Source organism: Lissotriton helveticus, chromosome 3_1 (genome assembly GCF_964261635.1).
Source record: "Lissotriton helveticus chromosome 3_1, aLisHel1.1, whole genome shotgun sequence".
NCBI lineage: Eukaryota > Metazoa > Chordata > Amphibia > Caudata > Salamandridae > Lissotriton > Lissotriton helveticus.
The window spans coordinates 360968602-362122034 of record NC_136061.1 but is presented as its reverse complement, the minus strand read 5'-3'; the positions used below and the strand labels follow the sequence as shown (position 1 = coordinate 362122034).

Sequence of the window (1153433 nt, the reverse complement as noted above, 5' to 3'; positions counted from 1 at the left end):
TAGTGCGTAGTGCAGAGTGGTAGTGCAGAGTGGTAGTGCATAGTGCAGAGTGGTAGTGCAGAGTGCTAGTGCAGAGTGGTAGTGCAGAGTGGTAGTGCAGAGTGGTAGTGCAGAGTGGTAGTGCAGAGTGGTAGTGCAGAGTGCAGAGTGCAGAGTGGTAGTGCGTAGTGCGTAGTGCAGAGTGCAGAGTGGTAGTGCAGAGTGGTAGTGCAGAGTGGTAGTGCAGAGTGGTAGTGCAGAGTGGGAGTGCAGAGTGGTAGTGCAGAGTTGTAGTGCATAGTGCGTAGAGCAGAGTGCAGAGTGGTAGTGCAGAGTGGTAGTGCAGAGTGGTAGTGCAGAGTGGTAGTGCAGAGTGGTAGTGCGTAGTGCAGAGTGCAGAGTGGTAGTGCAGAGTGGTAGTGCAGAGTGCAGAGTGGTAGTGCAGAGTGGTAGTGCGTAGTGCAGAGTGGTAGTGCGTAGTGCAGAGTGGTAGTGCGTAGTGCAGAGTGGTAGTGCAGAGTGCAGAGTGGTAGTGCAGAGTGCAGAGTGGTAGTGCAGAGTGGTAGTGCGTAGTGCAGAGTGGTAGTGCGTAGTGCAGAGTGGTAGTGCGTAGTGCAGAGTGCAGAGTGGTAGTGCGTAGTGCAGAGTGGTAGTGCGTAGTGCAGAGTGGTAGTGTGTAGTGCAGAGTGGTAGTGCGTAGTGCAGAGTGGTAGTGCGTAGTGCAGAGTGGCAGTGCAGAGTGGTAGTGCGTAGTGCAGAGTGCAGAGTGGTAGTGCGTAGTGCAGAGTGGTAGTGCGTAGTTCAGAGTGGTAGTGCGTAGTGCAGAGTGGTAGTGCGTAGTGCAGAGTGGTAGTGCGTAGTGCAGAGTGGTAGTGCGTAGTGCAGAGTGCAGAGTGGTAGTGCGTAGTGCAGAGTGGTAGTGCGTAGTGCAGAGTGGTAGTGTGTAGTGCAGAGTGGTAGTGCGTAGTGCAGAGTGGTAGTGCGTAGTGCAGAGTGGCAGTGCAGAGTGGTAGTGCGTAGTGCAGAGTGCAGAGTGGTAGTGCGTAGTGCAGAGTGGTAGTGCGTAGTTCAGAGTGGTAGTGCGTAGTGCAGAGTGGTAGTGCGTAGTGCAGAGTGGTAGTGCGTAGTGCAGAGTGGTAGTGCGTAGTGCAGAGTGGTAGTGCAGAGTGGTAGTGCGTAGTGCAGAGTGGTAGTGCGTAGTGCAGAGTGGTAGTGCGTAGTGCAGAGTGGTAGTGCATAGTGCAGAGTGCAGACTGGTAGTGCGTAGTGCAGAGTGGTAGTGCGTAGTGCAGAGTGGTAGTGCGTAGTGCAGAGTGGTAGTGCAGAGTGCAGAGTGGTAGTGCGTAGTGCAGAGTGGTAGTGCAGAGTGGTAGTGCGTAGTGCAGAGTGGTAGTGCAGAGTGGTAGTGCGTAGTGCAGAGTGGTAGTGCAGAGTGGTAGTGCGTAGTGCAGAGTGGTAGTGCATAGTGCAGAGTGCAGAGTGGTAGTGCGTAGTGCAGAGTGGTAGTGCGTAGTGCAGAGTGGTAGTGCGTAGTGCAGAGTGGTAGTGCAGAGTGCAGAGTGGTAGTGCAGAGTGGTAGTGCAGAGTGCAGAGTGGTAGTGCGTAGTGCAGAGTGGTAGTGCGTAGTGCAGAGTGGTAGTGCAGAGTGGTAGTGCGTAGTGCAGAGTGCTAGTGCGTAGTGCAGAGTGGTAGTGCAGAGTGCAGAGTGGTAGTGCAGAGTGCAGAGTGGTAGTGCGTAGTGCAGAGTGGTAGTGCGTAGTGCAGAGTGGTAGTGCATAGTGCAGAGTGGTAGTGCGTAGTGCAGAGTGGTAGTGCGTAGTGCAGAGTGGTAGTGCAGAGTGGTAGTGCAGAGTGGTAGTGCGTAGTGCAGAGTGGTAGTGCAGAGTGGTAGTGTGTAGTGCAGAGTGGTAGTGCAGAGTGGTAGTGCAGAGTGGTAGTGCGTAGTGCAGAGTGCAGAGTGGTAGTGCGTAGTGCAGAGTGGTAGTGCGTAGTGCAGAGTGGTAGTGCGTAGTGCAGAGTGGTAGTGCGTAGTGCAGAGTGGTAGTGCGTAGTGCAGAGTGGTAGTGCAGAGTGGTAGTGCGTAGTGCAGAGTGGTAGTGCGTAGTGCAGAATGGTAGTGCGTAGTGCAGAGTGGTAGTGCGTAGTGCAGAGTGGTAGTGCATAGTGCAGAGTGCAGAGTGGTAGTGCGTAGTGCAGAGTGGTAGTGCAGAGTGGTAGTGCGTAGTGCAGAGTGGTAGTGCGTAGTGGTAGTGCAGAGTGGTAGTGCGTAGTGCAGAGTGGTAGTGCAGAGTGGTAGTGCGTAGTGCAGAGTGGTAGTGCGTAGTGCAGAGTGGTAGTGCGTAGTGCAGAGTGGTAGTGCGTAGTGCAGAGTGGTAGTGCGTAGTGCAGAGTGGTAGTGCGTAGTGCAGAGTGCAGAGTGGTAGTGCGTAGTGCAGAGTGGTAGTGCGTATTGCAGAGTGGTAGTGCGTAGTGCAGAGTGGTAGAGCGTAGTGCAGAGTGCAGAGTGGTAGTGCGTAGTGCAGAGTGGTAGTGCGTAGTGCAGAGTGGTAGTGCGTAGTGCAGAGTGGTAGTGCGTAGTGCAGAGTGGTAGTGCAGAGTGGTAGTGCGTAGTGCAGAGTGGTAGTGCATAGTGCAGAGTGGTAGTGCGTAGTGCAGAGTGGTAGTGCAGAGTGCAGAGTGGTAGTGCAGAGTGGTAGTGCGTAGTGCAGAGTGGTAGTGCGTAGTGCAGAGTGGTAGTGCATAGTGCAGGGTGGTAGTGCGTAGTGCAGGGTGGTAGTGCGTAGTGCAGAGTGGTAGTGCGTAGTGCAGAGTGGTAGTGCATAGTGCAGAGTGGTAGTGCAGAGTGGTAGTGCGTAGTGCAGAGTGGTAGTGCGTAGTGCAGAGTGGTAGTGTGTAGTGCAGAGTGGTAGTGCATAGTGCAGAGTGGTAGTGCGTAGTGCAGAGTGGTAGTGCGTAGTGCAGAGTGGTAGTGCGTAGTGCAGAGTGGTAGTGCGTAGTGCAGAGTGGTAGTGCAGAGTGGTAGTGCGTAGTGCAGAGTGGTAGTGCGTAGTGCAGAGTGGTAGTGCGTAGTGCAGAGTGGTAGTGCGTAGTGCAGAGTGGTAGTGCATAGTGCAGAGTGGTAGTGCGTAGTGCAGAGTGGTAGTGCGTAGTGCAGAGTGGTAGTGCGTAGTGCAGAGTGGTAGTGCGTAGTGGTAGTGCGTAGTGCAGAGTGGTAGTGCAGAGTGGTAGTGCGTAGTGCAGAGTGGTAGTGCAGAGTGGTAGTGCGTAGTGCAGAGTGGTAGTGCAGAGTGGTAGTGCGTAGTGCAGAGTGGTAGTGCGTAGTGCAGAGTGGTAGTGCAGAGTGGTAGTGCAGAGTGGTAGTGCAGAGTGGTAGTGCAGAGTGCAGAGTGGTAGTGCAGAGTGGTAGTGCAGAGTGGTAGTGCAGAGTGCAGAGTGGTAGTGCAGAGTGGTAGTGCATAGTGGTAGTGCAGAGTGGTAGTGCGTAGTGCAGAGTGGTAGTGCAGAGTGGTAGTGCGTAGTGCAGAGTGGTAGTGCAGAGTGGTAGTGCGTAGTGCAGAGTGGTAGTGCAGAGTGGCAGTGCGTAGTGCAGAGTGGTAGTGCAGAGTGGTAGTGCGTAGTGCAGAGTGGTAGTGCGTAGTGCAGAGTGGTAGTGCAGAGTGGTAGTGCGTAGTGCAGAGTGGTAGTGCAGAGTGGTATTGCAGAGTGCAGAGTGGTAGTGCAGAGTGGTAGTGCAGAGTGCAGAGTGGTAGTGCAGAGTGGTAGTGCAGAGTGGTTGTGCAGAGTGGTAGTGCAGAGTGGTAGTGCAGAGTGGTAGTGCGTAGTGCAGAGTGGTAGTACGTAGTGCAGAGTGGTAGTGCAGAGTGGTAGTGCGTAGTGCAGAGTGGTAGTGCAGAGTGGTAGTGCATAGTGCAGAGTGGTAGTGCAGAGTGGTAGTGCGTAGTGCAGAGTGGTAGTGCGTAGTGCAGAGTGGTATTGCAGAGTGGTAGTGCGTAGTGCAGAGTGGTAGTGCAGAGTGGTAGTGCGTAGTGCAGAGTGGTAGTGCAGAGTGGTAGTGCAGAGTGGTAGTGCAGAGTGGTAGTGCAGAGTGGTAGTGCAGAGTGCAGAGTGCAGAGTGGTAGTGCGTAGTGCAGAGTGCAGAGTGGTAGTGCAGAGTGGTAGTGCAGAGTGGTAGTGCAGAGTGGTATTGCAGAGTGGTAGTGCATAGTGCGTAGAGCAGAGTGCAGAGTGGTAGTGCAGAGTGGTAGTGCAGAGTGGTAGTGCAGAGTGGTAGTGCAGAGTGGTAGTGCAGAGTGCAGAGTGGTAGTGCAGAGTGGTAGTGCGTAGTGCAGAGTGCAGAGTGGTAGTGCAGAGTGGTAGTGCGTAGTGCAGAGTGCAGAGTGGTAGTGCAGAGTGGTAGTGTGTAGTGCAGAGTGCAGAGTGGTAGTGCAGAGTGGTAGTGCGTAGTGCAGAGTGCAGAGTGGTAGTGCAGAGTGCCTAAAACACATTGCCATTTACAATGCCATTATCTCTAACTTAAAACAAACCCGAGCCCTAATGCATTCCTAATGCTTGTTTACTTTTCCTTCCAGCCATGCTGTTGTGCAATATAATTAAAAACAATGAAAAAGCCAATGACTCTCATTAGGCTAGACCTGCTAACTTTGTCAATGCTTTTTTTGTTTTTGGATTGCAGGTTTCAAGATCTTTCAGGCATGGATAACGTTTGAGAATGGTAAATGGTGGTATTGACGTGTATTTAGATTTTTCCTTTAGTCACAAGGCAAAATTGTCCAAATACCTACATTGAGGCCCTGAAGGAGTCACTAAATAGGCAGAGCTAAAAAAAATCCTAAAAATGTTACTAGACCTGCAGGTCTAGTAACTTGAATACACTACTCGACCTAACTGTAATGTATTTGACCCATGAACTGGTCTCTGCTCCATTGTCACACAGTTCACTTTACAAAATCCTCTTACTTCAGTCACAGAAAGAAAAGTAAATGTAGGAAGACAAACAGACTTTTGACCTCTGTCTCTGAAAGTGGAATAATATGACAGTTTTTTTTTTTGTTTTTTTTTGTTTTTGTTTTTGAAAACCTTTATTGGTCATAAACACATGTAATACAGCTCAGCGCCTACAACCCACATTCCTGGGCCGGCTTCCCCAGTTTCACGTAAGAGGATGGACATGCAGTCTTAATAAGGTCATGGGATGCACACAGCAAGTCGCCTACAACCCAACCGGGCCGGCCGCGTTAGTATGAAACATGGGTCATAAAGAAAATTGCAGGAGATCAACTTGATTACACTGTGGGCTTTGAGCAGCAAAGCAATGAGGTTATTTTTTACATTTAAAACATCATAACAACATAACATTTCCTTTTCCTTCCCCCAGCGACGCCTCCGTATCGGAGCAGTGGAATGATGGAGCGCAGTTGCGCGGGGGGGCGCAGGGTCGAAGTCACTATCCTGCATCGGATGCCAGGCAATGCTGGCCGTGTCATTACTGCCGCCATAATGTTGACTCAACCACGGGGAAGGTATTGTGCTCGCTTGCCATGCAGAGAGTGCGATATTGTGTCGTGCTATGGATGTGTTGTAGTGGACGATTGCCTGAATGAGAATATCCGTTCCGAACCAAGTCCGAATAACACAAGAGGTGAGAGGGGGAGAGGAGGACTTTCGTCACCCCGTAATCCCGTCACATCTCGTTCCGTATGTTATGGATCAGGGGGGGGCGTAACAGTATGCGCTGCGCGTGTTCATTTACGCAGGTCCCAAAGTAAGCCATGTCCAGCAGGGGGTAGCATATGTTAGAGGCGCGTGTTGGGGTAATGCTTTCGAAAGTGTGTGAATGGGCATAGCCCCCGTGTGTGAACGGAGCAGTTATCTCTACAGTCTACCTCTCAATTATCCTCTTCCACAGAATGCTCATCATTGTGTAAGTGAAGTAGGTAAGAGGTAAGAGGGCCCCATAGATCTTTGGGTCGTGATTTAGGTGGTAAGAGGTCGGCATAGTTATGTAATTGTTCTTGCCAGGTAGCCATGCAACTCAACCAATCCTTAAATTTAGGCGCCCTCCCTCTGCCCCATCTGCATGCCACCTGACGTTTGGCCAGGAGGAGGCTCAGTGCAAAAAATTTGCGGTTCGTCTTAACAGCAGGGTGAGCTAGCCCGAGCAGCGCTAACCTAGGACAAGGGTCTATGGATAGTCCGAGCATTTCCGAGAGAGCGTCAAACACTTCCACCCAGTACGTGGCGACTGCTTGGCATCCCCATGCTAGGTGTATAAAATCTGCCCCCGGGATGCCACATCGGAGACATCTATCGTCGCCTTTGAGGCCTAGACGGTGCAATTTTGCCGGCGTGAAATAGAGCCGGTGCAAGAATTTATAATGAATCAGTCGGAGACGGGTGTTTCCGGTTACAGCATGCGTGTGAGAGCAGCTCGTCTCCCACTGCTCGTCCGATATGGGTTCGGGTAGGTCAGCGTCCCAGTCCTGCCGGGCTCTAAGGGAGGGGGGCGAAGGAGCCACCTGGACATGTTTGTACAACATGGAGACTACATGCTTCGGGACCGTGGCCTGGAGCAGGGAGTGCAGAGGCGCCATGATTTCTGGTTCGTCCGGAAAATCGGGTGTGACGGATTTTATGTTTTGTCGGAGGCGGACATAGAGGAAAGTATCCATCATCGTGGGGGTGTTGTCCCCAAATATCTGCACAGCTGTGCGGAAGGCACCCTGCAGGTAAAGATCTCCCCACGTGTTTATAGCGTATTTGGCAAGGAATTTACGCCCCAATTCTTCTCGGGCGATACTCACTCTGGGGTCATTAGCCACCGCCATTAGAGGCGAGTAGGCGAATAGTACTCCCATATGCCCCGCAATGCGCTTCCAGGCTCTGACAGTACAGTCCACAGTAGACGGGTCTCTGTCGGTCATGCTGACCGTAGTGTAGAGATACCCAGAGGGTTTGTCTGGTCTCATATAACCATCCTCAACCGCCAGGTGGGCCATAAATGGAGGGGGATGGAACCAGTACGCCGCAAAATGGCCCTGAGCGCAATCGTAATATTTTCGGAAGTCCGGGACTTCAAACCCTCCCTGGTGGTAAGGTAGCATCAGGGTTTTCAAACTAAGTCTAGCTTGTTTGCCTCCCCAGATCAGTCGCGAGAGCTGGGAGTCGAGGGCCCTAAAGAAGCAGGACCCCGGGCTATAGGGAATATTCGTAAAAAGATACAATAGTTTGGGGAGGACCACCATCTTGATAAGTGATATGCGGCCCGCCATGGATAGAGGAAGATGTAGCCACCGTGTAACGCTGTCTGTCAATTTGTCCAGGACCGTCCCATAGTTAGCTCGGATAAGGTTCTCTCTATTCCTAGTGATTTTGATTCCTAGATATTTTATTTCATCGGATTCCCACACCAGTGGGTAGTCAAGAGGAAATTCCGAGGTCTTGTCAGTCAAGGGGAACATAGCAGATTTCGCCCAGTTGATCTGTATCCCCGCTATAGCCCCAAATTTAGTAATCTCGCGCAATAAGGGATTTAGATTATCTCGTGGATTATCTACGTAGAGGGTCATGTAATCAGCGTACAGTGCAATCAGAAGTTGCCGTTCCGGGTAGACTAGTGCACGATGTTTATGGTGTTGTCTAAGCTTCGCGGCTAGGGGTTCGATGGCGATAGCGAAGAGTATCGGGGACAGAGGGCAACCCTGTCGGGTACCCCGATAGATCTCAAACGGAGCGGAGCGCGCACCGTTGAGTAGCACCGTAGCTTGGGGTTTATAGTATAACAGCCGAATCCAGTCCAGAAAATTGAAGGGGACTCCCATCCTCTCGAGCAGTGTAAGAAGGTAGTCCCACTCCAGGGAATCGAACGCTTTTGTAGCGTCCAGGAAAATGGCAGCAGCCTCGCACCTGGGGTTAATATCTTGCAGCACTGCTTGCAAGGTACGCAAATTATGGGACGTGGCACGGTTCGGAACGAACCCCGCCTGATCTGGGAGGACGAGTCTTTCCATAAGGAGGTTAAGACGTGTGGCGAGAACTTTAGCTAAAATCTTGCTGTCTGTATTCAATAGTGAGAGGGGCCTGAAGGAATCACAATGTTCGGGTGGTTTACCTGGTTTCAGCAGCGACGTTATTAATGCTTCCCGCATCGTGAGGGGGAGTGAGCCTTCTTCCAATGCCGCATAAAAGACCTGTTTCAGTATGGGTGCTAGTACATGTAAGAAGGATTTATAAAAATCTATCGGAAGGCCGTCCGACCCCGGTGCTTTCCCTGACTTCATGGACATGATGGCATCTTTGATCTCATCAAGTTCAAGCTCATGATGAAGGAATTTTTGCTGGGAAGGTCCCAGCCAGGCAATAGCAGTGTCCTCTAGATATTCCTGCAAATTGAGCGTGTCGTTCCTATGTGAGGTGTAAAGCGAGGTGTAGTGTTCAGTTAACACTTGGAGCTGTGTCACGGTATCGTGGTGCGGTGTGCCATGTTTGTCCAATAAAGTCGGGACATAATTTTGATATCGAGGGGTCCTGACTGCATTGGCCAGCGCCTTGCCAGGCCTGTCTCCCTCACCATATACCCGAGCAGTAAAGGGCTTACCCAGAAATTTGCCTTCCCTATCCGCTGCTTCTGAGTATTCGTTCAGTTTGTCCCTGATCTGAGCATGTACTGCGCCGTCCCAGTCTCCCTTCGCCATTTCTCGCTCCAGCTGACGGAGCTCTAATTCAAGCTTGTGTATGTCTGTTCGCAGCGCCTTGAGAACTCCCCCCCCTTTGGCGATACAGCTCCCCCTCATTGTCACCTTAAAGGCCTCCCAAACTGTAGTGAGACTAGAAACTGAATTAATATTCCGTTCAAAGAACTCCGTGATTTCCTGCTCTAATTCAGCCGTGAATGCAGTGTCAGTCAGGTGTGCGGGATTTAGGCGCCAGGTTAGGAAAGGGGGAGTAGTGAGGGGAATGGATAGGGAGAGGAGAACCGGGGAGTGGTCCGAGTATGTGCGCGCCAGGTGACTTGCTTTGGTTAACCATGGGGATAGACCTGCTGAGACAAATATATAGTCAAGGCGGGCCCATGTGGAGTGGAACGCAGAGCAATGAGTACCCTGTTTGGCGGTGGGATGCATATGTCGCCACGAATCGACCAGGCGGTGCTCCTTCAGTATTCCTATTAGTGATCTCTGAGTATTAGTATAATGAGAGGCATGTGGGTGCGATCTATCCTGCGCGGGTATGAGGGCCGTGTTGAAATCTCCCCCCAGCACCACGTGATCTATCCCCAAAGCCTGTATTTTCCCCCATAGGGTGAGAAGAGCATCAGGGTCATCCGTGTTAGGACCATAATAACATGCAAACAGTATTGTGTGTGAGTGTAATTTCCCCCATAGCATACAGTAGCGCCCCTCAGCATCTATCTCAGTTCCAGCTGGAATGAAATGTATTCCTCGCTTCACCAGTATTACCACCCCTCTAGCGTAATTAGAATAGGAGGAGAACACCCTGCTCACAGCCCATTTAGAAGCGAATGGAGGGGAGCCGCTAGGCATCAGATGAGTTTCTTGCAGCATAGCTACAGATATCCCGTGTCTGTCTAGATACCCCAGTATTTGTCTTTTTTTCTTTGGGTTGTTCAGCCCCCGTATATTCCAGGAGGCTACTCGGAACTGCGAAGCGGGCAGTGGTTCAGTTACGTCTCCCATATTTCAAACGGAAAAAATGAGCGCCAATCATCCACAACATCCATGCACAAATAACATATGGCAGCAAATATAGGAATCAAAACCCAACTACCTTCTCGGTACGCCCAACTGCTAACGTGGACAACAAACACTTCTGTTCTGCAGGTAATATGCTGGAACATTCCCCCACCCACTCCGGCAACCCCAACTAGCCGGGCATTCTGAACCCACCCAATCCCCATTATCCCTCCCATCCCCCAACTTAAAAACCCTAGAAATGTCACGTATCCCTCCATTCTATCACAAGAAGGGGGGGTTTGGGGCTCGCCCATTGGGGTACCGCACTAGGGGCACCAAACCTGCCATCCACCTCCCTACTCGCACCCACTTGGAACCAGGCAAAGACCCGGTTCCTCGGCGTGGGACGGAGGTGGGCGATCGAGCCTGCCAAATATGTATACCAAGTCAAGCAACATTATCGATATGTATCTCACCGTGGTGTAGGCTTCTAGTCCGTCACCACTTCTTGTCCTCGGAGCGGTCACTGTGAATATGGACTATTCCTGCTGGTTCATAGGCGAAGTGGATCTGGAGCGATGGGATTCAGCGCCTCCTCTGGTTTCGTCCGCCCTGTGGTGCTTAAGAAAGTCCTCCACCTGTTGAGGATTTTGAAAGAAGTGCTGTTTGCCCCCATAGGAAATCTTTAATTTAGCCGGGTACAACATGGCGTATGTCATCTCTCGATCCTGGAGCTTTTTCTTTACCCCTATGAATTTCCTTCTGGCTTCCTGCACTGCCTGGGTGAAGTCCGGGAAAAATGAGAGTGTAGTGTTACCATAACTCACCGTGCCAATCTCTCTCGCTCGTCGGAGCACTGTGTCCCGGTCCCTATAATTGAGGAATCTCGCTATGATGGGGCGAGGTTGGGCACCTGGCGGCGGGCGTGCGGCCAAGGATCTGTGGGCTCGCTCCACTATTAAGTGCGAGGAGAACGACTCCTTACCAAAGAGTTCGACGACCAGATTTTCAATGAACACCTCCATTTTCCCAGTGTTGGTGGATTCTGCAAGGCCCAGGACGCGGATGTTGTTGCGCCTGGACCTGGCTTCTAAATCCTCGTTTTTCTCTGCGATGATTTTTAAGAGCCTGTCCATTTGGGTCACCTGCCTGGCGTTCGTGGTGGACCCATCTTCCAGATCTGATATTCTATCTTCTGCTTCCTTGAGTCTGGTGTCGTGCTGTTCCAGTTTGGTAACCACACTGTCCATGCGAGTATTGATCGTGTCAACCTTGGCGTCAATGCTTGTCAGACTCTGTTGCATGGTCAGCAGCAAGGCTTTCCAGTCGTCCCCCGGTGGTCCACGGGCAGGAGGGCTACCTGCGGGTTCGTGCATGGTTCTGGAGGCCCGCTTAGATTCAAACGGTATTTTGGTCTGCTTGGCGTCATTGCGGCCCATGTCGTGACTCGGTGCACGCGCAGCCGGCGTGATAGGAGCAGCCAGTGTGTGGCGACGCGAAGTAGCGTCTATGTGACAAGGCGGAGTGGCAGGGCGAGAAAGAACACTTGTGGAGGTGGCACTATGGACGCAGTGTAGATCAGAGGTGCCGTCTTTTGGAATTCTTCGGCTCACGAGCCCAAAGTAGTGAGGCAGGGCTAGTGAACAATGTCTCCCCAGCCACCGGTGCCGCAGGAGAATCAATTAACATTAGCTAAATCCGCCCATCAACACATCAGCCAGGGTCTCCCTGTGCGGACCACAACAGTAGAGCAACCCGAAGAGCAGCCAGGAAAACAGTACCTGTAAGGGGGGCCAGATCTCGTCACGGGCTGCGTCTCATAGCAGAGCAAGTGGTTTTGGGCAGATATCGCCGGCCCTGTGCCGATGTTCAACGTAGCCGGTGGGCAAGGTCACGTAGGCATGCGAAGGATCCGTGAGGCGGCCTCCGCGCCCTGTCAGTGTGCGCTGGGAACGTTGTGCTCTCTGGGCCGGTGTGCTGACAACCTCCAGGCAGTGCACCTCGTGTGTTGAGAGGCAGGAAGGACGCTTCAGGGGAGCAGGCGGGTGCAGAGAGCGTCGTATGAAATGCATGCAGGGTCACTCCAGCAGCATGATCGAGTCCACAGCCCTAAGGGAGCCGGCAGTTAAACCACAGTGCTGTGAGGGCGGCGGGAGGGTCAGAAATAGCAGGTGGGACTAGCGTAGTTTCAGTGCGCTACAGCGCAGGATATATGGCTACTCCCTTCAAGAGTTCAGCTTTGTCCCAGCCTTATCGGCACCTCCACAGTCCCAAAGTAGTGTGGGAAGCGGCTCCAGATAGTGCGTCCTGGCACTGCTCGCCGAAATCTGCTCCGCCGCCAATGGCCGTGTTCGCGCCTTTTTCCGCCGTTAGCGGCCGCCCGCAGTCACTCCCAGGACGCGGCGGTAAGAGGAAGGGCTCACCTTCAATGCATGGAGGCCCCCATGCAGCAAAAGACAGGCGCAGAGGTAGCGGCGGATGATCGTGTGCACCGCAGTTGTTATGTCCGCAGCTCCGGTTAGGCCGCAAATCCCCGGAGTTTCCTGGCCAGTCAGTCCCGGAGCGGCGGGTCACTGGTAGACAGCCCGAGCCGCCTCCGAGCAAATCCGCCGATATCTCCGCTTCCAGGCGGGCGATGACGACGCTGCTGGCACCGCTGAGTGCAGGAAAGCGCTGCGGTCACCACGGTGGGGAAACAGAACTGGTATCCCCGGTCAGGATGGTCAGCAGGATCGGTCAAAGGCTCGATCTGGCGAGAGCCTCACTACAGTGCGGCCATCTTGGTCTGGCGCCACCTAGCGCCCCCAATAATATGACAGTTAACAAAATTTAGAGGCATCTATATTGCTCATTCACTTTGTGAGCAATCAGACCAACTGTTGTCAGCTCGTCAGAAGAGGGGAGTAGGCCCTAAAAATAGCTCATCCTGATTAAATCAGGCTCGCTATGGTGAGTGTATTTTTGGAGCCCTGTTAGGGCAACGCCTGGTGCTGTATAAAAAGCTTAAATAAATAACACATTAATCCTTTGCATTTAATGAACATATTATTAAAGTGATATTATTGCACAAAAGTACAGTGCTTAACATTGATACCAAACCAAGATGGTTGAAGTTGCACCACACATTTGGCATTGTGGACTCAGGCACTGGCTTCCTGTAGTACAGTTAACATTTCTGTCCACTGCGGCCTTATGTGGTCCGGTGACGTTTTCAAAACCAGAAATTTGATTGCTCTGCATTACTCAAATGTAGTATTCATACTGTTGGAGGCACTTTAGAGCAAGATATGAGTAAGCTTGTTTCCACTGTTGAAGACTAACACAGTTAATGAGTTTCAGACATGTTCAACCATAGAGTTGCAACTGAAAGTTAAAAAAAAAAAAAACAATACCGGTCCACCTTGAAACGTATTGACAGTTTTAAGCATTGGCAAAGCCAAAAGGTCTTGCCCACGTGAGAGCTACTGTCTTTGTCAATGTTTTTTTCCCATGTTGTGTGCATGAAAGTAGGAAAAATATGCTATGATGCAGTCAGCACTGTCTACATAATAGTGTTTTTTAGGTCTCACCTAGGCAGTGCATGCGCTGTCTCTTTGAGACATGCTGTATCTAGAATATGGGTTTTAAGACCCGTCCATCTTTCTAATTGGCTCTTTTTACGGTCCTCTGTAAAAATGACTGCTTTTCATTGATTAATATGCTCAGTAGTCCCTCCTTTTCTACTTTTGTAACCTCCATGAGGACTGCCCCTTTTACATATGCTTTTACCCAACATGTTATTTATTACTTTCAGAGCACTTTTTTTTCTTTTTGCTTGTTTAGGCTCAGGAACTCTCTTGTGCCCACGCTTGCTCCCTTTCCTCCGGCTGCAGCTGCCTCCTCCTCCTATGCGTTCATTCTCTCTCCTCAGCTGCAGCTGCCTCGCCCTCCCTCCTGCTTGTTTTACATTAACACCGAGCACTTCCAGCACAGCAATCCGTGATGCTCCATTTTGTCTTTAAGTAAATATTTTATTTACAATACGCACTTATGTGGGTGCGTGTGCAGCCACATACCTTTCATCAGCACTGCGCCCGCTTCAAAGTCACCACGCTCCATGCTTCGTGAAGCTCATGGGCAAGAAGCGGGTGCCATGCTCCTAACAGAATGCACGTTGCTGCTGCTCCAATGGACCTGTAAATCTATTTTTAACCTAAAGATGTCCACCACAATGTGCTTCTTCTCTTTGCTGGTACGTACTATGTTCTTATTTATTGAGGGGGGCTCTGGCAGGCATTAGCCCAGCCGACCCATGCAGACTGGCTGGAGTCACTGCATTCCGGACCATAGACACTTTCATTAAGCACCAGCCCCAAGTTCTGAAGGAAGCACCACAGGTGGTTTGCTGAACGCGGCGCAGCTCCCCCACCTCCATTTTAATTATTTTTTTAACATACTCTATCTCTCAGCTCTGCGCACATTTCACAAGTGCTGTGCTCTATCACATCAAGCTCTTTCAGCACGGGATAACACAGTACCCTATTGTCGAGCTGTAACCAGGAAGGAAACACTGCCAAAATCCTAAGGCTAAACATTCAGTCGGTTTCGTCACTTCTTTGTCTGTATTTTAAAGTTTTCTGTGCATTATGTATTGTTCTTTGTACTTTTCTGCATATTGTCTAATTTTCTTTGCATGCATAATCTATTTATTCGATCAATGTTGTCACTTGAACATTCGGAGGAATTTTTATTTTTTATTTTTATTTTTTATTTAAGAAGTTTTATATAGCGCTAGCCTGACTGGAAGGTATCGGAGCACTTCACAACAAGTACAGAGCAGTTCAAAAGAAAGCAAACATAATACAGTAAGCAAGATATTCAGGGTACGAATCATAAGAGAGGATGCTGACGAGTTCCAAATCCAAAGTCTTGACAAACCGCCTCGGAGAGAGGAGCAGTGACGCTTTAAACACTCCGAGCTGCTCCTATCTGTTCGATAGGGAGCGGTCAAGGAAAAGGATTTTGAGCTGGCTTTTTAAATTTAGGGAAGGAAGGAATAGTTCTGATGTGGGGGGGGATAGAGTTCCATATTTTGAGGGCAATTCCGGCAAAGGACCTGATTTGTTTTCGTGCTTTTAGCGGGATAAGAAGTAGAGTATTAGAGCTTCTGAGAGTCCTGTTCTGACCCGCTTTTCTGAGTTTGGACGCCAGATATTCTGGTTTGCCAGTGTGAAGGGCTTTGTGTGTGAGGCAAGCTGTTCTAAAGTTTGCCCACATTTCTATTGGTAGCCACTTGAGTTCTTTTAGTGCCGGAGAGATGTGATCAAATTTCTTTATTCCAGTGACCATTCTGGCGGCCGCTTTGAGGATTGTTTTCAGAGGAGCAAGATGAGTTTTGGCGATTCCCAAGAGGATTGCATTTCCATAGTCCAGGCGAGACAACACAATGCTTGGGTGTCTTGGTTGAGATCTTTGGTTGGAATGAAAGGTTTAATTTTGTTTAGTAGTTTCAAGTTAAGGAAGGCACTCTTTGCCGAGATCTTAATGTGTTTGGGCAAGTCTAGTTTGGTGTCTAGCGTGATGCCTAATGATTTAACGGAGTCAGCCAAGGTGAGATTCCAATTGAGCGCATCGATATCTTTTAACCATTCAACCATTTGTGGGTTCTCTTCTTTGAGATGAGGAGTAGTTCGGTGTTGTCCGGGTTCAGCTTTAAATGGTTGCTTGACAGCCAACGTTGCACTTCCTTTAGTGTTTCATTGAGTCTGTGAATGTCTTTAGAAGAGGAGATTTCCAAGTAGAGTTGGGTATCATCAGCCTAGAGGTGAAAGGGGATGTTAGGTTTTCTGAATAGGGTGGTGAGGGGTTCCATGTAGATGTTGAAGAGTTGAGGGGAGAGCACAGATCCATGGGGCACTCCCCTCTTGACTGGGTGAAGGTTGGATTCAAAGCTTCTGATTTTGATTCTTTGGGAGCAGTTGTGCAAGAATGAAGAGAACCAGTTGAGGATCACGTCATCGAGTCTGGCCCTTTCTTCAAGCGCTTTGAGGAGAAGATTGTGATCGACCGTGTCGAATGCCGCCGATAGGTCTAGGAGAATGAAGAGGCAACACTGGTCTGAGTCCAGTGATTTGTGTATGTCATCAATTACATTGAGGATTGCAGTTTCCGTTCTGCACCCTTTCCTGAATCCTGACTGATGTGAGTCGAGTAGGATGGTATTGTCCAAGTGCCGGGTTAGTTGGTGGAGAACACATCTTTCTAGGGTTTTGGAAAGAAGAAGAAGGTTAGAGACGGGTCTGAAGTTAATTAAGTCATTTCTGTCCAGGCCTGGTTTTTTTTAGCACTGGAGTGACTTGTCCAACTTTCAGACAGTCTTGTGTGTTTATTATCCATAATAAAATCTGTGCATGCCCTTTATAGTTTGGTTCGTTCATTGCTTCTATTGGAAGAGTTGTCAAACCACACAGGACATTGGGTGATTGAATGTTTTGGCAGACCCTACCATTGCAATGGTTTCATTTTACTTATTGAACCTAAAACACTTACATGTCTGCTGTTGCTACTGTAGCCTGACTCCTTATATATATATATATATATTTATATATATATATATATATTCCTCCACTTTTACCGTTATAGAGATCCTCGGCTGTCGTGGGCGGTCCGAGAAGGGTAACCGGTATCCCAATAAATTTGCTCCAAAACACGTCCTGATAAGGATGATGCTCGGACACCCAGATTGACTTGCAGGTATAGTTTATTCAGGCAAGTAGAAAATGACGCGTTTCGCCATTACAGCTTGCTCACGCGTGAGCAAGCCGTAATGGCGAAACGCGTCGTTTTCTACTTGCCTGAATAAACTATACTTGCAAGTCAATCTGGGTGTCCGAGCATCATCCTTATCAGGACGTGTTTTGGAGCGAATATATATATATATATAATTTATTTATTTATTTATTTATTTATTCATACACATATATATCTTGGTATCCGCAGAATCCTCAGCTTTTATTTTGCCACACACAGACACGGACCACGAAGTTAGTGCAAGTTTTTTAAATCTTTATTTTCATGATGTCGCCATTACGCTTTTCAACTCTTGACGGGTCTTGACCCCATGGTAACGTTGTGGTCATCTTTTGCATATTTAAAGTGACAAAGTACTCGGTGATAGGTTTGAATTTGCACATGATCATAGACATAAACAAAATACATACTTGCTACAATTCAGAATCATATACTCTGGTCAGTAACTCTGATTAGAGCTTCAATGCCTCGTCAGGGGTGGTAAGCACTATATACATGCAATTACAATTACAACTCGTAGTATTTACTGAGCCTGACGAGTCGTCTTTGGTCTGTAGATAACACATCTCCCAGCTTATTGCTCCAACGAAAAGTAGTAATGTGTGAAAGTTGTTTTGCATGGTGTACAGTATGGGGCTCAGAGGATAAAGACCTGCACATATTAACTATTTTTCATTCATTGCTCTTAAAATAAATGTTGTTGTATACCTGTTGCTCATATAAACTCCCAGGTAGGATTTTCATTTCTCCTAAAATAATATATACATTCTAAAGGATTTTCTAATGGAAATCTCCCTTTAAACCTGCAGTTATATAGTTCTGAATACACTTAGATCACACAGCACATAAACCAATTTTGAATGCCTATTTAGTGGATTAAAACTGTAATTATAGTAGACATTTGAGACTGAGGCATGACAGAAGGGTGGCTGTGGTCCGTTTTATATCAGTTTATTTTGTAGTGATCATAAATATCTTTTACAAGACAGTGCACCTAAAAGTCTGCATAGATTGGTTATAATCCAGACTTCAACATTTCACTAATTAAATTGCAGAATCCTGGGCGTACTGCCTGGTGTCTCACTGCTCAAAACTATAAATATGTGCGCTTGTACAGTTAGGTCCCAATTACTACATCCCTCCCCCATCCACATCAGATCTCAGATTCAGTCATACGATGTAAACCTCAACACAAATAACAAAGGGTGCTAAGTAGAGCACAGTATGCTTGTGATGTCCCTGCTTCGATAAAAATGCTCTTTGTAAGCACTATGATATACTTTAAAGTAGGATCAACACTATGCCACATTCCAAAATTAAAATGTATGTTACATAAAAATATACTGTTTTAGCGACACCGAGACTCGAACCCAGTTCCCCAGATCAGAAGTTGGCAGCTCTGGAAGTTACGTCACAGCCTCTCTCCTGCTGGGCATAGCCGTCAGTGTGTTTGAGTGCAACTTTCGTTTTTTTCCCCTGCTTGTTTTTAGGTCTCGCATGGCGTACTGCGCACATGCGCAGTAGAACTCACGAGATTTTATGTTTTAGGTGTACTTCACTAGCGAGGGTTAAGCCCCGCCCCTCTCCTCCATTGGCTGGCCTCCTAAACGGTGGCCAGCCATTGGAGAAGAGGTCCTAGTGACGTTCTTCTTTCTCTTTAAGCCCCGTCCTTTTCAGACTGGGTTCCTTGACTTACTGCTGAAGTAAAAGGTTTCTTATCTTCTTTATGGGTCCAGATGGCCCCATAAAGAAGATAAGGAACCTTTTACCACAGCAGGAAGTCGGGGCCACACAGTCTGCAAGGGACGGAGCTTAGAGAGAAAGACAGCCATGCAAAGATACGCTCCCTCCAACCTTCAGAAGGACTTCACTTCACCTTTGATGCACGTGAACAATTTTAAATTGATATGTTCTAACTTTCTTGTGAAGCGCTCTATTAAATCACAAAAATCAATAGAACATTCACCCGCGTGGCCTCATCGTACCGATTGCCTCGGACTGACAGCCATAGCAAAGGTGCGCTGCCGTGACGCACCCACGACGCTCGGCTGCATCACTGCTCGGCGCGTGCAGAACAAAATTGTGCTTCTTTAGAATTGCAGTCCTTTTAAAAAACGGCCCGCCTCCCGAGAGCGGGTGGGCTGAACCATGGCTGTGCGGGGGGTGCTCGGTATTGAATAACTAATCTATTCTACGTTGTTAACTGCGGGCCCGAAATCTAGCCTGTCCGTCCGTGTGACAGACTTCAAGCCAGCAGGAAGACAACTGTGACTGGCACGAGAGGCAATCTCAGTCTGTCTTCTTTCAAGCCCAGCTACGCAGCTGCCTCCCTGTCACTTTCCCCTGATCAGAGCCACGCGGCCTCTACCTACGTCATGGGACGTCATCTCCTGCTACCCTCGGTCTCATCTGCACTCGTTGCTGGTCGGGTCTCAGACATCCCCTCACACTTCATGGCCCGCCTCGCCGCGAGCCACCGCCACGAGTGTTCCTGTGCATTCAGGCCCAACACCGCCCAGCCATAGGCGCTTCACACACCCCCGTGAGTGCTTCTCTGTATGTTTGCCGACATGCGCCGCTTACCTATCCTGCGCCGCCCTGGAGCCTTCACGTCAGGCATGTGCTGGTGCAGCTGAGGGTGAAATTGACCAGCCGGGAAGAGCTGCATCGCAGAGCTAAATTCACCAAGTTATGTAGCTAGGGTTGAGCCACCACCAAATTGCTACACTGGGCTGCGCACCCCCCACGATTAGAGAATGTGGCTTGACTGTTTTCACAGTCCCTCCCAGATGCTGCCAGCCAGGGTCCTGGCGTATGCTCCCTGAGATGCTTCTTAAATGAAGGGTCCTTATGCACCTGTTATTTCAATGTTTGCCTTCTTAAAAACAATGTTACAAAATATCCAGGGTAGTATTTAAACGTGTTTTGCTCCTCCCAATGCCTTTTGTTCCAACACTAGAGTTCTCTTATGAGGCCGCAATTGTATGCACAAAGCGCACACTGTGCCGTTACGAATTGAAGGAGTGTTAAAGCTTTGATTAGCATGTGTTGCATAGCCTCCACTGTGATTCAGTGAGTGTGAGTTGCTACCGGCGGTGTGGGCTTGATGTTCTCTTGAAAAACAAGGTGATCTCAGTGACAGAAGCAGGGTGGTCTCCGACTCGTGTCGTGCGCCCAACTTTTGTTCCTAATTGGGGTGAGATTGAAAGGGGATGTTGATGCTTGTTACCTTCATAAACTCAAGGGTTCTGGACTATGGGGATTAAACATTTAAGGCACTTGTAGTGTTGCTAAATGTCCAAAGTAAACCCATTCGTATACTATTTTGGGTAAGAGTGTGTGTGTGGCTCTGTGTGTGGCTCTGTGTGTGGCTCTGTGTGTGTGTGTGGCTCTGTGTGTAGTTTCAGCGTTTGCTTTCACTTCCACTTCTAAAACAAAGAAGCCCACGAGTGGGGCGCGCGCGCCACTGCGAGCCATGTGCTTTCAATTATTGCGCCCGTGTCCGGGCACGATAATTGAAACCACATGGCCTATTGGTGTCTATTACGAGCTCCAAGCATGTAATAGACACTAATAGGCCATGGGCGGAGCAATGCGCCCGCCTTCGGCCAATTGCGTGCAGTCTTTTATAAAAAGACGCACGCAAAGGCCAATCGGGTAGCACCAATGGAAAAGCACACGCACAAGCGTGTGCCATTACTCGGTCAGCTACCCAAACCCCATTTTTCAGGTGCTAAATGTCTTGCGCTGCACGAGCAATGCTGCGCACTGCAACGCTAGGCGCGAGACCTAAAAAGGACTGTGGAAGTATCTGCACTCTTATATAGGACAGTGCAAAAGTGCACTCTTATGGTGTGTTTCCACAACAAGAAAAATGTAGCTTCTAAAGCATGAGTAGTGAAAAGATACTGAGTAAGTGTAGGAAAGTAGGATCTGCTTCTATGGTTACCCCCACTTTTTGCCTCGTGCTAAGCTGTTATTGACTAGTCTGACTGGGATCCTGCTAATCAGGACCCCCGTCTATCTGCCTTCTTCCTAAGTTGTTGTGTTCAGTACTTAGGTACATCCCTGATTGGATACTGGGGTACCCTTATACGTCCCTACTATATGGTACTAAGGGAACCAGGGCATAGGTGTCCCAGAGGTCTCCCAAGGGCTGAAGTATGTATTATGCCAACAATGAGAGACCATTCAAAATAGAACTACAGGCCTGACATTGCAGCTTGTATAAGTTGGTGCTAGCACCACTTACTAAAGATATAGGTTTCCTATATCTTGGGTTACTGCACTTAAATCTTTTAAGTCACCCCTATAGCAGGCCTTTGCAATCCTGAAGGCAGAGTGCTTGGTTCTAAGTGAGAAGGTGGCCCTGCATGAGCAGGACACCCCTACAGCCTACGGAGTCCATTCTTCCGGATTGTCAGTGAAGCAGCCATATGCCATATAGAGGGGCACTGCGTAATTACGCGATGACCATTTCTAAAGCGGCTGCAACGAATCCTATCATGTTTGATATCAAACATGTTGGAATCATACCCCCACACTGTAAACGGAGTAGGGGGTTGATTCCAGGCACTGAAAGAGCCCCCTGTTAGGCCCTTAGTGTTCCCGGTGCCAACCTTCTAGACATGGACAGCACAAAATAGTTGCTGCCGACCAGAAACGCATTTCTGCCCTCCTGCTTCTGGGCCAAGCTTGAGCAGGGGAAGGCAGAACAAGAGGCATCCTATCACAGGGAGGTGTGACCACCTCCCAGACTGGCTGGAGTGTATTCGGACCCGGTGGGTGCGCTTGCCAGCACCACTAAGTCTTCATGTGGGGCACATTTGGTGGCCCTGATAATAGTCCAGTTCAAACCAGTCCTGGGAGCCGTTGGCTCCCACTCTGGCGTGAAATGGGACAAATGACAAGGGAGTAACCTCCCCCTGTCCAGACCCTCCCCTGGGAGGGTCCACTGAATCCTCCCAACTCTTTCCTCAGGGTTCTTAAGGGCTTACCTCTGGGTGGGTCCCTAGATTTATCGTGGGACAAGATTCAGATCAGACACCACTTCTTCTTCTACCGTCTGGGCACTCTGGACTTTGTTTGGCATCGACTTTGTCTACCCTTCCAGTCTGCTCCATCATCCGTGCCTGTTCACCATAAATGAACCTCCAAGGCCTGTGCGTATAAAAGACACCCAAAGGAATCTCCCTTGAAGTGAAGGACTCACTTCCCTCATTCACAGGCATAGTTGACTGGCCTGCTGATCCTGAGCTCCTCCGGACTATGAAAGGTTTTGCAACACAGGTGGTGGTTTTCCAAAGCTCCTGAGGCCTGCCCTGCCCTCTTACCAAGCTTAAGGCCAATATCCCTCGTGGAGGCTGCAATCACCGAACCCCTGTACACCATGTCAACTTGAAGTTGCAAAGGATTGTTGGGTTCCTTCCAGCAATATCTTCGGGCTCCAAGTAGCCCCAATCTCGAGAACCTCAAGCAACCAGAATCTTTAGCCACACCACATTGTGTGCACCGTGGCTTGCATCTTTTGGTGAGTTGCTAGAGGTCCTCTTGCGAATCCAGTGCCTCCGGCCTGTGGATACTTTTGAGGGTCACCTTTCTTTCTTTTGGGCTTCACTGATTGCTTGGGACCTGCAGTAACTCCCCTGCTTGTTGTGAGTCCCCTGGGCCTTGCTTGTTCCGACGTTGCTCCTGCTTCAGCTCCTGCATTGGTTGCATTTGCCAAGGCTTGTTGGTGCTCCAACCAGACACCGACCCCTCAGCACTCAACATCGTTCGTGGGACAGCTTGTGCACAGTTCCTAGTCCTCCTCAGCATCACCTGGTTCTTACAGCTGTAGAGTGAAGGTCATCTTCATCTCTCCTGCAACACCTGACATCGGAGGGCATTGGTCTTCCAAGTCTCCAGGTCACTCATGAGTGACATAGACTCTGTCCCCTCTGCTTGCAGGTACCTCTCATCTAGAATCCATCTTCGGATTCCACCAGACACTTTCTCCTCCTCCAGCAGCGGCACTATCCTGAAGTCCTCTATTGGGTCCGACGGCGGTTTCCAACACCACTTCACGCGTATGCACCCGGCTTCCCTGGTGTAGGTAACATGGGTACTAGCATATACACGGGTGGGGTGGCTCTCCAACCTTCTATCTTCCATGGGGTTTCTTCAGGGTCCACTGGAAAGGCTCCTTAATCTTTTAAAATCCAACCGCGACTTACACATAGACTTGTACAGAGCACGCAGTTGTGTTCCCACACTGCACAAGCTCTCCGTGGGCTCCCTATCTACTTACCTTGAGTGGCTCTGTTGGTCCCCAGCACTTCTATGTCCTCTCGACGTCGTCCTGACTCGAGTCGTGGTTCTTATACAACTTTCTTAGTATATGGTTTGGTCCCCCCCTGGGGTCCACTGTGTATTCTGTGCTTTTTACTGTGTTTCTTTGCTAAGTATTGTGTGCATTGTGTTTATCTCTGGGTAGGAGATATTTGTATGTGTTAGAGAGTATTATAGAATAAAACATATTTTTATAAATACTTGGTGTGGTTCTTTTCCACTTAATCTTTACTATAGGATTGTGTCCTGGTAAAACAAGCTTCTTTACACTCCTTCTGGACTAAGTATGTAGGCTGCTCTCCACAGCAACCACTTATAGAGCTTTCTAAGGTTGTCTAAGACCTCTTAAATCACCATAAGGGTTGTCTGAACTGCTGCAGGGTGCCCACTTACATAAGTGGACATCATATACCAGACCAGCTTCTCACATTGGTGTTCAGGGGTTGGGATTCAAGTCTGCATTGTTTTGACAGATAAATCTTTGTGTTGATTAATTGAAAAACCATAACTAATACTAGGCACATATAATACAAGCTTAGAATAGTATGTTTTACTGAACTTAGGGTTGGGTAAGCCAAGGGTCTAGCAAACCCTTTCTCTTTCCTCAAAGATTTTAGTTCCCACTAGGGTAGGTAGGTGCCACACTACACCTCACTTAGAATGTCTTCTAAAGTATATGCCAGTGGCTCTCTGCCTACTAGATACTTTCGTTCCAAAAACCGAAAACACCGTGTGCCTCTAGGAAGCTGAAGGCATGGAAAAGTGCCAACACTAAAAGCCTTCTAGATGTGTTACTGTTAGCTGACCTAAGGAAAGCCAGTGGGTCAGATGAACAGGAAAGAGTGGGTGGGCAGGGGACTGAAGGCAGGCCAGGAGGGGGACCCCTCCATGACCTGGAATCTAACCCTGACCAGGTGGATCCTGATGACTATTGTGTTGCAATAGAGAACTCAGACCTCCCAGATGATGATACAGGTGGCCAAGAGGATACCCCCTTTGAGGACACAGTACTTGGGTCATGCTCCGGGGAGGGGGCAAACACAAAAAGCAGAAGTGAAGCCAGCACACGCTGACCAAAGAGAAGCAATCAAATAAGAGTGACATGAAGCAACCACATGGTAAGCAATGGGTGGGCCCTAAGCCTTCTGTAAATAAACACAATATCTGCAGTGACATGCTCTGTCTCAGGCTAGACCCAAAAAGGTCTGTCGAGCCCCTACAACCCAGTTCTTTATTACATCGAGGTTGTTCTGCATGTCCAAAGCAGGGTGAACATTCATAGCACGTGTGCTTTACTGCATCAGAATAGGACTCCTATATGTGATTTAATTACTAGATGGAGGACAGAAGTAAGGTATCTAAGGTTCTTTTGTGGATTGAAGGAAGCCTTCAAACATTCCACAGTCTTGACTTGAAGTGGGCCAGGCCCCAGTAGCTGGAGGGTAAGGAGAGATTTTTTTAAACTTTATTTACCATTTTCCATGTTAAGTTGACAATCATATGTAACAGTTTCTTAAAGCAGCATTACCATAACATCAATTCTAGTAGAAAGAAAGAAGAAAAAAAACTCAAATTACAGTTTGCCAGGAGTGACCTATACAGGGGACACCTTGATCATGACATCACATTTACATTGTGCAATACCCTCATTTACTCCATTAGTATGTAACACTCATTCCTACATTGTGTCAAATCTATGGGTCAACCTATCTCGGAGGGGTCAATCCCAGCAGGGGCCATGGTGGTGTAGCTGACTCCTCCTCCAGCAAATATCTCTTCAAAGGGTCCCAGATGTCCTTAGGCCTTGACGTCTGTGGTAAAGTGGTAGCAAACAGTTCACTACTTGTGTTGCAATAGATGAGGCTGCTAAGCCAGGTCTTGGTTGTTGGAATTAGTTTATTGCCCCAGTATAGTGCTATCTCTCGGTTGGCTAATAATAAGGCAATGGAAACGAATCTGCGTACCAGTTTGAGGAAATTGGGTACATATCCCAGCAGAGCTACCTCAGGCACATGGTTAGGTTCCAGGTGTGTCATTCACGACAGGATTGTGTAGACTGCTCTCCAGGACCCCCCAACATTCACACAGTTCCAGGTCATGTGTGCGAAGTCTGCCCAAAGTGCACCGCACTGCGGGCATGAGTGTGATCGCGAGGATCTATGAAGTTGAGTTTAGCCAGGGACATGTATGCTCTCCATAGGAATTTAAAATGAATTTGTTTATGTTTACTGTTCAGAGAGACTTCTTTGGTCTGGGTACAGCAGGTCTCCTGTATCCTGGTGTCTCTGCTGGGGATTAAATGTCATGGAGGCTCTGGGTGGGGAGAGATAAGACTTTGAAGTGCACAGGCTGCTTCTACACATTCCTGCTTCCAATCTCTGTGACAGTGTCACTGCAGACAGGTTTGTGTAGTAATTAGCAAGAAAGCCTCTCCCTCCTTTGTTTTCCACCTCCCTGTCAGAGTGTACTGAACACCAACCTCTCTCTTCCAGTTGATTATGCAAGACAAATACTGCGGCTGGAACAACATGTGTCAGACTTTCCAACACTCTGACAATTAGACATAACTAAAACAGAGAGGGAGCTCTGAAATTCACATCATTGTCTGAAAGGCAAGGATAAACGCGGATAAAAGCTGATTAGAAACCCCAGGTCAGTGTCCCGTGGACTTCTCGCTGACTGGTATGCAGGCTCCAACAGAGTAGTGTGAAGGAGATGATTTCTGAGGTCCTGGGCTGGTGTCTTTGACAGCCAGCTTCCCTGCCAGGTAGGGAACAGAACCGGGAGCACAGTCCTGCAAGGAGAGGTGAGGGTTACCTGGAAGACCCTGGAACTCTCTATCGGATCCAAGAGATTGCTGGACTCCATGCCTTGAGGAGCGTTTGCCTTACTCAGACAGGCCAGATGCCTGGAGACTAGTGGCTGACCATAGGACTTGTGAGTTGGACTCTGATAGAAGTGCTGCTTGACTCTGCCTTGGGAGAGCAAGGCAATTACTGTGAAAGGAGGTACTAGCAGTGTACCAAGGAAGGAGTAAGAGATGCCCAGAAGAGAACATCACAGCCCAGCAGTCTGTTGTCTGAAACAGCTATGCAGAGAAATTAAAGAACCATTACTACAGCGTCAATGCAAGGCCAGGAGGCATATTAGCCATACAATGAACTGGTGAGACGACCGCGTCCCTGAAAATCTCAGTTTGTGTTCCTGATTGCCCCCAACAGGACCCTGAGATTGCTCAGTTCTCCTCCTTGGCAAGGAAATGTTTGGTGACCAAGGTCTCCACTGTAGAGTTTATCTAGTCCCTAAAAGCAAGATAGGATGTGCAAACCTCTCCATCTAGTCTAGGATGGACTTGCGAGAGCTGCTTGTCAGCTCAAAGTATCCAGTTGCAACCATTGCCTTAGGGGTTTTGCTTGGACTCTTTCAGCTTTAGTTATCGCCTTTTTTGGATTGGAGAACTGTACTAACAAGTGATCCGACCATCATATTGGCCAATAGGTGGATAACTTCATGGACGTAATATTTGAAAGTATGGGGTCTAAAAGATGACCCCAGGAATGAGTGGGATGCACCACCAGCTGTGTAAGCTGTAATGAATAGAGCTGTTGTATGAGATTGTTAGCCAGTGTGCATTAACTATCCTTAAAATGAATATTTAGATTCCCTACTACCGTGAAGTTAGCTGATGCAAGACTGTGTGCTGCTGTCATTTCAGGAAAATCCTGTACAAATGTTGCTGCAGGCCCTGGAGATCGGCATAAAAGCACACCTGAGAAGGTAAATGTATGAGAGAGTTTTAATGAAAAAAATAGACTTGAACAGCCTATGATAGTGATGGTAGATGATTTGCACTGAAAGTGCTCTTTAAAAATAATGGCCACATCACCCCCTTTGGTCCTGATTCGGTTGTTTCTGGCAATTGCATAGACAGGTGGAAGAACTACTGCAATGTCTGGCCAACTATACTCCTGCAGCCAAGTTTCTGTTAGAAAGAGGTCATCTGAGCTTTGAAAGATTTGAAGCTATCGGGATCTCAGGGGCAACTTTAAAATGGCTAACGTCATTTCTGACAAACAGATTTTCAAGTGAGCGAAGGGCCTTTTTTGTCAGGTTCAGGTTCAAAAACAAGTTTATTTAGACAGTTGTCCATAAAACATTCTAAAAAGTACATATTATTTAAAACCTTTACATGCACCCCCCTCCTCACCACCCCATCCCCATTACATTTCATTCTTTAGAATTCTGTTTAACAGATCGTAGGAACCGAGCAATCCCAACTGCCACATCTAAACATCGCATCTCAGACAGTAACTCCACCGCCTTGTTCCTATGAAGAGTATCATATTTAAATAACAGAGGTCTTAAAAACCTGATCCGATTTGCAAGATAAAAAGCGCAGTACAAACGAATATGCATAATAGTGCATTTAGCTTTCAAAGGGCAGGGACAAAGACCACTATTATTTTGCACCCCTGTCTTATATGGGTGGGATGAATGAATTGGATTACATCCCACCCGAACCCTTAGGATTTCTTTTCTCAAACCTGGATCTGGTAACTGTGATAAGTAAGGGAAAACACCATCCTGGCCAAGTGAAGCTAACGAGAAGCTAATAGAGGATTTCTTCTTTAGATATAATAAATCACATTTTTGTAACACCATAGCGGCAGATTCTCTCAATTTTTGTTTGCCTGGAAAGGTGAGCCAAGATGTGACTACACCACTATTTAAATGGCAATTCTTCATTGCAGTCATTCTGGTTCTAATGCCCTTTGCCCACAACCTTTCACTGCTTTGGCTCTCTTCCCAGCACAATCTGGATACTTTTGCCACCTCATCATTCTCCAGCAGGGTGTTGAAGTGTCTTAGAGCCCGGGTGGCAGCCGCCATGTTCCAAGATACCAGACTGAACTCTCTCCTTATAGCCTGGACCATGGTACCTTGTGGGAGTGATAGAAGTCTTTTAAGTACTGCCCCTTCCAGTCTGTCCCATTCATAGGTTGGATCAAGAGAGAATATCTCTCCTCCATACAGGCCTATTGGTGGAGTCTTCCCTTCATAGGCCTTTAATTATGGGATGTGGGATAGGCCCCCAAATCTACCAGATCCAGATAAACAGCTTGCCTGCAGAAAGGCCTTCTGCCTAGTGGCATTCCAATGTGCACCCCTATTCAAATTTTTCCTAAAAGTTAAACCCAGGTATTTATACTGATCCACTTGTCCCACCACCTGAGAATCAAGATACCAGGAAAAACTCTGCACTTTTTTCCCAAAAATCAAATTTTTCGTCTTTTCCAGATTAATACGAAGCTTGTTCTGCTTCCTATGCGTTGAGTTTCCTCTGCAGACCAATTGAAGTGTAGTCCATTAATATCAAATCATCTTCATAGAGCTGACAAGCAATATGCTGATCCCCAATTTTAAGCGAAAAAGACTTTGATTGGGAAATAGCTGTTGGGAGGTCGGCCAAAAATAGACTAAAAAGTAGGGGTGCGAAAACACACCCCTGAGGCAGGCCATTGTCGATAGAGATTCTTTGGGACAACCGTCCTGTCTTGTCTAACTCCACCTGAGCCCAATTGCCAGAGTGCAGGGATTGAAGAGCCCCAAGGGGGTGTAGTGGTAATTCCCAAGCGGCGAGTTTTCCCCATAAAATATCCCTGTCAACAGAATCAAAGGCTGTCCGGAAATCTACAAAACAACTGCACAGTCTTTGATTTTCCTCCACTGCCTTTCGAGTAATAGCTCACAAAGCAAAGCAGTGGTCTATTGTTGAATGACCCTCCCGAAAGCCCCCCTGTTCTAAAGGAATTCTCTTAGTTTCAATGGCCCATTCTTCAAGTTTGGCTAAAACAATCTTTTCTTAAAAGAACCATCCAAAAGGCTTATAAGCCTGTAATGCATTGGATCTGTACCGTTCCCTTTTTTAAAAATCGGTTTCACAATAGACCCCTTCCAGGTAAAGGGGTAAAGGCTAGACCCTGCAACCCAACTGAACAGGGTAGAGTAAATTTTAGCCCACCAAACACTATTTGTTTTAATTATTACCGCCGGGACATTGTCAGGACCGGCGGCACGAGAGAGTTTTATTCTCTCGATAACTGCCTTAACTTCCTTCACTGAGAACCAGTTGGCTGGGAGGGTTTACCCATAGATGTGCTGAGGGCCATCTAAACCTAAAGGTCCCCTGTATAACTCCGTCAGATGAGTAGCCCACTGGGCTTCCGGTATCATACAGGTCAGAAACCCCCTACTTTGGCCATTAAACTCTTTGACCTTTGTCCAGAAGTTTTGCTGATCATTTAATAGTATATCTCCTGCATCTCCTCTCACTTCCTATGATAAAAGCTACCTTTTTCGACTGCACAAGGGATTTATATTGGTGTTTAAGTTTAACCAGTTCTTGGGTGGCTAAAGGAATGAAACGATACGTAGCACTCCTTGCTTTCTGTCTCACCAGTCGTTTCATTTTGGCAGTCCTGATCGAACCAGCCCAGGACACCCTATGTGCGGGATTTTGCCTGTCCACCCTTTCCACTTATTTTCACTAAAATGCAGCCCCAAACTCATTGTATTATTATACCACACAATAACATCATCAGCATGAGTAGGGAGGATAGGAACCATATTCTCTAACTGAAGAGTTGCTAATTGTTGAAAATGCATAGTGTCTAAACGTGTTGTGAGCCTACGCGGATAGGACATCTCCAAGGGAAACACTCTCTCAGGGGATACTGGCTCACACAAGTCAAGAACTGCTGTGGTTGCCCAGTGGTCACTGCCCTCATATTTTGCCACCTCAAAGCTCTTAAAGAGGCCAAAATTCCAAAGGGACGTGAATATATAATCAAAAGGGCCCAAAGAGTGGCCCTGCCAAGATGTTGCTATCGCTGGTGAATCCTTTTTTAAACGTCCATTTAAGTAAATCAGACCATGACTTGCCAGCCTTTCACTCAGTACTTTGGCCTCTTTTTTTGATGGTACCTGCTGGAAACTGCGCTAAGGGAATGTTGTAGGAGTCCAACACTTCCTCCCAGTGTTGGTCTAGCTGTACAGGAAATAAACGAGCATTTACATACCCCGCCATTATTATCACTGCTTCCGGGTATATTGCCACCAAATGCTGGAAAGGGGATTCAAATAATTCCAGCCAGTGATTCATTTGGCGATGATCTTCTTTATGAATATAAACATTTATAAGTAAAAAATAACTGTGTTGACGATTGTGGGCGGTGACTGGAATGACGTGATGAATGGGAGATTGGATCGCTGTAGGCCCGGAGGGGGCCTGTGGACAGATGCCACTACTAAATTGAGCAGAATGGTGCAGGGGATGGGTTGGATAGACGCTTGGCGATACCAGCATGCATATAGTCGCAAATTTACTTATGTCTCGGCGGTCCATAAATCCTTCTCTCGACTGGATTACCTCTTCGTCCCTCAGCCCTGGATTGGGAGGGTGGACTCTACTTCTATACTTCCGCGGGGTCTGTCAGACCATTCCCCGATAACGCTAAATCTGCTTTTGGATAAGCGGCGACAACCGTTTCGTTGGCGCCTCTCCACGTGGCACTTGCAGCGTGATGATTATCAGTCGCGCATGAGGGAGGCGATAGCGCACTACTGGACTGATAATGATGGCCCGGACGCCGATGCCGTGACCCTGTGGGAGGCCCTGAAACCTGTGCTTCGTGGCGTAGATATCGCGTGGTGTGCGGCGAACCGTAAAGCCCGCAAAGTGGCCATAGAGGAGGCGGCGAGCCGAGTCCACAGCCGGGAGGCGGAGTGTACCTCGGGGGGGAGCAGCGAGGCGGTGGGGCAGTTGCTCTGCCTTCAGCAATCGTACGCTTCTTTACTACTAAACGAGGCCCGTCAGCTCTGGCTGACTACGCAAAGTAGAATATATCAGTGGGGGGACAAATCCAGCGCGATGCTATACAGACTCTGCCAGGGTACCTTCCAGGCCCAGTCCCTGCCGGGACGAAGCGGGTGACCCTGTGACGGCCCCCGAGGTCCTGGCCGCTACCTTTGCACGCTACTATGCGACTCAGTATACCCCCCGGGAGGCTCTCCCGGCGGAGGAGGTTGACAGATTCCTAGCGGATCTCCCGCCCCGGACGCTCTCGGATGAGGGTCGTGCTTGGCTTGACCTCCCATTGTCGGCAGAGGAGCTGGGAGAGGCTCTGGGTGAACTGAATACTGGTAAGGCCCCTGGGCCTAACGGCTTCCCTTGCGAATTCATGGAAACGTTTCATCTCCAGCTGGGGATGCGCTACAGGAAGGCTCTGGAGGCGGCCAGGGACCGTGGGCGTCTGCCGGCGGACTGGCGACAGGCGGAGGTCGTGGTCTTCTGTAAGCCTGGAAGGCCTCCTGACCGCCCTGAATCATACCGACCGATCTCGCTGCGTAATGTTGAAGCGAAAATCCTAGCGAAGGCCTTGGCAAACCGCCTTCTCCCCTACATCACGGACTTGGTCCAGCCCTCGTCCTGCTGGATCTGTCGGCGGCTTTTGACACGGTCGATCATACTATACTGATCGACCGTGTCAACAATGCCGGCATCCAGGGCGTAGCCCTCGATTGGGTCAGATCTTTCCTTGACAAACGTTCCCAAGCCGTACATCTCTCCACTTTTTCTGCTTCTTATTCTTCTATGTCCTGCGGAGTCCCTCAGGGCTCCGCCCTATCCCCTTTGCTTTTCAATCTGTATATGCAGCCCCTTATAGTTTCTCTTCGCAAATCCTCTGCAACAATTTTCAACTATGCGGATGATCTGCAGTTGATCTTTCCCATAGACACCTCCCTTTCCTCCCGTATCAGTTTTCAAACTACCATGTTAGACATCTCAGATTGGATGTCTCACAGCCAGCTCAAACTAAATCCCACAAAGACTGAGCTGGTGCTGGTGGGTGGATTCGCCAATCCATGGAATGACAGCTTCTGGCCCCATTCACTTGGGATCCCTCCCCGTCCTGTGAATTCCGTGAAAAGCCTCGGTGTAGTCATCTCTGGTGACCTTTCTATGAAGCCTCAGATTAGCGCTGTAACATCATCCTGCTTCTTCCACCTGCGTAGGATACGCAAAATCTGTAGATTTCTCACCAGAGATGCACTTATCCTTGTCATCTTGGCTCTTGTAATGTCTAGAATTGACTTTGCTAACACCCTATATGCAGGGATCCCCGCCTACCAGCTCCATAGGCTGCAGCTGATACAAAACCAGGCTGCTCGCTTAGTATACCATCAGCCTAAGCATCAGCACGTTTCACCGCTATTACGGAGCCTGCACTGGCTCCCGGTGGCCAAACGCTGCACTTTCAAGCTTGGCTGTACAATATTCAAAGTCCTTAACAATTTCGCGCCTGCCTTCATCTCTTCTAGCCTGAAGCGGTACAAACCCACGAGAGATCTTTGCTCCTCCGCCGATAACCTTCTGCTTATCCCTCAAATTCGCCGCAAAAAATATGGCGGTATTCGCTTCTCTTTTCTAGCCCCCAAACTTTGGAACTCCCTCCCGTCCTCTTTTCGCCACTGCCCTACCTACGAATGCTTTTGTAGGACATTGAAGACGTTTCTCTTTCAGTTGGCATTTGAGTAAACCTCTGCCCTTGCCCTCCGCATTTGTTATGAGCGCCAAGAAACCGTTTCGGTGAACGTGCGCGGTATAAAATATTTTAACATAACATAACATAACACCCGGACCAGGCCGGATTTATGCCCCACAGGGCGACGAGGCACAATATTAGACGCGCGCAGCTAGTGGTGGAGGCGGCGCGGGCGGCGGGAATCCCGGCGGCTCTCCGGTTAATGGACATAGATAGAGCTTTCGATTCGCTAAGTTGGACATATCTTCGGGCGCTCCTACTCAGTCTCAATTTGGGTCCGCGCTTCCTGTCCTATGTTCATCTACTGTATACAGATCTGACAGCGGCGGTGAGGGTGGCGGGGGCGGTCTCCAGCCCATTCCCCATAGGCCGAGGCACCCGGCAGGGCTGCCCTCTGTCGCCTTATTTATTTGCTCTGGCGATGGAGCCGCTGGCGGCTTGGGTACGGATGGACGCACAGCTGCGTGGCGTTGAATGGGAGGGGGGTCCGACCGACAGAATCGCGCTCTATGCCGATGATGTTCTTTTCTTCCTTATGGACCTAAATAGATCAGGGCCAAGGGTCCTCGACATAATGCGCATCTTCGGCGAAGTTTCCGGCCTAAACTTGAATGTACAGAAATCGAAACTATGTGTCCTGGGGAGCGGTGGAGACCTGGGTTCTTGGGCGTCGGCCCTCCAAGAGGTGGCGGGAGGCATTACATATTTAGGCGTCTTTTTGACGGATGTGCCCGGAGTCTCGTGGTCCCGCAATGTACTACCCGTGTGGGACAAAATACGGTCTGACATGAAAATATGTTCCAGGATGCCCTTGAACATTTATGGTCGCTCGGCCATATTCAAGATGGTAGCTCTACCCCGTATTCTATACCAACTTCAAAATCATCCGTATCCTATTCCACCGCAGTGGTTTAGGCAGGTAAACTCGGCACTGGGTCAGTTCTTGTGGGCTGGGGGGGCAGCAAGGGTGGCACTCCGCACCTGCTTCCTCTCGACCTATTGTGGGGGACTGGCCACGTCCGACGTCCAGTCCTATTATCAAGCGTCACACCTCTTGGTCCTCAATGAGTGGTGGTATGGGGACCGGGGCGACCCGACCTATGCCCTGGAGCGATATCTGATGGACCCAGACACGCTGCACACTATTTTATACTCGGCAGGCATCAGAAAGAGGCTCCCGATGGTCACTCAGGTAGTCTTCCGGGTGTGGCGTGACGCCCTTCGTCGCATGGGATGGTGGAATAGGCTTACGGGGGAAACCCCGCTGTGGCACAATGGGAGGTTGCCGGCGCTGGCGTCCCTGCGGGGATTCGATAGCTGGGATGCAATAGGCATTTCGGCGCTGGGCCACGTCATGAAGGGCTCGGTACTTAAGTCCTTTCAAGCTCTACGGGACGAATTTGATATGCCCCAATCTCAATTCTTCCGATACTTGCAGCTCCGACATGCCCTGTCCCCCGCCTTAGTTGGCTTAACTTCCTTGTCGGAGTTCAGCCCCCTGGAGGCTAAGTTATTCATGGGGGACCTGGAAACCAAAAAAATATCTAACATATATCGAACGCTTGTTACACACTGCTCCCCTTCCCTTGATAAACTGCGGTCTGTCTGGGAGGGAGAGGTGGGGACCTTGGAAGAGGAGGACTGGAGAGAAGCGATGGAGGCCCCAAGGGGAGCAGCGGTTGCGGTGCACTTGCGCTTCATTCAATTCAAGTACCTGCATAGGGCGTACTTTACGAGGGAACGATTGTGGAGGGCGGGGCTGATTGCCTCCCCGGACTGCCTGAGATGTGGATGTTCAGTTGGCTCCTTTCTGCATACGGTGTGGGAGTGTGTGAGACTGCAGAGATTCTGGACCGGTGTGTGGGATTGTCTGGCAGAAGTATTGGGCTGGGATCTCCCCCGTTCACCGAAGTTGGGCCTCCTCCATGTCATGGAACAAGTGGGGGGAAATGTATATAAACGTCATCTGCTTCTCCTGGGCCTTACGGTGGATAAAAGGGACATAGCTCGGGCCTGGAAGGCTCCTAGGGCCCCCTTGGTGGAAGTGTGGAAACGGGGCATGGACTTTAACATGGGGTTAGAACGCCCAGTATTTGAGGCCAGGGGGTGCCCACAAAAACATTTTCGGATCTGGAAGAGATGGGCGGACTACAGAGGCCTGTTGCTGGACCCTCCGGCGCCGCGAGCCACTGACACAGATCATTTGCTTACTGAATCTGGATAAACTGGTACACATGAGGATACTGAGCTCATTAGGCTCCTCTTTATGGACAATGTAGACACCGTGCAGGGTGGGGGGTGGGTACTGGGTGGGGAATACTGAGGGTGGGAATTTGGGGGAATGTTGATTGAATAACTGGATTAAGATGATGTTTCTATGCACACTGCCTCTCTGACTCTTAGGGAGCGGTGCTTCTTTGTATTCTATCAACTACAAAACTCTAATAAATTTTGTTCTGAAAAAAAAAATAACTGGGGACATTTTTACCCACAACCATTTCCACAACAGATAACTGCAGACCACTTGAAACATTTATGACCTCCAATGGCCTCTTCATCACCTTGGTCGATATTAATGTTAGTAGACCTGCAGATGCTCTCCCCGTACCCTGGGATGACCTTTGCTATTCAGGGTCATAAACCCTTCAAATGACTGGTCCTCTCTTAGCCAAGACTCCTGAAGGAATACAAATGAAAGGGTTTCAAACTTTCTTCCAGTTCGCCACTGTTCCTCAAGCGTTCAAACCCATGGATATTCCAACTTAGGATTCTTAAATTTTGAGAGGACTCCTCATTCTAGAATAAGGTGGGTCTTATATTCCAATCTCCTTCCTCCAGCAGGTGTTGCAGTGGGGAAAACCTATTACTTTGAGGCCATGCTAATTGTCTAAATTGTGAGAACGGTCTATCGTTTACTATAACCACTCTCAAATTGGTGGCTGGATGGCTACTTTGTTGTGTTGCTTCGGGCCATTGGGACGGAATATATGATAGAGATCATTCCCATTGAGTTGCAGATAACCCACTGTGCATGTTTAAAATGGCGGGAGGGAATGAACCTGGCTGAGGTACTAATAATTGAGGTCTCTTTTTTACGGGACATAGGGCCCGTAGACCTATTTTTGCTAGGTCTTCGTCCGCCTTTAGTACCAGGTCAGCAATACAAGGAGATATAAAAGAAACTCAGGAAACTTTTCTACCTTGATCGCGCAATTGAAATCCCACAGACTCTAAGTCCAATGAGGTTATCCCTGAAAGAGAAGGGATTTGTTGGAACAACTGGAGGATTTTGGAGCGATTCAGGGGTCGAAGTTTCTTTGCTTTTTTCCCTCGACAAATAATATCGAGCAGAAGTTCTGTACTTCCTAATTGCGATCTGATAAAGGATTCCTGAACTGGGGGGTGTTCTAAGGGCAATTTAATTAAGGGCGGAGGCTCCACCTTCTTATTACGAGCTACCTTTAGATCCTTATTAGGGATGGTAGAGTGGACTGCCAAGGAGATAAGAAGACAAGTCAGGACAGATTTTAGGACAGGGTTTCACACTAAGTTTTATGCTTTTATGTAACTTTTTGTGTACATTGAATAACAAATAACTGTTCTTATTTTGTCAGAAATTCACAAGATGGAGTGTGTGGAGTACCACAGGGTTCTCCTTTGAACCCTACTCTCTTCAACATATATGTCCGCCCTCTCTCAGATAGCATCTGTTTCCATGGCTTCCAATGGCATCCTATGCAGACAACACGCAGATTGTCATCTCGTTGTCACCTGATACCATTTCTACCTCTAACAAGCTCCCTACATGCATGGGACAGGTGGCCAGATGTATGGCGGCAAGCCGATTAAAATTGACCAGTAACCAAACAGAGGTGTTGGTGGTGGGCATCAACCCTTAGCTTTGGGATCAACTCCTCTGGCCCAAAGGGTAAGCCTCCCCTTCCTAAACCTGAGGTTAAGAGTTGGTGTCAGGTTGTATAAGGACCTAAACATGGTCTCCCATGCTACTAAGTTATTAGGCACATGCGTTGGGCTGTTAAGATCCCTTAGAAAACAGCGTAAGTGGCCTCCTTTGGATTGTAGGAGGACAGTGGTCCAAGGCTTAATCCTCTGATGCCTGGACTATGGTAATTCCCTGTATTGGGGTAGCCCAGCATATGTGATAAAAAATCTGCAGATTATTCAAAATGTAGTAGCACGAGCATTACTAAGTGCTCTAAAAAGGAACTCCACATGTCTGCCGCTCAAAGAACTTCATTGGCTGCTGGTCAAATGCATTGCTCATAGGCTAAATTACTCCTTGGGCACAAATATTCTTCAGCATCTTATTACTCCACGCATTGCCCCCAGAGCATTGAGATCAAACAGTCTTGCCTTTCTTGACGTCCCCAGACTCAAAAGAGCAGGATGTCGCTTGTTTGCTTACCTCACCACAGGGGCGGCCTTTGGCATGTGTAAGCTGTGCACCCGCACAGGGCCTCCAAACCCCAGGGGCCACCACGCCAATATATATCCTTAATATAATAATCCGCTGAGGATGGATACATATTTGCGTGGCGGCCCCTGGCATGGATTTGGCGGCCCCCGGCTATGTTCCACTTCCAAACACACTCCGAGCCAGCGTTCCTCCTGGTTTCTGATTGGCTTCTTTTTTTCCCTATCCACTGCTGGCCCGCTGGTACCTTCCTGAGCTCCAGGGAGCTCCGCCCCACCCGGACCCACCCTCTTCTGGGGCCCCCTACCTACGCTCCCTGCCCAGGGCCGCTATGAGCCTAGAGCCGCCTCTGCTCACCACCAAATTGTGGAATACTCTCCCTGTTCAGCTCAGGTTAAACAATATTCTGTTACATTTTAGGAAGCAGCTCAAAACTCACATTTTTGCATACTTTTGGATAATATCCTCAGATATGTCTGTGTCTCAGTTAGCTCCTTCTATCATTGCCGGGAGGCCCTTTGCTAGGTAGCTGTTGCACTTTATAAAACTATTTAACATAACATAAAAGGATGGCAGTGAGGGTGTCAACTTTTCAGGACAACGCAAACTGCATCCACAACCATCCAGCAGTTGGTAACATTTTTGAAATTAAGGGTTACCTTAAGATAGCCTTTGTGTGCAAGCTTGTAAGAGGCATTTCACAAAAGAAAATACTAAGCATGTTATTTAAAGTTTGGCAGTTTTGCCAAAATTGATGGGTGTCCTCATACGACCTATTTAGAGTGCATATGTTACACGTGTTATTTGATTAATACATTCCTGTAGTTATGTCACCTGGCCACAGGGAAGCCTATAGAATGTCTATACATTCCTGTGGTTTTGTCACCTGGCCACGGGGAAGCCCATAGAATGTCTATACATTCCTGTGGTTTTGTCATCTGGCCACAGGGAAATCTATAGAATGTCTATACATTCCTGTGTTTTTGTCACCTGGCCACAGGGAAGCCCGTAAATTGTCTATACATTCCTGTGGTTTTGTCATCTGGCCACAGGGAAGTCTAAAGAATGTTTATACATTCCTGTGGTTTTATCACCTGGCCACAGGGAAGCCTATAATATGTCTATACATGCCTGTGGTATTGTCACCTGGCCACAGGGAAGCCCATAGATTGTTTATACATTCCTGTAGTTTTGTCACCTGGCCACAGGGAAGTCTATAGAATGTTTATACATTCCTGTGGTTTTGTCACCTGGCTACAGGAAAGTCTATAGAATGTCTATACATTTCTGAGGTTTTGTCACCTGGCCACAGGGAAGCCTATAGAATGTCTATACATTCCTGTGGTTTTGTCATCTGGCCACAGGGAAGTCTTTGGAATGTTCATATGCTCTTAGGGTAACTAACACCTGTGAGGTCAAATGCGCCTGGAGGCTTCTTGTCATTTACATATGATCTCCATGTTGGTCTGTTCTTCATAAAGAAGAACCCACTAGTAAGCAGGTGTGTGGATCTTCCTCACTTCAGTTTTGCGACAAGTTCTTTGCCTGCTCAAATCAGCAGAATGGCCATTGGGTAACAGTGACCATTGTGGATCATTATCCAGGGACAGCATACTTAGTGCTGGGTACCGCCAGTACTGAATACCTACTGTTAGTGAGATTAACTCTCTTGTAGTGCAAGCAGTTTGTCTTTTATTCTGGCTGGGGGGTATTTGGCATTAACTGCTTCGTGGGAATGCGCCAAGCCACTCACCTTCCTTCAGGCAAACTATTGGCATTATCAAAGTTCTATCTGTGGCTTAAGGCAGATGGACACCGTGCTGCGCGAGGCTCCACACTCAACCCACCCAGAGGGTTTTTCAGTGCAGGGCAAGAGCACACCATTCTGCTTGAGGCTGCATGTGAAATGCAAGAGTACACCATTCTGCTTGAGGGCCACACGCCGTCCTTGATTCAGCGAATGAAAGCTGTTCAGTAGTGCTTAATTTGAACCTGTGGCTTCCGGTGCTCGGCACCGGCACTTAATTGTCAACACCAGCGCTTGTGATAGTCTGCCACAAGTTGGCGCTGTCTGGCTAATTTAGTGATTACTAAAAGAACAGTTATTTGTTATTCAATGTAAATAACAATTACTTTTACCTGCTGTCCAAGCCAGTTTTACAGCTTTGGGGGTCTGAAATAGTCCGAACTGTCACACTTGTAGGAGCGTGATGGTTAGTAGTTCTGTTGTTACTATCATTGGCAGCATAGCAGGGGCAATGTGTGGCGCAAGGTGTAGTAGCCTCCTGATGAAAGCCCTGGCACTAATATTTTTTACAAGCCAGCACAGCCATCTCCGCCAGTAAGCACCCAGTCGACAAACCCATCCCTGCCGCACCAGTACAGTGGTGCACGCTCCTTATCCAGCTTGTTTCGCTTTCCTGTTTGGTCCACTGAAGAGGTGGGAGGGGATGAAAGATTCTAAAATGGACTGGAAACAACCAAGCAGGCCCTGTAGAAATCAACAGAGTACTTAAAAGCATAAGAAGACTGAAGGCTTTGACTCAGCTCAAGGCTGCAATACAAAGGAAAATAATAAAACTCACTAAGTACTGTATTTTACTCAAGGTTGCAGTTAAGTACTCACTTTCCTGCACCATTCTTATTTGCTTGTTTTTTCATGCCAGTGATCATTGTATTCCTTCTTGAAGAGTTTTATGCCATGGAGCCTCAAGGAATGCATTCAGTCTTGCCCCTCCAATCCTTTTACGACAGTCAGTTTCTTCTCCTGAAAAAATAAGAGGAGATTGACATTATCAGAATTATTTGGAGGCATGGGACAGTTTGAACTTTAGATCGAGGAAGAAAGATTTATTCGTCAATGCTTTGGGGAAGGTGGACCAGCATGTTTTTAGGTTTCTTTCTGTTGCTGTTGGTACCAACAACACTGCCTTTGCTACTTCTAATGAGGAGGCCAAGACGAGACTAGAAACGCATTTTGGAAACTCTGTTAATTTCGCTATGCAAAGACATACATTTTATAAATCAACCTCAAAGGAGCCATGAGAAAATAGACCAATTTGTGGCAAGAGTTAGTGAATTAGCTTTAAAGTGTGACTTTGAAAGAATGATTTATCAATTGATAAGTGACCAGTTGACAGGACAGTGTAATGAAATGAAACCACAGGAGCAACTATCGGAAGCAAGGCAAGGAATTTGATATTGCAGTAAGTAATCGAAATAGCAAAGATGGTTGAAGAATCTTATTATTGCATGAAATATATAGAGCAAATAGACTCGAGGAAGCAATGTGTCAGTGTTCTAGACAAAAAGGGAATGTTGGAATGTGGGAAAAATATCCAAAGTGGGGGAGAGGAAAGAGAAAAGTATTGCAGAAATGGTTAGTAGGAAGCTGTAAAACCCACAAAGCAAACTGTCCTCAAAGGGTTGCTATGGATGCCAGGGGTAAAATATAAGTGTCAAGCGTATAACAAGGCCCTGGTCTACAGAATTCTGATTAAGTGAGAAAAAAACAGAACCAAGGCAATATTTGTGGTGGATGACAGGGGAGTGGAATTGATGGTGGATTCAGGAACTATGAATATAAGACTTTATTGGACGAAATGTGGCCTGGAGTGTGTCTCCATCCCAGCGATATACGCCCAAAATGATATGGAGGAGAGGAAATAAGCATGATAGGGTACACTATGTTAAAATTCACAATCAGGGTACACTATGTTCAAATTCACAACCAGTGGACAAGAAGTATTGCAAGAGAAGATTGGTACACAGAAAATATATGTGCATGAGATTAGACTGAAGAAGGAGCTGCTCCGAATAGGCATAACATGAGGAAAGTCCCCACTGTTGTAAGGGATGAAATGAGGTCAATGCAGAAGGGAATGAAGGAAAGCAGAGACTCATGGAAGAGACCACTAGGGGTCTCTGGGTGGTCATGACAGATAGAGAGGTGGGGTGCTTGTGAGAGAGTAAAGACGGTGATTACAATGAAGCAGGGGGGCGAGTAGTATGCAATGTGTTTTGTGTATCACGGGAGAAAAGATGGAGAGAAAGTCATATGACAACCAGGTTGCAAGACTTTGTAATGTTACAAATAACATGGCCCTCTTGTTATTATCCTTTTATTCACTATAAAGAAGAGAGATGTTATATTTGGTGTTTGGTTAATTCGTTCCTATGGTTTTGTCCACAGGGACGTCTGTAGAATGTTGATATGTTGCCTGGGTAACCAACATCTGAGAAGTGGCCGTGCACTGAAAAGCTTCTTGTTAGTTAATCTTTGACAGCCATGGGCGCTCCATGTTGGTCTGCTGCCATCCTAATGAAGAAGTCACCAGTAAGAAGGCGTATGGATCTTCTTTACTTCAATATACATAGCTATAGACTCTACGACAGACGGACACCTGACAGTGTTTGGCAGATGGCCTGCTTCTGCTAATCTGTAAATAACTCTCTAGCTCTTTCCTTCCCTAGTGTGTCAATTAAGCCCTGCTGTCAAAGCCTATAGGCAGTAGAAAACTTTGATAAACCTAACAGGCAGTGGCTTATTTCTCGTGAAATCCTTGTGTTTAAGTCTGTAGGCAGGGGTACCCTATTGGGTATATTATGGCTGTTGAGTTCACAGGCTGTGGTTTAGTGAGTGTGACAGCCACTTGTCAAAGGCCATAGGCAGTGGGAGGCTAATTATTTTATGAAGACATTTACTTAAGTCAACAGGTAGAGGTCTGTTTATTGTGCAAAGCCTATATCGCATTGCTTGTCGTTTCTCCAAGTTCTTTAAATATTTCAATGGGTAGTATTTATCTATGAATAGAATAAAGTGCTTTTTTTCTTTTAAAGTAAAAGCACTAGCTGGAGTTGTAGTTATGGGGGGCCATTATTAGGGAGTGTGCAACATTTATGTATTTACAATAACTTTCAGAAACATTACACATAATTATGCTTAATTACATGAAATTCACATCTATCATTTTGCATAACAAACAAGCATTTGCAATGCAACAGGTCTCGCATTATTAAAGTTAGAGCTATTGGTGTTGCATTATTTAGCAATGCCAATAGCTCAAACTTTAATAATGCGAGACCTATTGCATTGCAAATGCTTGTTTTTAACTTACAAGGTGCCAAAGGCGAGACTTATTGGCTATGCCAATGCTTGTTCTCTGTTTACTACTCTCCCATAAAATCTCCTCCCCCCAAGCCACTTCCTGTATTTATCTCTCTGTCCTCGACAAACAAAGTAAGCCATGCTTATTGTGTATCCTTTTTTTTCCTGTTGTGGCTAGAGGTACTTGTATTAATGTTATATTCCATTGTGACTGACTGTGGGAAGAAGTTTCTGTTTGCTTACATTGTAGCCGCAGTTGCTGGGTGCGTAGGTCACTGATTGCCCACATGCTTCCCAGCCATGTGCTGGTCTGGGACGGGGAGTCATTCATTCAGAGTGATAAGGCTGCTTGAGACCCAGATGGCAGTATCCTGGACCATTGCTGGTGAATGAAAGCATGCATCTATGATATATGACAGCATTGTTTGTTTAGTAGCAAGATTTTGCAAAGTGCGTGATCCAGGTGCTAAGCTACTATGAAACGGGAAGGACACCGCTCTAGTACGTCTTTTCCCTGTTTACGAAAAAGGATGGCAGAAAGGCGATTTCAAAGCAGAACAAAGTGGAACTGCAACAGGGAGAAGAGAAGAAAAAAGTCCTCCATATCTCCACAGACACTGCAATGGCAGGTCAGAGACAAGCTTTCAGGGCTACTCATGTGGGTGGCACAATCAGTGCTGCAGGCCCACTATTAACATTTGATTTACAGGCACACACAGTGCACTTTACTTGGGACTTGCCAGTAAATAAAATATGCCAATCATGGATAACCAATCATACTCACTTTTTGCATAAGGAGCACTTGCACTTTAGCACTAAACAGCAGTGGTAAAGTGCCCAGAGTACACAAACCAGCACAAAGAAGTCCAGCATACAGTCCAAATCACAGGCAGTAGAGGCAAAAAGACTGAGGAAACCACACCAAGGATGCCAGGTCTAACACTCCTAAAAAGATTCAGATTGAAACATCCACCTGTTCACAACCCTGTTCCTACATGGGATCTTTTTATTGAATGAAGAGATTCTTATTGTGCGCAAACTTTGCCCAGTGGGCGTCAAGGCGCCTTATTGTTTTGAAAGATTTGCAACGTCAGCCTTTTGAACATTTAGAGAACACAAGTTTAGCAAAGCTTTCCTCTAAAACAGCATTTCTTGTTACTATTACCTTTGCAAAGAGATTAGGGAAGTTGGGAGCCATGGGAACCTATTTTCTTGTTTGTTTCCAGACAGTGTCATTCTGAATGTAACCCGAAGTTTGTGCCAAAAGTCATATTACGTTTTCAGTTGGCACAAGACATTATTTTGCCTGTTTTTTCACTCTCTAGTTCAGGGGCCCGTCCACTTGGGATATTAAAAGAGGTTTGCCCACCTATTTATAGCTCATTAAAGATTCACTCATCAGCAATTATGGGCCAGCCAATAACGGCAAGAGAGCAACAACACAGACTATAAGCAGATGGTCTGGCAGGCAATAACTCAAACTTATAAATCAGTGAGGGCGATGGTTCCGGCTCACCTCCAAGGCTGTTCAAACAGAGGAGTTTAGGAATTCTGGGCAGAGGCAGGGCATTCCTCTTTTCAGGAAATAAGTTGAGCGGCGACCTGGACATCACACCACAAATGTGATAAATATTACAAGCTTGATTTATCGGATTCAACTGATGATAAGTTTGGGTCTACTATCTGAAAGTCAGCAATGAAGTAACTGTTAATGTTATTAAATTCTTTTTGGAGGCATATATTATTGGGGCAATTTTCTCTTTTACCTGATAAATCATTAAACTGTAAGGTATGGGACAAGGAGGACGGAGAAGATGGAGTAGTAATTCAATTACTTACCAGTAATCTTCATTACCCCGATTTGTACTCCTTCTTGCCCCAGTCCAAGACCCTCCTTTTCCCCATTATTCGCACCTCCAATAAAACTACTTGAGAGGTAGAGCAAGTGGTGCATGGGGACGAGACTTTTAGAGAGATATGTAAACAATGAAGAAATGTAAGAAAAAAGGTAACTTTGCTCCTAATTGCCATGAATCTCTCTGGCAGAGGTGTGGCACCTCAAACTGTAAGCAGTGGGACAAAGAGGACTACAATTCTGGTGAATGAAGATAACCAGTAAGTGACTGAACCATTACTCTCTGACGGGATGTTACCATTACAACGAAACTTTTACAACGGACTACTTTTACAACGCAACTTTTACAACGCAGGAACCATTACAACGAACTACCATTGCAACGCATTTTTTTACAAAGCAATACTTTTACAACGCAATACCTTTACAACGTAAGTATTGGTAAGTATATTATTATAGTAAAAATGTTATAAGTTTGGGTTTTTGGGTAAAGGGGTATTTTTAGGGTTCAGGGCAAGGTTTGGGTTTTTGGGTAAAGGGGTATTTTTAGGGTTCAGGGTCAGTTTTGGGTTTTTGGGTAAAGGGGTATTTTTAGGGTTCAGGGTCAGTTTTGGGTTTTTGGGTAAAGGGGTATTTTTAGGGTTCAGGGTCAGTTTTGGGTTTTTGGGTAAAGGGGTATTTTTAGGGTTCAGGGTCAGTTTTGGGTTTTTGGGTAAAGGGGTATTTTTAGGGTTCAGGGTCAGTTTTGGGTTTTTGGGTAAAGGGGTATTTTTAGGGTTCAGGGTTAGTTTTGGGTTTTTGGGTAAAGGGGTATTTTTAGGGTTCAGGGTCAGTTTTGGGTTTTTGGGTAAAGGGGTATTTTTAGGGTTCAGGGTCAGTTTTGGGTTTTTGGGTAAAGGGGTATTTTTAGGGTTCAGGTCAGTTTTGGGTTTTTGGGTAAAGGGGTATTTTTAGTGTTCAGGGCTAAGTTTGGGTTTTTGGGTAAAGGGGTATTTTTAGGGTTCAGGGCCAGGTTTGGGTTTTGGGGTACATGGATACAGGGTAAAAATAAATTAAAAATAATATTAAATTAAAATAAATTATATTAATTTTAATTAATTACATTTAAAAAAAATGTTATATAATTACCAATACAAGGATACAGGGTACAAATAAAATAAAAATAATATTAAATTAAAATAAATTATATTAAATTTAAATAATTACATTTAAAAAAATATTATATACTTACCAATACTTACGTTGTAGAGGTATTGCGTTGTAAAAGTATTGCGTTGTAAAAAAATGCGTTGTAATGGTAATTCGTTGTAATGGTTCCTGCGTTGTAAAAATAGCGTTGTAAAGGTATGCGTTGTTAAAGTATGCGTTATAACATCATACATCCCTCTCTGACCTCATGGTTTGGGCTATGTGATGTTTCCTTCTATCTCCTATACAGTACTTGCATTGTAATGCATGTTGGACTATTTTACATCTCAAAAATACGCTAACTCATTCAATCGTGTTTTTTTTTTCCAAAGCAAAAGGCTTTTAAAATATTCTCCTCAGGACAAAGGCAAACCAGATATATTGGTTTTGCCAAAGCAGTAAGTTGTGTGATTTTTTTTTGGGTGTGAAATTTACCCAACGACATTGGAGCGCTTTTTGGAAGAGCTAGATTATTGTGCAGGTTTTGCTAAACACTGGGAGAATAAGAGATTTCCCCGGCTCGCGGGGTGTTGGGCTGTGCACTACGATTCTCTACTTCCACAATCAGCAGCTCGGGTCGTTAGGCATCGTGTCAGTAACGCAGCAGAACCAAGGGAGGAATACAATCAGCGCAGGCATGAGGACAGATAACAAGAAAATCACAGTAAACGTGGGACATTGGGGCTGGGAGGCAGGCTGGCACGCATCACAGGCTGTTCCGTGATCTGCAGCTCTCCTTCTGGCCTCCGCGGTCTAATTCATTCCTGTCTCGTCTTTTCGGAGTGCGCAGACTGATTGTCACGGCTGTTTAACTCTGCGCTTACCCGGTATCTGTAGCGCAGACGTAGCGCCTCTATCCTGCTATTGCCTCTAGAATTCTGAAAAGCTGCAGCGAGAGAAATGGATATCGGGCAATTCTGCACATCGGCTCTCATGGACAAGTAAAACTACTTCCCCAACATGCTGCATACTAGCGCTCAAACCCGCACTGCTGATTCAATGACATTCTTTTCTATTTTGTAACTGGATTTCCCCCACAAAATTTTAGAAATATTTACCACTTTTTAGGGTGCGTTTTTTATGGTGTCGGGAGGGGCCGGCAGCAGCTGCCGTGCAAGTCAGAGGTGGCTGTGCGTGTCTTCCCTGCCTTTTCTTCTTTATGGCTGACCTGACGCACTTTGCACGTCGGATCCGCGAACCTTCGTTGTCATCCTGCAGCCAAGGAACGCGGGGAGCTACAAGTCTGGAGCACACCTTACGGGATCAGAGCGGGAAAGATCTAGAAGGCAATGCACACTGCTTCACAGGGCACACTCCCATTGCGCTACCAGTACACCTGGCACTGACGGGAGTCTTCAGGGGACCCCCCAATATTGCGATTCTGCCGGTTCCTGTTTCCAGTGTATTTTTAACAAGAGGACTTGGCACACGGGGGATGTATGCCTCCTACAGCATTTCACAGCCTCCCCTAGGGCAGGACTTCCGCCTTCTGCGGAAAGCCCGCGCCCACAGAATGACTGGACGAGAAGGGCAGAAGGCGGAATTCACGCCCCAGGGGAGGCTGTGAAACGCTGTAGGCACGTAGGAGGAGCAGAGGCCGCCGATGCAAGTGAGAGAAGCCCCGCGTGACGGAGCCTGTAGCCCGGTGAGTGGGGCGGGTGCGGCTTAGTTGTAGGGTGTGTGTGTGTGTGCGCACACGTGTGTGTACCTGCGTGTGTGTGCATGCGTGTGTGTGTGCACGTGTGTGCCTGCGTGTGTGTGCCTACGTGTGTGTGTGTATGTGTGTGTGTGTGCATGTGTGTGTGCATGCACGCGTGTGTGTCTGTGTGTTATCCACTTGCTGCCAATGTAGGACAGGAGATGTGCACGGTGTGTGGCTGAACGTGCGCGCTCACATGGGGGATTCTCCTGCGCATGCCCATCCCCTGTCTCACATTCCCAGGAAGTGAGTAACAAAAGATGCTTCGCTGGACACAGTGCTTCGCACTGCTTACACCAGCTCGACCTAAAAAGGGTGAAAACCACAACTGAAGTGAACAGCAGACGCTCGCGTTATGGTTGTTTGCGTTGTTTGCGTCTGTGATATAATTTTGCCATGTGAGCTGGCGAAATTATGTGACTTGGCATAATGGTATAATTTCTGGAATTATTGTGTAACCGGCGTAACAAACATTTTTCAAAATTACACAAACTCCACAACCATAATTTACATTTCGTACGGGCCTAGTATTGTCTCTGCTGAGTTGTGAGTTTCTAGCCCACATCGCCTCCCTCAGTTAGTCTCAGAATGCGGATTCTTTATCTTCGGCCCAAGTGTTAAAAGAGCACTTAGGTCTAAGTTTAGCATGTTCTTTGAGGCCCCTGGACACCAGAGGTAAAAGACACCATCATTGGTACAACTGAAGTTGGCTCGGGACAATGTCCTTTTTAGGGTCTGTATAGGATTGATTGCGTGTTGCTGGTGGGGTGTTGCTGTGTAAATGACCATAACTTGGGGAGTAGTGAGTGTGTGTAATGATAAATATTTTCTCTTGTAATATTATGTATTGATGTTGTGATGTAATGCCTTATTTATTAGTGTCCCTGTAGCTTTAATAATGTGCATGTGTGTATGTGCATGTGTGCGTGTGTGTGCATGTGTATGAGAGAGCTGCTCTGAGCACAGAAATGTGCCCCATTCCGTTTTGGAACACTGTTTGCCCTGCCAACACCTGGGATGCAAAATTAGTCTGCTATTACCTCCCCACCATGCTAGTAGAGGCCATCCATCCCTGCAGGAGATAGGCCTGTTGTGGCCCAGTCGAAGCATTCGGATGCTCACTTTCATGAAAAGCTACAATATTGAGGGCAAAGCTTATAAAATACAGCCTCAGCTATACTGATGTATCAACTAGTTATGCCCTGAAGGCTTGCTAGTTCATAACGCGTCTAACAATTCATCCACCCCTGTTATAAATCAACCTATCCCCTGCTTGTCTCTAACACCGCCTGTCCGGCCCTATCCACAGTTCTCTGTGTCCTCCTGGCTTCAACCTACCTCTGTTATCAAGTTCACCCATCTCCCTTCCTTCATCTACTGTTTTGTGTAAATAATGTTATTGGCATTTAACGTGGAAAACAAAGCTTGTGAACAGTAAATGCCTTCATCAGGCAAGAAATGGGCTGCACATTTGAGCATAAGGCCCTGAAGCTGACAGTATGGATGATTGTCATTAAAAGTCACAAAATATAGAAACAGACAAAAAAAATTGTACTCAGTCACTATCACAATTATAGCATCTATTACACATATAGTATTAACATATAGCTTTTTGTCATTGAGCATTAACCTTATTTTAAAGTAATGTGTTTTTATCTAGATGTGTTTTCAAATCCTACTAAATTGTATGATTAAAATATTAACAGTAAGAGGCCACATTTAGAAGTAAGTCAAATGCACCAAGGTGCATTCTCCACAGCTTCCCTCCTTCCTTCTCTCTCCAAAGACATTGCAAAAGCTTGCTTAGGCTATCATCCAAGGTTATTGAAACCGTGGATGTCTGACACTGTCCTGGAGCAGGCATGTGCAAGGAGCATCTTTCAGTACAAAAGGAATACAATGATGAAGGAGAGACTGATACATTCAAGACATGCGGAAAAGTCAGGAAATCAGTCACCTATTATCTGATGTGCTTGGATCTAAGATGAGATTTTTGGATCTGAACGAATGAGAATACCCAAGGTTTGCCCAGCCATACATAGAAGGAGGGGATATGTTTCTTATTTAAACTCTTGCTTTCAGAAGCTTGGGGCAGGAAGGTCTGAGAGCTGAATGGGATGATGCAGCTGGACAGAAGCCAAAAGAACACAGCAGAAGTTTGCAGCATGCGCTTGCGTGGAAGTCCAAACTTGGGCCAGAAAACAGAGTAGCACATCTCAGGATAGTGATATTGACTCTTCTCTCTTATGGGATGTAAAAGGTCTGGCATGAGGGACCTCTGTGGGGAACACCTGATTTCACCACTGTAATTTACTATGTATGTTTGTGGCTTTGGGCATTTTTGCCTTGGTTCAATAATATTACTAACAAATAACTAGATCGGGGTCTAGTTAAATTAGGATTTAAAGTTCCGGATAAAACCAAGCACCGAAAGGGTTTTGAATCTAACTGAAGGCAACTGCAAAGTCTTAGTTTCTGTCTTTAATATTGCTTGCTCGAATCTCAGTCAAGTTTTATTTAATGTTTTCAATAATGCTAATTCATCATAAGATGATATACATTGTGCCTAAAATTCTACTAGATGTTGATAATAAACATGTGTTATGCCATTATTGTTGTGCACCTATTTCCAGCATCACTGTGTCTGATATTCCTCGCATAATACCTATGAGTCCATCATAGGCATTACATTGTCTTGTTCGAATGTACGTTTCCATATAGGTGGAAGTATAAAAAGATAGACCTGTGAATTTTACCTATATCGTAGCTAGAGTGGTTGGCATCTCATGGACTCAGGAATCTAGCTGTGGTGTGTCTTTCCCTCTAGACAATTGGGGTCAAATATCACGTCAAATCAGATTCTGTCGTGTGTTTGTACCATTCCTGGTGGCACCTGATGGACTCATGTAAAGCATACATTTATTGACTCTCATTACCTCTCTGATGGCTGGAGCCTTCCAGTTTTACGCACTATCGCCTGAGGCAGGGCAAGACCATGGTATAAGAAGGCCTTGGTGTTGCACCCAAATCATCATAAATACAATACGTAGTAAAGCTACCTTATAAGAGCGTAGGACGCACCAGTCCAACACTCAAGGCAATGCATTAAAAGACCTGTTCACTGAAAACCTTGAATTTGGGGCAGTTCATTTGGTGTGGAGGAACGTACCCATGACTGAGTGACATCTCAGGAATGGCAGGGGGGAGTCTCTGTCCATTCTTTGCTCAGGTACAATAAATTGTGGTATTTAAAGGGGAATAGACGGTATCTGGCAGAAACAGGCACCTCTCAGTGGGGATAAGGGCATCCCACCACATTTCATCAAAGAGACTTCCCACATCACCATGCCAAGCCTCTTGCGGGTAAGATAAAAAAAACTCAGGGCAATAATAACCAAGAATCTGTACAAAGGAGAAATCTTCTAGTTCGCAATGGCACCCATTACCAGCTTAGATTCCAATAGGTTGAAATATAGGGGTGGATTTTGAAAGGTAGATAAGAAGGTCATCCACATATAGAGAGATACTATGTCTGATCTCCGATGTCCAATGAAAACCTTGGAATTGTGTATTCGTTTTCAAAAGCTAGTGCAAACAGAAGGGGCGAGAGAGGTCACCATTGTCTGCTTCCTCGCTCAGTGGTGAAGGAAGCAGGTAAAATGCCAGTCACTCTTACTCTATCAGTCACACAAGTATGTAATAGTTGTGAATAAGCAAAGAAGCAGGTACTGAAGTCCATCTTCTCAAAACATCAAAGTATTCCCAGCAGACTAGTCAGAGGCTTTGTCAAAATCGATCATCCACAAAAACATTCAACCTTTTGGATGAGACGAGACATTATGGAATCTTCAGATTTTGTGACGTGTGGACCTATTCTGGATAAAACTACTCTGGTCCTCTTGAACCAGAGGCTGGATACATGGGGCTAGACAATTATTGGGACACAGGCTCGGTGTGGAATGGGACACAGGCTGAGTGTGGAATGGGACACAGTCTGGGTGTGGAATGGATCACAGGCTGGGTGTGAAATGGGACACAGGCTGGGTGTGGACTGGAACACAGGCTGGGGAAGAGGACTTGAGAACAGCCAAGTGAGGAGGGCTGCTGCGGTGACATCCGTTGAGGAGCATCAGATATTATGTTGAATACATTTAGTAAACGCGCGATCACCATCGCTTTCCTGGTGCTAAATAGGCTAAAGCAAGATTACTGGGTTACTGACGCTTGGAAATGCAGTCTACATTACATGCTTGTCTGAAAAGCCACGTTTTGAGTAGTTTTTAAATCTAAGGAAATCGCTTTCCGTTAGCAGGTACTATGGGAGAGAATTCCGCAACATGGGGGCCAGCACCGAAAAACTCCGGCTGTCCATTCTATCCCTCCAGTATTTAGATATGATCAGGTACTTTAACCCAACAGACCTCATTGCATTGCCTGGCACACATTTTTTGGTTTGTGTGTCCAAGAAGTATAGGGCCAAATTAGTGAGCGATTTGACAGTAACATAACAATACTTGAATTGTACCCCGTCTTATGGGCCGCCAGTGGAGTTGTTTCAGAACTGGTGTCAACATGGGACCTCCTTCGTAGTTTAAAAATGAGCTGTCTCGCCTCGTTTTGAATAATTTGTTACCTTTTGGGTGATACCAGCTGGAAACCCCAAATAAAATTAATTGGCAAAATCTAATCTTGAAATAATAGTGCGTCTGTAACGCAACTGGTGCATATATAAAGTGCTCTGATACCTTTGGGTCTGGTTTGGGCGATGTAAAACTTCCCTTTCCCCCCCAAAAAGTTGCCTAGACAACTGGTTCAAAAGAAATGCCTATGTCCTGATAGATTTTATAAGGAAGGCAGTAAATGGTCCAGTGTAAGCTGCCAATGTGAGGTGACTATCTACCACAACCCCCACATTTTTTGCCTGTGTTTTTTGTACGGGGTTTATCCAGCTCCATTGGCCAATAGCCGCTTGATTCGCGATCAGTATAGTTGTTGAAGATTATAATCTCTGGTTTATAGGCGTTGAACTTCAGTTGAATACTTCTTACTTCGTGTTATGGAAATCTTGCTGTGGTATGTCGAGCCAATAAGGCAGAGAAGAAGTTGAGAGTCATCTCCATAACTATATTGTCAATGGCCTTTTGTAGACAACTCATTTATAAGGGGCCTGATGTACACATTGAACAGATGCGGTAACAGAGAGGACTCATGAAGGACTCCACACGTAAGCTGCAATGTAGTCTAGGTGAAAGGCCCAAGTTGGAAAGCTAGGGTACAGTCTCTCAAAAAAAGGTTGTCAACCAGCTCGAAGCTGTTTCCCTCAATCCAGCCGCAGTCCACCAGAATCATATGGTCGACCGTATGAAAGGCAGTGGATAAGTCCAAGTGGACCAATGCAGTCACTTGGCCCCCAACACTGTCCGATCTTAGTCATCAGTAACCAGAAGCATTACTGCTTCCGAGCCATGACCCAGACAAAACCCTGCTTGTTGCAGATCAAGGATATTTGAAGATTGCCGATGGCTGGAAAGTATCTGGGATATATGTCCTTCCTGGATCTTCAAATGATATGGCAGCAGCAAGATTGGACAATTATTCATGATCATTGGGTAATCTCCTCAGTGGCAAAACCACTGCATGTTTAAAGGATTTTGGGACAACCCCTTGAGTTAACAATGTGTTAATATTAGTAGACATGGGCAGTGCCTCAGCAGCATTCCTTCAGCCCTCCCCTTCTGTTACATTACAATGGCATCATTTTTTGCCATTTCATTTTATTTGGGTGATGCACTGCTGCTGCCTGTGCCATACTTGCTCGGCGTGGGAGAGGATATTGCACCCCTGGCCGTACTGTACCTATTTTGTGTGTGAAGTGGGAAATTCTTAACTTGTTGTGTGCGATGCTTTCAACTACCACATTTGACCCACGTTCCCTAGAGACAACCTTTCTTTGCTGCTACCTTTACTAAGGCATAATTTTTCAAGTGCTAAAATGAATATGGTGGCCTCATTATGCTTATAAATAGTTTAGGGAAGACATTGGCCCTATATGGCTGGGGTTGGGGGGGCATATGCAGATGCTGAAACATTACTCAAGAGAGAAAAAGAAAAATTATGAAAGCAAGAGATATAAAGACTGAGTGTCGCTGACAAAGTGGATACAACAAGAAGTTTCAGAAGCGGGTGAAGGGGGAAGAATGAAAAAGAGGGGGTAATGAAAGACCGCATGAGAGGTGTGCATTTGGCTGGCAAATTCTGAGACATATAGAAGTGAGAAGGTTAAAAAGGTAGACGTGTAGGTGAGAGTGTAATTGCACAATGATGGTGACCAAAGGCTAAAGCAGGGATGGAAACGAAAGAGAGATAATTATTGGGCAAAGGTAGGGGCGAAGATGAAAGGGAGACTGAGAGAATTTAAGATGTGGAAGTGAGAAACTTATGCAAATGGAGGTGGGCATGAGATCAGTAAAATTCAGGGAGAAAATGGAAACATTAGAGGTGAGCTTGGGAAATGTAGAGATAAGTGTGAGAGAATGACAGCAGCAGTGTTGGAGACATAGCACAAATTAGAAGATTTACAGTGCACAAATTAAAGTAGTGAAGGCTCGCAGATACCAGGGGGCATTTACGAGCCCTTTTGCATCGCTTTTGCACCACGCAAAATGCTGCAAGAGTGACACAAATTAAAAATTAGATTTTTGAAGCCATTCGAGGCCACTTTGTGGGGCCCGAGTGGCTTCAAAAATCTCGAGAAATGCAACGCAAAACAAATTGCTGGGTGGCATCACAATGCGCCAGAGAGGTGTTTCTATGGCCATTATGTGAGTTTTCCCACCCAACATCCATGGATTAAGATGCCTTCCCAGATTTACCAGAAGTGTTAGACCTTGGAATGCACAAAAGCCCTGCACCTCTCCAGGTGAGGCGTAACAAGGAGAAATATGCTTATGCCTCCTCATTTTTATCTAGGTCTATGTGTGATGCACTCTGCAACACACATAGAAAGAGGTAAAAGCCACAGCGGATTGATTTTGTACAGGAAGGTGCCCCTTCCTGCACAAAAATAACCATTTCAGTGCAGGCACTCTTGCACCTGCGTTGGTGCTAGTCTCTTTCTACCTTCCCTCTCCCTGTCTCTCTCTCTTGAAGCCCCCTGTGCCTGCTCCAATTAACTTTAGCGAGCTGGGGAAAACGTCAGAGGCACGAGGAGGAGCCACGATCTTTCCAAACCGGGCTCTTAGTGCCCCAGCCCACCGGGGAATTGCCTGGTGGAATAAAAGTCATGTCCGGTCCTGGTGGAAGAAGGAAAGCTTGTGTCAAATTATGAGAGGAAGAGGTAGTAGTGACAGGGAGACTGAGAAGCAATCAGATAATAAGAGAGCAGAGGTTGGGGGGGCTGAGGCAGAGATAGCAACAAGAGAAATTAATGGTGAGAGGTAGAGATGAAAGGGACTCTCAACAAGATGGAAATAAAGACTGAGAGAGACAGAGAGAATCAATCACGAACTGTATGTGTGCAATTACAGAGATGGGGCAAGAATCTTATAAGAACCCTCCTTGAGGAGACATGACAGTCCCTTCTTCTCTCCAAAGGATCACGTGCTGTGTTTTATGGTTTACAATTACATGGCAGTGGGTTTAGCTGTTCTAGTTAATGCAATACCTTGAAGTTGTGTAATGCAGCTCAGTCTATGTACACAAATGAAATTTTACTACACCGATACCCAATATTATTTTTAAAAAAAACCAAGAAGCTATCAGTAGCAAGGATATTCATTTCAATTTCTGTAGGATCATGAGGTGTTAGGATCTTGAGGTTTTAGGATCATGAGGTTTTAGGATCATGAGGTTTTACTCTCGCAAAGGGGAATAATCATATGAATCTTTTTAAGAATAAGTTCTGACTTCTACACAGATTTCACAGGATTTTCTTCCCTCCTGTCTGTTTTTGCCAAGCACACCTGTACAAAGAAAGAAAAACAGTGGTGTGTCTTAAATAGAGAATTTGTAACAAGAACATTCATGTGCACATGGGTTCTTCATGATGAATGCCCATTCTAAGCAGCCCTCAAGTTTTATCTGCAGCCGCATGAGTGCCCAATGGGCAGACGTTAAGAACCATCTAGGCCAGTGGTTCCCAAACTTTTGACTCCTGAGGACCCCCATTGAGTCACCACTGGAAGCCGGGGACCCCCAAGCAATTTGTATGAGTTAAATTTTAAATATTAAAACAGTAATTCGAAAAAAATACACACGTGTGCACACAAAACAAATACTCAAAGTACTTAGGGGCAGATTTCCAATAAGTGATGCATCCATGCATATCAGCAGGGATGCGCCACTTATTGTGCGCGATGCGTCCGCCACCATTGATGCGCCGCATTTACAATGCTGCGGCTCATGGGGCAAAAAAGCAAAGATGCATGACGCATCTGTGCCGTAAAGGTGGCGCATTGCTGGAGTTGCGTCGCAAGTGCGACACAGCTCCAGCAATGCTCTGGGGGGCCGAATCTTGTTAATGCTGCGTCAATCCTTACGCCTGCTTCAAGCAGGCGCAGGGTTTTGACGCAGCATGGGCCCCAAAGTGACTGAGTGAAATCTTGTAGATTTCACTCAGCCACATTTAGGAGGCGTTACTGCGCCGGAACGCCTCCTTCTGGCGCAGGGCTTTACAACGTGGCGCATCTCCCAGATGCATCACGTTGTAAATACCCTGCACCATGGCACTTCTTTTACATCACCGCTGCATCACGAAAGGGACGCAACAGCGGCGTAAAAGAGGAGCAAGGGGCTTGTAAATCTGCCCCTAATGATTTTGGGGCCAGATGTACGACCATTTCATTTAGCGCCTCGTAATTGGTGACACATTGCGAGTGGCAAATTGCGAGTCGCTAAACGAAATGTACAACAGTGTGTTTAACACTGTTTCGGATTCCCAATGGGGTCACAAATTGCGAGGTTCATTAATATTAATGAGCCTCTCGCAATTTGCGAGCCTATTGGGAATGCTAGCCCTCCTAGGTATGGTGTCTGCTGGGCTCTGCAGGCCACCATGTCTGGCACTGCTTTTAAATAAAGCAGTTAAAAAAAATGTAGCCCATTTACCATGTATTTAAAAAAAAAAACAAGAAAATGAAACGGGCAGGCGGAGGTCCCTCGGACCACTGCCTGCCCTTAAAAAATTATTTTGCATGCATTTGCAAAGGGGAAGGGGTCCCCTGGGGACCCCTTCCCATTTGCGAATGCATTACCATCTACTTTAAGTAAGTGGTAATTGAGAGTGTTTTGCGACCGCAAAACTTTTGTACATGGTTTTAAGACTCGCTATTTGGAAGGGAATGCCCCTTCCAAATAGCAAGTTGCAAAACCTATTTAGCGAGTCGCAAACAAATTGCGACTCGCTAAATAGGCAATGTACATGGCCCAATACGTTTTTGCATGTGAAAGCGGGTTCATGAACCCGTTCGCACATATAAAAATGGATCGGACATCTGGCCCTTAGTATTTTATATTGAAGTAATAGCCCCTCTGTCACATGTATTTCATTTGTTTTATAGCATCTCTCATACCATTGTAGGATGTCAGAGGACTTTACATCACACACATATAGAGACATTGAATCATACATGTAAATCAGTGTGCATGTAAAATGTTTAAAGAGTGCTTGGTCTGGAAAAGCACAAACTCAGGATTCAGAACATAACAGTGGCTAGCACTGACTTTAACATTAAAAATGTATTTCCACCCAAATAAATATTTTTAGCAGCATCAGGATAATGAATAACTGGGAAAAAACAAAAGTTACTAACTGGTACCATGCAGTTTGCAAGCTGCTCTTTGATGACAGTTTATAGGTCCCTCTGCTACATTATGATTGTCACTTATGAAGTTCACAGTAACAAAAGAATCTCTGTGACAAAAGCAGTAACCATGAACCTATGCACATAAAATGCTGCTTTTTAAAATGCATGTTACACGTTCTTTGCAGTAGGCACATTAACCCTCTGTGCTACATTAGTTAAGTCAAAGCTGCCACTAAAGAAAACTCTCCTCGTGCTCCAGCAGGTACATTAATCACTGGCTTTATCTTGACACTTTTATTGTTGCTGGAAATTATACAAGAAACTTTTCTGTGCTTTTAAAACTGTTGCCTGCGGACCCCCTGGGAATGTGTCACGGACCCCTGGGGGTCCGCGGACCACAGTTTGGGAAACACTGATCTAGGCAAATAATCGGAATGGGACATGGATGGCAGTTGCGAAATGGGACGTAGGATTAGTCCAAGACAGAAAGAGATGGGTTCATTGGGGTATCGGCTGTGAACACAGTGAACAAGCTCAGTTCATCCCTGCAACATGGTGGGGGGAGTTGGAGCCTCATCTCTGTCCACTCTACTAGGAACAGAAGAAGGACTAGAAAGAGAACAGAAACTGAAGGACAAGTTTTAGCCAATGGAGCAAATACTTTTCCAGGATGGTGAATCTGCCACTTGCTGGAAGATTAATGTGTCATCATTACATTAAATGGATGCCTCGCCTTCCATGCAGAGCAATTGAAGCTCTCCTTTGGCAAAGGAAAGATATGTGATGGATCAAGCTGGTTCTTCTGAGAAGTCAATTTCTTCAAAGAGCACTTGATAGAGGCACTTCCAATGGTCAGGCGCTTCAGGTCAGAGGTTAGATTAAAAAAAGAAAAAAACATCATCACATGGGTCGACCTGGTGTTCCTCTTCACAGCCCTGTCTATAGGAGACCAGTTTCTGTTGTGATCAGCCCAGGTCAGCATCAAAGATGAGCTTGGTTTGACATTTTTTAGGTGGTCAAGCACTCAAGAAAGGGAACATTTACACTGGCTCTTTAACAGGCAAACTAAGAGATCTTGACTTGGTTGGTAGGAACGCGCATTCTGGTCCAAAGCCAGACATTTAAGAAGCAATTCTTTACAAGGCCACATAATTTCCAGTAGAAGGAAATAGGATACAGCCTGTGATGTGAGCTGGCCTTCTGACTAGTAAAGACAAACCAGTAGGCATGCTTCCCTCAAGCACAGGCAGGAGGCTGACACTCTTGATGTCCTCCCAGACAGCAAGGGCACACAGCACTGCTTGTGAGGGCTAGATGTTTCTGGTGTGGCCTCAGTAGTTCAGAGACAATGGTGCTAAAAAGGATGGACACGGATTGTATCAGATGAAAATTGAAAACAAATGCAAACGGGGACAACTGTCTCATGCAACACTAGACATTTGACTGTACTAACAGTAAGAGAATACAGAAGAGTGGATTAATATGATTGAATAAACTGAGAGAGGTAGACCTAAAAGGGCAACGAGAAAAGGGGGTAAGGAGGAGGAAGAAATAGCTAAAGAACACATTCTACAGAATAAAATGGACAGATGAGATTAAATATGGGAGTAGAAGAGGGACAAAAAGAGGGAGTAACAAATAGAATGGCGAAAAAAAAGAAGGACAATATTAGCACAGGAAGAGGTATCTCCACATCTGGGAAGAAATAAAGTGTAAGAGGTGAAAAGGACATCGAGAGAATGATCAAAAATGAGAAAAATGGGTCTGGATGGGCCACTAGCTAGAGTAAGAAGAAACAAATGGTGGGGTGATAGGGCAAAACACTGTGCAGCAAAGAAATCTGCACATAAACATACAATAAATACCAACACACACGTCAACAACTCTCTTTCAACCAAAGACACAATTCACTTCAAGGAGCGCGGGGCCCACACTGGCCATATGCAGTCTCTGTCAAAGGGACAACCTCAAACAGGATTAGGGTGTTTTAGGGCTTCAAAATTCTGGGCCTTCAGAGATCCACCACCTGGGACTGTAGAGCACATCTGTGAGTCCTCACTTCCTGTTCTCTGGGAATGCAACTGAAGCAGTAGGTTCCCGCCCGCAGCCTCGTTTGTATGCGGGAAGACGCTTATTGCCCAGCAGGGGCTTTGGGATGAGCAGAGAGTGGTGAGGAGAACAGGTCAGGCTGCCATCCAGGGGCATCAGCGGTGCTGCCTGCCATGCAGGAGGGAGGTCTGCTTGGCTGGAGTCACCTTGCAGATTGGCCAGAAGGCATTCAAAGAAGAGGGCATGTGTCAAGATACCAGGACACTAGCAGTTTGACATTGGATGAAGAGGTGTCGCTAGGAAAGAGCAACTATATCTCTACTTTGATCACATCTCCCCAATTTTCCTGATCCCTTTTATTTAAATGGACTTTTGGGTGCATAGCTGACCTGCCGTCATTGATTACTGCTTTATCCCACAACAAATATTGGCACGATGCAAGTCTTTCCAAAATCACAGGCATCTTGTTCACCCCTGAATCCCCACCCACCCTTCCTTGCTCTAGCCCTCCTGACCATGTCTTCCCTATAATCACCTGAAGCACTGCATCCTCACCTTTATTGCAGTGCTCCGTCGCTCTGTAGCTACCTTCTTGCTGTGCACACCATGTACATGCAAACAGCACTCTATAGCCACTGTAAGCCTTCGACAACTATGGAAGCCCAATGGCTCTTCTCAGAGTAGAACTGACTATCACTTGCTCTCTCTGGCAAATGACTGGTCCATATTTCCACATTAATGAACCAAAGTGTGCATAAAATCAGCATGAATTAGGGAACAGGCTCCAGACACCAAAACACAGCTGACGGGATGCACGAGGTGTTTCTATTTCGCGTCCAAAATGAAATGAAGCACACCCCACTAGGTTATAGATTAACTCAACTTCAAGAGGAACCTATTGATCCATCTACATCTTGCCATTAGTCAAGCATGTTCTTTGTAATCAATACTCAACAGCTGGTCTTGCCTACTTAGGGAGCAGCCTGCATACTAGAATCATTTGTATTTTTCTAACAATGAGAAGAGTCCTTGAATTGTATGTAAAGTTTTAAAAATGTGTTTGTTTACTTAAAATCAATACAACAACAATTTGAAGCATTTATTTTCTACACGAAAATAAAGTACCTAGAGAACATACTGTTTACTGAGTCCGCCATCGTGTGAAATTCTTTGTTCTATATGAACTCTGAAAAAAAGTTTCATCCTGATCCCAGTCCAGAATAGTTAAAGGGACGGGCACTCTTCTATTTTAGTGTTCATTCCTCGCGGTGTGCTTCTGGGACTTCGTTGTTTCTTTGACTATGCCCAATATGTGATTGGGAGGTCGGTGGTCCCTTATTGTATTAAGGATTTAATTTGTGCTCCCGCTGTAGATATGTCATTTTTTGTGAATAGCTGCCAGATCTCAATGACACATTTTGACTCCTCCATTCTGCTTTAATTCTCTGTGGCCTTCTTCAGGACCCTGGGGCTATTGGGTCACTTGTTGGCCTAAAAGGCCTATACTCCCATGGGCATTTTTATACAAATATAAGTAAAAATAGCATACCTTTGTAGATACAGGCTTTGTCCTTTTCTCTCAATCTTGTAAAATAACCTGTTTATCGATCACCCTTTACAAGCAGACTGATACATGAGTTATCTCTCTCTCTCTCTCTCTCTCTCTCTCTCTCTTTCTCACTATCTCTCTCTCTCTATCTCTCTCCCTCTCTGTCACCCCACCCCCCCACCCCCCATGCGGCCCCGGAAGCAGGAACAGCACAGAAGGAGGGACAGGTGGAAGTTGTTATGATTGTCCTACGCCAGTCCCTGCCTCTTCAGAGGAAGACAAGATCGACGATGGGATCAGGAGAGGTCTGTTCCTGAGCAAAGGCCAGTGTTTCCGCTGCCTCTCACTCAGCCAAAGTGGCAGGATGTATTATTTTTTCAAATTTTCTTTGTGTGAAGAAGGCGGCTAATGGGTCAGACACCCTCTTTCCAAACGCAGTGTACGCATAAAATGCATGACTTGTGAAAGGTTTTGTAAAATGTCCAGTTTCTAAGGAATGTGCAAAAAACACCATTTTGTATGAATTTCCAAAAATTACTTGACTCAGGATTTGCTGGCATAAAAAAAAGTCACCCGAGATGCTAGCAGGATATTGGTTGGAGGACATTTCAGGTTTAGTGTTGAATGACAATTTCAACACTAAACTTATGGCCCTAGTTCAGGAAATCAGCTTTCCTATGACGTCAATAGCTTAGTTTCCAAATGTTGTAAAAAATGCATACCTCTGACAGCAATTGTTGGACCATTATTTTAAATGCCCAGCTTTCGCAGGATGTGTAAAAGTGAATCTTTTCCTCGAAAGTTTACAAAAATGTTAGGACATTTGTAGGTTCTATCACTCTTATGGACAGATCTGAATCCAGCCAGAGTATGAATATCAGTACTGAGATTACTGGCATAGCTCTCTGGCTCACATGGTCGGTGGCCTCCTGAGAGGGCCATAGTGTACACGGAAGGCCAATCCAGTGCTTGGTGGTGACTATTGCTATAGTCACCTACCGCACTACATTGCTATGATAGGAAGTAAAGCAGGTGCATGCAATTTAACATACCATTTGGAAGGCATTCACCACTGGGGGCGTTGCAGTTTGTGGTGCAAGAACAATCCTCGCAAATCATGTTCACAACTCTACAACCAGCTGAACTGTGAGTAGATTTAAAAACAGAAAATGTCATCATAAGTTGGAGAACATTTGGACATTCATTAAATCCCTAAGCCTTAGGGCAAAATATCGCCAGAAAAAATATAGTATAGAAATGTCAGAGTCAAAATATAAGCAACAAAAAGATCAGCATAGTGCAAAAATATCGACCAAAAATATTGTTCAAAATATTGACATGAAATTGGTAAGTATATGTATTTAATTGTAATAAACAACATTGGGCCTGATGTACGAAGGAATTTTGCATGCGCAAATGGGTTTTAGACCCGTTTGCGCATGCAAAAAACCTGTGGGCCATGTACTAACCCTATTTTGCGAGTGGCAAATAATTTTCCACTCGCAAAATAGTGTTTAGCAGCTCGCTATTAGGAAGGGGCATTCCCTTCCTCATAGCGACCCCACAAGCTGTGTAAGAAATGTTTTGCGACCGCAAAAACGGTCGCAAAACACTTGCAGTTTCCTACCCTTCTCAGAAGGGTGGTAAAGCACTCGCAAATGAATGCATGCACAACATTTTTTAAGGGCAGGTCCAGGGACCACTGCCTGCCCTTAAAAAACGAAAAGTGACATTTTAATTTTTTTAATGCAGCCCATTTTGAAGAAAACGGGCTGCATTTAAAAAAAACTGCTTTATTTAAAAGCAGTCCCAGACATGGAGGTCTGCTAACCCCGGCAGGCCACCATCCGTGGGAGTGCCAGCCATTCCCAATGGGGTCGCAAATTGTGACAGCCTCATTAATATTCATGAGGCATGCAATTTGAGACCCCATTGGGAATCGCAAATAGTGTCTCAGACACCGTTGTACATTGGAAATCGTGACTGGCAATTTGGCGTAATTTGCAAGTCGCAATTTCCAATGGTCGTACATCTGGCCCTTAGTGATGTAAAATAACTGTTAAATTAATGTTTAAAAAATATAACATTAAAAAAAAATGATATAAAAATAATAGATTAACATTCATTTAATAATTAAAAAATATATTAAAGTACATCTAACTAAAATATTTTCTAAATTAATGAATCGATGAATTTACTTATTACAATAAATCTATTATACACACCAATTTTAAATAGTAAATATTAATGTCTGTTAAATCATAACATAAACAATATGCATGTAATTATTAATAATTACACAAAAAGAAAAGCATTTTAAATGTACTAAACCATTATAAAAGTAAAATGTTTAAAATGCTTAACACATTCAAGCGCCAAGCCCCACCCATTCTACTTCAAGGAGACACACTGCCCTGGTACCCGGAGCCCTATTTTGGCCCGAATTTGTTGTGACAGAGTCCTTCATGCGGGCTTCACTAGGGGCTTTCGGTGCACGGCTATTCTCTTCCATAAAAGCTTCCCATTGTCTGTTATCCACTCAACGTCAGACGCAGCAGGGTGCGTTGGTGGAAGGCCGCAGGGAGGACACTCACTATAACACCCTGAGTGTGTATGTAGCCCACGCCTAGCTAAGATATCCCTCGGACACCTTCGGGACATTATCCTGCACATTCCGCTGGTGCCCACCATTAATGGGGTCTATTGTAACGCGGTGATGAATCCCAGCCCTGCAGCGGCTCTCCGCGATGGCGGATTAGGCCGCCTCCTTGGGTCTCTGTGATGTCTGGAGGACGTGGCATCAACAAACTGTTGAATACACTTACCTTTCCATGCAGCATGGCAGAATAGACGACTACTTCATGCCACCAACAGACATTCTGGGTGTGAGGGCTGTGAACATTCTGCCTGGGGGCATCTCTGACCATTCCCAGGATGTACTGCATATGTGCCAGCACACTGGGTCAACAGACTGATGTGGCCCTTGGATGCCTGGGTGATGTGCAGTGCTCAGAACACCTACTCCAAGAGTTAAAAGTCTACTTTAAGTTCAACGACGGAAATAGAAATTGTATCCTTTTGCAAAATATGATCATTTAAACAACAGTAGATCAGCACAGTATAGTTTGTATAATTAGTGTCTGCAAAGTATCTCTCAAAGGTATAGAAACACCAGGCTTTAAAGGAAGACATGCTTCTTAGGACATATATCCACTTTTTCAGTGCAGACAAAGCAGATTGGTGATTCTGCACTTACAAAAGGCAGTGACCTGTAGTTGAGACACACATAGATGCCTCAGCCTGATAATTGACGTCTTGTGTGTCTTGAACCCATTGAGTGTCAACCTAATTCCCAAAGCTTGGCCGCTGCCCAACACCTCCGTCTCCCGTCTGGAGAACCAGACACTTCAACACCACATACCGCTTACTAGCTCATTGACAGCGAGCATCAAAAGGCAGCAGAGGCAACACATTCTCCAAACGGGCCACAGGTCTGCAAAATGGCTTCTGAATGAAGTGTAGATGCAGTTTGTAGACCTTGTTTTCTTTCTAGTTAGTACCAGTCGGGGTGTTTCTCTTTTTATTGTTAAAAGTGCATTTTCATTCACAGAACAGGCACCCACTTAGATACCAACTTGGATGAATTGCTAAAGTACCTGAAGAAATGTGACTAATCATGTTGGGGTTCTCCAATAAAGATCTATGCTCTAATTAGCCAAAATACTGAATGCAGTTCATAGAGCCTGTTCTATGTCACTGTTGCTTAGCATTCCCAGAAAGCCAACTTACTAGGGTGGTGGGTTGAGGATATTGGATACAAAAGACTTAAAAATAGAAATCATTAAATTAGATGTTCAGTGAAAGTAAAAGGTCATTGAGAAGAGAAGGTAGATACTTCACATAAGAAGTGGTGTGAGGGTTCTACACATTATATCCCATTTAATGAAGAAATATCAGAATGTCTGACTGTAACAAAGTCAGGTGTACAGTCCAGGTATACAGAAGGTCATGTCCCCATCTTAGTGCTGAGACACTGATGAAAGCTATTTATTTATTAATGATATTTATAGAGCGCGAACAAAGGCCCATGGGCGTCTCTGCGCTATTGGTATTGGCTACGAATGGTAAGACGTGCTCTTCTAAAAGTGACAGCCATTCCCACTTGGCTGATGGGCAGTGGCTTCAGAGGCCGCCTTCCATGGCACACTTTATGCCTGTGTCTGTGCGGCTGTGTGTCCCTCTTCTGCTGGCACCCGTCATGCAGGCGGACCATGGGATGTTTGTTAGTAAACCTGTCACCAGACCCTATTCGCAGATCAGGCACGAGTGGATAGTTCAATGCCCAGACCCAAGAGAGAACACTGGAGACCAGGGGGTTAGCACTGAGCCAACACAGAGCTGTCAAAGAACTGAAAAACACTCATCAGAAGACGGCAGTGGCAGTGAGAAGTAAAGATAGTGGATAGGTCAGGAGTACTGGTCATAGCCTGGCGACTTCTCTAGAGCCCCGGTTTTAGCAAAAGGGGCAAGATGGACCCTGGTCAGTAAGGGAGACAACTGGGAACAGGAAGTGGAGCTGGGATATGAAGAAGGGAAGGTATTGGGAAGTTGGTTCCTCAGTTGAAGAGTCCCATATTGATCTACCCCATTCAAATCCCGCCACCCCCACCTATTCTCCACAGATCACGGCCCACTCCACCAGCTATGTTATGAGACGGATCTCTTTGAACCACAGAGGCAAAATTATCAGTCCAATAGCACCCTCCGTTCTTGAAACAACTGCTCCCAAGAAATTGCAAGAACATAAATGCCTATAGGATGGGCATATTTTCTTTAGGTGACTAGGGTGAGTCAATATCTGTGTTTGTATCTTCCCCATTGAACCCCTAAATCCCTTAAATATTTACACACCTAGACAACCTGGTCCACCCACTCTGAAAACTATCTGCTGTGCAAAAAGCGAGAGAGTCTGAGCTAGTGGTTCGGATACAGCGAAAGACAAAGATTCAGATTTAGCAGTGATGCTCGAGGTGGCAGCTCCACGGGGACAGTGACCCGAACTCTGGATACCCCGCATAGCCGCTGTTTGTTTGGCATTGCCCATGTCATGTGGAGTGGGAGGAAGGGGGTGTTCTCTACCTTGAATGTATAAAAAAAAAAGAACAGAACCCAATACATTTAGTTACTTTCTGCCTGATGTGCCACTATTGACCCAATCAGTTTCCTTCATCCACTTTAGTGAAATCCTGCAGGATTTACTGCAGACACAATGATTCAAGCCTAGTTTTGCCTATGGCCAGTTCTCATTGGCCAGTTCTCGGCTTGCTTTGGCCCATTAGTGCTGTCCTCCTGTTCATACCCTGGTTTAAGCTGTCTTGATATTTTCTTGTTATACACTTAGAAAAGCCTAGCATGCTCTTATAACTACCCTGTGCCCGATTCCATAGGTAAACTGGCTCAAAGAGAGCCCCATGTGAATATTTCCATCTTCCCTGGAGCTGGCCAACCTGGAGAGCCCAAGCAAGGAAGATCTGAGCCATCTGCTGTAAGGAATGTGAAAGAACGCAAAAAGAGTTGTAGTTCCTCGTCGGATCTGTGCCATCCCCTGAGCCCGCTTTCTTGCTGAGTATCCGCCATTAATCCCAGTTCTGGTGTTGTTATGACAATCTTGTCCCTCTAAAACTGACCCACCATGCCCTCCTGTTAAGACATACGCTTACTCCATACAATAAGCTGTTTGTGAAAGCAAGTCGCTGAAAGCAACAACGCTGATTGACAATCGTCGACGTCTGCCATTTCAGACGCAGCAGGCAGCGCGAGACTGACAGCCAGGCGAGCATGGGAGGGAAGAAGGCTCGCCAGCCTCTGGGCTACAGGCGGGGGGAGGGGCAGGCGGGCCCATCAAAAGAACAGCTGTGTCCACGGTACCGAGGCGACCCCCTGTCAGTGCTGGAATCCAGTCCCAGCAGGCGCGCGCTTTCAGCGCTGCCAGCGCGTCCCCTGGGGGGCTGGGAGAGGACAACTGATGTCTGGAGCCAGGAACAGGCGAAGCTGGACTTGTTTCAGGGAGCTGACAATGGATTTATGAAAAATCCTCTGGCACTTAGGATGCATTATCACTATCTAGAGCACACAGACATGTATCACTGGGAAATACGATTAGTTAGGGTAAAGGATGGCGAACAGAGCCAACACCACTAAAACGCAGACAAGAAAACAGCAGTCACAATAATACATTATGCTAAACTCCACACCTTGCCCATCAGTAGTGGGACTGCCCCCCAAGGTTCATGGGTGGCTGGGGATAAATTAATATAGGTCTATAAATACCTTAAAATACGAGGCATGACAAAACATTATCAGTGCAAAAAGAACAATTGATGGACAGAATGCAGAACAATGTCATACATTCACCCCAGTACAGAGATCTGGGCCTAAATCCTTCGTTATTTTGCTCACCAAGCCATTCCAGTTTGGACCCAGCCATATGCAAATCAGTCTTGACCCTCCACCCAATGGGAACAGTCCAGCCCGAACTGCCAGGCCAGGTCCTCCCTGGACTGGAAACAAGCATCCTAGGACCTGTTTCGGGCTTTCAGCCGTTACCAGCCAGGATAGCTTGACTCAAGTGGCATGGAGAGCACGGGACCCACGTCTGGGCATACCTGTCCCACTCAGGGTGACGAATACAAAAAGAATAATTGATGACCTCTTGTGAACACATCTGCCTCGACGTCATTAGCGAGGGCAAACCAGTATGCTCTCTGCATATCATTTACCATCCACCAGGGGACAACCTCACCTTCACCCAACAACTCATGGACATGATCACAACTAACTCCGGTCGTCAAAACACTCAAATATTCCTTGGTGATTTCAATCTCCATTGGAATGATCACAATGACGCGGTGGTAAATAGCCTCAAAAACTTCCTCATCGCCCTAGACCTCACCCAAATTTGCAACAGCCCCACTCATGATAAAGGCGCTTTCCTTGATTTAATCATCTCCAAAGAGGAATCTACCCAACTTGGGTCAATTCAACCTTGTGACTGGTCTGACCACCACATTATCACATTCTTCATCAACGAAAATGTTAAACTCAACCCGGTTCAATCCACCAAACTTAAGGTCTGGAAAAGAGACCTGAGGAAACTCAACCCCAACTCACTTCCTTCCCGCAACTACAATCTTCTCCTACCCCCTACCGATACCTCAGACGTTCAGACTCTCACTGATCACTACCTCAACTCAATGACCTCAAAAATCAATGAGGTCGCCCCCCTGCAACTTAAGAGAGTCTCGGCTAAGAACTCAAAACCATGGTACGATGGTATGCGTAACGAAGATAGACGAGCCATGAGACTGGCAGAACGCAACTGGAGATCAGCCCCCTCGGCTATGCACCTTAAAACACTTACCGAAAAGAGAAACGCCTACTTTAGGAAAATCAAACGCACAAAAGCAGATTTCTTTAGCCACCAGCTTGACCAAGCAGAAAATCGGGCAAAAAAACTGTTTGAGTTAATCAAAACCCAATCCAAGGAACAACCTCAACAATCACATAACACGACTAGCACTCTACCATCATGTGAAGAATTCTCTGCGTTCTTTAACCTAAAGACAGATATCATCAGGAATGATCTCCTCAATGATCTAAGCCTTTACTCCAGCCCCCGCAGCATAACACCCATTGAATCAAAAAACAATACCACATGATCATCCTTTGACACCTACACAGAAGAAACGATAGGCAAAATGCTCAGCACCTTGAATCCCTCTAATCACCTCACGGACCCCCTACCTGCAAACGCTGTAAAGGACTTCATCCCACTGCTTCTCCCGCTTTGGACCAAAATTATTAACAGCTCACTTCAACAAGGACTCATCCCCGACTCCCTCAAAGTGGGACAAGTCTCGCCCATACTTAAGAAACCCACAGCAGACCCTACGGACCTAAACAACTACCGTCCTATTTCCAATATTCCTACCCTGGCCAAATTGCTAGAAAAATGTGTACACCTCCAATTGACTAAACACATTGATCAGTTTGACCTCCTCAACTCATACCAATCAGGCTTCCGAGCAGGACACAGCACGGAATCAGCCATGACACACATAATTGATGACGCACTTCAAATCTTAGACCAGAACGATACCTGCCTCCTCATCCTACTCGACCTCTCATCAGCTTTTGACACCGTCAAACACGAGAACTTACTCGAGCTGCTGAATATCAGAATGGGTCTACCAGGGACTGTACTCAAGTGGTTTACCTCCTTTCTGCATAACCGGACTCAGAAATTCAAGATCAACAACACGATGTCCTCACCCGTTCCTGTAACACTAGGTGTCCCTCAAGGATCCTCCTTATCCCCAACATTGTTCAATCTAGTCATGGAGCCACTCACCACACTGCTGCAAGCATCTAATGTACAGTTTCACATGTAGGCAGACGACACCCAACTCTACCTCAAAATACAATCCCCTGAAGATATCAAACTACTCAACACAACGCTTAGGAACACACAGTCACGGCTGGCCGAGAATTATCTCAAACTTAACGCTCTAAAAACCGAATTCCTTCTAATAGCACCTCCCGCTAAAATCCCCATCACTCAGTCTTGGCTTAAACACCTAACTGCACTCAACGTCCAACCCACCATCGTGGACTCAGCGAAATCTTAGGCGTAACCCTTGACGCCAATCTCAATATGCAACATCATATCAGCAAGGCAACTATGGGAGCTAATTTCCAAATCAATACTTTGAGGAAGCTTAAACCCTTCCTCCCAGCCAAGGACTTCCAAACCGCAGTACAAGCCCTAGTTATCCCTCGGATAGACTATGGAAGTGTCGCCCGCTGTGGTCTCCCCATTTCTACTACCGCACCACTAAGAGCCTCTATGAACGCCGCAGCGAGACTTATCACTGGATCAAAAAAAACGCTCGCACATTTCTCCTGACCTAAAATCCCTGAACTGGCTGCCTTATGAAGCTAGAATCCATCTGAAAATCGCTTGAATGACACAGAAGGCTATACACCACAAATCGCCCAGCTACCTCACTCAGAAACTGACAATCTCAGGTGGTTCAAGAGCCACAAGAAGCACACAAAATCTTCTTCTGAAACCACAAAGATTCCACAAGGAAAAAACCTATAAATGCTTCTCAGGGATGGCACCCAGGATCTGGAATGCCCTCCCTCCAGAAACCAGACTTATCTACTCCACGGCATCTTTCAAAAAAGAAGTAAAAGCAATCCTCATGGCTAAATTCACCTGAATAGAAGCTATGGAACTCTCGAGATTCGTCATCTATCCTTTTACTACATGTCTGGACTGATCTACTATGTACCCTGTTACCTTACCCTACTTTGTTCTCCACTGATAACCTTCTGCTCCTATGTGCACAAAAACCTTTGTTAATCACTCACTTGTTTTCTTATCCCATGTATTTGTAAAGCGCTCTGATATCTTCAAGGATCTTGTCGCGCTATATAAAACTTTCAAAATAAAATAAATAAAAGTAAATGGACAGAATGCAGAACAATGTCATGCATTCACCCCAGTACAGAGTTCTGAGCCTAAATCCACAGTTTTTTTGCTCACCATGCCATTTCAGTTTTGTCCCACCCCTTATTGTTCATTTCCGCCCTGATGAACTCTTGTCCCACCGACCCCTTATTGTTCATTTCCGCCCTGATGAAAGACTGTATATGCATTGATTAATCATTGTGTCCCCGGAGCCTATCAAGTATGCATTCTGTTATTAGGTATTAAATCAATCGTTTGATAAAACTCTAGTTATTATCCTGAAATGTGTATTCCCTTTCTCTTTTTATACCTGCAGGTGTCTTGTCCCACCCCTTATTGTTCATTTCCACCCTGATGAAGGTGTAGCCCCGGCTGGAGCAACACACCGAAACGTGCGTTGGCGTTGTTCGTGAGGGGGCAGCTGGATTGTATCTACCCCTACCCCCACCATCATGATGATTTGTTCCATTCTGTCACCTGACCATCTTGTGGCGTTTTTGTACAGTTTTTAATATTGAGTGTGCTGTGAATTGTGTGATTGAGGTATGGGTCTGTGTGATGAATTTTGGGAATATCTGAAGGTATGAATGTGATGTATGAAACAGGAGTGTGGGACTTGATGTATTGGAGTTTTGTGCTATTGAATTCTGATATGTTATTTAATACAATTTTGAGTATTTATTTATTGCTGACATGTTTGTTAAAAAATTAATAAAATCATTATATATTTTGTAAAACCCGATGTGATTGACTATCTCTGCACTTGATCTGCTCCGGTGACAGTGTTCCTATCTAAGGATCCCGTCCTGGGGCCTAGTTTGAAGATTTGGGACAGGTAGCCTTTTTGCCTTTGGTGTTTCTCTTTTTCCCCTGGATACCTGCCTCTATTCTGTCAGGGGTCCCCCTTCTTAGTAGTTCCTGCACCCAATGGGAACAGTCCGCCCGAACTGCCAGGGCAGGTCCTCCCTGGACTGGAAACAAGCATCCTAGGACCTGTTTCGGGCTTTCAGCCCTCATCAGCCAGGATAGCTTGACTCCAGTGGCATGGAAAGCACAGTACCCACGTCTGGGCATACCCATCCCACTCGTGGTGACAAATACAACAAGCATTGAAAATGCAATAGGTCTCGCAATAGAAGAGTTTGACATTTTTTGTTTTTCAAATGGATGAGTGGCGTTGCGTGGATGAGTGGCGTTGCGTGGATGAGTGGCGTTGCGTGGATGAGTGGCGTTGCGTGAATGAGTGGCGTTGCATGGATGAGTGGCGTTGCGTGGATGAGTGGCGTGTGTGAGTGGCGTTGCGTGTGTGAGTGGCGTTGCGTGTGTGAGTGGCGTTGCGTGTGTGAGTGGCGTTGCGTGTGTAAGTGGCGTTGCGTGTGTGAGTGGCGTTGCGTGTGTGAGTGGCGTTGCATGTGTGAGTGGCGTTGCGTGGATGAGTGGGGTTGGAATGCAATAGGTCTCGCATTAGAAAAGTTGTAGTTATTGGTCTTGTAAATGACATATTTTATTTATTTTTTCGTTGTTAAAATTGCTAAATTGATGGCTTTGTCATTTACAGGGCGATAGATAGATAGATTGATAGAGAGTGAGTGCGATAGAGAGATAGAGTGAGGGCAATAGATAGAGTGAGGGGAATAGATAGAGTGAGGGCGACAGATGTGTGTGTTTGTGTGTGCGGTTGTGTGTGTAGTTGTTTGAGTGGTTGTATGTGTGAGTGGTTGTTGTGTGGGTGGTTGTGTGGGTGGTTGTATGTGTGGGTGGTTGTATGTGTGGGTGGTTATATGTGTGAGTGGTTGTATGTGTGAATGGTTGTATGTGTGAGTGGTTGTATGTGTGAGTGGTTGTATGTGTGAGTGGTTGTATGTGTGAGTGGTTGTATGTGTGAGTGGTTGTATGTGTGAGTGGTTGTATGCGTGTATGGTGGTGGGGTAGGAAATTAAACAGCAATCGAGTTTTGCATGCGGTGACTGTTGCCATGTTTTCGCCGTGCCCTTGTTTATCCCCTTACCACATTTGCCCTGGAGTTTCGTTGGCTGTGCAATTTAAGGATATCCCTGCCTGTCTTGGCCCCCGGTAGCAGGGAGGAGAGCGCGCCGGACCGGTCGCGTGGCACTGCTATGGACCCCCGTGTTATTCTTCGAGAGCAGCGCTGCTGATTGCCTCAGCAGACGTCCGGGTAATTATCTGCAGGTGGCATTGCCTAAAGCGCTGCCATTATTATAAAAATATAGACCCATGACAACATATGAAAAAGCCAACACACAGCACGGTACTAATAAAACATAGTTGAAACGCACTCACATGTGTGCGAGAGGCAGGCGATCATGTGGAGAAGCGTCCTCGGTTACAAACACCTCGTGTAACTAACAGCGGCAGCATTTTAAAACATTGTTTGCACTTTAAAACAAAGAGATTACGACAAACATATGTTTAGTTTAGAAGAAAGTGCCTGTATTTTAGCCCACCTTAACAGTACTACAACAGTGCGTTATAGAAGCCAAAGGAGGGTAGGGCTGGGGGAGAGTCAATGGCTGCAGCGCTACCCAGCATGAACCCAAACATCCCATGTACATTATAAACGCACCAAAGAAGACGCAGCCTTGGTTACAAACACCTCGTTTGACTAAGGCGAGAGGGGGCGGTGGGGGTGCAACTCTGTGTGGCTTGTGCTCTCCTGGCGCCTCTGGTCTGTTTACTGTTAACACATGGAATTCCAAAGCAATCATTAAGCCGGATGGCTCCGTCTATGTTGTGCACCACTGGCGCCTTTTGTCTGTTTCCAGCAGAGAGGAAGGAGCTGGAGATGCAGGAAACTGAAAGTACGGCCGGCCACCGGCCAGCCATGAATGAACCCCTCGGTTGCCTGCACAAAAATACGGGCATCAGAAGCAAAAAAAAGACGCTGCGAGGCAAAGAGAGAAAGGGACGCGGGCTCATGTTTGTTTGAGGAAATCAGAGTTTAAAAACGAAAGGCACTAATCTCTTGCTCTTTAAGTTCTAGACATGGTCGTTTTTTATGTTTAAATCAAAAGAACTTTTGGCATGCTTGAGATACTGTAAAGAAACATACGGGCATCAGAAGCAAAAAAAAAGACGCTGCGAGGCAAAGAGAGAAAGGGACGCGGGACAGATAGAGAAAAGAAGAAACGGGTAAAACAAGACGGAGGGCATTGCTGTGGGGAGGGGGGAGGAGAAATGCGACACGGCGGGCAGGGGAGGGGGCGGAGCGGGGAGAGCGGCATGAGGGTGTGAAAGCAGCAGGGGCCTGGAGTGCGGCTAAGGGAACTGAAGAAACGTGACACGGCAGGCAGGGGAGGGGGCGGAGCGGGGGTGTGGGAGGAGTGCGGCTGAGGGAAAATACATGCAAGCAGGCGGCTGGGGGCATGTGCACGCGCTTTTAAGCTCAATGCACATGCGCATTAAGCTTGAATTTCACGGGCACTGCAAGGAATCGCCACGATTCCTTGCAAGTTGGTTAAAGACTGTTTAAGCCCCAATAGTCTCGCAAGCTCGATGCGCATGCGCATCGACTGGCGAGACCTAAAAATTGATGGACAGAATGCAGAACAATGTCATACATTCACCCCAGTACAGAGATCTGAGCCTCCATCATTTGTTTGCTGTAACACTTTTCGCCCTAAGTGGGATGGGTATGCCCGACGTGGGTCCATTGCTCACTGTATTCCAGCTAGCCTGGCTGAAGAAAGGTGTCATACCCTGAAACTGGTCCCAGGATGCTTGTTTCAGGTCCAGGGAGGACCTGCCCTGGCAGTCTGGTCTTCTATTGAGTGTCTTTTCAGAAACTCCAAAACGCAAGACGTTTGACACTGCATTTTAGGTGATGGCAAAAAGATCTAGCCGGGGTTTTCCCCACTGTTGGAAGATTCCCTACACCACTCCAATGTGTAGGTGCCACTAATGCCAGAGGCTCCCTGCTTAGGGTCCATAGGGACACTGTCATGTAGTTTGTGATCAGAAAAATATACTGGCACTCCAAACACCACCAGAGACACAGAGACTACTGACAGAACCCCACTCCACCATGCACGTTGCAATACCACATGGTAGTGGTGTTGTGCAAGAGAACCTGCACCAGCCTCCCTTTTATAGATCAAACACGAGGAGCTGATGGACAGAGCGCTGAAACTTTTCAGACACTAACCCCCGTCACAGATTTGGGTTGAATCCATCATCGTTCTTTAGATCACTTCGCCACCCTAGTTCAGACACAGCTAAATGCAAATCAGTCTTGACCCTGTGCCTCTTGTGAACAGTCCAGCCCGAACTGCCAAGTCATGTCTTCACTGGACCGGAAACAAGCATCCTGGGACCTGTTTCAGGCTAACAGCCCTCACCATCCAGGCTAGATTGAATCCAGTGACAAAGTGAGCAAGGGACCCACGTCTGCCCTGCCAACTTAGGGCGAACAAAGCAAACACAAAGAGATGACGGATGGAGCGCTGAAACTTTTCAGACACTCACCCCCAGTCACAGATCTGGGTTGAATCCATCATAGTTTTTTAGCTCACTTCGCCACCCCAGTTCAGACACAGCTATATGCAAATCAGTCTTGACCCTGTGCCTTGTTTCCAGTTCGGGAAGACCTGGCTTGGCAGTTCGTACTGGACTGTTCCCATGGGGCACAGGGTCAAGACTGATTTGCATATGGCTGGGTCCAAACTGGGGTGGCCTAGTGGGCAAATGAACGATGGATTTAACCCAGATCTTTTGACTGGGGGAGAATGTTTGCATTGTCAGCAATCCGTCCATCATTTGTTTGCTGTAACAAAAACATTATCAGTGGCAATGGAGTTGATCAGAAAGCAAATAAGCCACTGGAACTTATATAAAGAGTAAACGTTTTTCAAAGGCTCTGCAAGTCTCCTCATTGGTGGTATTTGGTGCCATCCCACAACCTTGATTGAGGGAGGAAAGGGGTTTTTGTGGAAGCTCCCTGTTCTACCCAAGGGCGTCGCGGGAGATGTTTGGTGCTCCCTGTACCCCCTGCTTTGCACTAGTGCAAGTTATAAGAGTCCTCCTACTTTCCCAATAGTGAATGTAGATGTGTTTCAAAAATTATAACTTTTAAATGGTGCTGGAGCATTTCTCAGAACTAAAGACACCAGTTAGTTTTGCCGCTCCGAGGCCGGCAGGAGCTCACTAGTATGAACTTCATCAGAAGGGTGTCCAAAAGCACAAGCTCAGCTTTGGGTGAAGTGGACACATTTCTTGTGTATCATGGAATATCTCGAGTAGCAGCTCTGTCCCCACTCCTAAAATAAGACCTTCTTCACAGCCCCTGTGGCTATCAAGCTAGCACTTTTTTCATCTAGACGTCTCTGTAAGTGGATAAGGTTTTTCTTGGACAGGGATGCTGTAGTGTACACACCACATTGTGAAAGTCAATAGTGTAAATCTGTTACCACAGATCACTTCAAACAGTGCATATTTACAAGGTGTTGGCACTTTGAAGCAAGGGATTATTTTCCCAAAAGATTTTCTGGCAGGTTCCAAGATCAAGGTCCTCGAAGGTGCCACCAAAGTAGAAGATGAGTCCACTAGTGCTGCACTCAATGACACCCTAGACCAAAGATTTGTTGGGTGTGCCTCACCACTCACCGCCGAAGGAGGTGACTTTGGAGAAGGCCCAACCTGTGCCAAGCCTGATGAAGCGACAACAGCCGCAGGACCAAGATCTGGGTCAGAAGCAGCAAGTGTGGTAATACGGCAAAAGAATGCTGGATAGACAATGACAGCTTCTGAAGACGGCCAGAGATCCCGACCTTGACATAAAGCTATCAAAACTATCAGGGGAGTAAGTAAACAAGCCAACTTGCTATTTCAGGTCTGATTCTTACAAGTGTGATACCTCTATAAGGGTCAGAGGGTGACACCACTCAGTTTGAAAACTGTATTTAGTTTATTATGCCTTTTCTGCTTACAATGGATAGAAGAGGAATCATCTTCATTTAGGCAATAGCTGCATGCCAGATGTGGTTGATTTTTATCTCGTCTCCTGTCAGTGGTGGCCAATAAAATATTTGGCTAATGCTTCCAAATTTCCTTAGAGTGATTTTCAGCACAAGAATACGTGATCCTGCATCACGATAAACGGTAGCATATGATTTCATAGAAAACCGATTCATGAATACCATTACTTTGAAACCAATTCACCTAAACTGTTTAATGGAAATTTCCAGTACAAATGGCATTTGCTATTTCACAGAACCAATTTCATAGAATGTCTTTTTTATAAATTGGCTGTTGCATGTTTATTTTGTAAGGTGTAAATGCAAAGGTTGTAAGTCTTATGTTCAGAAACATTTTTGTCATATCTATTTATTTCAGTCTTTTACTTCAGGGGATATTATTTTGGATTTACATCTTTTACACTGTCAACAAATTACTTCAAATGCTTTTAATTCACTGACCCCTCACCACCCCTAAACGCCATCCATCCCTGACCCCACACAACCCGTAAGCACCAGCCACCCCTGCCCCCAAAAACATCCCATCACACCCAAACTACACCCATCCCTGTGCCTTAAACTCCATCCATCCCTGATCTCTAACAGCCCTTTCTACCCCTGCTGAGCCCTAAAAATCCCGACTCCTAAACTCCACCATTCCTTAACCCTAAAAATCTTTCTGCCCATAAACTCCAGCCATCTCCGGTACTTAAAAACCTTCACCACCCCTAAACTCTATCCATCAGTGAATCTTAAAAACCCTCACCAGTCCTAAACTCATCAACACCCATACCCTCTGCCCATCCCTGAAAGCTATAAAACTCACCCCCTGTAAACTTCACCCTTCCATGAACTTTAAAGACCCCTTCTATGCCCGCACTCCACCCATCCCCGACCCCTAATCACTCCTAATCTTCTCTAAACATCAACGTAAATTCATCACTACCCATAAACTTCACCCAAGTATACTGTCATTTTGGTTTTTCCTTCAAAACATCTTCCCTTTAGTTTTTAATGTATTTGTATTTCCTTAAAATAGTCTTTTCTTACAAAAATGTTTCTATGATATGGTTTCCTCCAACATGATCTCAGTTTTTGTTTTTCCTTCAAATTCACATGCATCAGTCATAAACATCGTAATTTGGTGCAGGGTGCACCCAATTTGATCTCCTCAGCCACAAGAATGAATGCTTGCCAAATCCATTTCGGAGAAAAGCAGAACAGAAAGGTGTCTCCCACTCTTTTCTATAACGAGTTAGCCTCATCCAGGTTCAGAATGTGGTGAATCAGCAAAACTTTTATCTGCAGACGCTATATGCATATACATAAACCCTTACCAACCATCACCCCTAGAAATAATAGACACACACAGCTGTTGGTATTTATTAACAGAACGTTGTTTAATGTGTACAATCAACACTTAAATCTTATGTATCTGAATGATGAAATGTATTAAGTCATCCTCAGTAGTCATTGTAAAGAGCAAGATGAACATTAGAAAAACCCAAAGCATTTTACATCACACATTACTGCTGTTTGTAAAAGATAAACAGACAGACAGACTTTTTTTTTAACCCAGCGGCTATCACCACTAAGTTGTTACAGTTAGGACCATGTATCCATAGCAACATAGTAAGTAGATTTTTTAGTGTGCTAATAACTTTGTCTCAATTTTGACAAACTTCCATGAAACATTAAAAACAAAATGAATAACTCATCCACTTAAGCTCCTTCCTGGGATGTTTCGAGGTGATCCATCAAGGGGGAGGGGTGTGCATGTTTGCCACTGCACCCATATCCATAATATGGCGCAGGAGAAGAGGCAATGTGTTTCTTTGTTTGCATGGGGCCGTACTCCCATGCAAATGAAGGAACATCCTCTGCATAGTGTGCTGGCGCTACATGCATTACAGAAGGGACAGCACAAGCATCTGCGACTCCTTTTGTAATACCATAGTTCCCAAAGGGGGCAAAAAAAGGACGCACGCGCCATTACATTCCTGAGGCACTTTGAGAAATATAGCCCCAGGTGCGTACTCCTGAACCTCCTTCTGTTTCTCCTGCAACCCAGCCAGCACTCTCCCTCTCATCCCCGTCTCCATAACCACATGCAGCAACATAAATGCGCACCACGCCCACTCCTCACTTGCCCCCTCTGACCTCCAACACGACCTCTGTCCAGACATACTTTTCTTCACAGAAACCTGGCTCAAACCAAACTCGGTCCCCAACATCACGACAACCATCCCCCTAGGTAACAAGATCACTAGGCAGGACAGGACAAGCAAAATCTTCTATTGGAATACATTCATTGAGCTATCACTGAGGCCATCCTGGGGAGAGCCCTGCGCTTGCAACCTCCTGGGCCAAGAGCAGGTTTTAAAAAATCCATCACAGACTTCATCACCCCCTCGTAGTTAATTCCAGTTTCTTCTTCCTAATCGGAAACCTTAAATCTAACCTGGATTACTTTACCAACTCAAGCAGAATTAACCTCCTGGACAACCTGAAAACACTCATTGATTCCCAATGAGTGTGGGACCCACCCCCACAGCCGGCCATCTGCTAGACCCCATTTTTACTGGCTTTGCAGACATCACAGCAAGCAAGCCTATCGTGTTCACCTGGACCGACCATTCCATCATCAGCTCTGACCTACAACTCAACCACCAATGAAGAACTGCACCCTACAAGACCACCCACTGTAATTGGAACACAATCTCCAAAGAGACCTGGTCCACAGACTTGCAAAACCACAGCCTATTCATCTAAGATTACCTCATCCATTCCATCGATAATTTCAACTCCTTGATCACCTCCTGTGCAGATGCCCTCGCTCCTCTCAAAAACACGACCACCTCAAAGACCAGACCTCTAGCAAGTAGGTACACCAATGAACTATGAATCACCAAGCGCTACTGCAAACAGCTCATTCACCATTGAAAACTCATCCGCAACGACAGCAAGAAGAAAACCTAGAAATCAGCCCTTGGTCAATACCACCAACAACTAAAAACCACCAAGAGCTCAGTACTGACCAAGTGTATAGACAACAGCGCCAAGAATTCTAAGGAAATCTTCTCCATCATGAAGGAATTCACCTCATCCTAGGGCAGATCCACTCCCAGCTTGCTCTCTACTTCTACAACTAGATAAACACCATCCATGACAAATTTGCACTACAATCAAACCCCTCCATCCTGCAGCCCTCCAAATGGATTACAGCATTCCAGGACCACTATGACCTGCTGGTCCAGAATCACTTGTTATGTTTCATACAGGTACCCCGTTATAGGCTCAGGTAGTAACCAAACCTTTCACTTATATTTCCACTGCAATTACACTACACAACAGTTCTTGGTACTGACTGTTTACCTAGTTACGGTACTGCTTAAATGACGTGGGATTTTTTCCAAAAACTAGCCATATTCATTATGCACGAGGATTCTTGGAATCTCAGCAGGACTACCATCTCCTGCATAATAACTACATATAAGGGTCATTCCTTCTGTCATTCTAGTCCGACATGACACAGCAAGGTAGATCCCCTGAGGGTACCACTTTGGGTATATAAACACCATATCTTTGCTGAGGCGGGAGAGGAGAAAAAATACTTCCATGCTGACTCACTGACACGAGACACTGAGGTTGCTGCACGCAGACACTCCAGCTCACAGTGGTCTGACATCCCACGCTGGGTGTCCATCTCGAGACGAAGGCGGGGTCCCACAGTCTCTCACTTCAGGTAATGGGGTTGGCTTCAGCCTAGGGGGATTCTTGGCTCGACACCTACAGGCATGCTAGGTACACGTAGGTACATATAGTTAGGGTTGCATTGTAAGAATACGCATGATTACTGTCATGTATTTATATACCTGCCTGTATTAATTGTTTTAGCACTATGGTAATCTACAATCCTTTTACTCTGTTGGTACTTATAATCATTTATATCTGTATCTGTTTTTGGTTGTTTCAGCACACTTATTTTACACTAGAATGACACTGGTTCAATAAATGCTTATTGAAAACTTCCCCACCGTTTAATCTGTGTATCTCTCTGATGTGAGCACGAGTGACTGAGCAAAAAGTACTGTAGTGATTCCACGATCTCTGATGGGACAGAGTTGTCACGTTCGACAGTTGCTAAGAACTATTCTCTCCTTGGTAAGAGGAGTTTACAGTGGGACTGTGAGCTAGCTGGTATACAGGCGAACATACCCGGTGGGGTTGTCTGGAATCAGTCTGAACACCAATCCTACAGTCTATGTTGTCTAAATGCATAGATCCCATATAGGTTTATAGGAACTACACGACACACCCACACGTAATCTTCTGCTGCCATGTACTCTATCCACTCAGGAGCCCCATCAGACCCTTGCCTGCATGTCACCAGTGGTCTTGAGTCCATCTGCACCATCTTCACCCTATCATCAATGACTTCATAACCAAAGCTACCTTCCTTAACTTCTAGAAACACATCGCCATCCTACTATTACTGAAGAACCTTACAGCAGACCCCCCACACAAGTTAACTACAGATCCATCTCCTTGCGTCTCTACCCAGTGAAAATCGTGGAGAAACTCATCAACAAAAGTCTAGCAAACCACCTCAACGACAACAATCTGATGGCCCCATCCCAATCAGGCTTCAGACCTAACCACGGAACCAAAGCCACCCTCATCACTGCCACTGACATCATCTGGATCATCATGAAGCAAGGGGACATTGTGGCCTTCATCCTCCTCGACCTCTCCATGGCTTTCAGTATCATCTCCCACCCGATCTTCATCCAACACCTTCATTCTTCAGGAATGAATCAAACAGCACTTCAGTAGATCAGCTCCTTTGTCACAGGACTCCTGCAGAAAGTCATCTTAGCCCCCTACACCTCCAAATCTGCTAAACTGATGTGTGGAGTTGCTCACTGATCATTCCTTAGCCCTACACTATTTAATATCTGCATGGCCCGCTCACCAACATCATCCTAATCTATGTGCTCAACCAGTGGCGGCTTCCACCAAGTAGCATGGGTGCAGCAGGGCGGAGGGGGGAAATAGGTTTTTTTTTAAATGACTTACCTTGCAGCTGGACCGCCACCTCACCTTGTCCTCTTCTGTTCCTGCTTGAAGCAGGAAGCACAAACCGGCTCTCCTAGCCTATAAATAAATAAATAAATCACAAAGCTGCAATCCAGCGGTGTGATTGGTCTGAATGCCGTGGTTCGGCGCTCAGATGGAGACAGGGAACCTGGGCATGTTTCCAACCAGGCTGTGTATTACAGCCTGGTGGGAATCATGCAAAGTGTGCATGATGGTATGGCCGGCCCAAGACAGCCGGCCAAACAGCTATGAGCACTTAAGTTCCCACCACTCCAACCTCTGCTGGCTGTGACACAGCCAAGTCCCCCCACCCTACAAACCGGAAAAATAAAATGATAATAACAGTGTTATGATTTTATTTTTCCTTTATCCGCTGCTCAAAATGCAGTGGGGCGATGTTCCTCCGCCTTAGCGGAGGAGCCATCGCTGAGCTCAACATCATCTCATGAACCGACAATACACAACTCATCCTCTCTCTCCCAAGGGGCACCACCAGCACACAAATGAAGTTTATCGAGTGCATGTCAGAACTCACCCTCTGGATAAAATCCAACTTCCTAAAACTTTTCTAGGATTAGCCGGATGGGGTAGACTTTGGGAATAACATAACAAAGGTCCTTGGCCTGGGGGTCATCCAAACTGGCACCCACTCCCATCCCATCCAGCTAAGGCAGAAAACAGGGTATCCTGGTAAACAACCAACTTTCTATGTCCAGCATAGTCAACTTGACTAACTCTTCCTGATTTCACACCCTCAAGATCCTCAGGGAAATCTCAGGTGGCCTCCTATCAACACCCACTGAACAATCATATGTGCACTTACCACCAGAAAGATATGTATTATACATCGGGATCGCTGCCCTACTCACCAAGCAGTTCCAGGTTGTTCAGAAAGTAGCAACCAGACTCACACGCTGCCTCCCACCTCATGCCCCAGGTCATTCAGACCATAGCCACCAGACTCAAGCTCAACCTCTTACTCCCCACCCACATGTCTGCTCACCTCAAAGACCTCCACTGGCTCCCCACCCATAAACGTGCCTTGGCCACACTAACACACACAGACAAAGCACTGCACAACCTAACTCACACCTGCCTGAACAGCACCATCAGCTTCTACAGCCACAGGAGAACACTCCGGTCAGCCTACCTTCTGCTTGCAGCAGTCCACCACATCTGAAGAGGCAGAGCCCGAGGCTGACATTTTTTGTGCCTGGCTTCTAAATCCTAGAACTAGTACCCCTCCCAAACCCCCCCCCCCCCCCCACACACACACACACACTTTAAGAATGCTGGCTCAGTCTCAGAGTTCTGGACGAAACTGAAAACAGGACAGCAACATCCCTTTTCCCCCCATCCCCATCAACTCCTGGATATCCTCCCCGGTGAGATGCACTTCTTTCCAAGAGCACATCACATAACCAACTGAAGGTCAGGCGCTCTGTTTAATTTGTCAAGATGATTGGGAACACTTAAATTCATATTAAAGTTTGAAGCCTTCCTTGAAATAAAAGCTCGCCAATAGCCTTTATAAGGGATGAAAAGAATGAAGGATAGGACAATACCTATATCCAGAAATGGAGCATTAAATATTTCCTCCGGGAAGGCCCTCTGGGTTTCTAAAAGCTTGAGCACTGTTTTTGAAATGCGAGTAGCACAAGCCTTGGACTAAACTTCTATATATAGGGCAATAAGAAAAACATTCAACAGCAACTATGAATCAGCATGCTTATGCAAACTACAAAGTGAAAGAAAATGTCTGTTTTGTTTCCACTAGTGAAGGGAGTGAGATGGGTTGGGTACCCAGAATGTGGATCCCAGCAATAGATCCTGTCTAAAGCCTCTAGAAGCAAATAGCTTGGTTGAAGTACACACGCAGAGTGCCTGTCATAATGTGGGACATGGATTGTGGTGTCGCTGTGTTATACCCCATCCTGAATATTGGTTTGGATAGATCAATTACCAAAAATTGTGGGTTCGCATAGGAAAATTTGGACAAGTAGAGAAGAGATATTGAACTGTGACTACACTAACTATACCTTTTTCTGTCGAACATTTAAAGGAAACACATGGTGTTTGATTGATTAGGCCCTGAAGAAGTTAGTTTTCGAACGGAACTTGTTGGCTAAGGCTGTATTTTATTTTATTTATTTATAAAGTTTTATATAGCGCAAACAAGATCCCGAAGGATATCAGAGCGCTTTACAATAGGAGGGAAGGAAGGGCATAAATACACAATTGTCAACAAGCGGGGGTGAAAAGAGAAAAAAACAGGATTAATCGCAGATTCCAGGACAATTGCACCATGGATGATCTTTCCCATTAATTGTCCTAAATGACAAAGAATAACGTCTTGGAAGCAAAATAAAGAAAAAACGCAATAACTTCAGACAATCCATTGGACTTTTTCATGTTGGGTTCACAACTTTGTTTATAATTTCAAGTTTGCCTGCTATGCAATAGTTTCAATTAGCGGCTGATACTATTTAGTGTGTGCACCAAGCTTATGACTTGGGAACTGTGTGGGATGTGCGAATTCCTTAACCGAGCCACGGCTCTAAGGTATTTGTAGCTATAAAGAGGCACTAGAGGATCTACCCTATAATAACCTGTCAATGCTTATCCAAGAAGTGTCTATTGCTTTTGAGCACAACTGTTCTGCACTGCCGTGGAAGAGCATTAACACATGGAGGAACCTTTTTTAATTTCTGCACAATCAAAAGTGTAGGGAAATGAAAAGGCTACCTGTACCAATCTGATTGACACTTGTACTTTAGTAAACACATATGCTGGACCCTTTCCTTCCATTTACTTTCAGAATATTGGGCCAGATGTAGTAAGCTAAATTGCGATCGCAAATGCAGTAATTTGCAGAAGTTCAGCGTTTGCAATCACAAACTCGCATTGTGCAATGTAGAGAAGAAAACCCCCAATTTCAAATTAACGAATCGCAGAAATAGAGACCATCCATTCTGTAAATCCTTATTTTGCGAATATGAACTTACCAAGTCCCAAAATGCGACTCTGTATTAGCGATTTCGCAATTAAGGATTCGTGAACAAATGTATGAAAAATCGCACTTAGCAATTTCATTGCAAATCGCTATTTGCTACTCTCAAATTACCACCAACTCAAAGCAGGTGGTAACGAGGTACACAGCATATAAACAAGCCCAGAATGCATCACTATTTTTCACAATGGCAGCCCTGTATGTCATAGCAAGGAGGATGCGGATACAGAAAGCAGTACAAATAATTAGGAGGCGACAGGAGCGCATATACAGAGTGTGCATTAACCTGTCACAACTGACAGAAGAAGAAATACATGATAGGTACACGCTTGACTTTGCTACTATCCTAGCCCTGATGGGTGCCCTGCATCCAATCCTGGAGCATCAAACACGCAGAACCCACGCAATTCCAATACATATGCAGGTCCTGTGCACACTACACCTACTTGCATCAGGTAGTTACCAGGTGGTGATAGCTGCAGACGGAGGGGGTCTCACAAAGTTGCCTGTTACACTCGCTCAACACCTTCCTGGATGCCATGCTTCAAAGAATGCACCATTACATCCGCTTTCCCACCACGCAACATGAACTGCAGAAGATTAAAATAGATTTCTACCAGATGGCTCAATTCCCACATCATTGGGTGCATTGATGGAACACATGTCACAATCTGTCCCCCATCAGCTACGGAGTATGTGTATAGAAACTATCAGTTCATCGATGTCCAGGTCATTTGTAATGCTTCACATATCATCACTGGTATCATTGCCAAATTTCCAGGATGTACGCATGACTCTAACATCTTCAGGCATAGTGGAATCTATACGCGTCTGACTGGGAGAGAATTTCGAGAAGGATACCTGCTAGGTAAATGCATGTGACACACTCTGTTGTGCAACTTGGATATATTGGAAGTGGCCTGTATTTGATGTTTTACCCTTTCTCATTTAGGTGACAGCGCATATGCAGTGCGTTCATTCATACCCTACCCATTTCTCAACCCAACTACACCAAATGAAAGGAGACATAATGCTGCCCATAAGTCGACGCGGAATGTGGTGGAGCTGACATTTGGACTGCTGAAGAGCAGTTTCCACTGCCTCCACAAAAGTGGAGGTGCACGGCTGTACGACCCCGAGATATGCTGCAAAATCATTGCAACCTGTGCCGTGCTACACTACCTGGCCACAAGGAAGGAAACCCCAGTGAAAATCACTGATTCGGACTCAGAGGATGAGGAAGGCCCACGGGCACATCACAGAGCAGCTGGTGGTCTAGGTGCCGCATATGGGAGACACAGACGTGATGAGATCACACACAACTATTTCTAAGTAAGTAATGAGACAAAGCTGAAAATGACTTTTTAATAAGTGTGCTTCATCGTCCTTGACATAGGCAATATGTGTGCACACAGCCTCACAATCCTGCCCTCTGTGTGCCTTGAGTTGCACATCATGGCATATTCACACCCCATGCACATTCACAGCCTTTTAACTGTTCTCCCATGGCTTACCTCACCCATTTGAAAATGTCTGCCACAGCATGAACCTATTTTTTGCACCCACGCACAGCACTGCTACGGTCAGTGTTCACACTGCCCTCCCTTGACAAGGGTTCAGCTGCTGTCCCTTGCCTTACACTCTGCTGTCTGGGCTCAGTGACAGGTGAAGGGATGCTGCCACGGCTTGTGATCTCCTCACTGTCCCCAGCATCCCCAGCCCCTGTGGCAGTTATGTTGGCTGTATGGAGCAGTTCATCAGCACTGGTGACCTGCAGCAACCCCCTCGCAACAACCTGGCTGCAGTGGGCCATTTCCACCTGCATGGCAACTGTGCGTCTGCTCAGGACAGCTGTAGCGTTGCAGAGGCAGTTGATCAGTTGATCGCCTTCGTGTACTCATCCATGCAGCTGAGTCTGCGTTGCTTCTAACGGTGCCTTGAGCCATGTTCCCTCTGCATGGTGGTGCATAGCTCTCATTATAACTATATACATTTAATGCAAATTAAGCAAAATGCACTACTTTAAAAAACACTCATGTGGCCCCTCGGTCTCTAATATTATATTTCATTCTCCAGCATATGTCACATAATTTCATCCCATGTGTCTAAAATAGGATTTTGCTGCAAGTCCTACATAAAGAAAATGTATCTAGTGTAACATTGTACCTCACTTCAGTTTGCCGAAGTAATCACTTCCGATTGCCTCCTCTCAGGTTTTTTGATATGGTGTCTATTGAAAAGTAACTGAGGCATTGAATGTCATTGCTGTGATCTTCCAACATGTGACGGGCTACCAGATATGTTTGGTCTTTTCTATTCACACCTTTCATATGTTGTAGGATTTGCACAGTGCTGCCTATATACCTAACTCCACATGCACAATTCAGGACATAAATAGTATACTCTGTTTTTCAATAGAAAGAGCCCCGATTTTTATTGGGGCATCACTGAATGGGGACTGGTATTCTGTTGTATTGATCCCTGTGCTGCAAGCCTTACACTTGCTACATTTATGGAAACCCTTTCTCTCCTGTAGCCAGTGCATCTGTTCTATCACCTCAGAACTGCTCTTAACTAATGCATCTCTCATGGAGAATGCCCTCCTTTAGATGATGACTGGGGACATCTCCAATTTAGGTCCCAAATTCCGATCTTGGCTCACCAAATGCCAGTGCCTTTTTAGGATGGCCCTGACCTCTTTTTCATGCCTGTTGTATGTGGTGATCAATCTTATGGCGCTTTTAGCCTCTTCCTTTCTTCGGTTGTTAAAAATTATAGACTCCCTGCTTTTTGGCTATTTTGTCTAGGCTTTCTCTGTCATAGCCTCTCTGCATGAATCTGTATGTTGTTTCTTCTTGGCCTTACTGATGTGTGCTGTAAAATGTAAATTGATGTAATTTCACTTAATTACTTCAACAAATGCCTCCGCTGCTTCACGTGTACCCCTCCATACTATAAATATATCATCAATGAAGCATAGCCAGCAAATCACATGAATACCCCACACATCACCATGGTCATTGATCAGCACCTGTTCCTCCCACCAGCGCTTGTACAAGCACGCGTAGCTTGGGGCGAAGCAGATGCCCATCGTTGTACCACACGTTCACCAGAAGACCTCCATGTTGAGGAGGAAAAAATAATTTTCCAGGCACAACAGTCACACTGATTAGCATTTTGGAATGGTTATACCGTCAGAGCGGACTACTTCTGAGAAAATATTCAATGGCATGCAATCCATCACAGTGCTTGATACTCATGTATAGAGCAGTCAGATCTAATGTGATCAAGAGCAAATAATTTAGCCACAGGATGTCAAATTATTTTCAAGAAATCACCAGTGCCTTTTTTTTAAAACAGATTTTATTGGCATTTGGTTCATATAACATTCATTTGAGCAGTTCTCACAAGGGTCATCTGTTCATATGTTTACATTGCAATGATCTTCCTCGTTTCTGTTTTAATATCATAACAGAGTAAACTGTTCAACATGTTCAACCTGTTCCAACTCCCAAACCCGCCTCTCTCCCCCCCTGAGCGAGTCGCTTGATGTCCAGTTGTATGTGTCAGCGGTGTGTGTTCCTTCGTCATCTATCTGTGCTATCTATGTCTGGGGTCCACGTATGATAAGGGGGCGGGAGCGGCGGCCTTCTCAGCCCTCGTCTCATCTTAGGCCCTCTTTGTCCCGGTCTCATTGTCCCTTCCCTGTGGTGGCGAATTTGACGGGTCGTCCATTGTATCATCTAGGTCTGGTGTTCTTAAGTCATCCACTAGACTCCCCAAGCTCTCACTGTTTCCAAGTTCCCTATACCTCTGTTCGCTGCATGCAGTATGATTCAATGTTCTGATCAGCCCACTTCTCTAGTTCCTTTCTCCAGCTCTCTACTCGTGGACCTCTCATGGATTTTCAGTTCTTCGTGATTTCCCTTTTCGCTAGTACAAATGCTAAGTCTAGAAACCTCCCAGTGACCTTTGTGTTAGCCGTGTACGGAAACCAGTGTAGAATGCATCGATTTGGTGTGCGCAGGATTTCCCTTTCCATTATGTTCTTGACTGTCATTATCACCTCCCCCCAGAATCCCCTCAGGCCCGAACAGTCCTACAGCATGTTGAGGATGTGAGCCTCTGCGTCCCCGCAACTTGGGCAGGCCGCTCCCTCCGTTTGGAAGTAGCGCTTCATTCTGGCTGGTGTGAGGTACGCCCTATGAAGTATGTAATAGTTTATGAGCTTGAACCTTGCGTTTCTAGAGGCCTTCAAGGTGTTCTCTACAATGGCATGCCAGTCTTTTTCGATGATTGGTACTCCTGTGTCCTCTTCCCATTGTACTCTCAGTCGCTCCAAGGGTTTCTGTACCTCCCTTCTGATGGCTCCATATATGCAGGAGACCGTTTTTATCCTACCTGCGCAAAGGACCACATATTTGCAACAGTCCAATGGTCTAGGTTTGGTCTCTCCCGTAATCCAATCCAAAGCTGCCGTAACGTCTCTATGTAGTAGAAAATGACCCTGCGGGAGGTCAAACTCCTCCTGGAGGTCCTCGAATGAGAGCATTTGGGATTCTCGAAAGAGGTCCCCGGTGACATTTAGCCCTGCTTCCTTCCAGTCATCTAGTTCAGCCCAGTTACCCCATGAGGTAGCTGTCGGAGCATTTTAATGGGTATGTCTGGGGAGTATGGGATCTTGCAACCGGTCCTTTGCAGCCACCTCGCCCAGCACCACATGATTACAGTCTCCTCATCCGTCTTACTACGTGGTCCCTGCTTCAACCTTAATAGTATTTTTGTTGTTGGATTAGACGTTCAGGGGCAAATGGTGACTGTATCCTGCCTGGGTTTCTGCTGTCTGCCAGCCATCTCACAAACCACTGCAGCTGTGCTGCCAGGTAGTATGCGTCAAGGTCAGGGACTGCCAGCCCTCCTGTTGAGGTGGAGCATTGCATCATACCCAGGGCCACTCGTCTGCGTCTCGTCCCCCACAGGAATGCCATAATCTGTGAGTTTAGGTCACGGAATGTTGCACAAGGTAGCCACACCGGAAGTGTTCCGAATATATATAGCACGCGCGGTAGCACCACCATTTTCAGGAGGGCCACTCTACCTGCGACTGACAGCAGGAGGGATCCCAAAAGTCTATGGAGGAATGGAGAGCCTGTATCCCCCTGCCCACATTGCCCTCCACCAAGTCCTCCGTGTCATGGTATATTGTTACCCCAAGTACTCTAGGCAGGTGGGTTCCTATTGCAGGGCCCTCAACCCCTATAAAGGGTGTCTATTGTGCCTCACAGGGAATACCTTAGATTTCTGCCAGCTTACCCGCAGCCCCGAAAGAGAGCCAAATTCTTCCAACATACCTCTAGCCCCCAGCAAGTCTGTCTGTATTTTGTAGGAAGAGGAGTAGGTCGTCGGCATAGAGTGCTATGCGGTGATAAGTGTCCTTGATTGCCAACCCTGCGTAATCCCGTCCCGTTCTGGCCCGGCATGCCAGCGGCTCCATGGCCAGTGCAAACAACAGAGGGGAAAAGGGCATCCCTGCCTAGTCCCCCCTTTCTACCCTCATGCTCTAGGAAATAAATCCCCCCGTCTGCACCCTGGCTCTGGGGTCTGCGTATGGCAGTTTTACCCATTCCCTCGTCACCAGCCGACTGGACTACGGCAACGCCCTCTACGCCGGAACCACCGCCAAGCTCCAGAAGAGACTCCAGCGGATCCAGAACGCCTCAGCAAGACTCATCCTCGACATCCCCCGACACAGCCACATCTCCGGACACCTGAGAGACCTGCACTGGCTCCCGGTCAACAAGAGAATCACCTTCCGGCTCCTCACCCACGCACACAAAGCCCTACACAACCAAGGCCCAGGATACCTCAACAGCCGCCTCAACTTCTACACTCCTACCCGCCAGCTTCGATCGACCAGCCACGCCCTCGCCGCCGTCCCCCGCATCCGAAGAGCCACAACAGGAGGAAGGTCCTTCTCCTACCTGGCCGCCAAGACTTGGAACTCCCTCCCGATCCACCTCCGCCTGACCCAAGACCATCTCTCCTTCAGGAAGCAGCTCAAGACCTGGCTGTTCGAGCAGTAGCGGACCCCCCCTACCCAAGTACCTTGAGACCCTCCGGGTGAGTAGCGCGCTTTACAAATGTTTCTGATTGATTGAACGATTGATTCCACAAACCCCGCGCCTAGACCCATCGTCTCTATGACTCTATAGAGGTACTGTCATTCTAGGCTGTCAAAGGCCTCATCGATATCAACTGGAAATATTGCAGCCTCTTCTTTGGCATAACCCTCCACTCTCATTATGGCCATGAGGCACCCGATATCAAGGGCAGTGTTTGTCTGTGGTATGAACCCCGTTTGGTCCGCGTGTACTAGCTGGGGCATGTGGATAAGCAGTCTGTACGCTATGATTTTGCTCAATATTTTATAGTCCATGTTTAGCATGGACAACGGTCTGTATGCAGTTCTGTTGTGGGCCGGTTTCCTGGGTTTAAGTATAGGAATTATGAGGACTTCCTTCATGGTGTTGGGCAGCAGTCGCAGCTCTCTTGCTGCCTGGTACATCGCGACCAGCTTAGGAGCTAGTTCCTCAGCATACATCAAGTAGAACTCTGCTGGGAGTCCATCTGTTCCAGGTGTTTTGTTGCGCGCCATATGCTTAATGGCAACTTTCACCTCGCGCAGAGAGATGTCCACTCCTAGTTCCTCTGCCTCCTCAGAGTCCAGACAAGGCAGTTCTAGCTCATCTAGGAATTCTTCTAGCGTCTCACCACCGCCCCCAATTTGGTGTAGTATTTGGCGAAACTTTTGTTAATACCCCCTTGTGTATATTCCCTGCCCCCAGTTTCGTGTTCCAGTTCCACTATCAGTTACCCCCTACTGTTTGTGTTGGCGAGCTACGCCAGCAAGGAGTCCGACTTGTCTCGTTCCGCATGTATGCGGTCCAGATATTGCTTATAGTCGAAACTCCTCGGTCTCTCCGTCTGGCGTGCCACTGATTCTTGCACTTCTAGAAGTGCCTCCTGCAGGTCCGGGCACTCTGGTCTTTTCTGTTCTAATTGTCTAAGTTCCCTTTCAGCGGTTAGGACCTCTTTTGTCAGTGTACGTCGGACCCCCATCACCACTGCAATACAATGCCCTCGTATAGTTGTCTTAAAGGCATCCCATTTCGGGAGTTGGGAGGACGCCTTCCATTTGTTGTCTTGGAAGTACTGTGTGACCTTTTCTCTGATACCTTCCTTAAAGACCTGATCTTCCAACGTCTCTGGGCGTAGTCGCCAAGTAGGAATGGCAAGGGTAGGACTTGCCCAACAGAGGTCAGTAACACGGGGTTATGATCAGATATCGTCCTAGCTAGGTACCCAGCATTGCCTACCTGTCCATGTATGTCCGGGGTACATTGAAATGCGTCCAGCCACATATGTACGTCATGTGTCAGCGAGAAAATGAATAGTCCTGGTCGTGGGGGTGCAGCATCCTCCAGGAGTCCCCCAGCCCTCAGTGTCTCTGCCAGTCTCCGAACGTCTGCGCATGGCGGACCGTTGTGGAGTGCGGTAATGGCGGATGCGATCTATCCAAGTCTATATCAGCTATAGCATTGAAGTCTCCACCCATGAGCACTGCGCACGTCAGGTATATGGCTAGATGTCGGGACAGAGGCGCCAGAAATTGTGGTTGGTCCACATTTGAGGCGTAAACACTGAAAATGCTCACCTCATTACCGTCCAGTCTCCCTCTCAGCGCCACATACCTGACCTCTGGATCTATCAGCTTACTGGTGACCTGGAAAGGAAATCCCACCCACACCCAGATTATAGCACCCCTGGCATAGGCAGAGTATGTAGCGTAGAATGTTTGTCCCCACCATCTCTTCTGCTGGGCTTGGCCTTCGTTAGCCGTGAGATGCGTTTTTTGAAAGAGTGCTATTTGCAAGCCCCGTCTGTTGAGATAAGAGAAGACTTTATATTGTTTGGCCATCGTATGCATGCCCCGTATATTCCAAGTTAAGCACTTATACTTCATATTATTTGCCATATCTGTATCTCTTCATGTGACGCCCAACCCCGCCCAGATTACCCCCCACACACAGACCTGATGTGTCATCCCACAACCGCTGAAATGCGCATGCGACGCAACCCCTTTTCCCCACCCTAACAATTTCACAACATTATAACAGGTTCCCCAATGCCCCTTCCCCAGGACAAATAGGTGGTGCCCTCCCATCCAAACTAGTAGTCCGAGTCCCTGGACTATTGTCCACAAAGTTATCGGGGGGTGAGTCTTGTGACGCTTCAGGTGCGTCCGCCCACCAGCCCACTGCCCAGCACCCTTATTGCATTAGTTCAACCGTGTGCCCCATTGTCTCTCTCTCGGCTTTACCCCACATTGGAGCCCTCCTTCCTCCGTCTTCAGATGATCTCGTCTGCTGTACTAGGCGTCATGACGGGGAGCTTGCTACTCTGTGCCGTTGATGTGTTTGAGTCCTGTTCTCTTTGGCCAATGCTCTTTGGCCTCGAGCAGCAGACCGTGTTTGGTAGCCTTCACCCTCTTGTCTAGGTTGAGGAGGGGGGGCACCCTGCTCTATTTTGCCTTCCTTGTGTCACTGTCCTGGGAGTGGGGCGTTATCCGCGGCTCTCCTCTTTCCACAACCCAGTGTGAGGCAGATGGGAACAGACCTCGGGTTGTGCTCCCTCCGATTCCTGGCAGCCCATTTGTGGCCCCACTCTTCTGGTCAGCTGTCTTGTGGTCTTCAGTGCTGCTGGCAGTTTCCTTGTGGGCCCGTCTCCCTCTCTGTGCAGGTAGCGTTGTCAGTGCGGTAATCGTCGGTTCGCTGCGGTCACGCTTCTGAGCCCGGTCTCGAGTCTTCCTCGCTGCTCCTTGCTCAGGAGTAGGGAAAGGGGGCTTCGGCCTCCTCCCTTTGCAAACGGAGTTGCCGATGCTCTCCCTGGTTCACTGCTCCATCGCAGCGATCGGCCCTCTGCTGTACCAGCCCTCACGCTGCTTACCAGCTGGCCATGTTCTCTTCAGCGGCTACGTGTGGTGGGCGCGCCCTGCATATTGGAGGGGTATATGGTTGTAATACATAGCTTTCATGTTCTTCACGCGCTTCTCATATTCTCATTGTTAGAATTGTTTTCATGTGTTTGACTGCATGCGCACACTCGTAGTTAGGTGCGCATGCTGTTTAGTTATCTTTCAAAGTGTGCCTTAATTAAAAATGCATTCTCGTGCCTGTAACCTCTTCTCTGTGGTATGAACGGTTTCTCTAAACAGATTCCGCTTGGACCACAGAGAGGAAGGACGCACTCCCGTGATGTCTTTATTTATCTTCAAATAAACTACAAGAAACATCCCTGCTTGATCTCTTTGGAATTATTTATATAAAGAAAACTCAACTTTACATTTGGCGACGATTTTCTGCAGTTTTCTTCAACATCACAGTTTGTGCCTTTTTCGTCACTCGCAGCAGAAGTTCCCCACGTAAAGCAACAGCCTTTCACCTGTCTATCGGCTAGGAATTTCTTTTCTTTCGCCTCGCTAAGGAAAGACACCAATGACGCTGCATTTCCTGAATTAAAATGGATGTTTCCGGTTTAGCGCTGGACGCCTCAACGTGACGTGCCTCTCATAGGGTGAGTCTTGGTTTTTGTGACAACCTCCCTCATTGGTTCACATATTTAACCACTCCCCTCTACAATTTTAAAGGAATCTGATTGGATTCATTTGTACACTTCCTCACTGGCATTGTTTACTGGAGCACGATCTCCGTGGTTCAAAGAGGGATTACATTTGGAAAATAACTAGGTTTTTCAACAAGATATTTGAAATTTATTATTTAAAAGACTTATTAATAAGCTTTATACACGTGCAACAGCTTATTGATTTATTTGTACTCAAAGGTAATTTATCACCTTTCACCTCGCGACAGACAAGTTTATTACAATATTATCACAACATTTGCAAATACACCCTTTTAAATGGCTACTCAGCAAATTTTTCAATTGGATCATTTCCTACCTAGACAGGGCAAACCAAAGGAAACTTGGAAACTGTGGTTTAAATCCTTTAAAAATTATTTGGTGGCCATAGATGCGGAAGCTTATTCGGCTAAGCGCAAATTAGCCATTCTTTACAACTTTTTAGGAAGTGCTGGTTGTGCAACTTTCAATAATTTACCAGTTACTATTCCACCTACAGGTGAGGGAGATGGATGGAATGTATATTCAGATGCAGTCGACAGGTTAAACAAAAAATTCTTGGAACAACCAAGTGTAATGTTGGAAAGATTCAACTTCATGAAGAGGAAACAAAATTCAGATGAGTCTGTTGAAGATTATATCTCAGTACTGAGGAATCTAGCTTCAGAATGTAACCTTGGGGCACACTTAGACTATTACATAAGAGATCAATTTGTCTACAGCTGCTTTCACAAGAAGATTCAAGAGAGGATACTAAGCTGTAGAGACCCATCCTTATCTGAGGTCATTGTGTAAGGCATTGAAAGATCAATTATTACTTCAAAATGTTTAAGTAATGAGAATGTTTCTCCTGTTAACATGATTCAACATGATTCTCCTATTAACAATATTTCTTACAGATCGAAATATGTCAAACCTTTTCATCAGAAGCAGAACAAAATTAATTCATTCTGTTACAGGTGTGGTTCAAAATCACATTTAGGTGATAGTCCTGTTTGTCCATAATTAGGTAAAAAATGTACCAGATGTGGTAAAATGGGTCATTTTTACAATGTTTGCAGAAGTAAAAAAATTATAAGAGTCAGTACCTTAGATACTGAGGAAAGTTTAGAAAATATAAATGTTGAGAATAATCACACACTCTCTGACAATTTGGAGAGATTAATGCTTTCTATTGACACTCAAGATTTAACTCTTGTTGATCAGAAAGTCAAAGAACCTTTGTGTGAGGTTATCATAGGTAATGAAAAAATTGATATGATGGCTGATTCGGGAGCACCAGTCACCATTGTTTCAGATATTCTTTTTGAAGAGCGTTGGGGTCCAAGAAACCTTTACAAGCTTTAGATATCATTCCTAAACCGTATGGTGATCACACCATTGAAATGTCTGGTTATTTCACTGAATTATTTTCTTGTTTGGAACGAAAAATGTATACTAAGGTGTATGTAGCTCACAAAGGTAAGCATATTATTGGATGGCAGGACCTAGGTAAGATGGCTTTGAAATTGGTTCCTGGCTCCGATAATCCCATTCAAATTAATAATGATATTTCTATTTCTTCTGTTTCTGGTTCTCTGCCTAATGCTGCAAATATTGCTACTACCATGTTTAATGAATTTCCTGAAGTTTTCACTTCAGGTATTGGAAAAATTACAAAAGTGGAGCATCTCATTAAGTTAAAAGACAATGTGATCCCCATTGCACACATGGCTAGACCAATTCCCCTGAGTGTTAGAAATGACCTGAAAATCTTACTTTACAAGCTTGTCAGTGAAGGTATCATAGTCTGTACTGAATCTTCAGAATGGGTTAGTCCCATTGTGATAGTAAGGAAAAAAAGACAATTCTATTCGTTTATGTGCCAACCTTCGCACACTCAACAAAAATATAATAGTGGATTGTCATCCCTTATCAAAGATTCAGGACTTATTATCTAATATTGCTGGTGTCACTTGTTTTACCATTCCTTACTTGAGGTCAGCATATCATAAGATACCTTTAGCCACATCTTCCACTGATCTCACTACATTTATTACACCGTTTGGGGCATGTAAGTACCTTAGACTGCCTTTTGGCTTAGCCTCTGTTTCAGAGGTTTATGGACCATATGTTAGCAGATATTGGATCAGTACAAGCCTATCAGGATGATGTATTGATTTATTCAAAAGACAGAGATGATCACATATCCATTTTAACCCCTACCACGCTCATGACGAGCTCAGCTCGTCATGCAGTACACTGCTCGTGTGCTCATGACGAGCTGAGCTCGTCATGAACAATGGGAATCAATGAGGTCCAGCGCTGAGGGGGAAATGCTGTAGCATTGATGGAGTTAAGAAAGGTACTTCACAAGTTCAAAGAATTTGGAGTCACTTTGGGCACTGATAAATGCAAATATATGGTGGAATCGCTTGACTATCTAGGTCATACCATTTCGGCTTCTGGAATCAGTCCTACATTTTCACTAACAAAAGCCATAGATGAGGTTGTTGTGCCCAAAAATAAGGATCTTCTCAGATAATTTTTGGGTATGACAGAGTACTACTCTAGATTTACTCTAGATTATGCTCAGGTTGTTCAGCCCTTACGTGTTTTGATGAAAAAGAATGCACATTTCTCATGGGGCAATAAAGCACAACAAGCTTTTGAACTAATTACAAAGCTAATTCTTCAAGCTCCTGCACTTTCTCCATTTTCTCCAGGTCATAAATGTGTTTTATCTGTTAACGCAAGTCAAAAAGGTCTAGGAGCAGTTCTTTGCCAATGGATCAATGGGAAGGAAAATACAGTGGCTTTTTCTTCAAGATCACTCTCTATTGCAGAATCCAACTATAGTACAATAGAGAGGGAAGCTTTGGCTTGTACATGGGCTGTCGAGTAATTTAGAACTTTTATTTGGGGTACACAATTGGAGATTTTCTCTGACCATAAGCCGTTAATACACTTATTGAATGGGAATGGTACAGGAAAAGCTTCCTCAAGATTAGTCAGATTGCTCTCACGCTTACATGAGTATAATTTCATCATAAAATATATACCAGGAGGTCGCAATGCAAGGGCAGACTGTCTATCCAGGTTGTCATTGGAGGATAATTCTTCATCTTCCAGGTTTGATGATGTGGAATGTGTTGTGGCCACTGTTGAAGATTTTATCACCAATTTACCCCATGATACTAAAGAGGGTTGGCTTAAAGCTTCTCAAGAGGATTCCAATATGTTAGCTGTCAAAAATATGATTGTATCTGGTTGGCCTAAAGAACGCTCTCTACCATCCCCTTTAAAATCTTTTGCACAAGTTAATCAAGAACTCTCTATGGTTGACGGTTTAGTCATGCGTGGTGATTTGGCTGTACCTCCTACATCTTTACGCATGAGAATTTTTAAAATAGCACATGAGGGGCATTTGGGAATAGGTGCCACTGCTAGAAGGTTGAAAGAAAATTTTTGGTGGCCTGGTTTTGAGTCAGATGTTACAAATTGGATAAATTCTTGTGGAACATGCCTTTTATCTGATAAACACTGGAAAACCATGAAAGCACCATTACATAACGTTCCAATTCCAGAAGTGGCTTGGATGAAACTAGCCTTAGATTTTGCAGGACCATTTGATGTACTTTCAAATGATAAGAAATACATTTTAGTATTAGTAGATTATTTTTCAAAATGGGTGGAGTTTGAATTGTATTCCTCTCCCACTTCTGCTTCTGTGATCAACTTTCTTTCTAGAATTTTTCTATCTGAGGGATTCCCAAAAGAGTTGGTCAGTGGTGCCAGCGGGCACTGCCATTTTGTTGGTTTGCGCTCTTCTTCCACCGCTCACGCTTTCTCTGCATTTCTATCAGCCCCTTATTTATTGTGGTCGTGCCTCTGGCCCTTATTCAGCCGCTTCCTCACGGCTTACTGCTTCAGGTGTCCTGGATGCGGGATAGGGCCCCAAGTCCTCTCTCTGTGCGCGGGCGGCATTGCCGGTGCCCTCCCTGGTGCTCCGCTCCTCTGTGGCGATCAGCCCGCTGTTGCGGAAGCCCTCTCGCTGCTTACCAGCTGTTCTTGCATTGTTTATTCAGGGTCTGCTTGTCCTGCCGCGTCTCAGCAGCGCCATCTTAGCAGCAATGTGTGACGGGTGCGCCTGCCGCATCGAAGGGTTTTTTTGTGCCTGTGGGTGCCGCCATTTTGTCCGCTTGCCTCTCCTGTCTCGAGCTCAGCAGCACTAGCATCAGTGACCTTACCTTTCATGAGTACCGGTACTCTCCTTGCAGTGGAGAAGTGCCGGTACTCAGATCTGTAAAAATAAGAAGTGCCGGTACTCAGTACCTGTGAGTACCGGCTCATTTAAAGTCTGTTATTGATGGTTTACTTCTCCCACTAGCAGCGCCAGAGATTATTCATCCACTGCCTTGCTTCCAATTGCCAGCCTCTGTCTCTTTGGCACATCGAAACGTTTGGCAAAGGTAAAGATTTGCCCCTGTTCATAATTCACCTTGTTGCAGTGAAATTTCGATTCTTTTGTTTTTGATTACATTTTCTTGTTTTTTCAAGCATGCTGCTATTTCTACACAATGCTTTTAATGACATCTTGGTCATGATGTGCCTCTATCTCAGCACTCAGTTGATTTATTTGGGCTTGCAAAGCGCTCCTATTTGGTTCTGGATATTTTACCAGGATTTGCACAAGTCGGGCAGAAGCTTCCATTTTACTCTCAGCCCACTCTTGGCGCATCAGCGGGTTTGGGTTTTCGAAACTCGGCGCTATAAAAATTCTCAATCCATGTGGGATGCGACCCACCTCCAAATCGGAGCGCTAACGCTGCTGTGCGCGGTCTACACTGCCTTCTTGGTTCCGTGCATTGTCAAACAGTGTGTCTGCAGCGGACTCTTTCTCGTGCAGCACGTTGGATAAAATTTTTTGGTTAGAAATGCTCGATTCCCCTGTAATTATGGTTGTATTTCCTTTGGATTGGTTCTTAAGGATTAATGTATGTATTATGTATTCTATGATTAAATAAGGTAGGGCTAATAGCTGAGCCCTGAGGCACCCCGCAGTGGAGCGAGAAAGGTCTAGAACTTGCAACTCCCATCTCTACCCACTCTTGTCTTCCGCTAAGAAACAAACTAAAAAGACTCAACAATGCTAGTGCCGTGTTCCTGAAGCGTAGAAAATGCAATCATTTAACAAGAAGTGTATGATGAACCGTATCAAAGGTGGCAGAGAGATCCAGTAAAATTAATGCCGCTCTGCCACCTTTGTCAACTACTCCTGTTAGGTTCTCCGATGCAGCCACCAGGGCTGATTCAGTACAGCGGTTTGCTCTAAAACCGTATAGAGAAGAATCCAGAAGCTGGGTGGTATCTAAAAAGGGAAGTATTTCCTCGTTCATTGCCTTCTCCAGAATCTTGGCCAGAAATGGAAGATGGGAAATGGGTCTATAACTTTCCACTTGCCTAGGGTCTAAAGAGGGTTTTTTCACCAAAGGAAGCTCTCTTCCAGATGATTGGGTATTGTCCTGAACTAAGAATCACATTTAATGGATCCATGAGTGGTCCTGCCACCGTACTGGCCACTAAATTAATGGCCACAGGAGGACAATGGTCCGAAGGGGCCACGGATTTGATGGAGCTTATGATAGCAATGGTTTTTAGCCAGGTAAGGGGTGAAAAACTTTCATATCTGGGTGCTTCTAGAGGCCCAAGGGCTAGTCCGCAGATCAAAAACTCAACCTGATCTGAAGCAGCCGCTGCATTTGGTATATTAGAGGAAAAAGAAAATGCCTGAAATATAGAATTACCTTTAAGCTGAAAGAAATCGGCCAGCTGGTTACAAAAGTATATATCTGGGACAAAGTTGTTACTATTATTCCATTTGGACAGGGATTTAACTGTTTTATAAAGTTACCTGGTAGAGTTTGTCGCTAATCTAATTTTACCAGTGAATATTTAGTCTTTTCAGCTTTAATTAGCTCCTTATACTCCAAGAGTAATTTTTTGTACTTGATTTTTTCTTCAAGGCAGTATTCTTTCTTCCGTTTACGCTCCTGAAGTCTGCATTTCAGTTGTGCAGCTTTTAATTCTTGCGAAAAACCATGGGTGTGATGGATTTTTCCTGAAACTCTTAAATAATTTTTCCGGGACCACCCCTAGGCATGCTACCTCTAACCAGTGTATATAGGTGACTGCTGCATTATTAACATTGTTGTCTGGAGTGGGAACTGACTGAAAGAGTGTGTCCTGCAGTGCCTCCACATTAAAAATTTTCCATTGCCTATGTTTAACTTCTTTAACTGTATTGTTCAACACGGCTCCATTACAGAAGGTCGTTATTAAAAAGAAGATTGCCTTATTGTCTGACCAAGAAAGTGGCAGAAGTTTGTCTATTTTCAGTTCTTGATTACTTGAAAAAACTCCATCCAGCATATGATTAGCCAGATGGGTGGGTTCTTCAATTAACTGGGGTAGGATATAGCATTTTAAAGTATCCACTAAATGGTTCCTAATCCGTGTTGGAGTGCTCAAGATGGAAATTAAAATCCCCATCTATAGTAAAACTCGAGTCATCTGTACAGGATTCCATAAAGGCCTGAGTTTTATAGATAAAAGTGGCCCTTGGGCCAGGTGATCGATAAAGTAATAGTCCCTGAAACGTGTATGACTTATTCATTTTTATACTGAAGCTAAGTGCTTCACAGTCTAGATGGAGTATTGGCAGAAAGCTGACCTCAATTGAGCTCCGGTACACAATCCCTATCCCCCAACCTCTCTTGTCTATTCTATCCAGTCTTTCAATATGAAAGCCATCAGGGTTGACAATCTTAATTTCCGGCTCAGAAGCACTGTCAGCCCAGATCTCAGTGAGGAAGGTGATGTACGGATCATGTTGGGACATAAAGTCTGCAAATTCGTATTTGTTTTTAATAAGGGGCCTTGAATTCAGCAACAAACAGGTGTACATGCCCTCCGCCATATGCCTGCTTGTCATGTCTCAGATAGATGTTGCAGGGGCACCAGGCCTTTTCTGATCATTAGCATCTATCTAAAAAATGAACTTACACATTCAACATTCATACCTATCTGTGCTGAGGCCCCAGTCCTGAAGGTGGCAATAACTGCATACTCCATTGTGGCGCAGCTCTACAAGCTCTCTCCTAGAATACCTAGTTACAGGGGCTTGGGTTCTGGTGCGTGGCACGGTCCGGGTGTAGACGGGCTTGTCTTTGGCATGCCTTCGGCAAGCCAGCGGCGCACCTGCTGCGTGCCCGATCCCTCCATACCATTTATTGGTTGGGAGTCAGAGAACTAGAGCTCTAACCCAGCAAAATGGCGGCCGGCCCAGAAGTGAGTCAGCCCTGAAGTGTGGCTCTCTCCACATAAACAGAGGTGTTCCAGCATTGGACCGGAGAGTCAAGGGAACCCCAAGCAAGGTAGGAGGCACTTGCCAATATTGAAAACAAATGAGAGGCTAGTGGTTAAGAGAGTCTAATTTTTTTTTTAAACAAGCGCTGACACCAAAGATAAACAAGCATTGGCATAGCCAATAGGTCTCGCCTATGGGACCTTATAAGTGTTGGGTTATCCAGCACAATATCCTTGGTGCAACAACATCGAGTGTTGCATGGCTAAACACTTATAAGGTCCCAAAGGCGAGACCTATTGGCTATGCAATGCTTGTTTTGAGTGAGTGGCTCGTGCAGGTATGCCAGTGTGAGGTAGAGATGCTGTGAGTGCTTTTACAGGAGCCCCTGTGACATTGCGCCTCTTCAAAATGTATCTTGGGTCTGGTGTAATACTTCTAACCCCTATTCCCGTCTTCTCTCACCCAATGCATCCTTAAATTTCCCATGTACAGCCAGGGTTGACACTCCTATTACCCCTGCCCTCCAGTGACACGTTACCTGTCGGTGGTGTTGGACGTGGTGGTGGATGTGGTGGTGGTGATCATGGTGGTGGTGGACGTGGTGGTGGTGGATGTGGTGGTGGTGGGCATGGTGGTGGTGGACATGGTGGATGTGGTGGTGGTGGACATGGTAGTGGTTGTGGACGTGGTGGATGTGGTGGTGGTGGTTGGGGACGTGGTGGTTGTGGACGTGGTGGTGGATGTGGTGGTGGACATGGTGGTGAATGTGGTGGTGGAAGTGGTGGTAGTGGATGTGGTGGTGGATGTGATGGGGTTGGTGGTGGACAAGGGGGTGGATGTGGTGGTGGACGTGATGGTGGACGTGGTGAACATGGATGTGGTGGTGGACATAGTGGGGGATGAGGTGGTGAAAGAGGTGGTGGTGGACATGGTGGTGGTGGTGGACTTGGATGTGGTGGTGGACATGGTGTTGGTGGTGGATGTGGTGGTGGACATGGTGGTGGTGGACATGGTGGAGGTGGACATGGTGGTGGTGGATGTGGTGGTGGACGTGGTGGTGGTGGACATGGTGGTGGTGGACATGGTGGTGGTGGACATGGTGGTGGTGGACGAGGTGGTGGTGGACGAGGTGGTGGTGGTGTTGGTGGTGGTGGACGAGGTGGTGGTAGACGTGGTGGACATGGTGGTGGTGAACGTGGGGGTGGTGGACGTGGTGGTGGATGTTGTGGTGTTGGAGGTGGTGGAGGACATGGTGGTGGTGGACGTGGTGGTGGATGTGGTGGTGGTGGATGTGGTGGTGGTGGATGTGGTGGTGGTGGTGGACGTGGAGGACGTGGATGTGGTAGGGGTGGACGTGGATGTGGTAGGGGTGGACGTGGAGGTGGTGGATGTGGTGGTGGATGTGGTGGTGGTTGATGTGGTGGATATGGTGGTGGTGGATATGGTGGTGGTGGATATGGTGGTGGTGGATGTGGTGGTGGTGGCCGTGGAAGTGGTGGTGGTGGACGTGGTGGTGGACATGGTGGTGGTCGAAGTGGTGGTGGTGTATAGTGGGTGTGGTGGTGGTGGAAATGGTGGTGGACATGGTAGTGGTGGACGTGGTGGTGGTGATGGTGGTGGTAGTGGTGGTAGTGGTGGTGGTGGACGTGGTGGTGGTGGACGTGGTGGTGGTGGACGTGGTGATGGTGGACGTGGTGATGGTGGACGTGATGGTGGTGGACGTGATGGTGGTGGACGTGATGGTGGTGGACGTGATGGTGGTGGACCTGGTGGTGGTGGACCTGGTGGTGGTGGACGTGGTGGTGGTGGACGTGGTGGTGGTGGACGTGGTGGTGGTGGTGGACATGTTGGTAGTGGTGGATGTGGTGGTGGTGGACGACTATTGGGTAGGAGGGTGCTGGCAGAATGCGGAAGGAGAGGAGGATCTTGAAGGGGGCACATGGGAGAGTGTTTCTTTGTTATTATGAATAGAATTAATGCTATCACAGAGATGGAAAAAGTCGTGGCATGTGGTTTACAAACCACAACACTTTGCTCCTAGCAACTAATTGAATGTGCACAGTGGATGGTGCTATAGATCAGATTAACAGATTCACCTCCCAGACAGCAAACAAAGTGCTGGGGGACGTGTCTGTCCCGTTAGAAGTATGTAGGTAGGCAAACGTTTACCAGCTGGCACATTTATTATTCTGGAATGTACTAAAGGTGCCTAAACAGGGTATTATAGCTCCTGCATACACCCAAAAAATGCATACTGCTTTGACAAACAAAGCGCAGTAAGGAGATTGCATTATGAAAGCAAAGTAGGGAAACTTTGGCTAAACACTTGCAAGCAGTGGTTTCAGAGAGGAAGAGGAGTTTGTAAACAGCCCGGCCCCGAAATAGAACGAGATATAGCTTTAACAAAGTAAGCGCAGCTATATCAATTGATGTAGTTTACAGTGGGAGCTGTAAGCGGGAAACCACAGCATAGACACTACCCAAAAGCCACACAGCAGCGATTGGCGGTCTTCACTTTTGAAGCAATGCACTCATGCTTGTGGCGGCATCCACTTTGCGGGAGCGAGCACCGGCCATTTGTTTGTAATTAACGTGGCCGCGCTGATACTCCCTCCTGCAAGGTGGATGCCGCCACAAGCACGAGTGCAGTGCTTCAAAAGTGAAGACCGATGGCTAAAGGCCCTCCTAGAGTAGCGCATTCACATTATCGCTAAGAATGTCAGCCCACTCCTAAGGTTTCGATCCACTGCGCGCCCGGTCCCTCCCTGACATTTATTGTCTGGGAGTCAGAGAACTAGAGCGCTAACCTTGCAAAATGGCAGTTGGCCCGGAAGTGAGTCGGCCTTGAAGTGTAGAACCTCCCCTTAGCTCTCTCCCCTCAAACGGAGGTGTTCCGGCAGTGGACCGGAGAGTCAAGGGAGCCCCAAGCAAGTTAGGAGGCACTTGCCAATATTGAAAACAAACAGGAGACTAGAGGTTGAGTCTAAAAAAAATGTTATACAAGAGTTGACACCAAGGTTAAAAATACTTACTGAGCGCAAATTTCAATCCGCCAATTTGTTAAATTACGAATGGAGATGTGCGCCTGCATTTGAGTTTCCTTACCATCCCATTTGTTTAGCTGCATGCTTTTGGCATCTGTTACTGTAGATCACTGCAAAGGTGGATTCCATCCATCTCCTGAACGAGTTGGCTATTAAAGGGCATAAGGCTTCAAAGGAGAAACTACAGTTTTGCCTTCCCAGAGTGCGATATTTGGACCATGAAATCTCTGCTGGTTAACTCCACCCGTCTTCTGATCACGTTGAAGTCGTTCATACGTTCCCCCCCCCCCTTTTGAAACGATATTCCAGGTACATACTTTTCAAACCATGCATGGGAATTGCAGACAGTGGATCCTGTGCTACAGAAAAATGACAGCCATTTTATAAATTGATGCATGCTGTCTTTTTGTAAGTAGGCAGCAATTGCTACAAAATATACACCTACAGATGTATAAGGCAAGTATAACTTTTGTATTGGAAGAAGGAATTTAATTACATCTTGGGACGAGAAAATAAGACGTTATGAAACAAGTCTTTACCTCGCACGACTTTAACCTGCAGGTATTACAAGGCACTGACTTTTACAATATGTTAAACCAAACAGGGCTTTACAACGCATGCCTTGCTTTACGCCGCACGGCATATTGTAAAATCCGATATATATATATATATATATATCTCTATATATATATCTCCACACAAACAGGAACCCAATTGAGTCAGTACTGCACATCAACCCACTGGGGTTTTAATTGTTCACAAGTTGGGGAATGTCAGCGCACCCACTAGGGACTAAAAGATAGCACTACGCTTCCCAGAAGGCCATGAAAAAGAACACGCCCACTGAGGCAGGTATGTGAATAAAGGTGTGCGTCAAGAACGGTGCTTTCATTTCCCCAAAGAACTTATGCCGCTGATGAAGGGATTGATTTCCTGAAACGCGTCCAGGCGTTTGAACTTTGATGTGTTTTCCTGTGCTGAATGCCTGCCAGCAAGCTGCGAAAATAAAGAAACGAGCAGATTTAATACTTCCTGTGACTTTGACTCAATTGGGTTCCTGTTTGTGTGTGGATATATATATATATATACGACCAATACCCAGACAGTTTTACTAAAAACTTTAATTTTTTTCATATATGTATATATACATGTATGTTTGTGTGTGGATATATATATATATATCCACACACAAACATACATGTTTTACTAAAAACTTTAATTTTTTTCATATATGTATATATACATGTATGTTTGTGTGTGGATATATATATATATATATATCCACACACAAACATACATGTATATATACATATATGAAAAAATTTAAGTTTTTAGTAAAACTGTCTGGGCATTGGTCGTATCTTAATAGTTATAGTTTAATACTCAAATATAGGAATAGGCAACAGAAAGGTGACCAGTACAGCTTTTTGAAAAGGACCTTCCACTACGCAACAACACGTCACTGAATTTTAGTAACCTTCAAATCGTTTGAGCTAGAAACCAATTTTTTTTAAACATCTGGAGGTTGTGTGGCAGGTGATGATTTATGTGACCAATGCGGCAAATTTATAATTCTGCAAAAATTGCCACAGACTAACAATCGCATAATTCTAGTGGCCCTGTGTAAAGGTAACATACTGCATTAATATGATGCTGATGAATAGCAGCACAAACATTTTCAAATCTTTCCAATTTAAGGCATAACAATGATACATAACATAATAGTCTTCTAGTAAGTTGTCTGGCTCTGGTCATAAATTCCTTAGGAAGGTAAGGTATCTAAACTCTAAGATCTAAGGTGCCAAATCGCCAAACTGAGTGCTCAACGTTTACGGTGTTACAGTAAGTCCCTGATGGCCAACCATGTCAGTCTGAAGTATCCGGCACTAACCTTGGTCTGATGTAGAAAACAATAAGGTGTGTTTCCAGCAACACAGTGATTAGTGTGTATTTGTAATAGATGAATAGAGGAGCCCTCCCTGGAGGGATTCATAGATCTGTTAATCCACACATTGGTTAATGACTGTTTGTAATCCATGCACGGAGGTGCACGCTTGTAATCCAAGCACAAGGTTGTGCCAACAAGATATAGAAATAAAGAATCCAAAATAACAGACCTTGTCACGAGAAAATATCAGGAAAGAAAGTTCAAAAGTGTCAAGCCTATGCACGTAGTACCACTTGCCTTTTAATCAAGCGATAAAAGGCACAATTGCCAGGCACTTCTGAGTGGGATATTTGAAATTGCCAAACAGAAATGTCAGGACCCACCAGGCATGGTAACAGAAAGGAGTTAAAGAACTACTGGGTGAGAGGTCACAAAGCCCCTGGGTGGGTAGCCAAGAAGCCCCAAGGTGGGAGGAATCAAGATCGAAGATTAAGGTTTGAGGCAATGTAGGGAATAACTGATTGCAATTATTTTTTATTTTATTTTAGGAGTTTTATTTAGCGCTAGCCTGACCCGAGGGTATCGGAGTGCTTTACAACAGTGTTTCAATGGAGACACTTAATAAAGCAATATCAAACAAAAGTTCGGAAGTCCATGGGTGCTGCAAATTCTTGAGGTATTGGACAAGCTGCTGGCTGAAGGCTTACTTTAAAGGAGTCGTACCTGTGTGACGGGCCAGCCCTGGTGCAGGCATCACTGCACAAATCTAGGAACTCCGCCAGAGAGCCATCTCCCATTGCAAAGTACAAAGGCCCTGCATCTAGGACATTGCGAGTAAAAAGTGGCCATGCCATGAAGTGTCATCTTGCTGGGTGGATATTCTGATAACTCCAACAGGAGAGAGTACCATAGCGGACAAGCCATGAAAGGACAATAATGACAATTGTTATCAGTGCTTGCTCCATCTTGTGAATGACAATTGGAAGAAACAGAAGAGGAAGAGAAGTGTAAGCAAACATTCTTGACCATTCTCTCTATCATGCAGTTCTCAATGGCTGTGGGTACCAAGAAGTGTATTGTAGACATTTGTTGTTCGTGTTCATTGTAATACATTTATATGTTGGTTCATCACCTTTTAAAGTACTTGTGGATAACATGTGTTGTGATCTCTCATTCTCAGTTACGCCCAACAGGAATTCTGACAGAGGGTATATTTTGTGATGTTGTGCTGAAAAACAAAGTGTTTGGCACACAGAACACAATATACACAGTAGGCCGGCGTTCATCCACAATGCAAAAAAACAAGCTTACAAAACAGCGCTTGAGGGGCTCAAATGAACAAGTTACTTACCTTCAGTAACGCCCTTTCTGGAATATATTGTACCAAACTGCAGGTTCCTCATCTTAGAATACTTAACAGGTGTCAGTCTGGAGCTGGAAACTTTTTGTGGCATTGCTCCCACACTACGCTAGGTGGTATCTTTCATCTCCACATTTCACTCCACACTGCCAGGAAAGTGATGGAGCAGAGCCACAAGTAAGAGCCACAAACCACACTAATCTTAGAATAGAAACCAAAACAGTACGTCTCCAAAGTGGAGGGTCTGTGCAGAGGTCTCGGACCAAAATGTCATGTAAGACTGAGCCGGTGAAATGCCCTTCCTGCTGGTCCTGGCTGTCAAGACAGTAGTGCTTTGTGAATGATTGCACTGATGCCTATTTTGCAGCCTGGCAGATGTCCAAATCAAGCATTCTGTGAGAAATGATAAATGGTGTGCGGCATACCTTGCGATGTGAACTGAAGTGTCATCAATATACTCAATGGATGACTTTTCTGGCTGCCTTTGGGTAGAATCCCCTCTGACCCTCAGGGATTGAAAAACTTGAAAAATTCTAGGTGCAGTGTAGATCAAACGACACTATGCCCATCAGGCACTCCTTGTGAGACGCTGTCTCTCACTGTAATTTAATTGTAATCCATTCAAACTCAAGTAATGTAATCAACATCCATTCGATTGTACTCCAAATAATGATGAGTTTATTTCAAATGTTCATGTGAATGTCTTCATTGTAGCTTTCAAAACTTTTCTTCAAGTAATCAATTGTTTAATGGAAATAAATGTCGCTTCCTCATTTGATACAGGCTCAAATTGCGATGTGTATATCCCTATGCATTTTGGGACTTCTGCCCTTCATCAGGGGATAAACGTACAATCTGTAAGTGAAAGAGTATATGTTGTAGTGTGATTGTTCAGGTGTGGTGCCTCATCCACATCGTTATGACGAAAAAATAAATGAATGAATAAAAAAAACGTGGTAAATGACTCGAAAGTACTACTGGTGGTGTATGGTAACGGCATGCAAAACTAACTGGCCATGTGGATTACGGAGGTTTAAAGCAGAATGCGGTGTTTGGCAATAAGTCAAAGATGTAAAAAAGTACACCCGTGAAGAACGCGCTGAACGCGGTGAAACCAGAACTCAATGGAGTTGTTGGACTTGGCCCTTAGGGCAGGTTCACCCCTAGACTTTTTGCTTTAAATGGTGACCTGGCAATGTTGATTTTAGGGATTCTGCGCACTTTCACTGTGTCCCAGTGGAAAGTGCGTGCGCACTCTGAGTGCATGTGCTGAGCTAGGCCTGCCCGCCCATAGGAATGCATGGGGAATGTATGTGTCCCTGGTAGTTCCTGATGCGTGGGGTGTACAGGCTTGAGTCTGGTATGTGTGAACTCGTGTGAGTGAATGCTGCGCAACGGTGTATGCAGCATGTATGTGTCTAGTAGGGAAGCGCCATTTCTAGACATGGCTGTACGTGTGCTGTAAGGGTGCTGGCGTGTGATTGGCTGGAGCTGGCTGGCATGCCAGGCTCCAGGAAGTCTGGATGGGTCTGCCCGGTGGTGAGTGGGAGATTAGCATGAGTGATGTGTGGGAGGAGTGTACCTGTGTCCTGGATGGGCTGGGTTTTCCCCACACAATGCTGGCTCCGCCCCCTGTGGTGTGTCTAATGACGCAAGCCCTGCCAGTGAATAGAGAGGGTGGTTGAGGTAAACAGAGTACTCAAGAACCAGCTGCGACTGGTTCCGCCCCCACTCTGCACCTTCAGACAAAGGGAAATACTGTATAAAAATGGGGCTGTGTCCCCACTGAAGTTGTTCTCTTCCAGGATCCTGAGGGGGCTGTTGCTGCTGCTGGGCCAGAGGACCGCCACTTGGGGTGTCTCCCTGCCTGGAGACCCAGTGAGCTGGCTCTGGGCCCAGCCTTGCCCCCCTGCCTGCCCAGGGACTTGCTGGCACTCTGCCCTGCTTGCTGAGGGCACCTGGGAGCGCTTTATCCTGTTTGTAGCGCTAGGAGCGCGCTTTATGCCCTCTAGCGCTTGGAAGCGCTTTGTTTTTGATTATAGCGCTTGGAGCGCTGTGATTGTCCGCCTAGCGCAGGGAGCGCTGTAAATTGCCTGTTAAGCGCTGAGGAGCGCTTTGCCTGCTTAGCGAGTGCCTACCTCGCTTTATAATTGATTAGGAGGCCGGTGCCCACCCGGCATTGCCCAGGTCCGTGGTTTATTTGGATCACGAGGGAGCCCACTCCTCGGATCATGGGAGCCCGCCTGCCTGCCTAAGAAGCGAGCCGCCGCGCTGCCCGCGGCGACCCGGAAGTGTTTGGGGGTCCGACCAATCCCAGCGCGGCCCAGGAAAGGCCGACCGGAAGTCCCGCCTTGTAGCCTGCATCCCGCCCCCGGGGCTCCCGAGGACGAGGGAGAGCCCCGGAGCCCAGCGAGGAGGAGGGAAACCAAGGAGCAGCGCGAGAGGAGCCGCCCTGCAGCCCAGACAGCCGGTGAGTGCAGGGGCGGGTTCCGTGTTGTCCTGCGAGCGGCCCCCGTTGAGGGAGGGGCCGCTCCACAGAGAGGAGCCCCCGGACCTTCATCAGAGCCCGGTGGGGCTGAAGTGCTGAGCTCCAAGTGCCCCACGTGGTGAGGAGCCGAGAGAGGCTCAAGGCGACCCCTGCTTGGTTCCAGAGTTCCCCAGAGGAACTCCACCGCCCGCATCAGTGATTAGGAGCTCCAAGACTCCTAGGCTCCATTGTTGTTGCGAGCCCAGAGGAGGCTCAGGGGGCATTTGCAAAGTTGAGTCCCCCGTGAGGGGCTCCACCAAGGCAGCATTTCGTGTTTAGAGCCCAGTGAGGCTCTGGAGGGCCACATTTATTTCTTAGGGCCCGGAGAGAGGCTCCAGGCGCCAAAGTGGTTGTGAAGGGCCCAGAGAGGCTCTTGAGCCCCCACTGTTGTTCTTGAGCCCTGGCAGGCTCAAACATTGTTGCACCAGTTGCCCAGCACTTTGTGGGCAACTGCTACGTTTAGGCCCCCCTGACTTTGGACACAGGGCGTCCTAGCCCCAGAGAGGCCAGTTGGCCTAGGGACAGTCACAGGTGGTGACTTACGCGAGTTTGGCGCAACTGTACTTTTTCTGCACCTCTGAATGTATTGTGATGCATCATGTGTTTTCCTCCCTTACACCTCTGAATGAATGTTATGCATTGCATCATGTGTTATGTGCTTCCACCCCCACAGGTATTGTGATGTGTAGGTGGTTGTTTTCTCCCTAGTACAGGTGGTGCTAGTGAGGTCCTGGTTACCAGTGATTACTGGTTGTGTGCTATTTTGTGCTATATTCTATGTACTAAGTGCTATTTCTGAAAGTGCTACTTCTGATTCCTGACAGTGGTCCAGGTGGCCCTGTCTTGTAAATAATCCCTTGTAAATTCTGCCCGTGCCTCTGGCACATTGTAAAGTGTGTGTTTTATCTAATGTGTTTTGGTGTAATACAAAGGCTATTTTTATATAACCTTGTGTGGAGTTTCCTTTGTGGTGGGCCCTGGGAGTTGTTGCTGGGGTGCATGCGCAAATACTTAACTTACATCGCCTCCAAGTTTAGCCTTGCTGCTCGCGCCACGTTACCTAGAGGGTGAGTAGGGGTTATCTTGGCGTGTAACTCCCTTGCCCTGACTTGGGTGTGGTGGTCTCTGACTGACTTTGGCGAAAGCCCTGGCCAGCCGGGGATCCCATTTCCAACATTGGCGGCAAGCGGTGAGGATAAGGATTTGTGTTTGCCTTGTACCTTAGTAGCAGCTGGCTGCACCACAAAACTCTGCATTTTAGATGACCACATTTTAGGGGATTGTTTTTGAAATTCCATTGTTTCTTCTCCTGAAGAGTGTCATTTGATAATTGTGTTCGGTACATTTGTCCCCCGCCCTGCTTCCAGAGTTTGGTACCTGTGTCGCTTTTGGTCAGGTTGAGAAGTCAGGGGTGGTAGAAACTGCCTTACCGATCCGAGGGGAGGGTGTGTGTGGATGAATGGTGTGTTTTCCTGGACGCATGAGTATGAGTTCTCTTTGATAAGGAGATTGTTGAAGTTTTGGAATTGTGTACTCTTACTTCAGATTGTTAAGTCCCCTGTGTTGCACGTGTCTGTGATCATCCTGCCAAGATGGAGTCTGCTTTTAATGTCTGGGGTCTGTTTTTGCATGAACTGAGAGAGTTTTGCGAAGAGAGAGACATTGCAGTGAATGAGTCAGACACCCAGTCCCAACTTAGGGGTAACCTGATCCAATGGCAGAAGGAGGACTAGGAGCGTGAGCACAGTGAGGAGAGGGCCCGGGTCTCACACCATGAGGGTGGTGGGTCAGAGGGGAGCCCTGAAGAGTCTGAGGAGGAGGAAGAAAATGATAGCACAGGGACGCCAGCAGATAGTGAGGACCCCATAGATAGGGAGTCCCTTGCTGGGTCCAGCGTAGGAGGCAGCGCCTCATCCCTTTTCCTGTCCCCAGAGGAGCTGGAAGATAGGAGGAGAGAAAGGGAGCACCAGCTGGCTTTAGAAAAGCTCAGGTTGGAGCATGCCCAGGCTATGGCACAGCTGGGCGTTAGAAAGCAACAGCTAGAGACCGAGAGGGTCTTAGCGCAGGAAAGGATAGAGGAGGCTGAGAGGGCCACCACCAGAGGCAAAGTAGCTCTGGAGGGTAGACTATCCCCTGCGCGCAGTGATGAGTTTCTGGATCCCCCAGGGAGGGTTGAGTCCAGTGGTGGCAGCTATTTAGATTTCAGTGTAGGAAATCCCAGTCCCAGTTCCCCCAGCATGGTACCTGTTTCCCGAGAAGAGGAGTATCGGTTGAAGTTCAGGAACCTTAGGAGACTGTCTCACCAGTCTTGGGAAGAGTTTGAGGATGAATGTAATGCGACACTGATTGATTGGGTGCAAGTTCGCACGGAAGATGATTTTGATGTATTGCACGGAATGATTATCAAAGAGCAGTTGCTCAGTGTTTGTTGTCCAGAGTTGCGCCAACACCTGTTGGATTATGGGTCTCCTTGTTCAGAGCAGCTTGCCGCGGAAGCAGACCGCTGGGAGAGGGCCAGAGGTTCTCTAGAGTCCCTAGTGAGTGACTCCAAAAGTAGTGGTTCAGGTATCCTCCAGCCCAGCGTGGTGGAGGAGGCTCAGTGTAGCCCAGCTAGGTCCCAGGATAGCGAGGAGGGTGTAGGGGCTCACTGCCTGGCTCAGTGGAGCAGGAGTGAGGGGGAGACCGAGGTTCCCCAGACGCCCGAAGCCCTGCCTCAGGACTTGGATGGTTTCTTGAGGGAACACCAGGTTGGGGACCTAGGCTGTCCTGTTAACCCAGTTGAGGAGGATCTCCTAGTGAGTAGAGGACCTGGAGCGTCTGTAACCAGAGCTCCTGTGGTTCTAGAGTCTGGCAGTACCGCTCCGGTAGGGAGGGTACAGGAGTCCAGAGTGAGGAGTGATTGGGGGAGTTCCCCAGTGGAAGGACCAGTGGGTCAGGGACTACCCAGTGTGGCTAGGTTCCCGTGTAGTGACCCGGGTGGCGCCACTTCTGGTCTGGGGGATTGTCACGCACTGTCAGGTGGACAGAGGGCGGGAGATCTGCGCCAGACAGACAATCACACAACAGATGTGTCATTTGTTAGCCTCAGGGGGATTGTGTGTGAGTCCCCAGAAGTCCTGGAGTGCCAGGCAATTGTTCCACCAAAGGTTTTAGACCGGAGGTTGGGAGGCCAGGTTCAGGGTCAGCCTGACCTGAAGGGTAGGACGACTGTAACCAGTGTCCTGACCGGTTCTTCTTCCAGAGGAACTTCTCCAGGTGGGAGAGGGCAGACCTCTGGAAGGGGGTGCAGAGGGTGGGAGAGCCCACCTCTGACCCCGGTGCAACCTGAGTGGATAAGCCCTGGGTTGGAATGGCGTTCTAGGTGTACCCCTCGTCGGAGGTGGAGGAACCCTAGAAGAAGAGGTAGGGGGAGGAGAGCCTTCCCCGAGACTCCTGGTCCGCCTGAGGTTGTAGACCCTAGGCTGGAGTACCAGTGGCAGTCTAGTCCTGTCTTGCAGACAGGAAGAGTGGAGAATGGCTCCTATGGGCCAGGGGTTACTACCCCCCGCTCTGCGAATAGGCACGGACCAGTGGCACCTGGGTGGCCCAGGGCCTGGTCCTGGCCGCGGACAGCTTGGGAGTACCAGTGGGGTAGCCCAGTTGGTCCAGACAGTGGTTTGAGATGGAATCCCATGGGTTCACCGTGGCATAGAACAGGAGGGTGTCCCTTCAGTTGCGGGCCCGCGTCCGTGTTCTATCGCCCCAAGCAGGGAAGTCCATCACGGTGGTGATTGTTCTCCCCTGCGTTTTGGCTGGCAATGTTGATTTTAGGGATTCTGCGCACTTTCACTGTGTCCCAGTGGAAAGTGCGTGCGCACTCTGAGTGCATGTGCTGAGCTAGGCCTGCCCGCCCATAGGAATGCATGGGGAATGTATGTGTCCCTGGTAGTTCCTGATGCGTGGGGTGTACAGGCTTGAGTCTGGTATGTGTGAACTCGTGTGAGTGAATGCTGCGCAACGGTGTATGCAGCATGTATGTGTCTAGTAGGGAAGCGCCATTTCTAGACATGGCTGTACGTGTGCTGTAAGGGTGCTGGCGTGTGATTGGCTGGAGCTGGCTGGCATGCCAGGCTCCAGGAAGTCTGGATGGGTCTGCCCGGTGGTGAGTGGGAGATTAGCATGAGTGATGTGTGGGAGGAGTGTACCTGTGTCCTGGATGGGCTGGGTTTTCCCCACACAATGCTGGCTCCGCCCCCCTGTGGTGTGTCTAATGACCCAAGCCCTGCCAGTGAATAGAGAGGGTGGTTGAGGTAAACAGAGTACTCAAGAACCAGCTGCGACTGGTTCCGCCCCCACTCTGCACCTTCAGACAAAGGGAAATACTGTATAAAAATGGGGCTGTGTCCCCACTGAAGTTGTTCTCTTCCAGGATCCTGAGGGGGCTGTTGCTGCTGCTGGGCCAGAGGACCGCCACTTGGGGTGTCTCCCTGCCTGGAGACCCAGTGAGCTGGCTCTGGGCCCAGCCTTGCCCCCCTGCCTGCCCAGGGACTTGCTGGCACTCTGCCCTGCTTGCTGAGGGCACCTGGGAGCGCTTTATCCTGTTTGTAGCGCTAGGAGCGCGCTTTATGCCCTCTAGCGCTTGGAAGCACTTTGTTTTTGATTATAGCGCTTGGAGCGCTGTGATTGTCCGCCTAGCGCAGGGAGCGCTGTAAATTGCCTGTTAAGCGCTGAGGGGCGCTTTGCCTGCCTAGCGAGTGCCTACCTCGCTTTATAATTGATTAGGAGGCCGGTGCCCACCCGGCATTGCCCAGGTCCGTGGTTTATTTGGATCACGAGGGAGCCCACTCCTCGGATCATGGGAGCCCGCCTGCCTGCCTAAGAAGCGAGCTGCCGTGCTGCCCGCGGCGACCCGGAAGTGTTTGGGGGTCCGACCAATCCCAGCGCGGCCCAGGAAAGGCCGACCGGAAGTCCCGCCTTGTAGCCTGCGTCCCGCCCCCGGGGCTCCCGAGGACGAGGGAGAGCCCCGGAGCCCAGCGAGGAGGAGGGAAACCAAGGAGCAGCGCGAGAGGAGCCGCCCTGCAGCCCAGACAGCCGGTGAGTGCAGGGGCGGGTTCCGTGTTGTCCTGCGAGCGGCCCCCGTTGAGGGAGGGGCCGCTCCACAGAGAGGAGGCCCCGGACCTTCATCAGAGCCCGGTGGGGCTGAAGTGCTGAGCTCCAAGTGCCCCACGTGGTGAGGAGCCGAGAGAGGCTCAAGGCGACCCCTGCTTGGTTCCAGAGTTCCCCAGAGGAACTCCACCGCCCGCATCAGTGATTAGGAGCTCCAAGACTCCTAGGCTCCATTGTTGTTGCGAGCCCAGAGGAGGCTCAGGGGGCATTTGCAAAGTTGAGTCCCCCGTGAGGGGCTCCACCAAGGCAGCATTTCGTGTTTAGAGCCCAGTGAGGCTCTGGAGGGCCACATTTATTTCTTAGGGCCCGGAGAGAGGCTCCAGGCGCCAAAGTGGTTGTGAAGGGCCCAGAGAGGCTCTTGAGCCCCCACTGTTGTTCTTGAGCCCTGGCAGGCTCAAACATTGTTGCACCAGTTGCCCAGCACTTTGTGGGCAACTGCTACGTTTAGGCCCCCCTGACTTTGGACACAGGGCGTCCTAGCCCCAGAGAGGCCAGTTGGCCTAGGGACAGTCACAGGTGGTGACTTACGTGAGTTTGGCGCAACTGTACTTTTTCTGCACCTCTGAATGTATTGTGATGCATCATGTGTTTTCCTCCCTTACACCTCTGAATGAATGTTATGCATTGCATCATGTGTTATGTGCTTCCACCCCCACAGGTATTGTGATGTGTAGGTGGTTGTTTTCTCCCTAGTACAGGTGGTGCTAGTGAGGTCCTGGTTACCAGTGATTACTGGTTGTGTGCTATTTTGTGCTATATTCTATGTACTAAGTGCTATTTCTGAAAGTGCTACTTCTGATTCCTGACAGTGGTCCAGGTGGCCCTGTCTTGTAAATAATCCCTTGTAAATTCTGCCCGTGCCTCTGGCACATTGTAAAGTGTGTGTTTTATCTAATGTGTTTTGGTGTAATACAAAGGCTATTTTTATATAACCTTGTGTGGAGTTTCCTTTGTGGTGGGCCCTGGGAGTTGTTGCTGGGGTGCATGCGCAAATACTTAACTTACATCGCCTCCAAGTTTAGCCTTGCTGCTCGCGCCACGTTACCTAGAGGGTGAGTAGGGGTTATCTTGGCGTGTAACTCCCTTGCCCTGACTTGGGTGTGGTGGTCTCTGACTGACTTTGGCGAAAGCCCTGGCCAGCCGGGGATCCCATTTCCAACAGGAGTCAAAATAATAAAGCTGACAGAAGTAGCGGGAGAATACAGTGATGTTAAAGGTCGACCTGCGAGCTGGGTTTAAATTAAGATAACGTGTACCCGAAATGGTTGCGAACTGAAACTAATAAAGTTGAGTGAAGTGCTCGAAGGTACACATGGAAACCAAGCGAATTGGTTTGATTACAGCGTGTGGTTAGTTAACCAAATAAATTGGTGTGCTGGCGATAGTGTAAATCTTACAGCGTAATGGTTAGTATCAAAGTCGTGATTCCGACGGTCAACATCCATCTAAACGCTGAAGCTGGTGAATGATGGGCTAGCTTCTGACTCGTGTGTGTTTACAAGGTTCCCAGAGCGCGAAAACGGACTAATGAGTGTGGCGGCCATCTTGTAGTGGTGTCGTGGGGTACATTCAACACAAGATTAACACGAACATAAACAGTACAATGCCAGATAGAGTGGCTAGAGGTGTCATTCACTGTCATTTAATTGTAATCCATTCAAGCTCAAGTAATGTAATCAACATCCATTCGATTGTACTCCAAATAATGATGAGTTTATTTCAAATGTTCATGTGAATCACTTCATTGTACCTTTCAAAACTTTTCTTCAAGTAGTCAATTGTTTAATGGAAATAAATGTCGCTTCCTCATTTGATACAGGCTCAAATTGCGATGTGTATATCCCTATTCTTTTTGGGACTTCTGCCCTTCATCAGGGGATAAACGTACTTCAATGTGTAGGTGCCACTCAAGCCATAGGCTCCATGCTTAGGGTCCATAGGGACTCATGTAGTTTGTGATCAGAAAAATATACTGGCACTCCAAACACCACCAGAAACACAGAGATTACTGACAGAACCCCACTCCACCATGCAAGTTGCAATACCACATGGTAGTTGTGTTGTGCATGAGAACCTGCACCAGCCTCCCTTTTATAGATCAAACACAAGGAGATGATGGACATAGCGCTGAAACTTTTCAGACACTCACCCCGTCACAGATCTGGGATGAATCTATCATCGTTCTTTAGCTCACTTCGCCACCCTAGTTCAGACACAGCTATGTGCATATCAGTCTTGACCCTGTGCCTCTTGTGAACAGTCCAGCCCTAACTGCCAAGCCATGTCTTCACTGGACCGGAAACAAGTATCCTGGGACTGGTTTTGGGCTAACCGCTATATGCAAATCAGTCTTGACCCTGTGCCTTCTTTCCAGTTCGGGGAGACCTGGCTTGGCAGTTCGGGCTGGACTGTTCCCATGAGGCACAGGGTCAGGAATGATTGGCATATAGTTGGGTCTGAACTGAGGTGGCGAAGTAAGCTAAAGAAGGATGATGGATTTAACCCATATCTGTGACTGGGGGAGAGTGTCTGAAAAGTTTCAGCGCTCCGTCCATCATCTCCTTGTATTTGCTTTGTTCGCCCTAAGTTGGCAGGGTATGCGCAGACGTGGGTCCCTTGCTCACTTTGCCAATGGATTCAAGCTAGCCTGGCTGATGAAGGGTGTTACCCAGAAACCGGTCCCAGGATGCTTGTTTCCGGTTTGGGGAAGACCTAGATTAGCAGTATGGGCTGGACTGTACCCATGAGGCACAGGGTCAAGACTGCATATAGCTGGGTCTGAACTGAGGTGGCGAAGTGAGCTAAAGAACGATGATGGATTCAACCCAGATCTGTGACTGGGGGGTGAGTGTCTGAAAGGTTTCAGCGCTCCATCCATCATTACCTTGTGTTTGCTCCCTTTTATAAATAACAGAAAGACTTTATGAGTAAGGTGAATAACCTTCAACTCCTGCAGAATGGTCTCCAGCAGTGGGCTGGCTGTGCATCAGAGTCCCTTGATTTTCACCTTCCCAAGCACAACTTCCTCGCCAAACAACAATGCATCTGTTGCCACCCCACCATCAGCTCGGATTGGGGAAGAGATGGGGTCTTGTAACTGGAACAATTACATTCAAACAGCCACTAATGAATATCTCGAACCATCTCCTCTGAGAACTGGATGGCATCAGTCAGACTGCTTTAATGTTGGATCCATAGGAACTTCTAATTCAAGTGCAGAGCCTGCATGTGCCACTTGGAATAGCTGACGAGGAAGATGCAGGAGGCTAAGACACCAAGTAGATTTTAAGCCACTCTCACAAAGATCCAAAATTCATAGGTCATAGCCTGAATATCCTAGACTTGTTGCAGCATAGAGAGAACGCCCTGAACTCCACAGTATCCAGGATTGCTCCATTGAATGGAAGCTTTTGAGAAGGAGGCAGGATGGACTTTGGCTCGTAAGTAGTGAACCCCAATGATGTCAAGAGGTTCACCATCATCCGGAGGTGGCCCACCACTGACTATGGTGAGCCCGCCTTCAACAGCCAGTCATCTAGTTACAGGAATAATGGTATTCCTAACTTCCGAATATAGGCAGACACTACAGCCATCAATTTTGTGAGGATGGGTGTGGGTGAGGCTGAAAGGGAGCACAACAAACTGAAAATTCTTCTGGCCTACATTGAATTGCAGTTGACATCTGTGGGACTGTAGGGCAGGCATATGAAAATACGCTTCCCAAAGGTTTCTAGGACACCATCCAGTCACCAGGGTCCAAAGGAGATAGGATCTGACCCAGCATGATTATTTAAAATGTGCCCTTCAGCAGGAAAGCATTTAGAGACCAAAGGCTCAGAATAGGCCTGAGGCCCCCTGTCCTAACAAGGAAATATCGAAAGTAACAGCCCCACCTTTTTCCGACTATGGAATCAACTCAAAGGAAATCTCAGACAGCAAGTATTGCACCTTCTGTAACAGAATGGACGGTTGCTAGTCTGAAATCTATGCTGTTTTCGGAGGAATATTGGGCAGGGTAGAAAGAAGAAGAAGGGCTTAGCCATTTCGAATGATTTGAAAAACCCATTTGTAGTATGTGATGGATCACCACCTGGGAGGGAAGGTCTAATTGTTCCTGCTAGCAATTGAGCATGCACCACTAAGGGCAAACTAAATTTGTGTAGCGGTCGTTGCAGTAGGGAAAGACATACTGGGAGACTGATGCCCTTGCAGGACTGCACTCTGCCTTCCAGACCCATAGCCACGACCTCAAAAGGACATGAGGTACCTACTTCCCAAGATGGGAAGGCTGTCTCTGGCAATATGCAAGGCCTCTGAGATAGGCTCTAAACTTTCTGAACTGATGAGGAACGGTCTGATAGGAGTCAACAGCCCCAAAGAGTGCGCCATAACTATATTGTCTTTACAGTACTCCAACGCAGTCCGCCTTTTCACCTAACAGGAGTTACCCATCAAAGGGCACATCCATGAGAGAGGCCTGAAAAAAACCAGAGTAACCTCTGGGATACATCTATGCGTATTAACTAAGTACATGAGTACCAACTATCCTCCGCAGGAAATCTATAGTACCCTGACTTGTAATGATAACATGTTGCCACATCCTGAATCGTTTGATTTAAAGCGGCCCTAAGGTCTTACAGGACTGCTGACAAAATCTCGCTGGCCATATCTCAAACGGTATATTTGTAATTATATATCAAACAAACAACTGATCGTAATGCTAAACAGGCTGAAAAAAAAGTGTTTTCCAAAAGTCCCAATCCTCCTGGATTCTCTGTCCTGAGTAGTGGAGATAATGATGTTGCTCCAAAGTGTAATTTGTATAGGGATAATGATTAACAAAAAAAGAAGAGGTGTGTTGGGGGAAGCAGAACTTGAAGTTTCCTAGTTACAAAAAATATATTAATACCGTTAAGAAATTTCTGAAAACGGAGTGAAGGGAATTATAAACATGAAAACGAAATATATATATATATATATCTATATGGCTATCCGACGAGCCTCTAAGAAGGTCCTAACGGAAACTGGCCACGATCATAAGAGATCACGAATTAAGTTGCTCCGTTACACTTCATATAACAACAAAAGAGTGATGTACAGAAAAATATCAATAAATTCCTACCATTTCGCCTCCAAAGGAGATTAAACGAGGAACACAGAACAACAGCCACCTAACCGAGTGAGAAAGAAACAAAATCTTTTAACAGAACCCTCACTCACCAACCTGGTTGGTGACATGCTTCATCATTGGGTTCCCACTGGAGGGACCGAATGTCCCCCCGGTGTGCTACTACGTCTGTTTACAGCGGAGCTGGTTCTTTTTTGTGTGAAAACAGTGAAAAACCAATTAAGTGTTGAACGTGTGTGAAAATAAAAAAATGCCTAGCTGTGACTTCTAATCACTTTATTAAGAGTCCTACCGGCATTGGTTAAAAACAGGTGAAATGGTACTTAGCTGAGTTTTATGATTGAAAACCCCAGTCCTCTAAAAAGATGGTCAACATGTTTCTGCTATTGAGCTAGATTCGCTCAGCATTCGTCAGGACCTTGATGTTGATCCTCCGGTGGTATGCGCGCGCTAAGGCGCACCCAGCCGTGAGGATATTAGTGTGAAAATATAAAAAATAGTGATTTCATCACGGATTTACCCGTGGGGGCACAACCAGTAATTTTTTGGGGCCCGCTATCTGTAACAAGAAAAACAAAATAGTGATGCAAAGGACACATTACCATATCAATTGTACACAAAACAAAGGATATTACTGCATAGTAACTCAAATTACTGTCCTTCACCAACATTCTCCCATTATGTGGCATAACATTCTAGTATTAAGGTCATTAGTTTCAAAGACCAAATGTTGACCCAGCTACATAACAACCTCTTAGTGCCAAGTCACTCTAAATCTCTATTATTAATAAGGAGCGAGTTTATAGCGACTGTGAATGTCGCATTTGTACCTTCAGGCTGAGTGAATTAATATACTCAAAAAAACACCCATGCCTGAGCCAATATAGTTGTAGTATCAGTGCACGCTCTTTAAAGATAAAGATAAAACGTAACGAACCCAGGCGGGTTGCAATTACTCTTAAAACATGGAAGAATTAGACCTGTAACATAACTCCCTGAATTCGCAATAGCTTCTCATATCATGGGCTTATACGGCAGGAGTTATCTTCACGCCGTGCAACCTAAAAGTAATAGTAAAATGAATGAAAAACTGGTATCAAAGTTCACCTAGGCATCTGGATTTAGCAGAAGTTTCCTTCTTTCGGGTAGCTGGTTTAAACACCGCCCGCTCATCCTGCAAACTTACTTTCTAGCCGGCGACTCCCCGCAGACTACCTACTCAGCAGTACTTCCGTGGCCCGAATGTGATTCAGCCGGCAGTTCCGTGTTACAAAATACCATAACCGAAGAGGTCATGTGTGAATGACGTCATCACGCCATTGGTCGGCATTAAAGGGCCAGAAGCCTCGTCCTATATTAAACGTGAGAGACTAGCAACAAAACTTTATTATTCTCAAACAGTACTTCATTGCTCTACTTATCACAAGACAGGCACAAATATTTAATTGCAGCGGCTACATGAGATCAAAACAAAGAATGGTTAGATCATCTTTAGAGATAAAAGCCTGATTTCTTCCAGCTCATTATGATTATTAGCCGCCTAATAGTGCATCAAGGTGACTGTCAAATATTTAATTGCAGCGCCTACATGAGATCAAAACAAAGAATTGTTAGATCATCTTTAGAGATAAAAGCCTGATTTCTTCCAGCTCATTATAATTATTAGCCGCCCAATAGTGCATCAAGGTGACTGTCATTCACTCGTTACCACTGTATGGCTGACCAACATTCTAAAGGTAAAAAACCTTCTGAGTCTTATCTTAATCCAGACTGGGCTAAAAATTGTAGGGAATTACAACCAAAAGTGGAGGCAACTACGAATTTAACGCTCAACTCGCCTATGGTATGCAGTTAGCGTCTCATGACAGATCCCCAAGGGATATCATTATTCAAACTGAACGATGACTGGACAAACGATAGATCCATCTCTGTTCTTTCTCGAACAGACTTCTTTCAGTCCCCCCATTTATATGTTCGATAATGGTCCACCTCATATCATTTGGTGTGTGTTTTCTCTCAAGGAAGTGGGTTGTCAACTTGGTGGTATTCCTTTGGCAACGGACGTTGCTCCAATGCTCGCAAATCCTTCATTTAACACGTCTTGTTGTCATTCCCACGTATTTGAGGTTGCAGGGACATGTTACTAATTAAATGACATTACTCGTATTGCAGTTTGTGTGGCTGCGTTGTTCCCACTGTTTGCCAGGTTCAATGTTCAAAAACCTAGTGTGTGAAGTTAGGTGGCAAACACTACAATTCCCACATGGGAAGTGGCCCGTCACTGCTGGGAGCCCCCATGAATTTAGTACAGTTGCTTCTTGTCTTCTTTGATGTTTAACTGGGCGTGTATGTACTAATGAGTCTTTCAAACTCATAGCTCTCCTGTAGGAAAACAGGGGTTTTTTCCATTCATGTTTATTGCTTGTTATGATCTTCCAATGTTTTTGGATGCAACGACTCACTGCATTAGATAATGGATTATAGGTGATTACACATGTTAATGGTACCTCTGGTGTTAGTTCTTTGGGATAAGAATCAAGGAGAGCATCCCTATGCTGGTTGGAGACTCTCTTTCTGCTTTTGTTTAAGATTTTCTTTGGGTACCCTCGTAATTCCAGCTTCTTTGTCAAGTCATCTGCTTGTATCTTAAAATCAGTCTTTTCACTGCAGTTCCTCCTGATGCGGATATATTGTCCAAATGGGAGGTTTGCCCTCAAAGGACGTGGGTGAAAACTGGAAAAATGCAATAAATTATTCTTAGATGTCGGTTTATAAAAGGTTTTTGTTTGAATCAGGTTTTCCCGTTTACTGATGGTCACGTCCAGAAAGGTGATATTGTCTTTCGTATGATCATGGGTGAATTTAAGGTGGGGATCACAGGTATTGATCCAGTCAAAAAAAGGGAAAAGAGTATCCTCTTCACCCTTCCATACCATGAGTACATCGTCTATGTATCGTTGCCATAGAACGATGTGGGATGCAAAAGGGTTGTCAGGAGCCAGGATGAATTTACTCTCGAAACTGTAAACATACAGTCCAGCAACCGAGGGGGCAAATGTGCTGCCCATCGATGTACCTGTTGCCTGAAGGTAGATCTTGCCTTCATATTCCAAAAAATTACGCTTAAGTGCCAGAGTGGCACATTCCACCACAAATGATCGAGTGGTCGTGAAATTCCAGGTGGTATGCTCTAGGGCCTCTGCTAACACCTTTATGGTCTCGTCTTGTGGTATACAGGTGTAGAGGCTTTCAATATCGAGTGTAACCAAGAAACATGGTTCCTCCGGCATCTCGATGGTCCGTAGCATGGCTAAAAGACTCTTTGTATCCTTTATGTAGGTCGTTGTAGACTGTATTATTGGCTTGAGAATAAAATCACAATATTTCGATAAAGGTTCTAACAGGGAACCAATACCCGAGACTATCGGTCGTCCTGGGGGAGGGAGAACATTCTTGTGAGTTTTTGGTAACGTGTACACTTGTCATGATAGGTATAGTTTCCTCTATTTGCTAGGCTCTTTTACATATGGTTAAGTATACATATATATATATATCTTGTGCTCTTATGTCCACACTGTTGCTGTTATGATCATGAGTGATCGTCAAACTATAAGGGTTCTTTTTTCATTAGTTGTAGTGGTAATCATCTTATTTGTTTTGAAACTCGAGATGGGTATGAACTCTGTAAAAGTTGGGGGATCGTAAAGAGGTTATTGAGCAACTTGCAACCAAGGAATGTTATCATTCAATCTTGTTTGAAAGGTCTTCAAACGATAAATCCATAGTTCTTCTTTCTGAAGAAGGTTGAGATCTGCATGTGTGTCGATGGAAGCCAGGGTCTCCAGGACAACACATTGTAAATCGTTTACAGAATGTCCTGTGGTCAAAAAATTATTGTTCATGTGGGTTGTTCTCTTGCACCGAATATTGCTTCTATGTTTAACAATTCGGGTCTTTACCTTTCTACAGGTCATGCCTATATAGCATAAATCGCAGAGGCATGTAATCATATAAATTACATAGGATGTGTTGCAATCGGTGTAAATCAGGTGTTTGTTAAGAGCGACTACTCACTCGTAAGTGTCTCAAGGCGCTGGGGGGGGGTGAGGGGGGTCGCAGGTTCCAGTCCATCAAGGAGGGGGGTCTGTCGAAGAGCCAGGTTTTGAGGTTTACTGCGAAGATGGGGAGCAATGTTATCTCTCTGAGGTGGAGGGGAAGGTTGTTCCAGGCTATGGCCGCGCGGAAGGAGAAGGAAGGGCCTCCTGATCTGGTCTTTCTGGTGCGGTGGACGACGGCGTAGGAGAGCTGGGCTGATCGTAGGGTCGTTTGGGGTGTGTGGAATTTGAGTCGGCTATTCAGGTATGCTGGTCAGGTGTTGTGGAGGGCCTTGTGAGCGTGGGTTAGCATCTTGAAGGTGACTCTAGCTTCGATGGGGAGCCAGCGGAGTGTGCGAAGGTGCTGGGAGATGTGGCAGTGTCTTGACAGGTTGAGGACCTGTCTTGCGGCGGCGTTTTGGATGGTCTGTAGCTTGGGGTGAGGTTTTTGTTTATTCCAGTATAGAGTGTAGTTGCCATACTCGAGCCTGCTGGTGACCAGGGTGTGAGTGACGGTCTTTCTGTGATCGCGGGGGGATCCATTTGAAGGTCTTACATAGGAGGCGGAGGGTGCAGGAGGACGAGACGGAGTTGATCTGGCGGTCCATTTTGAGCTCTGAGTCCAGCATGATTCCCAGGTTGCGAACGTGGTCCGTGGGAGTGGGCGGGCTTTCAAGGGCGGGGGTCCACCAGGTGTCGTTCCAGGCGTCGGGGTTGGGGCTCATGATGAGTACTTCCATTTTGTTGGTGTTTAGTTGTAGGCAGCAGTTTTTCATCCATTTGGCGATGGCTTCCATGTCTTCTCGAAAGTTGTGTCTGGCGGTGTTGGGTTCGTTGGATAGGGAGAGGATGAGTTGGGAATTGTCTGCGTATGACACAATGTTGAGTCCATAGGTTCCGACGATGGGCGAGAGCGGAGCCATGGAGACGTTGAAGAGCGTAGGGCTGAGGGAGGACCCTTGGGGGGCTTCGCAGGTGGTTGGTATAGGGTACGAGAGGAAAGGGGGGAGTCTGACCCGCTGCGTTATGCCGGAGAGGAAGGAGCGGATCCAGTCGAGGGCCTTGTCTTGGATCCCTGTGTCATGGAGTCTGCGTATTAGGGTGCGGTGAGAGACTGTGTTGAACGCCGCTGAGAGGTCGAGGAGGATGAGGGCTGCTGTTTCTCCTTTGTCCAGTAAGGTACGGATGTCGTCTGTTGCGGCGAGGAGGGTGGTTTATGTACTGTGTTTTTTTCTGAAACCGGATTGGCAGGAGTCGAGGATGTGCTTTTCGATGAATGTGGCGAGTTGGCTGTTGATGGCTTTCTCTATGATTTTCGCTGGGAACGGGAGCAGGGAGATGGGTCTGTAGTTTTTGAGGTCGGTGGGGTCCGCCAAGGGTTTCTCAGGAGGTGGTTGATCTCAGTGTGTTTCCAGTCATCAGGGAACGAGGCGGTTGCCCGGGAGCAGTTGATGGTGTGGCAGAGCATGGCTGCGATGGTGTCGGCGGCTCTGTTGAAAATGTTGTGGGGGAAGGCGTCTGTGGGGGCCCCCAGAGTGGACTGACTTCATCGTCTTCAGTGTGTCTTCAGTGGTGAGGGCTGTCCAGTTGTCGATCGCTGGCTTCAGGGTGTCGGGTGGTTGGTGAGGGTTCAGTGTGTAGGTTGTCTTCGTCAAAGTTGTCGTAGATGCTCTTGGTTTTGTGGTGGAAAAAGGCGCTGAGTTGGTCACAGACGTCTTGTGAGGGAGGGATGTCGGTGGGTGATCTCCTTGATTATCTTGAATAGTTCTTTGCTGTTGTGTGCATGAGTGGAGATTCTGTCTTCAGTCGCTTTTTTCCTCGTTTTTCTGATGAGTTGGTGGTGGGTGTTGGTGGTGGCTCTGAAGTTGTTGTGGGCTTCAGTGGATTTGGTGTTCCTCCAGGCCTTTTCGAGGTGGCGACAAGTGCATCTGGACTCTCGAAGTTCGGTGGTGAACCATCTAGCTTTCTTGGCGTGGGTGTTGTTGTTTATCTTGAGGAGGGCTATGGTATTGGGGCTGTCGGAGATCCATCTGTGCAGCGTTCGGGCTGCGGTGTTGGGGTCGTCGTTTTCCGCAATGGTTAGGGAGGAGTTGCTGAGTGATGAGGTTAGCTCGTCGTCTGTGATTCTGGTCCAGTTTCTTTATGGGAGCAGGTGCTGGTGTCTGTGGATGGTGGGTGTTCTGTAGGTGAAATTGACATATCGATGGTCAGTCCATGGGAGTTCGGGGGTGTGGCTGAAGGTGATGGAGTTTCCTGTTGGGAAGAGGTGGTCGAGGGTGTGTCCTGCCGAGTGCGTGGGTTCAGTCACGATCTGGCGGAGTCCAATGTTGTGGAGGTTGTCCAGGAGGGATGAGGTGCTGGGATCCAGTTGGTTGTCGAGGTGGAAGTTGAGGTCTCCCTGTAGGGTGTAGTTGGTGGACCCGATGGCATGCGGGGAGATGATGTCTGTGATGGAGTTGGCGAAAAGTCCACCGGGTCCAGGGCGTCGGTAGATGAGGGTTCCTCCGAAGGTGAAGGTAGTGCTGGCCAGTATCATTGAAGTGAAGGTGTTCCATCAGGTCTGTGGCCTCGTCCAAGAGTGTGCTCAGGCGGAGGGTGGATTTGTGGACAATGGCGATTCCTCCTCCCGGGCGGGTGGGGCGGTCCTTCCTGGAGATCTTGTATCCTTGGGGAATGGCGATGGCGATGTCCGGTCCCGAGGTGGTGTTGGTCCAGGTTTCGGTAAAGAATGCTACATCCGGGGTGGAGCTGTCGAGGAGGTCCCAGATTTCGATGGCGTGTTTGTGGAGGGATCTGATGTTTAGGAGGATGCATTGCAGGGTCTTCGGTTCGGTTGTCTTCTTGTGGGTGAGTTGCGCGGGTCCGTGGGCTTGGCGGTGCTGCAGCTCTACTGGCAGCGGTGACAGCTGAAGGGTCCATGGGTGTCGGCTGGTGATGCCAGCTTGCAGTTGTTGTTGCGGCCTGGGTTGAGAGCGTGAAGTGCCGCTGGGTCGTAGCGTTGGTTGTGCAGAGATCCAGGGTTCCTGGCGCTGGTCGCAGTCGGGTCGCGGACGGGCTTGCCTTTGGCACGCCAGCAGCCGCCATTAAGTAGGGGTCAGGGAGGACTGGACAGCTGGGAGGCGGGGAGGGGAGCAATACTGGGCCGGTCGCACTGATCATGCTGGGGGGAGGGGCCACGGGGGCAGCAAAGGAGGGGAAAAACGGCCTGAAAAAGGCAAAAGGAAAATGGCAAAAAGAGAGAGAAAGGTGCAAATAAGGCAGCAAAAGTGCAAGAAAGAGTGGAGGAAAGACACAGAGGACACCGAAGGAGTGTGAAAGGGGGAGATTGAGATGAGGGTAAAAAACAAGTGAAAAACGGAGGTGAGACACAGAAAGGAGAGTGAAGGGGGAGATAGAAGTGAGGGGAAAAAACAAGTGAAAAAGGAAAGAAAAAGCAGAGCGAGAGAATGGAGACAGAGGTCCACTGGACCAACAGGGATGAGGCGCTGGTGAAACCTGCGGGTGGAGGAGGGCCTCGAACACCAACACTCGAGAGTGCAGGGGCTCGGGGTAGACCTCACTTAATGGTGGAGCTGCGAGGGAGGGAGAGCAATTTCACTGACAATGAGTCAGTGGTCTTGCTCGCCTGTCCCCGCAGCGGCCGCCATTAAGTAGGGGTCGGGGAGGGCTGGACAGCTGGGAGGCAGGACGGGAAGGGGAGCTGGATTGGGTCGGTCGCACTGGTCGTGCTGGAGGGGAACGTCCGCGGGGGCAGCTGCGGCGGGGAAAAACAGGCTGAAAAAGGCAAAAGGCAGAAAGAGAGGAAAGTGCAAATAAGGCAGCTAAAGTGCAAGAAAGAGTGGAGGAAAGACACAGCGGACAAGGGAGGAGAGTGAAAGGGGGAGAAAGAGATGAGGGGAAAAAAACGAGTGGAGCGAGAGAATGGAGACAGAGGTCCACTGGACCACCAGGGATGAGGCGCAGGTGAAATCTGCGGGTGGAGAGGGCCTTGAACACCAACACTCGGGAGTGCGGGGTTCGGGGCAAGGTCTCACTTAATGGTGGAGCTGCGAGGGAGGGACAGCAATTTCACTGACAATGAGTCAGTGGTCCTGCTCGCCTGTCCCCGCAGCGTGTGTCTTCTAAGCGTCCATACCAAGTTTGGGTCTGGATTGATGGCTCTGGTGAGATGACACGCTGAACATGGCCCACATGAGAAGTGTCCCAAACAATGGTGAGACCCCAGGCTTTAGAGATAGTTTTTGTCTTCTTTTCAGTTTTTCCAGGTCTAGTGTGGAAAGTTAGTCCCGCAAGTTTCTCTCCCTTTTGTGAGCACACTGTGGTTTTGTCCAGTCCAGGGATCCTGAATTGATTATTCTCCAGTTTTTGATCAATACTTTCTTTACATGTTTTGATGCAGTTATAGGTCATGACACATGTAAATATATCTTGTGTCGTAGTGGGTTCTTTATTTTGAAGGAGAATCTCCCTGTTTTGATATCTTGCTCGTTTTCAGCATTTTGTTACAACGTGTGATGAATAGTCTCTTATTTCGACCTTGGTTGTCATCTCCTTTGCTTCGAATCTGTAATCCTGTATACTTCTACAATTTCTACGAAAAATTGGCTGCATGACAGATTCTCCCTTAAAGATTAAGGATGAAAACTGTTGAACAATAACAAGGTGTTTTTCGACACCGGATTCTCTGCTGGCGCCAATGTAGCCAGAACTGGTGTGGATTTTAGGCCAGGAGTAACAGTCTTTACCGGAGTCAGTATGGGCCTGGTAATGGTTCCCAAGGAAATAGGTGGTGCCGGACCTGCCAGCAATAACCCAACTGGTAGCCCCTGTGGATCCAGGTGATCCAACTGTATGCTAGAGGAAGCTGGGAGCACACCAAAAACTTTCAGCATGGCTTCAATATGCCCCGGGTTGAAGAGGGAAACAACCTTTACAATGCAATCATTACTTTGCACTACCTTTATATAGCAGTCATTACATCGCAACACCCTTTACATCGCATGTCATTACAACGCAGTTATTACATTGCATGTCACTACAACGCTTGTCATTACAATGCATGTCACAACAACGCAGGCATTACATTGGAAGTCATTACAACGCAAACCATTACAACGCATAGTACCCTTACACTATCCGACACTTACCCTACTGTTGCACTCACTGGAGTTAGAATAGTAATTTTTACCCCTACACTATCCAACACTTACCATACTGTTGCACTCACTGGAGTTAAGAATAGTAATTTTTACCTCTACACTATCCAACACTTACCCACTGTTGCACTCACTGGAGTTAGAATAGTAATTATTACCCCATACTATCCAACACTCACCTTAAATGCAATGTAATGGTATGCATTGTAATGGTAGGCGTTGTAAAGGTATAATGCGATGTAATGGAATGCGTTGTAAAGGTCGTTACTGAAAATGCAATGTAATGGCATGCTATGTAAAAGAATGCATTGTAAAGGATGTTGCGATGTAATAACTGCCTTGTAAAGGCATGCATTGTAAATGTATGCATTGTAACGTCATATATTCGGTTGAAGACGGCCCGAGAAACTCAGGGCGCGTCCGGAGCAGGTGGGGAAAGGACTCCATGGCCAGAGACCTCAAAGGGGTACAACTAATATTGTGACAGGCTCGCATCTTCTCTTTGAAGCAGTGTCAGGATGGAGTAGAGCTTCACTTTGCTCTCTTATGCTTTCACTTTGGCGTGGACTTACCAGAGGACCTCGAACACCAAGTTGAGTGGTTGTGGAAACAGCCTCCGGACAGAGTCTGGGACTTGGAATGGGAGCGGGACTTACACGTGGGCTGTGACTTCTTTTAGTGTTTGGCGACAGGTGGCTTTGCCTCTCAGTCTCGGATCGCCTTTGAATTCATTAAGGCCCAATCACTGCATACCTTCGCGTCATGGCCTTAGGCCAGACATCAACGGGACACCTTGTGCAGGTCCATGATTGACATCTGATTCCTGCTGTCGCAGCGTGGTTCCAAATGTGTTGTTGTGGGTGGGAACATCATTCCCTAGCAGGCTGGAGAAATTATTTGAAAGGTTTTCAGAAAACTGACAAAGTTGGGAGCTGAGCTCTGGATCCGTGTCGAAGGGCGTGAAAAGAAAGGAACTGACATCAGTGTGCAGAGGTGGCACTTATATGCAGCTCCACCCAATCACTTCCAGGGCTGTGTGGAGTCAAGCGTGGAGCTGCATGATGCCACCTAGAGGTGCGCGGAAGCACTGCTATGAAAAAGTTGCCGGATCCACTCTGGTGTCTGGGCAGTAGTTTGGGGAGAAGAATCTGTGATCAGAATTATTCATCATAATTGCAAATAATATAAGGTAAAGGAAAAAGAAGGGGTACTAGTATAACCTCACAGTTGTCATATACTTCTTGAAGCAAGCAAACGGTGCTGCTGCTGCCAGGAAAGAAGGGGCACTAGAGTTGCACAACTTCTGCTAACTATAAATGACATACGTTTTGTGCCTAACCAGCCTCGTGTTTGAAGAGATGATCTGAAAATGGTGACTTGTTCCAAAACACCGGTAGTATACTTTACCCGCACCTGACAGCAATATAGTCAGTCAATCGGTCCTCTCTTCTACAGTTATCTTATGAACAAACTTTACATTCTGTGACCCAATTTAAATGCACCCCACCTTTTCTTTAAGCTATGCAATGATTTTGCTCCTCAGGTCCCTTTTTTTGCGTTTTGGGTACCTATGCAATCAAAATGTTTTTTCAGTCATTGGCCAGGGTCTAGTTCTTCTCATCCATAATCATTGGCGCTGAGGATTTTTTCTTATCACACAGCATTTTGAACTTGGGCTAATTTATTGCATGGTCCTGGGGATCATTGAAATTCTGTTCTCATCTTTGCAAATCTCTTTCTAACAGTGTCCTGTTGCCTGGTTAGAGGTTTTAGGCTGTACGGGGTGGGTGCAGCTTTTTGTTTTGACATACTGCATTCAACGTTCTGCAGAAGTAACAGTGGATGTTCAGGAGTTGGGACTGATGTAGAGAGTAATTTGAGCTTTCTAATGCTGCACTTTCCAGAAAGCTCCCAGTGAGCGTGCAGGGTGTGTGCTTCGTCTTTAGATGTTTTTGGTCTTTCTAATACTGTGGTTTCCAGTTAGTCATCTGGGAGTGAGTAGGACATCTGCTTTGTCTTTGGCTGCTGACGTTGATTGAGGCTTGTCTGCGCACTCACTATAGACTTTTGTGTCCCATCACTAGACACTTCTGAGGCTTTGTCATTTTGGTCATCTCCTTCAATCCTTAAGGTCCATCACAACATGAGCAATCACCAACCTTTGAGACTATACAGATGACAGTATAACAGTTTATTTTAAGTGAGGACTTTATGAACAAGTTACTTACTTATTGTAACTTCTTTTCTGGTGGAGACTATCTAACCCCAGATTTCTAACCTTGTAAATTTCCCCAGACACCTGACTGGATCTGGAAACTCTTGATGGCAATTTTATCACACGTCTGTAGGTCTTGAAGTGTTGCTCCATGTCAGATCCGTCATGCCCCAGATGTGACATTAGGGCCACTATATCTGCCCCACCTCCACGCGCGGAAGTAAATTTCTTTTGATCTCTGTTCACAACATTGGAGCCCATGGAAATCAGAATGTGCCAGTTTGCAGTTTTCTAAAATGGAATCTTATTACAGGACTTTAATGAGCTCATTCCAAAGATATGGGGTGGAGGGGAGTTCTGCGACGAATCTGCGGCTATATAGTCTCTACTAGAACAGGTGTTACCGTAGGTAAGTAGCTTGCCTTTCTAAGAAAGACTTCTAATTACAGATTCCTCACCTTGTGAATAGGTACCAAAGCAGTATCTACCCAAGTAGTGGGTCTGTGGAAAGGCTCAGATCAGGAAATCCAGCAGCACAGATCAGGCAAAGTGCCCATCCTGCCAGACCTGGTTCCCCAGGCAGTAGTGCTTTATGAACATGTGGCGGGACACCAACATAGCAGCCTGGCAGATGTCCAGGAATAGAACATTGTGAGCCAGTGTAGTGGTTGCAGCCTTGGGTCTGGTGGAATGAGCACCCAAGCATTCTGAGGGTTGCTTCTTGGCTAGCCCACAGCATATTTGGATGCACAAAACAATCTATCTGAGAAGCCCACAAAATGTAGATCCTCTAAGCGTCCAAATTGAGGGCTCTCTTAGGGTTGAGGCGTTAGAACCACTCCTCCTCCTCAGAGGGGTGGGGTGGAGCACAGAAGGACTGCAAGGTGATAGATTGCCCTAAATGAAAGGATGTGACTACCATTAGCAGTAATGCCGGCCCAGAGAAGAACGATGGGGAGGACTATTGCACAGACAACCCCTGAAGTTCGCTCATTCTCCGGGTAGATGTTATGGCGATAAGAAACACTGTTTTGATTGAAGGCGGAGAGAACAACTGTGCATTGGTTCAAATGGAATACACATCAGGTAAGTGAGAAACAAATTAAGGTTCCTCTGCGACATCAAAAAAATTGTTGGAGGAACAGCCTTAAGAAATGCATCACAATAGGTTATTTTAAAAGAGATGGCAGATCTGGTAATCGCAGAAAAGCCAAAAGGAAAGTTAAGCTGTGGCCACACCAAGACCTTGTTTGGCCAGAGAAAGACAACATAAGAGTATGTCTGACAACGTTGCATTCAAAGGTTGGATGTCACGAGAGGAACACCAGACAAAAAACTGATCCCAGCTTGTGCACATACAGTTTTGGTGGATGGGCACCTGCTTGCCAACATGACACCAACCACTCTGGGAGGAAATCTTAAGACATCAACTGGCACTGTTCAATGTCCACACATGGAGGTGTATGTTGTGCAGGCTTAGGTGCAGGACCTGTTCCTGCTACTGCAACAGGAGATCCTCCTGAAGGGGCAGCTGCATAAAAGGACGGACTCAAAGCCACCACACTCTCCTCACCCAGCCAGTGCCACTAAGATGATTAGGGCTCGATCTGTCCTGATCTTTTTCAATATTCTGGGCAGGAAAGGCATGGGCGGCAAGGAGTACAGGAGTCCCAACCCCTGTTTTTTTTTTATAATCAATTTTAATGATTTTGTAAAAGACAGCAAAGAATAACAATACCAGCTCTTAGTACATTTGTAAGTGCAAAACGTTGACAAGATATTAGTACCCCAGCATATAAAGTCCGACATACGAGCAGAAATGAACAGTGCCTTCACCCAAGTCCATAATTGATCTCTGGGATGTTCAATCTTCTACCACACCGACCCATTTGCCCCACATTCTACGAAACGTCTTCGGGCAGCCTCTGGCTGCATAAATCGGGCGCTCCTGCGCAGCGCGCCAATCCACCCCCCTGCGCCAACGCACCATGGTGGGAGCAGTCGAGTTCAGCCAGTTGGCCGCAATATCTCTTTTGACCACCATCAGAGCCATGTTTAAAAAAGTTTCTCAGCTCTGGAGCCATCCAGTCCCTCGGTAATACCCAGGAGTACGTTCATCGGGCTAAGGGGGATCTCCCAACCCAGGACCTCAGTGAGTTCCCGTTACTGACTTCCAATAGAGCGTAATTGTGGGACAAAGCCATACCATGTGATAAAAGTCGGCCAGGGGTATCCGCAGCGGGGACAGGATGCATCAGGTCAGAGCACGGCACGATGAAGATGCAATGGTGTGAGGTAGGCAGCGTGTAGATAGTATATTTGAACTTCAACCCCTGGTTTAGGCAAAAGGCGTCTCCCTTAGAGAATTGCCTCACGAACTTCAATGCACAAAAGTTATGATACTGTGCATTCTGTGTGGTGGCAAAAGATCGAACCAGGGTTCTCCCCACTGCTGGAAGACATTGTGTGCCACCTCGTAGTAACTGCCATTCGTTATCCATTGTCACCTGACATGGCCTATGAGCAGAATTCAGAAGGTCAAGAGATTCAGACGTCTCAGAGCTGCTCTCACTCAGGTCCAGATCAGGAGTTGAAACATCTGGATCATAGACCAAATGTCCTGGATTCACTGAGGAGCAGGGAAGGCTCAGAAGAGCATAGTATCCAGCATGGCTCCAGGAGCTGTTTTCGAAGGATCAGGTGTGACTTCGGCATGTGCGAACGGGAGTCGTTTTTAAAGAGCAATGTGTGACTTTACCGTATTGATGAAAACGTTTGCCGTTGTCTGGAGATGTTTGAGGCGAACTGGCCTTCAGTAGCCAGTTGTCAAGGTATGGGAAGACTGATATTCTCAAACTCCGCGAATAAGCTATGACCACCATCATCAACTTTGTTAACACTCGAGGGGCACTGGTAAGGCCAAAGTTGAGCACCAAAAACTGAGACTGGTTCTCCGGAAGGTGATGCGGTGTGGGTGACATATTTGGTGGAAGTAACAGGAAGGACAGGGAGTAACCATGTTCCACGATCTAGAGCACCCATTGGTCGGATGTAATGCTCTCCACCCAGTGAAGTGGAAGGTACCACATCCAATCACCAAGCGACCAGGAGCTGCCACGGGTAAATTAAAGTGGTTTTGTGGCAGCTATGGGAGAGTTGGCTGTGGTCTGGGTAGCAAGTTGCCCCTGCAGGATGCTGTTGGTCTGATCTCCTGCCTCTACCTTGAAGGGGCTGAGAGACCTGTTGTTGTGGAGGAATGTTTTGACATTGCCTCAGCTGATACCCCCTGCCAAAGTCTAGAAATGGGCAAAATTGCTGGGGAAAATACCAAACAGGCGAAGCAAGACCTAGACAGCATGCTGTGGCCTTCTTTTCTTTAAACCTCTTCCAGGCCGCGTCTGCCTTCGCTCCAAAGAGTTGATAACCAGCAAAGGACATATCCAATAAACATTGCCAGACACTATCAGAGAAGCCCATGAGCAAATCCAGTTGTGGCACCAAAGCACCACACTGGTCCCAACACCCTACCCAGACGCACAAGTTAATACTTGTGTAACGATATATCTGTAAGAGACTTTAGTTAGTATTAGATTCCTTACCTTAGAATATCCCCAGGCGTCAGACTGGATCCGGAAACTTTTGCGTAGCATTACCCTTGCGCATCGGTAAGCGTCGTCTGCGGCTCCGCGTCCGTCGTCGGCGTCGTGGGTGCCGTGATGACGTCGTCGGAGTACTTAGACGCCGCCTCCGCGTGCTGACGTCAGTTCTTAGACACAGCTTTTCCGCGCCAGAAACGCAGAGCCATGTTAAAAACCAACACTGGTGCCATTGAAACTAGGGCCCTGAAAGGGGGTAACCCTAACCCTAGATATCGGTTCGCAGAACGGGGAGGATGGGTGGGTCGGTAAGGAATCTAATACTAACTAATGTCTCTTCCAGATATATCGTTACACAAGTAGTAACTTGTGCATCTGAAAGAGACACGTTAGTATTAGATTCCTTACCTTAGAATAGATACCCCAGCAATACCAACCCAGGTGGTGGGTCTGCGAACCAATAATTACACCAGAAAGTCCTGGAGGACAGAACGGCCAAAGAAGCCATCCCTCCGGAATTGGCTGTCCAGGCAGTAGTGTCTTGCAAACGTGTGCAGTGACGCCCACGTAGCTGCCTGACAGATGTCTTGTAAGGGCACCCCCGGCCCAGGGCAGTTGTAGTCGCCGTGGCTCGGGTGGAATGAGCCCGTAATCCAACAGGGGGCTCCTTTCTAGCCAAGGAGTAGCATGCCTGGATACACAAGATGATCCACCGGGAGATGGTCCTCTTGTGCACCGCTTTCCCCTTCTTAGCGCCCACGTAACCAACAAAGAGTTGGTCATCCACCCGGAACTGGCGTGTGCGATCCAAGTAAAATGAGAGCGCACGTTTTGGGTCCAGACGGTGGAGCCGCTCTTCCTCTTTAGAGGGATGCGGTGGCGGAAAGAAGGTTGGCAAGGTGATAGACTGCCCGATGTGGAAGGCCGTGACAACCTTGGGCAGGAAAGATGGCTTAGTGCGCAACACCACTTTGCCCGAATGGACAGAAAGGAAAGGTGGAGTACAAGAAAGAGCCTGGAGCTCACTCACTCTCCTGGCAGAGGTGATGGCAACCAGGAAAGCAGTCTTCAGAGTTAGAAGGCGGAGAGGACAGTTGTGAAGTGGCTCAAAAGGAGCGCACATCAGAAACGTAAGAACCAGGTTCAAGTCCCACTGAGGCATCACAAATGGAACAGGAGGGAATGTGTGTGTGATGCCTTTTAGAAATCCATTTACAATAGGGGACTTGAACAAAGAAGGTTGATCAGACAGCCTCAGAAAGCCTGAAAGGGCAGAAAGGTAGCCCTTGATAGTGCCCAGAGCAGAGCCCTGCTGGGCAAGAGAAAGAAGGAAGAGAAGAACCTCAGAAAGAGGGGCAGCAAGAGGATCCACAGCCTTTCCTGTGCACCATGCCACAAATCTGTTCCACCTGCAGGCGTATACCGACTTTGTGGAGGGACGCCTGGCTGCCAGAATGACGTTACAGACTTCAGGAGGCAAGTCAAATGGCCTCAACTGTCGCCGCTCAATCTCCAAGCATGGAGGTGGAGACTGGACAGGTTCGGGTGGAGGACCGTCCCCTGCTGCTGCGACAGAAGGTCCTCCTGAAGAGGCAGACGAACCGGGGGATCGACTGACATACTGAGTAGCTCTGGATACCAGTACCTTCGAGCCCAGTCCGGAGCCACAAGGATGACTTGGGCCCGGTCGCGCTTGATCTTCTTCAGCACTCTGGGCAGAAGTGGTATAGGCGGAAAGGCGTACAGTAGACCGCAGCTCCACTCGCGACGAAAAGCGTCTCAGAGCGAGTGCCGCCTTGGAAATTCCAACGCGCAGAACTGATGCCATTGCGCGTTCTCTTCAGTGGCGAATAGATCTAACCAAGGCTCTCCCCATTGCTGAAAGAGGCCTTGCGCCACGTCCGAGTTCAGACGCCATTCGTGATCCATCATGCACCGACGGCTGAGCTCGTCCGCCTTGGCGTTCAGAGTTCCTGCCAGGTGTTGAGCCACCAGGGTCACGCCCTGGCGTTCCAGCCATTGCCAGAGGCGCAGAGCCTCCTGGCAAAGGGTCCACGACCCCACCCCGCCCTGTTTGTTGCAGTACAACATGGCGGTGTTGTTGTCCGTTAACACCTGCACTACACTCCCCCGGACAGAGGGGAGGAATGCTTTCAGTGCTAGACGAATCGCCCGTAACTCCAACAGGTTTATGTGGAGCCGGGCCTCCGCCGGAGACCAGAAGCCTCTGATCTCCGCCTCTCCCATGTGGCCTCCCCAGCCCTGGAGGGACGCATCCGTCACAACTACGTGCTCCGGTTGGGGAAGGGAGAGGGATCTGCCGCTGACCCAATCGCGGTCCGTGAGCCACCACTGCAGCTGTCTCGCAGTGCCCTCCGAGATCAGGACGTGGTCGGATAGGTTGCCCTGATGCTGGGCCCACTGAAACTTCAGGTCCCACTGCAGAGCCCGCATCCGCCACCTGGCGTGATGCACCAGCAGGATGCAGGAGGCCATCACCCCAGAAGCCGCAGCGTCAACCTGACCGAGACCCGGGATAACGGCTGAAAGATGGGAATCAGAGCCTGAATATCCCGGACCCGCTGTTCGGGTGGATCAACCTGAAACTGCGCCGAGTCGAGAACCGCTCCGATGAAAAGGAGCTTCTGAGAGGGGCACAGGTGTGACTTCGGCACATTGATGGAGAACCCCAGCCGGTGCAGGAGATCTGCCGTAGTCTGGAGGTGGCTGACGACTGTCCGGGGCGAGCCCGCCTTCAACAACCAGTCGTCGAGGTAGAGGAAGACTGAAAACCCTAACCTGCGCAGATGAGCTGCGACCACCGCCATCACCTTCGTGAACACCCGTGGGGCGCTGGTATGGCCGAAGGGGAGCACGGTATACTGAAAGTGCTCGTGGCCAACCGTGAACCGCAGGTAGCGCCGGTGGGCCGGCAGGACGGGGATGTGGAAATAAGCGTCCTGCAAGTCCAACGCTACCATCCAGTCTCCTGGGTCCAGGGCAGCTAGGACCTGAGCCAGTGTCAGCATCTTGAACTTCTCCTTCCGGAGGAGGAAGCCGTTGACGTTCCTTAGGTCCAAGATAGGGCGTAGGCCCCCTTTGCCCTTCTTGGGTACCAGAAAGTAATGGGAGTAGCAACCACACCCTACTTCTGGCCCAGGAACGCGCTCGAAGGCCCCCTTGGCCAAGAGGGCCGTAACTTCCTCCTGCAGAAGTCGCAAATGATCCCCCGATACACGGTGGTTCTGCGGTGGCATGGCTGGAGGAGTCGCCTCGAAGGGGAGGGAGTAGCCCCTTCGGACGATCTGCAGCACCCACCTGTCCGAAGTGACGGTGCGCCAGTGGAGGTTGTGATGGCGAACCCTGCCCCTCACTGGTGTCACATGGGCCTGAAAGCACGGACTAGGAGGGTTTTAAGGCAGAAGCTGCGGGGGAAGGTGTGGACTGACCTCGCCTTTGTCCCCGACCGCCGGGACGGCGGTTCCCACGGCCGCCACTGCGTTGGGTATTACCCTGCGGAGCGTGGCTGGCAGCACGTGTGGGTACACCCCTTCCGTGGCCACGAAAGGAATGAAAGGCAGCCGATTGCTGGCGCGGGGCCGAGAGGCCCAAGGACTTGGCCGTAGCCCTGGAGTCCTTAAAGCGCTCGAGCGCATGGTCTGCCTTGTCGCCAAAGAGGCGACGGCCATCAAACGGCATGTCCATCAAGGTGTTCTGGACATCGGCCGAAAAGTTGGCGGACCTCAAGCAGGCGTGACGTCTGACCGCCACCGTCGTTGCCATCGCTCTACCCAGTGAGTCGGTGGTATCCAGCCCACACCGTATAGAATATTTGGCTGCATCCCGGCCCTCCACAAGGGCTTGGCCGAGTTTAGCCCGTACCTCCAACGGACACTCTGGCAGCACTTCCGCAACCGTATCCCACAGAGAGTGGGTGTAGCGGCCCAAGAGGCATGCGATGTTGGAAGACCGCAGTCCCAGGCTAAGGGACGAGAAGATCTTTTTGCCGTACTGCTTGTACCTCTTGGATTCCCTGTCCGGCGGTGCAGACGGGAATGCGGTTTGGGAATTGGAGGCCTGGATGACCAGGCTCTCGGGGGTAGGGTGGGTGGACAGGAAACATGGGTCGCCCGGTGCCGGGCGGTGGCGTCTGGCCACGTTCCTATCTACGGGCGAACCCGTAGCGGGCTTGGACCAAGTGCCCAGAAGAACGTCGGTCAAGGCCTCATTAAAGGGCAGCAGAGGCTTGGCCGAGCTTGACTGCGGTTTAAGCACCTCAGTGAGGAGATTAGTCCTCACGGCCGCGACGGGGAGCTCAAGGCCCAAGGCCTTGGCAGCCCTCATCAACACCACACTGTAGGTTGCCCCCTCCTCCGAAGCCACGGTAGGAGGGGAGACAAAACCAGTGTCTGGAGAGGTGTCCAGGCCACTGGCCTCCCCAAGGTCTCCTGCCCAGTCCTCATGAGACTGACACTCTCGGGTCAGAGGGTCCTCAGACCCCTCCCAATCCCCTTCATCACCCATCTCCTGATACTCAGGGTTCTCAATCAATGGGGGCCTGTTCATAGAAGTGAAACTCCCCAAACGACGTCTGGAGCAGCGCCCAACGGGGCCGTCCCGACGTCGGACCAGGAATGAAGGGGGCATCGGGGACGGCGCCGCCCGATGACGGCACCGGCGGCGACACCTGATGGTCCGACGCCGGGGAGGTGGTAAGGTCCACTGGCGACGATCCAGATCCCGAAGAAGGTCTAGCGGCGTCCCTCGGCACCGGGCCCGAAGGCGCCGGCGGCGCCGGAACCGCTGTACCCTGCGGCGCCGGGCCCGAAGGCCCCGGCGGCGTCGGGATAGCGGGAACCTGCGGCGCCGGGCCCGAAGGCGCGGGCGGCATCGAGGCCGAAGCACCCGACGGCATCGGGGCCGAAACCCCCGACCCGCTAGAGGTCCCAGACGGGTCCGCTGGGCCCGAAGGCGCCACGGAGCCAGTCAGCGGAGAGAGTTTCCTCATGGCCATGAGGAAGCGCTCGATCTTCTCCGGTGTCGCGTTGAGCCCAGTGACCGGAGGGTGTGGGGCTGAATGCGGCGCCCGTGACTCCGACGGAGCCGCGTGGGCGGTGTCACCCGAACCCCCGGCCGCATCGCGCGAGCGTTGGGGGGAGTCCGCTGAGCGATGACGCCTCTTGGACTTCTTGTGCTTCTTACCTGACGACGACTTCGACCCGGAGGAGTGCGGCCTACCCTCGGAGCTGTGATGGCTCTGAGCCCGCGACCTGTCCCTCGACCTCCCGTGGGACCGAGACCTCTCGTGGCGCGGGACCGACTGCCGGAGTTCGAGTCGCCTGCGGGACCGCTCCCGTCTGGCTTTCGAAGAGAGGGCCCGGCAGTCGGAGCAGGCCTTGTCGTCGTGATAGACGCCTAGACAAGTTAAACACAGGTGGTGAGGATCCGTGACCGACATCATGCAGTCGCAATCCTCGCAGTGCTTAAAGCCGGGCATCCCTACGGCACCAATCGGAGTCGAAAGACTCAGAGAAATGATCAAAAAACGATCAAAAAGTTAGTCAAAAATTGACTAGGGTTACTGCTTTTTCCAGATCTGCGCTTGCTGGCGCGGAAAAAAGAAGAACTGACGCCAGCATGCGGAGGCGGCGTCTAAGTACTCCGACGACGTAATCACGGCGCCCACGACGCCGACGACGGACGCGGAGCCGCAGACGACGCCTACCGACGCGCAAGGGTACTGCTACGCAAAAGTTTCCGGATCCAGTCTGACGCCTGGGGATATTCTAAGGTAAGGAATCTAATACTAACGTGTCTCTTTCAGATAGTTAGTGTCCAAGCCCAAGTGAATGAAGTGCTTTGCCGCATCCTGGCCATCTTGAATCAGATGTTGCAGTGTTGGCCGGATAGGATAAAGCTAGCAATTTGTCCGTACTTTGTCCCACAGCGCCTGCGAGTACCTCCCCAGGGGGTAGCTGGTGTCGACAGACGTGAGTGCAAGGTTGGCAGAGGAAAACACACGATTGGTAGTACCTCCATGCATTTCGACTGTCTTGAGGGGTGGTAGAAAATGTGTTTGGGCTGAGGCGACTAGTAGAGGCTTACGCCACCAGGCTCTCTGGAGTGGGGTATTGTAGGAGGAAATCTGGATCCCTGGGGGCTGGTCTGTGCCACCTTGCCACTTGCATATTGACTTGGGGGCAATATTCTGGCGTAGCTCAGGCACCCAGCATCACATCTTTGAGGACCTTGTTAAAGGGTAGCAAAGGTTCTTTGGTAGTTTGTGCTCTATTCGTGACCTCCGTCAGCATGTTGGTTTTGAACTCTGTGATAGGTATAGTGAGGTCCTATACTACAGCTGCTTTCCTGATTAAGGTGGCGAAGGAGGCATATTCCTCTGTTTTCATAGCAGAATTGGGGGAGGGAAGGTCAATGTCTGAAGAGGTGTCCAGACCAGTGGCATCTTGTACTTTTCAAAAATATTTTCCTCATCACCATTATCATCATACAGATGGTAAATTTCTGGGTCCTTATAGGCATGAAGGTGTGTTCGACTGTGTTCTCAGGAGTGGTAGATGGGTCTCTTAGTCTACCAAAACTATTGGCTCCTCTTCCGGCGTCAGAGACGTCATTGCCGGCATCACAACCCAGAGTGATGGTGTCAGTCATGGTACTGAGGCGGTGTCGGACAATTATCGAAATTGGAGTCGGTGGAGCCGAGCTTGTAAAGGGTGCGGTCCTCAGAATGAGGATGAGTGGCGCAGTCGGCGTCGGGAATGGATCCCCCAACAGTAGCCCAACTGGTGGCCACCTCGGATTCTTACAGCCTCAAGAGGGATCCAGTGTCAACACAAGCTCATGGAGCTGTTATGGTTTTATAGATGGCCCAGGGTGCATCGGGAACAGGGTTAAAATCAGTTCCGTAACTGGATAACAACTCCGTGGCAAGGAGGTACATAGGGGATCGAATGACTCCAAGCGGTGTGAGCGGCGTGACGACAGAGACCAAGCTTGCGCATCTTGTGTTTCTTAGATTTTTTGGGACTTACCCAAACTCTGTGACTTCGATGATGATAACGGTTTGATGGGGGCGTGGCTTCGGAGCCAAAGGGAATGGCGGCGTGAGCTCGGAGCTCCGCGCCTACTCCCCGAATTTATCCTGACAAACGGCGCGGCGGCGCCTGCGAGGGCCCCCGATCGCGGGCCGGAGGCAGTGTGAACATATACTGCACCCTCGATACTGCTGGCGGAGAGGAGCGCTAGCCTGCCAGCGGAGTGAAAGGCAGTGGCGAGCCGGAGCGCAGAGGAGCACAAAATGGCGGGCATCTCGGATGTCGGGAGAGACTGAGGAGGGCGTCTGACTGTGGGGCGCCTCTTCGGGAGCTCTGCGGCAGAGGGGAAGCGGCCGATCGGCGGAACAAGCGGTCCGACGACGTTGCGGTGAGTCCCGGGGTCCCTGGCTGAGAAGCCTGCCAACTTCTGACTTGAACCAGGTTGGGACCCCCGTGTCAAGATGGCGGCGAGGATCGGAGCGGAGAGCTGAGGAGCAGCTGAAGCGGCCGCCCTGCGGATCCCTCGCCAGCTGAGAGGCAACCAGTGGGCCGCCAGTCCCGAGCGGCTGTGAATCGGGGGGCCACGTAGAAGAAACCCAAAGTGCGGTGGGGCGCCCGGCCTGTTCTAGGGCTGGGGAGACGACTGCGGACCGGACCTGCTCGCTGAGAGCGCCCAGCGGTTCCCACCGATGAACGAGGGAGAGTAGGATCTGGCCGGTGCAGGAGCGGGGGGCGGCCCCCCTATGGGGTGCTGCTGCTCGCCCCCGTCGGGGGTGGAGGTGCCCCATAAAGCATTAGCGCGGCTCTGCCCTGGGCCGACGGAACGTCCTGGGGGACGGCGGAAGACCCGCGGCTGCCCCGCGGGGGTGGATGGGCCTGGCGGCGGAGCTGGCGCTGCTGGACGAGCGGGAGAGCTGAGGGGGCCGGCCGGAGGGAGCCCGACGCCAGGGCCGCACAGGAGGAAGCGGCGAGCAGGGTCCGGCTGCTTTTGAGGGAGATCTGCGCTGCGGCTTGGAAGCTTTGTCCTCGGCGGCGGCGGCTGGCCGACCCTCGTTCAGATTCAGGGACATTGGGGTGAAGGCCGGGCCCAAGAGGGAATACTGGGGGCTGGTCCATCTCCCCGGAGGCGAAACGTGGACTCTGGGCGAGAGTGGAGGCCTGAGAAGCCAACCTGGGTTGAGGAGGATCTCGGCGCAGCCTCTGGCCTGCTGAGCGGCCCTGGGACAGCGCGGACGGTGGCCAGAGAGGGGCCCTCCCTGTGGAACGGACCCCACCAAGGAACGAGCTCCTACCACAGAGGGAGTCGGGTCTACACCTTAAGATCCTTTCCCTGGAGCTGAGGAGCGGGGTCGCAGACCCGTGATCGCACGGGGGTGGAACGGTCAAGCCTTGGGCAGTTACACAACGAGGGAAGGGGCGAAGGGGGACGCCCTGTGACCGCAACTGCCGCAGAAACAAGGAAGAAAAAGGTTTGCAAGCGGAGGGGGGTCCGCGAAGCCCCGTCTAGGGCCGAAACTGATTTCGACTACCTTCGTGACCGGCCGGCTGCGGAGCTAGAAAGCTGGGGTGGGCGAGACGCAAGATCTCGTGACCTGCAGGAGACCACTAAAGTTTACAGACATTGATGAGTGTAGCGAACTACCATCATGGTGAAAAACAAAGGAAAGACCGAGGGAGCCGCGACCTCGGAGCCACCGGAGGGAGGCCCTGCAGGGCCCTTGGACCTGCAGCAGCTTCAGGACCGCATTCTCGAGGCTATTGCGGCAACGAGAGATGCTTTGCAGCACGACATTGCGCAGGTGGTCTCGGGGCTGGAACTCCTGAGGGCTGACCACGATAAACTCAAGGATAGAGTCAAAGAGACCGAGAACACGTTGGATGGGTTAACCCCAGCCCATAAAACCATGGAGGTAAGACTCACGGACGCCCTGAGCAGGATACAAACGCTGGAGAGGAGGGCCGAGGATGCCGAAAATAGGAGCTGGCGCAGTAATGTTCGAATAGTGGGTCTGCCAGAAAAAACAGAAGGGGACGATATGGTAGAGTATCTAGACACTTGGTTCAAGACCACGGTGGCGCCAGAAGGCCTGTCGCAATTCTTTACCCTGGAGCGAGCTCATCGTGTCCCGGCTAGGCCCCCCAAGCCGGGCCTGCCCCCGAGGCCAGTTGTGGCCAAGCTGCTGCATTATAAGGACAGGGACCTGCTGCTCCAGAGGGCCCGTGATACGGGACCGTTTCAAGTAGCGAACAGTAAAGTGACCCTTTTCCCCGACTACACATTCGAGACGCAGAAACTGCGAGCCTCCTTTTTTACCATAAAACGTGAATTGCGGAATGAGGGCATCCGATACTCCCTGCTCTTCCCGGCTAAATTGAGAGTTGTACTAGATGACAAAACACACTTCTTTCCCACATCGGCGGATGCCTGGGATTGGTGGGAGACGTATAAGGTGGGCACGGACGGTGCCAGAGTTCAAGAGGAGAGGGAACGAGCGAAGCACAGACGCGGAAGTCACAGAGGCTGCGTTGGCGACGTCAGGGATCGAAGAAACCATCTGTGTCCCAGACGGAGGTGGAACGGCAGGCTGCACTACAGGCAGTGGAATCGCTGTCGAGGTCGGGTGCCACAGCATTGCAACGAGGCTCGAACTCGGAGAATAAAGACACGGGATCAGAGTCGGAATTATCTGAAACACGCAGTACCAAAGGCCCGCTGGTGACACCACAAACGTCAGAAGAGATCCTGAACATTTGATATGCAGCTAACGATCGGAGAACATTCCTGCAGAGGGAAGAATTTACGGACTGTAAGGCACTGCGGTTGGGGGTCGTCACTTGGGATGTCAGGCCGCTGCTACCGAGTGGGGGCGGGGAGGGCGGGTGTCCCTACCTTCAGGCCTAGACCACCGCCCGATTGCCCTTAAGGCACTCACGGTTACGACCGTGCATTAGTCAAGTAGTTGGGGGATTGACTGAGTTTGGATGGGTACTGATAGTTTAATATTGGGGTCTGTTCTGAGGGGGGCGGTAGTGGGTAATGTTGGGGTTGATATGTTTTTTAGGCACTGGATGGGTCCGAAACAAGTGGGAATTGTACTGCCAGAGGGTTTGAAGGTTAGTTGGGGAGCCACCACCACTCATGACACCACAGAACTGCGAAAGAGACTGTTTCACGAACTATGGGACAATGGCTAGTGCAAAAGTAGTGCGATGCATTACCAGGAATGTGCGGGGGCTACACTCAATGGCAAGACGACACAAAGTACACGCCTATTTGGTTCGCAGGGGGTGCATATTGCGCTGCTACAGGAGACACATCTTACGAAATCAGAGGGAATGGCGCTGCAACGGAGGTGGAGGGGCCAGATATTTAGCACCACTTATTCAGCGTTTGCTAGGGGGGCTTTGATATGGATAAGGGCGGGCACCCCGTTTCAGCTGACTAGACAATTAATAGACCCTGAAGGCAGATATGTGGCAGTGGAGGGCAGGCTGCAGGGCAGGGACATAGTGCTGGGTAGCATATACGCACCGAACATTGACCAGCTGACCTTTTTCAGTGGGCTGTCGGGGACACTAGCACACTTCCTGGCGGGCCCGGTCCTAGTCGGGGCTGATTTTAACTCAGTAGCGGACTCGGCACTAGATAGATCCCACCCACCATTGAGAGATTCCCCTGTACACCGCCTCACAAAAGGGAGACTGGACTGGCAGGAGAGATGGGGTTTGATGAACGCATGGCGCACACATCACCCAGCTGAGCGCGACTACTCGTTTTTTTCAAGCCTCCATGACCTCCATGTCCGAATTGATGCAATTTTGTGCTCTCGGGTGGTAATCCAGACGGTGACACGGTCCGAGTACCTAACTAGGACAATTTCGGACCACAACCCGCTGCTGATTGATCTGAACTGGGTCTCGGAGACATCACGAGTCCCGACATGGAGGTTGCGTCCTGAGACATTGGAGGATCCGTTGTTCCACGCGGCGCTGGAGGAGGGTATAACCCAGTACTTTGCGGAAAACGAGTGGTCCACGACTTCTAGAGCGATGGAGTGGAACGCTTTTAAGGCGGTAGTTAGAGGACAGTGTATGGGGAAACATGCAGGGGTACGGAGGGTATTGCTAACGGATCTGCGGAAGGCGGACTCTAGATTGAGAGACGCTGAGAAAGCGAGACCGGGGCACCCAGAGTTGCAAGAGGAGGTCAACTCCGCTAAAGAGGCTGTAGCGGTTGAAGTAGAACGCCTCCGCAGCTTCGATCACAAAGCATATATGCTTCGGGCCCATGTCGAGGGGGACAAAGCTGGTACTTTCCTAGCGTGGCTAGCCAATCCTGGTAGGTGTAGCTCCCCGATACTGGCAATCGAGGGAGAAGAGGGACAACTACACTATTCCCAGATGGAGATATTAGATAGCTTTCAGGGATACTACGCGGCCCTATATAGGAGCGCGCTGACGGGACAGGCACATGATATTCAAGCTTTTCTCGCGGACCTACAACTGCCACGCTTGGAGCAGGAGCAGGCGGACGAGTTAGGAAAGGATATAGAGCTGGGGGAGATTAGAGGTGCGATTAAACGGATGGTTCGCAACAAAATGCCGTGCCTAGACGGGCTACGCCTACCCATTGAATTCTACAGCCAATATGTAGACTTACTGGCGCCTAGACTACAAATGATTTATAATGAGGCCAGGGCGACCGGCTGCCTGCCCCAGTCTATGCGCGAGGCCTTAGTGATCCCACTACTAAAACCAGGGAGGGAGAGCGAACGCCCGGCTTCCTACAGGCCGCTATCCATGCTGACCACGGATTATAAAATATTAAGTGCCATACTGGCAGAGAGGCTCCTCCAGCACATGCCCGACCTAGTCCACGCGGACCAGTCGGGTTTTATACCCGCTCGAAACAGGACAATAAATATAAGGAGACTATCACGCTTGGTGGAAAGCCCACACATGGAGGCCCAGACACCTCTGGTCCTAGCGATAGACATAGAAAAGCGTTTGATAGCCTGGAGTGGGAATACTTATACAGGGCCATGGAGCACTTTGGACTGGGAAAAGGATACATCAAGTGGACGCGAGTGCTGTATACGGAGGCGGTGGCTAGAGTGAAGATAGGGCCCCTGGTTTCACACCAATACCCGGTGGAAAGGGGTACCCGGCAGTGATGTTCCCTGTCCCCCCTCCTGTTCGCCCTGGCAATTGAACCCCTCGCGGCTGAGGCCCGGACGGGTAAGCACTTACGGGGCATAGGTAGCAGAGGGGGTCAACAATTCATCTCCTTATACGCGGATGACCTTTTATTATTCCTGGAAAATGGGTCGGAGGCACTGACGGGAGCGGAACGACTACTGGAGCGATTTGGGGATTTATCAGGGCTAAAAGTTAACTGGTCTAAAACCTGCCTGTTCCCCCTGAGACGGGACACAGCACGGCCCGCCCACCGGCCTGAGCTTAGGTGGGAGCCCGCCTGTCTGAAGTATTTAGGTGTATATATATACAACACGGCAGCGGATATGCTGGAGGGTAATGTAGGCCGATGCATACGAGCGCTGAAGGGATGCATGGCCTTTTGGGCCACGCTCCCGCTAACAGTCACTGGGCGCATTTCATTATTGAAAATGATCGCCCTGCCGCGCCTCCTATATTATTTTCGCACCCTTCCTATCTGGATACCTAGAGCCCTGTTTTCCCAATTGAAATCCCAGGTGACCTCCTACATATGGGGGACGGGCAGGTGTAGAGTTGCACTGGCGACACTCACCCGCCCGAAGGATGAGGGCGGTTTGGCGGCCCCCGATTTTGAACTTTATTATTTGGCCGCTCAACTACAGATGTTCACGCAGGAGGTAGCGAGGGTATATCGAGGTCCGGAGAACGAGAGAGATGAGGGCACCCCGCGCCATGTTTTGGCTTATATAGCTTTACAGCACAGAATTGCTCCAAGGGATCGGACACCAGAGGAGCGAACGTTCAGACTTTGCTGGAACCGATCCCGGCGGCGTGCGGGGGTGCAACGCCCATATGCCCCGGAGATACCCCTAGGCATGCTGACAGCACTCCCCCATGGCGGAGACTGGTCGCAGTTGCAGAGTTGGGAAGAAGCGGGTATACAAATAGTGGGCGACCTCTACGAGGACGGGGCACTTGTTCCGTTCCAGGAGCTACAAGAGAAGTATGAGCTACCTAGAGGAGGGTACTTATTGCATGCTGCGGTGACTAGGGCCATCCAAACACACTGGAGGGGGGGACTTGCAGAACCGAAGACAACCATGGCCTGCCAGTACACCATGATGGCAGCCGGAACTTATAAAGCAGTAACATGCCTATACTCTAGAATGCTACGGGAAAATCTAACGCCGCTATTGGTGCTAAAGATCAAATGGGAAGCAGACCTTGATAGGGAGATCCCTGAGACGACTTGGGCCCAATTGGTGAGAAGAGCTAGAAACAGCAGGAGAAACGTGCGATTTCAGCAGCTTCATTTTTACGTGCTGCGTAGGGCTTATTTGACCCCGGGAAAGCTTAAGAAATATTTTGGAACGAGCGCTGCGGCATGCCCGAGATGCGCCTTGGAAGGAGCGGAGCTGGACCATATGTTATGGACCTGCTCTGACCTCCGGGAGTACTGGCGGGCGATAGGCGATACTTTAAGGGAAGTGACTGATAGGACACTCCAGTATGATATTGCAGTTTGCTTACTACACTGGTTCCCGCACACGCCTAAAAACAAAACCACAAGCAAATTCACGACATGGGCCTGATTATCGCTAAAAGAGAAATCACACGTCACTGGAAGGCGAGGGTAGCCCCCACACACAGGAGATGGACCAGTGAATTCTTGAAATGGGCCGCTTGTGATAGTGTGTATCGGTACCAGATGGCTCGCCGTAAGCCAACTGATAGAACGATGGATACGGCGGCGGCTTGGGAGGCATTGGTCCAGGCCCTGAGAGATAGTACAATACAGGAGGATGAGGCTGAAGTGGGCGAAGCTGTGAACGACCCCCGCGACACACCGGGGACATCGCATACCTAGATTGACACTGGACATTAACTCCTGATTGAACCCATAGAAGGGACTGTGGCGAGTATTTCTGAGTAGGTGGTGGACGTTTGGGTGGGGGGAAGGGGGGGACGTTGGGGACAGTTCGTAGATGTGGGGAGTCCATATAGAAGGGTACAGAAGAAAAGCAGACGAGCGCAATTTCAAGAGTGGGGGTTACACCGGCTACACCTTGCTAGACCTCCAGATTCTGTATGTTTACCGCCGCCCGACCTCCGGGTTGTGGGCCTTAAGGCTGTGTACAGAACTTAAGACAAACGGAAGAAGGGGAGGGCTAAGAGGTGTGAACCCTGTGATGAAACTGTGGTACTGAATATCTGCAATAAAAATTATGTTTAAAAAAAAATTATAACGGTTTGATCAGCCTCGGGAGCAATACTGTGTCCACTCCCTCGACTTCAACAGGGCAGCGTCTTCTTTGACTTTTTGTGGAGTTTGGTGATGTCAAGTCTGGCTTTGCTATTCAACTTCGTGCAGCAGTCACACACAACCAAATTGTTTTTGGAGCCGAGACAACAGAGACAGACCTCATGGGTATCTGTCACCAACATCTGACAAAGACAGTCCTGACACGGCTTAAATCCTGTTGTTTAAGTGATACATAGATCACTGTACATTGAGAAAAAAAATGTATGAAACTCCTGCAAGACTGATAGAATTTGAAGGAGCTCTGGATCCAAGACATAGGGTGTGGAAAAAAGGAACTGTGCATGCGGAGGAGGTGCAGATATAGTAGCCCCGATGTCACATCCGGGGCAGTATTGATCAGATTTGGAGCTGAACAATGCCACCTACAGGGACAACGGAATTGCTATCAAACGTTTCTAGATCCATTCTGGTGCCTGGAGAAATTCACAAGGTGATGAATCTGCGTTTAGCAGTCTATTTCAGAAAGGACTTCATCCAGCTTGCTTACTGCGCCAATATTTTTTTTTTACTACATTCTCAACTGGGGTTGATATATTCTGTTGTGTTCTTGAGTGTAAATTACTACCCTTATTAGATATTGATCCTCTCCAATTTCAGGGACAGCACTGCAGGGGAAGTGGAGATTTTAAGGTCTCTGCAGTTTCATTTGGACAAATTTGTTTCCCTGATGTTTAATGGTTTGTCGTTTCTATTGTGTGTGATACGGCCCATACAACAGCATCTCTTTAAAAAAGCTGGTTTTCAACAGTGTAGTCGTGCGGAAATTGACTTTGTTTTCCAAGCTTCTGTGCTTAGGCTCTTGTTTCCTGCTTGCATCTCCTTCATCCTCCAGCTTTCCTCTTCGTTCTCCTCAGAATCTTTGACTAATATTCTGGGTCGAAACGGTGGGGGGGTATAGAGTCATAATATCGAGTTTTTAATATCGACTAGACATAATATCGAGTTAAAAATATAGAATGGACATAATATCGACTAGACATAATATAGACTACCAAAATATCGACTAGAAAATGTTAATATCGAATCAAAAATATAGAATGGACATAATATCGACTAGACATAATATAGACAACAAAAATATCGAAATTTAGGTAAGTTAATATTAATTTTTCTTTTTGTGTAATATAAATCTGTAGCGGGTTGTGGGTTTATAGGGGAATAGGGTGGGAAGTAATTTAATTATAAATAATTAAATATGTTAATTTATTTTTTGTTATTTATTTAGAATTAATTGTTAATTATTTATTAATTGGTAATTAATTAAAATATAATTGGTAATTAATTTTAATTGATTAATAATTATTTTAATTTTAGTAATTTATTTTCTGTAGCGCGTTGTGTGTTTATAGGGGAATAGGGTGGGAAGTAATTTAATTATAATTAATTAAATATGTTAATTTATTTTTTGATATTTATTTAGAATTAATTGTTAATTAATTATTAATTGGTAATTAATTAAAATATAATTGGTAATTAATGTTAATTGATAATTATTTTAATTTTAGTAATTTATTTTCTGTAGCGGGTTGTGGGTTTATAGGGGAATAGGGTGGGAAGTAATTTAATTATAATTAATTAAATATGTTAATTAATTATTTGGTATTTATTTTGAAATAATTGTTAAGTAATTTTTAATTGATAAATAATTAATTCTTAATTGATAATTAATTTTAATTAATTTTTCAATTAATAATTATGTGAATAATATTATTTTATTTGTAGTAGCGGGTTGTGGGTTTATAGGGGAATAGGGTGGGAAGTAATTTAATATGATTAATTAAACATGATAATTAATTAATTGGTATTTATTTTAAATAAATTGTTAATTAATGTTTAATTGGTAATTAATTAATTCTAAATTGGTAATTAAAATGTATTAATTGATTAATTTATAATTATGTGACTTAGATTAATTTATTATCACTAGAGTGGGGATATTAAAATTTACCCCTATGCTATCCAACGCTTTCCTTACTGTTACACTCTCTGGAGTGGGAATAGTAATTTTTACCTCTACGCTATCCAACGTCTTCCCTACTGTTGCACTCTCTGGAGTGGGAATAGTAATTTTTACCCCTACTCTATCCAACGCTTTCCCTACTGTTGCACTCGCTGGAGTTGGAATAGTAATTTTTACCCCTACGCCATCCAACGCTTTCCCTACTGTTGCACTCTTTGGAGTGGGAATAGTAATTTTTACTCCTACGCTATCCAACGCTTTCCCTACTGTTGCACTCGCTGGAGTTGGAATAGTAATTTTTACCCCTACGCCATCCAACGCTTTCCCTACTGTTGCACTCTCTGGAGTGGGAATAGTGATTTTTACCCCTACGCTATCCAACGCTTCCCCTACTGATGCATTCTCTGGAGTGGGAATAGTAATATTTACCCCTACACTATCCAACGCTTTCCCTACTGTTGCACTCTCTGGAGTGGGAATAGTAATTTTTACCCCTACGCTATCCAACGCTTTCCCTACTGTTGCACTCACTGGAGTGGGAATAGTAATTTTTATCCCTATGCTATCCAACGCTTTCCCTACTGTTGCACTCTCTGGAGTGGGAATAGTAATTTTTACCCCTACGCTATCCAACGCTTTCCTTACTGTTGCACTCGCTGGAGTTGGAATAGTAATTTTTACCCCTACGCCATCCAACGCTTTCCCTACTGTTGCACTCTTTGGAGTGGGAATAGTAATTTTTACTCCTACGCTATCCAACGCTTTCCCTACTGTTGCACTCGCTGGAGTTGGAATAGTAATTTTTACCCCTACGCCATCCAACGCTTTCCCTACTGTTGCACTCTCTGGAGTGGGAATAGTGATTTTTACCCCTACGCTATCCAACGCTTTCCCTACTGATGCATTCTCTGGAGTGGGAATAGTAATATTTACCCCTACACTATCCAACGCTTTCCCTACTGTTGCACTCTCTGGAGTGGGAATAGTAATTTTTACCCCTACGCTATCCAACGCTTTCCCTACTGTTGCACTCACTGGAGTGGGAATAGTAATTTTTATCCCTATGCTATCCAACGCTTTCCCTACTGTTGCACTCTCTGGAGTGGGAATAGTAATTTTTACCCCTACGCTATCCAACGCTTTCCCTACTGTTGCACTCGCTGGAGTTGGAATAGTAATTTTTACCCCTACGCCATCCAACGCTTTCCCTACTGTTGCACTCTTTGGAGTGGGAATAGTAATTTTTACTCCTACGCTATCCAACGCTTTCCCTACTGTTGCACTCGCTGGAGTTGGAATAGTAATTTTTACCCCTACGCCATCCAACGCTTTCCCTACTGTTGCACTCTCTGGAGTGGGATAGTGATTTTTACCCCTACGCTATCCAACGCTTTCCCTACTGAGGCATTCTCTGGAGTGGGAATAGTAATATTTACCCCTACACTATCCAACGCTTTCCCTACTGTTGCACTCTCTGGAGTGGGAATAGTAATTTTTACCCCTACGCTATCCAACGCTTTCCCTACTGTTGCACTCACTGGAGTGGGAATAGTAATTTTTATCCCTATGCTATCCAACGCTTTCCCTACTGTTGCACTCTCTGGAGTGGGAATAGTAATTTTTACCCCTACGCTATCCAACGCTTTCCCTACTGTTGCACTCGCTGGAGTTGGAATAGCATTTTTTACCCCTACGCCATCCAACGCTTTCTCTACTGTTGTACTCTCTGGAGTGGGAATAGTAATTTTTACCCCTATGCTATCCAACGCTTTCCCTACTGTTGCACACGCTGGAGTGTGAATAGTAATTTTTACCCCTACGCTATCCAACGCTTTCCCTACTGTTGCACTCGTTGGAGTTGGAATAGTAATTTTTACTCCTACGCTATCCAACGTCTTCCCTACTGTTGCACTCTCTGGAATGGGAATAGTAATTTTTACCCCTACGCTATCCAACGCTTTCCCTACTATTGCACTCTCTGGAGTGGGAATAGTAATTTTTACCCCTACGCTATGCAACGCTTTCCCTACTGTTGCACTCGATGGAGTGGGAATAGTAATTTTTACCCCTACGCTATCCAACGCTTTCCCTACTGTTGCACTCTTTGGAGTGGGAATAGTAATTTTCACCCCTACGCTATCCAACACTTTCCCTACTGTTGCACTCTCTGGAGTGGGAATAGTAATTTTTACCCCTACGCTATCCAACGCTTTCCCTACTGTTGCACTCTCTGGAGTGGGAATAGTAATATTTACCCCTACACTATTCAACGCTTTCTCTACTGTTGCACTCTCTGGAGTGGGAATAGTAATTTTTACCCCTACGCTATCCAATGTCTTCCCTACTGTTGCACTCTGTGGAGTGGGAATAGTAATTTTTACCCCTACGCTATCCAACGTTTTCCCTACTGTTGTACTCGCTGGAGTTGGAATAGTAATTTTTACCCCTACGCTATCCAATGTCTTCCCTACTGTTGCACTCTCTGGAGTGGGAATAGTAATTTTTACCCCTACGCTATCCAACGCTTTCCCTACTGTTGCACTCTCTGGAGTGGGAATAGTAATGTTTACCCCTACGCTATCCTACGCTTTCCCTACTGTTGCACTTGCTGGAGTTGGAATAGTTATTTTTACCCCTACGCTATCCAATGCTTTCCCTACTGTTGCACTCTCTGGAGTGGGAATAGTAATTTTTCCCCCCTACGCTATCCAACGCTTTCCCTACTGTTGCACTCGCTGGAGTGGGAATAGTAATTTTTACCCCTACGCTATCCAATGCTTTCCCTACTGTTGCACTCTTTGGAGTGGGAATAGTAATTTTCACCCCTACACTATCCAACGCTTTCCCTACTGTTGCACTCTTTGGAGTGGGAATAGTAATTTTTACCCCTACGCTATCCAACGCTTTCCCTACTGTTGCACTCACTGGAGTTGGAATAGTAAATTTAAAACTCTCGCTATCTTACGGAAAAAATATTGTATATGTTTTGCTAATAATATGTATATATATATATATATATATCCAACAGTATTCTCTTCGTTTTTAAAGAGTGTAGGGAGACGCACACGGTATGTAGATTGCAGGCAGCAATTTTTTTGCAGTATGAGGCACCTGACGCGTTTTGTTTTGGCATCAAAACTTCTTCAGAGGTACTGCCTCGGTCCCTGCGAGTTTGAAAAGTGGGTTCAGGTGTGGTTGTTTACATTTATGCCCCGCCTCTGGTCAACGCTGCTAGCGGTTTGTGGGGCATTATGGTACCTGAAGTCTCACTTATTGGTAGTCTGGTAAGTACATTTGCTGCAAGCGGGGATTTTTGTTTGGCCATGGTTCTGCAGAGTGTCATTTCTTATTGCAGTGAAAGTTTGCTTAAACATTGCCAGTCCCCTCGTGCGAGGCTGACTCGGCATGTAGTCTGCTGCAATGCTTCATGTTGTTAAGGAGTCTGATCTCTGCACGGCGGTCGATGGATTCATAACTGGCTTCCCTGGAACTTGCTAGTTATCCGTGTCCAGGGCTGCATACCTCCCAGATTTGCTTCCCAGTCTTTTATGGGACTGCGTGGGATCCAAACCTGACTCCGGTGTCAGGTGGTAGCCGATTTCCCCTGGTCTTCGGTTTAGCCGAGAAAAAGTCAGTTGTGGTCCAAGTGCGGGGAAAGTAGATGGCGCTCTTCGTGGTGGTGCGTTTTCTCTGCGACAGGACCAGTCGCTATTTATCCAACAGTATTCTCTTCATTTTTAAAGAGTGTAGGGAGACGCACACGGTATGTAGATTGCAGGCAGTAATTTATTTGCAGTATGAGGCACCTGACGCGTTTCGTTTTGGCATCAAAACTTCTTCAGAGGTACTGCCTCGGTCCCTGCGAGTTTGAAAAGTGGGTTCAGGTGTGGTTGTTTACATTTATGCCCCGCCTCTGGTCAACGCTGCTAGCGGTTTGTGGGGCATTATGGTACCTGAAGTCTCACTTATTGGTAGTGTGGTATATAAATAAATAATACCGGATCTAGGTTTGACTGGACATAGCAATAACAGATAGCTCAATAAATAAGAGTCAAGATTCGAGGTAGTAGGAGTTTGCAGGTTTAATACAGCATAAAGGACAGGAACAGGACAACCTGCACGGGAACAGGATGGCAGGGCCCTGCAGGGGGGACAGGGAATGAGCGCGCTAACTTTAATAACAAAATACAACATATATATACTAAAACAATTGCATTACAGTGAATACAGTAGGCGGAGCAGTGGGTGTGGTCAATAGCAGTCGCGAAAGATAAGGGTGAAAGTAGGTGTAACAGGAGGCGTATACATAGACATGTGATGTAAACGTAACAGAATATGTCATAAATGGGGCGGAAACATGGAGGGGGCTACCTAAGGAGCTGGGACCTCTAACCTAATGGTGCGCACAAACTGACAATGACGTGTTACTAGGAGAAGCTGGGGGCTATGACTTCTGCGCTAGGAGCAGAGACTGAAGTCTGGAGAGTCAGGGCGACATGTACCTAAACCCTATCTAGTATCTAATGTTTAGAGAACATGTTGATAGAATCCAAAAGTTATCGGGGTAAAGGCTAACAGACTCTGAGACTGGTGCATGCATTATTCTACATGTAGTGCGTGATGAAGAATATTAAATGACCATAAATACAGTATTTCTCTTACATGGAGACGTAAAGGCTAGACAATGACGGAAACTATTGATGCGATTCAGTAGCTTAGGAATGCAGAGAAGGAGGGCTGGACTGATAACTAGAATCATAACATATTCTTGGCAGACTCGTAGGCAGAGCCAGGCCGAGCCGGGCACTGTGAGGCAGGAAGTAAGTGAAGGGTCAGGAACACAGGTGGGGGCTGTATCGCTCCTCAGCGAGGGCTCAGGAGACAGGAGCTGAATCTGGTGTCCGGGCCCTTTTGAGGCCTAGAAACGGGGACTTTTCAATGAAATAACGTGCACACTGAGAAACGTGGCAACGTAACTTTACATAGGCCTGATATTCGTAGTATTCACGAGAACTGGGAACTGGCATACTAGGGATGGACACAACTGTAATTGCGTCTTTAATCGAACATGGGGAATGCATATGCATATTAATCATGCACATATAACATAAGATGGGGGACACGTAGGGACACAGAACATGGCAAAATTTACTTTTCCACATTCCCTCCTTGTCACTACGTTTCCATCAGGAAACATCAATATTCATGATACCATCTATCATTTCATACAGTATCATTTGCTCGTCTCGAATTTTCTTGGAACGGGATTTAGAACGGGACTTGGGGCTAGGAATACAAGAGGTAGCACAAATGCCACAAATCGCAGGGCCACATTGTATACAGAGGCAGCAACTGAATATGATCGCTACTGTAATACCTAGAAAGGACAATACTTTCCATCCCCAGGCGGAAATCATATTCCAGAACCAACCGGACCATGTCCAGGTGCCTGGATCTTGGTGTAACATATGGGCAATTTTATGGAGTCTGGTTATAGCTGAATAAACAGACGGCGCGTTATTAGGAATGAAAATGCAGCAACTAGATCCGATGACTCTACAAGCCCCGCCCCTATCGGCCAGTATGATGTCAAGGACGAGACGATTCTGGAGCACGACAATTCTCATAAAGGATTGCTCTTCGGTTAAGTTACTTAGAGCAGAAGTAGTCTCAATCACTACTGCTTCAAGGGTTCTGGTTAATCTACGTATCAGTTTACTATTCACGACAGTACCTAAATAGGGGAAGACACCTTTATTGATATCTATATATTGTTCTAGAGCAGTTTCAGTATAATCGACAATCGGGAGGTCTCTCTTGTGTCTGATATGTACTAGGTGGGAATTCCTATGGTAGTCAGGTGGGGCTAGAAAAACTGGTGGCAGTAGGAAGGCAATGTAACAGGTTCCCTCCCAATCGAGGGGCAGACGAACATATGCGGTCTGACCACAAACAAAATAAGAATGACGTGAAGCTTTGAAAATAGATTTCCTACTGTCACTATACTTGACAATAGTCGTACAATCACTATGTCCTACATGTACGGAACCATTCTTTCGGACACATAATTCGCCTTTTACTGGTAATACTGACATAGAGGGTAAGTCTGGAGTAGTATCAGACTGAACATTCAGGACCATAAAATTCGAAGAATAATTACCTAAATTATAAACTTCATTTTCTAGATCTAACCCTGTTCTGTGGGGAAGACCTTGCTTGTCTGGAAAACATGTACTGTTAAGAAAAGACATATCTGTTGAGGATGACGTTAACGTGGACCATGCTCCACATGAACCATTATGTGAAAATGGATAAGGAAAGAGTGGCAGAACTCCCTTCGGTGTCTGGAAAGGGGGGAGTCGACCACACACCCAACAATTAGTGGTATTGCTGGTCTGGTGTGAATAATGTAACATGCGGATAAAGGAATTATTACGCATAGCAAGACGATAAGATAGTTCATGAGGAGGTAGATCACTAAACGTGTGCTCTACTGTAGCAATAGAAGACTTATTTACATGAGAAACTGGAAAACACAAATAAAATGCATAACCTGTGCAGGTAATCATGAGGCTAAAAAACAATATGAAACTTAGAAAAACGATACATCGGATTGAGTTTTGACTAACTCTCTCACTATGGGGGTCTATTTTATACATGTCAGAAACCGGTCTAACCGTTTCACCTAGGGGAGGACTTAGACAATCAAACTGGCTGACTTATTTTACTAGACCTTAATTTTTTCTTGTACTCCTGTTGCGGAGTTTTCTCTAACAGGGAGGGATCTGTATCATTGTCCTTTGCGGGACAGTCCTTGAGAATAGTACTTTGGCAATCTTTCAAATCCTCGGAAATGTTCTTTGAAACAGTCTTTAGTCCGTAAAATTTTTTCACATGAGACAGGTGGACCCAGCCCTTCCTGCCTTCCAGCTTGACGGCAGTACGGGTGGCCAGGAGGACCTGTTTTGGCTCCTTCCAGCGAGGCTCCAGCGGACTTGAACGATCAAAATTCCGGACAAGAACCATGCATCCGGGAACGATTTCATGCGGTGCCACCTCGGTATTGTCTGGAAATGCGGCGGCAACCTGTGAACGACAAGAGTGTAGGGCAGACATCAAGGAAGCTAGGTAATCTGTCAGCATATTACTTGAAACATCGGTAATACTTCGAGGTCTAGGTGTACCCCACATATTAGGGGGGCGGCCGAATACGACCTCATACGGGGATAGACCTGATCTGGAATGTGCGACCATGCGCATATAAAACAAAGCGACTGGCAGAGCTACTAGCCAGTCTACACCTTTCTCTTTACATATTTTAAAATGCGGATTTTCAGGATCTGGTTATGTCTCTCTACGAGACCGGCTGCTTCAGGATGGCGTACACAATGGAACTTCCACTGGTACCCTAACAAAAGGGAAACATGTTTCATGAGCTCAGATGAGAATGGCTGGCCGTTGTCAGAATATACGACTCTAGGGAGTCCATAACGGGGGAAGAACTCACGAACCAACTGCTTGGCAGTGGTCGTGGCTGTGTAATCTGGGACTGGATATGCCTCTGTCCATCTGGACAAAGCGCATACAACTACAAGGACATACTTGAAACCTCGACATCGCTCCATCTGAATATAATCCATCTGGAGGACTTCAAAAGGGTGGTCAGGGGGCTGGAATCCACCTTGTTCCACCGGGACACTTTTACCTGGATTGAACTGGCAACATATCATACAGGTACGGACTTTCTGCTTGGCTGCAGCTCGTAAATGCTTATTGAACCAAATGTACTGGATACTGTCTAACATAGCTTTTTCTCCTAAATGTGCTGGACTATGTGCGGTATTGATAATGACTTGAACCATAGAGTCGGGGAGAAACCATGTTGCTTTTCCCTTCGTTACCCATCCCTGATCTGTCTGGACCCCTCCTTGTTCGGACCATTTCTTGATTTCATCGGGAGTAGCATGTAACTGGATATCTATGACATCTTGAGTGGGGTCCTTAACTGTCATGCATGTAGTCGGATCTGGAGTATGTGTCTGTGTCGGATTAACTGGAATGTCTGGAGTCTGTGCTGTAAGCTTGGCTGTGCGATCTGCTAGATCATTACCTTGAGAAATAATGTCAGTAACTTTCGTATGTGCCTTGCACTTCATGATAGCGATAGCTGTCGGTAAATGTATTGCATCTAACAGAGCTTGAATGAGGAGACCATGCTGAATCTTGGTTCCATGAGAAGTCATGAAACCTCTCTCCTGCCAGAGCACTCCGAAGTCGTGTACAACTCCGAATGCGTAGCGTGAATCTGTATAAACATTAACTTTCAGGTTCTTGGCGTGTATGCAGGCTTGTGTCAGAGCAACTAGCTCTGCTGCTTGAGCAGACAGGGTGTCAATACGGTGTGTTTCTATAACTTCAGTGTCAGTAGTCACTGCATACGCGGCTACTAGTTCTCCTGTACTTGTTCTCATACATGAACCATCCACATAAAGTGTCAGGTCGGGATCTGGTAATGGAATATCTGTCAGATCTTGTCTTGGCTTAGTCATAATGTTAACTACTTCCACACAGTCGTGTGTGGCAGGATTCGAATTAACTGACGGTAACAGTGTAGCAGGATTTAGGACGTTGCAGCGTCTGATTTCTATGTGTGGCTGGAACAGTGTCAGTTCATAACCTGTTAAACGTGCAATTGTCAAGTGTTGAGTCTGGGTTCGGTTTAAAAGAACCTCCACGGAGTGTGGAACTTGTACTGTCAGGGAATGTCCTAACACTATGGAATCACTTTGTCTGATAGCTAGTGCTGTGGCTGCAACTGACTTGAGGCACGCAGGCAGAGCCTGGGCTACAGGATCTAGTGTGCTCGAAAAATAAGCACAGGGCTTGTATTGTCCTGCTTGATCTTGTGTAAGAACAGATAATGCTGTACCTTCGCGTTCTGTGACGAAAAGTGTAAAAGGCTTACTGTAGTTCGGTGTAGCTAGAACTGGAGCTTGGCATAAGGCTTTCTTTAACTCATTGAAACTAAGTGTATGTTCAGATGTCCAAGGGAGGACAGTCGATACGGCTGCCTCCTGTGTCGTTAACTGTATCAGTGGCTTAGCTAGAAATGCATACTGAGGAATCCATTGTCTGCAATAAGAAGTGAGGCCGATAAAAGCACGTACCTCCTTCTGGGTCTTGGGCTGAGGAAGACTCGCTATTAGCTGGATACGGTCTGGTGTCAACTGCCTACCCCTCTTGGACAGTAAGTGGCCTAAGTAGATCACTTGCTGTACACAGAATTGAAGCTTTGAAGGGGACACCTTGTGCCCCATCTCGGCAAGGAAATACAGGACTGTAAGTGATGCTCGCTCGCAAGCACGTTCAGAACGGGCTGTGATCAGTAGATCATCGACATACTGGAGCAGGGCAGTGTCTGTTGGCATGTGAATGTTGTCTAGTTGTCTCTTAAGTGCTTGACTGTAAATACTAGGACTTTCTGTGAAACCTTGAGGAGCTCGTGTGAATTTATAGCTTCTTCCATTTAAACAAAATCCGAAAAGAAACTGGCTGTCTGGATGAATGGGGACACTGAAAAACGCGTTCTTGAGGTCTATGACTGTAAAAAATGAGGCTTCGGAATCAATGGCTGTCAATAGGGAAGAGATATCTGGGACAACTGGGTACTGGGGAATAATACATTTATTGAGTTCTCGAAGATCAATCACTAATCGATATACTGGGGGTGCATTTGGATCAGTACGTTTCATGACTGGAATGATCGGAGAATTACATACATTGGAGTCAGTTTCTACAACTACTCCTTGAGCCATGAGCTCGTCAATAATTTTGGATAAGGCTGCTACAGCCTCAGGTGGCAATCTGTACTGTCTGATTCGTGGTAACACTACACCTGGTTTGAGAGTCACACGATGGGGTGTGATTTGCATATAACCTACATCAGTTGGACCTTGCGCCCATAAATGCTGTGGAACATTGGACAATCTCGGATCAAAATCTCGTAATACATAGTGACCCTTGAAGTCACGTAGAAACAGGCGTGTTCCCTCTGGGGAGCAGCAAATAACTGCACCTAATTCTTTCAGTGTTTTAATACCTAACAGATTTTCTGGACATGACTTCGTAAGTAACAGATCAGTAGTGCGGGACAATGGACCTACTTCTAGAGTAACTGGCTTAGATATCTCGTTTACAATAGGCTTTCCTGAAAATCCAAGGGAAACATTTCTAGAGCCTGAGAGCGGAGCCCCTGGAACTTCGGCGTGACTAATGGTGGTCCTACTTGCCCCTGTATCAATCAAAAACTTTCTGTCTTTCCCTAGTACCTGACTGTGAACATAGGGACCCTCTTGATCTACAGGTATCTCGATGAGAGGCAAGCCTACCTCCCTCTCTAGGCTGTTTCATGAATACGGTTGATACTCTGGATACTCGGACTGTGCATACTGGTACATCTGCTGTGTAACATGCTGTGTTGCAGCAATAGGCTGCGGTGCTGGAACTGTCTGTTGTGCATTCTGTGGCTGAGAAGTCTGTGAAACTTGTTCTTGTCTAGGCGGACGTGGTCTTTCTTTAGTTTTACCAGTGGCTATATTATGTTTCAGAACTGTACACTCGTTTATTAAATGACCTGGCTGTTTACAGTAATTGCATGTCCCTTTAACGGGAGCTGCAGGATGACTGGCTTGATTCGTACCCCTCTTCTGACTGTCTTGAGGAATAGATTGTGCAACTAGTACTTTCATTTTCGTGTCTTTCATACGTTTTCTTTCATGATCTTGCTCTTCTCTGATTCTATTCTGGTGGTACTGGAGCATCTGCAACATTTGGGACGGGGTACTAGCTTGCCATGTACTTTCGACTTTCAAAACTCGATTCTGAACTTGTGGACTTGAATTCTCGACTAATTTAGTAACAAAAAGATGAGGGTATGACTCGCTACTCGTCTTCAAACCACTGTTTATAATAAAACATTTTTCAAATCTAGAATAAAAATCACTAGTGTCTTCATCTTGTTTCTGTTTACAGGCTGAGATTGCATCCCAGTCTTCCTTTTTAGTTGCTAATAATCTGGGCAAAACTTGTATTAACAGTTCTGGTAATTCTTTACATTTCTCTCCAAGACCGGTACCTGGTACTCGTATCTTATCTTCAGCTTCTAGAACTGCCCAATCGATCTTTTTCTCTCCCACCTCCCATTCTTTTTCCTTGAGTTTTTCATATACCCCTGCGGGCAACAGGACCTTTAGCATTTTAATAATATCTGGATAAGTGTATTCTCCCATACGGAGCATGTCTTTTAATTCTCGGTGGAACCCTGCTGGATCTTTGTCATGACAAGGAATTAATTTCTTCATCTCTAAGAGTTCCATCTTTGTAATCGGAGTGTAAACAAATACTCTTTGCATTTCACCATCTGCTGTCCTGACTGGGTGTACTTCTCGTAACAGATTCTGTCTATCTATGTAAAACGGTTTACTTTCTGGAGGTGAGACATGAACAAAATGCGGGTTCAGGAACGTTCTATATTTGTGGCGCTGTTCTAGAATGACACTAATTAAATCGGTACCTAAACCTTTCCATCTATACTGGAGTAACTCGTTCAGGACATCATGTAACGGACCTGGATCAGAATGTTGACCCTCATACAATGTAATGAGGTGCTGGATCATATACATACCCACCAGTCGTTGCTCGGCTGGGGGCAGTTTCAGAAACATTTGTGCCACTATTTCATCTGGAAAAGTGGTAGAATCAGTAATCCATCGGACTGCTGATCGGGCTAGTTCTTGTTCATGCATAGTACTTAACTTACTATAACCGATTCGTGATTTCAGAATATGATCGGTAGCTTGAAATACTTGTTCTAGAGAACCTTGTTCTGGTGCTGGATGATGAAAAACTGACTTGTGTTCTAGGCGTAAATGGCGGTCTGGAAATCTAGATTTACCTACATACGCTATTCTGGCGGGATTCTCGTCCTCTACCTCTTCAGTAGAAGAGTCATTCTCTTTCTCGCTTACTTGTGCTGCTTTACGTTGTTCGTGTAACTTTATTATTTCCTTACGAATTCTCTTGTACATACTCTCTATACTACTGATAGTTCTGTGTTTACCCTCGGCTATATTATCACTCCACCTTGTCAGGATTCTCATTTCGGCCGGATCTTTGGTCGGATAATCTTGTTCCCTTATTAAACAATTAATCAGAAACTTTAATAACATGAGCTGGATCTCAGCTTTCCTTTGAGACATGGCTTCGCCAATACTTTCTGGATCATCCCCTGTACGGATGAAACGATATATTCTGTCTAGATCTTCTTTCATATTCGGTAGGGTGTCCAAATACCCGGTCACCCGTCTTACACGGATGGAATATATAACTGTACTATCATCACCTGCAACTGGATCATAGCGGCATTCAGTAAGGGCTCGTCGGATATCTGCAACGGACTTATATTTGGGCGTACGCTGTAACGCACATTCATGTAACTCGACTAAGGTTAAACGTTGGTGTGGTGGCGGGGTACCAGGAGGACCTCCTCCTGCGGCCCCTATACTGGAATCGTCGACTGATACTCTTCGTGCTGGCAGAGTGGGAAATTGTAATGTAGGCTGGACCGGGGGTACCGTAGCCGGTACTCCGGTGACTGGAGGAGCAGGATTTACATTATTTACAGGAGCTGGCGGAACAGGATTTGTATATTCTGGAACCGTGTCGTCCAAGTAGGACAAAATAAAAATATCAGCTGCGGTCGGTTTGTGACGTAGCTTGGTCGGAACTAATGGTGGCGGAAAATTACTGGATGCCTCCGGGGTTGCTTTTGGCAAGCCCTCGGCAAGAAGAGGATACATACCCTTAATGAGGGCATGCCTCTGTCTGTCGGACTGTTCGGTTTTAACTCGTTCACCTATCTCGATTAGTTCCCTTTCTTGGGCTCGTTCTAAGGATTCTCTACTTAATTCTGACTTTCTGATTTCTTTTTCGGTTCTTTTATGAGATTCTTTGCGCCATAACTCGATGGCATCTTTCTGTGACTGTCTGGCTTTCTTTTTCCATAATGCTTCTTCTACTCGCATGATGCACTCGGCATCCCATGTACCTGATACGGGCCATCTATACTTTTCTTCTAACTCTTTGGTGTACTCTACCCATAAATCTAGATATAATATGGCACTTATGCCATGCTTCTGATACATAAAATGACCTGGACTGTCCCTAGGCGGGACAGGAACTGCTTCTTCTAACAGACCTTTTCTAGTTTTTAACTGACGTAATTTGGAAAACCACGGCATGACTGGACTGTAATCTAGACACAATACAATACACAATGAACACGATAATTACACCACTCTCATACCACGACATTAAAATACATGAAGAACATTTAAAATAACAGTTCGAACAGAATACTACCTGGAATACGGAAAACAGAATACATGATTTTCTCGAGAACAGAACTGACTAGAACAGAAACTAGATGCACTGCTAAAACAGTACGAAACTTACCGGTCTCATAAAGAGACACGTCAGGACCCGCATCCACCGAAGTGGACACTTCGTTTTGGGATCTGTGTACCACCAAACCCCACGGACCAGAGACAATTAGATTGACCCTGTCTAGATACTACCCCAGCAACGGTACTCACCGGGCAGCAAGAACGGAAGGCCTCGGACTGGACTGGACTGCTTCGACGCCGGACGGACGAACTTCGGACTTCTGTTACGGGTGGGCCTCCGGATACCTCGGACCTTGGACTCTCGGCTTGGGCTCTGGTCGGGACTCGCCGCGTTCCTCCACCGCCTCGTCTGGATGCTGGACCGCCACCTCCGTCTCCTCCGTGGGCCTGAGGGATACTTGAAGCAGAAATATCTGCACGTGCACGGTATGGTTCCGTCACGGCTGCAGAGGGTCAGGGGGCCGGCGTGGCTTCACCGGCGCGTGGGGAAAGGGCAAGTCCCTGTTCGGGCGCCATTATGTGGTATATAAATAAATAATACCGGATCTAGGTTTGACTGGACATAGCAATAACAGATAGCTCAATAAATAAGAGTCAAGATTCGAGGTAGTAGGAGTTTGCAGGTTTAATACAGCATAAAGGACAGGAACAGGACAACCTGCACGGGAACAGGATGGCAGGGCCCTGCAGGGGGGACAGGGAATGAGCGCGCTAACTTTAATAACAAAATACAACATATATATACTAAAACAATTGCATTACAGTGAATACAGTAGGCGGAGCAGTGGGTGTGGTCAATAGCAGTCGCGAAAGATAAGGGTGAAAGTAGGTGTAACAGGAGGCGTATACATAGACATGTGATGTAAACGTAACAGAATATGTCATAAATGGGGCGGAAACATGGAGGGGGCTACCTAAGGAGCTGGGACCTCTAACCTAATGGTGCGCACAAACTGACAATGACGTGTTACTAGGAGAAGCTGGGGGCTATGACTTCTGCGCTAGGAGCAGAGACTGAAGTCTGGAGAGTCAGGGCGACATGTACCTAAACCCTATCTAGTATCTAATGTTTAGAGAACATGTTGATAGAATCCAAAAGTTATCGGGGTAAAGGCTAACAGACTCTGAGACTGGTGCATGCATTATTCTACATGTAGTGCGTGATGAAGAATATTAAATGACCATAAATACAGTATTTCTCTTACATGGAGACGTAAAGGCTAGACAATGACGGAAACTATTGATGCGATTCAGTAGCTTAGGAATGCAGAGAAGGAGGGCTGGACTGATAACTAGAATCATAACATATTCTTGGCAGACTTGTAGGCAGAGCCAGGCCGAGCCGGGCACTGTGAGGCAGGAAGTAAGTGAAGGGTCAGGAACACAGGTGGGGGCTGTATCGCTCCTCAGCGAGGGCTCAGGAGACAGGAGCTGAATCTGGTGTCCGGGCCCTTTTGAGGCCTAGAAACGGGGACTTTTCAATGAAATAACGTGCACACTGAGAAACGTGGCAACGTAACTTTACATAGGCCTGATATTCGTAGTATTCACGAGAACTGGGAACTGGCATACTAGGGATGGACACAACTGTAATTGCGTCTTTAATCGAACATGGGGAATGCATATGCATATTAATCATGCACATATAACATAAGATGGGGGACACGTAGGGACACAGAACATGGCAAAATTTACTTTTCCACAGTAGTCTGGTAAGTACATTTGCTGCAAGCGGGGATTTTTATTTGGCCATGGTTCTGCAGAGTGTCATTTCTTATTGCAGTGAAAGTTTGCTTAAACATTGCCAGTCCCCTCGTGCGAGGCTGACTCGGCATGTAGTCTGCTGCAATGCTTCATGTTGTTAAGGAGTCTGATCTCTGCACGGCGGTCGATGGATTCATAACTGGCTTCCCTGGAACTTGCTAGTTTTCCGTGTCCAGGGCTGCATACATCCCAGATTTGCTTCCCAGTCTTTTATGGGACTGCGTGGGATCCAAACCTGACTCCGGTGTCAGGTGGCAGCCGATTTCCCCTGGTCTTCGGTTTAGCCGAGAAAAAGTCAGTTGTGGTCCAAGTGCGGGGAAAGTAGACGGCGCTCTTCGTGGTGGTGCGTTTTCTCTGCGACAGGACCAGTCGCTATTTATCCAACAGTATTCTCTTCGTTTTTAAAGAGTGTAGGGAGACGCACGCGGTATGTAGATTGCAGGCAGCAATTTATTTGCAGTATGAGGCACCTGACGCGTTTCGTTTTGGCATCAAAACTTCTTCAGAGGTACTGCCTCGGTCCCTGCGAGTTTGAAAAGTGGGTTCAGGTGTGGTTGTTTACATTTATGCCCCGCCTCTGGTCAACGCTGCTAGCGGTTTGTGGGGCATTACGGTACCTGAAGTCTCACTTATTGGTAGTCTGGTAAGTACATTTGCTGCAAGCGGGGATTTTTGTTTGGCCATGGTTCTGCAAAGTGTCATTTCTTATTGCAGTGAAAGTTTGCTTAAAAATTGCCAGTTCCCTCGTGCGAGGCTGACTCGGCATGTAGTCTGCTGCAATGCTTCATGTTGTTAAGGAGTCTGATCTCTGCACGGCGGTCGATGGATTCATAACTGGCTTCCCTGGAACTTGCTAGTTTTCCGTGTCCAGGGCTGCATACCTCCCAGATTTGCTTCCCAGTCTTTTATGGGACTGCGTGGGATCCATATATATGTTTAAACATTTATTTTTTAAAGTTACAATAATTATTTATTAATTTTAAGTTTATTTAAGTATTTTAAGTATGTTTAAAATAGTTATATTTATTATTATAGTACTTTAAAATTACTTTTAAGATATTTTAAAAAATCGATATTTTGGCTGTCTATATTTTTTCCTATCGATATTTTGGAGTTGATATTTTTGTACTTACCTGTTTGTAGATAGGAGGTCGATATTCTGGCATTCTATATTTTTACCTCGATATGTTGACTGTCGATATTTTTACAGTCGATATTCTGTCAGTGATCCGGTGGGGGAGTGTGGGGTGTGGGGGTGGGGGAGACAGCCAAAGCTTGTGATATTCTCCTGCTCCAGCCTAATAGATAGCAATTGGCAAATGTGGATTGGGTTTAACTTTGAAGATAAAATAATGTTTGCTGTGAAGGGGCTGCAATATATCCCCAATCCACTCTATCTGCTGAATTAAGCCCTTCTTGAGTCCTTTCAAATGGATGTGTCGCTATGTATCAGTGAATGTACATGGTAGAGCATGACTCAATGCTCTACCTGAAGCAATTGCTTTTTTTAAGCTTGCTGCGGTAGTGTTAGTCTTTGGTTTATTTTTGGGCTTCAGTCTACACCTACTACCTTCCATGTGGCCATTTACACCCATTAAGTTCCTCTTCCAAGTGGCAGTGTTTATCAACACCACAGGCTAAGCATTGGGAGACAGGACCAATTAATAACAAATATCTCTCTTTACTGACTGAAATTGGAAGCTTAAATCTAGGACACAGGAGTAAACAAAGTCAACAAATGGCATGGAGCACACAATCAACTTGCATCCTGCCAAGTGGCCAGAGAAGGACTTGCACACATGAAAAACCTGCCATTCACTACTCACGTCAAAAGTGGTTTGCGAATAATCTCTTCCTCTTCTGTTTGTTTCCACACAGCACTCTCCCCTTCCAGGACCTGTCTTGCAGTAGAGGGCCTTTTGAGTGCTTCAACACTATTCCATGGGTGAGGATTGAAGGAGGGCTGCGCCAACAAGCTAAATACACTGTGCAGCCAACGTGCACGCTGCAAGGAACTGGCACCTCCAACACAGTGCCCGCCCACCTCTCCTGCCCAGCGTTTCTGCTTCAGTGGCAAGTATTTTTCCTTCGTGCTAAGATTATACAAAGAGCAAAATAAACAGCTCCAAACACGAAGGTGGGAAAAAAAATATCCAAGATGGAGTCTGTGCCCTGGGTCATTGGGAGTTTAAGAGAACGTGATCCTTCAAGTACACAGCAAAACCTAAATAAAAATTGGATGAGAAACGAGATTTATTGTTCCAAAGTCAACATTACGTACCTCATCCATCTTCCTCGCCACAGTCCTAGCAGCATAGGCAACTCTGAGGCTCACGCACAAAATTTCTCCTTCAGGAAAAACGAAAAATAAAACTACCAAAATTACTATAGGAAGAGATCATCTCTAACGTCATATAGGAAGAGCATATCCACACAATTTCCTGTTTCTTTGTTCTATGCAGAAGCAGACGTGACAGACACTTGTGTGCTTCAGCTTGTAAGGGAAGGTTACAGCGTCACTGTCTCCTCCCCTCCGGGGGTTGTGTTCATTCAGACCCCGATGTCCCGCAATTCACGGAAAAGAGAAGCACTGGAAAAGGAAATTCAGGACCTTCATCGACAAAACGAAACCCATTATGCCAGTCGCGGAGGATGAGTGGGGATATGTCTGCTTTTCCCTGATGTTTTTGTCCAAAAACCTCCATGGGATTTTCGCCCAGTACTGGATTTCAGGTATGTGAACTTTTTCATTCCCCACCAGAAATTCAAAATGGTGAATCTTCAACATATCATTCTTATCATTTCCCCTGGCATGTTTGTGGTGTCTACTGATCTCTGGATATACATTTGCACAATCCTATGCACCCTTCCTCTCAAACGTTTCTCTGTTTTCTTGCCATGGAGTTGCACTACCAGTTGTGTGTCCTTCCTATTGGCCTTTCTTCGGCACCTCTAGTCTTTACAAAAACTGCAATGTTGGTGGGCAACCTCCGATCCTTGGAATTACTATTTTTTTCATACTTGGATGATTGATTAATCTGTACCAATTTTCTATCCAAGGGCTTGGAGATGGCTCGTCTAGACTGAAAGTCTGTCTCAAAAAGGGTTCTTTGTCAACACCAAGTAGTCCAAGTTGGTGCCTGCGCAAAAGATAGTTTATTGGAGGCCTACTTGACTCGAGGATAGGAAGGGTATTTCTCCCTCCGGATCATCAATTGCGACTGATGACCCATCTACAGAGCCTCTGGAGCCTTCAAAAGGTCCCAGCAAGAGAATGGCTGCGGCTGCAGGGGGACACGTCAGCCTCGATACTTCTGGTTCTTTAGGCACGACTTCACTTATTTTTAGCTGATGAAACATCTCCTGTCCCTGTGGGATCCCATCTCTCACAACTCCGAATTTTATGGTTCAGGTCACACTGAAAATAGCTTGGAAGTTGCAGTGGTCGCTGACTCCTTCAAACCTGGCCAAGGCAATCACAACAGATGGCAGCAGTATTGGGTGGGGCGCAATGTAGGGACACCTATCTGCTCAGGGGTTGTGGACAATTTCAGAGTCCATGAAATCTTCAAATTGGAAGTCACTGCCAGCAGTACGCAAGGCCCTTCTAACCTTTGCTCCACACATTCAGCACTCTGCAGTACAGAACAGAACAATCGGGTGTCAAGGGCTTATATCAAACATCTGGGGGGAGGGGAGGGGGGAAAGGGGGTACTAATTCTCCTCTGATGGCTGCTCTGGTGGAGCAGATAGGCTCTTGGGCCAAGGAGCACTTACTGCCTGTCAGCTATTTATCTACTGGGGAGAGAGAAAGGGTATGTGGACCTTTTGAGCCGCACCTTCCCCTCCTTGGTCACCCTGAGTCTGTCTCCCCAAAGGTTTTGTGAGACTGCACGGAGGTTCGGCACTCCATGGCTTGACTTTTTGGCTTCTCACGAAAACATCTGCTCCCCTCTTCCATTTTCAGAAGACATGGACAGTAGATGCAATGAGTGTGCTGTTGCCACCAGGTCTCTTCTATGCCTTTCCCCCTTTACTCTGATTGGCAGGGTCCTTATAAAGATCTTTCGGCAGGGGGTCGACGTTTTCTTGGTGGTTTTCTATTGGAAGAAGCACCCATGGTTCGCTTGGTTTATCCATTTGACGGTCCAGCCCCATTGGATCTTACCCCTGGTCCCCTCTCCTATCCGACACCCCAATCTACCAGAGACATCTCTGAGTCTTCTATGCCTGGGGGTATGGAGATTGAAAGGCAGCGGCTTATCTCTTTAGGTTGCTCCCAGAGACTGATGGTTCTATTCAGAATTCTCGGAAAAGTAGTACCATCAGCATATAAAAGAGGCAGTGGGGACATTTCTCTACCTGGTGTTTAGCCGGCGGTTGTCTTTCAGCAACATGTGAATTGAGAAGTATTCTAGAATTCCTACGGGATGTGTTTTTTGCGGTGGCTCTTGGTGTCTACCCTCTGTAGCCAATAGGCAACTATCAGAGCCTTTTAGTGGTCCCTCTCTGTTGCAGTTGAATCCCTTGGCTACCTTTCTTTTAAGGAGTTTCCACATTATGAGGCAAGTGGTTCATTCTCCAGTACCTCCCTGAAACCTCCCTTTAGTTCTGACTGCCCTTCCAGGTCCACCATTTGAGCCTCTCCCTTCTGTTTCTCTGCCATTTCTAATTGTGAAAGCAGTAGCGCCTGCTACAGATCGGGAGTAGTGGGGCAGGGGAGGGGGTGTTGCGGGAACAAAATGAAAATAAAAACACTTACCTGGGTTGGCCAGCCGCCGCCTCTCCTACGTCCTCTTCTGCCTGTCTCCTTCAGCAGCAGCAAGTAGCCGTGATCCCAGGCTCCCCATAGCCAATCACAAGGCTAAAATGAAGCGTTCTGATTGGTCTGAAAGCCAAACCACAGCGCTCAGGCAGGGACTGGGAGGCTTTGCATGTTCATCACCAGGCTGTGTGCCCTTCCTGAGAATATACAGGGTGGGTCAACAAGAGGGGTTTCCTCTTCCTGGGCTGTTTTCAAAGGGGCTTCCCTCAAAGGCATATTTGCAGCTGCTACGTAGGCTAACCCTACTACTTTAATTACTCATTATCGATTCAGTACGGTTGATTTGTTTTCTTCCTCTTTCAGTATAGCAGTCCTGTCAAAGGTACTATAAAGGCTGTTATTCTGTTTTGGTTGGCAGCACATGGCATGTTCAATAAACCCACTGAGTTTTGTATCTAACCGCTTGGTGTCCGACGTGGGTATACGCTTATTCTGTTAGGACTGTGGCAAGGAAGACAGGCAAGGTAGTTAATACCTCGGTTAATTACCGGTAATCTTCATACTACTCGCCATAGTTATGTTATATAGAATTTATAATGCGCAGCTGTCACTCCAAAGAGCATCATGGCGCTATGCGGGACCCTAGATAATGTACAGAGAGTAACTCAAAGATCAGATAAGTGAGAGGCATAGGGAGTCAGGGGCACCGAAAATCCAGGATTTCAGGGCTTTGCTGAAGTTTAGTTCTGGCTGAATGAAATGAAAATGGCTGGGTAGAAGATTCCAGGCTTTGGTTGTCAGGACAGCAACGGATTTTCCACCCTTCGTGATGCACCTAAAGCTAGTGGCCTTAAGGAGATTCGCTGAGGAGTAGCTGAGGGGGTGGGCATCATATAGGGTGTAAACCTCGCCCTTAGATATTAAGGTCCGGATGATCTAAAAGCTCTGTAGATAATTACCAGGATCATAAAAAAGACACTTTTGTATGAGTAGCCAGTGTAGCGATTTTAGGGCTGTAGAGGCTGAGAAGCCTCGTGGCTATTTCAGGACTAAACGTGTGGCTGCATGTTGGACTGTCTGTAGTTTATTTAAAACAGACGTATTGGTTCCTGCATATAAGCTGTTACAATAATCCAATCTAGACGTGATTAGCGCTACTGCCACTGCCACTGCCTTTCTGGCCGTGCAAGGGAGTAGGACAAAGAAGTTTTAAAGGGATTTTATCAAGTCAAAGCACGTGCCTGCCGCAGCTAGAGCTTGTTGACGAAAAGATGGTGAGGTATTGATTTTTCTCCTAGATTCTTTACTACGTTTACTGCGTTAGGAGAAGGAGGAAAGTCTTTTGGCCACCACAGGCCGGCGAGAAGGTGTTTGATTTTCCTAGTGGCATGATCACAGCTTTTTGTGTATTACACCTCAGGTGATTCAATTCCATCCATTGAAATACATCTGTAAGGCAAAGTTTGAGATTCGCTTCAGCCTTAGTTGAATGTTTGTCTAGCACAAGAATTAGCTGAGTATCATCGGCATAGAGAAGGTTTCAATGTTGAACGATGATATAAGGTTAATGAGGGGGGCCATATAAACATTAAACAGCACTGGACTTAAATCAGAGCCCTGCAGAACCCCAGAATATTAGGGTTTTTCTGCTGGCTGATAGTGGGCAAGAGTGGCTACTTGTCTCTAGTTGGAAAGATTTCAGCCAGGCTAAGGCCAGGTGAGAGATGCCCTATGTTTTAAGACGGTCCAATAAAATGTTGTGGGAGACGGTATCAAATACTGCTGACAGGTCTAATAAAATCAGCACCGCATTTTTACCCCTGATCTAAGGCAGATTTGAGAGTTTCCACAGTGTGTAGCAATGTCATTTCTGTTGAATGCTCAGGCCTGAAGCCTGATTGGGTAAGATGCAAAATATTAGCCACTTCTAAGAAAGAGATCAGTTGAATATGGACTAGTTTCTCAGTAATTTTGCTGAGGCAAGGAAACAGGGAGATAGGTCGGAGATTAGAGATGGTCGTAGGGTTGGCTGTTTGTTTTTTCTAAAGGGGTTTAACTGCTACGATTTTTTAGTCCAAAGGTACTTCAGCTAGTGAGAGTGAGGAATTTATTATCTTATTGATTACTGGGTTGTTGATGTCAATAATACCATGCAAAACCTCTATGGGGATGGGGTCTAACGGAGACCCTGACTTACAGGAAACAATGGCTTCAAACTAATGGCGTGAAAAATTGGAGAGTCGGTCCGTCACCCACATAGATAGAAGATACCTCTGTGGAAGACGGGGGACGGGGTCGTCTTGAAATCTTTTTGTAAAATTTGAATTTCCTGTTAAAATAAAAGTCAGCAATTTGATTGCAGAGGAATTGTGATGGCAGAATATCGTGTCCGAGTATTTTAAAAATAGTTTTTTGGTGCGAGTTTGCAAACCTGAGGAGATTAGTAAAGTAGGATTTCTTTCCAGCTTTAATTTGTTGGTGATAAATTTTGACAAAGAGTTTGCTCTTGTTTGTAACTTCTCCGCCATCTGTGTTCTAACTGTCTGCAATGTATGTGTATTTCTCTCAACTTTTGAGTGTACCAGGGGGCAGAAACTTTCTTGGAGGAATTCTTTTTCAGAGGGACTGGCGGGGCAAAATTATTACTGAGTGTAGACATCCAGGAATTAAAGTGCTGGGTATCTAATGATGGATCCCCTTTCAAAATGGGCCTACAGGCAGACGCTTCAATACTGAGGTCCCATTTGGCTGACATTTTATTCCATTTGCGCATGGTGTTATATTTGTCCAAAGTGGGGCCCATGGGAGCATTTGTGCCATGACGTCTAATTTCAAAGGGTATGTATTTATGGTCAGACAAAGTTAAAATAACTGGAGAGTTGATTTTTAAGATAGTAAGGTTCGAACAAATCCCATCAAGATGTTATCCAGCACAATGCCTAGGGGTGGATATCTGCTGATCCAGGCATAGGGTTTCTAGGAAGTTTATGACTCCAGAGTCATTTTGCGAGTCTAAATGAAGATTAAAATCACCCAAGTAGAGTAAAATTTGAAAATCTAAGGATTAAAGTGCTTAATATGTCTTCTAGGGTATCTAAACAATTAAGGTAAGGGCCGGGGGGGGGTAGATAAGAGCTCCAGAGAAAGAGAGAGAGCTTTCCAATTTGAAACAGAAGCTAAGCCTTTCCACACCTTTAAGTCACGTAATTTCAAAAGTAGAACATTTGATTGTACTGCAATATATTATAGCAAGTCCTCCTCCCCGATGGTCAGGTCTATCATGTCTGTGAATTAGGGATTCTGGGGGGAGGGCGTGGACAATGTCTGGATTGCATCATGCTTTGAGCCAGGTTTCAGCAACAAAAAGACAGTCCAAATTAGAATCAAACATCATGTCAAAGATATTCTGCATGTGCTTACACAACGACCTGGTGTTAATTAGACCACTTAATGCCAGGTTTGAAAAATGGTCAATTCTACTATGTGTTTCAAGAGAAGGTATAAATTCACATTTGCATCCCTTACAGGTGATAGCGCCCTTCCATTTATTCATCTCTAGGTGAGTCTTAACAGTTCCATTGAGCATTATTGAGGGCGAGAAGAGACTCTCTTGGTATGAACATACCTCGATCAACCGGGCAGCATTTCTGGTGCTGGCCGCAATCTGGGTGCAGACGGGCTTGCCTCTGGCGAGCCAGCGGCGCACCTGCTGTGTGAGTCCGCTACACGTCTGCGGGCGCATTAAGTAGTGTGTGCACCACCAACAACTAGACCGCAGTGTGAAAGATAGCGGCACTTATGGGTGTCAACACGGGCACTTCCCCTTCTGGAAGAGGTAAGGAGAGGAGCAAGATGCCTGAAACGACGATCTGAGGCAGGTAGGTAGAGTGTGGGGGGAGAGGGCCACAGGACCAGATCAGATAGGGCTTGAAATTAGAGTTAAGGTATAATAAGAAATGCTGTGAGTAGGCTTCGCCTATATGTCGTGAGGGATGATCTCTTCCTGGAGCCATTTTGTTAGTTTTATTTTTCGTTTTACCTGAAAGATTAAATTCCATTCATGAGCCACAGAGTAGCTCATTCTGTTAGGACTGTGGTGAGGAAGACTATGACTCCGAGTTTGAAAATTACCAGTAAACAACAGAGTCATTAGATAAGAAGAGGGCACACAGTGCAATCTAACCAACATGCTACAAACCTTTCTACAAACTTCAAGTGGGCTGAGGTTTATGATTTTCTTGCCTCTCTGAAAAGAGCAATTACTTCAAGCCACAGATCTTAAATTTATTCCACAGTAACTTGTGTTAGTTGTTCAGACCTCTACTGCTAGCTGCCTCTAAGCCCTTTGAGCCAGTGTGAGGATCTTCACTTCTGAGGGTCCGTTTTTGATCATAAATTGGCTAAAATTTCTTTTAACTTTATTCTTAAACTTTACTAATGAATTTATTTCATATGTTGTTAATATTTCTTTATTTACTGTTGTCTAAACCTTAACCCGTTGGCTGCTGCCGTCGGCCAACGGTCGTCGCAAGCAACCTTGGTAGTGCAACGCATGTCCATTGGCCGACACTGCCCCACCCGTTTTTTTAACGTTCAGCACTGGACCTGAACGTTCGACGCAGCCAACGGGTTAAATTAATTATCTTCTACTTGTATTACATTATGTTTTTTAAACATCCCATAAGCCTGAGCTTACTGAGCTGCATAAAGAGAGGAACAGTGAGTGAGTATGTGGACTTAGTGTGTAATGGAAAATTATCTAGAGCACATTAATCACCTGGTCAATCTCCAACTGACCTCCACACACCTAAAATGAAGGCATGAATGTCGAGTGCTGAGTTAGAACCGTTCCCTGCATGGTACATGGGTGCGTACCCCTGCCATGATTGGCCCAACGGCATGTGATATACAAGCATCTGAATTTTTGAGGTCGGGCCCACACACTAATCCAGCGTGCAGAGTGATGACTCGGCCTGTGCTTTGATTGAGCCTGGTTCTGGGACATTGGAAGGGGGATGCCAAGAGTACACTAGTCTCAATTTCCAGGGTGTCACCATAAGGAGGTGGCGGTAATATACACCTTTATGACACTAGCACTGGTCAGATTTCTCTGATTCAGGAGGAGAGTGGCATCTACAGGCTCCACGCATGTAAGGTTACACTTACATGAGACACACTGACTCTTATGCTGACATCCCTTGTGCATGTTGTGTGTGTGCAATACATCACACTAAGATTCCTGTTTCCATTGTGGCTTTCCCCTGGTTTTAAATGACACAAGATGGAGGTTGGGATGCAGCCCCAGCTGACAGTGGAAGTCTATTGCCTGCGCACTTGAGCCGAAGAGTGAAACCCTTGACACAAGTGCTACTTCAGGAAGGCTGATGATAGCCAGGTGCAGAGGGTTACACATATCAGTGGGTTCAATGCTTTAGATGCTCCTGCCTGAAGCGAGCAGTGTCACTTGCCTGCTGTGAGAACCATCACCTTTTACAAAAACTGTCAGTATGCTACAGAAACAACATAAAATATGAAAAGAAACCAACTCTAACCAGTTCATGGGCACAAATAATGGGATCAACATCCCCTATCTGGGAAGTATGAATAAAAGTGGAATCCAAACAACCCCATTTAGCTTCAGTTCCAAGTTCTTCAAGAGCAAGGAAGGGAGTGCTTCACAGAGTACTTGAACTCCTAAGATCCAGGACTGGTCACTGTTAGACAGCCAGTCTCCAACAGGCGAAGGGATATCACCTGGCGCTTGCACATATTGCTGGTGGAAGTGTGGGTGTGCATGTGATCTGTGAATTTGCCTGGCCCCACAGGACCTGACTACCTGAGGGAGGAAAAGCCCAGCTGCCGAGCCAAGAAGATGGATACCCGGGAACAGCTAAATGTTTGCAGGAGAGTAAACTGTGCTGATCCGAGTCTCCCGAGGGTCTCTTGTGCTTAGGCCGAAAACGTTTCCCATACTTGGAAATAACCATTGACTGCGAACTTTACTACAGATTTCTGTGGGAACCTTCTCTCAACAATAACCACACTTAAAAAGAACTGTCTGGTGAAGGAAATGCAGATTAAACTATGCTTCATAAAAAGAGAGAAGCTGTTCATCTACTTCCATAGGGAGTACACACCAGTGTTTAGTCTACTGATTTCGGTGTAGATATCCCCAGTAGTAGGCATCGTTGTGGTGGTAAACATTTCTGGTTCGTATCTATCATCTATTGATGTGAACAAATGTGCTTGCTTTTTAACAAAATAAAGTGTCTGAACAATAAATCATTGATCTGTTTGTCTTTGAGCTCTGAGTTGCTACGCCCCACACTACCTACAAAAGAAGTTGTTGACTACTCGACATTGCTACCCTGAGAGTGAAATGTAGGAAGGCTGTAATTGACCCATTTTACAGAGCTACTGTAGGACTCAACCTAGCGCATCAGATGCAAACGACCTGCAACCACCATAGTTTGTGGACCGGTGGCCATTACATGCTCTATGGCCCCTCAAAATGTGGTCTGACAGTTTGTAAAACACTCATATATGCATATATATATGTATATATATATATATATATATATGTATATATATATATATATATATATATATATATATATGCATATATGCATATATATGTGTCCTGCTTACTTTCTTTGGAGGTGAGCGTGTGGTTTTGGATGTATAGTACCGGGTTGCCGATACCGGTACCAAGGACACACCCTCTCGATCTGGTGCTCCGCGTTTAAAAGGCAAAAACTGTGGTATAGCACGAGGAGTGCACAAAGCGGCGCCCCCCCAAGCAAAAGTCATTGCCACCAGGCAGTTATTTTACGCAAGGGGAGAGAGTAGGCAGTATCATACTGCCTGATAAGAGTGCCAACGGAGGTTCGAGCTGAGAAACAAACCTGGGAGCAGTATGGAGGCACACAGTCCTGCGCCATGAATTTGGGACACCACGGAGGTGTTTGGTTCACCCCATCACTGTATGCGGCACCACGATGGACTCCAGTTCCCACCATGCATCACTCTTTTGAATCACAAGCATCCACCCAAGTACCTGCATTTAGGAGGAGGACCCGAGAGACTGCTACTTAGGGGGCAGTCTCTATGTCCAGGACTCACCAGCCAAGCCTGTGAAGCCGTCACTGATGACGGCCATTTCCGGCTAGAAACGCGTCTGCCATAGCGTTTCACGGACTGCGAGGACAAAGCTGTGTTCTGCTTGAATAAATCCTTTGTTGGCACTCGGAGCTGTGTCCTTCTTACTTTCTTTGGAGGTGAGCGTGTGGTTTTGGATGTATAGTACCGGGTTGCCGATACCGGTACCAAGGACACACCCTCTCGATCTGGTGCTCCGCGTTTAAAAGGCAAAAACTGTGGTATAGCACGAGGAGTGCACAACGCGGCGCCCCCCCAAGCAAAAGTCATTGCCACCAGGCAGTTATTTTACGCAAGGGGAGAGAGTAGGCAGTATCATACTGCCTGATAAGAGTGCCAACGGAGGTTCGAGCTGAGAAACAAACCTGGGAGCAGTATGGAGGCACACAGTCCTGTGCCATGAATTTGGGACACCACGGAGGTGTTTGGTTCACCCCATCACTGTATGCGGCACCACGATGGACTCCAGTTCCCACCATGCATCACTCTTTTGAATCACAAGCATCCACTCAAGTACCTGCATTTAGGAGGAGGAGCCGAGAGACTGCTACTTAGGGGGCAGTCTCTATGTCCAGGACTCACCAGCCAAGCCTGTGAAGCCGGCACTGATGACGGCCATTTCCGGCTAGAAACGCGTCTGCCATAGCGTTTCACGGACTGCGAGGACAAAGCTGTGTTCTGCTTGAATAAATCCTTTGTTGGCACTCGGAGCTGTGTCCTGCTTACTTTCTTTGGAGGTGAGCGTGTGGTTTTGGATGTATAGTACCGGGTTGCCGATACCGGTACCAAGGACACACCCTCTCGATCTGGTGCTCCGCGTTTAAAAGGCAAAAACTGTGGTATAGCACGAGGAGTGCACAACGCGGCGCCCCCCCAAGCAAAAGTCATTGCCACCAGGCAGTTATTTTACGCAAGGGGAGAGAGTAGGCAGTATCATACTGCCTGATAAGAGTGCCAACGGAGGTTCGAGCTGAGAAACAAACCTGGGAGCAGTATGGAGGCACACAGTCCTGCGCCATGAATTTGGGACACCACGGAGGTGTTTGGTTCACCCCATCACTGTATGCGGCACCACGATGGACTCCAGTTCCCACCATGCATCACTCTTTTGAATCACAAGCATCCACCCAAGTACCTGCATTTAGGAGGAGGAGCCGAGAGACTGCTACTTAGGGGGCAGTCTCTATGTCCAGGACTCACCAGCCAAGCCTGTGAAGCCGGCACTGATGACGGCCATTTCCGGCTAGAAACGCCTCTGCCATAGCGTTTCACGGACTGCGAGGACAAAGCTGTGTTCTGCTTGAATAAATCCTTTGTTGGCACTCGGAGCTGTGTCCTGCTTACTTTCTTTGGAGGTGAGCGTGTGGTTTTGGATGTATAGTACCGGGTTGCCGATACCGGTACCAAGGACACACCCTCTCGATCTGGTGCTCCGCGTTTAAAAGGCAAAAACTGTGGTATAGCACGAGGAGTGCACAACGCGGCGCCCCCCCAAGCAAAAGTCATTGCCACCAGGCAGTTATTTTACGCAAGGGGAGAGAGTAGGCAGTATCACACTGCCTGATAAGAGTGCCAACGGAGGTTCGAGCTGAGAAACAAACCTGGGAGCAGTATGGAGGCACACAGTCCTGCGCCATGAATTTGGGACACCACGGAGGTGTTTGGTTCACCCCATCACTGTATGCGGCACCACGATGGACTCCAGTTCCCACCATGCATCACTCTTTTGAATCACAAGCATCCACCCAAGTACCTGCATTTAGGAGGAGGACCCGAGAGACTGCTACTTAGGGGGCAGTCTCTATGTCCAGGACTCACCAGCCAAGCCTGTGAAGCCGTCACTGATGACGGCCATTTCCGGCTAGAAACGCGTCTGCCATAGCGTTTCACGGACTGCGAGGACAAAGCTGTGTTCTGCTTGAATAAATCCTTTGTTGGCACTCGGAGCTGTGTCCTGCTTACTTTCTTTGGAGGTGAGCGTGTGGTTTTGGATATATATATATATACATATATATATATATATATATTACCTACTGGCGGTCGCCAGTAGGTATATATAGTTAGGATTTTTTCTCTATGGGTTTTTTGAAAATTCTATGTCTAATAACTTTGGCGTTTGTGGACGGAATTGGCTGAAATTTTCAGGAAAATGGCACATTTTGTTTCTGAGCAGCCCTTGAAAATTTGGGGGGGGTTCGTCCAGTGGGGGCCGAGAAAAAAGGGGGGTCCCAAAACGTGTTTTTAACATTGAGTTTTCCATAGGGCGGTTGGCCTCACTTTTAGCCCGAACGACTGAATGGATTTGCACGAAACTTGGCAAAATTGTAGGGACTGGTAGCCCGATGTGCCTTTTGTAGGTCTCAATATATGTGCTCCAGTGGATTTTGAGAAATTAACGTTTAAAAAAAGATATATATCTGTAACAGCGGACCGGGCAGCGCTCTGGTTCGCGGACTTTTCGCGCAACGGAGCTTTGTGAAGCGAAGCTGATTGGTTCTCCGGCGTCTGTCAACATTCCAAACAGTCCGTAGCGGCCGCCATCTTGTCTCTCGGTAGGATCGAGAGACAAGAGGAGGTCAAAACAAAGGGGGAAATAACTATAAGGGGGCATAGTAGATCCTCGCTGACCCCCTAGGTTTGATGTGGAGGTTTTAAAAGGGCCCCGCGGGGCAAAAAAAAATAATAATAATAATAATCGAACGGCTGAATGGATTTGCACGAAACTTGGCAAAATTGTAGGGACTGGTAGCCCGATGTGCCTTTGCTAGGTCTCAATATATGTGCTTCAGTGGATTTTGAGAAATTAACGTTCAAAAAAAGATATATATCTGTAACAGCGCACCGCTTCGCGTACTTTTCGCGTTACGGAGCTTTGCGAAGCGAAGCTGATTGGCTCTCCGGTGTCTGTAAACATTCCAAACAGTACGTAGCGGCCGCCATCTTGTCTCTCGGTAGGATCGAGAGACAAGAGGAGGCCAAAGCGAAGGGGCAAATGACCATAAGGGGGCATAGTAGATCCTCGCTGACCCCCTAGGTTTGATGTGGAGGTTTTAAAAGGGCCCCGCGGGGCAAAAAAAAAAAATAATAATAATAATCGAACGGCTGAATGGATTTGCACGAAACTTGGTAAAATATTAGGGACTGGTAGCCCGATGTGCCTTTGCTATGTCTCAATATATGTGCTTCAGTGCATTTTGAGAAATTAACGTTCAAAAACAAGATATATATCTGTAACAGCGCTCCGCTTCGCGGAGATAAAATTATATCTGTATTACCTAGCTGTTGCTAACACCAGTTAGCGACGGCTAGTAGGAGATAGCGACCATCTTGGGTCCCACTTTGCATGTGAGTGATATTTATCACTAATGACATGCAAAGTGGGCATGCCAAGATGTTAGCGACTGGAAACAGTCGCTCACATCGCTATCTCCTATTATCAACTTTTGGAAATATTCGAGATAAGCGCGAATATCTCCAAAAAGTAACAGCTGCCCTGAGCAGTTCTTAGCCATGTTATCCAATGGGAGGTGGATAACATGGCTAAGAGCATTAGCTCGGTAATGCATGAATATCGCGGAGTTTTCAGCGATATTAATGCATTGCGCTCGTTTTTTATCGTATTTGCGATAAACCTTGATAATAGCAAGGTTTATCTGCGATAATTTCTGACGGTAAAAAAATCTTTGCAATGCATCGTTAGGGATAAATATCGCTTAACTTTGGTAATATGCCCCAACGTCTGTTAACGTTCGATTCGAAGGAAATCAGGAATTGTTGAAAAACATTGTGTGCGCCATCTTGTCTTTTTTCAAATGCCACACTTTTGTCGTGCACGGCAGCCATTTTAGATGCCTTGACCAGACCCACTCTGTGCACGCTGTCGATCCTTAGCATGGCTCCCCACCCTCGCAAGCATCTCACCCAGGCAGTGGTCACCCCCGCTCTCTGTCTTATGCATGGGTAATAAACCTCCCCCCATCTGCGCTGCTCTTCCCTGAGAATCACACCCTGTGCCCGCCCGACACCTCCCTTTCGCCCTATTCACTACCGCACCCTCTGACACTCCTTTTCCTCTGTGTCCGATTGTCCAGGCCGGTCCTAGGCTATCAGCTAGCCCTGCAGATGTAGTTTATGGCCACAGCTGTAAAGAATCACCCCTCTTCAAAGGAGTTATAGTAGATCAAGGCCCACACTCGATGAGATCCGTCACAGCAGAAGCGTTGCTATTATCTGAAAACCATCCTGTATTGTGATTGGGGAGGGGACCGAGCGTGAAGCGGAAGATTCCAGGGATGACTCTTTGTACATCAAAGTTTTTACAATTATGTGTCACATTAAAAATATATAGCACTCCGACAAAGTAGTAAGATTATAAAACTTTAATAATTTATAAATATATACAAGAAAACAAAAATAGTAATAACATATAAACATTTTTAGGGAAAAACAACGAAGTAGCGGTCGGCTGTGCGAATAGTCCCAACGCAGCACAACGTCCAGATTTCCGGCGTGGGGCGTCGCGGGGGGTGGGTCATCAGTAGCAAACTGTTGTGCGAATAGTTCCAAGGCAGCAGAACGCGCCGAAATCTAGATGACACGAAAGTGATGTCTAGTAAGTTGCCACCCAGCAAATAACGGCGTGGGGCGTCGCGGGGGGTGGGTCATCAGTAGCAAACTGTTGTGCGAATAGTTCCAAGGCAGCAGAACGATGGCACCAAGGTGATGTCCAGTAAGTTGCCGCACTGGTTTTGGTATCCTACAATGCTGCTCCGAATAACGGCGTGGAGCGCCCCGGGGGAGGCGGCGTGAACGGGCCTCTCCAGGTGGAGTCTCATCTGTTTTAGTGGGGTGCCCCTTTACCGTTTCAGTTGCCATTCCGTCCGCTTTTGGTCCACTGTGTCAAAATCCGCCATTCAGCTGAGTTGCGCCCACTCTTGCGGTGCAGCGATAGGCGGCTGCCACAGGACTCTCAAAATGGCGGCAGGCTCTTTCCTTTTTGGGCGTGGTCCACTGAAATGGCCCTGGGACACCTTGGAAATCGGACGCTTGTCTGCTAGGTCTTGGACCCCATTCTCGAAAGCGTCCCCTCCGCCTTGAGAATTCATCAAAAGTTTTGGGGGCCCCGACTCCTGCAGGCTTCTGGTGGGGAGCGGCTGCCATGATTGCTCGCGGAATGACCACGACGGAGCTACGAGATGGTGGTGCTCTCATGCTGACGCCAGTTTAGTCTGAAACATCCAGAAACAAGGTGGGGCTTTCATCGTTTGGGGGGAAAAAAAAGTTTTCATCCAATGAAAAGTGTTGTTTTTAGGTCATATGATCAAGCCTTCCATCATTCGGAAACCAAAAGTAAAATGAACCAATGAAAAGTTTTATAAACAAGTCACATGACCTGTTATGCGGCATAGGGTATAAAATGCGGAGAAAATACGTTGGCACGTGAGGCGGCGTCAGTAGCGGACCGATGTGCGAATAGGCCGAAGGCAATACAACGCGCCAAGATCCGGATGGCACCGAGGTGGTGTCCAGCAAGTTGCGGCACTGGTGTGGCCATCCTACAATGCTGAAAGTCGGCGTGGGGCGCCCCGTTGGCCTGTGAGTTTGCGTCAGTAGCGGACCGATGTGCGAATAGGCCGAAGGCAGCACAACGCGCCAAGATCCGGATGGCACCGAGGTGGTGTCTAGTAAGTTGTCGCACTTCTGTGGCCATCCTACAATGTTGAAAGTCGGCGTGGGGCGCCCCGTTGGCCTGTGAGATGGCGTCAGTAGCGGACCGATGTGCGAATGGGGCCAAAGGCAGCGCAACAATATTTTCTGACTGACACCACAAGGCGCTGAGATGCCAAGATCCGGATGGCACCGAGGTGATGTCTAAGTTGCGGACTGATGTGCGAATGGGGCCAAAGGCAGCGTAACAATATTTTTTGTATGGAAGATACCACTAGGCGTTGAGATGCCAAGATTCGGATGGCACTGAGGTGATGTCTAGCAAGTTGGTGTGGTCATCCTACAATGCTGAAACTCGGCGTGGGTCGCCCCATTAGCCTGTGAGATGGCGTCAGTAGCGGACCGATGTGCGAATAGGCCGAAGGCAGCACAACGCGCCAAGATCCGGATGTCACCGTGGTGGTTTCATAGTTGAGAGGCACTTCATCTGCAGTGGGGCGCCGAGATCCGGATGGCACCGAGGTGATGTCTAGCAAGTTGCTGTACTGGTGTGGTCATCCTACAATGCTGAAACTCGGCGTGGGTCGCCCCATTAGCCTGTGAGATGGCGTCAGTAGCGGACCGATGTGCGAATAGGCCGAAGGCAGCACAACGCGCCAAGATCCGGATGTCACCGTGGTGGTTTCATAGTTGAGAGGCACTTCATCTGCAGTGGGGCGCCGAGATCCGGATGGCACCGAGGTGATGTCTAGCAAGTTGCTGTACTTGTGTGGTCATCCTACAATGCTGAAACTCGGCGTGGGTCGCCCCATTAGCCTGTGAGATGGCTGTTTTTTGGATTTGGGCCTGGTCCACCAAAATGGCCCTGGGACACCTTAGAACTCGGACGCTCGATTTTTTTTTCCTTTCCTGTACATGCAAAAAAAGGTAAATGCCCGGTACGTTACATGCTTCATCTGCCACGATGAACTCTCCAGAGGAACCGAAAAAAAATATAGTTGTGGTAACTATACCATGCATCGTCATATGGAGAGGTGGCACCAATTAATTATAGTGCTGCATAAAAGAGAGATTTGGAGGAGAACCCCTGACCTGCTAGTACATTCATCAAAGAAGTGGCACTGAGAGCTTCAGAGGCAAGGGAAACGGTCCCAAATATTTAGAAGAACTTTGGAAAGATTAAAATGACATGTTTAGATTGTGGCAAATTAATTTCATGTGGACAGATGAGTGTTACTCTAATAAATACAGCATATGAACATCATCATAGTCGATGGTTGGTAGAGACATTTTGACTATATCCTGGACCTGCCCGTCCTCGCCCAAAATGGCGCCGGAATAAATGGGACTCGTAACTCCTTGTTGTGTACTGGTTGCAGAACCTTGAAATCACGAGATACGTATGCAGTTTTGAAGCACATGGCGGGCGGGGACAAGAATTGATTGAATATTTCGACATCCCTATTGATATTAAGTTCTGATGTGTTATTGATTACTGTACTGTTGAAAGTTCGAATTAACGTCACCCATGGTACTTGCCCGCAAATGTATATCTAGATAATTTTATTGTAACTGGCCCTGTCGTATTTTAATTATAAAATGTACGTCCACCGATTCCGTAACTGTTAGACACCTTAGTTCTTGCAACCTAATGGCCCGCCCGTTACGTTCCTCTACAGTGTAAATGTCTATTCATCATATACGATTACAGTTTGCTCTGTGGCAGGCCCACGTGGTTATAGGCTCGTATTTGTATAATGAAATTTTCACAATAAAGGTTTTTAAAAGAAAACATGGTAGTAGTATATACATTGGTAAAGTTTTTAATAATAGTGACTGTTTTAGAATCATTAAAAGGCAAGTGAAATAAAGCAGACCAATTACATGAAGGGTAAAAGGTATAATACGAAGGAACGCAGTAAAGATAAATGGTCAAGGGCTGTTGTGTTTTCTATTCCTGCAACATAAAGTGATCGATAAGAATCTCATATTCAGGCGTATCGGCGACTAAGACAGCAGGTCGACCCTCTTTTGCTCAACGGCTCCGTCATGGGACGAAGAAACGCTCTTTTTCTCGAAAAAAGAATATATTTTACTTGCAGGACAGTTGTAAAATTTCCGGGAAAGTACATTAGCCTGGAACATTATAACATATATTTAAGAAAAAATAATGTTCGGAAGTAATGAAAAGCGTAATTTTTAGGTCATATGACCAAGCCTTTCATCATTACAATAAGAAAAGTAAAATGAACCAATGAAAAGTTTTATTAACAAGTCACATGACTTGTTATGCTTACGTTACGCGCTGCGCGCCCCGGATGACTTCCGGATGTTAAATGACAACAGAAGGGACAGGCAACAAGAACCATCAGTCAAAGAGGGGAGAGCTAGTTCTTCTCTACCGGGTTACATTGGGGCGCTACCGGAACTGATCGAATTGGTAGTCTACAGTGTTTCTGGATGTTTCAGACTGAAGCTGGGGTTAGCATGAGAGCAGCACCATTTCGTAGCTCCGTCGTGGTCATTCCGCAACCAATCATGGCAGCCGTTCTTTATCGTTATTTTGGGCGGGGTGGGTGGCGGAGCCGAGCTGTTTTGCAGCCATCATTGTGTGGAGTTCAGTTCATCTCACTAGTTTTGTATTTGTCATGAGGGGTTGTTCCTAATGTTTCTATTTTAGCGAGGTCAAAAAGAGATCCCATTAGTGGCCTACTGATTTTGCTCGATTCCTTTTCTTTTTTTTTTACACGATTTTTCGTTATCTGCAAAGACTAAACAGAGTATTGCGACTCTGTGTTTGTTTGTAAATAGAGAATGAACCAAAGAGAACTAATTCTAAAACAGTAAATACTTGGATAACAATCAATCAAATGGAGAGAGAAGCAGGCACGACGGATTACAATGGGGGCAAAGACCTGCGTTAACTACCTTTCACTATCTGCAAAGAGAGAGTACTCCTAATAGAAATGAGGGGGGGGGGGCACCATTCAAAGCAGATCAGTGTGCATAAACACGAAAATGTTTTCACTTACCACGTACTTGACATTCCACAGCTTATGATATTTGCTATTAAAAAACCATTGAAATTCACTGAAAAAACCATAGGTTATAGACCATATATAGTTAGGAATTAGCATTTAAAAAACCTTATTTTACTCACACAAAACCATTGAAATTCCATATATAGTTAGTTGCACTAACTATATATCGCGCACCTGCAATCCACTGCTGATCATGTCACATATTACATCATTCATGACATGGTCAGTGACATCACTGATGACATCACTGATGACATCTCAAATGACATCACTGATGACATCACTGATGACATCTCATTTGACATCATTCTTGTGCTAATACGATAAACCTCTTCAGACTCTAATATAACCTTAGATACACTCAGTGTATACAGACACTCACACACTGCCACTCATCCATGGAGTTACTCACACACCCAGTCAGTCATGCAAAGAAACAATCTCATCTCCATTTCTTCAACTATACAGTTAAACACACCTTACTTATTGAAACATATACTAACACATATTTACTCTCTTATACAATCCCTGATACAAGTTCACAATGATCGATACAACCACTCACTCATTCGGTGGCTCTCATGCACAGTTATTTATATATGCCAACTCTCACATGTACTGTGTTTTACATATGTACTTACTATGACATGTAGCATTGAGATATCCATTCACTCATCAATACACTCATGCACACAGTCAACTGCCCATGTAGCTGTTTCCACATGCACTCTTGAACTCATACACCTAGTGAATAAACTGTTCACACATCTATGCATAGAGTCACACACCTTCCAGCCACCCCCACACAAACTCAATCTCCCATAGAAATACTTGGGCAACCAATTAATAACACATATAGCCTCTCGTATAGCTAATGATCAACACATGCAGCAGTTTACAGAACAACAGACATAATGATGCACAAATTAAGACAATTTAGTCACTAACCCATGCATTCAGTGAGACACATTTAATCACTCACTCATACAGTCAGTCACGCACCTACTAAATCCTTCATCCAGACACTTATACATCCACTCATTCTTCAATATGTAAGACATATTTTAACTTTACAGAAACATACAGTCACTGGATGTTGTCATCAGTGATGTCATCAGTGATGTCATTTGAGATGTCATCAGTGATGTCATCAGTGATGTCACTGACCATGTCATGAATGATGTAATATGTGACATGATCAGCAGTGGATTGCAGGTGCACGATATATAGTTAGTGCAACTAACTATATATGGAATTTCAATGGTTTTGTGTGAGTAAAATAAGGTTTTTTAAATGCTAATTCCTAACTATATATGGTCTATAACCTATGGTTTTTTCAGTGAATTTTCAAGGTTTTGTAAATGCTAATTCCTAACTATATATGGTCTATAACCTATGGTTTTTTCAGTGAATATATATATATATATATATATATATATATATATATATATATATATATATATATATATATATATATTCATTGTTAGGATAGAAAATGTTTCCTGCACAGCACTGAAGAGAATGCAACTTGCCTAGAGTTCATCACAGCAAGCTCTGTAGTCTTTTGACCCCCGCCTCAGCACACACAAAGGTCCTCTGTGTACATTGCACATGGATTGCAACCCAGGGACTGTGGTATTCTGGGGGTACACCATGTACACTCTACTTATTAAGCATGAGTGCTGTCAGCTCACCAGGTTCTAGTGGTCTGAACAGTGGTGACATAGATCAGACTGCAGAGTCAGGCAGACTTTTTTTATCCGTCTCTACAAAGGACAGCCACTCACTGGCCCGTCATTACCCTGCCTCTGGAACTTAGATACACATAATATGGACATGAATGATGTGTGTGAATACATTTGTGTGTAGAGGCTATGTGTTGAGCATGATCATCACATGTGGCCACACTGGAATCTATTCTTTTTCCTATATCCAAAAACTACTTTAGATGGAGGGTGGAGAGAGTCTTAAGACAGCAATGTGAACTGCAGGGCTCCTACAGAACATTCTAGAGATGCATTATAATAGATCAGACTGTTGGATGTGATGAGTAGAGACAGATGGTCCATTTGAAGCTTAGGCAGATTGCCCTACCTTTATGTTCACTATAATGACTATCCTCCACAAGGTAACAGGTAAGTTGAATGGGCCAGCCTCATCCTGTTTAGTGTCCTTATTTTGGGGTACCTGAAGACAGAGAACATGTCTGGATCAGTCTGAGAGGAAGAAGTAAAGTGCAAGAGCTACCCAAGACCAGCCACAGAACTCACTGTTGGAATACATCACTGCAGTTTGAAATTTTTGTATAAGGATTGGACACACATTTTCAGGCAAGGTGTCAGGATTTCTCTACCAGAATCTGGAGTGTCACACAGCGGTGAGTCAGAAACTCACTGTGCTTAAAAGTTGGGGTATTTGCAACCAACTTTTATTGCCAGGTTCGGGACCAGAAACCTGGGGAGTTCTACAAGCCTACCAGGAGAGGCTGGATTGACTCTGCAAAGCAGAACTGAACTGATTGATTGCTCTAGAGGGGCATTAGAGTTGCCCTTGCACAAAGAAGACGCTACCCGAAAGGCAGAGGGGAAGGAAGAAAACAAGTTACTTACCTGTAACTTTGGTTCTCCAGTATTGGTAACTTTCATAGATTCCCATAGCTTGTATCATTCCCCGTCATCGGAATGGGAGTCTCTGTAACAAAATAACACAGCAGTAGGAACAAAAGAGAAAGAAAAAAACCTAGGCCTCATTCTCTTTTGTAGCATATCCACCTCTTTTTGCAAAAGAGACCAAAGCAAAGCAACAGCCAATCAGATCAGCCTCATCCCATAGAACCCTGCTGAGAGAACCGCAGAGCCTCAGATTTATGTAGTTGTTGTGTAACAGTGTAACCAAAACTTGCTGAGGGCTGAGCTTTCCCAGGGGAGGAGGGTGGGCGGATGGGAATCTATGAAAGTTACCAGGTAAGTAACTTGTTTTCTTACTCCAGTATTGGAACTTTCATAGATTCCCATAGCTTGTATCAGAGTAGCTAGCAGTCAGAGAGCACATTTTGCTCCTTCTTTGTCATCTCTTTCTGCATTACCTTTTTTTTCTTACAACCTGAATCAACAGTGTAATCACAAAGATCACAGCACAATGTGCAAGTAACAGTAAGAAAAGGAAGGAGGGAAGAAAGGAAAGCTTACCACTCAATGGAAGAGGTTCCTCAGGACTGCCTGGCCTACAGGCGTGTCTTCTTGTTCAGAGGTATCCAGTCAGCAATGTCTCGTGAAGGTGTGCGTGCTGCTCCAAGTTGCAGCCCTGCAAATGTCTTTAATCTGAACTCCTGCAAAGAGAGACGTAGAGGAAACCATGGATCTTTTCGAGTGTGCTCTAACCCTGCCTTCTAGAGGTTTGCCGGCTGCAGAGTGACAGTCCTGTATGGCACTGGAGATCCATCTAGCAATACCCTCCTTAGACAGGGGTATGCCCTTTCGGGGAGCTCTAAATGCGATGAATAATTGAGAAGACTTTCGAAATCCTTTAGTGCGGTTCAGATAAAATTTCAAGCACCGCTGCACATCCAGTGAATAAAGTGACCTTTCAGCCGGCGTGGAAGGTTGAGGAAAGAAAGCCTTGAGAATCACTGGTTCGTTTAGATGAAAGTCTGAAGGCACTTTTGGTATGAACTTTGGATTAGTCCTTAGAATTACTGTATTTCTTTTGAATTGGAGAAAAGGTTCCTGTATTGTGAGACCTTGCAATTCTCCAATGCGTCTTGCAGATGTGAGAGCAAGAAGAAGTGCCAGTTTCCATGAGAGGAATTTCATATCTGCTCGATGAATCGGTTCAAAGGGATGTTTCATCAACTGGGTGAGAACCAAGTTCAATTGCCATGTGGGAGGCGGAGGAAAAACTCGAAACAGACCCTTGAGAAACTGTTTGACAATTCTGGATGACCAGAGAGAAGGTCCAGATGCAGTGTGTCTGTAGCGAGAAACTGCTGCCAAGTGAACCTTCATGGATGAATGAGCCAATCCTGCCTTAGCCAAGGACAGGAGATAAGGAAGAACCTGATGCGGCTGAGATGAGAAAGTGTCAACACCTTTCTTCTGGCACCAGATGCAAAATCGTTTCCATTTTAAACAGTAAGTCTTGTTAGTGGAAGGAGCTCTAGCCTGAGAGAGAACATCTCTTATTTCGTCCGAGAGGTGAAGGTTTATGAACTCTCGCTGCTCAGGAGCCATGCTGACAGGTGTAAGGAACGAGGATACGGATTCCAGATCTGACACTGGGACATCGTGTGAAGATCCGGGATCACCAGCAAAGGATGTGGAGGGGCCAGAGAAAGGAGGTGAAGCTCCCTGAACCAAAACTGCCTTGCCAAGCTAGAGATATTAGGATCATCCTGCACGTTTCCGTCTTGATCTTCTTGAGTATCCGTGGAATCATAGGAATGGGGGGAAAGGCGTACACAAATGCTCTTAACCAAGCTATCTAAAGTGCATTCCCCAGCGATCCTCGATGGTGTAGCCTGCTTGCGTAAGACTGGCATTTCCTGTTCACCGGGGTGGCAAAGAGACCTATTGAGGGTTTGCCCCACTGATGGAAAATCTCCTCCAAGAACATCTGGTTTAGTTCCCATTCGTGGCTGACTGACGAAAGCCTGCTGAGCCTGTCCGCCTTTTCGTTTAGCACTCCTGGTAGGTGTGCTTGTAGCGATATTCCGTGTAGGATCGCCCATTCCCAAATTTCTAGGACCTCCTGTGACAACGGAAAAGATCTGGTACCCCCTTCCTTGTTTATGTAGTGCATGACCGTGGTGTTGTCCGTGCGGGCGAGAACCGCTGAACCCTGCAATCGTGGAAGAAAAGCACAAGTTACTATTTGTGTAACGATATATCTGTAAGAGACATTAGTTAGTATTAGATTCCTTACCTTAGAATATCCCCAGGCGTCAGACCGGATTCGGAATTTTTTTGCGTAGCAGTACCCTTGCGCGTCGGTAGGTGTCGTCTGCGGCTCCGCGTCCGTCGTCGGCGCCGTGATGATGTCGTCGGAGTACTTAGACGCCGCCTCCGCGTGCTGACGTCAGTTCTTAGACACAGCTTTTAGGCGCCAGAAGCGCTGAGCCATGTTAAAAACCAACACTGGTGCCATTGAAACTAGGGCCCTGAAGGGGATAACCCTAACCCTAGATATCGGTTCGCAGAACGGGGAGGATGGGTGGGTCGGTAAGGAATCTAATACTAACTAATGTCTCTTACAGATATATCGTTACACAAGTAGTAACTTGTGCATCTGAAAGAGACACGTTAGTATTAGATTCCTTACCTTAGAATAGATACCCCAGCAATACCAACCCCGGTGGTGGGTCTGCGAACCAATAATCACACCAGAAAGTCCTGGAGGACAGAGCGGCCAAAGAAGCCCTCCCTCCGGACTTGGCTGTCCAGGCAGTAGTGTCTTGCAAACGTGTGCAGCGATGCCCACGTAGCTGCCTGACAGATGTCTTGTAAGGGCACTCCCCGGCCCAGGGCAGTTGTTGTCGCCGTGGCTCGGGTGGAATGAGCCCGCAATCCAACAGGGGACTCCTTTCTAAGCAAGGAGTAACATGCCTGGATACACAAGATGATCCACCGGGAGATGGTCCTATTGTGTACCGCTTTCCCCTTCTTAGCGCCCACGTAACCAACAAAGAGTTGGTCATCCACCCGGAACTGGCGTGTGCGATCCAAGTAAAATGAGAGCGCACGTTTTGGGTCCAGACGGTGGAGCCGCTCTTCCTCTTTAGAGGGATGCGGTGGCGGAAAGAAGGTTGGCAAGGTGATGGACTGCCCGATGTGGAAGGCCGTGACAACCTTGGGCAGGAAAGATGGCTTAGTACGCAACACAACCTTGTCCGGATGGACAGAGAGGAAAGGAGGAGTACAAGAAAGAGCCTGGAGCTCACTCACTCTCCTGGCAGAGGTGATGGCAACCAGGAAAGCAGTCTTCAGAGTAAGAAGGCGGAGAGGACAGTTGTGAAGTGGCTCAAAGGCAGCGCACATCAGAAACGTAAGAACCAGGTTCAAGTCCCACTGGGGCATCACAAACGGAACTGGAGGAAACGTGTGTGTGATGCCCTTTAGAAATCTATTTACAATAGGGGACTTGAACAAAGAAGGTTGATCAGGCAGCCTCAGAAAGGCTGAAAGGGCAGAAAGGTAGCCCTTGATAGGGCCCAGAGCAGAGCCCTGCTGGGCAAGAGAAAGAAGGAAGAGAAGAACCTCAGAGAGAGGGGCAGCAAGAGGATCCACAGCCTTTGCTGTGCACCATGCCACAAATCTGTTCCACCTGTAGGCGTATACCGACTTTGTGGAGGGACGCCTGGCTGCCAGAATGACGTTACAGACTTCAGGAGGCAAGTCAAATGGCCTCAACTGTCGCCGCTCAATCTCCAAGCATGGAGGTGGAGACTGGACAGGTTCGGGTGGAGGACCGTCCCCTGTTGCTGCGACAGAAGGTCCTTCTGAAAAGGCAGACGAACCGGGGGATCGACTGACATACTGAGTAGCTCTGGATACCAGTACCTTCGTGCCCAGTCCGGAGCCACAAGGATGACTTGGGCCCGGTCGCGCTTGATCTTCTTCAGCACTCTGGGAAGAAGTGGTATAGGCGGAAAGGCGTACAATAGACCGCAACTCCACTCGTGACGAAAAGCGTCTCCGAGCGAGTGCCGCCTTGGAAATTCCAACGCGCAGAACTGATGACACTGCGCGTTCTCTTCGGTGGCGAATAGATCTAACCAAGGCTCTCCCCATCGCTGAAAGAGGCCTTGCGCCACGTCCGAGTTCAGACGCCATTCGTGATCCATCATGCACCGACGGCTGAGCTCGTCCGCCCTGGCGTTCAGAGATCCTGCCAGGTGTTGAGCCACCAAGGTCACGCCCTGGCGTTCCAGCCATTGCCAGAGGCGCAGAGCCTCCTGGCAAAGGGTCCACGACCCCACCCCGCCCTGTTTGTTGCAGTACCACATGGCGGTGGTGTTGTCCGTGAACACCTGCACTACACTCCCCCGGACAGAGGGGAGGAATGCCTTCAGTGCCAGACGAATCGCCCGTAACTCCAACAGGTTGATGTGGAGCCGGGCCTCCGCCGGAGACCAGAGGCCTCGGATCTCCGCCTCTCCCATGTGGCCTCCCCAGCCCTGGAGGGACGCGTCCGTCACAACTACGTGCTCCGGTTGGGGAAGGGAGAGGGATCTGCCGCTGACCCAATCGCGGTCCGTGAGCCACCACTGCAGCTGTCTCGCAGTGCCCTCCGAGATCAGGATGTGGTCGGACAGGTTGCCCTGATGCTGGGCCCACTGAAACTTCAGGTCCCACTGCAGAGCCCGCATCCGCCACCTGGCGTGATGCACCAGTAGGATGCAGGAGGCCATCAGCCCCAGAAGCCGCAGCGTCAACCTGACCGAGACCCGGGATAACGGCTGAAAGATGGGAATCAGAGCCTGAATATCCCGGACCTGCTGTTCGGGTGGATAAACCCGAAACCGCGCCGAGTCGAAACCGCTCCGATGAAGAGGAGCTTCTGAGAGGGGCACAGGTGTTACTTCGGCACATTGATGGAGAACCCCAGCTGGTGCAGGAGATCTGCCGTAGTCTGGAGGTGGCTGACGACTGTCTGGGGCGAGCCCGCCTTCAACAACCAGTCGTCGAAGACTGAAACCCCTAACCTGCGCAGATGAGCTGCGACCACCGCCATCCCCTTTGTGAACACCCGTGGGGCGCTGGTAAGGCCGAAGGGGAGCACGGTATACTGAAAGTGCTCGTGGCCAACCGTAAACCGCAGGTAGCGCCGGTGGGCCGGCAGGACGGGGATGTGGAAATAAGCGTCCTGCAAGTCCAACGCTACCATCCAGTCTCCTGGGTCCAGGGCAGCTAAGACCTGAGTCAGTGTCAGCATTTTGAACTTCTCCTTCCGGAGGAAGCCGTTGACGTTCCGTAGGTCCAAGATAGGGCGTAGGCCCCCTTTGCCCTTCTTGGGTACCAGAAAGTAGTGGGAGTAGCAACCACAGCCTACTTCTGGCCCAGGAACGCGCTCGATGGCCCCCTTGGCCAAGAGGGCCGTAACTTCCTCCTGCAGAAGACGCAAATGAACCCCAGATACACGGTGGTTCTGCAGTGGCATGGCTGGAGGAGTTGCCACGAAGGGGAGGGAGTAGCCTCTTCGGACGATCTGCAGCGCCCACCTGTCCGAAGTGACAGTGCACCAGTGGAGGTGATGGCGAACCCTGCCCCCCACTGGCCGGAAAGCACGGACTAGGAGGGTTTTCAGGCGGATGCTGTGGACTGACCTCGCCGTTGTCCCCGACCGCCACCACGGCGGTTACCACGGCCGCCACCGCGTTGGGTATTACCCTGCGGAGCGTGGCTGGCAGCACGCGTGGGTACACCCCTTCCGTGGCCACGAAAGGAATGAAAGGCAGCCGATTGCTGGCGCGGGCCGAGAGGCCCAAGGACTTGGCCGTAGCCCTGGAGTCCTTAAAGCGCTCAAGCGCATGGTCTGCCTTGTCGCCAAAAAGGCAACGGCCATCAAACGGCATGTCCATCAGTGTGTTTTGGACATCGGCCGAAAAGTTGGCGGACCTCAACCAGGCGTGACGTCTGACCGCCACTGTCGTTGCCATCGCTCTACCTAGTGAGTCGGTGGTATCCAGCCCCACCTGATAGAATATTTTGCTGCATCCCGGCCCACCACAAGGGCTTGGCCGAGTTTGGCCCGTACCTCCAACGGACACTCTGGCAGCACTTCCGCACCCGTATCCCACAGAGAGTGGGTGTAGCGGCCCAAGAGGCATGTGGTGTTGGAAGACCGCAGTCCCAGACTAAGGGATGAGAAGATCTTTTTACCATACTGCTCATACCTCTTGGATAGCCTGTCCGGCGGAGCCGATGGGAACGCGGTCTGGGAATTGGAGGCCTGGATAACCAGGCTCTCGGGGGTGGGGTGGGTGGACAGAAAACATGGGTCGCCCGGGGCCGGGCGGTGGCGTCTGGCCACGTTCCTATCTACAGGCGAACCCGTAGCGGGCTTGGACCAAGTGCCCAAAAGAACGTCGGTTAAGGCCTCATTAAACGGCAGCAGAGGCTCAGCTGAGCATGACTGCGGCTTAAGGACCTCGGTGAGGAGGTTAGTCCTCACGGCCGCGACGGGGAGCTCAAGGCCCAAGGCCTTGGCCGCCCTCATCAACACCACACTATAGGTTGCCCCCTCCTCCGTAGCCACGGTAGGAGGCGAGACAAAGCCAGTGTCAGGCGAAGTGTCTATACCACTGGCCTCCCCAAGTTCATCTGCCCAGTCCTCATGAGACTGGCATTCACGTGCCAGAGGGTCCTCAGACCCCTCCAAAGCCTCCTCATCACCCATCTCCTGGTACTCAGGGTTAGGAAAAGATGGGGCCGGTTCATGGAAAATGAATTCCCCGAACGGCATGGGAGGCGTCGGGGACGGCCGGAGGTGACACCTGAGGGGTCGGCGCCGGGGAGGTCGTCAAATCCACCGTTGACGACCCGGATCCGGAACCAGATCCAGCGGGGCCCTGCGGCGCCGGGCCCTGCGGCGCCGGCGCCGAAGCACCCGACGGCGTCGGGGCCAAAGCCCCCGACCCGCTAGGACCCCTAGACGGGACCGCTGGACCCGAAGGCGCCGCGGAGCCCGTCTGAGGAGAGAGGGACCTCTGGCCATGAGGAACCGCTCGATCTCCTCCGGCGTCGCGTTAGGCCCAGGGACCGGAGGGTATGAAGCCGGATACGGCGCCTGCGACTCCGACGGAGCCGCTGCCACCCGAACCCCCGGCCGCGTCGCGCGAGCATCGGGGGGAGTCGGAAGAGCGATGACGTCTCTTCGACTTCTTGTGCTTACCTGACGACTTCGACCCTAGGGAGTGATGTCGACTCCCGGAGCTATGATGGCTCCGCTCCCGCGACTGGTCCCTCGACCTCCGTCCGGACCGGGACCTCTCTTGGCGCGGGGCCGACTGCCAGAGTTCGAGTCGCTTACGGGACCGCTCCCGTCTAGCCTTCGAAGTCAGGGCCCGGCAGTCGGAACAGGTCTTGTCGTCGTGGTCGACGCCGAGACAGTGGAGACACCGACGGTGGGGGTCCGTGACCGACATCAGCCGGTCGCAATCCTCACAGGGCTTAAAACCAGGCATCCCTACCGGCACCGTTTCGGAGTCGAAGACTCGAAAAAGGAGATCAAAAAGATCAAAAAGATTTAGTAAAAAAGTGACTAAGGTACCACTTTTTCCGGATCTGCGCTGCTGGCGCGGAAAAAAGAAGAACTGACGTCAGCACGCGGAGGCGGCGTCTAAGTACTCCGACGACGTCATCACGGCACCCACAACGCCGATGACGGACGCGGACCCGCAGACGACGCCTACCGACGCGCAAGGGTACTGCTACGCAAAAAATGTCCGGATACAGTCTGACGCCTGGGGATATTCTAAGGTAAGGAATCTAATACTAACGTGTCTCTTTCAGATGCTTGCAACGCCAGAAGAAACCCTCTGAGCTCCAGGAGGTTGATGTGAAGAAAGGCAGTGCTGGGGCAACCAATGCCCGCTTACATGTAAGTCCTGAAGCACCGCACCCCAGCCCGCAAGGGAGGCATCTGTTGTTACCACTTGAGGAGCTGGATTGCTTATGAAGGATAGACCTTGGGATAAGTTCTCTATGTCCACCACAAGGCTGCCTTTCTCATTGCCGCAGTAATAACCACCTTGTCGTTGAATGAGCCGTGAACTTGTTGCCGTTGCATGTCTAGTTGCTCCTGAAGAGATTGCATCCGCAATCTGCAGTGTGGGTATTAGAGGAATGCATAAAGAAATCACTCCTAGAAGGGATTTGTAAAGGCGTACTGAAAGACACTTTCTTTTTCTCAACAACTGAACCATGGACCTCAGTTTTTCTTGCCTTTGAAGGATGGAGAAGCCTTGCAGAGAGTCATGTCCAGGATAGCCCCTAGGAACCGTGCTGTCCTGGAAGGGAAGAGAGATGGCTTCTCCCTGTTGAGAGTGAGGCCCAGATTTCTGAATAGGGTTGTACACGCCTTGACCGTTTCCTCCACTGCCCCCCTGGACGGGGCTTCAGCAACCAGTCATCCAGGTATGGAAAGACCTGAAAATGCTGTTTCCTTAGGAAAGCTGCCACCGGTGCCAGCACATTGGTAAAGATCCTCGGGGCAGAGCGAAGTCCGAAGGGTAAAACTTTGAATTGGAAGTGGCTCTTGGGTACTGTGAATCGAAGAAACCTCCTGTGGGCTGGATGAATGGGTATGTGAAAATACGCATCTTCGAGATCGAGAGTGGCCATGAAATCTCACGGATTGATGAGACGTAAGATATCCTGGAGCGAGACCATCCGAAAGGATTGAGAAATGAGATAGGTGTTTAGCTCCCTGAGATCTAAAATGGGGCGCCATTTCTCCAACGTCTTCTTGACCAGGAAAAACCTGGAATAGAAACCTTCCCCTTTTTCAGAAAAGGGAACCAGCTCTACAGCTCCCTTAAGGAGCATCTGATGAACTTCGAGCCGCAAGAGACCCAGATGTTTTGAAGGCATGGCAGCAGGGGGCTTGGAAGGTGGTATGTGAATAAACTCCAGTGACCCTCTTGAATGATGTTGAGCACCCAACGGTCTGATGTTATCCGTTTCCAGTTGTGGAGGTATTGAGACACCCAGCCTCCCACAGATGTTGGTGGGGAGGGGGGTACAGCAGGCAGAGCCAGAACGCCGCTTTTGCCTCTTGGAAGAATCACGTCCCTGGCGATTCTGTTTTCCTCTAGGGTTGGACCTAGAGAAAGATGAGGTTTGGCCTTGTTTCTGCTGGTAAGGTTGTCGATATGATTGAGGCGTTGATCCATTAGAAGAGTACTGTTGTTGTTGGTACGAACCTCTGTAAGAAGTAGTACTCTTTCCTCTGGCCCCCACGGAAAGGAACCTTCCGATAGTGAAGAGTACAAAGAGATCCAGCCGTCTCCGGATCCTTTTTGATGTCCTGGAGGGCATCGTCGATATGCTAGCCAAACAATGCCTCACCATCAAATGGGAGGTCCAGGATCTTGTTTTGGACCTCCGACAGGAACCATGTAGCCCTGGGCCATCTTTGGCATCGAAGAACCGCTGCACCTGCCAGCGAACGGAAAGCCGTAGTGGCAATATTCATGGCACAGTCTATCACCTCTGCCGATGTAGCTTCTCCCTCCTGCAGAGATCTTCTTGGCCTCTGCCTTGGACTCCTGGGGCAGTTGGTCCAAATATGGTGATAGATCGCACCACATTTGGCGATCATATCTGCCAAGGATCGCCAACACATTCGCTGCTCGTACCAGAAGACTTGCCATAGAGGAAAATCTCTTCCCCGCATTATCAAGTCGCCTGCCCTCTTTATCAGGAGGAGTTGTCAGGGGTGCAGAAGGATTACGTGACTTTCTCTGCGCCGCCTGCGATGTTACTGAATCCGGTTTCGGCTGACCAATCAAAGACGCTGGACTATCCTCAGGGGCCTTGTACTTCTTTTCCAGGCATGGCAAAACTGAAATCACCGTAGCCGGGTTCTTCATTGCCTTCAAACTCTCGTCCCAGACATGGCTGACAATGGGAATGGACCGGATTACTTTCCTGTAGGGCTCCTTAAGTTCATAGAGGAAGCACTCTGTTTGAACAGAAGGCATTGGAAGTTTGAATCTACTGGAGGCTCTCTCCATCAGCTTGTGAAAACCCCCAATGTCCTCCGGGGGAGAGTCCACCGGGTCCGGATTAGGTGATGCTGGGTCCAGGATCACATAATCATCCCACTCTAAACCTTGGTTAGACCTGTTGTCATCAGCCTGATCCTCATCCGAGGAATCATCTTGAACATCCTGGATCACTGGAGGTATACTTGGGCGAGGTGTCTGCGGCTGAGAAACTACCTGGGATGGTACTTTCGGAGAAAACATTGTAGAAGCAGATGGTGCAGGTACAGCCTGTACTGCAGAGAAGGAGGCAGCAGGAGGAGGAGCTTGAGAAAACCTGGCCCTATAATCCTGCAACATGCCATGAAGATCTGCCAAGAGGGAAGAAGGAACTGAAACCATCTCCTGGCCTGCGCTTTCCTGTCGACGATAGGACTGCTGGTAAGAGAACTCATGAAGGTACTTGCCCTCAGAATCAGTCTCTTGGCATTTCACTAACAATTGTGAAGGACTATGTGCATAGCCAAAAGAGTCCTGATCATCCCCATCCGAATCCTCTTCTTCTTTCTTCCTCAAGTAATAGTGCGGGAGGCAAGAGGGTAACCCTCCTTGGAGATGTCATATCCGGCGTAATCCTCTTTAAGGAAATGGTAATCCTCTCCGTCGACGAAGATGTTGTCGATAGTACCGTCGGAGATGGGGTTGCCAGAGAGACCATCATCGACGAGGCCGTCGACGGAAGATCCACCTTCGACGGTTGAATCGTCGACGACGAGATTGGTGTCGTCAACACTGCCGTCGTCGAGGCCGTCGATACTCCTGCCGTCGTCGTTGTCATCGTCGTTGTTGCTTTCATCGACGACACCGTCGTCACCGATGCCGTCGTTGACACCCTCGTCGTCGCCCCTGTCGTCGTCGATACCTTCGGCGACACTCTCGTCGTCGTCGCTGTAATCGTCGTCGAAGCTCCTGTCGACGCTGACAACACCGTCGACTAGCCCGTCAACGGTGTAACTTTCTTCACCTGGGATTTAGAAACCTTTGTCGACGGAGTCTTCTGTAGCGTGGTCGATGACTTGGAATCTTTCTCTGACTTCTCAGATGTTAGAGAAGAGTGCTTTTTAAAAGCTTTAGCAGACTCCACCACTGCTGTAGCTGTAGATAGTCCTTCCCTCTCCTTTGCACAGTGGTGAGGAGATTTGCTAGGACTCTGGCTCTCAGACTCACGGGGTGTCTTTTTGAAGCCTTAACTGGATGCTCTGAGGATGGTGAAGGGGAAGCCCTACCCCTCTTGACTGACCTTCTGGATGAGATGGCAGATGACGAATCCTCACTGTCACTTGACAGAGTTTCCTTCCTCGACTTCAGCTACTGGAGCCAAGTGAGGAGGCGACCCTTAATGGTCTCGGAGGGACTTCGTAAAGAAGGTGCAGCAGATCTTGCAGTCCGCAGACTTTTGATCAGGGTACAGGCAATAAATGTAGTCCTTATGCCTGTCCTCCACATACAGCCTTTTCTTGCCACAGGTGGAACAAGCCTTGAAAAGGGCTTTCTTCTACTTGTCAGACATTTCTAGATGAAACACCAAACAATTCTGAAAAAAAAATGCTGGAAAATATTCAATTAGAGTTGAAGTGAGCAGAGCTCAAAGGAGACTCCCTTAGCACAACGTGCGGTAGAAAATCTGAGGCTGTGAGGTTCTCTCGGGAGGGTTCTATTTGATGAGGCTGATCTGATTGGCTGTTGCTTTGCTTTGGTCTCTTTTGCAAAAAGAGGTGGATATGCTACAAAAGGAATGAGGTCTAGGCCTTTTTCTTTCTCTTTTGTACCTACTGCTATGTTATTTTATTACCGAGACTCCCATTTCGACGACGGGGAATGATACAAGCTATGGGAATTTATGAAAGTTCCAATACTGGAGTAACTGAAACTCTTCACTGCAACACAGGGCAGTACTTATTTATTTATTTTATTTAAAAGGGTTTATATAGCGCTGGCTGGACCCAAGAGCATCAGAGCGCTTTACAGGATAAGTTAAACAAAATTCAGGTCAAAATAAGGTAAGGTAGTTCAACATTGAGAGTGATTTACAGATAGGAAGTTCAAAATCAAGTAGCAAATTGAGGATATTAGATCGGGAGGACAGAGAAGAATTATATAGTAGGTCAATAGTTGGAGACAGGCGAGAGATTAAGGTATAAAATTGTGGAAAGGAGGGATGGGGTGAGTTATAAGTAGGGGGGGAGCCTGTATAAGTAATGAATAGAGTGGGAATTCAAGGCCAGAGACAGTAAGTATAATTAGGGACCCCAATATTTGTTGAGAAGGAGCAGCTTGAGGGTTTTTATGAAGCAAGGGTAAGAAGGGTTACAGCGTAGATCTTTGGGAAGAGAATGACAGATGGACGGGGAGTTACCAGAGAATGAGCGAGATTAAGTTGCTTTCTTTTTTAGCTGAGGCGGGATTTGAACAAGGGCATTAGTGCTCCTCAAAGTTCTAGCACAACCGGCTTTTTGGAGTTTATCGGATAGGTAAGAAGGGGTATTTTGGTGAAGGGCTTTGAGAGTGATGCAGGCTATCTTGTAGGTGGATCTGCCTTCGATTGGAAGAAATTTTAGGTTTTTGAGAACAGTGGAAATGTGATCGTATTGCTTACAGTCAGAGATGAGCCTGGCAGCAAGGTTGAGAACGGATTAGATAGGGGCTAGGTGGACTCTAGAGGGCCAGCGAGCGTGGCATTGCCATAGTATATTCGAGATAGGACCAGTGATTGTACAAATGATTTAAAGTCCTCAGCTGGAATGAACGGTTTCATTTTTTTTAAGGTGATGCAGTGTGAATAGAGCACCTTTTGCCGAATTTCTTATATGGGGAGTCAGATTGAGGTTCTGATCAACGCTAATGCCGAGCAGTTTAGAGCTTTAATGTCCGTGATCCAGTGTTGACTAGGGAGCAAATTGTTTGGGGAGAGAATAGGATGATTTCTGTTTTTTGGGGGTTTAGTTTGAGGTGGTTTTGAAGGAACCATAACTGAATCTTGGTCAAGGCATCATTAAGATGTAAGGTGTCATCGTGAGATTGATCTTGTAGTATAGTTGGGTGTCATCGGCGTAGAGGTGATAACTTATTTTTGCTTGTTTAAGAATAAGGGTGAGGGGTTCCATGAAAAGGTTGAAAACAGTTGGAGAAAGGATAGAGCCCTGTGGAATGCCCAAGGAGACAGGTTGAGGTTTGGAAAGGCAGCCACTGACTTTAATTTGTTGGGTTCTATTTTGGAAATAGGAGGCTAACCACTAGAGAACATCACCGTCAAAGCCGAAACAGTCTTTGAGAATGTTGAGATGGGTGACATGGTTAACAGTATCAAAGGCAGCAGAGAGGTCAAGAAGAATGAGGGAGGATTCGCCTTCGTCCAGGGACCGATGTAAGTCATCAATAATTTTGAGCATAGCTGTTTCTGTGCTGCATCCCTTTCTAAAACCTGATTGGAAAACGTCTAAGAGGTTGAATGTGTCGATGTGTTTGTCCAACTGTTTCAGGGTGCATTTTTCGAGGGCTTTGGATAGGAAGGGAAGGTTGGAGATAAGGCGCAGGTTGTTTAAGTCGTTGAGATCAACTGCTGGATTTTTGATGATGGGGGTAATTTGGCCTAGTTGGAGGGAAGCTGGAACAATGCCAGTGGTAAAGGAAGAGTTGATAATATTGGTCCATAGTGGGGCGATGATGTGTTTAAGTTCTTGTACCAAATGTGCAGGAAGAGGATCTCTGGTAGGCGAGGATGGTTTAAGCTTGGTGATGATGTTGAGAACATCCCTTTCTGATACTGGACAAAAATCACTCCAAGATGCGTTGTTTTTTAGCTGGGGGTCGGTAGGGTAAAGTTCATCGTTTTGGGAGACAGTAAGGTTCCACTCAGGCGACCAAGCATTCAGACGTATAAGATGGCTAAACAATCCTTTCCATATCCCATCCTGTGGTTTCCACTAAAGAAACAGAGTACCATGAAGTGGTGTGTCGAAAAGGAGCAAATGCCTCACTGTCCAACAGGAACTGGCTCTACGCCTGTTTGGGTGGTGGATTTGTAGCTGCGCCTGAAGAAGAACTCAAGAGGCGAGAACTGTGAGAAGAGTGATCCAGATGAAACCTACCCCCAGTTAGTACTGTTGCTGCCAATAGTCACTCGTGTGATCACCTGAATCAGTGTGCCCAGGCACATTCAACAGGACTGCGAACGCATGATCTTGGCCAGGGCAATGACACTACAAATCACACTTTGTGGGCCATGCTGACAACACCCCATCTGGAGGAGCACTGTCCGCTCTCACTACAAAACACCTGCAGGTGCTACCTGCTTCCCCAGAACAGAGTAAAGAAAAGGTACAGCAGAAAAAGGGAAAAAATACCACCAAAAATTAAGCGAGTAAACATTCACAATCACAAGCAAAGGTCAGTTCGACCTTCCAACGAACATTACTCATTCCGCCTTCCCAAGTAGGGTAAAGAGACTATTTTTATTCTGATACTTATCCAACAGGAACAGCACAGGCTGTCTCGCAGAAGCCAGGAAGTAGTATCTAAATGAAGTGTAATAAATTATATGTCTTCTGTTATCTATGTACAGCAGTGCCTTTTATGTTAATAGTAAAAGACTTTCTCCTTTATAAGAAAGTACTAGCTCCACATTGACTTATTAATTACTAAGAATGGTTTGTTGAGTTCTGAGTCTAAGTGCTCGACTTCGTTTCCCCAAAGGTCAACTTATGCTGCTAAGGGTGCGTATTTGCTTCTCAGTTTTGGGTTCAATAGTGGGGTTAAGTGCCGAGACACATATGGTAAAAGGCTCTGACTGCGATAATCTGAGCCCAGTAACCCCCGATTGTACTGGCACTTATGAAAAAATTCCCACACTAAGTCATCTGGACTGAGATAAATAAATTTACAGATCACATGACGTGGTGTCGTGAAGAGGGCAGAGTCTTTGAAGAAATTTACAGAGGCAAAACATTTCAACATTTTCTATATGTTTTATCATAGCACAGTGTGGTAAAATACCTGAGACATGGCTAACATTTAGCACCTATTTTCTGTTTTAAGCTGTATGGGATAAATAAAATTAACAATTTCAAAAAATAGATGAATATTACTTTTTCTTCAAAGATATTAGTGTGCATTTACGCAATGGAAAAAGTGTACCATGAATGTACGACGGCATAATAAGCAAATCTCTATGTGCTTTTTTTATAGTGCTTAGGTTCTGAAAAACTGTATTCAGAAAAACCCTGTCTGGATGTCTTGCATGTCATTATGGTTACCATTGAGCAACAATGTTCCTGTTCCATACTATCTGGTTTACCACTACAAATGATCGTTCTTAGCCTGCACCAAACAATTGTTAAACTCAGAAATGCAAGTTCAAGGCACGAATAGGAGAGCACCAATAGATAGGCATGGTTAGTTTCAAAGTTCACCCAGTAGAACCGCCACCAATACGTGATGGCACAGACCGGTTAAACCAGAGGCGCCATTTTGTGGAAACCAGACTTAACTGCCCATGAATAGTGCAACACTGATTGTCAGAAGATTTTAAGAACTTAAAACACCAAAAAGCTATGTTTACTTCTAAGCAAGTTCATAGCCCTCTGAACACTTCTCTGCAAGGCAGGCCAAGGAAACAGCTGTCCAAAGTGGAAAAGTTCCCAGAACTGTGAGCACCAAGTATGCTGAACTTCCTCTACACACTTTCATCTCGATATATTTACATTTAGATGATATACTGTGAATACCTTCAACTTTGTCCTTCACTCTTCTTTCCAGAGGTGGAAAGAGTGTAAATAAGAAAAAGAACTGGGGATTATAAAGCTGAGGATTAATATTATAATGAGATTTTTTTTTTTAAATCAGCTTGAAACATCAAGCATATACAAAGAACACTTGTAGTATCTCAAAATGGTCTATGAAAAGAAAACAGCTTGGTTTGACAGTCAAACGCACAACACTCAACTATAGCACTTTGGGAGGGGTGTGTCATTAAATTACATTCCCACCCACTTGTAGGGCTGCAGGGTTGTAATATAGAGAAAGGCAATAGTATTCCACATGCCCACTTGTTTTGAACAGACTTTGTCCTGGGTATGTGCTACCATCCACTTTAGGGAGGTTCGGCCCTCTTGCAGTGCAGCTCTGGATTCTGCTATAATCAGGTCGGTTATAAGCACATGATCCTTACAGACAGGCTTAACACAAGTCTAAAAGCAATGTTCATGCAAAAATACTAGTATGAATTATTTCCATCCAGATCGCTTAGTGCTGTACAGAGTAATTGGTCTTTACCATCCATCCACCCAATTGGACAACCACAGATCTGACAACTAGGCCAGCTCCCACACTAGCATCGCCTCATATAGCCATTCATTGTCAACATCCCGTACTGACATTGAAAGCAGTGAACTCTTTATCTTCATATCTATCGGCCAAATTGCCACTAATTTGTGAATGAAACATATGTTTAGGGTCATAAGTTACGTCGAAGCCGCAGAATGAGGCACATCAAATCATACATTTCTTATCCCCGGATGATTTATGTCACCCCTACGAAAGCAGCCAGAGTGCCAATGCTCGAGTAAGAATCCTGGTTTATTATGGATTATCAAGTCAGCCCATTCGGCTACAAAAACTCATTCCCTGTAATTCTTTCATGGTAGTCTTTTTGATGAGGAAGGGATTAGGAAGTTTTGGAGAAGATGGAATCAAGGAAGGGTGAGTTCAATCATTTTTTTCCGCCATGCAGACAGTATGTGTAGACAGCCAAGGCATTTCAAAATTTTCAGAGCAGCAGGGGACAATGTCCCCATGGAGAACGGGGGGAGCTGTGCTCAGAATCTGCCATGTCCTCTTACAGAGCGGTGGGGGATGCAGCAAGAGTCCAGCCGTGTCCCCGCCCCCTTATACCAATACCACTGTTTCTCCTTTCTGGACTGATTGATACAGTTTCTAGGATGGTTTCGCAGATGAAACGTGCCACTCACTGGCCATGAGGACCATGTGCCTTCATTCCACCGGGCACCTTTGGCGGGGAAAGAGGGAAAGAGAGATGCTGTGTGGCCGTGCTACGCAGTGGTATCAGAGGCTTTGGTCTCAGAGTCGCTGTCGCTTAAGTTATAACTTCTTGTTGAGTATTTGGACCTGTAGGTGCTATCAAACATGTCCCGCTCCTCATCTGATTTGTCGTAGGTATACAGTTTCCTGGAGGGTGGAGGGCTGCAGGGAAAATGAGAAACAAGAAGGTTAATCTACCTTATGAAATAAAAGAATCCAGGTACCTTGGTTGAGAATTGAAGACTGAATAACATATTGAAGGTGCTGCTCTCACCTGGGGCAGAAAGGCCTAGGTGAATTGAGGGCAACATGGTACGAGAGATTATTCAGTTTCCATTTCCTCATCGTTCAACAAACTATTTTATCACAGCATTAATTTATATCACTGTTATTAAGGTACTTTTCTTAACATAGTGCTGTTCGGGAAAGAAATTAGTTCAGTGCTAGACAATCCATGCAGCTATCACCAGTGGAACTGCAACCTTTAGAATACGCAAACTTGAAATGCAAAGTGGCTATTGTTACGGAAAGAAATGAGTTCAATGCTAGACAATCCATGCAGCTATCAGCAGTGGAACAGCATCCTTAAAAATACGCAAACTTGAAATGCTAAGCGGCTATTATTCAGGGGACTCTAGAACCACGTGGAGGGAAATTCTGTCGACCAAGGTGAAGGGAATCCAAGCTTGGATCAGAGGAAGCCCATATGCATCACCATCTCAACTTACTATGGCAGTATGGCTGTCACCACGCGTGTCTACTATGCTGGCAAAACCATGCCTATACGTGCCATCGACACCCCCACCTTAACCAATGCAGTGTAGGGGTGCCCACAGAGCTCTGGCTGTGAACCTCGATGCCGTCGAGAACCTCCACTCCTGGGGGCCGGGGCCCACACACTGCGGTAGTGATATAGTTCAATTGTTGCCTCAAGTGTACCCCCATATTTAGTATGGGGTATTCACAAAGGTCTCTGTCCTGAGCTCAAGCACTCCTTGCCATTTCAGTGTTTGATACTTTTAGTTTTAATGTGGGAAGAGCTCATTGTGGTCTCGTCATTTCTCTTCCCAAATACCTACAGTTAGCATCCCAATATGGATGTATATCCTAAACTGATGCCAAAGCCCATGATACAAACACATTATACTGTTTTTCAGTGACTCCTACCGCCCTTTTTCAGCTTCCTACTTTCATCGGTTCCTGCTAACATTCGTTCAGTGGTAGCGCATCCGCCTGTCTCCACTCCCAGGCTCCCGCCTGTCTCCACTCCCAGGCTCCCGCCTGTTCCCACTCCCAGGCACGTGCTCGCGATCCGAAATGCCCAGCATGACCAGAGATGCCCAAGTACAAATAAACTCTGCTGGAACCCATCAGCTGCCAGCGAGCAGGGCATCTGCCTTTCAGTGCTTCATCTCTGTGGTCTTTGTTGCTGCTTCTGAAGCTCACCACGGAATACGAAGGCTGCCAGGCGTCTGCGCGCTCCCTGCCGAGGCGCGCATCTGGACCATACCAGCGTGCCCAAGGCCTGTACGCTTCCTCAGAGGGGCAGATCTAGGCAGTAGCCGCACCACACTCCACTCACTTCCCACACTGGGTGGAGTCTGTCTCGAGGAGGAATAAAGTTTTAAAAAGGAGTAAATAAACTATTCATAGTGCACTGCGCGGTGTTTGAGCCTATATACCAGAAGTACATCTGTGCTGTGAAGTATCATGCAGAAATTCAGCTGAGGTGGGTTTTTAATGATGATGAAGAAATGCTATTTGTGAAGGACATTAAACACCCACAGGCTTCTTAGCAACTTGCACGGCTACTGCAGAGAAGCACTGCACAGATAGTATCACTGAAGAGGCTGAAGGCTGGAAATGAGAGGCCTTAAAAGAGACCACCTTAGTCGGTAAAGGGGATCTGCTCTCCTTGCTTGGCACAACTTTCTTTTCACACACACATCACTCAGCACATGCCAGCATCGGTTAAGCATCATGTACATATCATATTCTTGCCTGAAGCTAGAAGCTGCTGTTTAAGCCATATCTGGTCAATCACAGTTTGACAGCTCGCCATGCATGTGGGCGTTCAATATGCAGGCCTCATGGACTTCAGAAGGCGACACCAAGCACAATGCAGCTCACATATCTATTTCAGAGCAGAGCTCTCTCTTGACATCCCTCAGGAGTCTGAGCGCTAACTGATGGAAAGTAGCTCCCCTTTTAATACAAAGCCCCGATGGATGTCGCTTAACGCAAAATGATGGGGTTCCCTGAAAAATGTGATGAGGGGCCCCTGAGTCTCCTATATCACACAGATACTCACTGACCTTGGGCTGAATGGGTTCCCCATGAAGGGTTGCAGGGTACCCTGCACTGCAGGGACCTGTGTTGCGCCCCTGGGTACAACCTTCTGAGTAGGAGGGACATCTTATGACTGACAGCAGCCCTCGGGTCAATCAATCTACCTCTGCTATAGGACCAGCTCCTCTCGCTCATATTCCATCAACCCAAGCCCTGGCCCAATCAAGCAGCACCTTTTCAGCAACAATCAGGAAACTCGGCCACAACGTTTACCTTTTAGTTTCCTGAGTAAATATTGTGGATAGAAATAATAATAACGTGTCTATGTGCTAAAACAAGTCCTAAGAGCATCCAGCAACATCTCGGAAGACCTTCCCTTAGCTTAGACGCACTAAAAAAGAAAAAAGATCCGTGGAGTAGCAAAGGTGGTAGTGACCTTAATGAAAGCAAGAAAAATGCCAGCACCTTCTGGATGAATATTAAATGATAATCATAATTAGGGTACAGTGGGCCATCAGACACCCGGGTCCTGGTAACATTGCAAATGTTGCACTAAAGGTAGATAAACCCCTGAAAACGTTGTTTTCATTCAGAGATTTTTCAATCTCCACCAGTAATAAATATAAAGCCAACCAGTGTATTTAGATTTAAAAAAAAGATTTGATATCGAGAGACCAAGAAAAATTACTAGACCCATCGGCATGTATACCATGGCGATGAAATCCGACGTCTTAGAGCAATCGTAATCACAACTCAAAATACAACAGATGTTACTATAAAATATTTATTTTATTGACCCTAGTGGATGACGGGCAGAAACAGCCTCGATATATGTAGCAGTTGCATTAACCCAATGAGCTGTCCTACCATCTACCCTGCGTACGATGCAACTCTCACCACAATCGTTTACTGTTCTAACCAAGAAAGTTAGTATGACTATTTGTCCTTAAATGCAACTCCTTGCTTCACCCACCCATGGCTGTCCACATCACTCGCTGCAGAAGCAAGCCCCTCACAGTATCTGCCATTTAGTGCAGTATTATACCTCTATTTGTACTTTGTACGCTTTTGTAACAACAAATGTCACTTTTTAGGGCTCGCCTGCTGATGCGCTTCAGCGCATAGCTGGCGAAGCTCTATAGGGGCTTATCCAGTGTTTATCCACTGGCGATTCCACTGGCGATTCCTTCAAGTGCATGTGCTTTTTAGGTCATTGCGCTTGCGCAAGCCCTAAAAAGCGCGTGCACAATGCCACCAGCCGCCTGCCTGCCTGCCTCGCATTACCACATCAAAGGCAGCCCTCCGAGCGCATTTCTCACCCCCTAATTATTCACGGCCGGCCGGCAGGCACATCAAAGGCTGCTGCTGCCGTGACTCGCATTTCTCCTCCCTCCTCCCCTATCACTGCCCAGGCCGGCCGTACTTTCTCTTTACAAGGGCGCCCATTCCTGAATCACTTGAAATCTCTCCACATTATTTGCATTTTGTTAATTAAAAAAATTAACTTCAACACAGCGTTGCACATTTTTCTCGACTTCGGAAGGATGAGTCCCAATCTCATTTGTACAAAGTGTTGTAATGGGATTATTGGAGAGTTAGAGAAACGTGCTCACAAGTTACATTTTTATGCAAATCATCTGAGTAAATAAACAATAGCATGGTGCCGTTTGCGTCCTTGACTTGATCTGGTTTTTATTTTTATTTTGCTATTATTCTCACAAAGGCTAAGAAGGTCTGCCTACTTTAGTATTAAGTGCTATACGTCGCATAAGCAACAGCTAACCATTCACTCACCCACGCAACGCCACTCACCCATGCAACGCCACTCACCCACGCAACGCCACTCACCCACGCAACGCCACTCACCCACGCAACACCACTCACACACGCAACGCCACTCACACACGCAACGCCACTCACACACGCAACGCCACTCACACACGCAACGCCACACACGCAACGCCACACACACATGCAACGCCACACACACATGCAACGCCACACACACATGCAACGCCACTCACACATGCAACGCCACTCACACATGCAACGCCACTCACACATGCAACGCCACTCAACCACGCAACGCCACTCACACACGCAACGCCACTCAACCACGCAACGCCACTCACCCACGCAACGCCACTCAGCCACGCAACGCCACTCAGCCACGCAACGCCACTCAGCCACGCAACGCCACTCACACACGCAACGCCACTCACACACGCAACGCCACTCACACACGCAACGCCACTCACACACGCAACGCCACTCACACACGCAACGCCACACACACACGCAACGCCACACACACACGCAACGCCACACACACACGCAACGCCACACACACACGCAACGCCACTCACACACGCAACGCCACTCACCCACGCAACGCCACTCACCCACGCAACGCCACTCACCCACGCAACGCCACTCACCCACGCAACGCCACTCACCCACGCAACGCCACTCACCCACGCAACGCCACTCACCCACGCAACGCCACACACACACGCAACGCCACACACACACGCAACGCCACACACACACGCAACGCCACACACACACGCAACGCCACTCACACACGCAACGCCACTCACACACGCAACGCCACTCACACACGCAACGCCACTCACACACGCAACGCCACTCACACACGCAACGCCACTCACACACGCAACGCCACTCACCCACGCAACGCCACTCACCCACGCAACGCCACTCACCCACGCAACGCCACTCACCCACGCAACGCCACTCACCCACGCAACGCCACTCACCCACGCAACGCCACTCACCCACGCAACGCCACACACACACGCAACGCCACACACACACGCAACGCCACACACACACGCAACGCCACACACACACGCAACGCCACTCACCCACGCAACGCCACTCACCCACGCAACGCCACTCACCCACGCAACGCCACTCACCCACGCAACGCCACTCACCCACGCAACGCCACTCACCCACGCAACGCCACTCAGCCACGCAACGCCACTCAGCCACGCAACGCCACTCAGCCACGCAACGCCGCTCAGCCACGCAACGCCGCTCATCCACGCAACGCCGCTCACCCACGCAACGCCACACACCCACGCAACGCCACTCACCCACGCAACGCCACTCACCCACGCAACGCCACTCACCCACGCAACGCCACTCATCCACGCAACGCCACTCATCTATATGCAAAACGAAAAATGTCAAACTCTTCTATTGCGAGACCTATTGCATTTTCAATGCTTGTTTCCTCTTGTAACGTATCATTTGCTACCCTTGTATTTTGTTTGCTCGAAACATGCACAATTGTCACTATTGCCTAATGTAACGTAACGTTTGCTTTTGTAACATGCTCACTTGTACTTTTCCTCATGTTTCACTACTGTTCCTATTGTGAAGCGCTCTGACACCTTCGGGTAAAGTCCGCACACTATATAAAAACGCATAAATAAATAAATAAAGACAGGCGGGTGGAGGCGGGTGGAGGCAGGAGGGCTCAATCTTCGGTCACGGCATAAGTCGCGGGGCAAGGCCGTGCTGCCAAAAAGAGGAAAGGTGACACACAAAGACAACACTGCGAACTACCACAAATACCCAGTTTGTATATTTAATATTATATAGCTCTTAAATCTGGGAGCGGGTAGATTTCGGGAGGGGGGATGAAGGGGAGTGTGTGGCGTCAGGGGTGTACCAGTGGTGCTGGTACATTTTTTGTGGGGGTGCGCCTCCTCCCTAATGGAATAGGGGATATGCATCTTTGAAGATACAAAAACTGCTGCCTGAAGGCAACATTCGATTGCGCCTTCATTGTTCATACGCCATCTAAACTCTTTCAAGTTTTGTGGGGGTGCTGCAGCGCCACTATAGCAGGCTAAACAGGAGGTCCTAATGCACAGCCCCTACCTATACAAGAAGCTTGTCCAGGCACAACCGCCCCTGGCAAAGTGCCCGGCCGCCCCCCCTACTCGGGGGAGGGGGGGTTTGGAGGTGCCACCGAGCTCTGCCGAGCTCTCCCGGAAGACAGGATGATTTGTGTCACCACATATTGCAGCAAGAGCAACGAGATACGCAAAATAATCAACAAACATTGGAGCATCATATCAGATGTGATTGAAGCACCAAACCCTCCAATACATGCTTTTAAAAAAGCTAAAAGCATCAGAGACCTTGTGGTCCATTCTATGCTGGACACCCCACCGGCTCCAACCATACAAACAATGTGGAATCTACCTACTATAGTTGGTAATTACAAATGCAGCAGCTGTAAGGCCTGTACACTCTGCATAGAAACAAAGGCTATTACGCATAACAATATTACCATCAATTTGAAAACACTAACAAACTGCAATAGTAATGGAGTGATCTACGCTATTTTCTGCCCATGCGGTCTGATCTATATAGGCCAAACCAAGCAGAAAATTAAAAACAGGATACTGCAACACTGTAGTAGAATAAGATGCCAAACGATGGGGGCGCCCCTAGTAGACCATTTTCTGGCAAAGACCCATACACCTGAATCTATCAAATGGGTGGTCATTGAAAGAATCACACTGGGACCCAGGGGCGGCGATCTGAACTCCATAATGAACCTAAGAGAATGTAAATGGATGCAGCTATTTGACTCTGTACAAAATGGGCTGAATGAGATAGATGCCACCTTTTCTCAAATGGCTCTAATTAACTGTGACTAATCTATGGTCTATAAATGTATCAATACAGATCCCTTCGGTGTATGTATAGTACTAAATTGAACACATATAGGTATGCCATGTAATAATTAACACAGTTTTCTGTATGTATAACAAACTGAGTTCATCTAATCATCCAATGTATAGTACTCATTTTTCATCTTGCACTAATGATTATGCAATGAACATTTGATTGTTACAATCCATTTTAGATACACCAAGTACTTCCTCTAATATGCCGTTCTTGCTCCGAAAACGCCTGAATTTTGATTTTGACTGCAAACTGATTTCCCAACTCAGACCCTGGGAGTCTAGCAGGCTCCCGACGTAACTTTGCACACACTCCCTAACGGAGATGTGGCTGTCCGCATTTGATTGGTCGAATGGGGCGAGCCTCCAGGAAGTATTCAGCGTCTGCAGCTCGCGGCTCGATCACTCGCGGCCCGGCAGCGCTGATGAAAGTACTCGCTCCAATGCGGCCCTGATGGTAAGCGGCAATCACTTTTATCTAATGGGAATTCTACACGCCCAAAGCATTTTTAGACACAACCGGCCATGACTTGCTCGGCGTAATGTCCTATGGAGGCTTTATTTAATCACCCGATTAGATGCCAATTCCGGGACCCTTAGGTTTACTAGGACTTTTACGATTGTTTTACAATAAGCCCTTTCACAAGTCTTAAACTTTGGCTGCTTTGCAAGCATCATTCACATTCCCGCTGATTTAACCAGCTTAGAATCAGGTCCTTCTATTACACTAGGACTCGCTCTCACAAAACGAACCTTTGTCTTTTTAACCTCCAGCAAACAAGTGAACTAAAAGATTAACTTACGAATCTGGAGAAGTGATGAGACGGATATGAAAATAATATACCGATCAATTGGAAAGCCCCAGATGTCCCAGTAAGTGCCCCTTTTGTTATTCCCCCGAGCATAAATCAGATAGGGTTACATAATCAACCCGATACCTAAACCTACATTTTAAAAAAAAACCTCTTAGGTCACTCTCAGCCACAGAGGAACCGATGATAGTCCAACTGTAACGGCCACTGGATGGCCCAACAATAAGTAAGAAATTCCGCTTTTTAGTCGATGAGTTACAGTACAACTGTGCTCTACACTTCAGTTTTGATACATTCCAATTTTAACATTGTATCACTTATAGGCGCTCCTGCACCTTAAAGTCCTGAAGAAGACCCCAGCATGAGGCTTCAATCAACCCTTAATCCAGGGGTCGAAACGTAGACCGGATTGCATTTTCTCTCTTAATATAGGAAGCAACCTATGGATAAATACAGATCCTATGTTAAAGAGCTAGTTGGAACTAATGAACAAAATTAGTCAGTAAAGGTTGCATTGAATATCACCGTGATTGTAACATCGTCACAACATCCTTTACCCAGTCCTCACCTTTACCCAACCACACCCATCCCACCTAACTGTCTCTTTTCCTTGTCACTTTGAGCGCGTTGAAATGTTATTATATAGAGAATATATGTGCATCTACTACGAAAGTTCTTATATTCATTTCACTGAGATTGATGTCCTTCAGTGTGTGTTTGACCTAATGAAGTAATTTGGTCTTTCTTTATCTTAATTTTTATGACATGTGATAACATATCTGAATAAATGTTTTTGTACTGCACAGAAGAAACATAATTTATTATTCGCAAAGGTTTCTATGATATATTCTTTGTTATGATCAATAGACTCTGACCACTGCATATATACCTACCTTAACTGACCCAGGTCAGAGAGTTCTTAGGGTATACCCCATTGTAAACTCACGAGCTCTTTGCCAGGGCCGGTTTTGGCCGATTTTGCAGCTTGCTGCAAAAACGGCCCTGTAACAAAAACGGCCCCCCAGGGGCCCAAAACTGGCCCCCACCCGTGCGGCGCACCGGGGGATTGCCCGGTGCCCGTTATGGCCAGTCCGGTCCTGGGCCTGCATCATCCGAGCAGCCAAGGAAGGGGAAATGATCGATAGGTTTGTCTGGTTAGTTTCGTTCATTAACATGCAGGAGTCCGTCTGCAGCTCGCGCCTCAATGCGAGCCTCCCCCGCTGGCCCTATCGGCGTCTCGTTTTCACAAGCTGTCACTTCTGTTTATCTGCGGGCCCACCGCGTCTCTTGCTTCTGTGCTTGGAGCCGGGAGTGCAGGCTCACCTCGCAGACCATCTCTCACAGGTGTTGAGGCACCAAGGGCCGCTGTTACCACGTGTGAAGCGTGGACCCCCTCTTGATGCACGCGCTTTGTTTCTGCAGTGAAAGGCGCAGACCTTGGGCTTTTCACCAGATGATGTGATCCAGGCCCGGTTCTAACTGGGGGGCCAGGTGGCCCAAACGTGACCTTTGGCCCACCCAGTCACAGAAGAAGAGGCCATGAGGAAGCCACCTAATATTTGCTTCCTCCATCATATCTTCGGAAAGTTGTACAGCTTTTTCACGATCTTTAAAGCTGAAATTGGGTGGTGTGGTTTGGGGGTATAGGTGGGCGAGCTAACAAATTAACAGGGAGAGCCCCAGAGCTGAGTTAAGGCTCTGTCTTGGCTCTTAGAGCCCATTCAAGAGCCAAGTCCTGAAAATGTTTGCTATGTTGAACATGCCTCACCCACCAAAAGGTCCCTTGGTGGCATGCTTCATCATCATGTTTTCCCCACCCCTCTGCGGAACGGGCGTGCTACGATCGACAATGACGTGGGAGCACTTATTTGTGAAGTGATATTAGGTGTGATATGAGAGTGGAAGGGCCTGAGTGGATATAGTGGGATTAAACAATACCTGGCTGTGTGGAAACTAAATTTTAATACTCCTTTGGCTGGTATTATTAAAAGCGGGGAGTGGAGATTTGTATGCTGCAATGGACTCCTACCTCCCTAGTCTACATGTTTCAAAGCCATCCCCGACTTCCCTTCAGGACCAAAAAGTGATCCCTGTACCACTCTATGTTAGAAAACAACCTTGTGGTTTTGTCTGCCCAATTTTGCAGATTTTAGCGCATACAGAAAAGTATGATCATACACGTTTTAGTAACTAATGTTACCAAACTATAGCCCCATGAGCTTAATCGGAGACACGGGGAGGCATTGCTAGGGTGCTAGAGCATCTTTGATAACTGTGTGACTACAAGCGCTTCTCCCCTCCCATGCAAAAGCTCATGGGGCAGATAAGACTAAAGGTAAGACTGATGACAGTGCCCCAAAGAAATTCTCTTAAATGGGGGTGGCCATGCAACTAGAGACACACCTAGCACCCACAGATAAAGAAAACAATATGGAAAAGACAAGTTACTACTACATATTGAGTTGTAAATTAAGGAGGGATCAAAAGAAGAAGCGTGGGAACTATTGTGTAGACCTAGAGTACCCACCAACATTGACATACGCTTTTCTCATATATGCTAGCTTATATTGCGAAAAGTTTCCAGAACGATCAGTATCCTTTTTAAAATACATTGATACCATCAGAAAAGCACAGAGAGACTTTGAGAGTATGGCCAGCTTTCATTATGAAGAAGAGTTTCAGGCTAGATTAGGGGCAAAACCAGACAAACAATGGAGGGAAGTGAGCAACAAATGCTGGCTGCAATGGGTGTCTCCTATGCAAATCCAGACAGCGCTGCATATAGCCAGTGGGTTAGCAGTACCATACCACCCCTTTCTGGTACATCCCACCCTGGTGTGTGTGTGTGTGTGTGTATGTGTGTTGGGGGGAAGGGGTTCTTGGGGGAAGAGGCCAAGATTTTACCAGGAGCCTACTGGGAATTTAACAGGGGATATTGTGCAAAATATCCATGTAGATATAAACATTAGTGCACAAAATGTAGGGGGAAACGTGGTGTTGCAATTTTCAGGGAACAAGCGAATGAATGTTGGGCAACTTGGTCAAGCCAGAGAGCAAGGTGGACAGTGGCAACCTGGAAACAAGGGCTTCTATGCTAATTAATATCAAAACACTAGCTTTATGGCTGGAGTTTTATCCTAGCAGAAACTATGCACTAATTTGGAAAAGGGGTTTCACAGAAGGCTTAAGATTGAGGTACCAAGGGCCACATCAGAGACATTTTGCAGACAATTTTAAGTCAGCCAAAGAAATGCCACAAATAGAAAAACAAAAAATTCACAGAGAGGAGGATGGCGGGTCCTTTGATTATTGGTCGTTGCAGGTTCTTATGGTCTCCCCAGTAGGTGTGGTTCCCAAGAAGTCAGTGGGTGAGTTTTGCATGTTGCATCATTTCTCATGACCTGAAGGCTCCTCTGCGAATGATTTAATTGCCAAAGAAGATACTACAGTACAATTTGCATCAATACATGTAGCAATAGTTATGGTGAGACAATGTGGTCAAGGATTGGAGTTAGCAAAATGTGATATAAATCAGCCTTTCAGCTGCTCCCGGTACAGCCACAAGATTTCGCTCTATTGGGTATATAGTTTGATGGACAACTTTATGTGGATACTGTGTTACCAATGGTTTGTGCTGTATCGTGTACGTTCTTTGAAATGTTCAGTACTTTTTTGCAATGGTATTTCACAGAGAAGTCTGGCCATGAATTGATGACTCATTATCTTGATGACTTTTTATTTGTTGGTGCCAAAGAGACAGGAGTGTGCTGTAGGCCATTGAAGGTGTTTCAGGCAGTAGCAAAGGATCTAGGAGTACCCCTTGCCCCAGAGAAAACAGAGGGCTCTAGTAGCCCGAGCTGGACACAATTGTGATGGAAGCCAGATTACCACAAAGTAAGACTGAAAAAGTGTTTGGATTTAACAAGTCAAAAATTGCAGTTGAGACAAGTGCAATGTCTGTCCAATCATCTTAATTTTGCATGCTCGGTGGTGAGCGCAACAAGAGCCTTTTGTAGGCTAGGTTTTGCAGTGTCTGGTGAGAAAATAGTTCACCACAGAGTGAGATTATCAGTTGCTTTGTGGGATGATGCTGAAGTGTGGTTGATGTTTTTAAAATGTAATGGTGTTACTATGTGGTCTCTTGATTTGTACTTAACATGGATGGTTCAAATTTACTAGGACGCAGCAGGTTTGGATAGCTTTGGTTTGTTTTGGGAAGGAGGGTAGTGCTCTGAATGGTGGCCATGCACGAACGGCCAAACATGCAGACCCCTGCAAGAGATGGCGGTTAGTGGCAGGAACAAAAAAAAATTAGAGATGCCACAGTCAACTCGCCTGCTTATGGTGAAAGCAGTGCAAGTCAGAGATTACTTCTTGAGCTCACTCACCCCTTTAAAATGAGTTAAGCAATGGTCGCCCCTGGTATTGTCTGTACACGCAGAAGCATGACTACAATTAGGATCAATTATGAAGAATGCAAGGACAACAAATAAGGAATAGTGAACCATGCCAGACTGAACAGACTCTTAGTGGTTCAGTGACAGAGGTGTGTACCTGGCAAGTGCCTCCTGCTACAAACATTAGACATACTCAGCAAAAATGGAGTAACTGCCAGAAGAGCGCTGTGATGGATGGGGCCACGAGAGCGTGTGATACATCAATTGCCTATGCTGCTAATGACTGCAGTGCAGAAAAGGGAGTGTGTTTAAGGGAAAGAGGCTGTTGTAAGCTGATTTCAGTATTGATGCGTGGATTAAGCCCCCTAAAAACTAATATATCGGGCAACAAGGAGAGTGATGGTGGACTGTACACCAAGAGAAAGGATCAATCTATCAGCAAAGGGCACAATTACTCAGTAGTCATTTGCTATGAAGGGAAAAAAAACTTTATGGCAAAAAGACTGACCAGCAAGGCGGTCAAAAGCAGCACCAGAATCTTACTGAACCTAAATAACTGGCGGAGAACTCTCATGACCATGCCTTTCAGTTATGCACTGGTAAATCCAGACAGAAAAGTGAAGCAATATTGGTTAGGAAGTCCAGTTATGATATGCACAATGCTATAGATTATGCCTATGTGACAGCACATCAGACTACAGAGGACAACGGTACCCCGTAGGGAGGGTGGTGGAAGCACCAATACCATTTGGTGTGCAGGAAGATGATGATCATAATTTGCTCGAGAACATTACGCAACTGATTCAGACTTTTAGAAGTTAATTAAATGTTCATTACATTGACCTAAGAATAGCACATGCCTAAACTCAGCATTCAACTAAGAGCCTAATGAGTTCAATTAGGACTATATCTCATAGAATAACTGAACTGAAAAAGCGTACCATGGAGACTGCAGAAAAATCGAGTTCTTCATTGGGTTAACAAACATACAGATCTCATTATGGAAGTGAAAACTAAGACAGAAGATATTGAGAATCGCCAACGCTGAAACAATCTCTGCCTACTTGGAGTCAATGAAAGACTTGAAGAGGGTGATAAAGGACTTTTATTTTGGATTTGTTTCAGAAAGATTTCTGGATTTGATGAAGTGGGACATGGATTCAAAAATCCAGGTCTAGCACACAGCCACCCGTTTTGACGAAATGAGATTAATGCCCAAGATCAGTATTGGGCAACAAAAGGTAATTTTCTCCTATAACAGATAGGCCCGCCCATCTTTGCCAGTGTCAATTCGGAGTATTACTTTCTTTGTATGCTCTGATTTAAGCTATCTGACAGCGGAAAAGTTGAGACAAATGCGACTACTTATTCCAGCCTTTCAGGAGGTTAACAAGAACCAGCCTGTTTGAAGATAATGTCACACGATCTGACGATTGATACATGTAACACTGTCATGGTTTTAAAAAGATTAGTTTAAAAGAAGGTAGCAATCAGGTTTCTGGGCTTAGGGATGTGGAGTACTCTATGAATGGATGGGTTAACTCCATGTCGCTTACACCTCATTAAATTGTCAAATCTTGATGAGAAATGTTGACATCCTTTGAAGCATTTGTGACTGAATGGATCCGATTATTTGCTATGTTATACTAGATTAGCCTCACTGCAGTAACTTATTTTCTTTTCTTTAATTTTCTCTTCAGGAACAGGTGGGGGTGCTACTGACTACATAACTAGGTTGCTATGCTGCACAGGCAGGGAGCAAGCAGGGGAATGGGAGCAGAAAGTTTGTGGGGGGAATAAGGGTTGAATTGGCACAGGCAACGGGTGTTTGCAACACGGATAGGGAAAGGAGAGGGAAGAGTGCTATGCTGAATGTCAGGGTCAAGCTTATAATCAGACAAGAGTATTTTGAAAATGTACTACTAACAAGCTGCTTGTAGTGAAGTTGTGTAACACAAGATATTAGGTGTGTCCTGATGGCAAGATCTTGTTTCTATGAATTGGTGAGCTAAAGGTATCGACATTAAGTATTATTAGATGGAATCTGTGTGGCTTGAATAACCCTAAACAGAGATAAATGATCAAAGAAGAGCTAACCCTGGCTAAGATTAACATTATTTACTTAATTGAAACCCATATAGTCTATAAACAACTCACACTTCTGAAGCAGTTAGGGTTGGAGTTAATTGTATGCATTAACCTCTTCAGTGCTGCGCGAATTTCGCTGCAGTGCTGAAGGGTTTAAAATCGTATTGGCTCATGACGGAAATGTTCCGTCATCAGCACCGGAGCACCGACGCTGATGACGGAACCGTTCCGTCATGAGCATGGAAGGGGCTATATAACATATGCATATAAGCGATATTGCAATAATGATCCACAAACATTTTCAGCAGTTAAAATCGCTGCAGATACAAATAGATGATGAGCACTGGTTCAAGTTCTAATTGAGAAGGTGCTTGTGGGAATTTGTGCTATAAGTGACTTCATGGCCTTAGAGTTAACCAACCGGGAGGGATATAAAATAGTCACAGGAGATTATATGTGTTAGCTTATAAAATCAATTCCTAGAATAAAAATATCACACCTAGAATGTTGAAGGTCTCTGCTGCTTACCTTAAATCGATTCCGGTTTGTGGAATTATATATGTATGGGAAGCTTTAAAGGAACTGAAGATTGGGTACACTCACACCACCGTGCTTAGGTAATATTCACGGATAAACATGGTGTTTATATTGAATAACTAGTCAGCTGGATCTCAAATGGATATCAGTAAAATGATCACATCCGATCATAATCCGATTAGTATGTATTAAGGATATAGTAGCTAGCAAAAGTAGGACCTTCAATCAATGTTTAGTTATGTATGAAAGTTTTCAGAATCATGTGAAAATACATAGATTAATTTTTTGTGACTATGGGGATAGTTAACGTGGAAACCTACTTAATGTGTAGATAGTGAGCAGATATCACTTAATTATGAAATCACCCTGTGGCAAAGTATCATAAATTTGAGGCATCTGCATCGACTGCCTCTTAGTTTGGTAGTATGATGCAATCCGATTAAAATCAATTTTCTTTCAAAATTGTTATATTGGTTTTGATCAATTCCTCTTAGTCTTCCTAATGTTTTTCCCTTGAATCACCATTAATACTTTTATTTGGAAATACTGTAAGCCAAGACTGGCTTTCTGCGAGCCTTAGAATGACAAGGTCAGTGCACAGACCTCTGGGCCAGGGGTGGAAGAAGGAGTAGGTAGGTCTACGCTACTGTGGGATGTCTGCAAGGTAAAGTGGCGTCACAAGAACAAGACAAAAAAGTGAGCGCTCAAAAAAATGTCAGTCTGATAGGAATGGTGATGTGCTGGGGAGACTGAGGAAAAAGCAGCCCAGAGGAGCTCAAGGAGGGAATATCACAGACAGTATGTGGGTAACAAACACAGGGGATTGGGAACTGCCCCCCTCCTCCCCCAGCTAGTATTACATCAAAAAAGGTATCAACAGTAAGTGAAACTTTAGGTTTAGGTATTAGATGCAGGAAAGAAAAGAAAAAAGTATGTTACAATCCCAGTGCCAGAGGATACAGCTTAATAAACCAGGATTGGCCAAGCCAATAGGTCTGGCAATGGTTGTATTGGTGGAGGAGCCTCTGGACTCTCATCAATATATATATATATATATATATATATATATATATATATATATATATATATATATACACATATATATGTATATATATATATATCTATCTATCTATATATATATATATATAGATAGATATATATATATATATATATAGATATATATATATATATATATATAGATATATAGATATATATATAGATATATATACATAAAATTATTAAAAGCAAAAAAATGGTTTTCTCTCAAAAAATCTACATTACCATTGTAGTACCTACAGTGTAAGAGACTTAATTTGTGTGAGGAAATGCTCCTTGTGAAAATGTACAATGCTGCTCTCACAGTGTTGTTAGCCCATAGGTGGAGTGCGCTGGCCCATAGCCCCATTTTGTGTGCTGTAGCGGGTGGAAGAAAAAAGTGAATGACACAAGAACAAATTTACACGGTGAAATAGGAGCAAACAAATGCTACTGAAGGCTTCAGTCAGCAACCTTTTGAACTACAAGTGACTACAGAAAGTCTACACTCCCTTATATATTCCAACGGTCCATGACAAAGGCAGTATAGGGACTAAATGGGTAGGTGTTGATATTTTCTGACCCAACAAAACAGTCAGCATCCTATCCCAGGAGAGTGTGCCTGTTTCTTCCTGGAACAAGCGTAACCTGCCTGGGTGGCACGGGGCCCGACCATACTTTTAGTGTGAGGTTTCTTGAGTTATGACTGTCTTGTCATCCTCCATTACCCTCTTGCCACTCACTGTACCACAGAGGCCGGATTGGGCAGTTTGAGAATAATTTAACATGCATTCTTGACCGGATTTTATATTAAATAATGGTAGTACATTCAAAGTTGCCACTGGCCTCTTTGCAGCCCACCTGTCTGTCCCTTTCTTGCATTATCATCTACTTTGAAGGAACGGCCTGCACTAGGCAAGGTTTTGGTGGTGCCACGCAGCCTGTTGTTGCAAGGGGTATTTAAGACCTTTACATTTTAGTTATCTCTTGATCATTATATCCAGTAAATTCTATTACCCCGGGGTGGGGTATTTACTTTGTGTGGTAAATATCACCTTTTCGTGCGTTCAACCAGAAAAGAAGACATAACATGTAGAATGTCTTTTTAAAACACTGAATTGCATGTTTTAGCTTTTTTCTTAGCCTTTTACTCATATTAATTTTAGCTGAATGTATCATATAAAAACTGTGAGGAAGTGATATTAATCACCTTAATCAGAATTTAAATCCGCAAACTTTCCTTTTCCCAGGGATTAGAAATGAATCTTGAACTTATAAATAGGGTTTCTTAGAGCTAATACCTGGCTGGATTCTGGGGTCATAAATCATGAGGTTAAAAACAGGGAACCCTTTCAAAGAAATGCACAGTGGGGCTTGTGCAATAAATTGCTTCAAACGTGTGTACTGTCAATTAGACAATTATTATTCTTAGGACATAGACAGGCTACCTGGAACTGGCTCTCCTTGCTGAAACCTGCTGCATTCATTAAACCATGCAAGGGAGTTCCTTTTCAAACCTCTAGAATAGGCCACGTTAACCGATTAACCCGTGCTGTTAAACAGAACTACCTTCTCTCTCCCCCCTATTCAGAATCCCATCCTGCAAACGCCTCAGAACCAGCCCTCCTCTTTGTTGCAAAAGCTTGAATCTCTTCTTGAAACGCAGTCATTCACATTTCTTTTTCTCTTCGCACTCACTACAGTCTTTCACAAAGTGGACCATCCTTTACAAAAACAATTCTGCTCAATCTTCCATTGGTGTCTCTAGTCTAGTCCTGCACTATTGTGGCTCTCGTCATACCTTTGCCACTCCTGCTCTGTGTCGGGGGCTTTCCTCTTCTCTGTTAGTTCACCAGCGTTCTGTGCTAGGCCCGCTTCTCTGTTCCATAAACTCTCTTCCCTCATCTCGTACTACAATTATCCTGTTATTTCTATAGGGATGATGTTTTACATTTTCATTTAATAAATCAGCCTTGATCCTTCCTCAATGCTATCTCCTTTTTGGGTCTCGCTGGTAATGCATCCAAAGGATGCATGTGTCCAGCTGGAGACGTATAGTTATCTGTTACGGGGGAAGGACGGACAAGAGGGTGGTACGAGCTTTTACCTGGATTTGTGTGCGCGAACGCGCAAGTCGCGTCCCGCGCCGTACACATGCGCGCGCATACAGACAGACACTCGCTCACACACACACCCCCTCCCCCACAGTCATACACACGCACTCCAAGACACATACACACACGCACGCACACACACACACATACACAGCCCCAGCCCCCCCCGCGCGCGCGCACACACACATGCCCCCCCGCCCCGCCCTCGCAGCTCAGCAACCCACTCACCGGCTTCCTTGGTGCGGCGGCTCTCCTCAGCTGCAGGGCCCGGCAGCAGGACTCTTCTTCCCTCCTTCGGCACCGGGGCGCAGGGTAGGCTCCTGCCTGCTCCGGTGCTCCAAACAATCGCGGCTCTTCCGTGGGAGGCGGGGTAGGCTCCCGCCCTCCTACTTCCTGTTTCCGGTTGTCGCGCCGGCCTGCCTGACTTCCTGGTCGCAGGCCGGCTGAGTGCCAGTAAACACGAGACCGCTGGACGCGGACATGCCTGCTCGAGTTTGCACGTAGTGCATGAGGGAAAGGCGGCATTCTGCACCGGATGGAGTGAAGCAAAAGAGCTTAGGGGTGACTTCAGCAAATAATTCGGGGGTGGCGGCTGGTTCTAAACCTGCTAGTAAGCGAGGGTAAGGCTGCAGCACAGCTCGGTTGGTGGTCTCGGGTTGAAGGTCTCTGCTCAGTCTTCCCTTTCTGGCTCCAGGGTGGGCTGTAGGCCCGGTCCCTGCCCGGGTGATGGTTCTCTCCGCGCCTGTGTGGGTTTGTGAAATCCCGTCTGTCCCCTGTGTCGGGTTGTTGCTGGTGCGTGGAGAGGTACAGGCAGCACCGTGGAGAGGCAGTGACTACACCCCTGATGCGGGGTGGCAAGTGAGCCGTGCTGCCCGGAAGCCTCGTTGTCCTCCGCCCAGGGCCGTCCGCCCAGCACAGCCTCTGATAACCTGGCTCGGCCGGCTGCCTCGCTCGAAAGCCAAATACTAATTACTCCAGTTTTGGGGCGTGGAGCTCGGCGGCTCCCAGAGGGGTGTGCCTCTCACAACATCCCTGTGTCTGAGGCCCGGCCCGGCTCCTCACGGCGCTCCACTGCTCCCCGCGGCTTATCGGGGACTGAGGGTAAATACAAACGCGTCCGGAGCCTTCATATCTTATCGGGTATATTTGTATAGCACAGCGTTCGCCAGTTATTGGCCTTCTTGGCGCTTTGCGCAGGTTGTATTCTGGAGCTGTGACTCTTTCTAGCACAGATTCTCTGTGTGACGGGTTCTGTTCATTATCCAGGTTGTCGTGGGCGGGAGGATTGGGAGGGATGCGTGTGACACTGTCGTGGTGTTGGGTGGGGGCACTGGTCCGCCCTAACCCGTGCCAGTGTGCGCTGGGTTGGCTGTGCAGCGGCTCCCAGCATGTGTCAGCTGCTGAGGCCTCATGCTAGTTGGCTACTTGTCTGTTTGGTTCTTTCCCGATGCGACTCAAGTGAGGTCCAGCTAGATATTCGATCCCGGGAGGATGCGCCGCTGCTGTCCTTTATCCTGCTGTTATCGGGTCCTAGTGCTTGTGTGATCGCTCGTCACAGCGCTTTAGCGAGAGGACAAGGCCGCAGTATTGAGTCTCCATCGAGGCCTTAAAGAGAAGACTTGCAACGCCGGAGAGGCCGCTGTCCGTAGAGCAAGGCCACCTTCATGCCATCAGCATTGAAGCCCCCACAGCCATGGTTTCCCCACTAAGACGGCATGACGTCATCGTAGGCCCTCACACCCCGCACTCCTGTCCAAGAGGTCGGCTAGCACCGGAGGGTCCTCCTACCCCCTTGTTTGGCTGCCCCCACTTCAGACTGTTAATGCCTCGCCGTGGACTCGGCAGTGGTCGCTAGATGGACCAGTCTCATTGGCTCTTGGACAGCCGATATCAATTGAGGGGTGCAAAAACACTGCAAGACATCGGCACCAGTCTCACTCAACAACCATTTTTTTAGAGGGGGGCTTAGGGGCAGGGTGGGGTTCAAAAGTGCCTTTAGGTAATTCTCGACCCAATAACCCCCCCTCCCCCCCACACCCCCTCCCTCCCCATCTCTCACGTGAGTGTTGTTTGGGTTGGCAGGTTGCAAATGTCACAAAAAGATGTTAATATTTCACTTCTGTTCTTGGATTTTCGTCACAATAAAATACACTGAACATAATTTCACAAAAGTTCTTTAGAAAAGTTTAAGCTATTTCCATTATAAATTACAATAACTGTTATTTAAGTATTAGTTATTTAAAAAAATTAAACGCCATTGTTATTTGTAATATCAATACATCGAAGTCATGTAAATACAAAACATATTGCATTACAAATGCTATAGGTATCACATTTGCGAAAGTTATAACTATTGGCATTGTAAATGACAAAGCTATTAATTTAGCTATTTAAAAAAAAAAAAAAAACATAAATAAAAACTTTGCCATTTACAATACCAATAGCTCAAACTTTCCTAATGCGAGACCTATTGCATTGCAAATGCTTGTTTCCGTTGAGGCTAGTGTGACGACTCAGAGGCCGCGTCGCAATGGCATTTATGAGCATGTAAAGTAGTATCAGAAGAGTATTCGTCAATTCCTTTGTACATTTTCCCTCACCTATCTCTACTTTCCAGAACCTCTCAGATGGAACGCCTCTACATTACGTCCTTGTGACCCCACTTTCTTCTTTCCATTTCACATGTCACTTACTGAGTCTCATACTCGCTATATCTCATCCTGATGGTTGCCCTCTCTCTCTCTGCCATCACTCTCACTGCCTCTAAGGCCTTTTGCTCTTCACGAGATCCAAACCGGTCGGATTTTAAATGGAAAAAAAATACTTAGCTCAGCTCTTAGTCACTGTTGTCTGGAATATTATCATTCTCTATTAGCTGGGCCACCTAGCAATCTAACTCCTAGACTTGTCTCCATTATTGCCTCTCACACTTTACTCTAATGTCCCTAGCCTCCAAGAGCCCAATCACATTTCTATCCTTTCTCATTTCTAGCCCACAAAGACTGGCATACTTTGCCTCTCCCTTTTACTTTTCCCTACACCTAAAACAAATCCCACACCTTCCCTGATTGACTTCTCTTCTTTAGTTACTGATGTTCTTTGTTTTAAAATGCATGCAGCACTTACAAGGGTGATATTTAAAAAGAACAATCACATGAAATGAAAACCATTGAACAACTTCCTAACTGCACCTCAAATTAAAATAGGTAAGTCTCACACCTTTATAATTATCTTACCTTCATTTCAACCTTTTTATGTAGCTAGCAAAGGATTTTGTGTCGGGCTTCAACAAAACCAGAAGACCGTGCCCACTTGTATTTTTTTTCAGCTATCATTCTTAGGATGTCCTTCTCCAGAAATCCCCATAGATTATAAATCTTTGTACAATTTTCTCCTTTTAACCACTCCCTCATAGTTGGTCTACTTAAAAAACACTCGTGACCCAGCTTTCTGAAGCCGTGATATAACGGTGGTGCCGTCGGCTCTAGTGGAAGAAAGAAAAGCGGTTTCCTATCCTGTACTAAGTTATAAAGGTCAAAGACAGATGGGGGTGCAGTGGGCCCTGCAATCCCCTGGAACCCAGTACCACAGTTATCCACACTCCTGAACTGAAGAGGTGTGACTGGGACCCTGGTGCCCATCTCCACCACAGATCATCTCTCAATCTCCCAGAACTAATCACTTCAAATTCTAAACAAATTAATCAATTTTCTTTGTGATTAGTAAGAGACCTAGGGCCAGTTGTAGGTAATCCCAGATTACCGATTCTTAAATACCGAATCATACCGATTCGGTATTTAAGAAAAGGCAAATGGGATGTAGGTAATTTTTCATAAAAAATTACCGAATCGGTACGTTTCGGTAATTACCGAATCTGTATTCACCGATTCGACAATTGCCCTTCATTCCTATGGGCCTGGTGGCCCATAGGAATGAATGTCAATTACCGAATCGGTAAATACCGATTCGGTAAATGGGGGGAACATTGAAGGGTGGCAGGGTGGCACTTTGACACCCTGTTGCACCCCTCAAATGTGTATGGGTCCACATTTTGCAGACATACATGCCCGAAGGGCATGTATGTCTGCAACATGGCACTGTTTGAAAAGCAAAAAAAATGCTTTTTCTAAGGTTTTCATTATTTACCACCAACTTCTAGTTGGTGGTAAATAACAAATCCTAAGATGGGAAAAGCACTCATTTGAGTGCTCCCTACATTTCAGATTCGGTAATTTACCGAATCGGTATTTTTAAGAATCGGTAATTTACCAAATTCTTAAATACCGATTCGGTAAATTACTGAATCTGAAATGAAGCCACCTACATATGAAAAGCCTAATTCCGGTCGGTAAGGGCCGAAATTCGGTAATTTTGGCCGTTACCGACCGCAATTACGCTTCCTACATCTGCCCCCTAGAGGGTTACTATGGCTAAAGAGCCAAGGCTCTCCTCACTTGTAGTAATTGTTCCACAACTAGTGGAGCTGGAGTGCCGCTGGCATCGCTAAACACTGGAGCACGTGTACATTTTGTTTTTGAACATCTATGGCAGGTGACTTGGCTACTTCTAAAAATCAGTTTCCCTCTTGAAAATAATGTAATACATCATCAGAGTCCAGGTCCTCTGCTTCAAGCAAGGAGGGCATGTTGCCACATTTGATAATATCCTTGCGAGTTCCACATGTATTTCTATGAGGGCCATTAACTAATGTTTCATCAACATACAACAGTAAGGTTAGTATTCTGGGAAAGATGAACACTGGTCCTGCTCTATGGCTATATCTAAAATGAAAAAAGTTTAAGACATTTTCAGTTGCCACAAAATAAAATATTAATACATTTCAATGCAGGGGTGCTCTGCTTGAAAGCGCTCTAGAACCTTCCCTTGATACCGGGATCACTTACAAACTGATTATTTTTAGAAGTAGCATACAAGAAAGTCCAATTTATGAGCAAATCTGCAATCTCCCCTGAGGTTACAAATTCTTCTTTCACACGGATGTGCAGAGGCCTTCAGATCCACGAAATGTAGTAGTTAACTTTTTTCCTTCCTACCCCATTTCTTGTCCCAAACGTATGTATGACATGCCAACGCGGGCTTTTACCCCGCGCTGCCATTACGACGCTGCTTTTACAACGCAAGTCGTTACAACGACTTGCGCTGTAGGCGCTGAATAGTGGAATAGTTTAATTTTCTATTCCAACTCCAGCCCACGTTACAGTAGGGAAGGTGTTGGAATAGAAAATTAAACTATTCCTTTTCCAACAGTGCCCTCCAGCGCAAGTCGTTGTAACGACTTGCGTTGCAAAAGCAGCATCGTAATGGCAGCGCGGGGTAAAGCCCGCGTTGTCATGGCTGCTTACCGTCCCAAACACAGTGTGCCTGCCTCTGCATTCTTTCTGTTTGCTGGCTGTTTGATCTGATCTGGTCTGCCTGGTCATATGCGGTCTCACAAACATTACCAGTGATGCAATCTGCCAGGCCTTTCAAAACAATCCAACAAACAAACATTTCCTGGAGAAATCAAGCTGCCCGAAATCCGAAGAGGCTCTTGGCTGCACTGTAGGTGCTGAGCAAGTGCATGGGGGCGTTCGAGACCACGGAGGCCATCCAGGATTCGGGCCGGTGAAAGCCCAGTTGAATGATGTCCAGTGAAATTCTGCTAGAATGGCATGTATCAAAATATGGAGGTTGTTCCATGGCCCACCTTACAACTACAATATGTTCTCAAAGAGGAACACCCCAGGGCAAAGTTTACATGTTTTTTTAAACGTATACATGCCTTAGATAATGATCAGAAGTTACAAACAATGACTACTCCAAGAGCACGGCCTGTTCAGTAGCACAGACTGGACAGCATATTTCTCAAACATTAGATGGTTTTAGAGGGCATGCTGGATGAGTCAAACTGAATAAGCAAACCTCATTAGGGACTGCTCACCGCAGAAGAGTAGTAAATGTGTTAGTAAAAAGCACACTGTGTAGTCTCATGCTCCCAACCACAAACTAAAACACCTACTAACTTAATCACTCTCAGGCCTGTACAGGTACTTCATCATTAGGCTATCCATCTGCTTTTTCCTCTTCTTCTCTTCCTTCTTGCCACGCTTGCCCTCCTGCTCAGGGCTCTTCCTGTCCTCGGTGCCTTCCCCGTCAGATGAGGGATCCCTTTTCTTGGGGCCTTTCTTCACACTTCCACCACTGCGGTAGGAGACAGTTGAGCTCGAGGAGGATTCGGAGGACGATTCAGAGGACTCAGAGTCCGTCTCCTTCTTTTTGGATTTCTTTTTAGACTTTTTTGCATGCTTCTTAGAGCTTTTCTTTTTGCGGTCTTCCTGTGAGGACTCTGATGACTCTGAGCTCTTTCTTCTGCTTCGGCTTCGTCGACTCCGTGGTCTGGAGACTTCCATAGCTGAAGCAGACCGTCGAAGACCAGAGGAATGCTCTACTGTCTCCACCTTTGAGCTCTTTAAGCTCCTAACACTTTGCTTGTCATCTTCCTCGGAGTCATGCTCTAGGCTTGACCTCTTAAACTTGATTGGCTTATAGTTCAAGACTTCGTTGATTGCAGCTTCTAGATCGGGGTCTAAGTAGTTGCGATGACCGACAGGTCTGATATCAGAGCCCTCTGGCTGAGTTTCATCGGAAGCTGCGGTCCTGGGTCTCGGAGGGACTGAAAAGCTACGGCCAACTGAATGCTGACTATACATTGAACGACTGTCACTAGGGGCGATGCTGGAGGCATCATCGAAGTCATTAAGTTGGCTTCTTGACAAGGACAGTCTGGAATCTGAGCGATTGCTTGTGGTGGGACTAACCTGGCCATAGTCAGATCTACGACTGAGAGAGGGGCTGATGGCACTGGAAAGTCCCCCCAAAGGATCATCGTGCCTTGATGTGCTACGTCTTAGGCTAGGTGGACTGGACATGGCAAAGCTCATTGATGACCTTAAGTCATCGTCGGCATCCAGCCCCCGTCGCAGGGAGCTCCGGCTCGTGGAAGCAGACACAGTTGAAACCTTGTCAAAGTCGGGGCTTGTGACTGACCATCTCTTCTCTAAGCCCTTCCTGGCCCTGCTGGAGGCCTCTGAGAAGGCCTGGGAGATCATTGATCCCCGGTCATCCAAGTCTTCACTGCCTTGTGATTTCTTCCATGAGCTCACAGAGTAGGTCTCATCCAGAGCATTCGCCACAGAGTTCCTTTGGGACTTCCGGAAAGATCGATCTGGAGAGGTGGCCCTCTCCTTCAGGGTGGAGAACAGGGAATCCTCGTCCCCTTTGCCCCCAATGGAATCCTTCATGTTAGCCCGCTTCCTGTAGCTGAGAGAGCTCATCACAGAGATGGGCCTCTCCTCTGGCTCCTTGTAGTCTTTCCCCTCTTTGCCTTCTTTCCCCTCCTTCCCCTCCTTTACATCAGAGTTTGCAGCAAATCTGGAAATGGAGGATAAAGACATTGATACAAAGGACACGCAGACGCAGAGATGAAAACAGGAGAGAGAAAAAGAAAGACAGACATTAGTTTGTGGGGAAAGAAACTTCATAGAAACTATCAGGCATGTGAAATACAGGCTCTGCTATCGTTTAGAGTAGTTTAAATTATCACCGTGTTGGTCACCCAGTTGGCGTTCAAGACCACCAACAAAGCTGAAGGCTGCACAGTCAAGGGCATATGAGTGAAACATGAATTGTCTGAGGACCAGGGGAAATATAGAGAACAGGCCTTTGAATGCAGAGCTAACTTAGGTATTATAACATCTGACATAATATCAAGCCTACGGCGAGAGCCACATCAACTTTTGGGCAGTGATAAGGCTCTGTGACCACATTGTGTCAACAGTGTGGCCTACAGTAGTGCCTGGAAGGAGGAGTGCTGGGAATACACCTCCAAATGGCAGACTGTGTCATACCAGCACAATTCATAGTACTCAAGGTGGAAAGGAGAAAAGTTTGAATTCTCCCATTGTACGGCTGAGATGTGTGTGAACATTAACAGGAGAATACTTCTGTGCACACGTCGTCTCCTCGGTTTTAAGGGGGCATAAGCATGTTTCAATGTTAGCGGCAGAGAAAACAAGGAGCACAGGTTGAAAAACGTGCAGCTGGCCACGGGGCGTTGTGCACTACAAGGGCCAGCATCATGGAACCATGTGCGCAGGTGCAGAAACTGGTTTTTAAGCACATCGTCTCGGTGATCTATATGCCTAGTAGTCATCAGTGTGTGCACATCCCATCGGTTGTGAGTAACGCACACTTGTTAGTGAGCATAAGTGATAATATGACAAAAATAGTCTTTTGTACTATTATAAAAAAGGTAAGCTGTTCATGGTTCAGCACCTCCTGTGCGCACTGGTCACCGTAGGCAGGAATGCTGCTGGAATGGTTCACTCAAACTCGTGCCGATTGACAAGAAATAAGGAAAGATTTTATAAAAAATAAATAAAAAATAAAAAAAGTGGCGTGACAATCTTTTAGTCAGAGAACGGAGCAAGTACAACGCCAAGCCACGTCGAGGGGTGGAAAACTTTGAGGGCGGTTAACAATGAGTTCTGCGGACATTAATTCACATGTGATACTTCTGCACGGCAGTGGCCAGCGCGGCAGTCGCGCACGTGAAGTGCACGAATCAATCTAACCCTGTTCCAGCCGGTGCCACTCCCACGCTGCTGCTCGCTGAAGCCCTCCCCGCCCGGATCGCCCACTCTCTACCTGTTGCTATGGAGAGGGGGCGGGTTCTAATGGCCGTCCCTGGGCTCACCGCGGCGCAGATGGGCGCACACTGACCTCGAACTCTTCAAGCTGCCGTCGTCGGAGAAGGCCTTGGCGGAGCCTTTGTTCTTGGAGAGCCACGACTTGACGCCGTCCACGCGCTCCTCCAGCTCCGAGTCGCCGTCCGAGTCCCCGTCGCTGTGGGCGGAAAAAGAAAGAAAGAAAGAAAGACAGGCGGGGGGTTATTTACTGGCAGGGAGAGGGGCGCAAGGAGACCACGGGACAACAAACCCCCTCCCCCCCCCCCCGTAAGAGGGCTCCTGACACAGCTCTAGGGCTCGGAATGCATGCAGCCTGAAGAACATGGACACCTGTATGCGGGGCAGGTGTGGGGCTGGGCCTTTACACTGGAACAGTAGAGCAGAGAGCACCAGCCAAGCGATTATAGGCTGGTTAACGCTTGCTGCTGACATCTGAGGCTCGCAAGTTAGAATCCAAGCAAGGCCAATTCAGCCTCCCTTACTTCCAAACCGCAGAACTGAGAAATAACAACACCGGTTGTTTGCAGTCTGTATAAAAGGTCTATATACGTGTAAAGGTTAAGTTAGCTGGGAGCCAAGGTCACAGTCATACACATGCAGTTGCCTAAGCCAATGCTTCCACAAATGAGGGGAAAAAACAACACAAGGGGTCTGATTCCCATCAACTGGAAACAAGAACATGGCCTCTCAGCAGGAAGGCTTGGGGCACCCAGGAATCTGATGGGCAAAAAGCTTCTCAGATGCTACACTTTGCTGCTGCTCGCTGCCTCCCAATAACCCAACACTGGACATGCTATGTGTACACTGCACTATAAAATGTCAGCATGGGTAAGCCACCAAAGCCCCCTTTAACTGTTTGTTGAAGGGTACGGAGATTGGTCCGGGGTTACGTTTACAGCTCTGATCTGAACCCTTTACAAAGCTACAACTGTGTTGCTAAAGAGCAATTCCATATCAAAATTCCCAGATTCAAATCTGCTTTTGCCCACTGCTCTGCTTTATTGAGGAACCAGCAGCTCTTCTAACAAGAAGTCTTGCATCTAGTATTAAGGAACAAGTTACTTACCTTCGGTAACAATATATCTGTAAGAAACATTAGTTAGTTATAGATTCCTTACCTTAGAATTACCTCCAGGCGTCAGGAGGTGGCGTTGGTCGGCTCTGCGTCCTTCGTTGGCATTGTGTCGCTGGGATGATGTTGCGGCAGCTACTTAGACGCCGCCCTCGCACGCTGACGTCAGTTCTGTACACGAGTTTCCGTGCCAGAAATGCAGAGCCATGCAAGACACTGACGACTGGTGCACAAAACTAGGTCCCTGAAAGGATATCCTTAACCCTAGAAATTAGTTCGCAGAACGGAGAGGATGGGTGGGGCAGTAAGGAATCTAAAACTAACTAATGTTTGTTACAGATACATTGTTCCTGAAGGTAAGTAACTTGTTCCTTAATACTAATAATTCCTTACCTTAGAATAGATACCCCAGCAATACCAACCCCGGTGGTGGGTCTGCAAACCAATCTCACACCAGAAAGTCCTGGAGAACAGAACGGCCAAAGAAGCTGTCTCTCCGGACCGAACTGTCAACAGTAGTGTTTTGTAAATGTGTGCAGCAAGGCCCACGTAGCTGCCTGACAGATGTTATTGAAAGGAACGCCACGTCCCAGAGCAGTAGTTGCTGTCGTCGCACTGGTAGAATAGGCACTCAGCCCCACTGGAGGCTCTTTCTTCACCAGAGAATAGCAGGCCTTGATACACAAAATGACCCATCAGGAGACCTTTCTTTGCACCCACGTACCCAACAAAGAGCTGGTCATCCATCCAGAACTGTTTGGTGAGATCCAGATAAAAGGAAAGCGCACGGTTTGGGTCAAGACGGTGGAGCCTATCCTCCTCTTTCGAAGGATGCAGAGGTGGAAAGAAGGTGAGCAAAGTGATGGTCTGCCCAATGTGAAAAGCAATGACAACCTCGGGCAAGAAGGATAGACGAGTCCTGAGGACCACTTTGTCCAGGTGGACGGACAAGAAAGGAGGCTTAGATGAAAGAGCCTGGAACTCACTCACCCTCCTGGCAGAGGTGATGGCAACCAGGAAAGCAGTCTTAAGGGTCGAGGGCAGACAAGACCTGAGCAAACGTCAACATCTTGAACTTCTCCTTCCGGAGGAAACGGTTGATGTTCCTGAGATCCAAGATAGGACGCAGGCCCTTGTCCTTCTTGGGGACCAGAAAGTAGTGGGAATAAAAACCACAACCTACTTCTGGGACAGGAACGCACTCAATGGCTTACTTGGCCAAGAGAGCCGTAACTTCCTGCTGGAGAAGGGCCAGGTGATCTTTCGACATGCAATGGTATTGCGGTGGCATGGCTGGAGGGGTAGAGTCAAAGGGGAGGGAGTCGCCCCTTCGGACTATCTGCAAACCCCCCCTGTCCGACGTGATGGTGCACCAGTGGGGGAGGTGATGGCGAATCCTGCCGCCCAATGGCATTTGATGGGCCTGAAATGTCGGACTAGGAATGTTTGGAGGCTGCTGCAGAGGGGGAATTGGTGGACTGACCCACCCGCTGTCCCCCCGGAACCACGACGGTTGTTCCCACGTCCCCGGCCGCACGAAGGCTGGGTAACTTGCTGCGGCCTGTGGCTCTGGGCGGGACGTAGCAGGACACCCCTTCCGTAGATCGACGAAAGGGGCAAAAAGCAGACTGCGCAGGGCGGGTGGAGAGGCCCAAGGACTTGGCCGTAGCTCGTGAGTCCTTAAAACGCTCTAGAGTGTTGTCTGCTTTGTCGCCAAAAAGGCGAGGGCCATCAAAGGGCATGTCCATCAAGGTGTTCTGGACATCCCCCGAAAAGCCAGTCGACCTCATCCAGGCGTAGTGTCTAAGAGCTACCGACGTAGAAATCATTCTACCCAGAGAGTCGGCAGTATCCAGTCCACAACGGATGGCAAACTTTGCTGCATCCCTCCAGGCGGCGACAGTCTGGGAGAGCACTGTCCGGGCTCTCTTCTGGACACTGAGGCAGCACCTGCGCAACCAAGTTCCACACAGAGTGGGAATAACGGCCCAATAGACATGCAGTGTTTACCGACCGCAGTCCCAAGCTGGCGGAAGAGAAAATCTTCTTCCCAAGATGATCCAGCTTCTTGGATTCCCTTTCCGGTGGGGCAGTAGGGAGCGCACTTTTGGAAGTAGAGGCTTGGACCATCAAGCTCTCAGGGGTGGGGTGTAAGGAAAGGAAAGTGAGGTCACCCGGGGCTGGTCGGTGGCGTCGGGCAATCATCCTGTCCACAGAATCCCCCGTGTTGGGCCTGGACCAAGTGCCCAAAAGGACATCAGTTAGGGCCTTGTTGAACGGAAGCAAAGGCTCCGAAGAGCTCACCGTCAGCTGAAGCACCTCTGTCAGGAGGTTAGTCCTGACTTCCACGGTAGGGAGCTTGAGGTTGAGAGCCTTGGCTGCCCTATGCAACACCACTGCGTACGAAGGTCCCTCCTCCGTAGCCACGGTAGGAGACAACATGCCAAGGTCCGGGGAGGTGTCCAGACCACTGGCATCCCCCAGTTCCTCTCTCCAGACCTGCTCAGATTTTGCCTGATCAGTTAAAGGGTCTCTAGACCTCCAGTCCTCCTCTTCATCCTCTGGGTGACAATCTGGCCGAAAAGGGACCCCAGGAGTGAACAGGAGCACAAAAACCCCTCTCTGAGGCGGATCTGGCATCGGGCGATGCCGGTTTGGCTCTGGGTCCACGTCAGGATGGAGACCGGGGTCGACGCCGGCCGGGGGGCGACCGGCATCGAATGAGGTAATGGTGCCGGAAGAAGCGGTGCCGGCGGAGGTGTAATGAGGTCAACCAGCGCCAATCAGGATCCAGGGGGGGCTGGAGCCGTCAGCAGAGAAGGTCTAGGCCCTCCAAATGGTTCCAATGGGGCACGAAGGCGCGCCGACGGGTCCGGGCCGCCCAAAGATTGCATGCATCGCCTCGTAGAACGTACGAAGCTGGGTGGGAGTCGCTCCGGGTCCCAGAAAGGGATGGAGACGCGGAGTCGACTATTCGGGCTCCGCACGCGGAGCCGCGGGAGGGGCACCACCCGTATCCCTCGTCGGATCGGCTGACCGGCGAGGAGAAGAAGAGAAATGGTGCTTCTTCGACGTCTTCTTATGCTTCGCCTTACCCAACCCCGAGTGCGAAGACTTCGATGACTTGGAAGAATGGTGATGGTGGCTCTGCGACCAGTCCCTTGACCTCCCTCGCGACCGGGAACTCGAATGGTGCGGAGCCGACTGCCGGCGCTCAAGCAACTTTCGGGACCGCTCCCGCAAAGTCTTTTGTGCCATTGACCGGCAGTCGGAGCACGACTTGGGGTCGTGGTCGCGCTCCAGGCAAAAGATGCATACGCTGTGCGGATCGGTCACCGACATCAGTTGGTCACAAGAACCGCATGCCTTGAAGCCGGGCATCCCTCGTGCAAAATCGTCAAAAAAGTCAGTCAAAAAGTGGAGGTACCGCTCTTCCCAGATCTGAGCTGGCTGGCGCGGAAAAAGAAGAAACTGAAGTCAGCCCGCGAGGGCGGGGTCTACTTAGCTACCGTGACGACGGACGCGGAGCCGACCGATGCCACCTTCCGACGCGCAGAGGTTCTGCTGACGAAAAAGCTTTCCGGATCCAGTCTGATGCCCGGGGATAATTCAAAGGTAAGGAATCTATAACTAATGTGTTTCTTTCAGATTCCAGTTTACAAGATATTAACAGAATCGGGTCACTGCATATAGATGATACTTGCTTTGAACAGTGAGACGCAAACATGGAAAAAGACACTAGTATGGGGAAAAAGAAGGATCAGGTTTACCAAAATGGTCTTTTCAGGCTACGTTCCTGTGATTGAGGTTGTGTTTGTACTTGGTGAGTGAGGAGGTAGTAGTGTTGAAGAAGTGTGTCCCGGAGAAGAGGACCAAGTAGTTCAGACAATATGAACATTGAGGGGCCTACTGGTATCTGGCTGCACAAGGAGATGAAGAGTTATGGAACACAGGTGAGGTGAGGTTTATGACCAGTTATTAGAGTTTTGGAGGGGCAGTACCTTTTGTGGCTTCATACAATAGGGGGAGCATCTTGAACTTTGCCCCCTGTTTGGCAGACACTCAATATTCTTGGTATCATCAGCAAAGTAGGAAAGCTGATGTTCTGGTCAGGCTAAATCATGGGTGGATGGTGAAACTGCTAATCTTGTCATAGGTATGCTCACAAGCAAACTGATACAGTAGTGCTACTTGCTTCTTAATAATATATTATATTCACCATTTGCAAAGGCAGTTGCTGAAAATGAGCAGGTGGACCTTAGGACAGAGGGTGCATGTAACTTAAGAAGTCAGCTAAGTAAAGTTAATTTGTTTGCCTACAACCATGGAGTAGAGGAAGCTGTTAGCATGCCTGATGGGTAGAAGAAGAAACTGCTGCGGTTATGCATCTCGTCTGATGCTAGGTGATACAAAAAGCTGAAGGAGAAAATGTCACCAAGGCAGTTGGAGCAGTGGGTAAGAGTGTTCCAATGACTGAGCCTTGTGGTACAATATGTCTGAAGCTGGGCGGTGATGAAAGCAAGGCGCATCAGTAGAGCAAAGGGTGGTGGGATAGGTAAAGAACCAGTCAAGTGCCTTACCTGTTAACACTTAGGGAGGCAAAGGCCAGTAGCACGGTGAAGAGCTTAGCAAAATGATCATAGAAGAAATGTCATAGTGGAAGGCAGATCCAATAACGCAGAAAAATCTGTTCAGTGAACTAGAATCTGTGAAATTCAGTTTCTAGTGGTTTAGTAGTTTGAAGGAGGAGCAGTACTGAGGGAACACTAGTTGTCAAATATGCAAGAGGTGCTTCCCGAGGAGCAGAGACAAAAATGCCCGCTTTCCTTCTCTACTTCATTTAACACAGAACACACAGGTCCCCTCTGTCAAAAGTTATGAATGGGACACCTACTGACCACATAAAGAGGCCATAAAGACTTGCAAAAATTAGAAAATGAGCTCTTGGCGAAGAACAGGCTAGAGGGAGACTTATCATTAGACGATGAAGCCAAATGCTATCCTATCAGAATGGCCCTGGGGATGGAACAGCCAAGCACCAGCTACTCCAGTGTGCCTGCGATAAGAAGTCAGGTAGAGGTGCTATGAAAGCACACATCTGTAGTATTATAACAAAAATGGGAAACCACAAGTTTCAGTCTTCACATAGACATTTGAAAACGCTTCTATAGAAGATAAACCTTTATATCTCTCAAGGTGGTTAAAAACCAGACTCACCCGGAATTGTCACCTCCACTGAACCAGCTAGTACTTTGCCAAAGCTTTTAAAAACCAAAATAAGAACTTACACAAGCCAACTGTAGAGCTTGGGTGAAGTGTGCAGCATGCCCCGAGAAGGTCATGGGTAAACGGAGATTTACAAAATCACCTGGAATTAAATGTCGTCAAACACAATTTATGTCGCCACTGGTGTGCCATTAGTTAACAGGGCCCTGAGCCACCCGGGAACAAACAAACGGCGTCCGAGCGGCGGGGGGCATTAATTGTGTGTGACAGGCAGGCTCCAGCGGCCCTCCGTCACTGCTACACACGATTACATTTATCATTAGCGGTTATGGATTCTCCTGCAGCAACCCTTCAGTCACCAGCGGTGAATCCTCGGCGGGAAAAAAAACTGAGTCTGGCGGCCTCGGGTGCGGAGCGAGGGGAAGGTACATCTTGTGTTAATGCGGCAAGCGTGCATCTCTCTCTGCCACGAGACATCCCTTGGCCTTCTTCCCTAGATACATACGGTGTGATCAAGAGAGACATATCCCAACTAACAATATCTCGAACAGAAAAGTTCACCCTCGCCTCTTCCGCAGGGGAAGCACAGCTCGCTGTAAATTAGAAGGAGTCACGCTCTGCTTTGCATAGGATACAGGAATACGGGTTTCAAAGACAGCGAAACTGAAATCCCAAAGGGGAAAATATAAAACGGGAAAAGAAATCTCGCATAATTCAGGGATGAACAAACAGAAGAAAGGGCACTTACACGTGGCGTTATGTGCTTGAGCTTTACCTCCCCGCCGGCTCATAACAAGATACGTTTCAGAAGTAATTTTCTACAGAATATAAATGGAAGCCAAATTCTTTTACAATGGGTACAGAGACCCACAGGCACATGAAGTGTGGCAAAATCGTGACAATACTTTTATTCACATTTAAAATGGAGCACATCAGTCAATCTAAAAGCCAGAAAAAAGTGACCTGGCGTTTCTTGACTGTGGAAAGAAGTGGTCTTTCTTGGCACTTCCCATGTAGAAACCCAGAGAACTGAGAGTCCCGAACAAAGGTATTATTATTTGGGAATACCTGACAAAGTAATAGTGTGGGCACGGTGATTCCACGTTATAAAGTTAGGATAAGTCTAATGAACAGGCTATGCAGGCTGAGACAAGTCGTCCTGCATTTCACGAATGCACCAGGCTATAGTAATAACGATCCTAAATACCACCTTGAAAGTCAACAGATTCAGTGAGCATTGCCCAATCACCTCAAGGTGAGGCATCATTGGAGCAAGCATATTATTTGAAGGAAACAAATACTTCTGAAAAATCATAAAATGTAAACCTGTAGAAGCATAACCAAGAAACCGAAGCTAATCTATTTCTAGTAAGATGACATTACACCCAAATTTACATTTACAGTGTGTTGGGCATGTCCCTTAGGGGGATTTCCCTAAAGCTTTTTTCCCTCCACTCTCTCCCCTCCTGCACGTGCCAGGTGCTTACTTGATTGGGTAAGGTGTCGTACCCGTGAGTGCCCTGTAAGAAGGTACACCTCATTCCCAGGGCGGGTGTGACACTGGCTAATAGGGGGACGCCGCACTGATTGTGCCACCCACCTAAATAACCTGTCCAAAATTTTGCATACACAAGTTGGCTAGTCTCACTCTGTAGCCATCCCTGAAGGGGCCATTCACTACCACCAACCCGGGGTAGGTGTGTGACCGGGTAGGTACATTTTCTTGTGAACTGTCCGTATAGGTTTTCCCTACCTCGGAGGGTTGGGTTCTCCCTATGGGACACTTCCTGGGTGTGGCCGATTCTCTTGTTAGGGCATGGGGCACATTCCTACTGTAAGTACAGTGTGAAAGTGTGCATGCCCTTCCTACACACGTTAGGGAGTGGTGCTCACCTGAGGTTTCTAAAGCATAAGTCAGGTCTGCCATGGCCGGCCAGTGGGTGTGCAGTCGCACCTATGATGTTTCGAGACTTGGGTCCAGCCTGCCAGTGCAGGCTGCTGTGCGCAATTGCATTGATGGTGCCCTAAATACATGACCTGCCTGCCATTGCAGGCTGGTGTGCGCTTTGCATCGATGGAGCTCCTGAATACATGCTCGGCCTGCCATTGCAGGCTGGTGTGCACGTTGCACCAATGGTGCTCCTTAATACGTGTCAGGCCTGCCATTGCAGGCTGATATATGCAATTGTGCGTTTACTTAGACTGGCCTGTTTGAGTCAATAGCCATCCTGAGAGGATCTTTCACTTCCATCTGAGTACCCCGAGGCTGCGTCTTATGGGGTGAAGTGAGTGTTAGGTGAAAGGCAGGGCAGGTACACCTGTGTGTCCCCTGCCTAGGTAGTGAGGAATACCCATGGGTGTTTTCACAACCTTTTAGGTTTTCTTTTTCCATAGGCTAACCTGGGGAAATGGTTGAAACTGCAATAGTGGCTTGCAGTAGAGCAGCTTTATAATGTTTCCTATCACTGGATCCGCAGCACCAACCCCTTGCCAGTGATAAAGGTGGCTTTGTCGTAATTCGCATAGAAATGCACTACTAGAAGGTGCGAAAAGAACAACTAATAATGGACAGAATGCAGAACAATGTCATACATTCACCCCAGTACAGAGACCTGGACCTAAATCCATCGTTTTTTTGTTCCCCATGCCATTCCAGTTTGAACGCAGCCATATGCAAATCAGTCTTGAGCCTGCGCTAAATGAGAACAGTCCAGCCCGAACTGCCAGGCCAGGTCCTCCCTGGACTGGAAACAAGCATCCTAGGACCGGTTTTGGGGTTTCACCCCAACGGAACTGACTTCAAAACTTACAAGCTTGACAGATACTATAAAAATTCCTTCTGTGTACACTCTCACTAACGAGCTTTGGCAAAAAAGCCTTCACCTTTATATAATAGTAGGAGTTCCCAGCACTAAAACTAAAGTAGTAAGGGAACATTTATTTTTCTGTACAAGTGTCTGAAAAGGGTCTTTCTGCATAAACTTGGTATGCCTTCTCATGACCAGTTTCACCCTCCGTGTTTTATTTTCCTGTCATATTAACGAATAAAACATAAGAAAAATGCCACAAATAACTTCTTTTAACACCTATTACCGATCACCTTCCTTGTCAATACAATGAATGTAACCCAGCCTCTTGAATAAAAAAAAAATGGGAAGATATACCTCCACTAAAAAAGAGGATAGATAATTTTTTTCCTGGATAGAACATGGACACAGGTGAGAAGTCTACAACCACATAATTAAAGGAAGTCATGGTGCTGACAGATTACATTATGGAGGAGGGCTTCTTGCAAACCTTGCTGTGGATCAAGGCCTACGTTTGAAAGTGTGTACCCAATGAAGGTTGCAACATATTGTTGCTTCAGTGATCCAGAGACAGGTGACGTTACATAAGTGGACAAGAAGGCTTTGTTTGTACAGCTTCCATGAGAACCCAGAAGGAATCTGCAGTTGTCTGGAACATGCTAAGCCCAACACAGTGTAGATCATACATCATCTGTTGATCTCAGACCTCAGGCTAGACTCTCTTAGAAATGTCACCTTGCGCCGCTCAAAGCAGTTCTCTACATGGCTGCCAGACTTCTCTCAGTAATTAAAAGATTCAATCACATCTCTTCTGCCCTCAAGAGTCTCGACTGGCTTCCCATTGAAGGAAGATGCATCTTCAAGACACCCTCTATCACCCACAAAGCACTTCATACCAAAAACATCTAAACCAAAATTTCAAGAGCAGGAAGAGTCGGGCACTGAGAAGCTCCAAAGCTCTTCTCCTCATTCCGCGTAACCTTAAGAAGAAATCTTCCCTTCTCAAGAAATGCTTCTATGATCTGTAACGTACTGCCCAAGGATCTCCGCTGCAACCCCTCTTTTCCTTCCTTCAAACTGGACCTTAAATTTCAACTGCTCAACATTTATTTCAACCCGTGTACAAGCTGTTTTTTGTTTCAGTCATTGAAAAAACTGTTATTCTGTCCTAGCATACAAGAGTGGTCAATCAGCAAGCCTTACCCTACAAGCCTGCACTCCCTCAATATAAATCATTCCTTAGGTGATTTCATAAATGACAGCTCAATACTTGTCTTCTATATCACGAGTCCAAAGTAAAAGCATGTGCTAAAACAGCACATCTGATGCACCAACAGCTGATCGAGTTAAGATAAAATAAGATACTTTTATTGTGTGATTAATAAAAATCATTACAATCATAATTCTTGCAAACTCAGAAAGGTTAAACGAGCTAACACGACCAATTGGTATAAGATATTTAAAAGATAGAGGTTACAGCCTAGGCAAAAAAGACCAAATGAATGCACATAAATGAAGCTAAGAGATAGAATGTTAAAAAATTAACTTGGCACTTAAAAATCACATTATCTGTACACCACTAGATACTTACTGCCTTTCATGATTGCCATGTGTCAATCGGTCTAAACTGCTCCACCATTAAAGCAAGGTGATCTTTCTTCACTGCGTATAAAATGAGGTTTAGATACATCTCTATCTAATGTCTGGTTGGGGGCTTTAAAGTGCAATTAGTAATTCAAGGAATGATTGAGAATAGACTACCCTTCCATTATAACCCCTGCTGCTGTCTGGTATTAGCCTCAGTGGAGACGGGCAGCTGGAGCTCAATCAAGAACCTATCACGGCCGCTCTGCTCAACTCAACTCATCGGTTCTCTGCTTCATGAATTTTAAAGAACGAGATGTCAACTGGCTGCAATCGCCTCTCCTACACATTTCCACTGCAGCCTTGCAGGGACAGATATTCAAAGTCCTAAAAAGGGGTTTTAACCAAAATGTTTTCAGCAGCAACAATTAGTGGCAAATGCAAACAATATGAAGAAGGCACTTTGCAGTGGTGGGCATAGCCCGGAGGATCGATGAGTGTTGCTCCAAATTCTTCTGTACAAATAAGCTCTGAGTGGAAGATGTCTCAACCTAAATCTCATCAACTGTCTCTTTTTTTCAAGTGCCATTGGTTGTGTTAGGCGTTGTTGTTATTGTTGTACGAGGAGCAAATTGTAGGGGGGTGTAGCTAAAGTGGCATGGGATTTAGTTCATGTTGGAAATGGCCCTTTTTGCAGGGTTAACGTGGTGGTGGACGTGGTGGTGGTGGATGTGGTGGTAGTGGATGTGGTGGTGGACGTGGTGGTGGTAGACGGAGATGTGGTGGTGGTGGACGTGGTGGTGGACATGGTGGTGGTGGATGTGGTGGTGGACGTGGTGGTGGACATGGTGGACGTGGTGGTGGACGTGGTGGTGGATGTGGTGTTGGATGTGGGGGACGTGGTGGTGGATGACTATTGGGTAGGAGGGTGCTGGCAGAAAGCGGAAGGAGGGGGGATCTCGAAGGGGGCACATGGGAGAGCAGAAAGAGGCTGAATATTAGACACAAGCCACGCCATCGCAAGTAAATAAATAAATAAAACAAGTGCATCACGCAAAAATGAAAGCCACGTGTTTAGAGCTGAAAGTGTACGCTGTGCTTAATGAGCCATGATGAGAGAGGAAAGCTGCGCTCGCTCCCGCGAACCCTAGGCCAGGACAGAGAGAAGGAGGGACATGTACCCGCCTTTGGCCAATTGCGTGCTGTCTTTCTTAGCAAAAACAAATGCAAAAACATCACCACCCCCTTTTGTACTGCTTTTGGCCGCCATAAGTGTGGCAGGGTATGCTCAGACGTGAGTCCCTTGCTCACTTTGCCACTGGATTCAAGCAAGCCGGGCTGAAGACGGCTGGAATGCCAGAAACCGGTCCTCGGAAGCTTGTTTCCGGTCCAGGGAAGGCATGGCTTGGCAGTTCGGGCTGGACTGTTCCCATGAGGCACAGGGTCAGACTGATTTGCATATAGCCATGTCTGAACTGGGGTGGCAGAGTGGGCTAAAGAACGGTGATGGATTAAACCCAGATCTTTTGACTGGGTGTGAGTGTTTGATTCAGATGCTCCGTCCATCACCACCCCCTTTTGTACCGCTTTTGGCCGCCATAAGTGTGGCAGGGTATGCTCAGACGTGAGTCCCTTGCTCACTTTGCCACTGGATTCAAGCAAGCCGGGCTGAAGACGGCTGGAATGCCAGAAACTGGTCCTCGGAAGCTTGTTTCCGGTCCAGGGAAGGCATGGCTTGGCAGTTCGGGCTGGACTGTTCCCATGAGGCACAGGGTCAGACTGATTTGCATATAGCCATGTCTGAACTGGGGTGGCAGAGTGGGCTAAAGAACGGTGATGGATTAAACCCAGATCTTTTGACTGGGTGTGAGTGTTTGATTGATTCAGATGCTCCGTCCATCACCACCCCCTTTTGTACCGCTTTTGGCCGCCATAAGTGTGGCAGGGTATGCTCAGACGTGAGTCCCTTGCTCACTTTGCCACTGGATTCAAGCAAGCCGGGCTGAAGACGGCTGGAATGCCAGAAACCGGTCCTCGGAAGCTTGTTTCCGGTCCAGGGAAGGCTTGGCTTGGCAGTTCGGGCTGGACTGTTCCCATGAGGCACAGGGTCAGACTGATTTGCATGTAGCCATGTCTGAACTGGGGTGGCAGAGTGGGCTAAAGAACGGTGATGGATTAAACCCAGATCTTTTGACTGGGTGTGAGTGTTTGATTGATTCAGATGCTCCGTCCATCACCACCCTCTTTTGTACCGCTTTTGGCCGCCATAAGTGTGGCAGGGTATGCTCAGACGTGAGTCCCTTGCTCACTTTGCCACTGGATTCAAGCAAGCCGGGCTGAAGACGGCTGGAATGCCAGAAACCGGTCCTCGGAAGCTTGTTTCCGGTCCAGGGAAGGCATGGCTTGGCAGTTCGGGCTGGACTGTTCCCATGAGGCACAGAGTCAGACTGATTTGCATATAGCCATGTCTGAACTGGGGTGGCAGAGTGGGCTAAAGAACGGTGATGGATTAAACCCAGATCTTTTGACTGGGTGTGAGTGTTTGATTGATTCAGATGCTCCGTCCATCACCACCCCCTTTTGTACCGCTTTTGGCCGCCATAAGTGTGGCAGGGTATGCTCAGACGTGAGTCCCTTGCTCACTGGATTCAAGCAAGCCGGGCTGAAGACGGCTGGAATGCCAGAAACCAGTCCTCGGAAGCTTGTTTCCGGTCCAGGGAAGGCATGGCTTAGCAGTTCGGGCTGGACTGTTCCCATGAGGCACAGGGTCAGACTGATTTGCATATAGCCATGTCTGAACTGGGGTGGCAGAGTGGGCTAAAGAACGGTGATGGATTAAACCCAGATCTTTTGACTGGGTGTGAGTGTTTAATTGATTCAGATGCTCCGTCCATCACCACCCCCTTTTGTACTGCTTTTGGCCGCCATAAGTGTGGCAGGGTATGCTCAGACGTGAGTCCCTTGCTCACTTTGCCACTGGATTCAAGCAAGCCGGGCTGAAGAGGGCTGGAATGCCAGAAACCGGTCCTCGGAAGCTTGTTTCCGGTCCAGGGAAGGCATGGCTTGGCAGTTCCCATGAGGCACAGGGTCAGACTGATTTGCATATAGCCATGTCTGAACTGGGGTGGCAGAGTGGGCTAAAGAACGGTGATGGATTAAACCCAGATCTTTTGACTGGGTGTGATTGTTTGATTGATTCAGATGCTCCGTCCATCACCACCCCCTTTTGTACCGCCTTTGGCCACCATAAGTGTGGCAGGGTATGCTCAGACTTGAGTGCCTTGCTCACTTTGCCACTGGTTTCCAGCAAGCCGGGCTGTAGACGACTGGAATGCCAGAAACTAGTCCTCGGAAGCCCCGTCTCCGGTCCAGGGAAGGCATGGTTTGGCAGTTCGGGCTGGACTGTTCCCATGAGGCACAGGGTCAGACTGATTTGCATATAGCCATGTCTGAACTAGGGTGGCAGAGTGGGCTAAAGAACGGTGATGGATTAAACCCAGATCTTTTGACTGGGTGTGAGTGTTTGATTGATTCAGATGCTCCGTCCATCACCACCCCCTTTTGTACCGCTTTTGGCCGCCATAAGTGTGGCAGGGTATGCTCAGACGTGAGTCCCTTGCTCACTTTGCCACTGGATTCAAGCAAGCCGAGCTGAAGATGGCTGGATTGCCAGAAACCGGTCCTCGGAAGCTTGTTTCCGGTCCAGGGAAGGCATGGCTTGGCAGTTCGGGCTGGACTGTTCCCATGAGGCACAGAGTCAGACTGATTTGCATATAGCCATGTCTGAACTGGGGTGGCAGAGTGGGCTAAAGAACGGTGATGGATTAAACCCAGATCTTTTGACTGGGTGTGAGTGTTTGATTGATTCAGATGCTCCGTCCATCACCACCCCCTTTTGTACCGCTTTTGGCCGCCATAAGTGTGGCAGGGTATGCTCAGACGTGAGTCCCTTGCTCACTGGATTCAAGCAAGCCGGGCTGAAGACGGCTGGAATGCCAGAAACCAGTCCTCGGAAGCTTGTTTCCGGTCCAGGGAAGGCATGGCTTAGCAGTTCGGGCTGGACTGTTCCCATGAGGCACAGGGTCAGACTGATTTGCATATAGCCATGTCTGAACTGGGGTGGCAGAGTGGGCTAAAGAACGGTGATGGATTAAACCCAGATCTTTTGACTGGGTGTGAGTGTTTGATTGATTCAGATGCTCCGTCCATCACCACCCCCTTTTGTACCGCTTTTGGCCGCCATAAGTGTGGCAGGGTATGCTCAGACGTGAGTCCCTTGCTCACTTTGCCACTGGATTCAAGCAAGCCGGGCTGAAGACGGCTGGAATGCCAGAAACCAGTCCTCGGAAGCTTGTTTCTGGTCCAGGGAAGGCATGGCTTGGCAGTTCGGCTGGACTGAACGTTCCCATGAGGCACAGGGTCAGACTGATTTGCATATAGCCATGTCTGAACTGGGGTGGCAGAGTGGGCTAAAGAACGGTGATGGATTAAACCCAGATCTTTTGACTGGGTGTGAGTGTTTAATTGATTCAGATGCTCCGTCCATCACCACCCCCTTTTGTACTGCTTTTGGCCGCCATAAGTGTGGCAGGGTATGCTCAGACGTGAGTCCCTTGCTCACTTTGCCACTGGATTCAAGCAAGCCGGGCTGAAGACGGCTGGAATGCCAGAAACCGGTCCTCGGAAGCTTGTTTCCGGTCCAGGGAAGGCATGGCTTGGCAGTTCCCATGAGGCACAGGGTCAGACTGATTTGCATATAGCCATGTCTGAACTGGGGTGGCAGAGTGGGCTAAAGAACGGTGATGGATTAAACCCAGATCTTTTGACTGGGTGTGAGTGTTTGATTGATTCAGATGCTCCGTCCATCACCACCCCCTTTTGTACCGCTTTTGGCCGCCATAAGTGTGGCAGGGTATGCTCAGACGTGAGTCCCTTGCTCACTTTGCCACTGGATTCAAGCAAGCCGGGCTGGAGACGGCTGGAATGCCAGAAACCAGTCCTCGGAAGCTTGTTTCCGGTCCAGGGAAGGCATGGTTTGGCAGTTTGGGCTGGACTGTTCCCATGAGGCACAGGGTCAGACTGATTTGCATATAGCCATGTCTGAACTAGGGTGGCAGAGTGGGCTAAAGAACGGTGATGGATTAAACCCAGATCTTTTGACTGGGTGTGAGTGTTTGATTGATTCAGATGCTCCGTCCATCACCACCCCCTTTTGTACCGCTTTTGGCCGCCATAAGTGTGGCAGGGTATGCTCAGACGTGAGTCTCTTGCTCACTTTGCCACTGGATTCAAGCAAGCCGGGCTGAAGACGGCTGGATTGCCAGAAACCGGTCCTCGGAAGCTTGTTTCCGGTCCAGGGAAGACATGGCTTGGCAGTTCGGGCTGGACTGTTCCCATGAGGCACAGGGTCAGACTGATTTGCATATAGCCATGTCTGAACTGGGGTGGCAGAGTGGGCTAAAGAACGGTGATGGATTAAACCCAGATCTTTTGACAGGGTGTGAGTGTTTGATTGATTCAGATGCTCCGTCCATCACCACCCCCTTTTGTACCGCTTTTGGCCGCCATAAGTATGGCAGGGTATGCTCAGACGTGAGTCCCTTGCTCACTTTGCCACTGGATTCAAGCAAGCCGGGCTGAAGACGGCTGGATTGCCAGAAACCGGTCCTCGGAAGCTTGTTTCCGGTCCAGGGAAGGCATGGCTTGGCAGTTCGGGCTGGACTGTTCCCATGAGGCACAGGGTCAGACTGATTTGCATATAGCGTGTCTGAACTGGGGTGGCAGAGTGGGCTAAAGAACCGTGATGGATTAGACCCAGATCTTTTGACTGGGTGTGAGTGTTTGATTGATTCAGATGCTCCGTCCATCACCACCCCCTGCAGTACCGCTTTTGGCCGCCATAAGTGTGGCAGGGTATGCTCAGACGTGAGTCCCTTGCTCACTTTGCCACTGGATTCAAGCAAGCCGGGCTGACGACAGCTGGAATGCCAGAAACCGGTCCTCAGAAGCTTGTTTCCGGTCCAGGGAAGGCATGGCTTGGCAGTTCGGGCTGGACTGTTCCCATGAGGCATGGCTTGGCAGTTCGGGCTGGACTGTTCCCATGAGGCACAGGGTCAGACTGATTTGCATATAGCCATGTCTGAACTGGGGTGGCAGAGTGGGCTAAAGAACGGTGATGGATTAAACCCAGATCTTTTGACAGGGTGTGAGTGTTTGATTGATTCAGATGCTCCATCCATCACCACCCCCTTTTGTACGTCTTTCTTAGCAAGACGTATTCAAAGGCCAATAGCGGGTGAAGAACAAAAGCACACGCTCGAGCGTGTGCTCCAAAGTTTAAAGCCCTTAGTAAATGTCTCGCAGAGCACAGGCGAGACCTAAAAAACATGAACTAGAGCATTTACATAGTCCTCTCATGCTCTTTCTGGAAGAAAAGTGAACATGGGTCAATTCTTTATTCGTAATTCAGAGGTCTAAAGCCTCTGGAAAAGCTCAATTCATGAGCAGGAGACTATGCAGAAGCACGGTCCACTTACTTCTACTTGAAAAGGAAAGTAGCAGGGATGTGGCACTAAATATTCAAAAATAACTAATGGAGATCGTATCCTAAACAAAACCAAGACGGATTTAGATTTTCTTGGCTTGTACCACTGCTCTCAAGGGAAGTTTTAATCTTCCCAAAGTCCCTTTCAATATTTGCATTCCCTCCTACTGTATAACAAGCCTCTTCACAAAACTGCCTTTGTGTGACATGGAACACTCAGCCTGCAAGTCTGGGAGCTGATAGGAGGCAGGACTCGGGTGTCGCTGGACTGATTGGGGGAAAGATAGGTTTGTCAGGGGACTCATGGAAGGCAGGTCTTGGGTATCATTCGACTGATAAAAGGCAAGACTCGGGTGTCATGGGTCTGATGAAGGCAAGTCCTGGTTATCATCTGACTAATGGGAGCAAGACTGGAGTGTCATGAGACTGATGGAAGTCAGAACTTGGGTGTCATAGGACTGATAAAAAGGCATGTCCAGGGTGTCTTAAAAGGGTGACATCAGACTCCGGCACATTAGCCTGATGCCTGGGTGTCATCAGGCTAATGGAAGGCAGGACACATGTCAGGGCATCAATGAGAAGTAGAACTCGGGAGTAATAGCACTGCTAGGAGTGAGGTCCCACCGACAGAGCACTCACTGGTAGCAGAGCAGATTAGAAGTGATAGACCACAAACCACGGCAGGAACCAAGTGTCAGAACACTTAAGAAATCCTCATAGTGAGTTGGGCACTGAAAACAGGACTAATGCACAAGTTACTACTTGTGTAACGATATATCTGTAAGAGACATTAGTTAGTGATAGATTCCTTACCTTAGAATATCCCCAGGCGACCGACTGGATCCGGAATTTTTTTGCGTATCAGTGCCCTTGCGCGTCGGTAGGTGTTGTCTGCGGCTCCACGTCCGTCGTCGGAGTCGTGGGCGCCAGAAGCGCTGAGCCATGTTTAAAACCAACACTGGTGCCATTGAAACTAGGGCCCTGAAAGGGGATAACCCTAACCCTAGATATCGGTTCGCAGAACGGGGAGGATGGGTGGGCGGTAAGGAATCTATCACTAACTAATGTCTCTTACAGATATATCGTTACACAAGTAGTAACTTGTGCATCTGAAAGAGACACGTTAGTGATAGATTCCTTATCTTAGAATGGATACCCCAGCAATACCAACCCCGGTGGTGGGTCTGCGAACCAATAATCACACCAGAAAGTCCTGGAGAACAGAACGGCCAAAGAAGCCATCCCTCCGGACTTGGCTGTCCAGGCAGTAGTGTCTTGCAAACGTGTGCAGTGATGCCCACGTAGCAGCCTGACAGATGTCTTGTAACGGCACTCCCCGGCCCAGGGCAGTTGTAGTCGCCGTGGCTCGGGTGGAATGAGCCCGCAATCCAACAGGGGGCTCCTTTTTAGCCAAGGAGTAACAGGCCTGGATACACAAGATGATCCATCGGGAGATGGTCCTCTTGTGCACCGCTTTCCCCTTCTTAGCGCCCATGTAACCAACAAAGAGTTGGTCACCCACCCAGAACTGGCGTGTGCGATCCAAATAGAATGAAAGCGCATGTTTTGGGTCCAGAAGGTGGAGCCGCTCTTCCTCTTTAGAGGGGTGCGGTGGCGGAAAGAAGGTTGGCAAGGTGATAGACTGGCCGATGTGGAAGGCCGTGACAACCTTGAGCAGGAAAGATGGCTTAGTACGCAACACAACCTTGTCCGGATGGACTGAAAGGAATGGAGGAGTACAAGAAGGGGCCTGGAGCTCACTTACTCTCCTGGCAGAGGTGATGGCAACCAGGAAAGCAGACTTCAAAGTGAGAAGACGGAGAGGACAGTTGTGAAGAGGCTCAAAGGGAGCACACATCAGAAATGTAAGAACAAGGTTCAAGTCCCACTGAGGCATCACAAACGGAACAGGAGGGAACATGTGTGTGATGCCCTTTAGAAATCGATTTACAATAGGGGACTTGAACAAAGAAGGTTGATCAGGCAGCCTTAGAAAGGCTGAAAGGGCAGAAAGGTAGCCCTTGATAGTGCCCAGAGCACAGCCCTGCTGGGCAAGAGAAAGAAGGAAGAGAAGAACCTCAGAGAGAGGGGCAGCAAGAGAATCCACAGCCTTTGCTGTGCACCATGCCACAAATCTGTTCCACCTGCAGGCGTATACCGACTTTGTGGAGGGACGCCTGGCTGCCAGAATGACATTACAGACTTCAGGAGGCAAGTCAAATGGCCTCAACTGTCGCCGCTCAATCTCCAAGCATGCAGGTGGAGGCTGGACAGGTTCGGGTGGAGGACCCTCCCCTGCTGCTGCGACAGAAGGTCCTCCTGAAGAGGCAGACAAACCGGGGGATCGACTGACATACTGAGTAGCTCTGGATACCAGTACCTTCGCGCCCAGTCCGGAGCCACAAGGATGACTTGGGCCTGGTCGCGCTTGATCTTCTTCAGCACTCTGGGCAGAAGTGGTATAGGCGGAAAGGCGTACAACAGACCGCAACTCCACTCGCAACGAAAAGCATCTCCGCGCGAGTGCCGCCTTGGAAATTCCAAAGCGCAGAACTGATGACATTGCGCGTTCTCTTCGGTGGCGAATAGATCTAACCAAGGCTCTCCCCACTGCTGAAAGAGGCCTTGCGCCACGTCCGAGTTCAGACGCCATTCGTGATCCATCATGCACCGACTGCTGAGCTCGTCCGCCCTGGCGTTCAGTGAACCTGTCAGGTGTTGAGCCACCAGGGTCACGCCCTGGCGTTCCAGCCACTGCCAGAGGTGCAGAGCCTCATGGCAAAGGATCCACGACCCCACCCCGCCCTGTTTGCTGCAGTACCACATGGCGGTGGTGTTGTCCGTGAACACCTGCCCTACACTCCCCCGGACAGAGGGGAGGAATGCCTTCAGTGCTAGACGAATCGCCCGCAACTCCAAAAGGTTGATATGGAGCCGGGCCTCTGCCGGAGACCAGAGGCCTCTGATCTCCGCCTTTCCCATGTGGCCTCCCCAACCCTGGAGGGACGCGTCCGTCACAACTACGTGCTCCGGTTGGGGAAGGGAGAGGGATCTGCCGCTGACCCAATCGCGGTCCGTGAGCCACCACTGCAACTGTCTCGCAGTGCCCTCCGAGATCAGGATGTGGTCGGATAGGTTGCCCTGATGCTGGGCCCACTGAAACTTCAGGTCCCACTTCAGAGCCCGCATCCGCCACCTGGCGTGATGCACCAGAAGGATGCAGGAGGCCATCCGCCCCAGAAGCCGCAGCGTCAACCTGATCGAGACCCGGGATAAAGGCTGAAAGAGTGGAATCAGAGCCTGAATATCCCGGACCCGCTGTTCGGGAGGATAAACCCGAAACTGCGCCGAGTCGAGAACTGTTCCGATGAAGAGGAGCTTCTGAGAGGGACACAGGTGTGACTTCGGCACATTGATGGAAAACCCCAGCTGGTGCAGGTCTGCCGTCGTCTGGAGGTGGCTGACGACTGTCTGGGGCGAGCCCGCCTTCAACAACCAGTCGTCGAGGTAGGGGAAGACTGAAACCCCTAACCTGCGCAGATGAGCCGCGACCACCGCCATCACCTTTGTGAACACCCGTAGGGCGCTGGTAAGGCCGTAGGGGAGCACGGTAAACTGAAAGTGCTCGCGGCTGTAGGAGAGTGGGGTCTGCAATCCCATGGCCACCCCAGATTTTTGCTTTTTGCTTCACTGGTTTACGACTTTCCCTAGCTGTGGGCCTGCTAATCAGACCCACAGCCTAGCTGTTCTCTCTCTAAATTACAACCATGTACCCTAGGTGCATTTACCAATTGGTACTGGGCCACCTTATCAGCCCCTGTACAGTATACCCTAGGTATCCAGGGCATAGGTGTACCCAGGGCCTACCAGGGGCTGCAGCATGTATTATGCCACCCCTGGCTGGCCACCCACATCCGACACAACTGGCTGCACGACAGCTGGGGCAAGGTGGTGTAATCACCCTTTGCTTTAGATATAGTATTCCTATATCTAACCCTAAAATGGACACATATATTCCTATCAGTCACTCCTATGGCAGGCCTTATCAATCCTGAAGGCAGAGTGCTTGGAATTATGTGAGATGGTGCTCTGGCATGAGCTGAGCCCGTTTGCAGCTTGCGGAACCAAGTCCTTATAGCTGTTCCATGATAACGCTATACCATATACTCATAAGTGCATTATAATCCTCGCGGTTAAATGCTAACTTTGGCATAGCATTATCAAAACATGTCGAGTGAGGTGTCATACGAATTGGAATACTAACCCCTCGCCAATTCTGGCGACGGGGTTAGCATTCCACCCTTCTAGAGGGACACGACATGTATGTAACTGTAAACCCCGGTTAAAGTTAACTCGAGCCTCAGCATCACAAAATGGATGCTGCCACCACAGACACAAGTCTGACCTCCTGCTGCTGGGAGTCCTTCCAGCAAGGGAGACTCAGAAAAAGGGTTTCCTGCCTTGGGAGGTGCTAGCACCACCCCAGACAGGATTTTGTGTATTAGGTAGGCCAAGGCTGAAAGGAATGAGACATGCCTGGGGCACACAAGGTGCCCTGTGCATACACCGGTTCCAACCAGTTGCTGGGGCACTCCAGCCCCAGCTCTGGCGGGAAACTGGACAGAGGATAGGGGGTGTAACCACCCCCCTTCCTGGTCCCACCCAGGGGAGGGACCTAGTCGTAGTGCAGCCCCCTTTAGCTGAATAAAGGTAAGAGCTGGTCCCATTCCAGATTAGATTACTCTTGACAACTTCCACGAAGAACTCTTGACCTTCGACCTCCTGAACATCAGAAGACTGAAGAATCTCCCCTATGGTCAGGAAGTGACCATCCTGCTTCGCAGGCACCATCAAGCCCCTGTGCGGTTTGCTGCAAAGTCCTTCCATCCCGGAATCCGACGACCCAGCTCGACAAGACCCGGACCTCCAGACCTCTCTGACCTCTACCCACATCCACAGCACAGCTGGGACCCGTGGGTGCGACGAGCAACGTAGAGACGGCCATCTTGAAGAAACCTGCACAGCGCTTCCAGCACGACCCCCGAGGGTTCCTCGAGTGAGTGCATTGGGGACTGAGAAGCCCCACACCGACGCAGCTCCTGCACCAAAGACCAGCCCCCCAGCATCCCCGTGATCTGCGTGGGGCCCTTTTGCCTGGTTGCTGCCCTTCCTGTTGTCTGGTCACTTGCCGGCTGGCTAGTGACCTCTGAGACGACGACCCGAAGATTTCGACCCTGCTAGTCTGGTCCCCCAGACTGGCCCTTGCTTCCTTGTAAAAGAGAAGCACCCCGGACCCTCCTGGTCCACACCAGATGCCATCTTTGTTCCACCGCGTGGCTTGCACTAGCCAAGGCCTGTTGTCCAGATCGACGATCCGACACCGCCAACAGCAGCAGACTACGTGGGACAGCTCGTGCCTCCAGCCTGGTCGTGAAGAACAGCTCCTGGTCCGCGCAGCTACAGTGAGCAGCGACCCTTCCTTCACCTGAACGCGGCGACAGCATCTGGTTCCCTCCTGGTTCCAGCACCGTCACTGGCTAGTGACCAAGACTCTGTCCCCTTCCTTTTCAGGACTTCCTTCTTCCTAGTTCCATCCTTGGAACCACCGGACTCCTCCATCTGGCTGCCTGCCAGCAACTTCTTGTTTCAGGCATCACCGGGATCAACACAGCAAACCCGACGCAACTTCAGCCCTATGCACCCGCAGCCTGTGGGTTAGGTAACTAAAGCTTCTATTCTAGTGTCCAGGTCCACTGTTGTTTTCCCTCCATCCAGCCGGGTTCGTCCGGAATCCGTAACTTTGTAAACTGTAGCATCCATAGACGTTGGTACGCATCCCGCGTGAGAGTTTCCCCTCTGCACGCGAGTCCCGTGGGCCTCCTGCTCCTTACTTACCTAGTTTGTAGCGTAGTCCCACCGATCCTCCAGCCTCTGGATCTCCTTACAGTATTTTCCTTCCTCACATTCCATTGTTTTGAGTATATGGTTTGTCGTGCCCCTAAGGCACTTGTATAGATATTGTGCGAACTCGTATTTCTTTTGTAGTATTGTCATGTGCTTAGCCCTCTGACCTCATAAAGAGTTCAGAGGTGTTGTTATTAATAAACATATCGTTTATTTTCATAACAACCTGTGTGGTGTCCTTTCATCTGTTATTCAAGGGGTTATATTGTGGTAAAACAGCTGGCTTCACATGCCAAAAGAGTTTAGCCTAAAGACTGCTTTTGTCCACGCTACTAGGATAGCTGGTCTATCAGGTTGACTTACAACCAATCACCATAAGGGGTTGTTTGGACTGATACAAGGTGATCACTAGAATTAGTGAGCATCATATATCAGGCCAACTTCTCACAGCGGCCAACCGTGAACCGCAGGTAGCACCGGTGGGCCGGCAGGACGGGGATGTGGAAATAAGCGTCCTGCAAGTCCAACGCTACCATCCAGTCTCCTGGGTCCAGGGCAGCTAAGACCTGAGCCAGTGTCAGCATTTTGAACTTCTTCCGGAGGAAGCCGTTGACGTTCCTTAGGTCCAAGATAGGGCGTAGGCCCCCTTTGCCCTTCTTGGGTACCAGAAAGTAGTGGGAGTAGCAACCACACCCTACTTCTGGCCCAGGAACGCGCTCGATGGCCCCCTTGGCCAAGAGGGCCATAACTTTCTCCTGCAGAAGTCGCAAATGATCCCCCGATACGCGGTGGTTCTGCGGTGGCATGGCTGGCGGGGTCGCCTCGAAGGGGAGGGTGTAGCCCCTTCGGACGATTTGCAGCACCCACCTGTCCGACGTGAGAGTGCGCCAGTGGAGGAGGTGATGGCGAACCCTGTCCCCCACTGGCGTCACATGGGCCTGAAAGCACGGACTAGGAGGGTTTTGAGGCGGATGCTGCGGGGGAAGGTGTGGACTGACCTCGCCGTTGTCCCCGACCGCCGCCACAGCGGTTTCCACGGCCGCCACCGCCTTGGGTATTACCCTGCGGAGCGTGGCTGGCAGCACGTGTGGGTGCACCCCTTCCGTGGCGACGAAAGGAGTGAAAGGCAGCCGATTGCTGGCGCGGGGCCGAGAGGCCCAAGGACTTGGCCGTAGCCCTGGAGTCCTTAAAGCGCTCGAGCGCATGGTCTGCCTTGTCGCCAAAAAGGCGACGGCCATCAAACGGCATGTCCATGAGTGTATTCTGGACATCGGCCGAGAAGTTGGCGGACCTCAACCAGGCGTGGCGACGAATCGCCACCGTCGTTGCCATCGCTCTGCCCAGAGAGTCGGTGGTATCCAGTCCACACCGGATAGAATAACGTGCCGCATCCCGGCCTTCCACAAGGGCTTGGCCGAGTTTAGCCCGTACCTCCAACGGGCATTCTGGCAGCACGTCCGCAACCGTATCCCACAGAGAGTGGGTGTAGCGGCCCAAGAGGCAGGCGGTGTTGGAAGACCGCAGTCCCAGACTCAGGGAGGAGAATACCTTTTTGCCTTATTGCTCATACCTCTTGGATTCCCTGTCAGGCTACTCCGACGGGAATGCGGTTTGGGAATTTGAGGCCTGGATCACCAGGCTCTCAGGGGTGGGGTGGGTGGACAGGAAACAAGGGTCGCCCGGGGCCGGCGTCTGGCCACGTTCCTATCTACAGGCGAACCTGTAGCGGGCTTGGACCCAGTGCCCAAAAGAACGTCGGTCAAGGCCTCGTTAAACGGCAGCAAAGGCTCGGCTGAGCATGACTGCGGCTTAAGGACCTCAGTGAGGAGGTTAGTCCTCACGGCCGCGACGGGGAGCTCAAGGCCCAAGGCCTTGGCCGCCCCCATGAACACCACACTGTAGGTTGCCCCCTCCTCCATAGCCACGGTAGGATGTGAGACAAAGCCAGTGTCCGGCGAAGTGTCCAGACCACTGGCATCCCCAAGTTCACCTGTCCAGTCCTCCTGGGACTGACATTCACGTGTCAGAGGGTCCTCAGACCCCTCCCAATACTCCTCATCACCCATCTCCTGGTACTCAAGGTTAGCAAATGATGGGGCCGGTTCATGGAAAGTGAACTCTCCGAAGGGCGTCGAAAGCGGCGCCAGAACCGGGTCGAGGGAGGCATCGGGGACGGCGCCGCCCGAAGACGGCGCTGGGGGTGACACCTGAGGGACCGGCGCCAGGGAGGTCGTTAAGTCCACCGGCGACGACCCGGATCCGGTGGGGCCCTGCGGCGCCGGGCCCGAAGGCGCCGGCAGCGTCGGGGCCAAAGCCCCCGACCCGCTAGGACCCCCAGACGGGTCCGCTGGGCCCGAAGCACCGCGGAGCCCATCGGAGGAGTGAGGGACCTCATGGCCATGAGGAACCGCTCAATCTCCTCCGGCGTCGCGCGCGGCCCAGGGACCGGAGGGTATGGGGCTGGACGCGACGCCTGCGACCCCAACGGAGCCGCATGGGCGGTGCCACCTGAACCCCCAGCCGCGTCCCGCAAGCGTCGGGGGGAGTCGGAAGAGCGATGACGTCTCTTCGACTTCTTGTGCTTACCTGACGACTTCGACCCTGAGGAGTGATGTCGACTCCCGGAGCTCCGATGGCTCCTCTCCCGCGACCGGTCCCTCGACCTCCGTCCGGACCGTTCTCGGCGCTGGGCCGACTGCCGGAGTTCGAGCCGCTTGCGGGACCACTCCCGCCTAGCCTTCGAAATCAGGGCCAGGCAGTCGGAACAGGTCTTGTCGTCGTGGTCGACGCCGAGACAGTGGAGACACCGACAGTGAGGGTCGGTGACTGACATCAGCCGGTTGCAATCCTCACAGGGCTTAAAACCTGGCATCCCTACCGGCCCCGTTCAGAGTCAAAGACTTCGAAAAAGAATGATCAAAAGAGATCAAAAAGTTTAGTCAAAAAAGACTAAGGTACCACTTTTTCCGGATCTGCGCTGCTGGCGCGGAAAAAAAGAAGAACTGACATCAGCACGCGGAGGCGGCGTCTAAGTACTCCGACGACGTCATCACGACGCCGACGACGGACCCGCAGACGACGCCTACCGACGCGCAAGGGTACTGCTACGCAAAAAAAATTCGGATTCAGTCTGACGCCTGGGGATATTCTAAGGTAAGGAATCTATCACTAACGTGTCTCTTTCAGATGTGTCATGATTTCGAATTTATGACACAGAAGGGATGCAGCAATGGAAGAATTTCAAAGTTTGTATTCCAATAGCGATATAGGGTAACACTCTGGTGTCTGCACCACCGATGCAGGATTTGGGTACCATGAAACTGGCTGGATGGTGACAATCTGTGCTAAAAAAAAAGTCTATCAGAAAGTTAAGTTTTATCAATGGATAAATGGAGAATGCCCTCCTTCGGGGGACTGTCGGTAACACCAGGCCCGCCACAAACATTACAACTCATCCCATATAGTTCTGCACAGTTTTTTTTTTAAGAGGCACTCTCAGGAATACATCGATGTACTTCTGAATAAATCAACCATCTTCCTAAAAGCATCTCATCAACAGTAGCCATGTAGTTATCATTCGGGCTCTTGGGCTGTCCATTCTGCAATATGCCCTGTTATTGGCCCCAGTTATGGTGGATTCCGTCCCCTATTAGCCATTCCATTATTGGAAAAAAAATACTTAACATAGTCCACATTCAACGTTACCACTAGGGTTCGGGGCCATCTGAACGTCTTAACGTTGAAAGCAACCTGCCCTCAGTGTTGGTGCATAGTCATAGCTTTATCATCAATTCACAGAGAATGAGGAATACACAAAAAAACAAGGCTTACTACACAAAAGCTCGGAGAGAGGTCTTGGTTAATGGGGGGGCTAGCATCGCCCATGCATGTTTCACTCTAGTGGCTTTACGGCAATGCCCATGCAGTGATGTCAGAGCACAATTTTCCATTCACACTACAACTACCATGCAGTTACTGTCATTGTGTGGCAATAAGCTTGCAAATTACTAATTGTGGCAATGGCAAGGCACATCTCCACACATGTAGCAATATTTGAGCATATTTTTCGTATTAGCATCATTGATGCACGCCCTACATTTATACTAAATAGACGGCAGTGCTTGTGCCCCTTTTTATTTTAAAATAGAGATCGCAATACCTAAGCAGTTTTCTTTCAAGCCATGGCAACACTTATGTAAAAAAATTTCACACTAATGGAAATTAATAGTATAGTGCTTTAACAATTGCTTGAAATTAACAAACACATTTTTCCCGTTTTAATGTTGTCTGTGAACATTTTTTCCTTTTGGATGTTTCTAACTAACCTTTCTTTCACACTTTCAACCCCAGTCTGATTTCACACGCAGCCCAATATATCGTTCAATCGTATGGAAATTAATAAGTTCATTGCTTTCACACAGCTAGCAATTAACAAACACATTTTTTCCCGTTTTTAATGTTGTCTGTGAACATTTTTTCCTTTTGGATGTTTCTAACTAACCTTTCTTTCACACTTTCAACCCCAGTCTGATTTCACACGCTGCCCAATATATCGTTCAATCGTATGGAAATTAATAAGTTCATTGCTTTCACACTGCTAGCAATTAAAAAGTGCGTTTTTTTCACGTTTTTAGTGCTATCTGTGAACATTTTCTTTCCGGATGTTTTTACCAACTAAAATTTTTTTCACACTTTCAATTCCAATCTGATTTTTTACACATGTGTGCAATCCAATGGCATTTATGACAATTTCCAAGCATATTTCTTTCATACTGATGGTAATATCCATGCACATATCTCTCCTAGAGACAGCCATGTCAATGATTACGCTTCGTAGTAATGCCAATGTCCCTGCACTGTTCGTTCATAGTGATTACAATGCCGACATACTTATTCATACTAACGGCAACATCCTTACATGCATCTCAGACTGACCGCAATGTTCGTGTACAGTTAATTCAAACCAATTACAATACCATACATTTTGCCTTCATATGTTTAACAGAGTACATTCATAATTCATTTACAAGGATAGCATGCTTAACCTATAGCAACGTCTATGCACATCTTTCACACAGATAGCAAAATATGTACACATCACATTGAATGCCCATGAACAATCCTGTCACGTTGATAGACATGCCCATGCATTTCTTCCAAACCGACATCTGGTTTCAAGCACATTTTACTCATAATAGCAGAGCCTGTGTGCACATTTCTTTTGAGCTGACAGCAATGTCCATGCACATTTCTTTCACATCGACAGTAATGTCCAAATACATTTCATTCATATCGACTGTAGATCCACACACATTTCCTCCACAGCAATAGCAATGCAACTCGAAAGTATTTTCATACTGATTGTATTGTCCATGCACAGTACTCCCATCCTTATGGCAATATCCACGCACATTAGTTTCATAATGACGGCATTCTCAAGGCACAGTACGCGCATTATCATGGCAACGTCCTTGCATATTACTTTCATAATAGCAATGTCAATATGCCAATGCACAGTACTCTCGTCCTCATAATGTCCCTGCACGTTACTTTAATCGAGATGGCAATATTCATGCCCAGCACTGTCATCTCCTGGCAAAACTCGTGCATATTACTTTCACACTCATGGCACATGCAGTAAACCATGCAGAATTAGATTCTGGCTAAAAGGTGTCTCTTTTGTGGGGAAAAAACATGCTGTGGTTAGGAGCACTAGAATATCTGAAAAATCGGCAGAGCTTCTGCCTCCTCACGTTTTATTCTTTCGTTTCTGATACTTTGTCACCATGTCCTGTAAACTGAAAATGAAATGAAGAGATGAGGTGAGGGGGAGGAGAATTAAAGGTTTATGAAACAACTGAAAATACCATGACAGCATGTAGATGTTGCATGAAAAATAAATAGGATAATGTCCTTTTACATGGAAGGGTGTGAATAAAACTAAGCATCCCAAACATTGTGGACACAACATTCACTTTATTTCATGGCTACGTCACTCTCCAGCGCAATGCCAGAATGCTTCTTCAGTGTAACTGTGGTATCTCCCCAGACAATCCTAGAGTAATGCGAGAGCATTTCGCCACTGCATCAACAGGACAGCTCTCTGGTGCACATTTAAAACATCTCCTGGTGCAGTGTAACACATCTTTCCTGTGCAAGGGCGCATTTTTGGTTTGGGGAATATGGCATGGAACTGGATCTGAGGAACAGAGGGGTGCTTACCAAAGAATATTACTACAGAAAAAATATCTCAAACACCAAGATTTGCTGAGACAAGATGGTGGGGACTTGTATCTGGGACATTAAAAGGCTGCACGCTGTATAGTTCAACACTAACAATGGACATACATTTCAAGTTTTTGGCATAGGGAGATGAAGCAACTTGCTGGAAATACACAAACTTTGGTCAAGACCTAAGAACGGAGTTAAAACCTGAGGTATCCGTGTTTCAAATGCAGTACCTAGGCCCCTAGACTGAATCTGTTTCCTTCTGGGCATTTATCTGATACAGTGCAAAAAGCAGCTATCTATGTTCGGAGTATTACAGCCTAGTAGCACAGCACCTCTCCAGCACAATGACATAACATATCTCAGGTACAATACACGTCTCCAAGGCAATAAACAGAAGAACATGTCGCTGCTACTTTGTCAAAGCATCTTCACGTGCAACACCACAGCATGTCTTCAGTGAAATGTTCAACTATCTCCCCATCTATGTCTTCCGCGTTTTCAAAAGCATCTCAATCGCATATTTCAAGAGGAACTCTCTGGCCAAGGCAACAGCGGGTCATCTCTTCAGTGGAATGCCTGATTAACTCTCCAGCTGTCTGGTACAAGGAATTTCCAGTGTAATTCAACAGCATCTCACTCGTGCATTGCAAGAGGATCTCTCTCGCCACGGCAACAGTGCAGAATCTTTTCAGTGTAGCTAACTGAGCTTTTGACGTAATCCTCCATAGGATGCTGAAAACTTTGAACCGTCATTTACCTTTAACATGTTCCTAAAACCTGTGGCGACGACAGGCAGCACTTTCACGCAGCACTTTCACGCAGTACTGTGCCTTATCTGTGTCTAAGGGTGTGAGAGACCTGACAGCTGTCTGAAGGACATGTAAAGCTGCACTGTACATACGTCCGGCTCGGTCTTTGTTCTATGCAGAGGTTGGAATTTCAATGACCCATGTTTTATATATCCCGAACTATACCCGAAGATATGAAGTATCAGAGCGATTTACATGAGCACCCGTTTCGTTACAGATGGACACATTCATATTTGTTCAGCAATGGGAAATTAGGATTTGCCCAGAATCACAGGATGTTGAGCGTCGTTGCCGAGACTCGAACCCGGTTCCCAAACTTTGAGGTCGACCACTCTAGCCATAAGGCTACATCCTACCTGCCAACTCACAAGGTGTCACCCTGTGACATATTGGCGCCCATCACATGGTCTCCCGGTGATGAGCCGATATCATACGGTGTGAAAATTGCAAAAAACACAGTTGATGGACAGAATGTAGAACAATGTCATACATTCACCCCAGTACAAGGATCTGGGCCTACATCCATCGTTTTTTTGCACTCCACACCACCCTGGGTTAGACACTGGCTATATGCAAATCAGCTCTGATCCTGTGCCTCATGGGAACAGTCCAGTCCGAACTACCAAGCCATGTCTTTCCCAGACCGGAATCAAGCATCCAAGGACCGGTTTCTGGCTATCAGCCTTCATCAGCCTGGATAGCTTGACTCCAGTGGTGTGGAGAGCCTGGGACTCACGTCTGAGCATACCCAGCACACTCGGGGTGAAAATTGCAAAAAACACAGTTGATGGACAGAATGTAGAACAATGTCATACATTCACCCCAGTACAAGGATCTGGGCCTACATCCATCGTTTTTTTGCGCTCCACACCACCCTGGGTTAGACACTGGCTATATGCAAATCAGCTCTGACCCTGTGCCTCATGGGAACAGTCCAGTCCGAACTACCAAGCCATGTCTTTCCCAGACCGGAATCAAGCATCCAAGGACCGGTTTCTGGCTATCAGCCTTCATCAGCCTGGATAGCTTGACTCCAGTGGTGTGGAGAGCCTGGGACTCACGTCTGAGCATACCCAGCACACTCGGGGTGAAAATTGCAAAAAACACAGTTGATGGACAGAATGTAGAACAATGTCATACATTCACCCCAGTACAAGGATCTGGGCCTACATCCATCGTTTTTTTGCACTCCACACCACCCTGGGTTAGACACTGGCTATATGCAAATCAGCTTTGACCCTGTGCCTCATGGGAACAGTCCAGTCCGAACTACCAAGCCATGTCTTTCCCAGACCGGAATCAAGCATCCAAGGACCGGTTTCTGGCTATCAGCCTTCATCAGCCTGGATAGCTTGACTCCAGTGGTGTGGAGAGCCTGGGACTCACGTCTGAGCATACCCAGCACACTCGGGGTGAAAATTGCAAAAAACACAGTTGATGGACAGAATGTAGAACAATGTCATACATTCACCCCAGTACAAGGATCTGGGCCTACGGTGGCAGGGAAAATGAGCTGAAAACCACTGTAATTGTGGTTTTCCTGTTTGTTTTCCGAGGCTTTGAACTGCTGACGTACATTGGGGGGTGTTAACACCTTGCCTGCGGCGCCGATTCTCCCCCGGTGCTGAACATTCCATTCGCGGGTGTGGTCGTGACGGAACCATTCCGTCATCCGCACAGCTCAACCGTGAGGCATGACGGAATGGTTCCGTCACAAGCATCGAAGGGGTTAATACACCCCAGCCCAGAACGTCGGCACCAGCCACAGAAAGCTTTATGGGGGTGGGTCGGAAGAGGGCTTGGGAGCACGGTAGGGTTCAAAAGTACCCCGATGGTACTTCTCGGCACGCGTCTCCGCCTCACACAGTGAAGTTTTTGGTGCAAGTTGTTGGCAGGACTTAACGAGTACAAGCACCATAACCTCTGTCTTACTGGCCAGACCGGTGTGAAGCAGCGCTGATAAACGTGAACACTTGGTAAATGCATCATGTTGGCACCGCACTCGACAAACCACTGAGGGAACAGAACATTAGGGAGTTGCCAACGATTGAAATTTGCCAGCAACTTAATTAGTGCTGCTGCTATCAGTGCAGAAGGTGCCCAGGCACCGGAAGCCGCTGCAGGATCCCCTTCATGATGGTCTTTGACTATATTACCAAGAGGAGGGGGAGGGGGCCTTGCTACACCACTGAGCGAGAAAAATCAGAATGTATGCAAGAGAATGGTATATAACCAGGAGTTGTGAAAAAAATCCGCCCTCATTACTTATTCGAGCAGTAACTCGTTGGGTGAAAACCTTTGCCTCGAGATTTAAGTCTAGACAGCTCACTGAATAGAAAATGCATCTATCCGCGCATCGGTATTTTGAGTTAAAAGCAATTTTTAAAAAAAAGCACTTTCAAAGACTTTTAAATAATTTTCAGGGCATGTCACGTGCAAAATAGTTCAGTCCTCGGTATTTTTAAATCAGTGCACACCTCTTACCCAGGTGTCTCTACAAACAACCAGACACTTGAAAGGCTTCGGCACATGAGACCGCGCACAGTCTCCATTCACCCAACCTCAAGACGGGCCCAAAGGACTCGGCCTCGCAGCGCTATACTTCAAAGTTCTTCACTGAAATCCCAGGGTGCACTTGACTCCCCATGAGCGCTTAGGTCCGAGTTTCTCACACGATGGACGCCACGTTACACGCACGATGGCAGCGAGAGGACACAGGCGTCAAATGCTTGCAAACAGGCCGCCGCTCGTTAGGCTCGGGCCCGGCACACGGAGCCGGCATCTGTCTCTTCCGGGGAGTAACACGTTGACAAATGCGGCGCCGGCTCCGAGTCAACTCGCAGCGCCGCGCCATCCATCCCGCGCGTCCCGCATCCGGAGCAAGCCGCGCTGCCCGCGGGAGGCGGGAAGGTGAGGGCGGGGGCTAATGCTCCACCCCGCCGAGGCGAGGAGACGGGGCGCCAGCAGGCTGGGGCGAGGCCCAGAACGAGGGAGGCAATGGGGAGCATGGTGGAGACGGAAAAGTGCCTAGCCGAGGGAGTAAACAAGCCAAGACATAAAGGACGGAGGTCTGTGGTGCCTGCTGAGAAACCAGCTGAGTAGAAGGCGGAGCAACACATGACAGCGGGGGTGGGGGTGAATGTTGATGTGTGGAAGGAGGGAAACCACACCAAAAGCAAGAATAGGAAAAGTACATGTCGCAGCGGGGTTGTCTTTGGGGAGATATGAGGGACTGCACCTCTTAAGTAGCATGAGTAATGCCAAAAAACATGGTGGAGATGGGTGAGGGGGCTGCGCGTGTATGCAGAGTGAGCAGAAAGCATCTGTCCAGTGCGAGGACGGGCCCAGGGGATGGCGGTAGTGTGTTGTCAGGAATGCCGTCCAAGCTCCCTACAAGGTTGGAGGGATAACACAACCTGCCCAGTGACAGGAGAGCGGGGAAGGGCCTCTTCGAGCTAGGCTGAGAGGAAGCAGGGATTGAAAGCGCCTGCCCACGAGCACCGTCGGCGTCCGGGGCGGCAAAGAGGCCCTCCAGCGTGGTGCAACAGCCTAAGTACCCACGGAGGCCCCTCCCCGCCGCCCCTGGACGAGAATAACGACCAGCCACCTCCTCCAACCAGTGGGGAGGAGAGGCGAACATCCTGCTGGGGGCGGGACAGCCCTCCGTGACTAGTGGCCCGCCCTCTCAATGGCCACTGCGTGGCCTCGGGCAGGCGCATAGTCACATCAGGGCCACAGAAGACTCCCACCCCCTAGTTCCCCAAACGTGCAAAATAATACACAGACAACGTAAGTTTGGGAGAAAAATTGCTGCAGGTTTATTTACATACAACATATGTAATAACGGTGGGTAGACATTACGGGCGATCCCGGGCAGGCTGCATTCTCGCCACCTGCCCGCCTGTTGAGCCAAACAGCACAGTGGCAAAGCACCCAACTGCTGTATAATAAAATTATAAATACTGACACGCCCCTTGTGGGGCGTGACTAGGCAAACCCCCGGTTGCACAGGCCCACAACCGCCCGAAGGACTACTGGGGCGCCGACACAAATTCCTGCACCTCCCCGGAGGATACAGGTTAGGCTCTGGCACCCCTATGTGCCCGCTGAAGTACATCGTTTGCACCTCTCTTCTTCCGGATCGCCCAGTAACTCCGCCACAGCCTGTGCGGTGGTACCCGCTGCCGCACAGGCCCCCCCACCACTGCTACTCCTCATTACCTGCAACCTCTGCTCATAAAGCTTCTTAAAATCTAGGAAGAACAGGTCAAAGCCTGCGGGCGTGGGGAACACCATCCTCCTCGAGGTAACCTTTGACCTCGTCCTGAAAAAACAACATGTGTTTGCTGGATCCCAGGCCCCTCCGTTGGGGGAAACCATTCACGGCCCCCACCATTTAGATTTTAGGGAAACCTGAACCTTGCTCTGCAGAGCATTTAAACGGTCTAAGACAAGACCACAGCAACAGGGGAGCGGTGGACCCTGTCCACCTCGAAGCGACCTGATCCTGACATGAACATTACATGTCTAAGGACACCCAGGCCCCTCTGCCCCTACTCTGCCTATACCCCGGGTGTTTAAAGCTATGCAACAAGGGAGAACCTAACCCGGTTACCTGAAGTCATACCACTAACCTGGTTACCTGAAGTCCTTCTACCAGGTGAATGACAAAGGCTGAGGAGGGTCCAATACTGCTGAATGTGCTTTGAATCGACAATAGGTGTTCCAGCACATGCCCAGCAACTCAACCCCATCCTTTCACCACGAGCGTCAGCAGGCTATACCCAGTAACGGGATAAAGCAGCTGACCCGGGTCAGAAGGAATACCCCTGAAAGAGACCAAGCGATAAGGGGACCACCCCTGCTAATAACATTCGTACAAAGCATCAGTAAACTAAACCGAATGATGTACTACTGCCACAGCGCAGTTCTCAAACTTCAACTGAAACTGCCAAGTATACGCTGTGCACTAAACTCACGAAGGATACAAAGTCCCCTGCAGTGCGCGTAGCATCCATTGGGATACAACTTGCGAGGTAGCCTGACATGTGATCTATAGTATTACCAAGGTAACAGCCGGGATCACAAGCCCCCTGGTTTAGCCAGACGGCTGCCAGTCCATGCTACCTCGAGGATAGCCTGTCGAGAAGGATGACATACGACCCTCATGAGGGAAATGATAAACTGAACCCAGGAGGGGGGGGGGGGGGCACCAGGTTGGTGACATGGCAAGTCAGGCCAGCTTCTCACATCTGGAGGGGCATAAAGGAATTTATAGCCCTCAGGCAGCCAAGGTGTGTAGACCACACTGAGCATGATTCCCGGAGTAATGGGATGACGCTATACTAAAATAAACTTTGTGTCCTAGCTGCCCAACAGGATGCCAAGGATGCAAGTGCCCAATCACTGTACGAGCCCGCACCGACCCGCAGCAATGCTGTCAGGGGGGAGAGATCACAAAGGCCGGGAAGGGTGCCACGGTGACAGGCCCCCCTGTCTACTAACACACGGGGGGCGCAGGCCGCCGATACCGCCCCCACACGACAGAGGTCAGATTAGGTGTACGGCCCGAGCACTAAGGCGCCCCCACCGCAAGAGGCATAGGGTGGGGCCCAAAAGGTTCTCCTCATAAAGACACCTCCCAGAACTACGGGCCCTCTCTCATCTGAAGAGGAACTCAAAATGGAAGAGGTCTCCTATACTAAGGGGGGGGGGAGGCCTCACATTGTTAACCCAAGGAAAGAGTCAGCCAGGTACCGAGAATACACTCTCTCTACCGTAAGCATGCGTCATATATAAGCATGCGTCACATACTCTATGTCACAGTGGACGAGAGCTTAGAGTGACTACGCCGCCTAATGCATGAGAGAGGTGAAGGCGTGTGTCTTCCAGCTGACAAACAAGATTTTCCAACAAGGGACACTTCCACTGACACTACCTGACCTTTCCCCACATTGGAGGCGGACCTACACTTCTAGTAATTCTACTTGCCCCGAGTGTGGAGGAACTTCCCAGCAACAGGACAACTGTCAGGTGATCTACTACCAGGAATAACTAGCAATCACATGCACTTATCTAACCTCTTGCACCACTATGTGCTACTCAAGAAAAGATTGGTTACCTGACGCACCAGATGCGCAAGCGCCTGCGTAACCATACACTCCTGGGTGGGCCTGTCTACCAGCAGGGAGGGTAGAGACCACCAAAAGGCCCCGGGGCCACCCAGAAGCGGCCCACTAACCAGCCACCAATAAAAATTAAACATCTGAAGTGGCCCACATACACAAACACCAACAAAATTTAAACATCAAAAGCTGATCACCCTGGGCACAACAACAACAAATGTTCGGTGCCTTACCGATGCAAAAGCTCATAGGTGCCGACTCTGGGAAGGCCAGAGTGCTGCTTATCGGCTGGGGAAGTGTGGGAGACAAGTGGCCGAACGCCGTGGATGCTCTAGTGGGGCCCACCCGGGCAAGTGCTTAAGAAAGTTAGCAACTTGTATGCAAAGCACCAGTGCGGAAGCAGGTGCAGCCTGGCCCAGGTAGCAAAGGTAACTATTCAAACTCCTCCAACGCTCCTAACTATGGGATGGGAGAACCAGCGCAGCCACAGAAATCAGCCACACACATCACACAAAGCCTCAGCAGACTACACCCAGTCTCGACAAACTTCTGCTGAGGCGCACATAACGACTTACTGTTGAATTGCGATATATGTACGCTTGTGCAACTAGACTTGACCAGTACAGACGGGTAATACAGTGCGCAATGTTAGATAGTAACGTTTACCGTACCCCACATGCAAGAACAGTGGATGACAGCGAAACTACTACAAGGTATCACATTTGGATCCACATAAGGGTTGGGATCTTGTGATGTGAAAGGAGCAGGGATAGCGTCATTTACGCTTCTAAATCGCACTATGCTATTGTATTAAACTCCCCTTTGACCCAGCCCCATGGGAAAGTCTGCGCAATATAAAGGCAAGATAAAGAGTGGATTGCCGTAAAGATGCTAGCTGCCAATGAGGCATGTTGCCAGAAGTGACCTTTACATGATTTAGGTGTGACAGCGATGTCGACTCTAGAGACACTGCCACGATGGCCAGCCCTAAAGGATGCGGGAAGGACTCATGCAGCCACCAGACGATGCCGCAATTAACATGCCGGTGCCTCGATCACGATCGGGTTATTGCTCTCTCAATAGAACGAACGGCTCTATGACCATGCCCGCAGTGCAGGGCGGCCCCGCGTGATATGGATCCCTAGTTACGAACGAGTTTGCGCGATATTTCAATCCGTACAATAAGTCGCACACGTGGCAGGCAGTGGGGTGATCACATTATACATTGCCAAAGAAACCCGCTTTAAAGAATTGCATCGATATCGTGAAAGTCACATCAGAATTTATCGGCCATGCAACCAGCCACATCCGAGGTTACACTTGACGAGTTCGTGAACCCAAAGCAGTTCTGATCTGGACACGTTACTCTACATCTTTCTTCTGCTCAAAGGGCGTAATGTCTAATTCCTACTTGTTGACCACAACATAACGCTCGTCGAGAAATGCCCCCCTCGAGGGCATAATCCAACCCTCTACAGAAACAACAACCAAAGGCTGGAACGCCTGCACTAGTTACAGCAAGGTATTTCGAACATATAAAGGCTGCACGGACCCCGACAGTCCTTTTGTATTCCCATGGCCCTGCTACAAGCTACGGGGGGCGGACAAGTCTAAAACCCTATTGACCTGCCGACCACACGGTGACCCTGAGCGAACACAGACACTAAGAGGTACATAGCGGTGGGGCCAGGGGGGCAGAGAGCCCGGGACGAAGTGCCCTAAAGTGCGTGACCGAGAGGCCCACACACCTGCCTCCAAAGGCAAGACCTGTTGTGTACGCGAAACAGGGGGATAGAAGCCAGGTTCGCACACCAGCCCCGCCAACCGTAACTGAGCCATGTCAGCAGCCATCGCTACGCGCCACAACGAGGCCCGTTCCCACTGAACACGCAAAACCAGTCTGGGCAGCACCGAGCATAGCTGGCCAACGCGATGTTCCTTAATTTCCCCTAGAACAATGACCCATTGGCTGCAAACCGGGAACCCCTAACGCTAATAGTAAAACTCTGTTGTGGAAAGACCGAGGCAGAGGGCAACGAGCATGCTGATGACATACTCCCACCCACACCATTGTAGATAACTACCTGCAAAGCTGATCTATAGCTTGATAAGGGAGTACCACGCTACATAAGAGTAGAGTTATACGCTATAGTGTAAAGCTGTAAAGAAAGCCCGATACATGTACGATATGAAGACCAGAGTCAGTACCACTTCCAGAAATTACAAGGGGCACAACCCTCCAAAGGCTCTGTTACTAGTAAGATTGAGCGGGGCGTACTTGGATTTCTCCGGCAACTCATGCAAGAATCCCAAAATGAAAGATCCGATAAAAGATGAGCAGGAAGCGTGCGGGCGTCATGCCCTTATCGTGCCTACATCATGCCTCGACGATACAGCACTAGTGCTGCCTGGGAGAGACCTAAGGCCTATATCCTTCATGTATGAAAACTAAGTATAACCAACTGTTATAATCTGCAGGAAACAAAGCTTCAGTTTCGCTAATCACAAGGAAGAAATGTTTAGTAATATGCGAAAACAAAACTATATTAGACAGTGATCCAACACAACGAATAACAAGTTCTGGTAGACACACACCAAATGCAAGCAAACAATGCAGCTTTGAGTAAATAACTGGTAGGATTCAAGCACCGAACACGGTAGGAGTGACTAAAGTAAGATCTTAATGCCGACAGGCCACCTATCCACTACAGTTCGCTTTTATCAATAATTGGGTCGTGCGATATATCCGATTTGGACCTCTGCGAACTCTGGCACCAAGGGGTCTTATGCCGGGAGCAACAATACCAGGGGGGCAGTTAGCTCACGCCTCGGAATACTCCCTGGGCAGCTTTGCTAGCAAAACCTGGCATCCTAGTTCTTATTATCTAAGTTACATAAGACAATCATGAAACAAGGTGTGGTAATGCAATGCATCCATAGCAGTAGACAGTATATTGTAAGAGTGTTTATGGGCAGCACAAACTCCAGACTTTGTACATACAACAATGGTTGGGATTGGCATTACTAATCATAGTGCATTTCTAACCAAACCAACCCTTTTTTGGAACATTAGGATAATGAGACTGGTGGAAACATAAAATTCCGATCCTATAACTTGCAGTTCGCAGGCAACTATGTGATGACAGTTAATAACTCACAATACTACATTAGGATTGTAACTTATAAACGAAGTAACAAAATTATGTGTTACAAAAGCGGAAACCACTGAGCTTATCCAAATAAGAAATTAATTTTCCGGTATTTTATGGCCCGAGCGAGGCGTGGATTAGACAACGCGGCGCAATACCTAGTTCCAATATGTATAACCTGCCGCGTACATTTTGGCACGGAAGAAATGCATAGCGTACAAATCACAAGAAGTTCTAGAGCCTAGCCGAGGCTCAAACCCGGGACCCATAAATCCACTCTCGGGCACAGGATGGAAGCTACCCCGAGCCGAGCCAGACCCACGCCGAGGCACACACCCGAGTCCCTAAAGTCCCCTCGCGGGCACAGATTAAAAGCATCCCCGAGCTGAAACCGACCCGGGCAGCAACCCCCCCTCACCCCGCAAAGTTCCAAACTGTAGCTCCCGCAGACATGGCAGCCGACCAGGGCCAAGCTGGCGAAAGACACCATGCTGCAGAAGGCATCCTTTCTATCCATAAAATTATATTCTGGCCTTGCGGAGCGTGCTGGCATTACTTCACTTCGCCGCACATCAATCTGCGCATACTACACAGACTGCTGGGCGCTAAAATGGAGTACCACTGAACGAACCAGCAAGCAATGCTTAATAGAGGTCTGCTTCAAAAACGGCCCGTACCTGAAACTGCGCATCCCTCCTAGATAGCTACACTGTACAGAGCGCTAGAATGATATCCCGCTGTGCGAACTAGCAGGCAGTGCATATACAGAGGTCTACTACATGAATGGCACGTACATTAGACTGCGCATATCTCGGAGAGTTTCACTATCATGGGCACTTGCACGAAAAGGCAACATAATGGGGTAAAGACCCGTACATTGTATCCCCCTTAAACCAATACATACCAAGGAAATGCCCATCAATGCCCGAACTTACCCACATGTGCAGATATTGAAGGATTGTGCTCCCAAATTGCGCCGGATAAATGAAACAAGCCGCCCCCGAAAATGGCCGCACTGGACGCCATTACCCTAAGCGCCGAACAACACACCATGGTGTCCCCAAAATGGCCGCACCCGGCCACTATCACACACGTGCACAAAATAGTCGAACACAACTGCCAGGGACCAGCATCATCCTCACGCTTGCCCATCAATATATGCGTGCACTTAACAAACACTGCGTAATAGAAATCGCGCCGTTCTTGAATGTTGGGAGACTGACCAAAGAGTGTCAGCACAACAACCTACAACAATGATAACGGCTCGAAGTGAATACATTGATGTCGCCGAGTTTAAATGTAGGACCCTCGCCGAGTTTAAATGTAGGACCCGTCGCAGAAGAGTATATATGCTGGGAAGGCCACGTAATGGGTAACTAACTGAATTAGCGCCGCGGACAGAAACATACCAAAAGAAACCACCGCAGGCACCGCAGCATTACGACGCCAATAGCCCGGGGCTAGAACAGTGGAGAAGACCTCATGCCTCTTACAACTACCCCTACGCGCCAAGTCCGGCACAGCAGCAAAACAATCCACGGGACGGAGGGCAGCATAGAATTGGCGACGCCCGCCTGTGACCGCCTCGTACCATGGTACCCGCAGAGCAGCGCTCTGCACCCTACCACCACCCCCGGGCTCCAGCCGAACGCCCGACAACTTGCCCCAAAATTAAAAAAGGCCGTAACCCACAAGCGCAACACTTACTGCCACCGGAAGGGCGAAACAGCCCGACGCACCCACTGCCCTACATAGGATGCGCTTAAATCCGCTGAACCACGACGGAACAATGACACCGGCAGCCGAGGCCTCAACGCCCGCCGGACGGGGCCCAGCATACTCCTCCTGAAAACTACCGCACCTGCATATGCCCCCTGCTGCCATCATCCAACACACACCCCGTTACTCGCGGGCAACACAGTCACTTAAGGAAGCGCCACGACTCCACAGAGTCAGGCTGAGCAGGAGAGGAGAGGGGGGTCAGAAGGGTCACGGTAAGGCTGCGCCTGCAATGGCAGAAATCTGTCTCCCGTACCCGGGTGCTGCTCCGTTCGCGCCGCCCTCGCAGGCTTTAAATTACGGGACCCGCCGCAGCAGGTAATATCGTATCTCACGACACACAACGCAGGGCAAAACTCACCGCACACGGAAGAAGCCAACAAACACGACGCCAGACCATCGAGGTGCCCCCCCTTGAGACCTCAGACTGAAAGGGGGGCCTCCAGCAGCAACAGGAAATAGAGCGTCCCCCGCGAGGACACTACCACGCGTCTAGAGTGTCCCAAAAGATGAAAAGAGTGTCCCGACAAGCACCGTCGGCGTCCGGGGCGGCAAAGAGGCCCTCCAGCGTGGTGCAACAGCCTAAGTACCCACGGAGGCCCCTCCCCGCCGCCCCTGGACGAGAATAACGACCAGCCACCTCCTCCAACCAGTGGGGAGGAGAGGCGAACATCCTGCTGGGGGCGGGACAGCCCTCCGTGACTAGTGGCCCGCCCTCTCAATGGCCACTGCGTGGCCTCGGGCAGGCGCAGAGTAGAAGGCGGAGCAACACATGACAGCGGGGGTGGGGGTGAATGTTGATGTGTGGAAGGAGGGAAACCACACCAAAAGCAAGAATAGGAAAAGTACATGTCGCAGCGGGGTTGTCTTTGGGGAGATATGAGGGACTGCACCTCTTAAGTAGCATGAGTAATGCCAAAAAACATGGTGGAGATGGGTGAGGGGGCTGCGCGTGTATGCAGAGTGAGCAGAAAGCATCTGTCCAGTGCGAGGACGGGCCCAGGGGATGGCGGTAGTGTGTTGTCAGGAATGCCGTCCAAGCTCCCTACAAGGTTGGAGGGATAACACAACCTGCCCAGTGACAGGAGAGCGGGGAAGGGCCTCTTCGAGCTAGGCTGAGAGGAAGCAGGGATTGAAAGCGCCTGCCCAGGGGCAGAGAGGCAGGGGGCATCAACCTCCCCCAGATCCTGTCGATTGTAGGGGCACCTGTGAGATACAACGGCATCAGGTGGTCCCCATACCAGTCCATGACGGGGCACCTGCCGTGCAACAGATCGCCAGGGCTCAGTAAATCCCTCCACTCCGCGGCGGTGCACTGGTAAAGTATCAAAGGCTCACTCACAGGAAGTGGTGTGAAGGTTGAAGCCAGGCACAGCGTAACACAAAGTCACCACAAGAGGTGTCAGGGTAGACCGGTGTGGCATGAAAACATACAAGAATTTCATGCCGCAAGTCAGAATAAGAGATTCACCCTGATGCCCCTGAACAAGGTCAGATTTATTTTTGAGAACGCACTCCCAGAGGGGCTTCCTCAGCAAGGTGTGTAATTGTTTTGATGAGGCCTCTTGGCGCTTAATAAGAGGCCTGGGATGGAAAGAGTAATATGACAACTCGATTCTGGGGCTGGCTGTCACCTACACTGGAAACCAAGGAGTTTAGGAGCTCCTTCTGAACAGAACCCTTCTAGGAATGGTCACCAGGAACAGTTCCACAGGGCAGGGGGCCGTGGAACGCCCACCTGTCCCAGCCTTGCACGGCTTCCATGATAGGGGAAGGACGGCTGAGGGCAAGGGAAATGCCACAGATAGGGGCGGGCAGGAAAAGGTTCAATACTGAATTTAAAGAGGATCATGGCATAACGTAAGGCTCGCATCGGCACCAGAGATGTCAAATGAATTCTAGATCCCGAGGGCTAGATGGCTGATAATTCAAAATTGGATCATTAATGTTTTCTGTTAAGTCGTACAACGAGGAGCGAGTACCACAGCTGAAGCCTCCCCCTTATTGCTTCAGCAAACCTATACTTGGCATATGCAAAGAAAGAGCTTCTGGACAGGCCGAACTCGGCTTTGCCACAAGCCTTGCTGCTGCATGGAGGACATATTCAGGACTGGTAAGGCACTGGGTATTCCTGTATGGATCCCGTCTCCGCTTTAAGATGTGATGAGGCCAGACTGAGCAGCTGAGTGGAAACCATCGGGTGGAATGTTTGTTTCTTATTTTGCTAAGTAAATATAATTAGATCTGTAATAGGCCATTAGGAAGAAGATGAGCTTTTTTAATATCATCGCCAGAGGATACTTTAAGGTACAGCTGGCTTTTGTCTTCATTCCAAGGCTCTGGCCAGCCAATATGAGTTTCATTGGCTCCCTTGAGAGAATAAAGATGGGAGGCAAGAGCGTAGAATCTTAAGGTAGATCACAGTTTAGTGGTACATCATGGTGCCTATGTGATTTGATTTAAGTAAAATGAGATCAGACTTTCAGAAAGGAAGCAAAACAATTTGAAATATTTCTTGCTAGGCTTGTGCAGACGGAGGAGGGCATGTGCTGCAGTCCACTATAACAAATGCAGCTGGCAGGGGTGGCTCTAGGCTCATGGCGGCCCTGGGCAGGGAGCGTAGGGAGGGGGTCCCGGAAGAGGGGGTCCGGGCGAGGCGGAGACCCCGGAGCTCAGGAAGGTGTTTTAATAAAATGTCCAGAAAAGGCGTTAGATGACCAGCCAATCAGGAACCAGGAGGAACGCAGGCGCGGAGGCCAGTGAAGAGGGGGGGTCAGGGTGTTTGGAAGTGGAACAGAGCCGGAGGCCTCCAAATCCCTGCCAGGGCCCGCCACGCAAATATGTATCCATCCTCAGAGTGTTATTATATTAAGGATATATATTGGCGTGACGGCCCCTGGGGTTTGGCGGCCCTGTGCAGGTGCACAGCTTGCACATGCCTAATGCCGCCCCTGCAGCTGGGAGTTCCAACAGGACTAGGAGGCAAAGAGCTCCACCTGCCACAATATTTAGTGCCTTATTCTGTACCTGCACAGGGCTGATTTTTGAGCTGCATCTTGGATCGAAGCTTAACTCTTATTCTTTTTCTAAGAAATGCCTCTGACTAGACATTTAGATGAAGAGCCAGTGGGAACTGCTCAAAGGTGTTCCTGGTATCCCTAAGGATTTTTAAACCACAATCAGGAGGAGGGATGGAGAGGAAATATTGAACGTGGTCCAGACCAGCACACAACCTCCCTGGACTAACAGACAAGCAGAATTGGTTTGCCGTTCCGCTACTGCACCAAGATGTTAACTAGACTTCTTGTTCAATGATATCCACAGCTCTAGAGGCCAGAGGGAGAAAAAGATCCCTGTCAAAGAGCCCCATGTATAGGGATGTACACATTTTTATTCGCTGAGCCTACGGAGGGATAAAGCGGGAGGGAACGTTGTTGTTTTTTTGGGGGGGGGTTCTAAAAATCTAATGCAAAGTGGTATGATTGGTGCAATACTATTCGAACAGATGTACGATACACGAATGTCATATTGGGATAAATGTTGTAAACGGTGGATTACAATATGGTCTGTATTGTTCAGAGAAATGTGACTCGTACTAATAAGAACAGACGATGTGTAGTGCTTTACCCCATGATGTACTGTGATGAAACCTTCTAATAAAACTATGTTTAAAAAAAAAAAAGAGCCCCAGTTCCTGGAAGGCCTCCTGGTATTGCAGCGCTCACCCAGCGAGGAGCTACCCCGATGATCAATCATGCCACCACGGAGGGTGAGGGCTAGTGCATCCTTTAAATATGGATTCCCCTTGGTCTGTGAAAGTCATTGAACTAGAAGTGAAGTTAACCTCTTGGTGGGGCAGGGGCGATTTCGCCATTAGGGCTCTGTGGCTCCGCCCCTTGCTAATTCGAAACCCTAAGTAAAATGTATAACACGTATCCATGCAGAGTAAACAGCTAGTTTAAAATTGTTACTGTCAGGGCTTGGACTCTCTCGCTGCGAGAGCAGGTCAGGCAGTCAGGTACTGTATTTTAGCCCTAACAAAACCACACGTATGGCGCTCCAAGAATGACAATAGTGATGTGAGGGTGTGGGGGGTTCCCACACCAGATCCAAGCGGTGCTCTCCTGGATGGGTGTTACCCTTCAATCTTAAAATGCTTTTATGAACGTTCAATCCAATTCAAAAGATTGTAATTCAAAGTAGAATATTTAATCCATGGTCATATATTTCAATCATATAGACTTCGGTATAATTCAACGGTGATTCATCATAATGTCAATATCCACAAAACTCATTTAACAAGGTCCCAAATCCCAATGCATTTCGGGACGATGTCCCTTCATCAGGGGATGTGATGATGATCTACGCGGTCAAGAAGACACGCTCACATGGCGAGTATCACGGAGTGCCACACCACCGACCGTTTTTGCTCCAAGAATGACGCCATGACGTAGAGCTTATCTCATCACAGCCCTAAGTGCAATGTAATTGGAGCCGGAAGGCTATCAGCCCCTTTGTGCTGGATATTATGCAGTCCCTGGGCGTTTCCATGCACAGTCAGTGGCACTTCAATCTTACGCAAATCCGACCCTGTCTGAGTTACCACAGGATAGACACGTAATTGCTCGGGATGTGTCACTGCTGCTTGGTCCTATAACTTTGCCAGGCCTGCCTCGATTGCATGGCTCGGCTTCCGTAGTTCTGTCTACAGTTCTGGGTCAGAAAAAGCAGTGGTGCAGACAGTTATCCAAAGGTAAGTGCACCGGATTGGCAAGGCAGCTTGCTCTGCATCCGAGATCCTGCTTTATTTTCAAGTTTACAGAAAAGGCGCGCTGCCAAGCACATCACAGGTAACACCTTTCACTTTAAGCCAATCCCAGGGGACCACCAAACACTGCAGTTGGATTGACAGTTGAAATGCCTGTTTTGTTCTCATTTATCGTATCCAGCGAACACCACAAATGTAATGTGAAAAGAAGGGAAGCCGTTTTTTCTTTCTCGATAAGACAACATGTAGACAAAGAAAGCAGATATTTCTTTCCCCTGTCACTTCCGTGATGTAATTCAATTACTTGATCCGAGGTCTTTTTCCTGTCTCTTGCACTCCTTCTCACTATGTCTCCCCTTTGCCTGTGGGGCCCAGGAGCCCATCCATGGGCCCCAACGAATTAAAGTCGGGAAGCGCTGTCGCCCCCCTGTGAATTGGCCCCCAGGATCCCAAGTCTGGGCCCCTCCAAAGTCGGGGAGCGCAGTCACGCTCCTAGCGAAGGTGGGTGGGGACCCAGGACCTTATCCCTGGGCCCCGGGTACAGGAGGAAGGAGGGTGCTGTCGCACTCTGCTGTAGCGGGAGAAAGGCACTCCCCCGAGGCACCGCCCGGCCGGCCGCAGCATCCGAGTCTGCCGGCAGTAGCGGGCAGGCCAGGATGAGGGGCCTGCTCCCGCTCAGAAGGTTAGGCATACATGTGGAGAGGTGTTTCCAGACCTGACCAACAGGTGAACTGTCCTTTAAGCCTCAAGAACAGATAGGGAACCCACAAATGCAACTTACAGAGATAATGGCACTATTTTTGCGTGTGCAGATGGATATGTGCAGACCCTTAGACACTCAAACAACCACTGGAACAAGCATGCACCATTGTGGATTGCCCGTGCCACGAAATGCCACGAGCACTTGCCCCAAGAACATTAAGGCTATTCCAGTAACTTCGCCCTGATTGGTATTTTTAGGTCTGTTTTGGTGACACCTTGAACAATCTCGCCAGCCTCATGTTTTCCACAAAATTCTTAATGAAAATACAGATGCATCTGTATGCATACAATGAAGCTCGGTCCTAACTACTTCTTCTTTGAGCAGCCACTGAGAAGGAAGCGGGATACCCTCCTCCCAGGCCTGCTCCTTGCCAAATGGGAAGAACCTCAGAAAAGAATTGTGTTTCAGTCCTTGAAATTCGTCCTGTTTGGCCACGTCGGCTGTGGAGCCCTAGTAGGAAGGAACAGGAGCTCCCCCACTCGTGGTGTGATGGAACATGTGCCTGGCTGGCTGACAAAGCCGACCTAGCTCACACAGAAAGCAAGGTTCAAACGACATGCCTGACAGGAAGTGATGAAACAGAGGTAGGACTACAAGCTAACGCTAAGCAGGTTCTAATATCACCGGGAGGGTGTGGAGCACAGGGCTCACGGTTCGATCCCCGGCGGATAGCTCACTTAATTTCCTTGACGGCCCCCAGCGCTTTGCGCTTTACAAATACCGGGTTGGTTTTGGTTGGGAGGTGTTCAATTTGGAGCTTGAAAAGCTGTGCAATACAAATGGTCAGACCTGTAAAGTGACTTGAAATAGTTCTCTATGGTCAAGTACTTGATTACCACAGGAGATATGGTGAAATCCCCATTGTGTGTGGAATGTGAACAGACTTGAGTTATCCCACTAGTGAGTGCACAGGGCCCTGCTTCTTCAAGAAATAGGTAAAGCCGGCTCAGTGGAGGGAGTACAAGAAATCATGCAAGGAACAGAAAAACATGTCTTGATGGGAGTACAACTCTTTCCACCCAATCACCCTAGAAATTGAAAAGCTGCAAGAGTCTATTGAGGCTAGTCTCTCAGGCATCATAAAAGTACTGCACCCCTTGGATGCAGGGATAACATTGTCACAGGAGAATGCATGAATGTTACAGGGGCAGGAAGCCTCATCCACAGCTTACAAAGCTTATAAAGCTAATACGTAATAGACTGCCTCCACTCAGATAGCCTCCTCATAATCAGTTCCTGGAATGCATCCAGGCTGAAGCTGCAAAAAGCTGGATTGGACAGTCATTGGGCCCTTCCTGAGTCTTTGAGTAAGCCTAGTTTTTAGGAATTTAAAACAATGTTATTTTTCCACGGACTTTCTCCTCATTCATTTTTTTTTTAACAATCTGCAGTAATACCTTTCTACCATAAACGTCTTACATAATCTCAGTGGCAATATGTAGCTAAATAGCTGTGAAAGAGTACATAAACACCTTCTTTAGAAAATCAGAGTACTTTACATCATCGCCCAATGCACCACTAGGGAAAACATGCAGTGCCATCTTTAAAGCTGCTAGGTCATACGTGAAAGTATGTCTGGAGAAGAACGAAAACAGACACGCACACCCACAAAGACAACCTGTTACACACCCTCGAATGGAGAGATTAAAAAAGCCAGCCTGTTACACACCCTCTCACAGAGAGATTCACATGAACAGTCCTTTACATACCCACATACAGAGACTCAACTGGGCAGACATTTACAGACTTCTGGTACAGAAAGACAGCTCTTTATATATCCTGCAGGAGGAGAATTACACGAATAGCCATTTACAGACCATCGTACAGGGACAGATTGAAACAAGGAGTGAGTTATCTTCTCTCCTACAGAGAGATTTATATGAGCCTTCTGGTACTCTCATAAAGAGGTTCACTCTGCGGACACAAACGGAATTCAAGTAAAGAGGAACTTCTCAACAAACCGGGGAGATTCACGTGGTCCGCTTTGCACTGACATTTCCCAGGTGCGAGAACCAAGTGTGGGGAACTGGAATTTGAAAGATCACTGAAACCTATGTACCGATGCTTATATAAGAGGGAAAGGGTTCTATAAGTCCGTTCTATGCAAACTCTTACCCAGAGTAGGAGACGTGAGTTAGCTGGATGCTTTGTAAAGTCCCTGACAGAGAAATGTAGAGGTAAATGTAGAGGTTCTTGTATAGCGCACGACTACCCGGAGGCATCTCAGCGCTTGTACGAATACCACTGAGGAACCCTTCCTGGCTTTTCCCTATGAAGTGTCCACTCCTGGGCACCCCAAGGTGAAGCCAGGCATCCTAGCGTTGTTGGGGCCGTTGTGGAGATTAAGCAAGCTATTGCCCAGAGTTGCAGAGTGGGACCCATGATTAGAATAGGCACCGAGGCGAGAATGATCAGGTCCGAGGAAATTGAACCCTGGTCCCGGGCCAGACTTCTGCATCAGGGTCTGCCGCTCTAACCATTGAGCCACACTTCTCCAGAAAGAGACCCGTGAGTGTGCTAGCAGCTCTTTAAGACTCCCAGAGAGAACAGAAAAGCAGCTATAAGAGTGCTTGCAGCTCTGTACAGACCCTCACGTAGAGACAGCTGTGAATGAACTGGAAATTCTATACCAACCAACCCGGAGGGGAGATACATTGGTGGGGCTGCTGACAACTCTTACCTGTTGATTAGATCTTCATTGTCCTCGCTCTCCATTTCATCCTCAATGGCGGCTTGCAGGTCACCAATCCTCTTGAATGCCAGCTTCAGGTCTGCCTGCAGGCTCTGATTGGCTGCCTCTAAGCTCTCCAAGTCCATTTCCTGAAAACAAAAGAATGTCAGCATTCAATTATCAACACCTTACTACTGGACCAAACCCCCAAGCCCTGCAGGACCCGAGCATCCCTTTTCATCTGGCCTTCTCTTCCTTCATCAGTTTACTTCTCTTTGCAACCACAAACATTTAGGAAACACTGACCGGCTTCTGCTCAGACTTTGTGTTATAGAGGAAGGTTCTCGCCACTAAGACATTTTCTAGCTCGCTCTCACTCACAGCCTGTGCTCACCAGATGTTGCATCTTGCAGTTAATAGGTGCCTTCCTGCACGAGATTGACTCCTACCTCATACTCATGAGAGAGCACAAATCTGAAAATGTAGAAGTGCACCATATTTACAAGCACGTAGTATTAGTTTAGTGTGGAATATACAAGAGTGTCAACTTATATAGAGAAAATATATGAGTGTTTAATTAGAATAGATGCATATATAAGTGTGAAAAACTAATGTAGAGGTTGTAGAAATGTTAAAATTATGTTGGAGTCACACGTTAGATGACTAAGTGAAACGAAATGTAATTCTGCAAACCATGAAAATGTGTAGGCCACATGGCATTTCACAAGAAACGAAAGATGCTGCTACACTTTTAGTTGCAAAAACAACAAGTGATGGACTGAATGTGGATCAATGTCACACACTCCCCCAGTCAAAAGATCTGGGCCCAAATCCATCGTTTTTTTGCACTCCACACCACCCTTTTAGTGACTTGGATTCTAATGTCATTTTACTGCAAAGTATTATTAACCATGGAATTGAAGTATGTTTTAAATAGATGTGTTACTTTATAGTAATGTGTGTTAGTTAGAATACTGTTTAAACAAAGAAATTTAATGTGCATATTGCAGAGGCCCGTTTCATGTAATTCTAGTAGGCCTGAATAGATAAAGTCGCTTCTTTGATCTGCATGAGCTCGTTAAGGAGAGGTCGCACAGAGCACGAACGATAGGTCTGTCCAAGATGTTTTATGACTTCTAGAGATGGTAGATGCTGGAATTTGGGGCCTACCGAGAGAGTGTCTGTTTGCAGGTGCAAGGGGAACTTATATCAGAAATAATGAATAGGCCCTTGTTCAGAGGCGCCCGGCACAGGCCTGTAGGAGTCTTCAGGAATTTTAGGGGGTACCGCCTGGTCGAAGAGAAGCCTGGGAAGCAAGGTCAACTTTAATGAAGAGTCCCGAGGAGCACCAGCACGGAATTTGCCGCTCGAAACTGCACCACGTGAGAGGCGTCTTAAGGGGCGTTCCTATTGGAAATGTGATTTTGTATTAGGGATAGCACCCCGGGGTGGAGTTAGAGCAGATGATTTGAGGAGCCTAAGAGAGCGGATGGGTAGGCAGATAGAGAACTGAAAGACTTCGACTTTGAGACAAAGACTAAGGGAAGTGTGTGATCTTCTTTGGAAGTCACCACTGCTGACACCTTTTTAGGTAAAGATCTTGTTAAGTAGGGATGTCACTTAGTCTAGTGTAGGGACAGACTAACCTGTATTTTTCTTTTCTGTAAATGACTCTCAAGTTGCAACTCACAGCGATTCTTGCAACTCTAATGGTATTTGAGATATTTTTGATAATTTCCTTTTGTCGATTGAGAGCATTCAGAGAGTTCCTTTTTATATTGATACCTGTATATCTTTTGAACCTTATTCTGAGATGTTTGTATCTCCAGATACTTTTGGCTTTAAATTAAACTTTTTAACCTTTTCCAGTGGTAAGTGGTTCTTTAGAGTGGTGTAAGTTCTTTCTTGATTAACCTAGTAGTGGATTGCCTTTTACTCAATGACAGGTACCAACGATTCAGTCGACCTGAGCTGGGATCTGGTAAGATAACAATAGACCAGAAATCCCGCGTTATCAGTTGGTAGCAGAGTGAGGATGGTTATCTTCTTGAGGAAGGTAATCTAGACTAGGTTAGTTTACCCCAAGGTCCCTAGAGTTCGAGAGGTGGCCTGCCGAAGAAGGCGCTGACGGAGAGAGAAAAGCAGCAGTATCGGACGAGAGTGAGTATAACAAGGGTCATGCGTGGACAGATTGCGGTGTTTTGTGTTGTATTTGTATTGTAATGTCTTGCGGAGTTGAATGCCTGTAGCGTGATTGTGAGAAGGTTGTGAGCGCGCGCAACCTGGTAAAATCTTAAGTTCGGGGGAGAGCTTAAGTGGTTCGGGTGTATCGAACATCCAGAGTAATTGTCGACCAGAGTAAGGGGGTCATGAGGTACCATTGACCGCCGCAGAACCGAGATAGGGGGAGTGCAAGAGTGAGTGTGTGAGTAACGGACGCGGGTCGAAAGTTACTGTGTGTAAGTAACCTATCAGAGAAGGCGATTGTCTGGACGTAAACGGAAAGACATTTCGCCAGTTAAGGTGACAATTACAGATTGACTGTGGGCGTACAGTCAAAGAAAAGTGATCGCTTGGACGGAAGTAATCATTTTTCGAAGTATGAATGGGACGCATGCATAAACGCGGAGACGAGCTGAGAAAGGAGGGGTAACGCTGCGAAGAGGGACGAGTGACGTCAGCGAGAGTCGCGCTGAGATAGGGCGGTTAGTGAGGAGCCGCGACGCGATAGGACGGTTGGTGTGACGTCGGCAAGAGCCGCGACGGGATTGGGCGGCTGGTGTGACGTCGGGGAGAAGTCGCGTTCTGATAGGCCAGTTAGCGAGAACCGAGCTGAGATTGGTGGATTGTCATCGGGAAGTAAACAAACGCGGAGAAAATAGAAATATTGTAGGTTTTGAACATGAAGTGCTTTAAATGTTTGAGAGAGATTTTTAAGAGAAAAAGAAGGAACTCTTATTACGGGGAAGAGGCACCGCCAGAGGGTACACCAGCTTACTATATGGCAGCGAATGTTGGCTTGCATACGATACTATGGATTAGTGAATGGAATAAGATTTCGGAAGGGAATGAAGAACTGACGTTTCCTAAGTATGGAACGTTCAAGTTAGAGGCGTTACATCGGCTGAAATCAATTATGTCCTCATTGAATCCTCAGCCTAGACCAACCCAGTTCGAGGCCCTTAATGCGTGGCTTAGGGCGGCACACGACAGAAATATGAACAGGCGCCAAGACAGGTTGAAGCGATCAGTAAGGGCATTGCGAGATGCCAAATGGAATGCGGACGCCAAGAGATGGAGGGTACAGGCTATTGAGGTGGATAAGTTATACCCAGTGAGAGAGGTGACAGGAGAACAGAGGCTCATGGAAGAGGATGAGGAGAGCGAGTCGGAGGACAACTTGATAAATAGGTTGCTAATAGATAGACCGCCTCCGAACGTTGGGAGAATGGAGGATAGGGGACTCGCAAGGGATGATGGGCCTGCCATAGAGGGATATGTACCACTCCCTATATCAGAGTGGACACCGCCCAAAAGAGAGGAGACACCTCAGCCTAGTACAGTACCGACAGTAGTCGGAAGGTTTGTGGTGCAGAAGGTACCGGAAACAGAGAGAGTTGAGTCCTGTGGGTTGCCAGACGCTCTACAAGTACCCGTTACCATAGGTCCTATAGTATCGATTTACAACCCCGAGAGAGACAGAGAGGAAGAACAGATGAGGTTAGATAGAGAGAGAGCAGAAATGGAAAGGAGAAATAACACGACAAATGCCTGGAGACAATTGCCAGGACCAGTGACGTGGAGCACCCCATCTGATCCAGCAGTGGGTCCCGCAGCAGAACAGGGGGGTCAGAGAGGACCGATGGACCTGAGGGGACCACGGCCGAAATCCTTTAAGGAGTTGAGGGCCGATTTGAGAGAATGGGAGGGGTCCACAGAAGCACCAACCAGCAGGCCAAGAACAGAAGCAGAATGGGGAAGCCGAGGCAACGGAACATTGTCTCACTGCGGGGCTAGTGCAAGTAGTCAGGAGTGGGATGGTAACAGGCCAGAGAACAGAGGAGTAATACGTCCTAATGATGGGAGAGACCAGCAGGAGCGAGATGGTAGAAGCATGGAGTGTGAAGAGATGTCTCGGCTCTTTGAAAAGGGTGGAGACCAAATGGTACTAGCATACAGAGATAGGTTTAGGTGCACTCATCACGCGCCAGGGGAGAATGTGCAACACTGGAATAGGGGGAACAATGAAAGATCTTGCCATACATCGGGTGATCAGAGGTCACAGACCAATTGTGAAGAAAGGGGGAGTAATGGAATGTCATACCATGAATCTAGGGAAATCATGCAGGATGGGACTGGTGGGATTACGAGAAATGGGAAAGTGTTTCACCATACACCCAGAGAGGATGGAACTGCATGGGACCTGGAGAGGTGGGAACAAGGGAGGACTCCCCATAACTCGCCTGAGCCTAGACGTAGGACTCGGAGCTGGGATGGGAGAGATGTGAATGGACCCCCTAGAACTAGCATACTGAGAGCTGCAGTAAAGGCCAAAAGACTCGATGTCACTAGCTTAAAATCTGACCTGGATGAGATAATAGATGGAACATTGCCTTTAGAAAGGATTGACCTGTATGAACAAGATGAGTTACTGTTCATAGCAAAAGATGTTACCCGAAAGGCAAGAGCAATTCATGAGAAACTGTCTGGACTGGCAGACAAGTATATGGTAGACTTGTCCAGAACGAGGACATTACAGAGTAACCATAGGTTGCAGTATTCAGATCAAGACTTAGATGAGAAGAGAACTACAGGGTTAAAGACACACATAAGAGAACTGATAGCGGGAATAAGAGTGTGGAGAGATCTGGACAAGTGGGAAGAGAGATGGTCCAAACGGGGTACTGTCAGGAGGAGCACGAGTGTGATGTCTCCGGAGGGAAGGGTAATGCAGATGGAGGCATTTCCTTTGAGGGAAATATCGAATGGGAACTATGTACATGTGCCCTGGAGTAGAGGAGATTTGGCTGCATTTACCAACTCATTTCCAAAGTTAAGGGACAATCCCGTTGAGTGGTATAAGCAGGTAGAAAGGTTTGTGAAAATATCGAAGGTATTGTGGATTGATTTAAACACCTTGTTTGACATTGTGGTGCCAGGAGATTTGTGGACAGCATGCAAGACTAGTGTCGAGTGGCCAACGGTAGAACCAGAAAGGAATGCTGCCACAAATGGACCGTCTGAAATTGTAATGTTGAAATATGAAAGAGTAATAACTTGGTTGAAGGAAAAGGTCCCACCACAAGACATAGATTGGGTAAAAATAGACCGAACAAGACAGGAACCCAAGGAGACAGTTCATGAGTTTTATGAGAGATTGCTGAAAACATTCAAACAATACAGTGGACTCGATGTAATGGACCCCAAGGATATAGGACAGTTTGTGTCAAAGTTTGTTTTGGGGTTGAGACCTGATATTTGTTTGATGATTCAGCAACATTTGATTTGTTGGCAAAACAGACCATTAGATGAGATTTTGAGGTATGCCAGGTACTGCAGTGATGAAATAGATTCCAAAGCAAAGAAGCTAAAAGAGAAGCTGATGGTAGTACAGATGCAGTCAGCTGGAAAGGGCGGACAGCAGCAGCAGGGTACAGGGACAATGAGACGGAAATCAAGCAATCAGAATAAGAACAGTGAGGAAAGCGTGGGACCTAGAGTTGACATTGCTACGTTAAAGAAAACGACAAAGTGCCACCAGTGTCAGCAGGTGGGGCATTGGAGACGCGAGTGTCCCTATAACCCTGAGAATGGGGAACTAGAGCAAGAGGAAGGGGTTCCAGAGGTTCCAGTTCAAGGGGTACCAGTGCCAAGAATCAAGGTGGCCAAAGGGGGGACTTCGGCTCCACGAGCTCAGTTTCCGCAGCCACCAAAGATTTCGACCGGGGGAAAGGTTTTTAGACAAATGCCTCTTTTCATAGACGAGGAAAAAAGTTATTACATTGATCCATTGACTGGCCAACGTGTAAGCAAAGAAGAGGACTGTACCCTCGGGGCAGTTCTGGAAGTGGATCAAAGAGGACCGTTTGTTGAGGCTGAAGTGGCAGGGTGTCCTATGACATTCTTGGTCGATACTGGAGCTACTCGATCAACTTTGAGGTCAGCAGTGGTTCCGGATCTACCAATGTCGGGGGAAACAATTCAGGTGGTAGGAGTCGCGAACAAGAGAATGACTAGCCCTTTGACGGAACCAGTGTCAGTAAAGATCGGAAATTATATGAATGAACATCAATTTGTAGTATGTGATTCAAGTCCTGTGTGTTTGTTAGGAAGGGACTTATTGTGCAAACTAAATTGTACCATATACTGCACGCCTCAGGGAGTAGAGGTAGAAACGACAGATGATGATGCTACCTTCAAAATTGTGAACTCCAGAACATGCATAGAACTGTATCCTACTCTAACTGTGGAGGATCTTCCTTGGGACTTACGCGAGGCAGTATCATCAGAAGTATGGGATTTTACAGGAGAAGAGATAGGATTGGTCAAAGGGGTAGAGCCAGTGAAGATCATAGTGAAACCAAATGTTGATTATCCAAGAACGCCACAATACAAGCTGTCCCAAGAGACGATTGCAGGAATAAAGCCAGTGATCGACTCCATGATTAAACAGGGAATACTGAATGAAATCGTGGGAAGTCCATGCAACTCCCCGATTATGGGTTTGCAGAAACCTAGTGGGAAATTTAGAATAGTACAGGACCTACGAAAGATTAATAACATTGTTGTTTCATGTTGTCCAGTGGTACCGAATCCATCAGTAATACTGTTTCAGATACCATTCCAAGCTGAGTGGTTCACAGTGATAGATCTTTGTCAGGCTTTCTTTTCAATCCCATTAGACGAAGAGAGCCAGTATCTTTTCGCGTTTAAAATGGAGAATCGCGTCTTAACATGGTGTAGAATCCCACAAGGGTTCACAGATAGCCCATCAATCTTTAATCAGTTACTGAAAAAGAATCTTGAAAGTCTGGTACTGCCCCAGAATTCGGTTCTGGTCCAGTACATAGACGACCTACTTGTTGCGTCAGGAACAGAAGAGGCTTGCAAGGAAGACACCATCGCCTTGCTGAACCATTTAGCTGAAAATGGACACAAGGTATCTCCGAGTAAATTGCAGTACTGTCTGACAGAAGTACAGTACTTGGGTCATCGGATAGAAAAGGGAAAGCGTAAGGTGTCACCAGATAGAATAGAGGCAATCATGAAGATGAACTCGCCTACAACACAGAGAGAAGTCAGGATGTTTCTAGGAATGCTTGGTTATTGCCGACAGTGGATAGCTAACTTTTCACTGAAAGCAAAACCCTTACAGAAACTGACGCACAAGAAGGTGAGTGATCCGGTAACATGGGACAACGAGTGCTTGATGGCGTTCCTACAGCTGAGAGATGACTTGTGTCGTGCTCCGGCTCTGGGGATGCCGGATTATGAAAAGCCATTTTCCCTCTATTGCTGCGAAAGGGAGGGCTGTGCTTTGTCAGTCTTAGTGCAAGTACATGGGAATGCCCGTAGACCAGTTGCATACTTTTCGGCTACTTTAGATCCAGTAGCCGCAGCGTTGCCCGGATGTCTCAAATCCGTTGCTGCAACAGGTGTCAGCATTGAGCGTTGTGAAAGCATAGTGATGGGACACCAGTTAGTGGTGTATGTACCTCATTCTGTGGAACTGTTAATGACCAGGACCAAGACCCAGCACTTGACCAACAGTAGGCTCACGCGCTATGAGCAAGTTATTCTTGCTGCAGAGAACGTGACCCTTAAGAGGTGCTCTGTCTTAAATCCTGCTACTCTGATGCCACTTCCTAATGACATAGAAAGCGAAGACTGTGAAGATCACGATTGCCTTGATGTGACTGAACTATGCACGAAGCCCAGACCAGATATTGTGGATGAACCATTGATCGACCCCGATCAAATTTACTTTGTTGATGGTTCATGTTTAAGAGACGATACTGGTCGGTTGAGAGCAGCTTATGCTGTTTGCACCATTACTGGAGTTGTGGAAGCCGCTTGCCTGGAAGGAGTACACTCCGCTCAGGTAGCAGAAATTGTTGCATTGACCCGTGCCTGTATAGCAGGTAGCAAAATTAGAGTCACCATCTATACTGATAGCCAATATGGTTTCGGTGTAGTTCATGATTTCGGGCAATTGTAGTCTCAGAGGGGTTACATGACCTCCTCTGGTTCGCCAATCAGAAATGGAGAATTTGTGCGGCTGTTGTTAGAAGCATTACAGTGTCCAGCTGCAATAGCAGTTGTAAAGTGTGTAGCTCATACGAAAAATTCGGATTTTGTGTCACAGGGAAACAGATATGCAGATGAAGTTGCCCGCTATTGTGCGGAGCATGATTACTCTTTCACGGAGGTGGAAGTAAGTGGGGCTCAGGAAAGGACAGAATTGAGCATGATGTTAGAAACAGTCGATACTTGGGAAGATTTGAAACAAATGCAAGACAATGCACCTGAATCTGAGAAGCAGGCGTGGGAAACAGCAGGGTGTGTGAGAAGCGAAATGGATTTTTGGATTTCAGCAGATGGAAGGGCTGTGTTACCTGAGGAGCTAGCGAGCCCAATGGCACGACAGATACATGGTCCAGTGCATTTGGGAAGGGATGCCATGCTGAGGGTGTTCAGGCAGACTTGGTATTGCCCAAAGTTTAGGATTGCAGCAGAAGCAGTGTGTAAGCGATGTGTCACTTGTCAACAGTTGAACATAGGGAAAAGAACACCAGTTACACTGAGTCACATTGGGAGGTCTGGGGGGCCTTTCAACAGAATGCAATTAGATTTTATTGAAATGCCAAGGGTCAACCGCCTTAGGTATGTTCTGCTGGTAGTATGCATATTTTCCAGATGGGTTGAAGCGTACCCTACACGCAGGTGCGATAGACTCACAGTAGCAAAATTGTTGCTTAGAGAGTTGATACCGCGCTTCGGGGTGCCTGCCTCTCTGGAATCGGACAGAGGGACACATTTTAACAGCGAAGTTGTGAAGATGCTTTGCTCTGCATTGAACATTGATCAGAAATTGCATTGTAGCTATCGACCAGAGGCCTCAGGTATCGTGGAACAGATAAATGGGACGTTGAAATGTCGAATTGCTAAAGTGTGTTCATCAACTTCCCTAAGTTGGCCTGATGCTCTTCCTTTGGTCCTTATGAGCATGCGTAGCACACCCGACAGGAGGACAGGTCTCTCTCCACATGAGGTGTTGATGGGGAGGGCAATGAGACTTCCAACTATCCCCACAGCTGCATTACTGAATATTACAGATGACCTGATCCTGGATTACTGCAAGGGGTTATCTGACGCCATTCATTCTGTGTCCCTTCAGGTACAGGCCGCAGAAGTTCCAGCTTCAAGAAATCAGTGCCACGACCTGTGCCCAGGGGACTGGGTGCTAGTGAAGAAGCACGTCCGGAAGAACTGCTTGGACGTGCGCTGGAAGGAGCCTTTCCAGATAGTCCTAATCACTAACACCGCCGTGAAGTGCGGAGGACTGCCAAACTGGATCCACGCTTCCCATACTCGAAGAGTTCCAGCACCCCTGGAAGAAACAGCTCCTCTCGCAGACGAAAATCCAGTGGTGGAGGAAGAAGCACAAGAGGGGATCAGTCAAGCTGTGGGGGTGTCTGAAGAAGTTGGGAGTGTCACAGATCCAGAAGAGGAAGGAAAACAGGACGGCAGTGAAACTGAAATTGCCACTGAAGGAGAAAGCTGTTGTGAAACCAACTCAGAGACAGAGCAAGTTCAGAGTGATCAAGAACTGAGTGAACGGACAAGAAATAGGAGAACAAGGCGTGGAGCGGCTACCTGGCCTGAAAGAAAAAGGAGGCCAAGCTTGAAGCCAGCTCGAGAGGAAACTCTTGCTCCTATATCCGAAGACTCAGATCCAGAAGAAAGTGCACCAGGACAAGAGCAGGAAGGTCCGAGAAGATCAAGGAGGGTGCGAGTGCCTTGCAGAAGATACGCTACTCCTGAGTGGACCTACCTCTCTACAGATGTCCTCAGCGGGACGCAGAACTGGGAGGGTGAGGGAAGTGCCCCTGACCAGAACTGACCCGATCATCACAGTGGAAGTAAGGTTCCTGTTACCAGGATTGGAGGTCGAAAGACTGCTGACACTCAACATCGTCTATCCTCCTCTCCTGAGCGGAATAAGAAAATTGATCTTTGAGACTGTTGAATTTCCGTGTTGCTGTTCAAGGTGTCCAATACTGGAGGGAGTCCTTCTTCGTATGGAAATATTTGAGCTAGTGGTGGAAGCTCTGGGAACACGCATAGTTTCGGACTATTAAAAACTTTGTAAAGAACTTTGTAAATATTGATTGAAAAGACAACCTAGCGCCGAGTGGACGAAGAAAGAATTAGGGACTTCCCTTTTAGTGGATGGAGAAGGGCTAGGGTTGCCTATTGCTACAGAACTCAGAGACTGTTTCTGCGGAGGGGATTTTTCAGTTTCCAGGAGGTGTGGTTCGAAAGATTGGAGAAGCAAAGCAAAGAGACTTGTGCGTGAAAGAAAACCAGAACTACACTGTTTTGAGACCATGGAGGCTGGCAACCCGAACCGCAGGGCAAAATGCATAATAGGCACACTTTTAGGGGTAGTGATTTCTCTTATAGTTTTAGTAGTTACTGTATCATATATAGTGGGACATGAAAATGATGTGAAAATAGAAAAAGAAGCAAAAAGTGTACCAACACAGAAGCCTCCTATGATTGGTAAACAGGGGGAAAATACAGCGAAAGCGAAAACTTTATTAGATGCTGAAATAAAAAGATTTCATGCAGATGAGTCACAGGGGAATTTTAAAACGAATGCTTATGCCAAATTGCTTTATGAATATATTGATGTCATGGAGGCGAAGAACTGCTACGTCTGTATGCAGTTGCCAGCTTCTGTAGATGAAGGCATCAGATACCATCATCTTCCATTGACCTATGGAATCTCATGTAGTTTGTTGCTGAGCATATTTTATGAACGAGAGGGGTTTGAGTATTATTTTTCGAACTTTGATTCGGTACTGCCAGAGGTGCCGAATTATAAACATCTAAACAAGTGGGATTATTATAAGAGTGAGGACAGGTTACAGAAATTTTTCATTCCATGGAAAACATTAGATACTTCACATGCCCGAAGAAATAATTTGACTTGTAAAGTGTCAGAAATTGAGAAAAAGTTTATAGGGCAGGTGGATGATCGATATAGGAGACAAAAGATCCTAAAAGCTTCAGGACAATGGAAAACAGATTGGACCCGGGAAGAAAGAGAACACCAAAGAAAGGGTAGCAGTGGTCCAATAGCTTTAGACCGGGAGAAACGGGGAGAGCTATGTATACACAGAAGTCAAACATATTATGAGAATGTGTTTGTAGGAGAAGTTCATTGTGAACATGCTTTCCAATTAGAGTACTATTCTAAGGATTTCCTGAAGGAAAGGCAGGTGATCCCGAATGTGTATTTTGTCTGTGGAAGAAATGCATACTTGAAACTACCAGATAATTGGTATGGATCATGTTATTTGGCAGTTGTCTTCCCCAAAATATACCATGCTGAGGACTTAGAAACCAAAAAGAGAGAAACATCAGCTAGAGGAAGAAGGGATGTAAGCGCTGAGGAGGTAATTGGAGATGTGTTTGGTGCTATGTTTCCTATTTTAGGGATAGCACTAAATGATGTTAAGATAAGAAGATTGGCAACAGTTGTAGATAGGTTGTCCGCCAGTACTGCTAGATCTTTAATGCTGGTGGAGGGAGAGATGCAATCGATAAGGGCAATGGTTCTTCAGAACCGACTTGCTCTAGACGTTCTGTTGGCCAAAGAGGGCGGAGTCTGTAAGGCTTTGAAGGTCCAGGAATGTTGCACTTACATTCCAGACAATTCAAAACCGCTTGAAAAGTACATTCGAAACATTACTGAAATACATAATGAGATAGAAGATTTGACTAAGGTAACAGTGTGGGAAAAGGTAGGTCAAGGAATGGGTAAAGTTGGAGGTTGGTTTGCCAACCTGGGAAAGAATATCATTTGGTACATATTGAAACCTATCATCATAATAGTGATTTGTATAATCTCTTTGTGGGGATTGGTGAAACTGTACAAATGGTATAGAGCAAACAGGTTGCAAAGATCTATGCGAGAGCAGGGGAGGAGATTAGCTGCGATGCAGGAGAATCAGTACCGGAGTCTGAGGGCTCTAGAGGAGATGAAACGAGGGAAGATTGCAACGACTTCAGTTTGATACTTTGTACCTTAGAGAGGGTGTTGTGATGATGATGACTACTGTAAGTCATCAAAGGGGAGATTGAGAGAGCACAAATCTGAAAATGTAGAAGTGCACCATATTTACAAGCACGTAGTATTAGTTTAGTGTGGAATATACAAGAGTGTCAACTTATATAGAGAAAATATATGAGTGTTTAATTAGAATAGATGCATATATAAGTGTGAAAAACTAATTTAGAGGTTGTAGAAATGTTAAAATGATGTTGGAGTCACACGTTAGATGACTAAGTGAAACGAAATGTAATTCTGCAAACCATGAAAATGTGTAGGCCACATGGCATTTCACAAGAAACGAAAGATGCTGCTACACTTTTAGTGACTTGGATTCTAATGTCATTTTACTGCAAAGTATTATTAACCATGGAATTGAAGTATGTTTTAAATAGATGTGTTATATTTTAGTAATGTGTGTTAGTTAAAATACTGTTTAAACAAAGAAATTTAATGTGCATATTGCAGAGGCCCGTTTCATGTAATTCTAGTAGGCCTGAATAGATAAAGTCGCTTCTTTGATCTGCATGACCTCGTTAAGGAGAGGTCGCACAGAGCACGAACGATAGGTCTGTCCAAGATGTTTTATGACTTCTAGAGATGGTAGATGCTGGAATTTGGGGCCTACCGAGAGAGTGTCTGTTTGCAGGTGCAAGGGGAACTTAAATCAGAAATAATGAATAGGCCTTTGTTCAGAGGCGCCAGGCACAGGCCTGTAGGAGTCTTCAGGAATTTTAGGGGGTACCGCCTGGTCGAAGAGAAGCCTGGGAAGCAAGGTCAACTTTAATGAAGAGTCCCGAGGAGCACCAGCACGGAATTTGCCGCTCGAAACTGCACCACGTGATAGGCGTCTTAAGGGGCGTTCCTATTGGAAATGTGATTTTGTATTAGGGATAGCACCCCGGGGTGGAGTTAGAGCAGATGATTTGAGGAGCCTAAGAGAGCGGATGGGTAGGCAGATAGAGAACTGAAAGACTTCGACTTTGAGACAAAGACTAAGGGAAGTGTGTGATCTTCTTTGGAAGTCACCACTGCTGACACCTTTTTAGGTAAAGATCTTGTTAAGTAGGGATGTCACTTAATCTAGTGTAGGGACAGACTAACCTGTATTTTTCTTTTCTGTAAATGACTCTCAAGTTGCAACTCACAGCGATTCTTGCAACTCTAATGGTATTTGAGATATTTTTGATAATTTCCTTTTGTCGATTGAGAGCATTCAGAGAGTTCCTTTTTATATTGATACCTGTATATCTTTTGAACCTTATTCTGAGATGTTTGTATCTCCAGATACTTTTGGCTTTAAATTAAACTTTTTAACCTTTTCCAGTGGTAAGTGGTTCTTTAGAGTGGTGTAAGTTCTTTCTTGATTAACCTAGTAGTGGATTGCCTTTTACTCAATGACAGGTACCAACGATTCAGTCGACCTGAGCTGGGATCTGGTAAGATAACAATAGACCAGAAATCCCGCGTTATCACTCAAATACACAAACATACATTTAGTAAGGACTCACAGAAGCCTAACTTGGGGTTCCACTGCCCACCCAAGCCAAGAGACTGAGATGTGACCTTACCCATTCTAGGTTGTGAAGGGATACAAGTCAAGAGCTGTTTGTACCACATGTCTCAGGGGAGAGGTGAGTCTGCACATGAAGGATGATTTTTGGACTCCAGAGAGGACGCTCATCTGGGCTAGGTGAGGTCAGTGTGTCTGGAAAGGGCAATGGGCTGAGTCTGTGTCAGTCTGCTCGCGAAGGGGCCGACTGTTCTTGTGTCGGCTAGACCTCCTGAAGCGCGAAGTGCTTTTAGAAACTCGGAAGCCACCTCGCCTCTGAATACCAACAAGTTCCAGGAAGGCACGGTTTGCCTTGTCTCCTACTAATGGCCCTGCTTTTTGAACATTTCATACAGATCTTAGACCTGCCAACCTGTAAATAAAGGTCACTGTGTGAGGAGGTGGGGGTTGCCTTGGAGGGGGCGGAGCTTCGTGGTGAGAGCACCCTAAGAGACACTGCCCGCCACCACCCCTAACCGCACACAAAAAAAACCCCAGAAGTTGCAGGGACCAACAGGAAAAGTGGAAGGAGGAGGGGAGGGTAAAAGAAGCTGCCAGGACTGCCATGAGCATTAAAGTAAAGTTGGATAAAAATCTGGCAGCCACGGAAGTCTGTGACTTCTAAATGGCTGATCATAACTAGGGCTCCCCATTTTATGGTATTTATATTTTTGTCATTTACGTCTGTATTTATTCATATTTATTTTTTGCTAATTTTACCTGTATTGATCCATATTTATTTTAGGTTTTGTGAAAAAATGAAGCTGAAATGTGTATATTTCTGCATTTATTTAACCAGTTAATGTACACTCATGCCTGAACGCCTGACAGGTTTCAACGATATATACACACTCAGATGATAAAATATGCACTTATAAGAAAACATGCACATTTTATTATCAAGTTTGTGTAAACGGCTGTGCAAATCTACTGCTCTTTAAGGCTCTTTACTAAAATTATTTTATTTTTAGTAATCCCCTTACCTGTCAATCCGCACAACTATTGGCCTAGCAGTCATGATTGACAGCCTCTAGAAGCACTCGAAAACAACCCACTTTTCGTTTTTATCCACATTTAAAAATAAATACAGACAGGAAAATAAATGGTTTACTGTCTGCATATCTGTAATAATCAGTAAAAACGTAAAACAGGGAGCCTTAATCTTAACCCATGGTCTTACCGGGGGCACTTACCTCTTACCTCCGTATCCTGCTCCACTAACGGACCCTCGACATGCCGGCATGGTGAACTATGAGAAACTGAAGCTTATTGCTCGAAGCACCCATGCCCCTCCCAAGAAGCACCCATGAGGAAAGAAGACAGTGATCTAAAGCGCGCCCTTCCCTGAAGCGGGCGCCATGTTAAAATAAAAGCCCAGCGGTGTCCAAAAGTATATAAACACATTTTGTACAATGTAAACGGCAACACGAGCGGAAACTCAGGTAGCAGTAAAAATGTATTAGGGGGGAAACGCATGAAAGTGCATGAACAGAAGCCAGAGGCAGACTTTAACAAAAGAATAGTGCCAGGAAGGAACATAAATTACAAAAAATGTAAGACCACAAGTAGAAGGGGCAGTCCGCAGGGAGGATACAAAACAACAAAAGGCGGGAGTAACTAGACATGTTTAAGGCAGGGACGACAACAAATGAAATAAGAGGAGGGGCTTCAAGCCACAGCGTACATTACATCATGCCTCGCAGTGCATGCACTGCCCAGAAAAGACCTAAAAAGCGCTATGATGTGGCCAGCGCAGGCCACATCACAGCAGTTTATTAGGTTAGGAGGGGCAGGAAAATAAAGTCAACATGGGGGGTGAAGAGACTCAGTGTCGGCTCAACATCCTGTGCCGAACAGCAGATGTTCCGCTATAAAACATGGCTGAAAGACATTCACTTTGAACAGACCAATAGCTCAGGCATTGCCAAGGCGTATTGGCTTTTCCAATACTTGTTCTCCTTGCTGTCTGGAGAACTCCATACATTTTCTTACCTAGGCAGCTACAAAGTGTGCCCTACAACATGCTAGGAAGCCAAGAACGTATCTTTCTGTCCAACCACAGAATACCCCTGCTCAGGAATTCAGGACTGTGACTCTGAAATGGACATCTAACCTTCGGAGAGTGAGAGAAAGTCCACCAAGATGTAGACAGCCAGGTTGGTAAGAGCCAACTATTTGAGCCCTGTATTACATAAGACTGAAAGTGGTAGCTCAAATTTCATTCACTGACAATATGGGCTGGAGCGCCACTCTAGCAATTTAACTACTACACTGAACTGGACCTACATGGAATATTGGCGCTTTCTGGGCCAGAACTAATTGCTTTCACTGCAAATCTGGAACTAAGCCGAAATTCTGCCTGTGACCATGCCAATGTCTGTTCAATTGCTGACTTAAGTATTGCCAGAAAAGATAGCTCAGCCTAGCTTAGCAGAATAAGAAACTCGTTGAGGACCCCAGAGACCCTTTGCAGTGTACTATCTAAAAAAAATGAGGTACGTGTGACCTGCCCCGCAAGTTTATGCATGCTTTTCTAACATGTTCCTGTGCACCCAATTTCGGGCACACACTAGTCTCTGTCTCGCATGGCTCGAATAACTTAATTTAAGTCCATCAGACTTTGATTTATGTCTGCAAATAATGCAATACATATTTCAGTAGTGAAACTCCAATGAGTAGTACATTGTTCAGTAGTGAAACACCAAGGGCAACCTTTCGACATTGACATGTGGGTCTTCTCTCTTCAGTAGCCCAATGACATCTTAATAGATGTCAATGTTTAAAGACTTTCAGCACTCACCTGAAAACCGAAGCTAACCCTGGTCCTGAACTATCATAGACTAACACTGTCTCATTGTTTCTAAAAAGAGGCGTTCAGCCAAACTGAACTAGATAACAAAACATTGAAGTAGTCTACATACCGCAAAAGAAGGTAGTAACGCTAATGTAATATTTTGCAGTATCTCTTGAACTGAGCCATAGACTTAGGAGTATCATCAAACCACTCTAATTTTCATACGACGATCCAGCGATCAAAGAAAGTCGTGGTAGTTTGGAGGCCCAACTTTCCTTCTCAGACCAAGTACCCAGTATCTCAAACAGGAGGGAACACACGCAGTCTTAAAATTGATACTGATCGGTAGACCCTGCAACTTCAGGATCTAGATAAAAGTGCGGCAAATGTCACTGTGCAGTAGATCTTGTTTAATGACAGGGGCAGTCTGCCAGTGGCTGTGCTGCAGGCCTTGTCTAGGCAGTTCCTCCTTCCTGCTGGGAAGTGCCCAGGATTTTTGCGTCTCAAATCCTACCAGGTCGCACTGGGACCTTTTATCTCTTACTCAAGGCAATTTTATCCTTATTGCTAATAGTATTGAACAAGCTTAAATAGGCACAGCAACATGAACCTGGGTGGACTGAACATGTAGCTCGCAGAAAAAGCAACGTTGCTTGCATTCATCCTTTACAGCAATGTCTTCTTCAGAACTCACATTGTCAATAAGTCCCAGACAGCATGGTGCCAGATATCTCTCTGTAAAATACAGCCTTTCCTTCCTGAAGTGGATTTCAGAAAAATCATACAAGCCCTCGTTGTCTCCGACAAAGACAATGGCGGCGTGCTCTCCAGTCTACATCAGCATGCCCAGCTTACACATGACTCACTGAAAAGCTTCCCACACTGGACTGAGACTTGAAGGAAAGACCAATGCACCCTGACACTGACTCATTCTCCAGACCTTGATCATCATCAAGATCTTCTTTGCCATCTACAAAACAGTAACTATGTCCCATACAAAGAAGTAACTATCAACGGTGTGCCCATCCTTGCCAAAACAAATCACAGGAAACAAAAGCAAAGAACAAAGACTTGACTAGAAATAAAACGACGCAAAAAAAGACCACAAGATGAACAATCTAATGCTATTCACCCAGAATCTTCGATACCAGATTCTCTTCATCTTTCTTCACTTTGGAAAGGAGATGAGCTTGCATCTTTTCAAAGAGCATATTTTCAGTCACCCACAAGAATCCTCTCAGATCCTCAACTCCCATGGATTGCGTGCAAGAGCACCTCCAAAATGTCCCAACTGTTTACATAATCACGAATCATTCACACTACACAATGTGAAGGACTTTATGTACATTAAGGGCCAGATGTAGGTAATTCCCATTTACCGATTCTAAAATACCGAATCTTACCGATTTGGTATTTCAGAATCGGTAAATGTGATGTAGATAAAGATTCGGTACATTTTACCGAATCGGTAATATTCGGTATTACTGATTCGGTATTTACCGAATCGGTAATTCCCATTAATTCCTATGGGCCTGGAGGCCCATAGGAATGAATTGGAATTACAGGGGGACCATTTACAAGGGTGGCAGGGTGTCACATTGACACCCTGTTGCACCCCTGAATAGTGCATGGGTGCACATGTGGCACACATACATGCCCTAACGGGATGTATGTCTGCCACATGGCACTTTAAAAAAGCAAATAATTGCTTTTTTAAAAGTAGTAAATAGCGAATCCTTAAATGACAACTGCACTCACTTGAGTGCTCCCTACATTAAGGAGTCGGTAATTTACCTTATCAGTATTTTAAGAATTCGGTAATTTACCGATTCCTTAAATTACCGAATCCTTAAATATGGCCCCTACATCTCAGATGCCTAATACCGGTCGGTAACGGCCGAAATTCGGTAATTTCGGCCGTTACCGACCAGTATCGGGCTACCTACATCTGGCCCTATGTTTCTATATATAGAAAGTCTGTTGATTGCGTTATCCCTAGCACTTGTGGCAGGAACAGACCTTTGACTGAACCCAAACTGCCTACAGGAAGAGAGCAAAGAGTAATTCAAAAACATACCAACCCATTTCTATAAGGAGACGCTTTTAGGGTGTTGTGTAAGCTCACCTAAAACACTCAGCCATGTGCTACCTTCACTCTTCTCCTCTGTCAATGAGTTCCACACAACTGGCTTGTGTTTTTTTGGGAGTGGCCTGTGTCTGCTGGCATGCATTTGATCACATGCATTCTCCATATATCCTCTTTGCCCTTCAGCCTGCATTCGCCAGTTTATTAATTGTTCAGCTTCCCTCTAACCTCAAGGCGAGGTCATCCCACACAAATAGCTTGAGCACTCACCAACGCCTACTTATTATGAACTACCCATTAGAAATAAGATTGCTTTCAAGTGACCCGCCAGTCATTCCTCCATCCTACTCATATCAGAACCATTCACTCACCAATTCATGCTTCTTCCGGCTCGCCTCCAACTCTTTCTTTCCTAGCTCTGCCGTCTCCTCCTTCATGTCCCGGATCTGCCGCTGCAGGCGCTTATTCTGCTCCTTCTCGCGGATCTCAGCTGCCAGCTTCTGGTCCCGGTCCTCTGTCAACTTCTCCATGTTCTCCTTGAGGCGCGTGGCTAAGCTCTGTGGAACAGACAACACAGGGAATGGACATGTGACATCAGAGGATCACTCAAGAAGATGAAAAAGAAGTTCTCTTTAAGAGAGGACCCAGGGTCTAATGTCAATGAAGCAGCACCCTTGGGCCCTAGAGCCAAGGGGGTAGGGATGATTCAAGCTCGCAGTAGACATCTCTTGACCCATGTAGCACATAAAAACCATGGACGGAGAAGAGAGGCCACAATATCTGGAGTGCACTTCATTAGAGTGAGTTCACCGCTATGGTGAATCATTATGGCACATGGACAAAGAGTAATCAGTCATGGACACAAGATCAATGGGGTAGCTCTTGTCAACCTGAGTGGAGTAAAACGGGTGAATGAAGTCAGTACGCGTACACAACATAAATCAGAGTTTTCTCATCTAAACACTTCTTTCTGTCCTATGCCACAGACATTAGAGTGACCACACTCAGCCACTCATATCTCCACTGTTTTCCCTCAACCCAAAGCAGGATGCTGTTTTCGTCATTCTCTTGATGCCTGCTTCATATTGTACACAGGTGCTGTTGGTGCTGAGGGGAGGACAGATCCTGACAGTGCCGGACAGGCATATCAATATTCATACACAGAGAATAATCACAGCTGCACGCAGCAATTACTCACACACATCACCGCGCTGCACAGAGCCAAATTCATTTCCCGCTGGGCGATAATGGGAGTAATGAGGCCTGAGTACTGGGAGGGAGCTGGGTATCCCAGGACACGGGCATGAAGGCAGTTTGCACGCTCGGAGAAAGGTATTTAATGCATATTTTACAAAGGGAGAAAAATGGGGACGACCAGGGTGAACACTGAATAGAATGAGGGGAACGCATCTTGTCCACTCTGTACTGCAGATGACAGCAGCATGTCTACTTGGACAAACGTGGGGATAATAACTCGTCAATGCTTAGAAAAATGAAGGTGGTTTCCCTCTTAAGAAAATCGAGGAATACAGCTTGTCCACTCAGGAAAAATGTGGCCTGGCCACCCACATAAGAGTGGGGAGGGCAGCTTGCTTTCACGGACAAAGGATGGGAAGAAGGCAGTTGTTGGTCCTTTTAGAATTGGTTACTGTTGGGGTTCACACTGCTGCAGCAAGAATAGGGAGCAGAAAGAGATGCATGACCCAAACTGTAAGGGAATAGCTCCAATGTACTACCTGCTACCCATGCCAGTAAAAGGAGAACAGCAAAGCCTGTAAATAGGGGGACACTGTTTCTATTGCTGAGTTAGTGCGCCCATAGTTTATTTGCGCCTGTGTGTAAGTATTACATATTTGTATGTGTACATGTCTATGTTCTTGACTAGAAACTGAAAACTAGAAAGAAACATAAAACAATGAAGAACAGTAAAACCAGAGATAGGGGAAAGAAAACCTGAGCGGAGAGGAAAGATAATAAACATAGATTTAAGAAATAAATTAGGGGAAAGAAGACAAAAAAAGCAACCGAGCTGAAGAAAAGGAAGTTGGGAGAAGGAAAGTAACAACATGAAATAAAAGATAAAGAAAGGTAAAAAAAAGCCCAGAAGAGAACTAGGAGACTTAAGAGAATAAGGGAAATAATAGCAAGAATGAGGAGAATAAGAAGGGAAAGAAGGAGAAAAGTTACAACATTTAAATAGTAAAGAAAGAGGAGAGTAACAAGAATGGGGGAAGGAAAGCAGATAGTAAAGATAATATGAGTGAAAGTAAACAGAGCAGGGAGTAGGAAATTGAAGGAACGAAAAGAATAAAATGAGAAGGAAAAAGGAAAGCAAGCAAAAACTATAGGCATAACAGGGGACAATAGAGAATGTTAACAAGAGCAGAGATGACCTGGGTCAGGGTTAGCATGTTGAATTTGTCCATCCTAAGGAAATCTTCCAGGAAACGAAGTTTGAAAATTGGCCTGAGTCCACCATTCATTTTGCACAACAATAAACAGTAAATTAGCACCCGCTGCCTCTCTCCATCTCTGTGAAACAGTAAAGGTATCGGATCCTACATCTGACCAACCCGGATCTCAACAATAGGAAAAACAGAACAAGGTGGCTGGACAGGATTATTCGTGAAACAATTCCCCAGACACACAGTCAATCTGTACCATGTGACCACTGGATTTAATTTTCCAAACAAGTTTATTTTTCTTTTTTACATTTATCAGCAATTTTTTGAAACACAAGCACAAACAAAACCACTGTCAATTCAAAAGGTTCATATATACAGTATCTACAAATGCACACATTTACAAATTTACAACAAAGAATCAAACAAAAAATTGGTTAGACACACCAAAAGACAATCACATATGTATAATAATTCAAATAAATTGCAATTATATACAGTGCAGAGATTAGTCCATAAGCAAACAAACGGGCACCAGTCCTAGAGATTGAAAAAACCAAGTGACAGGCGGGGTTGAGATCGAAAACAAGCCTGCCTGTCAACGAAAGCCTGTGGTGTAATGTTAAATAGGGTTGCGAGGCTAGGATACAGAGTGGTGGTATGATTTACATCCTAGCGGCACCCTTTGTTGTAGCCACAGGGTGGTATTGTCGACGTGTTTCGAACCTAAGTATTCAAGGTTCTCTTCAGGACAGGGACTGGGAAACAGATTCTGCACGCGGGCACAAAGATTGCCGTGGCGTAGGTATATCGTGTTCACACCTGCAATAGGCGCAGAGCAGGACTTAAGGCGTGGTGTCAGGCTTCAGAAGCTTGCGGGTATCAGGGCGGCTCACATTATTTTTGCGCGTGTAGGTCTGGCTATGCAGACCACGGGGACCTACAGACAGCTTGTCCCTGGGAGAGAGTGAGGAACACGGACCTTACTGTGGCTTGATTACTTCATTCAGAAAACGGGCCAATTTTAACTGCCGGCCTGAACTGAGGCCAGTGACCGGCCGCTTCCCTCCCCGTGGTCTGCCTAGCCAGACCTACACGCGCAAAAATAATGTGAGCCGCCCTGATACCCGCAAGCTTCTGAAGCCTGACACCACGCCTTAAGTCCTGCTCTGCGCCTATTGCCTTGAATACTTAGGTTCGAAACGCGTCGACAATACCACCCTGTGGCTACAACAAAGGGTGCCGCTAGGATGTAAATCATACCACCACTCTGTATCCTAGCCTCGCAACCCTATTTAACATTACACCACAGGCTTTCGTTGACAGGCAGGCTTGTTTTCGATCTCAACCCTGCCTGTCACTTGGTTTTTTCAATCTCTAGGACTGGTGCCCGTTTGTTTGCTTATGGACTAATCTCTGCACTGTATATAATTGCAATTTATTTGAATTATTATACATATGTGATTGTCTTTTGGTGTGTCTAACCAATTTTTTGTTTGATTCTTTGTTGTAAATTTGTAAATGTGTGCATTTGTAGATACTGTATATATGAACCTTTTGAATTGACAGTGGTTTTGTTTGTGCTTGTGTTTCAAAAAATTGCTGATAAATGTAAAAAAGAAAAATAAACTTGTTTGGAAAATTAAATCCAGTGGTCACATGGTACAGATTGACTGTGTGTCTGGGGAATTGTTTCACGAATAATCCTGTCCAGCCACCTTGTTCTGTCTCTCCATCTCTGGCACTCTCTTGATTCCCCCTCTTGCCGGTATTGAATAAACTTCTCTCCTAAGAATGGAGGCTTGTTGTGTCGAAGAGTGAGCACAACAAGAGGAACTGAAGGATGGGGTTGACAAGAAAGAAATGATATGACTTTGGTGAAGCAGTTGCAGGACTCACTAGTCCAAGGTAATTGCATGCACCCTGGGCAGGTACAAATGTATTCTGACGCCCCTCACTCCCCGCCCTTTTGGCCGCAAGTGATTCCCTAAGAGGAAATCACAACAGTGTGGCAGCAATGCTGGAAGAGGAAGACTAGGACTGTTGGCCCGTCTTGTGGCACCACCACGCCCCCGGGAGCCCCTAAAGAGGGGGCCGGCTGCTGCTCAGGCTGAGATGGCTGCATCTAGTGATAAGCCAGGGCTCAAGAACAACCCCTGAACTTGTGGTATTGTTGGTGGAGCTCACAGGTCAGAGCTAGCGAGCCCAAGAAAAGATCCATAGCACAGTAAAGTGGAATCGCTCCAGAATTGAGGCTGAATTGTCTTCAAATAGTCTGGGGCCATGGGCGGCCTTAGGCATGTGCAAGCTGTGCACCTGCACAGGGCCACTAAACCCCAGGGGCCACCACGCCAATATATATATCCTTAATATAATAATCCTCTGAGGATGGATACATATTTGCGTGGCGGCCCCTGGCAGGGATTTGGCGGCCTCCGGCTCTATTCCACTTCCAAACACCCTGACCCCCCCCCCCTTCACTAGCCTCGGCGCTCGGCGCCCCGCCCGGACCTCCTCTTCCGGGGCCCCCTACCTACGCTCCCTGCCCAGGGCCGCCATGAGCCTAGAGCCGCCCCTGCTGGGGCCACCAACGGGCATGCACATGAGAGATACCTGGACTGCTCTGGAGAAAGCTGTAACGTGCATCCAAAGAATGATGACAAATAACCATGTTAATGCATCCACAGCCAGCCTAAACAGTCTGTTTTGTCCAGTCCAGCCTATTATATGTATTTTACTGCATGGTGTCCTTCGGGGACCATCTGGGCAAAAGTATTTTGAAACTTCGCAGAGAGGTCATGCAAGATGTGACGTCACTCGCCTCGTCCCCGGGATATGGCTGTATCCACCGAGCAGGCAGACTGCATTCAAAGAGCATAAAGCCAAGATAGTGGAGAACACCCTTTTCCCAAGCAAAGAACGCATTTAGATTCTCTATCAATCAGAGCAGCGGGAAAGGCATCCAGACTCACTTTGCTGACCTAAGTTGAGCTACAAGGATTTACAGTGAAGGGCGTAGAGTCTGAAGGGCTGGGTGAGCCAGAGCAGGGCAGTTGTGTCTATCTGTGAGGTGACTTACCGACTGTACCGATCAGGGCTTCGCCCACTCCGCAGCAAGAGTGTCTGTCGGGGATTCACTGAAGGGCAGTAAAGGTTCTGAAGATGGATGGCAAGCCTGCAAGATTTCAGTTAGATTTGCATTTGTTTTTACAGTAGGCAGTTCCTCCGAACCTCTGCTGCTCAATATATCACCACGGCAAAGGATGCCCTATCCTCAGGGCGGTGGCACATAAGGGCAGTCCAATTGCATTTCTGACAATGTATCAGGACAACTTTCATTCTGGAGGCTTCTATAAATCTTTCATCAGTATAGTGAGGGGGCAAGTCATCACTGCTTCCTTATCATCCTTAACGAACAAGTTACTTACCTTCAGTAACGCTTTTTCTGGTGGATACAGTACCTGCCTGTGGATTCCTCACCTTCTGAATTACCCCTGTGCTAGCATTGGAATGTTGGTGCAGGGGTAATTCAAAAGGTGAGGAATCCACAGGCAGCTGTATCAATCAGAAATGTACAGCATCATACATTTCCTATACATCTTAGTCTAAGCCGACAAGGCCCCTAGACAGGTAGTGGCGGTACTAGTGCTGACGCAGAGGGACTGATAGAACACCTTCTAAAGCTACTGACTGTGCCTTAGTGATGTCACAGCAAGACAATGGCGGCAATCTATCCAAACTCGGCTTCAGATCAGAGATTAGAATCTGGATTGGATCCCAGACTGGCAGCTCTGAAGCTGGGGCTGGCATCAGCCTCATCAGGACTGATGAGGCCTTCGGCGACGGAGTGGATGCATGGTGTCAGTAATCGCTAGGGAAGGCCCTGCCATCAGCAGTCAGCCTGGGGACCTTGGTGGATCCATGTGGGTCTGAAGGCCCTTCAGGGGACACACCGATTCGTCTGAAAGGGCAGAGGCACTGCCTCCTTGAAGGTCTCTATTTGCAGTGGAGGCATGGATAGGTGGGAAACTTGGGGCACACTAGCTCTCACTGGGGAATGGGGTTGGAACTGATCGACTGGTGGAGATTGAGGGCCTCTGCAAGCCAACTTAACGAACATGAACATGACTGTCCAGACTTTTTGTGTTGGGCCAAGAATTGTCCTTAGATGTCGCCTCAGAATTACCAGAGGACGGGAACCTGGACTGGGACGTGCAGGGGCCTCACAATTTGGAGCACAACCAGCCCACTTCTTATGCTTAGTGACATAAAGCTTTGCCTCTGGCTTCCTGATGATCTTCAAATGCATCAGAGAACATCTATTGCATGGCTTTGTATCATGCTTAGATCAGAGAAACCAAAGACAGACATCATTGCTGGGGTCATGCCTGACTCTCGCTTTATGCAAGCACGACATAGCTTGTAGTTTTCGGGGGTGGGGGGAGGAGGACACATCCTTAGCACAATGGCAGCATAATCGGTTGGGTGGTCAGTAAAACACTGACAAAAGTTCAAGAGCAGTGGTACAGATCATCTTCGAACAGCATAGGGAAAAAACTGACAGAGTGCAGGGGTGTTGCCTATATATGGTTCAATGTCATCACTTCCGGGGGCATGGCAAGGTCGCTGCGGAGACCAATGGCGCAAACTACAAGAGCATGGGAGCAATTTCTGGAAAAAGTTCCAGATCCAGTCTGGCACCTGGGGGAATCAAAAGATAGGGAATCTGTAGTTAGATCTATCCATCAGAAGATGTCTCTGTTTAAGAGCATGTCTGTTAGTTTACATGCACAGTGCAGAATGGGGTTACATTAAGTCATAGTGGTAATGAAGTATACAAATTGATGTCAACTAAAACTGAACAGCTTTATTCCAGTATTTTAGTAGTACAACATTTTGATTTAAAGTTTTAACTGCATTGGTCTACCATTCTTCCCAAACATACAAAAGTATAACAGCAAGCTGCTTGATTGAATGTACATACGCAAATACAACAGCAGAGTGTGGGCATATTATCAGAGAAGCTGGAAAATATTAGGATTTATAATTACCAATGTGATATGGCAAAAGGCATTAAAATAGTAAATTGTCTCCCTAAAACGATGCCTTAAGAGTAGGCATGGCTTTAAATGTCTGCATCTTGGACCTATACCAGAACAGAGGGGGTAGAGGGCTTTCTGTGCACACTTAGACGGCGGTACGAGCTTGGCACACTGCCACAAGCGCACTTGGGTGGAAGTGCAAATTATCCCAACAGACTCCCCTATGGCACAGGGACGGGTTATATGAAGTAGGGAAACTTGAGGGATTTCGCACCTGGAGTTGCACAGGCATAGACACTTTGGGGGACATATGGAGACGGGATTGGATGCTCATGTTTAGTGAATTACAAAAAAGAGTACCAGTTAGCAGAGACGGAACAACACTGATATATCCAACTGATGCACACGCTTCAGTACCATCTCAAAGATGGTGAAACAATACCAGAATAGGCTCAGCTAGAGGATCGACTGTTGCTAGACCCCATTCCAGACAAAGCAATTTCCCTTATATATAGGAAAATAATGAAAAACTTGCCTGACCCTCTCGTGGTGCTCCGGGCGAGCTGGGAAATGGATATTGGTCTGTAGGAGGACGATGACTGGCAGGAGGCGATATAAAGCCCCATAGATATTGCAATATGGGCCAAATTTGGATTAATTCAATTACGAATTACATGTTTCCATAAGATTGGGCGGGCAGACTCTGAGCTATTTAGGCGGAGATGTGGTTTACCTGGTACGTTCTTTCACATTCTATGGGAATACCCGGTGATTCAACGATACTGGGCAAGGGTAGCTGCTGTGATGGCGGGGGTGCTGGGCGTATACATACAACCAGAGCTGCGCTGGCTCCTGCTGGGTGTTACCGGGGAGGATAGATGGCCAATGTACTCGAAAATCTGGCTAATGCTCGCTGCGGGTTGGCTAAGAGCAACATTGCTCGGATGTAGGGTGCAGGAACATCTCCGAAACTATCAGATTAGAAGACAGACATGGATTAGTGTCACCAATGTCATATCTTGTTTTTAAACAAACCGCCAACAAAGCCGTAAAACAAGCATCATTGCTAATAGACAAAGCATTTGTGGCTGGCAAAAGTCATGCCTGGATTGTGATGCAAACATAAAAACAACTGAAACAACAATCCTATTTACAAGAATGTTTCAGGGATCACTATAAGAGGAAACTAAGCTTGTTGAGGTTGGGGTGGTTTTAGAGTAAAGACCTCACCCCAAAATGGTTACGGACCTGGCAAACTCTGGATTGTCGCCTCTGTGATAAGGGAGTGGAGTCGTTATTGCATCTATTATGTATTTGTCCGGCCTTACAAAATCAAAGGAAGTACCTTCTGAGGCCACTCCTAAGAGAAACACCTGCAGGGCGGCTGTAATAAAATGCCTCAGTGGGTCTTCGATACAACTTTCCTGCAAAACGATAACATTCCTGACATTTGCTGCTCAAGAGCTCGAAAAAAAGGAAGGAGCAAAAGAGGAACTGGGACATATGGACACCTTGCAGCCGGACCCAGATCATCTTTCATTCTCTTTACAGCCACCCTCCCCCCTCCCCCCTCTTCCTCTCTTTTATTTTAAGACACTGCAAGCATTTTATTTAAGATATGAGGGGACAGTTACATCTAATCAAATATAAGCCCTTATGTGTGCAGCACCCCTTGTTATAACTTATTTGCTGGCCCCAATCTTTTAATGAGAGGGCCACTGCCATATAAAAGTACTACCCCTGTTTCCTTTTATCTTTGCATATTTAAAAACGTTCTCCCTGTTTTTACTTATCATGTATATCTGTGCAAAGTAGCCCAGGACATGGGGCATGTTTTATGCTGTTTTACGCTGATTCAATATGTTGATGTTTATCACATGGTGGTAAGTTCCACCCTTTTACGATTTTAACAAATCAAATAAAAGTATTATATACACAGGATTGGTGTCGCCTTGCAGAGAAGGTCGTGTATAAGAGTAGAGGCTGCCCTAAGAAGTGGGAAAAAATATGGAACCCCTGGGGGAAATATAGAGCCTAAGAACAGTGAGACCGGATTTGGGGGGGGCGGAGGGGAGGGGAACGATAAAGTTAAAAATGACTTTGGGGAGGAAGTAGGCTTGCGTGGGATGTATGACCATTATTGTTCTGTCCACGATGATGCCCTTACGAGATGTACTCTGTGATCTAAAGGTCGACGTGATGTATGTTGAAGATCTGCTTGGAACTGTTTTTGTTTACTTTTCAGTTTGTTTAACACGTTGAATGCTATGGGAATTCCCCTGCTGTGCTGGGATTCCTGGATCTTCATGCTTTCATGACGAGCTGGGCTCGTCATCAGCGTGCGAGGAGGCTACTTCATGACGAGCCCAGCTCGTCATGAGCGTGGAAGGGGTTAATAAAAATAATTCCCCCCAAAAATGTCTCCATCTTTCATTAAGTATGTTGGCATGTAGTTGAAAGGAACAGGATGTATTTAATAGTACCGAATTCAAATGCCTTTCTCTTTCCTAGTCTTATGTATGGTACAACATATTTATGTGAACATTTGGCATTTGGTACCTATGAATGGTTCTTTTCTGATGCATACTTCTGCCTGCAGATTTCTCAACTTTCTGATCTACCTAGACACCAGACTGGATCTGGAAACTCTTTGTAATAGTTCATGAGCACCGCAAGATGGCGCTTTCTGCTTCCATTGTGACTCTGTCCCTTCTCAGGACATAAAGAAACAGAGCTGGATATAGCCACCACCACTGCACACTAACAAGCGTTCCTCTTTTACCAGAGCCCTGGGACACAAAACCAGAGTTCTGCAACTACATTATCAGTGTCCTTACAGCAGTGTAACACACGTGACTACTGGCAATGCTCTGGGATAGCCACATACACCGGCAACATATTCTCCCTACGTCCCAATCATACCGGACCTCACTTATTCCAATCGGCACTTCAATCACTCTCCCGGCAAGCCCACCTGGCAATTGAGGCTTTTTAAACAATAGGCATAATATCTATGTCCTGATGATGATCCGTGAATTATAAGTCGGATCGAAACGCCGTCGACAATTGAAACACCTTATACATTTCAACCTTATATTTGCTTAATTATAAAGGCGTATAATGCGATTTGTTGCCTTTTGACATTGCTCACTAACATAGTACAACAAACCGTGAAGCTTTGACTAAAGCCCTTTGTATGTCGTTTTCCTGGTCTGTAATTGTTTTTCGTGTGCTAAGTAGGTCACAGGCTTGTGTCCCACTTTGTGTATTGCTCTGTTAAAATGTTCTGTTTATTACCAAAAGTAAATATTAGACCTCTGTCCGGCTGGACATGTCATTCCAATATAGTCACAATTTAGTCTATATGTATTGGTTTTAAATTCCTCCCTTCTCCCGGGACCATTGTTGCTTAGAAAAATTACTTCCCAAGGTCCCTGGTGGATCTTCTTGGGTTCCCTTGTTGCTTTAAAGGGTAATGACAGTACCAGCATGAGACCCACGCACACAAGGCTCTGCACAACCAAGGACCCGCCTACATTAACCACCGCTTGAACTCCCACCAACCACCAAGAAGACTACACTTCGCCTCCCTTTCACTTGTCTATACTCCTGCATTTACCCAAGTAGTAGTGGAGGACTCTCCTTCTCCCACATCACAGCAAAGACCTGGAACAGCCTTCCCCACGCCCCTCAGGACCATCACCTTACTTCAGGAATTCCGAATGGCCCTCAAGACCCGGCTATTCGAATAAGCCTCCGGGCCTGGACACGCCTGGATACCCTATCTGGTGATTAGCTGCGATTTTATGAATTCTGATTGACGATGAGCAGCATCTGGATTTGCCATGGAGTGCCTGCGAGCCTGTGCATTAGCTACTGGGAGTCGACAGGAGCAGAGGAGGAGAAGACCACAGAGGCGGCAGGCAGCAGGTAATATTTTGTTCCCCAATTTTTCTCCCCCATGCTACCCTCTGTGCCTTCACAGTATCTGCCACTGGCTTTACAGTCATCAGGGTGATCTGCTACACCACTGTGATCTGCTACATACAAACGATAACAGGAAAGGTGCTGAGGTCCGTCGCTGCCAGCATCTGAGGTTCTTCTCTGGCTAGTCACACCTGCTTAAGTCTGTATTTGGCCGAGGGTGTCTCTGCAGGCAAAGTAACTCGACCCCCACATGCAAGGGAGTCTCCCTTTGTCTCCAATTAGAGAGATAAGTCTGAAGTTCTTCCACTTACTGGCATAAATGAGAACATTGGGAATTGGAAGCAGTGCTAGCTAGACCAACAGCCACACACCTCAGACCTCTCCTGGCACTGAATGCATCATGAAAACCTTGCATTAAGTCCAGGATAGATTCCATGAATACATGCGGCACTCGGCACAGGTTGTGGGTCAAAAACGACTAAACTCTCCAATTAATCAAGTTGTGAATGAAAACTATTCTGTCCTTTTTCCACTCACCACAAACAAATACCTCTGCTTTACATTCTTGGTGGAAGGTAGAGTGTATGGGGTCCCCAGAGAGCCTCTCTCTCTAGTTGAACACTTATTCTGTTCACAGCTTGGCAACATGATTAGAGAGGAACGTATTCGACATATATTGCATGGGTGACCACAGCTGTTCCATGCTTTTCGAGAAAGAATAACGTCAACACTTCTCCCTTGCTTCACAGGAGGAAGGGGCATCTCTTGGAAGGCCGACCCTCTGCGACATACACATAAGCCACGTTATTGAAAAAGATAGCGAGGCCAAGCTTAACCAGGCTTTCAGCCCCGTGTTATTATTAATTCAAAATGCTCACTGTGAAAACCACCCCCACGACCCTCGTGGCACAGCAGCAGACGTTCACATTTTACCAGAGGAAAGTTAGTGTTTAAATCTGAACTGTTTCAGGACGGGAAGTATTTCTGAAAAGGGCGACATCAAGTGAGGACATCACACAACAGTCGCGGCCACAATGGCTCACGGCCCACGGGTGGGGGCGGGGAGGTGGGAATACGGGTGAGTCATCGTGCGGGGAAGGGGGGTTCGCGAGAGGAGAGGGGGTTAGAAAATAAAACAAAGTACCTTTTACGGGTCCCGTGTTTTCCAGGCTCCGGCTCCTGCTTTCCTGCCTCCGCAGGAACAGGAATCAAGCAGCCTCCCTACCCTCCACCAAGCCAATCACAACGCTGGGATGCCAACCGCACAGGCGTCTGTGGGAAGGCCATTTTCTCCATGTAGGGACGATGGAGAGTGCACATGACTGGCTTGGTCGGACCCAGACGGCTGACCAAACAGTCAAGGCCCTCAACATTGCGCGAGCCACTCCTCCCCTGCCCTTGTGTAGGACCACCCACCCGCTCGCCCCCTACCAAATCCTTCTTCTGGTTTCTGTTTTCTCGCAGTGCGGGAAGCAATGGGGCGACGCTCCTCCGCCCACATGGAGGAGCCGCCCCTGTTACACGACCCAAACTTGAACAGGAGCCAGTCCTGTAACAATCCATTAAGTTGGACTCCATTTCACTAACGTGGGGATGGCACACTGCGCACTAAATGCTAATTAACAATAACGGTAATTTTCAAATCGAGTCTTGCCTGCACCCTTTCCCCGGCTAACATAGCTGACTGTGAAAGTGTCCTATTTAAGATCAGGGTTTCGGACATCTTCACCCTTACAGGTCTCCTAATTTATCGCCCCCCTGGTCCAGCTGGCACTTTTCAAGACTCCCTGGCTGCGGCTATTTCCACCCTAACACTACAATCAGCCAACTTTAGTGCCCTGGGCGATTTAAATCTTCCTCTTGAGTGTCTTGATTCTCCTGCCATATTGAATTTTGTGGGTGACCTGGAGGCCTGACAACTAATTCAGCTGGTATGGGGACCTTCGCACTCTGCAGGACATCTGTTGGAACCCGTATTCTTCAATATTCAAGACATCATTGTACACCCTCCCCTCCCGCTTACCTGGACGGATCACCATCTTATTCATATTTCCACAGGGATACCAGCTGGCCCCAGGCCCAAGCCTCTCCCCCCCTGGCACAAACTTGATGGTGCCCTATTTGAATCCAGACTCAAACTTTCACGGCCGAAATGGTCTAGCAATCTGGAGGAGGCTGATAAAGCCTATAGGAAATGGATCACTGATGCACTGGACCATTTTATTCCCAAGAAATTGTCAAGGCCCTATCGCGACCAGGCACACCAGTGGTATTCGGAGGAACTGGCTATTGGGAAAAAACAATGTAAAATTCTCGAGCGCAAATGGAGACGCTCATATGACCCCATAGCAAAAGCCAGCTATAGATCTGCCACCAAATTGTATCACAAGCAGATAAAAAAGGCTAAAGCCATCTACTACACCAATTTGATTAATTTGAGTACCAATCGTTCGAAAACCATCTTTTCCTTGATAAAGGATTTGTCTAAAGCTCCTGAGGCCACTGAAAGCGCAATAGGATCCAATACACAATGCGAAGAGCTAGCTTGCTTTTTCGTAGGAAATTTTAAAGGTATTTACAACACCTTAAATTCTAATGCCTCGACTATGCCCCTCCCTGAAGCCACAGTCTCAACCGCCTTATCTCACTCCCTTCTAACCTTCCCCCCTCTATCCCTGGCTGAGATGGAGCTTCTTGCTGCCAAAGTGAAGTCTGGCTCTCCAGATGACCCGGTCAAACCCGAGATGTTCCAACTTCATCGCGACTCCATTTTGCAGGAGGGTCGCGAGCTGATTAATCAATCTCTCCAAGTAGCTACGGTTCCCAGCTCCTGGAAGCATGCCAAGGTGATCCCTTTGCTAAAAAAATCTACTCTGGACCCCTTAAGGCCAGATAGCTTCAGGCCTATCTCATTGCTGCTGTATTTGGCCACGGTCATGGAATCTTATGTGAATGCTGCCCTGACCAGGTACTTGGAAACAAATGATATTCTGGCCGAGTCTCAAAATGGCTTTAGAGCCAATCACAGCACAGAGTCAGCCCTCCTGGCAGTTACCGAACAGCTGAGGGTGGCACAAGATCTGGGCAACACTTCTGCCCTTATTCTCCTGGATTTGAGTACGGCCTTCGACACGGTCTCCCACAGGATCCTGCTCAAACGTCTTGGGGAGATCGGGGTCGGGGGCGGCGCCCTGGACTGGTTTGTGTCATTTCTATCTGACCGATCCTTCCAGGTGCATGCCGCTCCGTACTCGTCCAGCAGATACCCTCTCAGCTGTGGGGTCCCTCAAGGTTCAGCTCTCAGCCCCACGTTGTTTAATGTGTATGTCAGACCCCTTGCCATATTAGCAAGAGAACGGGATATCAAACTAACTTCTTATGCTGACGACACTCAGCTTATTTTCACCTTCTCTAACAACGCTGAGTCTGACCAAGCTAAATTTGGTGAAGATCTTATGGCCATCGCCAACTGGCTATCTGATAACTGCCTACAACTTAATGCTTCCAAATCAGAGGTGCTCATAGTTGGTCGGAACCCACAGAAGTGGGCTGAGCACTGGTGGCCCTCCACACTGGGCCAGTCCCTGACCCCGAAGCAGGAAGTAAAAAATCTAGGAGTCTTGCTGGATAATGACCTGGCTCTGGACTCCCATGCAAAAAAAGTGGCAGGTACTTGCTATGGGCGCCTTTGCGCCCTCAGACCCACTCTAGGATTTTTTGAACCTCCAACCCGGCAGATAATAGTCCAGTCCATGGTCCTCTCACACCTGGACTATTGCAACGTTCTTTTTCTAGGCTCCAATCTGACTGTCATTAAAAGACTTCCGAGGGCTCAGAATGCCGCAGCCCGCACTCTGCTTGCCCTGCCAAAACACTGCTCCGCATCACAGGCTCTCGTTCGGCTGCACTGGCTCCCTGTAAAACAGAGAATCCAATTTAAGACCCTAGGTGTAGTTCACAAAATTTTACACGGACAGGGTCCTCATATCTTGAAGGGACTCTGCACCTTCTATACCCCGACGTGCGATCTTCGTTCTGCAGATCTTCACCTGGCCTGTACTACGAGGGTACGAAGGAGCAGAGCGGGAGGACGCTCATTTAAGCACATGGCTCCACTACTTTGGAACTCTATCCCTCTACAAGCACGATCCACTACGCACCATCCGTGTTTCTGCAAGCTAATTAAAACTTGGCTATTTTCATCAATCTACTTGCAGAGGTGTGGAGGCAGGTATTACACTCCTTCTCCACATGCAGCCTCGCAGCCGATCTGTCACGCATGTCTGTAAGCGCTGGGACGCCCCGTTGCTGGGGTAGCCATGCGCCATATAAAACAACATAACATAACATAACATGCCCTTTTATCTGTGAGTGTCAGGTAGGGGACACAAATCTCCATGCCAAAGTTTTTCAAAGGTCTGGAAGCTGCAGGACAGCCTAAATATAAAGAGAGGTAAAACAGAGCTCTTGTTGGTCGGCAATACAAACATGTCTAAGCTCTCTTGAGCAACACATGATGAAATCTGTATGGACCTTCTGATAAAAATGGTGATACCGGATTTTTTTTAAGGGAAAGCATTAATAAGGCTTTGGGTTTATATCAAGGAGACTTCATGTTGTTTTTGAAGAAGAAATACATTTTTGTCTGGATTAGAGTAAAGATCTGTAGGAACCATGCGATTTGCCAGAATACAAAAACATCAAAAAGTTGATGTAAGAGTTAATTTTGATCACTACAAACCACAGCCTGTGTAACATCAATTAAAATCCCTGTTCTGGCTCCAAGTAATCACAATTACCAAACCCAGTAGGTCTCACCTTTGCCACATTTTACCCATGCAGTGCACCTTTTTTGACATGAGTATTATTTTAATATAATATATGGTTTTATTTTATATCATACATTTTATAATACTATATTATCATTCTATGATAATTTATCTATACTATGATATGGCTGTTATTGTGTAATATGGTATTGCCTGTCATTTACAATAGGGTATGGTATGGCCTATCTGGCATTGTATAGTACGGTATGGAATGGCCTTTCATTGTATAGTATGGCTTGCCCGTATGGTATGGTATACCATATAATTGTACAGTATGGTCTGTCACTGTATACTATGGTATGGTAATTGGTATGGTGGGTCATTGTATAGGTGGGATGGTATAGCCTGTCATTATATGATATCAATTGGAATGACCTGTTATTGCATGGTATGGTGCAGTATATTACGGCCTGCCATTGTATAGTATAGTGTGGTATGCTATGGTATATAACAGCCTGTCATTGTATAGTATGGTATCGTATAGTATGGCATAGCCTGTCATTGTATAGTATGGTCAGGAATGGTATGAAATGTCACTGTATAGTATGGTCAGGAATGGTATGAAATGTCACTGTATAGTATGGTCTATTACTGTATAGTATGGAATGGCCTGTCATTGTACAGTATGGTAAGGTATGCCTGTCCTGTCATTGTATAAGATAATATGGTATGCCTAGTCATTGTACAGTATGGTCATTGTAAGGTCTGTCACTGTATAGTATGGTTGCGAAAACAACAGTTGATGGACAGAATGCAGAACAATGTCATATATTTACCCCAGTACAGAGATCTTGGCCTAAATCCATTGTTTTTTTGCTCACGATGCCGTTCCAGTTTGAACCCAGCCATATGCAAATCAGTCTTGACCCTGTGCCCCATGGGAACAGTCCAGCCAGAACTGCCAAGCCAGGTCCTCCCTGGGCTGGAAACCAGCATCCTAGGACCGGTTTCGGGCTTTCAGCCCTCATCAGCCAGGATAACTTGATTCCAGTGGCCTAGAGCACGGGACTCACGTCTGAGCATACCCATCCCACTCGGAGTGACAAATGCAAAAACAACAGTTGATGGACAGAATGCATAACAATGTCATGCATTCACCCCAGTATAGAGATCTGGGACTAAATCCATTGTTATTTTGCTCACCATGCCATTTCAGTTTGAACCCAGCCATATGCAAATCAGTCTTGGTGAGCTTTAGTTAATGCATTGCGAGTGGCTGGTTAAGAATGGGGTAGGTGGGTCACAATAAGGAGGGTGAGCCACTAACATAACAATAAGGTGAGAGGTGAAAAGAGGAGCGCTGAGTGAGGGGGCGAATAGAAGGACTAGGTGAGGGGTCAGTACAAGGAGGGTGATCCACTAACAGATGAAGTACAGTAAGGGGTGAAGAGATCGACTAATTGAGGGGTTAGGACAATGACGTTGAGTCACTAACAGAAAAGATAAAGTGAGAGGTACTGAGTAGGAGTAGAGAGAGGGTGTGGAGGTGGATAGTGAAAGGGTGAAGAAAATGTCTGATAAAGGTGCAAAGAAAGAGTCTGAATGTGTGAGGAGAGGCACGGAGGGGCCCGTGGTGAGAGGTGCAAATGCAGATGAGCAGAGAAGCAGCAAGTGAGGGTGAGGCAGGAGTAACAAGGAAGTGTGGGAGACAACTAAAGACTGGTGAGGAGAATGAGGATGTAAGAGAGGTACTAAAACAGGGTGAAAGAGAGAGAGAGGATAAATAAGTCAGAAGGCAGGAGAGATAATACAACAAGCATTTGCAATGCAATAGGTCTCGCATTTATGTGACTTTGAGCTATTGACACTGCAAACGACAATGCCTTTTATTTTTGTTTTTAACACATAAATAAAAGGCATTGTGATTTACAATGCCAATAGCTTAAACCTGCATAAATGCAAGTCCTATTGCATTGCAAATGCTTGTTAGGACTTGTGCCCTGGACAGGAGGTCAGGGGAGTGATATATCGGCATGACAAAAGAAGAAGGGCGGGGAAACAGAAAAGCAGGGGGGGAAACAGAAAAGCAGTTGTGGAGACAGAAGCATGGGTAAAGACTAAGGCAGGGATAGAAACAGATTAGGAGGGGAACAGACAAAGGTGCAGGGGTGAAAGAGAAGCATGGGTAAAGATACGAAGGCCGGGGAGAAACACAGTGGCAGTGGTAGAGACAGAAGCACAGGAAAGACAGGAAGGCAAGGGAGAAACAGCAGGTCAAGGGGAGAAACAGAAGGGCAGGGGTACAGCCGGAAACACGGGTAAAGATAGGAAGGCAGGGGGAGAAACAGAAGGGCAAGTGGAGTGAAAGAAGGGCAGGGGAGAAATAGGAGCCTTATTAAAGACAGAAAGGCTAAGAAGAAACAGACGGGCAAGGAAAGTGACGATGGGCATTGAGGAGACAGAAGGGTATGGGGACAGAAGGGTATAGGAAAAACAGAATGTTGGGGGAAGAGACAGGTGAGGGGAGAATCATATGGTTGTTGAAAGAAACAGAAAGGAAGGAGGCAGTACAGAAAAAGAGAAGTATGAAAAGGTCAGGGTATTCCTAGTTTTCATCCCATTCATAGGGGCTGCACGTAATTTTACTGTTTATGGGCGGGGTGGGCTCAGTGCGTGCACCAGAGCACATATGGCGGTGGTACGGCGCTCACACAGCTGTGCACAAGTGCTCCTATTCACAAGGGCTGTGCATTATTTTACTGCTTATGGACGGAGCACGCTTGGTGCGTGTACCGGAGCACACATGCTAATGTGTACATCGCTCACAGAACAGGTGACTGCTCCCGTTCACACACGCTGCATGTTATTTACTTCCTGCCAAAGCAGTAGCGGGCAGGAAATGTGCAACTAGGTTCAAAAGGAACAGGGGAGTCACGGTGCTTAATTCCTGATAACCTGAAACACTCACTAAAACGCTTGCTACCGCTATTCCTGGAAAAATTAGTCTACCTCATTGCTCAAAATATAGAACTGGACATGACGTCCCCCTTCGTCTGAAGGGACCGCTGCTCGCGTAGACCATACATTTCTGTCACACAAAAACATTTTTTAATTGAGTTTATGCCGGACGCGTGCAATTCCCGATCTGACAGTGCCTCCGTTTTTAACCGGGATTTTTGGGTACTGTCAGACCAGCTCCTGGCCTTTCTATTTCCGGTTTGAAAACTGGCATCTAATCTCAGCTCACGTGTTTGGCTGTAGCTTTGTTTACACACGTCCTGGTGAGTGAGTGTGGCGTCTCACTGCCCTACCTCTTGGAGTTCATTTTCTGCCTCTGCTCACTGATGTCTATCCCTGGTCGCCTGGCGCTTTCCGTGTGCAGCCATTTCCGAGGGCATTCTTGCTTGCGTAGAAAACAAGATTGTAAAAAAAGATCACATGGTTATTTTACGATGTTGCTGAGGGCGATTCCGGCAACACTTTGGTTTGGGTGAAATCATGGACAGGAGTAAGGCACGCAACTGTCATGATTTTATGTTAAAAAAAAAAAACGGCGAGTTGGAGCTGCGCAGAACAAACGTGCAAGCCCCATGCTTTAATGTAAAAATAAATAATAAACAAGTCAAGCGAGCTGCGCACCCATCCAGCGAGTGGTGGGTGTGGCCCCATTGTGTAATTGAAAGCAAATATAGCGTGCTGCAAACACAAACAACAAGCAGTACGGGAGTGAGGGTAGGTGAGGGTGCCGCTGCCTGCTTGAAGGGGCAGAAAGGGGCTGCGCTACTTACTCCGACCTCTGCGACATAACGGTATGTTGGTGCGCGCCATGGAGCCCCGCTCTGCCCTCGGCTGCTTTTGCCATTGAATATGGTAACTTTTGCTGCATCGAATCCCACTGGTTTCCTCAGTGTGCTTTTGTGCAGCGTTGTGCGATCGCTCTGTGGCGCGCGGCGGAGACGCCGTCGCCATGAGCGTGCACATCTGCAGGTCCGAGACTGACTCACCCGCGCGACCAAATCCCGTGCGCGCGTGGCCAGCTCTTGTCTCTCCCTCTCCCATTGACTATGCTGCACGCGTGGCCAGCTCTTGTCTCCTCTCATTGTCGGCTGAGCCGACGACTATAATTCTCTGGCGAGAACGCGCTTTGCGCGCTTCTAGCCGAGACCTAATAAAGGGGACAAGTGAGCAATGGAGGGAGGAAATAAAGGTAGTAAACAACTGCTGGGGATCTGCCTTGGTGGGCGGTAGTAAAATCACCCACTTCGCCATCCAAAACACAGTTAAAGTCATGCACACAAACCCTAGTGCGCGGATAGTGGTGCATCAATGCAGATATGTGGGGACTTCGGAGTGTCTGCAGCCCTAAACTGAATCAAAGTGCCACCGAAAGAGCATCAAAACAAACAAGATGATGGACGGAATGTTGCACAATGGCAAAACATTCACCCCCAGTCACAGATCTGGGTTTAATCCATCATTATTATTTTGCTCACCAAGCCACCCCAGTTCAGACATGGCCATATGCAAATCAGTCTTGACCCTGTGCCTTATGGGAACAGTCCAGCCCGAACTGCCAAGCCATGTCTTCCCTGGACCGGAATCAAGCATCCTAGGACCGTTTTCTGGCTATCAGCCGTCTTCAGCCAGGATAGCTAGACTCCAGTGGCGTAGTGAGCACGGGACCCACGTCTGGGCATACCCTTCCCACATAGGGTGAACAGCAAAACAAACAAGATGATGGACGGAATGTTGCACAATGGCAAAACATTCACCCCCAGTCACAGATCTGGGTTTAATCCATCATTATTATTTTGCTCACCAAGCCACCCCAATTCAGACATGGCCATATGCACATCAGTCTTGACCCTGTGCCTCATGGGAACAGTCCAGCCCGAACTGCCAAGCCATGTCTTCCCTGGACCGGAATCAAGCATCCTAGGACTGGTTTCTGGCTATCAGCCGTCTTCAGCCAGGATAGCTTGACTCCAGTGGCGTAGTGAGCACGGGACCCACTTCTGGGAATACCCTTCCCACATAGGGTGAACAGCAAAGGGCATGGCACATTCAATCGGGGGACCCTGGTGCTGCTCTCCTTCAAACATATGGAAGAACAGGAAAGTGACAGACAACCTAATACAAAACTGTGCTGATCACATGTTGGATTGAGCCTTTCTACAGGGTTATACCAAAACTTTTTGTCTTCCTCCACCTATTTTTCTGACCCTCTTTTTGCTGGCTTTAGGATTCTGGCCACTTTACCACTGCTAACCAGTGCTAATGTGAATATGCCTTGCACTCTAGACAAGGTAACATTGGCTTGTCCACAATTGACATATTTAATTTACTTGCGAGTTCCTAGTACACTGAACTATATGTGCCCAGGACCTCTAAAATCACACGCTACTAGTGGGCCTACAGCTCTGACTGTGCCACGCACTCAGTAGCCCTTTAAACATGTTTCAGGTTTGCCATTACATAACCTGTGTGTGCAGTTTTAAACTGCCATTTCGAACTTGCCAGTTAAACTACTTGCCAGATCCAAACCTTCTCTTTTATCACATATACGTCACGCCTAAGGTAGGTCCTAGGCAGCCCCAATGGCAGGGAGCAGTGTATCACAAATATTTTTTAGGAGTACTATTTCTTGGCCTACTTCTGTGAATTCATGGAAACGGTATATATGTACTTAAAGCAAGGATATATACCAGACATGCACTTTTGAGATTTTCTTTAATAATTGGGCCTCTATTTAGGCCTTGCGTTAACCATGACCTTTTGCGTTTAATAGAATTCTGTCTCTCTCTCTCTCTCTTTCTATCAGCTGGCTTCACCATGAGTGACAGTATTCTGCTCTTTTACAAGGAGCATATTGGCACACAAAGTAGTTTTGTTCAGTGCCCAGAACTGCTGTGGTAATGTGTGCTATTTTAGACCAAAAAACTATTTTTGCTTTTGCCATTGCTTGTTAGAATGGTGAGTGCCCAGCAGCTCCCACACAGATAAGGTTTTACAAAAACCATGCCTAAAGAAGTCACGCATTGACAGAACCAAAAGGCTGACCATCAATTTCAGACCTACTGGCTTTGCCAATGCTAGTTTATTTTTGTTTCCCATAATCGTATTTCAACTGCTTACACTAATTTTCTATTATGAATATTTTTGTGGAGTACAAGCATACATCAACATGTTACTAAATGATGCTGCAAAGATATGGTACCTAAAATCTTAAAGTAGTTTTGCTAAATGTTTTTTTTCTCATTGCATTTTTTTGTGAACATTTTTTTTAAAGCAAAGAACCATCACTCTTGCTTTCAAGCTACTGGCAGTCCCAAAATGGAAAGACTAATAAATGATCCCCATGTGCTGGAAGACATCTCCCACTATTTTTTGGTGGAAGTGCACCGCGATTACATCAAAGCTCCTCCGTTTCTCCTTTTAGCAAAACATAAGCCAGCACTCTCTGGGAATCATTTGCAAAAACGTTAGTGCTGTAAGCAAGAAAACAAATGCGTTTCGGCGCAGCGCCTTCGTCTGTGTTACTGTCTATGACAATGTTAATGTCCTTTTAAAATCAGCTGTGGCGCGAACGTCAGTAACATATATATATGCGTGTATATCACAGTGGCAGTCGCCTCTGTGTAATTACAGTTAGGTTAAAGAGTTCATTGGAAGAGCATCTTTTTGTTTCGCTAATAACTTTGATGCTGTTAATGCAGCACAAAACGTTCCCTCCCAAAAAAGTTCAACCAACTCCGCTTCTTCCTGGAATGTTTTCTGCTGATCCGTAAAGCAGGGACCAAGAACAAGGAGAGGGTTTTGTAGGGAGTCCCAAAACATTAATTTCCAGAGGCGTAACATAGGCCCCTGCAGCCCCCGTGGTGCAGGGGGGGGGGGGGGGGAGCTCCAAGAGGCCCCCTCAGCACTGTATTCTAGCCTGACAAATCTTGACTGAGTTCGGAGGGGGGAGGGGGGAGCGGCGCTCTGCACTTTGCAGGGGGTCCCCCTCAAGTTTTGTTATGCCACTGTTCATTTCCAATATTTATTCCCAGATATTCTCTGATTTGCCACTTTAAAGGGGGCTAGTCAGTCCTGACTGGCGGCTTTTGTAATTCAAAGCCACTGAGTCAGTAGACGATCAAGCAGATAACTTTATTGCGCACATTAATAACTGCAGTTGGTGCTCCCTCTCCAGCCAGCACACAACGGTCTCCTGAGCGAACCCTACTCTGCCACAGTACACCAACACCCTAGAACATGGGTGATACAGCATTCTATGTTAAAGAGACACGTACACTAAGCACATAACACTAACTATATATGATAAATAATGTTCATATATAATATACAAAGATACAACAGCAGCCATAACCTGAACAATATCTTTTGGCAGCCATTACAGGACTCTGGGACCTGCTCCATGCATCCTGAAAATTATTTAAAAATAGTATATAAGTGGGCACACCCTAACTCCAAGGGGTATGCTGGGGTTTAGGCGGTTCTAAAGAAATCCCCCACCCTTTTGATTGGTAGGTCACAGCATGGACAGCATATTGTGGCAGCCATTACAAGACTCAGGGGCACTGTCTCCATTGACATGCAGGCATAAAAAGCATGTTTTTGAGAGTCACAGAAAAGAGCATATATAAATGGTGATAACAGATTTTAGTCACAATATGAAACACTTGTTGGTGGCACCATATTAATTTTAGGAATTATGGAATAACTCTGATCCTAGCCTTGGATTGGATAAACCATGTTTGAAACCGTTTTCTCTCATGATGTTCATATAGAGGTCCAAAAGCTAAATGGAGAGCATACTTTCCGTAAATGATTACTATCTTCCTCAGCCATGTAAAATAAAAAGTATGAAATTCTGAGTAATACATGTACTTCCAACAGCAGCAGAAGCCTGTCAGTTGATTCCCCTTGGGTTCTACTGGAGCCGCCCAGAGTGTTCTGATGAACTGGAGAACTAACATTCTCTATTTATGACACAACTGGGGACACCTGAAGCCATCTTGAATCATTCCCTTTAGAAATTAAGAAAATTAGGGGAGGGGGTTGTCATAGAAATTCCGAATAGTGCTCTAGATGATGATCCACATTTTCTATGATTTCTCAAATGTATTTGTATCCATGTCAGTAAAACATTCTGATATGGTTGCCGCGCGAACCGCTGCTGACATAGCGCTCTTTTTAAAATACCTTGCTTGTTTGCACAACATTGTTTTTAAAATTACCTGCACTAGAACTGGGGAATTAGAAACTTGGGAATTCTCTTCTGTATCCTCGCCGTTTGCCCTGAAGCTCTGCTGAGACCTCCACCCCTAGACCTAGCCAATCGGCCCGAAGGAGGAGGAGTCGGAGGCGGGGCTCAGGTGTTAAAACTTTCCCCAGCGTAGGAGCGGGCAATTGTATTTGGTGTTGCCACGCGAACCGCTGCTGACATAGCGCTCTTTTTAAAATACCTTGCTTATTGCACAATATTGTTTTTAAAATTACCTGCACTAGAACTGGGGAATTAGAAACTTGGGAATTCTCTTCTGTATCCTCGCCGTTTGCCCTGAAGCTCCGCTGAGACCTCCACCCCTAGGCCTAGCCAATCGGCCCGAAGGAGGAGGAGTCGGAGGCGGGGTTCAGGTACAAATGCCGACCACCGAGCGGAAGCGCAGCGGACGCGCCAGCGGCAAGCCCGTCTGCGCCCGTCCGCACCAGGCCGGGCCCAGGGGCCATCCCCCCTGCTCGAGTCACCATCTACTCTTCAGAGGATCTAAAAAAGCTAAATATATTAGACCTCCTGCCTTGCCCTGCTACTTGTGCACGCCTTGACCTCCTAGGCATCTCTCATAGGCGCAATCTTTCAGCCCCCTGGCATACCACTTCTGGAAGAAACCACAGGCTAACAACGGCCCAGAATAAAGATCTTGTGCTACCCATCATTTACCTCAACACCCGCTCCCTAGTCAAACATCAACTAGACATCTTTCTCCTCCTGTTGTCAGACAAGCCAGATATATTCTTTATCACCGAAACCTGGCTCAATGCAGACTCCACCCCTGACATCTTGGCAGCCCTCCCTGACACGTATTACAACCTACAGGCTAATCGTGCTCTAGGAAAAACAGGAGGGGGGGGTAGCGGCCATCATACGTAAAGACCTTGTCTTCACCTCCATGTCCCCTTTAAATTTTCCGGCAACAGATAATATGATCATTAAGCTTGGTTCCATGACAGGCTCACTCATCTGTGTCCTTATATATAGACCTTCTCAGCATATGCCCTAATTCCCCTTCTCATTGAGTGAACAGTTGGCCCCTTTGGTCACGGATCACGCTAAAATTCTCCTATTAGGTGACCTAAATTATTGGTGTAACGATGACACTGGTGGCCCCCACGCGGCCGAATTAATGGAATTACTTCTCAACCTTAATCTCAGTCATCATATTTCCTCCGCCACCCATATCAAAGGTCACACCTTGGACCAAGTTTGGTCCGCCAACCTCACAGTATCAAGGCCCCACATTTCTCCTTGCATTTGGTTGGACCACCATTTAATAAACTTCTCCATCTCTATCCTTACATATAGTAAGCCACCGGCGCCCGAAGGAGGTCTGGTTAGGAAATGGACCACCCTCAACACCCCGCCTTCTTGGATAGTCTAGCCCATTCCATTCCCGAAGACACTCCGGATGTGGAATTAGCCGAGGCTAACATCTCGAACTAGCTATTAGCAGCAAAGCAGCAAGTAACACTCATGCTCCTCTTAAAAAATTAAAAATCGCCCGGCGCCTGGACGCCCAAAGGTGGTTCTCCCAAGATCTCAGGGCTCGGAAACTAGATTCCCGCCAGAAAGAGCGGAAATGGAGGCAGGCTTATGCCCCAGATGCTAAACTTGCATATCTAGCGGCCCGTTTAGACTATAAAATGGCTATTATGTCAGCTAAAGCAACTTATTTCTCGGAAAAAATCGAGAAATTAAATAATAAATCTAAAGACATTTTTTCTATAGTCAACAAGCTTTCTAATTCCAAGAGACCTCTTCCCAAAATTGTGCTCAACAACTGTGTGATACTCTTAACAGTTACTTCTTAGATAAGATTGCCACCATTAAAGCCAGTATCCCAGTTACTGATCCCATGATGGCTCCCCTTACCGCAGTTTGTAGTACCCATACTTTTGATCACTTTCCACCCATTGATATCCATTCCTTACAGGCCCTACTGGTGAGGGTGAAATCCGGCTCTTCCAGGGACTGCTGCCCTCCGCATATCTTAAAAGATACCATCTTGGACCTCCCGCTCCCTATTCTAACCCTCCTCAATAAATCTCTCTCCCAGGGAAGGGTCCCTACTGCCTTCAAGGAGGCGATCGTCGTCCCCCTCCTCAAAAAGCCAGGCGCAGACCCTGCAAACCCCTCGAACTATAGGCCGAGCTCCCTTCTCCCTTATCTGGCCAAAGTCCTTGAGGCACACGTTACTACTCATTTGTCCAACTTTATAGAACAGTCTAACTACTTGGACCCTCAGCAGGCTGGGTTTCGCCCTGCTCATTCCACTGAGACAGTTATCACCACAGTCATGCTCTCCGAGGAAATGCCGATAAAGGGATGCCACAGGCCCTGGTCCTTCTGGACCTGTCGGCCGCGTTTGACACGGTCGACCATACCATCCTTCTAGACCGTGTCAAACAGGCCGGCGTATGTAAATCGGCATTCGACTGGATCAGATCCTTCCTTAGCAACCGCACTCAAGCGGTCCGCCTAGCCCCCTTTAACGCATCTAAGCTCCCCACTACTTGTGGGGTCCCTCAGGGATCATCACTGTCCCCCCTCCTGTTTAATCTGTATCTTTCTCCCTTGATCCGATCCCTGAGGGAATTCAAAGCCACCATGTTTAACTATGCCGATGATCTACAATTGATCTTTACTATAGATAACTTCCCTGATTCCATCCAGGAGTTCCATAGCACCCTTCTCCATATTCGTCAATGGATGGATCTCAACCACCTAAAACGTAACCCTGGGAAAACCGAGCTAGTTCTCTTTGGTAAAGGTCAGACACTCTGGGGCCCCCACTATTGGCCCTCAGAACTCGGCCCTGCGCCGACTCCTTCTCCCTACGCCAAACGCTTAGGGGTTATCATCGATAAGGATCTCTCCCTAAAAGCTCAAATTGGTGCGGTTGTGTCCTCTGGTTTCTTTCAACTTCGCAAGCTTAGAAAGATCAGTCGGATGCTTACGCAATCAGCCCTGCTCCAAGCGGTAATTGCCCTGGCACTATCTCATTTGGACTACGCTAATTCCATCTACTTAGGCCTTCCACTCTGCCTTACCAGGCGTATCCAATTGGCTCAGAATCAGGCAGCCAGACTGATCCATCGGCAACCACGCTGGCAGTCTGCCAGGCCTCTGTTGAAAAATCTCCACTGGCTCCCCATCCCTCAACGAATCGCCTTCAAGACGGCCTGTATTATTTTTAAATCTATTCATGACCATAGCCCCCAATTCATCAGCTGCCTCCTGGCCAGATACCTCCCCTCCCGTAACCTACGCTCTGCCAACTACCATCTCTTGACCACCCCCTCCTTTAAACTTCATCGCCAAGGAGGCCGCAGGTATGCAACTCTGGCACCCAGACTCTGGAACTCCCTCCCTTTGGAGATCCGGTCTTGCAACAAACTCCTAGATTTCAGAAGACTGCTAAAAACGTGGTTATTCACACAGGCCCACGTATAGTCCTCTGCGGTCCCGGTATACACTTGACCCAGCGCCATGAAACCTTACGGTGTACGTGCGCTCTATAAGACACTTTTAACATAACATAACATGCAGACTGAAACATGCACTTTCAACACCAGCAGTGGTCAGTCAGTTAACTCTCTTTTGATCAACTGCAGCTTCCCACAGTGGTATAATGAACAACTAGAGCTCTAAAATTCTGTATTTACGACAAAACTGTTGCACACCCAAAGCTACCTTGAAGTATTTCCTTTAGAAATGAACAAAATGAGGAGTTCTGTTTGTGATACAAATTATGGTTGGCGCTCTAGTAAGCGAAAATAAAGACACATTTTCTATCAGTTCCCAAATAAATTTCTTATTCATGCGAGTAAAATATTCTGCCATACATACTGAAAGGTGTACTTTCAACACCAGCAGTAGTCTTTTAGTTAACTTCTTAGAAATCAACTGCAGTGTTATCATCGAGTTCTAATGAACAACGGATTTGCTAATGTCTTGTACTCAAGACAAATTTGAGGCACTCCTGAACATTATTTTGTTGGAATACCACCTTACGAAAAAACAGACTGAAATAAAAGATTATTGACATGTTAATGCAGGCATGAAACCAGAGGGTTAAAAGTGTGAGAGGGTGTGGGGTTTCAGTAATTTGAGGCATAATATATATTTTTTAAAGGCCTAAAACAAGTTAAAGAGAGAACCGTCAGCATAAGTATAGCATCCCCTTTCCACATCTTTTTACTCAGCCGACCCAATCTTCTAAGTCGTTTAAAAAGTCTCTAATTTTAAAATAGTAACATTTTTGCGCATATATATATGCATATATATATACACAAATACACTAAAAGACAAACTTTAAAGTGGTGTTAAAGTATGCTTATAGGAACTTATCTTACGTTAAAAATAACCTAGAAATTCACTGAAATAACAAAGGTTAAAGCGGCTCTATAGTTGGGTGTTTAAATAATATAAAAACTAATGTCTACAACCCGCAAAAAATTGCAATTTTTCCAGCTTTAGTTTACTGATTAGACTATAACTGGTGTCCCCTGCCATGCACTGCTTACGACGTCATATATTACATCACTCATGACATGTTTAATGATATTATAGATGACATCATGCAATTTACTGCAACACCGTCCTATAGGGTTTATAGAAAAGGGCAGTAGCAATATGAGCTCCCACACAGCCTTATCTCTCAGACTCAGAATGCCAATGACTAGCACTCACCTCCAGGCGTTTGACTTGAGTCCTCTCAAACTCCAGCTTTGTGTCCAGCTCCCGTATCTTCGCTTCTTGCCGGCTGACCAAGGACTTATCCACCATGGACTGCTCCAAAAATTCCAGCTGACTTTGAAGGCCTTGTAACTAGATTGGAGAAGAGAGAGAGGGACAGCGATAAGCGATATCCTAAGTCTTACTTCCATGACTGGCTAAGGCCAGAATACTTAACTGGGTCTGTTCAGGAGCATAGATGAAATGTGGCTAGGATCCTTCACAGTACGTGCCAACATTTTGGAATTAAAAAAAAGAGGAGATTTTGAAAAAAAATTAGGGGACTATGTTTTCGGGTCTGTTGGTATGTAAGCTTCCTGATGTAGGTCTAGTGAATATAAGTGCGGTACATCTAGTGAGCCAAAACGGGAAAGTTACATTGGAAAGTCTCCGTGCTCGCTACTCAAGGGGGAGCAGTTTGGCAAAGACACAGGGCTGTGAAGGGGCAATTTAGTAGAGACTCATCATACTTTATTTCGGTCAGTTTGACCATAAAAGTTACATTTTAAAACATTTCATTGAATTAGCAGGTACCCAAAGCATTACATAAATTCAAAGGAAAATAGTACACAAGCACAGGGACTAACAAAATGCTAGTTCATCAAATGATCGGCCTCTACACGCCCTATTTGCTAGATCATATTCATCATACAAAATTGGTGTTAAAAACAATATAAATATGTCGACGTTTTAAAAGGGGTTAAAAACATACATAAAACTGAACAGTATGGATTGATGTGGATCACCTGAATGTTAACTCTATTGCAGGGTGATTAGCATATTTGCCAGCATAAATTTTAAAACACAATTTAAATAATTCCTAAAATTTGAGCCCCATTCTCTTCCTAACCAGGAATACATTAAATAAAAACCTGCTTACAGAGAAGACTATTGGTTGTGATGAGTCAGTTTTCAATATACGCTCAACAGTACTGCAGCGCCTGCTATCTAGGGCCCTGCAGAGAGGTTTGATCCAGCGTTTTCTGGCTTTAATATATGCTGGACAAAAGAATAATATATGAGCTTCATTTTCTTTTCCTGGAATATCACAAAGTGAACAAGTATCGTTTCTTAGGCACCCCCCATTTCCATTCCATCTGGATGTGTTAACACCTATTTGGAGGATGCCATATCGAAATTGCAGGTATAAAGATTTGGCTAGCGGGGGCTTTATCTCGTCGAGAAAAGGCTCTAGATATGCTACATCTTTAAAAGCCGGAAACTTCACGGTTAGGGACCCAACGGTCGTGTTATTTACTAGATTAAACATTATGTAAGCCCAGAATGTCTCTTTTAGATGTTTTTTAGAAGATACTGTTAGCTGTTCTGGGTCATTCCAGTAATGGGATAAGCCTAGCTTTTGCATCCATGACATAACGTGTGTTAACCATGGAATGTCTTTGGGTCTTCTCACTTTTAAAATGTCCTGTAGGCCAATCTTATAATGAGTCAGTTCAGGAGTTGACCAGATCCTGATCCAGAACAAGAGTGGCCTTAGTGCTGCATGATGGTCTGTACATTTTGTATTCAGATCCAATGTAACAGGTAACAGCGGCGTCCTGCTAGGGAGTTTTAATAATTGTCTGTAAAATATGTTTTCTTCCCGTTCAAAGTTCTTCTTGCACTGTGGGCCCCAGATCTCAGCCCCATATAGCGCTGCCGCTTGTGCTTTAGCTTTGAATACCTCCCATGAAGGAGAAATTGCCCTGCATGAGCTAGCCTTGTGTTTTTTAGAATTGGTGTTGAGTTTTGTACCAGCATTATCCTGCTTTTTTCTATTTGGCCTTTCCAGGTCATTTTGCTATCCAGGTTGATTCCCAAGTAGTTGAAGCTATCTACATACTCTAATGATTGATTGTTTAAAACAAGATTCTTTTTAAAAGATCTATGCGGCTTTAATGCCATGTATTTGGTCTTGGTGGAGTTTATTTCTAGGCCCTTTTGCAAGCAATATCTATCGAAAGTGTCCACTAGGGATTGTAGTCCCTTGGGAGTTTGGGATATTAAGATGGTATCATCGGCAAATAATAGGGCCGATACCGCTTCACCCCCAAGGCGAGGGGAATCATGCTTGTAGTCTGATAGGAACTCAGGGATGTCATTAACATATAGTGAGAAGAGGGTTGGTGCCAAGACGCACCCCTGTCTTACTCCTCTTCTCACTGGAATTGGTTTAGTTAATTCTCCCCTTGGTCCACATCGCACTGTAGCAAAGTTCCCTGAATGTAACTTTACCATTTGTGTTAGTAATTCCAGTGGTACCCCAATTTTCCTTAATGTCTCCCATAACTGGGGGCGAGGGACAAGATCAAAAGCTGCCCTTAAATCTATAAAAGCAACGTAAAGGCTGCCCTTCCCAAAAATAATGTATTTCCAATAAATGCACATGAACCTAAATACTTGTCCACGATATTGGAAACAAACATTCACTTTAGAAAAAGAGGCACTTTAGCAAAGCTGATGAAGAAAGAGTAAAGCACCCAGCTCAAATCCTGTCTCGTGGATATTGCAGTAAATGTTGATATTTGTAATTTTAGATAGCACATATTACTGGTGTTAGGTGTATTTCTAAGCACCCTATCCCACTTTTGGCACTAAGAGAAGTGGTAAAGCATTTACCCAAGATCACACATTTCGATCAAACTTGGAAGCACGGTTTAGATTGTCTACTCCTCGTTCTATGGCACAGCTAACTAACATAGCTAAGTCACATTGTTTGCCTTGCAGTAAAGCCTGTTTAACTGTAGGGAACAAAAACTTGTTTGGACAAAAATAGTCAGCCAAGGTGTCTTTTGTATCTAACGGATGGGTAATCAAAAAAGTATCTTCAACAGGGATAACAGAATTCCTCTAAAAAACAGAGAGCGAGGCCAAAAGAAACCCGACCAGCGAATATGGGTGCACTTCAGCACTGGTCTTTAACTCGTGCTAGGTATGGGCGTGGCTACTGAGACAGGGTAAAGAGGGCCACACTACGGGGGCCTTCTGAAATACAACATCCAAGTGCCTTCCAGGGCACAATGCCCTTAGTCTGCCAGGACACAACGCCTTAATGCCTGCCTGGGTACATTCACCCCAGTACAGAGATCTGGGCCTAAATCCATCATTTTTTTTGCTTCCCATGACGTTTCAGTTTGAACCCAGCCATATGCAAATCAGTCTTGACCCCGCTCCCTATAGGAACAGTCCTGCACGAACTAGCAGGCCAGGTCCTGCCTCGACTGTAAACAAACATCCTAGGACCAATTTCAGGGTTTCACCCCTCATAAGCCAGGCTAGCTTGAGTGGCAAGGAGAGCACGGGACCCATGTCTGGACATCACCGTCCCACTCGGGGTGACAAATGCAAAAAGAACAATTGATGGACAGAATGCAGAACAATGTCATACATTCAACCCAGGACAGAGATCTGTGCCTAAATCCATAGTTTTTTGCTCCCCATGCCATTCCAGTTTGAACCCAGCCATACGCAAATCAGTCTTGACCCTGCTCCCTATAGGCACAGTCCAGCCCGAACTGCCAGGCCGGGTCCTCCCTGGACTGGAAACAATCATTCTAGGACCAGATTGGGGGTTTCATCCCTCATCAGCCAGGCTAGCTTGACTCCAGTGGCATGGAAAGCATGGGACCCACGCCTAGGTATACCCATCCCAATCGGGATGCCAAATGCAAAAAGAACAATTGATGGACAGAATGCAGAACAATGTCATACATTCACCCCAGTGCAGAGATCTGGGCCTAAATCCATCATTTTTTGCTCCCCATGCCATTCCAGTATGAACTCAGACATATGCAAATCAGTCTTGACCCTACTACCTATAAGAAGCGTCGCTCAATGGTTAGAGGGGCAGACCCTGATGCAGAGGTCTAGCCCGGGACCAGGGTTCAATTCCCCGCCTCGGCGGGTCTTGGGCTCAAAATTCCATGGACCTGATAATTCTCGCCTCGGTGCCTATTCCAATCATGGAGTCCCACTCTGCAACTCTGGGCAATAGCTTGCTTAATCTCCACAACGGCCCCCACAACGCTAAGGATGCCTGACCTCCACCTTGGGGGTGCCCAGGAGTGGACACCTCACAGGGAAAGCCAGGATGGGTTCCACAGCGGTATTCGTACAAGCGCCTTGAGACCCTTACGGGTGAGTAGTGCGCTATACAAGTATCAATTTACTTACTTACTAATTTACTTAAGAACAGTCCAGCCCGAACTGCCAGGCTAGGTACTCTCTGGATTGGAAAGCAGTATCCTAGGACCGGTTTCGGGGTTTCACACCTCATCAGCCAGGGCAGCTTGACTCCAGTGGCATGGAAAGCATGGGACCCACGCCTAGGTATACCCGTTCCAATCGGGGTGACAAATGCAAAAAGAACAATTGATGCAAACAGTCTTGACCCTGATGAGGGGTGATGCCTCAAAAGCGGTCCGAGGATGCTTGTTTCCGGTACAGGGAGGACCTGGCTTGGCAGTTCAGGCTGGACTGTTCCCATGAGGCACAGGGTCAAGGCTGATTTGCATATGGTTGGGTCTAAACTGGGGTGGCATGGTGAGCAAAAGAACAATGGATTTAACCCAGATCTAATGACTGGGGGTAAATGTTTGATTGGCTCTGCATTCCATCCATCATCTGTGTGTCTTTTGCTTTCTCGCCCTAAGTGCGCTGGTTATGGCCAGATGCGGGTCCCGGGCTCACTGAGCCACTGAATTCAAGCTAGCCTGGCTGATGAGGGGAGATGCCCCAAAACCGGTCCCAGGATCCTTGTTTCCAGTCCAGGGAGGACCTGGCTTGGCAGTTCAGGCTGGACTGTTCCCATGAGGCACAGGGTCAAGACCGATTTGCATATGGCATGGTGAGCAGAAGAATGATGGATTTAATCTTGATCTATTGACTGGTGTAAATGTTTGATTTGCTCTGCATTCGTTCCATCATCTGTGTGTCTTTTGCTAGTGCCTGTCAGGGCACAGCAGTCAAACACCTTCCAGGGCACAACACCCTAATGCCTTCCAGGGCTCCGCGCCCAAATGCCTTCCAGCCAGGGCAAAGTGCCCAAATGCCTGCCAGGGCACAGCGCCCGTTGGCCCGTTGCCTTCTGGACAGGCGGCCGTGGTGCCTTCTTGCCCATGTTCCATGTTATACTGGCCCCTTCCCCCGGTGCCTGCCAGGGCAAACATCCCAGTGTTTCCACTTGGACTGTGGCTTGACTCCTGGGAATGAACATCTGGGTGGCTCGTGGTGAGCAGCATGTTGGCGTCCTTTAAACCACACTATTGATTACATCCATAAACACCGAATCGGCTATAGCATCACGGGGTCGCAGTATCGTGAGAAGTGTCTAATGTGTATCAGCGCCGACTCCGAGGCGGAAATATTAGAGTGCTTAGCAAAGCTTCTGAGAGCAGTCCACGATTCCTGTGCGCACCAACGGGAGGGAGAAATCTATACCCCGTTGATGGCGGCCTCCTCTACAGCCTGTAATAATCTCAGACTGAAACCAGCCTCTGCGGGGCTTTATTCCGTTCATCGATCGAGGATTACTGGCCGTGCTCGCACCATTGTTTTTCTAAATCAGTTCCCGCGCGGGGCTTAATTGGAAAAGATGCGGGTGTAAAGCTGCGCCTTGCACAGGAATTGTTGGACGCAGATTCAGGCAGGAGGATGGGGCAGGCTGGAATTCATGAAGCCGGGGGAAAGACACACCAAGGCACACACTCGGCCAATCTACAGGGTAGTATGTCGGGGCAGAGGAACACGTGCTCAAAAAAAATCGTGGATACCAAGAAGAGGTATATACGTTCTACAGGGAGGCATGGGGTATGTCACCGAACAGGCAAGCTAGTTAGTGGTGAAAAAGACGCTATGCTGACCAGATACCAGGGCAGGTCCTACCAATCTGAGTGAAAAGTATGTCACATGGAAGTGAAGCACAGTCAGATGGGGGCAGTGCTTAATTTGGCCCGGTGGAGCCCACGGAACTCATTTTTGGGGAGTGGTACTTATTTTTCCGCCACAAAATTTGAACCCGAGTAAGAAAGAGAAATACACAAAGGTGTGGAAGGAGATGAAGGGAAATGCTGAAACTGACAATGGAAGAATGAGGGGACGAAAAAGAAACCGCAGGCGTGAAAGCAAGATAAAGAGAGATTTAAGAGGCACGAGGTTGAAATCAAGACTAAGCAGCCTTGGCATGTGTCACTCCTGATATTCGAAAGCGCAAGCACTTATTGTTTTACAAAGTGAGCACTGGATGGGGTGCTCTAGGTGTCAATGCCAAGAACAGGTTTTAGCCAATCCTTACAGGCTGGTACATCACAACAAAGAGCCTGGGGCGTTGGAAAGAGGCATTTTCCTGCAGAAAATCACCTTCAATAATAATATTAATAATAATACACATTTGTATAGCGCACAATCACCCGTTAGGGTCTCTAGGCGCTGGGGGCCGTCGGGAAGATTAAGCAAGCTATTGCCCAGAGTCGCACGGTGCTGGGCTAACCTGCCGCCGGACCCGGGGATCGAACCCTGATCCCCAGATTCCAGCGTCAGTCGCCCTGGCCGCGGCGCCACACCTCTCCCACCATGTGGTGTACACTTAAACAATATTCTAAAGGGACGCAGTAAACGTTGTTGTTACACATTCCATAAAGTTATTTCCAAAATGCAGAGAATCTTACTTCCACAGTAGCAATCCCCTGATACCCGCAGGCTGCACTCAGTGCGGAGACCCTCAGATTTACCTCGCAGAGTCTGGCGAGCGGTCGCCGTGGCAACGCTGGCGCAGGTGTGCGCGGTGACGGCGCTCGGTGATATGGCTAGCTCGGGCGCGCGGCGGCGAGTGTGGGGGCGGCGCGGCGCGAACCACAGGACGCACGCGAGGCGGCGCCTGCGTCAGTGCGCACTGTGCCCGGATATGCTTTATTGTATTTGTCTGTGGGTGTCTGTCATTTGCGTGGAGGGGTAGCAAGCAAGGCCTTGTCGCCGTGTCTGCACGCGCGACTTCTGTCCTTGTCGGTCACCTGCTAGTTTGGAATATATGATTTTTCAACGATTTCAAGTTCCACGCATGGCATAACCACGCGAATTTTACATCGCAAGTGGCTTTACCACGCTGGAATTTACAACGAAGGATTGTACCACGTCTTACCTGCACGTCTTTCTCCAGCAGCCCTTACTTCCATCTACCATGGAAACAAGCGTCAAAACACGTCTTCCAAAATAAATAAAGGACTTCTTTTTTGACGTACACTGCACGTCTTTGGGGGAGGCTCTTTCCTTTTACTTCATTAATACCACAGAGCGTTTTTTTTTTAAATCTAACTCGCTCCTTAATTGTTGTTATTTTTTGGGGGGAGACCCCCCCAGCCCCCCTAGCCCCCCTCCCAACCCTCCCCCAGCACGACTGGACGGAATACCACGTCTCCCCCCAACCCACGCTGAACGTACTTTCGTGGTATAGACGGTCGTGGAAGGCACCCACGTTGAAAAAACGTTTGCGTGGTAAGTGTACCGTGGTAAACGTTATGCGTGGGGATGCCTTCGTAGTAAATGATGTTTCCCCTAGTTTGGTGTCTCTGTACATGCCTCCGACAGTATATTCGTGCATGTAGTAGTACTCATTAGGACTTCACAGTACAGATGCTCACCAGGTGTTTGCCGTCGTCTAAACCAAGTCTGCATGTCGATGCGGCGCAGTGGGTACCAGTGTCTTAGCATTAACATCGTCATACCATCAGTGTGGGCGACGCGTTATTGTGCGCGGATTTCAGTGCCGTGTATTTGGCAGTTAACTAACCCTTTGTGTGTGGTATTGACTTTTGGTGAGAGAATGTGTCTTGCTGTATTACCGTAGCGTTTCGAACAGAAATGCTAAAGAGAGGTTCATCAAACGCGCCATGCCCTTTTCACTTCATTATAACTGCGGGGCGTAGAAGACAAGAACAGCGTTACACGGCAGGTCTGGGTTTACAATGCAGTGAGTACTTTGCCCAAGAGATCCTGGCAAAGGACCGGTGGGAGATAGGAAGTGATGGGCTGCATCCCTCGAGTTGGACTAGGTGGTTTCCCAGGTGCCAATGAGGAAGACAGCTAGAGGTCTAAGGGGAGTGAGTGACGGGCACAAGGGAGGGGCAATAATCTGAATTGATAATATGGCTCGGGGTTTTAATACGAGGGTTCAATTTAACTTCCTCGACATGTCTGTGTGTACCTGACTACACACGTCCCTCTAATAATTCCAGTGCCTGCCTATGAGTTTATGAGTATATTTGTAAGCGTTACAGTCCGGAGCGGTTACATACTAGTACCCCATCCTGCGTTTTGTTGCTTTTTCTTCAAGTTCCCCTACACATCTCTTCATTTTCTTCAAGTTCCCCAGCTCATCTCTTCATTTTCTTCAAGTTCCCCAACTCATCTCTTCAATGTGTCATATCTGACTCCCTGCCACTCCCCCAAAACACAGATCACCAGTGTGCCAACTCTAAGTGCTTTGCAGAAGACCCATAGACTGCTGCTGGACAGGGGGTCACCAAAAGTGGGGCCAAGATTTACCCCTGAGGCAGTAATCTCCCTTAAATAGGCTGCTGCCTGGTTAATGGCAGTCTATAATAAATTGGGGGTATCTTTCCGGGCACTGCGGCAAGGTCTCATGATCTTTCCCTGTAAACTCCATGCGGTTGAGTTGACCATAGCGGTCCCTTGTCTCTACATATGAGGGTGCGGTCAGAGGACTGTATTGCATCACTGAAATTGTTGGTCCACGGCTGCGAAGATCGCAAGTGTGCATGCCAGGCCTCTTACCACACACTCTGCCCTGAATTATCTGCCCGCCTGCACAGAGCTTCACCAAGAGAAAGGACACCAGCCTCGGCCTGCAGAGAGCTGAGGCTGGTACACTGTCAAGCAGCAGCAACAGCCCTGGACTATAGAGATCAGCCCAGATAACCGATTGCAAGACACAAGTCACGTGAGCAGCACGGTCAGCGACTCTGCCTACCTGGTATGCCCACCATCCAGCATACGCTTCTTTCCAGCCCAAAAAGTGAAGGTGTCCTAAAATTTCCCTTCACCAAAGGATGCATTTGTTGGCCTTGCATTCTGACAACAATAGCCCCAATTTGCCTAGGCTGGCGTCAACCCCTTCGCCCCCCCACTTATCCCAGTATTTGCCAGTGGAACACCAATCAGACCCTCACCGCTGGTAGGTGGTGGAGATCCAGCTTAGCAGCCCCGGAACCAGATGTAGTTATCACAATATTGCAGCTTGTCTATTAAATATCTGTCATTCTACTCCACCTGCTGAACCTACCCAGTACATACACATCACAGAGGCAAGAGGGAACCCCTGGCCGATGAAAATCTCTATTATGCCCAAAAAATTGCAAAAATACAGCACCAACCCTCAAGTGGCAACGCTATAATCACTATGTGCCCTCAACCTTAGGAACCAGAAAAACAACACTGCGATGGACAGGGGCTTAGATATGGGGCGGCTTCATTGCCAAATGCCAGGGGCCTCTTGTAACAACTGGAGCACAGAAGTCTCGAAGGACTTGCAATTTTCTTCAGTGCTTGACTTTAAAAAGTTTGTTTTAACCACTGTTGTATTTACAGTAACTCTTTCACTTCATAGTACTTACTTTTTAAAGTAACCGAGTAGCAGGTATTTGTACCACTGATGTTTAGAAGCGAAGAGAAGATTAATCTTTTAACGGGTTTGTGATGCCAGCTCCTGATTTAGCAATGCCACATACATCAGCAGGTGGAAGCTGCCTTACACACCCGTTTGGAGTTATAACTCCCACGTTAAACGAGCTAGAGACCTCTGGGGTTCACCTGAGAATATTTCACTTCTACTATTGATCTAAGGTTGGTTCAGAGATGGGGTTGATGGCATGAGGTATTTACCGCATCCAGTAAATGCGGATACCGGGTACAGTAAATACCTCCTATTCGAAGTTTTCACTCAGAAAATTAGGCGCCACTAGTGCAGTTCGGGGCTTACTTCACTCACTATTTACTGGGAATTGTCCTCTGCTAAATGTCAGCATGTTTGACCCGCCGAAATGTATCTGGAGAAAATTGTGGGGATGTGGTAATGACAATTGTACTTGGAAAGCCAATATGTGCATAATTTAACACCCTACGATTAATTAAGATCTGCATTTATAATATAGACATATTTGTTTTAAAATCTAATTAATCATTGCTTCGCACAGCGACCTTTACTGAGTGTGAGAGCTCTGTGTTACATTTCATGTGGTTCAGACCTTCACATCACCTCCCACATGCTGGGCCTTTTCTGCTTGAGCACAATTTGCATAAAGCGAGTTCTGGGTGGCTGAGTCTTCACCTTGTGCTCACTGTCTTGGACCTGCAGGGGGAGCACATGTGCACCTTAGAACCTTGCTCCAATCATTAGAAGCATCCGCAGGACAAGCGTGCCTGTGAATACCCGATCACACATGTACCTGCATTAAATGCCCCTCTGAGCCTGTCACAGAGTATGTCCCTGCATGCCTTCTTTTCGTGCCTTTGGCTGCCCTGCACCCATCAGAGCTCTGTACCTGGTGCGAGGTGCACCAGGTGTGAGGTGTACAGTGTCACGGTGTGGTGGCTGATAATCACCTTCTCCAGCTGCTCCTGCTTCTCCTTGTTGGCCTCCTCCAGCTGAGACTGCAGGTCATTGATCTGCGCCAGGTCGCGAGAAGCCTGTGGAAACAGAAGATGGAGATTGGTTTACATAGGTGCAGCAGAGGCCATGCACGCTTTCATGAAGCCTATCAAGACATACCCTGGGCTACCCGTGGGCTGTAGTGGCGACCGGCGAGCGTGCAGAATTGTCTTGGACAGTAAGAGCATTTCATACAAGCATCCCTAGCCTAATGCGGTGCAACTGACACCCACAGCACTGCTCACACCCGCTGCTGTACATTATAACTTGTGGTGCTTTGTACCGACTTTGAGCAGCTTCGAAGCACAATCAACAACAGTTTTAAGCGCTGTTTATATCATAAGCTGTCGATTTCATAGGTACTCAGTTTCCCATCTTGGAAGGATGGGTAGCTCAGCAGCAGGCGCGGTGCGTCCATTGGGGCGTAGGGGCGAAGCCCCACCTAAGCCCCACGGACCCACCACGTCGTCACTAGAAGCCAAACACAATTATTTTAAAAAATCGCGCTATCTGCCGGCCGGGAAACCGGGAGACACCCGACCTTCCCGGAGTGCGTGGGGGGGGGGGGGTTGGGGAGGATCGGGCTGCTGCAGCTGCGCAAGTGTATTTTCGGGCACAAACATGCCCGCGCATGCGCAGATCGTTTTCTTGTGAATTCCCCCTTAGAGAGAGGACCAGGGGGCGGCCCGCAGCCCCTGGGGTTACACAGGGCGACTGGGCGAGGAGTCATGGTGCCCCCCCAGCCAATCCTGGCGCAGGATTGGCTGGTCACTACATAGCCCGGTTACATAACCCCTGACCGATAGCACGGCCGACTTTGGTGCTGGGAAACCAGGTTCGAGCCTCTTATCGAACCATAAAAATGTATACATGACTTACTTTGGTGTTAAATAAATAGATATTTTAAAAAACAAATAAAAATGATGTTCCGACTAAGGTGTGAAATTTGTGTTGAATAAATACATGTTTTTAAAAACAATTAATATTAATCATGTATCATTGGTGCTGGAGTACAAGGTTCGAGACTGGTATTAAACACTGACAAGCTGTGTGCAAGTTATATGGTCATAAAATACATGAATGATGGATGCAGGATGGGTGGATGCATGAATGGATGCAGGATGAATGATGGGTGGATGAATGGATGGGTGGATGCATGAATGAATGATGGATGCAGGATGGGTGGATGGGTAGATGAATGAATGATGGATGCAGGATGGATGCAGGGTGGATGGATGGGTGCATGAATGAATGATGGATGCAGGATGGGTGGATGGATGGATGGATGATGGATGAATGATGGGTGGATGGGTGGATGCATGAATGAATGATGGATGCAGGATGGGTGGATTAATGAATGATGGATGCAGGGTGGATGGATGGGTGCATGAATGAATGATGGATGGATGGATGGGTGGATGCAGGAATGGATGCAGGATGGATGATGGTTGGGTGGATGGATGCATGAATGAATGAATGATGGATGCTGGATGGATGGATGGGTGGATGAATGAATGATGTATGGATGGATGGGTGGGTGGATGGGTGGACACATGAATGGATGCAGGATGAATGATGGGTGGATTAATGGATGGGTGGATGCATGAATGAATGATGGATGCAGGATGGGTGGATGAATGAATGATGGATGCAGGATGGATGGATGGGTGCATGAATGAATGATGGATGGATGGATGGATGGATGGGTGGATGCATGAATGGATGCAGGAATGGATGCAGGAATGGATGATGGATGGGTGGATGGATGGGTGGGTGGATGGATGGATGCATGAATGAATGATGGATGGATGCTGGATGGGTGGATGGATGGATGGGTGGATGAATGAATGATGGATGCAGGATGGATGGGTGGATGGATGGATGGGTGCATGAATGAATGATGGATGCAGGATGGGTGGATGGATGGGTGGACACATGAATGGATGCAGGAATGGATGCAGGATGGATGATGGGTGGATGGATGGATGCATGAATGAATGATGGATGGATGGATGCAGGATGGATGGGTGGATGGATGGATGGGTGGATGCATGAATGAATGATGGATGCAGGATGGATGGATGGGTGAATGCATGAATGAATGATGGATGCTGGATGGATGGGTGGATGCATGAATGAATGATGGATGCAGGATGGATGCAGAATTGGTGGATGGATGGGTGGGTGGGTGGGTGGATGGATGGATGGATGGGTGGATGCATGAATGATGTATGGATGGATGCAAGGTGGTTCGGGCTCGCTCGCTGCGCTCGCTGCGGTGCAATATGCAAATTAGTTTACGCCCCACCACTTTCAAATGTCACCAGCCGCCCCTGCTCAGCCGGACTTACCGGGATTGAAGCTCATGGTGAGCAGTTCAAGGGAGATGTCAGCAATGAGCGATTAACCCACTGAACCATCTTGCCAGCTTCATGGGACTATTTTCACCCGTACAGCAGAAAAATGTGTCTGTAGTCACTCACATGTTCCACCACCGAACACTCATGCAGCATTACAGCCACCTCACCCAGCACCAGTCACCCATGCAAACTGGTCACTCAGTCTTGCAGCATTGAAAGGATTATTAACAGCACCGCGCGCTCCTCCACCACCTTCACACCCAACCATGGACGTCTTTAGGGGGTTGCAGCTGCGACCCGTAGATTGCCCTCTGAGACCCTTTGCACTGCCTTTAGGCCCTAGCCTCAAAGGTGGAAACATCAGTGCCAGGAACACGGGGGTAACAACAGACTATTTTCTGTGCATTTTTCACTGTACTACTAGTGAATAATATTTAATTATTTACTAATAGTTTAACAATTACAATTTAGGGGAGAGGAGCACAATTACAATTTAGGGGAGAGGATGTGGCCTAACGACTAGGGCAATTGACCTCGTAGCTGTGAAACCGGGTTCGAGTCTCAGCAAGGACGCTTAACATCCTGTGATTCTGGGCAAATTAATTAATTTCCCCGTGCCTAACAACAATGCATCTATCTGTAACGCAACTGGTGCTCATGAAAGTGCTCTGATACCTTCGGGTCTAGTCGGCGCTCTATAATACAAAAATAAAAGACATTTTACCTGGAATGCACCTTTGATCGCAGCGAAGGTAAATAAAACATGCATTTAAATGTATGCTGTGTGTGTGCTTGTGGGTAAGAATGTATGTGAGCGACAGTGTGTGCGAGGGAGTGAATTTAATTAAATGTGAGAACGCAGTGTTATGCTTTCAAAACGGTCTTAGACCCTGGCGTGCTAAAGGTAATTCCTGTCTTATAGAGACGGCCAGTGGTAAAATAATGTTGCTGGCATAGTTGAGGCAATTCGTAGCCTGACAGACACCTGTGGAAAAATATGGGCAGCACATTGGAGGTAATTCTTGGAATAATAAGCAACCATGGTAAAATACGATTAGTGGCATACTAGAGGTATTGCCAGTGCTAGCCTATTGGAGGTATTCCTTGGCAGTGACTTATGGGAGGAGGGCAACCATGACAAATGCCATCTGAGGTATTTTTTTTACAATAAGGATCACCTATGATCTATAGATGGCAGACATGGAAACATTCCTGCAATGGAATATTGGGGGCACCCCTGGCATATGGCGCATCCATGACAACATGCTGTCACTGGTACAATGGAGCAAATTGTTAACAAATGGTGGCCATCCATAGTACATTTTGATAAAATGGGATCTATTCTGAGGGAGCATCAGATTTCATTAGCTTGGTATATCATGAAAAGATTTGAAAATGTAAAGAGTGTCATTTCAGAGCCTATGTCATTTTAGCAAATGTATTTGAAAACTGTGCTTTAAAATGCATTATATAGCCACACTCTTTTCACAATGTTCATGGGGGAGGAGGTAATTTGTTAGTAGAAGCCTGGTCTTTCGGCTACGTGTGCTCACTACAATATCAGGTGAGATTTACTTCCCGGGAATCTCAAAGATTAAATCAGCTTAGGTGGCATCTAACATAGATGTTTGTGATGTCATTATAATTAAGGTCATATGAAATGAGTTCCTTGGGAAAAAATAAACAAGATCAAGGGTAATATGACATCACTTGGTGTGATGTCATTAAGGTCACAGGGCATGTGATGTCACTTCCGCTACCCCTGGCATTTTGATGAATTGACACCCAAGCACCCGACCCTGACAACACAACCCTCCCTGCTGGCAGTACGAAGCCATCTGCCAATCCGACACCAACCCATGCAGCAGACACCCTACTCCGTAAAGCCCCATACCAACCTGACAGCAAAACACTCACACAGCCGCATAACCACCGATTCAGCAGAACAATCATTCCTGCCAACACTCCACTCTCCCCTGCTGCCGCACATCAACCCCTGCCAGCACAACAACCACCTCCTGCCAGCAAAAGGCCTGCCAAGGTCGGCAGGATGCACTGCTGCTGCCAGCCGATACACCTGCGGCAGCAGAGCCTTCAACGCGGGGCCAGATTCAAGACTTCAGCCTCTCCACATAGGAAGGGGCGGTGGGTGGAGGGGATTACTGGGGGTGGGGGGCTGCAGAACAAGAGAGGGACTAATCTTTGCAGTGCTAGGCAGAGTGAGCGCGTAGCAAAGGTAAACAGAGTCAGACAGAGAAAAAGACATTCTCTGTGAAGAATGTCAGTGGGATGTCGCTGGTTATCTCTATGACACTAGTCAAGGATGCTCAGATACAATTTCTAATGGACGCTATCATGGAGGATCCAGTGTTCTTGAGATCGTTCTACAAACAAGCTCGGGCCTGGTTCATGTGTATTTGTCACCCCTGGCAGTAACTGTGGCCCATGCAAGGGAAATCTGGAGTTCCACTTCCGAAAGCACCAGTGGCGGCCATCTTGCAGTTCTTTACGCATGAAGAGCCTTTTCTGACGAGGCTTGGGTTTTACTCATAAAATTGCTTCCTCTTCCTATTTAGTTCATTTGAGAATTTCCCATGGAGGAATTTAAAGAGTGACACATCGTAACTACTCTGTTGGTCCAGGATTGTATTTATTTATTAGACCACCTATGCCGATATTTTGTGCTATAGGTAGTTAAATGTTAATGTTAATTGGCATTTGTATAGCGCGTAATCACCAGCGGTTTGACAGTGTAAGCTTAGCATCTAATTTAATGCCTAAGTTCTTCACAACAGAGACCGGCATGGGTGCAGTACCCAACTCTTGTGGCCAGAAGAGATTAGACCAGGGGTTGCCACCTGTGGTGATGGTTAGTACCTTTGTTTTGTCAGGGTTCACTTTAAGCGAATTGGCAGTCATCCAGTTTACTGTATACATAAGGATGTTCTGTACACAGGATTGCGCTTGAAGGGAGCTGTCGCTCCGAAGGATCAGTTGAGTGTCATCCCCATAGTTAAACACTCAACAGTCCATTTGAGCCAAGGCTGCCACCAATGGCTGGAGATAGATGTTGAAAAGAAGTTGGGACAGCGCAGAGCCCTGTGGTACTCCGCAAGACAGTGCACCTTTACTGGACACAGGGTCCCCTACCTTAATCCTTTGTGACCGATCCTTCAGGAAGGAGGAGATCCATTGATGTGCCACACCGCAGATTCCCAACTTCTGAATTTGAGCCAACAGTTGGCCATGATTCACTGTGTCAAAAGCGGCTGATAGGTCTAGCAGGATCAATACACAAGGTTTCCTCTTGTCTGCAGCAAGCCTGAGCTCATCTAACACCAACTTTGTCCTGTGGTGGGCCCTAAAGCTCGCCAGCCGCACCTGAAGTAGCTGGTGTTTCTCGATAAATAGTGAGAGGGTTCTAAGCACATGTTGTTCTATGACTTTGGCCAAGAAAGGGAGCTTTGATATAGGCTGATAATTCTTCAGGTTGTTGACGTCTGCCCCACTTTCTCCAACAGCGGAGTTTCTTCCTTGAAGCTGAGTTGGACCTGCCCAGTTGTCGGAGATTGATTGATGAGGGAGAGGAGATACCTCCCCATCACTGGGTGGGTCATCTTAAACACCCTAGGTGGACAGGGGTTCTCTGGTGACCCAGACTTGACTCTGGCCATGATGCATTGGGTTATTCATTTGTAATGGATGCGACTATTTGTATTATGTTTTCACTATTGATGTAATGGGAAATGTAAAATGAAAAATGAAATGTACAACAAATGTTTCATAAGTAGCGTTTATTGAAATTCCTGTGATACATGATTAAAATGTTATAAAGGAATACTACTTCATTGTTGTTGCATGTCAAAGTCCTAGCAGCCACACTGGGGCTAGGCCACTTTCAATGATTTACGAATGCTAGCAGGCATTAATTTGACATTGCACACGTATCAAAATAGATTCACTAATTTTGCAAACTGAGTGCGATCTCCACACACATTCATTGTTGCATAAATGTTTGGCACTTTGATAAAAGCTGTGATATTCTTAACTGAAATTCTCAAAAGATTGCTAATTGCTTAGGATTTTGAATTTTTCTTACAATAACCAAATTAATCTAATATCTGCCTGAGTCTATTTCTTAGTCTTGTTCGGTCTTCCATTTAAACTGTACTATTTTACTGATGACTTAAATGTCTTAGAGGGAGAATCAGCGAGCTCTGTCAGAGCATCAAGTATGACTTTCTTTTGTTCTGCATTGCTGTTGCAGAACTTTTAGTCTGCATAATTCTAGTCCGACTTAACTTCTTCAGGAGGTTCGGTCTTCCCGTTACTGTTCTTTATTTCTACAGCATGGTCTTGAGAATGGTGTACTTAAATTTGATGTCAAATTCATGAGTTAGCTGTCAATTAATGGTTCTCATGATGTGGTGTTTTGGCCATCCTAATGTCCACCCCTCCTGTCAGCGGAGAAAGATTCATCAGTGGATCATTGCCTCTGTGGTGAATGGAAAGACTTCAAATTGTCTAATCGTAAAGTGCCCAATACGGTAATAGTAGTAAAAAGTGTAAGCGGGGGCTGGGGCTCTGTTGTTATGTTTGTCTGGGATTTCAAGACACTGTATTACAGCCATACTAGCCCGATAGACCAAGCCAAGTGCACAGCAATGCTAGGAGGTCCAGATCCCGGTTTGTACCCACTCTGTAGACCCCACCTGGGGGGCACATGAGGTGCAGTATCTATTATGGCGTAGGCCCAGGCATGGCCCTCATTAGTGTAGGCAGGGAATTGTGGCAGTTGTTGGTTTGATGCACATTTACTCTGTAGTTGTTTTTCCCTCTTAAGAATATATGGTGGTTTCTGACTGGTGGGCAGATCCGGCAAAACATCCTCCCCAGTGTCCACCACTGCAGGCTTGCTTTGAGCCTCTGGGGAGCCATGGCCTCTCGGGTGTAAAAATCCCCTGCAAGCGGTGAGTGTCCGTGCGGGACGTTAACAACGCCCTGGAGGTGCTGGATCCCTGTGGTGGTTACCTTTAGGGGAAGACACTCGCATTGTGTCTACAGGGAGTGGGGTGCACAACCCAGGCACTCTAGGGTCACTCTATCTGGCACAGGCCTGAGCCACTTGCTGAAGTAGAATTTGTATCTGGCGGTCTGTAGCCAAGGTGCTCATTAATGCCTTGGAGATGATCCTCATTTTAACACCAGCATTGCTCGCTGGTGCGCAGGGAATGACCCTCCTTTTGATGCAAATGGTTAGCTTTGTGGGGATCAGCAGCACAGCCGTCCTACTGGCCACGCCTGGCCCACCAGTCCACCCTCTCTGGGTCCCAAGAGGATCCCAGGCAAGCTTGAACTGCACATTAAGGCCTTTGTGAACTGTTTCTGTGGCGAGCCTCTGTATTTTGCCTAGCTGGTGGCCAGATGAAGCAAGTAGCTGGGTCGTGACCGGAGCTGTAGTAAGGAGTTCTCACTCTGCCACCATCTTGGCCTCGCTCCTATTTTATTTGTGATAGAACAATGAGTTTGACAGACAGATGAGACATATGAACTGATTTTGAGATGCATAGTGTACCTGCTATGAATCTCTGTGAAGTTCATTGTGCATGTAAAGCAAAAGGCTACAGTCTGAGCGCTATACGAGTACTGCAAGCACCCAGATAGACACTCTATGTATAATATATATATGGAACGGCAAAATACACATTTTTTCATGTCAAATGTTTACACTGCATAAAGTGCAATGGAGTTTTGTCTACTAAATGCCCACATCCTGTAAGTCAATGGGTGGCTTTAATGCATGGTTTCGTACGTAAGGAGTTCATTGTTGTGTTTATGAGAACAGGTCATACACTAACTTTACTTCACTTGATAACATTGGCTGCATTCATTTCTATATTAAGACGTCTCACAATTGTTTCTCAAATCTTTGGACATGATTAGAAAACGATTGATTTTTTTATGTGTAATTTTGGCAAAGAACATGAATTGATTTTTAGTGATGTTGGTGCTAAATTGTTACTTGTATCAAAGTTCACATGACCTCCCATGAGGCAGTTCTAAACGGCTTAGCCAGAGATACCGGCAGAAAGCAAAAGAAGGTATGAAGTCCTGCTTAACCGCATGCGCGCTAGCGGTTTTCCTGCTGCGCGCTGCGATTTTAAAAAAAACGCGTTACGTGACTAGCTCAGCTCGTCATCCGCGTAGCGCAGGTTACGCCCATGACGAGCTGAGCTCGTCATGAGCGTAGAAGGGGTTAAACATTGCAGTCCTGGAATGTAAACCCCAAGTTGAAATAGAAGACTATGTACGCAGTATCAGTTTTGAATGAGGTACACCCTGCAACTAACAGGATCTAGAAGCAAAAGCCTGGCAGACCAAAAGTGGTTGGCAGAGAAAACAGAGTCAGAGGCAGGGGGTGACGAACGTTGGAAGATAAAATTAAATGAAGAGGGTTGGGTCTTTAGTCCAGAGCAATTACAGTCCATTTATGGTGCAGAATTTTAAAAGTGCATCAGTGAGTCAGCCCAATAAAGGGAGAGCGAGTGAGTGTGCGTGTGTTTGGTTTACTTGACACAAAATAGTTTTCTGCTTCATCAGTGCAGGTTTGAGATTCACCAGATACAGAGTATTTTTATGCCTATTTCCTAGCATGCATATGTACAGGAGTGTGTACGCCATCCTGTTCAGCGCAACTTTATGCTTTTTTGCGTGTGCATTTTGATACGTGAGCATGCGTGCACAAGTGTGCCTGTGTTCAAATTACTAGGGATTGTGACTCTGTGCGTCTTCATTTATCTGCACACGCATGGGTGCAAATGCCTGTGTGTGCAGGGTTGCCTAGCGCCTACCTGGCACACAGCAGCTTTGTGCTTCTTCATTAGTTCGTTCATATCCTCTTGATCTTCCTCCAGACGCCCCTGTAGCTCATTCTTCTCCCTCTGCAGGCGGCTGAGCTGCTCCTCCAGCTACGAGGGGAACAAAACCAGGAAGAATGACTCTCTGGGACACAGCAGGTACAGCAAAAAGTGAAACATTGGAACACACGAGGAAAAACAGGGAAAGAAGAGTAAGGGAAAGCACCTTTAATACCATGAGAGGGTGTGAGACACACACACTTGCTCCCCCCAGGACCTCAGCTAGGCCTCGCTGGACCCCAGGAACTGGCAGTCCTTGTACAGGATACATAAAATGTATGAACCACAGACACTGCTGTAATCATAGACGTCCCTGAAGGCCCTCGAGCAAACTGTGCAGCCCCAGAGGCAAAAGACAGAGCCGTAGGCACAAGAACAACCTCACGCTGTAATCACAGATGTCCCTGCAGGTCCTTGAACACACTGTGCAGCACCAGAGGCAAAAGACAAACCCTAAGGCTCGGGAACAACCTGAAAACAAGTAACCAGAGCTGAGATCCACAGGCCCACCTTACCTCATCATAAAGGATCAAGGTGCCTGGGCCCTAGGAGAGTTGAAAAAAACCGCTATAGTTTTACGAGATGCAGGTGAAGGCACCACACGAGAGCAAGAGTACCAGAATAAAATATAGCTCTACCACGAGCAGTATAAATCGAGATACAGCTATGTTGTGGTTGCCTGGAGTTCTGGCTGTTTCTAACACTTACCAAGTTAACTCGGTGGCACCAGAAAATCTCAGATACATTCTGTTGCAACCTGCGCTACATTCAAGGCATCCACATTGCACCACTGGAAACAACCCCTACACATCAGCCAGTATCAAAGTGCCGAGAACGAGGTTATGCAAAGATTGACTCTGGATCAGAGTTCTTCCAAGACATTGTGGATCTAATCCCGATTGACTAGCAAGGGTAGATCATGTCCCATTCATACCTTTAGGAGCAGAACTATGGAACAGTTTGGCTAATGGAATTATAGTTTTCAATGAAATTCGCCCTTTTGAACGTTATATCTTTTAGAACCACCACATTACACTAATGGTCCCAACGAATATATTTGTCTTCTCCTGTGAGTTCAACTTTGACTGCACAACTACACTCACATTTCAACTTTACAAATGTAGCACTTTGTGCCCCCTAACCTGTCACAAATCAGAGCATACAAATCCTTTTTGAAGAAAGATCTTTGGGTTACATTTATAAGACATCTCAAAACTATCCAACGTGCTGTAGGAACATTATAACATTTCCAAAAACAATACATAAACAGCATTGGATCATTACTGTTACCTTTTAATAATCTCTCCCAGTTGTAACAATCCAACCATTCATTAGATTTGCATTGAAATATCTGTATATAGATATATGCACACTTTTTTTTTCTTCAGTGACCAATCCACCCTCAACCACACATACTGGGACGTACAGTTCTGGGTAGTCACCCCTAGACGTCTGAACCCACCACCACACCCATATAAACCTCCATTGTTGTTGACTGAGTGTCATGGCCATTTGCTCCATGACCGGTACCAAAAAATATGTACTCAACCCTTGGAAAATGTTTTTTACACATTATTAATAGTAACAAAACGTGAAGGTCTAAAGAACACTGTTTAATAAAAGCGCTGAGTTTGCCAGCTATAATATGAAGTTAGAGAAAGCAAGTACAACAATGACTGTCTGTGTGCATCAAGGTGGCAAAGTGACGAATGTCTCCTGCGCCCTGGGGTTACAGCCCTCTGATCTCCTCAGACCACCAACTGATGACCGAAAGTGGTATCACTTCCAGCTACAGCAGTCCTATGCCCTGCATGGCTTGTACTGGCTGAAAGAGGTCACCAGGAGCTTCAGGTCTATCGAAGCTGCATATCCACGGGCGAGGCCAAACCTGCTTGCCCATCACACTGACACATGCACCTCCTAAAAGAGAGCATGCTCTCAAGATGGCAATTGTCTATGAGAGTTGATAGCGTCTAGGGTAGACCCAAAACCCTTTGAGTGGGACACTGGGCATCTGACTTTTGGGCCTCAAACTCCAAAAGGAGATATCCTTTTCTTAGCTTTTAACATCTCTTCCCATTTCTTCTCAACGTTGAAGTGTGGGCTGTACAAGCAGTATAAACAAGATTGAGGAAGGGAAGCCCTGTAAAAAGTTAATAAGGTAAGATGACATTGCTTTTTAGTAGATGTTGAACCTGGTGGGAAGTGTGAGATGGGAAGAGCAATACGGAGGAATCTAGTACTAGTTGACATAGTGTTATTCTGGTACTAGTGAGTAGTGTGAGAAGTTGATATTCGTGGGGAGTCTGAGAAGACGGTTATAGCCGGGAACTGTGAGGGGCTGGTACTGGTGGTGAGTGTGAGAGGCTGGTATCAATGGGCTGGATGAGACACGGTTGGATTGGGCAGGCGGGAAATCGGGCATTGGGGGGCGTTTTTTGGACCTCTGTAAACCAGCCCACAGAGACTTACTGTCTTCCCCGGTCCCGTCACACCACTGTAATAAGTCGCCAGTATCATGGCCACTCTCCTTGCCATGCTGTCAAACTGAGGCTGGGGGGCAAAGTGCAGTTCTGACCCATAGGGCATTCTCACCACAGCTCTCTGCATCGTGTGACCGCCCTGCTCATAAGCAGTGTCATTCCCGCGCTGGGCCATCACTTTCCTTTCAGGTCATAGTGGGCGTGGGGAGGGTAGGAGTATGCAAGAGTCTTGAAGCGGGGGCATTCTCACCTAAGCCCCCTGAAGGAGTAGCAGCAACAGCCATGTGCTCTTCTTGGCCACCCCTACCAAGTCATGCCCTGAGGCTATAGTGAACTGGGGAGGGGGTGAGTAAGAGAAGTGGCCTCACTAGGGGCCAAGTGTTGTGACCTTGGCCCCAGTGTCTTTTAGGCCTTGGTGGAGTGGTGGGGGAGTGTTTCTATAGGCCTCGCTGTGAGGTCAACTTTTCTAGAGTGAAAAGAAGCATAAATTGTAGTGTTATGGTCTCAGAGCTGCTGACGTTGTAACTGGGGAAGTACATTCGAGTCCTGGCGTCATCCCAACATCCCGTGATTCTGGGTAGATCACTTAATCAACCCTGCCTAAATAAAAGTGAATTTGATCTTGTGCAATGTAGCTGGTGCTCATGGTAATTGATGCAATGCTTTTGGAAAGATTTCACACTATATAAAACAGAAAACAAAAAATTACTGATGTATTGGAAATGTGGGCCACTCTTTCTGGGAGTGCCCGGGCCTAATTGTGATCCCAATCTGACCCTGGTATGAGAAGTCGGTATCAGTGGGCAGTATGAGAAGCCGGCGCAGGTGCATAGCGTGAGAAAGTGAGACCTGCAGTCAGTGTGAGAAGCTGACAAGACGGCCCCCGTGAGCAGTGTGAGAAACTGGCACTGGCGGGCAGTGCGGAAAGATGTTATTGATGGACACTATATGACGCTGACCAGGGTGGGCATGGAGAGGCGCTGCCGGGCAACGTGACGCGCTGGTCCTGCTGTAGAGGCCTTCAGGTCCCAGTACTCTAGGGGTGAGTCAGTTTTCGGTAAGAGGTACTAACAGGTCCCTACACTGACACTTGTATGAAAGGAGGAGCAGCACTTTAAGTGCAACCTCGTCCAGTAAGGACGAGGCGGAAGCAGGCCCCATCGCCCGCCACGCGAGCAGCTGCACCTGGCCGGACCGAGAACACCTGCCAATTTTATCGGACCATCCCTCCCGGGGGAGGGGATGGGGGTGGGCGAGGGTGCAAGTGTGATACACTCCTGCTACACTAAATCAACCCTCTCCCCCCCCATCCCCTCTCTCCACACTGCTGCTTGTGTTACTGGGTCAGAGCTGATTTGCATAAAGCCATTATCTGACCCAGGGTGGTGTGGAGTGCAAAAAAACGATGGATTTGGGCCCAGATCTTTTGACTGGGGGAGTGTGTGACATTGATCCACATTCAGTCCATCACTTGTTGTTTTTTGCAATTGCCGCCCTAAGTGCGCTGGGGATGCCCAGACGTGGGTCCCAGGCACTCCACACCACTTGGAGTCAAGCTAGCCGGGCTGAAGAGAGGTGTTACCTCGAAACCGGTCCGGTCCTCGGATGCTTGATTCCGGTCTGGGAAAGATATGGCTGTTGTAGTTCGGACTGGACTGTTCCCATGGGGCAACAGGGTCAGAGCTGATTTGCATAAAGCCATTATCTGACCCAGGGTGGTGTGGAGTGCAAAAAAACGATGGATTTGGGCCCAGATCTTTTGACTGGGGGAGTGTGTGACATTGATCCACATTCAGTCCATCACTTGTTGTTTTTTGCAATTGCCGCCCTAAGTGCGCTGGGGATGCCCAGACGTGGGTCCCAGGCACTCCACACCACTTGGAGTCAAGCTAGCCGGGCTGAAGAGAGGTGTTACCTCGAAACCGGTCCGGTCCTCGGATGCTTGATTCCGGTCTGGGAAAGATATGGCTGTTGTAGTTCGGACTGGACTGTTCCCATGGGGCAACAGGGTCAGAGCTGATTTGCATAAAGCCATTATCTGACCCAGGGTGGTGTGGAGTGCAAAAAAACGATGGATTTGGGCCCAGATCTTTTGACTGGGGGAGTGTGTGACATTGATCCACATTCAGTCCATCACTTGTTGTTTTTTGCAAAAGACGGCCCCCGTGAGCAGTGTGAGAAACTGGCACTGGCGGGCAGTGCGGAAAGATGTTATTGATGGACACTATATGACGCTGACCAGGGTGGGCATGGAGAGGCGCTGCCGGGCAACGTGACGCGCTGGTCCTGCTGTAGAGGCCTTCAGGTCCCAGTACTCTAGGGGTGAGTCAGTTTTCGGTAAGAGGTACTAACAGGTCCCTACACTGACACTTGTATGAAAGGAGGAGCAGCACTTTAAGTGCAACCTCGTCCAGTAAGGACGAGGCGGAAGCAGGCCCCATCGCCCGCCACGCGAGCAGCTGCACCTGGCCGGACCGAGAACACCTGCCAATTTTATCGGACCTTCCCTCCCGGGGGAGGGGATGGGGGTGGGCGAGGGTGCAAGTGTGATACACTCCTGCTACACTAAATCAACCCTCTCCCCCCCCATCCCCTCTCTCCACACTGCTGCTTGTGTTACTGGGGTCTGATATTGCAGCACTGCTGCAAAACCGCCCCCCAGTAAGAACACTGCCCCCCGCTTCCAGCCTCCCAGGGATACGCCCGATGCCCGCTGCTGCCAGCCCGGCCCTGCGCACGGCCACCACCCCAGATCACGCGCCTGATCCGCAGACACGAGCAGGGTGTGTTAATATAGAGTGAGTAATGCCGGCTTCAGAAAGCTAATGAATCTATTAGCAAATAATTCCAAAGCAAAATGACTTCCTTGGCTCGGGCGCAGGGAACATCCATCTTATTACACTGCCGCCGAAAAGGTTGGGAAATATGGGCTAAATTTATTAAGTCCCATTTAAATGAAAATGTAATTCTGTTAAGGGAATTTTTTTCTCGGCATAATTAAGGCGTTCGGGCTAGTCGCCTGAAAACTGCTGATGAGTGTGTTTGTCACTTTTATGAAGCATCGCCGGTGCGACATTGCCATTATCGCATGTCTTGTGTTTTATTGCCATGTCACCCGGGAGGCTTGGGGATTACAGGGGGGGGGGGGTTCTGAAAGAGAGCGCGGGAGGAGGAAGTGGAGAGGTCTCGTCCGCTGACATCACGTACACGACGACCGCGAGCAGTGTGGATACGGGAAGCACGATGGCCTTGTGTGTGTGGGGGGGGGAGAGGGGTACGACAGTGAATGCTCTTATGACGCACGTGCTCAGGTGAGCGAGGGCCTGTGCATGAGACGGAACACGTGCTCTTATAACTTGAGAGATGGTGGTATAAGTGTCTATTCACACCCAGCATCGAGTGACAGATCTTACACAGAGCACGTGCTCACGCGAGGGGAGCACGTGACAAGATGAGTGACCTGGTATAAGATACAAGATGGCGCATGTGCTCTGCTCACACCCACCGTCGTGTGTTTATGAATTTGTCCAGCAAATGTGCTTGGATCAGGCCTGTGCAAGAGACTGGATGAGCGACCTTAAAAAACGCACGAGAAGGAGTAGGCCAGACTGTTCACACCCAGCAGCACCGAGTGAAAATTCTTATATAGCACAAGAGCTCATACGGGAGTGATACTGTATACCAGAGGAGCGGCGCTGAATGAGTGCAAATGCTCAAGGAGTGTGCAAGACACGGGGAGTGACCTTGTATATCTTGCGGGGTGGATGTTCCCACCTAGCCTCCAGTGTGTGATCTCCTACATCAGTGCTCGGAGGCGATGGCCTGGTCATGGGACTGTCACACGAGTTGACGTGAAGGACACTGTGTAACACAGAAGGCAGGGTAAGTGACTGCTCTGAGAGGAGTTAAGGACCTAATGGAGCACATACTACAGGGAGAATAACGGGAGCGTGGCCTAGCATGCACCCACAGCTGGGTGACCCACCCCTCTGCAGAACATGTGCTGGGCTGAGTGACACTCTGTGTAGAGCATGCTACTGATGAAGGGCATTACACATGCGATCATGGCGTGTGAGCGATTGCACAAGTGGCAGGGTAACTTTCTGTACCATTTTCTACATCATGACAGGCCTACAGTATATGCGTATGATCCGGCCTTTTCTATAGATCGCCTGATGGATGGGAAGCCCTAGAAATGTCAGAAGTGCGTGCATGTTCTCATCGCTGACCCTGGGTGCATTTGTTGGCACAGATTAGTTAAGAATCCCTAAAGGTAGCTGTGATCGAGCAGTCATAGCTTAGTGAGAGGTGGTGATGTAAAGATTAGTTTTAAATACCAAGTGCCATGTACTGCTGTTCAAAGAAATAAGTATTTAATGTACAGTTAGACAGAACAGTTAATGTGAGAAATGAAAGTGAAAACTAGAGGTGCACAGCTATGAGGGTCAAATAAGATACGAACTTGCATGCTTTTTGCAGACCAGTCAAACATAAATCAAAATGGCAGCCGCTGCCTGTGCTTTGAATGGCCCCGCTATGCCTTGGGGTCTTTCGAAGATCACGGTTTCTGTTTACCAACACACAGGGAGGCAATGAGACTACACTGAAATGGTAATACAATATATTCGGCCACGTCAGACAACTCTAGCAAAACAGTCCTTTGAAAACTGACAGTGATTTCCAACACAGCTCAGCGGGTCCACCGCAGCTTTAGAGTTTTGGACCTAAAATACAATGCGATTCAAATAAATCAAATCAAATTAGAATCTTAGCCTAGACGTCTGTACCATCCAGTTAAGGTTCTTCTCTCTTCACGGGTCACCTGGAACTTCCCTTGTATCACAGTTTTCTGGAAGGGGATATAGACTGGGGCAAAAACGCCAGGATCTTAAACCTTCATGTTTAGATTTGTTTTTGGTGCTTCTGCATTCCCGGGCTCACTATGGCCTTCCAATTACTGCAATGGCTTAAAAGCCCACTATCACAGAACTGGTCAATCAGGATTTTTCTAGAGCCCTGGGTCCTCGGGTCACATGCGCCTCACAGTTAGGCATTAGGCCAGTGGGGGAAGGTGTGAATGTCTATATTTCTCAAGATCTGCGGGTTGCTGTAGGAAACAAATGTTCTCTTTCTATTCAAACCACTTTTAAATACAGCCTTCAGGCTCCAGGTGCAGGAGCACTTTGTATTCCTCAAAAGACTAAAGAAGTTCATGGCTTGGATCCCAGCCGGTCCAGGGTGCTGGACCTCGACAGCACGCTGGGCAGAGTCAGAGGAGGCCAAAAGTGTTTCTAGACACTCTTGGTTTATCAAGGGCCTCAGAAAGGCTGTGATACGTTCCGAGGAGGGCCCAATGGTCACTTTCTGGAGTAAGAGAATTTCGTCACAAAAGAGGGAGACGTTATCTGGCTGATCGCCTGCACCTCCTCACTGATGTTCTGATCAGCTGCATCGTTACCCCACCACTGCTCCACCTCTACTGTCTTTGAACGGTGTCACAATCGTTGGGTCAGAGAAGGCAGAACGGTATTATGGGTGGTGGCTCTGGCCCTCCTCAGATGAGTGGCCCCAGCCTGAAGAAAGGTTTTTCAAGAAGAACGGAGCAAAATTAAGCTACAACCCAGACACACCTTCTCTTCTAGCTTGGTGCCATCCACTGTGGGTCAGGCAGCACGTGGCACCAATGCCCAGGTAGCATTCTTCAGGCCTTTCCAGGTTCTTCAGGGTGTTGCTCTTCCAAAGATTTACTGAAGGGGCTTAGTGTTAACAAAATTCGGGAGAGCAGGGCTCAGGGGGAGATGCGTTTTGACATTTAGATGGCTAGTTTCAGAGACAGAGCAAGTTAACGTTTTTGTGACCTCTCCTTGGCAAACTGGGGAAACTATTTTGAGTTGGTAAGTGTGCTTTACGGTGCAACTCCAGACATTCCCAACATCTAATAGTTTTGTCATACAGGAAGCTGGCAGTGGCTCAAAAGGGAAGGGGGTCATGTCCACGACTGACTTTCCAGCAGGAACCTTTCAAACTGCACTAAGGAATCTATCAAGGTGGACTATAATACATTAGTTACCATATTCTAACCACAGACTCTGGTAAATGCGAGTGAAAGTTACAATAGAAAGGCTATTTCCTTGGATCTCATACGTTGCCACTAACCATGCAGCCTTGCCACAGCCAAGCCAGTAAGTGACAGCAAGCATTACTCGATTATTGTACAGGTCTGGTGCTTTGCTAGTTTGTGAAGTGTTTGCAGATTTTTGATTATATCATGTGGGTAAGTATGTGCATTATTTTGATTTTCTGACAACTTATTTGGATGGGATCACATAGGTATATCACGTTGGGCGAGGTTATGCGAGGCGCCATACTAAAGTTGTTCCAGGAGCTCCAATCTGACTTTTTGATGCCCCATAGTCAATTTTATAAATATCTGCAGGTTCGCCACGCCCTCTTCCCATACATCCACACTCTTACGGCCTTCAATCCACTTCACAAAATCTCCAAATTATATCAGACCCTCGTTACAAACAGCTCTACAACGTTACCTACTCTCCGGACGGTGTGGCAAGGAGACTCAGGAGACATAGACGATGACGACTCGGCGGAGGCTTTAGAGTCCAGTCCCTCGAGGGGCGGCAATATCTTCCCGCTTACAATTAATCCAATTTAAGTATCTTTATAGAGTTTACTTTACAAGGCACCGACTATGGGGTATGGGCCTTATCGGCTCCCCTATGTGCCTACGGTGTGAGACCGAGGAAGGTACATTCCTACATACAGTCTGGGACTGCAGGGCTTTGGCCTGCTTCTGGCGGGTTGTTGTGTCCTGCTTGGCTGAGGTACTTGCATGGGATATTCAGCTGGCCCCGAATTGCTCCTTTTACAAAGTACAGAAGGAATAGGATGTCATTTGCTATTCCTCAGCCTCACCCTGGCCAAAAAAGATATTGCTCTACAATGGAAGTCTGCAGACCCACTGCTTCTGGGTGTTTGGAAGCGCGTATGGACTTTTGTATGGGTTCAGAGGTCACAGTATTCCAGGCAAGGGGGTGCCCTTAAAAACATCCTAAAATCCGTCAGAGATGGGTCGTTTATCGTGGCCTGACTCTGCAGCCTATACGCACTGCTAAACTGCAACTAGATGTCAAGACAATATGGCCATGACGTGTAAGTAGATTTTCAGATCTTATAAGTTATACATGTATCGAACACTGGGTACTGTATTGGGCGGGCACTGAAGGCAAATTGTGTGCATGTTAATGTTTCTTCTATGTGTTTTTTTCATTTGTCTTATTTTGCTAAAGGATTTTTTGTTGGGGACTAAGCCATATCGTCTATTATGTGGAATGATGTATCCTATGGCCCCGGCTGGGTCCGTTTCTGGCAAAAACTCAATACATTTTGTCAAGAAAAAAAAAAGATATTTGTGTATGTGCTTGTGAAGCATGTGAGTAGAAACTTAGGCATGGCTGGAGCGTTACCTCCTTTTATAACATCCTATTAGTAATTTTCTGTCAAATGTGCAGAGCACACATTTGTACTCTCGAGAAGACCTTGTTGCTTTGTATGCTTTTTTTCCTGTTACGGTATTTGTCTGCTTACCAATAAACAACCACTCTCCATTAGTGTGTGTCGGTTAGTGTAAGGCTGTAGGCAAGTCGATAGTGTGATCCCAAACAAGAGTGGTTTATGGCCAACAAAAAAATCCTTTTAAAATACATTTTCCATGCCAGTGTTTGGGGACAAACTGGTTTTTGAAGTGGATCACAGCTGTAAAGCTTGAAGTTATGCAAGGAATTGTTCATTTTGCAGTCCACGAGCGATGCAACATATTCAATATCCAAAGCCTTAGAGGACACGGCCATATCTAAACCTTAGGGAGGAGAGACCTTATCCAGTCCAAGAGGAGTAGGCCATATCAAAGAAGGAGAAGCCATATCTAGGTCTGGGAGGAACTATGGTGGAGTTGCAAGGACTTGGCTGTGCATGAAGAAGGATGGATAAAGCCTCTGCACTCCTTAAGCTGTTGACATCCCTGCTCGAAGGGTAACAGGGCCTGCACAGCTAACCGAGGTTGACCCCCGCAGCACGCCAGCGCAGCCCACACACAATCCCTTTTAACGCAGAATTGATTTTAGATTGAGATACGGAGGGGGTTTTGTCAGTCTGCTGTTAACTGTTGATGCAACTGAATGAACAGCTCATTAATCAATAGCTTTGCAGCCTCTCAATAAAAAAAAGAGAAATCATTGATTGTGTTTGCACAGGAAGCAGCTCCCGTGGCCTCTGAAATGGTGCGAGCAAGAGACGGAGAGAAAGCTGAAGGAAAGCGAGTGATGAAACCGAGGAAAGGGGAGAAGAGACAAATAAACATAAGATGGTATGAAACAGGGAGAGGAGAGAGGGGGATGGAAGAGACAGACAGAAGTGAGGTGAAAAACAATATGCCTTAGGGGAAAAGACTTGAGAGACCAGAGTGAGAATAAGAGCAAGATAACGTGACGAGGGAGAGACAAGCAAGCAGAAAGATGGAGTGAAACGCACATAAGGCGAGAGGAAGAGAGGGAGAGAAATGGCAGACAGATGCTGCACATTTTAGATCTACTGCAAGCTGTTTCTGGGTGTTGCTGGCAGAATTTCATATCCTCATCCCCAGTCAGCTTTCTGAAGACATTGGCAGTAGTCTCCTAAATCCTGCAAGAAGTATAACCAGTTGTTCCCAGCAGCCTCTCATCTTAGGTAAGATCAGAACAGACAGTGCCAGGAGTCTAACAAATTTCCAACAAATTATTTGCAGGTGTTGACTGTGGTGTCCAAGTCAGTTCAGCAATCGTACATTCTTTGACACATTGCTCTGGTGCCAGTAGCCAATCCCAGAAGTCTCTCAAATCCCAGTGACCCGTTTCAGTATGGACCTAGCATCTTCTTATACTTCGGGCAAGCCTTCTTCAGACCTCTCATCATTTGATTATATTGTCAGTCAGTAAGCTCCTAATATTGTCAGCCATCTTATTCCCAGACAACAGCTCCATATGTACCCAGCAACCTATCATATCTCCATTGAGACATCTCCATATAATCCAGGAGTCTTTTCCATCACTCTTCCTGAGAATCAGATTAACACTGAACTGTATTCAGCTGTTGCTCATATCCCTGACGAGCTGTCTCTTAATGCTAGGAAACAGAGTGGCTGACCCACTTAAGCGGCGAGAGATTTCCAGATATGATATGTTAAAGTGGATTGTCTCTATGACTTTATTTAACTCCTTTATAATACGCTTGCGTGTGAAAAGATCCACTTTGCAGCGCTATGAGCTGTTATTGGATTATTCAAACCCATTCCTGAGTGATGCTCAATCCGAAACTATTGGATACTCAGCGTGCTTTTTCAGATACAATTTTCACCAGAGTTGACTGTAACTCTTTGTTGTCCTTTGTCTCCTGAAAAAAGGGAAGCCTGGTGCAAAGGAGAAATCCAGAACGATTAGATGCTGCTTGGGAAGATCTCTCTGAAAAGGTTTCCTTTAAACTTTGTATAACATTTCCCAGGGTGGGTTTGTTTCTCAGATCTGAGCACAAAACATTCCACAGATAGTTCTGCCTCTTTTATATTGCAATAGAACCTGGCCTGCATGAGCAGGTTTGCACTGCTGGACCAAAAGTTACGAATAAGTGTGAAATTTAGTGAACAAGACTGAAGATATTTTAGGGTGTAACCTGTCTGGGAATTAAAGATGGTAGAGAGAAGTTTTAACTTATTACAAGTCAGTGCAGGTATCCAGGGGTTGGTGTGATATGAGAGGATTTCTTTAATAACGTTAAAACAGATTATAACCAATAGGTTCTTCTGTGCCTGGAGTTTCATATTCACAATTTCAGGAGCTCGGTCATGGAAAGTGCTTCAATAATCAAGTCAAAGACCTAGTCAACTCGATGTGGTGTGGTAATAGGACCCGTAAAAGGTTTCCTTGCAGGAGCATGACGTAGAAGTAGATATTTTTAAAGAATCCTGCGATTTGATGGTCATACAATTGGTCGTCACAACCCATATTCGGTGCTCTTTTGCTGCATCGGAGGGAGTCGAAAAGGTTTCGAGTTCCACTGCCCATATGGAAGGAAGACTGTCTCATGACGTGTCTCCAACTCGGTGACTTTCAGCATTTGAAGCGTTCTGGCAGACGTGGCTCGCCTTCATGCAGTTGGCAACATATTTCAGACAGGAGGTGATGTTGCAACTGCTAAAAGAGGGTGCCAATTGTCTGGGCACCACGAAGCAAGAGGAAAGATGTGATCACAAAAAGGCAAAAGCAAAACAGGAAACGTGCAGCTCGAATAACAACCAGAAAATGATAATGGATCTTTGTTTGGGCGAACGCCACTGCACTCACTTAGAATGTCAATAATGGCCAAAGAGATCAACGATCCTGACTCACCATATTGAAATTAGCAAACCATCAGCCTGGGACAATCTATGTAAGCAAAGGTAACGCAAGTCACAGCTGTGCCAAGAAAAATAAAAAATACAAAGCACTCACCATTGCTTAACAAAAGCACAGCTTATACAATTACTTAGGACTAAATAAAGCACAAGAAAACAAAATGCTACGAAAGATTATGAAGCCAAAACCCACTGACACAAGTGATAATATCATAACTCAAAACAGAGAAAGGCTGGCGATACAAATGCACTGGATTTTCTCAAAAACAATAAAGGTTGAAGCAGCTAATGAATCAGCTAAAGAAGTGCAAATACAAGAGAAACTGCAGGGCATCTGCATTGAGTAAACACAAAGTCAAGGCAAATCGCATAATTCACAAGGTAGCCATAAAATACTATATACTAAAATATCGTTAGGGTATAACATCAACTATAAGCATTATGATAAATCAAACCATACCCTTGAACCCTAACGTACAACCAGAAGTGTAATCTACAAACGGCACACTGAGCAGTCAAAAAAATCAGACACAAGGACGGACCAAATATAGCTTAGAAATACTCTGCACACGCAAATCCGACACAAAGGCAGAAATGGTAAACAAACCCTAGCACAACTAAAAATGCCAGCAAAACTGAGCACGGCCAAACGAAGAAGAGGAAACACAGCAAGACACTCAGCTGGCATTGAACAATAGCAGAGCTGTAAAATCAGCACCTCCACTTCGGCGATCACAAAGCCAAGCACAGGACTAGCAACGATACCAGGGGTTGTGGCACATCCAAGAAGTGTTTAGAACACCATTACACACCAGGGAGGCAGACTCTGATAGACTGATTGCAGTGTGGATTACACAGCACTAGCTGCAGTCAGTCAATCGGAGCCAATGGTATGCAGAGGTCTCATCCAGACACCACATCAGCATCAGAGCACACAGTGCACAGCATTCACTGCAACAGCTAATAAACACTTTTGGGACCGAGTGGTGGCAACACTTGGCCAGAGCCACCACAGACTCAGAAAAGTGGTATGATTAAAACAAAGGAATTACTTCAACATAAGGAATGCATGACTAACTCATGCACCACAAAAAAAATAAAAAAATCAGAGTAACAAATCGACCTAAACCGGCTCTTTGGTTTTCTCGGGACGATAATGGCAAAAAAAAGTTCTAGGCTGAAAAAACGGAGGAAACTAAAGAATGGAAAGACAGTGTATACATTTAAACTATCCCAAATAAAATTCGTTTACTGCATGCATAAAATAGGGTAAGAATCAAATAAATTAAAGGAAAAATTCAAGACGTCTAATGAACTGTCAGCATTAGACAGCATCACGCAGAATATCGTACCTTCGCAAGAACTATGCAGCTGCTTAAGTGATTACTTCATTGATAAAATAAAACAAATCAAGAAAAGTATTCTCCCTAGTGGCATGCATAGCAATTCAATTACATGCGAGACAAATCCTACTATTCTACTTTTTTTCTGTGGATAATGAAGCAAGGACCCACATCCTGTTGTCCAAAGTAAAATCAGGCTCACCTTTGGATCCTTGCCTCCTAACATTTTTAAACTAATGATTTCAAGAAATCAAAACGTCTATGCTTACACGCTTGCATGTATCCCTCTAGCGAGGGATGCATGCAAGAGTGCAGTATTGATCCCTCTCCTCAAAAGCAAGGGGAAGATACAAGAGTAGTGAAGAATTACCACCCAATACCCCTCCTCCCATTTCCATCTAAAATCTTGGAAGCCCACGTGGCCCAAGAACTTTGTTAGCATCTAAGGAGACCAATGATCGTGACTCCTTTCAAGTTGGCTTTGTCCAACACATAGCACTGAGTCTATCATATTATCAGTGCTAGACAACATGCGTATGGAAGGGGACGTAGGACAGCCATCTGTTCTGGTCCTACTAGACCTATCAGCGGCCTTGGACTCTTAGCAACCACAATATATTTTTTGTTGTAACCAACTTTATTGGAATATAGGGATAACACACAATCAATCTGTACCATAAGGAGTCCATCCTTCACTCCTCCCGCCCCAGCCCCACGTATGCAGGTAATCCATATTACAATACTAGTTTGACATTTTCAGAAGTGTCCAGGTAAGAGCAAAAGGAGGGGCTAAGAGTCACACATTTTTTCCAGAAATCTAACTGGAGCATACAATGACATTCCAAAGGGTATATATTGACTTTAACTGTGATTGAGCCAGGCAGGAGAAAAAACAGTTTGCATCAGCTAAATGACACCCATGCCAATATAAAACAGATTTTTTAACCTCTCCCCCCATCCCCCCAACCTGCTTTCATGCTAGCATAGTGCATAATGAAGCAAGACTTTTAGTTGTTTTTTCCTTGTATACAATAGTTATTACCCTCAGATGTTGCAACCCTCCGTTACCTCTAAGGTTCCTCACATGCACACACCCGGGGTAAGGGGTATCTACTTGTCAGTCACTTTCTCAAATGCAGGCGCCTCTTGCTCATCCTCAAGTTTTTCATCACTTCGCACATGTCATATTCGCACCTCCTCTACAGACGCCCACTCACAGACATCTCTCACCCATGCCTTGTACCGGGGGAGGGTGGGCATAGGGTTAAGCCACTTAATAGCAATACGTCTCTAGGCCAAAACGAGATCCAACATAACAAACTTTATTCTCAACCTCTTCTTCGTCAGGAAGGTTAGAAATCCAATCAACACCTATCTACCTCCATTGGGATACTCCATTCCGAGGTCTCAGTGAGGCAAATAAGTATTTCTTGCCAATAGAAAGTCAGGTATGGGCATGTCCACACCATGTAGATAAAATCTGACCTGGAGGCTTTACAATGTGGACATCCCTCTGGGCGGTCGGGGTAAATCATGTGTGGTGTCTAAGGGGTAAGACAGATCTGGTGGACAAACTTATATTAGAGAAGTTTAAAGCGTTAATTGGAACTGACCATTAGGATCCCCTTATGGACCTTTGGCCATTCTTTAGCTGACAAGGGTTCCTCCAATAAGGTGCACCATTTTTTAGGTCTTGGCAACGAGAACTATTGTCGCCTAGTAAGCTAGCAAGGGACTACAGAGAGGTGGACGAGCCGACCAGGGTCTGTGAACGCGCACAAAGGCAGGCAGGCAGGCAGGCATGCGCCAGACACACACACAGACAGACAGACACACGCACGCACGCATGCATGCATGCACACACACACACACACACACACACACACACACACTCTCACACTCTCTCTGCCGCCCCCCCCCCCCCACTCACCGGGCTCTTTCCCTCCGCATCGGGTCAGTCACGGCAGAAGGCAGACTTGTGTCTTCTCCGGCGATCTTCAGCTGATGTGCACGCCCACGCTGCGTCGTGCGCGCCCGTTGATCCTCAGCTTGTTTACAATAGCGATCGTTTCTTCCGCTAGCACTCCGTGGCATCTCAGACGCACAGCAGGTAGCATTAGCACCTCTTGTTTTAAAATGCGTTTGTTTATCTAGGACGGACACGTTTACTGGTTGCTAGTTATTTATTGTCTTCTTTCCTCTGCTTTCCCCTCCCACCCCCTGCATGCGTTGCTTCTTCCCTTCCCACCCAGTGTGTATTGCTTCTTCCTAACCCCCAACCCCCCACGGTCGGTGTTGCTTCTTTCCCTCCTACCCCCATTCAGGGTTGCTACTTCACCAGTCACCCCAGAAAGTGTTCCCTATTCTCCTATTGCACATACGACATGCTTTCCTACAAGGACACCTGCTTTTCCACTCCCTGCTCCTCATCTCTGGCCCGCCCCGGGCGTCGTGCTTTAGGTTTTCGCACTGCGCCAGCTTTCATATTAACAACACTGGCGCCATGCTTAATATTTTGACAGGAGCCCGCTTTTATGGTTTTTTTTTGGTATTCATTAGCATTTTTTTACAGTAGTACAGCACGCTACACGTAATCTTCAACAAGGGCAGCCACGCAGCCCGCCTAGCTCTATTTCAACATCTGCCGCTCCTAATCAGCAACAATGGTGGCTGCACCTTCTACATCTTTTTCGTGTTTATCCAGTTGGTTCCTTTGTGAGATCTACACAACTATGTGCCTTTCCATTCAGTGGTCTGGAGTGCAGGTTTGCACGTATGTCGCAGTTTATTCAGATTCCTAACATACCGCGGTTTTGCACCAGCACTGGTGTGTTTCGGGCGGCCTTCAAACTGATTTATGTTCTGCATCTCTTCCCCACCAAAGCAGTGTCCAGTCCGAGTGCGCTCTTCGAGGACTTGTCGTTTCACTAGTTCTAGGAGCAGCTCGTGTGAGCACCAGTGTTTACAGGCGCACAGGCTGTTCATATTACTTATCGTCCCTGAGATATTTATTACCTATTCTCGACTCTAGGGCAGTCACAAATTCTGACACTGCTTCCTACCAAGGACCTTTTATGGCCACATAAGAACCATTGTTTTTCTAAAACATTAGTCAACCCCAGGTTCACTTATTAGAGTCCCCTTGTTTTCCTTACTACATTGTTCTCACACGGCACGCCGCACTCTATTTCAACATCTTACAATGCTTTTTAGGTCTCGGCAACGAGAACTATTGTCGCCATGTAAGCTCGCAAGGGAGTACAGAGCGGTGCACGAGCCGACCAGGGTCTGTGGACGCGCACACACAAAGGCAGGCAGGCACACACCAGACAGACACAGGCAGACACACGCACGCACACACACACGCACACACACACACACACAGCCTCCCTCTCTGCCCACTCCCTCTCTGCCGCCCCCCCCCCTTCTACCCCCACTCACCGGGCTCTTTCCCTCTGCAGGGGGTCAGTCACGGCAGCAGGCAGGCTCGGTGTCTTCTCCGGCGATCTTCAGCTGATGTGCACGCTCACGCTGCGTCTCCTGCGCGCCCACCTGCGCGCCCACCACGCTGTTTCACGCCCGTTGATCTGCGTCTCCTGCGCGCCCACCACGCTGTTTCGCGCCCGTTGATCCTCAGCTTGTGATTACTACTCCTTCTAACCCGGATTCTAAATTACTATTTCTTGGTTCTCTAACTCCACTCTGTTGATTCGTAACAAACTGATATTCAGCACATTTCACAGTCTCGCTTTTGCTTCCCATAAATACAATAAGATTATTTTAAGCAATGTCTACCCTTCTTTTGGTTCTGTGCCTATTATGCTTCGGACTATAGAGTTTTAGAAAGTGTGGTGGAAGATTCCGTGATATCAGCGGTGTGCACAGTGCAGAGTGAGTGTGCAGAGTGCAGAGTAGTGAGTGCAGAGTAGTGAGTGCAGAGTAGTGAGTGTGCAGAGTGAGTGTGCAGAGTGAGTGTGCAGAGAGAGTGTGCAGAGAGAGTGTGCAGAGAGAGTGTGCAGAGAGAGTGTGCAGAGAGAGTGTGCAGAGAGAGTGTGCAGAGAGAGTGCAGAGTAGTGAGTGCAGAGTGAGTGTGCAGATGAGTGAGTGTGCAGATGAGTGAGTGTGCAGATGAGTGAGTGTGCAGATGAGTGAGTGTGCAGATGAGTGAGTGCAGATGAGTGAGTGCAGATGAGTGAGTGCGCAGAGTAGTGAGTGCGCAGAGTAGTGAGTGCAGAGTAGTGAGTGCAGAGTAGTGAGTGCAGAGTAGTGAGTGCAGAGTAGTGAGTAGTGAGTGCAGAGTAGTGAGTGCAGAGTAGTGAGTGCAGAGTAGTGAGTGCAGAGTAGTGAGTGCAGAGTAGTGAGTGCAGAGTGAGCGTGCAGAGTAGTGAGTGCAGAGTAGTGAGTGCAGAGTAGTGAGTGCAGAGTAGTGAGTGCAGAGTAGTGAGTAGTGAGTGCAGAGTAGTGAGTAGTGAGTGCAGAGTAGTGAGTGCAGAGTAGTGAGTAGTGAGTGCAGAGTAGTGAGTAGTGAGTGCAGAGTAGTGAGTGCAGAGTAGTGAGTAGTGAGTGCAGAGTAGTGAGTAGTGAGTGCAGAGTAGTGAGTAGTGAGTGCAGAGTAGTGAGTGCAGAGTAGTGAGTACTGAGTGCAGAGTAGTGAGTAGTGAGTGCAGAGTAGTGAGTAGTGAGTGCAGAGTAGTGAGTGCAGAGTAGTGAGTGCAGAGTAGTGAGTGCAGAGTAGTGAGTAGTGAGTGCAGAGTAGTGAGTGCAGAGTAGTGAGTAGTGAGTGCAGAGTAGTGAGTAGTGAGTGCAGAGTAGTGAGTGCAGAGTAGTGAGTGCAGAGTAGTGAGTAGTGAGTGCAGAGTAGTGAGTGCAGAGTAGTGAGTGCAGAGTAGTGAGTGCAGAGTAGTGAGTGCAGAGTAGTGAGTAGTGAGTGCAGAGTAGTGAGTGCAGAGTAGTGAGTGCAGAGTGAGTGTGCAGAGTAGTGAGTAGTGAGTGCAGAGTAGTGAGTAGTGAGTGCAGAGTAGTGAGTAGTGAGTGCAGAGTAGTGAGTGCAGAGTAGTGAGTGCAGAGTAGTGAGTGCAGAGTAGTGAGTAGTGAGTGCAGAGTAGTGAGTAGTGAGTGCAGAGTAGTGAGTGCAGAGTAGTGAGAAGTGAGTGCAGAGTAGTGAGTAGTGAGTGCAGAGTAGTGAGTGCAGAGTGCAGAGTGCAGAGTAGTGAGTGCAGAGTAGTGAGTGCAGAGTGCAGAGTAGTGAGTGCAGAGTGCAGAGTAGTGAGTGCAGAGTGCAGAGTAGTGAGTGCAGAGTGCAGAGTAGTGAGTGCAGAGTGCAGTGCAGGTATGTGCAGTGCAGTGCAGGTGAGTGCAGGTGAGTGCAGTGCAGTGCAGTGCAGGTGAGTGCAGTACAGGTGAGTGCAGTGCAGGTGAGTGCAGTGCAGGTGAGTGCAGTGCAGTGCAGGTGAGTGCAGTGCAGGTGAGTGCAGTGCAGGTGAGTGCAGTGCAGGTGAGTGCAGTGCAGGTGAGTGCAGTGCAGTGCAGGTGAGTGCAGTGCAATGCAGGTGAGTGCAGTGCAGTGCAGGTGAGTGCAGTGCAGTGCAGGTGAGTGCAGTGTGGTGCAGTGCAGTGCAGGTGAGTGCAGTGCAGGTGAGTGCAGTGCAGGTGAGTGCAGTGCAGGTGAGTGCAGTGCAGGTGAGTGCAGTGCAGTGCACGTGAGTGCAGTGCAGTGCAGGTGAGTGCAGTGCAGTGCACGTGAGTGCAGTGCAGTGCAGGTGAGTGCAGTGCAGTGCAGGTGAATGCAGTGCAGTGCAGGTGAATGCAGTGCAATGCAGGTGAGTGCAGTGCAGGTGAGTGCAGTGCAGGTGAGTGCAGTGCAGGTGAGTGCAGTGCAGGTGAGTGCAGTGCAGTGCAGGTGAGTGCAGTGCAGTGCAGGTGAGTGCAGTGCAGTGGAGTGCAGTGCAGTGGAGTGCAGTGCAGTGGAGTGCAGTGGAGTGCAGTGCAGGTGAGTGCAGTGCACACTGCACTGGAGTGGAGTGCAGTGCAGGTGAGTGCAGGTGAGTGCAGTGCAGTGCAGGTGAGTGCAGTGCAGTACAGTGCAGGTGAGTGCAGTGCAGGTGAGTGCAGTGCGTGCAGTGCAGGTGAGTGCAGTGCGTGCAGTGCAGGTGAGTGCAGTGCAGTGCAGGTGAGTGCAGTGCAGGTGAGTGCAGTGCAGGTGAGTGCAGTGCAGTGCAGGTGAGTGCAGTGCAGGTGAGTGCAGTGCAGTGGAGTGCAGTGGAGTGCAGTGCAGTGGAGTGCAGTGCAGTGGAGTGCAGTGGAGTGCAGTGCAGTGGAGTGCAGTGGAGTGGAGTGCAGTGCAGGTGAGTGCAGTGCAGGTGAGTGCAGTGCAGGTGAGTGCAGTGGAGTGCAGTGCAGTGCAGGTGAGTGCAGTGGAGTGCAGTGCAATGCAGGTGAGTGCAGTGCAGGTGAGTGCAGTGCAGTGTAGGTGAGTGCAGTGCAGGTGAGTGCAGTGCAGGTGAGTGCAGTGCAGGTGAGTGCAGTGCAGTGCAGGTGAGTGCAGTGCAGGTGAGTGCAGTGCAGGTGAGTGCAGTGCAGGTGAGTGCAGTGCAGTGCAGGTGAGTGCAGTGCAGGTGAGTGCAGTGTGTGCAGTGCAGATGAGTGCAGTGCAGGTGAGTGCAGTGCAGTGCAGGTGAGTGCAGTGCAGGTGAGTGGAGTGCAGGTGAGTGGAGTGCAGGTGAGTGCAGTGCAGTGGAGTGCAGGTGAGTGCAGTGCAGGTGAGTGCAGTGGCATGCAGGTGAGTGCAGTGCAGGTGAGTGCAGTGCAGTGGCGTGCAGGTGAGTGCAGTGCAGGTGAGTGCAGTGCAGGTGAGTGCCTTGCAGGTGAGTGCAGTGCAGTGCAGGTGAGTGCAGTGCAGGTGAGTGCAGTGCAGGTGAGTGCAGTGCAGGTGAGTGCAGTGCAGGTGAGTGCAGTGCAGTGCAGGTGAGTGCAGTGCAGGTGAGTGCAAGTGAGTGTAGTGCAGTGCAGGTGAGTGCAGTGCAGTGCAGGTGAGTGCAGTGCAGGTGAGTGCAGTGCAGGTGAGTGCAGGTGAGTGCAGTGCAGTGCAGGTGAGTGCAGTGCAGTGCAGGTGAGTGCAGTGCAGGTGAGTGCAGTGCAGGTGAGTGCAGTGCAGTGCAGGTGAGTGCAGTGCAGGTGAGTGCAGTGCAGTGCAGGTGAGTGCAGGTGAGTGCAGTACAGGTGAGTGCAGTGCAGGTGAGTGCAGTTGAGTGCAGTGCAGTGCAGGTGAGTGCAGTGCAGGTGAGTGCAGTGCAGGTGAGTGCAGTGCAGTGCAGGTGAGTGCAGTGCAGGGCAGGTGAGTGCAGTGCAGGTGAGTGCAGGTGAGTGCAGTGCAGTGCAGGTGAGTGCAGTGCAGTGCAGGTGAGTGCAGTGCAGTGCAGGTGAGTGCAGTGCAGGTGAGTGCAGTGCAGGTGAGTGCAGTTGAGTGCAGTGCAGTGCAGGTGAGTGCAGTGCAGGTGAGTGCAGTGCAGTGCAGGTGAGTGCAGTTGAGTGCAGAGTGGTGTGTATTGACAATGTAAATGACAATGCCATTTATTTATGATTTAAAGAAAAAAAAAGAAATGTCATGAGCAATGCCAATAGCTCTACCTTTAATGATGCCGAGACCATTGCATTGTAAATGCTTGTTCTGTGTAGGGAGCTCCACCTGCGGCAAGTCACTGTGCAGGGCACGGTAAAGGTGGGACACTAATCGACGTCACCGGACCATGTATAACATGACCATCAGTACATTGTTCTTGGGAGGTTCTGCAGGAAAGGATGGCCATAACTCTTGAGCAGTGCTCGAGATTTTCATGCACTGCAAATATTGGCCAAGGCAAATACTGAACCTTCATGAATTCAGCGATGCAGGAGAAAAGTCACACCATCCATTGAGGCATATCTGGTGCGTAAGTAGCCCATTGGATAACCCGGTTAACAACCCTCTCCCAGATGATCGCAACGTGCCGTATGATATAGGGGCATGATCTGGGAGTGGAGGACCGGGCCATCAGAAGAGTCAGTAAAGGTTTCCCGCCATGTGAGCCAATAAGTAAGTAAGTAAGTAAGTAATACTTTATTTGATTTGTAAAAATCATAAAAGGGTGGATCTTACCACCATGGGATAAAGCTTTACATCTTTGAATCAGCATAAAAACACATAAAATCACATAAAGAAATAATACGTTAAAATAACACAAACATAGCAAATTGCTCAAATGTGCAGTTACTGTGTAAAGTTAAAAAACACAAATGGAGCTAGGCAGGGGGATAACTGTCTCATTACAGCTGCCAGACATCAAATGGGTGTTCTGAGCAGGGGAACAATGCTTGGGGGTTAAGTGAAACTTGATGGAAATAACACTTTGTTAACTCAGAATGAAGGTTATTATTTATTTATTTTTTTATGCTGGAAAAGTGAAAATAAAGGGTATCCATTAAGAGATTGAGGGAGAGTCCGGACCCAGCCTTGGGGGGACCAATTGACACAGGTCGTCTTTAATTGTTTCCTTGTTTTCCAGCTCTTGGGCAGCATGGGCCAAGAATTTTATAGTTTTGTGAGCCGATAGAAGCCGCTTCTACCGATTAACGTCTTCGTCCAACCAATGGATCGGATGTTGCAGCTGGGCTGCCATATAATAGATGTCCAGGCAGGGAACCTCAAGCCCACCCTAATTACACGTTATTGGCAAAGTGGCTAGTCCAACACGCCTATGTCTGGATCCCCAAAGGAGATCTACCACCAAACTGTGTAGTGTACGGAAATAGACCCTAGGGATTTCATAAAAAGGGTTTTTGCATGGCGTAGAGGGAGCGTGGTAAAATTATCATTTTAACTATCACGATCCTGACCATAAGGGACAGAGGCAATTCCTTCCAGAACATAATCGAGGCTCATATTCCCTCCATCACCCTTCCCATGTTTTAATCCAGGAATGCTAGAGCCGTGCGGAACTCTATCAATGGTAACTTATCTCTTGGTACCCCTACCAGCTTTCCCAATGGGAGAAGCTTGGACTTATCCGGGTTAATTCTGGGGCCCGAGACCTCTCAAAACATCTGCATAACTTTAAGTAGGATAGGTGCTGAATAAACCGGTTGTTGAAGATATACCAAAGCATCATCAGCACAGAGGGAGACCATATGGTTTGTGGCCCCCAAGGGTATGCCCAAGAGTTGCAACGTGCCGCGCAGGTCTTCACCAATGTCATCATGGCTATTGCGAACAAAAGTGGTGATAGAGGGCATCCCTCTTGGGTGCCCCTGTACAGTCAAAATGAATCCGAAATCACACCCCCGGATCTCAGCAACAGGAGCGCAGTAAAGTAAATGAACACACCAAATAAATCTAGAGCCCAGCTCAATTTTTCAGAGCACCTGTTATAAATAGGACCAATTAACAGAATCAAAGGCTTGTTCAATATCTAGGAATGCCAGAGAAAAGTCATCCGTCGAAAGCCACAGGGCAGACCACACAGGCGCCAGTCGCCGTAGATTTTGGACAGTACTGCCCCTCGAGATAAATCCCGTCTGATACGAGTGTATAATATGGGGCCAGTGTGGGAGGAGACGTGCAACTAGGGCTCCGCTTAGACTCTTTACATCTATATTTAAAAGCGATATCAGCCAATACGAAGAGGCAAGCATAGATTTCCTAATAGGTTTCAGTATCATGACCACTAGGGCCTCCCGCATGCACACCACTAACAGTTGGTCTGCCAATGAGGCTGTAAACCTCAGATAGATATCTGCCGGCAATCCAACACTGCCTGGAGTTTTTGCAGGTTTAAGATGTCTAATTGCAAAAGGATTTCCTGCTTCGTAAGTGGGCCATCCCCAGCCTCCACAACGCCCGGGTTAAGACTTGGAAGTTCGACACCTGCAAGGAAACCCTGCAGAGCCTCATCCGAAGGGGGTACCGGCTCGTTGTACACCTCCCTCAAGTGCCAGCCAAATACAACATTAATTGTTTAATGTGTAAAGACCATGCTTCCTGTATGTCACTGTAGGACAGAGGCCTCAGGGGCGTCTCGTCTAATTAATCGAGCCAGAATGGCAGCAGTCCTATTTCTTTCCATATGTAAATAACTGCAGATAGGCCATATATGTATCTTTCTCCAACCTACGCCAGCGATGCACCAGGCTCAAAGTGCTGTTCAGGAGGTCCACGCAACTCTCCCTCCATGAGCCCCAGGAAGGAGAAATAGCCAATATCACTGTATTACGCCACTATTGTTCATAAGCACTGGCTACCCCTCCCGGAAAGGATCTATGAGCCAATGGAACATGCCTCTTCAGTAGCCCCTCTCAGCACACCGTGACTGGGGGCTCGTTGCATGTAACAGTCTCTAGATCTGAGTCTCCGGGGATTCCATAGACCATCACTTATATGTCTCTTCTTCACTGTCCCCACCACCTGGAACCACAAGGACAGGACAACTATTCAAGCTGTCTCCTTCACCAGCAGCAACTCCTATCCCTTGTGGCCCCCGCCACACACTGAAGGCACCAAACCTCAGGTAGTTTGGCAGAGCAATGCCTCAAGGATCCAGCAAGCCTCTACCAACCTGCAGCAAGGGGTGAGCTCGCTCTCCCAGAATTATTGTTGGCAATCAGGCCTCCCCGGTGCTTGGCCGTGCTCAATATGCACGTTTCAGGGCCCTCCCAACGCAGGAGCGCCAGCAGGTAGCACAGACACAGCCAGCCACCTCCGCACCGCCACACTTGGAGAGGCGATCCACATGCCTTCTATCCCTACTAAGCAGTACACAAGCTGACCCAACTAGCCGAATTTCCAGCTCCTGCTGCCGATCACCACCAGTGAGTGCCAGTCGCATGCAATCCGACCTCCCCAATCTCTGTATCAGAAAATGGTGCCGGTCCGTCTATGATGGGCCGCACCGAAAGCATCAGGGTCAATTCACTTCAGGCAGCCAGGTAGGGCTCTGTACCTCAACACAGGCACCATTGCCATCTCAGTCTGCTGTTCAGGCACAAATGCCCAGAGGGGCAAACACAGGTTACGGAAGGAGGATGACTGTGTCAGCAGGAACACTGGCGGACACGTCTACTCCACCATCTTGTCTTGCCACACCCCTCAACCACAATATTTCGGTTGACTGTGTAGAGGGCACAGGCCTGAAAGGCCACACCCTTAGCAGGGTAAAGTCCCTCGTTGAAAACTGAACAGGAGCTGTCCATCTGGGTCAGTTTATGGCACCAGAGGCTGATGTAAAATGTGGTGGTATAACCCAGAGATCATCGTTATTTATTTATTTTTATATAGCGCGAACATATGATCAGAAGGAAGAACCAGAAAAGCAAACAAATCATAATCAAGAGAGGTACAGACTGTGTAAGTTCACAAATTGAGGAGAGTTACCTCCATAGGACCAAGCGACATGACAATAGACATGATCCAACATTCGAATAATACTCATGAATGTAGCTACTGAGTCAAATTGTGAGGCCTAAAGCAGAAATTTGTTCATACGTAATATTTTAACCACTTTTTTTTCACCACAAAATGTTATTATCGGCAGCCAAATCAGCCCTGGTGCATCCAAGGTTTACAGTGTTACAATATACATAGTAGTGGTATATGTTGTTATCTCCTCACTTGGTTCACATTTACATCAGTACTCTTATGAAGCTGTAAAATATAGATTGTATGCGCTACAACTATGCGGAGGATTTTCAACTCATTCTCCGTGTGGATGGCACTACCACCTCCGAACAGAATTTTCAAAATGTTATGCACTATATTTGGATGAGAGACAATTTTTTAAAAACTAATCACGGACAAAACTGAAATTGTGATACTAAACAATTTGACCTTATGGAACCAGCTGTATTAGACTAACCAGTTCAGCCCCACTCCGTCGCTAAGCACAAGCCAAAAGTTTAGAGGTCATAATCGAGAGAGTTCTCCATTAAAACCCGAAATGTAACCTGTATTTTCCAACTGCATTCTCATGCTAAAAAAGGTTATAAAGATTGCTCAATTTCTCGCAGAGGATGCACTAAAAACAGTTATAATGACATGGTCTCCTCCAGACTAGATTATGCTAACTCAGTATCCCTGGGTTTGCCTAATACGCTCATAGACGGACTACAGGTTATTCAAAATCAGGCAGCTCACATAGCTTACAAAAGACTCGTGGTCCACCTATCAACCCAGTCTTGAAAGCCTTACATTGGCTCCCTGGAGAGCACCGAGTGACGTTTAAAGCCTGACGTCTCACTGTTAAGGCCATAAAGGGCAATGGCCTTTCAATTCATAGAAAATAGATTAAAAATATACTCCCAGTTGGATTCACTCTTCACCTCATGTGGTTGTATTCGAAGGAGAGATTAGGTCTTTTATAAGGGTGGGCAAAACAATGTGTGTTCTGTAGATGTTAAGCAGATGCAGTTCCCAGAGAGAATCCACCATGTTGGGGGCCAGCTTTAATTCCGTTGACAAAAGAAAACTGAACATTGCTAGCGGTATTCTGCAACAGTCAAGAGACCAACCGGTACTGTTCTGGCTCCGGAATCTAACCCATGTAGTCTGCCTTCCAATTCGATATTGCAGGTTTTAACAAACAAAATCTGTTTTAAAGATTGTCTGAAAAAGGTGGAGCCTTCTATTTTTTTATGGATAATTGTGCCCATCATTAGTGTTCTATCACTTGAGTTGAGCTTCCCTACTAGGTTGTGTGATGCACTTTCTTACAGTAACGAAGAAGAAAGAAGGCGGCTCCTTCACATGCTATAGCGGTTCCTCACAGTGCTAAATGGCTTCAGTTCATTGAAATATATAACTAGCTAGCACTGTTGTTTTTCTTTATTTGTTGCTGCTGGTCACAAAAAAAGGAATACAATCACCAGTTTCTATCTTCCCACAGGGCATTAATTTACCACAAATTAGTTCCAGAGGGTGGTAGGTTAACGCCCCAGCACGCATGGTGGGGAATTTTACATTCTTCTTTAGTATTTGTTGGCATTTATGTAGCAAAAGTCTGCCTACGGGGCAACTGAGTGATGAATGTATAGGACATGCATAGGCAAATTGGGAACAATTTAAAATCGTCTAAGTACAGGAAGGATTGCGGAGGAGAAATTCTTACTTGCAGAAATTTGTGACTTCAGGAGCTGGGCAGTCATTACCGATGACCTATGAGGTGCTATTTAAAGAGATGCATCTTTTGTTTATTTCTCTCTCAACTACAGGAAATATTTACTGTGTTTTTCCAGATGCTGAAGACATATCACAATAAAGATTGTCACCAGGTCTTTTCTGTCTTGGATAGCCTGATTTCTATTAAGATGAATTAATACATCCGTGTGCTCCCTTGCCTCTGTCCTAAGGTGGGCATTTTTTGGCCAGGTTTGATGGTGAACTGGCGATTACCCTTTTCAGGGTGATGCATCAGGACTCGAGGTTGATGTGAGCTTCGAGAGGCTCACAATGAAGGCCATCAGGGTGGGAGAGGTCAATCAATCAAACAGTACTTGTACAGCGCGGCTAACCACAAATGAGAATATCCAGTCGCTGAGTTGTTGGGCTTAGTCAAACAGCCAGGTCTTGAGTCTCTTCCTGAAGGATCAGCGAGGATGCTGTTCGGAGGGGGAGGGTGTTCCAGGACTTGACAGAGAGGTGGGAGCAGGATCGGCCTCCACTGTGGCTATGACGGATGAGCAGAGTCTGTGCAAGGGCGAGGGAGGCAGTGCGGAAGATTCTGGTTAGTTGGTGGAAGTTCAGCCGATGGTTCATGTAAGCTGGTCATTAGTTATGGGGGCGTTGTAGGCATGTCAGTAGTTTGAATTGGCATCTTTTTTGGATGGGAGCCAGGAGAGGTTCCTCAGGTGTTGGGTTATGTGGGTCAGTTTGGCCAGGCTGAGGATCAATCTAGCTGCTAAATTCTGTACTGTATGGATCTTCTCATGAGTTCGGTGGTAGTTCCTGCGTACAGTGCGTTGCTGTAGTCTAGATGGCTATTGACCAGGGCCTGCCTGGCTGTTTTTCTTGTGTTTGTGGGGAGCCATTTGAAGATTCTTCAGAGCATGCAAAGAGTGTCAAGGCAGGCAGAGGAGACTGTTGATCTGTTGTTTCATGGTGGGTTTGCTGTCTTTGAAGGCAAATCTGGTGCACTATATCCCCAGCAAAAACCTTCGATCTAGCTCAGATAACTTTTTTTTTGTTTGAATATCTTTTATTGATTTTTTGTTATTCACTTACAATATCCAACATCAATTTAAAAAGGGTGACACAATATGACATCTTGTTATCGTTCCAAGTGATACATAACATAAAGGGAAGGAATCCATGAACTGTTGCATTGCATTCCACTTGCGTCACATTACATAAATGGTAAAAGGAATCTAGAGATTGAACAAAAGGAATTTCGTGTGCCCACGAGACCCTAATGTGTTGAGGAGACATCACACGTCCCAGAGGAGATATCTCAGTTGTAGATGAGAAGGGTAGTTTATGAGTCGGGATTGCATGGCATGGCCTCCAACATAGTCTGTGCAAGTGAGACAGAAGTGTATATGTTATAATTGGTTTTAGAGAGTGTGCAGCCTTTTAAGTATTCAACTTGCTCTTCTCAGATCTGATGGGCGCATGTCAATAAGGTGTGGCGGGGCCTAGTTGTGTGTTCCTATTCGCCCACATCGGAAAGTGGGAGGGGCGTGTTTCAGCGTTGCTGATAATGTCATTGGTGAGTTCTGTTATGTAGGGGAGCGAGGTTCAAATACATTGGTATCCATAACTTCTTTAACAATTAAAGAAAACCTTGTAACAAATAAAAGACCTCTAGGTCACAACCTTGTAAGAAAAGGAAAGAAAGAATAAGAAAAGGAAAGGAATAATCCAACGTGGGCGCATGTGTGTTATATCTATGCATTGGTGTTGACGTGTGTCTCCAGTCCCGGGGGAAAGGTCAGTGCGGGGAAGTGAGATCATGGGTCCAGCTGCTAGCTCAGCTAATTTACTGTGGGTTGCTTCCTTCAAACGTGCAACTTAGGGAGGTAGAAGCTTCTTCAGAACCAAAGCTCTACTCTGGAACCCTTTGCCTCTGGAATTGAAATTAGCACCCACGCTCCTGGCCTTTAGGAAGAACCTCATACCTTGGTTGTTATATCATGGATCCCCTAAGGCTTGGCCCCCATCTGCTCTTTTCTGAACTTTACAGCGCCAAGACGCCTACGGGTATTCATGCCGTTTATAAGAGGTTTAATTTATTAGGATGATGCCGAGGTTGCGGGCGTGGTCTTTTGGTGTAGGGGTGGGTCCAAGCTCCGTGCGGGCAACCAAGTGTTGTTCCAGAGGAAGGCATGGTTGCCAGAGATCAGTACTTCGTCTTTTCCATGTTGAGCTTCAGACAGTTGTCCTTCATCCAGGCTGCGATTTTCTTCATGCAGTTGTAGAAGATTTGTCTTGGTGGTGGTGGGGTCTACTGAGAGCAAGAGGATGAACTGGGTGTTGTCGGCGCATGATATAATGTTGATATCATGGGTTCTGATGATGTCGCCTACAGGCTGGCATGTGGTGTTGAAGAGGGTGGGCTGAGGGATGAGCCTTGAGGGACGCTGCAAATGGTCCTCGTGGGTTCTGAGGTGAAAGGGGGAGAGCGGATTCTCTGCGTGCGTCCCATGAGGAATAATGCAAATAATTTGAGTGTGTCTCCCTTGTTTCCGATAAGGTGCAGTCTCTTGATGAGTGTATGGTGGGAAACGGTGTCGAAGGCTGCAGAGGAGTTGAGAAGGATCAGGGCAGCTGATTCTACTCTGTCAAGTAGGGCCCAGATATTGTCAGTAGGGGTGCTCCCAAGTTGATGGAGTTCATGATGGCTTGGGTGTCCAGTGTGGTGAGCTCTTCCCATGTGGTGAAATGTTGGTCGGGTAAGGCTTCCATTGGAGTGAGGAGGCCGAGGGAGTTGGTAGGTTGGGGCTCAAAGTTCCTGTAGATGGTTATGGAAGTGATTTGATGGAGGAATCATGTTCTCGGTGGCTGTTGGGAAGGAGTGCTCTCTAACTATGGTTAAGAGTGCCTTGGTGTGGTTGGCGCTAGCCTCGATGGGATCTGCAAGGGTGTCCTTTTTGGGGGTTTGAGGCAGTGGTGAGGGCTGACTTGAAGGTGGCACAGTCTGTTTCGTCTCTGCGTCACCTTCTCTCCAATAGTATGACGCTGCGTTTCCTTGTACTATGTTCCAGTGTACCAGCTGGCTTGTTTGGTGGCTCTGCAGGTTTTTGCTGGTTTGAGAGGAGCAACTTGGTCGGCGGCATTGGAGATCCGGGTGTTAAGGTTTTCGACTGCCTGTTCTAGGTTGGTTGCGGGGTAGGGCTGGCTGGTGTTTAGCGCATCCGTCCATTGGGTCTTAGTCACTTTGCTCCAGATGCAGAAGGAGGTGCTGGAAGGATTGGTGATGCTGCAAGGTGCTCCTGTGATGGTGAAGTGAACAATGGAGTGATTGGTCCAGGTGAGTTTCGTGGTTTGGGTGTATTTGATTCTGGTACAAGACGTAAAGAGTCCAGTGTGTATCCTGTTCTGTGTGTGGGGTCTTTAACCAACTGGGTGAGGCCAATGCTGTCCATTTGTTCCAAGAGGCTGGAAGAGTTTGTGTCTTTGAGGTCGTCCAGGTGGAAGTTGAAGTCTCCGAGGAAACTGTAGTGCTTGGATTCTATGGCGAGAGGGGCTATGAAGTCTGTGATGGCGTTGCAAAGGTGGTGTGAGGTCCTTGGGGTCTGTAGGCAATGGTGCCCTTGATGGTACTTTTGTTGTCTATGTGGAGTTGGAAATTCAAGTGCTCCATAATCGGTGTGTTGTTGTCTTTGGTAGTGATGCAGCAAATAGATTCTTTGGCGAGTGGTCCTTGGTTGCATGAGAAGAGACATTGGCGGCAGGAGGACAGTCCTGCTGTGAAGCAAGGAGATGCGAGGCAACAACTGTTGCGTTGTCCAGGGCCCAGGTCGTGAAGATCTGCAGTGGAGTACATGTGAGTGTTTGAAGCCAGGAAGTGGGTGGCGGGAAAAGGGAAAAACAGCAAGCATGTGAGCAATGGCCTAGGAACTGAAACCTAAACGGTCTAAACTAAACTGAAATAAATAAAAACTAAGAGTTGGCTGACAAGGCAGGCTACAGAGGCTCACTCACATGTGTAGGAACAGCCTAGCGGCAGGCAGGCGAGAGGAGGGACACGGGCGGAAGAGGCAACTGACAGGCAGCAACGGAAGCTGAGGATGACCGTCTCTCACTGGTGGAAAAGAGATTTCTCTGTCTAAATTAACAGGAACCCTAATCTTGAGTCTGATTCATTACCTTATTTCAAACGGTCACTCTGAGGGTTTGGTGATAGCCTCAGACTTCTGGAGTATGTTGTGTTTCCATTCTTGATGCATTACAGGAACTCCTGGTGCCTACTTCAAGAAAGTCTATCTAATCCTACTGTAGATGCCAGGACAAGAATCGGTGAACAGTGACCCTCTTTAGCTGTTTAGCTCATACACTGTACAGGGTGTATGGTCTGTTTTCACTGTCCTGAATCTTATCTATTGATAGTATTTACATAAGTCCTAACACAAACAAGCCTATTTAATTCTGTCCTGACACTTCATTCCCCCCACATACGGATACCTGGATCTGGGCTAGCACAAAGCAGAGGGAAACAAGGATTCAGGCAAACATCTGTAAAGAACAGGATATCCTTTATTGGAAACCACAAGGTTAAACACTTGATCAGTAGCATGAGTTACTGAGAGACCAGTGATGCCTTCTCATTATAGGTGAAGCTCACAGCTTCCCTCTAGCGTGGTGTATGTACAGTTAAAACCTAACTAGTCTAAGGTTTTATGGTGCAGAATCAAAGTAAAGCCGAAATAAAGTACTTAGTAACATCACGTACTAAACAGATTACTCTGGATTAGCAGTGTTGTAGTTCCATGTGCTGAGCTTTTCCCCAGGCCCTCCTAGAGGCCATGGGAAGCATCTAGCAGTATCAAGAGAGGTACTCTATGTGCTTCCTACTGGCCTATGTGCTGGGTACTTAACCCAAAGTACTAGAAGACAATTATTTTTTAACATATAGAGCACATTCCAGTTATGTGTACTTTATTAAAAAGTACTTTGGATGTGGGATTGATGCACAGCTTAAAATTCTCAGACGTGTTCTGTTAACGGTTAATTCAATTCAAGGTGCTGCTGATGGGTGACGCTTTCCATCCGTAGCGTCCTATATTAGTATGAAAATTTGTTTCCAATGAAGTTCGTGAATATTACGGCTTACACGTGAGGTTTGGTTTCACGTTTATTACTTATACCGCGCCACACACTGATAGCGATCACGGGCATAACACTTCACATTAGCGATTGTGTTTATTACCCCCACTCATGAGCACGGGCACATCACCAAAAATCCCCGCATGGTCTGAACCCCCAAAAATGATGAAATTGCATATTATATAGTGTATATGAATATTGTGGTTTGTGATTATGGTTTTATTTGTATTCTCAACAGTCTTTGCTCCCTGAGGAAGGGCACTGATTGCCCGAAATGCATTGGAGCTCACAAAGAAAACATGTGCAAAAAGATTACGTTTAATTGATATAAAAATGAATACAGGAAGGAAAACAGCAATGAAGTAATTGCAAAGAAGTAAAAAACAAAAAAATTAAAACAGATAAAACCAACGAATGAATGGAATTGGAGTCCTTATTGAATAGGAACCACTAGAAGAGTGCCTGAAGGGGATGTAACCAATGACTCATTGGAAACACATTTTCATACTTTATTAAAAAGAAATACCCACACATTTGAAGAGATATTGAACAGCCCATTTGAAGGCTAGGATTTAAATTTGCAATTGCTTAGGGTGCCACAACCAGGTCCTTTACTAAAAATAATTGACTGGGCGGTTCTTCCATTTAAACTTAAGGTTAGATTTCAGGAGGGTAAAGACCGGTCTCAATTTTAAATTCAAGGGCAGTCCTGTTTTCACAGCCCCACAATGGTCGTATATAGCTTACTGGTTCCTTTTCACAATAAGTCATGGTCTCAAAGTTGACTATTTATGTTATGTTTTGTGATCAAGGTCCAGGTTGTTTTTTTACCACAACCAGCAACCCTGGGTCTACCCAAGCTTGTAGCTAGCTGTAAGAGCTGACAGTGCATGAAACGGGCCTGCATCTCATCATTGCATGGTATGTGTCAAGTTTTTCTAGTGTCCTTCAGGATTCGCGGGTATTCAAGTACATCTTTCTGGTACCAGTGCTTGAGGAGAGACATTGTACAGGGGCTCGAGGTTCAAAATTGCAGGTAAAGGACAAGTCTCAGCCACTGAGGGTACAGTAGCCAAACGTTCCTGGAGTCTTTCACCACAAGACCAGAGTTGTTTAAAATATTCAAAATGTGATTTGGAACACTCGCCAAGCCACAGGACTGACAGGGACGACCTATACAGCAGGCCAGGTAGACGTCTGCTGCCATGCTCTTGGTGATGCAGGGAGTAAATCAGAACTGAAAGTTCTCCACTCTACTTGCATGTTTGTCTCACTGCTTCATGCAAATACAATTCAATATTCTGTTTCCTTTGAATGCTCATCCACTACAGATGACACCAGCCCCTGCATGGAGCACCTCAACTTCCAACTCCGAACAAACAGCAAAACCACCATCAGAGGCACCCTTGCCTACAGACCTCCGGGACCCGCCCTGCTTTCTGCAACGCCATCCAAGTCTTCATCGCCCCTATTGCCATCTACTCGAATCTGTACATCTTCCTAGGAGACCTCAACTTTGACCTCGAGAACACTGACAACGCCAACATGGCCGACCTCCTAGAAAGTATGGCCAACTTCGGACTCAAGCAACTTGTCACTGACCCCACCCACACCGCAGGACACACGCTAGACCCTATCTCTGCAGCCAGTAAAAGAGTAAAATGCACCCACACTGAGAAGCTCACCTGGACTGACCAGCACTGCATCCACTTTGTCATCCTGGAACACCCCAACACAACCGCCTCCACCGCCAGTGAGACATGCCGCAGCTGGTCAAAGGTATCAGGGCAATGATGGACCAACGCCCTCATCTCCCCATACCCACCACCACCGAAGACACAGAACAAGCGGTTGACAATTTCGCAAACTGGATCACGGAGAGCGCACTGAGGAAACCTACCAACCCCAAGAAATGAACATGACACCCGAACTGGTTCACAGCAGAACTGAAAACCCAGAAACGCACCTGCAGACAGAAGAAGAAGCTGCACCAGTAAGACCCTAGAGGACAGAAAACACTTCAAAGACGCCCTCAACCGATACCACTACCTCCTGAAAACAAGCACTGGCGTTGCCAATAGGTTTCGCATTTGGAAAGTTGGAGCTATTGGTTTTGTAAATGACATTTTATATTTATATATCGTTATTGGCATTGTCAATTACAATATATAAATATAAAATGTAATTTACAAAACCAATAGCTCCAACTTTCCAAATGCGAAACCTATTGGCAACGCCAGTGCTTGTTATCCATTCCCCTTCTACACTTTGGTGCAGCATAACAGAACCAGCAGCCAGAGTTAGTGGCACTTTTAACAATAATTTTAACATGTATTTTTGGCTTTGCAGCATTACTATTAGGTAATCACTTGTTGAGTTTGTAACAGTGTTTTTTTGTATGCGTTTCATGATTTATCTGATGTCTTGCGCTTGATTAAAATGTTTTATTCAAAAACAGAGTTTTGTTTTAGATTGGTTTGTTAGCATGATTGCAGTTTGGCTAGAACATTCTAACATGAAAATAACATAATGTGAATCACTTTTGTTTTTGCTTGTTAGCTAATTTGTGTACATTGTAAGAAACATTGCCATACCATACAATAGGCATGCCATACTATGCAGCGAATGAATGAAAATGTGATTTCCTCGAGAGTTTAACTCTAGTCTAAATCTTCAAATCAGTGCCTTTAGAAATGTAAGTTTTGCAGTGCCAGGCTTCGAGATGGTGAAGGTTTTCATTTTAGGGACCAGTGTTCAGATTGCGTGAAAGAGAAGCCTGTGAGCAGCTGTTTCCTGTTTGTGCATGCTGCATACGTCACTGCTTAGGCCTGTTATTACTACTCTAGTCGGTTCTCATGCGAACACTGACCACTCCACTGGGTTTGTGACTATGCAGCGAATGAATGAAAATGTGATTTCCTCGAGAGTTTAACTCTAGTCTAAATCGTCAAATCAGTGCCTTCAGAAATGTAAGTTTTGCAGTGCCAGGCTTCGAGATGGTGAAGGTTTTCATTTTAGGGACCAGTGTTCAGATTGCGTGAAAGAGAAGCCTGTGAGCAGCTGTTTCCTGTTTGTGCATGCTGCATATGTCACTGCTTAGGCCTGTTATTACTACTCTAGTCGGTTCTCATGCGAACACTGACCACTCCACTGGGTTTGTTTTTTCTCGGCATTGCGGAGGCGGGTGACAAGACGCATGGGGAGCAACAGCCTTTGATGTGCCGGCCGGTAATTAGGCGGGTGACAAGACGCATGGGGAGCAGCAGCCTTTGATGTGCCGGCCGGTAATTAGGGGAGGAGAAATGCCGGCGTGTGGTCACGTGACCCGCCGTGACTCACATGCACTGTGAAGAAACGCCAGTGGTTTCACGAGTCGGATCAAGCCCTTGAATTTTCGCCTATTACATTCGCAAGCGAATGATAATAGGCGAAACCTAAAAACCAAGAACACCGCCCTAGCCACCCGCATTAATGACAGAAACAACAGCAAGGAACTTTTCAACATAGTAAAGGAGTTCACCAACCCATAGGCAACAGAAAACAACAACAAACCCTTGCAAGCTCTCTGTGACACCCTCTCGTATTTTTTCCACAACAAAATCAACACCATCTACCAAGACTTCGAACTCCAACCCGCCACCGATGACAGCATCAAACTCCGACTGACACCCACCCACACCATCTAACCTCATGCAACACCAACACCACAAAGGAAATGGCATCTATCATGAGGTCTGGCCACTCAGGAGCCTCAGCAGACCCATGCCCCCACCACACATTCAACCTCTGCAATCAACCCATCAACAAAGAACTCACCAAGGTCCCTAACTCCTCGATCACCACTGCCCACTTCCCCCAGAAATGGAAACATGCCAAAGTGAACCTACTTGTGGAGAAGTCATCTGTGGACCCAAGAGAACACAAGAACTACCGACCCATCTATCCTTTCCAGCCAAGGTCATTGGGAAAGCTATCAACATCCAGCTCCCCAGACATCTGGAGAACCACAACCTTCTCGACCCCTCCCAATCCGGCTTCAGAGCAAATCACAGCACCGAGAAAGCTCTAGTCACAGCCACGGACGACATCAAAATGCTGCTAGACCAAGGAGAGAAAGCTGCCCTCATCCTCCTCGACGTCTCAGCAGCTTTCAACACCGTATCCCACCACACACTGATCAACAGACTCCACCAGATCGGAATCCAAGGTGCAGCTCTCAAGCGGATTGCATCCTACATCACAGGAGGAATGCAGAAGATCATCCTTCCTCCCTACTCCTTAATCTCTAAGAGCATCACCTGCAGTGTAACTCAAGGCTCATCCCTCAGCCCAACCCTCTTCAATGTATACATGACACTACTGGCCAACATGGTCAAGAGTCAAGAAACATCATCGCCTACTCCGACGTCACCTAACTCATCCTCTCCCTGACAAACAACCCAACAACCATCAAATACAAATTGCAAAGATACATGAAAAATGTGGCCATCTGGATGAATAACAACTGTCTCAAACTTAGCACCGACAAGACTGTAGTACTCATCTTCGGGAAAGGCAAAGATACCATCTGGAACAACAAATAGTGGTCCCTTGAGCTGGGCCCAACCCCCAAACCCACTGAGCACTGGCATTATCCTTGACAGCCAGCTATACATAAAGAAGCAGGTCAGCTCGTCTCCTCAGTTTGCTTCCTCACCTCCTCCATCAGAAAGGTCTTTAGGTGGCTCCCATCCAACACCAGGTAAACAGTCACGCAAGCTCTTGTCACCAGCAGACTCAACTATGGCAACTCCCTCGATGTAGGAATCACAGCCCAATTCCTGAGAAAACTCTAGACTATACAGAAGACAGACTCATCCTTGACCTCCCAAGATGTAAGCACATAACCCCTCACCTCAGGAAACACCACTGGCTACCAGTTGCGAAGAGATGCCAGTTCAAGCTGCTCACCCATGTATACAAGGCACTACACAACAAAGGACCAGCGTTCCTCAACGAACGAGTGAATTTCCACCAACCTACCAGGAAGCGAAGATCCGGATCCCTATCCCTATTAGCCACCCAATGCATCTGCCGAACGAACAATGGAGGCTGTTCCTTCTCCTACCTGGCGGCTAAGGCATGGAACAACCTTCCACTGCACATCAGAGCCTCACCTTCACTCCAGCAGTTCAGGAAGGACCTCAACCAATTGGAGAACAGGCAGCATGATTCCACAACGCCTCGAGACCCTCACGGGTGAAGCAGCCGCACTCTACAAGTCTTGATTGACTGATTTTCTTAGTGCATCCAAGAAGCTGGTGGGGTGCCAATAATTATGAATTTCCACTAAGGAAGTGCAAACTGACCTCAGCTATAGGGTAACAGGCAAAGGTTGTACAACCAAAGAAAATCAATACAGCTACGGACCAAGTAGTCACAGGAAAACAGTCTGAGGGAAGATCTTTGACAATGTACAGGAAAATCATTTGGGGGGCACACAGAAACAGACTTTCGCTTTGCTGGGGAAGTAATCTTTTCTCATGGGTACTGTTGGACTTGGCCGTTTTGGCAGGTTCACCCCTAAACATTTTGCTTTTAATTGTGACCTGATACTAGTTGTTGTTGGCTTCTGCGCACTTTAACACTGTGTCCCAGTGTAAAGTGCGTGCGCAGTCTGAGTGCATGTGGTGAGATTGGCCTGCCCTCCCATAGAAATGCATGGAGAATGTGTGTGTCCATGGTAGTTCCTGATGTGTGGGGAGTGCAGGGGCGAGTTTGGTATGTGCGAACTCGTGAGATTAAATGTTGCGCGTCGGTGTGCGCAGATTTAATGTGTCTGGTGTGGAATTGCCACTTCTAGAAGTTGGCATGTCTGTGTAGTAAATGTGAATTGACTGTCTGGCTTGTGATTGGCTGGAGCTGGCTGGTGTGCCTGGCTCCAGGAGTCAGGATGGGTCTGCCCCGGTGGTGAATGGAGAGATCGGCATGTTGATGAGAGGGAGGAGTGCACGTGGGACCTGAATAGGGCTGGGCTTTCCCTACACAATGCTGGCTCCGCCCCCTGTGGTGCGACTGATGTCCCAAGCCTGTCCTGTGAATGGGGACAGGGGTTGAGTACAACAAAGTGCTCCAGAACCAGCTGCATCTGGTTTTCCCCCTACTCTGCACCCTCCAGACAAATCAATCAATCAATCAATCAATCATGCCATTTGTATAGCGCACTACTCACCCGGGAGGGTCTCAAGGCGCTTGGGGGGAGGGGTATGCTACTACTCGAACAGCCAGGTCTTGAGTTGTTTCCTGAAGGCGAGATGGTCCTGGGTCAGCCGAAGGTGGATGGGGAGGGAGTTCCAAGTCTTGGCAGCCAGGTAAGAGAAGGATCTTCCTCCGGCGGTGGCTCTTCGGATGCGTGGTACGGCTGCGAGGGCGAGGCTGGTGGACCGTAGCTGGCGGGTGGGCGTGTAGAAGGTCAGGCGGTCGTTGAGGTACTTGGGGCCCAGGTCGTGGAGAGACTTGTGTGCATGGGTGAGGAGCCGGAACGTGATCCTCTTGTCGACGGGGAGCCAGTGCAGGTTCCTCAGGTGGCTGGAGATGTGGCTGCGTCGGGGGACCATCCAGGATGAGTCGGGCGGAGGCGTTCTGGATGCGCTGGAGTCTTTTCTGTAGCTTGGCTGTGGTTCCGGCGTAGAGGGCGTTTCCGTAGTCCAGTCGGCTGGTGACGAGTGCCTGGGTGACAGTCTTCCTGGTCTCGGTCGGGATCCAGCGGAAGATCTTGCGAGGCATACGCAGGGTGTTGAAGCACGATGAGGCGACGGCGTTGACTTGTCTGGTCATCGAGAGGGAGGGGTCCAGGATGAAGCCCAGGTTGCGTGCGTGGTCGGTTGGCTTGGGTACGGTGCCCAGGGCTGGGGGCCACCAGGAGTCGTCCCAGGCGGAGGGCGAAGATCCCAGGATGAGGACTTCCATCTTGTCCGAGTTCAGTTTCAGGCGGCTGTCCTTCATCCACTCGGCGACGTCTTTCATCCCTTTGTGTAGGCAGGTTCTGGCGGTGTCGGGGTCTCTGGTGAGGGAGAGGATCAGCTGGGTGTCGTCGGCGTAAGAGATTATGTTGAGGTTGTGCTGGCGTGCGATGGCTGCGAGAGGTTTCATGTAGATGTTGAAGAGGGTGGGGCTGAGTGAAGATCCTTGCGGGACGCCGCAGATGACTTCGGTGGCCTCGGAGCGAAACGGGGGGAGGCGGACTCTTTGTGTTCTTCCGGCGAGGAACGAGATGATCCACTCCAGTGCCTTCTCTTGGATACCGATGTTGCTGAGGCGCTGGACTAGGGTGCGGTGGCAGACCGTGTCGAACGCAGCGGAGAGGTCCAGGAGGATGAGGGCCACTGTTTCCCCCTTGTCGAGCAGGGTCCGGATGTCGTCGGTGGCTGCGATGAGGGTGGTCTCGGTGCTGTGGTTGGCTCTGAAGCCGGACTGCGAGGGGTCGAGGGATCCATTCGTCTCGAGGAAGGCGGTCAGCTGTCTGTTGACGATCTTCTCGATGACTTTAGCAGGAAAAGGGAGGAGCGAGATGGGGCGGAAGTTTTTGAGATCGGTGGGGTCCGCTGTAGGTTTCTTCAGGAGGGCGCTGATCTCAGCGTGCTTCCAGCTCTCCGGGAAGGTGGCGGTGTTGAAGGAGGCGTTGATGATGTTCCGGAGTTGGGGTGCGATGGTGGAGTCGGCCTTGTTGAAGACGTGGTGTGGGCAGGGATCGGTCGGTGATCCGGAGTGGATGGTGTTCATCATGCGGGCTGTGTCTTCGGTGGTCACCGTGGTCCAGGTGCGAAGGGTGGCGGTGGGGGGCCTTGGTTCGACGGTTGGGTGCGTGGGTGGGGGGCCGAAGCTGTTGTGGATGTCGGCGATCTTGCTGTGGAAGAACGAGGCGAGGGAGTCGCAGAGGTCTTGTGACGGAGTGATGTCGTTGGTGCCGGTGCTGGGGTTGGAGAACTCCTTCACGATAGTGAAGAGCTCTTTGCTGTCGTGGGCGTTGTTGTCCAGTCGTTCCTTCAGGGATTTCTTCTTGGTGGTGCGGATGAGCTGGTGGTGCTTGCGGGTAGCATGTTTGAGGGCGGTCATGTTGTCGGTGGTCCGGTCGAGGAGCCAGGCTTTCTCGAGGGTGCGGCAGGTCTTCTTGGAGTCCTTGAGGTCGTCGGTGAACCAGGATGCCTTCTTGCTTCTGGGTCTGCTGGGAGGGTTTTTTAGTGGCGCGAGGTCGTCGGCGCAGGCGGTCAGCCACTGTGTGAAGTTGCGGGCTGCTTCGTTGGGGTCCGTTGTGTTGGCGGGTGGGCTCTGGCTGAGGGAGGTGGTGAGCTGGTCTGCGGTGATCTTGCTCCCATTCCTGTGAGGTACCTGTTGCGGGTGGTGGTGGTTCGTGGATCTTTTGAAGCTGAAGTGGACGCAGCTGTGGTCGGTCCAGTGGAGTCCGGTGGCGTGGCTGAAGGTGATGTACTTGCTGGAAGAGAAGACGGGATCAAGCGTGTGGCCGGCGTAGTGGGTGGGGGTGTTGACCAGTTGCTTGAGTCCGAGGTTGGCAAGGTTTTCCAGCAGGGCGGTGGTGTTGCGGTCCTTGTTGTTCTCCAGGTGGAAGTTGAGGTCCCCGAGGAGGATGTAGGCAGTGGAGGGGAGGGCGTGCGGGCTGATGAAGTCTGTGATGTCTTCGCTGAATTGTGTGCGTGGTCCCGGGGGTCTGTAGACGAGGGTGCCTCTGAGGGTCGTCTTAGGGTCGGTGTGAATCTGGAAGTGGAGATGTTCGGCTGCGGCGAAGGAGTCGTTGGCGTCGGTCGAGATGCGGATGGTGTTCCTGTGGACGATGGCGATGCCACCTCCGGTCTGGTTGATGCGGTCCCTCCTGATGATCTTGTACCCGTCCGGGATGGTGATGGCGATGTCGCGTTCATCCAGGTTTCCGTGAGGAAGGCGATGTCCGGTGATGTAGCGTCGAGGAGGTTCCAGAGTTCCACGGCGTGTCTGTGGACAGAGCGGGTGTTGATCAGGATGCACTTGAGGTGGTTGCTGCTGGTGTTTGTCTTGGCGGGTGCGGGGCAGGTTCGGAGGCAGGTGAATTTGCAGGCGCAGCAGGTGAAGGGTCCGTGGGTGCGTCTCGGGGTGGCTCGGCAGCAGGCGTGGGTCCGGCCGGCATTGAGTGCGTTGAGAGTGGCGGCGTCGTAGGTCAGTCGGGTCGTCTTGCCTCGGCGGGGAGGGCCAGGGGTCCTGGCGCTGGGCGCGGGCCAGGCGCGGACGGGCGCAGACGAGCTTGCCTTTGGCGCGCCTTCGGCGCTCAATCGGCGCTCCCGCTGCGCGCGTCCGCTGCGCGGTCGCTCTGGGGGCGTCATAAGTAAGGAGCCGGGAGGGAGGAGCAGCTGGGTGGCGGGAGCGGGGCGGCGAATGGAATCACAGGGGGGCGGGGCCGCAGGGAGGCAGCGGCGGGATATTCCAAGAAGCAGCGGGCAGCGGGAAATTCCCAGGAGCAGCGGGAAATTCCCAGGAGCAGCGGGCAGCGAGCGAAGGAATCTGCAGGCAGGAGGCGGCAAAGGCAGGCAGGAGCGGCAGCAGTGAGTGGGGCGACCAAGCCCTGTGGAGGGCTGAGCGGTCACCGGTCTCCAAGGAAATATGTGTATAAAAAGGGGCTGTGACCCAATGCAAGTTGTTCTCACTGATCCTATCTTGAGGGGAGCCTGCTGCTGCTGCTTTGCTCCAGGAGGTAACCCCACTGGGGACTGCCTCCCTGCTGGAGGGCCCTGTGAGCTGGCCCCTGGACCCAGTCTTAGCCCCCCTTCCTGCTAAGAGACCTTCCATGGACTTTGTGGGACTTTCAGTCCTAGCGCCTTGAAAGCACTTCATTTGTTGGGTACAAAGCGCTTTCTTACCCTGAGGAGCGCTGTGGGGACTGCTGGGGGCCTGCAGGACGGAGAGGCTGCCTGGGGATCCCCCCCCTTTGTTTTGACGCCTAGCAGGTGCCCACCCTGCCGGTTGTCCGCTTACTTAGGCAGGTGCCCACCCTGCATTCTGGCCGTTTATCTTGCCCACGTGATTACTGGTGCCACCCCACCTGTTTAAAGTGCTTTGGTGCGCAGGTGCCCACCCTGCGACTTTGCTGCATTTTTTATCTTTATATATATCCCTAGCGGGTGCCCACCCCGCCAGGGACCTTGTACTTAACGAGGGAGCCTACCCCTCACCTGCCCTGCATCACCGCCGCAGCCCGGGACAGCAGGGAATCACCGCCTCGGCCGGGGATTGCAGGAAGCCAGGCGGCGCATTGCCTGACGTGGGGCGGGACTTCCGTTTTCCTGAAGGAAGCCCCGCGCCCACGTATCACCCGGAAGCCGGCACCCGGAGCCTCGCGGGCTCCATAGCAAAGTGCCGGTCCCGAGGAGAGGGACCGGGTGAAGGGAGCCTTGCAGTAGCGGAAGCCTACCCTGCAGTGAGGAGCCCCACATCCGCCTACGTGCCTGGAGCCTCGGAGGCTCCACCTGAGACGAGGGCAGCCCAGACAAAGGAGAGGACCCCACTGGAGGAGCCGCCCGGTAAGTGAAGACGGGCTGAGGGGGGCCTTCCTGTGTGCCGCAGCGCTGCTGGACCTGGCAGAGTGATACTGCCTCGGTCCTGAGCGGGCCCGCCGTTGCGGGCCGCTCCAACGTGGGTCTTTTTTTTTTTTTTTTTACAAAATCCTGTGAGGGGCCCTGAGACAAGAGCGGCCCCGTTAGCAAGTGGGCCGCTCCTCCGAGCCCCTAACTGTTTGAAGGGCCAGAGGGGCCCATATTCCTGCCCCAGGTAGTGCCCTTCGAGGCACAGAGCTGTTGGTGCACTTCGAGCAGCCCCAGCTACCAGCGGGCCCTCCAACATCAGGGGCGAGTTATTTTTGCTGATGGGCCCACCATTCATCCAGGGCAAGTTCTGTTTTAGCCCCAGTGGTCCTCGAGCCTGAGGGCTCCAACCAGGCACATATTGTTTTCAGAGCCTAGAGGGCTCCAACGTTTGGCGCAATTGGTTTCAAGGGCACTGAGAGCCCTTACAGTATTTCTCCCTACCTCACAGTTGCCCAGCAAGTAGTGGGCAGCTGCACAGTTTAGGTACTTTTTTAAAACACTTTATTAGAGCAACCTGGTGCAAACCATAGTAATACAACAGACAGAGTTCGATCATAGCGTCCAATCATGCATAATCAATACAGTTCCAGGAACAGAAACGTGACGCTAGGTAAGAAACAGTTAGGTCGCACCGTGTAGCATAACCAATGTCACAATAGGAAAATTTTCTGATAAGCAACTGAAATGCAAAGCAAACAGAAACAATAATCCAAAAGTTAAAAAAAAATAAAGGAAAAAAAGAAAGGGGGAGATATCATGCAGAAGGAACAGAGTGCGAGACCAGCACAATAGTCCGTTCCGTATCACATTAGGAGGCATCGCAGACAATGACCATATTACCATAACAGCAAACACTTAATCATCCTACCCAGAAGGAACAGGAGTAAAACCCAAAGGCCACAGAGCGCCAACATGCCAGGGGGGCCAAAGGTAGGGTGCATCAACAAGAAAAAGGGATGTTCCAGCCCCACGTCGCAAGGGAGCAGCGTGTCGTGGCAGAGGCCTTAACTGATGGAGTGCAGAGTGGGGTTTCTGAGGCCTAGCTCACCCCAGTAGGTAAGTTGGGGTGTAAGGACTGAGATGAAGCTTCCTTCGTCTTCCCCGCAATGTATTGGCGATATGGGACCCATATGTCCGTGGGGCGGGAGGTTGCTGGGAGTTGGTCAGAATATTCCACACTATTGATATTGCAATAAGCCACACTGCGCAGCCAAGCGGCAACTGTGGGAGCCCGTCTCGCGCACCAGTGCAGTGCTACCTCCCTCTTGGCCAGAAGGAAGCAGATCGATACCAATTTACGTATCTTTCGGGGAAAGTCGGACATATAGCCCATCAGGGCGATCTCTGGTAAGACAGCCAATGGTAGGCCCAAAATCTCACCCAGTGTATCATGTATAGCAACCCAAAAGGTGTGGAGTTTCGGGCATGTCCAGGACAGATGGGCAAAGTCCGCCTGTGGGGCGTTGCATTTAGGGCAGGTGTGGGGGCGCGCAGGGTCGATTCTGTTGGCCATCGCTGGGGTGTGGTATAGTCGACGAAGGAATTTGAAATGAATTAGCTTGTGTCTGTTATTCATCGATACCTCCCTGGTCGTGGCACAACATGCGTCCCACTGATCGTCAGAGATTTGGGTACCCAGATCCGCTTCCCAAGCGGCACGAACCGCCTCATCCGATGATGGGAGTGAGGATAAGCATAATTTGTAAAGTTTGGACACCACATGGGCCTCCAAAGTATTCTGGATAATGGAAGTGAGTGCTAAAGTGTCGTCCGGTGGCAACGGGAAGGTGTGGAACGTGGAACGCATCAAGGCCTTGATTCTAGCAAACACAAAGGTGTCCATGAAGGTGCGTTCCGAGAAGCGAGGGTCCTCGGAAACGGAAAGTGCGTGGCCGTCGGGGAACAAGTCACCGATCGTAGTCAGTTGGTATTTAGCTAGTGTACGACAGATCAACGTTTCGCCAGTTATGGGGAGCCAATGAGGGTTGGGTAGTGGGAGGGCATGTGAGTACAAAGTGTCAACCCGCAGTAAGCGCCTAAGTTTGTCCCAGGCCCAAGCCGTGGTGGTAAGAGGAAGTATGTCATGTGGATCGCGAGGAAGGCCCTTAGGGAGTACATTGTTCAGAGACACAGGGAGTGCGGCGTCAGCTTCAGGTTTCAAGTGTTGGATCCTGGCGTCCGGGTGGAACCAGGAGTGGGCATACGAGCACTGGGCAACCAGGTAATAGAGGTAGAAGTCCGGGACCCCAAAGCCTCCCCTCTCATATGGCAGTGTCAACGCGCTCCAAGCTAGGCGAGGACGCTTCCCACCCCAAACCAGCCTCAGCAGGGCGGTGCGCAGCTGCGCGAAAAAGACCCGAGTGAGAGGGATGGGGATGTTGTTGAATAAATACAGGAACCGGGGCAGTACCACCATTTTCACTATAGCGATGCGCCCAGCCATCGACAGGGGAAGGCGGAGCCATCTATCAGTGTTATCTTCCAGGAAATCGAGGGCTCGTCCATAATTCATGCGAATGATAGCCACGGTATCTAAGTGGATGTGAATCCCTAGGTATTTAACGGAGTCCTCGCACCATTCCAATGGGAGGGAGCAAGGCCACTTTGTAGTGGCGAGGGTTAGGGGGAACAGTTGTGACTTGTGCCAATTAACCCTGAGGCCAGAGTAGTCACCAAAGCGTACAATCTCCGCCAGTAGAGGCTGCAGGTTGGTTTCTGGGGCGCGGATGTACAAAACCATGTCGTCCGCGTAGAGCGACACTAGCAGAGGCCCTGTGCGGAACTGGAGTCCCCTGTGCAAGTGCTTCTCCTGAAAGTGACGGACCAGAGGATCCATAGCCAAAATAAAAAGTAAGGGGGATAAGGGGCATCCCTGGCGGGTACCTCTAGACAGAGTGAACCTGTCGGTGATAGTACCATTGAGGCGAAGACGCGCCGTGGGAGCTGTGTAAAGCAATTCGATGGTCGCCACAAACATAGCCGGCATGCCCATCCTACGCATCACTTCCAGAAAAAAAGGCCACTCAAGGGTGTCGAACGCCTTCTCAGTGTCCAGAAAGACCGCAGCCGCTGGAACGGTCGGATCAATTCTGTGTAGGACCGAGAAGACCGTAGCACCGTTTAGGTACTTCATTTTTAGGGGACCTGCTTCTGAATCTAGGAATGAGACGCACTCCTCCACCCCTACTTTGGCCTACACAGCTGCACAGCACTTAGTGCCAGCTGCTACATGTAGGCGCTAAACTCTTGCGCACTCTTCTTTTGGCTGCCGGCGCAGCCTGCCCTGATACTGTTGGACAAAGGGCGTTTGAGCCCCACAGAAGGCCAGTTGGCCTGGGGTCAGTATCGAATGTGATTTTGGCGCAAGGTGATTGCCTTCTATGTTTGTGATAATAATTGCCTAAATGTGATTTATGCGTAATGTGCAATGCCTCTATGCCTATACCTCTAAATGTATTTTTATGCTTAGGAGGTTGTTTTGCCTAGTCTAGTTTATACTAGTGAGTTTATGTTTTCCTGCGTGATCTATGCCTATGGTGATTAATATTGCGTAGTGTGTTCCTACCCTTTACCAGTGTTTACTGGATGTGTTCTACAAGTGTTATTTTGTGCTAAAGTTATACTAAATGCTATTTCTACTAAGTGCTGATTCTGACAGTGATCCACGTGGCCCTGTCGTGTGTATATAATCCCCTGTAAATACTACCCAGTGCCAGTTGGCACAGTGTATCTGTGTGATTATGATCTAATGTGTTTATGGTAATACAAAGGCTATTTTTATATGAAACCTTGTGTGCAGTTCCTTTTTGTTGTGTGCCGAGTGTGTTGCTGCTGTGTGTGTGTGTTGCGCAAACGCTTTACACATTGCCTCCAGGATAAGCCTGACTGCTCGTGCCAAGCTACCAAGGGGGTGAGCAGGGGTTATCTTGGCTTGTAACTCCCGTGCCCTGACTAGAGTGGCGGTTTCTGCCTGGCTTTGGCGCAAGCCTTAGCCAGCCAGAAATCCCATTTCTAACAGGTACCAAATTAAAATATACTTTTTATGCCATGACAGATTGCTGGGTGGTGCCATCTAGCAGCTCACTTTCATTACCAGACACAAGCAGAATTTAAAAAGTTACATTATCTAATCAGAAATAATAAACTACGTGTACATAATTCATGACCAAGGCTAACTGGCAAAGCTGCCTTTGCAGCACTAGATTTCAAGTAGGATCGACAGGCACATGTAAAGCTGTGTGGGTGGGAATCAAAGGACTGCCAGAGAAAGGTTAGCAACAATGTACACTGTGAGATCTGTGGGTGGATACTGGGTACTAGAACAGAAGGAAAGTTCAGGAGTGTCAGAAAATTGGCAGAAAGGCCAATGACATTTTGAGGCGCACCATCAATATACAAGCAGTAAGGTAAAGTCCACAAATGTACATTTCCACACTATCTCTAGAGAAATAAACTCATATGGGGCACATAGATTCTGCTCACCAATACATGCCTTGGTACATACAACTCAAGCACAGCATATGTGACCTATCTGACATTCAAAGAACAAGACAAAAATATAAGACATGTATAATACAAACAAAACAAAACAACTTGAGAAAAGAAATACCACAGATGATAAACGAATGAAGCAGAAATCAGTTATTTTTAGACAGTCATTAAAGGGGACAGCGGTAGTGGAGTTGCAAGTGGGTATTTACCGGAGGCACTGCCAAGTTAAGCATTTACTGAGCACACAGCCTTTGCTTTTACATTTCTAATGTTTTTTGTCGACCAATCAGCTCTTTGGAGCTCAAAACAGCAGTGAGGATACAATTTAGAATGGGGAGAATCACCAATGCATAATTTCTTACCGCTGCTTTGGATTTAGAAATGTCATCTATCTGGAGGTGCAGGTCTTCCATTTCCACCTCCATGGACTTCCTGGCCTTGACGGAAGCAGCACTGGTGAATTCAGACTCCTCCAACTTCACAAAGGGTAAAAACAAAATCAAATAAGCAATAGAATGTGGCCAATGCTCATGTCAGCCTAAAGTTGGTTTCAAGGATGCAATCTACAAAACAGCTAAGCATGTACACACAAATAAACATTGCACTTCCTTGTAGTTCTGTGAATGCCTCCAACACCTGTAGGACAGACGCTCTACATGCCTCAGGGTCAGCTCGGCTACTTGACGGCATTTGCTCCATTGTGCCAAACTACATCTATGTTATCTGCTCTTTTGGAGAATAGTACGTGAGCTATGATACAACAGGTGGTGACGCTCCAGCTTCTTTAAAACTTTCAATTCAGTGATGCTCAGAAGACTAGCATAGGATCTCTTTGTATAACACATTACTATTACAAGTGACTCAGAAGACAAAGCACTATAGTACAAAACCAAATTGGATTTCTCACAAGCAGCCTAATTTAAAGTGAATGATTGATATTTTCTTAATGGCAGTTTGTGCTATTGTTATAACAAATGCAAAACGATTCTAAAAAGAATGAGGGCATTTGTATTGTACTGTATTTCAACATTGTGGGGCACAGAAGTGATTTTCTACATGGGTATCACACTAGTGTGTGATTGAAAGAGTGTTGTCATTCTTTTGAGCCTAAGTGGGAAGTGTTTCTTTGTTGTGCATGATGACCATGAAGGAGCAGATATCATATTATGAGACGAACAAACACAAGTTCAGATGATAACAGAGAAAATGGATTTTGAACCAAGTAGGACTGTGATTGAATTAAGGACACATGAAAATAAAGGTAGAGGATTGGTGCACAAAAATGTATTGTAAATTTGATATATCAAAGATTTTTGTAGATGCAATTTATGTAATTTCTTAAAGGCAACACAATTTTTGATAGTGTTTGATGAACCTGGATTAAATTCATTTGGACTGAGAAAATAAATAGATTATTATGAATAAATACATGTAAAATCAGAATTACCTGAATATAAGAAAGGGGAAAATCATATTTATAAGATGAAACCTACAAGGCTCTCCATTATCAATATACATGTCGTTTTGATACAGAGACTTCCTAAAAAGGGTACCTGAGGTCCTTGTATCAGGGTACTCGTATCTCGAAAGGTTGCCTCACCTGATTTTTAAGCTGGGCAATCTCGCGTTTGCTGGGTGCATTATTCTTAAGGTGGTCCAGCATCATTTGTGCATCAGCCAGAAGAGCTTTCGTTCTCTTCAAGTCCTTGCGCAGACGTTTTTCCGACTCAAAATCTCGTTGGCTCACCTGAAAGGAAGAAAACTCACATCAAGGACCTACTAAGCAAACATTGAACCTATACAGGCCTGAGGGATCGTCTGCTGGAGAGAAATGTGGATCTGCACTACTCTAGAAGCCTGAGGGATCAATCTGCTGGCTGAGAGATGCCAAATCATACTTTACTGCAGTACTCCGCACTGATTTTCTGCTGAGTACTGCAGTATAATGCAGAAGGAAACATACAGGTCTAAAGGTTTGGGGGATAACTCTGCTGTCTAATCAGCTGCTGAATTTTACAAAGTCTGCTGACACAAAACACAACTCGGAGTCTGAGGAATAGCTCTGTTGCCCAGCGCCTGCAAAACAGAACATAGAGCTCAGAGGCCTGGTGGACAGCTCTGCTGTATGGGTGATAGCTCTGCAGAAGTTACCGTTCAACAGGAATGAAGAATAGTACAGAGTTGTTGGGGGTGTCAAACGCCTTTAGGACACAGCATACATCTTTTCAGAGGGACAGCTATTTTATGCAAGGGTTCTCTTTGAAACAAAACCTTTAATTTCAAAGGCCGTTGGACAGCTCTGTAATGTCTGAGGGATACAGAGCACACTTCCAAATCTGTGGGTTTGGAAGATATATCGATCTGAGTAAGAAACAGAGATACAGCTCTACAGACCTGAAGAATAGTTCACAGGGATCCTAACCTGCAGAGCAACCACTCTCATGCCTGAGGGATTGCTCTGCTACCTTCTACCATGCAGAACAGAAGTTACAGGTCTGGCATATAGACTGGCATTTGTGGGACAGCTTTGGTAATTAAATGATGGTTGCGCTGTTCAACCTGAGGTTTTGCGTGCCCCAGGGCAGCTCTGCTCACCAAGAAAGAATGAAACACAACTTACACTGTTGAGGCTTAAACAACAGTTTTTCCACCTGGGTGCTATTTAGTAGGGAAAAAATGTTCAGTTTATGCTGTTTTGCACCTTTTTGCGTCGTGATGCACACACTGTTTTGGAGCAGCAAAAATCAATATTCACACGTTGCCTGTTGTAGACACCGCTGATTCTTACTAGTGCAAATCAGCACTGATAACAGAAAAATAGAACTGCCTTACATTACTTGCCCTTACCATATGTAATGTGGAATAAAAAAAACGATGATGATTTGCGAGCACAATCTCTGGAAAGTTGGTAACTAACAGTCTTCCAGATAGGCAAAGGTCTACATCATGGGTACTCACATTTTCCCACGGGCCACAAAGTTTGGTCTGTGATGTGACCGAGGGCCACATTGATGCCACCAGGGTGGCGGTCAGGGAGTAGGGGGCGATGGGAGGGGGGTTTGTGGCAAGGTGGGTGTAGGAGAAGCGAAGCATATACATAAAGATTCTGAATTGCATAATGTGAAACCAAAAGCATGCGATTAATCCTAGCTCTCAAATTGTGTGAGCCTAGGAAATCGTTTTATTTCACTTTTCCTCCTTTTCTTCATTATCACATATGACTTCAGGATGTGTAACAAAATGTTGTATTTGATTTAATAAACTACAAGGTTTATGTATAATAGAAACCCAGGCCACCCAAAGAGTTCACAAAACAACTGATTTAGCTCTTAGTTCACTCTTGGCATTGTTGTCAGGGTGAGGGGAAGAGTGAATGTTTCTAAATTCATGTTGAAAAATGTCACTTTGAAAAAAAAAGTCTTCTCCACACACTGATATAATGTGATGTACTAAAGTGAAACTTCCTTTTTTGAAGGGGGGAGTTTTATATAGGACGAACTCGCCCCGAAGGTATCAGTGCGCTTTAGAGGAGCAACAGTTGCATTACAGACGGACACATTCATTTTTGGTGGACACGGGGAGATTAAGTGATTTTCCCAGAATCACAAGATGTTGAGTGTCCCTGCCGAGACACAAACCCGGTTCCTGGCTTCAAAGTCGACCACCCTAACCGTTATGCCACATCCTTTCGCCGGTTCTGCATGTAAATGAAATGCACTTTTTGAATTTTGAAAAGACTTCATCATACTTTTACTGCACTTGGAACACTTGGTGGCAGTAGTACACTACAGCCAGCACCTTTGTGTAAGTTTGCCCTAAAGTTAAAGAAGTAAGGAGGATATTCTCCAGCGTGCTTAATGTCATACACTGTGCTACCCACAATGTTAATATGTATGTGAGATGCCCACATACAAATACAATGACAAATTTAGTTGACAGAGCACAACCCAATTAAGTTACAGAAAAGGACTCCAGTGAGTCATCAGTGACATAGGCAGAAACAAATCCAATGGTATGTGTAGCCAATGTTTTTTTATTCTTAGGTCTTCTTCTGTGTTAACCCACAGAGTCAGAAACAAGAACAGTCAACATGTGTTTCGTCTTGAGACGACTTTTTCAAGGCTAAGAACAGAAGTTCTAATCAGAACTTGATGTACGATGATGCTTTCCGAATAACTCTCGATGTGGTCATAACAATTAACCGGCCTCTCAATCTGATGAAGAGTAAGTATATTGTAATCTATTCAGCACAGTGTGACTAAATACATCCAAAACCATCAAAGGCTCTTTCAGACGTAAGACACGTAAGTGCCCAGAAGTTTAAATAACGGTGTCCGTATGCCAGAGAACTGAGTGAGCGGAGCCCATATGAGTAAAGATATAGATACACAGTATACTGTAAAAGTTAAAAATCGCGAGCTGGAGCGGTTCTCAGGGGAACGCCCAGGCAGGAAGCCTCACTTGATAATGAAGAGCTTCTGGCCAATCCCAAGGTCAGAAGGCCCGTCCGAAGAAACAGCTGCTTGCTACCGGATACACACCACTATCCTTTGGTGGACACGGGGAGATTAAGTGATTTTCCCCGAATCACAGGATGTTGTGTGTCCCTGCCGAGACTCGAACCCGGTTCCTGACTTCAAAGTCGACCGCCCTAACTGTTAGGCCACATCCTCTCCCCTGTTCTGCATGTAAATAAAAGACACTTTTTGAATTTTGAAAAGACTATATCATACTTTTACTGCAAGATGTCTTTAAAAATGAAGGTGTTTCTAAAGTTTAGCAGTGCAGGACACCCTAGTTACTTCCTTTAACTTCTATTAACCTTTAAAGTAAATTCCTGTCCGTTTATTTAGCATGTTTGTTAATGTTAGTGCTGAGTAGACTAAACAGCAGCCCAGCGCTGCTGTTGAGAAGGGGGCCGTATGTAAAGGTCAGTGGGCCGCATGCGGCCCCCCTGGGCAGTACTTTGAGTATCACTGATTTACATCAATGTCCATTAGGTTCACATCCTGGCACCTGCTCAAGATTAATCCAACTTAATCTGGGCGAGTCGCAAATTGTTGATAGCTCTGATGGAACGTGTCCATCTGGTACAGCGAAGTGCTGTCATCATAGGTACTTTTTGTTTTCATATGAACAATGCAGTCCTGAGGATGGTATTGGGGATGAAAGCATTTTGAGACCAAAAATTGATGCATTTCCCATCTTTCTTTTGATAAGATCCATGAAAAGTTGGTTTGTAATGTCTACAAGACATACACCCTCAAGATATACATAGAAAGTGGGCATCCAATATATCAACTTATGTTTATGAACATCGACCCAACTGGTCTAACGGAGTACACAGTATTGATGTATTTGAGACTTTTCTATAAATAACCCCTGTACAAAATCTTTATGTGTTGAATTAAAACATTTGTTTTGATATTCCATGTTTAAACACAATTTTTTCAATGGATGAACCTTCGTCAATAATTTGTCTTTTTGACTATGAATATGTTATTTTAATTGCATTGATATTGAATTAGATTCAGATGCAACTGAAAAGCATCACTGAATAGGAGAAAATCATTAACAAAGTATTTCATACCAATATCCCTTGTTGGCACCGTACCTGTTTATATTTGAGTACCCTAGCCCACAAGGGCAGATTGGGTTGCTTTGTTCTGTAATTACCTCACCAAGGTGAGCAACTGCCGCATTGTAGCTAGCAGTTAGTCTTGTAGAACTTAACCACTGGAACACAAGGCCCTTCAGTAAGTCCGACACAATAACAACATGCTCCTCCCAGTATCTACGTGATAAAGCTAGCATGCACACGTCAATTTCCATTAAACTTTTGTTTCCGAACATCACTGGACAAGGTATCAAAGAAATATAGGTGTATGAACAATCAAGAAGGCGCAGTCCTAAAACTCCCATCACCCACATCTTCCCAATGTTTTTTGTTGATAAATCTGACACAATTTATAGGGAGAATGGGCCGTCAGTTTGATGACTTAAAATCAGTAATATGTGGTTGAATGGGCTGAGGTTAGTGGGGCAAAAATGCCCCGGAGCAAGCGAGGGGTCTCTAAACCTGGTCCAACAAAGCCAGGCTAGACTTTCAAAAGAGTACTGACTATGTAAAAGGTGCCTATTTAGACTTAATGTAACTTTATCATATTTGGTTTAAGGAATATATGCCATGCTCTGGCCCTCGTAGATCGACCTTGGACACATCTTCCTAAAGTGACCCATTTGGTAATCTCTAGTTCATAGATCTGATGCTGTAGAACTTAGCTTCTTGAAAATGCACTAAAAGCTTTGGACAGTGCCTCAAAATAACTACCATTCATCAGAGTGACCCTTGAACTAATCACCATCCTACTTGTTTTGTTTTTTATGTAAAGTGCGCCACCTGAAAAGATGTCATTATCAGACTTGCGCCGTGACACTCCTTTGGAGAAGCTGTGCACTTTATAAATTGCCTTCATTTATTGCTCACACTACTGCCCGTGCTGGGTGGATGCAAGTGATCATGATGGAAACAACAAGGTCTTGCAGCATGGAGGGACGTCTGCAAGACTCGGCGCGCCTAAAGTCTGGAAGAAGAGTCCTTCACAGTTGGAGAGGCTGTTGCCACTTGACATTCAGTGTCTTGTGTTTCCTTCTGGGGCGACTCTGGTAGGTATGTTTCTGGTGTCCCATTATTATTCTGCGGTCGTGTGCACCTTGAGAACATAGTGGGCTTTGTTTTTCCTACTTTGCATGTACTGCTGCTGCGAGACACAGCTTCTGCTGTCGTGCACACTCGGATATCAAGGGATCTTCATTCGTCCTGTCGCGTACGTCCTGCCATAGCATGGTACTCAGCGTCTGCTGTCACTAATAAAATGGGGGCTCTTCTCTTCCTGTCATGTGCACCCTGATAACACGGTGGGTTTGCTCGTCATGTGCTTCCTGCTGTGTTGTGGCACCTGCTCCTGCTGCCATGTGCTGTCTGTCACTTAATGTGGGGGTTTGGCTGGTGCTGTCCGATGCCACCTGCTATTACGAGGCGCTCTGCTGCTAGTGAGTGTCAGAAGCACTCTGATAATGGATGTTGCATGTGCTCCCTGAATGTCAAATGCTCCTTGTCTCGTGTACTTAAGGACTGTGTTTTTTAAATCCCCACCTGTATCAAGTTTTTAGGACCTCTGTTTTTAAAGCATCAAACACTCTCAAGGTTTGAGGCAATGGGGCTTTTATCCGAAATGCGTTATCTTGATGTTGCAGTAGTAATTGCATGATTTATATTTACCGTTATGCAGAGTGTTAAAGATGGGTTAGAATAAAGGTGTGCTGCTCGTGGGTTTTTAAGCTGATATTATCTCTCTCCCATGGGACCTGGGTTCTTCTGGGAGGTGAGCTGTCCCTGGGCGCCCTGGTGTCTGAGGCCCTTTTCTCCTATGATACCAATATGGACAACATATAGAGCTGCACTCGTTTTTTTCCGTGGGCATTTGTATTAGGAAATACTCAGATTCTCCTGTCACACACACACGAGTAGCACAGGGGGGTGTAACGGGGTGCCCTGCTTGTCCTTTCAAGGGCGCCCCCTCTACAGCGAGAGGAGGGGGAGGAGGGGCGCCTGGCTGCGCCGCCCGTACCTGGTCGCTGACAGCAGACAGCTTGCTCTCCAAATCTCTCTTCTCCCTCAGGACCTTCTGCTTATCCTCGTACTCCTCCTCGAGCTGGAGCTCCATCTGCTTGAGCTGGGGCCGGGGGAGAAAGAAGAGCGCGCGGGGTTAGCCACAGCCGCCACCGAGAGCCAGGGCACGTGCACAGCATGGCGGCCGCCGGGTGAGAGGGAGGGCGCGAGGGAGACGGCGCGCGCTGCTGCGAGAGAGGGCACGCTGTGTGCAGCGGAGGGGCGTGCATCCACTGCTTCCACGCGTGTGCACTGCTATGAAGGGCAGAGGGCTGCATGCGGCTAGAGGTGAATGGTGTTTGTGTGTACGCTGCTATGAAGGAGAGAGTGCTGCACACGTGCGGAGAGGTACATGTGTGTATTTACGGCTTTGTCACAGGTGACAGGAGTGTGTGTGCGTGCACCGCTACGAAGGAGGGAATGGAGTACACGTGCGGCTACCGAAAGGTGTATGTTCCCTGGTATCTTAAATGCGAGTGGAATATAGTAAGCCAGAGCAATGCACATGCACACTGCTATGGGGAAAGTAATGCACACAAGCTGCAAAATGTGAAACGAATGGATGTGTATGTACACTGCTAACAATGAAAACAGCGCACAGAAGACGCAGTAGGTGAGAAAATAATGTATGTTAACACTGCTGCTATGGAAAGCAACGCAGGACACCCGAAGCTGCACATGAAAGTAATGTTTTATATACTGCTATGTGGTAGAGTCACAAATAAAATGACTGTATGTGCACATTTCTATGTGCAGGAGATGATGCTAATACGATGCTAAAGCGGACAGGCGTGCATGTTTACATTTCAGTGCAGGAGAATGCCACACACCAGTAGAGAGTTCCGTGTATAGGCGCTGCGGGAAACGGCCATTACAACGAAGCCGTTTCCACGAAATCGTTAACCACGCATGCAGTACAACGCATGCGTGGTTACCACGAAAGCCTTTACCACGCATACCTTTACTACGAGGTTTGTAGTAAAGGTATATGTGGTAAAGGAAAAAAGTTAAAAAAAGGGGGGCTTGGGGGAGGTCTCCCCCCCCAAAAAAAACCTCACCTGAAGTCACGTCGTTTAAGAGAAATCGGAAAAAACCTTCCGCTTTCTCTTAACGACGTATGACGTCACCACGCCACCAATCGAGGAAAATGTTATGAGTGGTAAACGAATTCCGTTGTAACGCATGCGTGGTAAAGGCATGCGTTGCAACGGAATTCGTTGTAACGTCATACATTCGGCGCTGCTAGTGGTGCTGTACGAAGCAATGCCCAGGCCTCCACCAATTGTGGGTGAGGGGGTTGCTGTGCTGTGAGCGCTGAGAGAGTGCAGTGTAGCAAGTGACAGCTGTGTTACGCTGCTCACATTGGGAGCCCGAGTACCTTTTTCTGGCACGACTGCCGCACGTCCTCCACCTCCTCGTCTTTGTTCTCCAGCTCCTTGGAATGCGTCTGCCGCAGCCGCTCCATCTCCATCTCCAGACGCAGCTTTGCCTGGAAATCACAGACACCATTAGAGCTCCGGGCACACACACACTGCACAAGGCGCCCTCCAAACAACAAGATGTTTCAGTGGGACCCAGCCAGAGGCCTTTTCTCTGACCATCCGGAGGAGCCATGCTGAACCAGCCAAAGATCATTCCTGTAACCACCCAAAGACCTTTCCGCCAAACACCCAAAGACCTTTCCGTCAAACACCCAAAGACCTTTCCGCCAAACACCCAAAGACCTTTCCGCTAAACACCCAAAGACCTCTCTGCTAAATTCCTAAAGATCTCTCTGCTAAACAACCAAAGACCTCTCCGCCAAACACCCAAAGACCTCTCCGCTAAACACCCAAAGACCTCTCTTCTAAACACCCAAAGACCTCTCTTCTAAACACTAAGAGTTTCTCCTTTATTCACCCAAAGGTTTCTTTTCTCCTCTGAGCATTCAAAGGCCTGACCTCTCAACCCCAAAAGGTTTCTCCTCTGTTCACCCACAGATTTCTCTCTAACCACCCAAGGTTTCTCCTCGAATTATTCAAAGGTCCCTTTTTTAAAGGTCCAAAAGCCTTCTGTCAAATCCAGCCTGGGTCCCTCTCTTTTAACAACCCACTGTCTCTTCCTGAGCTAGTCCAAATGTATCTCTGCAAGCCGTCCAAAGTTCTCTTCCCAAATCCTGCTAAAGACCTTTTTTCTAACTATCGAAAAGTCTCTTCTCTAACCGGGCAAGGGTCTCTCCTCTAGTCACCCAAAGGTTTCTCTTTTAACCTTTTATGGCTCTCTTCCTCAATCCAGCCAAAAGTCACCCCTCTGATCACAAAAGAGCACTCTTGCATCCAGACAAAGATCTCTCATCTAACCACTCAATGATCTCTGTTGTATCTTGGTAACTGCTACTTCTATAATCAATGCAGGGGTTCTCTATTTATCACTCAAAGATCCATACCCAAATCCACCCAAAGGACTCTCCTTTAACCACCCAAACCTACCTTTCCAAATCAGGCCAAAGGTCGCTTCTCTAACCTTTGAAAGGTCTCTCCTTTAATCCCTTCAATAACAGCTACTCTAAGCACCTCATTAGTATGACCTTAAAGCACCCAAGTGATCGGTAACATAAGCACACACATGCATTGGCTCTAAACTCCCCACTCTTCAATTAATCAATCTAATCAAATGAGTCTAGCATCTAACTATGCAACTGACCTCCAGGCCTGATGATCACAACTTTGCCCTCACCAAAGGTCCTTAAGTCTCTCCTCTAACTACCTTAGTCTTAAAGTCTATAAAGACTGCCCCGCCCTCTAATGCATTAGCCTCTTGCTAATCACTCTATTGGTCTCTCCTAACCACTCCATTCATCTCACCAATACACTCCAGACTATCTTTCCTTTAACAATTCCCAAATGTCTCAAGTCCACTCCGTTTTCTCTTTCTCTTTCACCAATTAAATCAGTCTTTCCTCAATGGGGCACCATTTGTATCTCCTCTTACCCCATCAGCCCCTTCCACGGCTCCTGTTCATCTTATCCATCTCACTTGCAAAAACCCTTTCTCTTTCTCCATGTTACTCTTTGACATCAATACATTTCCACCACTGCGCCGGGACACTCCTCTGGAGAAGCTGTCCGCACTATAAACTGCCATCATTCATTCACTGTCCTTAATTTTTGTTGCACTTATGTAACAATGACTACAACTGCCAACTCCTAGAATTGATTAAGAAGTCAAGCAAAAAGTCCATTGCTGGAAACATGGTGCTGCTGGGGGGACATAGATTCGGTTGGCAATCCTACCCAAGAAGCAGTGTTTGCTGCAAGTGTAGGGAGGGAACATGATCCCTGAGCGGATGCAAGTTTCAAGTGCAGATTCACTGGTAAGACAGATGAGAGGTCGGGAAAGCTCTTGGTAGGAGGACTCGGGGGACAAACAATCTATCAGGCATCTGGGCTGAGGCATAAGGCAATCAGCTGGCTCTGCATGCTTATGCACAGGAAGGAATCTGCAAGTCCAAAGGTCCATGTACCTGGTGCACTGTACCATCCTGTGAGTTTCGGATTTTTCCTAGACTGCCTCTGAAAGTCCCCTTTGCAGTGTTTTGTTTTTAGAATATTTATCCTGAATGCCCTTGATGTGTTAACAGGAGAGGTAGACTCAGTCTGGATGAGGAATATCCAAAGTACTCCTACACTGCTCCAGGGAGTTACCTCCTTAGTGTGCTAAGCATACTGCCTGGATAGTGTGAGTACAGCCTTTTAAATGTACCCCGAACATGAAGTTGCCCTCCCCGTCCAATGAAAATTAATTCTGGTCACATCAAATTTGACCATTCTCCTTTACCCATGTGATTGTGCAGTAGCATGGTTAATGCAGGCCTTTATTTCCCATTTTGAAAGGTTAGATACCCATGACCATGTAGCCCTGTTGTGTCACCACTCTTTCATTTTCTTGTCCATCTCTGTGGTGTGGAAAAATTGTTTTGGTTCCTCTGGGAGGGTGTCAGTGGCAGATAACCCTCCTCATATCCGAGGAAGTGCTTGCTTTGCCTTGACTCCCTGTGCCCCTTCCTTCACCAGACAAACGTCTTTCGAAAGTTGCTAATTACAAATCAAGCTCAGGCAAAAATGCCTGCCAATCGAGCCTGATCATTGATTGGCTGGTTATAGAATTTTCAAACGAAGCACAGGTCTGGCTGGAACACGACTATTGTCCTGAGATCCTCAAAAACGTAACCCTTTGCCCAAAACAACATGAAGAAGTGACCTCAAAATTGGCCAACGGGACGATTCCTACTGCTCCTGAGGATGTAGAGCATCTTCCAGGTGGCACAAGTTGGACCAAAGTTCTGCCAACAATGGTTGTTTATCTTCCACAGAGCTGCCAGGAGTGTCAAACATCTCAGCATGAGGAGCTATTAAAGAATCTAGGACCGCCTGCCCCTTTCTGACCAGAGACTATAATCATTCGCTGAGTGAGGGACTAGTAACCATGAAAGAACATATTCAGTTGTGCAGCAGAAACAATAAAGGGAAGTTACTAAGTACAAGCTCGAAGCCTGGGGTAGTGACCTTCTTGGGTGGGTTTATGCCCTACACTAACAAGAACACTGATTCTCCCTCCAGCAGATCCTATACAATCAAAATTCCCCCTGGTGGCTGATTAGACAACTTGAGTCTCCCCAAGATTTGCCTGGCTAGATATTAATGGTCTCTCACCAGTAACTGTGGCACACACTGAAATTCAGTGAACCCTTTTTTGCAGCTTCATATTCCCATGAAACTTGGATTCCCAAAATGTAGGAGCCCACTGGGAAAAATGTATTTTCACCATGGCCAGTGCTTTCCAAGTCATAGCCTTGAGGTTGCCCACACTTGGGCCTTTCATCAGGAAAATGAACTGCATCGTGCTGGTCTAAACTTTCATCTTTCATTCAGCTATTCCTGCTGATAGGTTGTTGAGGGGCTACAGGCGGGTCAAGAGGTCAGCCCTGCAATGCCAATAGGAGGCAAGTGGTGTGCAGGCCACTCTTGCAAGCTAGCTTTCTTGTGCAAAACGCAGGCTAGTGAACAGCGCAATGTTTTTTCTTCAGAAACATGAAATACTAATTCACCAGGACACCTACAGTACGTGGGTCACGAAGCTAGGACCGGAGCAAGGCCAGTGACCCCGGGCTGTGGCCGGGCCCGGTTTGCCCTTGGTGAAGGCCGCCCTCTTCATAAGCCCGTCGCAGAAGGAAGCAGGCATGCGCCTCTCTAAGCCGCCATGACAGCCATTTCTCTGGCAGTGCAGACTGCCAAGTGCCCGCATAACCTGTCCCCGTTGTACCCAGCTACAGCTAAAGCAATTTTCGGAACACATAACAGCAAGAAATATGTCTGCCATTACCACGGTTTTGGACTACAAATAAGAGCCAACACGGGGCTGCAGGACGAGCTCGGTCTGGCGGTGGGAAGGCGGATAAATCTACCTTCTACTTCCCTCGAAATCAATTCTACCCCTTCGAGCCAATCGCTCACTCCTAAATGCTCCCGAGGCACCACTGTGGACTCCACACCGCTCACACCTCCAAACCGAGGGGAAGTTTAAGCCCGACACGTGGCGAGGCCAATCCCAGGGCAGCATAAATTCACCGTGATCAGTCCGCGGCGTGTTGTCTAGTTTAACCCGCGGCTGACATCTATGGCCTCACCCCCTCGCACGGAATAAGGGGCGAGAAGGCGAGAAAAAAGGATTTACATGACCGGAGGAAACTAAAGAAAGCACCTCGCACAGATACACAAACCTATGGAGGGAGAAGAGACGACTAACACAGAGGACCGACCGACAGCAGAGACTGAAAAGAGATAGCTTTGAGAAAACAGGGGTTCAGACTACAGAGGCATGCCAAATATACAGAACGCAGGGAGGGGCAGACTACAAAGAGCTGTCCTAAATACACAGAGGAAAGAAAAAGACAAATATCCTAAAGTCAGAGAAAAACAGGCAACACAGAGAAAGAGATGTTCTACACATACGAATAAAAGACGGGACAGACTACAAAGAGATATCCTAAAAACAGAGATAAAACAGGATACAGACTACAGGGATATTGTAATTATACAGAAGAAAGCCAGAAACCGACTACAGATAATCATACATCCTAAATATACAAGAGAAAGAAGGACATTAAGACTACAGAAACATATTTTAAAAATACAGAGAAAGAATAAAAGGGAGACTACAGATATTAGGGGCCGATGTAGGTAATCTCGTTTTACCTACTCTTAAATACCGAATCATACCGATTCAATGTTTAAGAGTAGGTAAATGGGATGTAGGTAATTTCTATTTTTAAATTACCGAATCTGTAACATTCGGTAATTACCGAATCTGTATTTACCGATTCGGTAATTGCCATTGAATCCTATGGGCCTTGAGGCCCATAGGAATCAATGCCAATTACCGAATCGGTAAATTCCGATTCGGTAAAATTACCGAATTTGCAAGGGGGACAGGGTGTCACTTTGACACCCTGTTGCACCCCTCAATTGTGCATGGGTGCACATGTTGCTGACATACATGCCCTTAGTTGAGTAAACAAACAAAGTAGCCGGACAGCCTGTGTGAAAATATCAATACACGTCCTGGTACCATGAATTACCAAGGCGGACAGACTTGTGTCTGGGATTACTTTTTTATTTTATAAAAAGGTTTTTTGATAAAGATTTTTTAAGCGTCAAAAGACACAACAAAACATTCAACAAATTACATCAACAATACATTACATGAATGCACACAAAATAAATGAAATTATCAATCAATGAAATCCAAAAAACAACATTTCTTGGACGGACAACTGTAATATGCCTACAAATAAGTAGTCTATGAGGCACCAATCCTAAATATAATACAAACAAGTGGTCTAACAGTATAAAACACTGGCCTACTTGTTTAGCATCTGCAAGAAAACACCAAATACATTTCTGCATCAAGTGCTAGAGCAATAGGAATAGCATAGAAGCTAATTCAGGATTTAACATGCATAATTTCATTCCTATTACGCCTTCCAACATTGGTGTCTTGCAGGGAAGAACGTCGACGCGTTTCGAACCCGAGTGTGTTAAAGGGTTCTCCTCAGGACATGGATTGGGGGGTCGTTGTCCCTACAAAATAATTCCAAACATTGTGTCAGGGATAAACTAATCCGAAAATGCTTCTCGCAGAAACTCACACATATAAAAAATTAGAGTACCTTAATGACTGGGCGGTTGGAACAATTCCCTGCAATCAAAATAAGGTGTAAATCTGCATTAAAATCATGCCTCAACAGTATCTCCATGTTAAACGGGTGAACTGCTGCATTCAAAACATACCTTAGTAATGCGCCTAAAGAGGTCACTGGGAGGAGGGAGGGGGGGTTGCCAGCACACGTATAAGATACACGATTCCGCAGTCAGAAAGTGCTGAAAAGGAGGAAGTTCCTGTCAGTGAGCCGCATAAGTTACGATATGGTAAACAGGGTTCATATTAAATCGAACCATACCTTCAACAAGCGGGCATGAGTCCCACCATGACTGCTCGAAAAAGCGGCGGCTGCCGCCTGCACTCGTGCGCTGTAAAAATAAAGAGTATTTATCCTAGCGCACAGCTGTGCGCGAGGATAAATACTCTTAGTCACGCCCCCTTCAGCCACTAACGGTTGTTGAACTCGGAGTTGGGTGCCTCTTCTCTACGCTTTTCAATTACGAGAGAGAAGTAAGTTCAAACAGAATGGTATTTGTTTCCACCAGACTAGAAAGAAAGGGAACCGGAGCGTTTTACTAAAACGCTCGTTCTTTATTTTTACAGCGCACGAGTGCAGGCGGTAGCCGGCGCTTTTTCGAGCAGTCATGGTGGGACTCATGCCCGCTTGTTGAAGGTATGGTTCGATTTAATATGAACCCTGTTTACCATATCGTAACTTATGCGGCTCACTGACAGGAACTTCCTCCTTTTCAGCACTTTCTGACTGCGGAATCGTGTATCTTATACGTGTGCTGGCAACCCCCCCTCCCTCCTCCCAGTGACCTCTTTAGGCGCATTACTAAGGTATGTTTTGAATGCAGCAGTTCACCCGTTTAACATGGAGATACTGTTGAGGCATGATTTTAATGCAGATTTACACCTTATTTTGATTGCAGGGAATTGTTCCAACCGCCCAGTCATTAAGGTACTCTAATTTTTTATATGTGTGAGTTTCTGCGAGAAGCATTTTCGGATTAGTTTATCCCTGACACAATGTTTGGAATTATTTTGTAGGGACAACGACCCCCCAATCCATGTCCTGAGGAGAACCCTTTAACACACTCGGGTTCGAAACGCGTCGACGTTCTTCCCTGCAAGACACCAATGTTGGAAGGCGTAATAGGAATGAAATTATGCATGTTAAATCCTGAATTAGCTTCTATGCTATTCCTATTGCTCTAGCACTTGATGCAGAAATGTATTTGGTGTTTTCTTGCAGATGCTAAACAAGTAGGCCAGTGTTTTATACTGTTAGACCACTTGTTTGTATTATATTTAGGATTGGTGCCTCATAGACTACTTATTTGTAGGCATATTACAGTTGTCCGTCCAAGAAATGTTGTTTTTTGGATTTCATTGATTGATAATTTCATTTATTTTGTGTGCATTCATGTAATGTATTGTTGATGTAATTTGTTGAATGTTTTGTTGTGTCTTTTGACGCTTAAAAAATCTTTCTCAAAAAACCTTTTTATAAAATAAAAAAGTAATCCCAGACACAAGTCTGTCCGCCTTGGTAATTCATGGTACCAGGACGTGTATTGATATTTTCACACAGGCTGTCCGGCCACTTTGTTTGTTTACTCAATTAAGAGCGGTCCAGGCCGGATGGTGACAGGACCCAAGCCTCCTCAGTCCCTTTTATACATGCCCTTAGGGCATGTATGTCTGCAACATGGCACATTTTTAGGGTTTTCATTATTTACCACTAACTTCTAGTTGGTGGTAAATAACGAATTCTTAAACCCTTGTAGCACTGATTACAGTGCTACCTACATGTTAAATTACAGAATCGGTAATTTTACCGATTCGGTATTTTACAGAATCGGTAAAATTACCGATTCTGTAATTTGACATGCCCCTACATCTCAATATACAAATACCGGTCGGAAACGGCCGAAAATCGGTATTTTCGGCCGTTTCCGACCGGTATTTGCCTACCTACATCAGGCCCATAGACAGGTACAGATTAAAAATTGGATACAACAACAAAAATCTATCGAAATAAACAAAGAAATAACAGGGGACAGACTACAGAGAGAGATCATCAATAAAAACCGAGAAAAGACAAAGTTCAGACAGCCGTCCTACATATGCAGCCTGTACTGTGTGGTCTGCTTGGACCACAAGGCTCTCCTGGGCGAGCTCGGTTACCTGGAGCGAAGCACCAGGCAATGGGCAGTCCACCCTCGCCAGCGCAGGCGAGAGGTTATCTTCTACTGGCACTGCCATGCTGAGACTGGGGAGCACCCTGCCTCACTTAAAGGCCTTTATGAAGCTCCCGCCAGTATCTCTGAACCCAGCTTCATCGTCTACAGAGCCATTCCGCCCGCACCCCCGTCTACCTTGCTGATATGCTCACCATCTCCAGCAGCTCTAGTCATGCCCACAGATAGGACACTATCGAGCTTGAACTGATAATGTGCAAAAAAGAAAAAACAGAGCAACAAGCCTTCTCCATCGAGCCACCTAGGATCGGGAACGATATCCCCCATATCCATTTTTTCAACAAACCTTGACCCCAGCTGTCCTGTCCTCCCTCTGACTCCAAAGCAAGCAGGCCTCCCCAGTGGGAGGGCATATGCACTTTTTTGCTCCCAGTGACTCACTTTGCCAGATCAGTGTAACCTGCAGGCCATCAATGACAATTACTGACTAGAAGTCAAGGATCTACCGACAGAAACTGAAGCTGACCTACCACCAGAAGCAAGATGTCTAGCCAAAAGAGTGGTGCCAGAGGACAGACTCCAAGCCGGGCTCTCAAAACATTCGGCTGCGCCAATGCCACACAGTAAATCCATTAAGGAGCATAGTCCTTGTTCTTACTGGTGAAGAAGCCATCAAGAGACTCAAATGACTAAGCGAATCAAGTTATAGATGTAAGAAGCAGTTGACCATTTTGTTGTCTCGCAGTACTTCACGCCGGTAGAACCTCCAGTACATGCTGAAGATGACTCAGACATTTAGCCATCCTACTTTATAGTATTCATGAACCTACAGGATGTGGATCTTCACATTCCTATTCGCCCATTCCAGGGTCCTCTTCTTTCTTGGTAGCATCTCTAGTTGTCTGCATCACCTTTTATTTTATTTTTATTTTTTATTTTGAAAGTTTTATATAGCGCGAACAAGATCTTTGCAGATATCAGAGCGCTTTACAGACGAAAGGAACAGCGTGAGAGTAAATAACAATAGGGCGGGGAAGGTACATGTGGGAGCATAGTCAGCCAGATACATCAATAAAGAAACAAGTACAAATAGTTGATAGCGTAAACAGTCAGGCAGGTCAATAACACGAGTCATACAAAAATGCAGAAAAGATCAGTAGAAATTGTTGGTACAGCGACTATAGAGTCAACCCCAGTAATAATTCAAGTGTGTTTAGCCATGAGGATAGCTTTTACTTCTCTCTTAAAAAGTATGGTAGAGGAGATGAGCCTGATTTCAGGGGGGAGTGAGTTCCAAATCCTGGGTGCCATTCCTGAGAAGGAGCGCTTATACGTTTTTTCCTTGCGGAATCTTTGGGGTTTTAGCAGGAGATTGCTTGTGCCTCTAGTGTTTCTAGAGCCTCCGGAGATCGTCAGCTTCTGGGCGAGATATCCGGGTGAGCTCAGATGGACGGCCTTGTGCGTGATGCAGGCGATTTTCAGATGTATTCTGGCTTCAAAAGGCAGCCAGTTCAGGGCTCTCAGGTCTGGGGAAATGTGTGAGTGCTTTCTTGAACCGGTGATGAGTCTCGCTGCAGCGTTTAGAGAGGCTCTTAAGGGTGCCGTGGTGGTTAGGGGGAGACCACAGAGGGCGATGCTGCCGTATTCTATTCGAGGGATGACTAGAGCTTGTACCGCAGTTTGGAAATCTTTGGCTGGAAGGAAGGGTTTGATTTTCCTTAAGATATTAATCTGGTAGTTCGCCCCCTTAGTTGCTTTGTTGATGTGTTCCTGCATGTTGAGGTTGGTGTCAAGTGTTATGCCTAGAGATTTTGTTGAGTCCACGATGGTGGGATGCACATTGAGTGCCGTTAGGTGTTTAAGCCAGATTTGGGTGGTAGTGATCTTCGCAGGAGGTGAGATCAAGAGGAACTCTGTTTTAAGAGCATTGAGTTTGAGATGATTAGCGGCCAGCCATGATTGGGTGCTTCTGATCGTTGAATTCAAGAGCATAATGTCTTTGGGTGATTGTAATTTGAGATATAGTTGGGTGTCATCGGCGTACATGTGGAATTGCACATTGGATGCTTGTAGCAAGGTGGTGAGAGGTTCCATCACTAAGTTAAACAGAGTTGGGGATAGGGAGGATCCTTGTGGGATGCCTAGCGATACCGGTATTGGGGAAGACATCAAGTTGTTACTCTTGAATTTCTGCGTTCTGTTGTGTAGAAAGGATGTGAACCACTTGAGCACAGTTCCAGATATTCCCATTCTTGTGTTTAAGAGCTCGAGTAAGTTCTCATGTTTGACGGTGTCAAATGCAGAAGATAGATCAGAAAGGATAAGGAGGCAGGTATCGTTTTGATCCAGGATTTGGAGGGCGTCGTCAATTATGTGAATCATAGCCGTTTCTGTACTGTGGTCTGCTCTGAAGCCTGATTGATGAGGATTGAGTAGGTCAAACTGATTAATGTGTCTGGTCAGTTGAGTTTGTGCGCATTTTTCCAGCAGTTTGGCAAGAGTCGGAATATTGGTAATGGGGCGGTAATTATTTAGATCAGAGGGGTCGGCTGTAGGTTTCTTTAGTAGAGGTGTGACTTGCCCAACTTTGAGAGAGTCTGGGATGGTCCCTTGTTGAAGTGAGCTGTTGATGATTTTAGTCCAGAGTGGGAGGAGCGACGGGGTCAGATCTTTGACCGCGCTGGCAGGAAGGGGGTCCGTGAGGTGGTTGGCTGGTTTCACAGTTCTGAGCAGTCTACCAATTTCTTCTTCCGAGTAGGTGGCAAAGGATGACCATGTAGCATGGTTTTTTAGTTCAGTGTGCGCTGTGCAGAGCGGTTTGGGGTAGAGACTTACGTCAATGAGGAGATCGTTCTTTATGTTGTCTGTTTTTTGGATAAAGAAAGAGGCGAAGTCTTCGCAGGAGGGTGCTTCGCCCAGGGTGCTGAGTGGTTGGGTTTGTTTGACTGGCTCAGCTTTTTAGCTTAAATTATATATATGCTGGGTGTTAGTTGACCTTTTCTGTTTGTCACTCCGAGCACAATTCAGGTGGTCTGATGCAGTGCTGGTCATTTTTAATCTTGACAGTAGCAGGAGAGTGTTTCAATTGTAAAACTTTGAAATTTCTAAGGTCTATTTGTTGGCCAGAATACCCTGATTTCTGAACAAAATATCAGGGAGTAACTATAAGAGACATTAGGTGAGCTACCCAATAAGCTTCATGCGCTTCATTGTTATATCTTTTGGAGCGATGCTAGAAAGCATTGAGCTAGCAGATCGCCAGATAAGCAATGGCAGCACGAAGTGAAATGGTTTAGAAACGGAGGACTGGCTCTTATGAACGTGCTCGCGGTTAGACCATGACAATCCGTATACTTGGCTGGTTATCTTTTTTGGGAACCAGAAAAAAAAACCTCCACAAGTAAAGCAAAAAAAATCTAGGAATAATCAGACACCCAAACCGTAAATGGCTGGCTCTCAGGCAGATACTTTGGTGCAGGGATGAATATCAGACCTAAATGCTGCTTTCAAGCTACATAGTTAGGACGACTGACGTACCAGTTTGAGCCTGTGAACTCTGGTGATCCTTTTTGCTGTAATTAAAAAACTAGCAAAAGAAGTGGGTTGCTGGGATTTCACAGTGATTGCTCTCCAGTTTTGGTATTTGCTATTACTTTGAAAGGAACTAAAATAATTTCTGTCCTTTTTAGGCCTGGCTCATCAGCGCAGTGGTCACCAGATCTTATGCGTTCAAAAAACAGAGCTTTCAGGAGAGTGTAGCTCTGGTTCATCGGAGTACAGCTTTTGATTTGTCAAGAGCCGTGTGCTTCCACTGAAAGAGTGCTTACCCTACAAGTAGCTGTGATCATTTGTTTATGCAGCTGCTTGAGCCAGGCTCTTCACCAAACAAAGCTAATGTGAGTTCAAACGCATGCTACAGTGAGAGATACAGCTTGCCTTTTAAGGTCACACAAATGGCAAGATGCTATTAAACAACTTCAAGATAATGATGGTGTTTGTTCTTCGCAGGTTGCCATGTGTGAAAGTTTATGCTCACTACAGCAGGGCTTTGTTGGTTATGCAGATGAGCCAACAGCCAATGCTATGAGCTAGAACAGTTTATTATGAAAAGTTATAATAACATCAGGGGTTCATTTTGGATCTGATTTGTTTATTGTGAAAATTATATGTAAAGGTTAATAGGCATTCCAGGGTAGGTTATTACTCTACTAAAATCTTAAAAAGCTATAACCAAAGCAGTACGCTTGGGTTTATTTACTGCGAAAACATTTGTTGAAGCCAAAAGGCCTTTAACAGTGGATTGTTACTACGCCGTGTTACAGGCTGTAGACAGGTATTTTGTAACAAGAAATCTCGCAGATTACTGTAGAAGGGAAGGGTTCTGGAGTTCAATGTTCCCTGTGACAAACCCTGGGGGTAGAAGATTTTCATTGCGATAATCCTTAGGCTATTTTAAGAAGGTTTTATATTGCTTTTCCAACTTTAATTTTGTAAATGCTTGTAATTTCATAACTATATGCATGGCGTTTGCGAGCACATGCCCACGTCAGTAAGCCTGTGTTGGTTTTGTTGTCAAGCCACTGGTAAACACAATAGGATTTATTGGTTAATTGCGATAAGTTATGTCATAGGTTTCATCTGTTTATTGCGAAAAGTAATAAAACAATAGTTGGCACAACTTACTTATTGTGAACGCATGTATTAAAGGTACTAGACGTTTAACGGTGGATTGTTATTACACCCTGGTCAAAGCCCGTAGGCAGGTATTTGGTGAAATGGAGTCTTTCAGATTATCACAGCAAGCAAGGGTTTTGTTGTTGGTGACCTACTTGAATAAACTGTGGGGAAAGATTTGCAAGCCTTTTTTCCTTCCTATTTACATGTGGTCTCTTGTCCAGTACCACCTCCCCCATCATGCCTTTTTTCAACGCTAGTCCTTTATGGGTCCAGCAATGCCGTTACCTACATCTTCCCACACTCCTCAAATGTACCACTTATTGGACACACATATTGAAATTTCATTAGACTGCAAGACTGTATATTATTAAATTCACTGGCTGTACTATCATCATCGATCATATCACTGCGCACCTACTCTTCAACGTCTTGCTCAAAGGCATTAAAACGAGAAGTGGCAGTTACTGCTTTCTCTGTTTACCGTACCAAAATCCCTTGCAGGCAAAAACACCAACTACATCCTCTCAAAACTCTTGCTCTCTACAAGCACTCTGGTTGTCTTTTCCCAATTGTGAGGCGGGAGAACTCCAGAAAAGCCACCTCACAGTCCCGATGCAACTCTTGCCCACGCTCTACTTTCCTCTATCTTTGCTATCAATACTTGTGTTGCAACCTGCCCACAGTCACTCAATTCCAAATGTATAAGTCATCAATTTTAACGATTCTCTAAAGCCCAAACCCCCTGCCTGCACCACTTCCATTAACCCAATGTCTCGGACTTGGATCCCTTCATCAAATGTCATTGATAAACTTATTTTTTAGCGTTTGGATTTACCATCCCTCTGCCTCACCCTCTCTCCTTACCTCTGTCTCAACCACTCCACCTACCTAACCATCAGCATTCACAACTGTCCTGGCTAAATGTTGTCCTCTGCCACACTCTACATCAAGCATCAACAGCCACCCCTATACTTCAACTCCACCACCCTCAGGCATTAGCTTCACTGGACAATGGTCTTCCTATACTACATTATTTCCCAGTCATCGGCCACATCTGCTTTCCTTACACCAACCTTGCTCATCTTGCTCCAATACCTGAGCTCGAACATTACATCCAATCTGCTTCACTGTCCCTCAGCCCAGCTGTCATCCTCCAAAATCCTTTAAATCTGAACGCTATTATTTGCCATCTCTTGCTCCAGGCACAGATATCCCTAAAATATTTACACTATCCCTTTGCTTTCAGCTTCTTGACCCTCACTGTTGTTGTCCTCTATCTGAGTACTGCCTGTCACCCCATTGCCACCAGTTCCCGACCCTACTTATCCATACCTGCTCCAGCATCTGGATGCTGCCCGCCTGCTCATCCAGCTCCTCTTCCTGGTCCTTGACCTTTGCCTCGAGGTCTCGAAGCTGCTTCTTCACCTTGGCATGGGAGGCCTCATCTTTGGACTCCTGCGACGAGGCATCCTGTAGCTCGACCTCCACTTGCTCCACCTTCTGAGTAAGTGCCTGGATTTCTGAGTCTTTGTCCTGTGCGTCACATGATGGAGGAGAGTCACCAGAATGTGTTAAATGGTTAGTAAGTGCAAGGCACAGTTATGGAGTGTATCACTTACCCTTTCCCTCGCTCTCACTGCACGCCTTATACCTTACTTCAAAATGTCACTTTACTAACACATGCTGAAAAACAACCTCTGCTATTCTAAATATTTTCTCCCAAGTAGTATTCTAATATTCGGCACAATTAGACCATGCTTTGTTTCACTCTATTCTGGTAAAATGGAAGGTGTGGAATTTAGGGAGAATGCAATACATATTTTGTTTGCAATTGTTATTGTGTATCAGTTCACTTTATTTTTCTCTCTTTATGACATTATTTATATTTATGAGATATAAACAAACATGCAATTGGTTATGACTATTTCATTTACAACTTGAAGTTTGCAAAAAGAGTTTTATAAAGTGCGCCTTTGCTAGTTTTTCCTCATCTTTTACTAGCACTTTGTTTTCCTACATATTTTTGCAAGTGCATTTCTATTCATTATTTGTTAAGTTTCTGTAATGCACAAAGTGCTGATATCAATAGTAAAAGTTTAAAAATCCACCTAAGATTTAGACACTGCATAAGATCTTTGACTGGCTATAGGAATTTGGAGCTCTATATTTAAGGTCTTCGTTCACAGTGGACCGCCCATCATGAGTAGAGACCTGGAGTCCTCTACAATAGAGCTTCTAAGACATGCATCCTTGCTTCTATAATTTTATTTGCATCTTTCTTCTCTTCATACCCGATCTTCAACTAACCCACAGAATATTCCTTCCCAGCTACCTTCATCTACTTCTTCCATCTTTAAAACTTCTCATAAACCCACCCAACCGTGACTCTTTCTTTCTCAGCATTCACTTCGCCAATCTTCTGTAATGCAAACAGAACCTAGAGAAACCGCATTCTTCTTCTCATCTTGTCTATTTAGCTGATCATCATTATATCAAATACTCTTGCTTAGAGAATGCAACATAGCTTTACTATCAATTCTCAATCTCCTACTCAATTCATTTCTTATCCTGCTTTGGAACATTCTCTTGTGATTGGGTAACCTACTTCACCTCTAGAACACTGACACTCCTACTCTTCATTTGCTTCCTCCTCCTTTATCACTTCTATTTCTTGACTTTGGCCTTTTCTCTCCACGTTGTTATAACTAAGGCTGCGTAAATCGGTTTATTAAATGTAACAACTGTAGTGCTGTGCCTTTAGACCTGTATTATTCAGCTCTTGCTGCTTTCCAGCTTCCCCACTTTCTGTCATTTCTCCCGTGCTCTCTGGTCTGACCTCCTTTCAGCCCTGACCCATCTGAAAAAAACATTGCCTGATCCATATATTTATGCAAATACATATTCTTTTCTTCCTATGCAAATATCAGAAGCATTTCATTCATTCACAAATATCTATGAATCCAGATTCTAATTCGGTTTCTACCCGTATTTCGGATGCTTGATCTTACTATTACATTTTAAATGTTCCTATTGTATTCAACGTGTTGTAGACAGTTTTGGTTCTGTTCATTCCTGGTCTACTTTCTATGTTTCTCTGAGCTCTGTTTCTCTGTTTCTTGACGAGGACATTAATGCTCATCACCTGCTCTGGAATCCCAAAGGGGTTGGTTCTTGGTCTTCTTAGTCTCAATGAATACCACTTCCCTGGCAGCTAATACTTCCCCTTTGGGCTTAATTTCATGCCAATGACTCATATCTTTATAAACTTTCGTCCTCTCAAGTTTTTACAGTAACTTTTCTAATCTATCTGCTATCAACTTGTGAATGTTTTCCAAATCCCTTCCTCTTAATACTAGTATTACACCAATTTTGGTCTTTTCTGCACTTCACCCACTGACCTGTCCAGGCACTTCCACTGAGTCTTTTTGTACTTCCTTTCTTCCTCTGTCTTCTTCACTAAGTCTTGCCCTTGTATTTGACTCTTTGTTATCTTGTTTTCTACTTCACGCACTTGTAGTTAAATGTTTATTAACCTTTTATGCAAACAAAACTCTCTTCCCTTCAGCATGTCATTTTAGTCAGCGTTTTGTCTTGAACGGAACCTCTATTTCCGATACTTTAGGCTTCCTTTTTTCGCTGATCTTGCTGTCAAAGTTCCAATTTCTTTGCACCACAATCACAAACTTACACCACAATCAAAGACTTGCTCAAATGTATTCATCTGACCTGGTTACAATATACTCTCTTGAAGTGTTTGCTCTTTGTCAAGGTTTACTCTATCTGTTTCTGTACCAATATGTACTTAATCAACATTAGATCACTTTCTTTCAATGCTTCAAACTAAGGGAATTGACCTCTATTTATAGCTTACTCTGGTTAGGTGTTAACCTGATTTGCTTCTCATTCTCCATTGTTTTTCAAAGCCACATTTCCCAATGTTTACAATTTTTGTTGCAACTCTGCAATTCATTCATTGCTATGTTTTTACCATTATTACTATCTCTTTACAGTTCCCTTGAGAACGTTTATTAAAATGCATGAACACAAATACACTTCGGCTCACCCAGCCCATCAAACTGGCCTGAAAGACGCTAAGGATTCTGCAGCAAACCTGTGCACACATAATGGTTCTTCAATGAGACAGGATGAGGTGATCTGGGCTCCTTGATAAGAGTCTAAAAGCTGTAATGCGAGCTGGCAGGCATAACCTGGAAGATATTACTTCAGAGAGAACTAGTCCGACAGACCCTACTTACCTCCAGCTGCTGTCTGAGGTTGAAAACCTCGGATGTGAGCATATCCTTCTCCCTGCTCAGTTTCTCTCTCTGGATCTTCTCCCTCTGCACCTCTTCATTTGCCTGGGCAAGCTCAGTGTCAAACCTAAGCCGAGAACGAGAGACACAAGAAAGATTTAAAGAAGATTCAAACATGTTCCAGCCCACACTGGCCACCCCGCCTCAACTCTGTACTCCTTTCCTTGTTGCTGCACAAGGCCTGTCAGTACTTGACAAGACTCCAGGGCTCTCCTGGCTGCATGAAAAGTGCTAATAAGAAAATTGCTATTTATATCTTAAGAACCTGCTAATTGCTCTTATTTCTCCTAATTTACATAAACAATAACAAAAGTACACTCAATGATGTATGCTTCTAAACTTACACAGATGTCTCTTAAGGAACACTCACACGCGATAATAGGAAATAAAAAAGACACAAGCTGTCCTAGGAAGAAGAGTGTATTACAGAAAGACTCAGCCCGGCTCCAAAATCAGGGCTTCAGCTCCACAAGATAACTTAAGCAATACTCAACCTTACTCCGAAAACCCTGCTTTTATTATCAGAAGAAAAAACCCTAAAACAATTTGAGGACCAAAGCGAAGGTGACCAAACCCCCAGAGTGTGCTACAGAGTGGTGCGCATGTTGAAAGGAGACAGGTGCAAGTCTAGGACCAGCTTGACCGGCCTTCCAAGATTCACGGAGCTGCTTCCCAACCAGAGGATAGCCAAGCAGCCTAGAGGAATGTGGCGGTGAGCAAAGGAAGGGGACCTAGTCCTGTGGACTCCCTCTCCCCTACACCATTGAACCAGAATTCTTTGCCCAATATTAGCAACTCAGTCTGGGGTGGAGTAACCCTGCAAAACATCACCATGGCCATAGAATATTATATGTACAACATATCTCCCCATGATGAGACCTCAATTGTACACCTCCACATCAGAAGTTCGCCAAATGGGTGGATGTCGACATAGGCATGTGATTTCTTCCCCTCACCCCTCTACCTGCCCCAACTCTGCATTTTGCACTGCGGTGTACCATAAACATATTTCTGGGTGGTGATAAGGTCTAGCACCTATATACGAAGCAAAAACATTGTTCAGAAACAATGGAGCTGCACAAACTTCCAACAACTGAGGTCCTTTCCCTCCCCTGCAGATACCAACCTAAATCAAGGAACTGCAGTGAAAGGAGGAGTCCCCTGAGCAGAAGAAAAACCTAGTTGTAAAGGACAAGAACAAATTTGCAGGCCCTTTTTTTCAGGAGTACCTAATGTTAACTACATGGTACATGATGAAGCGGACACCAATAAAGAAGGTAATACACAGAACTTGACTGTCAGGAAACAGAAGTGAGGCTGTTTTAGTGACCACTGATCCCAGCACCTAAAATTGATTTGCCAGACTTCACCCTACCCCATCAGGTACTCTGGGAAATCCTAAATGTGACTTCTAGGACCAGAAATAAAGAGTCATTGGCTTGTCCTAGCTATAACTTAGCAAACGTTCTAAGACCTGAAAACCATCAGAAAGGTTTGACCACAGTACAGAGGATTCAAGAAATAACTTTTTTATGGTATTGTGGCTCATTTCTCCACTCGTGAGTCTGAGGCAACAAGAAAGCCCAAGCGAGTCATCAAGCTGTTCTACAATGGGAACTGTCCTAAAGAAACTAAATAAAGCACATTTTCCCAATTCTCTATATGTGAAAGGGTTGGGGCTCTGAGGTTTTCTTTGTGGTTTTTCGTTTGGATGAACTACTAATCTAATGCGTGGTTAAAGAGAATCTCCTTTTAAAAGTTAATACCTTTGACTGAAGATATATACTGGTTATTGCTTTATTGTGTCTGGTACCGACCTCTCACCACTTTCCATCAATAGGCCTCAACTGCTTAGCCACAGCTACCACTGGAGGAATGAAGAGGCTTCGTGATCACTGTTTAACCATTACAGTCCTAGTACTGAGTCCTCAGGCAATAGGGAAAGCAGTCCGTATTACCTTTGAATTTGCTACCTGTATACGCAGATTGCAAGCGTAGCTCTCTTACACTTTCCTACTTTAGTCCATGATGAGGTACAACAAGACAGATGTTGAGCACCCCTCTGAACCTCTCTGACAAAACCAAAACTCTGCTGACATAGGTCAGTCAATAAATCCATAGTGTAGCAACCATGCACTGCGACCCAAGACATCTTTTACCGGTCTGCCTGGAGTTACTATGAAATCTCATCAGAGGTAGGAGGCGCTATACAAAATCTACCATACAGTGCAATATTGAACCTGCAGAGAAAACATCTGCTTCCATGGCAAAGGGCATTTTAATGTACAGGATTATCTGGTCCTGATCCCCTGACCTTGTTTCTGTAATATGCGAAACATTACAAGAAAGCTCTTTTCTCAAGAGTCCTTGTCCATAGATACCTTTTGGGAACAGTCAGGCTCCGCCAAAGCCTGCATCACCGATAAGGCAAACATCAGTCACAAGAACACTGCGCCCTTATTCAAACCTCACCCTAAGAAGTAGGCATTAAGAAGTTAGCAAAATTTAAGGAGGAATTCGGGAGGAACATGCTAATACAAAACGCACACCCAACAAAACAGTAAGAACATTTCAGTTCACAAAATGAACTTCTAAAATTACTACAGGTCTAAACGTGTCAAAACAGGTGTAAATGCTCCCCAGTCCTGCCTTTGAGTAAGTCATGCACCACACAAGGCCAACAACTGGTACTACAGCACACTCCCAAAGAAATCAATGAGGCCCCTTAGGTACTCATGCTAAACTGATTGAATTAGTACAACATTAAAACATATATGTTTAAGTGATTTAAAAAAAGTATATGTAATTATTACAATTGTTATTTATAAAGCATTAATAAACTTAATTTAAAAAAAGACATTCAAAGTTTACATTTTCAAAACATTAAAACATTTTTAAAATAAATACATAAGTTATAAGCCAGTTTACTCAAATAAATAAAACCGTTAGTAAGGGTGAGCATTTTGTTAAAATCATGGTTTCAAAATTAACATGTAGACATATAATTACTATATTAAATGAATTGAGTGTTTAATGCACATTTAATTTGTTGAGTTGATGTGCTGTAATGATTTCTGTTATTAGTTCCTGGTTAATAATAACATTTTTAAATGAATCTACATTTATATCATCCATTAAAAAATGTATTATTCTTGTTAAAGAATAATAAACCTTAATAATGTTCCCTACACATTCCCATAAGACATCTCTACCTTGGTGGCAAAGGGTCCCAATCACTGTGGCAAAGGTCTAAGATACGGTGGTAGACATATTCGCCAACTTAGCGGAACATAAAATGTGGTTGTTACTTGTAACTTTAAGCTTATGAATACACTTGCAGGAGGAAATGGTGACTAGGAAAAGCAGAGAGTTACTTTGAGTAAAATTAAGGAAACATGCATACACATATATGAATGTCTATTTCCCTTTGTGTATCAGGCCCTTTGTTTTTGTTACGGGGTGAAATTGGTTCAGTTTTTTTACATCATCAGAAATGTCAATCCTGAGAATTTTTAAGTGGGGGAACTGCGTTTAAAGGTGTGTGGTGTCACTTCCACTACCCCTGCTATTTCTATGAATCTACGTCCATTACCAACACTTCTCCAGCCTGAAGGAACTTGCTAACCTCATGCTTCCTGTCTCCCTCAGAAGATAGCCCTAAGCAGTGCTTAGGTTATAAAAAATGTTAGTGCTAGGGCCCTTTTTTGGAGGTCACAGCAGCCTGCAGCACACGTTGTCTCTGCCAGTGCTGCCAATGACTGCACCAACTCAACTACATACCATCAAACTCCTACAAGTGATACAGTTTAGACAATTTAAGTATTTTGACTTATTACATACACTGGTTGTGCTCATCTCAAACTTAAAAAGACAGCACCACCATGTACTGGACTGTCACTAGAGCTACTGCTGACAATTAAGTGCCAGTGCTGAACACCGGAAACCACCGGCTCAAATTAAGCACTGGTTCGAAGCCACAGTGAAATCTCCCAGCTAATTCAAAAGTACTCACGACTTTGTAACACATTTTTAGTGTGTCTCTTATCTACTGAATTGCCTTCCACAAACAAACCTTGGTGCGCCTTGCCAGAAACCAACAAAGCGGTATTGGGCCCAACCGGGACTCGATCAAGACAACGGTTGCGGATTATTTGAGGAATTTACAGGGATTTGGGTCTGTTATCACTGCTGCTGCTGCGGTGGGGGAGAGATGGTGGCTCTGAGGCAAGCACAGCATTCCTCTCTCACCCCACCCTCATCACCACAGTACACTACACACTCCACTGCACGCACACATTTGTATTTTCTCCATCTTGCTGTAAAAGCAAAACACGTCCCTTTCCTGTTGGCAGGGAACGCATGGGCTGTAATGAGTTTAACTGTCCAGGGACGGCAGGAGATTTCATTCAATTTGCTCATCAGAGAGAGAAGGGTTTGGGGCGAGGTGGGAGTGGAGGGGGCTGGTTTACGGAAGCGCACAATCACTTTCAATAAACACTTTAATATGAAGTCTTGATGTCTAAATGTGTCCTAAAGTAGGCATGTGTCCTACAGTCAAACATGGTCCCCGAGGATGTAGCTAACACTAGGGCTGCAGAGAGGTGGCAGCGTTGCTTAATTTGTAACATAGTGAGTGCCGGTGCCCAAAACACTGCTCAATAGAAAGCGGCCAGTGCTATTAAATGTCCCCATGCCTAATGCCAAGGCTGCTTAGTCCAGAATCCGGCTGCATAGACCTAAATCCACCTAAATGTGGCGTGTTGTCATTTATCCCAAGGCATCAAGACCCTGCATCCACCCCGGCCCTAGAGGTATTGCCCCGTTACATTGGCGAAAAGGGAGTCTTTGCCCCTACTGGTAGGTGCCCCACTCAGCACCTGCATTTGAAGCGCAAAGACTGCCCACTGCCCACAGCAGATGATGGATTGTGTTTCAAATGCAGCAAATCCATAATTATGGGAAAACACAGTGGCCACATAATCATATAATTCCAGTAGCCCTGGACACGTCTACGAAATTGAGTTATTAATTGAGAGGGGTAAGTACCTCTCTTAAATAAAATCCCACTGGTAGCTATGGCACAGAGTAGACAGGCTTAACTCAGAGTCAATGTGTAAAGTATTTATGCAGTACTAAAACAGCAAAAAGGTTGAAATGCAAAACCAAACAAATCCCAAAATGAATTAGAAAAATAGAGTACAGTTTAATAAAGAAAAGTACACCATAAAGACAAATATCTAATAAGGAGAACCAGAGATTTGAATGTTTATAGTTTTAAGTAGAAATACTGCCAAGAAGCATAAGGTGCCAATGATATTCAATGGTCACTGCAGAACATGGCCTAGGCACATTTTGCCACCTTTAACGATAGAACAAGAGTCGGTTACACTAACTAGGTACGTCCTGGACAAATATTTTAACTTCTGACCTTAGTCCTTAAAGTCCAAATTATCCCTTAAGCTTTAACAGGGGGTCAGCCTTATGACCCTAGGAGTCTACATCTTTGTCTTGGGTACAAGAGCTGGTCCAGTTCTCCATGCCATTTCTCAGGTTGCAGACAGCAGGTGCAGTCTTCTTCTGATCTTCTTCCGGTCAAGAAAGTGTTCTGGAGTGGGTTACTGGAGATGCCACATTTATGCCCGTCATGAGCTAGTGAGTGGAAAAGACCCCTGTGGATGCTCTAACCATTGGAGTAAAGGTTCCTGGGGCTAACCCTACCAATTTAGGAAGACTTCAACAGCACCAAACTTGGTATCTGAGGGCTAAGTTGTATGTGTGAAGTGAACCTAATGTACTCCTACATCAAACACTAAAATCCCGTTTTAGGGAGGCCCTGTAACAAACTCAAGAGACAGCAGACTGGTAGGACAAGAGTTGAGTTTTCAGCAACCAGCAATTTGATACAAGTGTTTTGGCATTCTGTTTCTCTGCTTTGAAGAGTGCCTCAAAGGTCATATGTAAAACCCTAGCAGACCTGTCAGGCAGATCTAGACACTTCAGCAGGAGCAGACTATGATGTACAGAAGAGGTCCACTGTGATGCAATCTGACTGGCTGGGGTGACAGAAAAGGGCACTGCCAAAGTGTCAAGTAACATGTCCCTGGGACAGGGCAGGACTCTTTGAAGTGTGCCCCAAATGTCATATGAAATAGCCCACCAGATCTGTCAATCAAGATATGACATACAAGTAAGACATGACACTTTACAGTCAAAGAGAATCCTTCTAACTTCCCCCTGAATATTCTGTCAGATTCAGGTGGGTTATCTCTGCCCATTTAAGATCAGTCTATTGTTTGCCTCTGGGAGTAAGTTCACAACTCACTTATGCCTATTTAAATGCTAATCACTGGCTGGCCGAAGTGGGAGACAGAAAAACACATTTAGCTTTGAGAGTCTTCAGGCAGTTCAAGAGTAACCTTCAAAAATGAACTTTTCCCTAATATTGATCATAAATCTGACAACCATTGAATTGAATTTTTACGATTAAAACAGTTGTTTTAATTATTTTTCTAGCTATTCCAATTACCAATCTATAGTATTAGTTTTTATTAGTTGAATAAATATTACATCCCAGTGCTTTCCTCTGAAACAGAAAACCCTGCTACAGTGAGAATAGCTTTTAGGGCTATTTCACTGTAAGGACATGTTTAACATTTAACTTTTACATGTCCTACTTTTGAATATCATGCATGCCGCCTTAAGGCTAATAATACCTACCTATGTGTTACTTATAAATATTTAAAAGGAGGTTTTAGGCCTGTCAAGGAGGGTAATTTTAACAGATCGAATTTGCAGTTGAAACCTTCACAGTCAGGCTACTGGTGGCAGACCTGCAGTGATGTTTACACTGTCACTACAATGGAAGGCACAATGGATGCTGCAGTTCAATTATGGCATTTAACTTACACCCCCCGGTTACGTCTTGGTACCATATACTAGGGACATATAGAAAAGTTAAATTTGCCAGTCAGGTGTATACCAATTTCATCAGTGTTGAAAAAAGGAGCACAAGCAACTTACTCTTGGTTAGCAGGGGTAAAGTGCACAGAGTTCCATAGCCAACAAAATACTGTTCACCAAAGGACAAACAAATCTGTGGTGACCCTGCAGAAAGGGCAACATTTCCAACCGTGTGGTATGGTATGGCCCATCAATGTATAGAATGGTCTGTCATTGTATAGTTTGTGTTAGACCTGGCCCTTTGACAGGTCATCCCCAAACTTTTTGCCTTTTGCCTCCTATTTTTCTGACCCTGTTTTTGTTGGCTATAGTATTCTGGGCACTTTACCACTGCTATTCAGTGCTAAAGTGCATATGCTCTCTGTATAAATTGTCATTAAAATTGGCTATCCATGATTGGCATATTTGATTTACTGGCAAGTCCCTACTAAAGTGTACGGTGTGTACTAGGTCCTGTAAATCAAATTAAACTAGTGGGCTTGCAGCACTGGTTGTGCCGCCCACACGAGTAGCCCTGTAAAGATATCGCAGACCTACCACTGTAGTGTCTGTGTGCACAGTTGTGTACTGCCATGTTGTCCTGGCAAGTGCACCCACTTGTCAGTCTCAAAACATCCCTTTCCTTACATACAAGGCACCCCTAAGCTAGTTCGAATGTACCTTGATGAGCAGGGTGAAGTGTATGTGAAAGGTAGGACATGTACTAGTGTGTGTGACATGTCCGGATAGTGAAATACTGTGTAATTAATTTTTCCCTGTTTAAAGGCTATCTGTCCTATAGGCTTATCATTGGAGTTGCACCATAACATTTTTACATGTGTAACTTGCAATAGGGACAAGATAGGAAAATTAGGTTTAGAGACTTTGAACTCAGAATTTATTAACGCACTTTTTGGTGAAGGTGGCTTTTAAATCCTGCGTTTGAAAATGACACTTTGAAAAAGTAGGCATGTTCTTACTTTACCATTCTGTGTGCCTCTGGCTGTTTGTGTATTCAGCATCTGGTATGTGAGTGACAGGAGCGGAGATGTGCATTCACTCTAGACAGTTACTCGGGGTGGGGGGTAGGGGATTGAGGTGTGCCCTGCCTTGCCTGGGTGAACTCATCGCAGGCCTCAATAGACCTGGTCTGCATTTAGAGTAGTAAGAGAAGTTGTGAGTACACCTGAATAGGCTGTGTCTCCTTTTGTACAATGCTGTCTCCACCCCCTGTGGTCATGCTGCACACCAGTGAGGGCAGGACTTGTTTGGATAGGGTTCAGAGACCCTGGCCACAAAGAAAACAAAGATATTTTTGGGGTATAAGTATTAGACCTAAAACCCCGGGACTTTAGATTACTTCCAGGAACACGAGGACCCTGCCAAGAAGAAGAGCTGGAGAAATGTAAGGAGGAGTACCTCCACTTTGCTGTGTGGGGTTGACCTGCAGTTGCTACTTCTGTCTATGGTGGAGGAAAACAACTTACTCGTTTTGCCCTGCTGTGGTATCCTGCTTGGGAAGGAAATCTTCAAGGGCTTGTGTGTGCTGGCCTCCTGTTGGAAGTCTAAGGCATATAACAGACTTCACGGAAAGATCCTTGCTGGATCTTAAGGGAAAACCTGCCTGAAAGGAAAACTGCAAACTGCGTGAGAAGCGCTGTCCTGATGTGAGGGGTGAAGTTAGGGCTGCAAACTGCGTGAGAAGCGCTGTCCTGATGTGAGGGGTGAAGTTAGGCTCATTTTAGGCATATGTTTGTTGTGTGAACATGAGGGTTATCCATCCAGATCCCATATCTGGCAGCTATTATTGAGTGGTGTCTGTACTGGTCCTTATGCTGATATGCTGCAATTTGCCAATATCGGGACAAATTCAGCAGCCCTGTGTCTGCTTTCCGTTTGGAACAGCAACCTTAAAGTGGGATTCACCCCTTTCACTTTAAGCCAGGCTCAATAGAAAGGGCTCTCTTAAAGTGCCAACAGCCATCCTTTTGATGGAGTCTGATCCTAGCTAGGAGCTAAACTCCAAGATGCCAATGCAACGCAGGTAAATAAAGACCTAGGCTTCTTATTACTTCATGAGTGCTTAACAAGAACGATGATTTGGAGGTGGGTTTTAAACTTTGTTCAACCCCTACATGTAAGATATGCACGCACTGTAAGAATGTCAGATGTATCTGTATGAGTAATAACACTAATAAAGATTTCAATAGAACTTACCAATTCCTTATCTTTATTTTATAGTGCTAGACATCCCAATACACACATCATACAAGAGCCCAAATCATTGTAAAGGAAATATTTCATAAGACAATGAGGGTTACATGGTGTGGGAGTTACATATTGATAGGCATTATACTTTAAGAGTGCTTGGTGCTGAAAAACACAAAAAAAGGATTTAAAATGCAATGCAGTGGTTGCCTATACTAATCAGACTTTATTACCAACCTAAGTCCTAAAGGAGCCTTTATTACCAACCTAAGTCCTAAAGGAGCCCTTTTTGCAACCTTAAACGTTTGAAGGCTTGAAAATAATAAATATGCCTTGCAGTTTGCACGCAGCTCCTTGATGTCAGTTTGGAGCTCACCGTGTTATATTAGAAGGATTGTAATTTATGAGTTGCAAGTTACAAAAAGATCCCAGTTACAAACACAGTAACCCAAATGAACGATATAAAATACAAATCGGTGATCTGTAGGTTACATTGTGCTGTGCAGCAGGCACATTTAACTCTCTATGCTACAACTGTGACTAAACAAAACACATATATTCATTCAGCAAGTGCATTAACCCCAGAGTTACCTTTCCATTATAATCCCCTCATAATTGCTGGGAATACAAACACCTCTGCAGCAGGTGCCTTAACCCCATAAAATGTTTTAAAATGACCAATTCAGTAAGCCAGATTAGACTTACAGACGCGTTTGTCCTTGTTGACATGACTAAGCCACTCACAACTCTGACCCTGTTTTGCTGCTATTCCTTGACCCCTAATTTATGGCATCCCAGATTAAATGTTTCTATTTCCAGCACTGTCTGAATGCAATAGTGGAGTTCTCGCCATCAAGCTGGATTTTGCCACGATGTACAGTAATTATCTGACCTTAGCATAGATGTGCCTCCATGGATTTGGTACTTATACTACTCCTGAGTAGGAAGAGGTCTGCTGGAGGAGCAAGAGGGTGTCCACCGATCAGGATCCTATCATAACGTAGGTATTCATGGATCCCAATAGCGAATAACTTAGCAGACTCCATAAAGTGATTTATTGGTGGTCCAACAGTGCTTTCAGGGGGTGGGCTAATTAATATTGTGACGGGGGGTCTGGCTCTAAACAATTTCCCTTTAGATGGCACCTTCTCTTGTCCTGTTAGGGACATCTTAGATATCGCCCCCATAAAGAAGAAGAATAATAAATGTCAAGGTCAATGGTATGCAGATTGCCAACAAAGACTTGGGCACTTCTTAACGCTACACAGATCACCTTGAATGACACTCACACTCCCTTTTGTTTACTGCATTATGTGTCGAGCATGTTTACATGCTGCTGTGGCAAATAAGCACACTCTCAGGGCACACACGCACAAAATGAAAACTGTGCACTCAAGATAACACCACAACCAACAACCATCCACATCCATGCCCCGTAAGATGGGGTCCTACCTAGAAGCCAACTTGGAAAGTGCTTTAAAGTCTCAACACGCGGTGCAGAGAACACTATAAAAATCCAAATATACTAATTAATGATTAGTGGCACGGAATTATTACATGTGGTGTCGCTGAAAAGCTGATAGTTCTGGGTCATAGTCAAGCACATGTCAGGGAATATTTAAATTATATTGTCGCTCAGTATGTGGCTGAAACAATCCGAGCTTATTGCTACTTTCATAAATAACAACCAGTTATAAAAACATCCAATTTCTAAGTGCATTTCAAAACCATTCTCTTTTGCACCTTTTCCTCATACCCCACAATGTGCTGATCACTGCCACTGCCACTGCCGCAAGTGCTTTAAATGCACTATGCCTTGTCATTAATATTAAAGAGAAACTACAAGTTACATGTAAAATTAGGTTTAAATCCTGTTGTAATTTAATCAATCAGCAAACTTGTAAAGCACACTACTTACCCGTGAGGGTCTCAAGGCGCTGAGGGGAGGGGGGCTGCTACTGCTCGAAGAGCCAGGTCTTGAGGAGCCTTCTGAAGGTGAGCATGTCTTGGGTCTGCCGCAGATGGGTGGGGAGGGTGTTCCAGGTCTTGGCGGTGAGGAAGGAGCAGGCTATGCCGCCGGAGGTCGTTCGTGGGATGGCGGCGAGGGCAAGGCTGGTGGAGCGGAGTTGGCGGGCTGGGTGTAGAAGTTGAGTCTGTTGTTCAGGTAGGCTGGGCCGGTGTTGAGGAGTGCTTTGTGTGCGTGGGTGAGGAGCTTGAAGGTGATCCTCTTTTGACGGGGAGCCAGTGCAGGCCTCTTAGGTGGGAGGTGATGTGGCCGCACTGCGGGATGTTGAGGATCAGGCGGGCGGAGGCGTTTTGGATGTGCTGCAGCCGTCTTATGTGTTTGGTTGGGATTCCTGCGTAGAATGCGTTTCCGTAGTCCAGCCTGCTGCTTGGGTCACCGTTCTTCTTGTTTCAGTCGGGATCCACTTGTAGATCCTGCGAAGCATGCGGAGGGTGTTGTAGCAGGAGGAGGAGACGGCGTTGACCTGCTTCGACATGGAGAGGGAGGAGTCGAGGATGAATCCTAGGTTGGGCGCGTGGTCCGTGGGTTTTGGTGCTGTTCCCAGTGTGGTCGGCCACCAGGAGTCGTCCCAGGCGGAGGGGGTGGGGCAGAGGATGAGGATCTCCGTCTTGTCTGAGTTCAGTTTTAGGTGGCTGCTCCTCATCCACTCGGCGACGGCCTTCATTCCCTCGTGGAGGTTGCTTTTGGCGGTGTGCGGGTCCTTGGTGAGGGAGAGGATGAGTTGGGTGTTGTCTGCGTAGGAGATGATGTTCAGGTCATCCTGGAGGGCCACATGTGGAGGGGGTCCATGTAGATCAGAGTTCTTCAATCTGTGGGGCGCGTGCTCCACCTCAAAATCTCACCGTCCCATGTCGCAAGTACATTTGCGACGTGCCATACTCATGGAATTTAAAGAAAAGTGTTATCTGCTGTCTGCAGGCAGGCGCGCAACGCCCATTAAGGTCAAAGTGCTTCAACCCACTCTCCCACCCCTCTTGTGTGGCAGCCTGGGATGAGACAGCTTCCCGAAACACACAGCCGCACCGAGTACTTCACAGGTGTTTTAAAGACCAATTGCTTCTTAATGAAGCCTTTGTTCTTTTTTCACGGCTTCTTAGAGCCCCTGCCTCTCCACTCTGCCTGTTGATGGAATAATAAGCCCCCCCGTCCCTCCCCCCGAATTTTTATCATAGCCCCCCCACCCACCCGAAATTTGGCCCTAGTTGTGCCTCTGCCTGTAGGGCACATTGGCTGCATAGGGCATGACAGCAATTCCGCACGGTAAGAAAAGGTGCCCTCTTCCGCACAATTACAAACATCTGTAAAAGTTTGCCCGAAATATACATTTGAAAAGGATCAAAGGAAAACATGTTTCCTGCTTATGGTGCTTCCTCTAGGCAGCAAGTTCTTTATCAAACAAGGTCTCTTTAACGTCCAACTTTTAACGGAGGTATGTACATATGTAGTTCCGTTTAAAATTAACCAGCATTTCATATACAGCTACTTAAAATAAAAATATAAGAATCCTTGGATACATTCCAGTCTTTGGTGGCGCTTTCTTTGGACGTCAATCTGCCTTAGACTTTATTAAGTTTAGTCACTATGAAGCCTCGCACGGTCTGGTCATGCCGACATACAGCCCTTGTTTGTCCGGGCTCCAGTCAATGCTAGCAATGGGCTGTGTGGACAAGGTTACATTCTGCAGAAGAGCGACGGATCCTGCGACCCCCTCCTCCACGCCTTCAGAATCTTTCTGCGTCCGCTGAGAGGGATACTCATACTTCCAAAGATGCAGACTCCCAGCTCCTCCTGTTGTCAAAAATATAGCTCTGTTCTGTGGCAGGTGGCGAACTTGCCAAACTGTGTATTTGTGAGCCTTTTCTGCAAGAGAAGCAAAACCTTTTTTGGGATGCTGGGTTCTCATGTCAAAAACATGAAACTTCCCTTCCAATGAAGTGGCCACCAGTTTATTCATTATTATATCCTTCCTGTCGAACTTGACACTGCAAACCCCATTCCTAATGTTAGTTTTCCACCGAAGAGACCTGGTTCTTAGATCAAACAGCTTAATATCACCATTGTCATATCCTGCACAGACAGCACGTTCTTGTTGATTGCATGCATGTCCGAATGCTACAGTCCAACAGTGTCTCTTAGTTTCTCCTTCTCCAGGTTCCATGTTGGCGACTGGTATACCTTTTTGTCTAGTATCCCATACCTTGACAGTTCATCTCTGCTCCCAGTAACAATTTCTGGTGCTCCTTCACCGTAAACTGGGATTTCTGCTTCTTCCAAATACCACACATTGAGGTTTTCATCAAAATCTCCTGTAGCAAGATACCGATGCTGTAGCGCTGAAGCACCAAATGTTCCACATTTGATGGGCTTGGGCTTTTTCTAGCTCGCTCAGCAGCTGCACCTCTCCGTGCTGGATTTCGTAGATCTGTAGTACGCCGGTGCCCCGCGGGTAGTTGCCCAAACAAACAAAACAGGCTCTGTGCGGCAGACACTTGCAATCAAAGACAGTGTAGTTAAGTGACTTCTGGATGTGGCAGATGATCTGCGGCTTCTCCAGTGGGCTGCACATGGTGGCAGTTATGGCAGTCGGAACCCCTATGCCTTGGCTCTTGACAACAATACACGAGCAATGCGCCGCCCTCAGCTTTGGACACAGACGAACAACTTGGTGCACTATCCCTACCAGCAAGAACTGGAGTACTCTTCAGTGTCTATGGTCACTGTAAACGACCACAAAAAACTGCACATGTGCATACACACAGAGAGCCTGCCTGATTTCTATTGAAGTAAAAAGTAAAATTAGTTATTCTGTGCCTCACCTCTACCGATCAAATGGGTGAGATATAGAAATCTGTAAATACAGATCAGAGCCCAGTGGATGAAAATGCTCAGGTGCTCACTAGATTTTAACTGCCGCCATTGAACAAGTTTGTGTATTCTTTTACTAATTATGTCCGTGTTTTTCAGAACCGTGACTGAAAAGGTGCCGCTGTCTTAGCGCAGTTACATGATGAAAATGTACTTTTGTGTATTTTTCTGACAGCTGTGCCATTCTTTTTCTCAGAAATGTCTTTGATCCTGTGGTCACACGTACGATTCCCTGTAGGTCCACTCAGCCAAACATATTTCTGAGGTTGATAAAATGATAGCCGTTTAGTTGAGTAGCAAAGACGTGATGTCACTTTGTCAAAGGCCAAGTGATGTCTCTTCATGTATTGGCACTGGGGTCAAAGTTCCGGTGTTCTGGCATTCGCCCTCCAAGCAGATCTAAGAGGTATGCCCAACAGCTGTGCAACATGCACACCCAAGTAATTTTAGCCGAGGACAATGGTGACTGCCAACCCATCTTTTCAATGAGGTATTTAAAATTGTGTATAACCTGTCCATCACCAAAGCACCTATGCCTGTTGGATGTTTATACTCCAGATGCTGGTAGTACAGCTGGAGGCCTGACAGGGCAAAAACTGATTGCAGCCCTCGTAGTAACTGCCCTTCATGGTCCCATTGGAAGCAGCAGAAGACACTATATGAAGGTAGCAGAGTAAGGCCTGGAAATGGAGTAGCCAGGCCTACTGAGGGAGAGCGGGTCCACTACTAGTTGGTCACAGGCGTTGAGCACTTGGATGTATGTAGATTCAATCAGGAGTGGAGTGCAACCTTTACTTCAACGTGCATTATCCGTTGTAGTAATTAAGAAAGGCTGGTCAGTAAGGAGCTCCACAAGCGATACATTTAAGACATTTAAGTAGTGACATCTTGCTTCCTACCATGAGATAAGACATCTCCTTTTTTGTGATAAACTAGGTTGAGGTTCACTCACAAAGTTATTCTTCTTGCAATGCTGATAAGCCCTGTTTGTTCAACAGAACTTCTGCTTTTAGATAAAGCTAGAGAGTCAAAATTTCCTGGTAGCACTGCTGTATTTGTTCTTCCAGAGGAATGTGCATTTGGAGGTATAGCTTTTCAATAATGTTAGGGGCGTGTGAGTCTCAGATTTCCTATCAAGCATGAAGGTGTACCCAACTAAAAAGATAGGGCAAGCTGGAGCTCCTGGACAGTGGTAACAGGCAGGGTTAGGAGCATGCTTTTTCAGTTATTTAGAAAAGTACACCCAGTCAGCATTGGAGCTCAGTGAGATAATCTTGACTATGTTGTCCACTGTAGTCCAGTTCCTCTTTACAGCAATGTAGGGCAGAAAGGCCACGGAGAGCAAGCTAGCATAACCCAAACTTAACATCAACAGACCAGGCTTAGGGTGAGCAGCGGCAGCTGAGTTTTTAGTAGCCCACGCACAGCAGCAGAACATGGGTGGAAAGATTGAGGAATCAGGGTAAGCAGGCTAGATAAAAGCATCCATTTGTAGAAAAAGCTGCAGAATACCGAACAACATGCAATAATAAGGCACCTAAACCTCCAGGAAGGGAAAGTTTGGAACTCCCTGAACCATGAAACTGGTGTACTCCATTGTGATCTATATAGCAAGGAACCGATGATCTCACTTTCTTTCTCCTTTTTAATAAAATCTATAGAAATGGTTTCAGAAATCTAACGATATGAACATTATGTGCAAGGATTAATATCCTGAACAACATTGTAATTTTTATTTTCTACTGAGATGTACAATGCCCATTGTTAAACTTCAAGCAGTAAAGTTTTGAGCTAATGTTTCTAAGTGGTTGTGGATGTAGTAGGTTCAATCAGTTATTTGCCAAATATGGCCTGGGATATGCGGATGGCGGTCGATTATATAGTGTACCAGATTCCAGAAATTTCTGACAGTTGGTGGGGGGCCCAACATCAAAAAAATTCAGCTGGGGGGGCTCAACCTAAAAAAGTTTGAAGACCTCTGATGTAGATGTTGAACAGGGTCGGGCTGAGGGATGAACCCTGGGGTACGCCGCAGATGATGTCGGTGGCTTCGGATCGGAAGGGTGGGAGGCAGAATCTCTGGGTTCTGCCGGAGAGAAAGGACGTGGTCCAGTCCCGGGCCTTCTCCTGGATTCCGGCTTCTTGGAGGCGTGTCTTTAGTGTGCGGTGGAAGACTGTGTCGAAGGCGGCCGACAGGCCCAGGAGGATGAGGGCAGAAGTTTCGCCGTTGTCTAGTTGGCGCCTGATGTCGTCTGTGGCGGCGATGAGGGATGTATTTCCAGGAATGTCGCTGTGTCGAAGGAGATGTTGATGACCTTCCGTAGTTGGGGGGCGATGGTAGCGTCTGCTTTGTTGAATTCGTGGTGTGGGCAGGGGTCTGACTGTGATCCATAGTGGATGGAGTTCATGACCTTGCAGGTCTCGTCGTCATTGACGTGGGACCAGGAGGTCAGCTGGTTGGTGCAGGTGGCGTTCGGGGTGGAGGGTGCCATAGTCGGGGCGGTCGAGGTGTTGAAGGTGTAGTGGATGTCAGTGATCTTGCAGTGGAAGAAGGTGGCCAGTGAGTCGCACAGATCTTGCGAAAGCGGGATGTCATTGGTGTTGTAGCTGGGGTTGGAGAGTTCCTTCACTATGCTGAAAAGCTCTTTGCTGTTGTGTGCATTGTTGTCTAGGCGGGCTTTGAAGGAAGATCTCTTGGCTGTTCTGATGAGTTGATGATGTCTGTGGGTTGCGTCCTTGTGGGCCGTGTGGCTGTCTGGTGTGCGGTCGTGGAGCCAATTAAGCAATGTTACTGATCCACTATGCATTAAAATACAACATTTAACAGTTTTCTCCAATACTCATAAGTAGGGAGCTGGTCTCCCCTTAACTATAAAACATTTCTTATTTTGATCATTGTTACTTACCCACACTGTTGTCAAAAAGCTCTGTTTAGCATTCATTCTTTCAAAAGTACCCAAAGACAATTCCTAACCCTTGGTAAAAGTTTATTTAAATACTCTCAACTTTTGAAGTGTGACAATGCAATATCTATTAAAATGAAACTTTTGATATAGATGCTAGAAAATATTTTGTTAGAGTATGAAGAATGAGAACCCGCAAGTAGTCTTTCACCAGGGCCCCACAAAACCTTCTAAATAGCCTACTGTGAGGATAAATGAGAGTTCAGTGAGGAGGAAAGCTGATCCTCCTCACCCATCAACAAATGAGCAGCCCGGTATGTTAGAACACCCTACAGTTATAGACAAAGAATGCAAGCTCCAATAAAAAGGTAGTTTAAAATCAAAGACAGAAAAATGGGCGCTGGGCACAGCCACAGGTTGTACCCACTAGATTTAACATTGCAAAAGATACCTTACTTTTAATTCATATACATGCCTGTATTCAACAGATGATGTCATCTAGGAGTCTAAACAGATCTCCAAAAACCCAGATTTGTACTCACTTATCTACATAGCCCACTCAGCTTTCTTTGTATGCCTCCCAGATCCTGAATCGTGGACCCAGGCCTGGAGTGCAAACACCCACACCCAGACACACACTGCTCTTCTCCACAGGACAGCGATGGTTAATAAAACAGCAGTGAACTCTTCTGAACTCACAAAACAGGTACTGCATGTGCAGAGGTAGTGCAAGCTTCCCTCACACACACGGAACAGGTATGGCACGTGCGGAGGTAATGAAATATTTACAAACAAACAGCAGACTTTTTTTGTTCAAATACCGTAATGCATGTTAAAAACAATATCTCTGAAATTCACTTAAAAATTTCAGTAACCAAAGTTACCATAACTTCACTTTTATATTTTTTTTCAGGGAACTTCAGTTTTTTAAAATCATGTAATACATCCAGCCACGTGGACGTACTGAGTGAGGGTGACTGCAGGACCCAGCCTTTCGCAGTGTATAGAGGGTTTGGCCGCAAAGCCTTGCCAAATCCGTGCCACAAGCGAATCCCACATGTTGCTGTTGTCCAACCGCAGCTATAGTGAGTTGAATTTGTTAAATGTGTTTTACAATTCACAAATCCTATGCCATATTTCTGAAGAGGCACCGAGGGCAGAATTAGCACATTTGGCACTGATTCTCAAATCTGGCAATAAGAATAATTGTATTATTATTTATTTTAATTGGCTTGGGTGTCAGGGTAGGCTCATTGCTCTCTTATGCCCATATTCTTTTTATTTTTACCAACATGTTGCTCGGTGCATCGTGTGGGGTAATGGTCGTTGCAGCAAAAAAAATCCCTGTGAAGGGCAGCCAATCAGAGTGCTGTGAATTTGTAAATCTGTAGCAAATTTGTGAATGTGAAATGGATGACGGGAGAAAAAGCTCCACCATCCAACTATTTGCTTGTTGTTTTTAATTGGTTTAAAAAAATAGTTTAATAGGAAGTAATGTGGTGGGGGATTTAAGTTTTCTGTATTTTTTGAATGGCAAGACAATGGGTACAGGTAATTTACCGCAGGTCTATTGATTAGTTGATGGGCGCTGGTGTGTAGTGGTTACAGGTAGACTGAACAGGCCTAGGTAGACAGCAGTTTCAGAGAGCCAGGCCTTTCATCCGGCACAATAAAATGTCCTCACCAAGTCATTTACATTGGTTGAAAATAAGCTAGATTTATTAGAGATAAAGTTTTCAAAGGAAATTGGTTGGAGATAGAGTATACCTGCAACAGTGGTAGTAGCACTTTCATCATTTAGATGGTTCAGTTAAATGGTTAGCCGTGGCTAATTTCTCCTCATGATTTTTCTAGCCACAGGTTTATAATCGCCTGCTGTGCAATTAACAGAGGTTAATGCCCACTAAAGAGGGTATTAACTAACTTTAAACAGTTGGGAGACGGTTTAATAAGAACTCTGGAATGTTGGAAGCTCCATTGAAGACCATATTGTAACAAAACTGTGTTGTATGGCCACAATAATCTCTCTCAGAGGAGCTTTCAACATTCCAGAGGCTGGTATTGGTATTTTGCTCCAACCTTCCAATGTTTTGGTTTCTTCCATTAAATTCGAACATTCTACCCGAATGGCTGGATTCAACATCATTATAGTCGTCCTGCCTCTTCCTTTACTGGTTATTATAAACTATCTATGCAGTGGCGGAGCAGAGCTGTCCTCGGGGAAAGAGCTTTTAATAACCAGAACAGCTACAGTAGTCAGGCAAAGGTACCACGGCAATGGCATAATGTACTCTGAAGGAGCACACACTGATACATCAAGGGCAGCAGCAAGAGCTGCAGACAGACCCGGTTAGCATAGGGTCTCTTTTCAGTTGACATGCCAAAGGCTTCTAACACATGCAACTCATATTACCTGCCTGGATAAGCAGAATGTGCCTGCTGTGATCATATGGAGCCATTGAGCAAGGTATCACTGGCAGCAATTCAAGGCAACAAGAACACTACTACCAAAGCAAATCAAAAATCCACTCGGGCATGATAAACATTTCCTCAATCAAAGGTAAAATAGACATTTAAAAATGATATTCTCCTTCAAAAAAGGAGTTTAGCATGGTGTACTATAGAGGGGCTTTGGCGTTTTCATCACTCTAAATCTTTTTAATTCAAATCTTTTTATTCAGAGTCATTAAGAATTAAGTAAGACTAGTGAATGAAAGAAAATTACGTTATAATCATAACAAATTCGAAATATATAAGACACTCAGTTGTAAGTAATTTGGAATTGTGACAAGCTTGTTTATCCACCTCTGCTACCATTACCAAAGGCACAGTAGAAGCACTTAGGGAAGAACCAGAGGGAAGAAAGAAGAAACAATTTCCAGTGTATTTAGCAAATTCCTGAGCTGAGAGGTTATACAGATTCTGCCAAACTGCATAAGGACATATTCAGCATTTGACTTATGGCAGAGGCGTTCATTTCAAGCCTCTGCTGACAGCATCCCACTGCCGTCCACTACTATTTATGAGGTCCGTCTACTTGTTTACAGTTACATAGTATTTTAATGTCAGCACACAAATTAACATTTATTCATCATTAGATAATTTTTATGGAATACCATTACGTGGGTTCCGAGACAAATTATCTGCATGTTAATTTTCAGATAAATCAAGAAGATTTTATACATTTCTTGCATCGTTTTAATCGGAATGGGGCAGTCTTTTTTCCAGAATATAAATATACCTTTAGCCCACTTCTATTGTTTCCCCATTACACTCATGCCAAATGTAATACTGCCACAATACCACCATGCTAGATATGTGCCCAACTAATCCTCAGACCTTTTATAATGTTTTCATTTCACCCATAACCCATGTCTAATGTGCACATTTTACACTAGGGAAATTACAGCAATAGTCTGCTATCTCAATCTATCTTCCAAAGAAGAAATTGTTATTTACGTTTCTTCCTAGTTCTGCATTGTAGCGATCTTCCTTGAAGTCATAAACCATAGAATAATTCTCGTCTGCGTGCAGGGACCACAGAAATCTTAAACCCTATACTTCTTTACAAAAAAAGCAGGAGCAAAATTAATATATTTAGTGCTAACGTGCACCTTCCAAAGTCTATCAATGGCTGAATTCTTTCCTGGAATTATAAGAGTATTCCAAAGTAAACCATCTTACAAAACTTCACGGCTATACCTTATCCAAAATTAACACTGCCTACAAAGAAGAAAAAAATCGGATAGGTTTTAACATTATAAGAGTTTTAAAAAGACCCTGCTGCCTTTTAGAGAGATATAGGGTTTCAATCCAATGATGCCTTGTATTGGCAGTTGACTCTTGGAGCCAGTTCCTTTTGACAGAAGAATAGCACTGAATCCTAAATAACCATTTTCCCGCATGGCAGAGTAAGTAGGCGAGAGGGTTCTTTGTGACTTCATAAAAGACTAGTGCGATGCAGAACCATGAATGCATATTTAGTAACCATTTCTTTTGCTTCGTAGGCTCTTGATTGATAGTCATAAGCATTAAAATAGAGCAACGAGCTAACCCCAACATTGTGACACTTGGCAATAAGGGACAAGAACCAGAAAAAACAGAAGCAAACACTAGTACACTTAAGAGATTAAGTGTGGCTTGAGCAACATCAAGTTAGCTCTTGTGTCACTGTCAAGACAATAGTATCTTGGAAACATACAAATACATTTCCAAATTTTAGCGCTACAAATTTCTCCTAATGGAATATTTCGCAACCAGGCCACAATAGCTGTTTTAGACTAAATTGAGTTAGGCTTGCACTTTAAAATAGAGGCTTATTTGCCAAATGGAAGCACGGAGAGAATAAATTACTGCACAAAATAATCCACCATGTTTCAAGGTGGCTAAACCTGTATGAACAGGACCAAAGTTAATGAAGACCTGGTTAGACTTCCTAATTGATTGGGCTTTCTCCAGATAGAGGTGTAAAATTCTCCTAACATTGAACTAATGCAGAAAGTGGCCAGGTAGAATATAAGGATTGCTGAAAAATACCAGAAGAATACTGCCATGATTAATGTGGAATTCTGACACCACCATTGATAAAAACAAGGGGTGAATTCTCGTTACTACCCTACTGGAGTGAAAAATTGCATAGGCTTCAGCACAGATAGCGTGTAACACTCTAACACTTAGTTAGAAGTGTTGGCTATCAAAAAACGTTTGGTACAGGTAAGATGCAGCAATGAAGCTTTGGGGATGGGCTAAAGGGGATAGCCCATTCATCTTGATAACACTAAACTGAGCTCCTGTGGAGGTTAAGGCATACCCATTGAAGGATACATTTTCCTCAAAACGTAAGGAAAGTCTTTAAATACTGGTAGCTTAAAAAATGAAAGCAGATGAGGGCATTTTTTGAATGTCACTATTGCCACCAGATGGATTTTAATGAAAATAAATTGGAGCTTAGAATTGACCAAATATAGTAAGCATTCATTTCTTCATGTCAAAAGATACGATCAAAGTTATTTTGTTAGCACAATAACCAAAATATCTTTCATTTTAAGGCATCAGGAGGAACTAGGTGCAGGTTTCTTAACTTCTTTTAAAATGTCCATGCAAGAATGAAGCGAATTCATGTAATCAAAATGTTTGATTTCATGCTGCCAAACTTAGTGATGCCAGGATCTGTGAAACAATTAACTTTAATCTAGTCAATAGTTTTTTTTTTACACAATGACAAGTAAGGGCATCTGTAGCAGATTAGGAAACCACCATGGTATGGGCCATTCAGAATCCATCTTGCATGTGAGGACTGCACATTCAGGAGTACTGATGGAACCAGAGGAAAGGGTGGAAAAGTGTAATGTAATTACCTTGACCAGTTGATCCTTGGTCCCATTTCCTAGAGTTAGGGCATTTGGCGCTTTGATCAGTTAGAAATCGGTCTACATCTGGGATGACACTGTTAGGTATTAGTCGTCTAATAACCATTTGTGGTTTTACTTGAAGAACCTGCTGAAACAATCTGCTTGTTGACTCTGTATTCCAGAACATTAATTGTATTTTTTAACAGGTTTCTCGCCAACAGTCATGACCAAATCATCTGTGCTTCCAATGACAATGACCTGAACCTAGTTGCCCCGCGGCCCCCGTTTGTAGTGCATTCAGTGGTGTCTGACTCCACCAGAATGGAATTTGAAGCCAAGGAGTGTAGAAACGTTTATAATGCCAGATCAACTGCTTTAAGCTCCATAAGGGTGATGCGCTAAGAGCTCTCCTTCACTGACCATAAGCTTTTGATAGATAAATTGCCTAGATGTGCACTGCAGACTACCAGAGAGATATCAGTTACTAAGAGTTCATGTCAAACACACTTTGTTGTCCCAGTTGTTCACTACTGACACTACTGGTCTTCCAAGTATGGTTGTGGAGGACTCCTATGCAGTCTTGCACTAGGGACAATCCATTTGTAGGCATTCATGGATCCCAATAGCAAATAAATATTTGTTGTGCTGTTGGATTTGTTGTGTTGATGACACATTGGCATTTCATTTAAATAGAGGACACGTGTCCTCAGAAGGAGACACTTTTCTGTGCACTATGATTTGAATTGCTCCTAGGTATACTAGTGCTTGGGCTGAGGACTTGATCGACTTATGAAAATGTATTCGCAGATCTAGCCAATGTAGTAAGCTCACAGTGTAATATTAATCCTTTTGCTGGATTTTACTGGATTGTTTGCTTTGATTTGCCAGTCGTTCAGGCGTGAGTAAACAAACATCTTTGGATGCCAGTTGTTCAGGTGCGGGTGAATGAAGATCTTTGGATGATGAGGTTGAGATGCTAAAACTGACATGCATTTCGAAACGGTCCAAGGTGCAGTCTTCAGGCTGAAAGATAGGACCTCATAATGGTAATGTGTCTTCTCCATTAAGAAACAAATAAACTTCCTATTTTCCTTGCAACCTATGTCTCCTATGTTTCTATCGAGATAGACATTTCTTTAGAACACTTGTTCGATGTTAGGAGAGTTTTACACTTCTCTCTGGAGAAACCCATATCAATTGCAATGACACGAGTTGCATTAGCATAAGTTGTAAGGAAACATATGGTAGTTTCTGTCTATCAAGTACATCCACTCTCCTTTTCTGAGCTGAGGAAATATTTAATTAAATACTTGCATGTTGAACCTTTCCCTTTTGTCCATTTGTAGGAGAGCCTTTTTTTGGTTATGAAGACATAATTCTGTTCCTCCTTTGATGCCGGGGAACCAGTTCTATAGCTCCCTTCCTTTGAGGCACAGATGTTGTCTTGTGCAGGATGGCTATGTGGTGTTTTGTTGCCAATGGTGGAAGTGAACAAGGTTGGATTTTGAAACAAAGCATTTATCTATTGCGAAGGACATCGTGCAGTCACCCGTCACTTGTACTATTTATTAAGTTGGAATCTACCAGGGCTGTACTAGGCCAGGTCTGTACTGTACCAGGGTGGAGTTCGGCCAGGGAAATTAGCGAATTATTGTTTTTAATTGGGCATTTGGTCATCCTGATTAATTCACGGCCTGCTGTTTACTGGAAAATTCGGATTTCGAACCTGGTCTGGGCTGGTATATACATCTGTCCCGCGGCTGCTGGTGAGGTTGGTATGATCCATAAGGCAACTGAATCATGTGTCTGTGGTAATAGCAACAGTCTTAGTGAGGAAGAACGAGCGGAATTTTTTTTTTTACTTTCTTCTAGACTCACTGCTTTGAGGGGTCTTGTCTCTGTATTCATGACGAGCATTTCTTCCTCTGTGTGCTTTACAAATAAAGTGTTATCTGAAAACAGTTACTTTAATCATTTTAACTGACTGCCAGAATTTAAAGATGAGAGACAAAGCCAAGAAGATCTTCTAAGTATAATCCCAGAGCAAAACCCCCAAAAAAGCCAATTCAGCTGAATCAATGCTCGATCTTATTCCTTGATAAGACAACAGTAAGTCCTACTCGACACCTCCTGAAAATCTTGCTTTCTGTCACTGTGAATGTCATCAGCAAATATTGGCATTGTTTCCCATAGGGAATGGTCGCATCATCCTACAAACGATCTTGCAACTTTGAGCACTGTGGCGGCAAGTACCTCAAATATTCTTTCCAGACACATTTATACTCTTGCTCTCTCTGTCAAGAAGAACTGAGGTCTCTGGTGCCGAAACATGTTCCTTCTAGACACCACATAAGGCATGCATAATCTAGTTTAAGCTCCAGTCAGAGGAACGTTGGATCTTCCTCAAAGGGCTTGTATTTGTTAACGGCGTGGGTGCTATGGATGTGCTGGAGATATCCACAGCAACCGTGCTCTGGTGCGGTGGCCAGCTTGAGCACATCCTGGCACTTGCGTCAGGACATCCCTCTTGTGTGATCACCAGAGGGATTTCCTTTTTAGGTTTCGCCTGGTCGAAAGCTGCGCACAACGCAGCTTTTCGGCACAGGCGAAATCTAATGAGAACAGTATGTGGCTTGGTCACCGCCTCTCTGTTCCATTGGCTAGCTCCATAAATGGAGGCTAGCCATTGGAACAGAGATCTGTCCGTCAATGCCGGAGCAGATTCGTGGGCGTTCCAGAGAATTTTAGGCTTTTGCCCACGTCATGCGGCGGTGGGCATTGCTTTTTTTTTGGTTGAAGGTTTGTTTTGGTCATTTCTCCTGGAAGGCACCGCAACGAGGGACGTCTGCCTGGCATCGGCCGCACCTAAGCTTGAAGGACACGAAGGTCGTACATAGGGTCAGTTGGATGCTGTGATATTAACAAGTTATAACGCAGATTAATTCATTGCCAACACTAACTGCTTGAGCCACACTGAAAACAAGCATAAGCCCTGCACAGCTATTTTAAGGAAGTCACGCTGCATTCCCTTCCTACTTGTAACAAACATTGACAAGGCAATATAGAATTTTTCTTTTAATAGCGTATAGAGAGCCCCCCCCCCCGATAAGTTCCTGGAGCCGGGCCTGGTGTGACCAGTGCGGTGACACGCCGCAGGGCTCTGTGCCAAAGAGACAAACACATTCAAAACACCTCGAACAACCTCTCCTTTTGTGGGAGCAGTCTGTGCTTGCTGCCGGAGATTTCTGCAAAGCCCCCGCCCCCCTCTCCCCCACCCCCCTAGGCTGCGTCACTGTCCGTTTGTACCATTCTGGCGCTCAGAACAACAACCACTTGTGCGTAAAATGAAAAAAAAGTCCACCGGACCCCGTGCCACGCATTCCTCGCCTCTTACTGAGTACTCTTAAAATAAACTGTCCCTGGCACCGCTCCCGGATGTACATTGAAGCGCTCTACGAGCTTTTCTGGCTGGTCCCTAGCGCCTCGAGGCGCGATAAGCACTAAAGCCCCCATACACTAACCTCTCTGGAGCGGCGTGGGCACAGCCTGGCAGCACCCGCGGGCGCAGCTCTGGAAAGGATGCCCCGCCAGCGGCTCCCTCGGAGATATTTATAAATGATATGATGATGCTCCACCCCCCCCCTCCGGACGGATCGTTTACACGTGCCCCCCCTGCTCGTGCCCGTGAACAGCCGTCCAAGAACACGGACACGTGCACGCGGATGTCTCGCCCCCCGCCCCACCCGTTCACAAAACTCCCTACAACTCTTACACACATGCTTCCTACACACAGCCCAGCGCCTGCCTGGTGCACAAGGGTCGGGCTGGCACTTGTGCAACAGTGAAAACATTGAGGGGGCATTGGAACGCTGCCGTGGGGGGGGGGCTCGCCACAAACTTTAGGGAAATTCCATCCTCCTTTTCTAAGTGCATCTCCCCGCCGAGCTCTAAACCAAGCACTGAGTCACTGAGGTGGGGGGGGTTCCTTCCACATTCCTGGGAGCCTGGGGCGCCGCGTGCTGCAGGTTTCTCACTATTAATCACCACTTTCTTACTTAGGAAATATTCAGACATTTAATGTCTCCAAAAGAAAGAATTAATCCCTTCTCTTGGTGGAGGGCGGGAAAGGAACCCTCTAATCTGATTCGGGTGCTGGGGAGGAAAATGTTTTCCCAGTGATACAAATACAGCAAACAAGCATTGGCAAATCCAATCGTTCTTACTTTGCCAGTGCTGTACAGACAGCGTTGGCTTTGCCACTGTTGGGGACGATCGCGGTATTTTGAACGCTCCGGTAACTTTACTGAGGACAGAATTATGCATCACGAGCAGATAACCCAATGAAACATCATACCGTGGGTTGTTACATTAACATTTTCCATTAGTACAAAGCCATATACAAGCCGGTTAAACCGACTAACTAGGGACGTTTTTGTGTGTGTGGCTCTGGGTGGGTGTGTGTGTGTGTGGCTCTGGGTGTGTGGGTGTGTGTGGCTCTGGGTGGGTGTCTGTGTGGCTCTGGTTGTGTGTGTGTCTGTGTGTCTCTGGTTGTGTGGGTGTGTGTGGCTCTGGGTGTGTGGCTCTGGGTGTGTGGGGCTCTGGGTGTGTGGGTGTGTGTGGCTCTGGGTGTGTGGGTGTGTGTGTGGCTCTGGGTGTATGTGTGTGTGTGTGTGGCTCTGGGTGTGTGGGGCTCTGGGTGTGTGGGTGTGTGTGGCCCTGGGTGTGTGTGTGTGTGTGACTCTGGGTGTGTGTGGCTCTGGGTGTGTGTGTGTGGCTCTGGGTGTATGGGTGGCTCTGGGTGTGTGGGTGGGTGTGGCTCTGGGTGTGTGGGTATGTGTGTGGCTCTGGGTGTGTGTGTGTGGCTCTGGGTGTGTGGGTGTGTGGCTCTGGGTGTGTGTGTGGCTCTGGGTGTGTGGGTGTGTGGCTCTGGGTGTGTGTGTGTCTGTGTGGCTTTGGGTGTGTGTGTGTCTGTGTCTCTGGTTGTGTGGGTGTGTGTGGCTCTGGGTGTGTGGGGCTCTGGGTGTGTGGGTGTGTGGCTCTGGGTGTGTGTGTGTGGCTCTGGGTGTGTGTGTGTGTGTGTGTGTGGCTCTGGGTGTGTGGGTGTGTGTGTGGCTCTGGGTGTGTGTGTGTGGCTCTGGGTGTGTGTGTGGCTCTGGGTGTGTGGGTGTGTGGCTCTGGGTGTGTGTGTCTGTGGCTCTGGGTGTGTGTGTCTGTGTGTCTCTGGGTGTGTGTGTGTGGCTCTAGGCGTGTGGGTGTGTGGCTCTGGGTGTGTGTGGCTCTGGGTGTGTGGGCGTGTGTGTGGCTCTGGGTGTGGGTGTGTGTGTGTGTGTCTCTGGGTGTGTGTGTGTGTGTCTCTGAGTGTGTGTGTGTGTGGCTCTGGGTGTGTGTGTGTGTGTCTGTGTCTCTGGGTGTGTGTGTGTGTGGCTCTGGGTGTGTGGGTGTGTTTGGCTCAGGGTGTGTGGCTCTGGGTGTGGCTCTGGGTGTGTGTGTGTGTGTGGCTCTGGGAGTGTGTGTGTGTGTGTGTGTGTGGCTCTGGGTGTGTGTGTGGCTCTGGGTGTGTGGGTGTGTGTGGCTCTGTGTGGGTGTGTGTGGCTCTGGGTGTGTGTGTGTGTGACTGAGTGTGTATGTGTGTGTGTGTGTGGCTCTGGGTGTGTGTGTGTGTGTGTGTGTGTGGCTCTGGGTGTGTGTGTGTGTGTGGCTCTGGGTGTGTGTGTGTGGCTCTGGGTGGGTGTGTGTGGCTGGATCTGGGTGTGTGTGTGTGGCTGGCTCTGGGTGTGTGTGGTAGTAATTGCTGTCTGCTGAGCTCATCCGTAGGGTACAATAGGTCTCACATTTGCGAGAGATAAAGCTAATGGCAATGTAAATAACAATACCATTTATTTATCTGTTTTCAAAACCAACACATAAATACAAATGTTGTCATTTACAATGCCAATAGCTCACATTTTTCCAAAGGCGAAACCATTGCATTGTAAATGCTTGTTTTAATTTCACTATGGGCTGCTGGGAAGTAGCTTCCACATCAACCCGATGCATTTTTTCCAAAATGTTGTAATGACGATCGGAGTGCATAGCGTGCTGCCGTCATTACAACTGAAAGTGAAATGAACCGATAGGCTCATTTCACTTTCACTGCTTCGGTGCCTATCTCAAGCCCCACACTGATTTAGACAGGAGAGGTATTGTTAGAAAGGGAGGACTCCCCCCTTTCCAACTATATCTTTCTCTAGTGGATCTCTGCTTCGGGATCACTGCAAGAGGGCGATCCCCAAGCAGGGATCCACCCACTAAACTCCAGGAACTACTTTTTAGTAGCGGAGCTTCCCCACTGCAATGGACTAATGCTCCCCCCATGGCCAAAAGTCTTTCTGCCCCCCCCCCTTCCCAAGGGGGGCAGATTGGAATTTTCTATCTCCAATCTGCCCCCGGATTGGGTGGAAGTGGGAGGGGGCAGAAAGCTCAATAGAGCCCAGGAATTTTAATAGGGGCATAAATCAGTGGGGGTGGCCCATCTAGACATCACCCATCATAATGTTTCTAAGGTTCCACTCTCACAAGTGACAACAAATGAACTGGCTCTGACAGGCCAGTGCCAGTAAAAAAGCATCATGGGATTTGAAACCTCTAGATCTCTTAAAGTCACAGGGCGGTTTTTAACCCGTTTACTGCTAAGTCTAGCAGGTCTACTTTTCCCTTCTTTGTGGGAAGGTTTAGGCAGCAATGCTGGTTAAGGTGCTGCAGGGTACTCTTGCGAGAGAGTTTATTTTGGAATACTTCCAATTCCGGGAAACATGCTGACACTGACAGTCTTCAGAAGGTTCTTTCTAGCACAGTTGATGCTCATTGTGCACCTGCATTCTGTAAAGGATTGAATGGTTTAATTGTTGCACGGTCCCCACAAGCATGGGGGAATTTTCCTAATTTCACACTAGGCCCAGACAATATTTTAAAGTGTTACATAATAGCCAGTCAGTATCTAATGTGTCCAAAGCACACCCCGCCCATAATGTAAACGGTGTTTTATTCTTAACTTACATTCCACACTACACAAGTTACACTTCAATAACAATTTCACAGTATACTGGTTACAAACGTATTATGCTTGAAGGGGTTCATATTACTCCGGACAATATATTCAACAATTACCGTGCAACTAGGTCCATATCTAAACTGTCTATAGTACATTTAGCCCATACCTCATATTCCATGTTATGGCCAGCCTACATTCTGAACTGCACGCCTTGCGCACTGATCCTGCCAACCCCTGCCCACGTCACCCACCTGCGCTGCTTTTTCTCCAGGTCATGGTTCCGTCCTTGTTGCCCCTCTAGGTGCAGTTTGGTGTCCTGCAACTCCGACGTCATTCTCTGGCACTTCTTCTTCAGCTGCTGCAGGGCTCGCTGAGTTTCCTCATTATCAGCTTGCAGGTCGGCCAGCTGGGAGGAGTGCATCAAACACAGACAAAATGAGTGAGTGGCAAGCATGGACCACCAGCACACACATACCAGGGCCTAGTGACTTGTACTGAGTGATGTACAAGTCATCCCTCTAGTGCTCCTTGAATCATCTTAATGAGGGCTGAGAATCTGAAAAGCATCTCCTTCCCCGCACTGAGCTCGCTTTGCATTCTCGGTAATCTAGTCCAAATTGCTTCCACATTCTGCTGCGCCATTCATAATTTATCCTTGCATTCCCAAATCTCTGATCTGCTCAGCACTGTGTAATGTGGACTGAGTGCCTGGAAAAGCCACCTTCTCTTCTGTAAGCAAACACAGACATTTCTGCCTGCGTGTCATGGGGTTGTGCCCAGAGAAAAGGCACTGCTGGAATATTCCACTGAGCCCAGTCCGCCCTCATGAAGTTGCACTGCAAATATGGCAACATCTATAAGACAGGGGTTTCCAATCTCTCAAGTAATAAGAGCTTCTTTGGTTTAATGAAAACCATTACGAGCTACTAATATATTTAGTGTTATAATAATGACCACATCAGTCAAGATTACATTGGTGGCCACACTAGGCAAGAGTACCGACAATGACTACCTCAGAGCATCTCTGCAGTAGTAATGTAAACAGTGGTCAATTTAGAAAACATCTACATGGGTAATACTTAATAGCAATAGGTTAACTATCAGCTTTAAATATGTTTTAGAAATTACTGGATATGAAAATAGACACATTTTTGTCCTAAACAGACACTTTTCATTTTTGATATACTCATATTATTTCAATTAAGTCAAAGCGTTTCATTTAATAGGCTGGGCTTCACTCGTAAAAGCTGCAAACAGGTAACTGGAGAGCTATCAGCAGCTCATGAGCTACTTGTTGGAGAAGCCTAATATAAGACACCCTGATAGGGCACAATGTGGTTTTCAGGGAGTAGTTGAGTTCTCTGGAAAGCACCACAACCGTATGTGGTCTCAGAAGAATGCAACAAAATTAAGAAACTCAGAAGCGAACTCAAGAATGGTATAGGAAAGACTCTCAGAGGGGCAGGCACTTTGCCAATATAACTTTTGTCAGGCACTTAGAGAGTTCAGCATTGAGCTCTACAGAAAGCTTCATTCACACACGGAAGAGAAGAAAGCCTCCGTAGTTGGCCTAATTTAAAAATGCACTTTAAAGACTGAAAAGCAGGCAGTCCCTCAGAAGGCATGTGTGATCTCCAAACTGATTTTGATATTCAACTTTCAAGAATGTTCTACTAATGATAAGAATAAAAGAAACATTTAAAAAGTGAACATGTAGTCTTCAAGTTTGAGAAAGATACATCTAGCGCTTCTATATGATACTCAATGAAGATAGATGTTTGGGCTGATAGTTCCCATTCGATTTGCTATACGTTTAATCCACAGAATACAGCCAAAGAGACAATCTAACAATACCACTGACCACGACTCCAGGCTTCCACTATGAGTATTCATTAGCCACTCGTAGGTCGGCACAATAAATGATTACTTCGCCTGCAGACCCCAATGTTTCAGAGGGTCGAAAGGCCAGAAATATGTTCACAGCTGTAATGAGTATTACTAATCTGTATTGTTGAAATGGAATGAAGCTTAGAAGCTGGCATGGTAGGACCAAGTCCAGAATGACTCACCCTTCGCTCTAGCTGCCGTTTGCTCTGCTGCTCCACCTCCAACTTGTCTTCGAAGTCCTGCTGAAGGCGCTTCTTCGTGAAGTCGATCTCACGCAGAGAACGTTCGTACTTAAGGCGCCACTCCCCTCCTAAGGTCCAGCGCAGAAAACAAAAATGTCAGACAGTCCTTGTACATATGTTGCCAGCTCCCACCACAACCCGCTACCACCACAACTCCAGTTGAAAATAATTACCAGTTATTACCATATGCATAAATTACCTGATCACAGCACAGCCCTGCCAGCAAAGAATATCAGCTACCATCTCCACCCTGCATGCAAATGATTGCTTTGTGGTAGGTGAAAAACTATTTGCCCCATTGACGTTCAAGTTTGTGATTATAAGAAACACACAATGCTAGTTACCCCTACAACACTAACATCAAGCAACTATCCCTTACTAATACAAACTCACAAGTAAACCACAGTACCATCAATTAACCATCCGAACAACTACTACACCTCACCAGCATATAACCACCACTTACTACCACTACTCTACAGACAAATAACCACCAGTTAACGTCATAATGTAGTTGAGCTTATATAGCGCACAGCTACCCGCAGTGGGTTTCCCGGCGCTTGCTTAGGGAACCCGTCCTGGTATTCCCCTGTGAGATAGCAGGGTATCCACAAGGTGAAAGTCAGGCATCCCGCCGCGAGGGGCCGTTGTGGAGATTAAGCAAGCTATTGCCCAGAGTCGCAGAGTGTGAACCCGTGAGTCGAGGAGGCACCGGGGCGAGAATTATCGAGTCTGTGGAATTTTTAGCCCAAGACCCGCCGAGGCGGGGAATTGAACCCTGGTCCAGGACTGATCTCAGCTTCCGGGTCTGCTGCCTCTAACCCCTGAGCCACACTTCTCCACGTGCTGGAATGTAACTCTAGGTAGCACAACACCACCAGGAATACTAACCACATTCTAATAACAATCACACATGCAAACAAAATCACGTTTTTTTTTCTTTCGGAGTTTTATATAGCGCGAACTAGAACCGAACCGAATCAGTTATCAGAGCGCTTTACATAGCACCAGTTACGTTACATGAGGGCACACACTTTCATTTTTTTAGGCACGGGGAGATTAAGTGATTTGCCCAGAATCACAGGGGTTGCCCAGAATCACAGGGGTTTTTTGGCGTCGTTACCAAGACTCGAACCCAGATCCCCAGGTCCGAGGTCGAGCGCCTTAGCCGTTAGGCCAACCCCTCTCCCCAGAAACGTTATCATCATTGCCTCACTGGGAATGATAAACAAATTAGAATAATAGCTACACCAGAAAAAAAATCACCAGCTATTACATATGCCCACCACAGACCAAAAGTATGCTTGCAATATGGCAGAACACTTGCTGTACACCTTATACCATCACCATGCATATTTACTAATAGGAATTCCTACTGAAATCCCATACTGCAGCACAATGGTGACTGACTTTTGTGTTGAATGTTTATTTTGTGTAGAAGATAAACGATATTTGTTGATTTTACTTTAGACATTTCTAAGCAGGATTGCACAGCTTTTGGGAAAAAACGGTGGGCAGAAATATTTCAAGTTCTGCACAGAAACCCATTGGGGCTTATTTGGATCCTGGAAGGCTGGACTCTGCTTCGCCAGGACAGCAAAGAGATGTACTCCGGTGCCCTGGCAGACTACATCCTATTTATTTAGAGATTGTCACTTGCCCGGTATAGATCTATGTGCCTTCACCATGGCGGTTCCCCTGAAGATATTGAGGCTTTGCTGTTCATGCGCCATTTTCAATGCACCCACGCAACAACGTGTTTTTTTTTGACAATCACAAACTCCCAAAGCAGAAATTTGTATTTGTAAAACAAATGTCCCTGATATGCTACGAGTTTGGTCCCTGCGTGTAGGGTCATTTTATGTTTTCCTCTTTGGGTCAGCCAGACTTTCCTTGGTGATCCCAAAAAGGAAAAACACATCAGAGTGTCTGCCCTGAATAGGCAGATTGTCTGATGTACTTTAATTGATGGTCGAATATCTGTGGGGTCGTCACTCCCATCTGAGCCATTGGAGGCTCCAATGGCGGAAACTGACTGTTAATCCTGACTCTCAATTGAGTGGATGAACCAGGGGATTGGTCTATAGTGTCCTCCACCATGCTTGGGAGTACTAGGCCGCAACACACTAAATAAATTATTTTTAATGTCAAAATAGTTCCACAATTTGTTATATAACACAATGCATTTATAGACATATACTTCTTTAAACACAAGAGCTCGTGGTTCTTTACAAATGAAAAAACAGTTTTAACTCAAATTCAGAACTCATTTTTTAAGGACAAGAGTGCAGAATTAAAGGAAGAATCCGAATTAAACAAATTAATGTTTACTATTTTTTTTTATAACGCTGACATTTTAAAACAAATAGTGGGCAGAGTATTAAAATGTAGCCTGTAGAATTCTTTCAAAAGTCACATAGTGAATCGTTAAAAATAAAAGTGCAGAATTATTTAAAACGCTGTTTAGACATATGTAAATGCTCTGACTTCTAAAGTATCTACATGTAAAATTATCTTTAAAAGTATGTGCAGTAAAAACGAGTTTGGTCATTCTTGAAAAATAAATATTCCGAACTTGACAAAGATTAATGAGTCATACTTTTTAAATGCCATGGCAACTTAGAAGAAAGTGAATGCACAGTTATTTCCTACATTAGTTCTTTTAAAATATGCGAATATTTTTTTAAAGCATTTTAACTTATAAAATGATCTGTGTGCAAATATAAATGTGGAAATTCTTTAAAATGGGACTGTGTGTAATTCTTTTTGACGTCGTGTGTTCAATGTCTTGATCACACTTTACACAATTGCTTAAAAAGAAGGATACACATGTCTTTAAATGGAGCAATTATTAATAAACTAGTGTGACTGTGCGATTGTAGAAAAAAGGTTTGCAATGTGAACAATTATTTTAATAAGACATGGCAGAGAATTCCGAATGAAAAAGTGTTCTCAATTCTCTAGACATAGGTGTAAAGAATGATTAATAAATCGTTTTGCAAACCCTCTTAAAATGATTCTGCAGCAATATTCAAAATCAAATCAGGCACAGTTCTTAAGGGAACAGTGTCAGAATTAGATTATGAACTGCATACTTCAAGAGTATTCAGAATACTTCAAAAATGCGCGGGCAGAATCCTGCAAAATCGGAGCACAGCATTCTATCACAATAATTGTTCAGAATTATTGACAAAGAAGTATGCAAATTGTTTTAAACATTAGTGTGGCAGGGTTATTTCGTTTAAAAGAGCACAGTTTGAGCCTACATTGTACAGAATGCCAATGGAAGTAAATATCACAATACAAATGATGTTTTTTTTAACCTGCTTAAATGTGATTTTCAGCCATTTCAGTATCATGCTAGTGATAGGCCCTGCTGTTACACCGAGTGCATCTGCCCTACTCCACGGATGCAGACAGTCCTGGCAGCCTCCAAAGCAAGAAGCCAGCAAAGAGGCAATAACAAGCATTGGCAATGCAATAGGTCTCACATTTGCAATAGTTTAAGCTATTGGCATTGTAAATGACAATGCCTTTTTTTGATAATTAACACATACATAAAAGACATTGTCATTTACAATGCCAATAGATCAAACTCTTGTCAATGTGATTCTTTTTCATTTCAAACAAGCAGCCTGGGCTGCTTGGAAAGTGAAAACGCGCATGGCCAGCTGAATGTTGCAAGAATGCATGTTGTGCCTGCAGTAGGAGAAACTCATTAAAGAAAAAAGTGCGTACAGACTAAATGAGACACACGTGTAACAAGAGAAGTAAAAGGGCCAGTCCTCATGGGTGGTTACAAATGAAGACAAGGTGGGACTTACAAGCCTATTAACGAATCAGAAGCCAACCTTTACAAAGGACCATGACACAAGCCAATGAAAAATATGGGCAGAGAGTGGGCAGAGCTTCAAGTCCATACTTGAATACAGGATGCCTCGCAGAGCAGCGCAAAAGCTGCCTCGGCTCGACCTAAAAATGAGCGGGCCAGGGCGCACCTGTATCATCGTCGTCCATCTCGCCATTGAGCTCTGATGCACGAATCAGACGGGCCTCCATCACTTCCATCTCCATAGAGTCCATCTTCTTCACCAGAGCATCATGCTTGGCCTAAACATAAGGCATATTTGTTAATTTGTAAAAGGCATATTTGTTAATTTGTAAAAGGCATATTTGATCATTTGTAAGGTGCACTAATCCCTTAAATCTCGGGGTGCATAGGCATCCTCACTAGGTATAATTCAGAAATGCTACTCCTCTTTATCACGTAGTCTCATATTCAGGGTCAAATGTTGTGATTTATGTTTGGAATATTAGGCTTTGTGTTACTTACTTTGCAAGAGGGCCCCTTTCAGTGCAAACATAGCTCAACTATTCTTCATAGTAGTGAATTTAGACTGAAAATCTGTTGAGACTTCCCAGTTTTAAAGGAGTATTGGAAGCAAAACTGAAAGCCAGGCTGCTGGATGCGGCGTGGCGGGGTGGGGGCCAGGAAGGAAAGTAGCCTTTTCCCAGGTGATATTAATCACTCAGAAACTAAGAAGAAGGGCACAAATGGGCAGACCGCATCAATGCTGCACGTCTTCTCCATAGATACCTGATGCTATCTAGAAAGCTTTAAACAGGTCAACTGAGAGATTATAGTGCCTAGTCTAGAAAAACTTTATATTAAGCTTGTTTATCCAGCAAATCTTTACTTCTACTATCTGTGGCATGGATCTCTATTCCTGTCAGTGCAGATTCTATAAAACAGTCTTGTTTCTTATATTCAACGTTGTATTGTAATAGTAATTATATAGCGCTTACCACCCCTGACTAGGCGTCAATGCGCATTTCAGCAAGTAACACGCTACTCCGGAACCCAAAAAGATGGTGGATTAGTATAGGCAAATTTTTGTTAATTTGAGCGCTGGACGTGTGAGTCTGTTAATTGGATTGAAAAGGATAATCAGGGGATAGAAGAAGGAAGAGTCTAGAAAGTGTTTAATGGGAGATCATAGTAGCAAGATGAGGTGTGGGATGAGTATAAAGAGAGATGGAGGAAGGAAGAGTCTCTAGAAATGGATTAGGGAGATCATTGTAGTAAAGTGAGTTTTGGGATGAGTCAAAGGAGGGCTAGGGGAGGGAAGAATTTACAAGGGTTGTTTGGGTTATAATAGTATTAAAATGAGGTTTGGGGTGATCTAGGGAGGGATAGAGGAGGGAAGATTCTAGAAAGGGTTAGTTTGGAGATCATAGTAGTAGAATGAGGTATGGGATGAGTCAGAATGTGGAGGAAGAGGATATATTAAGAGAAATATAGGGTAGTGCATTTGTGAGAGTCCATTTTTTTTCAGTAGGAGTGAAGTAATGAATATATAGATACATAAGTACATATTACACATTTTTATACCAAGCAATACAAATATCTAGATACATACATATGATCAAATTAAATGTTTATATGCACAGGAATATTCTGTACATTTGTGTTTGAGTATAGTGGTTATGTTGGAAAGAGCCAACTGGTCTTATGAAGATACGATAATCTGTCAATCTTATGTTTGGGGTAATGAATTTCATAGTTTAGCTGTCTGAACAGAGAAGAATGTGCCACCTATGTTTTTTTCTTGTATGTTGGGATTTTCAGGCAAGGTGCCAATCTGGAGCGTAGGTTCCTTTGTTGAATGAATGCATTTGGTGATTTTATTCCCGAGGAAAAGCGTTCCTGTTTCATAAATTGCTTTGTGGGTGATACAAAGCAGCTTAAATGTGGATCTTCTGGCAACTGGGTCCAATGTAGGGCCCGCAAGGCAGGAGCGATGTGGGCTTGTGGCTTTACATGTAGGAGTAGTCTGGCAGCAGACATTAAGTAACAGGCTTATCTTGTAAGACTAAAGTCATAATCATGAAGGCATGTCACAGTCTGTACATAAAGGGCGTACACTTTAAACACACTGTGACAGTACTGGATGAAGTTGGAGGCAGTCACCACAACACTAAACTAAAGAAACAAAAAATCCTTTTAGTGCTAAAACTAAAACATCTTCCAAAATAAATAAAATGGAATTGGTAAAACACAGCATTAGAAACAAATGTGAAAATAACACGATTAAAAATGACGCAAATGTTCTTAATAGAATTGGTCTGACAATGAGTGGCAGTCTTGCATGGGCCAATAATGGTGGCTGCCATTTAGTGAGCTGACAGCATTGGGCCAGCCTGACATTGATACCAACTCAGAAACAACAACTCAAGGAACAGTGGCCTTAGAAAATGAACATCCATCAGGGATGATGGAGTGTGAGAGAGTCGCAGTACTGTCTCACCTGCAGATCCTTCATGTCCTTCTCAACCCGAAGCCTCTCTGACGTCTCTGTCTCAAGGAGCTGAGAGGCCGACTCCCCAGTGTTCCTCTCATCTGTGAGTTCCGAATTCAGCTCCGTAATCTGAGGCAGAAGGCAAGAGGGTCAGATGCTCACCTTCATGTTTAATACAAGAAACATCAGGAAAAGGAAACAATCTAGGCTTTGCACTCTGGCCCTTGGACAGCATACCTGGACCCATCTTACAAATAGGTCACACTTTCCTTGTTTAGGCCAAGGAACACCATGCGCAACCAGGGACAATGCATCCTATTGCAATGGATGTCTGCCCCCAGGCAGCATTCAGTGAAATATGGAGCAGCTGCTTCAAAGCCGCTCTGTGTTTCCCTGTGCATGCGGCAACCCACCTGCACTTTCAACAGGGGATAGAGATCCCCCTTCAAGCGGGTGCAGCGAGTGACTGCACCCACCGGCAATGGGGTGTCTTGGGGAATTCCATGGGACCCTCTGTAAGAGGGCTGCGCTAAGGAGGCACACCCACTGAATGTCACATTGTTGTGGCACACTGAGAATGCACTTCCTAACGCCATGTTTGCCTCTGCACCCGTGTCTGTAATACAGCGTGGGCACAAAGGCAAAGTGTTTCCCTCATTTGCATGGGGCCACACCCGATGCAAATGAGGGAACTCCCTCTAAAGATAGTGCTGGCGCACCTGTAGCGTCAGCTCTATCAGTAGTACATAAGGGCTGAACAAGCATCTGTGGCCCCTTCTGTAAAACCAGTGACTTCAGTCACCCACATTTCGCTGTACACTGTAGGCCACTGTCATTTATCAAATGATAGAGAGAGATTGTGTTGTGTGACATCTACATGGGGTGTGTGCAAAAACAGGAGGGTGCGCCAGACATACAGCAAGAGACATTGGAAGGAACGTTTTGTGTTTCTTCGGGTGCTGTAGTTAAACCATGGACCCGAACTGAGGATAGCAACTGGTGGCCCAGGCTTGCCCTTTGGTATTCCTAGCATGGCACTTGCTACCCCTGACATCAAAGGTCCTGAAGGCAGGGAAGGAAGAAAAGGTAAGTTGGGCTTTAGCAGCAGTGTTTCTACCATGCCCTCACCCTAATCCATTAGCAGCACACAGGAGAATGATGAGAGGCTACAGGCAGGAAGAAGGGTGAGCTCAGGAAAAGCAAGCAGGATCTCACGTTCTTTTGACAGAGGATAGATACACATGTGAGGGAAACCATATCCACCATGATTGGCTACTTTAGGGAGAAAGGTCACCGAGCTCTTCTTGGAGCCAACGGAAGGTCATATCTGCAAGATGTTCTACCTTTTGTCTGAATGAGGGGACAGAGATTGGAACGTGTGGTCCGAAGGATTAGAACTGTGGCACATGTGGCTTAAGGGAGGAGCTGCAACACACATGGTCTGAATGGGAGGAGCTGGAGTATGACACATGATCTTGAGGGATGGCCAGAGACACATGTAGCTGGGAAGAAGGGAGCCTTGACTTGTGTGTTTTTGTGGGCATACTTCAATTTGTGCAGCCTTAGGTGCGGAGCTTGGCACAGATGGCCTAGAAGGGGGCGGGGGATGTAGCACATACAGATTTGGGCAAAGGTGCAGCCTCACACCAGGTCTGCAAGAGGAGTGCAGTGGCAAACATGGATTGAGGGGGAACTCGGACAGATAATCTGAGAGGGGAGAGGCAACACATATGGACTGAAGGAGTGTAGCTGTAACATGAGGCTAAAAAAGGGAGATGTCTGTCAGAAAAGAACTGTAACCTTGTCTGGTGGCTTTTAAAATACATAATTTCCAAAGTTTAATCAAGCTACGCTAGGTCCTCTCACCGCATCCTTTATCACAAGCTGTCTGTCTTGAGAACCTCTGACAGGACTGGAAATCTGGCACTGCAAGTACAGCTTATTTTACCATATGCTGAGAGGGCTGTATGGATGCATTTGAACACATCTTATCAAAGCTCAGAAGTACCCTTTAAGTGCCATCTATAACAAATCAGCATACGGTGTGTCTTCTTTACTCTCTGAGAAACTCACTATGTATATATTTATACCCAATAGAAATACGAAATATTATATTATAGGCTAACTTCAGCAAAAAATTGATATCTTGCAGTAAAATAGTACAAAGAAATTGCAAAACAGGTTAATGACATTTAAGTCATACCATTATCAATTGTCTAGCAATTGTGTTGTGAGAATCAATTTAATAAAACGCTGCTTAAGACAGTTTACTATGCTTTACACATACGAGTGACTGTGTTTGTACTTCTGAAAGACATCCAAAAAAGAAATGGACAAATGGTAAAACAAACATTCTATAGTGGTTTAAACCAAGGGTGTCCGACATAGGCCCAGGTGGCCTAGATGCAGGACAGATTTTCGGGATATCCACTTAGCGCTCATTTACATACAATGATTCTAAATGGAGCTCCTTTACATCGTCAGTGGTTAACTAGAAAATCTGGAATGGATCCTATCCGCCTGATCTTACATTGAACTCGCTTGGGTTAAAAGGATAGATTTGAACTAACACTTGGATCCCATTTCAAGGCATCAACGAGTCCTTGCGACAAAGCACCATGGATGGTCATGTTCACCACGGGTGACTTACCCTGCTCTCCAGCCGGTCGGTGCCTAGTCGCAGTTCATTGCGCTCCTTCTCCACTTTCTCCAGCTTGCTCTTGAGCTGCTGAATCTCTTCCTGCAAACAGGGTGAAAGAGGTTAGGGGTGAGGTCCACTCAGACAATGCCAAGGTTTGAGAAGTGGGATCCGCCAATATTCTGTCTAATTCAGGGGTGTGGTGTCTCCACATGACTGAGGGATGCCAGGGGCGTGCAGTGACCTACCTCCTCGGCCCCCAGTGATCACAAGTGGGAGGCAGCAAGGGGGTACCCACGGCTGAGTGACTTGAATGTAAGAATTTGAGGAGGAAGTCTCAAACCTAGTCTCTGCCCCCTGGAGCTAGCAGTCAAATCTAGGGTGCTGGGACACTACAGTAGTCCAGTCAGAAATTATTAGAGGGGGCCTTCAGCTGTACTGCATCCAACCTGAGGAATAAAATCTATATTTCTTAAACTGAACTAATGGCTCTCCCGGTACTGAGTGTGCTACAAACTGATAGAAGCTTTGTTTTTGCAGACAGAGGATCAAAGAGAAAGAAAGCACAGAACCATATATACTTCTATTCATATTAAAATGTGCCACTCATTAAAAAAAATCAATTGTGTTCATGGAAAAGATCAACATAGTATGTTATAGTTGCTAGTAAGTTGACCAATTAGTTAATATCATCACAAATAATCATGTGGCACTGAAAGATTAAGAAGTGAGGTTAGTGATCATGTTAATTTAGAGAACGACTTTGTAAACAGCAAGCCAACATTTCAATATTTTTACCAAAACAAATGTTACAACTTAAATCAAGTCTTAAGGCAATTGTTAATGGCCAACAGAATCATGGGTTGGCCTATGTTTGGAGTGGACCACTTTTCCGAAAGACCTTCATGACACATGGTCAATGGCAACTTAACCTCTACCAAAATTGACGGTGCAGTCTCAATGAAAGCAGAATGAGTGGTGAGGCATGCCTATAATTTTGAGTTGTAAAGAATAATGGGAAACAATTTGTAAAAAATGGTGGCACTGACTGCCAATTTATTGGCAATACTAAAAACTGACTAGTGTACAGAAACCTACTGTTAAAAAGTCTACAGTGAAAAGATGATGTCGCAAGACACTTCGGCTCTAATTCTAGGTTGTCATTTAATTTTTTTTAATGCATTCTGGGAGTTATCGTTTTGATTCAATTCAATTTCACCAACTGGATTAATACACCTGATAAGAATGAGCTGTAAAAGGGAAGCTTGCGGCTGAAAAATGGTGTCCTGGTCAAAAGGAACAATTTGATCACCCTAAACAAGGAAGCTGCCAAACTGAGGACAAAGAGCCAATGCAGGCCGCCATAGCTGCAGCTCTAACAATCGCGACACCCCTGGTGCACAGCAAAACCACTGCGTCTCCTCCTCTTCCAAGCAAACTCAATGGCGCAACTACCTGTTCTGTAGCTCCCAGTGTTATGCCAGAAATGGGTCCCAAACACATTGCTCTGTCTCGCACTTTTTAGGTCATTTTGACCGAAATAAAGTCTTTTATGAACTGAACTGAACATTGCTCTGTCGAATCCTCTCACTCTTAATCATTTAAGTAAGCTCAGCTTAACTGATGCGCCTCAATGCTGGCCTGGGTCTTGCCCTTCTATACTGAGATGCACAAATATATCTGAAACAAAATGATTTCCAAACAATTTCTTTCTGCATAAACAGAGAAGCGGTTGGCTTTGGACAACTCGAGTCACTACTTGGCACCTGTACTGCTTCTGGGGCCGTGGATATATAAATAATAAATTCCTGCCAATAAATCCTACCACAAACAGCTCTCGGAAAAAATGCACAAACAAAATGCTAGCAATTAACTCTGCGACCCCTGCTCTTGAAGTCTAAGATGTGCTGGAGAGAGATTACCAACTTGACAGGCCTCACACAAGAGGATGGAGCTCGAACAGCTAGGACGGAGGCGGGCGCTGTGCTCATAAACCTCTCATCTCTAAATTCAGGGAATGTTTGATCACTCCCTAAAGGGCTCTGTTTGAAGCATCAGCCACTCACCAGCAAGCCTGGCTCCCAAACTGCACTCAGGTAAGGAGGGGACTGGGGAATCTCAGCATGCCCTGCAAAGTATTAAATGTCCCCTTTTCTCTATTAAATGTCCCCTTTTCTCTCTTCACGCTCCACATAAAATAAACTCTCTCCGCTTATGGGACTGGCCTCAGTCATTAAACAGGAAAGTAACAGGGGCTTTAGACCAAATCCATCGCTCACAGTTTAGACAGAGTGTACGCTCCGTGTGTCGGAGGATGCCTTCCTTGACTTACTCCTGAGACTTGAAATGTGTAAGAGATCTACCAAGTCCGACCGCACAACGTCTGAAGCGGTACCTCCATCTCAGGCCCATCATGAACAGCAGCAACATGTTAGACAGGTAAACAGCCCCCTGATGCCGCAATACTCCTGGACACTGCGTTACATACTTGTAGCAACATGCAAACAGCATGGGTATTTTTTAGAATCCAAACCTCTTCAGCTAAAGGCTACCAATCAGAAAGGACTAAAGAGGGAACTGATTCAAGAGTTGTTGGCCTGAGAAGAATTTCAAGCTGGAAAGTTATTTGCCTGTAACAGAACACCCACATTTACAGCTCTCGAATAATTCCACACGTTTGGAGAGGGCTATTTAATATTGACATAGTGACCGAAAGTGCCATGTGCTAAAACAGAATCACTTTCTTGTAAAAGTAGTACTCCAGCAAGGAATTCATCTCAGATGGACAGCTCTTCGCCTGCCAGCGGGGAGAATAGTTATGAATGGTTCATGAGAAGTGAATTCACCAGGATCCTGAGTCCCCAAAGTGTTTGACCTGCAACAGTAACAATCCTCTGTGTAAATCGTGGCATACAGCCAACTCAAACTACTCCTTGCCATTGGAAATGGCACAAAGCCCTCTCCGATGGCATGGATGATGGAACTCTCTGGTCATGAAATAGACACTACCCTACAGAAGTATTGGAGTCCTGTCTGTAGCAAGGACACTCCCGCATAAGATGCCTCTTGGTGTTGGTACTAATTTCCCCCATGGGAGGGCTTCCTTGGGTCGCCCGCCTGAGCATGGCAGATTCCAAAAGTCGGAGAGGGACTTGTGACAGGAAAGAGAAATCTGTAATGGGTCACTGCTGTGAGAGCATCAGAGGTAGGCACTGTAAGAGAAGGAAAGTTACACACCTGTAGCAGCAGCCCTGCAGCAGCAAAGATACATTAAACAAAGCATGAACCACCCCCCACAATTCGATATAAACGTACTGGATCAGTGTGTGTTCACACCAGAGAGTGCTGCACGCCCACACCCCCAGCAGCGCCACGTGCCTCCCCCGCCCACCAGAGCCGGATGGAGTACGTACGTCCTTGCCCCGGATCTGGTCCTCGGTCAGCTGCACCTCGATGAGGGGGCGCACGGTGGTGAAGAGCTTCCACCAGGGCCAGTCCTTCACCCCCTTGTTCTTCTTGATGTTCTTCTGCACGCAGCGGATCGCCAGGTGCTGGATCTGAGGAGGCAACAGACAGAGAGAGGAGAGGGGTGAGTCTTGCTGCGAGATGGAGCCGGAGCCGGCTCTCCATACATGGGGCGAGAGAGAGGGAGAGGAGGAGGGGAGACCAGGCCTGGCAGCCGCACGCACTCCTACACGGGCTGGCATCGCGGGCGCTGCGAAGACGCACGCAGGCGCATTCTAAAGCTGGCACTGCGAGGCGCACCCGGGAGCAGCCGCGCGCGGGGGGTGCATCACGGAGGCCTCGCCGTGCTGGTCAAGGGGTCGAGGGCTGCTGCAAAGGACGTTATCGAGCCCATAAAAGACATCCTGTCCTAGCGTTAAAGGGCCCCGAGCTGCTCATAAAACAGGTGTCAATCACCCCCATAAAAAGCCCTCTGCCTGGCCACACACACACCTCATCATGATGCTGAGAGACTACAGGGTCCGTAAAACGAGCCCTGCTCTCCCCACTCACCGGTCTTTATGGGCTGAAGCGGGGGTCGTGCCCTAGTATCTGAGCGGACTTCACCTGTCGAAAAAGGGGCGCCTGTCTGGGGCCCCCCTTATTACGTCTACATTGCATTCTATGGGTTGTTTTTTAATGACTATGGTTTTTCAAACGACAAGTGGAAAGGCCGAATGTTTGAGCCCTATTGAAGAAATGCCGGGTGCATTCTGGGTAATGTGTGAGGTTGTCATGACTACAGCGCTGAACTCCGCCGGAACTTTCTCCATTCTATGCCTGCAGGTGAGGGGATGCTGGCACATACTCAGGCTAGGCCCGAGCAGGCGGCTGTTCGGTTTGTCTGTTAGGGTCAAAAAGAGCACCAGACTCGTTCGCAAAAGCAGCACAAACTCCACAGCACACAGAGCATAAATAACACATACAATAGGTACAGCACTACATCACCAATTCAAACTGCCCAGCTGTAAACACAGACACAAACCCGTGTCTTTACTGAAGTACTGAAAGGAAATCACCAGTGCAAGCTTCTCACACACACCGTTGAAATCACACATACAACAGGTACAGCACTGCACAAACTCCATGGCCTCCACACCCTCCTTTCCGCTCCCACCAGTTACCGAGGGGAGGGCGTCAGTGCACGAGTCTCTGAAACAAAACAACACAAGTAGCACAGAGAGTCAGTGCAAGCTTCTCACACACACCGTTGAAATCACACATACAACAGGTACAGCACTGTATCAACAATTCAAACTCCATGGCCTCCACGCCCTCCTTTCCCCTCCCACCAGTTACCGAGGGGAGGGCGTCAGTGCACGAGCCTCTGAAACAAAACAACACAAGTAGCACAGAGAGTCAGTGCAAGCTTCTCCCGCACACCATTGAAATCCCACAAACAAGGAGGTACAGCACTGTATCAACAATTCAAAATCCATGGCCTCCACACCCTCCTTTCCCCTCCCACCAGTTACCGAGGGGAGAGCGTCAGTGCATGATTCTCTGAAACTTAACAACACAAGTAGCACAGAGAGTCAGTGCAAGCTTCTCATACACACCGTTGAAAGCACACATATAACAGGTACAGCACTGTACCAACAATTCAAACTCCATGGCCTCCACACCCTCCTTTCCCCTCCCACCAGTTACCGAGGGGAGGGCGTCAGTGCACCAGTCTCTGAAACAAAACAACACAAGTAGCACAGAGAGTCAGTGCAAGCTTCTCCCGCACACCATTGAAATCACACATACAAGAGGTACAGCACTGTATCAACAATTCAAACTCCATGGCCTCCACACCCTCCTTTCCGCTCCCACCAGTTACCGAGGGGAGGGCGTCAGTGCACGATTCTCTGAAACAAAACAACACAAGTAGCACAGAGAGTCAGTGCAAGCTTCTCCCGCACACCATTGAAATCACACATACAACAGGTACAGAACTGTATCAACAATTCAAACTCCATGGCCTCCACACCCTCCTTTCCCCTCCCACCAGTTACCTAGGGGAGGGCGTCAATGCACCAGTCTCTGAAACAAAACAACACAAGTAGCACAGAGAGTCAGTGCAAGCTTCTCCCACAACCCATTGAAATCACACATACAAGAGGTACAGCACTGTATAAACAATTCAAACTCCATGGCCTCCACACCCTCCTTTCCCCTCCCACCAGTTACCGAGGGGAAGGCGTCAGTGCATGATTCTCTGAAACTTAACAACACTAGTAGCACAGAGAGTCAGTGCAAGCTTCTCATACACACCGTTGAAATCACACATTCAACAGGTACAGCACTGTATCAACAATTCAAACTCCAGGGCCTCCACGCCCTCCTTTCCCCTCCCACCAGTTACCGAGGGGAAGGCGTCAGTGCATGATTCTCTGAAACTTAACAACACTAGTAGCACAGAGAGTCAGTGCAAGCTTCTCATACACACCGTTGAAATCACACATCCAAGAGGTACAGCACTGTATCAACAATTCAAACTCCATGGCCTCCACACCCTCCTTTCCCCTCCCACCAGTTACCGAGGGGAGGGCGTCAGTGCACGAGTCTCTGAAACAAAACAACACAAGTAGCACAGAGAGTCAGTGCAAGATTCTCCCGCACACCGTTGAAATCACACATACATGAGGTACAGCACTGTATCAACAATTCAAACTCCAGGGCCTCCACGCCCTCCTTTCCCATCCCACCAGTTACCGAGGGGAGGGCGTCAGTGCACGATTCTCTGAAACTTAACAACACAAGTAGCACAGAGAGTCAGTGCAAGCTTCTCCCGCACACCGTTGAAATCACACTTCCAAGAGGCACAGCACTGTATCAACAATTCAAACTCCATGGCCTCCACACCCTCCTTTCCCCTCCCACCGGTTACCGAGGGGAGGGCGTCAGTGCACGAGCCTCTGAAACAAAACAACACAAGTAGCACAGAGATTCAGTACAAGCTTCACATACACACCGTTGAAATCACACATACAAGAGGTACAGCACTGTATCAACAATTCAAACTCCAGGGCCTCCACGCCCTCCTTTCCCATCCCACCAGTTACCGAGGGGAGGGCGTCAGTGCACGATTCTCTGAAACAAAACAACACAAGTAGCACAGAGAGTCAGTGCAAGCTTCTCCCGCACACCGTTGAAATCACACATCCAAGAGGCACAGCACTGTATCAACAACTCAAACTCCATGGCCTCCACGCCCTCCTTTCCCCTCCCACCAGTTATCGAGGGGAGAGCATCAGTACACGAGTCTCTGAAACAAAACAACACAAGTAGCACAGAGAGTCAGTACAAGCTTCTCCCGCACACCGTTGAAATCACACATACAAGAGGTACAGCACTGTATCAACAATTCAAACTCCATGGCCTCCACACCCTCCTTTCCCCTCCCACCAGTTACCGAGGGGAGGGCGTCAGTGCATGATTCTCTGAAACAAAACAACACAAGTAGCACAGAGAGTCAGTGCAAGCTTCTCCCGCAACCCGTTGAAATCACACATACAAGAGGTACAGCACTGTATCAACAATCCAAACTCCAGGGCCTCCACGCCCTCCTTTCCCATCCCACCAGTTACCGAGGGGAGGGCGTCAGTGCATGATACTCTGAAACTTAACAACACAAGTAGCACAGAGAGTCAGTGCAAGCTTCTCCCGCACACCGTTGAAATCACACTTCCAAGAGGCACAGCACTGTATCAACAATTCAAACTCCATGGCCTCCACGCCCTCCTTTCCCCTCCCACCAGTTACCGAGGGGAGGGCGTCAGTGCACGAGCCTCTGAAACAAAACAACACAAGTAGCACATAGATTCAGTACAAGCTTCTCATACACACCGTTGAAATCACACATACAAGAGGTACAGCACTGTATCAACAATTCAAACTCCAGGGCCTCCACGCCCTCCTTTCCCATCCCACCAGTTACCGAGGGGAGGGCGTCAGTGCACGATTCTCTGAAACAAAACAACACAAGTAGCACATTGAGTCAGTGCAAGCTTCTCCCGCACACCGTTGAAATCACACATTCAAGAGGCACAGCACTGTATCAACAATTCAAACTCCATGGCCTCCACGCCCTCCTTTCCCCTCCCACCAGTTATCGAGGGGAGAGCATCAGTACACGAGTCTCTGAAACAAAACAACACAAGTAGCACAGAGAGTCAGTACAAGCTTCTCCCGCACACCGTTGAAATCACACATACAAGAGGTACAGCACTGTATCAACAATTCAAACTCCATGGCCTCCACACCCTCCTTTCCCCTCCCACCAGTTATCGAGGGGAGAGCATCAGTACACGAGTCTCTGAAACAAAACAACACAAGTAGCACAGAGAGTCAGTACAAGCTTCTCCCGCACACCGTTGAAATCACACATACAAGAGGTACAGCACTGTATCAACAATTCAAACTCCATGGCCTCCACACCCTCCTTTCCGCTCCCACCAGTTACCGAGGGGAGGGCGTCAGTGCATGATACTCTGAAACTTAACAACACAAGTAGCACTGAGAGTCTGTGCAAGCTTCTCATACACACCGTTGAAATCACACATTCAACAGGTACAGCACTGTATCAACAATTCAAATTCCAGGGCCTCCACGCCCTCCTTTCCCCTCCCACCAGTTACCGAGGGGAGGGCGTCAGTGCATGTTTCTCTGAAACTTAACAACACAAGTAGCACAGAGAGTCAGTGCAAGCTTCTCCCGCACACCGTTGAAATCACACATCCAAGAGGTACAGCACTGTATCAACAATTCAAACTCCATGGGCTCCACACCCTCCCACCAGTTACCGAGGGGAGGGCGTCAGTGCACGAGTCTCTGAAACAAAACAACACAAGTAGCACAGAGAGTCAGTGCAAGCTTCTCCCGCACACCGTTGAAATCACACATACAAGAGGTACAGCACTGTATCAACAATTCAAACTCCATGGGCTCCACACCCTCCTTTCCCCTCCCACCAGTTACCGAGGGGAGGGCGTCAGTGCATGATACTCTGAAACTTAACAACACAAGTAGCACTGAGAGTCTGTGCAAGCTTCTCATACACACCGTTGAAATCACACATTCAACAGGTACAGCACTGTATCAACAATTCAAACTCCAGGGCCTCCACGCCCTCCTTTCCCCTCCCACCAGTTACCGAGGGGAGGGCGTCAGTGCATGTTTCTCTGAAACTTAACAACACAAGTAGCACAGAGAGTCAGTGCAAGCTTCTCCCGCACACCGTTGAAATCACACATCCAAGAGGTACAGCACTGTATCAACAATTCAAACTCCATGGGCTCCACACCCTCCCACCAGTTACCGAGGGGAGGGCGTCAGTGCACGAGTCTCTGAAACAAAACAACACAAGTAGCACAGAGAGTCAGTGCAAGCTTCTCCCGCACACCGTTGAAATCACACATACAAGAGGTACAGCACTGTATCAACAATTCAAACTCCATGGGCTCCACACCCTCCTTTCCCCTCCCACCAGTTACCGAGGGGAGGGCGTCAGTGCATGTTTCTCTGAAACTTAACAACACAAGTAGCACAGAGAGTCAGTGTAAGCTTCTCCCGAACACATAAAGAACGGGTACAGGTGGGCAGCAGGCATGCACTGTTCCTCAGAACACACAGCGTCAGTGCAAGTTTCCCTCGCACACAGAACATACAGGGCATAGGCAGTCAGTGCAAACTTCCTTTCACATACACAAAGGTCGCAGCACGGACAGAAGCTGAAGAACCACCACCCGTCCCCACTTGCAAGTTGTGTCGCACGAGGAACAGAACAAATATCCTTCATACACGAGTAAGATACTGCACACGCACAATTAGTGAAAGCTTTACTTAGGCACTAAACAGGTGCAACAAAGGCAGCATGAGTGCAAGCTTCCCTCATCACACACAATAATGAATAGGGAGAGCAGCAGTGCAAGCTTCACTCAAGCACACAACACATCCAGCAGCTCTAGTATCATGCCAACAGATCTAGAGTGCAGGTCTCCATTATACACAGAGAGAAGTAACAGGCATAACACAGGCAGCCTGCCAGCAGCGGAACCAGTGCAAGCTTGCCTCACTCTCACAGATGAGGGGGAGCCACGCGTTTAACCTGCACACTTTACTCACAAACACAAGAATAGCACAATCAACAGTAGTAAAAGCTTCAACAAGCAACCGGTAGAACACAGCAGTAGCAGAGCAAGCTTCCATCACACAGAGGAAAGGACAGCAGTGGGGCATGGGCGGGGCCAACAGTGTGAGATTTCTCACACCCAAGTCAAGGGCAGAGACACATTCATAACCTACTAACAGGGTCGATGTGTGGCAGCAGTGCACGCTTCCCTCATACACAAAACAGGTACAAGCAGGACACACGCCGTCATTCACAGAAAAAGAATAGCATAGGCAGAGGTAGAAAAAAGGCACTCTTCCCTCATGCAAAGAACAGGTGTAGCAAGAGCGGCAGCAGTATAATCTCTCGTACACCAACTGGTAGAGTCTGGGCAGCAGAAAAAGTATACGCTTCCCCCATATATACTACACACACAGCTTGGACAGAATGGTATACTTTCCCCATACATACAGGCTCTCTTTCTGGGCTCTCAGTTAACTTCATGGGGAGATACAGGGGTCGGAATGAATGTTTCCGTCCGGTATCTCTCTGTGACCTGACAAGGACCACAAGTTGTTTCCTTGGAATATGGAATAATACACGAACCAGCAATACAGGGTCCAGTTTTGCATGTCTCCCCCCTTCTGGGAGAAATAACATGCCCAAATTTGTTATGGGGGCTTTTTCTTTTGCCTGGTGTGGGAGAGTGCGGCAGAGGTGGAGGGTGGAGAGAGCAAGAGCTCTTTTTAGATCTCTCCTGCTACAACACATGCAGAGCATGCTCTCGCGCTTGCGAGGGATATTGTATGCAACAAAGGGTTTGAAGCCTGCCCACTGCTTAGCCTTTACATTTGTTGGCTTCTTTGTCACTCTTATTTGCTGTCTTTTAATTGGCCAGCAAGTGCTAGCACACTTCCTCTTCTTTTGGCTGGAGCATGGATGGCCAAGAAGCGATTGCTTCAGTTTGCTTGCTGTCCTTCCGCTGATCGTGCTGAGATTGAGGGACTACTTTTGTTTTGTATTCTTCCCTGTCGTCCTTGTTGAACTTTTTGCCATTGACACCTATGTTTTGCTCTGCCACACACACTTCAAAAAATCCCTTTTCTCCTTTGAAATAGATGTTTATTGTGACAACATATGACAACAGATGTTATCTGCTTCAAAATATATTTTCACTACGAGATGGACATGGCGCGATTGCTTTCTTTATGTGATATCATTTTTTTGACAAATATCTTTTTTTTCATGCATGGGGAGATTAGCTGATTTGTTCAGAATCTCAGAAGTGTTGTGCCGAGACCTTACAAGCATTGGTAAAGCCAATAGGTCTTGCTTTTGTGACTACTGGCTCTGCCATTGCCTTTTGTTCATGCTGTACTGCATGAGTATTGCTGACTTTGGCATTGATTTGTAGCCATGCTGTATATCAGTGTGAATGCTGTGCATCATGGCTAACAATATAATCATAAATAAAAAAGGACTATGATGCATCAAAGGTGCATCAAGAGCTAATACACTTAAACAAATAGCCCTGGCTTCATCAAAGCACTTTTAAAAATAAATGTTAGCCACACTGCAAAGCATTCACGCTGCCATACAGCATGGCTACAAAACACTGGAAAAGCTAATAGCTCTCACATAAAAAAACCTATTGCCTTTGCCAATGTTTGTTTCTTCAGCTAGGGGAGCTTCTTGAACTCTCCCAGTGCAGAAGGATGCAGACGGGCAGGGCCGGCACATTTCTCAAATGGCTCTGGGTCTGGTGTCTCTGGGCCCGTAATTACCGGTTACAGAGTTTGAGGATTCAATAATTATGGCCTGGAGACAGCAGAAATATGTAGTTGCTTGGAGCAGAATCCCACCCTAGGATACCGCTCAGGGTAACAGGTAACAAGGGCCACAATGGATACAGCATGGGATGGAGCAAGATAAGCTACTCATGCATGCAGAGTGGGTTCTGGAAGAGTGGAAGCAGGGTATGCTTCCCTCATACAAAGAGCAAACACAGCAAGGGCAGACGCAGGGTACACTTTCCACATAAAAATACAACAAATATCCTCGGGTCTAAGTTATTTGAACTGAAAAAGAACAGACATACACAAAGACACTACCAAAAACCTAACTGGGGGAAAGATCCCTTTAGGACGAAATCCCTCACCCACCTATGGTGGCATGCTTCATCATTTGGGATTCTCCTCCCAGAGGAAAAACCTATTTCCTCTGAGGGCTACAGCCCCCTCTCTGATACATACACAGAATGAGTACAGTATGGGCAGCAGAGTAAGCTATTCACATACACAGAACTGGTACTGCAGGAGTGGACGTAGGGTACTCTTCCCTTATGCACCTATCAGGAAGAAGAGGGGCAGAAGTAGGGTACACTGGCCCCATAAAGACTGGACAGCAAAAGCAATGCATGCTTCTCTCATAGTTTGAGTTTGAGTTTTAAAATATTTATAAAGCGCGCGTTCACTGGAACGGTTTCATGGCGCTGTGATAAACCAAGTCCTCGAGGACGAAAGAATGGAACGGGGATGGACGGTAATTTATTGGGGGAAGGCTTTGGTGAATAAAAATGTCTTTAAAGCCTTTCTAAAGAGTGGATATTGAGTAGTGCCTCTCAGGTGGGCCGGGAGGGAGTTCCAAAATATGGGGGCAAGAGTGGAAAATTTGGAACCTCCCCATTTCTTACGGCGAAATCGGGGGATGACCAGCAGATGCAGGGTAGAGGAGCGGAGCTCCCTGCTGGGAACATAAGGTTTAATCTCTGAGGAGATAAACATAGGGGCAGAGCCTGATAAGGCCTGAAAGGTAAGACAGCCTACCTTGAATTGAGAGCGTTGGAGAATGGGGAGCCAGTGTAGGGATTTCAGAAGGGGGGTGACATGGTGGGATCTAGAGAGATTGTAGACCAGGCGGGCAGCTTGGTTCTGAACCAACTGTAGTCGGCGAACGTTATAGGCTGGCATGCCGTGGTAGAGGGAGTTGGCGTAGTCCAATCGGGAGACGACCAAAGCCAGTGTGATGAGTTTTAGGGCCGTGAAGGAAAAAAACCGAGAGACCCTTCGGATGGTGCGGAGAGACAGAAAAGAGGAAGAAACCACCGAACTCACCTGGGAATGTAAAGTGAGTTGGTCATTAAGTTTGATGCCAAGGGTTTTAACAGCGGGGGAGGAAGTGGGAGGGGGCCCGAGGGAGGGGGGCCAGAAGAGGGGGGACCAGGGACTGGAGCAACCACCTGTCAACACCAGCTCGGTTTTATCGGGGTTTAATTTCAGGTGGTTGTGATTCATCCAGTCCCGGATGAAAAGCATGGTGGATTGAAAATTGGATTTAGAGTGAGGGGAGTGAGAGAGAGAAAAAATGAGCTGGAGGTCATCCGCATAATTATATACGGATACCTCCTGTTGCTGAAGTGCAAAGATAAGGGGGGCTATATACAGATTGAAAAGTAGGGGGGAGAGGGAGGAGCCCTGTGGGACACCGCATAGCACCTTCCGGGGTTCAGCCGAGAAGTCCCCCAGACGAACCGCTTGAGTGCGGCCGTTTAGAAAGGAGGACAGCCAGACCAGAGCTGTGCCGCCGACCCCCGCCGCCCTGACACGGGAAAGTAAGATTGAATGGTCCACCGTGTCAAAGGCGGCGGAGAGATCGAGTAGCACCAAGGCCTGGGGGATGTTCGTGTCTAATCCCTCTCTGAGAGTGTCGAGTACTGAGAGCACGACAGCCTCGGTGGAGTGACCTGGCCGAAAGCCGGCCTGGCAGGGAGCTAAGATGCGTTTTTCTTTGACGTAGGTGGTAAGTACCTTGGTCACGTGTCGCTCCAAGACTTTCCCTAGAAAGGGAAGCAGGGAAATGGGGCGATAGTTGGTGGGGTCAGAAAGGTTGGCCCCAGGTTTCTTAAGAATGGGAGTGATAATCGCAGCTTTGAGAGCGGGGGTAACCACGCCTTGAGAGAGGGAGCAGTTCAGAAAAGTGAGTGGGGGCAGAGGGCAACACGTGAAGATGTGGCGGAGAACATGGGCAGGGCAAGGGTCAAGTGGAGAGCCGGATTTAACCAGAGGCAGGAGCGAGAGAAAGGTTTCCTCTGTAAGTAGAGGGAATGAGTCCAGACGGGCCTCTGTAGGGATACAGGGCGGGATAAGAAAAGAGGGGGAGGGGGAGGGAATATTAGCTCTGATGGTTGCAATTTTTTCCAAGACGTAGGGGTTCAGGGAGTCGCATAGGGCTTGTGAGGGGGAGGGTTTAAGGGTGGTTCTATCCGAATAGGCCAGTTTGTTGATAATAGAAAAAATTTCTCTGGGTTTATTCTCCGCGACAATGATTTTGGCAGAGAAGTAATCTTTTTTTATGGAGAAGATAAGTTTTTTATATTGCAACAACAGGGAGGTGTATTTAGCTTTAAGGATGGGGCAGTACTGGCGTCTCCAGGCCCGTTCTGCTTGCCAAACTAAAAGTTTAAGTGATTTTAGCTCGTCATTGAACCAGAAATTTGAGTCGTTCGTCCGTCTAGAGGGGACCCGCCTTAGTGGGGCGATGGACTCGCCGACAGAGCAAAGCCATGAGTTGATGATGCTGGCTTGGTCTGAGGAGGACAGGTCGGCTACGACTGGGCTAGAGGCGGGGAGAGAGGAAGCTAGAGAGGCTACATCCACCCGACCCCAGGATCTCACCCAAACATTTTTAGGGTGCAAGGGTTTGGTGGGCGGGCCGATTTGAGAGGAAAAAGAAATGAGTGAGTGGTCGGACCAGGGACAGGGAGAGACAGATAGGGACGTGATGGGACAGTTAAGGGACCAAATCTGGTCAAGGATGTGGCCTTGGGTGTGCGTAGGGGAGTGAACGAGCGAGATGAAATTAAGGGAACGTAAGGTTTCGGAGAATTCTTTAGAGATGGAGCATTCCGCTGGGTCAGAGGGCCAGAAATTAAAGTCACCCAGCACCAAAACAGAGGAGTTATTGACTGCTAGGGTGGCTGTGAGTTCCTGAAACTCTTCAAGAAAGGTTTGGTGGGGTCGGGGGGGGCGGTGCATAAGTAGACAAGTGAGGGGCACTTTAAGAGAAAGTGAGCGGACAACTAAAAAGTCAGAAGTGCCAATCGGTGGAAAACTGAGAGGCTGAAACGGCAGTTCCTTTCGGGCAATCAGGGCCACACCCCCGCCTGATTTGCCAGATAGTCGATCAGCTCGAATGACGTAATAGGTGGCAGGGAGAGCTGCTAATAAGATGGGGAGGGAGCTGTCGCGAAACCAGGTCTCTGTAAGAAACAAGAGGTCTGGTTTGTGAAGATCCAGCAAAACAGAGAGCTTGTGCCAGTGTTTGACTGCAGAACGCGTGTTAAGATAGTACATCGTGAGAGGCGACTGCCTAGGGTAGGCCTGGGGGTTAGACCCGGAGGGGGGGAGGGTGGAGGGAGCATAGGCAGGTCAATTGGATCAAGAAAAGTTTGAGAAGTGGTTGGAATTAACAGTCCCAGGTTGTTGAGATGGGAGGTCAGGGGAACTTCGATAGGCCAGGGGCCTTGGAGAGCAGTAAGTTTTACTGATGAGTATTGTAAAGGACCAGGGTAGCGGGGTGGCCCAGGTACTGGGCACGGTCGGTTGCGGACGGGCGCAGACGGGCTTGCCTTAGGCGCGCCTTCAGCGCGCAATCATCGCGCCCGCTGCGCTCGTCCGCTGCGCGTCCGATGAAGGCACATAATTTATGGGAGGTTGAGGGGGAGTGAGGGGGCGTGGCCTCCGTGAGGGGGCGTGGCTTGGGCGCTCGCCGAGGTGGCGGGAAGGGGTGGAGGCGATCAATAATCCTACCGCTACAGCGTTGACTCGGCTGTGCAGGGAGTAGGGAGAAGTGCAAGGTAAGTATTTCAGTCAAGTACACAGATTTTTAAAAGAACACATAAAAATGGTACAGTTTTAAAAAGAGAGGTGTCCACTCCCGGCTTTCCGCCTCAGGAGGACTCATACACAAAACAGGTACAGCATGGGCAGAAGAAAGGTGCGTTTCCCAGATACAGATCAGGCACAGCGCAGGCGGAAGTAGGGTACTCTTCCCTCATACACAGACTGCTATTGCTTGGTCTGGAGCAGTATACCCTTCCCTCATACACAGAAGAGGTAGAGTGTCAACAGTGGCAATTCTAGGCTCTCCCAGAGGGCAGTTGTAGGATCCACGGCGAGGCATGGGGTTTGAAGTGATTGGCCAGGGGGTGCAATAGTTTGGGCAAGCGCAGAGGCAGAGGCTTGATCTGGGATCTCTTGGTTGGTCACCCGCAGTGTATCCAAAGGAACAGACCGCCTCCTTGGGAAGGACGCCAGCATCATGCTGTTCCCCAGGGGTAGGGCATTGTCTAGTAGATCTGCCACACCCTATGAGGGCTGCCGGGGTATCAGATGCAAGTAAACAATGTCCTCTACTTACCGAGGAAGCAAAGCAGGCTAGGGAAACAAACCACCAGGCTGCAGAAACCATCTCTGTCCCAGGGAGAGGAACCAGCGTGTGCCAAGAGTTAGTGTAAATATCCATCTTTATCATTGTGAGAGCACACTGCGGATAGCCGGAAGAGCTATGCCTGTAGCAGGAGTTTTATGTGATAACAACAACTGACCATTTTAGGATAAGTTCTCAGAAGACTGTGAGCAGCTGTCATGGACAAGCAGTGCTGGTGTATGCGAGAAATAGTCATGGGTGCACAGAAATATCTGTAGGGATGAGCGTGGTTGTGTTTAGACAGTTGAGAGAAGGTATGATGCAAATGTCTGACAATATATCTGTTCTGTAAGACTTCTCTGTGTGCACGTGCAAAACAAATGGGAATGTGCCAGGTGCGTCTATAAGCGTTTGCTTAGCGTCTTCTACCAACAGTAAGGCTTGATAGTGCTTTGTTCTTTTAAGCTTCACTTCCATACGATTCTGGAAAATGGTTGTGCATGATTGTTTTATTGTTATTTTGCTGGGCTTGAACCTTCTGGCTTTCTTTCCAAATTTTATATCGAACATAAACACAATGTGTATTAGAAGAGATATTTGTTTTTTTAGTAACCAAACCCGAAGTTGGACAATCAGCATCAACTTTAATCAATTTAGTGGACCAATCAGCATCAACTTTAACTTGGTATCGGCCTTTGCATTACCTTCCAGGAGCGAGACAATGTCTATTCGACCACCGCTACCACCGTGAGGTAAAGGGGCTTCATAGTCCCGCCTAAGTATTGGTATCCTAGAGTCCAGAACTCCAGGTGTGAAGGGAAAATAGGCAGTATCACTCGTAGCTGCTTTAAACTCTCTTCAACTAACGCAATCTGGTGAAAAAGGACAAAAATACACACACCTTTTACAGAAGCATCTCTCCTTTATGCGTGTTGGGGCACCACACTCCTTGCTTTCTGGCCTTTTTTATTTATTGGACTAATAATGATTATTATCTTATTCACTACTGTTATGATTTTTAAGGAAACCGACCGGCAGGGGTCTTGGAGCAGTCTTGAGGCAGGCAGGGAATCTGCAGACGACTGGTGCTGCACATTGCGCGTGGTGCGCAAGCCATCAAACTGATCATACAAGAGTGAAATCCCAGCACTTGCCTCAGGGATCTTCCACGCCTCATGGCCACCCTACATGTGACACGCTGCAGCGTCACCCATACAGGTGGCCTCAGGTGCTTTAGGTTTTAAGATCTACAGTGCCCAGGGATGTCTGCTAACTAACCACCCTGCCAGCTCAACTCTCCCATCATGTCACAGATGCTAGTTTGGGCATACTGGACATCATTTTTGGCATAAGGGGTTATCCTTGGTAAAAATGCGGATGCCGGCACACCAGAGGCACTTCTTTCCATTAGGGAGGACAGCAATGGCACCTGGAGGGCGGGGTGAGGGGGAGGGAACCATAATAAAATGCTGACCCTGACATACTAGAGATATTTTTGATATACGAGTCAACTATGGTTCTTGGCATAAGGAGGCACCAATGGCATAAAGGGACCCCAAGATGAAATACTGGCCCTCGCACAATAGAGCTAGTTATTTACATAAGAGGGGCACCCACTTAACAGTTTGGAAAAAACTTGGGGCACCTACTGGGGAGCAGCTGGCTTCATTGGCTTGGCACACCAATGGCTTTTGATCAAATTGAAATGGAAATTATGCTTTAAATGCACAATTCACCGCATTGTTTCACAATTAACTTGAGGAAAGAACCTCCCATCCTCCAACAATCCCAGAAGTGGGCTCACTAGAATTCAGGGCACATATTATGCCCCACTTTCGAAGATCACGAGCCACTATTTCAGAACCATTGTATACAAACATATTGCGGTAAATGAGCTAATGATCAGTGGATGGGTGTCTGAGATGACCCACATGCATGTGTTAACTTGCACCTCCATGTTGTAACAGCAGTAGGATGTGTTTGAGTAGATGTGTCAACTAGGACACAAGTAAATGTATGCACATTACACACCTATGAGTCTATGCATTTCACTATACTTAAATCCATACCTGTGTTCTTAAACATCCCTCGATGCTTGATGTCTGCTGAGGTATTCATTGATTGAGTGTGCTTAAGTACTGAAGGGTCCATGCACATCTGAGTGTGTGTGAGTGAGTGGGCCCATGTGTGAGAGAAAGAGAGAGATGACGAGCCAGGAAGAGAGAGATAAGTGTGCCTGTGTGTTTGTGTATACCCATGAGCAAGAGACAGACAAACAGAAATAGTGCTAGCAGTGTAATTGTTTCAGTGTGCCTGCACGATCTGCGTTGGTGTCACTGACTGAAAGCACTGGGCTTAGCACCAAGAGGGAGCCAGTCATGGTTGCAAAATACCAACCATACGAAAGTGTAGGTGTGCCCTGATGTAATGCCAATTTTAAAAGTATCTCTATGTGATTGCAAAATGCAGTATTGCGTTGAGGGTACATGTGTTGTGTGCTGCTGCGTGATGATATAGTGCCTGCAACTGTGTGATGGCACAATCTAAGGTTTTGTGATGGTGCCTGTCTGTACTCATACAAAGCCACAGTGCATGGAAGTGGGTCTCAGCGGATGCTGTCACCATAGTTTGCACTTTGGCAGTATATGTGTGGGCTGGGAGTCCACTCAGAGTGCTTGCTGAAACTATGCCAAGCACTGTGATTATGTCAACGTATTCTGGCATAATGCCACGATCAGGATCTGTTTGATTTCACAATGCCATGCTCTACCACAGTATCCCTTAAGGTGACGCAATGCTAGGCACTATGTTGGTGTAAGCGTAAACTGGTACAATGCTTTACACCAGCAGCCTATTAGTGGGAGCTTGAAAAACGGCACAATCTGGGACCTTTTAGCAGGAGGTGCCATAATGTCACCCTCTACCATGCCATTATCTTGCACAGGCATTGGGATTTACTTTGCATAACCTTTTGAGAGTCTTGCCATAGAAGTTTGCTCTGTGACTGTTTTGTGTAAGTTGGCAAAATGGTTTGTCCCTTACACGTTGTTAGACCTGGCATCCTTGGCGTGGCTTCCTCATAACTTTTTACCTTTAGACTTCTTGTTTTGCTGCCTTCATTTTTGCTGTCCATAGGGCTCTGGGCACTTTATCACTGATAACCAGTGCTAAAGTGCATGTACTCTCTGCTTAAAACATGGTGACTTTGGCTTATAATCCTGCTATAAAGGGCTGAAACATGTTGACCTACAAGATTCACTAAACGGAGTGTGTGAGAGCCCTAGTCACTCTCTACCACACAATTCAGATCTTAAACATCTGGAATCCAGAACAATTAAAATGTATCATTCTGGCTGTACAAGATTTTTATTTTTATCTTTTCAGTTCACACCTTCACATCACTGGTCACTACTGCTTTTAACCAAGGGTAAAATCTCTGGGTGGAGGATGCATAACCACTAAACCCTATGATTATGCAGACACGTGTCTAGAACAGCGGAGAATCAAGATATACCGCTCTAGTTACCAACTCTACACGTGCATGAGGGTTTTTTAATTGTGACTAGTCGGAACGAAACCTGCATACCCTGGTTATGCAGGACAAGTGATCCTTCCCTCTTGATTATTTGACTTTGGATTATACCCAATTGGCATATTTAATTTACTTATAAGTCCCTAGTAAAGTGCACTACATGAGCACAGGTCCTGTAAATTAAATACTCCTAGTGAGCCTACAGCGCTAATTGTGCCACCCACTTAAGTAGCCCTTTAAATATGTCTCAAGCCTGCCATTGCAGAGCCTAGGTGTGCAGTTTTAAACTGCCATTTCGACCTGGCAAAATAAACCTTCTACCAGGCCCAACCCTTCCTTTTTAATACATATAGGTCACCCCTAGGGTAGGCCCTGGCAGACCAGAGGCAGGGTGCAGTATAATTAAAAGGCGGGACATGTACTCCTAAGTTTTACATGTCCTGGTAGTGAAAGACTCTTAAATTCGTTTTTCACTACTGCAAGGCATATCGCTCCCATAGGTTAACATAGGAGTTGCCTTATTATATTTTATGAGTATAATTTCCAAATGAGAAGAGAAAACTGGTTCATGGTTGGTGTTTCTAGAATCCTGATTTAAAATCCTAACATACGGTGAAGTTGGATTTTAAATTACAATTCTGAAAATTACACTTTTAGAAAGCTGGCATTTTCTTGCCTGCGCCATTTGGTGCCTGCAGCTTGTCTCTGGTCACAGGACTGAGTGCAGTTGGACTTTGTGTAGTCCTCCTAGACAGCCACACAAAATGGGAACTTAGGTGTGACTGAATGGGCCATCACTGGCAGGATGGGAGGGAGGAGCTGGACCCAGCCTCACTTGCACCTGAATGGCCTATGACTTGTCTCCACACAAAGCTCAACAACCTTGCACTGTCACTACAGCCAGCTTGGAGCCAGGACAGGGGGGGAGAGGGGAGCGAATTTCATGCACTTCAAAGACACCGTCTATAAGCTTCTCCCACCTTCCAGAACCAGGAGATCTGTATATAAAAGAAGAACATCAGACACCACAACTTCAGTACACTTCAGGACCTGTGAATGCTCTGCCATAAAGAAGGACTGATGTGCTGCTACAAGGACTGCTACTCTGAAGGAGCTGCTGCATTGCTGTGAAGACCAGTTGCGTGCTGCTCTCTTGCCTGGGGAGGAAGAACTGGACCTGGAACCTTTCTTGAAACCAGGACCCCAGAGTGTCTCAAAGGGCTAGTCTTCTGGCCTCCAGATCTGAGCCTTTGGGACATAGCAGGTTTCCCCACAGCTCCTGGACAAGTCTTCAATGAGTTCCTGCCCCCAAGAGGTGCCTCACAGACCCTAGACCCTTGGTGTGACTCAATAGGCTCTTAATTCAAGCTTATGAACTCTTCTCAACCGCCAACGGGCCAGTTCACACCACAACCACGCTGCTCATGCCAAAAATCAGTGCGAGCAGTCAGTCTCTTCACACAGCATCATGGACTGCTCACGAGGGACCGCCAGTGAAAGCACCCCCATCTGCGACACCCAGCCTGCTTCTCACACCGATCACAGTCCCGACGGATCTCTTTGCTCCTCGCAATACCCCTCCAACACAAACAGGACTCTTGGCACAAAACTTGGACAGGTAAAATTTCAGCTGGGCTAACCTGGGACTGTATTCAACCCACGCTCCATCGTGATTGGCCTGAACTTTTGATTTTTACCCGGTCCAGCGTGACCAGATTGCCAAAGTTGGCGCTTTATGCTTTCAGGAGCTATGTTGCATTATATTCTTAAAAAAATCATAAGTCCGTACTGATTGGATTTTTGTTGTTTTGGTCTTGTTTTATTTATTAAATTAAGAGTTCTTTTTTCTAACTTGGTGTGGGATATTTTTTGTTAAGTGCTTTCTCTGTTTTACTGTTTGAAGTGTTGCACAAATACTTTACACATTGCCTCTAAGTTGAACCCGCCTCCTCTGTGCCAAGCTACCAGGGGGTTGAGCACAAGTTAATTTGGGATTTGCTTGTCCCTTATCCTGACTAGGACTGTGGTTGGTGCTTGACCAGGACTCACACCCCAGTCAACCAGTAACCTAATTTGTAACACATGTGAACAAGCTATTACCTTTCTCTTTTTGAAGTGCTGTCGGGCCAGATATCCCCTACACGCCGCCTGAAAGAGGGTGATGTTCCGTCGCGTCTGCACATCCCTTTGCTCCTCAAGTTTTGCAAGAGTTCCGGCTCTGAAAAATACCTGTGGAAAAAAAGAAAAGAAAAAGAAAAGTTGTTAGGGGAGCTCTAACGTCCTGGTGATCCAGTAACACTTGGCTCAAGCTCATTCTATGTCCTGCTCCCTCTGCCTACTCTTAGTATGTGCCCCTGCTTTCCCTGGCTCCCTTCACTCTGTGTCCCTGCTCGCTCTGGCTCCCTTCTTTCCTCTGTGCACCTGCTGCCTCTAGTTTTCTTTACTCTGTGCACCTGCTTCCACTGACTTCCTTCACTCTGTGCATCTGCTTCCTCTGGCTCTCTTTACTCTGTTACTCTGGTTCTCTTAACTCTGTCTGGCTCCCATGTCGTGCTTCTGCTCCCCCTGGTTCCTTTTACTCTGTGCTCCTCCTTCTTCTGGCTCCCTTCACTCTGTGACTCTGCTTCCTCTGGTTCTCTACACTCCATGTTCCTGCTCCCTTTACTCTGTGCACCTGCTCCCACTGGCTCCCCTTTCTTTATGCCCCTGCTTCCCTGACTCCCTTTACTCTGTGCACCTGCTCCCACTGGCTCCCCTTTCTTTATGCCCCTGCTTCCCTGACTCCCTTTACTCTGTGCACCTGCTCCCACTAGCTCCCCTTTCTTGATGCCCCTGCTTCCTCTGACTCCCTTTACTCTGTGCACCTGCTCCTACTAGCTCCCCTTTCTTGATGCCCCTGCTTCCTCTGACTCCCTTTACTCTGCGCACCTGCTCCCACTGGCTGCCCTTTCTTGATGCCCCTGCTTCCTCTGACTTCCTTTACTCTGCGCACCTGCTCCCACTAGCTCCCCTTTCTTGATGCCCCTGCTTCCTCTGACTCCTTTTACTCTGCGCACCTGCTCCCACTAGCTCCCCTTTCTTGATGCCCCTGCTTCCTCTGACTCCCTTTAATCTGCGCACCTGCCCCCACTAGCTCCCCTTTCTTGATGCCCCTGCTTCCTCTGACTCCCTTTACTCTGCGCACCTGCTCCCACTAGCTCCCCTTTCTTGATGCCCCTGCTTCCTCTGACTCACTTTACTCTGTGCACCTGCTCCCACTGGCTCCCCTTTCTTGATGCCCCTGCTTCCTCTGACTCCCTTTACTCTGTGCACCTGCTCCTACTGGCTCCCCTTTCTTGATGCCCCTGCTTCCTCTGACTCCCTTTACTCTGCGCACCTGCTCCCACTGGCTGCCCTTTCTTGATGCCCCTGCTTCCTCTGACTCCCTTTACTCTGCGCACCTGCTCCCACTAGCTCCCCTTTCTTGATGCCCCTGCTTCCTCTGACTCCCTTTACTCTGCGCACCTGCTCCCCCTGGCTCCCCTTTCTTGATGCCCCTGCTTCCTCTGACTCCCTTTACTCTGTGCACCTGCCCCCACTAGCTCCCCTTTCTTGATGCCCCTGCTTCCTCTGACTCCCTTTACTCTGTGCACCTGCTCCCACTAGCTCCCCTTTCTTGATGCCCCTGCTTCCTCTGACTCCATTTACTCTGCGCACCTGCTCCCACTGGCTCCCCTTTCTTGATGCCCCTGCTTCCTCTGACTTCCTTTACTCTGCGCACCTGCTCCCACTGGCTCCCCTTTCTTGATGCCCCTGCTTCCTCTGACTCCCTTTACTCTGCGCACCTGCTCCCACTGGCTCCCCTTTCTTGATGCCCCTGCTTCCTCTGACTTCCTTTACTCTGTGCACCTGCTCCCACTAGCTCCCCTTTCTTGATGCCCCTGCTTCCTCTGACTCCCTTACTCTGTGCACCTGCTCCTACTGGCTCCCCTTTCTTGATGCCCCTGCTTCCTTGACTCCCTTTACTCTGTGCACCTGCTCCCACTGGCTCCCCTTTCTTGGTGCCCCTGCTTCCTCTGACTCCCTTTACTCTGTGCACCTGCTCCCACTGGCTCCCCTTTCTTGATGCCCCTGCTTCCTCTGACTCCCTTTACTCTGTGCACCTGCTCCCACTGGCTCCCCTTTCTTGGTGCCCCTGCTTCCTTGACTCCCTTTACTCTGTGCACCTGCTCCCACTAGCTCCCCTTTCTTGATGCCCCTGCTTCCTCTGACTCCCTTTACTCTGCGCACCTGCTCCCACTGGCTCCCCTTTCTTGATGCCCCTGCTTCCTCTGACTCCCTTTACTCTGCGCACCTGCTCCCACTGGCTCCCCTTTCTTGATGCCCCTGCTTCCTCTGACTTCCTTTACTCTGTGCACCTGCTCCCACTAGCTCCCCTTTCTTGATGCCCCTGCTTCCTCTGACTCCCTTTACTCTGTGCACCTGCTCCTACTAGCTCCCCTTTCTTGATGCCCCTGCTTCCTCTGACTCCCTTTACTCTGTGCACCTGCTCCTACTGGCTTCCCTTTCTTGATGCCCCTGCTTCATTGACTCCCTTTACTCTGTGCACCTGCCCCCACTAGCTCCCCTTTCTTGATGCCCCTGCTTCCTCTGACTCCCTTTACTCTGTGCACCTGCTCCCACTAGCTCCCCTTTCTTGATGCCCCTGCTTCCTCTGACTTCCTTTACTCTGTGCACCTGCTCCCACTAGCTCCCCTTTCTTGATGCCCCTGCTTCCTCTGACTCCCTTACTCTGTGCACCTGCTCCTACTGGCTCCCCTTTCTTGATGCCCCTGCTTCCTTGACTCCCTTTACTCTGTGCACCTGCTCCCACTGGCTCCCCTTTCTTGGTGCCCCTGCTTCCTCTGACTCCCTTTACTCTGTGCACCTGCTCCCACTGGCTCCCCTTTCTTGATGCCCCTGCTTCCTCTGACTCCCTTTACTCTGTGCACCTGCTCCCACTGGCTCCCCTTTCTTGGTGCCCCTGCTTCCTTGACTCCCTTTACTCTGTGCACCTGCTCCCACTAGCTCCCCTTTCTTGATGCCCCTGCTTCCTCTGACTCCCTTTACTCTGCGCACCTGCTCCCACTGGCTCCCCTTTCTTGATGCCCCTGCTTCCTCTGACTCCCTTTACTCTGCGCGCCTGCTCCCACTGGCTCCCCTTTCTTGATGCCCCTGCTTCCTCTGACTTCCTTTACTCTGTGCACCTGCTCCCACTAGCTCCCCTTTCTTGATGCCCCTGCTTCCTCTGACTCCCTTTACTCTGTGCACCTGCTCCTACTAGCTCCCCTTTCTTGATGCCCCTGCTTCCTCTGACTCCCTTTACTCTGTGCACCTGCTCCTACTGGCTCCCCTTTCTTGATGCCCCTGCTTCATTGACTCCCTTTACTCTGTGCACCTGCCCCCACTAGCTCCCCTTTCTTGATGCCCCTGCTTCCTCTGACTCCCTTTACTCTGTGCACCTGCTCCCACTAGCTCCCCTTTCTTGATGCCCCTGCTTCCTCTGACTTCCTTTACTCTGTGCACCTGCTCCCACTAGCTCCCCTTTCTTGATGCCCCTGCTTCCTCTGACTCCCTTTACTCTGTGCACCTGCTCCTACTAGCTCCCCTTTCTTGATGCCCCTGCTTCCTCTGACTCCCTTTACTCTGTGCACCTGCTCCTACTGGCTCCCCTTTCTTGATGCCCCTGCTTCATTGACTCCCTTTACTCTGTGCACCTGCCCCCACTAGCTCCCCTTTCTTGATGCCCCTGCTTCCTCTGACTCCCTTTACTCTGTGCACCTGCTCCCACTAGCTCCCCTTTCTTGATGCCCCTGCTTCCTCTGACTCCCTTTACTCTGTGCACCTGCTCCCACTGGCTCCCCTTTCTTGATGCCCCTGCTTCCTCTGACTCCCGTTACTCTGTGCACCTGCTCCCACTAGCTCCCCTTTCTTGATGCCCCTGCTTCCTCTGACTCCCTTTACTCTGCGCACCTGCCCCCACTAGCTCCCCTTTCTTGATGCCCCTGCTTCCTTGACTCCCTTTACTCTGTGCACCTGCTCCCACTAGCTCCCCTTTCTTGATGCCCCTGCTTCCTCCGACTCCCTTTACTCTGCGCACCTGCTCCCACTGGCTCCCCTTTCTTGATGCCCCTGCTTCCTCTGACTCCCTTTACTCTGCGCACCTGCTCCTACTGGCTCCCCTTTCTTGATGCCCCTGCTTCCTTGACTCCCTTTACTCTGCGCACCTGCTCCCACTGGCTCCCCTTTCTTGATGCCCCTGCTTCCTCTGACTCCCTTTACTCTGCGCACCTGCTCCCACTGGCTCCCCTTTCTTGATGCCCCTGCTTCCTCTGACTTCCTTTACTCTGTGCACCTGCTCCCACTAGCTCCCCTTTCTTGATGCCCCTGCTTCCTCTGACTCCCTTTACTCTGTGCACCTGCTCCCACTAGCTCCCCTTTCTTGATGCCCCTGCTTCCTCTGACTCCCTTTACTCTGTGCACCTGCTCCCACTGGCTCCCCTTTCTTGATGCCCCTGCTTCCTCTGACTCCCTTTACTCTGTGCACCTGCTCCCACTGGCTCCCCTTTCTTGATGCCCCTGCTTCCTTGACTCCCTTTACTCTGTGCACCTGCTCCCACTAGCTCCCCTTTCTTGATGCCCCTGCTTCCTCTGACTCCCTCTACTCTGTGCACCTGCTCCCACTGCCTCCCCTTTTGGATGCCCCTGCTTCCTCTGACTCCCTTTACTCTGTGCACCTGCTCCCACTGGCTCCCCTTTCTTGGTGCCCCTGCTTCCTTGACTCCCTTTACTCCGTGCACCTGCTCCCACTGGCTCCCCTTTCTTGATGCCCCTGCTTCATTGACTCCCTTTACTCTGCGCACCTGCTCCCACTAGCTCCCCTTTCTTGATGCCCCTGCTTCCTCTGACTCCCTTTACTCTGTGCACCTGCTCCTACTGGCTCCCCTTTCTTGATGCCCCTGCTTCCTTGACTCCCTTTACTCTGCGCACCTGCTCCCACTGGCTCCCCTTTCTTGATGCCCCTGCTTCCTCTGACTCCCTTTACTCTGCGCACCTGCTCCCACTGGCTCCCCTTTCTTGATGCCCCTGCTTCCTCTGACTTCCTTTACTCTGTGCACCTGCTCCCACTAGCTCCCCTTTCTTGATGCCCCTGCTTCCTCTGACTCCCTTTACTCTGTGCACCTGCTCCCACTAGCTCCCCTTTCTTGATACCCCTGCTTCCTCTGACTCCCTTTACTCTGTGCACCTGCTCCTACTGGCTCCCCTTTCTTGATGCCCCTGCTTCCTTGACTCCCTTTACTCTGTGCACCTGCTCCCACTAGCTCCCCTTTCTTGATGCCCCTGCTTCCTCTGACTCCCTTTACTCTGTGCACCTGCTCCCACTAGCTCCCCTTTCTTGATGCCCCTGCTTCCTCTGACTCCCTTTACTCTGTACACCTGCTCCCACTAGCTCCCCTTTCTTGATGCCCCTGCTTCCTCTGACTCCCTTTACTCTGTGCACCTGCTCCCACTAGCTCCCCTTTCTTTATGCCCCTGCTTCCTCTGACTCCCTTTAGTCTGTGCACCTGCTCCCACTAGCTCCCCTTTCTTGATGCCCCTGCTTCCTCTGACTCCCTTTACTCTGCGCACCTGCTCCCACTGGCTCCCCTTTCTTGATGCCCCTGCTTCCTCGGACTTCCTTTACTCTGCGCACCTGCTCCCACTAGCTCCCCTTTCTTGATGCCCCTGCTTCCTCTGACTCCCTTTACTCTGCGCACCTGCTCCCACTAGCTCCCCTTTCTTGATGCCCCTGCTTCCTCTGACTCCCTTTACTCTGTGCACCTGCCCCCACTAGCTCCCCTTTCTTGATGCCCCTGCTTCCTCTGACTCCCTTTACTCTGTGCACCTGCTCCCACTAGCTCCCCTTTCTTGATGCCCCTGCTTCCTCTGACTCCCTTTACTCTGTGCACCTGCTCCCACTAGCTCCCCTTTCTTGATGCCCCTGCTTCCTCTGACTCCCTTTACTATGTGCAACTGCTCCTACTGGCTCCCCTTTCTTGATGCCCCTGCTTCCTTGACTCCCTTTACTCTGCGCACCTGCTCCCACTGGCTCCCCTTTCTTGATGCCCCTGCTTCCTCTGACTCCCTTTACTCTGCGCACCTGCTCCCACTGGCTCCCCTTTCTTGATGCCCCTGCTTCCTCTGACTTCCTTTACTCTGTGCACCTGCTCCCACTAGCTCCCCTTTCTTGATGGCCCTGCTTCCTCTGACTCCCTTACTCTGTGCACCTGCTCCTACTGGCTCCCCTTTCTTGATGCCCCTGCTTCCTTGACTCCCTTTACTCTGTGCACCTGCTCCCACTAGCTCCCCTTTCTTGATGCCCCTGCTTCCTCTGACTCCCTTTACTCTGTGCACCTGCTCCCACTGGCTCCCCTTTCTTGATGCCCCTGCTTCCTCTGACTCCCTTTACTCTGTGCACCTGCTCCCACTGGCTCCCCTTTCTTGGTGCCCCTGCTTCCTTGACTCCCTTTACTCTGTGCACCTGCTCCCACTAGCTCCCCTTTCTTGATGCCCCTGCTTCCTCTGACTTCCTTTACTCTGTGCACCTGCTCCTACTGGCTCCCCTTTCTTGATGCGCCTGCTTCCTTGACTCCCTTTACTCCCTTTACTCTGTGCACCTGCCCCCACTAGCTCCCCTTTCTTGATGCCCCTGCTTCCTCTGACTCCCTTTACTCTGTGCACCTGCTCCCACTAGCTCCCCTTTCTTGATGCCCCTGCTTCCTCTGACTCCCTTTGCTCTGTGCACCTGCTCCCACTAGCTCCCCTTTCTTGATGCCCCTGCTTCCTCTGACTCCCTTTACTCTGTGCACCTGCTCCCACTAGCTCCCCTTTCTTGATGCCCCTGCTTCCTTGACTCCCTTTACTCTGTGCACCTGCTCCCACTAGCTCCCCTTTCTTGATGCCCCTGCTTCCTCTGACTCCCTTTATTCTGTGCACCTGCTCCCACTAGCTCCCCTTTCTTGATGCCCCTGCTTCCTCTGACTCCCTTTACTCTGCGCACCTGCTCCCACTGGCTCCCCTTTCTTGATGCCCCTGCTTCCTCTGACTTCCTTTACTCTGCGCACCTGCTCCCACTAGCTCCCCTTTCTTGATGCCCCTGCTTCCTCTGACTCCCTTTACTCTGCGCACCTGCTCCCACTGGCTCCCCTTTCTTGATGCCCCTGCTTCCTTGACTCCCTTTACTCTGTGCACCTGCTCCCACTAGCTCCCCTTTCTTGATGCCCCTGCTTCCTCTGACTCCCTTTACTCTGTGCACCTACTCCCACTAGCTCCCCTTTCTTGATGCCCCTGCTTTCTCTGACTCCCTTTACTCTGTGCACCTGCTCCCACTGGCTCCCCTTTCTTGGTGCCCCTGCTTCCTTGACACCCTTTACTCTGTGCACCTGCTCCCACTGGCTCCCCTTTCTTGGTGCCCCTGCTTCCTTGACTCCCTTTACTCTGTGCACCTGCTCCCACTAGCTCCCCTTTCTTGATGCCCCTGCTTCCTCTGACTCCCTTTACTCTGTGCACCTGCTCCCACTGGCTCCCCTTTCTTGATGCCCCTGCTTCCTTGACTCCCTTTACTCTGTGCACCTGCCCCCACTAGCTCCCCTTTCTTGATGCCCCTGCTTCCTCTGACTTCCTTTACTCTGTGCACCTGCTCCCACTAGCTCCCCTTTCTTGATGCCCCTGCTTCCTCTGACTCCCTTTACTCTGTGCACCTGCTCCCACTAGCTCCCCTTTCTTGATGCCCCTGCTTCCTCTGACTCCCTTTACTCTGTGCACCTGCTCCTACTGGCTCCCCTTTCTTGATGCCCCTGCTTCCTCTGACTCCCTCTACTCTGTGCACCTGCTCCCACTGGCTCCCCTTTCTTGATGCCCCTGCTTCCTCTGACTCCCTTTACTCTGTGCACCTGCTCCCACTGGCTCCCCTTTCTTGGTGCCCCTGCTTCCTTGACTCCCTTTACTCTGTGCACCTGCTCCCACTAGCTCCCCTTTCTTGATGCCCCTGCTTCCTCTGACTCCCTTTACTCTGCGCACCTGCTCCCACTGGCTCCCCTTTCTTGATGCCCCTGCTTCCTCTGACTCCCTTTACTCTGTGCACCTGCTCCTACTGGCTCCCCTTTCTCGATGCCCCTGCTTCCTTGACTCCCTTTACTCTGTGCACCTGCTCCCACTAGCTCCCCTTTCTCGATGCCCCTGCTTCCTCTGACTCCCTTTACTCTGTGCACCTGCTCCCACTAGCTCCCCTTTCTTGATGCCCCTGCTTCCTCTGACTCCCTTTACTCTGCGCACCTGCTCCCACTAGCTCCCCTTTCTCGATGCCCCTGCTTCCTCTGACTCCCTTTACTCTGCGCACCTGCTCCCACTAGCTCCCCTTTCTCGATGCCCCTGCTTCCTCTGACTCCCTTTACTCTGTGCACCTGCTCCCACTAGCTCCCCTTTCTTGATGCCCCTGCTTCCTCTGACTTCCTTTACTCTGTGCACCTGCTCCCACTGGCTCCCCTTTCTTGATGCCCCTGCTTCCTTGACTCCCTTTACTCTGTGCACCTGCTCCCACTAGCTCCCCTTTCTTGATGGCCCTGCTTCCTCTGACTCCCTTTACTCTGCGCACCTGCTCCCACTGGCTCCCCTTTCTTGATGCCCCTGCTTCCTCTGACTCCCTTTACTCTGCGCACCTGCTCCCACTAGCTCCCCTTTCTTGATGCCCCTGCTTCCTCTGACTTCCTTTACTCTGCGCACCTGCTCCCACTAGCTCCCCTTTCTTGATGCCCCTGCTTCCTTGACTCCCTTTACTCTGCGCACCTGCTCCCACTAGCTCCCCTTTCTTGATGCCCCTGCTTCCTCTGACTTCCTTTACTCTGCGCACCTGCTCCCACTAGCTCCCCTTTCTCGATGCCCCTGCTTCCTCTGACTCCCTTTACTCTGCGCACCTGCTCCCACTAGCTCCCCTTTCTCGATGCCCCTGCTTCCTCTGACTTCCTTTACTCTGTGCACCTGCTCCCACTAGCTCCCCTTTCTTGATGCCCCTGCTTCCTCTGACTCCCTTTACTCTGCGCACCTGCTCCCACTAGCTCCCCTTTCTTGATGCCCCTGCTTCCTCTGACTCCCTTTACTCTGTGCACCTGCTCCCACTGGCTCCCCTTTCTTGATGCCCCTGCTTCCTTGACTCCCTTTACTCTGCGCACCTGCTCCCACTAGCTCCCCTTTCTTGATGCCCCTGCTTCCTCTGACTTCCTTTACTCTGCGCACCTGCTCCCACTAGCTCCCCTTTCTTGATGCCCCTGCTTCCTCTGACTCCCTTTACTCTGTGCACCTGCTCCCACTAGCTCCCCTTTCTTGATGCCCCTGCTTCCTCTGACTTCCTTTACTCTGTGCACCTGCCCCCACTAGCTCCCCTTTCTTGATGCCCCTGCTTCCTCTGACTCCCTTTACTCTGTGCACCTGCTCCCACTGGCTCCCCTTTCTTGGTGCCCCTGCTTCCTTGACTCCCTTTACTCTGTGCACCTGCTCCCACTAGCTCCCCTTTCTTGATGGCCCTGCTTCCTCTGACTCCCTTTACTCTGCGCACCTGCTCCCACTAGCTCCCCTTTCTTGATGCACCTGCTTCCTTGACTTCCTTTACTCTGCGCACCTGCTCCCACTGGCTCCCCTTTCTTGATGCCCCTGCTTCCTTGACTCCCTTTACTCTGCGCACCTGCTCCCACTAGCTCCCCTTTCTTGATGCCCCTGCTTCCTCTGACTTCCTTTACTCTGCGCACCTGCTCCCACTAGCTCCCCTTTCTTGATGCCCCTGCTTCCTCTGACTCCCTTTACTCTGTGCACCTGCTCCCACTAGCTCCCCTTTCTTGATGCCCCTGCTTCCTCTGACTTCCTTTACTCTGTGCACCTGCCCCCACTAGCTCCCCTTTCTTGATGCCCCTGCTTCCTCTGACTCCCTTTACTCTGTGCACCTGCTCCCACTGGCTCCCCTTTCTTGGTGCCCCTGCTTCCTTGACTCCCTTTACTCTGTGCACCTGCTCCCACTAGCTCCCCTTTCTTGATGGCCCTGCTTCCTCTGACTCCCTTTACTCTGCGCACCTGCTCCCACTGGCTCCCCTTTCTTGATGCACCTGCTTCCTTGACTTCCTTTACTCTGCGCACCTGCTCCCACTAGCTCCCCTTTCTTGATGCACCTGCCTCCCCTGGCTCTCCTTACTCTGTACCCAAGCTTCTTCCGGCTCCCTTTACTCTCCGTTCCTGCTCTCTCTGGCTCCTTCTTCCACCTTTACTCAGTAACCGAGGGACACGTTACCTCCGTTGGTTACCTGGCGGCCATTATGAGCAGAACCAGGGCACAAGTCCTAAAAAAAGAAGTGGGGGGACTCTCCAAGGTAGGCGTGGTCACAGGAAGTGACATCACGACAGGAAGTGACATCACGACAGGAAGTGACATCACAACAGGAAGTGGCATCACAGCAGGAAGTGACATCACATGTAAGGCAGATCTATCATTTGCATATAATGCAAGATTTAACAATTGAAGCTGCTTGGTACTTAAGCCTGTGACTTAAGGTCCCTGCATGGAGGAATTAGCAGCCCAAATGTGGATGAAGTTTGGCGAAGGTGACATGAACACATTTTCAAAACGCTACAGGAAAGTTTGACTGCAAGATTTAGTACACATTACAGGTTCCCAGAGAGGCTGCTTCCCACACTCGATAATGACTATTACACACAGTAGGGCTCCATATTCACGTTATTCTATTGATGAGTGTTATATGTTATCTCCCCACCTATTGTAAACTAGCGACTCTGTATTAAATAGTTTTGTCCCAGCTGCCTCTCTCTAGCTGTGGCTAGATTTATTTATTTTATTTATAAAGTTTTATATAGCGCGAACTTGATCCCGAAGGATATCAGAACGCTTTACAATTTGCAGCAAAGGTAACAAATCAGAACATTAGTCTAACATTGGGAATCTTGGCTGAAGACAATGGAGCTGCCGGGGCATTAGCTTGGGTCAATGCCTAAATTTTAGATATATTAACTGGCCATTGTATTTATTTTAGCAGATTTATTTATTTCTCTTTATTTTAGGAAATGTATTTAGTTTTGGTATATTTTAGTTTGACTTATTTGCCTTCATTTACTTCAGTGCAACAAAATATAAACATTGCTTTACTTTGTATTAATACTGTTTATTTTTGTGATAGTTCCTAAAAAAAGGGCCGATTATGACTCATGCATTGTAATGGTTGTTTCCCCCTTTACAGAGACTACTTACTATAAAATCGGGGTGGGCCTAGCTCATGATGTCATTTTGTGGGGACCCCTTGAAGAAAGCGGGCAGAACCTTTGCAAAACTTTGTGCCCCCCTATCCAGTAGTGCAATTATCCAAACACTGACAGGATTGAGCCTAAATTAAAAATATACTGACATACGTAATGCCAAGTCAGACGTCATCATGGAGTCATGTTTAAATGAACAATCCAGCACCATCCTACACCTCCCCATTCCACAAAATTATACAATTCAGACCAACAACACAAACTAGAAGGGGGCGTTGCTGTCATCATTAAACATTCCATGTGGAAACAGCGACACACGGAAGAACACACAAGGGTACACCATCATACTACTTACATTTTGTAGCCTGGTGTCAATTGTTCAATGCAGGGCGTAATTTGTGCCAGTGCTTAGCGCCGGCACTTAATTGGCAGGGCCGGGTCTAGTGGGACTCTGATTCTACACGCACGAGGCGCACAGTGCATGTAAAATGTTTTCATTTAACTTACAGCACACTTGCTAGTACTAATACTTAATTAACTCCTCAAGTCTCGTGCAGCCGCATCGCATTGTGTTTAGTTTTTCACATCTCAGTTTACCCTTAATTGTTCACGATCACTTGAATAATGAAATATTTTGAGTGGGAGAGCTCTTTGGCAGCACTCTGCCAGGTTTCTCTCTCGTCACTCTCATGCTGCTGTGTTAAAGAGCCTTGGTTCTACCGCACAAAGAATTAGGGTGACCAACTGGCATTGGTGCAAATTCAGGACGGTGAGTGTAAAAATTCAGGACAAAGGGTCAAAATTCAGGACACAAATTCAGGACAGGAGGTCAAAATTCAGGACAAAACTTTAGGACAATAGGTACGTTTTACAGACACATCAGAGGTTGTGCAATAGTATATAAGTAAGCCCAGCCATTTCCAAAAGTATTCAACCATTTGCAAACCTATCCATCATGTATCCTTCCATCTATCATTTCACTCATCCATCCCTTCATCCATCCCCTCATCCATCCTTTCACTCATCCTCCATTATCCATCCACCCTTTCACCCTATCCATCTGTACACTTATCCATCCACTCTTCATCCCATCCATCCATTCACTCATCCATTCAGCCATTTACCCTTTCACCAATCCAGCCATCCTTTCACTTACTAATCCTTCCACCCATCCACTCTTTTAGTCATCCATCCATCCTCCCTTTCTCTCTCCATCGACCCTTTCACTTAGCCTTCCTTCCTTCCATCCATCCATCCACCCACCCATCCATCCATCTACTCATCCACTCATGAATCCATCCATTGCCCCTATCACTCATCCATCTATCATTTCACTCCTTCACACATCTATTCATCCTTTTGTCCATCTACTCTCCCTTTCACTCACTCATCCATACTTACACCCACCCTTTCACTCATATGTCCATTCATTCACCCTTGCACTTATCAATCCATCCATCCATCATTTCACACATCCACCTACCCCCCATCATCCACCCACCATCCACACACCCACTCATCCATCCTTTCACCCACCCACCATCCAATCCACTGATCCATCCTTTCACCCATCCACCATCCACCCACCCACTCATCCATCCATCCTTTCACCCACCCACTCATCATCCATCCATCCATCCTTTCACCCACCCACTCATCATCCATCCATCCATCCTTTCACCCACCCATGTATCCATCCATCCATCCCTTCACCCACTCTCCATCCATCCATCCTTTCACCCACCCATCCATCCATCCCTTCACCCACTCTCCATCCATCCATCCTTTCACACACCCATCATCCATCCATCCATCCATCCGTCCTTTCCCTCATCATCCATCCATCCATCCCCTCATCATCCATCCATCCTTCCCCTCATCATCCGTCCATCCTTTTCCCTCATCATCCATCCATCCTTTTCCCTCATCATCCATCCTTCCCCTCATCATCCATCCATCCTTTTCCCTCATCATCTATCCATCCATCCATCTGTCCTTCCCCCTCATCATCCATCCATCCTTCCCCTCATCATCCGTCCATCCTTTTCCCTCATCATCCATCCATCCTTTTCCCTCATCATCCATCCTTCCCCTCATCATCCATCCATCCTTTTCCCTCATCATCTATCCATCCATCCATCCATCCTTCCCCTCATCATCCATCCATCCTTTTCCCTCATCACCCATCCATCCTTTCCCCTCATCATCCATCCATCCATCCATCCATCCTTCCCCTCATCATCCATCCATCCTTCCCCTCATCATCCATCCATCCTTCCCCTCATCATCCATCCATCCTTCCCCTCATCATCCATCCATCCTTCCCCTCATCATCCATCCATCCTTTCACCGACCCCCTCATCATCCATCCATTCCCTCATCATCAATCCATCCATCCCCTCATCATCCATCCATCCACCCTTCCCCTCATCATCCATCCTTTCACCCACCCCATCATCCATCCATCCATCCTTCCCCTCATCATCCATCCATCCATCCACCCTTCCCCTCATCATCCATCCTTTCCCGTCATCCATCCATCCTTTCCCCTCACCCATCCTTCCATCCCATCCATTTATCCTGCCCTTCATCCATCCATCCTTCCCCTTACCCATCCATCCATCCCATCCATTTATCCTGCCCCTCATCCATCCATCCTTCCCCTCCATCCATCCATCCATCCATCCATCTCCTCATCCATCATCCTTCCCCTCACCCATCCCATCCATTTATCCTGCCCCTCATCCATTTATCCTTCCCCTCATCCATCCATCCTTCATCCTTCCCTTCATCCATCCTTCCTTTCATCCATCCTTCCCCTCACCCATCCATCCATCCCATCCATCTATCCTGCCCTTCATCCATCCATCCTTCCCCTCCATCCATCCATCCTTCCCCTCATCCATTTATCCTTCCTCTCATCCATCCTTCCCCTCCATCCCTCATCCTTCCCCTCATCCATCCATCCTTCCCCTCATCCATCTTTCCCCTCATCCATCATCCAGCTACCCTTCCACCCATACATCCAGCTATTTACATTTTCTCTCCATCCTTCCCCTCACTTATCAATCCATCTATCCTCTCTCATTATCCATTTATTCAATCTTTCATTCATCCATTCACCCTTTCACTAATTCATCCAGCCATTCACACATCCCTTCACTTACTCACTCGCCCACCTTTCCATATTAATTTTGAGCTGAGACCTTTTGAGAAGAGGCCCATCAAGAACTTCACCCTCGCTGCAGGGGGCGTTCCAGGACTGGGACAGAGCCACCCAGGGCGGAGACAGGATCCACCACAGGGGGGGACAAGAGCCATCACAGGTGTAGGTGGACTGGAGCCACAACATGGGGGGACAGGAGCCATCACAGGCGGGGGGTGGACTGGAGCCACAACATGCGGGACAGGAGCCATCACAGGCGGGGGTGGACTGGAGCCACCACATGGGGGGACAGGAGCAGGAGTCATCACAGGAGAGGGAAGGTGATCCACCAGGGTGCGCAGAAATATGTGGCAAGGTCCCTACATGAGTCACAGGGGTGATCTCTTCTAGCACCGCGTACCTAGATGTTCTAAACAATACCAATCACACAGTTTTTTTATGGCCTACGTTGATGTATATAAGGATTCAAATTTCACCAAAATACAATCACTCAATAATGTCCACTAGCTATGTATGTCATATGCATATTGATACCTTGAGATTATAACAACTAATACAGACCACAATCAAAATAATTAATACATAAACAATCAAAAAGAGAAAAAAAACTTGGGAGATATGTTGTGCAAGTTGGTACAAAATTTATTTAGACATGTTATCGATTTTGTAATAGTCACTGGTTAATACATCACTTAATATAAGTACATTCATAAAACACTTTATAAAAACATCAAAAAAAGAACACAATCGTTAAAAATGTTCATCAGAACAGGGGTCGACGCAGCGTTTCGGTTGTGGGTTTGAATAAAAACCTTCTTCAGGACCAGTTCTACAAGGAAACAGACAGTAAATATTTTATCTGTGCATGATATCTCTTTTGTACAAATCAGCACCAACAACATCTTTGTCCCATTATATACATTTTTCAACTTCCTAATGGACATTTTAGACTACACATCATCAACTACGCAGGTTATACTATTGGTATTGTTAAGAAGCATCATTTTAGGATACACTCTACATAGTAGCTCTGATAGCTACTTGGGGTTTATCAATCTGTATGGGGTACATACAACCAAATTTGATGGTTACCTGAGGGTATTAAAATTCCTCTGACTTGGATCAGTCAAGCAGCATATAAGGCGATAAGATGAAGAATAGATTCAATCTCAGTGCTTTATGCATTCATAAATCTGAAATCAGATGCATTAATTGTTATTCTAAGGTGTCATTTAATTACACCCATAGATCATCAAAGTACGTACGTGGAGCGCATAGACATATATACCTTGGCCGAGATAAACTCGGATCGGAGCTTGTATGATAGGAGCCACCAATGTCCTTGCATTTGAAGAATGTGGTGAGGCTATGATAAAAATCAAACAAAATACAAACACATAGTTGGAATCCATAAAATGTATCTTTGTTGCAAACTATTTAGGCCATATTGTGTAGTTGCTTACCAAAATTTGAGCAATGGCACACACGATGTAGCCGCAGACTTTTAACTTGTCGTTTTGGGCACCGTTGTTTATTGGGGGTTGACCTCCCACTAGATTAAATTAGAAAACAGAATAAAATTTGTAAAAATAAAAATTTTTTTTGGTTCTGTCATTTTAGACTCGCAATTCTATTGATATCTAAATCTTTTAATTTGTGTGCAAAGTGAACTTTGTTTAGTACCTAATTTGTCTGTAGACATAGTTCATGGTATTAACGCGGTGTTTGTCCTTTTGGTTACTGCCACTCGCGATATTACCAATCCCCTGTATCAGGCACCACAGTGCAATTTAAAACAGAAGGCTGTCCTGGATTATTAAACAGTAACGTAGATTTTTCCAAGCATCAAGCACCACAGTGCAGTTTTAAACAAAGGGCTGTCCTAATTTATTTAACAGAACCCTTTTTAAATTGGTAATTTCTATTGTATATTTGGCGTGATCAAGTCAAAATAAAACATCGCCGAGGTTACCAGTTCTCTAATTATGCAACCATACCGGCGTTTTAACGTTTTAAAGCTAGTCTAAGTTGAAACTCTCTGTCTGAATTCCACACGATAGACCGCTCACAAACGGTGACATACCGGCGAGTTGGTGTTTAAGGGCAGATTAAGTCTCTACCTCCAGTCTAACCAAGCTTAAGCTTTAGAACAACAACAGCTACGGGTTTAGGGCCATGCTTACCTCCTTAATCAGGGTCGGCCTCCCTGCTCCTATCGATACAGCGTTTCCGGCGTCTTAGCAATCACGCGATAGTAGGCATGGTTGCACTTCGGGTCTTAAATACAAGACCGCTCATGATAGGGTGTTGAAAGATCTCTCTTCATTGGTTCGTACCGGGTCACATGGTGCGCTCCTGATAACACCAAAACTTTATTAAACCTTTTGACGGCACAGTGTTATTATTGTTGACATAAGGTTTATCTGCTGTTTGCAGCGTGCTGGAGGGGGTCATTTCATCTAGTTATACTTTGTGAAGGCTGTAATAATATTAATCGCCGTATTTTGGGAATAATATCTCTACTATGTATAAAACAAGAGAGAGATTAAGTCCCCAAACAAGTAGATAAACAATTGTTTATCTATTTTTCATGTTTATATCGAGCTTGCTAGTCTAGGACGTCAGATGATGTTCCACTCGTATTCATTATTAGAACATCTTAAGGTTGGTATACCAAAATAAACTCTTTTCACACGGTGTTTTAATTTTGTGCAACTCCATTTCCAGTATTATGCACTTAAGGGGTATTGTATCATGGGATAATTGATTTGTTATACAATGCGTTCCCAGTCTTCTCTGGTGTTAAGACCTGACCGGACACTGTTAAAGGTAGACATATAGTATTGCTCACGTTTTTTCCTTTTCTGTGTCAGATCTCCTCCTCTTGCATTGATGGTAACTGTTTCCAAGCAACACCATTGCAGATCTTTCACTTCATGGTTTGCTGTTCTCCAGTGGTCCGTCAATGGGGCCCCACTTCTCCCTGTTCTCAATGCAGATTTATGTTCATTAATCCTAATTCGGACCTCTCTTGATGTTTCACCGATATAGATTAAATCGCACGGACATTTAATTAGATATATTACATTTTTTGTCCGACAGTTCATAAATTTATTGGGTCTAACTACTGATTCCTTTATTTTAATGATATCTCCACGGATGATATTACTACAGTTGCCACATGAAGAGCAAGGAAAAGTTCCAGTAGGTAACGGAGCATTGTCTATGCTTTGTTGTTTATTAATCTGGACATCTCTATAGGTGTGTACCAGACTGTTCCGAATTGTGCGATTCCTACGGAAGGAAAAAATAGGTTTAGGGAGTCTATTTTGTTGCTTGTCGTTTATAAGATGCCAATTTCTGTTTATTATATTTTTAAGTTTATTACTAACTGAATTAAAGTTGGTCACGAAGGTGATTGGTTGCGGAGTATTGTTCGTTTTAACTTTAGGGGTTAACAAACTCTCTCTATTGTAGTACTTCGCCCGTTTGTATGCGTGGCGTACTAGTCTTTTGGGGTAGCCTCTGTCGATGAGTTTTGATCTTAGGACTTCTGCATGTTTCTCAAAATCTTTCATCAATGTGCAGTTTCTTTTCAATCTCAGAAACTGCCCAAAAGGAATGTTATTCACCTGACTTGGGGGATGGTTACTTTCATATCTGAGCATTGTGTTCCTATCAGTTGGCTTAGTGTATAATTCAACATTCAGGTGGCCATCGGTGTGTTTTATAATCAGGTCCAAGAATTCACAATATTGTGTATCTTTGTGTGATGTGAATTTTAAATTCTCATCGCCTAGATTCAACCAGGTGATGAATTCCCCGAGTGTTTCGCTAGGGCCGCTCCAAATAAAAAACACATCATCGATGTAGCGTGACCACATCGAGATGTTTTCAAAAAAAGGTGATACCCCCAACCCCCAATAAACAACGGTGCCCAAAACGACAAGTTAAAAGTCTGCGGCTACATCGTGTGTGCCATTGCTCAAATTTTGGTAAGCAACTACACAATATGGCCTAAATAGTTTGCAACAAAGATACATTTTATGGATTCCAACTATGTGTTTGTATTTTGTTTGATTTTTATCATAGCCTCACCACATTCTTCAAATGCAAGGACATTGGTGGCTCCTATCATACAAGCTCCGATCCGAGTTTATCTCGGCCAAGGTATATATGTCTATGCGCTCCACGTACGTACTTTGATGATCTATGGGTGTAATTAAATGACACCTTAGAATAACAATTAATGCATCTGATTTCAGATTTATGAATGCATAAAGCACTGAGATTGAATCTATTCTTCATCTTATCGCCTTATATGCTGCTTGACTGATCCAAGTCAGAGGAATTTTAATACCCTCAGGTAACCATCAAATTTGGTTGTATGTACCCCATACAGATTGATAAACCCCAAGTAGCTATCAGAGCTACTATGTAGAGTGTATCCTAAAATGATGCTTCTTAACAATACCAATAGTATAACCTGCGTAGTTGATGATGTGTAGTCTAAAATGTCCATTAGGAAGTTGAAAAATGTATATAATGGGACAAAGATGTTGTTGGTGCTGATTTGTACAAAAGAGATATCATGCACAGATAAAATATTTACTGTCTGTTTCCTTGTAGAACTGGTCCTGAAGAAGGTTTTTATTCAAACCCACAACCGAAACGCTGCGTCGACCCCTGTTCTGATGAACATTTTTAACGATTGTGTTCTTTTTTTGATGTTTTTATAAAGTGTTTTATGAATGTACTTATATTAAGTGATGTATTAACCAGTGACTATTACAAAATCGATAACATGTCTAAATAAATTTTGTACCAACTTGCACAACATATCTCCCAAGTTTTTTTTCTCTTTTTGATTGTTTATGTATTAATTATTTTGATTGTGGTCTGTATTAGTTGTTATAATCTCAAGGTATCAATATGCATATGACATACATAGCTAGTGGACATTATTGAGTGATTGTATTTTGGTGAAATTTGAATCCTTATATACATCAACGTAGGCCATAAAAAAACTGTGTGATTGGTATTGTTTAGAACATCTAGGTACGCGGTGCTAGAAGAGATCACCCCTGTGACTCATGTAGGGACCTTGCCACATATTTCTGCTTACTCTCCCCCTGGTCCCAGACCTTAAACATTTGGGGGCCTCTTTTATCTTTTGATCCACCAGGGTGGGCACAGGGGTGGGCATGCAGTATTCTAGTATCATCTTGGGCTTCTCGCTCCCTCCTGCACAAGACAACGAGAAGACAGGCTCTCTGTCCAAAATGCCACCCCCCACTGTGATATACAGTACTTACAGAAGATACTCTAAGAGAACTGATTGAACTGATTGTCCTCCATACTTTGTTAATCAGTGTGGGTGCGATTGTGCCATTTCTTTATTGTATTACATTATGCTTGTTTGAAGAACCGAGGTTTGCTTACAAATTAGGGACAGTAATTAAGCTCGGTGAAGAGAAGCAGGTGCTGCCTCGGTGTAATCAGGGGTGTAATCTGGCCGAGTCTAGGATGTTTGGGGCCCTGGGTAGAAATGGATGTGTGAGCCCCCCTCTAAATAGCAGATACAAGACGCATTCAGGGCTGTTTGCATGCGAATGGATGCCCTGCTCCTGAACCTGCAGCACCCCCCTCTGTCACCTTCACGCACCTCTTAACAGCTCATCAAGGGCTGGAGGTGTGAGGGTTGCCATCCCGCTGTGCCTCTACAGTGCTGCTGCTGCTGGGGGTCGGAGCTTTCATACAGCCTCGGAGTCAAGAAGGGAGGTGGGGGCAAGCTGTGCCCGGTTCAAATTACGGAAATGCTTTATTTACTTTGTGCGCGCCGCGCTCCCGTTTTTTTAATGGTGGACGCGGTTTTGATTTAGCAGGGTGGACGGCGTCCACCCTGAAAAACCCTCGGAAATAAGTGGGGGGATGCCGTCCACCCGCGTGGTACCCCGGGCCAATTCACAAAAGTCAGTTTAGAAAGTGTACAGGCCAGGGGGGCTAGAAGCAGGCAATATTGTTTGCCGTCTTCCGGGAAATGCTGCTCACACAGAGCTGCGAGAGACGCCCTGTTACGGTGGCTTCAGATCTGGTCGGAGGGGAAGTCAGGCCAGAGAGAGAATTGGCAGCTCTATATCATAAGACACATTTAAATTCCTATTGGATAGTTTATAGTTTCAACCAGTGCTTAATTTATTTTTTTTAAACATAGGTGAAGGGCCCGAAGTTTTTCTTCGGGGTATGGAACCCACCCTGCTGAATACCAAGCCTGCCTAGGTTTTTTCCGCAGTTTTTGTATAGCACGAACCTGACCCAATTGCATGTATGTGCATTTAATGAGCACCAGATTACATTCCATGACTGAAAAACTGCAGCTTGTTCAGAATCATGCAGCTAGACTATCAACAGCCAAGATACCGCCACACTACACCCTTACTGAAGAAACTTCATTGGCTTCCAATTAAATAAAGAACATGGTTTACAACAGGCTACATGATTTTCAAAATGCGGCAGAGTAAAAACCCTACGTTTGTGTCCTCTAGAATATGGGAACTATACTCCAAGGCGCAAACTCAGATCGGAGCATCTCAATCTTCTAGAGGTTCCTAAATTCTATAGGAAGGGGGAGCCAGGTTTGCTGTGTATGTTCCCGGTATTTGGAATTATTTTCCGGATAACACAAGAGCAGCAACCTCCTATGAGCCATTCAGAACTCTGCAAAAAACATGGCTTTTCAGACAAGCTTATGACTAATCTACATCTATGTCCTGCTGCTAGTGCTCCCAGCAAAGCACCATGAAACTTCTCGGCAAACGTGCGCTTTAGAGGTTTCTTATAACATTCACATATAACATTATACATGGTCAAATGGAAGTGATTTACCCAGAATCGTAGCATGTTAGGCCAAAGCTGGGACTGAACTTGGTTCCTCACTTCCAACCCCGGCAGCTCTGTTAGTTATGTCACATATTTCATCACATGCCTCTTCCTTACACCACCCTCCACTTCCTGTCTCTTAATCTTATTGTTGTAGGTTCTAGTTCATCTCTGCTTTCTTGCTGTTTTCCTTTCTTACCCTTCTTTCTTTTTCTCCCTTTCTGCCTTTCTCTCGGTCAAAGTCTGATAATGAAAAATAAGTCCTGGTGTCCTCCATCACATACAACCTCTGGCACAAATGAAACAATGGTTTCAAATGGGTCCAGCTGTCACATACAGGCTTTTGGACATTGGACTATATACGTAAAGTAATAGTAACATAACATACCTAAATTTAAATGCCAAATTAAGTCATTATACACTGCAAGGCACCAATACATAGTTTCTCTGTGTACCTGAATTCAATCTGAATTTATTTCACAACAGTTCACTTGTGGGCAATAAAAAACAAGCTACCAAATGAATCTAACAGAAACCATTTTAAACTTTCCAATCAGCATTTCCACGAAGGAGGGCACGCGAAGATAAACCGGTGCCTGTGCCATGGGTGAAGGACTGCGGGCTGATTCCGGAGGTTGTTTGGGAACATGGGACGTGGGTCGGTTCACCGCGTGCGGATGGGACTGCGAATCCACCCTGATAGTGGAAACTAAGAGCACTCTTACCAAGCACCCTGCACCTGGATGTGGGACCACTGCTTTACACAGCCCGACATTCATCTCCTCTATGGGATTGGCACGCGCCTCCTGACGTATTGACTGTAGGTGGCACGTGCCCTGCAGTGCCTCAGGTGTCTGCATAACAAGTAGATAAAAAGCTCTCCTCTACACTGTTTGGGAGTTGCGATCTTTAAGACCGCTGTCCCTCGGTCAGTGGTAGTGTCACTGTCCGAGATTCAGTAGACTTGGCTCTCAGGCCAGGAAGCAGGGCTACCCGCAGTCTGGATTCCTGGTCATCCATCTCTGTATTTTTGGCCCTCAAAGGTTTGTTGGTGCATCAGGTAGGAGGAGGCACCTGACCAGAGGCTTCTGGCCACTATGCAATGTGAGGCCAGTTTCTGCAAGTATTTGGGGCCTCTCCTGCACTGGGTCATGTGCATTAATCCCGAGGCCCTTCTCTGCTAGCCCAGGGCGTCCTCAGGGAGCTGAACAATCACACGAGTAGACACCTGCCTCCCCGGGCATCCTTCAGGTATTGAATAAGCCTTCTGACACACACCTGCCAACAGGGGGTGCTCTGGGGTGCGGATAACGCCTTCAGACAGGCACCTCTTCACAGGACCTAATATCACTCTGGACACTGCCATCTGGAGGCGTCTTTGTGGACTGGATACAGCTTCTAACACACACCAGCCAACCAGGGGTCCCCTAGAATGCTGAATATCTGACAGTCACTCGCACCCCTCTGCAGTAATGTGAGGACTATCATATTCGTCTTGATATCGATTTACAGCAGACAGGAGAAACCAAGCATTGGCAAAGCCCACAGGGCCAGCATTCACTGGCTGCTGCAATGGTTCGCTTTTTGTGTTTTTCTTTTCTTTTTTTATAGCACTCACAACTCCTAAAAATATGCTATCACCTGAACGTCGCCAGCTTTTGCTTGCAATAAAAATGTGAAATGTAAAAAAAAAAAAAAAAACATTCACTAATGCAGCTGTGTTGCTAGTAATATTTTAGGGAAATAAGCCTTTCAGTTGTGCCATGCTTTATTATTATTATATTTATGAAGGAGACGAGAATAATTCACCACCTAAACAAGCACTCAAATCACGGGCAGCTACAGCTCCATAAACTTTATAAAGGAGTACAGGCAAAATAAAAAGCCGGAATTTAAAGATAATAGGAGTAAATAAAATAAAAAGCACACTTTCAACCAGCTTTGAGACTGAAGCGAAATAAACTATTTTAACAATGTGCACAGGCGCTGTGCAGTCACTCAAAGTGAAGAGAGCCAGTGAGTAAAGTAGGTTGACACACTGCCACATGCTGTCTGCTCTGGTAGATAAAAGGAATGACAATTTAACAGAGAAATGGATGAAGCCCGCAAGCCAAAAACCCTTCGATCTTTGTATGTAATGTGTGATGTTTTGGGGGAAAAGAATAGACCACATCTAAATAAGTATTGGCAAAGCCAACAGGTCTGTTGTAAAATAACAGCCTTTTGGCTTTGCTTGTGCGTGCTTTGTTGTGGTTTGTGCAGAACTTCATTGTTGGGGAAGCTGCTGGGCCCTCATCATTTAAAAAAAAAATGCATATAAAAGCAAAAATATGTTTGTGTCTTAAAAAGCATACAATGTCATAGTAGTCTCTGGCACATCAGTGAAATGGGCTAATGGCTGAAGCGGGCTGACCGACTGCCCCATGCTGAATGCTGCAGTGGTAGGAAGAAACATGTGAATGACAACATCCGACCAATGAACGAAGCGGTCTGGTTGACATTCTACATATAATAGTAAAATGGAAAGATACTGGCTAAGGCCAGGCCTAAAACGGGCCATGGTCATGAAACAGCGGATCATGGGTGCAGGGTCGTGTGCTGCTCAGTTTGCAGAGGTGATGAGCCTAGAGTGACATGAAAAGATGACGAAACACAGGATTGTATTATGAGGGATTCAGATTAGGGCGACAAAGCTGAGAAAGCCAAAGGAGTGCCGGCAGTGTATTGGGATTGGTGGTGCAGCCGCATCATCGGAAAACGAGACACGATTTGGCCTTTTTGACAAAAAAAGAGATAGCGCCACGAAACAGGAACAAGAGAACACAGACACAGCATGGGCAGGTATCCCTCCCCGGGTCTACGGCACTATCAGTCAGTGTCCATTACAGTGCTCAAGCACTATCACCCCACCCTTGCACCCACCCCATCAGATCGCTCTCGCCCAATCCCCCAAGAGATGGGGCTCCCCCCCCCACCCCCCCCCCAGTTTCCTTATTAAATGACCCAGCTTGTCTCGGCTCCGAGCTGGAGCTGCGGACAGCAGAAATTGAAACAGGGGATTGAAAAACCTTTTTTTCATTACTGCTGCTAAATGAAGTTATCCATCGTAGCTTGCAGAGCGCAGCACTCCGCCCCCAGCAGCCCCCAGACGCAGCACTCACTGCGCGCAGCTCCTGGCTCAGCTGAACGCGGGCCAGCCGCGGGGCGTGACCCGAGGGCCGTCTGTGCTGAGCCAGGACTCCCGTTTAAAGAAGGCGGCCAGAGTGAGAGCAGGAGGCCAAGGAAGCCGCAGTCAGCGCGCTGCACGCACCTCCAAGACCAAGGCACGGGTTCGAGGGCTCGCTGGGCTCTGCAGGACACCCAGGTCTGACTGGGGCTACTGGCTACATTGGATATGTGACACCAGTAAATCTGGGAGTAACCCTGGCTTCCTCGCTTGACCAAACCGTGTGGTCCTAGGCAAATATTTTATTTAACCAAGCCTACTTTTTTTGTTATGACACATAAGAGCCCTTTCAAATACCTGAGCTTTGCATCTGCGCTGTACAGAAACCTCCTGCGTTTGATGTCATGTACATCTAATGCACTGTAACGTTGCTGCAGCTGTAACACAAATCTTGGCCTCATATAGGGTACAGATGACAACCCTCAATCACACTGTCGTCAGGACTGCGGGGGTGGGCAGAAATGTTTTTCATTTCAAAGTAATACTTTAATAATCATCCATCAATGCAGTGATATAATCGGATGCCCAAAGGTAAACGCTTCCACATGGAACAGAAATATACTTTTTAGAATTATGAAGAGACTTTGCCACATTTAACATCATGTTTTTTGTATGATTTACATGCCCACTCTTTTCAGGGTTCGGATTTTGCTGGGGCTTGGCTCGCCTCCTCTAGATGCTGACCACACACACAGGGTCACCGGGCCTCCGTTCTCCATTTCAGATCTACAAGGAATTCCCGCATTTTCAACAGGCCCAGAGAGGGTACATAGCTGCCACCTGCAGGGCCAGCAGAACCTAGCAAAGCAGGTCAGGACGGATGTACAAAGCACCATTCGTCCTTACACATGCATCGCTCAAGCAGGAGCCTTAAGCGTGACATGCTTAGGATTTTGAGGAAGGAGGCCCTCGGTGAGTACACTGCATGCCAATCATGTGTTTGATGATGGACTCCTGCATACCGCCCTCTTGTTGCACAGGCACTTCGGCTGCATCTGAGAGGCTGCCATGGAGTTGGTTTGAGCCTCTGCTTTATCTGTCAAACCCTGAATTTTACCAGAATTCCTAGTGATACTCTGTATGGGTTTAATCCCTGTATTCAGGTCTTGCGGCGTCGATGTTGGACTCTATTGTGCTTTGGTCGAACGCCCTTGGGCCAACATCACACTACCGAAAAGTGCACAAATACAGATTCCTCTCTTGCTAGCACTGTCAAGGCAGAAAGCAAGCAGCAGCCTGCTAAATGAAGAGCTGTTTTAAGCCGGTGTCAGCAGAAAGAGAATCCAACGTGTCCATTATTAATCCTTCCACTGAACACAGACCATGAGACTAAAAAGATGCATTTTAGGCTGTTGGTTTTCTCAGATATGTCCCAATAAGAAACTGTAACAGGAGACTGACCAGTCTTTGTAAGAGGGCCTCATGGGCTTGTTAACTTCTTTCAATACCTCAAAGGAAATGTGAGTTTTTTTCTGAAATAGTTTTGATAGTGAGTCAAGGGAGGAGAGTGCTGTTTATACATGTGGAGATGGCCTCTGTCTTACATTTAACTTTGCACAGTAGCAAAGAACTTGATTTATTTCTTTGATTTTTCAGGCCGTTTACTTTATACTAATTTCATAGTTAATCTTTTTGTGCTCCTGCCCATTTCTGTAGGCAAATTAAACTTGGTTCACTAAACATTTTTTCTGAAGTGTCAGGCTGATCTGTCATGTGATTTGAACATTTTGCAGGTCAGCATTCGTGCACAATACACAGATTTAATTCTTGAAAGACAACGATACCCAGAAATAGTGACACGAGATAACATCTATGCTCGAATTGCAACTCTGACTAGAAAATCCGGCTCAGTCCCACTTGACCAAAAGCATGACCATGGTTAGCCCTTTTACCTCACAGAGACTCATTTTCCGTCACTGCGGAATTTGCCGACACCCAGCAGTAAGTTCACGCTGTGTGATATATATGTGGTTGATTGTATTTTGCAATTGCTTCATGTATAATTGCTTCAACTGATTATTTACTGCCCACCAAAAATGCAACTGTCTCTAAGAGTTCACTCATAGTAACGTTACCAAGGAATTCTTCATTACATTTTTCTAGATTCATCTTAGAAATTCCACATTACAACGGCCACCACATTCAGTAAAGTAATCTTACGTATTAAACTGAAGCACTTAGAAATGTCAGAAAATAATTAACTTTTTTCAGTGTTATGGGGACACATCGTACTGCTCCATGCCCTCCATCGCTTGGCTTTTTGAATGGCTGTATCCGTACATTGGCTCTTGGGCCAAGGCAGGCTCTGGCTAAGCTTTCTCCCCATTAATTATGTGGTATACCCACTTCTGTTTTGGACATATTATAGAAATACTCATTGAAGCACAACCTGTAGTGTCCTTAGTCCACTTAACAATGCTATGGAGTTCATGTTGAGATGAAAAAAGGTGGAGGTGGGATGCCCATGCAGTTCCACAGCTCTCGTGTCACTTGAAGACATTCCAAAAGCTGAAGAAGCCATCCTGCACTCTTCCTCCATTTAAATGTTCACCTTTCTCTGAAGGCACCCATCCCAGTTCTGATCCTCTCCATGTCCACTGCCTGCCTAGTCCCTCCTCCTTCGACAGCATCCATCTCAGAGCACATTCTAATGGTGGAGAGGATATATAATTGGAAAGGACATATCTCAGTAGTATTTTAAAATGCAAACAACCTGCATGGACATTAGGAAAAGAAATGGAGTTATTTGGATCATGGCTAGGATCTACCAGGGTTTCTTGGAGGGTGAGCATACAGTAGGGACAACATGTTGCACACATACAAGCAGCAAAGCCTTATTGCAACCAATGCAAGCAGGACCACTATCTAGCGAACCCTGTTCCAACCTCCCTACACATCTGGAGCAGTGAAGTGCTGTTTGCTTCTCAGACAGCACTTCACATCTTGAGATACAACTCTCTGTCTCCGTGAGCAGAGCTCAACAGTTCCAGGTACCTCAGGAGGATCCCGCTCCGCAGACAGCACTGCAAATTCCACCTGCATCCAGCACCGTTATAACTGAAATACACCTCGAGCGCTCTAGATACCTCCAGAGGGAAACATCCTTTACAACGCAGGGTTAACCATGAAGTGCCTTTACCACGCATCTATTTCTTGGTGTTTTTACCACGCATACCTTTGCCACGCATGGAAGTTAAGGTAAGTATATACATGTATATACATATATATATCCCAAATTCTCCTGAATTGTAATGTGATATCAGAAACGATAAAATAAGAAAAGACCAATAAAGATATTTAAACAAAAATATATATATATATATATATCCCTACACAACTATAGCAATCCTCAGTATAGGTAAACCATGAAGATGAATACAGAGCCAACACTCTATTCCAGTAAGCGTATGTTTTATTCACACACGACAACCAAAGTAAAACCCAACGCGTTTCGGAGTTCACGCACTCCTTGATCACGGCCTAGGCAAATGCTGACTTCATATACTGTCAAAAATTGCCGTGCACACCTTTTTGACCCTCTAAGAAGTCTTGTTGAACATTGTACTCCTTTTTCAAACGTAGAGCTATATGCATGCTCCCTGGATTAGGTGATCTGCCCTTTTTCACGTCAAAGTAAACAACGTCAAAGTTGGAGCGAAACTTCACTCCAAATCCATGCGCACAGCAATATCGTGATTGTTACACATTCTTCCAATAACTTTTTCAATTTCTTTGCCAGTTTCTACAATAATGAATCCATGTACTCCAAGACTTTAATTTCATTCCATTTTATTTTCTTTGATCTTTCCACGCGTGATTAGCTTACTTTTTTACAACTTCTCATGCCGCGGATATGCCAATCCAAGCCTTTTTCCAGGCACGTAAAAAACATAAATCATCCTCAATTGCAAGTGATTATGATAACCAATGCATTTCGGGCTATACAAAGCCCTTCCTCAGGGGTTCACTACAAAATGAAAGAACATTGCTGTTAAAATTTAGCTTCAAATCGCTATGCTTGACACTCTACATTTTAAAGCCAAAGAGTCCTGATAAGGAGCACCATTCTCGGCGTATGAGCGTAGATGAGAAGGCTGAAAACATGAATTATTCAAATTCGTCAGCACTGCACCCCGCGAAAATCACAGCATGCAATTACCAATTCGGAACCTACTCAAGGTGAAAATTTTGTAAATGAAGAATGGACACTGAGCCTACTATAAGTTACGAATATGTCTCCCGTTTTAGACTCTCAGTCCCACAATGCAGTGTAAAAGGAAGGTACGCTGTGATGGCAAACTGAGCAATAAAAAGGTGTGGCAACAATTAACAGGTGATTTCTGTGCTATTCTGTGAAGCCCAGGAAGAAGAGGCGCCTTAACCTCGAAACGCATCGGCTTTTTCGAATACATGCGGAGCAGTTCTTGCAGGCTATGCGAGGTGACAGCCCGGAGGGGAGGGGTACAGTTGAGTGACCTTATCGAAGCATGAAGGCGCATGTGTTTACATGTGTATATATATATATATATATACATGTGATCAAGGGCTCAAGGGCCCGAAACGCGTCATGGCGGAGGTTGTGTTGCACGCGAAATAAATATTGGCAAACTACTTGATTGGGTCCGTGTTCGTTTTTCTGGTTAAACGCAGAGGGAGAAAACGGAGTTCTTTGGATATATATATATATATATATATATATATACATATACACACACACGTAAGGGTTTAGAGGCGGGAAGGGGTATAGTGTGGTAAGGGTATTTTTAGGTTTTAAGGCAGGGTAATGGCATTGAGTGGTAAGGGTATTTATAGGGTTTAGGGGTGGATAAGAGTATTGGGTTGTAAGTGTATTTTTAGGGTTTAGGGATGGATAACGGTATTGGGTTTTAAGCATATTTATTAGGGTTTAGGATGTGGGTCAGGGTATTGGGTTGAAGTGTGTTTTTAGGATTCAGGGATATAGGGTGGTAAAGGTATTTTAGGGATTAGGGGTATAGAGCGTTAAGGGTATTTTTAGGGTTATGGGGTGGGTAAGGGTATTGGGATGTAAGGATGTGTTTAGGGGTGGGTAAGGATATAGGGTGATAAAGGTATTTTAAGGTTTAGGGGTGGGTAGATGCATAGGGTGGTAAGGGTATTTTTAGAGTTAGGTGGTTGTTAGTGGTATTGGTAGTATGGGTATTTGGGGGTTTTATGGATGGGTAGGGGTATAGGGTGGTAAGGGTATGTTAGGGTTTTGGGTGGGTAAGTACATAGGGTGGTATGGGCAATTAATAAAGGGGAGGTTGAGGAGTTTCCCCCCCCCCCATAAAAACAAAATGTATTCATTTATTTTTCTTTAATGGGGTGTTTCGTGGTGTCTCCACCTCCCCCCCAAAAAAAGATATATATTTCACTTACCTTATTTATACTTATTGCGTGGAAATGATATGTGTGGTAAAGGAAGATGCATGGTAAATGCATGCAGTGTAAAAAATGTGCAGTAAAAGCATGCATGGTGAATGCCTGCGTTGTAACGTCATACAACCCCTTAAAAGGATCTGGCCCCTCAAATAGAACTGCACGGCAGCAGAAACTTCATATTGGGCAGTTCCTGAAGCAAATGTTGAGTGTGCTAGGTACCACAAGAGGATACAGCTCATCAGAAAGCACGGCACAGCTCCAAATACTTCATGGGGGCAGTTCCTGAACCGCATCTTAAAAATGTACAAACCTCAAGAGAATCTGTCTACTGAGACAGCACTTCACAGCTTCAGATACTTGAATGGTTGACTGATACTTATAATGTTAGGCAGACGTGTTAAAGCTTCAGAGCCTCAGCTGCTGCACGGGTGTCCAATTAATCCAATGCCAATGATAGGAGTGACTCTTTGGATAAAGCTTTAGAGCTTCTGAGGTCCGGTGGGTCAGTCGTTCTGACAAAGCTGCTTAACAGGGTTGATTAAAAGAGGCTTCTGAACTCCTAATGCCCAGCAGTCGGTCAGTCCCTTTGATTAGGTTTCAGAGTGGGCTCCCACAAAGAAGCTCCATTGTTGGTCAATTCCCTACAATGATGCACAGTACGGCTCCTTCAAAGAAGGTTCAGCTCTCCTGAGGTCGCATGGCTAGTCAGTTCCTCTCATTGAGGTTCACATCAGGGCTTCTTCAACTAAGATGCAGAGCACCTGATATCTTGTGAATGATCACATTCATGAATAAAAAGCCAAAGCAGGGCTCATTCGGTAAATCTTTAGAGCTCACATTCTCGCATGGATACGAAGTCCATTCGATGAAGTTTCATGGTATGGCTCCTTCAATGATGGGTTAAAGCTCTTGACATCCCAAAGTTGGTCATTCTTTGAATGATCCTTCAAACATGGGCTCCTTCAATGATGCTCCATGGTTCCAATGTCGAATGGTTGGTCAGACCCTTTGCAGAAGGTTCATAGGAGGGTCCCTTCAATGAAGCTTCAGAGCTCCCGAATTCCCACAGAAAGTTCACAGCAGGGCTGGTTCAGTGACGCTTCAGAGCCCGGAGGGACCAGTGATTGGTCAGTCCCTTTGATGATGCTTCACAAGAGGGTTTCTTCGATGAAGCATCAAAGCACCTGATATCCTGTGTTTGATCCGTTTTTCTGATTAAAGTTCACGCCAGGGCTCAAATCGATGAACCTTCATTGTTAACGATGTCCCATAGTCTGTCTGTCGCTGTAGTGAAAGTTTGGAGTCAGAACCCTTGAATGAAGCTTCAGAGGGCCTGATGTCCCTTTGATGACGGCCACTGTATGGCTGCTTCGATGAAGCTTCAGACCGCACTGTGCCCCATGGTTGGTCAACGCCTTTGGTGAACGGGTACAGTAGTGATCCTTCAATGAAGCTTCGGAGTGCCTGATGTCCGGTTGTTGGCCGATCCACTTAGTGAAGATTCACAATACAGCTCCTTTGTTTAAGCTTCAGACCTCACAATGTCCAGAGCCCGATGTCCCATCGTTAGCTTCTGCCTTTAAGTAAGCGTAGCGTCGAAGTGAAGCTCCTCCGATGAAGACATACAGTCCAGCCCGACATGAAAGCCATTCTTTAATTCTATGGTCCTGTCCACAGAGGAATGCTGTCTGTAGGAAGGCCAGAACAGAACTCTTTTGTGTCTGCCAGCTCAGACCATGCCATGCGACCTGCACAAAGAAAAGAACGCCTCTGTGCAGCCCAACTGCTCAATGAATGTTTTCTGTGCCCAGGGAAGAATTCTGCCATGGCGTGTGGCTCCTGAAGAAAGATGTTTGTTCTCGTCGTCCGCCCTTCAATTTTGTGAATGGCAACTAAAAAGACACTTTTGATCCTTTGGAAAAATATTTAGATGTCAAAACCAGCGTTGGTTGAAGTCGGCAGAGTGGCAGCGATGGAGAGAAGGCGCTCCTTTCTATAAGGGGTGTGGGGCTGCACTTCCTGTGCACGGCTTGCGACATGAAGCGCTACTGTCAATCGTCTGCACATCTGTGGGTCAGGCCCTTGAAGGCTTCTCTTCACAAATATCTTAAACAAACGAGTGCAAGAAGGACATCCATATGATATACCCCCTTTCTTGTCAGTGGCAATTAGGGTCCCATAATTACAACCTGTTCAATTTCACATGGAGTCCCTTGAGGATTTGGCAGTGGCACCCGGACACACCAATATGCCACAACTGCTCTGGGATGAGTCACAAGTGAAGGATACCCACAGACTGAGGAGGGAGTGGACGTCTCCTCTTTATCTGAACCTGACCCCCTTAAAACCAAATTTCTTCATTTCCCAGATCCAGTGTGGTTTATTTCCACTGGCCGGTGACAGCCACTTCAGAAACAAAGCCCTCTGGATGGGGTGCTTGCTGGTTTATTCGGCCACGTCCCATTCCTGCACCTAAATCTGTCTCGTGTCTAGACACACCCCGGCCGGGATGTTGGGAAGCACTCTTCAGGCCAGAAAGTAAATACATCTAGTGTTGCTTCACTACTGAACGCACCCTAGTGAACAACCAGGGCTGCACTCCGCTGCCACTTTCATGCACTTGAATTTATAAATGTTTTGTTAAATGTTTTTATTGTATTGATGCGGTCTGTGGTGCAATGCCCTGGACTGTTTTATTTGACATCCACGGTTGCGTTTTATGCTGTATTTGCTTTGAAGCCACCTGCAGCAATTAAGTGTGCCATGTATGTACCTAAACAAACAAAATGTGTCATCTTAGGCGGTGCTTGCCACGTGCGAGAGTTGCATGTGCCACTAGGCGCTGCGGGGTCTGTCCTTTGGGCTGAGCTCACTGGTTACCCACAGGTGAATGGGAGAAGCGCTTTGCCTTCCATGGAGGGGACCCCGTCGGAATGACTTCACCTCTGGGCGCCCTGAGGTCACTCAAACGGACACCAGGATTCGCTCTCGCTGCTGCGAGGTGTGTGTGCTTGCAATGAAACATTTACAAGGTAAACAAAAACCTGTCAGTCTTGAAAAACAATACCAACGCTATCAGTACACCGTGTGGCACAACACTGCCTTCATGCACCAAGTAAATGTAAAATGTAAATTGATACTTGTATAGCGCACTACTCACCCGCAAGGGTCTCAAGGCGCTTGTACGAATACCGCTGTGGGACCCATCCTGGCTTTCCCTGTGAGGTGTCCACTCCTGGGCACCCCCAAGGTGGAGGCCAGGCATCCTTAGCGTTGTGGGGGCCGTTGTGTAGATTAAGCAAGCTATTGCCCAGAGTTGCAGATGGTGACTCCATGATTGGAATAGGCACCGAGGCGAGAATTATCAGGTCCGTGGAATTTTTGAGCCCAAGACCCGCCGAGGCGGGGAATTGAACCAATGGTCCCGGGCTACACCTCTGCATCAGGGTCTGCCGCTCTAACCATTGCGATTCAAAAGGGGGTGGTGATGGACAGAGTATCTGAATTAAGCAGAACACTCCTACCCAGTCAAAAGATCAGGGCTTGATCCATCACCGTTTTTTAGCTCACTGCACCATCCCAGATCAGAACCTGGCTACATGCAAATTAGTCTGACCCTGGCCCAGTGCATAATGGGAACAGGGCAGACCAAACTACCAAGCCAATTCTTTACTGGAAAGGAAACAAGCTTCCGGGGACCGGTTTCTGGCATTACAGCCGTCTTCGGCCCGGCTTGCTTGAATCCTGATGGTGCAGTGAGCAAGGGACTCACATCTAAGCATACCCTTCCACACTTGTGGTGGCCAAAACAATTCAAAAGGGGGTGGTGATGGACAGAGTATCTGAATTAAGCAGAACACTCCTACCCAGTCAAAAGATAAGGGCTTGATCCATCACCGTTTTTTAGCTCACTGCACCATCCCAGTTCAGAACCTGGCTACATGCAAATTAGTCTGACCCTGGCCCAGTGCATCATGGGAACAGGGCAGACCAAACTACCTAGCCAATTCTTTACTGGAAAGGAAACAAGCTTCCGGGGATCGGTTTCTGGCATTACAGCCGTCTTCGGCCCGGCTTGCTTGAATCCTGATGGTGCAGTGAGCAAGGAACTCACATCTGAGCATACCCTTCCACACTTGTGGTGGCCAAAACGATTCAAAAGGGGGTGGTGATGGACAGAGTATCTGAATTAAGCAGAACACTCCTACCCAGTCAAAAGATCAGGGCTTGATCCATCACCGTTTTTTAGCTCACTGCACCATCCCAGATCAGAACCTGGCTACATGCAAATTAGTCTGACCCTGGCCCAGTGCATCATGGGAACAGGGCAGACCAAACTACCAAGCCAATTCTTTACTGGAAAGGAAACAAGCTTCCGGGGACCGGTTTCTGGCATTACAGCCGTCTTCGGCCCGGCTTGCTTGAATCCTGATGGTGCAGTGAGCAAGGGACTCACATCTGAGCATACCCTTCCACACTTGTGGTGGCCAAAACGATTCAAAAGGGGGTGGTGATGGACAGAGTATCTGAATTAAGCAGAACACTCCTACCCAGTTAAAAGATCAGGGCTTGATCCATCACCGTTTTTTAGCTCACTGCACCATCCCAGTTCAGAACCTGGCTACATGCAAATTAGTCTGACCCTGGCCCAGTGCATCATGGGAACAGGGCAGACCAAACTACCAAGCCAATTCTTTACTGGAAAGGAAACAAGCTTCCGGGGACCGGTGTCTGGCATTACAGCCGTCTTCGGCCCGGCTTGCTTGAATCCTGATGGTGCAGTGAGCAAGGGACTCACATCTGAGCATACCCTTCCACACTTGTGGTGGCCAAAATGATTCAAAAGGGGGTGGTGATGGACAGAGTATCTGAACCATTGAGCCACACTTCTCCACTTGACCCGGTACACGGGGAAGGAGGGCCAGGAGCCTCCCTGGTGGTAAGAAAGGGTGCACGTGCCCTGGTGGCAAAGCTAACATGGAACTCCACAGCTCGCGTCTGGCCTATTCGTAGCGCTTTCTATGACAGACAAGCACCCCAGAGCCAGCCAGTCCTCATTCCCTTCCCTGCTCTAGCACCACACCCAAATAAGTCTCCGGCTTCGTCTTTGCTCTCACTAAGATGATTTCCTTCGTCTGCAGTATGACTTTCTGAATTGTGGAAGGGATTTGGCCCTGCCAATCCGTCCAGAAAGTGCAAGTTACGGGCACTTCTGTTAAGTAGAAAAGCCTTTGGTTACTTCTGAGACTTCCCCAACATTTCGCAAAGATGACCCCTGGTTCTAGATTCTGCCCATGCTGGCGTTTGCTCGCATCTTCTGTTCTTGGTATGTGTAGGTTCTAGCATATCTCCTGTCTCCCTCTCTTCGTGTCTCTAGAAGCGAGCCGAGTGTCACTCATAAGGCGTCAGAGTAACGCGAATTGGACAATGTCCCTGCATCACAGGAGGTAAATCAATTGTCGTACATATTAACCTGCTGTGGAAAAGCTCAGACTAGTGACTGCAGTGCTTAGGCAGGCCGCTACACGCCCCATATGGTAATAACTTTCCAGTTCTAGGTCTGCTAGTATGTAGCTGCTGTCTGAAGAATGAAGGGGTTTCAAGTGCACATGTCATTACTGACACCTGCAGCCATTCCCGGGTGCAGCTGTTAAGCCTGTGTTATTGGACATTTAAACTCATAAATCTAATTACAAAAGTGAAACTACAAGTCCCAGAATCCAGCGTGGTGTTGGTTTTACCTCCAGTAGCAGAAGATGTTTGCACTAGAAGAGCCCACTTGGCAGCTAAGCATTCTTCACCATTTTTATTCTAAACTCACCGTAATCCACAGTGGGGACCAGACAATACGAAGGGCGAGGCTAGACGAGCCCGCCTTTAGGGCCCGGCCCCCCGGCCCACACCGCGCCGCCATTGGCCGAAGGTCCCAGGGGGCTGCCCTATAGGCAGCCAGCCCGGGAAGTACTTCCGGGTCAGGGTTGGGTGACGCACGTCCGGTGGGGGCGTGGGGGCAGAGGCCATGACCTATTTAGGTCTGGGACTCTGACAACTCGGCCTCTTTCCCCGCCAACACCGGACCTGCTCACCCACTCCCAGTCCCTTTGTTAACCTGCTTTAATCTCCCGCCCACCCGTCCCTTAAGGCAGTGATTTGGAAGTGTGGGTTGCGGAAAAGAGACATTTGAACACTGATAGACTGGAAAAATGGAGTGGAGTCCGCCTTGCGCACTCCCTAGGCCAGCACTGAGGGGAGAGAGGGTAAGCTCTCCGCAGGGGGATGGAGACCACCGGCTGGGGAGGCGAGGGCGTCAGGTACGAGCCTCCTAAGCAGCATGGTGGATGAGAGGTGGGGCCCTGGAAATGGCGGACAAGGACCCGAGGGCTGGGGCCCATCGCTCGGGGGCGCAGGTGGGTTGCACCTGGCGCGGGCATCTCTACCTGGGGGATGCGAACCTGAAGGCTCCTTGGTGCTGGGGGAATCAAGAATTTATGAGCAAATGCAAGTTGAAACGTATAATAGAAGTTGATGAGGAAGAGTTGATAATAAAGGAGAAATGTTGCTCATAATTTGAGAAATGTATAATAATCTGCATGTCATGTTTATGAAGTATGATTAAACATGGCCTTTTATACACCCACCAGTTGCCAAGTGATTGTTTGGTGGGGAGGCGGGTGTGGAGCATGCTGGGGGATCCGGGGCCTATAAAATAGAGCAACTGCAAACTGACTGACTGGTCCTGGGCGTGATGCATTTCTTTTTACTTTACTAAGCCAGTTTAGAAAACAACATTAACCTGGAGGGCTTTCATTTCCCATTGGCATGGAAAATTGTCAGCAGCTAATTTGAAATATTTTGAAAACACTTTTGGATTAAAATATATTTGGCAATTCTGGGTCCCTGTGAACAGCTTTACTAAATAAGTTGGAATCACTCCATATTTTTTTCCAGACACACAGCTAAAAGAACAAACCAAATGATTTTTGGATCACATAAAGAGTCGGTGAATTGAATTACAAAGTTTCTCATTTAAATTATTTATATTGTAAAACAGCCAATGCAAGATATCTCATGTCAGGAGTGAATTCTGGTTTTCCTTTGCACCGTGGTGCTTGTAATTTAGCTTTTCTCATCACAGAAGCAGGAATATGAGTACCACAGTGCAAGGGATAACTGTTAATTAGACTGACAGGGAACAATGGGAGTCCTCTCTGCAAAGGTCTATTGAAGGACTAATTGGGGACATTAGTGGCACGCGACCCCCCTCCTGCAGTGTGTCCATTGTCCCCGTTAGTGTTTTCACATTGGTAGCTTTCGCAGAGCATGAATGTACGGAGCATGGCTTATTTTACTTCTTGCTTTTCAAACGATGGCCTCTCCTCGTCAATGACACCAAAGCAGGCCGGGCCGAGTGGTCTCTGCGGAAGGGGACCGTGCACGAGTTTTTACAAGAAAGGTGAGCGCAGCAGGTGACCTTCGAGGGGTTATTGCTGGCAGGGGAGCACTGACATTGTTGGGGCTCACAAAGCAGTTCACATGCCATGATAGGGGGGTTCTTCTGCTGAAGGGTATGTGATTATACCTGTGCGGAAAATTCTTGGCACCTGTAGATGACATTTCTCAACGTTGGTCAATGGTTACGTTTGGAGAAAATATGTCACTCAAAGTGTCACACGAGACTTGGGAATGTCACGCATCTTCACACTACAAACATGAAAGTGACATAAGGCTTTTAGAAGTAGAACCACGAGTACCACCACTACTCCCTCCCCCCCTCCCCCCCCCCCCCCCCCCCGGTGGGAAGAGACTAGAGGCGGGCAAGCTTATAAAATAACAGGGAGAGCCGAGCCAAAGGTCTGGCTCGGATCCGTGCACAAGCTGAGCCTTGGAAATGTTAACTTTGTAAATCATACAGCAAACATCATGTAAAATATGGCAACGCCTTACATTTCTTTTTTTTAAGTGTTTTGACATGTGGAAACTTTGGCATTTATACATCACATTATAGCAGTGCACTGAGAGAAATACTTATTAAAAGTGAACGTTTTTAAGCACAAACCATTAGTGAACTAAGAGGCATGACTTTTTTTATGTAAACCTTGCATATGGCCCTGCTTGTTACAGATCAACATTACAGTCTATTAAAACAAACACGACAGGTTTTGTATAACTAGCATTCTGATCTCACATATTTGAAAGCGCTTTATTAAGCGGTAATGAAGAAAAAGGAATTGTGCTGAAATTAAATATTTACCTAAATTCAAACAATTTAAGCGGTAAGACAAGATTTGGCCAGGTTTTCTATTTTCATTTTGAACAAATCAGCCTCTTAATGGGTATCTATCTGTAGTTCCTTTTCATGTAGATGCTTTGTTTTTGCGTCTTTGTGTATTTTTTGCAGTGTTTAGATAGCGCGAACTAGACCCCAAAGGTATTGGAGCACTCTACATGAGAACCAGTTAGATCGCACAAGATCACATTCATTTGTAAACACACGGCGAGATTAAGTAATTTAACCTAATCACAATACGCTGAGCCAGAGACTCGAACCTGGTCCCCTGACCAGTTCCAAAGTCGGCCGCTCCGGCCCTAAACTCACAGGGGGGGGCAGGACAGATCCACAAAGAACTCACCGGGGGAGGCAGGACAGATCAACACAGAACTCACAGACAGGACAGATCAACACAGAACTCACAGGCAGGGCAGATCAACACAGAACTCACAGGCAGGACAGATCAACACAGAACTCACAGGCAGGACAGATCAACACATAACTCACAGGGGGAGACAGGACAGATCAACACAGAACTCACAGGGGGAGGCAGGACAGATCAACACAGAACTCACAGGCAGGACAGATCAACACAGAACTCACAGACAGGACAGATCAACACAGAACTCACAGGCAGGGCAGATCAACACAGAACTCACAGACAGGACAGATCAACACAGAACTCACAGGCAGGACAGATCAACACAGAACTCACAGGCAGGGCAGATCAACACAGAACTCACAGGCAGGACAGATCAACACATAACTCACAGGGGGAGACAGGACAGATCAACACAGAACTCACAGGGGGAGGCAGGACAGATCAACACAGAACTCACAGGCAGGGCAGATCAACACAGAACTCACAGGCAGGACAGATCAACGCAGAACTCACAGGGGGAGACAGGACAGATCATCCAATAACTCGCAGGGGGAGGCAGGACAGATCAACACAGAACTCACAGGGGGGGGCAGGACAGATCCACAAAGAACTCACCGGGGGAGGCAGGACAGATCAACACAGAACTCACAGACAGGACAGATCAACACAGAACTCACAGGCAGGGCAGATCAACACAGAACTCACAGGCAGGACAGATCAACACAGAACTCACAGGCAGGACAGATCAACACATAACTCACAGGGGGAGACAGGACAGATCAACACAGAACTCACAGGGGGAGGCAGGACAGATCAACACAGAACTCACAGGCAGGACAGATCAACACAGAACTCACAGACAGGACAGATCAACACAGAACTCACAGGCAGGGCAGATCAACACAGAACTCACAGACAGGACAGATCAACACAGAACTCACAGGCAGGACAGATCAACACAGAACTCACAGGCAGGGCAGATCAACACAGAACTCACAGGCAGGACAGATCAACACATAACTCACAGGGGGAGACAGGACAGATCAACACAGAACTCACAGGGGGAGGCAGGACAGATCAACACAGAACTCACAGGCAGGGCAGATCAACACAGAACTCACAGGCAGGACAGATCAACGCAGAACTCACAGGGGGAGACAGGACAGATCATCCAATAACTCGCAGGGGGAGGCAGGACAGATCAACACAGAACTCACAGGGGGAGGCAGGACAGATCAACACAGAACTCACAGGGGGAGACAGGACAGATCAACAAATAACTCACAGGCAGGACAGATCAACGCAGAACTCACAGGGGGAGACAGGACAGATCATCCAATAACTCGCAGGGGGAGGCAGGACAGATCAACACAGAACTCACAGGGGGAGGCAGGACAGATCAACACAGAACTCACAGGGGGAGACAGGACAGATCAACAAATAACTCACAGGCAGGACAGATCAACGCAGAACTCACAGGGGGAGACAGGACAGATCATCCAATAACTCGCAGGGGGAGGCAGGACAGATCAACACAGAACTCACAGGGGGAGGCAGGAGAGATCAACAAAGAACTCACCCTGCTCAGGCCCATGTGGTAGCTGCTCTTCTCCAGGTCCAGGGACTCGAGCAGCTCCTCCACCGCCTGTAAAGAGAGAGAGAAAGAACCATGAGGGGATGTTTAAAGGGCGGGCGTGGACATGAACTCACAAGGGGTCGGGCACACACTGGCGCCCAAGGCAGCAGGTCGGTGTCCTCCGCTGAGAGGGGCGAAGTGCGAGACGCAACACACGAGGCACTCACAGCATGTTACGTCTAGCGGCTGCCATGCTCCCTACTCGATGCCTTCCTCCTCGGCCAGTCGACGCCCCATGTTTTAAGTCCTAAACTTACAGTCACAATAAAGTCTGCGTAACACTCTACAAGAGATAAGTAGATACTGGCAGCGACTGGGCACTGCCCAGCTGTCTCCCTCCTCCTACACCGGCGAAGAAAAAAAAACCAAAACAAAACAAAAAACCCTGCCGTGTCACCATCTCTTAGGAGACCGCTGCGGACGGCGAGAAGCACTCGAGCAGAGACGGGAGAGCTCCGATCTCCATTACATGGCAACTGCTACCTACTCAAGCAGCCCTTTGTGTCTGGGCTGGGAGAGGCTTTTACTGGGCGCCGGGCCTCTCCGGGGCAGCGCGGCGCCCCCTCGGCGCTGTGCGAGGCCAGGAGGGGGCTCTGAAAGTGCACTGCTCACCCGGGCCTGCCAGGCTGCCCCTTCGGACTCACGTGCACAGCGCCGCGAAGCGGGAGCTACTCTGTAGACGAGCGTTAGATCCCGTACCCACTGGAAAGAAGTGCCTGCTTTGCTATTGACGTTTGATGAATTTGCAAGACCCTTGTCAAAACAGACTTTTGCTGGCACTTGCAAAGTGCCGAGCAGGTTGGTCAAGAACAACATAAATTGTAATCGAAGGCCCTCAAAGTAGTGGTGAATCCTGCTCCCATTGAGGATGTTTGGAAGTGACCACTTCTAACTATCGTGCAATGTAAGTTCTGTTCAGTATGGACACAAACACGGCTATATTTCTTATTTGCTTTATTTTACCCTCCGTTTCAACAGATGAGACAGACATCTCGACTATATGCTAGGAGCAGTACCTCTACAACGGCACTAATGAAGATGCAAGGGCAAGTTAATGAGCAGAGAGCAAAACCTTAATTTCAATTAAAAAATACAGAAAAAGCCAGTGTAAGAATGTGCAACCCTAGGGGATGCAAGGGACAGAACTGGAAGCAGTAAAAGGCCATGAACGCCTGGGTAATACGGAAGTGAGAAGACTTGCTGAAAGATTGCTGTTTTGCTACTGAAAAACAAGCAAGGTTGGTTGACCGCCAACCACATGTTGTCCAGAGCCAGGCACTCTCCCGCATCACCAGGGTTTGCTAGGAGCAGCCAATTGAGCTATTTCCCAGCTACATATAACTTAATCAGCCCCTTGCACCTCAGTGGGCCTTACCTAGAAACTGAAAAAAGTCAATAGACTCCTAGGCACTATTTGGGTCAAGTTAAAACTCAAGTCCATCCACCACTGCAAATATAATAAAACCTAGAAACACGGGGTTACTTCTGATCCTTGTGGACAGAGCCAACGGCACAGATAACTTGACGAACACAGAGCACCAATGCATCTGATTGGCGAAGATTAGGCCTCTTCCAGAAGACCTTCTGTGGCATATTTTGGTGGTGCCTATTGACAATAAATACGTCCCTAAAATCTAAATTTAGCAGTTTTAATTGCGCCTAATTAGAAAACAAAGGCAAAATCAAGAAGCCCCTGACAATGCTTGTGGCACTTGAACAGGACTGTGAGCAGCACCAAATTCTAAGCGTTGATTGTGTGAAAACACTGAATAATGTTTGACCCACGGATCCCCCTAGAACAGTCCCAAAAGTGTATACAGGTGCGGAATTTACCCCGTTACATTTTAGAAAATGAATACTACGGTACAATTCCAGTATCCATTTTTCTATTGCCATACTGAAAAAATAATGTGTTTCTGGGAGACGATATCCCTACTGGATTGTCCCACGCCAAGGAGGGTTTTGAGATTAAAAAATATACCCTCCATCTGAAATGTCAATGTGGGTTTGTAAAAGGCAGGCATGATACCCTCCTACCTGTATTCCAAATGGATATGCGTGGACGGAAGTGCCTTACCTGAAACCACACTGCAGGATTGATGATGAGACTGAACCCCGTCCTGCCTCCAGGAGCCAGAGTGTCAGACTGATGGCTGGCGGGAAGAGCTGGTGTGACCAGGGAGCCTCTTCCTCTTTCATCACTCAAGGACCAGTCTGTACAGGGACCTGCTTCCAACCCCGTGGGTGGTGCAGCTGCTCCACTTAATACCCAAGTCAACACACTACCTCACTGCTTAGATAAGGTAATTACACATTGTTTATCCTTCCAGCCAGCCTGGGTGTGGATTAAATGCAATGCCAATACAAATGGGAGCAGAACGTCAATTCGGTAAATGGCGCCTTTGCATCTGCTCCCTGCCTCGACACCTCCATCGGGATATTAGCATCATTAATGATTACCTCCCAAAATGCTGCATCCGTCGCATACCAGAGTCAGGAAATGGCAAACTCGGACGGGGAGAACAGACACAATTAAGGAACAAGAAAAGGGCAACACTGAATCTCAGGTTCAGATGTGTCTATTGCGACAATTGTCTCACAGCGCTCAAAGCATAGTCTATTTAGGGAAATCACCCCTCTTTGAGGCCAAACATTCCAACACTTGTGCAAATTATGTAACGTACAGGCAGTGTGAGCAAAAGGCACTCCCTCTGTGCATAAAGGTTGTCCATGTCCATGTCTAGAGCAGAAAGGGGGTATTTCAGTGATCTGGAACCAAGGCAAGTTTTTAACCCCCTTCGACGCTGATGACGAGCTGAGCTCGTCATGAGTTACGCCTCTCGTACACTCATGACGAGCTCAGCTCGTCATGTAACGCGCGTTTTTAAAAAACGCCGCGCACAGCGGGAAAACCGCCAGCGCGCGTGCGGTTAAAGCACCACGGCTGTGAAGGAAGCCCCAGGTCCATGTATTAGGGCAGATTTCAAGAATACTTTCTGCAGCACAGCATCACTGCCTAATGCACACCTGGGTAACCTTTTGTCGCGGTCAAACGTACCCGCTTCTCGTCCGTGACAATGTAATTGCGCCCAAGCTTCTTCGTCAGGTGTGGAGCTAGAACGTCGAACCGGTGCCGGAACTCCGAAAACACCATGTGATCCGGGTAACCTGGAATATAAAGTACAGAGAGAAACAGTAAAGCAGTATATCAGGTGACGTTGGCCTACAGGTGACAACATCTCTATCTTGAATACTAACCCATAACCCTGAATCTATATTTAACACTATTTTAATTTCTCATTTAAAATTGATCAAATCTTTGTAGACAGCATTTTGGTGGCAATCAGAATTCATCCGTATACTAATCACATATAAAACATGGTTCCATCAAAACAATTACAATTAAATACACATCCTAATCCCCAGACGACTTCTAGAATCCTGACACCAGAAGTTGTCAAAAACAACACCCAGAAGTTTAGGAACTTGGCGCTGAATTCAGCATTTATCTTGCAAATCATCCACTCTAATCGCAGCACGGCCGGCTCACCCTGAAATCCTTCAGAGCGGTACAGTGATGGTCAATGATTTGGGTGATGTCTTTTTGTAAAGCGCCTGGGGCAAATTAGGCTGCGGCGGGCACTATAAAAATGGCTCACATTATACTATGTCATAGCAGAGCAGTCTATTCCAGGGTCTTCTTGTACCTTTCAGCATTGCTATACCAGCAAACACTTTATTCGAAACTCCAACCCCTTAATTTCCAAGCACTTATCCCGTTCTCTCTTTACCCAGTTTTCCACAGCACTGCCTAGAGCAACGTTTCTATCATTATGTTCTCACTTTGTTTATTTTTCTCACAGATTCTAGACTGACTTCCCAGTGACAACTATAAAACCCACTCTTCACAATTTGAAACTGACAGCCAAATTGCAGAAATATTTTTAAAAATCTGCAATCAGCTCACTGGAGTCAAAAAATAGTATTGGATAGTACATTTTACCCAACCTCACTCAATGGTTCACCTTTGAAAGAAAGAAGGAAAGAAAGTAGAACAGTAAGAAAAAAGAAAAGAAAGAAGTCAACAGAGAAATAGATGGAGAAAGAAAGGAAGAAACAAAGAAAGAAGAAAGAAAAGAAGAAAATAAATAAAGTTTCACACGTGCTGCAAGTTAAACATGAAAAAGGCTCATTTTCTTCCCTCGGCAGAGTTTATTAAAGAAACATTGATGAAATGGAGTCAAGAATAAAAGTGTTCTGAAGAATTGTCGGCTTGTGAATTCCTATGTATAATATTGAAGCTTTCAGTTTGTGTACTTCATCCATAGTAAAAAAAGAGGATAACACAATACAGAACAGTTTCAAATGCACATAAGTCTGTTATGCTGCGAGATTATCAACAGTCAAATAAACATAGAAGACTCCAATAGGAATTTACAATAGCATTGGCAGGAGACAGGAAGTGATAAGTGGTGGAATATGACCTGTGGCATCACACAAGGATGAAAGCATCCTGATTTCATCCCAGGCCTCAGACTATAAAAAGAAAAGCAACACTAAAGTAATTCTAAAGTAAAAACCGTATAAATACTGGTACTGAATGGAACTACCTTGTGTGTGGATGTGCTCATTGTGAAAGAAGAAAACGAAGTCTGTCAACGTGAAGTTAACCAGCTGATTAAGTAGGGTGAGCCACTGCCCCAGGCTGCATGCTGTAGTGAGTGGAAGCAAAATGTGAATAACACTACTACAGATGAAGAGAGGTGGCGGAAAGCCCCTTCAAGTAATTTTAGTAAAAGCAAAAGGTCTTGGCCAATTCTAGACCTAAAAGGCGCCCTTTTTCCGCAAATTTAATTTTTATGGTATTCTGTGACAGAACAATGGTGGGTATTCGATGAAGAACAAAACCACATTGCGGTCACAATTTACAGAAAAACCAGGGGTGAAGGATGGTGGTGCCTGGCTTCGTGAGACATGCACATTTCTCTCGTGTGAAGGGGCTGTGAGAGGGGTTGGTGCTGCTTTGCAGGGACCAGAAGGGACCAGTGAATGACTGCCGCCAGTCCCTTCATTTGAGAGTACAGCATGGGCACGCCACTGACTCTTACATTTGAGTTAACTTGTCACAAACGAAAACCAAAGTGGGACTATAAACTAATGGGCACCCATGCCACATGCAACACCTCAACTAGGTCTGGCATGGAAGCTGGCATTCTAGGATTGCAGTGCATTGTTTCCATTATAGGTATGCACCTGTTAGACCATGGCGGTGATGTGATCTGGGTGAACACCTATAATTGTTTCCATTATAGGTATGCACCTGTAAGACCATGGCGGTGATGTGATCTGGGTGAACACCTATAATTGTTTCCATTATAGGTATGCACCTGTAAGACCATGGCGGTGATGTGATCTGGGTGAACACCTATAATTGTTTCCATTATAGGTATGCACCTGTAAGACCATGGCGGTGATGTGATCTGGGTGAACACCTATAATTGTTTCCATTATAGGTATGCACCTGTAAGACCATGGCGGTGATGTGATCTGGGTGAACACCTATAATTGTTTCCATTATAGGTATGCACCTGTAAGACCATGGCGGTGATGTGATCTGGGTGAACACCTATAATTGTTTCCATTATAGGTATGCACCTGTAAGTCCCTGCCAGCGATGTGATCTGGGTGAACAAGCCAGGAGTGTCTCCTGTTGTCATACATGACACTTGGCCGATTGCCCTGGATGACTGCGAACTTCATGACAAACACAGAAAGGTTTACGAGGCACCTTTCTTTTCTACTCACTAGGGAGAATTAGTAGACTGACTGCTCGTCCCTCGTTAAAATACCTCTCCAGGGCGTGCATCCCAGTGACGCCCCCATCCAATGGCCTTCTTCCAGCCCTGTTCAACAAAGGAGCAGCATCTCCTACATTTTTTAAAGCACATCCGGGGTGGGGAGCATGTGGGTGCGTGGGTGACATCAGAGGGAATGCAAAGACTTCTTATTAAAGCCCCACAGTCAAAAGAAGATGGTCTTTGGGGGTCATTACAGTAAAAAAGAAAGCCAAAGTCCAGGATATTTGGACTTTTAGAAAGTAGGGTAAAGGAAAGAGAAAAAAATAAAATATATAAAGTGCAGATATAAAGGTCCACCTGTGTACTTATCTGCGAGCCAGGAAGAAATAAAAGGCAGAAGCTGCTCGGACTCCAGGTGCTTACATCTGAAGACTTGTTTTGTGACATCATCCTGCTGTGTGATGTCACTGAGCGTGTAATATTGATGCTGAGATGAGTCCATACGGAATGGTAGCCACCATGGTTTGCTATAAAAGATAGTGATTATAATGCAAGGCTCACTGCAGACTCCTGTAAACGACGTTGTGCAAGTTAATGAAAGTGCCCATTGAAAGATCGGGCGCCCTCACTGTTCCTCGAGTAAGACTGTGGTGTGTTGTACTGGGGTCTGTTGTGGGGGGGCAGAAAAGTGTGGGTTGTCACTACTGAGTCAGGTATTTCCCATTCCGCCTGCCAGCACTTTAGAAAATTCTACCTCATCTAACTCGAGCTTTTTCCGATCACTAGTGTCAAGAGGAGTACCTTCTGGGACTCTTGAAGACAGCAATGCTCTTCATCTGTGAGCCCCACAGCTGTTCTGAAAAAGGCATTTTGGGAGAAATTCGTGTTGTGTTTCGAGCTGGCTGCAGGGATTGTCGAGAGACTAAAATAATCACGCCTAAAACTAGTCTCACAGCTCCTTGGCTGGCCGTGCACTTACCACCACCCACACAACTCCCCGTAACTCACATGATAATCCACGTGACCTCATATAGATCTCCCACAGATTCAGCCACTCTTCACCTAGCACCCTCTAATCATGTTCTCATCCACACAATCCTTCACAAACCCCCTTTTCCTTCACCAAGCAACAACCCACCTACCTTCAGGCAAAAAAACTGAAACAGATTTCGCCACTGCTGAATTTAACATAGGACACAATGATCTTGCCACTCCACCCATCTCAAAATCCTTCAATGATTTCAACAAAGCAACACATTCAGCCCAAGACACACACTTCGTAAAACCTCATCCCCTACCTCCAAACTCACCCATGACAGCCACAAATGTTGCTAACCATTACCAGCCTGACTTACTACCCTCCTAGCTAAACGGCACCCCTCGCTTACATCCCAATGCTGATCCTAGTGATGTGTTGTTAACCCCCTTTTCCCCTAGATTACGCATGAAGCCCTTACATACTTACATCTGCCAGTTCAACAAATGCTCCCTTTTGTGCCATCTGCCCCAAACTGATACATCTCTAGCTCCCTTCTTCGGCACCCTCACACCTATCAAACATTTCACTCCTCAATGGGATATTTCACGATTGTTTGAAATCCGCAGCAGCACTATCGTTTCTGAAAAAGCTGCGTCTGACTCCTCGTCTCCCTTCAGTTACTGGTAACACCCATCACCCAGATGGTATTCTTTTCCAAAATCACTAAACACTTTGTTGTGCAGTAACAAGCTCACCTACTGCATACCCTCTGAGAACACCCAACGAAATAGCTATCACTTAAGTCCCATCAAAACGTCTCTCTTCCCTTTCCCTTTTCACCCTCTTGAGCTGATCAGTAGCATTCAACACTGGTGACCAAAAGAGCCTGCTCAGAATACCCAAGTCGCTTGGTATTTCCAATCGGCTATTCTCAGTACTTGGACCAATCTTCCTTCCTCTCCTTTTCAGAGAGTGTCCCCACAGGCTCAGTGTGTGCTCCTTATCTTTCTCACTCTAAACATTCTCCCTGCTTGCAGCCGTCTCCTCGTTTGGCTTCTCTTCTTTGCTTAGATGACTACCAAATCTTCTTCTGTGTGTATGTCAGGGTATTTGTACAGCACAAACCTAGCTAGGAAGCACAGGAGCGTTGAAGAATGGGTGGAGCCCAGGGGTACGATTCATGGTCATTTACATTGAGGCAAGTAACAAGCGTGGTCTCTTGTTGGGGAGGGGGTCACAGTGTTTCTTGAAGGATGGTTCTGAAAGTTCTTATGTTGGTACGGATGCTGATCCATATCATCGGTACAAAAAGGGGTACAAAACCGTCTTCAGCCCGGCTTTGTTCACTTGGCCACTGGATTCAAGATAGCCTGGCTGATGAGGATTATGAATCCGAAACCGGTCCCAGGATGCTTGTTTCCGGTCCAGAGAAGACATGGCTTGGCAGTTCGGGCTGGACTGTTCCCATGAGGCACAGGGTCAGACTGATTTGCATATAGCCATGTTTGAACTGGGGTGGCTGAGTGAACTAAAGAATGGTGATGGATTAAACCCAGATCAGTTGACTGGGGGTGCGTGTTTGATTTGTTCAAACGCTCCGTCCATCATCCCCTTTTGTATCGCTTTGTTCGCCTTAAGTGTGGCAGGGTATGCTCAGACGTGAGTCCCTTGTTCACTTGGCCACTGGATTCAAGATAGCCTGGCTGATGAAGATTATGAATCCGAAACCGGTCCCAGGATGCTTGTTTCCGGTCCAGGGAAGACATGGCTTGGCAGTTCGGGCTGGACTGTTCCCATAAGGCACAGGGTCAGACTGATTTGCATATAGCCATGTTTGAACTGGGGTGGCTGAGTGAACTAAAGAATGGTGATGGATTAAACCCAGATCAGTTGACTGGGGATGAGTGTTTGATTTGTTCAAACGCTCCGTCCATCATCCCCTTTTGTATTGCTTTGTTCGCCCTAAGTGTGGCAGGGTATGCTCAGACGTGAGTCCCTTGTTCACTTGGCCACTGGATTCAAAATAGCCTGGCTGATGAGGATTATGAATCCGAAACCGGTCCCAGGATGCTTGTTTCCGGTCCAGGGAAGACATGGCTTGGCAGTTCGGGCTGGACTGTTCCCATAAGGCACAGGGTCAGACTGATTTGCATATAGCCATGTTTGAACTGGGGTGGCTGAGTGAACTAAAGAATGGTGATGGATTAAACCCAGATCAGTTGACTGGGGGTGAGTGTTTGATTTGTTCAAACACTCCGTCCATCATCCCCTTTTGTATCGCTTTGTTCGCCCTAAGTGTGGCAGGGTATGCTCAGACGTGAGTCCCTTGTTCACTTGGCCACTGGATTCAAGATAGCCTGGCTGATGAGGATTATGAATCCGAAACCGGTCCCAGGATGCTTGTTTCCGGTCCAGGGAAGACATGGCTTGGCAGTTCGGGCTGGACTGTTCCCATAAGGCACAGGGTCAGACTGATTTGCATATAGCCATGTTTGAACTGGGGTGGCTGAGTGAACTAAAGAATGGTGATGGATTAAACCCAGATCAGTTGACTGGGGGTGAGTGTTTGATTTGTTCAAACACTCCGTCCATCATCCCCTTTTGTATCGCTTTGTTCGCCCTAAGTGTGGCAGGGTATGCTCAGACGTGAGTCCCTTGTTCACTTGGCCACTGGATTCAAGATAGCCTGGCTGATGAGGATTATGAATCCGAAACCGGTCCCAGGATGCTTGTTTCCGGTCCAGGGAAGACATGGCTTGGCAGTTCGGGCTGGACTGTTCCCATAAGGCACAGGGTCAGACTGATTTGCATATAGCCATGTTTGAACTGGGATGCTGAGTGAACTAAAGAATGGTGATGGATTAAACCCAGATCAGTTGACTGGGGGTGAGTGTTTGATTTGTTCAAACGCTCCGTCCATCATCCCCTTTTGTATCGCTTTGCTCGCCCCAAGTGTGGCAGGGTATACTCAGACGTGAGTCCCTTGTTCACTTGGCCACTGGATTCAAGATAGCCTGGCTGATGAGGATTATGAATCCGAAACCGGTCCCAGGATGCTTGTTTCCGGTCCAGGGAAGACATGGCTTGGCAGTTCGGGCTGGACTGTTCCCATAAGGCACAGGGTCAGACTGATTTGCATGTAGCCATGTTTGAACTGGGGTGGCTGAGTGAACTAAAGAATAGTGATGGATTAAACCCAGATCAGTTGACTGGGGGTGAGTGTTTGATTTGTTCAAACGCTCCGTCCATCATCCCCTTTTGTATCGCTCCATATCATCGGGGCATAGACTGAGAAGGCTTGCTTTCTGTGATTTTCTTTCTTGCATCTTCTCTTGGATTTCTCTTACGCCTCAATTACAAATTATAATTTCTATCAAACAGTTATCTGCCACCTGGAAGCAGCTAACAATAGTGCAGTCAGGCCCAGATGTCCTAGAGGTCCACTGAAAATCACCTTTTGCTGTCTGTGACTGTCCAAGAACGGAAGAATTGATTCTTCCTGGATAAGTGTAAACCAGAGAAAGCTGAATATCTGCACCCCCAGTGGGGCCTGCCACGTTAAGCAGAAAGACGCGGCATCCCATCCATGCGAAGCCTTTTCCCTTCTCTGGATTACACTTATCCAGGAAGAATCAATAAAGATTTTTTTAACGACCCTTGGGTGATACCACTATTCAGCACACTCTTCTACTGTGTGGCTTATACTTGCCCACTAAAAAACACTATAATTTCTCTAAACCCTGATAGAGTCCCTTGTCGGGAGGAAATGTGTTCGCTGGACTACAGTTTGATGTTGTGAATAATAAAGAAAATCTCTTTTGGACTATCATATCATGGCTCCTGCGTTATATTGAATAGACAAGAAGAATTCTTATGTTTGAATAATCTGGATTTGTATGTGATTAAGTGAAATTTCAGTAACAACACTGGACTACCGAAGCACTCCTTTTGTATATTATGTAGGAAAAAGATACCATGATATGGAGAAATTAGTCTTTATAAACACAGTTGCTACTGTGATCCAAGGCATGTGGGACACCTACAGTCAGGCCTAGGTGTTTGGTAAGCAGCACTTTTCATACTGGACTTGTATTGTCACCTTCAGCCATGTCAATAGGGACTAAAAGATCCCACCTTGTAAAGGGTTGATGGAAAGCTGGTGTCACACGTCATGAGCCCAGATGGAAGCTAGATATAATGGGCCTCTCGAGTTTCAACTCTAAAGTTTTTTGAAGGGACACAGAAATACTGAGGTCCAAGAACCACAACGTATCCCCTCCCTCCCCAGCAGAAACAGATCATCTCAGATGACCCTACTGGGGACGCGTTCTTGCAGTCTGCTAGTTCATATACACCATCATGTTTTCACATCAGCTCACCTGAACACATAAAAGATGTCAACACGAGGGCCTACAGCACTAGTGCGGAGAACCATCCCTTCAAGCAGGCGCGCAACACCCATTGGAATCAAAGGGCTTCAGCCCTCCCCCGTCGTGAGTGGCAGCCTGGGCTCATACAGCTCCCGGGCACGCACACAGCCGCACCCGAGCACTTCACAGGTCTTTAAAAGACCATGTGCATGTTAATGAGCTTTGTTGTTATTTTACCCCTTCTAAGAGCTCCTGCCGCTCCACTCAGCCTATTGCTTAAAGTTTCAGCCCCCCCCCTGAAATTTTTTCTTAGCCCCCCCAAAATGTCGCTCTAGTTGCGCCTCTGCCTTCAAGTGACCTTGAGCACAGCAATGAAAAGAGACATACATGGTGCCCTGCTATCAGAAGCACAACTAGAGCCAAATTTCGGGGGGGGGGGTTGGGCCTAAGAAAAAATTTCGGGGGGGGGGGGTTACTTTTTCCACCAATATGCAGAGTGGAGATGCAGGGGCTCTAAGACACAACAAAGCCTCATTAACATACAAATGGTCTTTTAAAGACCTGTGAAGTACTCGGGTGCGTCTGTGTGTGTGCCCGGGAAGCTGTCTCAGCCCCAGCTGTGGTGCATTGACAGAGGCATGCATATGCCCCAGTGTGGTAACACCAGGGGGCATTGCAGGGCCTCAGTGGGGTCCATTGGAGAGGGTGTGCAGGGGTCCCTGTGAAGCGGGTGGCTGCTACTGGCCACAACTGAGGTGCATTGACAGAGCTGTGTCTGGTGCCCAGAGTATTAACACCAGGGGTCGCTGTAGGTCACTGGCAAACAAAGCCGACAATTACTGCGAGCAAGATTAAATGTTGGACTTCACAGCCCAAGTGTGTGTTTGCATGTAATTGCATCACGAAGGCTGGGTCCTTTCTTCAGAGGACAGTGTTTGTATGGATCGCATTGGAATTAGAATTAAATTGATGCAGAAGGGATTCCAGAGGATTCTATGCCTCTTAATTTGTCATCAGCGCTATTGACTGCCGCCGCAGCTAATACCAGGCCGTGCGTCCTCGCCGCATTGATCAGTTTGTTGCAGCCACGCATTGATTTCAACTCAGCAACGGCGACGGCCGCTCCTGAATGTAATAATAAACAGCCGCCTTTAAATCAAGATGTTTGTATTGATAAATGTTTTATTTAAACACAAGTAAAGTGCCGAGCCCATGAGAATGAAAGCCGCCAGCAACGCCTGGCGCGGAAGAAATCCTCACTGTGCCTTATTTAGACGAAGGACAAAGACCAACAAACGGAGCGTTACACGGTTCTAAGCCCACGCAGTGACGTACCCACCCGAGCATGGAGGAAGGGGGCTCCCACCGACCGAGAACTTATCAGCCAGCGTCCCTTGTGCTGTACGCGCCGAGGCCACAGTGCGCACGTCCACGCACGCACGCTCCACCCTTAGCCTGGTCTGACCACTATGCAGTCGCCTGCGCTCTTACGATGCCTGGCATACTTAGGCCCATCGAAGGTGGTGGTAAAGATCTGGAAATGCCAGGGTGACAAATGCCCTGGGGTGGAACGGTAAAGTGACACTAGAAACCCCGCGGTGGGAGGCAGATGTACACGAGAGGGTGCATACGATGGGAAGTGGCGATCAAGGCAGGATTCTAGCTGGTTCAGCTGAGGATTCAGCATCGGGCATACTACGCCACGACTCAGATGTTTCATACGGGGCAAACAGAGATGGACCTTTGCGCACGCGGGTGTGGATACATTACTCCATACGAACTGGAGTTGCCTGAAGATTCAGGATTTTTGGAAGGGAGGGAGGGGTGGACTCTCAGATACCCTGAACATTGCGATACACCTCACCCCACAACTAGTGGCGTTGAGAGTGTGGGAAGACCAGACTCTGGAGCGCCACACGCTCCTCTCCTGTAAGGTCGCCCTGATGGTGGTGCGACGTGACTGGATTCGGAGAGGAGGTAAGTAGTATAACTCCATCGGTACAGGAATGGGAGATGGGTATGGATTGGTGCATGAGGGAAAAGAAACTGGTGTACCAGGCGAGGGGTTGCCCCAAAAAATTTGATAAAATCTGGGGCTCGTGGCAGGCGGCAGAGGATGTAGTCTCCTGGTAGCTCCAGGCCAGGGAATCAATGGCTGGTGGGAAAGGCAGAGAAGGGGGAGTGCAATGGGAATACGGGCAGAGCTGGTTGGTGTCTTTCCTAATGGTTTCACTATACCGAACCACACTCTGGGTGGTCTGTTATGCGTTTATTTATTTGGAGTTTTATATAGCGCGTAGTTACCCTCGGGCATCCCAGCGCTTGTCCAGGCAGCGGCCAAGTACACAGAACTAAATCAGACACTTACGTCGGGAATAAGTGTCTTTTCAGAAGTTTCCGAAAACGAAGGGCGCAAGTCTCTAAACGCATCCTCAACGGAAGCGCGTTCCAGAGGGTGGCTGTGTGGACCGAGAATTTTCTGCCGCCCGTCCGGGCCTTATTGACCCTGGGAACTTGAAGCAGATATTTCTGGTCAGAGCGCAAGGCTCTGTTAGCTTTATAGGGCACCACTAGCTTCTTTAGAATAGAGGGTCCCTTCCCCTGGAGGATTCTGTGTGCTGTACAGAGAGCCTTGAATTTGACCCTCTCCCGCACTGGAAGCCAGTGCAATGACTTCAGGGCTGGTTTGGCTGACTGCCTCCTTGGTACGTTCGTCAGCAACCTAGCCGCGGCGTTTTGGACCCGCTGAAGCTTTGTAAAGGTTGCTTCAGGGGCGACAAGGAAAATAGCGTTGCAATAGTCAAGCCTTGAAATAATCAGGCCCTGAATGAGTAACCTCCTTGATGTCAAAGGGAGAAGCGGCAGGACTTTACGGGCTGAGCGGAGGAGGCCAAAGCAGACCCCTGCCGTTTTCTTTGCCTGAGTCTTAAAAGACAGATCTTGCTCTAGCCAAACCCCCAAACTCTTGATCTCCTGCTTAGGGCAGGGAAGATCGCCCAAACAGCTGGGCCAGATGGTTGGAGGGAGTGAAGGCGTCTTATGGCCCAGCAACATTATTTCAGTCTTTGAGCCGTTTAATTTAAGCGCCGATTCGCACATCCAAGTGTGCACTTTAGCCAGGCATAGGCGCAGCGATTCCGGGTTCTTCACAAATTGAGATAATGAAACCACCAGCTGAGTATCATCAGCATAGCTGATGATTTTTAGCCCGAATGGGGCAACCACGTCCTCCAGGGGGGTCATGTAAACATTAAATAATGTGGGGGGGTTTAGAGAGGGAATGCTGGAATGCAGATTGGGTTAGCGTGCCTTGCAAAGCTATTTAGGTCTCGCCTGAGCCAATGCGCTTGCGCATTGCTCCGGCGAGAGTATAGTAAGCGGAAAAGAACTGTCTACCGAAACGGCTGCGGATCGCATACAGTTCATGTGATCTATGCGCGTGTACAGAGCCAGCAACATAACACACCACCATTTGTCTGTGCCTCGGCATCAGACTTCAAAGGCTGCCACTCCCCCGCCCACCCCCACGCCACAGCAATGCCGAGAGCTTGTTTCTGGACGAAAGTGAAAGCCTACCGTGCTTGTTTACACTAGCCTCGCTCCTCAAATACTGTTGATGTTGCCATCTCTCTAGGGACACTCAGCTTGAAAACACTCGACTTGGTAGCTGCAATGCTACATCCGCTATGCTTTGCCTCTAGACAAGTTGATCCCTCGCAGACTGTGCTGACTCTGCCCCTCCTGATTCTGAAACTGACCAATGCAGTCACCACACAGTCTCTTCTCTCTGTCTTATGATGTCTGCCCTGCCACCATTTACTTTGGACACTCACCCTCACACCTCCTCACCCTCACACCCCCTCACCCTTACCCTCACACCCCTCACCCTCGTCACTCTCACCCTCCCTCACCCTCACACTCCCTCACACACCCTCACTTACCCTCACCCACCCTCACACCCCTCACACCTCTCACCCTCAATCAATCAATCCATTTGTAGAGCGCGCTACTCACCAGTGAGGGTCTCAAGGCGCTGGGGGGGGGGCAGGGCGAGAGAAGGGAAGGAGTGCCGCTACTGCTCGAGGAGCCAGGTCTTGAGGTGTTTCCTGAATGTGAGATGGTCCTGGGTTAGTCGTAGGTGGGTGGGGAGGGAGTTCCATGTCTTGGCCGCCAGGTGGGAGAATGATCTTCCTCCGGCGGTGGTTCTGCGGATCCATAGGACGGTGGCGAAGGCGAGGCTGGCGGAGCGGAGTTTGCGTGTTGGAGTGTAGAACGTGAGGCGGTTGTTGAGGTATTTGGGACCTATGTCGTGGAGCGCTTTGTGTGCGTGGGTGAGGAGCCTGAACGTGATCCTTTTGTTGACGGGGAGCCAGTGCAGGTCTCTCAGGTGGGCTGATTTGTGGCTGTGGCGGGGGATGTCGAGGATGAGTCGTGCGGATGCGTTCTGTATGTGTTGGAGTCTTTTCTGAAGTTTGACTGTGGTTCCTCCGTATAGGGCGTTTCCGTAGTCTAGTCGGCTGGTGACGAGGGCCTGGGTGACCGTCTTTCTAGTTCCGGTAGGGATCCACCGGAAGATCTTACGGAGCATGCGCAGGGTGTTGAAGCATGAAGATGAGATGCCGTTGACTTGCTTGGTCATCGTGAGAGAGGAGTCCAGGATGAATCCCAGGTTGCATGCGTGGTCAGTGGGTGTCGGTGCGGTGCCCAGTTCTGTGGGATACAAGGAGTCGTCCCAGGCGGATGGGGATGGTCCAAGGAAGAGGACCTCCGTCTTGTCTGACTTCAGTTTCAGACGGCTGAGTTTCATCCATTCAGCGACGTTTTTCATTCCTTCCTGGAGGTTGAGTTTGGCGGTGGCTTGGTCTTTGGTGAGGGAGAGTATCAGCTGGGTGTCACTCACCCTCACCCCCTCGCACCCTCACCCACACACACCACATCACTCAGGAACACCACCACATCACTCAGGGACACCACCACATCACTCAGGGGTACCACCACATCACTCAGGGACACCACCACATCACTCAGGAACACCACCACATCACTCAGGGACACCACCACATCACTCAGGGACACCACTCAGGGACACCACCACACCACTCAGGGACACCACCACATAACTCGGGGACACCACCACATCACTCCGGGACACCACCACATCACTCGGGGACACCACCACATCACTCGGGGACACCACCACATCACTCGGGGACACCACCACATCACTCGGGAACACCACCACATCACTCGGGGACACCACCACATCACTCGGGGACACCACCAAATCACACAGGGACACCACCTCATCACTCGGAGACACCACCACATTACTCGGGGACACCAGCACATCACTCGGGGACACCACCACATCACTCGGGGACACCACCACATCACTCGGGGACACCAACACATCACTCTGGGACACCACCACATCACTCAGGAACACCACCACATAACTCAGAGGCACCACTACATCACTCAGGGACACCACCACAAAACTCAGGGACACCACCACATCACTCCGGCGAGATTATAGTAAGTGGAAAAGAACAGTCTACTAAAACGGCTGCGGATCGCATACAGTTCATGTGATCTATGCGCGTGCACACCATCGCCAGCCACATAACACACCACCATTTGTCTGTGCCTCGGCATCAGACTACAAAGGCTGCCGCTTCCCCGCCCCCTGCGTGCACATCGCGCACCACCACATCACTCAGGGACACCACCACATCACTCGGGGACACCACCAGATCACTCGGGGACACCACCAGATCACTCTGGGACACCACCAGATCACTCGGGGACACCACCACATCACTCTGGGACACCACCAGATCACTCGGGGACACCACCACATCACTCTGGGACACCACCACATCACTCAGGGACACCCCCACATCACTCAGGGGCACCACTCAGGGTCACCACCACATCACTCTGGGACACCACCACATCACTCAAGTACACCACCACATCACTCAGGGACACCACCACATCACTCAGGGACACCACCACATCACTCGGGGACACCACCACATTACTCGGGGACACCACCACATCACTCGGGGACACCACCACATCACTCAGGGGCACCACCACATCACTCAGGGGCACCACCACATCACTCAGGGGCACCACCACATCACTCAGGGGCACCACCACATCACTCAGGGGCACCACCACATCACTCAGGGGCACCACCACATCACTCAGGGACACCACCACATCACTCAGGGACACCACCACATCACTCGGGGACACCACCACATCACTCGGGGACACCACCACATAACTCGGAGACACCACCACATCACTCAGGGGCACCACCACATCACTCGGGGACACTCCCACATCACTCTAGGACACCACCACATCACTATAATATACCACCACATCACTCAGCCCAACCACATCACTCAGCCCAACCACATCATCACTCAGCACCACAACAGCACTGTCCTTTCTTGCTACCAACAAGCATTGCCATAGCTAATAGGACTCGCATTAGGAAAGTGTAAGCTATTGGCTTTGTGAATAACAATGCTATTAGTTTATATATTTTCAAAGCCAACACATATTAAAAAAATGTGTAATTTACAATACCAATAGCTCACACTTTCCTAATGCGAGACCTATTGCACTGCAAATGCTTGTTTTTTCTTGTTGTACACCAAACGTGTGTACGTTGTTGCCACTGCAGTGGGAGTTTAGACGCAAAACTTGATAAAAAAGAGTTAAGGAAAAAAAAAAAGCAACAGGTACCGGGTGCATCTCTGATCAGGAACCGAGGTACAGATCTGGCCAAACACAAGCTGCCACCGAGTGCAGCGAGTCTTTAGCCTGGGCACAACTTAGAAACAGCTCGATATAGGGTCATCACATAGGGTGACCAGGCGTCCAAGTTTTTCATCATCTGTCCTGGCAAATTTCATTTAGTTTAACTCATGCCCTGGTTTTTAAGGAGTGTCAAGTGAACAAAGAGGGAGGCATGTTTTTATGTGTTCCAATGCACAATTAATGTCAAGCCTTTTGAGAAATTAATTTAATTAGCACACTATTGTCTGTGTAAAAATTACATTTAATTTATACTCCTTAGTGTCTCTTTGTCTGTGCTTTCTATGCCAGCAAGCTCTGTCTTAAGTCATATGGTGGCACTCGGGCAGCTCAAAAGTTATAGTCCTTATGAAATGCCCGGTATTTGGTTTACAAAATATGGTCACCTTACCATCATAGAGACAGCTCGTTCTTCATAGTAAAGGAGTCTTTACGAGAGGGAGGAAAAGCCTGGGATATGCAGGGGCATAACGCTAGCTCCTGCAATGCAGGGTCCCATTGAGCCCAAGATCATTGAATATCGGTGAGATATGGGAGACTCAGGGGCCCCTCATCACATTCTGAAGATGTGGGGAGGGTGGTGGGGGCCCGGAGGACCATTTTGCGTTACAACACTGGCAATCTGCTAACATATAGAGCCAAAGTCGATGGCAGTGGCGACTGATTTCCTGTGAAATAATCTGGAGAGAGAGCAACCGAATGAACTTCAAGAATGAGCTCCTTATAATACTCAACTGCAGTGATACTCAAAGTAAGGCACACACCCTGAACTCGTGTATTTCTAAGTCCGCTTATATGTGATAATGAAGAAAAAGGAGGGAAAGTGAACTAAGAGAATTGCCTAGTGTTGGACTTGGGCCCTTAGGGCAGGTTCACCCCTATACTTTTTGCGTGAAATGGTGACCTGGCAATAGTGATTTTTGGGATTCTGCGCACTTTCACTGTGTCCCAGTGGAAAGTGCGTGCGCACTCTGAGTGCATGTGCTGAGCTAGGCCTGCCCGCCCATAGGAATGCATGGGGAATGTATGTGTCCCTGGTAGTTCCTGATGCGTGGGGTGTACAGGCTTGAGTCTGGTATGTGTGAACTCGTGAGAGTGAATGCTGCGAGATGGTGTATGCAGCATGTATGTGTCTAGTAGGGAAGCGCCATTTCTAGACATGGCTGTACGTGTGCTGTGAGGGTGCTGGCGTGTGATTGGCTGGAGCTGGCTGGCATGCCAGGCTCCAGGAAGTCTGGATGGGTCTGCCCGGTGGTGAGTGGGAGATCTGCATGAGTAATGTGTGGGAGGAGTGTACCTGTGTCCTGGATGGGCTGGGTTTTCCCCACACAATGCTGGCTCCGCCCCCCTGTGGTGTGTCTAATGACCCAAGCCCTGCCAGTGAATAGAGAGGGTGGTTGAGGTAAACAGAGTACTCAAGAACCAGCTGCGACTGGTTCCGCCCCCACTCTGCACCCTCAGACAAAGGAATGCACTGTATAAAAATGGGGCTGTGTCCCCACTGAAGTTGTTCTCTTCCAAGATCCTGAGGGCTGCTGTTGCTGCTGCTGGGCCAGAGGACCGCCACTTGGGGTGTCTCCCTGCCTGGAGACCCAGTGTGCTGGCTCTGGGCCCAGCCTTGCCCCCCTGCCAGCCTACAAGGACTTTATTGCTGAACTGAGTGCTCCCTAGCGCTTGAGAGCGCTTTTCTTTGGCTTATAGCGCTTGGAGCGCTTTACTTTCCACTTGTAGCGCTTGGGAGCGCTGTGACCCTGTTCCTAGCGCTGAGAGCGCTTTATTGATGCCCCTGGCGCTTGGGAGCGCGTGGTCTGCTGGAGGCCGGTGCCCACCCGGCATTTGCCTGTTCGGTTGCCGATCGCGCTTTCCCGCCCCGCATTTTGCGTGGGGAAAGCAGGGGCCGCCCTGCGTGCTGCCGCCGGTTCGCCCAAACAGCTGGGCCAGATGGTTGGAGGGAGTGAAGGCGTCTTATGGCCCAGCAACATTATTTCAGTCTTTGAGCCGTTTAATTTAAGCGCCGATTCGCACATCCAAGTGTGCACTTTAGCCAGGCATAGGCGCAGCGATTCCGGGTTCTTCACAAATTGAGATAATGAAACCACCAGCTGAGTATCATCAGCATAGCTGATGATTTTTATCCCGAATGGGGCAACCACGTCCTCCAGGGGGGTCATGTAAACATTAAATAATGTGGGGGGGTTTAGAGAGGGAATGCTGGAATGCAGATTGGGTTAGCGTGCCTTGCAAAGCTATTTAGGTCTCGCCTGAGCCAATGCGCTTGCGCATTGCTCCGGCGAGATTATAGTAAGCGGAAAAGAACTGTCTACCGAAACGGCTGCGGATCGCATACAGTTCATGTGATCTATGCGCGTGCACAGAGCCAGCAACATAACACACCACCATTTGTCTGTGCCTCGGCATCAGACTTCAAAGGCTGCCACTCCCCCGCCCACCCCCACGCCACAGCAATGCCGAGAGCTTGTTTCTGGACGAAAGTGAAAGCCTACCGTGCTTGTTTACACTAGCCTCGCTCCTCAAATACTGTTGCTGTGTTGCCATCTCTCTAGGGACACTCAGCTTGAAAACACTCGACTTGGTAGCTGCAATGCTACATCCGCTATGCTTTGCCTCTAGACAAGTTGATCCCTCGCAGACTGTGCTGACTCTGCCCCTCCTGATTCTGAAACTGACCAATGCAGTCACCACACAGTCTCTTCTCTCTGTCTTATGATGTCTGCCCTGCCACCATTTACTTTGGACACTCACCCTCACACCTCCTCACCCTCACACCCCCTCACCCTTACCCTCACACCCCTCACCCTCGTCACTCTCACCCTCCCTCACCCTCACACTCCCTCACACACCCTCACTTACCCTCACCCACCCTCACACCCCTCACACCTCTCACCCTCAATCAATCAATCCATTTGTAGAGCGCGCTACTCACCAGTGAGGGTCTCAAGGCGCTGGGGGGGGGGGCAGGGCGAGAGAAGGGAAGGAGTGCCGCTACTGCTCGAGGAGCCAGGTCTTGAGGTGTTTCCTGAATGTGAGATGGTCCTGGGTTAGTCGTAGGTGGGTGGGGAGGGAGTTCCATGTCTTGGCCGCCAGGTGGGAGAATGATCTTCCTCCGGCGGTGGTTCTGCGGATCCATAGGACGGTGGCGAAGGCGAGGCTGGCGGAGCGGAGTTTGCGTGTTGGAGTGTAGAACGTGAGGCGGTTGTTGAGGTATTTGGGACCTATGTCGTGGAGCGCTTTGTGTGCGTGGGTGAGGAGCCTGAACGTGATCCTTTTGTTGACGGGGAGCCAGTGCAGGTCTCTCAGGTGGGCTGATTTGTGGCTGTGGCGGGGGATGTCGAGGATGAGTCGTGCGGATGCGTTCTGTATGTGTTGGAGTCTTTTCTGAAGTTTGACTGTGGTTCCTCCGTATAGGGCGTTTCCGTAGTCTAGTCGGCTGGTGACGAGGGCCTGGGTGACCGTCTTTCTAGTTCCGGTAGGGATCCACCGGAAGATCTTACGGAGCATGCGCAGGGTGTTGAAGCATGAAGATGAGATGCCGTTGACTTGCTTGGTCATCGTGAGAGAGGAGTCCAGGATGAATCCCAGGTTGCGTGCGTGGTCAGTGGGTGTCGGTGCGGTGCCCAGTTCTGTGGGATACAAGGAGTCGTCCCAGGCGGATGGGGATGGTCCAAGGAAGAGGACCTCCGTCTTGTCTGACTTCAGTTTCAGACGGCTGAGTTTCATCCATTCAGCGACGTTTTTCATTCCTTCCTGGAGGTTGAGTTTGGTGGTGGCTTGGTCTTTGGTGAGGGAGAGTATCAGCTGGGTGTCACTCACCCTCACCCCCTCGCACCCTCACCCACACACACCACATCACTCAGGAACACCACCACATCACTCAGGGACACCACCACATCACTCAGGGGTACCACCACATCACTCAGGGACACCACCACATCACTCAGGGACACCACCACATCACTCAGGAACACCACCACATCACTCAGGGACACCACCACATCACTCAGGGACACCACTCAGGGACACCACCACACCACTCAGGGACACCACCACATAACTCGGGGACACCACCACATCACTCCGGGACACCACCACATCACTCGGGGACACCACCACATCACTCGGGGACACCACCACATCACTCGGGGACACCACCACATCACTCGGGAACACCACCACATCACTCGGGGACACCACCACATCACTCGGGGACACCACCAAATCACACAGGGACACCACCTCATCACTCGGAGACACCACCACATTACTCGGGGACACCACCACATCACTCGGGGACACCACCACATCACTCGGGGACACCACCACATCACTCGGGGACACCAACACATCACTCTGGGACACCACCACATCACTCAGGAACACCGCCACATAACTCAGAGGCACCACTACATCACTCAGGGACACCACCACAAAACTCAGGGACACCACCACATCACTCCGGCGAGATTATAGTAAGTGGAAAAGAACAGTCTACTAAAACGGCTGCGGATCGCATACAGTTCATGTGATCTATGCGCGTGCACACCATCGCCAGCCACATAACACACCACCATTTGTCTGTGCCTCGGCATCAGACTACAAAGGCTGCCGCTTCCCCGCCCCCTGCGTGCACATCGCGCACCACCACATCACTCAGGGACACCACCACATCACTCGGGGACACCACCAGATCACTCGGGGACACCACCAGATCACTCTGGGACACCACCAGATCACTCGGGGACACCACCACATCACTCTGGGACACCACCAGATCACTCGGGGACACCACCACATCACTCTGGGACACCACCACATCACTCAGGGACACCCCCACATCACTCAGGGGCACCACTCAGGGTCACCACCACATCACTCTGGGACACCACCACATCACTCAAGTACACCACCACATCACTCAGGGACACCACCACATCACTCAGGGACACCACCACATCACTCGGGGACACCACCACATTACTCGGGGACACCACCACATCACTCGGGGACACCACCACATCCCTCAAGGACACCACCACATCACTCAGGGGCACCACCACATCACTCAGGGGCACCACCACATCACTCAGGGGCACCACCACATCACTCAGGGGCACCACCACATCACTCAGGGGCACCACCACATCACTCAGGGGCACCACCACATCACTCAGGGACACCACCACATCACTCAGGGACACCACCACATCACTCGGGGACACCACCACATAACTCGGAGACACCACCACATCACTCAGGGGCACCACCACATCACTCGGGGACACTCCCACATCACTCTAGGACACCACCACATCACTATAATATACCACCACATCACTCAGCCCAACCACATCACTCAGCCCAACCACATCATCACTCAGCACCACAACAGCACTGTCCTTTCTTGCTACCAACAAGCATTGCCATAGCTAATAGGACTCGCATTAGGAAAGTGTAAGCTATTGGCTTTGTGAATAACAATGCTATTAGTTTATATATTTTCAAAGCCAACACATATTAAAAAAATGTGTAATTTACAATACCAATAGCTCACACTTTCCTAATGCGAGACCTATTGCACTGCAAATGCTTGTTTTTTCTTGTTGTACACCAAACGTGTGTACGTTGTTGCCACTGCAGTGGGAGTTTAGACGCAAAACTTGATAAAAAAGAGTTAAGGAAAAAAAAAAAGCAACAGGTACCGGGTGCATCTCTGATCAGGAACCGAGGTACAGATCTGGCCAAACACAAGCTGCCACCGAGTGCAGCGAGTCTTTAGCCTGGGCACAACTTAGAAACAGCTCGATATAGGGTCATCACATAGGGTGACCAGGCGTCCAAGTTTTTCATCATCTGTCCTGGCAAATTTCATTTAGTTTAACTCATGCCCTGGTTTTTAAGGAGTGTCAAGTGAACAAAGAGGGAGGCATGTTTTTATGTGTTCCAATGCACAATTAATGTCAAGCCTTTTGAGAAATTAATTTAATTAGCACACTATTGTCTGTGTAAAAATTACATTTAATTTATACTCCTTAGTGTCTCTTTGTCTGTGCTTTCTATGCCAGCAAGCTCTGTCTTAAGTCATATGGTGGCACTCGGGCAGCTCAAAAGTTATAGTCCTTATGAAATGCCCGGTATTTGGTTTACAAAATATGGTCACCTTACCATCATAGAGACAGCTCGTTCTTCATAGTAAAGGAGTCTTTACGAGAGGGAGGAAAAGCCTGGGATATGCAGGGGCATAACGCTAGCTCCTGCAATGCAGGGTCCCATTGAGCCCAAGATCATTGAATATCGGTGAGATATGGGAGACTCAGGGGCCCCTCATCACATTCTGAAGAGGTGGGGAGGGTGGTGGGGGCCCGGAGGACCATTTTGCGTTACAACACTGGCAATCTGCTAACATATAGAGCCAAAGTCGATGGCAGTGGCGACTGATTTCCTGTGAAATAATCTGGAGAGAGAGCAACCAAATGAACTTCAAGAATGAGCTCCTTATAATACTCAACTGCAGTGATACTCAAAGTAAGGCACACACCCTGAACTCGTGTATTTCTAAGTCCGCTTATATGTGATAATGAAGAAAAAGGAGGGAAAGTGAACTAAGAGAATTGCCTAGTGTTGGACTTGGGCCCTTAGGGCAGGTTCACCCCTATACTTTTTGCGTGAAATGGTGACCTGGCAATAGTGATTTTTGGGATTCTGCGCACTTTCACTGTGTCCCAGTGGAAAGTGCGTGCGCACTCTGAGTGCATGTGCTGAGCTAGGCCTGCCCGCCCATAGGAATGCATGGGGAATGTATGTGTCCCTGGTAGTTCCTGATGCGTGGGGTGTACAGGCTTGAGTCTGGTATGTGTGAACTCGTGAGAGTGAATGCTGCGAGATGGTGTATGCAGCATGTATGTGTCTAGTAGGGAAGCGCCATTTCTAGACATGGCTGTACGTGTGCTGTGAGGGTGCTGGCGTGTGATTGGCTGGAGCTGGCTGGCATGCCAGGCTCCAGGAAGTCTGGATGGGTCTGCCCGGTGGTGAGTGGGAGATCTGCATGAGTAATGTGTGGGAGGAGTGTACCTGTGTCCTGGATGGGCTGGGTTTTCCCCACACAATGCTGGCTCCGCCCCCCTGTGGTGTGTCTAATGACCCAAGCCCTGCCAGTGAATAGAGAGGGTGGTTGAGGTAAACAGAGTACTCAAGAACCAGCTGCGACTGGTTCCGCCCCCACTCTGCACCCTCAGACAAAGGAATGCACTGTATAAAAATGGGGCTGTGTCCCCACTGAAGTTGTTCTCTTCCAAGATCCTGAGGGCTGCTGTTGCTGCTGCTGGGCCAGAGGACCGCCACTTGGGGTGTCTCCCTGCCTGGAGACCCAGTGTGCTGGCTCTGGGCCCAGCCTTGCCCCCCTGCCAGCCTACAAGGACTTTATTGCTGAACTGAGTGCTCCCTAGCGCTTGAGAGCGCTTTTCTTTGGCTTATAGCGCTTGGAGCGCTTTACTTTCCACTTGTAGCGCTTGGGAGCGCTGTGACCCTGTTCCTAGCGCTGAGAGCGCTTTATTGATGCCCCTGGCGCTTGGGAGCGCGTGGTCTGCTGGAGGCCGGTGCCCACCCGGCATTTGCCTGTTCGGTTGCCGATCGCGCTTTCCCGCCCCGCATTTTGCGTGGGGAAAGCAGGGGCCGCCCTGCGTGCTGCCGCCGGTTCGCCCAAACAGCTGGGCCAGATGGTTGGAGGGAGTGAAGGCGTCTTATGGCCCAGCAACATTATTTCAGTCTTTGAGCCGTTTAATTTAAGCGCCGATTCGCACATCCAAGTGTGCACTTTAGCCAGGCATAGGCGCAGCGATTCCGGGTTCTTCACAAATTGAGATAATGAAACCACCAGCTGAGTATCATCAGCATAGCTGATGATTTTTATCCCGAATGGGGCAACCACGTCCTCCAGGGGGGTCATGTAAACATTAAATAATGTGGGGGGGTTTAGAGAGGGAATGCTGGAATGCAGATTGGGTTAGCGTGCCTTGCAAAGCTATTTAGGTCTCGCCTGAGCCAATGCGCTTGCGCATTGCTCCGGCGAGATTATAGTAAGCGGAAAAGAACTGTCTACCGAAACGGCTGCGGATCGCATACAGTTCATGTGATCTATGCGCGTGCACAGAGCCAGCAACATAACACACCACCATTTGTCTGTGCCTCGGCATCAGACTTCAAAGGCTGCCACTCCCCCGCCCACCCCCACGCCACAGCAATGCCGAGAGCTTGTTTCTGGACGAAAGTGAAAGCCTACCGTGCTTGTTTACACTAGCCTCGCTCCTCAAATACTGTTGCTGTGTTGCCATCTCTCTAGGGACACTCAGCTTGAAAACACTCGACTTGGTAGCTGCAATGCTACATCCGCTATGCTTTGCCTCTAGACAAGTTGATCCCTCGCAGACTGTGCTGACTCTGCCCCTCCTGATTCTGAAACTGACCAATGCAGTCACCACACAGTCTCTTCTCTCTGTCTTATGATGTCTGCCCTGCCACCATTTACTTTGGACACTCACCCTCACACCTCCTCACCCTCACACCCCCTCACCCTTACCCTCACACCCCTCACCCTCGTCACTCTCACCCTCCCTCACCCTCACACTCCCTCACACACCCTCACTTACCCTCACCCACCCTCACACCCCTCACACCTCTCACCCTCAATCAATCAATCCATTTGTAGAGCGCGCTACTCACCAGTGAGGGTCTCAAGGCGCTGGGGGGGGGGGGCAGGGCGAGAGAAGGGAAGGAGTGCCGCTACTGCTCGAGGAGCCAGGTCTTGAGGTGTTTCCTGAATGTGAGATGGTCCTGGGTTAGTCGTAGGTGGGTGGGGAGGGAGTTCCATGTCTTGGCCGCCAGGTGGGAGAATGATCTTCCTCCGGCGGTGGTTCTGCGGATCCATAGGACGGTGGCGAAGGCGAGGCTGGCGGAGCGGAGTTTGCGTGTTGGAGTGTAGAACGTGAGGCGGTTGTTGAGGTATTTGGGACCTATGTCGTGGAGCGCTTTGTGTGCGTGGGTGAGGAGCCTGAACGTGATCCTTTTGTTGACGGGGAGCCAGTGCAGGTCTCTCAGGTGGGCTGATTTGTGGCTGTGGCGGGGGATGTCGAGGATGAGTCGTGCGGATGCGTTCTGTATGTGTTGGAGTCTTTTCTGAAGTTTGACTGTGGTTCCTCCGTATAGGGCGTTTCCGTAGTCTAGTCGGCTGGTGACGAGGGCCTGGGTGACCGTCTTTCTAGTTCCGGTAGGGATCCACCGGAAGATCTTACGGAGCATGCGCAGGGTGTTGAAGCATGAAGATGAGATGCCGTTGACTTGCTTGGTCATCGTGAGAGAGGAGTCCAGGATGAATCCCAGGTTGCGTGCGTGGTCAGTGGGTGTCGGTGCGGTGCCCAGTTCTGTGGGATACAAGGAGTCGTCCCAGGCGGATGGGGATGGTCCAAGGAAGAGGACCTCCGTCTTGTCTGACTTCAGTTTCAGACGGCTGAGTTTCATCCATTCAGCGACGTTTTTCATTCCTTCCTGGAGGTTGAGTTTGGCGGTGGCTTGGTCTTTGGTGAGGGAGAGTATCAGCTGGGTGTCACTCACCCTCACCCCCTCGCACCCTCACCCACACACACCACATCACTCAGGAACACCACCACATCACTCAGGGACACCACCACATCACTCAGGGGTACCACCACATCACTCAGGGACACCACCACATCACTCAGGGACACCACCACATCACTCAGGAACACCACCACATCACTCAGGGACACCACCACATCACTCAGGGACACCACTCAGGGACACCACCACACCACTCAGGGACACCACCACATAACTCGGGGACACCACCACATCACTCCGGGACACCACCACATCACTCGGGGACACCACCACATCACTCGGGGACACCACCACATCACTCGGGGACACCACCACATCACTCGGGAACACCACCACATCACTCGGGGACACCACCACATCACTCGGGGACACCACCAAATCACACAGGGACACCACCTCATCACTCGGAGACACCACCACATTACTCGGGGACACCACCACATCACTCGGGGACACCACCACATCACTCGGGGACACCACCACATCACTCGGGGACACCAACACATCACTCTGGGACACCACCACATCACTCAGGAACACCGCCACATAACTCAGAGGCACCACTACATCACTCAGGGACACCACCACAAAACTCAGGGACACCACCACATCACTCCGGCGAGATTATAGTAAGTGGAAAAGAACAGTCTACTAAAACGGCTGCGGATCGCATATAGTTCATGTGATCTATGCGCGTGCACACCATCGCCAGCCACATAACACACCACCATTTGTCTGTGCCTCGGCATCAGACTACAAAGGCTGCCGCTTCCCCGCCCCCTGCGTGCACATCGCGCACCACCACATCACTCAGGGACACCACCACATCACTCGGGGACACCACCAGATCACTCGGGGACACCACCAGATCACTCTGGGACACCACCAGATCACTCGGGGACACCACCACATCACTCTGGGACACCACCAGATCACTCGGGGACACCACCACATCACTCTGGGACACCACCACATCACTCAGGGACACCCCCACATCACTCAGGGGCACCACTCAGGGTCACCACCACATCACTCTGGGACACCACCACATCACTCAAGTACACCACCACATCACTCAGGGACACCACCACATCACTCAGGGACACCACCACATCACTCGGGGACACCACCACATTACTCGGGGACACCACCACATCACTCGGGGACACCACCACATCCCTCAAGGACACCACCACATCACTCAGGGGCACCACCACATCACTCAGGGGCACCACCACATCACTCAGGGGCACCACCACATCACTCAGGGGCACCACCACATCACTCAGGGGCACCACCACATCACTCAGGGGCACCACCACATCACTCAGGGACACCACCACATCACTCAGGGACACCACCACATCACTCGGGGACACCACCACATAACTCGGAGACACCACCACATCACTCAGGGGCACCACCACATCACTCGGGGACACTCCCACATCACTCTAGGACACCACCACATCACTATAATATACCACCACATCACTCAGCCCAACCACATCACTCAGCCCAACCACATCATCACTCAGCACCACAACAGCACTGTCCTTTCTTGCTACCAACAAGCATTGCCATAGCTAATAGGACTCGCATTAGGAAAGTGTAAGCTATTGGCTTTGTGAATAACAATGCTATTAGTTTATATATTTTCAAAGCCAACACATATTAAAAAAATGTGTAATTTACAATACCAATAGCTCACACTTTCCTAATGCGAGACCTATTGCACTGCAAATGCTTGTTTTTTCTTGTTGTACACCAAACGTGTGTACGTTGTTGCCACTGCAGTGGGAGTTTAGACGCAAAACTTGATAAAAAAGAGTTAAGGAAAAAAAAAAAGCAACAGGTACCGGGTGCATCTCTGATCAGGAACCGAGGTACAGATCTGGCCAAACACAAGCTGCCACCGAGTGCAGCGAGTCTTTAGCCTGGGCACAACTTAGAAACAGCTCGATATAGGGTCATCACATAGGGTGACCAGGCGTCCAAGTTTTTCATCATCTGTCCTGGCAAATTTCATTTAGTTTAACTCATGCCCTGGTTTTTAAGGAGTGTCAAGTGAACAAAGAGGGAGGCATGTTTTTATGTGTTCCAATGCACAATTAATGTCAAGCCTTTTGAGAAATTAATTTAATTAGCACACTATTGTCTGTGTAAAAATTACATTTAATTTATACTCCTTAGTGTCTCTTTGTCTGTGCTTTCTATGCCAGCAAGCTCTGTCTTAAGTCATATGGTGGCACTCGGGCAGCTCAAAAGTTATAGTCCTTATGAAATGCCCGGTATTTGGTTTACAAAATATGGTCACCTTACCATCATAGAGACAGCTCGTTCTTCATAGTAAAGGAGTCTTTACGAGAGGGAGGAAAAGCCTGGGATATGCAGGGGCATAACGCTAGCTCCTGCAATGCAGGGTCCCATTGAGCCCAAGATCATTGAATATCGGTGAGATATGGGAGACTCAGGGGCCCCTCATCACATTCTGAAGAGGTGGGGAGGGTGGTGGGGGCCCGGAGGACCATTTTGCGTTACAACACTGGCAATCTGCTAACATATAGAGCCAAAGTCGATGGCAGTGGCGACTGATTTCCTGTGAAATAATCTGGAGAGAGAGCAACCGAATGAACTTCAAGAATGAGCTCCTTATAATACTCAACTGCAGTGATACTCAAAGTAAGGCACACACCCTGAACTCGTGTATTTCTAAGTCCGCTTATATGTGATAATGAAGAAAAAGGAGGGAAAGTGAACTAAGAGAATTGCCTAGTGTTGGACTTGGGCCCTTAGGGCAGGTTCACCCCTATACTTTTTGCGTGAAATGGTGACCTGGCAATAGTGATTTTTGGGATTCTGCGCACTTTCACTGTGTCCCAGTGGAAAGTGCGTGCGCACTCTGAGTGCATGTGCTGAGCTAGGCCTGCCCGCCCATAGGAATGCATGGGGAATGTATGTGTCCCTGGTAGTTCCTGATGCGTGGGGTGTACAGGCTTGAGTCTGGTATGTGTGAACTCGTGAGAGTGAATGCTGCGAGATGGTGTATGCAGCATGTATGTGTCTAGTAGGGAAGCGCCATTTCTAGACATGGCTGTACGTGTGCTGTGAGGGTGCTGGCGTGTGATTGGCTGGAGCTGGCTGGCATGCCAGGCTCCAGGAAGTCTGGATGGGTCTGCCCGGTGGTGAGTGGGAGATCTGCATGAGTAATGTGTGGGAGGAGTGTACCTGTGTCCTGGATGGGCTGGGTTTTCCCCACACAATGCTGGCTCCGCCCCCCTGTGGTGTGTCTAATGACCCAAGCCCTGCCAGTGAATAGAGAGGGTGGTTGAGGTAAACAGAGTACTCAAGAACCAGCTGCGACTGGTTCCGCCCCCACTCTGCACCCTCAGACAAAGGAATGCACTGTATAAAAATGGGGCTGTGTCCCCACTGAAGTTGTTCTCTTCCAGGATCCTGAGGGCTGCTGTTGCTGCTGCTGGGCCAGAGGACCGCCACTTGGGGTGTCTCCCTGCCTGGAGACCCAGTGTGCTGGCTCTGGGCCCAGCCTTGCCCCCCTGCCAGCCTACAAGGACTTTATTGCTGAACTGAGTGCTCCCTAGCGCTTGAGAGCGCTTTTCTTTGGCTTATAGCGCTTGGAGCGCTTTACTTTCCACTTGTAGCGCTTGGGAGCGCTGTGACCCTGTTCCTAGCGCTGAGAGCGCTTTATTGATGCCCCTGGCGCTTGGGAGCGCGTGGTCTGCTGGAGGCCGGTGCCCACCCGGCATTTGCCTGTTCGGTTGCCGATCGCGCTTTCCCGCCCCGCATTTTGCGTGGGGAAAGCAGGGGCCGCCCTGCGTGCTGCCGCCGGTTCGCAGCTGCCCACGCCGCACCTGTGGCTGTTGTTATTGCCCTTTTTGGGCTGTGCCCCTTTATTTGAATTTGCGAGTGCCCACCTCGCTTCTTAATTTAATTTAAGGCCGGTGCCCACCCGGCATTGCCCCTCGAGATTCACCGCCGCAGCCCGGGGTGTTTGAAAACGTTGCCGGGCCGCTGCTAAGTGCGACCCGGAAGTGCTCGCCTCCCTTCGAGGGGCCGCGCTGCGATTGGCTGCCCGGCCGGAAGCCAGGCAACCCGTGGGCGGGACTGCGGGACAGCAGGAAGCAGCCTGCCTTTCCTGCCCGGGGCTCCCAAGTGAGGAGAGAGCCCCGGACTCCTGCAGCCGGGGAGGAAGAATCCTGCAGCCGGCGTCTGCTGCGAGGCTCCCTGAGGGAAGGGAGAGCCCCGCAGCCAGCGAAGACGACCCGCCCCAGCAGCTGAGAATCCGGAGGAGCCTCCACCTGAGAGCCCGGTGAGTGTGCACGGGCAGGGGGAGGCTCAGGGGGCATTTGTTTAGAGCCGGGGAGGCTCTACCCTGTCGGGGCACATTGTCGGTGCCCGCGCCCCTCCACCTTCGGTGTTCAGAGCCTGCGAGGCTCAGGGGCATTTTCTGTTGCGAGCCCCGAGGCTCAAGGAGGGCATTTGGTGTCCGTAGCCTATTGAGAGGCTCGAGGCACCCCCAGTGTTCCCGGGTCCCCCGTGAGGGACCCCAACAGCCCAGTGAGGCTGCATCTTTGTGGTTTAAGAGCCCTGAGAGGCTCCCCCAAGGCGCCCCAGTGTTAAGAGCCACAGAGGCTCTTGAGTGCAATTCTTGCAGGAGCCCAGAGAGGCTAAAGGGGACATTGTGTTATTCAGAGCCAGAGAGGCTCAGGTGGCCCCATTGTTGTTTTTGAGCCCTGGAAGGCTCAAACCTTCTTGCACCAGTTGCCCAGCACTTTGTGGGCAACTGCCACGTTTAGGACCCTGACACTTTGGACACAGGGCGTCCTAGCCCCAACAAGGCCAGAGGGCCTAGGGACAGTCACAGGTGGTGACTTACGTGAGTTTGGCGCAATTGTACTTTCTATGCACCTCTGAATGTATTGTTATGCGTCATGTGCCTTTACACCTCTGAATGAATGTTATGCATTGCATCATGTGTTATGTTCTTACACCCCTACAGGTATTGTGATACATAGGTGGTTGTTTTCTCCCTAGTGCAGGTGGTGCTAGTGAGGTCCTGTTACCAGTAGTTACTGGTTGTGTGCTATTTTGTGCTAAAGTAAATTTATATTTTACCTTCTAAGTGCTATTTCTGAAAGTGCTACTTCTGATTCCTGACAGTGGTCCAGGTGGCCCTGTCTTGTACATATCCCCTGTAAATTCTGCCCGTGCCTCTGGCACATTGTAAAGTGTGTGTTTTATCTAATGTGTTTTGGTGTAATACAAAGGCTATTTTTTATATAACCTTGTGTGGAGTTTCCTTTGTGGTGGGCCTTTGGTTGTTGTTGCTGGGGTGCGTGCGCAAATACTTAGCCTACATCGCCTCCAAGTTTAGCCTTGCTGCTCGCGCCACGTTACCTAGAGGGTGAGTAGGGGTTATCTTGGCGTGTAACTCCCTTGCCCTGACTTGGGTGTGGTGGTCTCTGACTGACTTTGGCGAAAGCCCTGGCCAGCCAGGGATCCCATTTCCAACACCTAGGATCACACAATTTGGTTGAGTAGCGAAGCAGGGATTGATCCCAGGTTTTCGGGGTTCACGTTGGGCAATTCAGCCACTATATGTACATGCTTCACTTCCCCTACGCCCTTCCTACACCACGACCCTACCAACACCCTGCTGGCATCAGTGGGGCCGTCGGTCACACCAGAGTAAACTTTTTGGCCCCTGGAAAATCTTTGCAAGTACCCATGCACTTCAGAGAGGAGCCCGAGGATGAATTGAGCCTGTGCTAGAAAGGAACCAGGCACTCTCTTAAGAAATGTTCTGGATTCGTAGGCGGTCAAGGCCTTGCATGGCACATTTGCCGCTTCGAAGAGGCTTTCAAATCGCTGGAACTCAAAAGCTGCATCGCCCCATCTCATTTCACTGCAACAGTCAAGAAGAATCTATTAATGAGATCAGCTGCAGAAATGGTGAGATGCCCTCTGGCAGAACCCAGAATGCTGATCAGCTCCCGCAAGTCCATGCTAACTGCACATTAAAGAAGGGCTTGAGTACAGACTATTATTTCTGAAAATAACTTGCATTGTACGCCTCAGAGAGCCATAACTCTAGCACATATAGAAAAGAAGAGCACGTGGATAAAGTCCAGCAGCACGTATTTGAGCGCCCATGGACACATACATCAAATGTAAATGTCGGTTCAATGTTCCACCACTGGATTTTGCTAGGCCGGGATGATGACGTTTCACTACTGAGAGGTGTGGAAAGAAGGTGTATGAAAGCAGTTACACTATACAAAACAGAAAGCAGGAGTTGTATTTCACCAGTGCTAGAAGCAATCCCACACAGAGAGGGAAAACACAATCAACCATTTTATTACCAGAACACTTCTTTTTAAGCCAGCCCTCGATTACATTCCATATTTTCAGTCTAGTTGATATCATTAAAATAGTGGGATACGTCAAATGAAAAATGCCCCTTAAAGCTTACAGTAGAATTGTGGAGCCAAATGTAGAAAACATTTTCTGATCTCTCGCCAAGTAGCTTTGCTGCCCTTTGGATCAGACAGAGGCCTGGAGAACTCTCTTATCTGCTTGGGTTTAGAGTGCTTATCCTTCTGCAGCACGAAATCTCTTGTAGATTCAAATGCTTTGAGACATTCTGCCTTCTAGTGGTTGACTCCGGAAGTGTTTTTGTTTTCCTGAACATTTTCTTAGCTTGTGAGTGGGAGGCGACACAGGCGGAGCCCTTGAGTGACATCAACCACACTCTTATAAATAACTGGTTTCTGATTTGCACATGTATTATTAAATATGACAACAACTGTTTCAAACTGCAATCTCCTCAGCGTTTCCTGCATCCCCGGACCCTCCTCTTTGCAACAATAAACGATGAGCTTAGTCTCTTATTTAACTGCTCGAATTACTGTACATTTGTGTCCAACATGGTGGTGAAACAACAGTTATAGAGGTGAACAGTGGAGCATAACAGGAGCCCATTCTGTACTATGGATCCTTTTTCAGTATATTATCCTCGAAGGCTTTAAGAGTTCTATAACTGATGCGCACTATATCTTTCCATATCACCCCGCTCAGCATCTTCTGAAATACCATGGACATGCACGCTATATCTTTCCATATCACCCCCGCTCAGCATCTTCTGAAATACCATGGACATGCACGCTATATCTTTCCATATCACCCCGCTCAGCATCTTCTGAAATACCATGGACATGCACGCTATATCTTTCCATATCAACCCCGCTCAGCATCTTCTGAAATACCATGGACATGCACGCTATATCTTTCCATATCACCCCCGCTCAGCATCTTCTGAAATACCATGGACATGCACGCTATATCTTTCCATATCACCCCGCTCAGCATCTTCTGAAATACCATGGACATGCACGCTATATCTTTCCATATCACCCCTGCTCAGCATCTTCTGAAATACCATGGACATGCACGCTATATCTTTCCATGCCACCCCGCTCAGCATCTTCTGAAATACCATGGACATGCACGCTATATCTTTCCATGTCACCCCGCTCAGCATCTTCTGAAATACCATGGACATGCATGCTATATATCACCCCGCTCAGCATCTTCTGAAATACCATGGACATGCACGCTATATCTTTCCATATCACCCCATCAGCATCTTCTGAAATACCATGGACATGCCTAAGTGTTGAGTGTGGTTAGGAGCCATGAGTCACAAGCCGTGGAGCCTTGATTGGGTCATGGTACCCTTCACCCCAATAACTGTAACAAAAAGCGCATTATTCTACGAGTGTCCAGATTCCACTAGGCTCCACCTTAGGTCATGGCCAGTAGACTTTGGGAACAGACACTGGTTTTGGTCAGGCCCTGCATTCAGGGCCCTCTTCCCTTGGAGCCAAGTGGGGCTGAACCTCTGGCCCAGCTGAAGATACAGGGCCAGGCTCTCAGCCTCCCCCTGCATTCAGCTCCACTTCCCACGAACTCTGTTGAACATGGACACTGGCTTAGGGCTACAAAGGCTGCGTAACGAAAGAAGGGCGCATTTACATATAATGTGTTCACTGTGTTTTGACCTCCGCATAAGCCAAGTTACAGAAACGAATCAGTTTGTTTTCCCAGGTTCATATTTCCTTCCTAGGCTATTTTTTAAAGGATGTCCTCTGAAAATAACTAGCTGCACCAGACTCACGATGCCACCAGCCTACGTGAAAACTTGTTCCTCTTACTTCAGGTAAGAAGTACTTGTAATTTCATTTTCTTCACTTTGTTCTGGTCCCTGGAAGACATTGCTACCACCACTTGCTGCTAACTAACTACCCATCAGCTAAGAACAGTAACGACATTCTAAGCAAAACACAGTTGTAGCTGGTCCTACCGTCACCTAGTTACATTTTAGAGTTTATTTGGGGCATCACCCAGTTCAGTATTGTCCAAGCCACGCCAGTGTATTAACAGGGTCTGGCGTCTGGCGCCTGGCGCGTGTTCCCCCCACATCCCAGGAATATGAGGTGCACTCACCCTGCCGGTGCATGCGCAGGGCGTCGAGGAGCCTGGAGCCGCGGATCTGGGCCCGCAGCAGCGGCACGTCCAGCTGCATGAGCTCGGCCACGCAGCTCTCCCCGGGAGGGTCCAGCTCGCCCGTGCTGATCCGGGTCGCCGGCACCACTTGGCTCTCGCTGTTGCTCACCTCGGCCTTGGGGAGGAAGCAGTGGACGAAGTGGATCTTGGATCTCCTGATGGTGTCGATGAGCGCGTCCTGTGCAGGGAGTGAGGGGAGGAAAGCAGCAAGGGTTACCCGGAGTCAGTCAAGGAGAGCAGACACAGCAGCAGCACAGGTGAGAGCAATCCGCCACTTGTACGCCATTATGACGTCTGACATGTACACAGATACCAGGTAATATACGAATCATCTCAGACCTTATCAGTTACTAATTGCTGATCAATTATTTAGGAATGTACATTACAAATTGCTATTTACTTTGGATTACATTTCCAGGAAACATGACAAAGTACATGAATGTGGCAGCAAAAAAGTAAAACGGGCATGATTCATACCCTAAAACATGCTTTCACTACACATATATATTATATTTTATACAGTGCAAGAGTAATTTCCATCAACATGCATCATTTTCTCTCTAAAACCAAGTGGTATGTTAAATATAGTAATTGTTAAAGTATACAAACCCCATCCTTCTTCTAGTTCGAAAACAGAGGCCCTTCCCCCTAGGGTTCTGTCAGAGGGGTAGATAGAGCTTGTAGAGGGCTGTAGAGGGCACTGCCACCAGTGAGATAAAGGGAAGTATGGCAGCAGGGCACCAATGGATGGAGCGTGGTGGAGTCTATGCAAGGTAAGTGGATTGGTGACCCCTAGCACCACCTGTAACCTTTAGAGAGTAATATTTGCCGACTACTGTGTTTGTAATCACAGCCCTGTTTTCACTGGCGGAGATGCAGAAGGATCACAAACATATGGAGGCCATGCGGTGTTTACAACACACTGATCATGTCTACTGAAGACAAGTCTGAAGCTCGGAGCTATGAAGTGTGAGCTCTGCCACTCAAGACATGCCCAGAGGCGGGACTGCGGATCCATGGTGAATCTGCTCTCAGCTACTACCACTTAGCCTACCTGTCTGCTCCACAACCTTCCTGAAACCCTCCAGATAAGGCCAGATAGCCAACTACTGCCCTCCAGTATTCCAATTTACTTCAAGAAAAGACTGGTCTCTGTAGGGGTTGAACTGAACTGTAACTACCTGGGAAACTCCTACGTCTTTCCGGAATATGTTCATGGCTCTGCTAGTGTACGATGAGAGCAAGAGTCCATGGCCAATGTCAAACAGCGGTTTCTAGTCAATCACGTCATGTTTTATGAAGATGCTTCGGCTCCAACTCTTGATAAACAAGAAGTTACTAGCTTTTGCTGTAAGTTGTGAAGGCAGCGCAGACCAGAGAGCAAAATCTTTCTTTCATTATTATTTTCTTCTGCAAAACCGCCTGCCAGCAGCCTGAAACCATACTTCTGGGGGAAAGACCAAAATACTCGCATACTAGAGTATTTTGGGAAGCGTTCACCAGTTTAGTTATTGTTCACTTGCCCCTTGTGTGTCTTCGCCGCAACAGCAGAATCACAGTCCAATCTGTTACAAAGGTAGCAAATTCTGTAGCTGGCAAATAATAATAACTAACGTCTTAACATAGTCACGAGTAGCTACTACCATAGCTGGACCTACTACCAACTTCAGAGAAGCAGCTTAGGGCTCTGCTCCGCCCAAGTTTCCAAGGAAAGGGACAGGCTGAAAAAACACGGTTTGCCTAGATAGCCGATGGAGCAGGATACAAACCATATGCCTCAAAAATATTTACTTATATTGTTATGTTCTCTGGATATACACAATATCCCATTGTGCCTGGGTACTCGACAAGGTTCACACCATATAAATCCTTTATTAAAAATGTAATTATTTAGCAACATGTCACAATAGGATTAACATTTAGAAGTTAAATCCTAGTTCAACAGCGCTGCCTCTTAACCTCTTCTACAAGAGAACAGGCGGCGGTATCAAGACATTCATCAGGCAACTAATGAATGCAGACAAAATTGCAAGAGTGAGCAGGGAGGGACAGAGATATTGTGGAAGGAAAGACCTACCAGGTCCATCCTGTTCGTGCAAGGATGCCTTACTCTTGGTGCACAGACTCTACTTGGTCTCCAAATTATCACTGCTTGTTCAATCTGGCTCTTTGCTTCCGCTGAAACCCAAGGTGCCATCTTTGTATCCAGACACTATGATCCGGTCAGTGAGGGTAATGGTTGGGTATAGCATGAAGCACTATGTCTGGTGATCAAGCCACAGAGGAATTAAGGAAAATGTAGATTAACTTTTTATCCCGAATGATACATATCAATAACAAGGTGAGTTTGAGGCAGTAGAAGGAAGCAGACCATGAAACACACTTATAATCTGGGAACATCCTATGGGATAACAGAAGGGTTTGTTCCAGCTGCAGAGATGAAGATCCAGGTTGCCATCAAGCAAGGACACTGTACTGTTTCTACAAAGACACCCTATGCATCAAAGGTGGCATTGGAAGCATACTGAGTGAGAAATGGCAAAGATATGGATTTCTAGGTCTCGGGAACGAATGGTGGACGCATCTCTGGCCTTGGAACTGCATGTGGTGCACAGTGTTCAAATGTAAACTCCATGTTTTCTACAAAAGCATCCAAGAAAGGTATTATACTTTTGTCCACTGTATGCATTTAAGGGAAATGAGGTACACAGATCTAGAAAAAATCAGGCCGGGATCACACAATGTGCCCAATTATGGAAGCCTGGATTAAACCTCAACCAAAAAAGCGTAGCAACAAAACAACGTATTCTGCAAACTTCCATGAAGAGTACATCAGAGCTTTCCATGCAAAGGCTCTTATAATATCTAGAGGCAGACAAGTATCAAGGAAACCAACTTGGAAAGAAGTGTCTAACATAGGCCGTCCTGCCGTAGTTGGATTTAAGAAAGCTAAAGAGATATCCACTGTCGGGCAGGTGGGGCCTCATGCCCAAGACTTTTAGAAGAAGTAGCTGGAGCACGGCATGTGGACAGTTGGCTGAAGATTCAACCTCCTCTATGGCTGCCAACTTCTCTCTGACCACCACCTTAACCACTCCTTGTTAACATGGGTGCACTAGGGCTCACTTACCACCTGCAGCTTGATCTGGATGCAGAGCGATTTCTTCTTCACCGCTGCCACACCAGTTGTAAACGTCTTCCGCATGCTGGTTGCCCTCCGTAGAGCAAGCTGGGACCCGCCCTCCAGCCCAGCAATGGAGCCCGAGAGCACCATAGCAGACCCAGTTCTTCCAGCAAAAAGGCTACTGATGATCTTCCTGCAGAACAAAGAAACCAGTTTTTAGAGACTTTACGTGTGTGCATGTATGCCTAAGTTATTTAATTAGCACAAACATAGAAACAAGGCAGTGGAGCCTTGTACAGGGTCAAATACATAGATAAAATCAACGAGTGATAGGAGAGGTATCTGGATTATGGACACTTAATGCACTGTGATGTAGTGTTCTTTAAAGAGGAGTCTTCAACATCTTCAAAAATTAGAGTAGCATTAGGGCCGTCTAAAGGATAACGGCATGCCGTTCTAGACTTAGGGTGCAAAGATGAAAAAGGCCTGCTGCCTTGTTTTTTAATTTTTATTTACACTTATTAGTCTGCAGTTTGATAGTGGTCTGACTCCGGGTGTGCTGAGAACTTACAGAGGGCAAGCTTGTTTGCCAAGGTAGGGGTGTTGGTCATGATTGCTAAGTACAAGATGCAACTGGTTTTGAAGATGGTGCAGGCCGGAAAAGAAGACAACAAGGGGTGACATGATTATATTTCTTCACGACCTGGATGAGACGTGCTGTGGTACGTAGGATGCCCTCAAGGAGTGCCAGTATGGAGCGGGAAAGCCATGGAGCAGGACCTTACCACCATCCAGATGTTAGAGTATGAGGGCTTAAACATCAGTTCGGAAGTCACCTTCTGGAAGAAACAATTTCATCTTCACTAACGAGAGAGCTGATAACAGGCCGTCTTTTTTGTTAATTTGTTCCTCAAGAATAAGGTTGGTGTCCAGGATGAAGCCAAGTGATTTGGTATGCGGTAAAAGTTGCTTTTTGAAACTTGCAAGGTTCATGTAACAGGTTTGCACAGTTTCTTGATTGTTATTCTTGGTAAATAACAGGAATTCTGCCTTGGCTGGGTTAACCTTCAGATAGGCGCTGGACATCCAGGTCTGAATGATGTTTAGGCAGCGTTTGAGGTTCAGCAAAGGGATAAGTAGTCCTAAAGATCACACATTTCTTGGGAAACCTGTATTGCTTCTAATAATAAGGGTAGAAACTCTCAATAGACTACGCAAACTACTCCTGACTAGGTGCCCAGGTGTTCATGGCAGAAGTATGAGAAATGCACTGTACAATATGCAGCCTTATCCTCATTAAGGGCATGTGGCAGAAGAAGGCCAGAGACCCATATGACAAAAGGTAACCTTATTCTAACTATGTAGCTCCATGTTCTTGGCAGTTGCAGGCTAGACACACCACGTAGGATGTGTAGTTTTTACCTGTCCACGTGTCAGAAGTCTATGCCAGAAGCAGGCAGGGCACCCATAATAATACTTAACCTTTTTCTGTCTGTGTGAATATGGCAGAAAACGTCTATACATCTTTTGTAGGGCACTTTTCCCTCTCATGACTATGTGGCTGCATATCATTAGCAGAAGTAGTCTAGGCACACTTTCTAGGATATGTAGCTTACTCCTGTGCATGCAAGGAGGTGCTAACTGCAGAAGCATGCAAGAAACCCTTTGGGAGATATGTATATCTCTCCTGCCCATATGCTCGGGGGTCCATGCAATGAAGTCTATTCAACCTTTTCCTTTCCATGTGCTGTGATCTCCAAAGGGCCTCAGTCCATGATTCATGAGTTTGACCAAAATGTTAATCTGAAATTGAAGCAGGTTTGGTAGATGAGTTTGCATAGCAGTTTCTAGAAATGACCGCTAGTGACCGAAGTGTGAGGCTAGCTCTGTGCACTGTAGACAGTTACCAAGGGCAGTATGCACATAGCACATCAGCTGGATCTGTAAATGAGGAGTAGCATGCTTGCTGTTACCCAAGGCTGCTTACTTCTGAGAGTCTTGCAGGAGCGTGGCCGCTTGCTGGGAGGCCGGATTCTGCTTGACATGATTGAGCCATCCTGTGGCATCATACTCCACCCAGTTGGTCCCGTAGCTGTGACCCAGGAAGAAATGGCGCGCTTTATCACTCCGAAGCAATGGCTTATGACCTGAGAAGAGACGCGAAAAGAGAGTTCAAGCAGACGAAAAGAAAACAAAAAGAGGATCATGCAAACAGGTAGATACAAAATGGAGGATTCAGAAACAGGACAAAAATACAAAATGTGGGCAATTCTGTTAAAAAGTCATGTGAGATGGGATTGTATATGCTGGTATAGAAGGTTATGGTACAGGATAGGCTTGCATGAAGTGGTAGAGGTGGGAATAAGATGGGATTGTGTACAGAGGCTTTGGCGGTTGTGATGTTGACCTGGACTGATATGTAAAACAGTGGCAAGAGAGAGGCCTGTATTCTGGCACTGGAGGCCCTGGTATTAGAGGATCATGTTTATTTCACACAGGAAGCTCTTGACAGGACTGTATGCCTTGGAGTTGGAGGTTCTTGAGTGAAACAAACAATCTGTGATTCAAGGCACCAAAAGCAGCCCCTGCTGTATACACGTGTATCTCCTGCCACCCCAAGTCCCCTCTCACCTTTATCCTCTCCTTCCATGGGTCCATAGTAGGCGAAAAGCCGTTCCAGGAGGGTGTCTTCTGTGCCACCTGGCTGCAGCGCCTCTTCTTCCAGGAGCCAAAGCAGACCACGAGCTTCATCCGTCCGGGCCAACGTCCGTACCTAGAGTTTAAACAAGCACCAGACACAACCTCAGCTCTTACAAGTGATTAGAGTGTCCTGCTGCCAGAAGGAGAGGATAAGAATGTCGCCTGAGCTGACCATTCCCTACATTCAGAGAAGCCCTTTTTATATTATCTTTTTATATTTACATTATATGCAACCATACTATCAGAAATCGAGAGAGGTCACTGCTACGTATATGAAAATACCTACCGAGGACCTGTAGACTTCTAGTTACACCCCTTCTTCAATCAGACGCTTGAGGCCTATTCTTCAGAGGCCTTGTCACCCCTGCTACAAATTATCATGAGAATGTTTCGTGTTCATGAATCAGTGCCCCTCTGCTGTCACTCAGTGCCCAGGAGTTAGACATCAGTGTGCAGCCTCTGCCTCCTTCTACGAGCTGTAACCACAGTGTCCATCCATACCGTAGTCCTACCAATCTCCCAGTCAAGCATTTAGTTCTCAGAACAGTATATGACATCATTTCACTGCAGCACAAAGGCACAGTTAGCGTCACGCATTACCGTAGTCAGGCCATTCCAGCAGTCTTCAGTCAGAGGAGTCATTAAACCTATGCAGTGCTGAGGCGCCAGCCCCTATCCACGGGCATCTATAGTTACAGCATCAATGCATCCTCTTACTCACTATCCATGTTCCTTCACTATGGATCATCAATTAAAATGAGCCAACTCTGGATGACCTGCCCAGATAGGACCCATTTCCAAAAGTTCAACTTCCCAAGAAAATCATCAAACAAGGTCCCACCTACCCATTGTCCGCACACCTTGAATCGTTGACTGTCAGCCTGAAGTTCTGACCACAGAACGGCAAGACGGCAGCGCTTTCAGTCCTCCAGTAGATGTTATTTGCTGCTGATGAGCACAGAAGCGGTTTAATCCTACTTCACCACTCCTCACCCCGCTCCCTTCTACCTAGACTATTCTGTCACATGCCCCTGAGGTACTCTCTCTTACGACTGAAAGATTCATGGGCTTCTTATCAACCAATTCTTTGGAATCACAAGCAAACTATCTTCTGCTCTAAAAGATCTTAATCACTGCTGGATACAGAAGTCTACTTTTACACCTAATCAGACACCTATTGTTCTTAATATCTCTAAGAACCAATGTCTCTGATGTGTTCACCTTAATGAACCACTCTGGGTTAATTTAATGCTTGATAGACGCCAGCTGGCAAAGCATAAACAGCCTTGAAACTGCGCATGACTTAATCAACAACAAACACAGATTCTGCAGCGTAGGCTTTTCGCATAATTATGGATTTAGCGCACCTACACACAAAATTATTCACCTGCTACATAATTTCCAGATTTAAATAAAAGAACAAGTTACTTACCTTCTGTGCCACTATTTTTGGTGGATACTCTATTTAACTGCAGATTCCTCACCTTTAGAATATGCCCAGATGCCAGACTGGAACAAGAGATTTTCTTTATTATTATAGGTGGCTTTGTGTGGCTCCGTGGTGCAGACTGGAATGACGGTGCAGAGCCGAACATAAGCGCCACCCGAGTGCTGACGTTAATTTAGTTCATTTTGTTTTTTCTGTGCCTTCAGACTTGGAGACGTTAAATAAGCCACTCTACAGTAGAGGGAGGTGGAAGGGTAGTGATAAATCTGCTGATAGATGGAGTATCCACCAGAAGTGAACGTTACTTACCTTCAGTAAGAATCTTTCCGATGGATACTCCATCTACCTCCAGAAAACTCACCTTCTGAATACCCCAGGTGTGAGACTGAACCTGGAACCTTTTCAGTAGCTCTCCACGGTGGTAGGGGGCACTGGCTCCTCTTCAGCATTGGAAAGACTACTATCCTGACATCACTGGAGCCATGAAGGGCATCCACGTGTACCCTGGCCTCAGTTCCCCATCCATTTTTACAAGCTTTTGAGGCGAACACAATGTGAACAACATCAGATAGACAAGGCGCTGTACCATAACTAAAGAGGAACCTTATGATGGTAGCCAGCATTCAAACGGGGAGGATGGTACGGTCAGTGAGAAATCTGCAGTTAGATATACTACCACCAAAAGACTGTAACCACAGTTAAGTAACTTTTTCTTCCGATGTATACTTCTACCTGCAGATTCCTCACCTTTTCAATAGACTCCCCGAGAAGTATCCAACCAGGAGGGGGGTTTGAAAGGCTGGTTAAACTAAGAAGTCCTGAAGGACAGTGTGTGCGATGTGACCCTCCCTCCACATCTCCATATCTAAACAGTAATGCTGTGCGAAGGGGTGGAGGGAAGGCCTGCTTTGCAGATGGCAACTTCCCTTGCAAGAGCTGAAGCAGAGGATTTCGTTCTGGTAGAGTGAGGTCTGATGCCCTCTTAGGGTTCCCTTTAAGCCAAGGTGGGGCATATGTTAATGTATAAGATGATCCACCTTGATAGTGTCCTCTCCTGGATAGCTTTGCCATTCATCTTGCCAGTGTAGCCTATGAAAAGCTAATAGTCAATCAGGACGTCCTTGTAACGGTAAATGAAAAAAATGACCACTCTTATAGGATTCACCCTATGAAGCCTCTCTTCCGCTTTACTGAAAGGATGAGGAGAAGGAAAAAATACAGGTAAAGAGATGGACCACCCCATAAGAAAGGGCCTTGGACGAATATATGACGTTACAACGCAAACAATTACAGCGCATACTTTTACATCGCAGTTTTTACAACGCAACTACATTACATTGCATGGTTTTACAACGCATACCATTACAATGCATTTTTTTAAACTATCATTACAACGCATTCCATTACAACACATAGCATTACAACGCACAACACTTTTAGTGCAACAGTAGGGAAAGTGCTGGATAGCGTAGAGGTAAAAATTACTATTCCCAACTACCCCAAAACCTATACCCACCCTAAAACTTACAAATCTTCATTACTAACCTTATAATGCGTTGTGATGGCATGCGTTGTGATGGCATGCGTTGTGATGGCATGCGTTGTAATGGCATGCGTTGTAATGGCATGCGTTGTAATGACATGCAATGTAAAGGCACTTGCGTTGTAAAAGTTGTGTTGTACAGCCATTGTGATGTAATGCCTGCGTTGTAATAGAAGTTTCCCGTCTTGGATAAGAAAGTAGCCTTTGTTCTAAGAACCAGCCTGTCTGCGTAAAAGGTAGTGAAGGAGGGCTTGATGCTTAGCACCTGCAACTCACTGACCTGTATCGCCAATGTAAAATGTCTATGCGAATAACAGCCTTAAAAGTAAACAGTCACAACTGGCCACTGTGGAAGGGTTCAAACGGGGAACACAATAAAAAGTAAGAAGAAGATTAAGATCCCATTGCGGTATTATAAAAGGAGACAGGGGAAACATGTTGTGGAGGCCCTTTGGAAACCTAATAACTATCAGTGATTTGAAGAGGGACTGTTGGTCTGGGAGACAAAGAAAGACAGACAAGATGGATAAGTAGCCCTTTAGTTTAATCATTGATGTGCCTCTCTTCTGGATCTACAAACTGGAAATTACATCAGAAGCAACGGGTCCGGGCAGAACCCTGTTTTAGGGGTGTCGGCTGTGGCACTGGTAGTGTCAATGGTGGTGCTGGTTGTGTGGGTAGAGGTGGGAAGGGCTGACATGGTGTAGAGTGTGAACAGTGCCAGAATATTAAGGTCGAGAAGCGTTAGTCGTGGGTCCGGGCCTGAAGCATAGACTGGCGTCAGAGTCAGAGTCTGAGCCAGGGTTATGGGAGGCAAGGGAACGAACAGAGCAAAAGGAGCCGTGGTATATGCCATCAGCATCACACCAAAGGCATAACCCATAGGACCCATGGGCCTGAAGGCACTCTAGAGGCAGGCGCGCAACACCCATTGGGCTCACGGGGCTTCAGCCCCCACCCCGTCGTGCCTGTCAGCCCTGGCTGACACAGCTTTGCAGGCTGGCGAGCATGTAATTGCAGCCGCACCCGAGTACTTAACAGGTCTTTAACCCCTCCCCTGCTGATGACGGAACCGCTCCGTCATCAGCCGCGGTCGCGCTGTGCTGATGACGGAGCGGTTCCGTCATGGCCCGCTCGGCAAGCCTGCGCGGCGCGGATTCCGCACCTGCGCTGAGCGTTCTATTGAGCGGGGCGGGCCATGACGGAACCGCTCCGTCATAAGCACAGCGCAACCGACGCTGGTGACGGAGCGGTTCCGTCACCAGCATGTGCCCGCCGCTCTTCTGCCCTGCCCCCTTAGCACTGCGGCGGAATAGCCACCGCAGTGAAGGGGTTAAAAGACCATTTAGTTGTAAATGAGGCTTTTGTTGTGTGGTCACCCCTTCTCACAGCCACTTTGTCCGTGGTTGGAAGAATTAGCCCCCCCCCCCCGAAATATTTTCAGCCCACCCCGAAATTTGGCTCTAGTTGCCCGCCTGTCTAGAGGGGAACATGGCCCTGTGAAATACATGGAACATGGCATTTAAAAATCAGGCAGGGTCTGTTTCAGGGGCCGGGAATTCAGGACACGGTTGCCGGACTGGGGCCTGGCTGACTGCACCGCAGGCATCAGTGGATCAGGATTCAGTGCTGGGTCCGCAGAAGCTGCAGGTGCCGGATCTTCTAGAGCAGAGCTTTCCAAACTGTGTGTCCCGACACAGTACTGTGTTGCCGGCAAATGGTGGGTGTGTCGCGGGCACTTAGCACATAACTGCTGCTAATTAAGAGGCATTCCTCTAGACACTCTGCTCTATGGGGGCCAGGCGATTCATAACAGAGCCTCAGTAACAAGTAAATGGTCTTTTAAAGACCTGTGAAATGCTCGGGTGTGGCTGTGTGTGCGCCCAGGAAGCTGAGGTGAGGTGACAGAGGGTGGGAGACAGAGGGAAGGAGACAGAGGGAGAGAAACAGAGGCAGGGAGACAGAGGGAGGGAGACAGAGGGAGGGAGACAGAGAGAGAGGCAGAGGGCGACAGACAGAGGGAGACAGACAGAGGGAGGAGGGTGACAAAGGGTGGGAGACAGACAGAGAGAGGGATGGAGAGAGGGAGACAGAGAGAGGAAAACCGTGGGAGACAGAGAGGAAGACAGACAGAGGGAGGGAGGGATGGAGAGGGGGAGACAGAGAGAGGGAAACCGTGGGAGACAGAGAGAGGAAGACAGAGGGACGGCGACAGAGGGAAGGAGACAGTGGGAAGGAAACAGAGGGACGGAGACAGAGAGAGGGAGACAGAGGGCGACAGAGAGAGGGCGACAGACAGAGGGAGACAGACTGACAGAGGTAGGGAGACAGACAGAGGGAGGGAGATAGACAGAGGAATGGAGACAGAGAGAGGGAGACAGAGGGAGGGAGACAGATGGAGGGAGACAGAGGGAGAGAGTCAGACAAGAGGGAGACAGACAGAGACAGACAGAGGAAGGGTGACAGAGGGAGACCAAGAGAGGGAGAGAGAGGTAGAGAGAGGGAGGGAGACAGAGAGAGAGGGAGACAGAGAGAGAGAGAGAGACAGAGAGAGGGGGAGACAGACAGATAGAGACAGATACAGGGACAGACAGAAACAGATAGAGGCTGAGACAGGGACATAGCAGACAGATAGAGACAGAGATGGAGAGGGAGACAGAGGGAGGGAGACAGGGACAGACAGGGACAGACAGAGACAGGGACCGACAGACAGATGGAGGCATAGACAGGGACAGACAGCTAGAGGCAGAGACTGAGGCAGAGAGACAGAGAGGGAGAGAGAGACGGAGGGAGAGAGAGGGAGGGAGACCGAGGATGACAGCGGGAGGAAGAGGGAGAGAGACAGAGAGACAGGGAGACCGAGGGAGACAGTGAGAGGGAGACAAAGGGAGGCAAACAGAGGAAGGGAGCAAGGGGAGACAGGGAAGGAGAGGGAGACAGACAGACAGAGGGAGGGAGACAGAGAGGGAGGGAGACAGAGAGGGAGGGAGACAGAGGGAGACAGAGGGAGAGAGTCAGGGGAGACAGAGGGAAGGAGAGGGAGGGAGACAGAGGGAGGAAGACAGAGGGAGGGATACAGAGAGGGAGAGACAGAGAGAGGGAGACAGAGGGAAGGAGTCAGGGGGAGACAGAGGGAAGGAGAGGGAGACAGACAGAGGGAGGGAGACAGAGAGAGAGAGAGGGAGACCGAAAAAGAAGGAGACAGAGAAAGAGGGAGACAGAGGGAGACAGACAGGGAGAGAGAGAGACAGACAGACAGAGGGAGATAGCGAGAGGGAGTCAGAGGGACAGAGAAAGAGGTTACAGAGGGAGGGAGACAGAGGGAGGGAGACGGACAGAGACAGAGGGACAGAGACAGAGGGAGGGAGACAGAGGGACGGAAACAGAGGGAGACTCCTAGACCTCTCTGCCGCCTTCGACACCATCTGCCACTGCACACTACGCGCACGCCTCCACACCACAGGGATCCGAGACAAGGCTCTGGGGTGGACCACCTCCTTCCTCTCCGGCAGAACCCAGAGCGTCCGCCTCCCCCCATTCTGTTCCAAAGCCTCCAAGATCATCTGCGGCGTATCCCAGGGATCCTCCCTCAGCCCGACGCTGTTCAACATTTACATGGCCCCTCTCGCACACGTAGCCCGACAGCACAACCTCAACATAATCTCCTACACCGACGACACTCAGCTGATCCTTTCCCTCACCAAGGACCCCATCACCGCCAGAGCCAACCTCCACGAAGGAATGAAGGCCGTCGCCAACTGGATGAAGAACAGCCGTCTGAAGCTGAATTCGGACAAGATGGCGGTCCTCATCTTCGGCTCCAAACCTTTAGCCTGGGAGAACTCCTGGTGGCCGACGGCACTGGGGGCAGCCCCGACACCCACCGACCACGCACGCAACCTGGGAATCATCCTCGACTCAACGCTCTCAATGACCAAGCAAGTCAACGCTGTCTCCTCCTCCTGCTTCAACACCTTCCGCATGCTCCGCAAAATCTGCAGATGGATCCCGACAGATACAAGAAAGACAGCCACCCAGGCCCTCGTCAGCAGCATACTCGACTACGGAAACGCCCTCTACGCGGAAGACCCGACCAAGCTCATCAAACTACTACAACGCATCCAAAACGCCTCGGCACGACTGATCCTCGATGTACCACGCCACGGCCACATCACCCCCCACCTGAGAAACCTGCACTGGCTCCCCTTCAACAAGAGGCTATCCTTCAAGCTCCTCACCCATGCACATAAGGCACTCCACAAGACCGGCCCAGCCTACCTCAACAGACGGTTCTCCTTCTACATCCCCAACCGTCAGCTACGCTCCACCGACCTCTCACTCGCCACCGTCCCGCGCATCCGAAGAACAACCACCGGTGGGAGATTTTTCTCCCAACTCGCCGCCAAGACATGGAAAACCCTCCCACTGAGCCTACGACAGACCCAAGACCTGCTGACCTTCAGGAGGATACTCAAGACCTGGCTGTTCGATCAGTAGCACCCCCTCCCCCTAGCGCCTTGAGACCCTCGCGGATATGTAGTGCGCTTTACAAATGATTGATTGATTGAGAGAAAGGAAGACAGAGAGCGGGAGACAGAGGGAGACAGACAGAGGGAGGAGGCGACAGAGGGAGCGTGACAGATAGAGGGAGACAGAGGGAGGTAGACAGACAGGGAGACAGACAGAGGGAGACAGCGCGAAGCAGACAGATGGAGAGAGAGGGAGAGAGATGGAGGGAGAGGGAGAGAGAGGGAGGGAGAGGGAGGGAAACAGAGAGAGAGAGAGGGAGGCAGAGTGAGTGAGACAGAGGGAGAGAGAAACAGGGAGAGAGATGGAGAGAGATGGAGAGAGAGGGAGAGAGCGGGAGGGAGAGGGGGGAGACAGTTAGAGAGAGACAGTGAGTGAGATAGAGGGAGACAGAGGGAGACAGAGAGAGAGAGAGAGAGGGGGAGGGAGACAGAGAGAGGGAGGGAGACAGAGAGAGAGAGAAAGATGTGTGTATGCCGGGTCTGGTGGCTCAGTGGACGGAGGCATTCGCTGCAGGGGCCTGTGTTCAACCTCTTGGTCACGTTTTTTTTGCGCTAGCCCCGCCCCTCCCCCACTGACCCCACCGGTGCTGCCCTTGGCCACAAACCACACTGTAAATTTGGCCACAGAGAATGTTTGTGAGTACCCATGCTATAACGCAACACACGTGCATAGCTGTTGTGACGGGGTGTCCCTGCCATGATCAGGCAGCGCTCTGTGATAACGCGTCACCTTGCAGCTGGTTGCTGTAAATATTTTAATGAAAGCCTTAGTCGCAGGGGAATTAGAATGTCATTCTCAGAGTCATCAGGGATAAGCCCCTCATTTATTCTTGCAAAGAAAAGAAAAAATGAAAATATGTCCAAACCACCCAGGTCAAAACTCCTTGGCTTGCAATTTTCAATCAGGACAATCTGATTAGTGATCACTAAAAGTAGCAGGGGGTAAATATTAGAGGTAATATGGGACTCAACATCCAGGCCTCACTTTCGTTTGCTGCAACTGTCAAGTACTTGTGAATGTACATATTCTAACAGAGTATACAACTTGTGAGTTGCTGGAACTTCCTCTCTAGCAGTATGATTCTTACTACCTGTTTGTATGTGCTTGGCACATAGCCGTTGAGGTTGCACAACTTCAAAAGACCACGCACCAGGGTAAAGCCCCCAGCAATAGTCCATTTTGTTTTTATTAATGGTGGTTCCCTAATTCCCTGGGGCATGTGTCAATGTGTGCATTACTATATTCTTGCTTCAGGCACAAACCTAACCTTACACCTAGTTTTGCCAGTCACTATCTTTGTTAGAACAGATTCACGATTGCTTTATTAACCTTGCTGCATTCTCAAATTTGCTTGAAAATGCAACATTTGCCCACTTTTTCTTCAAAATTTTCTCAGGGGAGCGATCCCCCCCGAACCCCTCTTGGGTGGTTTGGGCTCGCTCCACAGCAGGTGGACTTTGTGCATGGTTGAGAGGGTTGGCAGTGCGTGAACCTGCCCTCTTTGTGCCGTAAATCACTGGGGCATGTGTCAAATGTGTGCATGATTATATTCTTGCTTCAGGCACAAACCTAACCTTACACCCAGTTTTGCCAGTCACTGTCTTTGTTAGAACAGATTCACAATTGCTTTAGTAACCTTCCTGCTTTCTCAAATTTGCTTGAAGATGCACCATTTGCCCACTTTTATTCCAAGATTTTTTTCAGGGGGGAGAACCCTCCGAACCCGCCTTAGGTGGTTTGGACCTGCTCGCTACGCTCACTCGCTACGCTGCCTTACTGTGTCCCAAAATGATACATCTCCAAAAAGTGTGTCACCAACATGAAAAGTTTGGAAAGCTGTGTTCTAGAGGACGATCAAAAAGCTCTAGTTCCAACAAAGACTCTCCAGGAGTTATGGGAGTGTCTTGACAACTTTCGAAGAGCAACATCACTTGCAGTCATGGTGTCACTACTTCTTATGTTTTCTCTGGGATGACTCTGACTACTGCTGCAAATCTTGCAAAATAATCCTGGGCCTAGATTTTCACTTGGCTCGATGGTCATATGGACCCTTAGCTGCAAATAGCCTAGCTTCCGGTTTCTTTATGGCCCTAGGTTGCACGTTTCTGCAGGACTCGCAAGACCTGACGTCGTGATCCGACCCAGGCAGCAGAAGCAGATATCATGCGGGTTCCTGATGAACATTTGTCCATTACAGTCCCTACAAGGTCGAAGCCTGAAGATTTGGGAGGGGACATCCCAGTCCTGTACTTTAGAATTCCGAAGAGATGAAAGGTGTTGTATGGAGATTCCCTGAGGAAAGCGTAGTGTGCTGTGGGGAAGGGGAAGGGGGCACTTTAAGGCTCCAGTGACGTTTTGGGGGCTGAAGGGGAGATCATACACCCTACGGGCAGGGAGAACTATTGAAACGATTCCATGTTTAGTCTGACATCTGAGATATCTAAAAGGTGAGATAAGGAATCTGCAGCAGGTAGAATTATCCATCAGAAAGAGTACTACCAATGGTAAGTAACTTGTTCTTCAGATGGATACTTATAATCACATATTCCTCACCTTTGGAAAAGATAATATAGCAGTACCCTTCAAAGGTGGAGGGTGTTGGGAATGGAGTAAAACCACAAAGTCAGACAGATATGAGAAGGCAAAGTGATATTTTCACCAGACTATCAAGGCACTAGCGTTTTGTGAACAAATGCACCGATGCCCTTGTTACAGCCTGGCAGATGTCCAGATGCAACCCTCATGCCAACACCAATGAAGTAGCTGTTAAGCAGATGGGATGGGCCCTCAAACATTGTAGGAAGGAGCGGCCCATGCAGGTATGAGTGGTGGGGCGGAGTGGGGTAGGGAATCGACAGACGACAACGATGGAAAGTTAATTATTTATTTCATTTTTCCTAGCCATTGTCTGTTGAGTCTCCCCCCACCCCCCACTGCTCATACCTGCACAACCGCTCTTTCACATGGGCGCGGCTGCTTCTTGGGTACTGCAGAGCAGATCTTGGTACAGAGGACTATCTACCTTGATAGCATCCTCTTAGATACCATCTTACCTTTCTTCATGCTTGAAAACCTAATAAAGAGGTTTTTCGTGCAGTCGATGTAAAAACTCAAGGCCCTCTTTGGGTCAAGCTGGTGGAATCTCTCCTCCACCTTTGAAGCGAGAGGCAGAGCAAAGATTGTGGACAAACACTTGCCAAAGTGGAATAGTGTAACAGTTTTTGGAAGGAAGGCCGGCTGCGTCCTGAGCACAAATTTGTCTGGAAAGAAGGTGGTGTAAGGCGGCTGTGCCAATAACTTCTGAGTTGACTCGCATGGCACGCCGATGTGATGGCAATCGGAAAGACTGTTTTCATTTTTAAGCACATCATGGAGCAGGTGTGCAGTCTCAAAGGTTGTGCACATAAGAAGTGTTAAGAACAGGTTTAGGTAATGATCAAATAATATTTGTAAGACCCGTGTTAAATTTAAGCTCAAATTTAACAAGGGTCTTACAAATATTATTTGATCAGTCCTGACGATGGTCTCAAGGAATTGCTCATAGGAGACCGAAACGTCGACCTCTACCCTTATCCTCTGGAAATTATTAACATTATACTTTGGATAGGTGTACACAGTCGTACAGAGAAGCTAACTGAAACTGATTGTACTCTTCCTGTATTTCTGTTTATATATTTGTATTTTAACCCCTGCTCACTTTTTTGATAAAATTCAATATTTTGCATATACACCTTTCTGTAGTCTTCTGTTGCTTGTTGTTAAATGTTTCATGTATGTATGTATGATGAGTCAAATTTTTGTTGAAGATACATGATTAACTGAACTAAACTCCTTTAGGACCATTCAATTGTCCTACCTTATCAACACTGTCAAAATATTAGAATTCTTTTTCAAATAAAACTCCCTTGGAGGACTCCTCTACCCATTTTATTACTTTCACCCAAGCCCCCAAGGGTATATTGGGTTGCTCACTGTCTTTACCTGATAGATAATCCAGCACAGAACCTACTGCATGACCTTGGTAGGCCAACAAAAGAACATCTGAAAGTTTAGAATGTAAGGAGTCAGTATTTGGAGGGCTGCACCAGGCAACACATTTCTCCCAGTGCCTCACACAGATGGACTTTGTGGAAGGGCATCTGGAGCAAGGATGATATCATCCACCTTGACTCAAATGCATTCTGGTGCTGCCATATAATCTCCACACATGGAGATGTATGGTGCAGGACTCAGTCATGTTTTTGAGACAGAAGGCACTCACTAGTCTGATGGTAAGACAAATGATCAGACTAAACTGCTCTGGTTACTAAGTGTTACTGGCCCAGTCTGCAGCAAGTAGAATGACTTGGGCCCAGCCTGTCCTAATCTTCTACAGAACCAGAGGCATTAGCAGCAGCAGTGGAAAAGTCTAGAGCACACCCTCATTCCATTCGAGCCAGAATGCATCTGTGCCTTGGAGAAACTTGAATGCGTAAAGCTGATGGCACTGCAAGTTCTCAACAGCGGCTAGAATAGACTAGATCTAGTCAGGGCTTTCTAACTGCTCTCGGATGTCCTGCACATATCGGGTCGAGACGCCACTCATTCTCTGCCAGAAGATGTCCATTATGGCATTCAGTGCCACTAAAATGAAGATGTTCTGCTGCCAGCTACCTCCGGAGACATAGGGCATCTCGGCACAAGATTGAGGAACCCACACCAATCTATTTTTATGCAGTAACCAAGGTAGTAGTGTTCTCCATGAGAACCTGCACTAACATCCCTTTGATGGAAGGCAAAAAGTTTTTCAGTGTCAAATGGATTGCCTCAAGTTCAAGCAAGTTGATAGGGAGCTGGCTTTCTGCTAAGGATAAGAGTCATCTGATCTCCACCTATTACCGGATGGATTTCAACCCAGAAGTGACGCCATGAATTCCGGGTGGAGAAGCAAGAATTGCATTGTTCGAAGTCAGGGTGGCCCACCTTGAGCTGCAGGTAAAAACTGTGGGACTGCATGGATATATGGAAATGCATGATTTTAATTGCAAGGGCACTATCCAGTCTCCAGGGTCCAGAGCAATTTGGATTTGAGCCTCTTTGAGCAATCTGAATTTGTTATTTCACAAAAAGGCTTTCAGCAGGTGAAGGTCCAGGATAGGCATGCGGCCCATTTCCATCTATGGAATGAGGAAGCAGTGACACCAGCATCCTGCCACTTTGTCCAAGTAAAGTACCCGTTTGATGCCACCCAGGATGATTGAACTCCTGCGTTAGGATTGCAATCAGATCCTCTAAAAGCCACTCTGGTGTGGGAGGAAAGTAGGACTGTGAGGATATTAACCCCTTCCATGCTGATGACGGCCCCCAGCCGTCATGGCACACAGTGCTCGTGTGCTGATGACGGCTGGGGGCTGTCATGACCACGCCCGCGATCGGAATGTCCAGCACAGGAGCGGAATTCCGGCCCCGGGCAAGGGGTTAAGGGAAAGGTGTTGCCCGTTTGAACAGTTTGTAAGACCCATCTATCTGACGTGACGGATCTCCAACCAGAGAGGAAATGTTAGGTCCTACCTCCTCCCAGCTCACATACATTGTTTTTTGGGGAGATAAACTGCATACATTCTTAAAGGTAAACCATAGTGGCTTGGTAGCAGCTGCAGCAGTAGAGGAAAGATTAGAAGACTGTTGTCCTGCAGCCCTCAAGGGACTAGGCTGACTGGTACGCAACCAGTTAAGAGGGTTGGCCTCGCTTATAAATAAGCCCTCTAAAGTAACCCCTCAATTCTCTGAACTGATGGAGAAACTCCTTTGGCTCTGAGAGTAGTACGACTGTCTTTGAATCATCTGCTCACTGAATCAACATTTTCACCCGACAGCTCGGACTCATCAGAGGGCATATCATTTAGATATGCTTGCACATCACCAGAAAACCCAGTTGACCTAATCCAGACATATCTTCTGAATAGACACTAATGCAGTCAGTAGTGTCCAGGCCAGTGTAGAGTAGTTATTTTGCTGCATACTGGCCATCATGTATCATCTTGGCAAGTAAAGCCCTTTGGTCCTCAAAGATCGTCGGTACGATCTTGATGGTTATGTCCAATAATGTATGTGTGTAGCTGCCCAATAAGAAACCCATTAATAGACCTAAAAGCCAGGCTAGCTAAAGAAAACATTCTCTTCCCCAAAGCATCATGTTTTTGGGATTCCCTATCCAGACCACAGGATTGGTTGGAAAGGAAATTGGATTGACCTCACTTGTCGGTCCTGTTCAATCAGGCTCTCCCGTGCAGGGTGTTTAGTCAGAAAGACCAAATCACCAGAAGGAAATCTATGTCACAAAGCCTTAGGTCGACTGACTGGCGGGCACACATTTGGTTTTGCCCCTGCAGCTATAACAGCATCAGTAAGGACTTCATTAAATGGAAGTCATGACTTGGATGAAAAGGGCCCTGGTGTAGAATCAGTCAGAGGTATCTAGCCCACTGGCATTTTGCAGGCCTACATACAGGTCATCATCCGTGTAATAAGGGGGAGAAACCCATCACCGTCCCCATCATTCTCAGTGCCTTGAGAGGTGATATGCTCGTGCTGTACTGGGTCAGAATCAGAGCCAAAAAGAGAATAGAGCCTCTTCTGGTAGTGGCATTGAAGCAAAGGTCTCGGATTAGAGTCAGGCTGTATGACAACTGGCTGCGCTCTAATACTTTTGTAGCTCTGCATCGGACTAGATTGCAATGGTGTTGCCCCGGGGTGCAAGATCAGCATTGGCCCTAGTCCTTCTACCAGCGCATGCAGAGTTTATGTTGGCACCATTGCAGCAGGAGCTGGCATGGATCTTGGCACCCATGGTGACATCAGAAGTACATAATTAGTAAAAATGTAAGTGGCTGGGCCCAAGAAACTACTCACTGGTCCAGTGTAGCTGGCACAATCCACATCACTGTAAACTGCAGCTTTAAGTTCTAGTGTCATAGGATTTTTTAAGATATATTAAAAAGTTTAATCCACCATTAATGAACGTTTTTTTAATATACACACGTAGCACCACCATGTGGCCTTTTTCTCATATATATGTGCCGGTGTTTACAATTAAGCCACCGGAAAAAACATCAGCACAAATTCAGCACAGGAACTCTTTACCCTGTGGCAGGTCCCGAAGGTGCCAATGGCACTGGGAGTGGACCCCCCTGGCAGTCTTTCGACTAGAGGCCCCTGTGGCTCCATGGGGCCTAAAGGCACACTAGAGTGAGCTAGAATTGCACCAAACTCTGCAGCATGGCCTCTGAGGAGTCAACAAGGCCCAGGAAACTCTGGGACTCCGGGGACCAATTGCAGAATCAATTCAGATTAAAATTGTCAGAAGATCTAGAAAGGAGGGAGCAAAGCTATAAATTTGAGTTAGTAGTTGCGGGAAGAAAAACACTGAGTTCACCATGCAGGGGTGGTGCTTATATTCGTCTCACGGTAAACAGCATTACCAACGCATGGCGTTACAACGCAGTCGATACGACTGCGTTGTAAGTTCGCATACCGTTACAAAGCAAGTCGGAACAACGACTTGCGTTGTAAGGGGCAGAAATCCAACACCTTCCCTGTTGTCCACACAGACTGGAATTGGAATAGTAAATTATACTATTCCAACATCCAGCGACCCTTACAACGCAAGTCGTTGTTCTGACTTGCGTTGTAACGGTATGCAAACTAACAACGTGGTCTTCGTAACGACCGCGTTGTTACGACATGCGTTGTAAACGCATGCAAAATAAGGTGGCATATTCAACTGTCACTGCTAAGGAAAATCTCTGGATCCAGTGTGCAATCTGGGGATATTCTAAAGGTGAGAAATCTGTGGTTAGAAATATCTCTCAGAAAAAAGTTTTTTGCTTATACATATCTCAAACACCGAACGTTGTGTCTGAGATCAAGAACGGAATTGTTTTCATAAATCGCTTATTAATAGAGTCGTGGAGGTTGGATGCTCACAGCACGAAGCACTGGCACTCCCTCCTCTCTCACACATCAAAGTAAACACTGCTAAAGCTTCTCAATAAATAGAAGACACTGCTCTGGCACAAGTTAAACTACACATTTAAAGAATCTCTGACATCAAAGGCTGCGGTTCTGTCTGGGTGGCGAGCTGCTCTGTAGGCATGCCTCAAAAGCGATAGTGAAGGCAACAACCTTGTGTCTAACCCTTCATATCTTACACCACTGCTCCACTCGTTCCTTTTTGAGCACTTAGATACGCAGCAATATTTTAGCACTATACAAAAGTTCATACCGCACAAAACAATTGTCTTGCATGCCCCTGTCAAAGGTAAGGCTAAATCGAGCAAGAAGAAGGATCTGTGGCCACCAAAACTCATATCTACATCAAAGGTCAGTCGTACCCATTCTAGGGCATGGAGCGCAGGACACTGCCAGTCGTACCCATTCCATGGTAAGGCGTTCAGGACACTGCCAGTCGTACCTGTTCAGTGGCACAGGTATGAATGGACAGCCCAATTGTGCGAGGCAAGGGATCCAAGGTCCCTGCCAGTTGTACCGAGGTTTAAAATCCCAGATCACTGCCAGCCTTACCCAAACCTACGCGAAGGATTCCAGACCTGTGCCTGCCGTACCCATATCCATGCAAGGGAACCCATGCGACTGCCAGCTGTGCCAGTGTTTCTGCAAGGGATCCAAGGTCACTGCCACCCATGCCAGCGTCTATGAATGGGATCCCAGGGGACTGCCAGCGGCTATGCATGGGACCCCAGGTGACTGCCAGCCATCCCAGGTAGCTGTCAGCCTCGCCAGTGTCTATGTGTGGGATCCCAGGTGATTGCCAGCCGTGCCAGTGTCTATGCATGGGACTCCGGGTGACTGCCAGCCGTGCCAGGGTCTATACATGGGATCCCAGGTGAATACTAGCCATGCCAGCGTCTATGCATGGCACTCCGGGTGAATGCCAGCCATGCCAGCGTCTATGCATGGGATCCCAGGTGACTGCCAGCCATGCCAGCGTCTATGCATGGGATCCCAGGTGACTGCCAGCTATGCCAGCGTCTATGCATGGGATCCCAGGTGAATGCCAGCCGTGCCAGCGTCTGTGCATGGGATCCCAGGTGAATGCCACCCGTGCCAGCGTCTATGCATGGGATCCCAGGTGAATGCCACCCGTGCCAGCGTCTATGCATGGTATCGCGGAAAGCAGAGTCAATTCCCAGAAGCCTTCTACAATCCACCCATTGACATCCCCACGCCGTTTCGCCCACCTTCACCCCAATTACCAGGAGCCTCGCTGTGCCGCTTGCACAGGAAACACACTGCTTCTCTCGCTGATTGCCCAACTGATTTTTCTGATGAAACCGCAGTGAAAAAAATAACAAGACAGCGCTGCTAGAGAAATACTCAGGCCTGCCTTAAAGGGCACTTAAGCGGCAGAATCAATACTTAATACTTCAGATAGTAAAAACACATTATTGTCTAGTAAAACGCTTTAGTCTGGATGCTCGCGCTTTTAAAAATTCAATCTCGGAGACTAAAAAGTGAAATTACGACTTCAAGTGTAACAAGATATAATGGCCTTTCCTGCTCTCTCAATCACACTGAGTCACGCGGACACATGGCGGAGTGGCGGGAAGCGCGAGACCGGAGATGCATACTCACAGAGACAGACACAGGAAAGAGAAAGAAGGCGGCGACAGACAGGGGGAAAAAAGAGACAGAGAGAGAGAGAAGCATAACGAGAGAGGAAACGCAGGGGGCCACAGTGCTTAATTTGAGCTGGGGGTTAATTGTCCACACCGGCGCTTGTGACAGCCTGTCACAAGGTGTCGCTGTCTGGCTAATTTAGTAACGACCACACCAATAAGTAAATATTAATTTAATATACATTAAAAATTATTATTGCCATTTGTATAGGTTTGGGCCGGGGCCTGAAAAAGTCCGAATTGGCACACTTGTAAGAGCATGAAGGTTAGTAGTGGTCTTGGTACTGTCACTGTAAGCGCTTACAGCGGGCAATCTGTGGTGCAAGCTGCAGTGGCCTCCCGACGAGAGCCCTGCCACTTCTGTTTGTTTATTATTATTATTTATTTATTTTTTACAAATTAAGCACTGGCGGAGCCACCGTTTCGAACAGAGGCAGGAACTCGGAGACATATATTTATTTTCGTCACAGTGAAACAAACTGACAGCTCATAGAAAATAAAAGACAGAACTCCGGCAGAGGGACTCGGAGAGAGAAAGACAACGTCGAAACTCAAAAAGCGACGGACCCATATCCACTCGTAAACTAGCTCACCGCGAGACACACACATTCAGAAAGAGTTTCTCAGAGATAGACTTGCCACATGGTAGTCACAAGGCATGAAACCACCGGGCTGTTTGGCGCAGCCCTGCTCTTTTCAGGGCTCGCGCCGCCACTGCTGAATAAGTTTATAATTCACGAAAGCAGATTTTGTGATATATATCCTTGAAGAGAGAGGTAATGTCACCCGCCACTGGTATATAGCGCCATATGCCGGAGCTGCGTGAGCCAGAACGTTGTCTTTTTTGTCTTGAATGAGGTGCTCATGCACCAGAGAGCTACCCACCACATGGCATTAATGACATGGCTCCCACAAAAGCTACTGATACCCCTAACTTGCACTGACAGACAGACAGACAGACCACATGTGCAAGGGATGACCAACCAACAGAAGATCCTCAGGCAGGTTGGGATTTACAAGGAGATCCGAAAAGATTGAATAAACCAGGTGGGTCTCATGCTTTGGCTGGCCTGGTGGTTGAAGAAGGTACATGGAAACAGAGCTCAGCTGAGCAGTGAGTGGTGGACATGATGGGGTTGTGGGGTTACAGCAAGCCTAGCCCAGGGTTCGGGGCAGCAGGCTCCTTCCCTCATTGGGTCCCTCAGGAAGCTCTTCGTCTATGGGAAGGGGCTGTGCAGGCAGTGAAGCGGAGCGATACAGCTGGCCCCACTCTGGTGCCCAGCACGTGCCTCCATGCACAGCGGGCCTGGCTCGCAGCATGTGGAATAATTGCTGTCGAAGACCGCCACCGCGCTGTTATTCCAGGGCCTAATGCGCAGTAATCTGCAATAATAGGCTGGGGCGGCATCCAGGACCTTGACTTCCAAGCGGGCCTTTCACAAACCTACTGAGCGGCGCATTGCTTCTTCTCCATTGGCCATGGTCTTGATGGAAGGTAATTACTGGCTGAGAGGAAATGTGCACTTACTGTACCGCAAACAAAATGCCAACCCAAAGCGCGGGCTGGAAAAAACAGCTCTGCATCCTTTCTAGTCTCATCCCGCAGACTGGAAGGTGGAGGACAGTGTTTGTTCATTAGAATGGATGGTATGCACTGCTTTAACCTCGTCCACTCACCCAACAGGGCTACAGCTCACAGAAATCCACTTCACCAAAGAGCCGTTCCTGCACCCTTCCTCACTGAGCAATGTAGAGGCAAGCAGCAGAGTAAGAGCAGCCAAGCACACAAGGAACACACACCCTCTCAGTGCACTCACAAATTATGCTATTGGATCGCAACTGAACTTCCTTCTATTTGATAAGAAATATATGCTATGATGATGTTAAAGTCTGCATTGTGCCCATCTCTGGCGGCTTCTGTTCATCTTTACTGTCAGATGGCGTGCATGTTCACATATGTCCATGCTAGCTAGCATCTGTGCTTTATTTGTGCAGGTGGTGGGAAATGGCATTCAAGTTTGGGGATCAGGACTCATTTTTCCTCATCAGGTCTTGACCCAGAGCAAGGGAGAGTAAGGCGGGAATAAAACATAAAAAAGATAATGACAGTAAAACACTGACAGAGGGAGAAAGCATGAAAAGGAACATCCCAGAGTGAGATAAAGACACAAACTGTGGAACAAAGAGGCTTGAGGTGAATTCAAAACTAGGTAGCCATGCAATTGGCAACCCTGGCAATCAAGGCACTTCAGCAAGCTGCTAAGAAACACTTTGGGGTCCCTCACTTCATAGCTTTTATAAATTAAGCATGGTCTTGATGTAGTGTGAGTGTTCTTGTGCTGTTAAGCCATGCGTCTGAAAGATGTGCTCGGTTTGTTTCCATGTGACTCGTTGCCAGATTTGTCAAATGCCTTAACACATTTGTGTTCCATTTCTATCTATACATGTGTCTTTTACCGTACATAAGTGTGCCTGTGCAACGTAACCATCTATTGTGGTCTGGAAATGTTCCCTTCACTCATGTACTCGCTGACAGCCACCCTGTTCAGTTTTTTTCACAGCACCACCTCGGCGGGAATACTGGAAACATCTTCACCTTCCCCTGGCGCACTGCATTCTTCGGGGAAGCACAGTTGACTCCCTCCTCTCCAGTACAGGTGTTTATTCAAGCACAGGCTAATGCTTAAATCCCACAAGGCTGAGATCATCTACCTCAACTCACCACTTCGACAAAAGCATTCAATCGCACTCTGTGTTCCCTCCCTTCTCCAAGCATGACTTCAAACTCATCTGAAAAAGTCATCACCAATTTCCTCTCCTCTCAGTCAAGGCCATAATTAATTAATTAGCCTTTAGCAAGATGGACTACTGAGGCAGCCTGTCCACAAGTGTTTTCACTACTCCCTCCAGTGTTTCCACCACACTCTGCTTAACCTTCCCAAACCCTCCTCAATATCCCTCCCAGGCATGAGGCAAAATTGTATATGGCGAAAACAGGTAACCTACAGAAGATTATTCTTCCTCCCTCGCAACCCTGCGGCCTATATTCCTTCACATGATTGTCCACCTCCTCTGCCTGCAAACCAGAGACCACTTGAACTTACCTACATTCTTCTCCTCTCCACCCAATCACCACACCTCAATACAATAAATGAAGCCGGGATGCTATTCACCTATGTCACCTCTTGATTCAAGCATCTTGCTGACCAACCAAACACTGGCGAGGCGGAGAACCTCACACTAAGATCTGCTTTCACGATGAGCACCTTAATACATTGAACTTGGCCTTCAAACAACACCTCCTCCAGGTTAAAGGTCTCCAACACCAACGTTTGAGGTCACTGGAGAACCAACATCAAAGTGATGCAGTACCTTGCACGGTCTCACTATTGCCCCAGAACATCCTGGGCTTTGTTACACAGCAGCGTCATACATATAGCATTTGACAGGTCCTCTGTACTACACCACCCTTCTGTTGAGATGGTAAGCACATACATACAACACAAAGACTGCCTGGGATCTAAGAGTACTTCATGTCTGTACACCAAGATCCCTTGTGCCTACAAAAGCTTTGCGCCCTCATGTCTCAGTACTCCCGTCTTTCTTTGTGCCCATACAATTGTCAGAAGATGGTCACACTGGCTTTATAGACAGCCACTCCCAGACGCCACCACAGCTCCCCTTCAACCAAATGATGTAGGCTAGCAAGGCTGTCCTACAGCTCTCTTGACTTATCATTGGCAATGATCTGAAACACGGCTGTACACTGCAGAAGCAGGTATGGTGGGAGAAGTGAGGCGATGCATACTATGTTGTACAAATACAATAATCTAAAGTATCCAGCTTGTGTTTACTGGTGAAAGTGAACTCTTTCACTGCTAAACAAATACTACGTCACAAGGGATCCTGTGTACCAAGTAACCTTTACCAGAAAACAGCTTAAAATAAACTTTGCAAACACAGTAAAACACAAGAGCAACCTTAGCGAAACATGGATAAGAAATACTCAGAAACATGCATATTACACAATAACACATATTTATTAACAAACCAAAGAGGCAGACTCACAGGACACAAGCTCACAGACTGATAAACTCACACATACTCAAAACGCCACATACGGACTCAGAAAAAGACATACTGTGAAACACCAGCCTAGAGAGATAGATTTCCCTGAATTACACAGATTCACAATGACAGACACGCATGCTCAGAAAAACGCAAAGAGGAAGAGATCAGTAGGCAAAAGCACAAGCTACTATTTGTGTAACGATATATCTGTAAAAGACATTAGTTAGTGATAGATTCCTTACCTTAGAATATCCCCAGGCGTCAGACTCGATCCGGAAATTTTTGTGTAGCAGTACCCTTGCGCGTTGGTAGGCGTCGTCTGCGGCTCGGCGTCCGTCGTCGGCGCCGTGATGACGACGTCGGAGTACTTAGACGCTGCCTCCGCGTGCTGACGTCAGTTCTTAGACACAGCTTTTCCATGTTAAAAACCAAAACTGGTGCCATTGAAACTAGGGCCCTGAAAGGGGATGACCTTAACCCTAGATATCGGTTCGCAGAACGGGGAGGATGGGTGGGTCGGTAAGGAATCTATCACTAACTAATGTCTCTTACAGATATATTGTTAAACAAGTAGTAACTTGTGCATCTGAAAGAGACACGTTAGTGATAGATTGCTTACCTTAGAATAGATACCCCAGCAATACCAACCCCGGTGGTGGGTCTGCGAACCAATAATCACACCAGAAAGTCCTGGAGGACGGACTGGCCAAAGAAGACATCCCTCCGGACTTGACTGTCCAGGCAATAGTGTCTTGCAAACGTGTGCAGCGAGGCCCACGTAGCTGCCTGGCAAATGTCCTGCAAGGGCACTCCCCGGCCCAGGGCAGTTGTAGTCGCCGTGGCCCGAGTGGAACGAGCCCGCAATCCAACAGGGGGCTCCTTTTTAGCCAAGGAGTAACAAGCCTGGATACACAAGATGATCCACCGAGAGATGGTCCTCTTGTGCACCGCCTTTCCCTTCTTAGCGCCCACGTAACCAACAAAGAGTTGGTCATCCACCCGGAACTGGCGTGTGCGATCCAGATAGTAAGAGAGGGCACATTTTGGGTCCAGATGGTGGAGCCGCTCTTCCTCTTTAGAGGGATGCGGTGGCGGAAAGAAGGTGGGCAAGGTGATAGACTGCCCGATGTGGAAGGCCGTGACAACCTTGGGCAGGAAAGATGGCCTAGTCCGCAACCCGACCTTGTCCGGATGGACAGAAAGGAAAGGAGGTTGGGAAGAAAGAGCCTGGAGCTCACTCACTCTCCTGGCAGAGGTGATGGCAACCAGGAAACCAGTCTTCAGAGTAAGAAGGCGGAGAGGGCAGTTGCGAAGTGGCTCAAAGGGAGCGCACAGCAGAAATGTAAGAACAAGGTTCAAGTCCCACTGAGGCATCACAAACGGAACAGGAGGGAACGTGTGTGTGATGCCCTTCAGAAAACTATTTACAATAGGGGACTTGAACAAAGAAGGTTGATCAGGCAGCCTTAGAAAGGCTGAAAGGGCAGAAAGATAGCCCTTGACAGTGCCCAGAGCAGAGCCCTGCTGGGCGAGAGAAAGAAGGAAGAGAAGAACCTCAGAAAGAGGGGCAGAAAGTGGGTCCACAGCCTTTGCTGTGCACCATGCCACTAATCTATTCCACCTGCAGGCGTATACTGATTTTGTGGAGGGACGCCTGGCTGCCAGAATGACATTACAGACTTCAGGAGGCAAGTCAAATGGCCTCAACTGTCGCCGCTCAATCTCCAAGCATGGAGGTGGAGAATGGACAGGTTCGGGTGGAGGACCGTCCCCTGCTGCTGCGACAGAAGGTCCTCCTGAAGAGGCAGACGAACCGGGGGATCGACTGACATACTGAGTAGCTCTGGATACCAGTACCTTCGTGCCCCGTCCGGAGCCACAAGGATGACTTGGGCCCGGTCGCGCTTGATCTTCTTCAGCACTCTGGGCAGAAGTGCTATAGGCGGAAAGGCGTACAACAGACCGCTACTCTACTCGCGACGAAAAGCGTCTCCGAGCGAGTGCCGCCTTGGAAATTCCAACGCGCAGAACTGATGACATTGAGCGGTCTCTTCTGTGGCAAATAGATCCAACCAAGGCTCTCCCCACTGCGGAAAGAGGCCTTGCGCCACGTCCGAGTTCAGACGCCATTCGTGATTCATCATGCACCGACGGCTGAGCTCGTCCGCCCTGGCGTTCAGAGAACCTGCCAGGTGTTGAACCACCAGGGTCACGCCCTGATGTTCCAGCCACTGCCAGAGGTGCAGAGCCTCCTGGCAAAGGCTCCACGACCCCACCCCGCCCTGTTTGTTGCAGTACCACATGGCGGTGGTGTTGTCCGTGAACACCTGCACTACACTCCCCCGAACAGATGGGAGGAATGCCTTCAGTGCCAGACGAATCGCCCGCAGCTCCAAAAGGTTGATATGGAGCCGGGACTCCGCCGGAGACCAGAGACCTCTGATCTCCGCCTCTCCCATGTGGCCTCCCCAGCCCTGGAGGGACGCGTCCGCCACAACTACGTGCTCCGGTTGGGGAAGGGAGAGGCATCTGCAGCTGACCCAGTCGTGGTCCGTGAGCCACCACTGCAGCTGTCTCGCAGTGCCCTCCAAGATCAGGACATGGTCGGATAGGTTGCAATGATGCTGGGCCCACTGAAACTTCAGGTCCCACTGCAGAGCCCACATCCGCCACCGGGCGTGATGCACCAGCAGGATACAGGAGGCCATCAGCCCCAGAAGCCGCAGCGTCAACCTGACCGAGACCCGGGATAAAGGCTGAAAGAGTGGAATCAGAGCCTGAATATCCCGAACCCGCTGTTCGGGAGGATAGACCTGAAACTGCGCCGAGTCGAGACCCACTCCGATGAAGAGGAGCTTCTGAGAGGGCCACAGGTGTGACTTCCGCACATTGATGGAGAACCCCAGCTGGTGCAGGAGGTCTGCCGTTATCTGGAGGTGATTCAGAAAAGGGGGTGGTGATGGACAGAGCATCTGAGTTAAACAGAACACTCATACCCAGTCAACAGATCAGGGCTTGATCCATCACCGTTTTTTTAGCTCACTGCACCATCCCAGCTCAGAACCTGGCTATATGCAAATTAGTCTGACCCTGGCCCAGTGCATCATGGGAACAGGGCAGACCAAACTACCAAGCCAATTATTTACTGGAAAGGAAACAAGCTTCCGGGGACCGGTTTCTGGCATTGCAGCCGTCTTCGGCACGGCTTGCTTGAATCCTGATGGTGCAGTGAGCAAGGGACTCATGTCTGAGCATACCCTGCCACTCCTATAGTGGCCAAAACCATTCAGAAAAGGGGGTGGTGATAGACAGAGCATCTGAGTTAAACAGAACACTCATACCCAGTCAACAGATCAGGGCTTGATCCATCACCACCCCCCTTTATGAATCGTTTTGGCCACCACAAGCGTGGAAGGGTATGCTCAGATGTGAGTCCCTTGCTCACTGCACCATCAGGATTCAAGCAAGCCGGGCCGAAGACGGCTGTAATGCCAGAAACCGGTCCCCGGAAGCTTGTTTCCTTTCCAGTAAAGAATTGGCTTGGTAGTTTGGTCTGCCCTGTTCCCATGATGCACTGGGCCAGGGACAGACTAATTTGCATGTAGCCAGGTTCTGAACTGGGATGGTGCAGTGAGCTAAAAAACGGTGATGGATCAAGCCCTGATCTTTTGACTGGGTAGGAGTGTTCTGCTTAATTCAGATACTCTGTCCATCACCACCCCCTTTATGAATCGTTTTGGCCACCACAAGCGTGGAAGGGTATGCTCAGATGTGAGTCCCTTGCTCACTGCACCATCAGGATTCAAGCAAGCCGGACCGAAGACGGCTGTAATGCCAGAAACCGGTCCCCGGAAGCTTGTTTCCTTTCCAGTAAACAATTGGCTTGGTAGTTTGGTCTGCCCTGTTCCCATGATGCACTGGGCCAGGGACAGACTAATTTGCATGTAGCCAGGTTCTGAACTGGGATGGTGCAGTGAGCTAAAAAACGGTGATGGATCAAGCCCTGATCTTTTGACTGGGTAGGAGTGTTCTGCTTAATTCAGATACTCTGTCCATCACCAACCCCCTTTATGAATCGTCATCTGGAGGTGGCTGACGACTGTCTGGGGCGAGCCCGCCTTCAACAACCAGTCGCCGAGGTAGGGGAAGACTGAAACCCCTAATCTGCGCAGATGAGTTGCGAACACCGCCATCACCTTTGTGAACACCCGTGGGGCGCTGGTAAGGCCGAAGGGTAGCACGGTAAACTGAAAGTGCTCGAGGCCAACCGTGAACCGCAGGTAGCGCCGGTGGGCCGGCAGGACGGGGATGTGGAAATAAGCGTCCTGCAAGTCCAACGCTACCATCCAGTCCCCTGGGTCCAGGGCAGCCAAGACCTGAGCCAGAGTCAGCATTTTGAACTTCTCCTTCCGGAGGAAGCCGTTGATGTTCCGTAGGTCCAAGATAGGGCGTAGGCCCCTTTGCCCTTCTTGGGTACCAGAAAGTAGTGGGAGTAACAACCACACCCTACTTCTGGCCCAGGAACGCGCTCGATGGCCCCCTTGGCCAAGAGGGCCGTAACTTCCTCCTGCAGAAGTCGCAAATGATCCCCCGATACACGGTGGTTCTGCGGTGGCATGGCTGGAGGGGTCGCCTCGAAGGGGAGGGAGTAGCCCCTTCGGACGATTTGCAGCACCCACCTGTCCGATGTGACAGTGCGCCAGTGGAGGAGGTGATGGCGAACCCTGCCCCCCACTGGCGACACATGGGCCTGAAAGCACGGACTAGGAGGGTTTTGATGCTGCGGGGGAAGGTGTGGACTGTCCTCGCCGTTGTCCCCGACCGCCGCCACGGCGGTTTCCAAGGCCGCCACCGCGTTGGGTATTACTCTGAGGTACGTGGCTGGCAGCACGTGTGGGTACACCCCTTCCTTGGCCACGAAAGGAGCGAAAGGCACCCGTTTGCTGACGCGGGGCCGAAAGGCCCAAGGACTTTGCCATAGCCCTGGAGTCCTTAAAGCGCTCAAGCGCATGGTCTGCCTTGTAGCCAAAATGGCGACGGCCATCAAACGGCATGTCCATGAGTGTGTTCTGGACATCAGCCGAGAAGTTGGCGGACCTCAACCAGGCATGGCGACGAATCGCCACCGTCGTTGCCATCGCTCTGCCCAGTGAGTCGGTGGTATCCGGTCCACACCGAATAGAATAACGTGCCGCATCTCGGCCTCCCACAAGGTCTTGGCTGAGTTTAGCCCGTACCTCCAACGGGCATTCTGGCAGCATGTCCGCGACCGTATCCCACAGGGAGTGGGTGTAACGGCCCAAGAGGCATGCGGTGTTGGAAGACCGCAGTCCCAGACTTAGGGAGGAGAATACCTTCTTGCCGTATTGCTCATACCTCTTGGATTCCCTGTCAGGCGGAGCCGACGGGAATGCGGTCTGGGAATTGGAGGCCTGGATCACCAGGCTCTCAGGGTCGGGGTGGGTGGACAGGAAACGAGGGTCGCCCGGGGCCGGGCGGTGGCGTCTGGCCACGTTCCTATCTACAGGCGAACCTGTAGCGGGCCTGGACCAAGTGCCCAAAAGAACGTTGGTCAAGGCCTCATTAAACGGCAGCGGATGCTCAGCCGAGCTTGACTGCGGTTTAAGGACCTCAGTGAGGAGGTTAGTCCTCATGGCCGCGACGGGGAGTTCAAGGCCCAAGGCCTTAGCCTCTCGCGTCAGCACCACACTGTAGGTAGCCCCCTCCTCCATAGCCACGGTAGGAGGTGAGACAAAACCAGTGTCTGGCGAGGTGTCCAGACCACTGGCATCCCCAAGTCCACCTGTCCAGTCCTCGTGGGACTGACAGTCCCGTGTCAGAGGGTCCTCAGACCCCTCCCAATACTCCTCATCACCCATCTCTGGTACTCAGGGGTGTGAAATGATGGGGCCGGCTCATGGAAGATGAACTCTCCAAACGGCATCGAAAGCGGCGCCGTTCCGGCGCCGGAACCGGATCGAGGGAGGTATCGGGGACGGCGCCGCCCGAAGACAGCGCCGGGGGTGACACCTGAGGGACCGGCACCGGGGAGGTCGTCAGGTCCACCGGCGACGACCTGGATCCGGAACCGGATCCATTGGGGGCCTGCCGCGCCGGGCCCGAAGGCGCCGGCGCCGGCGCCGAAGCACCCGACGGCGTCGGGCCGAAGCCCCCAACCCGCTAGGGCCCCCAGACGGGTCCGCTGGTCCCGAAGGCACCGCGGAGCCCACCGGGGGAGTGAGGGACCTCATGACCATTAGGAACCGCTCGATCTCCTCCGGCGTCGCGCGCGGCCCAGGGACCGGAGGGTATGGGGCCGGACGCGACGCCTCGACTTCGACGGAGCCGTGTGGGCAGTGCCACCTGAACCCCCCGGCCGCGTCGCGCGAGCGTCGGGGGGAGTCGGAAGAGCGATGACGTCTCTTCGACTTCTTGTGCTTACCTGACGACTTCGACCCGGAGGAGTGATGTCGACTCCCGAAGCTATGATGGCTCCGCTCCCGCGACCGATCCCTCGACCTCCGTCCAGACCGGGACCTCTCTCGGCACGGGGCCGACTGCCGGAGTTCGAGTCGCTTGCGGGACCGCTCCCGCCTAGCTTTCGAAGTTAGGGCCCGGCAGTCGGAACAGGTCTTGTCGTCGTGGTCGACGCCGAGACAGTGGAGACACCGACGGTGAGGGTCGGTGTCTCCACCGAAGGAATCTATCACTAATGTGTCTCTTTCAGATACTACATTTAAAACAGGATCACAGAGATTAAAAGAGCTGGGGATCTAAAGCTAGAAAATTAAAAATCATAGCGTGCTATTTGCCGAAAAGCCCTTCAACACCTCATCAGAGGTAGCAAGCGCTACATAAATACAAACCTTTCCCTCTACTATCTCTCCACTATCCTTCTCAATCCAAATAACAGGCTAACATATCCACCGCTCAAATTAATTTCATATTTCACTATACAAATTCACCATTAATCCCTTTGGGTTCTGGAGTAACGTGCTACTCGCCGAAAAAGCGATTCGACATCTCGTCAGGGGTATTAAACGCAATATAAATGCAAATACAATACAATACAATGAGCAAGAGATTCGCAGGCAGGCAGAAAACTACGAGCAAGGCCAGAGTCACCCAAAATGAAGGATATCCGCAGAAACTCAAAATAATACAGGAAATTAAGAATGTGACCAGCCAACCTCTAAAAACAACATATCTGCTAGCAGGTCTAAAACTACAAACAGGGTCAGAGAGACTCAAAGATCAGGAAAGGTTAGAAAAATTAAAGGTGCAGGTAGAAAACTACAAGAAACTATGAACAGACCTGAGAAACTCAATAAGCAGGAGATCCGCGGGTAGGCAGAAAACTACAAGAAACTACATAGAAAACCAGAGTGACTCGAAGAGCATGGGATCACAGGCAGTCACAAAGCCATTATCAAGGAAGAGACTCAAAAAGCAGGCAATCCAGAAGCAGGCATAAGAAACAGCCAAGAAACAGCCAACACGGCCAGGGAGACACAAATAGAGGGAAATCCACAGGCGGGCAGAAGTATACCGCTAATACAGAGAGCTACTCCGACAAACAAAGTGCATGGTAACCCACAAAGTGAATCTAGCAAGTAAAGCGAGGAAATCATGCCAGATCTACAGGATACATCTAGGAAGCTGTAAATTTAGGGCTACGTCCTGACTTTTATTCCTCACGTAGACTCTCTTCTGTCAAACCTATGATTACAGATCTATATACTGCATAATGGAATGGATAATGTGCTTGAATTGGGCTTGGAAAAATGCTGAGTTGTGGTTCTTATCCTGATGGAGCGCATTTATTACAAGTAGTGATCCACGGTAGGAGAGTGAGGTCCAGCAGTGTGCGCCAGAATAACAACTGCTCATAGGATGTCTGCTCGTAAGGTGTTCATCTCTTTCTTGCTGCATATGATCTGCCCTTTATTGTCTGGCCCTTTCTGCTTGCATGCATTGGACGTCCTGCTCTTTGAACATCCTCGAGCAGGTACGTGGATTCCTGTAGTTTTCAGCCTGCATGCGGATCTCTCTCACATATTCGTGCAGTGGTGGGACTGTGTGGCCTCAGAGAGGAATCGACCTTTAATGTTGCATGCCTTCAGGATTCCTGGACCCTACCCTAACAACAGAGACTCCCTTTATATGGCTGCTTATGCCATACACTGACACTAGTCAGCGAGGAAGAATCCTCGCTGACCACAGATGCAACGATGCAATGTAGCAGAGGCAGTCGCCACACCAGTCGAACAACGCACACGGTTTGATCCCGTGGATGGGTAATGACAGCAAGTGATGGCTTTGATGGCCACAGAAACATGTCAGCATCACCAGATCCATTCTCTCAACTCTCAGGGAAAGAAGAGGAGGCAGGTGAGAAGAAAAGTCTTCTTGGCACAAATTGTCCCACTGTTTCTTAAAAGGTTGGTGCCTTCTCTGGTCCAATTGTGGAACACCTTTGAGCTCCTTCTGCAAATGCGTAGAGCATGGCTTGCAGTCAGAAAGAGTAGATATTTCCCTCTTATCCACACAATTTATGGGCCCTGGGGTGGGTAGAAGAAATGCAAAATTCAAAGGGGTCCAGCCGGGAGGAAAAGATCTAAAGATAACTTCAAAACCATCCCGTTTGGTGCCGAGCAAGGGACTATGGGAACAATCTCCTTAGCTTCCACTTACCTTCTATAGGTAGTCACATTCTAAATTAGGAAGGAATGTGTCAGGATTAAAGGGATTGTGGGAGGAAAGGTGACCAGATAGGCTTCCTATTCTCTTACATAAATGACGCTGCCCTCCTAAAGGCTAACCAGCTGTTGTGAGAAGGCAATGGATTCTGGGAGATCCTAGCAATAGCTAAAGAGGCAGAGCGAGGGCGATCCCAGTCTTACGTCAAAAAGCGTTTGTGTATCACACCAATGGCAGACTTGGAACCATCTGCTTCCTTCTCAGGATAGTCTTACTTTCATCTGTTTCATTACCTTGACACGAAGCCTCCATGAAGTACACGTTATGTACGTTTTAAATGAAGACAAGCTTTTTGTGTTGCATATCCCTACTTTGAAAGGGGATTCAGGGACAACACATTTCAAAACGACACTGTACAAACGCGTGGGTGGGTGAAGGAGGACTGTTGGTCACAACCCTATAAGAAATGAAAAGTCTGTTGGGAATGTCTGCAGGGAACTTATCTTGTTCCAGCATCCATTTATCAGTGTGTCTCTGCAAGCCTGGGTTTCATTGTACTACTACACCTATGCTCCCTTGTGCATGTACGTGTGTGATGTGCATACTTCTGTACATCCGTGTTTTCTTACATGGCTGTACTTTCATGTTCTTTGTCTCTACATGTGCCCTGTATTTGTGTATGTATCCATTTATCCATGTATGTACATGCATTTACTTCTTTGACCCTGTGTGTCTGAATCCCCTTTTGCGCCAGTGAATTTGTGCTCTTTGTGGCTACACACGTGCTGACATATTTTGCACTTTTTCATATCTTGTGAGCCTGCTTTCATGCCTTTATTTAGGTGTGCACATGGGCTCCCTGTGTGCGATTTATTAATAGTGTGTTTTTGATTGTACATTTGTGTCTCACTTTGCACACACATCTGCACTCCTCCTTGTACCCGTACGTCTTTATTTCAATGTGAGTCTGTGCACTAGTACTTTTTATTATGCTAATACGGCCGTCTTTCATGTGTGTCTGTAAAGCTGTTTCTTTGTGCATGTGCACCCATGTTTTCTTGTGTGGCTGCACACACCCATTTCTTTCAGTCGGTCATTTATTTTTGTGCCTGAAGATGCTTGTCTTTTTTAGTGTATAGCTCTAAGCGTTTCTTTGTACATGTATACTTCTCATGTCTGCAGTGTCTTCTTATGTACCTGCACACTTGCATACTGTTGTGTGAGAATGCTACGGTTCTCTAGTAAAGACACACAGGGCCCGATTTGCAAAGTCATTTGTGTGCGTCACCTAACACAGATACCTTGACCAGTGTATAAATGCCCTGGAAACTCTAGGAACACTCCCAAACATGTCAATCTCTCCATGAATCAATCCCGCCCTACAAGCAGTCGAAAAAGTACTCCCATCATGGATAGGAGTATGGATAAGAGTACCAGGTGCCACTAGAAGGTAAATACCCTCCAACATTTTTGTCGATGTGAGGGAAAGGGTAATTCCATGGGCAAAAATAAGAAGTGCAACAGCACGAATGCAAAGACATTTTCACACGTTCACTTCTATGCTATGTACAACCTCCAGAGCAGCCTTAGCATGTGCATAATTGGAAATTGGCAAAACAATGTCCAAGAATAGGTCTACACACAAATATATGAAGGTGTAAACATGCTTTTGTTATTGCTGTTTGCTCTAGCAGTTTGTGTCTTTTATCTTAGGTTGGAGGCTAAATAGGGTGACAAAAGCCAAGTGTTTTTTATACCCTGGGGCAACACAAAATCCTTCCATGAATTCTAAAGGACTTATTCCAAGTTCCTGGGTAAAACCCATGAGGCCATTGGCGATACCAACCGCTTCGGAGAGGGTACCTTTTACCTGGAGACTTTGGCACGTCCTCCAGGTAAACCAGGCATTGGCAAGAACATGCAGAAGTCAAAGAGGAGACATACGTATCCAGGCGCGGTGCGTCCATTGGGGCGTAGGGGCGAAGCCCCACTAAGCCCCATGGACCCACCACGTCGTCACTAGAAGGCAAACACAATTATTTTTAAAAATCGCGCTATCTGCCGGCCGGGAAACCGGGAGACACCCGACCTTCCCGGAGTGCGCAAGGGGGGGGGGGGAAGGATCGGGCTGCTGCAGCTGCGCAAGTGTATTTTTGGGCACAAACATGCCCGCGCATGCGCAGATCGTTTTCTTGTGAATTCCCCCTTAGAGAGAGGACCAGGGGGCGGGCCGCAGCCCCCGGGGTTACACAGGGCGACGAGTCATGGTGCCCCCCCAGCCAATCCTGGCGCAGGATTGGCTGGTCACTACATAGCCCGGTTACATAACCCCTGACGGATAGCACGGCCGACTTTGGTGCTGGGAAACCAGGTTTGAGCCTCTTATCGAACCATAAAAATGTATACATGACTTACTTTGGTGTTAAATAAATAGATATTTTAAAAAATAAATAAAAATGATGTTCCGACTAAGGTGTGAAATTGGTGTTGAATAAATACATGTTTTTAAAAACAATTAATATTAATCATGTATCATTGGTGCTGGAGTACAAGGTTCGAGACTGGTATTAAACACTGACAAGCTGTGTGCTAAGTTATATGGTCATAAAAATACATGAATGATGGATGCAGGATGGGTGGATGGATGGATGATGGATGAATGATGGGTGGCTGAATGGATGGGTGGATGCATGAATGAATTATGGATGCAGGATGGATGCAGGATGGGTGGATGGGTAGATGAATGAATGATGGATGCAGGATGGATGCAGGGTGGATGGATGGGTGCATAAATGAATGATGGATGCAGGATGGGTGGATGGATGGATGATGGATGCAGGATGGATGCAGGGTGGATGGATGGGTGCATGAATGAATAATGGATGGATGGATGGATGGGTGGATGCAGGAATGGATGCAGGATGGATGATGGATGGGTGGATGGATGGGTGGATGGATGGATGCATGAATGATGGATGCAGGATGGGTGGATGGATGCAGGATGGGTGGCTGAATGAATGATGGATGCAGGATGGATGCAGGGTGGATGGATGGGTGCATGAATGAATGATGGATGCAGAATGGGTGGCTGAATGAATGATGGATGCAGGATGGATGCAGGGTGGATGGATGGGTGCATGAATGAATGATGGATGCAGGATGGATGGATGGATGGGTGGATGCATGAATGGATGCAGGAATGGATGATGGATGGGTGGATGGATGGGTGGATGGATGCATGAATGATGGATGGATGGATGGATGCAGGATGGATGGGTGGATGGATGGGTGGATGCATGAATGAAAGATGGATGCAGGATGGATGGGTGGATGGATGGATGGGTGGATGCATGAATGAATGATGGATGCAGGATGGATGGATGGGTGAATGCATGAATGAATGATGGATGCTGGATGGATGGGTGGATGCATGAATGAATGATGGATGCAGGATGAATGCAGAATTGGTGGATGGATGGGTGGGTGGGTGGATGGATGGATGGGTGGATGCATGAATGATGTATGGATGGATGCAAGGTGGTTCGGGCTCGCTCGCTGCGCTCGCTCGCTACGCTCGCTGCAATATGCAAATTAGTTTACGCCCCACCACTTTCAAATGTCACCAGCCGCCCCTGTACGTATCCACGTTTTTAACCAACATCCTGTAATCAGCTGTATTTCTGCCCGCCAGAGTTACTATTGCTGGAACTCGAGGGACTAAATGCTGTGCTGAAATGTACCCACCTCATAACGGAGCCTCACATAAGCCTCCTGTAGACCATAACACTTCTCTGCAGAAGCAATGCAAGCATCTTAATGGATTTCTAAAGATATGCCCCAAAAAGCTGAGGCTGGAGTTGATTATGTGATGGGATCTTCAGAGCGTGAAAGCAGACAGCGAGATTCAGGCCTCGCCTGTGAAGTCGTCTCTGGATGGTATATGCGAGTGTCAATGGTCTGTTATAGTTATGCAAATATCCCTTGTGTGGGTCCCAGCTTCCTTTTCTTGTAACAGCACAGCTCCTCTCCGGCTTGACTGATGAGAGCATTGTGTCTGAACTCGAGATGTTTACTTGTGAAACGCTCAAGCATCCATATTCCAAACCCGGCCCATTGTCAGAGGCAGCCAGCGGGAGGAAAGACGATTTATAGTTATTTAGCAATTCAGGGCGCCTTTTCTTCATGTCTGTGTGGGGAAACAGAGCAATCCTTCGGATTTTGTGTTGTGAGAAGAGGAATGCATCGGATTCTCGAGAGCGAGGCCTGGATGTGCTGATGATTTGAGGAAAGAACAATTGCTTCATTTGTCTTCAAACTTGGAAGCACAGGTTGGCAATGAGAGCAGGTAACTTGATTTGTTCGGCTGAGTGAGAAGTTTGAACCTGCAGCTCCTGTTCCTCCATAAGCGACTGGCCTTATAACTATTTTAACTTCTATTATTGAAACAAAACAATTGAATTAGGGGCAGTATGACACCTGCACATGATGCTGCAACTACTTCACAGACAGAAGCTCCTTGAGACTTTTCTCAGTTTTACAGCAACGTAAAGTAATTTCAGAGAAGAATACCTTCAATGAGCCATCAGGAGAAAGATGTCAGAATAAGTCTCTAAATCCAGCAGCCATCATCAAACAAAGCAACATTCCAACATGCCTGTAGGAGGGGAGGGCAAGGTTGTACCCCCTGCATATCGAATCAACAATATCGATGGGACAGAATATAAAGGACAGAATATGGAAATAAAATATCAACAGTTGTCAAGTCTACATTTTCTATACCCAACTCCACATGTATGTACCTATCTGGTACATATATCTTCAAGGTACGTAGTTCCCTATATGCACTTATCTTTCCATATTTTGTCCCTCAATAGTGTGGCCTCAATATTAGTAAGCCACAATATTGTCGGTGTCGGTGTTCAATAGTACAATTGATTGTAAGCAATGCAGGTCTTGGTAACGAAAGGTGTTTTTATTCTCAACACTTGATAGCTCCTTTAACAGCAACATCACCTACTGCTAAGGTCTTTGTGAATTTAACAAAGATCACTGGACGTGTTTTAAACAATTAATTCACCCATGACAGTTCTTATTGTACTTATGTATGGATTGTTATTTATTTAGTACAAACCTAGCGAGAAAGCAATTCAGCTGTACATTACTTGGAGTATTGGTAGGCAATACAATATAATGCAAATCTAGCGGGGAATATGTCACACATTACATTTCACAAATCTTATGTACCTAATTTTTCCTAGTCAGCATTCACCTAGACTGAAATAGGGTATGTAGTAAGGATTGAAAGCCTATTTGGCCTTATTACTAAAAAATGTGTTTGTATATCACTTACATAGAATTTTTTTTACATTTGTATATATGCACATCTCATTATAACCAAACATAATTTTTGACAAGCACACATTATCCAAAAATGGGTTTTACTTAAATGAAAAACAATTACCTACATTTAGAAGCTCACAACGTGTCCATTCTTCCTATTCTCCGAAAGTGAGCTAACCAAGGACAGCGATCTAACCCCTGGCATACTCTCCTCTGATCGTCATTTATTAACCCCACTACTGTAGCTCGTCTTCAATAACAAATCGCATTTTAACTAATCTATTAAGTAACCGTATATCACTAAAAAAGTACAAATGTAAACAATTTCTCTACTTACATTCTGAGAACTAAAGACATCAAATCTATTAATCTCACTACCATATCACTGACCTAATGTCCATGAACTGATCTCACCTTTGGAGCGAGTATCCCAGAAAAACTGGTGATACATTGTTGTGATCATATTGATAACGCAGACTGAGTGGGTGGAAAGAGGGAGAAGACTCCTTTGTGCTTTCTGCCCTTTTTGTCTGTTGGAAGCATCATTACTCCTATCGTTTAGCTGGGAGTAGTGGTCTCATTTAAAAAGTAAATGTTCAGGCCTGTCAGTTCCTGACATCGGCTATTCAACGCCGCTCATCTATCTCAACGCCAAACATAACAGGATTCCTTCATTCAATGGTTAAAAGTAACTTCAATACATTCATTGCTCATTAGGGCAGACAACAATCCCTCTATGTAAACCCAATACTCAACCTAATCCTTACAGAAGAACCTAACTCCACTACTCGAGGCTGAGCAAAGTGTCATTCTATCGACAGAAGTCCTAACGTTTGACATCACTCCTTTACTTAAGATATAGAAATGAACCATATTTTTCAACTTAACAATCTTTATTTTATCACATACCTAGTATATTAATTTGAATGGCCACCTAAAATGAGTCAAAGTCACTAAAGTGATTGTATGTCTGGTGGTCCGGGTGCATCGATCAGGCATATAAACAGAGCGGGCGATGTTCGATGCGGTGCACGCTCTCCCTCTGGTCTCATCAATGAGAGTTTGATTGGAGGGTTTGGGCGTGATATGGAATAACAGGTGTACTTAATTCAAAAGAAAACCTGCCAGTTCAGCACAAAGGTCTTAAACAGATATTACAATCAGATGTTGACACACAAAAAGAAGCAGTCCAATCTGGCATGGCCCACTGTTCCCGCCTCCCTTCCCCAGATCAGCCATGCTTACCAACGCTTGGGCTGAGGCCTGGTCTACCGCGTCTACAGAACCAGCTGTACTGCTCTCTATGTCATCTAATGCAAGCTCTATGTTTTCCTAGAGAGACAGATGAGCGATTAGTGTCTGTGAAACTAAGATCATCGTTATGGAGAGAAAAAGTCAGTGCATTAGTCTACAACATGAACACAAACAGAAGAGCAGGGGTGCACCCAAGAGTTCCTAGGCCTGAAAGGATAGAAAAAAGTCTGCATAGATACTAAAAAAAACGTAGAGGGGCTTCTCGTAGACCACCTTGAAGTTAATATAGGGTCGGGCTAGAATATTTTGATTTTGAATGTGACTTTTTTCTATACAGTCCCATTCGGTCTTTTTTTTTGTGTCTTTTGCTACTAAGTTCGAGACTGATCTGGTGGCTCAGTGGACTAATGCGTCCACCTTAGAGCCCTGTGTTCGACCTCATGGTCACAGGTTCAAATCCTGGCAGGTCTACTCAGCCTTTCATCTATCTGCGGTCGTTAAAATGAGCACCATTGAGTTGGGTAACAATAAACATTGGTTATTTAGCGCCAAGAGGCCTATGGGTGAATGTGCGCTTTACAAATACACATTTCCACATGTTATGTTAGTTTGTATTTCTGTTTCTGAAGCAGTGAGCTGCATCTCAATCAGAGGTGGACTGTACTTTATGGTGATCGGGAGGCTCCTAACCAACTTTTCTCTGCCTATGCGAGGCTAACAGATCTGAGGATTGGAAAGCTGCTAGTCAGGCTAGACTCCAAACAGTCGGTGGGGCTGGGGTAAAGTCAGGCACATCACAAACTTGCTGACACTGACAGGCACTGTTTGGAAAGGGTCTTTCATATGCCAGACTCACATCTGAAAGGTGGCTACGGATGGGTCAGTGTCTGCCAGTGTAAGGCAAAACTCGGTTTGCGATTGCCTATCAAGAGCACTGCAGAGACACTAGTAGAGGTACTATCTGTTCCTCTCCCTCTGTGACGTCAGTCTACCGCCATCTTGAATATGAAATCATTTCCTGTTCCCTCAAACCCTGGTTGGAAAGAGATCTCGGTTTTCAGGAATCATTCCCGAACCAGAGGTCACCCCAGAGAACCAGTCACCTCACTGCTAAAGGCTATGGGGAATATATATATTGAATATTAAAACTCAGTAAACCATGCTATTACAACCTAATGGGGGAAGGGGGGTTGGGGAGGGGATTTAGCTAGACTGGCCTCTTCCCTTTAGATCACCAGCATCATGATGCTGCTAGAGAGAGAAAGGCGTGATCGTCAACCCCGCATGGCATTCGCCTTGTACACAGACTTGAGTGGGACACTTGTGCTCCTTTGGATAAGAAGAGGATGGCGAGGAGAGACGCTGGTCAGGGCATGAATATCCTTTGAGCTCCTTCCATATTATGATGTATGGAATCTCCCAGACACCAGCAAGGACTAGAATATGTTAAACCTGACGTAGAGGTGACAGATGCCATTGAAGCAGAAGGTCGTGTGAATCAGGCAAATGTCTAACATTAAATATTCTGCACACATGGGTAGGCTTCGCAAGTGGTGCAAATGGCATTGGAAATTAGAGACTTTTCAGCTACGCTCTTGGCAGGTATCTGAAGATGGCTGTGCTTGCTTCACAGTCGCCATGTCATCTCTGGCCAATATCTGCTCATATGCTTACAACAGCAGAAACACTTAATCAATTCCATGGATACCAAAGGAGGAAGATCTGACAACAATCAATGTGAATCTGTTCAGACTCCATAGTGACCTGCCTTCTTTAAGGGCTTGTAACTGAAATAACAAGCTGTGGCTCTACTCAACGCTGGGCATTTTGAGGTTCAGCGGAGTCTCGGCCAAACGCTAGTTATAGCATAACTGTGGTTCAGTGGGGAAATCTATGACTGTGGGCAGAACTCCAATTCCAGCTTCTCCAATTAATGGTGAAATCCTGGAAAAATCAGCTTAATCCCCTGTTCCTCAGATCCACTGGCTGTCAAAATAAAACCCATCTAAATATCAGTAGTGTTACAGGAGTGAAAGCGAGAGGGAGAAACATCTTTTCAGGCTTTACTGGGACTCTTGTGGAACACCCCATGCGTTAAAATCTCATCAAATCACAAGTGCAGGCCAGATTAGGTTAAATACATGATCTATATGAAGTACACCAACAATGAACTACTGGCATAGAGATTGGCTCTAGGCTACAGGTTAGCAGCAAAAGATTAAGAAACAGGCAGCGGTGGGGTAAATAGAGATCAATGGAGGAATCAGGTCAGAGAAGAAAAAAACTTGGGAAGAGCAGCAGGAGGGAGAAGAGGAAAACATCTTAGCTGGGAGTAGGAGAAGAAAGTTCCATTTCTGAGGCGGGGTGAACAGATAAGATTATAAAATTAGCATAAAGGGCCCATTCTGCTACTCTTGCAAATTATCCCTTCCTTGTTGACCCTGATCTTGTATGATGTGCCTGTCTTATGCAAGTCTCTGTGTGTTGCTGCTGCAGAACCGTCAGTCTGAAGAAGCTCAGGCATATATAACCTTGAGTACCCTTAAATGCAGCTAGCAGTAAAGCCCACATGGAGGTAAAGATGGAAGCTCTGTACAATTGAACCAATTCCTAGAATGCACGGAGAGCTAGCACTATAAATCCTGTAGGCCTGTGCCAATCCAATGAGGCAACCGGTCCTTATGAGTAAGAAGCAATGTATATCTGTGCCAAAGCCAAGAGCCAATACAGTGCCACTTGTCACAGGCCTGGTATCCCTTCGTCAAACCCATGAGCCATTCAGTGGTGGAAGTGAGAGGTTCTATATCCCCATATCTGTGCCATCCACCCCCGATCTCCATCTATGATTATTAGAGGTGAAAAGCTGTGTGTTCCTGATGCAATCCCAACTCCGCAGAGCCTTTCAGACGGGATGCTGTGCACGTCTGTGTCAATGCCGTGAAACGCTCAAGCATTGCAGAACTGGTGGTGAAAGGATGTGTATCTTTGGGTCCGTGCCTGCCTAGCTCTAGAGCTGGAAGGCTCGACACCCTGTCAGCCACAGTGTTCCTTATCGAGTTCCAACGCCCTGAGCCCATATTTTGTTAATCCTTTCTATGCTGATGACGGAACCGCTCCATCATCAGCTGCGGTGGCGCTGTGCTGATGACAGAGTGGTTCCGTCATGGCCCGGCCGCCGCGCCTGCGTGGCGCGGAATCCGCGCCTGCGCTGGGCGTTCTATTGAGCGGGCGGGGCCATGACGGAACCGCTCCGTCATGAGCACAGCCCAACTGCGGCTGATGACGAAGTGGTTCCGTCACCAGCATGCGGCCTCGCCCCGCCCCCTTAGCGCTGCGGCGGAATAGCCGCCACAGCGATGCGGTTAATGGCTTTGTAACCCTGTGATAAACCCAGTCACTATCTAGTCATACAGAGGGGAATATGTGCTCCCCTACACCTTTTACATTCTTAGAGGTGATGGATTATTCCTCCCTGTGAAAAATCACACCCGGCAAGTGAAAGGCCAATACCCTACCTCATCTAGCCCCAAGTGTTGGAGGCTCTGGAATACGAGATTAATGCCCCCACGACTCCCTTCAAGTGTACCCAGTCCTACAAGTTCGGGCGACACCATCTGTAACCACCTCAAGTTCTACTTGTCCTAATGGTTCCATCCTCTGTATTCCTAAGTACATTTTAGAGGTAAGAGGCTTTGAATCAATGTGCCAATGCCACTTGGTAAGTCGAGGTTTTATCTTCCGTCCAATACCAGCAGTCACCTCTTCAAGAAAACAAAGAGCTTTTTGGTTCTCCCCATCTTTGTGAATCATCCAATCCAGAAAGGAGATGCCATCTATCTAACCATAAGGGAGGTCGACTCACAGAAAGCATTTAATCGTATTGGTCAATCCTCTGACATGTCACTAGACTTCCATGCAGAGAAGAATTACATTGACCAAAATCTCTATGAATCCTTTGACAGAGAGCCACAGACTTTAACATTACCCCAAAAACCATCATGAGTGTGTCTGATCTACCTCTCTGATGCCACTACACTTGGGAGAAAGACGTAACTAGAGAAAATGTAGATGAAAGGAAGGGATACGTGAGAAGGAAATAGGAAGAGATATACAGAGATGGGAAGGTAGAGGCTTGCAGGAAAGGAGAGGAACTTTAAGAGGTTGCCTTAAGATTAACCAGCAAAGCCAAAAAGCACCATGTCTGCAGCATCCTTTATGGACTGGAAGGCCAGCAAAAGATAAAACAGAAAAAAACTGAAATGCGTGACCCTCTGTGCATGCTGATGCCCAGCAACAGGGGTACCTCTTTGTATCGCTCCATCTCCTGGGTGAAGGTCTTCTCATGGAAAAGCTTCTGCAGCCGTTCCTGGGCATAATTGTGGCACAACTCCTCGAAGGTGGCGCCACGATTCTGCTTCGTCATCTCTGGATTTTGGAAGCCCGGGGTGTCCACGACCATCATGGAGCAGTGCGAGTGTTGGCTAGATTTAAGGGCCCTGTGGACAGCAAGGTGGAGGGAATAACAATCTCTTTATTTCTCGGCAATGTTAAGCCTTGAAGCATCAAAATGACAGCTATTCCGTGACTTACAGCATATTAACACATCACTTCACATGGATGGCCAAGGAAGAAATAATGGGGTCAGGACAGAGCATGCGGCATGTATGACTTATTATAGAATCCATCAGGGTAATAGTCAACCAACCCTATAGTCTGACAAATTGCTTCACAATCATACAGGAGAATCAGAGTTTATGGTCCCTGCAGCCGGGACCGAGAGATATGAAGAGGCGGGGACTTGCACGCTGAGTCAGAGGTGGCCCTTACAGGGGGCGTGCTTCACGGGAAGAGACCTGTGCAGGGTCCCAAATAACATACAGAGGGCCCTACATAGTAGGAAGAGTGGTATTTCACAGGAAGTAGGACAGTACGGCAGCGGGGATGAGGAAGTTATTACTCTAGTGGGGAGAGAAGATGTAAAGGAGTGGGCCCTTATTATATTAAGAGTGAAGGGCGAATTTCCTCAAGTCTTTAAGAACAATTAAATAAGACTATTCAAACACCACTAAATACATGGATTTATTCCACACTGATAATATGGACCATTGGTGCCACGTGTTGTTTGTTCATAAATCCCACATAATAACAAGCGTAAATAAAGACTCATATTAGTGGTACAATATACTGTCCATCAATACCACACAATACTGCCCATCAATGCCATATAATAGTGTCAACCAACTCCGCCCAACATTCCCTGTTAAAGACCGGGCTGGGCCTAAAAGATGGTTTTGTGGTTATCTATTTGTTAGCCCTCTGGGGGAGACTGGTTACACAGTCTAGATGTGAGCTGTGACTGAGCTCACAAGGCCCAAACAATCAGACCCACAAAATAAATTAACCTGGTAACAGTAAGGAATCCCAAGCTTATCCTTGCTGGCTTCGTTAAAGCAGCAAAAGCTTGCTCAGAGAAAATTTATGCAGTAGGGGCGAAGAACTAGAAACACAAAAACTCAGTTAAAGAATTAAGATCTTTACAGATCCAAGCAAAGTTAGTTAAAAAGAGGGAAAAAATTCATATCAAAATCATAAACATAAATTAAACCTAAAGTAGGGCGATAATGATGTAAAGAAAGCAATAACACCATATAGGAAAGCGCTGAGAAAAGGTGTTCATTGTTACCCTACTGGAAAAGTAAAAACATGTTCAATAAAATGGTTCAGTGTTCTCCTGTTGACTAGAACTAAGGAGACCATTGAGGCAGTCCCGCTAGTGAAAGTAGTCAAATATAAATTGGTGGCTGGTTCCACTGAGGGTTTTTGCCTTCAGCCCTAGAAAGTTTTCTGGAGAAAACAGATTTTCAGCAGGGCAAACTTGAAGGCTCTAGTTGCCAAGGGCTCCGCACACCCGATATGTTGACTTGATGGTCCTGTAACAGCATTAAACTTCTTGCCAAAAATTTAAAGCAGAAAACCAGCAAAGTTTAATTTACTGTGACCATGTCTTTTTTAGGGGCGGGGAGAGCAGGTCCCAACAGTGGGTTTTTATTTAAACAAAGACCAAAGTTTCCCCCCAATTTCTGCTATACAGTTTATTTGAAGATACATCCTCAAATTTTCAGGACTAGCCCTTGCATCTTTCAGCCACATTATGGTTCCTATAACCTAGTATCCAAGTCCAGAAGAAATATCCAATATCAACTGTGCCTTAGGGTCTTATGCACACTTCAGCCTCAGGATGAAAGGACCACATGGACAAAGCGTTTCACTTGGATGTAACTGGTGCCACCAGACCTGGAGAAAAATGCTAGACAGGCAGGGAGAGCAGGAAAAACATGTCTCTGGTAGACACGCTTGATATCTCCAGTGCATGCCGGTCTTGTCTTCACACCTGGACCAGATAATTTCTTGTTTACGAGTTCTAGCCAATCCTAATAAAATGCATAGGTCATCCGTTTCCAAGGCTTCCAGGGAAATTTGCAAACTAAAAATCACGTTATGTTTTAGAAATAGATGTTGTAAATATATTATTCAGTGCTGCTTATGATAGCTATACTCTTTGTCCCTCTGCAAAGGGCATACACAAAGCTTCTTAACTATAGTGACAGTTATGGCAAATTTGAAATATAACTGCCTCTGCTTTTAAAAGAAGACACATGGCTGGGTCTGATTACCAGGCTGGATCCATATCAGAGGTTACAATCCTCCCAGACATGTTTCCTTAATGTTCTCTATGGTACTGGATTGAAACATTCCAATTTTTAACATCATTATGTAGCGATTTATTTACTCTTTACCTACATTGGTTAATGCCTTGCTCCTCTGTAGTGACCAGTCTGTAATGAGAAATGCTAAAAAGAAGTACTTACTGCTTTCATTTGGGGGCAGCCATATATGACCAACAACAGTGCCTGTGAGGTATAAGGGTGTGTGGAGCTCAATGGGAACATATATATTTTTAACACTATGGAACTACATGATGGCAGCTAAAAACTAAGAAATGACCCTGAGCTCTAATACAAGGTATTTGAATAGTTAATAAGAAGCATTTATGGAACACTCCGTTACTGTAGGATGTATAAGTTTCTACATGGTCACCATGGAGTTTTCACCTTTGCTGGGCCGCATTTGTTTTTGCAGGCTTTTGGAAACTCTGTGTACTTTACCCCTGCTAAACCAGAAGAAAAGAGCCTATGTCCCCCCTTTAAACATGGGTGGACTGGCCTATTCCTAATTGGTTTCTTTAACTTGTATACAAGTCCCTACTATATGGTGTACTAAGTGTATCAAGGGCCTGAAAGTTAAGTTACACTGGTGGCATACAGCACTTGTTGTGCCATCCACTACAGTGGGAAAGCAAACATGGCTTCTGGCCTATCCTGTGCAGCCTGACCGCTGCAGTGCGACCCGTTAAAATAACCATAAATAAAAAGTTAAATCCTCCCTTTTAAATATTAGTAATCACCTCCACATGAGCCTTGTAGCCCACATGATAGGATGCATGGCATTTAAAAGTGGGTCATTTTGATAGATTACCATGTCCCTACAGTGACAAGGCTCTGAAAGCTTACCATAATACAATTCCCCACATACGCCCCGCGCCTTTGCAGACCAGCTTTAGTGTGACCGAAGGCTTTTGCCATCTCACCACTTCTTTCCAATATTATTATAACAGTGGACAGGACCATCATAAATGTATTTTATCCCCTTTCATCCTGCATTTCCTCTAATACTCATTGAAGGTATTAGAAAACATGTCTTTCTAATTTGTTAGGTGTAGCGTACCAGCTATACACTATTTTATATTGAAATTCCCGATTTTTCCTTGCTTACATTTTATGCACGCCATAACTTTTTCCATTGTTCTAGCGTTATTTCTCTTCGTAAGATTTCTTTTCCTCCATTTGATTATAAACAGCAAGTTCGGGGTATTCTGAGCTGTAGTAACTGAAGAGTGTATTTTAACTATAATTGTGTCATAGCTGCTGCTCAGCCTGTGGAGTGGAATGTTGGTGTGAGAGCTGGTTATGGAATGTTGGATGAGAGAGAGTATCAGTTGGAGGAAGGGCTGAGCAGCAGGGAGGCTGCTCCTGGTGGGGCTCTACATAAGATTTCGACTTTAAATAAATCTACATAAAGAAACTACATGGAATGGACTTACTTTATTTACAACATATTTTGGCGACAAGGATGTTTTTCAGGGTTCCTTGCAAGACGTATGCGTTGTGATAGCCTACAGGCTATGTGACCTTCCACTTGTGGGTGGACTCGTTACTTTACTTTACAGTACTGGATTTACAAATCCACTGTGCGTAGGTTCTATTAATGTTTTTGTTTGGGTGGAGTTTCTGGTTGGTATGTTCATGTTCCGTGTGGAGTGTATTTTCCATACGTCACAACCCAAATTTCTGTCTGGGTGGAATGTATTTTGCTTTTCTTCAGGTTCCGTGTGGAGGGCGTTTTCCACACATCACAACCCAAATTTCTGTTTGGGTGGAGTTTCTGATTGATGTGTCCTGTCGTGCCTTTTAGTTGGGACCCTTCCTACCTCTTGTTGGCCTGGACAGCCTTCTTGTTTGTTTTTTGGGTTTAGTTTGTGTTTTGCTGGCGCGGTAGTGTATGTGTTGCTTTGGGTTTGTTTTAAGGGAGCGTAGATTTTGGGTTTTTTGTATGAGAAAGGGAGAAGTGGTGAGTGTTTTAATATTGCTGGATTGCGTAATCTTTTACTCCTTCCAAATATTTATCTTTTTACTCTTTTATAATCATGTATTTCGCCATCTACATGTATTGTATGTTGCCCCTCTCTTGCATGTAATTATTATTGCCATCTTATACATGCATCTGTTTGCTTGTGATTCTTATGCTGTTGATTTTTATTGGTATTAGGAAAGGGAGATGTGTTCTACCTGCTGCTCAGCCTGTGTGTCTGTGGAGTGGAATATTGGTGTGAGAGCTGGTTAGGGAATGTTGGATGAGAGACAGTATCAGTTGGAGGAAGGGCTGAGCAGCAGGGAGGCTGCCCCTGGTAGGGCTCTACATAGGATCTCGATTTGAAATAAATCTACATAAAGAAACTATATGGAATGAACTTACTTTATTTACAACAAATTCCCTTTGAGGATTCATAGGATGTAAAGTGTTCCTCAAATGGAGTGAGATCTCTCAGTCCTGCCTTCTCATTATTTGGCCAAAGTGCACCGTGCATGAGTTGCAAGTAATTTAATTTTTCCTGTTCCCCAACTGCACAGTCCCTTATAGAAGATTAAATCGCTCTGATTTCCTCTTCATTAAAGAGGTACCTCAACATTCGACACTTCTCGCCCTCTCTTTTCGTGAAGTGGTTTCCCAGGTGTGGCGGGCTCTAACATTGATTATAGCCTATTGAGCTAAAGGGAGATGTAATGTAACTGACCCAAGAGGTTTTTGAAAATTCTTCCTCAATGTTCATAAGTGGTCACGTTAGCTCTCATACATATGGTACATTTTAGCCGAGGTTCTTTAGACAGCCATACGAGGACCCAAATCAGTCTGCCCATTAGTGCACAGTCATTATGAAACTTGAAACTTATGGGGCCAGTGTTTTCTCGATGATATGAAATAACCATATGAATGCAACTCTTATTTGGCCTGTAATACACTAGTACTCAATATTTTAATATTCAGTAGCCCAATTTTTCCCTCCTCCCCTACCCACCTGCATCAGCTTCTGTGATGATTTAGGTTTTCCCCAATCCATATGCATGTGTTGCAGGATAAATGGATGCTTACCATTTATTGTCTAGGAAACATCACCGACAAAAATTGGAATTTATATACAATAATCTTGGCAGAATATTCATTTGTATGGGGCTATTCAATATATATAAAGAGATTTTCATTTAAGCAAAAGTTATTTGGATTTTCTAAAGCGATCAGGATAATTAGCTTTGCATAGTCCCTGAATTGTTGGTGTTATGTACATCCCAAAGTACTTAATCTCATCTTTCACTCATTTATAGGGGAATAGGACTTCTAACCTCTCTCCGGTTCCTGAGTCTAGTACTTTATACACATTATTTTAGACTTCTTTAAGTTGATGTGAGCATGGGTCTCAAGTATCAACTAACGCTCCTCCTAAGGCCAACCATGCTTGGGCCTAAGAATATCAGTGCTTCATATGGAACACCCTGTAAACATGAAGAAGAGTTGCAAAAACATGAATCACTATCCCTGCAAGGATCTCGGTTATAGAACCATAATCGTACTGAGGGCTCCTCAGAGCCGCACCATCATTGATAGATTCCAGAGAGTTCATTAAAAGGTACTTTCGCAGCTAGCAGGACATGGATAGCACTTTACAAGAACACACAGACATATCAAGCTTGACAAACCAACTGCAGGATGAAAAGGGCTGATCCTCCAATCTTTTGTGCCTCCCTTAGGGGCGATGTCTCCTTACCGGTTTATAAGTGAGATGAGTAAAGTGAATAGCTCAGAGTACAATCCAGAGGCCATTCCTTCGAGGCAATCCAGGGCAGAGATCTTTGATGCTGTGGGACAGCAAAATAGAGTTATTAAAGACACAGACTAGCAGATGCATTTCAGAGGTATATGTAATGATAGCCAGGTATTACAAACACAGTCTACGGGAAAATAAAAAGGCAGGTGCGGTCATTAGCACAATGTTACTCAACTAGAGTAAAGGCATGGGTAACGCTGATACAGCCCTGCAACAAGCAATACTAATACGGATGCAGCTTTATGAGGCGAAGAAGTAATATTGATACTGTGTCATGAGAAGGACTAACACTCATCCTGAGGAGGAATAATACTAATTCAGCAATGTGAAGGGAAATAGTAAGAGATGCGATGAATCTAGATAACGCCAGAAAAATAAGGTGGTTGGCATATGTAAAGAAGTTTCTCAATGATATAGGCCGCCGAGGTTATTTTGATGATCCACTACTGTCTCATGTCTCCAGGAGAGAATTGAAAAAACTTTGTATGGAATACATTACCTGGATGATCAAAGATGTTGTATTGAAATGAGGAAAAGTACAGTGGTTGCGCACCAATTTATAACGATAACTAATGACATTCAGCCCTATGTTAAATTGCACATGAAATAATTTGAAAAGTTTTTATTGATTCGTTTTAGATTAAATATTTTGTTTAGATTTCTTAGTTTCTCTAAAATGAACGATTGGACAAAGGACCCTAGTAAATGTCCTTGTGATGAACTGTCTAATCAATCAGATATGCACATTTTGCTATTTTGTAAGTACTATGTAGTGCAGAGGAAAAGATGGATTGTGCCTTTATTGAAGACAATGGGTTTTAATCAGTGTCGCCCTGCCTTTTTAGCTATTCAGAAACTAGACAACATTTTAACTATTGCTTCTGTCCCTACTTTTAAAAAAAAGGTTTTTAGACTACGTAAATCAATTCATGCCCCCCGTAATTATTTAATGTGTTTATTATGTACAATGGTAATGAAGCTTGTGTATATATTTTTGTCTGTAGTTTTTAACAAATGTACTTTTATGGTTGTTATTTTCATTCAATAACCGAATAAAGATAAATTGAATACAAACACAGTCTACAGGATCATAAAAAGGCAGGTGCGGTCATTAGCACAATGTTACTCAGCTAGAGTAAAGGCATGGGTAACGCTGATACAGCCCTGCAACAAGCAATACTAATACTGATGCAGCTTTATGAGGCGAAGAAGTAATATTGATACTGTGTCATGAGAAGGACTAACACTCATCCTGAGGAGGAATAACTCTAATTCAGCAATGTGAAGGAAATAGTAATACAGGTGATATATGGGGAAATAGTAAGACTCATATGACCCTGCTACAACAGGGCTAACACTCTCACAGCCCTGCTAACAGGGCAGTGGCACTGGCCAGCTCTACCGCCCATCTTGTGCCATGAGGATTTGTGACCATACCTGAACCATCACCTTGACCTTCCTCTGGCCCCTGGCGGAAGGACGTTGATCTGTGAAGGGTGGCTTTGGGTTGATGCTTGAAAATGGATGAGGATAGCTCTTCCAGCGAGCATCCCAAGAGGTAGGCTGCTTTCTGAGCCCACTCATGGCGGGCAAACTGCTTCCTCCCCGCTGAAAAGAATAAGAATAATCGCTTGTTCAAGATCATTAATTTGTCAATAGGCTGAGTCTATCCAGGACACCTGCTCCTGACAGCAAAGTGTGAGAAACACATCTTAAGTTTTGTGGTACACTGAGATACTTGCATAACTCCTCCTGACCTACAACATCTTATGCTAGTCCTCCTCTGGGATCTCTACACCTAGCTCAGATACCAAAAGAGTGGTGAAGCATTCAAGGTAAGCGTGGGCAGGCAAACAGACTTTTAAGCTTCATGAGCACATTTTACATTCAGGGAATTTCTTGTCTTGGGTGGATCCAGTTCTATGTACTAAGGCTGTATTTGAGAAACCCTGGTTCACCGGGGGTGAGAGAAGAAACCTCCTGGTGTCTGACCATCCTTGAGGATCTAAAGGACTTCTGGTCAAAGCTCAGAAGGAAAGTCTGCAGCATGAGAAGCTGGGGAATAAACCATACAGTGCTTCCTGTGAAAGCTGGAACAGGATGAACAGCTTTACAGAGAAGATCAAACAATAGAATCAAAACCAAGAAAACCACCCCGACTCAGCTGGAATCAGTTCTGCTGGTAGAACCCATGCAGAGGTTTTGGTGAGTGTACAAAAGCACAAGTGGTAGCTTTGTAAATCTCTGCCTGAGAAACAAGTGCGATGAAAGCAGCAGAAGCAGCCTGAGACTGGTGAAAAGTGTCTTGAGACATTCACAAGAGGAATTTCAGTCAACTCAGAATTTAGACAGTTGCACTCATGCAAGAAGAGTCACCGTTTCCAAATATATTTTACCAAAATCCACACACAGTTGTTGAGATTTCGTCATGGCTTGGTCCTCCAAGAGCAGATGTACCATGCTCTTCTGACATCAAGCTTGTGACGCGTCCTTCTTAAATGAGAACTATAAGGCTTGAACAAGAACACTGTAAGGGCACATATTGTTTAAAGGTCAAGTATAATAGACACCACTAGAGGAGAAAAAAAATAGGACAAGCCCCTGTAACATCATTATCCAGATTCAACGGTGCTGAGATGATCAGCAGGAAAAGGTACAACCTTAGCCCTATTAACCCTTCTTGCTGTCATGACCATCAAAAACACCGCCTTAGGAGTGGGCAGGCTAAAAGTGAATACCATAAATATCCAAATATAGGCTCCATTGATATTGCTAAAACCAGACTTTAATAATTAATGGGGAACTTAACTATATTTCAATAAGCAGAGATAACATGCAAGCATTATCAACAATAAAATTAAGACCTAAATGTGACCAAATGTTCACATCAGCTTTGTTAAGATTTCTGACTCTATTGCGCCTAAGAATCTCCTTGATGCCACTCTATTGCGGTAATCCCCGAAAAGCCTTTGTTTTCAAGCAATTGTCCTTCCCTTTTCTACACAGTTTGGTTGCCCTCAACGAATGATGACAAATTGCCCTCCAAGTAACAAAGCCCAACAAGTCGATCTGTTTCCTTACTTATTGCAGTGTCTGGAGAATATCCTGAGTTTCCACATTTACAAGTGTTGTAGTTAAAATTTGCTTATCTAAGTGAGATTCATCGTCTTCTGACCTATTTCCTTTTGCTAACCACTGTCAACATCTGTAAACCCTCACTGAACGCCTACCCTCTGCCACCGCCCAGGTGGCACCCTCCAAACTGGAGTGCCTTGCTCTAGCCCCTTATGCCATATGAATTCCTACTACAACATGAAATGGGAGGAAAGAGCACAGGTATTTGGAATATATACAGTATTTCTGTTATCAGTGGCATGCAGAAATTGGATACCATTTGCAAACATCAAGAAGAGTAGTTAAAGTAGGCGAAATGAATGAAGGACTATTTTGAAGATGTGTCCAATAAGAAAACCACAGGAAAGCCCTGCAACAGCCAGAGGGCAAGTCAAAACAATAAAAAAAATGAACATGAGCTGGAATAAAAATCGAGTAAAGAAAATCTTAGAAATGAATATGGAAGAAAAAATAAATTTTACCTTCATCTGCTTCTGTATTGCAACAGGGCAGCATGCAACATGCAAATAAAAACAGGCTGTTAGAAACACAACAACACTACTCCGTTACTTGTACAGGATGTATGTTCCAACACATCATTTACTATTACGATCCACAGAGCTAAGCAGTCATTCAGTATATTCACTGTTAGTACTACAATCCCCAGGAGCCTCAGTGGCAGAATAAGGCCATCTTGGGTCCACACGGGACTGCGTGTGCTCCGTAGCGTTTAGTGGTGGTGTGCAAACAGCATTACAGTGTCCGGTAACCAGGAGAGGTGAAGCCTTGCGCATGCTCACTCCGGCGAGGCAGAGGACTTAATGTGCAAAACTAATCACTAAGGAGCAATATTACAGCATGCACTATTATCTAACTTGCAAGGTTGGCTGTGACATGCACCGTAATAAATTCTGCCTTTGCATTTAAGTACAGCGCTTTCCACTTCCTATGTAAGTCCTGTTTCTTTTTCAAGACTGCCACATATTTTGGCCACTATTTTACTGAAATACCTTATATGAAGCAAATCAAAGTTCGGCATAAGTGTACAACACTCAATTAGCACACAAAGCATACTGCAGCATAGCAGACATGGCATCCTCGTGAATTCCTGTTTATAAGAGTGTTCCAGTGGTTATATGTGCTCCATCATCAGTAACACATCCATGCCTGAGTGTTAAGCTCAAGCTTGCTTTGAATGATGGGAAAGAAAAGAAAGTAAAGGCCATCGGTGTGGGGACAAACAAGCAGTAAGTCAAAGTTGTTGTGGAGTTTAGCCAAACAAAACGAGAGAAAAGCAGTAAGTGTGTAACCTACGGCAGTGGGATGTCTCACACAGGCCACTTTAGACTTATCCGTGGACTTGCAGCCTCGGGATGCGCTCATCAAAGATGGTCGGTACACCATTCCAGGTGTGGGTTCAGCAAATTTTGCTTGCAATCGCTTGGGATCTGTTCTGCATTGTCCTGACCACCCCTTTTCAGTCCTTCTTCACCCAACTTCACAAGTTGACATTCAACAGCACTTCCAATGCAAACAAATCCTACAACTTGGGTAGCAATATACCTAACATTTCACACAGTACACACAACGATACGGTAACATATATACATACCCAGCATCCATTAGAAAATATATACAAACAGTGCATTGAAATTATTGCATCTACATACATTGTTTACCTAGACCAGAAAACACAAGTTACAATCTTACTTGCATGCAAAACATATACAAAATGCTCAGTAGTAGTTTCACAGAAAAAGAGACAAGTCTGTTATATTTGCTGCCCTTCATCACATATATATGGAAACATCTAAATAAGCACAGCCTTAATAGCGTGCACACAGGCAAAGGGACAAGACTGATGTGCCTCCTTTTTTAGAAGACAGACCAATTCAGAGAGTCTATTAAATACCGTAACAGTCAAGTAAGTCTCCAAGGGCCAGCTCTCTCTTCTAATGTAATATACTAACAAATCACTTTGATGATTTACTGAAAGGTCTTGACCTGGGGTTTTGTTTCTATGTAAATTAAATCCAGTTTTACATGAAGTTTGAGAAAGCTTTTGAATCTGCTCATGAAAAGATGCACTCTGATTTAGCCACGGTTAAATACTTGATGTATCCTAAACAGGCCAAAGATGCATTATAGCATGCTAGGCATGCTTAAGAGTACCTAATCTATACATCAACCTAACACTATTTCTGTCATAGGCCGTACACGCAAATGTTAAAATGTTAGTTTTGATCCTTTACTTCCCAGTTCTCAATGACCAAACAAACTAAGAAATACATTCACCAATTTCTTAAACCAGCCCTTTAGGCCACTGCAGCCAGCAATGTCAATGTAGCCTGTAGGAAACTAGAAAAGTGATGGCGTAGACAAAATGATCTACAAGTCAGACCTAAATAACTATTATAAAACAAGCATTTACAATGCAACAGGTCTCGCATTTGCGCGAGTTTGAGCTATTGGCATTGTAAATGACAATGCCTTTTATTTATGTTTTGGTAAATAAAACGCATTGTCATTTACAATGCCAATAGCTAACTCGCAGTAAATGCAAGACCGATTGCATTGCAAATGCTTGTTGAATATGGCGTCCCAGTTCTTGCCAGCTCTCTTAACCAATGCTCATTTGCACTAACAGCTTCCGTACAATTGGAGAAAAAGCTCTAACTGCTGCGTTCTTACAAGTGTACGTAAAATGTGTTGAACATTGCTTTTTCCCACTGAGAAAAAAAAGATGGCTATTGACTGGAAAGTATGTCTGTCAAACATTTTCAGAACGTTCACATTGAGTACTGTAAGCTGTCATTCCAATTTAACTAGAGATTAATAAAGTTTAAACATTTTAATTAAACAGTGTAAGTAAAGATGCCCCATCTCCCGGTCTAAGATGGAGGCAAACCGTGACTGTACATATTGCAGAAGAAACCATTCTCGTTCATTAAAGGAAGGAGACCACTCAAGGTTTAAACAAGATTTACTCTTCTTGCTGGTGCTTAATAACCATCTCCCCAAAATCACTTCTACTGAGTGCCTATTTAATGGTACATTGCAGTGGAGGCGTGAATGCAACGTCCAGATGTGCACTGAGCAAAGTCCTTTGCCAAATCTCCCCTGGATTTGAAGCAGAGGATTTCTAAATGAGGTTCAAGGAAGAACTGGGGACCAAACAAGGGCGGACCAAATGATTTCCATGTTATTCAAGGGTATAAAACAATAAACAGAGGCCAATTGTTTTGTATAGTGTGCTCCCACAAGTAAAAAGGTCCCATGCCTTTCTATGGAGTGTCTTGTTCCAGCTTGGATTTCAGCCATTTTTTAATCTTACAGAGGCTACTTTTCGCCATTTGCACAACAAGAGGCTATTAGACGTTACATAGCCTCATTTGCACCTACCCCTTAGCACCGCACTGCCTCGATCTCATCCTTAGACACTAAGCCCCCACAACAACCAAAGCCTCTGTCTCTCTTATAAGAATTGAGACCCCTGGATATTACACTTCAGTCTCACGTACACCCAATATCCAGGCGTCTGCGCCCTACTGGCTAGTACTGGTCCCCTTACAAATTCCAGAGTCTCAAATTATCAGTCAGAACTGGTATGCCTGGATATTATGCAGCCTCAATCACATGTACATGAATCAAAATTCCTGGACATTCCGCTGCATAATTGGACTCGGGACATTCCACCGGCTTAATCTCAACTGCTAGGAATCCTGCCCACCCCCTCTGTACGTTCCAGGCCCTAAATCCAACCTGTAAGAATTTGGGTAAAGCCTGTGATGTTTACCTGTGGATAATCCCCTCTTAACACTTTAGAAAGGCCAATTCGTAGGCTTTTGGACGTCAATGCTGGTTTGATTAGCACACAAGTTATAGGAATATTCGCCCCTGGTGGCCTTAGGCATGAAAGGGAAGACCAGTCGTCTGGGGCTTTGTTCTTCTTGGTGTTACATAATCAGAGCGTGCCATGTCGAATCCTGATGACGACACAACTAAGGAGACTTGGATGAGGTATTATTCCCTGGCTGAGGATAATGATAAATAGTTTTGATCTGTACAGTAGTGCAGCTGCCATGCCAGTGCGTCCCCCAAGCCTGCAAAGCTAAGGTCTGATTCAGATATTGGTGATTGTATAGGGCCTTCCTAAAAAAATGGCTTTACCATTTCGTTTTGGAGGATTACATTTTACTACCCGTATCTCTACCAAGGCCCAGTACTGTAGCAACACCATTACCTAATTTTCTGGGTGCAAGCCTGTGACAAAATGCTGAGAGAGAAAGTCATCTCATCTTAGAGGTAATGCCCTTGCAACTCGAATCAGACTCGACCTTCAGTATCAAAGCCTCACTCCCACCCCCCTACCTTCCCTTCGATGACAGAATAGAAATAAATGTGACCCCTTTAAAAAGTGCTGTTATAAATGTCTCATTTACATGACAATTAGACCATTTCTCATTTACATATTTCTTGAAATCATCCTCATTGAACTATGATTTCTGACATTTTTGCCTGAACCGGTTTCCCAAAGTAACTTCCCAGGCTCGGATTACAGAGTACTGGCAATGCCTGGAGACTTTCTGAACACCTACGTAAAGCAAATATCAAAATCCACAGGAGGATTTGGCAACAGTTTTCAAAAGTATGTTTTTTTTTGCATAAATAAAAAATATTGAAAAGAAAACCGTAATGGCTCCACCTGCTTCTCTGGAGGCACGCGCGTGGCATCCTCCTTGGGGGACAATCCCACAGCCATAACTGTGCAAACACTTCATACATATCTAGGAAATAGCAAATGTACACAGCACATACACAGGCTGCGTTAGAGCCCAACACCAGAGTCCCTGAAATCCAAGCAGACCAGGCCCTCCAGGAAGACTAACCCTAAACATGCAGCACACTCTACTGAGAACAGCAATGGCCAGCCAGAGCGAGACCTGGAACGCAAAATTAACACTAACCATGCCGCACGCGCCACTAAGAACAGCAATGGATAGCCAGAGCGAGACCTGGATCGCAAAAGAAACCCTAAACATGCCGCCTAGAACAGCGAGAGCGAGGCCTGACACGCAAATCGGATTTCCGGGCGGGAGAAAGGAGAGGCGTGACACGCACAAACTGTCTGGAAGGGACGGAGAAACAACGGAGCGGGCTGCGGAGTCTGGACACAGGGAGGTACAGGACGAGAGTAGTATAACAGACCCGGTGAGGGGGGGGCGTCGGGGCACATTGACGGTGCCCGCCCCCCAGTGATGGAAGCCCTGTGCGTGTGCCCGGTGAGTGGGGTTGGGAGGGTGTGTGTGTGCGCGTTTGTGTGTGTATGTAAGCCCTGCGTGTGCCGGGGGGTGGGGGGGTGAGAGAGTGTGTGCGCGTGGGAATGTGTGTGTGCATGCGTGAGTGTGGCTGTGTGTGCGCGCGCGAATGAGAGAGGCGAGAGGCTGCTGAATGTTGAACAGGAGATGTGCACGTGCGCGCCCACGAGGTGAAATCCGCCGAGGGAAAGCGCGTGCACATCCCCTGTCCAACATTCCCGCAAGCCGGCGACATAAGGTCTTTCGCTGACGCGAGACCTAAAAATTAGTACCACCTGTCTCATTTCCTCAATAGAATTGATAACGCTGGTAACTCCACCAAACAACTTTTTAAAGTCCCTAATAAATTCATGCGACCGACAGCTTGCACTACCCCTACTCCAGTCTCACAGGAACTATGCAAAGCCTAAGAAAAACATTTTGAGGACAAAACTGAGAATATTTACAAGAGTCTCTCCAACAGCATCCCTTCCAATGACTCTTTACGCATTATTCCCTTCACTCATAATTCCTCCACTGCCCTGGAGCATTTTGAATCCATCACCCTGGAATCAGTGTTAGACATGAAGAGCAAGATTAAGTTGCGTTCCTCCCCTGCTCCTTCTCCCCCTAGCATAATGGTGGCACTTGCCAATTCTCTAATCACTGACATCACAGTACGGTGTAACCTTTCCCTGAAAGCTGCCGCTTTACCGCAGGCGTGGAAAATAGCATAGGTCATGCCCATATTGAAGAAGCCTAATCCGTACCCTTTAAATCTAGCAAACTATAGGCGCATCTCCCTTATCTTGGCAAGATTATGGAAAGCCTATTTAGTAAACAACTTACCCAGTACTTGGCATCCAATACCCTATTAGGCCCCTCGCAATCTGGGTTTAGAACCTTTCATAGCACAGAAACAGCGCTGATCGGGGTTCTAGATACTATAAGATTGTCCCTTGTTGAGGGTTGTCCAGCCATACTGGTGCTGCTTGATCTCTCAACTGTCTTCGACATCATCTCACATTGATCATGATTCACAAAGTCTCTGAGATTGGTGTTGGTGGCAAAGCCATTGGCTGGTTTCAGAGCTTCCTCAGCAACTGCACCCAGGTTATCAATCCAGGCCCCTTTAAATCTCGGGTCATATCATTGGACAGAGAAATCCCTCAGGGCTCTTTACTAGGCCCTGTACTCTTTCAAATCTATGTGGCAACTCTGGCCCAAGCAATCAGGTCTTGTGGATTTGATGTCATATCATATGCAGAAGACACTCAAGAGATCATATCCATGGGCCCAAAACCAGACTCTATTAAACTGAAGTTCAGAGAGTACATGAGACAAATTGCTTCCTGGATGTCACACAACTGCTTACAGCTTCATGGCGACCAATCAGAAATAGTGTTGTTCAGTAAGGCCCATGACCACTGGGCAAATAGTTGGTGGCCACTTAAATTAGGCACCCCCCAACCCAAAACGGTGGTAAAAGACCTGGGATTCTAATTGACGATAGGGTCTCAATGATAGCACGTGAAATCTACATGTGGCATCTGCTTCGGGACAATATGCATGTTAGGAAGAGTATTTCAATGACTGCCACTCCATACAAGACTCCCACGCAGGCACTTGTGTTCAGCCGCTTAGATTATAGTAATGCTCGCAGCAGCCCATGACTCTCTTCTGCCCAGACTAAAGGTAGTCCAGAAATGTAAATGTAAATGTTTTTGAGCTTGTAAAGCGCACTGCTACCCGTCCATAGGTCTCCTGGCGCTGAATAACTCTGGGGAACCCGTCCTGGCTTTCCCTGTGGGATGGTCCCTTGCTGGGAGTCCCCAAGGTGGAGCCAGGCATCCCCGGAATTGGTGGGGCCGTTGTGGAGATTAGGCAAGCTAATGCCCAGAGTTGCCGAGTGGAACCCCTGATTAGAGTAAGCACCGAAGCGAGAATTATCGAGACCGCTGACCAAGGTCCATGACCCTGCCGCGTCGGGAATTGAACCCTGGTCCCGGACCGACTTCTGCTCTCGGGCCTGCCGCCTCTAACCAGTGAGCCACACTACTCCACTGAACACTGCGGCCCGGCTTGTCCTAAAACTGCCCCCCTCCACCCCTGCACACCTTCTGTACCCATGCTTAAATCACTGCACTGGCTTCCCATGAGAAAGCAAGTGTTTTTCAAACTTCTGCATGGGTGATTCTTTGCGCTATATTACGTTTTGATAGCATAACAGGAAGATGGGCATACTCTAACTGACACTCTCATGGAGAGCCTACAGACTTGCTGGCTCAACACCCTGTACAGCAGAACACCACTGATATTCCCACGGTTCCCCCCATTTCCAGAAGTCTGCCCAAGATGCCCAATTAAAGATAAAACACAAATCAAATTAGCTTGGCAGCCACGCTTCACACTACCTGACCTGAAGATTCCAACAACCCCCACACAGTGACCGCATACAGCATCCGCATGGACAGTGTCAATCCCAATGACTAATTTACAATTTGGATCGGGAAAAAAAAGCATTGATGTGACCGGGAGAAATAGCTCCTAACTAAAGTTTCACTATGAGCCGAACGTACTTAATTCAAATAAACTGTCTTTTTTAGTTGTATCGACCACTAAAAGTCAATATTTTGTGACTTTTGTCCTATTTTATGACTCTCTAGTAGTACAGCCAGCTTTGATGCCCTTATACACTCGGGTTTTGGTGCTTCACACATGAGTGATAACTTACCACTTTAACAGACACAAACAAAACGCACACAACAAACAAAACACACACAAACCCTGCAATACATAGAAATACAACACGCACTAATCAACTGCATCCATAATACACATATGTAATGCATCTATATGCTCAACACAACCATGCATGCACCTACAAAATCCCTTATAGGCCCATGCAGAACAACAATAAACAGCTCAATAATCCTTCATAATTAAATCCCTCCCATGCACACGATCAAAGCATAGGAATATATTTAATCAAACTCACGCCTGAAATATTATATATACATATATACGTATATGTGCGTGCAGGGCCGGCGCTAGGCATGGGCAGCATGGGCGGCTGCCCAGGGCCCACCGCCCAGACAACCAATATGGGGCCTCGCACCTCAAAGGCCCCCTGCCTTGGGCCTCACACCTGTGATGTAGCACTGCGAGGCCCAAGGCCTCACAATCATTTGTAGGTAACTCCTGAAATAATAAGTGAAGGGGTGTCACCGCATAGTGCCATGACGGCACTGGGAAGGGGCGCCTCATCCCGGGCCTCGCAGCTCTACACCATTAGTGCATGCTTTGGGAACAAAGGGCCTCTCCCAGGCTAATCACGGCTTGTAATTGGCAATCCGCACTGCTCACACAGAGGCACTGCAGGACACCCACTGTCCTGCACTTTTAACCCAGTTTCAACTCTTTCAGCCCTTGATGAGCTGTGAAAGAGATGCTTGTGGGCGGCAGACAGGGACACAGAGCAGCACACGAGGTGTCAGGCACCAACCAGCTTCAGTAGAGCCTTCAGCTACTGGGATACAAACAACCTTAAATGAATGAATGAAACCTAGACTCAGGACCTGTACTGAGAGTGTGCCCTGTAAGGTTATTTTAAAGTGCTCTCGCAATTGTAAATCACCAAATGAGGCACAGGGAGATTATTTGCCCAGGAACAAATAGGAACAAACAGCCAAGAGTGTAACACACGTCTATTTGGTTTAAAGGCTATTCACAGGGCCACTGTAATTATGCAGAAGAGGATGGACAAATTGTGCAGCAGAGTTCTCTAGATTATGTGGAAAAAACGAATAATGCAATGTAATGCAGTACATTTTGTCATAGCATTACTTTATTATTTTCTCATTTTACACTTGGTAACACTGTCGGTGGATAGGCTGCCTGTCATTAGTATCGGTTTAACACTCAAATATAGTAATAAGGAACAAATAGGTAACCAGTGAACCTTTGAAATGGGCCTTTAATTGCATGGCAACATGTGTTGCTGGGTCTTACTAACTTTTGAACCGGTTGAGCAAGAAACAATTTTTGGGTTAAAATCTGTAGATTATGTAGCAGATGTTGGATTATGTGGCAAATGAGACAAATCCATAATTATGGGATAACCACCTTGGCCACACAAGTGCATAGTTTCACTGGCCCTGGCAATATTTACCACTATTGCATTTAGGTGAATATACCATGTGACTGGGCACTTCTCTCCCAGGTAATATTAAGGGCCTGATTATGACTTTGGCGTTATTCCCTTGAAGCGGCACACCAGCGCTCCGCGGTAGGACTGCCAAAGCCGTCCTCACACCGCCTGCCATATTACAACTGTAATCCTTGGCAGGTGAATGCGCTGCAGCAGCCCCACTGCGGGGCCTTTCTAAGGCTCATAGGAGAGCCATAGAAAGGCACCACTGTGGGACCACCGCACCATGTTATGCATTCCTTCCTGTGCAGGAACGGGAGGTGCAAAAATACAGGGGGCACATCATGTGCCCTCTTGCATGCACCCCCATGCACCGAGGCACAAGGGGCCCTGTTAGGGCCCCCTCTGTTGTCTCACCACCACCCTCTTCATGGCAGTCTCATTGCCATGTAAAGGATGGTGGTGAGGCAACTCTAAATATGCTTGGCCGTGCTGCAGCGACACCACCAGCATATTTCAGCCTCTGAACGCCGCTCAATCACGGATCCACAACAGTTGCAGCTGTCCTGTGGCAGTCCAACCGCCAAAGTCGTAATGCAGCGGGTGGACCGCCACCGTGACTACGGTGTTCCAAAGGACTGCCGTAGTCATAATCAAGCCCTTAGCCCATGTTGTAATCCTACGCTATTAAGCAGTTTATAAATCGAATCAAAATACTCCCAATCTTGACAAAAAAGGATCACAGCAATAAGTTCAGAAAAGTGATTGCCCAAGAACACACAATTTGTCCAAGTGGGAGGCCGGTGCAAAAAATAAAATGATATTAACAAGGCGTTATTATCTTTTTAAGTTTTTTATGCGGCTATCTGAGCTATGTCGGGTGGGGCTGAGATTACCAGAGCAGAGTGAGGAGTGGTTTGCTCTCCCTAAGTGTGCATAACTGTTTGGCCTGCCCTCTTGGGCCGGCCAAACAGTCATGTGCACTTAGCATGTTCTCCACCTGGCTGTATGGCACATTCTCTGTGATTGCACGCTGTATGCAAATTAGGAGGGGCCTCACATTTAATTTCTGCCCAGGGCCCCAAAAGTCCTAGGACCGGCCCTGTGTGCGTGTGTGTGTGTATATATATGTATATATAGATATATATCAAGACCCCGTCATACAGACCTGCAGCACAGGCCACGTGGTCACAACACATGCAATGCTCCGCCACTGCTCATGTTGGCATACATCGTACGACCAAAGCTCGTGCGCAAGCCATGCAAACACCACCCTCCCGCCTACAGTTCCATTAATTCATTGAATCACCGGGCACTCAGCGCTACCACACATCGCACGTGTGCAACAAACATGCACAACACAACCCTGGCACGTCCGGGCCAGCAGCCGAGAGAAATGTAGCTAAGATAAGAAACGGGGGCCGAGCGGCGCCCTCATTAGTAACTCTTCGCGGTGACATCTGTTCAGACTAGAGTCGAAATCCTTCACTGATGCATTAACAGACGGCCTCGCGACGAGCACACCTGACAGAAACAATTATGGAAGCGCGCGAGGCGGAGGGAGGGACGCAGCCGCTCCGCCGAGGAGATCTGTGATTACAGCCACCTGAGAGGCGTCTCGCGGCCGCGGAGCAAACACGTGAACGTGAGCACACAGAGAGAGGCATGAAACGGGGCGACTCCGCAATGGAGTCATCAGAATGCGCCCGATTAGAGACTGCTTATTACACGTCAGAGGGTACCGCAGAACCTTCAGTAATACCGGTGGAGCACGCGGCCCTCATTGCACCTACAGTTATTAGAGCGTGCAGAACTCTATTATACGATGCATCATTTACTACACAGTGCGCTGACTTATTACACCATTCAATATTGTTAAACGTTGTTATACTGTACATTTTTTATTATGCCCTACAGCAGTTATTATACTGTGTGACTAATATTATTACCAGCCATGGATCATTAATCTACTGTGGCTCTTCAGAAGATACAACCGTGTTGTGCAATCTTCTGCTGTTTTTACACATATGCCTTATCTATTATACCCCGACATAACATATTACTTCCTTTCATAATACCTTAGAATTTTCTCTGTGTTATTACGTCGTAGAAAACAGTTATGTCCCTTATTAAACTTGTTTTGAGGTATTATACACTTCCGCCATCTTAAACGTGGTGATGCATGTTATGAAACACCTTACATAGTTATTAAACCCTCTTGAGTTATGCAATATTACACACTGCCAACATCACCCTTCGCAAGGCCATGGATATGCGTAACCTATGGCATGTGATATCACTGTCTGCCTTGAGTTATTAAATTCTAGAAGGGGCGCTTTCTGCCCTGACCCAACGTAGAACTACACATTTACAAACAGCTGTGAATTATGGAACGCTGCATGACATAAAATACCACAATACATTTTTCTGTAATTTGAGTTTTTACACTCTGCTGTGATCTACTGCCCTGCTGTGATTTATTACAGCATGCTTGGGTTTCTCTTGCGCACAGAAAAATGCCCCCTCACATGGAATGGTAACTTCTCCCACAGGGGTCAAATGCACACCATATTTAGTTATGATACACTACAGTGAATTGCCACATGCTGCAGTGAGGTATGATATCCAATGGTCACTTATTACTCACGGTTGTCAACTGTTCTGCTACATAGACCCATGTGTGATTTCTCACTACACACCCAACCAAAAGTCATTAGATTATGACAAAGATTACCACGATTTTGTTTGGGTGAACAATGATGCTCTAACCTCTGGTTATCAAAAAAGAATTCATATGAACATAGTTCAACCGCCAACTATTGTTTTGAAGGCATGCAGAAAGCAAGCGTTACTAACTCATAGTGTCGAGTAACGTGCTACTTATCAGGCGAAATAAACTCTATGGTATCCAAACCAACAGGACTTTAAACCTGGTTCGAATTGTCCAAGCTATCAACCTTAGATCTGGTGGTAACACGTGTCACTCTTGCAGTCCAACATTTATTAACTTTCTCCCCTAGATTTTAGGTTAAACCAAGTAATCCTGAGTTGTCCCTTATTTTGAGATCTTGTGTGATACAGCTTTATAAATCTAATCTTCACTCTGATGGAAACGAGTGCTGCCTTCTTGTCATTGAGGTTCTAGATCTACAACAGCCTGGGCGGCAACATTCAGTAGTTTCTGACGAGTCTAGGGGTCCAAATGAAAATAAAACAGCAATAATCCAGGCTGGAGTCCATTAAAGATCGGGTGATGGTGGCCCAATCCCTAGTTGATAAATAAGAATTCTGGAAGACCGTGTGTAGCAATTTACATGGTCCTCCATGGCTAGATCATGGTCAAACATTACCCCTAGAGAATTCACTTTATGAGAGAGTCAGATTTCAGCATCTCCCAATTTCCACCTATTATTTTTCTTACCATGCATCTCAACCCTAGCAGAAGTCGATGTTCAAAGCAAGACTGACTGTGAGCATCCTATTGTCTATTAGATTTCAAAGGAATTTGAAATCAACACTCAGTGGTATTACCAGCTGAATATTAGCCACATATGTATGAAAACGTTGCCCCTGTGCAGTCAATAAATCATGTAAGGGGTTCACCAACAGCTTTCCCATTATTGCTGGTGCTGTTTAACATATATATCACAATAAGGGAACACCTGCTGGCCACTGTAGCTGATCACACAGGCTGGTGCACAGGTGTCATCTTTCGCTATGCAATCAAAGATTGTAAAGTATTCCACCGTCACAGCACCTACAAACTGACTGGTAACCACGGGGATCTTGAATTAGTTTCCTGTGAGTAAGTGAGAAATCCACCTTCTACCCAGTCATCTTCAACTCTATGTGGAGCATTTTGGTGTTCATCTCGCTGGCCACTGAATCGAAATCTGAAATCTACCAAGCACTCCCACACCAACAACACTGATGACTCAAGATATACCCCATCCCCATACAGGACTGTGTGTTAAGCACTATTTAAAATTGAACCCAGACAAAACTAAACTCCCCCTTTTTGGAAGTAACAGTAAAAAGCCAAGATCCAAGAATGTCTATTCAATAGATCCAAGAATGTCTATTCAATGTGAAGCTGGAAGATGCACACTTCACCTCCCTCACTATAAACAGCAAATCTCCAGAATTTACTGTTTAGCTCAATCTTTCCATAAGAAAGCACATTGCATCGAAAACCCAGACAGCTCAGCACTAGCTCTCACTGTGATGGAAATTAGATCTCTACCAACCAAATGCAGACTTCAGGATGACCGTCCAAGCTATGGGTCCTATAAAGTCTGGATGGTGGCATCCCTGCCTATACGTTGGTCCCTCTGGAGGCCAACATACCATTAACAGCCAAGAAATCATGTGACTCAAATCCAAGCAGTACACAAAAGAGAAAATCTAGAGTCTGGTTTGACTCCATGAATCAAGGCTCTGGGATAACATTCATCCACACATCAGGTTGCACCTTCACACCTGCTTTTTATAGCTAACTATACACCTCTTCAAGGAGTAAAGCATCATTAATGATCCTTCTCCCAACTCTTGTGCCCCTTTGTTCGGCAATAGAAACATCCCATCATGATCGTGACTCATTCCCTTCGCTTCCATGAAATGGTTCCTAAGTCCTCCTAAATACTATGTACAACACTCTGCTGCTCCTCAGCCTTCCTTGCACTGTAGAACTACCAATGTGTGAACACATACATACATACCTACTGCAAAACAATCCTTCACCAGGCACCAACAGGCCAACTGCAAGTGTTACAGCAGCAGGACACCTATGGACAGTCTCTGAAAACCCAGTCTTCACTACAGCAGCGATGCACTGACTGTAACAACCTCTCACCAAGGTAGTTACAAACTTCACATATGATTTCAGTACATCTGTGATACATAGAGTGGAGGCATTACTTGTTCATGGTTCCTACAGAAACAAAGCTTACACACAGCAAGTCACAGAAGCTAGAAACACATATACACATAATTTTGGAGCTATGTTTGCTGTCGAAGTAAGGCCCTATAAACAGAGTGCAAGTTGTGACTGCTATGTCTATGAACACATATTCTGACATTCGATCATCACATCATCAAGAGAATCAGTCTCTGGACCTCCCTCTTTTATGCCACAACAGGGACAAACAAGTTCCTTCAGAGACAAGCTCCAGACTTTCCATCATCACATCACCTAGTGAGAGGTAGGCTTCACATAATTCATGAGAAGCAGGGTCAAGACTGATTTGCATATGCCTGGGTTTAAACTGGGGTGGCATGGTGAGCAAAAGAGCAATGGATTTAATCCAGATCTCTTTACTGGGGTGAATGTTTGACTTGTTCCCCATTCAGTCCATCATTTGTGGGTCTTTTGCTTTCTTGATCTACGTGTGCTGGGTATGCCCAGGCGTGGGTCCGGGGCTCACTGTGTCACTGGATTCAAGTTAGCCTGGCTGATTAGGGGGATACCCTGAAACTGTCCCAGAATGCTTGTTTCTTGTCCAGGGAGGACCTGGCTTTGGCAGTTCAAGCTGGACTCGAGGAGCAGGGTTAGGACTCATTTGCATATGGCTGGGTCAAAACTGAGATGGCATGGTGAGCAAAAGAACGATGTATTTAACTCAGATCTCTTCACTGGGGGTGAATGTTTGATTTGTTCCACATTTCATCCATCATTTGTGTCTATTGCTTTCTCACATAATTCATGGCATTGTCTAGATAATATGAGGAGTTGTTCACCTACAGACAAATACTGCAGAAAGCCTGCTGTCACTATACCCATAGAGATCCATCTGCTCAATGCTGCCCATCAAGCGTTTCACTACAGGCAATACTGCACACAGTCTTTCACTCTAGTTCAGTCAGAGACAGGCTGCAGACCTTATTACAACCCTTGCCCTATGCAGGCACACTGCACAATGCTCGGCGTGCCTCATCAACGGATGCAGAATGCAGAGATTCCTTCTTTGATTTGCGTTTGTGCACAAACTGCGACTTATTTCACATTGTTCAGCTCTGGACATGAATAACCCTTTATTCTTCACCTACAGACCGGCTCTAGGCTCTGCAGCAGTGTCGGTCTCACAGATGCCACAGCATCGCCTTGCTTCACGCACAGATTCTATCGCTCCTTCGCTGCAGCCAGATGGTGACATTCAATCTCACACAGCAGAGTCACAAGCAGCAGCTTTTCTTCGGGAATAGTAATTTTCCTTAATTACTTCTATGACATATTAGAAATTACGTTCATACCAAAGTAACAACTGCCCCAGGCGGAGCCTTCTTTCCAGGCAGTGATGAATGCGGTAATTTGGGGCGATGGTGGGGGAGAGGGAGAAGGCATCTGCCTGGGATCTGCTCTCACACACACCTGTCTCCCAGTCACATTACCTTTGGTGGCGCCTGCCGCCCCGAGGTGAACGATGGCACCTAGAATGAGCCAGAAAGCCTTTTGCTCCTCGAGCGACACCCCCAAAACTTTCATAGCTGCCTGGAGCCTGCTGAACTGCTGGGCTGCCTTCTGCTTCTCGTCGGGCTGCAAGGGGAAGGAAGGTAGAATGACAAGGTCAGCCTCCCGCTGGACATCACCACATCACCACTTAAGACAGCAAGACACCGCCGCAAGGGCCAGCCGGCCTGAGATCAACTGCGGCACCAGGTCACCGCAGGAGATGCAACCCTCACACCACCAGGTCTGCATCCCCAGTATCACTCAGTACTGCTCACAAAGCCAGGCTAGTTACTCTCCTCACACAGTGGGGTGGGAACTAATGGTCAGGCCTTTCCCCCAATCCTAAAGGTTGCAGGGATAACTGACCAACATTAGGACTTAAACTGCTTGTGTACCCTACTGACCGGGAGGGTTAGTCCAAGACTGAAAGATTAGCAACGGATCCTCCATGTCTCTCTGGGTGACTTGGTTGCGCAGTCAACCCCAATGTCAACGGTGGTGGTTTAAAGGTTGAGACAAGATTCAGTGTAATGCAGTTGATTATCACAGTCATTAAAGATCTGTTTGCAGGTTAAGATATCCACTAGAAACAGGGAATAGCACACTTTGATGTCACTAAGCCTAAATGGACAAAATTATTTTGAGGTTAGGGTTGCTGGTACACGAAATGCAGGGTGAAAGACCAGTCTATCCTCGGATATATGATGATACAACGAATTCCGTTGCAACGCATGCCTTTACCACGCATGCGTTACAACGGAATTCGTTTACCACGGATAAACTTTTCCTCGAATAATTGCGTGGTGACGTCATACGTCGTTAAGAGAAAACGGCATTTTTTTCCGATTTCTCTTTAACGACGCTGACGCCGACGTGACTTATGGTGAGATGATTTATTTGGGGGGGAGACCCCCCCAAGCCCCCCTTTTTTTCTTTTTACCTTTACCACATATGCCTTTACTACAAACATCGTAGTAAAGGTATGCGTGGTAAAGGCATTAGTGGTAACCACGCATGCGTTGTACTGCATGCGTGGTTAAAGATTTCGGGGAAACGGCTTCGTTGTAAAGGCCGTTTCCTTCTATCCTCTAATACACTGGCATGCGATATAACAGTCAATGTTATCCTACGGAGTCTCTCCACTGGTGCTCTCCCAATCGCTGCCTCAGGGGCCTAAAGTTCAAAGGAAAACCATAGCATGCTTCGGAGGAAGGCAAGATCAGAGGGTTTCCTTTTACGCTGATTTTTCGTTCCCACTCGGTTGAGATTTTTTTTCTGGTACCCGGCCCCTGGGCCTACCTTAGATTGTGAATAAAGACTAAATAAAACTTGCCTGATCTCCCTACCAAATGATTGCAATCAAAAGTTCTTGGATGGCCCAGGACAGCAGCATCCCCTAGTATCTTGAGGGTATGGTGAAGGTCCAATATCTAAGGAATAGGTTGTTGTGATCAAGAAATGTATTCAACCCTGCGAAACTCGTCATTGGGTACCTTTCTAATTGCTTACAGTCGAGCATCTCTAGATCAGATACAATGGTAAAGAAACACCTGTGTCACTCTGCATACAGTACCTTGTAGTTAGGGGTCTCACTGACTTTCATTTAACTTTTAATATTGTGATTTCTTAGGTTCAACTGAGTATTTAGAGCAGGCGAACCTTTGCTTTGTTCAGAGGAGCCACAGACATAGGGAACTCACTTGGAGTACACAAGTCTCAGATTCTGGATTTTGGGCCCAGGGATGCTGCTCTCGCTCACTTTGATGTCTTAGCATAAGGTCAGAGGCTGAGAGGCAGTGTGCAACAGAACCTGCAGCCAACAGAGGCAGCAAGGCCCTTGCTCTGGATCCAGGGATATGTGGCCGCCTGTTGCTACACACTACAAAGCATTCAAGGAGGAACCCCAAAGTGTGGTTCAAACAATCCCATAGCACTAGTCTTTGATCATATACAAAATGGGTTAGGGTTGTGTGACGCCCCCCCCCCCCATCTGTCAGTGAAGGAGAAGGACCTCGAGCGGTGCGCAGGGACAGTATGCCAGAACGATCTTTAGTCGGGAGTTGCTACCCGACGCTCATAACTTTGCTTGCGTAGGGTTGTAACATTCCTTCTTTGTGGCAAGGTTGGAACTGACACAGGATTGCTACAGGTACAACCATGGAGGTCGCTGTAGATTTTCCTTCTCTGTAGGTGTATGCACCCGTCCCCAGAGAGCACCCCAGCCAGCCATAGGTGTAGCACTGCATAAGCCCATCTACTCTAGGTTGGTCCAACCACAGGAGGGGCAGCTTGGTCTGTTGAACTGTAGCTCCTCAAAGCTCTGACTGAAGATCACGGTACTTGTGCATGTCGGAGGGCGGTGGGCAGGAGCTCATATTCCAATAATGCATCCTCATTGGGTGAAATCTTAGCCGGCAGTCAATGAAAGGAAGGGATATTGGAGCATTCCACTCACCCAAGCCACACTCTTGTAACAGCTGGTGTTGACAACCTGGGTGAAAAGTTATGTGTATTACCCAGCCCAAACAAGACAACTCTTAAGCAAGTCCCTCCATGGTTATGGGAGAGCAACTACAGAGCGCCGACTCTCTAGTGAACAGACTACACACTCCAACATGAAACCCTAATCTAGCAAGCACACGTGCTTTAATTATAGTACTTCTACCACACGCTACTGGTGGGATGAAGAAAGCACAGAATACTGCGGACTGCATGGTTCTATTTTGGGGATGGTGGCTCACTAGACATAACGCCTCTGGTGCAGCATCACAGTAGCACTTCCAAATACAAACTGCAGTGCATCAGCCGAGCAGATGACTCATTGTCAGACAGGGGAGAATAGCCCAGCTCCCTCAAGGGCAAGTGGACAGCTGCGGGACAACTAGCATTGGTACCCTGGTCGTCACAGCGATACAGGATGGGGAGGCTGAGACATGCAGCTGCTGACTGTCTAATGCCCATACAGTGGCCTGCACTGATCATCAGAAGGAGCACGCTGGCGCACGGCACACACTGGTGTGTCAGTAGAGCTGGCCACACTGCCATTACAACTGCCACACTTATCACAATGCCACAGGGGTCTCACTGCCATGTCATATCAATGCCACGTTGCCATTTCTGCAGGGGGGGGGGGTGGCTCCTCCGTTTGAGTGGAGGAGCGTTGCCCCACTTTAACGCCACCCAAAGCCCCGGAGATGAAACATAAAATGGTAACTTATTACCGTGTTATTTTTCATCATCCCATCCTTAACCGAGTGTCGGGTGGGGTCTGCTGAGTGGAAGCAGTGGTGGGCTGCCTGTACACTGTTTAAAGTGTGCATGTCTCTTTGGCCGGCCGTCTTGTGATGGCCAGCCAGACATCAGCACTTTAAACCTCATAAACTGGCTGTCTTGAGAGCAAGTGTAGGCCTCCAGTGAGCTGGGGAGAGCGCCGAAAGAGGCTGCTTACACTAATCGGGGCACTGCGCTCATGCTGGCCCCAGGCCCCAGGAAACTCCCTCGACCAATCCTGGCCTGCACTGCAGTCCCAGCAGAAGTTGGAGCAAGGATGACATTGTGTCTACTGGATCCGGTAAGTGTTTTCGTTTTAATTGAAAAAACTAATTAATATGCGTGTGCGTACCCCACCCATTTGCCCTCTTCCCCCCTCAGTAGATGCCAGCCGCCACTGCATTTCTGGGACCCTGCAGTTCTCCCTCTACCATGCAGTGCGAGCGGGCTAGCAAACTGGCTGAAATGCTAGGCCAGGCTAGTTGTCACACTAGCCACTGCCCTCCTCGCTCTCTCTGCCACAGGGATCGCAAAGCCATGGGTCTGGCTACTCTTCCAGATCCATTCTTTTTGCCATGAAGACTTCTCTCCCATCCCCGCCTCTCTGCCACACTGGTTCCTTGGAATGCCCCACACCGGTGGCTTCTCATGCCAGCCTGACGTTAACCAGACAATACTTTTCTATTCAGGCGCTCAGACACTAAAATGCCTACCCGTGAATGACGTCACAGTACGTCTCAAAACCAGACATCATTAAAGGGACATTCTAGGCGTCTTCCTGTAGCAGGTGACTGTTAGCGATGGGCGGTCGAGCTGTTCTGGTCTCTTTGCTGGGTGGGCCTTTGAGGGGCTGTTGGGTGGAGAGGTTCTCGGGGCATTAAGAAAAGAGTTGCTTTGCTGCAGAGCCCCTGCAGATTCGAGCACAACCCGCGAAGCACCCACCTACCTCTGGAGAGCGAGGGGGGTTCAGATCCCGAGCCTAGCATGTCAACTCGTCTGGTTGACACAGCCAACCAGACGAGTGACACACACGCCACATTAATAGGCTGTTTAGAGATGACCAGGCACCAGCATTACTGCTGCTGCCCCAGAACAGGCACACAGCAACATTGTGGACACTGCTGTGAAACAGGCACACACCAGCATGACTGACAATGCTCCAGAGCAGGCACACACGCCAGCATTATTGACACTGCTCTGTGATAAGGCACTCGCCAGCACTGTAGCACTGCTCTTCAATAGGTACACACCAGCATTAGGGGGACTGCTCTGGAGCAGGCACACCCCAGCAACACTATCACTGCTCTGGAACAGGCCAACACCGTCTTTGTGGACACTGCTCTGAAACAGGCATACATGGGGCATTATGTACAGCTCTTGAAGAGACACACCTGCACAATTGACACTACACACCTGCACAATTGACACTTTTCTGGTCAGGCAGACCACTGCTTTACTGACACATCTCTGGAAAAGTCAACACCCGCATCACCGACACAGCTGTGGAGCAGGCGCATTGCTGACACTGCTCTTGGACAGGCACGCCTCATCATTACCGAGCTCTTCTTCACGGGGCTTACCTTGGACAGTGGAGTGATTCCAAAGACATTGTTCTCTGCCAAGTGGTTAAAGTGCAGTTCGGTTCTGAGAAAAAGAAATACACACGTTAAAAAAGCTCAGAGGAAGGGAACTGGATTTGAACAGGTTTTTCTGAATGTATTTAAGTCTCGTGAATCAAGAAGTCAGATTTCTTTTTCCAATATAGAGACAGTATTAGACAGGAAATAAATCAAGGGAAAAGGTCGGCAAAATAGGCTTTTATTCTCACCTATCAAAAAATGTAAGGCACTTTGGAGGCCTAAGGTAAGAGTGGTATGGAGTCACATTAAAATGCTCTGAGTTCTGGCAAATCTATACACTGACAATAAAGAAAATTAAGAGCAACAATGGTGCACATCCAACATTAAAATAAATTAAATTAGCCTGCTCCAAACATCTCCCATTAAATAGATTTATTAGCACACCTCTAAACACTTGCCCTTGAAGAGATTTAAGAGTGCAAATTCAATACATTGACAATTTAAGGGGTGCACATTAAGGAGATTTAAGTATAACCGCTCTTTACAGTCGCCTCTTGAAAAATGTAGGTGTGGTAGCGCCATACATTCCCCATTACAGAGTTTCCGTGGTGGTGGAGCACGGCACTCATGGTTCTACAGACTCTGGGGTGGCATTACTATCTACGGTGGCACCACTATTCATTCACCATTAGAGAGGTTTACTCTGGCAGTCGTAAACTTTGGCCATAACACGGCTTTAGGCGTGCTAACACTATATATGCAACACTAGAGGTTTTAAGCAGAGCTGGTCTGTACATTCATCATTAGAGAGCGCTAGACCTCTGTGGTGAAAGGTATTTAAGTGAGGCCGCTCTACCGACCCAGCATGAAGGGATTTAATATGGCGACCTTAGCATCCGCCATTGAAGGGACAGGCAGTGGCGGCGCTATCAAGCTGGCGGGTGTGGGGCGCGCACATTAAAACCAAATACTGTCCAGCGCACACCTGCTAAAATTTGGAGGTAAATGTGTGCAGAAAAGGGCACAGAATTGGAGCTGCATGCGTTAATGGGCACTCTAATTCCAGGTCCTGTGTGTTTTTCCACATTCCAGACCCAGAAATATGTTATTGCCAGTAACATGGGAGGGGACCTACCGGAAACGGTAACTCCGGGCCCTGTACCTCCTCCTTCAGTTACGGAATAACTCGTTATGGAGCCCATCAAGGAGGTCGCGTGATAGCTGTATTTCGTTTGACTTTGTATACCGTGCTGACCAGGGCACAACGGAGGTCAGATCACTGAACAATACACTTTGGCTCAAGGCCCAGGCAAGTTTGACCACAAGAGTTAACACACAGCCACGGATTACAAAGAGAGGAGGCGAGATCCCAGTCCACTCGACTAGGCGCTGGTGGGTGGCAGAGCACTGAATACTGTGACTGGGTAAGTAATGTCTGACCAGACCTGCTGGCTCCTGCTGACTTGTACCATTTTAGGTTTTGCTGACAAACCTGCTTGGAACTTCAGTGTGAATGCACCTGAAGACATCCTTGTACTCACTCCACTACCTCTTGGTCCACCTTCCGACCACATCCCTATGCTTCTGGATAGTTTAAGGGGCTCATGGCTCGATAAACCTCTACTGAGGTCTAGTCATGGTGAAGGTCTGCCTCAAAACAAGTCCCTTACTGGTCTCAACAACACATGGACTCCTGGACCCCCCTCTGCTGTCACTTTACCCTCACAAGTGAGCAGAACATCATGGTGAGAGCACCTGGACCTGCCAAACTCCTGTCGCTGTGATAGTCGAATGATAGAGGTGGGAAGCGAGATAGAGAGAGCATTGTAGAGAGAGAAGGGGCTGGGATTCAGGAAGAGGAAGACGGAAGAGGACAGGCAGTGAGAGGAGAGATTTCTCAAACTAATAGGCTGCATGGCCATTTATGAAGAACCAGCAGATTTCTTGTCCCCTCTGATATCCATCCAAAACCTAGCCTTTTTCATATCCGCCTTAAATTGTAGCAGAGTGGTGCTGTACCTCAAGGGATCAATTTCAAAGGCAATTTGCCAGAACGTTAAACAAGGTGGCATATCAGGCCCAGTTCTTTTCCGAATTTCTTCTGTGCCAATCCATGAACAAAGGGTCACAATTCAAGCAGGTAAAAGGTGCTGCTGGACCACAGCTTACTGGTGACTGGGAATGACAGTCTTTGAAAAGATTAAAAAAGAGCTAGTGGGGACAAGCCCCTTTATGAAAGCGTCTGAGGAGGGTTCAAAGCTGCCCTGATACACTGTTTAATCACTGGTGCCCCCACGCCCAGATGATTTCAGACCCATACCTGAGATTGGCATCGGCACCGGATACCAGGAAGTAAAAAACCTTGAAAGAAGCCTCATTTTCCGGCCGCCTCACGACCCGCAGTTTCTCCAGCAGCATAGTCTGTGTACAGAAAAGAACGGAGCAACTTAGGATAATGCTGTACTAGGGAAAACACATAACAGAGAGGGGTCTATCATCGCTTGACGAGAAGGGAGGGTGAATGCGCCCTGTCACTTCCACTCACACCAAGCTCCACACACATCGCACACGCTAAGCAAATCCATTCACCAGAACAGTGGGTTGTGTTAAGATGTGGAGCCGGCTGACCCACCCAATCTTTCTTATTGTAAATACCATGTAGGGAAGTCCACCTGCCACTGGGCGAGGCAGGCTTATCTTTAACGACTCTGGGCAGGGCAGGGCCCAGTCTTTGGGTGAGGCATCCTCATCCACTCTACTGTACTTCCACATAGAGGAGCAACAAACCATTACTACAAGAATCCCACTGCAGGCATATTTATGCAGTATGTTCTGTGATCTTTAACCGATTTGTTGCTTCGAACGTTCTGCGCCAGTGCTGAACGTTCGAAGAAACGGGTGCGGCCGCGGCCGCCAACGAACGTGCGCAGCACAGGCAAGGTAGTGCTTGCGACGACCGTTGGCCGACGGCAGCACTAAAGGGGTTAAACACTTAAGAGCAGGAAAGGGACTCCCAGAACCCAGAAGGGTACAGAGGTCCTTTCGTAAGTGAAAGGTAAGGGGATACGTACTCCATATTTAATATCAAATATCCTATGTGGTATCCTCTTCAAAAGGTGGAAGTGTGGTAAGGAGGTTTTCCTACACCACTTCTCGACCGCACTCAGTGGTGGGAAAAAGGAAAACCCTTTTTGTACAACCCTCACCCCCACTAGTAGTGGCATGCTTCATCATAGGGTTCACTCGGACTCCTAAAGGTCAGGGTGGGCTCGACCATATAACAGGGAGCTCTTTGAAGAATTAATTGTTTTTGGGCGGTTTAATAATAATATTAGATATTATTCCTCATCCTAGCCAAAGTATCCCTTTATTCATGGGGAGATGGGAAAGATTAAAACTGTAAATACATGGAGCAAGCAGAATACTGTGACCCTATGATCCTAGTGTTCAAAACGCCGATATGTTTCTGCCCTACTCTATTGGCCTGACATGGGTCCTGGCCATTCCTCAGGGCAAAGAAAGTGATGCACTTACATATTTAGGAAGTGTGAACCCTTTCTGTGCACCGCTCTACCAGCCAGGGAGAGTGGTGGACTAATGGTCCACAGCGGGCAGGGGTCCTTGAGGTTAGTGTGACTACAGGGCCTACCCCGACCGTGAGTATAATTTACCTGAATATGTAGTACTTCCAAAAATACGGCAAGTACAAAACCTTTTACCTGCATGCATAAGCTTACATTTTTTATGCCACACATTCTCTATAAAATTGTTACAGTGATGCGCCACTGGGGTAACCACTTTCACACTGTTCTCCCTGAGGATTGCCCAGGACCTATGTCAGGCTAATAGAGTAGGGCAGAAAAAGGTCAGCGTTTTAAACACTAGGGTCACAGGACCACAATAGCCTGCTTGCCTTGTGTATTGAATTTTAATCTTTTGCATTCCTCCCACGAATAAAAGGGATACCTTAGGGTGGATGAGGAATTTTATCTAATAATATTTAACCTCCAAAAAAAACAAATAATACTTCAAAGACCTCCCTGGAATATGAGTGAATGAAGGAATGCGATTCTTTATTAGCGCAGACTGTCACCCTACAGGTATCCTGGCGCTTCAGACTAAAGAGAATTGACCAGAGTAGAATAGGTCAGATCAGAAAAACAGGGAGAAAGAAATCAGACCCTAGGAAAGAGCCATGTTTTAAGACTCTTGCGAACCTCAGTCAGGGAATTAGTTTGCCTGATGTTCTGGGGTAGCTCGTTCCATAAATGGGCACCAGCCACATTAAGTGGCCTCCCTCCCATCCTAGAACGTTTGAACCAGGGAATCGTCAGTAAACTGGCGCTAGAGGAGCGCAGCTGCCTCTTGGGCCGGTACAAGGTACATTTTTCCTGTAGTGGGACTGGACCCAGCTCGTGCACCGCTCTGAACACCAGGCAGAGTGACTTAAAGTGGACCCTTTCCTTGATAGGCAGTCAATGTAATTCTCTCAGGGCCAGAGTGGTAGATGAGCACCGCTGCCTATTAAGCACCAGTTTTGCTGCTGCAGATTGGATATGGAATATGGTTGGGCGCACCATGACCATTAGGAGTCAGGGTGAACCCGATGATGAAGCATGCCACTACTAGAGTGGGTGAGGGTTGTACAAAAATGTTTTTCCCTTTTCCCACCACTGAGTGCGTTGGAGTAGCGGTGTAGCATAATCTCCTTGCCACACCGCCACCTTTAGAGGAGGATACCGCATACACTATTTGGAAAACTCTGTTATGACATTGGCATTTCGAGAGCACTTTTCTACCATTAGGGTGGCACAGGAGCGCTTTCATGATCTGGGAGTTTATTTTGAATGGTTCAGAGATGCTAATCAATCATTTGTATATGATTTTGTGTCTTTAGCAGACATTTATTTGTTAAAGGCATGGTTTACTAATGGTTCGTACAGGCTCACATGGAAGTAAAATGAGTTTTATCCAAATATGGATCTGTATTGTATGGTTTGTGTCAGGAGCAGCGTGTGCATGTAAAAGCGGTGGGGAAAACAAAAATGTTAAAAAAATAAATCACTTTACACTCGCCCCATTGCAAGGTAAGTGGTATTCTTTTTTACATTTGATTTTCCCTTGTCGTCTATCGACTCCCTCCCACCCTGGTCCAATGCTCTTACCTTACCTGCACGGGCCGCTCCTGTTTTGTGTGTAGCTGGGGGTGCCAAAGGGCTTTTCATATGCTGAGCTAGCTGGGCGGCTGTCCATCCTGCAGAGTTTTCTTGAAAACTGGGAGGCAGGGCCCAAGGTACTCGACATTGCTGGACCCCCTACTCTGAAGGTTCAGATCGAGGGACATGCATTTGTAAATGCTAGATTTTGTGTGTGATTACCACCCAGAATCGGAGATTCAGGCCCCCTAATATCCCCGCATTGAAATGCGTCAAAATCTTTATTAAGGCCCAAGAGAGAAAACCTGCTACATTGATACCCCTGCAGGAGTAAGAAAAGAACTGTCAGGGTGATGCAGAACTTCATGAGCATGGACTGCGCCAAATCGGTGCATTTTACTATTTTCTAGTTTTAATGTCCTTCAATTGATATCATAATCTTACAACCGAGAAGAAAGAGCTCATGTGCTTCATCGGTTGTTCTGGGATAAGTTTAAACAGTGTTATGAAATGCACATAGGCTAAAAACCAAAGGAAACGTACATTTCAGTAAAACAGTAAACCAGACAGGCCTAGTAGAGGAGAGGAGGTAGGAGGTACATGAGTGATAGATTACTTTCAGGGGTACATTTTCTACTGTGGACCCCCCTCACACCCTATTGCGGTTGGTCAAGCAAAACCAACTATTCCACAAGCAACAGTTAAAATAAAATACAAAAATATGCTGAAAAACGTTTTGACACTAAACAGGTATATGACAGAGCATTGACTAGTAACATCACTTACTACGTGCTCTGTCATAGGAAAGTATTCCCTTAGTAGGGGCTGCCGAACGTTACTTTATAATCTGCTGTATGCAGACATGGATTCCAACTATATTATGCAACATTCTCCTCTGCCTAACACAGCACTTCCGCACAGGGCTGTCCGTGCGATTTACCCAACCAAAACCATATCCGGTAATCGGCCAGTGAGTCATTCTGTGTGATCTCGGTGGGACCTTGATTTGCCAGGAAGAAACACACAAAGTACACAAACCCAGAGATTAGCCCTATTCTCAGGTTCGCCAGCCGAGCCGATTTGGTAGGTTTTGTTTCACTCCACAGATTATGTTACAAAAATTACAAATGATAGCCTATTTTGAGATTACTGAAATTAATTTTGCCCAGGACAACTGCTTCTCAGGTATTGCTTAAATAATATTTCCTCACAGGTTGCTGGCAAATCAGACCTTCTGAATCCACAGATGTCCTAAGGACCCTGGTCAATCCCAGACTTGACTGCGCAAGTCTCATTCCGAGAAGTCCCAGGATACTCAATGCACCATGAGTCTCCGAATTCCTGGGTCCGAGACAATCAGTGGCTACTGGACAGTACCTTTGGCGGGCAGTGCTTTAAATGGGCCAATTCTGTACGGTACTACGTACCGGCACTTTTTTATTTTGAGGGGGAGAGTACCTGCACTTCTCAAGAGTGAAATGAGACATTTAATTGGAGAGTACCGGCCCTTCTCAGAAACAAGCAGGTACTCGGTTATAGGGTACCTGCACTTCTTTTTTTCTATTTAAAGCACTGGCGGCGGGTACGGTCTTTTACCACCTGTGTCCCAGGGCCTCAAGTACTCTTTTTCTGTAACCGGATAGCGAAGTAATGCCAGATTTCTTATTGGTAATATTCATTACTCCAAGTAGGGGCTTGCTCCCAAGAAAAAAGTTCTTCCTTGGAATCTAAACAAAAATGTATTTTACAACTGGGCTCCACACCTTGTGACTATAAAAGGACAACATGCCCCTTCCTCTACGATATCAAGCAAAACAATTTAAGGTTGCACGGGGGACAAGTGTGTGGGATGTAGGACAAGGAAGATATGGACTCAGAGTAATGAAGACTACTACCGCAAACAAAATGGGAGAGAGCAACGTAGAGGGGGGAGAAAAGCCCATCAGCTGGAAAATACATGCACTCTCATGGAGTACTTAAACAACAAGAAAAAAGTAGTTCCCTAAAAGCAAGCAGAGGAAGCATAGAAGCAAGCCAATCAAAGAGATGGTAAAGAGGTTATGCTCCATGGTAGGAACAAATACAAGATGGACAGGCTGAAACAAGGAAAGCCATCTAATAGAAAGCAAACAAATAAAACTGATAAAGCCAACAAAAGATAAGCAATGGGGTGGACTGCAAGCACTTGTATGTTCTTGGTAAGCTCACAAGTTGTCTTTTGCAACCAGGCAGCTGTCGAGTCGGGCTGTCTGCTACACAGTAGGCACTGTTTAGTAGGCTTTACTCATGAACAGGACATTTTATTTATTTTATAAAAGCATTTAAACATGTAATTTGCAACAGCCTGAAAATGCACTTGAGTATTTTTTTAAGTTCAATAACACAATCTGAAAGCATAGTGATTTATAAAAAAGAAAATCAATCATGTTTTTCACACTCCTTTGTTCTTTTGATAAAATGCACCTTCAGTCTGAAGAGCACTCCAGATGCACACAAGCATAATTTTACATTTGTAATGTACCACAAATAATTGACTAATCTTCATGTTATCCCTGACACCAACTTGATTAGTTTCAACTACATAAAAACATGTCAAAGCCAATCAGTCTGGGATTAATGTACTAAAGCATGTATACACAGACATGCAGAAGTGGGTATTTGTGAATGTAGTAACAATGAGAAACCGACAGAGGGAGAGGAAAGGATAGGAAATAGTCCTCATGCATTACAAACCCTCCACGCCATTCGAGGCAGGATACATCCAAGCAGCTAATACCATTAGGTGACAGGGGAATACTCCTATAGGCTGAGCTAAGATGTGATTTACAAAACCTCACGAGAAAGGCTGAAAGGAGCTGGGTTTAAAAAACAAAAGCCAATGTGTGAATGGTGCAGACCCAAAGTCCAATGCACGTACATGGAACACAATAGGTGTGCTTAAACAGCTGAGCTATAAAACCCACATCTAAAAAGACAACTTGAAGAGTAGGCAGCTTTTTAATCAATATCTGCTTTCATTGATGTATGTTTATTTGCTCATCATGTAAGTGAACTTGTCTGTTAGTTCATCCCATGCAAAAGATTAAATGTTTATAAATGCATGGTTTGTGATTTAAGTGTAGATTTGCATGATGAGGTACATGGATGTTTGCTTATTTCTCTTCTATTTTTGCGACAGTGCCTGCAAAGAGCTGGGTGCTGTTTAGGAAATTAAACAGAGTTTATACAGCTCTAGTCCTGGGAAGGATTGTGCCTTCTCAGCCGACTGCTGTTATGTTCCTTGTGTAATGCCACACTCTGCAGAGCCTGTGACATTACGTCAAGGACCCGAGTCTGCACTCGAGGGATGCCCTGCGTTTTCCAGGAAGACATTTTTTTTAAGTGCAAGAAAAGAGATGATGCAGTTCTTGGAAGACCGGAATAGTTAACCATTAATAACACCATTTTATGGGGAAACAGCCTTTAAAACGTTGTCTTAACCATGCCTGCCTTTACCACGAATTCTTTACCACGCACTGCCTTCACCACACATTTTATGCATTAGATGCACTAAAAAAGTTCCAGTGAAACTCCATGAAACATAACAAATAACTCTGGGTTGGTAAGAGCTAGGCAGAGGCAATGTTTATAGGAAAGGCAAGGATGGATCTTAAGTGCACTCATTCATCTGTGCTCCGCCTCCTGCTCGCCTCGCAGCAGGTGTGTGAAAACTGATGAACCGACATTCCAACACTCAGTGCAAGGCGTCTCCGATGATCACACAGGTCGCCACCGTGGAGTGACGTGCACAGCTCCCGGGAAGACCTGGCCAATCAGAGTCCTGTTTATCTCCGGGCACGTTCACAGAAACAGCATGAAATCCCCCGAGGCCTGGGAGTGGTCAGCCAGAGGGGTGTTGGCTACGACTGCCGCTAAGCCGAGCCACGTGTTCGTCCCCAGCGGCGACGGAAGGCCTGGCAGGGGCCCCAGGGAGCCTGTCACGTAGTCGGTGTCGAGGCAACGACAGTGCCGAACACTGCCGGCATGCGCAGAAATTGGAAGCTACACAGGCTTGGGAGAGATACCAGTCCTTCCCCGGGAACCTAATGTGAGATCTGTCACCGTATCTGCTGTGCTATCAAGGGAAGAGCAGGCGACGCCAAAAGCAATTATAACTTTCCGAGCGGCTCGCATCCCCGTCCCAGCGGCCATCACTGTCTGGAGCACTGGGAAGGCTGCAGGCAACGACAAGCTGCTCACCAGTGATGTCAGCCCTTATTCCATCTCTTCACAGGTCCAGAGAGCGCCCAACCAGGCAGAGGCAGAAGGGACCACGAGGGAGGCAGAAGGGACCACGAGGGAGGCAGAAGGGACCACGAGGGAGCAGAAGGGACCACGAGGGAGGCAGAAGGGACCACGAGGGAGGCAGAAGGGACCACGAGGGAGGCAGAAGGGACCACGAGGGAGGCAGAAGGGACCACAGACACACGGAAGAGTCAGAATGGACCAAAGACACACGGAAGAGTCAGAAGGGACCACAGACACACGGAAGAGTCAGAATTGACAGCCCTGCCAAGTGTCACACATCCAGTGTGACACTAACGCATTTTAAGTTTCATTACCGCATTCCCGCATGTGAAATGATTGTCACGCAAATCAGGGTACTTAAAAGCTGAGCGTATTACCGGTATTTGTGGTTTGTAAAGTCTGATATTAGTTAGGTTACACAAACACAAAGCAGACTGGGCACAGCAGCCTATGCGAAGTCTGCTATGTTTTGATGGTTCATCCTGATTGGACGGTGTTTTGATGTATTACCTAGTAGGTAGGCTGACCTGCCAACCTTCCCCGGCAATTGGTCCTTATAGGACGCACGTGCGTGCGTGCAGCCGTACAATGGTATATACCCCGCTTCACGCGGGATTCCTGATAGATCAGATGACGTTGATGAGATCGGCCTCACTCTCGTGCGAGTGGTTGTGGGGGGAAGGCTGCACAGCACTGGTAATGGCAGTGCGCATCTCAGAGGTCAATCATTTAATTGAAATAAAGGCAAATCCCCGCCACCGCGACCGGCAGAACCCCACAGACCGCAGTGGCCGCTGCCTGGAACCTTCATCTACTGCTCAGACTGAGAGTCGGTCTGAATCATGCCCGGGCGGCTGGTTTTGGATGCGGGAGTCGTTGCGGCCACGAGGCGGCCGAAATCGAATTGATGCTCCACTCGCAAAAAAAAGTGAGTGAGTCAGTGTGCTTAATCCTTGGACAGAGTGCAATGTGATAAAATGAGGGGAAGGGCGGCCTTCAGATGGACGCCAAGGAGCAGGGATCGCAGAGAGGGGCACTTGACGTCCACTGTATATTCATTTGGAGGGACGGGCACTGGCATACAGATGGGGCATCAGTCGTCACGCGACCAGGACCCAGCCCACTCGGCCCCGGCGCCACCAGCCGGGATCAGCTGCCAAGTAACATGATGATCAGTGCCTGAGAAAAGCAGGTAATGTATTAACTAAAAATCATCAATTACATATAAGTTGCTATCCCACTCGTGAGTTATGTGCACTTTCATTTCTGCTGCTTTCCGATGTTTCTTTCCTTCCCTCAGCCTGTGCCCCAGCCCGGGCCCCCAATAATTGTTGCAGTCGCCTGGCAATGCTAAAACTCTCCTTCAACACGTCCTCTGTGTCCGAGAGAGGCTGAGCAGGTGATGTTTAGGTCAGGCCCGCCTCACAAACACGGCTAAGAATGGACTGCGAATCTGGCAATTTTTAACACAATCCATACAGGTTTGAAGTTCGCTAATTCACAAAAAGGTTCTAATAATTACACAAAATACAAATATGCATGCCACTGACCAGTTTTGCATTCAGAGGTCTTCAAAAGCGTTGCGACTAGGGAGAGACTGACTTTTATACTGTACAGCAGCTGAGAGTGCATGCTGCCGGCTGAGCCAATGAGTGTAACACACAGAGAGACAAACTTCTCTTTTTCCCTTACCTAGGTTGTGCAGTGTAGTGTTATGACATTACTAGAGAAAATGTAAGTCGTTATTAAATAATTGCTACCACAGGGATTTATAACAGCAGAGATGACCTATAACCCTGTTAAAAGACTTGAATGTACCAATGATACATTGCATATTTCCCAAATTACGATCAGTTTACGATCTGTGATTTGTAGCAGTTTTAAGATTTTCTTAGTTTCTTCTTGCTCAAATGAGTGTCATTTCTGAAATGTACATGTTTCCCTCATCTTTACTGCCTGCTTTTGCTCGTGAGAAAGTGTCACTCATAGTAGTTAAAATGTCACTCATAATTACACTGAAATTATAAAAATGTCACACATAGCAATCTGAAACCTTGGCAGCTATGAATTGACCACAGACAAACGGAAGAGTCAGAATGGACCACAGACACACGGAAGAGTCAGAATGGACCACAGACACATGGAAGTCAGAAAGGACCACATGGGAGTCAGAAGGGACCACAGACACACGGAAGAGTCAGAAGGGACCACGTGGGAGTCAGAAGGGACCACGTGGGAGTCAGAAGGGACCACAGACACACAGAAAAGTCAGAAGGGACCTCAGACACACAGAAGAGTCAGAAGTGACTACATGGGAGTCAGAAGGGACCACGAAGGGACCACGAGGGAGTCAGAAGGGACCACAGACACATAGAAGAGTCAGAAGGGACCTCAGCCACATGTTAGAGTCAGAAGGGACCACATGGGAGTCAGAAGGGACCACAGACACACGGAAGAGTCAGAAGGGACCACAGACACACAGAAGAGTCAGAAGTGACTACATGGGAGTCAGAAGGGACCACAGATACACGGAAGACTCAGAAAAGACCACGTGGGAGTCAGAAGGCAGTACAATACATGGGTGAGTAAGAAGACGCCAAAGACACATGGAAGAGTCAGATGGGACCACATGGGAGAGTCAAAAGGGACCACAGACACATGGAAGAGTCAGAAGGGACCACAGACACACGGAAGAGTCAGAAGGGACCACAGACACACAGAAGAGTCAGAAGGGACCACAGACACACGGAAGAGTCAGAAGGGACCACGTGGGAGTCAGAAGGGACCACGTGGGAGTCAGAAGGGACCACAGACACACAGAAAAGTCAGAAGGGACCTCAGACACACGGAAGAGTCAGAAGGGACCACGAAGGGACCACGAGGGAGTCAGAAGGGACCACAGACACATAGAAGAGTCAGAAGGGACCTCAGCCACATGTTAGAGTCAGAAGGGACCACATGGGAGTCAGAAGGGACCACAGACACACGGAAGAGTCAGAAGGGACCACAGACACACAGAAGAGTCAGAAGTGACTACATGGGAGTCAGAAGGGACCACAGATACACGGAAGACTCAGAAAAGACCACGTGGGAGTCAGAAGGCAGTACAATACATGGGTGAGTAAGAAGACGCCAAAGACACATGGAAGAGTCAGATGGGACCACATGGGAGAGTCAAAAGGGACCACAGACACATGGAAGAGTCAGAAGGGACCACAGACACACGGAAGAGTCAGAAGGGACCACAGACACACAGAAGAGTCAGAAGGGACCACAGACACACGGAAGAGTCAGATGGGACCACATGGGAGAGTCAAAAGGGACCACAGACACATGGTGAGTCAGAAGGGATCACAGACACATAGAAGATCAGACGGGACCACATACACATTGAAGGCAGGTGTTACCACATGGGAGAGTTAGAAGGGTCCAGCATACATGGAAACAGTCAAAAGGGACTACATGGGTGAGTCAGAAGGGACCACATACACATGGGTGAGTCAGTCGAATCCACAGACAAATGGGTGAGTCAGAAATCTCCACAGATACATGGGTGAGTCAGAAGCCTCCAATGATACATGTTAGACTCAGTGGGTGCCACAGACAAATGAAAACGTAAAATGAGACCACAGATATATGGAAAAAAGTCAGGTGGTACTACAGACACATGGGTAAGTCAGAAGGGAACACAGACACGTGGGTGAGTCTGAAGGGACCACAGACACATGGGTGAGTCAGAAGGGACCACATACGCAGGAGTAAGTCAGAAGGGACCCCAGACACATAAAAGAGTCGAATGATACCACATGGGTGAGTCAGAAGAGACCACATTAACATGAGAAAGTTGGAAGGGACCACCAACACATATGAGAGTCAGAACGGACCACAGACACTTAGTGAGTCAGAAGGGACCACATACACATGGATGAATCAGTCGAATCCACAGACACATGGGTGAGTCACAAAAGACTAAAATTCATGGGTGCGTTAGAAGGGACCACAGATACATGGGTGAGTCAGAACCCTCCATTGATACATGTTAGACTCAGTAGGTGCCACAGACAAATGGAAGTGTAAGATGAGACCACAGATATATGGAAAAAATCAGGTGGTAATACAGACACACGGGTAAGTCAGAAGGAAACACAGACATATGGGTGAGTCAGAAGGGACCACAGACACATGGGTGAGTTATAAGGGACCACAGACACGTAGATCATAAGGGACCACAAGTCCAGGAGTGAGTCAGAAGGGACTACAGACACATGGGATAGTCAGATGAGACAAAGAAGAGTCAAAAGGGACCACAAACACATGGGTGAGTCAGAAGGGACCACAGACACCAAAGTGACTCAGAAGGGACCCCAGATACCAGAGTGAGTCAGAAGGGACCACAAACACCAGAGTGACTCAGAAGGGACCACAGATACCAGAGTGAGTCAGAAGGGACCACAAACACCGAGTGACTCACAAGCGACCACAAACACCGGAGTGACTCAGAAGGGACCACAAACACCGGAGTGAGTCAGAAGGGACCACAGACACATGGAAGAGTCGGATGATACCACATAGGAGAGTCAGACGAGACCACAGGCACCTGGGTGAGTCAGAAGGGACCACAGAGATATGGGTGAGTCAGAAGGGACCTCAGGCATATGAGAGATGAGAACAGAGACAAACGGGAAATTCAGATTGGACCAGAAACACCTGGGTGAGTCAGATGGGTCTACGGACCTTAGTCGTGAAAGTTGGTTTCAAGGTGGCTGGAGGCAGCAGGTGTAAGGTCCTGGCTCTAAATAAATTAGTGCTGCTTGACACTACTAACAGCTGAAATTGCATAGGAACTGATATACCTGATCTTTTATATTCCATTCAATTTTCAATCTGTTCACAGAACAAACAACTCAATTAAAACTCCACTTGAATGCTCTTCAAATAAGTCTCTGGGACCGGGAGATCAGTCCCAGTGCAGTTCAGGGTCAAGTTTAAAACCTGTTTAAATTACAATTCTGAGACACCTTCTACACCTGGGGCAGAGCCATCTTAAAAGCTTGACGGTGCATTTTGAGTGATCATGTGGGGTTTGGAGAGTTACTGGCGATTCAATGACCTCAAGAAGTAGACCCAGCATGGGAAAAAGAGAGGTTCAGGAACTAGAGAAAGAAGTAGAGAAGATAACCCACCTGCAGACCTTGTGCTGTTGGTTCAAGTATGTCTTAAGGTGCTGTGGATCAGGCAGCAGGGATTAAGCCTTTGCACACGTATTGCCTCAAGTGGATAAAGGCCGAGCAGAGTGTCTTACCAAAATAGTATGGTCTTTAGAGATGCTTGAAGATTTCTGTCCCCTGCATGTACACACCCCAATTAAAATGTTAAAACCTTGGAAAAACATACAGCATGGCCATTAACAATGTATTATGCAGGGCAGCTCTAGGATGACCAAAATCAGGGAATTCATGTGTGACAGCTCCACAACAAGAGTGGGTCAAATAAGTTTAGCTCCAAACTAAGCTCCATGACAAAGGCAGAGAATCTGGATTACAAAACTTCTACTCTGGTGGGACCTTAGTCCACAAAAATAATTAATTCAATTAAGGATTTACTGGTATCTTTGAGTCATTAAACTCCGCGTTAATGTCCATTGCAACTGGGATGGATTGTCTGGTGCTGGGAATCTACGAAAAGAAGAGGCTGCAGAACAGAAGTTCTCTGGCTTCTGTTTTAGGCCCATCAATAAGATCACAAGAGGCGCAGTGCTACACTAGGAACTAAACTAATGAATGTGAATGTGGACTGGTGTTCGGCTAGCTTCATCACTCAATGCTATCCAAATGCAACCTGGCTCAGCCCAATTTGTAGATGTCAACCAAGCTAAGATGCTCAATAAAAATACCACTGCTTTAAAAGCTGTACTTTTGCAATAAATGAAATGCACCAAAGAATATACAAATGACTTTCCCTGGTCTAAAAACTAAAACCTAAATAAGTAAGTACACTTTCATAAGGGGATGCTCACAAAAAGCGCAATGGGCCCTTGCCACTAACCTGAGCACCACAGGCCTGATGGAGCATCAGTCCATGTCAGTTCCCCATGGTGGTAGCAGGGACAGGCCTTACCCAAGAGATGATTGGACTCGACATCATTAGACTCAACAGGACCGGCAAGACGGGCGGGGGAATCGCATGCATTTTTAGGAGCAACCTCTCCGTTACTAAAGTCACCTCCCCCTCCCTCACTTCCTGTGAACTCTTCAGCCTCGACATCTCCAGCGAGGGCAAACCAGTATGTGCTTTACATCTCATCTATCACCCGCCTGGGGACAACCTCACCTTCACCCAACAACTCATGGACACGATCACATCCAACGCCGGTCGGCAGATCACTCAAATCTACCTGGGTGACTTTAATCTCCACTGGAACGATCAGAAAGACGCAGTGGTGAACAGTCTCAAAACTTTCCTTAATGCGCTCGACCTCACCCAAATATGCAACAGCCCAACACACGACAAAGGCTCGATACTCGATCTCATCATCGCCAAGGAGGACTCTACCCAACTGGGGGCGATCCAACCCTGTGACTGGTCAGACCACCACATTATCAACTTCTTTATCAACGAAAAAGTTAAACCTAACCCGGCTCAACCTACCAAATCCAAGATTTGGAAAAGGGACATGAAGAATCTTAACCCCAACTCCCTACCTCCCCACACCTGCAGTCTCCTCCTTCCCCCTTCGGGCGCCTCTGATGTTCAATCACTGACCGACCTCTACCTCGACTCTATGAACTCAATAATCAACGAAGCCGCCCCACTGCAACTGAAGAGAGTCTCCACCAAGAACTCGAACCCTTGGTATGACGGCAGACTCAATGAAGACAGGCGTGCTATGCGAATGGCAGAGCGCACCTGGAGATCTGACCCCTCATCACTGCATCTCAAAACGCTTAAGAACAAGAGAAATGCCTACTTTAGGAAAATCAAGCGCGCGAAATCTGACTTCTTTAGCCTCCAGCTGGCCCAAGCAAAAAACCGACCAAGAAAACTGTTCGAACTAGTCAAAACTCAAACCAAGACGCAACCCTTACAACCTAACAGCACAACAAACGATATCCCACACTGTGAAGACTTTTCTGCTTTCTTTAAGCTAAAGACCGACAACATAAGAAGTGACCTCATCAATGATGTAAGCCGATACCCCAGCCACATCAGAATGTCTAACACTCAACCTAAAAATAACGCATCATGGACGTCCTTCGACACCTACTCTGAAGAAGCAATACACAAACTGCTCGGCACCTTAAAGCCCTCTAATCACCTCATAGACCCCCTACCTGCTAATGCTGTAAAAGACTTCATCCCCCTGCTCCTCCCACTTTGGACTAAAATCATCAACAGCTCCCTTCAACAAGATCTCATCCCAGACTCCCTCAAGGTGGAGCAAGTCACGCCTATACTCAAGAAACCTACAGCTGACCCGTCTGACCTAAACAATTACCGCCCTATCACCAATATCCCCACCTTGGCCAAACTGCTGGAAAAATGTGTACAACTCCAACTAACAAAACACATTGACCAGTTTGACCTCCTCAACCCTCATCAATCAGGCTTCCGAGCGAAACACAGCACGGAAACGGCTATGACGCACATAATTGATGACGCCCTCCAAATCCTTGATCGCAATGATTCCTGCCTCCTCATCCTTCTTGATCTCTCCTCAGCATTTGACACAGACAAACATGAGAACCTACTGGAGCTGCTAAACACTAGAATGGGTTTATCCGGGACTGTTCTCAAATGGTTCACTTCCTTCCTACATAACCGGTCTCAGAAGTTCAAGATCAACAATGTGCTGTCCTCACCTGTGCCAATAGATTTAGGCGTCCCACAAGGATCTTCCCTTTCCCCCACACTGTTCAACCTCGTCATGGAACCACTCACCACCTTGCTCCAAGCATCCAATGTACACTTCCATATGTACGCTGATGACACTCAACTTTACCTAAAGCTACAATCCCTGGAAGATATCAAACTTCTGAACTCCACACTTAGAAACACCCAATCGTGGTTGGCCGATAATCACCTCAAACTAAATGCTCTGAAAACTGAGTTCCTTCTGATCTCACCTCCTGCGAAAATTACCACCACCCAAATCTGGCTCAATCACCTAACAGCACTCAATGTCCAACCCACCATCGTGGATTCTGCGAAATCCTTAGGCATCACACTTGACGCCAAGCTCAACATGCAACAGCACATTAGCAAAGCAACGAAAGGAGCTAATTTCCAAATCAACACATTGAGGAAACTTAAACCCTTCTTCCCAGCCAAGGACTTCCAAACTGCTGTACAAGCCCTAGTCATCCCCCGCATAGACTATGGAATTGTGGCCCTCAGCGGACTCCCTCTATCAACAACCGCACCCCTAAGAGCCTCCTTGAACGCTGCCGCGAGACTCATTACTGGCTCAAGAAAACACTTGCAAATATCCCCTGACTTAAAATCCCTGAAATGGCTGCCTTTTGAAGCCAGAATACAGCTGAAAATTGCCGCTATGACACACTCGGCCGTACACCACAAGGCACCCAACTACCTCACTCAAAAGTTTACTATATCAGGAGGTTCGAGAACCAATAGAAGTACAAAAAGCCTACTCCTGAAACCTGGTAGATTCCGGAAGGAAAAAACATACAAACGCTCCTTCTCAGGAATGGCACCCAGGATCTGGAATGCACTCCCTCCTGAAACCAGGCTTATCTCCTCCACTGCATTCTTCAAGAAAGAGGTGAAAGCCATCCTTATGGCCAAGTTCACCTGAACTTTACTGTTGTTGGATCAGAGACTTTGCACGGCTTTTGTATCATTGGTTACCTGATTGTCTATTGGTATTATATTCTTACATGATTGCGATCCTATTATGCTACTCACTTACTACCGACTACTATATTGTACACATTAGTTTGTTGAATCACCCTCTTGGTGCCCCTACCCCTTGTTCTCTGTAATTCTAAGAAAGTGGTATAAGCCATCCCTAGAGCCAAAGTTCACCTGAACTCTATTGTAGCTGGATCAAAGACTTTGCGCCGTCTTATATTACTGGTTACCTGATTGTTTATTGGTATTTTATCTGTACATGACTGCTATCCTATTATGCTACTGACTATTATATTGTACCCAATAGTCTGTTTAGTCACCCTCCTGTTGCCCCTACCCCCTGTCTCTGTGAAGCGCTCTGATATCTGCAAAGATCTTGTTCGCGCTATATAAAACTTTGAATAAATAAATAAATAAATATAAACCGTGACGAGTAGGGCCACCATTGAGGGCTAACCCCACCTTCATGGCGTTTCGTTTAGTTACAGAACCTCCGTCAGCGCTGTTCCAGTGATGACCATCTCCGATTCTACCTGCTTGACCAGGACAACCCATCTTCTGCTCTTCTGGTGGCCTGCTCATGACAATAGAATAATGTCATAGATAGCATCGCGTGGGGTTTAGAGAGGTCGCTGTTCAGGCCAGAGGAACTCTTAAACAGCCAGTCTGCTTCGGATTAGTACTGAGGTGGCACTGAGCTCTTATCTCAGCGCAGGCGAAGGATCAATCAGTCTGTGCCAGGCTTCAGGTCTGAGTGAGCTACATTTATCTCAGCCTTGTCAGGGTAGAGACACAGCCAATTACATCTCGTCACAGGGAGCAACCTCTTGTCAGGTGGGCTTGAAAGTCATGAGAAGACAGAGGATATATGGACCTCGGTGCCACCAGCATATCCTCAGAGAGAAAATTCAAATTCGCAGAAAGTTTCTTGGTGCGCTGAGACAGTCACGAGGTGCAGACAAGCTCAGTGAGCAGCAAGGCAACAGACACACGTGACTTTTTATCCAATAAGGAAGGAGGTAGACTCCCTGGAGCGTAAACACGCCCCACTCCGGGACCACCTATGCTTTCAAGGTTTTCTCTCTCTGCTACCACCTTGCCGAAGGACCTACTACAAAAAAAACTGTGTCGACAAGTGGTGTGTGCCCAGTTACAGATGAAAAATGAAAAATGTTTGAGAGAAAGTTATATTATTTTTGTGTCATATCAGCTACAAACTAAAAGATGTTCTGGCCCTGTGGGCGTCAGATCAGGAAGAAGGCTTTTGCAGAACCTGTCTTTACGTGTTTGTCACACATATACCATTTAGCACGCTGAGCAATCTTACCGGTCTACAGAGTTGCACTTTATTCCCTTTTTCCAGAATCTGAGCAGTTGTCTAGTGTTGATGAACAGGAAAGTGAACATTATCTAACTGCTAAGTTTACCCGCTTCGCATCAAGGTAGGTAGAAAAACACTACTCCCTGTCTGCAAGTATTGACAACACAATGTAATAGATGCTTCTAACATAAAAATGGTGCCTTTTCCCATTTTAGCTGTTGGCGGCTGCTATCTTTTACATAACAAATACAACAAGACTACAAACAGGCACAAAATGGGCAAACAAAAAACCTGCTACTCCATATTTATTTCACAACACAGTGATAATAGGGTGCAAAAACACACCCATACTCGCCATAGTACAGTGGTAAACTGAATTCGCTGGCTCCTTCTGCAGCCACGTTTTGCTTGCTGGATATGAACGTGGCAAGCACTACCCCATTGTGTTTCTACCTGGTCTCTGCATTACTGGGACCCTTAGGCAGTTTTATATGCTCTGGCATTGGTCTTGTCCAGTTACAAATGTGTTAAGGACCTGGTTTAATATTAGCGTTGTCATTCTGATGCACCATTAGAATTAAGAGGGCGCTTGTACCGAAGATCCTAGTGGTGGACCTGAAAATGGAACCTAACTCAGGCCTTACGGAAATTTTGATAGACACTAATGAAGAAGATGTTTACCATCAGAGCCCGTTAGGCTTCCAAACACTAAAATGATTTGCATGTTTTAATGTTCGCGATCTGTGCCATTAATTACAAACCTTTGAAGCCTTCCCTTCATTTAGTTGTATAGTCATTAACATAACTAATCAACAACCCATATTTAATAATATATATAATATTAATATTATTAATAATTGTTCAGAACACACTAATACATGTTCTACTGTGTCAGAATGTGTAAGTACGGAGATGTGTCCTTCATAAAGCAGAGTGCCAACCACATTGACTGTAATTTCCATTGACACAGAATATGATCAAATGTGCTGGTATATTCTAATAATGAAATATCCACCTCATTTCATATATGCACAAACACTGAGTACCAGTGAGCCTAGCTCCAAAGCAGCCAAGAGTTGGCTCCTCACCTGGATGGAGGCTGAGGCTACCTGCCCCGTCTGATCGAAGTCCAGTGAGATGATCTGTGAGAAGCGGGTAGCATTGCCGTTCATGGTTGTGCTGCTGTTACCGAAAGCCTCCAAGATGGTGTACACCGCCTGCCACTTCTCAGCTGCAAGAAACGTAAAAACGACAACAAATCACAAACAGCCAGCAAGCCGGACCAGGGTACAAAGCAGGAGATTTTCCCTAATTCTGCAAGGTCCACAACATTGATTTCTTATAATAGGATACTAAAAAATCGACTCTAGTGATACTTTGAGCTCAAACTCACAAAAATACAAAAAAATCAATACAGAAACATTGTTAATTTTCAGTAAAGCAAAATGTTAACTACAACATCAGTGGTGAAGCAGTCCAATGCCAACCACTGAGCAACTCTAGTATTTACCAAATTTACTTCATTTGCTATATTTCATTACGTTTTGAGGACACACAAACCCTTGCTCATCAAGTAGAAGCATACTTACAGGTAAATCAGAATCAAACGAATACACAGCAAAACGTACTCAAGGTAACTCTAAGAGGAACTGTGTGTCTTACGTTCAGCCCATTATATGTTCAGGCATTAGGGAGTGGATAGTGGTAGGTGTTGCACTCAAAAGTGCATACCTTCAAAAAGAAGGCTGTATCATTTTACGGTAGGGGTGGTGGTCACGCAATGAGGGCGTGCAGCAGTACCTGTAAACCCTAAAGTGAATTAGCTGCCTTACCAAGAATCCATAAAGAGGAGAAGGAATACCAATGAGTCAAGTTATTAGGCAGCACTTATTGCGGCATACATTGTCATAGAACACTGCCACTGCTAACACATGTTGCTCTTTAACAAATCAATGAGCTCATTTCATCAACCGTGGAAGGCTCAGTTGGACTCCTGAGATGCAAAGTTCTGACCAAATTGCACATAGATGGCATTCAGTTCCCTTGTATGTCATGCTGGCTCGTGGCTTCTTGAACTTCTTTGGGTCGCTGATGCATTGCCATCCTGACATCTCCCTTTCGATGCCTTATTTTAGTTCTCCACCCCTTTTGGCATCCGTGAAGGACGGAGACCCCTACCCAATATTCCTTCTGCCGGCTGCATGCTTCACAGTTATCTTCTTCATATACCCTCTGACAGACCACGTATTTTCCAACCCGTCCTCATTCCTGGCTCACTTGCCTATGCTTTCCTCACTGACAGCCTCCTTCGATGACTTTCATGCCATGTGCTTTCTTCTGTGACCCTCCCAACTCCCAACATGTTTCTGAACTCTATGAGTTCCCCATCCCCCTCACAACTGACTGGGAGTCCCTCTGCTGTCCACCTACACTTTGTTGATTGTCTGACACTTTGTCATAAGCTTGCCCACTGCCACACGGCCCACCTGTCAGTCCCTTGAGACAAGGAAAACTCCAGGTGCTGAAATTTACTAGGCAAAGAGGGCCTAAAAAAAACTGGTGAGATCGATAACATTCTAGCGCTTGAGCCTTAATCTGAAGGGAGTCAGGAGTTGTAAGCCTAGCACCAACATAGCTAATTTATTTGGAATGGTGGGGGAATTTTGGAGTAGAAACATGTGACACTGAGATACTAATCAGGGAAAGACACAGAGGCCTTCTAACAGCTTACCGGAGAAGATCTTGCCGGTGCTACCAGCCACTGTGGCCAGGTACTGGATCAAGTGCTGGCAGCTGGTGGTCTTGCCGCTGCCACTACTTCCTAGCAGGACAATGGACTGGTCTTGGCGAGTCATCAGCATGTTGCGGTAAGCAGCCTGGGCCACGGCATAGATGTGAGGTGAGGTGTCCTCTCTGCGGCCCCCTTTAAACATTTGCATCACCTGTAGAAAAGATAAGGTAGAGACTTAAGGGGAGAAAGGAAGCAGCTGGACACAGGGGAGCTCATCATCATATCACCTGAAGGTAGTGCCAGTCTGGGACTCACTATACCATTACAATAAGAGAACATGAGGAAACATCTTGCAAAAGATACAAGCAAAAAAATACATATTCTTTGCAAACTGAATTTCCAAAAACAGGCAACTTCAATTCACTTTTTAAAAATATGTGTAAGAACCCCTTTCAGGTGGCTATGAGAGCAAGCAGGAGCTACTGGGCTCAACCTACTGTGGGTCTTGAGCAACTGGTCCAAGTACCCTTTCCGTTCAGCACTTGACTTTTAGTGGTAGCACAGATTGAGCAGTCCAAAGCTTCTCGGTAATGGTGGTAGTGGGGAGGGAGGACAGGTAGATACAGAGGGGGGAAGAGGGGTAAACACAGGCTCACAACTCAAAGTATGTTCCGTGGTAGGAATAAATGATTGTCCTGTCAAATCATTTCTTTTATGACAAAAGAAGTATTTTATATACAAATTTAAAGTGAAATATGGTATACACAAACAATACACTTAGCCCCTTGAAGAGTAGGGTCTAGTGTTCAATAGGTAGGTACCGGAGTCCCACTTCCCTCTCACTAGCAGTAGTGGTTATTCCCCATTCTCTATAGGAGAGATTCAGGGTAGGTCACAGTGGTAGTCTGAGTCTGTGAAGTCCCCCTCCCACTCTGATAAAAGTCAAATATTTTCCAGCGCCTGAAGCTCTATGTAGCTGAACACGTTCTCCTGGGTCCTTCTGGCCTTACAATCAGACTTACCCACTACTGCGAGGATGGTGCAGAAGGGAACTCCATACGGAGAGCCAGTAGAAGCTGTTGGTGAATAGCATGCGTGACTCAGCTGGGTGTCCATGGCGCTTCCTCCTGTGAGACAGTAACTTTCTCTAATTCTTCCCACAGGTTGGGGGTACTTTGCTCTATTTCCAATCCTCAGTAGCGGCTAGGGCCCCCTAGGGTCACCACGGCAGCTTCTACTAACGACAGTTTAAAATCTGCAAAGGTCAGTGTCCTTTCTAGTGGCCCCCCACCTTGCACACAGGGTCACCGACTTTACTCCACATACAGTCACCGTCCCGATTGGCACTGCAGGAATCTTCAGGGCGGACCCACCTGGCATACTGGGTCACCAACTTTCCTCCACCCTTAAGCCACAGCCTGATAAGACACCTCAATAATCTTCACAGCGGACTCACCGGGCATACGGGGTTGCTGACTATCTTCTGCACACCGGCAACAGCCCGAACAGTGTTGAAGACCATGGCTAACTTCACAGATGCCCCCTCTGGCATACAAGGTCACAGACTTGAACCTACATACAGGAGACGACCCGATTGGTGCACCTGCTGTATCCTCACATCTTGGTAAACAGTGATCGACTCATCAGGATTCCCCACTGGACCTCACTTCTTCGAGCACTCTCCTCTACCTCACGGGGCACACTGGTCTTGACAAGCAGACTTCAAGGACAGGGTGCGCTGGTCTGGTACAAGGGCAGGTGGTCCTGTATGCCCCTGGGGGATGCCTCTTCCAGCTGGAAGATTATCAGGCCTAAGTCTCCATCCCTGGTCACAGGTAGAAGACTTTTTTTTTTAATTCTTTTGATTGATTACAGGTTTAACGTGTGAAAATATGGTTACAGAATAGAAGATTGTTATACAATTATGCTTTCTATTACATGTTGACTCTTCCGTTATAGTTATACAGTTATGACAGTGATATTGCAATAAATTGGTTGACATGGTCCCACCCCCTCTTAAGTAAACTAGTGTCCGTTGCCGACTCATCTAGAGGTGGAGTGCAGATGTTCCCCCTATATTTATTCCAAGGTCCCCACACTCGTTCCCACTTTTTGGAGCACCCTCAATGTATATATGTCGCTCTCTCTGCCACCATAGCTCCGTCCATATCACCACTCCATTCGCGGTACGTCGGAGAGGTCTGTGCTCCCCAGTGTTTGACATTGTTGCGCTTGGCGAACAACATAACCCAGCGTTGCCGAGTCCTGAGCTGCATGGTTGAGGTCTGTTGGCTCACAGATGTTTAAGAGACATCTCTTGGGCTTCGGAGTGATGGTAACTCGCTAACTTATGTAATTGTGTGCATAATTGTTTCCCAGTATGTTGCTATCACCGGGGAGTCCCAAAGTGTGTGATAGAAGGTACCGACCACCCCACACTTTCTCAAGCAGAGTTGGCTATCAGTCCTCTCTATCTTTTTCAGAGTTACTCTAGTGTAGTAGATGCGGTGGAGTATCTTCAACTCAGGAACGGACTGGGAACCACAACCGGCCCCGGCAAAGTGCTCGGGCGGCCCCCACTCCCCACTCGGGGGGGTTGGAGGGGCCGCCGAGCACTTTGCCGGGGCCGGTTTTCGGCCGATTTTGTTCAGGGCCGATTTTGCAGTTATGCTGCAAAAGCGGCCCTGTAACAAAAATGGCCCCCAGGGGCCCAAAACCGGCCCCCACCCGTGCATCGCACCGGGGGATTGCCAAGTGCCCGCTATGGCCAGTCCGGCCCTGCCTCAACTGTACTAATCTTAATTTACAGGTAGAAGTCTTGCTGAAATTCTCCTCCTCACACAGCTCAATTGGTTTCTTAAGAGTTGACAATTTTAGGAACCTCAAGCTCCCCTTCTTGTAGTCCATTTCTAGACATCAAATGTGATTTAGGGTCTCAGTATGAAGTCTGTGTTGGTGTCTACTTACTTTTGAAGTGCCCACTCCTCTGCCTTGCCCTTCCTCCAGAAAGCAGTCTGTCACAGCAGAAGTGACTCCAAATCTGATAGCCCCACAAAACAGGCCATGGGAGTGACTAGAGGTTCACCCTGGTTGTCAGCCACAGTGACACATGCATCAAAAAGTTATCTTTGAACACCAGTCACTAACATTTACACAATGTACCACTTTGTGCAGTGACCACACAACAACACCAGTAAAAGACGAGCTTTAGCTTGAAGTGCAATACATATCTCATAGTCTGCAGTGGGAACCAGAATCACAAGAAACTGAGCGCAAATGACCATTTCACTTAAGGAGTGCACCTGTCCAAGAATGCTACTATGGTAATAATGGAACTCTTCCACTTCCGATGTAGGTGAAACTCTTGCCTGGGAAGTGTGTGTTTGTGTGTGTGTGTGGGGGGGGTGATAGGGAGGGTCAGGCGTGGGCAAGTAAAACCAAACTGTAGGCCAGGAGGAGGTGCTCAGGGGCGGCTCCTCCATTTAAGTGGAGGAGCGTCACCCCACAAGCCCCAGAGCTGAAAAATAAAACGGTAATGAAGTTTATTTAATGCAGTTTTATTTTTCAGCATCCAACCCGTCCTGAACTAAGTATCGGGACGGGACAGCAGCAGGGGGCTGTGCACTTTAAAATTTGCATTCTAAAGTTCTCTAACCTAGCTGTCTTAGACACCTGCGTTAGAGAAAGTGCTGGCCTACAGTGCTCTTAGGAGCACTGGGAGAGCCTGCTCTATCCAACCCTGATGCTGGTTTCATGCTGTTAAAGGAGTGCCAGGATTGGGTAGTGCAATGTCCTGCATTCGGAGCTTCCTGGAAGATACCTGAGGGAGGAGGACATCGAGCTGCGAAGCTAAGTATATGTATCCCCCCTGCCTACCGCCCTACATACAAGCCAGCCGCCACTGGCGCTACTTCATATTTCTGTTTCTAAAAGCTCAGATTCTTCTCAAATGCACAGCACATGTTTTTGCCAATACCGAACCGGGGTTACATGTTCGAACAAGTGTCCATGTGATTATCATTTACGCCACCATCCATGTTTAACAATATTCAAGACAGCCCCTTCACCAACAGTGCCACCGAGATGCCCATCTGTGACCCTGAACACCTTAGTCGGGTGTGTCCAGCGTGCAGTAATGTACCTGGGTTTCTTTCGAGTGGAAATGCCTGTGGGCGAGAGACTTCTTGGAGCCGGAGGGAGAAGGCGCCTAGTTAGAGAAACAGGTAAACTGCCTTTAAAACCCATCCCATGGCAGCCATAGCCCACGCATCCGCATCACCAGTACCCGTAACAGGGTGCTAAAGAGAAACGTGGGTCACAAAGTAATGGACTGGTCCTGCACCTTCGGGGTGCAAGCGTAATGAGTCGTGAGACTGCCTACCGGACGTGGGCAGGATAGGAAGATCACGTGCGTCTCCGGTGAGCATGTACTCAGTAGTGCAAGTGCCTACCAAAACCTTTTCCATCCCAGAAGCACTTGCGCTCTCCATCGTAGGTCTACCCAATCTTTTACCCGCACAGCAGCACACACACCTTGCAAACCATGTCATAACTAGTCTGTTCAAAACAAACCACACACGTTCACATGGAACCATTTTACACAAGTACACACCGATTTTCTCAGTTAGTTCTAGGCCAGCAGCACTTGTACAGTCCCTGTTGCGTCATAAACTAGCACCACACACCTGCCCTTTAACAACTACATGCACGCCTTCCTGGAGAACATGCACACCTTGTTAAAACACAGCAACAACGCACCCACATCCGTGCCCAAAAAACTTTACAGCTCACAAGTGCCTATTTAATACCAACAGCACATCCAAATACATTATAACCGAGGAGCGCACTCACCTACCCAACCAGTTGCACTCCAAGTCCAAATGCTCCTGCCCAAGCTCTATACACATGATTAGGCCAATTAAAAACAGCAACCCCGTTTTAAAAATCCAGAGGACAAGTACACAGCCATTTTAAGCGCCAGTAACACTTTTCTTATGACCAATTGTTTAAAACAGCAGACACACCCGCCCATGTTCATTTAGGTCTGCAGCAGCCCAGCTTCATGTGCTTGCTGGTCCATGTCAGACACCAGCACCTCACCCACCTGGCTAAGCATTTTAACACAGGTTCACACGTACCACAGTTGAATCCAGAAGCGCAAATACCCCAGATCCATTCGAAAGATCAGCAGCTTAAAGAAAATGATCAAATTCATCATAACACAACCAGTGGGCACGAGTGTCTGGCCCAGCCTTTGAAAGGGGAGCTCTACTCACATCCTCTGAACATGCTATAATGCAGCCATCACCTTTCCGCACCCAAGGCCCTCTTCAGGCCAGGCTCACCAGGAACAGCGCTAATACCATCATTTTCTTTAGGCGTCTCCCTTCTCTTACACTTTATTTAGAGTGATTTTTTTCCCCATTTACTTTATTTATTTCCTTATATGATCCAGAAATAGAACTTACGCAACAAAACCCATTTACGCCCTCAGGAACACTAGGGAAAGAAACTGAAAAGTGGAAAAACTCTTCTTGTTGAAATGTGGTCTCTTTCTGCAGCAGAGTTGGGAACCATGGAGCAGACTGCCGGGCTGCTGGTGGTCCCGTTCACCCCGCCAACTCACCTTCTCGGAGTACATGGACGGCGAGCTGAGCGGGTTCAAGATGACCATGGTGGGCCCTGCGTATGTGTGGATCAGGTTCCCGCCATAGCGCTGACGCAAGCTGTGCAGCACGCTGGCCTCGTTGAGGTAAAGAAGGGATGCCAGGTCTTCCACCCGGTCGTACAGGGGTGGATTTGCCTGTGGAAAATAAAATATGGAGTAGTTACACATATGACTGTGGACCAAGACACACCGCTGGAGAGCCCATTGCACAGGCAACAAGCTCGGGTACCGGGGAATCCAGAGGTTTTAAGACAGAGGAGCTGCAGGGTACCAAATTACAGACTAAAGAAGTTACATCACAAAATTCGCTAAACTACAATTAAATATTTTTTATAGGGGCAGGAGAAGTTACCAAAAAAACCCTAGTCATGTAAAGAGAGCACAAGAAAGTCAGGTGAAAATCGTTGAAAGACGAGAAAAAAGACAGCAACTGAATGAGAGAGAAGCAAGAGAAGAAAACAAAAGAGGATAAGAGTAATAAAAGGCGAGGCCATGTAAAGGCATGGGGGAAAGAGGTAATTAGGAAGATACAGTAAATATAAAGTAAGGACGTAAGGAAAGAGGAGTATCCAAGTATTAGGTGCACTAAGAAAGGTGAGCTGCCATAGAGACAGAAGAGAAAGGAGTGACTGATAAAGAGACAAATAGTGAAGGAGGAGAGGGATTGGGAGAGAAAGAAACAGACAGATTAGTGAAGGAGAAATAGAGGAGTGAGAGAAAAGGGGAAGAGCGTCAAGTGGGATAAAGAAGAGAGACAAACAGACACACAGAAAGAAATAGGGAGAAGGGTGAGTGGAAGAGAGGTGAAAGGAAACAGGGAAAAGGGATAGAAGGGGAGGTAAAATGAACTAGTGACGTGAGAAAAAGAAGGCGGGAAGAAGAGTGAAAGGGAAAGAGAAGTAAATGTGGAAGAGTGATGGAGACGAAGGGGAGAGGAAAAGAAGAGACGATTGGACTGGTGGAAAAGACACACGAGAAATGGTCGGAAAGACAGTAGCAAAAAGAGGAAAAAGAATGAAAGTGTAGGTGAGAGAGAAGCAGAGAGGGAGAACGGGTGAGTTAGAAATCAAGCAGGAGAGCAAAGGAAATAGAAAGAGTATCCATTCAGCTTTAAGCAGCAGTAGGTGAAGTCTGCAGGTGAACACCAATGAATTTAAGGGTGCTAGGTATGTGGTCCCAGGTCATAGGGAAAAACTGCGGAAGCATATCATTACCATACACTACACTTGGGATTGAGACCAGCGGGTATATGCCACAAGAGAGCATTGCCAGTCACTGAGGACTGACTGTTCCCTGTGACACCCGGCAAAGGCCAGGTATGGGGATGCCAACTGTCACTCTGCAGCATCTAAGCAAGACTGCTAACCTTCTCCACGTCATCCTCGTCCACATCCAGGATTGTCCCATTGTGTTCCAGTCGCACGCGGAGTTTCCCCTCCCCCGCATCTGCCTTTAGCTGGTTTGCTGAAAAGTAAAAAAAAAAAGTAAGACCCAGCATCCTTCATTATTAGTTTTATGAGAAAATTGTACAAAATATTTAATATCAAATCTGTATCTTCTATAGCACCCTTTCAGAATTTCTAAGTTAAACTGAAATGGGTATTACAGTCCTGGCAATACCTGCGGGAAAGGAGTGTGTTTGTGTCATTTCCTTGAAGAAAACAAATGTTACAATGTTCTTCTGCTTTATTAAAGAAAGACAATGTCCATAACTATACAAGGTATATACTAATGAGGGGTAAGGAAATCATCACCCATGGAGGGCAACACTACAGAAAGAGAGAAGTATATCGCTAGTCTGTATATCTTTTTTATTGACAACAAAAATTATAAGAATTGGTGCAGAGGTTAAAATAAGAGATGCTTCCTTCACCTTGGAGATATACACAGCAAGAGAAGTGCCATGCCCCATTTGGAAAAGATTTCAAATAAGAAAATACAATATTCTTACTGAAAAAAAATATAGCAAATGAGGAGTACCAGTTCATATTGGAGATGATTGTATGCCAAGAGTCACAACACTGTTCGCCTGAATAAAGTTTTTAAAGTATGAGAGAAGACCATATCCTCACTGGTGAAGAATTCATAACAAGGAAGAATACATATCCATATAGATGTAGATTAAGTAGAATAAAAGCAGACTATGCCTTTACAGGTGAACCTTTTTAGTATTAACAAAAGACCTTATGCTTACTGGTAAACTTTGTAGAGCATAAAAGAAGACAACATCCTTTAGGGGACAGAGTTTGTATTAAAGGGTAAGAGCACATAGTCACTGCTGTGAAGTTTATAGTAAAAGAAGAGTCAATAGCATCACTGATGAAGATTTTGCAGTAGGAATTGGTGAAGATTGTGTAATATATGGAATAAAGTACCCTTACCGTTCATTATAAAGATACTGTGCATTTTTTTATTTATTTATATTTTACAGAGTTTTATATATCACGAACTTGACCCTAATTGGGTATCAGAGCGCTTTACATAGCACCAGTTGCATTACATGAGGACACGTTCATTTTTGCTAGGCACGGGGAGATTAAGTGATTTGACCAGAATCACAGGATGTTCGAGGTCGACCACTCTGGTAACAAAATAATAGCAGGGTGTTCATTAGGATGTAATATATAAATGACTATATCTTGCTTTCCATTAGAGAATAGAATAATATATTTAGCAATTAAGATTAAAACTAAGAAACTGAACCATAAATCTGTTTATTGCGATCTAAGAATAAAAAAGGGCCAATAGCCTCCCTCCTTGGGATCTGATAAAAGAGTGTGCATGTGGGCGATATCCCTCTCGCAGTAGCTCTGGAATTGTTCTTTCCATTAACTGATGAGAGATGAAGCCCCCCCGCCCCCCAGTCCTCTCAATGGCGTTGGGAAGCCCTGATGCCCTGCCCGTGTTTTCGCTCTAGGGAGCCAACAAGCACGGAGTGTCTTTGTGTGTTGTCCGCATACGATTTCTAGGATCACCCAAATGATACCCCCTTCTGCAGAGTGGCTTCCGCCCAGACCTTTACAAATAATAAAGAGGGTAGCATTTCATTTGTATTTTTCTGAAACGTGTCAGTGCAAACAGATAACCGAACTCCTTTCCTATATTTCTTAAGGCAGTTTTATCAGCTCTGCTGAATAACAGCTTAGTTTGGGTTTTCAATAGAAGCCCATTGTGCGGGAACCCGAGGCAAACAGTACCGTCTGCAGGGGTTCTGCCCTTACTGCACTTAGAAAGCCAGGACTCATTCAGAAAGAAGGCACGATCGGTTCAGACTCGGGAGCAAAGGGTCTACGCTTCCCCGGGACGTTCAGTGCGGTTTGGGGCTCTAAGGGAGCCAGGCCCGGCTTGCTTCAGAGGTTCATGGCTTTAAGTGGGAAGAAGTGCTGCTGTTCCCATGTACGTTGCTCTGGACATCCCTGCGCTTGACTCCAGTAACCTGGCAATCGTTAAAGTGAAGCATAGATGCTCCGTGCCAATTTTTTTTCTCCAGATCTGATGTCAGGGTTCTCTAGTCCCATCTGCTGTCACAAGGTGTGAAACAAAGACACAAAAGGTCCTAAGCAATTCAAAAATACTACTTAATACTATATAGACCACAATAGGCTGCTATATATTTTTCCTTGCCCAGCCGGACAGGGAATTTATTTTAGATTGAATCAAAAAAAATGTAAAGTCTGAATACATTTAGCAAAAAAACAATTTCTGCAGTAAGGCACAGTCCTGCACCGTACTTAAGAGGTAAACACAGTAAGAGTGAAAAAAATAGAATAGGAAGGAAGGGTTTCTTCAGGCAAGTAGAGAGAGCGTACTGGGCACTTTTTAAGTCAGTGTTATCAGTGTTTCCCAGAGTAGCACATACAAACAGTAATATACAATGATCAGATGTATGACTACTAGAAAGAGTCGACGTTTCGATCCCGCGCTCTAATTACAAGGGGATCATCATCAGGACTTTAACAATTAGAATTGCCTGGTTTAAACAATATACACGCCTCCGAGAGGGCTCGTGTAGGGCAAGGGGGCGTACAGAGACGCGGCTGGAAGAGCTTATCTGTCACAGCTCTTGGTCGGAAAGGGCGTGAAATAGCACCGTGGGCTCCTAGGCTCTATTTGAATGCTGGAGGTTGCGGCATTTCCATTTGGGACAGCCGTTGGGTTACCGCGGGTTTAGTAGCCTGGCAGTTGAAGTGCGGTCTGTAATACAGTAAGATAGTAAGATCCGCAGGTTATTAGAACGATGTCAGGCTGTGCAGACAACAGCGCAATGCAGATGCAGGTCTCGTGCTGGTCCGGAGCCTCATCTGCATCTGCATCGCGCTGTGGTCTGCACACCCTGACATCGTTCTAATAACCTGTGGATCTTACTATCTTACTGTATTACCGACCGCACTTCAACCGCCAGGCTACTAAACCCGCGGTAACCCAACGGCTGTCCCAAATGGAAATGCCGCAACCTCCAGCATTCAAATAGAGCCTAGGAGCCCAAGGCGCTATTTCACGCCCTGTCCGACAAAGAGCTGTGACAGATAAGCTCTTCCAGCCGCGTCTCTGTACGCCCCCTTGCCCTACACGAGCCCTCGCGGAAGCGTGTATATTGTTTAAACCAGGCAATTCTAATTGTTAAAGTCCTGATGATGATCTCCTTGTAATTAGAGCGCGGGATCGAAATGTCGACTCTTTCTAGTGGTCATACATCTGCTCATTGTATATTACTGTTTGTATGTGCTACTCTGGGAAACACTGATAACACTGACTTAAAAAGTGCCCAGTACGCTCTCTCTTCTTGCCTGAAGAAACCCTTCCTTCCTATTCTATTTTTTTCACTCTTACTGTGTTTACCTCTTAAGTACGGTGCAGGACTGTGCCTTACTGCAGAAATTGTTTTTTTGCTAAATGTATTCAGCCTTTAAAACATTTTTGATTCAATCTAAAATAAATTCCCTGTCCGACTGGGCAAGGAAAAATATATAGCAGCCTATTGTGGTCTATATAGTATTAAGTTGTATTTTTGAATTGCTTAGGACCTTTTGTTTCTTTGTTTAACTGATACCCATGGTCCATAGCTACCTATAGGGTCCCCCTTGTTTACCTAATAAGTCACAAGGTGTGACACACGTGTCCAAGCTTTTGTGGAATTTGCTGAAATCCAGATGGATTTCGCCATGTTTCACTTCCGGGGTGTGACACTGCATCCTCTCAGCTTCCTCCACTTAATGCCCATTGGATTTGTTTCATATCCAGAGCTGTGATAAAATTCAAGACAGTTTCTGTGGTTTTGCTGACTGCAGCGACAACCTATAATGCTGGGCTTTTGAATGATATATACATAGAAAAAAAGTTGCTTGTTTTGTAAGTTTTCTGAAATTCCAGCAATTTAAATTTAGTAGCACAGGAAGTTATCTGGCCGCTCGGATTCTACGGTGGTCAGTATATTTTCATCATTTCACGAACACGATTATTTGCAGAATGACTATCTAACTTTGAGATCCTGACGAATGCCCCAGGATCCCTATATGGGACCTACTAAGGGCAGAAACATATTGAGCCCTGTGAGGGATATATTTAATTAATCTGAACACTGCAGACTGACCTCTACAGACACCAGCCTACCACACTACACTACATTTCAGGGGCATTAACCTACTGTACCACGCTGCATCATGGGGAGAATAATTCACTATACTGAACTGCATTCTAAGGACACGAAATGCATTCTAAGGACACCAAACCAACATAATGCACTGCATCATAGAGCCACCACCTCACCTTGCTTTAACGAAGAGTGACAATCCCACCACACTCCACAAGATCCTGGGGATCATAATTCCCTGCACAGCATTCTAATTATACCAACCCATCAAAGCATCTTACATAGCACTCAAGGGATAAAAATGTACTGAACTTCACTGCACCCTATAGATAATAACCACAACAATGCACCCCAGGGATGCGGTCATGCCACATTGCACTGCATTCTTGGACCACCGACGCCTAAGTACACTAAATTGCCACACACCTCTACACGCAACAGAAAGTAATCTATCTGGTTGCACTGCTAACCAGCCACAATGAACTGCATCCAGGAAACCATTCCCACTACACTGAACCCTACGGGCAATAAACCATCATAATGCACTGCATCTAATGGGCACTAGTCTGCCATACCATACTGCATCTGAGTGACACTTTCTCACCAGATTGCACAGCATGTAGGGAAACTAACCCATCACAGTATACTACATGGTAAGGACCAGCCTACCACATACACCCTAAGATCACTAAACTGCCACACTGTAGGGTGTCTTAGGGACAATAGCTGACCACGCTTCATTGCACTCTTGGGACGCTTACCTACCAAAATGTATTGTATCTTGGGGGATCAGTCCAGAGCACTGCTTACCAGGGATGTTGTGACACCATGCTTCACTCTACGCACACAAGCCCAGCGCACTGCACCTTGGGAACACCGTCCCACCAATTGCATTGCACCCGAGACTATTCCCAGTTCCAAGCACTGCACCAAAGAAGCCCTACTTTACTGCTCTGCACTGCACCCCAGTCGCACTACCAAACCCACACACAACATCATAAAGGTACAAATGCATCACTGGGCATTGTATCCTAGGGACACAACCAACCACAGTGCACTACTTCCTGAGAACACTATTCCACCACATTGCGGTGCATCCAAAGGATAGTACCCACCACCTCATATCACATTATATGTACACTAATACAGCACATTGTAGTGCATCCAAAGGATAGTAACCACCACCTCATATCACATTATATGTACACTAATACAGCACATTGTAATGCATCCTACAAACACTCATTCACCACACTGCACTGAACTGTAATGACACTGACCCACTACACTCTAACACGTCTTAAGGGCTCCTCCGCCAACACAGCGCCTCAGGATTACCAAAGCTTCGCATCCTAGGGACATTTTCTCACTTCCCTTCAGTGCGTTGCATTGATTCCTAGGGCCACTAAAGCGTCATCACATCGCACTGCTCCCTAGAGACATTAATCCATCCTACTGCACTGTACCCAAGGGACACTAACCTACCAGCCAACCACAGTGAACTGCACTGAAGGCACACAGAGACATACATTGCAGGGACAACTGCGGTGGCTTTAATGCCCAAATCAGATGATCGAAATGTAATGAATACCTCTAAAATATAAAAAAATAAACTATCTTTAAAAGATGGCCTCTTATGTCCACAGCCGTGAGAACAAAAACAATCTGGTGACAGGTAACGAATCCATGGTAGTACCACACAGTCCGCTCGCTCCTGTGTAATCACACACAGACTCTGCACTGTGGTACTGTGGTATACAGCTTTTGCCTTGCTAACTTTTGTGTGTTTTTTTGTAGTTTATCTCTTTTTTTCCACAGTACCTCAATGTACGTGAACAGTAGCTAGGGATATGGAATTAAACTGTGAAAGGGGCGGGGTGAAGGTGGGTCTGAGGCTCTTGCCTTCAGAAAATATCAACATAATGGGGTACAGTATTAAAAAGGAAAAGGTTTTGTCCCAGCCAGTTTTATGACCTTTCCACACCTACTCCAAGATGTCTCCTGTGTTGACATTTAAATATTTACAAAGATGCATGACAGTTTTTGAACGAATGAGTAGATCTCCTTCCTGCGAACGCGTTTCAGCAGGGGCGGCTACTCCGTTATGGCGGAGGAGCATCGCCCCCACCGAAAAATAAAATGACAATAAAACCATTTTGTTATAATTTTATCTTTCTTTCCTAATCCTACCATTGCCAGCCGAAATTTGGGTGGGGTGGGGCCATCGTGACGGAGCGTCACAGTAGGGAGGAGTGGTGGGCACTTAAAAGTGTGCATGTCAGTTTGCCAAACAGACATGTGCACTATGGTTTCTCCAACCCAGCTGGGTTGGAGAAAAGCCCCAGGCTCCCTGGGCCTGAGTGAGCGTCAAGTCAGCCCACTCAGGCCAATCACAGCACTGCTTTCATGCTGGTAAATAATATTACCAGCATGAGAACAGTGTTGTGATTGCCCCCTGGGAGCCTGAACAGCGTCTCCGGCGTTGGGGGAGGAGCACCAAGGTGATGTCAGCAGGTGAAGGTAAGTTGTGTCATTTATTTTTTTTCCCCATGCCCCCCGTTTGTGTTGCCCTTCCATTTCCAGATTAGAGCAGCTGCCACTGCGTTTCAGTTGAGCTCTTTCTCAAGGGGCGCTGCATTTAATAGAGGATCCAGAAATAAAGCACCCAAAGGATTTAAGGCAAACATCTACGACAAGAATAACTTACATTATACTAAATTAGAAGACCGAATTACCTCTGATATGCTTCCCTGCATTGTTGCAAAAGTAAACAGATGTCAACATAATTAAAATGTATGTCATTGCTTTCTCCCTGCATTGACTGCCAGAAATAATATTAATATAGAAAAACAACAAGATGCCGACCCCACCACTATTCAAATGCTCATCACTCTGAGCAAACAAATCAGACTGAATTCAAGATTTGTTTGGTATATTTTATTTATACCTTTTGTTTTTAGAAATTTTAAATATTTAAGAATGGACATATGTCTGAGAAAGACGCCCTGCATTTACCATTCTACAAAAATGACATACTAAACAAATCACAACAACATAACTCAATTAGAAAAAACACAATTAGAAAACAAACACAAAACACAATATGCCTTGTTACACAACAAAGCAAATTTTTCATGTATTCAAAAACGAACAGTATTTCACAATACTCCAAATCAATGATAGAGACACGTTCCCAAGAAGAAATCAAAGAACACATATAAATTGAGCACATTTAGTCAATATCAGAAATTAATCCTGTATAGTTCATGTATTCCTTATATTCTGCCGACGCGTTTCAAAACCGTGAGCAAAGTGCACGGAATCTCATCAGGGCTCAATCAATGGGGTTCTGTGAAATGTATTAAAAAAGACTGGTTGTAAATACTGATGACAACATATGATCACCGCGCCAATCGCTACTGATTCATAAACAGGTACAGGAGGGCAACCACAGAGGGAGAGGGGGTTGGTCAACCAGTTCTGAACTAAGGTTGGTGACACAGTGCTCTCTTTTGTCTTTTTTAATACATTTCAGAGAACCCCATTGATTGAGCCCTGATGAGATTCTTTGCACTTTGCTCACGGTTTCGAAACGCGTCGGCAGAATATAAGGAATACATGAACTATACAGGATTAATTTCTGATATTGACTAAATGTGCTCAATTTATATGTGTTCTTTGATTTCTTCTTGGGAACGTATCTCTATCATTGATTTGGAGTATTGTGAAATACTGTTCGTTTTTGAATACATGAAAAATTTGCTTTGTTGTGTAACAAGGCATATTGTGTTTTGTGTTTGTTTTCTAATTGTGTTTTTTCTAATTGAGTTATGTTGTTGTGATTTGTTTAGTATGTCATTTTTGTAGAATGGTAAATGCAGGGCGTCTTTCTCAGACATATGTCCATTCTTAAATATTTAAAATTTCTAAAAACAAAAGGTATAAATAAAATATACCAAACAAATCTTGAATTCAGTCTGATTTGTTTGCTCAGAGTGATGAGCATTTGAATAGTGGTGGGGTCGGCATCTTGTTGTTTTTCTATAATAATATATGGTCCTGCTGACCCTGCGTCCTGGGACCTACCTCCTCAACTACTCAAGAAATAATATTAATGCATCCATGAAACAAAGACATTCATACTTCACTTGCAGAAAAGCCAGATCCACTCTCTTTGTTATAGCTTGCTTCTTTCGAGCATAACAGAAATTAATAATATTTCCTTGTCCGACAAAAAGTGACAATGTTCTGCATTCACAACATTAATAAACGTTAATGCCCTCGACTGAGGGTGTTAAGAATTATTAATTGCCCACCCGGATTTATGGACTCGAGTCGCAGGAGTATATTGAGGGGAAAGGAAATGAACAGACATCAACGCCGGATGGCACAGAGGGAGTATTGTCTATAAGCACCCATCTTATGGCGTGACAAACCCCCTCACGGGTACACATATATCTGCTTCCTGCCTCTACTCCACAATCCACTGAATTCAGAACACAATCAAAGAAACATCAGTAGGTGTCTGTATTTTTAGCCTCCGACCTGGCGGAAGTGACCTCAGCATTCCATGGAGGAGGCAATGCCTCAGTGCAAAGCATCACTCCCTACAACTGTTGTGTCTGACATCTTTTTCTGTGGCTGTCGTTGTGAATGTGAAAGTGCCATCACGGAAGGACCCCCAATGCTCAGCCCTTTACACGAACAGATGACACAGAATAAGAGTACCACAGAAATACCTTCGATAAGGGTGAGATAAAGGCACTGCTTACCCAGAGAGAAGCCCTCCTTGTGAATCAGCCACACCTTCTCCGTCTCGTACCAGGCCTGCTCCTGTGCAATGTGCTCCTCCGTCTTGGCCTGCGAGGGAGTAAAGAGGGAATGGTTAAAAGGGGGCAGTAAGAGTGGGGAGGCCACAAGGTGCCAGTGAGTGACTTTGCTTCAGAGGCTCGTGATGGTGTGCTAGATACAGCAAGGTGTGAGCCCTTGTGCATGTCACCTACTGACACACAGCATGATCTGAGGACAATCTACTTTATTCTTGAGGTTAGCTGTGACTTGGGAACATTCACTGCTTCTCTACAGGTTCTAGAGTACAACAATGACAATGAGATGGAGTATGCTTTCTAGCTTCAGGGGTCTTTCTTCATAACTAACCAAGGCATCTCTAGTGCCAAGGCTCCTTTAAGAGGAAATTAGGATACACTACTAGGACAAGGGCCCCTACACCCGAAGAAGCATTCACTGGGGCATGCACCTGACCTAGTATGTTACCTGAGGTAGGCCTGAGCTGAGCCCTTCCACCCCCGTTCTGTGCCAGAGCCAGGCACTGGATCAAGGGCACCTTACCTTGAATCATATTGGGGGTTGGGGACATGGCAAGTGTATGGAGGGTGCTGGTGATGTGAGGAGGCAATGGAATATACATACCCAAGTACAGATCGCAACTAGGGTCCGAGGCTGTTTCAGGACCTTTCTTAAAAGCAGTAGATTCTACATTCCTTTTACTTATGGTTAATAGGTCAATTATTTTACATATTTACTTTTTTTCCATTGCTATTTATGACTTTTGTCAGCTCTTCCTTGTGAATTTGTCCTTCTTGAAACTTCCACTTTCTGGAATTCAATCTGAGCAGTAGGTGTGCGCATGGGGGCCAATCCGCAGGGTGTGCAGTGAAATAACAATAGCCCACATATTCCAGCCACTGTTCTGCTGGGCACCCTGGCACACAGCATGCCTTTCCCTTAGCCCTGTCATCAGGACATGGGGTGTAGGATGAAGGAGCCACAGGGGCTGCGGCTCAAGTACTCAACACTGAATAGTTGTACTGAGCCCAGCAGCACATCCCGAGGGTGAGTAGGGAGCGGGAACTGGAGAACAACATGCTTGGTACCACTGGGGGTGGACCTGTGAGGCCTTCTCCAGCCCACAGCCATCCCAAACCACTGTAGGTGGCCAGCAACTGTAGCGCCTTCAATGTATACATGCACCGCTCTGCACTGCAGGCGCTTGTGAAAGACAAATCCGTGGGGCCTACAGCGCCAAGTTCTAAGAAGGCCAGGAGGTGTGAGCAGTCTGTCTACTACGCCATCTTGTCCTGCCTGCTTTAAAAGGAATCAGATGGCCCTTTGCAAGGTACATGGGCAGTGTATGGATTTTCAATTATATGGTTTACTTCATGACGCTTTGAAATAAATCCATCATAAGTAAGTGTTAACGGGCTGCGGACTTTGGTTCTGGGAAGTAACGCTCCTTCTGGTCCAATTATCGCGAGAGAAGCCAGGAGCGCGAGCGTGACGGAGTCTTTCCGGTCTGACAGAACCTCGGCAGCGCAGGAATCGATCTGTGGACGTTCCCGCCCGCCCGGGGACTTGGAGAGGGGGGTAAACAGGACACCACCACTCTTCGGGGCCCACCAGAGCCCACTGGGGCCTAAACCGCTTGCTAGAAGCGTAAGCGGGCCCATAGGATCAGATCCCACCGTGTGAAGGAGGCCCTGAGCGCCGAGCGAGCTGCAAATGACGTATATTCAAGTAAAACACGAAGAAAACGTTTACAATGTTTCAACATACCTAGTATATATACAATTTGAGGGTCAATGCATTAATAACGTGTATTGTGAATAAATCAAGTTAATCACGTTTTTTAGTGTTTAGGAGTCTGACATTACAAGGAAGCCAACAGAGAGGCTTCTGTTTAAATGTACTGCCCTGATAAAGGTGTTAGAGACAATGCCCTCAAAACACAACACAACACAACACACCACACCATTGAGGTCACATCACACACTAGGACACAGAGTAAGTCATGCACGACACCACAATAAACCCCCAAAACGCTGAAGGGGCACAGCAAGCCGGGCTCTCCAAGGGGGACCCCACACATGAACACGCTTAGGACCACTGCAGCCAACCTGAGGCGGAGATGTAGTGGTGTTGTCGGCGGCGACCAAAGCGTCCTCCAGTTGGCCCTGAGTGATGGCAGCGAGGAAGGAGAGATGGAAGCAAAGCTTGGGTTAAACAACTTGTTTCATCACAGCAAGTCCACAAGGCACATTAGAGTGAAGCAGTTACTTCATCCACGGTGTGGAGTACTGAAGCCCACCTTCAGTGGTCTACGTACAAGGCATCTACAGCTTACACCCCCCCCTCCTCCCATTCATCCGACTGCACCCGAGCAATGAGGTACAGGCTGCCTCACGCACTATATGAGAGAGTCCAGGCTTTTATATCCTTCCTGAGCCCTCGTGGTCCCCTCCACTGCTGGGACCTCGGAATGGCTAGGCTTGAGGATACAACCGTCCTAGCGGCTAGCGCTCTAGGACCTATTTTCACTCAGGGATACAAGGCAACGCTAGGTTTATAGAAGTGCAATAGAGAATTGTGTTTAGTTCTATATTCATGGTGGTGGTTTCTACTTGGATATGTGTCAGGCGTGCTACTCATGAACTCCTAACTTTTATCTAAATACAAATCCTATATTTACAACTATGAAGTCTTGCGTAAGGAGTCAGGGGGAATCTAAGACTACACCCACACACATCAACTCAACATTATGAGGTGTGCACATGACAGATCACTGATAAACATTGCTTAAAATAACACTACCATTCAGGGTCTTATGCCTCAATTGCCCCAAATCATACTATACATAAACACATCAATAAATGAGCTGCGCCCTGCCACAATCGGGGGTTCCAGCAGACATCTCCCCTAAAGGATACAGTGTCAGGGATGCCAGGGCTGGAGTGAGCATCGCCTCCCAGGGCAACCTCAAGCAGTAATGTCAACCCAGCAGCTAAGGGTACAGTCTGGCCTTTCCTTCCTGTGTGCATTGGGGCTGCTGTTTCCAGAAGGGTAACAGGTGAAGGTGACTGCCCTTAAAGGAACACAACACAACATGGCCAAACAGAGGACATAAGGGACAAATGTAGGATCCAAATAGCTGTAGTTAAGATACCAGGTGCTACAGGTATGACATGGATGGCCACAGAGAGGACAAAAGAAGCCTAAAGAAAGGACATCTGCGTGTCACAGCTCAAACACAAGATGGCTACAGACCACACTAAATGGACTAGACCAGACACGAGATGGGTACAGATCAGAATGAAGGGACTACAGACCAGAGATGAGAGGGCAACAGATCAGAAATGAAGGGACTACAGACCAGACACAAAAGGTCTTCAAACTAGACTGAAGGGGATAAAGACACCAGAGGCTACTCACATGAGAAGAGCAGCAATAATACAGTCACCAGAGGCTACAGTTCAGACCGAAAGAGCTACATACGAGACAAAAGTGACTTGAGATAAAAAATCAGCGACTACCGGCCAGATATGAGGGGCTATAGATTAAACAGAAGGGGCAACAGAACAGACCGGAGTGGTAATTGACTGGACATGGGGTTACTAGCATATAACGCAAGGTACTGGACAGACCGTAGGAAGGCCAGAGATGGGTCATTATGAGGCTACAGAGAGGACACAAGGAAGCTACACATGGAACTAGAAGGGCCAATGACTGGGCATAAGGGGTCACAGAAAGGATTCTACAGAAGAGGCAACAAAGGGCGGGGGCACAAACAGGACATTGGGGGCCAAAGGTAGTTCACGAGGGGGGGCACAAAACAATCAGAGCATGAGGGGTTGCAGGACATGACGGTGCCACAGACATGACATGGGTTGGCACAGGATGGCTTGAAGGGCCACAGGCAGCTCAAAAGGGACCATAGGCTCTCTTGAATGGGCTGGGTGAGAGTCACAAATTGATGGCGAGAGGAATCTGAAGGCTTAGTATACCTGAATGACAGAGTAAGTGGGAAATGCCCCTGCCATCCTCCCACCCAGGAAATGGCTCGTAAGTATTGCTTTCACATGCAAATTGACCACCTCCGAGATTCCTCATAGCAGCTTCATGAGAAGGGCCCCTGCGATGTAAGCAAAAGACACACAATTGATGGACGGAATGCAGAACAAATCAAAACATTCACCCCCAGTCAAGAGATCTGGGTTAAATCCATCATTATTTTGCTCACCATGCCACCCCAGTTTAGACCTGGCCATATGCAAATCAGTCTTGATCCTGTGCCTCATGGGAACAGTCTAGCCCGAAGTGCCAAGCGTGGTCCCGTGCTCTCCGTGCCACTGGAGTCAAGCTATCCTGGTTGAGGGCTGAAAGCCCGAAACCTGTCCGAGTATGCTTGCTTCCAGTCTAGGGAGGACCTGGCCTGGTAGTTCGGGCTGGACTGTTCCCATTGGGCGCAGGGTCAAGACTGATTTGCATATTACTGGATTTAAACTGGAATGGCATGGTGAGCAAAAAAACGATGGATTTAGGCCCAGATCTCTGTACTGGGGTGAATGTATGACATAGTCTGCATTCTGTCCATCAATTGTTCTTTTTGCATCTGCGATGTATGGTGGCACATGGAAAACATAGTGGTGTGCTGCTTAGCATGAATGGACATCATCACCAGCTGGTGTTCTTGGCCCATCCAGAGCACTGAATAACATACATAAAATGCACCAAACAGCACAAAGATGCAATGCCTGCAGCCCACTGTACCCAATTGGATGGGTGATATGTGGAAGTAGAGCTGAAAGAAGCTGGATGTTTTTCATTTAGCTATTACCCACAGTTTACACCTCTCTTTCCACTTCTTTCTTTTTCCACCGTTGTATTTTCCTCTATAGATAAATACCTAGTTCTTTTCTGAATTCTTGTCTGGTACTCCGTTTCCTCTTTATATAGTAGTGTCACGCATGTAAAATATATCTCCGATGTCCACACCTGAGATCAGGGCCTACATAGGAGACCTATGGCCTGATTCTGTTCAGAGATTATATTTTTATGAAACCTTGTCCGGCCCATGGCTCTCTGCGTCTCTGCAGAGGATCTCTCTAGAAGGCAGAGGAGGGAAGCGGAGACCTTTAAAGAATCCACTAACTTCACAACAGACCCACATACACAGGGGCGGAATTGTACACTATCTCTATGACACAGACCAACCCTGAACAAACCACACGCCTCTGGGATCTCTGAATACTTTGCTCATTACGGATCCTTGTGGCAGAATGTCAATTACAGATGGAAATGTAATAGTCCACTATTTTTATAGAGCAAGTAATGCTAAGTTCTGCCCAGTACCACGGGATTTCTCACAAGTGATGCCCAACTAATATGCCAACACTCTTAAATATAATCTCGTGTGCTTCAGTATGGTGAAATGTCGGCAAATGTTGTATTCAAGTCTTGCTTTCACTGTTTCTTTATTTCTATTTGTAAAATGCATGTCTCTGCACTTGAGAGATGAACAGATTTACAACTCTAGAAATAAATAGGACAGGTGCTAATGGAAACAATGATAGCACAGAGTGCAGTATTTTTGGTGTCAGGATTGCCAGACACTTCAGAAACAAGCCTTCATGAAGGCGTATTCGTCGAGGGGTTGCACCGCCTACTTTTGGGCTTAAGTATTCTTTGCTAGAATATGAACTGGTACCGTGAGACTAATGTTTATGAACTCTAGGCTAGGATGCAGAGGGTAAGTCCTATTTGCTGTATTCTCCTGTGTGTGTACTTGCAGCCAATCACCTATCGTGCTGATGTCAAGTAAAGCTTCTATTCACAAATCGAAGCCTCCATTTTGTTTTATCCCCATCAACAGTGATGGGGACTTTGGGTTGTTCTTTAAAGTGAGTGCTGACACCAGCGCTGTTTAAAACACTTAAATCTAGAAATATTTGATGAGGAAATGTTCCAGGAAGATGTTTCTTTGCCTTAGGGAGTCAATCCTCAGCTCTGTTGGCAAACATCACCAGCTCAGTAAATAAGGTCAACAGTCTGGGCTCTAACTAAACACATCTGAGGTGGTAGGTAGCATGGGAAACTACCCTGACAATAAATCTGGACTCAAACTGACTCAAAGCAATGCAAAATGGTCACTCTAGGATCTACTGCATGAAAAACAAAGTTGAAATGGTAAGGAAAATAGCTTTTTCGTAGAAAAGCATAGAAACTATAACTTGCTGTGAAAAAAAATGGAAATTGTTAGCAGTTTTTGCCACCAAACCAAAAATAAGTTACTTCAAACAGAAAGTAGTTCTTGGTCTAGAAGTTTAATATTCAATATGAGTGTGTCCGTGCATCAGCTAACAGGGTGGGACATGCCTCGCTCCCGCTCTGTTCTTGCAGATCTGCGGACACAGTGATCAACATTGCATTTATGTAACATCTATGCCATGAACTTAAATCTGTGTTCTGTAGAAATGATCAAAAAACAAGTGGAAATGGGAAATTGAGGAACAACATAAAAGGGGGTGAGGGGGTTGAGGTAGGGTGGTATTATACAGAGGGGGAGAGAGGTGAAGAGAGCCTTACACTCCAGCACGACACGCGCGCACACACACCAGCCCAGACAGAAGGTGGTAGCGGGTCCCCCGAGGACGCTGGCGAGCAGGGGTACAGTACCTGACTCCGGGCCGGGGAGGAAGTTGAGGCCACTGGTTCCAGCTATGGCAGCGATACAACGAGAGAGAAAGAGAGAAAAGCAAGTCAGACAGGCAGAGAACAGAAAGGAAACACTTCAACCAGAGAAAGACAAGCAGCAGACCTGCAGGTGGGCCACAGGGCAAAGCAATGTCAGACCCAAGCGCCCTAGACCCAACCAGTTAGATACCCCTGTAAAGGAGAGCGCATAGACGTACAGGGGTACTCCATGAAAGTAGACACCTGGGGTACTCTTTAATCACAGGCACACAGGGGCACTATTCACCTAGCACAGACACAGAGCAAGGCTCACAGCACAGGCGCAAAGAGTACTCCTTGACAGACATAGAGCAGTACTTCCTGAGCGACAGACAGGAAGTCTACCAAAGCACAGGCGCAGCGGTCGCTTGCGATCATGGAGACAAGTGCTATCCTAAGTCTTGCCAGAGCAAGAATGGGACAATCATTGACCGAGGAGAGGAGCCATGGTCTCCATGCTGGAGCAGCGACTGCGCATAGTCAAGGAGCAGCGACTGCGCATAGTCAAGGAGTCTGGATCCCCGCTGTAAAAGGCTTTGTTTGCGCAATACAATAACACATACAGGGCAAGTACGGAGGAAAGCAGCCCAGAAGGAGGCAGAAAAGGAAGGCTGGCAGAAGTTTATCAGTGTAAGTGACTGCAGACGGCTTTGGGGCACAGGATACTGGGAAATCAGTGGAAACGATTCCCAAAATATCAGATCCGGCCCTGTTGTCGTATGGCCTGCTGACGATGTCCCAAGATCCTAAGGAGGATGCATAATCCTAGTCCAGGACTCTCTCTGAAGATCCCCGAGGTCTTGGTGTCACCCCGGCTACCCCAAAAAACACTTCCCAAGATCCCAGAGTGAGGCCGGTGCAGCATCCAGTGATGCCCAGGGGCCTGCAGAGCTGCCCGCCTCGAGGGTGGAGCTCTGGAGAATGCCATAGGCTGCCTTCATATAGGGGCGGCCGCAGCTGTGCATCACATCCAGGTTTAGTACGGACAGCACTCACCAACCTCCAACAACCTGCTGCCGTGACCTTTATTGGGTAGTTTCATTCAGGTCTGTGGACGAGACAGAGTCTCCAACAGAACTCTGTTCCATCTACATCCAATTTAGAGTGTGTCTCACCAGAGAGACAGGGTCCCGGCCCAAACACTGACCTGTTATGTTACGTTATTTACTTTAAAAGCACTTATTGTGACCCTGATACAACCTCGGCTTGACACGCATTCGAGTTCCACACAGGTGTTAGTAAGGCATGTGCACTCTTACCTCAGAGGCGCGGAAGCAGACCTGCTTTACCACCATAACCTATGCATAGCTAAGGGCAAAGGTAATTGACTTATAGTAGGGTATGGCACACGTATAATGTAAATATACTTCATCCAAAGTGGCCTTTCGGTCTTGAGTGGGCACCTACCTAAAAATATGAAGGGGAGCACAAAACAGTAAAGGAATAACAGATGTACGAAGGAGAGGGTGAGGTGCAGGAAAAAGAGAAACTATTGTGAAAAGCACAGAAAAGAACTAGCAAGAAAGAGCAAATGAAAGAGAAAAGGGAATGCAATAGCGAATCTGGGCTAGATTTAGATTAACAAATGTATGATATTTTCTAACTATTAGAACTGATGGGTTAATGTTTCATTTCGGTTAGTAAAAAATGATTTTTAATTGACTATTAGTCGCTAACTGAGATGATGTGCTGTATTTTTGGCATAAGAACAAAAAGCTAAATAGAGATACATTCATATGTACTCTGTCGCTTTAGGATAATGAAACACTATGGGTAGCCACATAGGATTAATCTCTTTTCAGGATAACCACATCGAAAGCATCTTGGGCGTGAGGCACTGGTTCTTCATTCCTCTCTGCCTCAGTTACTCGTCTAAAAAAGCCATTGTGTGTAATGTTGCATGTTATAATCCATTCATTCATTCATTCAGTCGGTGTGAGTGCTTATAAATGGCACACTGTGCCGTATGGACCCCGCTGTACAGCATCTCCCACCACATTTGATCTGTAGGTCTTCAGCCCCTGAACCTCAGCAGCGACAGGTAGCCTGGGTTGATATGGTCTATCGCTAAGCAGGTGTTATAGTTCCCTGATAGCATTACAGAACTCGGGCAGATGCCATCTTTCCCTGCATACGTGCCAGCGCCCATCAAAGGCTCAAAAGCCAAGAAAATTCTGAACAGACTACTCCAAATGCCAGGATCCCCCTCAAAACCTGCATCAACTTCAAGATCTACTGCATTGTACTACGTCTAGCACCAACCCACACCAAGCAGACCAGATAAAGGTCTCGAGCGGGAACTCAGTACAGGCAGCCAGGACATCGTCAGGTTTGAAACCAGGAACTGCAAGAAAGAAAAGACAAAACGACTGCAGTCTCTTGCCATGCACCAAGAATCGCCTTCTCCACTGTAGGAAACAACTGCAGAGGTTCCTTTGCCAGCAACATCTCAAACACAAGTCAACACTTTGACTGCCTACCTGACAAGAACAACAACATACAGATGTGTCATCTGTAAGCATGCCTCACTTGACATCACTTTGCACCCCCTACCATTTGTATCAATACTCTGTTCATCTTTTATGCTACGGCAGTGAAAATAATTGTGGGCAAATAATCGGTTACTTACAGCAACTGTAGTAATGGGAAATGTAGGCTTATACATTTTAGACATACACAAAGTGCAATATGTGCACCTGCTTTATTGTGGTGAAAACCAAGTTATTTCCCGCATAAAATAGGAAGGTTTTTTTGTATCCTCCTTCAGAGGTTCAAGGTGTTCACGTCAGACACAGCAGCTCTTGAAGCAGAACTATAAATGGTCAAACACAGGATCAAAACATAAGTGGAGTGTTGCCTGACTTCATATGAGCAAAGTTATTGTTTCTTTCAAAATAAATCAAATTATCTTGAGAAAATTATACATGTCGTCAAAGCATGTGTGAGGTGCGCGAGAATGTCTAGAGTCAAAGCAGGCAGGAGTGCCTTCGATTGCAGTGTATTTACAGCCTGGAGGAACAGCGCGCCAGTGAACGCGAGCCTCGTGTACCTGCTACAGTAGGTGTACAGCTCATAACTCGGATCGGAGGGCCTCGCGGCGCTCTGCGGGTCTGATCCATATACCCCAGGTCACCGCGGTTTAAAGACAGGGGCCCGGCGCGAGCTGGCGAGGCAGTGCTCATCGGCGAACAAAATGTGCATAAAAACAGCAAGGAGGCAAACAGGGCGCCAGCACACCCTGCCAACCGAGCCGAGGCGCGTGGCTGCGGCTGGAGAGCAACCAGAAGCTACAACCTGATGGTGCAGATCGTTGCCTGCTGGAAACTACTGACAGCGGCAGCTTCCTGGAGGTGCCAGAGGGATGCTCCCCTCCTAAGAAGCATCAACTGAGGCGGAGATAAGCATAATGCCAGCAGGTCCAGGCTGTGGCCCCTCCTTCTCTCAGCCCAGCCTGAAGTGAACGAATCCTGGTAATATATATTGGCATCGTCTGTGCTCAAGTGGTTTTTGTTTGTTGCGGTTTTATGCAACGTGAACCTGGCCTGCGGATATTAGAGCGCTTTATATGAGCGTCCTACTTTACACATTCGTAGGCACTGTATATTGAGTGATTTGCCCAGAATCACAGGATGATGGGCCGAGCTAGGGATTCGAACCTGGTTCCCTGTTCCGAAATCCCGACAAGGCCACATCTAGATATAAACTGGACTTTTGCGAGACGCTTCACTGCTCTTAACTCAGAACCGTCACATTAAGCTGGTTTTGATGCCCGCGCTCAAAACTTTAAGTGGAGAATGGTAACAGCGCATAAAAGGCGCAGCAGACCCAGTGCTGCTACTACTCACCAGCCGGAAGTATTAGGGGGTCGCGGTACCCCACGATCAAAGATGGGGCACGTAGGGTCGGACCAGCCATTCTGCCACACTTGCAATGGGAGAGTGCCGGCCCTTCTCGGGAGCAGAAAGGTACGCTGGAACAGTGAGTGTGTACCTTCACTTTTATATTTGCATTTCAAGAGCGGGGGGGGGGGGGGCTGTGTAATCTCACGGCATCGATGAACTATTTCCCTGTCTCGCTGTGAGGCAACACTGTCCAGGCCTTCCCCTCAAAATAGTAGGGTAGGTATAGAAACACTGTCTGAATTCGAGGAAAGGGTTATTTGCTATTCTATATTCAGCCCTTGAATAACTTAAGAAAGTCCGTTTGTGAACCTTGCCGACGTTGCCGTACCTTAAACAGGCAGGGAGAATAATATTGTAGGTAGTTAGTGAGCATGCGCCACTCAGACAAAAAACAGATGCGAGGCCTCAAGACGGGAGGGTAGAGGCTGTGGTTATGGCTCTGCAAAGATCCACCATGTTCATCATGGTCCACAACTGCCACCTACTGGCACTAAACGGTAACAGCTCCTGCGCCTCCAGGCAACATAGGAGGTTGCTCATTAAAATGAAACGGACTGGAGCCAAACAAATAAACATTAAAAGCAGATCCTTGGTTTCTAATTGAAACTATCCTTCTTGAATTGGAATCAGTAACCATTCAATAGAACACGCAATCAAAAGCTCACAAAATCAACAAGTAACAAACTGAAGCACATTTTTGACCTAAAAGAACAAAAAGCAAAAGAAGTGAAGCAATACAATGCTAAATTGTTGTACAAGTAACTATCATTTCAAGAACACTTCCATTCGTTAATGTTGGCGATAGAATGCTTTTTCATCGGTTTTCTGCAGGAGAATTGACCACTATATTCAGAGTTGTTCCTACTACACACAAGCCCCTAACATAACATATGAAAACGTTCTATTCAGCATTTCCCAGCTGCCTCGCCACATATTAGTTTAACAAAGAAAGTCTTGTGCACACGTTATTTTGCGTCAATTGTTATAAGTCTTCAGTAAACAAAACTCAATACTAATGAAATGAAACAAGGTAGACCCATAGGTATGGTTTGTTTTCAAAAGGTAGTGTATTGACTCTTCCTTGCTGGAAGAGTAACTTCGATGAAAAAACAAACAACCAGCCGACACGTGTTTCGTCAAACGAGCACTAGGCCTGTGACTCTTCAGGGCTGTGTCAATCCAATGTTGTGGGGTTCACGTTGCCGGTGATAATTCCGACCCGGCATTCACGGGTTAGTGGGGATGTACCATGTAAAATAATCCTGGTACAAGGCGAAGAAAGACCGGTGCGGCCGTTTCAACAGCAATCTCGGGATCACGCCTAGGAGTGAGACGGGTAATGTCTCCGGGACGGGATGATTAGGCGCCTAAGCCCTGAAGAGTCACGGGCCTAGTGCTCGTTTGACGAAACACGTGTCGGGTGGTTGTTTGTTTTTTCATTGAAGTTACTCTTCCAGAAAGGAAGAGTCAATACACTACCTTTTGAAAAGAAACCATACCTATGGGTCTAACTTGTTTCATTTCATTAGTATTGAGTTTTGTTTACTGAAGACTTCTAACAATTGACGCAAAATAACATGTGCGCAAGACTTTCTTTGTATTTCTTTGACGGAGTGGTCTCTGGCCACTCTCTACAGAGGTTTCTTGGGGTCTCCTCTGACTTGTAGCACCGTCCAATATCTCTCCTATACATTTTACACTAACCGCTACCAGCACAGGCGCCAACCTTCCTGTACACTCAGAAACCACACATAGTAGTTTTTACATATTCGTTTAAAAGTGCTATAAAACGAAAGAAGCAAATGGATGCACTAAGGTCTATGTTGGCGAGCCCTTGTAAAACGGCAGTATAACAAACTGACAAATGAAACTGCAATGGAAAGGAGTGCCAAGGCCCTTGAAGGATATTATTAGTGACTTGAGTTAAAGCAAGGATTGAGGGAGCGTAGCAAGGACTGAGGAATTATAGCAAAAAGAGAGGGAGTAGAGCAAGAACTGAGGGGCACAGCAAGGACTTGGAGGCATATCAAGAACTGAGGCAGTATAGCAAGAACTGAGGGGCGTAACAAAGACTGACTGAATATAGCAAGAGATCTGGCTCAACCCTCCTCTGTGCCCGACATTGCCACGCCAACGGCTACAAGATAACACACAATGACCGCATCAACACACAAGGAGGTGGAATCGCCATCATCCACAAGCAAACCACCCACTGTAACGACATCACCTTGTCCATGGAACACCTCAACTTCAAACTCAGAACAGAGTGTAAACAAGAACTGGGGGAGTAAAACAAGAACTGAGGGACATAGCAATGGCTGAGGGAGTATAGCAAGAACTGAGCGAGTATAGCAAGAACTGGGCGGCATAGCAAGGACTAAAGGGCATAAAAAGGAATAAGGGTCATAGCAAGGACTGAGGGAGTATAGCATGGACTGAGGCGTTACAGCAAGAACTCAGGGAGCATAGCAAGAAATGAGGAAGGCATAGCCAAAACTGAGAGGGCATAGCAAGAACTGAGGGAGTATAGCAAAAAACAAGACAATATAGCAAAGACTAAGAGGCAAAACTAGGAGGAAAAGGGTAAGTGGTGTGCTATGATATCAGTAAGTGACTACAGTGAGTCTGGTCAAGGAATGAGAAAGTTATTAAAAGGACTTAGGCGCCTAATGAGAACTGGGGGCACAACACGGACTGAGTGGAAGAATAAGGGGGATAAAAAGAAGAAAAGGAGCACTTAGAACACAATGAGGGGCACGCAAAGACTAAGGAAGGGCATAATAAGGTATGAGGGGGCATAGAACACAATGAGGAGCACGGCAGGGTCTCGCGGGGAGGAGCACAGCCGGGTCTCGCGGGGAGGAGCACAGCCGGGTCTCGCGGGGAGGGGTACAGCGGGGTCTCGCGGGCGGGGCACGGCAGGGTCTCGCGGGGAGGGCACGGCAGGGTCTCGCGGGGAGGGCACGGCAGGGTCTCGCGGGGAGGGCACAGCAGGGTCTCGCGGGGAGGGCACAGCAGGGTTTCGCGGGGAGGGCACAGCAGGGTCTCGCCGGGAGGGGCACAGCAGGGTCTCGCCGGGAGGGGCACAGCGGGGTCTCGCGGGCGGGGGCTCAGCGGGGTCTCGCGGGCGGGGGCTCAGCGGGGTCTCGCGGGCGGGGGCTCAGCGGGGTCTCGCGGGCGGGGTCTCGCGGGCAGGGGCTCAGCGGGGTCTCGCGGGCGGGGGCTCAGCGGGGTCTCGCAGGCGGGGGCTCAGCGGGGTCTCGCCGGGAGGGCACAGCGGGGTCTCGAGGGAGGGGCACGGCAGGGTCTCGCGGGCGGGGGCTCAGCGGGGTCTCGCGGGCAGGCGCACAGCGGGGTCTCGAGGGAGGCGCACAGCGGGGTCTCGAGGGAGGGGCACGGCAGGGTCTCGCGGGCGGGGGCTCAGCGGGGTCTCGCGGGCAGGCGCACAGCGGGGTCTCGAGGGAGGGGCACAGCGGGGTCTCGAGGGAGGGGCACAGCGGGGTCTCGAGGGAGGGGCACAGCGGGGTCTCGAGGGAGGGGCACAGCGGGGTCTCGAGGGAGGGGCACAGCGGGGTCTCGAGGGAGGGGCACAGCGGGGTCTCGAGGGAGGGGCACAGCGGGGTCTCAAGGGAGGGGCACAGTGGGGTCTCGCCGGGAGGGGCACAGCGGGGTCTCGAGGGAGGGGCACAGCGGGGTCTCGAGGGAGGGGCACAGCGGGGTCTCGAGGGAGGGGCACAGCGGGGTCTCGAGGGAGGGGCACAGCGGGGTCTCGAGGGAGGGGCACAGCGGGCGGGGGCTCAGCGGGGTCTCGCCGGGAGGGCACAGCGGGGTCTCGCGGGGAGGGCACAGCGGGGTCTCGAGGGAGGGGCACAGCGGGGTCTCGAGGGAGGGGCACGGCAGGGTCTCGCGGGCGGGGGCTCAGCGGGGTCTCGAGGGAGGGGCACAGCGGGGTCTCGAGGGAGGGGCACAGCGGGGTCTCGAGGGAGGGGCACAGCGGGGTCTCGAGGGAGGGGCACAGCGGGGTCTCGAGGGAGGGGCACAGCGGGGTCTCGAGGGAGGGGCACAGCGGGGTCTCGCCGGGAGGGGCACAGCGGGGTCTCGAGGGAGGGGCACAGCGGGGTCTCGAGGGAGGGGCACAGCGGGGTCTCGAGGGAGGGGCACAGCGGGGTCTCGAGGGAGGGGCATGGCAGGGTATCACGGAGAGGGGCACAGCAATGACGGGTGCACACAGCAAGGCCTCATGGGCACAGACACAGCAATGACTGGTGGGCACAGCATAGCAAGGACCTATGGAGAGGAATACAGCAAGAACAAGACAGTGGCATCACGGGAGAGGCTCGTGACAGAGCAGGGCATGAGGGAAGCGCCACAGATATCTGTGGGACCCTGCACTGAGAAAGGTCTCAGGGAACACGGAGGGGAATATAAGCGAGGGTTGGCCACACTGCACAAGCAGCTGCACTACACGAAAAGCTAAAAAAAAAAAGTGGTAAAGTAAATTACTGAGGCCATGAAGATCCGCTCCAGTCTTCTGTGCGCTTCATCCCCTGGTGCCAACAGGGAACCAGAGCTGGCGGCCTGCAGGTCAAAGCATTATTAGTGTCAGTAAATGTACAAGAAAGTATAGCGCTAACGGCATTAACAAAGACCAGGGCCAAGGAGCATTAAAAGCGTTCTATATTTCTTATTCATCGACGGAAAGGCATCCATGGACATTAGATCAGTAGAGCCATCAACATTACAGGAAGAAAGGGTACATGGAACTATACCGGGAGAGTCCACGGACAGGATACATGGACATCGCGTGAAGAGAAGTTCCTTTCGACATCATAGAGAGTTTATGATTGTTATATCAGCAAAGAATCCACAGGCATTATATCGGGACACCATCAATGAACATTATATGCTAAATCAGACAATGAATACTATATAGTAGCTCCAGTTTTACATAGTGCTTAGAAACGGCAGAAGTGCAGTATGATGCACTATTTGAAAACAATCTATTGTTAACACTGTTGATGTTCCTGTTCCTCCCAAAATAACATTATGAGATGCCCCGTGAACTCATGGAGACAGGTTCCTCCCAGTAGAAGGTCCTGGACGTTCTACCAGGACTGTCCTCTGCGGCACACGTGCAGGGGTGCAATGGATAGTAAACATTTGCATTAGATCAGGAGAGGGACAATGGGCTTTATACCAAGAAAGTTCCTATGGAGGGTGTACCAGAGGAGAATCTAGGAACATAGTACGGGAAGAAAGTCCATGGAGCCTATAAAAAGGTTTAATAGGATTTAGTACGCTACCTATTACAGAACAGTTCTATTAGGGTAGGGGAGTGCCTATTGTCTGTGCTGGAACCAGCAGCGGAGAGAGTCCGTGGAGGTTATATCAGACTAGAGTACAAGAACAGTGCACGGTACAAAGTATATGACACTATGCAGGTTTTACTTCATTAAAATCAAGATCTATAGCAGAGGATTCCTCGTAGGAGTACATTGAGGGATGCCATACCAGGAGAGTTCATGGATGTTACATTGGGGAAGAGTCCAAGGAGGGTACTGAGCAGAATGTGCATGAGTAACACGCCACATCATATTATGAGAGTCCAAGGACGAGATAAGGGTTCTAGGGTATATCCAGTGAAGGCCCATGTGCGTTATATTGGAACAGGGGGCTGGACACCATACTAGATGAGCGGCCATCAGGACAGGGACCATGGACACCGAACCCGCAGACAGTATATAGAACTGTGACGCAGCCTGTGGACCGCAGTACAAACCAGAGCGCACAGGTCCCAAGCACATAGAATGTAAAAGCGTTTACTATAAAGACTATTTCCAATGAGAAGCAGGGCTTCCTAATGGAAGAACGTGATTCCTCAAGGTGAGTTACGCAGACACCTACGTGGGACAGTCCACCGTCTGAAACAGAGGCCAAACATTTCCATGAGTGGAACTGGTGTGCAGTGAAACTCATTAACAACAAAGAAACTGTTCCTCTGTGAACTAAACTCATAGAAACAGAAGTGCAACTCTACGGCTTTTAACCCCTTCTGCGCTCATGACGAGCTGAGCTCGTCATGAGTTGTGCCGCTCGCACGCTGATGACTAGCTCAGCTCGTCATGTAATGCGGCATTTTGAAAAAAGCCGCGCAGCGCAAAAATAGCGGCCGCACGCATGCGGTTAAAGACACCCGTGGTCACGATGCATTATAGCACTGCTCGGCTATGAGTAGCTGGGAGGCGCTATAATGCGTGATGTCGCATTTCAGTGTGGTGATGCTGACTACCACACTGAAATGTGTTATACTAACGCCTGATGCGTGATACTTTGCAGGGCTGACACCGTCTTCACTAAAGACCTGGGCCTAGATGTAGGTAATAGCAAATTACCGAATGGTAAATACCGAATTTTACCGATTCGGTGTTTACTAATCGGTAATTGCTATGTAGGTAAAAAATTAGGTAAAAATACCGAATCGGTAAGATTCGGTAATTACCGATTCGGTAATTACCGAATCAGTATTTGCCATTGATTCCTGTGGGCCTTGAAGCCCATAGGATTCAATAGCAAATACCGATTCGGTAATTACCGAATCGGTAAAATCCCGGTTTTACAAGGGGGACAGGGTGTCACTTTGACACCCTGTTGCACCCCTGTTTCCGGCTTGTGTGCCATGTGACACACAGACATGCCCTTAGGGTATGTCTGTGTGCCACATGGCACAGGTGTACATGCACAGATGTGCATGTACACAGGAATTCGTTATTTACCATGTAATAGTATTACATGGTAAATAACGAATCGGTAATGGCCTGTGGCACTGTTTTCAGTGCCACCTACATCTGTATTTACCGAATCGGTAAATATACCGATTCTGTAAATTAAGCCTACCTACATGTCAAATCCTAAATACCGGTCGGTAACGGCCGAAATCGGTCGTTACCGACCGGTATTTGGGCTCCTACATCTGGCCCTTGATCCCTGATCAAGGCCTACCCAGTGAGCAGGCCCGCGACCCACACGGAGAATGCCAATAAAGGCGGCGCCACTCCCATCTGTGAGACCACTGTTCCAAGAAGGTGGTGTGTGCTTACAAGGAACTGGAGTGCAAACCAAAACCCATACACCACTATTTCTGAAAGGGTTCATTATTCGCCAATAAAATTCATTCCTAATGTAAAATTCGCCTGTCCATTGCTTGTAATAGCGGGAACAGTCCTGGATGTTGGTGCCATGAGGTCACCATGGGAGTGACGTCACAGAGGTCACAGCTCCCGGTCAAGCACGTGGCACGTGTCCTTGGAAGCGCTGCCTCCCAATGAGTGAAGCAGCACTGACTTCCAGTGAGAGCGACCCTACCCCTCCTCAGAGAGCGGGATTAGGAGGATCGCACTGATCCTGTTAAAAACACAAGAAGAACAGGCCGCTGCCTGCTTTTCAATCTCTTGCCTCGCTAATCCTTGCATCTATGACCCCTTCAGTGCTTAAGCTGTAAACACAGAAAGAGCTTTAAAGATTGCATTTTTGATTTCCATACTCAGAAGCGCGGCCCCCCATGGCAAAGCGTAAATAAGCTCTTATTTCATAGTCAATATCGCCACCTAGAGGCCTATCAGAATCATCACCAAAGAATCCAGCTCTTTTTCTGCATATTTATTCCAGGGTGCCAGGGCGGGTCCTGTTTCCCATGCTGTTTTCTGTGCACTCACTGAATCGAGAGAAAAAGCAAAGGGGTTGGCAGGGGCGTAGATTGGTCAGCAAGATTGCTGGGGGCTTCACATTTTCCGACAATCGGGCTGGCATATAATGTTTAGATAGATTATACGACTAGCAGGCTGCATGAGAGGCCTAAGGGGCAGAGGAATGCGGATTGGTAGGAGTTTCAAGAGAGGAAATGCAACATTTTGTAAAGGACCATTATTTTTGAGTACTTTCTAAACAGAGAGGGAGAAAGTGTGGCGTGTTTTTGTCTGTGTTTATGTAAAAATTCCTGGTGGACTCTGACAGACGTCTCACCATACCCGAATAAAAGCCCCTGGACCCAACTATTTGTTAGAACATTTAATTAATTGGGGGAGTAATACCCCAAACACCCCCTCACCCGAAGCAATGCCCCTTGAGGTGGGTGGCAGTGGAGGGCTGTCTTCCTGAAAGCAGACAGTAACGCCACAGAGAAACTGAACTGCTCTACAGAAAATTAAGGGGTCCCTAGAAAACGAATATTGGAAACCAAATCAACATATTCTAGATAGACAATATGCTCTTTGTCCAGCTGAACAGAGTTTATTTGAACAATATAAGTAGTAACAAAATTATCATCAAGGGGGCACAGCCTGTGAACCACAGAAACAAGACAAAACAGCAATAGGGAAGAGAGGATTCAGGCAAAAGGAGAGAAGGTCTGTTTTCTAGTAATAAGTAGACAGACTTGATTGTGTGTAAGTACCATTGCGCAATACATTCAGAATATTTGAAGCCATATGGTTCATTAGTTTAGACGTTTCGATCCCTTAACTCGGATATATGGGATCATCTCCAGGACAGTGGGTATAAAGCATGCCTGTCTTGAATAGATGAAGTTCCGGGAGGGCGGGATACTGCACTTCGGATGGAGGGTGCAGATGGGGTCCAGCGAGATCAGCGGGTCCTTTCAGAAGGGTGAGAGTATTGTCCCAGAAGCAATTGCCGGTAGTGAAGATTGCTGAAAGTTTATTTAAATAGACAGCAGGCCGTCGCTGATAGCGGAATACGTCAAGTTCGAGTGAATACTCATGGCGGTGGCCGGTCGGCACTTCGCTGAGGTGATCTCAGCGAAGCACCGACCTGCCACCGCCACGAGTATTCACTCGAACTTGCCGTATCCCACTATCAGTGACGGTCTGCTGTCTATTTAAATAAACTTTCAGCAATCTTCACTACCGGCAATTGCTTCTGAGACAATACTCCCACCCTTCTGAAAGGACCCGCTGATCTCGCTGGACCAAATCTGCCCCCTCCATTTGAAGTGCAGTATCCCGACCTCCCGGAACGTCATGTATTCAAGACAGGCATGCTTTATACCAACTGTCCTGAAGATGATCCCATATATCTGAGCTAAGGGATCGAAACGTCGACACTAATGTACCATATGGCTTCAAATATTCTGAATGTATTGCGCTATGGTACTTACACACAATCAAGTCTGTCTACTGATTACTAGAAAACAGACCTTCTCTCCTTTTGCCTGAATCCTCTCTTCCCTATTGCTGTTTTGTCTTGTTTCTGTGGGTCACAGGCTGTGCCCCCTTGATAATAATTTTGTTACTACTGATATTGTTCAAATAAACTCTGTCCGGCTGGACAAAGAGCATTGTCTATCTAGCATATGTTGATTTGGTTTCCAATATTCGTTTTCTAGGGACCCGTCTTTAGTAACAATTACGTACCCAAAGTCCCTAGTGTATTGCCTTTGGGTTTCCATTGTCTCTTTTAAAAATCAACAGAAGATTAAGACACTCAATAAGGTTACATTTTGGAGGGCTTGTCACCTGTCTTTCACAGAAACGTAACATGCATTCAGTAAGGATTAAACCATTTCGAAATACCACCTTCAACAGCAGCAAGTATGTGTCACACAAATTCACAATCTATTAAAACAGAAGACATCAATATGCTAAACACAAAGCATTGGCTATTGGTTTTGTAAATAATGGTTCAAATTGATTTCACAATCTTCTCTGCCATGGAGCTCAGGCAGAATGGTCTTTAACTGTCCATCCATACTGGAGTCTCACGGTAAAACGCTACATTCGCCATATTCCCCAGTCTGTAGTAGTAACTCAGTCTCCAGCAAGCATTAGACAATATTGGCAGTGGCAACACAGCATGTCTAAAGAACCATGGGTATGGGCCCAAATCGCAACATATCCTAATCCCACCTTAGCAGTAAGATCTCACACCCCATATCCCAAAATTTAGCAGCGCACACCTACATGGATCGCGATTCTGAGGCCTGCGCCTTGAACAGATGAGACCCCCCGCCCTTCCTCACACACACAGTTAGTTGGAAACACACCTGTTTTTGGGGTTCAGCGTCAGTCTCCTCAATAACAAGAAGTGCTGCTGGGTTCTTCATGGCAGTGTTGTCAGGAGCACTGCTCTCCTTCACAGGGTCCAGAGTGGGAAAAGTGAGCAGATGAGAACAATGTCCTTCCACAAACCTCTCCTGGACTAACAGTTTAAAAATCCATGCAAAGAAACGGTTTTAAGAGTCCAGGCAGACTTAGGCTCACTCATAGCCAAACATGCAGGTTACGGGGAGCACACTGCTGTCGTTGTTGCTCAGGAGCGGCATTCTAAAGCAATGCCACTTTTTAGGCCTTCCCTCCCAAAAACACAACAATTTTAGAAGAGACCTAGGGGCTACTTTCATCTTATAGTTGGGTTTAAATTGGAGAAATCACAAAAAAATAATTATTAAAATAGTGTTGCTTATTAAAAACTGCTTATGCCGTATTTGGCAAGTTCTGCATGACACTGGGGAAAATCCGTTGTGAGTGCAAAAACATTGGGCCGAAGCACATACCTGGTTATACCTTTCCGTCAAAAGAGCAAGGTCAGAATGGAGAAATGATTTTAGATTGTTTTAAATAGATAAAGTATCTCAAGAGGCCAAACAGCTGCAGACAGATCAGGAGGTAGGGGCAGAAATCATTATAGAGCCACGACAGTCTTTCATTCTTCTGAATTAAGACGAGGTGATGGTAGAGTTCAATTATCATAACTCATATTAGAGCTCCACTGAAAACAAATGAGTGGCAATGCCCATAATGGCTGGTGCAGACCTTGTGCTCCAACCTTCCAATGTTTCTCTTTCCGCTTCTCCCTTTTTATTTTAGAACAGTCTACACCCAGTGCATTAATGTTGTCATTTCTACCTCTGGCTATAACTGTTGCTAAAGGCCCGAGCTACATAACTCGGGTCCAGGGCCTTAACCCACTGTTACTGCCCTCGGCACCTGGCTATATTTCTTAAATATTTAATTGCCTTTGATCCTTCTTACATGCCGTCAGAATTTTACAGCTGACATATTTTCCCCATGCTCTAGAAATCAGAGCCTCCCTAGTCTTTATGCACACATTCCATCCACCAATCTGTGTACTAACTCTGGTTCCATTCTTGTTGGACGGCATGTCAACATACTACAACGCAAGTGGAGATACTGAAGAAGACAAAATCACACAGCGCCACTATGAAAACATACAGAAGAGCCATCAGAACCACAAAAAGACAGTACTACTACACACATAACTGAAGCAGACTGCCGTTCCAATGTGCTCGACAAGATTATAGCAGAATTCTACAATCCAGAATGCCTAAACACAGAAATACCAAAATCGCAAGTCTTCTGTAACAAAATATCCATGGAATTGATCTAAAAAATTAGAAAGTTCGAAAATTGCCTAAAGGAAAACACCAACAACTCCACCCCAGCACATTACCCAACCAACACAAAAAGAGACAAAAGCAATCTTCCACCACTACATACTTTCATTACCCTCTCAGAAATAAGCAAAACACACAAGATGATGGACAGAATGTTGCACATTGGCAAAATATTCACCCCCAGTCACAGATCTGGGTTTAATCCATCGTTATTTTGCTCACCACGCCACCCCAGTTCAGACATGTCCATATGTAAATCAGTCTTGACCCTGTGCCTCATGGGAACAGTCCAGCCCGAACTGCCAAGCCATGTCTTCCCTGGACCGGAATCAAACATCCTAGGGCCGGTTTCTGACTATCAGCCGTCATCAGCCAGGATAGCTTGACTCCAGTGGCGTAGTGAGGACGGGACCCATGTCTGGGCATACCCTTCCCACATAGGGCGAACAGCAAAACACACAAGATGATGGATGGAATGTTGCACATTGGCTAAACATTCACCCCCGAGTGGGACGGGTATGCTCAGACCTGAGTCCTGTGCTCTCCACACCACTGGAATCAAGCTATCCTGGCTAATGAGGGCTGCAAGCCTGAAACCGGTCCTAGGATGCTTGTTTCCAGTCCAGGGAGGACCTGGCTTGGCAGTTCGGGCTGGACTGTTTCTATGGGGTGCAGGGTCAAGACTGATTTGCATGTGGCTGAGTTCAAACTGGAATGGCATGGTGAGCAAAAAAACGATGGATTTAGGCCCAGATCTCTGTACTGGGGTGAATGTATGACATTGTTCTGCATTCTGTCCATCAACTGTTGTTTTTGCACCTCTCATAAATAAGTTTCCTCCATGTTATCATTGCAAGAAGACCATCAGGATCACCAGGAGACCCACCACTTCCAAAAATCTTTAAAGCTATCCTTTGAACATTCTGTGCAGGGGATGCTTACTCAACATGCCCCTGGAACTGGGTCCATTTCCACTGATCTGAAAACCTCCTACATTGTATCTTGCCTCAACAAAAGAAAAGCTTCAATCCATCAGCCCCAGCAACCACTCCACTAGTTATTATAGTTAGAAGGTAATGTTCCACGCACTCTGCATTTTCCACAGAGCTTTCCAATGAAAGGGAGCACTAGTATGTGCAGGTTAAATTGAAACAATACAAACAAAACAGTCACTGCTGTCCTGGCCCCCGCCACAAATCTTTATACCAACGTACCATAAGATACTAGAGTCGCTGCTTTCTCAGTACATGTTGCCAAGCTCTGGAATGTGCTACCAGCCAAGATATGAAGCATCCAGGAGCATATACACTTCAGAAGATAGTTGAAAACATGGTTATTTTTGAAATAACTACATCATCCACCAGCCTGGGATAGAACCCGAAAGATAATCGCACCTTAGAATTCAAACAACACGCCTGTAGATGTGGATAAGTCGGCAGCACACTACTTTTTATATACAGGCAAGCTATGAAGGGCTGACCTATGGTTAGCCGGGGTATTATACAGTAATGTCAATTCATATACAACCCTTCTGGCCACACTAATACCATAACACTCAGTGGTCAGCAGCCAGCTAAGCGGAATCCTCTTACACTCACATGAGACATATCTGCTAAGGGACTCGTCCTTCACCCAGTGCTGAACCAACCAATAAACCAGGCATCACCAACTGAACAGGCATGGATTAACTGCCCAGACCTGCCACATACGGAAACAACTCTAGACTGCTTCTTTACTTCTCACAACAACAATCAGATATGGGATGATAGCAACAACGCCCCTCCCAGCAGATCTCCTCGCTATTTCTGTCTCCAAGGAAGCCTGCTCAGGACCAACAACGTGAAACAAAATATTCCAAATTGGACAACCCAGTGCAGTAACCAGCCAAGTGGACTATGATCATAAGAAATAGCATAAAGGGACGTGCAGGGCCGCTCAAAGCTGCCAGGTTACTGAAAAATGTAACATGAGCGTGTCTCTGTCACACCTCTTCAGCCACCACACAGCTGAGCGCTGCGTCCCAGAACACAAGACCCACAACCTCGGTGGTCATCATACATTTCATGGAAACACTTCCAACATGGGAACAAAAACAAAGAAAACACCCTTCCAACCACACAGGGTGCAGCTTGCTGCCCATATAGGCAAGCGCTTCAGTGCCCCACACAGTGACAGCAAGCGCTATACAAATGCTGCAATCCAATGCATGTCCCACAGTGTGTTCCTTCAATGATCCCCACCCCCTGCTGCTTCCCAAACAGGCTCTCGCTCACACGCTTCCCAGCAGCAGCCCGTGCCAGGGGTTTGTAGCCTCTTCAGTCAATCCTGCCTTTGTTCCTCCAGTGGTCAAACTGCAACATGCCCGGGTCTGGCGCGCCTTGAACCCTGCGACGCCGCAGACGTCCCGGTGAAGGTGAACTGGGCATCGACCCATTGTTGGCATCGGAGCGCCACTCCGGTCCGTGAGCAGAGTGGGGGCAGGGCCGAAAGAACCACTGTTTGATGCTGCTGCTCTGAAGAGAAAAGGTGTATGGATGCCTTAATGATGCACGCTGGGCCTGCCTTGTGTGCATTCCGTGTATTTGATGCCAGCACGGGGAAACGGAGTTAAGAGTGATTTAAACCAAGGTCATGACCTTACGAGCGGCACACTTCAGCTTTTTCCACTCTGACCCAATTATCTTTCGGGTTCTATTCCCGTGTGTGTTCATTCGCTCTTGGCTTCTCTGTGGCCCCTGCCATTAACGATGGCCGGAGGGGGGTTTAGTGACACAATCCCCTGCCTACGGGCTGGGATGTTAAGAAATCTTACCCTAATACGCCCTCATTTCGAGCCGCCTGATGTTATTGGCTGATGTGTGCCACCCACATTTCTCACCCGGGCCAGCAACTTTGAGATGGGAGGTTTTCCTCACTGTGCCATAACGCAGAGCAGCCAGTTGCCCCTTTGACATAGTAGCGGCTCGATGACTCTGGGATCGACCATGTGGTCTCACACCTGTGGACTTTCCTTCTTCCCTTGCCGCTGTCTGCTCTTCTGGGCAATTTCTGCCTTTTTCTTTCCCAACTCTCATCGGAATCTGACAACTGGCAGTAAATATAACATTGTAGGGAGTCTTGTGGAGCCTTAAAGCAAATCTGTGGTTTCCTCTTAGCTTGAGGCTGGCAGCTTTTAGCTGACAGAACACAACATGCATTTCACCTTCTCTGTAGCCAATCAGCAGCTTGGTTACTGTGGGGCACAAAATACGTTCCCTGACCGGAACAAGGTGGCCTACAAACCAAAAGGGTTCTAAGCCTGCAACCAGTGCCCACAGAAGTCCTTGCCATTTAAGCTTCTAGGTTGTGGATATATTCCTACCACTCCACACATGCTGCCACCTATAGGCATTTTACCATAAAAACTCCTGCAGGAGCCGTAGACCTATCTTTGGTAACATCGCAGATTGCCTACAAAGCACCAGATACCCCAAGATGACACGCAGCCAAGGCGGGCCCCACTGCTCGCTCTATAAAACCACAACCGTAAAAGGAACATGCAGGAGAGGGCTACTTGAAAAATGAATACAGTGGATCAGATCTACATGTTATTCGGATCATTTCTCACAGTTTTAGCTTTTTGTTTTAATTTAACTTGCTGTGGTCTTGAAGTTCACCCAACGAAATTCCCTGTCCCTCATCCACCCGCCAAAGATGCCTTTTTTGAAGCAACAAGCATGGAAAGTGCCTGGCTGCTTATACTTTAGAATATAGCCGTGTCTTGTTTTCTGGTGTGAGTCGGCCTTCCATTAAGAACTACTGAGCCTCACCAAATCAGATGTGATGGCGCCATCAAACAATGCATCAACAGTCAACCAATGCAGTCTGTATGTGTGTTGGTGCAGACACACACTCGCACACAGTTCACTGCAGGTGTTATTTACTGAGGCAACTCTTGATTGGGTGACCCTCATTCAATCAAGCACAGGCAGCTCAGGCATGCTCTCCAAGAAGAATGAGTGTCATCAGGAATCACTCTCCATGGTGGAAGCAAGTCATAGCACAATCCTAGGACAGGTCTCTGCTCTTAACACAGACTAACAGGCAGGGGAGAGAGGGTGAATTTTGTGGCTGTAAAAGTTACACCTTTCTAAATGTATAGTGCATATGAAATACATTAATCAGGCCATCAATGTTGGAGACCCACGCCCCTTCCTGGCTCTTGTAGTCTTGTTCTCATTAGGATAGCGCTGCGTCCTCAGTGGTTGAGATTTGTAAACTTTCCGTGTTAGAAAGGAACCTCGTTTCCAAGTCAGGGCTTTGGAGAAGACTGAAAAATAAAAATAAATGCCCCTAGACTCACAGGTCAAGTAACCTTATGTTACTCAACTTACAAGGTTTCTAATTCCACCTTGTTTCCTCAATGTAGGAATACATATATATTTTTGATGTAGGTATTTTAATTTGTCAAAACTACTGTCTACATAATTATTACCATCTATGTAGTGCAGTAGTGCCAGAACAGAGTAAATCAGATGCCTGGGAGAGTATTTTGAAAGGTGACTGATCTTGTCCGAACTCTATCGCCCTTTCAGATGCAAGCCTGGCATAAGAATGAGACCACTCAGCCCAACTGGGACGTGATCCTGACTGGTCATTGGCCATGCCCAGCACCAATCCCTTTGGTCCAATCTAACACCACACATGCACATCCACCATGTAGTTGACCCTGACCCAACCTCCAGGCCGTTCATTGGTGATCTCAGCACGCGCCAGGCTGGGGATCAGAGATTCTAGCCTCTTTAGAGGTAATGCTGAGATCTGAGTCTCCTCCATCTCTGCCCACCTTACTGTGAAGATCCTGACACGACTGTAGTGCTTCCAAGTTGCACCATGTCACACGTCATTTGTGACACTTTCAGCTTTCCAGGCTTTTTTTTTAACCTGTAGCACACTGTCTTTTGGGATTTGTAGTTTTGTCTTTTTTCATATTGTAGGTGTTGGCTCCTAAATCTCAGCCAATGAAGTTTTGTAGGCATGAAACAAGCAGGACTGGTAGCACACTTGACATGAAAGTGTTTTGAGGACTTGTTACTAACTTGCAGAGGCAATCTTAAGTGCAAAAATGCCAGTGACCAAGCAAGGCAGATCATTATTTCTTAAGTACAGACAAGTATCACTAAAATCCTACCGTGATGACAGCTCTGAGCACTGACTGCATTTCTAGGCGTACATCAAACACACACAAAAGAGGACAGAAGTTGAACCAGGTTACTGACAGCTGGCCCCGAAAATGATCTTGGCTAGCAGAATTTCTAGTGGCAAAGTAACTTACTCACCATCAGAGTTAAGCAGAGAGGTGAAAACAAGTCAACTTGCAAATCATTTACTCGCATATGCAAGAGGCATGTCCATCCACAGTTAGATCTCATTCGATTGTTTTAACACTGGGTTTTTTCCCTTTAACTGCTCTCCCTGGAAAATCTACAGAATTACCGACACATCAGGCCACGGGAGGGTTATAAATGATTTTTTTGCAACTAACTGAAATGACCCGGGGGTACATCAGGCACGCCGTTTTCTGTTTCTGTAACCTGCTCAGATAAATCAGAAAAGAAACCAAGCGCTGTGATTATGCGCAAAGAGGAAAGCGGAAGTTGATTCACCGAATCAACCCGCATTAGTTTTCTAGATTTAAAACCCGCAGTACAGTGAGTTTCACATAAGAAACACATGAATACATATAGAGTAAAACATACCCCCACATCACAACTTACCAAACCGCTGTCTTGATGCAAATTTCCTTAAACTGCATCCTAAAGTCTCAACTGTAATGTTATTATTTTGCACTATATGACTTTTAATTATAAGGGAAACATTTCTTGTGGATTTCATATAAACGCCGATGATTCTGCGCCACGTTGGCACCACCACCAGCGCATTGTGGGGGGTTTTGGTCTGTCACTTTAAGTAAAATCATGATCACCTAAAGGGGAAAAAGCCATGAGAAAAGGAATAATTCCTGTCTCCACTCAAGCGAGGAGCAAACCTCCAGTTCAGTCTCACATGCCCTTCCAGGCATCAAGCAGTGTATGCACGTGGAGTGAAGGAAGTCAGACCAGATGTGGGGTCCCCTGATCTGTGTGTGCACACTGGGAGATGGAAGTCAGACCAGACCTGGAGTCCCCTGATCAATGTCTGCAAACTGAGTGATGGAAGTCAGCCCAGATGTGGGGTTCCCTGATCAGTGTGTGCACACCGAGTGTTGGAACTCAGCCCACATGTAGGGTCCCCTGATCAGTGTGTGCACACCGAGTGATAAAAGTTAGACCACACAGATGGTCCCCTGATCAGTGGTCCGCAGACATGGCTCCGGGACGGTAGGAATAGGGACTGGGTCTATCCCAACTGAAGTCTCCTTGATATGCTGTAGTACGCTGCAGTTCTATATCCAGGATAGAGCTACCGATATCCACTGTATCTTCAGGGTACAAACTACTGCAAGCACTTGCCTTCTCATCATCACTATAATGCATATTACCCACGATGCCATAGCAATCTTTTCAAAATTGTGCCAGTGGACAACATTTTTTCCTAGTTTGGAGAATTCTAAAGAATGTAAAACACATATGATAAAAGTTCTAGATTCAACGTCACTCGCGTTGTGACAAAAATTAATGTAGGCAGAGACCAACATTCATAGGAATTCCAGTTCCAGATGGGTAAATTCCTTGGTGGTTGCAGACTATAGACAACTTAAAATCACTATGAGGCATAGAGGCAATCAGTTTATATTATCGCCTATGCTTTTTTAAAAGACCAGTCTTGAGCAGGAAGTATGTCCCACTGATCGCAGACTCTGGTATGTGGTTGGTTATGGTGCTGAATAAGACTGAATATTTATTTAGAAACAAACAAAACTCCTCTAGACTATTTAAACTTCAAGTGTTTCTTTTCCAGAGGTGTGGTGTGGGCAAGGAATAAAAGATATCTCTTAAGGAACTGTGATATAAAGCTAAGTCAATAAGAAAGGATAAAGAAAATGTAACTGGAATTAATTGAAGTAAATTACTAAAAGAGAATCAATATAGTGTAACCACGAAGGTAATAAGAGTAATTACAAGATCACAAATAAAGCGTGGCTGTGACATTAAACCAACTGGGTTACAAAAATGTAATCATTTCATAGTAGCCACAAATTAAACACGTTAGATACAAGAAGGTGGTTAGTGAGGTATGGTACTAGAATATTACAACTAAAATATGCAACACAAGTTCATTTTAAGATGTATTTTTTTCAAAAGAATCAGGTCAATAACTGAGACAGGTGGTTTTATCAAAATACCTTTATCAAAATATGATACAGAAATATTGCGTCCTAAATATTGTTTTAAAAAATCTTGCCCCACTGTAGTTAAAATAGAAAATCTACACCCAAAGGAATTCTTTTGCAAAAGATATATAGGACATGATATTTCTGTGAGACGATATTTTGCTAATAATACTCTGACATACAGCTCATCAGTGCTGTTGACCTAATACTTTGTACTCAAGACCTGGCTCTTTGACTAAACCTCCAGGCCCAGACAGAACAGAAGTCCCCCCACGCCACCACCGCGAGCACCATGAGACCCTGACGGGTGAGTAGCCGTGCTGTACAAACTCTTGACTTATCGATTTCGAAAAACAAAAATAAGCCCTTGTTAACCGTGCAAGGAGGTAAGAACTGCTTGGTTTGTTTCTCCGTCTCCGCAGCTCACATCATGAGTGAGTATAGAAATATGTGATAAGCAGGCTGGAAAATCCATACTCGAGCGACTTAAGGTTTCAACCACCCTGTACTGTACGCCATGCGATATATACAACTCTCTAGTTCGGTGATTTAGGATAAAATGTAGCTTTTCCTTTTGAAAATTAAACTTTAAAATGAACTTGTGTTCCATATTTAGGAATATTTTACAATTAAATCACTGACATTTCTAAATGTTCTATCTTTCAGAATTACCACCACTGGTTTCATTATACGCTCTAAGTGTGCTCAATCCCAGCATAGATACAATACAGGATTCGTCGTCTTTCTTTCAAAGATCGCAGACATTTCATAGGAAGATGGCAAATAATCTCCCTTTGTCTAAAGAATGACTCCCAGAATACTTCTTACTCTAGTTTCTAAAATGGCTGCATGATTTCAAGATGTGAGCTTGAACAGACAATTACATGCTGAGTGGAGCCTGGAAGAGTGCAGGATAGGAACTCCTACCCTGACCATGAGTAACGGGGGAGCAGTCCTGGACAAAAATCAGCAAGTATCAGCAATGAGATGTATACATAATGACAGAGATGAGAGCTGTGGGACTCTGATGGTTCATAGTAAGGGAAGAGACTCTGGCAGAGGAAGGGCGAGACACATAGACCAAGAGTTCACAATGACAGACAGAAGCAACCTAAGTATATCTGCTGCACTTTGCTGCTACCCCGCCACTCCCTAAGAGCCAACCTCAAGTGTATTTAGCTCCCAAAAAGACACAGAGGGCACCTGGATAAACATCTAATTTACACAATAACACGCACATTTACATGCATATTCTGTCAGGCAGCCCTTTGGAGCTTGCTTATGTCAAGTCCCAAGTGTTGCATGCATGGTTAGACCTACTTGTGTTCTCAAGCAGGGGGCAAAGGATGCCATCACTCGTCACACAAGTTGGCATGCTCTGTGAGGTTAGCTTTGCACACAGTAAATGTACCTCCACTCTATCCGCTGAGGGAGATTTCCAAGGCGATCTTTGGCTACCTTCCAGCTTTGCCGGCACCAACATTGGCAGCTTTTGTTCTGCCTTGGCTTCAGACATCTTTGTTGTGTCCTCCAAGACAGTCGGGGTTCCTGGCTTCTCTGGATCCTGCACCGCTGGTAGTGGGGGTGTTTCGGACTTCTGTTCAGGAGATTTAGCTGCTTTTCTCTCAGCTGGTCTGAACCGCGGGCGGTGTTCCTTCATTTTCCCTCGGGTCATAAGACTGGTTAACCCTACAGATATGTCATCTTTTGGACTGTCCTTCTTAGAATCCATCTTTGTGGCTGGCTTGGGAGGAGGAGGTGGAGGAACCTTTGCCTGAGTTCTCTGTTCTGCTTTGGGTTCTGAGCCTGGTCTCACATTTGTTGCATCTTTTCCCGGCATGTTGGCAGCGCTCGTCTCTTCCTGTGGCAAGACTTTCCTCACCATCTTACGAACCACAGAGGCTACCTTCCTCTTGGAGACACCAGGGGTCTCTTCCCGTCCAGGCTCTGTCTGTGTCCCATTCATTATTGCAGAGTTACTTTGGGGTGCAGGCTGCTTGTCCCCATTCAACACAACCTCAGAGGTACTTTGATTATGGGAAGGTATGGGACTTCTAGGACCCTGTTGACTTTGAAAACGCTCTGGACTCGTCACTCTCCGTAAGCTTTGAGAAGGATCTGGACTTCTCACTCTGCCAGGCTTTTGCAAAGGTTCTGGGCTCCACAAACTGCGCGGAGACTTACAAGGTTCAGGAACACGAGCTCCAGATGAGCTTTCTGTGGGCTCTGGACTTCTTGTTGGCTCAGGACTTTTGAAACCATCTGACCTATCATTCACGCCACCTGCATTTTCAGACTACATTTATGAATACAAAGAGGTTTAGGTAAGGGGAAATAGAACAATCAATAACAAAAGTATCAGTCTCCCTTGCCCACCAAACTTAAAGAGAAACTATAGGCTCTGGAATCTACGACGGTCATTTAACCAGTCACATTTCGAAACTTTAAAACCATAACAACTTGCTGACAATATTCAAGAAAAATACATTTGCAAAAAAATAATAAATGAACACCCATGTGTGCCATCTACGTGCCAGAGCAAGTTTGTTTAGAGGGAGAGCAAAGTGAAATAGATCAGAGAGGAAATGTGCGCTTAGGAGATTCTGAGATCTTAGACAGCAGCAACACCCAGTCCTATTATGAGAGTTTATTTTGCCTCAAATGAAGGTAACTTCAAATGACCCACAAGCTAACTTACACGTTCTAATTGCATTCTAAATAACCCCATTTCTTGAGTCAAAGAGGATGGGACTTTAACTCTCTCCCCCACACCCTCTAGTTTTTTATTATTTGCTTTCTGGATCACTCATTTCTTTCGCTTCTGTTGCAATCCTATGGCGACATTCTAAGCGTAAACCATATGTACTCTCTTGTAAGTGGTATTGCTATTACTCCTGCGTTAAAATGGGAGTGGCCTAACACATTCAGTTCACCAGTCTCACCGTGTGGGTTTTAACTCTGCAACCTTCCCCATCCCCTTTCCCCACCAACATAAAATGACCTGAAGTTGCGCCCAGGGAGAATCAGCGTAGGGTAGAAAAAATACATAGATTAGAACAGTGGTGCCCCCCGGGCGCGAGTGGTAGTTAACGCAGCCACATCAGACACACTCATACTAGAGAGAGGGACAAGGCAAGGCTGCCCCCTATCACCGGGTCTATTCCTGCTCGCCCTGGAACCACTCCTCCACATGATCAGGTCAAACGCCCGGATCACGGGGGTGCGGATAGAGGGGCAAGCTTTCAAGTTAGCGGCATACGCAGACGATATCCTGATCACCACAAACAACCCAGAACAGTCAATTAAGGCACTCGTGCAAACAATAGAGGAGTATGCACATGTCTCAGGTTATAAGCTCAATAGGGAGAAATCCGAGTGCAAACCGATGAACTGCCACACCACCAAGGCGGTCCTGGGTACATCCGGCCTAGCATGGCAAACAAAACCCCTAAAATACCTAGGCCTCCTTTTCGGTAGGGACTTAAGGGCGACACTGGACCATAACGAGGAAGCGATGCTAAAAAAAATTAAGTCCAAGCTAGACACATGGGGCCCCAAATTCATAAGCTGGTGGGGTAGGATCGAAACAATAAAGATGATGGTCACCCCCATGCTAAACTACCTGCTCTCCATGCTGCCTCTCACACTCACACCCGAATTCCACAAACGCCTAGACAAAAGCATCAACATGTTCCTCTGGGGAGGGAAAAAACCAAGAATGAGCCTAGCGAAACTCAGACTCAGAAAAGAACAAGGCGGACTGAACCTCACAAACTACAAAGCCTTTCAGCAGGCATCCCTGGCCAAACAGGGTCTGCACTGGATTGCCCCCGCACCAGACTACACGCCGGTGTGGCTGGACCTGGAAAGGTGTATTCTGGGTGGCGCAGACCCAATTATGGCCCTCACGGCCCACAAGCACCCAGAAGCCAGAAACGCAATAATTCACAACACAAAGATAGCGCTGTTAAGAGTAGACAGGGAAATGGCAGTGAGTATCAAAGGCACCAAATGGGAATCTCTGTGGCATAACACCAAAGTCACATACAAAGGGAAAACACTAGATAGCAAGGTATGGCGAAGCAGAGGCATCACTACGCCTTCGCAACTAGAGGCAGGGAACACCCCACTCACCTACACGGCACTACAGCAGACAACCTCCCTGCCTAACAAGGAGTTCTACGAATTCCTCAAAATAAAAGCAGCTGTCACCAAAGCAGGACTAACGAAACAAACACCCACCATCATACAATACGCGCAAAACTTAAACAAGACGGGCCACCAAACAGCACAAATATACAAGCTAATCACACCACGCACCACAACCCTAAACAACAAGACGCTGGCATTCTGGGAGGAGACCATACAGAGACAGCTGAACGAAGTAGAAAGAGCCAAACTATGGACGACAGCGTCCAAAAACAAAATCACACCGCAGCTAGCACAAACCAAATATTGGCTACTTCACAGGTTGCACTGGACACCAGCGAAACTAGAGAGGGTTGGAGCCAGTGATAATAACACATGTTGGAACTGCCAGAGGGCCACGGGAGATCTATCTCACATGCTATTCGAGTGCACCAAAGTCAAAGCTTTCTGGGGCAAGGTCTACAACGTCATAGACACAATAACGGGAAGTAAGATACAAAGAGGACTAGCCGGGGCAGCCACCGCCTTCCTAGCAACAGAACTCCAGTCCAAAGAAGTACGAGACCTGGTCGATGTACTTCTAACGGCTGCAGTGAAAACGATTCTGGGTAACTGGAAGGACACCAGCAAAGCCACTTTCAAGCGCTGGTTCAACTGGGTAACCTTCCTCCGGGGGGCAGATAATATCACCGCCAAGCAAAAGGCGGCAAATCATACGGCCAAGGAGAATATGTGGGAAGCTCTCGACGCATACCTGGAACGATAACCAACCCACCCACCCCCCCCCCCCCCCCCCCTCCTCTCTTTTTTCTCTCTCTTTTCCTTTTCCTCTCTCAGGCCCCGCCAGGCCGCAATCTTGCAAGACCAGTACAAGTATTAAGAATGTCTTTTCTATGGATATGTAAAATTTCTTTTCAATAAAAATATTTTGAAATAAAAAAAAAAAAGAACAGTGGTGCAAGTAACATATGTGAAAATGTATTTGGCAGTGTCATGACCATGTGGTCATTCTGTACCACCCTGACAGCTCGCACGGCAAGCCAGCAGTTTTATTCCCCAAAAAAGTATCCAAGCCTTGAACTCAGGTCACTGTCTGTGTACTTTAGCTTTAGAATACATTTTTAAATTATCTCTTAGGTTTTTTTTAAGTTAGAAGAGGTTTAATACGTTGAAGTCCATCCATCCAGGAGCAAATTAAAAGCGAGTTATGCCCCTATCCTAGAGAGACAAAATAACTCAATGAAGGCGACGGGCCTCGTCTGCTGTGTGCTCAGCTGCAAAGGCTTCGAGGAGACAAGAGTGAAGGAAGTCTGGGAAGGAAGTGTGAACCATCCTGGGCTCTCCATCTCCATGTGGCCCAAGGAGGCTTCGGCTGCTCTTTTAACTTAGGAACAAGGAAGGTTTTCCTTCATCAGTGGCAGCCAAGGGAGGTTTACTGGCAAAAGCCGAGTGCTGACAGCGACGGTCTTTGCATCTCGGGTTTACAAAGGAATGCGGAGGGAGGTTTCTTTAGCCAGAATGCAATTTTCACAGTCGAAATAACATTCCACTGATGAGAATGAATCCACTGATGAGAATGAGGAGTTGGACAGAAGTGATTTGTTTAGGGGAATGCTAGTGGTGTGTTTAGGAGTGCATACTAATGGCATGTTACCCTGCATCCTATAAGAACCCCTGAAGAGCTCACTTCTCTTCAAGTCAAGGATGAAAAATAAATATAAAGGACGATCCCCTCCTGGTGGAGGAGGAAGATATAGGATTTGAGGCTATGGGGGTTACCAGAAGGTTGTCTAAACTTCCATCATAATTATCTGCCTGAAGGGGAGCTGTCCCAGGACTGTGGAAGTGTCTCTCAAACAGAGTCATTGAAGTTTGAGCCTGCAGAGTACAGACTCCAACCAGCCATGGAGTCTGCCTTTCAGCTCGAGGTGTCTGAAGCTAAAAGGCCTCAGAGTAGATACACGTTGCTGCTCATTTGGATGATTTCCTGTTAAATGTTGGCACACTGGGTGACTTGTTGGCTTGCAAATAATTCTATGGAGACCTGAATCATGTAGTGGGCTTAGTTCACTGGAACTATTCACTATGCTAGTATGCATATATGCATGTCTATATGGTATTTATACAGTGTCAACCTAGCCAAAAAGCTGGGGAGTCCAAGGCAAAGACACAGTCAAGCTATGATTGGAGGAGTAGCTGGTTTCTAAGAGTGAAACTGGACTGTGACTGCATCATGGTGTGGTGTTCTATCAAAAAGGTGTGTCTACGGCACTTTCCTAAATTGGAGCAGGGTTGTGACAGTGCTGATGCATATGGGGGGATGTCAATTCAGATCATGGGTGCATAATTGCAGAAGACCCGTGAACTTGTTCTTTCTATTTCACATTTTTTAATCTCCAATGCGATGGTTCCCAGGTGGTGGATGTTTCGAGAGCCAAAGGAGATGCTTAGTTTGTCAGCCAGAAATGATTTGTAAAATAACTGCATGATAATCTGCAACTGGATTATTAGTCATGCTGTAAATGGTTTGTGCGATGAATTGGATGCTCACCGGATTTAACCCCCTTAGATTTTTTGTGTTTGGACAATCTGTGTTTTGGATAACTGCCAAGAGTAAGTGCCACTGAGTCACACACACTATAAGCTTTGGGAGAATGGACTTGGATACTAACTCCCTTGTAAAATGGAGTCTGCTGCTAGGCAGCTGAGGTAAAACGTCCTGCAGTGGTTTGCAGGCTGAGCACGTGGAAATACTGTTTAACTCAGCCTGGTGTCTGCATACAGGTGGCGTGTTCCAGATGGGACCTTTAATAAATTGATAATGGCCTGTGCAGGCCTTATATTTTATTTAGGCATTACCCTTATTTAATTTTTACTAAGGTGTGAGTATATAGTGCTTCGCTGCAAGTCTGCAGCACTTTATTGTATTCAAACTGTAGGCGAAAGCTGCACTAAAATAACAATGTTGCTTTGGATCAGCCTAGAGAAACTTTTATTGTGTGCTTCTTTAGGGTAACTAAGGTCCCAAGTGCTACAGAATACTAATTTGTCTGCCTTTTGCCCTTCTTCTTATACTTTGGGTTTTGGTCTTATTTGTCTGAGCCAACCGCTAATTAAATTCAGGTTTTGAACTACCACATTGGGCAGGTTATTTGCTTTTATGGTCAGCTGGTGGATCAAAGCCTTACACAGACAATAGGATGATTTGGGTAGATTACATTTCACCTGGGAAAGAAAGAGGGTGGGGGCAGAATCTGCAGGGGTTCATTACATTTACACTGACTGACAGGCCTGAGCATGTCTCACCCAGAGAAACAATAGGGTAGCAATCAGCTAGCCAAAAAAGAGGTGCCCTGCAAGTGGCCAGAAGGCCGTGGAATCTCCGCTGTGCAGGCAAGCCGAGTGGTCTGCCTTGAGTCCCACATGGGTACAGCTGTGTAAGAAACAGGGCCAAGGAGATTCCTGAGGACCTGAAGGGACAAGAAAGCAGGTCTGGACGAAATCCCAGAAAACATCATGAAAATTTTAGAAGCCAGACCAGAAAGACTGAAAAAGAGTGCACCACCAGGAGCAAAACGTCTCTTTTTCCCCTAAAAAATGGCCGATTAAGGCCCAAGATAAGAGCATTTGGTTAGCCTCTTCACTCTGGGGCCTTCCCGATGATCACCCAGGACCACTGCAATGAAAACCAACTGGCCTGCGTTGGGTAGTTTCTTTAATTACCCCAGGGTAGCCCGCAACTGTGAGTGTCCCCCCAGAGGACCATCTGGAGGAGCCTCACCCGCAACGACTGTGGGTGGGACAAGGGAGCAGTCGTCGCCCTCGCCATCTGAACAGTGAGATAGGCGGGGTGGCTCCAAGTGTTTGGGGCTCCCATGAGATATCAAACAAAGTTGAAGGGGTGCCCCACATGTAGGGCAGGGACACCCTGATAGCCTGCAATTTCTGCATGTGAGCAGATTTTTTTGCACAAAAGAAAAGGAAGACACAGCACGCAGCCACATCAAATGTAATGCTGCAGACCGAATTCAGTATATGTAGGCTCGCCCACTAGGGCTATTGGATGGTTGCTGTAATATCTGGTGCAGAGTGCCTCGGGGGTGCAACAGTACCTCCAGAGGTGGCGGTGGCCCCGCAGTATCACAAAGGAGCCCATGGTTACATTTGGTTATGTCACTCTATGTCCCCTGGAGACATTTTTCATGTTGGAAAATTCTGGAGGTGGGATTTTTAGTAATATACATCTGGGTTGCGTGGACATTTATCCTGTGGTTGCTTTACAGTCAGTATAAAGCTAAAAGAAAGACTTATACTGTATAGTTCCGAACATTTAAATGTTTAGCGACATGCTCATTTTTGACAATAACTGATTGTATTTATTCTCGAATTTTATTGAAAGGTGATACCATCCTGAAATGCTTATAATATTGATTGTGCTATTGTCTGATTCTATAATTTTGCTTTTAATTATTTAGGTGACATCGTGACCAACCAGTAGGCCTTACTTCTCATTAAAGGCATTCCTTGATGTTGTGTTAGGAGTACAGGGGGTATTGAATCTTTAGGGTTCTGAATTTGCAGGAGTGTAGACTGTTAGAGATACCTCATGCTCAAGGGGTTCACGGTTCATTTAAGAGGTATCTGATCTCCAGAACCTTTCTTTAGTGGCCCACCCTGTTGGTTGTGAGGCCCCTTATAGACTGTCATCACAGGTAACAAGTGTAATAGAGCACATTTTCCTTTTCACATAAAAAAAACTTGTTTTAAGTACTCTTTGTTGTGGTACTGAGTGCTGAGTCTCTAGCCTACAGAACTTTCTCTAAGAAAGCCTTGAACTGCTCGGTCTTGCTATCCTGAGAGCTAGGTCCCAAATAGGGATACTTAATTCCCAGTTAGTGGTTGTGCATTACAGGGTTCCCAGGACACCTGTGATAAAAGACCCTTGTTGATACAACAGGGTCCAGTGCCCCCCTGTCTGCCTCTGGACTCTCCGTCCTTGACTTTTAACAGTATGGCAGATATTAAAGTTGTCGACAGACTGATTTTTCAATGATCTTGTCGATGAAAGGTAGGAAGGGTAAATGACTAGTGAGCTGGCAATTGGAAATGTCGCCTGGACCCACTGGTAATTGGAAAAGTACTATGGACCAAGTGTGGGTTACTTCCAAAACTGAAAGATCTGACTTGTCTTCAGCAGATCAGGGAAGATGCCTTGGGAGAGGGAGGCACTGATGATTAGAAATAGGAGGGGAGAGCTTCTTCAAGGAATGCTGTGATGAAGTACGAGGGTAAGATATCTTCATAGGTGGTGGCTTTTTGAGGATGTATGTGGTCGGACGGCTAGACTGCTGACTTTGGAGCTGGAAAACCAAGGTTTGAGTCTCGGGGTCGCGGCCACATCCTGTGATTCTGGGCAAATCACAATCTCCCCATGCCTACCAAAATGTGTAACGTAACTGGTGCTCATGTAAAGCGCTCAGTACCTATGGGTCAAGTTCAAGCTACATAAAACTGCAAAAAAAAGAATTTGGGATGTTTGGAGGGGTCTTTATGAGAAATAGTTTGAAGGATGACCATTGTAGGATGACCATTGTAGGATGAAGCGGGAAGGAGTGTGTATCAGAGGAGAAGAAGCAGGTTTGGTGAAGTGAATTTGCTGTCAGATCTTTTTTTTTCTCCACGGGATTGGTTGGTGGCATTGCAAATGTCCGTGGAGTGTGCGACAGAAGAGTCATGCAGTGAGTTGGTGCACTGCTAGATTGTTTTTAAAAGTGTTCCACTTCTGTTGCTAGATTCACTGATTGTGTTGGTCTAGTGCTTGGCTTTAGATGATGTTATGAGCAGTGGGCATGTTACGTGGAGGGACCAACTAACTCTGATAGCCTGTAAAGGTGTTTTCTTTCATCTCTATGGATAGAGTGTTTCTTGTCTCCATGAGTGCTTATGATTTGAGTTTGCACATTTGTGTGTTAGTTGGAGCGTATGTATTCACGTTTTTCAGAAATGTACTGAAATCGCTGAGAAGGATGTTATCATCAGATGTTACAGAGGAAGAAAGACGAGTTTGAGCTTTGGGTTGTCTATGGAGAAATGCTTGAAGGATGTGAATTATTAGTATTTATTATTTTACTGTTTTGTTTGAAAAAGAGCCCCTTTTCTTGGTTTCAAAGACCTAACAAGACCCAGCAGCAGCTCCTCAAAATGTGTGATAACTCATCTGATACACAAACATAATGGCCCACCTCTTAAGTGTATGCATAAAACCACTGATTTCAGATATCTGACTTCAAGTTCACCTTAAGTTTACCTAATTAGTGGAACTGGGATTTCCATAAAATTTTCGAAATCCAACGATAAAACTGTCAAAGGGTTCCAGTTTGTGGTAATTGTAGTAGTCAAAGCGGTCAATTACTGGTTCTTGTGAAGCTGGTGTAAATGCCACCGCCACTGGTTTCACAAGGGGTCGATAATGAATGCGTATCCACTGTCAGTGGCCAATCTAGCGGCGAACTAGTCAGGAACCTACTGCCAAACCAGGAGGCCTTCCCGGCCTACACTCTATAACCACCCCGCTCGCGCGCCCACGCGCTGCCACCTGGCTCCCTCTGAGGCCACGCGCAGCCTCACAGCTCTGAGGCCACGCGCTGCCACCTGGCTCCCTCTGAGGCCCAGGTTCCGGTGCACCCCGGGCCTCGGGAGGAGCCCCGTGCATGGACAGTGCTGTGCGCCCAGATACGCCCCGGCGTCTGCGGAGACAGATAAACTCGGGCTTGGCCTGGAGCCGCAGTCTGAAGCGCGTGGAAGGACCGAGCCCGAGGACGAAAATGATAAAAGAAAAGGTGGGGTGACAAGAGGGGGGTTGAGTGGGGCGGGGGGGTGAGGGGGACATGATGGCGGGAGACTAGCCGTGGGAGGAGAACAGTGTCCGGGGACCCCAGGGGGGGAGGGGGTTCGGTAGAAGGCCCGGGCGGTTACTCAGCAGTTATTTTAAGCAAGCAACAATCCTGCGTCCTAAGGTGACCCCCAGGACAGAGCCAGTGGGCGCGTCCGTTTCCAGTGTGGGCTGATACCCCGACGCCCCCTCTGAGCGGAGTGAACTGTGTCTCCGCCCCCAGAGGCCCGAGAACACTCGGGGCCCCGCTCTGTAGCCGCGGGTCACGCAAGGAAGGGCCCACCTGAGTGAAGGGGCCACCTCAGTGAAGGACCCACCTCAGTAAAGGAACCACCTCAGGGAAGGGCCCACCTCAAGGAAGGGGCAACCTCAGGGAAGGGCCCACCTCAGGGAAGGGCCCACCTCAGGGAAGGGCCCACATTAAGGAAGGGGCTACCTCAGGGAAGGGGCCACCTCAGGGAAGGGCCCACCTCAGGGAAGGGCCCACCCTCAGGGAAGGGCCCACATTAAGGAAGGGGCTACCTCAGGGAAGGGGCCACCTCAGGGAAGGGGCCACCTCAGGGAAGTGGCCACCTCAGGGAAGGGCCCGAGGTGGGTGCTGTCATGGCCAGCATGACAGCACCCGCCTCTGCCCAGCATGACAGCACCCAGCCGCATCTGCCCAACGTGACAGCACCCGCCTCTGCTCAACGTGACAGCACCCCGCCTCTGCCCAGCATGACAGCACCCCGCCCCTGCCCAGCGTGACAGCACCCCGCCCCTGCCCAGCGTGACAGCACCCCGCCCCTGCCCAGCGTGACAGCACCCCGCCTCTGCCCAGCGTGACAGCACCCCGCCTCTGCCCAGCGTGACAGCACCCGGCCTCTGCCCAGCGTGACAGCACCCGACCTCTGCCCAGCGTGACAGCACCCGGCCTCTGCCCAGCGTGACAGCACCCGACCTCTGCCCAGCGTGACAGCACCCGACCTCTGCCCAGCGTGACAGCACCCGCCTCTGCCCAGCGTGACAGCACCCGCCTATGCCCAGCGTGACAGAACCCGACCTCTGCCCAGCGTGACATCACCCGCCTCTGCACAGCGTGACAGCACCCGCCTTTGCCCAGCATGACTGCACCCGCCTCTGCCCAGCATGACAGCATCCGCCTCTGCCCAGCATGACAGCACCTGGCCTCTACCCAGCATGACAGCACCCGCCTCTGTCCAGCATGACAGCACCCGCCTCTGCCCAGCCCCCAGCGTGACAGCACCCGCCGCTGTCCAGCGTGACAGCACCCGCCTCTGCCCAGCATGACAGCACCCCGCCTCTGCCCAGCGTGACAGCACCCCGCCCCTGCCCAGCGTGACAGCACCCCGCCTCTGCCCAGCGTGACAGCACCGCGCCTCTGCCCAGCGTGACAGCACCCCACCCCTGCCCAGCGTGACAGCACCCCGCCTCTGCCCAGCGTGACAGCACCCGCCTCTGCCCAGCGTAGCAGCACCCGACCTCTGCCCAGCATGACAGCAACCGTCTCTGCCCAGCGTGACATTTATTTTATTTTATTTTATATGCTTCTATAGCGCATGAATAGACCCCCGAAGGGGTATCTCCGCGCTTTGCCTTACAGAAGGAACATATACTGTGCCAGGTCATTACTGAGAGTTGCTGGGAAATGGGGGGGGGTTTAACTACTGTTAAAAAGATAAGTTTTAAGGGATTTACGGAAGGACAAATGATTGGTTATTTGTTTTAATGTAAGGGGGAGGGAGTTCCAGAGAGCAGGCCCAGCATAGGCCAGAGCACGACCTCCTTGTCGGGATTTCTTTATTTTGGGGACCTGTAATAATTGCAGGTTACTAGAGCGCAGTGAGCGGCCTGGGGCATAGGGTAGGAAGGCTTTTGTAAGGTATTTTGGGCCATTTCCTGACAGACATTTGTGAATTGTACATAAAATTTTGAACTTGGTGCGTTGCCGCACTGGTAACCAGTGAAGTTCCGCCAGAAGTGGACAGGAGGGGGTCCTAGATGGTACATTGAGGACTAGCCTCGCTGCCGTATTTTGGACTACTTGCAGTTTCTTAAGCTGGCCTTCGTTGGTGGATAAAAGAAGGCCATTGCAGTAGTCCAATCTACTAATAACTAGTGCCTGGACTAGGGTTTTTCTATGGTTATCAGTGAGATAGGGAAACACTCTTCGCAGTAGTCCAATGGCCCTAAAGCATGTACCGGCAACTTGGTTGACATGGTCTTTAAATGTCAGGGATTGATCAAATAGTACTCCCAAGTTTTTCACAGTCTGCTTTGGGATGGGGACTGGACCCAGTTCTAAAGGCCACCACTCATCAGACCATACTGTCGCTGCAGCCCCAAACAGTAACACCTCGGTTTTAGCCACATTACATTGGAGGCAGTTCTCAGTCATCCACCTTGAGACCGCCCTCATGCCATCTGCAAAGGATTTTTTCAGGGCAGGTGTTAAGGTTTTAAAAGGGAATAGAAGTTGGGTGTCGTCGGCGTAGGACACCGGGGTAAACCCAAAGGACCTCACTAAGTCGGCCAGGGGGGCCACATACACATTAAACAATGTGGGGCTTAGGCATGAGCCCTGTGGCACTCCCCTGGTGAGCTCTCTAGAGGTGGATTTATGGGAGCCCATCCTGACTTCTTGAGAGCGGCCGGAGAGAAAACTCTCCATCCAGGACAGAGCTGTACCTCCCAGTCCCACATCCCTCAGACGTTCGAGAAGCACTTCGTGAGACACCGTATCGAAGGCAGCGGATAAATCCAACAGCACCAGAATCATAGACCCCCCGCCGTCCAGTGTCATCCTGATGTTATTGGTCACTGCTAATAGGGCTGATTCAGTGCTGTGGTTGGGCCTGAACCCAGATTGTGAGGGGTCCAGGCCTTCCGTTGCCTCGATGTGGTTAGATACGTGGGTGTTCACGTGCTTCTCTGTCATCTTACCGATGTAAGGTAGGAGGGAGATGGGCCGGAGGTTCGAAAGATCTGTCCAGGGGGAGGCCGTTTTTTTCCTAATTGGGTTTACCACCGCAATCTTCCATTCCCTTGGAACCTGTCCTTTGGCTAGTGAGGTATTCATAACAGCCTGAATGGAGGGTCCAAGGAGGGTGATCAAAGGGCCACCATTTTGGCAGGGAGGTAATCATTGGGAGAGCCTGATTTTATATGGTTGATAAGGAGTGGAAGATCTTGGTCTCTGACTGATGGAATGGTGAGTAGAGAGTTCATATTCTGTGAAGGTGGTTTATTATAGTGGAAAGTAGTGGAGCCTACAACCCTAGACGCCACTATTTTATTGTATATGAGATTGATTTTATTCTCAAAGTACATGGAAATCTCATCACACAATTCTTGTGAGGCATCTTCGGGACTCTCGGTGGCTATGGGTTTCACAAAGCTCTGCAGGATTTTAAACAATTCACGTGAGCAATTACCTGCCTGTGCCAATTGTAAAGAGATATTGTTTTTCCTTGCTTTCTTGATGTTTTTATAATAGCTTGATTGGGCTTCTAGAAAGATTTCCTTTTGCTCTACATTTTTTTGATGACCTCCAGGCTTTTTCTAATCGTCTGCATTTCTGTTTTTCTTTCCTGAGGTCAAGGGTATACCATTTTTCCTGTTTGGAAGGGGGATACTGCTTGTGTAGTTTCAGGGGGGCCAAAGTGTCGATTGCATGTTTAAGTGAGTTATTTAACTTCTCCAGTGCTGTCTCTGCTGAGTCAGCATCTGTAAATGTAGGTTGTTGCCAGTTTTCACGCCAATTTTCCACAGATATTTTGTGCCATTGGCGGCGGAAAATCGGCGGGGGCTGCGTTCTGTGCAATCGCTTGGTCAGTCTTGTGAAGTGGAATTCAACTAGAAAGTGGTCTGTCCAGCAGACTTCTTTGGCGGGAGAGCATCTAATATTGGTACAGTTAGTAAATATGGAATCCAGAGTGTGGCCTCCTGTGTGCGTAGCTCCTCTATTTATTGCCACTAAACCAAGATTAGACACACACATCACCCGCCTCTGCCCAGCATGGCAGCCAGGTATTGAGAACTGCCAGGCAGTGTGTACTGCACGAAACGCAAAGCGAACGTTTCTTTTTCCGAACGTGGCTGGACCTGCAGGCAGAATGTTCCAGTGGTACACAAGGGACGAATTAACTCAGCGTGAGAGGCAACATTTAAAAACATATTAGCAAACAAACCAGAAGCAAATTTGCACTGATTCTCTTAGAGACTATGTCACTCTGTCCTAGTGAATTTTGTAAGTTTCCCGTGTCTGAAGTGCCTGCAGCAACGCTTTGTTAAAGTGCATTGGCAAAGCCAACAGGCCTGGGTTTAATCTGCCAAAGTAACAAAGACCTTCACAAATGTTTACTGAACTTGCACGCAGAAATACCATTTATCAAATGAAAGCTTGCCCTATCAGCTTTGCAAATGTTGGGAAGAAATGGAGAAAATAATTGCTTTTTGTATAGCATATAAACAGGAGATAAATAACTAAACGCGACAGAGTGGTTATTGAATGTAGTTTGGAGATGTAAATAGTCTAACCTACACTTTTTGGAAGTGATACACCAAATAGCCAACAACATAAGGTACGAAGTAATACTCCTTCCTCTGGGGGTAGCCAGAGCTCACACTATGTCAATCTTAAAGCACTGTAAAACCATGTCTTGCAGACTGCTGTGCTGTCAAGCCAGACCGCTGTGCTGTCAAGCCATGCCTAAACAAGCATTGGCAAAGCCAAAGGGTCTGGTGTGGACTGTCACCTTTCAGCTTTGTAAGTACTTGTTTTGTTATGTTTTTAGTAAAATGTATTATTGGAGGACAGGCACATACCAATATATTTTTTAAAAAATGGCTAAATGCAGAAATAAGTGGGCTGACCACTGCCTCATGATACATGTCGTCGCGGGTGGAAGGAAAAGTGAAGAACAACAGCAGATGAATGGATGAAGAGGGCTGGCTGAAAGAAGTCCAAGTAAGTGTGTGTTTAAGTGTGAGAGTTAACGTGTGTCTCACTCTAGACCTAAAAAAAGACTCCAAAATATGCCATAGACGGTATGTCCAAAAGAGTGCCTCATGATCAGCTTATGTGAGCAAAATGTGGCCTAAACACATATTTTCTTCACTTTGTCACCTTAGATCTATCTCAACTGTGGGTCGAACGAAACTACAACATTTTCCACACACAGTCTGAGGCCTGATCTTGAGACCCACCTTAAAGACATGCCAGGTGAGATGTGGGACCGTAAGCCACAGTGCAAGGACATTTAACACCCAGGTGAATGTGGATAGTGCAACAATAAATATCTGAACACCTTTGTAACCCCATGGACCGTACATTGTATGCTGCTATCCAGTAGCCTCAGCAAACCAATGGTCTATGGAGAAGAGAAGCTGCTGGTATTGCATGAATCATCTGCTTTGGTTTTAATAGACAGGCCCAACATCTGTCCTGACTTGAGTGTTTGACATGCTCAGCAACTAGTTCCAATATAGCGCACAGACTGTGCCTTGGAAATTATACAGAGAAACAGGACTGGAAGATCAACATGGGGTGCCTGGTCCATTTAATACACCTGCTTGCTAGAAAGTTACTAACCACAAAGATTTGAATTGTTCTAACACTTTGCTCTTGCGACCTCCGATCTGGGGTTGCAATCAGCTCCTCCTCCAGCGGAATGTCATTATACTCTAAATAAACTTGCTTTGGCGATAGTATGAAGGACACAATACCCCTGCCCCACTAAACACCACACGAGAACCCCCAGGAACACTTACAGACTCATTTTCACTACCCGCAGACCCGTTTCTTTTCTTAGAGGAGGGCTTGTCTTCTTCCTTAACCTAAAGGTTCAAGTAAAGGAATTGGGGGAAGGGGTTAAAGAAAAGATTCACATTAATGGTTCAAAACAAAGCAAAGTGGTGTGAACATGTAGACCCGCTGAGCATGTGACAACCTCGCCCCTGTGAAGCAGGTCTACAGGTTCAGACAGGACCCGAGAGTCACCCCAGGATATCTTTCGCTCCCCGCCGTAACCCTACTGACTCAGGATCACAAGCCTGCCTTGCTGCATTGCGGCCATCTTAAGATGCCTGTTGCGGCCATCTTAAGGTGCCCGTTGCGGCCATCTTAAGGTGCCTGTTTCATACATACCAATACACAGGCAGCAGTGTACAGCGTAATGTTATGATTATTAGATTAAAAGGCGCGGCCTTTGAGGTGGCATATGACACACATACTCTATAACTTTTAAAGCTTGGCGGTGTTCAGTTATCATCACAAGCCATTATTTTACAATGAAATAAATTAGATGCTTTGAAGCACAATTCCAGCTCAGGAAGCAAGGATGCATGTGGGCAAAGCACACTTTTTCTACATCACTTTCTAGTGAGATGACTTAAAAGATCCTCCACCCTGTCATGATTTGAATATGAAAAATGTCATGATACAAAGTGGTATCCCTTTAAAGGGCAAAATCGAAGAGCGAGCAGACACACTGACATTATGAGTTTTTGGTAATGAGAAGGTTAGGGAGGGACACTAGTCTGTAAAACTAGGACCAATTTAGAAGGCTGATGCACCTATGTACCAACTACACCAGCATTTCATGGAAGACCTCATTAGAAATAATGAAACACCAAGTGATGAAGAAAAGCATGCCTTGACATCTCAACAAAGCAGTATTTAGTAAACTATCAGAGGATCCTGGAGCAGAAAAGGGAAGCTCAGAACGCATTCCAAGGTGTGCCAGATTTTAGATATCATTTCATTTACATGCATGCATGAAGACAGAGATATCTAGAATTTAATGTTCACAATTCAGTCACATGGATCTCAGGCTCTTGGCCCATTACTGGTCAAGAAAGGTAATAAATTGACAGTGTGCATGTGGGAGCCATAAGCACTCATTAATAACTGCAACCAAGTGAGGGGATTATAAACAAACACAAAACACTGCTTGCCATTCAGAGCAAAATTCTGGCATTGAGACTAAAATGAGCCGTGCCATGCCATGCACAATACAGTAGCGTAGCACACAGGACACCGGCAGCAAGGAGCATGCTGCCAGGAATGTTGAGGTGCCACAAGACCACGGAAAGGCTAGGATGGCAATGACATTCAAGGCGGTTAGTAGCATTCCTGGCATGAAGTGCCTGTCCCAAACAGGTGCTTCATGCCGAGCTGCAACAAAGCATGGGCACGCCTCCTGCTTCCCACTGGTGCCATACAGTGGATTTCGAGCTAGCTAATTAAACATTATAACCAATGCCATGTCAGATGGTGAATGCATGCACTTCTGTAGGGCCCAAGGCAGGCACAAGGGTGCTTCAAAGCGAGTGAACGCTCCCTAGAGACAAACCTTGGGCCGCCTTGAAGGATAAGGGCATCCCCCCAAGCTACTGGAAATTAGTGTGAGGTTACACACTGGACATTATGCCCAAGTAGGATGGGGTCCAGAGGGTGAACTAACTAACTGTATCCCAGTAGACAAGGGTGTAAGGCAAGAATGAGTCCTTGCTCCAACACTCGTTCTACTTTTTATCAATAGGTGTGTTGAATTCCTAATGGAGTGCGTAAACAATTACCTGGTCCTGGATGGTGTTAACCCCTTCGGCACTTATGACGAGCTGAGCTCGTCATGAGGCACAGGGAGCTGTGCTCATGACGAGCTGAGCTTGCCATAACTGCTGCAGAACGCCCACGCGGTGCTAATTCCTCTCCTGTGCGGACGTTCCACAGGAGTGGGCAATGTCGTGACAAGCTCAGCTCGTCATGAGCACACCTCCACTGTGCAGCATGACTAGCTGGGCTCGTCACGAGCACCGCTGTGCCGCGCGCGGACCCCTCCGCACCGCGGTGGAATTAGCCCCGCGTGGAAGGGGTTAAGATCACGGTATTTTTAAATGCTGACAACAGCCTGCTGGTGTCAAAAACCCATAAAGGTTTGGAACTACTGCTAAAAAGTTTCAACTTGTTTTGTACTACCAACGGTTAGCCAAAGGTGCTGATGAAACAAAATTTATGGCTATTCACCCCCACAAACAATTCTGAGGAACAGTTAGATTAGGGGGAGTTAATCTGGAGAGAGTCTCAGACTTCGACTATTGGGTAGACATTTGTCTAACACCAGCTCATGGAACAGGCAGGTTGTTAAGAGTAGGTTACTTCTTACCCATAGAGCTGCTGCCACAATGAATTGTGCTAAGAATACATCCTTCCATTTAATGTCCCCAATACTGGAAACATGGAGAGCCCAAGCCAAGTAATGTCAATTCGTGTTGCTGAAAATATGTTTTTTGAGAACAGCACTTAGACTCCCCCAAAGTACGCCCAGGGCTTTTTTTTAGAGTGCACCTAAATGTTTGCCCAATCTATGCTATAGCGAGACTAAAACCAATCTTATACTGGCTGAGATTTTGGTCAGTTCCCGACCTAAAATGCTTCAGGAATGGGCTGAGGGACAGCCTTCTAATCCCCAGGTGTGTCAATACCCTGCAGTGGCTAAGCTATATCAATCAATCCCTTTCGGCATTGGGGGACTCTAATCTCTGGCAACATCGAGGGGGCATCTCTGTTTCCTCTGTAAAGAGAATCACAGATGCTTTTTTGGACTGACAAATGGAGGAAGGTACTGGCCGATATTTACCTGTTTATTGTATTACTCTCCTTTGACCCATCCGTAGTGCAATATGCGATTATTCTTGTTTCTACTCGTACCTGATGGTACTGCATTTATGACCTCCCTTCCATCCTTTTGTAAAGCGCTCTGATATCCTTCGGGATCTTGTTCGCGCTATATAAAACTTTATAAACAAATACATTTACTAGATCCTTGTATATAAAATTTAGGTTGGGTACTTTGCCACTTGCATCCGTCATCTGTAAATGGAGATCCCACTCAGAGGGTAGTGCAGCCTGCTTGGCCTGTGGAGCAGCTCAGGAGACAGATGCCCACTTGCTCTTTTTTTGTGCAGCATACATCAGATAAAGATGCTGGATTGTTCCCTTGTGCAGACACCTTGGAATACGGCTTCACAAGCAAGCTTTGCGTATTTGTAGGTCAGACACTGGGTCTTGTGTGGTTTTTTTCAATAGCCAAATTTTTCAAAGCAGTGTGGTCTGCTCTACTAGGATACTCATGCAAATGTTAGAATCTAAACATTGAGTATATAAATCGACTATAACTACGATAGCTACAATTGCAAACATCTGTCAAGAAATCATTTATTTTTAGCTGAATATTAATTTTACTCAGTTTGGCTTTTAAAATTGTGTTTTAAACCACAAAACTGACTTTTTTGAAAAAGATTTTATTCAATCTTAAACATTTTACACTGTGGCTCCCTCTCTTGGGAATTTTAGCTTTTAGCTTGTATTTATTCGTTTAATATACAATGTGTTTTTTATTTTGTGCAGCTTTTATGGTCATCAACCGAAATAAAGTATTTAAATGTAAACGAGTGAACACTGCATTCTATGGAAACAGCAAATGCTTTGGCGGACAAACCGGAAGAGAAGCAGCAAATTCCAACACTTGTCTACAAATCCACAATTTATACACTTCTAACATGGGATATACCCTTACATTTTGTTTTTGTCTAGGCCCACATTAAAACCCAGAAAACCTGCTCCTTTCTGAAGTGTATCCATAAAACTCTTAACAGCACCCTCTTGCATACCAAACATTTTATGGGGAGCTTCTGGCATAGCTAAGCAAGCTAAGACCCAGCGCACACAAGCACCATCTGAACTGTTCTGGCATGAGATTATTGCTACACAGTCATAATCACCATATTCTACATCTTAAGCAATGTAGAGGGCATTATGACTGCTTAGTTCCACTTTGCCAAGCACAGACCGAAAGCTGTACCAACAATCTATACAAAATTGATGCATCCAAGGGTCAGGGTAATTGTGGGAAATTGGTCGGAAATTGTAGGAGGTAAAGAATATTTCAGAGATCATGCTGGTAGAAGGAAACTCTATACACACACAAAGCTGGTATGATTAAGTTCACGACTACTGATTTTAATGTCAGTAGAATATTTCTGTCTCCCATCCATCACATCATCTCAACACTTAACATAAATATGCAGAGTCCTCCAAACTGACGGATCTGGCATTAAGGAGGTACGAAACACAACTTCCCTTTTGTTCCCAGAATGCAAAGCGGGAGGAAAACGCCATGGCTGTGCTCTCATGAGTTGGCGACCCTTACGGTGGGTGGGAGGAGGCGTGAAACAGGCAGGGCCAGCAAGGTTTGGAGATGCTTTAAAGCTAGGAACCGGGTTTCCTTCTAGAGACCGCGACTGGTGCCCCGGGGCAGCCCTGGTCTACAGTCATGCAGCGGAAGGGAAGGATGGGCACTGCAAGGTACAGAGAGAAAAGAGGGTCAAAGCAGGTCACCAAGGGAAAGAAACGCAAGTAAATACAAGTCACTTTCAGATGCAGGATTAGACATTAGTCCTGGATTAGCGGGGCCAACTGCCCTGGCTGACAAACACACACACTCCAAGAACCCTGGATGGAAGTATTCCACAGTCAGGTTGCATCGCAACAGTATTCACTGAGGCTAGTGGCGTAGCGGGGGTGGGGCCATCCGCCCTGGCAGCACGGGTTTTGAGGGCGGTGCCCCCCCCCCGCTCTTACCTGCAGCCGACGCAGGGCAGCAGACGCAGGGACCGTTGCCACCCCCCCTGCGGCCGTCATGGGGCGGCAAACGCCCTGACCTAAAGCTCTGGCAACACCACTGAATGAGGAGGCTTTATCTGGGGGAAATATTTGTGGGGAACCCAGTCACCATTCTAAGTACCTTGCTCTTAGTCAGATCATAGTCTATTTCAAGTAGCAGCTCTACCAAAACTATGCTTGGTTTACAGCAATCCTACTCTATTTTGGAAGATAACTATCTATTTACTATCTCTAATGGGATCTGCATGCTCCTAACTTGTCTGGGTGCTCTCTCAACCCCCACCTTCATTACAAGATATTAGAACATTGGAATGTTGGGAGCTCCATTAAAGACAACGTAATGGCTCAGATCTAATAATGGCTGGTACAAGTCTTCTGCTCAAACATTCTAGTGCTTGTCTTTCTGTTTCTTACCTTCTTAACATAGAACACTTCTACCTCGGACTATACCAGTTCATAAAGGCCCTACCTGGCTTGTTAATGGCCCTCACCTATTTTACGGTCCTTTAACAACTGGTATAGCGCTCAACAGCAGACTATAAGGCTATACTAGAACACTGGAATGTTAAGCGCTCCATTGAAGGCAATGGAGTTGATCAAGGCCAATAGTGACTGGCATAAGCCTTCTGGTCCAGAATTCCAAAACTTGTCTTTCTGTTGCTCCCTTTTTAATTGAAAAGTTTGTACCCTCAGAGTTTGGAATGTTCGAATTGCCTTATGGCCCTTCTACCTTAGGGTTTTCTGGTTGTTAAAGTGTCTCTCCCTTGTTATAGTCACTCACCTGTGGCTCAGGCCTTTAACTCAGGTGAAAATCCTTTAACAATCGCTATGGCCAGAGGCAGCAGGCTATAAGGCTACAATTTAAACCTAGGGTAAAAAGGCGCCTGACCTTGAAGAAGGAAAGAATTTAACTGTGGACTATGGAGTTAGAGAGGCACTGGAGTTGAGGAAAGTGCTTCAGAGTTGATTTCCTTGGACTTCAATACTAGAGCCAACTATGAAGCAGTCTTAGCTCATGTACCTCCTGAATAAATGGGATCTTGTGCTGACTTCATTTACCACCAACATGAAGGCCTGTGGACTAATTTGCTGGTCCAGCATAAATTTAAAATTAAAATCACAATTTAAGAGATTGTTACACATTTTAAAGTTAATGTAACTTTTTGTTTATGCCTTTTTGTGTATCATCTGCATCTTGTGGGCTTAGAAAAAACGTTATTCTGATAAAAAAATATCCGTTACAGACAGGACAGTAACTAAATAAAATGAGGAACGTTGAGCACCGCCAACACTTTAACCAATGCTTTGCTCAAGTCTGTCTTCTCTGTTCATCAAATGACATCTAGAGGGTGACCCTCACAGACACTGGACCCAAACTCATAGATGCAGCAGGAATGCCGTGGGTCAAGGAGCCAGAACCACGTACAGTGCACGTGAGAGGGTCCAAAAACAGACGCATGCACTCACGCTCTCTCTCAACAATGCTGGAGTTCTGCTGAGCCCACAGTACACAGAATCACATACCCAAACATTTCACATTTTTAAAACCAATCTCAGTCCAGTTTAAAAATAACGTTCTAATCAGGGCGGCAAAAAACACATGTATTTCAAATGTCGTCAGTCAAGGCGTCAATCATTTTGCAGGATGACTTTTTGTTTACAGTATGTATTACTGACCACACCATGATTAATGCGCAATTCACTAGCCACTTTGCCCAAAAAGCGGGTGTCCTAACTACAGGGAAGTTGTGGGGGCTGAACAGATGTGGGGGATGGGGCGTGAGGGCGGGGTGGTAATGGAGCGCCACAGCTGAGTGCGTGAGACCGAGTTTACACAATGAAAGGTGCGGGAATGGGAGCAACGTGTCACAAAGAGGATTACAAGAACGCAACGAATGGCACATTTTACACTGGCTGCAAAGTCCAGTGTTAACTTTGACTTGCCCAGCTGTGTCCGCCTCAGGCCAGCGCTCAACTAGGCAAGGCCTGAGGACCATTATATCAAGTGGTGACTTGTTCTTTCGGTCTTCCAATGGCCCAGCATTTGAGCGGTCAGTGATGTCCAAAGAATGGACTCCACACGAATCTCAGAGTCACTTCTCTGTGGCCGTGTAGGTCAAAGAGTGGTCTACGGTTCCAACACCCGGTGTGCAGCCGCACAAGCAGTACTTGGTTGGTGTTCACGCCTGCACCAGCCTTCTAAATGACCACCTGAGCTGAGATCACTCCTTTCCGACAGGGACACATTAACAGTACTGAAGCCCTACTGAGAAGTCCCCATTAAATGAAGGCGCTGCATCTTACTGACACCCCACGGAGCAGCCGAGGCCCATTTCAAATAATACCAGCTTGTTCATGCATATTCATTATTTACTACTTGAGCAACTCAAGGACTAACTGTACAGACTTTCTGCTCAGGTGTCCAGCCTTATGTGGTGCAGTAGAACCCCAGCAAGTAAATGGAGTGAAAAAGAGATAGTGGTGTAGCGTCATGAGTCTACAAAAAGAAATACTCTGGCAGTAACAGCTCCCCTTCCCCACTGCTGGCATCCAAGTAACAGCTCCCCTTCGCCACTGCTGGCATCCATCATGGATGAATATGTCAAGGGCATGACTGCGTTGAGAGGCAGAGCTACCAGAGGGTCACAATCCACTCCCCTCCCTCAACAAAGGTAATAACAAGCATAATACTACCGGTTCAACACTTATACAGATTACACAGAAGTCTTCTTTCATATGCATGGTAGCTGCGCCCCGCCATAGCTACTGCTAACTAGGTTCCATCATGTATGTGCATGTTAGGGGCATGACTGCGATGAAAGGCAGCACTAATAGATACTTACTATTTGCTATCCACTGCAAAAAGCATACCTCCTGCCACTACCATGACCACCACTCAACCCCAAAATGTATTGCTCATGATGTGGGCGACGCCACTAGAAATTACATTAGTAGAACCACTAATGACATTACGTATCACCTTAACAAGAATACATTTTATTACTTAATGATGTGTTAAATCGAGTTGTTTATTGGTATACATATTGTGCTTTAATTATAAGCTTATTTAGGAGCAGACTACAGTTTTTATGGCGAGGGGGTGAGGTATGGTTTTCCTGCACATCATTGCTGGCAAACTTCAGGGGGTTTAGGTTTTGAAGTGGAACTATAGTATGACTTGAACAGTGTTTTAGTGGGTACATTTCCGAGTTTGACATGTGAATGTTACAGTGTTTGCACCACCTGAAGCATAAATATGGAACATTAGCAGTTTGATGTAAGGCCACCACCTAGGTGGGCAGCCCGACTGCCAGGCAAGAGAGACCCTGCACCCATTAACCCATCCACCCATGCTCCAACGCCAACAGCGCACAGCCTTTGGCCATGCACAATGGGTTGGACAGCCCCTACACGCAACTACACTTTCATTCCAAAAGACCTGCACACCAGCAGAGGCCTGATGACTTAATCCTTTTTTTTAAATCACATATTTCTTATTCTAGGTCAAAAGTTATTTTCTTTATATACAAGCTTGAACTGTATGCAAGGGTTTTTATTGTACCCCACTGACAAAACGTATGCCTTTTGTCTTCTACCCTCACTAATTCTGGACTTCGATCTTGCTTACAGTGATCTTTGTAAAACTTGTGGATTCTCTAAAACTTGCAAGATCTGGAAATTGACCCCCATTTCTGAATATAAAATGCTATCATTTTTTTTGGTGTGCGCAAGAATGCTATCCACTAAACATGTTTATCTAATTTTGTGATCATTTTTTCCATGCCTGCGTACCTGTCAAATTTCCTTTGTGGCCTAGAGCTGGTCATCAGATCTCCTTTTTTGCGTGCATTTTTCAATCATGTAATAAAACTTGTGAATTTGGGCAAATATATTTTAAGATGGCAGAAAACAAAATTCAAGCCCTTCATCAGCAAATCATATTTCGTGGAAAACTCAAATGTGGCTGACATAACTCTCGAGTTTACTGCCTGCATATTTTACAACCAAGATATACTATAGAATTAACAATTTCAAACCTACCGGACACCTTTTTAATGGTAATATCTAAAAAAATGTGGTAGTTCGGTTTTACACCAGATCAAATACATTTCAGTTTTGAATCTGCATATCTGAGTGATCTAATTTGCTTGTGACCTATGGATCTAAGATGTCAAGAACATATCTTTTCTTTCAAGAAAAAATACAAAACTGAGCTGTGGAAAATCTGCTTTTTTAACTGTGTCCTGTCCCTTTTCTCTTCCAGACACTACTGGTATTTTGATTGTACCATGAGAAACCACTAACAGGTTTCTCAACGCATGATTTCTCTTTTGTCTGTATTAGTTGAATGTATTCCGTTTCTTAGCTTTAGGTGGACAACTTGCCTGTTCTTTGCAGGAGACAACTGCAGACAGTCAGATTCCCTTTATCAGACCTCAATAGGGTCTACAGCCCTAGGGAGGGGGCTGACAGCTATCTAACTATCAATCCAAAAAGGTGATAAGAGTGGGGAATGGGCGGGGCTAGCCCCCTCTTGCAGTGAAACATTAAGGAACTAACAAGATTGGCATGCAAGAATGAGAAGTTATATGGTTACAGCCAGTTCCACGCTGATGTCTAAGATCAGAAGTCACAAACGCGTTTCGGTGAGACCAACCTTGATATTGAGTCGGAGGGAAACAAGGTAAATGGGCTAAACAAGGGCAGCCCAATTCTTTAACATTACTAGTGTAACCTTTAAAAGCTGTGAAGTGATAACTCACTTAAGAGAGTCAGATTACAGTACTCGTAGGTGGAAAGGAATTGAAATAAGATATTTCCCTAATTTCTACGAGGTGCGTATTTGATGCTGCCGCAGATCGACGCATCAGATCTGACACAGGCATACTTCTGCTGCCTGTGGATTGCAGGTCTGGGACACAGGCACCTGGCTTCAGCAAGCAGTGGGGGTTTTGTGTGGCCTATTAGCCACCGAACCCAGGCTTGGGAAGGTCCCTACAGATAAAGCGCAGCGGAAAGTCCGAGAAGGGAAGACACACAGACCTGCGTAGAGAGACCCATGAACATGCGTGGTAGAGGACTTGGAAGCAGACAGACTGCTAAACTGTCGGTGGGAATGTCACCCACCGACAAAGCATGGTCTATTTTTCTCTACAAAAGGGTAGTATTAGCAAAACCCCAGTTAGCTCATTCAGGCAATAAAGGAGCTTTGAAGGACTCTTTATATGAAGCACACCAGTTGTAACTGGTCTGGCAGTGGATTTGATGAAGAATCTTTGTTGAAAGAGGAAAGTGAATTACAAAGATAACTTACACTCACTGAGAACAGGTATCCAGCAAGGGGACTCTCCAGAGGAAGGCATGGACTTTGGAGTCAACACCAAGGACTAGGTTGGTTGCTGAGAAGAAGGTGGGGGAGAAGAGGTATGGCCTGCTGTCGGAGGCAGACTAGACCAGCGAAACTGTCTGCTGTGGAGGGGCAAGCCAGACACCGGCACAGGAGCTCGGTGAAGTTTGGAAGCTGTGAACTGTGCCCGCACGTATGGCTAGCTCTCATCCAGCCCCTCCGGCCTGCCTTAGAGCTAGGGGCAGTCTGCAGCTGGGAGTCTTGCTGTGTGACTGGAGAGTGAAGACGCCTCCAGTGGCCACGTGTGTGTACTGCGCTGGAACTTTTATTGGCTGTCCATGCTGAATGGAGAAGCCACGTGGAATGGAACGATCACTTTCTAAAACACTATACCTTTGGAGTGACCAATTCAATGTTGTCATTTTGGTCTTATATTAATCATAAAATACTTTTTGATTTAACTAAAAAGGTCAGAGAGCTTTGCTGAGTGGTTTCTAGTTGCAAGGGTTGTGCTGGTACTGTCACACTTTTACACACATTCTCTGAAGTTGCCTTCCATCTCGGTCCTGCACTACTAAGAGGAAGACACCACTGCATTAGAGAAAATGTGCCTCGCTTTTAAACCCGGCTTCTGACAGATCTAAAACGTCTGTCCTTTTACAAAAAAAGCAAAACCTAGCTAATTAGAACTCATTGGTTGTCTCGTTGATCTCCACCTATAGAGGAAGGACTGACTCATGCTTCTAATGTTTTTTCTCTTTTCCTTTTTTCTGTCAATGAGCTACTCTTCTCGCCGCATTCTTTATCACACAGCCTTCCTTCCTCGCATGCGGACTCGATCGCTTCAGCTCTAATTTAAACGATCTGGGTAAAACACTGCTCAAGCGCTACTCAACCTCTGGAGATAAGTAGCACAATATAAAATACTCTAAATAAAAAAAGATAAATACATTTACAAAAACATGAAAGTTAAACATGAATGTAAATCGAAGGTGCTGAAATAGGCACTGAAGATAGTGAGACTTGGAGCACGGCACAGGCGGAGAACCCGCCACGCGTAGATGGATAGGTGCGGCAGAATGGATGTTGTCACTATATAGCCTGAACCACAGCTCACTGGGGTAGAGGGGTTTTACTTGCAAGGGCTGTCGGCACCCAGAGGCCAGTGGACCAGGTTGAAGGTGATGTCCAGTAAACATTGCTTGTAGGTGGCTGAGGGCAGTTCTCTGGGACTAGGGGTGCTGAGTGTAGGGCCAGGCCGAAGTCTAAACCCAGCTCGCAGAGGGTTCATGATCACTGCTGGAGCAGTCTCGGCCCTGGACAGCCTTTTACGGCCTGCGCTCTATGTGAGGCCAGTCTCCAGCCATGGAGCCTGCGCGGCACATCCAAAGGCAGAGCAGAGTGGATTCTGGGATGTCTGGCTGTTCAGCATCTTGAATGATGTCATCAATGATATGACTTGTGATGCTACCTGTGATGACACGGAGGATGTGAACTGTAACCTCACATGCAGGGCCGCTTTTAAAAGAAATGCTATTTTGTATTCTGCGTAAAATACCTCAAGTACACTTTAACAATGCTAAATGTAATGTGTTTATTAATAATCTATGTCACTTTTCAGCTGGGCTAGAAGGCTTTTAAAAAGACAGTACCAACATTTCTCAGAATGGATTAGGTACTATGAGAAAGTGAGTACCCACCCTTCATTATTGCTTCTGACACACTGAAGGCATAGACACCAACCATTCAAAGCTCCGATAGAGGCAAGTTATTAATAATATTTATCAAACTATGGGACAGACCCTAATTTTGCATTTCATTGTGCTGGATAAAATGATGTCTCACCGGAAAAAGCTGCATATCTTATAGAAAAATGTAATCAAAATGAAGGGTGTGCCCTGCGGTTGAGAGTACATTGATGAGTATGCACAAGGAGCCAGAGCTCAGGGGGGTCATGGCCAGGGCCTATGACACTTTCAAGACACCAGTAGACCCTGCAAGCCTCAAGATCTCTCTCTCTCTCTCTCTCTCCCCAGTGCCTCAATCCGCAGGAGCTGCTTTTTTGTCATTCTCTGATAAAGAGTACACACCGATTTCTCTGCAAATTGGATTTCATGGCTGTGGTGAGGTTGTTACGCAGCATGAACATAGCATGTGGCTGCTGCGCTCGGCATGAAACAGCTCAGGCACGGAAAACGGCCCGGCAGGGAGTGCGCGAGCCACTGCTTGCGCAACGCGGGCTGCGGGCTCGCGGTCAAAGTCAGGCAATGCTTTCCATGGTAAGAGAACATGTACGTTTAGATGTCATCACCACAGCGGTTCCCTCCCTCTACAATACCTGCACCGCAGAGAACTCTTGGAAGAGGCTTCCCGCGCGACTCACGCTCTCAGTCACTCAATGAGAAGGTTGAGCACGCCACCAGATCCTGATGCTAGGCGCTACCCAGCCGCATCACAGGAGAGACTTCTTGTAATCTCCACTGACCAACTCACTGGGTCTGCTAGAACTCCTTTAAGGAATGCTCTTATTTTTATGGGAATTAAAGTCGGAGTAGATATTGTTTCTCAATGGGAACGGGCTGGGTTTCGTACTTTGTCAGACTTCTTAAGAGAAGGGGCCTGGCTGTCACCTGGACAGATGCAGCGATTAATCTCAGGAAACTTTATGTTATTAAATTCTTATGTTTCAACTTTTAAAACCCTGGGACAAGTCGAGCCAAGAATGATTGACTCTCCCTCTCAGTTGAGGGACGATTTATGTTTGATTCCTCAGAGTAAGAAGCCAGGAGAATGGAAACGTTGTTTAGCTCAACATATTGAAACAGATATTAGTATAAGAGTCATTAAAAAATGGTACGATCAAGAAAATCATGCCCTTACTTTGAATACCTGGAAATGTATCAATAAGATGAATTTTAGTGTTCTTCGAGGTTCTAATTGGAGGAGAATGATTTTCTTTAGCAAATGGCTCCTCTATCGAACTCCTGCCGTCATCTCCAAAATGTTTGTAAATGTTAGTGCCACATGTTTTAGATGTTTGCAATATAGTCCTGCTAATTGGTCTCACACTATAGCTCACTGTGTTAAAATTGTACCCTTCTGGAATGACATTTTTGAATATTTACAAAAGTATTGTGGGATTCAGATTGTCTTTAACGTTAAATTAATACTTTATGGATATGATTCGGATCTTGGATTGCTAGAACAGATGGTAAAATTATTATTTATTATGATGGCAGTAGGGAGATCTCTGGTGCTCCAGAATTGGAAATTAACACAAGCTCCTTCGTTTAATACCTGGCTTCAGAAAATGAGGAACGTTCGAATCAGTGAATTTCGTTATGCACAGCGAATTGGGGGGATAAGGAAATTTGATAAAATTTGGAAATCGTATTTTGAGTAATATTGGAAGATGCTTTCTGTAAACTATCATTTTGTACCCTTTGGTTGTTAATATTCATATTTGTATTACCTTGTTTTTTGTTTTTTTCTGATATGATACAAGAACTTCAATAATAAAAAGTTTTAAAAGAAAAAAAAAGTACACTTTAACAATGCTAAATGTAATGTGTTTATTAATAATCTATGTCACTTTTCAGCTGGGCTAGAAGGCTTTTAAAAAGACAGTACCAACATTTCTCAGAATGGATTAGGTACTATGAGAAAGTGAGTACCCACCCTTCATTATTGCTTCTGACACACTGAAGGCATAGACACCAACCTTTCAAAGCTCCGATAGAGGCAAGTTATTAATAATATTTATCAAACTATGGGACAGACCCTAATTTTGCATTTCATTGTGCTGGATAAAATGATGTCTCACCGGAAAAAGCTGCATATCTTATAGAAAAATGTAATCAAAATGAAGGGTGTGCCCTGCGGTTGAGAGTACATTGATGAGTATGCACAAGGAGCCGGAGCTCAGGGGGGTCATGGCCAGGGCCTATGACACTTTCAAGACACCAGTAGACCCTGCAAGCCTCAAGATCTCTCTCTCTCTCTCTCTCTCTCCCCAGTGCCTCAATCCGCAGGAGCTGCTTTTTTGTCATTCTCTGATAAAGAGTACACACCGATTTCTCTGCAAATTGGATTTCATGGCTGTGGTGAGGTTGTTACGCATCATGAACATAGCATGTGGCTGCTGCGCTCGGCATGAAACAGCTCAGGCACGGAAAACGGCCCGGCAGGGAGTGCGCGAGCCACTGCTTCCGCCACGCGGGCTGCGGGCTCGCGGTCAAAGTCAGGCAATGCTTTCCAAGGTAAGAGAACATGTACGTTTAGATGTCATCACCACAGCGGTTCCCTCCCTCTACAATACCTGCACCAACTCACTGGGTCTGCAACAGAGATATGGTCTCCCCAGCCTCACTGACAGGTTCTGATGTGGAACGATGATGACCCTTTGACAAGGCTTGTTCAGCGATCTAGACCTAGCTCATGAGAAGTGGAGTGGAGGCGGAGATACAGGATGCCACGTTCATTATAATAACAAGAAACCTGGAATGTTCAATAACAGCTATTATTTTGACAAATAAGAGACACTTTAATGCATACCTTCAGACTTATCAAACAAAAAAACTAGAACAAACAGCTGAAGTCTCATGAAGCTACCATTGACTGTTTAAAAGTGTCGGGATCTTAAATAAGTCTGGGTAAATTCAATCCAGTTTGGGAGTTTCTTATGGGAAACAGTGTCTCTCTTACAATGTTACAGCATCATGGATAACCCACACAGCTGAAATAAGTTATCTTGGGAGCAAGTGGGGGTGCCCATGGTGTGTCTTCAAAAGAGCACTCAGTTGTTAACATAATAAGAATGAGTGATACAGAGGATAAAATCCATAGAATTCTATATATCTCTGTTTGTAGTGGTTACATTCAACTTTCAGTACTTTAATTAGGAATATCTCAAGATGAGTCAACTGAGCTAGAAAATTCCATCTAAATTGGATTTTGGGGGTCTTGGTGTAGCCAATCGGCCAGGTCTGGAGATCACAAAACACTTTGGGTTCCCTTTCTGGAGTCACCCTTGCTGACGTTAGGGGTCAGAACGGGATCTGATTCTGAGATCACATTGCTAGATGGACCTACTTAGGATTGGAGCATACACAAGACTGTCACTGTCCAATCACAGGCTCTCTATCCTCTAACACTGAGGTGGACCGGGTACAGAACAACAGCCTGGCAGTGTCAAAGGGATGTGGGGTCACATTTTCCAGCGCCCAGGTAACAGTGCTTTCCTGACAACCACCACTCTTGCTCTTGTGGGCAGGCTCTTTTGCTGCTGTCCTACCGCTCCGACGAGGGGCTGGAGGGCTTCTGGGTTTCTCTGAGGTGGAGATGCTAGGGTTTCTCAATTCACTGGCCACTCCACACAGGTAGGCATCAATGAGTGCAGGCCATGTACCACCAAGCTTAGTTCCAGTGTAGAAAAGACAAGTGGCCTGCACCTGTAAGACTTCAGGGAGTTAATGGGCAGAGCTCATGATGGCCTGTTTACATTGATAATTTTCAATGAGTAATAGGAAAAGTAGGTGGTCGTCCACTGCCAACAAGGCCAAATTCCTTGCTCAAAGTAAGGTGTTGCAGCCAATTTGGATTAAATTGGATTTGTCAGTCATTGTTTAACACGCTCTGCTTCGAGGACCAGGCAAGCATGCTTATTTCGCTAAAGATCATATCCTACGAAGATGATATTCCTGCACCATCAATAGTGAAGAATAGTGCAGGAGCAGCACTCATACCAAGAGTGACCATCTCTGATGTATGCCGCCTAAAAGGCACCTCCACAGCTGCCCACAACATGGGTCAAATTCCACCAATCCTCAAAATGCCAAACTTTGTCCCTGATGATCTCGCCAACTACTGCCCGATTACGCACAGGAAATTCACAGAAAAAGTCATGCCAACCAGTTATATAAAAAGATCCACACCCTAACAGACCCATCTGAACAGCTTCAGATCACAAAGAGGCAAAGAGGCCAAGCGGTGAGGACGCTCTCCAAACTGCAGGTGACAGAGGCTCAGGCCTTCTCATCATACCCAACTGCTCTCTCGCTTTCAACATCATTAACCGCCAAATGCTGGTCAGTATCATTGCGCAGCAAATGGGTTTCTTTCTACACTAGCTCCGATAGACCAGATGAGCGCGTTCACTTCTGAGTCCATCTCTGTGACACTAAGCTTCCTCAAAGGCACAATACTCTTACCAGTAATTTCTACATCTGGGAGTCCTCCTGGTAGAGCTGCATGTCAGCATCCACCAAAGTACACTTTACATCCAACTACAGGTAACAGGATGTCCTCTTATAGGATGGCGTGAGTCCATCGCTCACCGCTGAGATATGCCATGACCGACTGGTCACAAGTTCAAATTCCAGCAAGCTGACTCCACTTCCTAGCCATCCCAGATTGCACAACTGAGTACCATTACAAGGAGTATTAGCAATACCTGTTATTTATAGCGCTTAGAAGGGCTGTATAAAGTGCAGTAAGTGGAGCCATATAAAACCTAGTTAACAGAGAGACAATACATTTTCCTACCGTGATTCCTTTAAACCAGAATTGCTCGCCGCATTTGTGTTCGCCTGACAGCTGAGAAAGCTGACATCACCCACATCTGAATCAGACTTGTTGCAGTGTGCCCAGCCTAAGCTGCCCTTTCTGTGCCAGGCTCCAGGATAGCAATAACCTCACCGCCTATGTGCAGGAACTGACTCACGCATAGAGTGATCTGGGACACACTGTCATAGAGCACCTCCCCTGCTGAAGGCAACAGCGCACCCACATTCAGCCTACAACCCACTGAACACCAAGAGGGCACAGGGAGAGTGATGGGATTCAATAAGGTGGTTTTAGGGTCGAATAGACCATGCTGTGAGGGACCGAACATACTTGAATGACCTGCCAGGTACACTTATAAAGAATGTTGACAGTGACTGTGGAGTGTGATGAAGGGCCCTGGGGAATCCGATATTGCAAACATATTTACTGGCCTTCGGCTGAATGGGGCATCCTGAAAGGTGGCCCTCCGCACCCCCATCCCCCTCTCGAGCTACAGGCGCTGGATGGGTTGACGTCCTGTCCCTGAATTTTGATAACTCTAAGAAATAAGGCAAATGTAAGCGTCACTTTAGTTCATTGTGGCTAATCTGAGAGTAAAAAGGGGTCTCGGATCGGCAGCAGATTTGGTCTGAACTTAGTAACGAAGTACCAACGGGTTCATTGGATGCCACTTACTGACAAGAGCATCATAAGCAGATCCCACGCTACAAAAACTACCAACCCATCTCCCTAATCCTCTTCGCGGTCAAAGTCACTGAAAAGACAGTCAACGTCCAACTAACAAAATTAATCTAAGAAAACTCCAATTCTTGACCCCTCCCAATCCGGATTCTGCAGCAATCACAGCACTGAGACCGCTCTACTCGCCGCCACAGACCATATATGATTCCTCTTCGACCAAGGACACACCGCAGCCCTGATCCTACTCTACCTCTCTGCAGCCTTTAACACCGTCTCCCAGCGCACATTCACCGCCAGACTCCACGACGCCGGCATACAGGAAACCGCCCTCGACTTGCTTCACTCCTTCCTCACCGGCAAGACCCAAAGAATGAGACTGCCACCCTTCCTCTCAAAGCCCACAGAAATAAACTGCAGAGTACCCCAAGGATTGTCACTCAGCCCCACACTCTACAACAACATGGCCCTCCTCTCCACCATCGTCAGACAACACGGACTCAGCATAGTATCCTACGCCGACAACACCCAGCTCATCCTCTCCCTCAACAAGGTCCACATCACCACCAGACTCAACTTCCATGAAGGAAAAAAGGACAGTGCAACCTGGATGAGCAGCAGCCGCTTGAAGCTCAACTCGGAGAAGACAGAAGTCCTCATCCTCGGAACCTTCCCCTTTGCAAGAGACAACACCTAGTTGCCCACCGCTCTCTACAGCCCTCCCTCCCACACGGACCATGCCAAAATTTCTGCATTGTGCTCAACTCCTCCATGTCCATGACCCAACAGGTCAACGTCGTCGCCTCCACCTGCTTCAACACCCTCCGCATCCTCCGAAAGACCTTCATATGGATCCCCCCCCCCCCGAATCAAGGAAGTAAAGTCCACATTTGTAAAGCGCACAATCACCCGTAAGGGTCTCTAGGCGCTGGGGGCCGTCGGGAAGATTAAGCGAGCTATTGCCCAGAGTCACATGGTGCTGGGCTAACCTGCCGCCGGAGCCGGGGATCGAACCGTGGTCCCCAGATTCCAGCGTCAGTCGCCCTGGCCGCGGCGCCACACCTCTCCCACAAGAAGAACGTCACCCATGCACTCATAACCAGCAGATTGGACTACGGAAAAGCCCTCTACCCTGGGATCAACAAGTCTCTGCTCCGTAAACTCCAGACCATGCAGAACACAGCAGCCAGACTCGTCCTCGGCATCCCTCGACACAAGCACATCACCCAACACCTGCATAACCTTCACTGGCTCCCCCCTCCCCCGTTGAGAAGAGAGTAACTTTCAAGATACTCACCCACACCTACAAATGCCTCCACAACACCGGACCCCAATAACTCAACGACAGAATCTCCTTCCACGTACCCAGGAGGAAACTTTGATCTGCCGACCTCGCCCTTGCTGAACCCCCATGCAGCACCACGCCCGCTGGGGTCCCTCAGAAGGACGCATCGTCTGGGCAGACTAAAGCTCCTCTCGGGACGCCTTCCACAGAAGCCTCTGGCGCCCCTGTCCTCCGGGCAGGAACCCCGGCGCCCTCGGTCCCAGGCAGTCGGGGTCCCTGGCTCTCGGTCAGTGCAGTGAGCAGTGAGAACCCTCACTGGGGCTGCCGGCTCCGCGGGCGCTCTTGAGCTCTCCTCCCACCGTACTGTCCTCGCTTTCTGCACTGCCAGCATCTCGGACTGGACACAGTGTTGCTTCTGCTACTCTCAGGCCTCTCACGGACACACGGTCCGGTTGTAGGCGCCTCCACGCTGCCCGCGTCCCTTCACCTACCCGCGGAGGCGTCTCCTGGAGTGCACGGGTGTCTCAGCAGCACGTTAAACTTCCATTCCTGAAACACTGACCTCTGTGCAGGGAAAACGAGCTTTCTTAGAGTAACTACGCGTGTGTGGCCTTTGCTGAGACGCCGACAGCAGTTCATGCCTTTTGCTGAAGACTGCGGGCTGCATTACTGGAATAATTGTTATATTACGGGGAACACGACGCCTGCCAATAACTCACTGTCCTAGAGGAAAATTATGTTTTCTCGTTGGGGTCTGTGCTCACCTTATCTGCACATCAGTCCGCACACCCAGCTCCCTACGATAGTAGTGGCTTCATTTGTTGCACACAGCACTCAGTTACTGATTGTGCCTCTCCTGCATACAGCACTCCCTGGTATATTCAGCTTTACGTTCACATTCACTGATCCTGCTTAACGCTGTCCTCTCTTTATGTGTGAGCTCTAGGAATGGCATGCTATGCTCTATCACAGGATACTGAGCTCCATCACAGGATACTGAGCTCTATCACAGGATACTGAGCTCCATCACAGGATACTGAGCTCTATCACGGGATACTGAGCTCCATCACAGTATACCGTGCTCGTCACAGGATACCGAGCTCCATCACAGGATACTGAGCTCTATCACGGGATACTGAGCTCTATCACAGGATACCGAGCTCTACCACAGGATACTGAGCTCTATCACAGGATACTGAGCTCCATCGCAGTATACTGTGCTCTATCACAGGATACTGAGCTCTATCACAGGATACTGAGCTCTATCACAGGATACTGAGCTCCATCGCAGTATACTGTGCTCTATCACAGGATACTGAGCTCTATCACAGGATACTGAGCTCTATCACATGATACTGAGCTCTATCACAGGATACTGTGCTCTATCACAGGATACCGAGCTCTACCACAGGATACCGAGCTCTACCACAGGATACTGAGCTCTATCACAGGATACTGAGCTCCATCACAGGATACTGAGCTCCATCATAGGATACTGAGCTCCATCATAGGATACTGAGCTCCATCATAGGATACTGAGCTCCATCACAGGCAGGATACTGAGCTCTATCACAGGATACTGAGCTCCATCACAGGATACCGAGCTCTACCACAGGATACTGAGCTCCATCACAGGATACTGAACTCCATCACAGTATACTGTGCACTATAACAGGATACTGAGCTCTAACACAGGATACTGAGCTCCATAACAGTATACTGAGCTCTGCCTGTATACTGAGCTTCATCACAGTATACTGAGCTCTGCCTGTATACTGAGCACTATCACAGGATACTGAGCTCCATCACAGGATACTGAGCTCTATCACAGGATACTGAGCTCTGCCTGTATACTGAGCTCCATCACAGTATACTGAGCTCTGCCTGTAAACGGAGCTCTGCTTGTATACTGAGCTCCCACACACGATACTGAGCTCTGCCTGTATACTGAGCTCCATCACACGATACTGTGCTCTATCACAGGATACTGAGCTCCATCACAGAATACTGAGCTCCATCACAGGATACTGAGCTCTATCACAGGATACTGAGCACTATCACAGGATAATGAGATAATGAGCTCCATCACAGTATACTATGCTCTATCACAGGATACCGAGCTCTACCACAGGATACTGAGCTCTATCACAGGATACTGAGCTCCATCACAGGATTGAGCTCTATCACAGGATAATGAGCTCCATCACAGGATACCGAGCTCTACCACAGGATACCGAGCTCTACCACAGGATACTGAGCTCTATCACAGGATACTGAGCTCTATCACAGGATACGGAGCTCCATAACAGTATACTGAGTATACTGAGCACTATCACAGGATACTGAGCTCCATCACAGGATACTGAGCTCCTTCACAGGATACTGATCTCTATCACAGGATACTGAGCTCCATCACAGTATACTGTGCTCTATCACAGTATACTGTGCTCTACCACAGTATACTGTGCTCTATCACAGTATACTGTGCTCTATCACAGGATACCGAGCTCTACCACAGGATATTGAGCTCTATCACAGGATACTGAGCTCCAGCACAGGATACTGAGCTCCATCATAGGATACTGAGCTCCATCATAGGATACTGAGCTCCATCACAGGCAGGATACTGAGCTCTATCACAGGATACTGAGCTCCATCACAGTATACTGTGCTCTATCACAGGATACTGAGCTCTATCACAGGATACTGAGCTCTATCACAGGATACTGAGTTCCATAACAGTATACTGAGCTCTGCCTGTATACTGAGCACTATCACAGGGTACTGAGCTCCATCACAGGATGCTGAGCTCTATCACAGGATACTGAGCTCTATCACAGGATACCGAGCTCTACCACAGGATAACGAGCTCTACCACAGGATAACGAGCTCTACCACAGGATACCGAGCTCTAACACAGGATACTGAGCTCCAGCACAGGATACTGAGCTCCAGCACAGGATACTGAGCTCCATCATAGGATACGGAGCTCCATCATAGGATACTGAGCTCCATCACAGGCAGGATACTGAGCTCTATCACAGGATACTGAGCTCCATCACAGGATACCGAGCTCTACCACAGGATACTGAGCTCTATCACAGGATACTGAGCTCCATCACAGTATACTGTGCACTATAACAGGATACTGAGCTCTATCACAGGATACTGAGCTCCATAACAGTATACTGAGCTCTGCCTGTATACTGAGCTCCATCACAGTATACTGAGCTCTGCCTGTATACTGAGCACTATCACAGGATACTGAGCTCCATCACAGGATACTGAGCTCTATCACAGGATACTGAGCTCTGCCTGTATACTGAGCTCCATCACAGTATACTGAGCTCTGCCTGTATACTGAGCTCTGCTTGTATACTGAGCTCCCACACACGATACTGAGCTCTGCCTGTATACTGAGCTCCATCACACGATACTGTGCTCTATCACAGGATATTGAGCTCCATCACAGAATACTGAGCTCCATCACAGGATACTAAGCTCTATCACTGTATACTGTGCTCTATCACAGGATACTGAGCTCAATCAGAGTATACTGTGCTCTATCACAGGATACCGAGCTCCATCACAGGATATTGAGCAACATCACAGGATACTGAGCTCTATCACAGGATACTGAGCACTATCACAGGATAATGAGCTCCATCACAGTATACTATGCTCTATCACAGGATACCGAGCTCTAACACAGGATACTGAGCTCTATCACAGGATACTGAGCTCCATCACAGTATACTGTGTTCTATCACAGGATACTGAGCTCTGCCTGTATACTGAGCACTATCACAGGATACTGAGCTCCATCACAGGATACTGAGCTCTATCATAGGATACTGAGCTTTATCACAGGATACTGAGCTCCATCACAGTATACTGAGCTCCATCATAAGCAGGATACTGAGCTCTATCACAGGATACCGAGCTCTACCACAGGATACTGAGCTCCATCACAGTATGCTGTGCTCTATAACAGGATACTGAGCTCTATCACAGGATACTGAGCTCCATCACAGTATACTGAGCTCCATCACAGGCAGGATACTGAGCTCTATCACAGGATACCGAGCTCCACCACAGGATACTGAGCTCCATCACAGTATGCTGTGCTCTATAACAGGATACTGAGCTCTATTACAGGATACTGAGCTCCATAACAGTATACTGAGCTCTGCCTGTATACTGAGCTCCATCACAGGACACTGAGCTCCATCACAGGATACTGAGCTCTGCCTGTATACGGAGCTCCATCACAGTATACTGAGCTCTGCCTGTATACTGAGCTCTGCTTGTATACTGAGCTCCCACACATGATACTGAGCTCTGCCTGTATACCCGAGCTCCATCACACGATACTGAGCACTGCCTGTATACTGAGCCCTACTTGTATACGGAGCTCCATCACAGTATACTGAGCTATGCCTGTATACTGAGCTCCATCACAGTATACTGAGCTCTGCCTGCATACTGAGCTCCATCACACAATACTGAGCTCTGCCTGTATACTGAGCTCCCAGTTGAGCTCTCTTTCTCTGTGAGCTCTATTAATGGCATGTTATGCTCTATCACAATATACTGAACTCTGCCTGTATACTGAGATCCATCACAGGATATTGAGCTCTGCCTGTATACTGAGCTCTGCCTGTATACTGAGCTCCATCACAGTATACTGAGGTTTGCCTGTATACTGAGCTCCCCGTTGAGCTCTCTTTCTGTGTGAGCTCTATTAATGGCATGTTATGCTCTATCACAGTATACTGAGCTCCCTGTTGAGGTCTCCAAGTAATAGCTGCGATCTTGTTCTGCGCCAAGCTCTCTTACCGGTATGGTGAGCTCTCTTACACTAGCTCAGGCTCTCTTGCTGCTACCCTGCTATCTTACTTTATATTGAGCTATGTGTACTTATATCTCCTGTTGCATGTTGAGCTCTCTTTCAGTGTGAGCTCTAGTAATGCTAATGTGCGCTTCATCACAGTACGCAGGGTTCCATCACTGGTGTACTGAGCTCCCTGTTGAGGTCTCTTGGTAGAAGCTGTGCTCCCATTCCGCGCTGAGCTCTCTTACCGATGTGGTGATCTAAAGCGCTCTTGCTGTTATCCTGCTATCGTACTTTTTATTGGCCTCCATCTGGGGTATATTGAGCTCTGTTTACACAGGTCTCCTGGTGCACGTTGAGCTCTCTTTCAGTGTGAGCTCTAGTAATGGTAATGTGCGCTCCATCACAGTACCCTGGGTTCTACCACTGGTGTACAGAGCTGCCTGTTGAGGTATCCTAGTAAAAGCTGCACTCTCGTTCTGCACTGAGCTCTCTTACCAGTATGGCGAGCTCTCTTACATTAGCTCAATCTCTCATGCTGCTATCTTACTTTATATTTAGCTCCATCAGGGGTATATTGAGCTCTGTGTACTTAGCTCTCCTGTTGCCTCTTGAGCTCTCTTTCTGTGTGAGCTCCAGTAATGCTAATGTGCGCTTCATCACAGTATGCTGGGTTCCATCACTGGTGTACAGAGCTCCCTGGTGCACGTTGAGCTCTCTTTCTGTGTGAGCTCTAGAAATGGTAATGTGCGCTCCATCCCAGTACGCTGGGTCCCATCACTGGTGTACAGAGCTCCCTTTTGCACGTTGAGCTCTCTTTCAGTGTAAGCTCTAGTAATGGTAATGTGCGCTTCTTCACAGTACGCTGGGTTCCATCACTGGTGTACAGCGCTCCCTGGTGCACGTTGAGCTCTCTTTCTGTGTGAGCTCTAGAAATGGTAATGTGCGCTCCATCCCAGTACGCTGGGTCCCATCACTGGTGTACAGAGCTCCCTTTTGCACGTTGAGCTCTCTTTCAGTGTAAGCTCTAGTAATGGTAACGTGCACTCCATCACTGGTGTACAGAGCACCCTGTTAGTGTTTAGTTCACGTTTATTTGGACCGTTGGTCCTCAAACATTATATATATTTGTTAAAATACATCTAAAATTACACTCCTTAAATACATTAAAACGCATCTAAAAACACACATTATTATAAAACCCTCAATCAATTATATCAGGGTAAGTATTAAACTCATTAAAATAAAGAAAGAAAAAATGCCTTCAATCTTTGCATAAATTTCCCAATGGCAACAGCAATATCTAAATGGCTAATTTCAGTCACCAAAATTACTGCATGTGTCCTATTTTTAATCTCATATTTTCTAAATATCGGTCTTAAAAACATAATTTGAATATCAAGAAACTTCTGGAAATCCATTAAAATATGTAGCAGGTCACATGAGGAGCCCAAAGTGCAAATACAACTTCCCGTCTTATCAATCATTGAACGTTTTACCACATTATTTACATTACAAGAGTTCATCCCAATTCTTACCCTTAAAACCTCTCTTTGTAAATAACAATCAGGTAACCTGTCAATGTAGGGAAAGCACTGTCCGTTTTTCCAATGCAGCAGTCATAAAATGTACAGAGATTTTGTTCGAAAGGTAGTTTTGGTCCTGTACTTGCCATATTTCTTTCCCCTGTGTCCTAAGTACCTTCTACTCAATATTAATCATGTAGGTAAAGGGGCACAATTTAACCTTCATCAGGTAACACAGCTTCATCATGATAGCTCTAGTCTCTCTTGCCGATTTGAATTTGCTATTCTGGCCTTTGTTTTTACACCATTGTGATATTCTGGAGTTCTCACCTACTCCTAGGCGTTGTCAGAAATGAAGTAGGGCCATACCGGCAAAAATACTCCATGAGGTCAGTCCCAATTCAAGTCTTATGGCCTGGGCCATTGCCAACAGAGGGAGTGTGAATAGGTTTTTAAAATGTTTACCTTCCTCAACATCCCAACCCTCTTTGTCGCTCAGGTATAACAATTCCACGCAATACAGAAATTGCGGGGGTACCATGGCTAAATAAGCTTTTAAAACTGGTCAATCTGACATCACACCATAAGCTTTATGGAATAGTTTCAGTCTGCTAATCGATGCTGATGTTTTTAATTTTAGCGCATCTAGGTGGGTATGCCATTTCAAACTTCTTTCAAGCCACATTCCCAGATACCTATATTCTGTAACCGTTTCTATTTTTTCAGCCCCCAAAAACCATGTGAACCCAACTTTCCTCTGGCCAAAGCACAAGGTTATAGTTTTGTCCATATTAACAACAAGTTTTTTCCTGCAGCAATAATCTTTAAATATATTTAGTTTCATTTGCAGGCTGATTTCAATTTGGTCCATGACCACAAGATCGTCTGCATAGAGCAAACATGCAATATTCTCACCATCTTGTTTCGGGCTTGCCCCATTTGCGTTCCCTATGGTCAACCGCAAATCTGCTACGAACAGAGAAAACAGCAGGGGTGCCAATACGCATCCCTGCCGCAGCCCATTTCCAATTTCAATCTTCTCAGATAAACTTCCATCTGTGTCCAAGATTATCTGGGCCGAGTTCTTTGTATGTAGAATTTGTATCAGGCTTAGCACATCCTTTGGGATACCATATCTAATTAGTGTCTCCCACAACAGCTCCTGGTCCACCAAATCGAAGGCTGCGCGGAAGCCCACAAAACACCAGAAAAGTCTTCCCCGCTATTCGATCGACTTCCACACTATGGACCAGAGAGCAAAGCAATGATCAATTGTGGAGTGGCCTCCTTTAAAAAAACCCTGTTCCGGGGGTATAATCTGATTTTCCTCCGCCCAATTTTTAAGTAATCTCAAAATGGCCTTCGCAAAGACTTTTTCCCCTGTATCCAGGAGATGTATTTACCTATAGTTCTTTGGTGATTTGAGATCACCCTACTTATGAATTGGTCCTATAGTTGCACCCTCCCAGCTTTCTGGTACAATCCCTCTCTCCACGATCACTTGGAACATCTTTGCGAAAAACTCTGCCCACCACTCAGCTCTTTCATGTGAGCTCTAATAATGCTAATGTGCGGTCCATCACAGTATGCTGGGTTCCATCACTGGTGTACAGAGCTCCCAGTTGTATGTTGAGCTCTCTTTCTGTGTGAGCTCCAGTAATGGTAATGTGCGCTCCATCACAGTATGCTGGGTTCCATCACTGGTGTACAGAGCTGCCTGTTGAGGTATCCTAGTAAAATCTGCGCTCTCGTTCTGCGCTGAGCTCGCTTACCAGTATGGCGAGCTCTCTTACACTAGCTCAAGCTCTCTTGCTGCTATCTTACTTTATATTGAGCTCCATCAGGGGTATATTGAGCTCTGTGTACTTAGCTCTACTGTTGCCTGTTAAGCTCTCTTTCTGTGTTAGCTCCAGTAATGCTAATGTGTGCTCCATCACAGTACGCTGGGTTCCGTCACTGGTGTGCAGAGCTCCCTGTTGCACGTTGAGCTCTCTTTCAGTGTCAGCTTTAGTAAGGGTAATGTGCGCTCCATCCCAGTACCCTGGGTCCACCACTGGTGTACTGAGCTCCCTGGTGCACGTTGAGCTCTCTTTCAGTGTGAGCTCCAGTAATGGTAATGTGCGCTCCATCCCAGTACGCTGGGTCCCACCACTGGTGTAGAGAGCTCCCTGTTGCACGTTGAGCTCTCCTGGTAGCAGTTAAGCTCTTTCCTGCCCTGAGCTCGCTTCCTGGCACAGTGCCTCCCTTGCTACTGTCGTGAAATGTTACTTTATATTCAGCCCTTTGCGGGTATGCTGAACTTATCGATTGCACGTCGAGATTTAATACTGGCTGGATAGCATGCTGCCAGAATATCTTTTGGGTATATATTCAAACACGCTGGCAACATTTTGAACACAACACACAATAGATTACAACTAAGCAGTAGCAAAGACAAGAGGTTCCTCGTGGAGTTTTAGCACCACTGCTGCTGTCGAACATTGTCCCCGCAGTCCTGCGGCCCAGCACCGTCATGAAGACGGTCTGGTAGATTCCTGAGCTCATCCTTCTGTGCACATCCATGCAGGGTCCCGGATGGGAGCCCAGAGGGGGTGTCCTGCGGCCCAGCACAGTCATGAAGACGGTCTGGTAGATTCCTGAGCTCATCCTTCTGTGCACATCCACGCAGGGTCCCGGATGGGAGCCCAGAGGGGGTGCCTGTCTCTTGAGCCAAAACCATTTCCAGAGGAAAGTAAAAAAACACTAACACTGCGCCATGACCCGCCTAACGACATTCAATCCTGGCTTTCCACAGAGTCACGACTTTCTTCGATGTGTATGCCTAACGTTGCGGCACCTTTGCTGGCCATGGACACACGGTTGTCCTTGAAGCCAGAACAAGATATGTTTTTTTTTAAATGTGGATGTCAGTACACATTACTGTAGCATTTTACCTTTTCTGCCACTGACAACTGGCCATACGCTGAATATGATACGCATGGCAGAATTTAGCTATGTAAGGCCAGCCTAGGTAAAATATATATGTCGGTATATTTTCTAAGACTTGATAGCTAAAATTGATGGTGATAAAAAGCTAGCTTTATGTTCCGCTGTTGTAGGAACATGAAGCAGAAGTTATGAAAAGCTTGACGCAAAGTGACTAAGTAGGGGTAACACAAGAGAACGAGAAAGACTTGGTGCTCCCCTGGAGAAGCAGCAGTTTTCAATCCCGAACGCAAACTTCATTTCAGCCCTCCTCACTAGTACTACTGTAGTGTGGCTTATGCTATGGCTTTGAGGGGGGTCTACATGCCCATTACACAAGCAATATCTGAATTAATGGTAAGTGCCTGCAGAAAGCCTCTGGGAGCACAGCGTAAAAACGTCCACAGATGTATTTCACGTGGTAGGCAAAACTTATGAACAGGGAAGATTTCATCTACTGTAATAGAATTTAAGAAGCTTGAAAAGGAGAATCAACCTCAGATCGGGATAAAAAGAGGCAGGAAAGAGGCAGTTTCACTGCTCTACCTGCGACCCTAGGACTCCAATGCGGACTACACTTGTTGAGCTAGCATGGCTGCTGGCTTCTGCTCGAGTGACTGAATACTAATCTCACCTGCTTGTGCCCTAGGACAGAGCAGTCGGTCTAAGCACACAACTCTAATGCTCTGGATTTTGACCCTGCGAGGTGGCACGGCTTGTGGAAGCGGCATGTCGGGTATCATCTGCAGATGGTAAGACTGGCATCACAGAGACCTCCTGTTCAGGCATATGCCCACCCAGTGTACGACTTTACATCCACACTCACCCACACTTACAGCTGAGAAGCTGTATGAACCAAAGTCTGGACAAAGGATGTGTCACTCAGGCAGAGTAAGTCATTATTGCACTAAAACACATCAAAATCCCAAACTCTTGCGTGAATTAAGAACCTTACAAAATGTGCACATTTGGTTTTAAAGAAACCCCGTCCAAGCTATCTGCATTTTCTTTAAAGTACTTCTATAGAAAACAACTGAAGTTTCTTGTTAATAACGAATCGCACATTATGCCCACTGAAACATAAGTACTTTTCAACAAAGCCAATAATGGGTCGCAGGAGAGGAGTCCCTGCTGAAGAGAAAGGTGCGCGGTTTGAATTTCCTAGCAGGGTCTCTGAGACTTTCAATGTGCTGAGGTTAATTAAATGAACACCAGTCTAGCTGGTGACTGCAGCTGAGAGAAAGTTTGTACAGCGCCTAAACCCCTCAGAAGTGCTATAAACAACGTGCAACAAATACAGATATAATTATTTCATGAAACAGTGCGGCACTTAGAGGACCTAAAAGGTCTTTCATCTTTAACCCAATCATGATAGTTTTAGGACATTTCTGAAGCCTTATGCGTCTAAAAAGACAATTTTAAAAAATTGTTCAATACGTCAAATTAACCGTGTACCATTCTTGTGCGGCTTGAAGTTGCCTTGATAGCGCCAACACACTTCTTTCGGAGGTTACCAGTCACTCTTAATAGTTATTTTGTCACTCTTTTTCATGTAATGACATCCATATCCAAACTTAGGAAGATCTGCAGATTCCTGTCATTGCAGTTCCCCTTGTACACACTAGTGTTGCTTTTATCTGCAGTGTGACTTGATGTACAGCAGGGCTGTCCAGAAGGGCTGTCCAGAAGGGCGTATGTCTGATAGAGAACAACACTTGGCCTGGTGCCTCGGAAGGATTTGGAAACAGCAGGGCCTTGTGTCTGCCCAGAGGTACCTGCAGGGTGCAAGGTAGGATGTTAGGCTCGCTTGGTTTCTTGGCCTCTGCGCTTCTTTAGGGATGCCTTGAAGGATAAGAAGGCATTGATGGAAGGAGGTATTATTCCCGTGAAGGGGGGGCCGGGGCTTTCCTTAGACTCTGCACTAGAGTTTTGTTGTAAGATACTTACATGTAGTTAGGTTACCAGGGTGGGCCTGGTACCTAAAATAAGCCTTGGAAAACCTGCTCTTACCTGGCCTTGACCAGAAAGGAGCCATGGAGGCTTTCACGTTTCAGTCTACAAACCCGCAAGTAAAAAAAGTCTCTTGTGGACAAAGGCCATTCATTCGTCCCTTTAAAACGACGAAGGCCGCCCGCAGGGCAGGCCCGGACTGGCCGTTGCGGGCACCGGGCAATTCCCCGGTCGTCCGCAAGGGTGGGGGCCGTTTTTGTGACAGGGCCGTTTTTGCAGCAAAGCTGCAAAATCGGCCCTGTAACAAATTCGGCGGAAAAGCGGCCCTTGTAAAGAGCTTGGTGGCATCCCCCCTACTCCCCCAGGGGGAGGAGGGGGGGCCGGGGGGGGGGCCGGCCGAGCACTTTCCCAGGGCCGGTTTTGGTTCCCAGTCCGGCCCTGCCGCAGGGGATGGATGGAGTACATAGGAGTCATGAAGGAGGAGGGGAGCAGGCTGTGCTAAAATCTGTCAATGTGGCAGGAACAGCTCACAAAGTTTCCAAGACGAGCAAGGCCTGGCCAGAGTCAGTTGGCTGCACAGGTAAAGAACTGCAAGTTTTGCAAACTACACTTACCTACAGCAGCGATCCCGAGGGCGGTCGTTGGTTTAGAGTCAGGAACTTGTAAGTGCCGCCTGGCCGACGGCGCGGTGTGTGATCTTCACCTCAGCACGTAGGTCACCCAGTTCTTTCTTACCAAAACACCGGGCTGCTGAAACCCAATTTTTTCAGACTTCGGGAAATGCACTCGCTTTACAGTGCAATGACCATGTGGGGAAAAGAGGCCTTGAAGGAAATGTGTCGGTTTTACCTGTGGTCCACAATCTAATCCCAAATTTCCCACTTCACCTTTTGTGTGATCTTGGGAAACTGACTGTACCAGCACTGCTACTCTTTCTTTTGCAGGGATTGTTTTAAACGTGAAACACAACCAGTATCCACACCATTATTAAAAGAAGACAACTTCACTCAAAAGTTTGGAGTGCGAGCAATATTTACTACAGAGACTTTAATGGCGCAGAAAGGTGAGGTGTATTCATTAATTGCATAAAAGGTGACAGCATGTGGATTCGATTTCAAATCAACAAACGCAATCTCTAAAACAGACACCTTTCGCTTGAGGCTTTTTCATCCTGGCTGCCAACAGGCTGATACCTTATCTGTGTAAACACATTCAATGCAGGGGCCTAGCTCCGCCCCAGCGGAAACACCTTGTAGTCACCAATAAACACAGCTCCCCTATCAGTACCATTTTCACTCACTGACTTTCTCTAAAGTTGCATAAATGATGACACTAGTGGAGCGCCGCTCCGCACAGTGCATGACCTCGAGGAGCTTTGGTGGGTGGTGCAAACACCCACACACTGTTTCACTTCCTGTAAACGATCATACAGCTTTGCATGGGGTGTCGCAGCCTTGAATAATACATGTCGACCACTAGAATGTGCTACTTTTAACATAAATGTGAAAAAGGTACCCAGTGAGCAACACTGTGGCCTTCAGTGAGTGGACTGATAGATTCATACAAAGTGGACAACTCTCCCCCACCCCAGTGCCATACCAGCGAGTAACTTATTCAGAAGAAAGCGCTATAACAACCTAATACACAATGGAACAGGGCGAGCTGGTGATAAACATGGCTCAAGCTGCACATATGATGAGGGCCCAGACATTCTAAGAGAGGGCCTCTCCGGGGCAGGCTCTCTGGGCCTGCACTCGCCTCTGCTCCGGAGTGGACCCGGGGCCCAGCATCACAGCTAGCAATGTTGAGTTACAAGGGATAGCCTAAAATGTGACTTGTCATTCAGAGGCGGCAGCTCGGGGACGCTCTCGGGCCTTATCAAGAAGACTTCCTGACACCACATTTTAAAGAAGCGATTGTAGATTCCGGCACAGTACCATCTAAAGGCAAGCCCGTGTCCTGAGCACCGGCGGGGGGTCCAGGGAGCCGGGCACCGATCACTACCCCGGGGAGCAGGCGCCGCTGCCGCATCTGCCGAAAGAGACTTGGGGCCCGAAAGCCAAGTTACCCAAGAGGACTTCCTTCAAACCGCTGCCTGCGGAAGTCAGCGAGCGGCTTCTGTGCGGTTCGCAGGTCACACATGGCGACAGTTCGCGCCGAGGGGACTCTGTGTTGTTTCTTATATTACTCCGGAAAGCAGGGCGGACGCACATGGGGCCACCACCGTCAGCCGAGGGGCTTCTGGCCGCTCACGACGGGAAACCCACCTGGTCACCCGGACTTGATTTGACTTGAAAGGCCCAGGTTTCGGGGTGCAAGGGAAGCGTTTTGGGCAAAGTGGCCGGGATGCGTCAGCAGACAGCGCTTGGACACTATTAATAGCGGCGGTCAGTGCCGGGCCCACACCCTCGACGCACCGGACACACACCTCTCTTCGCAGCGCTAGGGTGCCTCCCTGTGCCCGGGGGCAGCGGAGCTCCGGCGGGGGGTACTCACCAGCCGTCCACCTTACCAGAGGGCCGAGAGTAGAGCGGCAGCACCGGAGGCGGCCTCGGAGGAGCGGAGTGAGCCCAGGCCGAGTGTCACTTCCCCCAGTGAGGCTGCCGGGACAGCTGCATTGATACAGCCCGGCTAAAAATAACCCCGAATGCCAGCGAGGGAGGGCAACTCCTGCGCCAGGCTCCCTGCCCCGCTTCCCGGGCTGGGGGAGGGCGAGCGGGGCTCCCCACCCCCCACGAGCTGCGGGAGCGCCGCCGACCGAGCTGCAGACAGGACGTGCTGCCGGGGGCGCTAGTGGTGGCTGGTCACGGTGAGTTATCTCGGTGGGTCAGTGCGTCTGCTGCAGGTGCGTGTGTGCGTGTGTCTGGGACAAGAGGACTCGGGAAAATAGCCGACCCGAGGGTCACAGGTTGAGACTCCCACGGGTCAAGGCTGCGTTCCATCCCCCCGAGGGAAATACATCCAGCGCCGCAGACGTGCGTTAAAGCAACACCTCTTACTATAGCGCTTAGAAGGTCAGACATATATACACGTAATGAGTGCGCTGCTTGTTCACACTTTAAGACTTTCACAGCTAAAAACACAGAGCTGTCACTTTTCCAAAGGAAGTTACCTGTCCTCGTCTCAAAACATGGAATTATCACCCGGAAAAGGCAAGTAAATACTGGTTTTCCTAATCTTAATGTCTACTTACCTTAAAGATCCATATGTCGTCCAGGTATATGTGGAGTTAGGATGGTAAACGTATTATTGCCTATATATAAATACCGCCACGATAATTTAGTAGTTGACATAGACGACATCTGAAAATACATAATTGATGCATAGCCAGTAGCAAGTTATAGTTTTGCTTAAGTATAAATGTTGAATTTCAGGATTTTTAAAGTTTAAAATGTTACATTTTACCTACCTTTTTTTTCACCTAACTATAACATAACTTTAACATATTTTTTTCAGTGAAAACAAATCGAGATATTGGTTTTCACTGATATATATATATATATATATATACCTATATATATTATATATATAAATATAATAATGGAGGGGTAAAAGAAAATCCATGCTAGCCCACAAGTTATTTTGGCCATGGGTCTGTGAAACTGGGCAGATTTCAGGGACAAATCTAAGACTAAAACAAGCATTGTGCAGTGGCTGGCAAGAACACTCAGTTCAAGAAGCAGCCGTCCTTTGACCTCTGAACTTCCAGTACCGGAAGAGGACTGCTGCCTGTGGATAAACGCATCCCTGCTGACTCACTGTCTGCATACGAGCAATGCCAACACATGTCCCCTTGGTCACAGGGGAGCGAAGTGACCACGCTATAGGGTCTATTTCAACATGTCTGCAGGAACTGTGTCATACAAGGAGATAGTCTCTCTCTATCGATGCCTATTTTTCAGGGTCTGCGTGCCAGTCACGTACAAGGAGCCGGAATTAGTAAAGAGGCCTGCGGTACGAGGCCTTAACTTGTAGCGGCAAAGGTTTCCTTAAATTACATCCCCATCCAAGCTCCATGTGCCAAAGCTCTTATGTAAGCTTGAGCTACTATTGGAAAAATGAGCAAATGTCAAAACTTATTTGCCAATGCATTAGTACAAAACTATGGATCAGAAACTGACTATTACATGAAGTATGGGTTACTGTTTCAACGCCTGCTATGTGGTGTGGTCCTTTCTGAAGGAACAACTTGGGACATTGGATCAGAAAAGTGGAAGATTTGAGGATACTCAGTAGCGGCCGGTGTCAGAGTAGAGGGCGGGCGGCCGTGGGAGGATGGTAAGGGGGGAAAACGACGAACAACAAAAAAAAGAGGGGGAAAAAATAACTTACCTGCCGCCTTCAGGCCACAGCATCGCCGGCTTCTGTTCTTCTCGTAGCTCCATTGCAGGAAGAGATTCCTAGACTTCCCTGCGGCCAATCCTGAAGCTGCTCTCCTACTTGGGAGCAGCTTCAGGATTGGCCTGAGCGCCGGTGATTTGAGCTACCAGGAAGGCTGGGAGCCTGTGCTTTGCTGTCTCCAACCCAGCAACGCATCCGCGTTGGAGAGAGCTTCACTGCGCATGACACTTTGGCCAGCCTGGGACGGATGGACAAACAGTCATGCACACTGATAGCAGTGCATACCACTCCCAGTGGGCGCCTGTTATCCCTTGGCACTGCCCCTAAAACTCCGGGAAACAAATGAAAATGATAATAAACCCGGGTTTACCGTAGTTTTCTTTTTTTTTCACCCTGCTGGCAGGGGCGTGATGCTCCTCCGGCATAGCGGAGTAGCCACCCCTGGGGATACTGAAAACAAGTATACAAAAGACTTAAACGTTATGAAAACAGGATATATTAGGTTGTAATACCTAGATTAACAATTACATAAAAAATGTGTGTGCCTGTGTACGGGGGTTGTGAAGTCATACTAAAGATGCATGAAATGAATATACAATGTTACATCGCGGTGTTCACACCGCTATACCTTTACAACGCAGGCATTACAACGCAAGTCGTTACAACAACTTGCGCTGTAGGGCGCTTGATTTAGGAATAGTATGATTTACTATTCCAACTCCAGCCTACGTTACAGTAGGGAAGGTGTTGGAATAGTAAATCATACTATTCCTTAGCTTAGAGCACCATCCAGCGCAAGTCATTGTAATGACTTGCTTTGTAATGCCCGCGTTGTAGACCTACTGAGGTGTGAACACCCTGATGTAACCAATATTTCCCGCATGAAATGTCCTGGGTCCTCTTTTTCAGGTCGGGTCTAACACTGTATGGAGTCTTTTATGTTTTGTTAGCTCTTGTTTAAATTTGGGATTTCTGCAACATTTTGCCTGTGTGATAACCTCTCTGAACAATTCCTGCTACATTATATGATTTTTGTGCTTATTATAAACATGCACAGACACACTTTCTCAAGCCTCTGTTAAAAAAATCTTGGTATCGCAGGTGCAATGAAGAATTACAGCACTTGCAATTGCTAAATTCCTCAATCATTTGTTTTAGAATATGCTCTGTTTTAAAAGCTGCTATAAGAGCAAGGAGAACAGGTTTGTGATTATTTATTTTCTCATGTTTAGTATTCCTGATTTAGGATTCTTTTTTTAGTGGTTTTAACATCAATAATTTGTATGTTACATGAGAACCCTATTTCAGTTTCATCAGTCTTTATTTCGATTATAAAACCATAAAAGACATACTATCAAAGGAATAAGCAAATACAAGCTACGATTACATAAATGTTGACAGTATCAAAATGACACAGAACCAAATCAGCACAATAAATTACCTAAAAAAGCATTATATCATTAATTCGCAGCACTGATGACAGTTAAAACATCGAATTAAAAATATTGAATAAATTATTAATATTATTATTATTATGAAGCTTGTAAAGCGCATGGTTACACTAGCTAGTGTGTCCCCGCGCTGATTAGACCCAACCTGGCTTATTCCTGAAGCTCTTAAGTTCTGGCTACCCACAGTCCTTATGTTAATCTTTGGGGAACAGGATGGTTTTCAGCTCTTTTCGGAAGACTGCCTCTGATGTCTTCAGGCGAAGCCTTCGAGGCAGTCTGTTCCACTGCTTGGCAGTTGTGACTCTGAAGGAGCGCCCGCTCATTCTCACTCTGTTGAACTTTGGGACATGAACCTGCCCGGTCCCTCTTGAACGTAACTGTCGGGTAGGTCGGTATGAACTGAGTAGGTTATGTAAGTACATGGGGCCCTTTCCCTGTAGGATACGATGGCCTACGCAGAGGGCTTTAAAAGTCACACGTTCCTTAATTGGCAGCCAGTGCAGAGTTTTGAGCGCACTCTTAGCTGAGGCTCTCTTGGGAAGCATCAAGATCAGGCGAGCAGCTGCATTTTGTATGCGTTGCAGCCTCTGGATGCACTCTGCCCTGGCTCCCAAGTACAGGACATTCCCATAGTCCAGTCTGGACGTAATTAGGGCGTGGACCAAGGTTTTCCTGGCAGGCAGTGACAAGAGGTCCAGTGTTTTCCTGAGGACCCTCAGCATACCAAAGCAGGTTCCTGCCACTTTTGTGGTCTGGTGCTCGAACAAGATTTTATTGTCCAACCAGATCCCCAGGTTCTTCACCGGATTACTGGGAGTGGGGAGAGCACCCAGCGTAGCAGGCCATTCAGCCCGTTTGCCATTTCATGAAGGGTACGGGAAGAGTAAAACCAACCGGACAGGTTAGGATGATAAGCCCTTAATTTTGCTTGCCTGTATCACCCACGCCCAGCTCCAGAATTTTGCCATAGCAATAACGATGGGTTTCTGTGTGCAGGTCTGTAGGATCCTTAGAGCAACTACAGAGTCTCTTGTACCTAAGTAAGAGCAGATGGGTTTAAGCCTCGGAGGCTTGTAGGATAGACATACAAATAAGATATGGGCAACTGATTCTGGCTGGCCTAAACACAACGTGCATAGATCGGACATTGGTTTAAGCCATTTGGCAGTAAAAACTCTGGTAGGAAGGGAACCTATCCTGAACTGGTGGTAAAACTTCCTATCCAGAGGTTTTAAGACGGTGTCCCAATACTGTTCAAAGCCAGCCTCATGTTTCAATTACAGAAAATCCCTAGTCAAGGTAGGCCTAGTAGTAGAGGAAAACCTTTTGGACTTTACCATGTCCATGTAAGCTGCTTTAAGCACTTTCTTTGACGGTAGGGGGGACGTTTCTGGATTCTCCCACAGTGTACCCATCCCCATATCTATCAAAGTGTTTTTTATATGCCTAAGCTACTTGATCTTGCTTAGGCACCCAACTCCGCTCAAGTCCAATAGGGATTTAGCATGCAAGGACAACTCAGGTGAAGCCCACAGCCTTCTCCACAGTGCTATTGGCCTGAATCGCGCCAGATCCTTGATACTAAAACATCCTAAGTCCAAAAACAGGGGCACCAACGGGGTGGATTGTGGCAGGCCTGTCAATGCCCGCATACATTTATTTTGGGCTGTGATTATAGGTGTAATATCTTCCTGGCCCCACAGTTCTGCGCCATATAAGATTGCGCTCACAACCTTGGAATTATATATTTTTAGTGCGGGCGCTAGGGGTTTAGGGAAGGAAAGCCTGGGCTCTTTTAAAAGAGTGCCTGCCAGCTGTGCATGTTTCAGAGCAAGCACATCGATTTGGGGCTTCCAGTGCAATGTCCTGCTTAAAGTTACCCCCAAATAGGTAAATATCTCAGTCTGCTCTAAGAGAACATTATTCATATGGACCTTGCCCCTCTTAAACTTTTGGGAGTGGAGCACCATATACTTTGTTTTGTCCACGTTGACTACCAACTCATGATCGCGGCAGAACTCCTCAAATCTGAACAGCGCTACCTGTAAGCCTATTTATTTAGCTCTGTTTGCCGATATTTATTGCCGAATTATCTTGCAGAACCACCAATCTTTGACTAGACTGATGCCTGAACTGTGGTCTTTTCTCTCTTACTGATGTTGTTTTAGTCTATTACGCAATGTTGTATTTTCCTTGTGTCCTTTATGGCCCGTTTGGTCGATTGAAGAATTATTGATTGATTGATGTCCTAGACCTCAAATAGAATGTTTACTGGTACGACTCAGAGAAGACACATTTAAGGATGTTGCAAGAAGATGGTAGAGATTATCACATGAAGATCGAACTTTTGTGTATTGGGAAACAAGCTAGCGTGTTCGTGTTCGGTGTCCATTGTACTGCTCAGTAAGACAAGTCACTATAAATGAGCCATGTGGTTTTGAAAATGGTTGTAGTTCCTTGATGATGTAAAGTGGCTACTTAAGACGCCCTGCTACGCACTGCTGCGTGGTTGTACATCTTTTACATTTTTCAAGACGAAATAACATTATGATCAAGTACATTTGCCATGATAATAAATAATTATCCCCTTCATTAAGCTCAATCAAAAGACTGAGGAGCTGTGTTTATGGAATAGTTTACAAAATATATTACTAAAGATTAAGTGGTTCTGTGGAAAAATGGATGTTTGCAGTATTTTTGGATGCAAAGTAGTGCTAGCAAATGTATTGCGATTCTAATGAGGAAGACACATGATATGGGAAATTTACTTGTAAATTTGCATGACCTACATCTGTCAATGTACATTTTAAGACAAATGTTTGTATTTTTTGTCAAAAACCTTCTTCTCCTGCATCAAATCATTTCAGATTACTGCATTAGGGCTGCGATCCTCAAGAAAGAGCAGCTAAGGCTGGTGGGTAGATTACAACTCACGTCCAGGTTAGCGCACACACCCTATGCCCCCTCTGAAATTCTTATTGCATATCCCCCACAGAGCCTAAGACCTATCATGAGGCCAGGAGGCTTCTAAAGAGTGATTCCCCGTATTTCAAGCCGCAGACAATTGAAATAAAAGACTTACCCTCTTGCTAAATCCCATAGATTCAGGAAAGGATACTGCACCCCTCTATGAGGATTTCAAAAAGCCCTTGTTCTGCCCATTCACCGTTTCCTTTTAAACCTTCCTCAGCCAAAGTCATCCTGTCTACCTCACCAGTCATCCATGTCTCCCTTCATCCCTTCACAACACCCTCCAAAATGAATGGTTAAAGCATCACCCCTGAGCAGGAAAACCTAGCACGAGTTATGGCATGTGTTCTGTGCGTTGGTTAACATAGGCGAATTTCAGTGCCTTGCCACATTTCAGCCAGAACCATACATCGTTTTTAGGGGGCAGCGGGAAAGAGCAGTGTAGAAGAAAAATACCCCAAGAACACTATTCTACCTATCACATTTATGATGCATCTCAGTAGCAGGCACTTTAAAAAGCAAGGTGTAAGATCTTGACAAGAGGTGGGAGCACGGTGATGTAAATGTCCATTTACATAACAGAAAAGAACAATATTTTTATGACAATAAAATGGAATAATGGTTCGGCTCTCATGGAATTGCAATTCCATGTGTAATGTTTGTGTTACCTCGCTGCCACACAAACGTCTTTTCACAAGTCTATACATTCGGCACAGTAACATCACTTTTAGGCACGACTGTAGAGTGTAGCGATCAAAAGATGAAAAGTCCCCTATTAACGGTTGAAAAGTTTTGCCAGTTGCACTGCACTCCACTCCAAGGGTGCCTTTTTAGTAATGTTCGCTTCATTAGATCTAGCAGCACATTTTTGTTTAAATCTGTAAATGTGTATAGGATGGTGGCTTATCTGGTAAGTGGAGAAAATCCATAATTACAGAATTATTATTATTATGAGTTTTATGTAGCACTAGATAGACCCGAAGGTATGAGAGCGCTTTACTTGTTATGTGATAATGTTTACAAAAGGTACATAAGGGGATTCATAAGAGTCATAGTTGAAGAATACAGCATTAAGTGGTTATAAAGTCACAGGTATAACACAAGGACGCATAGAGGAATGGCATCAGGGACAGAATAGGAGACTGAAAGGGTCATGTGTCCATCTTGAAGGAACCAGTCAAAGAGGGACACGCAGAGCAACTTGTGCGCGTGTTGAAGTAGTTGTTGAGGAGAATCATTTCCATGCCCTGGTTGGAACATCAGCTATGAGAGATGTGAAACTTGGATTGTTGGTAGCTATAGGAAGGATTAGGGACTGTTAGAGTACACTTATTTTAACACACGGATGCACTGTGCAATGACTTTGCACAAACGCTTTCCAGCATAGCAGGACAGTGTGGTTTATGCAAATCCTTCACACCTCAGACAACAATGCGGCGGTGATGCAGGAAGACATTACAGGAGAAACGCAGGCGCGCGCCTTCTTTTCCAAGCCATGCACATGTCTTTCCAATGTGAAATGGGCCACGTTGAGTCTAAAGGAGGCGGCTCCGGTGCAGAGCACCGTCGGGGTCAGCAGCTCCTGTCCAACTGTTTCCTTTTTAAGGGCCGGACAGCTGCTCACCAAACGCTGACCACTCTCCGGGAGAATAAACAGAATCCTCGAGACCTCAGGCTGCTCTGCTGTCAGAGACCTGGGAACCCGAGACGGGTGCCAGGCAGCTGGCCGTCTACAGCACGCGCCTCGAGTGAGTGCCCATCACAGGTACACGGAAGGCACGCGTGGGAGACCGAAGCTGAACCTGCAACAATCCACGGGCCTCAGTCAAACTTTGTTTGTTTTGTACTCTACTACGGACGGTGCATGTAGAGCAATCCATTCCCTGCCCCCCAAAGATATGCGGGTGTCTGGTGATTTTTCACACTTCTACTGCATTTTTGGGAGCAGAGTAAATGGGTGTGAAAACCCCTTGGGAGGATTCTTGAATATCCGGATTTCTTTGGTGTTTACGATATTGCCAGTGGCCACACCTCTCCCTTGTTTCACCCCCATAGTCTCATACTAACCCTAATTATGAGACTGGTGAAAAGCTGCCATTCGTTTGTGTTTTATGTCTGCAGATCCCAGTTCAGCAACCCAGCATTTCTGTCCGATGGCACTTACTGCATACCCAGGGCTCACTCAGGTGCACACAGAGTTGTGACAAGTCCTTTGTAACTTGATGGGTAAATGCTCTATGGACGTCAGGAGATTTTAACAAGCATTGCATCAGGGCTAGCCCTGTTGTGAATAGCCTAGGGCCGCAGGCTCTGCTAAACCAGAGAGAGGGCTGTGCGGTCCTAGACCCGAGTGATACATATTATAACCACAGTAAAAGCTCCGATCTCCAGCTACATTATGTGCCATTATCCCTACACTTATAAATGATGACATTTCATGCATTATCAAATCTACATTTATGGTTTGTCAAGTATTTTAACCTAGATTGAATCAGACCCACTTTACAACAACCCGATTAAGTCATTTCCCACAACATAAATGCAGCATGGGTGCTGCTAATGTTGTGGCCTGTGAATTGTGTATTATTGCACTAAATATGCTACACAATAAATGTACCAATCCGGTTTATACCAACGCCGCTCCAGTTTATGAGAAGACTCGCCTCTTTATAGAACACTACAGCCCGATGCATTAACCGTCTACTATTCCTCTTCTATCACTCGTAGACTGTATGCGGGCCTTTGACGCTGTACAGCACTCTGCTGCCTTTTTGGCTAGGTTTACACTATGCAAATACCACACAGATACATGCACAATCCATCATAAAAACAAGTTCTAAATCCCAATGTATATTTGAAGAATCTTCAACCGGATTTGTATTTTGGGCAGTTTGAAGGCTGGACGGGCTGGTCACTACATGACGGCCTTCCCTCGGTGCAGTCCATTTACTCTGATATTGCTTCAAACACCTTGTCAGATCTTGTTAGATGTTCCTGTTGCTTGTCCTCTGTACTGTGAATAAAACTATGTGTCTTCAACATTCTAAGCGGAAATCTTCAGGTTCGGGCCCTGCCTTGCAGCTCAGAGTTAACCGTGGAACCTGCTACCCTCTCACCTGGATGATTTGTGGAGTGTGGCCGGCATGGACGTTTCTACTGCTTGATATCACTGGGCCTATCAAATATGTCTTTATTAACATTTTTAGACAATAAACCAACAGTAATTGCAGTGGCATACAGTAGCCCAATGTTCCATGTACAATAATGATTCCAGATAGCACATTATTCGGAGCATTCAAGCACAGAACAGCGGGGATACAGGGGGAGGAGTGTCCCCTTCTCAGGCGTATCCAAACAGAAGTGCTTTGAGCCACCTGGTGAGGCGGGCAGGGGGTAGTCAAAGAAAAAGAGTAATAAGAAGGGAAAAGGGCACAAACACCTGCAGTTCCAACCACTGCAAAACAGGGAAGATCTAATGTCTCGGCTCGACCCCACTCACTCACATCCGCATCTGATGCACCAGCTGTAGCAGAAAAGGGCAAAGAAGATACCGGTGCACTGGTGTCATTCCTTCTTGACATCTTGGCAGCCTGCCATGTACAGCTGTACTCTCTCTTGCAGTCAATGGGGTCTCGTATGTCTCCGCACACACACTGACTTTTTTGTATACCTGTTATTTCTTACGAATATTATTGAAACTTATGTTTTTGGGGTATATCACTATTTGAATTATACTTATATTCCAGTAAACCTTTCCACTCGCACCATCGGAGAAGCCAGATCAGCTTCCTTCATATTTCAGAAGCAGTTAACAACCAACACAACACAACAACCCCATACAATTTTAGCCAGGTCAGACATAAATTACAATGGTAATGCCAGAATAAAACTGTAGGTAGAAGAAGAAAATGTGCAGCACCTACTCTGATGAAAGACTTCAACACCAAATCTGAAGATGTCAACCATGGAGCAAACTTTGCGCCTTGTGTGGAGATTGAACAGGTTCCTACAAATGAAAAGCTGCAACTCGTCCTATTCCGCTGAATGAAGACATACATATTTCAATACCGAGTGAGGGAGGTGGACGTAACAATGTGATCCAATTATTAGAGTAAAAGTCTGGCTGCAAATCACTGCAAACACGACGTTGTGCCTTCCCACCTCAGCTGAGTAGGAGGGCAGTCAGCAGAGATGTATAGCTGCCCACTGTCAAGACTTAAGGCTTAAAAAAGTACTGAATTTCCAAAAACCCGGGCTCCAGGATCAGAATGCAACGAGAATTTCAAGTTTGAGTTATGCCAGACTTACAAAAAAGATGACTGCATATGAAGAGAGCGGATGTGCTGTCCTAATTGACTGTCGATTTCTCAAAGTCAGCAAAGCCTTTGGCTCAATGTGGTGCTGGTGTGAGGCTGTTCTCCTCTCTCAGGATCTTGCTTAAGACAGACATGTCTGTTCACCAAGAACCAGAGGCAAACACCTAAGTATTAGTAGGAGGACTACACACCACGCGGCTCTAGACCTTATACAGGAGTTATGCGAAATTCAGGCACAAGAGAAATAAGGAATGCTTCCTACTCGGCTTTCAGTAATAAATATTTTTTGTTCAAAATATGAGTTTATACAGCTTTTACTATCCATATAATTTATTTGCAAAAGATAATTACATCTTCTACAAATTAAATATAATTTTGAATTCAAAAGGCCAACTGAATTTACATTGGTATTGATCTAAAAAATGATTTCATTGTTGTATTACATTGGACACTTAGAAACAATTTGTACAAATGATCACTTCTTTCACTACGGGGGAGTGCAACAAAACTTTGTTTCAAATACTTTCATGGACATCTAATACTCATGTGATTTTTCTTTTTACTGCCAGTCCGCTTTGTCAGCAAAAATGGTTGTTAAACTGAAACTGTAGGCCTTTCTTGCATTTAAATTCCTCAACAAAAAAATGTATAAAAAAGTTTGCAGCATTGAGAAACACACACACACACACACACACACATACATAGAGAGATCTTTATAGATATATTATACAATGCATCTATGAGGTAACAACCTAATGTGTCATGATTTAAAGTATTTTTAACATGTGAAATAGTCAGTCGCTCCTGCATCGCAATGCAAACTCTTCATAGGGAATCGGAATATTTGATACACCAAACAGACGAGAGAAAAATAGTCTTCTGGTCGTAGACAAAGGCTACTCTATGATTTTCCCAAATATTTGGTAACAAAAGCTCATTCAGACAGTTGCGTGGTCAACTAAGCCAGACGCACACATTTGCTCCACCTAGAGTCTCCCAAGACACAAGTCGCACGAACACAAGAACGTTCTCAAAACAGCCATCAGGTGGCGGTATATCCCAATGAAATGCGACCAAGTTTGCAGCATTGTTTCGAAACCTGACATACCAGACACATACAGTAATATTAGTAACTGTAATAAAGATGTCAAATGCATTTGTGCCACTTTTAAGTGATGACTGTAACTGAGTGAAATGCTAGGCATGCCAGTTTCATACACCTGTTGACAAAACGTGTCCTTTTCCTGTCCGAAACTGGCAATGGCCGAGTTCTGTCGGAACACGCGTGATTATAGGGGACAGTGTCCTGCCTGGTTCTGTCTGAGTGGAGTAACCCGTTAATGATTCCTTGGGGAGCAAAACAGAGGTTCAACTATTTTGACCCTCTTTATCACAAACAGGTCTTGAAAAGAACTATCGCTTTTAGAATATGAACACCTTCATTTTGTTGGAAAACCACACTCCAGTTTAAAAATCCAGACCATGTGAGGACATCATAGTGTGTTAAAAAAAAAAAACTCTTTGTCGGTACACATGTAAGGCGGGAAACTAGGCAGCCATTACGGTGTGGCACGTGCCTGCCTTTCTTTGTGGCTCGGTTGCGTTATCTTTGTATTGGTGGTATGCGAATCCGTAAACCCCAGTGCTTTAAATGGGCCGGTACTCACTGGTATTGAGTACCGGCACTTCTTACATTTATCCCTCTGAGTACCGGCACTTTTCTAGTGCCGAGGAGAGTACTGGTACTCATGAAACGCTGGTGCTGGCGTCCTTTCATTGATAGCCAAGGCACTTCTATAGAGCGGAGCCGAGCCCAGCTGAGCAATTCAGCGTGGGCTCATTTGCATACCATTCGGGAGTTCACCATCTTGCTGTGTTGCAAACACAGACATCGAGGCAACCCAGTGGCAAGAGCGTAATTAAGAAAGCTGTGGGAGGTAACCAGGTTCGAATGGCTTTAATCCCAACTGATTCTTTTGTTAACTGTCCGTTTATGTTTGTCTGCTTGCCAGTGTGGCCTATGATTGTTTCTGTGTGAGACAACTACAAGAGAAAGGGTGGGGGAGAATAGAAACACTCTTGAAAGTTATATTAAATTAAATGTGTGGAATGCTTTGTATGTGCATGTCTGCTAGTTTTTTCTGTGTCACTCGAGAATATATAAAATTGTGCCAAGCAACAGCAATTAACAGTATTGATGTTGCATATATTACAAAACAAGGAAATGTGAAAATATCGGCACGTTACGCTTTAGTTGTGTGTAATGAGTAAACAAACCTGTGTTCTTTATTGAAATAAATTTCGCGTGTGTTTTGGTATGTGCTGCAAGTAGTATCGAAGTCAAAAAGTATTGCTAAGCCCCACCCTCAGCCCCGCCCACTCGCCATATTTAAATGAGTACCTGCACTATTTCCCCCCCATTTAAAGCACTGGTAAACCCTCATGAGTGTTGCAAACACTTGAAGCATCCATCGACACAGCCATGAGCTAGAACAGTTAATGGTAGCTACCCCTGAGAGGCGCCTAGAAGAGAGCCCATGCCTCTGTGTAGGCGCCTATAGGCTGAGCTGAGCTATGGGCCTCCGTACGAGCGTACACGGTGTAAAACCCAGTGAAAATATTTATTAACACTATTTTGCGCCCATTAAATGATAGGCAGAAATGCTCTATTACTTACCGGTAATCTTCATTACTCCGGGTCCCGTTGTCCTCGTCCCATTCATTACAAAGTGAAGATGACCATCTCCCGACAGAAAAAAACAAGAGGAATGCTGGGACCTTAATACTGCCCCTCCCACCAGGAGTACATAAGCAGTACTTACCCAGCAACCCTCCTGTACAACCAAGCCCAGACAGGAAGGCCAGCCGCCCGGGAGGGAGGAAGGGAGGGGCGTATGAATGGGACGGGGACAACGGGACCCGGAGTAATGAAGATTGCCGGTAAGTAATAGAGCATTACCCCCAGGTCCTCGTCCCATTCATTACAAAGTGGAGAAAACCAAAACAGAAAACCGGCCTTCAGCACCCACAAGCACACCCAGGAAACCACAACCAAAACAGCAACCCAAGGGAGCACCGCGGAGGAGGGAAAGGGGGACCGCAGAAAACAACCATCCTGTAACCCAGAACAGGACGGCAGGGACCAACAAGGACCGGAGACCAACAGAAGGCCAAGACCCCAACAAGGAGGCCGCCAACCAGAGAAACCGGAGACAGGGCAAGCGGAACCAAAGGACACGGCGAAGCAACCCACCAGACAAGGCCGCCAAGCCCAGAACCACCGGGAAGGCACACAGAACCCGGCAGCCACACAGACACAGAGCAAACCGAGACAGCCCCGAAGAAGGCCAAAGAAAGAATTGGCCAACAGAGCGCAGGCACAAGCACCCAGACCAACCAAGGAAGGAGGAAAGCACAGGCCAGAAACCGGCCCACCCCACCATCCAAAACTCCGCCAAGGAGGCCCAGGAAGCAGCAAGAGCCCAGGAGCGAGACCTCAACCAAACAGAAGAGACAGGTAAGGGGAAAGAGACCCGAAAAACCCCAGGAGGCCAAAAACCCAAAAGGGAAGGAGGCCACCAACCAACCCAGGAAGGCCACCAAACCCAGAACAGCAGGGGCAGAGGAGGCCAACGCAAAGACCACAGGCCACAGACACCCCCAGAAAGAACCAGCCGAAAGCCGACCAACAAAGGAGATGCCAACAACACCGGAAACTAACAACGAACAAGCCCAACAAGGGCGTGGACAAAGCCACCAGCCCCAATCCTCAGAAAACCCTCAACCCATAAATGGAGGGAAAACAAGGCAGGATGGGAGGCCAGAGCAACCGGGAACAGCCAGCAGCCCCAAACCAGGCACAGAGGGCAGACAAAAACAGGCGCCAACACGGCAGAGGACCGAACAGGCACCCTACACCCAGGCCAAGCAAGAAGCAAGGGCAGGAGCAGCAGAAAAAAAGAAACAGCCCCCGGGCGCCAAAAGCCGACAAGGCCAGACCCCAGCAACGCCGGAGAGGAGCCAAGGAAACAGCACAAACCAGGGCAAAAGACGCCAAAGGAACCAGGAAGCCAGGACCAGAGCCAAGCAACCCGACCACGCAGGAGGACCCGCAGGCCCAACCAAACCCCGGAAGGAGCCCACGCAGCGCCCACGCCAAAGCAAAGGGCAGGGAGGAACAGGGATTCCCCAGCACACCGCCGGACCACACAGAAGGCCGGAAAAGAAACAGAGGAAACCGTCAAAGCCGAAGCCGTGCAGAGAAGGCAGAGGGCCAAGCAGCAGGGAAACTCTAGATAACCCGCAGCCAGGAGGGAGGACCCCACAGAGGCAAGAGCACCACAGAACCGCACCCCAACCAGAGAGGGGGGACCCATACAGACCCACACCGGGATCAAAGCCTGGGGAAGCAAGGGAGGAAGAAGTGAGCCAGGACACCAGAACCAGGAAAAGCCCAGCAAAACATCCCCTAGAGCAGGCCGAAAGTGACAGCACAGCCAGAAAGCCCAGGAGGCACAGCCCGAGATCATCCCGAAACCAGCACAAAGCCGGCAGACCCGGAGCCACAGGACCCAACACAGGCCCCAACACAGGTGACACAAGCCCAGGAAGAGAACCGCCAGACGGAGAAGGCCCACAGGACCCACCAGGACGCGGCCACAACAGCAGAGCACCCCGCCAGGACACGAAAAGAGAGCCCAGGCACGGAAGCAGAGCCCAAAACGGAGACCAACAGGCAGCAGTGGAAAAGCCCCAGTAGACACCAAGCCAGGCACCCACCATGGGAACCAGACGAGAACAGAACCCCCCCAGGGAGCAAACACACCAGAGTGCAGATGGACCAAGAAGCCAACAGCACCCGGCAGTCCCAGGCAGCCATGCAGGCAACAACCCAGGCCGACCAAGCACAACCACTGAGAGCAGACGAAAGCAGGCGCAGACAGGGGAGCACGGCTACAGGTCAACCGGGAGAAAGAAAAGAAGAGGGGAAATCAGAGCCACACCAAGGACACAGCAGTAGCAAAAGACAGCCAGGCCCAAACAGCAGCAGCACGGACCCCAGGGACCAAAAGGTGAACCGCCACCGGAAACACAACCCGGGGGTGGGTGCCAAGGAAAAGAAGAGCAGGAGCCCAACCACAACAGCCAGAGAAGCCTCCACCACGCACCCCCAGGAGGCCCCAACCAGGAAAAACCAGGAAGGAACGTCGGCTGAACCAGGAGGGCGGTAAAGAAACACCCAGAGCAAGCCAAAGGCAAGCACAGCGAGTGCCAGGGCAGGAGCAACCAAAAACAGAAGCACCCAGCAAGGATGAGGCAAGCAGCAGGAGACAGGACAAACCAGCCAGGCCCCTGAAGCAAAGCAAGCACACAGAAGGCCATGGGACAACACCCGAAGCCCCAGGCCGGAGGAAAGCAGAACAGAACAGCCGTACATGAGGCAGCACAAGCAACCCTGGAACACAGAGAGGCCAACCCACAGAAGGCGACGGATGGCCGCAAAATAAAAACGCAAATCGGACCCGCAGGCAGAGGGGAGGCACGACACCAGGAAGCCCCAAGAGGAACCAGGCGCAGCCCAAGGGACGGGAGGAGCAAAGCCCGAAACCAAGCCCCCGTGCACCAATCCCGACCAACCACGCAGAAGCCAGGAAGCGGAGCGAACCCCAGCACACCCAAGCGGAGCAGAAGCCACAACAGAACAGGCTGCTCGCAGCAGAGGCTAGGCCCCCTTGAAAAAGGGCGTGCAGACAAACGGACCCAGCACACCCAAGGGCAGGCCACAGCTCCCTTACCTGCGATAGCAGGGACGCATAGGGGCAGCAAAGAAAAGCGTGGAAGACCCCGGCAGGCCAACAGGAACCCAGGGGAACCCCAGGACCCCCCCAAGCAACCGCCAAAAGGAGCAGGAACACAGATCCACCACCAGTCGGGGGCAGGGAACCACAGAGCAGGGAGAACCAGGAGCGCACCCCAACAGGCCGCCACCGAAGAAGCTAGAGGCGAACCCCTACCGAGAGCAAGCAGCAGAGGGCATGGCGCAAGCAAGCAGGCAGAGAGACACCAACAACACAGGGAACCCTAGGAGCAAGCACAGACAGAGCCAGCGAAAAAAGGAACCTGCCACCACAACAGTGACAGGAACCCATGCCAACCCGGGGCAGGGCACCAAACAAAGTGGGAATGCTAATAGCACAGAGAACCAGCAAACGAACACAATGGGGAGGAGAACCCCCCCCAACAGCACCCCAAATGAAAAAGGGCAGAAGCACGCGTGGCCAGGAGCAGGTGCACCACCGGAAGGCAGCGACCCAAAGAGAGAAGTCCCTCAACAGCAAGAGGAACTCCCACCACACAGTCAAAGTGAAGAGCCAGGCACCCGCAGGCTGACAGAACACCCGTGGCTGAAAAGAGGGGAAAGGACACAAGGGAAATACCAGAGCCCCGCTCCCCCCCTGTACAAATACAAACATGCGACCGTGAAGCAGCGCAACACCCCAACATCGATCTCCGAGCTGTGACGGGACACAGCCGCCGGGTGCCGAATCCAGAACTACGATTCAGAAAAGGGGGTGGTGATGAACAGAGTGTCTGAATTAAGCAGACCACTCTTACCCAGTCCAAAGATCAGGGCTTGATCCATCACCGTTATTTAGCTCACTGCCCCATCCCAGCTCAGAACCTGGCTATATGCAAATTAGTCTGTCCCTGGCCCAGTGCATCATGGGAATAGGGCAGACCAAACTACCAAGCCAATTCTTCACCAGAAAGGAGACAAGCTTCCGGGGACCGGTTTCTGCCATTTCAGGCGTCGTCGGCCCGGCTTGCTTGAATCCTGATGGAGCAGTGAGCAAGGGACTCATGTCTGAGTATACCCTTCCACGCTTATGGTGGACAAAATGATTCAGAAAAGGGGGTGGTGATGAACAGAGTGTCTGAATTAAGCAGACCACTCTTACCCAGTCCAAAGATCAGGGCTTGATCCATCACCGTTATTTAGCTCACTGCCCCATCCCAGCTCAGAACCTGGCTATATGCAAATTAGTCTGTCCCTGGCCCAGTGCATCATGGGAACAGGGCAGACCAAACTACCAAGCCAATTCTTCACCAGAAAGGAGACAAGCTTCCGGGGACCGGTTTCTGCCATTTCAGGCGTCGTCGGCCCGGCTTGCTTGAATCCTGATGGAGCAGTGAGCAAGGGACTCATGTCTGAGTATACCCTTCCACGCTTATGGTGGACAAAATGATTCAGAAAAGGGGGTGGTGATGAACAGAGTGTCTGAATTAAGCAGACCACTCTTACCCAGTCCAAAGATCAGGGCTTGATCCATCACCGTTATTTAGCTCACTGCCCCATCCCAGCTCAGAACCTGGCTATATGCAAATTAGTCTGTCCCTGGCCCAGTGCATCATGGGAACAGGGCAGACCAAACTACCAAGCCAATTCTTCACCAGAAAGGAGACAAGCTTCCGGGGACCGGTTTCTGCCATTTCAGGCGTCGTCGGCCCGGCTTGCTTGAATCCTGATGGAGCAGTGAGCAAGGGACTCATGTCTGAGTATACCCTTCCACGCTTATGGTGGACAAAATGATTCAGAAAAGGGGGTGGTGATGAACAGAGTGTCTGAATTAAGCAGACCACTCTTACCCAGTCCAAAGATCAGGGCTTGATCCATCACCGTTATTTAGCTCACTGCCCCATCCCAGCTCAGAACCTGGCTATATGCAAATTAGTCTGTCCCTGGCCCAGTGCATCATGGGAACAGGGCAGACCAAACTACCAAGCCAATTCTTCACCAGAAAGGAGACAAGCTTCCGGGGACCGGTTTCTGCCATTTCAGGCGTCGTCGGCCCGGCTTGCTTGAATCCTGATGGAGCAGTGAGCAAGGGACTCATGTCTGAGTATACCCTTCCACGCTTATGGTGGACAAAATGATTCAGAAAAGGGGGTGGTGATGAACAGAGTGTCTGAATTAAGCAGACCACTCTTACCCAGTCCAAAGATCAGGGCTTGATCCATCACCGTTATTTAGCTCACTGCCCCATCCCAGCTCAGAACCTGGCTATATGCAAATTAGTCTGTCCCTGGCCCAGTGCATCATGGGAACAGGGCAGACCAAACTACCAAGCCAATTCTTCACCAGAAAGGAGACAAGCTTCCGGGGACCGGTTTCTGCCATTTCAGGCGTCGTCGGCCCGGCTTGCTTGAATCCTGATGGAGCAGTGAGCAAGGGACTCATGTCTGAGTATACCCTTCCACGCTTATGGTGGACAAAATGATTCAGAAAAGGGGGTGGTGATGAACAGAGTGTCTGAATTAAGCAGACCACTCTTACCCAGTCCAAAGATCAGGGCTTGATCCATCACCGTTATTTAGCTCACTGCCCCATCCCAGCTCAGAACCTGGCTATATGCAAATTAGTCTGTCCCTGGCCCAGTGCATCATGGGAACAGGGCAGACCAAACTACCAAGCCAATTCTTCACCAGAAAGGAGACAAGCTTCCGGGGGTCAAAGTGAAGAGCCAGGCACCCGCAGGCTGACAGAACACCCGTGGCTGAAAAGAGGGGAAAGGACACAAGGGAAATACCAGAGCCCCGCCCCCCCCCTGTACAAATACAAACATGCGACCGTGAAGCAGCGCAACACCCCAACATCGATCTCCGAGCTGTGACGGGACACAGCCGCCGGGTGCCGAATCCAGAACTACAGCGCACGAGAGGCCAGCTCCAGCCAGAGAAGAGGAAGAGGCAGCGGCAGGAGACGCACCGTGCACGCCACCTGCCTCAACACCGAAAGAGCCCGACCTCCCCCCGCCTCCCCCCAACCACGCTCCGCAGGCGGGGGGTGTACCAGAACAGGAGCAACTGCAAGAAGGAAAGAACACAGGACACGGAATCCCTACCAGGAAGACAGCGTCCCAGCCAAGAAACATGAGGGAGATCCCAGGGCCGACTCCAGCGCCAGCGGCGTCCACAGAGGCTCCCGAAGAAAAAGGAGCAAGAACACCCAGAGCGGGGGCCATCAGCACAACAACGCCCCCACCGCCACTGGGAACAGCATGAAAACACAGTAAAGTAAAGCCCTCCGAGCCAGCTCACTGACCGGATTCAATGGCAGAGACCCCACTCTCCAGCTGGCTTCAAAAAATACCAGGGCAGCGATGTGTGCACCGAAGGAAGGGAAACACGAAGCCCAACCTCCAACCAGCACAGACAGCCTGCCATCCTGTGGGAAGTGAAGAGACTGAACACACAGCAAGAAGTAATAAAAACCCGGCAAGAGGGACTCACCTGTAGAGGGGGCCAGCCCCAGGAACAAAGCCCCCACCCCAAAAGTTCAGTACACCAGTAGACCAGCATGAACACAGCAAACGCGGCACATCCCATCCTGCCAGGCTCGGGTAGAGGAGCACGCGACCCGGAAGAAACCCGGGAGACCAAGCCCCAGGCGCAAAGGGCCGGGAGGGCAAGCAGGACACCGGCTCCAACAGGGACAGACTCCCAGCAAGCCCAGCATGCCAGGAGAAAGCCCACGGAAACCCCAGGCCCGCACAGCCGGGCGCGGGGAGAAGAGAGCACCACCACTCCAGCCCACCAGGAGCAGCACCAGCATCAGCACACCATCCATTCTGTCGACAGACAGAAAAAAGAACAAGAGGGTTGCTGGGTAAGTACTGCTTATGTACTCCCGGTGGGATGGGCAGTATTAGGGTCCCAGCATTCCCCTTGTTTTTTACTGTTGGGAGATGGTCATCTCCACTTTGTAATGAATGGGACGAGGACATTAGGGACCTGGGGGTAATAACAGTCACTCCAAATGTTGCACGTGCAATGTCCTGGAGTCAGTAAAACCATGTTAACACGTGGTCACCCAAAGCATTTTTGCAAGTTATTCACTAGTATCTACCCAAAATGAGCATTCCCAGAAATGCGGAGATAAAGACCGCAGGGAGCTCTGATAATGCATCTTTTGCTTGCACGTTGCTGCTTAAACACCCCTTTAGCCGAGATATCGGTGCCCCCAGAGAGTCAGAGGTCTTCTTCCCCTCTTCAGACTCAGCACCACTTATTAACATTGCCCCACTGTGTGGCACAGCGATTTGGTGATGACAAAGCTGTCAGGCCCCCGAAGCACCCGAACTAACGAGAGCAGTAAAAACACCCACCTTCACATTACATCGTAAGTGGCGGCCCACTGTGAAAGCTCTCTCCAGGCTGCACGGTAGAGTGTGCCAGTCAGCTACATTTCCCAAACAATTGTGCTGGGTGACCAGTGTCTAGGTCTCCCCAGCTATTCAGGAGAGGGTTTCCCAAACCTATGGGTTCAGACAGACCACAGAAGTCGGAAAAGACCTTGGGGGGTGGTCTGGCAAGGAGGACACTAGAGCCAACTCAGGCACGAGTCCACAATGCTGTCAAAACTGGGTTACCAATAGAAAATGGGGTTACATCAAAGAAAACTGCAAAATCGATATCTACAGCCTACACCTGATGAGGGCAGCTGACCCAGAACGCCCTACTGAAGATCCAAAATATTGTCTGTCGGTCAATCAAGCCTTCACGATCCGCCAAGGTCAAAGTGGTGGCATACCACTGAAGATGCAAAATAACTATTGCTTGATTTCTCAGCGATGTGACATTTCCTTATGTCATATTTATCAACGTTGTACGCTCCTCGTGGCTTCACTTGTGGTTAGGGCATCGGATAAGTGAAGTCACAAGACTGGAAACATTTTTAAAAATGTAATTGGAAGTGTATGAGACGTAAAATGATTATCTTTTCAATATGCCAAAGCTTAATGAAAAAAAAAAACCAGTAAAAACCAAATGAAACTAGTTCAAACAGACCACTTCTACACAATGTCATGCACAAAATATCCTGAGATGGACAGAGCCAGGAAAAAGATTGTGAGATAGTCCATCCAAAGCATTATGTGGGTAGCTTCGCGAACAGACCTGCTGTACAGAGCTGGAACCTAAATGCGTATTACTCTGCATTCCGGTCCGAGCGAGCAGTCAGAATTCTAAAAGCAAATAGACCCGTCTCTAAATCAGGCCCGGTTCTAGCGGGTGGGCCGGGTGGGCCAGGCCCATCCAAACATGAGCCTGGCCCACCCAAACAGGAGCCTTGGCCCTCAGCAGTGAAGGCTGGAAGGCAGGCGTGCAACGCACAGGTCGTGTGTGTCAGCCCAGAGACAGTTTTAGAGATGATCGCAGCGCACCCGAGTACTTCACAGGTCTTTAAAAGACCATTTAAATGTTAATGAGGCTTTCTTCATTTTTTCACCCCTTCATCTCTGTATGGGGAAAGGTGATAAATCCTTTCTTTGACGCCGGTAACCTTTGGTAACCTTTGCCTACTATCCTACTGCCGTTGATATTTCTTTTTCTATGCAGCACAGTAGAAAAGAAGTTTATTTATTCTTAGTCACCTTTCCTAACCCCTGCAGCTGCTTATCACATCAGGCTGTGACACAAAGTTTGACTAATGGAGTAGGTAAGAGAATGTGTTACTACATTTTTTACTTTTTAAAATCTGCACAGGCCTAGCAGGACATATACTTCGTGTGTGCTTCATTTAAACAATTTTTATCAATATTGTGGCCAATGCAGGGCAACAATAAGACGATACAAAATGCCCAGATAACGCTGGTGATTAATGATCCTTCTGGAGAGCAATCATTTGCCTGTTAATAGTTTTTAAATGCAGGTGAACTAATAGTTTTTAAATGCAGGTGAACTGTATTGTATGTGGACAGCTCAGTGGGTTACTGCCTTTGTCGCAGAGATCCTTGTGTTACTTGCAGTTCAGAAGTAACAATCCTAACATAGTACAGTGACCCATGAACTGTCACCAAAGAGCTGCATACAGACATGATTGGTATAGTTAGAACTTCGCTTTTTTTGTTTTGTGATATAGTTAGAACTTCCCCAGTCTTTCATTATTCTAATGTCGCTAAAATGAGTATGTTTGGGCAGATATACATTTTTATCAGTAAATCTTACCCCCATGGAATACTCTTTAAATCCTAAGGTTGTGTTTCCCCATACTAAACCCTTATAAAATATACTGCCCACCAGTACGGATGACATGTGATTCATACACCTTTCCTCAGTGGCTTATGTGACATTCCCTGTAGACTGATTTACATACTTGTATGATTCATTTTATCTGTATAATGTGTGTGTGATGTAAAGTACTGACGCACACACTACACTGATATGAGTTGCGCTATACAACAAATGAAATGCATATGAGAGAGGGGCTACGTATAGATGAGGGGCACTGTTGGAGGGTGGAAGTGAGGGAATCCGAGGAGGAGGTAGTGGGAGGGGCTATGGAGCAATGAGGGGCACTGGTGGAGGATGACAGTGAGGGAATCCGAGGAATAGGTCATGGGTTGGGGGAGCTAGGGAGAGATGAGGAGCATTGGTGGAAGGTGGTAGTGAGGGAGTCAGACGAGGAGGTCATGAGGGGGAGGGGCTACAGAGATAAGGGGTTCTGGTCTTCGAGGAGGAGGTCATGAAGGGGAGGGGCTATGGGGATATGAGGGGCACTTGTGGCGTGAGGCAGTGAGGAAATCCGAGGATGAGGTCAATAGGGGGGTAATGGAGGGATGAGGGGCACTGTTGGAAGGTGGTAGTAAAGGTATTTATGGAGAAAGAGGTTAATGGTGCTGCACCAAAAAAGACTTTCACATCAGCGCTAAAGTTGGCCCTGTCATGGCCTTTCTGTTTTTGTTTAATTAGCAGTCGGGTCATAAGGGCTTCTGTGGTACATACTTTAAAGTGCGTACTAATTATATTTACTGCTATATTCAATGTTTTAAGTTTGAAGGTGATTTTTCTAATGTTTTTACCGGGCCAAATGAAAGTGGAGCCCGATGGTGCCTGATATGAGGCTGGGGCCCAAGGTCAGCTTTGAGATAAGGTGCAATGGAGAGGAGTAGTGGATATTCAAGCCTGTAAGGGAGTATGTTGCAGAGTGTGGGGTCAGGTGGAGGTAGTAATGAAGAGGGGTTCTCCCTGAAGGCTCGCACAGAGGGAGCCCGAGAAGTGTCACTTGTCTGATCCTCCCACCTCAGAAACCTCCTCTCCCCATCAAAGGAACATTACATGGAAAAAACACTTTTTGAGAGTGATAACCCTTAGAAAGAGATTTGGAAAAGAGTGTGTTTTACTGGGCCTTGCAAGACTAAGAAGAGATAAAGGAGGGCCCTGAAGCAGGTCTGCCCAGAAATATATGCGATAAATCGAGCCCCAGTGGCCCACCCAAATGCACCCTTGTCCCACCCAAATAAAAATTCCTGGAGCCGGGCCTGCTCTAAATCCAGGCTCACAGAAGCTCGGGACCCACGTCATAAGACAGAGAAAAGGGTCTCTATGAAGAAAGGACTCTGGGGGTCAGTGCTGTTCTGCTGCTCGTGATGTCACGCAACACTGCTGTGCTTGGGCTTCCAGCAGGGCTTTAAGTGGGATGCAAAAAGTGGGAGGTCTATAAAAGGGGCGGGCATATGTAACTACGGGGGTGGCCTAAACACGTAAACTACATTTCTGAGATTACCATAGTGTGCCACCCTACCATTATTTTGGTTCCTCTCTGCGTTTTCTGTTATTGCATACAGCTATATAACACAACAACTGACATACACCTAAAAGCCTTCAGAACTATTGACTTTGTCAATGGTTGATAGCTGTCAAAGATAAACCAAGAACAATGTGATTTTGTTGTAAATAATTAATATTAAAAATGTTTCAATTCTGAAATTGAAAGACTGAGTAGTAAAAATTACTGAGGCCTGTGGAAGGGGCAGTGGTCTTAGGAGTGTCTCAAGAACTCCAATTGTGTTTACTCTATGTTACATGATAGGCCTTTTTCTCTTCATATCGCCTCCATCTGCATATCTTACGCCTCCTCTCTTTCCTCTTCAGCATCCTCTTAATACTATCCTGAATACACTTCCATGCATCCCTTCCCTTCACCACCACCCAAACACACAACACATCCTACCATGACTATATTTTGACAATTGTGTACCTCCTTCACGCACCCTTCCACAGAATTACAATTGCAACAGGATAACATAACTATTGCTCTGTGCCCTTCACGAAGAGGCCACGAATTGAAGGACCTGCCTCATAGCCGGTTTTAAACACCTGGAAGCAACTTAGATCAAAGTATGCACTACAGAAGTGTAGCATGCAGCCTAAAATAAAAATTTAAAAATAAACATCCTGGAAAAAGCAAACACTCTTAGAGAATGCAAGATTAAGAAAACTTGTGAAATGTAAACAGGAACTAAATCACTGATATGGATAACCTTAACGTTTTTAAATGAATTATTCAGAAGTCCATCAGTTTTATTAGCCAGTAAAATTAAGGACATGAGTATAGGGCCAGATAGGGACCCGTATCAATGTATGTTTTTTAATTATTACCACATCTCAGACCTGGAGGGACCCGGCACACTTAAGGCTATGGCTTCCAGGGACAAAATTTCCCACCTGGGTTCGTAAATCGGGATCAAGTAAGAAACTGCTACCTGGAAAAAAGCAGCAGGCAAAATCTGGATGTTAACTGTGAAAATGACATTTCATACTTGGAACGGTCAGCCTGACCAGCATATGAGCTCGACTGATGTGTGTACATATATTTTTTACAGATTTTGAAACATGACAAGGTTCGAGCGCGTAAAGCAATTGTAGCGGCTGCGTAGCTACCGATCCCCTATGGAAGTAATTTAAAGTGTTCAGTAGGGTCTAAATAGCAGCGTGCATTAACTGCATATCTTTATCATTGCATGTTGCACTTTCTCTGGCCTTCTTTAGTCCGCAGGGCTCTTCACGCACACGCGGCGTGTCTGTGAGACTATAATAAGTCCTACACTCTCCGACTCAGCACTGTAATGCTGTTGAGCATGCCCCAGTCCTGCCAAGTGTCACGCATCTGGCGTGACGCTAACGCATTTCAGTGTGGTGTTCCCGCATCACCGCACTGAAATACGTTGTCACGCATTTTTGCCACTTACCGGACAGCACTGAAACTGACTGCCTTAGCCTACGCAAGGTGCTAATGCGCACGCTGACGCCTCTGACACCTGTGTGATGCGCCCAGCCGGGCCGCAGCAGACTTTACTTGCCAGCAGGCTCAGATGAATCGTAACAGTTAAAGATCCGACTTGTGCACTGCTCTCAGTTCTACAATATTACATTCGTTCTCCCCTGCCGCCTGGAGACCCGGGTGCAGTTATGTTGCAACTTAGCCATGGCGCCGTGTGGCGACGCGACGTCACGTTACGTCCTGCTTACAAGGTGCACGCCGGAAGTTACATTTAATGAAATTGGAGTTAGAGGCCGGCTGACAATGGTTAGCGCGCGGGGGGCCGGAATCATGGTGCTCGGCTGCCTTGCAACGCCGCTTATCATGGCACTTGCTGCACGGCGGGCCCTCCGCGCTGTGGGGCACAATCATTTTATGGCTGCCACTGAATAGTTATTTCCGAGCCGGGAGCTTGGCCGGGCCCATTGAGAGTGCTGCAGCCTGAGCCTGTGACCTTCACATCCTGGAGTTAAGGAGCACCGATTGCAGTGTGGAGGGTTCAGGCAATCGGCAGAGTCGTGGCTATTCTCTTCGGTTTTCGAGCTGTCTGGCCGCTCTCTACGGGACCAATGGGCCCTGCTTTCCCCGGCCGGCGTTATTTTAAGCAAAGCACACAGACTGAGAAACATGAAGATAAACATTAGGAGGACCATCTGGGTGAGTCCGCTCCTCCCCGTTTTCTCTCCCAGATTCACTGGCAGCATGTGTGCTAACTAATTATATCCCCTTACTTCCTAGATATCATTTTTATGAAAAAGCGTATCTGTTAGTACTGCCACTTTTGTCTTCCTTTGAAAGATATATTTTGTTGCCGCTAATATTTTCAAGCCGAGTTTATCAGTTTAAAATAAATCATACTGATCTGTTTAAATATTGAATTTAGAAAGAACCATCTTTTTTAATCCGAAATACTTTGTGCTCTGCGCTGTAGTGCTTGTCTACAAGTCTGTGGAGGACTCAGGAGGCGGGTGGCAAACCCTCGATTGGCAGTGCACAGTGGTAAAGTTGAAGTCTGTTCAGACTGTAGCACTAGCCATCCGAGTCTGTTTTAGTTTCTTATTACCATGTAGTCAGGCTGCCTGCCTTCCTCGACTGTAACTGTGACTTGCTGGCCTCAAGAGATGCACTGACTCACGCTATAACTTCGCTTTCTACAATTTTCAGGTTTGGCTTGAGGTTTCAGCAGGGCTGGCTGTTCCTTTCATCCTTCTGATGACGTTTTAACTCAGCACCATTGTTGAGTTGGATTAGTAAGTGAGCCTGACTCAGAGTCCAGCGTATAGTTGTTGGTCAATTGGGCTGACTTGAGGTACGTTAGAGCTAACGTTTAGCTTGGGGCTCGCACTTTTACAGCCGGTATTTATGTCCTACAGCCTCCTTCCTGGGTTGGGGACACGTGCATTATGTCGTCTATTTCACTTGGGCCAGGGTTCTGGCGCAGGCAAAAGACGCAGACATTCCAGCCCTCACCAAAGACCCACTAGCTTTGCAGCAGCGGTGAATACTCTTTTCTGATGTGCTCGAGCATGCCAGGTCAAGAGAGCAGTCGGTCTGCTGCATCCTAGCGCCATATATCAGAGGGACAACTCTAACGACGTCAGGTCTGCAGCTAGCAGACTCTCATGCAAGTGGATTAGCGCTCAGCACAAGCACCACTGCGACGTCACCAGTGAATCGCTCTGCCAGCAGACTCGCTCCTCCAGGCACTTGTGAGCTGGCAGCCTGGGGGAGTTGTGCACTAAGTCTATCTGATTCTGTACTGAAGTTCCCTCGGAACGCTGCTTGCATATATTTTAACCGTAGTAGACCGTAATTCCAATTAGTTTACACCAAAATGAGTCGGAAACATAGTTTTTTAGTTTATATTTGACTAATTTGAAATGAACAAAAATGTCATGCGTGTAGGTTAACTTGTTACATCCATAAAGAGTGAATGAATGCATGTCATAATTTGAGATGAATCATGTTGTGTCTTCAGTGACCTCTTAAAAGTTTTTTTGTTGCTCAAATGGGTGTAATTTCTGAAATGTATGTTTCCCTATATGTTTCATTTGCTCGCGAAAAAGTGTCACTCATTGTCATTGAAATGTCACTCATAATTACACTGAAATTATGAAAATGTCACACATATTCATCTGAAACCTTGGCAGCTATGCTGCCCCCATGTAGCATGTGTGTGCTCCGGGCTGTCAATTCTATCACACTACCAACAGCATGTGACAGCCACTCTATCAACAGGGTTTTGGATCACGCGCCGATTCTGCTTGTTTAAGTAAGTCGCATGACCTACAGCATGAGGCAGCAATCACACGGATTCTTTTCGGGTGCCTTAGTAAGACTTTTTACACCAATAGAGTGACTGGAGGCAAGCGCCTATTGTTTGATTGGTGCTGCGAGATGGATACACACCTGCTGCTTTTGATTGGATAGACCGAACAGTAGCTTGAGATGCACCATAAAGTACAATCACAAGTTTGCATGATGGATTGTAAGAATCACAGAGGAGGGCACCATAGTTTTACCTCATGGACGGGCTTGATCAAGAAGAGCTTTTATGTGTAGACATATTGTATGTTTTTCAGAACCACGCGCTGACTGATTGATTCATGCTGCGTGGATTGATTGACAACTTTGCCAGCGCCTTGGACTAGTGGGTCTCTGGACCACAGAGGATTTTGGGACATAGACTGACCTCACCACCTTGTTACAGACTTAGACTTGATAATGAATCTTAATTGCCACATCTTTGGCATACCACGTGTTGGTAGTTATGGTCGCTTGGCACCATGACAGAATTTGAGATTTTCATTTGGCGCATATGGACTGGCACGTGGTCTGGGTTTCTGTCTCCCCTCTGTATGCAGGTACTGAGCCAGAGTCCTGAGGAGAGCCTGTAAATTACAAGGGGTCGAAACGTCAACATCATCTCACGTGATTATCTGATGATTTACAAATCTACATGTTGCTGTGCCACATGCATGTTTGTCTGATCTAAATCATTCTTAACCAGTGAACATCGTTTTGGGTCTTCTGTATATTTTTGTATTTATGCACACACCTGAGCACTGGGTCGCCTGCACTTACGGGATTGTTTGAACCATTATCTGCTTCTACACCGCAGGACTATATATACCAACCATAGAAACCGTTGTGAGGATGTTATTATTTGTGTGTGATGCAACCGAAGTGAGAACTGACCACTTAGTTACCGAAATAACACATTGATTGTTGGCTTCCCCAGACACAAGCAGGAGGGTGGCACACCTCATAAAAGAGTCTGTTTATGTAGTTAACGTGGACCCTGGTCCCTGTGGGCACAAAGGCTGTCTTTGTGACATCATACAACTGTGAAAATGGGGCATAGATAGAAGTAATAGGCGGCAAAAGACAAATCCATCCCCTATGAGCCAGCAATGTATGTTAGGAATATAACCAGGCTAAAGATGCAAGTTTGTGAATGTAAAAGGTAAATGACTAGGCAGACGGAGGAGGCACATTCAAATATATGGAACTCAGAACCATGTATCCATCCTTTCCTTCCCAATAACTTCTGAAACAGTAAGATATATTCTATGTGATACAGTTTTCCAATGAACCACCTGTTTTCTGCGGGCCGCCAGGTGTCCCTCCATTGAAGCACAGACCTGCCAACTCACATAGTGCCACCACACACACAGTTGCCAAGTGAGGAGTCTGCATCACACAGTATGCACACAAGTAGCTGGAAAACCAACCAGAGGGCATATTTCCAGCTAGTTGTTTGGAGGTTCTGCACAGCTGATGTCCAATAATGGGTCTGAAACATTCCCAGGACATTTATGCCAGCCTCAGAAAATTTTCCGTAAGGAGCAGAAAGAAGGGAGAAGGTGAATTTAAAATTAGGTTGAACAGATGCCCTGTATTCCACCAGACAGTCACGGTTTTAAGAGGACTGTCCCAATGTCCCGACACTCAGCCGAGTCGGAAGAAATGACATACACTCAGGTCGCGTTGCAGATGGGGAACATCCATTACGACGCGGTGTTTACACCGCACTACCATTACAACGATGGTTTTACAACGCAAGTCGTTACCACGACTTGCGCTGGAGGGCGCTCTAGGCTAAGGAATAGTAGATTTACTATTCCAACACCTGCCCTACTGTACGTAGGCTGGTGTTGGAATAGTAAATCTTACTATTCCTAAGTCCAGCACCCTACAGCGCAAGTCGTGGTAAAGACTTGCGTTGTAAAACCATTGTTGGAATGGTAGTGCGGTGTAAACACCGCGTTGTATTGTCATACAACCGTTGCAGATTCATTGTAGTTTAGTCCCAATTTTCTAATTGCTCTTCAAACAGCATACAACGTGGAAAGTTTCTTTACCCTACGCCTTTCGGAGTGACACACGTGAGCAAGGCGTGTGTCCATAATGTATGCTGTTTGAATAGCATTTCAAAAATTGAACTCTGTATTAGTCACACACCTTGCCCTCTGGCAGCGTTCAGGACATATAGCATCCAAAATTTACAAATTACTGTCTGTTCCTCATTCCCCGCAGTCCACAATTACCTGTGCCAAATGGTCAAACATTTCAACAAGGAGGTCCCTCAACGCATCCATCCTGGTACCTGCCATTTGATTGGTGAACCCTCCCTATGTAATAAAATCGCCCCATCACTCACCCAATCGAAATTCTTCACAATGAATCTCTAACATTGGACTCCCCGCTTGCCTTCACAGACTAAATCTACGAGATAATGACACCTGTTGGAATTGCAATATAGAGCCCTGCACTTACCAACACATGTTCTTTAAGTGCACATTATTAGACTCATATTGGGTTCCTATACAGAAGCACTTGTCAATAATCTTAAAAATACCCATTGTCCTCTTGTTTTCTATGATTATGCTGGGACCCTGGGCTGCACCACCACCTCTATCTCTTGATACTATGGACTTGGTGCTGATAGATTTGCTGAAATCTTTTCGACACATATCACCTGGTGGGCCTGGGTGTCTCATCTTCGAGGAGCACATACACTCCTCTTGGGCAAGCAATATGCACCTCCAATTGCTAGCACTGTATGGCGCTCCTTAGATAGCTATATGGAACTGACTGTTCAGGGCCTGGTGGCTCAACATCCTTTTAGGTATTATGCAAATGAAGCAGATATACCACCACACCACTATCTCCCCTCCCTCCACCTCCCATCCACCTCCCCTCCTTTCAGTCTTGTTTTTTCCCTTTACATCTTAGCTAACAGGCGATGCATAATTTGCCGCACAATGCAGTACTGTACCTCACGGTTGACTTCAGGCTACAAATGTCATGATGCCCTTTAGGCCGTCACATTATATTCTGTAGAAATCGTATGCATGTTCCAGAGGAAATTTGCATTCTAACATTGTACCCTGTAGCAATCGTATGAGAGGTTCGATCCACCTTCTTCATATTGTTACAACTAATTTATTTTCCGACATCCAAATCGGACTACTGTTATATGATTTTCATTATGCTGTCTTGTGCACTAAGTACCAATTTATACATCTTTGTATCGTAGTATCATTTGATTGTATACCTTTTGTCACAAATACCGAAAAAATGTTTGAACAATCAAAAAATTGGGGAAAACCACGATGAATCTGCAACCCGTCTTGAGTTCAGATCATTTCTTCCGACTCGGCTGAGTCTGAAATTTGGGACGTTTATATGGTTCAGGGAAGCCTACTACCTACCCTGGACGTGCGCTGGAGTTGATTGGACTTAAGGGTTACGAAGGCTCCAGGAGAGAAGGAAGAATATATATATATATATGTGTGTGTGTCTGTATATGTATGTAAATATACACATAAACAAACACACATACAGTTATAAGCCTAGTGTGTGTGTGTGTGCAGGGGCGGATTGGCAAGGCGGGCATTCGGGCATGGGCCGAAGGGCCGGTGCCTCAGTGCCCTCTGTGGGCCGTTTTTTTCTCCCCTGTTCCAGTCCACAGAGAGTGGACTAGGAAAGGGGAGAAAAAAAAAACGGCCCACAGAGTGCACGGAGACAGACAGAGAAAATGAAAGCAGCCTCGCTGTGCGGCCGGACAGCGATTGTCAGCTGTGGCCTCTCCTTCACCCCTGCCCTGCCAAGCAATCAAGCTGAGGCTGGGCTGGGGAGGGGTGATTGTTTGCAAGAATCGGCCTCCCAGGGGGCCAGGTGTTTTTCAGGCCTTTGAGCCATTTTCACCTCGGCTCCCCTGGGGCCCATGCAGCCCAGAAACGGTGTTAGTCTTAACACCTCGCCCACAGCCCTTCACATTCAGGGCATAGTGGGCGAGGAAGAATGGGTCTTGCTGTGGGGGCCAGGTGATGTTTGGAATTTTTTTATTTTATTTATTTATTTATGCGATTTTATACAGCGCGGACTTTACCCGAAGGTGTCAGAGCGCTTCACACTAGGAACAGCAATAATACACGAGGAGAAAAATTAAGTGGACAAATTACAAAAGCAAACGTTAAGTTACATGAATCAAAAGTGACAATAGTGAGCAACCAAAATACATGAGGTAGCAATCGGTACATTACAGGAGGAAAAAGTGATATGTGTGCAGGTTACAAAAGCGTACAAAGTACAAGTAGAGGTATAATACTGCAATAAATGGCAGACACTCCAGCACAAGAACAAACGTTACGTAGGCAATGGTGGCACTTGTGCAAGTATCTAAAGCAAACAAAAGTGAGAGGTAGCATACTGTGTGATACCAGAGAAAAGTGACATGTGCAAGTTACAAAAGGGTACCATACACAGGTACAAGGGTAATACTACAGTAAATGGTAAACACTCAAACTGCCAGAACACACTGGGAAGGCACTTCCCATGCACCAGCTTCACCTCAGCCACCACCCTGGCTACCTGGCTACCTTGGATAACCCAGAAAGCTGTGTTTTGTGCTCCCCTGCCAGGAGGCCTGGAGGGCTGATTAGTTTACTAATTGCAGGGGCCTTACCTCTGTTCATGTGCTCCTGAGCTGAAGGTCTGGGGAGGGCTAAGTAGGTTAGTAATAGCAGGGGCTTTGCTGCTTTTCAAGTGCTCCTGTGCTGGAGGGCTGGAATAATTTTGTGACAGAAAGGGGCCTTGCTATTTTTTTTAGTTGCTCAGCATGTAGGCCATTGTCACCTTGGCCCTGTGTCCTGTGCAAGAACAGTATCCTCCCTCTTTCATTCCTTGTCTGTGCAAATGGTGTTTCATGAAAGGGCACGCCCCTTGAATGTGGGCCACGCCCCTTAAATATGGGCCACGCCTCTTGAATGTGGGCCACTTTTTTCGTCAGTGCCCGGGCCGAATTGTGATCCCAATCCGACCCTGTGTGTGTGTGTGTGTGTGTGTGTATATGTATGTGCACATATTTACATGGCTATGCAAAAAAAGCCAGATATAGAAGTAAGACTTAACGCTTTAGTCCTACTTTTGCTTCTCAAAATCTGGTCATCCTTTTAAAAAATGCCTCGGGCTATGCTGGGCACTAAGCCCCGCCCCCCTCCTCACTGTGAAAAATGTTCGCAAATTGGCAGTTTGGAGACTTCCGACGGAAGCGGGAAATGGTGGGTTAGAAAATAATACTATTCTTGCTTTTTATTTCTCAACCAGTAGAGGGTAGCCTTGCTCCATGCAAGCACAATGAGACAACAGTATTACCCTCGGAGTTACTGTTTGTTTTGTATTCACCCTCCTCGAGTTAAATTCTCACACTAATCAATGGGATATGTAAACTGCAATGCTGAGACTTAGTTGAACCATAGGTACAGCTTATAGATTCGTCTGACTTGATCCAATTTAAGAATTATTGACATGGCTTGCCAGTGACTGCACCCTGGCCTTTCCTAGCCTCTTACACTACAGATTACTCCGCTGTACCGGTCTCAGCCTCCCTGCATTACTGGATACTGATTATAGCGCTGAGCAGTGTTTTAGCGCCGCCTGTGTTCCATATGTTGAAGCTACAATCCTCTCAGTGCTCAGACGCTGAGCCCGCTCACTGACATGCCCGTATTTTTGGTCGCCCTGGTTACTCCCTGGATTGTAGGTACCGGCACTTCTGTATTTCCATTTAAAGCAATAACTCACGCAAGAACTCCTGGACACTAATCTACAGAAGATGGGTCCTGAATTAGTAAACCATCCTGTTCTCCAATATTTGGATGCACTTTAAAGCCTCATGTTCGCCCCTGAGGGGAAGCATCGAAATATAGCTACTTCCGGGAGGCATAAACATATGGCAGCTCAAATGGTTAGAGGCGGGGCACACCGACCTAGCTCATGGCAATGCCCTAGGTTACTAGTCACTCTTTTAAAGGGGCAACAGGGTACTATTTGGGGTAGAAACCGTGTGGCCTTCTTTTCTTGTAGCAATGCCCTGGTCATCTATTACAACAGGGAGCGAACATCGACAAGTACCAGGAAGAGAGCCCAGTACCGCCTTCAGAGCTGGGCTGTCCTCACTCCTCTGGAGACGGGTGTGGCCGGGAGGTCAGAAAATGGGGAGAGCGGTGAAAAAGAGCTCGTGCAGACAGAATACTTTCCTCTTTGACCAATAAGATAGTATGCTGCATTAAGTATTTTTGTATAGTGCAATGCCCCCCAATTACCTGGCCTGTTGGCACTCTAGTGGCAATGGTTGAATCTGTCTTATGCAGTCGGTATCCTCTGCATAGCACCAGGCCCATAATGCTTTATAAAGGTAAGTGGCAACGTTTGGAAGCGTACAGCTGTGTGCTCTGCAGTAGATGCAAGTCACAATGGTGGGAGTTCCAAAGAAATGGGCGCTGGGAAGGCACAGCCAGCACCTGAATCATGTACGGTATTGCTAGCCTTAGGATGTCATTCCTACGTGGGTCCAAATTATAAGAAAAGGTGCAAAAATCCTAATGATTAGTGGATGGGGAGCACACCAACAGAAAAATGATATTTTGCCTTAAGGTGACGAACATCCTTGCACTATTCTTGGGGAGTTCAGGGTCAAGAAGTTTGCCGAACCTGGGCATGGGAAAGTATGACATTTGCTGTGTGTGAGAGGGCAGGAATGTTTCTGTGTGCTTTCCTAAAATGCATATTAAGCACGGATCATCTGAGCACTTTAAAGAACAAACAGGGTTCCTTCATGAGAGCGGAAATGAGTCACCCCACTTGAATGCCCCCAAAACCGAAGAGCTGAAAAATAAAATGGTAACTCATTACCGTTTTATTTTTCATCATCCCGTCCTGAACCGAGTGTCCCGACGGGGTGGGGCCTGCTGAGTGGCAGAAAGGAGGAGTGGTGGGCAGAGGGCTGACTGTGCACTGTTGAAAGTGCGCATGTCTCTTTGGCTGGCCGTCTTACGACTGCCAGCCAGACATGTACAGTAACTCTCAACCCAGCCGTATTAGACAGCTGGGTTGAGAGGAAGTGCAGGCCTCCAATGTGCTGGGGAGTGCCGAGAGATGCTGCTTCCTCCAATCAGGACGATGCTCTCATGCTGGTTAACGGTGTGAATTGGGGGCTTTGGCCCTTACCTACAACCACCTTTTGCCTTAGACACTTGCATACACAAAACAACATCAGGTAGTTGTGAGATTTAAACACATATTTACTTATGCATGAGGTACATTTTACTCAATAATCATGACCTCAAATTTGCTTTAGTAATGATTGAACACAAACTTTTTTTAAACTTTCACATTTGGTGCGATAAAAGAAAGGACAATCCACATTCAACTCGATGGATATACAGTGAAAAATATTTGAAAAACGTGAAATATGGAAAGGTAAATCAAATATACATTGTGATAACACATAATTAATACATGAACTAAGCTAAAATTGCATCTGGTTAACAGCATGTGAGCAGCGCCAGGATTGGTAAAGGGAGCTTGTTGGTGCCCGCTCTGCAGTCTATGGAAGAAGAGGTTTGACGTCCGGCGCGAGGAGGAGAGTACGGTAAGTGGTTTGTTTTTTCATTTATCCCCCACCCCTGTAGATGTCCCTGTAGATGCCAACCGCCAATGAGAACAAAGGTGCTGCCTTAACCTTTGCAATATGCAGACTATGTGCAAAGTTATGCAGTATTTCTGTTGAAACTATTTTGATAGTCATTAGTGTTAAATTGTTGTCTGCATTTATCTTTAGCCATCAAGCTTTTGTAGCAAGATTTGAGACCATTGTGGATCTATCTCCCACAGTGCAAAGTTGTTAGGAATGTGTTCTACCTACCTCAAATCACTCACAGATAGCACATATGGGTGGAATTTGAGTTTCATAAACAAGAACCAGCTGGCAAAGCAGCTTTTTAAAAGAATGACATGACACCCGAAATGTGCACCAAAGTTCTGTGAAATCCATCAAAAAACAATTATCAAAGAAAGTCGTCAAAACGCCAACCCAGGTTCAAATACACAAACACCGCAACTAGGGACTTCGACCGGAGCAGTTGGTTAACCCTTTCAAAGTGGTGGGGCAAGCAAAGTGTCCCACCACCTACATAAAAACAAAAACACATTTTCCTCCCCACTAAAGCCCATACTTAAAAAAACCCCCTCAAAAGCCCAAATAAAAACAACCCCTCCTTCCAAAAGAAAACAGTACACATTATATTAACTAGATAAAACTAAATTGTACTTACCAAAGACTCCGCGTCCTCCTCGCTGTCCTTCCAAAACTGTAGAAAGAACCCCAATAACCAATCCAGGCGCTGTGCTCAAGCTGCGTGAGAGCAGTGCCAGGATTGGATGGAGCAGGTTGGACTAACATTCCGTCAGGCCATAGAGGCCTATGCTTGGTCTCCACCCAGCTGTCTAAACAGCTGGGTGGAGAGCTTCAAAGTGCAATGGGCACTTTGGCCAGCGAAAGACCGCCGGTCAAAGTGTCTTGAGGACTTTGTAGTGCATGGTGACCACTACTTCAGTCCTCCTGCTGCCAATCAGCAGCAGAGGACACGCCCTACTGATTCGGAGGCAGGCTGGGGGTTGCGGCGCACCTTGGTTAAAATTGAAATGGCAATTCATTGCCATTTTATTTTTAACACTTCGCCTGGTTCGCAGTGGGCGGGGAATGACACCCCCTGCATCATAAAGAAACAGCAGGTAGACTTAGAGAGGGAAGTTATCGGGACAAACAAACAGTAGCGGCTGCTACCAGACCCGGCCTGTGAGGCAGGGAGGCGGGGAGGGGAACAAAAAATAAGCCTAAACAAAAAAGTAAAACACTAAGGAAGGCCTAAACAACAAATAAAACCACTTACCTGAAACAGCGTTGCCTTCAAGCTTTGTCCTCCGTCCCTCTGACATCTTCCCTTACTCCTGGCCAGCAGCAGGAAGGACCTGCCCTCACAGCCTCCCCATAGGGGGCCGTGGATCGGCGTTCAGACAAGGACTGGGAGGGTTTGTATGTTCCTCACCAGGCTGTGTAATGCAGCCTGGTAGGAACATGCAAAGTGCGCAGGACTGCTTGGGGAGACCCGAGAGGACCGGCCAAGCAGTCCTGCATACTTCAGGAGGGAAAACCACTCCTCTCCTCACTCCACCAGCCCCGCCCGAGAGCCACTGACGTATATAGGGAAAATAAAATGATAATAACAATCCTTTTTTTCAGTGGGGCGAGCCGCCACTGCAAACAAACCACCCAAAAACATTTTAAATGCTACAAAAACAATCTCAGCTGGACAGTCCTTCCAAGGCAGCAGAAGTTGCTGAATACCTACAATTCAGACATGTTGGAATAATAATTGAAACTTGTAATTCATTGCTTCCCAAAATTCTGTAAGGGAATCTTTAAACAAGATTTGATGACACAGCATCATGCAAATGCGCTTTATATTATTATATGATTAAAGATTTGAAATTGCCCTGGCACAATCAACCAAATTATATAGAACAGCGGTGCTCAACCTTTTGACTTCTGTGGACCCCCACTGAATCATGGCTGGATTACGGGATCCAACACGGAGTCTCCACTGAGTCATCACTGAACCCCAGGGACCCCAGACTAAGCAGTTTCAATGATTTGAACCGCAAAACAATACACAAAAAGTATACAGCAAACAAATGCCCAAATATTGAAACATTGTAGTTCATTCACAATCAAATATAGAAAATGTTTTCAAATTGCTAATTTTGTTACTGTATATTTTAATTGATCATTTTTAATATTATTTAATTTTGTAAAACAGTAGCGGAACCACTGAGTAGGCCGTGTGGACCCCCAAGGGTCCTCGGGTACCACAGGTCAAGAACCACTGCTATAGAAAATTGTTGATTGAGTAATTACAGAAGGGAATCAATCATGCACACTCTATGCTGTTGACCAGAGATGAAGGTCGTAAAACAAAATTTTTATAACAAACATTTTTACACCATGGAATTATGAGATGAAGTGACGCTCTGAAACATTCTCTGAATATGGCGAACATTACAGAATTGGATCTTGCAGTTAAAAAACTCCTACAGGCTGCTCTAAGAAACTCCCGCTTACCTCCGTAGGCCTAAACATCGCCTCGCGTATAACTTTGTTACGCCAGGTAATTCAATGCTCAGTTTTGAACCAGACCTGTTTTAAAAACGTCCGTCAAATGATGCTATTATATTGTTGGGTTATATAAAATTCGCCAAGTACGTCACAGGTAAGCACTGTAGATGTTTTATGACAGCATCACTTAGGCAGGGGTTTTCTTCATTGTCTTTTACGCAAGTGCATTTTTAACTGGTTTTCATTTGTGTAATATTTGTAACTAATCACAGTCAATAAAATGTACTAAAGTGAATCTGAGGTGCTACAATGGAGGAGGGGGGTCTTGTGGCCTGCCCTCCCCCCCCAAAAAAAACCTCGTAAGTTCTAAAAGTATTCTGACAATTTGTCTTCTGGGTTAAGATTCGAATCCAGACACGTTCTCATGGCAGACAAAGCAACTTTAACTAGTTAGAGAAAGAATGAAGGGAAATTAAGATTTTGCTAACAATATAAACTGAATTTTGATGTGTTTACAGATGAGGCACACAGCCTTGTCACATGGCATGTCCGCACGACTCAGGTGCTTCCCTGTAGACTAAGCCTAAGGCTCAAAAACATCTTATGTCAGAGTTAAGAAAACACACTTCATTTTGTTAGGTAAAGCGCTCTGATACTGCCGGGTCTATTCGCACTATATAAAACTCCCAAAAAAAAGAAAACAAATTGTCTGCAGAAATCAAGCTGACGTGCACTGTGCTTTTTATGGAAATACAAACACAAACGATTTGAGAAAACCGATCCAGGGCGCTTGGACATTCCGTATTATTCCACTGGGCCTGTGTTATTTTCTGCTCGAGTCGAGTTCTTACAGCGTTGTGTGACACAATTCAGCGGAAAGCCGGGTATGATGCAAGTGATAGCGCCTATCGCTGGGGTTAAGCCAGTTTCGAGGCACCATGCCCTCGCCCTCGGCAGATAAGGACACCGAGCCGCCAGGTAACGAAGGGACTGTCCCAGGGTCACCTGGCCTCGGGCTGACCTGGTCACCCCCCTTGACCCGTGTGTTGTGCTCCCAGGGTGACTGTGCAGTGAAGGCCGGGCCCTCCTCGGGCCGTAGCCTGGCCTGCCTCAGGTCCGGCCTGGGGAGGGCGCACACCGCAGACAGGTTCATGAGGGAGGAATGCAGCGCTCCGAGGCGCTCAGACCTTCATTCCAGCGCTGCCGCCGCCGAGGCCGCCCCGCAGCTCAGGGCCGCCTTCATCCCCGCAGCTTATCGCGGAGGCCGCCGGGAGCGAGGCCACGCTCTGCCCGGTGACCCCATCGTGAACCGCCGGACAACAGTGTGTACACACTGCGGCGCGTGCGGGGGTGGAGCCCGTGTGGGCCAAGACAACACCGAGGCACATACCGAGCTTCATGGAGTGGCATTGCTGCCAAAGCCCCCCTAGAGGGCAGGAGGCCCGAATCTTTATTATAAGGTATTCACGGTGATCAAATGTATAGAAAATACATCTTTTTAAGAATATGTAGAACCTCCGATGTGTTATCCCAGTTTGTGAACAGGTGTTAAGATTTGTGATGATGCATAAAAAAAGACTGCTCTAAATTGAATGTTGAAACACCAGCTGTTGCATATGGGCTCCAGCATACACCCCATCATACATAAGGATATTGCAAGTCACAGACTTCATGGCGTCAGGGAACGCCGAGGTGACCTGCAATATCCTTGAAGCATAGAGTAGAGGATACATGATGCCTTACAATACAGTCACACAACCCACCTACTCCAAATCCTCTTTTGAATCCTTCTGTATTTTGTTCCTCATGAAAGATTACGCGTGCATACGTATAGACTCTACATGGAATCTGCACTGTGGAATAAACACCATTTGGCAGGAAACTTTTTAAATCAGTTTATGTCACTTTAAAAATGGGCTGTAGGTCAGAATAAGTGCTAACAAGCAGACCGATTACTGCTTCCTTTTAATAAAGATTAGCAGTTCAATAACTATACTGCTATAAATGTTTCCTTTGTCAGCCATTTAATATGAATTTTCAATGATAAATAGCAGTGCCTAATTTGTGGGGGAAAAAATAAGTGTTCATGCCCTCTCCAGGAGGCCTCTCCAACGTGCACCACCCTTTGCCCCTGCCGCCAATGACACTACCGATGTGAATACTAACCAAAACACTCTTAAAAGTGTGAAAATTCAGACTATTCTAGGCCTTAAAGCTATCAGAAAGGCTTGGGTGGTAGGTATTTGCAATTTTTTTAAATTTATATTGAATTAATAAACACTGTTGTTGATCTCATCTCTAAATAAAACAGACAGCGCCACCATGTGGCAGATCATAGATGCCGGTGTTGGCAATTAAATGCCAGCGCTAAGAACAGAAAATCACTGGCTCAAATTAAGCACAGGGAAATAGTTCAGTGTACCCACACATTCCTTTTTGTTGCTTTATTGCAGATTGAAATCTGTTCATTTACATGTGTCTCACCCCTTTTTGGTGCTCTGGGATAGACACTGTAATTTACCAACTCAGCTGTAATTACTTACTATAGTACATTATAATGCTCCTTCATTTTCATATTACAGTTATGTTGTGATGTTACATACAAAAACTACGAACATTTGTCACAATTTGTATGTCTTTAATACAGGTTCGGGTGCATAATAACAGTGTTACACTTCAAAGCCCAGGGCAATGTTGGCTGACATATATACACGACACATTTATAACCAAAGCCTCAGATGACTGTGCTATAATGAGCGGGAAATCTCTCTGAGAAAGGGTCAGAAAGCTCTTGCAACACTACAATTAAGGGCAGAATTATCGCTGATACAGGAAGAAATATTGAGATGTTGGGGCGAATACCAGTCATTTTACAGCCCTCTGCCAACATTCCAATGTGCTAATCTGAACTATGAACATAAATACAAGGCTACAAGAGCTGAAAAAATTTAAATGCCTCAAGGTCTGCATATGTTATGATAGCACAGAGTCAGCCCGGTAGCCCTCAGAATCTGGGCTTGTACTTTGAGTACAGCCTAATGATTCTGTCTGGAATCTATTTTAGAAGGCAAATTGGTACTTCTAAAGAGACTGATCACGAGTTCTCTTATACACAGCAAAGGAGTGATTAGATACACACCAAAAGTGGTATTTAACGTAATACATCTATTTCTGCAATCAAAGCATAAAACCAAACAGGGTGTTGTTCCTACAGGTGAGTGCTATTGGTGAAATGCAGGTGAAAGTGATACATACAAATGCATATAAAGGTAAAAATGCTTACTATTGATGCCTTACACTAAATGCTCCTATGACAAACAGTCCACTCAAAGTATTGCACATTCGTCAGTAGGACAGGAGGTTGTATTGTATCACTTCACCTTTACATGTTTTGTGCCATCAACACCCACCTGAAGAAACACCCTGTTGTGTTAGTAATATCTATTTCTGCAATCAAAAAATAAACTATCAATATCTGTTTGATGTGTATCTAATCACTCATTTACTGTGTTTAAGCGGACTCATGGTAACCAGCAAAGGTCTGCTGTTCCTAAAGCAAAAGAAAGGAAGGGGAGAGGGTGGTGGCAGCAGTCTGTCGGAAAAAGGGGAACTCATCAACCAGATTGGGGGATCCAGTTGATCAGAAGCAATGGCCCTCACACAAGTAAAAGGGTGTCATGCTTCATCATCGGGCAGCTCCCCGTTGGGCCGGCGCTGCAATGCCCAACAGGCCCCTCGAGGGAGAACTTTTGCGGAGATCTTTAAAGTTGGTTGCAGTGACGATGAGTATCTATGATGGAGCTGTGGGTGATGAAGTGAGTGGTTAAAAATGTCTAAGAGGTACCTAATGTATTTTAATACGGTGGTCCCATTGGCATGAGTAAAAGAAGAATGGTGGCTGTCCCTAGGACTAATGATCCGCGACAGTGCATGAGATGTGAATTGGGGGTCAACATGTTTCTTGCCTTGGGGTTCAACAGGATCTTAGGCAATTCGTCAGGACCAGAAAATGTGACACATAGCCTTCACTTGATTGGGTATCAACACAGTAAAAATGTGAGTGATGTCTCTACTATACCTACGAGGGTACAGGACGCTAAAGATCTGACCCTGTTAGGGAGGGGTAAGTGCGCCTTCGGTGTGGGCAGAGGGCCGTGCCCTGCTGCCAGGAAATAAAGTGGTCCAATGTGGTGTAATACACTTGACCTACCCGCCTTTGCCGGCTCTTTTTATTTGTGATCCAACTCTGATCGGCAAATAAAAGAAAAAAAACACAGAAGAGCTTGTTTCGGAACATGGGTAGGAGAAGCAACATGGATGGGGGCATGGAAGAATCATGAGGCAAAGCCTGAGGGAAAAGCAACACAGGCAGGGAGAGCATGAAAGCAACACTGAGCGTGTGGGGGAACTAATCAATCAATCAATCAATCAGTGGCACTTATAGAGCGCGCTACATACCCGTAGGGTCTCAAGGCGCTGGGGGGGGGGGGGGGGTGCCGCTACTGCTACTGCTCGAACAGCCAGGTCTTCAGCTTCTTCCTGAAGGAGAGGTGGTCTTGGGTCAGGCGCAGGTCGGTCGGGAGGGAGTTCCAGGTCTTGGCGGCCAGGTAGGAGAAGGACCTTCCTCCCGTAGTCGCTCTTCGGATGCGGGGGACGGCGGCGAGGGCGTGGTTGGCTGATCGGAGGTGGCGTTTGGGAGCGTAGAAGTTGACTCGGCTGTTGAGGTAGCTTGGGCCTTGGTCGTGTAGGGCTTTGTGTGCGTGGGTGAGGAGGCGGAAGGTGATTCTTTTGTTGACGGGGAGCCAGTGAAGGTCTCTCAGATGTCCGGAGATGTGGCTGGTTCGTGGGATGTCGAGGATGAGTCTGGCTGAGGCGTTCTGGATCCGCTGGAGTCTCTTCTGGAGCTTGGCGGTGGTACCGGCGTAGAGGGCGTTGCCGTAGTCCAGTCGGCTGGTGACGAGGGCCTGGGTGACGGTCTTCCTGGTCTCGGTGGGGATCCACCAGAAGATCTTCCGTAGCATGCGTAGGATGTTGAAGCACGACGAGGAGACGGCGTTGACTTGCCTGGTCATGGAGAGGGAGGAGTCCAGGATGAAGCCCAGGTTTCGTGCATGGTCTGTCGGTTTGGGTGCGGTGCCCAGGGCGGGAGGCCACCAGGAGTCGTCCCAGGCGGAGGGTGAGGAGCCCAGGATGAGAACCTCCGTCTTGTCCGAGTTCAGCTTCAGGCGGCTGGTCGTCATCCACTCGGCTACCTCTTTCATCCCTTCGTGCAGGTTGGCTCTGGCGGCGGCGGGGTCGTGGGTCAGGGAGAGGATCAGCTGGGTGTCGTCGGCGTAGGAGATTATGCTGAGGTTGTGTTTGCGTACGATGGCCGCGAGGGGACTCATGTAGACGTTGAAGAGGGTGGGGCTCAGAGATGATCCTTGGGGGACGCCGCAGATGACGTTGGAGGCCTCTGACTTGTACGGTGGTAGGCGGACTCTCTGTGTTCTGCCGTCGAGGAAGGAGATGATCCATTCCAGCGCCTTGTCCTGGATTACGATGTTGCCGAGGCGCCGTACTAGGGTGCGGTGGCAGACCGTGTCGAATGCCGCGGAGAGGTCTAGGAGGATGAGGGCCGCTGTTTCTCCATTGTCCATCAGGGCTCGGATGTCATCGGTGGCGGCGATGAGGGCGGTCTCGGTGCTGTGGTTGGCTCGGAAGCCGGACTGTGAGGGGTCGAGGGATCCGTTCGTCTCGAGGAAGGCGGCCATCTGTTTGTTGACGGTCTTCTCGATGACTTTGGCTGGAAACGGGAGGAGCGAGATGGGGCGGTAATTCTTGAGGTCGGTGGGGTCCGCTGTTGGTTTCTTGAGTAGAGCGCTGAGTTCGGCGTGTTTCCAGCTCTCCGGGAAGATGGTGGTGTCGAAGGATGTGTTGATGATGTCTCGCAGGTGGGGTGCGATGACGGCGTCGGCCTTGTTGAAGACGTGGTGAGGGCAGGGGTCGGTCGGTGAACCGGAGTGGATAGAGTTCATCGTGCGGATGGTGTCTTCGGTGCTGATCGGGGTCCAGGCGTGGAGGGTGGTGGTGGGGGGTGGTTGATCGGTCTTGGTGTGCGTTGGTTGGTTGTTGAAGCTGTTGTGTATGTCCGCGATCTTGTTGTGGAAGTATGACGCGAGGGAGTTGCAGAGGTCTTGCGATGGGGTGATGTCGTTGTTTCCTGCGCTGGGGTTGGATAGCTCTTTCACGATGTTGAAGAGTTCCTTGCAGTTGTGTGCGTTGTTGTCCAACCGGTCCTTGAATGCTGTTTTCTTGGCGGCGCGGATCAGCTGGTGGTGTTTCCGGGTGGCAGTTTTGAAGGAGGTCCTGTTGTCCGGTGTCGGTTCCCTTTTCCAGACTTTCTCCAGAGCTCGGCAGTTCTTCTTGGAGCTCTTGAGTTCATTGGTGAACCATGGGGCCTTCTTGCTGCCGGGTCTGCTAGGCGGGGTCCTCAGTGGGGCGAGTTCGTCCGCGCAGTTGCTGATCCACGTCGTGAGGTTGTCGGCGGCCTGGCTGGGGTTCGCTGAGCTGGCAGGAGGGTGCTGGCTCAGGGAGGTGGCGAGCTGGTGTGCTGTGATCTTGTTCCAGCTTCTGCGGGCCGCCTGTTGCTGGTGGTGGTGAGTCGTCGTTCTCTTGAAGGTGAAGTGGACGCAGCTGTGGTCCGTCCATTGAAGCTCAGTGGCGTGGCTGAAGTCAATGTCTGTGCTGGACGAGAAGACTGCGTCGAGTGTGTGTCCGGCGAGATGGGTGGGGGTGGACACCAGTTGCTTGAGTCCCAGGTTGGCGAGGTTGTCGAGCAGGGTGCTGGTGTTGCGGTCGTTGTTGTTCTCCAGGTGGAAGTTGAGGTCCCCGAGGAGGATGTAGTCGGCGGAGGGGAGGGCGTGCGGGCTGACGAAGTCGGCGATGTCCTCGCTGAATTGCGTGCGTGGTCCCGGGGGTCGGTAGATCAGGGTGCCTCTGAGGGTGGTGTTCGGGTTGGTGTGGATCTGGAAATGCAGGTGTTCGGCGCTGGTCAGGGTGTTGTCGGTGCTGGTTGTGAGGCGGATGGTGCTCCTGTGGACGATGGCGATGCCTCCTCCCGTCTGGTTGGCGTTTCGGTCCCTCCGGACGATCTTGTAGCCCTCTGGGATAGCGATGGCGATGTCGGGGGCTGAGGAGGTGTTCATCCAGGTCTCAGTGAGGAAGGCAACGTCAGGGGCTGTGGCGTCTAGGAGGTTCCAGAGTTCGATGGCGTGTCTGTGGACGGAGCGGGTGTTGAGCAGGATGCACTTGAGGTGGGTGCTGCTGGAGTTCGACTTGGCTGGTGTTGGTGCGAGGCAGGTCCGGGTGCAGGAGAACTTGCAGGCGTGGCAGCTGAAAGGTCCGTGGGTACGTCGTGGTGTGGCTTGGTGGCAGTCTGGGCGTCGGCCGGTGTTGAGTGCGCTGAGGGTGGCGGCTGAGTACGTCCTGCGGGTCGGTCGGGATCGTCGAGGTCCAGGGGTCCTGGCCCTGGGCGCGGTCCAGGCGCGGACGGGCGCAGACGGGCTTACCTTTGGCGCGCCTTCGGCGCAAAATCGGCGCGCCCGCTGCGCGTCAACGCTGCGCGTTCGCACGGTCGCCATTTAAGGCGAAGTGCGCGGGTGGGCGGAGCAGCTGGGAGGCGGGAGCGGGGAGGGTTACAGAAGAGAAGAAAGGGGCGGGGACAAGCGGCGGTGGCGGGAAGGGAGGGCGGAGGATAACAAGGAAGGCAGAAACACGGGTAAAAGGAGGATAAACAAAACAGGCACAAATCTGCGACAAAACAAGGGAAATAAGGGGAAAAATAACAAGTTACACGGAGTAAACTAAACAGGCACAACTATTAGGCAAAACAAGGGAAAAAGGAAAAAAGGAGATACACGAAGTTTTGGAAATACAGGCACAAATGCTTGACAAAACAAACCCTGCTGCGGAGGCAGCCGGCAACCGGCAAAACGAGGCAGTAGCGAGGCAGAGGGCGGGCAGGGGCACACGCAGCAGCTGGTGGCCGTGTGCGCGGGGGTGTCCCACAAGTGGGTCACACTCGCCTGCGTCGCACGGTCGCCATTTAAGGCCAAGTGCGCGGGTGGGCGGAGCAGCTGGGAGGCGGGAGCGGGGAGGGTTACAGAAGAGAAGAAAGGGGCGGGGACAAGCGGCGGTGGCGGGAAGGGAGGGCGGAGGACAACAAGGAAGGCAGAAACACGGGTAAAAGGAGGATAAACAAAACAGGCACAAATCTGCGACAAAACAAGGGAAATAAGGGGAAAAATAACAAGTTACACGGAGTAAACTAAACAGGCACAACTATTAGGCAAAACAAGGGAAAAAGGAAAAAAGGAGATACACGAAGTTTTGGAAATACAGGCACAAATGCTTGACAAAACAAACCCTGCTGCGGAGGCAGCCGGCAACCGGCAAAACGAGGCAGTAGCGAGGCAGAGGGCGGGCAGGGGCACACGCAGCAGCTGGTGGCCGTGCGGCGCGGGGGTGTCCCACAAGTGGGTCACCTAACTAACAGGCAAAAGAGAGAGCAACATGAGCTGAGAAAGGGAGAAGCACACAGGTGGCAGAGGGAGCACACGAAGGCAAGAGGATCATGCAAGGGGTTCGGGGAGAATCACATGGGTGAGAGAGAACAGCAGGCAAGGGGAAGAGAAGCATACTAGGAAAAAAGCTGTAAAACACATGCACTCTTATAGTGCACCTACATAAAAACAAAAAAGTAGTACCTGAAAAAACGAGTAGTGTGATGACACAGTAATGTGTCAATACTCCAGGGGAGGGGCAAACAAAAGAAAAGGAAGGAAAGCTCACACACACTAATATGTAAGCGGTAAACAAATGAGAAGGACAATAAATCAACAAATGGTAAATAATGTGCGGGCTCTTAATCCACTATAAGCTTTCATTCATTATGTGTTGCAACAGACCGCATATGCGCTGTTTAGTAGGCGAGACTTAAAAGGTCAAATCAATATAGAGGAACATTGAACGAAAGTCTCTGCTAGTGCAGCTAACCTATGTACATCAACCATTATTCTTTCTACAAAAATAACAATTATCTTGTTAAGTTCATTCCTGCGATCTTCACATAACCTTCTGTGCATTCCAGCCAGACTCTGTCCACCTCCCTCTGCGATCAACATAATGTCACTGTAGTGCATGCACTACAACTTTAAAGAAAAATAAACAACTAGTTGTATAATACTTTGCATAGGTTTTGCCAAGTGCCTCAAGTGTAAATGCCCTGATGGCATTTGTAAGCTACCGTGCTGCGATCGGTAACCAGAAATAGGTAAGATTCACTCAGACGCAATCTAATATGTCTAATCAGATATTTTAAGAAAAATAAGAGAGGAAAAGAATTAAGAGTAAGCAAACTGCACAAAAGATCAAAAACAAGCACTGCTCCATGGGCCTTTTTTAAATATAATAATATTGTATGAAAACAGAGCCCATATTGAGAGAGGGCTAACAAAAGCGTGATTTAACTACAATAGAAAGGTAATACCATGTTTTATCTATCCATAAACGGCTGCTGTAAGGAAAATGGAAAAAAGACTTGCTAATATAAAAACGTGCCAGGTTAAATTGAAGCGAGAATGTCCAAGAAGCTTCAATAGTTGTTTTTTTGTTGTCGTTAAGATTCTTTGTCATGTTGCCTTTTTGAAAACCGCCTCAGCACTGCATAGGCCTGCGGTCAGCTGTTTGCCAGATTCTAAAGTTGCAGGACCTACCTACCACTATCAATGGTGAGACGGAACAGGCTCTTTACAGACACAACGCCGGGCACTTAGTCTGAGAGGAATGTTGTACTTCCAAAGCCACCTCAACATTTCAGGGTACCTTAGTCAAGATGTCGAGGCCTAGCTCAGAGAAGGTGGTATGAAACACAACCAGGGTCACTGAAAATATGCAATTATGCAGCTGCAGTGTTTTTCCGCATAATTATAGATTTGCCGCATTTGTTTGCCACGTAATCCATCAGCAGCTGCTGCATAATCTGCAGCAGTACCAATACCTTTGTTATCATAGCTTTATGCAGAGAGACATGGAATGACTGGACTGTAGAAGCACCAAAGACACTACAGAGTGTTTGGCTTGCATGCAACAGCCGGGCTGGAGAAACCCCACAGACTCCCTGGTTTGAGCGGAGCATCTTTCCAGCCTGCTCAAGCCAATCCCTGCGCTGCTCTGCAGCACGGGGATTGGATGGGAGTCTGTCCCGGGGACTGCTTGGACCAGGAAGAGGAGAGGAGGCGCAACACCTCCTGCGTAACCTCCCCTGCGCTCCCCCTCCTGCCCCATCACCCTCTGTTTGTGGTGGCCACCACTGGCAACCAGACTGACACCTTGGCGCTATCAGAACCAAACGCCAGGGCGCCCCACAACTCCCGGGACCTTTACGCAGTAACGCCCGCTACTACATCTGTGCTTTTATGCATATGTACAATAATTCGCTTCCTCACAGACGCCGAGCTGTAGGACCCATTCACCAGGAGAGGGGCACGTGTTTCTTATTGTGCACAAGGCCAGCACCCCCGGTCTCTTTCAAAGGTTGGTGTAAAAAGAAATGTGATCCGCTTGCACTTTATTGTGTCATCACCAGTATGTCGGGCAGGGATTAGGGAGTTCTTGGGCAGACAAGTAAGGGGGGGGGGGGTTATCAAACGCTCGAGCACATGTATCTAGTACAGAGGCCGGCAGCAGGCGGTAGCCAGACTGAATAATGCCGGTGACCTTTACAAAGGGCCCTATTGGTAGTGAAATGCCCTTCGCCACCCTTCGACCTCTCGCTGCCCAGCAGACCTATTTACTGCACAATGTCGGATAATCCTGTTAGGCCAAGGCGCGGAGCCTGAAAACACAGGTTCGCCGGCACGCAGGACTGCACAGCAGAGTGCTAACGGGCTAAAAGGATTGTGCGCCCGTGGATTAAAGCTTGAGCATCCACGTGTTCATCTCAAATCCTTCGGAGCGGCCGAGAGAGGTGGGGGAGGGGCCCCGCAACCCGGCCAGTGACCTTTAAACATGTTTGACACCTCGAGCGAGCTAGGGCAGGCCTTTCAGGGGCCTCATATTGCATTCTGGGACCTGTAGTTTTATTTTCCAACTAAAAGCAAGGGCCCACGAGTCCTATCAGGAATAGTTCTGGGTTCTCAAACTCCTGGTCGGTCTCAATGCGATACATATGAGGTATGCCTACCCGGCAACAATGACATAAGATGCAAAACTCCAATGTGGCCCAGCTCGCGGTAGGGAATGACAATCAAGCACCACAGGGGAACAGCAGGAGAACAGAAGCGCTTGAACACTTTTGGTTGTAGTCAGGGCTCGAGTCGGGGGTACACGGAGGTACACGGCGTCCCCCCACTCTTTTCACAGGGTGGACGCCATGCCCCCTGCCAAGAAGATGGGCCCCACAGAAATATGCTGAACGTTTCCCGGTGTAATTTTCAGACACCGGGACACGTTCAGTACTTGACGTCATGAGGTCATTTGCATATTGTAAGTCCTCCCACTTCTTTTAAAAGGACTTGTGCCCTGGTTCTAGTGCTATATATACACAATACAAATGAGGAGAAGATACGTTCTAGTGGCTATGATGGTGTCCACTTTGGAACCTGTCGACTTTTGCTCTAATTTCGATTCACCGATTGACCGAATGGCGTGAGCACTTGCAGCACCGCACTATACAAGCCTGCTTCACGCACACATGCAAAACTGGGGGACAAAACTCAGAAGACTGTTAAACCCATTAAGCCAATGCTAAATCTTATGCATTTGTCAATGTCAATGTATTTATAAAGCGCAAACAATCATCCCAAATGGGATATCACGGCGCTATACTGACAGTAGTGAGTGGTTGACAGATAATAGAGTCGAAATAAGATTTAGTCAGATATGGGGAAAAGGAAAGTTTTTAATTGTTTCCTGAAGGACAAGTAACAGTCTGTGAGTCTGAGTTCCTGTGGCAGCTTGTTCCAGTTATTTGGCGCCAGATGGGAGAACGCCCGTCCACCCATCCTAGCTGTTTTCACACAAGTGTTACTTGCTCTGGCAGCTGTACGGGAACGCAGGTTCCTCACAGGAGCATAGAATCTGATTTTATTTTTTAGGATGCGAGGGCCCGTATTGTGCAGTGCTCTGTGTGTTATGCACATTAGCTTGAAAATGGCTCTCTGTCTCATCGGTAGCCAGTGAAGCTCACGCAGGCAGCTTTTGGCTGGGTCGTACCTTCTTTTATTGCAAATAGCCTTCGCTGCAGCGTTCTGTACGACTTGTAGTTTCGCAAACAGATAGTCCGCCATTCCCACGAACAGGGAATTTCCATAATCCAGCCTACTCATTAATAAGGACTGGACCAGTATTTTCCTACACTCAATAGGAATCCATGGGAAAACTCGCCGGAGCATCTTGATTAGTGCAAAGCCTTTGCCACAGATTGTAGATACATGGGTTTTCATGCTCAAGGTATTGTCTAGGATCACACCTAAGTTCTTGGCCGTTGATGCTGGGCTGGGAGCAGTGCCCAGAGTGGAAGGCCACCAACTGCTGTCCCATAGATGAGTATGTCTACCAAACAGCAGTATCTCAGATTTGTCTGCGTTTAATTTGAGACAATGATTGTGCATCCAATTGGCTAGTTCAGTCAGACTGTTCAGTAGCCTATCCTTAGGGTCATGTTCTTCATCTAATGAAATCATTAGTTGGGTGTCGTCTGCATAGGAGCATATCCCGACACCCCACTTTCTCCCTATTTCAGCTAGGGATGAGACAAACACATTAAATAAGGTCGGACTCAATGAGGCCCCTTGTGGGACCCCATACATGATGTTCCGGGTAGGGGAAACAAACTAACCCATCCGAACTGACTGTGTTCTGTCTTGCATGAAAGACTGCAGCCACCCTAATGCCTTTTCCCGGATACCCTTGGCTGCAAGGATTTCCAGGAGTCGTTGGTGCGGGACGGTGTCGAAAGCCGCCGAGAGGTCTAATAAAATTAGGGCGACTGTCTTTCCCTGATCTACCTTAGTCCTGATATTGTCCGATACTGCCAAGAGTGTTGTCTCAGTGCAGTTATTAGCCCAGAACCCTGTTTGAGAACTATCTAATAAGTCATTGGTCTCTAGGAAATCGGAAAGCTGCCTATTGACCAGTTTCTCCATCACCTTGGACAAATAAGGAAGTTGGGAAATAGGCCGATAGTTTGCCGGATTGTGAATATCAGACCCTGCTTTTTTTAGTAGGGGAGTAACTATGGCGCTTTTCCAAGATTTCGGGAATTCGGCAGAATTCAATGAATAGTTAAAGACTTTGGTTACAGCTGGGCAGATTATTGGTGTTAGTTGTGAGAAGATATGATACGGGTACGGGTCCCGCGGGGAGCCTGATTTTACTTCCAACATAGCGTTGCCCACTTCTTCCTCTGAGAATGGGCCGAATCTAGGGCAGCTAGCCAGAGTTGGGGATGTTACCCGGGGTTGTAGTTGCTTTGACTCGGTAGTGGAAAAGGAGGCATAGATCGTGTCGATCTTTTCGCAGAAGTATTCATTCATTTTGTTACAGGCTTCTTGCGAGGGAATAAGATCCGGGGAGAGATTAGCCGGGCTGCATAGCTCTTTGACTATTTTAAATAGTTCTTTCGATGAATTTTTGCTCTCTGTTATCCTCCGTGAAAAATAATCTTTTTTTGCTTTCCTAATAGCTTTATTATAATGCGCAAGTTCCCTTTTGCATATGGCTCTTGTTTCTGGGGTTTTATTTAGCCTCCATTTGTGTTCACAAGATGTACATTTCCTTTTTAAAGATTTTAAATCAGGTCCATACCACTTCTCTGAAATTGTGCCTCTCCGTTTGTGCTTAGACAGTGGAGCCGAGCAGTATTCCAGCGCACTCCTGATATTATTCTGGAGCTCTTCTATTTCAGCATTGATATTAGTGTTTCCTATGGGTACATGTGTAAAATAATGCTGAAATTTGTCTACAGAATTTTTTTTCCAGCTCCTAGCTGATGCTGATGCTGATGCTGGGGGCAGGGATTTAGAGTGTTTGGTAGGTACTTTAATAGTGAACTCAATTATAGAGTGGTCGGTCCATATCATTGGTTTAATTGCATTATTGTCAATGGCTCCTATATTGGAGAAGATGAGATCTAAGATATGTCCTCCCCTATGCGTTGGCTGATTGATTCTTTGTGTCAGCTGAAGAATTTCCATGTCCTCCACTAGCTGTTTGGTTAATGGGGTATTGCTGCTATCGAATTGTACGTTAAAATCCCCTATCACTAGAATATTCTTATTCTTAAGACACACCTGCAAGATCTGGGTGAAGAGTTGGGCACTGAAATCTAATGTGCTGGCAGGGGGGTTGTAGACTATCACTCCCCCAAACAAGATATTGGTGTTTATAGATACTGAAAATGCCATTGCTTCATGGCTGTTGGACTGAGTGATCACTTCTTGTCTACAGGTGAGGGATTCCCTAAATAACAGGGCTACCCCTCCGCCTTTTTTCTTCACTCTATTCAGGTTAAGTATTTTATATTCCGCTGGAAGGGCTGTCGCGATGTCTGGGGTGCTATGGGTATCAAGCCAGGTCTCAGTTATGAAAACCATATCTGGTTTGGATTCGGTCAGTAGGTCCCATAGCTCCGTCGCATGCTTGGGTAGGGATCTGATATTGAGGTAAATGCATTTAAGGGCCAGAATTGGGGTGTCTGGTGAGCAGACTTCTGTCCCCATGTCACTTCCCCATCGGCAATTCCGACAACAGAAAGGGCCCATAGTATCATCTGGTCCCAATCGAGCACAATGTGTGCTCTTTCTTACCCCCAAGCTTCTGGAATCCAATTGAAGACAAGAGGTATGCAGTTCCTGTGTGCAATTCTAGGTTTGCCAAGTGTCGGGTCAGGGAGAGTGCTCATTTAGGAGCACGGCCCCTCACACACCCGAAGGGTGTCATGCTTCATCATAATCGGGCAGCTCCTCGTTGGGCAGGCGCTGCAATACTCAACGGGCCCCTCTAGGGGACTTCTTGTCAGACTGGTTCTCATTTTTGCCGATGTGAAGAGTGAGGTGTGGGTGAATGACTGGATGTGAGTAGAATGGAGGAGGTATGTGTGATAAAAAACTAAAGTAGACCAAAGGCTAATTTTAATCACTGGTTTCCTTTTTCGTGGTTAAAAAACGTGAGTTAAGCGAGAGGTGGATATAATGGTCCACTTCAGCTATAATTAGTGTAAGTCAACGGAATCCAAACTATCAATTTTTTCCGATGCCTTGCAGATAATTTAAAAACAAAAAAAACCTCCTTCTGTTTTGTGACCACACTAAAAAAACACAAAATCCTACAGATCCCTACATTCAGAAAAATTTGCATATGAGGCTGCACGTTCACTGCAATAACATGTACCCGTTTTACAAACAGCAGTGACTGGGATTTCCATCCATTGGAGGACATCATTTTCTGGTAATTGTGCACTTTATAAATCTAAATTCAATGTAATTTTAAATTCAGGTGAACTTGATACATAAGTCCGAAATGCCCTTTTAAGTTTTGGGGGACAAAAGGGAGACCGTCCCCTGTTGTCTGACTACAGACAGCTCTAGCTGTCTGTAACAGGAACACCTCCTGTCACAATGTTTTCTTAAGACTACACTAGTAAGTAGAGTGAGAGTGAACTTAGGGTCAGCCCCTTCAGCCACTGACATTAAATTATTTTTCATGGTTTGTCATTATTTGGCATGGGGGGTCCATCAAGGCCAAGGCATAAGGTGTTTGATAGTTGTTTGTGTTCCCCATCAGTGACGAAGCTGAGGCGGAGGGGCGTCCACCCCGGGCAGCACTTTTATTAGGGCGGCAGCGAGCAAGGTAAGATTTATTTTTATTTTATTTTATTTTCCCTCGTCGTTGTCTGTCGACTCCCTACCATTCCCCCTTATCCTCACTCTTACCTGCACCAGCATTCACTGGGTGACAAACTCAGGGACCGCCCCGGGCAGCAAAAGCTTTAGCTACACCACTGGTCATTTGTCTGTTCTTTGATGTATGTAAGTGTGCGAACACAACAACCTTTTAACTGCTGGTTTATGGTGTTTTTGTTGTTTACGATGTGCTGCTGCTTGAACGACTTAGCCTGTCATGAAGATAGTGCTATTCGCGAATCCCTCTTATGCCTTAATTTGTTATACTTGGCTGTCATGGTAAATTATTGTTTTTACAGCTTTTTGTTCACAAAGTTTAAAAAGTGCATCTTTGTTAAAGATACAACACATATGCTGGCCCTTTGTCAAAAGTACTTTAAGCAATATTTTGATATGAATGTATTTTACGTGCATCACTCGCAACACAATTTGCATGACTTTACTACTTTTCATAACACTCTGCATTGAGGGTGTAACTTAACTCTGCTTATGTAGTCTGTTCAGCAAATGGGGCCATATGCCCTGCTTGGACATGGCTGTAGTCCAGAAGCTTGCTTCATTATGTGATTTTCTTTCTAGTACAGCTGGGGTACATGCACGGCGACGAAAACTATTACTAAACACGTCCCCTAACAAAAATCCAGACCTTTTGGCTATGCCAATGCTTTTTTCTCAAATGTAAATGAGCACAGTTTATAGAATGCTACTACTGTGAAATGGTACTCCCATGCTGCGACTCTTGGTATAGTGAAGGGCAAGGACAAAGACCGGCCTTGTAGGCCTGGTCTTGTAACCGGCAGCGCATAGACATCGGTGGCATGCCATTGATGCATATGAACCACAAGTAGTTTCAGCTGATGTTCTGCCAGTAGTGACTCTTTCTTTAAATGCCAGACCAATGTTCAGTATTCCTGGGCAGTATGGAAGCCTGCTTCTGCGGCAAGTATCTGCACTTCTATGTAGAACTTGCAGAACCTGCACTTCTATGTTTACGATGTAGAGCTCTGAGGACCTGCACTTCTATGTAAAACTACAAGGACATATATACTACCTGTGCTTGTGAGAAGGAGTGTGTGAATCTGCCTTAGTATGCAGGGCTATGAAATTGTGATCACTTGCACTACTTTACAGTATTAAGAGATAATGAGTACAGACTTTTGTAGAAGTGGAAGATAAGAATTGGCAAAGCCAATTAGTCGTTCCTTTTAGCTTTGCCAATGCAGATCTATTGGCTTTGCCAATGCTTTTTGATGATGTTGGTCTGCATCAGCAAAAAGGAAAAAAGTAATGGTTATTGTCGATGCAGTTGATCATCAGCAAAAAAAAGTGTAGCAGTGTATTTGGTGAAGGGGTAGCAGCAGATAGGAGAGGTGGAAGAGAGGTCAAGAGAACAAATGCACTCCCACGGAGGGCTAAATGAAAAAGAAAAAAATAGTTCTCTGAATGCAGCTGTTGGAAGGACACGAGTAATGTAATCAAAAGTAAAGAAGAAATTATCTAGAAGCAGGTGAAACAAAAGAACATGCAAGATAGCTATTGAAAAAGAAAGGAGATGAGATAGACAAGACTAGAAAGCCATCCAATCAAGAGCAAGTGGCTGACCCAAAGCCCACTATATGCACATTTTAATATATTATAGACAGTTAGTCTTTGACAGCTGTAGGTGAGACCCAACAATGAAGACCTACCTGTACGTTAGAAAAGTGGGTCACTGAGTTCCTGCATTTCTACTATATAGGGTTGTTTATGAGGCAGCATGTAAATGAACTTTTCTCTCGTATGTGAAACAGTGAGTACGGTTCTGCACTAGATGGTGAAACAGTGAATACTTAACGTTCTCTCCAAGAACGTGAGACCAGGGCCGGCTTTAGCGCCCCGTGTGACAATCATTTTTGGCGCCCCCACATCCCATGACCGCCTCCTCGGATTCTTTCACTACCACCGGGCAAAAGTGTCCCTCATTGCTCCAATCATAAGCTATTGCTAAACACAGTGGCCCCCCTGAGGTTGGCGCCCCCGCCACAGGCCAACGCCCAGTGCGGCCACACCAGTCGCCACACCAGTCGCACTGCCCTAAAGCCGGAAGTGCATGCACTTCGCTACCTTTCTGTAACTTAGTTCCAGCTCATTTAGGAAATCAGCGGGATCATAGTAGCCTAACGGCAAGCATCAAATGTCATTTCAATGGCCAATCACCTTTAGGTGAAAACAAGCCTGAAGGAATTCCAAAAATTACTTCAGTTTAATGGGCGCTTGCGCTGAGCAGTAAGTGGCTTTCAGGGTGGTATTAAATGGAAGAAGTTCTATTTATCATTATTCCTAGTTGCTTGTGGAGCCCATCTTACAAACTGCTTCATTTTTATGCGCTGTTATACTCGGAGTCGAGTTACTACAGATGGGACGTGAGGTAGAAAGGATCTTGGAGTGTCCCTGGAGGGTGGTGAGGTGCAGTGCTGGAGGAGGGGATGAACCAGAAATCTGACCTTCATTGACAACAGTCAGTATTGCCCTTGGGTGAAACCTAGCTGGGGTAGCGTGGGTGAGATTTGCACTGAGGTGTCTGTACTTGAATAGCTTGGCCTGGAGTCTAGACCATGGTTTCCCGAAAATGCTCTATTCCGGATGTTTTCGGGGCTAGCGGACACTTTTTGGGAGCCACATACATAGTACAGAGAAGTTAGCTTCACAGGGGCAATTGCTCCCAGGGTAGGAGCTGTACTGATGCCACCGTACCAAGGTGAACAGTTAATACAGCATGCTGGTACACGAGAGGGCCAGAATATGAGTCATCGTAGAAAATGCCCATTCCAGCATTCAATGCCACCCAGCTTGTTCCCAGAAGCCCAGAGGGCAATCCCGTTACCTTCGTTCCAGGACTGCCTAGTGGCTTATGCAGGAACAAGAACATGCTATGGCCAAACCAACAACACTCCTTCCCTCCTCCCCCTAAATCCCACCAAGACACGATGGATTGATCTACAGCACGCTGGGCAGTTCACCTGCTGGGCAGCCTCTGAAACCAAACACAAGGAGATGATGGACTGAGTGCTGAAACTTTTCAAACACTCACCCCCAGTCACAGATCTGGGTTGAATCCATCATCGTTCTTTATCGCACTTTGCCACCTCAGTTCAGACACAGCTATATGCAAATCAGTCTTGACCCTGTGCACTGAATTCAAGCTAGCCTGGCTGATAAACCGGTCTCAGGATGCTTGTTTCCGGTTCAGGGAAAACCTGTCTTGGCAGTTCGGACTGGACTGTTCCCATGAGGCACAGGGTCAAGACTGATTTGCATATGGCTGGGTCTGAACTGAGGTGGTGAAGTGAGCTAAAGAATGATGATGGATTCAACCCAGATCTGTGACTGGAGGTGAGTGTCTGAAAAGTTTCAGCAGTCCGTCCATTATCTCCTTGTGTTTGCCTTCTTCGCTCTAAGTTGGCAGGGTATGCCCAGACGTGGGTCCTCTGCTCACTTTGCCATTGGATTCAAGCTAGCCTGGCTGATGAAGGGTGTTACCCAGAAACCGGTCCCAGGATTTTTGGTTCAGAGAAGACCTGGCTTGACAGTTCTGTCTGGACTGTTCCCATGAGACACAGGGTCAAGACTGATTTGCATATGGCTGGGTCTGAACTGAGGTGGCGAAGTGATCTGAAGAATGATAATGGATTCAATCCAGATCCATAGCTGCCAAGGTTTCAGATTGCTATGTGTGCCATTTTAATAATTTAGGTGTTATTTTGGATGACATTTCAACGACTACGAATGACACTTGCTTGCAAGCAAATCAAGCAATTTAAACAAGTGTGATTTACCCCCCTTTAACAGTGACCCTAATGTCTCCATTACCACTCTCTTACATGCTTTTGTTTTGTTTTCTAACGCTACTCATACCATTGTAGGGTGTCAGAGCACTTCACATCACACAGAGACAATGAATCCCAATTGTATAAATCAGTGTATAGTAAATGTTACGCAAGAGGTGTAGGAAAGGAGTCATAGGGCATTCATCGTGGGTATAGTTTGAGTGCTTGATTGTGAGAAGCACAAACTCAGAATTTAAAATGTACCATTGTGGCTGGGGGCTGTCTTTACTAATACGACTTGATTTCTACCCAAATGAACAATTTTTGCATTATTAGGATAATGAAAAACTGCAAGAGAAATCAACTCTAACCTATACCTTGGAGTTTCCACACAGCTCTCTGACGAGGGTTAATAGTTCACTGTTCAATATTAGGATTTTAATTTATGAATGGCAACTAATAAATGGATTTCTGACAAAAGCAGTAACCCTGAACTATTTACATTATATGCACTTTTGTGATCTGCACGGTGCATGTGCTTTGCAGAAGGCAAATTAACACTCTGCGGTACTTTATAAGTCAGAACCTCCACTTGAGAAAACTCAATCGATCCCCAGCAGGTCTGTTAGTCACCAGAGTTCTCTTTAAATTTTGTATTGTTGCCGAAAACTTGCTGGGGGCAGGAAACCTGTCTGGTGCCTTTGGAATGTGGCAGACACATTGGCGTTCGTAGGATATTAGGTGACATGAGGTCAGTGCCCGGCACTAAGGCCACCGATCCGGGAGAAGGCCTGGGTGGCCTGTGGGGATGAGTCTGGAAGACCTTGCGGAAACTGGTCAGGTCAAAAGGGAAATTCAGGTGAGCATGAAACAGCTGTGCACACCGATCATGTGTGACAACGTCGGTGCGTGAACCTGTCTTTACCAAATATTGCTCCATTTGTGTAATTTGGACTTGGGGCAGGGTTCTTTAAATGACTCAACCCTGTGCGCTGCAGTGCATTTGTTGCTGCGGTGAAGCCCTTTGGATCTGCATCCCAATGACGGAGTCTGCATCTTGAGTTTTCAGCTCAATGATGTTTCCCCAACTACCGAGTCCCGACACTGCCCAGCTCCCCTCCCATCTTCTCAAAGAATGCCCTACTGGCCGATGCCCCATCCTTGTACCAATGCCAGTGCCCCATCAGCCTATAAGGTTTATAGCGGTTCAAGTCCCTGCCTCCTTAGAGCCCATCTGAAGTCAGAGAGGCGAAGGGTGACTTCCATAGGGGAGTTTACTGTGGGTCTCACACCTTCGCATACATGCCAACATTTCAGAAGAGCAAAGTGGGAGATTTAAAAAAATAAATCGGGAGAACAGGGCCCTTGAATTGGGTTACTGTCATGTATGGGCTTTGGAAGCGTGCTGCTGCAGGATCGGACATTTAAAACGCAAATTGACTTTTTTCTTACTTTTCAGAAGCATGGAGAGCAACGGCAGGCAGAAAGGGGGTGATGCAAGTGTTGTGCACTGGCCTGACAAGTTGCTGGCAGTGCATACACCACCCCCTGCCCCACCCCCCTGTGGGGCGGAAACAGCTTCCCGGGCACACACACAGCCGACCCTGAGTACTGCACAGGTCTTTAAAAGTCCATTCGCTTGTTAATGAGGTTTTGTTGGTTTTTCACCCCGTTTAGAACCCCTGCATCACCACTCTGACTACTGCTGGAAGAATTAGCACGTTACACAATGCCAAGCCCTGTCAACTGAAACCCCAGAGGAATCGGGTTTTTGCCTGCAGGAATTGGGAGGCGAGAGGCTAGCCTTGAAATCGGTAGTCTCCCGCCTACATCGGGACGGTTGGCATGTCTGCCTTCGATCCCCTCCATCTTCCTTTCACTTAGCTGCTGCTCTCCCCACACACTTCTAATCTAAAAAGCCTTTAAGATTAGAAGTGTGTGTAGAGAGGCCGCCCTATGACGACCGATGCACCATCTGTATGCCAGCGCCAGTCCCCCCCATATGCACACAGCGGGGGTCAAGTGCCCCTCTCTTCCATCCCTGCTCCTTGGCGTTCATCTGAAGGCCGCGCTTCCCCTCACTTTTCTGAATTACACTCTTATACAAGGATTACTTGAACAGCACACTGACTCACTTACTTTTTTTGCAAGTGGAGCAGCAATTCGGTATCGGCCGCCTCGTGGCCGTAACGACTCCCACGGCAAAAGCCAGCCGCCCGGGCATGATTCAGACCAACTCTCAGTCTGAGTAGTAGATGAGGGTCCCAGCAGCCTCTGCTGTCTGTGGGGTTCAGTCGGCTAAAGGCGGACGCGGCGGCGGGGATCGGCATTTTCATTTTCAATTAAATTATTGACCTCAGAGCACTGCCATTACCAGTGCAGCCTTCCCCCATAACCACTCCTGCCAGAGTGACTCCACGCACTACAACGTCATCTATCAGGAATGCCGCGCTGAGTTGGTAATAACATTGTTACATCGTAGCTCTGCAACTAGAGCTGCAGAGCACCTCAGCCAGTCCCTAAGTCTACAGGGAAAAGCGCGCATGGCGCACTGCTAAATTCAGCTTAAGTCTCAGATGAATTGGTTATTGGTGCATGATTAGCGCTAAGGCTTGACAGCTAAGGAGGCGCTATGCCATTTATGCGTGACTTTCCATTTCAGTGCGGTGATGCGGACCACCACACTGAAATGTGTTAGTCTGACGCCAGATGCGTGATGCTTGGCAGACTGGCAGATCTGTGACTGGGGGTGAGTGTCTGAAAAGTTTCAGGCTCAGTCCATTATCTCCTTGTGTTTGCTTTGGGCTGTCTCTGAAAGGCCGCAGGTCTGTGGTGGATTGATTCACATCACGCTGGGCCGTTCACCTGCCAGGCCCGCCTCTCGAGGGCCGCAGGTCTGTGGTGATGTCTGCGGAGCGTGAGGCGGGGCCCCGCCAACCTTTGGCCTGGTCTCGACAGCCGCACACCTGAGCTCTCCGTCAAGATACGGCCCTAGCGAGGCAGGAATGCGGTCGGCCCAGGTGGGTGGCTGCGGGCATGGCTGGCTCACGTCCTCCTCGAGGTCCCCGCCCTGCCTGCTCTCTGCCCGGTGCAAGCCTGAGGAGCAGGGCCGCGTGCGCACCCCACAGGGCGGCTGATCTTCCACGCTCTGCCTGGCCTCAGCGACCTCTGAAATCCGGCCTGGGACCCGGAGGGCGGTGTGTCAACCGGAGAATGGAAACCCGACCCTCGCTCTCACCACAACCCTTCCCGCCAACCCACAATTCACAGCAAATACGCAGGAAAAATTAGGAGGCCAAGGGGAAAACTTCTAAAATAGGATGATTTATAAAAGGTCGATTCACCGTGCTTGGAGTATAACTTCTTGTCACATCTGAGAAAAAACACACACTGAGCTCAAAGTATAAGTCCAGTATTCAAACTAGCAGATTGAACATTCCCTACTTTAGCTAGATGAGGGAACTGAAAAGCTCGAAGATTATTGAATGTGTTCAATGGGATACCTTGATGACACCCCCTGTCTCTCGGATTCACATGCAGCACCGTAATGCCACCATGAGTGGCAGCCATCACAGTGAGCCCTACCGACAGTGAACCAGAACCGTAATTCTAAAATGTGTATAGATTATGAAGAACGCTGGCAATACATACACCACACACAACAAATATAGCTTTTTTTAAAAGCAGATATTAAATACACGCCAATGATGAAATTGTGCCAGCCCAGTTTATATAATAAATAAAACGATGTGTGCCAAGGGGAACAAAACCACAGTTCTTTATAACCTACCAAGTAACTTTTGAATACACCACTGATCATGTGCTGCACATGCCTATAGCTCTATATATGTCCTCAGTGCTTAGAACCAGATTGCGTATCGGCCTCGCATGTTATGCACTTTGAAGCACCATACATGTAAGTATGCCAACCTGGTCTGTACTGGGGTGGTGGTGTGAGCTAAAGAATGATGATGGGTTAAACCCAGATCAGTTGACTGGGGGTGAGGGTTTGGTTAGCTCTAAACGCTCAGTCCATCATCCCCTTTGTTATAACCTGGTCGAGGGGGCATCAGCTGTAGAATTCAGCATGGGCCAGATGAAAGGAGGTGGTGGATGGCAGAGATGCCTCGGGAAGCTGGCGTGCAATTTGAAATGGTGGTGGAGTGGCATCAGCTGTAGTATGGCGACGGGTGAACTGTGTGCCCTCGAAATGTGCATGGTCTATAAATGTACAGTGATAGGTATAAGTTAATGCTGTGCCAGAGGTACTGAAGGCGGAGGGAGTGGGAGTAGACGGGAAATAAAAATAGGTGCTGTGTACAGGGCAGGACAGGAAAGAGGCAACATTGAGCAGGGAGCTGTGGCAGATGGAGGCTTGCGCAGTGTTAAAAGTAGTGCGGGTGGGGGTGTGGCAATGATGGGAATGGTGGTAAACAGAGAAGTGAGAAGTAGTGTTACTGATAAGCCTGGACGCTAGTAGTATAGTTGTCAACTGTCCCGTTTTTACAGGGACAGTGTCGGCAAGTTGAAGACGGTCACAGGTAATCTTGTTGCAGACACTGTTCCTCTTTATTACACACATGTACGCAAACAAGAATTTCTATCCGCAGCAGCCCTGTTGGCAACCATGTAGTAGTGTGGCTGAAAAGGGCAACAAGGTAGGTGTTGAAGAGGAAAGTCTTCAAACAGGTACAGTGAGTTTGCGGAGTAGGGCAGTTTTGTAGTTACTGGGGCGCGTTTTTACAGGCTGTACATGTACGGCAGTAAATGACAAGGAGAGGAGCCATTTTAAAGGAAGGCTAGAGCGAGGTCATAATAACACACCAGAGCAGTACAACTGGTTTCCAGTGATTTACTCATCATGTCGCGCACACTCACGTGGGAGCTGTTCGGTCAACACAAGATCCTTAGTTTACGCCTCCACCCTCATCACAGGGCGTCAGAGCAGCAGGACAGGGGAAGGCAACACCAAAAAGATTAACTCAAACAAAAGAAAGGCGCTACCAATGAAACAAGTGAACTGAAAAGACACGTAGAGAGTAAGGAAGCCAAAAGCAATTTATCCATAGAAAATATCAGGGTTAATGAGGATAATTTGGGTGTTTTGTGATCACATCGAAAGACTCAAAGGGGTGTTACTAGGACACTTGGAAGCACAGAGTGGCTTGTGAGAGGTCCGCATTGTAAACAGTGTCGCTCTACTGGGAATGTCTAATCTGTTTCTTGAAACGGATTATGTTCTGAGAAGGTCGTTAAGGTCTTTACAGGTTCATCAGACTCTAGACATAGTGGAAAGGGTCCACTCCTCCCAATGCTAAAAAAAAGGGAAACATAGCATTATGGTGTCTTCATCTACAGCACCACAGCGGTGGACCGTCCGAATGTGTAGAATTTATAATACACACGTGCCTCTGCAAGGCTGCGAGGGCTGGGGCAAAGCAAGTTGCAGGTCAGGCTTTTAGGACAATTTACTGACTATCATCCTCTGGCAGCAACAAATCACAACATCGCGCAGCCCACATCTCCTGGTGGCATGTGGGTATTCACATTATACCGTTACTAGACAAACATCTCGGGGTGGGGCGGGGGGAGGAGTGGGCGTTACCAAATAAAATACAGAAAAAGCAAGAAGTGAAGCAGAGAGGAATGAGAAAGAGGAAGAGAGAAACTGAAAAAGCACAAGACCCAAGGACACATGTTCACCCCTCGGCCATATGCCTTCACCCCCTTGGCCTCACATATCCAAACCCTGGCTCAACGTTGCCCCAGCTAAATTTTTTACAGAGCAGGTGTAAAAGATTAGAGCTCGTATTATTCACACCCAATAATGACGTAAAAGACCCAAAATTCAATATTCTTCCTTCGCCATTATTTTTTTGGGAGGGTTTGCAACCTGTAGAGGGGCAGGAAGGGGATTTGTTAGGATATGTTGCACATTTTGTGTACGACAACGTTCACCAATTTATTGGCATGTTGGTACTGACAGGCGTCTTGAGAAACCAGGCATAAAGTATGCTGATTAAGGGGATGGCTTGCATGATCTGGGTGTTCCCTGTAGTTGTGCTCCACAGGGGCCGGGAGAAAGGTGAGATTTTGGACGGTCCCCTAACCCAGAGGAGATGCAGGATAAGGAGGAGCCCATCCTGTTGCTTTACAAAGAACCAGGTAAGAAATATCCCCACACCCTTCTTAAAGGCACGGTCAACTCTATTACTCCCAAAAGACGGAACCTCAACCACTTGAGGGAGTTCCTGAGACACAAATGAAATGGTTGGAGGCAGCTGTAGGATCCATGACACAGCCGTTCCACACCCCCGAGAGGACATGGGCATCACCCTCCCTCCTGCCACAAAAAACATGAACAAAGCCAAATCGTTCCCGTATACGAGAGATATTTGATTTTGTCAATGTGTTTTTAGATATGCTGCACAGCTATAACTCTGCCACATTGACCATGTAATAGCGCTTTTTTTCTTTACTTAAAACCGCGTTGCACAACAGCCTGAGTTGCTGTGGAACATGTTTAAAAATATTGAGAAAGCCAATAGATCTCACCTAGGTGAAACCTATAGGCTTTGCCACTGTCTGTCTCTTGAGATGGCACTGTAACCTCCTTCCTTTTCAATTGCAACAAGGATTTTAGCTTTGCCCCTTGGCAGGCACTCCATCTCACCGGCCTCTTGCACTCAACAGGACTTTGCCTCAAAAGCAGGGGACAGCCTTGTCATGCAGAGACAGAGAGGGTGCCCATGGGAGGAAGCCGGCTCTCCTCTCCAATGCAACACCTGAAATCTCAGGAGTGAACGGTGGCTGGGTCCGCCAAAAGGACAACCAACTCACAGCCTCTCAGTACAATGGGGCGCAGCATCGCACCCATAGTGCACAGGCAGCTGGGGGCATCCACACCACAGTGCAACTGGGCAATGAAGTCCCTGCGGCAGGGGAGGATATGATCCCCACAGATGCTACTCATTTGACCCTCCTTGCCTGGTCTGGCTAACAACTGTTGTCCAGCACTGGTGGAAAAAAAAGTTGTGCAATCTTTCCACCTCCACTCCGTTCCAGCTCTTGAGTAAGATGAGTGAGAGAGCTCCACAGGGGAGTAAGGCCCTGGGATGGGACGCGCAGCTGAGAAGGGTGTTTGGTATCACACGTGGCTTCCATGACCATGTGTCCACCTGTTGGCCCAGCCTCCTAATGATGAAATCCAAATAAAAAGCTGACCAACTCCTCACCCATTTCACTATAAACACGCCATATGGCTCCATAGGCACATCATAGAGATGACAGCACAGGTATGCACCAGAAGACTGTTTGTTAAACAGAAGATGCAGAGGTCATTAGGGTCAGCAGCTGTTAGACCACAAAACTGCAATTTTAAATCGTTTCATTGTGTCACTAAGATATTCAAGTTGAAGGAAGAAAACGGGGTGAGAAACAGTAAACATCTGAAAGAAACAAGCACTGGCAAAACCAATAGGTCGCTCCTTGGGACTTATGAGCTTTGCCAGTGGTTTTAACCATGTGTCACAGCATCACCAAAGCTGTGTTGCAAGGCTAAACATTTGCAACAACAAAAAACCTTCTGACCTGGCCAGCCGCATTGTTTTTTAGATTCCCGCATCAAGCATGTGTGCATCTTTTCAATTATGCGACTGCTTTTTCTTTTTTCTTTTTAGTTATCAACCTACGTTGGAGCATTGAACAAAAAGAAAAAAAGCTATGTGGACAAGTTTTTTTTAAGCAGGTGGGGAAGCAACACGAGAGCGGAAGCAGCAAGGTGCACAGGTGTGGGGGCAGAAACAACATGGCGGCTGTTTTTTAAAGCAGGTGTGGGAAGCAACATGGGGCAGATGAGGCGATCATTCGGGCAAAAGACAGCAATGTGGAGCTGGTGAGTAAAAAGCACAAGGATGAGAAGACAATGCAGTGGGAGTGAGTGAGAAGTGCACGGGCAAGAAAGAGGCACATGAAACACAGCGGGGGGAGAGATGCACACATGGGAAAATGCATGCACTCTTGTAAAGTGCCGCATAAAAAAGAAAAGGTAGCGCCTGAAAAAGAAAGCAGTGGAAGGACACAGTAATGTGTCCATGCACCACAGGCAGGACATCACAAGAATAACGGCACACAGCTAACAAATATGAAACAAGCAAAAAATAGTGAGTGACACTGAAGCCAACCGAGAGTAAAGAATGGGCGCTGGGCAGGCTCCAAGCACACCGTAAGATAACAATAGATCTTGAAACTGTCTCACAAACTACCATACTTTCCATAAGGCATTGAATGACATTTTTCATTCTGTCCTTCAGCCTTGAAAGGCTGAAAAGTCACATTAAATATTTTGGCTTGCCGTATTGCCCTTTCCTCTTTGGTGTGCATCAGTGTTCGCTCGTGCCAAGAAACCCTCGGGTTGTACAAGCGCAAATTAAGAACTGATAAAACAAGTTAGTTTGCGGAGCAATCACCAAGGGCTTGTATTAGTGTAATTAATGGTGTCCCAGGTGCACGCGCCTCTACCTTTACCAGCAGTGTAGACCCTAGAGAGCGAGCAACAAGCCACCTGCTCTCCAGCGGCATCAGAAAGTGATTTAGCAACAGTATGTGTGTACACTGCACCAACAGTTTCTGGAAGAAAAAACAGAAAGTAGCGCACCGAATTATGGGAACGTACAACGACGGCCAAACGAAGCCGGGCTGCGTGGGCCCAGGACTGTCTGCAAGAGCTGCGGAGTTTCACAGACACTGGAAGCATCGATGCTGTTTATTTCTTTGCGTCCATCCTCGGCCGGGCCCATCCCCACAAGCAGCGTCGAATCGAAGCTTTTCGCTTTCCTCGGCCAATCGATGCTCCGTTCACGTCGGGCTAAGGCACACATGGATCCATGGCCGGGGTCAGCTGGCACAAGGGCCCCGTGGCACCCCTCCCTTCATAGAGCGCCATGTGTGGCATGATCAGGAAGGGCAGTGTGCAGTGCCCTAGCAGGGACTGCAGGTCCTTCCCACGTACACACAAATGGCGCTCTAGCCGGCGACGCAGGCACATCAGTTCCAAAGATCCTGGCCTGGCTGCATGGTTGGATTGGGAATGAAAATCAGCCCGGGCACGCAAAAAAAAAAAAAATCGGCCCACATTTGCATAAACACTCCTCGTATCACTGCGTTGGTGTAATTTTTTAAAATAAACTTATGGGGGGGTGGGGGGTAAATAAATGCACGCGTTAGTTTACACTGGTGAAACAAGTGAGGCCACTTCTACTCAGGCCCCCTGCCCCCGCTCAGTATGTGCACACATTAATGGGCCAGCCCGCGAGACAAAGAGAGTGATACCTCTGCTAAACGGAGGTAATGAGCGCCCATCCGCCTTTAGAAAGGCCACTCAGACACCCACTGGGCCGCTGGCTGTATTCGAACAGTAGAGACAGCGCCCAAATGGCCCCCCAGACTGCTCAAAAAAGCAGCCCACAGCAGAACTCGGACACCGGCCCCTCGGGCATTGCCCGAATGCCAGCGTTACCAATCCGAAGCTGCCTGGCTGGCTGCTGAGTGGCAAGCCAGGTGGGCTGGCGCCGGTGGCACGTGAACAAAGTTTCTGAAGGTCAGTGGTCAAGGGATAGCTGTGCCGCCAACCAGGTTTGGACTGGGACCAAAAATCGGCCCGGGCACACCCAAAAAAAAAGTGGCCCACAGTTGTGTATTGCCTTTCCACAAAACACTGCTTCATCGAAGTTTTATAAAAAGAAAAGGGGTGGGGGCATGTTCCATTAACTTCACTTAGATAAAAAAAAAATGCACAAATTAGTTTACACTGCTGAGTCACACATGAATGCAAGTGAGACCACTTCTGCTCAGGTCCCCTGCCCCCGCTCAATCAGCATACATTAATGGGCTGGCCCAGTGAGAGAAAGGGAGAGGTACCTCTGCCCATCTGCCTCTAGAAAGGCCACTCAGGCACTTACTGGGCCGCTGGCGGCATCCTAACAGCTCAGACTGCACCCAGGCTGCCCATACAAACAAGCATTTACAATGCAACGGTTTCGCCTTTGTAAAAGTTAGAGCTATTGGCTATTGGCATTGTAAATGACAAATTTTGTATGTATGTGTTGGTTTTGAAAACAGATAAATAAATGGCAGTCATTTACAATGCCAATAGCTTAATCTCTCACAAATGCGAGAACTATTCGAGTAAATATTGCAGAGGCGAGGGACAGGAGTAAAGGTTGAAGAGCGTGGGGGTAGAAGTAAACACCAGGAAAGTAGAGGTGGTGGTTGTAAAGAACGTGAGGTAAGAGAGGGTGGGAGTAAAGACTGAGAGTAGGGGCAGAGTAGCATTATGAGGCCAGAGGATGGAAGTAAAGAGTAAAAGAGCAGAGGGTCCCGGAGCAGAGACTGGGGGTAAAGTTTAGGGGGTAGAATGAGTGCAAGTAAACATTGGAAGAGCGAAGAGGCCCGAAGAAAGATTGGGAGGACGGAGGGGTTGTAAAGCGACTTTATTATGTGTGGTCTAATCTCCGAAGCAATGTCACTACCTGGCTTTATATCACGTTACCAAACTACCGGAGCCAGTCTGCCCAGCAAAAACCCGGCGATACTTTGATATTTCTAACCGGAACAAAAACAAACGTTTCTGCAACCTCACTAGGTGACATTCCTGTCTTGAACCACAACACCAATGAAAAACATCTCAACTCCTGTGGTCAAGTCGGGCCTTCACACAACTGCGCCATTGAATTTACTCTTCCCAGGTAGAACAAGAATATGCAAAGCCAGTAAGTCTAGCATTGGCTGCCAGTCTTTTGGATTACCAATGCATGTGATATTTTGCACGGACAGTGGGAGGGGGGGACGGGAAAGGCATGGACAGCGGGGGGGGCGGGGACGGGAAAGGCATGGACAGCGGGAGGGGGGACGGGAAAGGCACGGACAGCGGGAGGGGGCGGGAAAGGCACGGACAGCGGGAGGGGGGACGGGAAAGGCACGGACAGCGGGAGGGGGGACGGGAAAGGCACGGACAGCGGGAGGGGGGGCGGGAAAGGCACGGACAGCGGGAGGGGGGACGGGAAAGGCTCGGACAGCGGGAGGGGGGGCGGGAACGGCAAGAAAGGCAAAGCAGAAGGCAAGAAAAAGCACTCACCAGGACTTCTTCCGGCGGCGGTCGGCCTGCAATGACCAAAACAAACCTTCCCCCCCAAAAAAAAATAGGAACCACCCACCACCGCAATGACGTTACCAAAGGGGCTGAATGCCTAAAAATCGCCGGAACGCCCACGAATCTGCTCCGGCATTGACGGACAGATCTCTGTTCCAATGGCTAGCCTCCATTTATGGAGCTAGCCAATGGAACAGAGGGGCGGGACTACACACACACACTGTACACAAAAGTTTTCACCTGCGCGAAAAGCTGCTTGCGCAGCTTTCGACAGGCGAAACCTAAAAAGCAGCCCACAGCTAAAACTCGGCTACCGGCCCTTCAGCAATTTCCCAAGTGCCTGCATTACCAATCCGACCCTGCCGTGGTGCCAACAATGACCGGTTGGTACCCACACAACTGCAGGCTAAACCCCTCGTGAGGCCAGATACAGGTGATACGGCGGTCCTCCAGTCAGAATGGCTCCTTACTGAAACCTCTTTTTAAGCCCCGTAGGGTTTGTGATGGCACATTTTCTGCCCAACAGTGAACTGCAAGAATAGTGAACATGAACGCAGACACTACCAAACACAGCATCCATCCTTTGCAGCGGATGCCATCACACGTGTGTTATTCTTCCAATGGTGACATTGAATCCTAACACGCACACTGAACACATAAAACTAAGCTGCTTTCTTCCGTTTCTTCAAAGGTATTTTTACACACTGATGACATCACAGTTCTTTACACATAAGCTGACAGCAAAGAGGACAGAACAGGATGAAGTCATAGTTCTACTGCAGATTCATTTTAATCTTCATCCGGGCACCACACCCGTCTTAGTCCAGTTCTTAGGCCTGTCCTGCTACAACCATGCACATGAAGCCAAGATCATCCCCAGACCTGAACAATCTGCTGACCTTGGCCTATGCAGCCTGGAATCACAACTTCTATGAGGACCATGAATCCTCCTAAAACACATCTCTAAGACCAAAATCCTGACCTGTGCTGCCAGACACCTTTTTCCCTGGCAATTCACTGGCCCCGAAACTACATCCCCCACCTACAACACAGGAATCTGTGTAGAGCCTGGGAGGCCTCCCAAAGGCTAAATCCACAATGACACCACCATTGAATTCAGTTGTTTAATCGCTCCCTGGTCGCTATTCCCTTTTCCAAGATACCTTGGCCAGGTTTGAGCCACTATCACTCGTGTGTGTCATGGTTTGCCTATGCTGACAGCCTCTACATAGGCAGGACGCTACACCTGCGTAAACCACAAAGAATTCAAAATGCCCCCATTAGACTCCTGCTTCCTCTGTGCCACAGGGGTTACATAAAGCATGGACCAGAAGCCCCATACAGGCTATAAGTGTTCTGCGGAATCTCCCCACAGGCACTGTACACGGCAAACTGAGCTCTCCATCGACGGGAGCCAATATTACTACAATGAAAGCTGCACAACGCCCTCCCAGGTGGAGTATCGGTTTCAAGAGCCAGCTAACATTGAAGTTTCCCGCTTTGTCATGGCTTCCCTGGGAAGACATTGTATCACAGTTTCAAATGGCGCACCCACAGTAATAATTTATGTAGGCCACCTCGCGTTTGAGGTATATTCGCTGCAATACAATTGGTCCCACTAGATCACCATATTCTCACTGGATGTAGCTCCATGGTATAAGGAATATCAAAAATAAAATAAATACCCCAGTGAATATCTCAGCAGTGACTGGTCGTGTTTGAGATTTCAGCTCTCAAATCGTCTCCGGTGTCTGCTGTTGGCGAAAGCAAGGCCCTGATTCATTGTATGGGTTTTGTCGGCCTTTATCCACCACATCCCTTCCGATGCTTGAGGCGTTGGACCTAGGGCCTGATTTAGATCTCGGTGGACAGGTTACTCCATCACAACGGTGAAGGATATCGAGTCAGCCGAAATATAAATCCCATAATGTACCATAGGATTTATATTTTGGTGGACGGGATATCCGCCATTGCTGTGACCAGTGCGCCAACATCGAAATCAGGCCCCACGTGTTTCTCACTCCCCTCGGTTGAGTTTCCGAGGCACATTCATAAGTCTTCACGCTACTTCTGTAGTGAGCATAAGCTTGCAGGGGAACTGATTTTTTGCCTTCCAAGCTCAAGTATGTATGTGTGAATGCACTATTTCTGATAAATAATGCATACATAAAATAATTCTGTACAATAGGGCAAATCAGCTTGGGTGGTTTATACAAATGAGCATCAGAGGGCATGGTTAGTGGGTATTAGGGACAAAAATGGACAAACATCCAGATGCAGGATCTGAGAAAAAGTGGTATGCTTGCATGTTTACATACTGTAATGATTCTTCCTGGGTGCAATCCACGCCACCTGCAGTTGAGTCTAACAGGATGCCACCCTGAGTTTACGCCACAGGAAAGTTGAAGCTTGCTACCTGACTTTGCGGGTAAACACCTTACAGTGGACCTCTGACAGAGTGGCGTTCCACTCCAACCACTGGTTTTGTATACAGTCACGTACTGATTTGTTTACAATTTAGTGCGTTTGCTACATAATCCATACTACACCTTTTCACACTGGTAGTGAAGAAAGCCGCCACACCTCTAAGGAAGGTACTAGGCTGAAACATGCTGCCCTATTTAGATCTATGACATGTGAATACCCTCCTGCCGTAGCCTGGTGTTAATCCTGGCCCAGGGCAGCCCTAATAAAGTTTGTAGCGCATCCTGGAGTTAGTTTTATCTCACATTCACTTTTCTTTTTTTTCACTCCTCACCACACACTGCTCACCTACAAATTTATTATACATTTTTCTAACAAAGAAAACATCCCTGAGCTCCACCCTCTCAGAGAGGGGGTTGTATCCCGCAATATGACCAAATTCATAATGTGAGGAGTTACCTTATGATGAAGCATGTAACCCTCAGTGGGTGACGGAAACCGTCCTTTAAAAGAGACAGCCCCTTCACATTGTATAGACCATGGGGCCTTTCTGTTGTATTGGATTCTGATTAGGGGAGTTGACCCCTTCTGGTGTTATTATACATATTGTAATGGGTATGCGGGGTCTGTTGTCATGGGGGCAGTTCAGCAGGTGAAGGATGGATTGAGGTCAGTGGGAAGGAAGTTAACTCTTCTTGGTGGGAAATCCCAGATTAGGGGGTCTACCAGGTGGAAGCAGTGTGGTTCACAGTGAGTACCATACGCTCTGAGGTTTGGTTAGGTTAGATGCAGAGACCAGGGTCCTAATGGGGGATTATATGGTTAATAGGTCACTATCAAAGCGGTTAGAGAGGCGTCCGACTCTTTCATAACATTTGTTTATATTTTCAGATTTAGAGAGATGTATGAGACATGGGAAGCCAGGTTCCTAATACAATGACTGTACCGCCACACTGCATTTTATCTGCATTCATTTAACCCACGAATGGTCGTGCTTTTTTAGAGCCCGTGAAAACATGCCACCCGGTCATCCAAGGCGGTGACATCACCAGAAGTGACAGCACATGGTCTTTGAACCTGGTAGCAGAAGAACTGAATGGGTAACAGTTGCTAAAAATGACTCCTAACATTTGAACAATTTGCTCACCGTTTCAGTGGAATTGAAAAATACCTATGCTTTTATTTAGATCAAAAATACACATCAAACATTTTGTCCCAAAAAAACTCCAGTGACAAACGCAGAATAAACAAAACATTCCTCATATTTACCTGAAAATCACAGTGACAGTTGTTTTTTTTTCAGTAGACAGCAGTAAGGCACGGAGAGGCAGCAGCAACGAAAGCTTTCCTAACACAAGCAAAGGTACACAAGAGGTACAAGCAGCAGCGCAAGCTTCCCAAACGCAGAGGCCCTCATTACAGGGAGGCTGGACTTCGGAGCGGAGATACCACGGGCCGGAATTTAAATTACCAGCTGGTATACCCACACTGAAGTTCGTCCATTACCAGCTTTCCCCAGAAATGGGGAATAACTGCTTAAACCCGGAGTTAGTGGGTGCTTTACTGGGCAGATTTTACAGATTTCCCCCCCCAAAAAAATGCATATATTTTCTGTCTGCTTCAAGCAGGTAGAAAGATCAGTGACCGTGCCAGTAAAGGTGTGGGGGCAGAAGTTCAGAGCACACTTTTGCCTGTCTGGAGGGGTGGAGGGCAGGGCCGGACTGGCCGTTGCGGGCACCGGGCAATCCCCCGGTGCACCGGCACAGTCAACTTCCCATGGGCAGCTGCAGGGGGCAGGCAGGGGCTGCCTGCAGTCCCTGCCGTTAAGTATTAATGACATTCCTGGATGCTCCGGGCCCCAAATGATGGAATCTGGAGTTTGTGGCACCACTACTTCCATGCCCGAACACACATGTAATGGGGACTTGGGGTATTTCACCCAGAGTCATCGATGTGGGTGAAATACCCCAACTCATAATGAAGACCAAAAAAGAGGTTCCAGCCAGGTGGCGGCAGCAGCAGTACAAGGCTCCATCACATACGCAGTAGTGCAAGCTTCCCTCACATACACAGAACAGTTACAGGACAAGAAAACAAACTGGCGCCGTGGGGAAGGTACCAAGTTCGTTTTCCGAGTGTCAGACATCAATGAGTTAGCCACTTAAGTATGCATACTTCCTTAGATGGTTCGGAAATACACTAGCGATACAAAAGGGGATGGATGATGGACGGAGAGTTTGAGCAAATCAAACACTCACCCCCAGTCAACTGATCTGGGTTTAATCCATCACCATTCTTTAGCCCACTCAGCCACCCCATTTCAGACATGGCTATATGCAAATCAGTCTGACCCTGTGCCTCATGGGAACAGTCCAACCCGAACTGCCAAGCCATATCTTCCATGGACCGGAAACCAGCATCCTGGGACCGGAAATACACTATACAGGTGGACAGACAGGATAAAGGATAACGGCTGGGCGGGATACAGGTAAGGGATGTGTAAGAGGGGACTACAGTCGAGCCATAGGGTGACAGAGGACCGAACAGGACGCTGGCAATGGGGCTCCTGATGGGACTCAGGCAATGGGACAGGGAAAGAAGCAAACGGACAATAATTGGGGCTGAGCACCAAGCGGACACAGGGCCAGAGCAGGACACAAGTACCAGCGATCAGAAAGAGGAAAGAAAAGGTGCATGGAGCAAGAGATGGATCAAAACAAAAGGGGCAGCCAAGTCAGGAGAGTGGAAGAGAAGAGGCAAAGGAAAAAGGAGAAGAGAGGAAAGAGCCTTTGGCCGGTGCAGACTTCGCCTTGCACGCTGCAAGGGGTTTGTACCAACATGTCAAACACGCAGTGAGCAAGCACTACTCAGCTATGCGTGTTCTGTGCTGCTCAGTATGTCACTTCTGGGAACTGTATTCTTGCATCTCTTGTGTTAGGCATTCGACCAGCTTCCTTTTCAAGAATACAAAGCAGCCATATGTATGAATGTATATAGGGTTTTATGTTGGATGAAAAAACTGGGGGGGGGGTCTCTCAAAGGGGCGAGGCCAATGCAATTAAGGGCAAGGCTTAAAAAACGCAAACTAAAAATCTGTGCTTAGCATAGTGTGCCGCCCGACTTGTATTTTGCTGTTTCTGTCATTGCATCCAGATATATGATACAACAAGTAACATCATACCTACAGCAAATTACTACTATCGGCTTTGTCAATGGTTGTTAGTTGCATAAGATAAATATGCAGCCACTACGGCTTGTAGATAATATTGAAAACGCTTCCACTTAAAACCCTTGTGATAGCACGACGATGTTGCTGCTCCTGCATTTCAAGAAGGGAAGAGAAAATGACTCTCTTTAAAGGATTTCCCTTCCCCTACAAAGCTCAGCTGGCATGACGTCATGCCGTAACTTCTCCACTAGTGAGGAGTGAGCAGTGTGAGCACGCGCACATCCATGTGCCTGCTGTCACTGCTGTCCGGAAAAAACGGACCGCCTGTGTCAGGGCACAAAACAGAGCCCCATAGAGACCCGTTTAGAGTCCCCCTCATAAAAAACTGCTGTGGCTCAGACCTGATGAGACCCGGCCCACTTAAAGCCCTGAATGTATAGCAATGAGATCACTCGTTGGTCAATCTAACGATATGTGACAGATCCAGCTCTGTCTGCCATGTAGTCCAAATTTCAGCAATTACGATATGAATGGCAGTGGTAAAGCAACACACCAGCCAGCCCCTCCATAATATTTACCAAAGAAGTCCAAGTTTAACAATCTGTGCGTGGGCGTGCTCAATGTACAACACTGTGCCACTCATCCAGTGTTATCTAGTATGGAAAATAAATTCTCCCCATACATATAACAACAATTACTTAATTACAGAGCACAGCCACTAATACGTTTCACTGCTGACTTTGTTGTCAGTTATTTTAATCAAAAACATCATTCTATGTATCGACAATGGTCTTTCAAGTACAAAGCATGTAAAAATGCAAAGAATGATCTTGAATATGTTGACAGGTAGGTAATATTGTGGAAGCTGACAGCCGACACGTGTTTCGTCGTGAAACGACTTCTTCAAGACTCTATATTAGTTGAGAAGATCGTAGTTTAAAATCTTCAGAATCCCTCAAAAGTATGGGATGTATCACAATATTAGTATTGCGCCAGATACTTTGATTTTTCAATAATAGAGTAGGACCGGTGTAAAGGAAACACGTCTCGATTTTCCGGAGTCGACATTTCAGAACTGTCCACTTGCACGGTACTACTAATGCATATATGACATCTTCATTCTTTACAACACCACTGATGTACTGGAAACGTATACAGAACTGTAAGATGTGTAAAACCTTAATAAATACAAAATAAAATAAAAACTTGCACGGTACTACTGTGTGTCGCACGATTTTGGCTTCCTTCACAGTCACATTATTCTGGCTGCCTTCACACAGCAGCAGGGAAAACGAGCTAAACAGCATTGTAAACAGTAGATTTTCAGCTTGTTTTCGGAGGCTGTAAGCAGCCAATGTGCATAAAAGGTGTAAAAACACTCCAGGACATCAGCGACAGCACCAATGGCCCTTTGATTTTTCTTTTTTTTTGGGAAGGGGCAGGTGGGCCTGGTGAAGGGGAGAGCGCCTCTAAGTTAGCTCTTGGCACCAGGCCCCGGCACCTCAAAGGCTCCACCCACTCCTCACACTGTGAAAATAATTTGTAAGTTGGTAGCTATGATAGTTATACATCAAGTGGGCAGTAAGGTAGAGCATAAAACTAACCCACATTACTAAAAAATCAATAACATACTAAACGGAAGCATCATTCTATAGACTGCACTAAACAGATGTACTCAATCACATTTTGGGAATAAAAAAGTGAGCAAAACTTTACAGGAACTGACATATTAGCCTTGCATCACAGCTCACTTTCTCTGTATCATATCCCCGTATATTGTTATGCAAGAACTATATCTCGCTTTCTAGGTTAGTGTGTAAAGGAATCCCCCTATTCTATCGGTCCTGACGAAAGCCGCCGACCCGTTGGGTCGTAGGTGGGCTGAAACATGTAGACCTGTTTTCACTTTGTGATGTGAGGGACACATGATCTATTCCAAATACACATCCACTTTCTTCTTTTGTTTTACCTTACTCCTATCTAGGCTCTTAATAAATCATTTTTCTAGATAAGAAGTATTTGAAATGTATTACTCTGATGCGGATCCCAACTAATCTCTTCGATTAGAGCGATTACCTCCTGGTGGAAGCAAAAAGACCCGATGATGATGCTACCAGCTACTAGTACATCAGTGGCAAAGCATATACTACTGACCGAAAATAACTGTTGAGGGTCCCACAGATTTTTCCAGAAGGGATTCCTCAAGAACATACAATCCCACTCTCTTTTGATTTTTGCAGGTATATGTTTGGAAGCTGAGTGGGTTCTGGATTCCATGTTGCTTCTTCCCTCCTATGCTATTTAGGGCCAAACAACATATACAACCAGTCAATATTCTGGCACCAAGGAACATATGCAACAGATTCTGTTGCCTGGAACATATGCAACCAGTGCGGAATTTGGTGCCATATTATTTATGCACTGAAATAAAACCCAAACTTATTTCAATCCAACCCACTATTACATTGAATTTTTGATAATTCACAGGTATGCTTTTTACTTCTGAACAATTTCATTACTCAAAGTGCTATGAAGGGACTTGTTTCCTCAAGCCAGCGATTTTACAAATCACTACAATAAAACAAACTCCTAGAGCGGGCAATCATACTCTAAGTGTACCAGCCTGTCATAGGCACTGCCTCCGGATTCTTTTACCAGCACCAAGGTGACCCTTGCACTGCCATGGTGGGGTCAGCTGCATCAACTCTTCCGCAGCATACAGCTTTCTTGCAGGAATGCTACAGATGTCCATTAAAAAGAAACTCAACATGATAAAGTTTTGGTTTCATCCATCTTCCTTTCTGCTGGTAATTCACATTCTTTTCTAAATGAAGAGTCTGGCAAGACTCCCTAACCAAGGAAAGAAAGTGATTAAAATGAGAATACTCCTCCTCTCTCCTGTGGGTCTCCAGAGGCTGGAGAAAGGGGGTGCTGCTGCGGAGACTTTAGATTAAAAGAAAACGAATGTGTTATTGTAGGGTTTCTGGGGAGGCGTGCAGAATTAGCAAAATGTCCCCAGTGAAACACCGTACTGAGATGGAGTTTGTGTCTGGATTTTGAATGAATGCTTCAGAATCTGTCTGGATCCCAGGCTTTGTATTTATATCCTGAAATCTGTCCTGAGATCCTGTGACTGTGATTGAATCCTGAGCCCTGCGGGTGGAAGCCAGCATGTGGAGCTGGGAACCGACATCTGTGGCCGGTGCTGGACATGTGCACGCCAGGAGCTTGAGGAAGGATCTCAGAAATCCCAGAACATGTCCGGATACCAGAGCCTACATCTGGATCTCAATGAACAATCTGCACCCAGATCTAAAATACCTGTGCCTGGATCTCAAACAATCTGCACTGAGATCTTCAGAACCTGCACCGTGATATCTATGAACAATCTGTCCAGAGATCTCTAGAACCTGCACCTGGATCTCTACGAAGAATCTGCCTGAGATCCCCAGAATCTGCACCTGGATCTAAGGAACAAATTGACCCGAGATCTCCAGAACCTGCATCTGGATCTCAACGAACAATCTGCACCCAGATCTAAAATACCTGTGCCTGGATCTCAAACGATCTGCACTGAGATCTTCGGAACCTGCACCGGAATATCTATGAACAATCTGTTTGAGATCCCCAGAATCTGCACCAGGATCTCAGGGACAAAATTACCAGAGATCTCAGAACCGGCACCAGGATCCCAGAGCCAATTCTTGGCATGTGTGATTGTCAAACAAACGTTCCAAATCATGTAACACAACATATGATCCATCAGGGACAACAACGAGTCTCAGTTTTCAACAACAACACTGTACAGCCTTCAAGGGCGGCCTCTTTGGTAGATCGGCCCACAGGCGGCTGCTTGGCGCAGACAGAGCAAGCACAATGCACAGCGCTGAATTAACATCCTACCCCTTGCAATACAAATATGTTGAAAAAATGATTCAAGCCTCTGGGAAGTCACAGATAGCACTGCCCTCGGGGTGAAATATTATACTTCTCAACATTGGTAAATGAAAGAAAACTCCAGGTTTCAAGCAGTAAATGTTAAACTTTCACTTTCCTCAGCTGCAGTAGCCGCAAACTGTGCCAGATTGGCACTTAATCATGCATTAATTGTTTAAACGGACCTGGCACAGGTCACCGCCTTCCCGATAATGCGCTCTTCATTAATCCCTGCAGCCACGTGACCTCGCGTCCCCAGTCACTCATGTGCACGAGGGAGTTGAGAATTCCCTCTCAATGCCGTGGTCTGTCGCCCCCTCGCATACTTAATGTCACAACGCGTTGGAGACAGACTGCGCATTGTTAGTTGCCCGGTCCCCCAGGCGGCCTTGCACAAAAATATGGAAGAAGGCATCTCTGAATGGAGGTTAAACAAAGACACACAGAGGATGGACTGGGCCCCACCCGGTCACCAGAGCCCACAGACACGCGGCTCAGGGCGGGGGTCTGACAGAGAGAGTCAAATGGTTTCTACGCAATTCCTAGCTCCGCGCGGACTCTCCCCTGATCTTGGGTAAAATAATATGTGCTCCTGCATCAGTTTCCGAAGATGTTGTAAATGTAATGTAATGTAAATGTAAATGTAAATGTATTGGACTTGTAAAGCGCACGGCTGCCCGTAAGCGTCCCGGCGCTTGCTTAGGGAACCCGTCCTGGTATTCCCCTGTGAGAAACCCCCGGCAGGGTGTCCACAAGGTGAAAGCCAGGCATCCCGCCGCGAGGGGCCGTAGTGGAGATTAAGCAAGCTATTGCCCAGAGTCGCAGAGTGTGACCCCGTGAGTTGAGTAGGCACCAGAGCGAGAATTGTCGAGTCCGTGGAATTTTTGAGCCCGAGACCCGCCGAGGCGGGGAATCGAACCCTGGTACACGGTCGATCTCAGCTTCCGGGTCTGCCGCCTCTAACCACTGAGCCACGCTTCTCCAACGCTTCTCCGCTTGTTAGCGTTATTTACTCATCAGGTGCATCTATGAGCCTCTTTACATGCAATTGGTTTAAACATTCAACGTCTTATCCCGACATAACCTTTATTTCAGCATCCAGGGCCCTGCCGAAGCAACAACGGGCGCCATCTGTAAAACGGCATCAAAGCAGGATCTGTGCACTCGATGGATTTAACTGCAGCCACCGATGCAAACACCCCGCGAGCCGTACAAGGCAGCAGGCTGCATGCAGTGATGTTCTCAAGGCCTCTTTCCAAGAACGTACAAGCTAAATCTGTGGGCAATAGGCCCCTCTGCCCCTTCTATGTAAGGCCTCTCCAAAACAGGCATTACACCGCTGACATAGCAGCCCACCTCGGTCCTGAACATGTGAAGGGTGCTGGATGTTCTGAAGCACGCTGGCTCTTGGAACCCCACAATACAACTTGGGCACGTGCCGCAGGGCTCCCAGGCCGCTCGATGGGCACATCAGACCTCCCGCTGACGTCACCATCCTTACATTCTTACAGTGGTGATACCAAGACCAACATCCAGGTGGAAGAGGGCCCTGCAAGCAATTTCTCTGGCCGGGTGCCTCATCCAAGCACAGGCAAGGATGGCAGAACACTGCCCATTACTTATTTAACAGTTTTATGCAGCACACTTGTATGACAGTGTAGATTAGAGCGCTTCATGTCGAATTTACCTGAAATTATCTTTCTGGGGATGAGAATAATTTTGAGAAACCAATAGTAAACAAGCAGTTGCAAGGCAGTAGAAGTACATATGCAATCTCAAACTAAGGAAATGCGAATGGTTCCCTTCCCATCTTTATGCACATGGTTACCGACCACTTTGAGTCGGCCTGGTCTCCTCTCAAGTTGCAAGTTTGGCTGATGATCAGGCCACAAACATATGACGGGATGACAGCTCAGGGTGCTGCATCTCTGCTGCACTCCGCTCTCTGCATCCACGCGAAGTATCACATGGGAACTCCATCTCTTCAGTAGGTCCAGAGCCGGGCGGATCCACCAAAGATGCGGGCAACGGCAGATCTTGCTCCTACCCAGCCCAGGATAAAAGTGGGGGTTTACAAAAGTAGTGCAAAACTACATCTCAACTACAACAAGGAAACCAAAACTACTTGTCTTTGTAAGGAGTAACTCTCCAGATCTACTGTATAACTCTTAAGCTTGACCAAATGATGCTAAGAGAAGGTATGTAGACAAAGCAAGATGGATGTCAACACATGACTCACCTGTGTGAACCAATACAACATTAGGGAGTTGTGAGCCATTGTGGGTGCCTGTGGCTTTGTGGCCCTCTGCTAGTTTCACAATGAACTCCACAAGTATTGCAGCATGAGCTGGGACAACAAATTCTTGGTTCGCACAATCATATGCCACTGGCAACTGCAAATACCACCCTAGGCAACCAAAAAGCCTTGCCTGGGAGCCTGCGCTTCTCCAAAGGTATGGCTAGTTCACCTCTCCTGACCCGGTGGAGTCAAAACAGATGGGTCACCTAGAAAACCTAGACCAGCGCAAACAACAAGTCTCTATCGCTCATGTGAAGTCACCAGCAGAAAAAGCAAACACTATGAGCCAAAAAATGAGGCAAACGTGCAGAAGCAACCATCAGTAGTGGTGCCAGAATCATCTCTTGCATGGCCGCAGAAGGCTTGTACATACTGTTCACATGGCCGGGGGCATACAGAATTGTCTTTGTTGTGATAATCAAAGAAAGACTAAGCCTGCTGCAGCTGGGCTGAAAATAAGCTACAGTGCCAGTCCCTGCAGCTGAGAAGGAAGCTGGCAAAGGGAGCCCAGGGCCTGCGAGAGGAACAAGAGGAAAAACAAGAAAAAGCATCTGTTGTGATCAGTGCTGGAGAAAAGGGGGCTGCAGCAGTATACTGGATCCGGCAGTTACTGAGCTAACACCGTGGTCCAGGCCCGCCCCCGAAAAACACACTGTCCTGGTGCAATTTGCTGTTACTGAGCACATTCAGCAGCGTCCACACATGTGTACTGGGCATATAGACAGGAAACCTGAAGGAGACGGGAGGTCTTCTATTTTCACTTATAGCTGGATCCAACGCAAATGCCTCACTTAAAGGGCCATCAGCTTGAATCTCATCCTAGCTTAGAGCTAACTGGAGACGAACTCCTTTTTGCCAATGCAAAAACAAAGATGCTCATCTTGTGACTTAGCGTTTTTTTTGTTTGTTTTTTCTCCATGCTGTTCATGAAAGTAAAATGCATATTCCGAGTGTTAGCCAGATGCATCAGTCAGTACGAGTTATTATACTAACAACCATTATATAGCATTTACAATAATTGTTTATTAATACCCCAAGGAATCGTTTTGAACAACATACGAATAATAAAAGATTAAGAAACTAAACATTAATGTTGTAAACTGTTGCTTTGCAATTTGCATGCAGCTCCTTGATGCAGGCTCATAACTCGCTAAAGTATATTCTAAAGAACGGCAACAAAAGCAGTAACCCACTGAACTACCTACATACATTTGCAATCTCATCTGCGACGTGCATGCTACACGCTGAGCTCTGGAGCAGGCACACCAACCCTCTGTGCTATTTTAGGATGACTCGAAACCTCGAGTTGACTACACACACGTGTCCAGCAGGTGCACGAAGCACCAGAGTTTTCTTACTGACATTACACCCTGTAACTTGCAGGCTACACAGATGCTGTAACCCCATCCGATGTGTTAAAACCCACTCCGTTTGTCGACAATTAAGTAATCAGTTGTCATGTTTTTTCTACTGTCAGCCCTGGGTGTGATGGGGCTCAGAGTGGGACTAAAAAAGCTGCATTGTGGAGGGCGCACGCGACAGCAACCGTGTCCTACTTTGAAGAACGGGGCGCTCTTAAATGCTCAGTGATTTTTTTAAAGTATTAATATTTCTTAACAATGGCTGTGTCTTTCAATAATATTGGTGTGTTTTATATCAATTCAGACCATGTGCATGTGTAGTCAGATGGACAGATTGTGGGTTTCTCTTGCCCAGGATAAAGCACCACTCTACAGACATTCTGCAGTAATAAGGCAGACACCCACCCGAAGCAGGCGCTGCCAACGAGCCCACTGTTCATTAAAACAACCCGAGCGCCCCGCACGCCGCTCTTTGTTGTAAAAGCTGGCACCGGGCCGCGGTCTCTCAGCTCCTGCCGGTAATTGCCCTGGCAGGATGGCAGCGACTGGCACCCGCGGGCTGCGGGAGGCGCTGCTTGTGGTCAGGCACCGGCTCTGCCCGCAGCCGCCCGGCAGTGCCAAAGAGGCTGCTGTTCAGAGATGCTCCTCCAGCGGGAGGACACGGCTCGGCCTCTTCCTCCCCCTGCTCCCGCCTAACATGGGCCAGTCCGTGCGCTCCAGTGGCTGCGCGCTCGAGCCCCGAGGGGAGCAGACTCGGTCCTGGCCTAAGAGCCGGTGTGCGCGCCCCACCGGGCCCAGCGCGCCCTTTGTTCTCACATCAATCTGACCGGCTTAGAACCCCTTAAAGACAGTGCAGGGCGCACGGGCCGTCACTGCAGTAAAGAGGTCACATGACTGAAGAGGAGCCTTTCAGGGCGATGGCTGGAGGAGAGCTATAATTAGACAACCTCTCCTCCACCTTCGACATGGAGTTTTAGGGTCCTTACATATCATGCACCCTACAGACATCGTCCATTAATTTCCTTCATCTCATTAAGGACTCGCTCGTTTATGCAGCACAGCCATAATTCAGGTGAAATTGAAACTTTAACCTTTTGTTTTACGCGTTTTTAAACTCCAGTACAGGTCACAAAGCACTTACACATTCACTAAAGCAATAATAATCTTACATTTTGCAGATCTCACAGGCATAGCGGTTAGAGGGGAGCGTGATTTAACTAGATAGAAATTTACAAACTATGAAATGTTCCCAGACCACATCTGCAGCAACCCATTCAATCCTGTGTAAGAGCTCGGTGCAGCTCCACCAGACCTGCTCTGTCTCACACTGACTCTCAGTGAAATGAAACAAGCATTGGCAAAGCCAATATGTTTTGCCTATGTGAATTCTTTTGGCTTTGTCAGTGTTTTTAGCCATGTTGTACAGCAGCGCAGTGGCCGTTCAGCCACGCCACTGTACAAGATGCCTGAAAGCATTGATAAAAGCCATCATATCTACTGTAGGCGAGACCTATCGCCTTTGCCAATGCTTGTTACTAACACTGTTCAGGACAAGGGTTTTTCAAGTTCATTCAGTGTTTTTCCGTACATCATCTATGCTTTATATCCATGTCCAGCGTCGGATTGGTAACGCGGGCATTCGGGCAATGCCCGAGGGGCCGGTGTCCGAGTGCTGCTGTGGGCCTCTTTTTTTTAGCAGTCTGGGGGGCCATTTGGGCGCTGTCTCTATTGTTCGAAATCAGCAAGCGGCCCCGTAGGTGTCTGAGTGGCCTTTCTAGAGGCAGATGGGCGTTCATTACCTCCGATTAGCAAGAGGTGTCACTCCCTTTGTGTCGCTATCCGGCCCATTAATGTGTGCACGGACTGAGTGGTGGCAGGGGGCCTGAGTAGAAGTGGCCTGAGTAGAAGTGGCCTAACTTGTTTCACCACTCTAAACTAACGCGGGCATTTTTTTACCCCAGCCTCCCAAAGTTTTTTTAATAAGATTACGCCAAACAGTGATTTGAGGAGTGATTATGCAAATGTGGGCGGATTTTTTTTGCGTGCCTGTGCCGATTTTCAATTCCAATCCAACCCTGTCTGTATACTGATGGTAAGGCCTTCAAAATATGGAGGTACACTGCAGCACAGAGGATTTTCCACTACTGTAAGTACCCAAATGGGTTTGGTAATTTTACACATTGCAATTGGTGAATTTGAAACCTTGCTTCACTCACAGTTCCTATGGATTTTCAGTGCCCTTAGCTCCAAATAATTTTTCAGGTGCAAGAACGGGTCTGTCACATACCAGGACAGACAGAGTACAATCCTGTTGACCCCACTGTAAAGATGCTTGCACATAGCAACCCAACCACGTGGCTGCACTGGTGATAGTTCTTTGTAAACACCAAGTACATGTTTGTTCTGGTTCAGAAGATGATTTGGTAAAGGATGAGGCGTAACGCCCAAGGTTGCCGACTTTGGAACTGGGGAACCGGGTACGAGTCTCAGCGACTGCTCAACATCCGGTGATTCTTCGCAAATCACTTAACTCACTATGCCTAAAAAACTAGTGGGCAAGTGAGCAACATACAGCGTAAGATTTGGGATAACGTTGATGAAGCAAGGAGGCGGCGGTGAAAGAAATATTAACTCGGTCACATCGCTAGCAGCAGACGCTTGGTCGATGCATCAAATAATTAAACGGAAGTGACGTGGAGCATATGGTGGCCAATTAAGAGGCAGCATAGAAGAGTAACAAGGATGCCACAAAATGGGAGGCAATAGGCAGACTCCAAGCCCTTTATTGTACACAGCACCCACATAAGCACAGCGCGTGCGCTGTGTAGGCGAGACTTAAAAAAGGGGAAGTATAAAACTGGAGTAAACGAAGGGTCGGGGTGTTGAGAGTAGGTCGAGACATGTGTGGGCCTAAGGGCCCTTAGAAAAAGATGTCCAACTAAGCTACAGTAAGTAGTACATTAGCTTTGTAACAAGGCGCGCCTATGGAAGCTTTCACATCAATGGAACCCTCACTGTTCGTACAATGGTAGCTAGAGAACCAAACGATAGGAAGCTTTGTTGAATAGGCCATAGTGAGGAGGGCAGTTATTTCATGTGTGGAATTCAGGCACACTACAGGCTTTTATTCTCATATATATTTTATGATCTTTTGCTGTAGCATTGCAGCGTTTGATATTAAAGTGCTGACCTATTTTAAATGTATTTGTATTTAACGGGTGACTGTAAAAAGATAAAAAAAACTCATTTTGGGCACTTGTATGTTATGCAAAACAACAACACAAGTTAAAATGCCACAAAAAATAACAAATACCACTTTGCTACATTTGAGTTAAGACTTCATACATGCAAAATAGATGCACTACTTTGCCTCTCTTTTAAATATTAGCTTTTGTCTTTCTCTTGTGTCCCTGATCCAAGTGCCAAGAGCCACCTCAGGGCAGGTAAATGAGGGAACGTTTTACCTTGCTTGCTTCAGATCTCCAGAGGGAGAGTGTTAAACCATCATCTTGAGCACAGTACATGACAAGGTGAGCCTTGCCATCGCGGTGTATAAAATTCCCCAGGGGTGTACTTAACACTGAACATGTACCATACGTGACAGCACAGGTTAAATTGCGAAGAGCCTAAATACTGCCAGTCTGCAGCGGGATGCAGGACCCAACACTGTCATGCAATCAATGACCACAGAGGTCTAGAACCACAGTTTGAGGAGATCAAATCCAGCTGCTATGTTCTTCAACCTCTTCAGTGTGTGAATACTTGGAGAGGAAATGAACAATCGAAAACATATGAAGCCAACAGTCCCTAGTGCCAGCAGGACACAACTGTTTGGGGAACGCTGTGGATTGCGCAATGTGAAGAATGCATGTTAGGTTGCTGCTTCTTTGACACGTTTCACTCACCAATCATCTCTATGGCCCTGGTGCAGGATGGAGAGTCCCAGAGTGTAGATACAACTATGTTTAAAATTCAGTGCAATATGGCTGCAGGCCAGGGCTCAGAAGTAATTAGATCCTTGAAGCTCCCACTCATGAGCAGACACAGCTGGACTAGTCAGAGGCCATCAACAAAGTCACTAGTGGAGTTCATACCAGTGGGTTGATGGCGATGTCAGATGTGGCACAGTGCACCCAAACAGGGTCTACCTCCTCCTCCTTGTTTGAGAAGACTTACAGAATCAGTACACCAGGAAGAAATATCTGCTTCCTTCGATAGGCCGGTAGAACTAGTGCAGAGTCAGTTACAGTTTAGAGATTACATTTTCATTCAGACCAGAGCTCGCGTCAGCATGCCACCTTTTATATAGCGTGTTACACAAACAAATGATGGATGGAATGCTGAATGAATCATACATTCACCACCAGTCAAGAGATCTGGGTTAAATCTATTATTTTTTGCTCACTTCGCTACCCCAGTTCAAACCCAGCCATATGCAAATCAGTCTTGACCCTGTTCCTCATGGGAACAGTCCAGCCCAAACCAGGAAGGATCTGGCTTGACAGTTCGGGCTGGACTGTTCCCATGAGGAATAGGATCAAGACTGATTTGCATATGGCTGGGCCCAAACTGGGGTGGCATGGGGAGCAAAAGAAGACTGGATTTAACCCATATCTCTTGACTTTTGGTGATTGTCTGATTTTCTCTGCATTCCATCCATCATCTGTGTGTCTTTTGCTTTCTCGCCCTAAATGCACCGGGTATGCTCAGACATGGGGCTTGGGCTCATTGTGTCACTAGATTCAAGCAAGCCTGGCTGATGAGGGGTGATGCCCTGTAACCAGTCCCAGGATGCTGGTTTCTGGTCCAGAGAGGACCTGGCTAGGCAGTTCGGGCTGGACTGTTCTCACGAGGAGCAGGGTCAAGACTGATTTGCATATGGCTGGGTCAAAACTGGAATTGCATGGTGAGCAAAAGAAGGATGGGTTTAACCCAGATCTGTTGACTGGGGGTGAAAGTTTGATTTGCTCTACATTCCGTCCATTGTGTGTCTTTTGCTTGCCTTTTATTTATTTATTTATTTTAACGATTTGTAGAGCGCATGGTGACCCGAAGGCATCCCCGCGCTGTAATGATTTGGATATCCAGATGAGATGGAGGAGAAAAAAAACAAAAGAAAAGGGGGGGACGTTATTTCGGAAATAGAAGTGTTTTCAATTTTTTTCTGAAAATAAGATAGCTGGGTTCCAGTCTGAGGGTACGGGGGAGTGAGTTCCATCCGGTCGAAGCTTTCACAGAGAAGCGTCGGCCTCCAGTGCGTGTCTTTTTAAATTTGGGGATGTTGGCTAGATGTTCATTCTCGGACCGCAGGGATCTGGGAGCTATATAAGGAGTTACCAGGTCGCTGAGAATCGGAGGGCCAGCTCCATTAATCAGTTTGTAAGCCGTGCACATGGCTTTGAATTCCACCCTTTGACGCACCGGGAGCCAGTGCAGGGCTTTGATGGCAGGTTTAGCTGACACTCTGGAGGGAAGGTTCATGAGTAGTCGGGCTGCAGCGTTCTGTGTTCGTTGTATTTTAGCCAAGGTGGCCTCTGGGGCACCCAGGTAAACCATGTTACTGTAGTCCAACCGTGACAGAATTAGCCCTTGGACTAGGAGTTTTCTTTTATATAGCAACCTATGCTTTGTGTGGTACTATACTTTGGAACATCTAATCGACGTTTCTCTTCAACCATTGCTTGGACTTACTGCAGCCTGGGCCTTAGTTCCACTCGAATATGCAATTAGGCTGATAGCGAGTGCGGTAGAAGCGAGACTGGCCAGCCTAGCTGATGAAATTAGACAAGCAACTAAAGCTTGGCTCCTCGGCCAACAGATGGCAACCCAAAGAGGATACTTCTGTATACCGAAGCCACAAAGCTCACTGTGATGCAAGTTTTCCATGTCTGCATTACTCATGGTACATTTTACATGTCATAAGACAGTGAATAGCTTAAGGAGAACCACTATCACTTCTAGAGCCGGATAGGGTTTTTTCACAACTTCAACTCAAAGGGTACCTGCTTTTCTGCCACAGATCTTCCGGCCTCTGAAGGCTGGCACATTAATCTATTTAAACATTTAAACTTATGAGGATTTATTATATATTGGCTCACTAAATGATTTCTGAACCCCTCACAAAGGCTGTAGAATGTTGCTTTGCATTTAGGTTCTGGTATTAAGTTGAAGTCTGATGTTGCAGAAACCAATAAAGACCTTTGTGGGCCCTCAATTAAGAACACACTCAATCTTAAATATGTCACCTTACTTCACTCAGCTGCCTTATGTCTTCAACTATTTAATTAAGACACCAACCGGTGGAGTAAGCCAATACTATCTCCTTGGTCCAATGGCATTAAATGCCCCCGGGGCTTAAGCAGGTGTCAGATTTCTGCCCAGTTAGTGGCACCTAAAAACTCGTCTCTCCTGAGAAGATCCTCTTCCCCCAAGGAATTTGTTACTTTGAATATATTTTTTGTCTTCTCATCACAACACCTGTTGGTCAGCCTTGTGATACACATGATTTTTTACAAGGCAGAAAACTTCCCGAGCAATCTGCTGAAACTACAGGAAGTGGTCTTTGGGAAGAGAGCATAATAAGACTTGATCTATACTTAGAGAAGCTAGTCTAATGCTATTCAGCAGTCAATCAACTCTGGACCACTTATAACCAAAGAATGTTTCAGGAGTATAGCCCACGTTACCTCAACCGAGAGAGGAAGTGATGCAATTTAAATGCAAACGTCTTCGCAGCACTCTTTGGAGATTTGGTGGACCTAGGTTAGCAAGGAGCAATAAAACAAGTTATCGGAGAGGCGAGCCTTAGGAGTGAGACCCTCTTTATTCAATTGCAGAGTTCAGAGGAAGAGGCCTGGGAGATGTCTGTTCTGCACCTTAAGTTCCTTTAGGCAAAGCAGGCAGATCCTAATAGGAACAGGCAGCACCACACTCAGACTTATATTAGTCTAGACAGTGCAAGAAGCCTCAATTACAACAGATAAACCTTCCTGGAAAGAGTGGCGACAGATAGTAGAATTGTCCTTTCTTAATTCAAGCTGACTTTAAAAAATGTACATTACATTGTTACGCTGTTAATGTTTATCACAGTACGTACTATAGTTTTAAACCTCGGTGCTGAATAAGTCTTAAATATCCACAAATGTTATTTAGGGCTCCAATGCAGAAGGCCAACCCAAAGGGGGGTGCTTAAAGGGGGCTTTCTTGGCCAGGGGCAGCGAGGCCTGGGAACAGGGAAGGGCACGCTCCTTTCTCCTGCGTGCACGAGCTCTCTCAGCGGAGCAGATTTGCATCTAAATGCAGCGCAAGGCAGCAGGAAAGGGAAGAAGGGGGCGGCTTTCTTCGACTTCCGCTTCTCCCACCACTCGCCATCACCAGGGATTCCCCGGCCTCGAAATCCGGCGGAGGGACGGAGATTGGAGCTGGCAGCAGACGGGCCCTCCTGGGCACGCGGCCAGGGGCACTCAGGGCTCTTTGATCTAATAGTGGAAGGAGAGGGAGGTATCCTGAGGCCGGGCGGTGAGGCCTGCTCCTCTCCACACATTAACCGTCCGAGAGCCTGAGAACTCTGTGCCCGCCTGCCCTGCGCGCGGGCGCGCCGAGGAAACACAGCGCCGGCTTATTATGCAAATATCTGTTGCACCCTTGGGAAGCCAGCACTCCCGGGACAGCCTCCACAGCGGGGTATGTCCAATACACAGCATACATGCCAATAGACCGGATTCAGGCGGGCAAAAATGGCTTTATTTTAGCTGTCTCCCGCCTGAAATAGAATTTCCTACAATAGAAGTCAATGGGGGATTTTCATTCTTCCGATTATTTACTTTAAATCTCCCGAGTCCCTGTCCTAAAATGTTGGCATGTATGACACAGATTCATGAGGCCAGATCCATGACAGAATTTCAAGATAGCCACATAAAAGAAAGTTACCTACAGAGAATCTAACTGCAACTTATTTACATAGTCCGTGGTACTGAACGCCTGGCGAGGGTACAGCCTTCCAGGACCTACGTTGGTCTCCATTGCTCTAGAAGGGGTCCAATCTTACCGCACACCTGCACATCTTTGCTATGCAGGATTTCGTCGAATTTGTCTCTTGCTCACAAGACTCAGCCAATGTCAGTAGTCAAATAATTTTTTTCGGTTATCCGTAGTAACAACCATAAAAGCATATTTCATTAGACATACATTAACACATACAGTCAAAAAGATTTTTTTTTTTTTAAAGCAACATAGAACAAGAAAGTCACAAGCAGAATGTACTATAAAAATATAAAAAATTATTATTAGCTAAAAATATATCTATCAGTAGCACCATTACCCCTCCATGCTTTTCCTAAATTTAAGTGCTAGTTTTAAAAAGCTGCATACAAATAAAGTGCAATCACAACTTAACAGCTGAAGGTAGTAAAGTGCGGGTCTGATTTGTGCAAAGTTCAATTTTTTGAGGCAAGGTTTTAAGTATAGCCTCCGTGGTACAGTGTAGTAGGGGCAGATAAAAAAAGTGTGCCTGGTCTTGCGGAGACTTTTCGTCGCAGCCGCAAGCCGGCAACACTTGACCGCGGTGGGTCCCCTTAGGTACGGCCAATAATAGGTGGAATAAGTCCAGGCGAAACCTCGTCAGCAGGAAACGGTTGTAACGTGACATGGACCATGACAGGTACGGTTCCATGAGCAAAGAGGTTTTTAGTAGCACATGTTTCCGTACACTGCCTTTCTTTAGTTCGCCATCCTCCCGAGCTAAATACCTGGATGTGATAAAGATCTTCTTCACATTAATAACATCCGATTTCGTAATGGATTCTGGGGTTGAAAAGAGTTCGGGGCGCCCTAGTTCAGTAAAACAGTTACTTAGGTACTTAATCCAGGGAACTTTAAGCCTATTTTCCCATGTTAATGCTTCCCTCAAGATTTGCTGGGTAAGGGGTAAATCACTGTTTAACCAGCAGTTTAGCCAGCAAAGTAAAGGGTTTACGGCTATCTTGTCACATAGGTAAGGCATACCCAACTCTTCATGTACAGAAAAGTTTGCTGTTCCCCTTGGAACCCTCAATACCTGTTTTAAAAAGTTGTTTTCTACTACCTCCAGGCCTCCTAGTGAGGCGTACCCCCATAGCTCGCTACCATAGCATGCAATGGCAACGCTCTTGGCCTGGTAAAGTTGGAGCAGTGCAGCCACCGGGCTATTGCCCATTTTTCTTGCAAAGTCAAGTATTGCTGCATTTTCCCGGGTTACCTCCCCCTTTTTCTTCTGACTCAGCCAATGGAAAACAACCATTGGCAAAGCCAACAGGTCTGGCGTTAGCTGTCAGCCTTCTGGCTCGGTTAATGCTAGTTTTTCTTTGTCATTGCTTTAGTAAAAACTTGGTTACACTGGGTACTGTCACCACCGTGCCAATATGATAAAAACAAAAATTGGTTAAAAGCAAAATAATGATTTTGGTCTCAAAAAAGAATCCTAGTCATATTCATTTCTGGAACTCAAGGGAACTTCTTTGTATACTCTTGTGAAAGAAGAGAATGTCATCACTCCCAGGTAATGTATCTAATAGCTAAAGTGGGCTGACCCACTGTTCTATGCTCTATGCTGTAATAGGCAGAATCAAAATGTGAATGGCACATCAACGGACCAATGGATGATGCGGGTTGGCTGAAAACCCTAAGTATACGTATAATTTTAGTGAAAATAAATGGTCTTGGAAAACAACAGACCTAAAAATACATAACCCAGACCTGCCAACCAAAGAATATTTTTAACCTTGCGAGTGTACAGAGAGTAAGGAGCGTAGCATTGGCAAGGGGGCAGGCGATAACAAATCAGGCTTTGAACCCTATTCTCCAACTAAACAGTCACAACTACTCTCCCGCCACAAGACAGTACTCATTTGGCGCCACCACCCATGTCCAGGGGAGGTTTTAATTGGAGCCTTGTGGTGTAGAGTGTTCATACTAAGCTGGAAACTCTGTGCAGGGGTTTCCAGCTCAGCATAGGATTGTGACTCATGACCGTGCCATGAGGCATCAAACTATGTGCCACATGGGGGGCGTGGCTAAGCGGCCGCTGCTTAACCGGGCTCTTCCTGACCTGAGGTGCTAAATTGTTTTGCAGCCTACTTTCCCGGACACTAGCCCTCCCGTGGTGTCCGCTGGCCTAGCTGACACCCCCGTGAAGGCTGTGCAGCGATCGGCTGGTGGGCGGCTTGCCGTTTCCCTGACGTTCGGGCGCTCGGCAGAGGAGGCGCCTGAGCGAGATAAGATGGAGGTCCCGAGGCGCTAGAAGGAGCGCGATCCCCGGGGCCTTGGACATCTCCTCACGGCTTCCCCCCTCCGCCGGGTTGGTTGTGGACGGAGGCTTGGCTGCGTTGGGCACTGCGGGGGCTCTGCTCGTAAATTGGAGGGGCGGTGACCGCTCGCAGCTACTGGCCGAGGTGAGAGAGACGGCCCCGGGGCAAGGAGTGAACTTTAGGTCCCGGCTTTGCGGCCCGCCTGAGAGTGGGCGGAGCGACGGCGGAGAGGCACTGCACCAGCCGGGGTGAGAGGCGACGTGGCCCGCGCTGCCCCCCGCAGTCTACATATCGTGCCCCGGGGCACGCATGGTAGGGTGACCAGAATTGTTTAAGCCACAAACCGGACCAGTTCACTAACATAGAAGAAGGACTACAGTTTTACTTCATGCCAATGCACATAATGGCAGCGCTCCTCAGCAGCGAATTACAAGAACATGCAGTTAGAACATCCATAAAGTGCCACTTTTAAACCCAGAAGCTTACCTGGTAATTAAATTACTTTCCTGAAACAATTGCTAACTATTCCTGCTTTGTACAACCTAAAAATGCACCTAGGCAGTTATCAGCCGACTCTCTCTAAAAGCCAGGACCTAGGCTAAATCTCCTGGGACAGCTGGTAAAAAACGGGGACCGTCCGGACAGATCTGGGACGCCTGGTCATCCTAACGCATGGTCCAAGACCTCCTGCTATCCCCTAAAAGTGCTCCATCTGGATCTGGACGGCCTCCTGGAAAACGGCCCCTTGGCAGTGTCTGAGACGCATTGTGACACCAGGGGACTGCTGAGGCCCGCGGGGCGACGAGCGGGGCCCCTAATTTGCCCTCTCCTCTTCCGCCTTGCTCGGACCGAGCTGGGCTGGACTGTCAGGCGGAGACTGGATTGGCCCCTTCCCCTTCCCCCTCCTTGGTGAACTGTACAAGGCTGGGGCTGTGCCAAGCAGCTAAAGGACCTGAGGGAGTGAGGAGTATCCACCGGCGTGTGTTTTGCAGAGAGACACTTACTGTTCCTACAGTACTGGAAGCCGGTGACAGCGCAGTGATGCGTTTTCTTTGTCGCAATTCCTTGGCTAGCCTGTTGTGGAAGGGTGAAAATGGCGACGGGCAACAGGAATTCCAAGACTAACGCCCAGGCACGGCTCTCAAAGTATGCATGGCAGCAGGGTGGAGAGAAAGTCAAATCGCCCAAACCGGACAAAGACGAAGCGAAGGGATTGTCTCCACAGCTGAAAGAACGCACGCTCCATGATGTTCTGGCAGCTATCGGGGAAATGCGCACATCTATGGACTCAGTGACAACAGAGATATCGCTGCTGCGTGCAGATTTCAAGCAGACGAATGAAAAAGTGCGCGAACTCAAGGTGGTAACGGCGGCACTCCAGGAAGATACCTCCGAGCTTCAACGCAAAATGTCGGACATGGATAAACGCCAGACTCGTATGGCACAGCAGCTCGATGACTATGAAGGGAGGGCCCGTCGCAACAACATTCGAATTCTTGGGGTCCCGGAAAAAACGGAGGGGCCGGCGGCCGACCTTTATGTGGAGGAATTGATCACACAGCATTTGAAGCCCAAGTCGCTGTCGGCATACTTCTCCATAGAACGGGCCCATAGAGTGCCGGGTGGGCGGCCCAAAGTAGGGGCCCCTCCCAGACCTATTATTGCCAAAGTCTTTAATTTTCGGGACCGTGACAATATTCTTCAAACTGCTAGAGCGGGCCCCCCGTTAAAGATTGACAACTATGAGGTTTCTTTCTTCCCGGATTTCACGGCTCGGGTCCAGGCGCAGCGACGCAGCTTTCAGGCGGTGAAACAGGAACTGCGGGGCAGAGATCTCAAGTACGCGATGCTATTTCCAGCGAAATTGAGAGTCGAGAGGGATGGTAAATCCTGGTTTTTTGAATCGCCGGAGGCAGTCTGGGACTGGCTTGACGGATGGACTAAAGTCGGAGGTAAACCAGATAGACGCCGCGGCGCACCGGAGCGGGGCCCTAGAAATGAGCCGGAGCCAACAGCGATGGAGGACCTAGGGGCCAGTGGCCTCTCGGAACAGGAGTGCGGGACACAAGAGACTTCGGAGAGGATTTCCCTGAGGGCCACTCGCAAGTATTGGGGGGGTCGAACTGTCAGTGGGGGATGCCACTGGGAGAAGGGGATTGACTGTAGTGAATCCGGGTGTATTATGTGGTGAAATGTATTAACTTAGACATGTTGTGACGACTTTTCATAGGCAAAAAGTCTTGATTGCGGGCTGCATTGTCCTGACCTTCACTAGATACTTATGCTGAGGGTGGGGGGGACCGGTTTGCCTCTACGTAGATAGTACTAGTGGGAAACACTTAGGCACTCTGCCGAGTTGGGGGGTGGGCAAGTTGCAGTCCACAGGCAGGGGAGGAGGGAGGGGGGTGGAGGGGAGTCGGGGGGGGGGGTTTCAGGGTGGGGTGTTTCAGAGATATTGGTGAAAATGACTGTAATGATTATGTGCAAATTTGGATTGCATTGTTTGTGGGGGGAAGGGTTGGTTACACTCTGTTTTGTGTTTTGGTTCGGGACAGTACTTCAAGGATGCAAGTGATTACATGGAGGGAATGCTGTTGAGCTTTCAGGGAAGTTTTAATCATGATGGCGGACGGGGTCTTGGCTGACAGTACATCAAACGATAGTGCCCCGAATATGACTCCAATACCCCCCCCCTGACCCTACTCACATGGAACGTACGAGGTCTAGGAGATAAAATCAAAAGGGGGTTGGTACTGCAGTATGTGCAAAGGGCAGCCCCAACACTGGTACTACTACAAGAAACGCATCTGGTGGGATCGACATGTAAGTCCTTGGATCGAAGGGGGTACGCGATGGTGGTACACTCTGAGTTCTTCTCCGGTTCTCGAGGGGTGGGAATCCTGATGCGTAGGAGTTCGCCCGTGGTGGTGCAGCAGGTATGGAAGGATGCAGGCGGGCAATTTGCAGCGATTTCCTGCCTATGGGAAGGGAAAAGATTTAATGTGGTATCGGTGTACATTCCCCCTGCCCTGCACTCAATAGCACTCCCCGCCCTCAGTGCGTTTCTGCTCGCACTCCCGGAGGGTGAACTCATAATGGGCGGAGACTTTAATGAGATTCTTGATGTAGAACTTGACCGCCATCCCAACAGGACGACAGGAGTGGACAAGGTGAGGCTGAAAGGCCATGTACAAGCTATGGGTCTTACGGCTGGGTGGAGGTTCTGGCACCCCGGGGAGTGTGGCTATACTTTTTACTCAGGGGTACACAATAGTCTGTCTCGCATTGACCACTTCTTTGTGTCTACCGACTGTTTGTCGCACATAATGGATGTGAAAATAGGACCGAGGGGTATATCAGATCATTCTCCGCTTTGCATGATATACACCTCACACTTAAAAACCCGTAGGCAAATTTTCCCGATCTCGCCCCACTATTTACAGATTTCTAAAATTAGACGGGACTTGATAGCGACTACAACAAATTATTTCCAAGAAAATTTCACTTCCGTGGACTCCCCATGTTGAAAGTTGGGCTGAAATCGTCAACATTATCGGCGCCCTCTTGCTCTCCTTAAACTTTTGTGCGCGTAAAACAGCCGCCATTTTGGGCACCATGGCTTCCCTGCTCTCGCCGAGAGCCAGCGCGTCTCTCTCTCTCTCTCTCTCTCCTAGCTTCGCTGACAACCCCCCCGCCTGCACCTGCCGCGAATCATAAAACCCCTCTTCGGCGCTGCTCTGCCCAGGCCCTCGTCCTGTTCCCAGCGCAACACCTCCCTTCTTCCCATTTATGATCCCCGGCCCTTTGATGTAAACCCCTTTTTCCCCGTGTGCCCGTTTGTCTTCCCCGTTCCCAGGCCGACACCTAGCTCTGCCGATACCAATCCCTTGCCCCTCCCCATACAATAGAAAGCTTCCCTCCTCAAAGGACCCCCGAGATGATCAAAGCCCCCCCATCCCACGAGATCCGATCGAAACCCACACACTCCGTGAATCGGCGGAATATCCAGCTGCGCGATGATCATCACCTGTTGTGAACGGGGCGGGGACTTCCACTGTAACCTTGCGTGGGAACGGGCTGGGAAGGGGGGATTCTGAGGATGTCTTTCCGTACATCAAAGTATCGACGAGAATGTGTTACATGTAATAAAGAGATAAACTTGTATATAAGAGGCCAGGCCTCAGGAATACAGTTAGAGCACCTCAGAACGATACCTTCTGTCTGTTTCGTTGTGTTCTCCTCCGGAGCGAATAAAAACCTTGTTTCCTGCCTTCCAGTCTCCAGCGCCTGCCTCTTCAATAGTTTAACTTCTTTGTGGGTTCAAGAGGCGACATCGCCGGGCAATACTTAAGGATCTTATATTCTGGTTGGTAGTGCCCCCCAGTTAAAATTCCACAATTGGCGTCCCAAGCGTGGGGCCCATCAGCGACCCATGGATCCAGTGGGAGAGGTCCTGACGACAAAGTGAACGACTGCAACGATCGGGAACGCGTCTGTCCGATAGACCCTCGTCTGACAGCCGATCATCCGAACTTCACTGGTTCCGAACAGACCTCTCTCGAGTGATCTACGGTCCTGACTGGGAACCATCAGGAGTGCCGCGAGGATAACGGAGAAGAGAGGACGATCGGGCGCTGGATTCGGAAGACAGGAAACTGTCCATGCGGTCCGGGTAAGGTCGTGTAACCACGACGAGTCGCGAAATAATTGTTTGATTGCTTGTTTGTTTAAAAATACTAGTATTGCTCTTTTTAGTTATTTGGAGATTCACTGTCTGCAAACGGAGAAGCAACGGTCTCTCTCTTTGCAAGCAGTGGAGGATAGGTAGGGCAGCAGCCGTGCTTATTTTTTTCTCCCCCACTCAATAATCACTTGAAACTGAACTGTTGTTCACAAACTATTGTTTCCTGGAGATTCCCTGTCTGCAAACAGGGAAGAGACCACCCTCTTTGCAGATAGTGAAAAGGGTAGGTAACGCAGATCTTTGCGGACCTACTCATTCTCCCCATTGTTATTTATCGGTCTTTTTGTTATCTTGATCTATTTGGAGATTCACTGTCTGCAAACGGAGAAACAACGGGCTCTCTCTTTGCAAGCAGTGGAGGATAGGTAGGGCAGTAGCCGTGCTCATTTTTTTCTCCCCCACTCAATAATTACTTGAAATTGAACTGTTGTTAGCAAACTATTGTTTCCTGGAGATTCCCTGTCTGCAAACAGGGAAGAGACCACCCTCTTTGCAGATAGTGAAAAGGGTAGGTAACGCAGATCTTTGCGGACCTTCTCATTCTCCCCATTGTTATTTATTGGTCTTTTGTTATTCTTTGATCCATGAGGTATTCACTGCCTGCAAACAACGTAGAATAGAAATATTCTGTCCAGTCTTTGCACCTAGTGATAAGATAGGCAGTGCTGACTTTTTAGTCCCTCGTTACGAGCCGTCATGTCTGTCTTCTCCCCACTGATTAGTAGCCTGTTTAGCCCGGACCGCTTATTAGAGATGGACCATCCAGCCCCACTGGAAGGCACCCCTAATAAGGACATGTTCATGAAGCATGGATTGACCGCTATAGCCTATAGTAAACTATGGCATAAATATACAAAAAAGGGTCAAGACAGTCAATGGCCCCTGATAGGATCCTTCGATGATGATAAAATAAAAACGCTAGAAACTGCCCTGGGTAAAAACAAGACCACACCTACCATGCTTGACAGCTTCGGCATGTGGCGAAAAGAAACTGAACAACGTAAAAAGAAAATTGAGAGTAGGTTGGAAAAAGAGCTGCGAAAAGCAGCCCACCTAGCTGCCCAGAAACTAGAAAAAGAGATAAAGGAAAGAGAGAAAGCTAAACAGAAACTAGAAATGGAAACACCAAGCCAGTGTCCGGTTAGAACTCCCTCCATGCTCTACCCTGATTTACCCTCGAAACAACGAGCCAACGAGGATCTGCTGTTAGGTCCTCCTATCATCTACATGCCCCCTCCATATGCCCCTTCCCAACCCTTGGCGCAGCACGCGCCACCCCCAGGTACAAACGAAGGTACCGCCACAGCGTCGGCCCCAATGGCCTCTGTGCCAGCCGAACCCCTTGTATTAAAACCCGCATCAACAACAACGTTAGACGACCATGAGACTCGAGGGGCTGGCCCTGCAAGAACAAACAGGCTAGACAAAGATGAGCGAGCGGGGATCGACAAAATAGCAAGGACACTGGTAGAAAGGAAGGATGATGAAGGGTACATCACAGATATGTTCAGCTCGTATACAGGGAGTCACAGACGACATTTTACCGTACGACTGTGTTATCATGTCTTGAATGCATACGAGGACCGATATCGAGACAAAGGTCCCGAGAGCCTAAGGACTCTGTACCGGAAGGTCGATATCGGGGATGAGGGCGAGTGTGATGTGTCGGACCTCCTTACGCGTACGCTTGAGGTTTTCCGCCACCTCACTGAACGAAAGCCGGGAGCTAAATCCGCAGCCCCCGTTGTGACCGAACCACCAACCGAGCAATCTAACACCATGATGCCGATACGTGAGGCTGCCCCTTACTGGGTTCCTCCTCGGGGTACAGGGACTCACGATGATGCAAACAACCAAGATGCGAAGGGAAGGGTAGTATACAACTGGGTCTACCAGCCATGGGACCGGCAAGAGATACTGACATTCCGGAAATCTCTACCCGACCTACGTAAAAACCCCACTGCCTTCTATACTGAATTGGGTACAGCCCTGGGTTCAACGATCATGACCCTGGCTGACATCGACTTGTTCTTCGGGTTATGTCTACCAGCTGATGTGTGGAAGCAAATCCGGAAAGTCGACCACCTTGAGCTGTTCGGACATACCTGGTCGCAACTCGATGACCTGGACAAACAACGGGGACCAGGACAAAAGCCGTTGAAATCCATTCTAGACCTTCCAGATAAAATCGTAGAGAAATTAAAAACCCTAATCCCAGAAAAGAAAGTGGACTGGTCGATAGTAACGGCCTGTCGCCAAAAACCCCAGGAGGATGTATCGGAATACTTCTCCCGGTTTGAAACGGTGTTCTCCGATTACAGCGGCCAGGACATTACCACTGCAACCGGACACCATCTGTTTGTCCAGAATTATGTTAAGGGCCTATCATTGGAAATCTCCCAGAAACTACAGGCCAGCGAGAGTAGTTGGGCAGCCTCCAAACCTACAGCGATTCTCCAAATGGCCCAATATTATGAGCATCAGAAAAATGAAAACGATAGGGCGACAGAGAAAAAGAAGAAAGACTTAAAAGAGAGGGTGATGATTGCCAAACTGCAAGGGGTGACTATAGGACGAGACCAATACCGAGGAAACTACCAGACAAACGTCCCTAAGACTACATTTCCCCAGGACCGCACTCTGACTTCCTACAGTGGACGCACAGACCTTAGAGAAGACCAGTGCGCCTTCTGCAAAGGGACTGGCCATTGGAAATCCCAGTGCCCAGTTCTTCTGGAAATGATCAGACACAAAGACCCCAGGGATGTAACAAACGGACCGAGACCTAGGGGACCACAACGAGGGCCCCCAAATGACACGACTAATGACAGATCAAGCAGACCAAATACGTTCGATCGACCCAGACAGAACCAATATCAACAATCTGACTATGACGACACTCACACCTTTGCATAGGACAGCCAAGGGCGAGGGAGGGATCCAGTCGAGCTCTATGTTGACCAGCAGGGCCCTTATGTCACTGCTAAGGTCCTGGGTACCAAGTCTCCATTTCTGGTAGACACTGGCGCAACACGTAGTGCGTTATCTAAACGACTGATTCCAAGGGCACCCTTGTCTGGCTCACTCATAACATCGACAGGTTTCGATGGAACGCCCTCCACCAACCCTTTGTCTGCCCCGATTCTCTTTGACGTAGAAAACAACACCACCGACACCACGTTCTTGCTTTCCTCCAATAGCCCTGACGCCATTATGGGACTTGACTTACTGAAACACTTCCGAGCGACGATTAGGTGTTCTCAAGATGGAGTTCGAGTGTTTCTTTACGACAACCCCGTTCTGCTTAGCCATTGTTCCCCCCCGACACATGTTTTCCATCACCGACGTTGACGCGTCCCTGCTTGACACTCTACCTCCGTATCTGTGGGCCAAAGCGGATTCGGACGTAGGGCGTATGTTAATTGACCCAGTGCACATTACTGTCCGACCAGACGCAACACTCCCAAAACTCCCACAATATCGGATATCGCCAGAGGGCGAGAAGGCATTGGTAATGATTATCCAGTCACTGATAGACGCAGGAGTGGTAGAGGAAGTGGTTAGCAACGTTTGCAACAGCCCTATCTTGCCCATTATCAAGAAGCAGGGAGAGGGAGATGAGAAAGCATACCGTTTCATCATCGACCTCCGAGAGATCAACAGAGTGGTGGTACCCCAGTACCCTGTGGTCTCAGACATCACCACCATCCTGACCTTGATTCCATCCACTGCCACCACCTTTTCCGTCATCGACCTCAAGAACGCATTCTTCTCCATCCCCATCCACCCAGACAGCCGATATCTCTTCGGCTTTACCCTAAAATCCCGCTCATATAGGTTTTGCCGAGCCCCTCAAGGCTACACGGAGAGCCCTAGCATCTACAGCCAGGCCCTCAAAAGACAACTAGACCAAGTCCGGTTACCCGACGGGGTGGTGTTGGTACAATATGTCGATGACATCCTTTTGGCAGCCGACACCACCCCTCTAGCGGTTACCGCCACCATTCAACTCTTGCACTTCCTTGCGGAAAATGGCCACAAGGTCTCCAAGAAGAAGTTGCAATTCTGCCTACCCCAGGTCACTTACCTAGGCCACCTTCTGTCCAAAGATGGAAGGAAACTCACCCCTGATCGAATCCAAACCATTCTAGATACCCCTGTCCCTAAAACCCAGAAGCAGGTTCGCTCCCTATTAGGCCTCACCTCCTTCTGCCGGCAATGGTTACCAAACTTCAGCCTCGTTGTAAAACCACTGCTTTCTCTGCTAAACAAAGACGTCCCTTTCCCACTCCCTTGGACTCCTGAGTGTCAAACTTCCTTCACAGAACTACGAGATGCCCTTTGCTCAGCCCCTGTCCTGGGTACCCCTGATTACAGAAAGCCCTTCTCCCTTTACACTCACGAAAGGGAGGGGTGCGCTTTATCTGTTCTGACCCAGGCCATCGGCCCTAAGCAACGACCGTGCGCTTACTTCTCTGCCACTCTTGACCCTGTCGCCAGAGCCTTGCCTGCCTGCCTTCGAGCTGTAGCTGCTGCTGCAGTCTCTATCCGACAGAGTGAGGGGATTGTACTCTCGAATTCCCTCACGGTACTGGTACCCCATGCAGTCGACACCCTCCTGAACCAAACCAAGACGCAACATCTGACGAGTGCACGACTGACTGGATATGAACTGACCTTGCTTGCCCCCCATATCACCCTGAAAAGATGCACCACACTGAACCCTGCAACTCTGTTACCCTTGCCAGAGAACGATCCCAATGTACACCCCGTACATGACTGCGTGACTCTTACGGACGAACAGACCAGGAGTAGGGTCGATCTCAGAGACACAGCTTTCCCTGACCCCGACGGGGAGTTGTGGGTGGACGGTTCTTGCATCAAACTCTCCGATGGCACCACTTCCGCTGCCTATGCAGTCACCACGGCTCGAACCGTAGTAGAAACAGCCCGCATCACCCAGCGATCTGCCCAGGCAGCGGAACTGATTGCTCTGACGCGAGCCTGCATCCTGGCAACAGGGACCACAGCGAATATTTACACCGACAGCCAGTATGCCTTCGGGGTGGTTCACCATTTTGGGCTCCTCTGGAGGGAGAGAGGATACTTGACCTCACACGGCACACCCATTTTGCACGGGGATTTAGTCTCCGCCTTAATCGAAGCTGTCCTCCTCCCCAACAAACTTGCCGTTATCAAATGCCAGGCACACAAGAAAGTGACAGACATTATCGGACAGGGAAATGCACTAGCTGACATCACCGCCCGAACGACAGCTGAAAATAGAACGACAACACATATGTACGTGACCAGGTCACAAGCAGAAAACTGGACTGACGCCAAGGACACAATCAGAGACATACAAACGACTAGCACACAACACGAATTGACTGAATGGACACGGGTGGGATTGAAAGACGATGAAGGCTGCTGGCGGACGAAAGACACGAACAAATGGTTGCTACCTGATTCGTACTTGATTCCCATATTAACCATGGCACACTCCCCTGCCCACATAGGATCAGCCCCCATGATCGAACTTGTCTCCAGGGTTTGGCACAATGACAAGATCCCAGATTCCGCCAAACGCCTGGTCCAACAATGCTTAATATGCCTGCAACACAACCCCGGGAAAGGAACTGTAGTACCCCGGGGGGGATTTGGGGTCCCAAACCACCCATTTGAAGTCCTGCAGATGGACTACATCCAGCTAGACAGATGCCAAGGCCTGAAATATGTACTTGTCGTGGTGTGCGCATTTAGCAAGTGGGTGGAAGCATATCCAACCCGTGACAACACCGCTATGGCCACTGCAAAGGTTCTGCTAAAAGAGTTTTTCCCCCGTTATGGCCTCTGTCGTGTTTTATGGAGTGATAATGGCCCCCACTTTATAGCCCAAGTTATCCAGCTCATCCTAAATGGGCTGGGTATTAAACAAAAATTCCACGCAGTCTTCCACCCTCAATCTGCTGGGCTTGTCGAACGACACAATGCCACACTAAAGCTTAAACTGGCCAAAATAGTGGCTACGACGGGCCTGAAATGGCCAGACGCCCTCCCATTGGCATTGCTATCGATGCGCTCTACCCCCACCCGACATCACTTAACTCCTTATGAAGTTGTCTTCGGTCGACCCATGAGCGTCTGGTCTGCCCCGAAACCAACCTCCATTCATGACGTTCCGGATGTCCTAATGTCTGATTATCTGTACAAATTGACTGAAACTTTGTCTGTCCTTCATCAGCAGGTGCAGCAGGCCATCCCCGATGCTTCCAGGGGTCCGGGTCACGCCATCCAGCCGGGGGACTTCGTGCTGATCCGAAATTTTCAGCGATCAAAGAGTTTGGAACCCCGGTGGACGGGCCCCTGGCAAGTGCTGATCACCACTCGGACCGCACTTCGAGTGGAGGGGAAGAAACATTGGCTGCACGCTCATCACTGCAAAAGGGTCTCTCCAGCCCTGGCCACGACAGACACCGTCAACACCCAAGAAGAGCTCCTGACCCAGGACCGACCATCGTTGAACTGCTATCCTGACATAGAGACACTTGAACTTTCAAAACATCCTGACCCCACTGTGCCATCTCGAGAAGGGTATTTCCTGCGTCGAAAGGAGGGAGCTTCGGCTAAGTAGGCCACGGACTAGGTTAAAGGATCTCAGAACGGTGACCCAAACTACCAAGGGTTACCTGGAGAGAAGCTAAAACTAAGTCTGTGGTCCTGCCCACTACCGAGCACCTTGAAGACGAAGATGATGGAAGCGCCAGATAAGAAGATGATGGAAGCGCCAAATAAGAAGCCGACGGAGACAGCAGGAAATACCCACTACAGAAACCCGAGAATGGACAGACTCCACAGCTCAAAGACAATTGCACTCTTCATCGTAATCCTCCTCTGTTTTCTCCTCATGACTACGCTCTGGATTATGGAAGAACACGCACCTGCTCACGAAACATTCCTAACCACTGCTCAGCCTACCACCGTGAAGGAACATCATCTAATTTCGCTCTCTCCTCAACTAACAGAGAGACGAAAGGAGTTTTGGAACAACTCTTTCGTGCAGCTACTTCACCAGCACAATCTTGCCACCAACGCCTCCAACTGCTGGATCTGTGGGTTGCTACCCCATGCCACTGGACATTCAATACCATTCATCCCTTCACCCTTCTCTGTCCACGGCTCCTGCCTTGCCTGGCTGATCCTCCTGCAAGAGAGCTATACGGGAAATGCCACCTCCAGCAGAACTGCAGCACATTCTTCTCATGGGGCCGGGCGAAACAAGACAAAGACACACTTCTGCCCGCTGACCCCCAGCGACTCAATCCAAATGGACATTCCGGCCAAAGAACGAATCGAAATGCAGGTGTTCAACAATCCAACCAGACCCACCTTCTCCTATCTGCGGAAACGAACGGCTGCCACTCTGACTGTGGCCCTGACGGTCATCAACGTCACAGGCCACATGTGTGTAGAAGGACTTGGGACACAGCTGGTGGGTCGCAGCGCTTGCCGCTTTACCAGCACTCTGGATTCCACGGATCCACCCTCCTTTGTGTCATCTCCAAACATGTATTTTATCTGCGGCACGAAGGCCTACACCTGGCTCCCCAAAGGCTGGGGGGGCACTTGCTACATCTCCTTCGTCCTTCCTCCAACTTATGTGGCCCCAGCGAATCACCACAGACAAAAACGAGCCAAAGACGTTGAGCAAGCCGACTCAACAGGGGCACAGTTCCTCGATGCTATGAAAGGACTCGTCCCCCTCTGGGGCCCGATGGCAAACAGCCGTGCCATCCGACATTTGACTCAGGCAGTCGAGACAACCATGAACATCACAGCGGGCATCTTTGCCAACAACACTGCCGAGCTCCAAGCGGTCCGTTTGGTGGCTCTTCAGAACCGCCTCGTTCTAGATGTGGTTCTGGCGGACCGTGGAGGAGCATGCCGCATTATTGGGGCCAGCTGTTGTACATACATACCGGACAACTCACCCTCTGTGTACAAAGCCATCGAACATCTTCACAGACTCTCTTCGGAAGTTCACCAAGAGCAAGAAGAATGGTCGCTTGGTGGTTGGTTCTGGGATACCGTTAAAAGCTGGGGCTGGAGACTGCTCACCATTATCCTGATTCCCGTAGTTGTAATATGTGGCCTATGCTTAGGAATTCAATGTTTGCCACCTATGTGTTCTTTATGTGCGAGTTGTATTTTTCCCAAAACTGTGGACATTGGAAGCGAACATATGAGAGCATTGTATGATACCGAAGTTAGGAATTTGATGAAAATTGACATTGAGTAAAGCAAGGTGGCTAGACATGTTGAAAAGGGAGGACTGTTGAAAGTTGGGCTGAAATCGTCAACATTATCGGCGCCCTCTTGCTCTCCTTAAACTTTTGTGCGCGTAAAACAGCCGCCATTTTGGGCACCATGGCTTCCCTGCTCTCGCCGAGAGCCAGCGCGTCTCTCTCTCTCTCTCTCTCTCCTAGCTTCGCTGACAACCCCCCCGCCTGCACCTGCCGCGAATCATAAAACCCCTCTTCGGCGCTGCTCTGCCCAGGCCCTCGTCCTGTTCCCAGCGCAACACCTCCCTTCTTCCCATTTATGATCCCCGGCCCTTTGATGTAAACCCCTTTTTCCCCGTGTGCCCGTTTGTCTTCCCCGTTCCCAGGCCGACACCTAGCTCTGCCGATACCAATCCCTTGCCCCTCCCCATACAATAGAAAGCTTCCCTCCTCAAAGGACCCCCGAGATGATCAAAGCCCCCCCATCCCACGAGATCCGATCGAAACCCACACACTCCGTGAATCGGCGGAATATCCAGCTGCGCGATGATCATCACCTGTTGTGAACGGGGCGGGGACTTCCACTGTAACCTTGCGTGGGAACGGGCTGGGAAGGGGGGATTCTGAGGATGTCTTTCCGTACATCAAAGTATCGACGAGAATGTGTTACATGTAATAAAGAGATAAACTTGTATATAAGAGGCCAGGCCTCAGGAATACAGTTAGAGCACCTCAGAACGATACCTTCTGTCTGTTTCGTTGTGTTCTCCTCCGGAGCGAATAAAAACCTTGTTTCCTGCCTTCCAGTCTCCAGCGCCTGCCTCTTCAATAGTTTAACTTCTTTGTGGGTTCAAGAGGCGACATCGCCGGGCAATACTTAAGGATCTTATATTCTGGTTGGTAGTGCCCCCCAGTTAAAATTCCACACCCAGGGGTCCTCTGGGAAGCATATAAAACGGTGCTAAGAGGTCAGGCGATAGCTTCCATAACAGGCCATAAGCGGACGGTACAGGAAGACCTGATAACGTTAGAGCAAGACCTGGCTTTTCTGCAGGCCCAGCACGATCTGGCTCCTACAGAGGAGACGCAGAGTCAATTATGCCTTAAGCAGGAGGAATTCACGGAGTATCAGCGGGTGCAGGTCCGACAAAGGCTCACACGCACTCAGCATATTGTATACGAAGTAGGCGATAAGGCAGGGAGGCTTCTAGCGTGGCTTGACGGAAAGGACAGGGCTCGGACGATAATAGCACAGCTCCGTTCTGCCGGTGGTGAGGTACATACTTCCCCCTCGAACATAGTAAACACTTTGGCAGACTACTTTAAGGAGGTTTACACATCCTCTTCGGACATGTCTTCGGAGGAAGCACAGACCTACATTAAAGATATTAAGATGCCTTCCCTTTCCGAGGAGGACACTGTTCTTCTGGAGTCTGACTTTACAATAGATGAGGTCGTAAACGCTATCCATTCCCTGCAGTCGGGTAAGGCTGCAGGACCAAATGATATCCCGATAGAACTATACAAGCACTTCTCGGATCATATAGCTCCGCATCTATTGCACATGTTTAATGATAGTTTGGCCGTGGGGGAACAACCCAGGGACCAACGAACTGCAACGATTATAGCCATACCGAAACCCGGTAAGCCCCCCAGAAGATTGCGCTTCATATTGCCCTATTTCGCTGTGAAATGTGAATGGAGAAGTGTGGCTGACTGGTTAGAGGCGGCAGACCCGTAAGCAGAGAACGGCCCGGGACCAGTGTTCGATTCCCGACGCGGCAGGGTCGTGGACCAGGGTCAGCGGACTCGATAATTCTCGCCTCGGTGCCTACTCTAGTCAGAAACCACACTCGGCAACTCTGGGCATCAGCTTGCCTCATCTTCACAACGGCCCCCCCAGACCGCCGGGGATGCTTGGTCGCACCTTAGAGATACCCATCAGGGACCATCTCTCAGGGTGAGCCAGGACGGGTTCCCCAGCGGTCGATACTCCTCCGGGAGTCGATTCCTAACGCTATATAAATCCGCAATTAATTAATTAATTAATTAAATGCGGAAGCCAAAATACTAGCCAAAATTATCGCTGCACGCCAAACCCCACATTTGGAGACTCTGGTGCATCCGGACCAATCCGGATTCATGCCACACAGGAGCACTGCTCTGAATCTCCGTCGAGTTAACGCGGCCATGGCACAGATCCCAGTTCTATCGGAACCGGCTGTGATGTTGTCCTTAGACACGCGAATGGCCTTTGATATGGTCTCTCTTCGCAGTGCTGCGGCATCTTGGCTTTCGGACGAAGTTTTGCGCGTGGGTCCAACTTTTGTATAAGAATCCACTGGCACATGTTGTGGCCAATGGCCATATTTCCGGGGATTTCCGGCTGGGTCGTGGTACGCGTCAGGGATGTCCCCTGTCGCCTCTGTTATTTGCGTTGATTCTGGAACCCTTGGCAGCGTGGATACGACGAGATCCCATGATTAGGGGTTCTTCATTGGACTGAATCATGGAAGGACCGCATATCACTATATGCTGATGATGTTCTTCTTTACTTGACTCGACCCAGGCGTTCTCTCATAGTCCTCCTTGACATTTGTAAGATTTTTGGGAGGGCCTCTGGATATACCATCAACTGGGCCAAGTCGGTGTTGTTTGTCCTCCATGGGCCCCCACCAGCCCTCCCGGACGACTGCCCCTCAAGGGTTACTGAGGGACCATTTAAATATTTGGGTGTGTGGGTGACACCGAATCGGGAGCTTTTCTATAGTCATAATTTGCTGCCTCCACTGGAGCAACTTCGCACGGATGTGAGGCATTGGCATACCCTACCACTGACCCTGCTTGGAAAAGCCGCTTTATTTAAAATGATGATGCTGCCACGGTTTCTATACATCCTAGAGAACACCCCGTTCCTGGTGCCACCGAAATACTTCCAGACCATAAACGCATTGGTCGCGGGTTTACACTGGGGGGACAAACCTCCACGTATTTCCCGACTAAAGTTGGTACGGAGCTGGTACGATGGAGGCATTGCGCTTCCTGATGTTCAGTTATATTACTGGGCTTCGCAACTTAAGATCGTGAATCACTGGCTCCATGCCCCGCAGACAGAGCCTGCGTACAAAGCGGACAGGTATGACCTTGGGGGCGGAGGAGTGATGATGCTCTACGATCCCCGGAGTGTAGCAGCCCTGGTGGGCCCTATGGCCCATACGGTGCAGATCTGGCACATGGCGTCAAAGCGTCTCAAATGTAAAAACATGATCACGCAGATGACACCCCTTTGGGTGTCCCGACGCCTTGGTCGTCTTTGTAACAGTAAGGGATTTGAGGCCTGGGACCGTATAGGTATCTCGACGATTGGAGACATATATAGACGAGGCAAGGTCCTTACTTTTGACCAACTAGCGGAACAATTCGCCCTAGTGGAGACAGAACGTTTCCGCTATCTGCAAATCACTCATGCCCTGCGATCCGTACTCCCGGCAGAGGGAAGACTACCCGAATCCACTCCCCTGGAGGATAGACTGCTTACAGAACACATGCTTCATAGGGCGACCTCACTGGTTTATCGTAAGCTAATTAATAATATGCCTGACCCTATGGATAGACTTAAAGTAGCCTGGCAGACAGACTTGGGGGAGCTTGACGAATCGGATTGGCAGACCGCGCTATCCTCCCCTCGGGAGGTTGCGGTGTCATCACGGCTCAGACTGATACAATTAAAAGTCCTACACAGAATTTACTACACTAGGGTCACGCTACATAAGATAGGCAGAGCTGCACACCAATATTGCCTTAGAGGCTGCAGAGAGGAGGGAACGTTCTACCATACTGTCTGGGAATGCCCTGTGATAGCTCGCTATTGGATCAAGGTACTGCGTACTATATCACAGGTGATTCATGTCTCGTTACTTCCTGAGCCGAGACGGTGTCTCTTGTACATATGGGAGCCGAACGACCTCAGTGGCCCCTTGCAAGCGTGGGCAACGTTGGGTATTATGTACGCTAAACGGAATGTGGCCAAGCTCTGGGGATCCGCTGGGTCTCCAGAGCTTAGAAACTGGAGCAAGGATTTGGACTCCTCAATGATTGCGGAAAGGATGGTATATTTACATAGGAAATGTCCGCGAAAGTGGGGGGCAATTTGGGGACACTGGAATGAATATAGAGGGAATATTTGTGAACCACCCGAGTTGGAAAGTGATACTGATTCAGAGGGTTAGACAAGAGAGAAGAAGGTTAGCGGGATTGTGGGGTCGATACGGAAGAGAAGTGTTGATAGTGATGAATGTTTTCTTTTGTGAGCTCATAATGTGTCCACCGTGTGTCATCAACTTGCCTATGAACGACTGATGAGTATATTGTAACCCTTGTAACTGTCCACTGTTTACTTTTATTATCAAAAAAAAAAAAACATGTGCCACATGACAGCACCATGTGAGCTGACCGGTCTGAAAACCCAGAGATCTTCCAAAGAAATATACACTATTGATATCTCCTATGGCCTTACCATGGAGCCAGATGCATGTTCCCCTTACTTTGTACCCCACGTTTAGCCCACACCCAGACTGCACACATTGATTATATGTAAACTTTCTAGCCCAGAGAGGTGAGGCTGAAGTAGCCCCATTCGCTTCAAGTTAGCAGCGGATGTCAGGACCAAAGGCCCCTTTGGGTCAGCCAAAGCAGACAAGGATCATCTTGGGTGCCAAGAAAACTCACATATTCAGCCAAATCCATACTATCAACAGAGTATCGGGTCTTGTTCGACACAATACACATTATCACATTCCTGTTGTAGTGGTAGGGCACTGTGAGTGGGAGTGCCTAATATCATATTGTGCACACGTACTACTGCTCATGTTCAGGTTCAGTTTATTCCTTGTAAACAATCAATCCTTAAAATCTATCCCAAATACAATACAAAATGCTTGCGCTAATATAAATTGAAATCAGATCACATATGTGAAAAAAATATTTACAAAATAATTAAAAAACAATTAAATTCTCCATCGTTTAGTAGTAAGTTACACATATTCAAAGAAAATGTGAGTGCCATCATGCCTTAACAATGGCACTAGAATGTGTTGGATTGATGAGCTTAGAGTTAGGTGGATGACCCACCAATCTGCTGAATCACTGCAGGGATGTCCTCTGCTCCCCCTGGTAAAAGACTGCCCGCCATACATACAGACTCTGGCCAGGCATGCAAGAGCCTCTGTGCCTTCAGCAAAGCAGGCATCAACGCGGCATTGGTGAAGGCACTAAACTTTGCCGAGCAGGTGATATATTTAATGCATATGTTCAGAAAAGTTTTTTTCCCCGAATTTTTGTGATTATCTAGCTGAGTATCCATGGAACAGGAGAGGGTGTAGGATGTTTATTTTTCCTAGAACAAAAAATAAGAACTGTGCCGATGTTTCAGAGTATATCAGAATCCGTACAAATGAAGCACTTTTTTTTTTTTAATTCTGAAGTGTGTTGGGAATAAATATTTGAATACGTATCAAAACACATTTATACACTAGGTGATGACATTTGCACACATTATCATTTGTGTGCACAAAAACTGTATTTCAGTGCAAATGTAATGTTCATTTCAATAAAAAATGTGTTGTCTATAAAGGCAGTGGACTACAACACCATGCATACCCCACATTACGCCACTCCACTCTATGCCCTTCCACTCTATGGCACACTACTCCATTCTATGATACTCCACTCCATGACATACCACTCCCACCTATGCCCCTCCATTCTAAAACACTCTAGGACATGCCACACCAATCGACTCCACACCACTCCAATCTACGCCACTCACTCCACACAACTCAAATATACGCCCCTCCAATCCACATACCCACTCCACTCCACCCCATTACAATCTACCCCACTCCACTCTACTCCATCCAACCTACTCAACTCCAATCTACCAAACTCCCCTCGCTATAACCCAATTAACCCCACTCCAATCTACCCCACTTCACCCAATAGACCGCATTCCACTGAAATCTACGCCACTCTACTCCAATCTGCCCCAATCCACCCCACACCAATGTACCCCAATCAGATACACTCCACTCCAATTTACTGGCTCCACCCCAATCTACTCCACTCTAATATACCCAACTCCATTTTCCCCCACTCCACTCCAAACTTCCCTGCAATCTATCCAACTCCTCTCCACTCTAATCTACCCCACTCCACTCCAATCTACCCCTCTCCTCCACAATCTAATCCACTCTAACCTACCACAATCTACCACAACCTACCCAACTCCTTTTCACTCCAATCTACTATACTCCAATCAACCCCACTTCACCGCTATCTACCCCACGCTACAACACCCCATCCCAATTTACTCCACACCACTTTAATGTACCCCATTCCCCCTATCTACCTGACTCCACCCAATCTATCCCACTCCAAATTACCCCAATTTAACCCCTCTCCATTTCATTCTACCCAACTGCAATCCACCTGATCTACCCCACTCCAATCTACCTCACTCCACTCCAGTCTACCACATACTACTCAAGTCTAACACAATCAACCCCACTCCACTCTTTCCCAATCAACCCTACTCCAATCTACCCTGATCTACCCCACTCCACCCCAATTCAATCTGCCCCACTCCAATCTACCATGCTAATCTACCCAACCCCCACTCCAATTTACCCCACTCCACCCTACTCCATTCTACCACACTCTACTCAGCGTCAATGTACCCTACTCTACTCTATACTAATCTACTCAAATCTACCCCACCCCACTCCACTAACTTTTAGCCATGCTGAACAGCAGCCACACTGGTGTACATAATGGCTAAAACACATTGCCAAAGACAATAGCGCTTGCATAGGCGAGACTTATTGGCTTTCCAGTGCTTATTTTAAGTCTCTTTTTGTTGCTAAGAAATGTAATGCATTCAGCTATAACCCTAATTTGAATGAGCTGATGTTCTTTGAAAGTAGTAGAACATGTTGCCAAGGACAAGATTGGTGGTCAATGGCCTTAAGTTACAGGCTCGAGTCATAAAATTACCTTAATAACCTGCAGCAGAAGGACTAAACGGCTATTAGAACATTACACACACACAAAAAGACTAGACAATCCTTTTGTAAGCAAGAGGGGAAAAAAACTTCATACCAGCTATTACTGGTTCTCAGCCCCTCCACAGTCTTCTAGGAGCACTCTATATTTTAATGTTCGAATTCGGTTTAAGGAGATTTGCAGAGTTATAAAATCTAAGAGAATCTTGTAAAGCCACTTGCAAGGCATACCAGCATCTGAGAATTTTGTCATACACTCTCTACGGCACATCTATTCATTCCCACCTCGAATTTCACAGCTGTGACAAAAATACCGTGTCTGACAGCCAATAGATGTTTCCAAAACTATCCTTCATTTTATCTGCTCTTCTGTACTTTCTGTCAAGTAACATTTTGATCCCTGTGGAAGCCTTAGTGGTACATCTGCTTCGAACACGATCATCATGAAAGGAAAGCATCTAAAGCAAATGTTCGGGAAAGTTAGAGAACGTTGTTACTTTAGATTTTTGTTTCAAAGCATGTAATTTACAAGAAACATTTGGCTTCTAAGAATTGCTGACCCGACCAGCCAACCTTCCTCATCCATCAAAAAACTGTTCACCTCTTAAATTAATTGGCTCAAACGGCACAAATCACTGAAATAATCCTACTTGGACGCTAGGTAGGTTGAGAGGTGTGGGTTCAGTGAGACTGCAGGCACTTCCGGGTCAACTCCAAATTTCACGCGAGAGATCTGAATATCAGGCCAGAACGGTGGGGCAGTTAATATTTTATCGCACACTCGTGGCTGGTCATAACGGCCTTGTTTACTTAAAGTTAAAACGCAATAATTAAACAATCTGCTCGCGCTCTGCCTGATGTCAGACAAAAATGTTCTGAAACGCTTATCCCTAAGAAGCGGAAACAGCATTTTCAAAACACTTCATTTTAGAAAACTGGTTTACGGAGACAGGGTGTGGCCCTCACCTAGAAGAAGACCGGTAAACACCTTTCAGGTAATCACCGACAAGTCCCTTCCTGCCGCACCCTCATGCGTTTTAATTATTTTATGCGTGAGGGGCTTGTGACGCCTGAGCTATCGTCTGCTGACAGCAAGGCTTGTTTGTGTTCGGGTCCTGGTCCGCACCCCGTGTGCTCCCGAGCATACCAGGCTCACAGCCGCCGGCCTCGCTGCCTTCTCCTGGGCCTAGTCGCACATTCCACCGGGCATGCAGCCTGTTCCGGGGAGGGCTGGGGCAGAGTCAGACCTGCCCGGGCTGCAGGCTGTCTGGCTCGGAATCCACCAGACCGCGTAATTCAGTCTTACACAAGGCCTTATGGGAGTGAGAAAATGGCTGCTGTGGAGGTGGGTGGTGATTTAAGTGCATTTGGCCCATTGTGCCATACCACGGGGATACACGAGAACTTCCCAGTCCACTGTCGGTCCTATAAGTGCAGTGGTATGGAGACACCCCGATGGTAAGTAAGTATGTCCATCCACCACTGGCTACTTGGGTGGAGGGACAGAATGCACGAAAAGGCAGTCAGGGTGTGTCTGAGTCAGGGCCGGCTTTAGAGCTGGTGGTGCCTGTTGCGACAATGTTTGTTGGCGCCGTTCACCACTAATGACCACCTCCACCACGGATTCCCTCACCACCACCCTTTAACAGTGCCCAAGTCTCCATAACCACTCTCTCTCAGATGCATATCTAGCGCCACTCATACCAGTGGGGTGTCAGAGCACTTTGCCTCACACACATTCCACAGAAACATACAATCATGCGTGTGTAAATCAGCGTATAGGAAATTTTACTTAAGACAGAGGACTACAAGGTGTAAGAGTCACATGTCATCAATACGGGTAGGCAGGATAGCTTATGAGTGCTTGGTCTAGAGAAGCACAAACTCAAAATTTGAAAAGCAACACCATACTGGGGGTTCTCTTTAATAATGAGAATAGATTTCTGCCCAAATTCAACCTCTTTGCAAAATTAATCTTTGCTCAAATCTATACTTTGCAGTGTGCATGCAGTTCTTTGATAAAAGTTAATAGTTCAATGCAATTACAAAGTGCACATAATGTAAATAAGTCAGTGGGTTACTGCTTTTAAAAGAGACATTATTTTGTTACTTGCAATTTCTAAGTTCAAATTCTATATTATGATTTTAACCTATCAATTGCAAGTAACAAATTATGTCTCTTTTAAAAGGAGTAACACACTGGCATATTTACATTCTATGTACTTTGTAATCTGTTCGGTACTTCTTTTCTGCAACATGCGTATGAACTCTCTGCGCTACTTTATAGTGAGTCAAAATCCCAATTAAACAAAACTTCGATCTCTCTTCAGGAAGAACATTAATCACAAGATTTACCCTGACTTTTTTTGTTGCCTGGAAATTGCTGGAGGAAACGAATGAGGCAGCAGGTGCTTTAAAATAATAATAAACTTGCAAACATGCGCGCTCCACCGGAAGTCAGCACCCGGTGCGGTGGCACCAGTCGCACCACCCTTGAGCCGGCCCTAGTCTGAGTGGTCATTGGTTCTGAGTGGTTATCATGGGCGGCGTGGATGTGACGAGAATTTGATGTGGCTGTGAGAGTTTCGGTACTTGGTGATGAGGATCCAAAGGGGCTCACTAAGGCACCACCAGGGCTTGAGCACACATCAAGAGATGTCCAAGCCAATGGAGGCCCGGACCCACAACCCAGCCACACCCTTCCTCCGGCACAAGAAAGGTCAAGATGTGGATCAAAATATAAAGCCTGAAGTGTGCCCCTTGATAAGTTCACCAGAAGGTGTAGGTGGACCTATGGGCATGCAATGCATTGGGAAGGGCCCATGGTTCGGGTTTCTTAAGGAAGAGCTTGCACCAACCAGCCATAATGAGTAATTGTAATTGCATTTATATAGCGCTTACTACCCCGCTTTTTGACGGTTAGCACACTACTCCGGAAACATGAAGGATTAGTGGTGAATTAGTCTAGGGAAATAGGAAATGATTTTGATCCGAGCGGTGGACATGTTAGTCTATTATTTGGATTGTATAGTATCCCACTTCTGCCTAGGTTCATTGGCCCTAAGAACATGGCAAACCATTCTCCAGCTGCCCAAGATGGGAACAAAGGTACATGTAGGTCTTGTCAAGGAATCCCTGACACCATTACCCTCCCAAATCTAGGCCTAAGTAAGTGAGGATGTGGGCTGTGGGAGAACGCCCTATATATATGTATGGAGCCCTGGTGCAAACTCTAAGGGGTGAGTATGCATGTGTCAGGCCAGTGAGCATAACTCACACGTTAAGGAGAGTGAAGCAATGTTATCATCCAGTTAATGCTCCCATGTTCACTCGCAGTGGGTTTGCGAAGGAGTAATTCACCTGAGGGCAATCACCCATGAACTATCATGTTTAGAGTTACACATCAGTTCTGCAAAAACATTCTGGTACTTTAGCCACCTAAGTCTGAGAGGCTGTGCTTCGCCTCTTAGTTTATCTATGAAAGTAAGATTGAGGCACTCGGTGTTGTATCAGGGTTCCAGGGTAAAGTTGAAAATTATCTACAGATTCTAAACGTGAGCCAACCATCACATCAACACCTCTTAGAAGCATTAGCTAAAAGCTGACCTTCTCCGCAGGAGCGCAACAGGAGAATATCAATTTCTGTGAACCACACTCAGTCGAATAGAAGCTAAATGGTAATAATAATAATCCACATTTGTATAGCGCACAATCACCCGTAAGGGTCTCTAGGCACTGGGGGCCGTCGGGAAGATTAAGCAAGCTATTGCCCAGAGTCGCATGGTGCTGGGCTAACCTGCCGCCGGAGCCGGGGATCGAACCCTGATCCCCAGATTCCAGCGTCAGTCGCCCTGGCCGCGGCGCCACACCTCTCACTTCACACTCTTTTCAGAGTCGACAGGTTAGTTAGTAAGAGCCCATCCTCTTCTTAAAGTCAGTGCTTAGAACCAGGCATTCCCCTACCCAGGAGAGACTCGATGACCAACACACAGGATACCAAGCCACCCCTTAAACTAAATGTAACTACCCACACCACAAATGCAATAGTTATTTTGTACTTCATTACTACGTATCATTGTTCCACAACTCAAGGACACAGCTTTACCATCAAAGCACCAAAGACTGAGCCAACCACATCAGGCATTGAACCTCATCTCCCGTAGGCCACACAAGTATCTTCACAGTCAGCATTTAACCAACTGAGCTATCTCCACATCACAAAAAACAGAAATAACGGGTTGGAAACAGCTTATTTTCTTTGTGTTTCAAGTTTATTTACCAGATATTAATCTTTCATAGTAAAACATATATTTTTAATAGGAAAGGATTGATTGTCAAATTGAGTGTGATCTTATTCCTGCCTCATTATACAACACAAACTCTATATAGTGAACAGCTTTACACTAGTTATCAGTACCAATGTTTGTATATTTCTGTTATCGTTTTAAACGATAAACATTCTATTGTCTTGTCCACCGCTCCTCAGCATAATTTATTTCCAATTTCAGCATAAAATGGGCATTACACATCCTTGTAGTTGGATTTCACTAACCCAAACCCCAGTACAAAAGATGTAAACCTAAAATGGACGTTATCTTCGATTTGGCCACTGCCTCTCAACCATAAAAAAACCTTATTGATCACCAAGTAGCCAAGGCCTCCTGCTTCCCTCCTCCAGGGACAGCATTAGTGCTGCCCTGTTTGTGTCACCAGCATAAAGGGAGCTCACAGCTAATTTCTACAGACACCTGTAGGAGAATTGTGCTTTCTGAACTCAAGGAAAAAACTCGGAAAATCCACTTACTGTGGGAGGAAACCATATGGATTAGGATGGAAAATGTAACTGAGGTACAGAGGCATTGGCAGGGTGATAAGGAACATTAAACTGTAACAGATTTTAAGCGGTTTTCTGCTTTTTACCACAAAGTGGTGCAACTGCCAACTAGTTGAAACGTACAAACAACTTAACAAAATCATTATCATTTAAGAGATGGTTTTCAACAGTGTCATTCTACTAAAATATGTCCAAGTTTGTAATAGGTGCTCAGGGGAGTATTCAAAGATTTAATAAAAAGAACATCCAGGTCTTTCTTTTTCAAGCATGCCCCTGTCTGCTCACAGCTCACCTCCTAGCATTTGTTGCAAATGCTGCTCTCTGTGAGCTGTGATGAGTGTGATTATCAGCGGGAGGGCTGGGGGCTTCCGTCTGGAGTTAATTAAACCTAGCCAGTGGGTGACGAGCTGCCTCGCAAGCCATGACTCAGTGCCAGACTCCTCCTTGAGTTGGTTGTAGAAACACACCTTGCTGTGTCAAATCGATCTAGGCTTCAGGTTAATGGGTAATGAATGCTAGGATTGCAAAGGTTAACCATGATCCCTTTAATTTACTTGACTGTCCAGTGGTAGTTCTGCTCAAGCGGTCATGGCTCGCTCATAGGTGGTGGTATGAAAGTTGGGACCGAGGGCAATGCACCACAACGGCATCACAATAAGTAAAGGTCTGCTTTCAGTTAGATGTACTAGTTTAAACGGAGCAGGGTTTTTTTTTCTTCATATTTAGACACCAGTCCACTAGAAAAATGGTTTACCCACTTAGATTAACAGTGAAGTTAAAATGTTAATCTCTGTTGAAAAACTACCTAGGATCCCTAACTCATAAAATTTACAAGATGAAATCCATAACATGGTGTAATATAGAGACGATGGCCTCTACCACCCGGTAGGTGATTGCTCAGGATAGACCAATGGATAGGCTTCATGAAGCTCAGAATAGTCCTTTCTCTAATTCTGAATCCCACAAGCAAACAGCGGGGGCACTACTAATGTCGCAACGTAGGGATACAGAGACACACTTAATATAGCAACAGGTGGAACAACAGAGTCTTCAAAATGTAGTACTTGGCAAATTCACAGTCATTTGAAACAGGACAAAGGAAGACCAGTGTGTGTTAAAACCTGCAGGCAGTGCTTAATTTGAGACGGTAGTTGCCGGTTGGGGCCAAAGCAATTATTTTTGGGGACCAGCGCTTATTTTTCCGTATCATATATTTACAGAGCACAAAAGAGGGAAAAGCACACAGATAGGAAAGACAGAGGAAGAGAAAGACAGCAGTACCATCACAAAGGGAGAATGCAGGAACCATCACGAGTGAGAAGAAGGAGCAGGGAGTGTCTGGTGATAGATTAAAGTGGCATGAGGTGGATTTAAGACTACCAGCCTTGGTATTCGGCACACTTACGCAAGCCACAGGCTTCTGAGTAGAGCTTTGAGCACTGGCACCCTCATACCAAGCAGCCACCAACCTCACACAATGGATCACCCTCAGCGCTGACGAACTGGCACCCTTGAAAAACCATCCAATCAAGCAAGGCAGCAAAAAAGCCCCCTGGTTCAATGATGACCTTAAGAAATCCAAGAAGACCTGTCGTACCCTCGAGAAAGCCTGGCGAAAAAACCCAACCACTGACAACCTAGCCACCTTCAAGAATGCCACCCGCAAACACCACCAACTGATCCGATCCACCAAGAAATCAGCATTCAAAGATCGACTTGACAACAACGCCCACAACAGCAAGGAACTTTTCAACATCGTCAAAGAGTTTTCCAACCCCACCGCCGGCACCAATGACATCACCCCCTCCCAAGACCTCTGCGACTCTCTAGCCTCGTCCTTCCACAACAAAATCTCTGACATACATAACAGCTTTGGAGACCAGTCCACCCCACCCACCTCCGAACCAAAACAATCCTTCAACAACCTTTGCGCCTGGAACCCAATCACCACTGAAGACACCATCTGCCTGATGAACACCATCCACTCAGGATCGCCAACCGACCCATGTCCCCACCACATTTTCAACAAAGCAGACTCCTTGATCGCTCCCCATCTCCGAGACGTCATCAACTGCTCCCTCAACTCCGCTACCTTCCCGGAAAGCTGGAAACATGCCGAACTCAGCGCCCTCTTGAAGAAACCCACAGCAGACCCCACTGTACTTAAGAACTACCGCCCCATTTCGCTCCTCCTATTCCCTGCCAAAGTCATCGAGAAAGCCGTCAACAGTCACCTCGCCTCCTTCCTCGAATCCAACAAATCACTCGACCCTTCACAGTCCGGCTTCCGAGCCAAACACAGCACCGAGACCGCCCTCATCGCAGCAACAGACGACATTCGAACTCTACTGGACAACGGAGAAACAGCTGCCCTCATCCTACTTGACCTCTCCACAGCCTTCGACACAGTCTGTCATAGCACCCTTATACAACGCCTCAGCAACGTCGGAATACAAGGAAAAGCATTCCCCTCCCCCCGTATAAATCAGAGGCCACCGAAGTCATCTGCGGCGTACCACAAGGATCCTCACTCAGCCCCACCCTGTTCAACGTATACATGAGTCCCCTCGCATCTATCGCACGCCAACACAACCTCAATATTATCTCCTACGCAGACGACACCCAGCTGATCCTCTCCCTCACTAAAGACCCAAACACCGCCAAAACCAACCTACATGAAGGGATGAAAGAAGTAGCCGAGTGGATGAAGAACAGCCGTTTAAAACTGAACTCGGACAAAACGGAAGTCCTCATCTTAGGATCATCCCCCTCTGCCTGGGACGACTCTTGGTGGCCACCGGCCCTGGGAACCGCACCCATACCAACGGACCACGCACGTAACCTGGGCTTCATCCTGGACTCCTCCCTCTCGATGACCAGACAAGTCAACGCGGTCTCAGCATCATGCTTCAACATCCTACGTATGCTCAAACAAATCTTCCGTTGGATCCCCACCGAAACAAGAAAGACGGTCACCCATGCACTGGTCACAAGCCGACTGGACTACGGGAACACCCTTTACGCCGGAACGACAGCCAAACTACAGAAAAAACTCCAACGCATCCAAAACGCCTCAGCCAGACTCATCCTAGACATCCCCCGCCAAGCTCACATTTCCGATCACCTGAAAGACCTCCACTGGCTCCCCGTCAACAAGAGAATAACGTTCCGTCTCCTCACCCACGCACACAAAGCCCTCTACGACCTAGGACCCGAATACCTCAACTCGCGCCTGTCCTTTTACACCCCCACCCGCCAACTACGATCGTCCAATCAAGCCCTCGCCGCAATTCCACGCATCCAAAGATCCACCATGGGGGGGAAGATCCTTCTCCTACTTAGCGGCCAAGACCTGGAATTCTCTCCCCACCCACCTCCGCCTTACACAGAACCACCTCTCCTTCAGAAAACAACTTAAAACTAGGATATTCGATAAGTAATGTTCCCCCCTCCCTCAAGCGCCTTGAGACCCTCTGGGTGAGTAGTGCGCTATACAAATTTTGACTTGACTTGACTTACAAACGAAGGACTGCCTACAGGAGACTCCAAGGAACATAAAAGTGGTGACCATCCACTTTTTTAATTTTATTTTATAACGTTTTATATAGAGCGAACCAGATCACTGTCCTGACTCGCCCCATACCAATTCCTGGCTGTGCGTAAACCCATATAATCTCTTTGCAGCACTACGGGGAGACAAGGGTTTCCATCTTCCATCTCATGTCTTATGTTAGTGTCCTGCTGACTATAGAACCATGTGAAACTTCCGTTTAGCCTTCAGAGTTCATAAGAAATTGTGGTTAAGAAACAGACAGGGCAGTCGCCCTTCATTCCAGCTCCTCATTGTGACTTTAACTATACAGATGAACTGGGACAATAGCTAATTCCCCCTTGTCACCAGTCACCTAGGTGCATCACTTTCTTCCTTGGTCTGGGTTAGATGGGCTGACAAACACAGGGCAGACAAAGTACAGCGAAAATAGGGTAAGATCTGGAGACCAAGTTAGACATGTTGACAATGTTTAATTAAAAAAGCATACGAAAAACCTAAGTGATCTTTGAGGTATCTGTCATCAAAATCTATTTTTTAGAATTTTTTATGAAATAGGCTGTGGTTTCATTAGTTGTCTGCCGTTGGTACAACACATAATACAAGTCCTGTTCATTTGTGGGATATTTTGGTGCAACGCACCCCCTCTATAGTTGTAAGTCACATATTCACAATTACGCCGCTGTAATACCAGAAGAGTGCCAGTAGGCGAGGAGGTAGTGGGCATTTGCGGGTCTTGGTACGGAATGAGTGATGCACGAATGGATCCCGCTTTTGGAACCAAAGACACATTCACCAACATTTCTGCTCCAGATAGAAGGCAGAGGAGTGATTGAATGCTAATATAAATATATGTATACAAATGTACTCATTGCTTCATTTTTTTTTATTCTGGATTGAAATCTGATTGCTGAGGTCAAGCCACATTTCTTTGCTGTGCTCTGGCAGAGAGTAGTGGAGGCAAGTCCCTAAATAACCGGCTATGGGTATGCTCTGGCATGCAGAACAGCCCTTATATACTGGACTTCTCTTTCCACATCTCCCTATGCATTTCCAATCCTTTCAACAACAGCCTCTCCTCCTTTCTGCCCTCACCTCACCCATCTTGTTTTGCAACCCTCTGTTCCACTCCTCCGCCTCCTGTGGTCTACCACCTCCTTTCTGCTTCCGTCTTCGTCTTCACTATGCGTTGCGTCTTCTTCTGCAGTATCCCGTTCTCTCGTGCACACGAGCAGGCTCTGGAGTGGTTTTAGCACAGGATGGCACAGTCAGCAGTACACTGACCAGCAGTGAAGCACTAGCATGGGAGTCCTTAGCGGCCACTCTGAGTAATGGAAGCACCAATATGGATCAAAAGCTCTTTGCAGTACAAACTCCGAAAGGACGGGTCTCTTAACTTAGAACACCGAAGGAATAAAATACCCTGGAGAGGGCAGGAGTGAGAGGAGGAAAGGGAAAAAGAGGCGAGAGAGGGAAAGGGAGAGGCAGAGGAGGGAGGGAGGCAGAGGGGGAAGGGAGGCAGAGAGAGAGAGGAGGGAGAGGCAAAGAGAGAGAAAGACGGGAAGGAGATTAGCCGAGAGGAGAATAGGGGAACCACACATCTACTTCAGGTCATATATGTAAAGGGTACAGACGGAAGACCAGTAGAAGGGCCTACTGCCACTGGTAGAGTGCTACTTGATGAAAGACAGTGCAGTCTAAAAGCAACGCTGACGTACAGCACTGCTAATCAGGCCCACTTCAGGGTCTTACAAGACAAGGACCTAAATAAATTAGTCTGAGAACATCAACCCAGAAAAAAAGTGTTTGTATGGTTGTATGTCACAATATTGAATGACTAAATATTATCCAGCCAAAATATCATGAGAAAAAATGTGAGTACCACACAATTGTGAAGGTAAGTATATATAAGTAAGCATAGATTTACATCTCTGCTATTTTTAACTCATCTACATACCTTGAATGAATTGAAAAATATATATATACCTTTGGAGTGCCGGTTCAATCTTTTGAAACTAAAGGGATTATTGTTTGGAATAGATATATATATATATATATATATATACACACATGCTTTTGTTTTAAAGGTAAGTAGATGTCAGGAAAAGTTAAAAGACTATGAAAAGAGTAGACTTATACTTGCCTCAATAGACTTATCTTTACTATAGTAAGGTAGTCGATATTCAGAACACAATACTCTGGTAGGGTGATATTTAAACCTTAATATAGTGGGGAATGCCTTCTGTGCAATTAACGTCAGCGGTGATAGACACCTAGTGTACCTGGAGTCCGTAGTGTTGGAGACTGTATTGAGCTCTCTGGGTGACAAAGTCACCACTCATGGAGACTGAATTTGGTTGTTACATTCCTCTTTCCCAGCATGCCCTTCAGTAGAATCTCCGCTTCTATCCGCTGTTGTTTATCTCGAAGGCTGGTGAGCATGCATTAGCCACCTTTAACTAAGGATGGAGAATGGATTGCTTTCACAGGTGTAGGGACCACTGGGCGGAAAACGCAGAGTCAGCCAGAAATGTAAAGATTGTACAACCTTGCTTGAAGGATTCCGTCTCTAACGAGTGCCAATCTGTTCAAATACGCCTTCGTACAGTATTTAAGCTCAAATAAAGGCATAGAAGAAAAAATCTCAAGTTTCTCCTTGGCAGAGAAATTAAAATACGCACCATGGCTTCTGCTGGTCGACTGGGCTGATAAAATCACCCTTGATGTTTAACAAGATTTCTTGAGCCCACGTTGGGTCAGAATGTACGTTGAACATTTTCCAGAGCAGATCATTTCTTCATGTGACTCTGGGGGGGTTCAAACTATGAGTTTTATCAGTAGATTGCTCAGAATCAAAACATCAAAAACTAAGGCAAAATTGTCTGGAATACAAGGTCTATTTCAGTTCTGTTTGTTTTTAAGAGCCAAGGGAGCATTCGTCAGACTTGTATCACCTGAAAGGGATGACCTATGGCCATTAACACTACAGAAATAGGAGTCAGGTTTTCAGGTTTTAATGTCTTTATTTCGATGATAAAATCATAAAAGACAATTTTGACAAAACATTTAAAAACAGTTTCGAAATCTCCACATTTTACGAAATCTTATAAAAATAGTTATGTCTAAGTGTTAACAACAGATATACAGTAGATCTAAAATCCACCGTTAAAAAGTTATTAAACCATTGTTGGAGAGAAACAAGACATTAAGTATGACAAATCTTAAAAAATAAGTTTAGCATTTGCTACAAAGCACTATACAGTTTACACATTTTTTAATCATGTGGCAATTAAATTCCTTCTAGCTCTGATTGCCCATGCCCAACCTAAATATTTGGCCAAGCATATCACGGTAAAATCAGATGTGTGTGTTTTTAAAACCCATATTGCGTCCGAGGATTTTTTACAATTCATGCGTTTGAAGATGGGTTTTAGCCATTTCGATCGGGGTTCTCTATATTGGGGACAGGCGAACAAGAAATGGCCCTCGGTTTCCTTGCATCCGGGGCAATGACTGCAAAGATTAGTAGAGTTATTGCCCCAAGATGAAGTAAAGGAATTAAGGGGTAATGAGCCCACCCGAAATTGATGGTACAATTTTTTTGTCCATTGGCCTGGAGATAAGATCCCAGTATGTCTCACGGGCCGGAACCAATTTAAAGCTTAAAAAGCGCCCCGTCAGATTTTCAAAACTAGATGCGTGTACCAGAGAAAGGCGAGTTGAGGCCCAAAATAAACCCTTAAATTCCTTTTTCGAGGGGAAATTGTTAGTGCCTGGCGAGACCCACAGATGACTCAGGCCCATATCACACAGGCTCTTTTTCACCGACCGAAGCCAGGGGATTCGCTCAGAACCCCCAATAGCCTTCACCTCGGTTAACTCCTTTGCAAAAAGTGCCAAATCCTCCGAGGTCCATAAGCGCCTCCAAGTGGACACTACTCTGTATCTTGCCATGTCCGTTATTGGAAGGCAACCCATGTCATGGCAAAGAGGGATCTGTAGAGTTGATTGGGGCAGCCCCACCAGGTTGCGAAGAAACCTGCACTGAATTCTGTACAAGCTCGAAAGGTCCATGAAGCCCCATAACTCTGCCCCATAGAGTGTCGCAGCATTAATTTTAACGTCATAAATTTGTAAAGCGGGGGCAACCCTTTTGGTGATGGATTTCTTTTGCTCACGCAAGAGACAACCGGTCAGTTGGGCCAGTTTTAACTGTTGGGTCTCTATTTGTGGTTTCCAGGACAGTCGGCAATCAAGAGTGACCCCCAGGTACGTCATCATGTCAACTTGTTCCAGGTTAACCCTGTTTAGTTGTACACTACTGCGTATTGGTTTTTTCCTGGAGAAAACCATGAACTTAGTTTTCCCCACATTTATCTGAAGGTCATTTTGATTGCAATATTCCTCAAAGTGATTTAGGGCCCTCTGTAAACCACCCCTCGTCTTTGATAAGAGGAGGGTGTCGTCAGCAAAGATCAACATTGGGAATTTAGTCCCCGCCAGGGACGGTGCATCAGTGTTAATAGACCCAAAGAATTTCACTACCTGATCTATAAAGAGTAGGAATAGGGTGGGAGCGAGAACGCACCCCTGGCGGACTCCTCGTGAAACTGGAAATGAGTCCGTAAATTGCCCTTGTGCCCCCCATCTTACCCTAGCAAAATTGTCTTCGTGTAATCTAATGATCATTTCCACTAATTCCCCCGGCATTCCCAGGTCCCTTAATACCTGCCATAACTTTCCCCTCGGCACCAAATCAAAAGCTGATTTCAGGTCTATGAAAGCAGCGAAGATGGTGCCACCGCCAAGTATGACTACCTTCCAGAAGATCATACAGAACCTCAAGACCTGGTCAATGGTACTTGTACCAGATCTAAAGCCCGCCTGTAATGGGGACAGTATTCCTTCAAGTTCCATCCACCCATGAACCCTCGCCAGGATCATACGAGCAAAAACTTTCTGGAAGCAGTCAATTAGGCTAATCGGGCGATAGTTCCCTGGGTTTGATCTATCTCCCTTTTTATGTATGGGGAGGATCTCCGCCCCCTTCCATGTCTTAGGGATGCGGGCACCTCTCGCTATGGTGTTAGCTATGCTTGTTAAATAAGGTACCCAAAGGCCTATATTAGCTTTGAATAGGTCTGCTGGGATTTGATCCAACCCAGGAGCTTTCCCCCTCTTTGTTAACCCTAATGCAAGCTCCGTTTCCGCTTCGGTAAAGGACATGGTCGCATTGCCAGAGGGTATTTCCGGCAACAGGGTCGATCTGGACATGGGGTCTACCAATACTGGGCAGAATTGGGTGGAATAATGTTTTATCCAGTCTTCCGGGGAAACATGGTTGGACGGAGTACGGTACTCACCATCCTTTCCGCATTTAACAATATCCCAGAATTTAATCTGGTTATTAGATTTACTGGCGTCCAGAAGATCTGCCCAAAAATCATCTTCCCATTCCTTCTTTGCCTCCCATTGAACTCTTTTATACCTTTGCCTGGCAACTTTTACTGCGCTCAAGTCTCTAGATTTAACTTTCTCTATGAGATAACTATGGGCCTCTCTGCACTCTCTGTTGTACCATTTAGCTCTTGGTGCATTCAGGTGCCCAGTGTTAGACTTACATGGTTTTGATAGGATAATTTTAAGCTCGGAGAAACATTTGTCATGTATGCCCATCATTTTATCTAATTCGCCCTGGCCCCTCTCAACAACAACAGACCTCAAATTATTTAGAGCATTCATCACCACGTTTTCAATGTTGGCCTGTATCGTTACATCATTTGATATAATTGACCATTTCAGTCTCCTCCGGTCATTTGATATGGTTACAACCCCATGCCCCCTCGGATCTGGTTCCCTTAATCTTATCAGGTCATACATTTTGAATTTCAGGGACAGGGGGTTATGGTCACTTTCCGGGCGCATTACAATTTCCATATCATCAATTACGCTCCAATATTCTATTTTTATAAAGATGTAATCAATACGACTCTTCCTCACACCATTGTCAAAAGTGGGGTTGGCTCCAATGTCTGATTTGGTGCGACCGTTCACGGCCCTTAATCCCCAAGTGAGGCAAAAAGCTGTCCAATTCAGAGCAGCCTCCGTTGCTTTGACTGGAATTTTATTGGAAAGTTCAGGGATTTTCCACGTGGCATCTTCTTCAGCCCCCCAATTATCCTCCGGCAGATACAATGGCTCAATTGTGCAGTTGATGTCACCTGCTAACATAATGAATGTGCCTTTATTCCAGCCCGTTAATAGAGTGTCTAGGGCACCTATCAACTTAGGGCATCGTCCGCCAGGGAGGCCTCTAGAATATATGTTGATAATGAGCATATCCTGCCCCCCTGCTTTGCTCAACCTTATAGCCAGTATATCAGGGTTATCCACATACAATTCAGAAACTGAGAAACACCAGGCCTGTTTTACCCATATGGTTAATCCCCCTGACGCACGCCCTTTTATACCTTTGATTGCTGGTTTAGAAAAGTTTATAAATCCAGCCATGTAAAACGGAGCTGTAGCCCAAGTTTCCTGCAAAAGCACAACCTCGTATTTGCCTATGAACTCCAACCAGTCCTCAGATACCAGACGGGTCTTGGCTCCAGCAACATTCCAAGACACCATGTGTAAAGTTAATAAATCTATCTCTGCATGGTTGTTGCTGACAGAGAGAGGGGATTGGACACTCGGTAGGCAGGCATCTGTTAATCTGGTTACGTCTTTGTTAGAATTGGCAGCATTTACCCCCCCAAGCCCCCTCTGCGTTCTGGTTTTATTATGGGGCAAGGACAGCAGTCCCTTTGCTGGTTCTGGGGTAGGGGTGAATGAGATGTGCACACCTTCGCTTTCCACTATAGCTAAGTTTGGTGACTGGGTCGGTGCACATAGTCAGTCAACCCATTCTAGGTCTGACAGTGCCTCAAAATGATTATAGAGGGGAGGGTAAAAAGGAGGGTGGTGAGTTGTGGGCTCTCGGGCCTCCCCCCTTTGACTTTCCATTGATTGGGGCCCATATGATTATTTGAGTATAAGTGGGGGTAGAAGTAACCAAGGTGTAAGGTCTGGACATCACCCAAGCGAGCAAATCTGGCTTTCCTTTGGATTCTATCCACTACCCAGAGGTCTCTGAATGAAATTAAAATACAGTCCCCATCCAGATCTTTTTCGCCCTTCCCTACCCATTCCACTCTCCTTACATAGAGGATTTCGGTAGGGGATGACGGGGGGAGTGGGCGATGTTTGTTCAACCAGAATAAGACCTTATTCCGCAAGTCCCCTTGAGATTCTTTGGTACCCTCTCTTAGGGGGGCCACTCCTGTTAGTACGATGGTGTATTGTGACGCTTCTGCAGGTAGGTTAACCCTAGGAGGATGTCGTGTATTTCTATTATCTATCCTCTTGTTTCTGTCTGAATAAGGGGTTTTACTGTCCCTACCCATTGTAGGTGTATGTGCTGAGGTATTATTTGGTTGATTTGATGCACCATTCACAAGATGTTTTTTCCCCTGAGCGTTGTTGGCTGCCACTAGATGTTTAGCCTTGGGTGTATCTTTAGTATGGACTCTGCTGACAGTAGTCGATATGGCAGATGTTGTATTTGCCCCTGTTAATGGTTTCTTATTTATATTAGTAGTTGATGTCCCTGCGGGGATAGTTGTGGTCGTCCCCCCTTTTTGGTTAGCTACCCCTGTAGAATTAGTGCCCCTTGACTTGATGCCGGCAGCTGTTAAGTTTTGCAAGAGGTCCATATTAATATTGACCGCTGCTTCCAGGACATCTATTTTAGCGGACATTATCCTGGTACTTTCTAAGACCGGAAGCAATAAGGTTTTAAACATTGCTTCCATCTTTGCCAACAAGACGTCGTCACTACTAAGACATGTTGGGCAAGGGTTAGAAGACCCGGAGTAGGCCAATGATGGACAATACACTATTGGGGGTGCTTGGGAGGTCTGGGGGTGGAAGGCACTTTTGACATGATCTATTTTGAGTTGTTTTTGTACCTTGTCTTCCTGTGGGCTTGAAACAAGTTTTCTTTTTCGTGAAACCTGGTTAGTGATTGCTGATAGCAGAACGGGAGTACTGGGTACGGTGGGAACGTTTGATTGTGAGGTTCCAGGCGAACTACACTTGTCGTTCTCAATAAATTGGCTATCCGCTTCTATACTGGTCAGGTTATTATCGGAATTCAGTTCCATGATTTCATTAGTCGTGGGTGTTATGGCTTCGACCCCATCCACATGGACTATTACATCGGAGTCTGATGTAGAAATACAGTTAAATGCTGCGTTGGTTAAGGGGCTTTTAACACGGGCCAAGGCACCTATTGAGGAGCGTTTCCCAGTGACTAAGTCCAGGGACAATCTGTGCTCAACCAGTTCAATTTCTTTTTCTAATATTCCTGAGGCTCTAGTGATAAAGGCATCTAGGGGGCCTGAAACTACACCATTTGAGGTTTTGATATGCACTAGACGCTGTTTGCCAGATCTTAAGGCCATAATTAGGAGCTGGTGTTAGAGCCTCAAGATGTTAATACATGTGGTATTATGTATGGCAAAATATCAGGATATGAAATGAACCAGGACTCTAGGCCCAACCCAACCTCGTCAGACCCCGGACGGCCACAGACGGTCCCGCCCTTGTCCCGGGCTTCTCCCGGGCTTCTCCCGCGCGCTCCCGCGCAGCGGGGATAATGCTTCCCTTTTATTGCAGTGTGATTGGTCAAAAGGGGCGTAGCCGGTAGGGAGAGCAGCCCAGGTGGACACGGGCGCGCGGGGACTCCTGGAGCTTGGAGTCCACCGCTTCACGCTCGCAGCCCTGCCGGTCTCAGAAGAGCAAACAAACCCCTCCCAAAGTCCAGATAACCGCTCCTAGCCGCGAAGCGGGACCCGCAAAGCGGGACCCGCGAAGCGGGTCCGGCGAGGCGTTGCGGCTGAAGCAGGCAGGCAACAACAGGCTCCCTCAGCTCCCTCCTCGGTTCTTTAATCCGTTAGTCCGTCGATATCAGGCAAGTGATTTAACAAGGAATCCACAGATTACAGGGCAGGACGCCGCTTTATCCTTCCAGGTGGGGGCGGAGCCGGCAGGGAGAGCAGCCCAGGTGGACACGGGCGCGCGGGGACTCCTGGAGCTTGGAGTCCACCGCTTCACGCTCGCAGCCCTGCCGGTCTCAGAAGAGCAAACAAACCCCTCCCAAAGTCCAGATAACCGCTCCTAGCCGCGAAGCGGGACCCGCGAAGCGGGTCCGGCGAGGCGTTGCGGCTGAAGCAGGCAGGCAACAACAGGCTCCCTCAGCTCCCTCCTCGGTTCTTTAATCCGTTAGTCCGTCGATATCAGGCAAGTGATTTAACAAGGAATCCACAGATTACAGGGCAGGACGCCGCTTTATCCTTCCAGGTGGGGGCGGAGCCGGCAGGGAGAGCAGCCCAGGTGGACACGGGCGCGCGGGGACTCCTGGAGCTTGGAGTCCACCGCTTCACGCTCGCAGCCCTGCCGGTCTCAGAAGAGCAAACAAACCCCTCCCAAAGTCCAGATAACCGCTCCTAGCCGCGAAGCGGGACCCGCGAAGCGGGTCCGGCGAGGCGTTGCGGCTGAAGCAGGCAGGCAACAACAGGCTCCCTCAGCTCCCTCCTCGGTTCTTTAATCCGTTAGTCCGTCGATATCAGGCAAGTGATTTAACAAGGAATCCACAGATTACAGGGCAGGACGCCGCTTTATCCTTCCAGGTGGGGGCGGAGCCGGCAGAGAGAGCAGCCCAGGTGGACACGGGCGCGCGGGGACTCCTGGAGCTTGGAGTCCACCGCTTCACGCTCGCAGCCCTGCCGGTCTCAGAAGAGCAAACAAACCCCTCCCAAAGTCCAGATAACCGCTCCTAGCCGCGAAGCGGGACCCGCGAAGCGGGTCCGGCGAGGCGTTGCGGCTGAAGCAGGCAGGCAACAACAGGCTCCCTCAGCTCCCTCCTCGGTTCTTTAATCCGTTAGTCCGTCGATATCAGGCAAGTGATTTAACAAGGAATCCCTTAGAATAGGAGTCACTCACAGACGGCAACAAACTAGGAGATGGAAATACTCTTGCGTGCTAAAATGCGAGCAGAACCAGGGTCTGTGAGAGGACAAGTTTGCCTTTGCATAGTTCAGGGTAGAAGGATTACGCATAGGTACTCCTAAGTATTACTACCATAAACCAGACTCCTCATCATAGTCATATATTGCAGAGCCGTTTTCAAGAACTGGCAGCTGTCAACCTTACCGCAATATAGTGGTTAACCTCATCTTTGACCAACACACCACAAGCAATGCGATCTACCTTTATTTCAGCCTCCTCTACTATTACTTTTAATTTGATGTTGCTATTTTATAAAATGTAGCTGTTCCCAAAAAAAAGTTTGCTGGCAGGATAGTGCAGCGCTCAGCATCATCATCAAGTATATGTTATCTTGAACGATGCCCTCAGGAGGATATTTGAGTGCATCATTTCTTCTAGTACACAACGTGTATGTATGTGATCCACCGACACACATACTATTAACACGGACAGACAGCGTAAATCATACTCCACACCTCAACCCTGACAATATCATAGTAATCCTCATCTTGGAGACCTCATCAGTGTTAGTTCGACTGTCCCAACACTGCATGCAAATAGGAGCATCCGCTGTCACAAGCACTGTCAACACTGTGACATACCTCAATGTGTTCTTTATCGCAGGGAAACCTTCGGACACTCGAGGACTTGGCCAGCACTACGAATGGCGGAGCTGCCATCATACAGAGGTGTTCAAGATGTGCCTGGCCTGGAAACCTTGGCTTTGAGTGACATATTATATCCGGGGTTCTGAAGCGTAAGGAGATGAACACCATCCCCAGCCTCTGTGCATCACAGACATTCCCTCTCTTTACTTCCTCCCCGTCAACTATTTAATCTAAATTTCCCAAAGTCCAAAAATGTTTAGAATTTGGGAATCTTTTTTGACTGACTCCCTCCTCACTCCGCAGATCAGTCGAGTAGGGAGTATTCGTTTCTCCCCGCATAGTCAGAATAAAAGCTATACCACTGTTATCTCATTGCCGCATAGGGGCTCTTACTTCCCATCTTGTTTACTGTAACACATTTTATGTCTGCATCAGAAGTCTGAAGACTACAAGGATTTCAAAATGTAGGCGGAATTCTAGATAAACAAAGACCACTGTCCTATCTCAAAGGCCAGAAGATGCCTGATTTTCGATCTTGTGCATGACGGGTTCCTGGTTCAGAGAGCAGGTTTCATGGATAAATGCATACCAGGTCTAGCACCAGCCTATTTATGCAACAAGGTCAAGACTGCGGACCACGGCAGCACGGCTCAGCAAAGATAAAAATGTAGCATTATTATTGGGGCCACCTTTCAAACCCACTTCTAAAGGAAGGACTCACTCTCTGTATTAGGACCAACTAACTGCCTGGACTTCTCTTCCACAAGAGTTCCGTCAACTCTCCTCGCTAGCCGCGGTTCTGTTCTCCGCAAGCACCAAGGAGCACTGCAGGGTAGTGAATGCTGTAGAAATTAAGAAAGTCAGCTGGTGAAATTTAAGGGTACACTATCTGGATACCGTCTGTTCAGGTTTGGGATACAGAGTTGGCTTCATAGTCTCCACAGATGTCTGTGAGGCGACTCGAACTTCTCGAGGGAGGAAAGAGAAGCAACTGTGGGGAAGGAGGGATTTGTCGGCTAAGTCCAGGTTCCCAGAGTGATGTCACAGTCTGGACACACAGGTCAGAAGAAGAGGGTAGAGGGCCTACACGGTGACATCAGCAATAAAAAGGTCCGATTTTTCTCAGCGAGCCCCCAACACGCAAGTTTAAGGCAAATAGATAGATCAGCAAAAAATAAAAGTATTAGATACTACAAAGTACAACTAAGAATTAGTTAAATACAGCATTAAAAAATAACCCAAAATAATTAAACTATGTAATGCACACTTTATAAAACGAAAGCTAGTCTCTGTTTTTTTATCTAAACATGGTTCGTATTAAATACATACATTACTCTAGGAAAATGAGAAAACTATTAGCTCCTGCATCCTCCCAGGATAAATGCATAAGGAGCAACATTTAAAAAAAGGCCTCAGCAACAAAGAAAACAAAAAAGATTAAATTAGGAGAATGTTTTTATTCAGATACTTAAGCCAAAACAAGCAGGCCCATTTCCTGACTGTGTCCTTTAACCTTCATTTTAATAACACAACATAAGCGTGGCCAAACACAACAAGTGTGATTTATGTGCTGAATGGTAACTGGACACTCGCAGTTTCCCCCTCTCTCACGCTTCTAAAATCTTGACCAATATTCCGGATTTTGGCACCAGGACGAATATTGTAGTAAAATATGTAGAGAAGGGTTATCTAAATCCTGTATTCTGAACCTGTGCCTAAACGTTTGCATGCAAAGGTCTGATAGACGTTGCAGCAGTGAGCTGCACTATAGTGACATCTAGAGAGTTTATGATAGGCAGGGCCCAGTTAAGGTTCTTTTCAACATGACGTGTACTCTTCCCCAGCCCTACCATCCTTCCTATGGCCCCGTCCTGTCCAGAATTTCCAGCAGACCCTGTAGGCCAGTCCGCCTCGGAGCACAAATGACTAATACTACAAGGCAGCATACTCAGTAGGCATACTGCAGAGTGTATGTATATTGGGTACGAGCCCTTGTTAGGATTACCAGATCTTGAGAACCAAAAACCAAGACATTTTGAAAATATAGAAGGACTGCAATTTTACATCAACGGTGCTGCGTAGAATGACAACTTATCGACATAGGAACACAGAAGAAGCACTAAGAACATAAATACAATGCAAGTTCTAAATCCAGCATCATACCTGTTAATTAAATGGATTCCTTTTAACAGTTGCTAACGAGCACAACTTTAGAACACATAATAAGTGCTTATCAATGGTTTCAGTCGACCCCCTCTAAAAACCGGGATGAGCCAAAATTGCAGAAATCTACAGGGACAGCTGGTGAAAACCCGGGACTGTCCGGGCAAATCCAGGACGCCTGGTCACCCCAGCCCATGACCTGGACTGGGTGCTGCGGCAGACAGGTGGGCTCATACGTCATCACTGCCATGACCCTGACTGGCCCCAAAGCTTCTATGGGTCCATCATTCTGAGAGCGCAGTCTTGGCTGCAAGCCACCTCGGCGGAGGGTCAAATTGGGTGCAGGTCTTCTTTATTTTTATTGCGTGCACCCCTTCTTTGTCACAGGGCGTTCTTATACCTGAACGTTGGTGCATCTCAGTAAAACCCTAAAAACCCTGATCCAATCTCTGGTTCTCTCTAGAATGGATTATTGCAATTCTCTTCTTGCTGGCCTCCCCAAATGCCACCTTTCCCCTCTTTAATCCGTTCTCCATTCAGCGGCTCGCTTTATATTTGGTGCCAAACGAAGTGACCCATTTTGTCCTCTCTTCGATGGCTTCCCATCGAGGCAAGAGCAGTCTACAGGACTGCCTGTATCACCCACAAAGCCTTGCACACTACCTCCCCTCAATACCTAGCGAATAAACTGAACATTTCTGGAGGCTCTAGACGGTCTTGTAATACGGAAAAGTTACTGCTTGAGCCCCCCACCTTCAAGAGGGAAAGATCGATGGCTCAATCCTTCTCTGGCAATGCGGTGAGAATCTGGAACTCGCTTCCTCCATTACTACATACCACCACCTCTACTCGGACCTTCAAAACTAACCTGAAATCTCTTCTCTTCCAAAGACACTTCCAGACCTAATACACCCCTCTTCAAGTTCCTCATTGAAGTTCTTTCTTTATTGTAAATTTGTAATCTATGCCTGGACAATCGTCATCCTAGTGTGTTTTTGCTTTGTGTGTTTTTGAGTGACTGCCATCTATTGCTTTATTTTACCTCTTCTTGTTTCTCGTTGGTTTCTGTAACATGTACATTTTGTAACACTCTCCTCATGTAACATACTTGGTTCTATTGTGAAGCGCTCTGACACCGGTGGGTAAAGTCTGCGCTGTATAAAAATGCATTAAATAAATAAATAAAGTGAGAACTGGCGAAGAAGGCCTGTCTCTGCCCCGATGCTGGGGAGAAATGTCTCACAATCACGAACACAGGGGGCTGTGTGATGCGTTGTTGATCATGGTGCCGAAATAAGCCATCCGCGAATGCTAGTTGCATATAATAACGCAGGGGCGGGGGCGTGTTCCTTCTGCACATTACTCAGCAGGCGCGCAGCACCCATTAGGCTCACCGGGCTTCAGCCCCCCCCCCCCTCGCCTCCTCTGCCCGGGCTAAGATGACATGCACTGAAATGTATCACTAACGCTGCGCATCCGACCCGAGAATGATTTTTTTAATGCTTTCTGAGAGGCCCAGCAGCCCGAGCCAGACAGCCAGCCTCTGAACGGTTTCAGCGAGTGAACCCCCCTGCCCCCACCTCTTGTTTTCCTTTAGAGTGGCACTGAGGTGAAATCCTTGCCTGAAGGCAGGGATTTCACCTAAGGACTTGATGTATTGTGAGCATGGGGTGTGAAGTGCACAGCAGGGGGAAAGGGCTGGCCAGTGCAGGTGACGCTTTTCCTTTGTAAAGGAATTTCTGCTGGCATCATAGCCCAGGGTGTGCTGTCTGTGCACTTGCATAGCTGTGTATTCCATACAAGTGCACAGACAGCAAACCCTGGGCTATGACGCCAGCAGAAATTAATTTACAATGGAAAAGCGTCACCTGCACTGGCCATCCCTTTGCCCCTGCTGTCTGTGCACTTGGATGGAATTCACATCCACTGCACTGCTCACTAGATGAATGGTGAACAGGGCCATGGATCTTTTTATTTTTGCATCCAAGGGCACCCACAAAGAAGCAGAGGAGGCCCAAGCAAGGAGAAACCAGGAAACATTTGGCCCACACCTGTCCACACTGAGATTTTCGGGAGGGGCTAGATGCCAGGACACAGTGCTGCTGATCAGCCCAACTCAACTGAATAGTATCAGAAGAGCAGGCAGCCGTTTTTTATGTAAATTCCAGTAACTTTAATGCATTTTTCAGCACAGCATTACCTACTGCCTGCATATCTAGGTTACTGTGAATGTTGTTCTTGACTTACATACATGAAAACGTCAAAGAGGACAGTCCCCTCCGAATATGCAAATATAGTGTTCATTTTTTGGGGTGCTAGTGGGTAACTTTAGGGTTCAGGGTGGGTGTGGGTTTTAGTGTGCCAGGGAGTCATTTTAAGGTTCAGGGTGGGTTACGAATTGGGGTGCCAGGGGGTAATTTTAGGGTTCTGAGTGGGTATGGGTTTTGGGGTTCCAGGGGGGTAATTTTAGGTATCATGGCGGATATGGGTTTTGAGGTACCAGGGGTCATTTTAGGGTTCAGAGGGTGTGTGGGTTTTAGGGTGTCAGGGGGCAATTTTAGGGTTCAGGGTGGGTATGGGTTTTGGGGTGCCAGGGGGTAATTTTAGGGTTCAGCGTGGGTATATGTTTTGGTGTACCAGGGGTAATTTTAGGGTTCAGGGCAGGTGTGGGTTTTGGGGTGTCAGGGGGCAATTTTAGGGTTCAGGGTTGGTATGGGTTATGGGGTGCCAGGGGGAATTTATGGTTCAGGGTGGGTATGGGTTATGGGGTGCCAGAGGGGAAATTATGGTTCAGCATGGGTATGGGTTTTGGGGTGCCAGGTGTAATTTTAAGGTTCAGGGTGGGTATGGGTTTTGAGGTGCCACAGGGTTAATTTTAGTGTTCAGCGTGGGTATGTGTTTGGTGTGCCAGGGGTAATTTTAGGGTTCAGGGCAGGTGTGGGTTTTGGGGTGTCAGGGGGCTATTTTAGGGTTCAGGGTGGGTATGGGTTATGGGGTGCCAGGGGGTAATTTATGGTTCAGGGTGGGTATGGGTTATGGGGTGCCAGAGGGGAAATTATGGTTCAGCATGGGTATGGGTTTTGGGGTGCCAGGGGTAATTTTAAGGTTCAGGGTGGGTATGGATTTTGGGGTGCCACAGGGTTAATTTTAGTGTTCAGCGTGGGTATGCGTTTGGTGTAAAGACTATGTATAAGAAACAGACACTCTGCACTCCTATTAGTCAAGAGTATATCCCTTAGACCACTCCTTTTCAAATTCAATAAACCATTCATGCTAAAGTGGTATGCAATACTTAACAATACTTAACAAGTGCTCTTTAGACTTGATTCTGCTTATAGTGGAAGAATTGTCAAACATTTTGAAGGAATTAGATACTGAAATACAAGAACTACAGACTGAATTGGCATCAAGGTTATCAGAGGAAGAATTGGCCACTACACTTAAAATATACAAGATCAACTAGATGAACACACTAGGGAGGTACATGAACGGAAACTGCGCAAGTTTAAGCGCGACACAATAGATTATAAGTTGGACGAGGTCTATTCTTGGGCAGATCAATATGCCCAAAGACGAGTGTATAAAAAACCTCAGGCGCACTCTTCAGAAGAAAGTGTGGCAACAGACCAAGACATTTTACCAACACGTACACCGTTGGCAGAAACTCCGAGCCATAGTTCTGAGAGAGGAGCAGAGGGGGGTTCCAATTCTACAACTGGGCCGCCTTTTTTAGAGGGGGGCAAAACTTCAAATCACCCACCTACGGAGCAACAACAGTCCAAACCAAACGGACAAGGAGGGGACAAGGTTCAACAAAAAAGGGCAAGAAACAGGAAGACCTAGTGATGAATATCTCAGATCATCCACTCAATTCAACAGAACTACGGGTCTTAAACAAAGGCATGTCTTTTGTTCCGACCTATTCTACCAACACACTAGAAACGGAAGTTTCACTATTCAAGTTCATGAGGAAACTTCGGTTACGGTGGTTTTTCCACACGATTAATACAGAGGCAGACTGTTCCACTACTGTACCTGATAAACCTCAGACCTTTAGACCTAAGAGCACGTTTATGGCCCCATTTTCACATAAAACACTTGATCTATTTGAAACCTTGGTGAGGAAAGACATTGACAAGATCGCATCCACTAAGCGTAGACATAACAATTTGACCAAACAAGAACATCAAACCTTAGTTAAACTAGCACAGAATGACAGGTTGAAGATCGTTCCTGCAGATAAAGGAGGAGCGCTGGTTGTACTCAACCAGTCCCACTACTTGGCAAAGGTCAATCAGCATGTTACCGACGAGGACACATACATTAAACTGGAAACTGACCCTACAGTCCGTTTTCAAAGTATTTTGAATAATATTCTTGAAAGAGCACAAGAGATGGGTTGGATTGATGAGCAAACTCGGCGGTTTTTAACTGTCCAATACCCAAAAAGACCTCATATTTACATGGTGCCTAAAATGCACAAGAGTCCCACGGATCCACCATTCAGGCCAATTGTGGCAGGGTGTGGATCCCTGCATGAACCTTTAGGCAAGTTTATAGATCACTACTTGCAGCCACTGGTTCAACAATGGAGCACATACATACAGGACACGACAGCGTGTTTAAAAAGAATCAAGGAAGCAGTGATTACACCCACAGACAACGTACTGTTATGCACTGTCGACATAGCAGCCCTATACACCTCCATTCCTCATCAGGAGGGTATAGAGGCAGTAGAATGGATGCTATTACAGCATGACTATGAGGAAGGTTTAAATGTGTTCCTTCTAGAGTTACTTCACTTTTGTCTTTACCATGGATATTTCAGATGGCAAGATAACTTTTATCTTCAAAGGACAGGCACGAGCATGGGTTTTACCGGAGCACCAACTTTTGCTAATATATTTATGGCAAAATATGAACATGACAACATCCTACAGCATCCCCAGTGGTCAGAACACCTCAAACTTTACGTCAGGTATATAGATGATATTTTAATGGTGTGGGATGGAACACAAGAAGCATTAGTGAACCAGCTAACAGAATTAAATAGCTGTCATGATCAAATCAAGATCACATATTCTATTGATCACACATCCATTAACTATCTAGATATACTGATAGAAAACAAGGGAGATTGTTTGCACACAAGCCTGTACAAAAAAAACACTGACCGTAACAGCGCATTGCATTACAGCAGTTTTCATACATTTTCTTTGAAAAACCACTTACCTTATTCACAGTTTCTACGTGCCAGGAGAATTTGTTCGCAGGAAGAACAAGGTATACATGAGATGGATGTCATGGTGCAGGCATACAGAGAGAGAGGATATCCAGAGAGAGTATTACAGCAGGCCAAAGTGAAGGCTAGCCACAAAGACAGACAACAACTGCTTGAAAAAACAGTTAGACCACCATTGAAGAGGGAGGTATTCGTAATCAAACACTCCACATCAAGCAGATACATTAAAAACAGCATTTTGACACGATGGGAAGTTATCGAACAAGAAAATGATTTCAAGGAAGTGTTTTTTGATAAACCTATGTTTGCACACACAAGGTCGAAAAACATTAAGGAGATATTAAAACAATCTCAGACAAAAAGGACTGATGTCCGGCACAGAGGTATGGTAAAGTGCCATAATTGTGGACATTGTGGAAATGTAATGGTAGGGGATGTCTTTACACATCCCCAGACAGGTAAACACATACAATTGAGGCACACGTCGGATTGCAATACAAGCATGGTAGTTTATGCTATCAAATGCCCTTGCGGGTTGGTTTATGTAGGGAAAACCACCAGAAAGGTTAAGGTTCGTGTAACAGAGCACAAGAGCTTGATAAGAACCAGCAACCCTAAATCCAATCTAGCCATGCATTGGAAAGATAGACACCACACAATCCCACAATTACGGTTTACAGTGCTAGAGAGCATTAATCAAGAGGTACATGCTGACACCAATCGCCAATTAGCACAAAGGGAGACATACTGGATTCGCCATTTGAATACGCTTGAACCCTATGGGCTTAATGACAAAATTGAATTAATTTGTTTTCTGTAAATATCGATTTGTATTGTAATCATCATCTATTAATGTTGTGGATGTTTTTCATTCTGGCAATATTGTGAGCAACTTTGTCACAACCAGCACTTACTTAGTTTAGGGGGACAGGATTCTTTAGAACATAGGAGGTTTCCGGTTTTGATTTTGCACGTTTTTAGGTTCTTTGGTTTTAGAGGAGTCCGTACACTAGACTAAATGACTAGTCTATAATGGCGCCCGTAGAGACACAGAGTTGCTTAGTCCGTTTTCGCTGGTCACGCGAATGAGTCAGGATTCATTTAATGCAGGCGGAAGGGCAGCGGCGTGTGAACGCAAGACGACGAGCAGAGGAGAGGAGTTCCTCATGAGCAGGTACGCGGTAGAGATAGCGTTGGATACAAGGCGGGGAGGTGTTAGGGTTCAGCAGGAATTCAAAAAGCGGAGGATTCATAGAGATTCTTGTGTTTCCCGCAGATATTAATAAACCGGAGCGGGGCTACATTGCATTTCCTGAGAGAACACGCAGTGATTAAGGTAGGCGTCGGAGGGTCCCCATGTGTTGTGTTAGCACTTTTTGTTGACAATGGTTTGGACAGGCAGTCATTTTTTCTGTAACTTGATTCATTCAGGACCATCATCTTTTTGAGAGGACAAGTCGTTCAGTGCGCAGATTGAGGTACACGTGTACAGGTGACCATACTGTGCATGACCACACAACGTTTGCAGTGTTGGCATGTTTTTGTTTTGCACGTAGGTGAGGGTTGAGCTAAGCTGGTACTAGTTTTGACAAACTTGCACTACAGTCAAAATGTACACATGGTGGAGTTTGGGGGTTCCCTAATTTCCAAGTTTGATTATTGTATTCATTTCAATTGCAGTATTCTCCTGATGAAGGTATAGACATACCGAAATGCATTGGGAGTAAATGAACCAGAGGATGGGATGTACATGAAGAAATGTATTATCTGATTGAAGAATATAAAGGAAAATGAGAACACAAGAAAATCTCAATTAAAACATTCAATGTTTCTCATTTGATTTGTTGTTACTCTTCCGTTGTATCATTTCATGGAGAATGAACCTGATATAAAGTTGTTTTGAGATAGGTTTTCAAACCTTTGAGTAAACATGCATCACTATGGCATATAGAGCACCCCGCGGGGGCATGTGAATAGTGCGTCGCTTTCAAACAGTATCTGTTTGTGTTTATATGCGTTTGGTGGGCCAGGTGTAATTTTAGGGTTCTGGGCAGGTGTGGGTTTTGGGGTGTCAGGGGGCTATTTTAGGGTTCAGGGTGGGTATGGGTTATGGGGTGCCAGGGGGGAATTTATGGTTCAGGGTGGGTACGGGTTTGGGGGGGCAAGGGTGTAATTTTAGGGATCAGCGAGGGTATGGGTTTTGGGTCTCCAGGGGGGTGAATTTAGAGTTCAGGCTGGTAATGGGTTTTTGGGTGCCGGGAGTAATTTTGGGGTTTAGTGTGGGTATGGGTTTTGGGTTAATTTGAGGGTTCAGGGTGGGTATGGGCTTTGGGATGCCAGGGGGGCAATTTTAGGGTTGGTATGGGTTGAAGGGTTGTAGGGTTTTAAGGAAATGTTGTGTGTTTATATATATATATATATATCATGTGATCAAGGCTACAGTGACGTAGCCGAAACGCATCATGCTGGAGACAAGGGGTCAATAAACCACCTCTGCAATCATCTATAGCGCTGTTGTGTGGTCTGTACCTGTTTTTTTGTGTCGGAATCCAGATCCGATTGGCAGGAGTTTGGAACATATAGCAAGCTCCCTTGAGGAGTGAAACGCGTCGTCGGTTGGACATTTGTCCTTTATTTTTCTAAATAAAATACTCTACTCTGCTACCTATTTGAGGAGTTTGATCTTCTTCTTTGAGAACGAATTACGCTGCAAAACGTGAGATTGGATTGAGATCTGCACCTGGATTGATTCCGCCCTTCATTGGCGGAACAGGACTGTTAGTTCCATATATATATATATATATATATATATATACACACACTTTACTAAAAAAAATAAGCCATTTACAGGGATATATATATATATATTCACTGAAAAAACATAGGTTTCACACCAGTTATAGTTAGGTGGAAATTTTACTCGCATAAAACCATTGAAATTCCCACGTTATAGTTAGTTGGACTCACTATAACTTGCGCGTGCAATGCACTGCTGATGACGTCACATATTACATCACTCATGACATGGTCAGTGACATCACTCATGACATCACTGATGACATCTCAAATGACATCACTGATGACAACATCCTTGTGACAAAGGGGCAGACCTCCTATCAGCATAAAATAACCTTTGACACACACATTCAAAAATAGAAACTAATATTTTCTTAAAAAAGGAGAAAACAATACCAATTACAACAACTTATTAGGTAATTCCAACATCTACATACACATCCACTCATTCACCAACAGTTCTATATAGTCACTCATGCATGTACTTACTCATCATATGTACTCATACACCTATACATCCTGTTACACACTAATACTCATCCATATAGTTACTCACACACAAATTCACACATGCAAATAAACTATCAAAAAAACATTTACTTGATTATACTGCTATATACACACAACTACACATACTTCTACAGAAACGGAAACATATTTACTCTCTTAAACAATCAATTATAAAATTATAAAAACACATACTCACTAACCCACCCATACACACAATCATCCACCCATACAGTCTTGCACACATGCTGTCTTCAAAATACATACAAATAGTGAGTCACTCATTCATGCATCTGTGCTCTAAGTAATATCCCCCACCGAACCATACAGACACTGATACTGATACTCAAAAAAACAACTAATAACCCATATACACACTCATGTAGCTACTCACCAACCCATGCAGCCACTTATACACAAAGTGAAACACAGATACAGATATTTAAATATTTAAACATTACTCGCTAATATATGTATTCACTAAGATACATTTAATAAGTCAGTTAACCAATCAATTTTACACAAAAAAAACATCCATTTAGACATTTATTAACCCATTTATTCTTCCATCAACCTTTAGATATACATATATAAAAAATATTTATTTTTCAGAAAGATACACATTCACTGGATGATGTCATCAGTGATGTCATTTGAGATGTCATCGGTGATGTCATGAGTGATGTCACTGACCATGTCATGAGTGATGTAATATGTGACGTCATCAGCAGTGCATTGCACGCGCAAGTTATAGTGAGTCCAACTAACTATAACGTGGGAATTTCAATGGTTTTATGCGAGTAAAATTTCCACCTAACTATAACTGGTGTGAAACCTATGTTTTTTTCAGTGAATTTAATAGGTTTTATAAATGCTAATCCCTAACTATAACTGGTGTGAAACCTATGGTTTTTTCAGTGAATATATATATATATATATATATATATATATATATATATATATATATATATATATATATATATATATATATATATATATATATATATATATATATATATATATATATATATATATATATATATATATAAAATTTCTATGGCAAAATGAAACCCCTCATTTTGTTCCTTTTCAAATTAAATGTATTAAGTGTTACCACTTTATTCCAATCAAGATGACTTCAGGTGTGCCATACTTTTGTCATAAGTAAGACTGCTAGCGTTCTAGTTGTTCTTTAGAACACTCTGGGACATTCTGTCATTGGGCTATAGTTGGGCTACATCTGGCTGATATTTGGGCTACATTTGGGCTCTTTTGTCTCTGGTGGCCATCTTGGGAGACTGCATATCAGAATTTTTTTAATGAAATATAAGAGGATTTGAGAAGTCACTCAAAATGTGCCCTAATTTTTCTTTCTTCAGCACTAATCATAATTTCTATGGCAAAATGAACCCCCTCATTTTGTTCCTTTGCAAATTAAATGTTTTAAGTGTTAACACTTTATTCCAATCAAGATGACTTCAGGTGTGCCATACTTTTGTCATAAGTAAGACTGTTAGCGCTCTAGTTGTTCTTTAGAACACTCTGGGACATTCTGTCATTGGGCTATAGTTGGGCTACATCTGGCTGATATTTGGGCTACATTTGTTTTTTTTTGTCTCTGGTGGCCATCTTTGGGCTACATTGGGCTACATTGGGCTACATTTGGTCTCTAACATATATATAGCCCAATGTAGCCCAATATATATTTTTTCAAAGTTAATTTTCGTAAAAACCACTGGAGCATATATCTTGAGACATAGCAAAGGCACATCGGGGTACCAGTCCCTACAATTTTGCCAAGTTTGGTGGAAATCCATTCAGCCGTTCGGGCTAAAAGTGAGTCCAACCGCCCTATGGAAATTAACATGGGGAAAACACGTTTTGGGACCCCGCTTTTATCTCGGCCCCCGCTTGACGGATCCCCCTGAAACTTTCAGGGAAGGAGCGGAGCGCAGCGAGGCAAAGTTAAGGAAAATTACAGGCAGATCCCTCATTCGGCGCCAAAGTTATTCCCAATAGAATGTTGCGGATTTCCTATGGAAAACGATCCTAACTATAACTACCTACTGGCGACCGCCAGTAGGTGAGATATATATATATATATATTGTTTATACTTACCTGTAAAATAGTTATATTTTAAAACGAAACTTTTACCACGCATATGACTTTGTTGTAAAGGCATATGCATGGTAAAAGTTTGCATTGTAATGGTAACATGTTGTAACAGCACTTGAGTTGTTACAACCGCGTTGTAAAGCCATGCATTGTGATGGCATGTGTTGTAATGTCATACATTTGTGCGATGCTGAAGCTGATATCCTTTCATCCATCAATCCAACCATCCATCCTTTCCTTTCTGATTTCATTTTACTCTGCCAACCTTACACCCATCCTTTTAGCCATCATCTCAGATATTTATTTACTCTACCATCCCTTCACCAACGCATCCATCTTCTCACATTTACATTTACTATACTTTCACCCTTGTATCCATCCATTCTGATTTTCTTTTACGCTGCCATAATTTTACCCATTTAATTGGGATTTACCTAGCCCACACAAAGGCCACTTTGTGTGGTTTTGCGTGGTTTAGAAACTCCAGAGTAATGAGAGGCAGAGCATTGAGCTGCCTTGAGTTACCTTGCGTTGGGAAGTCATTCCATGGGTGGAGCTAGGGCATTCCCACACACCTGTCTATTGATTTCACGAGCACATTGTCCTCCTATAGAAGCAATTGTTAATGAACTGGCGAAAAAGGGTCGTCGCCTTGAAATGGCATTGTGAAAATTGGTTATATTGTGTTCCTAAAGTGCTTTGTAGTCAAATATATTAAATTGGCATTTTAATTCAGTACATTCTGTTCCTTTTTCATAAGACAATAGCATATAAATGCATCAAATTAACAAAAAGGTGTGCTCTAATTGTTGTCCAGTTTCAAATGCAGAATTCACCACATTTTTTCTCAGCTTGACCTGAGCATTAACTGATCCTGATTATCTGCCATTTTAGCTCCGCCCCATTGATTAACATTAGCCATGCCCCTTCATTTGCCATGTTAGCCCTCCCCCGAAATTAAGATCTAGTTGCGCCCCTGTTACTCAGTGTGTCTGCCCCCTGGTTTTGACCCGTCACCTCAAGAAGACGTCATCATTCCTCGACCGTGTTAACTGAATGATGCTGGCCAGCAGTGGCGAGCCACACGTCTGGGTTACAGCTGTCTGTCCGGGTCACACTTGAAGCAGCGATACCGCTAGAGGCTTTGTGTTGTGCTTCAGCACACAGTCCTTGAAGACAAGAATCCCCAGATAAGGACCCTCACACTCGCAACTTCGCTGTCTTCATTCTGGTGCACCAGGGCGGTGCGATATGGAGGGGAGATTGGAAAGGTTTCCCATGTTCTTCTCTCTATGTGACCGGCACTGACCCCTTCTTTCTTCCTCCCGGTTGCGTATGCTGACGTCAAAACCTAACACGGCTCACTCACACTAAAGGGCTGGATCTGGTGAGAACCATTAATGAGAGGGTACCATGGCCGCTCCAAGGTAAGGGCAGCAGGGGACACCGTGTTAACCCTAAAGTTGGCAAAGGATGCCTTAGTCCGGAGAGGAGGGACCGAAAAAGAGCGCCTCTGACCGGGTAAGGGGGGGAGCAAACCCTATAAACCGGCCTAGGGGGAGAGGGAGCACCAGGAGGGGCAAGGATTTCATTTCCAGGAATCCTGCAGCTCTAAGCGGGCCATGAGGCACTTGCCTCTGCAGGGGAAAGCAAGACGCGCTACCGTCATGTTTCACTTATTTCTGGTTATCAGCTGGAGGGAAACAATTACTGCTCTGCACATGGTAGGCATCCAAAAAAGCCTTTCAACGGCTGTCAAAAAATCGACAAGGATAAACGCTGTTGGCGCACTGCCCGACAGTCTACAGACACAAGGCAACAACAGAAACCGCTCTATTTGCCAGCAGACTCAAGAGGCCGGTAAACGAGTGCAAAAAAAAAACAGACGGAGCACAAGTGCACAACACAAGCATTGGCAAAGCCAATAGGTCTCGCCAACACAGGCTGCGTCACTGTTTTTTTTCTAACTTTTAGCAATCTGCTGTACAACATGGCTAAAAGACATTGGCAAAGCCAATAGCTTTCACACAGGTGCGATCTACTGGCTTTGGCAAACCTTGGTACATAGGACTAACAGTCTGCCAAACGACTGCTTCCCAACAACTAGAATGTACACCTTTAAAATGGCCTCTCTAGAAAGGGAGCAATCTAAGAGGTAAAAATAGTGACGAGAGTCTGAGAAATGATCACTCAGCAGTGCGTACAGGACAGCAGGACAGAAATTGATGCCTCAAGAAATCAATGTAAAACAAACAGTAAAACCAAGCACAAATAAAAACTAGTTTAAGAATCTAAAATCACTGAAAACCCAGTAGCTGCTCCGTAACTTACACCACACTCAGTCAGCAAGAATGCATAAAGGGCAAAATTCAGTATAGAAGACGCATTCAACTTGTATTCAGATGCGCATGCGCATGCCAGCCGTTTCTAAATAGGACTGACGGTCTGCCAAAGGATTGCGTCCCAACAACTAGCACATGCTATAACAATGCCCGTACTTGTTTAGGAGCATCTAAGCAATACGTTATGGAATGAAAAATGGAGAAAGCAAACGGATTTGGATATTGTTTTTGGGGCAGAGCAGGGCAAGCAGGACGGGTTAGCAATTACAGGGAAAGGGAGTGGGGGTAAGGGCAAGCAACAACAACGGGAAGAGGTGGGAAGACGGGACAGCAACACAAGGAATGGTTGGGGGAGGGGGAAGAAGCAAGATGGAAAGGGGTGGGTGGGAGGCAGAAGAAGCAACACGGAGAAGGGGTGCGCGGTCGGGGGAAGAAGCTGTGGCTTCATTTCTGTCATCCCGGGTAAGCTTAGCAGCCCTCCTCTCAGTAATTCCACGACCGTTTTCCACCTTAACTGCCGCTCCCTAGCCAAACACTTTGCTGATGTCCATGATCTCCTGGAAGCTGAGTCCCCCGACATCCTGTTTCTCACAGAGACCTGGCTCTTGGAGGACATGGTCGCGGAGCAAGTACTCGCACTCCCGGAAGGCTATAAGATACATACCCTCAACAGGGTAATGAGAGGTGGGGCATTGCGGTCATTCTTAAAACCGGCTACCGTTGCCGGTTGCTAATGTACCCACTTAAAATTCCCCCTCAATTCCAACTACACTATGACAGGCCTACTAATCTTTCGACCCCCGGGTCCCTCAAAGTGTTTAGGGAACCTCCTACCGAGACAGTCAGTGCCCTGGCGGTCAATGCTTCTAATTTCACAGTCACATGAGATCTTAAACTGCATCTGGACAATCACTCTGAACCAGAAGTGACTCATTTTCTCACTGATCTTGCAGCATGTCAGCTCGATCAACGGATCTCAGGTTCAACGCACTCAGCTGGCGACCTATTGGACCCAGTTTTTACAAATATATCTTCCCTCACTGTCCGACCCCCTGTCCCGATGGGTTGATCGATCATTTTCTAGTCCCCATGTCCATTCAGAGTGTCATGCCCGCCCGTAATTTAGTGAAAACGTTTTCTCTCAAACGCCCCTGGCATACACTGAATTGGGACCAATTCTAAACCCACCTCTCCACTACCTCCCCAGCATTCCCGCCTGACCCCAATGAGGCTAACTCGGTCTTAACTAACTGGATCAGTCAGCCCTTGGATAGCCTAATTCCAGCTAAATTGACCATGAACCGTCAATCCCAATCCAACCCATGGTACAACACCAAATTAGCTGCTTTGTGTAAAATCTGTAAAAAACTGGAGAGAACATGGAGAAGGGATTATGATCCTACCTCTAAGGATCACTACCGGTTGCCGTAAAGAGATACCACAGGGCCATCCAAGTTAAGCGTGCAGCATTTTATGCTGAGTAAATCAGCAAGTGTACTAACCCGGCGAAGAGTATCTTCTTGATAGTCTCAGGCCTTAAAACTCAGAAAGACGCCGCAGGACTACTGATCAGCAATGTGAAGAGCTTGCCGCTTACTTTGTTAGGAAGGTAGAAGACATTTATAAACGCTTCCCTATGGTCCAACCCGGCCCCCTTGAGGCATCCTGCAATCACACCACTGTTACACTAGAGGCTTTTTACCCTATTCCTCAGGATCTACTACTCACCCTTTGCTCTAAGATCAAGTCGGGCTCTCCAGCAGATCCACTGAAACCCAACCAATTTTGGAAAATTCTACCCACTATCCTATGTCCTTTTAAACAGGTGATCAATGGGTCCCTCAGGTCAGCTGTCGTGCCTACAGCCTGGAAACAGGCCAGGATGATACCGCTGCTCAAAAAACTTTCCTTAGACCCAAAAGAGCCAGAAAACTTTTGGTCAATTTTTCTGTTACCCTGGGCTGCAAAGATCACGGAGGCCTATGTTAACTCTCTCCTCTCGGACCACCTAAACTCCAACAACAGGCTCGACCCTTCCCAAAATGGTTTTCACCCTGGCCACAGCACAGACTCAGACCTCTTGGCCATGACTGAACATCTCTGGAAAGCTCTAGATGCTGGGCAGACGTCGGCACTGATCCTTCTGGATCTTAATGCCGCGTTCGACACGGTGTCTCACGCCATTTTGCTAAGACGCCTGGAGGAGGCTGGAGTCATTGGCTCAGCCTTGAAATGGCTGGCATCCTTCCTTGCAGACAGAATGTTTCATGTGATAGCTCCCCCCTCTACATCTAGCATCCTTCCCATACGTCATGGGGTACCACAGGGCTCTTCCCTGAGCCCTCTGCTTTTTAATCTTTACGTTCAACCTCTGGCCGGAGTAGCCAAGAGCAGAGGGCTGACCATGGTCTCCCATGCCTACCCACCAACAACAGTTGGTGGTGGCTCTCTCGAGTGACCCCAAGCAGGACGCCATGAAATATCATGGTGATCTTGAGGCAGTCGCCGACTGGATGACCGCCAACTGTCTCCAACTGAATGCCAACAAGTCGGAGGTGTTGTTGGTGGGAAGGACCATGGTCTATGGAATGAGCTCTGGTTGCCAAGAGCCTAGGCACTGCCCCAAGCAAGCAGTGAGGAATCTAGGTGTCTGTATGGATGCCTCACTTAACTTACATACTCAAACTAAAAAGGTGGCGGGAACCTGCTTTGGATTGTTGCGAGTACTCAAAAACATCCTGGGCTTCTTTGATGCCCCTACCAGGCAGATTATCGTCCAGGCCCTGATTATGTCAAGACTTGACTACGCCAGCTGGGAACGAACAAGTCTGAAATACAGAAGCTACAGAGAGTTCAGAACACAGCTGCAAGATCTCTCCTCGGTCTGCGTAGAGCCTGCTCAGTGACAAGTGCCATTCGCCGTCTCCACTGGTTGCCTGTGGCCAGGCGAATTGAGTTTAAGGCTCTCTGTATGGCCTTCAAAACCCTGAAATTGGCATCTCCGGAAATCCTGACCGACCTGCTGCTACCCTATGTCCCTAAGTGGGAGAGGTGTGGCGCCGCGGCCAGGGCGACTGACGCTGGAATCTGGGGATCAGGGTTCGATCCCCGGCTCCGGCGACAGGTTAGCCCAGCACCATGCGACTCTGGGCAATAGCTTGCTTAATCTTACCGACGGCCCCCCAGCGCCTAGAGACCCTAACGGATGATTGTGCGCTATACAAATGTGGATTATTATTATTATTATTATTATTATTATTATGTCCCCCCCGCCAGCTACACTCCATGGGACAACACCTGGTGGTGGTCCCCTGAGTCAGGAGGGTTCGGGCTGGAGGTCGTTCCTTCCTGAACAGAGCGGCCATCCTTTGGAATTCATTGCCGGCTCACATTCGGGGGGGTCAACAATTTCCTCGAACTCAGGAAAGCCTTAAAAACCTTTATTTTCCCCTCTCTGTAGGTCTCTCTTGGCCCTTTCTGAGTTCGGTCACCTCACTGCTGTTCAGCGCCGGGACGCCTCTTTGCCGGGGCAGCTGTCGTGCTCTATAAACCTGCTAACATAACATAACGGAGAAGGGGTAGGTGGGCGGGGGAAGAAGCATCACAGAGAAGGGGTGGACAGGGGTAGAAGCATCACAGAGAAGGGGTGGACAGGGGTAGAAGCAAAACAGAGAAGGGGTGGGCTGGCGGGGGTAAGAAGCAGCACAGACAAGGGGTGGGTGGGGGTAAGAAGCAACACAGAGAAGGGGTGGACAGGGGTAGAAGCAAAACAGAGAAGGGGTGGGCTGGCGGGGGTAAGAAGCAGCACAGACAAGGGGTGGGTGGGGGTAAGAAGCAACACAGAGAAGGGGTGGGTGGGGGGAGAAGCAACACAGAGAAGGTGCGGGCGGGGGCAGAAGCAACAGAGAAGGGGTGGGCGGGTGGGGGCAGAAGCAACAGAGAAGGGGTGGGCGGGTGGGGGCAGAAGCAACAGAGAAGGGGTGGGCGGGTGGGGGCAGAAGCAACAGAGAAGGGGTGGGCGGGTGGGGGCAGAAGCAACAGAGAAGGGGTGGGCGGGTGGGGGCAGAAGCAACAGAGAAGGGGTGGGCGGGTGGGGGCAGAAGCAACAGAGAAGGGGTGGGCGGGTGGGGGCAGAAGCAACAGAGAAGGGGTGGGCGGGTGGGGGCAGAAGCAACAGAGAAGGGGTGGGCGGGTGGGGGCAGAAGCAACAGAGAAGGGGTGGGCGGGCGGGGGCAGAAGCAACAGAGAAGGGGTGGGCGGGCGGGGGCAGAAGCAACAGAGAAGGGGTGGGCGGGCGGGGGCAGAAGCAACAGAGAAGGGGTGGGTGGGCGGGGGCAGAAGCAACAGAGAAGGGGTGGGTGGGCGGGGGCAGAAGCAACAGAGAAGGGGTGGGTGGGCGGGGGCAGAAGCAACAGAGAAGGGGTGGGTGGGCGGGGGCAGAATCAGCACAAAGAAGGTGCGGGCGGGAAAAGAAGCAACACAGAGAAGGGGTGGGTGGGCGGGAGAAGAAGCAACACAGAGAAGGGGTGGGTGGGCGGTATGAAGAAGCAACACAGAGAAGGGGCGGGTGGGCGGGATGAAGAAGCAACACAGAGAAGGGGTGGGTGGGCGGGATGAAGAAGCAACACAGAGAAGGGGTGGGTGGGCGGGATGAAGAAGCAACACAGAGAAGGGGTGGGTGGGCGGGATGAAGAAGCAACACAGAGAAGGGATGGGTGGGCGGGATGAAGAAGCAACACAGAGAAGGGGTGGGTGGGAGGGAAAAGAAGCAACACAGAAAAGGGGTGGGTGGGCGGGAAAAGAAGCAACACAGAAAAGGGGTGGGTGGGCGGGAAAAGAAGCAACACAGAAAAGGGGTGGGTGGGCGGGAAAAGAAGCAACACAGAGAAGGTACAGATGGGCGGGAGAAGAAGCAACACGGCAAAGGAGCAGGTGGGCATGGGGACAACACCTGGTGTTGTCCCCCTCCCCAGAAGGGGAGGGTAAGAAGCAACATGGAGAAGAGGTGGGTCGAAGAGGAAGAAGCAACAAGAAGGGACAGATACCGCAGTGTCTAGGTAGCTCTCGTCACTGGCTGGTTGTAAAGGCAGATGAAGGTGTGGCACATGCAGGCGCCACACAGTGACAGGCCCTACAACCAGCCTATGAAGAGCAGGGTCACAACACTACTGGGGTGATGCACGCACATAGCTGAATACATAGTGAGCACACTCAAAGCAAGAGAGCGGCACACAGAGAGCAGTCCTGCCAAGCATCACGCATCAGACGTGACTAACGCATTTCAGTGTGGTGATCCGCATCACCGCACTGAAATGCATTGTCATCATATGCATAGTGCTTCAGCAGCGGCACGGAAGTGCTACCTAAACTACATTACAGTGACTTGGGCAGCTCGCAGCGCGCCGCCGGTGGCAGGCGCGCCGTTCCCATGCAGGCTTGAGTCTTGCAGTTAAGGCTGCTGGCTCACTGTCTGATGTGCAACAATGTTTCATTGTCAATATTTCCCGTGGCGCGGTTCTTACAGCCTGACATCACTGCACGCTTGAATAAAATCAATCCTAATGTTTTCACATAATTCTGCAGACGCATGTGATTTTATCGCACCACCTAATTCTGATAAAATCAAACGTGGATTTAGTACATATGCACACATTTTTCCAAAACATAATCACATGAAAAACATAATTCTTAGCCAAAACAGGAACTTTATTAAAACATAACATACAGTGGATTTGTGGAAGCCTGACCTGCACACCACCTACAGCAGAGGCAGGAGAAATCAACAGGCAGCAATTTTGGCATTGATGATGCAAGGGAAATGTGGATACGCAATTCATTGCTGTGCTTTGTTCTGAAATCTAGGGGGCTAGTTTCGTAAAATATTTGGTCCAAGACCTTACTATGGGAGCAGTGTGCCTGAGAAAGCATATATTTTCCCTCAGCTGTACAGCAGTTGTAAGGTGTTGGCTCAAGTGGTGGTGTAGGAGGAGCCACGCCTCCTGGGAAGCCTTGTGGTCTACACCAAACCAACGTTTCTTAGTGCTCAAATGGGCGTAATTATATTTACGTGTTTCCCTCCTCTTCATTGCTTGATTTTGTTTGCGACATAGTGTCACTCATAGTCTTTAAATGTCACTCATAATTACACTGAAATTATGAAATTGTCACACATAAGCTTTTCGAAACCTTGGCAGCTATGAGAGAGAGAGGGAAAAACAACGAGCGCACGAGGGAGAATAGGGGAGAGATAACAAAATAGAGAAAGATAGGCAGAAATCAGACTAAACAGAGACACTGGACGGGTACAAAAAGCAAAAACACGTCGGGAGATTGAAAGAATACAACATTCCGAAGGATAAACGAGCCGACTGTGGAATGTGTCGGTGGCAGAAGCAGGCCCCTGCAGAACGAGGCATGGGGGCTGTGGGAGGAAGGCAAGAAGGCCCAGCGAGATGGGGGTCCCGCTGCCGCCGGCAGGGCCCTGTGATGCAGGCAGATAACAGCAGGAATGCGCGGCTCATGCCGCAGGAATCTGCCGTTCAGCACCGCTGCGCCCCTGATGGAGTGAAGGGCACCGCTCTTCCCAGAACCTCGGATAGTTGTCGGCCGCAGTACTCTTTGTTTAATACATTTCAGAAGGGTCACTTTCTACAGTTCTCTGAGCACTTCCGCACAGGAAACCCAAGCGGGGCATTCAACTCGCATGAGGGCAGCGCCGCGGTCACACGCCTTGGTATCCGCAAACCGACAGACCCGCGTCCGGTCCTTCTCAACGCGCGAGGTTTTCACATATTTTTAGCTCCCCGATGTTTTCTCCACATGACTATAGAACCCGTAATGTAAACAAGCCCGCTGTTCCTATTTCCAGAGATCTGCCGTCAAGATTCCAGGCTGCCAGTAAAGTCCCTGGAACACCTGACTAAGTTGCCTTTGTTGACCGCTGGATCCGGGCCTCACAGCTGACAAGTCGCTGGACACCGAGGGGTCTGAGGTGTCAACAGAGGGAGGGGCTGGTCTGTGACTTGTGAACCCAGGACTCGCTCCCGGCACACAGACCAACAGAAGAGCCAGTCTGAGCTTGATATCATGCCAGGCAGCACATAGAAACAAATATGGAGGAGCAAAGTAAGTGATGTCCCATTTAGTACTGTTAATGCAGGCAGTGACCCCAGTCAAGTTATAAACTCCAGGGAGGGCTCACTGCACTTTTCTTGGCCATCAAGGGCAGCCAGTACTCTACTTTTTCCATGTTTAAGAAGCCACCGGACACCACGTGGTGATCTGTGGGCATCCTTTCATGGTCTTCCTCTGCTGGTGGCTGTGTTTACATGTGGTGCCTAATGACATGGACAGGCAGACAAAGTGGCAAGATCTTCAGAGGAGCTCTTTGGGTTTTGTCCCAGCCTTAGGAATAGGCCAGGACACAGCTCCAAGTTCCAGGAACCCCCAGCGCCAGCCACAGTTTAGGAGTGCTGGGATACAGGACTCATTGTGCATTCAGTTTAGAAAGTAGCTGGACAGGGGTACAACTTTATTCAGGGCAGGATTAGGATCTAAAGTTCTTGCAGCTGATCTAGAGGAACTGGTTTTGGCTGGGGCAAGATGTGGATTACATTTCCAAAGCCAGACATCGGTTCTGCTGTGGGTTCAGAAAGTGAGGAGGGTTTGCCCGTCAGTGAGGGAATACAAGCATACCATACTCACGTCACTGCATGCACCCAGATAAAAGGAAGAGTCTTTCTTGTAGGAATTGTAAGGAGCAGAGTAGAAACCCTGCATTAACTTCCACTGACCAGGTAGCCACCCTATAGCCAGGAGAAGGAGAGTATGATTCAGTGAAAGGAAGATAACTTTCTGTTCTCCTCTGCCAGACTTGACCATTAAAGTTATCCAGTGGGTCCCTAGGATCTGAGACTGAAGAGTAAAAACAAAAAGTTGATTTCAATTCATTAAATTTTATTGATTTAGATCTCATCAGAAATCAATAATATATACAATTATATATAATTGATTAAAAGAACACATAAAAGACGTGACAGTCTCAATACAAGCATATGTTAATACATAGGTAAAAAACGATTTACAAAAAGTATACAGATTGTAGCACACTAATTCATCAGGAGGTGTCTTCGCTAACGTAATCAGATTATTGTCTTTAAATACATTATATTTGAATCAAAAAGGTTTTATAAAACGATTCCTATCTTCTGTCACTGTCTTTCAGGGGCAGGCGAAAAGAACAAGCGTAATATCTCGAATCCCACCTTTACAGAGTTCACATGTTCCAGTCTCATCTCCTTTGTCAAACCAATGCTTTTAAACATTATTTAAAGGTAAAATGCCCACTCTTAACATGATTATAAATCGCCTAGTTCTATTCCAATGTAAACTTCAGGTATTCTTGATTCTGCTTGAAAGATGGGCTGTCAGAATAGAGTTTGTAAGTTTCTAACTGAGAGCATTGTGTAATATCCCCCCCCACACCTCCCCAAATGACTCTGTCACAGTACAAGCCAGCTATGAATGCCCAAATCATGTGACAAAAAATCAGGGTCATCTATGTTTGGCCCATATATTGCCACAAATACTACCTCCGTTTCACAGAGGGAGCCTTTGAGAACAATAAACCTGCGCTCTAGGTCAATGTGGGTATGTGTTGTTGTCCAGTTCACTCCCTTACCTGTCAATATGGCAACTCCATGTGAGCAATTAGAATAGCCTGTGGAGTACGTCTTGCCCCATTGGCCACGTCGCAGTTCAGCACTTGACGCATCCAGAAGATGCATCTCCTGCAGGAAGCAGCAGTCTATCTTGTGGCGGATCAAGTATGCCTGTATTAACCTGGCCTTCCTGTGGTCATTCAGACCTCTGATATTCCAAGTTAAAAGCCTCAGGGATGTCATTTTACATCATTACAGTGCATGCTGTGTAAACCAATTCCTCCCATTATCGATGAAGCAGGTGTTGTGTGACAAGAAAAACAAGCATTGCTGTGTTGCATCCCACCCACCCCCCCTCACACCTACCCCCCCGATAGGTTAAGTCACATTATCCCACCCTCTTCTCACCTCCAAACAATCCAAAAACATGAATAAACTGAATAAGATTGGGAGATCTCCCTTGGGGCGAGATGTTGCCGGCCAACACCCTTGCCAGAAACCAGGTGGCTGAGGGTCTCCATGAGAACGTGACTCAAACTTACAGAACCATAGCATTCAGACTCTCCGTCCAGTCCAGGGGGACAAAAGTCAGTAATACGGCAGAGTCTAGTATAAGGAACAGCGGTAATGAAGTGTTCTTTTACCCCAGCAGCACATTAAACACAGAGCACTACAGAGTGAGCTCAAGTTATTCATTGTCGCTGAGTGATCCCTCCGTGCGCTTCATGGATTTTGCCTGGTGTTTGTTTCCCGCTGCGCATTCGGCAAATTTTAACGATGATTTTGCATCTGTGAAAAAGTGCTGGTTTCCTTCGTGAGTAACTCTCAGCTTGGCCGGGTATAGAATGGTGTATGTGATACCTGCCTGTCGGAGGAGACGTTTGGCGGAGATGAATTCAAGCCTCGCCGAATGTACAGCTGGGGTAAAGTCTGGAAAAATGGAGATCTGGTTACCCTGGTACATGATCTCGCCCATTTCTCTGGCCACTCGCAAGATGGTGTCTGTGTCCCAGTAGTTCAAAATGCGGGCTAGGATAGGTCGTGGTGTGCCTCCTACAAGTGGTTTGGGGGTCAGAGATCTATGGGCCCTTTCCACTATGAACATCGGTGAGAGAGAAGTCGTAAAAAGATTGTGAAGGAGATTTTCAACAAAGTCCTCCACCTTGCCCATGGCTGTTGCCTCGGGAATTCCAGTTATGCGAACATTATTGCGGCACGATCTAGCCTCCAAGTCCTCATGCTTGGCTTTGATAACCTTCAGCACTTTCTCCATATTCAATAATTGTTCTCGGGACTCGGTGTGGAATTCATGCATATCGGAGACCCAGTTCTCAAGTTGATCTAACCACAGTTTGCGCGAATCCACATGTTTCTTTACTTGATCTAGACGATCCGTGAGCTTATCATCGCTTCCTCCCGCCGCGCCCGATCAGTGCTCATTTTCAGGCTCAGTTTCTGATTCCGCGGTTCTGCTATGTCTTTTAGTTTTGAAGGGGAACTTGGTTTGTCTGGTATCTATCTTCCCCATTTCCTTGTAGGCTGCGCTACCAGTTCACAGGGGAGTATGCTCCATGCGGCCGCTCGGTAGTTTGCTGCTCAGGCGTGGTGTGCTCCTCGGCATCTCCTCTCAGGGGACTCAGCAATAGGACTGGTGGAGAACAGAGCGTCTCGATTTCAAAGGTGTCGAGGATTGCGCAGGTCAAGATAAGGGATCAGTAGCACAGAAAGCCGTCCAGCCCCCGGTTTGAGGCACTGTATGGGCACGGGGAGCTGTGCCGCCTTTTTAATTGCCCCCTGCAGTTGAGCCATGCAACTTCTGATCCTGCCTTGCATGTAGGCGTGCAGTATTGGCAGCTGCTCCGGAGCAATGATGGTCAAAGGTGTGCTCTGAGTTAATGTAGTGGCTCAACAGACTCCCCCATTCATGGGCAGTGGGCTCCCTGTATGCGTGATTGGGCTTCCGATTCACCTGGACCCATAGGCCCCTCCACGCTCCCCCGTAAGGGTCGCCGCACACACGCTTAGCTATGGCGTTTAGCAGGTTCCGTAGGCCGTCCGACCAGCCGATGTTGTCAAAGGAGCCCACAGCACAGTATCTGCTGGCTAGGGGGTACCGTCCCGCAGGGCAGCCCCCAGGGACGGAAACGTAACCGGCCCAGCTGGAGCAGTCTGAGCACAGGTTTAAACTCAACCTCCTCAAAAAGGTAAAATCGTTCATCACTCCCACTACAGACTTCAAAACAGCAGTTCAGTCCCTAGCCGCATCCAGACTTGACTATGCCAGTGCAACCCTAATGGGATTACCAAATCACAACAATACCATGCAGCAATATTGATAACAGAAACAAGACGTTTCACCATATCACACCTTCTCTTAAGTCTCTCCATCGGCTGCCATTAGAGGCCAGAATCCACCTGAAGATAGACTGCCTGATGCACAAAGCCATACACTATAACTCACCAATGTATCTTAATCAAAAACTCACTATCTCATGAGCTAGCAGCTCCAGAAAAAAAAAAAAAAAAAGAAGAAGAGCTACACTTGATCTTTCGCCGAATCTTGCCCTATTCTGGAGCTGTCTCCCATCAGAAACTGGAACAAACCCATTGACCAGAACCTTTACGAAAGAGGCGATAATAGGTTTACGAAACAGATTCCTTCCACAACAATGGTCCAGGGCAACACTAGGAGCATTTGAAACACTTTCTATGAGCTACAGTTACCATTGCTGCAATAGGCTGTATTTAACTGTTGCACCCTTGTGGGACTACTAACTCTTTAGGAGTGGAGATCACTCCCCTGCAACACTATATTGTCCATAAACTAATAGGTTATGGCTTGCCTCTGGACATACCTTCTAGTTTTGATCTATGTTTTTGCCGTAACTTTATTATGTATGTTTATAGAACGGTTTATAGCTTTTGGCTGTACAGTGCTCTGATACATTTGGGTTATATTTGCTCTTTATAAAACTTGCAAAATAAGTAAATAAACCTATGCTATATGGTCGTTAGATTAATAAGCACATCAGCCAATTCAGGAAAGGTTGTATCCTTGTAGCATAACCAGCCCCTTCCTTTTGCTCTCCATAAGCAAAACGGGCACGTAGCTTCCCAAAGGCTATTGGCGAAGGGCGTGTACAAGCAGATATCTTATTGTGAGACAAACCTTTAGTAGTTGCAATAGTATATTGGTCATATTGTACTGGTCAAAGGAGCACCAAAAAGCCTTTGCTTGCATTACAGCATGCTATAAAATAAAAAATAACTTTTACCTTGGTCCTTGACTTGCAACAACTTCACTTGATGACCCTCAACACTAAGCCCATCCCTACAGCCTAGACTTGTGATACAAACCTATCATTCCGGTGGCAACACTTGCCCAAGCCACCATTGGACACTAAACTCAATATGCTGTCTCCTAGATAACCGCAAAGACCTTAGCCCACATACAAGCCTATCCCTTTTAGACCTCCTTCTTCACTCTTAATTGGTGATTCAACGACTACCAGATGCCTTTTAGATCACTAGTGATGCCACAATGGGTCCATTCACTTAAAATGGATAGCCCGGTTGGCACACTTTTTCTCTGGTTGTCTAAAAACGACGGTGACAAGCATTTATGTTAGCATTTTCCAGAGTTCGTCTGGACAAGGGGAATAGGACAGAAAGAAAGCAGTTAGGGTATTGGGGAAAGGGATGCTTGTTAGAGCCCACAGGGAAGCTACCTGATGTTGCATGTTAACAACAAAGAACACGGGGTGAATTTGCTTTCTGAGATCAGCACATCATTGATTAGTATTTCCCTTGTTATAGATATATACAGTATAAATTAGATCACCATTCTAGGAGTGCTAAACCGATATCATGCTTATTCACCCTTAAGCAACTCATCCACGATATCCTACCCACTCTAGGTATGGTAGAGTATCATAGACAATATATAAAAAGAATACCAGTGCACATCCCTACTCGTTGCTTTTATCCAATTGGCATTCAGCCACGACAATCCATAATTCCAATGTTCTTGTAGTCCACAGAAATATTAAATAAGTACAATGTCCATTTGTATTCAATATTCTTTATTATTGATTCCTTTCTTGCCACATCGTCACAGCCGACGCGCGTTTCGCTCTCCGCGGACTTTTTCAAGGCAATAGAATGGTATGGTGAACGGTGTATATTCGCACGAGTCAATAATTAAAGCCGGGCCTTTAACCAATAATCCTTTAAGCCACTAGTGTTGTGAATCAAAGATTTGTCAATGTGATTTCTATGCGGATGATCAATTCAAGTGTCAGTTGAACACATTACTAGGCGCTTTTTGGAGCCATGATAAGTTCCATCGCCAGTGCTAGATTGTTACGTCTTCGCAGGGCGTTTTTTCCTCCGCGTTCGCCTTCAGCCACAAGCCACCATTGGACACTAACCTCAATATGCTGTCTCCTAGATAACCGCAAAGACCTTAGCCCACATACAAGCCTATCCCTTTTAGACCTCCTTCTTCACTCTTAATTGGTGATTCAACGACTACCAGATGCCTTTTAGATCACTAGTGATGCCACAATGGGTCCATTCACTTAAAATGGATAGCCCGGTTGGCACACTTTTTCTCTGGTTGTCTAAAAACGACGGTGACAAGCATTTATGTTAGCATTTTCCAGAGTTCGTCTGGACAAGGGGAATAGGACAGAAAGAAAGCAGGTAGGGTTTTGGGGAAAGGGAGGCTTGTTAGAGCCCACAGGGAAGCTACCTGATGCTGCATGTAAATGTAAATGTAGTTGAGCTTATATAGCGCACAGCTACCCGCAGTGGGTTTCCCGGCGCTTGCTTAGGGAACCCTTCCTGGTATTCCCCTGTGAGATAGCAGGGTATCCACAAGGTGAAAGTCAGGCATCCCGCCGCGAGGGGCCGTTGTGGAGATTAAGCAAGCTATTGCCCAGAGTGTGAACCCGTGAGTCGAGGAGGCACCGGGGCGAGAATTATCGAGTCTGTGGAATTTTTAGCCCAAGACCCCGCCGAGGCGGGGAATTGAACCCTGGTCCAGGACCGATCTCAGCTTCCGGGTCTGCTGCCTCTAACCCCTGAGCCACACTTCTCCGCATGTTGTACAGCTCTTGCTTTGTGGGATCAAAGATAGTGTGTTTGCAACACCGATTTGTAAAAAAAATATAAATAAATAAAAGTGAAACAGAGAAGTGATCAAGTAAAGTTGTAGAGGATTACCCAGGTCAACAACTTCTCTGCAGAGTCAAAGGAGGGAATATTTATTTATTGGGTACATCGGTCACAAATGAAAATAATCAAACCCAAAACAGACTCACCCACTGCTGTCTCCACAAGATGCTTAGTGCCAAACAGCTGTAATACATTCAAAGGGCGACAGCACTGGCATCTTTGCAGTCTGCTCCCTTGCAGAGGGCAGGATTCATTGCATGAAGCACTAATGAAGTCCGTTGCCTTTGCCTGAACCCTACCAGGAAATGTTCTAGCCAATTATTGTTTGCTAAGAAATCTGCAGCCACTGTAGACCGTCCTTTCAATAACGTAATCAAATATGGCACATTCAATGTAGAGCAGAAGTTGCTCGCTTCACTGAGAACCAGAGATGGCTTTATAAGAGGAGATTAAATACCATCTTCTGGACGATAAACAGGAACGGAGTTTGGAGCAATATTTTTCACAGCGACTGTGACGAAACAGGAATGGTGCGACTCAAAACTCGAACGCTTATGGCAGATGTAGTAAATGTGACGATAAACAGGAACGGAGCTCAGAGCGACATCTGTCCCAGCAAATGTGACGATAAATGGGAATGGAGCGACTGAAAATATGTGTGTTCGTGTTACGGGCAGCAACCAATGAAAAAAATTGAGTGGAAAAACAAACAGAAATGGTCGAAAGGGAAAGCTTAATAGCAATAGGGGCATGCTCTGAGGGAGGGAGCAAGATACCAAAAGAAGGAACAAAGAACACATATTAACCAGATGGAAGCAAGCCGTTTTAAGGGCACACAAAGTAACAAATAGAAACTGATGGGCAGGCTGGAAGCCAACAGAGTAGATACCGTACGTCTCAAAGAGAAAGCGCATGCGCTGCCTGTGCGAGTCCTAAAAAAGGGCCTTGTCAAAGGGTGTTTTCCAATTTGAATGACTTCTGCATTTCAACATTATGCTTTATTTCCATGGTGACAGATTTATTGTAGTAGACATAGTGAGACTACTTTGAATTTGACCTCAAATACTGGTAATCAATTCTGGCTTTCACTTTCCGCAGAGACACACCTTTTTTGTATCACACATAACATGTGAGTGCCAATCTTCCTTCCATTACGCCAGAGATCACATGCACCCTTCTGTTATAGCTTGTTTCAGTCTTTAAGCACTGCTACCATGACACAGTCCAGGTGGTGTGCCTGATCGAAAAGCCATCTGCCTCACTCTCCCATCATGCCATGCCTTCCTACAATTGGTGGGTGCTTGGGAGTTTGAAGGCAACTACTCCCAAATTAACGTCGGCTCCTGTGTACTCATTGGCTGTGCTAGTAGAAGATATCCCCAGTATCACTGGATTAAGTAAAATGAGGTCTATGCACATTCTGCTTCCATGAGAGGCTGTGCCAGATCTAGGCAGGATGAACGCAAAGATATCTGACCATCGGATGGATCGATTTCCAAGAGCTCTATCAGAAAGAAAAGCTCAGAGTGCTAGACAGCAAGCACAACCAGCAGTGGTCAGATGCTGAAGACTGCAGCACAGGCATTCTTTGAACCTACTGACCTGTGGCACAAACATACATCCAAGGGCTGGAAAAAACTACAACCACAAAAAGGCACTAAGGAGAGTGTGAAAAAAAACACAACCATGGGTGATACATGCAGTGGCGCTGTCTCCACATGTATCTAATCTCCTATGGTACTTAGGTAATCAGGAGTATGCTTTGAGTCAACTCCCTGGGTACCGAGGGGTGACGGAGGCACAATCACCAAGGCTTTAAAACTGGTTTCAGTGAAGTTTGCAAGTAGTGCTCTCACTCTGTATGTACTGCGGTGCCCGAGCAATCTCTGGCTGATGACCGGTGGAGCTGTCCCATGCCGCTATAGAGGAGTTTGGCTCTGGTTCACCCCTCGGACATCACCTACCCAGCCGGACGTCGGACACTGTTTTTCCTCGTCTCCCCGTTGTGCCTCCTATACCCTCCCCCTCCTCCTCCCTCCATTATTCTCCTCTATCATTCCTTCCATCTCTCCCCATTCTTCTCTCCCCTTGCCTATTTTATTTTCTCGTCATGATTATGCTATGCCTTTGTACTCCTGTAATTCCTGTAACTACGCTCCAGTAACTGGTGTAACTTTGTAACTATGTTCTGAAACAATGTTTGTTCCTCATTTAAAGCGCTCTGATACTTCCAGGTCTAGCCAGCGCTATATAAAACTCAATAAATAAATAAACTTCACCTTCTGATATAAGCACTCACGTGGCTAAGGTAAGGTGGAGAGTAAGTGCAGTCAGTCTTGAAAAGCCCAAGCCCGGGACTGACAGAGTCTTTTTCCAACCTGATCCTTCATTAATTCATGAACGCTCGCTCTGAAGCCTGTGTGCTATACAAATATTAACACTACAGCCTTGTTAAAGTCTCTCTTCCGTGCCACATTCACTATCAAACTCCAGAATTTAGAAATCGCATATTTGTTGTTAGGCGGCGTGGTTGAGACTCTGCTAGGAACTTCACACATTAACAGCAGTACAATGTGTTGCATACAGTGGCTTTGGTGCGCACTCCCAACCCACGCGACTGTAAAATTAATAGACAAATCCCCCACCGGCTTGCCCTAGCTCAGAAAAACAACACGAAGAATAGCATGACAGCACATACAGTAGACAGTGCGAGCGGAGCCGGCACAGACCAACGAACGGAAGGTGTGTGTGTAAAGATGACCAGAACGCAGGTAAGTAGTGAAGTATTTATTTAAGTCAAGACCTGACACCAAGGTACGTCTACAGGCTATCGCAGCTGACTAGCAACTGACAATAATAACTGTCAACCTGCCAGTGGTCAGGTAGAACATCCTGACGTCACAATACACTGGCAGGTAGCGCGTGCAGAGAACTAGCGCGCATGCTCAACACAGGATAACAGTACATTATAAATAAACATAACACATCTCCCTTCCCAAAGCAACCAAAGGAATCATGGATATCCGACTGTAGTTTAAAGATGGGGGGGAAACCTCGTTAATCACAAATGAAATCCTGTAACTTAGCTGGGGGTTTGACTACTCTACCATATCTGCTTACGGTAGGTTCTTCCTCACAACTGACGTCCTGTGACGTAACATCTTCATACACTGAATCATCAGAGTCGGAATCCATATCACTGTTGGTCTGATAGCTGTATTCTTCAGATGTTCCCTTATTCTGACCACTACCATCGTCTTCCAACCGCGAGGTAACTGAAGTGTTCTCACTCTCAGAAAATACTTCATTAGTACCTAACGATACAATGTTAGTACCACCTGGACGAGACTCCCCAGTTCCATCACGGTCCAGAATCCAATCATAGTCCTGAGAAGAAGGAACCTCATTATTTCTAGGAGTAGATTGGAAATCACACATTCCTTTCCCTTCCTTGCACAAGGATAGGGCAGAAAAATGCCAACTTTTCCCATCACTCAACAGAGCTGAATTACAAAATACTTTCTTTACTTCCATTGGTTGGGAGTAGTGGTTTTTTCCTTTGCTGGTGATTCTTGCATTTTTGACTCTTACATAGTCACCTGCTTTGATGTTAACTAATTTACATGCATGCCTATTGTCATAGTATTTCTTACCTATGGTTTGTGACCTACACACATTCTCTTTTATCTCCTCAGGAGACCACATCACTCTTTCAGGGGTAGCCCAACCTACATTATCTTTCGTAATTGGAGACCTCCCTCTCAAGATTACAAAGGGACTGGTACCTGTGGATACACATGGCGTAACCCGAAAAGACCAAAGAGTTTTGAATAGTTGCTTTTTCCATGACAATTCATTTTGATTAGCCAGTTGGATTATTCCTTTGACAACCCGATTAAACCTTTCAACTGCACCATTACCTGCAGGATGGTAAACCGATGTTGTTTTGTGTTCTATCCCGTTTTTCATTAGAAAATCTTTAAACAATTTTGAAGTGAACTGAGGGCCATTGTCTGATACAATGCATTTAGGTAGGCCCTCCCTCAGGAACAATTTGCGCAAAAAATTAACAATACTTTTAGCATCCGTATCTTGTACCACTTCAACCTCTGGCCATTTTGAGAAATGGTCTACCAAAACAATAAGATTTAACAATTCTCCGTGTTCGCGAATTGGCCCACAAATATCAATACCTAATCTCACCCAAGGCATGTTAGGACAAGACAGGGGTTGAAGAGGTGGTCTTAAGGTATGTTTAGTCTTGTCAGAGTTTTCACATGCTGTACAATTCCTAACACTTCTTTCAATTTCTAGGTCATATCCAGGCCACCAATATGAATTCCTTACTCTACTCTTGGTTTTACCTATACCGAGGTGCCCCTCGTGGCAAATATCAAGGAGTTTGGACCGTAAACCTGTGGGTGGAACAACTTTTCCATTCCTCAAAATCAAATCGCCTTCGATGGACAATTCGTCTCTAAGTTCCCAAAACGGGAGTAATAGAGCAGCTAACTTTTTTTTATCAGGCCAGCCTGCTCCTATGTGTTTCTTTACTGCCTGTAGAACATCATCTTTTCCCATATTTTCTGACCACTCTGCCTCAGATATACACGGCATCTCTTCTATGACATTGGCTATGCAGAAAGTGTCGATGTCTGAAACCTGCTCTTCATTGTTTGGTAGAGGTAATCGGCTTAGACAATCCGCCACCTTGTTTTTTACACCAGGAAGGTATTCAACCTCATAGTTATATTCTAACAATTTCATTGAAATACGTGACAATCGGGGGGAAGCAACTTGAAGACCCTTCGTGGAAAGCACCTTTACTAAAGGTTTGTGGTCGCTTCTAAGGGTGAATTTGTACCCCCAAATGTATTGTCTGAAATGGTTCAAAGCCCATGCACATGCAAGTGCCTCCTTCTCAATCACAGAATATCTAACTTCTGTGGGCGTGATAGCTCGTGATGCAAAGGCAATGGTGACCTCCCTTCCTTCCCCATTAACCTGTGAGAGTACCGCTCCCAACCCTTTGTTGCTAGCATCTGTGGTCACTATGCTTTTTAAAGAAGGGTTAAATCCTTGAAGGGGTGGGGCATCACAAATTTCCTCTTTTATTCTGTTAAATGCTTCTTCACAAGTAGCAGTCCACTCAAATGTATTCTTTTGTTTTATGAGTTCTCTTAAGTTCATGGTTTTTGAAGAGAAATTTTTTACGAATTTTGCATAAAATTCAGATAAGCCTAGGAATGCTCTGACTTCTTCCTTATTATTAGGTGAGGGGGCTTCCCTAATAGCCGCCAACAACTCTCTTTTAGGTTTAATACCATTCCCATCAATTTCGTGCCCCAAATAGGTGACATTATTTGCTGCAAATTTGCATTTACGCAGGTCTGCTGTAAGCCCATGGTGTTCTAGCAACCCTAGGACTCTGTTGAGTTTGGCATCATGTTCACCTCTGCTTTTGCCTGTTACCATGATGTCGTCTTGGAAAATTAAGAGATTTTTCTCTTTTTTGAAAATTTCACTCATCAACCTCTGAAACATGGCCGCAGCAGAAGCCAGTCCAAAAGGTACTCTCTTGAACCTAAAACACCCCAGCGGTGTTACAAATGTGGTAAGACTTCTGCTATTTGGATGTAAGACTACCTGGTGATAGGCAGAGCTCAAATCAATGGTTGAAAACCATTTCGCACCATTCGTAAGGGACAGCATCTCACTTATCCTTGGCAAAGGGAATTGATCTACCAGAATATTTTTTATTTAGATCACGTAGATCAATACATAGACGAAGCTTGCCATTTGGCTTCTTCGCGACAACCAAAGGCGAAACCCACTCTGCTGATTCAACCGGCTCAATGATGCCCTCCTTCTGTAATTTTTTTAGTTCACTTTCCACTTCACCAATAATAGAAAACGGTATGTTCCTTGACTTGTGTATGCAAGTCACAGCATTTTTTTAAAATTTAATTTCATGTACAAAACCTTTTAGTTTTCCAATCTTCTCTGAAAATACTTGAGGATATCTTTTTTTAAAGAAGTTGTTACATTCTTCCTCAGTTTGTAAGATGAGCACTGGATCCGGACTGTTGGGATCCAGAATTATCCCTAACTCTCCCTGATCAATCCACCCTAACACAGATGGACCAACCTTGGAGATATACAATTTTCCAACCGTTTGGCAGGACTTAAATTGGAACTGAAGTTCCCTGTAACCTAACATTTCAATTGGTTCATAATTGAATGATTTTGGAAAAATATCTGTTTTTTTTAATTTTCTCCCAATGACAGGAACAAATTTCTCTAACCAAACCTCCTCATTTACTATAGTCCAAGGTGAGCCTGAATCAGCCACAATTGACATGTCTACACCGCCTATGTTCATGTCACATATAGGTTTCTTTTTTTTGTTTAAGCCATCTTCCACATTCAACACAAATAAGTTCATATCATCTTCATCTAAAGATGTAATTCTTTCATCTTCTTCTGGAATTACAGCTTTTACATTACTAAACCCTTTTTGTTTCTTTGGACACATGGCACTGAAATGTCCTACCATACTACAATTAGAACATTTTTGTCTCACAGCTGGACACGATCTGTCGTTGGCTAAATGGTATCTACTGCCACATCTATAACATTTCCTGTCATCAGAAAGCTTAGCTTTATGGCTAGAAACCCTTTTCTGTACATATCCTGAATTAGGTTTTACATTACTCTTTCTAGAACTAATAACTTTAGCCACCATAGACTTGTCCTCAACGGATGATTTTTCTTCTAGTAACACTGCCTTGGCACACCTTCCAGTTAATTCAGTACACTTAACTATTTCTACTACTTCTTCCAAAGGTAATTCACCTTTAGCCCATAGTTTCTCTTGGACATGCTTATTTGAGGATCTCATAACGACCTGGTCACGCACCAGCTCATCATGTAATGCCCCAAATCTACATGTTAGTGCCAAGTTTTTCAATGCAGCAACGTAGTCTTCTATTGACTCTTCATGTGCTTGCTTGCGTTGAAAAAATGTAAATCTGTTGACAGAAATAGAAATTGTAGGTTTGAAATACATAGTCAAATCTTCCAATGCAATTGTGTACACATCACCTGGTCTAGTTTTCTTGTTGATTTGATTATAAATTTTCATAGCCTTTGCACCCAAACAATGAAGAAGAATTTTCTTTTTCTTTTCTGGGGTTAACTCTTCGTCCCCATCAAAAGTGGATAAATAATTCTCAAAGTACTCTTTCCACTCTTCCCATTTAAGAGCATCATCACCTGTAGAGGGCATGAAAGGTAAGGGTGGTGACAAATTCCAAACATTTCCTGAAGCCATTCCCAATTCTCCTATGCAATGAATTAGAAATTGTAAAAAAATAAAACTGACCAATATAAATATTTATATCTTGAAATATGCCAGAAATATTGACAATAGAATATGTCAGAATTATTAAAAATGCAACCAAAGTTATTCTTTACTTTTACATATTGTGAAAAACTGTAAGCGTTTTATTTTAGTTGTATTATCCTTTCGTAATAATCCTTCAAAGGTGTGCGTGTCACCGTTCTCCACACACGCGAGTACTCAACTGTAAATTGAAAACGTAAATTATTGTATTTGGATCAGCGAAGTTATGTAAATACGATCCGTTTTTTTTTTTTAAAGAAGTATGGTGTGCGTATCACCGTAAAATGACAAGCACAATAATTTTTCCGAATTTCACAAAATGGCCGCCAGACATCGTCGAACGCTGCGTTCCACTGACGTCACCGCTAAGCCTGACAGGAATTTTTCATCACGAACCGTCGCGTGGATGCGCAGGAAGGCGGCTGAACCTCAACTCCACACACGTCTTTCCTCCTCAAGACAGCAACTTTCTCCACACCGATCAGCACTGATCACACAGCCGTCAACACATGGTAGGCGAAAGCAGTACTTCCTTTTTCTAATCCTGCCAAGTCACATCCGCAGAACAGCAATAAGTTAGGAAATGAGGGAGACAACAGGAACCATAACAGTCGGCAGAGACAAGAGTCGTTACGCCTTTCCGTGGTATAACCAATAAATTTCTTCTGCTTTAAACTCCCTCCTAATTTACTCAGTCAGCGCATGCGAGAAGAAACGCCGCAAAAAATCCTGACAGCACGCAGGGCTTTCATAAACAGCTGGGCAAATATGACTCACCCTTTAAGTTGCAGTGTTCAGCGTAGCGCCTCAAAAGATGTTGAAAACGCAGCTCAGTCAATAAACGACCCGCTAAACTCACACAAATTCCGCACGGATGGACAGCTGTTTTTAGCGATTCTTTTTCCCACAAAGTTCTCTTCGCGCAACTCCGTTGACGTACCCAACAGCAGAATAGGTGGCTTCTGGTGGGTTCTTCGTGGTGTCAGGCTCTCCGCATCGTCGCCACTTGTAAAGATGACCAGAACGCAGGTAAGTAGTGAAGTATTTATTTAAGTCAAGACCTGACACCAAGATACGTCTACAGGCTATCGCAGCTGACTAGCAACTGACAATAATAACTGTCAACCTGCCAGTGGTCAGGTAGAACATCCTGACGTCACAATACACTGGCAGGTAGCGCGTGCAGAGAACTAGCGCGCATGCTCAACACAGGATAACAGTACATTATAAATAAACATAACAGTGTGCTCGCTCACACGCACGCAGCGTGGAAAAGGCAGGACAGGCACGTAACGTAACTCACGAGCACAGCGAACGCGCACTTCGACGCCACAGCCACGTGCGCTCACACCGGTTAGATCCAGGCGCAGGCATGCCCTTGCGCATCAGGAGGCAGTCAAGGACGTAGGAATAGAGTACACTAAAGTTAGGGTGACCAGGCGTCCCCGTTTTGCCAGGAGGGTCCCTGTTTTTAACTAGCTGTCCCTGAAAATTTCAAGAAATTTAGCTCATGTCCCCGTTTTTGGATAAGGTCGACTGGAAACGGTGGGAGGTGTTTTTTATGTTTTACAAGCAGGGATAGTAGCAGTTGTTTCAAGAAAGCAATTTAATTAACAGGCAAGTTATTGGGCTTAAAAATTATGTTTGTTCTTACTGCCTGTTCTGTAATTCTCTGCTGAGGAGCGAGCTCATCGCTTTAAGTAAAATTGTAGTCCTTCTTCTATTTTTCAGAAATGTCCCGGTTTTTGGCTTTAAAATTCTGGTCGCCCTAACTAAAGTGTGCACAGACAGATGAACTGAAGTGAACTGCAGGCGAGGTGCTCGCAGCGACAGCCGCTGAGGTGCACTCACAGACAACTCGGGAGAGATGCACCCCAGCAACACCAGGGATACCCCCACAGACAGACACTAGGGTGGTGCCAGGTATGTCTGGCACGGGTGCCGCAGGCAGGTCGGCGCGGTAAGGCCCGCATATCCGGAGAAGGAGACTCACAAACGTGCTAAGGTCGCTTTTACAGCACACCAAGGCCACAGAGCAGTGCCAACTAGCACCAAGCACAACACAAAAGCAACGAGGATCCCTACTAAATGCCCACTACAATCAAGTGTGCCCGTTCATGCAGGAGCGGGCACTACACCAACAGCCCACTCAGTGACAAAGGGGAGAGATGGCACTATCTGGGAGAGGGAGGGGCCTATCGCCAGTCACAAACTGCCACCTCACACCCAGTGACAGCGATAACGTCTAGACTCCCTGCCAAACCAGCTCCTCCGGAAAGGTCCCGCCAGTGACAGGAATGCGGGGCTCTCGAGGCATGCGGGTGATCTGAACGAACCGCATCCGCCTTCTTTCAAAGTGACGCACGACTGGGGAAGGGGCGAGGAATGGGGCCACGTTACACGGATAAACTGGCTCCAGATGCAGGGACATATCTCAAGTCACACCTACTGAACGCGGTTTCCACCGCAGCGTGTTATCTCGGAGGTGTAGGAGTCTGTGCTTGATACCAGCTAGGACTCGAGGGCATGAGCATTACAGTAATCTTTGGATTACGTGATGCACTCGGTCTGTTTACTTCGCAGTTGCTCTGGCAATGCCCAGCTCGTTTGTCATGGTAATAAATCATGTTGTCTTTGTATATGTCGTTATTTTCATATAAAAAGGCTTCAGTAAACACAGCGTTCTATGACACAGCATGGCAGTTACAGGAACCTGGAAACGCCCCGAAGCAGCAAAGGACAAGATGACGATGCCACACATAACGCCAAAATAAATGTACACAATAGGTAAAACATTATACTGGGTGTCAGCGCTACAACGCCTTACTCTCTCCGTCTTTACTTGTAACCTCTCCTTCGTGCTGCTTCCAGCACACTCACAGACTGGTCAGCAGGGAAAGATTTACAGAGTGGCTTGAATTCGAGCATGCACCCAAATCTAGGGATTTCCAGATAGAGACATTGAAGAGACCTACTCGAAAAACTTCTATTCCCTCCACTGGCAGAGCAGGTCACACCCTAAGAAACACTCGGTCTCACCAATAGGATAGCAGGCCAAACACAAAGGGTTAAACTCCATCTGCGGTACGGGTGGAGGCAGAAGTTATCAAGCACAATAACAATCAACTTAAAAGAAAAATGCTACAATTCCTGATTCGTAAAAGTTATTTGGGTGAAGCGCATTCCGATGTTTCACCCAATGTGTAATTCTGGACATTTTACCAATTAAATGTGTAATTACATACATTTCATCTACTAAACGTGTGGTGGTGCTGGAAGGGGTTTGCGGATGTGACCCAAAAACAAAACAATGTGAAATAAACTGGCAAAAAATATAAGTGTAAATAATAAATCCTGCAGTTATTCCCCATTTTTAGGGGCTACCTGGGATTGGGACAGTAATCATACATTCCTGAGGTGTAGGTACCTATGGTATTGGTACTTCCAGATAAAGGAATACTGATGAAAGTTTGCTTCCACTGGTGTAATATGTGTGTTTATTTTTTAACTCCTGATGGTGGAAACCATCAAAAGCATACACATGTAATTAAATTTATATAGCGCTTACTACCCCTAATGAGGCGTTGCAGCGCATTACGGTGAGTAGCACGCTACTCTGGAACCCAAGGTTAGTTTTTAATCCAGTGATTCAATGTTGGTCAAGAAAAAAAACATGCACACATTTACTCCAGTTACTTTGTGATAGATTTTATTAATACCAGTTAGGTGTGATCAAAGCGCCAGGATACCCGTTGGGTGACAGACATGCGCTATAAAAGAGTACCAATACATACATACATACATACATACATACATTAATGGTGGCAGTGTGGTTTCAGGTGAATAGTTGGTGAGATAGATAGGCTTGGTGAGATTAGGTAATGTTAGATTGCAAGGATAGGGTTCCTGAGGTAGACCTAGTAATGACGAGAACAATCTCTTTCCTGAGTGCAAGCCTGTGGTGACGGAAATGAACTTCATTCTTGAGTTAGACCCTGTGATGACGGAACAAACGTGATTACTAAATCAGACCCTGCAATGACAAGAACGAACCGCATTCCTGAGTTAGGTCTTGTGATGAAGAGAACAAGCCTGATTCCCGAGTCAGATCCTGCAAGGACAAGAAGGAACCGGATTCCTGAGTTTTACCATTTGATTAACAAAACCACAGGCCTCGTATCCTGCAGCGCAAACATCAGAAGAAGAGCAGGTCCACTCAGTACTTCTATAACCTGTGCATGGACCCCTTCCTTAGACTACTTCCACCAGACCATCAACAGCGCTTAAAATGAACTAAAAACACAGCAGGGCTGTTATTGATTTGTGGAGTTTTGGTACTAATGCTACCACGATTAAGGGTGCACAAGAAGGTAGATGAATCCAGTTGTACGCCCCAAACCTTTCCAAAAGTACAACAGAGTGATGGATGGACATATACGTTCTACTGGCAAAAAAAGAGTTATGAACTCCATGTAATGGTAACTTACGAGTGCAGCACAAAACTGAGTGATCTACTTCTAGGTACATATACATTTAAGAAGTTCATGTTTCTTTACACGGATCAATTCATTACAATTAGAAGACAATAACAAACCACTGGTTCAAAAGAACTAGTAATTGGTTTCAAGCAATGGCTGTAGTACTAAGCACTCAGGCCTATGAAACAGATAGACCAGCATCTTACAAAACTTGGTGTGGAATGTATTTGGAAGAAACATGAGGCCATTTACAAGTACTATACACAGCAATGACAGGCATCACATCTGCATTTGTGACACTAGGCAGACGCCCAACTTGTGTAGGAGTCCGTCTACCATCACCTACCTATTATCCATCCTTTCACCCATCAACCCTCTACTTACAGAGCTGGGGTCAGCCTTCGGTTGCTTTTTCACCTACTCATTCACGCTCAAGCAGGGCACAAGTCCTAAAAAAAGTGGGGGGACGCTAACGTCACGACAGGTAGTGACCTCACGAAAGGTGGCTTGCACCATCAGACTCATTGCCTCCCCTCGCTCACCCCTTAGATGTGATTGCATCAGAGAAGCTAGCGGGTGAGCAGCGTTCTGAATGGGCTCCAATCTCGCCCCAGAGTGGTCAAAGAGTGAATGTGTGGCTCCATTTGCTCCAGTTATCAAGCTCCGGGTAAAATAAGTGGGGGGACGCCGTCCACCCACGTGGTACCCTGACTCGAGCCCTGCGCTCAAGGCGAAGGGCTACCCAAGAGGAGGTAGTTCATTAAGAGATTTTAGAAATATGATATCACAATTTCGGGAATAAAGTGTTAAGCAACAATGTATGGACATTGATGAGTTAGTTAGATCGTGGAGAAGCAGAGACTCCGCCACTCAACTGGAGAATGTGAACCAGCATATAAAAACGAAAATCCAGTGCACTCAGCTATAGGAATGGCAAGCTGTGACTTTTGGCCTTTCCTCTGTTTGTTATGTTTTCATATGACTCTGTGATAGTGGCTTTGAGGGGGCAAATGACGGCGTCACCCTGAATAAGTAGCACAAAACTGGTCCGCAGGGAGTAATCTACCCAGAAGACAATGGGTGAATGACTAGCCTTGCATGTCCAAAACGACTGAATTGCAGCCAAGTTATCCAGAATCATTATCATTCTTTCAAATTCCTGTCAAGGGTGCTTAGGTTACGAATCCTACAGCCCTATTGGGGATCCCAGCCTCCTTATCTTGGGTGACTCAACATGTACATGGGTGAGGTCTTTCTTACTGCAACATATTAGTCAAACAAAAGGACAATGGCAAAAAAGGATGCTCACATTCAGGGATGGTGTCCATTAATTTTCTTCAGAACCCAGACCAGCTGGGTCTACACTCGCTAGCATTATGCTTCAAATCCAAAGCCAACAATCTGATGACACCTCCTATGACTACACTCCAAATAACACTACTTGCTGTGATGCACACATGCCTATATTTCACAACATTCTGCTTCAAGTGGTTTCGATCATTCCATTGTACAGTAGTAGAACTCCAGATGCCTGCAAAGGAATGCAGCAAAACTCACACATTTAGCACAGCCCCTTAAGGCTGTTGTTTTCCGATGTGTGTATATGTACAGGTAAAAACCTTAAAATATTTGTGGACATCTGCGTTCTAGTGATACTTGAACGTTGGTTGCATGGCAGCAAAGTCCAAACATAGAAAATGTAGATGTTAAATGCTATAAGTCTAGAAAATACACACTTTGCATTTGAAGGTTACAAAATTCTAATTTCCTGCTAGCTACTGCACACAACATGTGATCACGATTTTGACTTAAGAATTACGTTTATTGTAATCTCTGCAGCAAAACCCAAGCTTGTGGACATTTTATTAGTGATTTATGTGTGCAGTTTCATATAGCAAGAATAGCTCGAAGCCATTAACACGCTTTATAGTGACATGGTGTGAAAGTTACAAGATAAAGTAAAATGACCACATTACATTTTTGGGAAGGAACAACATATACAAAATACGGTTAAAAATCAAAAAGAATATCTATGAATACATACAAATTTCAAAAAAATCTGTGCATCAAGGGTCCATTGAAAGCTTGAGAGGGAGTCAAATTGGGATAGGCAGGAAAGGTAGCAATAAACAGGAGGACAAGGAAGGATAGTAAATGAGAAAATCCCAAGAAGCAAAAGAAAATGCAGGAACAGATTTTGGGGAAGAACGTAGTGTGATAACATACGGAAAGGTAAATGGAGGAAGGAAGGAGAACTTTTAGTGGGAGACTTGGAACCAAGGAGGAAAGAGGAGCGAGGAAGAAAAACTGGAGCGGAAGAAAGACGACTTGGGACTAGTAATAAATTAGAGTCTAAAAATATAATCGTTGACGAAGAGGCGGCCTTCAACACCGTTAATCATCATCTTACGATACAAAGATTGAGCGATGCCGGAGTTACAGGGCGGGCACTAAAGTGGCTACAGTCTTTTCTCCAAAATAGGGTCTATACGGTTTTTGAAGGAGAATGCTCTTCAAAGCCCATCTCATTGACTTGTGGGGTTCCACAGGGATCCTCCCTGAGCCCCACGATGTTCAACCTTTACATGAGTTCGTTGGCGGAAACAGTACTCTCATTTGGGGTACAGACGGTTTCATTTGCCGACAATACCCAATTAATTTTCTCCCTGAACCAATCCAACCAAGTAGACCCTGATCTAGCCACCTGCCTTCAGAAAGTTTTGATTTGGATGAGCAGTTCCTTTTTGAAGCTTAACGGATCCAAGACTGAACTCTTGCTCTTTGGGAAATCAGACCCCCCAAATATTGACCACCTATGACCTAACTGCTAAGGTCCCCGCCCCCGTCCCAAAAAAATCGAGTTACGTGTCTAGGAGTCTGGATTGACTGCAATCTACATTTTAGAGAGCAATCCCATATAGTGGCGGAAAGCTGTTATGGAATACTAAGAAGGTTTAGAGAGATATTTCCTATGCTCCCGTTTGTGGCGAGACGACTTCTGGTGCAGGCCCTCGCACTCTCGTGGCTTGATTACGCCAATGCGCTATACCTGGGAGCCCCCATGGCTACCATTAAAAGATTACAAAATCGTACAGAACTGTGCGGCACGTATGTTGCTAAACATTCCCAAACGTTCTTCTGCTAGGCCGGCCCTTGCTACTTTACCGTCCAGGAAAGAGTAATATTTAAAGCCCTTTGTATTATTCACAAATCATTGTCAGGAAGGGGCCCACCTCTGATTCGTACCTGGAGTCAACTTTATGTACCCAACAGAGCCCTCAGGTCAGGGAAAAAAGGTTTACTATGTGTACCTAAGATCAAACGTGCTCACAGTGGAGGCCGACTGTTTTCATATAATGCTGCCAGGCTCTGGAACAGTATTCCCCTCCACATATGTTCTGAACCCGACCATCTTAAGTTTAGAAACCTCTTGAAAACCTTTCTATTCCATTAACTTTCCTCGTAGCTTACTTGGAGTCTTAGCGCTGGGATGCCTCTGGGTAACCATGCGCTTTACAAATGTTCCTTCATTCATTAATTCATTCAATATGGATTTTATGAACGAAAAGATGTAGAGCAGCGGTGCTTAACCTTTTGACTTCTGTGGTCCTACAATGAATCATTACTGAAAACTGGGGACCCCACTGAGCCATTACTGTAAGCAGGGGACCACCTGCCTATGCAATTTCTATAATTTGAACCTCAAAACAATACACAAAAATAAGGTTCCTCGAACCATAGGTTAAGAACCACTGCTGTAGAGGAATGCTTTAATCTGTAGGATATGGACCTCTCTGCTTTTAATAAAGTGAATAGATGTAAATTATAGAGTATATCCAGTAAAATGGGTATTGAGCAGGTCATTTTAATTTCTTAATGACGGTGCACATGAATTAAAGTGTGGCAGTGAGTTATGATCATAAAGGTATCAAGAACTTGTAGGCTTGTTTCGGATGCATGAAAATGAAAAGCACGGTTGGCCCCATGTAAAAAAAAAAAAGTTGAGTGGGAATACAAATCATATAAAAGAAGGGGATACAATCAGGGAAGAGAATTTAGTTGCAGCAGGATAACTAATTTCCTTGCAAAATAACTAGTTTCAACTCTTTCTAGAAAGTCAACAATGAGGATGAAATGTGCAGATTCAGTGAAAGAGAATTCCAGACTTCTGTCACACTAAAATGACTGTCAGTGTGTGTTCCTTCTGGACGCTGGAAGTTTTGAGAGAATGATTTCTGTTCCGAAAGATATACAAGACTATCTGACACTTTCAGTTTCAAGGCTAGGTATTGAGGAGTAGCAGTGTGATAGACCCCGTTGGTAATACATGGAGTCTTAAAGAGTCCTCTCGCTACTATGGAAGCCATTGTAGTGTCCGTAACACTAGAGATATGTGGTTGAATATTTTTTGATCCAAAGAAAAAGTATGTAACTGCATCTAATATTGCCTCATTGGTGTGACACATTTCATCAAGTCCAGTCAAGAGTGAGAAAATCTAGTCAAGTCACTGACACTAGGGACCGGACTAGCGTTTTAAGTTCTTGTTCTGAAGTAGACTGATGGATCCACACTCTTGGTCATCGCATTGCTTGACATTTAAGATAGAACCTCTCATCAAGGATGATGCCTAGGGAATTAGCACGGTCAATGAAGACAGGGTTACAATCCCAAACATCGCAGAAGTCGATACAAGGTTGTACTAGTAACTCCAAGTATGTAGACACAATAAGGAGACATTCACAGGATTGACTTTCAGGTGGTACAAAGTCATTCAGGCTCCAATCTTTTCCAAGGTTACGACAGGATTTGAAACATCATTGGGAGAGAAAATCTTGAGATAAATCTGGAGATTATCAACAGATGAATGATAGACATTCCGTTAATTCTTGAGAAACACACCAAGAAGATTAAAAAGAGTTGAAGCCAGGATGAACCACCCGGGACACCATGCAACAGATCAACTCAATTTGAAAAGGTTTTCGATTTTGATTTTCTGTGAGTGGTAAGGTAGGAGCGAACCACCGGAGGACTACCCAGTCAAGGACTACCCAGTCAATGCTCATCCCATTTTGTAGAATCTTAATAAGCAGAGTGTTTCTTTGTATCATAAGCAGTCGACAGGTCAAGAATAACAAAAATAAAATAACTGTCTAAGTCAAGAATATGAAGTTAATCATTAACATTCTGCAAAAGGGTGCTTCAGAACTACAGCCCTGCCTGAAACCCATCTGGCATTCATCCAAATGCTCGTGATTTGCTGTGTAAACTCCACTGCAACACACCTTTCAATAACTTGAGCACTGCTGAGTGAGCAATTGGAGTGGTGAATTGGGTGATTTTGAGGCCATCGGGGAGCACTTGTGCTCAGAGAGATTCCCCAATGTAGTCCTATAAATTTTGGATCGGTGAAATGATTTGGAGGTTTAACTTTGATTATTAATTTTACAATTTTTTAGTCCTATTAAGTGTTGAAATTAGTTCAACTTGCCTTGGTTTAACATATAAGGTTCACAAGTATTGTTAACCTAGATGATTCAACCTGAAGTAGCCACATGTGGAATGCTAAGCTATACATTACATCACTTCGTTCCATCTCGCACGATAGAACAGTTCTAACGAATAACCCAACAAGTTCTTCATTTTATTCTGCAGTGAAAAATATGAAATGTGGTCTCCACTAACATTCATTTGTCATCTGGCTTCCTTAACGTACATAATGCAACACACAACATAATGCATAAACCAGTATTAAAATAGCATAAACCGACCACTCTCAAGATCTTCACATGTCCGGTACTTTCCATTTTTATGGTTGTTCACTTTAAATTGTTGATATCGGTTGTGAGCCCTACACTTGACTCTCTCCTGTAGGTGCTGCTTGCACATTTTCAACGAGCTCGCTACTGCCTCAGCAGCCTTAACTACGCCATATTCACGTGAACTCACTACTCCTACTTCTGAAATGAATTATTATTATTATTTATTATTTAGAAGTTTTCTATAGCGCTAACAAGACCCGAAGGTATCAGAGCGCTGCACAGTAGTGGGATTATTATTTAGAAGTTTTCTATAGCGCTAACAAGACCCGAAGGTATCAGAGCGCTTCACAGTAGTTACTAAGGAGAACTATTATGCTGGTCCAACTGAAGGTACTTATGTTGATTGCTTCACTGCTACTTGTTACTAGATACAGAAGCCCACTGTAGCACTGAGATGACTGGGAGGGGTGGCACACAAACATGAACTGTGAAACTCGGGAAGAGACACACTCATATTTGTCTATTCATGTGTGTCCAGAGGCAGCTGGTGTCCAGCCATTGTGTCCCTGTGTAGTTATTGCTGGGTTTCCTTTGGCTGCAGATGCTTTTCCTCTTTTTTACACATTATTTATTTGAAACACACTGTCTTTACCCAACACTACAAATATAAGCAAGATGGTGGAACAAAGGCGAAACTAATAAATCCCTCGTCATAGTCTCCGAATAGCAGCGGGGGGTGGCACGTGGAGGATTGCAGCTGAAGTCCATTCTCTTTATACACTTCATGGCTGGCGTGGCACGAATCTTGGAAGCAGACATCTGTCTTTGACAGGTAGATAGACTGCTGGGGCACGAATGACACACAGACAACTGGTGCGGTCGGCTCTGTAAAGCCTTATCAATAAGTAAAGGTGCACTATGCAAATTCCAATCGCACAATAAATGACTACATGTCAGTAAGACTCCTCTCTGAAAGAGAAGCTGGCACCCCAGAACCCTAAGTCAGTCACAATGACACATGTGTGGCATACGAAAGCCACCCAAACTTAATGCAGACTTGCTTTTTGGAAAGAACAGAGCACTGGTCCAGGAAGGGCACTGGCATGTCTGCCTTCATCTGTGAGTGTATGCCAGTCTTCAAGGAGTCCTCGGATCTCAGGACAAAGACTGTCAGTGTATGAAATCTTTGCGGGACTTCATGGTGACTTGGAACTGGATCCGATACTGTTACCACTGCAGGAATTCTAAAGTCCTGGGTTCCTCGCTTACATAAAGTCATCAGTGCCATCTTGTTAAGAGACTTAAGTGAAATGGGCCAACACCTCCTTCCTCTACTACCTAAAGAACCGGATAGTATTCACCTTTGAAGTGGTGCCCAAATTCTGTGCCAATCCCTGTGTAAAGCGCAGTGATCATTTGCCATCCAAGGCGTTGAAGGGCTGTGGTGACTGCACCTTTTTTTTTTGTCACGCAGAACCTGTCAGAGAAGTCAGCAGGGATGTGCCACCCCAATCCTGGAAGCTGTTTTGTCTTATCCAGCTAAAGAAGGTTACATTGTTCCTCTCTTACCTCCCTTACAATTTGCAGCAAGCCCCATCAGGTAACAGCGCCCTTTAAAAAAAGCACATAAATAAAATTAAGTGCCAGAGTGTAGGCCTTAAAGGTTGCATATGCCCATAGTTCCTTTTGGAATCTAGTGTCCTGGATGGTATTTTACACCTGTGAACCCCACATCAACACCACAGAGAAATGTCATACATTTTATCCCAGGTAAATAACTTTACCCCAGACTGCTGGCCTGTGTAAAACATCTTGCCTCGCCTAGCGGTGCCAACTTTCCTTCACTTATATGCAAACTTCCGATTATTAACCGTGCTTAAGAATGAAAATTCAATTATATTTGTCATGCACTGGCATATACATGCCCACAAAAGAGGGATTACTGGAAAATTTCTACATGAAAATTGAAGACATCACCAACAACACTGTGCCTAACATGCTTTGGGTGGTTCTGGTGTGCTACATGGCAGACATACCGTCAGGGCAGTGGCGTAACAAAACTTGAGGGGGCCCCCCATGCTCTGGTCCCAGTCAGGAGCTCTCAGGCCAAGGGCCCGCCATCCATGCACAGTGCCGGGGGTCCCCGTGGAGCTGGGGGCAACCCCACACCATGAGGCTGCAGGGGCTATTTTTACACCACTGACGTACCTACATGCAGCATGGTTACCTTCATAACCAATACAGATCTAATACTGAATATGAAGAAAACGGGCATGGACATACATTTCCTTCCAGAACGCCAAGATATTCAGCTTGTCACCAAGTAAACTTAAGTAAAATTCCCTACTATAAAACTCACTAGTGGGTACCAACACTCAAACAGAATCTTCCGAATTACAACCAAACCTGCTAGTGAAGCATCCGGGTCCCGTCCCTTTCAGTTAATGGGGCTACTAAACAGGAACTGTCTTCCAGCCAAAACTTGCTCAGCTCGCGGCAGTTAAAACTGCTCTCAAAAAGCGCTTACCTTACAAGAATTGTCTTAAATATCACATCTGCGCTCCAGCCTTTCACTGGAATTGTGTATGCAGAGAGCAGCAGCTGGTCATTTTTAATAATGATTTTCTCTGTACTCCTTTCCTTTTCATGTGCAACACAATGTGGCATTTCGCTTAGGCCGTTTTCGTGCTGGAAACACTTTTGCGGCTGCAAATTGTGCAATCACAGACAAGCAACAGTATAATGTTCGCCAGTTATTAGGTTTGCAAACCCTGCCCAATTACACAGGAATAGAGAATAACACATATAACAAACTGTTAGTCCTCATTCCTGCATATTCAGGCAACACGTGCACAATTTGCTCCTGCTATTTACTTCAGTTTTTTCTGCCACAAATTATGCACAAACGTGTTTGCACACAAAATATAATTTAGTGGCTCATAGTGATTGTGCATAACCACAAAATGTTCTAAAATAATGCCAAAGAAACATGCTGCCATATAAAGGGACTTTACAAGACAAAGCACATTGGCCAGAGTTCCCAACACAACAATCGCAACAACCTCTAGTCTAGCTGAAAACAGAGTTTGTAGCTAATGGTAGGCAATACATCATCCTAGCTTGCATCACACAAGCAATTTATACATTTTATGTTTAAAAAATGTGAAATAATTGTAAAGAAAGTTACAGGGATACATCTTAAAACTTTCATGCAATGCTGCTTCATTATATGGTGCATTCGAGAGGTAATTTAGAGCAGTCTTGGTGCCTGATGCGCAAAACTGGCATCTTGCAGCACATTAATTCCACCGAACAGCGACAAGCCGCTCCCTTTGCAGAGGAGCCTCTTGCACCATAGAGGGCACCTCTCACAAAAAAGCACGTCTCCCACCTCACTAATTAATGAGGCAGGAATGAGATTGTGACTATGTTAAAACTGGCAAATGCTTGGATGGAGGCCCGGAGGAAACAGCACAACTATGTCCCAGCATTCCAGTTCACAGAGTGTCTGAATGACAACCTGAAACCCCTAAGGAGACAGGGGTCACCATGCAAGGATGTGGCTTTCTGTGACTTTGACCTCGGAGACAGCATGCAGAGTCTGTGGGACTGCTGACTGCCACCATCTCACAAAGTCTTCAGACATCGTAGGCAATTTTGACAGCTTACACACTGCCAGGTTTGCCTGCAGGTAGTTGCTACTCATGTGATGTCATAGTTTGCGCCCAGTTACTCGCCACAAATTATGTGTACATTACATTAAGAATCACAAGGAGGGAGGTGGAGCCAAGTATGCTGTCCCAGATGCTGCTTTTCCTGGACAGCAGTCTGAGGTGCGCCCAATGCCGCTGACCGCTCCCACAATCACAAAGGCCTGGGATGGAGGTCTGCTTCATATGCATCCCTGCAGTTACATATCGCAAAATGATGCCTTCCTCCCTGCAGAAAGTCACGAGGGACCCAGGCTCTCACAGATTGCACAGATATTTATTAGTCTTGGGCTCAATGCCCCCCACTTGAAGGGTTGCCCCCTCCCTATGCCTCAGGGGCCTGCATTACGCCTCTGCCATGAGGGTACCTTTTTCTGGGCCTCTGTCTGCCAGTGATTTAACCTGAACAGTGTTGCTTTTCTGAGTATTCTTTCGGCTTGGGAAAGCGGAGTGGCTTTCCCGAGTGGGTAGTACGGCACTGGTGGGTAGGAAGCTGTGCTCAAAGTCAATGATTGGATAGCGGACGTTGCGTACTGACAGGAGCAAGTGACTGAATACTAGTTGTTCATACCAGCCACCAGCAGGCCGCAAGATATATGGGCCCCTCTAGAAGCCTACTGTCGTGTCCTCAATGCAATAACGACAGACACAATATATACTTATAATGTAGAGCTTTATTAGCTACCTCTTGGTCGGTCCCTGTCCCTACTCTAACTGCCCACTAGCCGGTCCTGGCTCCTCCTGTTCCTCTTTCCAGCTCCGCCCTCCCAGGCACTAGACTGCATTGCACGATGTTACATCTCCCCTTTCTTAACACAATGAAATTAACTCCTACCAAGTTTGCAATTGTCCACTCAGCCCCATGAGTCGGCAGACAGTCTGTTTGGGCCACAGGAAGGTGTCCCCATGCATGAACCCAGATTCAATCCGGTCTTCAAGCATCAGTAAGGTTGAATCAGTGATGGGCCCGTCTTTGGCCGATCTTTCTGTTGTCTCAACACCAATATCTTTGACCACGGGAGCGCATTCCTGAAAATGTGAGACATCGTGCGTAAACGGCTTGTTCTCAGATTCCACAGTTGTAACAATTTCTTTTTGCTGTGTGACTACTGATATCTCAGCGTGGCAGTGGCGGTCTGTTCTCCATTGTGGCACTTGTTGTTCTAAGCATCCGCCTGCGAGTTCACTTCTTGTACCCATTCAGTCAGGGGTGTCAATGCTCTCGTGCTCACGACCCTGCATATTGGACAATAAAGCACTGAGTGTCTTGGTCCGGTTGTGGGACGCTCCTGTCTGCTCCCACTCGCGTTTGTACATATTGAACTCTTTGAGCATTGGGGTATGGGCACGTTCCGTTCTCATCCCCTCTTGTCTTTGTGATGCGGATCCATCTTTGCCAACGCACCTTGTCTTCTTGACGGAATGATGAGACAGTCCTTTCCTACGCCACTGTATAGTGTCCCATATGGTTGTCCTTCCTCTGAAAACCCTTGGGGTCAGCCTCGCAAGCCCCGTCAGGGGTGACGGTACCCTCCTCAGGTCCGGATATGACTGCGACCGACGGGACAAGTTGCCTGACGGGGTGATCAAATGTTCCGAGACATCTGCGTGCAATATGTTGTTTTGGATGGGTAGAGTAGCCTCTGAGTCCAAAGTCCGTTCAGGTGATCGGTGCCATGGATGTTGTCGTGAACTTGATTCTGTTGATCCCAGTGATCGTACCGACATGCCTTCTGAATCAGAGAGGTCTCTTGCTGCTTTTCTACGGGACCCTTCTTTCAAATGTGGTTGAACTGATACCCTTCTTGAATTGGTATGCTGTGACGAACTGCTCTTAGATTTAGAGCTGTCTGTGGGACACTTTTTGGGGTATGTGTCTCGACATGTCTTCCATGTTGTTTCAGTGGAATAACTATCTGACAACCAAGTGTGTATTTCTTTCGTTCGATCCCAAGGCCTTTCGTTGCTGCCCTTCTCGTATGATGTTACTGGCCTCCTCTCAGTTCCCTCATTTTCACGTGTGTCCTGAGTGTACTCGCCTCTCACTTTCTGGTGTCGGAGTGAGTTACCCAGTTTCGTGAGGTCTCTTTCTTCTTCTCGCTTGTTGAGGGCCCTGGTGTCTGTGTTCTGGGAGTGTTGTTTTCTTCGGCTACATGGTTCTTCTGGTGACCCGCACGTTGCTCGGGCGTGCTTGTGTAGCGGCTCCCAGAGTTGACATGACTGGTCCGGCGTTCTGTGGCTTGTCTTTTCTTCATACTTGTCGAGCAGGCTGACCTCGGTTCTGTCCATGTGATCCGTCCCACTTGACACTTTTTCAGAATAGTTTGTATCATTTGTTGAGTGGCTCCTTGAAGTTGAATAACTCCCTTAGGTTATGTCGGTGGGGCTGTCATAATCCAAGATCATCTCAGTCTTTTGTCTTCGCTTTGTTGACTCAGAGTATTTCATGTCACTTTGTCTTTCCCGCTGTCTTGTCGCTGGTCTACCTTCGTCCTCCCTCTTTCGGGTTTCAGTTGCCTCTTGGATTTGATGCTCTGACACGAGGGATGTCTCCTTACACTTATCTTCTTTTCTTGTATTGATATGCAATTCTCTTGACAGCTCTCTTGTTTCGGCTCGCTCTCCAGCTTTAGCCCTCCTGATGATTTCCTTTAACGAGAATTGCCTTCGAAGTATCTTGCGCTGTGCGTCTGGTTCTAAACAGCTCTCAATCGCCCGGAGACGGACCGCTTCCTCATTTGAGAATGTATGGAATTGACAGTACCGTACTAACTTTTGTAATCTCGTTATGAAGTTTGATAGTGATTCCCTTGGTTCCCGCCGTGTTGCGTTGAAAACGAGGCGTTCATGATCGACATCTTCCTTTGTGGTGAAATGAGCACGTATCGTTCTTTTGAGTTTTCTATATGTTTCGGTATCCTTTGCTGAAAAAAGGTTCTGATCAGGCGTCGGCCTTCGTGACCCACCAATTGGAGTAGTAGTAGTAGACGTTTGCTATCTCTTCGCTCTCCGGTAACGTCAAGAAATGCATCCAGTGATTCCAGCCACCGGTTCCATTCTGGACCCAGACTCTGGTTGCCGGTCTGTGTCACTGGGGGTGGCACTCCGATGCAGGGGCTTGATGTATGTGTTTCTTCTCTCACCGACATGATGGTGGAATGTGCTGGCATGACAATGTCGCAGGACTGTTCCCTTGTTCTTCTTCTTGTCTTCTTTTGCTGACCCTTCCCGGCCACTAGTCTTTGTTTGGTCGTTTCCTTTGAATTTAGGTAAGGTACACCACTCCCAGGTGACTATTGTATGTTGTCCGCTCCTGGCGCGACTGTCTCTGTACGCTTCAGTGAGTTAGGCTTGGGTCTCCTAACATCAAGTGGTCACCATCCAGCTGCACCATGTGTGATTCGTGGCTCTGTGATTTTCCACTCTCTTTGGTGTTGCGTGCTAACTGCAGGTGGTCGGTGGGGCTGTTGCAACGATATGTGGCAACGTTAACATCTTCTTCCCGCGCTTCCACTTCGTTGATGAGAGAAGGCTTCTTTGATATTTGTCTACTCACGCTTCTGGAACGTTTGTTTTATTAATCTCTGTTGCTCTTGACTTGTTGGTCTTCCCATAGTGCTGAACATGTACCTTGGTACTTGCCTTTGCTTATGTTTGTTGCATTCGCAGTGCATGCATTTTCAGTATATGTCTTCAGTGCATCATTTGCACTCACCAGTGTTTGCAGTGTTCATTTACATTCGGGTTTACATTCAGTGCAATCTTCGCGATCTTCACTTGTTTCTGGCACTGCCTTCTGCTCTCTTCAGCTTGTGCCACTGTTGTCTTTTGCATGTGCTTATGTTTGTTTCACCACGCTTCTTTTATGGCTTGTACTTGTTCACTTGTCTGATTCACTTCTTGCATTTGCTTAGGCTTGCGCGTCACCTTGCGCTTGCACTTGCTGGTGCTTGTTCTTCCACTCACTTGCATTTACCAATGCTCGTTTCACATCGCGCCTCTTGCATTTGTTTGGGTTAGTTCTCTCGTTTCTTTTCTGCCTTCACGCGTGTTTGTTTGTTGTGCAGTTATCAATGTTTGTTTGACTATTGTCACTACTTCAATCTTGCATGTACCAATACTTGTTTCTACAATTGTCAGTGCCTGTTTTGCAGTTTCCAATGATGCCAGACTTCAAAATGGCCGCCCATTCACTTCATAGGGATGTCCTTGACTGCTGCCTGACTTCAAAATGGCTGCCACCAGTCATCCACGAGGTTTGAGCTCCTCTTCAGCCTCAGTCACACTCGGGCTCCTTCTACACTCACCGAGGGTCCTTTCTTCCAGCAGCAGGGATTTGGCAGCTCCACATCCACGTCTGGGCCACTTTCCACCATTCAGGTAGGCCGGGGCAGGCTCTAGCGTCTTCCGCTCGCCGCGTGCCGTTTCTCACGCATCGGGGGTGAGACCCGATGTCGGCGAGATCGGCGCTTTCGTTCTGGCGCCTCCGTAGGCTTCACTTGCCTTTCACTGCGCTCCTCACTTGGGCAAGACGTCTCAGGAAGGCTGGGGTGGGCTCCCAGTTTGCTCCTCTGGGTCCCGCGCTCACTCGGCGATACCTTGCCAACTCCCACGCATCGGGGGTGAGTCGCATTTTTGGCGCGATCGACTTCACCTCTCCTCAGCGCCCCAGCGCTTCTTATTTTCCGCTCCTTCTGGGCTCTACACAGTGGCCTGACTGTGGAGCAGGGGCATGTGCTGCTGGCCTCTCAATCTAGGCGGCAGCCTCGCTTCCCACAGCAGCGTTTCTTCTTTTCTCACGCTGCTCAGGACAGGGCACTCCTTCAGGGTCCTGTGGGTGGCAGATGCACCAATCCCACCCTCGTCGCCAGTTGTCGTGTCCTCAATGTAATAACGACAGACACGATATATACTTATAATGTAGAGCTTTATTAGCTACCTCTTGGTCGGTCCCTGTCTCTACTCTAACTGCCCACTAGCCGGTCCTGACTCCTCCTGTTCCTCTTTCCAGCTCCGCCCTCCCAGGCACTAGACTGCATTGCACGATGTTACACCTACTTTGCAGCGCAATCTGCCAGGAGGCATGAGAATGATGTACTGGCTGCTTAGTGGCCAATGCAATAGAGGCGGGAATCTGAAAGGAGATATGGATACAGCCAGACCTGACCAGAGGTTTGTGATTAGACCCGTCCTAAGAACGGAGACCAGTGGAGCGCTGCACACTAGTGGCGCACTACTACATGGACCGAAGCGAAAATATTGCCAATGACCACTGCAAATTAACCTGCAGAGCTTAATCTACGAATGTATGATGTACATAGAAAATGCATGTATGTGGGGGCGGAGCTAGCCACAACGGAAGATGGCCGCTTTTTGAGCGAGCTCCTTCGGTCGCAGCCATTTACTGAAACTATCCTGCAATACCCGAGCTTGTAGGGCACTACATCTTTGACCGGAAGATCGTGGCTACCTATGGACCCCTTTATCGCTGCTCGAGTCGGCCCAGAACTGCTGCTGGCACGATCCGGCTGAACTGCGGAGGTGGGGCCTATACCAAGGGGCCAAAATGTGAAGCAGCGGGCTTGCAAGGTGGATAGCCGAGACACAGATCACGCGCTGCTGCGGCGGCTGCCCTGCTGAGCTGGTGAGTCGCGTCTCCCGAGAAACGAACAGGCGCACTGGAGACCAGCCGCCTTCAGAAGAGGAAGGACTGCATCTGAGGATGCCCGGGGAGCACTCTACACGAAGCCCTCGACATTGGAGCTCCTGCTCCCTGAGAGGTGAGGGAGTAATTGTGTGGCGGATACAGGCCATGGAATTGGTCGGTGCCGGGTGTGCTCCGAGCTGGCGGGACAACTACTGTAAGACACGGAGTGCAGGTGTGCAGCGACAGGCCAGCGCGTAACCGCCAGCAGCGAGGAAACTGCATTCACGGAACTGGAATGCCTGAAAAACAGCGGCCCGTGCCTCACAACTTCCCTGCCAGGCCGAAGAAAACGTCCGGGATCTCCACCACTGACGAGGCGGCGAGCCACCGTGGGGCGGTGGACTCGACATCAGGAAGGCACTGCTGCGCCCCTGAGCGCCCCATCTCTGCCCAACTCTGCTCTGCGCCACAGTGAGTACAGTGGTTCTGCCGGCTGCTACCGCAGTCAGCAAGATAATTTGACGCGGCCCCACAGAGACTTGTATGGCGGTAAAAATCTGAGGGCAGTGTATATATACTCAAAATATATTTTATCTCATCATTTGCTAAGTCATGATAGGTGTCTACTTTCTGCTAGTAACCTAGGGTCCTGTGTAGCCTCATATTCCACCTCCAATTGTCGTATCTCTCTTTCCACCTTTGCCAATTGCTGCTGAATGTCTTTTAGTATACCAGCATGTTTACCAATACAATGGCCCCTAACAGTCATCTTAAAGGCCTCCCACGGTGTCTCTGCACTACCTTCAGATCCTACATTGTGGTCAAAGTACTCTACCAATGCCTGGCGCAGTTTGGAGCGAAACACTTGGTCCTTACGTGCGCCCTGTTGTAGACGCCATGTAAACTGTCGTGGAGTGTGTGTGTGGGGATGGCAAGTGCCAGTCGGACAGATGCGTGATCTGACAGTGTCTTGGGCATGTGTTCTACAGAAGTCGTCCATGTACAAATATCCTGTGTGGCTAGCCAATAGTCTATTCTAGACCACGTGTTATGAGCAGTTGTTGTGCATGTACCCTCTTTCCGACCTGGGTGTCTCAGTCGCCATACATCCAGCAGGGCACACTCGTCCATACCGTCTCTTAGCTCCCTTGCCGCTTGCTTCCCATATCTTTCAATTCCGGTTGACATATCCCAAGCTGGATCTATGCAGGTGTTAAAATCCACACACCAGAGGACAGCTGCTGGGGGTAGGGTGCGCAGTTTTGCCAGTATCTGCACAAAGAAGGACGGGTCATCAGTATTAGGACCATATGTTGTGACAATAATTAAGGCGGTGCCACCGAAGTTGCCGTGAACAATCACATACCGTCCTTGTCTGTCTTTAATGGAACTATTGAGAGTGTAAAGAGTGCCATGCCTAATAAGAAGCATTACTTCTCTGGCGTAGGTAGAGTATGATGATGCCATACGATAGGATGCCCACCTCGTTCCAATTCTGACCTCTGGGAGGTCTGTGAGATGTACGGAGAGGGGGGCAGACCGGGGCGTACGCTCTCCCACAGAATTAGACCCGCACACTTGTCAACCTACATAACCCAGATCATGACCACGCAAGACCAACCCACACACCCGTCAATTCTAGATTGCTTCCCAGAGTTTTACTCCTGCCTCTACTCTGCGCAATCCACTGCTTCCCCGCCTGAGATATGCCACTATTTAGGGAATATTGCCTTGTCATGGCTGTCGAATGAGCATCGCAAGTATTTTTGCCATCACATCACTGAAGAGGAGATAAAAGAAGTGATTAATTCCCTCCCTAATAACAAGGCTCCAGGTATGGATGGACTACTTGGGGAGTTTTATAAAGAATTTAGAGATTTACTGCTCCCACACCTGGTGGAGATGTATGAGGATGCCTAGGATGAAGGCATTTTACCAGCCTCCTTGCGAGAGGCGCTCCTGATTACCCTCCCCAAACCAGACAATTCCCAGAAAAGTGTGAATCTTACCGCTCATTATCTTTAATAAATATGGATGCTAAAATATTAGCTAAAATTATTGCAACGCGAATACAGCCTCTGCTACGCCATCTAATTTTGCCAGACCAAGCCGGATTTATACCGTCACGATCCACAACCCAAAATATACAGACCATATTTGCAATGTTCCACCACTTCAATCCTGATTTGTCAGCTGCCGCGGCGCTATTGGACGTGGCAAAGGCTTTAGATTCAGTGGAATGGCCCTTCATGTTTACGGTGCTGCGTAGGATGGGGTTCCCTGAACCGTTTTTACGCTGGATAGCACTACTATACACAGAGCCCAGCAGGCGCATTAGAGTTAACGGCTACACATCAGACCCGATTAGGATAAGCCGAGGAACGAGACAGGGATGCCCACTTTCGCTGCTTCTTTTCACAATAGCACTAGAAACACTAGCATGTAAAATACGGCAAAAGCATGCAGAATCTGCCCTACAATTTCATCTGCGTCCGATCTCTATATCGCGTGGTTCTTTATGCAACTTATCCGGATCGTAATTTAAACCCACTCATAAGACAATATATTAGGTTTGAGCACTACTCGGGTCTCAGTATTAATTGGGACAAGTCTGTGGTAATACCGCTTACGTCAGCTACAGCGAGTCCTAATCTGGATTACCCATAACAATGGCAGACTGAACCGGTAGAATATTTTGGCATATGGATACACCGTAACCCAGAGGCCGTACTTAGAGAGAACTATGGTAGAGCACTAGTGAAACTGGAGGACCAGATAGATCGAAAGATCAAACTACTGCTCTCATTGGCTGATAGGATCACTATATAGAAGATGATTGTACTGCCAAAATATTTGTATTTATTTATGAACATACCGATCTGGCTCACACAAGCAGTCTTTGCACAACTGCGAACAGCCATGCTGTGGCTGACCTGGGCGGGGAAGCAGGTGAGAGGATTTGAAAGTTCTGACCAGACCCTACCATCAAGGGGGCTTTGGAGCACCAGACCTCCAATTATACTTTTACTGCACGCAGGCACAGCATTCTCATTACTGGCTACATCCACATGGCCAGATGCTGCACATAGCAGTAGAGCATGATAGTGTGAAGCCGACCCCCTGATTACTTTCCTATCCGACCGAAGGAGGAACTTCCCGAAAGAGGTAATACATGCAGTATACTGCACATCGCAGGCATGGCACAAGTTGACAAAGAGGGCACCGAAACTCCGGATCTAGGCTCCAGCGCTGCCCATCTCTCATCACCCACAAATAACAGTAACACAAGAGAAGAATATGTTATCTTTACTGGGGAGACTGGGACTACGCACTATATTTCCACATGGCCAATTTCTTTCACAGGATGCTCCGTCCCTCAGCATACACCGCATGCCATTAAAAGGATTTGCATACTTGCGACTGCGTATGACAGTAAGGGAACTATACTCCTCATTTCCAGATGAACAGACACTGCTTAATGCGCTACAAATCTTACTGACAGCACCCACACGTCTGCGCTTAGTAACACGGTTATATGCCACAACCCAGGGTGAACAGAATCAACCCCCAAATAGGCCACTTCAAAGGTGGGAGGAGGCAGTGGGAAGCCCTATCGCTATGGAGGACTGGGATTACAGCTGTGCGTTACTGAAGCTGCTCACTCCAAACTGCAACCTGTGCATAATTCACTTTAAATTTATACATCAAATATGTTACACACCGGCAAAGCTATACAAGTGCGGACTGCGAACAGAGGACAAGTGCCACAGATGTGGCGCTTCGGGAGAAGTTTTTCTACAAGGGGCATGGTCATGCCCACAGCTCCAACCATACTGGCACGGCGTAACTAGCACACATATGCTTATGTTAGCAGAAAGGATACTTCACAACCCACTAGTATGCCTGTTGGGATTGCACAAAATAAAGTTGGCTAGAAGACGATAGTTTCTAGCTGTGGCATTATTGCTGGCCAAACGCCGCATTGCTCTACGCTGGGGTAGGAGGCGCCCACCAAGATTTAAGGACTGGATCACAGACATGACATATTGCAAAGAGATACTGGAGACGTATGCAAAAGAGTTACCTCAGGCCTCCAAACCTAGGGATTTCTGGGAACCCTTTGTACAATATCTTAGTTCTACCCAACCCAATGACTGAAAGTCCACATAGCATGCCGCTAGAGTGTCAAGCAGAGGAGTTTCTCTAAAACAGCTGCGGCAACGAGACTCATGGAGCGAAGACCGAAGTTTGGGCAAGGGGCAGTTAGTGGGCACTATGGTATTTAGGGGACACGAAGTAGAGATGCTGCTGATAATACCTATATGGAAATGATAATCTATTATGGGCCATACATGTAAATGAATGTAAGATTCCTGTACTTTGAAGCTGTATGTCACGATGGATTACTCATGCTGCGTAACTGTAATTTCTTTCTGCTGACCAAAATAAATTAAATTTAAAGAAAGAAAATGCATGTCTGTACCTGCTGCACAACTAAAACCAATAAAAATGTTTTAAAAATTGCCATACACCTTTGTTAAACGCTGCTTTATTTGACGCTGGCTTTTCTGTCTATGACTGCCATCTCAACCATGATTATTCTCGACAGAAAAGAGTAAAGAACCCTCTTGCACTGGAGGAAAATTCCAGCATGGGCGGGGCTTTCGATAGGTTATTTCTGAATACTGGCCCCTGCTTTGGAGGGGTCTATCCTCAGAAATAACCTTACTAACAACAGACCCACCGTGCTGGATCTGCTGTCATGGATAATTTGTCTCCTGAAGTAACTCCCACCACGTACAAATAAGCTGTTTTGCGGACAAATATTAAATAGGCAGTCCAATCACAGCTAGGATGATCGAGGCGCTGCGACAGTCGAAGCGGCAGTACAACAGCCTGCCCACCAAACCTCAAATGAGTTCAGTTTTTCCTGCAGAATCAGATTCTGAGAACTGGTCTGCATAGACCACTGCAGCAGGGACAATAAGCCCTTTGACCTGGCCTGTCAACTTCATGGACATTGTCTACTATATGTTGGCCCCTCTGCAAGCCCACTGCTTTTATTGTACCGGTACTCTGCACAATTATAATAATGTTCCTTGAAGGTTGAAATAAATGAATTATCATAGTGAAGTCCTTCCATGCTGACTCTGTGTCCCAACGGAATCTTCTTTGCAGGCACCATCATCAGCTGATCTACATGTGAGCCTGGATATATTCAGGAAGAGGGTGGAGACATTCCCCCAGTCACAGAAGCATACAACTAAACTACTGCCAAAGCCTAGCGGTCTGAAGTTTTTTCTGCATGCAAGATCCCTCCTGGGAAGAGGGCACATCTTTACAACTAGACAAAAGTAGGAAGCAAAGAGGAAACCTTCCACCTTCCCGAGCCATGTCTGCTGGTGGAAGCTATCCAACAGGAAGCCATGCAGTAGAGTGTGACTTACATCCAACTCGAGAAGAGAGATGCAAAAGTAAGTTAATTCCCATATTTAAAATGTTACTTCATGAGCAGAGAGCACCCCCTTATTCAGCAGTATGACATTCTCTGAATCTATATTTCTTTTAGCATAAACATTTATATTTTCACTTGGATAAAGTTTGTAGGGTCACACTTAATTTGTAAAAGAATGAGTGTCGGTGCCCAAAGCACTGCTCAGACGCCCGGCCGGCGCTATTAAATGTCAGAGCTCCATGGGTACTCTTCAATCCACCTCAGGCCTCTTTAATCCACTGCCAGATACTCCCTGCCCCGTTAACTTACACTTACATGTTTCTGCTTTCTCCCTTGATGACTTTTTTTCTGGTTTTCTCTTCCACCTTCTTTCCAGTGTGTGTGTTTTTCCCTCTCTTGATCTCGGGACATGTCTGATGAGTAAAAATAAGTGACAGTCCCAATAAATACGTGCTGGTGCACCTCACCAGCATCCACCAGCTCAAATTAAGCACTGGAAAAATGGATTATGGAAGCAATTCCCTGCTTCACATCGAAACTCAAGTTGTACATAGAGAATACAATATAAAGGTGTTTCTCGGTATTTAAGTCAAATTTAGAACACTACTTTTGGGGAAGAGAAGGTGAGAATTGTTTAAGCTGCAAGATTTAGAAAACAAATTAAAGTTATGAAGTTGAGCACGTCAATAGAGAACGTGAGCAATATACTTTATAAAATAAATTTGGAGTAGGAGTGTTACGAAATTAGAAATGTTGTTTCCATCCATTAATTATATAAAATTCTTGATTTAATGAAATAACTAAGTACATATTAAAATTATTTAAATCAATAGTCCATGATAAAAACAGACCTATTTGAATTGCTCTACGTGGCTAGCATAGAAGTTATTACATTAATATATAGAGCAGCGTTAGACATCTACAATGGACAACTTATAGCAAAGTTGTAAGTTGTCCACAATAAGGATATCAGAAACTCTGCTGTATGATTATAAGTGCTGCCTCGACAATTGAAAAATACTTATAAAGCTGGGGAGAAATGACCTTTTAGTATCTTTGGGGTCTTTTACGATGGCGGGCGGACAAAGTCCGCCCACCACCGTAACGGAATGCAGGACCGTCCGCAAGGGGTAAAGCGGTCCCACACCTGCAATCAGGATGCCTCGTCGAGGGGCAGAAATGCGGCAGACGGTCTTCCCGTCAGCCGCGGACCCCCCCTAGCCATAATAATATTTCGGGGGTCATTCATGCGTGGAAGGAAGGCGGATCGCCCTCGCCAGGCCGGCGGTGGCCCGCCATACTAATAGGCCCCTTAGTCTTGACTCATTTGTGAAGTCACCTGTAAAACTTACTGTACAACATTTTCAATGTAGGTAACTTATTACAGAACACATCCCTGCTTTTGGTAAAAGTAAGTCTTTGATTGTGATTCAAAGATTCGGTTTAGTTCACTACTCCATCACAAGCCAACTGGTAAAGTGTGATAGAGCAAGAATTGCATATTTCGCGACTTGCTCGATTCATGAACCTCGAATCCGTTATAACCAGGTAACCCAAATTGTTCGTTCTACTAATTTCATTTATTTCGGGATATGCGTGCATCTTAGAGACGCTTGCCTATGTGTTTTTCTAATCCTATTAACTCTCGTTATTAAAATGGCCGCTGCTTTGAAATTTGCTTCTGCGCATGCGTTAGTCACACTCACGTGACGTGACGTAGTTGTAATTCTGGAGGGAAAGGGTGCGCATGCGTAATAGTCATAAGATGGCTGCTTGTGTAATAGTGTGGTGAAGCTTGTGCAGATGCTCTCGTGTTATTGTGTATCGCACTAAAATATAACCGCATAGTATATTTTTATAGTGATAAATCATAAGTACACAATCATGTTATGTAGTTTATTCATTTATTTCTATGTTTTAATTTGTTTTCGCTTACTTTCCATGTATCCTCGGTATGGAGGGGTGATGGGGTGCTTGGGAGTCCATTTTGGAGTGCAGTACTGCGCAGGACCAGAAGTAGCGAGGTGGCATTGACACAGCGCCAAGAGAAAGTCGCTGCCAAGACGTGCCTGGGAAGATGCACCTTCACCCAGCCAGAGAAGCTGAAATGTGTTACATTATTAACAATGTATTTCTTCCTATTGTATTCAGTGCGACTTCTCATGGGAACCCCAATCTTGCTAGGCGGTACCCAAGAATGTAAATTTAGGCTTACAGTAGTCTGTTCTGATTGGTGTGTTAACCTAGCCTACTTTGGGACCAATCGAAATTGGGGATTCTGACACTTTGCAACATTGGGGGTGGTACACTGACCCAAAAACAGTATATCTAGCCTGGGTTTAGCTAGAGAAATTGTCCGACTTGTCCGAATAGCTGACCTGTCACTGACCCATCGCTCTCAATAGGTGACTTGATACAGAGGTGCTGCGGAGCACTCTGTCCGAATTTGACCATAGACTCAAAGGTTTTACTAAACCTTAAGTGCTGGCGGAGCACTTTGCTGGGAGGTTCGCTAACCCAATCGGGGTTCTGACTAATATCTGCAGAGAGGGTGGAGCGCAGGCGTTGCTTCCAAACTGCGGGTGCTGGTCGTGTCCTGGTGGTCCTGTCCTGATCCTAATTGGGGTATCCTGTCCTGTCTTGGGGTGTCCATCCTGCACCTGCTGTCCCATTGAGGGGTATCCTTCCTTGAGGGTTTTCCTGTCCTTAACTGACCCGTGGCCAGGGTTGGTTTTCACACCATTCTAGATAAACATATTGCTAAGAACTCTGAAACTGCACCTTTCTATTTTTTCTGTCTTTGCTTCAATAAAGACATACCTTTGCATGCGTAAAATTTTCCATGCTTTTCGCAATCTACTATATGACGAATCAAAGTATATATTCTCCATAGCATGTTCCTATGTTCCCCTACCTTTTAGAGTACAAATCTTTCCATACTGTTTATGAATTAAATGTGTTTTACAATTTTCCTAAATACTGAACTGAAGTAATAACGTTAGAACTATAGCGTGTTCCACTTTTCTACCCTTCCTATAGATGTATAGGTTTCCCTAGAGTCTCACTCATGAAATATGTCCCAATGGTAAAATTCTGACACGTGCATAAAAATTCCTAGCATTTAGTATACACCCTTGAATTTCAAGTTTTGGTTACTGCTTGTTCCCTCATTATAGACTTTTAAATGGTTGCCTGTATACTCTTTCTTTATGGTTATGTACTCTTCGTTACTCTGATTATAGATTGCCTTATTCCTATAAACTGTATGATTGCAGAGTCTGAAATCTAAGATAAACTTTTAAACCTTCCCGGTTGTCAGTGGTCATTTCAATGAATACAAAGTAAAGTATAAGAATTTGGTATTTTGTATTTTGCCTGCCTTCTTTCACAGCTAGCTCCCTCATCTATCGTGATCATAGGTACCCGTAACGGTGGATGGTAAGTCGGGTACACTGGAACCAATAGGAAGGAATCAGGGATACTGATGGTAGAATCGTGAGGTCATCTGATTAATGAATATGTTGAAATGAAATTTATGGGCCCGAAAAATATATATGAAAATTATTGGTCGGGTGACCCACGATCTCTATCAGTATTTTTCTGGTAGCAGAGAGGATGGTTAGGGACTAGTTAAAATTAGGTAGGACTAGTTTAGCTAGATAAGTTGGATGCTGCTAGAAGGGTTTTTTATTTTCATGTTCATGCTGCTATGAAAAGTTAAACAAATCGGGCGAATTGATCACTCGCGTGAAATGTTTTTTCTTTGAAAATTATGAAATGTTTTAAATTGTTTTTTCTATTATTGTACTGATATATATATTAACACGTTTGTGAGTTAAGCGTTACGTGTATGTTTGGGAATCCCCGGGGAATAGAATAGCAAGTGGTGAAGGGAATCCACTTGCTGTGAGGTCACTTACTCCAGGAAAGGTGGTGCAGGTTAGGTAGAACTGGAAGCACTAACTAGGGTTTTTTCCGAATGCATGTTTGAATAAATGTTAGCAACGAGATCATTGGCAAAACTTCTAACGTGATACAACCTATTTAGGGTCACATCAGAAGGAATAGCGGGTTCGTCGGAGCTTGTGTGATAGCAAAGGGGTTCGCGGGTGAAACTTTAGACTTAGCAAATATCCCAGAAAGTGGATGAGTCTAAGGAAGTAACAGGTTCCTTAATGCTTGAGTGAAGGGTAGGCGGAAGAGATCTATCAGTAGCGTGTGAAAAGTAAATGGAAGTAGTTTACTTGCAGTGAAACAAAAACTATTCTGTCTAGACACTTGAGTACAGTGGCGAATGTGTATTCGTTGTTAAATAACCAGGCACAAGCACTTTTAGAGAGAAATTAAGTTGCCGTTACCTTGTAAAGGAGGGAGTCAGTCGCGAAGCTGCTCTGACGTCACTCCGTGCCGCGCTGGGATTGGTAGACGCAGCGGGTGTGTAGCGGAGCTGAAATTGTAAAGGAGGGGTGAGTGCCGAAGCGTGAGAACTGTCTCGCGAAAAGGCCGCGCACCCATTGGTCAAGATTATTTGAATTCGTGCATTTCATTGGTCGCACGGACAATAAGAAGAAACGTTTAGATTGGAAGTGATTTTGTAAACAAAGAGTTGCTCGAAGGAAATTCTATGGGCATACGTACAGACCGCATACTAGACCAGATCCAAGGCATTTAGGGTTTGAGAACGATCAGTGGAAAGGACATAACACCAACATTATGTACGGAAATAAGAGAAAGTTGTCACTTGTGAACAAGGTAAAGAATTATTTCAAAAAGGACAAACCAATTAGGACTCGAGAAGGTGTTGTTATTCCGCCACCTAATACTCCCGCATCTTTTATGATGTTTGATAAAAGGTACCACTCGTGTGTATGGTTGGAAAACTGGGCGGAATACACGAAAGATGACGGAGTATTGGCGTTTCCGTTAGAAGGTACATTCAATGGGAGGATTCTATTTAATTTAAGAACCCGAATGAATGATTTGCATCCCAGACCTAGACTAACGCAGTATGAAGCACTAGAGGAATGGGAAATCGAGGCTTTCGAAAGGGATAAGCCCCGAATGGATAAAGGATTAACAAAATGTTATCCAAAATTGAAACAAGAAACCCGAGACAAAAAGATGAAACAGTGGAGACAGAATATGATTGTTGAGGGACTGTTTCCAATGATGCCAGCGGGTGGTCCTCCCGGGGGAACAGAAAAATGTAAACATTGGGTGCCCATTGGAGAGTCGGATGATGAATTGTTAGATGACATGTGTATGAGAAGTCCGCCTCCTTATAATGAAGGACACCGACCTTCTAGTGAAGGGGATAATTCTCGAAGACCTCCGCCTCAGGAAGAGGCCAGATCTGCAAGTGTAGGAGGGGGTTGTCATATACCTCCCTATACTGAAAGCCTAGGACCCATAGATCCCAGAGATATTTATCCAAAAAGACCCACTAGTGGGGAGGCAAGATACTCACGAGAAAGGGGTTCTTGCTCTAGACTTCCCTATGAAGGTGAGGAAAGACCATTAAGTTCAGGAATGTCGATTTTAAATCCTCTTTATGAGGAAGAACCAAGATCCCTAAGCACGGGAAGTTTATTTCCAAAACCTAATTATGGTGAGGGACCGAGAGAGACACATCCCACTGCCCCGAGTTATGCCCCAACTTTGACCCCACAGATATTACATGACAATTCAGTCGAAAGGATATTGGAAGACAGGGAACGAGATGCTCTAGCTAAACAGAGAGCTGAAATAATTCAGAAAATATCCCAGTTAAATACAAGTCCTGAGTCCTTAACCATCCCGGTTACTATTGGACCTGTGGTTCCATTGTATGGGGACCGACATGGGAGTCAAAAAACTCCAGTTATTACCCCAGTTATAGCCCAGCCGGGACCAGAGCCCTTAATTGTAGATGATCTAACAAGTGAATGTGAGTCTGAAGTTTCATTAATGGATTTGCCCATTAGGGACACCGGAAAGAGGATGCAGAAAAGACATAATCCTTTCAATACGAGAGAGATTCAAATGGAATCAGCTTCAGGTACTAAGAGCGTCACAGTAGTGACTCCTGAAGAAATTGAGAGATGGAGTCGAGAATTAGAAAAACAAGTTCCTCAGTCGAAACCTTTAGATCTCTGCAAATTAAGAATAGAAATAGAAGAACTATTGGCCGGAAATGTAGGATTAGACAGACTAAATACGTACTCTGAAGAAGAGCTGCTGTTTATTTGTAAAAGTCTCACCCGAAATGTCCGAGTATTTCATGAAAAATTAACAGACACTGCTGCTAGCAACGGAATAGACATCTCGAAATCGAAACCCTTGCAGAAACCGTATAGAGCAGATTTCTCGGACAAAGATTTAGATAACCTAAATGTGTCTGGGAAAAAGGCACAGGTCAAAGAATTATTGACCGTGTTGCAGAAATGGGGAGATGTGGAAAAATGGAAAGCCAGATGGGCCAGGAAGAAAGATGAGGCTAGATCCAAACAAGTAACTCCTGAATTTGTTTTAAAGGAAGCTGACAAACCAGAGCAGTTGTATCCTATGCGAGAAGTGCCAGGTGGAAAATACGTGCATGTTCCTTGGTCCAGACAGGATATTGTGTCCTTTACCAATGATTTCCCAAAATTACGAGAGAAGCCTGTGGATTGGTACAGGCAAGTGGAAAGATTTGTAAAGGTACAGAAATGCCTGTGGAAGGACCTGGATGGGTTCTTTGACATTGTGGTCCCTGTGGATTTATGGACCAAGTGTAAAATTGCCATAGCTTGGCCTAGTGAGGAATACCCGAGGGACTCTAAAACAGGGGAACCTTCTATTGAAGTAATGAAAAAGTATGAACAAGTAATTCAACATTTGAAGCAAAAGGTGCCCGCAAAGGAAACTGATTGGACCAAAATAGATAGAACCACGCAGGAAAGGGATGAGACTGTACATTCTTTTTATGAAAGATTACTACAGGTGTTTAAGACATACAGTGGTATAGATAACATCGAGATGAAGGACATGACCCACTTCATTTACAGGTTTGTAAACGGATTAAGACCCGAAATTTGCCAGTGGATCAAAGATAATAAAATTTGTTGGCAGTCAAAGAAAATGGATGAGGTCCTCCGGTACGCAAAGTACTGTGAGGATGAGATGGCAGAAAAGCGAAAGGCGTTGAAGGAGAAAGTGATGTGGGCACAAGTAAAGCTCGCAGAACAGCAGGAAAAGCAATTAAATAAAATAAGTAAGAACATCCAAAATCAAGGCCCTGGGGGTGGGGGAAAGCCCAAAGTAAAAATGAGCAGAGAAGAAGCTAAAAAGAAATTCCCCTGCCACCAGTGCGGGGAAATTGGACATTGGCGGGACGAGTGTCCATATTTACAACATAATACCCAATCCCCTGATTTGATTCCACAGACGCAGAATGAAAAGCCAAGAAAGAACCAGCAGCAGGTAAAAACAATCCAAGTGCCCCGAGCGCCAAAACCAAATATTAAGGGAAAATCACCGCAGGGTGACGACATAGAAATCTGGGGAGGCAATGAGAACAGAAATGCAGCAACTTCGCAGTATTTGTTAAATGACACTTTTTTCTGTGATGACCAGTACTGACGGGGCCTGAGAGGGGAGGACAAGGAGTGCGTACTTGGTGCCTCCTTGCCGGTAGACCAGTCAGGGCCATACATTGAAGGAAAGGTTGATGGAAATGATGTCACCTTCCTATTGGACACTGGTGCTACCCGTTCTACTGTGAGAACAGCGGACGTTCCAAACCTACCCCTCTCGGGAGAAGCCATCCAAGTAGTGGGTGTGTCTAATCAATTGATTAGTACCCCCGTTACCGAGCCCATGGAGATCACAATAGGGAATTTTAAAGAAATGCACAGATTTGTCATTTGTGATACCAGTCCTGTAAATTTACTGGGACGTCATTTGTTGTGCAAAATGAACTGTACCATCTTTTGCACACCAAAGGGCGCCGAAATTCAAACCCCAGATGAAGATGGCATCTACAAGTTAATGTTAATCAGACCTGACTCAGAGATTAAACGAATGACTATACAAGATTTACCTGAAGAACTCCAACAGACAGTGAAACCAGAGGCATGTGACTTTACTGGAAAGGATGTAGGATTAATGGCAAATGTAGACCCCATACAAATAATCATGAAAGAAAATGCAGTTTACCCTAATACTAAACCATACAAAATGAGTGCAGAGGTGAGAGCAGGGGTGGCTATTGAAATGCAGAAGTTGCTGGAAGCCAACATCATACAGTAAGTAATGAGTAGCCCATGTAACTCTCCCATAATTGGAATCAAGAAACCTAGTGGCAAGTACAGAGTAGTGCAGGACCTGAGAAAGGTAAACAAAATTGTGGTTCCTTGTTGTCCCATTGTCCCAAACCCAGCAGTGATCCTGTATCAGATTCCCTGGGATGCTGAGTGGTTCACTGTGATAGACCTATGTCACGCATTCTTTTCGAACCCATTGCATCCAGACAGCAAGTTTATTTTCTCATTTGCTTTCAACAGTCACGTGTATGTTTGGAATCGTGTCCCTCAAGGGTACACAGAAAGCCCCTCTATCTTTAATCAGATCTTGAAAAAGTGCCTTGAAACTTTGGTCTTACCTGGAAAGTCTGTATTAGTGCAATACATAGACGACCTCTTGGTGGCGTCTAAAAGTCATAGAGATTGTGTGATTGACACCATTGCCTTGCTGAATCACCTAGGTGAAAAGGGACATAAAGTGGCCCCTGAAAAATTGCAGTTCTGCTCAAAATGAGTGAAATATCTGGGACACCAGATAGAAAAAGGCATCAGAAAAGTCACTACTGAGAGAGTCAGAATAATTCAAAAGATGCAATTACCCCGTACTCAGAAAGAGATCAGAATGTTCCTTGGGGTGGTAGGTTACTGCAGGCAATGGATTGTGGGATTTGCAGTCCTGGCAAAGCCTTTGATAAATATGACAAAGAAAGGAGCAAAAGACCCAGTGGAATGGGATGATGAAAGCTTAACAGCATTCACTAAATTGCGAGATTGCCTGTGTACGGCCCCTGCTTTAGGGATGCCTGACTATTCCAAGGAGTTTGCTCTGTTCTGTGACACTCGAGATAATTGTGCATTGTCAGTTCTAACTCAAGAGCATGGCCTAACTAGGCGCCCCGTGGCATATTTCTCTGCCACTTTGGATCCAGTGGCTGCTGGATTACCTGGATGTCTGAAAGCAGTAGCTGCAACTTGCACAAGTCTAGAACAGAGTGAATCCATTGTGATGGGACATCCTGTAACTGTATATGTTCCACATGCAGTTGTAATTTTACTGACCCGAACTAAGACACAGTATCTCACCCCTAGTCGGCTGACTAAATACGAGAGGATTCTCGTGGGTGCTGCAAATGTAGTCATTACTCGGTGTAATATCTTGAACCCAGCCACTTTGCTCCCTGATTCAATGATTATAGAAGATGAGGGAGAAAATGAGCATGACTGCATAGACCTGACAGAATGCAGTACAAAACCCCGTCCAGACATTAAAGAGACACCTTTGCCTGTGCATGATGAGGAGTGGTTTGTAGATGGCTCATGCATGAGACACGAACTAGTGGGCCTAAGTGCCGCTTATGCTGTGGTCGCTTTGGACGGCATTAAAGAAGCATCATGTTTATTTGGAATAAAGTCTGCACAAGTAGCCGAATTGGTAGCATTAATAAGAGCTTGCAAATTGGGAAAGGAAAAAAGAATAACAGTGTATACTGACAGTCAGTACTGTTATGGGGTTGTGCATGACTTTGGCCAATTGTGGCTACAAAGAGAATTCCTGACTTCATCAGGTACCCCTATTCGGAATGGAAGGGTTGTACAAGATTTACTAGAGGCAATCCAATTACCAAAGGAATTAGCAGTGGTCAAATGTGTTGCCCATAAGAAGGGCCTTGACGCTGTATCGTTGGGAAATCATTTAGCTGATGAAGTGGCAAAACAATGTGCCAAAGACCGCATGTCAATAAATATTAAACTGGGAGGGACTGGAAACAGCTGCCAACTTATGGTGTTTGAAGAAGTGCCTACCTGGGATGAAGTGAGAGAATGGCAGCATGCTGTGCCCTGGGAAGAGAAAGAAAAGTGGAAGGAACTTGGTTGTCGACCAAGGAGAGAGGATGGTGTCATTGTGGGCCCAGATGGTATGCCTGTGTTACCTAGACACCTGCTCTCCTCTATGGCGAGATTGATACATGGGAATTCACACGCTGGTAGGGACGCCATGGTTCTGGTTTTCCAACAAACATGGTACAACCCGAAATTCAGGAAGGTGGCAGAATCACTCTGCCAGAGGTGCTTCACATGTCAGCAGTTCAACGCTGGCAAAAGAACAGTAGTTGAACTGGGAAAGATTGGGAAATCAGGGGGTCCCTTTGTGAGAGTACAGATTGATTTCATCACCATGCCTCGTTGTGAGGGAAAAAGATATGTCCTTGTCATTGTCTGTCTGTTTTCAAAATGGGTGGAAGCCTACCCTGCCAAACAGAGTGATGCCATGACTGTAGCCAAACTGTTGCTGAAAGAATTGATACCTAGGTTCGGGGTTCCAGTCACTATTGAATCAGATAGAGGAAAACATTTTCAGAATGAAGTAATCGATCAGCTCTGTAAAGCATTCGGGATCACACAAAAGCTGCACTGTGCATATCGTCCAGAGGCTTCTGGAGTAGTGGAACAAATAAATGGCACGATTAAAACGAGATTAGCAAAAATGAGTGACTCTACTGGCATGAACTGGGTAAATGCCTTACCTCTTGTTCTGATGGGACTCAGAAGTATTCCAGACCGAAAAACAGGCCTGAGTCCCCATGAGATCCTGATGGGAAGAGTGATGAGACAAGCATGGGTACCAGGATACAAACTGTTAAGCATTTCTGATGATTTGGTACTTGAATACTGCAAGCAACTAGGTGACCAAGTGCGTTCTATCTCTCGCCAGATTGGGGAAGACGCCGTCGCCAATCCAACGACTCCAGTTCACAAATTGGTCCCTGTTGACTGGGTCAGAATCAAGAAACATACTCGTTCGAGTTGCCTTGCACCAAGGTGGGGAGAAAAACGCCAAATCATACTGGTGACCACGACAGCGGTGAAGTGTGCAGGCATTCCCAAGTGGATCCATGCCAGCCATACCAAGAAGGTGATTCCAGACAAGGAAAAGGGCGCTGAAGGTTGTCCAGCTGAGGGGTCTACAGACGTTGGTCCTGAAGTAGCTGAAGACGAACAACCGAGCACCAGTCACGATGATTGGATACCAATAATCGGCCTTACTGAAGACCCAATCAGAACAAGAGAGCGAACATACGAAGATAGAGAGTGGAATAGAGAGGACGAGTTAGGCACAGGCGAAGACCCTCAGATTATTGAGATTCACGTCAAATCTGAGGACGAAGAGGAAGGTCAGATAGGGACAGAACAGGTGATCGATACACCTCCACAAACTCCTGAAATTGAAAAGGGACAGACTAGAACTAGTCCAAAGATTCAAGCAGAAGAAAATCAAGAGATCGAAGTGCTTGAACAGGATCAGACAGAATTAGAAGAACGTGTTCAGGATTCAGAAATAGAGACATTTGAAAGCCAAACCCAAAATTCTCCTGAACCAGGCCAGTTTAGTAACCAGGCAGAAGAAATAGATACAAGACCTGGGACTAGTCAGACAGGAAGGGAAGAGACAGAAGCAGAAGTGCCACAAGTAAACGAAAACAAAAGAATATTAGAAGAAAGCCAAATAACAGTGCCAGCTAAAAGACTAAAGAAAAAAAAAAATATTGAACCAGGATTTATTAAGAAGTTGAGACTGAGAATAAAAACAGTAGACGAAAAACTTGCAGAAAAAAGGAAAAGTCCACGAATTTCAGGGCAAGCTGGAGAAAGCTCCAAAAGAAGGAGTGATCGAATAAAAAGGCTGAACGAAAAATACCAGGATCCTGAGTGGACATATCTAATCTTGGAAGAGTTTGAGGATCTTGATATAACTGACGAAAGTGACGAGAAACAGATTGCTGATCTATCTGCCGAAGAAGACGAACTCACCTGAAATTACGCAGAGTAAGCTACCTGTGTAAAGTAACAAAGAGGGGTTGAGAAACTTCTTCTGAACGAAAATGTCTGATTCAGATGTGAATGGAAGGCCTAAACGCAGTTGTTGCAAAACATGCTGCAAAGTATGTATATGTAGTATAGCTATAGTGATAATAATATGGATAGGACTAACAGTTTTCATTCCTTTTATGGTGAGCAAGAATACTGACATTAACTCTACACAGACTGAGACTACTGACACTGAAGAACTGACAACACGAAGTGTAGAAAGACGTGAAAAGGCACTTAGACAGACAAAACGAGACTTAGAAGCATCAGATGAGGAAGGACTACATTACCACGGAGTTAAGAACCAGACTAATTTAAATGTTTTCGCAAATTTGTTAGTGCATTACGTAGAAACTATGGAAATAGAAGACTGCTATGTCTGTATGAAGCTACCTACTTCTGTAGCTGAAGGCGTGACTTATCATCACCTACCTTTGACTTATGGAATTTCCTGTAGTATTTTAGCAAGCTTATTTTACAAAAGAGGACCGTTACAGTACTACTACTCTAACGGAGAGGTAATATTTTCTGAACTCCCTATACGTGGAAATCTGAATCCTGTACATACTAAAAGTGATGTTACACGTTATATGGGTGAATACTTTCTGACTATAGGTACCATAGATTTAAATGAAGCACACAGAGACAACTTGACCTGTTCATTACATGAACAAGAGAAAATATTTCTAAACATGGCAGAGAAAAGAAGGGAGAATTTCCAAAGAAAGGCTAATGACAAGAGACAGAATACTCCTAAATGGGCTGAGAACATGGAAAGCACCTCAAGTGGTGGGGCTGGTCCTGCATTGTTGCTGGATTTCGAAAGAAAAGGGAAACTCTGTCTGCACCGCGAAAGGACTAGTTATTATAATAACATTTTCATTGGTTCCAGTCAATGTGAACACAATTATAAGGTAATTGGAGGTTGGGGTTTCAAAAATGGGTCAGAACCTGTGTTTCCTGGAATTTATTATATATGTGGAAACAAGGCTTATTTCAAATTGCCGGATCACTGGTATGGAAGCTGCTACTTTGGCATTGTCTTCCCGAAAATATACCATGTGAATGAAATTGCTGGAAGCAATGAAAATACTAATGGCTTAGTGCGTAGTAAAAGAGAAAGCGTAGGTGAAATAATGGGTAGTATTTTTAGCGCACTGATACCTGGAGTGGGAGTGGTTCTGAACACACACAGAATTTGCAAATTATCCACAATAGTGGATGTGCTGTCTACTGACACAGCTCATGGATTTCTATTGGTCAATACCGAAATGGTTGCGATCAGATCAATGGTTTTGCAGAACAGACTTGCGCTTGATACCTTATTAGCAAAAGAGGGCGGAGTCTGCCGGATGCTGAAGGCGCAACATTGTTGCACTTACATACCGGACAAAAGTGTCCAGCTAAAAAGATATGTGAAAAACATTACTAATTTGGAAAAGGAACTCAAACCACTCGAGGTTGATAGTGCCTGGAAGAGACTAGTTGATGGTCTCTCAAATGTAGGTCATTGGTTTGCTAATTTAGGTAAAAGTTTATTGTCTAAGGTACTGATGCCAATTGGAGTGATAGGCTTCATCATACTCCTCATATTTGTCTGTTGCAAATGTCGCAAACACACAAAGAAATACACTATGAATAAAAGAGGTGTGAAACGGAGTGTGGATGAGCTTGAATTAGAAGATTTAAACAATAAGATTTACAAAAAGGTGAACATTTTTCACCCTGAAAAGGATATGAAAGAGAAATTGAATAGAATGTTGGAAGAGATGGAAATGCACAAAGTCTGAAAAGTTGGCATCTGGTTCCATTAGTTTTATGATGATAGTAAATATCATCAAAGAGGGGATTGATAGAGCAAGAATTGCATATTTCGCGACTTGCTCGATTCATGAACCTCGAATCCGTTATAACCAGGTAACCCAAATTGTTCGTTCTACTAATTTCATTTATTTCGGGATATGCGTGCATCTTAGAGACGCTTGCCTATGTGTTTTTCTAATCCTATTAACTCTCGTTATTAAAATGGCCGCTGCTTTGAAATTTGCTTCTGCGCATGCGTTAGTCACACTCACGTGACGTGACGTAGTTGTAATTCTGGAGGGAAAGGGTGCGCATGCGTAATAGTCATAAGATGGCTGCTTGTGTAATAGTGTGGTGAAGCTTGTGCAGATGCTCTCGTGTTATTGTGTATCGCACTAAAATATAACCGCATAGTATATTTTTATAGTGATAAATCATAAGTACACAATCATGTTATGTAGTTTATTCATTTATTTCTATGTTTTAATTTGTTTTCGCTTACTTTCCATGTATCCTCGGTATGGAGGGGTGATGGGGTGCTTGGGAGTCCATTTTGGAGTGCAGTACTGCGCAGGACCAGAAGTAGCGAGGTGGCATTGACACAGCGCCAAGAGAAAGTCGCTGCCAAGACGTGCCTGGGAAGATGCACCTTCACCCAGCCAGAGAAGCTGAAATGTGTTACATTATTAACAATGTATTTCTTCCTATTGTATTCAGTGCGACTTCTCATGGGAACCCCAATCTTGCTAGGCGGTACCCAAGAATGTAAATTTAGGCTTACAGTAGTCTGTTCTGATTGGTGTGTTAACCTAGCCTACTTTGGGACCAATCGAAATTGGGGATTCTGACACTCTGCAACATTTGGGGGTGGTACACTGACCCAAAAACAGTATATCTAGCCTGGGTTTAGCTAGAGAAATTGTCCGACTTGTCCGAAAAGCTGACCTGTCACTGACCCATCGCTCTCAATAGGTGACTTGATACAGAGGTGCTGCGGAGCACTCTGTCCGAATTTGACCATAGACTCAAAGGTTTTCCTAACCTTAAGTGCTGGCGGAGCACTTTGCTGGGAGGTTCGCTAACCCAATCGGGGTTCTGACTAATATCTGCAGAGAGGGTGGAGCGCAGGCGTTGCTTCCGAACTGCGGGTGCTGGTCGTGTCCTGGTGGTCCTGTCCTGATCCTAATTGGGGTATCCTGTCCTGTCTTGGGGTGTCCATCCTGCACCTGCTGTCCCATTGAGGGGTATCCTTCCTTGAGGGTTTTCCTGTCCTTAACTGACCCGTGGCCAGGGTTGGTTTTCACACCATTCTAGGTAAATATATTGCTAAGAACTCTGAAACTGCACCTTTCTATTTTTTCTGTCTTTGCTTCAATAAAGACATACCTTTGCATACGTAAAATTTTCCATGCTTTTCGCAATCTACTATATGACGAATCAAAGTATATATTCTCCATAGCATGTTCCTATGTTCCCCTACCTTTTAGAGTACAAATCTTTCCATACTGTTTATGAATTAAATGTGTTTTACAATTTTCCTAAATACTGAACTGAAGTAATAACGTTAGAACTATAGCGTGTTCCACTTTTCTACCCTTCCTATAGATGTATAGGTTTCCCTAGAGTCTCACTCATGAAATATGTCCCAATGGTAAAATTCTGATACGTGCATAAAAATTCCTAGCATTTAGTATGCACCCTTGAATTTCAAGTTTTGGTTACTTCTTATTCCCTCATTATAGACTTTTAAATGGTTGCCTGTATACTCTTTCTTTATGGTTATGTACTCTTCGTTACTCTGATTATAGATTGCCTTATTCCTATAAACTGTATGATTGCAGAGTCTGAAATCTAAGATAAACTATTAAACCTTCCCGGTTGTCAGTGGTCATTTCAATGAATACAAAGTAAAGTATAAGAATTTGGTATTTTGTATTTTGCCTGCCTTCTTTCACAGCTAGCTCCCTGATCTATCGTGATCATAGGTACCCGTAACGGTGGATGGTAAGTAGGGTACACTGGAACCAATAGGAAGGAATCAGGGATACTGATGGTAGAATCGTGAGGTCATCTGATTAATGAATATGTTGAAATGAAATTTATGGGCCCGAAAAATATATATGAAAATTATTGGTCGGGTGACCCACGATCTCTATCAAGTGTATGCCATGCTCATTATTTCAATTACAATGTCACCTAAAAGTACACATGAATGGAAGAGTCTTAAACTCACTGATAATAACGCTTGAATTTTCACCTACATTTAAGCATGGAGGTGCTACTGTTAACCTCCTCCAAAGTTTGTGCATTACAATATTATCTCAGCTTTACCAGCAGCAGTATGTCACTGCAGGATCCCACACGTTTTACCGAAAGCAACACCAACTGCATGGCAATGTAACCAGCGAAATATACATGGTGTTATTGGTACACAACTGTTGAGAGTTATTTATCGCCTACCCCTTATTGTTTTGCTTATGGGACAAAAGACCCCCACCCTTTGATGACTGGTTCAAAGTTCTCAGCATATTGAAAGTGACGGGACAATATTGCACCATCAAAACATTTTGCAACACATACTTTAATATTTGTGGATAATGTAAGTAGTACATCCCAACTGTAGAGCACTTGTAGCTGATCAGTGCTTCCCCACCTTATTCCTCTCCGGCTCAAGTCTTTGTGCTTCCCCTTCCCAATACCTCACCAAATGATCTGCTTACTTTTGATATTTTAATAAATAACACCAATATTTACATACTCTGCATTTAATTGTAATACGCTCGGTTTGCTAAACGCCATAGCTTCCTTTCCTTTTAAATTCAATATTATCTGCTGAACCAATGTATTTAAATAAACATTAAAAGAAACATATAATGCCTACAATTTAGAAGCAGTCAACCGTTCTAAATAATAACGTCCAAGTTTACCAAGATGCCGTAACATCCAAAAATCGACACCCAGCCTTTAGCACACCCCACCACCCAATCTTCTAGAACACCATGTACCTCACACTACCCCATTAAATGCAAATTATACTTCAACTCTGAAATATAGGGAAGGACTCCCATATGTACCCTAACACGTTACATTCCCTCCCGATATAAAAGTAAATAACAGCCGGAGCAATTTAAAACTGGGGGGACTTCTGTGGTCCAATACCTTAACCCAATCTGACTTCCACCTCCTGTGTTTCAAAACAGTAGAGCGTTATATTTCAAAAAAGGAATACTAGTCCCCCACCCCTTGTCCACTACAAACCTGTTGTCGCTGCTCTAAATATGTACTTTTAGATTTGCAGCACAATAATTAAGAAGCCACAAAAACACCTTCCTGCCCCGCTCACCCTACCTACCCCCTTCTTTCAAATCGAAGACGCTGACTGCAATCCATAAATACGTAATATAAACCATCAAAATGTAAACAGAAGATAAAATAATTAGAAAATCAACGAATCATTGCTTTGAAAAAAAAAAGTTTAATAATAGTAAGTAAAAATGTCTTTCATTGTGCTTTTTTAAAATTTTATTTTTTCATAAATTGTTTCGAACTGATTGTATATTTATTCACCTAAATGATCTGACCTCATAGAATATTAGGCGATTCATATTTTACCTCACTGCACAACCTTTGTAAACATGTTCACAAAGGTGCTGAATTAAAAGAAAGCGAATAAAAAAAAAGTGACCGTGATCGTCCTGTAATTGGAATTTAGGACCACAGCAGAAAGCTATTAAAGCAGAAGCAGGCTTGCGCCTGATTCTTGCAATTATTTCCGGCATTTCATGAGGTATGGATGCTTGCTTCTGCTAGGTAATGTACAACACTTCCCTGTAGAACACACATTGCACAGCCTGACTAAAATCAAGGAATTTTTACTACAACTGTGAGTTGGCTTAGATTTGTTAAAGCAGTAAGGAGTCTGTCAGCTTCAGGGACACGCCTTCTTTCTTTTTAGTGTTCCTGCAGTCTTTACTGCCACAATATGTATGTCATTCATCTGGTAATGCTGACCTACTTTGTAGGGTGAAGATTATTAGTACACCATTATGTGACTCAGAGTAATGTTTAACTTAACACCCAGGTGATTACACTCATTAAAACTGAAAACCGCCATTAGACACGAGCATATACGTTGCAGTGCAGACTCGTCCTGCTTTTGCTCACTACTGACAAATGTGCAACTTATTGGAAACTTTCTCATGACCATTTAGCACAATCACATTACTCTTAAAGTTTAGTAGTAAAATAGTACGGTAAGCTGCACATCTTACCTTAGTTGTGTGCATGTTTCCATCTAAACTCCAAGCCATACATTTACAATAAGCGCAACCGAACAGATTGAATGAAGCACAACTGGATCACAAAACAGAATGTGGAACAACTGGGCCATGTAGTATCACAGTTCGCCATACTGCTGCGGGACACTGACAGACACAAATGAAAGTCGGTACTTCCAATATTGCCTTACGGCAGCGATGTGCATCAGAGAGCCAGGGAGCAAGGGACGGACAATGCTTCCATCTCTAGTGCCTCAGAGCAGAACTCTTCTTCAACCACCATGCCAAACACAAGGCTTCTTAAAATGCACCTTCACATCCAACACCTGTGATCCACCCGTCCAACCTCTTCAAGGCCATACGTGCAACCGTGGGGCAGACACAGTGGTACCCAGGCCCAGCAGTCAGCCAGGACCATGAGTGGAGGACACAAGGGGGGCAGAAACCAACAGAGTAACTGATCACCAAGAGGCTGATCACCAAGGGTCTCATTCACCCCTGTACTTGCATGACTTGATTCTGTGAGCTCCCTATCACCTCTTGCGCCTGTGTGCTTTACCTTGAGGCCTGTAGGGAGCTTCTCCAACCCACTATTTATTGTGGACCCTGCAGGAGACCCCCCTCTCTTCAGGATCCAGCTCCTCTAACAGAGATACGCCATTCTCCTTCTCCTGGTCTCAATTTAACAAAGAAAGGACCCAATAGCTTAAGATTTGGATAAAGACGTGCCAATCACATTTCTCACAACAGCACCAAAAAGATAACAGCAAACATGCAGCTGCCAACAAGATACATTCCTTGTAAACAGACATCCGCTAATGATGTTGTGGGGATGGAAGAGGGTTATTACAACACCCACTTGTGATGTAGATGCCACCATAACAGTGCCAGCGTTGTTGCAAGACTTCGGAATCCTGGCACCGCCAGGGGCAGCAGCTGAGCCCGGGGAAATACTGTGCTAGTATACAGTGAAAGTTAACACACAGAGATGCTTTCAGATGTTGGGGTTTACAACAAATAAATGTAAATTTAACGGATCACCTAGAGAATGATCTCACTGTGGTCTTATAAACAAACCAGACATCTTCTAATGAAGCAACATTATGCTGTCCTTGTTGATGGGGATGCAGTGCTGGGTAAAAAAAGAGCTGGAGGTTTCTTTTCTCCAGAGATGGCCCATTTCTAAGCAGTTGAATGTGATCAAATCTCACCCAAATTTGCTTGTGTCAGTGCCTCATTCAATAAGTAGCATGGGCCACACCCCGTTCCACATTACTCTGCCCAATCTATTAATTTAATGAGAAAAAGACAGCCTCCATGTGGAATACGAAACACATGAAGTCTACTTCTGGAGAAATACATGACCTTTCTGCTTGAATATACCAATATATTGTTTGATTCAAGGTTAAGTAGTTTCCAGCTGAGTTCTGCTGCCAAATCTGTATGTCAAACACTGGTGCTTCCAAAGTATTAGTGTACAACTTTAATTTCTTCGAGAGACAACATATCGTTAAGGACAGATCATTATGACTGCCCTCAAACAACATCCCCTAGGCTTGTAACTGTAGAGTTTTGCCATCATACCTCTGAAAAAGGGCTAAATAGTCAACCTGACAATCATCAATTTATGGTTGCATGCCCTTGTATCAATACAGATCTGTCACAGCATTAATACTCACATCAAAAGCCTCTTTCCGCAGCCCCTCACTACTCCTCAACCAGCAACGGCTCAGCTCGCCCAGCTCCAGAATTGGCTGCACCTTCAGCCTCACGGTGTCCCCAGACTGACGGATCATTTCCACAATCTCATCCCGAGCTTTGCTCTCAACGTTCCGGCCGTTGATTTCCACCAACCGGTCCCCTGGCACTAGTCCCAAGGCCAGGTCCTTGGTGCCGGCTCCAGGCTCGGCAAAGTGGACCACCCTCCTGTAGACTTGCCCATCGGCTCCTCGGTCTAACATGGTGGTCCTGCGCAAAGAGAAGCCAAAGTCACCAGTTTTTCTTCTTTGAAGCTCCAGTTCCCTAGGCTCTGGGGGTTGAGGTGGCAACACAGGGGGAAGTTTCAAGTCAGCAGGAAAAGTTTTACCCACCACGTCAGGCACCTTGACTCTAGGTGGTGGCTGAGATTGAACTTTGGTTAAATTGAGTTCACGGGCCTGAGTGTCGAAGACACGGATTTCCACCTGGGGGGACGGTGCAGCCGAATGCTCGGAGGGGGTGGAGGTCTCAGACAGGCTCTCATCTCTGCTCTTCTGGGAGAAGGAAAACCTCTTCACTATCTGAGCCATCTGTGACTGGGAGTTCTGCTTTGCCAGGGAGCCAAACTTGGCAGCCCGCTGGAGCACAGAACCTCTGAAATTCACCTCCTCCGTTGTCTTCAAGTCGTCACTGGAGCTAGCTGTGCTCAGATGCCCAGAGTCCAAGATGATACTCCCTCTGTTGCTAATGCTATCCGAGTCGATGTCCGTCAGATGAAGCTCAGAGCTGCTGGCCACCTTGATGGGGATCGGGTTGGAAATTTCCAGTCGGGCTTTGGAATCCCGTTTGGAGGACCGACTGATGTGAAAGAACCCCCGTCGCATGCTTATCTCCTCCAAGCTTTTCAGCTCGTCTGCTGACATTCTCTCTTTTTTCTCTTTCTTTTTCTCTCTCCGCGACCCATCTTTGTCTTTTTTTATGAGGTTGAACATTTTGGGCTGCTTACAACATGAGGGTCTTCTTTAAATCGAGGAGGAGATGGAATGTTTCAGATCATCAGCAGCCCTTTAGGGAGAGGCCTTCTTTTAGGTTTTCGGGCTGTGAAGGCAAAACAATACAGTCAGTTGTACAGCAAGGACAAAGGTCAAAATACTACACACTGGTTTAAACTCTCAACCTGCAGTGAATTTACTTTCTGACATGCAACAAAGCCGACTTGTGTGTATGTCTATGCATGTATATGGCACTTCTATAGCATGAACCTTGCCAAAAGGCAGCGTTGTGTCCACCCTCATGATACTATCTGCAGCCATTTGAAACCTAGAATACTAACCTGGAGTATTTGGGTTCTAAAAACAAGTGTCTGGAATCTACAGGTACTACCCATAAAACTAGGAAAGTCCACGCTGTCCTCAAATCCCTACTCTTTGCGGCTACAACATGTTGTGGGTTCGTCCTGGTTTCCAACAGGTGGGCATGAAGGTTAAAGCAGACACAAAAGAAAAGAGAAGCTCGCTTGTTGTGCTGACAAAGACTGTATGGGCGCGAGAGCGATGTTGTTAGAACTATATACCGGCCAGCTGTCCCAACACAGTCCAGGGCAACTGACCCGGTTTGGGGCGGCTGAAGCACTCAGTGCACCGTCATTGTGCGCCCCTGGATTCACACAATCTGGGTCTGGCTGATATTTATGGGTGCAAAGAAAATTTACGACTGTGGAAATTCCACCAGGGGGCCCAATTTTTGATAATTGTAATTCAGGTGAGGGGTGTGAAAATCCAAGTTCCACAGGGGGAGGGGAGGGGCATGTAGTGATCAATGGCAATGTTGGAAAGGCAGGCTTTAGCACCGGTGGCGCCCAGTGCGACTGACTTTTTTGGATCCCTCCATGACCACCTCCTTCCTGAATCCCCTTACAACCAATCTACAACAGTGCCCTGTAATAAAGATGAATGGTAGGAACTCCAGACGTAGTCTTGAGGTAAGTTTCATGTAGAGGTTTATTCAAGTATAGATGGAAGATGGTATATTCAAGTATAATTCAAGGCCCCACCAGGAGCAGGTTCTTATCTGCTCAGCCCTCAGTCACCAACTGCCTAATCTCTCACAACCAGGCACACCAACATTCTGCTCTCACATCAACATTCTAACATTCCAATACACATTCATACAGGCTGAGCAGCAAAACAAGGAGATCAACGTACAACATGCCCCTCATCTCTCCATAGCCGCTCTCTGACGTACATTTAATTTTTTGTAGCGCCATTCATAGTTCACTCCCACGCAGTACTGTGATCTGCATGGTACACGTTCTTTGCACCGTCTGCGCTACTTTATGAGGAGTCAAAACTGCCACTAGACAAAATACTGATCTCTCACCAGTAGAAATACCAATTACCAGAGTTATCTTAATTAACATGTTTATTGTTGCACGAAACCTGCGCAAGTAATTTCACCTTCTTCTAAACCAATAAGTTATAAAGTCAGTACTTAGATGACACGCATTAACAGACAACACCAACGGCATTCACCACCCTACCTCCAAATCTATCTTTAGTAGTAAATACAGGCCTTAGGGTGGTAATTTCCAAGCAGAGAGAGGGCAGAAAAGAGAAGGAACATTTCCCCTGAGCCTACATCGGCAGACTGTCCATTTGTGGACAATTCCTGAGAGAGACATCAACAGCAACAAGAGAAGTCCTGGAAATCTATCACTTCCTTACATTTCAGAACATACAAAAAAGAGTGGTCTAAGGCCAAGTTGAGAATAAGCAGATTTTACTCCATTTTTGGTAAACTGGGTCCTTCGCACGTCTCCGTTCAGTGGTCTTCCTTGATTGCAGTTTCCTAGTTCATGGCGAGTGTCCGTGCTGTTGTCCCCAGCCTGAAGAAACACGACTGGAGTTTCCTTTCATCCACTGCTTGCTTTATGACATCACTCGTCACTGTGACATCAATCTGTAGGGTTTTTGTGCTACTCAGCAGGATAGTGCACTCCTATCTTATCTGTTCTTTTCTCTTTCCTTCTTACTGCTCCTTTCCCTTTAATTCTCTCTATTCTTTTCCGTTCTTCAACCTTCTAGAATGTTTCACTGTGGCTTTCTTTTTTTTAATTTCAACAATTTGTTATTGATTTTTTTTTTACATATAATCATCAACGCTTTGTCGTTACAGTGTGGCAACCCACACTGGCTGTGCATTTTGGGAATACAGTTACACAGTATACATGGTTGGTTGCCCCCCCCCCCCCCCCTCTCCACTGCCCCGTTAAGAGAATAGGAATGAATGAAAGGGGAAAGGATAGAGAGTAAGAAGAGAAAGAAGCCTCAGAGTGCCAGGAGTCTGCGTCCTTCGAGTTTGTGTTGTGATCTCGTGGGGGTGTTGGTGGGGCCCTTTGGTCCCGATTGCTAGATCATTGGGGTTCATGTGGGCCCAGAAATGTGCCCAGTGACGCCCACATTCCCCTGGAAATGCAGGCTCTACGCTCGGAGCAGCACTCCATGCTGTGGGTCCCCTTCTTCGTTAGGACATACATTCCAGAAATAAATATTCACTCTTGATTCTACTACAGTCCGGCTCTGGTCTCATTTACTTCTACTACAATAGCAGTAAAGAGATATGGCATTCCATAGGCTCGCGTGTCTTTCATAAGACCGCAGATTCCTAGACAGAAACGGGAGGTCGTTAAACTGGGCCCTGCTTAAAGGGACACTGGCCCTGGAACTTAACGCTATTTTACGCTTCTGCCAGGAATAGATGAAGTGAAACCGTTCTCTTTCCACAGTCAAAACGTGTGTTCCACAGCTCCTGTAAGCTGTATGTGTTTTGGTTCCGAGAGAAGAAAAAAAAAATCCATCGATATAGTGCTGAGAGGGGGTAGTATGCGTTTTGCTGCAAGGAGCTAAAAATATATACTCATTCCAAGTTTCTGCTACTGGACTGGGATAGTTGCCATCGGTGTGTGAAGGAAACGGTATTGTTAAGCAAGCAACCGTCCCTGGGTGCAATTCCTTAACAGACATGATCTCAGTAAGTCACTTTCTTTTGCCAGAGCAGTCCAATTAGAACAGGGCACTGCTGCCAGATTTCTAAGAATTGATGTGACTTACGCAAGGATTTCATGAAGTAGGAATGTTTCTCTTCCTAAAATATTCAGTGTCTTGGAACATGGCATTAACATAAACTGTTAAGACGCCATCACAGAAATATTTAGCCACGTGAGGGGCCAAGCACGGCTTCACATTCTTCACATCAATTTGCTCAAAACCCGAAGGCTCTGAAAGGGCAGTCATTAAATTCTGAAGTACGTTACATGATGTGGTCAGTCAGTGAAGCCAAGCACTCCCCGGGAGTTGACTCCGTTTGTTTGTCGTCATTCACACGGTAACAGAGCCAATGACTGATGCGGACAGAAGCATTACCCATCCAGAATGCTATCATGGATGGAAGTGGACTGTAAATGACACTCAGATAGACCAATCGCAGAGAGGGCTGGTCTAAAGACCCCCTGAGTATCTACATGGATATTTATATTTATATTTGGATGCATGTAATATTTATTTTTTCATAATACAAGATCTTGGTGAACAGCTAAGCATGTTAGCCCTTCCTAAGAGATTCTAGCAAGAATGCACATCTTCTACCCCTCGAGTTCATCAAAGAGCAAACCGACACCAAGATCCTTCCCTACAATGCCATGGTAACAAAATATCTGCCTACAGGCCTTAGCACAGTGTAATCACAATTCACTTTAGCACAGTGTAATCACAATTCACCTTTAAAAGTCTGTAGCACATGCTTTTCACAATAGGCAAGTCAAACCTACATGCTTTCTCATAACGTTTCATAGTAAACAGATGAAACCTATGCAGTCTGGCAGAACTTTTCCCAGGGATCTGATAAGGCCATTAGCCCATACCATTGGCTTGACACCACACCCAACGCAGGCCTATTCAAGTGTAGAAAAGTACAGTTTGTAAATTCATACACAGCCCGTCTCAATACGCTCCAACGATAATCATCACAGTGAAAACCAGCAGGGTTTATCAGATTGGGTATTGGACACCAAATACCTTGTCCACTACAGTAATCTGTGAGATTAAATGTACAAATCACTAGTCTATAGCCTGTAACAATGAGTAACAGCTCACCTTTAAAGGCCTACTGGCTTAAACAAATCCTTTCAAGAAAAAATAAGCTAGGCCTACTGCCTTTGACATCGCTTTTCATAATAAGCAGATCAAACATATGGCACAGGACATAACGTTTACCAGTGCATCACCAGTGCATCAATCAGGCTCAAACTGGTCACCACAACCAGGCCCACTGTTTTGGGCATCAGCTGCCCCACAAGGCACCATCAGGCACACAGGTGTAAAATTACAAAGATGGTAAGCAAAATACTAACTCTCCTAGAAAGGCCTAACATAGATTATCTCACAAAAAATCTTTAATATCCATGGTCGTCATAGGGGAGAAGTAGCACCAAAACCCATACCCACTACAGAGGTCTGTCACATTCTGTGTAACAAAAGACTTATCTGCAGGCTTTCATACAAGGTAATACCAATCCACCTTCAAATGAATTTAAATTAACCTATAGTTTTCATTATAAATTTGTCAAGTCTACTGTCTGTATCGTAATATTTCATAATAAACTGGTACGGTCTAAAGTCTTGATCCCTGGCTTGCCACCTTAACCAACTCAGTCCTGTAGTATCGATTATAAACTTTGACACACCCCAATAAGTGCAACACAAGCACTCTTTTCAGTGGAAGCACACAACTGGACCCTGATCAAATTGTGTACTCGAGTTAACTAGCATTCGAGTAAAGCCTAAGCCCCGTCTCAGTGCTACTTTGAAAGTTCCTTCTTTGCCCGCATGTACGGATACCATAAATATGGCAAAATGGGATACCATACTCTACAATCCCGTAATTCCCTCAACTCGTTCGCTCGTCTGCTGATGTGTTTAAATCAGTGGCAACAGCAGTGCCTTGACACAACGAGGAGGTCTCCAATCACTGTGTGATCAAAAGCTGGCTTTCAATGTAAAAAGCATCTTTTTTCTATATATAAATTAGCCATTTACGAATAAAGTAAATATTACAGGCAAAATACCCATGTTCCAAAATTATAATCTACTTTCTTCTCGCCAAAAGTACTCTCAGCAGGAACGAGGAATTACTAACACAATAATACTTTCATTTTCAACATCCTGATTTAGGGGGAAAAACACTCCCACAACAAATTAGCGGAGAGAGGAAAATAAAAATAGCAAACACAAAGGAAAAGAAGAAAATGTGACATGAGATAACGAAAACAAAATGTATTATTTGAGGAAACATTTATACCGGCTATGCACAGACCAGAGGAATACTTTCTTTGTAGATCACAACGGAAACAGTTAATCTGAAAATCTGCTGTAATTTGTCGGTGTGAGACTCGCTTGTCCGTGCTTTGGTTAAGACTGCGAAATTAATAATCGTGAAATTATTACATCATACCAAGTATAGTCTTCTGAAAAGGACAGCGGGGAAATGATTACTCAGGCGATTTTAATAACGCATAGCGCTCTTTCACTTTTTCCTTCCACAACACCCAGCTGAAACCTGAATATCTTGTCTTTCTGCGTGGAATCGCTTGCCATTGTTACAATTAGGGTACCCCTTGCCCAATGAGCTGCAGCCGGCCAGGATGATCCTGTCATTCCCAAACGTCATGGGTTGCTACAGAGCCTTCCACGAGAACATACAACTCCAACCTCATCCTCTTACAACCAAGCATTATTCACTCGTCATTCATCTGCCCTACTGTAAACAAACGTTTGCAGTGCACACTAAGAGATTGATGGAGGATTTTATCTTCTCATACCATCAGGGGCAAAGAATGAGGGCGAGCCCATGTCAAGGAGTCCTACACGCAGTGGGTATGTGTGGTTTGCCTCTCAGGCCTACGCTGAGGTCTTATTCTGCACGGAAGAGGGGAATGGGTCTGGCGATAATTGTACGGGATGCAGTTAAGGATCTAAGATGCACAAGGTTTTAAGAGTACCAGTGATGGGCCTTTAATATCACGTAGAATCATGTACCATCCCCTTCCCTTCCACATTGTATCATCCTATGTACGAGCCTTCTCTGAGGCAATGAAAGGGTGCCAGGTGGAGTGACAAAATGTACTCTTTCTACCACAAAAGAGGCTCACATGGGTCAGAAAGAACTAATGCAATCATATATATGTGTGAGAGAGGGAGAGTTTAAAAATACCTAAAAACCATAGAAATTCACACAAAAAAAAAGGTTAAAGGGACGTTATAGGTAGGTGAAAATGTTAGTAAAAACGTTTAAAAAACCCCACTGAAATTCAGCAGTAATAGTTATCTCAAGTAACTATAACTCATACCCTAAAGTAACTGGCACCTTCGCCATGTACGGTGTTGTTATCGATGATGTCATTTGAAATGTCATTAGGGATGTTATCAACGCAGTCACTGAACATCTCATGTGTGAAGTAATATTCAGGGGCGGCTCCCCCACGTGGGCGTCGGAGCGTCGCCCCACTGCTTTCTTGCAGTGCGAGAAAGCAGAAGAAGGGTATGCCTGGTTGGGGGCGGGTCAGGGAGGTGTGTTTAGCCCAATGTTATGGGTACTGACTGTTTTGTCTGCCCCAGGGCCAACCAAACAGTCAAAGCACGATCCGTTTTCTTCAAGTAGGCCGCTGCGCAGCCTGCATGAAGAAAACGGTGTCCCCATAGACGCCTGTAAGGACGGCGTCCTAGCCAATCACAACGCTGGCATTGCAGCATTGTGATTGGCTTAGGGGAAGAGAGGGAGGCTGCCTGCTTCTGTTTCCTGTGAGCAGAGAGCAGGAGACGCGACACAGGAGTCCGGGACCGAAGGCAAGATTTTTTAAATTTTATTAAATTAACCCACACCACCTCCCTGCACGACTCCCCCCGCCCCCCTCCTCACAACCCACGATTCATGCCGGCCGCGATTGGTAATATTTGAGGGTACAACCACTGCAGGCCGAGGAATCCCCGCCAAAAACATTTTTTTTATTTCACCTCTATCCTGCCCCACTAGATCTTATTTTATTGCATTTTGCAGGACTCAGGGACCAAGTAAAAAGAGAACTTTTCTTTCAGTTTGCGACCACCCAATCACAACACATCTGTCCACTAGTTTTTGAGAAAGAAGTGTTGGAAATGCATGTGGATTTCACGCTGCAGGATCCATGGATCAGCAAGCTCAAACCCTGTGATCCAATTGTTGCAAGAAAGTGAATCTGGACAGGTGGCTTACCAGAGAAAGAACACCACTCTTGTGAGGGTCGGAGACTGAATTCTGGGCAAGCGTCAAAGAAGACCTACATATACACACATGCACATATATATCTATTTATTAAAAATGACTGTACATTATTAGATTCAAAATACATCTTATTACACAGTTTTGCAATTCCTATTGACCCCAAATTGCCATCCACACCAGTGTCACACAGCAGTAATTGCATACGTACTTATGTGTATTTAAGGTAATAGCTCTCTACTCTTACATTTCCATATTTCGATCTTTATTTAATGGCATTTGTAAAGGGCTTCACAAAAGAAACTGAGTCCGCACATATTAGACATACAAAGCATCAAGAGGCAGATGCCCAGACTTTGTGCTATTTATTTTGGGTGATCACACGCTGGCCCACTGCTGACGTCCTAGGTATGACATGCATTTTGTGTTTACTGTAGTGATTTAATGTGTGCTTTAGGATTTGGAAGCTATCCTCATCGAACCACCGCACATTTATGATATTCATTTCCGGTGATCAGAGAACTGAGGGTTTTCATAAACTCTTTAATTTTTCTCTCTCTCGATGGGGATGACCTCCTGGGATTAACAAGAATTCGACTATCAGTCTGAAAGAGGACACTTTCTCAACTCTCCACTAACCTATATTTACTCCCTAACCCTCCCCCACCCCCGCCCTCCCAGTCCTCCTCTTGTTTCACCTTCGTTAACAGGGATGTATTTGGTTACTATTACACGTATGCGTTGAAAGAAAGTTCTGCGCTGTGACGGGCACAGGCAGACGAGAAGACAGCTGGAGCAAAGTCTGATGGTCGAAACACTTTATGAACTACTAAAGATGTAAAGACTCCCTCTCCCAAGACATACCACCACTAGGTGTCGCCGGAGCATGGATGCCTTACTGTCTGCCTCTCCAGGGTCTCACCCCATGCCAAGGGTCACCAGCCACTAGTTGTCACTGCTAGATTCATGGGTGTATTGGAATCTCTGGGTCTGCTCTGTTTCGGGTCAGACTGGTCTATAGGACAATTTTGCAGTGCCCGAAGGGCTACCCTCAAAGATCATTATAAGGGCTGCTTTTTGTGGCTGTTTGTATGCCTGTTTTACAGTCTGGTTGACAATTTTTACTGTTGATTACAACAAACACTGCAAGCAGAAATGCATGCATTCTCCCATACCTTGCAAACCACTAACTCAGCTTGTCTTTACTATTTAGAACTTCCATAATTTGCAAATATGGTGAGTTTTTTTATTTTTTAGATCTGCTTGCTAATGGGGGCCCCTGTTAATTTGATGATCGGGCCTATTTTCAGTGCCAGTCCTACCCTGGCTCTGCCTCCCGCTGCCCAGCCCCTGTGACTTTTGTAACCTACTTTTGGGAGACTATGGCACTATCAGCAGCTCAGCAGGCTCAAGCACCCACGGTACTGCAGCTCGGACCAGAACACAAACCGGGGAGCAACGCAGGGAGCTGAACTAGTTAAAGTCAAAATACGACATGTTCAAAATGACTCTTTCTCAGATGGTTACAATAGTGTCGACCCAGGTTCTTGACGCATTGAGATGGGGGGTTATGTCTACGCTGCCCCTTAACTGTCGCGTTCCAACGAGTGTGAAGTTTTGTTTCGTAATAATGACGTCAATTTATATTAGCCTTTTTAGGGGAAGACTCTCTTTTATATTTTTTTCTAACTTTGTTTTAGGAGTAGATAACCACAACTCTCCTTTAATAAAGTTCTTTCAATGAAAAAATATAGCTACACTCCTTCTGCCTGCTGATCTTTAATAAAGGCTCAATTTCTACAAATCTGAACAGCATTTAACTGATTGTAGTTGAAATGGCGCGTAAAGTTCTTTTGATCTGTGGGCTGAGTTCTTTAAAGAGCGCCCCAGCACAATAAAAACAAAGGTATGCAGAATCCCCACAGGAGTAGTGTGATTTATAGAAATGCTTGTTTACAGGAGGTGAGAATGAGTAAAAGGAGGGTGAGGATGAATAGAGAAGGGTGGAGTTTAGCTGTACCCCTCTCCCGCCCTCCGCAGCACAGGGTTAGGATCCCAAAGTTAACAGGGCCAGGGCCTGTAGCTTCCCACACTAATGGCCTGTTTGTGGTCATGAAGGACTCGACCCTGTGACCTGCCTGCTGCATTCTTGCGTCTGATGAGGGGCAGAGAGCAGGAGCTTCTCTTGAAGAATCCCATGTGTTCAGGGCGGTCTCCCCATGGGGTGCAGGTGTCAGGAGTGAGATTCGGGTGTAGACTAGAGGGTGGCTGGAAAGGGGGTTAGTGTCCCACGAACACATTACAACTGGACTGTCCTAGTGCATTTAGTCACCAATAAGTGAGTAGGGTCTGCAGAGTTTCAGCACATACTAAAGTAAAGAATCTGGTGCAGTTTTGAAGATCAGCCTTGTGCATAAAGTATGAGTGATCACATGGTCGCATCTGGGCACTCGGAATGGTCAGGTCTGTGCATTCCCACGCCCTGTGAACAGCAATGTGCAACAACATGTTGTCGGTGTTCAACTTTCTGCGCCAAAACAGTCCCAGTAATTGGCACTGCCAAAAGATACACTCGCAAACACCGCCCAGCGCTGCAACACACGGAGATATCTTCCATGTACATCAAATATGTCCAGTGATCTGCACCAAGGCATGCTCAGTCAATTACAATCAGCAGCAAAACATTCACAGTAACTGCCCTCTACGCCAACGCATGCTCAGTCATTTGGATTTAGTAACAAAAGCATAGCCAGTCATTGACAACCAGTAACAAAAAATTCTCAGTACCCGCACTCTTCTCCAAAGCATGCTCAGTCACTGATCCTCAGCTACAAAACATTTTCAGTGATTGATCTTGTGTAATAAAACATCCTCATGGTCATCCCTCTGCAAATGTTCTTCCTGATTGCCTCCGAGTGCAGCGCTGCCAATGGTCAGCTTCATATGCATTGATCCCTAGGCCACACAACGCTTTCGTTGATTAGCCCCATGCAGCAGAACCTTTACAAAACGTGTCCCGGTGGTCCAATAAAATATTCCTCTAGATTGGCCATGCTCGGCCATGCATACGAGCACATTCTCAGTTCTCAGCGATGTATCTATCCCATCCCATAAATCCTCTGTGCTTCATTGCCGTTCATCAACCCTTTGCTCCAACTAATTGGCCCTGTGACCATAACCGTGACATTGATCGACCTCACAACCCACTGGATCTTTGCAATCCTGCAAGAAAAATTTAACATTTCATGTGTTTGGCATTAACATATTTCCTGTACAATGGGCCCCATGCAACAATATTTTCTGCAGTGCCAGCTCTGTACGGCAATGTTTTCTCCTCCACGGACGCAGTGTATCAAATTTTCTCCCCCAGGTTGCCTGTGGCACAATGTTTTCTCCAGTGCAACAATAATTCATCCACTGTGGTGCCTGAGCAACACTAGTTTCTCAACTGTGGGCTCCATATACCAATCTGTTCTCAGCTGTGGTGCACGTGCACCATTATTTTCGCCACCACGAGGCTTGTGCAAGAATCTTATCTCCAGTGCGGCCTCTGTTCGACAATCCTTTCTCAACTAAGGTGCCTGTGTAACCATCTTTTATCCACCATAATGCCCTGCATCAATGTTTTCTCAGTCTTTTCCACTGTGAACACTGCAACAATCCGTTCTTCAGTCGGGCCCTGTACAATCAACTTTTCTCCAATGTGAGCGTTAAACAACAATCTTTTCTCAGTGTCTGTGAAAAAATCTTTTTGTTAAATGTGGGCTCTGCGCAGCAATCTTTCCCTCACGCATGGCACTGTGCAAAAATCTTTTCTCCACTCTGGGCACTGTGCAACAACATTTTCTACAACGTGGGCTCTGTGCAACAATCTTGTCTCCATTACTGGTCATGTGAAACAATCTTTTCTCCGGGACGAGCCCAGTAGGTAGTCCTGGGCCCTCTACAACATTATTTTTCCACGTTGGCTCCTGTGAAACAATCCATCTCTATACCATGCAATGTATAAAAAGCGTTTCTCCACCAATAGCTCTGTGCAACTATATACTCACCAGTGTGGACCCTGTGCAACAATCGTTTCTCCATTGAGGTCTCTGTGCAACACTAATCTCTAACAATATGCAACAAAGGTTTCTCCAATTTAAGCCCAGTAAAACATTCCTTGCCAATAGTCTTTTCTCCACCATGGGACCTGTGCAACAGTATTTTCTCCACTGTGGGTTCTGTGCAACAATCCTTTCTCCCCTGTGGACCTGTACTTCACGCTCAGTCACGCTCCCGTCCAGTGTGCCAGCATTAGGCAAATGTCATCTTGAGAGTAGGGAGATGATTAAGGTTGGGAGACGTGAGGCTACAACAGTTATTTAATCTGAGTGACTGGGTCCCACAAATTTGGGGACACTCTGCTAGTTGCTCCCCTTCGAACTTGTGAGGATGTACCCACCCACTGAAAACACTCCCCACAGTTAATGCAGTAGAGATCCGAGCACTATGAAATCAGAGTCTGCAACTCATGAAGGAGGATGAGCGTTGTGAGACAAACAGTACCCAGAGTATCAAGAATATAACTGACAAATATTTTAAGGGCTGCTTCTGGATAAGACACTAAAGCCTCTAAATGCTGAACTGTGACTAACGGCCTGAGTACAATACCGGTCAGACCGGCTTCCGCGGTTCTGTCAGAGGGGGTTGGACCGCCGCAGTCTCGTCAGAAGCGGTCGGTTTGACTGCTGAATTACGATGCATGTCTTCTGCACTCTAACCAACCGCTGAAAGACCGCCAACTCCAACAGCCTTTCTCCAATTGGTGAGACAGCAGTCGGAGAAAAACAGCATCCATAGGGCAGTAATGCCTCGAGTCATTGAAAACGATGGATTCTGGGTGCATACTCACCCAAATCAGCTTCTCCCGACAGTCTACAGTGTGGAGCCCTTTATCATGGTCCCCCTACACGATGGGACCGGAACCCCAAAGACGACAACCCTGTGAGAGCCGAAATGCAGGTAAGTCCATAGGTGGCATGTATCCCCATTGGCTGGACTGAGCAAAGATTGTCACACTCCAGCAATGGGGTACAAGGCATATCCCCACATATGTCAGGCATGTGTGTACATATCACATGTTTCCTGTGATCTTGCACGCCCTTTCAGCGACATATTCGGGTGTATGTGCACCGCCGTAGATGAGACCTCCGTGGTAGCAGCATTTGCATTGTAATACAGCAGGGGGAACATTCCCGGCCTCGGTGATCAGAATCATATCGCAGAGGTTGGACGGTCGGTCTGACCGGCATGGAATATACTAGACACAAATGCACCAACGTAGTTCATGCCTCACCACTTACTATGCCATCACTTGGTTTGCTGCTTCTTCTGTATTTTCTGAGTCCAGCACTTGATTGTAATTTTTCTGTACATTAACAGCGAGTGAAGGCACGGTGTAGTGGGTGTAAGATAGCATGTTGATACTAGTTAACACACATTGCAAAAGAAATAAAACGAGATAATTTAAAAAAAAACTTGTGAGATGAATTTGGTCTTCATGAAGCATACCGCCAGTAGAGTTTTCCAGTTGTAAAGGAGAATTTTCTTCCATAAGGAACAGGGATTGCACCAGTGGGAGGAGCTAGAACTTGAGCCAAACAGGAATTGGAGCTAGTGCTGTGAACATAGTTTGCACAGGGGCCTCTGGGACAACTCAGACAGACAGCTTTAAGAAAGACCTAAGATGTTTCCAATTGTAAATTTGGATGTAAGTGGAGGCCAAAGGCAAGAGGCTACAGATGACTATATGGAATTCAACTTCTTCCAACACAATTCTAACCTTGTGATTGCCTTCTGAACTCTCTGTAGTCATACATGGGGGCGGGGGATGTTTGAGCCTCAAGGAGCAAGCAGTGAGAAGTTACAGCTGGACATAAGGGGAGATCAACATATGAAAACCCCAAAATAAAGCTGGCAGCTGCATCTGCACAAGAATCATTCTAACGGGGCGCTGGTGACACCCAAGGGATCCTACCAAGGTACTGAAGTATGTCCATCTACCGCAAACTCAAGACTAATCTGGAAAACGCATTCTTTATTGTCTGGAGCCATACAATTTGAAAGCTGGGTAGACACATCTTCAGACCTCAAAGCTAAGGGAATGGGCCGCATCTTTTGTAATGCCAAAGCCCATCAGACAGCTGCGGTCTGCACTGTCTAAAGTCATGTTATCTCGTTGGGCATCGTCAAAGGCCACAGCCATGGTGCTCAGGTTCATTATCTGCAAAGTCCAGATCAGGATGACGATTGTACTCTGCAGTGGATCAAGTCTTGGCAAGGAGACATAGGTAGATCCTGAGGAAAACACAGAATAATACAGGCAACCATGGGCACGTATTGGTTTGCACAGAAACGTTGCTACCTTTGGCAAATAAAATGGGCATCTACCTTCTTAGAAACGTGCATCATTGCTCTATGGAAACCAGCTATGATAACCGCTTCAGGTTCCTGCCCCTTGTTCACGGGCGTTCCTACACCATGACTTTGACAAGCAGCCAAGCACCCACGTTGACTGATGGCGTAACGTGTTTTAATGCAAACAGTGATTCAAACACCAGATATCTTTACCTTCCAGGTGACCTCTAGCTTTACCTAGCTGCTACTCCAGGTAAGGGCATGGTTCCTTTGTTAAGAATGAGACAAATGCTGCGCAGTAAAAACATTTCCTGCTCTGTATGTCCACTATCACTCATAGTATAATAGTAATGCTTTTCATCAAACTGTACCTGAAGTGCTGTTGGAGACAAGGGTATATATGTAATAAAGTTGATTCAACAACATTAAAGTTTCGCTTGAAATTGTCGAAGTAATAATGTCACGCCCTACATTATTACCTATGACCACTCCAAAAATGTTGAACCTGAAAAACCGAATTTATTACATATATTCTTTAATTTATCTACACGTACCCTAAAAACGTTTTACTGCCCCTTACTGCTGCTCATCCCCGAACCCCTAAAACTCCTACTATCCCTTTTCTCCAGTGTTCTCTGAACACTAAAAAACCCTTACCCCTTCTCATTCCTGAACCCTAAAAAAAACTATTACTGCCTATTAAGGTTACCCTTCCCTTAACCCTAAAAAACCCTTGCTCTCACTAATCCACTGCCCCCTTCCCCCACTCGCTGTCAATCCTCCTCTTTGCTGCAGCAGAGGGGCTCCGCTTTTACCCCTGGCCCCAGTACACTTAACTTTGCCCTTCAGGACACAACATTTTTATATTTTTTATGCAGCCACAACCTTTTGTTCTTTCTATTTTTGAGTAGATGACAATAACAAGAAAATAAATAAAATGTCTGGGAGACAATGTGAGAAAGGAAAAAAATGAGAAAACATTAAAAGAACATATAGGAAAAGGACACCACTCAGCTAAAAGCATGGTGAAACGCTTGGGCAGCCAGGGACAGACAGGGACAGACAGACAGACAGACACACAGACACAAACAATGATATAGTTAGGTATCATTATAATATCTTACTTTATATATTTTTTAAAAGCCTCAGAAATTCAATTAACTCGTGCCTCATCATGCACAGTATTCTCATCAACGATGTCATTTCAGATGTTGCATTGATGTTATCAATGATGTCATAGAATGTCATAAAGTAATAAGCAGTGCATGTTGTTTTTCCTATGGGCAACTGCATGGGGATAGCATGTTTTGGGACCCTCGTGCCTACTTTTTTTCAGCCTCTTATTGGCGGACCTCAGCAAAACTTTTAAACGGAGGAGATGAGTTGGCTTAACCTTTTCTGTGGAAAGTTTTGATGCTTCTACTGTCTTTGAAGTGTGTGTTTTACTTTTTTCTTTTAGTTTTCACTTCTGTAGAATCTGGCAGTCTTTATATTTTTCTTATCCTCTTGCAGCAGGGAATAATGGTAGTTCAGATGTGGGTTAACATGTAGATGGGTAAATCCTGGGTCAGGGAAGACTATTTCAAACTGTAGGAGAATACAGGGTATGTCATAGGTGCGCATTCTGGCCAACCATTTCCTCTCAGGCTTACAACCCTCTCCTCTACCCATCCTCCATCCCTCCAATACCAGCGGCAACTCAACCTTCAGCATTTTGGCGGTGCCCCACCTGAAATTGTCCCCATCACTCCAAGAGCATGGAGGCATGCAGCACAGATGCAGACACTTCGAGTAACAGAGAAAAGAAGCAGGGCTTGTATGATGGGCTGGTGGCCCATGCGGGTCTGTGAAATATACACCGGTTGTGCTCCTTGCTGGGTAGGTGTACTAAAGCTCTGTTAGTGGGCAAGGGGTTGAAATCGTGGTGCACTGCTCGGAAGCAGAGCACTGTAAGTCAATGCATTAAAGCTACTGGCACACTTAGAGAGTGTTATTGACATCACTGAGCAAGTAACACAGTAATCATTGGGCTTCAACTGCATGGTGACTGGTTGAGACCACGGGCGGCTCCTCCGTTTGAGTGGAGGAGCGTTGCCCCACCTGCTGCAAATGCAGCAGGCACCCACAAATAAGTAAAATGGCATGTCAATGCAATTTAACTTAAATGCCGCAGTGCAAGGGCAGGGGCGGGGCTGGATCCTGCAATTGCAGGATTACAGATGCCCCTGCAGTGCGCATGTTAGGTTGGCCTGCTCTATTGCTACTGCAAATCCGACATGCGCACTGTAAACCCAGCAATCCCCCAACTGTAAACAACAAGGGGATTGCTGGCAAAGGGCCCAAGCCTCAAAATCAGCACTGTGTTAGCCTGCTCGCACCAATCCTGAAGCAGCTCTTAGCATGAGAGCAGCTCCAGGATTGGCTGTATTGGTGTCCACTGAGCAGGTAGGAAGTCCTTCCCTTTCCTGCTCGAGGACGCTGATTGGGGATAGAAGTGCGCACCCGGGAGTGCAGTATATCGGGAGTTTGACGCCATCACCATATTTTTATAACCGTAGCCGCCACTGGTTGAGACACAGGCCCAGCAGAGTGAATCACTATAACTCTCATGCAGTTCAAACTAGGAGTCAAGCAGCAAGCGGGAGCCGAGCATAGGACACCAATCGGAACAAGATATTGGGGGCGGAAAAAAACATTTAACTCTGGGTGCAGGGGGGTTAACCACTTCACTGGGTGGTATTTGTGTGCTGTACATCGAACATAAGCTATGTATGATATAAATATGCTAACACTTAACATCAATCACAAATCAACAGAAATAGGAACAGAATGGAAATGGAAATCAAGTGAGCAGGGCGAGGGGTGGGAGTTGTTAGTGTACACAGTTATGAGAACAATTGTGCACATGAGGATCAAGCTAAACACGTGGTGCTTTTAGACATGAGGAAGGGGAGTAATTGAGGGTTGGAGTAGGTAGTTCCATGAACCATAAAAAAGGAGCCGGAGTAACGTAAGTCGATTCAGTGCAACTTCAATCAAAGCACCTTGTAAAAAGACAAGACAAGACAATAGTCTCCTCTGGAGGGAGAGCATGTCAGGTGCCATTCTTAACTGGATAGGAAGGTTGTTCCAGTTAGCAGGCGGATCCACAAAAGTATTGATTTTTAAGATACTGCGGTTTACATTTTTTGGGGAGCTAACATAAGGAAGTCTTAGCTTCTGGATTTTCTTGCACATCCAAAGAATTTCAGTAAATCAAAAGGTACTTGGAGGAGTCATTGTGTAAGGCTTTGAGGATTAAGCAACAGAGATTGAATTTAATTTAAGCCTATAGTGAAAGCCAGCAACGGTCCTTCAGGATTGGGGTGATCTGGTCAAATTTACTTTTGTCGATGATCAACCTAGCTGAGGAATGAAGGACCGCATTTAGAGGTAGCAGGGCGCTCTTCGGAAGGCCAGATAGGGTCAGCTAGGATCACATTGCCCGTTTCTAATCTGGAAATAACTAGTGCTTGAACAGCTTTCCTCAGTTCATTGTAGGAAAATAAGTGTTTATTCTTTTTTATGGCAGGGATGGAAGATTACCATTTGTGAAAAGCTTTTTAATATGGCGTTCTAGTGATAGCTTGCTGTCAAGAAAGAACCCCGGGTGCCAGCATGTCTCCCTCTCTACTCGGAGGGAACCGGGTGGGTTAACAGGACCCCAAAAGGGTGCGGGGATCAGCAAGCACCTCAAACATATATATCTCATAGGTGAAGCTACTGTTATGCTTTTAAGCGTGACTGATCCAGATATCAGGATACCAGGAAAAATGGTTGGCTTCAAGGTCTCAGACAAAGCTGGTAATCTGAGGGTTTTCTTAGGCTTGCTATACTTAACCTACCAAGATCTGTCCACAGGAAGGATGAACCCGAAATATCCATCCGAAGGTACTAAACCCTACTGGGTCCAAAAACCTAAACGGTATTGACAAAACAGTACAGTACATGCAGCTACAGTACAGGCTTCCTTACTCAAAGTAGAAATTGAGTACAGGAAGCAGCAAGACACCTTTCCCTCACATGCACACATTAGATGGATCATATACAGCAGTGGTGCAAGCTTCACTCACTCACACTGAGAGAACGGGTAGAGCTCATGCAGCAGCAGTGAAAGCTTCAATGAGAAAATAGTTACAACACAGAGAGCAGTGGTACACGCATCCCTACTAGCAGAACAGGTGGAGCCTGGGCACAAGCAAAATGAGTTTCCCCTCACAGACAGGCAGAGCATGTGCAGTTGCAAAGCAGACCTCATTCACAGACATGTTACATGCAACAGCAGTCCAAGCTTTGCTAACACAAAGTAGTTACATCACCGATTGCAGCAGTGCAAGCTTCAATCACACACTGAACAGGTACAGAACAGGCATGTGGGCAAGGCAAGCTTCCATAACCACAAAGTCCAGCATGGCCTGCCACACTGCAAGCTTCAATCACACACACTGAACTGATACAACACAGGCAGGTGAATGGGCAAGCTTCTATCACCACACATAAAACAAGTCCAGCATGGCCTGCCACACTGCAAGCTTCAATCACACACACTGGACACAGCACAGGCCGGAGGCAAGGCAAGCTTCCATCACCACACACAAAACAGCAGTGGAAGCACACAAGTGAAGCCCTTGAACCAGCAGTACAAGCGTCTCAAAATAGATGCACCGGCAGCACAAGCTACTCACATATTGGTACGGATGCCATTTACCACACGCAAACACGGTCGTGGCCCCATATTATGGTCCTTGATTTACCCACCTCGGAAGGATGGAAGGCGGAGTCTGCCTTGGCCAGACTCGAACTCATGAACACCTAATTTTGCCAGCGGTGAACTTTCACCCCACCAGGCGATCCCCCTGGCTCACAGGTCATGTAGCGATAACAAGTAAAGTAATCTTGGTCTACCAATGGCAGACTAGACACTGCTGGGGGCCACCCGCCTGTTACAAAGAAATGTAAAGAGAGTGCATCGATATTCAACGCTGGTATGCAAGTCATGGGCAGTCATTGCTCCGTGTGGACAGACTTGTCCACTATAGGTATGTTACTAAAGGATCAGAGCGCGTAAAGCTGGTTATAGGGCTAATCGTACGTACCCCTATAGAAGCTGCTACCGATCCCTTAACCCGATGAAGTCTGTGCCCATGGGACACCGGTGTATCACGAGTAGGTTAATTTCACAGAGAATGAAACAGAATGCCCAACTGCTGGAGGAACTAGAGAAGAAAATGCCCCACGGGGTGACCACAAGCACCCATTGTACAGAACACAGTCGTCTATAGGGGTCTGTTGGTCCACCTGCTGTTTGCAGAGTAATATAAAAACACAAAAAATGCAGTTTGTTCTGGGACCGTGATAAGAGTGATGCCAGCCCGAGAGACTACTTAAGGTAGCAAGCGGAAGCGCTGCATGAAACTGGAAGAAGAAGGCACTAGCTAGAGAACAGAGCCTGAATGAGTGTGGGTCAGTCGCAGCTCAGGGGCACTGCCTTGCTCTGGGGTTGCCCGTGTGGCACCACGCTCTGCACACAAAGGGAGGGCGCAGCGACTTCTCCACGACGGAGTTGTGCCGGGCAGAGGTGAAGGGGAGATGCCTGCGGGGTCATGAAACCTGCCTGCCCCCGTGCACATCCACCTGCTGCCCCTGACGCAAGCAGGCACACACCGCTGACAGGCACTGTCACGCCACGCACCGGGCAGCCCCCGCCACTACATGAGAGGGAGGGAGGGAAGGGGCGTGCAGCAGCCTGCTGCCTATGGCTGGCACTAGACTGCCATGCGCCCCGCGCAAGGGAGGGCGGCGGTGTGAGGGTACCTGTTCACGTCCCTGCGTGGCTCTCCCTCGGTCCGGTGGCGGCTGGGCTGGGCACGGCTCCGCAGGCAGCATTGACAGCCGCGCCAGCTGCACTGCCGTCTGTCCCAGCCTGGCCACCGGGCAGCCTCCCCCAGGGCTCCGACCGCCGGTGCTGCCGCCCCGCGGCCGGCGAGGGGACAGCCAGGGCTCATCACCTGCTGCCGGCTCTGGAGCCAGCTGCAGGGCTCCACACCCACCCACAAAATGTGGCGGCCACGTGAAACCCGTCCGCAAACAGGAACACGCATGCGAAGATCTCACTTCTGTGCCCGGTGCCTTTATGGTGCCTGTCAGGTTCAAAGGTCGGTTGTCACTGCCCACTTCCGAATACGATCCATTGGGCACAAACATGTGGGGACGAGGGGTGGAGGAGAAGGGGCGAGGCCATGGGAGACAGGATGAAAGATGCAACAGACACACTCCCAGGCAAGGGGGGATTCATGAAGTTAGTATGTAGAGAACACTATGTTTCCTACCTCTTTCTGGTTATTTCGAAGCACTATTGAACCAGGCCCACCCAAGCATGGCCTTTGGCCCACCCAGTCAGGGCAGGAGGCCATAGAGAAGGCACCTCTTAAATGCTTACTCAATTTAAACCTCTGCACATAAAAAAATGTCCATTGTCTTTAAAACTGAAACTGAGTGGTGTGTTTTGGGGGCAGAGTTGGGCGGGAAAACAACAGGGATAGCCGAGCTAAGAGCCGATGTACAAGCCGAGCCCTGAAAATGTTTGCTATGTGAAGCATACAACAAACATCATGTACAATATTATACTGTTTCTTCAAAATTCAATTTTCTTTTATTTCTTTAACTCGTGGAAGCTTTGACATTAATGTCACAATATAGCGCTGCACTTAAAACTACTTATTAAAAGTGATCATTTTTAAACCGTCCCACACTGGTAACACTGCCATTAGTGAACCAAGAGACAAGACAGTTGTCATGTGGACCTTGTATGTAGCCCAGATATAATAGAGCACCATTAGTCTATTAAATCAAACACAATAGGTTTTTGTATAGTTTGGTTTCCGATTCGTGTATGTGAACGTGCTTTCATGCGCAAACATGAAGAAAAGCGAGTTTTGGTGAAAAAAAATATTTGCCCAAGCTCACAAAATTTAAGTGGAGAAGCTCCAATTTATATCCAGGATTTATTTTTTCACTTTGTATAAATCAGCCTCTGAATGGCTATCTGTCTCTCCTTTTTACATTATTGCTTTGTTTTTACCACTTTGTGCAGTTTCTGCTGTTTTTATATAGTGTGAACTCGACCTGGACATATTGAAGCGCTTTACATGAACACCAGTTACATTATACAAGGTCACATTCATTTCTTTTAGGCATTGGAGATTTGCCAGGAATCCCAGGATGTTGAGCCAACGTCGAGACTCAAACCTAGCTTGTTCAGTTCCAAAGTTGGATGCTCTTGCAGTAATGCCACATCCTGGGTAGATTGAGGGTGGCAGGCAGAAGGTACATGAAAGCTTGGTTGAATATGGGCTTTTAGGTCCAACAAGATCGAAAGTTGAACCAGAGCCTGGCTTCAGGCTCAAGCTTTCAGAGCCAGTCTTCCTAGTGCAAATTTTAAGGCTTAGGTGTGGTAACAGAGACCTCTTTAACCTTGAACTACTAATACACTCTGCTTGGAATCCTGATGCTGATGCTAAAGCCTAGCCTGCTGGAAATTATGAGTTGGGCTGTTGAGTATAGACATCAGCTCTTACTCTCAAACAACTCTGTTTGGAATAAGATATAATGAAAATCTTGGGTTTGTAGGCTATCTACAGAATTTACAAAAATTGGGCCCGAATTGGCCCACCCGAACAAACCCTTGGCCCATCCAGATGAAAATTCCTAGAAACCGGGCCCGATTGGAATGGGGAAAGATGATAGCAGACAGGGGGCAAAACTTTCAACAGTGCAGCAGTTGCAGTTGCAGTGCACCAGGGCCCAGGTATGTGGGAGGATCTTTCCACCTCAGTAATGGAGGTTTTTGCTAAAGAAAATTGGGAGGGAAAGCCCTTTTTTCACTTTTAAATTAGGGCCATGGCACACATGAACGTCACGGAGGGTAGGCTACGGAAGCACTTCTGCCCACAAGACGTAGCACTATCAGCTGCCCTCGCAAATGTACCTAATTTACCAGATGTTGAAGTTGGTCCACGCGAATGAGAGGAAAGCGGGCTGTCAACGTTTGCGTTTTTCCTCATAAGACCAAGCTGTCAACATTTGTGTCCTCCCTTATAAGTACAATAAAAGTACAAAGTGAATGTGACCAACCCGAAGGTCTATCATAGGGAATTACCCATGTCCAGGAGCTCTTCATTCTTTGTGTTGTCTCTCACAGTATGTGAAGGACGAACCAGATCCACAAAAAATGTTAGGCACGGCCTCACACACCCCCTAATTTAAAGCAGCAGCATATAGGTAATCCTGAGGGAAACACCTTTGACGAAAGTGTGACTACGAGGGTGTCTCTGCAAACCCCATCCATGGGGCCCTCTGTCAAGTGCGGATGAATGAGCAGAGACGTTGTAAGTTTTGAAGTATTTATTTATAATAAAGCAGGAGCCCTCCGGCCGCAGGTAGGTTCTCCATGTAATCACAACTGCATCTGAAGATACGGCCGTGGAAACCATGGAGAAAGAATGTGGCTGTGAAGCTCCTGGGAAAACATTACATTTTAAACACAAACAAGACACATGATCATGCTTGTGATGTGGAGACATTACTCGCGTGATCATCTGCGTGCGACAGAAGGTAAGCATACCTGAAGTAAATTTTTTTTTAAAATACTTCCGGAGCACTCCCTACTTCTTTGCTTGCGTGTGCGATCATCGCGCTGAAGCTGGGGCCATAGCAGCCGAATAAACGCTGCACTAGGAAATCTTCACCGCCATCTTGGGTGAGTCATAGGCCGAGCAGACCACTTGCTCGGCCCTCCCACCCTGACCTATATAAAAAGCCAATTTCTTTGGCAATCTTGCTATCGACAGACCTACTGTAAGGTTCCTGAGGCTTGAGCCGGGAACATTGATTTTCGAGCGAACTTTTAAAAATTGTAATTCTGTGTGTTGCTTTTTTTAAAAATACTCCCGGAGCACTCCCTACCTCTTTGCTTGCGTGTGCGATCATCGCGCTGAAGCTGGGGCCATAGCAGCCGAATAAACGCTGCATTAGGAAATCTTCACCGCCATCTTGGGTGAGTCACAGGGCGAGCAGACTACTTGCTCGGCCCTCCCACCCTGACCTATATAAAAAGCCCATTTCTTTGGCAATCTTGCTATCGACAGACCTACTGTAAGGTTCCTGAGGCTTGAGACGGGAACATTGATTTTCGAGCGAACTTTTAAAAATTGTAATTCTGTGTGTTGCTATTTTTTAAAATACTCCTGGAGCACTCCCTACCTCTTTGCTTGCGTGTGCGATCATCGCGCTGAAGCTGGGGCCATAGCAGCCGAATAAACGTTGCATTAGGAAATCTTCACTGCCATCTTGGGTGAGTCACAGGGCGAGCAGACTACTTGCTCGGCCCTCCCACCCTGACCTATATAAAAAGCCAATTTCTTTGGCAATCTTGCTACCGACAGACCTACTGTAAGGTTCCTGAGGCTTGAGCCGGGAACATTGATTTTCGAGCGAACTTTTTAAAATTGTAATTCTGTGTGTTGCTATTTTTTTTAAAATACTCCCGGAGCACTCCCTACCTCTTTTCTTGCGTGTGCGATCATCGCGCTGAAGCTGGGGCCATAGCAGCCGAATAAACGCTGCATTAGGAAATCTTCACCGCCATCTTGGGTGAGTCACAGGGCGAGCAGACTACTTGCTCGACCCTCCCACCCTGACCTATATAAAATGGAACCCCCTCCCCGGAGGCGCAGTGGGCGCGCCGGCGGCGCGCCGAAGGCTTGCCAAAGGCAAGCCCGTCTGCGCCCGTCCGAGCCTGTTCCGAGCCTAGGGCCACTCCCCCTGGATCACAGACTCCGGATTTATTACACCCGGGAATCTGTTATGATGCAGTCTACCTAAAATCTTTAAACATCAACAAAGCCCACTGCACCCCGATTGATCCACATACTCTAAATTATGCTCCATATACCTGCCCCTATTGTTCTCTTCATATTATGGACTACTCTCACTCATCAGACCCAGTTGTTACACCTCACAACAAATCTTCCCACACCATCAAATTAGCCCTTCTAAACGCTCGATCACTCCCGAAACATAGGTATGAAATTGCACACCTTATTGAAAGTTGGCCCCTTGATATTTTGCTTATTACCGAAACCTGGGGAGACCAGGCGTCGGACCCTGGTTTCACTTCGGCCACTCCGGAGGGTTTTTCTAACATTAGACTTGATAGATCGCTTAAAAAAGGGGGGGGGGGAGTGGCAATTATATATCGCGACACTTTTCGTGTACGCACAGAACCTCTAAAAATTAACACATGTGAGGCTCTAAATTTTACTTTTGTCACTCCTTATTCTACCTCCTTCAGAGGCATTTTGCTATATCGCCCCCCTGGCCCTCGTTCCACTTTTATGTCCTCTTTGAGTCATATTCTAGAACCAATTCCTGGAGAAAACAATTTCACCATCTTGGGTGATTTTAATTTTCACTTTGAGAGGAAGGAAGATTCTGACACTCACTCCCTCCTCACTGAAATTAATGCAGCAGGTCTTACTCAATTGGTTCACTCTCCTACACATCTAGCTGGACACACATTAGATGGAATTTTTTCCAATCTCAATTCTCTAACCATAGAACACATATTACCTCTTACGTGGACAGACCATTCTGCTGTCTGTTTCAATATTCTCCCTCTGACTACGATTCTCACGAAATCCTGTAAATCCGATACCTTTAAATCCTGGAAAAATATTAACGTTCCCGAATTTATTGATAAATTAGACCCCTTGAAAGAAATTGATACCTCTGACCCAGAAGTTGCAGCCAACTATTATACTACATGTATTAAGACTGCAATCAACACCTCTGTTCCCATAAAAAAAACTTCCTTCAATAGACTTTCAAATTCTGCCCCATGGTTCACTGAAACACTGAGGTTAGAAAAACAAAGTTGCAGACGCCAGGAATGCAAGTGGCGTACGAACTATGACCCCTTTGAGAAAAGCCGCTATAAAGAAAAATTAAAAAACTACAAATTACTAATCATTAATCAGAAAAGCATTTTCTTCAATAATCAAATCGAATCAGCTCAAGATTCAATCAAACAACTCTTTCAGGTCGTATCCCATCTTTCCGGCCATGACAAACCTTCCACTACAGAAGCATCCCAATCTATGTGCAATGCACTTTCTACTTACTTTCAAGGAAAAGTTTGTGATATCTATTCCAACTTTAACAAACTTACTAATGATACACATCAGATTCATACTCCTATCACACCCAAATCCACACCCCCCAATCCTCCCACGCCCCCTAATCATCTCAATGTTTCATTTAATCACACTTCGCCAGAGCTGATTCACAAACTTATGATGTCCATCAACTCTGGCTCACCCGACGATCCCTATCCACCATCAGTTATCAAAATGGTCCCAGAGAGGATCTCCATCGTTCTTGCAGACATCTTCAATGCTATGATTTCATCTTGTACTTATCCTACCATATGGAAAAAAACAATAATCAAGCCTCTACTTAAGAAAACTACCATAGACCCTTCCAAAGTAATTAACTACAGACCTATTGCATGCATTCCCTACCCATCCAAGATCATGGAGAAAATTATGAATATTCAATGATCTGAATATATAGATTCCAACAACTGTTTAGATGCCTCCCAATTTGGATTCAGGAAGGGACACGGAACGGAGACAGCATTAATAAAAGCTTCAGATGAGATAAGAATGATCCTGGATAAAGCAGGTGCCGCGGTTCTTATACTACTCGACCTATCCGCCGCTTTCGACACGTCGATCATTCCATTCTTATCGACTGTGCCGGAAAAGCCGGCATCTCATCTAATGCCCTCTCACTCCTGGCTTCCTTCCTGACAGACCGAGAGCAATCAGTCTCCATGGGCACATTTTCCTCTGACTCCTTTTCACTACCTTGTGGAGTCCCTCAGGGATCCTCGCTAAGTCCAACACTTTTTAACATTTACGTGGCGGACTTAGCGAGGATCATTAAAGCACATCATCTAGCAGTTAAATCGTACGCAGATGATACACAGCTTGTCCTGGCTATTAACAACAATGGAATGGAGGTTGCTGATAACTTCCAAAAAGGAATGACTGCCATATGTAACTGGATGAATTCGAACTGTCTGAAACTTAACTCGGATAAAACTGAGGTGATGGTGTTTGGGAAACTCACTCCTGCATGGTCTTCCATCTGGTGGCCACAAGATCTTGGCCCCCGCCTAATCCTGTTACCAAGGTTAGAAATCTTGGTGTTATCTTTGATAACAAACTCTCATTTATCCAACAAGCCAACTCTATAGTTTCTGCCTCCTTTTTTACACTTAAGATGATTTAAAAAATTCAACCTTATCTCCCCTTAAAAACCATAAATACTTTGATTTCCACCCTACTAATGTCCCGAGTCGACTACTGTAACGCACTTATGCTTAATGCCCAAGAACAAGTAGTCAACAAACTTCAGCTGGTTCAAAATGCAGCTGCAAGACTCGTCACAGGTACACCAAAATTCAAACCCATCTCTAACACCATCCGTAAACTTCACTGGTTACCAATCAGACAGCATATCAAGTTCAAAGCCCTCTGCATCGCTTTCAAAAGCATCTATGAAAAAGCACCTTCTTTTCTTAAAGATGTCCTCTGTCCCTATCGACCACTACGCAATCTTAGATCTGCTGATGCAAATCTCCTGAAAGTAATTAAAACCAATAAAGCGACTTGGGGAGACAGATCCTTCGCAGTAGCCATGGCTAAATTATGGAACACTTTGCCAGGACATCTAAAAAACGCTCCAACACTACTGTCATTCAGGAAGCAGCTGAAGACGTGGTTGTTTAATCACTAGATCCCTTCTCTCTCAGGCCCATCCTTTCAGTTTTCCTGTCAAAGCGCCAAGACACCCTTGGGTAAACGTGTGCTTAATAAATTGCATAAATAAATACACCCGCTTTATTTAAAGTTAGGGGCCATCATAAATGGAAAACTCAGCATACAGGGCCCAGCAGGACTGTACTCAGTTATAGAATGGTCGCTTGCAGATGGATGAATGTACACCACGATAGACAAGAGTTAGGAAAGTAGGGATCTAGGTCCTGAAGAAAGCCTGGGACCCTGAGTGGGACCATGCTAATGGCTGAAACATGTCAGCCCATTACGATGCAGGTATAATGGTTAGTTAGTCCCATGCAGCACTATAGTTTTTAACCATCCCTTAGGCTCACCCATATTAAAATGAAATCCCTGGGTTTAGGGCATAGGGATTTTCAAGTTTCTAGGTCCTGGTTCCACTGAATCCCCCGCCCCCCGTACCCAAAGCCTAACCCCCAAAAGAAGTACTCCCCGTAACCACGGGGAGCCCATTCACCACTAGATCTTTCTCTGGTGAATGTGCCATGGCCAATGATGAAGCATGATACTTGTGTGAGGGCAGGGCTAACACTTTTTTGTGAATACGGTTGGTACTTCACATACTGTGTGGCATGACACAGAGAATGAGAAGCTCCCAGACAGTGGGTAATTCCCTATGAGAGAGGCCTTCAGTTTTTCTAGTTTGCTTTGTGCTTTTGTAGCACTATCAGCCACATAGGGAGACACTAGGGGTGCAGTAGCCCCATATCAAAATGCAGACACCCCCAGAAAGAACACTGTTGTGGCCTCCGCTTACTTCAATAAGAGTAAAACCTGCACTGGCCCAAACGGTGTAGATTGTGCTATTATCCTCTACAGCGCCTTGAAGCCCTGAGCATACATGCCTTTACACACTCTAATTACATAACAGCCATATGCATTTGAATAATCAGATAAGGGAGTCAGAGCAAAAAACTGGGGTGCAATCGAGAATTTAGGAGTTTGGCCAAGTAAAGTAACGCGGCGGGCAGCGTTTTGAAGGCGCCATGGCCCCATTCCACACAGCAACGGTCATCAATGATTTTGACGCCTGTGTAAATAAGGAGAAAACGGACACTCGATTCTCTATTTTTGCACATTTTGTGGAGTACTTTTAATGAACTACAAAATCATTCACTGATATAATGTCTGATTTAACGCATCCCCATCTGTATTGTAGTTGCATTTACGTAGCGCTTTATACCGCTGGCGAAGCGCAAAGCACATTTGCAGGGATGGTTGCTCCATACTAGATTTCCTTCCACTCTTGATTTCTGTTACTAGTTGCTTAAGAAACACATGGCATGGCTGCTGTCACCTCTACAGGTTAGAAGCAACCTGGGGCTGCACCCAGGGGTGTTACAGGAAACCTAGGCCTGCAAGGGTCTGAAATAAACCCCCAGAGACTGCTGACACCGCCAGTACCCAAGCCTAGCCACAACCCTTTCTTGAAGGACAAGGGTAGAAAACAGTAGAATAAAGGGCACTGGTGTTTTGTTCCAAGAATTCCTGGAATGTACGAAATAAATTAAAAGCTTTAAAACAAACTGGAAGAGGCCCAGAATGACACCAAATATGGAGCGCCCAACAAGGGGAGCTGGCAGTTTTATATAGTAAATCCCTTTCATTTCAAACATGCCGTAAAGCTGCTCGGAGTCAGAAGGGACATGTGTGTAACTGTTTGTTTAGTGTCAACAGGCGGCGGGGGGAGGCCACGAGCACCCTGCGCTCCAGTCTGTTTACAGCAAGCACCCAGGACTGCAGGAAACATTCAATCCACGTCACCGAGGTCCGGACTCGGGTATGGACTGGGAGGGGACTGTGGGGCCGAGGGGGTTAAGATAGGGTGACCAGAATTTTAAAGCCAAGAACTGCGACATTTCACAAAAATAGAAGAAGGACTATAACTTTAATTGCGGACATATGGAAGCTGTCCAGGTTCAGTCTGTGGGCAAAAGCAAGCTCTTTCACTAGCCGCCTTGCTTCTGGGTTGTAACCCACAGATCAGGGCTGCAGCGGGGAGGGCAAGGAGGGGGGGCCATGGCCAGAGAAGTATCACAGACAAATATAGCATTTTACTGCACGGTACAGTGCACCCCTTATCTCTCATGGCATTTACTCTTCAGAATTTAAAACACACAAGTTATAATTACCTGGCAACTGCATCACAGTGACAACCTCCAAATAGGGCGAAGTAAGGCAGGGCTGGTCGACACAGTAAAGAGGAAAATCCAGGCGGATGTTCAGAATGACCGACAGTATGCTATCCTTTTTGCCACATTTCATGAACATTAAATCCCTCGTAAGCACGTTTTTGGTAGATATCCTAAATTATGGTGTGGAGCGTGGCCCCAGCTGGAAGAGTTATGAAACTCATGATTTGTCAGTGAAGTATACAAAGGGTGCAGCGGTAAAGTACAGGCATGGCTGAGGAATAAAAGCTATGCATGGGTCAGTAAGGTAAGTGTCAAGGATAAATGCTGCACTTCCGGGGGGTGGGGGCGATTTGACACTTTGGACCCGTGCGAAGAATAAAACATACACTCTTATCTGTGAAAAGGCTTAAAATAACTACTAAAGAGGAACATAAAAGATGTGTGTACGTTATTCCATGCCCAAATGCAGAAGCGCACAAAGCAGGTTGTGAAAACGATGGAACAGCCGTGACCCAGGTGAAAACCAGTACAGGGTCGAACACCCCCAAGAACATGCAGTGGAATTATTTCAACTCTGGAGGCAATGCCCTGCTTTAGGACCACAGGTCTAGGTGTTCGCCTAGATGTATCTCTCAAAATATTATTTCATTCGGTGAAGTGGACGGCCTTTAAAAGAAAGCATTGCATTTTTAAGATAGTCTGGCACCTGAGGGGTTAACAGTACAGAGACATCCCCGACTACCAGGACCGTAGAAGGATGGAGCGGATCATTAAAATGGGGAGCGGGCGAAGAGTGCTGCAGTATTGGGGCCTGGACAGACGGACCGAGCTCCAGCCAACGACCGTCACATGCTTCATCAGCAGCTTCGACCACTCGAAAGATTTTCTTGGGCATGGGGCTCCTGACTTTGCTCCAAATATAGGGCGCAGAGCAGTGGAAATGATGGTATCCTGACAAATGTCACCCCCAAAACAAAGAAAGAATAGTGAGGAGGTCTCTTCATGAGCCATCTTCGAGCAAGCAAATACAGAGGAGGGACAAGGACTAACTGAAGTGTGTGTGCGAAATCTGTGGGGTCCGCTCTCTAGCACATGTAACATCTCTCTGGTGATGTGCGAAGTCTGTGAGCCCACTCTCTAGCACAAGCGCCATCTCTCTGGTGATGTGCGAAACCAGAGGGGCCCGCTCTCTAGCACAAGCGCCATCTCTCTAGTGATGTGCGAAGTCTGTGAGCCCACTCTCTAGCACAAGCGCCATCTCTCTGGTGATGTGCGAAACCAGAGGGGGCCGCTCTCTAGCACAAGCGCCATCTCTCTGGTGATGTGCGAAACCAGAGGGGCCCGCTCTCTAGCACAAGCGCCATCTCTCTGGTGATGTGCGAAGTCTGTGAGCCCACTCTCTAGCACAAGCACATCTCTCTGGTGATGTGCGAAACCACAGGGGCCCGCTCTCTAGCACAAGCGCCATCTCTCTGGTGATGTGCGAAGTCTGTGAAGCCCACTCTCTAGCACAAGCACATCTCTCTGGTGATGTGCGAAACCAGAGGGGGCCGCTCTCTAGCACAAGCACATCTCTCTGGTGATGTCTGAAACCAGAGGGGCCCGCTCTCTAGCACAAGCGCCATCTCTCTGGTGATGTGCGAAGTCTGTGAGCCCACTCTCTAGCACAAGCACATCTCTCTGGTGATGTGCGAAACCAGAGGGGCCCACTCTCTAGCACAAGCGCCATCTCTCTGGTGATGTGTGAAACCAGAGGGGCCCGCTCTCTAGCACAAGCACATCTCTCTGGTGATGTGCGAAACCAGAGGGGCCCGCTCTCTAGCACAAGCGCCATCTCTCTGGTGATGTGCGAAACCAGAGGGGCCCGCTCTCTAGCACAAGCGCCATCTCTCTGGTGATGTGCGAAGTCTGTGAGCCCACTCTCTAGCACAAGCACATCTCTCTGGTGATGTGCGAAACCACAGGGGCCCGCTCTCTAGCACAAGCGCCATCTCTCTGGTGATGTGCGAAGTCTGTGAAGCCCGCTCTCTAGCACAAGCGCCATCTCTCTGGTGATGTGCGAAACCAGAGGGGGCCGCTCTCTAGCACAAGCACATCTCTCTGGTGATGTGCGAAACCAGAGGGGCCCGCTCTCTAGCACAAGCGCCATCTCTCTGGTGATGTGCGAAGTCTGTGAGCCCACTCTCTAGCACAAGCACATCTCTCTGGTGATGTGCGAAACCAGAGGGGCCCACTCTCTAGCACAAGCGCCATCTCTCTGGTGATGTGTGAAACCAGAGGGGCCCGCTCTCTAGCACAAGCACATCTCTCTGGTGATGTGCGAAACCAGAGGGGCCCGCTCTCTAGCACAAGCGCCATCTCTCTGGTGATGTGCGAAGTCTGTGAGCCCACTCTCTAGCACAAGCGCCATCTCTCTGGTGATGTGCGAAGTCTGTGAAGCCCGCTCTCTAGCACAAGCGCCATCTCTCTGGTGATGTGCAAAACCAGAGGGGCCCACTCTCTAGCACAAGCGCCATCTCTCTGGTGATGTGCGAAACCAGAGGGGCCCACTCTCTAGCACAAGCGCCATCTCTCTGGTGATGTGCGAAACCAGAGGGGCCCGCTCTCTAGCACAAGCGCCATCTCTCTGGTGATGTGCGAAGTCTGTGAAGCCCACTCTCTAGCACAAGCGCCATCTCTCTGGTGATGTGCGAAACCAGAGGGGCCCGCTCTCTAGCACAAGCGCCATCTCTCTGGTGATGTGCGAAACCAGAGGGGCCCACTCTCTAGCACAAGCGCCATCTCTCTGGTGATGTGCGAAACCAGAGGGGCCCGCTCTCTAGCACAAGCGCCATCTCTCTGGTGATGTGTGAAACCAGAGGGGCCCGCTCTCTAGCACAAGCACATCTCTCTGGTGATGTGCGAAACCAGAGGGGCCCGCTCTCTAGCACAAGCGCCATCTCTCTGGTGATGTGCGAAGTCTGTGAGCCCACTCTCTAGCACAAGCACATCTCTCTGGTGATGTGCGAAACCAGAGGGGCCCGCTCTCTAGCACAAGCGCCATCTCTCTGGTGATGTGCGAAACCAGAGGGGCCCGCTCTCTAGCACAAGCACATCTCTCTGGTGATGTGCGAAACCAGAGGGGCCCGCTCTCTAGCACAAGCGCCATCTCTCTGGTGATGTGTGAAACCAGAGGGGCCCGCTCTCTAGCACAAGCACATCTCTCTGGTGATGTGCGAAACCAGAGGGGCCTGCTCTCTAGCACAAGCGCCATCTCTCTGGTGATGTGCGAAACCAGAGGGGCCCGCTCTCTAGCACAAGCGCCATCTCTCTGGTGATGTGCGAAGTCTGTGAGCCCACTCTCTAGCACAAGCACATCTCTCTGGTGATGTGCGAAACCAGAGGGGCCCGCTCTCTAGCACAAGCGCCATCTCTCTGGTGATGTGCGAAGTCTGTGAAGCCCACTCTCTAGCACAAGCACATCTCTCTGGTGATGTGCGAAACCAGAGGGGGCCGCTCTCTAGCACAAGCACATCTCTCTGGTGATATGCGAAACCCAAAGGGCCCGCTCTCTAGCACAAGCGATATCTCTCTGGTGATGTGTGAAATCTGTGGGGCCCATTCACTAGCACATGCAACATCTCTCTAGTGATGCAGTTTGAAGGCCAGATAAGGAGAAACATATGCCTTTCAAGGATGCAAATACTTAAACAAGAGACGTAGTGGCCTCTCTCAACAATTAGAGGCCTATCCCAAAAACAAAGAGGCCTGCCCCAACCAATCAATCAATCAATCATGGCATTTGTAAAGCGCGCTACTCACCCGGGAGGGTCTCAAGGCGCTGGGGGAGAGGGGTATGTTACTGCTCGAACAACCAGGTCTTGAGCTGCTTCCTGAATGTGAGATGGTCTTGGGTTCGCCGAAGGTGGGTGGGGAGGGAGTTCCAAGTCTTGGCTGCCAGGTAGGAGAAGGATCTTCCTCCGGCGGTGGCTCTGCGGATGCGTGGTACGGAGGCGAGGGCGAGGCTGGTCGATCGTAGCTGGCGGGTGGGTGTGTAGAAGGTCATGCGGTCGTTGAGGTATTTGGGGCCCAGGTCGTGGAGAGCCTTGTGTGCGTGGGTGAGGAGTCTGAACGTGATTCTCTTGCTCACGGGGAGCCAGTGCAGGTCTCCGGTGATGTGGCTTTGTCGGGGGATTTTCAGGATGGGTCGTGCGGAGGCATTCTGGATGCGTTGGAGTCTTTTTTGGAGTTTGGCTGTGGTTCCGGCATAGAGGGTGTTTCCGTAGTCCAGTCGGCTGGTGACGAGTGCCTGGGTCACGGTCTTCCTGGTTTCTGTGGGGATCCATCTGAAGATCTTGCGGAGCATGCGCAGGGTGTTGAAGCATGATGAGGAAACGGGGTTGACTTGTCTAGTCATCGAGAGGGAGGAGTCCAGGGTGAAGCCCAGGTTGCGTGCGTGGTCCGTTGGCTTGGGAGCGGTGCCCAGGGCAGGGGGCCACCAGGAGTCGTCCCAACAATGCTGCAAACTGTCCTTATGACAGAGACCAATCCCAGATACTATGAGACCTAACCCAAACACAAGGGATGTATCTTTAAGTCACAGAGGCTTACAGCAAAGACACACAGGGTCATTCAGAAGAAAGTCTATTTTTTTCCTGAAACCTGTAGAGTCTTTGTTTCTGAAGCTCTAGAGACCATGGGCTACATGTTAGACCGTATTTAGAAGTCGCAAATGGAAAATCAGGATGCTAGATACCGCTAACACAGCTTATAGCATGTGCTAACCCCATTTTGCGAGCTGGTAACCTATCTCTGACTAGCAAAATAGGGTTTGTGAGTTGGTATTAGGAAGGGGCGTGCCAAGGGTGTCCCTTCCTGATAGCGAGTTGCCTGGGCATGTATGAATGTTGTGAGACAGGAATACGGTCACAAAACATTCATATATTACTAACGCCGCGAAAGAGAAGGTAACCCATTCGCAAGCAGGAAGCAGTCCCCAAGGGACCCTTTGTGAATGTAGGTGGCAAACATTTTTAAGAGCAGGCAGTAAACCCACAGCCGAATCTTAAAAAAGAAAAAGGAACATTTAAATTTTTCTTTTTTAAATGCATCCTGGGCTGCGTTTAAAAAAAATGCTTTATTTAAAAAGCAATCACAGTCATGGTGGCCTGCTGACCCCAGTAGGCTATCATCACTGTGATTAAAGGCCATCTCAATGGGTCACAAAGTGCGACCTGCCTCATGAATATTGATGAGACAGGTCGATTGCGACCCTATCAAGGAGGCTTTGCGACCGCATTCCAAGTCGCAGAACATTCATACATTCATTCATATATACCAATAGGGTTTGTGAGTCACTATTAGGAAGGGATGCCCTTCCTAATAGTGACTCACAAACCCTATTTTGCAAGTCGGTAATAGGTTACCAACTCGCAAAATATGGTTGGTACATAGGAAAATGCATGTAACCGATAGGGTTTTTGCGACCGGTGAAATGTGTTGTATATCTGGCTTTTTGTATATATGAAAAGCCCATTTAGCATTTTTTAAAGGGCCGAAATTGCGATTCGGCCCATTAAGAAATACAAAAGGCCTTTGTACATCAGGCCCAAAATCTTTTCTAATTACCTAGAGGCTTTCCCAAAACATAGAGAGATGCAGACATTTTTTGAAGACGTACATTTCCCCCTCCAAATGTGTAATACATTATTATATCAGTGTCGAAACATATTATACATTGGGAGTGAAAGCCCACCTGAAGCCCCAATGTGGGAGCAAGATAGCAACCAGTGGAGGCTTCACGTGCCAGTCAAGCCTCTCTCAACCTATTCAGTCTTTGGCTGACCTGGGAGAGGGAAGGGGGACCCATCGCCACCTGCCTGCATATGTAATGAATCAGCTCCGCCAATTACCAGGCGATGCACACCCAGTGCACATGTAGGCCTTTCAACTCGCCACCCGATCAATTATTTAGGAAGGGAAACGAGCGGCGCGTTTTAGCACAAAGCCCGTGCTCTCTTGATGGCCTGTCACGTCAGGGTTTCCAGAACTCATTGACATGGGGGCCCTGCACGACCAGGAACAGCGAGCCGTGCAATGCCACACAAGTACACAAAGCTCGTTTCAAGCATGATACTGCGGCCCACAGAGGCAGCCACTTCTCTGTCTGCCCAACTCAAAGCCGAGGGAGCTGGAGGGGTGATGAGTCTTTGTACTTATTTAGTACTATGCCTGGGTGAAGAGCTCAAACAGGCTGCTTGTGAAGGTCCCACGTTGTGCTGTGCAGGCCCTATGTTGCGCTGTGCAGGGTCCACGTTGCGCTGTGCAGGGTCCACTTTCTGTTGTGCCGGTCCCACGTTGTGCTGTGCAGGGTCCACGTTGCGCTGTGCAGGGTCCACGTTGCGCTGTGCAGGGTCCACTTTCTGTTGTGCCGGTCCCACGTTGTGCTGTGCAGGGTCCACGTTGCGCTGTGCAGGGTCCACGTTGCGCTGTGTAGGGTCCACTTTCTGTTGTGCAGGGCCCACGTTGCGCTGTGCAGGGTCCACGTTGCGCTGTGCAGGGTCCACTTTCTGTTGTGCAGGGTCCACTTTCTGTTGTGCAGGGCCCACGTTGCGCTGTGCAGGGTCCACTTTCTGTTGTGCAGGGCCCACGTTGCGCTGTGCAGGGCCCACGTTGCGCTGCGCAGGGCCCACGTTGCGCTGCGCAGGGCCCACGTTGCGCTGCGCAGGGCCCACGTTGCGCTGCGCAGGGCCCACGTTGCGCTGCGCAGGGCCCACGTTGCGCTGCGCAGGGCCCACGTTGCGCTGCGCAGGGCCCGCGTTGCGCTGCGCCGGTCCCGCGTTGCACTGCGCAGGGCCCGCGTTGCACTGCGCAGGGCCCGCGTTGCGCTGCGCAGGGCCCGCGTTGCGCTGCGCAGGGCCCGCGTTGCGCTGCGCAGGGCCCACATTTATAGTAATCTGTTAGTGGCAGTTCCCCACTAACAGATTAGTCTTTGGTCGTGACTCTCGTTTCCCTTGAAGCTGTAGTGTTCATGTCAAGACCAACAGGGAGCGGTTTGAAAGATATGGCTTGAGGCTGAAATGCACACACACCTTCTAATCAACCATGCTCCCTATTTAGCCTAAGGTGGGTCTATGGGGAGAGCGCAAAAATGCCCTCTCGAGTGACTCACACTAAAAAATTCAAAACAAAACTCATTGCTGCTGGGGAGCAGGAGCCATGTCCAGCTCTTCTGGAATGAATAAGGGACGCATTCTCTGAAGGCCTACACCCGTAACACCGGTAGCAACCTAAAGAATCCTTCCCGGAAGTTGGAGCCAAGTGCTGCCAATTCACCTCCACATGGGACCCAGGTAGGAGGAAGCTCTGCACCCCGACAGTGACCTGAATTGCAGACATGCCTGAGCTTGCTTAGTCAACACAAAAAGTGATGGGTTGAACCTCCGAATTAATGGTGATTACTCTGGGTCATGTTTCAGTTAATTGTTTTTGAGCTCGTCCATCTTTACAAGGAGGGCCCAACAAGATGTACATTTTTCTTGTCCTCGCTGCACAAAGTACAATCCAGACTGTACTCCAGGCCTCTAAAAACAAGCATTGGCATGGCCAATAGCTCTTGCCTACATGAGAGTGATTGGCTTTGCCAATATCATTTATCCATGTTGTACAGCTCAGTGGCTGCTGTTCAACATGGCTAAAAGTAAGTGGTGTGGCATAGAGGAGAGTGGCAAAGAGTGGAGTAATGCAAAAAGAACAATTGATGAACTGAATGCTGAACGATGTCAAACATTCACCCCAATACAGAGAGCTGGGCCTAAATCCCTCTTTTTTTGCTCCCCATGCCATTCCAGTTTAAACCCAGTCATATGAAAATTAGTCTTAACGCTGCTCCCCATGGGAACAGTCCAACTCGTACTGCTTGTTTCTGGTCCAGGGAAGAACTGGCCTGGCAGTTCTGGTTGGATTATTCCCATGAGGAGCAGAGTCAAGACTGATTTGCATGTGGCTGGGTCTAAACTGGGTTGGTGTTGTGAACAAAGAACAATGGATTTAACCCAGATCTTTTGACTAGGGGTGAATGTTTGATTTGTTCCACCATGTGTGTGTTTTTTGCTTTCGCGCCCATAAAGTGGAGTGCCATGGAGTAGAGTGGAGTGGCAAAGATTGGCTTGTCATACAGTGGAGAGAAGTAGAGTGGCCTTAGGGTAGAGCAGCATAGGGTACAGCGGCGAAGGACTGACTGGAGAAGGGTAAAGTGGAGAAGCACAGGGTAGAGTGGTGAAGCACAAGGGTAGAGCGGAGAAGCATAGGGTAGAGTGGAGAAGCATGGAGTCAACAGTCATAGAATAGAATGCAGCAGAGCGGCATTGTGTGGAGAGGTGTAAACTGGATTGGCATACAGTTGCTTAGAGCACAGTTTCATACAGTAGACTGCCATAGAGTGGAGTGGCGTAGAGAAGAGTGGCATAGAGATAGACAAGTACAGTGTCATGGGGTTGAGAGGCATGGACTTGAGTGGAGTGGTGAAGAGTAGAGTGGCATAGAGTAGAGACACAGAGTAGAGTGACAAAGAGGCGAGTGGCACTGTATGGAATGGAGTGGCATAGAGTAGAGTGGAGTAGAGTAGAGTAGAGTGGCATGGAGTGCCGTAGAGTGGAATGGAATGGCATAGAGTAGAGTGCTGTAGAAGAGTGGCATAGAGTGGGGTGAGTACAATGGCTTGGGGTTGCGAGGCGTGGACTAGAGTAGAGTGGTGAAGAGTAGAGTGGCATAAAGTAGAGACACATCGATTAGAGTAACAAAGAGGCGAGTGGCATTGTGTGGAACGGAGTGGCATAGAGTAGAATAGAGTGGTGTGGAGTGCCGTAGAGTGGAATGGAATGGAATTGTATAGAGTAGAGTGGTGTAGAGGAGTGGCATAGAATAGAGTGGCATATAGTGAGATTCAGCGGAGTAGAGTTACTTGGTGTTTAGTGGAGTGGCAAAGAGTAACATATAGGAGAGGGGTATTAAGTAGAGTGGCATGGAGTGACAGTGCAGTGCTGTAGAGTGTCAGTCTGTGGAGCGGCCTAGAGTAGGATGGAGTGCCGTAGAGTGGAGTGGTTTTGAGTAGAGTGGCACAGAGTGGGGTGGAGTAGAGTGCAGTGGAGTAGAGTGGAGTGGATTGGCGTAGAGTAAAGTGGCATAGATTAAAGTGGCTTATAGCAGAGTGGCATAGAGTAGAGTATAGTGGTGTAAAGTAGAGTGGTGCAGATTAAAGTGCAGTGACGTAGAGTACAGTGGTGTGGAGTGCCATAGAGTGGACCTGTGTGGGGCGAAGAGTAGAGTGACGTGGAATAGAGTAGAATGGCGTGGACTAGAGTAAAGTGGTGTTGCATGGTGTTGAGTGGGATGGAGTGGAGTAGGGTGGCATTGAGTAGAGTGGCATAGAGTAGAGTGGCATAGAGTAGAGTGGCAGTGTAGAGTGGCAAAAGGTAGAGTGGCATTGGGTAAAGTGGAGATGCATTGAGTAGAGTGGCGTAGGTGACACAGTGCGGCATTGTGTGGAGTGGCTTAGACTGTAGTTGAGGGTCATACAGTCGCATAAAGCACAGTGGTGTGGTGTGGATTAAATTGGTGTAGAGTGGAGTTGTGTAGAATAGAGTGGCCCCGAGTGGAAAGGAGCAGCATAGAGTATAGTGGAGCAGAGTGGTGTGGCGTAGAGTAGAGGGGTATAGAGGGTGTTGAGCGGAGTAGAGTGACGTGGAGTAGAGTTAAGTGGAGTACAGCAGAGTAGAGTGGAGTTGAGTAGAGGAGAGTGGCGTAGAGTAGAGGAGAGTGGCGTAGAGTAGAGGAGAGTGGCGTAGAGTAGAGGAGAGTGGCGTAGAGTAGAGGAGAGTGGTGTAGAGTAGAGACACAGAGTAGAGTGACAAAGAGGCGAGTGGCACTGTATGGAATAGAGTGGCATAGAGTAGAGTGGAGTAGAGTAGAGTGGCATGGGGTGCCGTAGAGTGAAATGGAATGGCATAGATTAGAGTGCTGTAAAAGAATGACATAGAGTGGGGTGAGTACAGTGGCATGGAGTTGAGAGGCGTGGACTAGAGTGGAGTGGTGAAGAGTAGAGTGGCATAGAGTAGAGATTAGAGTAACAAAGAGGCGAGTGGCATTGTGTGGAATGGAGTGGCATAGAGTAGAGTGGTGTGGAGTGCCGTGGAATGGAATGGTATAGAGTAGAGTGGTGTAGAAGAGTGGCATAGAATAGAGTGGCATAGAGTGAGGTTCAGCAGAGTAGAGTTACATGGAGTACAGTGGCGTACAGTGGAGTGACAAAGAGTAACATATAGGAGAGGGGTATTAAGTAGAGTGGCATGGAATGACAGTGCAGTGCTGTAGAGTGTCAGTGTGTGGAGCGGTGTAGAGTAGCATGGAGTGGTGTAGAGTGGAGTGGTTTCGAGTGGGGTGGAGTAGAGTGGGGTGGAGTAGAGTGGAGTGGCGTAGAGTGGAGTGGCGTAGAGTGGAGTGGCGTAGAGTGGAGTGGCGTAGAGTGGAGTGGAGTGGCGTGGAGTGGAGTGGCGTAGAGTGGAGTGGCGTAGAGTGGAGTGGCATAGAGTGGAGTGGAGTAGAGTGGATTGGCAGTAGAGTGTCACAGAGTAGAGTGGCTTATAGCAGAGTGGCATAGAGTAGAGTATAGTGGCGTAAAGTAGAGTGGTGTAGATTAAAGTGCAGTGACTTAGAGTACAGTGGTGTGGAGTGCCGTAGAGTGGCCCTGTGTGGTGTGGGGCGAAGAGTAGAGGGACGTGGAATAGAGTAGAATGACGTGCACTAGAGTAAAGTAGCGTTGCATGGTGTAGAGTGGGATGGAATTGAGTAGAGTGGCATAGAGTAGAGTGGCAGTGTAGAGTGGCAAAAGGTAGAGTGGCATAGGGTAAAGTGGAGAAGCATAGAGTAGAGTGGCGTAGAGTGACGCAGAGTAGAGTGACAGTGCGGCATTGTGTGGAGCAGCACAGAGTGGAGTGGCTTAGACTGTAGTTGAGGGTCATACAGTGGCATAAAGCACAGTGGTGTGGAGTAGATTGGTGTAGAGTGGAGTTGTGTAGAGTAGTGTGGCCCTGAGTGGAAAGGAGTGGCATAGAGTATAGTGGAGCAGAATGGTGTGGCGTAGAGAAAGGTGGTATAGAGGGTGTTGTGCGGAGTAGAGTGACGTGGAGTAGAGTTACGTAGAGTACAGCAGAGTAGAGTACAGCAGAGTAGAGTGGAGTTGAGTAGAGGAGAATGGTGTAGAGTTGAGGAGAATGGTGTAGAGTTGAGGAGAGCGGCGTAGAGGAGAGGAGCGTGGCACAGAGTTTTGTAGAGCGGTAGAGTGCTGTAGAGTGTCACTGTGTGGAGTGGAGTAACGTAGAGTAGAGCATTGTAGAGTGGCACAAAGTGGAGTGGCATAGAGTGCCATAGAGTGGCACTGTGTGGTGTGGCATGATGTAGAGTGGCATAGATGTCTATGTTAAAAGTACAAACGTTCACTGCACATCCAAGAATAATAACGAACCGCTTACAAGATAAAAAAAATTGTGTGTTGCAAAACAACGAGGACGAACACATTTACTTGGTCCATGCTCCAAGGAGGTGCTAACAGACGAAAGGAAGAAAAGCCTATGGGAGCTAAACAATCAAAAGATTGCAAATGAGAGTGACAAGAGAAACACCTAATGGTATGCTGTGAAGGGACTGTAGCCCACTGAATTGTAAACAATATGTCTTGCAGCACAGTGAATGCGCTGTGTAGGCGGGACCTAATGAAACAGAAGAAACTCCTGACTGTTAGTTGGTCCTCGCCCTTGAAGCGTGACTAGAGTCCTCTGCATAGCAGGGCCAACTTCTGGGCATCACCATCCTACTTAGGGATATTCCCTTAGACAGCACAATAAGTGTTAAATGGAATGCTTGATTAATCTCAGCCACTAGTATGTACCCTAGTCTGCATTTCAGCCTACTTATCAGCAGCCTGGAAGCATTTCCCAACAAAACAACGACACTAGTCTCCAGTCCAAGACCAGCCTGATTGCCCTAACCAAGACTGTAGACCTACCTATGAAGGGAACTGCCTGCCATGGTGTATTAGCAAACAGTCTGCCCAGTTTGACAATTTGAATACCAGTTGAATAGCTAGAAGTAGTGGCCATGCTTGGCAAGCATACTCGCTCTGCAGCCGTATTGAATTGTACACTTTGGGACTTCTTTGTGCCACAGCTCATCCCCTTTGAACGTGAATCTGACGCAAGTCAGAGACCACTTCACTGCACCTTTACGCAGCACGAATGTCCACATTCACAAGGGGCCTCTATTAGCCCTGGTGTGGTATCAAAGACATTCCCCATGGTATTGTGTGTACAAGAGACAGTAATTGGATTTGAACTGGCCCTTGCCTGAACCTCAAGGTCTCCTTGTACCTAAAGCACTCTAACCCAATGCAGAGATTATCTGCGGACAGTGCGAACCAACAACTGAAAAAATAAAACTGTACTACAATCAAGAGCTCATAGGATATCAACCTTTACATTTTCCTGTCATGAGGAGCCAAAGACTCAAGCAATCCCAGGAAACTAACATTCCACTCATGAATGATGCATTTTGATGCACGACCCCATTATGGGCAGGGAGCCTCCAAACCCCAACTGCAAGAGGCATGAATTTCAAAGCATCCCAAAAACTCAGCAAGGACAGGCAGTATGATAGTTCCAAAGTTGGTCTTCCATTCCCATGTGTACTTTGGCAGGTGAAGAAAGCAGGGGAAAGTAGATAATATTGCAGAAAGAAAGGAATACATTAAGTACAGAGGACAAGTGTCAAAAGCATGCCACACTCTGAAAGGAGCAGTAATAAGGGAGAGCAAACCTGCATTATAAAACTCATGACAAGTGAATAAAGCATCACTCTGTCATGGAGAAGCCCATGTCAAGTTTAAACATGTGGTCATCTCCAACCTAGACGTGGTTTCTACTGTGTAGTAAAATCCCATGAAAAGTCCCTATTTGCCAAGAGATGAAGGAATTTGTGATGGATGACTACCAGGACCACACTAGGTACAATGCGGACCCAATCACAGTCGGACTGAATAAATCCTGGCCCACTTCTCATATGAATTAGCAAGTCGTTATTTAATATAAATTAGAGTTACTACTCGTCTCTGTTAGCTAAATTCGCTATATCGCTTCTAGTAGCACTCCACTAAGTATTCCTCTCAGGGATCCGTATCCTTTTTTCCACTCCCATAGTTAACAATTCTATACTTAAGTTTATTATACCAAACTCCTCATTTGATTAAGGGGTTGTGGGGCGATGGTCACCATCTTTGGGAGCCAGTGGCCCATGCTAAATGTGGAGAAGGCCAAGGTGCTGGCAGTCAGCGAGGGAGCAGACTGCTGGAAACACAAAGGTGTGTCCCACGCTTTAAATGGGCACTTGCCCGGGCATCTACACACTGTCAAAAGCTTATGAGTAAGACTCCAAGTTTCAGATGTCTTTCATAGCCTTGGCAAAATATTTCACCTGTGCTTTCCAGAAGCAGAATCTACAAAGATTCTCCAACTCTCACCTTTGAAGAATAGCACAATCCAATTTCTGCAGTAATTGGTCTTTGCCTGGTTTATTGTAGCATCATCTATTGAACCGTAATACACCCATCATCCATTAACTACAATTTCCTCAAAATCCAGACGCTAGGCTAATAAATTCTGCACCTCAGTACAGTAGTGCTACTTCACTGGTTGCTCATCCTAGACACATAGGGATGCATATTGTCCACTTTACCACCCTATAGAATTACACAACTTCCAAAAAACGAACCCATACCACCCCTCCACCGTCAACCTCCTCACAAAAATGACAATCTAATTTTGGCTTCCTTGGTTTCACCCACCACAACTAAATCAAACCACTTCCTGACAAACACACTTACTTTCCACTCCACTCACACAGCCTAACCTCACCATTGCCTATTAAACCTACCCACTTCCCTCTGACACAAAACTATAATTCGGTTTATGTGCAAGTACAGTGTCATGATATTCAGACATACTCAGAGCAACCCACAACACTACGAGCCTTACCAAAAGCAGAAGTGCATACAGCTAGAAAAATAACACCACAGTGTGTGGCAATATTAGATAAAGTTATCACCCGTCATGAAAAGGTGTTACTCAAGAACAGGTAAGGAGTGAGACTTCTTGGTTTACGCAAATCAGAACATCTAATGGCAAATGCAGACTCTTTACTACATGGCTCCGGGTGTGGATGCCAGCTCTGGACTGTCTGCACCAATGGGCGGGTGCCAGCGGTGGCATTTTATACTAGACTGGCTGCTGTTACACCTTTATTAATTGCTAGCTGTATCTGGCCTATTCCATTCCACAGTAAATGGTTTTAGCACAGACATACAATGTAAGATATATCAAGCATAGTGACCTCCATGGGTGGAGGAACAAAGCAGGTCGTCTACAGGGCGAGCACCACCAGGAATCCAAAGTCTTTACAGATTTGATTAAACCCCTAATAACCAGTTTGTCTGTGGCAGTAACACTCATGGGACATTTTTTTAGTAATTTCAGCCAGAGGTCAGTTTTTGCAGAGTTCATGGTTTTCTCAATGATGGGAGTGACAGTAGTAATTTTGTGGGGGGTTTGTGTAATGGCATATTGCTAATTGATAGTTACTTTGGGATTAGAAAGGTCACCCATTGAGGAGAAAAACAGTCCTTTTTACCCAGTCCTGAATCAATAACAATTATCAGCTAAGGGCATTCTGGAAAGTTGCCTTGTTTGAAGACATGTGCTTAGGTTTAGAGAGATAATGGGACATCATGCACTATCTGGACCCGCTAATGGTGCAGCCATGCCCTCTAATATCAGAGTTTGAACAGCCTTTGATGTGTGTGTTTTATAAGGCGTGAGCAATAGAATTATGTTGTTTGTCTTGTTCCACAAAGTATATGGCTGTCCAACACCTCCTGGCTTGTGTTGAGTTCAAGGACAGACTGCCATTCTCTCTTTCTCTACATTTTAGATGCAGTGTGGCACTGGTTTGAACTTTGTTTGCTTGGGTTAATTTTGGTTTTAAATGGGCATCCTCTGACCAATTTTAAGGCTCTTCTAATGTGTTGCGTGCGAGATGGAACATGTAGACAACCTGATGTTTTCTGTTGTATCTGTGGGCATTGGTAAGTGTGCGGAACATTACTTTAGCAACGATATACCTTTGGTGCCAAAGTTGTGGGTCTGATGCTTCAGCAAGAGTTGCCTACATTATTCCGGCCCCTCTATGAATGATGGGTGTTTTAGGGGTGGGTTGTTGTGTTGGGAAGCAACAGTTAGCCGAATTGCATTTAAAGCTTAAACATAGGTTTCACAATCCAAGATTGTCATCTCTAAAATATGTTTAACAATCACGGATCGGTATGTCATAAAGCAGTTTAATAATCACACCAGCATCTCTCAATCATGTAGAGTCACATACCACTATCTTTACAAGATGTCCAACAATTCCAGAAACACTAGCATCTCACCGGACCAGATTGCAGTGGGTCACATATAGGCCATCTTAGGTGTGCAACCAGCAGGAAGAGAAAGAGTAGAAGAAAATAGAGGATGGGAGGAAATAAGAGGTGCAAGAAAGGATTAAGAGGGAGCATTAGAAGGAAGGAGGCATTAGTCAGGATAATGGGTAATGGTGGGAGGAATATATGCTTGGCAGAGTGGAAATCATGGCATCCTGTTCCAAGGATACCAAGGTCAGGCCTACAAAAGACCCTCGTTATCACTTCACCACAATGTTACAGTCACACCTCTCCTACACGCCTTTCCTGTTTGGTCCATTCAACTGTGGCTCTACAGCTGAGAGGTCAGCTGAAGTTTAAGAGTAAGGGTGCATTGATGATGTATTCTCTTAGTACCCTGGATTCTATGAGGAAGAAGGCAACAGTGTTTTCAGGGAGCACTATCGAGAATTCTCTACAGGGAGCTGCGGGTTTGGTATGGTTCCTTTATAACCGCACCTATGATTGGTTGATAGATGATACTCTGCAGATACTGGACATGATCTTAGTCTGCTTGTTCTATTAAAGTACAAATACAGTTTACACAGATGTCTTATGAGATCATCAACAATGAGAATTCCTTAAAATCCATGTCAGACGCTACAAGTTGTGAGGTCATCCATGGTACTAAACCCCAAGTCTAATATGGTTTCAGTAAGGAACTAAGGCCCTCATTATGAGGTTGGTCTGACCACAACCGACCGACAGACAGACATCTAACTATGCAGTCCGACCGCCGCAGTTTGATGCGTGAGTCGGAGTTAGGGGACGGAGGAACCGACCGCTGCTTTTCTGACAGGCTCCAGGAGCCTGTCGGGGCAGCGGTCAGAAAGTAATCCCCTACAACCGGGCGACGCCTACACCGGCACCGCCGTAGGGATTAAAATGGCATTAAAAGGCTGTCAGAAACTGACTTTGGGTTCTCATAGCAGGGCCCCCAGTCCCTCCGTGGCCTCCGCTGTGAGGCCCGGGGGCACCTATGGTGTCCCCCCAAACATCCATACTCCCCAAGCCAGGCATCAAATGGTGCTTAGCACACAGTGCATGGATGTTTGTAAACATCCATGTTCCCAATGCGTGTTGTGCAGCAGCCCTTTTCCGGCCTCTGCACAAGCCGCAATGGATGTTTACGACCGCCGCTAGGGGGGTCACATCCAAATTCGTCAGATGGAACCGCAACTACTAGTCGGTCGGTTTCCATTCCAACATGGTGGAGTGAAGCGTATGCATGCACAACAAAGGATGGTACTGACGCTGGAATCTGGGGATCAGGGTTCGATCCCCGGCTCCGGCGGCAGGTTAGCCCAGCACCATGTGACTCGGGGCAATAGCTTGCTTAATCTTCCCGACGGCCCCCAGCGCCTAGAGACCCTAACGGGTGATTGTGCGCTATACAAATGTGGATTATTATTATTATTATGGTGAAGACTTAAAGATATACAGGAAAAGCACATTTAAAAGACTCAACAGATGGGAATATGAACTTTTCTGCATGTTACCTTCTTAAAGAGAAGGCACCAAGCAGTAAGAATACATACCTTAATAAATGCTTCAACCCTGGAGAAGCAGCAAGAAACTACAACAGCACTTTATCAAATAAGTAAAGATAATGCACTACGGATTACAACACACAAAATGTCAAGTGCTGGAGGCTGGGAAGACAACAGCAAAACCTTATTATTTGATTGTATTCAAGCAAAATCCGGGGTGGAGTGGCACATCTCGAGGAATTCCATTTGTATTAATTTACTCACTGTGGCATTTCTAGGACAAATGCTGTTCCAAGTAAAGAACAGGTCCATAAGAACATAAGCGGTGTTCTTAATCCAGAGGAGGGAGGTGGTTGCTTACAGGTTAGTGGGTGGACATCTAGTGATGATGTGCCAGTAGGTTGGTTTGAGAGCAGCAGTGAGGTCAAGAGTTGCAAAACATGCATTCAAACCAGAGATTAAAGAGTCTAGGAGAGGTATGTTGGGGTAGGTATGTTACTCCAAAACTTTGAAACCAGTATTAGTAATTTGTGCAGGGACAAAAGTCTGGCAGACAGGCAAACCCTTTGGTATTAATAGGAGGTGTTTGGTATATGCCGTGGTAGGGGTGGAGGGTGATTCGCTGGGTGGTGGGACCAGAATATCGTTGTCAGCATATTATCTGGCATAAGCATTCTGTGCAGTAACCTTCCCTCAATGGCACAATCTATTTTTTAAATATTATTTCGGACAGAATATTTGGGTCAGACAACATTTCTCACATTTAACCTTGGGGGGTTAATAAAGTTTAAAGTAGAAAGGTGTATACCTATGTTTATAGGAGAGAATATTTACTAGAGTAGACTGACCAGAAAACTTCATGATAACCCATTATTGCTCATGACACGTATGTTGAGGACATCTTTGGCTCTATGGAAGGGGAATATCGGGTGGGATTTCTGAATTTTATGGCACCTAAACCCTGGCTGCAGTGGCAGCCTTCGAGAACCGTATACCAGAACCGAAAAGTAGCACAAGGTTTTAGGACCCAGAGATCCGAGTATTATGGACTTGTTTATTTAGAGGAGTTCGGCAAGTGCGAGCACAGAGACAATATTGTAAGTAGACAGGTGGAAATGTGAGACTGGGAAAATAAGAGAGAGAATGAGGGAGGGAGCGAGAGACAGATAGAGAGAAAGAGAACAAGACCATTCGCGTATCATCTGCCTGGAGGGGGCAAGAAAGGGAAGCCCAAACAGCATAAAGAAGAGAATAGGGACATCCGAGGTAGGACCTTAGTGCCATAGAGCGCACAGACAAGACCTTCGGTACAGAGCTGTGCAAACAATATCGTTAACATTCACTGGCACCACTGGAAACACTCCAGGTCACAAAGCACCATAGAACTGTGATGCACTGCACGATTTCAAATATCAGTGTAAGGAATACAATTGTTCCTGCCCATATACAAAGAAAAAAGTGACCTCATACGCCCAGAAGAAAGTAAGCTCTTTCCTGCCACACCTCAACTGCTGAAGGAGCGATGCCCCTCTGTGCCACTTTGAGTCGGTCTGTGTGGCTGTTCCTCAGTTTTGTTACATTACGCCTGCTGGCACTAGCTCGAAAAATACCATCAAATTCATCTGCATGCTGGATACCTACGAACTGTAATTCAATATGATCCACCTGTTCTTCAGCCAATTGGAGAGGAGTATTGTTCCCCAATTATAAATCAGTGCTTGCTTCATCGATGTTAGTTGCCATACAAATCACATGTGGTATTGGCACAGCTGACAGAACGTATCAGGTCATGTCTGACACCTTCAGCCACTGTCACTTTTAGCCGACAGCACTTTGCATGCTGGGACTTTCAGGTCATTACAATGGCAAAGCAGAAATTACAAGTACAAAAAGGCAAAATGGTAATGGCTAAAAAACAGAACTGGCTCCTGGTGAAACATGCACCATATAGCAGTGCTGTACTGCACTACATCTCATCCTGGTTTCTTCTGAGTTATATACCGAAGCACTGCCACCTAGTCCCCAAATTAAAAAAATTTAGAAGATTTGTTTACCAAAGTTCACAATCCGGATATGGCATTCTGGATTCGACCCGACTAGGCTGTCTGGCGCCAAGAGACACCCATGGGTGCGAACCACAACAAAACTACTTAATACTCTTTGGGCTTGACCCCGGTGTGACAGATGGAAAGGCACAGTGGGGTTAAAGGTACAATACACTGTAATACCAAAGGAGAGGTAACACGGGCACCTTCATTTGGTAACTGCATGCCTGATGCCAGGCTACCTTCCCTTTACCAGCCTCCATCACCAGAAATGACTCAGAACACTCCCAACTAGACCCACAAATACCAAACTCTGAGGCGACAAAGGCATGAAAGATGTTTCTGCAGAACAGAGGAGCCAGACAGAAGGAGAAAACACATTAACATCAACAACCCAGGAGCAGGCAACTCCACACAGTGTTTTGCATCATTTTCCTAGGAGTAAAACAGAGTGAATTAGATCCTGTTTTTTGGAGCAGAACCCCTGCTTTACCCGAACCAAACTAATTACCCTCTTTTTCCCTCTGGCCTGGGCCGAATTTTTTAATCTCGTTCAACAGGCTGACCCCATTTCCTTTTCCCCTATGTACAAGAGGTCAATGAAAAACCTAAGCACTTCTAGAGGGCTTTACTGGCCCAAATAATGTATGCACTGGCAGAAAGGAGCACTGTGTAAGGTTCAGGATATGTAATGGCTCCCCATTGGCATTCCTCTCTGTTCACATTAACAACAAGGAGGAGTGTGGCTCACTGATTAGAGCGGCAGACTCTGATGCAGATGTCTGGCTCGGGACCAGGGTTCAATTCCCGACGCGGCAGGGTCCTGAGCCCAAAAATGTCCACGGACTCGATAATTCTCGCCTCGGTGCCTATTCTAATCATGGGGTCCCACGCTGCAACTCTGGGCAATAGTTGCTTAATCTCCACTACGGCGGCCCACCCGCTGCGGGATGCCTGGCTTTCACCCTGGGGATACCCAGTAGGGGTTATCTCACAGGGAAAAAGCCAGGACGGGTTCCCAAGGCCAGCGCCTTGATGCCTTCGGGTGATACGTGCGCTATATAAGTCGCAATACATACAACAACAAAAGATGATACACTTTGAAAGTGAGTGATAGGGAATCCGTCCAGTACTTCTATCTTGCAGCCCACAGAGGTGGGCGACATAGATAACACATAACATGACGTGTGCATTGTAAAGCACTCAATCACCCCAATAGGTTTCTTGGTGCTACGCCACAATGTTGATACTCAATGGTACTCATTTTATACACAACAGGAAGATGACAGGTTAAAAGGTCCCACCGGATTCGAACCTGTGGCCACGAGGCCAAACGCAGATGGATCCCTTCATTAGTCCTAGGCAGGGCGGGTCCGAAGACAAAAAGAGTGGACTAGGAAGGGGGTCAGAAGCCTCCCTCTCTTCTCATCAGAAGGGCTTGAAAATGGCAACCCTACTGGAACAGCTCCACGTCACTGGCTCTGAAATTATATACCAAACAGGGTTTTCGGGTAATTATTCGTGGAGCTCACTTCCTGGGCCTTGTAAGTATGTCCACCATTTCAGGAACGGGAATTCCTCTTTCAAAGGGTAGACACAACAATCAAATTTCTGCTCCAGGGATTGAACAGCGACCCACGACAAAGGCCAAGGCAGTTAACACAGCAGAACCCGCCTTGAAAGCAGTGTGGAGGTGACGGCCTTTGGAGTGGCTTGGCAGACGCCAAGGCATTTAACTAGCTTGTCTGACCCAGCTCTCACCCAGGTGGAACCGCCACTTACACAAGTTGGCATAATTAAAGCGTACACCGCCTATGACTACACAATCCGCGCAGCAAAGGACATTCAAGGCTAACTGCAAGAGAACACAAGAGAAACAGTAATAAAATCAAAGTGGCAGGAAAAGAAAACAAACCAAAGTGTGTGCCAAACATTGACACAAGGATACAATGTGACGCCTGCTGCTTAAAACAATACAAAAGGAAAACAGTAAACTTGTCCACGGGCCTGCAATTTAAAACCACTTAAGAGTAGCTCTGTACTGACCTTAACTACAGCTCCTTCGACAACATGCTTTCAAGTGCGAGCCCCATTACAGATAAAAGCAGGACTTATTTTGGAATGTGCAGCATCCGCCCGATGTAAGTTAAGGCATGAGTCTGTTGTTGAAGCTCTCCTACACTTACAAGCTTCATGTTCAGATGCGTCGTTTTGCTCATAGCATGACCCCAGTACGATTCCCCACTAATGTGGCATAACCTCCATTCAACTAATGAGGCGAGTCTTAATAACACCGGTTATTTAGGTTTTCAAAAGTAATAAGCACATACACCCCCACATCAGGTGTCCATACGAGTGCTGGAGCACCATAGATTTGTGCTGCATACATGTAAGGGTAGTTGCAGCACTTGTCCATGTGGCAAGCATCTTTAAGTTGGCTGCTCTTTTACCTATCTGCAATGATGAGAACACCACTCCAGAGTTAGACCCTGCGATGGTGAGAACTAATCTCCTTCACACGTCCGAACCTGCAATGACCAGAATGAACTTCTTGCCGAGTCAGACTTTGCAGTGACAAAAGTGATACTCAACTGTAATTGCAGTTATATAGCGCTTACTACCCCTAACAAGGCGTTGGAGTAGCACTTTACTGCAAGTAGCATGCTACTCCGGGACCCAAGGTTAGTGGTTAATCGAGTGGTTCAATGTAGGTTTTTGTGATTAGTCACGTATGCTCAAGAAAAAACATTGCACTCATTTACTCCAGTTACTTTGTGATAGATTATATTAATACCAGTTAGGTGTGATCATTAATGGTGGCAGTGTGGTTTCAGGTGAAGGGTGGTGAGCTAGATAGGCTGGGGGAGATTAAATAAGTTAGGTTGCAGGAATAGGGTTCCTGAGCCAGACCTCGTTATGACGAGAACAACCTCTTTACTGAGTGCGATCCTATGATGATGAGATTGAACCTCATTCTTGAGTTATACCCTGTGATGACTAAAACAAACGTGATTACTAAATCAGATTCTGCAATGACAAGAATGAACCTCATTCCTGAGTTAGGTCTTACGATGAAGAGAACAAGCCTGATTCCTGAGTCAGATCCTGCAAGGACAAGAACAAACCGGATTCCTGAGTTTTACTATTTGATGAAGAAAACTCCGGGGCTCATTTCCTGCAGCGCAAACTGCAGAAGAACAAGTCCACTCAGTACTTCTATAACCTGTGCATTAGGAGACACTGGACCCTTTTATTGGACTACTGCCCGGTGGCAGCTTCTCCGCTAATGCGGAGGAGCATCAACCCACTGAGAAGGTCAAAAAGGTAAAAATAAAATGATAATAACTCATTATTATTATAACAAAAAGTTTACATGCTTGCTCAGCTGGGGTGGGACGGCTGCTTGGCTCAGAGAGCAGGCCAGGTTAGGAGTGATTTGCCCACTCCTAGTGCGCATGATACTTAGCCCGGGCCTCTCGGGCCAGTCAAACCCTCATGCGCCCTTTGTATGTTCTCCATGCAGGCTGCATTACAGGCTGCATGGAGAACATTCCCAGCCTCCCATTCTCTGACTGAGCACAGATCCACGGCGCTCAGACCAATCACAACACCGCATTGCAGCATTGTGATTGGCTATTGGGAGGAGCTTCTTGCCCTGGAAGCGGGCGTAGAGGACCAAGAGTAGGAGGCAGTGGCGGCAGCAGACAGGTAAGTGTATTGTAATTTTCACTCCATACCCAACCACCCCCACGACCCACCCTTCCCACCGCTGGCAAATATCAGCTGCCACTGCTAGTACTGTCACCAGACCAACAACAGTGTTTACAATGAACTAACAACACTACAGGGCCGTTATTGATTTGTGAAGTTTTGGCACTGCTGCTACCACAATTAAGGGGACACATGAAGGTAGACCAATCCTACTGAAGGACCAAAACCTTTCCAAAAATACATCAGAGTAATGGGTGGTGGTATATGTACTATTGGCCACAAAATACGTTAGAAACTGTATAGGATTGTAACTTACGAGTGCAGCAAAAAAAGTGTGATCTTCTTTGGGGAACATAAACATTTAAGCAGTTCATGTTTCTTTACACAGCACAATTGATTACAATTACAAGACAATGACAGACCACTGGTTCAAAAGAACCAGTGATAAAATGATGAAATTGTTCCCTGGTTTCCAAACAGTGACTGTGGTGCTAAGCACTACCGCCTAGGAAACAGATAGAACAGCAGCTTATAAAACCTGTAGCATCTAATGTCTGGTGTGGAATGTATTTGGAAGAAACATGAGGCCATTTACAAGTACTACATGCAGCAATGACAAGCATCAAATCTGCATTTGACACTAAGCAGACCTCTAACTTGTGTAGGAGTCCGTCTACCATCATCTACTTATTATTCATCCATTCACCCATCAACCCTTTACTTACAGAGCTGGAGTCAGCCAACAGGTGCTTTCTCACCTACTCGTTCACTCTCAAGGCCAAGATCTCCCAAGAGGAGGTGGTACATTAAGAGATCGTAGAAATATGATATCCAAATTACAGGAATTAAGTGTTAAGCAAAAAAAACAGTAAAGAGTATGGGCATTGATGAGTCAGTTGGATCGTGGAGGAGCCGAGACTCCACCACTTAACTGGAGAATGAGAGCCAGCATGTAAAGATGAAAATCCAGTGCACTCAGCTATAGGTATGGCAACCCGTGACTTTTGGCCTTTCCTCTGTTTGTAATGTTTTCATATGGCTCTGTGGGGGCAGCTTTGAGGCAGCAAATGACAGCGTCAGCCCCTGCCTGGATAATTAGCACAAAATTGGTCCTCATTTTATCCACTAGAGAGTAACTGTTGTACATAGCTTTTCCCTATCTGTCCTCTCCCTGCATGCTCTGGCTCCAACCTTCTAGACTGCTTGCATAGTTCTCTCTGTGTCACTGTCTGCCATTCCATTCTGTGGCAGTTACTACCTGGCCAGATGAGGTTACGGTCCTGTTACTTTTCTGTCTGCTGTATTAAACTGCTTACCTGCAATCTTACCGGATTTGGAGTCTTCATTCGTTATACAACATTTTGGCGACTTCAGGATGGGAGCATCTGGCCAAATGTTTGCTACAGCCTAAGAAAAGATTATCCTACAACAGCGATCCGTTCCTCGACGAATCCACGAGTGTCAGCGCTTTGAGTTCTCGATGTCTTCTCCTTCTGCAACCGTCTGATGTCGAGATTTTATGGATTCAACTTCCTAAAACAGCGTTTTTGTTCTTTGCCTCCGTGGTTGCTACCCACAGCGTCACAAGCCTGAGGTGCGTAGCAACGGAGTTGAACGTCACTTGTGTGTGTCCCGCGTGGCCATAGCAACGGTCTTGCTGGATCTGCTTCCACGAGCGGAGTCTCGAGCTGAGTCTCGCGCATTGACTGCGCACTACTGCACGGACCTCCGGTTGTTGCGTGGTGTCTACGCAAGGTCATTAACGTGACCTTCGTGACAACATACGCTGGCGGCCATCTTTGTTTACTTCCTCAGTCCGATCTGTGCAGTTCATCAGTCCGATGCGAGCAGTTCGTTCATTTCAAGTTAAAGTCGTTGGCACGCAACGTTTCCACACAAGTAAGCACGTTATTCATTAACATTAACGCTAGGAAGTGCAGCGCCGAACATTTTTACTGGTCAAAGTTCATAAGAATGATACGATATTTATTAACATTTGGTGATTACTCCTAACGCTAGGAAGTGCAGCGCTGAATCTTTTTACTAGTCAAAGTCCAAAAGAATTGTACTTTCGTTGCGACACTGAACTCCCTGTGCTTGGTATTCATATTGTTTTGGCTGCTGGTCTGTAATGGCGCAATCTATAAACATCGCTCTTCCTCCTCAGTTTCTAACTGAACCTGGCAGTCCTTCCACTCCTTGGGAAGACTGGGTCATTATGTTTAATGACTACATTGAAGCCTTGGATGGTGAGGGCTTCTCTGCCAAACGTAAGAAGGCCATCCTGATGACCACATTAGGCAAGGAAGGGCAAAGACTTTTTAAATATTTACCTCAAGTTCTTTCCGCCACGTCACAACCTTTGGATGAATTTGAAGAGGCCATTGCCAGACTGGAGAACAGATTTGGAAGGGAAGAAAACCTAATTCTTCAACGTTATAGGTTTTACAAAAATAAACAACTTGAGGGCGAAAGTATTGATGACTTTGTTGCTCGCCTTCGTGAGTTGTCAGTCAAATGCAACTTCGGTCAAATGGCTGACGAGCATATTAGGGATCAGTTGGTGGTACAGGTCAACAATAGAAAAATTCAGGAGCGCTTGTGGGCCGCTAAGAACCCTACTCTGAAGGTAGCAATCGATCTTACTAAGGTGGTCGAGGAGAGCGAAAAATGTATTAAAGAGTTATCAAAATCTAGTTCGGATACCAAAGTTGCGGAAGTATCTTATAAATTAACTAATAGCGATATCAGTGATGATGAAACTGCTGCTGTTGCGATTGTCAGAAAGAAAGGTTATGTATTACAAAAGAAAAATATGTCTCAACAGCCATTCAGTAGATCACAGTCGCAACCTAGTAACAAGTTTGTGTCTAAAATGTGCTCTAGATGTGGGAGTTATTCTCATTCTTCTGATGCAAAATTTTGTTTCGCTAATAACAAAGAATGTTTAAAATGTGGTAAAATAGGCCACTTTGCAAAAGTGTGTAAGAATAGAGCCAATCAGAGGGTTACTGTGGTGTGTGATTACAATGAACTGAAGCGTGATGTCAACAAAATACTGATTTTGTATGATTCAGTGTGCGCGTGTGATGAGAAGAGGGAGCGTATTATTAAAGCAAAGGTCTTAGTTGATGGAAAAAACGTTGACTTGATGGTTGACACTGGGTCCAAGTGGACTATCATTCCCTCGTCTATGTTGTATGAGGTTTGGGGTAACAAACATTTGGAGGTCTGTGACATCTTTCCATCCGGTTACCAAGGGGAAAAAATTAACCTCCTTGGTTACTTCAATGCAATGATTGTTTTCAAGAACAGGTCAACCCAGGGCAAGATTTATGTGTCTGTGGATGGTCCCGCAATACTGGGTCGTTCTCACCAGTACGATCTACACATTATTGTCAATCCCAGAGCTGATGATCCCGTTCTTGTTGTGGATGATTGTTACGTGGATGACATACTTGCCAGTCACAGTCAGGTTTTTCGTGAGGAACTGGGTGAGCTACAGGGGTACACACACAGGATACTGTTAAAAGAGGGCAGTATTCCCGTACAGCACAAAGCGCGGCGTGTTCCTTTTGCCTTGCGGGCTGAGGTCAAGGCTGTTTTAGATGAGATGTTACAGGGGGGTATTATCGAACCGATTGAAGCCTCCCCATGGGTTTCTCCTGTTGTCATCTCGCTCAAACCTGACAACAAGATTCGTTTCTGTGTGGATCTACGCTCCTTGAACAGATGTGTGGTGGCCGATATATTCCCTTTACCTAATATAGGCGAATTAGTTTCCACCCTTAAGGGAGCTAGGTTTTTCAGCAAGCTAGACCTCAAGCATGCCTATCACCAGATTCGTCTGGATGATGCCTCAAAGCATCTTACGGCTTTTATCACGGGTGAGGGAACTTTCCAGTTTACTCGCTTACCGTTTGGTCTAATCTCTGCTGCCAGTGTTTTCCAGCGCATGGTTTCTGAAGTGTTCAAGGGGCTAGATAAAATTATCTTCTTCCAAGATGACATCCTCATCTTTGGCAATACCTTGGAGGAGCACAATGATGTTTTACGCAATGCCTTAGGTAGAATTGTGGATGCGGGTCTCACGTTGCGCCGAGAGAAGTGTGCGTTCTTGGTTGAAGAGGTTGAATATCTGGGTTTCTGTCTCTCTGCTGAGGGTGTAAGGCCTAAGAAAAATCTCTTAGAAGCGATAGAGCTGGCTCCTCCTCCTGTAGATAAAGAACAACTCAGGTCCTTCATGGGGCTAATTGAGTTTTATTCTAAGTTTATCAAAGATTTTTCCTCAAAGACTGCTCCCTTAAGAGTTTTACTAAAGAAAGGGGTCAAGTTCTCTTGGGCGAGTGAGCAAGAGTTTTGCTTTAACTGTATCAAAACTGAACTTAAGTCTTCAGGTGTTCTCACACCCTTTGACATTAGACGTCCTTCTATTTTGATGGTTGATGCCAGTGGTGTTGGTCTCGGAGCTGTTCTCCTCCAGAAACATAAGTGTGGTGAGAAAACTGTCGCTTTTGCCTCGAGGCCTCTGTCGACCTCTGAGGTCAACTATTCTGTTATTGAGCGAGAGGCTCTTGCGGCTGCATGGGGCGTTAACTACTTTAGAACATATCTATGGGGTTCTCGGTTTGTTCTTCGCACGGATCACAAACCCCTAGTAAATGTTTTGGCACCTGGTGGTACAGGCAAGGACTCCCCTAGGCTGGCCAGGTTAGCTTCTCGCCTTCAGGATTACCAGTTTGAAGTTGAATTTGTTCACGGCTGGAGGAATGTACAAGCCGACTGTTTATCGCGTCTCCCGGTTTCTTTTCCCAACCCCGGGGATTCCTTGTGTGAACAGGGCGATGACAAGGCTGTTGCCTCCTTACATGATGTCGTGTCTTTGTGTGAGAGTTCCTTTTCAGCTGAGGAGTGGTCCAAAGGCATGGATGATGATCATGTTTTGAAAGCTGTAGTTGATCTTGTTCTCAAGGGGGCGAGAAGAGAAAGTGCCGTGGAACCAGCTGTCAGACCCTTTCTTAAGGTTGTCAATGAGTTGTCTGTGTGTGGGAAAAATGTTCTCATGAGGGGCGATCGTTATGTTCCTCCAAGCTCTTTGAGGGGCAGGATTCTTGGTTTAGCTCATGAGGGCCATTTGGGTCAAACTTTTACTCAGCGGCGTGTAAAAGAAAATTTCTGGTGGCCCTCAATCAACAGTGATGCTGTGGAGTGTGTTGTCAAATGCTCCTTGTGCATGGAAGGAGAGAAGCGTCTCAAGGTCATTGGTTCTCAATCTGTTGGCAGCATTTCCTTTAAAAGCTTGCCTTGGCACACAATATGTTTAGATTTCATTGGCCCTATGTGCGAATTGCCCGTAAATCAACGTTTTGCGGTGGTTGTTGTTGACTGTTTCTCTAAGTGGTTGACTGTACGTTTCATGAAGGAGATTACAACTGACTCCACCATTCTTTTCCTCAAGTCTGTTTTTGTGAATGAGGGTTATCCTTCAGTTCTCATTACAGATAACGGCACCCAGCTCACCTCTACCAAAATGGCTTGTTTCTTGCGTGAATGTGGTATATCTCATCACCGCACCTGTCTTTATAATCCCGAAAGCAATGGTCTGTGTGAAAGGGTCAACCGACTAGTCAAGGGTGTTATACAGATGTCAGTTGCTAGTGGGTGTTTTTCTGATGAGCGTGTACAAGAGCTGGTTTGGGCTTACCGCTCAACACCCCATGGGCAGGCTGGAAAATCCCCTTTTGAACTGATGCGAGGGCGTTTCCCTGTGTCCAAGCTAACTCCTTCCTGGTTGAGGGATGATAACAAGCTTTCTTCCCCTTCAGATATTTCCCCTCTTCCCATCTCCACTGGCGATTTGGTCAAGGTTAAGCCGGGTCGCTGCTCCAAGGGCCTTTCTAAGTTCACTGGTCCCTTCCGGGTTAAGAAAGCTTTTCCCCATTTTGTTCTTCTTGAGAATGGTGCTAAGTGGAACTACAGAAGGGTTGCCTTATATCAGAAGGAGGTCTCCAATACCCATGATTCCGATCTTATTCCTTCTGAGACAGGCTGCAGTGGCTATATGTTGTCTGCTCGACAAGACTCCGAGTCGCGTGACTCACCTGCTGTACGGGGGGAGGTGGGTGGTGGCGATGCTCCTTCGTCTGCGTGTGATGATATGCATGAGTGTTCTGATACTACCTCTGGTGTTTCTTCTTCCAATGTCTCCTCAAGGTGTCCACGTTCCCGTCATCCTCCAGCTTACTTGAGTGACTATGTTCATTAACAGCTGTTATTGTTATTTTGCTCTTTCTTTCCCTTGTTTTCATTTTGTTCCCAAAGGAGGGAGATGTGTTGTACATAGCTTTTCCCTATCTGTCCTCTCCCTGCATGCTCTGGCTCCAACCTTCTAGACTGCTTGCATAGTTCTCTCTGTGTCACTGTCTGCCATTCCATTCTGTGGCAGTTACTACCTGGCCAGATGAGGTTACGGTCCTGTTACTTTTCTGTCTGCTGTATTAAACTGCTTACCTGCAATCTTACCGGATTTGGAGTCTTCATTCGTTATACAACAGTAACCTACCTAGCAGACTTTGGGCGAATGACAGCATAATTCAGATCTGTGTAAGAAAGCCATTTTTATCTAACCCTGGGAGAGATGGGTAATAAAGAAAGTAAAAACACTCATGTGGTGTATTCAACATGTTGGTAACCTTAGTAGTTGGGTACCAGTTGCCTTCAACATTATAACCAAGCTTATACATAAAACAAAGTTGTCTAGAGCAGGGCCTGGGACATTTGATTTGAAGGCTCAAACCCTACTGTCAACAGAAGTGGCAAAGGCTAAAAACGTTCGACCTCCAAATTTCCCCCATTGTGACATGGCAGGTTGTAGAAGGTCCTTTTCTAAAAAATGTAAAATTGTATTTCTTTAAAGAATATAAATTCCTGAAGGGGTTGGAGAAATCGTGTCCAAGTGACTTTTTGGAGTAAATACACATAGCTGAATGAAATTCGGGCCCCCACTATCAGCCAGTGCAGACTTCACCTGGAGGTGGAGAAATGGTCCAAACTAATAGCGCCTATACTAAACTCCTCGATTTTCAAATTATATCTATCACTTTAGCATAGTAAAATCTGCATTGATAAATGACCCTGCCACTGTATGTTTGAGATTAGCTGGATGAAGCAAATTGTTAATATAACCTACACAGGTAGAAGCTTATATTTTTAGGAATAAATACAATTTCTGTCTCGATAGATACATGCATTTCTAAAACAGACTTCAAAATTCTTCTGTGTCACGTGACATTTTGGCAATAAAAATGAGGCATCCCACCATAAATCAGCAGATGGTTGCGACTGCCTCTGCTACTAAAACAGGATGACTTTGGTTTTGGCTCCTTTCAGCTGCATCCAGCTGAGGCATGTCTGGGATTCGATCCCTGACGAGCCAATACAAAGATTAGTGGATTGATGAGGAGATCCATATGGATTGTCTAGAATGTGATAGCAATCAGTGTGCAAATAAAAAATGAGACCCCTTTCCTCGATAAGTGACAACGGTATTTCATCAAAGTGAGGGGCAGGTGAGAGGGTAGTGACTTCTCTTGTGTCGCGTACTAAATTAAATTGCAAAAAAAGGCTTGGCAGTTCGGGCTGGACTGTTCCCATAAGGCACAGGGTCAGACTGATTTGCATATAGCCATGTCTAAACTGGGGTGGCTGAGTGAACTAAAGAATGGTGATGGATTAAACCCAGATCAGTTGACTGGGGGTGAGTAACTTTGAAATATTATCTGAAACATCAAGAATTGTCATCTCCGAGATGTGACGGGATGATAACCATGTAGCATTCCTAGGTCATACAAATTCCCCTTTGATTACTTGACTATGATTTATTTTTAGTAACATGCTAACCCCTTGTACATCTGCTCCAGTTCTATAACTGTTTGAACCATATGGTGTAATTGCCACTTTCTGGGTTTTGTTTAGTAAAAGAATAGCAATTTTTTATTTTGGGACAATGGACAAAGTGAAGGGGCAAAAACACACAAGATGGCACGGGCAAGTGAGTGGTGTGATGTCAATAACTGGGACAACATCAGTGCAGGGGCAGTAAAAGAAGAGCAGTGACAGGAAGGAAAATTCTAGTGGCAGAAGAAAGGAGACAGTAATATGAGATGGGGGCATCAACTGGAGAGACGGGCAGTGACAAGCAGGAGATGGGCAGTTACAGAAGAGAGAGGTATGCAGAGAAATGAGAGAGAAGCGACCTGCAGGTATACCAGGCACCAGGAGCCCCTCAAGGAAAAGGATTATTATACCCACAGCTAAAAAGCCAGACAATATTTAGAAAATTTGACACAACACTTCAGGTTAGCACCACGGATCGCTGTTCTCACTAACAAAACATAAAGCATATGAGTACCACCTTTTTTAATCCAAGTGGCAAAACTTGAGAACTCCAAGACAAACAAAATTGGAAGTAGTCAGGAACGTTTGAAGTTCAGAAGGAAGGAGAAAACATGGCTGTTTCTCAAATAAGTCCCAGTCTGTTAATGCCGATATATGGCTTGGGACAAATATTTATTGACACTCTACTTTTTTTATAACCGTTTTATTGGGGTTTTCATTTAACATTTCAGATAAACAGTAGTATCCTAGTAAACATACATCCATAGTATTACCAATTTACATTCTTTACTAATGTTCTAGCTATTGACACTCTACTTATGGTTGGTGGCAGTCCGACACCTGTAAGCCCATTTTCACACACCATGAAGACAAATACAGCCACGCATGTAGGACACACTGAGCAGCCAAAACTCCATAGAAAGACCATTTAATGAGCTTAGCCTCATATATGAGCAACTTACCAACCAAACCTTCTTGAAACTATAATACCTGCTTCAACCATCTTAACCCTTCATGCGTCACCTACCAAAACACTCAATACTAAATGGATTGGTACTCCGGGGTTGAAAGACGCCTCTGTCGGGTGGAAAATGGAGGACTTTAACATAGTTAATTACCTGCAGATTTGGATCAATAATAAATATTCTCTATCTCTTCTGCTAATCATGCGTTGATTAACAGTAACATAAGTGTGACCACTTCACACTAGATGGATGGGTACTCACAGCAGCTTAAGTCCAATGGTTTCAACTGGTGAAATGGAGAAGTCTAACACAGTCCTGTCATGAAGGTCTGAAGCCATACTAAATACTCCCTGTCTGTTCGATTAATCATCTGCTCCCGCCCCTACCAATTAACACACTTCGAGCCATTGCTCGTCATGTTGGCACCCTTCTGCTGTAGCTAGAATTGCAATCGACTGACTGAAAATTGTTAACTCCCAGGGGATCTGCAGAGCTACCCAGGGCCAACGGACCCTAAATAGGCAAGTCTATCTTCCACACCTGTCACCCACCTTATTGCTAAGCTGTGCATCCCACGACAAGATAAGAGCTCCTCTCTGGTCACTCACACATGCAGCACAACGCTTCCCACATTGGCCCATAACTAAGCCAACACTCATTCACGCACATTTAAGCTTGGTCCTAGTCTGGGAAGGTGCTCCAGTGCGGCACACAGGGTATGAAGCGACATATTAATGAGATCAGTCTCTAAGAAGGACCAGTGAAGTAGCACAGGAAGTGAATTTAGGGTGATAGAAACAGTTGTGCATTGAAGACCCTCTAGCCGACCGGTTAAAGCAGATGGTGGAGTGCTGGGGTTAGTTTCTGTGCTCATGATGCTGTGATATCCTGACAGTAGGTGACCACAGACGTAGGGCATTAGGACCCTGTGGGTCGCAGGGCAGTGACCAGGTCACTGGACACCACATCCTGTAGGGACAGGAAGAGGACAGTATAGCTATGACCAAGGAAGAGGACAGACGTGCCATGACATGCTCCACACCTGAAGAATAAAGAAGAAATATCCACAGACCTGTGTCCTGTGTTCTTTGCTGTATACGTGACCCACAACGATATGACAGATGCAATGCACAAATAAGAGCTGTGCTTTCTTATTCAACAGCACTGTATCAAAATTAAACAAGGAGACTACTCAAAGTAAGTCAGTTTCTCACCCAAATGCTGGTGGTGGAGTCAGTTTTCACCAGAAAATCTAGTCGAGCTCCTGGTATGGGAGAGGTTCACGGGACTGAAAGTTGCAGGGATGCATTATAGTTCTTCATGCTATTAACTGGTGGCACTGACTGGCTGCCCCGGGACACCAAAGGTGGCCACCTACGAGGGCGGCCACCCTTAGTGCCAGAGGATGGCACAGACCCATGAGCGGTCTAGTGTTGGGGGACCACATGGTCCCCCTGTGATGTCACTTCCTTCTTCCAGGGGGAGGGGCAAGATAAGCTATATGTTCCAGGGAGAGAGGGTCAAGCGCCCTTTTTGTTCCTGGACGCGGTGGCGAGCTGACCCTCTCCCCCCTTCCCTCGTGGACTTCGGGCGGTCGCTGCCCGTGTGCTTTTTGGCGCGCTTTCTGCCTGATATAGCGGAAGCACTGGTAGCAGCGGGTTGTAACTAAGAGGTAGCTAGTATGTGGGGGGACTCTGGGATGGCGGCTGCCGCACCCAGAGCCATGGCGGAGTTACAGGGCGATCCAATGCAGGAAGGTACAGAAGGGTACCCTCTACAGGAGCACCGGAAGGGTGAGAGAGCAAATTATCCCCAGGGAGATCCACGCTGGGGTGGATCCTGGAGGAGTGACGGCGCCCCGTTAGTCCTTCGGGCGGTTGTAGACCTGAGCAACCGGGGGTTGCCTACAACGCTCAGCCCCCCGGAGAGCGAGGGGCGTGAGTAAGGGGCGAAATAGAGGTCCGCCGAGGGGAGGGGTTAGACCTTCCCCCAAAACTGACAACACCACTGGGGGTTATGGCTCATCAGGTGGGCGGGTCGCGAGAGGCGGCCTGACCCTGGATCGCCCGTAAGATAACCCAACATGTTGGCATAATGTACATGCTAATAAAGCTGCAACAACTTTCTCCAACAAATCATAGTGTGGTGTCTGTTATTTGGGAAAGTTGGAGGAGGAGCGGTCTGGGGCATGGGCCGATATTGGCACTAAAGAAGGGCCATCTTTGAAATGGGAAGTGTAGAAGGAGCGCCTGAGGTGTGGAGGCGGATATAATAAGTCTCAGATCTGAGGGGTATAGATGTATTTTTCTCAAGAGTCTGAGTTGTGCAGAGTAAGAGTCTGAGTTGTGCAAAGTTGTGGGGTGATTCTTAGAACATAAGGCCATACACCGTCAGGGCTCTGTGGTCAAAGAGTTGCCATGTAAATGATGTGCACCGGTGAGTATTATGTTGCTAGAACTCGCGATTAGACTGAGGACAATGGCAATGTATCTGAAATGAAAAGGGGAGCATTTTAAGATATGAGAAAAAGAAATCAATAAAAAGAAAGGGCGTGAGACTGGAAAAAAGAGCACAAGAGAGTAAAAAGAACGCACTGGAGAAGAAATGAAGCAACTAAGGAAAAATAAATATATGTAGAACGCTAGTAAATATGGAAAATAACTGCTGTATAAATAGACCTGAATGGCGAGGATAAACTGCAGATATGACAGAACAAACAAAAGCGAACACATGAGAAAAAAAAATGTAACCGAGCACACAGGACAATGTGTACATAAAGTGCTCCACCGTATGCGACCTTTCAGTTAAAAAAAATACACACTCGTCAATGCAGCCAGGCGCAGCACACACGCCAATCCCCCTCAATCAAAGATTGCCGAACCCCAGACTTACCTCCCTTCTCCCGGTCTTAAAAATCCGATTGCCTCTGCTTTGCTATTGACCACACAGTACTTCACAACTGAAGGCAGGGAGAGCCAATGGCAATGCTAGTTTATACTGACTGACACGCTCGAGGGTTGTACTAGGAGGGGTTGGGTGACAGAGCCTTCCCCTTAAAGCCTCCCATTGGATAGAAAGGAGAAGGGCCCGCCTGGAAAAGATGACACGGCTCTGGAAGTGATCGCTGTGCAATCCTGGAAGTGACCGCCCAGGTGGGCCGGAAGTCGTTGCCCCAGTTGCAAGTGAGTCGCTATTCCAGGCGGCGTTTACTGGGGATTCGCACGCTTCGGTCTGTGCTGCCGCCTGTTGGGAAGGGAGCGTTTTCCTAACCCGACCTGTTGTACAGGCCGAGCTAGGTTGCAGCTCAGTGACCGTGTCAGGTTAGAGAGGGAGGGTCACAGCATCACCGTGTTCGATGAGTGTAGCAGATGGGGAGCACTGATCATCGTATGAACGAGATATTATCAGCCCTATTCCCCGCCCTTTGCCTCAGGTGAATTTTTGTAGCAGCCCTGGGTGTCTGTGAGTGCATTGCGCCTTGTGACAAACATGGGTTGCCGCCTGACACTTTTAAACCTGGGAGTTTGAATGTCACCGATGTGAATGTGCTGTGTGCGTTTGTAGATATCCTTTTTTCCAAGTATTGGCCACATACTTTGATTTGTGATCTGCTGCAGTGATCTGTGTGTCCAGCAACTAACATAATATGATCCTGGTGACCTAGTATGCAATGTATGTGCTGGAAAGATGTGTGTATTCAGGAGGTCACTGGTTTAAATCCATAATAAAATATGTTTGAAAGTTCATGCCTTCTACCTAGAAAAGCTTGTAACCTTCAGGTCGCTTGTTTAAATCCCAATAAGGTAGCATAGTGATTACTAGCTTGTATTGCACATATAGTCGTGTTACATGCATGCTACAAGTTCCTGTCGTGGTGAGTAGTTCACTAGGTTATGCACCTACTTCGTGCTTGTGCGTTTAAGGATCAAGACACACTCTTTTTGCCGAAATGCTTTTTGACGTGTGCAAATAAATAGATTAAAACTGGAGGCCGTAATTAGCTTTCATTTTTGTGCGGCCTGTAAAATTCAGGGGTGCCACTAGACTTGATCTACGGGGTGGGCTAACAGGTCCACCAATGGAGGCGGGGCTAACACGTCAACCAATGGGGCAGAGCTATCCTTGGAGCTAATACAAGAAAATAGATTGTATTTTAAACATATTGGTCAAACCCAGTATGATTCTCCAGAAACATGTTTTAGTGTATTTGACAGTGTTTATAGGCGAGTGACCGAGATCTTTAAAAAGGGGAATGTGTCATTTGACAACTAAAAAGCAGCTTCTACAAATTTCAGTTCAAAGCATTTAATAACCAGTTTTCCCAAAGTTTCAAGACTACAACACTTTTTGCAAAATCTCCCAAAAATAATTGTTAAATGACCAAGAGCTCTTGAAATATTTGCAAATACATCTTCAGGAAGACACCCCTGCATCAGTGTTAACTAAAGTTACTTTTTCATTCTGCTTGTTAGGATGTTGTAACAGATGCATGTTTGAGGCAACATATGTGTACAAGTCTGAGAACATTGATTTTAGTGGATTAAAGTTCCGGATGTGGGACTGGTAGGTCTTGGGTTTGGTTCCTAATGCATTTCCCGTTCCTAATGCATTTCCCATTCCTTCTGAGATTGAATAAGTGCCAGTTAGTTGGCAATTTTACAGCCTGTTCTATTCTCTGCCGAGAATGTGGTATTCTAAATCAACATGTTGTTAGCACAGCACATTGAGCAGTTCTTTTATGAGATGACTGAGCCACATCCATAGAGGAACAGTAAGCCACCAAACCTAAATAACTTGCAAAAAAGGTAGTGCTAATGGTGTTCTACCATGCAAAGGAAACAAATGTTCTGTCAAGCTCCAAAACACACAAAATGTGTCACTTATGGGCATTTGTCTTGCGAAGAGGGAACTTCAACAGAAATAGGCCCTCTTAATATCATATCTGATGACTATGATTTTAGTTTGTTCTGAAGCCCACAGCACATAAGGGGCCAAATCCCCTAACATATCCATGTTTTTAAATCCTACAGTGGGGATGGGCATTATTAAATGCAAAATTTCTTCTGAATTTCTTCTCATTCCTTTGAGAAGAATGACTATATTCTCTATATGATTGTTCCTCAATGTCTATACTAATTATAGCAATTATTCTGGCCTGCGTAGAGAAAGGTAAATAGCACTTTAGTTTATCAGAGAGGGGTTGGCAAAGAGAAAAGCACACTCATACCAATTTTTAGAAATTTCTTTTGTATTTCAAGTAAGACAGATAATACTGTAATCATATCAGCGACATATATACAACATAGAAAAGTGGTAAGTCAGACTGCATGACAACTCCTCAATTCTGAGTGAATGTAAATTCTGAAGTCCGTTTTTGATCATTAACGCCTTGCTTTGCTTCCCGACAGTGCCCGGCTGGGTTCACTGTAAGTCATTTTAATTATTTCTTCACGCATGGGTTGCGTAATTTAAAGACACCACGAGGTACATTTTCTGAATTTCAGTCCACATTCAATTACTACTTAATGCGACTACACATATTTATACACTCTTCACTTTTCCCTTTAGATGTCCCTCACTGCTTAGTCCTGACGAGACCCTCATCCAACGGGTCGAAACGCCGTCAACGCCATAGGAAATGAACCCTACAAACACAGTGTTCTATGATTGTAGATAGTCACTGATTACAAATTGATTCTATTATTGTGTTTGGTCATTTTCCTTTTTTGTAAACATCTATAGCTGAAAATTGTACAGACCACTTATTGTTTCATGTTTTGTGTTTTTTCGCTCACAATATCACTGGGGACACATTGCACCTTTCTATGTTGTATATATGTCACTGATATGATTACAGTATTATCTGTCTTACTTGAAATACAAAAGAAATTTCTAAAAATTGGTAAGAGTGTGCTTTTCTCTTTGCCAAACCCTCTCTGATAAACTAAAGTGCTATTTAGCTGTTGTACTGATTATAAATTGTACAAGTAATTATGCCACAGGAACCATTGTTCTTTGGATAAACACATTACCCTGGTTCCGTCGTGAGTAGGGTCTCCCTTGTTTTCTTGTCTCGCATTTTTGCGCGGTGGCTGCACCACAAGGGTTTTATCCACGTAGTTGGATTTCTTCTCTTCCCTATAAACCAATAGGGTGATTGTCTGTACAGAGCTGGGGAATGGCAGAGAAAGATGCACCACTATACACAGAGGAATATATCACTAAATTAACAAGTGGACCTTCGTTGTTCTCTAATTTACCCGTTAATACTAGTAGCCCAAGACGGGTACTAATTGAGAAGCTAGAAAAAGCAAAGAAGAAGCAGGTACAAACAGAATTACATGCTCGTATGCTCACTGACTATTTACGTGCAGGCATAATTCCACAGGGTCTCCAAATAAGGAACGTACCAGGTATCTTCAGGGAAGATCCTAAATTTAAAGGCAGTTTTTGTGGCATTTCTGTCACGTGCTCACGACACTGGATGGTTCTCGGTGTCGAGACCGCCATAGAACATTCGAAAGCCGAGCTCAGGGAAATAGAGGAATTAGAAAAAGAACTCCTGGGCGGCGACGGGGTTGCCGAGGCTAAGATACTCCTGGATAAACTAAACAAAACTATAGATGAGTTTAATTCTTTTGAATTAAAAAAGAAAGCAGACAAAGTTACAAAGGATATTGCATTTTATAACAAAGAGAGAGCTTTCCCTTACTTGAAAGAAGATTATTTTGTAACTTTTCCAAATCAAAATAGACAAAATACTTGGGGCCGTTTTAGAAAAAAATCAGCCAGTAACGTTTTCGGAATCATCAGGAGGCTCAAGTGACTCTGATGGTCAAGCAGGGCCCAGTAACTTCAATCACCAGGGCCAACCTTTTTTAGACAAAGGAGGGAAGACCAACAACAAAAAAAGAGTCTGGCACCAATATTCAGGGGAACGCCAAACAAGAAACAAGCACTATCAATGGGGGCCCCAACCATATTAGAATCTGTATCCAATCCTATAGACAATATGGAAGTAATACCTATTTTTAATTTGTCTAAACATATATTGTCATCTTCCGAAATCTCCTTGTTGAGTAAAGGTCTCTCGTTTGTCATCACAGAGAAAAGCAATTATTTCAACTTAAAATCTGAATTGTTTCAGTTTTTCAGGAAAATTCGCCTTAAAATATTCTTTAAAAATCGTGAGTTTACCAGCCATGAATCAACAACTGGTTTAAAACTGCCCTCTACTTTTTACCCTACTAACAGTATGATGCCCCCTGAGTTACTCACTTTTGAAAAACTGATTCTAGAAGGGGTAGACAACTTGAAGAATAGTAGACCATTTACACCATACAATATCTCTCTGTTAGAGCGTCGAGCTCTCGAGAATTTAAATAAAGATACCTCAATAATACTCAAACCCGCAGATAAGGGTGGGGGTATAGTTATTCAAGAAAGAACTGATTATGACATTGAAATAAATAAACACATTTCTGAAGAGAAACATTACAACAAACTCCACTATAACCCTGTAGTTGAGATTCGAGAAAAAATTGTGTCTATCACCAAAGAAGGACTAGACCAAGGTTTTATAACTAAAAAGGAATTTGAGTTTTTAAATTAAACAAATCCAAGAACCCCAGTCCTATATACCCTCCCCAAGGTGCACAAAAGTGTAACAAACCCACCAGGGAGACCAATTCTATCAGGATGTGGTTCGATTCTAGAGCCAATTGGCAAATACATAGATTTTTTCATAAGAGAGTACGTTCCCCCTACAAGCAAGCTATGTTCGTGATACAATGCATATGATAAATCTAGTGGAGGACCTGGCATATAACAAAGATACAGACTGGCTGGCGACTCTAGATATATCCTCACTCTACACTAACATTCCTCAAATTGATAGTATTAGCTGCATTGAACATCTTCTTGACACTAGACCACGACCATTCAACGTACCTACTTCTTTTATAATTTCATTACTAGAAGTAGCACTTCAAAGAAATTATTTTGTATCTAATGGCCAATACTATGAACAATGTGGGGGCACGAGCATGGGAGCAATTTTTGCTCCAAATTTAGCAAACATCTATATGAATAATGTCGAGAATGGCTTTGTCTTGAGTGACCAGAATCCTTACTATACCAGCATTAAATGCTGGTATAGGTATATAGATGAAATTTTTCTTATCTGGAGGGGGAATGAAGAGGACTTTGAGAAATTTGTTATGCACCTAAACACTGTACAAACACATTTAACCGTTACATCTACACTACAGAAAGATACTATCCCATTCCTGGATCTGAATATTCAACATGAGGATAATAAACTCTACACATCTCTCCATAGAAAACCAACTGAAAAAAATACACTGCTATTATACAAGAGTCAACATCCTAGAGCGCTAAGAGATGGACTGCCCTTTGGGCAATTTTTAAGGATTCGTCGAAACTGTGCTCGACGAGATGACTATTTAAAAGAGGCAGAAATATTAAAAAATAAACTACTAAAGAGAGGCTACCCGAACAGAATAGTGAGGAGATCACTTAAACGTGCCTGGTATTGCCCCCGAGAAGAACTATTGGTCACTAGACCTAAGAAGGAAATGGAGAAAATTGTATGTCACCACTTTCGGGATTCACACTAACAAGATCCGAAAGAATATTATAAAAAATTGGAACATCATTAAAAGCATTGATCCGCAAATTGAAGTACCCTTGTTTGCCTATAAGAGAGGGAAAAACTACTTGAAAGACCACTTGGTTAGGTCAGCCACTGAAAAAATTACAAAGAAAGGTGGCACTCTAGAATCTTCTTGGAATCTCCCACTCATCTTGGGCCATCATCCCTGTGGCAATTGTGTGATTTGCCCTCTGACAGAAAAAACAAACACCTTTAAGCATGGCAGTCACGAACACACACTTAAGTTTTTCTCAAATTGTAATACACGCAATGTCGTGTATTGCATTTGGTGCCCCTGTGGCTTACCCTACATTGGGCAGACACAACAACCAGTGAAGGCGAGAATAGGCCAACACCGTAGCCGCATAAGAAAGTCGGTTCTGAGAGCACCCCTGGTAGGTCACTTCAAAGAAAAAAATCATTCTGCAGACGAGATGGCAAGTCATAGATACTGCAACAGTGCCTGAGAGAGGGGGAGACATTACACAAATATTACGACGACGTGAGTGTCACTGGATTGATAGAATCAATTCAATCAATGAGGGGTTAAACTCTGCAGATGAATGGAGGGGATTTGTTTCTACTCTGATGACATGATTACACTCGGTAAAAGCAACAATCTCCGAGTAAGAACTGTATATATGAGCAAAGATGTGGATTGAACTCTGTTGATGAAAAGAGGGGATTTCTATTGGGTCATGCAATGATCACTGAGTAAAAATCTACAATATTGTGTATATACGTGATATAATGTTTCTACTTAGTGCGCTGTGTATTACAACAATGTTGACATGAAGTATGGGGTATTTACGAATGTCTTGTATATATTATTTTCCCTGGATTATAAAATCATGATTTGTACATGCTTCAGTAAATATTTAAAATACGTGGAGTATCATTGATTAAGTATAAATTCAAACAATGAAATCGTCAGAGACCATGCTTCTAAACAACAATCATCCTCATTATGACACTGCGGGCATATTCGAACCATGTTTGTAAACAATGAACTCTCCTCTTAATGACTGCGCGCGCATTCTGCGCACCACGTTATAACCGCGGTGACTTCTGCACCCAGAACTAACTCTGTTACCATACAGACGCCCAGAGACACGCGATCGAGCAGACACAGTTGGCGAGCATGTAGGAATACCCCTTGCTCCCAATATTTATTACCAACATTATCCAGATTATGATTTGACCTTAGGGCGCTTTCTGTTAACAGGCACTTTCCTGTTTATCCCTCGTTTTGACGGTACTGACCGCTAGCCTTCAATATAGGACTACCACTCATTCAACCACAGTGGTAAGTCAGACTGCATGACAACTCCTCAATTCTGAGTGAATGTAAATTCTGAAGTCCGTTTTTGATCATTAACGCCTTGCTTTGCTTCCCGACAGTGCCCGGCTGGGTTCACTGTAAGTCATTTTAATTATTTCTTCACGCATGGGTTGCGTAATTTAAAGACACCACAAAGTACATTTTCTGAATTTCAGTCCACATTCAATTACTACTTAATGCGACTACACATATTTATACACTTTTCACTTTTCCCTTTACATGTCCCTCACTGCTTAGTCCTGACGAGACCCTCATCCAACGGGTCGAAACGCCGTCGACGCCATAGGAAATGAACCCTACAAACACAGTGTTCTATGATTGTAGATAGTCACTGATTAAAAATGTATTCTATTATTTTTTGTAAACATCTATAGCTGAAAATTGTACAGACCACTTATTGTTTCATGTTTTGTGTTTTTTCGCTCACAATATCACTGGGGACACATTGCACTTTTCTATGTTGTATATATGTCGCTGATATGATTACAGTATTATCTGTCTTATTTGAAATACAAAAGAAATTTCTAAAAATTGGTATGAGTGTGCTTTTCTCTTTGCCAACCCCTCTCTGATAAACTAAAGTGCTATTTAGCTGTTGTACTGATTATAAATTGTACAAGTAATTATGCCACAGGAACCATTGTTCTTTGGATAAACACATTACCCTGGTTCCGTCGTGAGTAGGGTCTCCCTTGTTTTCTTTTCTCGCTGCGTAGAGAAAGGGCCAGCCCCGAATGGGGCACAAGAGGGGCATCACGTTGACAACATGGTTACCGGTTTGTCACAGTAACACTGCTACAGGTGATGCCGAAAGTAGTGATTTCATGGGGCAATCATTTTGCACTGGTTACCTTTTGTACAGTATATCAGACATTTGTTGCTTTTGACAGACCCAGGCTTAGTTCGGCCACAGAATAAGGTTTCACAAGCATTTTGCTGCCAAACGGCATTATTTTCAAGAGGCACGACATAGCGATGCAATGCCTACATAAGGCAAGTGAAGGTGTACTGCCTTTGTATAAACAACATCTAAGAGGAAAATCACGCAAGGCTCACATTAAAGCATCTTCTATATTTGTCTTACAATTCACTGTGAAAATCTTATAATAGATACATTTGCTTTATGCTGAAGAGGTATGCCTCTGGTTAGACATAAATTATATGCTCCGGTTTCACATAGCAGAGTTATTTCTCAGTCTACTTTTAAGGTAAGGCGCCAGATACCTGATCTGTCCTTCAGGTGACGATGCGTCATCACCAAAGGGCATAAACCACAACCCATCATTTTCGCTCAATTTGTTCTAAAATTGCCCCCAACCTTGAATTTTTTTTTTATGTGGGGTCACAATAAATATATATATATATATATATATATATATATATATATATATATATATATATATATATATATAACCTACTGGCGGTCGCCAGTAGGTATATATAGTTAGGATTTTTTCTCTATGGGATTTTTGAAAATTCTATGTCTAATAACTTTGGCGTTTGTGGACGGAATTGGCTGAAATTTTCAGGGAAATGGCACATTTTGTTTCTGAGCAGCCCTTGAAAATTTGGGGGGGTTCGTCAAGGGGGGGCCGAGAAAAAAGGGGGGTCCCAAAACGTGTTTTTAACATTGAGTTTTCCATAGGGCGGTTGGCCTCACTTTTAGCCCGAACGGCTGAATGGATTTGCACGAAACTTGGCAAAATTGTAGGGACTGGTAGCCCGATGTGCCTTTTGTAGGTCTCAATATATGTGCTCCAGTGGATTTTGAGAAATTAACGTTTAAAAAAAGATATATATCTGTAACAGCGGACCGGGCAGCGTCCCAGGACGCGTACTTTTCGCGCAACGGAGCTTTGTGAAGCGAAGCTGATTGGTTCTCTGGCGTCTGTCAACATTCCAAAAAGTCCGTAGCGGCCGCCATCTTGTCTCTCGGTAGGATCGAGAGACAAGAGGAGGCCAAAACAAAGGGGGAAATAACTATAAGGGGGCATAGTAGATCCTCGCTGACCCCCTAGGTTTGATGTGGAGGTTTTAAAAGGGCCCCGCGGGGCAAAAAAAAATAATAATAATAATAATCGAACGGCTGAATGGATTTGCACGAAACTTGGCAAAATATTAGGGACTGGTAGCCCGATGTGCCTTTGCTAGGTCTCAATATATGTGCTCCAGTGGATTTTGAGAAATTAACGTTCAAAAAAAGATATATATCTGTAACAGCGCTCCGCTTCGCGTAACGGAGGTTTGCGAAGCTGATTGGTCATTCTGTCACTGGGCTATAGTTGGGCTACATCTGGCTGATATTTGGGCTACATTTGTTTGTTTTGTCTCTGGCGGCCATCATTGGGCTTCATTGGGCTACATTGGGCTACATTTGGGCTCCAACATATATATAGGCCAATGTAGCCCAATATATATTTTTCAAAGTTAATTTTCGTAAAAACCACTGGAGCATATATCTTGAGACATAGCAAAGGCACATCAGGCTACCAGTCCCTACAATTTTGCCAAGTTTCGTGGAAATCCATTCAGCCGTTCGAGCTAAAAGTGAGTCCAACCGCCCTATGGAAATGAAGGAAATGAATGGGTAATTTGTAATTAGCAAATAGCTAATCGCAAACTAGGAATGGTAAAGAATCGCTATTTATTCCTTAAAGTTCGCTATTTAGGAAATGCAAAAAACTTTGATGATACATATGGCGGTTCATCTCTAACAAGATAAGAAGCATAGGGATAGATTTATGATGACTGGCGCATCACCAGGGATGTGTTAGTCATTCTGTGCCGCTGTTCCGTCACCTATGGTGTGCTGCATTTACAATGCGGCGCATCATGGGGCAAAAACAGCACAGATGCGTGATGTATCTGTGCCGTAAAGGTGGCGCATTGCTGGAGTTGTATCGCAAGTGTGATGAAGCTCCAGCAAGGGTCGGGGGTGCCCCTGTCGCAGGGTTTCTGTTCTCACACAGAACTGTGGACAGAGGATTGGAACCTCGGCGAATTAGGGTGTCCCAAAACTCACGTTAGTAATCAAAAACCCCTTAGCAAGCTAGGTACAGTGTCACATTGGATATAACAAACTCTCAATGTTTAGACAATCCAGAATATGAACTTATAGTACCTCAGGATACGTGGAACTCATGAACAGTCGGTCGTTATATATTTCTTAGAAACCAGAACATGGAGTTAAGAAGAACACATGTGTATTTGAAATGTTTATTTACTAATGCCGTCTTCTCAGGCGTAGTATCTTAGATAATACAAGTACACATATTATCAGTAGCAAAATTACCAGAATAGTTTCTAGTACATAAAAAGCGAATGGTGATAGTATGTTAACATGCTGTAAATGAATAAGAGTTAGCAACACTTATAAGCAGCCGCGGGCCGTGGAGGGAGTTACGGTGAGGCAGGGAGGCGGGGAGGGGGAGAAGCAGGGTGGAGAATACAAGTACACATATTATCAGTAGCAAAATTACCAGCATAGTTACTAGTACATAAAAAGCGAATGGTGATAGTATGTTAACATGCTGTAAATGAATAAGAGTTAGCAACACTTATAAGCAGCCGCGGGCCGTGGAGGGAGTTACGGTGGGGCGGGGAGGGGGAGGGGCAGGGTGGAGAGGGCTCCACCCTGCTTCTCCCCCTCCCCGCCTCCCTGCCTCACCGTAACTCCCTCCACGGCCCGCGGCTGCTTATATCTCACCCTCCCTAATACACATATTATATTATTTGCTAAGAAGGTCTCTTTGTGTTGGTTTAGGGCGTGCCCATACTTTAGTGTCTTAGATTTGAAGGAATCACATCAGCATACACCAGCTCTCTCTTCATGTGAACCGCATCAAGTGTTGTGTATGTGTGTTCGGTAAAGCAATATAAAACCCGCCTCATGCCCAGAATTGGCAGAAGTTGCACTTATGTTATGAGTATGAAGTAGTGGAGATCAGACCTCATAACAATTCTGTATCGTGTTGTTCTTGAAACTTTAGCACTCGCTGTACAGATATAGTTTAACAAGCAAAGCAGATAGTAGAGCAATAACATATTATTCTCATGTAAACCACGATGAACTACTAGGTTGAAAGCTAAAGCAACAACTAAGTGTCGTGTGCAGAAGTTGCAAAAAAGGAAAAATGGCGTTTTAAACCGGTAATGAGCCCATGCTAACTTAACACGGTGTAAAGATATCCAGGACCTAGATGACACCTCCCCATGATCCGGAAACGAACTGAATAAGATAATAGAAGTGCCATCTCATGAGAGCAGATTGCAAGTTTATATGTGGACGGTCCGCAAGGTAAAGCATTAAAAACTAGGAAAATTTAATGCTAAAGAAAAATAAAACAGCCAAGTACTTTATCGAGTCTTAAGCCAATAGGCAAGGTAAATAATAAAAACTTGACAAATAAGTCAATGAATTGTCAATGAAATGCTAGTACTCAGCATATCAAACATGAAAAAGGTCTATGACATAACTGTGTATGCAAAATAAGCTGCAACAGCCTCCAATAGGAAGTCACCGTCTTCATCCGAAAACAGTTCAGCCATCCAATTTAAAAGCGGAAAAGAACATACGTGCTCTCCCAGCACCGGATCCTCTATCACCATCAGAGGACAGCTCGGTGGGTTTTCAACAAAGCTCTGTTCCAAGAAAGACTGTGCTGCCGCCAGTAAATTCCAGGGACCAATTAGTCCATGCATCAATGCCACAGCCATAATCCTTTCGCCAGGACAAACCAACTCGTGAGTAATGATAGGAGTCATCAGCTGATTAAAGTCGACGTCAGGAGAAACCGGTCCGCAGAGACACAAATCAATGGCCCAATCGAAATCACAGGTCAGGCAGTGAAATACAGGCTGGACACAGGTGAAGTAGGAGAATCGAAAAGATAATCCATATGCCGTGCTTAATATCGCCAACGGCATTGTGCCATAATATTCTAGCATGCGATTGCGGAACAGTGTCAGCAGCTGCAGGGCGGGAGGTTGCATAGGAGGGACATCCATCTTTAAAAATGTAAAAAAGCACAAGAGCGTCCGCTGGTAATGCAAGTAAAAATGGCAATCCACGAAGCAGAGTGGAGAAAATAGAATGAAAGAAAGCAGGGATGACTCCAAAGATTTTCTCAAATGAAGTCACGAGACCACTGGTAACAACTTTAAAAAAGTGCGCCAGGGCCTTTGTGGAGGATGCGTTAAAGATAGTCCGAACCATCTTGCTGAAATTGAAAGGCAAATCTGAATTGAAAAGGGTCTGCACCTCTGTACGGGTGTTCGCTATGTGAAGCACGAAAGTTTCACGGGCCGAACTCAAGGCCACCTCTCTCTGAGACAAAAGAGCTCTTATTCTTGCCATGCCGTTGAAATCTGCTCCCAAGGTTGGTATTTGTGGCCAGATTGAAAACTCCCTATGTTCATGTGTGGGAGGAAATAGAACATTTCTGCAGCAAATAACCCGTTCACTTACTGTTACGATAAAAGGAATACTTTTAATTAACCCAGAACAATCTTCATTATTGAGCATCAAATAACTACCATTTTCCAACAATTTGAACGTGGGGATGATAGCAGGAACTGGCGTGCCTTGCAACACGCAAGCCATATTTGGTCGGTGTTTGTTGCATGAACCGTGTAACTGTATGTGCCTACACATTAGTGAATGATCTGGCGTCTCAGTGCATTCCTCTCCATTCAGATAAACTTCTTGATCATCTTTGAAACATCTGTATGTGTATGGAAGCGACCAGACCTCATGAAGAAAAGCACTACCTAAAGGTTCATAACGACCTATTGGTATATATTTCATACAATTTGAAAACTTATATAAAGCAAAAGGCAGCGTTATTAAACCGTGGATAAGGCACGTTGCCAAAAAACCCGCAATCCTCTGCTGATGATGTCACTGAGCATGTCATGAATGATGTAATATGTGACATCATCAGCAGTGGATTACGGGTAATAGTATCTCTAGTTTACTCCCCTATAGCTGTCTTTCTTTTAACATAAGTGTCTGTTTCCTTCCCTTATACTTACTGTTTTTGGTTCGCTTCCGGTTCGCGTACCGGCGAGCGAACTGGGAAGCGAACTAAGAGAAATAGAGGTTGGCACAGTTCCAAATATTGTACCAATTTTTTAATAACGGGGAGGTAGTTCTGAAAAGAACTTTTTTTATTATTGTTTTTGTTGTTTTATATTTTTTTTTATTATTTTTCGGAACATTTTTTTATTTTTTTTGAATTTTTCTGAACAGTTTTATATTTTTTTGGGTTTTTCTTGGAGGGGGCAATGAAAACGATTCATTGTAAAGGGCTCAACAGGAGCAACAAAACAAAAAAAAGTATTTATTATTTTGGGCGTTTCGTACAAACTTGCATATGATAGTCAATAGCTCTGTTGATCAGAGTGATGCTTCTTTCTCCGTAGCAAATGAATCCATCGCAAAATACGCAGATGTGTTTTACTTCACCAAATCTCATTTGTATATTTGGCACCATCTCCCTGCCCTCTGGTCCCGTTACTTCCGGTACAACAGATCTTCTGGCCATAATAGGGAGATTATCTAGGTCGTTCCGAAACTGTGCAGCACTGTAGTTGTTAGGATGCCACCTAGTCATATGGCGATGCATTGTGTAGTTTCCGAAACTGTATTTTTTCTCGGTTCCTCTGGACAATCTATCTTGACATATAAGGCAAGTTACGTATCTTGCATTTACTTTTTTCTGACCTTTGGGAATTTTAAAAAATTGCCAAATGAAGTTTTCTTTCCGGTGAGACGTCCTGGGCTCCTCAGGCAAAAACTGCCTCTCTTCCTGCTCTTCCTCGTCTTCCTCTTCTTCCTCTTCTTGCTGAATTATAACTTGAGCAGGTGGTCCACTCTTCCTTGGATGTGGTGGAGGTGGTGGGGAAGCACCAGCTGAAGCTACTAAAGAAGCCATTGCTCAGTGATCACAAAGGGTCTTTCTCTCACAATGATGAAAGTCAGAGTGAGGAAAGAAGGAGGGATTTTCATCATTTGGGAAAAACAAGAGTTCTCAACCAATGGAAAGTGTTCATTTTAGATTATATGACCTAGTCTTACATCATTAGGAAACCAAAAGTGAAATGAACCAATGAAAAGTGTTATTACCAAGTCACATGACCTGCTGTGTTTACGTTAAGCGCTTTGCAGGGCCTCCCGGTTTGCTTCCAGAAACCTGCGCTTTGCGACTCGCTTCGCGTACCAGTTCGCTAACGTAGCACGTCATATGACGTATCACGCGACAACGTGAAACGTCATGCGGACGGGAGGCGTCACGATGTTGTTTTCTAACGCGGCACTTGCGGTAAAGAAACGTTTACCGGCTCGCGGTCTATTTCGCGGCATCAAGGTCAGCTAACGGGAAGCTTCCTGATTCGCGAAGCGGGAACGAAGAAAAAAAAATATTTAAAAAAAAATTATTCATAAACATATAAAATATATTTTTGGATTTAAAGAAGAATACATTTTACAGCTACAGATATTAGCTGTTAAAAAACCAATGAAATTCACTGAAAAAACCATAGGTTATAGACCATATATAGTTAGGAATTAGCATTTACAAAACCTTGAAAATTCACTGAAAAAACCATAGGTTATAGACCATATATAGTTAGGAATTAGCATTTACAAAACCTTATTTTACTCACACAAAACCATTGAAATTCCATATATAGTTAGTTGCACTAACTATATATCGCGCATCCGCAATCCACTGCTGATGATGTCACATATTACATCATTCATGACATGGTCAGTGACATCACTGATGACATCACTGATGACATCTCAAATGACATCACTGATGACAACATCCAGTGACTGTATGTTTCTGTAAAGTTAAAATATGTTTTACATATTGAAGAATGAGTAGATGTATAAGTGTCTGAATGAAGGTTTTAGTAGGTGCGTGGTTGACTGTATGAGTGAGTGATTAAATGCGTCCTACTGAATGCATAGGTTAGTGACTAAACTGTGTGAAAGTTTGCATCAGTATGTCTGTTGTTGTGCAAGCTGCTGCATGTGTTGATCAGTAGCTATATGAGTGGCTATATGGGTTATTGATTGGTTGGCCAAGTATTTGTATGGGAGACTGAGTGTGTGTGTGGCTGGTTGGGAGGTGTGTGACTGTGCAGATCAATGTGTACTTGTATCAGTGATTGTATAAGAGAGTAAGTATGTGTTAGTATATGTTTGAAAATGTAAGGTGCTCTATGTTTAACTGTATAGATTAGAAAATGGAGGTGTGATTGATTCTTTGCATGACTGACTAGGTGTGTGAGTAACTCCATGGATGAGCAACAGAGTGTAAATGTCTGTATAGGTGTATGAGTGCATATGATAGTGTTGTAAAGATGAGTGATTGTATGTATGAATGATTGTATGGATGAATGAGTGAATGTGTGTGTAGACGTAGGAATCAGTGAGTGCGTATGTAGTAACTAGTATTGGTGTGTCAATGGTTTCAAAAATTATACTCTGTATTTAACACTGGTTGTAACAGAGGTTATATTAAAATGTGAGTAGATGCATTGTATTGTCACATGAATGATATCATCAGTGATGTGGTCATTGATGTCAAATGAGATGTCATCAGTGATGTCATCAGTGATGTCACTGACCATGTCATGAATGATGTAATATGTGACATCATCAGCAGTGGATTGCGGATGCGCGATATATAGTTAGTGCAACTAACTATATATGGAATTTCAATGGTTTTGTGTGAGTAAAATAAGGTTTTGTAAATGCTAATTCCTAACTATATATGGTCTATAACCTATGTTTTTTTCAGTGAATATATATATATATATGTGTATATATACACACTAGCAGTCCGCCCCATCGTTCCCTGGGGCAGAAGGCGGCTGGGGGCTGCATTTTTTGGCCGGGGCAGAAGGGGGCTGGGGGCAGCATGTGGTGGAGCGAGCAGAGGTAGATGTGATGTACCTCACGACCCCCGCAGCCCCGACCCCCTGCGCTGGCAGATTGCTCCTCCACCCTGCTCCGCTCCGTTCTCGGCCGCCCTCAGCCGGTCAGCTCTGCTCCGCTCCCCTACGCTCTAAGTGCTGCAGCTGACGGGACTTCTCCTTCTCCTTCTTGCCGTCAGAACACGGACACGTTCACGGACACGGACCACCTCCCGCCCCGCTCCCACCCTGACATTTTCCGTGTTTGTAAATGCCTTACCTGATCCGCTGCTCCTCACATCACCGCCGCTCCATGTCCCGTCATCGCGCACGTCGCGGGCAGCGCGTCGCGGCCAGCGCTACATCGCAGCCGGCGCTTCTTTCAGGGGACTACTTGTTTTGAAAGTTAATTTTTTTAATTTACGTTTTTTTTTAAATTTTATGTAGTTTATGTCCATCTACACACCCGGTCATTTTCAAGGATGTATCGGGTGTGTAGATTGGCGCTGTGGTTCCCGAGTTTACCTGGCTCAAAGGTGAGAGTTCTCTCTTTATAATAGTAGTATAGATATATATATATATATATAACACCTAAGCATCTAAGATATACGTTACGTGAAAGTATTACTTATAAAGTTCAAAAAACTTAATTAGGCATCTTAGTGCAGAACTAACCACATCATTTTTAGAGCCTTCCTCAATGTTGAATTGTCCTCTATTTAACACAGGTCAATATGGAGTGCATTCCAAACAAACTAAACCAAAATGGCAAAGAAACATTGCTGCCTACAACCCTCCCTCACCACCCAAACTGGCCATTTCTAAATCTGGAGGAGGCAGGAAGAGCCAAAATTAAGGGATGGCTTGGACTTAGAATATACTCATAAGCAGCATGGACCCTCTTTTACAATAGGCTCTGTGGGTTTTATAATTGGGTATTAAGCAAATTTAAAGGCTGCTTGGGAGACAGTTTATATCTTTAATGGGGTGATTTGAGGCTTCATGGTTTCAAAAATTAAATCTTTTTGAGAGGTAATGGCAGGGTGTTATCAGCTGAGTTCTGTAGTTTGTCCAGATGGAAACTTAAAATCTGGGTTTGTGCTAGGTACAGTCTGATTGGGGATTACTAAAAATATATGTTTTAACTACCTTGTTTCATCTTTAACATGATATGGGGCAGATTTACCCAAACTTTGTTCTGCGTAAAGTGGCGCAAACTTCAGAAATAGAATTTACTTTCAAACGTAAAACTTTATTTTGACTTGGAAGTAGCCATAAAGTCATGCAGAACAGTACTTGTGTTGCTTCTTGTCAAGTTAGTGACCCATGGGTGGTTCATGGGGATTCCAATGCAACCACCCGTGGTTTTCGACTCAATACCCTGTACACCGACAATGGTAGTCAGGACCTTGTGCCAAAAGAAATAACGGTAACTCAAGGCAGTTATTTAAAAGGAGAAATACTCTTATTTCTCCAAACTTTTTCAATATTACATGTTCACTGAACTCTATACCACACATATGAGATAAACGTCTTAAACTACGCCTTAACATAGTGTTTTGCACTGAAGAATTACCTGTGGTAGATAGCACACACTCATGCTTGCACTATGTTGCCAAGATATGTAAATTGTGCTAGGTAACCAGTTTGTGCACCTGTACTCAGGAAGAGAGCAAAAGGGCCATATCTTTGTAGATATGGTCCTGTCCTGCTCTCTACCTTTCATACAATGCAGTGCAGCAACTTTGGTTGCTACATTGCATGAAAACCTAAAATCTGCCCCCAAATCTCTTTGCACATTTTGCAGTAGCCTATTTGCTATTGAGTGCAATACAATTTAAAAATAACGACTTGCATATTGACACTGCGTTTTGTCACATGCTGGGACCTCATAGCACTATAAATATGATTAACCAAATGTTGTAACATGCATTTCCTACTGATTACGATTATTTTAAATGCGTTGCATCCTTTATATTTATTTCACCAAGATATATGCACGTTTTTTTTGTCACAATTTTATCAAAGGCATTTATAGCAGCATGAGAACTATATTAGGTTCCATAATGCCAAACTCACCAGCTGTGTCCCTTGGGCCACATTTCCAAGTCGCTGAATGTGTTGTTTTTCTCCAGCCACCTCTCTGGTCTCAGTCCCATTCTACTCCGTATCGCATTTGCCATAATTTATTTATGCACTTAACCTTTTTGATGACGTATGAAGTCCTTTCTAGGAGGTTTTCAATGAGGCCCCATCTCCAGCATAGCCCATCACACATTAGCTGAAGATGCGGAAGCTGCAACAGCACGGGTTTGGACACAATGGAAGGTGGACAGGGGCGGAGAAAGGGATGTCCCATGAGTGTTGGGACTGAAGCCCTTTTAGCCTGTTGTGCCCCTGACAAAATTAGTACCACTATGTTTATTTATTGTATTTGAAAAGTTTTATATAGCGCAAAGAAGACCCATGCGGGTGTCAGAGGGCTGTACACTGAGGAGAACAATGATCAATAAAAAACATGGAAAAGGTACATACAGTGTAGTAGAAAAAACAACTAACAAAACGGAAGAGAGAGATTGAGGATCTAAACCAGGAATCTGTTCATTAATAAAAGTTTGACTTTTATCTTGAAGGAGATACTGGAGGGAGTCAGTCTTATCTCAGGGAAAAAGCGTTCCAAATTCTGGGAGCAAGGCTTGAGAAAGATCTGTTGGAGGTTTTTTTCTTGTTGAAACGTTGTGGCTTTAGCAGTAGGGTGGAAGCACTTCTGGGTGACCTAGCGCCTCCAGATAGCTCAAGTTTGCTAGCGAGGTAGGTTGGTGTGTTAAAATGTAGAACTTTGTGTGTCATGCATGTGATCTTTAGTTGGATTCTTGCTTCGTGGGTAAGCCAGTTGAGGGATCTAAGGTCAGGGGAGATCTGATTGAACCGTTTTGACACCGTGATGAGCCTTACCACCAAGTTGAGTGACACCCTTAAGGGGGCTGTTGTGACCCTAGGTAGGCCAATGAGAGTAGCGTTTCCATAATCCAATCTGGCGATTGTGATTGCTTGCACTACCAGTTTGAAGTCTGTTTTTTGGAGGAAAGGTTTTAGTTTATGTAGTATACTCAGTTGTAAGTTTATCCCTTTTGGTGGTGGCACTGATGTGTTCCCGCATATTAAGAGCTTTTTCCAGGGTTACACCTAGTGACTTGGCTGATTCAATGATTTGTGGTGTGCAATTGAAATTTGTTAAATGCTCCATCCAATCCTTTCTGGAGTGTATCTGGTTAGGTGGGGCGATTAGGAGGAATTTAGTTTTTTGCGTATTGAGTTTAAGATGGTTGCACGCTAACCAATTTTGAGTGTTTTGAAGGATGGGATGGAGAGATCGAAATGTCTTCAGGAGATGAAATTTTCAAGTACAATTCGATGTCATCTGCATAAAGATGATAGGTAATGTTGGCGGCCCTTAGCATTTCAGTTAGTGGTTCCATGAATAGGTTGAAGATAGTGAGGGGGAGGGGGGAAGAGGAGCCTTGTGGGACCCTGACTGTGACTGGTGTGGTGTTGGAAAGGGATTGATTTACCTTAATATTTTGCGTTCTGTTTTGCAGAAACAAAGTGAACCAATTTAAAACAGACCCAGTTAATCCTATCCTATGCTCTAATAGGTCAAGAAGGTATTCGTGCTTTACCGAGTCAAAGGTAGAGAAGAGGTCCAAGAGGACTAGTAGGCAAGATTTGTTACAGTCCAACATTTTTAGTGCATCGTCCACTATGAGCCAGTGCCGATTCAGTGCTGTGGCCCGAGCAGAAGCCTGACTGGTACCGGTCTAAGAGGTTGAAATAATCAATGTGGTTGGACATGGGCACATTTTTCCAGAACTTTGGCCAGTGTCGGGATGTTGGAAATAGGGCGAACATTGTCAAGGTTGGTTGGATCAGCCAGTGTTTTTTTTCAAAATAGGGGTGACCTGTCCAGCTTTTAGGCAGACTGGTATTTTACCCTGACTTAGTGAGGCATTTACAATTCTAGTCCACAGTGGAAGAATAGACTTTTTGATATCCTTGAGGAGGGAGGTGGAGTAAAGGGGATCAATAAAGTGGTTTGAGGGTTTTAAGTCTAAGAGCATACTAAGAATTCTGTTTTGGTCAATTGCTTCGAACGAAGACCAGGAGGCATTGTTTTTAAGGGCATAAGCCTGTTGATGTGTGAGTTGTTGATGTTTGGTAACAATCAACTTCCTTAACAAGTGCTAGAAACTTCTTGGGTTTTGATGTATGCTATAAGTAGTGTGATAATTGGTCATTAGTTAATTAAAAAAAACTGTAAGCATTCAAAGGTTTTCTTAAGAGCAGTTGCTGCTGAATGCCAGTGGACTGATTAATCTTGATTCTGCCTCATGTATCTTTACTCCACAGCCCTACAATTTCTCTCCCTATCTCACTCTTGCAGGTACTTTTTCATCTTTGCTTTCTTCCTATTTATTAGTTTTCCTGTCTTTCTCCTCCTCATTTCTCTTTCCTACCTTTGTTTATCTTGTTGTAGGTCAAAATCCCCAGAAAGGAGTGCAGGTACCCACCCCCGCAATCACTAGCACATATTAAGAACATCTATTAGTATAGTTCGCAGTACACATAATAGCAATGTTTATATACCATGCAAAACAAAATGATTTGGCATATTATTTCCTTTATCTATAGCCAGTGCCACTGGGATTCAGCAGATGTGGCGTTTTTTTCATTATTGTGGATTTGCCACATAATCCATCACCTGTTGCATAATCTGCATATTTTAACCCAAAAAATGTTTGGTTTCTAGCTCAAATGGTTCTAAAGTTACTAAAACGTGGTGACACGTCTGTGTAATTGTACCTGTATTTATATAGCGCTTACTACCCCAGACGAGGTATCGAAGTGCATGCTACTTATGCTAAAAAGGATTAGTGGTGAATCAGTATAGGTAAATAGGATTTAATTTGAGCGATGGACATGTGAGTCAGTTGGATTGAAAAGGACAATGGAGGGATAGAAGAGGGAAGAGTCTAGAAAGTGTTATTTGGGAGATCATAGTAGTAAGAGGAAATTTGGGATGAGTACAGGAAGATGGAGGAGAGAAGAGTCTTTAGAAATGGTTTAGAGAGATCGTAGTAGTATGAGTTTTTGGGATGAGTCTAAGGAGGGATACATGAGGCAAGAATTTAGAAAGGGTTGTTTGGGAGATCATAATACTGTGAAATCCATGATTTTTGCTCACACCTTTTTTAGGGGCGAAGGCAAGCCCCTGGTTGCTCAGGTTTACAACCACCGAAGGAATAGCAGGGCACAGAACTTTTCATCTAGGGTCCTGCCATAAGGACTCCTGGGATTTGGCATAAGGCCGTCATGCTGTGCTCCTTGAGATGATTCCCCTATGTACAAATTAGCCTCTAGAGCGCCCTGTAATTCTGCCTGGAACACAAATAAACATGTAATATGTTCAGCACAATGCAAAATAAATCCTGCCCTACACCACGCTGGGCGTGGGCTAGAGAGGGTGATAGCATGTCCAGCGGAGGGAACAAAGAGGCCAGCACCTTGGTGGGGCAAGTATAAGCATCTGGTGCTGGAAATGACGCTGAGAGAGCACTGGAAATGGGTGAGTTAACGCACAATGCGTTACAAAAATCGCACCACACACAGTTTGATGGATAAACAGTTTGCTGCATAAATATTTCATAAATGAAATATGACAATGTTGTGGGTTAACTTATGGGCGATCCAAGGGCAGGCAGCGATTAGGTAACCTAAGCTGCCCACCCGCAGACTGATCACTGCTGCTTATGGTAGTAGTTGGGTCTTAAATTGGTGCTATTAAGGTTAAATATTTGCTCAGACCGTGTTACCATACATAAAATGACAAAATAATGAAGTAATACAATGGCAGACTGTGCCGCATTACACCGCATAATTTGCCTTTTCTTTCTCTATAATTTGGACCTCCCTTTCTGCATAATTCCAGTAGCCCTGTGTATAGTAAGATAGACTACTACATACCTTGCAGCAGTCAGTTCTGCCTGGCTCGCCACATTGTGGCATTATCAAATGCGTTTTCCTATTTTTTTCCCCCCCTTTTTCTTTAAAAACCTTTTTGTCATTTTCAGAGAGCTTGATTTATTTCTTGGCCGAATTCTGCAAAGTTTAATTTCCTCTAATGGTTTACTGAGTTCCTCTGCAAAGTGTGACAGTTTTCAGTTGTTCTGATGATGGACACCTGAAGACTTTGAAAAAAGGCATTACTGATAGTCTTCAAGTAATACAATGACAGGGTTACAAGCCCATGTTTCATTTCTTTAACAAGTAACTTGTCTTTTTGATACAGCCAGCTAGTCTGAACTCCAATGGGGCAGATTGAAAACTGGACCAAGGTGCTGAGATCCACTAAACAAATTTAGTCAAAATCTGTCCAGGTGGCCACTCTGGTAGCTAGGGAGTGCATGAGATCCTGCCGCTTGTTCATTGTGGGTTGCTGAAAGATAATAATAAATCTTGAAGAACCTTGTGGAATCTCTCATGCTTGCTTAAGGCCTTAATTGGGTTACCTGATTGAAATATAGCAATCATTCATATAATATATTTTCAAAACCAAACGAAGGCACAGTCTCCTTCTGTACAGACTACATAATTGCAGACTGGGTGACCCACTCAGTAGCTTGATAGTCTTTCATTGCAAACCACATGTCTAAGGTTTCCTCTATCTCCTGTGGATTTCCACAGTACTTTGAACTCTTGACTCTAATCTCAGTGCATGTTTGCTTTAAGATGTTTCCTTCTCTTTTAGTGTCTCCTGTTTCACTTCTATACTGATGAAGGCCAGTGCCTCTTTAATGTGAACGGCATTAGCTAATTAATTCCTACAAATGTATGATGTAAATCAGGGAGTGAATAAGAATTAACTTATTTTAATAGATGTCTGTAACAAACGGCTATCGGGGCATAGCTAGATTAACTCAGAACCTTAAACGTAATGTCAAACACATCATAGTCAAAAGCAAGAACAACATTTTGGTGCCAAGAAATAAGACTAAGGCCAGAGTAAAAAGGTCCCTATAGTTATGAATGTTAAAATGAATTCCTGACTTGTATATCGTCTGTCTGTATCATTTAATGTACATCATTAAAAAAAAAAGAATTGTAATCAAATTTGTGGAATTTTTGATGAGGGGGTCGTGGCCAAGAAGGCAAACATGGCTAGATTCTGACACCCGGAGCTGTGACGTCCTTCACAACTGTGATGTGTGGGACACTGCTGGTGCGACTGGATTCTGAGGCTGGTGTGTGCCTGGGAGATGATGGCCCTCTACTCTGCTGTTTGGCGGGCGTTCCCCTCAGGCGCAAAGGGGTTGCTTGCTTCTGACCCTGTGCCTTGGTGTTAGCCCCCCGCTTGGGTGCCAATGCTAGGCCTCCCCAGTGGACCAAGAGACTGGTGGGGAGCCGCAGCCCTCCATGATGCATGACCTGACCCTCCATTTTGTGCCTGAAGCTCCGGTGCCACATTGTCGTTTGCTGTGCTGGGAGCTCAGCCCTGAACTAGCGGTTCTGCAGTGCGAGTGGACATCACAGCGGCAACCCACCTGGACGCTCTGCATGTCCCCCAGGTGAGGCCATAGCCGTGTGGCTGCATGAGTGAGACTCTCTGTGGCAGGCCTCCGAGCTCTTCCCTCACCGTGTGCTGGAGCCACCAACCTGCTTCCTGGTGCGACCTGTCTACAACAGTGCCTGAAATCCACTGGGTGGCCTGTGCCGCATGGGGTACCAGCATGACTGAATCCGCCGAATGCCTCTATGACCACCGACACTGCACAGTTGCCCTCTGTGCTGCCCCCGGCATCTCCATTAATAGCTGCTGGACCACTGCTTGGGACTGGCCAGGCCTCCACTGGGGTGCAGGTCTGTGACACTGGAGCCTGTAACTGCATTGGGGCTTTAACCCCCCCTCCGCTTTTGTGGTGGATACCCTCTTATTGTGTCGTGAGCTGGGGTGAGGCTCACTTTAGTGACCATGGATCCTGATTTCCTCCTGCAGTGGTGGACTTACAAAGACTGGTTACTGCTGCTTGAGAGGTGCCCCCCGCTAATATTATTCCCTCTTTGTCCAAGCTGAACACCCCACTTGATCCTTACTGTCTGACTCTGTTGTTGCCCAGCCGGGGCTGGACGTTCCCCCTCCCCCCCCCCCCCCCCCCCCCCACCCCCTGTTTTTTCTTTGTCATTAGTGGCTGGAGCTCAGACCTACCTGACATCGCGACTTCTGTTTCACCGTATGCCGCTCTGGCACGATGGGTAAGGACAGAACCACCCGCTTCGCACCTACACAGATTAGAATGGACCAGTACACAACTGTCTCTTCCACTGGCCCTACGGGCACCCCGATCGGCGATCGATCCACCTCCTCCACTAATGATCACAGTGATATTGCAAGTGATCCAGACTTTGCAGACGATGGTGGAGAAAAGATCGGAAAGGTTAGAATGGAAGTGGCACTACTGCGCCAGGATCTCCGTAATGCAACCGCCTGAATCATGGAAGCTGAATCCTGGATCTCCTCAGCTGAGGACGACATCTCGATCTCTAAGGTTTGCTCACTCAAACAGCAGAACATCACAGGTGTGCCATGGATGTGGAAAACTGCTCTCGGCGCAATAACGTCCGCTTGATTGGAGTCCCAGAACGAGCGGAGGGGGCCGATCCACAACAGATAGCAGATTACATGGAATGCTAGATCAAATCCTGGATGCCTGCTGATCCTCTATCTCATGGTGCGCCATTGAGAGAGCTTGAATTTCTAAGCCCCGACTGGGGGCTCTGCCCCGACCCAAAATAGCTCGCATTCTTAACTACTGGGACAGGGATTCTGTTCTTAGAGAGGCTAAAAAACATCCTGACCTCTGGTGCAGAGGCATCAAAGTTCTTCTTTTCCCAGATTACACATGAGGTCCAACAACGCAGGCGCTCCTACATGGAGGTTAAACAAAAATTGAGGCTATCAGCCTTCAATATCATTTGCTATTCCCAGCTCTGTTCCGTGTTATCCACCTCAATAAGTCACATTTCTTTGTTACTCCTGACTCTGTCTGCAATGGCTCACAGAAGATCGCCCACTGCATGTATCCGCTACCTCCTCCTCACAACACCGGAGGGTACCCAATACCTTGGGATTGCAACTGTTGCCTAAATGTGATAGACAGCGGACCCAATCACGGAGGGGACGTGGAGTTGGTCAGTTGCTCTCACCCACGAGGTCCCCCTCGGAACAGCCACAGTCACCTTCTTGGCATGCTTCAAATCGTGCCTCTGGGGCGGAAGATGACATTTTGGAAACTGATGGGCAAATGGCCTCACTCCCTGATGTGGTTACTCTTAACACTGACTGATTTTTCCAGCAGCCCTGCCGTTTGACCTCCATTGGCTGCACATCCTCCTGACTCGGGCTTTCCCTGTTTGCCTCCCAGCTATGTTTAACTGATTTCTTGTATAGCCCCAGGGACCCCCAGTGGCTGGGAAATGACGGCTGCTGTCTTCATACATCTTGGCCCACTTTGGGCTCTGCATCAGCAGCGAGGGAAAACAATGCAGGGACAGGTAGCTGAATGGCCTCCATCTACTCAGCTAATTTGCACGTTGGGTCTGATCTGTTTCACAGCCCTGTAATTATATTAGACTTGACTCGACTGGCTACACAAACTCTTGCTTTAGATAATGCTTTATTCCCTTTTCCGCCATGTTGTTTAGCCATCTCTCTACTCACCTCCCAGTTTTGCTTACCCCTTAGGAGTCTCCTTTTTGCTTGAGATATGGTGGCTGTTGTCTTGTCTTAACAACTTCTCCTACAACAATGAGGTTTTCCTCCCTTGAAATGCTCCTGACATGTTTATTGTTTTATCCAAAGTACTTTGTTTTACAGGGCAACAGGGTAGAAGGGTAGAAGTTTAGGGAGGGGTGACCGTGGGGAGGAGGGGTGCTTTGCAAACTGTTATTTGATATATTTGTTAACCCTTTTATTTCCTTTTAAGGCTTTGGCACACACACACTTGCTTCACTCATTAACACAGTCCTGGGGTAACACCCACCTGCAAAACACTACCAGTACACTCTTCATTGTACCATCAGACCAGGAGGGCCCCGCTCTTGGGTTGTCCATTGACCGCTCCTCACAGTGATCACCACCTCCCATATATATGACCTTTCGGATTCTCTCCTGGAATGTTAACAGTCTAATAAACCGAGTGAAACAAGCAGCAGTTTTTAACTACTCCCAGCGGCACTGCCCTGACGGCTTGTTACTAGAGATGCATCTTCGGGGGGGGACCCTGTTCCTTTTTATCACGTAAGAGCTGCAACAGTCTTCCACGCTGGGTACTCCCGGGGCGCCAAGAGGGTTGCTGTCCTTCTGTCCCATTCCTTTCCACTTGTAGTCACACATGTTACATGATCCACATGGATGTTTTGTAGCTTTGGAGAGCACATGGAAAGATGGGTTGTGCTACTGGTATGTGTCTATGTGCTGCCCGCTTCTTTGACCGCCTGTCTTTGGGACCTTTCATGCCTTCTCTTACGCCTTCCACAGGGGCTCACAGTACTAGGGGGCCATTTCAACACAGTGCCTGACCCTGCCCTAGATAGTACTGGAACCCCCACTGCCTCACGAGGGATCAGTGCCCATCGTCTAACTGATTAGAACACAGCTCTGGGTCTCTGACATGTGTGAATATCCTGGCACCCCCGACCTTTGTAATTCACACTTACATCAGCATCTCACCACACTTACTATTGAATTGATCTTACTTTTCTACCCACCCTCGATTGCCAGTTGTTTACTCTGATCAAAATTTTACCCCGCATAATTTCAGGCAACCCTCTTTTGCTCCTTCATCTTGGGCACCCATCAACGGGACTGCGTCACATGTGGCGTCTATATACCTGGTGCATCCAGGATAAGAAGTTGGTCCACTCACTCACGTCTGGATCTCCGTGCTTATTTCCACAATAATGAAAGCTCGGTTACACGAATGGAAAACCTATGGGTCACCAGTAAGGCGACACTATGGGGCTCTGCTGAAAGTTATATTGGAGGCCAATGGCGCAATCTCTCTGCTCTTGTTACTCTGTTAGAGGCCTGTGCCCTTCACCTGGAGCGGCAGTTGGAATCTAATACACAGGCAGATATTTCTCGCCAGTTAGATTCTCATCCGTGAGGACATTCTTCTGCACTCGTTGAAGCAGCCAAACACATCTGGCGGGCCACAACGGTGAGGATTTACAGCTGGGGGGACAAAAGCTGAAACTACTTTATTGTTTGGTCTCCTGTCAACAGGCCAACTTGATTGTCCCCGAGATTTAGGAAGATTCTGGTCGATCTCGGCAATCTCTTCCTTAGATAGCTCAAACCTTCGCCCAATACTGTCGCACATTAATTATACTCAAGACCAATGGACAGGAATACAGCTGTGTCTAGATATTTCCTCGACTCTGTCCCCCTCCCTAGGTTATCTTCTTCTGATACCCACCTGCTGGATAAACCCTTTATGGCGGAGGAGATTAGAGAGGTGCTGTCCAGTATGATGCCGGGTAAGACTCTAGGCGGCTTCCCTATGGAATATTATATTATGTTCCGGGAAACCCTTCTCTCGCTATATAAGGATGTCTCCCGCGTTGTGTGCTTCATGCTGGAGTTTGACTCACCACCATAGTAGTAATACCTAGGACGCACCCCCCTTCTACATCGTGCGTGGACTACCGCTGGATATCGCTCCTCAATCACAAGGTAAAAAGTTTTGTGGCGATATTGGATAATGGGGTCAAATAATCCTGACTGGGTTGGTTCGGCCAGACCAATGTGGCTTCATGCCATCCTGGAGCACAAGGAAAAAATAACAGGAGTAGACCCGTTAACCCAGGTGAGACTGGGTGAATAATGTAGCAATGCAACGGTGTCTCAACCGGGAATCATTGAGAAGGGAAGTCAAATAAGTAGTATACATCCTAAGAGCAGGGGAGAAGGAAAAATGGGAGACCCCAATGGGAAGTGTAAAGTGAACCAATTATTATTGTAGGTAATTATAACAGCACTACATTACAATAATTGTATGGTGACCATAACACACAAGTGAGCACTGAACTTGCTAGTGACAGGTAACGGCGGAGTGACACAGGATTGAATATAAACAGCGTGAACGGGGAAAAAGTAACAAAATGTGTGTTCAATAATACAAAACAATTTTATATTTATATATATATATATATATATATATATATATATATATATATACCTACTGGCGGTCGCCAGTAGGTATATATAGTTAGGATTTTTTCTCTATGGGTTTTTTGAAAATTCTATGTCTAATAACTTTGGCGTTTGTGGACGGAATTGGCTGAAATTTTCAGGAAAATGGCACATTTTGTTTCTGAGCAGCCCTTGAAAATTTGGGGGGGGTTCGTCCAGTGGGGGCCGAGAAAAAAGGGGGGTCCCAAAACGTGTTTTTAACATTGAGTTTTCCATAGGGCGGTTGGCCTCACTTTTAGCCCGAACGGCTGAATGGATTTGCACGAAACTTGGCAAAATTGTAGGGACTGGTAGCCCGATGTGCCTTTTGTAGGTCTCAATATATGTGCTCCAGTGGATTTTGAGAAATTAACGTTTAAAAAAAGATATATATCTGTAACAGCGGACCGGGCAGCGGCCCAGGACGCGTACTTTTCGCGCAACGGAGCTTTGTGAAGCGAAGCTGATTGGTTCTCTGGCGTCTGTCAACATTCCAAACAGTCCGTAGCGGCCGCCATCTTGTCTCTCGGTAGGATCGAGAGACAAGAGGAGGCCAAAGCGAAGGGGCAAATGACCATAAGGGGGAATAGTAGATCCTCGCTGACCCCCTAGGTTTGATGTGGAGGTTTTAAAAGGGCCCCGCGGGGCAAAAAAAAAAAATAATAATAATAATCGAACGGCTGAATGGATTTGCACGAAACTTGGCAAAATTGTAGGGACTGGTAGCCCGATGTGCCTTTGCTAGGTCTCAATATATGTGCTCCAGTGGATTTTGAGAAATTAACGTTCAAAAAAAGATATATATCTGTAACAGCGCTCCGCTTCGCGTACTTTTCGCGTTACGGAGCTTTGCGAAGCTGATTGGTTCTCCGGCGTCTGTCAACATTCCAAACAGTCCGTAGCGGCCGCCATCTTGTCTCTCGGTAGGATTGAGAGACAAGAGGAGGCCAAAGCGAAGGGGGAAATGACCAGAAGGGGGCATAGTAGATCCTTCCTGACCTCTTAGGTTTGATGTACCATTTTGTCAAGTTTGGTGTAATTCCGTTCAGCCATTCAGGCTGTAGACGTATGTAAATGTCCTATGGAAAATTGCATGGGGAAAACACATTTGAAAGTGTTGAAATTTAGAACCAATTAAAATGTTACTTTGGTTTTGTATTTGTGTGTGATGAAAGTTAATTGGTTATGTATATATGTCAAATGAGAGGAAACCACAGCCATTTTGTGATACTACTGTCTGAGGTACATTTGTGAGGAATTTTTGGTGGTGAATTTCTGGTGTTTGATTTACACAGTACTAACACTTCTGCTACTTTTAAAAAGGTGAGTTGTTAATTTGTAAGGGGAACTATGTTGTACACTTGAAGATAATTTGAAAAATGTTTTCTGTTATTTATTTGCAGTCCTTCTGTTATACTAAATACTTGATAAAGTTAGTTTTATATTATGTATTACTAAAAACGATAAATGAAAGTGATTATTTTTTTCTGCAATTTACAGCAAGCAATTTCAAAATAAAATGGCTCACAATGAAAAGACCGTGGCAATTTCTTTTGAATTGTCCACTACATTGATTGAAATTGAGAGCACCAATAATGAAATATTGTCACAAGGAGGACATGACTTGTATGATTCCATTAGATTGATTGAAATGGACAGCACCAAGAATGAAATATTGTCACAAGGAGATGACTTGAATGATTCCACTACATTGATTGAAATTGAGAGCACCAATAATGAAATATTGTCACAAGGAGGAGATGACTTGTATGATTCCATTAGATTGATTGAAATGGACAGCACCAATAATGAAATATTGTCACAAGGAGGAGATGACTTGAATGATTCCACTACATTGATTGAAATTGAGAGCACCAATAATGAAATATTGTCACGAGGAGATGACTTGAATGATTCCACTACATTGATTGAAATTGACAGCACCAATAATGAAATATTGTCACAAGGAGGAGATGACTTGAATGATTTTTTTGATCAATCTCTTGATGGCGAATTTATCGAGTGTTTGGAGACCATAGAGTTACAAGAATCATCATTGGAGACTTTTAATGAGGACATTGCTGATGAGGACATGTTACTAGTTCTTTCAAATTTAGAAAATTCTGAAGAATAAATTTATATTTAGAAATCAAAAATTGTTTGAGACATTATTCATTTTTATTTTTAATTTATGAGGTTGTAGCGAAGTGATTGTAGTATAAAATGAGACTTATAGTATAGAGTGCAACATTTTTATGTTACATGGTAAGTTTACTCATATTTACTTCCCTTCTGCCACTATATTATCTCCAATGTGTATTTGACATCTCTTCTTCATCTCCGGCCTCCTTTCTCTCACTGTGTGTCTCCGATGCATCTTATCGCTGCTATTTTGTGTAATTACAGAAGAGAGTAAAATAAAATAGTTCGGAACGTGAAAAGGGGGCAAAGTAGAGTACTCCTCACCCCCTAGGCCTTTTTAGGCGGTCCCAAAAGGATCAGTTTCTGCTTTCCTGAGAGATTATGGTATGAGTTCCATATACCACAATAACTTGCATTACAACATGCAAGATATCTATCTCCTATTACCAACTTTTGGAGATATTCGCGCTAAGCGCGAATATCTCCAAAAAGTAACACCTGCCCTGAGCAGTTCTTAGCCATGTTATCCAATGGGAGGTGGATAACATGGCTAAGAGCATTAGCTCGGTAATGCATGAATATCACTGAGTTTTTAGCGATATTCATGCATTGCGGCCGTTTATTATCGCATTTGCGATAAACCTTGATAATAGCAAGGTTTATCTTCGATAATTTCTGACGATGCTTAGTGGTAAAAAATTGGTTGGTAAGCATCGTTAGCGATAAATATCGCTTAACTTTGGTAATATGCCCCAACGTCTGTTAACGTTCGATTCGAAGGAAATGAGGAAGTGTTGAAAAACATTGTCTGCGCCATCTTGCCTTTTTTGAAATGCCACACTTTTGTCGTGCACGGCAGCCATTTTAGATGTCTTGACCAGACCCACTCTCTGCACGCTGTCGATTCGTAGCATGGCTCCTCACCCACGCAAGCATCTTCCCTAGGCACTGGTCACCACCGCTCTCTGTCTTATGCATGGGCAATAAACCTCCCCCATCTGCGCTGCTCTTCCCTGAGAATCACACTCTGTGCCCGCCCGACACCTCCCTTTCGCCCTATTCACTACCGCACCCTCTGACACTCCTCTTTCTCTGTGTCCGATTGTCCAGGCTATCAGCTAGCCCTGCAGATGTAGTTTATGGCCCCAGCTGTAAAGAATCACCCCTCTTCAAAGGAGTTATAGTAGATCAAGGCCCACACCCGATGAGATCCGTCACACCACACGTGTTCCTACTATCTGAAAACCATCCTGTATTGTGATTGGGGAGGGGACCGAGCCTGAAGCGGAAGATTCCAGGAATGACTCTTTGTACATCAAAGTTTTTACAATTATGTGTCACATTAAAAATATATAGCACTCCAACAAAGTAGTAGGAATATAAAACTTTAATAACATATAAATATATACAAGAAAACAAAAACAGTAAAAACATTTAAACAACGAAGAGACCGTGGCAATTTCTTTTGAATTATCCAATAGATTTATTGAAATTGACAGCACCAATAATGAAATATTCTTGTCAGTAGCGGTCTGTTGTGCGAATAGTTCCAAGGCAGCAGAACGCGCTGAAATCTAGATGGCACGAAAGTGATGTCTAGTAAGTTGCCGCCCAGCAAAAAACGGCGTGGGGCGCCGCGGGGGTGAGTGAGTCCAGTAGGCACCACAGCTATTCTTACCGGCATTGCAGAATTACTGCTGGGGACAATGCCTGTGCTGTAGCAGGGTCACAGCAGAAACAAAAAGGATTCTGTTGAAGATGTTGTTGGTTTTCAATTTGAAAACAGTTCTGGTGTCAACTGCTATGCTAATGTAGTGGTTAATGTTTTGTTTTCTCTAGAAAATGTAAAAGAGGGGGAGGCAGTCCAAAGTTCCGTTAAAAGGGCAAAGGAAAGGATCGGTGGTTTGAACTATCAGTCAAAAAGGGGAGGGGGTGCAATAATTTTTCCTACCGGGTCACACTGTGCTTTCACCGGAAGTGAGGTCTGCAGGATTCTAGTAATTCAAAGTGAGGCTGGCGCCAGCATGGGAGCGCCGACGTCCCGCGGATACAGTTTCGTCACTCCACGGGCGATCATGGCAGTCATTCCCCATCGGGGGTCGGAACCTCCCACGGCTCCTCTAGAATCTTCAAGGTCGTGGAGGACTACGGTGGTGGAGTCAACCAGTGACCGGGCCATTTCTTTATGCTGGGCCCGCTCTTGCCAGGTCGACCGCCATTTTGAGAGTTCGGCAGCTACCGGCGATCGCGGGGTCACATGAGCGGACGGGCTCCACCCTGCCGGGCGAGACGTTGCAGCATGGCCACAGTGGAAGAACCCTTTTCCGGGCGCCTGGAGCGCTGAGGGTGCAGCTGGGAAGCCTCCACCTGGGGAGGCGGGAGAGGCCTGTTCGCACCGTCTCTCCCTCCCAGTGCACCCCACGGCGTCTCGCTTGAGATTTGTTATGGCCGGACCAGGCGATGAGGACGAGGGGGGGGGGGGGGGGTTCGGAGGCATGTGCAAGACATCCCCCCCCAGTGTTGTCGCAGCCATTATAAAAGAAAGAAGTGTCCCGTCCGTCTTCGGGCCGGGCTTCCGGTGGATGTCGGCCGGACGCCCCTGGCTCTGGCCCCATGAACGGGTTTCTTGGTTTATCGGCTGCAGCCGGATCCCGTCGGCCTCGGCCCCCCGACCGTTGGTGGCCGGACCGGAAGAGCATGTGGCGGGACTACCTGCAACACTCAAGGGCCACCGCGGCCGGACTGGGAGAGAGAGGGGAGGGTCGAGGAGACATTCCCCCCCCCTGCAACTGTTCAGCGTTGTAAAGGCAATCCCCTGGCCGGGTCCCGCTGGCCTCGGCCTCTCCTCCGGCTACACCCTACGTTAGGATCTCCTGGCCGAGGCGTGGCAGCAGGACCTGCCTTATATGGGCTGCTCCCGGCTGGGCGTAGCCGGAACCCTGCCCCACCTTGGAAGTTTCCAGAGTGGGGGCGGATGTTCTACTGACTTGCATTTTCCCTAGTCTATCGATTTTTTTTTTGGGCGTGGCAGGCGGTGGGACAGCGAGGGGTGATTTGGTTTCTCTTACTGTTTTTCTGGTCTCTCACCACTGGCATATTTTAATGTTTTCTTGTTTCTAGGACATTAATAGGTTTTATCATTACGTTATGTTATCGTTTCTTTGTTCGTTGTTTAATAAAAGTTCATGTTCATCAGTGGCCTACTGATTTTCGTTTTCCTATTTTTTTCTTTCCAGGTTGTTTCATGGTAAAGTTTCTGTTAACAGGATACAGTGATCACTTCGTTATTATTGCATATGTCCTTTTCACTAGGGGTGCTCTCTGGTCGGGCCAGATGACGTATCTCTAGTAAATGGTCCGGGTGAAAAAGGTGCATCAATCAGTGGGGAGTAGATAGGCATGACAGATTACAACGGGGGAGAAAGGTCCGCATTACGTACCCTTTCACTACTTGCAAAGATTTTCCTACGTTTATTTGCAAACAGGGAATACCTCCAAAAAGAACTAATTCCCAAACAGTCAATGTTCGGACAATCAATCAATCAATGAGGCATGAAATAGGTACGACGTGTTAAAGGCTTGCGTTACCTACCCTTCACTATCTGCAAAGGGAGAGAGAATATTCCTATTCTTCCTCGTTTGCAGGTAGAGAAGATCCTTAAGAGAATTAACTTCGAACAATTCAATGCTCGATTGAAACAATCAACAAGGGGTACTGTGAACACAAATGAACGCCGCTTATGTACATACGCATTGCTATTTTCAACAGGTTGTTCCTAATGTTTCTATTTTAGCGAGGTCAAAAAGAGATCCCATTAGTGGCCTACTGATTTTGCTCGATTCCTTTTGTTTTTTTACACGATTTTTCGCTATCTGCAAAGACTAAACAGAGTATTGCGACTCTGTGCTTGTTTGTAAATAGAGAATGAACCAAAGAGAACAATCAATCAAATGGAGAGAGAAGCAGGCACGACGGATTACAAAGGGGGCAAAGGGCTGCGTTAACTACCCTTCACTATCTGCAAAGAGAGAGTACTCCTAATAGAAATGAGGGGTGGGGGGCAGCATTCAAAGCAGATCAGTGTGCATAAACACGAAAATGTTTTTACTTACCACGTACTTGACATTCGACAGCTTATGATATTTGCTATTAAAAAACCATTGAAATTCACTGAAAAAACCATAGGTTATAGACCATATATAGTTAGGAATTAGCATTTACAAAACCTTGAAAATTCACTGAAAAAACCATAGGTTATACACCATATATAGTTAGGAATTAGCATTTAAAAAACCTTATTTTACTCACACAAAACCATTGAAATTCCATATATAGTTAGTTGCACTAACTATATATCGCGCACCCGCAATCCACTGCTGATCATGTCACATATTACATCATTCATGACATGGTCAGTGACATCACTGATGACATCTCAAATGACATCACTGATGACATCACTGATGACAACATCCAGTGACTGTATGTTTCTGTAAAGTTAAAATATGTCTTACATATTGAAGAATGAGTGGATGTATAAGTGTCTGAACAAAGGATTTAGTAGGTGCATGACTGACTGTATGAGTGAGTGATTAAATGTGTCTCACTGAATGCATGGGTTAGTGACTAAACTGTCTTAATTTGCATCATTATGTCTGTTGTTCTGTAAACTGCTGCATGTGTTGATCATTAGCTATACGAGAGGCTATATGTGTTATTAATTGGTTGCCCATGTATTTCTATGGGAGATTGAGTTTGTGTGGGGGTGGCTGGAAGGTGTGTGACTCTATGCATAGATGTGTGAGCAGTTTATTCACTAGGTGTATGAGTTCAAGAGTGCATGTGGAAAACAGCTACATGGGCAGTTGACTGTGTGCATGAGTGTATTGATGAGTGAATGGATATCTCAATGCTACATGTCATAGTAAGTACATATGTAAAACACAGTACATGTGAGAGTTGGCATATATAAATAACTGTGCATGAGAGCCACTGAATGAGTGAGTGGTTGTATCGATCATTGTGAACTTGTATCAGGGATTGTATAAGAGAGTAAATATGTGTTAGTATATGTTTCAATAAGTAAGGTGTGTTTAACTGTATAGTTGAAGAAATGGAGGTGAGATTGTTTCTTTGCATGACTGACTGGGTGTGTGAGTAACTCCATGGATGAGTGGCAGTGTGTGAGTGTCTGTATACACTGAGTGTATCTAAGGTTATATTAGAGTCTGAAGAGGTTTATCGTATTAGCACAAGAATGATGTCAAATGAGATGTCATCAGTGATGTCATCAGTGATGTCATTTGAGATGTCATCAGTGATGTCATCAGTGATGTCACTGACCATGTCATGAATGATGTAATATGTGACATGATCAGCAGTGGATTGCGGGTGCGCGATATATAGTTAGTGCAACTAACTATATATGGAATTTCAATGGTTTTGTGTGAGTAAAATAAGGTTTTTTAAATGCTAATTCCTAACTATATATGGTGTATAACCTATGGTTTTTTCAGTGAATTTTCAAGGTTTTGTAAATGCTAATTCCTAACTATATATGGTCTATAACCTATGGTTTTTTCAGTGAATATATATATATATATATATAGCGGGTAGGAGTAACAAGTCGTGAGCCAGGTCTATGCAGTTCAGGTTTTATTTTACTGAAGACACGTTTATGCCGACTTGTTCTTTCAGTGGCAAACTTGGCGAATCCGTCTTGCTAGATAACCTTCGGCTTCTCTGTATGGGCTTCGGCTCCACTTCCCCACTTCCAGTGACCGGTCTCCGTACTTCGTCCGTATCGATCGGGCGAGGAGGGGTTGAAGAAGAACAAAAAGAAAAGCTATTGGGACGCTGTCTGGTGTATTTCTCATAAATAAGGGACCGGGGAGTGAAAGGGGCACCACACGTTGGGAAAAAGATTGAAAACGGGATACGTGTATCTATTGCTTGTGCATGTGGGAAAAACAAGACGTGACGAATACCAGGGATCTTAGGGCTCATGCTTAGGTGGTCGGGCGATTCCCTCCTCACAACCCACCCTGAGAACTTATCTCATACCTGTACAAGCCACGCTCCTCGTGGAGCGTGGCTCGGCGACACGTGGGGATGTTTGCTTCCTGGCTCCTCCTGGGCTGCTGATGGTCTCAACCCTCGTTCTGCTCCGTCTTCCTTGTCCTTTCCTCCGTACACCACGAATGCTCCTACTCCCGAGTCTTCTTCCTCCGCTCCGGTGTCGATGCACACCCACTTCCGGGATCCTCCAATTCTTATAGATGGAAATGCGCTGACGTTTGCTGGGGGCGGAGTCTTGTCACATTGGAAGCCCAAGTTAAAGGAGCCGTCTTCATGTTCTTCCTCTGTTGGTTTCAATAAAGCTGTGGATTGTGGTTGCCGGTCATCCTGCTGAGAGGAGATAAGAGGGGGAGATCGAGGCACTGCAGACCACCAGTCGATATTGGGCTCATGTCTCTCGCACAGAGAGCCCGCCCCGTCCCAATATAGTAGGTGTTTGTAGATTTGGATAAAAATCAATTGAGCACTACAGCGCCAAAGTTCTGTGCTGGGTAGTTAACGACGTTTCAACCTGAATGATTTCAGGTCATCATCAGGACAAATGGTCACTTAGTTTCAACAATAGTGCTGAAGAATGTGAGAAAACAATTTATGTGGGGCATTCAAGGGTCCAGCCGAGGATGAACGTTCAAAGGTACTCGCCTGAGTACTGAGAGAATAAATCAACAAGTGGCGAAGCGAATATTGAAAAAGGACAACTGAGGGTCTGTCATGAGGAGCGCGGAGGTATGAAGCGACTTGGTCCATGCGGGGTCCAGGAGGTCCCAGAGGTTAGGGCAAGGTCTGGCCAATTTGATAGTCCAAGGCTTGGGCAAAAACTTGAGTTGAGCCAGCACCTTGAACACGTGTGCGCTCACCCGGGAATTTGGGATGATTCAGGCGGGAGAGGAGGCAATCCTCTCAGTCAAGGTGTGAATGGACGAATGAAGCGTCCATAGCCGCATAGTCCTGGAGCATGAGACACTGAATCCGTTGGCTGTCCTTGGCCCTGGTCCACTCTCATTGATTGCCTTCAGATCTTGCCTTGATCCTTATCGACTTTTAGAAGGCTGTTGGCACGATGTACTGGGACTATCTCCAGTTGGTGCTGACACGTGCTGGCCTCGGACTTATATTCCAGAGCATGGTTTGGGTCCTCTATTCAAACCCTACTGCCTGGGTCCAGGTTAATGTGGTCCTCTCCGACACATTTGCCATAGAACAGGGCAGTAAACGGGGCTGCCCCTGTAAAACCTAAGGTCGGGGACAATCGATATTTGCCCGGCGGTATTGCCTCTGTAACCCACGAATTATTAATCAATGAAGAGGCAGGCGCTGGAGACTGGAAAGCAGGAAACAAGGTTTATTCTCTCCGGAGGAGAACACAACAAAACAGACAGCAGGTATCGTCATGAGGTGCTCTAACTCATTTCTGAGGCCTGGCCCCTTATATACAGGTTTTTGGTGACTTTTTTACAGTTTACATACTCATGGCAATGCTTTGATGTACGGAAAGACATTCCCGGAATCCCCCCTTCGTGCCCGTTCCCACACACATTTACAGTAGAAGTCCCCACCCTGGTCACAACAGGTGATGATTATCGCGCAGCTGGATATTCCGCCGATTCATGGAATGTGGGGTTCGATCGGATCTCATGGGGTGGGGGCTTTGATCAACTCGGGGGTCCTTTGATGTGGGAAGCTTTCTATTGTACGGGGAGGGGCAAGGAATAGTATCGGCAGAGCTGGGTGTCGGCCTGGGAACGAGGAAGACAAACGGGCACACGGGGAAAAAGGGGTTTGCATCAAAGGGCCGGGGACCATGAAAGGAATGAAGGGAGGTGTTGCGCTGGGAACAGGATGGGGTTCTGAGGCAGAGCCGCGCTGAAGAGGGGTTTATGACTCAAGGCAGGTACGAGCAGGGGGGGGTTGGTCAGCGTGCAGGCTTGGTGAGGGCGGAGGGCTATGTCGGGGGCCAGTGGCATGCAAAAAGGGCTGTTCTGTTCAAGGCACCTAAAATGGCGGGGCGCGCACGACAAAAAGTGTGGCATCAGGGGGAAAGGCAAGATGGCGCAGATAATGTTTACCAAACCGTACTAATTTTCCACAGTCCTCCCTTTAACATATTCAAGACATCTTGCTGGTTCATTTTCTATTCGGGTCTATTATGGTGGGCATAAGGAAAGCAGTAGGAACCCAGATGAAGGAGTCGTAAACATTTAAGATCTCTAGTTTTAGGAGGCGGGCCTATTGATAAACTTTGATAAACTTGTTAGCAGGAAAGTCATAGTAATGTAATACAAAAACGATTCTGTAGTGGGAGCAGTGAGTACATTGCATAATGTGAACTGACAGGTTATTATATACAGGCTCCGCATATATTTGGTTGGAGCATAGTCAATACAATGGTGGCTGGGAGAGAAATGAGACGTAGCAAAAACGATAATTAAGGAATGTTCGAAGTTAGCGAGTTCTCAGCATATTGGTTTCCGTCTTCCGTTGGCACTGTGGAGCACCGGCGGTGGAGCTTATGGGTCCAGCTCTATCCTAGATTCCGCATTGCAGGGCATGACCTTTTTCTTGCTTTCCCGGTCAAAAAGGTCCTTTTCGCCCTGTGTCCTTTGGAGTCGATAGTCAAAAAGTTCAGATGGAAGAAGAGTGTGTAAGTAGTCCATAGGGTAGGTCGGAGAAAAAGGGGGATGGAGCAGGGCCAGATCGGGAACAGACCAGGGGGCGGAGAATTCCAGGTAGGCGGGCTCATGACTGAGTTCAGAGAGCGGGGACTTTTCGGCACACATTTGAACATTGAGCAGGGGCATCAGGTTAGCCATTTCCTCTCACTTTGTCGGAAATAGTGCCTCGTCCTGCAGCTCCTTTCTGTCGCGGTCTCGCCTCGGCCAACGTCGCAGGTGTTCCAAGATCTGTAGTCAGGCCACGTGCTCCCACATCCGGTTCTTCTTTCCTCCGACAGTCGTACCCTTAAATGAGTTCGAAAAGACAGTCTTTAGAGAATTGGTAGAGGAAGGTAAACACATAAGTCTATTTCTCTCCCAGCTCCAGGCACGAAATGAAGACGTCCGTTATATTAAGGTTCACAAGTAACATATAAATGGCCGGTGATGGGCCTATTGGATTTACTATGACTTTCCTTTACAACTATTTATTACAGTTTCGACAGTTCATCTGATGGAGACCCACCTTCGTAATACAAGCCTGACAAAGCAATACCGTTCCCTAGGGGTTTATATTTAAAAAGGGTGTTGTGAGCTATCAACATGGTACTAATAGGTATCTCGCTGAGGGACGAACATAGGCTAAACATCTTTCATTTTATCAATGCATCCTGCCTTTTAACTAAACATTTTCGCTTTCCACAAGATTCGTTGCAATGATTTTCTTCGTTTCGGTCTAATCTTTAACTTTGTAAACCATCATTCTGGTTCCTATGCAGTCTCTCACGGCCTGATTACTAAATTAGAACAGACAGGGGTCTCATGGGAAGATAGCTAGGGACATGGAAAACTGTGATGGGGGGGGACATCACCTTACTTTTTGGGTTATAAGGGTACTATCGACAGAAGGCCACAGTTCAGTTGGTGAGCGTTCAGTGGCATTTCTCGAATTCCAAACTCTGAAATTTGCCTATCAAAAATCACTTCTAGGAACCACAGCTGGCCTGCGTTAGTTGCAAGTCGGCTCATCTTTTACAATCGGGGGTGGAGGATAGTTAGAAAACTCTTATCTGGGGTAACTGAACACAATACTGGGTGCGTCCTGGGAAGATGGGAAGGTTTCGATTACCTTTATGGTTTGGGGATTGCGACAATTCGGAACGGGGAAGGTCGCGTCATCTGAGACATTTTATTTCATCATAGGGGCCGCTGACATGTAGTTCCCTTATTACGGGTCAGATTAGGGAACCTCAGTCGTCTTACCTGTCCTTTCCTTTATGGCCAAATCTCGGTTTCATCGAAATATTTTTCGGAAAGGAGAGGTGGTGACACAGCGTTAGGGTGATTTCATTAAAGACAAGTTTTGAGCAAATACTGGCGGTATTTGAAGCCAATTGGGTGGTGTGCTAGGGGTGGCGGTTTGCCAATTTAGGTGCTAGTCGTTCGGAAGAGTGAGAGTGTGGAGGAGAGAGAGAGAGAGAGAGAGATGTGTAACAATAGGCTAGATAGTACACGTGTAACATAGGGAGCGGCCGTGTATTTAAGATAGATTATTCAGCGCATTACTCGATACAAGACATCGCAGGTCTGTGTTAGTATTTTGTAAGCATGCGGTTCAGGACGGGCGAGCATTAGGTCGGGTACGGGGGACATGCGTTGAGAAAAAGGAAAAGGGGGCACCATCGTGTCGCCCTCCTTGCATTCTTGGTCCTTTGACCAGTTGAGTCAGCGCTTCAGTCACACACAAACGTTCTCTCATAGTTTCATTCACACGCGACATGTGTCCATTCACGCATCATGGATTAAGGGTGATCATTTTTCATCGAGTCATACTATTTGTTGGTTTGTCTGTTACATTAGTAGTTCGTGGGTGTGCTTAGGTGCCACCTTGCGGCGCTAGTCTGCTTCGTGTATCAGACATGGCAAGGCTTCAGATCTTCGCCACACCTCGGCTGTGATCTCTGATGTAACCTGCAGAGGGAGGGAAAAGAGGGGAAGGGAGGGGGACAACATTCGCGCATATCAAATACATGGATTCAAGGGTCCTTTACTTACCTCATACCCGTCTTATCTCCAAAAAGTCAGCACTGCCTATCTTATCACTGTGTGCAAAGACTAGACAGAATATTTCTATTCTTCGTTGTTTGCAGGCAGTGAATACCTCATGAACCAATAACAAAGAATAACCAATAATAAAGAACAACCAATAATAAAGAACAACCAATAATAAAGAACAACCAATAATAAAGAATAACCAATAATAAATAACTAGAATAAAATCAATGGGGAGAGTAAGCAGGGGCGCAAAAGTCTGCGTCCTCTACCCTTTCACTATCCGTAAAGAGGAATCTGTTATTTCCTGTTTGCAGACAGAGAATCTCCAGAAGACAATCCGTGAACAGTAGTTCGGGGTCAAAGAACCCAGTTAATCAGTGTGGGAGAGGGAATCTCCTGAAAACCGTTAATAAATAATAGAATCAGTGGGGGAGAAAAATAGGCACGACGGCTGCGTTACCTATCCTTCACTGTTTGCAAAAGGGAAAGAGCCTACTGTTTCTCCGCGTGCAGACAGTGAATCTCCAAATAAGTTAACAAAGAGTAATACTAGTATTTTCTTGAACAATCAATCAATTATTTTGCAGTTTGTCGTGCTTACACGACCTTACCCGGACCGTATGGACAGTTTCTTGTCTTCCGAATCCAGCGCCCGTTCGTCCTCTTCTTCTCATATTTCTCACGGCACTCCTAATGGTTCCCAGTCAGGACCGTAGATCACTCGAGAGAGGTCTGTTCGGAACTAGTGAAGTTCGGATGATCGGCTGCCAGACGAGGGTCTATTGGGCAAGAGCTCTCCCGATCGTTGCAGTCGTTCACTCTGTCGTCGGGACCTCTCCCACTGGATCCACGAGTCGCTGATGGGCCCCACGCTTGGGACGCCAATTGTAAAACCTAAGGTCGGGGACAATCGATATTTGCCCGGCGGTATTGCCTCTGTAACCCACGAATTATTAATCAATGAAGAGGCAGGCGCTGGAGACTGGAAAGCAGGAAACAAGGTTTATTCTCTCCGGAGGAGAACACAACAAAACAGACAGCAGGTATCGTCATGAGGTGCTCTAACTCATTTCTGAGGCCTGGCCCCTTATATACAGGTTTTTGGTGACTTTATTACAGTTTACATACTCATGGCAATGCTTTGATGTACGGAAAGACATTCCCGGAATCCCCCCTTCGGGCCCGTTCCCACACACATTTACAGTAGAAGTCCCCACCCTGGTCACAACAGGTGATGATTATCGCGCAGCTGGATATTCCGCCGATTCACGGAATGTGGGGGGTTTGATCGGATCTCATGGAGTGGGGGCTTTGATCAACCCGGGGATCCTTTGGTGGGGGAAGCTTTCTATTGTACGGGGAGGGGCAAGGAATGGTATCGGCAGTGCTGGGTGTCGGCCTGGGAACGGGGAAGACAAACGGGCACACGGAAAAAAAAGGGGGGTTTGCATCTAAGGGCCGGGGATCGTGAAAGGGAAGAAGGGAGGTGTCGCGCTGGGAACAGGATGAGGGCCTGGGGCAGAGCAGCGCCGAAGAGGGGTTTATGATTCAAGGCAGGTGCAAGCAGGGGGTTGGTCAGCATGCAGGCTTGGTGGGGGCGGAGGGCTATGTCGGGGGCCAGTGGCATGCAAAAAGGGCTGTTCTGTTCAAGGCACCTAAAATGGCGGGGCGCGCACGACAAAAAGTGTGGCATCAGGGGGAAAGGCAAGATGGCGCAGATAATGTTTACCAAACCGTACTAATTTTCCACACCCCTGTCTTCTCTTCGCCCTAGCGATAAAGCCTCTGACCCAACTTATCCACACAAAATCCCCAGTTCACTGGCAGGCTCTGGAGTGAGGGCACGCGGATTGTATTGCACTATATGCCAACAATGTACTGTTATATCTTGCAAACCCGGCTGTGAGCGGGCCCTGATGTCTCCAATTGCTTAAAAACTGCGAAAGAGCCTCTGGCCCATGGATGAATCCCTCTAAATTTGTGCTGGTTCCCCTGGTGCCATCTAGAGATTGCTTCGACTGGCAGACAAATATTCCTCTCTGCCGGCTTAGCTTTAAATACTTAGGCATATGGGTCGCTTTACATCCAGAACTTGCGTGGGTCCTTCATCTCCAACACTGATTCAAAAAGCTAAGTCTGGCCTCTTTGACTGGCGAGCCCTCCCCCCACAATGTCCTGGAGCACATTGCCCTCCACACGATGATGATCCTCCCAAGATTTCTTTACCTTTTTCAGAACTTGCCACTTCACTTGCCCCGGACGTGGTTCTATGCACTAGCCTGTGACGCAAACACATTTGTGGTGGGGTTTACGGCCATGTATGGCCTTTGGGCACTGTCAGCTGGGCCCATATGATGGAGGTTTAGGGATGACCAATCTCCACCTCGATTATCTGTCCACTCATCTTCTTGTCCTCCATGACTGTTTTAACTGGGGATGGTCTGATCCCACCTATCTCTTGAAACTTTCATTGTTGGGCTTTCCCCAGCTACAGGCCATGCTCTATGGGTCCTCTGTCTCCATCTCTCTTTGTACCCCTGTTGATCCAAGTGGTGTTTCTTACATGAAGAACTGTCCTTCGACGTGTACAGTAGGAGGGCAAACTTACGCTGCAGATTTCGCTTTGGCACAGCACCTGATTGAAAGAGGTGGCCGCACTTCGCAGTTTTTCGCTCCTGGGATCTCATTGGTAGTACGAGATTGGGAGATGTATGATTGGAGACACACATGCGCCCCTTCCAAGATCTTTGACAAACATATAGCCTTACACGTACCCAATTTTATAAATACCTCCAACTCAGACACGCTCTGCATGCTCATTACCCGCCCACCGACGTTCTCCCGGAGTTTAAACCTCGAAGCCAAGTTGCTCATGGGAAACCTGGGCCATAGAGAAATCAATCTGATCTAAAGCATGCTCACTATCAACTCCCCAGGCTCACTGGACCATCTTGGAACCCGTTGGGATAGTTGTGTGTGCCCTGTAGAAGATGACTGGCGGAATGCTCTGATGGGCCCTCATGAACTTACCATCTCTATTCCACATTACAGCTCGTCCAATCCTATTATCTTTACTTTGTATACCTTTCTCAAATTTGCCTGTATTGGGCAGGCTTATGCCCCACCTCTGCATGTCCTCGATGCAGAGTTGATCCAGCAGATTTCTGTCATTTGGACTTGTGCAGTGGTGCTTCAGTGCTGGACCAAGATGACCCGAGAGTTGTCGATAGTGCTGGGATGAGAGGTTCCTCTTCGCCCCCCCTCTCTCCCCTTTATTGATTCTCCTTGCGGTGTTTGAAGACTGTGGGGGTACAAGGCCTGAAATGGCATTCCTGGACTCGGCCCTCCTGGTGGCGAAGCGAGACATCGCTGGGTGATGGATGTCCCCTACCCTGTCGGGTAGGGATGGGGTGAGGATTGGTGTGTGCAACAGGAGCGCGTGTTTTTTGAAGCCCGCGGTTGTCCCCAAAAGCATGGATGGGTGTGGGGGAAATGGTTGGGTCAACTTGCTTAACTAACTATGGATTTGTACTTTTTGACATTCTTCATGCTTACTGTGATCTACTTACTGGGTGTCTCTGCCTTGTACAGACTGTGTACCCCATTTTGCAATTGCCACAAGTGTGCCATGTATTAATCTCTGCCAGCTCAGATGCCCTAAAATTCAATGAAGTTTGTTTATAAAAAAGAATTTTATATTCATTTTTTCTCTTCTGGCTTTCTTCACCTTCTGGTACCCTAATAATGACACATTATAAGCCCGTTTATATTGATGCTATGGTAAATCAATCATTATAACTTTTTTCTAGTTCTGGTCCAGCTATTCAGTATTTTCTAAGATTACTCTGTAGAGGGAAGCATCAGTTACTTTTTAATTCTGTACATGGTACCTTAGTTTCTTTTCGAGTCTACCTTGCTGTCTCTTGGCTGAAAAAGATAGGTTCCCAACACAACCAGCAGCAAAGGTACCAGGGACAACCTGCTGTCCTGCTCCAGAATTCGGTCTGTCTTACCCATTTCATCACATTAATTGGGCCCCCTTACATGTGCCCTGGTGCCTCCATGAGCAGACATGAAAGGTGTCAGAAGAGACAAAATGGTCTTTCATGGCTGCCTCAGCTTTCATAGTTCCTACCCTTTTTTGGTTGTCCTTAGTTTCTCTGCCTGTAGAGTTTATACCTAGCCACCCTAAAGTACTCCCTAGCATTTAGGAATCTACCTGAGTAAAAGTTGTTTTCTTTTACGCACCCAGTGATTTCCAAGGTGGTTTCAAAGGTTCCCCAGTGGGTATTGCCATCGCCAACAAATCCAGTATTGATTTGATTGTTGTTGGATATGGACCTGGAAAAACCCACAGGGCACCAAAAATGCTAACAACTGACCAGTTTTAAAATACGGACTACAGATGTTTCTCTGCAGCCTCCCATCATAAGAACCAGTGGATGTTCAGAGACTGGGAAATCCATTAAAGGAATATTTGCTCCAAATTTCTACAGATAAGTTCCAATTCAATGACCCTCTGTCACTTTACCTGAGGGCACGAGACTTGGACATGGTTAATTTTCTTTCTACTGGTCACAACAACACTAAACGTATCTCAGCAGATCAATGCTATCGTGTACGCCTCCCATTTTCTGATTAAGAAACTGAAGAAGATTCTACCTTGTATCCCCGTCGACTCTAGAAGGATGGTTGTAACTACACTAGTGCAGTCAAAACTAGACTACTACAAAGGACTCTACCTGAATATGCAAAAACAATACCAAAAAAAAGCTTCAGACGGTACAAAATGCAGCCTCTAGACTTCTACTGAATGTCTCGAAGCACGAGTCAGTAGCTAAGAAAATTCAAAGACTCCACTGGCTTCCGGTGGCGCTTTGTATTAAATTCAAGTCGTTATGCCTAGCATCCAAGGCCAATATTTCTTAGAAACCTCTTCTCTTGGTACCAGCTGGCCAGACAACTACGTTCCACAGGCGCCAGACTTATGAAGGTTCCGAGGATCCGAACATCATTCTGGGGAGACTGAAACCTCTCGTACGGCACAGCAAAACTATGGAACACGCTTCCAATGGATCTCCAAATTACAAGTTCACTTACCTCCTTTAGAAAAGGGCTAAAAACTTGGCTATTTCAGAACTAGATGGGCTAACCGCAGTCCTGGTATTTGTGCGCTCAATACATTTTATTAACATTAACCATGGTAGGTTCGTAAGCCCACTGTATGTATATGGTATTTTTTTATAGTCCGATACAAGCCAAAAAGCAGCGGAGCCCTGTACATGGTCAAAGACAAGCATAAAGTGAACAAGGAATAGGAGAGGAAGCTTAGTTGTGGATGGGTAATACTTCATGATGTAGTGCTCTATACAAGAGACGAGTCTTCAACTCTTTCCTGAATTGAAGCTGCTTTGAGATGATGGATACGGAGATGTTGCTCCAGTTCCTGGGTGCATAGATGAAAAGGCCTGCTGTTTTCTTTTATCTGTTTTACACTTCTTAGTTCTAAGCTGATGGTGTCCTGGCAGTGGGTGTGCTGAGAACCACCAGAGATGGTGATCTGAATTGTCTTCACAGACTGTTGTGCTTGAGTTGGTTAGACGCCCTTACTACTGTTGTTAGGCATGTTGTTAGACAGACTCCAAAGAGTTCAGTCTGCTGCCGCTAAACTGTCTCTTGGCTGGCCCAGAAGGTCTTCGGCCACAGCGGCGTTGGCTGAACTCCACTGGCTCCCGCTAAGGCAGCGAGTGTCCTTTAAATCCCTTTGTCTTGTTTTCAAAGCCCTGCATGGACTTGGGCCCAGCTCTTTGCAAGTCAAGTTTGCCTGGTACACCCCAACCAGAGCACTTTGTTCAGCTACGGCTTGTCTTGTGAGAGTGCCTAGATTTAAGAAGGCTAGGGCCAGGGGCAGATCCTTCGGAGTGGCTGCCGCTAAACTCTGGAATAGTCTGCCCTTGGACATCCGCCAATCGGAGGAACTTCTTCCTTTTAGGAAACGAGTCAAAACCTGGCTGTTTCCGAAGGCTTTACTTGCTGGTCACTTTCGCTCTGCTTCTTTTTCGTGCTGCCACTTTGTGAAGCCTTAGCGCCAGGATGCCTGTAAGGTGATAGCTGCGCTATATAAATATTTTAAATAAATAAATAAATAAAATAAATACTGTGTCCCTTCATTGACTAAAATCTGAGATTTTGCATGCTGTTTATTTCCAAAAGTCCTGATTTCCCCACTTCAAGTTAACAAGAACTAATTTTCACTGACTCCGGTAGTAAAACAGTAACACATTTGGTGTCTTAGCTCTCAAATGGTTAGGACAGGAGACCTGTGTCACCTGTGAAATGTACTTTATTGCTCCTATCATGTATTAAAAACATAATTTCTGGCTGGGCATTGTTCTTTACTGCCTTTGCTAACTATTATCTTATGCTATATTTGTATCAGAACCTCTGACTACCTCCCATGAAGTATCAACAATCCATCACAAGCTAGAATATCCAGTTCCAGTGGCAAGAAAATACAGTCCCTAAGAACACTATCCAGTTCACCCCATCTGCTTTAGGACCCACAGAAAAGGGCTGATAGCTGAGATGGAGGAGTCATCCACAAGGAAGCAGGAAAGGAACCAGGTAGGGAAGAGGAATAATCAGACCGGGAGCAAAAACTGTGACCAACAAGAGGGCGTATATATGATGGATAAAACTAAAAGGGACAAGAGGTTAGAGTAAATTGAATCGGGTAGAAATGAGTGGAGAAAGCATGGAAGCTGGCCTGTTGGCCACCGGCAAACCCACCTGAGCGGAAGGTCACAGGAAAGGAACCCATGAGGAAGGACCTGGCTCCAGGTAGGTGTTAACGGAAGTAGGGAAAGGGTTCAGCAGAAGTTAAACTGCAAGGGTCATAGACCAAGGAAAGAGAACCAGAAAGATGGCAGAGGAAGTGCTGTGCAAAGTGAAAGCTCCAATGGACCTACATTGAGGGAGAGAGGAGAGAGAGGGAAGTGCAAAGGGATTAAAAGTCCCCTTATCTGAGGTAGTGTTACTGGAAGACCGGAGTTTTGAGGTTTCTCCTGAATTGTAAGAGGATGGGTGCTATTCTGATGTTGGAGGAGATGCTGTTCCAGATCCTGGCAACGTTGGCTGCGAAGACTTGTTTACTCCTTTCTGCATTGTTTAGTCTCTGCACATGAGATCTCAGACTCCTTGATGGGTTGTGCTGCTGCTGAGGCCTTTCAAGGGAGCTAGAGTGGTCTTTGAGTTGAGGTTGATCAAGGTATTGCTTCCATCTAGGTGGTAGGCCTTGAAGTATAATTCTGAAATCTCCAGGGAGAAATGGTCTAACTTTTTCATGAGAGAGAGTTGGAGCCAGGCTGTTCCAGTCTTTTTGAGATGTGTGAGAGGTCTGAGCTGTGGGTGAATCCAGGAGATTTGACCTTTGCTATCATCTGGGGTGTGACATCCTTTAGGTTTAAATTGGCGAGCCATGACTGAATCAGAGAATGTTTGGGGTTGTTGTGAAATAGGAGAAATTCAGTCTTCATAGGGTTTAGCATCAGGTAGTTTTTTTTAATCCAGGTTTGGATATATTTCAGGATGGCTTTGAGTCTCTATGCAGTTAGTTGAGTAGAATGTAGCATCGTTTGGTGTCAGCATATGGGTGAATATTGAGATTATGAAAATGCATTTTAGATATACAAGGTACAGCTGGAGCTCTTACAACCAACAATTTAAGCTGAACAAGGAGAATCGCGAAATACCCAACATTTCCATGGGATGGTGGTGAAAATTGTGGAAATAAGGGTCAAACCTGCATCAGCCCCAGAGCAAGTGGGGCAGAGCGAGCATTTCAGGAAGCATAACTGAAGGCACTGCTTCCAGCTTACTAGTTCCCATCACTCTGCAGGGAACCAGTACTTTCAAGCTGTGTGCCTTTCAGCAGAGGAAAAGGCTGGTAGTCATCAAAGAGTGTTGGTGCTGATTCGAGTCTGGCTGCATGAGCGAATAATTGCTTTGCAGCAGTGCGCTAGCACTAAACTATGATTCCCATCAGGCACAAGCTCTCGCATGTCTAGAGAGATGGCAGCCTGGTTGGACTCTCTGGTATGACTTTCATAGTGGTTCAATCCATCCTTTGATTGGCAATTGTTATAAAATGTTGCTACAGTCTGGACGTCGCTACATGGCTATTACGTTTCAAGAGCCAATAACTATTCCTTCCTTAAGGATTGTTCTATGGATAATTTGGATTACAGTATCCTGCAGTCTTCCGTTGTTGAAAATGAACTTTTGAACTATTGCTTGCACATTTATTTGAACTCTCCAGATTGTGTTACAATGATCAGTACTCTTAATACTGGGGTTGTGTGTTCTGCTAATTGTCCCTGTGAAGGAAAAGGATGGATTCCTAAGAGGACAGTTGCATATGTATATGTGTTCATGAATGTTGTGTGCAAGGTATTATATTTCCAGTCGACCTACATTTTGCTAAAAGCGGGAAACAACAGGATGTAATGATAGTCTCTATTTTGTAGTTCTACAGAAGTGGCGTAAACGTTATAAAAAGAGTATATAGTGACGGAGCTTGAGGCAGTTATTCTAAACTTCTGAAGAGGTGTCCTGCAGATATATTAATGTTTACTTTTGTCTTTAGTTTTTAGAACTTTCCACCTTCAAGTCGAAGAAGTGAAGTATAGAACCATAGAGATATTGCTAAATGTTATCTAGTTACCATCACAGTTTTAGTTGACTATTCTAAAAACAAGAGATTTGAGACTTCTTTCTATCTTTTAGAAATCCACTTCAACCTGTAGACCGCCTTGAATGAGGCAGTATGTGTTGTCCTGTTTTCGCTCAACCCATTTCCTTTTCCAAATTCTATCGCTGGCCCTCATGTATTTTTTTTTTTTAACCAACTTTATTGCCTTTTACATACATCTCATTCCTTCTTCTGTCATCCTTACAGGTGGATTCTTAACATTCACAATCTCATTGTATGCATCGCATGTACATATCCATGACAGTCGTATTAGTATTGTTTCTAATTGTATCATGCCCTTTCATGATTATAGGCTCTTCTATTCAGTGCCCTTCATGCCCGCTCTCCTCCCCCCCCCCCCCCCCCCCCAACAGGACAACTGAGACCCAGCCATCTGCCCCATCCCCTCTGCACTGCTGTCTCTTATGGTCACCTGATGAGCTCTATTGATCACTTCCACGACTCCTTGTGGTGTGTGTCTGCGTTACTCTGTTGCCGCCTTTCCGGTTCTATTCCCTCACAGTTCTAAAATTGCTAAGTGTCCTTGCCCCCCGGAACCTAATCTATTCCCCACTCCTGGTTCTGCCTCCTGGGGGGTCCCCAGCCGTGATGGTCTCTCTGGGGTGGTGGCCTCAGACCCGGGGTCATCACTCCTCATTTCTTCCATCAATACCTCCCATGCCTGAGCTTTCTCCAATTTGCCCACACCCCTTCTCGCATACCTGAGCAAGATTCTGCCCTCGCACCCCGCCAATTCACTAGCTCTCGCTTCCATCTATGGATGCTGGGGCAGTTCGGCGCCTTCCATCTGTTAGTGATTTCCTGGCCAGTATGAAGGCGAGGTCCTGAAACTGGCCCTCATGTCTTATGTATGTAGTTATTGGTGAGGGTGAAGGAAAAGGGCATTGCTTCCATTGTATCCTGCTCACAAGGTTACAGAAACCAGACAGGAAGTGTGAATCCCATAAAATGAAGACCTATTCATGCAATATCACGTGTATCAGTGTGTTGTAGTTCCATGTTAAAATATGTATATACCTGTAGTTTTCGTGAGGGAGACCCTATGGAATATTAAGGACAGTGAGGCTATAGGGTCCAAATCTAGGATCCCACTGTGAGGCAGAACAGCGAAGAAAGAGGCAGTAGAAAAGTAACAGGTAATCAATGTCCTCTTGGATGAAGAGAGGATGGCTGGCAGATGCTTGTTCACCCAGGAGTGTATGGAAGGGTTGGAATTAATACAAGCAATTTTCTAGGGGAGACAGTGTAGCATTTTTGCAAAGGCTCAGATGTGCCAAATGGCTAACAAACTAAAATCTACCAGGTCCATGTCAGATGTGAGGTTTGTAAGGACGCATAGCAGAGTGGCAGACCTAATCAAGTGCCTAATTTTAAAGAGACTTCTTTGGAACTGAAATCCAAAAAGGAAAGAGCTGAGAACGGGATGAGTGGTCGTTCATACAGGGGATTTAAAGACCACTGCCTTGATATGACCTAGTGTTTATGAGAGGCAATATTTGAGTCGGAAGATAGGCTAATGAGAGAGAAGAAAGTAAATGGCATATATGCAAAGCAGATGTCAAGCTCACATTGGGGTTATTCTGATAGAGCGCGCGGGTCACCCGACCAATAATTTCGCCACTTCCGGTCTTCGGGCCCATATATTTCAAATCACCATATACATTGATCGGATGACCTCACGGTCTACTATAAAATATTTGTGAGTTCCTTTCGTTATTCTTCAGAATACCCGACTTACCATCCACCGATGCGGGTACCTATGACCACAATGGATCAGGGAGCTAGCTGTAAAAGGAAAGGCAGCAAAATACAAACCCAACCAATAACATTCAAATTCTCTTTGTAAATGACCACGGACAACTGGAATTTTTAAAGTCTTTATCTAAAGTTCGTTCTCAGAAATCATTAGATTTACAAGAATAAGACAATCAATAATTAAAATAATGAAAAGTACATAACTATATAGAAATAAAGTCAGGGTAACCATTGAAATTCTGATATAAGATACAACGGGAATATGCTATGCAGATTTTAGAAGAAAGTTTAAGAATGGACATTCATTAAGGAAACAATCTTATGCACGTACTAGAGATTCCCTATTGGAAGAGTTTATACTATGGTAAATTCAAAGATCCTATATAACTATAGGAGAGTCTATGAAGAGAAACACGCTATGCATCAAGGCAAAAGTTCTTTAGACAGTTTAAGTAAGGAGGTTCTAGACCATATGAGAAAGTGACAAACTGCAATGCAGAATATAATTTCTAACAAATAAGGTAGCATAGGAACACGTTATAAAACCAATATGCAAATGACTTTATGATTAAATGGTTGCGGGAAAGCATGGAAAAATAACATATGCAAAGGTATGTCTTTATTGAAGCAAAAGACAGGAAATTTAGAAAGGTGCAAGATTCAGAGTTTTCAGAGGAATATTTACCTAGACTGGTGTGGAAACCAAACCCTGGCCACGGGTCAGATAAGGACAGGAAAAACCCTCAAGGAAGGATACCCCTCAATGGACAGCAGGTGCAGAATGGACACCCAGGACAGGACAGGAAACCCTCAGATTAGGAATCAGGACAGGACCTCTCGGACAGGACCCTCAGGACAGGACCAGCACCCGCAGTTCGGAAGCAACGCCTGCGCTCCACCCTCTCTGCAACTATCGATCAAGACCCCGATTGGGTCAGCGAACTCCCAGCAAAGTGCTCCGCCAGCACTTTAAGGTTTAGTAAAACCTTAGTCTATGGTCAAATTTCGGACAGAGTGCTCCGCAGCTCTCTGTATCTTCAGTCACCTATTGAGTGCGTTGGGTCAGTGACAGGTCAGCTAAACCAGACAAGTCGGACAATTTCCCTAGGTGAATCCAGGTTAGATATACTGTTTTGGTACGGTGTACCACCCCCCAATGTTGCAAAGTGTCAGAATCCCTCAATTTGGATTGGTCCTAAGGTAGGATTTGGGTAACACACCAATCAGAACAGACTATTTGGAGGCCTATTTTGCATCTCTGGGCACCGCCTAGCAAGATTGGGGTTCCCACGAGAAGTCGCAGAGAATACAATGGAAAGAATACATTTCGATACAATAGAACATAATCATGATGCTTTTGCTGGGTGAAGGTGCACTTTCCCAGGGTGACTCTGGTATCAACCTTCTTTGGCCTGAGTTCAATGTCGTGGCAGCCTCTAGTGATTCTGCGCAGAAATACCCTCCAAGATGGACTCCCCAGCCCCAGCACCCCTCCGAGTCGAGGATACATGAAAAGTAAGCGAAAACAAATTAAAACATAGAAGTGACGGTATGGAAAACACATCATTGGTTTTGTACTTTAAACTTATCATTATAAAAATATACTATGCAGTTTAAACATTAGCAACATATACACGAACACAAGAGCATTCACCACGTTATTCACGAAAGCTGTGTATTACGCATGCGCACCTTTTCCCACCAAACTTATAACTACGTCAGGTCACGTGAGTGTGACTGACGCATGCGCAGAAGCAATTTTCCAAGCGGCGGCCATGTTTTAGGGACATGGATTAGTTGTATTAGAAATACATGTGCAAGCTTCATCTACTTCGTTCGTATATGAAAAAAATATATTAGTAAGACGAACAAATTTTATTAATTGATTACACACGGGCGAGGTTCATGACTCGAGCAAGTCGCGATGCGAAGCTTGCTCTATCAGATGGTTCGCCTGGCCTTCACTTTAGAGAGGGATTATTTTATGGTCTGCTTCTTGATCTGTTTTATCATCTTATGTGTAATGTTTACATGTTTTAACATGTTCCTGTGCAGCTGGGTGCCTTGGTGCACTACATGAATGACTTCCTGACAGTAAGGGCAGCAGCGTTAGTGTAGCTTACCATGAGAATGGACCTGTTCAAGGCAATGACTGTCTGGATGTGTGTGCTGTTAACAGAGGAGAAATTGGAATGGTCAGTGGCATACTTAGTATCCTATGAACAGAAATGGATGCCCCAGCACATGAATCCAGGCTATGAAGAGAGGATGGAGGATTTCAAGGTGGTAGTTTGAGGACCAATTGGATTCTCCTACAAAAATCATTCACCACCCTTTGCTGATAGAGCAACAGAACTGCTGTGGTTGTCAACTACTACTTGTTAGTCAGACACTATGTTGACAGTCACAGCTTTTCATTTATAAGTCATTGTTATGAGGTGTATTAATCGAGTTTTCAAGACTACAAGACCCAGATTGTACTCATTTGTTAAACGGCAACATGAAACATTTTGCTCTGCGCATGTGGAGAGATTGACAGTCCTACATATCAATTACTGACGCACTCTGTACCTCTTACTTTAAACCATTGCAGTATTTGTCAATCAAGTTGTGCAATGGTTTGAGTGAAGTTTTACAGAGAGGGCGGTTTGAGGGATCTTGCATTCAAAAGTATCTGACTTAAGCGTACTGATGGATCACACTTCTTCTGTGAGACCGGTCTTTAGAAGAGAAAACAAAGGATGTGTTTGATTTGAACAGGTAATAATGTCATGTTTTGGGACAATTCCAGGGAAGATCGTTTTAATGTGTGCTAAAGAAGATTTGCACACACGCCAATCAAAATTTGAAAGAGTCTATTAACAAATGAAAAACTAATTATAAGTGAATCACCGATTTGGAGTCCCTCAAGAAACTATATTGGAACTTAGCCTGCAAACAAAGTAAGTGTCCAATGTAGATTACATGACTTTGTAAAACAAAGGGAGTACTCCGGTGTATGAAATTTAGGAAAAAGGAAGAAGATGACAAAGTTACAAGAAGGTAAACTTTTTTAGCTGAGCCTCGTTTCTCATCTTGGGAAACAAGATGTGAAAGAGAGGCTCTAGATGGACACTTTCTTTAGGCATGGTCAAGAGCACATGATTGCATCTCTTCTAGTTATAGTAAGGCAATAACATGAATTTAACAATCCCTCCCCCTTGTGCTATTTGTCAACGCAAATTAAGAGAAACATAGACAGTTGAAGGAGGCAAAAAAGGCTTAGACATTAATGTAAATCATTATAAGGATGACAACGACCAAACAATTTTAAGAATCTTAATTTTCCAACCACCAAAAATTGTTTTCAGCCAACACCAAATACTCCATCTTTCAAAACCCATCTAAGTAAGTTCCTAATTTCTTTTGACATAGTTGATCACACTGTTCTTGTATGTCATAGAGAAATGTTTAGTATGAAACTACAACATTCTGAACCTACGATTTTTCGAATACCACTTGACAACCAGGACAAAACAAAGGACCATTTTGTTTTCTAAAATTACAGTTCTTTGAGCCTTCAGCTGAATCCGTTCTAAATCTATGGCAGTTGAGTTTGCAACCTCATCTAATACTTTGGTAACTTCACAGATATCAGATTGACAGTCCCACTACGCCGATAGGGAACAGAATGGCAAAAAAGCAAGCAGTCTCAGAAACTTGTATATACAGATAAGAGAGGCAAGGAATGACAATTATTTAACATTGGTAATGTACTTCTAAATATGACTCTTAGATCCTTGATATCCAAGTAGCGTATTCTTTATTAAGGTCCTTCATCCATGCTTTAGAAAACGCAGGCAGCGCGTTTCACCTTAACAAAGGCTTCCTCAGGGCAGTATCATCTATCCACAAAGTCTAACATTCCTAGTCATGGGTAAGAAGCAGGAAAACCGTAAATTAGCCTGTGCTCGCCCTCTAGTAGCTTGGCACATAGCAGTCAGGCTTAACTTGGAGACAATGTGTAAAGTGTTTATGCAATGGGGGCATGGCCGGAAAGATGGCCGTCCGGCTGCTTTAGTTGGGAGCTACTAGCCCAGCAAATTGATCCTGCGGCATCCTGCCTCAAACACTGTTGCTCATTTGCTGATAAGCAGTGCTGCAACATATTGTGGCTGGTGGGGGCCCCTTGGGTTTGTTTTGGGGGCTGCTACCCTTCAAGGGTCATGAATGGTCAGCGGGCCTGGCAAACAGAGCACTACAATAAAGATGTGTTCCAGGCCGCTGTGAGTGCCCTCTGCCAATCGGAGGACTGAACAGTGGGCTTGCCGGTGTGGTGCTATTCCTCTCCTGTCTGGCTGGCAGCAGACGGTGAGGCGATTGGCGATTGGCTATGTGTCTGGGGAGGCGAGGCTGTTTGTATTTGAAGCTAGTGGGAGCCCCTGGCCCGACTTGCAGGGAGAGCTGTGACGTGCGAGGAGGCTGTAGGCTGATCGGAGTGGCAGTCGGCTGCTTGGATACTCCGCTGTTTTCTGGCGGCCTGGAGAGTTGCCTGATTGTATGCCACGGGGCATTCCCTGCATTCAATTTCTATAACTCATGTGCTTGCAGGTCATGTATCAACTGGGGAGGCTGCTGACTGTTGGGACGCCCTGCCACTGTCGGACACATCTCCTGGTTTACTCCCACCCCCCTTGCCCATGAGGTAGTGTGGCCCAGGCCTGACTGGGGGGAAACTTCTTTCCTGCAGGCAGTGCTTAATTTGTAAAATATGAATTCCAAGTGATCAAATTTTTGTCTTGAGGCCGCAACCACTTCCCCCCCAGCTACATCCACTGGCTCCCACGATTAATCATACGTATATAAATCCACACATAGGAAATGTTACATAAGCCACGTCCAGAGGACTACAAGGTGTTGGAGTGACATGTCCATCCATATGGGTAGGCCGTATAGTTTAAGACTGCTTGGTTTGGAGAAGCATAACCTCTGAATTGAAAATGGAACACTTTAATTGGAGCTTCTCTTTAATAAAGAAAATTGATTTCTACCAAAATGAACCTTTATTGCAACATTAATCTATGCTCTAACCTATACTTTGCACTGTGCTTGCAGTTCTTTGACAACAGTTAATAATTCATTGTTCTAAATTAGGATTTTTAACCTATAAACTGTAACAAAAGGATGTTTCTTAGAAAAGCAGTAGCCCACTGACTTATTTACATTATGTGCACTTTTGATCTGCATGGTACACATTCTTTACCTCAGGCATATTAACCCTCTGCGCCACCAACTGATGAGTAAAAACCTCTACTAGACACAAGTCCCATCGCTCACCATGAATAACATTAATCACGGAGTTATCTTGACATCTTTATTGTTGCTTGGAAATTGCTGGAGGCAAGGAACTCAAACTCTGCGTTCTCTGAAGCCAGCACCCAGTTGGTAGTACCAGTGGTACTACCCTAGAGCCCACCATGAAATCAATTAAATACTGGGGTCACAGTGTTCCCTTACCGTGGCACAGAGGGGGTGCAACCCTGCTGCCAGTAAACCCAAATTCACCTCTGCAACAGGCACTGCATTTTTAGATAGTGTTGAGTGAGAACTGCCACGAGGACAAGGGCAGAAATAAAATAAAATGAAAACATGCCCGGCAGCGGATGGCGCTTGAGCAGCATTTTGCTTAAATCAGTAGCATTCACAGGGACTCGCTCCAGAGACTGGATTGGCTGCTGGCACAACAGTTATTTCGACCTGCATCATTCATGAAAAAACAGTAAATACAGAGTGAATACTGCATGGGGTGTGTGCCAGTGCCAGCAAACAAATACAGCTAAGGGGTTTGTGCGTTGTGTCATGGTCACACTACGGACGTGCCATTTTCTAGAATGTAAAGCATCACTCTATTACCGGCAGGTGAAGGTGCACACCGTACCCCACAACAATAACCACACTGTTAAACCTGGGACGGGTCGGGGACAATCGGTATTTGCCCGGCGGTATTGCCTCTGTGACCCTCTAGTTATTTAATCAATGAAGAGGCAGGCGCTGGAGACTGGAAGGCAGGAAACAAGGTTTTTTTATTCTCTCCGGAGGAGAACACAACAAAACGGGCAGAAGGTATCGTTCTGAGGTGCTCTAGCTACATTTCTGAGGCCTGGCCTCTTATACACTGTTTTATGACTTTATTGCAGATTACATATTCATGTTAAAGCTTTGATGTATGGAAAAGACATTCCCGGAACTCCCCTTTGGGCCCGTTCCCACACACATTTACAGTTGAAGTCCCCACCCTAGTCACAACAGGTGATGAGTATCGCGCAGCTGGATATTCCGCCGATTCACGGAATGTGGGGGGTTTGATCGGATCTCATGGAGTGGGGGCTTTGATCAACCCGGGGATCCTTTGGTGGGGGAAGCTTTCTATTGTACGGGGAGGGGCAAGGAATGGTATCGGCAGTGCTGGGTGTCGGCCTGGGAACGGGGAAGACAAACGGGCACACGGAAAAAAAGGGGGGTTTGCATCTAAGGGCCGGGGATCGTGAAAGGGAAGAAGGGAGGTGTCGCGCTGTCGTGTATTTCTATAGGTTCTGAATCGATCCCCCTATTCCTGACCCTATTCTGGTTAAACTACCTAGCTAGTTAACTAACAGTCAGCCCATGAGGCAAGAAATTCCCCATGATGCAGATACCGTTATCTGACGCAGTCACACTACGGCACAGGAACGTGTTATCTGATTAGGTCATAACGCTTGAGATCTAATTAGACAAGCGACATTCCTCCAGCCCCTGATAAGGCATACGACGTTCTCATAACAAATCAAACCTATGACAACCTGGATAATCCGTGCGGCCATTGTTTTGATTTCACAGAGAACTTTTAGTAAAGAATGTGCTAACGAGCAAGTCGTATGACATCTTTATTGACGTACCTATGTCCATCCTTACGTCAATCCCGGCACCTTTAAGGTATAAATATTGCCGACCTTGCCCTATGCAAAACACACGCGTGGTGACAAGACGGAGCAGCCATACTTGCCGAAGCCGAGAGCAGAAGCAGACCCCGCAGGCAGCAGCCCCGCCTTCCTGACGCGCTGAGAGACGCGCTGCTATCTCAAGCCGAGAGACCCAGCACCGGCGCTTCCTGGTAGCCCTCGCAGGCAGCCTGGAATATCGAGAGCAGAGAAAGAGATACCATTCCTCATTCATCCTAAATTCCAGGTACAGAACTGAATAACCCCTCCTAGAGAATTCTTTAGTTATTCACTTGGCAAAACCAAACTTAACTTAAACTGTAACTTTCTATTCCCGCCCACGCATTAGACTTAGGTCAGGTACACGGGGTAGGCGTATTTAGAAACACCAGTTGAGTACGTTTAGTCAAATGTATATGTGTATGTAAATATATTTTAAACATCATATGGCTCAGAAACCATATCAATGTTTTTACAGTATTATTTTATACTATTGCTTCTAATGTATGCACTTTACTTAACAATAAGTATCGCAATAATATCGATCCATTTCTCTTGTACGAGAAAAGAGACTGATCAATAAATAACATCTTTTATTGAACACGCCCGTCTCTTCCTTTTCTCTACATTCTGATGAGACTAAGAATGCACGTACTGACTGAGTAAAATAATTGCCTTGTGCTCACACGACTCTTGAGATTGACTCTTGATTAGGGGAGAGCAAAGTTGTCATGTTCTATGGTTGTCAGAAACTAAATCCCTTCTTGTCTAATCAGGGAAGTTAATCCTTCCTTGAACATTCGAGAAAGTTTCTAGCGAACTCTGAGCTTAGCTGGCAAACCCAAAAATTAAGTCTAGTATCGACAGTAGTAGACCTAGTTAACGTCTGGTCTAGGCCTTTACTGCTGTAGGTACTATTCCAATGCGCAGAGCCTATTGGGAAAATAGGAGCTACACTACATGGCGCCCAACGCGTTTGGAAAGGGCGATAAAACTAACGTAAGACATTTAGAGTAACTCAGTCGTGCTTTCTCACTCAGACCCCTTTTTCCAAATACTCCAAAGACGTCTGGAGTGGGTGAAAGGTTATAATATCCTCCAAAACCTCGCAGGAGGGAACTCCTATGTATGGTTCTTGGTATAGTCAACGTTGAAGGATAAAACAGTTCCAAAATATTGTGCACCTAATCTCTGTTTCCATAAAGAAACCTGATCTGCAAATAAAAATAATACCATCCTGTCAGTAAAATGGGAGACAGTGATGGAGAAAGAGAAGCAGTTAGATTAGCGGCTGAAATAGCAGCAGCTGATAATGCTGCACTAGATGCGGATGCGGATATAATACTCATTCCGGTCGCCAAAAGGAGATCTATAACCTTAAAACTTATAGAAAATGGACTGACACCTAGAGGTGGCACAGTCATATTCGTAATCGAGGCACACGAATATCGGCAGACAGAGGTATACTATACATGGATACATTTTCCAGCAGCAAATGCTGTAACAAAGTACTTCCACTATTACAAAATAGAGGTTCCACCAGAAACGTACACTCCTTTCGAGGAGGTGGAAGTACCACTCAAATTCCAAGAGCATTTGCTCTTATTTGATGGCGCCCTAAAACATAATAATCACATTACAAGGCTCGGTCCTTTAGGAAGACCAGGAGCAACGTGGCCGGTCTTAGCCGGATACACACCACATCCAGACATCGACGAGATGCCTGCACCAGAGCTATTAATACAGCTAAAACAACTACTAAAAATTCACAGACAATTAGTTCAGTATGTAATGCGGACTTCTACAATTCAGCCAGCAATTAAACTACCACAGCTGACCTCTCACCAGGGGAACACAAATAAAATCACACCACAGAACATCCAATCCTGCCTAGGTAAAGTTCCAGCTAAACGGGAACAGATACCATTCTGGTTGGCACAGAAAATCACCCAAATAGAGGCGGTGTTTCCTGACACCACCCCGCTAGAAAAACACAGGATTCTGACTATATGTCTCCCAATGGGAATCGCACCACACATTGAGGACTGTGACACTTGGGGTACAGTCTTTGCTTCCATCTACACAAAAACGCACGGTGTCCCATCCATTTCGGTGATACCAGATGTGCTAAAACAAATTCAAGATGAATACGGTCCAGAACCTGCTTTAACTCTTGGTATGAAATTACTGAAAGACTTCAAGCAGGTCTCGGCTATATTACTAGCCAACATAAAAGGTGAAGCAGCGAACGTGGCGATCCGCCAGAGGTTAAAAGAGACAGATATAGCAGACCAACCAGCTGAAATTGCCAGAATCATAGAAAAATCCTATGAAGAACTAGGCAGAGATAGTCTAGGTGGAATACCAGTAAAACCGCAACTGACTACAAGTCCAGAAAAAATATTTTTTAATAATAATAATTCACCAAAAAAGAACTGGGATGGAAACAAACAATCCAATCCAAAAGAAAAGAAATTCCAGTCCAGAGGAAGGTCTCCTAGGCGAAGAAGAGAAGTCTCCAAACCCGAGACAAAGGTCACCTCAGAGTGAACCCTCTGGGAATAGATATAACCTTAGAAATAGGGATAATATTAAAAAACCTGATAGATATCAAGACATTGATACACGTCCCTCTCAATCTTTTCAGAATTCCTCGCAGAAATCGGAAAGAAGAGGACGATCAGAAGAGCACGCCAAGTCCAAAGACAAGGAACCTGCTCAACTGAAAAAGAAATCACAATTTCCAAAAAAGAAGGTAGCCAGTATCAAGGTAGTTAACAATGCCGAGAATACTGAGGACACAACTGAAAAACGGAGAGTGGGCTCAGACAATGCTAGACAGCGCAGCAGAGGTGAGCATAGCTCGCAAAGTCCTTATGAATCATCTGGAGACAGTGGACACGAATGAATACCTTCAAGTGGAAACTGCAGATACCAGAGTTAGCAAGCCCCACAAAATATACGAGATAACATTACGTATAGAGGGAGATAAGACTAGGAAAATAAGGGGACTATTTTGGGATAACCTATCCAAAGGCTATGACATCCTTCTAGCTGAAAAAGACTGGCCACCAGAGTTTGTCAGGGAGTGCCCTCATGGCGAAGAAGTAATTATGCCTGCCTTCTCGAATCAAATACAGATTCATAAAAAATATACACTTGCTAGAAAGTGGGCAGTGGCCTTAGCACCTGCTTTATATAAAAATCATGTAGGATGGGATGAGGATTCTCCTCCTCACAAAATCCAGTTAAAATCACAACCAACTGCACAAAGGCAGTACCCAATTAAGCAAGAAGCTAAAAAACAAGTAAATGAAATACTAGATCAGCTAGAATACCAGGGGGTGATTGAAACTTGCACCTCACAAATGAACAATCCTTTGTTTCCGGTCTCCAAACCAGACAATTCGTACCGTCTAGTTTTGGATTACCGACACCTTAACACATGTTGCAAAACTTTTGCAGTGCAAAACTCACACAGTGCTGCACTAATGAATAACATAGTGCGCAAAAAATACAAAACAACCTTGGACATCTCCAACGGATTCTTTTGTCAAAACATAGCACCAGAGAGCAGATATTTAACTGCATTCTCAGTAAATGGCACTCAAAAACAATTCTGTCGGTTAGCCCAGGGGTACAAGAATAGCCCGGGGGTATTCTCAGCGAGAGTAACAGAATTACTACAACAATATGATGATGAAGCATTATCTTATGTCGATGACATTTACTTAACAGATGATGACTTGGAGACTCACTTGAAAAGAGTGAACACCATAATACTTGGTTTCGCTGCAGAGGGTTACAAATTCAACTTCAAAAAGTCCAGAATTGCCCATCTGACGGTCCTATTCTTAGGATATGAGTTATCAAGTGAAGGCAAAAGCCTGGCAGACAATTTCCTAGAGAAATGTGCCGTAATCCAAGCTCCTAAAACACTAAAAAACCTACAGTCAATTCTAGGCTTCCTAAATTTCGGAAGAACTTACATTGCTAATTACGCAGAAAGGGTCAAACCCCTTTACGATCTAATTAAACCAGACTTTAAAAGATCCAGTTGGACTCAAACACACACAGAAATTTTGAGATCCTTACAAACAGACATGCTAATTAAAACAAAATTAGAAACCCGTGATAATACACGCAACCTTGTGATCCGAGTCATCCCAGGGAAATGCGGATTCACATACCTGACCTCTAATGAGGGAGAAAAGGTACCAATTGCATTCAAATCACATTTGTACACAAAAGCTGAACAGAGATTCAGCAACAAAGGAAAAATGGTTCAAGCAGTTCAAACGGCAATAGCTAGAGAAAAAGACATAGCTGATGGTAGACATATCACAGTCAGAACAGCTGAATCAGCCTTCGAGGCATTAACACCGTGTAATTTACCAACAACAACATTGGATCCAGAATGGTTACAATGGGTAAATTCAATCACAACGGACAAAGTATACTACTTTGATCCAGAACTAGAAGAATTAAAAAATCTAAAATATGAAAAGACGTATCCTCTGCCAATCGACATTCTGCCTCTAAGACATTACGCCTGTGTAATCTATACAGACGGACATGCTCAACCCTCCGTTTGGGGAGAACATGCATACAATCCCACATGTGAGATTACAAAAGAAGTGTGGCACGGAGGTAAACTAAGACCTCTATTAACAAAATCACACTCAGTAGAAACTAATTCAGAACTACAAACTGAAATATTAGCTTTGAAAATGGCGCTAGATAATGCGGATCGCGAATTCCCGACACTTATAGTGTCAGATTCATATTTCTGCGTCAAAGCATATAACAAGGATTTGCAGACATGGATTCAGAACGGTTACAAAGATGACACAGATGCACCAATAAAGCAGAGACTTCTCTGGGAACAAGTAGCTCTTTTGAAGAAAGAACTACCAAAGACTCACGTGACTCACTCACTGAGTCATCAACGTGATGGCGTTCACGTTGTGGGGAATTCATTGGCTGAGACAGCCGCAGCGGCAGCCACTAGATCGGCTCCCGTAGATCGAAAAAAGCGTACATTAAAATACATTGACGGCGAAACATTGCTGGCGGTGAAAACGTCATCAAAAGGCGACTGCTCAGCGTTACCGATCAACTATCCACTCAATTATACATACATAATCGATGCAAACTCCATTCCTTTTGCTCGAATCCCTGGAGTGGGGGATAGAGTGATTCCAAACATGGACAGGAGAAACTTGTTAATCGCAGACGCACACATGGGCGAGGGTCTCAGACACCTTAAATTAAAAGATTCTCTGGAAGAATTACAATCACGGTACTGGTGGCCAGGCATGAGCCTGCACTACACCATGTTTGTAAAAAACTGCCCAAACTGCAACAGAGATCGCAGTGGGGAGAGAAGCAGGTTAATACCTCGTCGTATCAAGGCAGATAACATCTCCACTAAAAAGAATGGCTTGCGATTAACATATACAGGCTAGTTCCCACTTATAATGTAGATCCACAGCACTCGGCTGACGTCCGGACTGTTATACAAGATTTGCGAGTCTAAATGGCATATACGCTAAGAGCATGCTACGTTCGACCATTTTTTTCTTTTTCTCAGGCAATCCAGCCTGGGGGGGGGGGAAAGAATGGCCAAATGAGCACAGCCCAGCGGGAATCTTCTCACTTCCTTCCTGAGGGTATGGGATGGTGTAAAGAAAAAACCAAGACAGAAAGCAATCTATAATAGAAAGGATATTAGGTTCGGGAGCTGGGTGGGTCAAACATCTAATAAGTGTCCAACGTAGTCTAAATATCATGCCAAGAAATTCTCTGAAGGGATTCAGTCCGTACGAATTATTATTCGGAACTAGGATGTTGATCTCTGACCTTGATAGTCAGACTTCAGTGGTAACAGAAAAAAGCTTTGATGTCAAAGACCGTTTGGCTATTTTGCAGGACTTAAACAAAACAAGAAAAGACCTGAGCAACATACAGTTGAAACAACAGCCAACGACCACTGAAGAATCACCACCTGTCCCAGCAAGACCTGTCTGGATTCCAAAAGTCGGGGATCTAGTCAGGGAGAAGATCGCGGTAAAGAAGGAATTTGGGCCTTCTTACAGAAAAGCAGTTCCTGTCTTGTCTGTCAACGGGACAAGATCAGTTGTACTACCGCCACTTGCTGGTAAAAAGGAGAACCGAGTTGTATCCATCGACCTGGTAAAACCACAACATGTGGCCGATAACCAACGGTAGGCCAAGTGGACTCCCAATAAGTAGCAGAACACCAAGGTTTGCTACCAGTACAGAGGTCCTATCAAAGAGGCTCATCACATTCGAAACGCCTACAGAAGAACAACAAGGACTATGCAACAATGCAATAGAACTAAGACCTCTGAAAACCCAAATAAAGACATTTAGCAGAGACACACCAATCTATACAGAAGTACCAAGTGAAAATGCAAAAATCAAAAATCCTGAACCAATTGGAACAATTGACAGAACTGCATCCGGTTACTTCATCAACTTCGATGATTCCTCTGACGGTTTCAGCGAACAAAAGACACAGCCATCATCAAAATCCTTTAAAGACAAAGCGAAGGAACTTTTGAAACAACTAAAAGAAACATATCTGATTTCTCCATGGATTGAATTTTGGGTGGGTTTTGGTGCATTTATCCTCATACTTTGGCTCATCATGGTATTTACCTTGGGACGCTTCATTGAGGGAAAATATGCTAAAATGGACACAGCAAGTCAGAACATCAACTTGGTCCTCAAACCACACACATCTTCACACGTCGAGAAACGAGAACTTTCTTCAGAACTTTCTTCAGCCAACTTCACAGCAATTCCAATACCTGGTGGGGTAGCCTGGGACAACACTGACTATGAAATTTATGGTCCGGTCGAGATCCTGAAATATCCACACCAAATTAAGATCTCTTTGAGTGACTTTGCAAAACCAAACTCATTTGCTGATGATTGGGACTTTGAAAGTATTAACAATATGATGTCTGACTTAGTAATGTCTGCTAAATTTACAAAACATGATTATTTGCAGGGTTCTACAAATTATGACAGCATGTACTGCTATAACCATTATGGTAACCATTTCGTGCATAAATCTGCACAACCTAGAAATGTTTTAAGTTATAATCAATGGGAACATTGTGCTACACCTCCAAAAGGGAGCTCTAGAACCGTTTATGACAAATATTCATATTTTTCAGGTTTTAACATAACTAATGCTGAAACATTTTATTATAAATTGTCAAACAAGACAGGGATGAAAACCATGATAACCAACACAAAATTGATATATTCAGATTCTTTCTTTGAAAAAATGAATACTTTTGGATTTGATTATTGGGACAAAAATGTTGATTTGAAAAGTGTTTGGGGTACAAAAGAATGGCAAGTACAGGGTATAGAAGCTTTGTTTAGAGCCTGCATGATCCCAGAACAAATGATATTTTTAAATGACACTGTTCAACAAACCACCTGTCTTGGCTTAGCCAAAATCAAAGATTTAAATAACCTGTCTATTCCAAAGCCAACAATGTTTAGCAATAACTCTGATATAGACATAAACCATATACTTAACCAAAACAGAACACATCCTGATTGGAAACTATGGTTGATCTGGCCCACAGATACAAATAACTGTCAAGATAGATTCCTGAATAAAACACAGGGTTTCAAAATGACCAGGCCAGACCCTAGATATCCCCAAAGACATCACCCAGGGATAATAACAACCTACAGTGTGGGCAAATTATGCCTTCAATGGCTACAAACTTCCACACTGCCTGAAATTAAGCAACACCTAACTTTACTTACTGATGGTGCTGACTTGCGTGATTTCATACTGGGACCACGCAAACAGCGTCATAAGCGTTTCATAGCATCCTCTGTATATGCAGCATACAATGAGGCCTGGAAGGTTACTCAAATTGAGACAGCAGAAAGAATACGGGAAATTGACCGTATTAATTTGGAAAAATCACTTTCTGTAGTGGACAATGGGTTAATGACTCTGTCCTCCAGAATTTTTTCATTGGACAGCATTGTGTCTTCAGCAATCGATATATTATCGCAAGACTTACTGTTATTACAACATGGTCAGTCACAATTGCGTTCTATTGTACAGCTTGGCTGGACGTTACAAAATCTGCGTTCAGGCTACGTGCCTTGGCGTTTAATCAACACAACGTCACTATTCCAAATCTTTAACCTTACTGATAGACAAATCGGTATGGCGCAGAAGTGTGCTGATTATACAATCTTGAGCATTGAAAAACTAGAAAGATTACCAATGACAATGTCAGAACGACCTGTCAGTGAATGGATAATCCACGGAATCATAAATATTCCAATCTCAACCTTCAGGTTTCAATACTGCCAAAAATATATACAGGCTGGCATGTACGAGAAATTGGGAAAGGGGTACCTTAAAACAACTTGGAACCTGCCCTATTCACATGCATGTGTCAGTAACAAAGGACAGAAAGTGTTTCTTAGTGGCAACAATTGTGCAATGTCACTAAGCGGCACGCTTCTGTGTAACGGTATTAGTTTGCACGGAGCCTGTGAAGGGAATTCATACAATCTTTCATGTCACCAACAAGGCGCACCTGCAACTGAAATAGAACCATTCTTTCAAAGACTCTATAATGGGAGTTACATTCTTATTGTAGACCGCAGATGCTGTAGTCTTATGCCCGGGACTCCTTATCTCGTCACTACGACGGCGAAGGTCAAGTGCTGTGGACGTTCTTTGTTCCCCAGCTCCTTTCCAGACAGGGAGGCAAGGGCATGGCCCGGTCTGAAAATTACTTCTATTCGAATAGACACTTTAAGCAGAATGAAAACAGTGCTTCTTCAGACGCCTACAAGGCTCACGTCATCAAAAGAAACGTATGATCTACAAGTCGCAAGGACGACTGCAGAGATACATACATTATTATCAACCAATTCCCCCGTACATTTCGCGGAAATCCTGAGCGAAATCTTAAATATTTCTGATACCACAGGGGTCTCAAAGGTATTTAAGACAGTATTTTCGATGGCATTAACACCATTCAAAGCCATACTGGGTATTTTTCCAGATTTCGTCCATTCGATTTTTGGCGGACTTCCCTTGATCCTGGGACTAATTGCAGGAATCCTATTCCTAGTCCTTATTTTTCGTTATGGCAACCCATGTCACAGAACAAAATCTCACGACAATGGAAGATACGATCCTAGCCATTGGATACCGGGACCGGATATCAAAAATCCTGGGACTCTCCCGGCTTAGAGACCTAAACATGACTTGGTTTCTATCATTTCGACCAATGTGGCAAAGGTATGTTTTACCTGTACTAAGGTGTCTGCTATGCGGAGAAGAATGCGTGTTAGACACCTGTCTGACGCTACAATCGGATGCGCCGGTGGATGCAGATACACTGTTGGTTCCTACCAAGGTTCACGCACTGTGCTGCCCTCAAAGGCTGCCAATTCTGATGACGGCATTCCTGGAATCTTCACCATTGCGATTGAAGAGTAGTGAAGTTCAAGATGAAAGCAGCATCGAACAGGTACGACCTTCTGTCAGCAATGCAAATCAGAATGTCAATGGAGACAATCATGCGCACAAATGCATGGTTACCCCTATTTCCGACTTAGAGGAACTTTCCCATGAAGCTGTTGACAGTTTTTTCGAAAGCCTGAATGATATGATGTTCTCTCCGGAACAGAAATAGAGACTTTTGAGTAAACTCGCACACGGCGTTCCCTGAATTCGGCCTTCAACTTTAAAAATAAAGTCACATGAACAATTACAATCCAGTTCACGGACAGCAACTTTTTTCAGCAAGCCCCTAAAATATTTTTCTATATATTTTTTCCCGGGACACTGATCTTCTGCTTAAAGTAAGAAACTATTCCTAGAGAACTAAGATTTCTATTTTTTTAGATACTTTATAGACTTTATATAGACTTTAGCTGCCCACTGGTATGTTCACAATATATTTTATGTGATGAAATGGTTTCGACTTTTTTTCTGTATAGCCATATTAAGAGCCATTTCATGTGTATTTCTCATATACCAACAAGCAATAATGCATAACAATGCGTGTTTACTTTTGCAATTAATTCATAGCTTAAGTGCATACAAAATATATGACTGCAATTTTTCAGTATATTTGAAAATTTCAAAATGCATTTATGTATTTTGGGGTGGTAAGGTATACACTATACTCTATAGTATGTTGTACTATGTTATACTATGCATAGATTAGTAGATATGACCATAGTTAGCGTGGAGTGGGTGTCGTGTATTTCTATAGGTTCTGAATCGATCCCCCTATTCCTGACCCTATTCTGGTTAAACTACCTAGCTAGTTAACTAACAGTCAGCCCATGAGGCAAGAAATTCCCCATGATGCAGATACCGTTATCTGACGCAGTCACACTACGGCACAGGAACGTGTTATCTGATTAGGTCATAACGCTTGAGATCTAATTAGACAAGCGACATTCCTCCAGCCCCTGATAAGGCATACGACGTTCTCATAACAAATCAAACCTATGACAACCTGGATAATCCGTGCGGCCATTGTTTTGATTTCACAGAGAACTTTTAGTAAAGAATGTGCTAACGAGCAAGTCGTATGACATCTTTATTGACGTACCTATGTCCATCCTTACGTCAATCCCGGCACCTTTAAGGTATAAATATTGCCGACCTTGCCCTATGCAAAACACACGCGTGGTGACAAGACGGAGCAGCCATACTTGCCGAAGCCGAGAGCAGAAGCAGACCCCGCAGGCAGCAGCCCCGCCTTCCTGACGCGCTGAGAGACGCGCTGCTATCTCAAGCCGAGAGACCCAGCACCGGCGCTTCCTGGTAGCCCTCGCAGGCAGCCTGGAATATCGAGAGCAGAGAAAGAGATACCATTCCTCATTCATCCTAAATTCCAGGTACAGAACTGAATAACCCCTCCTAGAGAATTCTTTAGTTATTCACTTGGCAAAACCAAACTTAACTTAAACTGTAACTTTCTATTCCCGCCCACGCATTAGACTTAGGTCAGGTACACGGGGTAGGCGTATTTAGAAACACCAGTTGAGTACGTTTAGTCAAATGTATATGTGTATGTAAATATATTTTAATCATTTTAAACATCATATGGCTCAGAAACCATATCAATGTTTTTACAGTATTATTTTATACTATTGCTTCTAATGTATGCACTTTACTTAACAATAAGTATCGCAATAATATCGATCCATTTCTCTTGTACGAGAAAAGAGACTGATCAATAAATAACATCTTTTATTGAACACGCCCGTCTCTTCCTTTTCTCTACATTCTGATGAGACTAAGAATGCACGTACTGACTGAGTAAAATAATTGCCTTGTGCTCACACGACTCTTGAGATTGACTCTTGATTAGGGGAGCGCAAAGTTGTCATGTTCTATGGTTGTCAGAAACTAAATCCCTTCTTGTCTAATCAGGGAAGTTAATCCTTCCTTGAACATTCGAGAAAGTTTCTAGCGAACTCTGAGCTTAGCTGGCAAACCCAAAAATTAAGTCTAGTATCGACAGTAGTAGACCTAGTTAACGTCTGGTCTAGGCCTTTACTGCTGTAGGTACTATTCCAATGCGCAGAGCCTATTGGGAAAATAGGAGCTACACTACAGCGCTGGGAACAGGATGAGGGCCTGGGGCAGAGCAGCGCCGAAGAGGGGTTTATGATTCAAGGCAGGTGCAAGCAGGGGGTTGGTCAGCGTGCAGGCTTAGTGAGGGCGAAGGGCTATATCAGGGGCCAGCGGCATGCAAAAGGGTTCGCTCTGATCAAGGCATCTTAAAATGGCGGGTGCGCACGACAAAAGTGTGGCATCAGGGGAAGAGGCAAGATGGCGCAGATAATGTTCACCAAACCGTACTAATTTTCAACAGTCCTCCCTTTAACATATTCAAGACATCTTGCTGGTTCATTTTCTACTCGGTTCTATTGTGGTGGGCATGAGAAAGAAAACGGTAGGAACCCTAGATGAAAAGAGTTGTAAACAATACATTTTAACATTTCTAGTTTTAGGAGGTGGACCTATTTGATAGACTTTGATCAATTTGTTTTAGCAGGAAAGTCATAGAAATGTAATACAAAAAACGATTCTGTAGCGAGAGCAGCAAGTACATTTCATAACGTGAACTGGTAGGTTATTACATATATCAGATTCGGATTGGAGCATGATCAATACAATGGCGGCTGGGAGAGAAATGAGGCATAGCAGAAACGGTGATTGAGGATGTCAAATGTTCGAAGTTAACGAGTTCTCATTATTCTTTGTTGTCTTTCGTTGGCGCTGTGGAGCACCGGCGGTGGAGCTACAAGTCCAGCTCTATTCTAAGTTCTGCGTTGCAGGGCACGACCCTTTCCTCGCGTTTCTGGTCGGAAAGGTCCTTTTCGCCCTGTGTCCTTTGAGGTGATTGTCAGAAAGTTCAGATGGAAGAAGAGCGTACAAAACAGTCCATAGGGTAGGTCGGAGAAAAAGGGGGATGGAGCAAGGCCAAATTAGGAACAAACTAGGGGAACGAGAGACTTCAGATGGGCGGGCTCAAGACCGAGTCTGGAGAGCGGGGACCTTTCGGCACACATTCGAACATAGAGCGGGGGCATCAGTTTAGCCCTTTCTTCTCACTTTGCTGGAGGTAGTGCCTCGTCCTGTAGCTCTGTTCTGTCGCGGTCTCGCCTTGGCCCATGTCGTAGGTGTTCCATAGTCTGCAGTCAGGCCTCGTGCTCCCACATCCGGTCCTTCTCTCTCCTGACAGCCGTACCCTTAAACGAGTTTGAAAAGACAGTCTTTAGAGAATTTGCAGAGGAAGGAAATCACAAAAGTCTATTTCTCTCCCAGCTTCAGATAGAAATGAAAACGTCCGTTATTTTAGGGTTCACAACTAACATATAAATGACCGATGACGGGCCTGTTGGAGGTATTATGGCTTTCCTTCATAATTATTTATTACAGTTTCGACAGTTTATCTGATGGAGACCCACCTTCGTAAGACGGGCTTGACAAAGTTATGCCGTTCTCTAGGGCTTTATATTTACCAAGGGTACTGTGTGCTATCGACATGGTACTAAACAGATATTTTGCTGAGGGACGAACATAGGCTAAACAGTTCTTTTTATCAATGCGTCCTGTTTTTGAACTAAACATTTATTTTTTATTTTTTTTTACTTTCGGCAGGGTTCATTTCAACGACTTCTTCACTTTGGTCTAGTCTTTTAACCTTGTAAAACATCATTCTGGTTCCTACGTAGCTTCCTACGGCCTGAGTACTTAATCAGAAAAGACAGGGGTTTTATGGGAGACAACTAGGGACATAGAAACTTGTGGTAAATCGACCCATTCCTCCCAACCGGGAATGAGGGGTAGTTTCATAACTCCAGTTTGGAGCGGCTGATACAGGGGATGTAACAGGGGTGATCATTTTTCCTGTTTGGGTATTGCGACAATTCGGGGCGGGGAGGGTCGCGTATTCTGAGGTCCTTGTTTTATACCATAGGAGCCGTTGACATGTAGTTCCCTTATTACGGGCCAGATTAGGGAACCTCTGTCGTCTTACCTGTCCTTTCCCTTACGGCCCAACCTCGGTTCATTGACTTCTAGCGGAAAAGGAGAGGTAATGACACGGTCTCAGGGTGATTGTATTAAAGACAAGTTTTTGTGCAAATACTGACGGTATTTGAAGCCAATTAGGTGGTGCGCTAGGGGTGGCAGTCTGCCAATTTCGGGGCTAATCGCTCGGAAGAGTGGGAGTGCAAAAAAATAGAAGGAGAGAGAGAGAGAGAGAGAGAGAGAGAGAGAGTGCAACGGCAGGCTAAATAGTACACGTGCAACAGAGAGGGTGGCAGTGTAGTCAAGAAAGGCTATTTAGTGCATTACACAGTAAAGGACATTCACGGGTCTGCGTTAGGATCTTGTAATCATGCAGTTTGAGTATTAGACAGGGTAGAGGGGACGTGCCTTGAGAAAAGGAAAGAAGAGAGGAGGTACCATTTTGTCGCATTTTCTCGCATTCTCGGTCCTTCGACCAGTTGGGTCAGCGCCTCGGTCACACACACACATTCTCTCAGTTTCGCATCATACGTGACATGGGTTCATTCGTCCGGTCTGGTTTAAGGGTGATCACTTTTTATCAGGTCGTGCTAATTTTTCGGGTTTGTTCGATACGTGAGTAGTTTGCAGGCGTGCTTAGGCACCACCTTGCGGCGCTAGTCTGCTTCGTGTATTAGACATGGCAAGGCTTCAGATCTTCGCCACACCTCGGCTGTAATTTCTGATGTAACCTGCAGAGGGAGGAAAAAAGGGGGGAGGGGAGGGAACAGCATTCGCGCATATTTAAATACATGTATTCAAGAGTCCTTTACTCACCTCTTACTCGTCTTCCCTCCTCGGGGCAGAGTCCCCGAGGTTATGGTTTCTGGAGTCGGGGGGGGGGGGGGGCAGTGTGTCCATATAGGTCGTGTGCGGGGAACGTGAAAAGGAAACCAGAGGTGCCTAGTGCGAGGTATCTAGTCAAAGGACGTATCTCACTATCGGGATCCTTAAACCTCCTTCAACGCTGTGGCGTTCTAAGGTTCTTCGGTTCTTGGGTCAGCTCCGTTCCCTGATACCTTGGAACGTTGTACTTTATAACGTTTACATCATTTCATTTCACCCTCCTTTTACATTCCCTCATTTACACCGTTCGTTTTACCCATCCTTGGAAGTAAAGGTCTTCCTCCACGCGAGAGTTCATGAGTCAGTCGCGTACTTTGAAGGCAGAGTGTCGTGTTGTCGATCCGATCCGTCCTCCAGGGCTGGGCAACCATCTTCTTTCAACCTTAAAGAGAGAGCAGAGTAGGGTGCACAGAAAAGAACTTTCCCACCGATCCCACATTTTTTTAAAATAAAGCATGCAATACCCGTCCATAGTTTCGAAAACCTTTATTTCTCGGAATCATTTCAGTACGTGGATGATGAGGGTGCAGTCGTATTTGGTCGGACATGGCAATGGTTAAAGCGCGTACAGTGGGAGTGTCGTCTTGCGGAAATAAATACATTGGAAAGTTTTATTCATTCATTTGCAGGAAACTAAAACGTCTATTAATTGGCTGGGGGTTCGGGGGCATTTATTTCATAATTTAGAAGCATAATCATAATAGTTGCAATCAGATTTCCTATATGCATACTGTATGTGTGCGTCGTAGATGAGGTTATACATCAGCTATAAAAATATAATACATTGTACATTTGTAATCAACATTTTTAACGGGATCCTTTCATACTGTTCGTCGAGTGAGCTCTCCTTGTCTTTTCTAGCCAAGTGTACAAAGGATCATATAAAGTCTCAGAACATCAAGTTTATATTAGTGCGAAGGAACACCACGAGGTGTTTGCAAGTCCCTCTTGATACCGGCGCCATTTTGGGCGGGGCCGGCTCAGTCCGGAAGTAGCATCAGGGGGAAATGTTTCCCATTACTGGCAGTTTGGACCAGAGTCCTTTTCGGCAGTTCTAGAATTCATGCTAACAGAAGGAGTGGCAATGTCATGTTTATTTCGTTGGCGGTCAAGGCAGCCGTCCCTTACCGGAAACCTGCAGAGGCCGAAGGTTCCGCTGGGGACTTTTGTAGGGTCTTCAAGGCTGCGGAGATGCTGTCGGAGATGGGGGCTCGTGCCCCAGTGGGCAAATGTCCGAGTTATATTGCTGGTCAAAGTTACTCTAGTGGCCGGGGCCCGCCTTCCAGCGGACCCAGACGCCATTTTGAGGCCCTACAGGGGCCACTCTCGTCGAGTTTGCAAGAGTGGAAGAGATCCTTCGGAGTGAAAGGAAGAGGTCCCTGTTGTGTGAAAGCGGGACGTTCAGCTGGGGTGCAGCTGTGATGCCCCCACCTGGGGGGGCGAGGGAGACTCGTTCGCGCCGTCTCCTTCTCCCGGTGCACTCCATGCTGCTCTTTTTCATCGCCCCGCATGAAGGTCTCTCCACATCCGGTGTTCCCCAAGTCTTGTGCTCAGTGCTGTGGGAGTATGGCCACCTGTGGCGCGCATTCGGCGCGGCACGAGTATCGGTGCAGTCATTGCAGGTTCGGTGTTCCGAAAATATGGCCACCATTGCACGTTCGGTGCTGCGCAAATACTGGGGTGCCACCATGGTGTGTTCGGTGCTGTGCAAGTATGGGCACCATCGCCCGACTGGGGGTGTTCGGCGTTGGGCCGGGGGCTGGGAGACCTCCTATCGGTGGAGGTGGGAGAGGCTCGTCCGCGTCGCCTCTCCCTCCCGGCCCGACCTGGACGCATTCCTGCAGGGGTATGGACAGGGCATCCGCCGCCCAGAGCTGCTGCGGCTGTTGCGGAGGAGAAAAGGAAGAGGTGCCTCGCTCTTCTCTGGACATGTGGCGGGACTACTCAAGTCTATCCAGGCCCGTTGCGACTGGGCCGAGGAGGCATGTGGCGGGACTACCGGCAACTACCTAGGGCCGTTGCGGCTGGACTCCGCTGGCCCCTGCCTCTCCTCCGGCTTCCCCATATGTTAAGATTTCCTGACCAAGAGTTGGCAGCGGGGCCCGCCTTATATGGGTTGCCGCTGGTTGGGCGTAGCCGTAACCCTGCCCTACTTTGGAAGGTTCCAGAATGGGGGGGGGGCGAATGTTCTGTTTGACTTTCATTTTCTACAGTTTACCGTTATTATTTCTTGTTTGCTGTGTTAAATTAAAAGTTCAAGTTCATCAATGGTCTACGGATTTTGTTGTACCATTTCTTTCTTTCCAGGTTGCTTTTATGCTAAGTTTCTGCTTAACAGAGGTTGAGTAACACGGAAACACGTGTAGAGGGATGACGCAGATTCGTACATTACATACACACAAACTCAGACGGGGGGGGGGGGCAGTACAAGTACGACATACAAAGACCCAAGACCAATATAAAACAGTTATTGGTCATAATTATCTCTTTCCGTTTGTGAATCTTAAAGCGTGACTGGGTTCCCGTCTTGACGTTGCCCGACCTAGGAGAACTTGAGCATGCCGCTGAAATTGTCCTGGCGAAATCTGTGCCATCGGGCATAATCAAACGTGGTGGTTCTATCTGGTCTGTCTATGTAAGTCGGGTTCTTCTTTGTCTCGCGCTTTTTCTCATACTGCCGATCTGTCGTTCCTGTCGGCCCTTTGCCTTTACTCACGCTCAGTAGAGTCGGGCATTGGGCTTTCCAGTGTCCGACATATCTACAAAAAGCGCATTGGTCTGGCCCTAAGTCTGGTCGTCTTTTGCGTAGTGTCGGGGGATAACTTGTGGGTAGCGGTGTCCTGGGGTTGTCCTGTCGGTATATTTCTCTACTTGGTTTGTCCTCGTCTTTTCTCTGTCGTTGCATAGCCTCTCTGCGCCACATACCGAGACTGTCGAGCATAATAGGCGTTGTCTTATTATTTCGAAGGGCTATTTCTAACGTTTCTATTTTATCAAGGTCAAAGGATCCTGCCAGTGGCCACTGTTTGTCTTGACTTTCTTTGGTATACCTGTGCCACAATTTATTATAGGCTATGGTAACTAATCCATAGTTTATGAACATGTCCTTATTAGGGGTGCCTTCTAGTGGAGCTATATGGTCCACCTCTAATACACGGTCCGGGCTGAACCAATTATCAATCAATGGGGAGAAGACAGACATGACGGCTCGTAACGAGGGACTAATAAGTCAGCAGTGCCTATCTTATCACTAGGTGCAAAGACTAGACAGAATATTCATATTCTACGTTGTTTGCAGGCAGTGAATACCTCATGAACAAAAAATAAAAAAAGAGTAACCAAGAGCGCGGAACAATCAAGCAATTAATAAATAAATAAATAGGATAGAAAAAGGACAATGGGGAGAGTAAGTAGGGCGCAAAAGTCTGCGTCCTCTACCCTTTCACTAACCGCAAAGAGGAAGCTGTTGTTTCCGGTTTGCAGACAGAGAATCTCCAGAAGACAATCTGTGAACAGTAGTTCGGGGTTAAAGAACCCAGTTTAATCAGTGAGGGAGAGGGGAGTCTCCCATAAACCGTTAAGAAATAATAGAGTCAGTGGGGGAGAAAGATAGGCGCGACGGTTACGTTACCTATCCTTCACCGTTTGCAAAAGAGAAGGAGCCTACTGTTTCTCCGTGTGCAGACAGTGAATCTCCAAATAGGTCAAACAAAGAGTAATACTAGTATTTTATAAATAATCAAGCAATCAAACAATCAAGCAATCATTTCGCAACTTGTCGTGATTACACGACCTTACCCGGACCATGTGGACAGTTTCTTGTCTTCCGAATCCAGCGCCCGTTCATCCTCTTTTTCTCGTATTTCTCACGGCACTCCTAATGGTTCCCAGTCAGGACCGTAGATCACTCGAGAGAGGTCTGTTCGGAACTAGTGAAGTTTGGATGATCGGCTGCCAGACGAGGGTCTATTGGGCAAGAGCTCTCCCGATCGTTGCAGTCGTTCACTCTGTCGTCGGGACCTCTCCCACTGGATCCACGAGTCGCTGATGGGCCCCACGCTTGGGACGCCAATTGTTAAACCTGGGACCGGTCGGGGACAATCGGTATTTGCCCGGCGGTATTGCCTCTGTGACCCTCTAGTTATTTAATCAATGAAGAGGCAGGCGCTGGAGACTGGAAGGCAGGAAACAAGGTTTTTTTATTCTCTCCGGAGGAGAACACAACAAAACGGGCAGAAGGTATCGTTCTGAGGTGCTCTAGCTACATTTCTGAGGCCTGGCCTCTTATACACTGTTTTATGACTTTATTGCAGATTACATATTCATGTTAAAGCTTTGATGTATGGAAAAGACATTCCCGGAACTCCCCTTTGGGCCCGTTCCCACACACATTTACAGTTGAAGTCCCCACCCTAGTCACAACAGGTGATGAGTATCGCGCAGCTGGATATTCCGCCGATTCACGGAATGTGGGGGGTTTGATCGGATCTCATGGAGTGGGGGCTTTGATCAACCCGGGGATCCTTTGGTGGGGGAAGCTTTCTATTGTACGGGGAGGGGCAAGGAATGGTATCGGCAGTGCTGGGTGTCGGCCTGGGAACGGGGAAGACAAACGGGCACACGGAAAAAAAGGGGGGTTTGCATCTAAGGGCCGGGGATCGTGAAAGGGAAGAAGGGAGGTGTCGCGCTGGGAACAGGATGAGGGCCTGGGGCAGAGCAGCGCCGAAGAGGGGTTTATGATTCAAGGCAGGTGCAAGCAGGGGGTTGGTCAGCGTGCAGGCTTAGTGAGGGCGAAGGGCTATATCAGGGGCCAGCGGCATGCAAAAGGGTTCGCTCTGATCAAGGCATCTTAAAATGGCGGGTGCGCACGACAAAAGTGTGGCATCAGGGGAAGAGGCAAGATGGCGCAGATAATGTTCACCAAACCGTACTAATTTTCAACAACACCACTGCACAAACAACCCGAGTCAGGAACACGAGGCTTGATGACGTCAAAAATAAACTTTCAACAGGAGCACTGGGGAGAACAGGTATTATGAAAATACTGAAATGAAAGTATATGCGAATTATTTCAAAACGCACAGAAAAACAGCATTTCATGCAGGACAACCATGTCAACGATCATGCAAAAAGGGGTTAAAGCCAAATAACAAGGCTCTGCCCTCCTTCCAGCCCCAGAACATTGCACACGGTGCCGGCGACATAATTGCTCGCACTCTGTTTACCAAACACAGTGACTGACACCACGCTCAATAAAAAGCAGTGTTGGTGTGGGTACTTACTGGTGGCACTGCCTTCGTTAGGCCTGCTGCTGCACACACACTGGCTGCTTCAGAAACTACAATGCGTCGTCCTGAACTGAACTGGCGGTGACTGGTGCAGTGCCTGGGTGCAGGCTTTGGAATTTTGTAAAAGAGGTTACGCACACGCACGGTGCTACCGCCGCCCCTACCCCACAGAACCAATGTCCAATGAGTGGCCTGCCCACCGGCAACACTAAGCTGAATGCAACACGGATATGGATCAACACAGCAGCACTCTTCAGCAGGGACTCGGGAGAGTGTGCACTGCACTGAAGTGAGTAGTCTATTATGTAATGTGACATATCATGTGTAGTTGAGTCCTTCATGTGAGTTGGCAGTGGCCCTCCGGTGTAGACCCGGCCTTGAAAAATAAGTGCCAGTGCTAAGCACCGGAAAGCACTGGCACAAATTAAGCACTGCATGCAGGGAGGCTGGACGTAGAGGCTGGACGATGCTGGTGGTCAGCCCTGATGAGGTGGGTGCTAGAGTCCAGATCAATTATGCAGTTTGTGGACATTTTGTTCTGGGGGTGTTTGTCCTACCGACTGCCCCTGCTTCAGCTTATGGACTAAGCACACATTTGCTGCATCAACAGTGACCCTCTGACTTTGGTACTCTCACTTCTGCTATATTGGGAGGGCTTGGAAGCCCTGCCCTGCCGGTTGCGTGCTCTGGAGGTGCTCAGACAACGCAACGCGTGTGGAGTAGCTGGTGGTGGTTCCTGCCTCAGCCCCCTGATGTGGTGGCCTGGTCGGCCTTTCCTTTCACCCCCCCCCCACTTGCCCCTGTGGTTGTCTGGGACAATCCAGTTTGGGGGAAGGTGGCTTTGGTGCTAGGGGAAGTGAAGTGTGGCTGGTTATCATTGGTGTTGCCCCTTCGACTGTTGGTTCCTGGGCTTGTAGACATGATGCTGGAGGGCGCCTCCAGCCACACTGGTGCAATACTGTAGTGTTGAGGTGGCTGGTATTGGCCAGTGCGTGCTCGACTGGGTGTGTGTTTCGCTAGATGGGGCCCTAAGGTTGGGAATACCTGCTGGTAGTTGGCTGTCTACTGGGGTCGATGTCTGAAGTGACTGGAGCTGTCCTGTACCCTGTTGCTCTGCTTGGTCTGCTATTCCCTTCGTCCCCAGTGTTTGCTGCATTGCCTGCTGCTCGGTCAAGGTATTTTAGGTCCCCAGTGTTTGGAGATGGAGTGGTGATGATGCACTGCTGTTAGTGGTCTGACATGTGGAACACTGAGGGGGTGCTTCGTTGTGTGGGGAACATCGAAGTCCCTGTTCCACCCTGGCGATGGTTAAAGACAGAGTCCCGCAGGGGGGCCTAACAGTTGAAAGTTGCCCAATATACTGGTGCGAGGATGGCCACCGGCTGTGTGCCGGGGTGTCCTGAATGAGCAACAGGGCTCTACAGGCGCACAGGTTTTGGCAGCAATCAAAGTCTTAGCCAGGTGAGGAGCGGCGCGTATCCTCCATACTCTAGAGATGCGAGGACCGTATCAGGTGAAATCTTTTTTGTTTCCTTATGCACTCACCCGTTTGTTTAAGCAGTAGCAAGGTAATTTATTGGTCCTGAAGAAGCAGTAGACACCATTAGGGTCACACAACTGCAGAAACATGTCGACCTGAAAACATTTTGCAGTAGATATTTGTTTAAACTACTGTTACTTTGCATTTGATATATTTTAAATTTGGAAATGAATTGTGTCACAAATAAAAGAGGTTCCTTCAAATTCATTATCCAATTTTAATAGTTAGCACTTTCACTCACTTTTTTGGTTCAGCACTGCTTTTCAGTTATCAATAGTAAGGACACTTGTAAGTGCGGGGTGGACGTACCACTCTGTGTAATGGCCCAAATGATGACCAGGGCGGTTCAGAACAGATAACTGATGGGAACAATATCACATAGTGATTAGTCCCTATGCAACTTACTAGTTTTATTTGATTACACACTGTTGCATTATATACACATGTGAACACAGAGATAGTTGTTGTTAGACCCACAGTTATTATTTTTGTTAATATAGTGTTTCTCGTAGGGGACTATAACTGCGATGGGTCTCTAAATATTCCCCTGGACCCCCCTTCTCTCCGTATGTTGTCGGCAATCAAAGTCTCCAGTGCCAATGTGCAAGCCAAGATAGATTAGGTCTCCATGGACTTGAACTTGTTGCGGGTCGACCTGTGAGAGATGACTGGAGATGGAGCAGCATGTTACGAAACTTCAGGAGGAAGTCCAAGCACTCAAATCCACATTTGCTACCCTGGTGACCCAGACACAGCAGCTCGAGATGCGAGCAGAGGATGCAGAGGTCTGCTCCAGAAGCTGTGATTTGCAGTTGGTGGGGTTTCCCAGGAGGGTATTGGGGATGGCGCCTTAGCTCTTTATGAGACAAAGGCTCTAGAAGACTCTCCCAGATGCAGTCTTCTCAGCGGTATTTGTGGTGAAATATGGGCCCAGGGCTCTGGTGCCGCCACTGCCTCCGGAGGGGATCCCCCGAATGATCATTGCAAAGATCATTAATTAGAGGATGTATGACGTTACAACGCATACTTTTACAACGCCTACCATTACCACGCAATTTTTACAACGCAGGATCCATTACAACGAAGTACCATTACCACGCATGTATTTACAACGCAGATTCCTTTACAACGCATACAATTACAACGTAAGTATTGGTAAGTATATAATATTTTTTTTAAATGTAAATTAATTAAAATTAATATTTAATTTAATTAATTTAATGTAATTAATTTAATTAATTTAATTTAGTTTAATTTAATGTAATTTAAATTTAATTGTATTTAATTTTTACCCTGTACCCCTTTACCCCAAAAACCCAAAACTGACCCTGACCCTAAAAATACCCCTTTACCTAAAAACCCAAAACTGACCCTGAACCCTAAAAATACCCCTTTACCCAAAAACCCCAAACTGAACCTGAACCCTAAAAATACCCCTTTACCCAAAAACCCAAAACTGACCCTGAACCCTAAAAATACCCCTTTACCCAAAAACCCAAAACTGACCCTGAACCCTAAAAATAACCCTTTACCCAAAAACCCAAAACTGACCCTGAACCCTAAAAATACCCCTTTACCCAAAAACCTAAAACTGACCCCGAACTCTAAAAATCCCCCTTTACCCAAAAACCCAAAACTGACCCTGAACCCTAAAAATACCCCTTTACCCAAAACTGACCCTAAAAATACCCCTTTACCCAAAAACCCAAAACTGACCCTGAACCCTAAAAATACCCCTTTACCCAATAACCCAAAACTGACCATGAACCCTAAAAATACCCCTTTACCCAAAAAACCCAAAACTGACCCTGAACCCTAAAAATACCCCTTTACCCAAAAACCTAAAACTGACCCCGAACTCTAAAAATCCCCCTTTACCCAAAAACCCAAAACTGACCCTGAACCCTAAAAATACCCCTTTACCCAAAACTGACCCTGAACCCTAAAAATACCCCTTTACCCAAAAACCCAAAACTGACCCTGAACCCTAAAAATACCCCTTTACCCAATAACCCAAAACTGACCATGAACCCTAAAAATACCCCTTTACCCAAAAAACCCTAAACTGACCCTGAACCCTAAAAATACCCCTTTATCCAAAAAACCCAAAACTGACCCTGAACTCTAAAAATACCCCTTTACCCAAAAACCCAAACTTAGATAAAATTATATACTTACCAATACTTACGTTGTAATGGTATGCTTTTTAAAGGTACCTGCGTTGTAAATACATGCGTTGTAATGGTACTTCGTTGTAATGGTTCCTGCGTTGTAAAAATTGCGTGGTAAAGGTATGTCGTTGTAAAAGTTGCGTGGTAAAGGTTGTATACCTTAATTAGAGGGCCCGGGATGTTAGATTGCATCCTTACATCCATTAGTCCATTTGCCCTTCCTTCTCATCATAGTTTCTTCCTTATTTTCATATGCTCTTCATTTTATTCTTCCTTCCATCCCTCTCTCGCCCTCTCTATCCCTTTCTTCACCTCTTTCCCTCTTCATTTCTTTGTTGCAATTAACTTTTCTTGCTTGACCTCTGTTATCTGTGTCCTGTATTTTCAAGAGTTTTGCCTGCAGAGCTGCAGACAGGAAAGGCTCATAAATAACTTGGTGTCAGCATAAGCTGCAAAAGCAAGCGGGGTGGGGTGGGGGTGTCATGACGCCACTATTTAGAGGAGACAGCACATGCACTTTAGCACTGGTTAGCAGTGGTACGAGCCCTAAGGCCAACAAAAACGAGGTGAGAGAAGTGGAAGATGAAGGCAAAAAGTTTGGCAGTGACCCTGCAAAGGGAGCCATTTCTAACAGTATTGATTTTGTCGTAGAGTTGTGAATGCAGATTGATCGGCTGATGAGGTGAAGTCTGAGGCACATTGGTACAATTGCGTTTCCAGTCCTCAAACTGCCTGCAATGAAACATGAACATTCACTAGGCCGATCCGGACCTTCTCCCTCACTGTCCCTGGCTCCATCAGGACCTCCTACTTCTCTTCCCATTGTGATTCATTTTGCCTTCCCATTACTCCTCTTCCCTTTAGAAAACTTGCATTTGCAAAGAAAGCTTAGATTTAGTGAACTGTGTATTTCCTGTAGAGCAGCACAATGTTTTGAGACATAAACAAATTCAGAAATACTTTTATTTTGCCATCCTATACAGAGGGACATCAGTTGCTGCCATACTTTCGGCAATAACACCTAAACAGACACCACTGCAACAACTTCTTGAGTGGTTTCTGTAATATTAGCTATAGAAAGTTCTCAAACACATCTTTCAAACAATCAAGTTAATAAGCAGGGCTTACCCACTGTTGTGTTTGTTTTTCTAATCTTGGTCCAATCAGTTTATGACAGAACAGATTTCAACAATCACATTCAACAGTGGCTCTCTGGCAGCAATAAGTACAGCTAAACCAATGGGTGCTTATCATGGCCAATGAACCTTGGCTAATATTGGATCTTTTATTTGATATGGCAAAACAATGCATAACAGTTGACTGACAATGAGCTAGTTAGGGTAATGAGTAATGCCATTTAAATACAGTTTTCAATTCTACACAGAACTTGTTAGCACATAACTGTAGTATATGTGAAAACCATTAAAATTTCTGTGAAGAACAAGTCGCTAATGGACAGGGGACATGGACGGTGACTAGCCGCCACCACCCCAGGGGCAGGGTATTCTTGCAGGGATAGAACTGCACTAGATTGGATATTGGTATTTTCATCAGTGTTGTCACTTGTGTCCTCTCTAGACGAAGTAGTACGTTGATGGTGCTCTCTCGCCCTTTGTCCTGCAGTTATTCTTTGACTATCTGTGTGGTACTGAACACGATTGCATTGAAGGTGTCCAGCTTTCATCATCAGCACACCAGTCATGTTGTCAATTACTGCTCTCATGCTGGCCCATGCTCCTCCTTCTGGCCCATTGATCAGCATTGCTCACCCCAGGTGCGTCTTGCGGTGCACCCCTAACAACTACTGCTGGTACGGGGCATCCCAGAACATCTGATGTATCCCCCTTTTCTTCTACTTCTTCTGAGTTCTCACTTGTGATTGGGGGAAACATAAGGAGGAGGTGGGGTCCCAGGCCCTAACCTTGTTCTTCAGGAGTCTAATTTGGTATACATTTTTTAATGGGTGTCTTTCAAACCCGCACCACAAATTCTTGCTTACTCTGTTTGGCTTCTTCATATCATTTTAGAAAGGCAATGCATGGACTCGATATATGCTTGGCATCTTTAAATTGTTTCTTAATGGTATTTAAGCATAGTTACTTTCTTTTGGAAAATACATTTTCCATCCCTAGTAGTAAATGTAACACTATCTTCTACATGCCTGCATGTGCTTTTCCCATATTAGCGTTACACCACGAGTGGGATCCCCTATTGCAGGGGCTGCTTGTATATTTCTGCCCCCATTTTCCATGAATTTAATTTGTGCTGTTAATGAAAGTCAGGAGAAAGGAAGGCTTTGATCTCTGCAGTGGATGTTTAGTAAATTTAAAAATCTTGCAGGGAAAATTGTTATAGACACTTATCAACAGTTCTTCTGTATCTTACAAGTAGCTGTATGCAATGTGCGTTACCCGCTTACGACTTTCTTACCAATGTTAGTTGGCATTTTGTTTGCAAAGTGCTATTGGTTCAAAAGACAGGACAGGCTTAACATGTCACACAACCGAGGAGCACTTGGCAGCCACATCTTGCAAATGTCACAATCGTAAACAAAAGTCAGGTGCATGATAATTTTAAGCAAGCACACAACTGCATCTGTCATACCATATAATATTTACAGTCTTAAAAATCTAGGCGAGAGAAATTGCTTAGCTTGCGTCCACCGAGGACACTGATGCGCAACTCTCCTGGGGCTTTCACTCTCACTGTGCTAGGTGATTCTACTTGGTGTAAACCAAGGGTGTCCAACCTTTTGTGTAATAAGAGCTACTTATGTTCAAATTACCATCATTACGAGCTACTTTCATCATTAGTGTTGTAACAGGGACCACATCAAACAAGACTACATTAGTGGCCACCGTATGCAAAATTGCCAGTAAGGATCACATCAATGCATCAGGCCATGTTGCCAACAGTAAGGCAAAAAAGACTTTGTCTGTTTGGAACGTTTCTATGTAGTTTATACACACCAGTATGCCAGCTACAGCGCAGTGCCCATGGTATAAAAGTATTATGGAGTGATGCCCTGAAACCAGTCCCAGGATGCTTGTTTCCGGTCCAACGTGGACCTAGCTTGGCAGTTCGGCTGGACTGTTTCCATGAGGTACAAGGTCAAGACTGATTTGCATATGGCTGGGTCTAAACTGGGGTGGCATGGTGAGCAAAAGACCAATGGATTTAACCCAGATCTCTTGACTGGGAATGGATGTTTGATTTGCTCTGCATTCCGTCCACGATCTGTGTGTCTTTTGACAAAAGTAATCTTAGTAATAAGTCTCCCCACATGATTTTTCACTCGCAAGTCAGTTTTAAACATATTTTGGAAATTCAGCCATATGTCTCTAAAGATCATCTAAAGAATTCTGAAAATGCACACATTTTTGTCTGGAATAGACAATTTTGGCATTCGTATATTAATTCATCTAAGAAGAAAGTTCCAATTTAGTAGGCTGGGCTGTACACAGGAGAGCTACTTGCAGAGAGTTAGAGTGCTACCACTACCTCACTAGCTACTCGTTGGAGAAGCCCGGTGTGGATACAGCAAGGACTTGTGGAGATAGCCAAGAGATCACATGGCCAGCATCCTAGCATTAACAGCATACCGTAATATCAAAGAGTTATTTGATAGTGCAGATTTAGATCCGGTCATAGGAGCAAGAGAGCATTTTACAAATTCTTTTTTAAATGAAGCAGAAGCAGCTTGAAAATGATGATCTGTACAAAGAACGGTAGATTTATGGGGACTTATCAAGACTGTTACAGAAGCAAATGTGGGGGAACTAGATACAGGTAAATTTTAACCCAAAGTACTGCAAATGTTCATAGGTGACCCAATTGGTTGCGGTCTGTTGTGGAACCCAAATACTGGAGAAACGTCCTGACAAATACATGCTTTTTCGCGTTGTAGCGAAGGGCAGACTCTGCTTATCCTCCACGGCTAAGTATTGTCACCCATCTGCAGGCTCTACACTACCTGAAATCGCCAATATTTTATCTAGTGGCCCAGCAGCTCTGTAACCTGCATTACAACGCTAGATATATTAGTAGGACTTTCATTTGTGTTGCAGGAGCAGTTCTTATATGATGTGCATGCATACCATTATAAGCATAAGAGGGCTGTTTTTCGCAGTGCAAAAGTTATTCCTTTCCGCTTTGTCAATAGTGGTCTTGAAATGGTATACACCCGTTACAACGGATCTTTTACTCCGCACTACCATTACAACGCGACTTTGACTCCGCATACCATTACAACGCATTGCGCTGGGGGGCGCTCTAGGATAGGGAATAAGTATAATTTACTATCCAACACCTTCCCTAGGGTCCACGGGGACTGGAGTTAGAATAGTAAATTATACTTACCACTATCCAGCGCCCCAAGGCGCTATGCGTTGTAACGGTATGCGGAGTAAAAGTCGCGTTGTAATGGTCTGCGGAGTAATAGTATGCGTTATAACGTCATACATCCATAAACTAGTACTGCAAACGTGTATGTAGTTCATTAAACACAATCGAAGACCTACCTTTTGCAATGCAAATCTAGTCCTTGTATTATGTTTAGCATATTTGCCGCTCTGTGAGTTGTAAAGGACAACTTAGGGATTGGAGTGTGAGCTTTGAGTAAACTCGGTCCTGTTTATAGAGTGACATGGTGCTGAGATGCCTGCCCCCTGATGCAGGGAAATAAATTAAAAGAACCGGTAAACTTGGCACACCACACTTTCTATAGTTCTGATGCTCCTTTAACCTCACATTTCCTAATAATTCAAGTGGCTCCGCGTTCACGTGAAGAAGTGCACACAGCCGTAGTCAGTACAGTACTGTATAGCAGACAGTACCATTGTTTTTTTTATATATTACAATGTGAGATACAGAGAGAATCATTTATTTGCCAAGAGTCATACAGGTTCTTTAGTCCAAGTACCTGATCACGGATTAGACCCAAGAGCCTCCGGTCCACAACTTGGGTACCAGTCCACATCTCAGGTACCAGTCCACATCTCCAACTCCCTTCAACAAACAGTACACCATAGTGGTATGAGTAGGTAGCTGTCTCCTTATGGCTTCCTAGGGGGCTCTGTACCAGAATGGTGATAGTGGAATTTTGTTGGAATACAGAATGTTAGATTGACAAGGAGTCTTTGTATCTCAGTAGTTCAAGTTTCATGACTATTCTGAAAGTCCTACATTGTGTTGCCGATGACCTGTACCAGCTTAACAACTCATCCAGTGATCTTACACACAACAATATCACAATATCAAAGCTTAACATGACTTACCTGCCATAATGGGAAAACTTTATAGTCGGAAAATGTTTTTTTCTTGTCTTTGAATGGTCTGCAAAGTGTCATGCTTGGGAATACCTTTTCCCCATATCACCCCTTAAAACATTACATTTATGGCGTCTATACGGCAACCAGGAGAAATAGGATAATCCTAAACTCCTCTACAGTGCTCCAAAAATGATGCAAATCATCTCTTTGAGCCACCTACATGGATTGATTTTTATATGTGTTTTAGAAAACACCCACTCCACCGGCTGTGAGTAAAGAGGCCTCTACATTCCATCCCAGTAGCCACCTCATTGAGGAGTCCCAACAAGGCCGAAGCTGGTTTGCGGTTGGCTGTATCACATTCAGAGGATGTGCCCTGGGCAAGTCCGCAGGTATGTTCCCAGTAGGGCTGAACCAAGCCGACTTTTCATATGGTCAATCCACAGCATAGTAGCCCAATTTTATATCTTTATTTTTATATTGGTCTTCAAGCCTCTTGCCAAAACGTGTTTCTGCGTATCCTCGTTATGTCGCGGACTTCATCAGGACTCCAAATATAATTCGCCACATGTATCTGGACAAATCACATCTGGGTTATATCCCCAAAACCAATAGTATTTTCAAAAGTGTATTTTTAAACAGGACGTAGAGTACTCCCAGCATCAAAGAGTGTATTGAGTTTGGATTCATTGTGAGAGATTTCACACATTTAAATTGATGATAATGGCACGTGGAGTTGTAGACTGAGCCAATTGTGCAAACACTAGATTTCTAAACCATCAAATGGTAGCCTACTGGACGATTGCCCGTATTTCCTATTGACCTTATCTGCACCCTTACATTTACATATCGGCCCCGATTCTCAGTTCCACTCAATTCCTGCAATGTGAGTCATATCATCAAAGCTAGGAAAGAGGTGAGAAATGGCATGGCCAGTGGTTCTGGGCTACAGTGCTAAATACTGACGCACTACAGATGTGGGAGATTTGCACTTATGCCCCTCCAAAAGCATTAGAACTGTGAGGCTTGAATGTCAACAAGGAACGTTTTGCAAGAGTATATCAATAAAATCACTCTGGAGAGAGGGAGGGAGAGAGAGAGACAGAGGGAGAGACGGAGAGAGAGACAGACAGACAGAGATAGAGACACAGACTGCACAGCATTGCCACAAAATAAAAGCTTTGACAAAGCCAGTAGGTCCCATAGGCTATTCCAGTGCTGGTCTCCCATGCTTTTACCCCTTGACTCTTGCATTTGGACTGCCAGACTAGTTAGACTGCAGGACCTAAGATGTTGGGGGGGGGGGGGTTATATTGGAGTGCCAATTCACACAGGCATTCTTGCTGTGTAGCATAGAGAAACTGCAGCCCACAACGAACTTTGAATGGTATGCCTTGTTCCACCAGGAGTTCTTTCAGGGCTGTTGGTAAGCAATCGTTTTTCTTCCATCCACACAAGTTCCCTGCTCCAAAACAAGAATGATATGCCAATCACTTAAAAGAACAAGCATTTGCAATGCAATAGGTCTCGCATTAGGAAAGTTCGAGCTATTGGTATTGTAAACGTCAAATTTTTTATTTATTTGTTGGTTTTGAAAACAGCGAAATTAATAGCTTTGTCATTTACAATGCCAATAGTTTTAACTTTCGCAAATGCGACAACTATAGCATTTGTACTGCAATATGTGTTGTATTTACGTGACTTCGATGTATTGATATTACAAATAACGATGGCTTTTAATTTTTTTAAATAATTAATACTTAAATAAGTTATTGTGATTTATAATGGCAATAGCTTAAAGTTTTGTACATAACTTTTGTGAAGATTATGTTTAGTGTATTTTATTGTAACGACAAGAACAGAAGTGAAATATTTACATATTTTTGTGACATTTGTAATAAAGCTTGAAACATTGAGAGAACATATTTGAACCACTTGTTGTTGAATGGTTGCACAGATTGATGCTTGGGAGTCGCCTTTTGTTGGGCATGGCCCCAGCGGCTCGGAGTGCCCTAACCAACAAAACCATGATGGGCTTTAGCTCAGATTACTAGCAAACTGCTAGCAATGTCACCATCCCTTGGGAGAGGGTGGCTTTGAAGCTCTGCCACTGCGCACGTCTTTTTTCCCTAAAGTCATTTATGGGATACTGAATCCATTCAGCCACAGGAGCTTCGGGGGAGGGGAAGGGGGTGCGGGGGGGGATCTCAAGAAGGGGCACGGGGCGTGCACTCACCGACTTGCAGGCCATTATCCATGCAGCCCGTCTCTAGCAGGCGGATGCCTCGGCAGAAGGGTAGCCCGTCCCTGGCTGCGGGTGCTACGGTGGTCCCCGTGGGAGTTGCCGGAACGGCTCCTACTGCCCCTGCAGGCGCTGGGGCTGAGCCGGCTGCGACCCTGGCCGGCAGCGGTGGGCTTTCCTGACCACCCCGGTACTGGAAGGAGGAAAACATGCATATTTGACACTTGGAGCGGGAGAATTCCAGTGCACGATGCGGCGCTGGAAGGGCTCAGGGATGCAGCTGAAGACCTCCTCAACCTGCTCAAATGCCCAGCTCTCGGCCACGCTCTTGGCCGCGCAGTCCAGCAGCGACTAGGGCAGCAGCGGGGGCCTGGTGGGCGGTGAGGAGGAAGAGCTGGCCGGGTACGGCCGCGAACAGAGGTACTTGAATGGACGGCAGCAGCTCGACCTCCACCCATTCTAAACAGTAGGGCGCAGTCTCCTTGAAGCGGGGCCCTGCTCAGTTGTAAAGTACAAACAAGCGCAGCGGCTAAAGGTAGGGACCGTGCTCCAAAATAATTAAATAATTAAAGACATACAAAATGCGAAAGCGGCCCATACTACAGCAAAACAATTAATTAAACAAACGCGGTCCCCAAAGTGGAAGAGGACCGCGTTATGAAAAAAAAAAAAAGTCGGCCTGGAGCGCAGAAGAGACGCGGGAGGGCAGAAGCGTGACGCCATGAGCGTGCACGTTGCCGTTCCCTGCGGCTCGTGACAGTGGCGGCGCCTGCAGTCTTCGCCCACTGTACTTGAGGAGTGCTGTGAGGCTGTGGGACGGGGACGCTTCTTAGAAGCCGCTGCAACACCAGGCGAGCCCTAAAAAGAGTATAGCAGACCCGGTGAGCGGTGAGGGGGGGCGTCGGGGCACATTGACGGTGCCCGCCCCCCCCCAGTGATGGAAGCCCTGCGTGTGCCCGGTGAGCGGGGTTGGAAGTGTGTGTGTGAGCGCGCGTTTGTGTGTGTATGTAAGCGGGGGGCGGCGGGGGGAGTGCGCTTGTATGTGCCTGCATGTGTTGTACCTGTGTGTGTGCATGCCTGTGTGTACGTGTGCCTGTGTGTGCAGGGGTGTGGGGGCTGGCTGTGTGCGCACGGGAATGTGAGGCACGAGAGGGGCACGGCGCCGTGCGCGCCCACGAGGTCAAATCTGCGCTCGTGCACCCTCTCGTGTCTACATTCCCAAATATGGGCCACGATAGGTCTTTCGCTGACGCTCGACCTAAAAAGCAGTAGTCGTCGTCGTCCTCCTCCTCCTCTCCACAAACTTTTTTTATGTCAATGTGTTCACATAACTGTCATGCATGGCTTCCATTATGTGTAAAGCAGGTTACTCTGCACGTCAACCTTCACGCAGTCATCACTGACAGCATTGAGAATTGCTCAAGAGAGTGATTCTGTTTTTTGGCATATTTAAATAGAAATACATACAGAGAAATGAGTGGGTTACTGTCTGTTTTATACATCACACATTCCCCAGGTGTGCGACTGGATGTTTGGCTCAGCGAGTTAAAAGATTGCCACTGCGAAATTTGTATATCTGGTATCAAGAGATCACAGTCGTTGTAAAGCGTACCTGCTTCCAGATTATGATGCTCAGAAAGGACCTGGTATTTTGCATGATCCGTAGCGCAGCCATGCCTAGATTTCATTTATGTGTTGTAGATTGCCTCTTCAAGGAACCACATGGTGGAAGTAGCAGAGAATCCAGACTTGGGTGCCAAGGCTTTGAAGAAAAACGATTGCTTACCAACAGCCCTGAAAGAACTCCTGGTGGAACAAGGCATACCATTCAAAGTTCGTTGTGTGCTGCAGTTTCTCTATGCTACACATCAAGAATGCCTGTGTGAATTGGCACTCCAACATAACCCCCAACAACATCTTAGGTCCTGCAGTCTAACTAGTCTGGCAGTCCAAATGCAAGAGTCAAGGGGTAAAAGCATGGGAGACCAGCACTGGAATAGCCTATGGGACCTACTGGCTTTGTCAAAGCTTTATTTATTTTGGCAATGCTGTACAGTGCAGGAAAAAAAGAAAAGATTAGTTCTGACGCAACACGTGCCTAGTGAAAAGCTTCATAGTGCTAATGGTGTCCCACTTGCCCCCTCCCCCCCCCCGTCACAGATCTGGGCTGAATCCATCATCGTTCTTTAGCTCACGCTGCCACCCCACTTCAGACACCAGCTATATGCATATCAGTTTTGACACTTCAGCGCTCCATTAAAAAATTGCTGCAATACATCTAGGGGTTGGATGAAAAATATACCCCAGTTCCTAGCACCCTGTGGGCACCCACCCGTTAGTACCAAATAGTTGATTCTGGCTGATGGTTTTAAATGGACTTGCATCACACGAGTGAAAAACAGTCATTATCAGGACAGACAGAAGTAGGGCTGTACTAGGATGCTAGAGATAATATATAGAATTATAAATGGGTAACTGAATTACAGGTATGTTTTTCACCAAGAGTGTCTGAGGGGCATGAGATCACGAGAACGAAGCTCGAGTTACCTATTAAGTCACTCGGAACACATAGCTGAAAAACATCCCCTTAATTCACTTTTTATCCATTTATATTTTGTTAGTTTTGGCCCCAGCTTTCAACTGCCACGTGGGGGCAGAGGAGTGATAAGGGAGTTATTCATAACATAACTTCTCCTCCCGGCCCTAAATATAAAACAATTCCTAGCCTCCTGCAAGCCATCCCCCACCACTCTATGTGCCTTCAGGACCCCTTACCTCGTAAAGCTATACCGTCGATCAGAGCAGAAAGCCAGCACTGGGCTGACAGTTTGTATGAGAGGCCTGTCAGAGCAGCCTATAATCCCTTTATGATGCAGCAATAGTGGGTAACAACTTTTGTTAACTACAGTTGTGGTGTAGTATTTTTCTAAATATGTGAAAAGAGCAGATAGTATGAGTAAAGTCTTTCTTGTTTCACGGAGAATCAAGCAGATGACGTAAATACATTTGTATTGTACAATATAATGTTAGAAAATTTGTATTGTGAATGTGGCTTTCATGATGTACCCAAAGTATCATTTTCAAGGACTTGCACTGGAAGTCCTGCAGAAGTCATGTGAGTTCTATGAGCTATTGTTTAAGGAATGTTTTATTTATTATATAAGTCTCCGGAGTCCAGTTGCTGAGGAAGCAATGGAAGATTTGTCAAATGTGACCCATACTAGAACGTGTGGTTTGCTATAAAACTTTCTGAATTGTTGTATTGGGCGGGGGGGTTGATCTTTATTTTGGCCCATGTGCTTTCTGTGAGATTCATTCTCTTTTTGTCATAGATGGGGAAACTGTGACATTTTCAGGTGTTCTATTGACCTCTCAGTACTCTTCATGAGTTAGACGCTTAGAATGTTTATTTAAAATAATGGCTAACTAAATTATTTATGATTGTGCATTATTTCCCTATACCTCCCTTCTAGCCATTTAATGGCAATATCTGCTTATTTCTATTGCGTTTTTTTGTAATAAAAGTCTCTTGTCTATTTTTGATCTAGAGCTCGGTCCTTTATGTGCCAAACATTTCATCCCATTTAACCCTGCTGAAATATTATTTCCCTGATGTAGAGTGCAGTCTCTAACCGCAAGATCAGTCAAGAATTTCCAGAGTCTAAATAATTTGGTACATATTAGGGTGATGCATTTGGGGTTCAGATAATTATTGGGGTTCAGCTCCCACAGTTGTTATGTCATAGCAATGAATAGCCAGGTTTAGAATCTGGTATTCACATTAGTGGTGCACAATGACAGCCTTCCATAATAACGTGTTTTTAAATGTGGGATGAAAGTATTTTAAACCAAGGTTACTGACGCCTAGTACTCTCAATATTATTTGTATCAACAGGTTAGCTCCCGCACCCATTTAATTTGCCTCTCCGCAATGACAGATTAAGGAATAAGGGATTTGGAAGACGTGATGCAGGGTGTTTGAGGGGGCATCTACAACAATTATATTTTTAAATGTTTAAGTATCAGCAATATCGGGGGCGTGGCCTGCAGCCGGCAAAGATGGGAGCACACTGAGCGAGTTCCGCTAGCTGCCTGTGCATAACCCCTAAATCATCCGTCGTCATTCGCAGATCCAGAGCCCCCTGTATTGTGAAATATGTCTTTTCTAGTTTTGTATCTACTGTATTTTGTGTACGCTTATAAGATATCTTGCATATCGAATAAAAGCTTCTTGACTGACTGACTGAAATTGCCAGTGGGGTGAGAGGGCACGTGAAAGCAATCTGCCGCTGGCAGCAGGAGGAGGCACCGGCGGCTCCAAGAGACTGCAGACGATGCGCAATGGAGGCCTAAAATGGCACCGGGCATGGCTCTCCACTAAACAGAGATGCGGCGGTGCGCCGATACAGAAGGCGAGGGCTACTGAGATCTTGGGTGCCCTCCTGCCAGACTGAGACACCACCCGGCGGCCCGTAGCACCACACCCATAGCTGTTCCTCAGTGGCACAAGTTACATGCCGTAATTGACAGAGGGGCCAGAGACCCTGGGAGGGCCCCTGCCTGGCTGGGGCTGTGCCACGCTGCGGTGAGGCGGAGCGAACCGGTTCTAAGGCTGATTATTGTATATGAGGCCCTGCTGTGATGAGGACAGCAGTGGTGGACGGCGACGGCTGATCCTGCCCCCGAGATCCGGATCGGTTGTGGGACAGCCAGAGACTGTTGGAATGGCAAGGCGGTGATGCCCCCTCCCCAGGTTGTAGCGGCAGGCGAGAGAAGGCCTCTGACCTGGATGCCATGGCCTCTTCCTCCTAAGGGACTGACCTAATGGAAGTGCTGAGGCTCCAGGGGAGTATGGTGAGCAGGAAGGGCCTGGACTTACTAGGAAGGCACAGAGCGACTCATCCCCAGGTGCAATCCGTGCCAGAGCAGCAACTCGAAAACCTCTTGCTACAATCTGGTAGAGGGGAGAAAGAACAGCAGTAACTTCAATCAGGAGCCTCAGAAGGGCTATGGAGGTCTGCTCCGGTGACTGGCACCATCCCTAAACATGATACGGCCCAACCACTAACTCACTGACTCAAAGAAGAAATCTAGGCCAAAAATGGTCCGAACCAAAGGTCCCAGTCCTGGTCAGGCCAACCAAATAGATAAGTACACGGTCGCAATGGGACAGGTGAGGGAGACAAGAGGAGCAGCAGGAAGCTCTGCAACCAAAGAAGATGAACACTTGTCAAATCCCTCCCTAAAAGATATCATGAAGGAGATAACAGAGCTCCGAAGTACCCTGGAACCTAAGCTGGATACAGTGACGGAAGAGCTGAATTTACTCAGAGCACATTTCTGTAACCTGGCAGACAAAATTTCCATGGCCGAAACGAACATAGGGGGCCTACAATCAAAGACTAAACATCTGGAGGAGCAAGTGACTGTCCTAACGAAGCATCAAACGGAAATGATGGCACACCTGGAAGATCAGGAGTGCAGGACCGATGCAATAATATCCGAGTAGTGGGAGTCCTGGAGGGAATGGAAGGACAATCGCTGGATCTCTTTCTTGAAGACTTGATTCCCCACACACTCAAGCCCAAGCATTTTCCAACTTCTTTTCTGTGGAGTGAGCGAATCAAATGTTCACACCACGTCCGAGGCCCCCTTCCACAATCATAGCTCGCATACTCGATTTTAGAAACCAAGACGCCATCTTTCAAGCTGCACGCTCGCATGGCGACCTACAATACGAAAATGCTACTATCCACTTTTTTCCGACTTCACACTCCGGGTACAGCGCCAACAACGGAGCTTTGATGCATTAAAGAAAACTCTCCCGGACACAAATTTAAAGTACATGATGTTATACCCCGCCAAACTCAGGGTGTTGGCAGACGGAAAATTACTCTACTTCACAACACTGGAAGAGGCTTGGGAATGGTTGGAGGATGACTGGGCAGGTAAGAAACGGAGGGCAGACAACCACCGCGAGAGAGCAACACCCAAGAACACAAGATCCGGACCCCCTGGCCAGCCCACCTGGCCGGATGTCCCACACAGATAAGTGACAATTGTTGTCTGGGGCAGTATCCTATGCAGTTTTCCGTTCTTCGCGATAGAGACAAAGGGTGAAAGTGGTTTAAGGGGAAGTTGCATGTCCCTGGGCTGCTGCCATTTATACTTTATTCTCTAATTCATATATTCGTCCCAGGGACACTCCTTGACCTCTGGTGACTTCTGGACCTTGATATTGCACATTGAGGTTGGGGTTATGACTAATCCTTTTTATTTTTTTCCTTAATTGGTGCCAACGGCAAGTACGCATCACCCTTTGTTGTCATAGGTATACTGTTTTGGGCGACACGCATTGCTTGTTGGGGATATGGGGGGTTTGTTACTCACCAAGCAGGTATGCAGGAAGGGGGGAGTTGAGAGGATTGTTTGTTTACTCTGTTGCGTTGAATTGTTTTACTTATCAAGGTCAAAGACTACACACAGCGCATGCAAACTTTAGGTCCACTGCTGGGTGGGGGTGATCCACACACGAGACGTGATGTATCTATAACCGAGACAAGACCTGCTGGCATGCTTGCATGGACGTGGCACATAACCAAAATAAATGCACATTAGTCATACAGCACATTAAGCACCATTCCCCAGATGTTCTATCACCGCTTTGGGTACAAGCTCGCAGCTTGTTCTGGGTTTTCCACAGACCCTCAGGGCGTAGGTATCCTGCTGCGAAATTCCTTGCCCTTCACAGTCAATAACGTCTGGTGAGACTACATAGTGTGTTATGTGGCCCTTGCAGGTACGTGGGAGGTCCAATCCTTTACTATTTGCTCACTATACATCCTGCTCAAACTACACACAGTTATCCACCTGAAAATTAGTGCTCTTCTTGTGAACCTACCCGCCGGGACCCTCCATATGGGAGGTGATCTGAACGCAGTGATGGACCCAGACCTAGACCGAAGCACTGCAGTAGGACACGCTAGCAGGCAGAATCTCCCGAACTTCTTAGCATAGTGGACTTATGGAGGGCCCACAACCTTCATCTGTAGCAGTATATATACTATTCGGCATGGCATGGGTCTTTTTCGTGACTTGATTACCTCTTCACACGCCATAACCAGGTGGGGTGCTTTGAAAGGCCGACACATTTAGCAAGGGGAATTTCTGTCCACTCCCCAATAAGCATTGAACTCAAGGGCCCAGTCCTTAAGTATGCAGGGTTTCCCTGGCGAGATCCCTGGTACCTGCAAGATCCTGAACTCCGAGATAAACTCCATTTAGGAACTGAGCTAAACTTCAAAGAAAACGAGGGGTCCGTGTTGACCCACCGTACCCTCTGGGAGGCATTCAAGACAGTGTTATGAGGTCAGGCCCAGACGCTGATAGAAGGAAAGGAAAAAAAAAGCCACACTAGAAAGTAAGACCCTGGAGCAGGAGATTCTTGCCTTGGAAAGGGGAGTGGCGGGAGAGGGGAATATAGAGATGTGACATAAGTTAGCACTATGTCAGCATACCCAGTGAACCCTGGCTGACAATGCAGCTTGGACGCATGCGTTGGCCACACAGCGCCGGCTGTATGATGTGGGGGACAGGGCCTCCAGACTGTTAGCCTGGCTAGACAGGAGGGACCGGTATAGATCGTGGGTGGTGGGGGTCCGAGACAAGGAAGAAGTCCTGCAGACAACGAGTATCGCAATTGCTGAGATATTCGCCTCCTACTACAAGAGCCTCTAGTCCCCAGTCAGGTCTAGATCAGAAAGGGACTGCAAGGAGCTGTTGAGAGACTTCTCGCTCCAGACACTCACCGCAGACATGAGGAACACCCTAGAAGCTGACCTCATGGACGAGGAACTAATCGGCGCCTTTGGGTCCTTGAAATCAGGGAAAGCGGTGGGCCCTAATGGGCTGCCAGTTGAGCTGTTTAAGGGATTATCCAATAAAATAGCAAAGCAGCTGCTAGAGCTGTTCAAGGAGGCAAAATAAGCGGGGTCTCTAACCGAAGACCAAGGCACAGCCACAATAGTAGTGATAGACAAGATGGGCAAGCCTCTGGAGAACTGCAATTCCTACAGACCGATTTTGCTCTTAAACGTAGAGTCGAAGGTGCTGGTCAAGGCCCTAGTGACTAGTCTAGTGGCCGTCTTCACCTCCATCATTCAAGTGGACCAATCTAGCTTTGTCATGCAGAAGAACCGGGCACCACATGCGAAGGCTGTACGGTGTCCTGCGCACAACGAGCACCTTTACGCCTCTACAGACGGCATTGATGGCACTTGATTCCTCAATGGCATTTAATAGCCTAGAATGTCCCTATTTGTTTACCATGTTGCCTAGACTGTGTTTCGGCCCGAAGTTCTGTGAGTGAATAAAACTACTATACCAAGCCCCACTGGCTAGGGTGAGGGTAAACGAGGCACTGTCTGGGTGCTTCCCACTGGCAGGTGTACCCAACAGGGATGTCCACTATCGCCCTTGCTGTGTGCCTAGCGCTGGAGCCCCTGGCACATTGGATTGGAACTGACTCGATGATATGGGAAATCCCACCATCCTCCTTATATGCAGATGATATAATTTTATACCTCTCTAGACCATAATTTTCCATTGCAAGAGTTCTTCACATCTTCTAACTTTTTGGGAGCTACTCTGGCTACACTATAAATTGGGTCAAGTCAGTAGTGTTCCCCTTGTCAGGCCCTCCCCCGAGACTCCTGGCGAAATGCGTAGCTCTTATAGTGCAGGAGGGCTTTAGATACCGCAGATTATTTGTAACTCATGATCAGGTATTCCTGCAGCAAAATCATTTCCCCCAATTAAACGACGATGCCGGCTGGCAATCAAGAGTCTCTCCTATATTCCCGTAAGGCGAATCCAGACATACCATCACAAACTGCAACAGTGGTGAAGTGTTGGACAAAGGCAAATCAATACCTAGGCTGGAACTCTAGATTGATGAATATGTCCCCCCCCCCCCCCCCCCATGGCATGATGATCGACTGAGGGAGGTGTCCAATCTTCGGTGCTTCTCATGGTGGTCGACAATAGGTACTGAGCATCTGGGGGATGTGTGGAGGTATGGGGTGCCCCTTCCCTTAGTCACCCTGAGTCAAGAATTCTACCTGTCGCCCCCCCCCCCCCCCGAGAGGTTCCCTTTCCTGAGACTCGTGCACGCCCTTAGGGCACACATTCAACAAAGCACGGACCTTCCGCACTCCTCCTCTCTGGAGTACCGACTATTAGCAGACCCCATTCCCGATAAGGGGACATCGACTAATTACCGGAAACTAATTAATAATGTGACTGACCCCGTGGGCCCCTTCAGACGTGCCTGGACTGATGACGTAGGCAGCATTCATGATGAAGAGTGGGTAGAAGCACTATAGAGCCCTACAAACATTCGATCCGAGCTAGATGTAGGTTAGTACAACTTAAAGTCTTACACCATTAATACTACTCCCGCACTCTGTTGCATAAATGGAGAGTGGTACATATACCGCAGCGTGTGAGGGGCTGTGCACAAGAGGGATCCTTCTTTCACCTCTTATGGGAATACCTCATGATTTGTTCATACTGGCAAGGTGTGAAGGCAGTGGTGCCTAAGGTCTTGGGGGTGAGGGTGCCCATGAACGCTAAGTGGCAACTGCTGATGATACAGGAGAGGAAGTCTGGCCCGACATAGTAGACTCTGGCTGGCATTGGCAGTGGGAGTAGCAAAACTAAACATGGCACAACGTTGGGGGGCACCACGTCTCCCGCTACAGGCGGAGTGGGAGATTGACTTCAACTGCTGCCCAGGAGTAGAGGAAGTAGTTTACGAAAGCAGAGGGTGCATTAGAAAGTGGGAAATGGTCCCTTGATGGGAATACAGAGGTATGTCAGAGAGGTTGTGATTCCCCCGGTATGCTGTAACAAATGTTAGGTCCCAAGATAGCCTGAAGTGATATCGACTTACACCCCACACAGCGAGGAAAAGCATCAAATAACTTGGGTTGTTATGGATTCCCGATGCAACCACATTGTAATACAGCATGTAAGTTGAATATTGAAAATCTGCATGAGAAATCATTTCAGACTTCTAATGTATGATGAGCCTGTTGAATAAAAAAAACAGTATCTGCAACATCCACAGTGTCAAACATTATGGGAGCTTTGCAGTTATCTGTATTGTGTCCCTCGGTGGCGGCTCCTCCTCTAAGGTTGAGGAGCGTCACCCCACTGCCTTTTAGCAGTGAAGTTAAGGAAAAATAAATTGATAAAATCTCGCGTTATTGTTTAAGTTTGTCCTGATGTCTGACTGCTTTATGTGGCAGGACTGATATCATGACAGGAGGAGGGGGAGTGGGGAGCACATTGTAAGTGTGCATGAATGTTTGGCTGGCCGTCTCGGGCTGGCCAATCATTTATGCGCACTTTGCATGTTCTCCACGCAGGCTGCATTTCAATCTACGAGGAGAATAGGCCCAGGCTCCCAGTCAGCGTCTGAGCGCCGTAACCACGGCACTCAGACCAATTACAATGCTAAATTGCAGCGTTGCGATTGGCTAAGTGGCAGCCTGGGTTTGCTTCCTCCTCCGGCCAGAGTGAGGGACTACGGAGGAGAGACTCGAAGAGGAATGTATGACGTTACAACGAATTCCGTTGCAACGCATGCCTTTACCACGCATGCGTTACAACGGAATTCGTTTACCACGCATAACCTTTACCTCGACTACTTGCGTGGTGACGTCATACGTCGTTAAGAGGAAACAGATTTTTTTTCCGATTTCTCTTAAACGACGCTGATTATGTGCAGATCCCGACGTGACTTCTGGTGAGTTTTTTTATTTGGGGGAGAGGCCCCCCCCCCGTTTTACCTTTTACCTTTACCACATATGCCTTTACTACAAACCTCGTAGTAAAGGTATGCGTGGTAAAGGCTTTAGTGGTAACCACGCATGCGTTGTACTGCATGCGTGGTTAAAGATTTCGTGGAAACGGCTTCGTTGTAAAGGCCGTTTCCCCTCGAAGAGAAGGTACTTTTATATATATATATATATATATGTATATATATATATATCTCACACAATCCACAGCTTCGGCGAAGGCAATCCTGTCCCCACCACAGCAACGTATACCTATATTTTTTGTCCACCCACTTCACCCGTGTCCCCCCCCTCCCAACGCCCTATCTGTGCTGGCCGTCACTGGTGTCCCTTCCTCTTAAACACCTCCCCGGTGTTGTCCTCAAAGATGCGTGAGGTTGAGCAAAGTGTTAATTGCCACAAGCACTTCTCAGAGGTTAGCAGTAACCATGTCTTTTACTATATTGTAGTTTTTGTAAGTCATGCTTTCTTTTATTTCTTGTTCTGTTCCAGCGCCTCATCCGCTCCGAAGAGATACAGTCCAGAAGAAGCGGGCTTCATGTACACCCATGGCATCATATATGTATATAGCAGTGCTGCATCAAGGAACGGTTCTGCTATGAGAGAGGGAACATGATGGTTGTTTTTGTCCACACTGACTCTCAGTGTCCTTGGAGATGCCCCTTCTCTCAGCCCCCCTGGATGGATTTGTATACAGCAGTCTAAACAGATAAAAACTACTTTTTATGCCGCCTTCTGTCTGCCATCTACGGCTTTGTGCTCTATGCTGTCTCCTAATCAATATTCCTGCTTCTTAAACTCGTAATATGGTCCCGGAGAACATGCAATAGAAAGAAAAGATGTGTTATGTTCTAGTACTGTTAAGTGGTTCCTCTTAACCTGTTCGGCGCCTTGTGTGTCTGGATTGTAAAGTCCGCTTTAGCTGACCAGTTTGCTTCATAACCTGCTTGACAATCTATATTGGTCTGCATTTATAATCTGCATCCCTGTCAAAGTGTTTTTCGCAGCATTTTTCTTATGTATTTCCTCTATCATCAAAGAAACAGTGGCATAATGTAGGCATTTGGCTTCTGCCTGTCTGAAACTGGATACTGTGTCCATTCCCTTACTTCTCTTAAACTTAGAAAGAGTTGACACTCCTATAGTCGCCCGAATTGAAGCCTCAGTGGCTCACGAGAGTAACCTAGAAAATTTCAAGAATCAACCACTTTATGAGAAAAACAGCCCAAGGACTAAATCCCACAAGTGTAACATTCGTGACAGAAAATGTGTGGACACACAGTAGGACCTTAGTGCTAATCAGACAAGGAAAATTACTAAAAGCTAAGCCAGGGAACACAGGTTCAAGAATAGAATGCTGCATCTAAAGAGAGAACAAATTAAGGATCAAAATATAGGCAAGCAACAATGAACTTGCTGAAACAACAGAATGGAAGCATTGTGACGTAAGTTTCTGTAACAATGGCTTCCCTATGTAGTTCCAGAGTATCCCAGCTGACAGACAATTGATGTTTCTTCAAAACAGAATTCTTGGACTGGGTCAGGCTACTTCTGTTATATTTCTGCAGTCCGTCATGGAAATGATGATGCGAGCATCCTTCGCTCCTCCAGACAGACGCTGTATCAGGACTCCAGTCTGTGGTCTTAACCGCTGGATGGTACAGGCACTCCCTAGACTGAACAAAAGCAGCTCAACAAACTGTGGTGTCAAGTCATAAGGTGCCTTCCCCATGCCCCGTAGGTGCTCTCACAGGTAAGAAAAGAACAAGAGAAGGGCAATACTGAAGGAGTGTAAAGGGCCAAGTCGCAGCCTGTGCAGGTAAGAGTGGCGAGCCGGGTTGGGTGGGGGATTCGACAGACGACCTTGAGGAAAAATTAAATAAATAATAAATGTACCCTCGTCGTCTGTTTCAATCCCTATGCCCCACCCACCCAGCCCCACCGCCCGACCGCTCATACATGCACGGGCCACAGCTGAATGGGACCCAAAGATGAGCATTTTGTCTATCCCCTATTCAGCCCACAGGGGGGAAATGTAGCCGACTCATCAGCAGTGTTGTCTGTAAGTCACATCGCAATAACCTCCGTACCATTAAAAACGGATGAGACACAGATGAGACACTGTAGAGCCTTACGGTTACTTCTGATGGATGACCATGGACACTTGCAGATACAGGTAACCAGATGTTCATTGCTACAAAGTAGCATAGTAGAAGAACCCACCAACCAGCATCCTGCCTTCATGGATCCAGATCTCCAACTGATCAGTAACTGGAGATTATGAACCAGAACGCAGGGATCACTGTGTGATTGGTGCTCACGAGGAATTCAACTATATACATTCCAAAGCGATAACCAATACATCTGTTAAAAGTAATAGAGGATACCACATTTACTCTTAAAACAAACAAGCAAAGATTACAAAATGCTACATATCATGACCATGCAAATATTATGGTTTCTTAGAAACTCTACCACATTGTGAAAAATGATTTTTTCCATGATTTAATTGACAGTCTCTTCCATACACAGCAGATGATTGCTCCAAATCACAGGAATTTTTCGAAGTCAAATTAGGACACAAAGACCCAATGCCCAGCTCTTGTAATAGAGAAGTGCTCTCTTCTGATAACTCCGTCTCATCATCCAGGATGGAATCACCTACATACAGGTGAAACAGGTTACCAGGCACATGCAATTTTCTAGCAAAGACTCTGCTTTGAAATTTATTCAACAGTACTAAATTACGTTTAGACCACAATCTGCTATCCGCTAAGTTGACTGAATTGCAAATGAGTTGAATAACAGTGAAAGGTCCAACTATCTTGCACTTCCTAGACTTCATATTCTTTAACATTACCCAAGTCCCCACCACAATTTCGTTAGAAAGCTTTTTGTGTGTCATATAATATCTGTTCATTTTGCTGTTATTACTTAAGCTTAGATAAAATCCCTTTACAGTAAATATCCTCACTCCTATATAAATAAATATATAGAACGAATTTCATTGCGCGCGCTGCGATGCGGTGATGCAATGCAGCGCGCACAGTGAAATTTGTTTTATTTCTTTCTTTCTTAACTAAACTCCGTTCGGCCTTATGCCATAGTTTACTACCCCCACCCTTCCCTTCCCACCCCTCCCCACCCCATCCCACCGTCCCGCAGCACTCCCAAGAGGAGCCGCAACTGGTATCCAACCATTCAGGAATTATTTGTTCTAGTCTTTCTTGTTCTTAATAACACAAAAGGCAAAACATCTGTAGGCTATGTGGAGTATTATGGTAAGACCACACTTTTTTTTTCTTAATAAATACACCACCTATTGGTACTACACACATGCACAAATGAAACTCACTCTGTGATGGTCAGTGCTGGAGAGGTTGCGGAAACCCTGGGACGTTAATTCATCTCCGGTGGAACAGCCACAAGTTTACAAGATTTTGGGCATTGGTTTTAGTCGATATGGACTGCGTCTTTAGGACTGAGATTTCTCGGTTGATTGCTTAGACACTCCTGGGGCTTCCCAACGCTCTCAAATATTCGCTCCGGTCCATCGGGGGGCAGATAGCTATGGCCCTTAACGCCGCACATAGGATATGCTTGGCAAACTGGGGCTCGAATAAACTCCCAGATCATAGGCAATGGCTTCACCAACTCTGGGCATTATTGGGAACGACTGTCGATGTCCTCTAACGCTGAACTCCTTACCTATGCAAAAATATGGTCCCCATTCATTGCGATCCTCTAATGAATTTAGGGAACTGACTTGCCCCTCCTACCTGCGTTTTCTTAAATTAACACTTCTAGAACAGAGTGCTGTCACTGCGCTACAACACAGTCCCCCTCTAACATGATGGTCTTCCTTGTAGATACACACTTGGAACGGCACGGTCGGAAGGAGAGAGGGTGGGGGTAAGGGGTGGGGGGTTGGATGGGCAGGGAGTTTTGTTCTATTATACTTGTTATTTTATATTATTTCACCTTGTTCTCCTGAATAGTTGCAATGTCTTTCAAGTACATAGCACATCAATGGCACGATAGTAGCTGTCCCCTGTGGGGTATTTGCCAGGTCTGACTCCCCCACGCGGCCCTCCCTATTTGGGTTGTAGGCGTCATGCTGTGTATTCCCTCCCCCCCTTAATCTGAAGCCACCTCTATTATGTCCTATGCACTGCCCGTCACTATGCATCAGATTGCAGTGGCCAGCCCGGTTTGGGTTGTAGGCGATATGCTGTGTAACTGCTTTGCTTTATCTTTGGTCAATAAAAAGATGTAATCCTAAAAAAATCCACCACATCAGCTCCACAAATTAAAGCAGACTATATGCCCTCTTTTAATAATTTGGTGACTCCCTTGTTATGTTGTGTAATTATGTCATGTTGCTTTAACTATGTTCATTCTACATTCTGCTCAGAGCGTTCCTATGTACTGTATTCTAAGATAGTCAGTTACTCCTGACTGCTAACCTGTCTGGCTGTGTACCTGCTCTGCTGTATACATTAAATCCACTTTCCACCTATTTCATGAGTGGTTCATCAATCTAACAATTGGCGACGATCGGGATGATTTTCTTAACCTGTGAACCGCTTTCAAGGTAATTCCGACCTCCCTAATGGTCGAGACGACAAGTGGAGCAGAGACGACGTTACCATAATTCAACAACGCATGGAGGACAATAATTGATTTTGCGCACAACAAAGCCTGGTGAGCGACGCCTTATTTTTTTACTAAAACTGAAATTTCTATCCTCATTTTGGATACCTTGGATGCGCTGCTACACCGCGCTCGAGCGCTTACCGTTGTTCTTCATTACGCGCTTCTAACGCGCGTGTCCTCAAGCTTGGAGGTTCTCGCTCCGACTCGCGTTGCATCTCTGTAACGTCATACGTTCGCTGAGAACGTGACGCATCACACGGTGCGTGGCGGCCATTTTGGATTGGGCAGGCCTACTCGTCAAACGAAAAAAAAAACGGAAGACGTTTTCTTTGTTTATTTACCTATTTCGACACCCACAAGTCGGATTTTCATCGCGGTCACAGGTAATCGCTGCTTTATGCCTTGAACAAAACCTCTTGCCTAATTTGTGACATTTTCAAGAATTTCTGCAATTTCTTCACTTTATGGTGGTGAAGACTGGACAGTGTGTAGAAGGATCCTGTATTCACTGAACAATTCCACCAAACTGTACACCTTACGGATAACTTTCCTTTACAATCTTCTCTCATATCATTTAACTCATTTTTGCCTTTCTTCACACCAACATGAGTCAACAAACATTTTCTCTAAGTAATCCTCAAGAATTCTGGTGTAAAAGTTCTGAACCAACGTTAAAATGGCTAGAATGGAAAGACTATTTTCTCAATTATATTGACACTGTAGATTCTGATGGAAAAATGTCTCCTGATCAAAAGAAACGTATTCTTTTACACTCATTGGGTCCAAAAGGTCTTAAATGCTATAACCAAATGAACAAGCCTATTGTAGGGGGAGGTGATAGTAATGTCTTCACAGTAGCTCTATCCAATTTAGACAAATATTTCTCTCCGAAGGTTTGTATGGGTATTACGCGTTACAAATTTTACCAAAGGAAACAATCTAAAAATGAGTCTATAGATGACTACGTTGGTGAGTTGAGAAAAATGGGTGATGATTGCGCCTTTGGCGGTTTACTTGAAGATTTAATTCGTGACCAGGTGGTAATGCACGCTAATAATCCTGCAATTCAGGAACGTCTTTGGATGAATGGAGATGCTTGTTTAGAAGATATCCTAGCCTTAGTTCGTAAAGCTGAGTCATCCAGTAGATGTGCGAGTGCTCTAAAATCTGAAAATGTCAGCAAAGATGTTGTGGCTAAAGTAGATACTAGTTCAAAAAGAAACGGTAATTTTAAACAAAAAAGCGAAACATGGGCAAAGCCTAAGTACAGTAATGAATCTCCCAAATGTTATAGGTGTGGGAGTTTTGAACATTTGGCATTTGCGAAGTCTTGTCCTGCAAAAAAGAGTAAATGCGGTGCGTGTGGACTGTATGGTCACTACACCAAAGCATGTAGAAGGAAGACAAAGACTGTCAAATGTATTCAAGAAGACTTAGTTTCTGATGAGAACACTTCTAGTGATGATGACCAAGCATCTGACTGCGCTGTAGTTTTAAAAAAAAAATTACTCCTCAACATTAGGGATGGTTGTTTACTTGTCGATAACAAACCTGAATGTTGGATACATATAGGGGGTGTGCGCATCAAGGTCTATGCTGACTCTGGTTCGCCTTATACGATCATAAACGAAGATATATGGCGTAACACTTTCATTGACAGAGTTGGTCCAAAACTGTCCCCTTCGGATATTGACCCTGAAGGTTATGATGGTGGCAAGATTGATATAGTTGGTTTTCGTTGGCTGAAATTTGAGTTCAAGAACCGTAAATCTTATGGCAAGTTATATGTATCAAAAAAAGGTCCATCTGTTTTAGGGTGGAAGGACCAAGGGGATTTACACATTATTCTTGACCCCAACTCTGTGGAAAAAGTTTTAGTTATGGATGAGGGCACCAAAACCGGTGAGGAACTGTTAAAAAGATTCCCTGCAGTTTTTTCAAAGACAATTGGCAAGTTGAAAGACTTCGAACACAAAATAATTTTGAAGGACTCTGCCACACCTAAGATCCATAAGGTTAGAAGTGTGCCAATTGCTCTAAGAAAAGACGTGGCTACGGAACTTGAGAAATTGGTTTCATCCAACATAATTGAACCGATTGAAGCGTCTGCTTGGGTTTCCCCTTTGGTGGTCGTGAAACGATCCAACGGTAAATTAAGACTATGTGTGGATCTTCGCCACTTAAACAATAACATAGTAGTAGACCAATTTCCCCTGCCAAAAATCAATGAAATGCTAGCTTTGCTTGACGGGGCTAAATGGTTCACTACAGTCGACTTATCGTCTGCGTACCATCAGATCCCTTTGTTTAGAGACAGCAGGAAATACACTGCTTTCATAACCCCACAGGGTTGTTACCAATTTAAAAGGATGCCTTTTGGTTTGGCTTCGGCCGCAGCTGTTTTTCAGCGTTTAATGCACAAGTTGTTTTCCACTGTTAAAAACACAAAGTTTTTTCAAGATGACATCCTCATCTTTGGAAAGGAAAGGGCAGATCATGACAATACCTTAAATGAGGTTTTGAGCATTCTCAATGACAAAGGGTTAACTGTTGAATACACCAAATGCACCTTTGCCAGTGATCATGTAACATACTTAGGGCATATCATTGACTGTAATGGTATTAAACCTAAACCCAATTTAGTTGATGCTATCAGGTGTGCTCCTTCCCCCAAAGGAAAAGATGATGTCAGATCCTTTATTGGCTTAGCTGAATTTTGTTCGAAATACATTCCCAACTTTGCGACCAGAACATATAATATAAGACAGCTGTTAAAGAACAAGACAAAGTTTGCTTGGTCAGTAGAATGTGAACAGGATTTTGATGACATCAAAAGCTGCATTGCCAATATTGCTTCCTTAAAGAGTTTTAATCCTGATGCTCATTCTATTATCACCACCGATGCCAGCATTAAAGGTTTGGGTTCCGTTTTATCCCAAGTTGGTGTGAGTGGTAAGGAGCAAATTGTTGCTTATGCTTCCAGGTCACTTTCGCCCACAGAAGAAAAATACTCAACCATTGAAAAAGAAACTTTGGCATGTGTATGGGCTGTTAATCACTTTAGAGCTTTTGTATGGGGTACTAAGTTTACTTTGCGCTGTGATCACAAGCCACTACTCAGAGTCCTGACCACTGAAGGTACTGTTAACACTTCAGCGAGAGTTGCCAGACTTGCTATAAAACTACAAGATTTTTGTTACAATATGGAATTCGTCCCTGGTAAAGAAAATTGTATAGCCGATTTTCTTTCCAGAATGCCTAAGCAACTAGATGAATGTGAGGATGAATTGTGGAACTCCTTTCAAGTAGCCTATGTACAAGACATGGATGGTGCAGGCATTTCGAAACATAGGTGGGTTAATGAATATGCGAAAGATGAAGAACTATCTTTAGTAAAATCCCATCTAGCTGGGTCCTGGCCTAGGAAAGTTGACTGTAAGCATCCTTTAAAGTCGTTTTGGGATGTTAGATTAAATTTAAGTGTTCAAGATGGCAGCATCTGGTTTGGAGAAAGAGTCATACCTCCCAAGATTTTGCGGCCCTCCATCATGGCTTTATGCCATGAGGGGCATTTTGGCATAGTCCGTTCTAAACGTACAGTTAAAACCTCCTTTTGGTGGCCAGGTATGGATGCTGAAATCGATCAATTTGTAAGGAACTGTAAGTTATGTCAAACTGCTGACAAATCTCTAGTTGTCTGTAAGCCTCCTATGGGCAACATGACTGCACCTAGTTCTCCTTGGGAACATTTAGCCATTGATATCATGGGTCCTGTTGGCAATGAGCAAAAATACATTTTGGTCTTAATGGACCTATTTTCCAGGTGGCCTTGTGTAAAAATTGTGAGCAAAGCTGATACTACTTCTGTTTTAAAGTTTTTAGATACTTCTTTCACGTTGGAGGGTATCCCATCAGTTTTACTCAGTGATAATGGTGTCCAATTTACCTCTAATAAAGCTAAAGAATACTTTGATACACTAGGTATCAAGCACAAGACTACTGCTCTCTATAATCCAAACAGTAATGGCATGGTTGAGCGGTTTAACCGCGTCATCAAAAGTACAATTCAAATGTCTGGTAAGAGTAAGGACTGGGAAACTCAAGTTTTAAAAATGGTTTGGTCCTACAGAACCTCTATTTGCGAGGCTACTGGTTTTCCTCCTTTTGTACTTATGCGTGGCAGGAATCCGCGTACTAAGTTTACTCCTGGATGGTTGTTTAAATCCAATGTGGTCAATTGGTCTGAAGATGTCGTTAAAGAAAGAAGCCAAGCTTCTCATCTTAAAAGCAAAATGTTGTATGACTCAAAGCACAAGGTGAAAGATGTTAGCTTGGTTGTAGGTCAATGGGTAAGGGTCAAGAAACCTGGTAAACCTTCCAAGGAGGAAAGTAGTTTTTATGAACCTTTACAAATTGTTGAAGTCTTAAACAATGCAGTTCGCCTTTCTGATGGACGTGTTTGGAACCTCAAAAGAATAGCTAAATGTCCTCCTCCTCAGGTTGTACCTCCTTGTCTAGCTTCCTCTCAAGAGTCTTCTGACTTGTTTGACCTAGAGGACTTGTTTTGTCCTAAAGCTTCCAATGCTTTCCAGACGTCCAACACTTCCAGCTGTCCTATCTCAGACATTTCTGACCAGATTTCACCTGATTTGGGTGCTTCTACTTCTTCAAATTCTGCATGTGAGGTTGAGGATCATACTTTCAGAAACCCTAGGCGTGAGAAAAAGCCTCCCGTGTGGTTAGCAGATTACATTTCTGAGAATTTTCCCTTATAAATTTTTTTTCCTTTTTTCTGTTTGATGAGGGGTGGTGTTGGGCACAAGTTATACTTTATTTTCTTTATTGTTCAAAGGGGAATGTGTTATGTTGTGTAATTATGTCATGTTGCTTTAACTATGTTCATTCTACATTCTGCTCAGAGCGTTCCTATGTACTGTATTCTAAGATAGTCAGTTACTCCTGACTGCTAACCTGTCTGGCTGTGTACCTGCTCTGCTGTATACATTAAATCCACTTTCCACCTATTTCATGAGTGGTTCATCAATCTAACAATAACATTATTTTATCGTAGATTGAACAACAAAACACAATAGTGTTTACTACCTCCATCTTTCATCCTTTCAGAAATCGATTGCACCCAATTATCAGTAATGCGTTCTATCGGTAATCTTTCCAATGCAAACGTGTTAGCTGAAAAATCAATGGCTACTAGCATACTCGTTTCCTCGACAAAATCATAATACGCTCATTTAGAGAAATAACATACAGCAGTGCCATCAAATAACACATATGTTGTAGGAACGACTACCCCTGGCCCAGCAGAATCTAAATCTAGTTTATCCCAGGCACGTTCAGCAAACGGCACTGGTATAAATGGGGTATTCCTAACAAACACTGCAGCTTCCCCTAGTCTGTCCAAAGCCGGCTACGAAATGGATTGTCTTAATATTTATTTGGTGGATGTGGCTCCCAAGGGACCAGAGTGTGCTACTGTAAGAGCACATGTAGAACTTCTTAAAAGCACACCTGTTTCTGCTGTTATCTCCGAAAAAACGTTAGAAAAGTTTGCCAAATCTTCTTTAAGATGTTTAAGATACCATGAGCCGTTTTGTACATACTGCAACCGTTTTTTCATAATTGTATGAATCTCGCATGCACCTTGCCATTCTCTCTTTGAAACGGTATCTTGGCACTGTTTAACAACATCAACCACTGCAATTACACACTCATCCTCGTCACACAATTTCTTAGGGATTTCTAGATAGGCAATCGGCTCACACGTTAGCATCGCCATCAATGGAACACACTGCGAAACTGTATTCTTGAAATTGAGGTAAAATGCAAATTTACCTTGAAGATGGTGCCTCAGCACTATCCTAAAAGGTAAGTTGGCGGTTTATGGCCGATGCACAAAGTAAAATGAATTCCCTAGACATACGATTGAATCTTTTATGTGCCCCACGATTGCACAGAGCATCTCTCAATGGTGATGCATCTTTCCTCAATATTTGTAAGTGCCATTGATGCAAAAGCAGATGTTTTCTCATAATTACCTACTCTTTGACAGGGAACCCGCATATACCTACTCACTAGTATTCACTGTAATAGTGCATTTGTTTCCTGGGATGGTTGCTTTTAAAGCAGGAACATTTAACAGTATGTTTTCTGTACTTCCAAGAGCATGTTGCTCTTTGTCAGTCCACACACCTTTTTTTTGTCTTTCTCAATATTTTCCTTTAATGGTTCATGACAGTTCCATTTGCTTAAACAAAGTGGGAATAATAGTTACTGAGGCCAATACATGATTCCAGTTGAACTTTGTCACCAGGATTTCGAGCGTCCCTCAAAGCCCAGATTAGATCCTCTTTGGGTTTTATTCCCTCAATGGTGATGTTATGTCCAAAATAAACAACTGAGGCGCTTATTTACAAGTCCCTTGCACCGCTGGGTCATCCCTTTTAACATGGACATAAGTGACGTACATGCAGCGCAAGAGGCTTGTAAATACACCCCTGGGTTTGTTAAGAACTTACACTTGTCTTGCAACACAGTCATTCCTCATTCCTTGAGAATATGTACAACCTTGTCCAAAATGCAATTATGTTCGCTTTATATCTCTGACATAAATACAAATGTCCACCTGAAAGGCTTGCACCCCAGAAATATCTTTGAGCAAACAATATATTAACTGTTGAAAAATACAAGCCAGAGAAAGGGAACCAAAGGACAATCTCAAATACATTTAGGCACCAAAAGGACTTCTAAACATAAACAATAACTGGGATTTCTCTGCCAATGCCAACTTGCTTCATTTAAATGAATGGTGCTAAAACACTTAGCACCACCAATTAATTCTTGGACTTTTGATAATGGGTCACACTCCACAAGGATGTTTTTATTTAATGACCTTAGGTCTGCATCCCGTTCACACTGCAAACTTACAGGAAATTAATTAGATAATTAAGGATGGCGTCACCCATGTTCCGTTGAGTGTGTGTGTCAAGCTCTGATGCAATGTGTCCTTGTTTACCTTTTGGCTGCACACGTCACGTCCAGAGTACAGCATGCTGCATGTCACGTCAACGATGCCAGACCTTAACGTCATGGCTGAGCATCAAGGCAAGCGGCCTGATCTTCCTCTGAGGCCACAATCGTTCAGGGCAAACCTCACTGCACAGACTTGCCCGGCCAACACCAACACATCTGGCCAGCAATTCCAATCTCGACCTGTACTTCTTCGCCTTGCTCTTCTCGAGAGAAGTGATTGCAAAAGAAAATTCCCACTTCTGGTGGGCTCAGCGTGATGGGTCCTCAAAACCTGCTGCCAATATGTAGGGCGTTATTGTTACTTCAAATGGATGGCCATGGACACTTGTAGGTACAGGTAACCAAAAGTTTATTGTAACAAAGTAGCATAGTGAAGGAGCCCACCGATCAGCATCCTGCCTCCATGAATCCAGATGTTTAACTGGTCAATAATTGGAGATCTAGAACCAGAACCCAGGGAGTGGTGTGTGATGGACGCATGAGTCTAATTCAGTTATATAATGCCAAAGCAATAACCATTATAGCAAATACATCCGATACAAGCAACAGAGGAAATAACAGACACCCCAAAGACTCAAAAGTGTCGTGCCCAAGGCATGCAGAGTATTCGGTAGTTTATCAATAGTTGGACATCTGTGGAGACCATCCTGTGCATTACCTGTCTTTTGACTGGTTCTTCTGGACTGCAGTAATTGTTGTGAGAAAACTAAGACTTTGTGGCCTCTGGGGCTACTGAAATTCATTGTCGCAACCTGTCTTGCCCAAACATTTCAAATATTTTCCATAACCCGTTGGGGCATTGTTCATTATATCACAAAGACTGCCCACAATGAATTCTACCTGATTAGCAACACTTGGGTGGTTTTGTACATCTGAAAATGTTTACAAACAACAGCACACGCGCACATAATGAGTTAAATTATATGTATTCATGAAGCATTAATCTACCCCATGCTCCTTTGCTGATGTATCATCTTGCTCCACTTGCATTCCCTGGTGCTGCATGTGGAAACCTTAAAACTGCTGTTCTTCTACAGAATAGTGACCTACCTTGTAATTGTGAGAAATCAGTTGGTGTATTTTCTGCACAACAAATGGTAGAGGAGGGCACCTCAATAATGCCAGCCTCAGCATGCCCCCCAAGTTATGTCATATTGATATGCACCAGATATCATAGCCTGTACATATTTGGCCATCTGCAAAGCCCACATTGACATTGAACACAACAAATAGTAAACATATTTTTCAGAAAGTTTATTCCTCTCCATTCTCCAGTAGATGAGAAAAGGTTAACTGGGGCCATGATCTGAGCAAATGGTCTTAATGTCAGAGTTTTATGTTGACTAAAGGAAAAATCATTGTAGACAGCCTAAAACTTCACTCTGAGAATACTTTTTCTGTGCCTTTGATAATCCTGTGGTGCATAGAGAAGCAATACTGTCTAGTGAGAATAGGTGATAGGACTCGAAGATTGCTGCTCCTGTTTTGCTCAGATCGATTGGAGGCAGAAATATTTAGTAAAAAAAATCTCAAACTTTATTATATTTACCCTTTACTCATAGAAACGCTGAGAGTTGTTTGCTCACTTGTTAATTTTATTACAATCTGACATAGCCTCTTGGATGATTAACAACTGTCTAAAATTAAATGCCAACAAAACGGAGATTCTGCTGGTTATTAGAACGCCCTCAATATGGACATCAGCTTCGTGGCCAGCGTCTTTGGGGAAATCCCCAGCCCCTAATACAAAAGGTGGTTAAGTGACTAAATATCGAGGGACATAATATAGAATGCCCAAAATATCAACTCCAAAATATCGAAGTGCAGAATATAGAATCCCTTTCTAAAAACAGGTAAGTACTAAAATATCGAATCCAAAATATAGAATGTTAAATATAGCTAACTAAAATATCATTTTTTTTAAATGTATTAAAAATAATATAAAAGTAATTAAATATTAAAAATAATTAAATAAAACATACTTAAAATAATGTAAAAAAGCTTAAAATGTAAAAATAATAAATGTAATATAAAAAAGTAGAGATTTTGTTGGATAGTGAGAGTATAAAAATTACTATTCCCACTCCAGTGAGTGCAACAGTATGGAAAGCGTTGGATAGCGTAAGGGGTAATAATTATTATTCCCACTCCAGTGAGTGCAACAGTAGGGAAAACTTTGGATAGCGTAGGGGTAAAAGTTACTATTCCCACTCCAAAGAGTGCAACAGTAGGGAAAGCGTTGGATAGCGGGAGGGTAAAAAGGACTATTCCCACTCCAGTGAGTGCAACAGTAGGGAAACCGTTGGATAGCGTAGGGGTCAAAATTACTATTCCCACTCCAGTGAGTGCAAAGTAGGCAAAACGTTGGATAGCGTAGGGGTAAACATTACTATTCCCCCTGCAAAGAGTGCCACAGTAGGGAAAGCGTTGGATAGCGGGAGGGTAAAAATTACTATTCCCACTCTAGTGAATGCTACAGTAGGGAAAGCGTTGGATAGCGGGAGGGTAAAAATTACTATTCCCACTCCAGTGAGTGCAACAGTAGGGAAAGCGTTGGATAGCGGGAGGGTAAAAATGACTATTCCCACTCCAGTGAGTGCAACAGTTGGGTAAGCGTTGGATAGCTAGAGGATAAAAATTACTATTCCCACTCCAGTGAGTGCAACAGTAGGGAAAACATTGGATAGCGTAGGGGTAAAAATGACTATTCCCCCTCCTGAGAGTGCAACAGTAGGGAAAGTAATGATTTAATATTAAAAGAAGATTACATTATTTATCAATTCCAATAAAAAATTAATTAAAATCAATTGCCATTTAATAAAAATAAATTACCAATTAAAAAATTAATGACCAATTATTAAAAATAAATTAGCAATTAATTATCAATACATATAAATAAAAATAAATATTTACTTTATTACAATTAAATTACTTCCCACCCTATTCCCCTATAAACCCACAACCCGCTCCAAATAAATAATACAATTAACATAATTATCAATTAATTAATAAAAAATAATTACCAATTAATAAAAATGAATTACCTATTAATAAAATGTAATTACCAATTAATAAAAATGAATTACCAATTATCAATAAATTAATTATCAATACATATAAATAAAAATGAATATTTAATTTACTATAATTAAATTACTTCCCACCCTATTCCCCTATAAACCCACAACCCGCTACGGAATTAAATTACGCAAAAATTAAATTACATAACATTCATTACTTTAAAAAAATTAAACATACATTCCAAAATGAATACATAATTTTAACACGTATACTACCATGCATAACACTAAAAAAAAATCGATATTATGGAAATCGATATTTTAAATTCGATATTATGGAAATCGATATTTTCTACCTCAAATTCGATATTCTGGGCTGTTTATATTTTGGTAATTCGATATTCTGGGCTGTCTATATTTTTAATTCGACATTCTGGGCAGTCTATATTTTGGATTCGATATTTAGGGTGTTCACCACAAAAGGTCAAGAATCTGGGATTAGTTTTCGATTCAAAACTCTCCTTTGAAGACCAAATCAGGAAAACTGCCGGAAAATGTTTTGGCACCCTAAAGACACTGAGGAAAATCCTTGACCTAATTCCTACAAAATCTAAAAAAAAAACATAGTCCCTGCACTCATTACTTCCCAACTAGACTATGGGAATGTACTTGGGTGCTTCTAAAGGGAATCCCAGGTTGCTGCAACAAGTTCAAAATGCGGCAGCTAGATTGATTCTAAATCTTCCCAAAAGATCCTCAGCATCTGGTGCCCTAGACCAGCTACTCTGGCTTCCAGTGTCCAAAAGAATAAGCTTTAAAGCTCTAACCATATGCTGTCACATATGAAATAAACAAGGCCCCAGCTATTTTCACTCATTGGTCCAAACTTATGTACCTAACCGAAACCTCAGATCTTCTAATGAGAATCTGGCAACTATCCCCAAGATCAGGAAAACGAGAATGAGAGCAAAATCTTTTGCCTACATAGCGGCTAAATAATGGAATTCTCTTCCCAGTGTCCTCAGAAATTCCCTCTCTGAAATTGATTTTAGGAAGAAACTGAAGACATGGCTGTTTATCAACCATATTCAATTTAATCAGGTCCGATTTTCTTTTGCTCCTGCTTCTCTCTCCTCGACTCTGATCTCGAGCCCAGTGCGGGGACACGCAGCTAAGGTGTAACCAAGCGCTAAACAAATGATCATACCTTACCTACTTAGTACAATACTTTACTTAATAGCTGAACGTCCGATTTGAAACTCTGGATTGGTTTCTCCCACTTTTTAACACCATACCTGCATACATTGATGATTTCATTGTATGTAATTCAACCCCCTTCCTGGAACATATGAAACAATGATAAGATGAGATTATATTGAATGTGTTTGTTTAGTTCATATGATGCCCAAATATTATCGGACAAAATAAATTAAATAAGCAGATTTTAAAAAGTAGATGGGAAAGGGTATCGGGTGCAGATTGATTTGACAGCATTGAAGACAACTTACTTTTTAATAAAATGCTCACCATCATCTTCCGCCCAACTCTTCTCCCCTCCTCCTTCTTGTTCCTTTATCTGCCTCCTGATTGTCTTAAGATGAGAAATAATTAATGCTCTCATTCTGTACATTTAAATATTTAACACATTAAAAATAGTTTTTTAAAACTTTATACCACTCTCACCGACTATCCTTGCACTTAATTCCATGGTGCTGCTATTGAAAGTCTTTAAATAGCAGGGGTTGCAGAATAGATGAGTCTTTCGAAATATTCTTGAGAAATCTGGTAAAGGTATCTTGTACACAATGTAGTACCCATGGATGCTGATATCCTGATTTGACTGCCACTTACAAAGTGTTTATATAGTGAAAGCAATGTTTTATTAGTTTTTGTACATATTCCTTTAGAAAAAACCAAGAATTAGAAACTTATTAAAGAACTGATGTATTGAATTCTGATTAAATATCACTTAACTGTGAGGAAAATTGGAAAACACCGGAAATGGATTGCAAAGTTGTTTTTAAAGCGACGAATAAAATGTTATGTCGTACAATTAATTATTTACTAGGTTTGTGAGTTAATTGATTTTATTTTGATATTGTATTTGCTTCTCAATGTGAACAGTCAATGTGTTAATGACATTAAATCTCCAGAGAACTGGATAAACAGTGATCCTATGCATCATTACACACCAGTAAAGTCCAGCGAGGCTTCTTCTCAACCGCTTCTTTCCGGAACTTCCAATGACCCCCCATTCCATTTTACATCATCAATGCCTCATCAACATTCTATATGCAGTGCATCTCCACATATCTCTCCCTTTTCATATAACAACACAAATTGCTAATAACCTTAGCCAAACAAAAATACATATGAATACACAATTGCAATGGGATGGTTATAATCATCACCGACCACGACAAACATGGAAAACCAAACTCATTTGCCCATGTCTGGGCTTTTCACTCCGCACAAATTCCCCACACTCCATTCTCTTCCATCCTCCAGTCTGACAACGGATTTTATTACCTTATTCACCTTTTGTGGCTGTGAAAATTTGCTTTACCCTTTTTTCACATAACCCGTTCTCTTTACCACCACCCAGCTACCGCAATTCACATCCATAGCCTTCACCCTCATTCTATGGTCGTAATTCATCTTATTGCGTCCCTGAAACTCAGTCACTCCTTCCGCTATACACTCACGATCTACCCAAATCTGATCTTTCTTTTGTAACCACATGGTGATTCCTTTGTTTCAGGTTCTCTATCTGTAAGAGGAACAAAAGGGGATACGCCAGCCACAGAATGAGGTGTAACTCTATGAGCCCACATCATCCTATTCAATTTCTCTTTCTACCTCAGGCCATTTTCCCAAAACAGCTGGATATTATACATTATGGTGCGATTGACCCTCTCCACCAGTCCATTTGCCGGCAGCCTGAACAGCGCCACTCTATCATGTTTGATACCAAAATCCGCCTGAAATTCTTCCATGATAGTGGAAATCAACTGCACTGTTATCTGTAACCAACACTTTCGGAACCCCTAATTCCAAAAATACTTCTCTCAAAAATTCAATCACCTTGATAGTTGTGATTTGTTCCATGGATTTTACCACAAACCATTTACAATGGTAATCCATCAGAACCACTAAAAACGGATTCCTTTAACCCAATTTCTGTATGGGACCTAGAAACTCCATTCCTAACTTCTCACAAGGCCGAGTAGCACCTTCTACGCATCCTAGAGTTGGTTGTCCAACGATACTGCTCTTCTCGCTGTTACTACATTTGTAACAATCACCTACAGCAGCTTCTACATCTTTGTCCATTCATGGCCCCCAAAAGAACTGTCTCAACCTCCTTTTTTGTCATGTTCCTACCCAAATGTCTCTCATGAATAATCTTCACTAACCTTCCTCTCAAGATTTGAGGTGCGGTTGAATTGTCCCACACAAGATACTATCTGCCTGAGTACTCAATTCATCCTTTAGCTTTAAATACTGTCTCAAGCTTTCACTCAAAGTACCATTGAATATGAGATTCCTCAATTCCTTTTATTTCT

General features: G+C 46.6%; 1 protein-coding gene, 1 long non-coding RNA gene and 1 pseudogene across 21 annotated transcripts; 1 reads left to right on the top strand and 2 right to left on the bottom strand.

The window, feature by feature from the left end:
• Positions 1 to 206580: 206580 nt before the first annotated feature.
• MYO18A (myosin XVIIIA) lies at positions 206581 to 1071285 on the bottom strand. 19 transcript variants are annotated; one of them, XM_078680060.1, is made up of 48 exons: positions 757164 to 757291; positions 728979 to 729194; positions 724605 to 724672; positions 709203 to 710087; positions 699109 to 699195; positions 693555 to 693629; positions 685093 to 685134; positions 680538 to 680594; positions 678396 to 678483; positions 669400 to 669497; positions 667992 to 668168; positions 662366 to 662576; positions 660723 to 660865; positions 642320 to 642420; positions 640000 to 640063; positions 635089 to 635233; positions 617578 to 617748; positions 616081 to 616171; positions 609946 to 610138; positions 605634 to 605720; positions 569012 to 569153; positions 568368 to 568527; positions 566387 to 566573; positions 563197 to 563434; positions 530097 to 530206; positions 526982 to 527047; positions 486870 to 486998; positions 468624 to 468767; positions 465223 to 465312; positions 462582 to 462701; positions 460272 to 460383; positions 456214 to 456341; positions 454396 to 454550; positions 424766 to 424889; positions 421842 to 422042; positions 407804 to 407914; positions 406385 to 406489; positions 400354 to 400500; positions 399116 to 399229; positions 351043 to 351159; positions 341786 to 341869; positions 331127 to 331264; positions 302385 to 302570; positions 283251 to 283390; positions 262700 to 262744; positions 233844 to 233966; positions 231086 to 232493; positions 207085 to 207222 (listed from the first exon to the last, which is right to left on the bottom strand). In XM_078680060.1, exons 2-47 carry the CDS (start codon positions 729013 to 729015, stop codon positions 231086 to 231088), a joined length of 7644 nt encoding a protein of 2547 aa, XP_078536186.1. In that variant the 5' UTR covers positions 729016 to 729194; positions 757164 to 757291; the 3' UTR covers positions 207085 to 207222. The 19 variants fall into 19 exon arrangements, with proteins under 19 accessions (XP_078536204.1, XP_078536201.1, XP_078536202.1 ...); XM_078680064.1 differs by lacking the exon at positions 680538 to 680594; XM_078680065.1 differs by lacking the exon at positions 693555 to 693629.
• On the bottom strand, positions 437552 to 438561 carry LOC144822474 (dynein axonemal assembly factor 10 pseudogene; annotated as a pseudogene).
• Positions 950031 to 1135870, top strand: LOC144822475 (uncharacterized). Of its 2 annotated transcripts, XR_013608628.1 has the most exons (4): positions 1034754 to 1034845; positions 1082257 to 1082441; positions 1122288 to 1122432; positions 1135637 to 1135870. It is a non-coding gene; the product is annotated as an uncharacterized LOC144822475 (long non-coding RNA). The 2 variants fall into 2 exon arrangements; XR_013608629.1 differs by lacking the exons at positions 1034754 to 1034845; positions 1082257 to 1082441; positions 1122288 to 1122432 and adding an exon at positions 950031 to 950322.
• Positions 1135871 to 1153433: the final 17563 nt, after the last annotated feature.

Excerpts from the sequence above, each read along its gene's own strand:
- MYO18A (XM_078680060.1), bottom strand. The coding sequence starts at position 729,015 with ATGGCGTTTTCCTCCCGCTTTGCATTCTGGGAACAAA. Across the intron at positions 668,169-669,399 it reads ACGAGGATGACGTGGAGAAG|GCAAATCCACCCCTGTACGA; the intron begins GTTAGCAGTCTT and ends TATTTTCCACAG. Across the intron at positions 233,967-262,699 it reads CAGAAACGAAAGAATAAAAC|CGACGGGGACTCGGACGGCG; the intron begins GTGAGGAGGCAG and ends TTCCGCCCACAG.